The 1,138,657-nt window shown below is 45.0% G+C and overlaps 2 protein-coding genes and 1 pseudogene across 6 annotated transcripts; 2 read left to right on the forward strand and 1 right to left on the reverse strand.

Annotated features, from left to right (window-relative positions):
* Window positions 1–114,383: 114,383 nt before the first annotated feature.
* On the reverse strand, window positions 114,384–671,588 carry KCNIP1 (potassium voltage-gated channel interacting protein 1). Of its 5 annotated transcripts, none has more exons than XM_088458908.1 (9): window positions 671,359–671,588; window positions 482,642–482,686; window positions 188,076–188,200; window positions 185,365–185,434; window positions 145,162–145,232; window positions 134,851–134,958; window positions 132,077–132,181; window positions 126,816–126,878; window positions 114,384–115,074 (listed from the first exon to the last, which is right to left on the reverse strand). In XM_088458908.1, exons 1-9 carry the CDS (start codon window positions 671,417–671,419, stop codon window positions 115,027–115,029), a joined length of 696 nt encoding a protein of 231 aa, XP_088315034.1. In that variant the 5' UTR covers window positions 671,420–671,588; the 3' UTR covers window positions 114,384–115,026. The 5 variants fall into 5 exon arrangements, with proteins under 5 accessions (XP_088315034.1, XP_088315037.1, XP_088315035.1 ...); XM_088458911.1 differs by lacking the exons at window positions 482,642–482,686; window positions 671,359–671,588 and adding exons at window positions 389,139–389,227; window positions 671,244–671,278; XM_088458909.1 differs by lacking the exon at window positions 482,642–482,686.
* A 54,814-nt stretch (window positions 671,589–726,402) lies between these two features.
* Window positions 726,403–827,176, forward strand: LOC148474236 (uncharacterized; annotated as a pseudogene).
* Window positions 827,177–980,165: 152,989 nt separating this feature from the next.
* KCNMB1 (potassium calcium-activated channel subfamily M regulatory beta subunit 1) lies at window positions 980,166–1,066,485 on the forward strand. Its single transcript, XM_088458904.1, has 4 exons — window positions 980,166–980,245; window positions 1,048,892–1,049,107; window positions 1,061,056–1,061,251; window positions 1,064,573–1,066,485. Exons 2-4 carry the CDS (start codon window positions 1,048,974–1,048,976, stop codon window positions 1,064,855–1,064,857), a joined length of 615 nt encoding a protein of 204 aa, XP_088315030.1. The 5' UTR covers window positions 980,166–980,245; window positions 1,048,892–1,048,973; the 3' UTR covers window positions 1,064,858–1,066,485.
* Window positions 1,066,486–1,138,657: the final 72,172 nt, after the last annotated feature.

Raw genomic sequence — 1,138,657 nt, forward strand, 5'->3', positions numbered from 1 at the left:
AGGGTCTGAGGCCCAGCCCCCAGGAGGAGTCTAGTCAGCGCTGCTGCGCCTGTGGAAAAGATGGAATGAGACAGAGACAAGTCTAAAATGAGTCCTGCTGACAGGTCTCTTTATTACAGTAATACTAACTTTACCTACCACATGAGTACCAGACAGCAGTTCAGCAGTCCATAGACTGACATCGCATTGAAGCGGATAGGTGGTACTGTTTGTGGTACTGAGTGCATTAGATTAAGGAGGAATTAGCTATACTAACATTCAGCACCTGCTCAGCATTATAATTCTGGCCTTCAGACACCATAGACTCCTGCCTATTGTATTTATATTCAGGCACAATTGCTAACATAGCACCAAGGATTATAAGGAATAACTCTACAGGCTGGTGCATATCACTACTAGAGCCCATTGGATGAGAAGAGACTAATTTTAGGAATTCCCTATAAACCCGGATTTTACTACTTAAATGCATACTACTCTACTATTATGTGCACCAACAAGCATGGCCATTCACATTGACTATTAAGGGGAATTTAAGAACCACATATGAGAGGGTAATCTCTTTAAAGCTTTAAAGAAAACAGGTTATTGGTTATTTGTATTTAATTTGTATAGAATAATATTGTGACAATTTCATTCATGTGGGAATGTTATTCTGAAAATGTTATGACTGATGCATTGCTCATTAACCAAACTCATCTTCAGCATAACAGAGAGTTGCAGTAAAATAAAATATGTTACCTATTCGTGTGTAATCCTGAGTATGAACATAGGTGTTAAATTGAAGTGAATTATTGCTGCTGCATATTAAGTAAGTGTCACTGGTGGGTTAAATCAATTGATATTATGGTATAACTTGACACACAACCAATACTTACCAGCAAGGAGTGTTCCCAAGTCCACTCCAGGTTTAGCATAATGAGATACAAGACTTGGGTGGAGGCACTAAAGGGAAAGAAAAAATAGAAAGGTTTATAATAGCAAGTAATGGAAAGAGAATACCTGCTACACTAGAGCACAGGTTCTCAAACTCGGTCCTCAGGACCCCAAACAGTACATGTTTTCCAGATCTCCTCACAGAATCGCAAGTGAAATAATTAGCTCCACCTGTGGATCTCTTAAAATGTGTCAGTGAGTAATTAATACACCTGTGGACCTGTCAGGAGACCTAAAAAAAGTGAACTGTGTGGGGTCCTGAGGACCGAGTTTGAGAACCACTGCACTAGAGCCATAAAAGTGACATTCTGGTAAAAGTGGTGATAAGCAATTACACTTTTTGGACCAAACTGCAAATGGTTATAAATAGACCATTTAATACTTAAGGGGAGATGTATCAAGTCTTGGAGAGAGATAAAGTGGAGTAATTGCCCAAAGCTACCATTCAGCATCTGTCATTTCAAAGACTGTGCTAGATAAATTACTTTATCTTACTCCAAGATGTGATACATCTTCCCCTTAGGGTGAGATTTATCAAATATTGGAGAGAGAGATAAAGTGGAGAAGTTGCTCATAGCAACTAATCAGATTTTACCTGTCATTTTTCTAGCACAGCCTGTAAAATTACTGAGACTGATTGGTTGCTATAAGCAATTCTCCACTTTTCTCTCTCCAAGATTTAATAAATCTCCCGCTTATAGATCAGATTATATCCTATAGTTGTGAACCAGTGTAACGTACTGCTGCTATATGTAGATCACATTGCTGTTTTCACAGGAATAAAACTAACCATTTAAAATGTATCTTTTCTGACAATTGAAGTGTTCAGCTATTTATAAAACCACGTTAGGCATGTAGGTCATTTGCATCAAAAGCATCCTTACGGTTTAGATGGTAACCAAATATTGTGTTGTGTTTTCAAGTTGTTCTTCAGATAACTGTTTTTTGTTTGTTTGCTTGTTTGTTTGTTTGGTTGTTTGTTTGATTAATATGCTTTTTCAAAGGTTTAAAGACCATATTCTGCCTTAATATCTAGACCATTTCAAAATGATCTTTTATATTTGTTGAGATCTGCTAATGAATTTGGAAAAACACAGACTTTGTTTTCTGCTGAGAGCTTCACTCTTTTTTTATACAAGTAATAAGTTCCTATAGTTTTAATTTCTATATAGAATTCCTGTACTACTGTAGGTCCCTAGGGTATCCTCTATCGATTTAATTCTTTACCATATCCTGTGCTTGTGACTCAAATGTTGTTTGTAATGTACAATTTCTCTTTCATCTATTTAATTAGACCTTCGGGATGTTTGAGATCCATGGTCTGTGATAACTACTGGATAAATGCAGAAAATGACTGGAGTCAACAATTTACAGTAATTTGAAGATATAGTACTTGAACCCTGCACCAAGAAGGTGATATATAGTTAATCAACATGTGGCTAGAATTTTGGAGGAATTTTAAAATACATGGATTATAATTCAATAAGAAAGAAATTTCTGCACTCACATTAAATTCCCATGCAAAATAATAAATAAGTTATTCATATAAAGGCCATAGGGGTCTATTTACTAACTTGTGTTAAGGGCTCCAAGAGCTTAGAGGCACAGAAAATCCAAATACATAACGCTTCTCGATATGTTCTAATGGATTTTCTGGACTAAGTTGCCTCCAGCGTTAAAGTCTCTGGTGTCCTATTGTGCTGCCACAGACTCCTATGGCAGCGCTAAGTGTTTCAGTAGTTATCAAGCATTTCTAAATGCTTACTGCTTCCTTTCTGCTCCCCTGGCACTATGCGTCCCCAGGCTGCCGGTAACTCGTCCTCTGACTGATCCAGAAACTCTCTGTTTGTGTTGTGTGAATAAAGCTGTTGAAAAAAAATAAAAACCTCGGAGCTGCTGCTGCTGTCTTGAATAGAATATTTCCATGCTGTTACAGTGTTTACCTGCATAGGCAGCATCTGATTGAATGCCATTCATCACACATGCGCAGTAAACGATGTGGGATGCTCTGTGTGCCTGAGGTCTCACCATACCTCGGCAGGAGCTGCAATAGTAATTATCGTGGTAGCCACCTCCTGCATTGCAGCAGTAGCAGGCGAAGCAGGAGGGGCTTTTTCTCAGCGGAAAATTGCATATTAGTAAATAGACCTCTTAGTGTATTCAGTTCTCCCTAAATTGGCCCTCCCACACAAGTGACATTTGCGTATTTCAAATGTGTTTGTCATGTGAACTGGATATTATCCAGAAGATGTTTCAAGAATTTTCTCCAGTTGCAAAGGCTTACTATTATATGGCAACAAGAATGATCAACTGATAGCATGCATTAACAAGAATCAGTATACTGTAGTTAAACCGAACACTGGTTTATTGAACAATATATATCACGAACGGCGGCACTCGGGTAATAACAAGCTAAATAGGTAGGTAAATCACCAACTACATTGTCTTCGATGTGAATAAAGTATTGAAACATTGGTGATTTACCTACCAGCTTGTTATCACTGGAGTGCCACTGTTCGTGATGAATGTTGGACTCTGCTGAGTACCTAAGGAGGGCAGTTGCTGCTATTAACGTGAGTGCCGTCCGACTGACATATATATATATATATATATATATATATATATATTAGAGATGAGCGGTGCCGGATCTCAGAGAACCGGACCCACCCGAACTTCCCGTTACGAGCTGAGATCCAAGCTAAGCTCTTCCCGAGAACCGGCACCGCTCATCTCTAATATTTATATATATATATTTATATAGTCAGTCGGGCAGCATTCATGTTAATAGCAGAAACTGCCCTGGTGCCCTCTTTAGGTACTCAGCAGAGTTCAACATTCATCACGAACAGTGGCACAGTGGCACGCCTTACTTGGTTCCCAAAACAAGGCAAAACATCATCCTCTCGCTGTCAGATTCTTGTGGGTTTTGGATACTATAAAGGTACCCGGTCATCGGCACCATGTCACTCCGGCTGTGGAGAGTGTAGTGAACGGATGTGCTGTGTCCATCCAAGGGCTGCTGTATCTTTCCAGGGCAGTGGCTGCTGTATTCATCCAGGGGTTGCTGTGTCCATCCTGGGGTTCATGTGTCCATCCATGGACAGTGCCTGCTGTGTCCATACAGGGCAGGAACTGCTGTGTCCATCCAGGGGTTGCTGTGTCCATCCAGGGGCAGTGGCTGCTGTGTCCATCCAGGGGCTGCTGTGTTCATCCAAGGCAGGGGCTGCTGTGTCCATCCAGGGGCTGCTGACTGTGTCCATCCAGGGGCTGCTGTGTTCATCCAGGGGCTGCTGTGTGGTAGCACAGTGTGTTATTCTTATTCATAAATAATCTTGTGACACTGTAAGTGGCACCGCAGTGTGTTATTCTTATTCATAAATAATATTGTGACACTGTAAGTGGTAGCATGGTGTGTTATTCTTTTCTTATTAAAAAAAATCTTGTAACACTGTAGTGTCATATTTAAAATTGGTACAAATTGACATGTGTTCTGTACTCCACTTCATTCATGTTTGTTGATATGGAGAATGATCAGTTGAGAGGAGAGCAGGAACCACTTACTAGTGCTGGAGCTGCTGCCAATGCCACCAGTCATGACAATACTAGTCCATCTACATCATCTACTAAATCTGATGCCCAAGGGCATACAGGGCTTAAATCAGGGCATCTAAAATCAAGAATCAATATTTTACAGTGGTAAAGAAAAAAACATCAATGGGAAAGTTAGCTGTAGAAAGTCATAAAACTGGCAATATGCCTTTCACCAGATGAAGTGGCAAGGAAAAAAATAAGGCCTTGGACTTTATTTATGACAGGTGGTTCTGCCTCTTATGATGATGTAAGCACAAGTGAACATGCTGACATAGAAATTGAGGATGCTTCTGTGGAAGTGCTCCAGGATGAGCAGGATAATTGTGTAGCTGATTCTTATAAGGATGTTGTTGATGAGGATGTTGCGTGTGTAAACCAGTGTAAGAAACAGTTATTGCTCATGATAAGGAAAAGCCCATTATCATGCCTGGGCACAAGACAAAAAATCCACTTCTTATGTGTGGAATTATCTCTATCCAATCCGGACAACAATTGTCAAGTCATCTGTACCCTTTTTAAAACCAGAGTAGGTAGAGGTATAAACCTTAACCATCTAGGAATCTCCTCCCTGTTATATCATCTGCAGCTCCTCCATCCAAAAAGTTTTTGTGTTTTGTGTTGACTCATCTACATCACCAGTGGGTCTTTTGGGAAAGTTTAGTGTTTTCTTGGCAAATGCACTTGCTGGAAAAACTGAAGGAGAAGCCATCGCTGCATCACGTGCCACTTGAGGTGACAATTTGCTTACCAACAGCTCTTTGCTTCTCTTTAGATCTGTGTCCACTGGGAAGAAAGACACAATATATGACTAAAACCTTATATCTTAAATCTTGCATTTACTCTTTTCAGCCTGTCCACATATCTGTGGTTAAGTGGACAGTGGGTACAATGCCATTTTGGAGAACACTAATTAAGTATTTTTAATGCCCCTGTACAGGTTGGGAATTGCTTTTCTAGTGAAGTGGATTCTTGATTTGATTTGGTAGTGGGGACACAGGACCTCAATTAACTGTCTAAAACCCACTGCATTATTGGCGGATATTGGATGCATATTTAATACCAGCATAGATGTTATGGCTTCAGTGATCCGCTATGCAACTGGATGACTGCTGTCATACTTGCTCCCCCTTGCAAAGGATTGTTTATCAGTCAATTGTATTTTTAAAGTACTACTAGTAGACTTCCTGTTCTCCTTCTGGGATGAAAATCCACTCTCAACAGCAGCAGCAGGCATAGCACTCAAGGATTCTTCACGGGCAAGGACTGATGTGATTTAAATATTTTTTATAAATGCCATCCCTCCTCGTCTCCCCTCCTCCCTCATAAATTTGCTTTGGAATAAAAAAAATTATTTAAATTTACTACCAATCAACCCTTCCTGTCCCTGCCTTCAACTACATACATATTCCAACTCCCTCAGGTCTCTTGATTAATGAAAACATATGTTTTCTTATGTGCCATGGGATCAGAGCAAATCAAAGTCTGTAAAGTTTCTTCAAACTGACTAGTCCATCTTAAGGACAGCACTTTGCCACATTCTTTCCGGATTTATGTGCAATTCTTAAATTTGGTCCACCTTAAGGTCATTACTTTACAAATTTCTGCTGGATCTTGTGCATTTGATATGTATATGCCCCTGATGAAGTCCTAATGGATGAAATGTGTTGGGTTGTGAACTAAAATCAATTATCAGAAGGAAGACACCTGCCTATTGAAAATCTGGCCCCCAGGGGGGTAACAGCAGGTCTTATATTATCTTCTTCTTTTGTAATCATTGAATAAATTGTGTAAGCATTTTTATATTTAAATGTATATATGTATATATATATATATATATATATATATATATATATATATATATATATTAGGGGTGTGCACCGGCCACTTTTTGTGTTTTGGTTTTGGATCTGGATCTTTCTTCGTGTTTTGGATCTGGATTGGTTTTGCCAAAACCACCCTTCTGTGTTTTGGGTTCTGGGTTTTGTGTTTTGGATCTGGATTTTATCTTAAGAAATAAAAAAAAACGCTAAAATCACATAAAATGGGCCTTTTTTTGTTCCTACGCTATTAATAACCCCAATAACATTAATTTCCACTCATTTCCACTCTATTCTGAACACCTCACACCTCACAATATTGTTTTTAGGCCAAAAGGTTGCACCGAGGTAGCTGGATGACTATGCAAAGCGACACAAGTGGGCGGCACAAACACGTGGCCCATCTAGGAGTGGCACTGGAGTGGCAGACAGGAAGCCAATAAGCGTTATGGTGCCCATTTGCATGTAGCACGAACCCGGGAGATCCGTGCTACATGTATCTGTGTGATTGGCACAGAGCAATGACAGGTTCGTGAGACCCATCTGTGCTGCTGTGGTAAAAAAAAAAAAAAAAACCTGTGTAAAAAAAGAAAAAAATGGCGTGCACCCCCCCAAAAAAGAGCAACCAGCCCCGGGCATTAGTAACCCAGTGCTGGGTGTGCTTAAATACAGGGGACAAATGACATAGGGGTCCCCTGTACTTAAGCACAACCAGCACCGGACTAGTCAGAACCAGCGCTGGTTGCCAAAATACGGGGGACAAACGACATAGGGATCCCCCGTATTCTGCGCAACCAGCTCTGGGCTCTGATCCGGTCCTGGTTCTGGAAATACAGGGGAAAAAAATTTGTAGGGTTCCCCTGTATGTTCCAGAACCAGCACTGGACTTTTTCTAGCGGGGGGCTGATGCCACAGCCAGGGGAGCCCTTTCACCGGGCCCCCCAGCCGCAGCTTCAGCCCTGACCGCTAGTCAGCCCAGGCCGGGGATCCCTGGAGAGCTGGGGACCCCCCCAATAAAGGAGTCACCCTCTCCAGGGCACCCCAGGCCCAGGCTGATAGCCCGGGGCTATCCCCGCCACCCCTGGTGGCGGTGGGTGGCGGGTTGATTGTGTGGTGTGGTGTAAATAAAGAATATCAAACATTGTCTTTACAAGTAGAACTGCAAGTCCCAGCTAGCCTGCCCCGCATGCTGGTACTTGGAGAACCACAAGTACCAGCATGCAGGGCATTAAGTGCCCACTAGTACCTGTAGTTCACCTGTAAAACAAATGTTTAAAAAAACACAGGACACACACACCGTGACAGTATAAGTTTATTAAACATACATACACACACACACACATGTACACATACTCACCTATGTAACCTGTAGCATCTGTCCACTTGTCCGGTAAAGTATCCATAGGGGACCTGTGAAAAAAAACATACTCACCATCTCCTATGCGAGGTTCTATCCTCTTCGTTCCAAAGTAGGCATCCCCGGACTTGGCAAAAAAAAAACAACGAAAACGCGATCCACGAACTTAGTACCGTTCTATAGAACGGTACTTCCCGAATGAGAGCTTAGCGGCGGGGTATCACCAGCGTTCATTGGCTGAGAGAGGTCACAAGGTTATTAAAGTTTACCCTGCGGCTCCCACCATTGACTACAATGGAGGGAGCCGTTCATTGGCTGAGAGACGGGAGATGACCTCTCTCAGCCAATGAACGCTTAGCAGCGGGGTTTCCATGGTGATACCCCGCCGCTAAGTTCTCTTTCGGAAAGTACCGTTCTATAGAACGGTACTAAGTTCGTGGATCACGTTTTCGTTTTTTTTTTGCCAAGTCCGGGGATGCCTACTTTGGAACGAAGAGGACAGAACCTCGCATAGGAGATGGTGAATATGTTTTTTTTCACAGGTCCCCTATGGATACTTTACCGGACAAGTGGACCGATGCTACAGGTTACATAGGTGAGTATGTGTACATGTGTGTGTGTGTATGTATGTTTAATAAACTTATACTGTCACGGTGTGTGTGTGTCCTGTGTTTTTTTTTTTTTTACAGGTGAACTACAGGTACTAGTGGGCCCTTAATGCCCTGCATGCTGGTACTTGTGGTTCTCCATGTACCAGCATGCGGGGCAGGCTTGCTGGGACTTGCAGTTCTACTTGTAACGACAATGTTTGATATTCTTTATTTACACCACACCACACAATCAACCCGCCACCCACCGCCACCAGGGGTGACGGGGATAGCCCCGGGCTATCAGCCTGGGCCTGGGGTGCCCTGGAGAGGGTGACCCCTTTATTGGGGGGGTCCCCAGCTCTCCAGGGATCCCCGGCCTGGGCTGACTAGCGGTCAGGGCTGAAGCTGCGGCTGGGGGGCCCGGTGAAAGGGCTCCCCTGGCTGTGGCATCAGCCCCCGCTAGAAAAAGTCCAGTGCTGGTTCTGGAACATACAGGGGAACCCTACTAATTTTTTTCCCCTGTATTTCCAGAACCAGGACCGGATCAGAGCCCAGAGCTGGTTGCGCAGAATACGGGGGACCCCTATGTCGTTTGTCCCCTGTATTTTGGCAACCAGCGCTGGTTCTGACTAGACCGGTGCTGGTTGTGCTTAAGTACAGGGGACCCCTATATCATTTGTCCCCTGTATTTAAGCACACCCAGCACTGGGTCACTAATGCCCGGGGCTGGTTGCTCTTTTTTTGGGGGGGGGGCACGCCATTTTTTTCTTTTTTTACACAGGTTTTTTTTTTTTTTTTTACCACAGCAGCACAGATGGGTCTCACGGACCCGTCAGTGCTCTGTGTCAATGACACAGATGCAAGTAGCACGGATCTCCTGGTCCGTGCGTGCATCTGTGTCATTGAAATACACAGCAGCACAGACGGGTCTCACTGACCCATCTGTGCTCTGTGTCACTGTCAGTCACACAGATGCATGTAGCACGGATCTCACGAGTCCGTGCTACATGCAAATGAGCACCATAATGCTGATTGGCTGAGAGCTGTGACAGACGGCTCTGTCAGCCAATCAGCACTTTGCCCATTAAAGGCAAAGGCATTTTTTTTTAAATGGCCGCTCGAGGCAAAACCTCGAGATCCGACAGCAGATCTCGAGGTTTTGCCTCAGGAGAGGGATCCGGGGCAGACAGGGAGATCCGAGCTTGGGCTCGGATTGCCCCGGATCCCCGAAGTTCGGGTGGGTTCGGTTCTCAGGGAACCGAACCCGCTCATCCCTAATATATATATATAATATTATGTCAAGTTGACAAAAACTTAATAAATTCATTGTTCAAAAATCTAACAGTGGGCCATTGGGCCATTTCATTATGGGTGTCTTTTTGGTGAGTGGGTCTTTTCTAGAAAAGTTTATTTGGAGCCTATGGAATTTACTAACGTCCACCTTGAAGTTGAAAATGTCTGAAATCTTTCTAATCATTCAATTAATGTTTAAGATAGCTTTGTGATTTGCGCCCTCATATTTTTATTTTTGCTGGTATATATATATATATATTATATATATTCATCAAAGATAGGCAGCACTCCTCGGTATTAATAAACAAACTTTGAAATGCTTAATAGCTGCAATGTTTCAGATGCTTTAATACATCTTTCCTCCAGGCATGATGAAAAATGTATTAAAGCATCTGAAACGTTGCAGCTGTTAAGCGTTTCTAGGTTTGTTTATTAACCCCGAGGAGTGCTGCCTGTGTTTGATGCAAATGTCTATGTGGTCCCTGCGTTTGCTTTGGTTCTTGGGAAAAGTGCACCCCGGCCGTTGGATTACTTACATAGAGTGCCGATCAGCAAAATTTGTGTATATATATATATATATATATATATATTCTACAACATTTACTTACTATTGACTGAACATGACTTTATGGCAAAGTTTTAGCACAAAAGGGCAATACAATAGCATGGTTAAGTTCATTCCAAGCAGGGTCGTAACTTGGGGTGGGCAAGCGTGGCATAACCCAGGGGGGGATGGTCCTATGGGGCTACACTAGCATGATAAAAATGGGGGGGTGGCTCATGGGGATGGCATTTACCATTAGGCTACACTCCTATTATGACGCTGCACCCCTTCTGTTCACGCCAGGTTCCCAATTGCCATTTCCAAGAAAGGTGGTTGCATGTTAACACTGGACACACCCTGACTACAGATCAATAAAACAAAACGAAAAAAGAAAAGCATCTGATGATGTATTATTTTTTTAAATATTGACAATAGGACTGTAACCTACAATTAAACTTAATGTTCTCAAAAAGAATACAAATAAGGCCCAGAAGGAAAATATTCCCTCCCAAGTACATAAATACCAAACAATTTGAATCAGATAGTGGTAGGCTACTAAAAATAAGCCTGGGAGGTTGATTGTACTTGGTAATGAGAGAGCAGACTTATTAGTGTGTTATTGTCTGTATTTACAATGAAAAATAAAATTATGGTTGTACTCTATGCTGGAAAAACAAAGTACATATTGTTTTACAATAATGATTTTAACTAGAGATGTTCATTGTCCGCCGTGTATTGGTTTAGGACCTGAATTCATCATTGTGTTTTGGTTTTGGATATGATTTTTAACAAACAAACAAACAGAAAAATGCATTCATTTTGGACCAGTTTACATGCTATTCAAAACCAAGTTCCAGCTGACCGCTAAACCGAGTCGGTTCAACTCGGAAACCCCAAAGTTATTCCAAACCTGACTCGGTTGTTGGTGGTTCTGTAGGAACCAGACCCGCACATCTCTAATTTTAACGTAATCTGCACTTAAGCAGCACATTATTTTGGGGGAGATATATCAAACCTTTGAGAGATAAAGTGGAGAGGTTACCCATAGCAATAAATCAGCTTCCAGCTATCATTTGTCTAGCACAGTCTATCAACTGACAGAAGCTGATTGGTTGCTTTGGGCAACTTTATCTCTCTCATAGTTTGATACATCTCCTCCTCTGAGAGAAATACATTTATTGCTGTCACAGACATTCACGTGCACGGGAAGTTTTAGTTACTTTGAGAAGCATCACTCTTTACTTGGCACAGTAGCAGAAGAAACATTGGCATTCATTTGGCATTTACAGTAGTTGTTATTAGCATAGTATTGCGCAGCAGGGGTTGGATACTGGTTGGACGCTGGAGTCTGCAACCGATTAATTTGTGGCTGCTGGACTGTGTCTGTAGTCTGAAGATGTGTCTGGGTTCACCACACTGAGTGTGCCCACACACATACCGATGTCCTCACGATACGATTTTATGGCCAATTTCCTCATGAACTTTCACGGGAGCTCCCTTGCCGTCGTGATCACGATTTGCAGTTAAAAATATCCAATCTGACTAAAAATCTATCTTGCAGCCAATGCATTGTATCCCAGATTGGCTAATCTGCCCTACAGCACGGCAGATCAGAAGATGCGATGTACGACGAGCAGGGACGCGCATTGGCATCGTGCTCGTGAGTATAAACTCACGATTTGTACTTTTTTTACCCGATTCGTCATCACGATTCGTCAAAATCGGCCAAATCGTGTAAAATGTCGCTATGTGTGTGGGCACCTTGAGTCTTATTCTATTTGTCCAATTGGATGACAATGCAGTGTATAATGGTGTGTAAGCAGTATTTTAATGCTGGTGGCGGTTAGTCCACACGTGACACACCTTGAACAGGTCTTAGGTTTATATTACCAGGTAGAAACAACATATAACATAGAGATACAGGGATGTAAAGGAATAGTAATTGTATAGATGCAACCTGGAACTAAAGGGTATTGCTGGGCAATGTAGTGCGCAGCCTGGTAAGGTGACATACACAGCTGTGATTAGTGACGCTATACCCGTTTAAGTAAGTGGTATTGGTACAGTTTACCTGTGGTGCTTGTAGGGCACTGGATTGGTTGGGTAAGAAATGTCGACAGTCATAATGTTGACACGAGGATGTCAACATGGTCATAATATCAATGTTGACCATGTCAGAATGTCGACATTTTGTCCTGGTAGCCCAACAGTGACTTATCTGTTGGTTACAGCTGTGGACGACTCCGGTGGCATTTTCCGGGTTCCAGTGGACATGTGATCGTCACTTCCGGGTGAAATCTCCTGAATTCCATTAAGTATTTCTCTGCTATCCCTAACACTAACTCTCCCTTTAGTGCCTAACCCTAATCTACCAAGCAGCCTAACCCTAACCTAACCCCTCAGCCTAATCCTCCTGCCCGCAGACAATCCCTAATGTTGACATTCTGAGAATGTCCACCAGTTTCCTCTGGACATTTTAATAATGGCGACATAATAACTGTCAACATTGTGTTGTCGACATTATGGATGTCAACAATGATATTGTGGACCTTTTGACTACATCCCCTCTGGATGGCTAATTAACTGTGGAAGACTCAGAGGATGCATCCATTAACAGAGAACACCAGGGAGGAAAACAAGCCAATAGAGTGCACATGCGCAGTAGCACATGTCGGAGGTAAGGCCGCATGCTGAGCCCAGGCAGATCCTAGAGACCATTGGCTCAGTTACCTACTTGCAGCGTGGATGGGGGCAGAGCAGGGGTGCTCCTTATCCAGCAGTTGTAACGCTGCTCCTACATCTTGATGCATCTTTTCTACCCATGCTCCAACTGAATATCACAAGTGAGTTCTTAATGAAGGTACAGCTGCCTTACTCACCTTGTATTTTGTGAGTAAAATATAAGTGATTAGAGTTAGACAGAGAGGAAAGACAGGGAGGTGTGAGAGCAGCAGATGCTATAGTATAAAATAAGTCACGAGAATGACAGAATCTGATCTAATTGCAGGTAAGAGTTATTGATTTCTGCCATTCATCTCTAAATGACCTATAGGAATGTTGTAAGAGATGAATTTAGAAAAGAAAAAGTGATAGGTGTGCCCGGTACACAGATTATGCAATACAAGTTACATCATTGTGCAACAGTAGCTACCTCTCACCTCACACTTATAAACACCCTCTTCATATTAATTACATTGTCTTTATCCATTCATACAGTATATTCAAAGAAAATAGTAATTTACAGTCTGAGCGCTTCAAAGAATGAAAAAATGATGCAAAAAGGTTATTAAAGGTGTACACCCACAACACACCATAAAGTGGACAAATATAAACAAACGGGATAAACCTTGCGCATAATCTCAAACCGGGGATGGATCTTTAGTAGTGATCTTAGCTAAACAAGGGTACCCCCCTCAATAGTTCATATATCCGACTTTAGGAAGTTCAATTTATTACTTCAAAATGAATAAGTACATATATAGGTCCTCTTCTTAAAAATACAACGGTCTGCCCATAGACAACAAATGTCACTTTTTCCTCTTCATACACATTGTTCCTCAAATAAAAAGGGAAACAAGGGAGAGTCGCAATAGTGTGATAACGTTTTATTAAAGTGACAATGTAATAGTATAAAAAACAATTGTGAGGCTGCGTACCAGATATATAGGTGTATAACAACACCATCAAGCATAATATGTAACCAGATACATATAGATAATATGTACGGCCAGAGAGGTGATACAGGGGTGGGAAAGCGCTTCCTCACATGGGCAAAGTTAAGTAAGGGCATATTAATGCGAATCTGGCCCATGCTGACCAGCAAGTAAGAGCATATACACCTATTCTGCTTTTGCACATGCGATACACACGTTATTATCGTGAGATAACTAAATAAATAAAAGCAAATAAAACAAAAAGATGCACATAAAGTAATAGTTGCAGTAGGATGTGTATAAAAAATAATGCCACAAGAAGGTGTGAATACCTCTCATTTGAGATACCCTTTAATTTCATCACCTCATTAAGAAAGGTGGCTGAAGTATACTGTACTATATAGTGTGCACAGGGTACATATTTTGTGTGCAATAATACATGCTTTGTTTGGGCGTATGAGCTGTGAGGCTTCATGTAACTTGGGTAGTTCATATGCTGCCAATAAACATACGATGCATATCCTGTTATACTGGTCAGGTGAGATTATTTGTAAAGTGAAAATCATATAATTAAATAAAACATTAATGTGAAAATTAGGGGTGTGCACCGGCCACTTTTCGTGTTTTGTGTTTTGGTTTTGGATCTGGATCTTTCTTCGTGTTTTGGATCTGGATTGGTTTTGCCAAAACCACCCTTCCGTGTTTTGGGTTCTGGGTTTTGTGTTTTGGATCTGTATTTTTTTTTAAAAAAGCATAAAAACAGCTAAAATCACAGAATTTGTAGGTTTTTCTGCTCCTATGCTATTATTAACCTCAATAACCTTAATTTCCACTCATTTCCAGTCTATTCTGAACACCTCACACCTCACAATAGTGTTTTTATGTCCAAAACGTTGCACCGAGGTAGCTGGATGACTATGCTAAGCGACACGAGTGGGCGGCACAAACACGTGACCCATCTAGGCGTGAAACTGCAGTGGCAGACAGGATGGCAGTTTGAAAAACTAGGCCCCAAACTGTACATAATGCAAAGAAAAAAAAGAGGTGCAAGATGGAATTGTCCTTGGGCCCTCCCACCCACCCTTATGTTGTATAAACAGGACATGCACACTTTAACAAACCAATCATTTCAGCGCCAGGGTCTGCCACACAACTGTGGCTGAAATGATTGGTTCGTTTGGGCCCCCACAAAACAAGCTGGCAATTAATGTGTCCCTGCACAAACTGGCTCTATGGAGGCAAGATGTCATCCTCATCCTCCTCATCCACCGATTCCTCACCCTCTTCAGTGTGTACATCCTCATCCTCACAAAGTATTAACTCGTCCCCACTTGAATCCACCACCACAGGTCCCTCTGTACGTTCTGGAGGCTGGTCTCCCTGGAAGAGCTGATAATTCATTTTGATGAACATCATCTTCTCCACATTCTGTGGAAGCAACCTCCTACGCCTTTCGCTGACAAGGTTCCCGGCTGCACTAAACACTCTTTCGGAGTACACACTGGAGGGGGGGCAACTCAGGTAAAATAGAGCCAGTTTGTACAGGGGCCTCCAAATTGCCTCTTTTTCCTGCCAGTACAGGTATGGACTGTCTGCCATGCCTACTTGGATGCTGTCACCGATGTAATCCTCCACCATTCTGTCAATGGTGACAGTATCATATGCAGTGACAGTAGACATGTCAGAAATTGTTGCCAGGTCCTTCAGTCCGGACCAGATGTCCAAACTTGGTCCTGCCTGCCCTGCATCACCGCCAGCGGGTTGCTTAGGATACCTAAGTTTTTTCCTGGCAGCCCCAGTTGCAGGAGAAAATGAAGAAGGAGCCGTTGACGTGTCACGTTCCGCTTCAGCTGACAGTGTGTTCACCAGCAGGTCTTTGCACCTCTGCAGGCTTGTGTCGGCCGGAAAGAGAGACACCACATAGGCTTTAAACCTAGGATCGAGCACGGTGGCCAAAACGTAGTGGTCTGATTTCAACAGATTGACCACCCTGGAATCCTGGCAAAGCGAATGAAGGGCTTCATCCACAAGTCCCACATGCCGAGCGGAATCGCTCCGTCTTAGCTCCTCCTTCACTTTCTCCAGCTGCTTCTGCAAAAGCCTGATGAGGGGAATGACCTGACTCAAGCTGGCAGTGTCTGAACTGACTTCACGTGTGGCAAGTTCGAAGGGCTGGAGAACCTTGCACAACACGGAAATCATTCTCCACTGCGCTTGAGTCAGGTGCATACCCCCTCCTTTGCCTATGTCATAGGTGGATGTATAGGCTTGTATGGCCTTTTGCTGCTCCTCCATCCTCTGAAGCATATAGAGGGTTGAGTTCCACCGCGTCACAACCTCTTGCTTCAGGTGATGGCGGGGCAGGTTCAAGAGTGTTTGCTGGCGCTCCAGTCTTCGGCACGCAGTCGCTGAATGGCGAAAGTGGCCAGAAATTTTTCGGGCCACCCAAAGCGTCTCCTGCACGCCCCTGTCGCTTTTCAGAAAATTCTGCACCACCAAGTTTATTGTGTGAGCAAAACATGGGACGTGCTGGAATTTGCCCAGATGTAATGCCCGCACAATATTGGTGGCGTTGTCAGATATCACAAATCCCCAGGAGAGTCTAAGTGGGGTAAGCCACTGGGCGATGATTTCCCTCAGTTTCTCTAAGAGGTTGTCGGCGGTGTGCCTCTTACTGAAACCGGTGATACACAGCGTAGCCTGCCTTGGAACGAGCTGGCATTTCTGAGATGCTGCTACTGGTGACGCTGCTGCTGTTGCTGCGTAAGGTGATACATCTACCCAGTGGGCTGTCACAGTCATATAGTCCTTAGTCTGCCCTGTTCCACTTGTCCACATGTCCGTGGTTAAGTGGACATTGTGTACAACGGCATTTTTCAGGACACTGAGGACACTTTTTCTGACGTTTCTGTACAGTCTCGGTATCGCCTGCCTAGTGAAGTGGAATCTAGACGGGATTTGGAACCGGGGACACACTACCTCCATCAATTGTCTAAATCCCACTGCACTAATGGCGGATACCGGACGCACGTCTAACACCAACATAGCAGTCAAGGCCTCAGTTATACGTTTTGCTTCAGGATGACTGCTGTCGTACTTCATCCTCCTCGCTAAGGACTGTTGGAGGGTCAATTGTTTAGTAAAAGTAGTGGTGTTCCTACTTCCTCTCTGGGATGATGAACGACTCCCAGCAGCAGCAACAGCAGCAGCGGCAGCAGTAGGCGTAGCAATGCAGGATCCTCCGGAGGAATCCCGGATAGGAGAGTCAGTCATGCCAGTGACATGGCCTGCAGGACTACTTCCGATCCTAACTAAGGAGGAAATTGACGAGGAGGGAGTTGACGGTGTGATTTGCAGGCGCTTGGATACAACAGGACAACGGGATTTAGGTGTCCCTGGACTGCTTACGGTCTTAGCCAAAGTTTCTGAACTTGACAGTAACTTTTTATGAACGCGCTGCAGGTGCCGTATAAGGGAGGATGTTCCTAGGTGGTTGACGTCCCTACCCCTACTTATTTCACCTTTACATATGGTACATATGGCAAGACAGTTGTTGTCCGGATTTGGATAGAAATATTGCCAGACCAAAGAGGTGGAATGTTTGGTCTTCTGCCCAGGCATGACCGTGATGGGCTTTTTCATCCCACGGACAACAACTGTCTCCCCCGGAGCCTGATTTAAACAAACCACATCACCATCAGAATCCTCCTCGCCAACTTCCTCCTCAGCGCCAGCTACACCAGTATCCTCATCCTGTTGTACTTCAACAGTGACATCTTCAATTTGCATATCAGCAAGTGGACTGTGGGTGCTCCTTTCAGCACTTGCAGGGGGCGTGCAAATGGTGGAAAGAGCCACCTCTTCCCGTCCAGTGCTGGGAAGGTCAGGCATCGCAACCACCACCACACTTGGACTCTCCTTGGGGATTTGTGATATCTTCTTAGAAAGCACAGTTCTTCGCTGTGCTTTTGCCAGCTTAACTCTTTTGATTTTTTTAGTGGGAGGAGGGCTTCCATCGTCATGTGAAGCTGAACCACTAGTCATGAACATACTAGGGATCGACCTTAGCCGTTCCTTGCCACTCCGTGTCGTAAATGGCATATTGGCAAGTTTACGTTTCTCTTCAGCTGATTTAAATGTCTTTTTCAAGGTCATTTTCCTGAACTTTGCCATTTGGGATTGTATGTGCCCTCTACTATGACATTGGGCATCGGCCTTGGCAGACGACGTTGATGGCATGTTATCGTCTATGTCATGACTAGTGGCAGCAGCTTCAGCACTAGGAGGAAGTGGTTCTTGATCTTTCTCTATTTTATTTTTATCGGAGAAAGTTTGGTCCTCCATTTATGTTATATCGATTTGATATATACGTGCGGCTAAACACAGAAAATAATTTTTTTTTGGGTTTGGACTGGAGTGTACTTTGTGGGTTACAGCACCCTTTAACGGTCAAGCCAGCCGGCCCTTTACTTATGACACAGGCGCACGCTTGGCACTACTTTGTTGATGCACGTGCGGCTACTGCGCACACAATTCACAAACACAGAAAATAATATTTTTTTTGGTTTGGACTGGAGTGTACTTTGGGGGTTACAGCACCCTTTAACGGTCAAGCCAGCCGGCCCTTTACTTATGACACAGGCGCACGCTTGGCACTACTTTGTTGATGCACGTGCGGCTACTGCGCACACAATTCACAAACACAGAAAATAATTTTTTTTTTGGTTTGGACTGGAGTGTACTTTGGGGGTTACAGCACCCTTTAACGGTCAAGCCAGCCGGCCCTTTACTTATGACACAGGCGCACGCTTGGCACTACTTTGTTGATGCACGTGCGGCTACTGCGCACACAATTCACAAACACAGAAAATAATTTTTTTTTTGGTTTGGACTGGAGTGTACTTTCGGGGGTTACAGCACCCTTAACGGTCAAGCCAGCCGGCCCTTTACTTATGACACAGGTGCACGCTTGGCACTACTTTGTTGATGCACGTGCGGCTACTGCGCACACAATTCACAAACACAGAAAATAATTTTTTTTTTGGTTTGGACTGGAGTGTACTTTCGGGGGTTACAGCACCCTTAACGGTCAAGCCAGCCGGCCCTTTACTTATGACACAGGCGCACGCTTGGCACTACTTTGTTGATGCACGTGCGGCTACTGCGCACACAATTCACAAACACAGAAAATAATTTTTTTTTGGTTTGGACTGGAGTGTACTTTCGGGGGTTACAGCACCCTTAACGGTCAAGCCAGCCGGCCCTTTACTTATGACACAGGCGCACGCTTGGCACTACTTTGTTGATGCACGTGCGGCTACTGCGCACACAATTCACAAACACAGAAAATAATTTTTTTTTTTGGTTTGGACTGGAGTGTACTTTCGGGGGTTACAGCACCCTTAACGGTCAAGCCAGCCGGCCCTTTACTTATGACACAGGTGCACGCTTGGCACTACTTTGTTGATGCACGTGCGGCTACTGCGCACACAATTCACAAACACAGAAAATAATTTTTTTTTTGGTTTGGACTGGAGTGTACTTTCGGGGGTTACAGCACCCTTAACGGTCAAGCCAGCCGGCCCTTTACTTATGACACAGGCGCACGCTTGGCACTACTTTGTTGATGCACGTGCGGCTACTGCGCACACAATTCACAAACACAGAAAATAATTTTTTTTTGGTTTGGACTGGAGTGTACTTTCGGGGGTTACAGCACCCTTTAACGGTCAAGCCAGCCGGCCCTTTACTTATGACACAGGCGCACGCTTGGCACTACTTTGTTGATGCACGTGCGGCTACTGCGCACACAATTCACAAACACAGAAAATATATTATTTTTTTAGCACTTGGGGGGAGCACCCCTGATGGACAGAGCACCCCCTGGACAACACTACAGCACTCCTTTAGGACTGGGACACTGCACAGGACTTTGGAGTGGACACAGCCCCTATGGAGAACTGACTGCACAACACAGTCCAGCCAGCCCCTATGGACTTTGAAGTAGTGGACACAGCCCCTATTAACAACAGCAGCACAGCACAACACAGCCAGCCCCTATGGACTTTGAAGTAGTGGACAACAGCAGCACTACACTACACTACACTACACTACACTACACAGCCCTAACTCCCACCCTCCCTCTTCACTGTCCACAGCCGAGTTTGAAAATGGTGCCGACGCGGGTACCTTATATAGGATCCAAAACCCGCGAGACTCGGAAGGCGGGATGATGACGTTTTGCCTCGATTTCAGATCCGAGTCAGGCGGGAAAAGTCGAGCCTGACTCGGATCGGACTCGGATCGGGGGGGCTCGGGGGGGTTCGGATTTCAGAAATCCGAACCTGCTCACCCCTAGTGAAAATACAAAGAAGTGTTTTACTAATGCTGGGTACACATTGGCAGGTATATTGGCCGATCAATTGCACAGCCAATATATCTTGTGTGCGTCGGCCAATGTGTACCAGCGATATGTCTATGAATGACGTGGTTCACAGACATATTGCTATGGCTGTGCTGCACAGCTAATTCCCAATATAACTGCAGATATATTGGGGCATTGTGCTGTGTGTACGGGCGGTCAGCAGAGGCAAAGGCCATGGGTAGGGGGACTCGACACGCCCCCGGCCAGCGTGACCCGATGCCAGATGGCAGATGATGGTTGTTTAGTGTGTATCATCAACCATCATCTGCATATGAATCTGCAGATCACTCGATCAGCAGACATATCTGTTAGGTGTGTTCTCAGCTTAAGATATGCTGTGTATTCCTTGAATAGGAATAATCAGGATGTAGTCGACTTACCGGCGCACACAATGCCAGTGATCAAAATCCCGGTGGCGGAATCCCGACAGCCGTTAGAATGCCCACTCCAGAATTACAACAGCTGCTATCCCGGTGTTACTGTAAGTATTTTAGATAGGGTTAGGGGTTAGAGTTAGGCACTAGAGGGAAGGTTAGGGTAAGGCTGGGGGAGTGAAGGGTTAGGGTCAGGCTGCGGTGGGGGGATAATAAGGGTTGGGCTTAGGGTTAGGCTACAGGAAAGGTGAGTTAAGGGTAGGGTTAGGACACTTACTTGCATGCGTCGAGATTTACACTGTCGGGATTCTTACCTAGGAGTGGCAGGGCTGCAGCCCCCCAGTAAAAACCTCCTCTCCCAGTGTGCCCCAGCCCATTTACTGGCAGACTTGAGGATTCCCAATGAAAGGCCTAATGGTGCAAGGTAAAGTCCGACAGCGGGGACTTGCGCGCAGGGTCTCAGGGACACCTGCGCGTGGAATCCACGCTAATTGAATCACCACCAGCGCAACAATTAGCCGCGGGGTAATTGGATATGCCCCTAAATTTTAGAAGATTCTAAGACCTTTCCAAGACTCATAAGTCCATAATGAAGACTACAAAACATAATTTTATTATATTAATGTACAAAGCATGGTCTTTTGGAGATAAAAGATAAATTCACAATGGATCTTAGATAACCTGATCCAGTCGGTCTTGACGTACGTCCCCTGCTTGGCCTCTTAGTGACTATAGCCAGCTCCTCTAGATGAGGTGTCTTATTTTACAAGGCGGTGTTCCGCCGGTGAGCTGTGCTGGTACAATGAGTGTATTCCTCAGATGTTACTCTCCAATGGTGTTGTAGGATAGTACTACTTCCTAATTTGGCCGATGGTGAGTTTTTTCGAGTTTGCAAACTCAATTGAGTTTTAACAGTGAAAAAAAGAGTACTCACTTCAAACTCACTCGAGTTTGTCTTTAGTAAATTTGTGAGATTAAAAAAATGCCTAAATTCACTTGAGTTTACAAACTCACACAAACTCGACCCTTAGTAAATTTACCCCTTAGAATTGTATTGCAGTGGCATATTTACACTTTTGTAAATAACATTTACAGTGCATAAAAAAGCACATGGAGGTAGGAAGAAGGGGTGCTCATAGTGCAGTAAGGAGTGTATTCATCATGACTTTCGGTTACACATGCAAAAACACTAGTTTGCACTAGGGGTGAGCGGGTTCGGATTTCTGAAATCCGAACCCCCCCAAGCCCCCCCGATCCGAGGCCGATCCGAGTCAGGCTTGACTTTTCCCGCCTGAATCGGATCTGAAATCGAGGCAAAACGTCATCATCCCGCCTTCCGGGTCTCGCGGGTTTTGGATCCTATATAAGGTACCCGTGTCGGCGCCATTTTCTCACTCGGCTGTGGAAAGTGAAGAGGGAGGGTGGGAGTTAGGGCTGGCTGGGCTGCGTAGTGTAGTGTAGTGTAGTGCAGAGTAGTGTTGTGCTGTGCTGTGCTGCGCTGTGCTGCTGTTGTCCATAGGGGCTGTGTCCACTACTTCAAAGTCCATAGGGGCTGGCTGTGTTGTGCTGTGCTGCTGTTGTCCATAGGGGCTGTGTCCACTACTTCAAAGTCCATAGGGGCTGGCTGGACTGTGTTTTGCAGTCAGTTGTCCATAGGGGCTGTATCCACTCCAAAGTCCTGTGCAGTGTCCCAGTCCTAAAGGGGTGCTGTAGTGTTGTCCAGGGGGTGCTCTGTCCTTCAGGGGTGCTCCCCCCAAGTGCTAAAAAAAATATTTTTTCTGTGTTTGTGAATTGTGTGCGCAGTAGCCGCACGTGCATCAACAAAGTAGTGCCAAGCGTGCGCCTGTGTCCCATAAATAAAGGGCCAGCTGGATTGACCACTAAAGGGTGCTGTAACTCCCAAAGGTCACTCCAAACAAAATAAAAATATATATTTTTTTGTGTTTGTGAATTGTGTGCGCAGTAGCCGCACGTGCATCAACAAAGTAGTGCCAAGCGTGCGCCTGTGTCATAAGTAATGGGCCGGCTGGCTTGTCCGTTAAAGGGTGCTGTAACCCCCAAAGTACACTCCAAACAAAATAAAAAAATATTTTCTGTGTTTGTGAATTGTGTGCGCAGTAGCCGCACATGCATCAACAAAGTAGTGCCAAGCGTGCGCCTGTGTCATAAGTAAAGGGCCGGCTGGCTTGTCCGTTAAAGGGTGCTGTAACCTCCAAAGTACACTCCAAACAAAATAAAAAAATATTTTCTGTGTTTGTGAATTGTGTGCGCAGTAGCCGCACGTGCATCAACATAGTAGTGCCAAGCGTGCGCCTGTGTCATAAGTAAAGGGCCAGCTGGCTTGTCCATTAAAGGGTGCTGTAACCCCCAAAGTACACTCCAAACAAAATAAAAAAATATTTTCTGTGTTTGTGAATTGTGTGCGCAGTAGCCGCACGTGCATCAACAAAGTAGTGCCAAGCGTGCGCCTGTGTCCCATAAATAAAGGGCCGGCTGGATTGACCGCAAAAGGGTGCTGTAACCCCCAAAGGGCACTCTAAACAAAATAAAAAAATATATTTTTCTGTGTTTGTGAATTGTGTGCACTGTGGCTGCACGTGCATCAACGAAGTAGCAGCGCCAAGCGTGCGCCTGTGTCCCATAAGTAAAAGGCCGGCTGGCTTGTCCGTTAAAGGGTGCTGTAACCCCCAAAGGGTACTCCAAACAAAATAAAAAAATATATTTTTCTGTGTTTGTGAATTGTGTGCACTGTGGCTGCACGTGCATCAACGAAGGAGCAGCGCCAAGCGTGCGCCTGTGTCCCATAAGTAAAGGGCCGGCTGGCTCATTTCTTAAAGGGTGGTGTAACCCACAAAGTGCACTAGTCTCCATCAAAAATAAAAAAATATTTTCTGTGTTTGTGTGCGCCTTAGCCGCACGTATATATCAATATAACATAAATGGAGGACCAAACTTTCTCAGATAAAAATAAAATAGGGAAAGAGCAAGAACCACTTCCTCCTAGTGCTGAAGCTGCTGCCACTAGTCATGACATAGACGATAACATGCCATCAACGTCGTCTGCCAAGGCCGATGCCCAATGTCATAGTAGAGGGCACATACAATCCCAAATGACAAAGTTCAGGAAAATGACCTTAAAAAACATTTAAATCATCTGAAGAGAAACGTAAACTTGCCAATATGCCATTTATGACACGGAGTGGCAAGGAACGGCTAAGGTCTTTCCCTATGTTCATGACTAGTGGTTCAGCTTCACATGACGATGGAAGCCCTCCTCCCGCTAAAAAAATCAAACAAGTTAAGCTGGCAAAAGCACAGCGAAGAACTGTGCGTTCTAAGAAGATATCACAAATCCGCAAGGAGAGTCCAAGTGTGATGGCGGTTGCGATGCCTGACCTTCCCAGCACTGGACGGGAAGAGGTGGCTCTTTCCACCATTTGCACGCCCCCTGCAAGTGCTGAAAGGAGCACCCACAGTCCACTTGCTGATATGTAAATTGAAGATGTCACTGTTGAAGTACAACAGGATGAGGATACTGGTGTACCTGGCGCTGAGGAGGAAGTTGGCGAGGTGATGTGGTTTGTTTAAATCAGGCTTCGGGGCAGACAGTTGTTGTCCGTGGGATGAAAAAGCCCATCACGGTCATGCCTGGGCAGAAGACCAAACATTCCACCTCTTTGGTCTGGCAATATTTCTATCCAAATCCGGACAACAACTGTCTTGCCATATGTACCATATGTAAAGGTGAAATAAGTAGGGGTAGGGACGTTAACCACCTAGGAACATCCTCCCTTATACGGCACCTGCAGCGTGTTCATAAAAAGTTACTGTCAAGTTCAGAAACTTTGGCTAAGACCGTAAGCAGTCCAGGGACACCTAAATCCCTTTTTACTGTTTTATCCAAGGAATCGGTGGATGAGGAGGATGAGGACGACATCTTGCCTCCGTAGAGCCAGTTTGTGCAGGGACACATTAATTGCCAGCTTGTTTTGTGGGGGGCCCAAACGAACCAATCATTTCAGCCACAGTCATGTGGCAGACCCTGGCGCTGAAATGATTGGTTTGTTAAAGTGTGCATGTCCTATTTATACAACATAAGGGTGGGTGGGAGGGCCCAAGGACAATTCCATCTTGCACCTCTTTTTTTTCTTTGCAGTATGTACTGTTTGGGGCCTAGTTTTTCAAACTGCCATCCTGTCTGCCACTGCAGTGTCACTCCTAGATGGGCCACGTGTTTGTGCCGCCCACTCGTGTCGCTTAGCGTAGTCATCCAGCTACCTCGGTGCAACCTTTTGGCCATAAAAACAATATTGTGAGGTGTTAGGTGTTCAGAATAGACTGGAAATTTTTTTTTGGGGGGTGCACGCCATTTTTTTCTTTTTTACACAGGTTTTTTTTTTTTTTTACCACAGCAGCACAGATGGGTCTCACGGACCTGTCATTGCTCTGTGCCAATCACACAGATACATGTAGCACGGATCTCCCGGGTTCGTGCTACATGCAAATGGGCACCATAACGCTTATTGGCTTCCTGTCTGCCACTGCAGTGCCACTCCTAGATGGGCCACGTGTTTGTGCCGCCCACTTGTGTCGCTTAGCATAGTCATCCAGCTACCTCGGTGCAACCTTTTGGCCTAAAAACAATATTGTGAGGTGTGAGGTGTTCAGAATAGAGTGGAAATGAGTGGAAATTAATGTTATTGGGGTTATTAATAGCGTAGGAACAAAAAAAGGCCCATTTTATGTGATTTTAGCTTTTTTTTATTTTTTTAAGATAAAATCCAGATCCAAAACACAAAACCCAGAACCCAAAACACGGAAGGGTGGTTTTGGCAAAACCAATCCAGATCCAAAACACGAAGAAAGATCCAGATCCAAAACCAAAACACGAAAAGTGGCCGGTGTTGCACATGTTTTGAAAAAGGGACCTATTTTTTACTAGGGACCCGATGTGGCCGCCACTTACTGTATTCATTAAACTCCAAAAACTGAAGGGTTTTGGAGTTTGGCTGTAGGCACCTACACTGTGTTTAGTGTGGGTCAAACCCAGTAGTGTAAATTTCCTGTGCTAGCAGCAGAATCAGCTGTATTAGTGAACATGGGGACAGCTGATTTTCAGAACAGGTATCCTCGCATGGGAGCAATACAAAAATGCTCTGGTACTACTGTATCTGGTGAGGCAGATACATAATTTCTGGGAGGCTTTAGGAGAATAATGCTGAATGCCCCTCAGGGGCATATCTACCCATTGGCCAGGGAGCATTCGTCAGGGGCGCCGGCCAAAGGGGGGGGCACCGGCCAGCAGTGCCACCAGCAGCCAATGGGTGGAATACCCCAAGGACTTAAACTAGCCCCGCTAGTCCCCCGGATTCCAAGTGCAGGGCAGACCACAGTGAGAGTGGTCTGCTCTACACAGTTACAAACACAGAGCCTGTCTGTTTGTTATAGCAGCCAGCCAATGAGAGTCAGACAGACTCTCATTGGCTGCTGCATCGTCCATGGAGGGAGCCGGCTGGAGCTCACTCATGAGCTTTGTCCTCCAGCTCCCTCCGCAGTGGATGATGGGAGAGATGTCAAAAGGCTGCATCCAGCTAGCTGGCTGACTAAGCTAAGTGACACAGTGGGCAGCACTAACATGTGGCAGTTCAGCTTCTAATTTCCAGCACGGATACAGTGTGTTATACAGTGTGGGTTGGATACACCAATAGTGCACTTACTGTGACAGCAGTGTTGGCAGAGCGGGGTTGCTGGGATGTCCTCAGTACATGGAATGGCAGTGCTGAGGTGCTGGTAGTGTCCTCAGTGAAGGGTACCAGTGATGTCGGCAGTGCAGGGGTGCCAGCGGTGTCTTTAGTGCAGGTTTGCTGGCTGTGTCGGCAGTGCGGGTGTGCCAGCGGTGTCTTTAGTGCTGGTTTGCTGGCTGTGTCGGAAGTGCGGGGGTGCCAGCGGTGTCTTTAGTGCAGGTTTGCTGGCTGTGTTGGCAGTGCGGGGATGGCAGCGGTGTCTTTAGTGCAGGTTTGCTGGCTGTGTCGGTAGTGTGGGGGTGCCAGTGGTGTCTTTAGTTTAGGTTTGCTGGCTGTGTCGGCAGAGCGGGGGTGCCAGTGGTGTTCTCAGTGCATGTGTGCTGACAGTGTCAGCAGTGCAGGGGTGCTGGTGGTGTCATCAGTGTGGGGGTCACTGACAGTGTCCTCAGTACGTGGGGCATCAGTGCAGGAGTGTCGGTAGCTGTGGTGTCGGCAGCTGGATCCCCGAAATTCGGGTGGGTTTGGATCTCTGAGATCCGAACCTGCTCATCTCTACGCTATATCTGCTGAGAAGCTGCAGAAAATGGGGCCTATACGCCTGGATGAAAAGCTGGTGATGGATGGCATTTAAGATACATAAAAAAAATAATGCCCCAATAAAGTACAGTAATGTACACTGCCTGTCAAACACACACAATCTTGGCAAAGTCGATAATGAAAAGTGGTGCACCCAGGGCCAATGCAAGGTTTCCGGGCACCCTATGCAACATGTCACCAACCGCCCCTGCTCCCTCCAATGCATAATATGCCACGCATCAGTCTCCCCAGTTAAATAACATTACACACAGCGGTTTCCCAAATTCATAATATACTATATAGAATATTACACACAGCAGAGTGCCAAAATCATAATGTACCTCATAACACTGTCGCTAGTGGCACCCTTTGGCGGCTGCCTAAGGTTGCCTAATGGTTTTTTGGACCCGGGATGGAATCAGGAGTTGAAGCAGGAACGGTCTTGTTAAACTGAATGGCAGCTGGTTTAATGGGAGTATTTAGATTCATGGAATTAAACAAATATATAAATACTGTAACAAAAGTCCATGGGTGACCTGAGGATAAATGTGTGGCAGAGAATAAAAGTCCAATTGTTGTGGAACTGCAAAACAAGTGTCTAATAATAAAACAAATCCACTAGATGTGAAGCAGAGAAGCAGGTGTCTGGTAATGAATTAATCCAATTGATGTGAGGCAAAAAAACAGGTGCTTGGTAATGAACTGACAGAGAAGAAATTCCAATAGAGGCATGCTGAGGAACAGAGGTCTGTAAACTGCAGTGGGTTCTGAGTGTGCGGCTGGTCAGTAACAAGTGGAGGGAGAGACATGGGTATAGCTGGTGCAGGAATCATGGGAACTCCCTGGAATGCTGACAGGAAGCAAACGAGACACTGCTGAGACTGCAATATACCAAGGCTAGGGAGCACAGAGCACTCTCACACAGCAAGGCTGAGAACATGTTGCACTGGCAACTAGAGGGTGTCCTGAACACACTTAAGTACCATGGGAAGGTGCAAGATAGGCTGCTGAGAGTCAAATGCAGAGCTCAAACCTGATTGGCCCATTCAGGTCACATGCCCAAAACCAAGATGGCGGTGCCCAGCAGTGTGCAGCATGGAGAAGCTGCCAGTCTTACCTGTACCAGCATGGCCTGTTCCCCCGGGACCTCCTTGCGCACCTTGTGCCAACCTCCTGGAACCAGCACCCCCCCGAAAGGACCGCGCCAGAGCGCTCGCACAGGCAGAGACCGCGAGCCAGCACGTAAGGATGCTCTGGTCGTGACAGTTTGTTTAGGCCCCCACAAACCAAGCTACCAATGGGCTTAAGGCAGCTACCAGTGGGCCTGAGTCACTACCATATGCAACTGCGTATGCAATTGTGATTACACACACAGTTCAACTGTGATAGTATGCTAATTCATTGTGATTGCTATCCTGTCGCAGCACTGCATGAGGATGCCCACTTTACTCAGTACACATACATACTGTTTAGCAAGACTGCAAAACCATCAGTACAATCGAGTACCATCGCAACCTCACGCACACTTGGACAAGCTCTTACCTTGCTAACTTCCACGCACGCTATGAGACCTCAGACTGCATAGGCCATCGCAGTGGCTAATATATGCACACCCCTGTGATGGCATGTGAATGCACTGAGATGCCTGTGTTTCACAGACCACACCTGGTTCCTGGCTGTTTGTAACACTCTTTCCGAGTACACACTGGAGGGGGGGCAGATTAGGTAATATAAAGCTAGTTTCTACAAGGAGCTGCAAGTTGCATTGTTTTCTCTCAGTATTCAAAGGGACTCTGTGACATGTTAATTTGTACATTGTCATTAAAATAATTCTCCACCATTCTATTGATGCTTAGTGTATCAGTAAAGGTGCCAATAATTGTGGCCAATTTTTTTAAGCCTGACCATATATTAATGATTTTTCACTCTCGTTTTCTGAGATGACTCATCCTCATCATCAGTGGGTTGCTTGGAAAAAGTCAGTTTTTTTCCTGACAGCAGTATTTGCAGGAGATGTTGTCATGTTATGTGCCACTTGAGCTGACAACTTGCTCACAATGAGCTCTTTGCATTTATCAGATCTGTGTCAGTTGGACAGAAGATATTAGATATGACTTTAACCTAGGATCAAGCATGGTTGCCAAAATGTAGTGATCCAATTTCAACATGTTGCAAACCCTTTGGTCCTGGTGAAGTGAATAAAGAACTTGATCTACAACTCTAACATGCTTAGTGGAACCACTTTATTTCATCTCCTTTAGTTTCTCTAGCTGCTTTTCCAGTAGTTTAGTTAAGTTGACTCAAGTTGGTTGTGTTTGCATTCATATAATTGGTTACTATTTCAAATAGTTTCAATAACTTGCATAAAACAAGATATTCTCCACTTTGCTGGACTAAGGTACATTCCCCCTCCTCTGCCTATGTCATGGCTTGTTGTGTATGTTTGGATGTTTTGTCCAAACATCGCTGAAGCATATTAAGGGTGGAATTCCACATGGTTACTACCTTTTGCTCCAGTTGGTGGCATGGCAAATGCAGCTGTTCCTGCAGCTGCTGCAATCTTCTACATGTGTTTCCTGAGTGCTGAAAATGTACAGAAATGTCCTGCTTGCAACTGTAATTTTAAATATTTTTTTATTTGGATGCAGGAAGACTACCTTGATTATAATAAGGAGGTTGATAATGAAGGTGTTGGCAGTAGAGATTGCATGTGCTGAGATCAACTGATGCTGGACTGCTTGTTATAATTTTACAGAATCTTTGAGATTTTGCTAAATAATTTGCATCAACTTGCTGCAATTGAAGTAACAAGGAGATGGCTAGATGGGTAATGTTGCTACCTCTACTTACAGTGCTTTGTCCTCACAAATGGTACAGATGATGTTACAAATTTGTCAGAATTTCAGGAGCATAAATCTGCACAAAACAGGTGGCTTTTTTGGTCTTATGACCAGGTATGACAATGGCCTTTTTCTTATCACTGGCAAGAACTGCTGCCACTGGTTGCTGACTTACTTTGACACAAACCACATCCTCCTGCTCAATTTGATCAACTTTTTCTTGTCCAACACATTCATCATCAACATTCCTATTAGCATCAGATACACAAATATCCCTCTCATCCTGTTGTACTTCTACAGTTGCTTGCTCAATTTCTATACCATCATCATTACTTTTACTGCTACTCCTCCTCACATTTGCAGATGGTTAAAAAATGGTGGAAGGAGGCTTTTCTACAATTACAGTTTCAGAAATGTCACACTCACACATAGCACTCATGGACACCCGTAGACTCTCTTCAGAAATATGTGAAGTTTGTGAAACCACAGTTTCTTCTTCAGACTTAGTGTTCTTTTTGTGCACTGATTTATCTATTTGAAAGGTGACATCTCTAGACTTAGAGCGCGAATGTGTTTTATGCAAGGTTATTATAGATGACATCTATGCTTGGCCTTGGCTTCTGCAATAGGCCTTTTAGGGCATTAAACAGCAGTAGCAGTACCACTACTTGCAAAGAAAGGCCATGGTCTGAGCCTTTTCTTGAGACAGCATATGGTGTTAGGTGCGTTGGCATTTATTGTTAGAAGTGATCTTTTCTTTAAGATTGTGAAATATTGTTTAGTTTCCATGTGCCCTTTCTTAAACCTTTTTTCTCCATGACCACCGTTAGTAGAGTAACATCGGCCCCTTGCACACAATTACAACAGGCCTGACCTTACTCAGAAATTGCTAACCTCGTTGCATGCAGTGAGTACTTAAGCTGCATATGCCGGCGCAGTGGCTAATTTATTCATGCCCCTGTCATGGTGTTCAGATGTACTGACACACCTGCATTTCACCGGCCACCCCCCCATCAACACCCCCAAAGGCTCACTTCCTGTCAATCACTCTGCGATGGTCTGCGTGGTCTCTGTGATCGTAGTACGAATGCAGGGGAGCCTTTGCGAAAGCGCACTGTAATGCATACGCATGTGCAGTATGCAACAATTGGTCATCTGCATGCGTAATTGCAATAGTGATTTGTGATGAATCATGCCTTATATTCACTTCTCCTATTGACAGACCCTGTTACAATTAGGGATGTGCGCCGGTCCCTGTGTTTTCATTTTGGATCTGTATCTCCTTCAAGGTTTTGGATCTGGATTTGGTGTTACAAAAACACCCTTGCGTGTTTTGGTTTTAGTTTTGGATCTGTATTTTTTCAAAAAAATCATAAAAACAGCTATAATCACATAATTTGGCAGTGTTTTTGTTCCTACATTTTTATTAACCTCAATAACATTTATTTCCAGTCATTTCCAGTTAATTATGACCACCTCACAGCTCACAATATTGATTTCATCCATCGAGCTAGATGGCTAACTAAGCTAAGCGACAACAGTGGGCGGCACTAACATGTGACAGTTCAGCTTCCAACAGGGCACAGAGTGGCACTGGAGTGGTAGACACGATGGCAGTTTAATAAACTATACGACCCCACAGGAAGTTTAAAAAACAATAATATTTTTATTAATTAAGAACTAAGTCAGAGGCCCAAAAGCATTGGAATATGTTTATGGACTGAAGACAGGGTAATAACAGAAGGATTTATTAGTTTTTAATTTATTTATAATTTTATTGTTTTGATTCTTAAGAAAATGTATAAGAAGATCAATGTAGGATCAAGTTCTTCAGTTCCTTAAAGACATGTTTGATCTGGAAGAGGATTTTTAAACATCTAATAGAAATGCGGTGGCCTTGCTTGTGGAGGTGCTACTAAATAGTACACACTCTAAACAGGGAGGTTGTTATGGATAATGGGACCAAGATTTGCTGTTTGCATCAGAGGAAATCAGCCTGTAGCTATCCGGCTGAACTAGAACTCCCAGCATCTGTGATGTTTATCAGGCCAACTGGAAGTTATTTTTCTACAACAGGTGGCATGCTTCAGGTTACCTCAGCCTGCTTTACGCACTGTATGTAACATGTAAATATGTATCTAATGTGAACAATATACACAACTAATTTTTGTATTAAATGTATTGGCACTTTATTGCACACATCCTGCATGAAGATGCTCTGTGCTGCTGCTTATATTTTTGGTCTCTCTTATGACATTCACCATCTACATTGTCCAGTTATTTCACTTAGAGTCACCTACATACAAAGGAGGCATGCATTTATTATGCTAAACCATAACTAATTATAACAGCCTATCAATTCACCAAGGTCCTGGGGCAACCGGTTGGGGTGGGAGCAATGAAAAAAATGGGTACATTTGAAAATCTAACATATTTTGCCCACCCAACATATTTTGCCCACCCAATCAACTTGGTGGTTCAGAATTTTTTTAAAAAATGAAAGGGGCATAAAGGGGATGCTATCTGTGGCAATAAAAATGTCTGGACATTTTCATCATTCAGCAGCAGAATTCAGTGGCTGTGGCAGTTCAATTACCAACATGGTACATCTAGGAAAGAGTATGGCACTGCAGTCGCAATCAGGATGGCAGTTTATTAAACTATAAACAGCAATGCCCCAAACAGCACATAATGCAAAGAAAAGAGGTGCAAGATGGAATTATCCTTGGGCCCTTCCACCCATCCCTATGTTGTATAAGTTAAACTGGACATGCACAATTTAACAAACCTATCACTTCAGCAACAGGGACTGCTAATTGTGGCTGAAGCGATTGGTTTGTTTGGGCCCTTACAAAACAAGCTACCAACAGGCAGCTGACATTGCTGGCAATGATCTCTTCATGCACAAACTGGCTTTACAGAGGAAAGATTTTGTTGCCGGCTCCTCATCAATGTGTACATCAACTTCACACAATATTAATTCGTCCCCGCTGGAATCCACCATTACAGCCTCAGTTGCCTGTGTCATTTTTGGATGTAATTGGTGGTAAAGGTCTTCTTCATTGAATTTGTAGTTAATTTTGATGAACATCATCTTTTCCACATTTAGAGGAAGTAGCCTCCTACGCCGATCGCTGACAAGGTCCTGGATATGCTGAAAACTCTATCTGAGTACACACTGGAGGGTGGGCAGCTCAAGTAAACCAGAGCCAGTTTGTGCAAGGTCCTCCAAATTGCATTTTTTTTCCTGCCAGTAGTGAAACAGACTGTCTGACATGTGTATTTGGATACTATCATTAAAATTGTCCTCAATCATTCTTTGAATGGTGACCATATCAACATACTTAGTGGAATCGCTCTGCTTCAGCTCCTCCACCAGTTTCTCAAGCTGCTTTTCCAACAGTTTAATTAGGGGAATTACCTGACTCAAGCTGGCAGTGTCTGAACTCACTTCATAGGTGACTACTTTGAAGGGTTTCAGCAATTTGCACAATACGGAAAGTATTTTCCACTGAGCTTGAGTAAGGTACATTCCTCCTCCTCTTTCTATGTCATACTTCATTGTGTAGCTTTGAATGGCTTTTTATTGTTTCTCCATTCGCTGAAGCATATACAGGGTAGAGTTCCACCTTGTAACTACCTCTTGCTTCAACTGGTGGCAGGGCAAATTCAACATTTCTTGCAGGTGCTGCAATCTTTGACATGCACCTGCTGAATGGTGAAAATGTCCAGAAATTTTGTGGGCCACAGAGAGCATCTCCTGCATGGCCCTGTCATTTTTTAAAAAATGTTGAACCACAAAGTTTACTGTGTGAGCAAAACATGGGACATATTGGAATTCACCCAGCTGTAATGCTCTCACAGTATTGGTGGCATTGTCAGAAATCACAAATCCCGAGGACAGCACAAGCAGGGTAAGCCATTTTGCAATGACTTCCCTGAGTTTTCCTAAAAGGTTGTCAGCAGTATACCTCTTAGTGAAACTGGTGATACACAGAGTATCCTGCCTCTGAATGAGCTGCTGTTTCTTAGATGCTGCTGCTGCTGTTGGTGGTGCTGAAGGCAATACACCCACCCAGTGGGCTGTTACAGTCATGTAATCTTGTGATTTCCCTGTTCCACTTGTCCACATATCTGTGGTTAAGTGGACAGTGGGTACCATGCCATTTTGGTGGACACTAATTAAGTTGTTTTTAGTGTCCCTATACAGGCTGGAGTTTGCTTTTCTAGTAAAGTGGAATGTAGATGGAATTTGGTAGCGGAGACACAGGACCTCAATTAACTGTCTAAAACCCACTGCACTAATGTTGGATATCGAATGCACATCTAATACCAGCATAGATGTTATGGCATCAGTAATCCACTGTGCAACTGGGTGATTGCTGTCATACTTCCTCCCCCTTATAAAGGATTGATTAACAGTCAATTGCTTTTTTTGAACTGCTACTAGTAGTCTTCCTGGTCCCTTCTGGGATGAAGATCCACTCCCAGCAGCAGCAGCAGGTGTAGCGCTCAATGATTATTCTGAGGAATCCAGGATAGGGGAGGACTGAGTTATCAAATTGGATGCAGGACTAGTTCCGATCATGATTGAGTATATTGTTGATGAAGGTGTTGGTAGTGAAGATGCCAGGTGCCTGGATCTAGCAGAGAGAAGGTAGCTAGCTGATGCTGAACTGCTTGTTGTTACTTTTTTAGCCAAAGTTTCTGAAATTTGCAAGCACTTTTGATGGATGTGCTGTAGATGACATAACATAGGGAGGAGGTTCCTAGGTGGTTAAGGTCCCTACCTCTACTTACTCTGGCATGACAATGGGTACAGATGGCTTGACAATTGTCCAGATTTGGGTAGAAATGATTCCACACATAAAAAGTGGATTTTTTTGTTTTATGCCCAGGCATGACAATGGACTTTTCATTATCATGAGCAACAACTGTTTCCACTGGGGCCTGATTTACACAACAACATCCTCATCATCAACATCCTTATTTGCATCAGCTACACAAATATCCTCCTCATCCTGGTGCACTTCCACTGAAGCATCTTCATTTTCTATATGAGCATGTTGACGCATCCACACATTTGCAGAGGATGCACAAGTGGTGGAAGAAGCCACACACATGGCAACCACCGACACACTTTGACTCTCCTGGCCACTTTGTGTGGTTAAAGGTATATTGTTAATTGTATGTCTTTCTGCAGCTAACTTTCACTTTGAAATTTTTTCTTTACCACTGTAAAAGATTGGTTCTTTGATTTTAGATGCCCTGACTTAAGCCCTGTATGCCCTTGGGCATCGGCTTTAGTAGATAACATAGAAGGACTAGTATCGTCATGACTGGTGGCACTGGCAGCAGCTCCAGCACTAGTATGTGGTTCCTGCTCTCCTCTCAAGTCTCAACTGATCATTCTCCATATCACCAAACACAAATTAAGTGGGGTACAGCACACAGGTTAATTTGTACCAATTTTAAATATTACACTGCGGTATCAATGACCTACAGTGTCACAAGATTTTTTATGATTAAGATAAGAATAACACACTGCGCTGCCACTTACAGTGTCACAAGATTTTTTTATGAATAAGAATAACAGACTACGCTATCACTTACAGTGTCACAAGATTAATTACTATGAATAAGTATAACACACTGCGTTACCACTTAGTGTCACAAGATTATTTATGAATAAGAATAACACACTGCGCTGCCACTTACAGTAATGTCATTATGTTTCATATATAATGCATGTTATTTAGCACTTTGTTGTGGTCTTGTAGTCAGCGTGTGGACTAATAATTTATTCACAATTGAGGAAAGAAGTGAAAAGTTGATTATTAGACTGCGCTACAGTGTCACAAGATTAATTATTTATGAATAAGAATAACACACTGTGCTACCACTTAGTGTCACAAGATTTTTTATGAATAAGAATAACACACTGTGCTATGAATTATAGTGTCACTGCGGTCTAGCCGGCAGTGTCACCAAACAATAATATCGCAGCTAAGTTGCTAATGCACACACACACACAAAAAAAGCACTTTTATTTTTTTGGACACTGGGGACACCCCTGAATGAGGCAGCAGCCCCTGGATGAACAACACAGACAGCACCCCTTTTTTATGGACAACAAAGTACCCCTGCAGAGTGCGGACAGACCACCTGCAGGGTCACAAATACGTGGATGATAAAATGTGGCAGTGTCACCGAACAATAATAGCACAGCTAAGTTGCTAATGCACACACGCAAAAAAAAGTGCTTTTATTGTTTTTACACTGGGGAAGAGCACCCCTAATTGACAGAGCACCCCTCCAGGACATCACAGCCCCCCTTTATGGACTGCAGCCCTAGCCTGATGGACAGGACAACAACACAGCAGCAGCTACAGTTAATTAAGAAGACAACTGACACAGCAGCTGCAGCACCCACTGAAGGAAGCCCCCCTTTATATACTGCAGCCTAAGCCCCTTTATGAACAACACAGCAGCAGCCTTCAGGCCAAGACCCCGACTGGACACACACACTGAGTGATTGACAGTGATCGACTACGTATGCTAGCTTCTCTCTCTACAGCCAGAGTGAAAATGGTTTGGGTGGGTCCGGTTCTCAGAGAACTGGACCTGCTCATCTCTAACATAAACTGAGTGTCAATGAGTCCTGCAGTCACCCTTCCCACACCCACTTCATCTCTCTACTCTGGATTCATTTTTGTGTTTTGGTTTTGCAAAACCACCCTCATGTGTTTTGGTTTTGGTTTTGGTTTTGGATCTGAGGTTTTTTAACAACTTAACTGACCTGGTCGTATGGGATGCAAATGCAGCCAGCTGTGCTTCAACTGACAAGGTATGTCCGCACCACCTTGCTGTGTTTTTGAAGAGGAAATGTTTTCTACACATGTGCAGAACAGATCTACTCTGACTCCCCGGACTCGGCAATTTCTTACTGGTTTTGCTGAAAATATCGTCAGATAAGTGGTTAAAAAAAAAATGCTAAAAAGTTTGCAAAAACAGATAAAATCATGTAGTTTTTGCAATATAAAACCCGAAATTCGGATTTAAAATCCGAATTCCAAACCATGGGAAGATCATAACTGCGACTCAGATCTGTTGAAATTCACGAAGTTAGGGTGGATTCGGATTCCTGGAGAACGGAGCCGCACATCTCTAGTAGAATTTAGTACTCACTACAAAGATAGAGATTGGAGAACTATAAGTACTAGCATGTAGGGCATTAAGCGCCCGCTGGTACCTGTAGTTCACCTGTAAAGAAATGTGTACAAAAAACACAACATACACACAGTGAAAGTACAGTTTTATCACATACATACACACACACACACACACACACACACACACACATACTCACCTACATCACCAGGAGTGGTCCCCTTGTCTAGTAGGCACCCAATGCAATGAGCAGGCATGTAAGGAGAAAGTCAGCACACAGTAAAAATTAACAAAGTTTAAAGGAAATTTGGATAAATTTAGTTTTTTATGTGAAACAGGAAACTTTACCAATGTGTGAAGTTCTGGTGTTATAATTCTGCAGAGGAACATTTTGCCCTGTTCTTGTGACGTTTCATTTGGCAGAATTTATTGTCTATAAATGTGCTCTGTTGTAAGATATTGTTAGGTTAGGAGAAGTGATAGGACTAGCACTTATAGAGGTAATACTCAGAGTTGCTGGTGGATAATGGAGGCAGGAGGCAGAACATCTGTTTTCTGTTGGAAATGGAATTGCTAACAATAACCTTTAAAGGATGAATTCTGAATAAATTCTAAATGAAGGTAACTGTGCTGGAGGCTTAAGGTCCTGTAAGTGTGTGACAAGCTACTGTATCATCACCTAAGGACAGAAGAATTTTTAAACATTGGACATCCCACTACAAGCTCACACAGCTACTATGTACGCATACCTTTCTGAGATCCATACCTGCTTACATTGGGTCATGGAGGAGGTACACATTGTAGTGGGTATTCCTGAAAGGTAACGGGGTTGTGGATCCGACGTGGTCATGTCTGTGTACAAAGGTGCACAGTCGCTTACACAGGAGGCCATACTTGGAAGGATAAACTGCACGAACTATAGGGCTGGTACAAGTTTCGATGATGCGACTGATGGTGCCTCTAAAGATACACTTGGCGGAAATGAACTGTCTTAAGACTCTGCAATCAGGTGTCTCAGTTCTTTACAAATAGGAGGTGGTATCAGCATAGAGATGCAGACCCGAATGTAGTAACAAAACGCTGCCGCCGAGTCTGCATCCACATCAGAATCAGGCTCAGATGGTCTTGTTCCAGATGCAGGCAGACCTCCCCTTGATTTAAAGGCAAATAATGCAGGAAATATCATAAAAAGGAACATATGGAAAGATTATACACTAAAGTATTATACAGCACTGTGAGCTACATTAATCTTCACAGGTACACAAGATGCCAAAAAATAAGTCTGACTCATCTGTCAATATATAGAGAAAGATGTATCCTGTTCTGAATTGCACAGTATGACGGCAGCAAATTGCCAAGTAATGCGGATCACCCCAGAAGTGGTGGGAGTTGAAATTGGAACTGAACCTAGGGTCTGCTCTTTCAATTATTACAGCAAAACAGTATTAAAGTATTACATGTTGTTTTTGGAAAATCCATTTCATAAACCTCTGTGTTTTATTTATATACATAAATTAAAGTTGATGTGAAACACAAAGAGAAAATACAGACATTAAGGGGTCTATTTATCAAGCAGTGAAAAGTATGGTGAAGTGGACCAGTGGAGAAGTTGCCCATAGTAACCAATCAGCTTTCAAATAGCATTGATCAAGCACAGTCTATAAAATAATAGGTAGGAGCCGATTGGTTGCTATGGGCAACTTCTCCACTGGTCCACTTCTCCACACTTTTCACTGCTTGATAAATATACCCCTATATGTGTTACAGAATGGCAGACATGGACGGTAGTGGCTAGAGAAAGTTCAACCATACTGGCAGTCAATTAAACAGTGCAGTCAAGAGCTACATGGCCTGATTCAGAGATACATGCTATTAAGTTGCGGAGACTGCACCTACTCATATTCTCTGTGTGAATATGGCTGCTGGGGTCAGTGCAATTGCCTCTTTAGATGCAGTCACTTACCACAACACGCCAGTGTCTTACTATCCACTCCCCTGTTACCTCCCTGTAATGCCCATGGAAATTGCATGTCTCTGTGTGAAATTTTGGTCTGCATCTTAGAAATGCAGTGGCACCAGAGGTCGCGCTGCAGCAAAGTCCAAAATTTAAATAGGGAAACCACACCAACTGCCAGTGAGTCCTGGCTGGTGATAGTTGGCAGTGTTCGGGGTGGCAGTTGGTGGGGCTCCACTATTTGAATTTTGAACTACGCTGCAGGCCCACATCTGGAGCCACCACTGGCTGTAACTATCAGGAGTATGCAGCGCAGTATGACTCTGACGCATGTGCAGTATGAAAATATCAGCCACTTGCAACCTTTAGCAAATGCTATCACTTTGACATTGATACCGCCATTGATGGCAGCTTCTAAATGACAACAAAACCGCTGCTTAGTAAATTTTGTCCATTGTTACAGCTCCATCAATTTGGCAAAGAGTCCTGGCTAGAGAAATATTTGCTATTCAGTGTTACCTCAGTGATATAATTATTACAGGAAAAGATTATTAAGATCATTTAAACAATGTTAAAATCATATAGACAAGATTATGAGAGTATGAGTGTAAGCCAATGAAAATAAATGTAAGTTCTTTACAGAAGACATTTCTTACTGTGGACATGTATATAAAAGGTCTGCACAGGTTTGAAGGCACAATTGAAGCAGTAGTGAGCACCACAGACACAATCATTGGGCCAGATGAGATTTGATGAACGCCAAGTGAATTAGTATTACAAATTTCTACATCAAATATCAATGGTGTCACATCTATTGATTGGACTCTTACAGAAGGAGCACATTGATAATGGTATGAAAATTGTGAAATTGTCTACCAGGAGACAAAGAAGCTAATCACATTGGAGGTCCTCGAGCACTTAGACCCTTCTCTACATATGAAGTTGGGATGTGACACCTTATGCTTTGGAAAACGGGCAGTCTTATCACATACTCTGGTTGGAGAAACCTTTTACATTTGCAGTGAGATACTTAGCAGCTTCCAATAGCCAAAGCTGCCATCAAGCTAGATCAAGCTAGAAACCAGAAATAATCAGAAGTAGAGATGATCGGTTTGGTTTTTGAGAAAACTGAACACACCCGAACTTTCGTGTTCCAATTCGAATTGAGTCCCAGTTCGGAATCACTTTGGGGTTCCGAGTAGAATCGGGTCTGGACTCAGGTCCTCTCATAATTTGGAACTCAAATTTCAAAACCGGATCTTGCATGTTTTGTATTTCATTTAAGTCCCTCCCTTGCGATTTCTGGTACTGTGAGGTGGTCAAAATTGACAATGTTGTTGATGTTAATAATACTATAGTAACAAAAATAGGTCCAAGTTACTGTTCATGATTTTAGTTGTTTTATACATTTTTAAAGAAATCCAAAACCAAAACTGAAAGGAACCAAAACACTTGAGGGTTTATTTTGCCAAATCTGAAACATTTGAGGGTTGTTTTGGCAAAGCCAGAACCAAAACACAGGGGTCCATGCAATCAGAAGTTCCAATCAGAAGTTATTTAACTGTCTGTATGTCAAGGAACATTAATATGTGGTTCTAGAGTAATAGTGGCTTCCAAGCTTATTGGAAAAATTGCATATAGACCACTTTGGCATGGCCAAAATTAGGCCTTAGACAGAAGTTATACTTGGTAGTCTGGAATTGATGTGCACATTGACTAAATAACTAAACATTATAAAAGATGTGAAAAGATTCAAAATGGCTCACTCCATCTCGATAACATCATTGGAGATGGCCCATATCCCTGTGTAAAGCAGTTCATACTGAAGTGGCAGGTCCATTTATGTTTCTGATTTCAGTGGATGAACATTCCAAGTGGCCTGAAGTCACAGGATAAAGTCCATGTCATCTTAAAATACTCTTGTTGTTTTGAAAACTACTGTATATTCTGAAGAATTTGGCTAACCAAACAAATTTGTAGTGATAGTGAAAATCAGTTTGTTGTAGAAAAATTCCAAAGATTCTTGAAAAGTATTAATGAAAAGCACTTCACATCAGCACTGCACCATCCTAACACCACGGTAATAGCTGAATAAGACTTTCAATGCCATGAGCCTTGCGCATATGACTCTACACCACAAAATTTACAAATGTTTGTTTATCAAAATTTTGAGTATGCAACAGCAGCGCAAACCCCAGCAATGATATTCCACAGTAGTAACGTGAGATCTTGATGGCCTGTAAGTGTCAGCAGAAGATTATTGAGAGGACAAATTGTTGACTGGTTTGGTATGAAATACCAGCAGTCAGGATGCCTACTGTCAAAATGCCTACAGCGCACCCCGATGCTCGTTATCCCGACAGGGGTCAGGTAAGTATAGTAACCTTCCCCCCTTCTCCCTCTAACCCTCCCCACCCTGCACCCTAACCCTAACCCTCCTAACCCCGCACCCTAACCCTCCCCATTAATGCCTAAACCTAACTGCCCCCCTTAGTGCCTAACCCTAACTTCCCCCATTGGTGCTTAACCTAACCCCTCCCCTAGTGGTGCCTAAGCCTAACCTCACCTCCAAAGCCTAACCCTTACCCCACTGTGGTGCCTAAACTTAACCCACCCCCAAGTGGCTAACAGCTAAGACGCCCCGGTGTTCCTTTGATCGGGGTGGCGGCTGTCGAGATTCCGGCCTCAGGATTTAAATAGGCATCAGGATTTTCACGCCTATCTTTAGTCTCGGGTCAGGCTTCTGATGTCAGTATTTCGACGGCCAGCATCCCGTCTGCCAGCATACTAATCACATCCCATTGTTGACATGTAGTTAAATTGTTGAATGCTAAAAGCTGTTTCTTAACTGTGTATGACTCATCTAACTCAACAACATCACATGTCTGTGTTATTTACTATGCATGATTCATCAGCCACAATAACATCAAATGTCTATTGTGCCTGACTGGTCACATGTCTGAGTCACCAGACTCAGGTCAGGCCAATTAAGATTGCAGGTGTAAGACTTGTTTACGTGACTCTATAAAAGGGTCTGCATGTGCCCAAGCCTGTCATTGTGTTATTGGAGCATTACAGTGCTGTATGGTTGTACAGTACTTAGCCCATGAGAGATTACTACCTTATCATATTGACTGCTGTTTATCTTCTATCACCTCTATCCTGTTATCTTCAATAAAACCTACTCTGGTGTGGAATCAACCTGTGGACTATTCTCCTTGTTCACAACTGCTACTCACCTACCAACTTGTAGGCATCTGCACAATGATCCCTTTATTACATTTATGACATTGTTATGTACATCAAATTGATTCTGCACAAAGGAAAGAGGTTGCAAGCTCAACTGTCAAATTAATTCAGTAGAGCTTAAATGTTGAGTCAATTCAAGAGCCACATGTAATGCTTGTTGAACATAACGTAGTTTCTACAGAAATGTCTATTCAACAAGATGTAACTCGAGAGTCTGTAATTGTTGGGCGAACAAGAATGTGAATCTTTAAATGTTCTTGGGAAAGTCCCAGAGTCTAGAAAGGTATCCTTATATTTTAATAACAAATATCCTGTAAATCAATAGAGACCTCCTCAAAAACTCAATTTATAGTCTGAAGTGCAGATTTAATTAAAATTCATTTAGTGAAAATTTTTATGTATGGTAATTTAATTGCATGTACTGTAAGTCACTTTGGGGGAAATTCAATTGTTTTATCACACCCTATCTTCCGTCTAAAGTGATGGAAGATTGGGGTGTGATATTCAATTGTTTTTGGGCGCCCGTGTATATTACCCATGTCGCTCCCAAATAGACAGGGTTTAGCCACGTAATCCTAAACCCAGCTAAAGTCCTGTCTTTACGTAGATTACATACTGTAGATTGGAGTGTATGGTGTGTGAATGAAGAGTGCACCTTTGCACACCAGATATGGTAGTGGAGAAGTGAAGGGTACAGTAGATCAGTGCCTGAGTCTTTCTTCCTTCTTGTGGGGCTGTGGGTTACTTTCACCAGAGCTACTCAGGGAACTCCTCCTTAACACAACCACACTAACACAATAAATTCCTTATATTTACTATAACATATTTATTAAAGGGAAAAGCTTTTGGGATGTTAGTGGTGTAGGACACAAACAGTTTTACCATCTAGGAAAGGTGAAATGGGATGGGACAATATTACCACTGTGCAATGAAATCAATAGCAATCGACTCACTCACTCCCACTCTCAACATTTTAATATGAATCAAGCAGAAGCACTCACAATCATGGAGTGAACAGGATAATGGCCCCACACTCTCATTAGCACCTTACTTATCAGTTATTAGCAAGATCTCACCACACTGTAGAAGAACACAAACACTCCCTCTGCACCCTAAAGCAGAGCAGAGCGGGTGTTTGTAAAATACTGCACATTTTTAAATAAACACAGTGCTTTTATCGATGGGTATTGTAGGTGCATAGATGGTGAACCTTAGTCATTTTAACAGATACATTTGTAACACCATGTAGGGTTCTAAGATTGATGTAGAACAGTGATGATGAACCTTTTAGAAACCGAGTGCCCAAACTCCAACCCAAAACCCACTTATTTATCGTAAAGTGCCAACCCGGCAATTTAACCTGAATACTGAGTTTTTCGTTTAGAAAAAACAACTCATACATTAACATCTTTTGTCATAAAAGAAAAACACAATAACAGAGTTTTCAATGATACAAACAACTTTTGTCCCCAATCATATAATGCCCCATAGTTGTGTCCCCAGTTCATGTTCTGCAATATAGTTATAATTATTATAGTTCATGTTCTGCAATATAGTTCTTAATATATTATGCCCCATAGACATCTATACAGCCCCGTTGCTAGTTAACACACACACACATACACCCCGCTCATCGTGCAACATCCCCCGCACCATCCCCCTGACCTGGGCTCACCAACTTGAATTGAAGAAAAATAAAAAAAATAGCGTGTCCTCAGGCCTCCGGCCCCACAGCACCCGTAACCCAAGACCACCAACCAGATCCAGAGACAGATGTCACCTCCTGTGCTGTATAGAGTGCTGGCTGGATGTCTTTAGGTGTGTGGAGGGGAGCAGCGTGGACCCGTGCTGTGCTGTAGTGATGGCGCATGCCCACAGAAAAGGCTCTGAGTGCTCCCTCTGGCACACGTGCCATAGGTTCGCCACCACTGATACAGCACATTAATGTTGAGGACTTTACGGACACAGGATAGCCCAGACAACTTGTTAAGCAGCATTCACATGTGTCTAGAGTAGCTGTGCAGGCTCAGTACTGACTGTTCAGAGTTCTGTGTGATAGGAGGGGTGGCAGCACAGGTATCTGAGGAGCACACCTTATTCCCTCAATGCTAACAGGACATGCAGTATGTGAGCGAGGAAGCAGAATTAATATTACTACAAATATACAATACACTTCCGCGAAAATTAAAGATAGCTGCTCCCCTCAACAAACCACAGAGCATCACCCAAACACTCTTATATTCAGAAAAACAATCACAAAAAGGCTAGGAAAATAGAGCGCTTATCTGAAATGATAAAGTCCACTATTGAAAAATGAATACCGCTGGGAATGTCTGAATAGATGGAGACAGTCAATCTTCAATAATTCTTCATTATCTTTATATTTTCTCCAGGGTAAAGGACATAAAAAAAGGGAAAAACTAAAAATTCCAATGTGTAAAACTGTGATAAATTCCCACAATGATGGCAGAAGGAGGGGTCCCAACTAAATCCCACTCAGGTGACTTGCTAGAGAAACATGTGTAGGGAATCCAGCTAAAAAGAAAATTCTCCTCTGTGGTTGCTGCACACCTCCAGAAATTCCCACCGCCAAGATGGACAGATCAATGGATGAAATCAAATAGGGGACGTACCCCACTCACACTATAATAATGAAATCAAAACATATCTCGGTATCTTTAAGTACTTGCGTACCGTACTCACATAGGGAAAGAGTGATGTGTTTATATAAAGGTATCTTTCATGAATGTATATATCCAAAATAGATCTCCCACGAAATGAATCATGAAAAAAACACTTTGGTTATAAAAAGACAGGGATCACGTGACTGTGTCCAGCACACCAGGTAACAAATATAAATGCAAATCTTCGCTATCCAGATAAGAGAAAAAATGAGTATCTGTACCTTTAGCTGGGCTTCAGTCTACCTCAATAGAGCACATGTTCTCAAACTCAGTCCTCAGGGCCCCAAACAGTGCATGTTTTCCAGAATTAATATTGTGGTGAGAATTGGACTGTGGGTTTTAACCTCATTCACAGGCTAGTCTAGATTTAAGGATATTGAAATGCAACGATTGGCTGCAAAACAAATGTATAAGGTGATATATGTCTTAAAATACCAAAGCTAGTTAGTGTTCATTTTGTAGAGTAGGTAACCTGTCTTGATACTTATATTTACTTCCAGGTATGATCTGAATATTGTGTCTGTTAGCTCTATCTGTAGCCCAGACTGGGGTCTTCATTTTAGCTGGAGATGCCCAGCACCAATCCATCTGTCCAGCGCCATCAACCACCACAATCATTCTGGAACTTCTGGAACTCTTTACTGCCACAAGGTGAACTCATTACTGCTGATTTGGGCAGCTGCATGCTAATCAAGACCATGGTAGTGGCTTAGCTCCCTTCTGTCTCCCACTGGAACCATTGTGTCTTCCTCTCTTCCCCACTGAATGTCTAAGGACTTTCTTCTATGCAATTACAGAACATTCATTGACTCACCATCTGAGAACTCAACCTGCTCCTGGTCCACCTCGGACTGCTGCCATCTCAGCCACCAGAGCTTCAGTTCAAGGTACAGATCCTTCTACCGCTGGCAGTTCCTGAACCAGTTACTCCCCTCCTGCTCCCTTCATCTGGCCCTCATTTCTTGGGGAAACTGGACCACGTACCTCTATTTATTTAGGCTGCATTTTTGGCCTAGTTGCTACTGCTGATTATCCTGCTGACTTCTCACTTCCCTAAGCCTCATGAATCCCTGTCTACTGATCCTGGTTCACCAAGCCTCAATCCTTGATGACATTTCTACATCTACTGACTTTTTGCTCTGTTCTACTGTCCAACCTAGTTCTGTGCTTCAGTTTATTTTTCTCCATATTCTGCCAACTCCAACCTCTTGATCCCCCTTCTGTACGGTAGTTTTTCTGAGTATGTATTGTGATAGAAGCACTGAAAAAGTTTGGAATGGCTTCTATGTGTGTCCCATATTCCTGTCCTATGTGTTTTGAAACCCCCAGGAGAAGTCTGTTTGACAAAACAGACTAGAAATGTCGGTCTTGGTGAAAAGCCAGAATGGGTCCTGGGGTTGTGGATGTGAGGAGAGGGAGGGCTCCATCCACAGGCCACTCCAGGTGTTGGGCCTTTCTGTCTGGTAGCAGGCTCATTAGGGCTTGCATCTGGAAATGGCTGATATAAGCTGAGTTTAGTTGTGACTGAGTGTTTCACACCTGGGAGAGCAGGCCCACAGGCTAGCTTGCTCTGAGACACTGTTTGATACAAACCTGTAAGTACTGTGGACATGAACTTGTTTAGTGTTCTGATAGTGAGGGAACCTACTTTCTAGTTAGAGCCCAGATGGGCTAGGATTTTGTTTATGTTTTATTTTGTTTATATGTCTGGTACAATAAAGACTGGCTCCATCCAGCTTGCATGAAAACCCCTAAATTGTGTCCTGTTTCTCCGGCTGCTGTGTGTGTAAAGAGGAAGTCCATCTACCCCAGGAGAGGGACCCCTATCCCGACTGTGTCACAGTATCTTAATACTACAGTATCTCTAAATTAAATTTATTCACTGAAACACATAACTCTCTATATCATTGCTATGTTATTATCTATAGTAATTTCTACCAGCACTGCCATTGTATTATACCATTGCTTCTCACTTATGCTATAGTAACATTGTTTATTATCTTAGTATAGTCTTGCTACCATCATATAGTTTAGATTTTTCATTATCATATTATAGTATGCTAGTCCTACTATAATATTTACCTGCACTGTAATTTTTTATCTGAATATTTACCTGCATACTGTCATTTTGCCTGCATGGGTTTACGTCTTAGTGTTACCATTAATATTTATCCTTGTTCCCCTCCTCTATCCCCTTCTCTCCTTGGCACATTCTCCCATCCCCACCAATTGCTTCACTTTCTATCACTTCTCTACCTCTGTATTCATGCTCTTTTGACAATAAGCCTTGCATCCTCCCTTCTCTCCCAGTCTCCTTTTCCCACATCCCCTCATGTCATGCTAAACCCCCTCTTAGCTTACTACTGGCAGTTTCCCCTTTTTGTTTAGGCTTCCACAGCATCCCAATGCTCTCCACAATCTCCCCACTCCAAAATACCATGCTCCAGCAACTTTAACAATCTCATTCACATCCCTCCCTTTCACTCTGTCCTCCTTCCATGCATCCAGTGGTACAACAGGTCTGTCTGTAATACACTGGCCCCCACCCATGACCTTTTTATATTAAACTCCCTAAATCCTGGAGCTCACCACTTTTCCACAAGCCCTCTCCTATGGTCTCATCTATCATGTATACTCCCCTTCCTCTGGCTTGGCAAGGTGGCAGTATATAGGATATTCTCTTCCCCTGGTATTCCTTTCAGTTTGTAACCTCAGAACTCTTCCAATCATTTTCTTTTAGGTTAATGCTATTGCCCTCTTCCAACCCATTCACCTTCTCTTAGCTGTCAGCTATCACCTGCCTCCCCAATTTTCTCTCTTCTGACCTTCCCTCACCCATCATCTGTTCATTACCTTCAACTTCCTCCTCTGCCCCCTCCTCACTCTCTGCCCTTGAAATCAAAACCCACTTCACATCTAAAATTTAATCCATCTGTCAGGACATCACCTCCCACCAGGTCCTCCTCACCCTACCCTATCCCTTCCCATACAGTCTTCTTCTTCCCAGCCTCTCCCCATCTTCCCCCTCTGTCCTGCCAACTCTGACTTCCATCTTCCCAGTTCTTTAGATGGTCATGGCCTTGATCATTTTACCTTCCACCTCCTCCACTTCCTCTCTCCAAATGCCTGTTTCTATCTGTCCATTTGTTAATTATTTCTCTTTTACCAGGCTCCATTCCCTCTACTTTCAAGCATGACCAGAACACTCTCTCTACTTACTGCCCCATCTCTCTACCCTTTTGCCTCCATGCTCCTTGAGTGGATTATCTACCACTGCCTTACCACTTTTCTTTCTCTCACTCATTACTTGACCAAATTAATTTTGACTTTCATCCTCTCTACTTTACATAAACTGCCTTCACCAAAGTCAGTAATGACCTTCTTACTTCCAAATCCAATTGACCTCTCAGCCACCTTTGACACCATGGACTAACCACTCCTCCTGAAAATTTTTCAGTTCTTTGTTCTGCTTGATACTACTATCTCCTCGCTGTCCTCTTACCTCTCTGATCACTCTTTCTTTGCTATTCTCATGACTCCACTTCTACTTCTCTTCTGCTACCAGTTGGTGTTCCTCAAGATTATGTTCTTGCTTCTCTTCTATTTTCCCATTATACCTCATCCCTGCATGTGCTCTTCATCTTTTTTGGCCTCCAATATCTTGCTGATGATACTCAAATCTACCTCTCTTCCCTTGACATCTCTCTCCTCACTCATGTCTCCACCTCTCTCTCTCTCTGCTATTTCCTCTTGGACATCTCCATGCTTTCTTAAAATTAACACATCTAATACATAGCTGATCATCTTCCCAATCACCTGTGTACCCTCACCTCCCTCAATTTCATTATCAACAACCTCACCATCTCTTCTATACTGCAAGTACACTGACTAAAATTTATTTTTGACTCCATCCTGTTCTTTAAACCCTACATTCAGAGCCCTTCACAGTCTTGCCACTTCCACCATCAATATATCTCCAGGATAGACCTTTTCTAACCCTGGAAGCAACAAAGACCTTCATCCACTCACTGGACTGGACTACTGTAAATTCCTCTTATTTTGTCTCCCTAACTCTGCCTCTCCCCACTCCAATCCACCCTTAATGCTGTTATTCAGCTCATTGTCCTCTCTAAATGATTTGCTTCTTCCTCCCCTCTCCACCAGATCCCTTTCCTCTTTAGTACCATATTCCAAGTTCTCACATTCTCCTCTAAAGAACTCACCCAATCCTCTCTCATGCTTCTCTGACCTCATCTCCCTCCACATTCCAGCCTTCCTACTTTATTCTGCCAATGACTGCTGCCTCCCTTCCCAACTGATTACCTCCTCCCACTTCCACCTTCACGATTTCACCAATGCTGCTCCCCACTTATGGAACTCTTTCTGTCCCTCTATCAGACTCTCCACCTCTAACCAAAGCTTCAAATGGGCTCTCAAAACCCATTTCTATATTAAAGCCTTCAAGCTTTCATTCTTTGTAACCCAAAGCTTGTTCCTCGCATACTGACTCTCCCCTCTGTGTCACCAGTGTCTGTCTGTCCCTCTCTTAATAGATTGTAGGATATCACAAGCAGGACCCTATCATGTGCTTTTCCTGCCCTCAAATATATCATCATCTCTACCCTATTCCCTAACTGTTGCACTTTTTTCTTGTTACATTTGCTATTTTTATGTACTTTAAAGTATAATAATAATAATAATAATAATAATAATAATAATAATAAATTGATGTATAATTTTGCTGAATAAATTATATGAACCCATTGTCACTATTCTCATAGTACATTGAGATCTCTACATGTTTAGTAATAGATGCAGTAACTACTCTCCCGATATATCATTCGCTTCAGGACTTGCTTGCAGTCCTTTCTGCTCGCCAAATTTTCACTAAGATCCAGAGTCTCCCTCTCAGGCCAGGGACTTGTTTGAAACTACCAGCTTTTTAGATACGTGCCAGACTCTCTGAGATGGTCATTCATTCTGGGCACAGACAAATCTCAGCCCTGGTAACAGGCAGCTGCTCCCTGCAGTTCTCTTTCACTCACACTCAGACTGTGTCATCTACAATATTTATTTCTAATAATATTTTATTTCTTTCCACACTTTGATCATACTGTATCATTTTTGAAAAATTAAATTTTGTTGTCTTTGTTGTGTTTATCAATATAGTTTTTATACTTAGTTACCAGGTGGCTCAGCCCCTATGTATTATTCTGTCAGATTACATTAGGATGGGTTGATAACCAAGTTTGCTAATTACTAAATACCTACTGCTAATTACTAAATTATACTGTGGGATATTGTACAAATATGTTAAGTGTACTTTGAGGTTGTTTAGATGTGGTTTTACTTTGTAAATTTGTAAAGGTTATGTTTTACGTACTGGTTTGTTTGTTTGTGTTATGATGTTGTAATATTTCATGAGATAATTAAGACATTTGTACATTGGGTGCTAATCATCCGGTGCCTTATATGTTGTTCCACTTGCCCACTAATAGGTTTATAGATTGATTGTGTCATATGTTTGTTTTTTTGCTAGCATGGGTATTATGGGATACTTTGTTAATTAAATGTGTCCAATCTCATTACATATTTAGAAATGAGACAAAGTCATAATATTAACAACTATTAGATCGGCCTGTGGCTGGTGAGATATTGAGACCACAGTGCTACCATTTATCCATGTGAGCCTTATATCATTAACAGAGACACTATATACACTGGGATCTATACAGTTGTTTGGGATCATGTCCTGCTTTATGGATTTTTATGACCTTAAGTACCAAATATTGGTCTTATTTTATAAAAACCAACATTTAATTTTACATTGTTATTGTTGTATTAGGCCTTCTATTGATTATATGTAGTAAATTGGAATTTTATTAGTACTAGTGCATATTGGAACTTCGACTAATATGATCTGTATCCACGTATTGGAACTTCAACTAGTATGATCTGTATCTGATAAGTGATTTAGAAGTGTAGGCGCTGCATTATTCTCTTTGTTGGGTCAGGGCTTTATGCTTTCAGGGTGATTGGAAGACCCCTTGGCTAACAGCCACTCCTACAAACTCATTACCACTGTGTGGACGCTTTTTTAACTCTTTTTTTCCTTCTTCAGTGTCAGAGCTGCAGGTTGTCAAGGACGTCCCCTGCTGGCGCTGTTGTTGTACATATCTGCTGGTGCCTCTGCAGCATGCATTACCTCTTGAGGCACTGGTGGTGATATCATTATGCAGCAGTGCCCAAACACAAATCCCCCCCATTTTCCTTCCTCGCAGGACAAAACCAGTTGGGCTTCACATTTAAACAAGTAGTCTGCAATTTATGCCAGTATTGAGTGGCAGGCTTGGCTTTCTAGTTAAATGTAATTTTCCCATATTCTCAGTGTTTGCATTTTTTTATTACATGTAAGGGCTTTGTGAGGATGCTCATCTGCCGTTTGACACTTGCGCATGTAGTGACTGAGAGTGACAACAGAGAGTGAGAAACAGTTTAAGAAAGAGACAAGGTAAGATTAAACTTGACTTTCCACCCTGCTGAGAAATAATATATATAAATATATATATATATATTGGCCTGATTCAGGGTGGATGCAGTTGCAGCCGCTGGTGCATATGTTTATAGAGTTGCAGCAGCGATAAAATGTAAATGCTAGTTCCACAGGTGTACTGGGCCCAAGATTATAGGGGTCCTTTGAAAGCCCACAGATAAACCTAGCTCAAAGGCATATATCTAGGGAGCCGCTAATGTTCTATTGCATCGGTGGTGGCATTTACAATAACATTTTTATGTTTATTGTGGTGCAGCATGCATCATGCAACACCGCAATGCTGAAAGAAAGAGCAGAGGATCCACAGTAGGCAGCCAGAAGACATAGAAGAAAGTAAGTGTGGAGGATGGTGAAACACTGAGAGCTGGAGAGACAATGTGGGGACTGGAAAAACACTGTGGGAGTTTAAGGGACACTTGTGAGGGCTGGAGAGACATTGTTGGGGTTGGATGGACAGGTTAGGGGCTGCAGGGACACTGTGGGGCTGGAAAGACACTGTGGGTGCTGGAGACACACTGTGGGGGCTGAAGGGACATTGTGGGAGATGGAGAGACACTGTGCAAATGCAGAGACACTTTGTGGACTGGAGGGATTCTGGAAAGACACTGTGGACTAGTGATTGAGAGACAGAAGGAGGCTAGGCCTGGAGAGACAGAAGGGAGCTATAGAGACATGGGGCGTGAGGCTGGATAGACACAGGGGAGCTGGAAAGACACAAGGGGGATGAGGCTGAAGAGAACTGGGGGAAAGTGCCTGAAGATTATTGTCATCTGGCAGGATTAGAAGGAAAATGCTTGGGGACATTAATCTTCATTCTAAGGAAACATTACTGATAAAAATAGTACCAAATTAGCAAATACAGTTTTATAATATAAAATTGCTTAATCAGGGAAGTTTACATTTTGCCCTGCACTAAAACTTATGTTACTGTGGGAGAGATGCATAAAGCCATGGAGAGAGATAAAGTGGAGAGAGATAAAGCATAAGATGACAGGAGCTGATTGATTAGTACTTTATCTTTATCCTCTCTCCAAGGCTTGATACATCTTACCCTATTAGCTGGTTGAACTTCTGCTATATGACAATGAAAATGGTTATATTGCTACGCAAACAGTTGTGTTCTTGATCATGTGATCTCCTACGTGAATACCGACTGAAGTCACCATCTGCCCAGCGAGGAACAATTTCTTCAGAGGTTCATCATTGCAAAGAAAGCACAAATAGGTAAGGCAGACTCTTAACAGACTGAGATTTACTAAAGGCCAAATCGATGGCAATTTGCAGGTGAAACATGTCTTAGCACTCCAATACACCATTGGACAAAACATTGTTGGCCTGATTTAGATTTGGGAATAGAGTAAGAAAGAGAAAGTAACTGTACATATTGGTAAAACCATGATGGACTGCAGGTGGGGCAGATTTGTGCAGAGAGACTTAGATTTGGGAGGGGTGTGTCCAAACTGAAATCTAAATTGACTATAAAAATAAAGCTGTCCAGCATATGTGGGTTACATACAAAAAGCAGCAAGCATTTACTCCATCCTATTTGCCCACACTTGCATTGCACCATGTTTTATCCTTTACATGGACTCAAATACAAATCACAAATTTACTAAGAATTGTGTTTGTCAAATGGATCAAATTCACAACAAAATCAGAGCTCAATGCACAAAATCAATAGTCTACCAAATGAGTTGTGTATTTGAATGTGAAAGGCTTTTCTATTTGCCCAAATTTAATCATGATGCTTATATATGGAACCCAAAGCAGCTGCAGCACTGTGGGTGATTTCAACATGGCTGAGAGTAGCGTTGGATCTATGTTGGACCATAATATTCTCTCATTTTGATTCCACCAGCTGGCTGAAAAGTATAAATCAAAAAATATATTAACAACAATGGCATTCACGCTTGCCGACTGAAAGGACCTAGGAGCAAAAAATAGAACAGAATCAGGGACATGTAGAGGTACTGCATAGGATACGCAGGCCTAAGTTCTTCCATGGGTGTTAAATCTCAATGTAGGCTTTAAAATCATACTGTAACAGCTAAATGAACCTGTATGACTTTGTTCAAACTCAGCTTCGTCCAGGCATGGCACAGTCATGAGCCATATCGGGCCTGCACAAGCTGCTGGCCGTTCTGCATTTTGTTGCTACTTGGTAACTTTCAGTCATTCATGACCTGTGTGGATAGGATATCTCAATCTACATTTTCTAAGTATCTGGCCCAAGACCTTGTAGCACTCAAGATCCTACACCTGTATTTGCTTCCCTAGTCAAGAGTCACAGTGGTATGAAATCAAGATAGCTTTTTATAGCAGTTTAGGCCTGCCTAATGCCCAAGGTGCTATATACTGTACATTGGGCTGAGATGACCTAGGAATAGGGCCCAGATCTATTTGAATAGGCACCATGGCCATTCTACCAATATGCAGGTGGTTAGAGATGCAAAACTAAAAATAAAGCGTGTTGTAATGGACTATCCTGGCTCATGCCACATGCCTTAATTATCAGTCAGTCATCTCTCTATGAGAAGTTTGAGGTGTGACAAATGTCAGGGGCTGGTTGCTGAGTATGTACACATTCCTGTGGTTCTTTGTTTACTATAGACCTTTAAATATTTTTATTAGAACCTTCAACTGCTCTTGTTTTTTGCCCCTACTGGTGATTTGGGCTATGGCTATTTCTCCTGGCTTCTGACTCCAATGTCACTTCTGGATACTCTTGCTGAGTATAAGTATAATGAAGTACATAAGGCCACTGGATCAGTGATGGAACACACTTTTGGGCTATTAAAATCTAGGTTCAGGTGCCATGACACATCTGGCAGGATTTTGCTTTATTCACCATCTAAACTGTCCAACATTATGCTCTACTGCTGTCTATTGCAACAACAACTTCCCCCACCAAATTAAGGTATACAGTAAGCAGGCAGGGGTATTTGGAAGGACATGGAGGCAACTCTGTGAGCACAGAAAGTGTGAGGCAGGTCAGACAACCTGTTATTAACAGATTTTTTTTACACAACATTGGTAATTTAACCTTCTTGAAAAAGCATGTGCTTGCATGTTAGAACTGACTTACCATCTTATAAACAGTGTTCAAAACCATGTACGTAAAAAGCTACCATTGCAAAATGTATAACGTATTTAAAGTGTACCTTCAATATAGGTAAGATGGATGTGCATGTTCAAAATCCCAAGACACATCATAGCATTATGTTTATAAAGCACACATGGTAAACTACTGCACATGACTTTTGTATTGTCCATGTTTTTACTCTATCTAAATGGATGTGTTAATTAAAACATGCCTTTATCCTGTGTGTGCAACTTTAAGCAAAGTATCTGACTATGGGCCTCATTTATTAACGAGTTTTATCACCAAAACGAGGGACACATTTCACTGTGTATGATAAATGGTGCTCTGGGCTGATATCAAAACTGAGCGGGTATATAAATTTGCTCACCCAGTTGAGATGTCAGTGTTGGCGGGTCCCTGCCACCAGTGTACGAGAGCTCAGTGGGTCACCCATCGATAGAATAAACGTTATATCACAAAGTGTATACTCAGCACAACACACATTTAAAAGATTTAAGGATACACATATTATTTTCCTGAATGCGATTACCATTCTCCATATTAGCCGTTAGCTGCATGATGGATGTATTGATGGCAGAGAGTGTGTTGTTCCCCCTACGTAAATTTGTGTTTAATTGGGCAACTTGCCTTATTTGCATGTCCATTAATGCCATGTGTCTGTCTTGAAATGCAGCTATGGATTGGATGAAGGCTTTGGCTTCATCAGCTGCAGAAGTAAAAGGTGGGTTTTGCAAGCTTGGGTTTGATGGCGATGATGTTTGTGACATTGGTGGGGTTGCTGAAAATAAGTTCAAAGTGATGAACTCATCTTCTTTATCCACAGGTCGACCAACTGGTTCAAGTGTTGGATAATATTGAGCGACACTCTGGAGATCTAAAACAGAACATTGGGTAAGTATGTATGAAATGAACAAAGTAAACATTACACACAGCATTAAGCACATTTTATTGCTTGCAAAAAAGAATACACTACTCAATAAAATGTAAACAATTCTCTGCATCTGGCATGTGAGTATGTGTTTTGGGATGCCGGTGCCAGAATCTGATCACCAGTCAGACTCCCAGTGCCAGCATCCCAACCGTTACCATCCCGACGTATTGGGGTTAGGAGAGCGTTAAGATTAGAGGTTAGGTTAGTCAATAGGGGGAAGGTTAGGCTGCAGGGAGGGGCTTTGAGCATGCGTTTTATGTCACTGATGAGCTTTTTGCATGTCTCCAAATTGTGCTTAATATTGCCCACACAGTTCACATTCTCATCACATGTGTAACACACATTACGGCTGGTCTTGGTCTTTGTGCGCACGGTGGACACATCATCATCAGACTCCTCCAATGGCTGCTGCACTACCACATCGTCCTCCAACTCAGACTCTACCTTCTCAGCCCTGCTCCTACTACTCTTTCCCTCCACCATTACAACTAATAACACAAAACACAGAGTAAATAACAAACTAAATAAGTCCTACACTATCCACACACACTTCACACACAGAATCGCACAAATACTGAAAAGATCAAAACTAAAATAACAAGGGACAAAAAGTAGACACACTGGAATAAAACACAAGACAACTCACAAAATCAGGAATAAAATAGAAAAATGAAAAAAGCGGATATACAAATACAAATATATATACTTATAAAATATGAACAGTAATGAACATCCCTTGAGTCAGGAGTACATCTTCATGAGAGTCCTTTTCAGTCTGTTCTGGATGTAATTAAGCGATCTCTTCCCTCAACATGATGTATGTGGTGAAAAAGAGACATAAATGTATCAGTCAATGTGAAGTCAGACTGCTGTGTGTTCCACACTTAAAATGTAGCTCGCACCAATGACAGAGCGTACCCCACTCACAAAAAAAGCACCATATTTGTTCCTATAAAGGTATCTTTAGGAGTGGTCCCTCACCAGGTGTATAAAATGGAAAATGGAAGTAAGTACTGCATACCATGTACTAACTAGATAGTGAATAGTAGAAATCACATAAAGGTATATTTGATATACAGATCTTAAATCAGCGTACCAAACTCATAATTCAGTGATGTAAATAAGGTGCAATGAGGGAGATTGCTAGACTCTTCAGGGAGTCAGGGAGAGTTCCTGGATGCAGCAGCAGATGGAGTATGCCGGCAGATGAACACAGGTACCGGAATCCACAGGAGACACAGGTAACCAAGTGCACTGGAGACACAGGAAACTTCAGTGGCCAGGAGAACTTCATTCCTCCAGGGATCAGTCTAGGCTGCAGGCCTCAGTATCTACTGTCTCTTGTTATTGTGTCTCCAGTGCACTTTCGTTACCTGTGTCTCCTGTGGACTCCAGTACCTGTGTTAATCTGCATACTCCATCTGCTGCTGTATCCAGATGCCGCTGTATTCATTTACCTCCTGCATCCCCAGTTCCTTCTATTACATATGTGGGTTATTATGATATGCCGCTGTGAATAGTCTCCACACCTGTAGAGCCCGCCTCTGTGCCTACGGTTTCCGGCATCTGTATTACATGGACCTTGTGCCCCAGTGCTCTGCAGTATACCAGACAGCTCACCGCAGGTGGCAAATATCCTATCAAATGGCTAAAGATACACTTAGAGACGTTTTGAATAGTAAGCTGGAATATCAGTGTTGGAGTGAATATAGAGCAGAAACAAAGGCTAAAAAAATAGGTGCTTCATTTGAAGTGTAAGACTTTATTTATATGATGCCTGGCATTCTCCTTGATTTATATATGCAACTCACATCAGCGCCACTGTGATACATTTTTTTGCACATGCACTTTTCTGAAGAACGGTGTATCCACGCCTGCTTATTTTGAGGGTGACTGCGCAATTGTAGAGATCTATTGTTTGTTTTATTACAAGGCTGTCATAGTTAATTAGAACCTCTGGCAGGCACGATACAGTTGGACAAAGGGTCTGCTAGGCACAGTGTATCCTTTTTTCCATGCCATATACATTTACAATGTATCTTGTGCCATGCACATGCTGCAAGCTTATCATTTTTCATTATATCCTTTCATTATATAATTATTATATATGTATTTGCTTTATCACACAGTGATAGCACAGCATAGGGGGTTTATTTCTTTTTTTACTTGCATGGTAGAGTAGTGTGAAGAGTATATGATGTGTGTAGTACACATTATATACACATTATTTACTTTTCACTATACTCTACCATGCAAGTAAAAAAAAAATGTGGTTCTCCCTACTAGGGAAGTTGTACAGCACTACAGAAGATGGGCAGCTCTGTTCTATAAGGTAATACATTCGTTATTCACACTTTGGGTGATGAGTAACATCTTGTCTTGTCTGTACTCTGTCACATGCATCACACATGTACAAGTGCCTGAGCACGTGCTTGATTTATAGAATCAGTCATACTATGAAGGCACCAGTGACAGTGTATTTACTAAGAAGTACAAATTCCTGTGGCTGCAACATTTGCATATTTTCATGCATACGGAATCGCAGCTACGATGGGATTTGCGTGCATGTCTGTATCAGGCCTTGTGTGTGTATACATATGCACTATTTGTACACCATGTAATAAGTTAATAAGGTTTATAGACACAACAGTATATACACAACAGAGCAAAGTGTCCGCACAGTTAATAAACAAAAAATATTAATTTAAACATATCTTTTGAATTTCACCTAAAAAGAATCAAATGGGAAACTTCCTTCCTACCATTGTTCAAATAGGAATGATCAATTATTTATTGAAATATATAGAGCCACTTGGAATTTGTGGGTCTCCCGGATGTTCCAGGAGAGAAAGCAAGTATGCGCAATTGCCTCTACTATAATTTGGTTTTACGAAGCCCCTGATATACTGTACTTGCCATGTCTGCTGCTCGGGCTGTGACTCACTTTGTTGCTCAGGCTGATGCTCGTTGGCTCCATGGCCACTGCTGCATCTCCTGTCATGGCTTTCCTCTGGCGGGGAGTCGTGGTCATTGTGCTGACTTGATGTCCAGAACATTAGGGTTTTCCACAACCAGCTGTCCCCACTGACTTGGCTCGTTGACCCACCAGAGCCTGCCAAATTCAAACATGCCTGCTAAGCCTCCAATTCTGTACGTGAATTCAGGATGTACTGTACAGGACCAAATGTAATAGGGTGAGAGTTTAGAAAATGTAAGAGTTTATCAGTAAACTCTCACATTGGTTGAGTTTTATCTTCAAAATGGGAAAACATCTAGATGAGACTTTAAATTGTGAGTGGTCTAGTTCAGTGGTTCTCAACCTCAACCTTTCCTAACAGGTCATGTTTTGTGGATATTTGCCTGTGGAAGCAGGTGGGATAATTAATATTTAAATAAAACTGAAGATGGTTAAACGTCAAAGCTGTAGGTTGGTTATGTGCAGGTCATTTGTTTGCTTTTAGCCTATTGTTGTCGGTTGGGTGTGTCAGTTTATTATGTGTTTAAAGCTTGGACTGGTAGGTCTAAGCCTATTTGTTTGGAGATTTCCCACCTTCCCCGTACCCTTTTTATGATTTTGCCTTATATTGTTGTTCTCGTGTTGGCTTTTTTAGACAGAGAAAGAACGCAGACCAATAGTCATGTGCCATATTATGAAATTGAGGTGCAACCAACTTCGTTGACTGGTAGTTGGCTATGCCACCCTGACGGGTGGTACATGAGAGTTCTCTGAATTTATGGGGCTCCTGGAAGGGGAAAATGGAGGAATAAGTGAAGAGAAGGCTACTGAGAGGGGCCGAGGGAGGGACTGAGGTGGTGGTGTGAGATAAAAAGGAGCTGCTGGCCTTGAGGAAAAGGGAGCTGCTATTCTTCTCAAAGAGGGGAAAGGAAAAAGGGGATGTTGGAACTGTGATGGAGAGGGGCCTGCAATCTTTACTTCCATTATTCAGTGACCACTTTTACTCTCTATAGTCTTATACGAGCTATACCCACTGAGGGACTAAAATTTGGCAAATCAGCAGCTTCTGCAAGATGCACTATGTGGCCAATAAGAAAACCCAGGCAACGCCAGGAATATCTTTTAGTCTATTAATAAAAATATCTATGTACAAATAACTATGTATAAATACACCCCTGGACTCACAAACAATGTGTTTAGTTGCTGTTTTACATATGCACATACTGGTAATAGCGCAACGCTGAGGACTAAAAGCTGGACAGTGTTACTGTGAATTAATGTACTGACTGTTCGTGGTCAGTTTCAGAAAGACCAGTATAATCCATGTTTAGTGTGTATGTTATGTACATACTGTATACAATAAGCAGCATAGGAAACTGGTCATAGATAAAGGATTCACTTTGTCCAGCCCACCGAAGATGACAAGTACTTCAGGACAGATAAATCTTATATTCATTCGATTAGAGAGTGTACTGTATATAATGTAAAATGTACCTACTGTATAGGTTAATGGTTATTTACTGAATAGACCCTTGGGAGTATATTTACTAAAGGTCGGATTTGCTGTTTAATTGAATCCAACGGCATCGAAGGGTGATTGCAGTTTTAAAAAAAAGAGTATTTATTATGCATCAGTTTTGATTGTCACTTGTCAGCTGGAGTCGAAACCTATCGGATTTCAACCCTCTATTCCACTGCAAATCCAACGGCATCTGTGTTTGGTTTAAAGCACTGCAAAGATCAGTATGATATGTGCAAGCGTTGTATAAATATTGTTAAAAAGTTGTTAAATTAAAAAAGCAGCCCCAGGCTCCTGAGCATAGGCTAGTCAGGTTGAGCATTCCTAATCCGAAAATCCCAAATGCTCCAAAATCTGAAACTTTTTGATCACCAACATGATGCCACAAGTGGAAGATTACACACCTCCCATCTTGTGACGGGTCGCAGTCAAAGCGCAGGCACACAGCAAACATTTTATTCAGCATCCCAATCAGCGCATCCTCATTCATTCCAATGGAAACAGTCTGCATGTGACCTCTCATTTGACGTGTCTGCATGAGGAGCAGTAGCTGTGTTTTTTTGTGTTGCCAAAATTTGGGATGCTACATGGAATGACAAGGATGTGACATCTTCATATTGTGAGTTACACATTGCTGAATGAGGGCTGTGTGGAAGTATTTTATTTAATAAAATTATTTAATATTAGGTGGCATATCCTGTCTTTAATCTCGTCATGATGATCTCCCGGATCATGTGCTTCATATGCATCTAAGAGAAGAAACTACATGTAAGCAAATGTGTCATATATATTACTAAAACATTTTAAAATCATTTAATTGTTGTTACCATATAAGTATACATTTATGTAGCACAGCTTAGAAGAATGTTTTCATCTTTAGACATAATAAATTGGTGCTTAACTACTCTCAGCGTCTTTATCTTGCTTTACTTTTGTTAATGAGGTATCAGAGATGCTTTCTACCATTTTGATTGTTCTGAGACAGTAAGGTGCAGATGGTTATAAAAAATGCCACATGCCATGAACCACTTGATTGGTACTGTCGCATGGGATGGGGTGCAAATCTCATTTCCTGCTGCTGGCCCAGTTCCCAGGTATTAAGTGGTTAAGAGATTGACAACATAATTTCTTCCTTTTCTGTGTGTGTCACTTCCTCCCTTTCCATCTCTATCTCTATCAATAAAGATTTAATGTCCACCTGGCATGACGGTGGTGCTCCCGAAGTTGAAAGCTAACATGACCAAGATACAGTATATTAGTGACATCTATTGCTGGAGATAGATAGATAGATAGATAGATACAGGTTGAGTCTCCCATATCCAAAATGTTTGGGACCAAGGGTATTTTGGATATCGGAATATTCCGTATTTAGGTATATTTGTATACCATATTCAGGGGTGTATCTACCCATTGGCCAGGATGGCACTCGCCAGGGGTGCAGGCCAATGGGGGGCGCCATCCGGGGGTGCCACCTGTGGCCAGTGGGTAGAATCAAGACAGGGCCGCCTGTGGCTCGGCAGCTCCTCAGTGCATCAGCAACAGAGAGATGACGCGCGCCTTGTTTAAATAAAAAAGCTTTATTTATTCTATTTACCAGGCAGCCACTGGCAAGCGATGGCGGCTGCCCGGACCTTGACATCTAGGAAGTTCCCAGATGTCAAGGTCCGGGCAGCCACCATCGCTTGCCAGTGGCTGCCTGGTAGGTACATAGAATAAATAAAGCTTTTTTTTTTTTAACTAGGCGCTCGTGATGTCATGACGTCATGTGCACTTCATCTCTGCTGCTGCTGCACTGAGGAGCCACCGAGCCACAGGCTGAACCGCTGAAGTCAGTAAGTATTTGTGGGCATGCGGGGGACCAATGGCTTGATGGTGGGGGCCAGGGACTGGAGCCGGTGGCTGGATGGTGGAGGCCAGGGACTGGAGCCGGGGGCTGGATGCAGGGGGTCAGGGACTGGAGCCTGGGGCTTGGCTCTGTGGAGGGTCAGGGACTGGAGCAGGGGGGTGGATCTGCGGGGCCAGGGACTGGAGCAAATGCCTGGATCCGGGGGGTCCAGGGACTGGAGGCCCTTTATTACAGGCAGGCTAATGGCTGGGGAGATGGGAGGGTGATGGCTCGGAAGACAGAAGAGGGATGGTGGGGCTGGGGAGACAAAAAGGGGGCTGCCTGAAAAAACAGAAGGGGGTGCTGGCTGATAAAACATGGGGATTGACTAGGGATACAGTAGGAGGGCTGGCTGTAGAAACATTATAAGTATAGAGTAATTATTCAGAAAATATGGGGGGGCGCCAGTCCATTACTTTGCCAGGGGCGTTTGGACCCCTAGATACACCCCTGACCATATTGAAATGAAATGAAATCTCTTAGGAATAGGGCCCAAATCTAAACGCAGAATGCATTTATGATTCATTTATACCTTATACACACAGCCTGAAAGTAATTTTATACAATATTTTCAATAAGTTTGTGGTTCAAACAATGTTTGTGCACATACTGTTAGCTGTTAAATCTGGCCGTGAGTACAAGCGGTATCATTCACATCACCAGTGAGGACATGAGGCCACTGCCAGACCACAGTGCCAGTCAGGTACGTGCCCTACACACAGCCGCCACTCTGTCTTGCCATCTAGAGGTGACCATTACCAAACAAGTTGTCACTACGTGGATACCATTTCAGTGATTGTCTATCAAATCGAGTGCTACATATCTACTCATTCAATAGCAGCACTGGCGCACTACAGATCCCAGCCAGACACAGATATACGTGTGTACCAGACATTCCACTGAAGGGAGCTTTAGTATTGTATATTCCATTGTGGGAAGAGTCGTGGATTTTTGGTGACACTATTCAAAAGTTTTTATTCAATATAAAGAGCTTTTTATTATTGCATGTATCAGCCTACATGCTGTTCTTTCAATGAACTCATTGGATACTCAACACAGTTGAAACACTGAGCGATGAGCAATTGAATCAAACTGTATCCTAACATTGATACATACATTCCAGTTATATTAAGCTGTCACAGTATTTGCAACTAATTTGTTGGAATTTATTCTCTATAGAGATATTATATTTGTCAATATGTCTACTTTATTATGTGTAATAAATGTTTGTGATTCAGAGAAGTTTGTCACGTGGATCAACCAAGCAAATTATCTAGCAGCAGCAGCGCAACCTATTCTTCTGTTTTTAGTTGATACTGAAGATATCAAAACTATGAAAGAACACACATGGAATTATGTTGTAAACAAAAAAGTGTTAAACAAATCAAAATATGTTTTATATTTTAGATTCCTCAAAGTAGCCCCGTTTTGCTTGGATGACAGCTTTGCACACTCTTGGCATTCTCTCAATCAGATTCATGAGGTAGTCTCCTGGAATGGGTTACCAACAGTCTTCAAGGAGTTCCCAGAGGTACTGAGCACTTGTTGGCTGCTTTTCCTTCACTCTGCGGTCTAACTCATCCCAAACCAGCTCAATTAGGTTTAGGTCGGGTGATTGTGGAGGTCAGGTCATCTGACGCAGCATTCCATCACTTTCCTTCTTGGTCAAGTAGCCCTTACATAGCCTGGAGGTGTGTTTGGGGTCATTGTCTTGTTGAAAAACAAATGATGGTCCCAGTAAGCGCAAACCAGATGGGATGGCATGGCGCTGCAGACTGCTGTGGTAGCCATGCTGGTTAAGTGTGCCTTGAATTTTGAATAAATCACCAACAGTGTCACCAGCAAAGCACCCCCACACCTTTACACCTTCTCCTCCATGCTTCACAGTGGGAACCACACATGCAGAAACCATCCGCTCATCTTCTCTGCATCTCACAAAGACACGGCGGTTGGAATCAAAAATCTCAAATTTGGACTCATCAGACCAAAGTACAGATTTCCACTGGTCTAATGTCTATTTCTTGTGTTTCTTAGCCCAAACAATTCTCTTCCTCTTGTTGTTCAGCCTCAGCAATGGCTTCTTCGCAGCAATACGACCATGAAGGCCTGATTGACGCAGTCTCCTCTGAACAGTTGATGTTGAGATTTGTCTGCTACTTGAACTCTGTGAAGACTATGGGCAAAATTTACTAAGCGGTGGTTTGACGGCGGTTTCTACTCTATTCTAAACCCCCGGCGGTTTGGTGGTGGGTTCTATTCTGTTCTAAACCCCGGGGGTTTGGTGGCGGTTTTACAGCAGTTTCTAAATGACAGTCCTGTTCTATTCTATTCTAAAATGTGTTTTGACGGCGGTTTTGCAGTGGTTTTGGCCTTAGTAAATCTGCAGAAAGCAAAACTGCAGCCAAACCACAGTTAAAACACATTTTAGAATAGAATAGAACAGGGCTGTCATTTAGAAACCGCTGCAAAACTGCCACCAAACCCCTGGAGTTTAGAATAGAATAGAAACCACCACCAAACCGCCGGGATTTAAAATACAATAGAAACCACAGTCAACCCGCCACTTAGTAAATGTTGCCCTTTATGTGGTCTCTAATCTGAGGTGCTGTTAAGTAGCGGTTTCTGAGGCTGGTAACTCTAATGAACTTGTCCTCTGAGGTAACTCTTGGTCTTCCTTTCCTGGGATGGTCCTCATGAGAGCCAGTTTCATCATAGCGTTTGATGGTTTTTGCAACTGCACTTGAGGATACATTTAAAGTTCTTGAAATTTTCCTTATCGACTGACTTTCATGTTTGAGTGGTTGGTGCCATAATATGGATTACAACAGTAGTCAAATAGTGGTGTCCACTGTGTACTAACCCTATCTCTGCACAACACGGCTGATGGTCTCAAACACATTAAGAAGACAAGTAATTCTACAGATTGACTCTTGACAAGGCACACCTCTTAATGCAAAACCATTCCAGGAGACTACCTAATGAAGCTGATTGAGAGAATGCCAAGAGTGCGCAAAGCTGTCATCCAAGCAAAAGGGCGCTACTTTGAGGAATCTAAAATATAAATTATTTTTTTAACACTTTTTTGTTTACAACATAATTCCATATGTGCTCTTTCATAGATTGATGTCTTCAGTATTAATCTACTATGTTGAAAATAATTTAAACAAACAAAAATCATTGAATGAGAAGGTGTGTCCAAACTTTTGACTGGTATTGTGTATGTATATATATATATATATATATATATATATATGTAAGCTCAAGCAAGGAGCCAGCACATCCACTCGTAAATGCAAAAAAAGTCAGCAGCATCATCATTACATACATGATGTGAGTTAACGAAGAGGATCTGGAGGCATGATGGAATAATAAGGTACTTAGCACAAGCTAGGCTGGTCACTGGAACTGCCAGTCTGTCATTCGCAGTGGAAACACATAGTCTATAGCCCGACAGCTGTTTCGGCGTGACCTACACGTCTCATGGATACAGTGACTGATACACAGAGCACCATTTATATCTAAACCAATCGAACACAACCTCACTTATCTGCATGGAAACGCATCTCCACAACCATCCAGGACCAGAAATAACGTAGCAGGACCTCATGTCAGTGTATACGGCCTCGCGCCATCAGCCGGAACCCGATAACATCGGGACCGGAAGTGACGCTGCGGTCGGCTAAACAACCTAGGCTAAACAGTGAAAGTGGAAACATATGTTGTCAAGCAACCAGTATACCGCGTCACTGCCCCAAGGTAGAGAATAGATACTAGGGATGGGCAGAATGATTCACTGCACTGAGTTGAGCCACATGGCAAACAAACAAAAACTGTGTCTCGAGACACAGTTCATTAGATAGTGCAGCGCTGTAGCCAGCAGGGGAGCCAGTGACTCAGAGTGAGTCGCTGACAGCTCCGCCCCCCGCAGCCCAGCACTACAGCTCAGGCTTCTGCACTGACTCTCCTGAATCAGTGCACTCCCCGTGCCCAGGCAGTAGCTGCGTGACTCAGAGTGAGTCACTGACAGCACCGCCCCCTACACTGCTGATCTGACACAGCGGAGAAGTATAATCAGGTCGGATCAGCAGTGTAGGGGGCGGAGCTGCCAATCACTCTAGCTGCCACTGAGAGAGGCTAGAGAGGTGGATGTCTCAACACACCAAATGCTGAGTGACTCGAATCATTCACTCATCTGAATGATTCGAGTCAGTGTGTTGAGACACTCACTCACTAGCCATCTCTAAAAGATACTGCCTAACCACTGATGCCAGTGTCATCGCGTCACCCAGTGAATCCTGAACAACAGGAGCAAAGGTGGTGCTGTAGACACCATGGCTACATAACGCTAATTTATAAGGGTGACTAAATAGGTAACTAAATTAACCCATCACAAAACCCGAGGTCAAATGGTTAAAGTGCAATATACTAAGGTAAAGTATGTAATCAGCAATGGCGTAACAAGGGGGGTGCGGGGGGTGCGGGCCGCACTGGGTGTCACCCTCCAAGGGGGTGACACCAAATACCGCTGTACCTCAGAGAGGAGGTGGAGCACACCAGTAGCCAGCCACTGCATGGTCCCGGGAAGGGGATCCGTCCACTGCCCACCCATTTCCCACCTTCTTCCACGGCCGCTGCACATTCCGGCCACCGTGAAGGCGTGCGACGCGTGACGTCATGGCATCAACCTGTGCCTCCGCTGCTGGATGAGAAGAGCCTGCCTGCCTGCGCTGCTGGAGAAGAGCCAACCTGCCCGCCTGCCACTGCTAGAGGAGTGGAGCCCGCTGCTTGCCCGCCACCGCTGCTGCTGCAAGAGAGGAGCTGTCAAGGTAAGGGAAGCCAAAGTGCTACTGGGGGCAGAAGTGGGGGTGGCTGGCTGGGGACAGAAGAGGAAGTGGCTGGCTGGGGACAACAGTGGGCAGTGGGGGTGGCTGGCTGGGGACAACAGTGGGCAGTGGGGGTCTCTGACTGGGGACAGAAGTGAAGGTGGCTGGCTGGGGACAACAGTGCGCAGTGGGGGTCTCTGGCTGGGGACAGAAGTGGAGGTGGCTGGCTGGGGACAACAGTGCGTAGTGGGGGTCGCTGGCTGGGGACAGAAGAGGGTGTTGCTGGCTGGGGACAACAGTGGGCAGTGGGGGTCTCTGGCTGGGGACAGAAGAGGGGGTGGCTGGCTGGGGATAACAGTGTGCAGTGGGGGTCGCTGGCTAGGGACAGAAGAGGGGGTGGCTGGTTGGGAACAACAGTGGACAGTGGGGGTCACTGGTTGGGGACAGAAGAGGGGGGTGGCTGGCTGGGGACAGAAGAGGGGGTGGCTGGCTGGGGACAACAGTGGGCAGTGGGGGTCTCTGGCTGGGGACAGAAGTGGGGGTGGCTGGCTGGGGACAGCAGTGCACAATGTGGGTCGCTGGCTGGGGACAGAAGAGGGGGTGGCTGGCTGGGGACAACAGTGGGCAGTGGGGGTCTCTGGCTGGGGACAGAAGAGGGGGTGGCTGGCTGGGGACAGAAGAGGGGGAGGCTGGTTGGGAACAACAGTGGACAGTGGGGGTCGCTGGTTGGGGACAGAAGAGGGGGGTGGCTTGCTGGGGACAGAAGAGGGGGTGGCTGGCTGGGGACAACAGTGGGCAGTGGGGGTCTCTGGCTGGGGACAGAAGTGGGGGTGGCTGGCTGGGGACAGCAGTGCACAATGGGGGTCGCTGGCTGGGGACAGAAGAGGGGGTGGCTGGCTGGGGACAACAGTGGGCAGTGGGGGTCTCTGGCTGGGGACAGAAGAGGGGGTGGCTGGCTGGGGACAACAGTGGGCAGTGGGGGTCTCTGGCTGGGGACAGAAGAGGGGGTGGCTGGCTGGGGACAACAGTGGGCAGTTGGGGTGGCTGGCTGGGGACAACAGTGGGCAGTGGGGGTCTCTGGCTGGGGACAGAAAAGGGGGTGGCTGGCTGGGGACAGAAGAGGGGGTGGCTGGCTGGGGACAACAGTGGGCAGTGGGGGTATCTGGCTGGGGACAGAAGAGGGGGTGGCTGGCTGGGGACAACAGTGGGCAGTGGGGGTCTCTGGCTGGGGTCAGAAGAGGGGGTGGCTGGCTGGGGACAACTGTGGGCAGTTGGGGTGGCTGGCTGGGGACAACAGTGGACAGTGGGAGTCTCTGGCTGGGGACAGAAGAGGGGGTAGCTGGCTGGGGACAAATGTGGGCAGTGGGGGTCACTGGCTGGGGACCGAAGAGGGGGTGGCTGGCTAGGGACAACAGTGGGCAGTGGGGTCTCTGGCTGGGGACAGAAGTGGGGGTGGCTGGCTGGGGACAACAGTGCACAATGGGGGTCACTTGCTGGGGACAGAATAATGGGTTGCTGGCTGGGGACAACAGTGGGCAGTGGGGGTCTCTGGCTGGGGACAGAAGAGGGGGTGGCTGGCTCAGGACAACAGTGGGCAGTGGGGGTCTCTGGCTGGGGACAGAAGAGAGGGTGGCTGGCAGGGGACAACTGTGGGCAGTTGGGGTGGCTGGCTGGGGACAACAGTGGGCAGTGGGGGTCTCTGGCTGAGGACAGAAGAGGGAGTGGTTGGCTGGGGACAACTGTGGGCAGTGGGGGTCTCTGGCTGGGGACAGAAGAGGGGGTGGCTGGCTGGGGACAGAAGAGGGGGTAGTGGCTGGGGACAACAGTGGGCAGTGGGGGTGGCTGGCTGGGGACAGAAGTGGGGGTGGCTGGCTGGAGACAGAAGTGGGGGTGGCTGGCTGGGGACAACAGTGGGCAGTGGGGGTGGCTGGCTGGGGACAGATGTGGGGGTGGCTGGCTAGGGACAACAGTGGGCAGTGGGGGTGGCTGGCTGGGGACAGACGTGGGGCTGACTGGTTGGGGACAGAAGAGGGAGTGGCTGGCTGGGGACAGAAGTGGGGCTGACTGTCTGGGGACAGAAGAGGAAGTGGCTGGCTGGGGACAGAAGTGGGGCTGACTGGCTGGGGACAGAAGAGGGAGTGGCTGGCTGGGGACAACAGTGGGCAGAGGGGGTGGCTGGCTGGGGACAGAAGTGGGGCTGACTGGCTGGGGACAGAAGAGAGAGTGGCTGGCTGGGGACAGAAGTGGGGGTGGCTGGCTGGGGACAGAAGTGGGGCTGACTGTCTGGGGACAGAAGAGGAAGTGGCTGGCTGAGGACAGAAGTGGGGCTGACTGTCTGGGAACAGAAGAGGAAGTGGCTGGCTGGGGACAACAGTGGGCAGAGGGGGTGGCTGGCTGGGGACAGAAGTGGGGCTGACTGGCTGGGGACAGAAGAGGGAGTGGCTGGCTGGGGACAGAAGTGGGGGTGGCTGGCTGGGGACAGAAGTGGGGCTGACTGGCTGGGGACAGAAGAGGGGGTAGCTTGCTGGGGACAGAGATGGAGGGATAGGCTGTCTGGGATCACAAAAGGAGGTAGGCTGTCTGAAAACACGGAAGGGGGGACAGTCTGTCTGGAAACACAAAAGGGGGCAGGCTACCTGAGGTCACAGAAGGGGCTAGCTGGCTGTGGACACAGAATGGGGGACTAGCTATCTGGGTGCACAGAAGGGGGCCTGGCTGTCTGGAGGCACAGAAGGGGGGCTTGCAGTCTGGGGACACAGAAGGAGGGCCGGCTGGGGACAAAGAAAGGGGAGAAGGCTGGCTGGGGACACAGAAGGGGGTAGCAGGCTGGCTGGGGACATAAAAGGGGTGGCTGGTTGGCCAGGACATGTGCTATTTTCTGTGGGGACCAATGTTATTTATCTCTATGGGGAGCATTGTTATTTTTTCTATTGGGGAGCAAAGTGTTTTTTTCCCTGTGGGGGGGAATGACTGATGGTGTACCATGGAAATTTTAACAGGTATTGCTGTCCCTAATCCTATGGTTATGTTAACGTCATTTATTCATAAGGTAATCTTTTAACTTTTAATTTTTCTCTTATTGTGAGACCACTTTTACTATATTAAGCTTTTTTGTGAGGGGGGCATATTTTATAGGTTCGCACTGGGAACTCCAGCCCGTTGAAATGGCGCTGCTCTCCGGGCCAGCCTAATGTTCGGTCTGGACTGGTACTGTTGTGTTATTTGTCTAATATAGTTAGTGCCCACTGTATCTCGCCGATGCAGAGCTACAGGCAGTGGTGGGCTGGGCCGGGGGGCAGGGTGCCATGTGCCCCCCGGGCCACAGCGTCATGCGGGCCACGGGTTGTGGGTAGTCTGTGTCACTGTGAAACAGACTGCACCGCGTGTGTAGTGCTGACCGGATGGAGTTCGGTCAGCGCTCCACAGCACAAACACACAGCCGCCGGAGTCGGCAGCTGTGTGTTTGCTGTAATCAGCAGCCGCTGAGAGTCTGTCAGACTCTCATTGGCTGCTGCTGCTCCCACTTCGGGAGCCATCTTCCGGCTCCAGCAGTGGGTAATGGGAGAGACATCGTCATGACGACGTCTCTCCCATAATGCAAAGCAGCCGGAGGAGCCAGAAGCGTCGGGACCAGGAGCGGGAGTTTCAGGTAAGTATTTTTTTATTTTTCTATTAAATCTCTCTCTACTGGGGGGGGACTACTGGGGGCACTACCGGGGGGGATTACTATGGGGGTACTACCAGGGGGGATTACTACTGGGGGCACTACAAGGGGGGGGACTACTACTACTGGGTGCACTACAAGGGGGGGAGATCTACTACTGGGGGAACTACAAGGGGGGACTACTACTACTGGGGGCACTACAAGGGGGGCTACTACTGGGGGCACTACAAGGGGGGCTACTACTACTGGGGGCACTACAAAGGGGGGGACTACTACTACTACTGGTGGCACTACAAAGGGGGGGACTACTACTACTGGGGGCACTACAAGGGGGGGACTACTACTACTGGGGGCACTACAAGGGGGGGGCTACTACTGGGGGCACTACAAGTGGGTACTACTACTACTGGGGGCACTACAAGGGGGGACTACTACTAGGGGCACTACAAGGGGAGGTGACTACTACTAGGGGCACTGCATAGGGGGAGGGGACTACTACTAGGGGCACTACATAGGGGAGGGGACTACCACGGGGGGCACTGCATCGAGGGACCACTGCTGGGGGCTCTATATAAAGGGCAATACTGCATAGGGGGGAGACTACAACTGGGGCCACTATTTAAGGGGCATTGCATAAGGGTTACCACTATTGGGGGCACTGCATGGGGGGTGGACTGCTACTGGGGGCACTATATAAGGGGCACTGCATAGGGGGTACCACTATTGGGGGCACTATATAAGGGGCTTAATACTGGGGGCACAAGGGGCACTGCATAGGGGGGGATCACTACTGGGGGCACTACTGGAGGCCTGCATAAGGGTGTTCTCTCCTGTGGCACATGGGGGCACTACGACAGGGGTCTGCCCCTAATCTTTATTTTTACCTTACATTAATCCCATATGGACCCACCTCCTCCCTGAAACACTTGAGGGGGGGCAGCGCCGTAGCATGCACATTCTTCGGACACCCTGGCTACACGCTACTCCTCTGCTAGGGCCGCCTGCATGCATTTGCCCCCCAGGATAAAAGTTGCCAGCCAGCCCCTGGCTACAGGTCCCGTGAGATGATGTGTCATCATCTTGTGAGTCCCTTTCTCTCTCTGCTCATGCCCGCCGGCATTCTGGGTGGAGCACTGCAGTGTGAGTGCTGGACTGCGTGACTGGTAAGGGGGTAGAGAGCGTGGAGCTACGCACCTTGGTCCTGATTTTTTTTTTTGGTGGAGAGGGAGGGGGGGTGTCACCATGAGATATAGCACTGGGTGACACCAACCCCAGTGACACCTCTGGTAATCACCATATAGAGGTGTTGATTAGCAAGTATAAATGATGCTCACATGGACACACAATATATGAACATATAGACATCAATAACAATTCAATATGGAATAACAAATACAATACATCAATCAATCTAACAAAAAGACAAAGCACCAAAAAATGAAAGCAAGAAACCAAATGCAAAAAGAACAGAACAGAAAGCACTGGTGTATAATAGTATTCCAAAACAAAAATTATATATATATATATATATATATATATATTATATTGTGTATATATGCACACATATAATATATATGTATGTTTCTTTTTAAATACTGTCATCTGTCATTTATTTAAAGTAAAGGGAATGTATGTTTTTTAAGTGTGAAGAAGATTTTATGGTTGCAAGGACAGTATACATACAGTATCAATGTAATACAATATATAAAAGCAATATCACATACACGCATTAGATGTATTTACCATATTCTTTAAAATTATTACAATTCTGTGCATGTAAATCCCCAGTGTTCATGTAAAAGATTTTATTTTCTGTTTGCTAAGAATGAGTGATGTTTAGTCAGTAATTAGCCTAACTGTTGATATTTTTGCATATAAATTTGGCTGTATTGTAAATATGTCATGTGGATACTGGTGTATATTTAATACACTAATGTACTAATGTCGCTTTCTAGCTGCATGAGCTGCTTTACATATGCACATATTAACACTGTTTTTTGCGCTTGGCATAGCTATGGAGCTTTTGCTGCCTGGGCAGAGCAAACCATATCTAAAAGATATTTTTGCTGTGAATTTGTACAATAAAACACATATTTTGCATGTTTTTTTTCTTAACCAAAAACTGCACTTATTTTACTACCAACTTATCATCAGGTCCATTGTGTGAAGTGTTCAATGGTACCAAAGTCCTAATGTAAAGCTGATTTGCCCATTGGTTATGTGTGCGTTTAGGAATCCTGTGTATACTATTAATATTTATAATTTAACAGTCATAAACTTTTTACATTTTAAAGTGTTACATATTTGTTACTCTTTATCCATTATTCATATAATAAAACAGGCTTCATTACTGTATCACCACTTTATTCTCTATAATAAGGATAAATGCATGTAATAAGTTTGCCGGCTGCAAAAAAAAAAAATATATATATATATATATAGATTAATTAAAGAGATTTGTGAGATTAGTTGTGGTGTTTATTTATATGCGTTCCATTTTAATTAAACACATGTTATATATTATTCATTTTATTCTAAGAAAAAAAATAATAACTATTAATTATACATTTGAAAATGAATTACATTGAAAATACTTGTGATAGAATAAATGCAATGTAAAGCATACAAAAGCATATAAATACTGAGCTGATAAGGAAGTAAACAAAATAAGAAAAACAAGAAATCCTAACAGTGATTTTGTACTAAAAGTTCTCAGACTCAGCCACCTGCATTTCACGGGTGTGGTATATTATGCTGACATTTACAATGTCAACACTGGCATAATGCCGGCATTGTGAATGACAACAGTTAAAATGTCGACAATGGGATTTAAATGTAACCTAACTTTAAGCCTAACCCTAACCCTAAACCTACATCTAACCCTAATGGCAGCCTAACTCTAACATAACCCTAATATTAATTAAAACCTAACTCTAAAATCATGTGTCGATATTCTGGCTGTCGGCATCATTTCAGTGTTGATTGTGAATGTTGACATCCTGAATGTCTATGTTCAGACCATATCAACATTCTGAAGGTCGATATCATGACTACATACTGTATGAATTTCACACGTTTTCTTTGGAGTTGAGCACATACAAATATTATATATGCACAGAGTTCAGACTAATATTTCAGATGAGAATAAAAGGGAAACACTTGGCATAGTAGCATATAAACGGTTGGAATCCTTGTGTAAGGGGTAAGCAAGTGATTAATGTATAACTGAGTGCTATAAAACAAAATACAATAATATGTGTTGGTTTCTATTAGTACAATTGCAATATAGATTTCCAGATCTAGAAAGTTGACTTGTGTTCTACTGGTTGCAGTGGTAAATTCAAAGCTGAGCTGATTATTATAGAAATGGTTTATGAACTCGTTTAGGTCTCTCTTGGGTTCATCCCCTATAAATAAAATGTCTAAGTATCTGACCCAACATTGTCTGTATGGACCTTTCTCTATAATGCAGTCATCCTCCCACTTCACCACAAAATTGTGTGTGTAACTAGGCGTGAAATGTATTTCCATTGCCATTCCTGTTATTTGTTTATAGAATGATCCCTCATGCTAAAAGTAATTTTGTTTAAGGATGTATTTGATAATATTCATAATAATGTTTATCTGAGCATTTGGTAGTTCTGTCTTTGAACATACAATCAGGTGCATAAATATTGGGACATTTACAGAATTTTCATATTTTGGCCTCTATTCACCACCACAATGGCTTTGAAATGAAATAAACAAGATGTGCTTTAACTGCAGACTTTCAGATTTAATTTGAGGGTAATTACATCCAAATCAGGTGAACGGTGTAGGAATTACAACGGTTTCTATATGTGCCTCCCACCTTTTAAGGGTCCAAAAGTAATGGGACAAGCGAAACAATCCTAAATCTATCTTCCACTTTTTAATACTTTGTTGCAAATCCTTTGTAGGCAATTACAGCCTGAAGTCTGGAACGCATAGACATCACCAGACACTGGGTTTTGTCCCTGGTGATGCTCTGCCAGGCCTCTACTGCAAATGTCTTCAGTTCCTGCTTGTTCTTGAGGCATTTTCCCTTCAGTTTTGTCTTCATCAAGTGAAATGCATGCTCAATCGGATTCAGGTCAGGGGATTGACTTGGCCATTGCATAACATTCCACTTTTTAGCCTTAAAAAACTCTTTGGTTGCTTTTGCAGTATGCTTCGGGTCATTGTCCATCTGCACTGTGAAGCACCGTCCAATGAGTTCTGAAACATTTGACTGAATATGAGCATATAATATTGCCCGAAACACTTCAGAATTCATTCTGCTGCTTTTGTCAGCAGTCATATCATCAATAAATACAAGGGAACCAGTTCCATTGGCAGCCATACATGCCCACACCATGACACTACCACCACCATGCTTCACTGATGAGGTGGTATGTTTTGGATCATGAGCAGTTCCTTTCCTTCTCCATACTCTTCTCTTCACATCACTCTGGTATAAGTTGATCTTTGTCTCATCTGTCCATAGGATGTTGTTCCAGAACTGTAATAGCTTTTTTAGATGTTTTTTGGCAAACTAATTTGGTCTTCCTGTTTTTGTGGCTCACCAATGGTTTACATCTTGTGGTGAACCCTCTATATTCACTCTTGTGAAGTCTTCTCTTGATTGTTGACCTTGATACATATACACCTACTTCCTGGAGAGTGTTCTTGATTTGGCCAACTGTTGTGAAGGGGTTTTTCTTCACCTGGGAAATAATTCTTCTGTCATCCACCACAGTTGTTTTCTGTGGTCTTCCAGGTCTTTTGGTGTTGCTGAGCTCTCCGGTGCATTCTTTCTTTTTAAGAATGTTCCAAACAGTTGATTTGGCCACACCTAATGTTTTGCTATCTCTCTGATGGGTTTTGATTTTTCAGCCTAATGATGGCTTGCTTCACTGATAGTGACAGCTCTTTGGATCTCATATTGAGAGTCGACAGCAACTGATTCCAAATGCAAATGTCACACCTAGAATCAACTCCAGACCTTTTACCTGCTTAATTGATAATGAAATAACGAGGGAATAGCCCACACCTGTCCATGAAATAGCTTTTGAGTTGATAGTCCCATTACTTTTGGCCCCTTAAAAAGTGGGAGGCACATATAGAAACCGTTGTAATTCCTACACCATTCACCTGATTTGGATGTAATTACCCTCAAATTAAATCTGAAAGTCTGCAGTTAAAGCACATCTTGTTTGTTTAATTTCAAAGCCATTGTGGTGGTGAATAGAGGTCAAAATCTGAAAATTCTGTCAATGTCCCAATATTTATGCACCTGACTGTAAATAGTGATATATGTGGGAACATCTATGAGTGTGCCTAATACAAGTGTATAGAGACCTAACATCACAGATTTCTAGAATATAGGATTTTTTTTACAAAAATGACTCTTGACAAATGACAAATAAGGAGGCACATGGAGGGAGTATGAGAGCACATAAAGAGCATGTGGAGGAGTCTGATGACATGTGGCATGTTAAGGGGACTAATTGCACATTCCACCTCCACCCTTGACACATCCTCCGCTACCTCTCTCCTTCTGTCTATTCCCATCTTGCCCACCTTCTCAATCCCTCTCATCTGGCAATGTCCCTTCTGCATTCAAACATGCCCTTGTCTCCCTCATTCTTAAAAAATCCTACCATTGATCCTAACAAACTCTCCAACTACCAATCCATATCTCTTCCCTTTTGCTTCCAAACTCCTTGAGCATATTGTTTACAAATGCCTTACCACCTTTCTTTCAGCCCACTCCCTCCATGACTCATTCAATCTGGCTTCCATTCTCTCAACTCCACTGAAACTGCCCTCATGAAAGTTAGTAATAACCTCCTTGCTACCAAATCCAAGGGCCACGACTCTCTGCTCATTCTCCTCGACCTCTCTGTTGCTTTTGACACTGTGGACCACCCTTTCCTCCTGCAAATTCTTCTCTCCCTTGGTCTATGTGACACTGCCCTCTCCTGGCTGTTTTTTTAGCTATCTGACCAGTCTTTCTCTGTCTCCTCTCATGACTCCTCTTCCCCCCACTTCCACTAACAGTAGGTGTTCCCCAAGGTTCAGTTCTTGGGCCTCTCCTATTCTCACTATATACATCCTCTTTAGGTGAAATCATCAACTCTTTTAAGCTCCAATATCATCTCTATGCTGATGATATTCAGATCTACCGTTTCTCCCCTGACTTGTCCCCCTCTCTCCTCACCTGTATTTCCAACTGTCTCTCTGCTATCTCTTTCTGAATGTCCCAGCGCTTTCTTAAACTTAACATGTATAAGACTGAACTGATCATCTTCCCAACCTCCTACATAACCTCACTTCCCACAATTTCATTATCGATTGATGGGACAACAACTCCTCTAGCCCCAAAGTGTGCTGTCTTGTAGTTATCCTGGACTCCTCCTTCAAGCCACACATTCAGCTCCTCTCACAGTCCTACCTTTTCCATCTCAAAAATATTTCCAGGATCAGACCTTTCTCACCCTGTATGCTACTAAAATCTCTCATACACTCACTGGTCATCTCCAGATTGGACTACTGTCACCTTTTACTATCTGGCCTCCCAGACTCCCTCCTCTTTCCACTCCAATCTGTCCTCAAGGCTGCTGCTCATCTCATCTTCCTCTCCAATGTTCTACATCTGCCTCCACTTTCCTATAAGCCCTACACTGGCTCTCCTTCCCCTTCAGAACTCACTTCAAGGTTCTTAAACTCCCTTACAAAACACTTACCCAATACTCTCCCATTTTCATCTCTGACCTCATTTCTCCTCACACTCCTGCCCCTTCCACTTTGCTCAACAAATGCACGCTGTCTCTCCTGCAAACTGATTACTTCCTCCCACTCTCACCTCCAAGATCTTGCCTGTGCTGCTCCCTGCCTCTGGAACTCTCTCTCTTTCCTTATCAGACTCTCCACATCTCTTCAAATCTTCAAACAGGCTCTCTAGACCCACTACTTCATCAAGGCCTTCCTAACCCACTACTACATGCTCTTTCCTCCCTGTCTACCCCATCTGTGTCATGCCTGTTTGGCTGCCACTCCCCTTTAGAATGTATGCTCTCATGAGCAGGGCCCTGAGAAGCAGTGCTTCTCCTCACTTTATTCTACTCCATACTCTCACAAGGGCACCAAACACTTTATTGCTGACTCCCTGCTGCTTATTTTGAGTGTTCTATTCGCTAATGCAGCAAAGTGTATTAACTGGAATCGGTATGTAATGCCGGCTGTCGGGATGCCTCTGTCAAAATACCGACAGTGGCATCCCGATGTTTGGTATCATGGCAGAAGTCGGGTAAGTATACTTACCCTTCTCCCCCTAACCCTCCTTTCTTGTAGCCTAACCCTAACCCTCCCCACCCCGAATCCTAACCATAACCCTCCCCATTAGTGCCTTGCCTAAACCTAAGTCTTCCCCCTTCGTGCCTAAACCTAATGCTCCCCCCTTAGTGCCTAACCCTAACCCCTCCAGTGGTACCTAACTCTCCCCCTAGGGGTGCCTAACCCTAACTTCCCCCAAAATCCTAACCCTAACACCACTATGCTGCCAAAACCTTACACTCCCCTCCGCAGCTAATGCTAAGGGCGTCCCAGAATTACCTAGTTCAGGATGCCAGTCTTCTGGATTCCGGCATTGAGATTAAGTCCCATGTCAGAATTTCAGTGTCGGGATTCAGACCGGCAGTATGCTGTCCGCCGGTCTGATAACTACATCTCATATTAACCATGTTCTTGTCCTGCAGTGTATTGTACAGTAAGTCACTGGTTTCTTGTTCACTTATTTGTTTATGAACTTTGCAAGGCGCTGCGGAATACTTGTGGTGCCATATAAATAAATGATAATAATAATAATAAGGGGCATGTGAAGGGTCTGAATGAACATAAGGGGTATGTGAAGGGGTCTGGTGGCACATAAGGGGCATGTGTATGATGGCACATAAAAGGCATGGGAAGGGGTTTGATGGCACATAAAAGGCATGGGAAGGGGTTTGATGGCACATAAGGGGCATGGGACTGGGACCTCACCCACATCATGAAGTCGGTGTTTTGATGCGATCTGATGCATATTAAAAATATGAGACTACACTCATGTCAGTTGCAATACTCACCCCCAGAATATAGTTCCACCAATCTACACAGTGGCCCTGATTCAGTGCCGGACGCTCTGAAAGAGCGCTCGCTCTGAATCAGGGCGTTTTTTTTTTTTTTTGTGCGGCCTCCTGGCCGCTCACATAGCTCTGGGTGACCACCCACAGCTATAGCGAGCGGCCAGGTTGATGGTCGCGACAAGGCAAGGGTCACTCAATATCGACAGCTCGCCCCCTTTGGTGCGAGACCCAGAGCAACGGATTGCCCGGCGCTAGCCGTGTCTTGCGCATGCGCACGCTGGAGCCGGCTCCATCGTGCATATGCGCTGTGGGCCACCATCGACCCGGCTGCGAGCGCTCAGCGCTCGCAACCGGGTCTGAATCAGGCCCAGTGTTTCTGCAAAGTCCAAACTGCTAGTCACTCTTGATCTGTTCAGCTACATAAGCATGTTTCTCCTAAGCTTTCTATTCTAGATTGCAAGCAAAACAGAGGTGTACAAATAAAATTAAGCAAAAACACTCTGTCCAGTTTCATGAACATTATTTTGGTCAGTATTACAGAACTATTATATAATAATAATGATTTTGCTTTCTCTTTAATTGGACAACAATTTCACTGTAAATATGTGTTTCTAAAAATGAATTAACAATGCATTATCCAGCTTATAAACTGTTCAGATAAACAGAAGAAATCAATGAACTAGAATAATTTAAGTAATGTATAGTGTGAAAGCTAAAATAGTAATAATCATGACAAAAACAACAGAACGATTACAACACACAGCACTATTGCTGAATCCACGTTCTGTAAGTAGATGTCATTAACTGCAAACTTAAGGTGCATACACACACAACGATTTAGTAAATGAACGATTTTAGTAAACAATTTTCGTTAATTTTTTCAAGGGAAAAATGAACGAAAATCATTTACTAAAATCGTTCATTTACTAAATGTAATGAACGATTATTTTGAACTACAAACGATTTTTGCTTATTCCCTTACTGAAAATTGTTGAGCTGGTCAGTCTGACTGAACTACAAACGTGAACGCGCATGAACGATAATCGTTCATCGTTTAAACTCAGACAATTGAACTTCAACGACTTCAATGATTGAACGATAAACGATATTGTTATCGATAATCGTTCAAAAAAATCATTGTGTGTGTATGCACCCTTACCCACTTTACTCAGATGGAAGGGGTGAGGGCACAGCGACACTAATTGCGTCATCAAAGCTCTGCCCTTCACAGTGTAGTGCCGATTTGTGATACGTTGATGGGCATGGCTTAGTTGATGAAGTTCATAGCGTATTGTGTCATCACAGTAGAAGTGGCTGGACTGTGGGTTTGTTGGCCACTATCCAAGGAGCTCTGAAAACTTCCCCAAACTTGTGAGCCAGCTTCTACGAGCAGTTAGCATTTATCAAATGAAAGGTAGAAACTGATTGGTTGCTGTGGGTAAATTCTCCACTTGTCTACTTCTAAACTGTGTAAAAGGTTTGGTACATTTCCCCTTAGTCCTGAGTTTCTTCATAAACAATTGGTATCACTACAGTTCGATAGTAACCAATTTACAGCTAAAGCTTTAAGCATTGCATGTGTACACATTTTTACTACGAGTATCTATGTGAAATAACATATACTAAGACCTATCCTTAAGTATGGGCATGGAAACAATATAACATTTATTTTGCATATACAAACAATAAAGTTGTGCAATATCATCATTTTGTACAATTCAGAGCTCAGCTTTGTCCTGTGATGAACCCTTACACAACCTAACGCTGTCACTAGAGATGAACCAGTTTGGGCAGTATTGAAATTCTATAGCTATATTTTCTTTTCACAGAGTTGGAACAAGCCTTCATTACTCATAGTCAGCCGTCATGTCACTGGCCTTTCTGAGACATGAAGGGGCGGCACTGACTGCTGCAATTATACAGTGATGTTGTACTTGGGATCTTTTACTGCTGGGAACCTGGTCTTACTGTATGGTTCCAAGCAAGGACACTGAGGGCTGTCACTCAGTAGCCATCTCCAATAGGGTTAAGGTCTGATGGGGAGATATGCTGTATTATAGTAAATTTATTTTTACTAGTCGCCATGACAACTTGAATTCTCATGCCCTGTATTAAACAGGTTTTATTACTAAACTATAAGAACTAAACATACTTGGCTGATTGAGAGTTGCATACAGTACACGTCTGTTTTGCTGATGGATCTTGCAAATGTTAGCACTGCACATGCTCCATAGCTGGGTGTAAGTATTGGAGGTGATCTCGAGTCATATGCCTTTCAATCACAACTTCAGATCGGGCGATTGCATATGCTGAGATCGCATTGCGATTACGTACGCACAGAGGAATCCATCGCCAAGTGAGTGACAGACTGCCAGTGTTTGGGGGTGCAATGGGGAGTGGTCACAAAAACGCAGGCGTGCCTATCCATTTAAACGCAGTTACATGGGAGTGCATAACTAAACCACTGCGATTGCATACGCAGCTCTTCATGTCAGAAGGGCTCCCATGGCTGCGGCAGGTCAGACCTGCTGCAAGGGTAAGATGGCCACCGATGTACTTCGATGTTACTGATGTTTACGATAGAGATGTGTGGTTCGGATTTACTCAGATGTGTCCGGATGTCAAAAACGGCATTAAATTGACTATTCGGCTGTCACGTGTTTTAGATAGCCAATAAGAGAAATCAGAACTAATCCGAACTTGCAATAATTTGGCGATATGAAACGAATAAAACCGAACCAGCACATCTCTAGTTTATCTAGTTATGCGTAGTCGCATGCAAGTGAGAGGCAGCAATGGACGTCCTAATTCTCATTGCTGATATTTGCATATTTTCGCAACTCCGTTGCATACAAATATGCAGTTGCGATCGCATTAGCGTCCATCTCTGAATCAGGCCCTATGTGTGGAAGAATAAAAAGATTTAAAGCTTGAGTTAGATGAAAAGTTATATGTTGCACTTTACTTTATGTGAGTATACTGCCATCTTGTGGTTAACGATTATCATGACATATTGCTTAGGTTAAATATCTTATTTGTGATATTTAGTTTCAAATAATGCAAATACATATTTAGTGTAAGGAAAATAAAAATAAAAATCTGTCCCAGAAAAGTAGAAAAATATTAGAGGGCTCATCCTGAGTCGAACAAAAAGTGACTGTACTTGCCAGCAGGCGCAGAAGCCTGTCCTTTTACTTCATGGTTCATGCTAATGCATCCAAACAGAACTTTGTCACCTCTAGCCAGGCATTAAAACCTACTATAAAATGTGATTCCCGGCAGACTACAATTTATTTCAAATCCCGGAACTCGAGGTGCGCGCACCGGGACTTTAGAAACCAAGAAGCTACAGTCTTGCAATTTACTAGCAGAGACTATGGATACAAGTATCGGACTAAGGCCACACATATTTTGAGGAGAGTCAAACATCCAATTGTAAAATATTTTTCACTGTACAATCATTATCTATATTGATTGCTTTTATATTTACTTATACTGTATTTCCTAAAGAATGAGGAGCTGATTCAAACCCGGACGCTAAGAAGCGTTCGCTCGTACCCTGCATTTGCAAATCCAGCACACGCAATATTAGGGGGCTGATCCTGAGTTGAACACAAAGTGGCTGTAGTTGCCGGCAGCTGCAGAAGCCTGTCTTTCTACTTCATGCTAATGCATCCATCCATTCAACTAATACTGGAGTTTGTGCGTGTTGAGGTAGAAGCCAGTGCTAACCATTGACTATAACCATCATCATTAGTACCGGCACTTGCACCAGCCCCATGCTAGATGCAAGAGATCCAACAGTATTTGTCTTCCCATCCCCATATGCAAGACTCAGCATCGCACATAGCTTTGATACACCCATGACATTCCCACAAGTTAGGGGGGTTTTGTGCGATCAATTTGCTACCAATTTGTTAAAGCCCCGAAAGACTCTATGTCATGGAAAGACAGATCTGGCCAAGTTGCTTCCAACTCAGAATAGGACAGGTACAATATGCGGAAAACGCGTCTGCACATGGCTGTATGCCATACTTGCCAACTCTTCCTGATTGTCAGGGAGACTCCCTGAAATAGTAGCAATCTCCCTGATTCCTTGAAGAGTCTAGTAATCTCCCTGATTGCACCTTGTCCCCATTATGTAGCTGTTATATACTGTACTTGGGGAAGAAAATTAATCAGAGATATAATTAAACTCGATTTGACTCGCTGAAACTCGGGTGAGATTAGGCTTCTGAAACACTCAAATTTACCAACAATTGTGTATTACTGAGAGTGTGTTTTCTGATGGTGTATCTGATGGAGTTTTTCTCCCGAGTTGCAAGTTTAGAAAGAGATTACTCATCCGAGTTTGCAGTGTTTTCTCTCTGCCAAACTCTCCCGAACAAGCAGCCTGCACATATCAGTGAACTATATAAATGTGTAAAGGTACAGCGCAGGGATATTGTCATGCTGGGAGGCGGGTTTCTGAAAGCTGAGGCCTGAGGCTGCGGGAGGAAACGGAGGTGAGGGGCCTGAATGTATGACCTGCGCATCCACGGGTCTTGGTCATTGGCGAGACCTAGTCAAAGGTGCGGAATCTAACCCACGAGATGGTGTTTGCCAGTGACCCCACCAATCGGGATATGGGCTTGAGCTGCACCTCGTAAGCAGGTCGCGGTCCTTTGACTAGGTGACCAAAGCCTGCGGGAAAAAAGAGAGATGAACACTCATGGCCCAAAGGGTCGGTGCCAGTAAGAGGCACGTAAGGACAGGGGTGGAACCCCTAGTTCGGCATACTGTACTTGAGGTACAAGGAAGTGTGCACTACGGACACACTCTACTGGGTTGCCGGGCAGAAGGAGTGCACCACGGTGCGATACTGTAGCACGTAGGTAGGGACCACAGAGTCCAGTAACGAGGTGGATAGTGGTGCTGGAGCCAGCCAGAGATGATGACACTGGAGAGGTGGGTACGTATAACTACACTCAGGCTGTGATGGTAAAGCACTGGTGAAATGGATAGTATACTGCACACAGGCGGGGATGGTCACGCACTGGTGGAATGAGGTATACTGCACACAGGCGAGGTGGTAACGCACTGATGAGATGAACGATATAACAGCACACAAGCTGAGGTGGTAAAGCACTGGTGAGATGGACGATATAGCTGCACACAGGCTGAGGTGGTAAAGCACTTTGTGAGATAGATTATATAGCTGCACACAGGCTGAGGTGGTAACGCACTGGTGAGATGGACGATATAGCTGCACACAGGCTGAGGTGATAAAGCACTGAGGAGATAGACGATATAGCTGCACACAGGCTGAGGTGGTAAAGCACTGGTGAAATGGACGATATAGCTGCACACAGGCTGAGGTGGTAAAGCACTGGTGAGATGGACGATATAGCTGCACACAGGCTGAGGTGGTAAAGCACTGGTGAGATGGACGATATAGCTGCACACAGGGATTGATCACTGGAAGCAAGGGAACCTGGAACGAGACACCACTAGTAACACTAGCAGCGACAATGGTTGTTCAGGCAACTACCTGATACACAGGAGCCAGATGTATACCCCTGGAAGCCCACTGATTGGTCCACAGCGTCAGCTGACCGGCCAGACTGTCAGGGAAGGAAGGCTAGTCAGAGAAGGAAGTGTCATGGTGGCGCCCATGACGGAGACTCTGATCCCCGCGCACCAGGCCGCCTGACACACCAGCATCAGGGAGAATGCTCAGCACCTCCCACGTTGCCGCACCAGCCGCCCGACTGCCCGGGAAGTCAGAGGAAGCCAGCGGGACGGTAAGGGACGGCCGATCCCCGGCTGAACTCTGACAGATATTGTGAGTGTATATACTACAGCTCGTAATAGTTCAAATTTATACATTTATTTGAAGAAATATGAACATAGCTTGTTTAAAACATGAGAATAGAAAATTCTATAAATGCACAGTAAATTAGAATACAAAATATATATGTGTATGGGAAGTGTATTAAGGTCACATAAGGTCATGTCTCTGGTGCAAATAATGGACCTGTCCCGCAGGTCAAATTAATTACTCTGTTTAAAAGTAAATATCCATACCATCCAAAGGGAGCAGTCTTGGAAGTGGAATGTATCCCTGCATGTTGTGACAAGGAGATGAAATTCCAACAGCTTCGTGCCATCTCGCTTAAAGTATATGTTATAATCCTTTGTTGAAATATTCGGTCAGGATGCCAGATGGAATGGTCATAGTTGGATGTCAAATGGACCAGAGAGACCAACAATCTCTATTAGGGTGTAGGGGGTTTGCCTAACACACATGCACATATCAGTGAATATGTGAAGGCTGCTTGTGTGTTATATCTTTTAAATTTTTTTTAATGTTTAAATAAAATGACGTAGCCCCCCCGGACCTAAAAGCATAAAAAGGCCCGGGCTGCTCCCCTAGTCCTTGTTCCTAAAAAAACACGGTGGGGAAAAACGTATAGGGTTCCCCCATAGTTTAGGAACCAGCACTGGGCTGCTAAGCCTGTACTGGTTTTAAAGATAGGGGGGGGAAATTGCGTAGGGGTCCCTCTATTTTTAAACAAACACAGGACTGAAATCTAGCTGGGGTGTAATGCCACAGCCAAGGAACCCAATCACCAGGTCACCCAAGCCAAAGCATTATCACCCCAAGCAAGTCAGCCCAAGCCGGGGATCTCAGGGGAGGTGGGGACCTCGCCAATAAAGGGGTCCCTCCTCTCCTGAGCACCCCAGGCTTAGTCTGAAGCCCGGGGCTCTTCCCCACAACCCTGTGCTGTGGTTGTGGGGGTAATTGTTGTGTAAATAGTAAGAAACTATTGTTTTTTACTGTGAAACTACAGGTGCCAGCATGCCTGCCCTTTGGCACTTTTGGAACTACAAGTGCAAGTAGGCGGCCGGCACCTGTACCCCCACTGTAAAAAAAAATAGTTAAAAAACCAAAACACACACACCGTAGAAAGTACAACTTTATCACATACATCTACCTCACTCACACATACTTACTTGCTTCCTGACAATTGGCCCACTTCTCCAAGTAGAAATCCAATGGGAGTACCTGTGAAAATAGATCCTATACTCACCTCCATCCTGGCGCCGGTCTCCATAGCATCCCTGGGTCTTGGCAAAAAAAACAAATCCGGACCATACACTTACATTAGCGATGTATGTGTGTGACCACAAACACTACTAACCAGCTCCTGACTGACTGACCAGCCGACGTGGGAACTGTCAGGAGCCAGAGCCAATCAGCGGGCGTTCTACAGTAAGTGGCCGCTGATTGGGTGCCGGGTCAGCAGCCAGGTGCTGGTTCCTAAAATACGGGGGAACCCTACACGTTTTTTCCCAAGTATTTTTAGGAACCAGGACTGGCTGAGTAGTCCGGGGCTGGTTACGCTTTATAGGAGGGACATTACGTCGCCTTTACATAAGGTTTACATGCAGAAACATACACAAATCACACTGATCTGTGTATGTTTCTGGCAAACTCGCAGCTTAGGAGGTTGTCTATTTGAAACGTCTAATTAGCTGCGAGTTTGCTACAATTACACCGGAAATTGTAATCTTGTTTCTTAGTAAATTCCCGAGTTGTATCTTTTTCATGAAAGTACTTTCGAATTTGGCCGATGTTGAGTTTATTCGAGTTTACATTCTCACCCAAGTTTTACAGTGAAAAGAGAGACATCTCACCCAAGTTTATCTTTAGTAAATTTGCAAGTTGAAAAAAATGCCTACACTCACCTGAGATTGCAATCTCGACCAAACTCGAATCTTAGTAAATTTACCCCATAGACATTCAAATGAGATTATTAGTACAATTTCCCTGCATTGGTTATAAGGCACAATGATCCTATGGCTACATGCATTTTCTGAAAAGTGTCTGTGTGTTTTCATAAACACGTAGATCTTACTTAGTGCTTTGGGGCTCATTTATATGTGGATTTAAGTAAATTTTATGACACGCCTCTCAGATGTACACGCCTACTTTACCGCTGCGCTCATATTCATAGGCATTGCTTTCACAATCTCCATGAAAAGCTTTTTCAAAAGTAGACAAGCATGATGTATGCACATGGCTGTATGCACATGGCTGTATGCACAAGACTGTATGCATAAACTCGCCATTTGTGTCCATCAAGAGTAATCTGTGTGACTGAGAATCAGTTCCTAGGAGTGGCTTGCACACAATGGGCAAATGTAAGGCAGGTTTGTTTTGCCTTCAAACTACTTGCCTCTTTAAGGGTGGAATGAATGCAATACATCCCGCCACTTACCACATTTATGAATGCCGTATGCATGTAGATTTGTGATTAAAACCACAAAGGACTGCTCATCCATTAAGACAAGAAGTATGCAGATGGGCGCTACTAAGGTACTTATTCTACCCCAAGCTGCTGGTCACATTGGGGGTATCCTCACCCCCCAATTACAATTAGCTGAATAAAATATGTGTCCAAGCGCTACGAAGTGTTGAAAATGACAATAGGACTAGGGGCCTGATTCAGACTTGGGAATAGAGTGAGAATTCTCACTTAACTCTGAACCTGAACAAACCATGTTGCAATGGAAGGGATGCAAATACATCAATTTTTTTGCATGTGGGGTAAATACTGGCTGATTTTGCATGTAGCCCACAAATACTGCACGCTTTATTATTACTCTACAATTTACATGTCAGTTTGGACACCTCCCAAATGTAAATCTCTCTGCACATTTTAAATCTGCCACACCTGCAGTGCAGCATGGTTTCACCAAGATAATCAGTTGAAAGCTATATCTCACTCTATTCCCAAGTCTGAATCAGGCCCTAGGTTTCATAACCAATAGCGGGAAGAGAATACATGCAATAACCCTGAACCTGTTTACAAACCCAAATGAAGGTAATAATCGATTTATAAAATGTACACATTATCATTTGAAGGTATAATAACATATCATGCATAAGCTCCAACCATATATTAGAAGGTACTAAGCTGAAGCATATTAAAATATTTATTGAATTTGGGGTTAATTATAGCAAAGGTACAAATGAAACCTATATAAGGGACATTACAATGATCATTACTATGGATGTGCGCCGGACCATTTTTGCTGAAATTGGATTTGGATTTGGCTTTGATTCATCATCCAGCTTTGGATTTGGATTTGGAGTTGCCAAACCTGCCGTGACTGGATTTGGATTTGGATTTTTTCCAAAAATTTGCAAAAAAAACAAAAATCACATAATTTGGGCTTTTTTTATTCCTAGAGTATTATTAACCTCAATAACATCAATTGCCAGTCATTTCCAGTCAATTTAGACCACCTCAAAGCTTATAATATTGTTTTCACCATTATTGGCCAAAGGTTGCAGTGAGCTGACTGGTTACTAAGCGACAAAGCAGTGGCACAGCGGCACAGACACCACTGTTTGAAGCACATCTATGAAACATTGGCACTCAGCAGTGGCAGAAATGAAAGGTAGTGCAAGATGGAATTGTCCTTTGGCCCTCCCACCCACCATTATGTTGGATATTGAAAAGGACATGCACACTTTAACAAACCAAGCACTTCAGCAACAGGGACTGCCACTTTTGTGGCTGAAGTGCTTGGTCTGTGTGGGCCCCCACAAAACAAGCTACCAATCGGCTTAAGGCAACAGCTCTACAGTGGCAAGATGTCATCATCATTACCACCTCATCAGTGTGTACATCATCCTCACACAATATTAATTAATCCCCACTCGAATCCACCATTTCAGAAGACTCTGTACTGTAATGTAATTGCTGGGAAAGGTCTACCTCATGGAATTTCCAGTTTATTTTTATGAACATAATCTTTTTCACATTTTGAGGAAGTAGCCACCTACGCCGTTTGCTCACAAGGTTCCCAGCTGTGGTGAAAACTCTCTCTGAGTATAGACCGGAGGGTGGGCAGCTTAAGTAATACAAAGCCAGTTCATACAAGGGCCTCCAAGTTGCCATTTTTTCCTTCCAGTACTTGAAGGGACTCTGTGACATGTCTTTTTGTATGGTGTCCTGAAAATAATCCTCCACCATTCTTTGGATGGTGATCGTATAAGATGGAGTTATGGTAGAGGTGTCACTAATATTGGTCAATTCTTTTAGACCCGACCAGATGTCAAAATGTTGGGTTGACGTATCTGCATCACCACTGGGTCTTTTGAGAAAGCCGATTTATTTTCTGGCTGCTGATGAAGAAATTAAAGGAGGAGACGTTGTAGTACTTGTGACACTTGCCAACTTGCTCACCAATAGCTCTTTGCATCTTTTAAGATCTGGGTCAGTTGGAAAGAAAGACACAGCATACGACTTAAACCTAAGATCAAGCGGGGTTGCTAAAATGTAGTGATCAGATTTCAAGATCATGGCCACCCATGGATCCTGGCGAGGCAAATAAAGGACTTGATCTACAAGTCCGGCATACTTTGAGGATTCGCTTTGTTTAATCTCCTCCTTCAATTTCTCCAGCTGATTTTCCAAATGCCTAATTAGGGGAATAACCTACTCAAGCTAGCAGTGTCTCACATATGGTTACTTCAAATGGTTGAGCACCTTGCACAAGACAGAAAGTACTCTCTACTGTGGTGGGCTAAGGTACATTCCCCCTCCTTTCCCAATGTCATGGCTTGTTGTATAGCTATGGATTGCATTTTGCTGTTCCTCCATCCACTGTAGCATATAAAGGGTGGAGTTCTACCTTGTTACCACCTCTTGCTTCAGTTGATGGCAGGGCAAATTAAACTGTTCTTGCAGACAGGGGAGCCAAGAGGGGGGGGAGCAGGTACTAATTACCCGAGCTGGGCTTGCGGAGGGGCCCTCTGGGGGCCCTGGTCTGGCACCTCTCCCCCACCCTTTTACATCACAACAGCCCACCGCACGCTGCTGTGTGCTGGGCTGCACTGGGAGACTGCTCGTGGCTGCTAAGTAGCAGCCACAGCATAAATAAATAAATATTGATAAAATGTATTAATATATATATATATAAGCAAATTAGTATATGATTAAAATCACAAAATTATTTTTAGCCCAACATGACCTAGATCAAACATAACTTATTCTATATTTGGAAGCCATACACAGAACATGGCATAAAGGGTTGGCTATACAAAATATTTGTAGATGATATAAGGCAGAGGCATGTTTAAACTAGTTGGTAGGGTATATCAATATGACATATGGATGACATATTAGTGGAACATCAAATATGAACATCAGTATACTAATGGGCTCCCCCAGCTTATAAACATATGCCCATATGTGACATATAAGATAATAGACGTACCATAATAACTATCGATAATATTACCGATCAAAACTAGACAAAGTAACATCTACATGCAACAAATGATACTATACAATAATATACATATAGAAAAATCAGAAAAAGAAAAAGAAAAACAGGGGGGGATAAGAAGGATTATGCTCATTTTAACATAGGAAAAAAATGACTATAATGGGCATACAGGCCCTGGCCTAAAGGAAAATTTAGTAACCCTAACCTACGGCCCAAGTGTTCCAAATAACCATGTTACTAACTAATATTGAGACAACTGAAGATGAGCCTATTCATATATTATTCAACTCCACATCATCGTTAGGACCGCCTGGTACTAAGGTACCTAACCTATAGATCCAATAGGCTTCTCTCTTACAGAGAGTTCTAAATCTGTCCCCTCCACGGCATGTAAATTTTATTTGTTCTATGGATTTTACTCTTAAATCCTTCATATTTAATTGTTGACACTCGGCGACATGTTTATCTAGTGTTCTACCCACATATTGTCTACTACATCCACATGTGATGAGGTAGATAACAAAAGATGAGGAACAATTCATAAATTCTTTTATTTGAAAGCACTCTTTATTAGTGCTCGAAATAAATTCTGTGCTTTTCCTCTCAGTTTGAAGACATGTACCACAATTGGATTTGGCACATCTATGGAAACCTACTGGTATGTTGGGAAGCCATGTATTATCACCTAATTTATGTGTGGGTGCTCTCTAAAAATGACTGGAGACCAATCTAGATTTTAAATTCTCAGATGTCCGGAAAATTACCTGTCCCATTGGATTAAAATCAGGTTTAAGAAAGTCATCCAAGAAAAGAAGTGAGGTGTTTCTCTTAATTATTTACTTAATTCCCAGGCGTGGCTATTATACTGTGTAAGAAGTCCTTTCTTTTCTTCAGTAGCCTCATTAGTCTTTTTGTTACCTTCTAGGAGCAGTGTATTAGTATCCACACTAATTACTTTATCATAAGCTTGTTTTAAGATAATTTCAGGGTAACCCTGTTCCAATAATGATGTCATAAGCAGAGCAGCTTGTATTTTAAAATCCACCATCGATGAACAATTGCGTCTTATACGCAAAAGATGGCTCTTTGGGATATTGTTTTTCCATCCTTTATTATGTGAGCTTTTATAATTCAAATACCTGCTCTGGTCAACCGGTTTAACAAAGGTCTTTGTAGGGAAATAATTAGGTTCTTTTTAACGTCCTGGTATAGCCGAGGAATGGCTTTTCGGGTAAATGAAACTGAGATGGAATTTGGTATAGGGGACACAGAACCTCAATTTACTTTGTAAAACCCACTGCATTAATTGCGGATATTGGACACAGATCTAATACCAGCATAGCTGTCATGGCATCAGTGATCCACTGTGCGACTAGGTGAGAGCTGTCATACTTGCTTCCCCTTGCAAGACAGTCTTTAACAGTCAAATGTGTTTTTAAACTACTACTAGTAGTCTTCTTGGTCCACTTCTGCGATGAAGATCCACCCCCAGCAGCAGCAGCAGGCCTAGCGCTCAAGGATTCTTCTGAGGAGTCCTGGAAAGGGGATAAGTCACCTAGCAAATTGAATGCTGGACTACCTCTGATAATTACTGAGGATATTGAGGATGAGGGTGTTGGTGGTGGAGATTACAGGTGCTTGGATCTAGTAGAGAGAAGGGAGCTAGCTGATGGTGGACCGCTTGTTATTTTTTTAGCACCAGTTTCTAATGTTATAAAATATTTGTCATGAGCTCACTGCAGATGACGTAATAGTGTGGAGGTTCCTAGATGCTTAACGTCCCTACCTCTACTTACTGTGAATCCACAATGGATACAAATGGCTTGACAAATGTTGTCAGGATTTGTTAAAAATAATTTCAGACATACAGTAAGAGGTGGATTTGTTGGTCCTATGCCCAGGCATGACAATGGCCTTCTTCTTATCATGGTCAAGAGCTGCTTCCACCAGTGTCTGACTTACACAAACAACATCCTCATCCTCAATACCCTCATTAGTGCCAGCGTCAGCTACAGAAATATCCCCCTCATCTTCTTACAATTCCACATTGGCATCCTCAATTTCTATGTCAGGAGCAATATTTATGCTGCTCATCCCCACAAATACAGAGGGAGCAGAAATCATGGAAAGCGGCTCCTATGAAAGGTCATGCTCACACATAGTACTCATGGACACACTTAGACTCTCCTCAGGGATTTCTGACATTTGTGTTTCTGAACGCACAGTTTGATCTACTGCCTTAGTGGTTTTCAGTTTTTTTACACTTCTTCTAAAAGGTGTTTCATTGTCATCATGAGAGGCAGAAGATGTCTCACTGACAGGTGCAGAACCACCACTAAGAAATAAAGGCCAAGGCCTGAGCCTTTCCTTGCCACTGTGTGTGGTGAATGGTATATTGCCAATTTTCTGTTTTTCTGCACTAACCTTTAGAGTTTTTTGTGTTTACCTGTGTGAAATCTTGATTTTTTTTTATTTCAGACACCCTAAGTTATTAAAGCCTCTATGCCCTTGAGCATCAGCTTTAGATGATAGAGAATGACTAGTATCATCATCATGACTGGTTCCAGCAGCTGCACTGCTGGCATTTTCTTGCTGCTTCTGCTCTACACTCAGTTGGTTGTCGTGATCCATAGTGATGAAAATTGAAAACACACTGTGGGCTACTGCCCAATTATTCATGGTGCTTACACATACTGAGGGCTACTGCCCAATTATTCATGGTGCTTACACTTTTATACACAGAAGGCTAAGGGCCTGATTCAGACCCACTCGCGAGCGGCTGTCCGCTCACAAGTGGGTCGATGGTGTGCACTGCGCATGCGCACGACGGAGGGAGCTCCGTCGTGCGCATGCGCGAGACACGACGAGCGAAGGACTTTCCTTTGCTCATTGTGTCTGATCAAAGGGGGCGTGCTGTCGATGTTGATTGACAGCACGCCCCCTTTGGTGGGCGTGCCAGGGGCGTGCCTGCCAGACGGAGGCGTTCCCAAGGGAACGCCTACTGTCAGAAGCCGGACCCACTGACATCACTAGTGATGTCAGTGGGAGTGATTTTGGCTCTGATAGAGCCAAAATCACTCCTGGCCTTGCGGTTGAGAAACTGAACCGCAGGCTTCTGCTCGCAGTGGCGATGGTCGCGATGGTCAAGACCATCGTGACCATCATCCTGCACGCTCGTATAGGCTGTGGGTGGTGACCCACAGCTATACGAGCATCCAGGAGGACGCTCCATATTTATGGAGGTGGGCCCTGATTCAGAGCGAGCGCTCTGGTCAGAGCGTCCGGCTCTGAATCAGGGCCTAAGGCCCAAGGAGTCACAGTGCTTGTATATACAGAGGGCTATGGCCCAAGAAGTCACAGTACTTTTATACACAAATGGCTGCTGCCCATGGAGTCATGGTACTTTTATACACAGAGGGCTATGGTCCAAGGAGTAAAGGTGTTTGTATACACAGAGGGCTAAGGCCCAAGAAGTCATGGTGCTTTTATACACAGAGGGCTACTGCCCAATGAGTTACTGTGCTTTTATACACAGAGTGCTAAGGCCCAAGGAGTCATGTTGGTTGTATACACAAAGGGCTACTGCCCAAGGAGTCATGGTGCTTTTATACACAGGGGGCTAAGGCCAAAGAAGTCACTGTGCTTTTATACACAGAGGGCTAAGGCCCAAGGAGTCATGGTGCTTTTATACACAGAGGGCTACTGCCCAAGAAGTCACGGTGCTTGTATACACAGAGGGCTACGGCCCTAGGAGTTACAGTGCTTTTATACAAAGAGGGCTAAGGCCCAAGGAGTCATGGTGCTTTTATACACAGAGGGCTAAGGCCCAAGGAGTCATGGTGCCTGTATACACAGTGGGGTATAGCACCAAAAAATAAGCGTGGGCTTGGTTGGGCTCGAATCCCCATTGATCACAGTAGTTCGGATTCCACAAAATCCGAACCGCTCATCCCTAATCATTACCCATTACAAAGATCCCCCACAAAATGGCTGCCGCCATGATGGAGACATAGTAACAACAATAAACTGACTTATTGGCATAAGCTGGCCATACACGCAATCCGAGATCAGCCACAAGGTAGCAAAATATTTCAGTCTGCACTCATTACATGGAGCATGTGCAGAACTACTCATATGGCCCGGAGCAGATTGGACCTCTAGCGGCGGCCAGAGAGTGCATGCGCGGACCACGGATCCCGGAAATGCCAGGATTGAGAGACACAAAGGGCGCTAACAGAAGGTATTTAAAGCCCTTATATCAACAGATGGAATATACACCCTTCAAAAAGTCTCCAAAAGGGATGAAACGCATTTGGAGACACCCATATACCTAGCCACCTACACTGAGAATTTCAACCTTGACTTTTATTATACTTGTTTATAGATATACTGCCATTTGCTGACTATAGTAAATTAGCATTTTTTAATCCTACATCATACTCAAATGATGTTTGGTATGGGCAGACTGTACAAATCTCCTATTCTGCTTACTAAACAAACTAACCTCACACAGATGCATCCAGTTAAGTGAATGCAACACCGATGGACCAGAAATACAGCAGCAAGATTTGGTGAGTACACAGAACTTACACTGCATATTGCACTACAGTGTCCTAAAAGTTCCCTGATGCTGTGCTATCTGTAATTTTGAGGTGGAGAGGAGGAGCAGATGTACACAGCTCCATCTAATTGTTGAAAACAGGAGACTTTTGCATATACGTTGACATATTATTTCGATACACTATAAAGACAATTCCCATTAGGATGAATATCCAGCCTACAGTTATTGCATCCATGCTCAAGTGGGTCGATGGTCCCCGACTGTGCATGCACAAGACCCGTACTGCGATGGCATCTCTGTCGCAATGGGTCTCGCTACAAGACGGGGCGGCTGTCGATGTTGATTGACAGCTCACCCCATTTTGTAGGCGGGGAGGGGGGGTGGCTGCACAAATGCAGGTATTCCCTTAGGAATGCCTGGCGTTTGTGGGCGGCCCTACTGACATCACAAGTGATGTCAGTAGTGGACTTCCTGCTCTAATAGAGCAGGAAGTCCACTCGGGCTTGCGAGAGCTGAGACCCTATCACAGGGTCTCCTTGCAAGCCCAATGGTCGCGATAATCGCGACCATCGCCAGGCCGTTCACAAAAGCTGTGGGTAGTCACCTACAGCTTAGCGAGCGGTCAGGAGGCTGGAAAAAAAAATCCCCACCCTGATTCAGAGCGAGCGCTCGAAAACAGTTAGTGGCTCTGAATCAGGCCCTATATCCATTGTGTCAGAAATAAATCTTGATGTGTGCATCTTTTTTTCTGTAAAATACGCATTTATGTGCAGCATTTGACTAAAATAAAAACGGAGCCTATGTACATGTGCCAGTCTAGAGGTAATGGTGGGTCTTCTGGTTACTAATGTGTAATCATGTGTAGCTGGATTACAGTGTACTATGATATTCAGTGACGGCTCAGAGGTGGAGATGCAGCGCAGTCCAATATTCAAATATAGGAGCTACACCAACTGCCAGTGAGTCCTGGTCGGCGATGTTTGGAAGCATTTGGAGTGGCAGTTGGTATGATATTACATTTTCACTTTGAGGTCTCCAGCTACAGGAGTAATGAGCATCAGTCCCCAGTGTCCCAATTTTCACATATATATATATATATAAGAGCTTGTGTATTTTGGAACTCAGGACCTGATTCAGACCCGCTCGTAAGGATGCGTTAGCTTGTAGGCGGCCGTTTTTCACATTGTGCGCATGTGTACGCATCGCAGTTGGTGTGCACAAACCAGTGCGAGAGATCGGGAAGTGTTCACTCGCTGCACATAGACAGCCCAGCAGAGTGAGTGACAGGAGAAGCCAATTACGGGTGGTGACAGGGGCTGGCAATTAACAACGGTGGAGTGGAGGTGCGAACGCTGGCGTGCCTGAGCGTCTTAACGCTGTTTCAGAGGCATGCATAATTAAAAGGCAGCGTCATAGTACACGTCACCTGGCTGGTTTTTACACTGAAGTGCTTGCAGTGCTTGCGGTAGGGTATGGTCTTCCACAAGCGCTACAATCGCATCCGATGGTACCCGATCTAGCGATGGTTGCATACACTTCCTGGAGATGACTTGCACAAGTGGGCGTCTTATGACAGGCTAGTGGGCATCTGCATACACAAAGCAATTGCACGCCAAGACATAGTGGCCTTGCCGTGCGATCGCCTGCCTTGCTGTGGGATGACTGGATTTGCATACGCTGGGTGCGAGCATACACATCTAGAGAGCGGGCCTGAATCAGGTCCTAAGTTTGGTTGTGTCACTCTTATATTGTTCTTTTTATTATTTATTTTGTAATGACTGCTTTGTTATTGTGTCCTATTGTAACGTGCAAGATCCACATGCATTCAATGAGGAGTTGTGTTGTTCAGACCCATGTAAAATTGGCACATATACTATTGTGTTCTCCTGGCATAAACTGTATTATTATTATTATTATTATTTTTTCTATTTTTTATTTTTTTATTTCTAGCCTTTATTTATTAGGTGCCGCAAATTTAAGCAGCACCATACAGAGCCAGATACAAAAATGGGTGAAATAGAGTAAACAGAATACCATAAAATACATAATAACACATATATACAAATTTGGGCATATAACTAACATATACCAGTATACTAAGGTAGTGGACAACAGAAGGGAGGGCCCTGCTCATGGGAGCTTAGCTGACATATAGGCTACTGTTGCAGATCTGGACACATCTTAAGATACCGGTATGTCTCAGCATTCTTGCTATTGCTGTGTTTGGCTTTGTTGTGAACAAGTCATACTTTCCCTTCCTCTCTCTGCTATCTACTATTACTTTCTATATTACAGTCCTTCTCCCTAGCTCATGCTCCCTCCCTAGCTCATGCTCCCTCTTCCTCACATGCTTTAGTCTGGCTAAGCTCCTTATCTCTCTCACCTTCTTGTCTCGTCTCTCTCAGTAATGCTCAACTATGCTGTTTTATTTCACCTTATGTTTCTTAGATCCCTATGTCTGAATTCCTTTAGCGTCCTATGCAGGAAGACACGTACGAGGAGAACCCTCCTTATATGATTAGCCAGAGGAGAGGGTGTTGCTAGGGTTCCCTTCTATCACTTGGGTGTTATTCTAGTAGATGCTAGTGTTGGTTCACTATATTGTGGAATTGTACTCTACAGTATATGATGGACAGTTGAGTGTGTCTAACATAAAGAATAACTGAGGGAACTCCATCAGCACAGATCAGAAACCATGTTCTATAATTATGAGATAAAATGATCACCCGATTCACCAAGTACATAATTCCTAGACCAACCGATCCACGTCTGACTTCCCTGTATTAGTGTGCCATTATGACAAGCTTGCTAAAACATACTTTCACATACTTGTCATAGAAGTGCCCACAGGCTGGGAGGGTGGATTATTGCCCCAGCACATATCTCCAGCATTGTGATACCAACAGAATATTATAGCCTCAGATCCTGGCCCCCTAGCATGACAAAGTAGTGGCAAGCCTAGCTGTCAGTGATAGGTGATTACCAGTGTTCAGGAGAGCTTTTTACTGCACAATAAGATACTACTGGCTGACCGCTTCTTTCTTGCAACTTCAATGTTGCTGTTGACCTGTGTGTTCTTCCACTCCTACTGTGACCCTGTGTCCTAAGCTTGCCTTCATTCATGTCCACTATCTTGTTAATATTACTGCTGATTGCTTACCTGTGCATAAGTCCATGGAAACGTTATCTTGTAAAGTGCTTGTCTTCTACTGTGTGTGACTACATGTTTATCTGATCCCTGGAAATAACTTGCCACGCTCCCTGTCTGTGCCCTTGCCTGCTGTTACTTTGCCCCTAGTGTATTATACCTTAAACTGTTCAGCCATGCTAATTTCTGCAGTAAACATTAGCCATCAATAAACCAGTTTTGTTGGACTTTAACATTTAATATACTTAGCCACTTCTCAGTCAAGTATACTAATTGCTCAATTAATGTTGCCATATCCTTATACCCCCTACCACTGGAGTGCTTTTTTATAATTACCCTTTGGGTAAGTGTTATACCCACTTTATGTAAGTGTCATTTAACAAAAATTATCAGAGGCAAAGTGGTGACTATTATGTAATAATGTTTTTCTTTTTTTGCTCAAAAAAATAGGGAAAATGACTTTGGTCATGCAAGTGATACTAGTCATACAGCACTAAAATCGCCACAATGCTCATTTTATTTTACTCACACATACATTGTTTATGTTGTAAATTATATTTGTTCTAATTTTAGGAGACAGTACATACCCTCTATACCTTGGCTTTTCATTACTATATTAAATCCAGCCAGAGAGCAACAAGCAGGGACACCATGAGGGGGGGAGCAGGTACTAATTACCCAGGCCCAGGCTTGCTGGAGGGGCCCAGTGGGGGCCCGGGTCCAGCACTGCTCCCCCCCTCTTACATCACAGCAGCCCAGCACACGCTCCTGTGTGCTGGGCTGCACTGGGAGACTGCAGCCGGAGCAGTCTCCTATGCCTATGGGGGGAGTGGTCACGCTGATCGCGCCCCCCAATTGCTTTGCATCGGGCTGCACACCCCTCCCTAGCACCGCACAAATTATTTTTTTTCCCATTTGTTTTCTAAGGGGGCGTGGCCACGCCTCCCGCGATTAGGTCATGCCCCTCTGTCACCTGAGCCCAGCGCGGCTGTCGGCGGCCCTGGCAACAAGTCATATACAATTCTGTAGAAAAACTTTTGTACTTCTCAAAGCCCATTTTCATTGCCTTGACTAGTCTGGACCAAATATTGTGTGTGACATTAGTGGTCTCTGTGCCATTTTTAGTAACATCACAATTACGTGTAGAATCCCTTTGTAGATAAAGGTACAAGGTACATGGCAACCAGGACCTTGATCTTCACCCCTTATTTTCAAAGACTATGGGGGAGATTTATCAAAGCTCGGAATGAGATAAAGTGAATAGAGATAAAGTACCAATCGATCAGCTCAAAACATGTAATTACTGCTTAGCTAAACCATTATAATTTGAGATGAGACATTTACATAATTATGTTTACATGCTGCATGAAAATATGATGTGGATTTTGCAATGCTATAAAAAAAACAATTTTTTTTGTCCGGGACTATAAACATAAAATAGAACACATAATCTATTTTTACCTGGCAGTACACAAGTTCTGCAGATAGATTATGAAGACCCACTCTGGCCATCATAGGACCTATTTTTTTTTGTGATTGAGACAGGTTAAGAATCTCTGATTTAGAGGATGTGTTTTAATATGAGAATGTTATTGAAACTTTTTTATGTTAGGTCCTGAATCCTTAATTAGGAACCACTATGATATTTTCATGTGAATCTAAATGATTGCAAATCTTAAACTGACCTGGGAAATAAATAGGTTGTCTTTCAAACCGTGGTTCATAAAGGCATGGGAGAGGGATCTCAGACACATTATCCACCCTGTATCACGGGGAAGCTTTACCAAGCCACTTATGCATGATCCTAGAGTGAAAACCAGTAGAAATCTTTTTAACTCAGTGGGTCAGCTGCCAGGAGGTCCTCCACAAGATCTCTCCTTCTGTCACCCATCTGTGTTGGAGATACAGTATACAATCATATTGCAGTGGGTTAAAATATATGGTGGAGTTGCTCTAAAATCAATTCTTTACTTACACAAAATCATTTAATTTGCTCAAAACAATATTGGGAGTGGAGGTACTGGCTGGTTCGGGTTTCTGTCTCAGTATTCAAAAAATTCCACCTTAAACACCTGGGGAACATTGCCTATGCCTTTAGCCTTATACAATGAAAATTGTTTACCACATACCAACTCCAGAATGGTTTCAGTGACTGGATTTTATATGTCCATGGATGATATAACTAGGGGTGAGCGGGTTCGGATTTCTGAAATCCAAACCCACCCGAGCCCCCCCGATCCAAGGCCGATCCGAGTCAGGCTCGACTTTTCCCGCCTGACTCGGATCTGAAATCGAGGCAAAACGTCATCATCCCGCCTTCCGGGTCTCGCAGGTTTTGGATCCTATATAAGGTACCTGCGTCGGCGCCATTTTCTCAATCGGCTGTGGACAGTGAAGAGGGAGGGTGGGAGTTAGGGCTGGCTGGGCTGTGTAGTGTACTGTTGTAGTGTAGTGTAGTGCAGTGTAGTGTTGTGCTGTGCTGTGCTGCGCTGTGCTGCTGTTGTCCATAGGGGCTGTGTCCACTACTTCAAAGTCCATAGGGGCTGGCTGGACTGTGTTGTGCAGTCAGTTGTCCATAGGGGCTGTGTCCAGTCCAAAGTCCTGTGCAGTGTCGCAGTCCTAAAGGTGGTGCTGTTATGTTGTCCAGGGGCTGCTCTGTCCGTCAGGGGTGCTCCCCCCAAGAGCTAAAAAAAAATATTTTTCTGCGTTTGTGAATTGTGTGCACTGTGGCTGCACGTGCATCAACAAAGGAGCAGCGCCAAGCGTGCGCCTGTGTCCCATAAGTAAAAGGCCGGCTAGCTTGTCCGTTAAAGGGTGCTGTAACCCCCAAAGGGCACTCCAAACAAAATAAAAAAATATATTTTTTTGTGTTTGTGAATTGTGTGCACAGTAGCCGCACGTGCATCAACAAAGTAGTGCCAAGCGTGCGCCTGTGTCCCATAAATAAAGGGCAGGCTGGATTGACCGCTAAAGGGTGCTGTAACCCCCAAAGTACACTCCAAACCAAATAAAAAAATATTTTCTGTGTTTGTGAATTGTGTGCGCAGTAGCCGCACGTGCATCAACAAAGTAGTGCCAAGCGTGCGCCTGTGTCATAAGTAAAAGGCCGGCTGGCTTGTCCATTAAAGGGTGCTGTAACCCCCAAAGTACACTCCAAACAAAATAAAAAAATATTTTCTGTGTTTGTGAATTGTGTGCGCAGTAGCCGCACGTGCATCAACAAAGTAGTGCCAAGCATGCGCCTGTGTCCCATAAATAAAGGGCCGGCTGGATTGACCGCTAAAGGGTGCTGTAAACCCCAAAGTACACTCCAAACAAAATAAAAAAATATTTTCTGTGTTTGTGAATTGTGTGCGCAGTAGCCACACGTGCATCAACAAAGTAGTGCCAAGCGTGCACATGTGTCCCATAAATAAAGGGCCGGCTGGATTGACCACTAAAGGGTGCTGTAACCCCCAAAGGGCACTCCAAACAAAATAAAAAAATATATTTTTCTGTGTTTGTGAATTGTGTGCACTGTGGCTGCACGTGAATCAACGAAGGAGCAGCGCCAAGCGTGCGCCTGTGTCAAATAAGTAAAAGGCCAGCTGGCTTGTCCGTTAAAGAGTGCTGTAACCCCCAAAGTACACTCCAAACAAAATAAAAAAATATTTTCTGTGTTTGTGAATTGTGTGCGCAGTAGCCGCACGTGCATCAACAAAGTAGTGCCAAGCGTGCGCCTGTGTCCCATAAATAAAGGGCCAGCTGGATTGACCACTAAAGGGTGCTGTAACCCCCAAAGGGCACTCCAAACAAAATAAAAAAATATATTTTTCTGTGTTTGTGAATTGTGTGCACTGTGGCTGCACGTGCATCAACGAAGGAGCAGCGCCAAGCGTGCGCCTGTGTCCCATAAGTAAAAGGCCGGCTGGCTCATTTCTTAAAGGGTGGTGTAACCCACAAAGTGCACTAGTCTCCAACAAAAATAAAAAATTATTTTCTGTGTTTGTGTGCGCCTTAGCCGCACGTATATATCAATATAACATAAATGGAGGACCAAATTTTCTCCGATAAAAATAAAATAGAGAAAGATCAAGAACCACTTCCTCCTAGTGCTGAAGCTGCTGCCACTAGTCATGACATAGACGATAACATGCCATCAATGTCGTCTGCCAAGGCCGATGCCCAATGTCATAGTAGAGGGCACATACAATCCCAAATGACAAATCATCTGAAGAGAAACGTAAACTTGCCAATATGCCATTTACGACACGGAGTGGCAAGGAATGGCTAAGGTCTTTCCCTATGTTCATGACTAGTGGTTCAGCTTCACATGACGATGGAAGCCCTCCTCCCACTAAAAAAATCAAACAAGTTAAGCTGGCAAAAGCACAGCGAAGAACTGTGCGTTCTAAGAAGATATCACAAATCCCCAAGGAGAGTCCAAGTGTGGTGGTGGTTGTGATGCCTGACCTTCCCAGCACTGGACGGGAAGAGGTGGCTCTTTCCACCATTTGTACGCCCCCTGCAAGTGCTGAAAGGAGCACCCACAGTCCACTTGCTGATATGCAAATTGAAGATGTCACTGTTGAAGTACAACAGGATGAGGATACTGGTGTAGCTGGCGCTGAGGAGGAAGTTGGCGAGGAGGATTCTGATGGTGATGTGGTTTGTTTAAATCAGGCTCCGGGGGAGACAGTTGTTGTCCGTGGGATGAAAAAGCCCATCACGGTCATGCCTGGGCAGAAGACCAAACATTCCACCTCTTTGGTCTGCCAATATTTCTATCCAAATCCGGACAACAACTGTCTTGCCATATGTACCATATGTAAAGGTGGAATAAGTAGGGGTAGGGACGTTAACCACCTAGGAACATCCTCCCTTATACGGCACCTGCAGCGCGTTCATAAAAAGTTACTGTCAAGTTCAGAAACTTTGGCTAAGACCGTAAGCAGTCCAGGAACACATAAATCCCGTTGTCCTGTTGTATCCAAGCGCCTGCAAACCACACCGTCAACTCCCTCCTCGTCAATTTCCTCCTTAGTCAGGATCGGAAGTAGTCCTGCAGGCCATGTCACTGGCATGACTGACTCTCCTATCCGGGATTCCTCCGGAGGATCCTGCATTGCTACGCCTCCTGTTGCTGCTGCTGGGAGTCGTTCATCATCCCAGAGAGGAAGTAGGAACACCACTAGTTTTACTAAACAATTTACCCTTCAACAGTCCTTAGCAAGGAGGATGAAGTACGACAGCAGTCATCCTGAAGCAAAACGTATAACTGAGGCCTTGACTGCTATGTTGGTGTTAGACGTGCATTCGGTATCCGCCATTAGTGCAGTGGGATTTAGACAATTGATGGAGGTAGTGTGTCCCCGGTTCCAAATCCCGTCTAGATTCCACTTCACTAGGCAGGCGATACCGAGACTGTACAGAAACGTCAGAAAAAGTGTCCTCAGTGTCCTGAAAAATGCCGTTGTACCCAATGTCCACTTAACCACGGACATGTGGACAAGTGGAACAGGGCAGACTAAGGATGATATGAGTGTGACAGCCCACTGGGTAGATGTATCACCTTACGCAGCAACAGCAGCAGCGTCACCAGTAGCAGCATCTCAGAAACGCCAGCTCATTCCAAGGCAGGCTGCGCTGTGTATCACCGGTTTCAGTAAGAGGCACACCGCCGACAACCTCTTAGAGAAACTGAGGGAAATCATCGCCCAGTGGCTTACCCCACTTAGACTCTCCAGGGGATTTGTGATATCTGACAATGCCACCAATATTGTGCGGGCATTACATCTGGGCAAATTCCAGCACGTCCCATGTTTTGATCACACAATAAACTTGGTGGTGCAGAATTTTCTGAAAAGCGACAGGGGCGTGCAGGAGACGCTTTGGGTGGCCCGAAAAATTTCTGGCCACTTTCGCCATTCAGCGACTGCGTGCCGAAGATTGGAGCACCAGCAAACACTCTTGAACCTGCCCCGCTATCACCTGAAGCAAGAAGTTGTGACGCGGTGGAACTCAACCCTATATATGCTTCAGAGGATGGAGGAGCAGCAAAACGCCATTCAAGCCTATACATCCACCTATGACATAGGCAAAGGAGGGGTATATACCTGACTCAAGCGCAGTGGAGAATGATTTCCATGTTGTGCATGGTTACCTGACTCAAGCTCAGTGGAGAATGATTTCCGTGTTGTGCAAGGTTCTCCAGCCCTTCGAACTTGCCACACGTGAAGTCAGTTCAGACACTGCCAGCTTGAGTCAGGTCATTCCCCTCATCAGGCTTTTGCAGAAGCAGCTGGAGAAAGTGAAGGAGGGGCTAAGATGGAGCGATTCCGCTCAGCATGTGGGACTTGTGGATGAAGCCCTTCATTCGCTTTGCCAGGATTCCAGGGTGGTCAATCTGTTGAAATCAGACCACTACATTTTGGCCACCGTGCTCGATCCTAGGTTTAAAGCCGACACAAGCCTGCAGAGGTGCAAAGACCTGCTGGTGAACACACTGTCAGCTGAAGCGGAACATGACACGTCAACAGCTTCTTCTTCATTTTCTCCCGCAACTGGGGCTGCCAGGAATAAACTTAGCTATCCTAAGCAACCCGCTGGCGGTGATGCAGGGCAGGCAGGACCAAGTTTGGACATCTGGTCCGGACTGAAGGACCTGGCAACAATTTCTGACATGTCTACTGTCACTACATATGATACTGTCACCATTGACAGAATGGTGGAGGATTACATCGGTGACAGCATCCAAGTAAGCATGTCAGACAGTCCATACCTGTACTGGCAGGAAAAAGAGCCAATTTGGAGGCCCCTGTACAAACTGGCTCTATTTTACCTGAGTTGCCCCCCCCTCCAGTGTGTACTCCGAAAGAGTGTTTAATGCAGCCGGGAACCTTGTCAGCGAAAGGCGTAGGAGGTTGCTTCCACAAAATGTGGAGAAGATGATGTTCATAAAAATGAATTATCAACTCTTCCAGGGAGACCAGCCTCCAGAACGTACAGAGGGACCTGTGGTGGTGGATTCCTTTGGGGACGAGTTAATACTCTGTGAGGATGAGGATGTACACAACACTGAAGAGGGTGAGGAATAAGGGTGGGTGGGAGGGCCCAAGGACAATTCCATCTTGCACCTCTTTTTTTTCTTTGCATTATGTACATTGGGGCCTAGTTTTTCAAACTGCCATCCTGTCTGCCACTGCAGTATCACTCCCAGATGGGTCACATGTTTGTGCCGCCCACTCATGTCGCTTAGCATAGTCACCCAGCTACCTCGTGCAACCTTTTGGACATAAAAACACTATTGTGAGGTGTGAGGTGTTCAGAATAGACTGGAAATTAGTGGAAATTAAGGTTTTTGAGGTTAATAATAGCATAGGAGCAGAAAAACCAACACATTCTGTCATTTTAGCTGTTTTTATGCTTTTTTTCAAAAAAATACAGATCCAAAACACAAAACCCAGAACCCAAAACATGGAAGGGTGGTTTTGACAAAACCAATCCAGATCCAAAACACGAAGAAAGATCCAGATCCAAAACCAAAACACAAAACACGAAAAGTGGCCGGTGCACACCCATAGATATAACACTTTCAGCAGCAGTCCGTATTCAAGAGTTCACCATTTTTGGCCTATACAGCAGCTGGCTTGAATTGAAAGTAACTCTCTTGTATGTCTCATTTATTAGTCTTCCCATTAATATGCTTGTCCCCTACACTCTCTTTGCGACAATACCCCCATCTGTCCCCATTCTCTAGTTCCTGCCCCATGTCTCGCAGAGTCCACTCTCTTTTTCCCTTTGATTCTGTCTCTCCCTCCTAGCTCCTTCGAGTTTATGTGAAAAAAAATATGTCTGTAAACTATTAGCATCAATACCGTGGTTTTGTTTGACACATTCGAGTTGTACTTGTTTATTGACAGGTTTACTATATAAAGGACATAATGATTACAAAAAAAGTCTGTATTATTGTAATTAGCAAATCCACAAAGTAAAGCAAAATCAGTTTATTTAAAAAAAAGACATTTTCAAATTGATTCAACTAAACATAAAAACTTTGCCATTTAGTAAAAGCACTTAATGAATCTCTTTGCTTAACGCTCCAAGAAATGACATTGCAGTTTTCTATATTGATTGGGTTTCCGGTGATGAACGACAAATACATAAACATTTTTTTTCACACTTGTTTGTTCTTCACGTTATTAACATCAAACACAAATTTAAAGTTATAAATATTATCAAGTTTTGAATTGAGATGAGTCTAAATGCACAATTTTACAAATTACCCAAATAATGTTTAACAACTGACATAATTAAAATTAGCTTGACAACAAAACACAAGTGTAAAATGATATACATAGTATGACTGCATAACATTTGGGTCACATGCTATCAATAGAGAGCCAGAATGCTATACACTAGAATGAGCCACAACATTTCATATATTAAGCAAAATTGTAACAAAATGACAAGTCAGGAAACATAAATCAATGCAAATACAATTTAGATATGTTTTTATATTGCCTGTCCACTGCCAATTCTATTAGAGAGCTGAAGGCTCTCCTTTAGCTTTGACACACTGTCTTAATAGAATCTGATGCAGATAAAAAGACTGTTTCTACAGGTCATTTACATTGCTGTGACATCACTGCCCCTGTGTAGTAATCAGCCAATCCAAACAGTGTATTTCTGCAAAACTAGTCTCCTAAGCTGTGGGGGGAATTCAGTTATCCGTGAGGTAAATACGAGGTTAACGAGTGGAAACCCCCTGATTCTGTGTAAACTGCATAATCAAACCCCTGATGGTGTCTATTTCTCGCTGACTATTCCTCGGAGATTCTGGAGCTGTGAGGGAAAGTCCACCGCTGGGAAATAACAGGCAGGCTTATCCGCACTAATTCAATTGCTGGCCACATGTATTTAGCTAATTGAATTCCCCTCTGTGTGTCACTTTATGTCTATCTAGTTAGAGAAGCACCATCCTCTTACACTCCTACAAAGGAGTCATTGAGAACATAAGGGTTGATGTATTAAGCAACGAAAAGAGTAAAGAAGTAGACCAGTGGAGAAGTTGCCCATAGCAACAAATCAACTTCTACCCATTGTTTTATAGAATGTGCTTGATAAATGCTAGCTCAAAGCTGATTGGTTACTATTGGCAACTTCTCCAGTATTGTCTATTGGTGCACTTCCCGCATAATAAATCTTTGGAAGTCTCCAACTGCATGACACAAAAGAAGACAATAAGGGACATTTATCAATCACAAAAGTGGAAACTGCAAATGCCCTTTTGTGATGTCACAGGCCTTTTGATGACTGAGGATCCGGGAGCATTACATTTGGTGTAGGAATTATGCATGACAGTAGTTATGTTGCAAGCACAAGTGACAGAAGCACTAAAGACAGCCCTGACATTACTTTGCTCTCATGAATGATCTAAGACACAAATGACGCTGAACCAAGCTGTATTTTAGGAGAAAAAAAATTTAATACTAAAAACGATGGACCTAAAGTGTTAATAGGTTGTACTTTAGGTTTCAGCCTTAATACTACATGCATTTTGTCCCAAATAAAAGGTTTTTTGTCTCCACTCAGGTGCTTTCAGGGATTACCATGTGGGTGTGGTATAAGAGATAGATAAAAAATAGTTAGACAATGTCTAGATCTACCCCAGTTGTTAGACAGTCAATAGATCGACAGGTACAAAAGGTCGACAGGTACAAAAGGTCGACATGTAAGAAGGTCAACAGGTACAAATGGTCGACAGGGTCAAAAGGTCGACATGGAAAAGGTCAACACAAAAATGTAATTAAAAAAAAATTTGCGTAAATACCATTCGGCCCCTTGCGGGCTCGCTGCGCTCGCCACGCTGCGCTCGCCACGCTGCGGGCATGGTGGCTCGCTTCGCTCGCCACATGTATTTATTCTCCCTCCATGCCCACTTGGATGGTAGGGAATGACGTTGGATGGTAGGGAATGACGTCGGACACTGGCTCATCTTAAGTGCCTAACCCTAAACCTAAAAAAAAATTTAAAAAAATGTGTTGATCATTTTTGTGGCGACCATTTACATGTCGACCTTTTGACCCTGTCGACCATATGTACCTGTCGACCTTCTTACATGTCGACCTTTTGTACCTGTCGATCTATTGACTGTCTAACAACTGGGGTCGATCTAGACATTGTCTAACTAATTACTGTCTATCTACAGTCCGGCACCCTACCATGTAGTCCATAATCATGTGCATGTTCTGATGTCTCTGCTATACTGCAAAGCTGGGTGCAGTTTGTAGTTACAAGGACTGTCAAGCAGACAGACACATTAATATGTGAACAAGTTGGCACGTAAAGACACAGTCTTTGCAATTCATTAATAACCCTGTAATAGGATGTTTATTTTTCTTTTGAGAAATGTCAGCACAGAAAAAGTCCTCTAAGCACAATATACAACATACACAGGCAACAGACATATATTACATTCTATATAGTTTACAAATTTCCAGACAATGCTGAATAATTCAAAGGCTACTTTAAAGCTCCCATCTAAAAGCAAACACTGACGAGTGCCTTGATCCAGGACAGCGCTGTGATGTCCTTGTGCCTGGAAGTCTGACTCCAGCTCCTTTACTTAATTCCTTGCTAATTTTACTTCAGTCACTCACAACTCAGTGCTCTCATTTTCACATAATTAAATACATTTTTAACGTGTTATTTTATATATATATATATATATATATATATATATATAAAATATGGGGGACAAAATCCTAAAGTATCTAAATGGATTCCAGAAAGGTTCCAAAGCATGCGGCAGGTGTATTTTTGAAGAATTTTTAAGAATATGCTTGCACCCATTTTCATACAGCCCAAATTTGATGGCCATAGTTATTTTTCCCCAAAAAAATTGCTAAATGCTCTTCTTCATCACCTTCTTCAAGCCGCATTGATGCACCTGCCGCGGCTATTTAAAAACCCGACTACCCATAGTGAATCCCCATGTCTGGACATTCATTAGGGGGGTACCAAGACAATTTCCCAAATGGTTTTTTCGCCGCTTATACATATATATATATATATATATATATATATATATATATATATTTAGTGTTTTCATATGATCCATTTTTCCAACCACAATATTTAAATGACAAAACTTTTTATAGAATTTACTGATTGGTTCATGTTATCTATTCCACCTTCCACTGTTAGTCCTCATTTCAACAATGCTACCCCACCATTGGCTGCACAGAATTGCCATCCATTCTGCTTTTCAATAGCCACACAGCTACTGTAAAACTGTTTCTTCGCTAATATTTTTAACAAATGTATTAAGCATTTCCCATACCTTAAAGAGTGTAATATCATTTGGGCAGGGTCATCCTTACCTTCGGTTTTATGTGAGTGTACTGTTTATCTTTGTTTTGTGTAATGAACCCCTAAGTGTACAGCATTGTAGTAAAAACTTAAACTCCCAATGTCTCACTTGACAGTAAGTTAGGAAAGTTAGGATATGTTCTTGTACCTGTTTTGCCTTATTTTGGACTTAAATTGACATATAAGGCCTGACGTAGAATTAGACACATTTGACAAAAAATGCATAAAAATAAACAAAAAGCTGTAGCATCTCAAGATGCACTACAACAGTGGCGGATCCAGAGGACAAACAGTATGTGTGTGTGACAGATGTGGCTTAACATTGCCAGAAGTAAATGCTACCCAATTATACACAATATAATAGTGTAATGAAGTGTCATATACATTAGACAGTGTGTAAACACTGTTATTGCTAAATGTTAAACTTGTATTTCAAATGTAGAATAGTTAAATACATATATAAACTATATATATATATATATATATATATATAGTTGAAAATAAATTCAATTAAATACAGACATCAACTGACTTCCTCTTAAATCAAATGGAAATACTCTTAACTACTGTAGTCTAAATGCATATTTCAATAAAGTAATGTGAATAGATGTCAACTTCCTATAATATGGCAAGTTAGCAACTACACTTATGATTAATAGGTCATATATAGTTGGAGGGATCCAGGGCGGGATGTACTAAGCATCGCATCCGCAATGTGGTACATCCCGCTTCTTATCGGGCACATATTGCGGTTGATTACAGTGGTATGTAACTAAAATATTGCAAAGCACCGCTTTCCCGATAATAGCTGTCCTTTGCGATGCCCACGGAGAGATGGACTTCCGGGTTTAAAACCCAGAAGTCCCTCTGGCATCCTTCTGCACTCAAGGGATTAAGCATGTGCAAGCTCCTACCAGGAATATATGCATCTATGTTCAGTTCTACCTTAGTCGTGTCTATTTGACTCTGCCCATATTGTACTAAACTTTCCCCCATTTCCTTGCCTTTCCAAGCTTTGGGCCTGAAATAAGGATCACATGGGCCTGGGGCTGAAAACTATCAAGGGTCCAAGTGGAGGAGCTGTGACCAGTGCTTTGTGGGTGTGGCCAGTGCCATGTGGGCGTATCCATCCTCTACACTAGGGGTGGGCAATAAGTGGCTCCCTAGCTGTTGTAAAACTACGTCCCCCAGCATTCCATGCCAAAGTTTTGCTATTTGGCCATACTAAAACTGTTGCAGGGCATGCTGGGATGTGTAGTTCAACAACAGCTGGAGGGCCGCTTATTGCCCACCCCTGCTCCACACTATCAGCCCCAATGTCTTCCTAAGTACAATATAGTAGAACAATTGCATCATTTTGTGAGAAAAATAGTAATACTGTACAATTTTAATACTTATGACTTATTTTTGCTTACTATGTGGTCAGCTAGGTGGCAGGACATCATCATGCTGTCATGATGGTGGGCCTATTTTTCTGTGGAGGCCTGGAGCTTTAGTCCCAACTGAATCAGATGTTAATCTGGCCCTGCCAAACCTGAAGAGTCGTGCAGTAAGTGTAGCTGGGTACACACATAAAGATTTTCTGTCCAACCATCCAACTAGTTGATTGGTTGGAATGAAAATCTGGTAACATATGGGAGTAAATGATGATCAGCAATTTGCTCCTAAATGCCAGAAAATAGATGAAAATGGCCGTCAGACAAGTTTGTTAAATGTTTGATCTAAACAATTTGTTCAAACAACAGTTTTTGTCCATTTTCCGGCATTTGGGAGCAAATCGCTGATTGTCATTTGCTTTCATACCTTACCAGATTTTCATACTAACCAATCAACTAGTTGGATGGTTGGACAGAAAATCTTTACATGTGTACCCAGCCTAAGACTTAAGGCCCCCATACACTGTGCAATTCAAAGTTGGTAAGATGTGTTGTACGATTGCCCTTGAAATTCTTCCCTTGAAATTTTTCATAAGATTTCCATCAAATGGTGTACGATTGATTGTTACGATCATAGGATAAGATGCATAGAAGTGTATCACATTGTACAAAAAAGATCGTAGATCTCTCTGCAAAACCATCTGAACTGCGATCCAACTAGAGGACGGCGGGGACGCGCATTGGGGTTGCAGAACACACAAAAACCACCTATTTTCATAAGATCAGTCTGTCCAACCTGGTGAAACTGTCCATATCGGGTAAAAAATCTTACCGTGTATGGGCACATTTACGTATATTATGAAAAAAACAGGCATATGGATTTTATGGCCTGAACAAACCGATTTATCAATTGAAAAGTGTGGGAGCCTCTGCTATGGAAACAATTGCCTGCTCTCAACACACTCAACACTCAAAATAAGTGTTATATTTTATTTTAATGTATAAAAATAGTATTATTTTGTTGAAAATGAATTGTCCTTGCTTTCCATCCCTTACCCGACATTTAGATAAGTGAAGCATCATATATTTATTTACAGTGTCAGCCTTTTCTCTAGCGGAACTTTTTGGTGAGATGATTCTTTGGGAGGAGGGCAGTAAGGGCTGTGTAACCAGGAATATATAAATATTTGCTGCCTGACCAGCTATAATCATATAATATGGTGCTTGATACTGTAGCATATTGTAGCGTGTTACCTAAACGAGTTACCTAAACGAGGGTATTTAATTAGCTTTTTTGTCCCCCAAAGAGTACTCAATAAGTACATCTAGGCACCTTTTTAGGGTGGATTGAAACCTAGAAAATTAAATAAAGTCAGCCATAAGAGAGAAATGAATGGGTATGTTATTCTATATTACAGCAGTAATACAGCAGGCTCAGTCAAAGCACGCAATAAAAAATCTGCAGCAGCACACACTGCATACAGTTAGGGCAACTTTATTGATGAAAGCTAGAAACCCGCAGTTCAACAAATGTACAACATGTCATAATACTTTCAGGGGGAATCGGTTCTTGTTAAGTCTTAATTGAATAATATATGTAAGTTATTCCTCATTGCACTATATATAAAGAATATTTATCAAAATAACATTAAAATTCAATTTGTTTACCTTAATACCCTGGTGGCCTATATCACTGTGCTATCACTATGGGCCTGATTCAGAGATGTATGCTATTTCTGCCACTGCTGCATCCTTGTACGCAGCTACTGTGCAGAAATATGCAGATGTTGTAACCGCTGGGAATGTATTGCGACGCCCACCGGCAGCTTTGCAAAAATGGTCACAACATGCCTGCGTTTTCTGCAGCCACTCTACATTACCTCCCCCAAACTCTACCTCACTGTCAATGACACTGCGAGTTTAAAGTTGCTGCGAGTGACTACAGTAATGTACCTTGATGCATACACCGTGCAATTTAGACGTATGAGCAGTTTACTGATAATCGCTCAACTCCATTAACATCGGTACAGTGTACAACTATGATTCAGGCCCTATGGCACATATAAGGGCAGATCCACTTAAGTGTGACCTGCCATCAGCAGCTGTCGCTGCACATATTCTGGCCAGTTACTATAGCTGATTTCTGCTTATGGGGGGCATCCACTAGACGATTTTATCCCTGTCCAACCTCTTAACGATTTTCCCTTGAAGTTTCCCTTGAAATATGATCTTCCACTCTGAACAATTTGCAAAGGATTTGCAAAAGATTTGCAAAGGATTTGCAAAAGATTTGCAAACGATTTGCAAAAGATCTAACAATAAACTATGTTGTTTTAATCTGTGATTGAGAGCTTTCAACTATAGTGGGCAGACAGTGGTTCATCGTTTGATCGTTCAGCATGAACGATGTGTAAACGATGTGTAAACGATTTGTAAGCAATCAAGTGAAATTGACCTGCATGTTCAGTCGATGGAGGAGACGGTCAAACGACCAGCGGGAGCGCGCATCGTACATCGTTAGAAACAATTACTGCACGATTTGCAAACGATGTTCGAACGATGTTCGAACAATGTTTGAACGATTATTGAACGATTTTATCATTATCGTTCAATCGTTCAACTTTATTGTCTAGTGGATACCCCCCTTTACACCTCTATAGGCTAAAATCAGCTACTGTGATTTACCACACAGGTTCTTCCCCATAGGGCCCGATTCAATTAGGTGCGATAAGTGCCATTTTCATGGTAAATTATCACACCCACGATAATATAGATTTTGCACCCACGATTTTTCGGTAAATTATCGCACCTGCGATAATCGAATACTGAGAGCCAGGCAAAAAGTTTTCACCATCTCAAACCAGGTGATAAAAAATGCTAAATCCCTATTTTTGCCTTAAAATGTGGGGTTTTCTTTCAGAACCCTTTGGACACTAATGATAAATTACCCCAAAAGTTTCTCGTAATTTGCCGAAAAATGACTGGTTACATTTTGGGTGAAAAAAAAAAAAAATCTATGAAAATGGGTTTAACATATTGGGTCTGGTATTTCGGGGGTGCTATATGGATGCGTCAAGTGTTTTAAACATTGCACGTGGTTGCAGCAGGCGTGTTTTTAACGTTTTTTAAAAGTGCGTTTTACGACAAGAAAATATACTTGCTCCAATTTTAATGTACCCCCAATTTATGTGTAACAGTAATTTCCAGGAAAAAAAATGCTTTCTATAATTTTTTTAAAAAAATTCAAATATGCAAATTACCGCCAGCTTTTGGAGTACAGATGTAATTTCCTGCATGTCATGACTTTTTCACCTATTTTCGCCCTGTTTTTTTATCGCACCGACCTATTCACCTGTCTTTTGCAAAAATGATAGCGCGCATGCGATAATTTCCCCCGGCAAAATCGGCTGATTTTATCGCCGGCTAAATTATCGCACCTAATTCAATACGGCCCAGTGTCTTAGGACTTTCACTGGTGCCAAGAAAAGTTCAGAGAGTTACTTTACAACAAACTTACTTGGGTGAGGGCTGTGTAATGCATCAAGTGTAGAAGTTGGCCATAGCAACCAATCATAGTCTGCCTATCATTTATCTAGTACATTCAAACAATCATAGGTAGAATCTGGTTGCTATGGATAACTTCTTCACTTGTCCTCTTTGGTTTGATACATCTCCCCCTTGGACTCGTCTCCTACTGCCCTGAAACAATGTATAAAAAAAGCCTATTTTGCACATTTTCATTCCATTGTATCTATTGTTGATACTTCATATTAAAAAAGTATTTCAAGCTGCTTTGTAAACTGTATAACAGCATTAAGCAGTGTACAGTTTATTTATGAAGTTTGTCAATGATGACACACTGACACACATACCTACATAATATCCAGGTATTGAAGTAATGCAAAGGTTAATAAACCTTTACCTCTTTGCAATCAGTGATATAAACCACATTATGCTACGCAACTACTATATTTAAATTAAATGATGACGCACTGTAGAAGAAATAAATGTGAAGTACATAAAAAAAAGAATATTGGATGCAGTTCGGTGACGCCCTACTCAGACTACCATATAGTAATAATAACATCACTCAAACGCTAGCACTTAAAATCACAATATGTCCTATTAATACAGCAAAGTAAATACTGTAATTTATTAAAACCCATATTTTAACATTATTTTAAATTGTACAGTAAAATAAATGCAGATCTTCGCTTACCAAGATGATAAATAAACAAGCTGAAGTAGGTCGTAAGTTCACATTTTATTTGTAATGTTAATAATAATAATGTATTTGGAATTTAGTTTCCTTTTGCGCTGTATTCAAAAATAAAAATATCAATCCATCATACACAAATAATGAAAAAATAAAGCATAATACATTTTTTTTTTTTTTACAATATTCTTAGATGGTACGGAAATATTTTTTTTATGTATGTTAAATTGTTAAACTATAATTTGGTATGATGTGTTCCTAAAACAAATATAAAATTTTATGGTAAGCGTCCAGCTTCCGATCACAGTAAATAGATAAGCAAGCTAACAGTATATAGTCTTATGCTTTGTAATCATACAAACTGTATGAGGTTAAAAAGCAGAAGGATTTATAACAGGCAATAATTTTCTGCGAATGATTCAGATGAAAGTAAAAAAAGGTTTGTTTTTTTTTGTTTTTTTTGTATATTTATTTAAATGCAGCATGCATCCAAAGGGATATTAAATCCAATGAATGTGTGATACCAGGGAAACAAAGTTGTTGGGTTTTTTTTCTTTCATATTCTATTGGCGTTTGTTGCTTGATGTCATAGACTTGTACAAAATTCTTCTCTTAATAGTTGTAAAATTTCTTACATTTCAAAAGAATAAAATCTTTGTGGTTAATTGTATAGTTTTATAAGGTGACCAGTGTTTCACAGCGTCATTCACCATCAACATTATTCTTCTTCTGAGATGTTACATGACATTTTCAAAGAGCTGCAACGACCTCATAATATTGTCATCCTAAAATAAAGGAAATATATAGCATTGTTAGTATGCAGAAAATTGATTGTTTCCTTGGTATAAACATTATCTAATTGTTTAAACTGATTGCTTTACTACTCTGTATTCTATTGCAAAGCGAAGGAGTCTAATTAAAAACATTAAAATCATTATGCCCAGCAATATAACTGCTGGAATTACTGATTATTACTGAAACTGGCTGTTGAATACACAGGCACACACTGCTACAATACTTCATTTCACAGGATGCAAATAATGTATCCACAGACAGAAAACTTCTATACCGCTCACTATCTGTAAAGTAATTGGAATGCACCTAAAGAGAAGTTACCTTAGCGGTTCTCACCATTGAAGTCAATGGTGGGAACCGCTCATTGGCTGAGAGGCGGAAGGCTCGTCTCTCTCAGACAACGAGCACTCAGCAACGGGATTTCTATAGTGAAATCCTGCCGCTGAGCTGTCATTTGGGTAGTATCGTCCTTAGAGGACGGAACTAATGTCCGCAAATTTTAATTTTTTTGTTTTGCCAAGCCCTATGGATGCCTACTTTGGAACGAAGAGGACGTGATTCACGCATAGGAGGATGTGAGTATGGAATTTTTTTACACGTACTTGTGGATTATCTACTTTGAGAAAAGGATGTGAAATGGCTTAAGGGATACATAGGTGAGTATGTGTGATAGTGAGTGTGAGCGTGCATGTGTGTGTACATGTATGTTTTAATAAACTTTTACTTTCATGGTGTGTGAGTTCTGTAATTTTTTTAATATTTCTTTTGCAGTGGAACTTCAGGTACCAGCGGACTCGTAATGCCCCGCCTGCTGGTACTTGTGGTTATCCAAGTACCAGCATGCGGGGAGCCTTGCTGATACTTGCAGTTCCACTGCAAAAGACAATATTTTTAACTCTTTCAATCGCACCACACTTTACATAATCAACACAGCACCCATCGCTCCAGGGGTGCATTGGATAGCCTTAGGCTATAAGCCTAGGCCTGGGGTGCCCTGGAGAGGGGGACCCCTTCAATGGGGGGTCCCCTATTCCCCAGGGATCCCCGACCTGGGCTGACTAGTGGTCATGGGTAATGCTTTGGCCAGTGAAAGGGTTCCCCTGGTTGTGGCATTACCCCTCGCTACCAATAGTTTGGTTCTGGTTATGGAAAATACAGGGGCCCCTGCACTTTTTGTCCCCTGTATTTCCATAACCAGGACTGGATCAGAGCCCAGTGCTGGTTGTGCATCATTTGTCCCCTGTATTTTGAAAACCAGGGCTGGATCTGACTAGCTTGGTGCTGGTTGTGCTTAATACAAGGGAAAAGAAAAGTAAATGTTTGTGCTCCACGCTACAAAAGGCAGCTTAAACCAAATGTGAATATCTTTATTCACGATAAACTTATAAACTGATGAAAATAAAAACAGTTCGAGCGCTCTTTCTAGGTACAGTATAGAGGATGATTAGTCCCAAAATGATGAAAGTCAGTCACTTGGCGATGTGAAAAATAAAGTTTTAAAATATAGTCACTTCTCTGTAGATTTTACTTTCCTTATTTGAAATCCTAGTTCTGTAAGTTTCTATAAAAATGTATGATTCTTTATGTTTAAATGTCCGACAACCTGGTTCCTCCAATAAAACCAGTTATAGTTCAACACGACAGCCCCTCAGTGTCAGCATGATAGCTGAATTGATATATGAAAAACAAGGTATGAGGACACAATATAGTGTAAAAAAATTATTCATTTAATAAAAAGCACAATAAAAATGGCCACATACCATCAAAATCCTTTTATGAAAGGTACAATTTTACACATATAGTGATATTGATACCCCCCCTATTGAGCAGTACCTTCCTAGGAGGAGATTCAGGATAGCAGCACTTCAGGATAGTACACCAACCCTTTAATGGTCATTTTCAAGGTGTGTATGGAGGTAAATCTGACCAGGCATTTATAGCAAGTGTTTCTGTTCCCTCCCCTATGTCCTGTCAATTAATTCTAATAACTCCTTTTTCTAGATATATCGTTAATCTAAATATGTAGGTTTAGGAAATGTAGATAATTCCTTACCCCATCCTGGGTACCGTGTATGTTCCCTTTCATTAGTTCATGTCGCATGGGTCTAATTCACTGCGATGCGTTCCACCTCTTGGAATGCATCACGTGACCCACATTTCATTCCCTTCACTGAATCTCGTGGTGATCACTGTGATGTTGTCATTAGTGATCTTCATGCGTTCCACCCTTTGGAACGCATCATGTCATAGTGCATGTATTCATCCTGGTGATTTTAGGACAATATTTTCTTTGAATATGGTGCGTACCACCTCCTGTGGCACACTGTAACACCACTCATCAAAATACTTCTCGGTTCTATGTGTCTCCCCGTGCCATACCTCCATGCGTTGCACTCTCCGGAGGTGCACGTTGATGCAATACACCACTTGGTTCCGGAGCTCTAGAGCCCTATATTCCTTACTTTGAAGCCACTTCTTTAGTAATATGTGTTTTGTCCTCACACAGCGGGTATATATGAGGGATTTGATCATATTAACATCATGCATCGAAGCAATAATGTAATTGAAAAAACACGTCACAATATCCAGTGGGATCCACAAATACATAAATATAACTCTTCAACTTTCCCTTAAAAAATATGCTGAAAATGTAAAAGTTGCACATGTCCAGGCACATATAAAAACCCAAGAGTAAATGAAGGTAAAATGCATAAAATAAAATTCATATGTAGAAAATAAACCATAAAAAAATATCAGTTTAAAACCACAATAATCATTAAATATACGTGTTATGGTCAGAGATGGTAAAAAATATATGAATATGACCATACTTGTTTTAAGACATTCTTATAAGAACCGCTTAAGTTCAAAGTCTGCATTTAAGCCGTGTGGTTCTAGTGTCTTAGCTTCATAAATTAGCCTAATTTCTGCCTTGGCTAAAAAGGTTTCCACTCCTTTAGTGCGCCAATTACCTTCAACTTTTTTAATGCCCATGATGCATTTAAATTCATTTATAGATCCCTGATGTTTCTCGAAAACATGTTTGGACAATGAGAATGATTTATAACACCTCTCTTAATATTTCTTAGGTGTTCAGCCCACCTTTCTCTTAAGTTTTCTGGACGTCTTCCCAATGTATTGCAATCCACAAACACACACATTCAATTACATATGTACAATTCGTACTATTACATGTAATGAATTCTTGTACCTTAAAAGTCCTTTCATTGGAGCTTGAGTTGAACGTCTCCAATTTTGCTGTCTGTTGTGTATGTGTGGTGCAGACTATGCAAGACCAACAGCGATAAAAACCTTTAGTTTTTATCCTCCCCATTCTTTTCTCTGGTCTAGTGCTTATAACCAGTGTATTGTTTACATTGGGAGTTCCCCTGTATGTGAATGTGGGTCCAGAGGCAATAATGTCCTTCAAAGCAGGATCTTGTTGTAATAGATATTTTTTTCTGAAAATGTGTTCTACTGATTTGTATCAATTATTATACGTGGTGATAAAAGGAACATTGGGTTTCCCAGTTATGTTATTTTTATCTTTATATTCTAATAGATCTTTTTGTGGAAAATTTTGCATTTCTTCAATAGTATTTTCTATCGACACTTTATCATATACTTTTACTATAAATTTATGTTCTAAATTTTTTACCTGATCACTGAAAATCCACTCATTAGCGCAATTTCTGCATACTCTATGAATTCGGGATGTTTTTAAGCCACCTCGGGTGATGATGGCTACTGACATTATTTTATGAGTTACTGTCAGTGGGTTTTTCCTAAAAATTTTGTGGCAAGATGGTCATCCGCCTTATAAATCACCAAGTCTAAAAAATGTACTTTCTTCTGATCCACATTAAAAGTCAAGGATATACTAAAATTATTATGATTAAGATATTCACAGAACAATTTAGGATTCTCCTCTTCCCCACTCCAAATAAATAATGTTGTCTATAAATCTTAGATACAAAAAAGGGGGAATTGCTTTACTGGCGCTAATTAGTAACAAGTAGGAGATAGACACTGGTGTGGAAAATGTGAGGGCATTGGATGAGTAAAGCTATATGCTTGTTTAAAAAGTCTGCACTATCACCTGTGTTTTTTTAATTTATTTTGGGTATTCCAACTTTGGAAGAACACTACATCCATGAAGATTACCACATAGAGGATATGAACAATACTTACTTTCAAAGTAAGAGTATATGTGATTGACAGTTGTTGGAAACTCACATCTTAAATTTTCTACACCGGTGTCTATCTCCTACTTGTATTATTAATAGTTAGTGCCAGTAAGGCAATTCCCCCTTTTTTTGTATCTATCCATGTTCATGAGTGTGGTGAAAACTCATTTGTTTTGCTTTTAGGCTGCAGATTTGGTTGCGCAATTAGTAAGGTCATTTCTGTATTTGTTTTTGTTTCCATGGTCTATAAGTCTTAGCCACATAGGTATGTTTTCTATATAGGGGTTATTGTTCCATACTACCATATCCTCCCACCATCCCATGAAAAGGTTAGCGTATGAAGATGCCATCCTGCTACCCTTTGCCATTCCCTTCTTTTGTATGTAATATTGTTAGTTAAACCAGAAATAATTATTAGTCAAGATAAAATATATAGATTCTTTGATAAAATCTAATTTGTTTTCATCTATTTGGTCTTAGTTTTTCCTTAGGGCATATGCAACTGCATTGATACCTAACTGGTGGTCAAATATGGTATATAGGTATATAGATAGATATGGTATCAAATTAGATTTTATCAAAGCATCTATAGATTTTATCTCGACTAATAATTATTTCTGGTTTAATGGACAATATTACATTCAAAAGTAGGGAACAGCGATGGGTAGCAGGATGGCACCTTCATACGCTAAACTTTTCATGGGATGGTGGGGGGATATGGTAGTATGGTACAATAACCCCTATATAGAAAACATATCTATGTGGCTAAGATTTACAGACAACATATTTTTTATTTGGAGTGGGGAAGAGGAGGATCTTAAATTATTCTGTGAATATCTTAATCATAATAATTTTAGTATATCCTTGACTTTAAAAGTAGATCAGAAGGAAGTAAATTCTTTAGACTTGGTGATTTATAAAGCGGATGACCATCTTGCCACAAAAAATTATGAAAAACTCACTGACAGTAACTCGTACATTAATGTCAGTAGCCATCATCATCCAAAGTGGCTTAAAAACACCCCGAAGAAACAAATTTGTAGAGTATGCAGAAATTGCACTAACGAGGGTACTGTATCTTCAGTGATCAGGTAAAAAATTTAGAACATAAATTTATTGCAAAAGGATATGATAAAGTGTCAATAGAAAATACTATTGAAGAAATGAAAAATATTCCACAAAAAGATCTATTAGAATATAAAGATAAAAATAACATAACTGGGAAACCCAATGTTCCTTTTATCACCACGTATAATAATTGATACAAATCAGTAGAACACATTTTCAGAAAAAATTGGTATCTTTTACAACAAGATCCTGCTTTGAAGGACATTATTCCCACTAGACCTACATTCACATACAGGAGAACTTCCAATGTAAACAATACACTGGTTATAAGCACTAGACCAGAGAAAAAAACGAGGAGGATAAAAACTAAAGGTTTTTATCGCTGTTGGTCTTGCATTGTCTGTACCACACATACACAACAGACAGAAAAATTGGAGACATTCAACTCAAGCTCCAATGAAAGGACTTTTAAGGTACAAGAATTCATAACATGTAATAGTACGAATTGTATATATATATATAATTGAATGTGTGTGTGTGAATTGCAATACATTGGGAAGACATCCAGAAAACTTAGAGAAAGGTGGACTGAACACCTAAGAAATATTAAGAGAGGTGTTATAAATCATTCTTTCTCCAAACATTTTTTAGAGAAACATCAGGGATCTATAAATTAAATTAAATGCATCATGGGCATTACAAAAGCTGAAGGTAATTGGCGCACTAAAGGAGTGGAAACCTTTTTAGCCAAGGCAGAAATTAGACTCATTTATGAAGCTAAGGCACTAGAACCACACGGCTTAAATGCCGACTTTGAACTTAAGAGGTTCTTATAAGAATGTCTTAAAACAAGTATGCTCATATTCATATTTTTTTTACCATCTCTGACCATAACACGTATTTTTAAGGATTATTGTGGTTATGTTTTTTTATGGTTTATTTTCTACATATGAATTTTATTTTATGCATTTTATCTTCATTTACTCTTGGGTTTTTATATGTGCCTGGACATGTGCAACTTTTAAATTTTTAGTACATTTATTGAAGGAAAGTGGAAGGGTTATATTTATGTATTTGTGCTCTTTTGTGAGGATTTAACCGCAATGTAAAGCAGTGGTCCCACTGGATTTTGTGACATGTTTTTTCAATCACATTATTGCTTAGATGCATGATGTTAACATGATCAGATCCCTCATATATGCCCACTGTGTGAGGACAAAACACATATTACTAAAGAAGTGGCTCCAAAGTAAAGAATATAGGGCTCCGGAACCAAAGTGGTGCATTACACCAACATGCACTTCCAGGGAGACACATAGAACCGAGAAGTATTTTGATGAGTGATGTTATGGTGTGCCATATACGCACCATATTCAAAGACAATATTGCCCTGAAATCACCAATATAAATACGCGAACTGTGACGCGATGCGTTCCAAAGGGTGGAATGCATGGCAATCACTAATGACGACATCACAGTGATCACCACAAGATTCAGTGAAGGGAATGAAATGCAGGTCACGTGATGCGTTCCAAGAGGTGGAACGCACCGCAATGAATCAGACCCATGCGACATGAACTAATGAAAGGGAACAGACACGTTATCCAGGATGGGGTAAGGAGTTATCTACATTTCCTAGACCTACATATTTAGATTAACATTATACTGTATCTAGAAGAAGGAGTTATTAGAATTAATTGACAGAACACACCCCCTGATAGGAGATAGGGGAGGGAACAGAAACACTTGCTAGAAATACTGTACCTGGTCAGGTTTCCCTCCATGCACACCTAGAAAATGACCATTAAAGTAGGGATGTGCAGGCTCGGTTGTACTCGGTTCCGTTCGGTTCTTTTTACTGAATCTTATTGGCTATCCAAAACTCGTGACAGCTGAAACCCAATAAGATCCGGTAAAAAGAACCGAACGGAACCGAGTAGAACCGAGCCTGCACATCCCTACATTAAAGGGTTGAAAATCATTGGTGTATTATCCTGAATTGCTGCTATCCTGAATTTGCTCCTAGGAAGGTACTGCTAAATAGGGGGAGCGTCAATACCACTATATGTGTAAAATTGTACTTTCCCAAAAGGAATTTGATGGTACGCTTTTTATTACATGAATAAATGTTCTGTTTTTACACTATATTGTGACCCCATACCTTGTTTTTCATATGTCAATTCGGCTACTACGCTGACACTGAGGGGCTGTCGTGTTGACCAATAACTGGTAATATTGGAGGAACCAGGTTGTTGGACATTTCAACATAAAGAATCAGACATTTCAATAGAAACTTACAGAACTGGGATTTCAAATAAGGAAAGTAAAATCTACAGAGAAGTGACTATATTTTAAAACTTTATTTTTCACATCTCCAAGTGACTGACTTTCATCACTTTGGTACTAAGCATCCTCTATACTGTACCTAGAAAGAGCGCTTGAACTGTTTTTATTTTTTTCAGTTAATTCAGGGGACCCGTACGTAGTTTGTCCCCAGAATTTAACACAACAAATACTGAGTCTCAAAAGCCCAGGGCTGGTTGTGCTTTGGGGGAGTGTGGGGGGGGGGGGGGGGGGAAGGCCACACCGTATTATTTTTATTTTTGCACTGGTTTCCATTTTGTTTAACACAGAAGCACAGATGGATCTCACTTATCCGTCCTTGTATCTGTGTGTTTATTTTTGTACACACAGATGCATGTATCTGTGCATACATCTAAGTTAAGTGTGTCCGGCATACTATCCAGAAAGTATGCTAGTGACAGCCATACAGTACAGACTGCATCCTAATGACAGCCATACAATACATACTGCTTCCTAGACACTGTTGTGCAATACAGACTGCAGTCTAATAACTGCTATAACATACATCTTAATCCTCTGGACCGCAACAGAAAATAAACTGCCTGCTAATGACCATCAATTCAGATTTTTAGTGACCAATATACAATACAGGTTTCAATGTAGACAAAAGTGATTGGACACCCCTGTACAAGCGAAATACATACCATGCATACCATTGCACATACGTTCCAAATGGCCACTAATGTGGCAGTTTTGACAAGAAAACTTTGTAGGGAGGCCCATACACTTGCAGTTCTATGGAAACAATGAATGTTTTTATCAGAATGACAATGCCACCTGTCATGTTTCCAGGGCGAAGCTGGACTGGTATACAGAAAATTCAGTAATCCGGATAGATTGGCCAGCTCTGAATCAGCTCTTAACCCCATTGAGAACCTCTGGGATGAATTGGAGCCACGGGTGCGTTCTAGGCTCAACCTTCTTCAGTGTCACAGTTGGTCACTGTACTTAAGGCAGAAAGGCAAAACTTACCGCCTGCCATTGTCCATAAACTTGTGGACCATTTGCCAAGAAGGGTGTCTACAGTAATCACAGCATGTGGTGGACCAAAAAAGCACTGTAGTCAATAAAATCTCGTGGATCTACTTGCTGTCAGTGTCCAATCACTTTTGTCTACATAGTGTAGATATAGATATACAAGCAAGCTTCCAAGTCACCACCATATAAAACAGAGAGCATCCAAGAACACAGAACATCATAAAGGCCATAGCAGTGCAAAGAACATCCTAGTGATCACAAAACAATACAGTAAGCATTGTAGTAACTGATGTACAATATAGGGAACAATTGCGATGCAGAAGGGATCCTAATGAATACCAAACTATACAGAGAGGAGCCTAGTGACTGCTATACAATGCATAGCATACTACTGACCGCCATGCAATACATACATTCGTTTTAATGACAACATACAATATAGAAATTATCCTAGTGCGTGCCATACAATACAGAGAGCATCCTAGTGACATGTATTTATGACAGCATCCTGAGGTGACCTCTGTTGGCTGTCATCCATCTGTGACTTTATGCAAATGCCGCTACAAAGTCCTTCCCTTGTGTACATCCATGCATCTGAATGTGCAAAGACTGAGCCTCCCACTGTCATTGCCCGTACACGCTATAATACCGATTGGTGCATCCTTAGACGCTACCATCGACTACCATTAGCGTGCGCATCAATTGCAACTTTGCAACTTATATACCCCATGGGATGCATGCACTCTAGGAGTTTTTAAGAATTTTCATGTGTGCGCAGTCGCAATAAAATCGCTCAACTACATGAGCATCAGCATTTCATCCCACGGTTCTAGCTGCATCCAGTCCTATGTGTTGCAACAGATTAACACCAATAATTATCACAGCAGCCAATCAAAAGTAGATAGTGTGGGAAAACACTTGTGACTAATTTTCAGCTTAATGGACTTCAGTGACTCCCTGCTTTAATCATTAAGCAGCAGTCAGTGCTAATTGTAGGCTAATCTTTTTTTTATTAGTAGGTTAAAGGCTCCTCTACATGGACTATTACCTATCTAGAATGAATAAAAAATACATCATTTCAGATTTGCAATGTGATGTATCAAGATTTTATTTGTTTTGGTATACAGTAATAAGCTGGCATTTTAGGGAACTGTGGGCCTGATTCAGAGCCGGACGCTCTTTCAGAACGCTCGCTCTGAATCAGTGCCCTCCTTCCCTTTTTTTAGAGCGGCCTCCTGGCCGCTCGTATAGCTGTAGGTGACCACTCACAGCTATAGCGAGCGGCCAAAAAAGATGGTAGCGATGGTCAAGACCATCGAGACCATCGGGCTTGCGACGAGACCCTTGTGGTAGGGTCTCGTTGCCGCAAGCCCTGGAGTGCTTTCGGCTCTATAAGAGCCGAAGGCACTCCCACTGACATCACTTGTCATTATAGGAACGCCTCCGTCTGGGCAGCCACGCCCCCGCCTCCATCTGGGCAGCCACACTCACCATCACTCACCATCGGCAGCAGGCCCCCTTTGGTACGAGACCCATAGCGACGGCTTGGCCGTCGCTATCCTGGTCTTGCACATGCGCACGACGGAGCAGGGTCCGTCGTGCGCATGCGCACTGGGCCAACATCAACCCGCTTGCGAGCGCTCGCAAGCGGGTCTGAATTAGGCCCTGTGTCCATTGTGCTAGGTCCACTAAGTTTACAGAGTTGCCACTGCAGGTGTCCCACACCCACAGTGAAAATGGGCTGGGAGAATGCCCAAATTGTTCAGCATAGTCTTGTTTGCATCTGTAAGGGGAGGAGTGATGTGTGTTGTGCATTCTCCTTCCACAGAGGTACCAGTGCTGCACTGACCATTCTGTGGCTGCTATTCACTTTGGCAGGGGGATCCCACATTTGTAAGTGGGGCTAAATTAATTAAAAACCAAGGTGTTTGACCCCCCACCTACCCCCACCACTCAGATCCTCAACCTGCCGTAGGAATAGGTAGCTTAGGCCAGTTTTCACTAGATTATTTAATTTTGGGTGAGAGTGCTTTACTTCTGTGCACAGAACCAATGTATTCATAAATGTCACTGACACCTTTCTACCCAATACCCCACCTCACTCTCCCATGCTGCTCCTCTCTTTGACAAACCATTATTGCATGTCTTTTTTAAACTGTAAATAATAAAAAAAGCTATTTATGTTATAAGACCTCTGTATCTTCCAGCAGGCTCCTGCCATAACCTGGCAACATGGTTGTCATACAGTAGTTTTAAGCATTTCCGCCTCAAAGCAGTGAGGCCCATAACTTCAATTACTGATCATGGCCGATCTGTACGGAGTTTGTATGTTCTCCCAGTGTTTTTGTAGGCTAGCTGCAGTTTCCTCCACACTCCAACAATATACTGTTAAGTTAATTGTCTGCTAACACAAAAAATAATATATGTGTCCATGTGATATAGATTGTAAGATCCACTGGGGGAGGGACTGATGTGAATGACTGAAATATTTTCTGTAAAGTGCTGCGGAATATGTGTTCACTATATAAATAACTATTATCAAATAAATAATTCTATTCTCAGTAAGTACCTATAAACAGAGTGGTAATGCAGCAGTAGTAGGGAATTTTGAGATGGGCCTATGAAAAAGATTACATACATAAGATCAGTTAAAAATAATTATTTTGTTTGCATTAAAATAGAGTATAATTAAATGCCCGGCCTTTCTCCTTATGCGTTACCACCTGATTGCCAACCTCCAAATCTCCCAACCTGTCCCATTACAGTACTGTACATTTGTCACTACTGTATATTGACCTTTAAAATATTTTCCTACTACAGTTATTCTGCTTTCTATAGGAGTTCCTCCTTAATTTGCCACAATAAATGGAAAAAGATAATAGGGATTGAACTACTAACTGAAGGGTTTTTAGATGGCAGGTTTGCAGGAAGATATATGTGCCCATGGCACTCTCATCTCAATTTCTAGTGAAAAAGAATTATTATAGCAGAAATATATTGAAGAACACCATAAACTGATACATAAAGTACAATATTACCTTTAAGGCTAAATATTTTGAAGAGAAAAACATCGCTTTCTTAATTTGCAGAATAGATCACAGTCTAGTTTTAAAGTAAACAAAGTAATTTCTTACCTCTTGGCATGATTCAATGAATTCATCTAAAGTTACAACACCATCTTTATTTTTGTCCATTTTCTGTAAGAAAAAATGATGTATGGTTTGGATCAATATGAGCAAAAATATACAGGATTTGCATTACGTAGCAACAAGGGGTGTATAATGGCTTGATCACATGTGTGTTATTTAAATTCTTCTCTCATTCGTTCACATAGAGATCACTGATTTCTAAGGAGAACCATGCTAGTACAGAACACATGGGGCCCCAGGCTAAGCGTGTAAGTCTTCAGTCCCAAGCAATCACTGAAAGAACAAGTAATACCCCTTTTACACCTAAATTCCGGGTCTGATCCGGAGTTGGAACAAAGTTCCTATCCGGATCAGACTCGGAATTTTGCCGGCGCTGACTCGGGATATTCCCGAGTTAGCGCCGCTCACACCGCAGTCGGGTCTGCATAGACCCGGCTTTTGCGGAGTGAAAGTGGACGCTTGGAGATGACGTCATCTCCAAGCGCCACTGAAGCCGGACCAATCGGCCGGCTAGCAGCGCACTCCAGGTCATCGTGACCCGGAGTGCGCTGTTCTCATAGCAGGGTTTCACGGGCTACGCCCGTGTTAAACCCTGCTAGTTACCTGGGTTGGATTGCCGGGTCACTCGACCCGGCGATCCAACCCTCTCCCCTTTTACACCAGGGAGCTGCCCGGGTTAACCCTTCAAAAACCCGGGTTTTAGCTCCGGTGTAAAAGGGGTATAGCTGTGCATCTTGGTCAAAGCCATGCTGCACTGCAGGTGTGGCAGATTTAAAATGTGCAGAGAAATTTAGATTTGGGAGGGGTGTGTCCAAACTGACATCTGAATTGCAGTGTACAAATAAAGCTGTCCAACATTTGTGGGCTACATGCAAAAGCAGCCAGTATTTACCCCACATGCAAAAAAATTTATGTATTTGCACCCCTTGCATTGTAACATGGTTTGTCCAGGTACAGAGTTATACCCCTTTTACACCAAAATTCCGGGTCTGACCCAGAGTTGGAACAAAGTTCCTATCCGGATCAGACCCGGAATTTTGCCGGCGCTGACTCGGGATATTCCCGAGTCAGCGCCGCTCACACCGCAGTCGGGTCTGCATAGACCCGGCTTTTGCGGAGTGAAAGTGGACGCTTGGAGATGACGTCATCTCCAAGTGCCACTGAAGCCAGGCCAATCGGCCGGCTAGCAGCGCACTCCAGGTCTTCGTGACCCGGAGTGCGCTGTTCCATAGCAGGGTTTCACGGGCTACCCCCGTGTTAAACCCTGCTAGTTACCTGGGTTGGATTGCCGGGTCACTCGACCCGGCGATCCAACCCTCTCCCCTTTTACACCAGGGAGCTGCCCGGGTTAACCCTTCAAAAACTCGGGTTTTAGCTCCGGTGTAAAAGGGGTATCACTTGCTCTATCTTACTCTATTTCATACTTACCAAATTTTTGCTGCACCTTTCCAGGAGCAGCCGGAGAGCCTGCTGCTTTCATCTTCGGGGGCAGAGCCTGACTATAGTCGTCATTAGGCCCCACTCCCTTTACAGTAAAACCCCACAATTTGCGGGTCTTTGAGGAGGGGGCGGGTCTAAATGCAGCGATTCGCTTCATTTAGCCCTGTCCTCTCCCGACGGACCTGCATTTGCTTGGAAAATCTCCCCGGCCTGCCCACTTTACTAGGAAGTGGGCGGGATGCGGGAGATTTGCATACTCTATCGGGACTCCCGGGAGAGCAGGTAAGTATGCTCTATTCCCAACTCTGAATCAGGCCCTGAGTCAGAGCAGAAGCTCTATGGTTGATACTGGACTATTCTGTAATTTATCTGGCATCAGAAAAGGAATCCAGAGTGACAGGAATTATAAACAAATCAAGGACAATGCAGGCAGAGATGGAGAGAAGTTAAACAATCCAAAGTTTAAATGATCGAAAGTTTAAACGATCCATAAGTTATGCACAGATAATCAAAGCAGAGACATAATCAGGGACAAGCCAGCCCAATACATATATGTATACGGGAATCACATTGATGCGTGACTTTTGTGGTCAGCCAGGGCAGGTCAACTTCCTTTCAACAGATAATGGAGTAACTAGAAATTATGTTTTTCTTCTGTGATTATGCCCATAATGTATTCTAGGTTACTAATACTGCCATAGAAAGAAAATTACATGGCTAAACTATATCTACCAGTAGTAAGCTGTATTGGCAGACCCTATAGATGGTATACTGTAGGTGGTAGCAGTGTGTGATGGAGGTCAGTCCAACAAATAACTTAACCAGGTATTTGAATTATTTACCAGGTAAAACAGTCTTACAGGATGACACAGAGTTAATGCAGCGGGTATGTATAACAGGTACACAGTGCACATATAATGGTTGTACCAGATCCAGCCAGGAATGTATAGTGGATCACAGATAGTGTGCGGACAAACAAGAGCACACACACCTGTGTTTGTACATATAGTGGTGAGTATGCACGGAGATAAAGTATGACGCACATGCTCAGTAGTGCACAAGGTTGGTAGTTGTGCCTCTCGCTGTACAGGGTCTTAGCGCCAGACAATACAATACAGGGAACCCTCTCCTAACACCCCCCACTTTTTTGCCCTTCTACTCCATGGGAGGTTTCTGTACTCCCTGAGCTCGCCTTAGAACACCTGCGTTACGGTTTGACAGGTGTACCGCCTCAGTCAAACTCCCCACTTGCCACTGTGAGCTCTTTCTTTATGGCTGACTTTCACCCATACCACTCACTGCTTGACTTTGTTTCTTGTATAGTTTGAGGTTCACAGCAAAAACAGTTAGCAAACTCCTCACTATATCGTTTAGGTGACCACCTATGTTGCTCCTCATAAAACTTGTGGTTTGTGGTTGATCATATGCATCTGTAGTCTCGGTTTCTGACACACTTCCAGCTGAAGGATTGTGTAGCATCACAAGTCCTTGTGGTGTTGCAACATTCTGCTTACTTTAGGTTGAAGCTGTCTCGTGAAAGACTATGGGGAGATGTACTAAGGCTTTGGAGAGTGATAAAGTGGATAGAGATTATGAGGGGTATTCAATATGAAATGTTAACTTCCCTGGTGAAGTTAACGTTTCATATCAGAGTTTTTTTCTGCGTAAAGGTACGGTGCGCGCTCCCGCTTATCCCCGTATTCAAAATAAAATTAACAAAAACGGGAAACTCCGAAGTTGGATTTGCATAAAGTTATTTTTCCTTAAAATAATTGTAAGACCCCCCTAAAGTTGTAAAAACATGGGGGAACACTATGGGTACCCCCATTTTAGCCTTTAATTGAAAGTCGGGGATTTAAATAGCCGCAGCAGGTGTTTTTTTTCCGACATTGAAGAAGTGATGCAGAAGAGCACTTAGGTTATTTTTTTAATTTTTTTAAGTGGTCCCATCAAATTTGGGGTATATGAAAATGGGTACTAGCATATTTTGGTGTCCCTAAAGTAATTTTTTTAAAATTCTGCATTTGTGCACCTGCCGCTATAATTCTATTCTAGAAAACATCTGCCGCATACATGCAGAATAGCCCTGAACCTATTTCCCTATTGTCTAACAATTTTTTCCCATTTTTTTTTTTTGCACCCCCATTTTTAAATTAATTTTTTGGGGTGTCCCTATTTTTTTTTTTTACTTTTTTTGACACAGTTCTTTTTTAAATGTCAATCTCAGGGGTGCAGGCTATTTTTTTTAAGCCTGCACACCTAAACCCCAATTCTGCACTTTTTTTCGACACCTATTCAATGGTGAAAAGTTATCACCGTTTTTTATCAGAGACTTTTCAAAACTGCGATAAGTCTTTGAAATTGAATACGGTGTAAAACTAAAACAAGTGATATTAACGCAAAAACGTTAAAAAGTGCGATATTAACGCAAAAAACAATGTTATCGCACCCATATTGAATACCCCTATAAGTATCATCCAATCAGCTCCTACTCTAACTGCCATGTTACAAGCTGTGTTGGAAAAATAAATGACAGTTAGGAACTGATTGGATGGTAGTTCATCTCTCTCCAGTTTATCACTCTCCAAGGCTTAGTACATCTGCCCCTACTTCTCTTGACTTTATGAAATTTTGATTAACAATGTCCCACAATCTGTATCCTTTGTTTTGTTGACAATTTCCAAGCATAACAGATGAGATAGACTTGGGATCTTCCATGTTCTTTCTTTAAGGAAATGGGCATATTCTTCTTATCCAAATACACAAAGATGATTGATACTTGGCTCCTTACTGGAGCATGCCTCCAGTGGTATTTTATTTTTGACTGGCATTGTAGGTGCTCCATGCTTGAGGTATAATGCAGTAAGGACTGTTTCTGCCCAGAACTTTTTATCCAGCCCTACATCAATTAACATAGTCAGTGCTTTCTCAATGATTGTTCTATTTGCCCTCTCTCTCTCATGCCATTTTGCTCAGGTGAGTAGGATATTGTTAATTGGTGTTGGATGCCATTCCACTTTAGTTTCCATGTTCCCCATGGTTATCAGGCTTTATCACTTCTATTCTAAGATTACCACTGTTTGTCCCTACATGACCAGCAAAAGTGACCAGCAGCAGCCATTCCGGCTTTACTGAAGTATTCCAGGCACTGCCGGATCCCCACCGGGTCTCTGTATTGAGAGTAGCTTTCTCATAGCCTGTAACATTCCAGTGACAAATTGCTGCTTAAAGTGAATAAGTAAGGAAGTACCCTTTGTAGCTTATTCTTTGCACTGGTTTTGTCCTTTAAACTAAAGGCTGCTTTAAATCTAATGACTATCTCACCAGACGTGCGCCATCTCCCACAAATCACGAGCTATAACATTTGACCCTACTGTCCTTACACTGCAGGAATGTTATCAACCATTTTTAACAACTCATGTGTACAATAGTCTTTTATACCACACAGCATCTTTATTCTGTTTTATTCCAGTTACACTGTATTGTGTCCTTGCTGTCTTTCTTGACTTTCCACTTAACTCGTCCACGTTGTTCTCACATAAAAGTACTAGTTACATCTTTCTCTCCCATTTCACATTTGTGCTGCTGATCCGTGCCAGACGAGACAGGATGTTCAATTTTAAGACCACTAGACACAACAGAAAATGACAGCTGGAGCTACAGACACTTAGGGAGAAGTACAGAAGATAAAAGCCTCCATGCTGTGGAAAGATATGGACATATGCTGTATTCTACATTTTAAGAACTTTTATTTAGATGAATTTCCAGTTGTAGGTTACAAAAATTTGAATGAAATATTCACTAACCTGAAAAAATAATTCCACATGCTGCTTAGGAGCGTCATCTTTCAGAACTGGATACGTATACTTTCCCATCATGTCATATATGGCTTTAACGATATCCATCATTTCCTGTAAAACAATATTAATTTATTATATATATTATATATATATATATATATATGTGCAGTATAAATCACATAATCTACATTTGTATTTTCTAAACATATCTAGGGGAGATCCCATGTCTCTTTACCCACCCTCCAGTAATTAGTTGTAGTCCACTGTGGTACAGTATTCTATTTCTTTCATGGGGCTATTTTAACACCTATATCTCAAAGGGATATAGGCTACCTGCTATCTCCCAGTGTCAACTAAGAAAAAGATAATACTGGACAACACCACCTTCAATAGATCCAACTTTACTGTCAAATACCGTACAGTATTTTAAACACTCTTAAAAAGGAGGTATATACATGTTTGCCAATTAACACTTTAAGAAGAAATTTATAAAATCTTGGAGAGAGATAAAGTGGAGAGAGATAAGGTACCAACCAATCAGCTCCTGTCATTTTTCTAGTACAGCCTGTAAAATGACAATTAGGAGCTGATTGGTTGGTACTTTATAGTATCTCCCTACACATTATATTTCCCAAAGATTTGATAAATCTCCCCATTTATATTGTAAAAGGTTTATACGCCATCTAACTTTTTGTAAAATATTTCAGCCATTACTTATACATTAAACTGATTTTGAAAAGAATTTAATTTGTTGACGTACAATTTGAATACGTCTGATGTACTCCCTAAGGGAATAGGTACAAACTAATAATGCTTTCTCACTGCTGTACTGTATGTACTTGTTATCTTTTACATACTGCACTCATTGCACATTTACACCAACTTTGATTCTTAACTCTGTTAGAGCAGGAAGCTACCTGGGGCTTGCGGTAGATGAGACCCTACCGCAAGTGTCTTGTCGCAAGCCCCAACCATCGCGACCATCACCTGGTCACCTGGTCACCATCACCATCACCTGGTCACTCGCTAAAGCTGTGGGTGGTAACCCACAGCTTAGCGAGCAGCCAGGAGGCCAGCTTGCAAAACAAAAGCGGCCGCCCTCATTCAGAGTGAGCACTCGCTTTTTGCGAGCGGCTTTGAATGAGGGCCAGAATGAGATATCTCTCTCAATGGTTTAACCTGAACAAACCATATTGCAATGCAAGGTGTGTAAATACATATTGTTTTTTACATGTAGGGTAAATACTGGCTGCTTTTGCATGTAGCCCACAAATACTGCACAGCTTTATTATTACTCTACATTTTAGATGTCAGTTTGAAAACACTCCTCCCAAATCTAAATCTCTCTGCTCATTTTATATTTTCCTTTTCACCAGACAGATTGGACAGATATATCTATTGGTGTGTATGCATCCCTCACTCCATTCTGCCTTTTTCACCTCTGTAAAGAGGGGTACACACTTTTTCGAATGCAGGCTGATTGGGTAAAACTGTCCCAATCAGCCGTGCAGTCTGTCCCAGGTGTGACCCCCTGGCAGCTGCCTGTGAGACGCGTACACACTGTACAGACATAGCACTGTGTGTACGGGCTTCTATGGGATCGGGAGGTCGAACCAATAAATATTAAACAGTACATAACATGCCACCTCCCGATCCTGACCATTGCAGGAGTGTTAAAAGCTGGTTATTGGCTAACGCTCCTGCATCGGGACAGGGTACACAACTATACAATCCAACGGCCGTTCTCTCGATATTGAAAGAACGGCCTGACAATTGTATAGGTGTACCCAGCTTCACAACTCTAAAATTCATCCCTTATCACCTCCTGCCTTGATTACAATAAATTTCTCTTGCTACCTACTACATCTCCTCCCATTGTTCTGTTCTCCATGTCCTCTTGTGTACTCCCATTTATTTAGAATGTATGCTCTTCTGAGCCAATCCTTCTCTCCTAATGTTTTTTTTCACCTAATTATGCATTTTGCAGTTTGTAAATAGTTAATATGTTTCTTATCTGTATGTGTCTATACTGTTCACTGTATACCAATGTAATCCTGTATGCTATTTGGCTATGTATGCTGTATGCTATTTGGCTATGTATGGCACCACAGCATTCTACGGAACATGCTGGTCAACCTGACGATGAGCGTCAGGATCCCCAAGTTCCGAGATAGGAGGTCGGGATCCTGCACTGAGAGACGTTCAGTGAACGCCGTTCTGTCCGGGCACCGCACCTGGCGACCTGAAGGACTGAACGCTAGACATTCAGTTTTTCAGGTTGCCTAATGGATAGGCCCCTTTAGGAGTTAGACATTACTAGTATAAATTGTTATGTGCTTCTGGGCATTGCTTGGTGTAATATACTAATCATTTGGACGACGGTATATAATAGAAATATGGGTGTATCATTAAGATGAACATTCATACAAGAGGAATACAAACACCATTGGGTTGCTTTGCAGAACCATACAGACTGAAAAATGTAGGCTGGCAGATTTTGCAGTCTGACAATTTACATTCAGATAAGTTTGCTTGGGACTGGCTTAATAATTAATTGCCCCATTTTATATTAGTTTGCATAATTATTAGACCATTACTAGAGACCATATATTTATTACATTTCATGAATGACATTACTACATATTTCCAACTTTTAGAAATTGCAATCAAACTGAATACAAGATGTATACAAATTAACACAAATAGATTTAAGTACAATAAATGCAATGTAATGTACAGTAATTATGCTGTAATTTATAATTTTTAATAGTTGCATTTACCTCTTTGTTTATGTATCCATCTTTGTTTATATCATAAAGGTTGAAAGTCCATCTTAGCTTTTCATGAATTGTTCCTCTCAACAAAACTGACAAAGCGGCTACAAAATCCTACAGTATGTGAAGAATAATACAGTAAATTAATGAATATATTAAACATAATCATTCACTACTGTATATAACAAATTTATCACTCTATTAAGTCACATTTCCACAAATGGAAATACTTATATAGCAATGGGCTATATCATTTAGTTACTTTGTAAAATAAGAAGTTCCAAAAAAGCAATGGCCATTCAAAAAAAATTTACTTTAACTTGAATATTTAAAGCATACTTAATCACTTCCTGATCACAGACTGCCTTTTATGTAGTGGTGGCAAATATTGGTCTGGAACAACCTAGCAGGCAGCAATGTTCCAATGCACCACCATTAATGGGCTCATGCTTTCAATTACTCCAGAATAATTACAATTTACTTTCATGTTAAGGATTTCTGTACACAATCATTGACAAAACTAGCTGAAGCGGAAGAAATGCTGAACCACAGACCATTGTCCCTGTACTTTAAAATGGTTTATGTGTACAAAGTTCATATATTTGCTATATATATATTTAAGAAAATTAGCTGATTCAGTCTTGTGATACATATTTGTGGTACCTCTAAATGCATAAAATTTACCATTGAAACAGTTGTGGAAAATTTTACTAATTTTACTGTTTTTATTGCTACAGTGTCCCAAGGAGTATATGAGAATGGCACTCTTATACTTCCATTTATGCTTAGCAGAATCACTGAGATACTACCTTCTGAGGCATTACTTATAATATAGTAAAGGAAAACAAAAGAAAACCCAGGCACTAATAGTAAAAAAAAATACTGGACAAAAAAACATGTTTATTAAAAATGTATAAATAAAAAATGAATAAGTAAATATTTAAAAAATATAAATATTGGGACATTGACAGAATTTTCATATTTTGGCCTCTATTCACCTCCACAATAGCTTTGAAATGAAACAAACAAGATGTGCTTTAACTGCAGACTTTCAGTTTTAATTTGAGGGTAATTACATCCAAATCAGGTGAACGGTGTAGGAATTACAACGGTTTCTATATGTGCCTCCCACATTTTAAGGGGCCAAAAGTAATGGGACTATCAACTCAAAAGCTATTTCATGGACAGGTGTGGGCTATTCCCTCGTTATTTTATTATCAATTAAGCAGGTAAAAGGTCTGGAGTTGATTCTAGGTGTGACATTTGCATTTGGAATCAGTTGCTGTCGACTCTAAATATGAGATCCAAAGAGCTGTCACTATCAGTGAAGCAAGCCATCATTAGGCTGAAAAATCAAAACAAACCCATCACAGAGATAGCAAAAACATTAGGTGTGGCCAAATCAACTGTTTGGAACATTCTTAAAAAGAAAGAACGCACCGGAGAGCTCAGCAACACCAAAAGACCCGGAAGACTACGGAAAACAACTGTGGTGGATGACAGAAGAATTATTTCCCTGGTGAAGAAAAACCCCTTCACAACAGTTGGCCAAATCAAGAACACTCTCCAGGAGGTAGGTGTATATGTATCAAAGTCAACAATAAAGAGAAGACTTCACAAGAGTGAATATAGAGGGTTCACCACAAGATGTAAACCATTAATGAGCCACAAAAACAGGAAGACCAGATTAGAGTTTGCCAAACAACATGTAAAAAAGCCATTACAGTTCTGGAACAACATCCTATGTACAGATGAGACAAAGATCAACTTGTACCAGAGTGATGGGAAGAGAAGAGTATGGAGAAGGATAGGAACTGCTCATGGTCCAAAACATACCACCTCATCAGTGAAGCATGGTGGTGGTAGTGTCATGGCGTGGGCATGTATGGCTGCCAATGGAACTGGTTATCTTGTATTTATTGATGATGTGACTGCTGACAAAAGCAGCAGAATGAATTCTGAAGTGTTTCAGCCAATACTATATGCTCATATTCAGTCAAATGCTTCAGAACTCATTGAGCGGCGCTTCACAGTGCAGATGGACAATGACCCGAAGCATACTGCAAAAGCAACCAAAGAGTTTTTTAAGGCTAAAAAGTGGAATGTTATGCAATGGTCAAGTCAATCCCCTGACCTGAATCTGATTGAGCATGCATTTCACTTGATAAAGAGAAAACTGAAGGGAAAATGCCCCAAGAACAAGCAGGAACTGAAGACATTTGCAGTAGAGGCCTGGCAGAGCATCACCAGGGATGAAACCCAGCATCTGGTGATGTCTATGCGTTCCAGACTTCAGGCTGTAATTGCCTGCAAAGGATTTGCAACAAAGTATTAAAAAGTGAAGGTTAGATTTAGGATTGTTTAGTTTGTCCCATTACTTTTGGCCCCTTAAAAAGTGGGAGGCACATATAGAAACCGTTGTAATTCCTGCACCGTTCACCTGATTTGAATGTAATTACCCTCAAATTAAATCTGAAAGTCTGCAGTTAAAGCACATCTTGTTTGTTTCATCTCAAAGCCATTGTGGTGGTGAACAGAGGCCAAAATATGAAAATTCTGTCAATGTCCCAATATTTATGCACCTGACTGTATATATATATATATGTATAGTATAAACAATATATAAACAAAAAAAAACAGCTGCAATTCCCAAAGTGTGAGCATGTGAAAAGCCCATAAAAAAACCCACTAATGAAACATAGAAAACCAGTGGCACTGTGCTTATATAAATGATAACAAAATTAGGTATAATGATAATGGCAAAAAAACTAATATAATTCAAGACATGACCAAGAAATGGGTGGGTGCAGCGCCACTACCTGTATATCTCAATATAAAATATTAAATAATTTATAGCAATAAGACAATAAAAGTGCTGGTGCAGAGTTAAATATAGTAAAAAGTATAACAATTTATTAATAAAAACATAGAGAATTGAGGTGAATATTTGAACATGTAAAAATAATGACTGGCAGTGAAAATAAAAATCAATAAATAAAAAATGACAAGATGTAAATTGATATTCAAGCAGCTTACCTGGTTAGAAGAGAGAGGTAATTTCTTCACAGTGCATGAGGTAGCCAACATTCCCAACGCGTTTCGTCTTTATGACTTCATCAAGGGGATGATGTACCAGTGTAGTGATCCTGTTTTTATACCACACTATGAGTTCAATAGGGGTCAGGTGTTCACCCTACTTCCTGTCTCTTGGAGAACTCCCATAACATTATGATTCTATAGTCCATCAGTTCATCAGCTAGAATGTTATATAATACGTTGATTCCCATAGAAATACTCTCTTTGTAAGTTATAAAATAACGATCTTTCAAGGTCCACTTCCACCCTTGTCAAACTGGCTTCCGCCCTCACTTAGGTGCGTCATATCCGTTCCTGGTGGCTTTATTGGTCCAGAGCGCGCGCTCTCCTCGATTTCCAGTCACTTCCGCCTTGTTCCATGTGTTCAGAGCTGGCACCGTGACCCGCACCAACCCTTCATTGACGTGTTCAGTGCCCGACTGCGTCGCTTCCGCCAACCCTTAAGTCACTCGTGGTTCACAACGCGGCCATCTCTCAGACTCGTGACACTTCCACCCTCACTTGCTCCAGGCGCGTGATGCTCTTCCGCCCCACTGTTTTCTGAATCACAGTACTTCCGCCCTTCTTCTGTGTATATTTGGAGTAACTTCTGCCCATATATGAAAATGGTTTAATAGGTTCTATTGTCAGTATTTCCTGAAACTATAATAATAGAGGATAAATATTCAGGTTGAGTAAGATCTATCTTTTCAGTGCTAGATATAAAGAGCTACTCATTAAATGCTTTGTCAGGCTATATCGTTCCATCTAGACATATGTGTATTAGAATAGCAAGTACATAGTTGGAATGTTATTCTTAATAAAATCTGTATAATTAATATTGAGTTTATAAAATACATCTACTTGTATACATATTAATATGTGGCATTTTTTTTCAAAAAAGAGAAAAAGCATTTTTTGTATATAGGAAATTGTGAATATAATTTGTTAGTAGGAAAAATTTGCTTCAAAAGTTCTTCAAAGAGGAGCATGACTTCAGGGACATAACTATTGATTTTAAAGTTCTTGGAAAGTTTGTTTAGATGTAAATGTTTCCCTGTACTTGTTTCTTTCTTCAGAGACGTTCCATTAAACTAAAGATTCTTTCCATCTTCATATTGGTCTGGCTCAAAAACAACTTCTCTCCCCATATATGAATGGTTTGGTATGATTGTAAAAAAGTTCATGACATTTTTATTACTATTATCTGCTCCTAAGCAGTTTGATTGTTAGTTGTGAATATGCTATGATTCCCATTTTAGGCATTATCATTTTCTAGCCTGGTTATATTTCAAAAACCGACAGCTAAATTTGCAGCACCAGGTATTCTTAAGAGGTTGCCTTTCTTAGTACTAACCTGGCCAAATCATGTTTTGCTTCCAAGATTGGATGAGATTGGGCTCATACATATGGCAGCAAATAAATATTGTGAATGGTCAAATAATGCCAAATTTTCTACCAAACCTGGACTTCCATCAGGGGACAGGACTCCCAGGGTACAGTTCAGGCCCATCCATAAGATATGGTGGTATATTGGTCGATAGGAATTGAACACATCACAAAAAAGGAGCAATTTCATAGTATTCATTGGAACCTTTAGGTGCCAATGTATCCAGTTCGAACAGCCAAAACATTTCTCTTCTTGATAACAGATTGCCCAAATTTCCACCTCTTTCTCCCAGGGTCACGTGTTCTATTGCCTTGAAGGTGATGTCTTCAGGATCTGAGTTGTACTTTGACGAAAAGTGTTTGGAGACTGCATGTCCTTCAACCTTATTTCTAATGTTCCGAATATTCTCCTGAATTCTGATTTTGAGTGGTCTCTTAGTTTCCCCTATATATTTGAGTCCACATCTACATTCCAACAAGTAGATCACTGATGTAGAATTGCAATTCATAAAGTTCTTTATGGTATATTCCTTTGATCCATCTGAGTTTGTGAATGTTTTTCTCTTAGGGTGAAGAAACATACAAATATTACAATGTCCACACTTATAGCTTCCATTACATTTCAGAGTATTCATAGTTGATTTTTCTTTTTCTTTATACATTAGCATACTTGGTGCCAGTAGATCTTTTAAGTTCTTTGATTTTGTATATATTATCTGTGGTTTTGTCAGTAAAATTTTTTGAAGTAGTGGGTCCATCAGAAGAATATTCCAATTTTTGTTAAGAGATTTCTTGATTTGATTCCCGTGCCCATTATATGTAGTGACAAATGGTATAATTTCTTCCCTCTGTGGTTTCTCTGTCTTATATTGTAGTATGTTCTTCCTTTCTAAATTTTTTCGTTTTCTGCATAGCTGTCATAATGGTCGCTTCAGGATACTCCTTTTCTCTGAACCTATTAGCATAAACTTCTAACTGTTCATTACAGACAGCAGCATTACTGCAATTATGTTTTATTCTGTAAAACTGGGAGTATGGGATGTTATTCTTCCATTTGTCCAAATGACAGCTTTTATAATGCAGGTAACTATTTGCATCCACTGCTTTTTTTAAAAAATTTTGTGCCGATTTGGCCATCTCCTGCTGTTAGAATCAAATCCAAGAACTCGATACTTGAGTCATTAAAATTGAACGTAAATTTAAGATTCATATTGTTATTTGAAATGTGAATAAAAAAATTGTTAAAAGTCTCTTCTGATCCTTCCCAAATGATTAAAATATCATCAATATACCGTTTATAAAAAATTATATTGTCTTTAAAAGGATTCTCGCTATATACATAATTCTTTTCCCAACATCCAATGAACAAATTCGCAAAGCTGGTGCAAAGGTCATACCCATCGCGGTTCCACAAGTTTGACTATGAAATTGATTTAAAATGTAAAATAAATTGTTCATGGGTTGTTGGGAAAGATTAATGTATATAGCGAGAATCCTTTTAAAGACAATATCATTTTTTATAAACGGTATATTGATGATATTTTAATCATTTGGGAAGGATCAGAAGAGACTTTTAACAATTTTTTTATTCACATTTCAAATAACAATATGAATCTTAAATTTACATTGAATTTTAATGACTCAAGTATCGAGTACTTGGATTTGATTCTGACAGCAGGAGATGGCCAAATCTGCACAAAAAAATTTATAAAAGCAGTGGATGCAAATAGTTACCTGCATTATAAAAGCTGTCATTTAGACAAATGGAAGAATAACATCCCATACTCCCAGTTTTACAGAATAAAACATAATTGCAGTAATGCTGCTGTCTGTAATGAACAGTTAGAAGTTTATGCTAACAGGTTCAGAGAAAAGGAGTATACTGAAGCGACCATTATGACAGCTATGTAGAAAATGAAAAATTTAGAAAGGAAGAACATACTACAATATAAGACAGAGAAACCACAGAGGGAAGAAATTATACCATTTGTCACTACATATAATGGGCACGGGAATCAAATCAAGAAATCTCTTAACAAAAATTGGAATATTCTTCTGATGGACCCACTACTTCAAAAAATTTTACTGACAAAACCACAGATAATATATAAAAAATCAAAGAACTTAAAAGATCTACTGGCACCAAGTATGCTAAGGGATAAAGAAAAAGAAATATCAACTATTAATACTCTGAAATGTAATGGAAGCTATAAGTGGACATTGTAATATTTGTAAGTTTCTTCACCCTAAGAGAAAAACATTCACAAACTCAGATGGATCAAAGGAATATACCATAAAGAACTTTATGAATTGCAAATCTACATCAGTGATCTACTTTTTGGAATGTAGATGTGGACTCAAATATATAGGGAAAACTAAGAGACCACTCAAAATAAGAATTCAGGACTATATTCGGAACATTAGCAATAAGGTTGAAGGACATGCAGTCTCCAAACACTTTTCAACAAAGTACAACTCAGATCCTGAAGACATCACCTTCAAGGCAATAGAACACGTGACCCTGGGAGAAAGAGGTGGAGATTTGGGCAATCTGTTATCAAGAAGAGAAATGTTTTGGCTGTTCGAACTGGATACATTGGCACCTAAAGGCTTCAGTGAATACTATGAAATTGCTCCTTTTTTGTGATGTGTTCAATTCCTATCTACCAATATACCACCATAGCTTATGGATGGGCCTGAACTGTAGCCTGGGAGTTCTGTCCCCTGAGGAAAGTCCAGGTTTGGTAGAATATTTGGCATTATTTGACCATTCACAATATTTATTTGCTGCCATATGTATGAGCCCAATCTCGTCCAATCTTGGAAGCAAAACATGATTGGGCCAGGTTAGTACTAAGAAAGGCAACCTCTTAAGAATACCTGGTGCTGCAAATTTAGCTGTCGGTTTTTGAAATATAACCAGGCTAGAAAATGATAATGCCTAAAATGGGAATCATAGCATATTCACAACTAACAATCAAAATGCTTAGGAGCAGATAATAGTATTAAAACGTCATGAACTTTTTTACAATCATACCAAACCATACATATAAGGGGAGAGAAGTTGTTTTTGAGCCTGACCAATATGAAGATGGAAAGAATCTTTAGTTTAATGGAACGTCTCTGAAGAAAGAAACAAGTAGAAGGAAACATTTACATCTAAACAAACTTTCCAAGAACTTTAAAACCAATAGTATGTCCCTGAAGTCATGCTCCTCTTTGAAGAACTTAGAAGCAAATTTTTCCTACTAACAAATTATATTCACAATTTCCTATAAACAAAAAATGCTTTTTCTCTTTTTTGAAAAAAAATGCCACATATTAATATGTATACAAGTAGATGTATTTTATAAACTCAATATTAATTATACAGATTTTATTAAGCATAACATTCCAACTATGTACTTGCTATTCTAATACACATATGTCTAGATGGAACGATATAGCCTGACAAAGCATTTAATGAGTAGCTCTTTATATCTAGCACTGAAAAGATAGATCTTACTCAACTAGAATATTTATCTATTATTATAGTTTCAGGAAATACTGACGATAGAACCTATTAAACCATTTTCATATATGGGCGGAAGTTACTCCAAATATACACAGAAGAAGGGCGGAAGTACTGTGATTCAGAAAACAGTGGGGCGGAAGAGCATCACGCGCCTGGAGCAAGTGAGGGCAGAAGTGTCACGAGTCTGAGAGATGGCCGAGTTGTGAACAATGAGTGACAGAAGGATTGGCGGAAGTGACGCAGTCGGGCACTGAACACGTCAATGAAGGGTTGGCGTGGGTCATGTGGCCAGTGCCTAACACGTGGAACAAGGCGGAAGTGACTGGAAATCGAGGAGAGCGCACGCTCTGGACCAATACAGCCACCAGGAATGGATATGACGCACCTAAGTGAGGGCGGAAGCCAGGTTGACAAGGGTGAAAGTGGACCTTGAAAGATCATTATTTTGTAACTTACAAAGAGAGTATTTCTATGGGAATCAACGTATTATATAACATTCTAGCTGATGAACTGATGGACTATAGAATCATAATGTTATGGGAGTTCTCCAAGAGACAGGAAGTAGGGTGAACACCTGACCCCTATTGAACTCATAGTGTGGTATAAATACAGGATCACTACACTGGTACATCATCCCCTTGATGAAGTCATAAAGACGAAACGCGTTGGGAATGTTGGCTACCTCATGCACTGTGAAGAAATTACCTCTCTCTTCTAACCAGATAAGCGGCTTGAATATCAATTTACCTCTAGTTGTTTTTTATTTATTGATTTTTATTTTCACTGTCAGTCATTATTTTTACATGTTCAAATATTCACCTCAATTCCCTATGTTTTTATTAATAAATTGTTAAAGTTTTTACTATGTTTAACCCTGCACCAGCACTTTTATTGTCTTATTGCTATACATTATTTTATAATTTTATTGGAGTACACTCTCATATATGTTTTGAATTATTAACGTTTCACTTGATATATATATAACTCATATGGGCTATTTTGCATCATTCACAATTTATGTTTAAACATATATAGCAAACTAGTCTCCTCACTGTCAATTCACTTTGTTCACCATAATTCAAGACATGTTTATTTTTGTAAACTTAAATATATTATTTAATAGTAAATTATAAGGATTGTTAATTAATATAGTAAGTATAAGTGTAAGTATATAATCTCATAGTAGAAATATAAATATCATATGCCATAAACTATACACTACATAGAACAACATAAATGTTAAAATGAAATGCAAAATACAACACCCTGACAAATTCTCATGCTAGCGTCTTTACCCAGAAAGGTCGCCACCTGTGAGTACTGGACTTCGGGTCTCTAACAACTATTCAGCTGGAGATATTTCAGGTAAATATTCGATTAGTCTGGAACATACACATTATTTAAATATCGGAAGTATCAGTTACTCATTTAATACTAGACTGCATTTGATTTTAACCATTAATTATCTTTGCCGCTATATTCATTGGATGATACAGTATCTCTCAGCATTATTTACAGCTGACTTTTATCTAGACTTTTATTTTCTGTAGTATTCATTGTTCATGCATATTTGTCAGAGTGGTGTATTGTGTATTTGATATTTGTATTGTCATATAATGTGTATAATTTATGTCATATGATATTCCAATTTCTATTATGCGATATACACTTATACTTACATATATTAATGAACAATCTATAAATTACTATAATAAATAATGTTTACTTTAACAAAAAATGTACATGTCTTGATTTACATGAGATTTTCTGCCATTATCATTATAGCTAATTGTATTATTATTTATAAAGCACAGTTTCACTTGTTTTATTATTTATTATATAATGTGTAACATCTTTTTCCAAAAACTGAAAGCTTGATTTCTTTACCGAAAGTGACCTGCCCCCGGTTTACATTGGATGGCATTTAACATCTGACAAGCCATCAATAAGATCTACTGGTACGGAAAATTGCCTGCTGAGACCTCTTTAAAGAAAAAAGTTAGAATTTTATCTACAGAGCCTCAGAACTACTACTTCAGGTATTACAACTGGTGCATGGTCTGAATATGCAATTTGCTGGGTCACTGCCTGCTTGCCAATAATGGCAGGAAAAATACAAAGATTCAGAACATTATCTATAACCTATGTATCAGCATTATTATAGCAACATTTAAACCAACATTTAGTTACACTAAAACCTGTTTGTTGTTAAACCTAGAGCAATACATATGATACTGCACGCTAGTTGCAAAATTACAAGTGTGTTATAGCACAGACACAATAAATAGTTAACTTCTTTAGTAGAATACTGTATTTTAACAAAGCGAGAGTATCATTACCTCAAATTTAACGGATCCAGATTGTGCAGCGTCAAATGCATTAAATAGATAATGTGCATACATGCTTGCATCTGTTGAATGGAAATATAAGAATAACAGGTTACTACATTATTGTGTAATACTATTACCTACTTACTGGTGCACTTCAGTGTAAAACAAATCATTATTTACAACATCATAATATTGGATCAATTATTAATTAAGCACATACACATTGAGTATACTTTACTGATATAATATAAGAAAATACCTATTTTATAAATGATAAAAAAAAAGATTATTAAGAACATGTAACCAATTGTGTGGGGTATGAACCCACCATGCTGCTAAAGTTTGGTTCTGGCTAGATCTGTTGGAGTTTAAGGAGAGTATGAGTCATGAGCTTCACTGCGGACAATCTGCAGGTCACAGCCCTCCAGAACATAAATCACTAGGTAGCAGTCGTCTATATAGAGTTAATGTTACAGAAATTGTTATCAATGTGCAGGCTGTGGCCAGGGTAGGTAGGAATGATCAGAGCTGTAACTAGACTTTTTGGTGTCCTGTACCAGAGAAAGCATTGGCGCCACCGACCCCACCCCAATTTTTTAAATAGGGACATAAGATAGTGCACCTGAAAAAGGGCCATGGCCTCATTGGGAAGGGCCAGGGAAGAGATACAGGAGGCCAGGAGATGCTGGGGATAAAAGAAGAAGAAGCTACAAGTGAGAATGATAATAAACAGGTAAATTAACAGGCCCAATCAGCGTCCCCTGCCCTGCAGTCCCTGTGCCATGGCGCAGGTCGTATCATCCTAGTTATGACCCTGGAAATGCTAAAACAGGCCAGGCTCATGGTCACAAGTTGACCATCACAGTCTGGAAAAAGCTGGGCCAGTCTTATGGGGCTCATACACAGTGGCGTAACTAGGGCAGGGGCGAGCAGGGTGCCTGCCCTGGGCGCTGTGGGACCGGCGGTGCGGCGGGGGTGCCGCCCGCCATGGTCTGGCGGCGATGCGTGTGTTAAACAGCAGCCAATGAGAGTCAGATAGACTCTCATTGACTGCTGCAGCACCCACTGCAAGAGCCAGACTTCCGTCCGGCTCCTGCAGTGGGTAATGGGACAGACGTCATGTCGTGGGGGGGCTCCCTTTTCAAATTTGCCCTGGGCTCCAAATACCCTAGTTACGCCACTGCTCATACATAAGCAATCAGTTGGGGCAATTCCCTGATTTGCAGATGATTGTGTAAAAAAATATCTGCAATAAATGGGCTTCAGTGAAGGCCAATTTAGACCAAAAATTCGGAATGGGTACATCAGGTTGTCCAACATGTTTGATTTCACCGATCAACCGGGGCTCTAGATTGCTAGTGCATGGTAACAATCAGCAAATTTGCTGACCATTACTAGCAAAATGATGAGAAGTTCATGATTGGCAGATCTATTATTTGCTGAAAATGATCTGCAAATCACTGAAGACTATCTGTAATTTATAGGTGCATATTGGTTGGATTGGAGAATCATGAAATCAGGGGGAACAAACGCAGAATCATTTAATCATTTTCTTCTGATTGCTGATGTATGGGCCTCATTAGATGATCAGTCAACCAATAACTAAACACAAGAAATAATTGTCCAGTGACAACAGATTCAACAGCTTAAAAAGAGAGCATGAAAACCAGGGAATGCGCCTGAATGCTCACTCACTAGTCATGTGAACATATGATGGGAGATGTATCAAATCTTCAAGTGAGATAGAAAATGGAGAAGATGCCCATAGCAACCAATCAGCTTTTAACTGTCAATTATGTAGCACAGTCTATAAAATGACAGTTATAAGCTGATTGCTTGCTATGGGCAACTGCTCTACTTTATATCTCAAGAAGGTTGATACATCTCTCCCCCAGAGTCTGAAGTGGCAAGATTGCAAGGACAAATTTATTACAGCACACTTCTAAAATTACGGGGTGCATGTACTAAGGGCCTGATTCAGACCCGCTCGCTAGATGCGTACGCTCGCACCCAGTTTATGCAAATTCGTAACACACCCAGCAAGTCAGGTGATCGCACGGTAAAGCATAAGCACGCCCACTATGTCTTGGCGTGCGTTCACTTTGTGTATGCAGACGCCCACCAGCCTGTCTTAAGACGCCCACTTGCGCACATCATCTCCAGGAAGTGTATCAACAATCGGAACCATCGAGAGCCATCGGAGCTGCACGCATCGCTTGAGCTAGACCTTACCCCACACCAAGCACTGCAATCACTGCAGGCTGAAAAACAACCAAGTGATGTGTACAATGACGCATCCATGCTAATTATGCACACCCATAAAACTCTGTTTTGACGGCCAGACACGCCTGCGTTCACACCACCACTCCCCCGTTCACAAGCACCTTCCAGTTACCACCCACAAACGGTGCTATCTGTCACTCAAAGTAACGTCCAGTCTGTGTACTACAAGCGTACAATTCCCAGCCGCAGTGACTGGTTCGTGCATGTGTACTTTGAAGCATACACATGCGCAAACATGCGATAATCGCCCGCAGCAAGCGTCCGCAGCTTAGCGAAAGGGTCTGAATCAGGCTCTAAGCCTTGGAGAAAGGTAAAGAGGGTGGATATAAAGTACCAACGAATCAGCTCCTACGGTAACTGTCACTTTACAGGCTGTGTTTGAAATATGACAGTTAGGAGCTGATTAGTTAGTACTTTATCTCCATCAACTTTATCTCTCTCCAAGGCTTAGTACATAGACCCCTTAGGGGAATATACAATTAACTGTGAACTGCAAAATACGGGGATTTTCCTGTGATCATCCCCGGTTTTCGCCTGTGTTTTTTATTCCCTATCTTAAAAGTTCAGGCGAAATAATAGGATATTTCAGCCGAAAACACATAGGATCTGTGATAAGTTCACGGACCTATGAGTTTTCGCCTTTGCGGCGGCAAAAAAAACTGTACTTGTTGTGGATTTTTTTCTGGGGACACATCTGGTCCTATAAAAAACCACGATGTGTCGGCGTAAGGCGGCACTTCGGGACTAATTGGATAGCCCCGGGGAATCCATTAACAATTATCGGGTCTAATTTGTTAACGCCATTAGAGCCTTATTCAGCTTGGATCGCATGGCTGTGTTCGCTTGATGTTTGTGTGAGATACAGCCGCTGCGATCGGCAAGCGATATCAGTGTGCGCGCTGTCCTACAGCATAGTGATTGACATGAAGTGACCATTTAGGGGTGGAGAGGGGGGTGGTCGGCACAATGCAGGCGTGCCTGTGAACGCCATTACAGGGGTGTGCATAATTAAGCCCCTGCGATTGTATAGGCAGGCAGAGGTCTAGATGGCAACAGGAAGTTTAACAGTTTGGGTCAGTTTAACCACAACTGTGCGAATGGTTCTGATGTTACCGATGTTTTTGCTGACTTGCGGATGCATGTCATGGGAAGTGGGTGGCTTTATACAGTGATGGGCGTCTTAGTTTAGTGCTGCGGTTGCCGTGCGATTGCTTTCATTAGCATATTTTTGCAGCGAGCAGGTGCGTGCGAGCGCAGCCGTGCAATCCAAGCTGAATAAGGCCCTTAGTCTTCAAACTGTATGTACAATATGCTGAATGTTGTCTTCTATCATAACTTACTGAATTAATATTACAAGATACATAGGGCAACAGCAGGATTTTTTGGACTTTAAGGCTTCCTTGATTGCACAATGGCAAATGAAATCAATGCATTGGGTGCATCCCAGCCAAAGCAGCGTCTTAAGAAATATGATTCTGTGCTGCCAGTCCAAATATAGTATTTATCCGTTTAATGTATTAACCCTTATGTGTAGATAGAACTCATTCAAATGTATATGTTCTGCTGTGTTTTTGTTATTTGAACTCACTGACATCATGTTAGCCCCAATTACTCTATTGATGTTGTTATCTCCTGGTACTATAGATGCACTGGGCTTTTATCATCACAATGGGAATCCTGACAAGTATGTAACTACTGTAGCTCAATGGTGATTGTTGTTTTGATCCTTCAACAATGTCAATCTGTACTATTTTCATCCCATTAGAGGAGCCTACAGTTTATCTCTATAAAGTACATGCGCCCACCTATTGCTGCCTCATACACATTATTGATTTACAACAAAATAATATTCCCTCTCACTTTCTATTACTGTGGTCACTCCTTATACTGTAACTCAGTGGCGCTGCTTCACCTCCATAGTTCTCTGCTCCCCAAGATTATAACACAGAATATTATTTTGTAGTTAAAAATAAGAAATTACAACAAATTAGTAATACAATAGTGAAATAAATTAAAATCTGCTAGTAATTCTGTGTTTCTTCTGGGTTTTTGAAATTAAAGATTTACGAGATTGAAGGTGTAAGGTCATAATAGATGCCAAATATATATTTGACCCTGGAGTTACTTTATACATAGCTCAGCAAATAAAGAGTCAATGCAATGCCAATATGTTTTTCTACTGCGCATGTATCTAAGTAGCTATGTAGTCGCACAGCGCATGTGTATCAGGGTGTGTGCGCTTAGAGTGACAGTAGTTATTGAGACACATGGTCTCAGATGGGTTGGTTATGGGATGCTGGGGTTCGGGATCCGTTTAACCCAACAGGGTTAAAATATGGACAACATCCGGTAAATACTGTAACCCAACCCCCACCCATAAACCTAACCCTCCCTCCCTGAACCCTAATCCTAATCTCCCCTCTAGTGCTTAACACTAACCCTCCCCCTAGTGCCTAGCCCCTAACCCACCCCCCTCCCGTAACCCCAATATCTACTATCGGGATGCTGGCGTAGAGATTCTGACTAGTGTTGGGATTCCGTCGCCGGCATTCTGTGCACCGGTATCCCGACAGCTGCCATTTGAACTACCTCCCGTATCAGACATGCATTGGAAATTTAATGGTTGGTAACTGGGAGGTGGCAATTAAGATGCAATGTGTTATGGGAGTGTCCCGGGCATGTCACTGACTGGTTTGCAAACTGAGTCACTGGGCGGTATTCAATTGATTTTGCGGTCCGCATCTCCCGTCTAAAGTGACAGGAGATCGCGGGCCGATATGCAATTGTGCCAGCTTTTCACGCAGATCGTGCCCATAGAGGTCAGGTTTAGCCGCGTAAAGCAGCTAAACCCGACCAAAGTGCTGGGCGCGATCGCGAAAAGTGATGTTTTGGCGCCCAAACATGTCACTTTTCGCACATTTCAGCTCTCATCCCCCAGGGGCTGCGAGCTGAAATGTAGCGCTTGGTAGCTGATCGCGCCCGACAGGAGCAAGAATAGAATAGCTCCGTCGGGCGCGATAGGTGATGAAAATAATTGAATTCCGCCCTTAATTGCTTACATTGGTGGCCCTACTCTGACAAAGAATCTACACCTACTGTAGCACGGGACAGGTGCAAGTTTTGATGGTGCTTCCATGGCACTGTAGTGTCTAGAGATGCACCAAGCAGGACTGTTGTCTCTAAAGACTAAACAAAGTGGATGTCCCAGTCCTTGCACATTCAGACGCACACTTGCACACCAGGAAAGGGCTTTTACTAGCTTTAGCGTAAAGTTGCTGATTCAACTACAGCAAAGGACATTAAAGTGGTCGCAGCAACATAGAAACCTCATGTGATGTTGTTAACACAGAAAAAATTACCATGGCCAGTCTATGACAGGTGGGGCCCTTATTGTAATACATAATAAATTCAGGATTAGATATCTTGCAGAAAATATGCAGCAAAAATGACAGTTAAGAGCTGATTTGTTGCTACTTTATCTCCACCCACTTTAACTCTCTCCAAGGCTTAGTATATAGGGGGAGATGTACTAAGCTCTGGAAAGTGATAAACTACCAACCAATCAGCTCCTGTCATGTTACAGTCTGTTTGTGAAAAATTACAGTTAGGAGCTGATTGGTTGGCATTTTATGACTCTCCAATTTATCACTTTTCAGAGCTTAGTACATCTGCCCCATAGACCTCTATGTAATCAAGCAGTCTGTGCATGAAGCACAAGTTGATATAATGTAGTAAATAATTATAGAACAGGGAAGTCCACTAACAATCCAATTTAGGTAATCCAGAACACAAGTGATATCAGTTCACAGTATATTAGATATCTTAATTTCAGAACAAAAGTTGGATCAGTATACAGGTTATCAGAGCTCTCAGAGTCCAAATCACAACCACTTTATCTCTCTCCAATCAGCTCCTAACTGTCGTGTTTCAAACACAGCCTGTAAAGTGACAGTTAGCAGCTGATTGGTTGGTATTTTATCTCCGCCCAATGTATCTCTCTCCAAGGCTTAGTACACAGACTCCGTAGTTAGTAAGAAAATAATTCCTGTCTTATAAATGTTCTGACAATGAAAGTTTTCTTTTTTTTTCTTTTCTTTTCTTTTTTTTACAACAGATAATAACCCTGGATACACATTTATCTTAATTGGCATCATGAGAGTAAGTAGTCTACATGTACAGATGTGTCCTTATACACTATGGCTTCAGTTGTGCTAAATAGCCCCTCTCTGACGTTACCAGCGTCTTTCTCGCTCCAAATGTGCTTCCTATTTGCATTAACAAAACAACTGGGAGCGACAAAACTACTTTGCTAGATAACACCGGCTGCTACATTTGTAATCTGTGTGTGACTGAGTCTGTATAAAACGGGCTATCATGTTAGCAAGGTATGTAGTCAGGAAGCCGACGGTCGAAATGCCGACTGCCGGCTTCCCGACTGTCAAATCCCAGCAGGGGTCTAATTATAGGCATCGAAATCCTGATGCCTATCATTATCCCTATGCCGGGAGCCCGACGCCCAGCATACCAAACAAAGGTAAACAGCTGCGCGGGGGAGGGTTAGGTTAGGGGGGAGTGCCTAACCCTAAGTCCCCCCCGGGAGCCCCTAGGGCTAGGCTAGGGGAAGCGGGGGTTAGGGTTAGACACCCCTGGGGGGAGGTTACGGTTAGGCATCTCCCCGGGAGGGTTAGGATTAGGCTACGGGAGGGGGGGTTGGGTTTTGGCACTTGCAGGGGGGAGGTTAGGGTTAGGCACCCCTAAAGGAGGGTTGGGGGGGGGGAGAGGGTTAGGATTAGTTCATTACTTACCCCGTCAGCATCTTCACTTCCGGTCTTCCTGCGGTGGGATTTGAACCTCCGGACTTAGGTCTGGCGGTAAATCATACTGATTCCAGTAGCAGCTGCTGCTTTTTCTCACGCCAAGTTTCGTTGTTCATCATCTGAAACTTTGTACACTTCTAAAGCCAATCCCTGTGCGGTTAAAGTTGTAGCCTAATGTCTCTAATACACTGTGGATGGTTTTTTGCTGCTTCAGCAATGTGACTAAGGGCCTGATTCATTACCAATCGCAACTGCGATTACGTGCGTAGTCGGCCGATTGTTCCTGCATATGCATCACAGTACGTAAACCGGCCACTGCGATTGGGACTGCAATCACAGTGACAACGCAGACCCATCACAGAGTGATTGACAGGAAGTTCCGTTTGTGGGTGGTGACGGGGGAGTGGTCGGCGAAACACAGGTTTGCCAGTGCGTTTCAACGCTGTTGCAGGGGCGTGCATAAATTAGCCACTGCAATGCCGTACGCAGCCTGAGTAAATCCGGCCAATAAGACCCAAAATGTAAAGAAAAATATGGTATGCCACATCTCTCGGGGCATATCGGTTGCGCAGGGTGTCTTGCGCTAAATCTTTCCCATTAGCATTGTTTTATAAGTGTGTGATCTTGCTGTTTTACAACCATTGCACCCCAACAGTTAAATGTACACAAGATTTGTGACATTGTGCATTTGTGTGTTGTCATTATTTTTCATTATATAAAATAAAAAGATATTGTAGAAATAAGTACAAATGAATTAGCATATAAAGATTACACAAACAAATGATTTTCTCTTAATTCCTCACTTGTTGATGTTATTTCAAAACTCTAAATGTATACTGGTATGTAAGCAATTATATTAACAGAAAAAAGATTTGTGGGAGATATTTATATTTACAGCGCACATACTGTATCTTACAAATGCAGAATATGCTGTATATTCAATATGGCAGCAATCAAATACCAAAGGAATGACTTAAAAACAATATATTTTATTACGCTAAGGAAATGAAAAAAGTATTCTGCCTTGAAAAGAAATTCTATACAAAAGGTCACTGACAGAAATGTAATCTCTATATTACTGTAGGTTCACACATGATCTATAAATGAAGCATGAATGCCATTAAAGAATCACTACAGTAATGCTGAACAAGTGCTTCAAAAAGGTAGAGTAGCCTTTGTACTAAGAGTCCCATAGGAACTGGATAGTATTTACCTTTGCAATGGATGTGGTGATTCTATGAACAGCCCTGAATAATCTCTATCTGGTTTGTGTGTCAATTGTAAATCTGCATTTCCTTAAGCTCTGCTCAGGTACTGTACCTGCTGTATTCATACCTCTGACACAATTCCTCCTATGTAAGACTATAGCAAAGCATGCCTCCTTGTGGTCACTAAATACAAGTATGTTTCAATTGCAATTCAATCAGGAACTGTATTTATCATCATCTCCCTGCTGTGAGAGTTTGTCATCTACAGTATGCACATGACATCTCCCACAGCAGGGAGATTATTGTAGGTACAGTGTATGCGTGGTATAGTGCACTTTGCAACATTGTGATGGCACTTCACTATGGATTAAATGAAATTAAAGAAAAACATTTTGGATACTATTAATACATACAGTACTTTGCAGCCTAAATGCTTTGAAATTTTGAATTGTATTGTTAGAAATATAATTATTTTTATTTATTTGTTTGACCCCCTCATTCTAATCTTAGTATCTTAGTATCTTAGTCTCAGTTTCAGTCAATGCATGATTGTAATTGATGATTTTAGATATAATGTTTTACAGTATCTCACAGTGGTTGCTATAGATGCAATAATGTGCTAATATTATGAATTATCCGGACACCTCAACGTGGAACTTCTCCCTGCTGGAATCAACTTGATGCCTGCACCAAAATAACAATCATCTCTATTACATCAGACAAAGGTGTGATAGAGATCATTGTTATGTTGTTGCAGTTATCCAGTTGGTTCCAGCAGGGAGAAGTTCCACATTGAGGCGTCCGGAAACCTCCTACGTCACTCTCTATATGCCCATTGATTCTGGACTTCTGGTAAACCTCCACCTTGTACTTATCTGAAACTTTGTTTGATGTTTTAAATGTGGATCTACCCAATATATTTGGGGTTTTATTAAGTATATGTGAAAACAATACATTTATTTTTGTTTTACTGCACTATGTTTTCCATATTTCTCTTTCCACATATGTTGTGAATATCTACTGGTGTTCGTTTGCCACTGGGAGAACATCGTGTATCATTGGGGGCTCATATAATAAGGAGAGTATACACCTGAATTGTGTCCTGTATTATTTGATACAACGCATTTGATTGTTTCTATACAAATTTAAGTAGCTGATTGTTTCCCATAAGGTTATAGGGGTGTAACCTATAGAACAATTGTGTGCTGCAGTATTATTGCGCCAAGTTGTCTCCAAATGTATACCCTTTTTCATAAATTAATGTAGAAGATGAGTGACAAGGGTCCTATTAAAACCTTTTATATGTTACATTTGTCTTCAGGGGTTGGGTACAGAATCCTGGCAATCAGAATCCCTACGCCGGTATCCTGACTTGGTTACAATGCCTACTGGTATATAGGCTAACTCTAACCCTCCCTCCCCGCAGAATAACTCTAACCCTCCCTCCCCGCAGAATAACTCTAACCCTCCCCCCCGCATCTTCACCCTAACCCTCCCCTAGTGCCTAACCCTAACCCCTATACCTAACTCCAATACGTCGGGATGTCAGTGGTCGGGATGCTGGCGCCGGGATTCTGACTTGTGTCAGGATTCTGGTACTGGCAAAACGACTGCTTGGATCATAATTACATCCCATCTTCAGACCCTATGGCCTAACTCCTTGATTGCAGGAATGTGAGTATCCAGTTTTGATTGTCGTGCAGGGAGTTTATTTCTTCTTCAGACACTTTTCCCCATATGTTGCCTTGCCTTTCTGAAAGTGTTCCCAGGAATTTAGGTTCACATATACTAATAACATAGCTCTATATGAAAGGCGTACAGTTGGTTTACCCTAGGTTTCCCTTTTGGAATACCCTACCTCATTATCTGTGTGATGTCATCCATGGTGCATGACTGCATCATTTGTTTTTTGGTGGTATGTTTAATGTTGGCTTTTCCTTTGCACGTCATTCTAGCAATGCCACTGCATTATTCCATAGGGCTTCAGCAAAAGCCATGCCAAGTCAGCTTGTATGCGGCGACTGCCCCCCTCCCTCGCTAAACTGAGTCCATTTTATTAGATAATCCAGAGTCAAGATAGCATGCCTCTGATCCTGTAAGACAGGGCTCTGTTCTTCCTTTCAGCTACCCTATTTTGCTCCTATAGAGGGAATTACTGGAACCCATAATAAATTATATCAAAAAAGGGAAATCCGTGGAGCGTTATCAGTCTAACTAATGACTTTATTATTGCATAAACATATAATTATTAATTTTGCAATAAAAAACAATTACAATTAATTCCATATAATGGGTATAACAATACAATATCCACAGTGACATCCCACTTCATGCATTAATAACATTAAACAACTCCTAACTAATTAATCTTGATTTTCTAAGACACAGATTCAATTATAATGGAAAAGGGGAAGGGAACCACTGCACTAACTTTTATTATGGAACCCCAATCGACTAATTCAAGCACATTTTAATAGTCTGGGGGTGCTACCTGGGACACAAACCAATAGAACCAAATCAATATCTCAAAAGAGATGAGAAAGCAGAATGTCCTTTGTAGGCGCACAAATACAAATTAGAAATAATAAAATGTAACCTTTATTGGTATATATTAAAACCTGGTTTTGTGAAATATGATTAAAATAATATAGATAGAAGAGATAGTGAACAAAGATAGAAGGTGAAATTAAAATATCAAGACACTTGACTCGCTGAATGCTGCTTTTATATTATTATTTGGTGTCAGAGAATCTATGTCTCTTTTATTTAGTAGTGAATCACGAACCTTATGAGCCTTCACATAAAACAGTCGTTACTCTGTGTGTCTTATGTTTCTTATGTATTCTGAAACATACCACAGTATGTATATTAGTTGGATATATGTAACTAGGTATAGATTAAGTAATTATACCTGCTCAATTGGCACGACCATATATTAAATTAATATAATACATAAATTCCTTATTCCAATATAAGACACATAATGGTAACCATATTCCTATGTGTTGCGGTTAAGCATCATTAAATACTTATTATTGTCACTGCGTGTAATATTCTACTCCTTCTTAACTATACTAGTACACACTGCCTTAGAATGTAATTGATATATGCACTAATGAGCTGTCGAATCACTTTAGTTCACCCCCATAAATCATGGTAATATCGTGCGCATCATGGTATGCACGTATATTTACATGTGATAAGCTCCTATAATGTAAAAACTTTAATAAGCTGCTTTGAAATCAAGATGGTCGCATCAGGATATTATATAGAATCTCTGAGAGTATAAGATAACCGGTCAGGGTAAGTATTGGTCATACTGTATACTTCATGGTTAACTGGTATTCTCCGTTGAAACCTAAACTCCTCTCTTATAAATATATCATGCTTCTCAACTACTCATTGCAGGTGTTTCTAAGACACACACTTACTAATACAAACACCGCTATTTAGTGCTCATCCTGAAGGCTTTAATGATGGTATCAATATTCATCCAATATGCTGGTTTTGATGTTAATACATGCAATGTGGAGAATGTGTTAATTGTCATGCAAAAGCCAATAGTAAGCACAGTACTTCAGTCTCCAATTACCAGACTTTGCAATTGAAGCTTGTTAGTAATTCATCCATGCACATAATATTGCTTGAAAAGCTGCTTGTTCTTAGGCCAATTAGCCAAAGTATTAACATCAAAACCAGCAAATTGGATGAATATTGATCCCATTTAAAGCCTCCAAGGTGGTTACTATATAGTGGACTCTGTGTATTAGTATATCAAGATTAATTAGTTAGGAGTTGTTTAATGTCATTAATGCATTAAGTGGGTTGTCACTGTGGATATTGCATTGTTATTTCCTACACGGGTAATTATATTAAATTGATTCTGTTTTTTATGGTGAGTTATTAAATAACGACGAATGTTGAGGCACAGTGTGTCCGTCCGTTTGATACCTCTAGATATCTATAAACAAAATATTGTTGAACTCTTGATTGAGTGTGGCATTTATATTTGCCCAATTAACCCTCTCTTCAGGACCTAGGTCTGTTGAACACAGTACTGTACTCCTACCTTATTTTACATAATATATGTTATATATGTTTTTTTTTCGTGTGTATGTAAACCTTATTTTAGTTTTTATAACTATTAAATGTTAAGTTTTAATATTATCAAACACATTCTGAGTGCCCCCAAAAAAGAGTCTTCTTTCTCTATAGCTATATACCATGTTGTTCTGACTCTGGAGAGAACCGCCAACCTTAGAAATTTATTCACCAATTTTGGTGCTGTTAATGTAGTTAGTTGGCTTTTCTATATTATCCTTTTGACCACACCGCTCAAGGCTGGTGTAAAACAAAATTCTCAACCTTTCCCGTATCTGACCTATCCTGTGCAAACTCCAATAAGTAAACTTGTGTAATTACCAGTTACCCTGAGACCATTGAGCTAATAATACTGGTAAATAGCTGGAAGCTGCCAACAACTGTATATGTACCTACCTAAATAAACTCTTAATTACACATAGCCCTAAGCCTTTATAAAATACTGAGATATTCAAATCTCTTATATCACCAGGAGCTGGTTTTTGAAATTTATCACAAGGAGAGCCACTTACACTAAAGCAGACAGTTAAAAAAGATCTACCGGTAAGGGACCTTTTTGCAAAAAACCTTGACTGTAGTATATACAGTATATCAGTGAGGGGACAGTGAAAGTTCCAGGCCTATTTCAACTTTCAACCTTTACGATAGACATTCCTACTACAAAATACGTATGTGCACCAATGTTTAGTAGCCACAATATTGACTGTAGTGTGTTACTATAAGTTTATGAACCATCATAATTTTAAGCTAAGGGTTGCTCATCTAGTAATGTGTGTGAGAAAAAAGTATGATTGTGGGAAAAGTAGTAACTATATTGTAATTAATATTCTAATATTAATAATAAACATATTCATAATATTATTATTCTACTTTGGGGTCAGGGTTAGTATATGGTATAACAAATTCAATCACTATTACAGTATGAAGTACCATTTTCAAAAGTAATTTATTGACTAAGGGCCTGATTCAGAGCCGGACGCAAATCGCCGATCGTACGTTCGGCGTACGTGCCGAAATATGTAAATTTTAGCGCTCGCACGTAATTTCGAACGCACCAAAAAAACCACCCCAAAGACTACTGACCCCTCCTCTACCTAACGAGCGAGCCAAATAGCGAGCGTACATCCCCAATGTGGCCTGCAGGGAACGCACGCACAAGTCCAAACCGGAAGTGGGCCTGTCAGATTCCGATTACCTGCTCGTTTATTCTGCCTACCTCCCTCAATCGTATCATGGCAATCAATATATCAATGAGCTTAATTGCTCTTCACATGTTGTTTTTTTAAAAAAATTTTTGACATGCAATAAACTTTACTCTTGTCCGTGTTTGTGTTTCCCCGCAGAATACGTACGGCTTAAACATTCGCTTTCATTTGTCAAAATACATGTTTGATCCAATTATCCATTTGTTTTCTTTGTTTTTACCCACGCATATTTTACTGGGTTCATTTCTTTATTTAAATTAGCTTACGCATGTCAGTGCATCAAGCCTATCATAACTCTCAATAGATTTTTGGCCCTGTCAAACACATGACTCATACACTAACCAATAGAATGGGTCCTGTTAATTACCCAAATACATTAGCCAATCAAAATTATTTTCTGGTCTTTATTAAAACTGTTTTATTAAAAATACACCATTGCCATCATGAGAGCCTCTGCATTCACCAAGCGCGAGCTCCTGGTATTAACAGAGGTGATGGACAGGCGGATCACCAGCCAGCCTCCCCCCATCACCAATCGAGAAAAGCGTTCCGCATATGCGGAGGTACGTGGACGCCTGCGTTCCTTCGGCTCACGCCGCCAGATCGGCCAGCTGGAGCGCAGGTGGTCCGACCTTCAACGGCGGACGCCCCGCTTGCTGGCATGCTTTCGCATGCAGATAGCGGAAAGTAAGTTTATTTGACTTTGGTTTTCATGTTTATCTTTGTGGCCCTAACTGCATGTGCATGTTTTCATGTCTGGCCTGTTTATTCTTTGTACTCATATCTGCATATGCATGTTTTCATGTCTGGCCTGTTTATTCTTTGTACTCATATCTGCATGTGCATGTTTTCATGTCCGGCCTGTTTATTCTTTGTACTCATATCTGCATGTGCATGTTTTCATTTTTTGGGGTTCAACAATTAGCGTTTAACAAGGTGATGTTCTAAACTAACCTCAATTTGTTTTCCATCATTTAGGGGCAGAGCGAAGACTACGGCGTCATCGCCGTCAAAGAAGGCGCCCTCGTCCCCTCTCCCCAACCCCCAGCCAAACATCCTCTCCCCAAAATACCCAAAATTCCCCCTCCTCCCCAGCCTGCCCAGACCCTGTCGCCGATCCCTCTGTGCTACTTCCCCTCCATCCCAATTCCCCCTCCCCTCAAACCACCCCTCTCTTGACCACCCCATCGCCGGAATCGGTCATCACCCCTCCCACCTCCTTTGGGACTTTGGTCACCTCCGAGGAGGACGAGGGAGTTGTTTCGGGGCCAGCTGTCATTCAGAATGGTATGTTTCCCTTTTATCCTATTTTGTTGTTTAAAATGTGTTGATCTAATCCTGTCTCTGTGCCTTTTAATTTTTTTGGTTTGGCAAAATTTTTGTTATATATCTGTTTGTATTTACATTTTACTGCTGATTTCCCCACACCCATATCCCACATGGCAAAACAGTCAAACTTGTTTGTCTGGTTTTTTTTTTTTGGGGGGGGGGGAGTTTTGTGTGTCCATTTTTTGGGCCTTCTGGGTTTTTAAAAAAATGTGCTTTTGGTCACACTATTGTCATTTTTTGATAACTCTCTTTTGCTTGTGTTTTTTGGGAGATTCTTAAATTATGTAGTAAGCCCCACAATTTTCTAACCCACAGAGGACCAGAGGCGTTTGGCGGACCTAGCCGGGTGCGTACAAGTGATGCGGGGCCACGTGATCGGCCTGCTGCTGGTCCTGGATCGTATGGCAGGGATCCTGCGTCCATAATTTATTTTTTTTCAGGGCAAATTATTTTTCATAAATAAAAAGTTAAATTTTGAGTTCAGTCTCATTCCTTGTCTCCAAATCTTAGATTGTTTACACTTACATAAGTAGACTCTTGCAGCAAGTATTTGCAACTAATGTCACTAAGATTGTGTGTTGTTGATTTTTAGAAAACAGGCACATGAAACAGCTAACACTAACAATCGGTTTGGGGCATTTTTTTGGTTTACATTTTTTCACTTTTTACATTTTATATGTTCCAATTTTGGGGGAAACCTGCTTAGACTGAGATTCCAAAGCATACTGATTCTACATAATACCTTTTGGTGTTGGTTTGGACCCAGAAAGCATATTTAAATATTGTGCAAATTGCGACATTACAGGATTAACCCTTAAGCAAATTTAACGTGGGTGAACCTGGTTACACTTGCTTGTAATGTTCAAGAAAATTTTGGGAATTACAAATTCAAAAAATTTATTCACCACATAAATAAAAAACCAAAGTGTTGGCTCACAAACAATACACACAGTGATATCAAAATGTAAAAACCATAAAACACCATAAGAAAAAAATAAAGATAAATCAAGAACTGGTTGACGAATGAGCATGCCAACATGATTCCACAAATGTGGCGTTGCAATATTGGGTCCAGAATATATATCCAATGTGTCCCCATGAAGGTTTGTTTGGGGTAGCAGGAAGTAGTCATCGTTTCAGTCCAAAAGATTATGAAATCAAACAGAAGATGGGAAATAATAAACAAATTAATTAGATGGTCTCCAAAAATCCTTACCACATTGTGTCAAATAACTTCTTTTGTGCCAATAATTACCTAAAATATCTGGCCACCACATCATCGTGTATGGCCCCCCCACATACTGACCTCTGACCAACCTCAGGGGGGCCATCCTCAGCCAAGGCATCCTCTGGCTGCATTGGGACACCACTCCTTATGGCGATGTTGTGAAATATCCCACATAGGACCACAATTTTCGAAACCATATCCGGCAAATACATGAGCTCGCCACCAGAGCGGTGGAGGCATCTGAATCGGCCTTTTAAAAGGCTGATACAGCACTCCACCACTTGCCTGGTGGCTGTAAGTGCGGAATTAAAATTACTTTGTGGCCCTGGTGTGGGAGCCAAATAAGGAGTGAGCAGCCAGGGCATGCAAGGGTAGCCACTGTCTCCTGTGAAAAAGAAGTGACAACATCAGGATCACTGTGTATCAAGCTTAACATTGTTATGTACTAAAGGTCTCCACTTACCCAGAAGCCACGCATCACCAGCTTGTAGGTTGTCTAATTTTTGCCATATCCCTGATTGCCGGATGAGGAATGAGTCATGTGCACTCCCAGGTAATTTTGCATTCAGGGACAGGATCTGGAGGGAGGCATCACATAACACCATTACATTCAGTGAGTGATAGTGTTTGCGGTTCCTAAAAATAGCCTCCAGCCGTGCTGGAGGCTGAAGTGGTATGTGAGTACCATCCACAACCCCTATGATGTGTGGGAAGCCAGCTATTTGGTAAAAATTGGCCTTGGCCACACTAAGGGCACTCATATCCAAAGGCATTTGAATAAAATGATGGAGGTGCTTGAAAAGGGCCTCCATCACAGCCCTCAGGATCCTGGAAAAGGAGGATTGGGAGATTCCCGCAACTATTCCCACCATGGTTTGAAAGGATCCTGAGGCACAGAAATGTAACACCGCCATAAATTGCGTAAGTGGTGGTATTGCTGTAGGACTGTCAATTTGACGCTCAAGATCACTCTCTATTAATGAGAGAGTGTCTATGAGGATTTGGGGCGGAAGACGGTAGCGTCTTAACACCTCATCATCGGGCATTCCAAAAAGGGTGACACGTGTTCGATATATCTGGGGCCTTGCACACCTACGATGCCTACGCCTGGGACGAGATTGAGGTTGGTCGGCTTCCGGGAGCATGGCCACAACAATCCGACCAAGATCAACCTGAAATGGCAAGAATTGAATGTAAGGTTTGTTTGCCCCCCCCAAAAAAAAATACTTATCTTTACGATACAATCCAATGATGCTTACATGCCGGGGTATTGTCATGATTTATCAAGCCTAAAAAAAAAAAACCGAACAATGGAAACATTTTGGCTGGCCATTTAGGAATCAAAATTTGGTAAAATACAAAACATAAAAGGGGATAAACACACATTTCTCCAAAGAGCAAAATGACAGTGCGCAGACTACCACAATTTGGGACCCAAAAAACAAACAAGATTGCTAACGGTAAATCTCAACCAATTTAACTACAGAAAAGAAGCAGACAAAAATGCGCTAATTAGTTCGCAATTACAATACAGAAAAGAAGCAGACAAAAATGCGCTAATTAGTTCGCAATTACAATACAGAAAAGAAGCAGACAAAAATGCGCTAATTAGTTCGCAATTACAATACAGAAAAGAAGCAGACAAAAATGCACTAATTAGTTCGCAATTACAATACAGAAAAGAAGCAGACAAAAATGCACTAATTAGTTCGCAATTACAATACAGAAAAGAAGCAGACAAAAATGCGCTCATTAGTTCGCAATTACAATACAGAAAAGAAGCAGACAAAAATGCGCTAATTAGTTCGCAATTACAATACAGAAAAGAAGCAGACAAAAATGCGCTAATTAGTTCAGACATTTAGGAAACACAAAACCAAAGGTTAAAACTGTAAGGTGAACAAAAGATGCGAAAAAAATGACATGAACATTTAATAAACAAGTGAAAATCCAAACTTACCAATACAGGATATATAAGTCACCGGAGAAAAAGGTCGTTGGGGCAGAGCCAAAAGAAACCTACCAAAGGATAATTGTAAAAAAATTAGAGAACAAAATTAAAAAAAAAGAAGGATAGCCAAATTGAACAAAAGGAAGACGACCAAAAACTTACCAAAAAAAGACACGACAAATAAAAGAACAACACCAAAAAAAGCGAACGGAAAGATAAACTCCAAAAAAACGCACAGAAAAAAACGCCAAACACAGCCAAATACAATTCCCGCCAACAATCCACTCCGACCAATGTAACCTCCAACAACCAACACCCGCCACCTAGACTCGAGACGGCCAAAGCCATAAATAGTGTTTATTTTCCCGCTCAAATTAAGGAGGGATCATAGGAACGCACAATCAATGATGCGGCCGAAAAATAAGGACTCATGTATAAATACGTCACGACCCAAAAAAAACGGTCTGGTGTATTTCTTGTTTTGCTATAAGAAATGACTACAGACCAGCCAAACAATGGCCAAGAGGCGGCCGGTAAGTTTTTCAGGCATTTCCAAACAAGGATTATTTTGAAACATAATATAGTGAAAGTTTGCATGCTCCAATTTCTCAATTTTTTTAAAAATAGGTGTGGAGGATGACATGGAAGAGGCTGCTGGGCCCAGTATTCCGGGCAAAGCAGGGAAAAAGAAAAGGCAGCCACAATTCACAAGAAAGGAGATGGAGGTTTTGGTTCAGAAGTGTGTGGACATCCTGTCACAGGCAGACAGGAATATGGGTGCAAGCTAGAAGTGGAGAATGTGGGAGGAGATAGCCAGTGCTGTCAATAGGGTGGGTGATTATGTCCGTCTAGCCAGGGATGTCAAACGGCGGTAAGTAAAAACTTGACCCCCCTAAAACCAAAAAAAACAAAAATGCAGGAATAATGGCTACTTTTTAACCCACAGATGGCAAGACTTCAAATATCGCCTGAAACAAAAAATGGCGGACAGGGCTAGGCATGCAAGGGGGACAGGTGGGGGTCCCACCCCTGTGTCATTGGAGTTTAATGATTTGGAAGAGCTGGCACAGGGGTGTGTGCAGGATGTGGAGGTGTTTGGCGTGTCCACATGGATACGGACATGCCAGACTTTGCGGCTCCTCATGTTGTCCCAGGTAAATGTTGTGATGTAACCAACTCTGAAATGTAATTGTGACAATATGTAGATTGTAATGTTCCTCTTTTCTCTTTTTTCTCACAGAGACACAGGCGGATGAGTCTCCTCCAGAGGGGAGACTTGGGTGCTGAATTTCTGCTGGCTCTGCAGGGGAGGAACCAGTACATCCGGCTGAGGACCCTGCAGAAACCAGTCCTGGGCAATCCCCCTCGCAAGCAGTGGCACTCCTCACAGAACTCAATTTTAAATCGGATTCCCATACGGAGATTCTGCAGAGGATGGACGCCAGTCTGCTACGGGTGGCTGAGGCCCTGGAGCAAAATGCGGCGGCCAACGTGACCATTGGTCAGGCCCTGGCTGAAAATACCAGGGCCAACATCCGAATCGCCAATGCCCTGGAGCAGCTCGTTCGTCAGCACATGGTGGAGCCGACCTCCCTTCCTGCCGGAACATCAGGATCCTCCACCTCTGGCACAACAACAGCCATTCCTCCAAATGTGCCTAGTCCTGTGCCTAGTCCAGAGGCCACAACATCTGCCTCTGGACAGGCCAGCCAGAGGACATCCCGGAGCCGGTCTGGCGCCCACCCTACCCCAGCCAAACGGGGCAAGAAACGATGATAGCACTGGCTACTTTGCCCACACTCCTTCTGTGCTTGCCCCATATTCCTTTCTGGCCAAAACTTCCCTCTCCTTTCTTGTGCATTGTTTTTAATTTTTTTTTCGTTTGTGTTCCAAAAATATCATTTAATCCAAAAATATGTGTCCAATATTAGTGGGTAACAAGGACCCCAAAAATGTACATGACAATGCACATGATTTGTTTAAAAATGTGTTTGGCAAATAAAACCTACAAATTGTTCTCAACTGTATTGTGACATTAATTGACAATTATTTTATACTTAATTCTGGCCCACAAGGGAAAAACGAAATCGGAGTTTGGGACTTTCAAAAAATCAAGGGTTAAAACAAAATGTTAGTTTAAAAAAAACTTTGGAATAAATGTTAAAAAAAAAATAAAAAAAATGCAAAAGGTTACAATACACACAAAGATGAATACAATATTGTTACAAAATGCAAAAATAGTAACCAAATTGTAAAATACATTACTACCAAAAAACGCTAATTGATTGTGTAATCCTGAAATTAGCAGCCGAGATTTTCAGCTGCGTACGGTTTTGTGCTATTACAAAGTGAAAATAAATAAATAAATAAACAAGCTGGTTTTCAAGCCAAAGTTGATTGTTTATCTGACAAGCCGTGATAAATTGATGAAACATCGTGGAGGCCCGGGCAAAAGGACAAGGCCATCGCCATGGTGGTCAAGTAATCCAGACCCTCAGCTGTGCGAGCAGTTTGAACGGAAAGAGGATCAGCCAGTGACGTATGAGTTGGTACGAACACATTGGACGTTCGCATGAGCTAATTTATGTACGCCCCAAAAACGCCTCGCCACGCCTGCGTTTCGCCATCTCCACCCCCGTCACCGCCCAAAAACGGCCTGTTCTGTCCATCACATTTGACATGTCACTTCCTGTTCGCAATTTGCCGTACGAGTGAAAAAAAACTCGCAATCTGCCGTACGCACATGCGCAGTGTTACACCGGCGCATGCGCGGTGTCACAACATCGGAACGCAACGAGCGGCTCTGAATGAGGGCCTAAGTCCTTTTGATTTCTATGTGATATACTTAAAGTGTTTCATATCATTTGTATTGCAATGACATCATAACCTTATGCATGAGAGGATCCAGTGTTGTCGAAGAGTTGTATGGAAATAAAGAATGTTTTGCTTTTATACTTTATTGTGATTATTTGTATCATTTTTATTGTTTAAAGTGCTGTGAGTATACAGTATAGCTATGAGTGAATGTATTATATCTATATAATATATAAGTTAGAGAGACATAGTACATTTCCCCTTATATAGCTATATCATATATAAGGTAGAGAAGCTTAGTACATCTCCCCCTATAATGTATATCTATATCATATATGAGGTAGAGAGGCTTAGTACATCTCCCCCTATACTGTATATCTATATCATATATAAGGTAGAGAGGCTTATTACATCTTCCCCTATATATCTATATCACATACAGTATAAGGCAGAGAGGCTTAGTACATCTTCCCCTATATATCTATATCATATTTAAGTTAGCCTTAGTACATCTCCCCCTATATACCTATATTATAAGGTAGAGAGCTTAGTACATCTCCCCCTATATATCTATATCATATATAAGTTAGAGAGGCTTAGAACATCTCCTCCTATATATCTATATCATATATAAGATAGAGAGGCTTAGTACATCTCCCCTATATATCTATATCATATATAAGGTAAAGAGGCTTTGTACATCTCCCCCTATACTGTATATCTATATCATATATAAGGTAGAGAGGCTTAGTACATCTCCCCCTATATATCTATATCACATACAGTATAAGGTAGAGAGGCTTAGTACATCTTCCCCTATATATCTATATCATATTTAAGTTAGAGAGGCTTAGTACATCTCCCCCTATATATCTATATCATATATAAGGTAAAGAGGCTTTGTACATCTCCCCCTATACTGTATATCTATATCATATATAAGGTAGAGAGGCTTATTACATCTTCCCCTATATATCTATTTCACATACAGTATAAGGTAGAGAGGCTTAGCACATCTTCCCCTATATATCTATATCATATTTAAGTTAGCCTTACTACATCTCCCCCTATATATCTATATTATAAGGTAGAGAGGCTTAGTAAATCTCCCCCTATATATCTATATCATATATAAGTTAGAGAGGCTTAGAACATCTCCTCCTATATATCTATATCATATATAAGATAGAGAGGCTTAGTACATCTCCCCCTATATATCTATATCATATATAAGGTAAAGAGGCTTTGTACATCTACCCCTATACTGTATATCTATATCATATTTAAGGTAAAGAGGCTTAGTACATCTCCCCCTATATATCTATTCACATACAGTATAAGGTAGAGAGGCTTAGTACATCTTCCCCTATATATCTATATCATATTTAAGTTAGAGAGCCTTAGTACATCTCCCCCTATATATCTTTATTATAAGGTAGAGAGGCTTAGTACATCTCACCCTATATATCTATATCATATATAAGATAGAGAGGCTTAGTACATCTCCTCCTATATATCTATATCATATATAAGGTAAAGAGGCTTTGTACATCTCCCCTATACTGTATATCTATATCATATATAAGGTAGAGAGGCTTAGTACATCTTCCCCTATATATCTATATCACATACAGTATAAGGTAGAGAGGCTTAGTACATCTTCCCCAATATATCTATATCATATTTAAGTTAGAGAGCATTAGTACATCTCCCCCTATATATCTATATTATAAGGTAGAGAGGCTTAGTACATCTCCCCCTATATATCTATATCATATATAAGTTAGAGAGGCTTAGAACATCTCTTCCTATATATCTATATCATATATAAGATAGAGAGGCTTAGTACATCTCCCCCATATATCTATATCATATATAAGGTAAAGAGGCTTTGTACATCTCCCCCTATACTGTATATCTATATCATATATAAGGTAGAGAGGCTTAGTACATCTCCCCCTATATATTTATATCACATACAGTATAAGGTAGAGAGGCTTAGTACATCTTCCCCTATATATCTATATCATATTTAAGTTAGAGAGCCTTAGTACATCTCCCCCTATATACCTATATTATAAGGTAGAGGCTTAGTACATCTCCCCCTATATATCTATATCATATATAAGTTAGAGAGGCTTAGTACATCTCCCCCAATATATCTACCGTATATACTCGAGTATAAGTCGACCCGAATATAAGCCGAGGTACCTAATTTTACCACGAAAAACTGGGAAAACTTATTGACTCGAGTATAAGCCTAGGGTGGGAAATGCAGCAGCTACTGGTAGTAATCCCCCCCTGGTACTGTCCCCAGTAGTAATCCCCCCCTGGTAGTGCCCCCAGTAGTAATCCCCCCCTGGTAGTGCCCCCAGTAGTAATATCCCCCCTGGTAGTGCCCCCAGTAGTAATACCCCCCTGGTAGTGCCCCAGTAGCAATATCCCCCCCTGGTAGTGCCCCCAGTATTAATCCCCCCCTGGTAGTGCCCCCAGTAGCAATATCCCCCCCTAGTAGTGCCCCCAGTATTAATCCCCCCCTGGTAGTGCCCCCAGTAGCAATATCCCCCCCTGGTAGTGCCCCCAGTATTAACCCCCCCTGGTAGTGCCCCCAGTAGCAATATCCCCCCCTAGTAGTGCTCCCAGTATTAATCCCCCCCCCGGTAGTGCCCCCAGTAGCAATATCCCCCCCTGGTAGTGCCCCCAGTATTAACCCCCCTGGTAGTGCCCCCAGTAGCAACATCCCCCCTGGTAGTGCCCCCAGTATTCCCCCCCTCCCTGGTAGTGCCCCCAGTAGCAACATCCCCCCCTGGTAGTTACCCCATTATTAATCCCCCCCCTCTGGTAGTGCCCCCAGTAGCGATATCCCCCCCCCCTGGTAGTACCCCCCCCAGCAGAAAGAAATTTAAAAAAACCAAACACTTACCTGTAACCCCGCTCCTGGTCCCGACGCTGCTACAGGCTCCTCCGCCTCTTTGCATAATGGGAGAGACATCGTCATGACGACGTCTCTCCCATTACCCACTGCGGGAGCCGGAAGATGGCTCCCGCAGTGGGAGCAGCAGTAGCCGCTGAGAGTCTGACAGACTCTCAGCGGCTGCTGATTATACCAAACACATAGCTGCCGGCTCCGGTGGCTGTGTGTTTGGCAGTGTGTAGTGCTGACTGAACTCCGTCCGGTCAGCGCTACACACGCGGTGCAGGCTGTGTCACAGTGACACAGTCTGCACCGCGGCCCGCATGGTACGCTACTCAGCAGCATACCATGCGGGCATGACTCGAGTATAAGCCGAGGGGGTGCTTTTTCAGCACAAAAAATGTGCTGAAAAACTCGGCTTATACTCGAGTATATACGGTATATCATATATAAGGTAAAGAGGCTTTGTACATCTCCCCCTATACTGTATATCTATATCATATATAAGGTAGAGAGGCTTAGTACATCTCCCCCTATATATCTATATCACATACAGTATAAGGTAGAGAGGCTTAGTACATCTTCCCCTATATATCTATATCATATTTAAGTTGGAGAGCCTTAGTACATCTCCCCCTATATATCTATATTATAAGGTAGAGGCTTAGTACATCTCCCCCTATATATCTATATCATATATAAGGTAAAGACGCTTTGTACATCTCCCCCTATACTGTATATCTATATCATATATAAGGTAGAGAGGCTTAGTACATCTTCCCCTATATATCTATATCACATACAGTATAAGGTAGATAGGCTTAGTACATCTTCCCCTATATATCTATATCATATTTAAGTTAGAGAGGCTTAGAACATCTCCTCCTATATATCTATATCATATATAAGGTAGAGAGGCTTAGTACATCTCCCCCAAACCTCCGGTAGGTGTCTAACCCTAACAAAACAAAAAAATCATGTGTCAACCATTTTTGTGTTGACCTTTTGACCCTGTTGACCATTTGTACATGTCAACATTCTTGCATGTCGACCTTTAGTGTGTCGACCTTTTGTCCCTGTTGACCTTTTGTCCCTGTCGACCTATTGTCTGTCTAACATCTGGTGTCTATCAAGACATTGTCAACCTTTTTACTGTAGATCTATAGACCGGATCCCGACAGATCCTACCTGTTGTAGAAATTTTGGCCACAGAGGAAGCTTCCTGCCAAGTTTATGATTGTGTCCAGGGTGTTTATAGAGAGGAGGGGGCCCATGTGCAGTCTCCGACATAGGCCCCCTCCTCTCCCCCCGGCGGCCGGCAGCGCACTGAGCTGTGCGCGGCCAGTGCCGGAGTTATAGACTCTGGGTACTAGAGTGTGCCCAGAGTCTATAGTGTATGCACAGGTCACCGGGAAAATGGTCACGGCGGCCACTTTCCCTGTACTGCGCATGCGCAAACGATGGGAAAATGCCTGTGCCGACGTGGGACTTCTGAGAGGTAAGTACTGTAATATTATGGGTGCAGGGTGTGCGGTGCAGGGCCCCCCTGGACCCAGGGGCCTGTGTTCCCCGCACACCCTACACCCATTATAGATACGCCCCTGATTGTGTCCTACTGGTAACAGATGATACCACCTTCTATCTCAGCGGCCAAAAGCCATGCTGTATGCATGGAAAAGATTACCTACCACCTATATGACAGTCCTGACCTCTTCACCACAGTATGGGCTAGCTGGCAATTCAGGGGAAACTCCTCTTTGTCTCTTCACACTCTCCTCTTCCGCCATGATGACCCCTATTCCTCCTTCACAAAACTTAACATTCTCTTCCCATGTATTAGCTCTTTGATATACACTTTTCACCTGCTTCATGTTTCATCTACTCCACCCTCTCCACCTCCTCTGCCCTTATCTCTATAACCTGACTTTTTGGACTCCAATCCAATTAGGTGTGAGTTCCCTCTGTATGCTGCACTTATGGTGCGTCTGGACTTGTGGATTTGCCCTTCTGCTCCACGGGAGGTTCCTGTCCTCCCTGATCTCTCCTTAGGGCTGTGTACAAAAATGTGCAAGTGCAGGGTGAGATTGGGCTGTGAGAGGGGCAAATTGTGGTGCCGTTGCCGACATTTCTACACCATTACAACGGCAACTCGCCCCTTTAGTGGCTACTTGGATTGAGCCCATTGTGTTCTGTAATGTTGCCAAGTTTTACATTTGTGCTATCAAAAAAAAAAGTTCTAAAAACAATTATACTCACAAAGAACTTTAAAAATATATATATTTATAACAACAGGAAATACAGTGTATATCAAACAATAATATACAGAAAAAAATTAAAGTATATAAGAGGAATAACAGTAGATTCACAAATTGTCAACACATGCAACCTAAAGAATAACAGGTACATTTGTTACATTGTTAGGTTCTGATGCTGTGTTTTATTCAAATTTTGTAATTGTAAGGAAAAGAGGGGAAGGAAAGGTATGGAGTGGGGCAGGGAAACTCTATGAGATATGAGATCTATCTTATTAATTATATTTTAACTTGAAATCTGTGGCATTTGTATTGCATGTTTAAACATGCTTATTTTTTTTTTAAAGTGTTTACATTGGAATCAATAAAACAATTTAAAACAGTGTTAAGGTGCCCACACATATACCGATGTGCTCACGATACGATTTTATGGCCAATTTCCTCATGAACTTTCACAGGAGCTCCCTTGCCGTCGTGATCACGATTTTGGAAAAAAGACACCCAATCTGTCTTACGATCTCACTATCTATCGGATCGTACGTATCGTGAGATTGGCCATAACAAATCGTGAGTTGAAAAAAAAAAAAACAGGCTCTTGACTATTGGTGGGAAATTTAAATAGCCATAACAATGGGAGGGGCTATCTAGGGAGTATATAAAGCAGGCACTCTGTGTACATTCTGCTCTGCTACTAGATTAGGCTAGGTGTATTCCTGCTGAATCCTGTACATTGCTACTGTGCTCTTTGTATTTGGCTTGCCTTATACAAAGTTTCTTCTACCTGCAAGTGTGTGCTACCTACCTGCATTCTATCCTGTTCCTGAATTCTGTACTGATGTGTCCCTATTAGTATAGAGTGTTGGTCGCTGAAGCTGGGGTCCGGGAGATTAGGAAGAGGGCCCAGCGAAGAAGGGCGAGAGCATGCTGGATCAAGGAGTGGCTGCTGCAAAGTGATACCCGCTCTCACATGTCCCTGCTGATGGAGATCAAGGAGAACAACCCGGACGACTATCGGAACTACCTGCGCATGGATGACGCCAGCTTCCAAAAATTGCTGCATCTGGTGACCCCCCACATCAAGAGACAGGACAGAAGGTGGCGGAGGGCAATCCCTGCTGAAGACAGACTGGTGGCTACCCTAAGGTACCTGGCTACAGGAAGGTCAATGGAAGACCTGAAGTTTGGGACACTCATCTCACCTCAGTCCTTGGGTGTCATCATTCCGGAGACCTGCAAAGCCATCGTAAAAGTGCTACAGTACCATTATTGCAAGGTAAGTTAAAAAAAACACCACACTTTGTTTTCTTGTGTAAAGAAAATTTTTTTTTTTATTTTTTTCTAAAACAAAGAAAAAAATATCCTTAATTTAGTACAATGTGCACTGACCTGCAGGCAACTGAAAGTGTGCACTAAACTGTTTGCAAAATACTTTGTTTATAACAACTTTACAAAAGAACATTATCACCAAATTTTATGAATCCCAATATGTAGCTGGCTGTATGTGATAGGGTGGGTTAGATGCCAGTTTGAACAGGCCTCGGCTTCCAGCAATGTGTACTTGTGCCATGTGCGTAGTGACCTTGTCCAAATGGCGTCATCACCACCCTATCCCATGCAGCAAGCCCCTATTAGAATTCATAAAATGTGGTGACATTAAAAGCAAGACAAAAAAACAACCAAATTAAATATCACCAAATTTTATGAATCCCAATAGGTAGCCGGCTGTATGTGATAGGGTGGGTCAGACGCCAGTTTGAACAGGCCAAAACACATATGGAACAAGTACAAATTGTGGCCCCGGCTTCCAGCAATGTGTACTTGTGCCATGTGCGTAGTGACCTTGTCCAAATGGCGTCATCACCACCCTATCCCATGCAGCAAGCACCTATTAGAATTCATAAAATTTGGTGATATTAAAATCAAGAAAAAATGTACATCTCTGTATATTGGGGCGACTCATCTGCTGCATCCAGCAGAGCATTATACAAGGTGGTGCTGGTGCTTGGGGTGCTTGGTGGGGGAGTAATATCTAACTGGGCAGGGGGGGGCGGACATACCTATTTGGGGCAGTGGAAAATAGCATTGGAACTGCAATGTATGTAGAATTTGAGATATTTTTGCTCATACAGCGACTCAAGAGGTCGTAGTTTAACCTTAAAAAATTTCTTTGGATATCTGCATCCAGATTTCTCAATGTGCTGTTCACATGAGCTGTGAAATCATCTATTGCATCTGGGGGTTTCTGCAGCAGCCGTTCTCCGTTTTGTAAAAAATGGTCCTCACGTTCTGTAAAATTCTCCTTTCTGCCTTGTTTTTTTTTCTTTTTTTGGGGTTGTTGAGAAGATGAGGGTCCAGGTGGAACTTGAGTTTCCACTTGTGTGCTATTCTCCGGATAACTGTCGCCACCGAGCAGACTGAGGTCCGGTGTGGATGTTAAATCAGGGTCTTGGGTGGGAGTCTATATAGGGAAAAAAGATCTAAAAAATATTATAGTCATGTTTTAACATCTTTTTTACAATTTTTACAGTTTTCTAACACCATGGAGGAGTGGACCAGCATCGCAGAAGATTTTGAACAATGTTGGAATTTCCCTAACTGCGGAGGAGCCATCGATGGGAAACACATTCGCATCAACCCACCTGCCAACACCGGATCATATTACTACAACTACAAAGGATTCTTCAGCATCGTTCTCATGGCAGTGGTGAATGCCAACTACGAATTTCTGTTTGTGGATGTCGGCAAGAATGGGCGTGCTTCGGATGGTGGGTCCTTCAAAAAGACGGCTTTCTACCAGAGACTGCCAACAAAACCCTCAACCTGCCCTCACTGGACAAGACAAAGCACGGCCTAAATTACGTTTTCGTTGCAGACGAGGCTTTTGCATTACATGAACATGTGATGAAGCCATTTGCACACAGGGGTCTGACCAGAGAGAAAAGGATATACAACTACCGTCTATCCCGGGCACGGCGCATTGTGGAAAATGCGTTTGGAATAATGAGCAACCGCTTCCGCATTTTCCACACCACCATCAATCTACATGTGGAGAAGATAGACTGGGTCGTGATGGCGTGCTGTGTGCTGCACAACTTTTTGCGAAGAAAATCTACTCAACGAGGACCAGTCCCAGCTAGACCAGAAGATGTAGGACCTCTGGAGGACATTGAACATTTGACATCTGTGTCTGCACCACCAACTACAGCAACATCCACCGCACGTGCCAAAGAAGTGAGGGAGGAGTACATGACCTATTTCAATGGACCAGGTGCTGTACCATGGCAGGAGGACTGTCTGTGAACTACTGACTAAATTGGACATTTGGGATTTAACAACAAAAACATTAAGGATTTTGCTTTAAACTGTGTCACTACTTACCAAGACTTCTGCAACCTCCTCATCTCCCTCACGCTCAGACATCAAGATGATTGATTCCCTTTGAGGCTCTTGTTCACTGATGAATGACATCATTTGGTAGTACCACAGCGCAGGAGTATATATTTCATCTGTAGCCGCTCCTGATTTTTTGGAGTCATCCACCTTCTTTTTTTCTTTGATGTACACTGTCCTGAGATTTTGAATCTTTTGCCGTACAGTTTTCAGGTCTGCATCAGATATGTATTTTTTCGTATACACCAACAGTTCCTCGAGTGCGGCCAACTTGTGCGACTTATTGTGGTACTTCCGAGAACTGATCTTCCACAGACAGTCTTTCGAGTGCAGGATTTCAATGAATCCTGTAACGAATTCACGTTCAGAATCCATGGACATTATCTATGAATAAGAAAAAAAAGGACATTTAAATATTTGTGTATATAGTTTTGTTAAATGTAATGTTGTTATAGTTCACATTTTAATGTTTTAATATTTTCTTTTTTACAGGTTTTTAAAGGTTTGTTATGGTATTCTAATCATGTTTTCTTTTACAGGAATGTTATGTGTTTATTGCTTGGTAATATAATGTTTTTCTTTGTTTGACAGTATGGGTTTTCCACCTTTGGGCCTGTCGTTGTGGTAGAACTACAGATCCCAGGATGCCCTAAAAACAGTTTCAAAGGTGGGTGGCAGGTCATCCTGGGATCTGTAGTTCCACAATAGCTGGAGACTGAAAGGTAGAAGACCCAAAGCTTTAAATAATGTGTGTTTTTAAATGTAATGTATGGTGATTTTTTTGTAAAATACGTGTTTATTTATTTCTTTTTTTGATGTATTACACACATTGGTGGGCAGTGGGAGCTTAATGCTTGACCCAGCCACCGCCCGCCGTATTGAGGCGGGCGGTGGCTGGGTCATGCATTTATTACCTGGGGGCACACATTGGTAGGCAGTGGGAGCTTAAATGCATGACCCAGCCACCGCCCGCCTCAATACGGCGGGCGTTGGCTGGGTCATGCATTTATTACCTGGGGGCACACATTGGTGGGCAGTGGGAGCTTAATGCATGACCCAGCCACCGCCCACCTCAATACGGTGGGCGGTGGCTGGGTCATGCATTTATTACCTGGGGGCACACATTGGTGGGCAGTGGGGAGCACATATTGGTGGTCAGTGTGGTTGTATTAAACTGTACCAATACTCACCAAAACTTGTCCAAAAAAACACTTCAGTGTGCAGGCTTCCAAAGTGCGACTGTCTAGCTCCATACACGATGCTGCACAAGATGGCGATGGGCCGTGTCCAGGCTTCTGTCAGTCAAATTCTGCATTGTGTGATGAATCGTACGATTCATCGTGAGTTAAAAAACCCTCACGATCGGCTTCCATCGTGTTCATGGTTGGCTAATCTGCCCTACAGCACGGCAGATCAGAAGATGCGATATACGACGAGCGGGGACGCGCATCGGCATCGTGCTCGTGAGTATAAACTCACGATTTGTACTTTTTTTACCCGATTCGTCGTCACGATTCGTTGAAATCGGCCAAATCGTGTAAAATGTCGCTATATGTGTGGGCACCTTTAGCCACAAAAATATTGACCTTTTTACAAAAAAAAGTACACTTTATGTTTCCACTTTCTTATAGTTAAAACATCTAAAAGTACATTTGTAATACAATAAACGTTAGATGTCAATAAATAAAATTGATGCTCTAATTCCTCAGATGAGCTCAATTAGTAGTTAGTAGAAATTTGTTTCTGTTATTATCTCTTTGATTTAAGATATCTAAAGATATTCACTCAACTGTACTGCCAAATTTGCTCTATCTTTGCTCAAAATTTGTTTAGGTAGAGTAAAGATATATATATATATATATATATATATATATATATATATATATATATATATATTAATTATTCCCAGGAAAAATCTATGAATTTGGATAGGACTTTTCTAGCTGCAAATTGGGATTATCTTTTGGCAGTTAAAGGTTTAATTCATTGATCATAGCTCTTTAAGATAGCTGGAAATACTTAATTCCAGACATAAAGTATATCATTGTACCTAGAGTTAAGTCTATATGAAGATCCAATTACTTCCTTTGAAATATTCGGTTGAATCTAGATTTTCAAATGACATGATGTATTTTTTATCAACAGTGTTTCATTATCTGCTTCCACAGTTCTGCCGTAAGGTATGGAAAACTAAGTTAAACTTCAACCATTCTGGAGTGCATTAATCTCAGATCATTACCGGGTTTTAAAAATTATCAGTCAATATATCTTTGATGAACGCTTGTCAAACAGGTAATTTTTTTAGTGCAGTTTTTTTATTCCTTAGAGGTCTATATATTAAGATCCCACTAAAAAGAAGATTTTTTTTATTGATGCTCAAAACAGGTCTTCACCAGGAGGGGGCTTTGATAATATGCAAAAGCCTTATATCGACCCCTTTGATAAATTGACTACTGTAGTTCACAAGTAGCATATATTGCTATAGAGGGAGAGGGGGGTTTTTACTTTCTTGCAGCAGCATATTATAAAGAGGAGTAGAAATTAATTCTAAATGATTCTTCCCATTCATAAAAATGAGGAATTCTTAAAATATATTTCTAAATGTAATCTTTGAGTTTTCCCAAATATAACAATACCAAATATTAATATATTATGCAAAGCCTGAAGAACAGAGATGGGCATGTTAGTTTGGAGAGGTTTCGTCCTGATGACATGCTGTCCTTGCACACAAGTTTTGAGGGTTCTTACACATAATAAATACATGCAATTTGCATTGTGATTGGAAACTTGCAAAATCTCACACGCTTAGAACTATTTTGTTGCCATTTTGGGTACTGGATTTGATAAGGTCAACACTGTATAAAAACACACATGTCCTACATTTCTATGCTTGGATAAAATCAGAGTTATGGTATAACATACCTTAGATAACTATTTTTCTTCAAGGTCTATAGGGTCCACAGAATCTACCTTGGGTTATGTAGTTGGAGAGATCCATTGCACAAAACAGCTACAGCTTTGAAGCTGCCAGCATGCACTAGTCCTCCTCCCTATATATCCCGCTTCCAGCCACAGGCATTCAGTTTGTAAACAAGCCTAATGGCAAGAGACAGAAAGTGCTGCAGGAAGTAAAATGTACCCAAGAAACACTCTCAAAATACAAAGAGGGAATCAGTGATACAAAAAGAAAACAACAGATCTGAACTGAGGCGAGGTGCATCAGGTTGGGTGCTTTGTGGACCCTATGGACCTTAAGGAAAAAGAGTTACCTAAGGTATGTTATACCATAACTCTGATCTTCTTCTTCAGGGTCCATAGGGTCCATAGAATCTACCTTGGGGACATCCTAAAGCAGTTCCCTTAAGGATGGGGACACTCCTGAGCAGAGAGGAGAATCCGCTGCCCAAAGGAAGCATCCTGGGAGGCAAAAGTATCAAATGCATATAATTTGATAAAGGTATGGACGGAAGACCAAGTGGCTGCCTTGCACAGCTGTTCAGCCGAGGCGCCATGTCTAACCACCCACGACAGTCCGACAGACTGAGTAGAATGTGCTGTCACCTTGTTAGGAACAGGGAGATCAGCCTGTATATAAATTTGAGCAATAGTCGTATGCAGCCAGCGAGCCAAAGTCTGTTTGTTAGCAGGCCATCCTCGTTTGTGAAACCCATATAACACAAAGACCAAATCTGATTTCCTGATGGAGCTGGTACGATCCGCGTACATACAAAGGGCTCAAACCATATCCAAGGAAGCTTCACCTGTAGACAGGTTTGAAGACTGAAAAGCCGGGACTACAATTTCTTCATTTATGTGGAAACGGGATACTACCTTCAGAAGGTAACCCACCTTAGTACAAAGGATAGCTCTATTTTGATAAAAAAATCAAATAGAGTGACAGTGCTGCCAAGTCAGAAACTCTACGAGCTGAGGAGATAGCGAGGAGAAAAAGTGTCTTCGCTGTAAACCATTTTAAGTCCACCTTTTTAAAGGGTTCAAAGGGGGGAGCTTGCAGTGCCCTGAGAACCAAGGATAAATCCCATGGTGCCGCCGCAGGACAAACGGAGGTTGCAGTCATAGGACCCCCTGCAAAAATGTTCTTACATCTTCCGGGGGCGTAATTCTGCACTGGAACAAAACTGACAAAGCAGACACCTGAACCCTCAAGGTAGCCAGGCGCAGACATAAGTCTAACCCAGCCTTCAGAATAGCAAGTACTCTTGAAACCTTGAAAACCTTAGCGTCATATTTTGTTTGGAAACACCAATGAAAATATGAATGCCAAATCCTGTGATAGATGCGGGCTGAAGCAGGCTTCGTTGCCCTCATCATTGTCTGGATCACAGAAGCAAAGAAACCTTTGGCTTTTAAGACAGAAGCCCTAATAGCCACGCCATCAAAGCCAGCCGAGGTAAATCGGGATATAGGCAGCAAATCTGGTCGTAGAGGTAGTGGAAGTGTCCTGTCTATGGATAGACATGTTAGATCGGTGAACCAATGTCTCCTGGGCCAGGCAGGAGCTATTAATATTAACCTGTCGCCTTCCTGCTTGAACTTTCTGAAGACTCCTGGGAGGAGGGATATCGGAGGAAACAGGTATGCCAACCTGAAGTTCCATCTTACCGCCAGAGTGTCCATGAAGGTGGCTGAGGGTCCCTTTCTGGAGCCGTACCTGGGGACCTTGTGGCTGTGGCATGATACCATGAGGTCTATGTCTGGTAGTCCCCACCTGTCCACCAGGAGTTGAAAGACGTCCGGATGAAGAGCCCATTCTCCAGCATGTATGTCATGACGACATAGGAAGTCCGCTTCCCAGATGAGGACTCCTGGGATGAATATTGCCAAGATTGCTGGAAGATGGCATTCTGCCCACAGCAAAATATTCGCCACTTCCCTCATGGCTGCCAGACTTAGTGTGCCTCCTTGATGGTTGATATAGGCCACTGCAGTTATGTTACTGGACTGAATCCACCATGAAGGAGGTTCTGTTCCAGAATGAGCACTGCACGAAGCTCCAAAACATATCTGTCGGTGACTTTCCAGAGCCGTCCACCTTCCCTGAAAGATGTGATGACCTGTCACCACTCCCCATCCTCGGAGACTTGCATCCATCGTGAAGAGCACCCAATGTGGGACCCATATCAGACGACCCTTGTTAAATGAGTCATCTGCAGCTACTCTCGAAGATGGATAACATGGAGCCCAGCACCTGCATTGCTAAGTGAACTGACACTCTCTGAATTGCAGAGCAGTTGGCACACCCATAATTGTAGGGCAGCAATCTTGTCCACTGGCAGAAGAGTCCCCTGCCCCAACAGCAATGCCCCCAAATGTACCATCGGCTGAGTTGGAGAAAGGAAATACTTTTTCCAATTAATTATATAGCCATACTCTTGTAGACAAGCAATGATCATTTGGAGATGGTTTTGTAACACCTCTGGAGATTGCCAATCTCAGGAGGTCATCCAAGTATGGTAGTATCTTGACTCCTTGTCGTCTGAGATGAGCCACCATGACTGCCATTATCTTGCTTACCGCACCCTTCTGCCCACCCCCGAAGGGCTGTGGACAGAACAAAGGGCAATGGTAATTTTGCTGACAACAGCAAAACTCAGAAACACCTGGTGGAACAGTGCAATAGGTACATGCAGATATGTATCCTGTATGTCCAGGGAACCCTTAAAACCTCAAATTCTATTGCCAGCATGATTGACCACATGGCTTAGAACCTGATGAGGGAGTTGTACCAACCACCTCTGGGGATTGCACCCTTAAAGCACTCTCCCTACGGGAGACAGGGGCAAAAAGACATTAGTCCTTTTTGGAATCTGGAACAGTCTATCTGGAGTGTTCCATACTTCCCCCCATACGCTCAGTGAGCTATCAAATTGAGGTATTCCAGCCTAAATCACTTTAGTGTCTAAACACCAGGTTTACTGGGCGTTAGGAGCCGGTACTTCATCTTCTATATGAGGACTGAATGAACCACCCCTGCTTAGAGAGGAACATTCACTGATGAATTACGTTCCTCCTCTACCCGGTGGGAGAAAACCTGTATATCCTCTGCCCCCTCAGATGAGATATCAGAATCTGAAAGCAGGGTGGACCGAGAAGACATAATTTTCCATCATGGCAGGATGTAATCACTGTGGGCACTACCACCTTGATAGGATAAAAGTGCATACAAATATATTTACAAATTGGCACTAAATCAACTTTACACAACAAAAAAGTTGGAAGGATTCTAGTGCTATATACCTTGATCCTAGGAAAAAAAGGTATACTCAGATAGAGGTTAAATCTCCCCTCAGTAAACATTCCCCTGCAGCTGAGGTTCTCCACCTAATCAGGAGAGACAAGTAAATGTGAAATATAATTTAACCCCCTACACCCTGGTAGTTGAGGGTAAGCAGTGATAGTTATACAGTAGAATGCTCAGGCTGCGCTTGATGGTACAGTATGTCTCATATGCTCTAGTTTTGCCGCAACTGGACTATTCACTTGCTTTACCTGCAGAGGGCTACAGACCGCAGTATACTCTTACTAGAGTGAGCAGAAGAATCAACCAACAGGGATTCATAGGGGACATGTACATAGAAGGATGCAACTGCTGTGGGTATCCCACAGTAGGAGGCAATATCGTGGCAGGAACACGCGATGCTGCGACCTTGTCCACCATATGCGACAAAACCTACGACCAAGACGCCACCCACAATGGCCCTTGTGCAGTGCCGTCACAAGGGGGTGTGGGGGGTGCGGGCCACACACAGGTGTCAGCCTCCGAGGGGTGACACCAAGGTGCAGGCTCCCCCTCAGTGACAGGAGGCGGGTGCTGCACTGTAACATCACGTGCAACACTCGGCTACTGTCACTGAGATTGAGCCTGCACTGCCCGCACCTCCGGCACCCCCCATTGATAACGAAGTAGTAAGAACCGGCGGGTTCGGGACGTGAAGCCACGCCCCCTTTCCCTGAGACCATGCCTCCTCCGACGAGGCCACACCCCTTTTTGGCAGAGCGCGTGGCTCAGCCGGGCTCAAGGAATCCCTCCCCACATCGGGTGTCACCGCAGGGAGGGACGCCACTGCTCTTGTGTAGGTGCAGGTGTACCAGATAAGAATGGTGGCTGTTTACAACAGGCACTACACAATCCCTCTTGCACAAAATCCTGTTCAGACAGGCCTGCAAAACAGGATTTACATGACTTGAGCACCGGTAGCTCACCCTTCTCACCTTTACCCTCAGATATGACCAATGTATGATCGGTATAAGGTGTACAGTATAAATGCAGTGTGACCTTTACATATGAAAAACCCCACACACCTTTTCAGAGGGATAAGGAGACACACAGTGGTAGATATAACTGACAGTTTTGAAAACAAAACACAGTATATATACAGCAGGTAGGATGAAGTAACATACAATGCATAAATACAAACATTGCTATTGCAAATTGACTCTGAATCAACTGACCAGCCCCGCCGGGGTATTGGCAGGATATAGAGCGCTATATACCAGACTCAGAGGAGAGGTATACAGGGAGACAACCAGCCTGCAGCAGTACGCACAACTGTGAATGAACTGCTAGCGTGTCACACACGAGGTGGTCAGAATTAGCAACCCAGAGGCGGGAATCCATAACCGTAAGTTGCGTCTGTGTCAGGGGAGGAGGGGCCGAGGCAGCGCCTATCTGTCCTAAGCTGCATTTTTGACAGCATGGGTACGCTGACAGATGTAGATGCTAACTAATGCGCTCTAGTGCATCTACTACCCATCCCCGGTGACAGACGATATGGCCCCGGCCACCTTAATGAGTACACGTTATATGAGGCCTTCACCAGCAGCTGCCTCTGGTGCATCTCCTACACCGGAGGCCTGGACTGCATTGCGCATGATTCCCCTCACGATGAATCGCTTACCTGGCATCTCCATGAATCTGATCGCAGTCCGGACCCCAGCGACGCCGCTAGCCAAGCCTCGCTGGGACCCGCCAAAATCCCCAGGGCATATAGCGGTACTGGCGTTTTGGCATTGGCGGAGGTAGATGGAGTCGTAGTATCTGCGTCCTATTTGGCGCCTAGTACTGCTTGACTCAGAAGTTCAATAAAAAAACTAAGGTAAATCATAAAAGAAAAAGCCTGGGACTGCCTAGGCAGTCCCACTGTTAAACAGGTGCGTCTGGATACTTGCCGTGCACCAAACAAAAAAACTGAATGCCTGTGGCTGGAGGTGGGGTATATAGGGAGGAGGACCAGTGCATGCTGGGAGCTTCAAAGCTGTAGCTGTTTGGTGCAATGGATCTCTCCAACTACATACCCCAAGGTAGATTCTGTGGACCCTATGGACCCTGAAGAAGAAAAGAGGGGTAGGACCATGGATGGAAAGACAGTTTTGTGTTGCTGGAGACTTCTCAGAGGTTTTGGATAACTGTCAGTTACATTAATTTATTTTCACATAGTCCTTGGGTGCCCTAAAATGCATTTTGAGAGTCAGATGGGGTTAAAAGAAGAATGAGGTGCTTAAATATTTACTTACTGTTGTGTCTGTATTTTTTTTCCATCTATCTCATTTCATTCCCATCTCTTTCCCCCTTTTCCTCCCATTTCTCTTTTTCTCTCCCCCTCCCTTATCATGTCTCTCTCCCTCTTGCTTGTTCCTCACTGTGACAGAGTGGGTCTCTCCCACATTCTGAGGAAATGGGATAAGCTCCCTGTAGCCAGGGAGGAACCCCACCCTTACCTCAATTAAAGCCAGCTAAGGTATAAAAACCTGGTAAGTTTAGTTAGTCAGTGGAAATGTGAGGGAGAGGTTGATACTCTGCTCATTTGAACTGCTGACTCATGTAAGCTGATTTATTGTTCCTGAACTGTGTGTACTTTATGTAAGAAGTCATTACACTGACTCTGCCTTTTAGTGCCTACTTGTTTGCATCATCTCAATCTCTCATTGGTCGTCTGAACTTACCCGCTACACTCACACACTCTCCTTCCTCTTCTCTCAGGGCCTGATTCAGAGCCGAACGCTCTGACAGAGCGCTCGCTCTGAATCAGGGCCGGCCTTCTGTTTTTTTAGAGCGGCCTCCTGGCCGCTCACATAGCTGTGGGTGTCCACCCACAGCTATAGCAAGCGGCCAGGAAGATGGTCGCGATGGTCTTGACCATCACGACCATCGGGCTTGCGACGAGACACTTGTGGTAGAGTCTCATTGCCGCAAGCCCTAGAGTGCTTTCGGCTCAAACAGAGCCGAAATCTCTCCCACTGACATCACTTGTGATGTCAGTGGGGCCGGCCCCAGACGGTAGCCATTCCCATGGGAACGCCTTCGTTTGGGCAGCCACTCCCTGGGCCCACCAACCAAAGGGGGTGTGCTGTCACTCAACATCGACAGCATGCCCCCTTTGGTACGAGACCCGGAGCGACAGTTTGCCCATCGCTATCCGGGTCTCGCTCATGCGCACGACGGAGCCGGCTCTGTCGTGCGCATGCGCACTGGGCCACCATCGACCCGCTTGTGAGCGCTCAGCACTCACGAGTGGGTCTGAATCAGGCCTTCAGTCTCTCCCCCTCTATCCCTGTCTATTTCCCCTGTCTGTCTATCTCTCTTTCTCTCTGACTCTATTACCCCATCTACCTTTTGTTCTCTCCCCTCTTTTGTCTCCACTTTTTTTCCTCCCCTCCCCCCTTCCTTTCCGCTCTCTTTTCCTTTTTATATTTATCTTATTAAATGTTGGAATATTGTATACTTTATTGCTGCTATTTCTGCACTTTCTATATCTAGTTTTCTGTATCTTTCACTCACTCTGCAACTTCATTCTTCATTTTATTATAACAGCATCCTTTTATTTTCACTTTATAATTTGTATATTATCAACTATATAATCAGTGTTACACAAATGAACAGTACATCTTCATTCTCAGTGCTCCCTCCAGGTGTCCTGTCAAGAGGTACAGTATGTCTATCCTATTGTGCTCTTTTATGTAGTAGATATTAATAACACTTTACTTCTAAAAAAATATTTTTTTTATTATTAGGTAGACAGCATGTGGTAGAGCAAGAGCCTTATGTATTTCCCATGCACACTAATATGATTAAATCTGGTTCTAACTGGGCAATTGCAGCTTTCTGTTAGATCAGAGGGACACTGGATCTAATAGCTTATGTGCCAAGGTAGCACAAGGTCCAGTGCCACTTCAACTATTACATAGAAGCTACTGTATATCCAGATGTCACCAGATCTAATCATGTTAGCTTGCAAAGGAAATTTGCCCCAGTGTTAATCGCTGATGATGACATTATTAATTGTTACCAGGCGTTACCCCACCTCTAAATGTGGAAGTGCTTACCAATCCCGCAGTAGCATAAAAAGTGTTTAATATTGAATAGTGAATTCGATTTTTGTGCTTGGTACATTTTAAACAACTTGACATTAAGTAAAGCACATTCAGGGAAATGTACGAAGCCTTGAAAAGTGATAAAGTGGAGAGTGATAAAGTACCAACCAATCAGCTCCTGTCACTTTACAGGCTGTGTTTGAAAATGGCAGTTAGGAGCTGATTGTTTGGTACTTTATCACTCTCTACTTTATCACTTTTCAAAGCTTAGTACATCTTCCCCATTATTATTTTCTGTTTGACAGCTATTTAGTGGTTGGATGGGACTCATGTCAATCTTAAAAGGTGAAAATAATAAATACAGGATTAAATAACAGAAAACACTTACCTCCATGAGGGAAGAATTGTGAATAAATCTGTTTAAATGTATCTTCATTAACTACTCCAGTAGGACATTCCTTGGTACATGTGAAAAAAGAAAAAGTTATTGTTTTGTGAGAAGGCAAAAATGTAACAAAATATAAAATGTAAAAATATAATTAACAATAATTATAATTACAGTATGTGTCTACTTTGTAAGCATTAAGCACAAGCTGGGAGTCACATGTACTGTATACTCATACTCACAATTATGCACTGTTTTAAGTAAAAACCAGACCTCCCATCAATGCAATTTTTAGAACGAGTGCCAAGTCACCTTGTAGCGGAGGTGCCAAAACTACTGTAGGCCTGGTTGTGTCATAATGGGAGTCATAAGCTGCCTCTAACTCCCTTCCTCCCTTTCCTTCTCCAAAAAACCACCTGTATCTTGTATGTACTTATTTTGCTTTTGTGTATGTTTTTAATGAAAATTTTTGTTTTTATGTAAATAGATAATGATGATAAGGATGAGGATTAGTGCTCACATAACCTATTTGTACCCAAAAAATAACACGTTGCCTGTGCAGTGACCGCAAACATAGAATAAAAAGTATCTTTTGTAGACCTGTCCATAACAAGACTTAAGGGGCTTTCAAAATTAGTTTAATCACTTTTTAAATGTACTTAATCAATGTAACCAGTAAAGACATAACTTCCTTTCATAAGTGCTCAGCACTTTTCACTATGTTGCCACCTACTGGCATAAAATGGTAATACACCACAGCATGCTCAACCTGATGTCTTCCTCTTTATTCACAGAGTACCAGGCAACACATTTATCATCAAAGTACATTTAAATAGTTGCTTCTAAAACACACTACTATAAGAGTTTCAAATAGCATATACAGGTTAGTGGCTAAAAATTCTACCATGTTAGTAAAATGTAATTGCAAGGAAACATCATTTGAAAGCTATGGAACATTTGTAGTACACCAAGCCTTTCATTATAGTGGGCTTGAAAAAAAAGGTGTCAGCACCCACCTTGAATCAAGTTGATACAAGATTTATTGTATCCTCTTTAATCTGGATTAGTCTTCAGATGCTTTTTTTGTTAATTTTTTAAATAAATTGCTTGATTCCTTCACGATTCTGAAACTAGTTAAACATCATGGAGAGACTTGTGCAAAGCACAGGACAGGCGCGTTTCTCCGCTTACAGGGATGGTTTCATAACCTCTGATGAAATTGTCCCTATAGCATTTGTGCTTTCTATGAGTAACTCCCTCACTGCCTCATGATTGATGTTATCCAGATCTATTACTCAGCCTTATTTGGACCCTATCTATTGCACACATCATGTTTGTGAGATTGCTGGGTTTGTGTACATACAGTACTTTGAGACCACGCAGCAGATGGTGGTAGACTACATTTATCAAGTGAGTGTTTAATTTTTTGACAATCAAGTCTGAATTAATCCATACTTCATTAACACTCCTGACATTACAAAATGTATATGGGCTAGGTTAAAGAACAAAACATTGTCCAAGCTGCTATACATGAAACTAACATTGATGACCTAGTGGTATATTAAGTAAGCCTTGGAGAGAGATAAAGTGGAGAGAGATAAAGTACCAACCAACCAGCTCCTAACTGTCATTTTTCAAACAAATGGCAGTTAGATGATTGGTTGGTACTTTATTTCTCTTCAAGGCTTAGTACATCTCCCCTTAAAGTTTGCATATGCTTGGCTGTATTGTATGTTGATGTCACTCTCTTCTTTGAGCTCAAAAGTAATTAGAGTATTTATGGTCTCCACTCCAACTGTGCAATATTGATATCTCTGAGCTGCACTTGGACAAACAGCACTTCTGTTGAAGTCATATAAATATTGGAACGTTTGATACATCTAGGCTGTTTTTATTTTAGCGTCTCGGATGAACATACTGTTGTGGTATTTGAATTTCATTCATTTAGATCAAAGCTCTGTGCCTTTGGACTTTATATCTGAGTATTATCAAGTGCTAGATATGAAGAATAGGATTTCATTAGATGTAAGAGTAATAAGGTTATAATTTGTACTATAAGAATAATAAGGCTAGTATTTGTACTATAAGAGTGATATGGCTATAATTTGTACTATAAGAGTAATAAGGCTATCATTTGTACTATAAGAGTAATAAGGCTATTATTTACACTATAAGAATAATAAGGCTATCATTTGTACTATAAGAGTAATAAGGTTATAATTTGTACTATAAGAGTAATATGGCTATAATTTATACTATAAGAGTAATAAGGCTATAATTTGTACTATAACAGTAATGAGGCTATCATTTGTACTACAAGAGTAATAAGGCTATTATTTACACTATAAGAATAATAAGGCTAGTATTTGTACTATAAAAGTAATAAGGCTATAATTTGTACTATAAGAGTAATATGGCTATAATTTATAAGGCTATCATTTGTACTATAAGAGTAATAAGGCTATCATTTGTACTATAAGAGTAATAAGGCTATCATTTACACTATAAGAGTAATAAGGCTATCATTTGTACTATAAGAGTAATAAGGCTATCATTAGTACTATAAGAGTAATAAGGCTATCATTTGTACTCAGGAATATTGTATGCTAGAGAGAATATAGATTGTGTATGTATAAATGAATTATAGTGTAACTTTTAGCCCTTCAGATTCCATACAATGTTCTACAGTTTATATAAATAAAAACATATCTTACATTTTTGAATCCCCTGTAAAGCACTTGGAGCTCTCTTTTAGAAAAGTTTGTTTGTGCCTCTAGTTGCTCCAGTCCCTCTGGTCGGTAACACACTGTCGTCATTTCCAGCTCATCTTCTATTTTATCTATATGGAAAAAAACACATTGCATTTGAGTCAAGAAAGTTACAATTATCATATACAGATTTCAAAATGTCATCAATTTTATTTTAACAACATTTAAGGAAACAGATGGAGCAATGACAGCAGTACATAGAAATCCTTTGTTGTGCTTGAAAATCTGCAAATGGAGACTCAAATGTAGCCAGTTGGCAATACTGAGTAATACACCATAATCGTAGTGATATATGTGGAAAATGAATGACCTAGAGAAATTAAAAGGGCCATTACTTCATTATCAACAACTAGAGTTTCCCAGCTCTCTCTTCAAATACTGTGGCTGTCATAACGAACGGTAATAGACAAGTGCACCACACAAATGAGAAGCCCCGGGGCGCACATCTCCTGTAATGAATATGTCCATAGATGCGTAAATTTATATTGAATAATAAAATTAAAAAGACTCAGAGTTACTTATTTTCTAAGTAACCATTTGTCTGGCACGGTCGCATTGTTTGTAACCTTGACAGGCTTTGCGTTAACTGACAGTCGCAAATGATGCAACCTGTCAGAAACGCACAGTGGACAGCTGCCGAAAGATAGTCTTCCAGCAGCCGCCAACAGCAAAGGGAACTCCCGGCCTTTCTGCATCACTGCACCCTCTCCCAGTGCCTGCTGTGCTGCCGATCAGTGCTGATTGGTCAGCACGGCAGGACGCTCCACCGGGCAGCTGCAGAGAGGAGCAGCCGCAGGGGAAATGTACATTAACATCCCTTAGCCCCCCAGTGTGTATTTGCCAGCTGCTCAGAGGAGCAACTGCAGGGGAAATTAAAGTTGCGATGGTCACAATGTTCCAAACATCGATAGTCCGGTTTAATGATAACTGATATAGTAAAAATTGGTGTTACTGTTAAATGTTACTAAAAACATTTTTATATAAAAACTTTTTTTGGATAAGTATTAAATAAATGTTTTTGACCTAATTCAATTATAAAAAACCCGACAATTTTAGAGCAAGTTTTGGAAGAAAACAGCCAGTTATGTGGTTAAATGGTATATCTGTTCATTTATTGGTTAGAGCTAGTCTCTGATAGAAATTTACTGTAGTCGCACTTTACATTCAGACCCATTGATATTAGGCTGAGGATGCATTAAGGGGGGATAGACTCTGCACCTTCTACCTCGGTGCATGTCCCTGTGAATGAGCAAGAGACATCATTCACACAGGTTAGGCATATTAGATACAGTCTTCTAGTAAGTGTATATAACCAACACATGAACATAGATATATTCATTAATTATTGAAAAGATCTTATGGGTCTTGACATTTAATTATTTCTAATACATTCAACAAAGGTGAACATATCCTTTACTGTCCCCAGTATATACTGAGGACTCTTTACTATTCGCAAAATAAAAATAATCTAGTTAACTGGAACAGAAACACATGTGCTTATATAGGGGTAAATGAGATGAAGATTGCCTAATATTGTGGATTAGATACAGTTGATTCTAAAACAGACATTCATATAGTTTGAATCTGAAAACCTTTTTGAAAAAATGTATTGTGACCAAGTTGTCTCCCATAGTTCGGAGGCTCTCTATTACAATACAGTAATGTCCATCTGCAGGCTTGTGTACGTCTGTGTGGACATTCACTTTATTGCTCACAAGAAGTTTTTCCTATCCAGGAAAAGTATAATTTAGTTCTGGTTATTTAGTTTACATCAATCTAGCAGTTATACAAATTATACATGTGAGTATTTTAATGAAATAATTACAGTAATATTCAGAAAGGAGGAGAAAGGTAAAATCACAAAGAACCGATGGATTATTCTATTAAACAAACAGCCAGTCACATAATATCAATTGTACCATTCTCGCTCTATCCTTTCTAACTATGGGATAGAATGACGTAGACTGTGTACCCAACATAGTGCAAGGGTTTATTGGAAGATGCCACAATCTAAAACTATAACGTTATGTGCCCTTATTATATTCATTCCACTAGGTTCTGCACTGATGCTTTCAAAATGGTGCAAATTGTCTTTAAAAAGTAAGGTTAACTGAGTGTCATGTCACCTTGGTGTGTTTGCGAGTTGGTCCGTGGTGTGTCATTGCCAATGACAGCGGGGTTACTAAAAATAATAGGACAGTGCCAGCAGGACTCCCTTCAGCCAATCAGCAGTAGAAGGGGAGAAGAGTGTGCCTTCTCTCCCCGTGATCCAGGAAGCATTCTGGCCAATCAGTAGAGCAAGTAGAATGAGAGTGTGCCTTCCTTCCCACTAACCCCCTGATCCAGGATGAGTTCTGGCCAATCAACAGAGAAAGCGGAGGAGAGTGTGCTTTCATGCTCTCCCCATGATCCAGGATGAATTCTGGCCAATCAGCAGAGCAATTGGAGGAGAGTGTGCTTTCACGCTTTCCCCTGGTCCAGGATGAATTCTGGCCAATCAGCAAAGCAAGCGGAGGAGAGTGTCCTTTCCCGCTCTCTCCCCTGTTCCACTTGATACTGAGCTGGTTTGTCAAGACAAAGGGTCTCATTCAGACCCGCTCGTGAGTGCAGGACGCTCGCAAGCGGGTCGATGGTACCCAAATGCGCACGACGGAGGCTGCTCCATCGTGCGCATGCGCGAGACCCGGCGAGCGACGGGGAAGCCGTAGCTCGGGGTCTCGCACCAAAGGGGACGTGCTGTCGATGGAGAGTGACAGCACACCCCCTTTGGTGGCCGTGCCGGGGCGTGGCTGCCCAGACGGAGGCATTCCGATGGGAACGCCTACCGTCTGGGTCCGGCCCCACTGACATCACTAGTGATGTCAGTGGGAGTGATTTTGGCTCTGATAGAGCCAAAATCACTCCAGGACTTGCAGCAGCGAGACCCTACTGCAGGGTCTCGTCGCAAGCCCGATGGTCGCGATGGTCTTGACCATCGCGACCATCATCATGGACGCTCGCATAAGCTGTGGGTGGTTACCCACAGCTATGCGAGCGTCCAGGAGGACGCACCAAGAAAAAAAAAAAAAAACGCCCTGATTCAGAGCGGGCGCTCGTTCAGAGCACCGGCTCTGAATCAGGCCCAAAGTCCCATCAGCCTGCTGGCTTGCTGCAGCATCAAAGATGAGCCAGGATCAGGCAAAATGTATTGAATCAACCAGATAGATCAATAATCAATATAATATAATTGCACTTGAAGAAAATAGTGTAAATGTGCAATGCAAACAGACATTTATATCATTGGAGGAATATAAAATTTGCAATATATATAGTTTTGCATTAAAGATCCTAAACATAAACTGAAGATGCAGCAAAACTTGTAATCTGAACAAAGTGCAGCTAAATTTCTATGCAGACAAAAGTTATCTGACTGAGGGTGTGATGCAATATACAGTATGGTATTTGTGTGCAGTATCCCAATCAAACGCAGCTTAATTCACAGATGAATAATCCAAAGTGTTGAAAAGATAGAACTGCATATATTATTATGATAGTAATTATGGACATTATTATTATTATTATTATTATTATTATTATTATTATTATTATTATTATTATTATTATTATTAACAGTTACTTTCATAGGGCCAGCATATTTAATTGCAATTTAAGATTGGGAACAAACAGTAATAAAACAAGACTGGGTGTAAAAGACAGTCATTGAGGTAAGAGGGCCCTGCTCGAAAGCTTACATTCTGTATGGAAATAGGTATTAATGCACAAGGATAGGTGCTACCAATTGTATATTGGTTCAGCCAGATTGCAGAGTTTCTTGGTGGGCTGTAAGGTCCAGTCACACAAGAATGTTGGCTTAGGGTTAGGAGGATGTGAAAGTGAAGAAACAAAATATGTGAGGTTATGTGTGTACTCTATAGAGGGGATGTAATTAGATAAGGAAGTCATGAAGGTTATGTGGGCGGTTCTGGAATCTGATAAGCTTGTCTGAAGAGGTGAGTTTTAAGTGACCACTTGAAAGTTTGGAGACTAGATGAAAGTATTATTGTGCATGAGGGGGCACTTCACAGAGTGAGTACAGCCCAAAAATAGTCCTGTTACCCTGAATGGTAGCAGGTAAAGAGTGTGGATGTAGAGTGGACATTAATATGCACCTGGCAAATATACTTGGCAGGACTGTAGAAATGTGTATATGATCTGTTGGGTAATCAAGTTCCTTGCGAGTGGCCAGCTCTCGTTCAGTTATATCGTGTCCCAAAGGAAAAAGCTCAAGGGGAGATGTAGGAAACAGAGTACAAGCGGAGAAATTGCCCATAGTAAACTATTTTGGAAAGAGCTGATTGAATAGCATAGCTATAGTATGGGTTCTTTAAAAGTGACTGTAAGTCTTAGGGGCCAATTCATCATCACTTATTATTCACAATCAGGTGAAAATTAAAATTTTCACATACTTTTGTAAAAAATAAGTGTCAGGGCTATTCATCAAGTTCCGAAAAAGCATTTTTTTCAGAACTTGATGATGTTACTGAACGCCACTCTAAGATGGTGTTCAGCCCCCGATAATCTTCACAGGCTGCTGTTTACATGGCAGCCTGTAAAGATTTACATGCCAGCCACAGCAGAGGGAACTATTTAGATCCTTCTTGCTGTGTCTGCACTGCAATGCAGACATGTGGCCACACTCACTTGCTGAAGAAGACCCAAGAGATAGGTGAGAGGGAGCTAGAGGGGAAGGTGGGTGACTGACGATTTTGTCAGTCCTGGGCCCTACAATTTCTGATGGCAGCCCTGCCTATGATACACCACCTTCAGTGTTTTGTCTTTGCACATTCATGTACACTTACATTTCTCAAACCATGTATGGTAGGACCAGTTACTTTGGTCTTTATGTTACTGTACATACAGCCATCCTCTACAATCTACAGTATGATAAGAAATAGAACCTTTGTGGGTCATTACTCCACCAAAAACTGACATCCTTGCACATATGTCACAATGACTAATTATGCTCTTTGTTTGAAATTAAACGAGGACTTTCCAATCTGCGGTCTTTATAAATGAAATCTATACTAAAGTACTTTGCATTACAAATTAAGTAACTCACTTTGAATTGAATTTTTCATGTTTTTCAAGGTTGTTAATCATATACTAAGAATGAGAACATGTAGGGCATCGCCAATAGATTAATTTCATGAAGCTTTTCGATAAGGATAATAGCCTTATCTTTTTTACAATTAATCATATTTACTGTTCCTTGATTTATGAAAGCAGCAATCTTATTAATGTCAGCATGCTTTATTACATTAAAGGATTTTTAAAATCGAAAATAGATAAATAATCTATGGCACAAGATGTAATATGCTACTTCTTATTTCACATTATTGACAATTACTTGACATATTGATGAGATTATGAGATTATGGGTCACAGAATTGAATGCATTAGAGGGTTTTTTTTTGTAAAACAAGAATGTCAGTGTAGAATAAGGATTTACACTTGCATTCATATGTAGTTTTGGATACATGTTACTCTTATGACTACCTAGTTAACTGATTTATATAAAGAAAAATATTTATATAAATGTATTTCTTATTTTAAAACTTCCCTTTGTCACAAGTGAAACATGTTGGGTGTTGATTGATCTCTAATTGATTAACTGGACATTTCCCAGCACATACCAGGAAAAGGCACTCAAACTTGAGTGTGGTTCGATGACTGTGGGCCCCAAGGAGAAGGCTCAGTGATAAGCAAATTGACAATTTTTTTTTTATTGTGACGCTTTTTAATCCATTTCTTTTTTATTATAAAACATCAATTTACTATGCTTTTTTGGTGCATGGGTGAAATTTCTGGAGAAATAACATTGGTTCCAAGAGGAGGAAAATATCCCAAGTGGAGACGCCAACATTAAGGATACTTCAGATAAGCAATTATTCAAGTTTTTATTATGTGCATAGAATATATTTTATAATTGATTACGGGAAGTTTCCAGTGCCCTCTTGGTGTGTGTATGATGCCAGGTGCAGATAAGCCGGTTTGAGAGGTGTAGTGTACCATCTTTTTCTTAAAATTTTGCATCTTATTAGCCTTACAGATGCAGCGAAACACCACTGGCAGTGTATAAGAGATGTTGAGCTGTGACCTGTGAATTCCCACATGCAAATTTGTTTTACACACATAGAAAGTCACAGATGAAGCACAACAGTATTTGGTGTGAGGAAAAGCCTCGGCCACTGCTTGGTAGCACTTCGTATACAGATTAAGAGCCGTATTCAATTTGAGCGGACCCGCAATACTTTTCCGCCTCCCGGACTTTTCGCCTACATCGCGTGTTTTGCAGGCGGAAAAGTATCGCACGCGTGTCCGCTTATCCCCGTATTCAATTTGAAAACGGGAACCGGCGAAACTTAAACAAGCGGAAAGTACTGTCAGATTTGGGGAAATCAGCCTGACACCCCCCAAAAGATGCTCTGACATGGGGGTTAGCTATGGTACCCCCCGATTTGGCTTGCTGAAGGTATTTGTTTTTTATAAACAGGCTCAAAAGCTGCTAAATAGCGTTTTTGTATAAGTGGTGCAGAATAGTATTCTGGAGTTTTTATTACAGAAAATAACTTATCCCAGTAAATTTGGGGTACTTGAAAATGTGGGCCAGCATATTTTAAAGTTGTTAAAGCGAAGTTGAAAAAATCATGAAAAATCCACCATCCGCAAGCACCTGCAATGAAAAAAAACACATGGGGTATAATTGGGGACCCCCCCATAGTCTAGTTCGCTAGTTTTTAACTTTGTCCCCCCCAAGTTTTTTTTTTTTTTTTCGCCCCAAATTCAAAGTGATTTTTTTGGGGTCTTCTTAATTATTTTTTTTTACATTTTTGGATGCAGTTTACCTTTGGGGGACTGTCTGAAGGCTGCATGGGGTTACCGCAACATTGCACCCCAAAACCCCAATTCTGCACTTTTTTCCGCCTGCTATTCATAGGCAAAACTTTTCTGACTATTACATTGCATTGACTTTCCACCTAGGCGTAAAGTCTTTCAAATTGAATATGGCAATACTTTTCCGCCTGGCGAAATGATGTAATCGGCGAAACTTTTCCGCGGATTCCAGCTTTTCTCCTCAAATTGAATACGGGCCTAAAACTCATTCGCATACAAATGTACAAATGTTGCATGTCAAACTGATCAGTGCTTAGCAAAGTAGTTTTGTCACTCCCAGAAGATTTATTTATGTGAATAAGATGCACATTTTCAGAGAGAAAGACACTTGGCACAGCCAAGTTGTCCAGTCCCTGGAGCGCTGAGAGGGTCTGTTTGGCATGACTGAAGCCACATTGTATGAGGACATGTGAAATGTTATAAAAGTTAAGAACGGCACTGTGGAAAAAAACAACCAAAATTATTAAAATATCATATGCTGTTTACATGTAAGTCATTTATGCGTATGACTTATAGCACTGTGTATGTAATTATCAGGTGCCAGATAGGATATATATATATATATATATATATATATATATATCATACATAAATAATATACAGGTATAGCATGTAGGATGTTGTATGTGTTTACTAGTTCCTCCTGAGTGCCATTCCTTTGCTATTACATGTTTATATATGCATACTCTGTGTATGTGTGTATATATATATATATACTAGGGGTGAGCGGGTTCGGATTTCTGAAATCCGAACCCCCCCGAGCACCCCCGATCCGAGTCAGGCTCGATTTTTCCCGCCTGACTCGGATCTGAAATCGAGGCAAAACGTCATCATCCCGCCTTCCGGGTCTCGCGGGTTTTGGATCCTATATAAGGTACCCACGTCTGTGCCATTTTCTCACTCGGCTGTGGACAGTGAAGAGGGAGGGTGGGAGTTAGGGCTGTGTAGTGTAGTGTAGTGTTGTAGTGTAGTGTAGTGCAGTGTAGTGTTGTGCTGTGCTGTGCTGTACTGTGCTGCTGTTGTCCATAGGGGCTGTGTCCACTCCTTTAAAGTTCATAGGGGCTGGCTGGACTGTGTTGTGCAGTCAGTTGTCCATAGGGGCTGTGTCCACTCCAAAGTCCTGTGCAGTGTCCCAGTCCTAAAGGGGTGCTGTAGTGTTGTCCAGGGGGTGCTCTGTCCATCAGGGGTTCTCCCCGCAAGTGCAAAAAAAATATATTTTTTTTTCTGTGTTTGTGAATTGTGTACACTGTGGCTGCACGTGCATCAACAAAGGAGCAGCGCCAAGCGTGCGCCTGTGTCCCATAAGTAAAAGGCCGGCTGGCTTGTCTGTTAAAGGGTGCTGTAACCCCCAAAGGGCACTCCAAACAAAATAAAAAAATATATTTTTTTGTGTTGGTGAATTGTGTGCGCAGTAGCCGCACGTGCATCAACAAAGTAGTGCCAAGCGTGCGCCTGTGTCCCATAAATAAAGAGCCGGCTGGATTGACCACTAAAGGGTGCTGTAACCCCCAAAGGGCACTCCAAACAAAATAATTTTTTTTTTTCTGTGTTTGTGAATTGTGTGCACTGTGGCTGCACGTGCATCAACAAAGAAGGAGCGCCAAGCGTGCACCTGTGTCCCATAAGTAAAGGGCCAGCTGGCTTGTCCGTTAAAGGGTGCTGTAACCCCCAAAGGGCACTCCAAACAAAATTTTAAAAAAATTCTGTGTTTTGTGAATTGTGTGCACTGTGGCTGCACGTGCATCAACAAAGGAGCAGCGCCAAGCGTGCGCCTGTGTCCCATAAGTAAAAGGCCGGCTGGCTTGTCCATTAAAGGGTGCTGTAACCCCCAAAGGGCACTCCAAACAAAATAAAAATATATTTTTTTGTGTGTTTGTGAATTGTGTGCGCAGTAGCTGCACGTGCATCAACAAAGTAGTGCCAAGCGTGCACCTGTGTCCCATAAATAAAGTGCCGGCTGTATTCACCGCTAAAGGGTGCTGTAACCCCCAAAGGGCACTCCAAACAAAATTAAAAAAATGTTTCTGTGTTTGTGAATTGTGTGCACTGTGGCTGCACGTGCATCAACAAAGGAGCAGCGCCAAGCGTGCGCCTGTGTCCCATAAGTAAAAGGCCAGCTGGCTTGTCCGTTAAAGGGTGCTGTAACCCCCAAAGGGCACTCCAAACAAAATAAAAATATATATTTTTTTGTGTTTGTGAATTGTGTGCGCAGTAGCCGCACGTGCATCAACAAAGTAGTGCCAAGCCTGCGCCTGTGTCCCATAAATAAAGGGCCGGCTGGATTGACCGCTAAAGGGTGCTGTAACCCCCAAAGGGCACTCCAAACAAAATTTAAAAAAAATTTCTGTGTTTGTGAATTGTGTGCACTGTGGCTGCACGTGCATCAACAAAGGAGCAGCGCCAAGCATGCGCCTGTGTCCCATAAGTAAAGGGCCGGCTGGCTCATTTCTTAAAGGGTGGTGTAACCCACAAAGTGCACTAGTCTCCAATAAAAATAAAAAATTACTTTCTGTGTTTGTGTGCGCCTTAGCCGCACGTATATAATGAATATAACATAAATGGAGGACCAAACTTTCTCCGATAAAAATAAAATAGGGAAATATCAAGAACCACTTCCTCCTAGTGCTGAAGCTGCTGCCACTAGTCATGACATAGACGATAACATGCCATCAATGTCGTCTGCCAAGGCCGATGCCCAATGTCATAGTAGAGGGCACATACAATCCCAAATGACAAAGTTCATGAAAATGACCTTGAAAAAAACATTTAAATCATCTGAAGAGAAACGTAAACTTGCCAATATGCCATTTACGACACGGAGTGGCAAGGAACGGCTAAGGTCTTTCCCTATGTTCATGACTAGTGGTTCAGCTTCACATGACGATAGAAGCCCTCCTCCCGCTAAAAAAATCAAATGAGTTAAGCTGGCAAAAGCACAGCGAAGAACTGTGCGTTCTAAGAAGATACCACAAATCCCCAAGGAGAGTCCAAGTGTGGTGGCGGTTGCGATGCCTGACCTTCCCAGCACTGGACGGGAAGAGGTGGCTCTTTCCACCATTTGCACGTCCCCTGCAAGTGCTGAAAGGAGCACCCACAGTCCACTTGCTGATATGCAAATTGAAGATGTCACTGTTGAAGTACAACAGGATGAGGATACTGGTGTAGCTGGCACTGAGGAGGAAGTTGGCGAGGAGGATTCTGATGGTGATGTGGTTTGTTTAAATCAGGCTCCGGGGGAGACAGTTGTTGTCCGTGGGATGAAAAAGCCCATCACGGTCATGCCTGGGCAGAAGACCAAACATTCCACCTCTTTGGTCTGGCAATATTTCTATCCAAATCCGGACAACAACTGTCTTGCCATATGTACCATATGTAAAGGTGAAATAAGTAGGGGTAGGGACGTTAACCACCTAAGAACATCCTCCCTTATACAGCACCTGCAGCGCGTTCATAAAAAGTTACTGTCAAGTTCAGAAACTTTGGCTAAGACCGTAAGCAGTCCAGGGACACCTAAATCCCTTTTTCCTGTTTTATCCAAGGAATCGGTGGATGAGGAGGATGAGGACGACATCTTGCCTCCGTAGAGCCAGTTTGTGCAGGGACACATTAATTGCCAGCTTGTTTTGTGGGGGCCCAAACGAACCAATCATTTCAGCCACAGTCATGTGGCAGACCCTTGCGCTGAAATGATTGGTTTGTTAAAGTGTGCATGTCCTATTTATATAACATAAGGGTGGGTGGGAGGGCCCAAGGACAATTCCATCTTGCACCTCTTTTTTTTCTTTGCAGTATGTACTGTTTGGGGCCTAGTTTTTCAAACTGCCATCCTGTCTGCCACTGCAGTGTCACTCCTAGTTGGGCCACGTGTTTGTGCCGCCCACTCGTGTCGCTTAGCATAGTCATCCAGCTACCTCGGTGCAATCTTTTGGCCATAAAAACAATATTGTGAGGTGTGAGATGTTCAGAATAGACTGGAAATTAGTGGAAATGAAGGTTATTGAGGTTAATAATTGCATAGGAGCAGAAAAACCCACAAATTCTGTGATTATAGCTGTTTTTATACTTTTTTAAAAAAAAATACAGATCCAAAACACAAAACCCAGAACCCAAAACACGGAAGGGTGGTTTTGGCAAAACCAATCCAGATCCAAAACACAAAGAAAGATCCAGATCCAAAACCAAAACACAAAACACGAAAAGTGGCCGGTGCACACCCCTAATATATACATATATATATACATATATATATATATTCCATAGACAAAAAACCTTACGGTTTCACATGTCCCATTAAAGCTGCTTAGACATGATCTGAAAATTCACAAAACCTACTGAATTTCTGCCACTCAAACTCCGGAAAGCAATGAAATTATGAATATCAAGGCTAATGCCTTAATAGACGTGTTCCTTGTGTAGTACAGATATGGTATGCCATGACACCATGTGGTTAACTGCAGATTCAGAACTCTCACAGAGTGAGATTGCTGTCACTCACAAAATGGTGGAGCTGCTAATTCACAAAATTGTGTGCTCATTGGAATACACACATGGAGTTTATGCAACTGAGGCCTGAGCAGTTATGTGGCACACATATCTCATTAAGTGCTAATAATCTTCCCATTCAGTCACCACAATAATCCCACTGGGTTCCAAAATCCTTCTAACTCAATACATCTATCTCATTTATTATACACATTCAGCTTCCTAATTGCTAAAACTATCATACTCTGTCTATGCATGTACACTAACTTCGCCTCCATGCTACTATAACTTCCCCAATCCCTACAGCTGTGTGTTCTCCCAACTGTGCTAGTCTGCATGCCCTCATCTCCACCAATATGTCTTTACCCATGTGCACCGCCCTGTCTTCCTGCAACCATGCCACTGTATTTCCTTCCATCTGCACCACTGCCTTGCCACCAGCCACGTCACTCTGTCTTCCCCTCATTTCTGCCACTCTTTCTTCCTCCATCTTTACCACTCTGTCCCCCCCAACCGTACCACTCTGTCTTTCCCCTTCCAACCGCACCACTCTGTCTGCCCCTCATCTCTGTCACTCTTTCTTCCTCCATCTGCACCAATCCCTATTGTTGTGTGTTCTCCCATTGTGCTAGTCTGTATTCCTCATCCACACCAATCTGTCTTTTTCTATCTGCGCTGCTCTATCTTCCAGCATCCATGCTACTCTGTATTCCTCATTCATGTGCCTCTGATCCCCCAAACCATGCCACTCTGTTTCTCCCCCCATGTGCGCCACTGTTTTCAACCCATCTGCATTACTTTGGCTTGCCCCATCTGTACTGCTCAATCTTCCCCTCTGCATGCCTTTCTGTCTGCCCCATCCACAATGCCCTGTCTTTTCCCCCCATCCATCATACTCTTATATTATCTATGCAGCTCTATATTCTGCTCAGACCTCAGTTGCATACACACATGCAGTCACAGATGCACGAATGCAGCAGTGAAATCCTTCTATGCATCTATGTTAAAAATTTAATGTGTAAAATAAAAAAGAGCCCCTTCCTGCCCCAAAGCACAACCAGCACCGGGTTTTTAACAGCCAGTTCTGGTTGTGTTTAAATACAGGGGAAAAATGACGTAGGGGTTCCCTGTACTTAAGCACAACCAGCACTGGGCTTTTCAGAACCAGTCCTGGTTGCTAAAATACAGGGGACAAATTATGTAGTGGTCCCCCGTATTCAGTGCAACCAGCACTGGGCTCTGAGCCGGCCCTGGTTCTGGAAATACAGGGGGGAAAAATGCAAAGGACTCTTTCTAGCGGGGGGTGATGCCACAGCCAGGGGAGCCCTTTCACCAGGCCCCCCAGCCGAAGCATCACCCCTGGTCGCTAGTCAGCCCAGGCCGGGGATCCCTGGGGAGCCCCCCCCCAAAAAAGGGGTCCCCCTCTCCAGGGCAGCCCAGGCTGATAGCCTGGGTCTATCCCCGGCACCCCTGGACAGTGGGTGCTGGGTTAACTGTGTAAAGTTTGGTGAAAGTAAAGTTTGAATATTGGCTTTTTGCTGTGGAACTACAGTTCCCAGCAAGCCTCCCCCGCATGCTGATACTTGGAGAACCACAAATATTAGCAAGGGGGCATTACGGACCTTCTGGTACCTGTAGTTCCACAGCAAAAGCAGAATAAAATTACAACAGAACACACACACCATAGAAAAGTAAAATTTTATTAAAACATACATGCACACTCACACATGCACACACTACTGTATCTCACATACTCACTTACGTATCCCTATAGCCAATCTGTCCAATGGAGCACCTGTAAATACCAAAACCAACAACCAGCACCGGGCTTTGAAGACCCAGTACTGGTTGTGCTAAATACAGGAGACAAATAACGTAGGGGTCCCCTGTATTTAGCACAACCAGCACCAGGCTTTTCAGAACCAGTCCTGGTTACCAAAATACGGGGGACAAATGACGTAGGGGTCCCCCGTATTCAGCGCAACCAGCACTGGGCTCTGAGCTAGCCCTAGTTCTGGAAATACAGGGAAAAAATGCGTAGTGTCCTCCTGTATTTACCAGAACCAGCACCTGACTCTTTCTAGGAGGGGGGTGATACCACAGCCAGGGGAGCCCTTTCACCGGGCCCCCCAGCTGCAGCATCACCCCTGACCACTAGTCAGTCCAGGCCGGGTATCCCTGGAGAGCTGGGGACCCCCCCCAATAAAGGGGTCCCCTCTCTAGGGCACCCAAGGCTCAGGCTGATAGCCCAGGGCTATCACCAGCACCCCTGGGCTCCCCCACTCACAGCCCGTCTGCCACGGTGAGCCCACTACACCCAGACATCTGCCCATCCCCTTTACACCCTGGTCGGGAGCCGCTGGAGCAGCGCGACCCAGCCATACACCTTTGCTCCCACCTACTCAGTGGGAGCCCTTGGCAGGGTAAGGATTTGGGGAGTCAGTTTGCATCATTGCCACCACCGGGATAAGGGAGACAAGGGAGCGTGCATTTGATGAGGAGACCCTCCAGTTCCACACACCATGTTATCAGCGGTATCATTAGACACAATACACCTGCTGAGGAATCGTTTCTGGCCCTGAGCTACGTATGCTGACTATATTCAATAGACTGCCTTGTTTGCAATCTTCATATTTATATTGTGACATTGGGACTATCCATATTTGGTTGCAACATTGAGTCCAAGCCAGCAGTTATACATTGTGTCTGAGCTTTAACAACTGCATTTATTCAGCCACAGGTTTGCATATCCCATGTGTGATGATACATTTGTTTTAATATTATTGAAGTGCAGTTCATTCATTTATATGTTTAATAAATGTATATGTTATATCAATATCGTATAGTTATGTGATTTATGTATTGACACCAGCGCAGACACCTTCTTTCTATTTTATACATGTTTTGTGAGGGTATTCTGCAGTGTCTATACTAGACAGTATTTGAACAGGAAGCACACCATTTTTTTTTTACTCTTATAGTGTTGACATACTTCCATGTTTTGGTGTAAACACTGTATATAATCTTATACTGCACACCAAAAAACATTAATATATCATATACATGCAGCTCCTTCAACTGAAGAAGCATAACTGGTACAGGGAGGTGTTATTTAAGTACAATAAGTGCATGTATATGTAACATACCTAATAGAGATGTGACCTAAAGCTTATTGTAAAAATTGTGTGTTTACTTATATATGCTCTTTTTGTATGATGGGTAGTAGGCTTATGACTCTGTGCTCATTATATATGGAACTGCTGAATGGCAAACTTGCCAGTCCAGGTAACTCAATATTATTTATTACCTAGGCGCACACAGCACAGGGTGATTGATAAGAGCTTGGCAGTGGTAGCCTCTGGAAGGGAGGTGCACACTGATTCTCTGCCACCAAGGCAACTTATTAGCCCGTGTCAAGTTTACATTATGGCAGGGGCACTACCATCCACGTGTCAAGCACAAACGAGACACCTGTACACCACTGACCTGGCAGGTGCTCAGTCAGTAGTGGATGAAAACTTGCAAACAGCTCAGAGCCACATAAATAACTGCTTAGGCAGACACAAGCGAGACCACACTTTGTGATATAAAAGCAGGAATTATCCAAAAAACATGGGGGACATGTATCAAACCTTAGAGCGAGAAAAGTTGGAGAGATATAGGACCTCATTCAGAGTTGGTCGTTGCGGCCACACGGTTGTAAGGGAAAAGGGGCCGGATATGTAAATGATGCACTCGCAAGTTGCGTCTTTAAGATCGGATCGTTAGCTGGCCGACCAAGGGGAGGATGCGGTCATAAGACAAAAAATACGCCCCCTTCTCGTACGCATTACACATCATCTCCGGCCATATAAGGATTAATCGAGACCATCAGTAACCATCGGAACTGGTCGTAGAGCTTAAGGTTGACCATACCCTCTCTTAAGCACTACGATCAGATCAGTGTACAAACCACCCATGTCACGTGTGCCATGACACTACTTTGTTAATTATGCACTCCCATAAAACGCAGTTCGTATAATTAGGCACGCCTGCGTTCGGATCTCCACTCCCCCGTTTCAAAGCACCTTCCCCTGTTACCACCCACAAACGCCTCATTCTGTCACTCAAACTACCGACCTGGCTGTGTTCAAGGAGAGAGAAATTTCTGATCATAGCAGCTAGTTTGCGCACGCGCATTGCGAACTTTACGCATCTGCAGTTTAGCGAACATCGGTGGCGTACGACCGTGCGGCCGCAACAACCGACTCTGAATGAGGTCCATAGTACCCACCAATCAGCTTTTAACTGTCATTATACAGGTTGTGTTTGAAAAATGACAAGTAGGAGCATTTTGGTTGTTACTTTATCTCACACCAAGCTCTTTGGGTCTGGGGAAGAGTAAGAACCAAAACAGCACTCTACATTTAGGGCCTGATTCAGACCCGGTCGCAAGCGCTGAGCGCACGCAACCGGGTTGATGGTGGCCCAGAGCGCATGCGCACGACGGAGCCGGCTCCGTCGTGCGCATGCGCGAGACCCGGATAGCGACGGACAAGCCGTCGCTCCAGGTCTCGCACCAAAAAGGGCGTGCTGTCGATGTTGAGTGACAGCACGCCCCCTTTGGTGGGCAGGCCGGGGGGGTGGCTGCCCAGACAGGTGTACCCATGAGAACGCCTACCGTCTGGGGCCTGCCCCACTGACATCACAAGTGATGTCAGTAGGAGAGCTTTCGGCTCTGTTTGAGCCAAAAGCTCTCTGGGGCTTGCGGCCACGAGACCCTACCACAAGGGTCTCGTCGCAAACCAGATCGCGACCATCTTCCTGACCGCTCGCTATAGCTGTGGGTGGTCACAGCTATAAAAAGACCGGCCCAGATTCAGAGCGAGCGCTCTGTCAGAGCGACCGGCTCTGAATCAGGGCCTTAGGGGGTCATTTAGACCCGGTCGTTAGCGCCGATGCGCCCCCAATAGAGCATGCGCACGCCAGCGCTGTCGTGCGCATGCGTGAGACCCGCTATGACCGACAGCGCCGGTCGTAGCGTTGTCTCGACCCAAAGGGGGCGAGCTGTCGATGTTGATTGACAGCTCGCCCCGTTTGGAAGGTGGGCCGGGGGGGTGGCAGCCCAAACGGAGGCGTTCCTATGGGAACGGCTGCCGTTTGGGGGAAGCCCCACTGACGTTACTAGTGATGTCAGTGGAGAGCTTCCGACTCAGACAGAGCCAGAAGCTCTCCGGGGCTTACGACAAGGGAGACCCTACCCTAGGGTCTCGTCGTAAGCCCCGATGGTCGCGATGGTCTCTGACCATCGCGACCATCACCGGAGCGGCCGTTAGAGCTGTGGGTGTTAACCCACAGCCTAACGACCGCAACAGAGCCGGGCGGTCAGGATGCAAGTGGCCGCCCGGTTTCTGAGCGACCGCTTGCATCCTCCGACCGCCTCTGAATGAGGCCCTTAGTCCTTAGTAACATTATAAACATTAGTGGCCTTATTCAGTATAGGACGCTGTGATGTTCATTTGTGCATATTTTGTTGATATTCCTTCTGCGAATTTTACATATACAAATCCTTCACTTGTGTACATTTGTGTACCTGCATGTGCAAGGAATGAGACGGCCACTTTAAGAGTCCATAAACGCTCAAATGCCGTTTAGGATGTCTAAGCCGTAACCTCAACCGTATGGCAGGCACAGATTCTCGCGATGACACCTAGTGCGGGGAGGGATGCCTTGTGCGTGGCGAAGCTCCACATGCACCAAAAAGGGGGCATGCTTTGGGTATGGGGGCTTGGCCTCGCAGCCCGAACCCAGTGCCCGGCCCGTGTAGATTATAGAGAGTGGTGGGGGGTGCCAGGGGGGGCGGGCAGTGCAGGCTCCCTCACTGTGCCCGGCTCCTGTCACTGAGGGGAAGACTGCACCTTGGTGTTAACCATCAGCTGGTGACACCCAGGTGCGACCCGCGCCCCCCTTGTGACGCCACTGCTCCTCTGTACATGTATGCAACCAACCACTAACAGCAACATGCCTAAAACACTCACATAACACGCCCATAAGATGGACTATCCCCATGTGTCCAGTGGCAAAACAAGAGAGTGGTGGGCCCAGGTGCAAGAATATGCTTTGGGCCCCCCCCCATCCATTCCTGGCACCCCAACATTTCTTCACCACCCCTCACTGTCCCCCCCAGTCATTAAATCCTGTCCGTCCAGCCCATGTGTCAGCCTCGATTCTCCCCCCCCCAGCCCCAGCGTGTCAGCCTCAATTCTCCCCCCCCAGCCCCAGCGTGTCAGCCTCATTCTTGCCCCCCCCAGCCCCAGCGTGTCAGCCTCATTCTGCCCCCCCCTGCCCCAGCGTGTCAGCCTCATTCTAACCCCCCAGCCCCAGCGTGTCAGCCTCATTCTCCCCCCACAGCCCCAACGTGTCAGCCTCATTCCACCCCACAGCCCCAACGTGTCAGCCTCATTCTCTCCCCTAGCCCCAGCGTGTCAGCCTCATTCTCTACCCCAGCCCCAGCATGTCAGCCTCATTCTCTCCCCCAGCCCCAGCATGTCAGCCTCATTCTCTCCCCCAGCCCCTGTGTGTCAGCTACTCCCCCCCAGCATGTCATCCTCTACCCCCACAGCCAAAGTGTCTCAGCCTTCCCCCTCCCCCAGCGTGTCTCAGGCTCTCCCCCCCAGTGTCTCAGCCTTCACCCTCCCCCAGCGTCTCAGCCTCTCCCCCCAGCATGTCTCAGCCTTCCCCCTCCCCCAGCTTGTCTCAGCCTCTCCCCCACAGCGTATCTCAGCCTCTCCCCTCCCCCAGCGTGTCTCAGCCTCTCCCCTCCCCCAGCGTGTCTCAGCCTCTCCCCTCCCCCAGTGTGTTTCAGCCTCTCCCCCCAGCATGTCTCCCCCCCAGCGTCTCAGCCTTCCTCTCCCCCAGCGTGTCTCAGCCTCCCCCCCAGCGTGTCTCAGCCTTCCGCCCCCCCAGCGTGTCTCAGCCTTCCTCCCCCCCCAGCGTGTCTCAGCCTTCCTCTCCCCATCATGTCTCAGCCTTCCTCCCCCCCAGCGTGTCTCAGCCTTCCTCCCCCCAGCGTGTCTCAGCCTTCCTCCCTCCCAGCATGTCTCAGCCTTCCTCCCCCCAAGCGTGTCTCAGCCTTCCTCTCCCCCCAGCGTGTCTCAGCCTCTCCCCCAGCGTCTCAGCCTTCCCCCAGCGTGTCTCAGCCTTCCTCCCCCCCAGCGTGTCTCAGCCTTCCTCCCCCCCAGCGTGTCTCAGCCCTCCTCGCCCCCCCAGCGTGTCTCAGCCTTCCTCCCCCACAGCGTGTCTCAGCCTTCCTCCCCCCCAGCGTGTCTCAGCCTTCCTCCCCCCCAGTGTGTCTCAGCCTTCCTCCCCCCCCAGTGTGTCTCAGCCTTCCTCCTCCCCCAGTGTGTCTCAGCCTTGCTCCCCCCCAGCGTGTCTCAGCCTTCCTCCCCCCAGCCCATACCACCGCAGCCGGCTTACTTACCTTGTTTCCTTGGCCGCTTCTCTTCCTCGCTGCTCCTCTCGATACGAGGCTCCGCTTCATCCTCTCCCTCCAGCAGCCCGGCCCCTTGTTATGACAATGCGCACGTGACATCATGACGTCACGTGCACCGCGTCATTACAAGGGGCCGGGCTGTGGTGAGTGTCAGACTGTCATGTTGGAGCCGGAGCGGCTGAAGTGGGCCCGCTCCGGTTCCAACCATTTACTTATTGGGGACCGGGTCGGCGGGCAGCGACGCTGTTGGATGCAGGCGGCCATGGGCCCCTGCACCACAGCGGGCCCCGATGCAAGGCACCGGCTGCACCGCCGCTAGTTCCGCCCCTGCATGTGTCGGTTTAGCCACCTCCCTGTCACTGCTCAGGAACATCCAATACATTTTTAAATATTTCTGAGACCATGTATCTCCTGTCAGCCTCAATTGCAACCGTGTATACAGATCGGCCGATGGTGAGAACTGCGCATGCGTATGCATTACAGTGCAAGTGTGCAGGACAGCATTGCGATAGCACTGCGATCACGCATGCAGATAAAAAGCCATTACAGAGTGAGTGACAGGACATCAGCATTTGGGCGTGGTGACAGGGGGAGTGATCGGAGAAACGCAGACGTGCCTGTCTGTTTATACGCCGGTTCCTGTGTGTGCATAAATTAGCCACTGCAACGGCATAAGCAGCTTCAGTACTCACTGCGATAAGACCTGCAATTTCTGAAACAGGTCAGACCTGCTGTAATTGTGCGTGATAGTCCAATGTTACTCCCATGTTACCGATGGACTGCGAGGTATTACGGATGTGAGAAAGCGGTAGTGGGCACTTCTATGCTGGCAGAGTGGTTGCAAACATTAACATAGTTTTGCAGCAGAACTGCGTGTGTAATCACAGCTGCGATCGCAATAGCTGGAATCACTGTGTAAATGTCACGTTATTGTGAGTGCTATTAAATTTCATGAATAGAAAGTAACTGGTTCCACTGGGAACACTAGGGCTAAATGATAGTGCTACTATAGAAGGCTGGAGGGTATAGCATAAAGACGTGTATTTCTTAATACGATATTTAATTAATTTAATTGTTTAATTAGTTTAATGATATCAAACTAAACAAAGTGCTATCTATGTGGACAGTCTGACTGTGTTCCCAAATTTGGAACAACTTAGCTGTGCAATTCCATTTAGAATAACCCCTTGCAATTAACTTGTGCTCTACATTAGGAACAGCAGGGAAAGTTCACAAATTTTCTTCTTAGCTTGTAACAGTACATAGGGGAAAGTTTGTAATGGGACAATCCAATAACAGGTGAAATAAGTTATCCAATGTTACTTGTTACATTTAAAAATTAAATATCAATACAGTATGTTAATTACATTTTGCCAATATAACTTCACAATAAGCCCTATGCATTACAAATATCCAGAATAATCATTCTCTTCTGTACCCATTAGCAAAGTATTTAATGTATCTTTATGAAGTGTGTATATATATATATATATATATATATATACATATATATAAATATACATATATATACATACAGGTAGAGTCTCCCATATCCAAATCTTCCGAAATACGGAATTATTTTGGCATTACTGAGATAATGAAACCTTTGATTTTTGATGGGTCAATGTACACAGACTTTGTCTAAGGCACAATTGATTAAAAATATTGTATAAACTTACCTTTAGGCTGTGTGTATAAGGTGTATATGAAACATAATTTCATTTCATTTCTGTACACGAACTTTGCTTGAGCCACAAAATTATTGAAAATATATTATAAAAACGACCTGCAGGCTGTGTATAAGGTGTATATAACACATAAATGCATTCTGTGTGCATATTTGGGTCCCATTCCCAAGATATTTCATTATGATATACAAATATTCCAAAATACGGAATATTGCATTATCCAAAATACCCCTGGTCCCAAGCATTTTGGATATGGGTGCTCAACCTGTACATGTATGTATATATATATATATATATATATATATATATATATATATATATATATATATATATATACAGTTACTGCATATACTGCCATCTGTCTTCAGTTTTTTAAATACCTTCTTTAGATTTTCTTTTTAGAATTTCCTTGCCTTTGCTTCATTCTGCAGTGATGTATATATTTTATTACTCTTCCATTATATTTGATTTACAATTCATTGTGTGGTAGCATATTTTAACAACCATTTAGGTGTTCATGAAGAGTTGGACATAGGGTATGTGTCTTTATGCTGTCTGTTCCGCACATACACACATAAAAGATGTATGATTGTGTCCATATGCAGATCCAATCACATCTTAAACTTACGACTCCCTATCCTTTGAGAGGTAGGAGGTGGGGATCTTAAGAAAGGAGTGTGCAAGCATAGCCGAGTACCGGAAGGGCGTGGTCTCGTACATGTGACCAAGGCAGACCTGGACACAGCTATGTACATATGCACCTGTCAGCAGATATACCTGTTTTGGGAGCTAAATCCCTGGGGCAATATACACACTTATGATAATGATGGCCATTGGATTAGCGAGACACTTCTCATTGGCTGCCTTGTGATTGGCTGATTGTGGATTGTTTTGTTTTTTTTCTAGCTGATTGTGCTTTATTACTTTGCTTTATGGCTATATCATATGTGTGTGTTCATATTTGTTACTTTTAAACTTTATAACCATTCTGTTGAAGAAGCAGAACAATCTCTTTGCAAGACAGGGTAAGGTGACAGCTGTGTGGTTCTAATTAATCACTGTTTGATTGTTAATGTCCAATAGTTGTAAATGATTTATAATACTGCAAGCACACAATAAAGAGATGTAATTACTGACCACAGGGGCAACACAAAGGCTTGTTAGGGTAGTGCAATAGCCACAATTCATAGCACACATAGTAACACTGCAAGCACACAATTGTTTCTTGCCCTGGCAGCATACAGTATGTAGCAGCTGTGTTGTGGTGGTGGTGGACACAATTAAATTAAGTATAAGCCTGACATCACCCATCAAAGAAGCACATATGAGACCATTGCAGATCTGGATGCATTGTGAGATACGTCGGATTCATACACATGCAATTGCGTCTCTTTGTTAGATGGATTTTACAATGTTTTTTTAAGTAAATTGTGTCCAACTCTACTTGAGGCTTAAAGCTGAGTACACACCTGAAATGGTGCCACCCAGCAACGCGATGTAATAATATATTGCATCACAGTACACACTATACGATTAGCCGTACGATGATGCAATATAGTGTTACATGCTTAATGTAAGAAGACAGCATCGTCAAGTCATCAAATGATCAATTGGGCGGATTTGCCCATACACATTTTTCCTTAAAGACTTCTTCATTCCATTTGATTTCTCATGAAATATAGACAGGTGGGAAATTAGGGTTCTAAAGAAGTCACTTCATTTAATTTCATCAGCCATTTAATGCTATTTTATATAACTCATGTAGTTTCAGAATTTAGATGTGTCCGTTATACAGTACTGTGAGACAGTACACATGCTGTGAGACAAATCATTTTTACATTTCCTAGGACGCTTATGGACACGTACTGTAATGTTATCTAATCATTTATTTTGAATACATACTTTCTTACTTCCAAAAAGCCCTATACATAAGATCAATATGTTCCATTTTAGTTTACAATCACTTTTATTTAGCTAAACATTAACTGGAAGAGCCAGAAGCACAACATGTCAGGTGTTTTTCTTTTTGTGTTCTGAAAGGCATACAGTACAATACCAGTGGATCAGCTGTTCCATATACCACACTATGGGGCTGATCCCGAGTCGCATGCTATGTGGCTGTAGTTGCGGGCAGCTCCCATCACCTTTACCGGAATGGGTATGAAAATCCAGCGGCTGAAGAGATGCCAGTTCAAATCCCAGCCGTGGAAACCCGACGAGTGAAAATTCCAATGAGGGAAGGTAAGTACACCTCACGGGGGTGGGTGCTTATCCCTAACCTCCCCCTGTGGTGCCTAGCCTTAGCCCCCCTTCCCCGCATCCTAAACCTAAGTCTCCTGGGGGGCGGAGCCTAACCCTAACCACCCCTAGTGATGCCTGCTCCTAACCCCCCTCCCGGCAGCCTAACCCTAACACTCCTGGGGAGGTGCCTAACCTAAGATCCCTCCGGGGATGCCTAAACCTAACCTCTCCTTACTCCGGGGACAAGCACATGCTTACCCGGCCAAGTAGGTTCGGGATTCCGGTGGTTCGGGATGCCGATGCCGGTTTCCCAATGTCATTCAGGATATCGGATATCAGCATTATGCCAGGCGGCAAGATTCCAGCGTCAGTATATCAACGGCTGGCATCCCGTCCGCCGGCAATATCACTGCATCCCCCTTTACCACCACACAGCAGCTGCCATCACCTTCATCCCCGCAATGCAGTTGCCCAGGGCTGGCCCTAGGCATAGGCATTAATTATAGGCAATCCCAAACCCAGGGCCAGATGTAGATTTTTTTCTCTTTGAGCTGGCTTGGTGCGGCCAGTCAGGAGACAGCTGGAAGTGTTTAGACAGGCTGGAAGTGTTTAGTTTTACTTTCGCTGGCTGGCAGCTGCTGCAGAGTGCAGAGGAGGACAGAAGGGGATCTAGCTGTGCAGAGGATAAGCCAAGCAACACCCGCGGAGCTGCTGCTAGACCCTGCCCCACCACACAGCATATAGGTAAGAGCTGGATGAGGGGAGGCAAACACATATGAGCAGTGGGGGCTGATGACACTGCTATGGGAGGGGGAAAAAAACATATGGGGAGTAGGTGGGGTGTGGGGTTATGCCTGTGCTGTGAGTGATGGCTGCTGACTGTGCCATGCTGGGTGTGGAGTGCTGTGCTGGCTGAGGGGTGATGAGGGGTGCAGTTCTGTGATCTGTTCTGTGCTGGGTGACAGGTGCTGGGTGAGGGGTGATGGTTCCTGTACTGTACTGTAATCTCTGCTATGAGGGGTGCCGTGCTGTAATCTGCTGGGTGACAGGTCCTGGGAGAGGGGTACTGTACTGGGTGAGGGATGATGAGTGCTGAGCTATAATTGCTGGGCGAGAGGTGCTGTATTATAATCTGTGCTGTGAGGGGTGCTGTACTGGGAGAGGGGTACTGTACTGTGTGAAGGGCGATGGGTGCTGTGCTGTAATCTGTGCTGGGCGAGAGGTTCTGTACTATAATCTGTGCTGTGGGGGGTGCTGTACTGGGTGAGGGGTGATGGGTGCTGTACTATAATCTGTGCTGTGAGGGGTGCTGTACTGGGATAGGGGTACTGTACTGGGTGAGGGGTGATGGGTGCTGTACTATAATCTGTGCTGTGAGGGGTGCTGTACTGGGAGAGGGGTACTGTACTGGGTGAGGGGTGATGGGTGCTGTACTGTAATCTGTGCTGTGAGGGGTGCTGTAATCTTTGCTGGGTGACGGGTGCTGGGAGAGTGGTATTGTACTGGGTGAGGGGTGATGGGTGCTGTGTGGTAATCTGTGCTGGGTGAGAGGTGCTGTACTATAATCTGTGCTGTACTGGGAGAGGGGTACTGTACTGGGTGAGGGGTGATGGGTGCTGTACTGTAATCTGTGCTGTGAGAGGAGCTGTGCTGGGCGAGGAATGCTGTGCTGTCGGCGGTACAGTGCTGGGTGACAGGTGCTGTTATGGGTGAGAGGTGCTGTGCAGTGAGGGAAGAGGAGTTCTGTAAGGGTAGAATTTGCCCTGTAGAATGCCTTCTGAGGTGGGGGTATAATGAACTTTCACCTCAACCTAAAACCTGCCCCTTTTCTCTTTAGTTACAGCAGTGCTGAGAAGGGTGATGTGAGGGGAGAACCTGGGATTTTCTGCTGGGGAACCAGACAAAATCTTGCCATGGGCACCAAATTGGTTAAGGGCCGGCTCTGCAGTTCACCTAAATGTAGAGGGGTGCTCTGGAGCAGAAGAAGACCCAGGAAAGAGGACTATGCCTAGTGGCGCACATGGATATGTATATGAAAGAGATGTCACCAAAGTCCCATCCTGGAAGAAGCTTTCCCTGTCATCCTCTGGTGAAGGTAAGATGTTGCTTTGCTTTGGCGAGGTTGAATCTGAGAAATTTCAAGCCCAGCCGATAACCGTGGGGCAATTTGAAATTGGTGCCGTCCATGTGCCAAACATGGCTCATGGACCAGTGGCCAATCAGAGCTTGCCACGGCTCTTACTCCATTGGCACCCCCCTCTCTTCCACAGCACCCCCCCTTTTTTCCTCAGTATCCCCTCTCCCTCAGCATCCCCTCTCACTCAGCATCTCCCATACATCAGTGTGCTTCCTCTTCCCCTCAATGTCCCACTCCCTCAGAGTCCCCATCCTCACTCTTCTCTCACTCAGTGACAGAGCGGCGGAGATGAGGGAAGATAGTGCAGTGTGGATGGGGGAAGACAGAGCGGGTCGGATGGTAGGCCTACCTTTTCTGCTAAATAGCTGTACTGACATTCGGTTTCATAGACTTCATGTGTGTATTCCAGTGAGCACACATCTGTGAATTAGCAGCTCCATCATTATGTGAGTGACAGCAATCTCACTCCATGAGAGAGCAGAATCTGCAGTTACCCACAGGGCGTGATGGTATACCATATCTGTATTGCGCAACGGAACTTGTCCTGTAAGGCTTCAGCCATAATGATCAGAATTTCATTGCTTTTTCAAATTTGATTGACAGAATTTTAATAGTTTTCAAAAATTTCAGATCATGTGTAAGAAGCCTTAATTGGACATGTTAAACTGAAAGGTTTTTTGTCTATGAATTATATTGAAAAAATAAAAATACGCATTTTAGTTGCATCACAAATGCGACAAAAGTGTGATGCAAAGGAGGTACACTAGCTACTAACACTGGCATTTTACAAAAAATGAGAACACATCCGTATACTATTTATGAACCTTGTGGAACTGTGGCAGCCAGCTAAGCCAGGCCAGAGCATGTGTTACCCTGCAGGAAGCAGGGCGGAGACTGAAATTGTGAGTGGGCCAGAAGGCCAGTCCAGATCTGCATGTGGCAGAGGAGAGCTACCAGGATTTGGACATTTCATGTGAGAAAGACTTTGCATGTACAGATTAGCTGTGTTCTGCTAGTAAGGGTTCAAGAAGTGAGTTAGCTGCCCTGATTGGGCTATGCATTTGTTATTTTTGTTTCCTGATTATGCTGACATTAAAGTACCATTTTCATTTATTTCACCTGGAAAAGCTGCATGGGCCCTCATTTCAGCACTATACACTGCACCACGGACACCCATCTACTGAGCTAAATACCCCAAGTCATCACAATATCCACAATATATAGCTTTATCCTGTGCTTATAGGTACAAGTCAGCTGCTCCTCTCTGTGAGACCCCTGTTAGTGAGGGTCTACCAAAATAAAATTCACAACCAATGATACACAATCGAAATCCGAACCCTAGTATAAGAGTGGAAATATCTTATACCTTGTGTGGAACATCTACAACTAAACATTGTATTCAATATGGGGCGAAAAGTCAGAGGTCGGACTTTTCGCCCTCATCGCCGTTTTTTGCAGGGATAAAGTATCGGGCGTGTGCCCGCTTATCCCCACATTCAATTAGGAATCAGCGAAAACGGGACCCTGAGGAAAAGTAAGTATCGAAAAGTCCTGGCAATTTTCGGGAAATCATCCTGGCACACCCCTAAAGATGTTCTGACATGGGGGGTCACTATGGGTACCCCAGTTTTGGCCTGCGGAAGGTAAGTTGGGGTTTTAAATAGCCGCGGCAGGTGCATAAATGTGCCTGTGAAGAAGGGGTGAAGAACAGCATTTACTAATTAAAAAAACAAACAAACTATGCCCTTCAAATTTGGGGTTCATGAAAATGGGTGTAAGCATATTTTTAAGTCCCTAAAGCCATTTTTTAAATTCTTCAAAAATGCACTTGCTGCAACCCCCTGCATTCTAGAAAACACCTGCCGCATACATGGGAACTCCCCTTGAATCAATATTGCTACTTTAAAACTTTGTTCCCCAATATATTTTTTTTTGCCCCCAAAATTAAAGTACATTTTTTGGGGTGTTTTTACACAGATTACTTTTAGGGGAACCTCCCAGGGCTGCAGGTAATTTTTTTAACCCTGCACCCCAATTCTGCACTTTTTTTCGCCATGTATTACGTGGAGAAAAGTTATGCCCGTTTTTTTAACAAAGACTTTTCAACACCGGCGAAAAGTCTTTGAAATTGAATATGGGGATAATTGAAATAGGCGAAAATGACGTCAACGGCGATAAATTATCGTCGATAACGGACTTTTCGCCTCTAATTGAATATGGCCCCAACTGTGATATAATTTGTATTGTGAAAAGTGTGTTTTATTCAAATAAATAAAATAAAATATATTTCAAATTGTAGTATTGGGTTTACAGCCCTATGGTATTACCTACTGTATTTTGGGTATAGCACAATTGGTATCTTGTTAGTTTGGGCAGGTTTGTAACTTCTAAAAATCAGATGCCCCCTAGAACAGAATTTAATCTGTTAAGATTTAAGCTGGGCATACACGTCCAGATAAAATGCTTGTCAGACCGACAGACATTTTATCTGGCAGCATGCCAGCTGCAGATGTCCGCGGCATACACTGAGATTTCTCACAGTGTATTAGCCCCGACATCTGCGCTCCGCCCCCGGGGGAGGAGACATTTCCCTGTTCCTTCTATGGGAAGGAACAGGGAAATGTCTGTCTGTCTGCCGTGGCAGGGCATACACTGCCCGATGCAGCCGACAGTTTACCCCATAAATATCGCATCGGACGGGCATGCTGGACAATCCGCCATGCCCTACTAAGCAATATTTAACCATCGGTCGCCCGCACACACGCTACAATTATCGGGGCGATTCGCGGATATCAGGCAGATCGGCCCGATAATTGTAGCGTGTATGGCCAGCTTTATCAGACATTAGAAAATCTTCAGATAATCAGCTAGGAAACCGAGAATACCAGTTCTATTGATATGCTCTCTCTCTCTCTCTCTCTCTCTCTCTCTCTCTCTCTCTCTCTCTCTCTCTATCTATATACATACATTTCTGTGAATTTTATTTTGTTATCAGCCCTTTTATAAGAAACAGGTTGTATTTTAGGTGTAGTAGTCTTTTAATTATCCAGTGCAGGCTAAATGAATTAATTAATTATTTAGACGAGCCCGGCACTTGAACATAATACAGTTCAAAAGCAGTAAAAACTGAGACACAAAAACCTAAAAGTTACAAGACATAGACAAATGTCTGGCAGAAATTTTGTGTCACAATACCAGCCTCTGGGGCTGATTCAGCATTGCACGCAAATTCACGATTAAAGGGAATCTGCGTGTGTGCAGGACCTATTCTGCGAGTGTACAGAATGGGTCCTGCGTAATCTCAAGCAGCCCCTTCAGTATCTCTGCCTGATTGACAGGCAAAGGCATTTAAGGGGTGGTGCAGGGGCAGAGTTGGCCGCCGTTCACGGAAATGGGATGTGTCTGCCCCATTTACTGGGAGTGGTAAGGCCAGGGACTGTGTCGAATGACGTAGTTTCCTGGCCTTGCAAGCCGGCCTGCCTTAGTAAGGCTGGCGCCATACACCATCGCGACCATCGACCACCGATGATCACGATGGTGATTGCAGCCTGCGACTTCGGTCACAGTGCTGGGATTGCAAATGCAGCAGGTGGTGTCGTGCACCTCCTGCTGCATTTGCATATTTACAATGATGGGGTTGCGAAGCTGCCTGCGTGCAGCTTTGTAAATCTGATCCAACCTGAATCAGCCTCTCTGACCTTTATATAAACAGATAGAAATAAACATGCTTTTCCAAGATAGCGTATCTTTAATAATTCAATGTGAATGAGTTGTGGACCGTTTAGTCATAGAAGAAGAAGTTCAGAAAAAAACTATATAAGCATTCACATGCAATTAGCACCTAAAGAACAATAATAATAATTAATAATAAAAACCCAGAAAACATATATGCTACACATATCCACCACATTACAGTGCCTTAAATTATTAGTCCGCTAATTTAACAGGATATTTAATAGGTAATGTAGATGCAAATCCAGTGACTGCAGGATAAAGTTTGAGTACGTTGTTTTATTACTTTCAATAAACGATGGTATTGCCTAACTATGTATAATATGTCATAACCCACATTTATTAAAGCAAGATTACTGTGGTCAAATGAAATAGTTTAAAGCTTTACTTCAGCATAGTGCAATTAAATATATTAATCCTATTTCCCTTCTCCTATTTTACGGTTAAAAACAATAAATTAGTTGTGAGATATATATATATATATATATTATAATATATAATTGTGTGTGTGTTCGCGTGTATGTGTGTGTGAAAGTCATGTATGGTGATCTATGTGAAAAATGTGTCCACAGAACTCTGGCACCATAGACACAGATAGATTAATGGTGAGTAGATTAATGCTTACTGTGTGTACATATGTATTTATATATTTTAGAGATATACAGAGAGAGAGAGAAAAAGAGAAATAAACTATATATATATGCAAATATATATATACACATACATAGCAAACTTACTATTAATCTTACCGTCTGACAAGTCAATTAGCCCCAGGTAGTGCAAAAGTTTGAGAGATGAACACACAACCACCACAATGCCCAACGTGTGCAGTCCCTCTGACTCCCCTTCACTCCACATCCTTTAAGGCACAGGAATATCCTCTGATGTTTTACCCAAACAACTGCCAGTTATCTATAGCTGTGGAACCGTCGGTTTGAAGTCCTCTGCTGCTCTGTAAGTGTTTGGCTCATTTTCTCTCTGATTTTCTGTTGCCTTTCTGTAAACTGCCTTCCTCTATTACTGCCTTCTGTGTCCCTTCCAAATACTCATTCCCGTCCTTCTGCACACAAGCAATTTTTCCTCTTAAAACCCCTTATTTTATTTGCCGTTTGCTCGGGACAATAATCCCAAGCGTATTTTCGATATTCAATTACTGATACCTTAGTGTCGCTTGCATCAGCACTATCTCAAGTGAACTGCTCTGTGTTCCTTGTTGTTACAGTATTAAATTGTTATAGTAGAGTTTCATTTGTGAAAATATCAAGGGCAAACTATATTGTCTTCATACTTTCTTAAACAACACATACTTGGGTCTATGTACTAAGCCATGGAGAGAGATAAAGTGGATGGAGATAAAGTACCAACCAATCAGCTCCTAACTGCCTCGTTACAGGCTGTGTTTGAAAAATGACAGTTAGGAGCTGATTGGTTGGTACTTTTTATCTCTCTCCAAGGCTTAGTAAATAGATCCCACTGTATAGTACCGTATATTAATGTCCTTAATAACTAGATGCAGTTATTTAGTAAACCTGTTTTTTGTAAATGCTGCATTGACCATATTGTATAATACTTTGACATAATCAATACAGCCAGTCAGAGCTTCATTTCATTTAACTGTTCATATATTTCAGCATTTTTCCATTCTTTTCACAAAATAATTTGTGTCTGACACTACAAATCAAAGTGCATGAGTACAGACACTTGTGTGTGTAATATTTACTCTATATTCACTTTTAACAATATCTTTGAAGCATATACAGTTAATCCATAATCACTGGATCCTTTGGTCTGTTTCATTTAACCTAAAAGGTTTGCATTCATTATGACATTTTTTTTTTTTAATTGCAGGTATGGGGTCTTCTATTTGGAAACCTATTGTGCACAAAGTTCTGGAAAGCAGACAGAAAAAAGAGAATGATAGCTGCTGTTCCTGGTCACAGAGCCGGCAGTCACTGCAGGGGTTACTGTTATACAATTCAGTTTGCAGGGCTATGCGAGTAACAATGTGGGGAGAGCAGGTGGGGGAGCAATCTTTAAATGTAATTTATTATAGTTTTGGTATGACACTCCCAATTATAGGAAACCTTTTCATCCTGAAAAGTCTGAAGTATTAGTGTAAGAGATACTAATCCTTGTATTTGGAGTGTAACATTTCACAACTGACTTATTTAGCCAAAAAAATAACTTTTATTTGTGTTATGTGTTTATGGAATAAAATCTTATTCAGGAACCTTGAATTATGGGTGTCTGTGGGGCTAGAGATGTTTGAATTGTATAGCAACCCAGCAGGACATTATTTTTTTTGTCCTTTGTAAATGATGAAGACTAAAATAAAAAAAAAATTCAAAGACAGGAAATACTGTACAGGCAAACAGTGGATTCATTGTTTATTAAGCTTAAAATCTTTGTACATAAACATCTCTGGAATATCACACAGAGCTCATTAGGCAAAACCTAAATACCAGCAATATTTGCATACTGATAGCTGGCCTAATTATCAGCAATATAAAAACATAGTGATATTTATTCATTATGTACAGATTTTGTGGGAATTATTTCTGAATAACTAATAGAGCTTTAGGGGTCTATGTACTCAGCCGTGGATCTAGATAAAGTACCAATCAATCAGCTCCTAACTGTCATTTTTCAAACACAGCCTTTAAAGTGACAGAAGCTGATTGGTTGGTAATTTATCTCTCTCCACGACCTAGTACATAGATCCCTTGGTTGACTAATTAAATACATAAAAGATGAATCTTAATATGTATTAAGTTAGGCTGAATAATTATTAGCATGCAGCTGAACTAATAGTTCTTATTGTAAAGGAAAAATACTTGGGCCCCATTTATCAACGAGTTTTAAAACTTGTTGTGTATGATAAATGGTGCTCAAGCCAATCCGCTTCCAACTGTAATTTTTCAAACAGATGACAGTTGGGAGCTGATTGGCTGGAGCCCTATTATCATACGCAATGAGGTATAACACTGGTTGCATATGATAAAACTCATTGATAAATGAGACCCATAGTCTGTTTCATTGACAGAATCTCATTTCAGCAACAACAATCATGAACAGTGAGAAATATAATCCAATTGCTGATCCCTACTCTTCTCTATACATTGGCCAGCTAGTACGACATCCATCCGACAGCACACTGTAACTCTTCCAACTTCCCTCCTGACAAATGCTTCTTGGATCCAAGCCTTGCTTGGTGATTACAACCCCCACAGTGTCTGTGATCACCTCTCACTGACACACCCTGCTGGAATGTCTGACACCAACCACCAAATAAGGTTCTGACTTTGTTACACTATTTATCAAACTTTCTAAAGAGGAAAAGTGGAGGTGTTGACCATAGCAACCAATCAGATTGTTGCTATCTTTTTTATGGAAGGTACTAGATAAATGATAGCTAGCATTTGATTGGCTACTATGGACAACACCAGCACTTGTCCTCTTTGCAAGGTTTGATAAATCTCTCCCATGTAAAACCTTCTAACTTAGAAAACATTGTTTGATACTTAAAAAAAAACATTGACTGCACATACAGTACATCTGTGTAGTTATACTTGAGGACATTTGTTAGACATATTACCTGTCCCACAGTTTTTGCTAAAAACTCAAGTAAAAAAGCCATGTAAATGGTGCAGATTCTCTATCAGGCATTGGTATGAAACAAGGCAGTAACTACGGGTGTGCAAATGGTGCCACCGCACAGAGCGCATGACTGTGTGGGTGGCACCATAGCCGCTCCTTGGCCCTTGAGACTGACTAGCAGGGTGCCTCAGGAAGGATCACTGCGGTGCCACCACCAAGGTATCCTGTAGATGCTCCTGGCAGGCACCCTGCAGTTTGTGCCACTGATTGTCCTCAGGATGCTCCAAACAGTGTTGCACTTACCAGTGATGCCAGTCCCGCACCCGCCACGTGATTTAATGTCAGGCGCTAAGGGGGTGGGGCAACACAGGGTGCTATTTAGCCGTTATGGCACTGTTATAAAATGTATAGGAAAAGCATGGATGGCGCACTGAAAAGCCTCATAAGATATTAGGTAAAAAAATTATCTGCGTAGACTAATTAATACTCATAGTAGATGTTCCCGTAAAATTAATGCCTGGAAGGCAAAGCAAGGAACAATATATTCTGCTTTGTTATTTGAGACTTTTTTTTTTAGCTATCTAAGCAACTGACCATTGAATGGTTTACCACTGATGATCTCCATCGATGGATCCATCTTTAATTTACAGTACATCAATGTGAGGTAAGCATCGATGGAAAACCATTGATGGTTTGAACAATCGGTGGGAACCACTTGCTAGGGTCACGTGAATGCAGTGGGCAAATCAGAGGAGGGTGGAGCTAAGTGGTGAACAAGGGGGCAGGGCTAAGCTTTGCACAACAGAGAATAGAAAACATTGCTGCATCACCATCGGATCTCTGACATAAATGGCAGAGAAACTTGAGATGGATAAATTAAAAAAGTAAAAACGCACAGAGCAAATGCTGTTTTGTAATTTCACCCAACTATTTTTGCACAAAAGCAACAATTGACAATTGTTTTTGTGGGGAAACACTTGGTTTTATGGGCCAAAATGGCAGCATATATAGGGAAGCAACATTTTGCCTATTCTGATGGGAGAAATTGGGCAAATCTACAATTAATTGCACAGTGTGGACCAGATATATGAATTGTGCCTATGTACTGTATGCACCCATACTAAAAAATAAAAAATTACATTTTGCTTTACAAGATAATAATATTCAAATGACATAAATATTGAAGATAAAATGGCTGATTTTGGGGGTTGAACTTTTCTTTCCAGGAGAGGAAAGAACATTTCTCTCAGTCTTTGATTTTTCTTGATGGTAGAGATCATGTATTGTCCTACACATTCAATGTGATGTATTTTGCATCATCCAGTTGACTTCTATTTACAGTTAAGGTGCCCACACACATACCGATCTGCCCACGATCAGCCGATGTGTACGATTTCCCTTGAAACTCTCCCCGGCAGCTCAGCACACACACACAGATTTAGTATCCAATCTTCAAACGATCTCTCCTGCAATCAGACTTTTTACAGTGCATCGTGTCCTAGATTGTCAGATCTGTCCTACTGCACGGCAGATCTGAAGATGCGATGTGCGACCAGCAGGACGCGCATCGCATCGTGATCGTGAGTGGGGACTCACGATTTCCTCACGATTTGGCCATATTTTACACGATCCGTCATTCCAATGTGTCGGAATCGGCCAGATCGTGTAAAATATCGCTGGGCACCTTAATAATGTATATTATCAGGCACACTCCAAACAATGCAAGAATATCGTATATATAAAATAGGGACATGTAATAACATACTGTAGGTACATTTTCACGAATATAAAGGACGTGGGGACCTGCTTTTTTGTGGTTTGTAAATGAGTCTTACTGACTATAAATTGGGACATGCCGCTTTTTCAAAATGTACTTTTAAATAGAGCTACGCTGTAAATCATGGTAACATTAAAAACAACATTCAAAATCCATATTTCATATACAGGAATGTCAGTTTTATTGCTTAAAAATAAATGCTCAATAAATAGGGCAAAAGTCTAAGCTTTTTATGACAGCTTGGTCACGGCGTGTTGTGTCCTTCTCTGAAGGATTTCTACCATGACAGAACAATCAATAAAGCAGTTCCAGTTTATACTGCAAAATACAAACATGAAACAACCCTATAATTTACTAAACTTACCAATGGGGTATAATATATTTTTAAATATGAAAATTACACAGTGTTTTAATATAAAGATAATTGGTAGAATTAAAACACAAGTAGATAGATACACTACCAGGCCACAGAGAAAGTTGGAATACCTTAGTGCAGAGGTTCCCAAACTCTGCCATTACAGTCCAGGTTTTCAGAATATCCATGCTTGAGCACAAATGACTTAATTTGTACTTCAGTCAATTTGATTTAACCACCTGGACTCAAGAATGGATATCCTTAAAATCTGAACTGTAATGGCAAAGTTTGGGAAAGTCTACTTATTGGATTATAAGACTCTCTGTAAGACTGTGTTGCAGTTTTTGTTTAATGTTTTTGTCATATACAGTACATGCACTATTGTCACAATTAAGTATAATAAAATTAACTAAAAATACTACATTATAGTTGCCCTTGCATCATATAAATACTTTTTGTAATAAATTTTTACAAAAAAATATATACAGTACACTTTTAGATTATAACATTACAATTAGACATGAGTAAAGATCTAATAAGAACACATTACCTTCATGTCAATACAAAAATGTCATAAAAATACACAACTTTACTTGAGTATCATACTGTTAAAGTGGACCCATCCCTGAAGAGGTGTGTGTGTGTGTGTCTGTCTGTCTGTCTGTGGGGGCAGTGCATGTGTGTGATACATCCAAACACCCCAAATGACCTACCCAATTTTATGTAAGCTCCATCCATAACTGTTCCACCTGGACTCAAGAATGGATATCCTTAAAACCTGAACTGTAATGGCAGAGTTTGGGAAAGTCTGACTTAAGGCCCCCATACATCAGAGATGGATTGCAGCAATCGTTCAATTTGCAATCGATTGTGTATAAAAATCTGCACTGTATGGGCTTCACAGATCACAGATTGCAACCAAAAAGTGATTGGAATTGTTTAATCAGATTGTCCAACATGTTGGATTTCACAGATTGATTGGGGCTGTAGATTGCTAGTGTATGGACATGATCAGCAGATTTGCAGACCATTTCTAGCAAAATGATAGGCCTTTCAAGATTGCCAGATCTGTGTTTGCTGCAATCGATCTGCAAATCACTGAAAAAGATCTGTAGTGTATGGGCGCAGATTGCTCGATTGGGAAATCCTAAGATCGGGCAATAAATCTTCAAATTGTTCAATTGTGGTTTTCAGATTGCTGATGTATGGGGGCCTTTATCTGTGTGAGAATCAAAGAAAATACCTGTAAACACATGTTCTGCTGGTACTTGGTACTTTATCATCTTCTTGCAATCTTCTCTCAAAGCACAGATAGCTGCTGTGGGTGTCAGTAATAATGTCCTCTTTATTGGTCAAACCCAGGTGTTGGCGAGACCTAACAAGAGGCGTGGAGTCTAATCCACTTGGTGGTCTTCACCAGTGACCCCTTTAATTGGGATTTGGGTTTTGCTGCACCAAGTGAGCAGGTCGCAGCCCTCTGGTCAGGTACCTGGGAGTGACGAGGAGCATACTGTGGGTACATGCACTGGACTACAATGAAGGGTACTTGAAATGTGAGAACACTGGTGATCCAGACACAGGACTGAAGCAGGAGAATGACACAAGGAGTCAGTACATGGATGCTGGTGATCCAGACACAGAACTGCTGCAGAAGAATGACACTAGCAGTCAGAACACCGATGCTGTACTGGGTACACATGCTGGTGATCCGGACGCAGAACTGGTGCAGAAGTTGCTAAACTTGAGTTTCAGCACATAGACAGGTGCTGACATATACACAGGAGAACTAGACGCTGATTAGTGCTGAAGTAGTTAAACTGGATTTTCAGCACAGAGACTGGTGCTGATATATACACAGGACAACTAGACGTTAATTAGTGCTGGAGTTTCAGCACAGAGACAAGTACTGAAGAAATGTTATGTTGCCCCCCAATATAAAATCGTTCCGATGCCCCTGAACAGTAGGGGCTGTCAGTTTACAGTATTCTGCAGTTATGTGTTCTTTATTAAGGGGAAATACTATTTTATTCATTTTTTAACTGAAAAACATTGTTTTTATTTAATTTGCTGATTAGAGCAGTGTCATGCGTAGCTGCAGTATCATCTATTCTTAATATATCTGTGTGTGTAGTGACATTTGGAGCAACTGATGTGTGCAGTACATGTACTGTATGAGCCAAAGAGACAGTTCAATATTTCATGAAGCAATGAGTTACAGCAATTCTCCATCTGCTCAGTGCTGCAAAATGCTCTGTATATTTTCTGTTTATATAAATAATAATAATAATAATAATACTAATAATAATAATAATAATAATAATAATAATAATAATAATGTACCTTTAATTAAGATTTAATTTCTGTCAAATGCTTAACATTTTTGGCAAGATGTATGAACTATCGTATTTATAATGCAATCATTAACATATGTCATCACCAAGTTACCTGACGTTATGGCAGCCCCTTTGCTGTATCAAACTCTTGTTGGGACTGTCCCATGATAGCCAGCTATCCTGGTCATGTCTTCACTTCCTCATGTATGACCTGGCTGATGTAATGTGCAAATATGACCATCAGGCTGCACTTACACTATTGCCCACCATCAGAGAAGGATCGTTCCAGGCCAATTTGTCTTATTATAGCCAATAAGCTACAATGGTGTTAGCTATTAGGACTAAGGGCCTGATTCAGACCCACTCGCCAAGCTGCGGACACACGCTATGGGCGATTGTCGCCAATCTGCACATGCGTATGCGGCAAAATATGCATGCGCGAACCAGTCACTGTGTCCGGGAATCATGCGCTCGTAGTACACAGACTGGACGCTACTTTGTGTGACAGACAGTGCCATTTGTGGGTGGTAACATGAGAAGGTGATTGTGAACAGGGGAGTGGTGCTGCGGACGCAGACGTGTCTGGGCATCATTACAGAGTTTTACGGGTGTGCATAATTAGCATGGAAGCAGCAGTGTACATGTCACTTGGTTGTATTTAAACCTGCAGTGAGCGCAGTGCTTGCGGCGGGGCAGGGTCTACCTCAAGCGCTGCGTGCTGCTCCAGTGGCTCTGGATGGCTCTGATTAATCATACACTTCCTGGAGATGACGTGTGTTAAGAAAGAAAAGTGGGTGTCTTTAGACCAGCGTGGTTTCGCTCTGCCCTCACTCTCTAAGACATAGAGGGCGTCCTTACACCAGACAGTGTGATCGCGGAATGTGCATACCCGGACCCTTTTGGCTGCGAAAGAGCGCAGCTTAGCGTCCAGGTTGAATCGACCCCTAAGTTCTGTAAAGTTATGATAAACAGAGCTTGGACTAATCAAGCCCCATTGAAGCTTAAGGGGACTGCTGTTCGGAGGGACTTCAGCAGATATCTCTGATACAGCATCTGTTGTGGACCCTGGGACTGATTCAGCAGTGCACACAAGTCCAATGCTGAACACAGATTCCCAATTATTGTGAATCTGTGCATCCGCATGACCCATTCTGCGAGTAATTGCATGCAGCCCCTTCGATGCCTCTGTCTCATTGACAGACAGAAGCATTTAAGGGGCAGTGCCAGGTCGTCCAGCGGAAATGGGGGCGTTTTCCGGGAGTGGCAAGGCCAGGGACTGCATTAATGGATGCAGTTTCCTGTTCTCGCAAGCCGACCAGCTTAAGGCTTACCCAGCTGGCTAGCTTCCCGGCACCATCCACCATCGCGACCATCCTTGCATATTTGCAAGGATGGAATTGCAAAGCTGCCTGCGTCCAGCTTGCAATTCTGTCCCATGCCGAATCACCCCCTGATCATACATTTGGAGAAAATACATTTATGAGTAAAACCTCAGAAAAGAAACATTTTCAGTGGTTTTATCAAAACAATAATTTGATACATCTCACCCAGTCAGGAAGCTGTATCAAGCCTCGGAGAGAGATAAATTGTTGCCCAAAGCAACAAATCAGTCATTTCATAGACTCTGCTAGATAACTAGCAGTTGCTATAGAAGCTGATTGATTGCTATGGGCAACTTCTCTATCTCTCTCCAAGGCTTGGTACATCTCCCCTGTGTGAAATAAAATATAGATAACAAATATATATATATATATATATATATATATATATCAAAGCTCATTATTAGGGCAGGTATACACTCCTATTAAAAAACATTCTTTGGGTCTGTTAATGGAACCTACTGATTCCAGTGACCCCGTACCCACTTGTGCTTGCACTTGCATTCAGTAGGTGGTCAGTAGAGCATCTTTTACACCCCTTCCCAAACACAGATATACAGTAAATGCTAGTTACATGCTGCATGTCAAACACAAACACATTCATACTGTATGACATCAAGTTTATTTGTTTTCCCTCTTTTTGAACCTAAATGTCGCTTATATAGCTTAAGTTAATAATTTATATTAATACTAGCTGAGATACCTGGCATTGCCCGGGTTGAAGAATGGACCTTGAAGTACATCTGTAGCCTTTAGTTTTTACATTGTCCTCACCTATAACCCCATTCTATTTATCCATTGACATTTTCTTGTACTTCCTCTGAGGTTTCCTCACGTCTTGCCTCACATTTGTACTTTAACAGTGAATGGTCTTGAAAAGAATTAAACTTAGTTTGAATATTGTATACTAGTGGAGGAAAGCATTGAAAATTAACACAGAAGTCATTTACACCTGGATAACAATGCAATTTGGGAGTAAAAGACAGTGCCTGCCTGTTTGGAATAGGGTATATCAGGAGCAGAGTTACTTACAGGACAGATATCAGTATAGCTTCCGAAAACACTGCGGTTTCAGAAATCACTGCAGAAGAGAAATCATTGCCAAGCAGAAATCTCTGCAGACCAACATTGGAGACCATGGCATATAAAAATGTGCTTCTACGAAATTAGTAACTGTCAGTGCAGGTCCAGTGTGACAGTTGATCCTCTGACTCACTGCTCTTCCGTTGGAGCTCTGCCTGCCTCCACTGGTACATATAAGCCTGTGCCTTCAGATCATTGCAGCTTTAGGCATTGGGAGACATCCTAAGCAAACTTGCTTAAACAAACATTTCAAATCAGAGACTCCATGGAATACTTGCTGGGCACCATGTAGACCTCCATGGCTCTGATGAACTTCATACCTAGGCAAAAACCAGATGCTGGTCAAACTACACCACCATGCCAAATTTGGTGGAGCTAGGTACAAAATTCTGGTCATGCATAAAGGGCAAACAGACAGACACGCACACTTTCTTGCTTATTATATAGCTATAAAGATATAATATATTTTACTACAATGAGTATTTTACCATCTAATTTTTATATTATTATTATTATTATTATTATTATTATTATTATTATTATTCCATTACTTTTACATTTTGTTATTTACTGTACAAATGTGTAAGAAATTCTAAGTCAATGACATGAGCAAGGTGAATACATTTAGAACTTCAAATCTATAAAAACAATTTCTAAAGAACACTAAAAAATCAACACAGTGGCCACTTGCAGAGAAGCCTTTTATGTCACTTCGCCAAATTACATGTTCTTGAGAAATCTCCAAAACTGCAGGAGGTAAGGTTCAATAACATGGTACATGTTTTCAGGCTCTATGCAGTAAATGTGTTATTGAGTATTCTCCTTCTTGGTGTATTACTAAAATGTCACTATTAATGATCACACATAGGTTACAGGATAGGTTATTAATACAACATAATAATAACATTCTTTAAACTGTACAATTTAATTTTATATTTTACATGAAATTTAAAAACCAGTAAAAAAATAAAAAACAAAAATTATGGCTACTCTCCATATTAAGGGTCTAATATAGAGGTAGAGGAAAATCGAGTTAAGGGCATAGGGCCTGATTCAACCATAAGGTTTGCGTATAACTCAGATGGAGGGAGGACTGCGTATTACCTGTTCTGCGCATGTGCAGTGCTCCCACAGCCTGTTTGATAGGCTGCGACAATTTGGGGCAGGAAGGGGGTGGCGCCTGTAATGTTCCTAAAAACAGGGGTGTTGGCCCCATTTTCTGCTAGTGCCAAGGTCAGCGTCAGCACGTTCCGACACAGATACACTGGCCTTGACTACGAATGTGAAAAGGCAATTCTGAGTAACTTGAGGGAAGGGCCGGTGCTCGGGTGTTTGGCGCTCCCCTGCAAATTATACATTTGTGCCATCCCTCACAGTTTTCTATAAATGAAAAACCCCAAAAAAGGACATCGACTCACAAGAAAGGGACGTGGTCATGCAATAGTACCCCCAATTCAAATTACAGCACACAGTAGCGCAATATTATTCACATTGCACTGAACACAGGGCCTAATTCAGAGCCACTCGTGAGCGCAGGACGCTCACAAGCGGGTCGATGATGCCCTAATGCGCATGCGCATGACAGAGGGAGCTCCGTCGTGCACATGCGCGAGACCCGGTGACGATGGTGACTGACAGCACGCCCCCTTTGGTGGGCGTGCCGGGGGCGTGGCTTCCAGACGGAGGCGTTCCCATGGGAACGCCTACCGTCTGGGTCCGGCCCCACTGACATCAGTAGTGATGTCAGTGGGAGTGATTTTGGCTCTGATACCCTACCACAGGGTCTCGTCGCAAGCCCGATGGTCGCAATGGTCTTGACCATCGCGACCATCATCATGGATGCTCGCATAAGCTGTGGGTGGTAACCCACAGCTATGCGAGCGTCCAAGAGGCCGCTCCAAGTTGAGGTAGGAGGGCCCTGATTCAGAGCGAGCGGTCTGGTCAGAGAGTCCGGCTCAGAATCAGGCCCAAAGTGCCCCAATTCACATTACACCACATAGTAGTGTCCCTTAAATATAATATATATTATTATAATATAAGTATTTGATATTTACACACATATACATATATATAACAAACAAAGATAAAGGACGGCAATCCCGGACTTTTTAAAGGTTTTAAAAAATATTTATATCCAAATGTTATTCATCCATCGTCATCAACGTTTTGGTGTTAGCAAACACCTTTCTCAAGATGCAGAAAAATCAATTCTTCAAAACGACATTAGACCTACAACATGGAGTGGCCGATGGAGGACCTGCTGCGGCTGGGCAGCTCCTCCATCGGCCATATTCTTTTTGCTTCACTGAGCTTCTGCGCTTGCTCTGATCTTGGCAGCCGGCCCGGCAGAGGGTAAGTGAAGACCACTTGGTCCTGTATGCAACGTGCAGCTGCAGCCCCCTAATTTTCAAATTGTAGAAGCCTGGGGAGCAGATGTCACCCTGCTCCAGGCCAAGCCCACCTGTGACAGCAGGTCAGACGCAGCACAGCGTGGAGGAGCGGGAGGAAGGGGGGACCCAGCCGGGAGGGGGAATGGCAAGGGGATGTTACTGTGTAAAGAGCCACTCAGGCTCTTCAGTGCTTCTCAGTAGCAGGCTGTCGCTGCCTGTCATACAGTGTGACAGGCGCAGTGGCAGCCGGCAGCAGCAACATCAGCTCAGCAGAATCTGCAGAGAGAGCGCCTTTCCAGCCTTGTGCCTCACTGCAGTGCAGGAACTGCTGAGCGGGTTGCAGCGGCCTTGCCTGAGGGTTACTCTGATGGCCGATGTTCTCGTAAGTGATCCAATCGCAGCGCTGAATCACACCCAGCATGCAGGAGGCATCTTTTAACACAATACGCCTCATGTAGCATTATTGCCTGCTCTCTCAGATTGTCATGGAGACCTCCAAATTTGAGGGAGCCCTCCTGGATGCCTGAGAGAGTAGACTAGCCTCCCGGATCCACCCACTGCCCCAGTAAAGTGGCTGATTTGAGGGCTTGATAATGCAATTTACGTTGAAACTCCTCAATGTGGTGCCACCCCCTACTGCCCTATGACAACATTGAGAAGTTGGGGATAGGGTCACAATGTCACCATTCAACATCCCCTCCCTCCCATCCACACACACACCTCACACGTGGGCCAGTAAAATATCAAGAATTATAGTTAATGGACATAAATTTGCACTTGGATAAACTGTTTCTCTATGCAAACTGTACAAATACTGTACAATTTTGTATGCTTCTGCTTCTCAACTTTAAATCCGTTCACACATTTTAAATAATAGCCATTGTGGTGCAAGATGGTTTTGGCAAGGTGTAAAATCACCCATAATAGCTGTACAAACTTATAACTCTAAATTAGTCAAACAATTTAAAAAAAAATACAGTAATGAGAATATTGGCATAAGATTTCAGACCAGCATGCAAACTGTACTGCAGTCATTTTACTCATGTTGCTGATCAAATGAAAAGCAGAATTTAGATGACTGTTTACTGTACTTATTCCAAAAGTGAAACAATCAGCGAAAAGAACAATAAAACGGCAATCAGACACTTACAATACGTAGGGTTGTCTATTCAAAGTGAAAAAGTGAGATGCAAATAAGCTAGGATGTGTAAGGGAAACTCTCTAGAATATCAAGCAGAATGTGGTCCACAATGCAAACAATAACAGAAAACTAATATAATATAGGTAGGGTGCAAGTCACGGCATTTCTTAGGGGCCCAAAAGAAATAATCATCCTGACATAAGCCAAGACTAGTGACACCAGCTGTCCCACAACTTACCATAATAATGAATAGCATTTCTACTGGTGTATAAGTATAAGATACCTTTAATTTATCAGCTGTATCACTGACTACAGCCTTCCCTTATAGATAAAGCAAGGCAGAGCTGGCATGTAAACCCAGTTTATAAAGAATAAGAGGCATTTAATATACGCTATGTGTCACATAGAAACAAATTTCTTGGTATCTGAGGGGATGCAGTTAAGATGCCGGCGGTCGAAATCCCTGTGCCGGAATCCCGACCCACGGCCAGAATACCAACACCAGAATGCTGACATCACTTGAGATGCCGACGCCGGAATCCTGACAGCCGGTACACTAAGAATTATGGGCCAAATACTAGTTAGAGCGATTTTATAGGGAGTTTTTCCAATAGCAGAAATAGTAGCTTTGTTAGTAGAATTGTTAGTATATATGAAGGGGTCTTCCCTGTGTTTAATAGGAATACGACTAAGGCAGAGAGTCATGTGATGTGTCTGCGCTTGATTGACCATCGAATCTGAGCATCAAAAGTACTGATTCCCCTCAGATGATTTGCAGATATGAAGAACATATTTAAAGATCTTTACATTTAAAAACTGAGCATTAACTTAGATTTGATTATTGTTCAATTATAATTCTATTCATGCTGGTGTATTTGTTAATATCACTTATATGCACTAATAAGTTGTATTTATATATTTTAATATAATACTGAGGGGTCAATCCAATTAAATGCGAAGGTTGCAAGTTGCCATTGCAAAGGCGTTAAAACACCGGCAACCGACCGGCACCTCGCACCCTTCATGGCCCTATGGGGCTGCGAGCACTTTTAAGCAAATCTGGGCAGCCATAATGTTCGGCCATTGCTGTGATGACTCGCAACTGCAATATCATTGCGGCTATTTGGATTGACCCCTGAGTCTCAGAGTATATTTATTGATTGACATAGAATCATAAAAAGTTATAAAGGGTTACAATCAGGGACACAAGCAAGATCTGCCCTCCATTATAGGAGGGAAAAGCAAGATCTGTATATATAGGAGGGACTTGAATGGAGAGAGAGAGAGATCTGCAGGAGAACTTCACTGAACTGGGCATGCAAGCTATGTATGAATTGCAGATATCTGTATATAGCAGTATGAGGAGCCCAAACTCATCTTGGAGATAAATCTGCCCCAAACTACATACCCATAGCAAGCCAAATATTGTCATTGTTCTGCTTGCTTAACTCGGTGAAGGAACCATCAAATCACAGAGGAAAATTAGGATCAATAGTGGTGGCCCCATAAGGCAGTGTACAAACTTCCACAAAACAAAAAAACTGCTGGAGAAGTGGATCAACCCAAGTATCCATCAACAACACCTGCAAGGAGGTTAGTGGAGACCCCCATCTGCTCAGTAAGGAATCCTGTGAGTCCCTCATACAATACTATTATTGTTCTACATGTAATATTAGAAAAATGTTGGCTGCAGCACATTGGGTGGAATCTGCTAAAGGTTCTCAAACTGGTTTTGATGGCCTTAGATGCTGAGAAGGCCTTTGATGTGGTCTCTTGGGATCATCTGTTCAAATCTCTCTCCCACATTGACTTCTCAGATAATTTCATAGCTATCATAAAAGTGTTATACACCTCTCCTCAATCACAAATACCATGCAATGGGTACCTTTCATCACCAATAGATATTCATATTCTTTTATTTGCTCAAGCTATTGAACCATTAGTGACTGCTCTATGCTCTAACACAGAGTTTAGAGGGATTTGGATCAACATAGAGGTGGTAAATCTAACAATTTTTGCTGAGGACAGCCTTTTTGCCTCCTCCAGGGGCCAACACAGCATTTCTAAAGGAGGGTAGTGTGACCAGTCCATGAAGAGGGCATAATTAGCACTAACCAGCTATAATATACGTCTTACAAAGTAAAGTGTAAGTAATAATTGTGACATATGCAGTCACGGCAATTACAGTAAAGGTGCCTACACACTAGACGATAATTTTACACGATTCGCCCGATTTCGACGAATCAGAATGACAAATCATGCAAAATATTTGCAAATCGTGAGTGTCCACTGACGATAACGATGCCGATGCACATGCACGACGTACAGGAAATTGTTAGTCAGTTTGAACACTTTTTAGCATCATATCCTGGAGTTCAAGGGAAATCGGTAATGACATTACATCATTTGCGAGTCGTCCTGTGTGTGGGAACCTTTAGACAATAAATGTGACAGTAGGGCCATCATGCCTGATTTCAGATTTGGGATCCGGTCCAGATCATTTGAGCGAGTTCGGTAATCTGGGGGAGCAGCAAAAGAACCTTGCACTGCCCTGGACATACAGTATATGTACAGATTGGTCTTATGTACTAGATAGTGTATTATTATACAGTTTTAATATTTGACCCTATAGATGGTCTATATCAGTGCACCCCTAACAGTGCATGTTTTCCAGATCTCCTACTTGGTGCACAAGTGTATTCATTACAGGCTCACATATTTTAAAAGATCAACAGGTGGTGCTAATTATTTAATTTGTGACAGTGAGGAAATCTTAAAAACTGCAACTTTAGTATTATATGCCATTTACATTGTGGTTATCATGGTGTTGGCTGGGGAGGGAGGTTTCCAGGCAACCGGAACACTCCCCTCTGCGTTTGCCTATGTTCTCCATACTACCTCTGTGTTTATGTGTTTAAAGCACTTTCAGGATATAAGATTAATTCAGAGAAATCTTACATTTTACCACTAGGTGGAGTTCCTATCCCACAGTCAAATGTTCAACTGTTTACTCTATCTTCGGCTTTAAAATATTTAGGGCCATTAGGGACAATTTATATAAATCCAACTTATATTTATATAGATCCAACCTTTACCCTTTATTGCATAAGATTACTAAACAATTAGAGGACTGGACTAACCTGCCTTTGTCTCTATTGGGCCGAGCGGCTATACTAAAATCATATTTCCGAAACTGTCCTATATTATACAGATGATGCCACTACGATTATCTAACACAGATATGGCTCACTGCATTAAAAATTTTTCGAATTTTTTATGGTCGGGGAAAAAAGTCAGAATTTCTATGCCAAAGTTATGTCTAAAACAAAGTGAGGGTGGGCTACTGTACAGATGCGCCTACGTTCATTGCGAATCGCTGTGCTATGGACAACAATGTAGCTGGGCAGAACTGTAGCTTTTCCTAATATCAGATTATTCATGCATTCAGTATTTGTACGCTATGTATCTGATTGGATAATGCTACATTCAATATACAGTATACAAATCTTCATTTAGAGGAAGCCTTAGTTTCCCCATTTTCTTTGGGTGCTTTACTACAGTACATATCCCCCCAAAATGTTTACCTGCTAAAGCATCATATTCCCTGCTAAATTTAATTTATCTCTCTTGGGTCAAGATGCATCAGATCCTCTCTAGTAATCACACTTCTAAATACATTCCTCTGTGTGGAAATCCTTGTTTACACCCAGCTCTTGATAATGTTAAGTATACGGAATGGAAGAGGAATGCGATTATAGCGATTAAGGATGTTTTATAATCTCATATAAAACTAAATATCTTTACTGGGACCTCCTTAATGTTGACAAAATTAAATGATGGAACCCATTGCTTGATACTTGGTTCAGATACTTTCCTGAAAACTTCTGCAGAATTGTTAACTAAAATGGAACTCCCTTGAAATATCTCCCTTCTGCCAATCTCCAGGAAGGACATTTTCATACTATACATAAAGCCTATATTGCCCAAGGCCAATGTTTGCATAGGTGGTAGACGAGACAGATCAATGCTCCAAATGCAGAGCACAGACAGCACTTTATTTCTCATAACTTTTGGGGCTGCTCTAAGATTAAAATATTTTGGAATAAAGTCATTAATTTTATAAACCCCACCTTCCACCTCCATTTACTGTACATTTAGATCCATTAGCATTTATTTGCGTAGATTTCAGTAATTGGCACTCCCTACCCTCACTCAAGCATTTAATTCGGATATTAACAATAATAGTACTATTGCTAAAAAAGTGATTTTGTTAAATTGGACCTCCAAAAAAAAGCTCCTCTCTTATAAACAGTCAGGCTTACTACTAGAGACCCTTTATTTTGAAAGGTGATCAACTCTACCTGATGTTGAGAAAGGACTTAAGCTGGGTACACATCAGATGATGTGTACCTAGCCTGACGCAGATGCCAGGTCTGATGTAGGGAGGGCCATGCCATGCTGCGGGAAAGAACATATCATGGGTACACACTAGACGATGCACCCATCACTCTGATCCGCAGAATTGGACGACATATCACCTAGTGTGTACCCAGATTTAGATTTTATAATAAGTGGAGCCAGTATATTGAGTCTTTGGATTCTAAAGCCCAACATCATATACTCAGTCTATTTAAAAATACAGAATAGTATCTCTATTGCAACCTCTCTTGATATGAGTTAATGTAATACACAATGTGTAGCACAGTATATGCAACAATGCAAAGATAATGGAATATGACTAAATATTAACATCATTAAATGCCACAAAACGTTTTCTCAGGTTTTTTTTTCTTTTTCTCCTACCCCTCTTTCCCTATTGTTCTTCCCTTGTCTTGTCTTATCTAGTTACATATTTTCCAGTCCATTAGTGTTTTGTGTATGGGAAATTATATTATTATTCTGCATCTTAAATGTAATAACCATGTGATAGTATTTACCTGTTATCCCAGCTTGATGTACACAAGTCTGGTTTATAGGTTCTATTGCTGGTCTTTATTGAACTTTCACCAATGTTCTTACCGTTCTTCTGTGTAAATGGGTAATTTCTCTATATACACTTTTGCTACGCATTGTATGTATTTTCATTATTTGTTCTAAAAAGCCTATAAAATAAATAAAAAATAAAAAAAAGTTGTAATGGAGTGTAGATTTTGCAAGACATAACAAACGGCTTTAGGGGCCACCGACAGCCCTAATTAATTAAATCAATAAGTCCACTCAAGCATACAGAGGGGATATTGCAGGGTGGGAAGCAGACCATGGAAAGGTGATATATTGGATTTTGTCCAATTAATCAGAAAATACCAAAAACATCAACAACACCAAGGAGACTGTCCACGAAATCATTTGCATGATCCTAGAAATGTAGCAATTTATCAGAAAGAGTTATGTTATCCACAGCATCACCAGCCTGCAAAGAATGCATGTATGTATCAGCTTGGATTAAACATACCAGTATAACCAATTGCAGTATAACCAAGGAAAACAGCTGTAGTCTCACCATTAGTATTCACCAAAGCAGCCACTGCTACCGTGTTTCCCCAATAATAAGACCTACCCCGAATATAAGCCCTAGCCCTGCTTTTGAAACTCGGTCCAAAATAAGCCCTACCCCGAAATGAAGCCCTACCTAAATCCCCATTTTGTCCGGTCCTACACTAAAATGCCCCAGCTCCACCCCACCATGAAATGGATGCCGCCAGGGGGTAAAGGGGGCCTGGCAGCCGCTGCTGCCACCCGCCCACCCAGTCCCTTACTAAATGATAGAGCTGGAGGAGGCCGCCCGGCCCGCTCGGGTCGCTCCTCCACCAGCTTACAGTGAGATACGGTAGTCAGACTCCAAAACAAGCTTTCAATAAAGCTTGTTTTGGAGTCAGCATGCGTGACGTCATGACTCTGAAGGGTGAGGTCGATGTCGGAGGAGCCGCGGATCAAGAGCTGTGGACCATGGAGGAAGGTAAAGGTAAGTGGGGAAATGGTGCGCATTCACACTGCAGTCAACAGGGAGGGGGAGATTAAAAATAAAAGGCAGGAGCCGGGGTCCTGAGGGGGGAGGAGGGGCACAGGCTGCTTTTAAAAATGGGGGGGAAAGGAGGGGCACAGGCTGCATTCAACAATGGGGTGGGGGGAGGGAGAGGCACAGACTGCATTCAACAACATCAATGTTAATTAAAATAAGCCCTACCCCGAAAATAAGCCCTATGGAGTTTTTTTGAGCAAAACAAAAAATAAGACAGTGTCTTATTATCAGGGAAACACGGTAATAGAGATGTGTGCAGACCCCCATGTTTTGGTTTTGGTTCTAAATCATCATTGTGTTGTAGTTTTTGGGTTGGATTTGCCAAAACAACCCTTAAGTGTTTTGGTTTTAGATTTAGTTAAAAATGTATAAAACAAACAAACATTAAAATCATGTAATTTGAGCCTGTTTTTATTCCTACAGTATTATTAACATCAATACCATTTATTTCAAGTAATTTCCCGTCAACTTTGACCAACTTCCAGCTCACAATATTGTTTTCACAAGTATTGGCCAAAGGCCCTGATTCTGGGCCTGATTCAGAGATGAACATATTTGCAGTGCGGCACGCAAGCGACTATGCAAATCCGTCCATCTCAGATGCAAATGCAGAAGGAGGACAAGGAGACATTTGCGATCCCAGTACTGCGACCAACATCGCAGGCTGTGATCACCATCGCGACCAGATGGAAATCTGCACTGGAAGTCTTGTGGACATATATACAGAGTATTCTGCAGGAGTTCAGGAAGCAGGTCGCAACAGGACTGTGAACAACATTGCAGTGGCAAGTGCTAACGCAAAGGGAAGTCCTTTTATACCCCTGGTCCTCCAGGGATTGGCAGCAGGCATCAGGTGGTGGAATGCTGATCTCCCATTGGTGATGAGGAAGTCACCTGACATGGACTGTCATGGTGGTGCCACCAGCAGGTATCACCACATGTGAACACCAGGAGCATGGAGACTGCTGCAGGAAGTATCCACAATGTCCAGAATCATCATACAGGTCTGATCACCTTTAGCAAAATAGAGGCCATACAACTAGCACCTCCATCCAGACTGTGTGCATTATGTCTATTAAAGAGCAGCCTACATTTGGATTTCTCATATACAAGATATTAGTCCCAGATTGTAGTGTTAAAATACCTCCAAAAAAAATCAGTGCCCGTAGAAGATATAGTGTAGGCAAATAAGTGTTTCTAGATGATTCAGGACAGTCTCAAGAAGTATTCAGTGTAAAGGACGATAGCACCAGGATTAATGTATTTTCTTAATTAGAGCACATAAAAAAAACTGGTACAAAAGGCACAGAACCCCAGCAGCACAAAACTCACAAAGTCTGAGGCACTAGTGAAGAATGCCAGAGAACAACCAGACAGACTTTTTGTCTTCCTCTCATGCCAGGCTTAGAGGAAGGAAGAGTATAGACTAGCCATGCGGTTAACCTAGGCAGCACAACTACCGGAGGTCACACAGAGAGGGAGCAGGATGCCTCAGCAAGAGGGTCCACAGTGATGAGGAGGATATGGACAACCATCAAGCCAGTCATGGTGACAGGATGGGACTTCTGGAACAGTGAGTGAGGCACAGAAACAATTCCAACATTGGCCAATACCCACAGTCCAAGTAAGCTGGTGAGGAGAACAGAGGCAGGCAGGTTTTCCAACTAAACTACTTCAGCAGTGCAAATAGAGGGCAGCATCAAGAGGGTACTAGGGCAACCATAGACAAGGTCTGAATGGAGCCTACTCCATGATCAAACAAGCCATGCCCCACCCCACAATTTAAATTAAAAATAGTGATAAAATAATAATTAAAGTCCAAAGGTATAAGTATATTTAATGCACTGGTTTAAGATTGGTTGGGAGTAGAGGAGAAGGCCGGGAAAATATGTTAGTCCAGATCAACTAGGCAATATCCAACTCCATATTGCAGGAATATCTGATGAAGAAATATGAATGAATGAAGAAATATGTGAAATAAAAACAAAAATAAAATCAGATGGGACCCAAACAAACCAACAGACACCTCAGTGAACCCGTAGATGAGCTGATATAATTCTCACATGAATGCTTACATTAATCTGATTTCAATTAGAAGATCTGTGTGGTGTTCCAGGTGTTGCACGACTTGGAATATTTAGCATTTTAGCAGTATCCTAATTACATTGATGTGTTATTGCGGATCATCACAGTATTATTGATATACATTTTTATTTTTGTTTTTATTTCACATTTATCATTGAGGATTTTCCTGCCATATGGAGTTGGATATTGCCTACTTGATCTGGACTTATATATGTGGACTTCATGTACCGAATCAATTTGAATCCCAATATATGTGGATAATTTTTCAGGAACAAGTTTGGCGCAAGGACTTTTACTTATTTTGTATATTGCCGTATATGACTTATTGGTGACTTGTTTGTATTTTTCTGCTACCTTTCTCTGTAGCGCCCAGGTGGAGTTGTGTATCTATATATAAATTTGGGAAAATATGTTGTATGAAAGATAACTAGAGGGCATTTTATAGACCATTTTAGCTACTTCTTTTCAGGTCAGGGCTAACAATGTAAGTCAGTAGAGTTTTGGGTTTTTTTTGTTTGTTTTTGAAAGTCAGTTTGTCAAACTATTATACTCCTAATGAACAGTTACTTAAATGAGTCTACTCTACAGTAAGAAAATAATCCATTGCATACAGTATGGAGAACTTTATAATGAAACATTTGGGTAACTTTGTGATAAAGTAACGTAAGTTAGTAGATTTTTTGTCAGACTGTGATCCTCCAGCTTTGAAGCACCTGCTATTCCACCCTTTGTTCCATTGTTCACTTCATAAAGCACCCACATTATCTCAGGCCTCCCATGAACTGTCTGCTTTCATTTGTTGGTGAGCAAGCAGCAGGTTTTATTTCCCAGCACCAGACACAGGCAGATTTAGTAATCCTGACAAAGTTTGGTCTTAGAGCAGCCAATATATATATTATTGTTTAATTACTGCCAACTTTCAGCAATAACCACCATATAATCTGTACATTACTCCTTGTCCCATTACAAAGAATCCAGCACAAATATTTAATGGATGAAAGGGGATATTTTATTACAAGGTGTATGGGGAAGTTACATACCTGATTGTGAACTTATGATTGAAGAGTTTCCAGTGTAACAGGTTAAATCGGCTATTACTAGTACCTTGTTTTGTCTTGTTTTCTGCCTGTTTGTTTGTATATAACTTCTTAATAAACCAAATAAAACCTCCCAACTGTTCCGATTAAGACAGGACAGTCCATATTAGAGGGCTATGTCACACCTTACCAATCATGATAGCTTTGTCCAGCAGTAGGTCATTTGGGAGGTATCTCCCATTAATCGCTGCTCTGCATACCAGGGCTGCAGTGTACAGGTGCCATGCACACCAGCCAATAGTGTGCACAGCAGTTAATGGGTGTTTGGAGTGGGGTACTGGGCCTCCTAGCATTTTCCACATCACACCCTAATTGTGACGTGAACATGTCCCCTACCCTCATACATGGACATGTTGGGAGGTATGGGCAAAATTTTTATGCGACATCTCTGGTATCTTCAATATTTGCCATATTTGAGATTTTTTTACCCTTGACATACCTAAAGGCGCATATCCATTACACGATATAAATGGACGATTGAGCGATAGACATCGTTATCGTTCAATCAATCATTAATCGGGCAGTAATTATGCCAGCAATGACCAGCGATGCGTGCTCCCACTGGTAGTTGTCGGCATCTGTCATCGCCTGAACATACTGCCCAACCTGCCGATATTGTCAGGCTGTGCATGTTCTGGGATGAGGGAGGGTGCCGGCACCAAATGATATATCATTCAGTGTGGGCACATTACCCACTGCACAGTATAATGAACGATAACAATGTCATTATCATTCAATCGCTCTTTCATCATGTAGTGGATATGCACCAACAATTAATAGATCATTAGGAAGTTTTTTAATGTTATCTATTTATATTGCTGTGCTGAAAAATTGTCCAATTAGCTCATGCATTGATAAAGCCACCAACAGACATATTATGGGCGTTGTGTAAACACGGGACCTACCCAATATGGCTACCTGTCCTTATGTTACATTATCTGTACTTTAATGCAATGCAACTGTGTAGTGATGTGTGAAAGTGCAACACAAAGACACTCAGACCCTCCATCATGACCCATTCCATTAGGTATAAAATGCTCTGCTCCTATACTTCCCTCTTAATTTGTGATTGCAGCCACCTGTGCTGAAACACCGGTCTCATCAATTACATAGTTCAACACAGCAATCATACATTAGGTGGAAAGTCCAGGAGCAGAGTATTTGCTACCTAATGGAACAGGTCATGTCGGAGGGTAGGGACACTTTGAAGGAGAATTTGAATGTTGGTGATGTATGGGTGGCTCATATTTTGCTCCAGTGACTGAAAAACCTCGAGTTGCCCCATTTCCTACTATAATTTTGGGAAACATTTGCTCCATTGTCAGATAGTTGCTTTTCTATAAAGAAGTGATGTAGAGGTGCATGAAGAGCTTTTGGACAACAAGCAGTTGGTTAATAATATTGAAACATAGACAATATAATTTGAGAAGACAAAGAGCATCTGTGCTACACTGAATAAACTAATTATACAAGCAGAAAAAATGTCATTACACAGCTTTCCCAGCGCACACTTGTGAGACAGCCAGCTGGCCAGTGGTCTTACAGAGATGGAAACAATGCAAGAAGATAGAAGCTGTTAAAATCAGCAAGATCTAGAAAACTGTTTCATCGAACTAGCACCAAGTTCACTTATTTGAAATGTCAGCATGTGGCTACATGCATAAGTGATAACACTGGTCAGAGTCATGGGAATGCAGAAAAAATACCCTGAAGCTTTTTTAAAGCTGGTTTACACAAAAGAAAAACTTTAGAGAATTACATCACTGATTTATTTAGGGATTTTTACATATTCATGCAGGATTGTATTCTGATAGGAAAAAGGAATGGAAAATACCGATCTGCTAATTTGCATTGCTAATCAAAAAAATATGTAAAGTCCTGTTAAAAACATAAAACATAACTTAAAATAGGACGTGCCAAAAGTCCAAAGCCACAGGACAGTTTTATCATTTTTGCCAGAGAGAAAATTCAGGGTATGCCATCCATGTTTGTATTTTAGCTGCTGGAGTGTTGGATTCTCTCATATCATATACTAGCTGGCATACCCGGCGTTGCCTGGGTTCATGTTGCACCCTGAAGAACACCTGCAGCCTTTATTTGTTTAAATTATCCTTGCCTATTATCCCATTCCATTGATCCTGAAAAGGACAACACTGTTTGATAACATGCATGCAAACAGTGGTGTAACTACCGTGAGTGCAAGGTTGCAGCTGCTATGGTTCCCCAAGCTGCCTCTGTTGCATCACTGCTCCCCCTGCACCCAAACATGCACACAAGGTGGGCCAGTCCAGTCAGGGCCATCGACGGGGGCCCAGGTGTAAGCGATGTTGATTTGGTGCTGGTCCGCCAGTTGATTACAGCTGGCACACTGGCAGGAAGTTTTGGATAAACAGCGCCGCTGGTCATGAGGCAATCAAAGCTCGCACAATTGTGCCAGATTCACATTGCACCATCCATGTCTGCCGCTGCCTGTTGGTGCTCCAGCTGTAATTAGCTGGTGGCCCAACCCCAAATCCACACCTGCTGGCTGCTGATGGCACACAGGTGGAGGCGAGAGGCTACCGGATGGAGGTGAGTTGCTGGTGGAGACATGTGTAAGGGGCACTACTATTGTGTGGAATAAAGTTTTATATGGGGCACTACTACTATGTGGCATAATCTGTAAAGGGCATTACTGTGTAGTGTAAGGGGCATTACTGTTTTGCATAATGTATAAAAAGCACTACTACTGCATGGCATACTGTGTATAAGGGTTACTACTGTGTGGCATAACCGGAATGGGCTCTGTGTGGCATAACCTGAATGGGCTCTGTGTGGGGGCAAATGTATGTGTTTTTTACCTCTGGGGGGAACCTTTTAAGATGTGGCCCACAAAGTTCTAGTTATGCCCTTGCATGTAAATACAGAGGCTCTGGATTTAATATGAACTTGCATGAGTCATCAAGTTTCCTCAGACTGAAATTAAAATTATATTTTTGTAGCTATCTCACAGGTTTTTGGCACACTGGGCCAGCCACGGAACCTTTGTAATTTTAGAGTGTCCACATTTTTAGGGCTTGTGTGAGAATGTGTGGCCCTGGCGGAGTTCAAACATAGGCAAAAACCTAACCCTGGTCAAAATACACCACCATGCCAAATTTGGTGGAGCTAGGTCCAAAACTCTGGCCGTGCATAATGGACAAACAGATGAACAGACAGACCCACAACAATTTTTACTAAGATTAGACTATTTTTTTAAGCTTTATAGCTTTAGGTTTAACAGTCAAATCTGTTTTACATACATCACTAAAAACTGCTTCTTCTTTTTGTTTATGAGTTTCTTCCCTGTAAATTATATCATTTAAATATCCAGCATCATATTTGAGAAGGGAGCACAAAAGCGTATCCATAAGCCTTTTAAAACTAGACAAAGCACCAGGTAACTCAAACAGCAAATCTGTGTATTAATTATCATGTGTATTAATCATTTTGCAATATCACAAAAGCTATTTTGGGTTTCTTTTTGTTAAGGACATTTACCAGAATTCCTTTGTCAAATTGAAGGCACTAATTGATTTGGCTTTTCCTACTGTAGCTATTGTCAACTGTAACTGGATAAGTGTCAAACTTTAACATTTGGATTACGTTCCAAAAACCATTATACATTCTTGTACTGCCATCTGGTTTAGAGACTAAAACAATGGTACTGGACCATTCACTGTTTGACTCTTCTCCCCAGTTATGTCATTGTTTTTTGCAATAGGTATACTATTCTATAAGATATGTTTTTTGTCCTTACACTTGACTCTGTAACAAGATTATGGTAAACATCTATGGCTGTATGGTAGATATTTTGTGTAACAGATCTTTGTCCCCCCTTGTTTGCTGCAGTGCTTCAGACTCTGAACCAGAGCAAGCATACCGGTGAGCTATTCATCTATATTAATATAGCTCTCTATACTCACTATAGTGTCTGCAATTGGGGATTTAACTCACTGTTTTTCTCTACTATAAGTTTTGAACTGTCACCCTATATGCCCTCACAATAACGCTGAATATTATGATGTTCAATTTTTTTGTTTAATTTCCAATCACTTTTCCAAGATGATTTCACAAATTTCAGATTCAGCTCTGATATATTTACCTTCAACAGGATAGGTTTCTAGACTGAATTATTGTCTAGTCACTGGCCACCAACCTTAACTAATTCTATCAATCTTTGCTTTGAGTATTATTCCAGGTTAGTAGGACATATCATTTCTTAGACATTCATGTGATTATGGACACACACACAGTAGCTTTCAAATGCCGCTACAAACTCCTCCCCTTATTTACATCATTGTGGTCAAAAGTAGAAGGACTGAGATGCCCACTGTCAGCATCAGTAACACAGTAAGATTGATTGGTGCACCTTATTACACCACCATTGGTCACACATCAATACTTACACCAGTCCAATGGCAGGTGCAGTTTGTCCATCTGACAATGCCTGTGGCTATGTATCTGTGTATGCTGCAACTTTCATTGGCATCCCCACAACACTCCCATAACACACCCACAGAATGGCTATTTCAACTCCCAGTCACCGCCCAGGAACACCTATTACTTTTCCACAACATTTCTGATACCATTCTACTCAATCTCAACAGCGCCTTTGTGCGGACACTTTGTGTAGCGCATCCACTGTAGGAGCTTTTAATAGTTTTAGTGCATGCGCAATTGCAAATAAATCTCTCAGCTCTGAGAACATCGGCAATGCATGCAGTTTGCATGCGGCTCTGAATCACTCACATAGTATGGCATGGGCCAATCCTTTTAAGGTCCATTCATTTGATGTAATTTATATTAACTGTGACTTGGCAATCTGGGAAACAAGTCTGAGACACTTTTGTTTCAAGATATTGAGGACCTCATTCAGAGTCGGTCGTTGCGGCCGCACGGTCGTACGCCACCGATGTTCGCTATACTGCGCATGCGTAAAGTTCGCAATGCGCTTGCGCAAACTAGCCGCTATGATCAGAAATTTTTCTCTCCTTGAACACAGCCAGGTCGGTAGTTTGCGTGACAGAATGAGGTGTTTGTGGGTGGTAACAGGGGAAGGTGCTTGAAAACAGGGGGAGTGGAGATCCGAACGCAGGCGTGCCTAATTATGTGAACGGTGTTTTATGGGAGTGCATACGGTTTATGGGAGTGCATAATTAACAAAGTAACGTCATGGCACATGTGACATGGGAGGTTTTTACACTGACATGATCGTAGAGCTTAAGAGAGGGTATGATCAACCTTAAGCTCTACGACCAGTTTCGATGGTTCCCGATGGTCTCGATTAATCCTTATATGCCCGGAGATGACGTGCAATGCGTACGACAAGGGGGCGTATTTTTTTGAATTCCGACCGCTTCCTCCCCTTGGTCGGCCAGCTACCGATCTGAACTTAGGGATGCAACTTGCGTGTGAATCATTTGAATATCCGGCCCCTTTTCCTGAACGACCGTGCGGCCGCTTCGACTGACTCTGAATGAGGTCCTGAGTCTCCAGCTTGTTCACTCATTTGAGGGTTCTCCTACCATCAAACCCATTTCTTGCATATTGTTGTTTTGGAGTAAACCTTACAATTGTATCCTCTTTTCAGATTTCTGGAGTGCAGAATGCAGAGTTGGCAAATATAATAAGTGAAAATCAAACAATCCTACTACAGGTTGAGTCTCCCATATCCAAAATACTTGGGACCCAAAGTATTGTGGATATTAGATTTTTCCATATTTTGGAATATTTGCATACCATATTGAGATATCTTGGGAATGGGATCCAAATCTAAGCACAGAAAGCATTTATGTTTTATATACACCTTATACATATAGCCTGAAGGTAATGTTATACAATATTTTTGATTGTTTTGTGCATCAAACAAAGTTTGTGTACATACACAAACTTCATTTATGTTTCATATACACCTTATACACACAGTCTGAAGATGATGTTATAAAATATTTTTAATAATTTTGTGCATTAAACACAGTTTGTCAACATTGTAACATCTGCAAGCAAAGGTATCTCAGTCACACTCAAAAAATTCCATATTTCAGAAAATTTGGATATGGAAGACTCAACCTGTACCACATTATAGGGTTTATGAATGCCAATAGAATGTCTATGAAAACTTATATATCCTCTGCCTGAGATCCAACAATGATTATTCCTATTTAAAAAAAAGTTATCTTGAAGACTCCTTAACCTTGAGCAGTATGGTGGCAAAAGGCCAGGACACTATGTGTGTGGAGTTTGTATGTTCTAACTGTTCAAAATTATACCCCATAACAGGGGAGTTTAGGCTGGCAGTCTGGGACCTATTGAAACACAGTGGTGCATACAAGTACTATATAAGAAGGGAAATGTGATTTGGGATGAAGAGCTTACTGTTCATTGTTTTTATTGGAAAATAAGAGGTCTTTTTAAAATGAGGTGTTTCTATATATTTAATTTAAAAAGTAAGTTAGACAATAATCCAGACAGCATCAATGTAATAAGCGAGAAAGTGTGTGTGTGTCTGTCTGTTTGTACTTTATGTATGGCCAGATTATTGTACCTAGCTCCACCAAATTTGACATGGTGGTGTTGTTTGACCAGGATTAGGTTTTTGCAGAGGTTTGTGCTTTCTAAGGGCCAGACACTGTCATACAATTCCATAAAACTGTGACACTCTTAAATTACACAGGTTCTGGGGCTGGCTTTATACACACTCTGTCACACTCTCATCTCTTCATCTATTCCTGGCAGGCTCATGAGCAGCTCAGCACTTGGTACATGGTCTTCAATGGTGGTTTGCAGAGTAAAAACAGGGCGTGATTTAGCTGTGGATGCAGTGAAAGGGATCATGCAGATTCCCAAATACTGCACATGTGCAGTATGGGTCTGTGACCCCACACGCAGTCCAGCAGCAGACTATCAGTGATTGCCAGTCTGCTGTCATTTCTGGGTGGGGTGGGGCAGCAACCACCTCTGTTTCTCAAAACATAGGAATCTTGCTGCTGTTGGGAAGGAGTGGAGAGGCCAGGATCTCCATCAATTTACTGAGATTTCCTGGCCTCTTCTACTCATCTGCAGAAATTGGCTTGCATGACCCCATGGTCACTCAACCAGCTGAAGGGATCGCAGATGATCCAATGCTGCATCTTTGGACGCAGCTCCACACAGGAACACACAGGGAAATGCATCAGTAAAAAAGCATCTGTACTAGGACTTTGTTTGCATTGGGACTTCATCTTCATCCTTAAACACCTGAACCAAGCCCTGGATCCTCTGTTACCTACTGGATAATACAGCATTTTTTTTGTCACCTACAACGCACTCAGCAACTCTATCCACAAAAGGTCCATCTTCACTAAGGGACTATCAATGTGCTGGACAATTTCTGCTAAAGACCCCTACATTCCTGGATCATAGTGGTAATCATATAAGACTGTCTGATACCACTGCAACAGTATATCTATGTGACATTAGCCAACCAATTCCAGTACTCTAAGAGGCTATACTAGGAACAGGTGTTTTCTTACAATATATGCTTATTGTCCCACATGCCTATTACAAATTGATACTCTGCTATTCATTTGATTCATATGTATTATGTTATTTATGTCATGATACAAATGGCCATATGATTGTATGACAATCAATTTTATCTATTAATAATAATACAAAAACTTTTTTTATTATCCTATCCATTCTATCTTATATATGCATTCTTTATATGATATATTATAGTGCTGTTTATTACATTTCTGCTCCTGACAAACCCCATTGCAAATGGTATGAGAATACACCTAACTGCACTGTCATTTACTCCTAATTTTCATAGTTATCCAGGTTATAGGCAAAGACAATGTAAAAGAAATGAAGACTGCAGGTGTACTTCAGGGTCCAGTCTTCAATCCGGGCAACACCAAGTATCTTGGCTAGTATTAAATAATTTGTGAGTGTTTTCTAGATAAATGACTTCAGCACACCCCGGTTTTTAATTATTGTGACATGTTCACTTGATGTAAATGTCAGTTTTTGAACCAAATCATTCTTATGACAGCTAAGTACTGCATAAATCCAAACAGAAAATGCTTTGTAATCTAGAATGAATTTAAGGTTACAGTTAGTGATATAGTTATAACAAAGTTAAATAGTTAATATTTGAACTTCCAGTCAAATGGAAGCTGTATATTCCATGCGGTCATTGTTAACCTTTGATTCATATGACTCAGATTCCAATTAGTGGGAGCCATTATGCTATAGTCCTTGCCAAGTGAGAGAACTTGCCCTCAGTGTAGTGCCATCATGTTGTGTATAATACATGTACAGATTGGAAATCTGGCACATATTACTTCATGCCTGTTTTGCTAAATAAATAGAAACAGAAAAAACATTAAAAATGGATGAGTAGCTTTAATGTTGTACTTTACAAAAACCATACAGTATGTATATATAATATATTTGACTTTTAGTCATTAATAGTAGAACTAATGTTGTTACAATCATAATGTAACACCATAAATCATCCAAAACATTTAAGTATAAAAAATGACATTAAAATGCCTAAAAGTAAATAAAAAATAAATAAATTGGACTTCATGAAATGTTTATCTAAATGGATCCGTGTCTCTGCTCACTATCCAAACAATAAATAAATAATGTAAACAACAAAATATACTATGGACTCAAAAATTGAAAGAGCAGTACATGAATTACTATATATTGTAATTAATTTGCATACACATGATGTCAATAACTGCATGACATTCACAAAGCACCACCTGCCATCTTTCTTTGTCAAGTGTGCCACTATTGCTTGACTGACAGAATATCACCTTGATATGAAATGTTTTTGTTTTACTTCATTTCATTCTATCACAGTTATGTTGTGCAAAAAGATTATTGAAAATATGACACATTTGTACATCTATTATATACACAGTAACAGCTGCATATTCTCCATAAGAGCTACATTTGCAGAAGAGAATGTGCATGTCTGCAAGCTCCATTCATATTTCTTTGCTTTAGATTTCCTTTCATTGCTAATTTTCTCCCTTCCTCAATTGATAATACCAATGCTAGTGCAACAAGTCTGCATTTTCAAAACACAACTCATATACTGCAGATTTGGCTTACACACTAAAGTATGACAAAAGTTGTTTAAAAATATAGGAACTGTAATAAAAATAATGTAAGTAGATCCTGCAGTTTACTGTTTAAGAATATTTTTTAATTTGCACTTGTAATAATCATCAGTGCAAAATATTATTGTATACTCTCTTAATAGTGTATGTGTTTACTTGAATTCCTGTGTGTAAGATATGTTAAAGACAATTAGGATACAGGAAAGTAATTATTCGTATTACTGCCCCTCACCACAGAGATCTCTCTATTGCATATATAAATATACTGTATATGTTGCTACTGTATATATGTAGAAGTATAATTAACCACTTGCCTGGCACAGTCATATAAGATATGACCATACCAGACTGGGCTTTACCTGACATGGTCGTATCTGATACGACCAGTCAGAAAAGTTCAGTGGGCAGCTGCTGGAAGATGATCTTCTAGAAGCTGCCTGGCTCAGAGGGACCTTCCAGTCCCTCAACACTCTTCAATTTTCCCTGTGTGCCTGATTGATCAGGCAGCCCAGCAACCACAGCACCCACACCTGGCGACTGCAGAGAGCAAAGAGCAGTCACCGGGAATATAGAAACCAACAGCGCTCTCTCAGCACTGTCATCCTCTCCCTCCCCCATGCCCTGCAAGCGGCACCCACACCTGGTGGCTGCAGAGGTCAGAGCAGCTGCCGGGGAAATATAGAGCAGAACAGCTCTCTCACTGTCATCCTTCCAATTCCCCCTGCAAGCGGCAGCCCAGCAGCACACACACTCAGCGGATGCAAAGGTCAGAGCAGCCGCTATGGAAATATAGAGCAGAACAGCGCTGTCGGTGCTGTCATCCTCCCCCTTCCCCGTGCAAGTGGCAGCCCAGCAGCACCCACACTCGGCGGCTGCAGAGGTCAGAGCAGCTGCCAGGGAAGTATAGAGCAGAACAGTACTCTTGGCACTGTCATTCTCTCCCCCCTGCCCTGCAAGTGGAAGCCCAGCGGCACCCAGCAGAAAATGTACAACAGCACAGCACAGTTATGGCACTGTCATCCACTCCCTGCCCCCGCACTGCAAGGGTCAACCTGGCGATGGCCCACTGGCGGCTGCAAAGTGGATGGAGCAGCCGCTGGGCAATCAAGGAAACACTGCGGTCCTCATCTCCCTCCCCCAGCCCTGCTAGAGCCCAGTGGAACATGAGCAAGCTCTACCCCTCAAGGTTTACCCTGCCTACTATATATATATATATATATATATATATGTATGTGTGTATGTATATATATATATATATATATATATATGTGTGTATGTATATACAGTATACAAGAAATAAGTGGCACTCCCAGTCCAAATAATCAGAGAAAAAACAGTGCTTTACTGTGCAGCATTTTGGGGTCAGCCCCCCATTGTCAGGACGCACGAAACATTGCACAGTAAAGCACTGTTTTTCTCTGATTATTTGGACTGGGAGTGCCATTTATTTCTTTTACATGTATGTGGAGGGGTATCACACCCTAAGGTGAACACCCCAGCAAGCATTTGGAAGGCTCTGCAGCAAAGTGAGTGCCTGTATTTTTATGTTATATATATATATATATGCATATGTATACAGTATATGTTTGTATATACGTCTGTGTGTAATATATATATATATACACACATGTATACACTATAGATGGCAGCCCCCACCTGAGGTTTCTCAATCAATGTTTCTATTGATGGCCATCACTACGGTATACCTTAAAAATTGGCATTTTTATGGTATACAACGTTTTCATTTTTTTTTTTTTTTTACAAAATCATGTTGGATAACTCTTAAAAAGCTGTTCTTGATCTAAATCAATCATAAAGAAACCCAACAATTTTGGAGCAGTTTTTGGAAAAAGAATTCTTCAGTTAAGTGGTTAAGTTATAATGATTCTATAACATCAAAAAATAATAAATTCTATAACATCAAAAAATAATACAAATTGTATTACAGCAAAGAAGTTATTATAAGTGTTTGTATATAGGAATATGAATCATCAGACAAGGAACACCTTTCATTGAGAAGTTATTTGTTAAAATGCGCATGCTCTTAGGATTTCAACAACAGTTACATACACCATATCATCCACATTGCAGTGGGAAAGTGGAGAGATACCATTCTATTAAAAACAAACTTTTCAAAGATCTATACAAGTGTCCAGAAGTTCTAACATTAGTGTTGCACAACCAAAGAACAAAACCCAGAGGACAATTAAATATTTCCACTATAAGACTGTTACTGTTTTTTTATTTTGACCAAACCCCTGGAATTGATTTGACAGTGATCTCTAATCCTTCAGTAATCAACTTAAACAGGTTCAACAAATTGTGACAGGCACACAACCAGCTGCAATCATGGTGGCTTGTCATTTACTCCAACCATAAGTCACGGTGATGCTAAGAAATATTCTGTAATTGGCAGGCTGTTACAAAGTTTATGGAAGGTCCTTAATAAGTGCTCCAACAGCTATGAAAGTGGTGGTTATCAGCTTCTAAACAAGAGTCAGCACAAGATACATTTGAAACCTCAAAATATTTTAACTGAAGAAGCTATTGATCTGAGGCACAATAATCCAATGGATATCTGTTAACTCTTATCATAAGTCAGTTCCTTGAGATGATTATGTGAGTAAAAAAGAAAAAATATGAGAGGATGTTGTTCAATTGGCCCCCCAAACAAATAAATGACTCGGGATGTGCATTGTGTTTTGGACTTTGTTTATAATCTTGATGATTCACTTCTGATTTGCAATTCCTACAGGTACCACAGATATCAAAAGAGACTGAATAAAACAAAAGATTTGTTGAAGATGAAAAAATAATATGGTCAGGATAAGGATAAATTTAAACCCTAATTGGTGTATTTTAAATAATGTTAAGATCTTATTACAATATATTTTTGACTGTTGGTGTCAACATATGGTAGCTCTCCCATTTGTGTGTCCATTTATATGATTGGGAATATGGTAACAGGGCAGCTGTAAGGTGGAAAAAAGTTAAATATAATTTTAAGATAAGTATATTTTTGTTATACAAATTGTTTAAAGGCCCAGGTTGATGTTGAAGTCATGCATACAATAATGATACATTTATGAACTCAAAACAAGCATGTTGTCTATCAAATTACTCTAATTTGAAGCCCGTATATAGTAATGGGTTGTTGTGTTTTTATTTTAACCAACAACACATTTGAGTGTATTTTTAGAAATTGATGCACTGTAAGCTGGATAATTCAAGAAATCAAACTAGACATTTATTTGCATATTTTTCAGTGTACTATTCTAGGTTTGCAGAAATTCACTTCCACTGGGATTTTATTAGGGGTATAATGGCTGGATCAGTAGATCAATGTATTTTGTCAAATGTAGAACCCATAGTTAGAGTTGTTAATGAATATTCATAGTATCCTAGAAATAGAGAACTGTGAAGAAAACAGAAAAGACATTTAAATGTTCAGATGGAGAAAGAGCTCCAGGAACTTTATTTATTTTGTCAATGATATACGGTATGTTGAAGAAACAGTTATCACAAATACAGTATGATTAATTTAATGGGTACCATATTAGAGGAAGTGATTGTGGCTGTAAATCAGACTGTTGAAAAGGTATCAAAAGTGAGGGAGGTGGCACTTCAGAGTAGGATGGCTTTAGATCCATAGCTTGTGCAATTATTGGATAGGAGGGTAGTACTTATTTAGATGACAAAGAGGGTGAGATTTTTGAATGCTTGAAAAAGGTACAAGATTTGCAGAAACATTTGAGGAACTTGAGAAATGATGCATGGCATCAATTTGTATGGTTAGTTAAAGTGTTATCAAAGATGTTTAGTGGCTTTTTGCAGTATGTACAGTATGTAAAGGTGATTTTGACAGTTGAAGAGGTTAAGTGATAAATAAGTGCCTTCTATCATTATGTTCAGGTACAGGAAACTGAATGTCCTCAACTACAAATCAGAAATTATAGATGATAAGTTTTAACTCATACAAAGTACTCTCTAGGTATCACCACATCTGCTTTTTAAGTTTTAGAGACTCATGTTCTGAATGGCAAGTTCTGGCTGTAAGCCTAGTCCCAAGTACATTCCCTTTTCTTTCTGTTTTATGTTACTATGGATTCACCATAGAATATTCTGAAATTGTAGATGGTGATTTGTGCTACAGGAAGATAGATTGATATGAGAGTTACATCTTAATGGAACCTAGAAGCTATGTTGTTCAGGGATAATGTTAAAAGAATGTCTGTATAAGGATTTTCTGTGTGAAAGCAGCATGTTTAAGTCCTTTAAACTCATAACCAAACTGTTTATTATAAGTCAAGCAATTTCCTTCTATACCACAGCACTATATGATGGCTATGGTAATACTAACGACTCAGAGAACTAAAATCTTGAGATCTGAACATAGATATTTTATCTACTAATCTGATTTTTATATCCAATATGCAACAAATCACATTAAATATTATTGGTTTAGATTTAATGAAGTAATTAACATAATGTTTGCTTAATGGTTTGATCTAATGTGATTGGTAGTTATTAACATAATTTGTAGATAATGTTTTAGTATATCAGTCAATGTCTGCACTTCATCCCTTTAGTAGAGTCTCAAAATTGGTTATGATCTGAAGGTGCTACTTTTGTTTGAAGAGTTCATATGCAAATTAAACAAACCTTCTTTATTCAGACTGATGTTTTGCACTATTTCCACAGCAAAAATGTTTGTAATTGGCCCCACATTGCAGGCACAGAAAAAAATGAATATATTCACCCGAATACATGCATATTCTTTTGAGCCAACTACCCTTATCTGTATTTTTTACTTGATACCTGTTATAAACATCAATGAGCGCTTGCACCAGCCCTATCTATGAGAGCCAAAATGCAGCCATGGCCAAAAGTTTTGAGTATTGTTTTACACAGAGTTTGCTGATTCAGTGTTTTTAGACCTTTTTGTCAGATGTTACTATGACATACTGAAGTCAAATTATAAGCATTTCATAAGTGTCAAAGGCTTTTATTGACAATTATATTAAGTTTATGCAAAGAGTCATATTTGCAATGTTGACCCTTCTTTTTCAAGACCTCTGCAGTTTGCCCTGGCATGCTGTCAATCAACTTCTTGGACACATACTGAATGACGGCTGCTCATTCTTGCCTAATCAATGCTTGGAGTTTGTCAGAATTTGTGGGTTTTTGTTTGTCCACACGCCTCTTGAGGATTGACCACAAGTTCTCAATGGGATTAAGGTCTGGGGAGTTTCCTGGCCATGGATGTTTTTTTCCCCGAGCCACTTAGTTACCTCTTTTGCCTTATGGCAAGGTGCCCTGCTAGTAGTTGACCATTAATCTAGTGTGTGATGCTGCATCCAGGGCCACTATCAGGGGAGTACTGTCAGGCCTCGAGTGCCGGGCCCAGAGAGAGCAGAGGCAGAGGGGGGTCCGGCTGGCTGTGGTGCTGCACCAGCAGCCATGGAGTATAGACAGTGTGTGCTGCATTGCAATTACAATTATGGTGCCAGCCACAAGCCAGCTGGAGCTCGTGGACCGGCAGCCAATCAGGAGTGCCCGCAAGCTTTAATTGGCTTGCTCCTGTGCCATTCAATCAAAGCTCCTGGACCTTCAGCCAATCAGGAGTGGACACTTCTGATTGGCTGCCAGTCTGTGAGCTTTGATTGGCTCAGGGATGGCGCCATATGTGAAATGCCGGTGGGTGCAGCAGCACAGTTCTTCCAGTCACAGTGCCACTCTTTACAAATATGGTGCCAGTCGTGAGCCAGCCAGAGGTCACAGACCTGCAGCCAATCAGGGGCGTCTGCTCCTGATTGGCTGCCGGTCCGCGAGCTTTGATTGGCTCACGCCCAGCGCCATCTAATCAAAGCTCCTGGACCCTGAGCCAATCAGGAGTGGAGGCTTCTGATCGGCTACCGGTCCATGAGCTTTGATTGGCTCACACCGGGTGCCATCCAGTCAAAGCTCCTGGACCCTCAGCCAATCAGGAGCAGACACTTCTGATTGGCTGCTGGTCTGCGAGCTTTGATTGGCTTGGGCCCGGCACCATATGTGAAATACCGGTGGGTGCAGCAGCACAGTCACATTTCCACTCTCTAGTCTACATATATGATCCTGATATGCAGTCAGCACTGATTCCGGCTGCCAACTGAAGAAGCACAAACCAGGTACTACATAGTGCCTGACCTTTCCCTGTGCTCCCAGTCCAGCCAGCCCTCCCTACCCTGTCCCCCCTCTCTGCCATGTCCCCCCTAGTCCAGCCAGCCTTTCCGGTCCCCTCCTAATCCAGCCAAACTTCCCTGACCTGTGCATCTCCTCCCTAGTCCTGGCCAGCTGTCACTGTCTTGCCCCCCCTCTCAGCCCTGAGCCTACCCCCCAGTGCAGTCAGCCTTTCCTGGCTTTTTATGTGGGTCTAGCTTTTTCAATGTATTTTATGTGGTTACGGCTTATTTATATATAGAAATCAATCTCCTCCCTCTCCCCGGTAGGGGCCCTGTCTACTTTGTCAGTACTGGGCCCCACAATTTCTGATGGCAGCCCTGGCTGCATCCAAATACCCTTAATGCTGTATTTTCCTGGGTAAGTGGCAGTAATATGTTTGGATGTAATAAAGAAAAATAACTTTATCAGGCATTGAATAACTAAAAGTTATTATTCCAAACTTCTGTTAAATAAATAGCATTTGGTAGCATTTGATTAAATAATACTTTATTATATATGAAGCCATAGTGCAAACTAATAAGATAATAAGCAGCTGTGATTATTGGGAAGGTATTAAAAAACATATGTTTATACTGTATGTATATATATTTATATAGTTTATGCAAAAGTTTGTGCCCTTATGGCCAAATTGTAAACCGTACTGTAGTTATGCTTCAAATTAACACAAATTAATACTGCTGTAGACAAATATGTCATTATTATTAACCTTTACTTATACAGTGTAGCTCCTACACATTATGAAGCATATTCTCTCTGTCGGCAACATCGAGTAACATCTGACCCATACTCACAGTTAAGGAAGGTCAGACCTCAGTTAGGAATTGCTGACTTCTGCATACACTCAGGCCTCAGGCTGCATACGGTATCATAGTGGATAATTTATGCATGCCCATGCAATGCCGTCCCAATGCACTGGCACGCCTGCATTCACCCAACCACTCCCCCATCGCCACCCACAAACGACACTTCCTGTCAATCACTCTGAGATGGGTCTGCATACCCTCTGTGATCGCAGTCCCGATTGCAATAGCTAGCTTGTGCATGTGCACTGTGATGCATATGAATTTGCAGTACGCAACATTCACCAATTGCACGCATTTAAGCAACTGCAATCCCTTGCTGAATCAGGCCCAGTATAACAATTAAGACAACTTGATACATGTTTATTTAGTTTCTGATACATCTAGATTACTGTCGTGACACACTATAACTAAACCTAGATTTAGAGACATAAATACATGGGGGTAAATTTACTAAGAATCGAGATAGGTCGAGATAACAATCTCGGGTGTTTTTAGGCATGTTTTTCATCTCTAAAATTTAATCTCATTTGGATTTAGCCAATGAGAGGCTCCTCCACGTGGGTCCCAGCCAATGAATGGGCGCTAATGGAAGCCACCTCTGATTGGCTGGTGCCCGGGGGACTGAACTCATTAGCAAAACTGTAACAGCATACTGATATATGCTGTTACAGTGTGTCTGCCCACAGAATAGGATATCTGTGGAGAACATCGCGGGACATAATGGTGAGTATTGGCTTTTTCTTTCAGGTTTTTCCCATGGATACTTTACATTGACAAGTGGATGTGAAAATCTGGCAGCAGGTATGTCAGTGTGTGTGTGTATGTATGTGTGTAATAAAACTTTAATTTCATGGTGTGTGTAGTGATTCATTTCTTTACAGGTGAACTACAGGTGCCAGCAGGCCTTTAATGCTCTGTACCAGCATGTGGGGGAGGCTTGCTGGCACCTGTAGTTTGACTGAAAAGACAATGTTGATTTTTCTAATTTTACACAACACCGACACTATCAACCCACCACCCACTGCCCAGGGGTGGCGTGGATAGCCCTGGGCTATCAGCCTAGGACAGGGGTGCCCTGTAGAGGGGTAACCCTTGATTGGAGGGGTACTCAACTCCCCAGGGATCCCTGGCCTGGGCTGGGGGGCCCAGTGAAAGGGCTCCCCTGGCTGTGGCATCAGCCACCTGCTAGTAAGGGTCCAGGGCTGGTTTTAAATATAGGGGTACCCCTACACAATTTTTTTGCCCCTGTATTTATAACCATCCCTGTCCCTGCTGCCTGGTGCTGGTACCTGATTTACGGGATAACCCTATTCATTTTGTTCCCCATAATTTTAGGTACCAGGTCAGGCTGGCAAGTCCGGGGCTGGTTAGTGTTTTGGGAGGGGGACCTCACGTCATTTTTTTTTTAAATAAACAAAAATTATTACAGGTACAACACAAGCAGCCTGCACATATCTCACTGATATGTGCACGCTACTAGCTCGGGAAAAAACACTGCAATCTCGGGTCAGTTATCACATCTTCACTTGTAATGCGGGAGAGAAATCTCGATTTGCTTCACCATCGGAAAACTCACTTTCAGCTAAACTCACTTCTTAGTAAATTTGCAAAACCAAAAAAACTAAACAAGCTCGAGTTTAGGCGATGCAAATCAAGATTAAAATAAAAAAAACTCGACCTATCTCGATTCTTAGTAAATTTATCCCATGGAGTGAGAACTTAGAACTCCTAAAAAAAAAGACTCCATATGGTAAATCCAATAATATAGTTGTGACTTGTTTAAGAATCTGAAATAGTTTTGTATAAGTGTAAAAAGAAATCCACAAAATAAGGAAGATATGTACATGAATTATTCTTACTAGAGGCTACCTACATATTGGTACACAATATTCCTTGAACTGTGAAAGTCAGTCCTCTGTCAATAGGCTGACTAAAATTATTTAATAGGGTTACGATACAACTATAATTATAATTAACACAGGTACAGAGCACAGCCATATTTTAGTTTTCACTTTTTGACTCTTTATTATTTTGCTTCGCTGTTTTATATAATATTATGATATGACTATTAAAATATCCTAATAAAAGTTACATTTTAGATATTTTGTGCTGAATCTATGCATTAATCGTGCGCACTCTGGGCCTGATTCAGAGCCGCTCGTAAGCGGCTGCTTGTTCGCTCCGAGCGATGTTTGCCCAACTGCGCATGCGTACGGATCGTTATACGCATGCGCGAACCAGTCATTTCAGTCGAAATTCATGTGCTCGCAAAATAGCGAATGCCTGATAATTTGAGTGACAGAAAGAGGCCTATGTGGGTGGTAACGGGGGAAGGTGCTAGAAAACGGGGAGTGGAGATCCGAACGCAGGCATGCTTAAAGGTCAAAACGGGCATTTTATGGGTGTGCATAATTAAAACAGCAGCGTCATTGACCATGTCACTGGGTTATTTTATAGTCAGAACTGCTCGCAAAATTGTGGTAGGAAAAACCAACCCCAAGAATAACGAGCATACCCTGGTCGATGTACTCGATTAATCTAATAAATAGTGGACATGACGTAGGATGCGAGCGGCCAGGGGGCGTATTTTTTCAAAAAACGACCGCAAGTTTGGTTCGCTCGTTCAGACCTAGAGGCGTGAACAGACCGCAAAGAGCGAACGGTTGATTTGAATAGCCACCCCTATTTTCTGGATGAGCGAGCGCTAATTGCGTCCAGCTCTGAATCAGGCCCTCTATTAGAAGACTCCTTTTCCTTGTTTGTTATTTAATTTGTCTTGTCTCCTAGAGTAGCACCCCACTTAGAATGTGTGGTTATATATGGATGATTAAAAGAATGGGCGACTCTGCTTAGAATCTGCTTTGGTGTGATCTTTGCTCATTGCATTATTAATTTTGTCAGATGCCAATTAACCTACCAGGAAAAACATACAAACTCCCAGACAGATAGTGCTCTGGTTGCAACTGTACCCATGGCCCCAACTGTGCCATTGTTCTGAATTTTAATTAATAATTACTAGCTCTTATTTGAATATACCAGATTGGATATTGGTTCCAAATGTAGTCATACTTGTATGTGGGGGTGTATTAATATGGTCTGTGGATGGGGATGGTGAATTAAGATTGTGTGTGGTGGGTGGGTGTATTAATATTATCTGTATTATATATGGATCACTGTTGTTCTCTGATGTGGGTCACTGCTGGTCTCTGTATTATATGATAGTCAAACTACTCTCTATTATATAGTGGTCACTGTCATACTTTCTGTATTATTTAACAGTCAGGTTGATGTTCTTTTTATTTTATGGCAGATACTGTGATGCTCTCTGCATTATTTAGCAGTCACTGTGATGCTCTCTATATTATATGACAGAAATTTTTGCTCTCTGTATTATATGGGAATCACTGCTACTCTGCATTATCAGGCAGTCACCCTAATCTTCTCTGCATTATATGGCATGCATTTCAATTTTCTCTGCATTATATGGCTGTCACTGATGCTCTCTACAGTATATGGCAGTCAATTCGATACTATATGTATTGTATGGCGGTCACTGTGATGCTCTGTTGGTGGTGAGGTAGTGTAGTACAGGCAGCAATTCTAAGCCATTGAGTCTTTAGATAGTGGAGACTGCATGCTCCATTCAAAAGTGAAGAACCACAGAAAATTTGCAGCAGGCACTGGCATATTAATGTACTGGGATTAAGAATGGGGATTTCCCTCAGCCTACATATATTTTATTCTTTACAATGTTGACAACTGTATTCAAGCAATCCAAGGTTAACTACTATGTAGAGAGGGGGCGCTGAGCAAAGTTTTTTTCCTGGGTGATTGAAAGCCTAGCTTTATCTGGGTCTTATGAGCTGCAAATGCAAACTTGACCTTGTAGTGTGAGGGATGAGATCACTCCTCACACTACATAATATGTCAAAGAGAAACAATAATAATAATAATAATAATAATAATAATAATAATAATAAAACAAAACAAAACTAAGCAAAATTTTATTCAATAATGCAATTTGTATCAGACTGCGCTAATATAAAGGAATCTACTGCAAGATAGCAGACTTCACATGCATACATAAATCAGTCATGGCTCCAAAATAGGAAATATGTACTAATTTGTTAATATATTAATTTTTAATCCGATATTTGTTCACAATTAAAAATACACAATCTATAGACAAATACAACTCACATTATTCAAAATATACAATACACAAGACAATAAACCTCTATTGAGTATATGTATCTACACTAAAAACCACTTTGCTACTTGTGCATGATATGGCATGAATATTTGAAATCAATACAGAGGGTAAAATGCCCAGAGCAGTCCAATTAGAATATTGATCATGTGTCCACCATACAACAGTTGAATGTCATATACTGACTTGCCAGCTGAATATTGAAAATTCGCTGTGTTGAAGTAATACCTATCCGTTGTACAGGTCAGGTAATATAACGTTGCGGTGAGCCAAAAAAAGATGCCAATTTCTCCAGTGATATAAGGTAATGCTATAGCAAGTATGGCTAGGCACAAACAATCATACCGTCTCCCTTGGCTCCTGCTGCGCAGATATGTAATCCTCAGCTGTCCTTAATACAGATGAAGCGGTGCAGCGCAGCTGTATGTAATGGGAGCTTGTTTGTGGCTACACAAATGGAGGCATTTGTGGGAGGCACCACTGACATCACCAGTGATGTCAGTGGAGAGCTTCCTGCTCTGTTAGAGCAGAAAGCTCTCTGGGGCTTGTGATGGACAAGACCCTACTACAAGGGTCTCGTCGCAAGCCCAGATGGTCTGCGATGGTCCCAACCATCACGACCATCACCTAGCCACTCGCAACAGCTGTGGGTGGTCACCCACAGCTTAGCAAGTGGCCAACAGACTGGTGTAAAAAAAACACCGGCACGCCCTGATTCAGAGCGAGTGCTCGCTTTTTGCGAGCGCCTCTGAATCAGGCCCAGTATGCAAATGGTGAGGTTTTGCTTACAGCACATGCACAGAAGCAAATTTACACAATTTTGTGTATATCCGTCCTATTCTGAGTCAGAACTTGTCAGGATGTGGCCTGGGATTGGCCGATACTCACCTCTGTGCTGGTGTCCTTGGGCTTAGGTGTCCAGACGCTGGGAGTAGAGGTGAGTGGTGACTGAGCATTCTCCCTGGGGTCCGCTAGGGCTTCCATGCGTGCATCCTGGTTTCCGGGGTGCCGGGCATGGGCGCAGCCATGTTGGCTCATATCACCTGACTAGTCTCTCCCAATGATAGTCCTGTGGTCACTCAACTGATCCTCTGATCCAATGATCATCCACCCAGGGGTATTTAAGTCTGACTCCAGGAACAAGTAACTTCTGTTCAACTTCTTTGTTCTAGTGCCTGTGATACCAGTGTTGCTCTGTGCTATTCCTTCAGAGAGTTGCTTCAGCCTGCCCACAGTTCTCCAGTTTCCAGTATTAGCTTTCATACTAATCTCAGTCTGAGAGATTAGTTCTCTCTCAGTATTCTACCTTTCATGTTTTCTATGTCTGTATGAATTGCAGCTTTCTGTGCTACTGAGGTGTCAGATTACCTGCTAGTACTAATTAGCTCCCAACTGCCTCTTTGAGCATTCCCAGCCAGTCTACAGCTCTGTGTTTATCTGTGTATATCTGCACCTGCATATGTAACATTCACAGTATATGCCTGTCTACATCTCTGTGTATTTCTGTGCAAATCTGCACCTGCTTTGTTACAATTCCCAATATATGTGCCTGTGTCCACTTCTCTCTGTGTCTCACTATGCTAATCACTAGTTAGCTCACAGCTGGTCCTCCCAGCACATTCCCAGTATTTGCCTTTGTCCATTCTGCTCTGTATCTTGTCTGTGCAAAGCAGTACTAGCATTTCTAGCACTCCCAATATTTGCCTTTGTCCACTCTGCTCTGTGTCTTGTCTGTGCAAATCAGCACCAACATATTTAACCATTTCCAGTCCATGCCTGTGTTCTAGCATTCAGATCCATCTCCAGAGTTCTAGCATTCTGTTCACCTCCAGTATTATAGCATTCATTATAGTCCCGGTCTTCTGCCATTCCCAGGTACCTGTCCAGAGGGCCATGACCTGCTCACTTGGTGCAGCAAAAACCAAATCCCAATTGGAGGGGTCACTGGAGAAAACCACCAAGTGAGTTAGACTCCGCGCCTCTGGGCAGGTCTAGCCAAACCTGGGTTCGGCCACAACTAGGAGACCTAGTCCAGTCACTCCCATAGTCACCCAAACCCCCTGGTTCACCATCCTCCACAGAGGAACACTTGCACCAGATCATGACAGAACTTGGCCAGATCTGTCTTTCCATGAAATAGGTGGTTTCAAGGCAGGACCTGGGTAACAACAAATGCAATAGCATGCAGCTGCCCTGACTTGTGGGATTGTCATGGGAGTGTCATGGGCTTGTACATAATGTATCTAATTTTAGATGTGTATGGGGGGCTGGTATCATAAGGCTGGTGCAAGTGCCAATAGCAATGATGACAATTGTGGCAATCAGCATAAAGTCAATGGGCGGCACAGCTTTCCACTTGAAAACACATATAAATCCCTGCATTATCAGCAGTCAATTTTATTAAACACATTTATATATAATAATGTTAAATATTGCCTTTACATGTTCTTTAAGTTATTATGATGCACACCACTTCGTGATACATAAATGTAATCCAAGACACTGTACTTTGATCTTACTCTTAATCTTATTTTCATTATAAGTGTAATTTCCTATTTTATATTGAATTGGTATAACTGTATATTGATGTTTAGTCTTATTTAATCAGTATTTGATATGTATTATTTTATAGATAAATACTGCATTTTTGCTGTAAATATAAATGTAATATTATAGATGTAATGTTTCTTGATCCATTTATTAACAAGCTAAGCAGTGTAATGTGCTGCCCCTCATACTCAATATTCCCCTCACCAATGATACTGTAAATAAAGGAAATCCAGCATGGGATACTCATCTGCGGGGCCCTCAGGCTTTGTAAAGATCCGGCCACCCACACAAAGGAGAAGACCCTGACCTATCCAACGTTGGGTATGCACAGATCCCTCCCTGTACCCAATTATTTTATTCCCTAAGGACTATTTGAATGTTAACTTTTAAATTGTACTGCAGTGACCTTTGGAGGGCAGTGCATTCAGAATTGAAACCTTGTGTTGGTGCCAACCACGTATGCGCATTGTAAGGGGCGGTACTCTCTTTCTTTGTGCAAAAAAATCTTTTGGACTTTGGAACTTCAAGTAATCGGACTGCACAACTATTTTACTTTAATACATCACATACTAAATACATACAGTATGAGAGAGACTATTATAGAGGAATAGATCCCCAGATACTAAACAGTACAGTACATCCATCAAATTACTAAGCAGTGACAAGAAGCAAATTAGTGGTTGATTTAGTGCATAGTTAGATATAAATAATGTGGCCATGACATTATATTTTGAAATGTTAAGTAACCCTTCACCATTTGCCCAGCAGAGAGCAGGTATTCAAGCTTCAAAAAGGTGACACTAAATACTACTTTATCCACAATTTATCTTGAATCTCACTATTCATGCCACAGTCAGGGACATAGCGTGGGCAGAATAGGTGGAGTTTGTGCTTTGGATGCGCGTTAGATGTCTTGATAATTTTTCCTCAAAGCTTGAAATAAGCAGCCTGTTCAGACCACCCCACTGCTCCCAATCCACATACTACCCTGACTACACATGCCATTCCAACACTGCTCCCCCAACACATACTGCCCCCAACACCATCTCCCACTCCACATACTACCCTGGCTCCACATGCCACTCAGACACTGCTCACACAACAGATACTGCACCAACACTGCTCCCACAACACATACTGCCCCAACACTGCTCCCACTCCACATACTGCACCAACAGTGCTCCCACAACACATACTTCCCCAACACTGCTCCTACTCCACATACTGCCCCAACACTGCTCCCACTACCCTGACTCCACATGCCACTCCTACACTGCTCCACATTACAAACTGCTCCCACATCACATACTTCTCACACATCACATACTGCCCCAACACTGCTCCTTCTTCACTTACTACCCTGACCCCACATACTGCTCCAACACTGCTCCCACATCACATACTGCTCCAACACTGCTCCCACATCACATACTGCCCCAACACTGCTCCCACAACATATACTGCCCCAACACTGCTCCCACATCACATACTGCCCCAACACTGCTCCCACATTACATACTGCCCCAACACTGTTCCCACTCCACATATTACTTTGACTGCACATATTGCTCCAACACTGCTCCCACATCACATATGCCCCAACACTGCTCCCACAACACATACTGCCCCAACACTGCTCCCACAACACATATTGCCCCAACACTGCTCCCACTCCACATAGTACCCGGACTCCACATGCCACTCCAACACTGCTACCACATCACATACTGCTCAAATATCATATACTGCCCCAACATGCTCACACTTCACTTACTACCCTGACCCCACATACTGCTCCAACACTGCTCCCACATCACATACCGCTCCAACACGTTCCCCCATCACATACTGCCCCAACACTGCTCCCACATCACATACTGCCCCAACACTGCTCCCACAACACATACTGCCCAAACACGGCTCCCACTACCCTGACTCCACATGCCACTCCTACGTTGCTCCATATTACACACTGCTCCCACTTCACATACTGCTCACACATCACATACTGCCCCAACACTGCTCCCACATCACATACTGCCCCAACACTGCTCCCACAACACATACTGCCCCAACACTGCTCCCACAACACATACTGCCCCAACAGTGCTCCCACAACACATACTGCCTCAACACTGCTCCCACAACACATACTGCCCCAACACTGCTCCCACTACCCTGACTCCACATGCCACTCCTACACTGCTCCATATTAGACACTGCTCCAACTTCACACACTGCTCAAACATCACATACTGCCCCAACAATTCTCCAACTTCACTTACTACCCTGACCCCACTTACTGCTCCAACACTGCTCCCACAACACATTCCACTCAAACACTGTTCACACATTACATACTGCTCCAACACTGCTCCCACATCACATACTGCCCCAACAATGTTCCCACATCACATACTGCCCCAACACTGCTCCCACTCCACATACTACTCTGACCGCACATATTGCTCCAACACTGCTCCCACAACACATACTGAGCCAACACTGCTCCCACTACACATACTGCCCCACTTGACTTACTACCCTGACCCCACATACTGCTCCAACACTGCTCCCACATCACATACTGCCCCAACACGTTCCCACATCACATACTGCTCCAACACTGCTCCCACATCACATACTGCCCCAACACTGCTCCCACTCCACATAGTACCTGGACTCCACATGCCACTCCTACACTGCTCCACATTACACACTGCTCCCACATCACATACTTCTCACATATCACATACTTCCACAACAAGCTCTCACTTCACTTACTACCCTATCCCCACATACTGCTCCAACACTGCTCCCACATCACATACCGCTCCAACACGTTCCCACATCACATACTGCTCCAACACTGCTCCCACATCACATACTGCCCTAACACTGCTCCCACATCACATACTGCCCTAACTCTGTTCCCACATCACATACTGCCCCAACACTGCTCCCACATCAAATACTGCTCCAGCACTGCTCCCACAACACATACTGCTCCAACACTGTTAACCACAACACATACTGCCCCAACACTTCTCCCATAACAAATACTGCCCCAACACTGCTCCCACAACACATACTGCCCCAACACTGCTCCCACTTCCCTGACTCCACATGTCACTCCTACACTGCTCCATATTACACACTGCTCCAACTTCACATACTGCTCACACATCACATACTGCCCCAACACTGCTCCCAATTCACTTACTACCCTGACCCCACATACTGCTCCAACACTGCACCCACATCACATACCGCTCCAACACTATTTCCACATCACATACTGCTCCAACACTGCTCCCACATCACATACTGCCCCAACACTGCTCCCACATCACATACTGCCCCAACACTGCTCCCACAACACATACTGAGCCAACACTGCTCCCACAACACATATTGCCCCACTTCACTTTCTACCCTGACCCCACATACTGCTCCAACACTGCTCCCACATCACATACCACTCCAACACTGCTCCCACATCACATACTGCCCCAACACTGCTCCCACATCACATACTGCCCCAACACTGCTCCCACATCACATACTGCCTCAACACTGCTCCCACAACACATACTGCCCCAACACTGCTCCCACTTCCCTGACTCCACATGCCACTCCTACACTGCTCCATATTACACACTGCTCCAACTTCATACACTGCTCACACATCACATACTGCCCCAACAATGCTCCCACTTCACTTACTACCCTGACCCCACATACTGCTCCAACACTGCTCCCACATCACATACTGCTCACATATCACATACTGCCCCATCACTGCTCCCACTTCACTTACTACCCTGACCACACATACTGCTCCAACACTGCTCCCACATCACATACCGCTCCAACACGTTCCCACCTCACATACTGCTCCAACACTGCTCCAACATCACATACTGTCCTAACACTGCTCCCACTCCACATAGTACCTGGACTCTACTTGCCACTAATACACTGCTCCACATGCCACTCCAACACTGCTCCCACATCACACACTGCTCACATATCACATACTGCCCCAACACTGCTCCCACTTCACTTACAACCCTAACCCCACATACTGCTCCAACACTGCTTAAACATCACATATCACTCCAACTTGTTCCCACATCACATACTTCTCCAACACTGCTACCCACAACACATACTGCCCCAACACTGCTCCCACAACACATACTGCCCCAACACTGCTCCCACTACCCTGACTCCACATGCCACTCCTACACTGCTCCATATTACACACTGCTCCAACTTCACATACTGCTCACACATAACATACTGCCCCAACACTGCTCCCACTTAATTTATTACCCTGACCCCACATACTGCTACAACACTGCTCCCACATCACATATGCCCCAACACTGCTCCCACAACACATACTGTGCCAACACTGCTCCAAAAAAACACATACTGCCCCACTTCACTTACTACCCAGACCCCACATACTGCTCCAACACTGCTCCCACATCACATACTGCCCCAACACTGCTCCCACAACACATTCTGCCCAAACACGGCTCCCACTACCCTGACTCCACATGCCACTCCTACGTTGCTCCATATTACACACTGCTCCAACATCACATACTGCTCACACATCACATACTGCCCCAACACTGCTCCCACATCACATACTGCCCCAACACTGCCCCCACAACACATACTGCCCCAACAGTGCTCCCACAACACATACTGCCTCAACACTGCTCCAACAACACATACTGCCCCAACACTGCTCCCACTACCCTGACTCCACATGCCACTCCTACACTGCTCCATATTAGACACTGCTCCAACTTCACACACTGCTCAAACATCACATACTGCCCAAACAATTCTCCAACTTCACTTACTACCCTGACCTCACATACTGCTCCAACACTGCTCCCACAACACATTCCACTCAAACACTGTTCACACATTACATACTGCTCCAACACTGCTCCCACATCACATACTGCCCCAACAATGTTCCCACATCACATACTGCCCCAACACTGCTCCCACTCCACATACTACTCTGACCGCACATATTGCTCCAACACTGCTCCCACAACACATACTGAGCCAACACTGCTCCCACTACACATACTGCCCCACCTGACTTACTACCCTGACCCCACATACTGCTCCAACACTGCTCCCACATCACATAATGCCCCAACACGTTCCCACATCACATACTGCTCCAACACTGCTCCCACATCACATACTGCCCCAACACTGATCCCACTCCACATAGTACCTGGACTCCACATGCCACTCCTACACTGCTCCACATTACACACTGCTCCCACATCACATACTTCTCACATATCACATACTTCCACAACAAGCTCTCACTTCACTTACTACCCTATCCCCACATACTGCTCCAACACTGCTCCCACATCACATACCGCTCCAACACATTCCCACATCACATACTGCTCCAACACTGCTCCCACATCACATACTGCCCCAACACTGCTCCCACATCACATACTGCCCCAACTCTGTTCCCACATCACATACTGCCCCAACACTGCTCCCACATCAAATACTGCTCCAGCACTGCTCCCACAACACATACTGCTCCAACACTGTTACCCACAACTCATACTACCCCAACACTTCTCCCATAACACATACTGCCCCAACACTGCTCCCACAACACATACTGCCCCAACACTGCTCCCACTTCCCTGACTCCACATGTCACTCCTACACTGCTCCATATTACACACTGCTCCAACTTCACATACTGCTCACACATCACATACTGCCCCAACACTGCTGCCAATTCACTTACTACCCGGACCCCACATACTGCTCCAACACTGCACCCACATCACATACCGCTCCAACACTATTTCCACATCACATACAGCTCCAACACTGCTCCCACATCACATACTGCCCCAACACTGCTCCCACATCACATACTGCCCCAACACTGCTCCCACAACACATACTGAGCCAACACTGCTCCCACAACACATATTGCCCCACTTCACTTTCTACCCTGACCCCACATACTGCTCCAACACTGCTCCCACATCACATACCACTCCAACACTGCTCCCACATCACATACTGCCCCAACACTGCTCCCACATCACATACTGCCCCAATACTGCTCCCACATCACATACTGCCTCAACACTGCTCCTACAACACATACTGCCCCAACACTGCTCCCACTTCCCTGACTCCACATGCCACTCCTACACTGCTCCATATTACACACTGCTCCAACTTCACACACTGCTCACACATCACATACTGCCCCAACAATGCTCCCACTTCACTTACTACCCTGACCCCACATACTGCTCCAACACTGCTCCCACATCACATACTGCTCACATATCACATACTGCCCCAACACTGCTCCCACTTCACTTACTACCCTGACCCCACATACTGCTCCAACACTGCTCCCACATCACATACCGCTCCAACACGTTCCCACCTCACATACTGCTCCAACACTGCTCCAACATCACATACTGTCCTAACACTGCTCCCACTCCACATAGTACCTGGACTCCACTTGCCACTCCTACACTGCTCCACATGCCACTCCAACACTGCTCCCACATCACACACTGCTCACATATCACATACTGCCCCAACACAGCTGCCACTTCACTTACAACCCTAACCCCACATACTGCTCCAACACTGCTGAAACATCACATATCACTCCAACTTGTTCCCACATCACATACTTCTCCAACACTGCTCCCACAACACATACTGCCCCAACACTGCTACCCACAACACATACTGCCCCAACACTGCTCCCACAACACATACTGCCCCAACACTGCTCCCACTACCCTGACTCCACATGCCACTCCTACACTGCTCCATATTACACACTGCTCCAACTTCACATACTGCTCACACATAACATACTGCCCCAACACTGCTCCCACTTAACTTATTACCCTGACCCCACATACTGCTCCAACACTGCTCCCACATCACATATGCCCCAACACTGCTCCCACAACACATACTGTGCCAACACTGCTCCCAAAACACATACTGCCCCACTTCACTTACTACCCAGACCCCACATACTGCTCCAACACTGCTCCCACATCACATACTGCTCACATATCAAATACTACCCGAACACTGCTCCCACTTCACTTACTACCCTGACCCCACATACTGCTCCAACACTGCTCCCACATCACATACTGCCCCAACACTGCTCCCACTTCACTTACCCACAAACTACTCCAACATTGCTCCCACATCACATACCGCTCCAACACTGTTCCCACATCACATACTGCCCCAACACTGCTCCCACATCACATACTGCCCCAACTCTGTTCCCACATCACATACTGCCCCAACACTGCTCCCACATCACATACTGCTCCAATACTGCTCCCACAACACCTACTGCCCCAATACTGTTACCCACAACACATACTGCCCCAACACTTCTCCCATAACACATACTGCCCCAACACTGCTCCCACAACACATACTGCCCCAACACTGCTCCCACTTCCCTGTCTTCACATGCCACTCCTACACTGCTCCATATTACACACTGCTCCAACTTCACATACTGCTCACACATCACATACTGCCCCAACACTGCTCCCAATTCACTTACTACCCTGACCCCACATACTGCTACAACACTGCACCCACATCACATACCGCTCCAACACTATTCCCACATCACATACTGCTCCAACACTGCTCCCACATCACATACTGCCCCAACACTGCTCCCACATCACATACTGCCCCAACACTGCTCCCACAACACATACTGAGCCAACACTGCTCCCACAACACAAATTGCCCCACTTCAATTACTACCCAGACCCCACATACTGCTCCAACACTGCTCCCACATCACATACTGCTCACATATCACATACTGCCCCAACAGTGCTCCCACTTCACTTACTACCCTGACCCCACATACTGCTCCAACACTGCTCCCACAACACATACCGCTCCAACACGTTCCCACCTCACATACTGCTCCAACACTGCTCCAACATCACATACTGTCCTAACACTGCTCCCACTCCACATAGTACCTGGACTCCACTTGCCACTCCTACACTGCTCCACATGCCACTCCAACACTGCTCCCACAACACACACTGCTCACATATCACATACTGCCCCAAATCTGCTCCCACTTCACTTACAACCCTAACCCCACATACTGCTCCAACACTGCTGAAACATCACATATCACTCCAACATGTTCCCACATCACATACTGCTCCAACACTGCTCCCACAACACATACTGCCCCAACAGTGCTACCCACAACACTTTCTGCCCCAACACTGCTCCCACAACACATACTGCCCCAACACTGCTCCCACTACCCTGACTCCACATGCCACTCCTACACTGCTCCATATTACACACTGCTCCAACTTCACATACTGCTCACACATCACATACTGCCCCAACACTGCTCCCACTTCACTTATTACCCTGACCTCACATACTGCTCCAACACTGCTCCCACATCATATACCACTCCAACACTCTTCCCACATCACATACTGCTCCAATACTGCTCCCACATGACATACCACCCCAACACTGCTCCCAATCCACATACTACTCTGACCGCACATATTGTTCCAACACTGCTCTCATATCACATATGCCCCAACACTGCTCCCACAACACATACTGTGCCAACACTGCTCCCAAAACACATACTGCCCCACTTCACTTACTACCCAGACCCCACATACTGCTCCAACACTGCTCCCACATCACATACTGCTCACATATCAAATACTGCCCCAGCACTGCTCCCACTTCACTTACTACTCTGACCCCACATACTGCTCCAACACTGCTCCCACATCACATACTGCCCCAACACTGCTCCCATAACACATACTGCCCCAACACTGCTCCCACAACACATACTGCCCCAACACTGCTCCCACTTCCCTGACTCCACATGCCACTCCTACACTGCTCCATATTACACACTGCTCCAACTTCACATACTGCTCACACATCACATACTGCCCCAACACTGCTCCCAATTCACTTACTACCCTGACCCCACATACAGCTACAACACTGCACCCACATCACATACCGCTCCAACACTATTCCCACATCACATACTGCTCCAACACTGCTCCCACATCACATACTGCCCCAACACTGCTCCCACATCACATACTGCCCCAACACTGCTCCCTCACCACATACTGAGCCAACACTGCTTCCACAACACATATTGCCCCACTTCACTTACTACCCTAACCCCACATACTGCTCCAACACTGCTCCCACATCACATACTGCTCACATATCACATACTGCCCCAACACTGCTCCCACTTCACTTACTACCCTGACCCCACATACTGCTCCAACACTGCTCCCACATCACATACCGCTCCAACACGTTCCCACCTCACATACTGCTCCAACACTGCTCCAACATCACATACTGTCCTAACACTGCTCTCACTCCACATAGTACCTGGACTCCACTTGCCACTCCTACACTGCTCCACATGCCACTCCAAAACTGCTCCCACATCACACACTGCTCACATATCACATACTGCCCCAACACTGCTCCCACTTCACTTACAACCCTAACCTCACATACTGCTCCAACACTGCTGAAACATCACATATCACTCCAACATGTTCCCACATCACATACTGCTCCAACACTGCGCCCACAACACATACTGCCCCAACACTGCTACCCACAACACATACTGCCCCAACACTGCTCCCACAACACATACTGCCCCAACAGTGCTCCCACTACCCTGACTCCACATGCCACTCCTACACTGCTCCATATTACACACTGCTCCAACTTCACATACTGCTCACACATCACATTCTGCCCCAACACTGCTCCCACTTCACTTATTACCCTGACCCCACATACTGCTCCAACACTGCTCCCACATCACATACCACTCCAGCACTCTTCCCACATCACATACTGCTCCACCACTGTTCCCACATCACATACCGCCCCAACACTGCTCCCACATCACATACTGCCCCAACACTGCTCCCACTCCACATACTACTCTGACTGCACATATTGCTCCAACACTGCTCCCATATCACATATGCCCCAACACTGCTCCCACAACACATACTGTGCCAACACTGCTCCCAAAACACATACTGCCCCACTTCACTTACTACCCAGACCCCACATACTGCTCCAACACTGCTCCCACATCACATACTGCTCACATATCAAATACTGCCCCAGCACTGCTCCCACTTCACTTACTACCCTGACCCCACATACTGCTCCAACACTGCTCCCACATCACATACTGCCCCAACACTGCTCCCACTTCACTTCCCCACATACTGCTCCAACACTGCTCCCACATCACATACCGCTCCAACACTGTTCCCACATCACATACTGCCCCAACACTGCTCCTACAACACATACTGCCCCAACACTGCTCCCACTCCACATTGTACCCGGACACCACATGCCACTTCATCACTGCTCCCACATCACACACTGCTCCAACACTGCTCCCACATCACATACTGCTCACACACTGTTCCCACATCACATACTGCCCCAACACTGCTCCCACATCACATACTGCCCCAACTCTGTTCCCACATCACATACTGCCCCAACACTGCTCCCACATCACATACTGCTCCAATACTGCTCCCCCAACACCTACTGCCCCAATACTGTTACCCACAACACATACTGCCCCAACACTTCTCCCATAACACATACTGCCCCAACACTGCTCCCACAACACATACTGCCCCAACACTGCTCCCACTTCCCTGTCTCCACATGCCACTCCTACACTGCTCCATATTACACACTGCTCCAACTTCACATACTGCTCACACATCACATACTGCCCCAACACTGCTCCCAATTCACTTACTACCCTGACCCCACATACTGCTACAACACTGCACCCACATCACATACCGCTCCAACACTATTCCCACATCACATACTGCTCCAAAACTGCTCCCACATCACATACTGCCCCAACACTGCTCCCACATCACATACTGCCCCAACACTGCTCCCACAACACATACTGAGCCAACACTGCTCCCACAACACAAATTGCCCCACTTCAATTACTACCCAGACCCCACATACTGCTCCAACACTGCTCCCACATCACATACTGCTCACATATCACATACTGCCCCAACAGTGCTCCCACTTCACTTACTACCCTGACCCCACATACTGCTCCAACACTGCTCCCACAACACATACCGCTCCAACACGTTTCCACCTCACATACTGCTCCAACACTGCTCCAACATCACATACTGTCCTAACACTGCTCCCACTCCACATAGTACCTGGACTCCACTTGCCACTCCTACACTGCTCCACATGCCACTCCAACACTGCTCCCACAACACACACTGCTCACATATCACATACTGCCCCAAATCTGCTCCCACTTCACTTACAACCCTAACCCCACATACTGCTCCAACACTGCTGAAACATCACATATCACTCCAACATGTTCCCACATCACATACTGCTCCAACACTGCTCCCACAACACATACTGCCCCAACACTGCTACCCACAACACTTTCTGCCCCAACACTGCTCCCACAACACATACTGCCCCAACACTGCTCCCACTACCCTGACTCCACATGCCACTCCTACACTGCTCCATATTACACACTGCTCCAACTTCACATACTGCTCACACATCACATACTGCCCCAACACTGCTCCCACTTCACTTATTACCCTGACCCCACATACTGCTCCAACACTGCTCCCACATCATATACCACTCCAACACTCTTCCCACATCACATACTGCTCCAATACTGCTCCCACATGACATACCGCCCCAACACTGCTCCCACATCACATACTGCCCCAACACTGCTCCCAATCCACATACTACTCTGACCGCACATATTGTTCCAACACTGCTCTCATATCACATATGCCCCAACACTGCTCCCACAACACATACTGTGCCAACACTGCTCCCAAAACACATACTGCCCCACTTCACTTACTACCCAGACCCCACATACTGCTCCAACACTGCTCCCACATCACATACTGCTCACATATTAAATACTGCCCCAGCACTGCTCCCACTTCACTTACTACTCTGACCCCACATACTGCTCCAACACTGCTCCCACATCACATACTGCCCCAACACTGCTCCCATAACACATACTGCCCCAACACTGCTCCCACAACACATACTGCCCCAACACTGCTCCCACTTCCCTGACTCCACATGCCACTCCTACACTGCTCCATATTACACACTGCTCCAACTTCACATACTGCTCACACATCACATACTGCCCCAACACTGCTCCCAATTCACTTACTACCCTGACCCCACATACAGCTACAACACTGCACCCACATCACATACCGCTCCAACACTATTCCCACATCACATACTGCTCCAACACTGCTCCCACATCACATACTGCCCCAACACTGCTCCCACATCACATACTGCCCCAACACTGCTCCCTCACCACATACTGAGCCAACACTGCTCCCACAACACATATTGCCCCACTTCACTTACTACCCTAACCCCACATACTGCTCCAACACTGCTCCCACATCACATACTGCTCACATATCACATACTGCCCCAACACTGCTCCCACTTCACTTACTACCCTGACCCCACATACTGCTCCAACACTGCTCCCACATCACATACCGCTCCAACACGTTCCCACCTCACATACTGCTCCAACACTGCTCCAACATCACATACTGTCCTAACACTGCTCTCACTCCACATAGTACCTGGACTCCACTTGCCACTCCTACACTGCTCCACATGCCACTCCAAAACTGCTCCCACATCAAACACTGCTCACATATCACATACTGCCCCAACACTGCTCCCACTTCACTTACAACCCTAACCTCACATACTGCTCCAACACTGCTGAAACATCACATATCACTCCAACATGTTCCCACATCACATACTGCTCCAACACTGCTCCCACAACACATACTGCCCCAACACTGCTACCCACAACACATACTGCCCCAACACTGCTCCCACAACACATACTGCCCCAACAGTGCTCCCACTACCCTGACTCCACATGCCACTCCTACACTGCTCCATATTACACACTGCTCCAACTTCACATACTGCTCACACATCACATTCTGCCCCAACACTGCTCCCACTTCACTTATTACCCTGACCCCACATACTGCTCCAACACTGCTCCCACATCACATACCACTCCAACACTCTTCCCACATCACATACTGCTCCAACACTGTTCCCACATCACATACCGCCCCAACACTGCTCCCACATCACATACTGCCCCAACACTGCTCCCACTCCACATACTACTCTGACTGCACATATTGCTCCAACACTGCTCCCATATCACATATGCCCCAACACTGCTCCCACAACACATACTGTGCCAACACTGCTCCCAAAACACATACTGCCCCACTTCACTTACTACCCAGACCCCACATACTGCTCCAACACTGCTAGCACATCACATACTGCTCACATATCAAATACTGCCCCAGCACTGCTCCCACTTCACTTACTACCCTGACCCCACATACTGCTCCAACACTGCTCCCACATCACATACTGCCCCAACACTGCTCCCACTTCACTTCCCCACATACTGCTCCAACACTGCTCCCACATCACATACCGCTCCAACACTGTTCCCACATCACATACTGCCCCAACACTGCTCCTACAACACATACTGCCCCAACACTGCTCCCACTCCACATAGTACCCGGACACCACATGCCACTTCATCACTGCTCCCAAATCACACACTGCTCCAACACTGCTCCCACATCACATACTGCTCACATATCACATACTGGCCCAACACTGGTCCCACTTCACTTACTACCCTGACCCCACATACTGCTCCAACACTGCTGCCACATCACATACTGCTCCATCACTGTTCCCACATCACATACTGCCCCAACACTGCTCCCACTCCACATACTATTCTGACCACACATATTGCTCCAACACTGCTCCCACAACACATACTACCCCAACACTGCTCCCACAACACATACTGCCCCACTTGACTTACTACCCTGACCCCACATACTGCTCCAACACTGCTCCCACATCACACACTGCCCCAACACTTCTTCCACTTCACTTACTACCCTGACCACACATACTGCTCCAACACTGCTCCCACATCACATACCGCTCCAACACGCACATACTGCTCCAACACTGCTCCCACATCAAATACTGCCCCAACACTGCTCCCACTCCACATAGTACCTGGACTCCACATGCTACTCCTACACTGCTCCACATTACACACTGCTCCCACATCAAATACTTCTCACATATCACATACTGCCCCAACAAGCTCTCACTTCACTTACTACCCTATCCCCACATACTGCTCCAACACTGCTCCCACATCACATACCGCTCCAACACATTCCCACATCACATACTGCACCAACACTGCTCCCACATCACATACTGCCCCAACACTGCTCCCACATCACATACTGCCCCAACACTGTTCCCACATCACATACTGCCCCAACACTGCTCCCACATCACATACTGCTCCAACACTGCTCCCACAACACATACTGCCCCAGCACTGCTACTCACAACACATACTGCCCCAACACTTCTCCCATAACACATACTGCCCCAACACTGCTCCCACAACACATACTGCCCGAACACTGCTCCCACTTCCCTGACTCCACATGCCACTCCTACACTGCTCCATATTACACACTGCTCCAACTTCACATACTGCTCACACATCACATACTGCCCCAACACTGCTCCCAATTCACTTACTACCCTGACCCCACATACTGCTACAACACTGCACCCACATCACATACCGCTCCAACACTATTCCCACATCACATACTGCTCCAACACTGCTCCCACATCACATACTGCCCCAACACTGCTCCCACATCACATACTGCCCCAACACTGCTCCCACAACACATACTGAGCCAACACTGCTCCCACAACACAAATTGCCCCACTTCAATTACTACCCAGACCCCACATACTGCTCCAACACTGCTCCCACATCACATACTGCTCACATATCACATACTGCCCCAACAGTGCTCCCACTTCACTTACTACCCTGACCCCACATACTGCTCCAACACTGCTCCCACAACACATACCGCTCCAACACGTTTCCACCTCACATACTGCTCCAACACTGCTCCAACATCACATACTGTCCTAACACTGCTCTCACTCCACATAGTACCTGGACTCCACTTGCCACTCCTACACTGCTCCACATGCCACTCCAACACTGCTCCCACAACACACACTGCTCACATATCACATACTGCCCCAAATCTGCTCCCACTTCAATTACAACCCTAACCCCACATACTGCTCCAACACTGCTGAAACATCACATATCACTCCAACATGTTCCCACATCACATACTGCTCCAACACTGCTCCCACAACACATACTGCCCCAACACTGCTACCCACAACACTTTCTGCCCCAACACTGCTCCCACAACACATACTGCCCCAACACTGCTCCCACTACCCTGACTCCACATGCCACTCCTACACTGCTCCATATTACACACTGCTCCAACTTCACATACTGCTCACACATCACATACTGCCCCAACACTGCTCCCACTTCACTTATTACCCTGACCCCACATACTGCTCCAACACTGCTCCCACATCATATACCACTCCAACACTCTTCCCACATCACATACTGCTCCAATACTGCTCCCACATGACATACCGCCCCAACACTGCTCCCACATCACATACTGCCCCAACACTGCTCCCAATCCACATACTACTCTAACCGCACATATTGTTCCAACACTGCTCTCATATCACATATGCCCCAACACTGCTCCCACAACACATACTGTGCCAACACTGCTCCCAAAACACATACTGCCCCACTTCACTTACTACCCAGACCCCACATACTGCTCCAACACTGCTCCCACATCACATACTGCTCACATATCAAATACTGCCCCAGCACTGCTCCCACTTCACTTACTACTCTGACCCCACATACTGCTCCAACACTGCTCCCACATCACATACTGCCCCAACACTGCTCCCATAACACATACTGCCCCAACACTGCTCCCACAACACATACTGCCCCAACACTGCTCCCACTTCCCTGACTCCACATGCCACTCCTACACTGCTCCATATTACACACTGCTCCAACTTCACATACTGCTCACACATCACATACTGCCCCAACACTGCTCCCAATTCACTTACTACCCTGACCCCACATACAGCTACAACACTGCACCCACATCACATACCGCTCCAACACTATTCCCACATCACATACTGCTCCAACACTGCTCCCACATCACATACTGCCCCAACACTGCTCCCACATCACATACTGCCCCAACACTGCTCCCTCACCACATACTGAGCCAACACTGCTCCCACAACACATATTGCCCCACTTCACTTACTACCCTAACCCCACATACTGCTCCAACACTGCTCCCACATCACATACTGCTCACATATCACATACTGCCCCAACACTGCTCCCACTTCACTTACTACCCTGACCCCACATACTGCTCCAACACTGCTCCCACATCACATACCGCTCCAACACGTTCCCACCTCACATACTGCTCCAACACTGCTCCAACATCACATACTGTCCTAACACTGCTCTCACTCCACATAGTACCTGGACTCCACTTGCCACTCCTACACTGCTCCACATGCCACTCCAAAACTGCTCCCACATCACACACTGCTCACATATCACATACTGCCCCAACACTGCTCCCACTTCACTTACAACCCTAACCTCACATACTGCTCCAACACTGCTGAAACATCACATATCACTCCAACATGTTCCCACATCACATACTGCTCCAACACTGCTCCCACAACACATACTGCCCCAACACTGCTACCCACAACACATACTGCCCCAACACTGCTCCCACAACACATACTGCCCCAACAGTGCTCCCACTACCCTGACTCCACATGCCACTCCTACACTGCTCCATATTACACACTGCTCCAACTTCACATACTGCTCACACATCACATTCTGCCCCAACACTGCTCCCACTTCACTTATTACCCTGACCCCACATACTGCTCCAACACTGCTCCCACATCACATACCACTCCAACACTCTTCCCACATCACATACTGCTCCAACACTGTTCCCACATCACATACCGCCCCAACACTGCTCCCACATCACATACTGCCCCAACACTGCTCCCACTCCACATACTACTCTGACTGCACATATTGCTCCAACACTGCTCCCATATCACATATGCCCCAACACTGCTCCCACAACACATACTGTGCCAACACTGCTCCCAAAACACATACTGCCCCACTTCACTTACTACCCAGACCCCACATACTGCTCCAACACTGCTCCCACATCACATACTGCTCACATATCAAATACTGCCCCAGCACTGCTCCCACTTCACTTACTACCCTGACCCCACATACTGCTCCAACACTGCTCCCACATCACATACTGCCCCAACACTGCTCCCACTTCACTTCCCCACATACTGCTCCAACACTGCTCCCACATCACATACCGCTCCAACACTGTTCCCACATCACATACTGCCCCAACACTGCTCCTACAACACATACTGCCCCAACACTGCTCCCACTCCACATAGTACCCGGACACCACATGCCACTTCATCACTGCTCCCAAATCACACACTGCTCCAACACTGCTCCCACATCACATACTGCTCACATATCACATACTGGCCCAACACTGGTCCCACTTCACTTACTACCCTGACCCCACATACTGCTCCAACACTGCTGCCACATCACATACTGCTCCATCACTGTTCCCACATCACATACTGCCCCAACACTGCTCCCACTCCACATACTATTCTGACCACACATATTGCTCCAACACTGCTCCCACAACACATACTACCCCAACACTGCTCCCACAACACATACTGCCCCACTTGACTTACTACCCTGACCCCACATACTGCTCCAACACTGCTCCCACATCACATACTGCCCCAACACTTCTTCCACTTCACTTACTACCCTGACCACACATACTGCTCCAACACTGCTCCCACATCACATACCGCTCCAACACGCACATACTGCTCCAACACTGCTCCCACATCAAATACTGCCCCAACACTGCTCCCACTCCACATAGTACCTGGACTCCACATGCTACTCCTACACTGCTCCACATTACACACTGCTCCCACATCAAATACTTCTCACATATCACATACTGCCCCAACAAGCTCTCACTTCACTTACTACCCTATCCCCACATACTGCTCCAACACTGCTCCCACATCACATACCGCTCCAACACATTCCCACATCACATACTGCACCAACACTGCTCCCACATCACATACTGCCCCAACACTGCTCCCACATCACATACTGCCCCAACACTGTTCCCACATCACATACTGCCCCAACACTGCTCCCACATCACATACTGCTCCAACACTGCTCCCACAACACATACTGCCCCAGCACTGCTACTCACAACACATACTGCCCCAACACTTCTCCCATAACACATACTGCCCCAACACTGCTCCCACAACACATACTGCCCGAACACTGCTCCCACTTCCCTGACTCCACATGCCACTCCTACACTGCTCCATATTACACACTGCTCCAACTTCACATACTGCTCACACATCACATACTGCTCCAACACTGCTCAAACATCACATACTGCCCCATCACTGCTCCCACAACACATACTACCCTGACCCCACACACTGATCCAACACTGCTCCCACTTCAATTACCCACATACTGCTCCAACACTGCTCCCACATCACATACCGCTCCAACACTGTTCCCACATCACATACTGCCCCAAGACTGCTCCTACACCACATACTGCCCCAACACTGCTCCCACTCCACATAGTACCCAGACTCCACATCCCACTCCAACACTGCTCCCACATCACACACTGCTCCAACACTGCTCCCACATCACATACTGCTCACATATCACATACTGCCCCAACACTGCTACCCACAACACATACTGCCCCAACACTGCACCCACAACACATACTGCCCCAACACTGCTCACACTACCCTGACTCCACATGCCACTCCTACACTGCTCCATATTACACACTGCTCCAACTTCACATACTGCTCACACATCACATACTGCCCCAACACTGCTCCCACTTCACTTATTACCCTTACCCCACATACTGCTCCAACACTGCTCCCACATCACATGCCACTCCAACACTCTTCCCACATCACATACTGCTCCAATACTGCTCCCACATGACATACCGCCCCAACACTGCTCCCACATCACATACTGCCCCAACACTGCTCCCACTCCACATACTACTCTGACTGCACATATTGTCCCAACACTGCTCTCATATCACATATGCCCCAACACTGCTCCCACAACACATACTGTGCCAAAACTGCTCCCAAAACACATACTGCCCCACTTCCCAGACCCCACATACTGCTCCAACACTGCTCCCACATCACATACTGCTCACATTTCAAATACTGCCCCAGCACTGCTCCCACTTCACTTACTACCATGACCCCACATGCTGCTCCAACACTGCTCCCACATCACAAACTGCCCCAACACTGCTCCCATAACACATACTGCCCCAACACTGCTCCCACAACACATACTGCCCCAACACTGCTCCCACTTCCCTGACTCCACATGCCACTCCTACACTGCTCCATATTACACACTGCTCCAACTTCACATACTGCTCACACATCACATACTGCCCCAACACTGCTCCCAATTCACTTACTACCCTGACCCCACATACTGCTACAACACTGCACCCACATCACATACCGCTCCAACACTATTCCCACATCACATACTGCTCCAACACTGCTCCCACATCACATACTGCCCCAACACTGCTCCCACATCACATACTGTCCCAACACTGCTCCCTCAACACATACTGAGCCAACACTGCTGCCACAACACATATTGCCCCACTTCACTTACTACCCTAACCCCACATACTGCTCCAACACTGCTCCCTCATCACATACTGCTCCAACATCACATACTGTCCTAACACTGCTCTCACTCCACATAGTACCTGGACTCCACTTGCCACTCCTACACTGCTCCACATGCCACTCCAAAACTGCTCCCACATCACACACTGCTCACATATCACATACTGCCCCAACACTGCTCCCACTTCACTTACAACCCTAACCTCACATACTGCTCCAACACTGCTGAAACATCACATATCACTCCAACATGTTCCCACATCACATACTGCTCCAACACTGCGCCCACAACACATACTGCCCCAACACTGCTACCCACAACACATACTGCCCCAACACTGCTCCCACAACAAATACTGCCCCAACAGTGCTCCCACTACCCTGACTCCACATGCCACTCCTACACTGCTCCATATTACACACTGCTCCAACTTCACATACTGCTCACACATCACATTCTGCCCCAACACTGCTCCCACTTCACTTATTACCCTGACCCCACATACTGCTCCAACACTGCTCCCACATCACATACCGCCCCAACACTGCTCCCACATCACATACTGCCCCAACACTGCTCCCACTCCACATACTACTCTGACTGCACATATTGCTCCAACACTGCTCCCATATCACATATGCCCCACACTGCTCCCACAACACATACTGTGCCAACACTGCTCCCAAAACACATACTGCCCCACTTCACTTACTACCCAGACCCCACATACTGCTCCAACACTGCTCCCACATCACATACTGCTCACATATCAAATACTGCCCCAGCACTGCTCCCACTTCACTTACTACCCTGACCCCACATACTGCTCCAACACTGCTCCCACATCACATACTGCCCCAACACTGCTCCCACTTCACTTCCCCACATACTGCTCCAACACTGCTCCCACATCACATACCGCTCCAACACTGTTCCCACATCAAATACTGCCCCAACACTGCTCCTACAACACATACTGCCCCAACACTGCTCCCACTCCACATAGTACCCGGACACCACATGCCACTTCATCACTGCTCCCACATCACACACTGCTCCAACACTGCTCCCACATCACATACTGCTCACATATCACATACTGGCCCAACACTGGTCCCACTTCACTTACTACCCTGACCCCACATACTGCTCCAACACTGCTCCCACATCACATACTGCTCCATCACTGTTCCCACATCACATACTGCCCCAACACTGCTCCCACTCCACATACTATTCTGACCACACATATTGCTCCAACACTGCTCCCACAACACATACTACCCCAACACTGCTCCCACAACACATACTGCCCCACTTGACTTACTACCCTGACCCCACATACTGCTCCAACACTGCTCCCACATCACATACTGCCCCAACACTTCTTCCACTTCACTTACTACCCTGACCACACATACTGCTCCAACACTGCTCCCACATCACATACCGCTCCAACACGTTCCCACATCACATACTGCTCCAACACTGCTCCCACATCAAATACTGCCCCAACACTGCTCCCACTCCACATAGTACCTGGACTCCATATGCCACTCCTACACTGCTCCACATTACACACTGCTCCCACATCAAATACTTCTCACATATCACATACTGCCCCAACAAGCTCTCACTTCACTTACTACCCTATCCCCACATACTGCTCCAACACTGCTCCCACATCACATACCGCTCCAACATGTTCCCACATCACATACTGCTCCAACACTGCTCCCACATCACATACTGCCCCAACACTGCTCCCACATCACATACTGCCCCAACACTGCTCCCACAACACATACTGAGCCAACACTGCTCCCACAACACAAATTGCCCCACTTCAATTACTACCCAGACCCCACATACTGCTCCAACACTGCTCCCACATCACATACTGCTCACATATCACATACTGCCCCAACAGTGCTCCCACTTCACTTACTACCCTGACCCCACATACTGCTCCAACACTGCTCCCACAACACATACCGCTCCAACACGTTCCCACCTCACATACTGCTCCAACACTGCTCCAACATCACATACTGTCCTAACACTGCTCCCACTCCACATAGTACCTGGACTCCACTTGCCACTCCTACACTGCTCCACATGCCACTCCAACACTGCTCCCACAACACACACTGCTCACATATCACATACTGCCCCAAATCTGCTCCCACTTCACTTACAACCCTAACCCCACATACTGCTCCAACACTGCTGAAACATCACATATCACTCCAACATGTTCCCACATCACATACCGCCCCAACACTGCTCCCACATCACATACTGCCCCAACACTGCTCCCACTCCACATACTACTCTGACTGCACATATTGCTCCAACACTGCTCCCATATCACATATGCCCCAACACTGCTCCCACAACACATACTGTGCCAACACTGCTCCCAAAACACATACTGCCCCACTTCACTTACTACCCAGACCCCACATACTGCTCCAACACTGCTCCCACATCACATACTGCTCACATATCAAATACTGCCCCAGCACTGCTCCCACTTCACTTACTACCCTGACCCCACATACTGCTCCAACACTGCTCCCACATCACATACTGCCCCAACACTGCTCCCACTTCACTTCCCCACATACTGCTCCAACACTGCTCCCACATCACATACCGCTCCAACACTGTTCCCACATCACATACTGCCCCAACACTGCTCCTACAACACATACTGCCCCAACACTGCTCCCACTCCACATAGTACCCGGACACCACATGCCACTTCATCACTGCTCCCAAATCACACACTGCTCCAACACTGCTCCCACATCACATACTGCTCACATATCACATACTGGCCCAACACTGGTCCCACTTCACTTACTACCCTGACCCCACATACTGCTCCAACACTGCTGCCACATCACATACTGCTCCATCACTGTTCCCACATCACATACTGCCCCAACACTGCTCCCACTCCACATACTATTCTGACCACACATATTGCTCCAACACTGCTCCCACAACACATACTACCCCAACACTGCTCCCACAACACATACTGCCCCACTTGACTTACTACCCTGACCCCACATACTGCTCCAACACTGCTCCCACATCACATACTGCCCCAACAATTCTTCCACTTCACTTACTACCCTGACCACACATACTGCTCCAACACTGCTCCCACATCACATACCGCTCCAACACGCACATACTGCTCCAACACTGCTCCCACATCAAATACTGCCCCAACACTGCTCCCACTCCACATAGTACCTGGACTCCACATGCTACTCCTACACTGCTCCACATTACACACTGCTCCCACATCAAATACTTCTCACATATCACATACTGCCCCAACAAGCTCTCACTTCACTTACTACCCTATCCCCACATACTGCTCCAACACTGCTCCCACATCACATACCGCTCCAACACATTCCCACATCACATACTGCCCCAACACTGCTCCCACATCACATACTGCCCCAACACTGTTCCCACATCACATACTGCCCCAACACTGCTCCCACATCACATACTGCTCCAACACTGTTCCCACATCACATACTGCCCCAACACTGCTCCCACATCACATACTGCTCCAACACTGCTCCCACAACACATACTGCCCCAGCACTGCTACTCACAACACATACTGCCCCAACACTTCTCCCATAACACATACTGCCCCAACACTGCTCCCACAACACATACTGCCCGAACACTGCTCCCACTTCCCTGACTCCACATGCCACTCCTACACTGCTCCATATTACACACTGCTCCAACTTCACATACTGCTCACACATCACATACTGCTCCAACACTGCTCAAACATCACATACTGCCCCATCACTGCTCCCACAACACATACTACCCTGACCCCACACACTGATCCAACACTGCTCCCACTTCAATTACCCACATACTGCTCCAACACTGCTCCCACATCACATACCGCTCCAACACTGTTCCCACATCACATACTGCCCCAAGACTGCTCCTACACCACATACTGCCCCAACACTGCTCCCACTCCACATAGTACCCAGACTCCACATCCCACTCCAACACTGCTCCCACATCACACACTGCTCCAACACTGCTCCCACATCACATACTGCTCACATATCACATACTGCCCCAACACTGCTACCCACAACACATACTGCCCCAACACTGCACCCACAACACATACTGCCCCAACACTGCTCACACTACCCTGACTCCACATGCCACTCCTACACTGCTCCATATTACACACTGCTCCAACTTCACATACTGCTCACACATCACATACTGCCCCAACACTGCTCCCACTTCACTTATTACCCTTACCCCACATACTGCTCCAACACTGCTCCCACATCACATGCCACTCCAACACTCTTCCCACATCACATACTGCTCCAATACTGCTCCCACATGACATACTGCCCCAACACTGCTCCCACATCACATACTGCCCCAACACTGCTCCCACTCCACATACTACTCTGACTGCACATATTGTCCCAACACTGCTCTCATATCACATATGCCCCAACACTGCTCCCACAACACATACTGTGCCAAAACTGCTCCCAAAACACATACTGCCCCACTTCCCAGACCCCACATACTGCTCCAACACTGCTCCCACATCACATACTGCTCACATTTCAAATACTGCCCCAGCACTGCTCCCACTTCACTTACTACCATGACCCCACATGCTGCTCCAACACTGCTCCCACATCACAAACTGCCCCAACACTGCTCCCATAACACATACTGCCCCAACACTGCTCCCACAACACATACTGCCCCAACACTGCTCCCACTTCCCTGACTCCACATGCCACTCCTACACTGCTCCATATTACACACTGCTCCAACTTCACATACTGCTCACACATCACATACTGCCCCAACACTGCTCCCAATTCACTTACTACCCTGACCCCACATACTGCTACAACACTGCACCCACATCAAATACCGCTCCAACACTATTCCCACATCACATACTGCTCCAACACTGCTCCCACATCACATACTGCCCCAACACTGCTCCCACATCACATACTGTCCCAACACTGCTCCCTCAACACATACTGAGCCAACACTGCTGCCACAACACATATTGCCCCACTTCACTTACTACCCTAACCCCACATACTGCTCCAACACTGCTCCCTCATCACATACTGCTCACATATCACATACTGCCCCAACACTGCTCCCACTTCACTTACTACCCTGACCCCACATACTGCTCCAACACTGCTCCCACATCACATACCGCTCCAACACGTTCCCACCTCACATACTGCTCCAACACTGCTCCAACATCACATACTGTCCTAACACTGCTCTCACTCCACATAGTACCTGGACTCCACTTGCAACTCCTACACTGCTCCACATGCCACTCCAAAACTGCTCCCACATCACACACTGCTCACATATCACATACTGCCCCAACACTGCTCCCACTTCACTTACAACCCTAACCTCACATACTGCTCCAACACTGCTGAAACATCACATATCACTCCAACATGTTCCCACATCACATACTGCTCCAACACTGCGCCCACAACACATACTGCCCCAACACTGCTACCCACAACACATACTGCCCCAACACTGCTCCCACAACAAATACTGCCCCAACAGTGCTCCCACTACCCTGACTCCACATGCCACTCCTACACTGCTCCATATTACACACTGCTCCAACTTCACATACTGCTCACACATCACATTCTGCCCCAACACTGCTCCCACTTCACTTATTACCCTGACCCCACATACTGCTCCAACACTGCTCCCACATCACATACCGCCCCAACACTGCTCCCAAAACACATACTGCCCCACTTCACTTACTACCCAGACCCCACATACTGCTCCAACACTGCTCCCACATCACATACCGCCCCAACACTGCTCCCACATCACATACTGCCCCAACACTGCTCCCACTCCACATACTACTCTGACTGCACATTTTGCTCCAACACTGCTCCCATATCACATATGCCCCACACTGCTCCCACAACACATACTGTGCCAACACTGCTCCCAAAACACATACTGCCCCACTTCACTTACTACCCAGACCCCACATACTGCTCCAACACTGCTCCCACATCACATACTGCTCACATATCAAATACTGCCCCAGCACTGCTCCCACTTCACTTACTACCCTGACCCCACATACTGCTCCAACACTGCTCCCACATCACATACTGCCCCAACACTGCTCCCACTTCACTTCCCCACATACTGCTCCAACACTGCTCCCACATCACATACCGCTCCAACACTGTTCCCACATCAAATACTGCCCCAACACTGCTCCTACAACACATACTGCCCCAACACTGCTCCCACTCCACATAGTACCCGGACACCACATGCCACTTCATCACTGCTCCCACATCACACACTGCTCCAACACTGCTCCCACATCACATACTGCTCACATATCACATACTGGCCCAACACTGGTCCCACTTCACTTACTACCCTGACCCCACATACTGCTCCAACACTGCTCCCACATCACATACTGCTCCATCACTGTTCCCACATCACATACTGCCCCAACACTGCTCCCACTCCACATACTATTCTGACCACACATATTGCTCCAACACTGCTCCCACAACACATACTACCCCAACACTGCTCCCACAACACATACTGCCCCACTTGACTTACTACCCTGACCCCACATACTGCTCCAACACTGCTCCCACATCACATACTGCCCCAACACTTCTTCCACTTCACTTACTACCCTGACCACACATACTGCTCCAACACTGCTCCCACATCACATACCGCTCCAACACGTTCCCACATCACATACTGCTCCAACACTGCTCCCACATCAAATACTGCCCCAACACTGCTCCCACTCCACATAGTACCTGGACTCCATATGCCACTCCTACACTGCTCCACATTACACACTGCTCCCACATCAAATACTTCTCACATATCACATACTGCCCCAACAAGCTCTCACTTCACTTACTACCCTATCCCCACATACTGCTCCAACACTGCTCCCACATCACATACCGCTCCAACATGTTCCCACATCACATACTGCTCCAACACTGCTCCCACATCACATACTGCCCCAACACTGCTCCCACATCACATACTGCCCCAACACTGCTCCCACAACACATACTGAGCCAACACTGCTCCCACAACACAAATTGCCCCACTTCAATTACTACCCAGACCCCACATACTGCTCCAACACTGCTCCCACATCACATACTGCTCACATATCACATACTGCCCCAACAGTGCTCCCACTTCACTTACTACCCTGACCCCACATACTGCTCCAACACTGCTCCCACAACACATACCGCTCCAACACGTTCCCACCTCACATACTGCTCCAACACTGCTCCAACATCACATACTGTCCTAACACTGCTCCCACTCCACATAGTACCTGGACTCCACTTGCCACTCCTACACTGCTCCACATGCCACTCCAACACTGCTCCCACAACACACACTGCTCACATATCACATACTGCCCCAAATCTGCTCCCACTTCACTTACAACCCTAACCCCACATACTGCTCCAACACTGCTGAAACATCACATATCACTCCAACATGTTCCCACATCACATACTGCTCCAACACTGCTCCCACAACACATACTGCCCCAACACTGCTACCCACAACACTTTCTGCCCCAACACTGCTCCCACAACACATACTGCCCCAACACTGCTCCCACTACCCTGACTCCACATGCCACTCCTACACTGCTCCATATTACACACTGCTCCAACTTCACATACTGCTCACACATCACATACTGCCCCAACACTGCTCCCACTTCACTTATTACCCTGACCCCACATACTGCTCCAACACTGCTCCCACATCATATACCACTCCAACACTCTTCCCACATCACATACTGCTCCAATACTGCTCCCACATGACATACCGCCCCAACACTGCTCCCACATCACATACTGCCCCAACACTGCTCCCAATCCACATACTACTCTGACCGCACATATTGTTCCAACACTGCTCTCATATCACATATGCCCCAACACTGCTCCCACAACACATACTGTGCCAACACTGCTCCCAAAACACATACTGCCCCACTTCACTTACTACCCAGACCCCACATACTGCTCCAACACTGCTCCCACATCACATACTGCTCACATATCAAATACTGCCCCAGCACTGCTCCCACTTCACTTACTACTCTGACCCCACATACTGCTCCAACACTGCTCCCACATCACATACTGCCCCAACACTGCTCCCATAACACATACTGCCCCAACACTGCTCCCACAACACATACTGCCCCAACACTGCTCCCACTTCCCTGACTCCACATGCCACTCCTACACTGCTCCATATTACACACTGCTCCAACTTCACATACTGCTCACACATCACATACTGCCCCAACACTGCTCCCAATTCACTTACTACCCTGACCCCACATACAGCTACAACACTGCACCCACATCACATACCGCTCCAACACTATTCCCACATCACATACTGCTCCAACACTGCTCCCACATCACATACTGCCCCAACACTGCTCCCACATCACATACTGCCCCAACACTGCTCCCTCACCACATACTGAGCCAACACTGCTCCCACAACACATATTGCCCCACTTCACTTACTACCCTAACCCCACATACTGCTCCAACACTGCTCCCACATCACATACTGCTCACATATCACATACTGCCCCAACACTGCTCCCACTTCACTTACTACCCTGACCCCACATACTGCTCCAACACTGCTCCCACATCACATACCGCTCCAACACGTTCCCACCTCACATACTGCTCCAACACTGCTCCAACATCACATACTGTCCTAACACTGCTCTCACTCCACATAGTACCTGGACTCCACTTGCCACTCCTACACTGCTCCACATGCCACTCCAAAACTGCTCCCACATCACACACTGCTCACATATCACATACTGCCCCAACACTGCTCCCACTTCACTTACAACCCTAACCTCACATACTGCTCCAACACTGCTGAAACATCACATATCACTCCAACATGTTCCCACATCACATACTGCTCCAACACTGCTCCCAGAACACATACTGCCCCAACACTGCTACCCACAACACATACTGCCCCAACACTGCTCCCACAACACATACTGCCCCAACAGTGCTCACACTACCCTGACTCCACATGCCACTCCTACACTGCTCCATATTACACACTGCTCCAACTTCACATACTGCTCACACATCACATTCTGCCCCAACACTGCTCCCACTTCACTTATTACCCTGACCCCACATACTGCTCCAACACTGCTCCCACATCACATACCACTCCAACACTCTTCCCACATCACATACTGCTCCAATACTGCTCCCACATGACATACCGCCCCAACACTGCTCCCACATCACATACTGCCCCAACACTGCTCCCACTCCACATACTACTCTGACTGCACATATTGTCCCAACACTGCTCTCATATCACATATGCCCCAACACTGCTCCCACAACACATACTGTGCCAAAACTGCTCCCAAAACACATACTGCCCCACTTCCCAGACCCCACATACTGCTCCAACACTGCTCCCACATCACATACTGCTCACATTTCAAATACTGCCCCAGCACTGCTCCCACTTCACTTACTACCATGACCCCACATACTGCCCCAACACTGCTCCCACAACACATACTGCCCCAACACTGCTCCCACTTCCCTGACTCCACATGCCACTCCTACACTGCTCCATATTACACACTGCTCCAACTTCACATACTGCTCACACATCACATACTGCCCCAACACTGCTCCCAATTCACTTACTACCCTGACCCCACATACTGCTACAACACTGCACCCACATCACATACCGCTCCAACACTATTCCCACATCACATACTGCTCCAACACTGCTCCCACATCACATACTGCCCCAACACTGCTCCCACATCACATACTGTCCCAACACTGCTCCCTCAACACATACTGAGCCAACACTGCTGCCACAACACATATTGCCCCACTTCACTTACTACCCTAACCCCACATACTGCTCCAACACTGCTCCCTCATCACATACTGCTCACATATCACATACTGCCCCAACACTGCTCCCACTTCACTTACTACCCTGACCCCACATACTGCTCCAACACTGCTCCCACATCACATACCGCTCCAACACGTTCCCACCTCACATACTGCTCCAACACTGCTCCAACATCACATACTGTCCTAACACTGCTCTCACTCCACATAGTACCTGGACTCCACTTGCAACTCCTACACTGCTCCACATGCCACTCCAAAACTGCTCCCACATCACACACTGCTCACATATCACATACTGCCCCAACACTGCTCCCACTTCACTTACAACCCTAACCTCACATACTGCTCCAACACTGCTGAAACATCACATATCACTCCAACATGTTCCCACATCACATACTGCTCCAACACTGCGCCCACAACACATACTGCCCCAACACTGCTACCCACAACACATACTGCCCCAACACTGCTCCCACAACAAATACTGCCCCAACAGTGCTCCCACTACCCTGACTCCACATGCCACTCCTACACTGCTCCATATTACACACTGCTCCAACTTCACATACTGCTCACACATCACATTCTGCCCCAACACTGCTCCCACTTCACTTATTACCCTGACCCCACATACTGCTCCAACACTGCTCCCACATCACATACCGCCCCAACACTGCTCCCACATCACATACTGCCCCAACACTGCTCCCACTCCACATACTACTCTGACTGCACATATTGCTCCAACACTGCTCCCATATCACATATGCCCCACACTGCTCCCACAACACATACTGTGCCAACACTGCTCCCAAAACACATACTGCCCCACTTCACTTACTACCCAGACCCCACATACTGCTCCAACACTGCTCCCACATCACATACTGCTCACATATCAAATACTGCCCCAGCACTGCTCCCACTTCACTTACTACCCTGACCCCACATACTGCTCCAACACTGCTCCCACATCACATACTGCCCCAACACTGCTCCCACTTCACTTCCCCACATACTGCTCCAACACTGCTCCCACATCACATACCGCTCCAACACTGTTCCCACATCAAATACTGCCCCAACACTGCTCCTACAACACATACTGCCCCAACACTGCTCCCACTCCACATAGTACCCGGACACCACATGCCACTTCATCACTGCTCCCACATCACACACTGCTCCAACACTGCTCCCACATCACATACTGCTCACATATCACATACTGGCCCAACACTGGTCCCACTTCACTTACTACCCTGACCCCACATACTGCTCCAACACTGCTCCCACATCACATACTGCTCCATCACTGTTCCCACATCACATACTGCCCCAACACTGCTCCCACTCCACATACTATTCTGACCACACATATTGCTCCAACACTGCTCCCACAACACATACTACCCCAACACTGCTCCCACAACACATACTGCCCCACTTGACTTACTACCCTGACCCCACATACTGCTCCAACACTGCTCCCACATCACATACTGCCCCAACACTTCTTCCACTTCACTTACTACCCTGACCACACATACTGCTCCAACACTGCTCCCACATCACATACCGCTCCAACACGTTCCCACATCACATACTGCTCCAACACTGCTCCCACATCAAATACTGCCCCAACACTGCTCCCACTCCACATAGTACCTGGACTCCATATGCCACTCCTACACTGCTCCACATTACACACTGCTCCCACATCAAATACTTCTCACATATCACATACTGCCCCAACAAGCTCTCACTTCACTTACTACCCTATCCCCACATACTGCTCCAACACTGCTCCCACATCACATACCGCTCCAACATGTTCCCACATCACATACTGCTCCAACACTGCTCCCACATCACATACTGCCCCAACACTGCTCCCACATCACATACTGCCCCAACACTGCTCCCACAACACATACTGAGCCAACACTGCTCCCACAACACAAATTGCCCCACTTCAATTACTACCCAGACCCCACATACTGCTCCAACACTGCTCCCACATCACATACTGCTCACATATCACATACTGCCCCAACAGTGCTCCCACTTCACTTACTACCCTGACCCCACATACTGCTCCAACACTGCTCCCACAACACATACCGCTCCAACACGTTCCCACCTCACATACTGCTCCAACACTGCTCCAACATCACATACTGTCCTAACACTGCTCCCACTCCACATAGTACCTGGACTCCACTTGCCACTCCTACACTGCTCCACATGCCACTCCAACACTGCTCCCACAACACACTGCTCACATATCACATACTGCCCCAAATCTGCTCCCACTTCACTTACAACCCTAACCCCACATACTGCTCCAACACTGCTGAAACATCACATATCACTCCAACATGTTCCCACATCACATACTGCTCCAACACTGCTCCCACAACACATACTGCCCCAACACTGCTACCCACAACACTTTCTGCCCCAACACTGCTCCCACAACACATACTGCCCCAACACTGCTCCCACTACCCTGACTCCACATGCCACTCCTACACTGCTCCATATTACACACTGCTCCAACTTCACATACTGCTCACACATCACATACTGCCCCAACACTGCTCCCACTTCACTTATTACCCTGACCCCACATACTGCTCCAACACTGCTCCCACATCATATACCACTCCAACACTCTTCCCACATCACATACTGCTCCAATACTGCTCCCACATGACATACCGCCCCAACACTGCTCCCACATCACATACTGCCCCAACACTGCTCCCAATCCACATACTACTCTGACCGCACATATTGTTCCAACACTGCTCTCATATCACATATGCCCCAACACTGCTCCCACAACACATACTGTGCCAACACTGCTCCCAAAACACATACTGCCCCACTTCACTTACTACCCAGACCCCACATACTGCTCCAACACTGCTCCCACATCACATACTGCTCACATATCAAATACTGCCCCAGCACTGCTCCCACTTCACTTACTACTCTGACCCCACATACTGCTCCAACACTGCTCCCACATCACATACTGCCCCAACACTGCTCCCATAACACATACTGCCCCAACACTGCTCCCACAACACATACTGCCCCAACACTGCTCCCACTTCCCTGACTCCACATGCCACTCCTACACTGCTCCATATTACACACTGCTCCAACTTCACATACTGCTCACACATCACATACTGCCCCAACACTGCTCCCAATTCACTTACTACCCAGACCCCACATACAGCTACAACACTGCACCCACATCACATACCGCTCCAACACTATTCCCACATCACATACTGCTCCAACACTGCTCCCACATCACATACTGCCCCAACACTGCTCCCACATCACATACTGCCCCAACACTGCTCCCTCACCACATACTGAGCCAACACTGCTCCCAAAACACATATTGCCCCACTTCAAATACTAGCCTAACCCCACATACTGCTCCAACACTGCTCCCACATCACATACTGCTCACATATCACATACTGCCCCAACACTGCTCCCACTTCACTTACTACCCTGACCCCACATACTGCTCCAACACTGCTCCCACATCACATACCGCTCCAACACGTTCCCACCTCACATACTGCTCCAACACTGCTCCAACATCACATACTGTCCTAACACTGCTCTCACTCCACATAGTACCTGGACTCCACTTGCCACTCCTACACTGCTCCACATGCCACTCCAAAACTGCTCCCACATCACACACTGCTCACATATCACATACTGCCCCAACACTGCTCCCACTTCACTTACAACCCTAACCTCACATACTGCTCCAACACTGCTGAAACATCACATATCACTCCAACATGTTCCCACATCACATACTGCTCCAACACTGCTCCCACAACACATACTGCCCCAACACTGCTACCCACAACACATACTGCCCCAACACTGCTCCCACAACACATACTGCCCCAACAGTGCTCCCACTACCCTGACTCCACATGCCACTCCTACACTGCTCCATATTACACACTGCTCCAACTTCACATACTGCTCAAACATCACATTCTGCCCCAACACTGCTCCCACTTCACTTATTACCCTGACCCCACATACTGCTCCAACACTGCTCCCACATCACATACCACTCCAACACTCTTCCCACATCACATACTGCTCCAACACTGTTCCCACATCACATACCGCCCCAACACTGCTCCCACATCACATACTGCCCCAACACTGCTCCCACTCCACATACTACTCTGACTGCACATATTGCTCCAACACTGCTCCCATATCACATATGCCCCAACACTGCTCCCACAACACATACTGTGCCAACACTGCTCCCAAAACACATACTGCCCCACTTCACTTACTACCCAGACCCCACATACTGCTCCAACACTGCTCCCACATCACATACTGCTCACATATCAAATACTGCCCCAGCACTGCTCCCACTTCACTTACTACCCTGACCCCACATACTGCTCCAACACTGCTCCCACATCACATACTGCCCCAACACTGCTCCCACTTCACTTCCCCACATACTGCTCCAACACTGCTCCCACATCACATACCGCTCCAACACTGTTCCCACATCACATACTGCCCCAACACTGCTCCTACAACACATACTGCCCCAACACTGCTCCCACTCCACATAGTACCCGGACACCACATGCCACTTCATCACTGCTCCCAAATCACACACTGCTCCAACACTGCTCCCACATCACATACTGCTCACATATCACATACTGGCCCAACACTGGTCCCACTTCACTTACTACCCTGACCCCACATACTGCTCCAACACTGCTGCCACATCACATACTGCTCCATCACTGTTCCCACATCACATACTGCCCCAACACTGCTCCCACTCTACATACTATTCTGACCACACATATTGCTCCAACACTGCTCCCACAACACATACTACCCCAACACTGCTCCCACAACACATACTGCCCCACTTGACTTACTACCCTGACCCCACATACTGCTCCAACACTGCTCCCACATCACATACTGCCCCAACACTTCTTCCACTTCACTTACTACCCTGACCACACATACTGCTCCAACACTGCTCCCACATCACATACCGCTCCAACACGTTCCCACATCACATACTGCTCCAACACTGCTCCCACATCACATACTGCCCCAACACTGCTCCCACATCACATACTGTCCCAACACTGCTCCCTCAACACATACTGAGCCAACACTGCTGCCACAACACATATTGCCCCACTTCACTTACTACCCTAACCCCACATACTGCTCCAACACTGCTCCCTCATCACATACTGCTCACATATCACATACTGCCCCAACACTGCTCCCACTTCACTTACTACCCTGACCCCACATACTGCTCCAACACTGCTCCCACATCACATACCGCTCCAACACGTTCCCACCTCACATACTGCTCCAACACTGCTCCAACATCACATACTGTCCTAACACTGCTCTCACTCCACATAGTACCTGGACTCCACTTGCAACTCCTACACTGCTCCACATGCCACTCCAAAACTGCTCCCACATCACACACTGCTCACATATCACATACTGTCCCAACACTGCTCCCACTTCACTTACAACCCTAACCCCACATACTGCTCCAACACTGCTGAAACATCACATATCACTCCAACATGTTCCCACATCACATACTGCTCCAACACTGCTCCCACAACACATACTGCCCCAACACTGCTACCCACAACACTTTCTGCCCCAACACTGCTCCCACAACACATACTGCCCCAACACTGCTCCCACTACCCTGACTCCACATGCCACTCCTACACTGCTCCATATTACACACTGCTCCAACTTCACATACTGCTCACACATCACATACTGCCCCAACACTGCTCCCACTTCACTTATTACCCTGACCCCACATACTGCTCCAACACTGCTCCCACATCATATACCACTCCAACACTCTTCCCACATCACATACTGCTCCAATACTGCTCCCACATGACATACCGCCCCAACACTGCTCCCACATCACATACTGCCCCAACACTGCTCCCAATCCACATACTACTCTGACCGCACATATTGTTCCAACACTGCTCTCATATCACATATGCCCCAACACTGCTCCCACAACACATACTGTGCCAACACTGCTCCCAAAACACATACTGCCCCACTTCACTTACTACCCAGACCCCACATACTGCTCCAACACTGCTCCCACATCACATACTGCTCACATATCAAATACTGCCCCAGCACTGCTCCCACTTCACTTACTACTCTGACCCCACATACTGCTCCAACACTGCTCCCACATCACATACTGCCCCAACACTGCTCCCATAACACATACTGCCCCAACACTGCTCCCACAACACATACTGCCCCAACACTGCTCCCACTTCCCTGACTCCACATGCCACTCCTACACTGCTCCATATTACACACTGCTCCAACTTCACATACTGCTCACACATCACATACTGCCCCAACACTGCTCCCAATTCACTTACTACCGTGACCCCACATACAGCTACAACACTGCACCCACATCACATACCGCTCCAACACTATTCCCACATCACATACTGCTCCAACACTGCTCCCACATCACATACTGCCCCAACACTGCTCCCACATCACATACTGCCCCAACACTGCTCCCTCACCACATACTGAGCCAACACTGCTCCCACAACACATATTGCCCCACTTCACTTACTACCCTAACCCCACATACTGCTCCAACACTGCTCCCACATCACATACTGCTCACATATCACATACTGCCCCAACACTGCTCCCACTTCACTTACTACCCTGACCCCACATACTGCTCCAACACTGCTCCCACATCACATACCGCTCCAACACGTTCCCACCTCACATACTGCTCCAACACTGCTCCAACATCACATACTGTCCTAACACTGCTCTCACTCCACATAGTACCTGGACTCCACTTGCCACTCCTACACTGCTCCACATGCCACTCCAAAACTGCTCCCACATCACACACTGCTCACATATCACATACTGCCCCAACACTGCTCCCACTTCACTTACAACCCTAACCTCACATACTGCTCCAACACTGCTGAAACATCACATATCACTCCAACATGTTCCCACATCACATACTGCTCCAACACTGCTCCCACAACACATACTGCCCCAACACTGCTACCCACAACACATACTGCCCCAACACTGCTCCCACAACACATACTGCCCCAACAGTGCTCCCACTACCCTGACTCCACATGCCACTCCTACACTGCTCCATATTACACACTGCTCCAACTTCACATACTGCTCACACATCACATTCTGCCCCAACACTGCTCCCACTTCACTTATTACCCTGACCCCACATACTGCTCCAACACTGCTCCCACATCACATACCACTCCAACACTCTTCCCACATCACATACTGCTCCAACACTGTTCCCACATCACATACCGCCCCAACACTGCTCCCACATCACATACTGCCCCAACACTGCTCCCACTCCACATACTACTCTGACTGCACATATTGCTCCAACACTGCTCCCATATCACATATGCCCCAACACTGCTCCCACAACACATACTGTGCCAACACTGCTCCCAAAACACATACTGCCCCACTTCACTTACTACCCAGACCCCACATACTGCTCCAACACTGCTCCCACATCACATACTGCTCACATATCAAATACTGCCCCAGCACTGCTCCCACTTCACTTACTACCCTGACCCCACATACTGCTCCAACACTGCTCCCACATCACATACTGCCCCAACACTGCTCCCACTTCACTTCCCCACATACTGCTCCAACACTGCTCCCACATCACATACCGCTCCAACACTGTTCCCACATCACATACTGCCCCAACACTGCTCCTACAACACATACTGCCCCAACACTGCTCCCACTCCACATAGTACCCGGACACCACATGCCACTTCATCACTGCTCCCAAATCACACACTGCTCCAACACTGCTCCCACATCACATACTGCTCACATATCACATACTGGCCCAACACTGGTCCCACTTCACTTACTACCCTGACCCCACATACTGCTCCAACACTGCTGCCACATCACATACTGCTCCATCACTGTTCCCACATCACATACTGCCCCAACACTGCTCCCACTCTACATACTATTCTGACCACACATATTGCTCCAACACTGCTCCCACAACACATACTACCCCAACACTGCTCCCACAACACATACTGCCCCACTTGACTTACTACCCTGACCCCACATACTGCTCCAACACTGCTCCCACATCACATACTGCCCCAACACTTCTTCCACTTCACTTACTACCCTGACCACACATACTGCTCCAACACTGCTCCCACATCACATTCCGCTCCAACACGTTCCCACATCACATACTGCTCCAACACTGCTCCCACATCAAATACTGCCCCAACACTGCTCCCACTCCACATAGTACCTGGACTCCACATGCTACTCCTACACTGCTCCACATTACACACTGCTCCCACATCAAATACTTCTCACATATCACATACTGCCCCAACAAGCTCTCACTTCACTTACTACCCTATCCCCACATACTGCTCCAACACTGCTCCCACATCACATACCGCTCCAACACATTCCCACATCACATACTGCACCAACACTGCTCCCACATCACATACTGCCCCAACACTGCTCCCACATCACATACTGCCCCAACACTGTTCCCACATCACATACTGCCCCAACACTGCTCCCACATCACATACTGCTCCAACACTGCTCCCACAACACATACTGCCCCAGCACTGCTACTCAGAACACATACTGCCCCAACACTTCTCCCATAACACATACTGCCCCAACACTGCTCCCACAACACATACTGCCCGAACACTGCTCCCACTTCCCTGACTCCACATGCCACTCCTACACTGCTCCATATTACACACTGCTCCAACTTCACATACTGCTCACACATCACATACTGCTCCAACACTGCTCAAACATCACATACTGCCCCATCACTGCTCCCACAACACATACTACCCTGACCCCACACACTGATCCAACACTGCTCCCACTTCAATTACCCACATACTGCTCCAACACTGCTCCCACATCACATACCGCTCCAACACTGTTCCCACATCACATACTGCCCCAACACTGCTCCTACACCACATACTGCCCCAACACTGCTCCCACTCCACATAGTACCCAGACTCCACATCCCACTCCAACACTGCTCCCACATCACACACTGCTCCAACACTGCTCCCACATCACATACTGCTCACATATCACATACTGCCCCAACACTGCTACCCACAACACATACTGCCCCAACACTGCACCCACAACACATACTGCCCCAACACTGCTCACACTACCCTGACTCCACATGCCACTCCTACACTGCTCCATATTACACACTGCTCCAACTTCACATACTGCTCACACATCACATACTGCCCCAACACTGCTCCCACTTCACTTACTACCCTGACCCCACTTACTGCTCCAACACTGCTCCCACATCACATGCCACTCCAACACTCTTCCCACATCACATACTGCTCCAATACTGCTCCCACATGACATACCGCCCCAACACTGCTCCCACATCACATACTGCCCCAACACTGCTCCCACTCCACATACTACTCTGACTGCACATATTGTCCCAACACTGCTCTCATATCACATATGCCCCAACACTGCTCCCACAACACATACTGTGCCAAAACTGCTCCCAAAACACATACTGCCCCACTTCCCAGACCCCACATACTGCTCCAACACTGCTCCCACATCACATACTGCTCACATTTCAAATACTGCCCCAGCACTGCTCCCACTTCACTTACTACCATGACCCCACATGCTGCTCCAACACTGCTCCCACATCACAAACTGCCCCAACACTGCTCCCATAACACATACTGCCCCAACACTGCTCCCACAACACATACTGCCCCAACACTGCTCCCACTTCCCTGACTCCACATGCCACTCCTACACTGCTCCATATTACACACTGCTCCAACTTCACATACTGCTCACACATCACATACTGCCCCAACACTGCTCCCAATTCACTTACTACCCTGACCCCACATACTGCTACAACACTGCACCCACATCACATACCGCTCCAACACTATTCCCACATCACATACTGCTCCAACACTGCTCCCACATCACATACTGCCCCAACACTGCTCCCACATCACATACTGTCCCAACACTGCTCCCTCAACACATACTGAGCCAACACTGCTGCCACAACACATATTGCCCCACTTCACTTACTACCCTAACCCCACATACTGCTCCAACACTGCTCCCTCATCACATACTGCTCACATATCACATACTGCCCCAACACTGCTCCCACTTCACTTACTACCCTGACCCCACATACTGCTCCAACACTGCTCCCACATCACATACCGCTCCAACACGTTCCCACCTCACATACTGCTCCAACACTGCTCCAACATCACATACTGTCCTAACACTGCTCTCACTCCACATAGTACCTGGACTCCACTTGCAACTCCTACACTGCTCCACATGCCACTCCAAAACTGCTCCCACATCACACACTGCTCACATATCACATACTGTCCCAACACTGCTCCCACTTCACTTACAACCCTAACCTCACATACTGCTCCAACACTGCTGAAACATCACATATCACTCCAACATGTTCCCACATCACATACTGCTCCAACACTGCGCCCACAACACATACTGCCCCAACACTGCTACCCACAACACATACTGCCCCAACACTGCTCCCACAACAAATACTGCCCCAACAGTGCTCCCACTACCCTGACTCCACATGCCACTCCTACACTGCTCCATATTACACACTGCTCCAACTTCACATACTGCTCACACATCACATTCTGCCCCAACACTGCTCCCACTTCACTTATTACCCTGACCCCACATACTGCTCCAACACTGCTCCCACATCACATACCACTCCAACACTCTTCCCACATCACATACTGCTCCAACACTGTTCCCACATCACATACCGCCCCAACACTGCTCCCACATCACATACTGCCCCAACACTGCTCCCACTCCACATACTACTCTGACTGCACATATTGTTCCAACACTGCTCCCATATCACATATGCCCCAACACTGCTCCCACAACACATACTGTGCCAACACTGCTCCCAAAACACATACTGCCCCACTTCACTTACTACCCAGACCCCACATACTGCTCCAACACTGCTCCCACATCACATACTGCTCACATATCAAATACTGCCCCAGCACTGCTCCCACTTCACTTACTACCCTGACCCCACATACTGCTCCAACACTGCTCCCACATCACATACTGCCCCAACACTGCTCCCACTTCACTTCCCCACATACTGCTCCAACACTGCTCCCACATCACATACCGCTCCAACACTGTTCCCACATCAAATACTGCCCCAACACTGCTCCTACAACACATACTGCCCCAACACTGCTCCCACTCCACATAGTACCCGGACACCACATGCCACTTCATCACTGCTCCCACATCACACACTGCTCCAACACTGCTCCCACATCACATACTGCTCACATATCACATACTGGCCCAACACTGGTCCCACTTCACTTACTACCCTGACCCCACATACTGCTCCAACACTGCTCCCACATCACATACTGCTCCATCACTGTTCCCACATCACATACTGCCCCAACACTGCTCCCACTCCACATACTATTCTGACCACACATATTGCTCCAACACTGCTCCCACAACACATACTAACCCAACACTGCTCCCACAACACATACTGCCCCACTTGACTTACTACCCTGACCCCACATACTGCTCCAACACTGCTCCCACATCACATACTGCCCCAACACTTCTTCCACTTCACTTACTACCCTGACCACACATACTGCTCCAACACTGCTCCCACATCACATACCGCTCCAACACGTTCCCACATCACATACTGCTCCAACACTGCTCCCACATCAAATACTGCCCCAACACTGCTCCCACTCCACATAGTACCTGGACTCCATATGCCACTCCTACACTGCTCCACATTACACACTGCTCCCACATCAAATACTTCTCACATATCACATACTGCCCCAACAAGCTCTCACTTCACTTACTACCCTATCCCCACATACTGCTCCAACACTGCTCCCACATCACATACCGCTCCAACATGTTCCCACATCACATACTGCACCAACACTGCTCCCACATCACATACTGCCCCAACACTGCTCCCACATCACATACTGCCCCAACACTGTTCCCACATCACATACTGCCCCAACACTGCTCCCACATCACATACTGCTCCAACACTGCTCCCACAACACATACTGCCCCAGCACTGCTACTCACAACACATACTGCCCCAACACTTCTCCCATAACACATACTGCCCCAACACTGCTCCCACAACACATACTGCCCCAACACTGCTCCCACTTCCCTGACTCCACATGCCACTCCTACACTGCTCCATATTACACACTGCTCCAACTTCACATACTGCTCACACATCACATACTGCTCCAACACTGCTCAAACATCACATACTGCCCCAACACTGCTCCCACAACACATACTACCCTGACCCCACACACTGATCCAACACTGCTCCCACTTCAATTACCCACATACTGCTCCAACACTGCTCCCACATCACATACCGCTCCAACACTGTTCCCACATCACATACTGCCCCAACACTGCTCCTACACCACATACTGCCCCAACACTGCTCCCACTCCACATAGTACCCGGACTCCACATGCCACTCCAACACTGCTCCCACATCACACACTGCTCCAACACTGCTCCCACATCACATACTGCTCACATATCACATACTGCCCCAACACTGCTACCCACAACACATACTGCCCCAACACTGCACCCACAACACATACTGCCCCAACACTGCTCACACTACCCTGACTCCACATGCCACTCCTACACTGCTCCATATTACACACTGCTCCAACTTCACATACTGCTCACACATCACATACTGCCCCAACACTGCTCCCACTTCACTTATTACCCTTACCCCACATACTGCTCCAACACTGCTCCCACATCACATACCACTCCAACACTCTTCCCACATCACATACTGCTCCAATACTGCTCCCACATGACATACCGCCCCAACACTGCTCCCACATCACATACTGCCCCAACACTGCTCCCACTCCACATACTACTCTGACTGCACATATTGTTCCAACACTGCTCTCATATCACATATGCCCCAACACTGCTCCCACAACACATACTGTGCCAAAACTGCTCACAAAACACATACTGCCCCACTTCACTTACTACGCAGACCCCACATACTGCTCCAACACTGCTCCCACATCACATACTGCTCACATATCAAATACTGCCCCAGCACTGCTCCCATTTCACTTACTACCCTGACCCCACATACTGCTCCAACACTGCTCCCACATCACAAACTGCCCCAACACTGCTCCCATAACACATACTGCCCCAACACTGCTCCCACAACACATACTGCCCCAACACTGCTCCCACTTCCCTGACTCCACATGCCACTCCTACACTGCTCCATATTACACACTGCTCCAACTTCACATACTGCTCACACATCACATACTGCCCCAACACTGCTCCCAATTCACTTACTACCCTGACCCCACATACTGCTACAACAGTGCACCCACATCACATACCGCTCCAACACTATTCCCACATCACATACTGCTCCAACACTGCTCCCACATCACATACTGCCCCAACACTGCTCCCACATCACATACTGTCCCAACACTGCTCCCTCAACACATACTGAGCCAAAACTGCTGCCACAACACATATTGCCCCACTTCACTGACTACCCTAACCCCACATACTGCTCCAACACTGCTCCCACATCACATACTGCTCACATATCACATACTGCCCCAACACTGCTCCCACTTCACTTACTACCCTGACCCCACATACTGCTCCAACACTGCTCCCACATCACATACCGCTCCAACACGTTCCCACCTCACATACTGCTCCAACACTGCTCCAACATCACATACTGTCCTAACACTTCTCCCACTCCACATAGTACCTGGACTCCACTTGCCACTCCTACACTGCTCCACATGCCACTCCAAAACTGCTCCCACATCACACACTGCTCACATATCACATACTGCCCCAACACTGCTCCCACTACACTTACAACCCTAACCTCACATACTGCTCCAACACTGCTGAAACATCACATATCACTCCAACATGTTCCCACATCACATATTGCTCCAACACTGCTCCCACAACACATACTGCCCCAACACTGCTCCCACAACACATACTGCGCCAACACTGCTCCCACTACCCTGACTCCACATGCCACTCCTACACTGCTCCATATTACACACTGCTCCAACTTCACATACTGCTCACACATCACATACTGCCCCAACACTGCTCCCACTTCACTTATTACCCTGACCCCACATACTGCTCCAACACTGCTCCCACATCACATACCACTCCAACACTCTTCCCACATCACATACTGCTCCAACACTGCTCCCACATCACATACCGCCCCAACACTGCTCCCACATCACATACTGCCCCAACACTGCTCCCACTCCACATACTACTCTGACTGCACATATTGCTCCAACACTGCTCCCATATCACATATGCCCCAACACTGCTCCCACAACACATACTGTGCCAACACTGCTCCCAAAACACATACTGCCCCACTTCACTTACTACCCAGACCCCACATACTGCTCCAACACTGCTCCCACATCACATACTGCTCACATATCAAATACTGCCCCAGCACTGCTCCCACTTCACTTACTACCCTGACCCCACGTACTGCTCCAACACTGCTCCCACATCACATACTGCCCCAACACTGCTCCCACTTCACTTCCTCACATACTGCTCCAACACTGCTCCCACATCACATACCGCTCCAACACTGTTCCCACATCACATACTGCCCCAACACTGCTCCTACAATACATACTGCCCCAACACTGCTCCCACTCCACATAGTACCCGGACTCCACATGCCACTTCAACACTGCTCCCACATCACACACTGCTCCAACACTGCTCCCACATCACATACTGCTCAAATATCACATACTGGCCTAACACTGGTCCCACTTCACTTACTACCCTGACCCCACATACTGCTCCAACACTGCTCCCACATCACATACTGCTCCATCACTGTTCCCACATCACATACTGCCCCAACACTGCTCCCACTCCACATACTATTCTGACCACACATATTGCTCCAACACTGCTCCCACAACACATACTGCCCCACTTGACTTACTACCCTGACCCCACATACTGCTCCAACACTGCTCAAACATCACATACTGCCCCAACACTTCTTCCACTTCACTTACTACCCTGACCCCACATACTGCTCCAACACTGCTCCCACATCACATACCGCTCCAACACGTTCCCACATCACATACTGCTCCAACACTGCTCCCACATCAAATACTGCCCCAACACTGCTCCCACTCCACATAGTACCTGGACTCCACATGCCACTCCAACACTGCTCCACATTACACACTGCTCCCACATCAAATACATCTCACATATCACATACTGCCCCAACAAGCTCTCACTTCACTTACTACCCTATCCCCACATACTGCTCCAACACTGCTCCCACATCACATACCGCTCCAACACGTTCCCACATCACATACTGCTCCAACACTGCTCCCACATCACATACTGCTCCAACACTTCTCCCACATCACATACTGCCCCAACACTGTTCCCACATCACATACTGCCCCAACACTGCTCCCACATCACATACTGCTCCAACACTGCTCCCACAACACATACTGCCCCAGCACTGCTACTCACAACACATACTGCCTCAACACTTCTCCCATAACACATACTGCCCCAACACTGCTCCCACAACACATACTGCCCCAACACTGCTCCCACTTCCCTGACTCCACATGCTACTCCTACACTGCTCCATATTACACACTGCTCCAACTTCACATACTGCTCACACATCACATACTGCTCCAACACTGCTCAAACATCACATACTGCCCCAACACTGCTCCCACAACACATACTACCCTGACCCCACACACTGATCCAACACTGCTCCCACTTCAATTACCCACATACTGCTCCAACACTGCTCCCACATCATATACCGCTCCAACACTGTTCCCACATCACATACTGCCCCAACACTGCTCCTACACCACATACTGCCCCAACACTGCTCCCACTCCACATAGTACCCGGACTCCACATGCCACTCCAACACTGCTCCCACATCACATACTGCTCACATATCACATACTGGCCCAACACTGGTCCCACTTCACTTACTACCTAACCCTACATACTGCTCCAACACTACTCCCACATCACATACTGCTTCATCACTGTTCCCACATCACATACTGCCCCAACACTGCTCCCACTCCACATACTACCCTGACTCCACATACCGCTCCAACACTGCTCCTACTCCAATACTGCCCCAACACTGCTCCCACATCACATACTACACTGAGCCCACACACTGATCCAACACTGCTCCCGCTTCACATACTATCTGACCCAATATACTGCCCCAACACTGCTCACACTACCCTGACTCCACATGCCACTCCTACCCTGCTCCATATTACACACTGCTCCAACTTCACATACTGCTCACACATCACATACTGCCCCAACACTGCTCCCACTTCATTTATTACCCTGACCCCACATACTGCTCCAACACTGCTCCCACATCACATACCGCTCAAACACTCTTCCCACATCACATACCGCCCCAACACTGCTCCCACATCACATACTGCCCCAACATTGCTCCCACTCCACATACTACTCTGACTGCAGATATTGCTCCAACACTGCTCCCATATCACATACTGAGCCAACACTGCTCCCACAACACATACTGCCCCACTTCACTTACTACCCAGACCCCACATACTGCACCAACACTGCTCCCACATCACATACTGCTCACATATCAAATACAGCCCCAACACTGCTCCCACTTCACTTACTACCCTGACCCCACATACTGCTCCAACACTGCTCCCACATCACATACTGCCCCAACACTGCTCCCACTTCAATTACCCACATACTGCTCCAACACTGCTCCCACATCACATACCGCTCCAACACTGTTGCCACATCACATACTGCCCCAACACTGCTCCTACACCACATACTGCCCCAACACTGCTCCCACTCCACATAGTACCCGGACTCCACATGCCACTCCAACACTGCTCCCACATAACACACTGCTCCAACACTGCTCCCACATCACATACTGCTCACATATCACATACTGGCCCAACACTTGTCCCACTTCACTTACTACCTGACCGCACATACTGCTCCAACACTGCTCCCACATCACATACTGCTTCATCACTGTTCCCACATCACATACTGCCCCAACACTGCTCCCACTCCACATACTATTCTGACCACACATATTGCTCCAACACTGCTCCCACAACACATACTACCCCAACACTGCACCCACTCCACATACTACCCTGACTCCAAATGCTAGTCCAACATTGCTCCCACAACACATACTGCTTCAACACTGCTCCAACATCAAAAACCGCCGCAATACTCCTCCCACTCCAATACTGCCCAACATTGATCCACAAAACATTCTGCCCCAACACTGCTCCCACTCCACATACTACCCTTATTCCACATACCGCTCCAACACTGCTCCCACTCCAATACTGCCCCAACACTGCTCCCACATCACATACTACCCTGACCCCACACACTGATCCAACACTGCTCCCGCTTCACATACTATCTGACCCAACATACTGCTCCAACACTGCTCCCATATCACATACTACCCCAATACTCCACCCACTCCAATACTGCTCCAACTCCACATACTGCCCCAACATTGCTCCCACTCCACATACTGCCCCAACACAGCTCCCACTCCACATACTGCCCCAACACTGCTCCCACAACACATACTTCCCCAACACTGCTCCCACTTCACATACTGCCCCATCACTACTCCCGAAACACATACATCCCCAACATTGCTCTCACTCCACATACCCCTCCAACAGTGCTCCCACTCCCTATACTACCCCAACACGTACTGCCCCAACATTGCTTCCACTCCACATACTGCCCCAACACAGCTCCCACAGCACATTCTGCCCCAACACTGCTCCCACTCCACACACTACTATGACTCCACATGCCAATCCAAAACTGCTCCACATGCCACTACAACACTGCTCCCACATCACATACTGCTCCAACACTGCTTCCACTTCACATACTGCTCCCACATCACATACTGCCCCCAACACTGCTCCCAATTCACTTCCCAACATACTGCTCCAACACTGCTCCCACATCAGATACTGCCCCAACACTGCTCCCACAACATATACTACCCCAACACTGCTCACACTACCCTGACTCCTCATGCCACTCCTACACTGCTCCATATTACACACTACTCCAACATCACATACTGCTCATACATCACATACTGCCCCAACACTGCTCCCACTTCACTTTCTACCCTGACCCCACATACTGCTCCAACACTGCTCCCACATCACATACCGCTCCAACACTGTTCCCACATCACATACTGCTCCAACACTGCTCCCACATCACATACTGCCCCAAAACTGCTCCCACATCACATACTGCCCCAACACTGCTCCCACAACACATACTGCCCCAACATTGCTCCCACTACCCTGATTCCACATGCCACTCATACACTGCTCCAAATTACACACTGCTCCAACTTCACATACTGCTCACACATCACATACTGCCCCAACAATGCTCCCACTTCACTTACTACCCTGACCCCACATACTGTTCCAACACTGCTCCCACAACACATACCACTCCAACACTGTTCACACATCACATACTGCTCCAACACTGCTCCCACATCACATATTGCCCCAACAATGTTCCCACATCACATACTGCCCCAACACTGCTCCCACTACACATACTGCCCCACTTGACTTACTACCCTCACCCCACATACTGCTCCAACACTGCTCCCATATCACATACTACTCCGACCGCACATATTGCTCCAACACTGCTCCCACATCACATATGCCCCAACACTGCTCCCACAACACATACTGAGCCAACACTGCTCCCACTACACATACTGCCCCACTTCATTTACTACCCTGACCCCACATACTGCTCCAACACTGCTCCCACAACACATACTGCCCCAACACTGCTCCAAATACCCTGACTCCACATGCCACTCCTACACTGCTCCATATTACACACTGCTCCAACTTCACATACTGCTCACACATCACATACTGCCCCAACACTGCTCCCACTTCACATACTACCCTGACCCCAGTTACTGCTCCAACACTGCACCCACATCACATACCGCTCCAACACTATTCCCATATCACATACTGCTCCAACACTGCTCCCACATCACATACTGCCCCAACACTGCTCCCACATCACATACTGCCCCAATACTGCTCCCACAACACATACTGAGCAAACACTGCTCCCACAACACATACTGCCCCACTTCACTTACTACCCTGTCCCCACATACTGCTCCAACACTGCTCCCACATCACATACTGCTCACATATCACATACTGCGCCAACACTGCTCCCACTTCACTTACTACCCACTTCACTTACTGCTCCCACTTCACTTACTACCCAACACTGCTCCCACATCACATACCGCTCCAACACGTTCCCACCTCACATACTGCTCTAACACTGCTCCAACATCACATACTGTCCTAACACTGCTCCCACTCCACATAGTACCTGGACTCCACTTGCCACTCCTACACTGCTCCACATGCCACTCCAACACTGCTCCCACATCACACACTGCTCACATATCACATACTGCCCCAACACTGCTCCCACTTCACATACAACCCTAACCCCACATACTGCTCCAACACTGCTCCCACAACACATACTGCCCCAACACTGCTCCCACTACCCTGACTCCACATTCCACTCCTACACTGCTCCATATTACACACTGCTCCAACTTCACATACTGCTCACACATCACATACTGCCCCAACACTGCTGCCACTTCACTTATTACCCTGACCCCACATACTGCTCCAACACTGCTCCCACATCACATACCGCTCCAACACTCTTCCCACATCACATACTGCTCCAACACTGCTCCCACATCACATACCGCCCCAACACTGCTCCCACATTTCAAACTGCCCCAACACTGCTCCCACTCCACATACTACTCTGACCGCACATTTTGCTCCAACACTGCTCCCACATCACATGTGCCCCAACACTGCTCCCACAACACATACTGAGCCAACTCTGCTCCCGCAACACATACTGCCCCACTTCACTTACTACCCAGGCCCCACATACTGCTCCAACACTGCTCCCACATCACAAACTGCTCACATATCAAATACTGCCCCAACACTGCTCCCACTTCACTTACTACCCTGACCCCACATACTGCTACAACACTGCTCCCACATCACATACTGCCCCAACACTGCTCCCACATCACATAACGCTCAAACTCTGTTCCCACAACACATACTGCCCCTACACTAGTCCTACAACACATACTGCCCCAACACTGCTCCCACTCCACATAGTACCCGGACTCCACATGCCACTCCAACACTACTCCCACATCACACACTGCTCCAACACTGCTCCCACATCACATACTGCTCACATATCACATACTGGCCCAACACTGCTCCCACTTCACTTACTACCCTGACCCCACATACTGCTCCAACACTGCTTCCACATCACATACTGCTACATCACTGTTCCCACATCACATACTGCCCCAACACTGCTCCCACTCCACATACTATTCTGACCACACATATTGCTCCAACACTGCTCCCACAACACATACTGCCCCAACACTGCTCCCACAACACATACTGCCACAGCACTGCTCTTACAACACATACTGCCCCAACACAGTTCCCACTCCACATACTACCCTGACTCCAAATGCTGGTCCAACATTGCTCCCACTTACACATCCTGCTTCAACACTGCTCCAACATCAAAAACCGCCCCAATACTCCTCCCACTCCAATACTGCCCAACATTGATCCCACAAAACATTCTGCCCCAACACTGCTCCCACTCCACATACTACCCTGACTCCACATACCGCTCCAACACTGCTCCCACTCCAATACTACCCCAACACTGCTCCCACATCACATACTACCCTGACCCCACACACTGATCCAACACTGCTCCCGCTTCACATACTATCCTGACCCTACATACTGCTCCAACACAGCTCCCATGTCACATACTTCCCCAATACTCCTCCCACTCCAATACTGCTCCCAAAACACATACTGCCCCAACATTGCTCCCACTCCACATACTGCCCCAACACAGCTCCCACTCCACAAACTGTCCCAACACTGCTCCCACAACACATACTTCCCCAACACTGCTCCCACTCAACATACTGCCCCATCACTACTACCAAAACACATACATGCCCAACATTGCTCTCACTACACATACCCCTCCAACAGTGCTCCCACTCCCTATACTACCCCAACACATACTGCCCCAACATTGCTCCCACTCCACATACTGCCCCAACACAGCTCCCACAGCACATTCTGACCCAACACTGCTCCCACTCCACACACTACTATGACTCCACATGCCAATCCAAAACTGCTCCACATGCCACTACAACACTGCTCCCACATCACATACTGCTCCAACACTGCTTCCACTTCACATACTGCTCCCATATCACATACTGCCCCAACACTGCTCCCACTTCACTTCCCCACATACTGCTCCAACACTGCTCCCACATCACATACTGCCCCAACACTGCTCCCACAACACATACTGCCCCAACACTGCTCACTCTACCCTGACTCCACATGCCACTCCTACACTGCTCCATATTACACACTGCTCCAACATCACATACTGCTCACACATCACATACTGCCCCAACACTGCTCCCACTTCACTTTCTACCCTGACCCCACATACTGCTCCAACACTGCTCCCACATCACATACCGCTCCAACACTGCTCCCACATCACATACTGCCCCAACACTGCTCCCACATCACATACTGCTCCAAAACTGCACCCACAACACATACTGCCCCAACACTGCTCTCACAGCACATACTACCTCAACACAGCTCCCACAACACATACTGCCCCAACACTGCTCCCACTACCCTGACTCCAAATGCCACTCCTACACTGCTCCATATTACACACTGCTCCAACTTCACATACTGCTCACACATCACATACTGCCCCAACAATGCTCCCACTTCACTTACTACCCTGACCCCACATACTGCTCCAACACTGCTCCCACATCACATACTGCCCCAACACTGCTCCCAAAACACCTACTGCCACAACACTGCTCACACTACCCTGACTCCACATGCCACTCCTACACTGCTCCATATTACACACTGCTCCAACTTCACATACTGCTCACACATCACATACTGCCCCAACACTGCTCCCACTTCACTTTCTACCGTGACCCCACATAGTGCTCCAACACTGCTCCCACATCACATACCGCTCCAACACTGCTCCCACATCACATACTGCCCCAATACTGCTCCCACATCACATACTGCCCCAACACTGCTCCCACATCACTTACTGCTCCAACACTGCTCCCACAACACATACTGCCACAACACTGCTCACACTACCCTGACTCCACATGCCACTCCTACACTGTTCCATATTACACACTGCTCCAACATCACATACTGCCCCAACACTGCTCCCACATCACTTTCTACCCTGACCCCACATACTGCTCCAACACTGCTCCCACATCACATACCGCTCCAACACTGCTCCCACATCACATACTGCCCCAATACTGCTCCCACATCACATACTGCCCCAACGTTGCTCCCACATCACATACTGCTCCAACACTGCTCCCACAACACATACTGCCCCAACACTGCTCCCACAACACATACTGCCTCAAAACAGCTCCCACAACACATACTGCCCCAACACTGCTCCCACTACCCTGACTCCACATGCCACTCCTACACTGCTCCATATTACACACTGCTCCAACTTCACATACTGCTCACACATCACTTACTGCTCCAACACTGCTCCCACATCACATACCACTCCAACACTGTTCACACATCACATACTGCTCCAACACTGCTCCCACATCACATACTGCCCCAACAATGTTCCCACATCACATACTGCCCCAACACTGCTCCCACTCCACATACTACTCTGACCGCACATATTGCTCCAACACTGCTCCCACATCACATATGCCCCAACACTGCTCCCACAACACATACTGAGCCAACACTGCTCCCACTACACATACTGCCCCACTTGGCTTACTACCCTGACCCCACATTCTGCTCCAGCACTGCTCCCACATCACATACTGCCCCAACAATGCTCCAGCTTCACTTACTACCCTGACCCCACATACTGCTCCAACACTGCTCCCACATCACATACTGCTCCATCACTGTTCCCACATCACATACTGCCCTAACACTGCTCACACTCCACATACTATTCTGACAACACATATTGCTCCAACACTGCTCCCACATCACATATGCCCCAACACTGCTCCCACAACACATACTGCCCCACTTCACTTACTACCCAGACCCCACACACTGCTCCAACACTGCTCCCACATCACATACTGCTCACATATCAAATACTGCCCCAACACTGCTCCCACTTCACTTACTACCCTGACCCCACATACTGCTCCAACACTGCTCCCACATCACATACTGCCCCAACACTGCTCCCACATCACATACTGCTCCAACACTGCTCCCACATCACATACTGCCCCAACACTGCTCCCACATCACATACTGCCCCAACACTGCTCCCACAACACATACTGAGACAACACTGCTCCCACAACACATACTGCCCCACTTCACTTACTACCCTGACCCCACATACTGCTCCAACACTGCTCCCACATCACATACCGCTCCAACACTGTTCCCACATTACAGACTGCCCCAACACTGCTCCCACTCCACATAGTACCTGGACTCCACATGCCACTCCTACACTGCTCCACATGCCACTCCAACACTGTTCCCACATCACACACTGCTCACATATCACATACTGCCCCAACACTGCTCCCACTTCACTTACAACCCTGACCACACATACTGCTCCAACACTGCTCAAACATCACATACTGCTCACATATCCCATACTGCCCCATCACTGCTCCCACTTCACTTACTACCCTGACCCCACATACTGCTCCAACACTTCTCCCACATCACATACCGCTCCAACACGTTCCCACATCACATACTTCCCCTACAATGCTCCTACTCCTCATACTGAACCAACACTGCTCCCACTTCCGTGACTCCACATGCCTCTCCTACACTGCTCCACATTACACACTGCTCCCACATCACAAACTTCTCACACAGCACATACTGCCCCAACAAGCTCCCACTTCACTTACTACCCTATCCCCACATACTGCTCCAACACTGCTCCCACATCACATACCGCTCCAACACGTTCCCACATCACATACTGCTCCAACACTGCTCCCACATCACATACTGCCTCAACACTGCTCCCACATCACATACTGCCCCAAAACTGTTCCCACATCACATACTGCCCCAACACTGCTCCCACATCACATACTGCTCCAACACTGCTACACACAACACATACTGCCCCAACACTTCTCCCATAACACATACTGCCCCAACACTGCACCCACAACACATACTGCCCCAACACTGCTCCCACTACCCTGACTCCACATGCCACTCCTACACTGCTCCATATTACACACTGCTCCAACTTCACATACTGCTCACACATCACATACTGCCCCAACACTGCTCCCACTTCACTTATTACCCTGACCCCACATACTGCTCCAACACTGTTCCTACATCACATACCGCTCCAACACTCTTCCCACATCACATACTGCTCCAACACTGCTCGCACATCACATACCGCCCCAACACTGCTCCAACTCCACATACTACTCTGACCGCACATATTGCTGCAACACTGCTCCCACATCACATATGCCCCAAAACTGCTCCCACAACACATACTGAGCCAACACTGCTCCCACAACACATACTGCCCCACTTCACTTACTACCCAGACCCCGCATACTGCTCCAACACTGCTCTCACTTCACATACTGATCACATATCAAATACTGCCCCAACACTGCTCCCACTTCACTTACTACCCTGACCCCACATACTGCTCCAACACTGATCCCACATCACATACTGCCCCAACACTGCTCCCACATCACATACAGCCCCTACACTGCTCCTACAACACATACTGCCACAACACTGCTCCCATAACACATACTGAGCCAACACTGCTCCCACTACACATACTGCCCCACTTGACTTACTACCCTGACCCCACATTCTGCTCCAGCACTGCTCCCACATCACATACTGCCGCAACAATGCTCCAGCTTCACTTACTACCCTGACCCCACATACTGCTCCAACACTGCTCCCACATCACATACTGCTCCATCACTGTTCCCACATCACATACTGCCCTAACACTGCTCACACTCCACATACTATTCTGACCACACATATTGCTCCAACACTGCTCCCACATCACATATGCCCCAACACTGCTCCCACAACACATACTGCCCCACTTCACTTACTACCCAGACCCCACACACTGCTCCAACACTGCTCCCACATCACATACTGCTCACATTTCAAATACTGCCCCAACACTGCTCCCACTTCACTTACTACCCTGACCCCACATACTGCTCCAACACTGCTCCCACATCACATACTGCCCCAACACTGCTCCCACATCACATACTGCTCCAACACTGCTCCCACATCACATACTGCCCCAACACTGCTCCCACATCACATACTGCCCCAACACTGCTCCCACAACACATACTGAGACAACACTGCTCCCACAACACATACTGCCCCACTTCACTTACTACCCTGACCCCACATACTGCTCCAACACTGCTCCCACATCACATACCACTCCAACACTGTTCCCACATTACAGACTGCCCCAACACTGCTCCCACTCCACATAGTACCTGGACTCCACATGCCACTCCTACACTGCTCCACATGCCACTCCAACACTGTTCCCACATCACACACTGCTCACATATCACATACTGCCCCAACACTGCTCCCACTTCACTTACAACCCTGACCACACATACTGCTCCAACACTGCTCAAACATCACATACTGCTCACATATCCCATACTGCCCCATCACTGCTCCCACTTCACTTACTACCCTGGCCCCACATACTGCTCCAACACTGCTCCCACATCACATACCGCTCCAACACATTCCCACATCACATACTTCCCCTACAATGCTCCTACTCCTCATACTGAACCAACACTGCTCCCACTTCCCTGACTCCACATGCCTCTCCTACACTGCTCCACATTACACACTGCTCCCACATCACAAACTTCTCACACAGCACATACTGCCCCAACAAGCTCCCACTTCACTTACTACCCTATCACCACATACTGCTCCAACACTGCTCCCACATCACATACCGCTCCAACACGTTCCCACATCACATACTGCTCCAACACTGCTCCCACATCACATACTGCCTCAACACTGCTCCCACATCACATACTGCCTCAAAACTGTTCCCACATCACATACTGCCCCAACACTGCTCCCACATCACATACTGCTCCAACACTGCTCCCACAACACATACTGCCCCAACACTTCTCCCATAACACATACTGCCCCAACACTGCACCCACAACACATACTGCCCCAACACTGCTCCCACTACCCTGACTCCACATGCCACTCCTACACTGCTCCATATTACACACTGCTCCAACTTCACATACTGCTCACACATCACATACTGCCCCAACACTGCTCCCACTTCACTTATTACCCTGACCCCACATACTGCTCCAACACTGTTCCTACATCACATACCGCTCCAACACTCTCCCCACATCACATACTGCTCCAACACTGCTCGCACATCACATACCGCCCCAACACTGCTCCAACTCCACATACTACTCTGACCGCACATATTGCTGCAACACTGCTCCCACATCACATATGCCCCAAAACTGCTCCCACAACACATACTGAGCCAACACTGCTCCCACAACACATACTGCCCCACTTCACTTACTACCCAGACCCCACATACTGCTCCAACACTGCTCTCACTTCACATACTGATCACATATCAAATACTGCCCCAACACTGCTCCCACTTCACTTACTACCCTGACCCCACATACTGCTCCAACACTGATCCCACATCACATACTGCCCCAACACTGCTCCCACATCACATACAGCCCCTACACTGCTCCTACAACACATACTGCCACAACACTGCTCCCACTTCACATAGTATCCGGACTCAACATGCCACTCCAACACTGCTCCCACATCACACACTGCTCCAATACTGCTCCCACATCACATACTGCTCGCATATCACATACTGGCCCAACACTGCTCTCACTTCACTTACTAACCTGACCCCATATACTGCTCCAACACTGCTCCCACATCACATACTGCTCCATCACTGTTCCCACATCACATAATGCCCTAACACTGCTCCCATTCCATATACTATTCTGACCACACATATTGCTCCAACACTGCTCCCACATCACATATGCCCCAACACTGCTCCCACAACACATACTGCCCCACTTCACTTACTTCCCAGACCCACACACTGCTCCAACACTGCTCCCACATCACATACTGCTCACATATCAAATACTGCCCCAACACTGCTCCCACTTCACTTACTACCCTGACCCCACATACTGCTCCAACACTGCTCCCACATCACATACTGCCCCAACACTGCTCCCACATCACATACTGCTCCAACACTGCTCCCACATCACATACTGCCCCAACACTGCTCCCACATCACATACTGCCCCAACACTGCTCCCACAACACATACTGAGACAACACTGCTCCCACAACACATACTGCCCCACTTCACTTACTACCCTGACCCCACATACTGCTCCAACACTGCTCCCACATCACATACTGCTCACATATCACATACTGCCCCAACACTGCTCCCACTTCACTTACTACCCTGACCCCACATACTGCTCCAACTCGGCTCCCACATCACATACCGCTCCAACACATTCCCACCTCACATACTGCTCCAACATCACATACTGTCCTAACACTGCTCCCACTCCACATAGTACCTGGACTCCACTTGCCACTCCTACACTGCTCCACATGCCACTCCAACACTGCTCCCACATCACACACTGCTCACATATCACATACTGCCCCAACACTGCTCCCACTTCACTTACAACCCTAACCCCACATACTGCTCCAACACTGCTCAAACATCACATACTGCTCACATATCCCATACTGCCCCAACACTGCTTCTACTTCACTTGCTACCCTGACCCCACATACTGCTCCAACACTGCTCCCACATCACATATCACTCCAACATGTTCCCACATCACATACTGCTCCAACACTGCTCCCACAACACATACTGCCCCAACACTGCTACCCACAACACATACTGCCCCAACACTGCTCCCACAACACATACTGCCCCAACACTGCTCCCACTACCCTGACTCCACATGCCACTCCTACACTGCTCCATATTACACACTGCTCCAACTTCACATACTGCTCACACATCACATACTGCCCCAACACTGCTCCCACTTCACTTATTACCCTGACCCCACATACTGCTTCAACACTGCTCCCACATCACATACCGCTTCAACACTCTTCCCACATCACATACTGCTCCAACTCTGCTCCCACATCACATACTGCCCCAACACTGCTCCCACATCACATACAGCCCCTACACTGCTCCTACAACACATACGGCCACAACACTGCTCCCACTCCACATAGTACCCGGACTCCACAGGCCACTCCAACACTGCTCCCACATCACACACTGCTCCAACACTGCTCCCACATCACATACTGCTCGCATATCACATACTGGCCCAACACTGCTCCCACTTCACTTACTACCCTGACCCTACATACTGCTCCAACACTGATCCCACATCACATACTGCCCCAACACTGCTCCCACATCACATACAGCCCCTACACTGCTCCTACAACACATACTGCCACAACACTGCTCCCACTTCACATAGTACCCGGACTCAACATGCCACTCCAACACTGCTCCCACATCACACACTGCTCCAATACTGCTCCCACATCACATACTGCTCGCATATCACATACTGGCCCAACACTGCTCTCACTTCACTTACTAACCTGACCCCATATACTGCTACAACACTGCTCCCACATCACATACTGCTCCATCACTGTTCCCACATCACATACTGCCCTAAAACTGCTCCCATTCCATATACTATTCTGACCACACATATTGCTCCAACACTGCTCCCACATCACATATGCCCCAACACTGCTCCCACAACACATACTGCCCCACTTCACTTACTTCCCAGACCCACACACTGCTCCAACACTGCTCCCACATCACATACTGCTCACATATCAAATACTGCCCCAACACTGCTCCCACTTCACTTACTACCCTGACCCCACATACTGCTCCAACACTGCTCCCACATCACATACTGCCCCAACACTGCTCCCACATCACATACTGCTCCAACACTGCTCCCACATCACATACTGCCCCAACACTGCTCCCACATCACATACTGCCCCAACACTGCTCCCACAACACATACTGAGACAACACTGCTCCCACAACACATACTGCCCCACTTCACTTACTACCCTGACCCCACATACTGCTCCAACATTGCTCCCACATCACATACTGCTCACATATCACATACTGCCCCAACACTGCTCCCACTTCACTTACTACCCTGACCCCACATACTGCTCCAACTTGGCTCCCACATCACATACCGCTCCAACACATTCCCACCTCACATACTGCTCCAACATCACATACTGTCCTAACACTGCTCCCACTCCACATAGTACCTGGACTCCACTTGCCACTCCTACACTGCTCCACATGCCACTCCAACACTGCTCCCACATCACACACTGCTCACATATCACATACTGCCCCAACACTGCTCCCACTTCACTTACAACCCTAACCCCACATACTGCTCCAACACTGCTCAAACATCACATACTGCTCACATATCCCATACTGCCCCAACACTGCTTCTACTTCACTTACTACCCTGACCCCACATACTGCTCCAACACTGCTCCCACATCACATATCACTCCAACATGTTCCCACATCACATACTGCTCCAACACTGCTCCCACAACACATACTGCCCCAACACTGCTACCCACAACACATACTGCCCCAACACTGCTCCCACAACACATACTGCCCCAACACTGCTCCCACTACCCTGACTCCACATGCCACTCCTACACTGCTCCATATTACACACTGCTCCAACTTCACATACTGCTCACACATCACATACTGCCCCAACACTGCTCCCACTTCACTTATTACCCTGACCCCACATACTGCTTCAACACTGCTCCCACATCACATACCGCTTCAACACTCTTCCCACATCACATACTGCTCCAACTCTGCTCCCACATCACATACCGCCCCAAAACTGCTCCCACATCACATACTGCCCCAACACTGCTCCCACATCACATACAGCCCCTACACTGCTCCTACAACACATACGGCCACAACACTGCTCCCACTCCACATAGTACCCGGACTCCACAGGCCACTCCAACACTGCTCCCACATCACACACTGCTCCAACACTGCTCCCACATCACATACTGCTCGCATATCACATACTGGCCCAACACTGCTCCCACTTCAATTACTAACCTGACGCCATATACTGCTCCAACACTGCTCCCACATCACATACTGCTCCATCACTGTTCCCACATCACATACTGCCCTAACACTGCTCCCACTCCACATAATATTCTGACCACACATATTGCTCCAACACTGCTCCCACATCACATATGCCCCAACACTGCTCCCACAACACATACTGCCCCACTTCACTTAATACCCAGACCCCACATACTGCTCCAACACTGCTCCAACATCACATACTGCTCACATATCAAATACTGCCCCAACACTGCTCCCACTTCACTTACTACCCTGACCCCACATACTGCTCCAACACAGCTCCCATATCACATACTGCCCCAACACTGCTCACTCATCACATACTGCTCCAACACTGCTCCCACATCACATACTGCCCCAACACTGCTCCCACATCACATACTGCTCACATATCACATACTGCCCCAACACTGATCCCACTTCACTTACAACCCTAAACCCACATACTGCTCCAACACTGCTCAAACATCACATACAGCTCACATATCCCATACTGCCCCAACACTGCTTCTACTTCACTTACTACCCTGACCCCACATACTGCTCCAACACTGCTCCCACATCACATATCACTCCAACATGTTCCCAACATCACATACTGCTCCAACACCGCTCCCACAACACATATTGCCCCAACACTGCTACCCACAACACATACTGCCCCAACACTGCTCCCACAACACATACTGCCCCAACACTGCTCAAACTACCCTGACTCCACATGCCACTCCTACACTGCTCCATATTACACACTGCTCCAACTTCACATACTGCTCACACATCACATACTGCCCCAACACTGCTCCCACTTCACTTATTACCATGACCCCACACACTGCTTCAACACTGCTCCCATATCACATACCGCTTCAACACTCTTCCCACATCACATACTGCTCCAACACTGCTCCCACATCACATACCGCCCCAACACTGCTCCCACTCCACATCCTACTCTGACCGCATATATTGCTCCAACACTGCTCCCAGATCACATATGCCCCAACACTGCTCCCACAACACATACTGAGCCAACACTGCTCCCACAACACATACTGCCCCACTTCACTTACTACCCAGACCCCACATACTGCTCCAACGCTGCTCCCACATCACAAACTGCTCACATATCAAATACTGCCCCAACACTGCTCCCACTTCACTTACTACCCTGACACCACGTACTGCTCCAACACTGCTCCCACATCACATACTGCCCCAACACTGCTCCCACATCACTTCCCCACATACTGCTCCAACACTGCTCCCACATCACATACCGCTCCAACACTGTTCCCACATCACATACTGCCCCTACACTGCTCCTACAACACATACTGCCCCAACACTGCTCCCACTCCACATAGTACCCGAACTCCACATGCCACTCCAACACTGCTCCCACATCACACACTGCTCCCACATCACATACTGCTCAAATATCACATACTGGCCCAACACTGCTCCCACTTCACTTACTACCCTGACCCCACATACTGCACCAACACTGCTCCCACAACGCATACTACCCCAACACTGCTCCAACAACACATACTGCCCCAAAACTGCTCCCACAACACATACTGCCCCAACACTGCTCTCACAACACATACTGGCCCAACACTGCTCCCTCTCCACAAACTACCCTGACTCCAAATGCTGGTCCAACATTGCTCCCACAAAACATATTACTTCAACACTGCTCCAACATCAAAAACCACCCCAATACTCCTCCCACTCCAATACTGCCAAACATTGATCCCACAAAACATTCTGCCCCAACACTGCTCCCACTCCACATACTACCCTGACTCCACATACCGCTCCAACACTGCTCCCACATCACATACTACCCTGACCCCACACACTGATCCAACACTGCTCCCGCTTCACATACTATCCTGACCCAACATACTGCTCCAACACTGCTCCCATATCACATACTACCCCAATACTCCTCCCACTCCAATACTGCTCCCAAAAAACATACTGCCCCAAAATTGCTCCCACTCCACATACTGCCCCAACACAGCTCCCACTCCACATACTGCCCCAACACTGCACCCACAACACAAACTTCCCCAACACTGCTCCCACTCCACATACTGCCCAATCACTACTCCCAAAACACATACATCCCCAACATTGCTATCACTCCACATACCCCTCCAACAGTGCTCCCACTCCCTATACTACCCCAACACATACTGCCCCAACACTGCTCCCACTGCACATACTGCCCCAACACTGCTCCCACTCCACACACTACCATGACTCCACATGCCACTCCAAAACTGCTCCACATGCCACTACAACACTGCTCCCACATCACATACTGATCCAACTCTGCTTCCACTTCACATACTGCTCCCATATCACATACTGCCCCAATACTGCTCCAACTTCACTTCCCCACATACTGCTCCAACACTGCTCCCACATCACATACTGCCCCAACACTGCTCCCACAACACATACTGCCCCAACACTGCTCACACTACCCTGACTCCACATGCCACTCCTACACTGCTCCATATTACACACTGCTCCAACATCACATACTGCTCACACATCACATTCTGCCCCAACACTGCTCCCACTTCACTTTCTACCCTGACCCCACATACTGCTCCAACACTGCTCCCACATCACATACCGCTCCAACACTGCTCCCACATCACATACTGCCCCAACACTGCTCCCACATCACATACTGCCCCAACACTGCTCCCACATCACATACTGCTCCAACACTGCTCCTACAACACATACTGCCCCAACACTGCTCTCACAACACATACTGCCTCAACACAGCTCCCACAGCACATACTGCCCCAACACTGCTCCCACTACCCTGACTCCACATGCCACTCCTACACTGATCCATATTACACACTGCTCCAACTTCACATACTGCTCACACATCACATACTGCCCCAACACTGCTCCCACATCACATACCGCTCCAACACTGCTCTAACATCACATACTGCTCCAACACTGCTCCCACATCACATACTGCTCACATATCAAATACAGCCCCAACACTGCTCCCACTTCACTTACTACCCTGACCCCACATACTGCTCCAACACTGCTCCCACATCACATACTGCCCCAACACTGCTCCGACATCACATACTGCTCCAACACTGCTCCCACATCACACACTGCCCCAACACTGCTCCCACATCACATACCGCTCCAACACTGCTCTAACATCACATACTGCCCCAATACTGCTCCCACATCACATACTGCCCCAACACTGCTCCCACATCACATACTGCTCCAACACTGCTCCCACAACACATACTGCCCCAACACTGCTCCCACAACACATACTGCCTCAAAACAGCACCCCCAAAACACATACTGCCCCAACACTGCTCCCACTACCCTGACTCCACATGCCACTCCTACACTGCTCCATATTACACACTGCTCCAACTTCACATACTGCTCACACATCACTTACTGCTCCAACACTGCTCCCACATCACATACCACTCCAACACTGTTCACACAACACATACTGCTCCAACACTTCTCCCACATCACATACTGCCCCAACAATGTTCCCACATCACATACTGCCCCAACACTGCTCCCACTCCACATACTACTCTGACCGCACATATTGCTCCAACACTGCTCCCACATCACATATGCCCCAACACTGCTCCCACAACACATACTGAGCCAACACTGCTCCCACTACACATACTGCCCCACTTGACTTACTACCCTGACCCCACATTCTGCTCCAGCACTGCTCCCACATCACATACTGCCCCAACACTGCTCCCACTTCACTTACTACCCAGACCCCACATACTGCTCCAACACTGCTCCCACATCACATACTGATCACATATCAAATACTGCCCCAACACTGCTCCCACTTCACTTACTACCCTGACCCCACATACTGCTCCAACACTGATCCCACATCACATACTGCCCCAACACTGCTCCCACATCACATGCAGCCCCTACACTGCTCCTACAACACATACTGCCACAACACTGCTCCCACTTCACATAGTACCCGGACTCAACATGCCACTCCATCACTGCTCCCACATCACACACTGCTCCAATACTGCTCCCACATCACATATTGCTCGCATATCACATACTGGCCCAACACTGCTCTCACTTCACTTACTAACCTGACCCCATATACTGCTCCAACACTGCTCCCACATCACATACTGCTCCATCACTGTTCCCACATCACATACTGCCCTAACACTGCTCCCATTCCACATACTATTCTGACCACACATATTGCTCCAACACTGCTCCCACATCACATATGCCCCAACACTGCTCCCACAACACATACTGCCCCACTTCACTTACTTCCCAGACCCCACACACTGCTCCAACACTGCTCCCACATCACATACTGCTCACATATCAAATACTGCCCCAACACTGCTCCCACTTCACTTACTACCCTGACCCCACATACTGCTCCAACACTGCTCCCACATCACATACTGCCCCAACACTGCTCCCACATCACATACTGCTCCAACACTGCTCCCACATCACATACTGCCGCAACACTGCTCCCACATCACATACTGCCCCAACACTGCTCCCACAACACATACTGAGACAACACTGCTCCCACAACAGATACTGCCCCACTTCACTTACTACCCTGACCCCACATACTGCTCCAACACTGCTCCCACATCACATACTGCTCACATATCACATACTGCCCCAACACTGCTCCCACTTCACTTACTACCCTGACCCCACATACTGCTCCAACTCGGCTCCCACATCACATACCGCTCCAACACATTCCCACCTCACATACTGCTCCAACATCACATACTGTCCTAACACTGCTCCCACTCCACATAGTACCTGGACTCCACTTGCCACTCCTACACTGCTCCACATGCCACTCCAACACTGCTCCCACATCACACACTGCTCACATATCACATACTGCCCCAACACTGCTTCTACTTCACTTACTACCCTGACCCCACATACTGCTCCAACACTGCTCAAACATCACATACTGCTCACATATCCCATACTGCCCCAACACTGCTTCTACTTCACTTACTACCCTGACCCCACATACTGGTCCAACACTGCTCCCACATCACATATCACTCCAACATGTTCCCACATCACATACTGCTCCAACACTGCTCCCACAACACATACTGCCCCAACACTGCTACCCACAACACATACTGCCCCAACACTGCTCCCACAACACATACTGCCCCAACACTGCTCCCACTACCCTGACTCCACATGCCACTCCTACACTGCTCCATATTACACACTGCTCCAACTTCACATACTGCTCACACATCACATACTGCCCCAACACTGCTCCCACTTCACTTATTACCCTGACCCCACATACTGCTTCAACACTGCTCCCACATCACATACCGCTTCAACACTCTTCCCACATCACATACTGCTCCAACTCTGCTCCCACATCACATACCGCCCCAAAACTGCTCCCACATCACATACTGCCCCAACACTGCTCCCACATCACATACAGCCCCTACACTGCTCCTACAACACATACGGCCACAACACTGCTCCCACTCCACATTGTACCCGGACTCCACAGGCCACTCCAACAATACTCCCACATCACACACTGCTCCAACACTGCTCCCACATCACATACTGCTCGCATATCACATACTGGCCCAACACTGCTCCCACTTCACTTACTAACCTGACGCCATATACTGCTCCAACACTGCTCCCACATCACATATTGCTCCATCACTGTTCCCACATCACATACTGCCCTAACACTGCTCCCACATCACATAGTGCCCCAACACTGCTCCCACATCACATAGTGCCCCAACACTGCTCCAACATCACATACTGCTCCAACACTGCTCGCACAACACATACTGCCCCAACACTGCTCTCACAACACATACTGCCTCAACACAGCTCCCACAGCACATACTGCCCCAACACTGCTCCCACTACCCTGACTCCACATGCCACTCCTACACTGCTCCATATTACACACTGCTCCAACATCACATACTGCTCACACATCACATTCTGCCCCAACAATGCTCCCACTTCACTTACTACCCTGACCCCACTTACTGCTCCAACACTGCTCCCACATCACATACTGCCCAACACTGCTCATACAACACATACTGCCCCAACACTGCTCACACTACCCTGACTCCACATGCCACTCCTACACTGCTCCATATTACACACTGCTCCAACATCACATACTGCTCACACATCACATACTGCCCCAACACTGCTCCCACTTCACTTTCTACCCTGACCCCACATACTGCTCCAACACTGCTCCAACATCACATACTGCCCCAACACTGCTCCCACATCACATACTGCTCCAACACTGCTCCCACAACACATACTGCCCCAACACTGCTCCCTCAACACATACTGCCTCAAAACAGCACCCACAACACATACTGCCCCAACACTGCTCCCACAACCCTGACTCCACATGCCACTCCTACACTGCTCCAAATTACACACTGCTCCAACTTCACATACTGCTCACACTTCACATACTGCCCCAACAATGCTCCCACTTCACTTACTACCCTGTACCCACATACTGCTCCAACACTTTTCCCACATCACATACTGCCCCAACACTGCTCCCACAACAAATACTGCCCCAACACTGCTCACACTACCCTGACTCCACATGCCACTCCTACACTGCTCCATATTACACACTGCACCAACATCACATACTGCTCACACATCACATACTGCCCCAACACTGCTCCCACTTCACTTTCTACCCTGACCCCACATACTGCTCCAACACTGCTCCCACATCACATACCGCTCCAACACTGCTCTAACATCACATACTGCCCCAATACTGCTCCCACATCACATACTGCCCCAACACTGCTCCCACATCACATACTGCTCCAACACTGCTCCCACAACACATACTGCCCCAACACTGCTCCCACAACACATACTGTCTCAAAACAGCTCCCACAACACATACTGCCACAACACTGCTCCCACTACCCTGACTCCACATGCCACTCCTAAACTGCTCCATATTACACACTGCTCCAACTTCACATACTGCTCACACATCACTTACTGCTCCAACACTGCTCCCACATCACATACCACTCCAACACTGTTCACACATCACATACTGCTCCAACACTTCTCCCACATCACATACTGCCCCAACAATGTTCCCACATCACATACTGCCCCAACACTGCTCCCACTCCACATACTACTCTGACCGCACATATTGCTCCAACACTGCTCCCACATCACATATGCCCCAACACTGCTCCCACAACACATACTGAGCCAACACTGCTCCCACTACACATACTGCCCCACTTGACTTACTACCCTGACCCCACATTCTGCTCCAGCACTGCTCCCACATCACATACTGCCCCAACACTGCTCCCACTTCACTTACTACCCAGACCCCACATACTGCTACAACACTGCTCCCACATCACATACTGATCACATATCAAACACTGCCCCAACACTGCTCCCACTTCACTTACTACCCTGACCCCACATACTGCTCCAACACTGCTCCCACATCACATACTGCCCCAACACTGCTCCCACATCACATACAGCCCCTACACTGCTCCTACAACACATACTGCCACAACACTGCTCCCACTCCACATAGTACCCGGACTCCACATGCCACTCCAACAATGCTCCCACATCACACACTGCTCCAACACTGCTCCCACATCACATACTGCTCGCATATCACATACTGACCCAACACTGCTCCCACTTCACATACTAACCTGACCCCATATACTGCTCCAACACTGCTCCCACATCACATATTGCTCCATCACTGTTCCACATCACATACTGCCCCAACACTGCTCCCACTCCACATACTATTCTGACCACACATAATGCTCCAACACTGCTCCCACATCACATATGCCCCAACACTGCTCCCACAACACATACTGCCCCACTTCACTTACTACCCAGACCCCACATACTGCTCCAACACTGCTCCCACATCACATACTGCTCACATATCAAATACAGCCCCAACACTGCTCCCACTTCACTTACTACCCTGACCCCACATACTGCTCCAACACTGCTCCCACATCACATACTGCCCCAACACTGCTCCCACATCACATACTGCTCCAACACTGCTCCCACATCACACACTGCCCCAACACTGCTCCCACATCACATACTGCCCCAACACTGCTCCCACAACACATACTGAGACAACACTTCTCCCACAACACATACTGCCCCACTTCACTTACTACCCTGACCCCACATACTGCTCCAACACTGCTCCCACATCACATACTGCTCACATATCACATACTGCCCAAACACTGCTCCCACTTCACTTACTACCCTGACCCCACATACTGCTCCAACACTGCTCCCACATCACATACCACTCCAACACTCTTCCCCATCACATACCGCTCCAACACTGTTCCCACATCACATACTGCACCTACATTGCTCCTACAACACATACTGCCCCAACACTGCTCCCACTCCACATAGTACCCGGACTCCACATGCCACTCCAACACTGCTCCCACATCACACACTGCTCCAACACTGCTCCAACATCACATACTGCTCACATATCACATACTGGCCCAACACTGCTCCCACTTCACTTACTACCATGACCCCACATACTGCTCCAACACTGCTCCCACATCACATACTGCTACTTCACTGTTCCCACATCACATACTGCCCCAACACTGCTCCCACTCCACATACTATTCTGACCACACATATTGCTCCAACACTGCTCCCACAACACATACTACCCCAACACTGCTCCAACAACACATACTGCCCCAACACTGCTCCCACAACACATACTGCCCCAACACTGCTCTCACAACACATACTGCCCCAACACTGCTCCCACTCCACATACTACCCTGACTCCAAATGCTGGTCCTACATTGCTCCCACAACACATATTACTTCAACACTGCTCCAACATCAAAAACCGCCCCAATACTCCTCCCACTCCAATACTGCCCAACATTGATCCCACAAAACATTCTGCCCCAACACTGCTCCCACTCCACATACTACCCTGACTCCACATACCGCTCCAACACTGCTCCCACATCACATACTACCCTGACCCCACACACTGATCCAACACTGCTCCCGCTTCACATACTATCCTGACCCAACATACTGCTCCAACACTGCTCCCATATCACATACTACCCCAATACTCCTCCCACTCCAATACTGCTCCCAAAACACATACTGCCCCAACATTGCTCCCACTCCACATACTGCCCCAACACAGCTCCCACTCCACATACTGCCCCAACACTGCTCCCACAACACATACTTCCCCAACACTGCTCCCACTCCACATACTACCCTGACTCCACATACCGCTCCAACACTGCTCCCACATCACATACTACCCTGACCCCACACACTGATCCAACACTGCTCCCGCTTTACATACTATCCTGACCCAACATACTGCTCCAACACTGCTCCCAAATCACATACTACCCCAATACTCCTCCCACTCCAATACTGCTCCCAAAACACATACTGCCCCAACATTGCTCCCACTCCACATACTGCCCCAACACAGCTCCCACTCCACATACTGCCCCAACACTGCTCCCACAACAAATACTTCCCCAACACTGCTCCCACTCCACATACTGCCCCATCACTACTCCCGAAACACATACATCCCCAACATTGCTATCACTCCACATACCCCTCCAACAGTGCTCCCACTCCCTATACTACCCCAACACATACTGCCCCAACATTTCTCCTACTCCACATACTGCCCCAACACAGCTCCCACAGCACATACTGCCCTACACTGCTCCCACTCCACACACTACCATGACTCCACATGCCACTCCAAGACTGCTTCACATGCCACTACAACACTGCTCCCACATCAGATACTGCTCCAACACTGCTTCCATTTCACATACTGCTCCCATATCACATATTGCCCCAACACTGCTCCCACTTCACTTCCCCACATACTGCTCCAACACTGCTCCCACATCACAAACTGCCCCTACACTGCTCCCACAACACATACTGCCCCAACACTGCTCACACTACCCTGACTCCACATGCCACTCCTACACTGCTCCATATTACACACTGCTCCAACATCACATACTGCTCACACATCACATACTGCCCCAACACTGCTCCCACTTCACTTTCTACCCTGACCCCACATACTGCTCCAACACAGCTCCCACATCACATACCGCTCCAACACTGCTCCCACATCACATACTGCCCCAACACTGCTCCCACAACACATACTGCCCCAACACTGCTCTCACAACACATACTGCCTCAACACAGCTCCCACAGCACATACTGCCCCAACACTGCTCCCACTACCCTGACTCCACATGCCACTCCTACACTGCTCCATATTGCACACTGCTCCAACTTCACATACTGCTCACACATCACATACTGCCCCAACAATGCTCCCACTTCACTTACTACCCTGACCCCACTTACTGCTCCAACACTGCTCCCACATCACATACTGCCCAACACTGCTCCCACAACACATACTGCCCCAACACTGCTCACACTACCCTGACTCCACATGCCACTCCTACACTGCTCCATATTACACACTGCTCCAACATCACATACTGCTCACACATCACATACTGCCCCAACACTTCTCCCACTTCACTTTCTACCCTGACCCCACATACTGCTCCAACACTGCTCCCACATCACATACTGCCCCAACACTGCTCCCACATCACATACTGCTCCAACACTGCTCCCACAACACATACTGCCCCAACACTGCTCACTCAACACATACTGCCTCAAAACAGCACCAACAACACATACTGCCCCAACACTGCTCCCACTACCCTGACACCACATGCCACACCTACACTGCTCCAAATTACACACTGCTCCAACTTCACATACTGCTCACACATCACTTACTGCTCCAACACTGCTCCCACATCACATACCACTCCAACACTGTTCACACATCACATACTGCTCCAACACTGCTCCCACATCACATACTGCCCCAACAATGTTCCCACATCACATACTGCCCCAACACTGCTCCCACTCCACATACTACTCTGACCACACATATTGCTCCAACACTGCTCCCACATCACATACTGCTCCAACACATTACCACATCACATACTGCTCCAACACTGCTCCCACATCACAGACTGCCCCAACACTACTCCCACTCCACATAGTACCTGGACTCCACATGCCACTCCTACACTGCTCCACATGCCACTCCAACACTGCTCCCACATCACACACTGCTCACATATCACATACTGCCCCAACACTGCTCCCACTTCACTTACAACCCTGACCACACATACTGCTCCAACACGGCTCAAACATCACATACTGCTCACATATCCCATACTGCCCCAACACTGCTCCCACTTCACTTACTACCCTGACCCTACATACTGCTCCAACACTGCTCCCACATCACATACTGAGCCAACACTGCTCCCACTACAAACACTGCCCCACTTGACTTACTACCCTGACCCCACATTCTGATCCAGCACTGCTCCCACATCACATACTGCCCCAACACTGCTCCCACTTCACTTACTACCCTGACCCCACATACTGCTCCAACACTGCTCCCACATCACATACTGCTCCAAAACGTTACCACATCACATACTGCTCCAACACTGCTCCCACATCACAGACTGCCCCATCACTGCTCCCACTCCACATAGTACCTGGACTCCACATGCCACTCCTGCACTGCTCCACATGCCACTCCAACACTGCTCCCACATCACACACTGCTCACATATCACATACTGCCCCAACACTGCTCCCACTTCACTTACAACCCTGACCACACATACTGCTCCAACACGGCTCAAACATCACATACTGCTCACATATCCCTTACTGCCCCAACACTGCTCCCACTTCACTTACTACCCTGACCCCACATACTGCTCCTGTAACACTGCTCCCACATCACATACCGCTCCAACACGTTCCCACATCACATACTTCCACTACACTGCTCCTACTCCACATACTGCCCCAACACTGCTCCCACTACCCTGACTCCACATGCCACTCCTACACTGCTCCACATTACACACTGCTCCCACATCACAAACTTCTCACACAGCACATACTGCCCCAACAAGCTCCCACTTCACTTACTACCCTATCCCCACATACTGCTCCAACACTGCTCCCACATCACATACCGCTCCAACACGTTCCCACATGACATACTGCTCCAACACTGCTCGCACATCACATACTGCCCCAACACTGCTCCCACATCACATACTGCCCCAACACTGTTCCCACATCACATACTGCCCCAACACTGCTCCCACGTCACATACTGCTCCAACACTGCTCCCACAACACATACTGCCCCAACACTGCTACACACAACACATACTGCCCCAACACTTCTCCCATAACACATACTGCCCCAACACTGCTCCCACAACACATACTGCCCCAACACTGCTCCCACAACCCTAACTCCACATGCCACTCCTACACTGCTCCATATTACACACTGCTCCAACTTCTCATACTGCACACACATCACATACTGCCCCAACACTGCTCCCACTTCACTTATTACCCTGACCCCACATACTGCTCCAACACTGCTCCCACATCACATACCGCTCCAACACTCTTCCCACATCACATACTGCTCCAACACTGCTCGCACATCACATACCGCCCCAACACTGCTCCCATATCACATACTGCCCCAACACTGCTCCCACTCCACATACTAGTCTGACTGCACATATTGCTCCAACACTGCTCCCACATCACATATGCCCCAACACTGCTCCCACAACACATACTGAGCCAACACTGCTCCCACAGCACATACTGCCCCACTTCACTTACTACCCAGACCCAACATACTGCTCCAACACTGCTCCCACATCACATTCTGATCACATATCAAATACTGCCCCAACACTGCTCCCACTTCACTTAATACCCTGACCCCACATACTGCTCCAACACTGCTCCTACAACACATACTGCCACAACACTGCTCCCACTCCACATAGTACCCGGACTCCACATGCCACTCCAACACTGCTCCCACATCACACACTGCTCCAACACTGCTCCCACATCACATACTGCTCACATATCACATACTGGCCCAACACTGCTCCCACTTCACTTACTAACCTGACCCCATATACTGCTCCAACACTGCTCCCACATCACATACTGCTCACATATCACATACTGCCCTAACACTGCTCCCACTCCACATACCATTCTGACCACACATATTGCTCCAACACTGCTCCCACAACACATACTACCCCAACACTGCTCCCACAACACATGCTGCCCCAACACTGCTCCCACAACACATACTGCTCCAACACTGCTCTCACATCACATACTGCTCCAACACGTTACCACATCACATACTGCTCCAACACTGCTCCCACATCACAGACTGCCCCAACACTGCTCCCACTCCACATAGTACCTGGACTCCACATGCCACTCCTACACTGCTCCACATGCCACTCCAACACTGCTCCCACATCACACACTGCTCACATATCACATACTGCCCCAACACTGCTCCCACTTCACTTACAACCCTGACCACACATACTGCTCCAACACGGCTCAAACATCACATACTGCTCACATATCCCTTACTGCCCCAACACTGCTCCCACTTCACTTACTACCCTGACCCCACATACTGCTCCTGTAACACTGCTCCCACATCACATACCGCTCCAACATGTTCCCACATCACATACTTCCACTACACTGCTCCTACTCCACATACTGCTCCAACACTGCTCCCACTACCCTGACTCCACATGCCACTCCTACACTGCTCCACATTGCACACTGCTCCCACATCACAAACTTCTCACACAGCACATACTGCCCCAACAAGCTCCCTCTTCACTTACTACCCTATCCCCACATACTGCTCCAACACTGCTCCCACATCACATACCGATCCAACACGTTCCCACATGACATACTGCTCCAACACTGCTCGCACATCACATACTGCCCCAACACTGCTCCCACATCACATACTGCCCCAACACTGTTCCCACATCACATACTGCCCCAACACTGCTCCCACATCACATACTGCTCCAACACTGCTCCCACAACACATACTGCCCCAACACTGCTACACACAACACATACTGCCCCAACACTTCTCCCATAACACATACTGCCCCAACACTGCTCCCACAACACATACTGCCCCAACACTGCTCCCACTACCCTAACTCCACATGCCACTCCAACACTGCTCCATATTACACACTGCTCCAACTTCTCATACTGCTCCCACAACACATACTGCCCCAACACTGCTCCCACTACCCTAACTCCACATGCCACTCCTACACTGCTTTATATTACACACTGCTCCAACTTCTCATACTGCTCACACATCACATACTGCCCCAACACTGCTCCCACTTCTCTTAATACCCTGACCCCACATACTGCTCCAACACTGCTCCTACAACACATACTGCCACAACACTGCTCCCACTCCACATAGTACCCGGACTCCACATGCCACTCCAACACTGCTCCCACATCACACACTGCTCCAACACTGCTCCCACATCTCATACTGCTCACATATCACATACTGGCCCAACACTGCTCCCACTTCACTTACTAACCTGACCCCATATACTGCTCCAACACTGCTCCCACATCACATACTGCTCACATATCACATACTGCCCTAACACTGCTCCCACTCCACATACCATTCTGACCACACATATTGCTCCAACACTGCTCCCACAACACATACTACCCCAACACTGCTCCCACAACACATGCTGCCCCAACACTGCTCCCACAACACATACTGCTCCAAAACTGCTCCCACATTACATACTGCTCCAACACGTTACCACATCACATACTGCTCCAACACTGCTCCCACATCACAGACTGCCCCAACACTGCTCCCACTCCACATAGTACCTGGACTCCACATGCCACTCCTACACTGCTCCACATGCCACTCCAACACTGCTCCCACATCACACACTGCTCACATATCACATACTGCCCCAACACTGCTCCCACTTCACTTACAACCCTGACCACACATACTGCTCCAACACGGCTCAAACTTCACATACTGCTCACATATCCCTTACTGCCCCAACACTGCTCCCACTTCACTTACTACCCTGACCCCACATACTGCTCCTGTAACACTGCTCCCACATCACATACCGCTCCAACACGTTCCCACATCACATACTTCCACTACACTATTCCTACTCCACATACTGCCCCAACACTGCTCCCACTACCCTGACTCCACATGCCACTCCTACACTGCTCCACATTACACACTGCTCCCACATCACAAACTTCTCACACAGCACATACTGCCCCAACAAGCTCCCACTTCACTTACTACCCTATCCCCACATACTGCTCCAACACTGCTCCCACATCACATACCGCTCCAACACGTTCCCACATGACATACTGCTCCAACACTGCTCGCACATCACATACTGCCCCAACACTGCTCCCACATCACATACTGCCCCAACACTGTTCCCACATCACATACTGCCCCAACACTGCTCCCACATCACATACTGCTCCAACACTGCTCCCACAACACATACTGCCCCAACACTGCTACACACAACACATACTGCCCCAACACTTCTCCCATAACACATACTGCCCCAACACTGCTCCCAGAACTCATACTGCCCCAACACTGCTCCCACTACCCTAACTCCACATACCACTCCTACTCTGCTCCATATTACACACTGCTCCAACTTCTCATACTGCTCACACATCACATACTGCCCCAACCCTGCTCCCACTTCACTTACCACCCTGACCCCACTTACTGCTCCAACACTGCTCCCACATCACATACTGCCCAACACTGCTCCCACAACACATACTGCCCCAACACTGCTCACACTACCCTGACTCCACATGCCACTCCTACACTGCTCCATATTACACACTGCTCCAACATCACATACTGCTCACACATCACATACTGCCCCAACACTGCTCCCACTTCACTTTCTACCCTGACCCCACATACTGCTCCAACACTGCTCCCACATCACATACCACTCCAACACTGCTCCCACATCACATACTGCCCCAATACTGCTCCCACATCACATACTGCCCCAACACTGCTCCCACATCACATACTGCTCCAACACTGCTCCCACAACACATACTGCCCCAACACTGCTCCCTCAACACATACTGCCTCAAAACAGCTCCCACAACACATACTGCCCCAACACTGCTCCCACTACCCTGACTCCACATGCCACTCCTACACTGCTCCAAATTACACACTGCTCCAACTTCACATACTGCTCACACATCACTTACTGCTCCAACACTGCTCCCACATCACATACCACTCCAACACTGTTCACACATCACATACTGCTCCAACACTGCTCCCACATCACATACTGCCCCAACAATGTTCCCACATCACATACTGCCCCAACACTGCTCCCACTCCACATACTACTCTGACCGCACATATTGCTCCAACACTGCTCCCACATAACATACTGCTCCAACACGTTACCACATCACATACTGCTCCAACACTGCTCCCACATCACAGACTTCCCCAACACTACCCCCACTCCACATAGTACCTGGACTCCACATGCCACTCCAACACTGCTCCCACATCACACACTGCTCACATATCACATACTGCCCCAACACTGCTCCCACTTCACTTACAACCCTGAGCACACATACTGCTCCAACACGGCTCAAACATCACATACTGCTCACATATCCCATACTGCCCCAACACTGCTCCCACTTCACTTACTACCCTGACCCTACATACTGCTCCAACACTGCTCCCACATCACATACTGAGCCAGCATTGCTCCCACTACAAATACTGCCCCACTTGACTTACTACCCTGACCCCACATTCTGCTCCAGCACTGCTCCCACAACACATACTGCCCCAACACTGCTCCCACTTCACTTACTACCCTGACCCCACATACTGCTCCAACACTGCTCCCACATCACATACTGCTCCAACACGTTACCACATCACATACTGCTCCAGCACTGCTCCCACATCACAGACTGCCCCAACACTGCTCCCATTCCACATAGTACCTGGACTCCACATGCCACTCCTACACTGCTCCACATGCCACTCCAACACTGCTCCCACGTCACACACTGCTCACATATCACATACTGTCCCAACACTGCTCCCACTTCACTTACAACCCTGACCACACATACTGCTCCAACACGGCTCAAACATCACATATTGCTCACATATCCCTTACTGTCCCAACACTGCTCCCACTTCACTTACTACCCTGACCCCACATACTGCTCCTGTAACACTGCTCCCACATCACATACCGCTCCAACACGTTCCCACATCACATACTTCCACTACACTGCTCCTACTCCACATACTGCCCCAACACTGCTCCCACTACCCTGACTCCACATGCCATTCCTACACTGCTCCACATTACACACTGCTCCCACATCACAAACTTCTCACACAGCACATACTGCCCCAACAAGCTCCCTCTTCACTTACTACCCTAACCCCACATACTGCTCCAACACTGCTCCCACATCACATACCGCTCCAACACGTTCCCACATGACATACTGCTCCAACACTGCTCGCACATCACATACTGCCCCAACACTGCTCCCACATCACATACTGCCCCAACACTGTTCCCACATCACATACTGCCCCAACACTGCTCCCACATCACATACTGCTCCAACACTGCTCCCACAACACATACTGCCCCAACACTGCTACACACAACACATACTGCCCCAACACTTCTCCCATAACACATACTTCCCCAACACTGCTCCCACAACACATACTGCCCCAACACTGCTCCCACTACCCTAACTCCACATGCCACTCCAACACTGCTCCATATTACACACTGCTCCAACTTCTCATACTGCTCCCACAACACATACTGCCCCAACACTGCTCCCACTACCCTAACTCCACATGCCACTCCTACACTGCTCCATATTACACACTGCTCCAACTTCTCATACTGCTCACACATCACATACTGCCCCAACACTGCTCCCACTTCACTTAATACCCTGACCCCACATACTGCTCCAACACTACTCCTACAACACATACTGCCACAACACTGCTCCCACTCCACATAGTACCCGGACTCCACATGCCACTCCAACACTGCTCCCACATCACACACTGCTCCAACACTGCTCCCACATCTCATACTGCTCACATATCACATACTGGCCCAACACTGCTCCCACTTCACTTACTAACCTGACCCCATATACTGCTCCAACACTGCTCCCACATCACATACTGCTCACATATCACATACTGCCCTAACACTGCTCCCACTCCACATACCATTCTGACCACACATATTGCTCCAACACTGCTCCCACAACACATACTACCCCAACACTGCTCCCACAACACATGCTGCCCCAACACTGCTCCCACAACACATACTGCTCCAACACTGCTCCCACATCACATACTGCTGCAACACGTTACCACATCACATACTGCTCCAACACTGCTCCCACATCACAGACTGCCCCAACACTGCTCCCACTCCACATAGTACCTGGACTCCACATGCCACTCCTACACTGCTCCACATGCCACTCCAACACTGCTCCCACATCACACACTGCTCACATATCACATACTGCCCCAACACTGCTCCCACTTCACTTACAACCCTGACCACACATACTGCTCCAACACGGCTCAAACTTCACATACTGCTCACATATCCCTTACTGCCCCAACACTGCTCCCACTTCACTTACTACCCTGACCCCACATACTGCTCCTGTAACACTGCTCCCACATCACATACCGCTCCAACACATTCCGACATCACATACTTCCACTACACTGCTCCTACTCCACATACTGCCCCAACACTGCTCCCACTACCCTGATTCCACATGCCACTCCTACACTGCTCCACATTACACACTGCTCCCACATCACAAACTTCTCACACAGCACATACTGCCCCAACAAGCTCCCACTTCACTTACTACCCTATCCCCACATACTGCTCCAACACTGCTCCCACATCACATACCGCTCCAATACGTTCCCACATGACATACTGCTCCAACACTGCTCGCACATCACATACTGCCCCAACACTGCTCCCACATCACATACTGCCCCAACACTGTTCCCACATCACATACTGCCCCAACACTGCTCCCACATCACATACTGCTCCAACACTGCTCCCACAACACATACTGCCCCAACACTGCTACACACAACACATACTGCCCCAACACTTCTCCCATAACACATACTGCCCCAACACTGCTCCCAGAACTCATACTGCCCCAACACTGCTCCCACTACCCTAACTCCACATACCACTCCTACTCTGCTCCATATTACACACTGCTCCAACTTCTCATACTGCTCACACATCACATACTGCCCCAACTCTGCTCTCACTTCACTTACCACCCTGACCCCACTTACTGCTCCAACACTGCTCCCACATCACATACCGCTCCAACACGTTCCCACATCACATACTTCCACTACACTGCTCCTACTCCACATACTGCTCCAACACTGCTCCCACAACACATACTGCCCCAACACTGCTACACACAACACATACTGCCCAAACACTTCTCCCATAACACATACTGCCCCAACACTGCTCCCAGAACTCATACTGCCCCAACACTGCTCCCACTACCCTAACTCCACATACCACTCCTACTCTGCTCCATATTACACACTGCTCCAACTTCTCATACTGCTCACACATCACATACTGCCCCAACCCTGCTCTCACTTCTCTTACCACCCTGACCCCACTTACTGCTCCAACACTGCTCCCACATCACATACTGCCCAACACTGCTCCCACAACACATACTGCCCCAACACTGCTCACCATACCCTGACTCCACATGCCACTCCTACACTGCTCCATATTACACACTGCTCCAACATCACATACTGCTCACACATCACATACTGCCCCAACACTGCTCCCACTTCACTTTCTACCCTGACCCCACATACTGCTCCAACACTGCTCCCACATCACATACCACTCCAACACTGCTCCCACATCACATACTGCCCCAATACTGCTCCCATATCACATACTGCCCCAACACTGCTCCCACATCACATACTGCTCCAACACTGCTCCCACAACACATACTGCCCCAACACTGCTCCCTCAACACATACTGCCTCAAAACAGCTCCCAGAACACATACTGCCCCAACACTGCTCCCACTACCCTGACTTCACATGCCACTCCTACACTGCTCCAAATTACACACTGCTCCAACTTCACATACTGCTCACACATCACTTACTGCTCCAACACTGCTCCCACATCACATACCACTCCAACACTGTTCACACATCACATACTGCTCCAACACTGCTCCCACATCACATACTGCCCCAACAATGTTCCCACATCACATACTGCCCCAACACTGCTCCCACTCCACATACTACTCTGACCGCACATATTGCTCCAACACTGCTCCCACATAACATACTGCTCCAACACGATACCACATCACATACTGCTCCAACACTGCTCCCACATCACAGACTTCCCCAACACTACTCCCACTCCACATAGTACCTGGACTCCACATGCCACTCCTACACTGCTCCACATGCCACTCCAACACTGCTCCCACATCACACACTGCTCACATATCACATACTGCCCCAACACTGCTCCCACTTCACTTACAACCCTGAGCACACATACTGCTCCAACACGGCTCAAACATCACATACTGCTCACATATCCCATACTGCCCCAACACTGCTCCCACTTCACTTACTACCCTGACCCTACATACTGCTCCAACACTGCTCCCACATCACATACTGAGCCAACACTGCTCCCACTACAAATACTGCCCCACTTGACTTACTACCCTGACCCCACATTCTGCTCCAGCACTGCTCCCACAACACATACTGCCCCAACACTGCTCCCACTTCACTTACTACCCTGAACCCACATACTGCTCCAACACTGCTCCCACATCACATACTGCTCCAACACGTTACCACATCACATACTGCTCCAACACTGCTCCCACATCACAGACTGCCCCAACACTGCTCCCATTCCACATAGTACCTGGACTCCACATGCCACTCCTACACTGCTCCCACATGCCACTCCAACACTGCTCCCACATCACACACTGCTCACATATCACATACTGCCCCAACACTGCTCCCACTTCACTTTCAACAATGACCACACATACTGCTCCAACACGGCTCAAACATCACATACTGCTCACATATCCCTTACTGCCCCAACACTGCTCCCACTTCACTTACTACCCTGACCCCACATACTGCTCCTGTAACACTGCTCCCACATCACATACCGCTCCAACACGTTCCCACATCACATACTTCCACTACACTGCTCCTACTCCACATACTGCCCCAACACTGCTCCCACTACCCTGACTCCACATGCCACTCCTACACTGCTCCACATTACACACTGCTCCCACATCACAAACTTCTCACACAGCACATACTGCCCCAACAAGCTCCCACTTCACTGACTACCCTATCCCCACATACTGCTCCAACACTGCTCCCACATCACATACCGCTCCAACATGTTCCCACATGACATACTGCTCCAACACTGCTCGCACATCACATACTGCCCCAACACTGCTCCCACATCACATACTACCCCAACACTGTTCCCACATCACATACTGCCCCAACACTGCTCCCACATCACATACTGCTCCAACACTGCTCCCACGACAATTACTGCCCCAACACTGCTACACACAACACATACTGCCCCAACACTTCTCCCATAACACATACTGCCCCAACACTGCTCCCACAACACATACTGCCCCAACACTGCTCCCACTACCCTAACTCCACATGCCACTCCTACACTGCTCCATATTACACACTGCTCCAACTTCTCATACTGCTCACACATCACATACTGCCCCAACACTGCTCCCACTTCACTTATTACCCTGACCCCACATACTGCTCCAACACTGCTCCCACATCACATACCGCTCCAACACTCTTCCCACATCACATACTGCTCCAACACTGCTCGCACATCACATACCGCCCCAACACTGCTCCCATATCACATACTGCCCCAACACTGCTCCCACTCCACATACTAGTCTGACCGCACATATTGCTCCAACACTGCTCCCACATCACATATGCCCCAACACTGCTCCCACAACACATACTGAGCCAACACTGCTCCCACAACACATACTGCCCCACTTCACTTACTACCCAGACCCCACAAACTGCTCCAACACTGCTCCCACATCACATACTGATCACATATCAAATACTGCCCAAACACTGCTCCCACTTCACTTAATACCCTGACCCCACATACTGCTCCAACACTGCTCCCACATCACATACTGCTCACATATCACATACTGCTCTAACACTGCTCCCACTCCACATACCATTCTGACCACACATATTGCTCCAACACTGCTCCTACAACACATACTGCCACAACACTGCTCCCACTCCACATAGTACCCGGACTCCACATCCACTCCAACACTGCTCCCACATCACACACTGCTCCAACACTGCTCCCACATCACATACTGCTCACATATCACATACTGGCCCAACACTGCTCCCACTTCACTTACTAACCTGACCCCATATACTGCTCCAACACTGCTCCCACATCACATACTGCTCACATATCACATACTGCCCTAACACTGCTCCCACTCCACATACCATTCTGACCACATATATTGCTCCAACACTGCTCCCACAACACATACTACCCCAACACTGCTCCCACAACACATGCTGCCCCAACACTGCTCCCACAACACATACTGCCCCAACATTGCTCCCACAACACATACTGCTTCACCACTGCTCCAACATCAAAAACCTCCCCAATACTCCTCCCACTCCAATACTGCCCAACATTGATCCCACAAAACATTCTGCCCCAACAATGCTCCCACTCCACCTACTTCCCTAACTCCACATACCGCTCCAACACTGCTCCCACTCCAATACTGCCCCAACACTGCTCCCACATCACATACTACCCTGACCCACACACTGATCCAACACTGCTCCCGCTTCACATACTATCCTGACCCAACATACTGCTCCAACACTGCTCCCATATCACATACTACCCCAATACATCTCCCACTCCAATACTGCTCCCAAAACACATACTGCCCCAACATTGCTCCCACTCCACATACTGCCCCAACACAGCTCCCACTCCACATACTGCCCCAACACTGCTCCCACAACACATACTTCCCCAACACTGCTCCCACTCCACATACTGCCCCATCACTACTCCCCAAACACATACATCCCCAACATTGTTCTCACTCCACATACCCCTCCAACAGAGCTCCCACTCCCTATACTACCCCAACACATACTGCCCCAACATTGCTCCCACTCCACATACTGCCCCAACACTGCTCCCACTCCACACACTACCATGACTCCACATACCACTCCAAAACTGCTCCACATGCCACGACAACACTGCTCCCACATCACATACTGCTCCAACACTGCTTCCACTTCACATACTGCTCCATCATCACATACTGCCCCAACACTGCTCCTACAACACATACTGACCCAAAAGCTGCTCACACTACCCTGACTCCACATGCCACTTCTACACTGCTCCAAATTACACACTGCTCCAACATCACATACTGCTCACACATCACATACTGCCCCAACACTGCTCCCACTTCACTTACTACCATGACCCCACATACTGCTTCAACACTGCTCCCACATCACATACCGCTCCAACACTGTTCCCACATCACATACTGCTCCAACACTGCTCCCCCATCACATACTGCCCCAACACTGCTCCCACATCACATACTGCCCCAACACTGCTCCCACTCCACATACTACTCTGACCCCACATATTGCTCCAACACTGCTCCCACAACACACACTGCCCCAACAGTGCTCTCACAACACATACTGCCCCAACACTGCTCCCACAACACATACTGCTTCAACACTGCTCACGCATCAAAATCCGCCCCAATACTCCTCCCACTCCAAAACTGCCCCAACACTGCTCCCACTCCACATACTACCCTGACACCACATACCGCTCTAAAAAACTGCTGCCACATCACATACTACCCCAACACTGCTCCCACTCCAATACTGCCCCAACACTGCTCCCAAATCACATACTACCCTCACCCCACACACTGATCCAACACTGCTCCCACTGCACATACTAAACTGACCCAACATACTGCTCCAACACTGTTCCCATATCACATACTGCCCCAATACTCCTCCCACACCAATAATGCTCCCACAACACATACTGCCCCAACATTGCTCCCACTCCGCATACTGCCCCAACACTTCTGCAACTCCACATACTGCCCCAACACTGCTCCCGCAGCACATACTGCCCCAACATTGCTCCCACTCCTCATACTGCCCCAACACTGCTCCCACAGCACATACTGCCCCAACACTGCTCCCAGTCCAAACACTACCGTGACTTCACATGCCACTCCAATACTGCTCCACATTCCACTCTAACACTGCTCCCACATCACATACTGCTCCAACACTGCTTCCACATCACATACTGCTCCCACATCACATACTGCCCCAACACTACTCCCACTTCACTTCCCCACATATTGCTCCAACACTGCTCCCACATCACATACCGCTCCAACACTGTTCCCACATCACATACTGCCCCTACACTGCTCCTACAACACATACTGCCCCAACACTGCTCCCACTCCACATAGTACCAGGACTCCACATGCCACTCCAACACTGCTCCCACATCACACACTGCTCCAACACTGCTCCCACATCACATACTGCTCCAACACTGCACCCACATCACATACTGCTCAAATATCACATACTGCCCCAACACTGCTCCCACTTCACTTACTACCCTGACCCTACATACTGCTCCAACACTGCTCCCACATTACATACAGCTCCAACACTCTTCCCACATCAGATACTGCAGCAACACTGCTCCCACATCACATACTGCCCCAACACTGCTCCCATATCACATACTGCCCCTAAACTGGTCCCACTCCACATACTACTCTGACCGCACATATTGCTCCAACACTGCTCCCACAACAAATACTACCCCAATACTGCTTCCACAACACATACTGAACCAACACTGCTCCCACAACACATACTGCCCCAACACTGCTCTCACAACACATACTGCCCCAACACTGCTCCCACTCCACATACTACCCTGACTCCAAATGCTGGTCCAATACTGTTCCCACTTCACATACTGCCCCAACACTGCTCCCACTCTACATACTACCCTGATTTCACATATCGCTCCACCACTGCTCCCACATCACATACTGCCCCAACACTGCTCCCACTCCAATACTGCCCCAACACTGCTCCCACATTACATACTACCCTGACCCTACACACTGATACAACACTGCTCCCGCTTCACATACTATTCTGACCCAACATACTGCTCCAACACTGCTCCCATATCACATACTACCTCAATACTCCTCCCACTCCAATACTGCTCCCACAACACATACTGCCCCAACATTGCTCACACTCCACATACTGACCCAGCACTGCTCCCACTCCACATATTGCCCCAACACTGTTCCAGCAACACATACTTCCCCAACACTGCTCCCACTCCACATACTGCCCCATCACTACTCCCAAAACACAAACTTCCCCTACATTGCTCTCACTCCACATACCCCTCCAACGGTGCTCGCACTCCTTATACTACCCCAACACATACTGCCCCAACATTGCTCCCACTCCACATACTGCCCCAACACTGCTCCCACAGCACATACTGCCCCAAGACTGTTCCCACTCCACACACTACCATGACTCCACATGCCACTCCAATACTGCTCCACATGCCACTCCAACACTGCTCCCACATCACATATTGCTCCAACACTGCTTCCACATCACATACTGCTCCCACATCACATACTGCCCCACCACTGCTCCCACTTCACTTCCCCACATACTGCTCCAACACTGCTCCCACATCACATACTGCCCCAACACTGCTCCCACAACACATACTGCCCCAACACTGCTCCCACTACCCTGACTCCACATGCCACTCCTACACTGCTCCATATTACACACTGCTCCAACATCACATACTGCTCACACATCACAAACTGCCCCAACACTGCTCCCACTCAACATACTACTCTGACCGCACATATTGCTCCATCACTTCTCCCACATCACATATGCCCCAACACTGCTCCCACAACACATACTGACCCAACACTGCTCCCACAACACACACTGCCCCACATCACTTACTACCCTGACCCCACATACTGCTCCAGCACTCCTCCCACATCACATACTGCTCACATATCACTTACTGCCCCAACACCCACTACCCTGACCCCACCTACTGCTCAAACACTGCTCCCACATCACATACCGCTCCAACATGTTCCCACATCACATACTGCTCCAACACTGCTCCCACATCACATACTGCCCCAATACTGCTCCCACTCCACATAGTACCTGGACTCCACATGCCACTCCTACACTGCTCCACATGCCACTCCAACACTGCTCCCACATCACACACTGCTCACATATCACAAACTTCCCCAACACTGCTCCCACTTCACTTACAACCCTGACCCCACATACTGCTCCAACACTGCTCAAACATATAATTCTCACATATCCCATACTGCCCCAACACTGCTCCCACTTCATTTACTACCCTGACCCCACATACTGCTCCAACACTGCTCCCACATCACATACCGCTCCAACATGTTCCCACATCACATACTGCTCCAACACTGCTCCCACATTACATACTACCCCAACACTGCTCCCACATCACATACTGCCCTAACACTGCTCCCACTCCACATACTTCTCTGTCCGCACATATTGCTCCAGCACTGCACCCACAACACATGCTGCCCCAACAGTGCTCTCACAAAATATACTGCCCCAACACTGCTCCCACAACACACACTGCTTCAACACTGCTCCCACATCAAAAACCGCCCCAATGCTCCTCCCACTCCAAAACTGCCCCTACACTGTTCCCACTCCACTTACTACCCTGACACCACATACCGCTCCAACACTGCTCCCACATCACATACTGCTCCAACACTGTTCCCACATGAGATACTGCTCCAACACTGCTCCCACATCACATACTGCCCCAACACTGCTCCCATATCACATACTGCCCCAACACTGGTCCCACTCCACATACTACTCTGACCGCACACATTGCTCCAACACTGCTCCCACAACACATACTACCCGAACACTGCTCCCTCAACACATACTGCCCCAACACTGTTCCCACAACACAAACTGCCACAACACTGCTCTCACAACACATACTGCCCCAACACTGCTCCCACTCCACATACTACCCTGACTCCAAATTCTGGTCCAACACTGCTCCCACAACACATACTGCTTCAATACTTCTCCCACATAAAAAACCACCCCAATTCTCCTCCCACTCCAATACTACCCCAACATTGATCCCACAAAACATTCTGCCCCAACACTGCTCCCACTACACATACTACCCTGACTCCACATACCGCTCCAACACTGCTCCCACATCACATACTGCCCCAACACTGCTCCCACTCTACATACTACCCTGACATCACATACCGCTCCAACACTGCTCCCACATCACATACTGCCCCAACACTGCTCCCACTCCAATACTGCCCCAACACTGCTCCCACATTACATACTACCCTGATCCCACACACTGATACAACACTGCTCCAATATCACATACTACCCCAATACTCCTCCCACTCCAATACTGCTCCCACAACACATACTGCCCCAACATTGCTCACATTCCACATACTGACCCAACACTGCTCCCGCAACACATACTTCCCCAACACTGCTCCCACTCCACATACTGCCCCATCACTACTCCCGAAACACATGCTTCCCCAACATTGCTCTCACTCCACATACCCCTCCAACAGTGCTCGCACTCCTTATACTACCCCAAAACATACTGCCCCAACTTTGCTCCCACTCCACATACTGCCCCAACACTGCTCCAACAGCACATACTGCCCCAACACTGCTCCCACTCCACACACTACCATGACTCCACATGCCACTCCAATACTGCTCCACATGTAATTCCAAGACTGCTCCCACATCACATACTGCTCAAACACTGCTTCCACATAACATACTGCTCCCACATCGCATACTGCCCCAACACTGCTCCCACTTCACTTCCCCACATACTGCTCCAACACTGCTCCCACATCACATACTGCCCCAACACTGCACCCACAACACATACTGCCCCAACACTGCTCCCACTACCCTGACTCCACATGCCACTCCTACACTGCTCCATATTACACACTGCTCCAACATCACATACTGCTCACACATCACATACTGCCCCAACACTGCTCCCACTTCACTTACTACCCTGACCCCACATACTGCTCCAACACTGCTCCCACAACACACACTGCTTCAACACTGCTCCCACATCAAAAACCGCCCCAATGCTCCTCCCACTCCAAAACTGCCCCTACACTGTTCCCACTCCACTTACTACCCTGACACCACATACCGCTCCAACACTGCTCCCACATCACATACTGCTCCAACACTGTTCCCACATGAGATACTGCTCCAACACTGCTCCCACATCACATACTGCCCCAACACTGCTCCCATATCACATACTGCCCCAACACTGGTCCCACTCCACATACTACTCTGACCGCACACATTGCTCCAACACTGCTCCCACAACACATACTACCCGAACACTGCTCCCTCAACACATACTGCCCCAACACTGTTCCCACAACACAAACTGCCACAACACTGCTCTCACAACACATACTGCCCCAACACTGCTCCCACTCCACATACTACCCTGACTCCAAATTCTGGTCCAACACTGCTCCCACAACACATACTGCTTCAATACTTCTCCCACATAAAAAACCACCCCAATTCTCCTCCCACTCCAATACTACCCCAACATTGATCCCACAAAACATTCTGCCCCAACACTGCTCCCACTACACATACTACCCTGACTCCACATACCGCTCCAACACTGCTCCCACATCACATACTGCCCCAACACTGCTCCCACTCTACATACTACCCTGACATCACATACCGCTCCAACACTGCTCCCACATCACATACTGCCCCAACACTGCTCCCACTCCAATACTGCCCCAACACTGCTCCCACATTACATACTACCCTGATCCCACACACTGATACAACACTGCTCCAATATCACATACTACCCCAATACTCCTCCCACTCCAATACTGCTCCCACAACACATACTGCCCCAACATTGCTCACATTCCACATACTGACCCAACACTGCTCCCGCAACACATACTTCCCCAACACTGCTCCCACTCCACATACTGCCCCATCACTACTCCCGAAACACATGCTTCCCCAACATTGCTCTCACTCCACATACCCCTCCAACAGTGCTCGCACTCCTTATACTACCCCAAAACATACTGCCCCAACTTTGCTCCCACTCCACATACTGCCCCAACACTGCTCCAACAGCACATACTGCCCCAACACTGCTCCCACTCCACACACTACCATGACTCCACATGCCACTCCAATACTGCTCCACATGTAATTCCAAGACTGCTCCCACATCACATACTGCTCAAACACTGCTTCCACATAACATACTGCTCCCACATCGCATACTGCCCCAACACTGCTCCCACTTCACTTCCCCACATACTGCTCCAACACTGCTCCCACATCACATACTGCCCCAACACTGCACCCACAACACATACTGCCCCAACACTGCTCCCACTACCCTGACTCCACATGCCACTCCTACACTGCTCCATATTACACACTGCTCCAACATCACATACTGCTCACACATCACATACTGCCCCAACACTGCTCCCACTTCACTTACTACCCTGACCCCACATACTGCTCCAACACTGCTCCCACATCACATACCACTCTAACACTGCTCCCACATCACATACTGCCCTAACACTGCTCCCACATCACATACTGCCCCAACACTGCTCCCACTACACATACTACTCTGACCGCACATATTGCTCCAACACTTCTCCCACATCACATATGCCCCAACACTGCTCCCACAACACATACTGACCCAACACTGCTCCCACAACACATACCGCCCCACATCACTTACTACCCTGACACCACATACTGCTCCAACACTCCTCCCACATCACATACCACTCCAACACGTTCCCACATCACATACTGCTCCAACACTGCTCCCACATCACATACTGCCCCAACACTGCTCCCACATCACATACTGCCCAACACTGCTCCCACAACACATACTGCTTCAACACTGCTCCCGCATCAAAAACCGCCCCAATACTCCTCCCACTCCAAAACTGCCCCTACACTGCTCCCACTCCACATAATACCCTGACACCACATACCGCTCCAACACTGCTCCCAAATCACATACTGCACCAACATTGCTTCCACTCCAATACTGCCCCAACACTGCTCCCACATCACATACTACCCTGACCTCACACACTGATACAACACTGCTCCCACTCCACATACTGCCCCAATACTTCTCCCACTCCAATACTGCTCCCACAACCCATACTGCCGCAATATTGCTCCCACTCCACATACTGCCTCAACACTTCTCCTACTCCACATACTGCCCCAACACTGCTCCCGCAACACATACTTCCACAATACTGCTCCCACTCCACATACTGCCCCAACACTGCTCCCACTAATAATACTACCCCAACACATACTGCCCCAACATTGCTTCCTCTCCACATTCTGCCCCAACACTTCTCCCACAGCACATACTGCCCCAACACTGCTCCAACTCCACACACTACCATGACTTCACATGCCTCTCCAATACTGCTCCACATTCCACTCCAACACTGCTCCCACATCACATACTGCTCCAACACTGCTTCCACATCAAATACTGCCCCAACACTGCTCCTACTTCACTTCCCCACATACTGCTCCAACACTGCTCCCACATCACATACCGCTCCAACACTGTTCCCACATCACATACTGCCCCTACACTGCTCCTACAACACATACTGCCCAACACTGCTCCCACTCCAGATAGTACCCGGACTCCACATGCACCTCCAACACTGCTCCCACATCACACACTGCTCCAACACTGCTCACACATCACATACTGCCCCAACACTGCTCCCACAACACATACTGCCCCAACACTGCTTCCACTCCACATACTACCCTGACTCAAAATGCCGGTCCAACATTGCTCCCACATCACATACTGCCCATACTGTTCCCACATTACCTACTGCTCCAAAACTGCTCCTACATCACATACTACCCCAACACTGCTCCTACTCCAATACTGCTCCAACACTGCTCCCACATTACATACTACCCTGACCCCAGACACTGATCCAACACTGCTCCCACTCCAAATACTACCCTGACCCAACATACTGCTCCAACACTGCTCCCATATCACATTCCACCCCAAAACTACTCCCACTCCAATACTGCTCCCACAACACATACTGCGCCAACATTGCTCCCACTCCACATACTACCCCAACACCGCTACAACTCAACATACTGCCCCATCACTACTCCAGAAACACATACTTCCCCAACATTGCTCTCACTCCACATACCCCTCCAATAGTGCTCCCACTCCTTATACTACCCCAACACATACTGCCCCAACATTGCTCCCACTCCACATACTGCCCCAACACTGCTCCCACAGCACATACTGCCCCAACACTGCTCCCACTCCACACACTACCATGAATCCACATGCCACTACAATACTGCTCCACATGCCACTCCAACACTGCTCCCACATCACATACTGCTCCAACACTGCTTCCACATCACATACTGCTCCCACATCGCATACTACCCCAACACTGCTCTCACTTCACTTCCCCACATACTGCTCCAACACTGCTCCCACATCACATACCGCTCCAACACTGTTCTCACATCACATACTGCCCCAACACTGCTCCCACATCACATACTGCCCCAACACTGCTCCCACATCACACACTGCCCCAACACTGCTCCCACATTACATACTGCCCCAACACTGCTCCCACTCCACATACTACTCTGACCGCACATATTGCTCCAACACTGCTCCCACATCACATATTGCCCCAACACTGCTCCCACAACACATACTGCCCCAACACTGCTTCCACTCCACATACTACCCTGACTCCAAATGCCGGTCCAACATTGCTCCCACATCACATACTGCCCCTATACTGTTCCCACATTACCTACTGCTTCAAAACTGCTCCCACATCACATACTGCCCCAACACTGCTCCTACTCCAATACTGCCCCAACACTGCTTCCACATTACATACTACCCTGACCCCAGACACTGATCCAACACTGCTCCCACTCCAAATACTACCCTGACCCAACATACTGCTCCAACACTGCTCCCATATCACATTCCACCCCAAAACTCCTCCCACTCCAATACTGCTCCCACAACACATACTGCGCCAACATTGCTCCCACTCCACAAACTACCCCAACACTGCTCCCACTCAACATACTGCCCCATCACTACTCCCGAAACACATACTTCCCCAACATTGCTCTCACTCCACATACCCCTCCAATAGTGCTCCCACTCCTTATACTACCCCAACACATACTGCCCCAACATTGCTCCCACTCCACATACTGCCCCAACACTGCTCCCACAGCACATACTGCCCCAACACTGCTCCCACTCCACACACTACCATGAATCCACATGCCACTCCAAAACTGCTCCACATGCCACTCCAACACTGCTCCCACATCACATACTGCTCCAACACTGCTTCCACATCACATACTGCTCCCACATCGCATACTACCCCAACACTGCTCCCACTTCACTTCCCCACATACTGCTCCAACACTGCTCCCACATCACATACCGCTCCAACACTGTTCTCACATCACATACTGCCCCAACACTGCTCCCACATCACATACTGCCCCAACACTGCTCCCACATCACATACTGCCCCAACACTGCTCCCTCAACACATACTGCCTCAAAACAGCTCCCACAACACATACTGCCCCAACACTGCTCCCACTACCCTGACTCCACATGCCACTCCTACACTGCTCCAAATTACACACTGCTCCAACTTCACATACTGCTCACACATCACTTACTGCTCCAACACTGCTCCCACATCACATACCACTCCAACACTGTTCACACATCACATACTGCTCCAACACTGCTCCCACATCACATACTGCCCCAACAATGTTCCCACATCACATACTGCCCCAACACTGCTCCCACTCCACATACTACTCTGACCGCACATATTGCTCCAACACTGCTCCCACATAACATACTGCTCCAACACGTTACCACATCACATACTGCTCCAACACTGCTCCCACATCACAGACTTCCCCAACACTACTCCCACTCCACATAGTACCTGGACTCCACATGCCACTCCTACACTGCTCCACATGCCACTCCAACACTGCTCCCACATCACACACTGCTCACATATCACATACTGCCCCAACACTGCTCCCACTTCACTTACAACCCTGACCACACATACTGCTCCAACACGGCTCAAACATCACATACTGCTCACATATCCCATACTGCCCCAACACTGCTCCCACTTCACTTACTACCCTGACCCTACATACTGCTCCAACACTGCTCCCACATCACATACTGAGCCAACACTGCTCCCACTACAAATACTGCCCCACTTAACTTACTACCCTGACCCCACATTCTGCTCCAGCACTGCTCCCACAACACATACTGCCCCAACACTGCTCCCACTTCACTTACTACCCTGACCCCACATACTGCTCCAACACTGCTCCCACATCACATACTGCTCCAACACGTTACCACATCACATACTGCTCCAACACTGCTCCCACATCACAGACTGCCCCAACAATGCTCCCATTCCACATAGTACCTGGACTCCACATGCCACTCCTACACTGCTCCACATGCCACTCCAACACTGCTCCCACATCACACACTGCTCACATATCACATACTGCCCCAACACTGCTCCCACTTCACTTACAACCCTGACCACACATACTGCTCCAACACGGCTCAAACATCACATACTGCTCACATATCCCTTACTGCCCCAACACTGCTCCCACTTCACTTACTACCCTGACCCCACATACTGCTCCTGTAACACTGCTCCCACATCACATACCGCTCCAACACGTTCCCACATCACATACTTCCACTACACTGCTCCTACTCCACATACTGCCCCAACACTGCTCCCACTACCCTGACTCCACATGCCACTCCTAAACTGATCCACATTACACACTGCTCCCACATCACAAACTTCTCACACAGCACATACTGCCCCAACAAGCTCCCACTTCACTGACTACCCTATCCCCACATACTGCTACAACACTGCTCCCACATCACATACCGCTCCAACATGTTCCCACATGACATACTGCTCCAACACTGCTCGCACATCACATACTGCCCCAACACTGCTCCCACATCACATACTACCCCAACACTGTTCCCACATCACATACTGCCCCAACACTGCTCCCACATCACATACTGCTCCAACACTGCTCCCACAACAATTACTGCCCCAACACTGCTACACACAACACATACTGCCCCAACACTTCTCCCATAACACATACTGCCCCAACACTGCTCCCACAACACATACTGCCCCAACACTGCTCCCACTACCCTAACTCCACATGCCACTCCTACACTGCTCCATATTACACACTGCTCCAACTTCTCATACTGCTCACACATCACATACTGCCCCAACACTGCTCCCACTTCACTTATTACCCTGACCCCACATACTGCTCCAACACTGCTCCCACATCACATACCGCTCCAACACTCTTCCCACATCACATACTGCACCAACACTGCTCGCACATCACATACCGCCCCAACACTGCTCCCATATCACATACTGCTCCAACACTGCTCCCACATCACATACTAGTCTGACCGCACATATTGCTCCAACACTGCTCCCACATCACATATGCCCCAACACTGCTCCCACAACACATACTGAGCCAACACTGCTCCCACAACACATACTGCCCCACTTCACTTACTACCCAGACCCCACAAACTGCTCCAACACTGCTCCCACATCACATACAGATCACATATCAAATACTGCCCCAACACTGCTCCCACTTCATTTAATACCCTGACCCCACATACTGCTCCAACACTGCTCCCACATCACATACTGCTCACATATCACATACTGCTCTAACACTGCTCCCACTCCACATACCATTCTGACCACACATATTGCTCCAACACTGCTCCTACAACACATACTGCCACAACACTGCTCCCACTCCACATAGTACCCGGACTCCACATCCACTCCAACACTGCTCCCACATCACACACTGCTCCAACACTGCTCACACATCACATACTGCTCACATATCACATACTGGCCCAACACTGCTCCCACTTTACTTACTAACCTGACCCCATATACTGCTCCAACACTGCTCCCACATCACATACTGCTCACATATCACATACTGCCCTAACACTGCTCCCACTCCACATACCATTCTGACCACACATATTGCTCCAACACTGCTCCCACAACACATACTACCCCAACACTGCTCCCACAACACATGCTGCCCCAACACTGCTCCCACAACACATACTGCCCCAACACTGCTCTCACAACACATACTGCCCCAACACTGCTCCCACTCCACATACTACCCTGACTCCAAATGCTGGTCCAACATTGCTCCCACAACACATACTGCTTCACCACTGCTCCAACATCAAAAACCTCCCCAATACTCCTCCCACTCCAATACTGCCCAACATTGATCCCACAAAACATTCTGCCCCAACACTGCTCCCACTCCACCTACTTCCCTGACTCCACATACCGCTCCAACACTGCTCCCACTCCAATACTGCCCCAGCACTGCTCCCACATCACATACTACCCTGACCCCACACACTGATCCAACACTGCTCCCGCTTCACATACTATCCTGACCCAACATACTGCTCCAACACTGCTCCCATATCACATACTACCCCAATACATCTCCCACTCCAATACTGCTCCCAAAACACATACTGCCCCAACATTGCTCCCACTCCACATACTGCCCCAACACAGCTCCCACTCCACATACTGCCCCAACACTGCTCACACAACACATACTTCCCCAACACTGCTCCCACTCCACATACTGCCCCATCACTACTCCCCAAACACATACATCCCCAACATTGCTCTCACTCCACATACCCCTCCAACAGAGCTCCCACTTCCTATACTACCCCAACACATACTGCACCAACATTGCTCCCACTCCACATACTGCCCCAACACTGCTCCCACTCCACACACTACCATGACTCCACATGCCACTCCAAAACTGCTCCACATGCCACGACAACACTGCTCCCACATCACATACTGCTCCAACACTGCTTCCACTTCACATACTGCTCCCTCATCACATACTGCCCCAACACTGCTCCCACAACACATACTGACCCAAAAGCTGCTCACACTACCCTGACTCCACATGCCACTTCTACACTGCTCCAAATTACACACTGCTCCAACATCACATACTGCTCACACATCACATACTGCCCCAACACTGCTCCCACTTCACTTACTACCATGACCCCACATACTGCTTCAACACTGCTCCCACATCACATACCGCTCCAACACTGTTCCCACATAACATACTGCTCCAACACTGCTCCCCCATCACATACTGCCCCAACACTGCTCCCACATCACATACTGCCCCAACACTGCTCCCACTCCACATACTACTCTGACCCCACATATTGCTCCAACACTGCTCCCACAACACACACTGCCCCAACAGTGCTCTCACAACACATACTGCCCCAACACTGCTCCCACAACACATACTGCTTCAACACTGCTCACGCATCAAAATCCGCCCCAATACTCCTCCCACTCCAAAACTGCCCCAACACTGCTCCCACTCCACATACTACCCTGACACCACATACCGCTCTAAAACACTGCTCCCACATCACATACTACCCCAACACTGCTCCCACTCCAATACTGCCCCAACACTGCTCCCAAATCACATACTACCCTGACCCCACACACTGATCCAACACTGCTCCCACTGCACATACTAAACTGACCCAACATACTGCTCCAACACTGTTCCCATATCACATACTGCCCCAATACTCCTCCCACACCAATAATGCTCCCACAACACATACTGCCCCAACATTGCTCCCACTCCGCATACTGCCCCAACACTTCTGCAACTCCACATACTGCCCCAACACTGCTCCCGCAACACATACTGCCCCAACATTGCTCCCACTCCTCATACTGCCCCAACACTGCTCCCACAGCACATACTGCTCCAACACTGCTTCCACATCACAGACTGCTCCCACATCACATACTGCCCCAACACTGCTCCCACTTCACTTCCCCATAATATTGCTCCAACACTGCTCCCACATCACATACCGCTCCAACACTGTTCCCACATCACATACTGCCCCTACACTGCTCCTACAACACATACTGCATCAACACTGCTCCCACTCCACATAGTACCAGGACTCCACATGCCACTCCAACACTGCTCCCACATCACACACTACTCCAACACTGCTCCCACATCACATACTGCTCCAACACTGCACCCACATCACATACTGCTCAAATATCACATACTGCCCCAACACTGCTCCCACTTCACTTACTACCCTGACCCTACATACTGCTCCAACACTGCTCCCACATTACATACAGCTCCAACACTCTTCCCACATCAGATACTGCTGCAACACTGCTCCCACATCACATACTGCCCCAACACTGCTCCCATATCACATACTGCCCCTAAACTGGTCCCACTCCACATACTACTCTGACCGCACATATTGCTCCAACACTGCTCCCACAACACATACTACCCCAACACTGCTTCCACAACACATACTGAACCAACACTGCTCCCACAACACATACTGCCCCAACACTGCTCTCACAACACATACTGCCCCAACACTGCTCCCACTCCACATACTACCCTGACTCCAAATGCTGGTCCAACACTGTTCCCACTTCACATACTGCCCCAACACTGCTCCCACTCTACATACTACCCTGATTTCACATACCGCTCCACCACTGCTCCCACATCACATACTGCCCCAACACTGCTCCCACTCCAATACTGCCCCAACACTGCTCCCACTCCAATACTGCCCCACCACTGCTCCCACATTACATACTACCCTGACCCTACACACTGATACAACACTGCTCCCACTCCACATACTACTCTGACCCCACATATTGCTCCAACACTGCTCCCACAACACACACTGCCCCAACAGTGCTCTCACAACACATACTGCCCCAACACTGCTCCCACAACACATACTGCTTCAACACTGCTCACGCATCAAAATCCGCCCCAATACTCCTCCCACTCCAAAACTGCCCCAACACTGCTCCCACTCCACATACTACCCTGACACCACATACCGCTCTAAAACACTGCTCCCACATCACATACTACCCCAACACTGCTCCCACTCCAATACTGCCCCAACACTGCTCCCAAATCACATACTACCCTGACCCCACACACTGATCCAACACTGCTCCCACTGCACATACTAAACTGACCCAACATACTGCTCCAACACTGTTCCCATATCACATAATGCCCCAATACTCCTCCCACACCAATAATGCTCCCACAACACATACTGCCCCAACATTGCTCCCACTCCGCATACTGCCCCAACACTTCTGCAACTCCACATACTGCCCCAACACTGCTCCCGCAACACATACTGCCCCAACATTGCTTCCCACTCCTCATACTGCCCCAACACTGCTCCCACAGCACATACTGCTCCAACATTGCTTCCACATCACATACTGCTCCCACATCACATACTGCCCCAACACTGCTCCCACTTCACTTCCCCACATATTGCTCCAACACTGCTCCCACATCACATACCACTCCAACACTGTTCCCACATCACATACTGCCCCTACACTGCTCCTACAACACATACTGCATCAACACTGCTCCCACTCCACATAGTACCAGGACTCCACATGCCACTCCAACACTGCTCCCACATCACACACTGCTCCAACACTGCTCCCACATCACACACTGCTCCAACACTGCTCCCACATCACATACTGCTCCAACACTGCACCCACATCACATACTGCTCAAATATCACATACTGCCCCAACACTGCTCCCACTTCACTTACTACCCTGACCCTACATACTGCTCCAACACTGCTCCCACATTACATACAGCTCCAACACTCTTCCCACATCAGATACTGCTGCAACACTGCTCCCACATCACATACTGCCCCAACACTGCTCCCATATCACATACTGCCCCTAAACTGGTCCCACTCCACATACTACTCTGACCGCACATATTGCTCCAACACTGCTCCCACAACACATACTACCCCAACACTGCTTCCACAACACATACTGAACCAACACTGCTCCCACAACACATACTGCCCCAACACTGCTCTCACAACACATACTGCCCCAACACTGCTCCCACTCCACATACTACCCTGACTCCAAATGCTGGTCCAACACTGTTCCCACTTCACATACTGCCCCAACACTGCTCCCACTCTACATACTACCCTGATTTCACATACCGCTCCACCACTGCTCCCACATCACATACTGCCCCAACACTGCTCCCACTCCAATACTGCCCCACCACTGCTCCCACATTACATACTACCCTGACCCTACACACTGATACAACACTGCTCCCGCTTCACATACTATTCTGACCCAACATACTGCTCCAACACTGCTCCCATATCACATACTACCTCAATACTCCTCCCACTCCAATACTGCTCCCACAACACATACTGCCCCAACATTGCTCACACTCCACATACTGACCCAGCACTGCTCCCACTCAACATATTGCCCCAACACTGTTCCAGCAACACATACTTCCCCAACACTGCTCCCACTCCACATACTGCCCCATCACTACTCCCAAAACACAAACTTCCCCTACATTGCTCTCACTCCACATACCCCTCCAACGGTGCTCGCACTCCTTATACTACCCCAACACATACTGCCCCAACATTGCTCCCACTCCACATACTGCCCCAACACTGCTCCCACAGCACATACTGCCCCAACACTGTTCCCACTCCACACACTACCATGACTCCACATGCCACTCCAATACTGCTCCACATGCCACTCCAACACTGCTCCCACATCACATATTGCTCCAACACTGCTTCCACATCAAATACTGCTCCCACATCACATACTGCACCAACACTGCTCCCACTTCACTTCCCCACATACTGCTCCAACACTGCTCCCACATCACATACTGCCCCAACACTGCTCCCACAACACATACTGCCCCAACACTGCTCCCACTACCCTGACTCCACATGCCACTCCTACACTGCTCCATATTACACACTGCTCCAACATCACATACTGCTCACACATCACAAACTGCCCCAACACTGCTCTCACTCCACATACTACTCTGACCGCACATATTGCTCCATCACTTCTCCCACATCACATATGCCCCAACACTGCTCCCACAACACATACTGACCCAACACTGCTCCCACAACACACACTGCCCACACATCACTTACTACCCTGACCCCACATACTGCTCCAGCACTCCTCCCACATCACATACTGCTCACATATCACTTACTGCCCCAACACCCACTACCCTGACCCCACCTACTGCTCAAACACTGCTCCCACATCACATACCGCTCCAACACTGCTCCCACATCACATACTGCCCCAACACTGCTCCCACTCCACATAGTACCTGGACTCCACATGCCACTCCTACACTGCTCCACATGCCACTCCAACACTGCTCCCACATCACACACTGCTCACATATCAGAAACTTCCCCAACACTGCTCCCACTTCACTTACAACCCTGACCCCACATACTGCTCCAACACTGCTCAAACATATAATTCTCACATATCCCATACTGCCCCAACACTGCTCCCACTTCATTTACTACCCTGACCCCACATACTGCTCCAACACTGCTCCCACATCACATACCGCTCCAACATGTTCCCACATCACATACTGCTCCAACACTGCTCCCACATTACATACTACCCCAACACTGCTCCCACATCACATACTGCCCTAACACTGCTCCCACTCCACATACTTCTCTGTCCGCACATATTGCTCCAACACTGCACCCACAACACATGCTGCCCCAACAGTGCTCTCACAAAATATACTGCCCCAACACTGCTCCCACAACACACACTGCTTCAACTCTGCTACCACATCAAAAACCGCCCCAATGCTCCTCCCACTCCAAAACTGCCCCTACACTGTTCCCACTCCACTTACTACCCTGACACCACATACCGCTCCAACACTGCTCCCACATCACATACTGCCCACATATCACATACTGCCCCAACACTGCTCCCACTTCACTTACTACCCTGACCCTACATACTGCTCCAACACTGCTCCCACATCACATACTGCTCCAACACTGCACCCACATCACATACTGCTCACATATCACATACTGCCCCAACACTGCTCCCACTTCACTTACTATCCTGACCCTACATACTGCTCCAACACTGCTCCCACATCACATACTGCACCAACACTGTTCCCACATGAGATACTGCTCCAACACTGCTCCCACATCACATACTGCCCCAACACTGCTCCCATATCACATACTGCCCCAACACTGGTCCCACTCCACATACTACTCTGACCGCACACATTGCTCCAACACTGCTCCCACAACACATACTACCCCAACACTGCTCCCTCAACACATACTGCCCCAACACTGTTCCCACAACACAAACTGCCCCAACACTGCTCTCACAACACATACTGCCCCAACACTGCTCCCACTCCACATACTACCCTGACTCCAAATGCTGGTCCAACACTGCTCCCACAACACATACTGCTTCAATACTTCTCCCACATAAAAAACCACCCCAATTCTCCTCCCACTCCAATACTACCCCAACATTGATCCCACAAAACATTCTGCCCCAACACTGCTCCCACTACACATACTACCCTGACTCCACATACCGCTCCAACACTGCACCCACATCACATACTGCCCCAACACTGCTCCCACTCTACATACTACCCTGACATCACATACCGCTCCAACACTGCTCCCACATCACATACTGCCCCAACACTGCTCCCACTCCAATACTGCCCCAACACTGCTCCCACATTACATACTACCCTGATCCCACACACTGATACAACACTGCTCCAATATCACATACTACCCCAATACTCCTCCCACTCCAATACTGCTCCCACAACACATACTGCCCCAACATTGCTCACATTCCACATACTGACCCAACACTGCTCCCGCAACACATACTTCCCCAACACTGCTCCCACTCCACATACTGCCCCATCACTACTCCCGAAACACATGCTTCCCCAACATTGCTCTCACTCCACATACCCCTCCAACAGTGCTCGCACTCCTTATACTACCCCAAAACAAACTGCCCCAACTTTGCTCCCACTCCACATACTGCCCCAACACTGCTCCAACAGCACATACTGCCCCAACACTGCTCCCACTCCACACACTACCATGACTCCACATGCCACTCCAATACTGCTCCACATGTAATTCCAAGACTGCTCCCACATCACATACTGCTCAAACACTGCTTCCACATAACATACTGCTCCCACATCGCATACTGCCCCAACACTGCTCCCACTTCACTTCCCCACATACTGCTCCAACACTGCTCCCACATCACATACTGCCCCAACACTGCACCCACAACACATACTGCCCCAACACTGCTCCCACTTCACTTACTACCCTGACCCCACATACTGCTCCAACACTGCTCCCACATCACATACCACTCCAACACTGCTCCCACATCACATACTGCCCCAACACTGCTCCCACATCACATACTGCCCCAACACTGCTCCCACTCCACATACTACTCTGACCGCACATATTGCTCCAACACTTCTCCCACATCACATATGCCCCAACACTGCTCCCACAACACATACTGACCCAACACTGCTCCCACAACACATACCGCCCCACATCACTTACTACCCTGACACCACATACTGCTCCAACACTCCTCCCACGTCACATACCACTCCAACACGTTCCCACATCACATACTGCTCCAACACTGCTCCCACATCACATACTGCCCCAACACTGCTCCCACATCACAAACTGCCCAACACTGCTCCCACAACACATACTGCTTCAACACTGCTCCCGCATCAAAAACCGCCCCAACACTGCTCCCACTCCACATAATACCCTGACACCACATACCGCTCCAACACTGCTCCCAAATCACATACTGCACCAACATTGCTTCCACTCCAATACTGCCCCAACACTGCTCCCACATCACATACTACCCTGACCCCACACACTGATCCAACACTGCTCCCACTCCACATACTGCCCCAATACTTCTCCCACTCCAATACTGCTCCCACAACCCATACTGCCGCAATAATGCTCCCACTCCACATACTGCCTCAACACTTCTCCTACTCCACATACTGCCCCAACACTGCTCCCGCAACACATACTTCCACAACACTGCTCCCACTCCACATACTGCCCCAACACTGCTCCCACTAATTATACTACCCCAACACATACTGCCCCAACATTGCTTCCTCTCCACATTCTGCCCCAACACTTCTCCCACAGCACATACTGCCCCAACGCTGCTCCAACTCCACACACTACCATGACTTCACATGCCTCTCCAATACTGCTCCACATTCCACTCCAACACTGCTCCCACATCACATACTGCTCCAACACTGCTTCCACATCAAATACTGCCCCAACACTGCTCCTACTTCACTTCCCCACATACTGCTCCAACACTGCTCCCACATCACATACCGCTCCAACACTGTTCCCACAACACATACTGCCCCAACACTGCTCCCACTACCCTGACTCCACATGCCACTCCTACACTGCTCCATATTACACACTGCTCCAACATCACATACTGCTCACACATCACAAACTGCCCCAACACTGCTCCCACTCCACATACTACTCTGACCGCACATATTGCTCCATCACTTCTCCCACATCACATATGCCCCAACACTGCTCCCACAACACATACTGACCCAACACTGCTCCCACAACACACACTGCCCACACATCACTTACTACCCTGACCCCACATACTGCTCCAGCACTCCTCCCACATCACATACTGCTCACATATCACTTACTGCCCCAACACCCACTACCCTGACCCCACCTACTGCTCAAACACTGCTCCCACATCACATACCGCTCCAACACTGCTCCCACATCACATACTGCCCCAACACTGCTCCCACTCCACATAGTACCTGGACTCCACATGCCACTCCTACACTGCTCCACATGCCACTCCAACACTGCTCCCACATCACACACTGCTCACATATCAGAAACTTCCCCAACACTGCTCCCACTTCACTTACAACCCTGACCCCACATACTGCTCCAACACTGCTCAAACATATAATTCTCACATATCCCATACTGCCCCAACACTGCTCCCACTTCATTTACTACCCTGACCCCACATACTGCTCCAACACTGCTCCCACATCACATACCGCTCCAACATGTTCCCACATCACATACTGCTCCAACACTGCTCCCACATTACATACTACCCCAACACTGCTCCCACATCACATACTGCCCTAACACTGCTCCCACTCCACATACTTCTCTGTCCGCACATATTGCTCCAACACTGCACCCACAACACATGCTGCCCCAACAGTGCTCTCACAAAATATACTGCCCCAACACTGCTCCCACAACACACACTGCTTCAACTCTGCTACCACATCAAAAACCGCCCCAATGCTCCTCCCACTCCAAAACTGCCCCTACACTGTTCCCACTCCACTTACTACCCTGACACCACATACCGCTCCAACACTGCTCCCACATCACATACTGCCCACATATCACATACTGCCCCAACACTGCTCCCACTTCACTTACTACCCTGACCCTACATACTGCTCCAACACTGCTCCCACATCACATACTGCTCCAACACTGCACCCACATCACATACTGCTCACATATCACATACTGCCCCAACACTGCTCCCACTTCACTTACTATCCTGACCCTACATACTGCTCCAACACTGCTCCCACATCACATACTGCACCAACACTGTTCCCACATGAGATACTGCTCCAACACTGCTCCCACATCACATACTGCCCCAACACTGCTCCCATATCACATACTGCCCCAACACTGGTCCCACTCCACATACTACTCTGACCGCACACATTGCTCCAACACTGCTCCCACAACACATACTACCCCAACACTGCTCCCTCAACACATACTGCCCCAACACTGTTCCCACAACACAAACTGCCCCAACACTGCTCTCACAACACATACTGCCCCAACACTGCTCCCACTCCACATACTACCCTGACTCCAAATGCTGGTCCAACACTGCTCCCACAACACATACTGCTTCAATACTTCTCCCACATAAAAAACCACCCCAATTCTCCTCCCACTCCAATACTACCCCAACATTGATCCCACAAAACATTCTGCCCCAACACTGCTCCCACTACACATACTACCCTGACTCCACATACCGCTCCAACACTGCACCCACATCACATACTGCCCCAACACTGCTCCCACTCTACATACTACCCTGACATCACATACCGCTCCAACACTGCTCCCACATCACATACTGCCCCAACACTGCTCCCACTCCAATACTGCCCCAACACTGCTCCCACATTACATACTACCCTGATCCCACACACTGATACAACACTGCTCCAATATCACATACTACCCCAATACTCCTCCCACTCCAATACTGCTCCCACAACACATACTGCCCCAACATTGCTCACATTCCACATACTGACCCAACACTGCTCCCGCAACACATACTTCCCCAACACTGCTCCCACTCCACATACTGCCCCATCACTACTCCCGAAACACATGCTTCCCCAACATTGCTCTCACTCCACATACCCCTCCAACAGTGCTCGCACTCCTTATACTACCCCAAAACAAACTGCCCCAACTTTGCTCCCACTCCACATACTGCCCCAACACTGCTCCAACAGCACATACTGCCCCAACACTGCTCCCACTCCACACACTACCATGACTCCACATGCCACTCCAATACTGCTCCACATGTAATTCCAAGACTGCTCCCACATCACATACTGCTCAAACACTGCTTCCACATAACATACTGCTCCCACATCGCATACTGCCCCAACACTGCTCCCACTTCACTTCCCCACATACTGCTCCAACACTGCTCCCACATCACATACTGCCCCAACACTGCACCCACAACACATACTGCCCCAACACTGCTCCCACTTCACTTACTACCCTGACCCCACATACTGCTCCAACACTGCTCCCACATCACATACCACTCCAACACTGCTCCCACATCACATACTGCCCCAACACTGCTCCCACATCACATACTGCCCCAACACTGCTCCCACTCCACATACTACTCTGACCGCACATATTGCTCCAACACTTCTCCCACATCACATATGCCCCAACACTGCTCCCACAACACATACTGACCCAACACTGCTCCCACAACACATACCGCCCCACATCACTTACTACCCTGACACCACATACTGCTCCAACACTCCTCCCACGTCACATACCACTCCAACACGTTCCCACATCACATACTGCTCCAACACTGCTCCCACATCACATACTGCCCCAACACTGCTCCCACATCACAAACTGCCCAACACTGCTCCCACAACACATACTGCTTCAACACTGCTCCCGCATCAAAAACCGCCCCAACACTGCTCCCACTCCACATAATACCCTGACACCACATACCGCTCCAACACTGCTCCCAAATCACATACTGCACCAACATTGCTTCCACTCCAATACTGCCCCAACACTGCTCCCACATCACATACTACCCTGACCCCACACACTGATCCAACACTGCTCCCACTCCACATACTGCCCCAATACTTCTCCCACTCCAATACTGCTCCCACAACCCATACTGCCGCAATAATGCTCCCACTCCACATACTGCCTCAACACTTCTCCTACTCCACATACTGCCCCAACACTGCTCCCGCAACACATACTTCCACAACACTGCTCCCACTCCACATACTGCCCCAACACTGCTCCCACTAATTATACTACCCCAACACATACTGCCCCAACATTGCTTCCTCTCCACATTCTGCCCCAACACTTCTCCCACAGCACATACTGCCCCAACGCTGCTCCAACTCCACACACTACCATGACTTCACATGCCTCTCCAATACTGCTCCACATTCCACTCCAACACTGCTCCCACATCACATACTGCTCCAACACTGCTTCCACATCAAATACTGCCCCAACACTGCTCCTACTTCACTTCCCCACATACTGCTCCAACACTGCTCCCACATCACATACCGCTCCAACACTGTTCCCACATCACATACTGCCCCTACACTGCTCCTACAACACATACTGCCCCAACACTGCTCCCACTCCAGATAGTACCCAGACTCCACATGCACCTCCAACACTGCTCCCACATCACACACTGCTCCAACACTGCTCACACATCACATACTGCCCCAACACTGCTCCCACAACACATACTGCCCCAACACTGCTTCCACTCCACATACTACCCTGACTCAAAATGCCGGTCCAACATTGCTCCCACATCACATACTGCCCATACTGTTCCCACATTACCTACTGCTCCAAAACTGCTCCTACATCACATACTGCCCCAACACTGCTCCTACTCCAATACTGCTCCAACACTGCTCCCACATTACATACTACCCTGACCCCAGACTCTGATCCAACACTGCTCCCACTCCAAATACTACCCTGACCCAACATACTGCTCCAACACTGCTCCCATATCACATTCCACCCCAAAACTCCTCCCACTCCAATACTGCTCCCACAACACATACTGCGCCAACATTGCTCCCACTCCACATACTACCCCAACACCGCTACCACTCAACATACTGCCCCATCACTACTCCAGAAACACATACTTCCCCAACATTGCTCTCACTCCACATACCCCTCCAATAGTGCTCCCACTCCTTATACTACCCCAACACATACTGCCCCAACATTACTCCCACTCCACATACTGCCCCAACACTGCTCCCACTCCACACACTACCATGAATCCACATGCCACTACAATACTGCTCCACATGCCACTCCAACACTGCTCCCACATCACATACTGCTCCAACACTGCTTCCACATCACATACTGCTCCCACATCGCATACTACCCCAACACTGCTCTCACTTCACTTCCCCACATACTGCTCCAACACTGCTCCCACATCACATACCGCTCCAACACTGTTCTCACATCACATACTGCCCCAACACTGCTCCCACATCACATACTGCCCCAACACTGCTCCCACATCACACACTGCCCCAACACTGCTCCCACATTACATACTGCCCCAACACTGCTCCCACTCCACATACTACTCTGACCGCACATATTGCTCCAACACTGCTCCCACATCCCATATTGCCCCAACACTGCTCCCACAACACATACTGCCCCAACACTGCTCCCACTCCACATACTGCCCCAACACTTCTCCCGCAACACATACTTCCCCAGCTCTGCTCCCACTCCACATACTGCCCCAACACTGCTCCCAGTCCACATACTTCCCCAACATTGCTCTAACTCCACATACTCCTCCAACAGTGCTCCCACTCCTTATACTACCCCAACACATACTGCCCCAACATTGCTCCCACTCCACATACTGCCCCAACACTGCTCCCACAGCACATACTGCCCCAACACTGCTCCCACTCCACACACTACCATGAATCCACATGCCACTACAATACTGCTCCACATGCCACTCCAACACTGCTCCCACATCACATACTGCTCCAACACTGCTTCCACATCACATACTGCTCCCACATCGCATACTACCCCAACACTGCTCTCACTTCACTTCCCCACATACTGCTCCAACACTGCTCCCACATCACATACCGCTCCAACACTGTTCTCACATCACATACTGCCCCAACACTGCTCCCACATCACATACTGCCCCAACACTGCTCCCACATCACACACTGCCCCAACACTGCTCCCACATTACATACTGCCCCAACACTGCTCCCACTCCACATACTACTCTGACCGCACATATTGCTCCAACACTGCTCCCACATCCCATATTGCCCCAACACTGCTCCCACAACACATACTGCCCCAACACTGCTCCCACTCCACATACTGCCCCAACACTTCTCCCGCAACACATACTTCCCCAGCTCTGCTCCCACTCCACATACTGCCCCAACACTGCTCCCAGTCCACATACTTCCCCAACATTGCTCTAACTCCACATACTCCTCCAACAGTGCTCCCACTCCTTATACTGCCCCAACACTGTTTCCACTCCACATACCACCCCAACCCTGTGTCACTCCACATACTGCCCCAACAGTACTCCCACTCCTTATACTGCCCCAACACTGCTTCCACTCCACATACCACCCCAACCCTGTGTCACTCCACATACTGCCCCAACACTGCTCACCCATTTCACAGTTCAGCCCAAACACAGCCCAACTTCCCCCTCCAGCTCAAATACTTCCCAAGTGTTCCCCCCTCAGTATAGACACACAGCACCTCTAGAGTATTATCTTACTTGTTAGTGCTGGACTGGTAGGAATGACTTAGAGTAACCCAGTCATTCCCACCATTGTTGTCTATGGGGGAAGCGCTTATTGGCTGAAAGCCAGGGATTTGGGGCCTGATTCAGAGCCGTACGCTCTGACAAGAGCGTTCGCTTTGAACCAGGGCCCTCCTACCTAATATTGGAGCGGCCTCCTGGCCGCTCGCATAGCTGTGGGTGACACCCACAGCTTATGCGAGCGGTCAAAAAGATGGTCGCGATGGTCAAGACCATCACGACCATCGGGCTTGCGACGAGACCCTGCGGTAGGGTCTTTCTGCCACAAGCCCAGGAGTGCTTTTGGCTCTGACATCACTAGTGATGTCAGTGGGGCCGGCCCCATATGGTAGGCGTTCCCATGGGAACGCCTCCGTCTGGGCAGCAACGCCCTCGCACGCCCACCAAAGGGGGCATGCTGTCAATCAACATTGACAGCATGGCGCCTTTGGTGCGAGACCCATAGCGACGGCTTTGCCATCGCTATTCGGATCTCGCACATGCACACAACGGAGCTCCCTCGGTCGTACGCATGCGCACTAGGGCACCATCGACCAGTTTGCAAGCGCTCAGCACCCGCGAGCGGGTCAGAATCAGGCCCACGGTTCTCTCAACCAACAAGCGGTCCACCCATAGATTTCTATGGGAAATAACGCAACTCCACCTTCATTCAGATAGTGCTGTATTCTAAGTACAGCTCTATTGTTCATGGGCAACTAATTTTTTTATTTGACCAAGTCCCGGGATGCCTACATGAAGAAAAGGACCAACCGGCATCGGCCTACTAGAACAGAGGACTGACCTGCGCAAGGGACAGTGTAAGTATGTAGTGTGAGTGAGTGAATGAGTGAGTGCCTGTGTAATAAAATAGTACAACATTCGGTGTTTTTGTCAATATTTTAATATTTTCTTTTTGAGGGGACTACAGGCACCAGCGGGCCCTTAATGCCTTGCATGCTGGTACTTGTGGTTCTACAAGTATAAGAATGCAGGGTAGGCTTGCTGGGACCTGTAGTCCCCCTGTAAAGACAAGATCAGTTTAAATCTAATCTTCAACCCCATCAACCCAGCATCCAGTGGACAGGTATGCGGGGGATAGCCTCGGGATTCAACCCTGGCCTGGGATGCACTGGAGAGGGGGCCAGCTTTAATAGGGGGGTTGTTACCTCCCCAGGAATCCTTGGCTAGTTGGTGGGAGAATGATTTGGCCGGGGTACCTCGTAAAGCGCGTCCCCTGGCTGTGGCATTACCCCCCTTCCCCCACTAACCAGAGCCCGGTGCTGGTTGATGGAAATACAGGGGAACCCTCCATATATTTTTTCCTGTATTTTCTCAACCAGGACTGTCCAAAAAGCCCAGTGCTGGTTATCAGGGCCGTAGCTAGGGTAGTGCGGCCGATGCCATCGCATAGGGCACCACAGATCAGGGGGCACTGTTTGGGCCTATCAAATTTCTGTTTATTATCATTCTCACTTGTAGCTTCCTCTTATTTCATCCCCAGCATCTCCTGGCCTCTCCTATCTCTTCCCTAGCCCTTCCCCATGACGCCATTCCCCTTTTTTGGGTGCATTATGTCCGTTTGAAAAATGAGGGGGGCGCCAATACTCTTTCTGGCACAGGGCACCAAAAAGTCTGGGTACGGCTCTGCTGGTTATGCTTTGGAGGGGAGACCCCACATCATTTTATTTACATTTTTTACACTATACACACAAGCCTGCACGAATTTCACTGTTCTGAGCAGGCTGCATGTTCAGGTATGTTTTGGCTGCAGTCAGAAACAGGGAACACGGAGAAAACACAGGACCTCATTCAGAGTCGGTTGTTGCGGCCGCTCGGTCGTAAGGGAAAAGGGTCCGGATATGCAAATGAAGCGCTCGCAAGTTGCGTCGTTAAGATGGGATCGTTAGCTGGACGAGCGAGGGGAGGATACAGCCGTAAGACTAAAAACAAGCCTCCTTCTCGTTCGCATTACACGTCATCTCCGGGCATATAAGGATTAATCGAGACCATCGGGAACCATTGGAGCTGGTCGTAGAGCTTAAGGTTGACCATACCCTCTCTTAAGCACTACGATCTAGTCAGTGTAAAAACCTCCCATGTCACATGTGCCATGACACTACTTAGTTAATTATGCACTCCCATAAAACGCAGTTTGCATAGTCAGGCACACCTGTGTTCGGATCTCCACTCCCCCGTTCACAAGCATCTTCCCCTGTTACCACCCACAAATGCCTCATCCTCTCACTCAAACTAACGACCTGGCTGTGTTCAAGGAGAGAGCAATTTCTGATCGTAACAGCTAGTTTGCGCACGCGCATTGCGAATTTTACGCATGCGCAGTTTAGCGAACATCGGTTGCGTACGACCGAGCGGCCGCAACGACCGACTCTGAATGAGGTCCACAATCTCATACACCATCGGAAAACTGGATTCTTGGTAAAATTGGGTGTTTCAGCTTGAAAAAACTCTCCCATGTCCCTGCAATGCTGAGCATGTTTTAACTCGGGCCAGATGTGATTCCATAGTAATTAGAATCTGGAATGAATGTGCAATGATCCAGTGAGCTGAAAGTCTTGTATAGAGTTGAATATAATAAGTGTACCTGTAATATATATTTATTATATCGTGCCTTATATACCAGCTCTGGTGTTCTGTGATGTTTTAGGTAATTTAATTGACTGGTATTTTTATTAAACAATGATTTTAGCTTTGTAATCTCTGCTTATCATAAATCAATATGTCAAAAACCAGAAACCATTATCTTTTTGCTGGCTTGGCTTTCAGAGGGGAGAGTTCTCAGCTGAGCTAGTATTATATAACTGAGTAACATGCTAGAACCTATGTTACCTATTATTAATGATGCTTAGCTTTCTAGTAATAACAGTCTAGGCTTCAGTAATATTTTTAGATGTATTAGAGTAATTTGATTTTACAAACCTCAGTGTTAAGGACCAACAAAGAATCGCTTCAATCCCCTCAAATGGAGAGACCGCCTAATATGCCGGATTATTGATGTGGAATAAAGAGTGTTGTCTATAATGCCGTTGGGAGATTAGTGGTTTATTCCAGTAGCCAGAAAGTTATATCATCTGGGCATTCAAACATGCAGAGTAGCTACAGTGGCAAGTGCTCTGTCCCCATAGGGCATGTTCATATTCCTGTACTGAACTAGAATGTTATCAGAGAATGTACTGTATGCTGGAATTGGGATCAATGATCTCTGAGCCTGATTCACTACCGATCACAACTGCGATTACGCACGCAATCGGGCGATTGTTGCGTCCTGCACATGCGTGTGCATCGCAGTGCGCGTGCGTGAACACTCCACTCCATTGCGATCGCAGTGACTACGCAGACCAATCGCAGAGTGATTGACAGGAAGTATCGTTTGGGGGTGGTGACGGTGGGATCGGTCGGTGAAACGCAGGCGTGTCAGTGCGTTTGAACGTCGTTGCATCGGTGTGCATAAAATAAATCAGCCACTGTGATGCCATACGCAGCTTGGGCTTTCACTGCATGCGATGAAGTTAGCAATTTCTGAGTAAGCTTGTGCAAGTGTGCGTGAGGCTCGGATTGTACTTGTGGTTACCGACAGGGGCGCCGAGAGGGGGGGGAGCGGGTACAGTTTGCCCGGGCCCGGGCTTCCAGAGGGGCCCGGGTCTGGTGCCGCCCACCCCTCACTTCCTCCCTCCCTCCCTCTGTAGCAGCCCAGCACACAGCTTGTGCTGGGCTGCAGCGGGAGATTGCTTGCAGCTGCTAAGTAGTAGCCACAGCAATCTCCTATGCCTGAAGGGGGGAGCGATCACACTGATCGCGCCCCCCACTGGCTTTGCGCTGGGCTGAGGGGCTCACAGCGCCCCCTCCTCGGCGCGCGGCGCCGCTTCGTGGCGCTGCAAAACACTATTTTTTTCAAGGGGGCGTGGCCGCGCCTTCTGAAATTAGGCCACGCCCCCTCTTTTCCGGGGCCCCGCGTGACTCTCTACGCCCCTGGTTACCGATGGTTTTGCAGTCTTGCTAAGTATTAATAATGTGTGTAAGGTAAAGGGGGCGTCCTTATGTTACGCTGCTTATGGCATTGCAATTGCAATCATTAGCATATCTTCACAGTGAGACTGCGTGCGTAATCGCTATTGCGATCCTTACTGGAAGTTATTTCTACTAATAGCCCACTGGACTGTCAGTCCCAAGGGAAGGTTTTTTCTCCTCCTGGGTCTGCCAGCCAGGACTGCCATTATCAGAAAGCCCTTCAAATGACAATCTACTTCTCTTTCCATTACGGCAGCCTTACCTGGCTTCTAGGGTCTAAGGGCCAGATTCAGAGTTGGGAATAGAGAAAGATCTGTCTCAACTAATCATATTGGTGAAATCATGCTGCACTGCAGGTGGGGTAGATTTAAATTGTGCAGAGAGATTTAGATTTGGGAGTGACTTGTCCATACTGACATCTAAAGTGCAGTGTAATAATAAAGCTGTGCAGTATTTGTGAGCTACATGCAAAAGCAGCCAATGACTGGGTTACTCTAGGTCATTCCTACCAGTCCAGCACTAACAAGTAAGATAATACTCTAGAGTTGCTGTGTGTCTATACTGAGGGGGGAACACTCGGGAAGTATTTGAGCTGGAGGGGGAAGTTGGGGGAAGGGGGTGTAAAATGTATGTATTTACACCCCTTGCATTGCAACATTTTTTGCCCAGGTACTAAGTGCTATCTCTCTCTCTATTCCAAACTCTGAATCAGGCCCTAAGTCCCTAAAAGCCATATTTTGGGTGCATATGGTGTCCGAACTGTGACGCTGAATTCAAATACAGCCTGGGCAGCCCCCTCTCCCTTAACAAAATAAAAGCCACCACATTCCATATCACAGCAATATGGAATATTTTATGGAAGTACTTTATCCACTTGATAAATTGAGCAGAAGCTTCTGTCCCCATAGCAAAACACTGTCAATATAGAGGGACTGCAAAACAACCCTGTTGTTTATAATATCAAAAAATTAAAGTGTAATCTGAAGCATTGTTGACAATGGGTTTTACTTATGGGCAAATGACTGTCAGTAAATTTACTCATGGCTGGGAAACATGAATCGGAGAATGAGATTATCTCTGCTTTCTCCTATTTATCAAGTATCACTGTGGTTCTTGTAGAGGTAACAAAAAAATTAAAAGTTTTTGCTATATAGTATAACGGCTTTTAAATATGTTTAAATAACTTGTTTCTATGTTAAAACTAGGGGTGTGCACCGGCCACTTTTCGTGTTTTGTGTTTTGGTTTTGGATCTGGATCTTTCTTCGTGTTTTGGATCTGGATTGGTTTTGCCAAAACCACCCTTCCGTGTTTTGGGTTCTGGGTTTTGTGTTTTGGATCTGTATTTTTTTGAAAAAAAGCATAAAAACAGCTAAAATCACAGAATTTGTAGGTTTTTCTGCTCCTATGCTATTATTAACCTCAATAACCTTAATTTCCACTAATTTCCAGTCTATTCTGAATACCTCACACCTCACAATAGTGTTTTTATGTCCAAAAGGTTGCACCGAGGTAGCTGGATGACTATGCTAAGCGACACGAGTGGGCGGCACAAACACGTGACCCATCTAGGCGTGACACTGCAGTGGCAGACAGGATGGCATTGAAAAACTAGGCCCCAAACTGAACATAATGCAAAGAAAAAAAAGAGGTGCAAGATGGAATTGTCCTTGGGCCCTCCCACCCACCCTTATGTTGTATAAACAGGACATAACTTTAACAAACCAATCATTTCAGCGCCAGGGTCTGCCACACAACTGTGGCTGAAATGATTGGTTCGTTTGGGCCCCCACAAAACAAGCTGGCAATTTATCTGTCCCTGCACAAACTGGCTCTACGGAGGCAAGATGTCATCCTCATCCTCCTCATCCACCGATTCCTCACCCTCTTCAGTGTGTACATCCTCATCCTCACAGAGTATTAATTCGTCCCTGCTGGAACCACAGGTCCCTCTGTACGTTCTGGAGGCTGGTCTCCCTGGAAGAGTTGATAATTCATTTTATGAACATCATCTTCTCCACATTTTGTGGAAGCAACCTCCTACGCCTTTCGCTGACAAGGTTCCCGGCTGCACTAAACACTCTTTCGGAGTACACACTGGAGGGGGGGCAACTCAGGTAAAATAGAGCCAGTTTGTACAGGGACCTCCAAATTGCTTCTTTTTCCTGCCAGTACAGGTACAGACTGTCTGACATGCCTACTTGGATGCTGTCACCGATGTAATCCTTTAACAGACAGACGCACACGCTTGTCGCTGCTGCTTTGAGGATTCAAGTGCGCCTACAGCCCACACAATTCACAAAGACAGAAAAAAAAAAAGAATATTTTTATTGTTTGTGGAGCACACTTTGAGGGTTACACCACCCTTTAACAGAGAGACGCACGCTTGTCGCTGCTGCTTTAAGGATGCAGGTGCGGCTACAGCCCACACAATTCACAAAGACAGAAAAAAGAAGAATATTTTTATTGTTTGTGTAGCACACTTTGAGGGTGTCACCACCCTTTAACAGACAGACGCACGCTTGTCGCTGCTGCTTTGAGGATGCAAGTGCGGCTACATCGCACACAAGTCACAAACACATAAAAAAAATAGTTTTTTATTTTTTGGAGCACTTTGAGAGTTACACCACCCTTTAACAGACAGACGCACGCTTGTCGCTGCTGCTTTAAGGATGCAGGTGCGGCTACAGCCAACACATTTCACAAAGACCGAAAAAAAAGAACAATATTTTAATTGTTTGTGTAGAACACTTTGAGGTGTCACCACCCTTTAACAGACAGACGCACGCTTGTCGCTGCTGCTTTAAGGATGCAGGTGCGGCTACAGCCCACACAATTCACATAGACAGAAAAAAGAAGAAGAATATTTTTATTGTTTGTGTAGCACACTTTGAGGGTGTCACCACCCTTTAACAGACAGACGCACGCTTGTCGCTGCTGCTTTAAGGATGCAGGTGCGGCTACAGCCCACACAATTCACATAGACAGAAAAAAGAAGAAGAATATTTTTATTGTTTGTGTAGCACACTTTGAGGGTGTCACCACCCTTTAACAGACAGACGCACGCTTGTCGCTGCTGCTTTAAGGATGCAGGTGCGGCTACAGCCCACACAATTCACAAAGACAGAAAAAAGAAGAAGAATATTTTTATTGTTTGTGTAGCACACTTTGAGGGTGTCACCACCCTTTAACAGACAGACGCATGCTTGTCGCTGCTGCTTTGAGGATGCAAGTGCGGCTACATCGCACACAAGTCACAAACACATTAAAAAAATAGTTTTTTATTTTTTGGAGCACTTTGAGAGTTACACCACCCTTTAACAGACAGATGCACGCTTGTCGCTGCTGCTTTAAGGATGCAGGTGCGGCTACAGCCCACACAATTTACAAAGACAGAAAAAAAAAGAACAATATTTTAATTGTTTGTGTAGCACACTTTGAGGGTGTCACCACCCTTTAACAGACAGACGCACGCTTGTCGCTGCTGCTTTGAGGATGCAGGTGGAATCTAGACGGGATTTGGAACCGAGGACACACTACCTCCATCAATTGTCTAAATCCCACTGCACTAATGTCGGATACCGGACGCACGTCTAACACCAACATAGCAGTCAAGGCCTCAGTTATACGTTTTGCTTCAGGATGACTGCTGTCGTACTTCATCCTCATCGCTAGGGACTGTTGGAGGGTCAATTGTTTAGTAAAAGTAGTGATGTTCCTACTTCCTCTCTGGGATGATGAACAACTCCCAGCAGCAGCAACAGCACTAGGAGGAAGTGGTTCTTGATCTTTCCCTATTTTATTTTTATCGGAGAAAGTTTGGTCCTCCATTTATGTTATATTGATATAAATACGTGCGGCTAAAGCGCACACAAACACAGAAAATATTTTTTTATTTTTGCTGGAGAGTAGTGCACTTTGTGGGTTACACCACCCTTTAAGAAATGAGCCAGCCGGCTCTTTACTTATGGGACACAGGCGCACGCTTGGCGCTGCTCCTTTGTTGATGCACGTGCAGCCACAGTGCACACAAGTCACAAACACAGAAAATATATATTTTTTTGGGTTTGGAGTGTACTTTGGGGGTTACAGAACCCTTTAACGGTCAAGCCAGCCGGCCCTTTACTTATGACACAGGCGCATGCTTGGCACTACTTTGTTGATGCACGTTCGGCTACTGCGCACACAATTCACAAACACAGAAAATAATTTTTTTTTTGGTTTGGACTGGAGTGTACTTTGGGGGTTACAGCACCCTTTAACGGTCAAGCCAGCCGGCCCTTTACTTATGACACAGGCGCATGCTTGGCACTACTTTGTTGATGCACGTGCGGCTACTGCGCACACAATTCACAAACACAGAAAATAATTTTTTTTTTGGTTTGGACTGGAGTGTACTTTCGGGGGTTACAGCACCCTTAACGGTCAAGCCAGCCGGCCCTTTACTTATGACACAGGCGCACGCTTGGCACTACTTTGTTGATGCACGTGCGGCTACTGCGCACACAATTCACAAACACAGAAAATAATTTTTTTTTTGGTTTGGACTGGAGTGTACTTTCGGGGGTTACAGCACCCTTAACGGTCAAGCCAGCCGGCCCTTTACTTATGACACAGGCGCACGCTTGGCACTACTTTGTTGATGCACGTGCGGCTACTGCGCACACAATTCACAAACACAGAAAATTATTTTTTTTTTGGTTTGGACTGGAGTGTACTTTGGGGGTTACAGCACCCTTTAACGGTCAAGCCAGCCGGCCCTTTACTTATGACACAGGCGCACGCTTGGCACTACTTTGTTGATGCACATGCGGCTACTGCGCACACAATTCACAAACACAGAAAATAATTTTTTTTTAGCACTTGGGGGGGAGCACCCCTGATGGACAGAGCACCCCCTGGACAACACTACAGCACCCCTTTAGGACTGGGACACTGCACAGGACTTTGGAGTGGACACAGCCCCTATGGAGAACTGACTGCACAACACAGTCCAGCCAGCCCCTATGGACTTTGAAGTAGTGGACACAGCCCCTATTAACAACAGCAGCACAGCACAACACAGCCAGCCCCTAAGGACTTTGAAGTAGTGGACAACAGCAGCACTACACTACACTACACTACACAGCCCTAACTCCCACCCTCCCTCTTCACTGTCCACAGCCGAGTGAGAAAATGGCGCCGACGCGGGTACCTTATATAGGATCCAAAACCCGCGAGACTCGGAAGGCGGGATGATGACGTTTTGCCTCGATTTCAGATCCGAGTCAGGCGGGAAAAGTCGAGCCTGATGCGGATCGGACTCGGATCGGGGGGGCTCGGGGGGGTTCGGATTTCAGAAATCCGAACCCGCTCACCCCTAGTTAAAACTTTATTTTATTTTATATTTTAGCAAGTTGAATTGAAAGACCAAATTTGGCTCATTATGTATATAGTATATCTGCAAAGAGTGGCTCGGAAATAAACCCTTATCCAGTGCCGGATTGTGGAGGCCTGTAGGCAGTCGAAATCTCGAGGCCCCCTCGCAAATTATCTCGTAATATGTTTTTCGTTTTACCAACCAACAATTTTAATAAACCATATGTAGGTTGCACCAAAATTTTTACAGTTTACAGAAGATAAGCTTTTAAGCGACAAACTGTAATGTGAATTTGTGAATCTGATGTCTATGGTTTATGTACTTTAAGTTGTTAATGGGTACATTACATTAATACAGTATTTTCTCTATAGAGTCTTTAATGCAAAATTTTCGTTTCTTTGAGTTGATTCATTTTTTCTATCTTTTGGAAACAATTTAAGAAAGCTTGATTGTAATTTTCTTTCAAGATCAAATCAATATTATTTTGATCCGTTGTCACGGGGCACCTAAAAGGAGCGGGGCCCATAGGCCAGTGCCTACTCTGCCTATTTGGTAATCTGGCAATACCTTTATCGCTCCAGGTCAGTTTTACTGTGGCTGCTGAGTATCAACAAGGATCAGGGTTTGATTAGGATTTGATTGGTAAATAGGCTCCATACAGTAGCTCTATTAATTGGCATATCTAGTCCCTAGGACAAATAGCTATGCAATAGAACTTCCCCACTGCTTCCCTGCCTGGCCTACACCAGACCCTCAAACATGACTCCTTCCATTAGGTATAAAGGGGGAGATGTATGAAGCTCTGAAGCGGTATCAGCGCACATTATGTGTGCTGATACCGATTCTCCCCTATATATGATCAGGGGGTTTGGCGGTAAATGACAGGGCGCTATGGCCCCTGTAATTATCGGCACTGCTAGATAGCAACGCCGAATGGCAGGGCATGTATGAATGGTCAGTTCGCTTGACCGTTCCACTCACTGTAGCTGGCGCTATTGAGCTACAACCTGGCGATGCTCTATCCTCACAGCAGGGACATCGCTGTCCCTGCTGCAGTGGCTGCCAGCTCCAGGGCTGCACACGGGATCTCGCGATACTTACGAGATCCCGTGCATGCTCAGTGGAGCCGGTCGGGACTGAGACACAGCGCATCAGCACTAGGCTGATGAGCTGTGGTCTCTAGCGGGGATCACCGGAGGGGGGAGTTAACACTTCGTTAGTGCTTCCTGCTTCACCTTGGTAAAGAGGAGAAGCAGGAAGCGATATTGTGCTTTCCTCTTTATTTATTATTATTATTATTATTATTGTTTATTTATATGGCGCCACAAGTGTTCCGCAGCGCCTTACAAAGTACATAAACAAATAGATTGATTTACAGTGACTTACAGTACAGTACAATACATTACAGTACATGGATAATATACATTGCTACATTCACGACCATAACACCCAGATAAGCAACAATGCAAAGCAATCAAGTGTTAGGTGCCCTGGTAGAGAGTAAGAAGTAGATGAAGGTAAAGTAAGGAGATGCACAAGAGGGTAGAGGGCCCTGCTCATAGGAGCTTACATTCTAAGGGGGAGGGACAGACAGACAGGGGTGAAACAGATGGGGTAGGCAGGGAGAGAGGAGTATGTAGCAGCAAGTTAAGATGAGAGCTGGAAGGCTTTGATGAAGTAGTGGGTCTTGAGAGCACGTTTGAAGGATTGTAGAGAGGTGGAGAGTCTGATGGGAAGCGGGAGAGAGTTCCAAAGGTGGGGAGCAGCGCGGGCAAAATCTTGTAGGCGGGAGTGGGAGGAAGTAATCAATTGGCATGAGAGGCGGCGTGCATTTGTTGAACGAAGAGGGCGGACAGGAGAGTGAAGGGAGATGAGATCAGAGATGTAAATAGGAGAGGAATGGCTGAGGGCTTTGTAAGTGAGTGTGAGAACCTTAAATTGCGTTCTAAAGGGGAAGGGGAGCCAGTGGAGGGCTTGTAGGAGAGGGGAGGCAGATGCAGAGCGTTTTGAGAGAAAGATGAGCCGAGCAGCAGCATTGAGGACAGACTGGAGAGGGGAGAGAAGGGATTTGGGGAGGCCAGATAGGAGAAGGTTACAGTAGTCCAATCTGGAGATGACCAATGAGTTTATGAGGGTTTTAGTGGCATCCCGGGTGAGAAAGGGTCTAATCTTGGAAATATTTTTAAGATGAAAGCGACAGAACTGTGAGAGATTCTGGATATGTGGTTTGAAGGAGAGGGAGGAGTCCAGGATAACTCCAAGACAGCGCACTTTGGGGATAGAGGAGATAGTTGTGCCATCAATTGATAAAGAATGGTGGGAAGTATGGTTATGTAGGGGGGAGGGAAGATGATAAGCTCAGTCTTAGACATATTAAGTTTAAGAAATCGCTGTTACATCCAGGAAGAAATGGCAGAGAGACAGTTGGAGACACGAGTGAGGAGAGAGGGAGAAAGGTCAGGGGAGGAAAGGTAGATCTGAGTATCATCAGCATAGAGATGATATTGGAGGTCAAAAGAGCTGATTAGTTCACCTAGTGAGGATGTATAGAGTGAGAAAAGGAGAGGTCCAAGAACAGAACCTTGGGGAACACCCACTGCAAGAGGCTGTGGGGGAGAAGAGGAGTCATGAGAGGAGACAGAGAAGGATCGGTCAGAGAGGTAGGAGGCTAGCCAGGAGAGGGCAGTGTCACGCAGACCAAGGGATTGAAGGATTTGCAGAAGGAGAGGGTGATCCACAGTGTCAAAAGCAGCTGAAAGGTCAAGGAGAATGAGCAGAGAGTAGTGGCCCTTGGATTTAGTAGCAAGTAGGTCATTGCTGACTTTTGTGAGGGCAGTTTTAGTGGAGTGGAGCGAGCGGAAGCCAGACTGAAAAGGGTCAAGGAGGGAATGAGAGGAAAGAAAGGTGGTAAGGCGCTTGAAAACAACATGCTCAGGGAGCTTGGAAGCAAAAGGGAGGAGAGAGATGGGACGGTAGTTGGAGAGAGTGTTAGAATCAAGGGTTGTGTTTTTTAGTATGGGGGAGACAAGGGCATGTTTGAATGCAGACGGGACAGTGCCTGATGATAGGGAGAGATTAAAGAGGTGGGCAAGATGGGAGCAGGCAGAAGGAGAGAGGTAGCGGAGGAGACGTGAAGGGATAGGGTCAAGGGGGGAGGTGGAAGGGGGGGGAGGACTGGATGAGGGACATGACTTCCTCTCCAGATACAGGGGAGAAGAAAGTTAGAGTCGGTAAAATTGAAGGAGAGGGGTGATCTGGGAAGAGAGGCTGAAGTGGATAGCAGGGGGACTGGTGGGATATGATGTCCTGACGTATGGAGTCAATTTTAGATGTAAAGTAGGTAGCAAAATCAAGGGCAGAGAGCGAGGAGGGGAGGCGAGGAGGGGGTGGGAGGAGGAGGGAGTTGAAGGTGGTGAAGAGACGTTGGGGATTTGAGGACTGAGAGGAGATGAGGTTCTTGAAATATGACTGTTTAGAGAGGGAAAGGGCAGCACTGTATGATGAGAGTATAAATTTGAAATGGAGAAAATCAGCCTTAGAGCGTGATCTTCTCCACTGTCGTTCGGCAGTTCGCGCCACTACAGAATGTTTATGTATGTGTGAAGGGCTCCGCCTAGGTCACCCAAATCACATGCACTGGTAATGTTCTCAAGTAAAGATAAATAACCTTAAAGTTCAGTGTGCCACCATCTTTGCAGGGACAACCAATGATATTACAAATGTGTGTTGTGTATAAAACCTAACATTCTGCATTTTATAACTACTTAAAGCCATTTTGGTTGAAACAGAAATCTATTTAATCATTTAAAGTTGTGTTACAAAGTGGGTGAACATTTTGATAATCACATTGAAAACTGTTATTACCTTATATAAAGTGATTGTTTTGCAGGATAGATAGAAAAGCATAACGCACTTCACTTTATTCATACATCCTAGTCGAGAATCTAAACAGGGTGCGTGGTTACAATGAGGACGTGGCTACGTGCCCAGTGTCATGTCTAGCATTTTTACGCCCTGCTCTCCAGAAACCCATTTACTGCCATGTGCAGCTGGGAACCTACATACTTACACACTGTGTGACCCATGGGACAAAGCTGTACCTATCGGGACAGAGGGACAGGGACCTCTAATTGTTTCTGTCCCATTAGAATGAGGATATTTGGGAGGTATGTTATTGTATTACGGTATGCATACCTTATTTGCACTTCTGTGATTCCTGTCATAGTTGATTAAGGAAAAATGATTTGTGGCATTTCCCATGAGGGGCGGGACCTATTGACGCATAGCAATGGTCCCCGCCCCCAAGTCACACTAGCTTACACTCGCAGAAGTCGCGGGAGGCTCTCGGTTTTTCAGGTAACCGCCCGCACCCCCAGAAGTGTAGGCAGATCTCCCGCATCCTGCCCACTTCCTAGTGAAGCAGGCAGGGTAGGGAGATTTAATTGGGGATGAGGTGGCGGGCTGAATGACACGATTTGCTTCATTTAGCCCTGCCCCTTCCTCACGGACCAGCAAATCGCAGACTTTTCCTGGAAAGGGGCGGGTCTAATTATGGCAACAGTCTGGCCCTGCCCCCCGAATCGGCCTGCACCAGCAGCTCTCCGGGCTGTCTCCAGAAAGCACTTATACAAAGTTGGTAAGTATGCCCCAACTCCAGACAGCTGCACCTCTTCTCTGGGCTTTTCCCGGTATGCGAAAGTATATACATTTAATTAAATGTAGCAGGTAGCAACATTTTTACAAGTCTACCATTAAACATTCAATAAATGTTATTTCAATGATAGAACCAAATTATTATGAATTATTGTAAAACAGCAAGTTATTTGTTTCTTTGTTAGAACAGTGAAAATAGATTACAGTAGGATAGGTAAAAGTGTCTGACCTTGTTACTGGTCTTCTGCAACAGGTAATTATATACTAAATGGTTTTGCATCCAATCAGACATTCCATGAAATTGAAATCTTGACTTACCTGCAAAATAAAGCACAAATAGAAATTAATGCAATGGCAAACGCTGACTCCCATCACCTTATCTCATAATAGAAAACTTCATAAACCTGAACAGCTGGTCACTGTGAATAGTATTATGAATAATTGATGCAAAGGTCTCACTTGGAATGAGAATAATTAAGCAGTATATATATCTTGGTAGTCTAATAACAAAAACATTTATACACAGAGGCGGAGGGGGCCCTTCAAAGAAAGATAATTTGCTACCTCTGTAGTCATTTACTCATTGTACTTAACTCACCCACTGAGACCACTGCAATCTGAATTTTCAGTGATATACAGTTTATAGAATTACCTATATAGATGGATGCTGTTCCCAAATAAAATAAGCATTAAAAAAAAACATATTTGGCCAACATCTTACCAATAGGACAGAGGTTCTCAAGGCACCTCAGCAGTTCAGGTTTTAGAGATATCCATGGTTGAGCACAGGTGGTTATATCAAATTGGCTGAGATACTAATGAAGTAACCTGTGGTCAAGCATGGATATCCTTAAGACCTGGACTGTTATGGTACCTTGAGGGCCGAGTTTGGGAACCTATTTGCATGAATTGAGTTTGAGGCTGAACTGCCCAATTTGCAAAGGACAGTTTCTCTTTTCATTCACTGTTCCACGAAATGCCATTATGCACTGTATTATGAGATTGGCATGCCATGAAATTTATAGTCTATAACTAGAGCAGGGACAGTGAGCGCTCAGTCACTCTGCTGTGTGGTGTGGTTGAGATTTCAGTATGTGATATCTGACAGGGAAAGGTGTCAAATCAGCAGTTTTAAAAATCTTAAGTTGGGTGCAAACTTAGCGATATATTGGAAGATATATCGTCTGACGCGGTTCGGGGCGATATATCGACCACCTAGCTCAGTGTGTATGGGTGATTGCGCGCTCCCGTGAGTCATTTTTTGCATGTTCTGATCTACTGGGCATGCATGCACGGCAGATCAGAAGATCCAGCGGTCGACACCATGCTTCTGGATGCGGTGGGATGCAATGGGGGAACAATAAATCAGGCGATTGCACACCAGGTGCAGTGTGTACGGACTGCTCAATATATAGTGCCGTCACATCTGCCATCGCCGGGTACACACATCGTCTAGCTTTAGGGCCTGATTGAGAGGTGGATGCAAGTGGCACCGTTGCTGCATCTCTGTAAGCAGAGTCTGTGCTAAAATATTCAAAAGCCACAGCAGGCGCCTTGTGTATAAAGACACCCACTGCCAGCTTCTGTGATCCAAAGATGCGGCTTTGTATCCACTGCATGAACATCTGGCGGCCATCGGACATCCTAATAATTCTCAGGTTACCCAGGATGTCCGGCAAAACCGTGCTGTAGGGGCCAGTGACACTGCATCCAAGGACTCAACCACTGGCTTCAGGCATGGCCAGAAAATGGGGTCGGCTTGCCCCCATTTTACTGGAATGCTCACCATAACTAGGTATACTGAGGGTATGCAATCGGGAAGCTGGCTGACATTATACTGGCAACCGGGTTCCCGACTGTCATATCCCGGCGAGGGTGAAATTACTAATTTTACCGATGCCGGGAGACCGGTACCCGGCATCCCGATCGAAGTGATGCCGGGCGCCGCTGCGGACAGCTGCGGGGGGGAGGGTTAGGTTTAGGGCTCCTGGGGGTGGGACTTAGGGTTAGGCACCCACCGGGAGGTTAGAGTTAGGCTAGGGGGAGGGAGGGTTAGGGTTAGGCACCCCCGGGGGGGACTTAGGGTTAGGCACCTCCCCGGGGACTTAGGTTTAGGCGGTGGGGAAGGGGGGGTTAGGTTTAGGCACTTAGAGGGGGGATTAGGGTTAGGCACTGGGGGGAAGGTTAGGGTTAGGCACCCCTAAGGAGGGTTAGGGTTAGGGGGGTTAGGTTAGGTTAGTTCATACTTACCTGGGGACGATCGGTATTTTCAGCCGTGTCGGCCTACCGCTGTCGGGATTTGAACCGCCTGACTTGTGTCCGGCGGTAATTCGTATGTATTCCATACTGAGGAGAGGATCAACAAAAATTCTGTGTATGAGGGGTAGAGTGTCTACCTAGTAGGGCGAGTACAACCTCTTTAATAATGACAAAATGGTGGAAAACCTTGCCTTAAGCTAGGCCACTTCCATGTCACATCTCTTTTCAAATTCTGTTTAATTAAATGTTCATGTTAATGTAAATTGATCAAACACATTCCTAAAGTGATACAGCCAACATAGATTATTATGCAAAAATAATAGCAATACAAATGTACTAATCTCTTTCTATACAGTTTTCATTCAGATGGACTGAGAGACCGCCATAGAACTAAACTAAGATGCTAATGATACAAAATAGGGGAACGGAAACTCTAATCACAACATCAATCACATTTTATATTATTATATTCAAGGGTGGAGCTAGGCTTACTTCCACCTGGGGCAAGGAATCAGCTATTTATTTCACCAACCCACCCTTTGGGTCTAAAAGTGAAAGATTTGGTTAAGCGGAATAAATATTGCATTCTGCACTGAGTATGATACGTTGCAACAAAAACATGATTTGTAGAAACCAGGAAGGCACAAATAAACACTGTACAAAAAAACTGGCACCCAACAATAGTGAATTACACAGATAATGTAAACCAATAAAGACTGCTTCCAAACCAACCATAACATCTGAACTCCTAGCCAGTTCCAAGTCTCTAAACATATGGTTATACATTACAGACAATTATTAATCTGCCATATACCATGTTTATCCAGAAACGGCCATTTCAGCTTACCTGTCTTCCAAATTAAGGAGGTAGCAAAAACCCTTTAGAATGGTTTCCATTAAGGAGCCATATCCTATGCATGCATACATCATTGCCCCTCCTTCCATATATTTTATTGCTCCTTCATAGCTCTCTCATTGCCTTCTCCATAACTCTCTCACAGCCCAATCCATGTATTACCCATTCCATAACTCTCTCATTGATCCTGCCATAATTCTCTCATTAACCCCTCCCTTCATATCCCTCTCACTGCTTCTTCCAATTCTTTATCACTGCCCCTTACATATGTCTCAGTGCACCTCCATAGCTCTTACATTATAACCTCCCTCCATATCTCTCTGCCCCACCATAGCTCTCACTGCCCACTCACAGCTCTTACAGCCTTCTCACAACTCTCACTGCCCCCATATATCTGTCATTGTTCTCTTGCCTTTTTACTGTGGCTTCTGCTGCAGTGCTATTTCCTATTCTGCTCAGACAGGAAGTGAAGTGAACTCACTTCTTCCTAGCGCAGGGTTGTGGGATTGTTTTATCATGCATTCAGCATGCCATTGGGCTGGCTAATGCTTCCCTTTCTCTGAGAATCTACTGATGCCCTCTCCCATCCCATATCTGGTACCCAGGGCACAAGCCCATCCAAACCCCCCTCAGCTGCACCCAACTTTATACACTTTGTTAACATTTCACCATCACAGCTCAAGAACTTTTATTAGTTTAATATCATCTTTTATGTAGACACCAGTCTATGGAGACACCAGTTGTCCATAGTGACATACAGGGGGACAAATCATATTGAAACACAGCCAATTCAATATAAAAAGTACAAACAGAACATACAATGGGATAAATTAAACAGTGATTAGATGATAAAGGTAGTGACATTAAGAACAGCATCACTCAATGACCTAGTGCCATGGGCTGGGTGGACAGAAAGGATCATAGACATTGACTGGGGATAGGTATAGTGTAGGATCAGAACAAGAGAGTGGAGGACCCTGGTACTGAATGTGTAAAGACTGAAGGAGTTGTGGTATAACTGGGACATGAACTGGGAAGAGATGAGGAGGGAGGGCAGAGAGTTGACAGCTAAGAATGTGAGGAGTGCTGATAGGCTTTGATGAACTGGTGCACTTTCAGGGAACTTATGAAACAGTGCAGGCTGATAGACATTCTGATAGGGCATGGGGAGTGAGTTACAGAGGAGGGGAGCAGTGGATAAATATTTTATGTGGGAGTGTAAGGAGGTACTTAGCACAAAAGCAAAGTGAAAATTAGAGAAAGAGGGGAGAGAGTGAGAGGCAGTGTGGCTAAAGAGCAGGTCAGATATGTAGTAAGAACAGGAGTGATGAAGTGCTTTGAATGTTAGGGCGAGGATTCTGTCAGGAAGCAAGTGGAGGAGGTGATGGAGAGATAAAATCAGAGCAATGGGATAGGAAGATAAAAGGAGCTGCAACATTGAGGATATATATTAGAGGTGAGTGTCAGGAGAAAGTAAGACAAGAGAGTAGGAGTATGCAATAGTCCAAGCAGAAGATGACAAGGTCATGGATAAAAGATTTACTGTAGTAGCTAAACATGTTGTATTTTAAAGATGTTGCAGAAGTAGAAATGGCAGGACAGTGAGATAGCATGAATGTTAGGGTGAACTAGATGGTGGAGTCAAGGATAACCCCAAGTCAATGGACTTGATGATAGGAGATATGATAGTGCTTACAAGTAAGAGAGAGATGGAAAGGGAAAGGCTCATTGTGGGGAGGAAGACAATGAGTTCAGTTTTAGACATGTTGGGTTTAACAAAATGCTGGGAAATACAGGAAGAGTTGCAGGGCCAGATTAAGGTCTGTGGGGGCCCCTGGGCAACAAACATGTGGGGGCCCCCTATTAAATGTGACAAACTGGGGGTATGCGCAATGGGGACCTTATGCAGAGCCCCCAGTAGTGTCAGTGCTCACAGTGGTAGTGCTTCGTATGCAGTGCACCCAGTAGTAGTGCCCCTTATGCAGTGCCCCCTATGGAATGCTCCCATTAGTAGTGCCCCCTGTAGTAATGCCCTCTGTATGAATGCCCCCAGTAGTAATATCCCTGTAGTTGTGCCCCAAATAGCAATGCCCCAGTAGTAATGCCCCCTGCATGAGCCCAATAGTAATGCCTCCTGTATAAAACCCCAGTAGTAATACCCCTGTAGTTGTGCCCCCCAATACTAATGCCCCCAGCAGTTATGCCTCCTGTAGTAGAGCCCCCAGTAGCAATGCTCCTCTATTAGTGTCCCCAATACTAATGCTCCCTCTGTAGTAGAGCCCCCAATAGTAATGCCCCCTGATTAATGCCCCCAGTAGTAATCCTCCCCCTCTGAGTAATGCCCCTCCCCAGCAATAATGCCCCCCCAGTAATGCACCCAGTAGTAATGCCTCCCTCCTCAAAGAGTAATGCCCCAGTAGTAATGCCCCCCCCCGAGTAGTGCTCCCTGTAGTAATGCCTCCCCCCCCTTGAATAATGCCCACGTAGTAATGCCTCCCCCCGAGTAATGCCTCCTGTAGTAATGCCCCCCCATGAATAATGCCCCAGTAGTAATGTGCCCCCCCGAGTGATGCCCCCAGTAAGCTGCTTGCACTAAAAAAAATATATATAAAGCTCATACTTACCTTAACCTAAGCCCCGCATCCGCTGCAATCCGCTCAGCTGCTCCTCTGCACTATGGGAGAGACATCATGACATCTCTCCCATAGTGCACTGTGTGAGCCGGAAGTCGGAGCTCAGGAGTGAGCTTCATCCCCCAACTCTGGCTACCGCTGCGGGGAGGGAGCCGGGCGCCCGCTGGTTACAAGTAACCAGCGGGCATCTGGCAAATGAAGCCTCCCTGCGGTGCTGGGGTTAGGTTAGCCGGAGGAGATGGAACTGGTTCCGTCTCCTCCGGTCCACTTTAACCCCAATAGGAGGAGAAGTAGATTTCAGTATCATTAGTATTAAGGTGGTATCATAGAGCGAAGGAGCTGAAGAGTTCTCCAAGGCAGGAGGCATAGAAAGTGAAGAGAAGGGGACCAAAGACAAAGCCATGAAGAATGCCAACAGGAAGATGGATAGAGGGGGGAGTATCTTTGGAAGAAGAGACAAAGAAGGAGCAGTTAGAAAGATAGGAAGACAGCTAAGAGGGGGCAGTGCCTATGAGAGTGGAGGATTTGAAGGGGAGGATAGTTAACTGTGTCAAATTCAGCTCAAAGGTCTAAGAGGATAAGGATGGAAAAACATACCAAGACAGAGGGAACCAGGAGTACTGGAAGTCAGAGTTGGAGATTCAAGTCTCAGTGATGGCGAGTAGGTTAAGAGAGTTGGAAATTAAGAAAAAAATCATGGACATAGACTTGGCATTCCAAAAGCCACAGGAGATTGGAAAAGAGTGAAGATGGTAAATAGTAATGAGTTTGGTCAGATTATTAGTGCAGAGGGGAGAATAAGTGGGGGCAAGCTAAGCGGGAGTGGAAGAGAGTCAGGATAAGATGAGGACTAGAGCAGGTAGAAAAGGGGGTTGGATAAGGATGGCGCAGCAGGAAGGAAGCAGAGAGTGCAAGAGTGTGTCTAGGAGAATCATAGTCGAGGAGGAGCAGGCTGATGCATCATTGTCGAATGGATATGGGTCTACCCCGGAGTGAGAGCAGTCCGGAGAGAGATATGAAGTGACTGGATGGGGGCCCCAAATGTGTCGAAGTGAAGATGAGGCTGGAGGAGGATCCAGAGTGGTGGAGAGGTGAGTGGCAGTAAGAAGAGGTCCTTGGTTACTTCCATCAAATGGGTGCTGCAGCCACATTTAGAGATGTGGGCCAGAGGGAGAACTAGATCTGAGGCAGGTATGTGACCTTGGGAGTGGCGGTCTCGCCAGGCAAGTAAACTTGGTTGAGAGATACAAAGTAAAAGGCATAGTTGTGTAATTAAGAATTTCCATGCAAAACTGCAGTACACATATTCAACTGAACAAAAGATTGATTCTTGTTCTAAAACTATTTCCCTCAGAACAGGCAGTTATGATTTCGAAAGATACGTTAACCTTCCTTATAAAATAGGGAAGCATTTCTGTTGATGTATGGTTTTAAAATAAAAATAGGAAAGTTACAAAAAAAATCAACTATTATTTCTCATTCTTTCCTCCCCTATTGCAATATAATTTGGTTTCAATTTCCCTGTGCCAATATCTTCCAAATATTTAAATGTCTCAAAAACACATTTCCTAATGTACAGGATTAAATATAATACTTCTGCTAATTTTTAACCACAATAGTGGTAAATACAGTCATCTAGATGATTATAGTCACCTAGATGGTGATATAAGCGTATATATTGATTTATCCAATATTACAGTAATATGTATATTCACATAATTTGTTCATTTAAGACTTTATTTCAAAATTTTATTTTAACAATTTTTCAACAATTTTCATATCCTCATTTTAGTAGAGATGTGCGGCTTCGGATTTACTTCTATTCATCAAAATTATTGCAAGTTTGGATTAGTTTACATTTATTTTATTGGCTGTCCAAAACACGTGATAGCCGATAGCCAGTAAAATGCAGTTTTTGAGATCTGAACATATCCAAGTAAATACGAGTAAAACCGAACCCGCACATCTCTACATTTTAGTAACTAAAAGATGCCTATTACTATATAAGAAGCAAAGGACATGTCTTCTCAATGTCACAAAAACAGGACCAAGTAAGATCTAGTTCAGCTATGGTTCAATAACTTTCACAGCAAATCCAATTAACCTCTTCTGTACCCCAGGTCAAAACATTTTTCAAAAATATGATAAAAAGATTTGCTTGCCGCAGGATTTTTAAGAGTAAAATTGGAAAACATGGACTTGTCCCCATTTTACAATGATATGACATTTTAACCACTGATGTTGCACAATACTTTAGAAGCATTTAAAGAAACCTATATTTGTTAGAGGCATGCTACGCACTGCCTCTGCTTATCGGCAATAGATACAGTAGCTAGTAGGACCCGGCTCTACACGCAGGCACGTTCTATGACCTGCGTCTTCTGCACATGTGTGGTTCCCCACTGTGGGGTCTATGTACTAAGCAGTGATAAGTGACAGAGTGAAAAGTGATGTCTGTGATAAGAGCCAGCCAATCAGCTTCCAACTGTCATCTCACAGGCTGTGTTTGAAAAATTACAGTTGGGAGCTGATTGGCTGGCACTTATCCCTGCTTAGTACATAGACCCTTGAGTCTTTCTTCTTTGCCCGTTCTTTATTACGGACATGCTCCTGAGTTACTCTGTACAATTGAGAGTGCCCTGAGACCCCCAAAGTCCACTGTATCACCACCACAGTGTACAATATGTTACATAAACCCCGTTATCACCACCTTTATTCCTGTAGTAAGAAAGTGCACTACAATGCCCAGCATACCTTGTTCACTCCTGGCTGCAACTGGGATTTCTCTGCATCCCTTACCTGCTGCATTATTGTTAACCCTGTGTTAGCCTTCGACCTGTTTCTACCTGGTTAATCAACCAATACCCTAGTTAAGCTGATTTGCCATGTGTACTGACCTCCATTTGCACACAGCTGCCGCCTACCATCATAGTCTCTGCCAATAATATTGACTACAACGGTGGTTCCAAACTTGAGTCCCCCAACACTTCAATTTACAAGGATATCATTGCTTGAACACAGAAGGGTGATTTTCACAGAGATTTAGCAAACCTAAAGAGGACAAGTAGAGGTGTTGCCTTTTGGAACCAGTCAGATTGTAGATATCATTTTATAGAATGTACTAGAAACTGTAAATGATAGCCAGTATCTGATTGGTTGCTATTGGCAATATCTCCACTTACCCTCTTTAGAAGATTTGATAAATCTCCATTAAGCAACAATTATGACATCTACACTGAAGTAGGGATATGCTACAAACTGGAGAAGTTTGAGGAGTGAGGGGGAGCACTGCGCTGGGGGAACTTAAAAGCCAGAGTTAGGGGATACATTTTCTATTTAAACATTTGCAGAATAACAACTTGTCTGGACAAATGCTAGTCACGAAGTGCCTCTGGGACATGGGCTTAGCTATAGTGGGTGTAACAGGTGCCATTGCTATGGGGCCCAGAGGCTTAGGGGGCCCTGGACCCAGTTTATATATTGTAGTTGCATACCAATTTCCCAGATTTGCTTGCTAAACATTTGGGTACAACCTGTCGCCTAGCCTGAAGGGGTGACATTACATTTTAATTGAAAGGTGTGTACTGATGCTATAATCGTAAAGGGGACTGTAATGTGGCATAATCTGATTTGGACACTGTAATGTGGCATAATCTGCTCATTATAATGTGATATAATATGAACTGGAGGGCAGTATGATACATAATATGTACTAGGGAACTGTAATGTGGCACAATAGAAAGTGGAGGTACTATAGCATGGCATAAAATGAATTGGGGGCACTGTAATGAGGCATAATATGAACTGGGGTGCTGTACTGTATGTTATAATGTGAATTGGGAGTACTGAGTGTGGCATAATGTGTACTGGCAGCCCTACAATGTAACATAAGATGAACTAAGGCACTGCTATTGTTCATTAAAAAATTTGAGCACCACTGTGGGGCATACTAATAACTACGGCACTACTATGGTTCAGAAATTGATCTAGAGCACTATTAAGGGGCATAAAATTAACTGCTGCAGAGAGGGCAGTTGAATAGTACAGTTACTGTGGCAGTTCCTTATAATGTCTACAATTTGGGTAAAAATATGCTGTTCGTTGTTAAGAGGAGAGAGACGCTGGCTGGGAGTGGTCGTATGCCAGACAATAGGATAATTAGCAGCTGCACCAGCAAGGACTAAATAAATGCATACCTCCCAACTGTCCTAATTTCAATAGGGCTGTCCATATTTGAGGGCTGTCCTAATTCCTGGAGGTGTGTGCATCCAGATTACAGAATGACTTTGGTCCTTCAACCAATTTTTTTACAGAACTCCTGAAAGTAAACTATTATTGAGGTGGCATTTGTGACTCATGCCTCTTTGGTGTTAACCACCAGGGGAGAGGTTACGGTTAGGCACGGTTAGGCACCCCTAAGGATGGGATGGGGGGGCAGGAAAAGGTTAGGGCACTTACCAGCCCCTACCGGGATGTAGACCATACCGATTCCGTTAGAATATGTGCTTCCAGGTGGCAGAGGCTATGTACACACCAACGGATGCCCTGAGTTAATGAACAGTCCAATTCTTAACCAGTGGGTGTGGTTTATTCAGCAGTAATGTAAAGTGGGAGCGGGGAGGGGGTATAGATTTAGGCACTAACGAGGGGAGGTTAGGGTCTGGCACTGGGAGGGAGGTTGGGGTTAGGCACTCCTAAAGGTGGGTTAGTGTTAGGGGGGGCGGGGAGGGTTAGCTATACTTACCTCCGCTGTCGGGATTTCCTCCCTTCAGCCAGCCGCTGTTGGGATTTGAACTGGGAGCTATACAGCCGCTGGCAATACAATCCCATTCCATACTCACAGCTTTAGAGTATACAGGTCACCAGCCAGTGACTGTATCAGGGTAGCGGTGCAGTGATCAGTGGCAGGCTGGGCTGGGGGGCAGGGTGCCATAAGCCCCCCGATCCGGTAGACTTTTGCCACAGTGAGGGCCGGTATCACTAGTGCACATGTATAACTGACGGCCAGGTGACAGGCAGAAAGTGCTCTCAGTCGCTCCGACTATAGCAGCTTCAGAGCGGCTGGGCAGCATTCTCTGCCTGTTACCGGTCACTCACATCTATGCAGCTTGTGGTTGCACACTGAGCAGGACTCCTTCCGAGGCCGCTCCACTGCTCTGTGTCCTCTGTCCCTTCCACTCCCCGGCTGAGGCCCCGCCCCCTCACCGGGAGGCCCCACCTCCTCTCCTACCCTGTCTGACTATATAAATCTATCTCCTTCTGTCCCTGCTGAAGACCCCGCCCCCTCACCCCGAGTCTCCACCCTTTCTCCACCTGTCTCTGTCATCTCTTCCTGTACCCTGGACCTGGAGCTCCGTAGGGACCAGAGACAGAACAGCCTTCCAGATAGGTAAGTGCCAGTGGAGGTGTACATGTTTAATGATATTTGAGGATGAGGGGGGTGTTGGAATACTTATGCAATGGGGGGGGCTGTAGTTATTTTTATCTTGGGGGAGGGGATGTTTTAATACTGTCGGTGCTGGGGGTGATGTAATAATGTGTGTGATTGTGGGGGGGTATTATTATTGTGTGTGAGGGCTACTGTATATTCATAATACCTGTGTTATATGTGGGTCACTGATGATTTCTGCATAATCTGGTGATTACTGCGTTATCTGGCAGCCATTACAACGCTCCCTGATCAGGTGGTCACTGTGAACCTCTCTGCATTATATGGCAGGCACTGCGACGCTCCTTGATCTGATGGTTACTGCGACCTCTCTGCATTATATGGCACATCACTGCGACTCTCCCTGATCTGACACTCACTGCGACCTCTCTGCATTATAATGTCACTTTGACACTCCCTGATCTGATGGTCCCTGCGAATCTCTCTGCATTATATGCCGGTCACTGCGATGCTCCCTAATCTGGCTGTCACTGCAAACCTCTCTACATTATTTAAAGCACACCCACATTAGGCACACCTTACTTACAGAGGCTATTATCATGTGTCTTTTCTCCAGTGCAATGGGCTGGTGGAGAAATCGGGCCAATTACTTGTGTCTGCCCCCCAGGCCAAAAGTTGCCAGCCAGCCCCTGAGTGAACTACAGTAGCGGCAGTAGCAGCTCTGGCAGGATGGATCAGCTGCAATCTCAGGGTCTACCATTGTGGCGCTCTAACACAGTGACAAGATGCTGCTGCGCAGGCACAGAAGTATGTTTGGTGGTCATCTTGGCTAGGGATATGAAGCCTCTCTACAGGAACCTAAACATGAAGTATGCACAGTAGCACTCTCCAACTTCAACATGCCGCACATCAATCAGTGCTTACATATTGCATAATGAAGATAGTGATTACTATAGCTGTGTAGAAAAGCTGTTTTTATATTTGGAGTGTCAGTAAACCTACAAAAAGTCATAAACTGTGATTCCCTGGTGGAATACAGCTGGCGCACTGGTAGGCACACATGGAGAGACAGCACCCCCAGCCATGTGGAAGCTCCTTGACTGGCAGCCAATCAGCAGTGGTGACTCCTGATGGTTGGTGGGTCACGAGCTCTGATTGGATCACGACCGGAACCAGATTCAAATTGCGCAGGTACTGCATATCCATGTCTGCCGCTGCCTGCCAGTGCATCAGCTGTAATTAGCTGGTGGCCCGACATCAAATCCACGCCTACTGGCACACAGGGGGAGGAGATGGGCTGCCAGAGGGACACAGGAAGGTGAGTTGCTGGGGGGGCATAATGTTATAAGGGACATTACTGTGTGGCATAATGTGTAAGGGGCACTACTATTGTGTGTGTTAATGTGATATATGGGGCACTACTAATCTGTGGTATAATCTGTAAAGGGCATTACTGTGTGGTATAATGTGTAAGTGGCATTACTGTGTAGTGTAAGGAGCATTACTTTGAGGCACAATGTATAAGGTGGACTACTACTGCCAATTCCACTGGAGCCAGCCCCGGAACCTGCGTAATATAAGAGTGTCCCCATTTTTAGGGATTGTGTAACTGTGTGTGGCCCTGGCAAAGTTCAAACCTAGGCAAAAACCCAATCCTGGTCAAACTACACCACCATGCCAAATTTGGTAGAGCTACTTTAGGTCCAAAACTCTGGGTGTGCATAAAGGACAAACAGACGGACAGACAGACAGACAGACAGATACACTTTCTTGCTTATTATATAGATATACTGTAATATAGCAAATTCCATAAACTTAATTTCCATGCATAAACATATGTTAAACATTTAGAGAAATAATAAGATGCTTTGGGTTTCAGTATAATTTCTATGCAGATAACACCCAAATTGACATATCCTTTCCATACATCTCACAGTCTGTACTGGCCTGTGTTACTGAATGTCTTTTTGCCATTTCATCCTGGGTGTCCTCTCGCCACCTGAAAGCTTCAGAAACTGTGCTAATAATACCCCTAACAGCAAAGATAAGTTACCTACTATACCTGATATCTTTCTCTTTGTGGACAAAACAACAATCAGTGCTACCCGTGAAACCCACTACCTAGGTGGCATCCTTGTCTCAGAACTATCCTTTGTTCCCCACAGTCTGTCTCCAAGTCCTATTACACACATCTAAGATATATATTTCCAGGATATTCACACATCACACACAAGACAATGTGCTCATTATTGCCAATATTGAATATTGCAATAGGCGCCTTACTGGTTTTCCAGTATTTGGTATGCAGCAATGTCTTAGCTAACAAGGGTATTAGCAAAGCAGGGTCAGTTAGAAAGCCAAGTTGTTAACATTGAAATCCAATATAAGAGCAAACAAGAAAGTAGACAAGAAGCAAACCAGAGGTCAGAAGCCAATGTTTACTTCAAAGGCTTGCGGGAACCCCTTCTCTGTCTGTGGGCAATATCGACCAACATCTGATGGCCATATACAGTAGCTCAGCCAGCTTGTTGAAGTACTGTAGAGTGGCACAAACCTTAAATGATTGCTGAGACAGGTCAACACATATTGCTAAAGGCAACAACTTGGACCAAAATATCTTCTAACTCAACCCCTCAATCTGTGTCTCCCATCCAAACGTATAATTACTGATTACAGGTATGTTTTCAGGCTGCAACTAATCTGTGGAATGCCCTTCATTGAACAATATGATTCTCCTCTAGGAACCAAACCTTCAAGCTTTCCCTGAAAATTTACCTCTACAGACAAGCTTCAGACAACTTATCAAATTCCAGAACCACTTATTTAAGCCCCCTAAGCTATTCCACCCAATTAATACCTCCACTACACAATTACATATGCTCTCTTAAGATGGGTACACACCTCAGCGATATATCTGCTGTCTGTGCAGAACATATATTCTGCATACAGACTGCCCGATCCGTTGTGACTGACATCACAACTGGGAGGGCATTTACATTCGCCTGCCCAGTTGAGCTGTCAATCACCACCAACCCATGCAGCGAGTGTACGGATGGTCATCTGACTGCCTGTACACACAGCGTGGTGCCCCAATTTATCTGCAGATATATTGGGCATCGGCTGTGCAGATCAGCCGACATGATATGTCTGATGGACGTCATTTACAGACATATATCGCTGTTACACACTGGCCAACACTACTGTATGACTGGACCATACAGCCCACTAAGCACTTATTCAGTACTTAGTATTACATACTGGCTGAACCAGTATGCAATACTGTAAGTACTGTAGCACTTAACCTCATTGTATCAAACTGCTATTACCCGATTGCAAGCTTTTGCGCAGGGATCTCTTATCTCTTTCTCTGTTAATACCCAGTCTCATCTTATCATTGTGCTCCCTATTGTAATGCGCAATGAAATATGCTGGCCCAACATTAATAAATGTGAAGAAATAAATTGTAAATGTGTATAGTTTCTTAAAAGAAAGAATGAAAATAGAAAGTTATTGCTGACATGTTAAAACTGTAAAGTGATCTGGTGCAAACAAGGCATTAAAATGAACACATAGATAACAGTACCCTACAACCAGCAAGTGATTTTTCAATGCAGCCTATTGATCTGTCTACCACTGGCAAACTCAGCAATTAGCCATCACACTAAGACCCAGTAGGACCATTGCACAGACCAATATTTTTACAAATAGAAACTGCACTTTCAAAGACCATAACTGGGGGCCAGTATTGTGGCCATGCCATTTGGTCCTTTGACAAGCTCATGAATTGTTGAAGAAGGTTTGGACGAGGGCAGAGACAACGTTGCTTACCTGTATGCGAGCACTGCCATGCTGGATTCTAATGGATCCGGTTTACACTGGTTGGGTATGAAAAACCGGCAGTCGGGATGCCAGCTGTCAAAATACCGATAGCGGCATCCCAATGCTCAGTATCCCGACAGGGGTATGTAACTATACTAACCCTCCCCCCTTCACCCCCTAACCCTCTTTTCTTGCACCCTAACACTCCCCACCCCACACCCTAACAATGCCTGTTAGTGCCTAAACCTAGCACTCCCCCCTTGGTGTCTGAACCTAACCGTACCCCCTTAGTGTCTAACCCTACCCCCCTCCCAGTGGTGCCTACACCTAACCCCCCCATCTCCCTAACCCTAACCTCCCTCCCCGAGAGCCTAACCCTAAACCGCCCAGTTGCCTAAACATGATCCCCCCTTCCCCCGGCTAACGGCTTGCACCTAACACGGCCCCGCTATACTTACGTTCGGGATGTCGGCTGTCAGGGTTCCGGTGTCGGTATCTGAACTGGAGTTGGGATTTAGGCGCCTATGTTTAGTCCTGGGTCGGGATTCTGACACTGGGATTTCAACAGCCTGCTTCCCGTCTGCCTGCAAGGTAACTACATCCAATGCAGGCAAACAGGGACATCTAATGAAAGTTTGTATGGTGAACCTTTATTAAAGCTAAAGAATTTGTAGAAATGCTAAACATTAAAAAATGGGGTTACCATATGTTCAATATGTACCCTTTTAGTATAAAACAATTATACTATAATTGTGAACAAATTATATAAAAGGTCAATGAAAGGCTTAAGAGGATTTCAGCCAGATAATATGGAATACACTAAAATAAATGTAATGATGGTAATGAATCTTGAATCAGGATAATCATAGAATGTGTTTTCAAAGCTTTGTGTTATTATTAATTTGTTAAGATTGTTTTTCAAGACATACAGCCAGGAAAGGAACAGTAAGCTTTTACACTATTACTGTTAGTATTATACTGTAAATACTATTATAGTGTAAATACTAACATTAATAGTATAAAAGGTTATTGTTCATTTCCTGAATGTCTTGCAAAACAATCATAACAAATTATTATTAATTCATTAATACAACTCAGTTGCTCAAATATTTAATCATGGAATAATTCAGCGAAATGTTGGAACTCAGAATCTCGTACCAGCATAAGGCACAAGACAAACAAGTACACCTTGTCATTGTTTCTAAATTTTAACAAAAAATAAAGATATACTTTGTACAACCCAGATGGCATTAAGACATGAAATAAAGATACAACTGGGAATTGTTATGGTTCAGACTGTGCTCCCAGGTGTCCAGAGCTGACACATTCAGAGCAGATTTTTATCTCTACCAAATTCATTTGCACTTCTATTCTCTGTAATCTCACAAGTCATCTTAACTTCGCACTTTTATAGCTCAGGGGACAAGAAAATTGTGTTGCTGTGGGAGTATCTGAAGGATAAATAAATGTGTTACATCTTGTTTATAGCAGCTCAATTGAACATAAAGGTAGAGAAAAATAGTTTAATAAAGTTTGCAGACCTATTACAAAGAAATTTAGTGAAATGGCTACATTTTCCCCAATATAATTATAAGCGTGTTATATTGCACTATCCCTCAGGCAAGTAGAACATTAAGCCTGTGTGAAAATAGGCAAAAGATCAAAGGAGAGTTGCATAGCTTATTATTGCCATTTTTCCCTTGTTTGTTGCAGAGTTCATAACTGTATGACCAAACATTCATAAAGGCGGTTTATTAACTCCCCTAAGCTTGCAAAAGATTATTTATTTTTGGTTTGTCATACTGACACTGCGTGATTTTTTTCACCAAAAGCAATACAAATAGCAGCTATACCTCGCCTAGAAGTATTCCCAATACTGCTCAGTACCTGAAACTGTAAAAGAGACAAAGAAAGGCAATTTGCTAGGGGTCGTCGCTACGGGTCTTGCACCAAAGGGGGGGAGCTGTCGATGGTGAGTGACAGCTCGCCCCGTTTGGGAGGCGGGCAGGGGGTGTGGCCGGCCAAACGGAGGCATTCCCGACAGAACGTTGCCGTTTGGGGGCGGCCCCACTGACATCAGCAATGATGTCAGTGGGGAGCAAGCTCCCTTGGGTTTGCAGTTGACGAGACCCAACCTTAGGGTCTCGTCGCAAGCCCCGATGGTCTTGACCATCGCGACCATCACCCTGGTCGATCGCAAGAGCTGTGGGTGGTAACCCACAGCCTAGCGATCGACCAGGACGCGGCACTTAAAAAAGTAAGCGGCCGCCCTCATTCATAGCGATCGCTTGCAGCAAGCGATCAACTCTGAATGAGGTCCAGAGAGTCTAACGTGGTGGAGATAGTCAACAGGGACTCCAGCAAGAAAGTATTGGCTATGTTGATGGAAGAGAGGCATGAGCCACCACAGCTGAACTGATGAAAATGAGACATGAGGCACCATGGATACTTATGAGAATGGGCCATAGGTTACTAAAGATACCTCTTACCACTATCACAGATGTACTAATGTGAATGAGGCACAAAGCACCGAGGATACCACCAGCAAAGGAACTAGATACAGGACTGAACACCAGGGAGACAAAAGGTCTGCGTAGCACGGATAACATAGATCTGGCAATCTGAGAGGTACTGATCAGTACTGCTCACTGATTAGGAGCCCGGCTCATGCAAAAAATCTTTTAAAATGCACCTGAAAGTCCGTTGCTTTAAAGTAATCTACAGTAGCTATATCATAGAGGTCTTAGTATTGGCCTTGGAGCTCTGATGATAGTATGCCAAAGTAGATGGCCTCCTCCCTTGTTGTCACATCAACACACACATAGACATGTCGAAGTTATACATATGTATATAAATATATTTATATATATATATATATATATATATATATTGTATATATACCTGTTACTTGCTATATTCTTCAATTATAGATACACGCATTGTTGCAGTCTTTCAGAAGCATGGTTTCAAAAAGCATAATATACTTATTGTACAAACATTAAAACTACTATAGTAAATACAAAAAATCCACATGCCAAAGGGGAACAATTTCAAAGGAAGAATTTCAGTGGGTTTAGGGCCAATAAAAAGAACTACTATGAAGCATGCAACCAAACTTTACAAAGAATTAGAAAGATCTATGGGTATATTTACTAAACAGCGACTTCCCAAGGCTGTTCTGGCTGTGGAATTTAAAAGGTCAATAAAATGAAAAGCAAAACACTCCTGGTTTTGCATTTAATATTATTGCCATTTTAAATCCAACAGTCAGAACCACCAACAGCTGGCAGCTTTGAAAACCCACTGTTTTTATATACTTACACCTAGAGCTCCATTAGGCCCCTGATTAGTTTAGTCCAAGGTAATCTTGGATATCATCACAATAAACTGAAAACGAAATGCAAACTCCCCCCACATAGTATTACATTCTTGACAGAAAATAACTGTTAGGAGACATTGAGAAAAATATTGGTTAATGGATATTAGAAGTAACATACAGATAATATTATCTACAGTCTGTAAAGTGACAGGACCTAATTGGTTGGTACTTTATCTCTCTACAAGCTTTCATAAATCTCTCCCTTTCTCAGAAATATCATCATTTCACATATACCCGATATTGATTAAACACCTGGTGACTGGCCCCTACCCAGGGACAAGCCACATTACTGCTGTGCTACATGGATCAGCCTAGGGTGAATCAAACCCTCCCCTTTTGCTTGTTGCTTGCAGCTGTCAGACACTCCCCCTACCACCAGTTTCCAGACACAGATTGCACCACACCACCATGCAGGGGAGGGGAGTTACCAGCACTGCTCCAGTCTTGTCAATGTACCAGGTGCAGTGTTCAGTTTCCAGTTCAAGGGCCTGGCTTGGTGCAGCGATGCTGAGAGGAGGTAGGGGGGTGGGTACTAATTACATGGGCTTGCTAGAGAGGCCCGGCAGTGGCCCGGGTCCCACGCCGCCCACCCTCTTACGTCACAGCAGCACAGCACATGCTGCTGTGTGCCGGGCAGCTGTTTGCCACAGCAGTCTCCTATGCCTGTGGGGGGAAGCGATCACACTGATCGCATCCACCCCCTGGCTTTGCGCCGACCTGAGGGGCTCATAGTAGAGCCCCCCTCCCCGGCGCGTAGCGCTGCAAAAAATATATTTTTTTAGTCTAAGAGGGCATGGAAATGCCTCCTGCGATTAGGCCATGCCCCCTTATCCCCGGGCCCAGCGCAGCTGTTGACATCCCTGGCTTTGTGGTGCTCCGTCCAGTGCCAATCTCCACATTGTGCTCCTGTTCATGCTGCTGCATTTTAAATACACTGGTAACCATTGGTTATATAGATAATTTACAAGACACTAACTCAGTTTCTAATTTGTCTCCTAAATTCAACACGGCGATCACTGGTATGCTCTCTTCATTTTATTACAGGCACTAAAATTTTCTCTGCTCTGTATGGTGGTCGCTTGGATGCTCTCTGTTCTTTATGGTGGTCACTGGAAACTCTCTGCACTGTCTAGCAGTCACTTTGTTGATGTCTCTACTGTATGTCGGTCTTTGGGATGCTCTCTGTACTGTATATCAGTCACTGTAATGTTGTCTGTAATGTATGGTGGTCATTTGGATGCTGTCTTTGTTGTACAGTAGTCATGGGATGCTGTATTAACTGTATGGCCATCAAGTTGATACTGTGCATGCGCATTGCAGGCACCGGAATAGTGTCTGTACTGTATGGTGGTCACTGGGATCCTGTCAGTATTGTATGGTGGTCATTGGGATGCTGTCTATACTGTATAGGCATCACTGGTATACTGTCGTACTGTATGGTGGTCACTGGCCACTAGAGTTGCAGACTATACTGTATGGCAGGCATATGGATTTTGTCTTTACTTTTTGGTGGTCACATGTGTGTTTGTCTGTACTGTATGACTATCACTTGGGTGCTCTATGTATTTTATAGTGGTCATGTGAATACTCCTGCCTACATTTGTGCTGGTCTCCACCTACATGAGGCCACTTTTAATTTGTTTTATCCTGAGCTATTTTCTTTTCCCCATCCACCCATGGTCTTATACCTTAAACCGCTAAAGCTAATATACTTAATTTCTGCAGTCCAAATGCAAAATCGGTAAGTAATGTGAGTAGTTGCCCAAAACTTGATATAATAGCTGTACTCCTGATGCAATCAGTCACTCAGAAGCAGCTGCCATTTTGCATCATAAATGCATATTTTATACTAATGATCAAACATTAATATACATCTGTGCCAGGTCTATCTCGGCCACATTTGTGTATACACATTTAGGGGTATATTTACTAAAGTGCAGGTTTTTAGAAGTGGAGTTGTTAAGCTTAGCAACCAATCAGATTCTACTTATCATTAATATAGCACATTCTAGAAGATACTGCAATAGCTATAGTCTGATTGGTTGCTATGGGCAACAACTCCACGTCTATAAACCCATACTTTAGTAAATATACTGTACTCGACCTACATCTGCCAGACACTTTCCGCCAGAGCTGGTTTAATAATTTGGGCACCAGAGAACACTTAAAATAGGGAATTTTCCAAATGCTTGATTTTAGAGCAAGTGTGGCCAGCCCATGTAGGGGTCATAATTAGCACTTAACAAGCTATAGTCAGCTTCATAGAAAGTGCAATGCATGTAATACTTCCAACATTTATAGGAACGGCAAGTATGGTAAGTCATTAAATGCGTCAGTTGGGCCAGCCCGCCTAAGAAAAAGGGAAGACAGGGAGCGCTAATATGTAATGCACTGGTGAACCTAATAAATGATAGAGTTGAATGATATCTGAATGAGTTAAAATAATCAAATAATCACATGATTTAATAAAAATTGATCTGAAGGATAATAAACATGGCAATGTACAATGACACTAATAAAAGAACAATTGCATCAACAAAATCAATAATGATACTCATGAATGAATGATGGAACAAAAATGTTGGTAAATAATGTAAGAGTAATGGTTACTGTCCTGGTGTGAGCATCTGCTCTAAAATCACAGTTCGTCCCAGCCGGGAGAAAATGATGGTGGTGAATTTGTAGAAAAAAAGGTATATCTCCTTGGCAGCTTGTATCAATGACAATTCTCTCAAGATGTGTAGGATAATCAGAATAAATGCTGGCAGCTACTGTGAGATTGTCTTTCTCAATCAGAGCTAGTCGTGATGGTGGTGAACAACCAATATCCCACAGGTGTCAGATGTATTGCTGTAAGCCACAAATGAGTGATAACATGGGAGAGGCTGCTCCGGACAATCCAGCAAGCCGCCTGGTGGACCGCGTCTCCCGCAGAGTGTGCACCGTCCATGCAGATGCCTGGCAATGTGGAGCGGTCTCCCGCAGCACGTGCACCGTCCGTGCAGATGCTCGGCAATGTGTAGCGGTCTCCAAGGTGCAAGTCCTGCAGTCGAGCAACTGCTAGTGGTGGCAGGAATGACCATGGTGTAGGGACAGTCCAGCCGTGTCTGGCGGTCTCCCGGCACTCGTCTGAGTTCAGCACTGCCCAGGGTGGCAGGGGAGACTGCGGTGTATGGGATAAGGGTGGAAAAGTATCCGGCAATAAAAATGGTCTGGTAGTGAGAGACCTGTTGTGTTAGTGTTCCATGCCAAACTCTGTTTATATGACGTGGAGCCTAGTTCCACAATGATGAGCTGCTAGGTGCAACAGTCATCTTTACTCAGCATTAGATGCAGTACCGGGCCATAAGATCCCCGCTGTGGCCTGTGGGCACGGATGCACCCAGGGAGCTATTGTGTTTAAAGATATTTGCTCACCTGGTGTGATCCAGCATAGACCCGCGGTCACGGCTATGTCCTGTGAGCCCCTGCAAGGTGGTGTTCTCCCCGTCTGCACGGTAGGTGGAGAAAAATTGAGTCTTAGGGTATCGTCGCCTCTGGACACCGTACGATTGACAGCCCTGCAGTGGCTTGCAGTGTCTCCAGAGTTAATCGTCCTGCACCAAAGGTATATAGCAGGCTAGCATTAGCACTGATATCCACAATATTCCAATGGGCTCCAGTGATAAAGATCAAGGGCCTCATTCAGAGGCGGTCGGAGGATGCAAGCGGTCGCTCAGAAACTGGGTGGCCACTTGCATCCTGACCGCCCGCCTCTGTTGCGGTCGTTAGGCTGTGGGTTAACATCCACAGCTCTAACGACCGCTCGGGTGATGGTCGCGATGGTCAGAGACCATCGCGACCATCGGGGCTTACGACGAGACCCTAGGGTACCGTCTCACTTGTCGTAAGCCCAAGAGAGCTTCTAGTGATGTCAGTGGGGCCTCCCCCAAATGGCAGATGTTCCCATAGGAACGCCTCTGTTTGGGCTGCCACCCCGCCGGCCCGCCTTCCAAATGGGGCGAGCTGTCAATCAACATCGACAGCTCGCCCCCTTTGGAAAGAGATCCGCTACAACCAGCGCTGTCGGTCGTAGCGGGTCTCACGCATGCGCACGAGGGAGACGGCTCCCTCGTGCGCATGCGCACTGGCAAAACATTGAGGCGGCCATGCGGTCGTAGACCGTACGGCCACCTCTGAATAAGGTCCCAAGTGTGCAGCTCTGCCAGCTGATCCGGGCACACCCTTAATGCGTTTCTTTCTCCACGAGAATTTGTTCAGAAATGGCAGCTGACCCACCACCCGACCAGAGGGACCCACGGCTGCTTGGAAGATGATGGTCGTTCAGTGTATATGAACGACCATCATCTACAGATATATCTGCAGATCACTCTGCCTTAGCAATTGCCTGAGGGCTTGATTCAGCACGCAGGCAGCTTTGTAATTGCGATACTTGAAATGATGCAAATGCAGCAGGAGGTGTATGACACCCGCTGCTGCATTTGCGTTCCCAACACAGCGATGGAGGTCACAGGCTGGGATCACCATCGCGAGCATCGGTGGTCAATGGTCGCAATGGTGGATGGCGCCGAGTGGTCAGACAACTGAGTAAGCCTCAGCTTACTCAGGCTGGCCGGCTTGAGAGCTCAGAAGACTGCGAACGTCCACGCAGTCTCTGGGCTGGCCACTCCCAGAAAACAGGTGGACATGCCCCATTTCTGGGAACGCCGGGCCACCCCCTCCTCTGCACCACCCCTTAAATACCTTTGCCTGTCAATCAGGCAGAGGCATCCAAGGACTTGCGTGCGATTGAGCAGGACCCATACTGCACACTCACAGAAAGGGTCCTGCATACGAGCAGATTCACGATTATCACCAGTGCACCGCTGAATCAAGCCCTGAGTCCCTGACTGCTAAACCTCACTCCAGGCTAATTATCTACCTGTGAATTTATCTGTGTTTCCAGCCTGCAGGATCCTGATTTCAGGTTTATTACAATCCTTCTAGCAAATGCTGCTGCAGTGCATTTCCCAAACTGCTACAGAGATCCTGATCCCTGATGTGCTGTTAAACCCTGAATCCCCTGCAAGTTACATATGATTCAATGAATTCTCTACCTCCAGCCATTGTATCTTTGTCCACCAGTACAGATTAGGGATGTGTGCCGACCCCTTCATGTTTTGGATCTGGATTTGGTTTTGCCAAAGCCGCCAATGCATGTTTTGGTTTTGGATCTGTATTTTTTTTTTAAATCATAAAAACAACTAAAATCCCATAATTTGGGCCTTTTTTGTTCCTATGGTATTATTAACCTCAATAGTATTAATTTCCACTTGCTTACAGTCATTTTTGACCACCTCGCAGCTCACAATATTGTTTTCATCCAGTTTAGGCCCATAATTTGCACCAAGCTAGCTGGTTAACTGATACCACTTTCACACAGAATGACTGAAATAACGCGGCTTTTACTCAGCATTTAAATGCCAGGTGGGTTTCCTGATTAATGACTTACCCCCCTTTCACACAGCAAATGAAATTACCGGGTTAAGCACTTTTACCTGGTAATTTGCAGAACAAAACAGTGGGCCTGATTCAGAGCCGGACGCTCTGAATCAGTGCCCTCCTACCTTAAAATGGAGCGGCCTCCTGGCCGCTCGCATAGCTGTGGGTGACCACCCACAGCATATGCGAGCTGCCAAAAAGATGGTCGCGATGGTCAAGACCATCCCGACCATCGGACTTGCGACGAGACCCTTGTAGTAGGGTCTCGTTGCCGCAAGCCCTGGAGTGATTTTGGCTCAATCAGAGCCAAAATCACTCCCACTGACATCACTAGTGATGTCAGTGGGGCCGGATTCAGATGGTAGGCGTTCCCATGAGAATGGCTCCATCTGGCAACCACGCCCCCGGCACGCCCACTAAAGGGGGCGTGCTGTCAGTCACCATCGACAGCACAACCCCTTTAGTGAGAGACCAATAACGACAGCTTGGCCGTCGTTATTCGGGTCTCGCGCATACGCACGACGGAGCTCCGTCGTGCGCATGCGCATTGGGGGAAGATCAACCCGCTTGCGAGCGTCCTGCGCTCGCGAGCGGGTCTGAATGACCCCCAGTGTTTTTTCTGTGCCAATTGGTCAACCCGGGTTCGAATATGGTAAAAAGCAGGGTCAGAGACCCGGCATTTTCAACCCGGATTGACCCTTTCACACAGAAAAAAACCCTGCGTTCTGCAATTTACCAGGTAAAAGTGCTTTACCCAGTAATTACATTTTCTGTGTGAAAGGGGTATGAGCTAAGTGGCAGTTCAACTTCCAACATGGCACATAAGGAAACATATGTTTTCATTAATCAAGAGGCCTGAGGGAGATGGAGTATGTATGTAGTTGAAGGCAGGGAAAGGAAGGATTGAATTGTAGTAAATGTAATTATTTGATTCCAAATCAAATTCATGAGTGAGGAGGCTAGAGCATGGGCGAACAATATGACCCATGTTTTGCCCACAAAATCAACTTGGTGGTTCAGAATATTTTTTAAAAATTAAAAGGAGATGCTGTGTGTGGCCATAAACATTTCTGGGCATTTTTGGTATTGAGCAACTGCACATCAAAGATTGCAGCAGCTGTGCCAGTTCAACTTCCAACATGGCACATCAGGAAACAAATGTTTTTTATTATTATTCAAGAGGCCTGAGGGAGTTGGAGTATGTATGAGTTGAAGGCAGGGAAAGGAAGGGTTGATTTGTAGTATATTAATAAAATTTTTTTAATCCAAAGCAAATTTATGAGGGAAGTGGGGAGGTATTTATAAAAAAATGTAATAATTCACTGAGTCCTTGCCCCGGAAGAGTCTTTGAGTGCTATGCCTGCTGCTGCTGGGAGTGTATCTGGTAGTAGTTTAAAAAACAATTGACTGTTAAACAATCCTTTGCAAGGGGGAACAAGTATGACAACAGTCACCCAGTAGCCACCTGTAAAGGGAATACAGACACTGCCAGCTTGGTAATTCCCCTAATTAGACTATTGGAAAAGCAGTTTGACAAATTGAAGGAGGAGCTGAAGCTAAGCAATTCCACTAGGTATGTGGCACGTGATGCAGCGATGGCTCCTCCTTCAGTTTCTCCAGCAAGTGCATCTGCCGAGAAAAAGCTAAACTTTCCCAAAAGACCCACTGGTGATGCAGATGAGTTAAACAACCAAGTTTTGACATCTGGTTGGGTTAAAATAGAATTGCCTACAATTAATGAGACGTTTACCGTGACTCCATCTGATACGGTCACCATTCAAAGAATGACTGAGGACTATTTAAAAAATTTTAATGATAGTGTCCGAATAGGCATGTCAGACAGTCTATTTGAACACTGGCAGGAAAAAAAGGCAATTTTTTCCTGCCAGTCATTCTGTGTGAAAGTGGTATCAGTTAACCAGCTAGCTTGGTGCAAATTATGGGCCTAAACTGGATGAAAACAATATTGTGAGCTGCGAGGTGGTCAAAAATGACTGTAAGCAAGTGGAAATTAATACTATTAATACTATTGAGCCAATTTAGAGGCACAAACTGGCTTTGGTTTACTTGAGCTGCCCACCTTCCAGTGTGTACTCAGAAAGAGTTTTCAGCACAGCCTGGAAGCTTGTCAGAGATCGGTGTGGAAGGCTACTTCCTCAAAAGATGGAAAAGATGATGTCCATCAAAATGCACTACAAATTCTACGAGGAAAACCTTAACCGCCAATTGCATCCAGAAATTACAGCGGCACCTGTAATGGTGGATTCCAGCGGGGACAAATTAATATTGTGTGAAGATGATGTAGACACTAATGAGGGTGAGGAATTGGATGATGATGGTGACAACATCTTGCCTCCAGTTTGTGCATGTAGAGATCATTTTCAGCAATGTCAGCAGCCCATTGGTAGGTTGTTTTGTGGGGGGCCAAACAAACAAATCGCTTCACGATTGAGGATATTGTTGATGAAGGTATTGGTGGTGACGATGGCATGTGCTTGGATCTAACAGAGAGAAGAAAGCTAGCTGACGCTGGACTGCTTGTTGTTACTTTATTACAGTGTCACAATATATGTATAAATATTACACTGCGGTTCCACTTACAGTGTCACAATACATGTATGAATATAACACTGCGGTTCCACTTACAGTGTAACATTAAGTGTATGAATGTTGCACTGCACTACCACTTACAGTGTCACAATATTTTTTAGGTATATTACACTGCAGTCCCACTTATAGTGTCACAATATTTTTTATCAATAATATACTGAGCTATTACTTACAGTGTCACAATATTTTTTAGGAATAATACACTACGCTATCACTTACAATGTCATAATAGTTTTTATATATAATACACTGCGGTTCCACCTAAAGGCTCACAATATTTTTTATGAATATTACACTGCGGTTCCACTTAATGTCATAATACGTGTATGGATATTACACTGCGTTACCACTTACAGTGTCATACAACACGTGTATGAATATTACACTGCCCTACCACTTACAGTGTCATAATACTTTTATGAATATTACACTGCGTCTGACCTGCTGCTTCTCACTGAAAAAAAAAAATATAGGGCCTGATTCAGGTTGGTTCGCAAGGCTGCATTCACACGCACACAGCAAATATATGCTAATGAATACAATCACACGGCAACTGAAGCACTATACCAAGTTGCCCACCACTGTATAAAGCCACCCACTTCCCATGACAATGCATCCACAAGTCAGCAAAAACATCGGTAACATCGAGTAACATCGAACCCATACGCACAGTTGTGGATGACCATGATCTGCCGCACAAACTGCTAAACTTGCTGTTGCCAACTAGATCTCTGGCTACATATACAATTGACAATTGCAGTGTCTTAATTATGCACACTCTTTTAATGGCGTTCAAACGCAAAGGCACACCTGCGTTCACCCGACCACACCCCCTTCTCCACCCCCAAATGATCACTTCCTGTCAATCACTGTGTAATGGTATTGCGTGCTTACTACAATCATTTCCCGATCACAGCGGTCGGTTCACGCACAGCGATGCATATGTATGCGTAGAATTCAAACATCAGCCGGCTGTGTGCGAACGCAGGATTGCATAACAACTAGCGGTGTGCACCGGCCACTTTTCGTATTTTGTGTTTTGGATCTGGATCTTTCTTCGTGTTTTGGATCTGGATTGGTTTTGCCAAAACCACCCTTCCGTGTTTTGGGTTCTGGGTTTTGTGTTTTGGATCTGTATTTTTTTTTAAAAAGCATAAAAACAGCTAAAATCACAGAATGTGTTGGTTTTTCTGCTCCTATGCTATTATTAACCTCAATAACCTTAATTTCCACAAATTTCCAGTCTATTCTGAACACCTCACAATAGAGTTTTTATGTCCAAAAGGTTGCACCGAGGTAGCTGTATGAATATGCTAAGTGACACGAGTGGGCAGCACAAACACGTGACCCATCTAGGAGTGATACTGCAGTGGCAGACAGGATGGCAGTTTGAAAAACTAGGCCCCAAACTGTACATAATGCAAAGAAAAAAAAGAGGTGCAAGATGGAATTGTCCTTGGGCCCTCCCACCCACCCTTATGTTGTATAAACAGGCCATGCACACTTTAACAAAGCAATCATTTCAGCGCCAGGGTCTGCCACACGACTGTGGCTGAAATGATTGGTTCATTTGGGCCCCCACAAAACAAGTTGGCAATTAATCTGTCCCTGAACAAACTGGGTCTATGGAGGCAAGATGTCGTCCTCATCCTCCTCATCCACCGATTCCTCACCCTCTTCAGTGTTGTGTACATCCTCATCCTCACAGAGTATTAACTCGTCCCCACTGGAATCCACCACCACAGGTCCCTCTGTACGTTCTGGAGGCTGGTCTCCCTGGAAGAGTTGATAATTCATATTTATGAACATCATCTTCTCCACATTTTGTGGAAGCAACCTCCTACGCCTTTCGCTGACAAGGTTCCCGGCTGTACTAAACACTCTTTCGGAGTACACACTGGAGGGGGGGAAACTCAGGTAAAATAGAGCCAGTTTGTACAGGGGCCTCCAAATAGCCTCTTTTTCCTGCCAGTACAGGTATGGACTGTCTGACATGCCTACTTGGATGCTGTCACCGATGTAATCCTCCACCATTCTGTCAATGGTGACAGTATCATATGTAGTGACAGTAGACATGTCAGAAATTGTTGCCAGGTCCTTCAGTCCAGACCAGATGTCCAAACTTGGTCCTGCCTGCCCTGCATCACCGCCAGTGGGTCGCTTAGGATAGCTAAGTTTTTTCCTGGCAGCCCCAGTTGCAGGAGAAAATGAAGAAGGAGCTGTTGACGTGTCACGTTCCACTTCAGCTGACAGTGTGTTCACCAGCGGGTCTTTGCACCTCTGCAGGCTTGTGTCGGCCGGAAAGAGAGACACCACATAGGCTTTAAACCTAGGATCGAGCACGGTGGCCAAAATGTAGTGGTCTGATTTCAACAGATTGACCACCCTGGAATCCTGGCAAAGCGAATGAAGGGCTTCATCCACATGCCGAGCGGAATCGCTCCGTCTTAGCTCCTCCTTCACTTTCTCCAGCTGCTTCTGCAAAAGCCTGATGAGGGGAATGACCTGACTCAAGCTGGCAGTGTCTGAACTGACTTCACGTGTGGCAAGTTCGAAGGGCTGGAGAACCTTGCACAACATGGAAATCATTCTCCACTGCGCTTGAGTCAGGTGCATACCCCCTCCTTTGTCTATGTCATAGGTGGATGTATAGGCTTGAATGGCCTTTTGCTGCTCCTCCATCCTCTGAAGCATATAGAGGTTTGAGTTCCACCGCGTCACAACCTCTTGCTTCAGGTGATGGCGGGGCAGGTTCAAGAGTGTTTGATGGCGCTCCAGTCTTCGGCACGCAGTCGCTGAATGGCGAAAGTGGGCAGAAATTTTTTGGGCCACCCAAAGCGTCTCCTGAACGCCCCTGTCGCTTTTCAGAAAATTCTGCACCACCAAGTTTATTGTGTGAGCAAAACATGGGACGTGCTGGAATTTGCCTAGATGTAATGCCCGCACAATATTGGTGGCATTGTCAGATATCACAAATCCCCAGGAGAGTCTAAGTGGGGTAAGCCACTGGGCGATGATTTCCCTCAGTTTCTCTAAGAGGTTGTCGGCGGTGTGCCTCTTACTGAAACCGGTGATACACAGTGTAGCCTGCCTTGGAGCGAGCTGGCGTTTCTGAGATGCTGCTACTGGTGACGCTGCTGCTGTTGCTGCATAAGGTGATACATCTACCCAGTGGGCTGTCACAGTCATATAGTCCTCAGTCTGCACTGTTCCACTTGTCCACATGTCCGTGGTTAAGTGGACATTGGGTACAACGGCATTTTTCAGGACACTGAGGACACTTTTTCTGACGTTTCTGTACAGTCTCGGTATCGCCTGCCTAGTGAAGTGGAATCTAGACTGGATTTGGAACCGGGGACACACTACCTCCATCAATTGTCTAAATCCCACTGCACTAATGGCGGATACCGGACGCACGTCTAACACCAACATAGCAGTCAAGGCCTCAGTTATACGTTTTGATTCAGGATGACTGCTGTCGTACTTCATCCTCCTCGCTAAGGACTGTTGGAGGGTCAATTGTTTAATAAAAGTAGTGGTGTTCCTACTTCCTCTCTGGGATGATGAACGACTCCCAGCAGCAGCAGCAGCGGCAGCAGGAGGTGTAGCAATGCAGGATCCTCCGGAGGAATCCCGGATAGGAGAGTCAGTCATGCCAGTGACATGGCCTGCAGGACAACTTCCGATCCTGACTAAGGAGGAAATTGACGAGGAGGGAGTTGACGGTGTGGTTTGCAGGCGCTTGGATACAACAGGACAACGGGATTTAGGTGTCCCTGGACTGCTTACGATCTTAGCCAAAGTTTCTGAACTTGACAGTAACTTTTTATGAACGCGCTGCAGGTGCCGTATAAGGGAGAATGTTCCTAGGTGGTTAACATTCCTACCCCTACTTTTTCCACCTTTACATATGGTACATATGGCAAGACAGTTGTTGTCCGGATTTGGATAGAAATATTGCCAGACCAAAGAGGTGGAATGTTTGGTCTTCTGCCCAGGCATGACCGTGATGGGCTTTTTCATCCCACGGGCAACCACTGTCTCCCCCGGAGCCTGATTTAAACAAACCACATCACCATCAGAATCCTCCTCGCCAACTTCCTCCTCAGCGCCAGCTACACCAGTATCCTCATCCTGTTGTACTTCAACAGTGACATCTTCAATTTGCATATCAGCAAGTGGACTGTGGATGCTCCTTTCAGCCCTTGCAGGGGGCGTGCAAATAGTGGAAAGAGCCACCTCTTCCCGTCCAGTGCTGGGAAGGTCAGGCATCGCAACCACCACCACACTTGGACTCTCCTTGGGGATTTGTGATATCTTCTTAGAACGCACAGTTCTTCGCTGTGCTTTTGCCAGCTTAACTCGTTTGATTTCTTTAGTGGGAGGAGGGCTTCCATCGTCATGTGAAGCTGAACCACTAGTCATGAACATACGGAAAGACCTTAGCCATTCCTTGCCACTCCGTGTCGTAAATGGCATATTGGCAAGTTTACATTTCTCTTCAGATGATTTAAATGTTTTTTTCAAGGGCATTTTCCTGAACTTTGTCATTTGGGATTGTATGTGCCCTCTACTATGACATTGGGCATCGGCCTTGGCAGACGACGTTGATGGCATGTTATCGTCTATGTCATGACTAGTGGCAGCAGCTTCAGCACTAGGAGGAAGTGGTTCTTGATCTTTGCCTATTTTTTTTTTATCGGAGAAAGTTTGGTCCTCCATTTATGTTATATTGATATATACGTGCGGCTAAGGCGCACACAAACACAGAAATTTTTTTTTAATTTTTGTTGGAGCCTAGTGCACTTTGTGGGTTACACCACCCTTTAAGAAATGAGCCAGCCAGCCCTTTACTTATGGGACACAGGCGCACGCTTGGCGCTGCTCCTTTGTTGATGCACGTGCAGCCACAGTGCACACAATTCACAAACACAGAAAAAATTTTTTTATTTTGTTTGGACTGTCCTTTGGGGGTTACAGCACCCTTTAGCGGTCAATCCAGCCGGCCTTTTACTTATGGGACACAGGCGCACGCTTGGCACTACTTTGTTGATGCACGTGCGGCTACTGCGCACAAAATTCACAAATACAAAAAAATATATTTTTTTATTTTGTTTGGAGTGCCCTTTGGGGGTTACAGCACCCTTTAACGGACAAGCCAGCCGGCCTTTTACTTATGGGACACAGGCGCACGTTTGGCGCTGCTCCTTCATTGATGCACGTGCAGCCACAGTGCACACAATTCACAAACACAGAAAAATATATTTTTTTATTTTGTTTGGAGTGCCCTTTGGGGGTTACAGCACCCTTTAATGGACAAGCCAGCTGGCCTTTTATTTATGGGACACAGGCGCACGCTTGGCACTACTTTGTTGATGCACGTGCGGCTACTGCGCACACAATTCACAAACACAGAAAATATTTTTTTATTTTGTTTGGAGTGTACTTTGGGGGTTACAGCACCCTTTAGCGGTCAATCCAGCTGGCCCTTTATTTATGGGACACAGGCACACGCTTGGCACTACTTTGTTGATGCACGTGCGGCTACTGCGCACACAATTCACAAACACAGAAAATATTTTTTTATTTTGTTTGGAGTGTACTTTGGGGGTTACAGCACCCTTTAACGGACAAGCCAGCCGGCCCTTTACTTATGACACAGGCGCACGCTTGGCACTACTTTGTTGATGCACGTGCGGCTACTGCGCACACAATTCACAAACACAGAAAATATTTTTTTATTTTGTTTGGAGTGTACTTTGGGGGTTACAGCACCCTTTAGCGGTCAATCCAGCCGGCCCTTTATTTATGGGACACAGGCGCACGCTTGGCACTACTTTGTTGATGCACGTGCGGCTACTGCGCACACAATTCACAAACACAGAAAATATTTTTTTATTTTGTTTGGAGTGTACTTTGGGGGTTACAGCACCCTTTAACGGACAAGAAAGTCGGCCCTTTACTTATGACACAGGCGCACGCTTGGCACTACTTTGTTGATGCACGTGCGGCTACTGCGCACACAGTTCACAAACACAGAAAATATTTTTTTATTTTGTTTAGAGTGTACTTTGGGGGTTACAGCACCCTTTAACGGACAAGCCAGCCGGCCCTTTACTTATGACACAGGCGCACGCTTGGCACTACTTTGTTGATGCACGTGCGGCTACTGCGCACACAATTCACAAACACAAAAAAATATATTTTTTTATTTTGTTTGGAGTGCCCTTTGGGGGTTACAGCACCCTTTAACGGACAAGCCAGCCGGCCTTTTACTTATGGGACACAGGCGCACGTTTGGCGCTGCTCCTTCATTGATGCACGTGCAGCCACAGTGCACACAATTCACAAACACAGAAAAAATATATATTTTTTTAGCACTTGGGAGGAGCCCCCCTGACGGACAGAGCAGCCCCTGGACAACACTACAGCACCCCTTTAGGACTGGGACACTGCACAGGACTTTGGAGTGGACACAGCCCCTATGGACAACTGACTGCACAACACAGTCCAGCCAGCCCCTATGGACTTTGAAGTAGTGGATACAGCCCCTATGGACAACAGCAGCACAGCACAGCACAACACTACACTGCACTACACTACACTACACTACAACACTACACTACACAGCCCAGCCAGCCCTAACTCCCACCCTCCCTCTTCACTGTCCACAGCCAAGTGAGAAAATGGCGCCGACGCAGGTACCTTATATAGGATCCAAAACCCGCGAGACCCGGAAGGCGGGATGATGACGTTTTGCCTCGATTTCAGATCCGAGTCAGGCGGGAAAAGTCGAGCCTGACTCGGTTCGGCCTCGGATCGGGGGGGCTCGGGGAGGTTCGGATTTCAGAAATCCGAACCCGCTCACCCCTAATAACAACCTGAATAAGGCCCATAGTACAATGGAGCACAGCACAAAAAAAATAATTATATTATTAATATTATTATTATAGCTTTTATTTTTTTTTTACACTGGGCACCCTTGGAAGGACAGAGCACCCCTATACTGACAGAGGACCAGTGAAGGACACAACAGCCCCTTTATGGACAGACAGTGCACCCCTAGACTGACAGAGCACCCCTGGAGGACACAGCAGCCCCTTTGATGGATGGACAGAGAACCCCTAGACCGACAGAGCACCCCTGGAGAACACAGCAGCCACTATGATGGATGGACAGAGTACCCCTAGACCAACAGAGCACACCTGAAGGACACAGCAGCCCCTTTAATAGATGGATAGAGCACCCCTAGACTGACAGAGCACCTCTGGAGGACACAACAGCCCCTTTGATGGATGGACAGAACACCCCTGGACTGACAGAGCACCCCTGGAGGACACAGCAACCACTTTGATGGACAGACAGAGCATCCGTGGAGGAAACAGCAGCCCTTGATGGACAAACAGAGCATGGACAGAGCAACCCTGGAGAACACACGACTATTCAGTACACTCTCCACAGCTGGAGTGAAAATGGCGCACATGATCGGGGACCTTTATAGATTCCAAAACCCGCGAGAATCTGACAGCAGGAGAATGACATTTTGCCTCATTTTGGGATCCGAATCAGGCAGGAAAACTAAGCCTGACTCTGATTCCGGCCATAGAACCAGACCCGCTCCTCTCTAGTACAAATACCTTCTACCTGTATCCTGCAATCTCCTCAGTACTTTCCAGACACAGCTATATCCAGTCTGAAAAAAGTCTAACACTTCTTTCTGTGTCCTGTAATACCTAAGCTCCACAGCGCTTCAATCTGTATCTAGCACATAATAGTGCAATTACCACCTTGCTGCACTACTGACTCCAATATTCCGGTCCCATTCCAGTATTCCAGCAATCTGGTCCCATTACAGTTTTCCAAGTAATCTGGCCCCATTCCGGTGTTCCAAGCAAGCTGGTCCCATTCCTGTGTTCCAAGCCATCTGGCCATATTTCAGTATTCCAGCAATCCGGTCGGTCCCATTTTGGTGTTCAAGTAATCCGGTCCCATTCCAGTGTTCAAGCAATCTAGTCCTAATCCGGTGTTCCAAGCAATCCAGTCCCATTCTGGTGTTCGAAGTAATTGACCACATTCTCGTGTTCCAGCAATCTGGTACCATTCTGGTACCATTCTGCTGTTACAGCAATATGGTCTCATTCCGGCTGTCCAGAGCAACTCCAGGTTCCACATGATCCTCCAGCAATCCGGTCTCATTCCGGCTGTCCTGAGCAACTCCGGGTTCTCCATGATCCAGTGTCCTGCTGGTTCAAGCCTGGTTGGTGTGCCTCAAGCATCCATTATTTGGCTCCCATCAAGACTATGGCTTTCCTACCAGTGTCTTCAGTTGCCAGCAGCCACATCTTGCTTACTAGTCAAACACACAAGTGCATCAAAATTGAATCAAAAAAGTTTGGGAACCACTGGTATAGGCTGTAGGGGGCAAATTTTCGATTTGGTCCCGATTTGTCCCGTTTTTCAACTTGGATAGTATCAATCAGAAACGGACGTTTCTTTACTTTAGAAATCGGGAATTTACCAAGCTCCCGGTTTTGACAGGATCGTATTAATTGATGGTGTATTTGGTCGATCCTGTCCGTTTTGAAGTCCCGGCTCAGACCAAGCCTGGGGTTTGGGAGAGGGGGGGGATCCCTTTTTTATGGGGTCCCCACTTCCCCTGAGATCCCAGGCTTGGCCTGAGTGACTTGGGGTGATAATGTTTTGGCCCTGGAGACCTGGTAATAGGGTCTCCAGGCTGTGGCATTACACCCCAGTCGGTTTGGGTCTGGTGCTGGTTTTAAATATAGGAGGACCCCCAATTTATACCCCCTATATTTAAAACCAGGATTGGCCTTGCAGCCTGGTGCTGGTTCTTCAATTATGGTGGAACCCTACTCATTTTGTTCCCCATAATTTTAGGAACCAGGACTGGCTGACAAGTCCGGGGCTGGTTATTGCTTTTGGGGGGAACCTACATAATTTTTTTTCTAAAATTAAACCTTACAACACAATTTGCATTCATAAACATACACAAATCACACTGATTTGTGTATGTTGGATTGCAACTCGCAGCTCTGGAGGTGGTGCATTTAAAACTTCTATTGAGTCCCCGATTTGAGGGTAAATGGACAACATTAGCAAAACGAATAATGGTAAATTCCCGATTAGGCAGAAATTAATGAAAAGTACTTCCGAATTGAGCCGATGGTGATATCATTTCTATTGATCAAAACTGACAAATTTGCAGCATAGAACCACCTGATTTCAACCCAAAAAAAGAACAATTCACCCGACTTTAATGATAGTAAATTCCTGATTTGTAAAAAAGTGATATTATCACCTGAGAATGCAAATCGAGACCAAATCGAATCTTAGTAAATTTACCCCTAGGAGAGAAAAAGGTATCAAAAAGTTTCTGCGCACTGGGCTAGATGGCATTTGTGGTTAGCGAGCTGCTGTATAAGATAGCTGACTCTATCAACATAAATTAGAAAAAGGTATATACTGTGTTCATCTTAAATGATGTGTGACCAGAGTGTGATAATTATATCTTTACTCAAGTATGAAATGGATTCAATTTGGCAGTTAAATAAGTTAAATGAAGTACATAGTATGATTCTACTAATTAAAGTAGATGGCAATATGTGCATGCAACATAATCAAAACAAAATCTAAACAAAAACAACATGTATAGATCTAGGTAATGTAATAAATTGTTGTAGTCAATATAAAGTTAAAATGGCTGTAAATTGGGTGATAGACAGCCAATAGATAGTCACAAGTGGTGGAGATATGGTCCCAGTATTTGTATAGACGATAGGCGAATATCAGTCACCAGGAGGGTGTGGAGGTTAGGACCTGAGGCTTAACCAAGTGGGTGAATAAGTGCCTGGGTTGATTCTTCACATGGCAAATAGTAAGGCACTGCCGTGGACAGGGGGGGGGGTCACTCGACTGGGTGTCCTTGCCCAGACACATGTGTTGGCGATGCATCTCGGTCACCATTAAAGATATTAAAGTCTTCATCTGGGAGTAGAAGGCTTTAATAGCTGAAACGCATTTGTTATTTTGTTGCACATACAGTATTCCCATTCTTTATCTTCCAAATGTAATCCATTTCATACTTGTTTGCATATATGAGTAAAGAGATAATTTTATCATGCTCTGATCACACATCACTTAGCTGAGCGCAGTATATACCTTTTTCGAATTTCTGTATGGGAGAGAGTCTAACATTATTTCTGTATAAATACCATAAGTGGTCAGGAAAAGGTTAAACATCCCATAATAAATATACAACATAATACAGTATATCCAGTATTAGACAGAACTGAGTTTTTTAAGCACACATTCTCCCACATGATAAGACACCTGTTTCCTCTTGCTGGTAGCTGCTCTCTGGTCCACTGTGCTGATTGAGTTCTCAGATCCACCCACACAGCAGACTTGGGGTCAAATTCAATTAGAAGCGAAAAGTCCTTTTCCTTTTTCACCGATGATGTCATTTTCGACGGTTTCAACTTATCCCCGTATTAAATTATTTCGACTTTTCGCCGATGCAAAAAGTCAATGCATCAGACTTGGCAAAAAAGTATCGCCTATGAATAGGTGGCGAGAAATAGTGCAGAATTGGGGTGCGACAAAAACAAAGTTGGGGGACAAACTTAAAAACTAGTGAAATAGACTCCATGGGGTCTCCAAGTGTGCCCCAGGTGTTTTTTTGATTGCAAGTAGTTGCGGTAGGTGGATTTTTCACGATTTTTAAAACTTCATATTAGCAACTTTAAAATATGCTAGAACCCATTTTCATGTACCCCAAATTTGATGGGACTAATTATTTTGCCAAAAAAAACCTCCTAAATGCTATTCTTCACCACCTTCTTAAAACGGTATATAGCTCCGACTGAGACCATTTAAAAACCCCAAATACCTTCAGCAGGGCCAGAGTGATCCCCCATGTCAGAGCATCTTTTGGGGGGTGTTAGGCTGATTTCCCCAAAAATGACAGAACTTTTCGCTGATTTCAGTTTTGCCGGGTCCCGTTTTCGACAATTTGGAATTGAATACGGGGATAAGCGGGGACGTATGATTTTTCGTACTTGAAACCAGCAGTGACGGCAAAAAGTCCGGCAATGGATTTTTCGCTTCCAATTGAATATGGGCATGGTAGGAAGACTTGATGCCACTGGACATGCACAGCAGCTCTGCGCTGGTCCTTATACTGCATGTTGTAACTACAGCTCCAGTAAAGTGGTATTATACACTTCTACTATTGTGGTCATTATTTGAGCCACTGGCCAGGATTAAGGGCCTAGTTATTTGCCCATGCCCCCTCTAGTCTAAAATTAAGAAGATAATGCCTGATTCAGAGTTGCGTGCAATATAGTAACATCTGCGGCCACATTGCATGCTTGGAAATAAATGTGACTATTCTGTGTTTTTACAGAGTAGGGAACATATCTATGGCCATACAGCCATCATCAACTTGCTTGTGAAAGCAGCATCATCACTATCATTGTGGACGTACACCAGCCCTATCCTTGGTGCAACAGATCCATATGGAATCAGACTAGCCTCTGAATAGCCCGCATTTCCATATACTGCATACTAATTCTACATGTGAGCACCCAGTTACACCCACTAAGTCTAAGTGGAGATGTGATTTGAAGTGTGTACAACTCTGAATCTCCTGTAATTGTTTAAAGTTGCACATGCATGCTCATTTGCTAAAATATTGCAAAATCCACCTGCAAAGAGGATTTATGTGGAACTCTGAATCAGGCCCATTGTGTCATTATGCATGAGAGGGAAAGCTTAAAAAATAGTGTTAAATATTAAATACAGAGAGCATCCCAGTGGTGCAATACAGTACATAGAGCATTCTAGTGACCCCCATACAGTACAAAGAGCATCCTAGTGAACCAATTAATTATATTAATATTCATTAACCTGTTTTATTACCTACTTCGTTCTCATTAAATAACTCCTTTCATCATCATTAACCCAAATAAAAGCATTCATCCCTTTAAACTCATAATAAAACCTACTTATCCTAATTAAGCCCTTATTCTTAACATTAAATGTAATCAATCTTTTTATCAATGCTCCAGTCCCACTAGCCTGCTGCTGATCTAGCCTGATCCTGCCTGTGCTGCTCCCAGAGGCAGATTGGCAATTAAAGTCACCAGGAATTTTCCTCTCTATTTCCACTCACTATTTTTATTTCTGTAAGGCACTGCTAGCCCACCGGCTATTGTCACAGGCCTGCGACTTTGAGGAGCTCTGTGCTTCTGAAACCACGAGACAGAGCTCCTCCATTCATCACCAGTTCAGTTCCCGACACCAACCCTGAAAAAACCGACACGCAGCAGCTCTCTTTCCCTTCACAACTCCAAACTCCCTCCCCCCATCCGCGGCACCTCCCCCACACAGATTCCTTGCTCCTGCTCTCTCCCCTCACCGCTCCAAACTCCCTCCCCCACCCATGGCACCCCCCAATCCCCCCTTTTCCTCCCCCACCCAGGTACCCTGCTCTTGTTCTCTCCTCTTATAACTTTAAACTCCCTCCCCCCATCCGTGCCACTCCCCAACACCCCCTCCCTTTCACAGGTTCTCTGCTCCTGCACAATTCCCTCACAGTATCAAACACCCTCCCCCAACCCCACCTTCTCCTTCCCCACATTGGTTCCCTGCTCCTGTTCTCTCCTCTTACAACTTCAAAGTGCTTCCCCCCCATCCACGGCACCCCCTACCCATCCCCTCTCCCCACACAGGTTTCCTGCTCTCTCCCCTCACAGCTCCAAACTCGCTCACCCCAAGCTGGCACCCCCTGCCCCCCCTTGTCTCCACTCCACACAGGTTCCCTGCTCCTGCTCTCTCCCCTCATAGCTCCAACCCCTCCCATCCATGGCACCCTCCCCCACAGATTCCCCTCTTCTGCTCTCTCTTCCCTCACAGCTCCAAACAACCTCCCTCCCCCATCCACAGCATCTCCTTCTCTCCCACACAGGTTCCCCTCTCCTGCTCTTTCTCACCTATCATTGCACCAAACTTCCCCCATCCATGGTACCCTGACCCCCCTCTCCCACACAGGTTCCCCTCTTATGAAATCTTTCCCCTCACAGCTCCAAACCACTCCCCCCCATCTACAGCACCCCTGATCCCCGCTCCCCACTCCAGTTCATCTCCAGCAGTAAATGAACACTGAAAGAGGGATGAGCCAGACATCATCCTTGGTGAGAGCTACAGTACCAGTGAATCCAACTCCTCCACATTGAAAGTAAGCAACTTACTGTACATATTACACTTATGATTTATTAATAACATGCAGTAGCTATATATTAGAAATGAAGAGCACCATAATGTCAACATTCTGGATGTCAATGTGTTCATGACATCGACATTCAACATCCACAATGTCAACAGTGACATGTCGTCATTGTGTAAGTTGACAACCAGAATGTTGATACATAAATTTAGGATTAGGCTGAGGTTAGGGTTAGGCTCCAGTTATGGTAATGTTAGGAATAGTCTGCAGTTAGAGATAGAGAGCAGTTAGGGTAGAGTTAGGATTAGGCTGTGGTTAGGCTGCCATTAGGGTAGAGTTAGGATTAGGCTGTGGTTAGGCTGTAGTTAGGTTAGGGATAGGCTGCAGTTAGGGTGAGATTAAGAGTAGGCTGTGGCTAGATTTAGGCTGTAGTTAGGGTAGGGTTAGGATTAAGCTGTGGTAAGTGTTCACATTTACAAATAATAAAAGTAAGTACTTTTTAATGGATGCACTGGGACGTTGGTAATTTAAAATGTAATATTTTTAATAGGCATGCATTAAAATATCTCACTTTTTTAAATTTGTTAACATGGTGAAATATAAAAAGATAGAATTGTGCAAAAGAGATCAAAATTAACGTGTATAAAGAAATGAATATGCAAAATTAAACCGTTGTCAATTTGTCATTCTTTCAATACAATCAGTGTTTAGTAACACAGTGGTTCATTACTCATAGTTTATTCTGTTATTTATGTTGCAATTAATTAATTTCTGGGGCTAAATCCTTCATCTGCTCCTTAAGAGGAAGTATTATATCAAAGAATTCAGTGACTGATAATGTGTATAGTCAGTGTATTCCAAACTGATACAGTATCTTCTCTTCCTTTGCTTAGATGTCTTATCCTTATGTATTCCTATGCAATGCTTACTGTAAATATTTGTTTAGCTATGCAATATATACAATATATGTTGTAGTTCTGAGTCTCTTAACTATAAGGTTTAATCCCACACAGCAGGTATATTATGTTAGTATATAGTTGGTCAATACACCTACTATTAATGGGTCTCCACTACATATGATATATATTAGTAGTTACCATTATATCATGTGTGTGACAATCGGTTAATGTCAGATTAACTGATTGTTAATGTCTTGTAACTAAACTCAATGTTATATGTTGCTAAATGGACATAAACTCCAGTCATTGATGTCTAAATTAAAATGATATGTGCGCTATACATAGTGCTGAGACTAATTGCTATTACCTACAATTATTGAAAGCCATGCTAAATATATGAGGCCTATGCTCCAGCTACTGATGTATAAAATGATACATGTGCTATACGAAGTGCTGGGAATGATTGCAATTGCCTAAAGGTTTAGCTGCGTTATTGTATACATGAATAACCAGAGCTGTAAAGGTTAACATTTTGACCTATAAAACCTTTTTTATGGTATATGATTCACACACATGATATAATGGGAACTACTAATATATATCATACTGTATGTAGTGGAGACCCATTAATAGTATGTGCATTGACCAACTATATACTAACATAATATACCTGCTGTGTGCGATTAAACCTTATAGTTAAGAGAATCAGAACTACAACATATATTGTATATACTGCATAGCTAAAGAAATATTTACAATAAGCATTGCATGGCAATACATAAAGATAATACATCTAAGCATAGGAAGAGAAGATACTGTATCAGTTTGGAATACTGACTATACACATTATCAGTCACTGAATTGTTTGATACAATTTGCTACTTCCTCTTAAGGAGCAGATGAAGGCATTTGCCTCAGGAATTGCAACATAAATAACAGAATAAACTATGAGTAATGAACTACTGTGTTACTAAACACTGATTGTATTGAAAGAATGACAAATTGACAACGGTTTAATTTTGCATATTAGTTTCTTTATACACGTTAATTTTCAACTCTTTTGCACAATTCTATCTTTTTATATTTCACCATCTTAACAAATTTTATAATGTGAAATATTTTAATGCATACCTATTAAAAATACCTATTAAAAATATGAAATTTTAAATTACCAACATGGGTCACAGTGCACCTGTTAAAAATTACTTACTTTTCTTCTTTGTAAATGTGATTTCTATAATGTTTAATTAGTTGGTAGCACCTCAGCAAGCTTTATATTTAATCTGTAGATACAGATGAACTGAGTAACAGCTAATTGGAGAGATGACAAACTAAATTGTAAACTATAAACTGCATAATTTATGGCTGGTGTAGGATTGGTGCTCTATTTGTAGCAATTGTGGTAAGGGTTCCGTTGCAGTTAGGGTAGAGTTAGGATTAGGCTGTGGTTAGGCTGTAATAAGGTTAAGGACAGGCTGCAGTTAGGGTTAGATTAAAAGTAGGTTACAGTTAGGCTGTAGTTAGGGTAGGGTTAGGGTTAGGCTGTGGTTATGGTTTGGCTACAGTTAGGGTAGAGTTAAAATTAGGATGCAGTTAGGATAAACTACAGTTAGGGTGAGGTAAGGATTAGGCTGTGGTTAGAGTTAGACTACAGTTAGGGTAGGGTTAGGATTAGGCTGCAGTTAATGTTAGGTTGCAGTTACTGTAGGTTAGGCTACAGTCAGGGTGAGGTTAAGATTAGGCTGCTTTTGTGGGTATATGAGGAGCTCGGTGGCGGTTAATTCTCCTCCAATAGGACAGGCCTGAACCTCTGCACTCAATGTCAGCAACCGTTGCCATGGCACCTCCTGCTCCAGACTCCCTTTGAGGCATCAAGTGTCAGACTGGGGAATGAAGGCCCACTGGGGGAATGCAGAGGTAGAGACCTAGGCTAGACGCCAGTCCTTGGTCCTGCTCTGCCAAGCAAATGACCCTCTAATTGATTAGCAATGTATTATTCAAGTGCATGGTCTGGAACCTGTCCCATAAGAGACCAGGTATTTCCCCTGTCCCTGCCCCTCTGGCCGTTTGACTCTAGAGGCAACAGATTGTCTTCTCCTGTCCTGGAACCTGGCAAACGCACTTTGCGTGGACAGGGAGTACTATCTTCCCGCTGCTCTCACTGAATACTTACCTCCGTGAGCCTCCGGAAAATCGGGTTGTGCTCCTCGCCCCCTGGAAAAGCAGGCAAGTCTCCGGGCCACCCGCCGAGCCCCCGGACCTCCCTGCAACTCCCACACAAACCTGCAGCATTGAGGGGTGATGACGCCATTCGCGCTGAATCTCTTCATCAGGACCTCGCCCCCTGCTTCACAATGCTGGTAATCTCGGCATTGTGTAGCGAGGGTGGAACCAAAATGTCATGGTTGTTTGGTCACGCCACTTTCTCCACCCCTAATGCTGGGTAATATCCCCGTCTGCACCGGATATGCCGCCCTATGCTCCTGCTATGCCGGCAATGATGTCTCACTCTAAACCACACCTCGGCTCTGACTGAATGTATGGACCTGCACACAGGGTCCCATCACTAACTAGGTACCTCACCAATTGCAGCATCATAACAGGACAGCAGTGAAATGATGTCTCCAGGTATAGTGATGTAGTAATTCTACCTCCTTTGGTGTTGGCTCCACCTACACTTGATTTGGTACCGCCATGTGAGGCCACTTCCAGAAATTTTTCCCAGGCCACTTTTAGTCCCCAATCGACTCCTGGCTGCTCCCATACCATACAGCAAAAGGGTAGGTATAGTAGTGCCAACAGGTGATGGGGCCATGCACTGTAGCAATAGGCAGCTTGGCCCCTACAAAGGAAGAGATATTATTAAAAAGCATTTTATTTGGGCACCCTTAGTTTGCTCACTTAACCGAACACCTCTTCATCCCCCCACCACGCTTTTCACAGAACATTAAAACTGTTTTCTTATAGAGATAAAAACCAGATGGATGATAAAACTGATGTCATTCCCCCTAACAATCCCGATTTTCATGGTGGCCTACATCACACACCCTGTATCATGAATGGGTGCAGGGTGTGTGATGTAGCCCCCTGGACGTAGGGGGCCATGTGCACCACACACAATGCATCCATTATAGATAAGTGCATGAGCATCAGCAGGGCCGCCAACAGAGGGGGGTCTGCCAGGACTGGAGTCCCAGACACTCGGGGGGGGGGCGCTCCTACCCTCCTGCTACCGCACTGTAAAAGTGTGTGCTGGCCCAAAACCACTACCCCCAGAGTCTGCCTGGCTGAGCCGGAGGACCAGGTGCCACCAGCAGTGTGAAGCCGGATGCTGCACATACGTGCAGGACCTGCCTTGGGCCAGCATTAGCATCTGCTGGGAGTCAGAGAGGAGACTGAGCACTGCGAGCACTGCAACACTGGGGTAGGGGCGGGGCCTGGCTGTCTGTGATGACTCCTTGAATAATTAAGACAATGATCTGAGGAGTCTGAAGTAAGCTGAGCTGTTTGCTTCAGACTGCTTTGATCACTGGCTGAGAGAGCCGATGAGTCATCAGGAAGCTCCGCCCCCACCCCAGTCAGTTCAGCTTCACCAGGGAACCCGACCAGCATCAGGCATGATGACAGCAACACAGCAGAGGGGCCAACTGCCAGGGAGCAGGACTGGCCAGCATTGTTATAGGTAAGTGTTAGAGGTGGGGCACAGTGTGGGTGAGAGGAGGGGGCACAGTGTAGCTGAGATGAGGTAAGGGGGTCACAGTGTGGGTGACATCAGGGGGCACAATGTGGGTGACATGAGGAAAAAGGGAACAGTGTGGGCGAAATGAGGGGGCACAGTGTGGGTGAGATGAGGGAAGGGGGAGCATAGTGTGGGTAGCATGAGGGGGCACAGTGTGGGTGAGATGAGGGAAGGGGGAGCACTGTGTGGGTGGCATGAGGGGGCACAGTGTGGGTGAGATGAGGGAAGGGGGAGCACAGTGTGGGTGACGTGAGGGGGCACAGTGTGGGTGAGATAAGGGAAGAGGGATCACGGTGTGGGTGACATGAGGGGGCACAGTGTGGGTGAGATGAGGTTAGGGGGAGCAGTGTGGGTGGCATGAGGGGGCACAGTGTGGGTGAGATGAGGGAAGGGGGAGCACAGTGTGGGTGACGTGAGGGGGCACAGTGTGGGTGAGACGAGGGAAGAGGGATCACGGTGTGGGTGACATGAGGGGGCACAGTGTGGGTGAGATGAGGGAAGGGGGAGAGCAGTGTGGGTGACATGATGGGGCACAGTGTGGGTGAGATGAGGGAAGGGGGAGCAGTGTGGGTGACATGAGGGGGCACAGTGTGGGTGAGATGAGGTTAGGGGGAGCACTGTGTGGGTGGCATGAGGGGGCACAGTGTGGGTGAGATGAGGGAAGGGGGAGCACAGTGTGGATGGCATGAGGGGGCACAGTGTGGGTGACAAGGGAAGAGGGAGCACTGTGTGGGTGACATGAGGGGGCACAGTGTGGGTGAGATGAGGGAAGGGGGAGAGCAGTGTGGGTGACATGATGGGGCACAGTGTGGGTGAGAGGAGGGGGCACAGTGTAGCTGAGATGAGGTAAGGGGGTCACAGTGTGGGTGACATCAGGGGGCACAATGTGGGTGACATGAGGAAAAAGGGAACAGTGTGGGCGAAATGAGGGGGCACAGTGTGGGTGAGATGAGGGAAGGGGGAGCATAGTGTGGGTAACATGAGGGGGCACAGTGTGGGTGAGATGAGGGAAGGGGGAGCACTGTGTGGGTGGCATGAGGGGGCACAGTGTGGGTGAGATGTGGGAAGGGGGAGCACAGTGTGGGTGACGTGAGGGGGCACAGTGTGGGTGAGATAAGGGAAGAGGGATCACGGTGTGGGTGACATGAGGGGGCACAGTGTGGGTGAGATGAGGTTAGGGGGAGCACTGTGTGGGTGGCATGAGGGGGCACAGTGTGGGTGAGATGAGGGAAGGGGGAGCACAGTGTGGATGGCATGAGGGGGCACAGTGTGGGTGAGATGAGGGAAGGGGGAGAGCAGTGTGGGTGACATGATGGGGCACAGTGTGGGTGAGATGAGGGAAGGGGGAGCAGTGTGGGTGACATGAGGGGGCACAGTGTGGGTGAGATGAGGGAAGGGGGAGCATAGTGTGGGTAGCATGAGGGGGCACAGTGTGTTTGAAATAAGCGATGGGGGAGCACAGTGTGGGTGACATGATGGGGCACAGTGTGGGTGAGATGAGGGAAGGGGGAGCACAGTGTGGGTGACATGAGGGGGCACAGTGTGGGTGAGATAAGGGAAGAGGGATCACGGTGTGGGTGACATGAGGGGGCACAGTGTGGGTGAGATGAGGTTAGGGGGAGCACTGTGTGGGTGGCATGAGGGGGCACAGTGTGGGTGAGATGAGGTTAGGGGGAGCACTGTGTGGGTGGCATGAGGGGGCACAGTGTGGGTGAGATGAGGGAAGGGGGAGCACAGTGTGGATGGCATGAGGGGGCACAGTGTGGGTGACAAGGGAAGAGGGAGCACTGTGTGGGTGACATGAGGGGGCACAGTGTGGGTGAGATGAGGGAAGGGGGAGAGCAGTGTGGGTGACATGATGGGGCACAGTGTGGGTGAGATGAGGGAAGGGGGAGCAGTGTGGGTGACATGAGGGGGCACAGTGTGGGTGAGATGAGGGAAGGGGGAGCATAGTGTGGGTAGCATGAGGGGGCAGTGTGTTTGAAATAAGCGATGGGGGAGCACAGTGTGGGTGACATGATGGGGCACAGTGTGGGTGAGATGAGGGAAGGGGGAGCACGGTGTGGGTGACATGATGGGGCACAGTGTGGGTGAGATGAGGGAAGGGGGAGCACAGTGTGGGTGACATGAGGGGGCACAGTGTGGGTGAGATGAGGGAAGGGGGAGCACAGTGTGGGTGAGATGACGGAAGGGGGAGCACAGTGTGGGTGACATGAGGGGGCACAGTGTGGGTGAAATATGGGACGGGGAGCCAGTGCGGGATAGGGAAAGTGAAGCACAATGCGGGATGTGGAGAACAGTGGGATAGAGAGAGGGGGAGGCAGAAAATATAGGGGGCACATTGCAGAACATATAATAGGGGAAGCACATACATACAGATATAGGAAGGGAGAAGACAATATATTTTATGATGGCTTCTTTGCTGTTCAAGTTAAGTCTGCCAGGAGTCAAGTAGATGGTGAAGTCAAGCTGAGGAGCGGCGCTGACCCTTGCGGGGAAGGGCTGGCACAGAGGGTAAACCGCTGTGCCACCCAAGGTCAGCAGAGTAGGTAAGGTCCCAGTGGGACAACCTTTCCTTATTACCACCCTAGACCACCAGGGTGTCAGGACTTATTCCCTGGGCACACAGGGGCGCATAGCAATGCCAGGACCACTTGTTTGTGTTTGCCTCCCAATCTGAAAGTTACCAGCTAGTCCCTCACAATTCCCCCCATCCTTCTGCAGCACAATAGAGTGAGTCAAGTCACTTCCCAGCCAGCTGCCCAGGGCCGCCCTCCCACTCCACCTCCTACATATACGCCACAATAAAGTTTTTCTTGTGAGCCGGCATAGCATGACGTCAAGGGGGATGGGGGGTTTGAGGCGGGGCTATGGGGGCCCTGCCTATTTTGTCAGTCCCGGGCCCCACAATTTTTGATGGCAGTCCTGAGCATCAGATATTGCTACCGGAGCACAAGCTTTAAAAAAAGCCACAATATACTTTGAATTTAAAGCATTCTTTTGTAATGCCGAATTATTTGCATTTTCTTTATTGATTGAAATAAATGTATATAATATAAACAGGAATATCAATGATTATAATCAGAGGCGTCACTAGGGTTGGTGTCACCCGGTGCAGTAACGTATGGTGACACCCTTCGCAAAAAAAAATAAAAAATTGGTACCAAAGTGCGCATCTCCGCAAACTCTCCGCCCTTAGCAGTCACACTGTGCTCATCCCCATAGGTGAAACTAGACAACTGGTAGGGTGGTCCTAGTACTATGCAGAAATTGTGTTACTGTTTCTTGACAGTTTGTCACTCTGTCTCATGACTAGTGTGGCCAATCCCGGGATTGGCGGGTTCCCAGGATATAAGACCACTCTCACTTGTTCCTTAAGTGATAAACAGACCTCCCACATGCCCCGTCATTGCCATTTAAATCTTCCCATGTCATCAGCAAAACCTTACATGCCCCTTAATTGCCAAACAGACTCCCCCACATGTCCCTCAGGTGCCAATTAGGTTTTAACCATGAAACTCTTTTTTAAGAGATAAAATATCTGAAATCTGTACATTGACTTCAGTAATATGTTTGGCCTTTCAGAAGAAACAAAATAAAAATAGAATACTGTGATCGCGCTAAGTGTAAAAAATTTGTGGGTCCCAGTAACCCCTCACTCTAAAATATTGGGGTCCTGCTCCACTGTTTCTGGGTGCCATCACAATTTATGCTATGAGCTCCCCTTACAGTATGCCTCCCCACTTAGCATCAGAACACCCCTCATGCCCTACACATAGACCATGGGAAGTCACACTCATATTTTCAGTACGGAAAATACTTAAAATACATTGTCTTGATCTCAAATAGTCAACAGGTGCAGCGCTGGAGTCAGAGAGGGGTTTTTTAACAGTGCTAGGAGTGGGGTCAGGTAGCAATTGGGATAGGGGTGGTTAAGGGCATGCAGCAGTTGGGGTAGAACTGAGGGCTAAACAAGGGAGCAGTTGGGGCAAGGAGGGGCTAGATGGGGGTAAGTGTGTGTGGCGGTTGGGGCAGGAAAGGGGAATAAGGGTAGATAGCAATTGGGGGGAGTATTTGAGGCAAGAATGGGGTTAGGATATATAGCAGCTGGGGCAGTGAGGGGGTTATAGAGAGCAGCTGGGACACTACTGGGGCAAGGAGGGGGATTAGGGGCAGGCAGTGTTGTGGGTAGGGAGGGGGTAAGGGTAAATTGCAGCTGGGGCAGTACTTGGAGCAAGGAGGGGGTTAGGAGCAGGCAGTACCTCCTTCCTGCTGGGAGATCCAGGCCATTTCACTAGAGCTATCTCATCCAGCATGAGTTGTAGCCTCCGCTTGTCCCTCAGCACCTGGGTGTACATCTCGGGCTACCTCCTAACCCAGCCAGTGTACACCTCTGTGAGAGCTGGCTGAAAAAGTCGGGATGGAGTACAGGTTGCTGGAGTGGCCAGGCACCACCAACATGATGTGGACAGCAACACTGCTGCTGCAGCCGGGAGACTCACGGGGAGGGCGATGGGGAATGTGTGCAGGAGCCAAGGAGGAGGATACAGAGGGGCTGCTGGAGAGTTGTGTTCAGATAGAGTGACGCGCATGGCAGGCATGGAGGGCGTCTGACCGCCCATACACACAGCATGATGGACAGTTGTGTCTGCAGATATATCTGCTATCGGATGTGCAGCGCAGCCGATGCGATATGTCTGTGAACGACGTCGTTCACAGACTAATTGCTGGTACACACTGGCCGACGGGCACAAGATATATTGGCCGATCAATTGATCAGCCAATATATCTGCCAATGTGTAACCAGCATTAGGCTGCACATGGATGAGTACTGGCCAAAGTGTCTTTTCCCATTTGTAACTATACAAATAGAGGGTCTCATTCAGAGCCGCTCGTAAGCGGCCGTTCGCTCGTTCTGAGCGATGTCCGCACATCTGCACATGCGTACGGTTTGTAATATGCATGCGCGAACCAGTCAGTGCGGCCGAAAATCGTTTGTTCGCTTTATAGCGAATGCCTGCTACTTTGAGTGACAGGAGGAGGCGTATGTGGGTGGTAACAGGGGAAGGTGCTTGAAAACGGGGAGTGGAATTCAGAACGCAGGCGTGCTTAAAGGTCAAAACGGGCGTTTTATGGGTGTGCATATTTAAAACAGAAGCGTCATTGACCACGTCACTTGGATGTTTTATAGCCAGAACTGCTCGCAATATAGTGGTAGGAAAAACCAACCACAAGAATAGCGAGCAGTTCATACGCTGTTCGATGTACTCGATTAATCAAATAAATAGCGGACATGACGTATGGTGCGAGCGGCCAGGGGGCGTCTTTTTCAAAATTACGACCGCAAGTTTTGTTCGCTCGTTTAGACTTGTAGGTGTGAACAGACCGCAATAAGCGAACGGTTCATTTGAATAGCCACCCCCTTTTTTCTGAACGAACAACCGCAAATAGCGTCCAGCTCTGAATCAGGGCCAGAGTTTTAAGCAGCTAAATTACCTAAAAAGCACTAATCAGATAGTCATACTCTCCTAATTCATGTCAATACAAAAGGTTCAACTAAGTCACCACATGATATAAAATGCAGTTAAAGTTTGGGTCTCCCATTAGCACCTCATGGATGCAGGTTTCATTACTGTATTTAACTGTCTGCTTTGGACCCTTGCAGATTAAATGCCATGCAGAGACCCTCCCCCACCCTCTTCTGCAGCTGCAGAAATGAATTACTTACCTTATAGCTTGATCCCCTCTGCTCTCCTCTGCATCAGTGGCAGACAGCTGTCAGTGTCTGTCTATAGAGGAATCCTCCGTTCCCCCTCAGCGTTCTGGCTCTTCACAGGTAGAGTCAGTCACACAGAGACCGCGCATGCCGTGATGTCATCACGTCATGCCGCGCACGTGACCCGTCACCAGCCGCCGAATGCCTGTGCACTGTAAAACAGGCAGGCGGAGCTTGGGAGAGCGTGGGAGCTCCGCCTATTACTCCAAGGTAGTAGGTAAACTTATTCCTCCTGAGTCCCGACCAGCTTTTGGTTTCACCCGGCGGGGTCCACCCTCCCCCTAGCAGCAAGCAGACTGACGGATAATGGCGGTAGTGTGGGGTGGCGGCAGCGCGTGCATGGTGTGCGTGCAGAAGTGTTGCGGCGTGGAGGGTGTGCACGCTGTGGACATGATTGCGTTGCTTTTGGTGTCACCCTCTTGGAGGGTGACACCAGGTGCGGCCCGCACCCCCCACACCCCCCTTGTGACGCCACTGATTATAATGTAAATAAAGAAGGGTACAGTATGTGGGTGCTACTCTTAACTAGAGATGTGCGCCGAACCCTGTATTTTGGCTTTGGATCTGTATCTTCTCTTGTTTTGGATCTGGATTGGTTTTGCCAAAACCGCCCTTGCGTGTTTTGTTTTTTGGTTTTTTTTTAAAAAAAAATAATACAGCTAAAATCACATAATTTGGGCCCATTTTTGTTCCTATAGTATTATTGTCCTCATTAACATTTATTTCTAGTCATTTCCAGTCAATTTTGACCACCTCACAATATTGATATTTTCATCTAGTTTAGGGCCAAAAGGTTGCATCCAGCTAGCTGGCTGACTAAGCTAAGCGACAACAATGGGGAGCAGTAACATGTGGCAGTTCAGCTTCCAACACAGGACCTCATTCAGAGTCTCTCGCAAGATGCGATCGCTCGCATCCAGCGTATGCAAATTTTTCAAAGTGACTCCATGGGAAGCGGTCGCTCGCCAAGGCATAAGCACACCCACCATGTCTTAACGAGTGGCCAGTGTATGCCCAATCGCACAGGCAGAGCTGCCCACCAGCACACTTCATCTCCAGGAAGTGTATTAAAACATTGGTACATCGAGTACAATCGGAAGTGATCGCAGCGCTTGTGGTTGCCTTACCTTACCGCAAGCACTGCGAGGACTTCAGTGTAAAAAATAAGCATGTGACGTGTACTATGACGCTGCCTGTTAATTATGCATGCCTTAAAAACGGCATTGAAACACTCAGGCACGGCTGCGTTCGCACCTCCACTCCCCCGTTATTAGTGTCCTGCCGCTGTTACCACCCACAAACGGCCTCTCTTGTCACTCATTTCACTGGGTTGTCTTTGCTGGGTTAGCGAGCGGGCTGCGATCGCACAGAGTAGTTTGCGCATGCGCAGAATGAAGTGTGCGCATGCGCATCCGCAAACCATTGGGCTGCTTGCGAGCGCACAGAGCTTGTGAGAGACTCTGAATGAGGTCCACAGTGTGTTATACAATGTGGGTTGGATACACCAATAGTGCACTTACTGTGACAGCAGTGTCGGCAGTGTGGGTGCTGGTGGTGTCCTCAATGCGAGAGTGCCAGTGCAGTCCTCAATGTGGAAGTGCCGTCTGTGTTGGCAGTGTGGCGATGTTGGCAGAGAGGAGGTCCTGGCAGTGTACTGAGTGTATAGTGCCAGCAGTATCTGCAGAGCAGGGGTGCCAGTGGTGTCCTCAATGAGGAAGTGCCGTCAGTGTTGGCAGTGTGGCGGTGTTGGCAGAGTGAGGGCCTGGCAGTGTCCTGAGTGCATAGTGCTGACAGTGTCGGCACAGCGGGGGTGCCAGCGGTGTCCTCAGTGCACATGTGCTGACAGTAACAGCAGTGCATGGGGTGCCGGGGGTGTGGGAGTGCCGGCAGTGTGGGGTCGCTGACGGTGTCCTCAGTACGTGGAGCAGCAGTGCAGGGGTGCTGGCAGTGTCCTCAGTGCAGGGTGCCGGCGGTGTCGGCAGATAAGGGTGCTGGCGGTGTCGGCAGAGCGGTGGTGCCAGCTGTGTCCTCAGTGGGGGGGTCTATCGGCAGTGCATGGGTGCCGGTGGTGTCCTCAGTGTGGGAGTGTCGGCAGTGTGGGGGTTGCTGACGGTGTCCTCAGCACGTGGGGCAGCAGTGCAGGGGTGCTGGCAGTGTCCTCAGTGCAAGGTGCCTGGTGGTGTAGGCAGAGCGGGGGTGCCAGTGGTGTCTTCAATGTGTGGGTCCTGATGGTATAGACAGTGCATGGGTGCCGGTGGTGTCCTCAATGAAGGGTGCCAGCGGGGGTGTCGGCAGCGGGGGATTCTGCAAGTGGGGGTCAGCAGCAGGGGGTGCCGGTGATGTCAGGCAAGGGGGATGGGCGGCAGCTTCCTGTGCCCATATTCAATGGGTTTAACGCTGAATGGCTGAGAGCCGTGACAGACGGTTCTCTCAGTCAATAAGTGTTAAGCCAGCTTGATGCAAAACCGCGCAATCCAACAGCGGGATCGTGAGGTTTTGCCTCGAAGAGGGATCCGTCCGGGGCAGGCAGGGAGATCCGAGGTGTGTCTTGGATCGCCCCGGATCCCCAAAATTCGCCTGGATCCGGTTCCCGGAGAACCGGACCCGCTCATCCCTACTCTTAACGGAGCATGTTCACACATATCATTATAGTACAGAAACCCTGTGTCAAGTCCCAAAAATGTTTTCAGGGTACAGGTATGCGAGCATGCAGAAATACTGTATGTTGCACAGCTTTTTATTATTTTTTTAATTATTAGATCTTTCTGTTCCAAATTTGACCACTAGATGGCAGTATTGACTTATATATCCACTGTAAAAGAAAAAAAAATATGTCGTCAGGTTTGCCTTTTCTATATACATGATTATACACTGAATTGAATGTACCAAATAAAGCAGGATGCTCCGATAAAATGTTTTGTCTGCAATAAGAAATATTGAATTAATAAATAACCGTAATAGCACAAATGTGTGCATAGAAACTCACTTCATATTAGCACCAAAGATTAGTTAAGGACAATTATGGTGGTTAAATGGAAGAAAATATAAGCATTGGATACTTGCTATGCTAGTCATGTAGAAATAAAGCTGAATCTTGTCGTTCCCTGGTGGCTAAGGGAGCTATTTATCAAGCCCTTTGGCCCCCCAGCCATCATGTGTAAACCGCAATTTATGCATGGTTACCACTAAATTAAGGGGCTTATTTAGTAAAGAGCTTTTGTGAGAGGTCTTCTTAAAACAGCATATTTCATAGGATTTCAGTATTTATTCTCCCACACATGTATTCAGAGGGTCCTTCTATTTTCGATCAGAAATGCAGTACAAATAGGTTTCTATGGGGGCTGCTAAATTGCACAATTTAAGAAGCCCTGAAAAGCTAAGATGCCGCTACCCGTTGTAGCCCATATGTTACAGTGACACAATGTTTGTTTAGCAAGGCTTAATTTAATTTTTTTTCTCATTTTACATGGAGGGGCGCATATCAGAATCCCTTTCCTTGAATGAAATTATGATACATTGCCCCAATAAATGATTTCTTATTGCCGTGATTTGTTGTAATGATGAACGATGCTTACGCCATGGCACAGGTGAACAAGTACATTGCATACTCCTGCACACTTACTATATAAACATGTACTGCCAAAAGAAAGCTTTCTAAAATGCAGAATACCCTACCTCAGTGGTTCTTAAACCGGATGTCGTGTCACCCTGGGGTGTAGCAGAGCACTTGCAGGGCTGCCATGGGTTGTTTGGTGGTCTAGTACTAAATACATTTTTTCCGCAATGTGATAGGCAAAACCAGAGTAACAATATTGAAATATGTGGACAAAGAGAAGTGCAGCCCTGTTCACCACCACATAACTGAACCCCAGGAGGACAGGTAAGCACAATTTACTTCATTTAATCATTTTCACTGAATTTCTCAATAAGAAACTTTTTGCCTGAGGGTGCCATGGAAACAGTGTCGGACTGAAGCATAAAGGGTCCAATGGGGGAATGAATGATATGGGCCCATGTTAAAAGAGTGTGGTCATCTACCAGTGGGGGTGTGGCCAGCCACCTGTTACTTAGTTAACCATTAGGCAAATCTTGGTGAAGTTTCTATAGAAGCAAACCAAGAAACATTGTTTATCAGTAGTCCTGCTCCACAAGGTAACTAACCCTCTAATAGAGTAACAATGTACAATTCAGTGCATAGCCTGGAACATGACACCTAAAGGAGGGGGTAGGTCCCTCAGGCAATGGGGCCCACTGGGGATTTCCTCTGTACCATGGTGAGCCAGTCTAACCCTGCAAGGAAATACTGCTGATACTCTAGGATGCTGTGATAATAAAAAAGTTTAGGAACCACTGCCCTTACTAATAAGTTGGCCATACATTGCACTGATTGTGAAACTGACAGGGTCAGGGGAGTAGACCGGGCCCGATTTTAGCAGCCCCTCAATACTATACATGATGTCAATGGTGTAACTAGGGTCGGGACAAGTGGGGAACTTGCCCTGGTCGCCAGGGCAGGTCTGGCAAAGGGAGGGGGCAATGTTCTATGGACCTACCGGAGTGTTCATGAAGTCCTCTGTGTGCTCCACTGTCGGGGTTCCAGAACCCAAGACAGTGTTTAAAGCTCCCTATATGGTCCTTGGTAGGCGTGGGTGGGGATCCTTCACCAGAGAATCCCATCCCCAAACTATTTTCAGGGTCCAGACAGACATGTAGCATCATCCCAAGGGTGGGAGGGGAGAGCACCTTGAATGGCTCCCAATGAGTGAGGAACGACTGTCCTGTGGCTGTTTAACAACCCTTAATTGTGCAATGAGGTCATGGTGTATTGACAAATATACTGTATCCTAAGAATCTGCACAGATCCAAAAGAGGCAAATTATATTATAATGAGAGATCTTTACAATGCCAACATTTAATGACATCTCATACAAACTGGCAGGTGTAATGTCCTTCAGTGTTCTTGATGATCAGTCTGGATATCAGCAACTAATGCTGGATGAAAAACATAGGAAATTAACCACTTTCCAAGCACCATTTGGGAGGTACATGATTTTATATGTAACACCCTATAGCCTAAGCCCCATTTAGTGAGCTGTGACCCATAGTCAAGATGATTGATGGTATTGCTCCACGTAGGGGATCAGGAGTAAGTGGCAGGATTGGACAATTTAAACATTACAGGGTTATAGAGGTGTTAGATGCCCATATTCATGTAGTCTGATGTACCTCCAACTCTTAGGAGCCTGTTAGAGTATGACTTGCAACTGAGAGGAGCCTAAATCTAGTCCACCACGACAGTATGGCATTGACTAGCAGTGGACCATATCTATGTTAAACCACGGACTAACTCTAAGGAGTAAATTTACTAAGAATCGTGTCTGGTCCGAGTTGAAACACTTACAGCATCTCTGAAACTCGGGAGACTATTGCCTGCTGAAACTCTCAAATTTACCAAGAATCGTGATTTGCTGAATCGAGTTCTTTGATGGTTTATGTGATCGTGTTTAACCCAGAGTTCCCTGAGTTTGACCGTAGCCAAACTCAGCCGAACATGCAGCCTGCACATATCAGTGAGATATGTGCAGGCTTCTTGTATATGTTCAAGTTATGAAAGTGTTAAATATTTTTTTTTAAATAATGTGAGGTTCCCCTCCCCCCCCCCCCCCCCAAAGCATAACCGGCCCAGGGCTCCTAAGCCAGTCTTTGTTCTGAAAATACGAGGGGAAAAAGGTGTAGCGTTCCCCGTATTTTATGAACCAGCACTGGGCTCTCTGAGCCGGTCCTGGTTTTAAAAATAGGGGAAAAAAATGGCATGGCCTATTTTAAAAAACCAGCATCGGACTCAACCTAGCCGGGATGTAATACCACAGCCAGGGGATCCTTTCACTGGGTCTCCCTGGCCAAAGGATCTCAGGGGAGGTTGGGACCCCCCCAATAAAGGGGTCCCCTCTCTCTCAAGCACCCCAGGCTTAGACTGAAGCACGGGGCTCTTCTCTGCACCCCTGGCCGGTGAGTGCAGAGGTAATAGTGTAAAAAATATATTGATACTATTGTTTTTTTCAGTGAAACTACAGGTCCCAGTGTGCCTGCCCTTTGGCACTTGTGGAACTACAAGTGCCAGCAGACGTCCGGCACCCATACCCGCACTGTAAAAAAAATACAGTACACACCCAATATTGAAAGTAAAATTTTATTACATACAAAACACACACATACATACTTACATTCTGCCAGATGTTCGGTCCCCTTCTCCAGTCGAAATTTCACGGTTTTCCTGGGAAAAAAAAATCCAATACTCACCTACTTCCTGGTGTAGCATCGGTCCTCTTCTCCAGTAGACTCCCCAGGACTTGGCAAAAAACAACAACTTTGCACCGACCCCTCGGACATGTAGCAGTGGTGGATCTAGACTTTACCTTTAGGGGGGGCGGCTTAAGAATTAATAACGACTCCTCCACTCTCTATTCATTACAAAGGCTCCCCCCAGCCCATTATGTGCACCAGACCCTGTCCCCAAACCCCACTGATATACTCCACAAACACAAACTGACAGCACTTTTCTGAAAAAGTGACAGGCAGGACCAGATCCTCCCCAATTATACTTTGTCACACAAAGGCTCCCCCAGCCCCACCCAAACCGCACTGATATGCTCCACAAAGATATACTCACAGCAAGTGAAAACGTGACAGGCAGAAGACTCGACCACATTGTCAGCCCACACAGCCCAGTATCATCAAAATGGTGCCCGCCTCGACAGATTACAAGTGTCCCCACTGCGCATGTCTGAGATCAAATCTCTGACCTTGCACATGGAAGGAGGACAGGGGGAGCCAGCCACGGAAGAGGTTATTATCTCAGCCGGAAACGCCCACCCACCCCTGACACTCTTGGTCCTTCCTGCCAGCCCAGACACAACTTGTGTCAATGACACAGTGTCACATAATAGACCCATGTGCTGGTGCTGCGCCACGGACGGCTGCACTGTTGTCAGGCAGCAACACCAGCAGCTAAGCCCAGCCAGCAGACAGTGACACTAGTCGTGTCATTAAGTGGGCGGGATTTTTAGCTATCGGGGCTATGTTTACGGGGGGCGATCGCCCTGATCGCCCCCCTGGATCCACCGGTGACATGTAGAGATATATGTGATATATCTCTAAACCAGAAAATGACAGACCACAAGGTTTCTGTCATTAGCCGGGCCCACCAGCCAATCAGAGGCCGCTCTACAGTAAGTGGCTGCAGGAATCCCTAAAGAAGTCAGGACCCCCCCAAAAAAAAACTGGGCTCCCCCATCCCCAGGGACAATTAGCCATGGACTGAAAGCTCTTCCTCCCCTGGTGGCGGTGGGCAGGGATGGACTGGGGCTGGGGGAGCAGCCCAGGCAGTCCCCCTAATGCGCGTGCACACCCACAAAAAGGGTGCACCCTTGCTCAAAGGGGCATAGCAATACCTCATGGGGGCATGCAAGTCACGGGGGCATGGCTTCGCCGAGCAGAGCCCCGAGAGGTGGAGTTGTTCGGCAGGGGTTTGCAGCTGGACCGGCCCATTTGGTCATCGGCCCTTCTGGCAGTGGGTGTGGCAGTAATGGTAATTAAAGTGTTAAATAATATTGTTTCTTACAGGTGACTTAGAAGTCCCAAAAAACCAGCCCCGGCATGATGGCACTTGTCAAACAACAAGTGCCAGCATGCCTGATATTAAGGGCACACTGGAACCTGTAGTAGGCCTATAAACAAAATATTAAAACAAAGAGAGAATGACTGTTGTATACATTTATGAAATAACCACTACCCTACATACAACATCCTTTGTTCTGCAATTTAATACTCACAAAATCCTGGGATGAGATCCTATTCGTTCCATGTAGGCATCCGCGATCTTTGTGATCTGTGCAGTGCTACAAATCCGCTGCAGATTGACGGCAGATTCCATTGGAAAGGGGAACATCCAACAGGGTTTTACACAGAAAATATATGATGGACATCGCCGTCAAACTTCTACTGAGACTCAAATCTGGTGGTTAGTAAATGCTGACTTTTACACAGTAACCATATGGCGATGTCCATTGGATTGCAGTAGATGGCAAATCCGATTCTTAGTAAATTTACCCCTAAGAGTTAGATGCAAGTGCTTAAAAGCACCATGATAATACATATCATTCTCTGGTGGAGTACAGGGATGCATGGACATTTTGGTCTCCACATATATTTTAAAGCATTACTTGTGATGCGTAAATTATGAGCCCACATAAGACTTGTGCAAAATACTGTATGCACCTTGGAATAATGCGGGGTGCATAGATTTAGAGATGTATGTATCATATTAGCTCTTTGCGGTGGAGCCAACATCAGGGTTTATTTAAGCATTTATACCAGTGGCCTGTTTCAGTTAGTGATCGAAAACCCAATGGTGGCTGACTCACAGTTGTATGTGTGCTCGTACATAAATGCAGATCTTCGCCTGTGTTGGCTGTATCTATGCACCCACATCGCCCAGCCTATACATCCACTTATGCAAGTAACCATCCTCACTATCAGCGCGCATTTGTACCAGCTCTATCCTTGGTACAATCCGACGGATCTCACCTCTGACTAGCCCGTAATTGCCACTACGCTCCCACAAAATGTCCTCAGAGCATTATTTTATGTATGATTGCCCAGTTACACCCGCTCATCCGCAAGTGGTGGCGGTACCCCTGGAGCTGCACATGATGCATTGCCAACAATTGCAAGTTCCATCCACAAAGTGAACTTTCATGTTACTCAGAATAGGCCACTATGTGTTATACTCACAAGATGTGCAAATGGCAGTGTGTAGGCACACCTTTGTGACGCGCAGATCGGGAACCTTATCACCCAACTTCAAACTGCTCTCACAATTTGCGGTGATGCTGTAGAATTGGATCCAAGTGAGGTAATCATAGTGATGTATACAAACGGAAATGGCCAAAGACTGTGTTAGGCATGTTACCTATTGGCTAAAAGGATTAGCAAAAGCCACTGTCACTTTCAGTAACCTATTGAAAAAGGACTCACAATGAATATGGGATGGGCCTGATTCAGCAGCGTAGGGTTATGGACGCAGATAGCGCGATTGTTTGCCATTGCGTATGCATATAAGCCGCAGTGCATGGGTGCAGCAATTGTATTGCGATTATGGATGCACACAGGAATTCATCGCAAAGTGAGTGACAAGCTTTCAGCGTTTGGGGTGGTGATAGGGTGGTGGTCGGAGGAACGCAGGCGTGTCTGTCCATTTGAACGCAGATTCATGGGCATGCATAAATTAGCCACTGCAATTGCCTACGCAGCGAGAGCACTCTGTGTGCGAGGAGACTTGCAATGTTTGCGGCTGGACAGACTTGTAAATGCTGTGTGACTGACCGATGTACGTCGATAGTACTGATGTTTACGCAGAAGAGCGACATTGAGTGGATATGAGAAATCAGCAGTGGGCGTCTTTATGCTGGCTGAGCTTTCGCAGACATTAGCATAGTTTTGCAGCTGCCTTCCGTACAATATCGCAGCAGCGATTGCATTACCGTCCTTTGCTAAATCAGGTTTACTGTCAATAATCTCATAATCAGGCAAACAGAAAATATATTATGTTTCTTTGATATGACAAAAAAGTTGTGTAAGCCAAGCAGGCTCATTCCAAGTGGCTTTTTCTCTAACCATCACACCAGTGATGCTTTCCCCTCCCAATCACACCAGTGATGCTTTCCCCTCCCAATCACACCAGTGATGCTTTCCCTTCCCAATCACACCAGTGAATCTTTCCCATCCCAATCACACCAGTGACTCTTTCCCCTCCCAATCACACCAGTGACTCTTTCCCATCCCAATCACACCAGTGACTCTTTCCCATCCCAATCACACCAGTGACTCTTTCCCCTCCCAATCACACCAGTGACTCTTTCCCCTCCCAATCACACCAGTGACTCTTTCCCATCCCAATCACACCAGTGACTCTTTCCCCTCCCAATCACACCAGTGACTCTTTCCCCTCCCAATCACACCAGTGAATCTTTCCCATCCCAATCACACCAGTGACTCTTTCCCATCCCAATCACACCAGTGACTCTTTCCCATCCCAATCACACCAGTGACTCTTTCCCCTCCCAATCACACCAGTGACTCTTTCACCTCCAAGTCACAGCAATGACTCTTGTCTCTTCCCATCACATCAGAGACTCTTTCCCCTCTCCATCACTGCAGAGGCTATTTGCCCTCAACTTAGCAGCAGTGACTCTTTCCTCTCACCATCATGTCAGTGACTTTTCCTTCCCCATCACACCAATGACTCTTTCCCATCCCCATCACACCAGTGACTTTCCTCTCCCATCACTTTAATGGCTATTTCCACTCCCCATCCACATGTGGCCATTTCCTCTCCCCATCACACCTGTGGCTCTTCCCTGTCACCATTACAACAGTAAATCTTTCCCCACCCCATCACACCAGTAACTCTTTCCCCTCCCTGTCACACCTATTTCCCCTCCCTGTCACAGCAGTGGCTATTTCAACTCCCCATCACAGCAGTGACTCTTTCCCCTTCTAATCACACCAGTAACTCTTTCCCCTCTCCATCACAGCAGAGGATATTTTCCCTCAACATTACAGCAGTGACTCTTTCCCCTCTCATCACACCAGTGACTCTTTTTCCTCCCTGTCAAACCAAAGGCTATTTTCCCACCACATCACAGCAGTGACTCTGTTCCCTACCCATCACACCTGTGGCTCTTCCCTCTCCCCATTACAACAGTGACTCTTTCCCCTTCTCATCACACCAGTGACTCTTTCCCCTCCCATCACACCAGTGACTCCTTCCCCTCCCCATCACAGCAGTGACTCCTTCCCCTCCCCATCACACCAGTGACTCTTTCCCCTCCCATCACACCAGTGACTCCTTCCCCTCCCCATCACACCAGTGACTCCTTCCCCTCCCCATCACAGCAGTGACTCTTTCCTTTCCCCATCACATCAGTGACTCTTTCCCTCCCCATCACATCAGTGACTCTTTCCTTTCCCCATCACATCAGTGACTCTTTCCTTTCCCCATCACACCAGTAACTCTTTCCCTCCCCATCACATCAGTGACTCTTTCCCTCCCCATCACATCAGTGACTCTTTCCCTCCCCATCACATCAGTGACTCTTTCCCTCCCCATCACATCAGTGACTCTTTCCCTCCCCATCACATCAGTGACTCTTTCCTTTCTCCATCTCAGCAGTGACTCTTTCCCCTCCCCATCAGAGCAGTTACTCTTTCTGCTCCCCACCACAGCAGTGACTCCTTCCCATCACACCAGTGACTATTTTCCCTCACCAGACAGCAGTGGCTATTTCAACTCCCCATCACAGCACTGATTCTTTCCCCTCCCATCACAGCAGGGACTCCTTCCACTCCCCCTCACACCAGTGACTCTTTCCCCTCCCCATCACAACAGTGACTCTTTCCCCTCCCCATCACAGTAGTGACTCTTTCCCCTCCCCCATCACAGCAGTGACTCTTTCCCCTCTCCATCACAGCTATTACTCTTTCCTCTCCCCATCAAAGCACTGACTCTTTCTGCTCCCCATCATATCAGTGTCTATTTCCCCTCCCATCACATCAGTGATTCTTTCCCCTCCAAGTCACAGCAGTGACTCTTTCCCTCCCCATAACATCAGTGACACTTTCCTCTCCCATTCACAGCAGTGACTCTTTCCCCTCCCCATCACAGCAGAGGCTATTTCCCCTCTCAGTTACAGCAGTGACTCCTTCCCATCCTCATCAGAAAATTATACACCCTGAAAGTTTGCTGTGGAAATGCAATTAAAGCATGTAAGGTTGTGAAAGGTCATAGTAGATCTAGGTGCAGATACAAACATAGATGATATAGTGAGAGCTATGGGAACCATAGACTTAAGTATATAACAACATATGTTATGCATGGGAAGACAGAAAATTACATGTGGATAGCACTGCAAAAAGTGGAACAAGAAGGAGGTCTCATGAGAAGAATTAACTTACCACATGTTTTATACAATGCCAAGTTATGTGAATGAATCAGTATCAGTGATTACATTGACAGAATTATGTCTGTATCTCAAGAACTGTTGTCTGTTGGAGTGAAAGTGGATGATGAAGAGATCGCTGCAGCAATGCTACAGAACATAACTCCTGATTTGACTTCCTAGCTGTGGCACTGGAGGCAGACATAGAAAAGTTAACCATATACATAGTCTTAGCAAAATTACTGCAGTTCCAGGAAGGCATATCGGGTTAAATGTAATAGACTGTAAGCCGGCACCGCTGCTGGAACACATGCAAGAATCTCTGTATTTTTAAAGCAGCAAGCATGTTAAAGGCTAAACCAAGGTGGTTTAGCCTTTAACATGCTTGCTACTTTAGAAATACGGGCAGACTCTAATTTATTCCCTCAGTGGCTCCCGGCTCGCAGTCTACTACATTTAGCCCATCATGTGAGTCAAGTGCTGAGACTACTGCATTACATACAAAAAGTGAAAAATTTATAAGAATCAAGTTTAAATACAGTAATTGTCACAAGACAGGTCACAAAGCATCTGAATGCAAGCAAAAAAGTGAATCCTATGCAAAGCAAATATGAGTCACCCTTAATTTTACAGATATATACATAAAAGATTGCTGGTATATTGATTCAGATGCAACAAGGCATTTCAGCTGCAATGAGTAATAGTTCACTAAGTTATCTAAAAGTAATCAAATGGATTGGCAAATATGTGCTTCCAGCTACAAAAGTTGAATCACTTAAAGCCCATCTGAAAGTTGGGACAAGAATTATAGTCACAGAAATCTGAGACGTGCTTTATGTGCAAGCAATGGGAACAAATCTTATATCCATCAGTGTCCTAGAGAGAGGTCACAGATTTCACTTTGCTAAAGGAAAGTGCATTGTGCGAAAAAGAAAAAGGATAGTAATAGCTACAGGCACAAGGTGTCAGCAATTGTATGTCCTGAATACACAGTGCTGTTAAGCAATGATGATGACGGAGTCACAGTCGCTAGAACTCTGGTCCTGAAGATTTGGTTACCTTGGATATGACAGTGTTCAAAAGCTACAGAACTGGATGGTGACAGGAATGTCAGTGACTAATACAGAGAAACCCATATGAGAGGTGCATAGCAGGAAAACAAAGTCACCAACCATTTACAAAGACTACAGTACCACTTGAGATAGTAAATTCAGATGTATGTGATCCAATGGAAGTAAAGACAATAAGTGGATGTAGATACTTTGTGACATTCATAGATGACTTCACAAGAATGACACATGTATACTTCATTAGAAAGAAATCTGAAATAGCAAAGAAAATTGCAGTACAAGAGATTTGTAGAAAATCAAACTGGCCACAGATTGAAGATACTGAAATCTGAGATTGGTGGAGAAGAAATAGCAAAGAAAATTGCAGACTACAAGAGACTTGTAGAAAATCAAACCAGTCACCAACTCAAGGGACTGAGATATGACAATGATGGAGACTACATAAACAAAGAGGTAGAATCTTTCCTAAAAAAACATGCAATAAAAGATCAGTTGAACATTGCCTATACTCCTGAGCAAAATGGTGTGAGTGAACGAGCAAAAAGTATACTAGTGAAGAAAGCAAGGTGTATGTTGAAAGATTCTGGCCTAGACAAACAGTTTTGGGTGGAAACCATGTCTACATCAGTTTATCTCAAAAATAGTTCTCCCCTAGTTGCCCTGAAGTACATATCACCTTTTGAAGCCTGGTCAAAGAGAAAACCAAGTGTAAGACATCTCAGAACCTTTGGAAGTACTGCCTACGTACACATACCAAAAGAGAGAAGACGCAAGCTTGGTGTTACTGCTTTTCTTTCCACAGATGACATTTTTCTGGTCTGTTCTTTATCTTATTCTTGACCTGAATCAAGTGCTGGATATGTGGGGTGCTCTGATGCAAATGACCAGGGCCAGCAACATAAATCAAGGGGCCCGGCACATTCATATTTTTTGGGGCCCCCCATCTCTCCTCAGAGTTAGTGTGCAGATCCTAGGGGAAGCTAAATTTGAAGCCATGCACTGTAGAGGGAATTATATACTGTAACTATATGACGACATGGAGCATTAGGTGTTGTGTCACCAGTTTCTTCTATGTAGCTGAACAAGCCCTGAGAGTGCCACAGCAACTCTGTTGGATATATATAATTTCAAAATACTAAACATCAAGACAGACTAATGTCTCAATCAACTACTAAAGAAGATACCGGGTTGCAACTTCACCAAACCGCACTGGTTATATAGAGGGCAGGACAGCTAATGTGACCTCTGTCACACAACTCACAGCTTGCCACTGACTGTTCTTCATTTTCAGTCACCTTCAGCCACAAGATACTTTGCAGCCTTTCCCACATAGCACTGTGTGGTTGGCCTCAATAATATTCCATGCTAAGGAGAGCTGCTATCACTTTGTCAAATCTACAGAGGTAATGAGCATCAGTCAGTCAGAATGTACTGTAGTAGCAAGTTAAAATGAGAGCTGGAAGGCTTTGATGAAGTAGTGGATCTTGAGAGCCTGTTTGAATGATTCTAGAGAGGTGGAGAGTCTGATGGGAAGAGGGAAAGTTCCAAAGATGGGGAGCAGCATGGGCAAACTCCTAGAGGCAGGAGTGGGAGGAAGTAATCAATTGGCATGAGAGGTGGCATGCATTTGTTGAATGAAGAGGACAGACAGGAGAGTGAATGGAGAAGATGTCAGAGATGTAATGTTATGCCACGTCCGTAACCCTTTAGGGTATAGTCCAACTACAGCATTGGGGGCTGGGATTTCTTGGCTAGATGCGGCCGTGAAGCAGCTTTGAGAGCTGGAATTACTTGGCTGGCTGTGGATCTGGCTGCAGTATCCTTGAGGGCTGAATAAGCTTTGCAAGATGTGGCAGATGAAGATCTGTACAATAATAAAGTCACTGCCGTTGGTATGTCGGATGGCGCACTGAACACGCTAGAGTGTGGCCTGTGCTGCCGGGTTGACACAAGCAGCTGACGCTGTAGTGCGGCCTGTGCCACCGAGTTGACACAAGCAGCTGATGCTGTAATGTGGCCTGTGCCACCAGGTTGACACAAGCAGCGCACACTGGGCTGCATACTCAGGACACAGAGTACTGTCTGTGCCACACAGGTATGCGAACTGTGCCGCCAAGATGACACTAACGGCATGTAGATGATAAGCGAACTGCGCCTCCTAGATGACACAAATGGTAGAATAACACAAGACAATAGACAGGAGAACTGGAGCTCGACTGGGTAACAGGAGACTAAGCCAGAACCGAAAACACAAATACTCTATCACCGACCTGGAGTGAAGGGCTGGCTGTAATTTAACAGATACAGGGTCCAATCAGAGCAAGCCCTGCAAGCCTCCCTATTGACAGACTAGTGTGCACCTGGCCTGTGGACATAGACAGTACAATTAACTAGCGTGCAGCTTAAACTGCACACAGACAGACAGTAATTAATGAATACATGAGATCAGCACACAGACATACAGGAAAAAATGCAGTGTCCCAGTAGCAACTAAGACTAGGCACTGTAATCAAGATTATCTGCTAACCGCAGATCCTAAAATGTAAATGGGAGAGGAATAGGTGAGGGCTTTGTAAGTGAGTGTGAGAACCTTGAATTGGGTTCTGAAAGGGAAGGTGAGCCAGTGGAGGGCTTGTAGGAGAGGGAAGGCAGATGCAGAGCATTTGGAGGGGAATATGAGCCTAGCAGCAGCATTTAGGACAGACTGGAGAGGAGAGAGAAGGAAGTTTGGGAAGCCAGATAGGAGGAGGTTACAGTAGTCCAATCTGCAGATGACCAGTGAGTGTATGAGTGTTTTATTGGCATCCTGGGTGAGAAAGGGTCTAATCTTGGAAATATCTTTAAGATCGAAATGACAGGACTGCGAGAGATTCTGGATATGTGGTTTGAAGGAGAGGGAGGAGTCCAGGATAACTCCAAGATGGTGCACTTTGAAGCTAGAGGAGATAGTTGTGCCATCAATTGATAAAGAAATGGTGGAAAGTGCAGTTATGTTGGAGGGTGGGAAAATGATCAGCTCAATCTTAGACATATTACATTTAAGAAATTGCTGGGACATCCAGGAAGAGATCGCAGAGAGACAGTTGGAGATACGAGTAAGGAGAGAGGGGGAGATGTCAGGTGAGGAAAGGTAGATCGGAGTATCATCAGCATAGAGATAATAATGGAGGTCAAAGAGCTGATGAGTTCACCTAGTGAGGACATATAGAGTGAGAATAGGAGAGGACCAAGAACAGAACCTTGGGGAACACCTATTTCAAGAGGCTGTAGGGGGGAAGAGGAGTCATGAGAGGAGACAGAGAAGGATTGGTCAGAGAGTTAGGAGGATAGCCAGGAGAAGGCAGTGTCATGTAGACCAAGAGAGTAAAGGATTTGCAGCAGGAAGGAGAGGACCACAGTGTCAAAAGCAGCAGAGAGGTCAAGGAGAATGAGCAGAGTAATGGCCCTTGAATTTAGCAGCAAGGAGGTCATTGCTGACTTTAGTTTGGGCAGTTTGGGCAGATTCAGTGGAGTGGAGAGAACAGAAGCCAGACGGAAAAGGGTCAAGGAGGGAGTGGGAGGAAAGAAAGGTGGTAAAGTGGTTGTAAGCAACATGCTCAAGGAGCTTGGAGGAAAAAGGGAGGAGAGTGATGGGATGGTAGTTGGAGAGAGTGTTAGGATCAAGGGTAGCTTTTTTTAAGAATGGGGGAGACAATGGCATGTTTGAATGCAGAAGAGACAGTACCTGATGAGAGGGAGAGATTAAGGAGGTGGGCAAGATTGGAGCAGGCAGAAGGAGAGAGGTGGCAGAGGAGACATGAAGGGATAGGGTCAAGGGAGGAGGTGGAATGGGTGGAGGGCTGGAAGAAGGCCATGACTTCCTCTCCAGATACAGGGGAGAAGAATGTCAGTCAGTAAAATGGATGGGGGTGACCCGGGAAAGGAGGAGGTGGAGAGTTGGGGGACTGGTGGGATATGATTTCCTGACGTATGGAATAAATTATTAGATGTAAAGTAGGTAGCAAAGTCAAGGGCAGAGAGCGAGAAGGGGAGGCGAGGAGGGGGTGGGCAGAGGAGGGAGTTGAAGGTGGTGAAGAGACGCTGGAGATTTGAGGACTGGGTGGAGATGAGGTTCTTGAAATATGACTGTTTAGAGAGGGAAAGGGCAGCACTGTCACTCGGCGGTTAATGAAAACTTTTGAAGGTATCTGGTGCATTTAGAATGCCAGGGTTAAGTTGTGGATCTGCGAGGGTTAGTAGTGATCACTGGAGCAACAGAGTTCAGAGCTGTAAGGGAGGCATTGCTTAGGGAAGTGGCTTGATCAGGGCATGAGAGAGAGAGGTTATGGGAGAGAAGTGAGTCAAGCAGGGAAGAAAAGGATACGGTGTCAATAGCCTCAATGTTTCACTTAGTGATGGTGGCCTTAGGAGGTAGAAGAGGGGTAGGAAAGAAGGACAGGTTAAAAGAGAGAAGGTAATGGTCAGAGAGGGGGAATGGGGAATTGGAGTAATCAGAAATATCACAATGATGAGTGAAGACCAGGTCAAGTAAATGCCCAATCACATGGGAGGGTGAGGAGGTCCATTGGGAGAGACCAAATGAAGATGTGAGAGTAAGGAGTTTGGATGCAGAGGATTTTGTGGTGATATCAATTGGATTATTGAAGTCACTTAGGATAATGGAGGGAAGGTCAGAGCAGAGAAAGTGAGGGAGCCAGGATGCAAAGTTGTCAAGGAATATGGAAGGAGGGCCAGGGGGATGGTAAATGATAGCTACTCTCTGGTGTACTGGTTGAAAGAGGCGTATAGCATGAACCTCAAATGTAGAAAAAGTAAGGGATGGTTCAGAGGGTAGGAGTTGGTAGGAGTAACCTGGGGATAGAAGGACCCTCACACCACCACAATGGCGACCCCCATGCTGAGGGGTGTGAGAGGTAAGGCCCACAGGGGAAAGAGCTGCAGTGGAAGTGGTGTTAGAGGGTGAAATCCAGGTTTCAATAATGGCTAGGAGATGCAAGTTTTTGGAGATGAAAAGGTCATGGGTGGGAACAAGTTAATTACAGGCTGATCTGGCATTCCAAAGGGCACAGGAAAGAGGGACAGTGTTTGTAGGAGAGATGTGAATGAGATTATCAGGGTTGCTGTAACAAGAAGGTGAGATTAATTTGGGTGACCGAGATGAATGTAGTGGAGAGATTGTCTGGGCACCAGTGCTGAGAAGGGAACCTGTAGGTGGTGGGCAGGGAGGGAGTTTAATGAGATGTGGATGGAGGTGGGGTGGCATGGATAGGAGGTGTGGAGGAGTGATTAGCAGTGGGGTTGTAGGACCCAGGAGGGGTAGAAGAAGTAATGGGAAAGGAGAGGGAGGAATTCAGAGAGGAGAGGAGATGAAGGAGGAGGTGGAGGTGACAAGGGGGAAATGATAAAGGTGGTAGTTGGGGGCAGAGCAGGTGATTAGGTAGACACTGAGTGGAGGGGGAAGTGGAAGAACACATGTTAATGGTGTGGATGAGTTGAATAGGAGGAGGAAAACTAGATGTAGGAATAAAGTATGAATATGAGAGAATGTGCAGGCGATTTGCAGAGAAGCAAGTAAAAGTACAGTGGAGGAAAAGGTGTCTGAACAATTAACAAAGTTTATTATTAAACAGAAGAAAAGTGGAGATTTAATGGGGAAGAAATGGAATATTGAAGTAAACTGTATTAGAAGACAGATGACAGGCTAGGCAAAGAACTAAGGTAGGAAGACATTATTTCTAAGAGAGAAACTGAAATTGGCCCAGAATACAGTAAGCTTTGAGGTACTGTATTTGGTAAACCAAAGAGCCAGCACAAATATTAGCAAGTAAAGTGTTATGGTCTTATAATGAGCAAACAGGGTCCAGTGATGAATGTCCAGGTTATGCAGACAGCAGTTGCTTGTAGTGAGAGATTGTGAACTTACATTTCTTGATTATACTTTGTCCAAATGTTCTGGGTTCAGAATGGTTTGAAGTTAGAGTGTTCTCTTTCTTTTTAACTTCGGTTTAATGCCGGTATAACGCCGAATTTGGATAAAAATGTAAAGTGCACTTTTAAAATTATGCACTTATAAATGTTATGCACCAGCAGCCAAAGGCCTGCAGCCTAAAATGCAAAGCCAGGTTTTCTTAGCCTTTTAAACGGTTGCCCCTTTAAAACATTGGGCAGACTTTCTGGCAACTCGCCAATGCCTGCATCTCGCAGGCTATTATAATCACCCCATAGACTTTCTTAAAATTGTACCTATCTTTAGTTATTCTGTATGAATTCTCATTTTTGTACTGATGCACATTTACCTTGGCCTAATAACCACCCGCTGCTCCGGGGTACTGTGTACCTCTCGCTGCAAATGCTGCCATCTTGCTCAAGAAAACATGTGCATTGGCATAAATCTTGTTGTATCTGTTCAAATAGAGGAGTGACAGCACCACTAAGGTGGATTTTGTGACTCATAATTAACCTTCTTGTGCTGCTTGAAGTACCAGGCATTACATGTTGCTGAATCAGGGAGGACACACAGGAAACAGTTAACTTTCTTGCCGGTAAATTATTAACCACATTTTAAAGATAACATGAACAGGTAGGAGGAGCTCCCTTTTACCTACAGAAGCTGAAAAGAAGTGTGTATTGTATTTAATGGGTAATAAGACAAGTACTTATTCCTCAGCAGCACAGGTGGCTCATTCTGACTTCCTTATCTACTCATACAGTTCTGCTAATATTATGGGATTGGGAACAGTAGATCTAATGTAGATGAAATCTCAAACATTGCAAATTGTTAGATAAACTCACCTAAACTAAGACAAGGGTAGCATCACGTCTGATATCTTCATATAGCTAGACTTCCAGTATTCACTCAGCAGAATATTTATATCATAATAACACCTTACATCCTTCACTTTGCAGTTAGGGCCTGATTCAGAGCTGAACGCTCTGACCAGAGCGCTCGCTCTGAATCAGGGCCCTCCTCTCTGAAAATGGAGCGTCCTCTTGGTCGCTCGCATAGCTGTGGGTGACCACCCACAGCATATGCGAGCGTCCATGATGATGGTCGCGATGGTCTTGACCATCGTGACCATCGGGCTTGCGACAGAGACCCTGCGGTAGGGTCTCGCTTCCGCAAGCCCTGGAGTGGTTTTGGCTCTATCAGAGCCAAAATCACTCCCACTGACATCACTAGTGATGTCAGTGGGGCCGGCTCCAGACGGTAGGCGTTCCCATGGGAACACCTCCGTCTGGCAGGCACACCCCCGGCACGCCAACCAAAGGGGGCGTGCTGTCAATCAACATCAACAGCACGCCCCCTTTGGTGCGAGACCCGGAGCGACAGCCTGGCTGTCGCAGTCCGGGTCTCGCGCATGCGCACGACGGAGCTCCCTCCGTCGTGCGCATGCGCAGTGGGGGAACATCGACCCGTTTGCGAGCATCCTTTGCTCGCGAACGGGTCTGAATGACCCCCCTAGTCTGGATGCAACTGTAGTGCTAAACAGCATGGTTTACTCTATTTGTATTCATACTTTGTAAAGGGACTACAAACAATGTTAATCGTCTATTTGCTGTACTATGGTTAAAAGACTGTTCTGCAGTACTCTAAGGGGTAAATTTACTAAGTATCAAGTCTGATCGAGATAACAATCTCGGATGAGTTTAGGCATGTTTTTCATCTCGCAAATTTACTAAAGGCAAACTCTGTTTAGTTTGGGAGAGAGTTCTCTCTTCTCACTCGTAAAACTCAGGTGAGATAGCAAACTCTAATCTTATCACTATCAGGCAAACTCGGAAGTACTTTTCACCTAAAATATACAGCTCGCAAATTTACCAAGAATAAAGATGACAATCTTGGGTGAGATGACAGCAAACTCCCTACCAAATTGAAGTTTTAAACACTCTCTTACGGAGCTGCGAGTTTGCCAGAAACATACACAGTGTGATTTGTCTATGTTTCTGCCTGTAAATACTAAAAATAATAAAAAAAAAAAATATGAAGGATCCCCCCAATAGCCATAACCAGCCCTGGACTTGTCAGCCAGTCCTGGTTTCGAAAATTACGGGGAACAAAACGAGTAGGGTTCCACCATAATTTAGCAACCAGCACCAGGCTGCAGGGCCAGTGCTGGTTTTAAATATAGGGGGGAAAAAATTGCGTAGGGGTCCCCCTATATTTAAAACCAGCACCAGACCCAAACCGACCGGGGTGTAATTCCACAGCCAGGAGTCCCTATTACCAGGTATCCATGGCCAAAGCATTCTCACCCCAAGCTGGTCAGGCCAAGCTGGGGATCTCAGGGGTGGTGGGACCCCCCACAAAAGGGGTCCCCCCTCTCCCGAAACTCCAGGCTTGGACTGAAGCCCGAGGCTCTTCCCAGCACCCCTTGAGCAGTGGGTGCGGGGATAATAAAGTGTTAAATAGTAGTGAACTACTGTATTTTACAGTGGAACTACAGGTGTAGTTCCACAAGTGCCAAAGGGCAGGCATGCTGGCACCTGTAGTTCCACCGTAAAATACAATAGTTTTCTACTATTTTACACTTTATCACCCCCGTACCCACAACCCAGGGGTGCGGGAAGAACCCCGGGCTTCGGACCAAGCCTGGGTTTTTTTGGGGGGTCCCCATCTTCCCTGAGATTCCTGGCTTGGCTTGACCGGCGTGTGGTGAGAATGCTTTGGCCATGGAGACTTGGTAATAGGGTCTCCTGGCTGTGGCAATACACCCCAGTCAGTTTGGGTCAGGTGCTGGTTTTAAATATAGGGTCACCCCTACACAATTTTTTCCCCCTATATTTAAAACCAGCACTGGCCCTGGCCAGGTGCTGGTTCCTAAATTACGGTAGAACTGTACTCGTTTTGTTCCCCATTATTTTAGGAACCAGGACTGGCTGACTAGTCCGGGGCTGGTTATGCTTTTGGTGGGGGACCCTCCGTCATTTTTTTTTAAACATTTAACCCATTTTTTACAGCTACAACACACAAGCAGCCTTCACATTTCTCACTGATATGTGCAGGATGCTAGCTCGGGAGAGATTTGCAGAGAGAAAACACTGCAATCTCGGGTGAGTAATCTCATCTTAACTTGCAACTCGAGGGAGGTATCTCGATCTGCATCACCATCGGAAAACTAACTTTCAGCTAAACTCACATCTTAGTAAATTTGCGAGATGAAAAATGGGAAAATCACCTGAGAGTCGGCGATGCAACTCGAGATGAAAAAAAAAAAAACTCAACCAAACTAGAAACTTAGTAAATTTATCCCTAAGGGTTAACTGCATTACAGAACACTGACATATTTTTGTGATAAAGTAAAAAACTGATAATAGTTGGAGCTGCAGCCGAATTGTCTTGTGTTAAATAAGAAAGGCAGGTGTGTAAAGCTTCAGTTGACACAAGTCATCTGGAACCTCTAATTCACAGGTTCTCAAACTCGGTCCTCAGGACCCCAAACAGTGCATGTTTTGCAGGTCCCCTCACATCATCACAAGTGAGATAATTAGCTCCACTTGTACTGTGAGTAATGAATACACCTGTGCGCAGCTAGGTGACCTGCAAAACGTGAACCGTGTGGGGTCCTGAGGACCGAGTTTGAGAACCACTGCTCTAATTCATGCCTACAAAGGTAACATGAAGCTTTAATATAATTGATTTTTTTTCCATCCTAATGATGGATAAATTAATATCATAATACAGATATCATGTTTTTGGTGGATGCTGAAGATCATAAATATATAAAATGTACATTTTTATGGCATCTCATGACTCCAAATAGTACCTCCCTGTTACCTGAAGTATTCCTCAGTAAAGCTACAGTATATACAGTAGATGGCATTCTGTTATAGCCAGTGACATGCAGGCACAGGCACGTTTTCAGGGAGTTATTCTGTATTTTTAAAGCAGCTGTAGGCAAAACCAACCTGGTTTTGCCTCTTAAATCATTTCTGCTTTAAAAATACAGGCTAAATTGAAATCGCACCTGTGCCTGTATCTCGCAGGCTATTACAAAAGGCCTACACCGTGTTTTCAGAAGATTGGGCACATTTTTCAGTTTTCAGTCTCCTATTTAGCTTTTCTTTAGTGAAATAAGCAGCCTGCAGTGTAATCTGGCTACTGGTTTAAAGTAAAATGAAGGGGATTTGCTATTGGGGCAGGAGTAACATCCTTAATGTAAAGTGGATGCAGTTAACATATCATCTGGGCACATAACGCTACAACATTCGGCAGCACTTCAAAATGTCATCTGGGGATGGGCATCGATCTGTGAACTTTTACAAAGATTGATTTTCAAACCCGACGTATCATGATTTTCGGATCTGTTCTAGAGACACTGGGCCAGATTCTGAGATGCACGCAATGCAGACATTCGCGCAAATGGTCACTGGTTTTTAGCTATGCAGGTGTCTAAGTAGCTAAAAAGATGCACAGCGTATGCTTCCCAAGCACTGAGTTGCAGTGGCGTTTGAGACACCCGAACAAGGGGATCTTGCATCGATCCAGAGGATCAGTATGTGACCATCAATTGGCCATCCCTATTGTCATTCACTTAATAAGATGACATAACTGATGATTGCAAAAGCTTTTTATTATTATTGATTTTTTAAGTCTCCGTTGGCTGAAACAGTCTCTTATTGCTCTGCCTATTTAAAGTGAATTACAGACACTCACATCGCCTAAACCAGAAAAATCTTGTTTATGTTATATCTCCTGCTTGGAAACATTTCTGAAATAACTTCCAACTATATATTCTGGACTTTTGTGAGCCATCTGTTACACTATTGTATTTGCTCAATTGTTTTTTGTTTTGTTTTGTTTTGTTTGTTTTTTCATGAGCTAATTCGTGTTTTAAATAAATTAAGCTTCTATAACTACAGTAGAAAATGTTTATTCCATTAAGTATTCTGGGATACCAGTTTAGAAGCAAATTCTATCTCACCACATCCCCAAATGTTTATCTTATAATTCCAAAATTAACATATAAAGCGTACACTATACTATTATCTTTTCTTGTTCAACATGCGCCAGAGTCTTCTACTGCAGGTACCCCGTCCCGCATGCGCCAGAGTCTTCTACTGTGGGTACCATGTCCCGCATGCACCAGTGTCTTCTACTGCAGGTACCCCGTCCCACATGCGAAAGAGTCTGCTACTGCAGGTAACTCATCTCACATGCACCAGAGTCTTCTAATGCAGGTACACTGTCCAACATGTGCCAGAGTCTTCTACTGCAGTTACCCTCGTCTTCATATCAACTGGCTGCAAACCGGTAACGCAGGTCTCATCCCACTACTTCGATCTGCCAGAGTCTTCTACTGCAGGTACCCCATCCCACATGTGCCAGTCTTTTACTGCAGGTACCATGTCCCACATGCGCCAGTGTCTTCTACTGCAGGTACCATGTCCCACATGCACCAGAGTCTTCTATTGCGGGTACCCCATCCCACATGCACCAGAGTCTTCTACTGCAGGTACCATGTCCCACATGCGCCAGAGTCTTCTACTGCGGGTACCCCATCCCACATGCGCCAGAGTCTTCTACTGCGGGTACTATGTCCCACATGCACCAGAGTCTTCTACTACAGGTACCCTGTTCCACATACGCCAGTCTACTACAGGTACCCTGTCCCACATGCGCCAGAGTCTTCTACTGCAGGTACCCCATCCCACATGTGCCAGTCTACTACAGGTACCCCGTCCCGCATGCGCCAGAGTCTTCTACTGTGGGTACCATGTCCCGCATGCACCAGTGTCTTCTACTGCAGGTACCCCGTCCCACATGCGAAAGAGTCTGCTACTGCAGGTAACTCATCTCACATGCACCAGAGTCTTCTAATGCAGGTACACTGTCCAACATGTGCCAGAGTCTTCTACTGCAGTTACCCTCGTCTTCATATCAACTGGCTGCAAACCGGTAACGCAGGTCTCATCCCACTACTTCGATCTGCCAGAGTCTTCTACTGCAGGTACCCCATCCCACATGTGCCAGTCTTTTACTGCAGGTACCATGTCCCACATGCGCCAGTGTCTTCTACTGCAGGTACCATGTCCCACATGCACCAGAGTCTTCTATTGCGGGTACCCCATCCCACATGCACCAGAGTCTTCTACTGCAGGTACCATGTCCCACATGCGCCAGAGTCTTCTACTGCGGGTACCCCATCCCACATGCGCCAGAGTCTTCTACTGCGGGTACTATGTCCCACATGCACCAGAGTCTTCTACTACAGGTACCCTGTTCCACATACGCCAGTCTACTACAGGTACCCTGTCCCACATGCGCCAGAGTCTTCTACTGCAGGTACCCCATCCCACATGTGCCAGTCTACTACAGGTACCCTGTCCCACATGCACCAGAGTCTTCTACTGCAGGTACCCCGTCCCACATGCGACAGTCTACTACAGGTACCCTGTCCCACATGCACCAGAGTCTTCTACTGCAGGTACCATGTCCCACATGCGCCAGAGTCTTCTACTGCGGGTACCCCATCCCACAAGCACCAGAGTCTTCTACTGCAGGTACCATGTCCCACATGTGCCAGAATCTTCTACTGCGGTTTAACCCTCCCACATGTGCCAGTCTTCTACTGCAGGTACCATGTCCCTCATGCGCCAGTGTCTTCTACTGCAGGTACCATGTCCCACATACACCGGAGTCTTCTACTGCGGGTACCCCATCCCACATGCGCTATAGTCTTCTACTGCAGGTACCACATCCCACATGCACCAGAGTCTTCTACTGCAGGTACCATGTCCCACATGCACCAGAGTCTTCTACTGCGGGTACCCCATCCCACATGTGCCAGAGTCTTCTACTGCGGGTACCCCATCCCACATGCAACAGAGTCTTCTACTGCAGGTACCATGTCCCACATGCGCCAGAGTCTTCTACTGCAGGTACCCCATCCCACATGCGCCAGAGTCTTCTACTGTGGGTACTATGTCCCACATGCACCAGAGTCTTCTACTACAGGTACCCTGTCCCACATACGCCAGTCTACTACAGGTACCCTGTCCCACATGCGCCAGAGTCTTCTACTGCAGGTACCCCGTCCCACATGTGCCAGTCTACTACAGGTACCCTGTCCCACATGCACCAGAGTCTTCTACTGCAGGTACCCCATCCCACATGCGCCAGTCTACTACAGGTACCCTGTCCCACATGCACCAGAGTCTTCTACTGCAGGTACCATGTCCCACATGCGCCAGTGTCTTCTACTGCAGGTACCCCGTCCAGAGTCTTCTAGGTCCCCCATCCCACATGCGCCAGTCTAGTACAGGTACCCTGTCCCACATGCACCAGAGTCTTCTACTGCAGGTACCCCGTCCCACATGCGCCGTTCTTCTACTACAGGTACCCTGTCCCACATGTGCCAGAGTCTTCTACTGCGGGTACCCCATCCCACATGCACCAGAGTCTTCTACTGCAGGTACCATGTCCCACCTGCGCCAGAGTCTTCTACTGCAGGTACCCCATCCCACATGCGCCAGAGTTTTCTACTGCGGGTACTGTGTCCCACATGCACCAGAGTCTTCTACTGCAGGTACCCCATCCCACATGCGCCAGTCTTCTACTACAGGTACCCTGTCCCACATGCGCCAGTCTACTTAAGGTACCCTGTCCCACATGCACCAGAGTCTTCTACTGCAGGTACCCGTCCCACATGCGCCAGTCTACTACAGGTACCGTGTCCCACATGCGCCAGAGTCTTCTACTGCAGGTACCCCATCCCACATGCGCCAGTCTACTACAGGTACCCTTTCCCACATGCACCAGAGTCTTCTACTGCAGGTACCCTGTCCCACATGCGCCAGTCTTCTACTACAGGTGTCTTCTACTACAGGTACCCTGTCCCACATGTGCCAGAGTCTTCCACTGCAGGTACCATGTCCCACATGTGCCAGTGACTTCTACTGCAGTTACCCCCGTCTTCATATCAACTGGCTGCAAACCGGTAACAATTTCTGAAGTGTGAAGTGGCGCAGGTCTCATCCCACTACTTCGATCTGCCTATGTAATGCTAGCTGCTGTGAGCAGTGATGTCCCTTCCCAATGAACTTCCCTTTTAAAAGAATTGTATGAGGGAGAGGTATAGGCACCTTCCTGCAGAGCGTTGAGGAGAAAGAAATGCAGACCTATAGAGCCATTGGGGATCAGTAAACAGCACAATCACAAAGAAGAGCAAGTTTCTTTTTTTAATATTAACTTATTGATTTCCATCCCAAACTATTTGTTATGTTGCTCAGCAGCCAAGAGCAGTCTCCAACTGCAGCTCAGCACATGCTGCGTGCTGGGCTGCTGTAAGGGAGGGGGGGTGGCACCAGACCCCGGCTTCCGCCTGGTCCCTCAGGAAACCTGGGCCCGGGTAAGCTGTACCCGCTCCCCCCCTCTCGGCGCCCTTAGTCCCAGCCCCAGTGTGTCAGCCTCATTCTCTCCCCCAGCCCGTCAGCCTCATTCTCACTCCATCCCCAGCATGTCTCAGCCTCTTTCCCCCCCCAGCATGAGTGTCAGCCTCTTTCACCCCCCAGCGTGTGTCTCAGCCTCTTTACCCCCAGCGTGTGTCAGCCTCTTTCCCCACCTGCCCCAGTGTGTCAGCCTCGTTTCCCCCCCATGCCCAGTGTGTGCCCCAGCGTCTCAGCCTCATTTTCCCTCCATCCCCAGCGTGTCTCTGCCTTGTTCTTCCCCCCAGCGTTCCCAGTCCCAGCGTGTCAGCATCTTTCCCCCCCAGCCCCAGCGTGTGTGTCAGCCTCTTTCCCCCCAGCATGTGAGTCAGCCTCTTTCCGCCGCAGCATGTGAGTCAGCCTCTTTCCGCCCCAGCATGTGTGTCAGACTCTTTCCCCCCAGCATGTGTGAGTCTCTTCCCCCCCAACCCCCAGCATGTGTGTCAGCCTCTTTCCCCCCAGCATGTGTGTCAGCCTCTTCCCCCCCACCCACAGCATGTGTCAGCCTCTTTCCTCCCAGCATGAGTGTTAGCCCTCTTCCCCCCCACCCCAGCATGTGTCAGCCTCTTTCCCCCCAGCGTGTATCAGTCTCATTCCCCTAGCATGTGTGTCAGCCTCCTTTTCTCCCAGCATGTCTCAGCCTCTTTTCCCCCAGAAAGTGTGTCAGCCTTTCCCCCACAGCATGTGTGTCAGCCTCTTTCCCCCCCAGCATGTGTGTCAGCCTCTTTCCCCCCCAGCGTGTGTCTGAGCCTCTTTCCCCACCAGCGTGTGTCAGCCTCTTTCCCCCCCAGCCCCAGTGTGTCATCCTCGTTTCCCCCCCATGCCCAGTGTGTGTCCAAGCTCCAGCGTCTCAGCCTCATTTTTCCTCAATCCCCAGCGTGTCTCTGCCTTGTTCTTCCCCTCAGCGTGTCCCAGTCCCAGCGTGTCAGCCTCTTTCCCCCCCAGCCCCAGCATTTGTGTCAGCCTCATTCCGCCCCAGCGTTTGTGTCAGCCTCTTCCCCCCCAGCATGTTTGTCAGCCTCTTTCCCCCACAGCATGTGTGTCAGCCTCTTTCCCCCCCACCACCAGCGTGTGTGTCAGCCTCTTTCCCCCCCAGCATGTGTGTCAGCCTCTTTCACCTTCAGCGTGTGTGTCAGCCTCTTCCCCCCCAACCCCAGCATGTGGGTCAGCCTCTTTCCCCCGAGCATGTGTCAGCCTCTTCAGCCCCACCCCCAGCGTGTGTCAGCCTCTTTCCGCCCAGCATGTGTGTCAGCCTCTTCCCCCCCACCCCAGCATGTGTGAGCCTCTTTCCCCCAAGGGTGTATCAGCCTCTATCCCCCCAGCGTGTGTGTCAGCCTCTTTTCACCCAGCATGTGTCTCAGCCTCCTTTCCCCCCAGCATGTGTGTCAGCCTCTTTCCCCCCAGAATGTGTGTCAGCCTCTTTCCCCCCAGCGTGTGTCTCAGCCTTTTTCCCCCCACCGTGTGTCAGCCTCTTTTCGCCCCAGCATGTGTGTCAGCCTCGTTTCCCCCCCAATGCCCAGTGTGTATCCCAGCCCCAGCATCTCAGCCTCATTTTCCCTCCACCCCCAGCGTGTCTCTGCCTTGTTCTCCCCCCCAGCGTGTCCCAGTCAAAGCGTGTCAGCCTCTTTCCTCCCCAGCCCTAGCATGTGTCTCAGCCTCTTTCCCCCCAGCGTTTGTGTCACCCTCTTCCCCTTCAGCATGTTTGTCAGCCTCTTTCTCCCCAGCATGTGTGTCAGCCTCTTTCCCCCCACCACCAGCGTGTATCAGCCTCTTTCTCCCCAGCATGTGTGTCAGCCTCGTTTCCCCCAGCATGTCTCAGCCTTTTTACCCCCAGCATGTGTCTCAGCCTCTATCCCCCCCAGCATGTGTCAACCTCTTTTCCCCCCAGCGTGTGTGTGTCAGCATCATCCCCCCCCACCCCCAGTGTGTGTCTCAGCATCTTTCCCCCCAGTGAGTGTGTCAGCATCTTTCCCCCCAGCATGTGTGTCTGCCTCTTTCCCCCCAGCATGTGTGTCACAGCCTCTTTCCCCTCCAGTGTGTGCGTGTCAGCCTCTTTCCCCCAGCGTGTGTCTCAGCCTCTTTCCCCCCCAGCATGTGGGTCTCAGCCTCTTTCCCCCCCAGCGTGTGTCAGCCTCTTTCCCCCCTGCGTGTGTCTCAGCCTCTTTCCACCCAGCATGTTTGTCTCAGCCTCTTTCCCCCACAGCATGTGTCTCAGCCTCTTTCCACCCAGCGTGTGTCAGCCTCATTCCCCCCCAGCATGTGTGTCAGCCTCTTTCCCACCCAGCGTGTGTGTCAGCCTCTTTTCCCCCAATGCCCAGTGTTTGTCCCAGCCCTAGCGTCTCAGCCTCATTTTCCCTCCATCCCCAGCGTGTCTCTGCCTTGTTCTTCCCCCCAGTGTGTCCCAGTCCCAGCATGTCAGCCTCTTTCCCCCCCAGCATGTGTGTCAGCCTCTTTCCCCCCAAGCATGTGTGTCAGCCTCTTTCCCCCCCAGCATGTGTGTCAGCCTCTTTCCCCCCCAGGATTTGTGTCAGCCTCTTTCCCCCCCAGCATGTGTGTCAGCCTCTTCCCCCCCACCTCCAGCATGTGTGGCAGCCTCTTTCCCCCAGCATGTGTGTCAGCCTCTACCCCCCCCCCGCATGTTTGTCAGCCTCTTTCCCCCCAGCATATGTGTCAGCCTCTTTCCCCCCACCACCAGCGTGTGTGTCAGCCTCTTTCCCCCCCAGCATGTGTCAGCCTCTTTCCCCCCCAGCATGTGTGTCAGCCTCTTCCCCCCCCACCCCCAGCATGTGTGTCAGCCTCTTTACCCCCAGCATGTGTGTCAGCCTCTTCCCCCCAACCCCCAGCGTGTGTCAGCCTCTTTCCCCCCAGCATGTTTGTCAGCCTCTTCCCCTCCACCCCAGCTTGTATCAGCCTCTTTCCCCCCAGTGTGTGTGTCAGCCTCTTTTCCCCCAGCATGTGTCTCAGCCTCTTTTCCACCCAGTATGTATCTCAGCCTCTTTCCCTCTCAGCATGTGTCAACCTCTTTCCCCCCCAGCGTGTGTGTATCAGCCTCTTTTTTCCCCCACCCCCAGTGTGTGTCAGCCTCTTTCCCCCAGTGTGTGTGTGTCAGCCTCTTTCCCCCCCAGCATGTGTGTCTCAGCCTCTTTCCCCCCCAGCATGTGTGTCTCAGCCTCTTTCCCCCCCAGCGTGTGTCAGCCTCTTTCCCCCCAGCGTATGTCTCAGCCTCTTTCCCCCCAGCATGTTTGTCTCAGCCTCTTTCCCCCACAGCATGTGTCTCAGCCTCTTTCCCCCCCAGCATGTGTGTCAGACTCTTTCCCCCCCAGCGTGTGTGTCAGCCTCTTTTCCCCCCATGCCCAGTGTTTGTCCCAGCCCCATCGTCTCAGCCTCATTTTCCCTCCATCCCCAGCGTGTCTCTGCCTTGTTCTTCCCCCCAGTGTGTCCCAGTCCCAGCATGTCAGTCTCTTTCCCCCCCCAGCTCCAGCATGTGTGTCAGCCTCTTTCCCCCCCCAGCGTTTTTGTCAGCCTCTTTCCCCCCCAGCATGTGTGTCAGCCTCTTTCCACCCAGCGCGTGTGTCAGCCTCGTCTCTCCCCCATGCCCAGTGTGTGTCCCAGCACCAGCATCTCAGCCTCATTTTCCCTCCATCCCCAGCATGTGTCTGCCTTGTTCTTCACCCCAGCGTGTTCCAGTCCCAGCGTGTCAGCCTCTTTCCCCCCCAGCATGTGTGTCAGCCTCTTTCCCCCCCAGCATGTGTGTCAGCCTCTTTCCCCCCCAGCATGTGTGTCAGCCTCTTTCCCCCCCAGCATGTGTGTCAGCCTCTTTCCCCCCCAGGATATGTGTCAGCCTCTTTCCCCCCCAGCATGTGTGTCAGCCTCTTCCCCCCCACCCCCAGCATGTGTGTCAGCCTCTTTCCCCCAGCATGTGTGTCAGCCTCTAGCCCCCCCACATGTTTGTCAGCCTCTTTCCCCCCCAGCAAATGTGTCAGCCTCTTTACCCCCACCACCAGCTTGTGTGTCAGCCTCTTTCCCCCCCAGCATGTGTGTCAGCCTCTTTCCCCCCCAGCATGTGTGTCAGCCTCTTCCCCCCCAGCGTGTATCAGCCTCTTTCCCCCCAGCATGTCTCAGACTCTTTTCCCCCCAGCATGTGTCTCAACCTCTTTTCCCCCAGTGTGTGTGTCTCAGCCTCTTTCCACCCAGTGTGTGTGTCAGCCTCTTTCCGCCCAGCATGTGTCAGCCTCTTCCCCCCCACCCCAGCATGTGTGAGCCTCTTTCCCCCAGTATGTATCAGCTACTATCACCCCAGCGTGTGTGTCGGCCTCTTTTCACCCAGCAAGTGTCTCAGCCTCCTTTCCCCCCAGCATGTGTGTCAGCCTCTTTCCCCCCAGCATGTGTCAGCCTCTTTCCCCCCAGCGTGTGTCTCAGCCTCTTTCCCCCCACCGTGTGTCAGCCTCTTTTCACCCCAGCATGTTTCAGCCTCTTTCCCCCCAGCATGTGTGTCAGCCTCTTCCCCCCCACCCCCAGCGTGTGTCAGCCTCTTTCCCCCCAGCATGTGTGTCAGCCTCTTTCCCCCCCAGCGTGTGTGTCAGCCTCTTTTCCCCCCATGCCCAGTGTTTGTCCCAGCCCCAGCGTCTCAGCCTCATTTTCCATCCATCCCAAGCGTGTCTCTGCCTTGTTCTTCCCCCCAGTGTGTCCAAGTCCCAGCATGTCAGCCTCTTTCCCCCCCCAGCCCCAGCGTGTGTGTCAGCCTTTTTCCCCCCCCAGCGTTTGTGACAGCCTCTTTCCCCCCCAGCATGTGTGTCAGCCTCTTTCCACCCAGCGCGTGTGTCAGCCTCGTCTCTCCCCCATGGCCAGTGTGTGTCCCAGCCCCAGCATCTCAGCCTCATTTTCCCTCCATCCCCAGCATGTGTCTGCCTTGTTCTTCCCCCAGCGTGTTCCAGTCCGAGCGTGTCAGCCTCTTTCCCCCCCAGCATGTGTGTCAGCCTCTTTCCCCCCCAGGATTTGTGTCAGCCTCTTTCCCCCCCAGCATGTGTGTCAGCCTCTTCCCCCCCACCCCCAGCATGTGTATCAGCCTCTTTCCTCCAGCATGTGTGTCAGCCTCTAGCTCCCCCCGCATGTTTGTCAGCCTCTTTCCCCCCCAGCATATGTGTCAGCCTCTTTCCCCCCACCACCAGCGTGTGTGTCAGCCTCTTTCCCCCCCAGCATGTGTCAGCCTCTTCCCCCCCAGTGTGTCTCAACCTCTTTTCCCCCCAGTGTGTGTGTCTCAGCCTCTTTCCCCCCAGTGTGTGTGTCAGCCTGTTTCCGCCCAGCATGTGTCAGCCTCTTCCCCCCCACCCCAGCATGTGTGAGCCTCTTTCCCCCAGTGTGTATCAGCTACTTTCCCCCCAGCGTGTGTGTCAGCCTCTTTTCACCCAGCAATTGTCTCAGCCTCCTTTCCCCCCAGCATGTGTGTCAGCCTCTTTCCCCCCAGCATGTGTCAGCCTCTTTCCCCCCAGCATGTGTCAGCCTCTTTCCCCCCAGCATGTGTGTCAGCCTCTTTCCCCCCAGCATGTGTGTCAGCCTCTTTCCCCCCAGCATGTGTGTCAGCCTCTTTCCCCCCAGCGTGTCTCAGCCTTTTTCCCCCCACCGTGTGTCAGCCTCTTTTCGCCCCAGCATGTGTCAGCCTCTTTCCACCCAGCATGTGTGTCAGCCTCTTCCCCCCCACCCCCAGCGTGTCAGCCTCTTTCCCCCCAGCATGTGTGTCAGCCTCTTCCCCCCCACCCCCAGCGTGTGTCAGCCTCTTTCCCCCCCTGCATGTGTGTCAGCCTCTTTCCCCCCCAGCGTGTGTGTCAGCCTCTTTTCCCCCCTGGCCCAGTGTTTGTCCCAGCCCCAGCGTCTCAGCCTCATTTTCCCTCCATCCCCAGCATGTGTCTGCCTTGTTCTTCCCCCCAGCATGTTCCAGTCCCAGCATGTCAGCCTCTTTCCCCCCCAGCATGTGTGTCAGCCTCTTTCCCCCCAGCATGTGTGTCAGCCTCTTTCCCCCCCAGGATTTGTGTCAGCCTCTTTCCCCCCCAGCATGTGTGTCAGCCTCTTCCCCCCCACCCCCAGCATGTGTGTCAGCCTCTTTCCCCCAGCATGTGTGTCAGCCTCTACCCCCCCCCGCATGTTTGTCAGCCTCTTTCCCCCCCAGCATAAGTGTCAGCCTCTTTCCCCCGACCACCAGCGTGTGTGTCAGCCTCTTTCCCCCCCAGCATGTGTGTCAGCCTCTTTCCCCCCAGCATGTGTGTCAGCCTCTTTTCCCCCCACCCCCAGCATGTGTGTCAGCCTCTTTCCCCCCAGCATGTGTGTCAGCCTCTTCCCCCCACCCCCAGTGTGTGCCAGCCTCTTTCCCCCCAGCATGTGTGTCAGCCTCTTCCCCCCCACCCCAGTATGTGTCAGCCTCTTTCCCCCCAGCGTGTATCGGCCTCTTTCCCCCCAGCGTGTGTGTCAGCCTCTTTCCCCCCCAGCCCCAGTGTGTCAGCCTCGTTTCCCCCCCATGCCCAGTGTGTGTCCCAGCCCCAGCATCTCAGCCTCATTTTCCCTCCATCCCCAGCGTGTCTCTGTCTTGTTCTTCCCCCCACAGCGTGTCCCAGTCCCAGCGTGTCAGCCTCTTTCACCCCCAGCCCATGCGTGTGTCAGCCTCTTTTCCCCCCAGCATGTGTGTCAGCCTCTTCCCCCCCCCACCCCCAGCATGTGTGTCAGCCTCTTTCCCACCAGCATGTGTGTCAGCCTCTTCCCCCCACCCCCAGCGTGTCAGCCTCTTTCCCCCAGCATGTGTGTCAGCCTCTTCCCCCCCCACCCACAGCATGTGTTTCAGCCTCTTTCCCCCCAACATGTGTCTCAGCCTCTTTTCCCCCCAGCATGTGTCAGCCTCTTTCCACCCAGCATGTGTGTCAGCCTCTTCCCCCCCACCCCCAGCGTGTCAGCCTCTTTCCCCCAGCATGTGTGTCAGCCTCTTCCCCCCCCACCCACAGCATGTGTTTCAGCCTCTTTCCCCCCAACATGTGTCTCAGCCTCTTTTCCCCCCAGCATGTGTCTCAACCTCTTTTCCACCCAGTGTGTGTGTCTCAGCCTCTTTCCCCCCAGTGTGTGTGTCAGCCTCTTTCTGCCTAGCATGTGTCAGCCTCTTCCCCCCCACCCCAGCATGTGTGAGCCTCTTTCCCCCCAGTGTGTATCAGCTACTTTCCCCCCAGCGTGTGTGTCAGCCTCTTTTCACCCAGCAAGTGTCTCAGCCTCCTTTCCCCCCAGCATGTGTGTCAGCCTCTTTCCCCCCAGCAGGTGTCTCAGCCTTTTTCCCCCCACCGTGTGTCAGCCTCTTTTCACCCCAGCATGTGTTAGCCTCTTTCCCCCCAGCATGTGTGTCAGCCTCTTCCCCCCCACCCACAGCGTGTGTCAGCCTCTTTCGACCCAGCATGTGTGTCAGCCTCTTCCCCCCCACCTCAGCATGTGTCAGCCTCTTTTCCCCCAGCGTGTATCAGCCTCTATCCCCCCACCGTGTGTGTTAGCCTCTTTTCCCCCCAGCTTGTGTCTCAGCCTCTTTTCCCCCCAGCATGTGTCAGCCTCTTTCCCCCCCAGAATGTGTGTCAGCCTCTTTCCCCCCCAGCATGTGTCAGCCTCTTTCCCCCCAGCGTGTGTCTCAGCCTCTTTCCCCACCAGCATGTGTCAGCCTCTTTCCCCCCCAGCCCCAGTGTGTCAGCCTCGTTTCCACCCCATGCCCAGTGTGTGTCCCAGCCCCAGCGTCTCAGCCTCATTTTCCCTCAATCCCCAGCGAGCCTCTTTCCCCCATCATGAGTGTCAGCCTCTTCCCCCCCACCCCAGCATGTGTCAGCCTCTTTCCCCCCAGCGTGTATCAGCTTCTTTCTCCCCAGCATGTGTGTCAGCCTCTTTTCCCCCCAGCATGTGTCTCAGCCTCTATTCCCCCCAGCATCGGTCTCAGCCTCTTTCTCCCCTAGCATGTTTCAACCTCTTCCCCCCTCAGCGTGTGTGTGTCAGCCTCTTTCCCCCCAGCGTGTGTCAGCCTCTTTCCACCCAGCATGTGTGTCAGCCTCATTTTCCCTCCATCCCCAGCATGTGTCTGCCTTGTTCTTCCCCCCAGCATTTCAGCCTCTTTCCCCCCCAGCCACAGTGTGTGTGTCAGCTTCTTTCCCCTCAGCATGTGTTTCAGCCTCTTTCCCCCCCCAGCATGTGTGTCAGCCTCTTTCCCCCCCAGCATGTGTGTCAGCCTCTTCCCCCCCCACCCCCAGCATGTGTGTTAGCCTCTTTCCCCCAGCATGTGTGTCAGCCTCTATTCCCCCCCCGCATGTTTGTCAGCATCTTTCCCCCCCAGCATTTGTGTCAGCCTCTTTCCCCCCCACCACCAGCGTGTGTCAGCCTCTTTCCCCCCCAGCATGTCAGCCTCTTTCCCCCCCAGCATGTGTGTCAGCCTCTTTACCCCCCAGCATTTGTGTTAGCCTCTTTCCCCCCCACCACCAGCGTGTGTGTTAGCCTCTTTCCCCCCCATCATGTGTGTCAGCCTCTTTCCCCCCCATCATGTGTGTCAGCCTCTTTCCCCCCCAGCATTTGTGTCAGCCTCTTTCCCCCCAGCATTTGTGTCAGCCTCTTCCCCCCCACCCCCAGCATGTGTCAGCCTCTTTCCCCACAGCATGTGTGTTAGCCTCTTCCCCCCCACCCCCAGCGTGTGTCAGCCTCTTTCCACCCATCATGTGTGTCAGCCTCTTCCCCCCCACCTCAGCATGTGTCAGCCTCTTTTCCCCCAGCGTGTATCAGCCTCTATCCCCCCACCGTGTGTGTTAGCCTCTTTTCCCCCCAGCTTGTGTCTCAGCCTCTTTTCCCCCCAGCATGTGTCAGCCTCTTTCCCCCCCAGAATGTGTGTCAGCCTCTTTCCCCCCCAGCATGTGTCAGCCTCTTTCCCCCCAGCGTGTGTCTCAGCCTCTTTCCCCACCAGCATGTGTCAGCCTCTTTCCCCCCCAGCCCCAGTGTGTCAGCCTCGTTTCCACCCCATGCCCAGTGTGTGTCCCAGCCCCAGCGTCTCAGCCTCATTTTCCCTCAATCCCCAGCGAGCCTCTTTCCCCCATCATGAGTGTCAGCCTCTTCCCCCCCACCCCAGCATGTGTCAGCCTCTTTCCCCCCAGCGTGTATCAGCTTCTTTCTCCCCAGCATGTGTGTCAGCCTCTTTTCCCCCCAGCATGTGTCTCAGCCTCTATTCCCCCCAGCATCGGTCTCAGCCTCTTTCTCCCCTAGCATGTTTCAACCTCTTCCCCCCTCAGCGTGTGTGTGTCAGCCTCTTTCCCCCCAGCATGTGTGTCAGCCTCTTTCCACCCAGCATGTGTGTCAGCCTCATTTTCCCTCCATCCCCAGCATGTGTCTGCCTTGTTCTTCCCCCCAGCGTGTCAGCCTCTTTCCCCCCCAGCCACAGTGTGTGTGTCAGCTTCTTTCCCCTCAGCATGTGTTTCAGCCTCTTTCCCCCCCCAGCATGTGTGTCAGCCTCTTTCCCCCCCAGCATGTGTGTCAGCCTCTTCCCCCCCCACCCCCAGCATGTGTGTTAGCCTCTTTCCCCCAGCATGTGTGTCAGCCTCTATTCCCCCCCCGCATGTTTGTCAGCATCTTTCCCCCCCAGCATTTGTGTCAGCCTCTTTCCCCCCCACCACCAGCGTGTGTCAGCCTCTTTCCCCCCCAGCATGTCAGCCTCTTTCCCCCCCAGCATGTGTGTCAGCCTCTTTACCCCCCAGCATTTGTGTTAGCCTCTTTCCCCCCCACCACCAGCGTGTGTGTTAGCCTCTTTCCCCCCCATCATGTGTGTCAGCCTCTTTCCCCCCCATCATGTGTGTCAGCCTCTTTCCCCCCCAGCATTTGTGTCAGCCTCTTTCCCCCCAGCATTTGTGTCAGCCTCTTCCCCCCCCACCCCCAGCATGTGTCAGCCTCTTTCCCCACAGCATGTGTGTCAGCCTCTTCCCCCCCACCCCCAGCGTGTGTCAGCCTCTTTCCACCCATCATGTGTGTCAGCCTCTTCCCCCCCACCTCAGCATGTGTCAGCCTCTTTTCCACCAGCGTGTATCAGCCTCTTTCCCCCCACCGTGTGTGTCAGCCTCTTTTCCCCCCAGCATGTGTCTCAGCCTCTTTTCCCCCCAGCATGTGTGTCAGCCTCTTTCCCCCCCAGCATCTGTCAGCCTCTTTCCCCCCCAGCATGTGTGTCAGCCTCTTTCCCCCCCAGTGTGTGTCTCAGCCTCTTTCCCCACCAGCGAGTGTCAGCCTCTTTCCCCCCCATCACCAGTGTGTCAGCCTCGTTTCCACCCCATGCCCAGTGTGTGTCCCAGCCCCAGCATCTCAGCCTCATTTTCCCTCCATCCCCAGTGTGTCTCTGCCTTGTTCTTCCCCCCAGCGTGTCCCAGTCCCAGCGTGTCAGCCTCTTTCCCCCCCAGCCCCAGCGTGTGTATCAGCCTCTTTCCACCCAGCATGTGTGTCAGCCTCTTCCCCCCCACCTCAGCATGTCAGCCTCTTTTCCACCAGCGTGTATCAGCCTCTTTCCCCCCACCGTGTGTGTCAGCCTCTTTTCCCCCCAGCATGTGTCTCAGCCTCTTTTCCCCCAGCATGTGTCAGCCTCTTTCCCCCCCAGCATGTGTGTCAGCCTCTTTCCCCCCCAGCGCGTGTCTCAGCCTCTTTCCCCCCCATCACCAGTGTGTCAGCCTCTTTCCCCCCCAGCGTTTGTAAGCCTCTTCCCACCCACCACCAGCGTGTGTCTCAGCCTCTTCCCCCCGACCACCAGCGTGTGTCTCAGCCTCTTTCCCCCCTAGCATGTGTGTCAGCCTCTTCCCCCCCACCCACAGCATGTGTGTCAGCCTCTTTCCCCCCAGCATGTGTGTCAGCCTCTTCCTCCCACACTCCCAGCATGTGTCAGCCTCTTTCCCCCAGCATGTGTGTCAGCCTCTTCCTCCCACCCCACCATGTGTCAGCCTCTTTCCCCCCAGCATGTTTCTCAGCCTCTTTTCCCCTCAGCATGTGTCTCAGCCTCTTTCTCCCGCAGCATGTGTCAACCTGTTTCCCCCCCAGCGTGTGTGTCAGCCTCTTTCCCTCCCCCACCCCCAGTGTTTGTCTCAGCCTCTTTCCCCCCAGTGTGTATGTCAGCCTCTTTCCCCCCAGCATGTGTCAGCCTCTTTCCCCCCCAGCAGGTGTCATCCTCGTTACCCCCCAGCAGGTGTCTCAACCTCTTTACCACCCAGCATGTGTGTCTCAGCCTCTTTCCCCCTCAGCGTGTGTCAGCCTTTTTCCCCCAAGCATGTGTCTCAGCCTCTTTCCCCCCCCAGCGTGTGTCTCATCATCTTTCCCCGCAGCGTGTGTGTCAGCCTCTTTCCCCCCCAGTGTGTGTCAGCCTCTTTCCCCCCAGCATGTGTGTCAGCCTCTTTCCCCCCCAGCGTGTGTGTCAGCCTCATTCCCCCCCAGCGTGTGTGTCAGCCTCGTTTCCCCCCCATGCCCAGTGTGTGTCCCAGCCCCAGCATCTCAGCCTCATTTTCCCTCCATCCCCAGCGTGTTTCTGCCTTGTTCTCCCCCCCAGCATGTCCCAGTCCCAGCGTGTCAGCCTCTTTCCCCCCCAGCATGTGTGTCCGCCTCTTTCCCAACCAGCATGTGTGTCAGCCTCTTTCCACCCTAGCACGTGTGTCAGCCTCTTTTCCCCCCACCCCCAGCATGTGTGTCAGCCTCTTTCCCCCCAGCATGTGTGTCAGCCTCTTCCCCCCACCCCCAGTGTGTGCCAGCCTCTTTCCCCCCAGCATGTGTGTCAGCCTCTTCCCCCCCACCCCAGTATGTGTCAGCCTCTTTCCCCCCAGCGTGTATCAGCCTCTTTCCCCCCAGCGTGTGTGTCAGCCTCTTTCCCCCCCAGCCCCAGTGTGTCAGCCTCGTTTCCCCCCCATGCCCAGTGTGTGTCCCAGCCCCAGCATCTCAGCCTCATTTTCCCTACATCCCCAGCGTGTCTCTGCCTTGTTCTTCCCCCACAGCGTGTCCCAGTCCCAGCGTGCCAGCCTCTTTCCCCCCAGCCCATGCGTGTGTCAGCCTCTTTTCCCCCCAGCATGTGTGTCAGCCTCTTCCCCCCCCACCCCCAGCATGTGTGTCTGCCTATTTCCCACCAGCATGTGTGTCAGCCTCTTCCCCCCACCCCCAGCGTGTCAGCCTCTTTCCCCCAGCATGTGTGTCAGCCTCTTCCCCCCCCACCCACAGCATGTGTTTCAGCCTCTTTCCCCCCAGCATGTGTGTCAACCTCTTCCTCCCACACTCCCAGCATGTGTCAGCCTCTTTCCCACAGCATGTGTAAGCCTCTTCCCCCCACCCCAGCATGTGTCAGCCTCTTTCCCCCCAGTGTGTATCAGCCTCTTTCCCCCCAGCGTCTGTGTCAGCCTCTTTTCACCCCAGCATGTGTCTCAGCCTCTTTTCCCCTCAGCATGTGTCTCAGCCTCTTTCTCCCCCAGCATGTGTCAACCTCTTTCCCCCCACCTCAGCATGTGTCAGCCTCTATTCCCCCAGCGTGTATCAGCCTCTATCCCCCCACCGTGTGTGTTAGCCTCTTTTCCCCCCAGCTTGTGTCTCAGCCTCTTTTCCCCCCAGCATGTGTCAGCCTCTTTCCCCCCCAGCATGTGTGTCAGCCTCTTTCCCCCCCAGCATGTGTCAGCCTCTTTCCCCCCAGCGTGTGTCTCAGCCTCTTTCCCCACCAGCATGTGTCAGCCTCTTTCCCCCCCAGCCCCAGTGTGTCAGCCTCATTTCCACCCCATGCCCAGTGTGTGTCCCAGCCCCAGCGTCTCAGCCTCATTTTCCCTCAATCCCCAGCGAGCCTCTTTCCCCCATCATGAGTCAGCCTCTTCCCCCCCACCCCAGCATGTGTCAGCCTCTTTCCCCCCAGCGTGTATCAGCTTCTTTCTCCCCAGCATGTGTGTCAGCCTCTTTTTCCCCCAGCATGTGTCTCAGCCTCTATTCCCCCCAGCATCGGTCTCAGTCTCTTTCTCCCCTAGCATGTGTCAACCTCTTTCCCCCTCAGCGTGTGTGTGTCAGCCTCTTTCCCCCCAGCATGTGTGTCAGCCTCTTTCCACCCAGCGTGTGTGTCAGCCTCATTTTCCCTCCATCCCCAGCATGTGTCTGCCTTGTTCTTCCCCCCAGCGTGTCAGCCTCTTTCCCCCCAGCCCAGTGTGTGTGTCAGCTTCTTTCCCCCCAGCATGTGTTTCAGCCTCTTTCCCCCCTCCATCCCCAGCCTGTTTCTGCCTTGTTCTTCCCCCCAGAATGTCCCAGTCCCAGCGTGTCAGCCTCTTTCCCCCCCAGCATGTGTGTCAGCCTCTTCCCCCCCCCCAGCATGTCTGTCAGCCTCTTTCCACCCTAGCTGGTGTGTCAGCCTCTTTCCCCCCCACCCCCAGCATGTGTGTCAGCCTCTTTCCCCCCAGCATGTGTGTCAGCCTCTTCCCCCCACCCCCAGCGTGTGCCAGCCTCTTCCCCCCCACCCCAGCATGTGTTAGCCTCTTTCCCCCCTGCGTGTATCAGCCTCTTTCCCCCCAGCGTGTGTGTCAGCCTCTTTTCCCCCCAGCATGTCTCAGTCTCTATTCCACCCAGCATGTGTGTCAGCCTCTTTCCCCCCCAGCATTTGTGTCAGTCTCTTTCCCCCCCAGCATTTGTGTCAGCTTCTTTCCCCCCCAGCGTGTGTCTCAGCCTCTTCCCCCCCAGCATGTCAGCCTCTTTCCCCCCCAGCCCCAGTGTGTCAGCCTCATTTCCCCCCATGCCCAGTGTGTGTCCCAGCCCCAGCATCTCAGCCTCATTTTCCCTCCATCCCCAGCGTGTCTCTGCCTTGCTCTTCCCCCCCAGCGTGTCCCAGTCCCAGCGTGTCAGCCTCTTCCCCCCCCCCCAGCCCATGCGTGGGTCAGCCTCTTTCCCCCCCAGCATGTGTGTCAGGTTCTTCCCTCCCCCACCCCCAGCATGTGTGTCAGCCTCTTTCCCCCCAGCATGTGTCAGCCTCTTCCCCCCACACCCAGCGTGTCAGCCTCTTTCCCCCAGCATGTGTGTCAGCCTCTTCCTCCCCCACCAACAGCATGTGTGTCAGCCTCTTTCCCCCCAGCATGTGTGTCAACCTCTTCCTCCCACACTCCCAGCATGTGTCAGCCTCTTTCCCCCAGCATGTGTGTCAGCCTCTTCCCCCCACCCCAGCATGTGTTAGCCTCTTTCCCCCCCAGTGTGTATCAGCCTCTTTCCCCCCAGCGTGTGTGTCAGCCTCTTTCCCCCCAGCATGTGTCTCAGCCTCTTTTCCCCCCAGCATGTGTCTCAGCCTCTTTCCCCCCATTGTGTGTGTCTCAGCCTCTTTCCTCCCAGTGTGTGTGTCAGCCTCTTTCCCCCCCCAGCATGTGTCAGCCTCTTTCCCCCCCAGCGGGTGTCTCAGCCACTTTCCCCCCCAGCATGTGTGTCTCAGCCTCTTTCCCCCCCAGCATGTTTCAGCCTTTTTCCCCCCCCAGCGGGTGTCTCAGCCTCTTTCCCCCCCAGCATGTGTGTCAGCCTCTTTCCCCCCAGCATGTGTCAGCCTCTTTCCCCCCGAGCGGGTGTCTCAGCCTCTTTCCCCCCAGCGTGTGTCTCAGCCTCTTTCCCCCTCAGCATGTGTCGGCCTCTTTCCTCCCCCAGCGTGTGTGTGTCAGCCACTTTCCCCCCCCCACCCCCAGAGTGTCTCAGCCCCTATCACCCCCAGTATGTGTCTCAGCTTCTCTCCCCCCCCAAACCACCACCTCTTACTTACCTTATTGCTTCTTCCTCTTCGGCTCCTCTCTGTCCCTTCCAGCAGCCTGGCCTCTTGTTATGACAGCGCACGTGACGTCATGATGTCACGCGTGCTGTGTCATAACAAGGGGCCGGACCGTGGCGGGTGTCTGTCTTGTTGGAGCCGGAGCGGCCAAAGCGGCCCTCCCCGGCTCCAACCATTTAATTAATGAGGACCAGGTTGGCACACAGCGACGCTGTCAGATGCAGGCGGCCATGGGCCCCTGCACCACAGCGGGCCCCAGTGCAAGGCACCGGCTGCACCGCCGTTAGTTCCGCTCCTGCTAGAATGTCTTTTTTTGCTGACTGGAGTAAATACTACATTAATACTACTTTCTAGAAATGTAGACTCCTAAATATGTAAAATAAATCGGTTGCAGGCATGCATACAATTCAAGGCACCAAAAAGTAAGGATGTCTTCTCCATTCATTTTGTATGGACTTTCCAGCAGGTGGAATGATTTTATTAGCTGTTTGCTAATAGCTTTTTGGCTCCAGAGAAAAATAAAAACATTTACTGTAGCTGCTAAGTTTAGAAGTTAACACATTTAAAAGTAACAAACAAACTTCCATTTGTCTTTACTCTGGGGAAATAAATGTAATTTCCGCATTTCCGTATAGAGTAAATGTTTTCCCCGCACAAATTATAAAACATCGGATACACTGTTATGTACATTTATACATTATATATACATTTATAGTATTGCGTTGATACGGTTAATTTTTTTATGTCATTTTTATTAGCTTTCCACCTGGTGAAGAAAAGGTTACAGCCAATGCCTAACTCTGTTGATGTAAAATTGTTAATAATAACATACAGAGCCATACAGAATATATACATTCATGCAGTAAAATATGAGTAGAAGCAATGAAAACAAACAGCCGACATCATCTAAATCGAACATTTTAACTTACAGTATATATAGATTTTACTGAAAAAGCCATGATTCCATGCGATTTACAGAACTGAGGCTCCATACATCGAGGCAGAACCTGTCACTAATTAATGATTAAGCCCTATTAGTATATAATGCATTTAAAATGTATTCATTATGAATATATCAAACTACTTTGGTAACTTTGGTACAGTAAATGTATAAAAACCACACAAATAACATATACTTTTCATTAAATTTCTCTCCGACTGTCCTGGAACATGAGGGAACAGTACAGTACGTCATGCACTTAAAACTATTTTTCTCATTGACTAAATAAGTTTAAAAAAATATGACTGACGCGCTTTTAAAAGCCAATGTTACAGAACATGAGACGCTGACATACAGCTATGAATTAATGCAAATGGTATCCATAGAGTATGTGGTGATTCTGATGCCAATGCATAAGCCAGCAAGGCAGAAATACAAAAATCCAATACCTGACTTATTTTGGCGAGGGGCGTAGTCCATAACATACAGTTGACCTGTAAAAGAAATAATGTACAGTAGAAGATTCTCATAGTGGTAAAATACTGTGCGGACCGGTACAACCAAACTACCTTCATGCACATTGCAGAGAAGGGAGGGGGGCTATTTAAAACCATGTGTGCAGTCGCTAGCCTATATAATTACCAGAGATGTCTACAACATTGCATCATTATTTCATTCATTGTTCCTTCATGTATTCCTACCACAGATCCACTACATTTATGAAATGGTTCAGCCTAAACTTGACATACTCTCCAACATATCAGCCAAGGTTCAGTTCTTTGGCAGGATAGGGTGGGGACCATTGTAATGCAGGGCCTGATTCAGAAATGGTTGCTAATGCGATTTTTACGCAGATCGAGCGATTGTTTGCCATTGTGCATGCGTATAAGCTGCACTGCGCATAAGCCGCGATCACATTGCGATAATGGACGCACAGAGGAATCTCCTAACCAGCATGTGAGCCCTCTGCGTGTCAGAAGATTTGCTGGGTCTGGAGCTGGTCAGACCTGCAGCAAGGGCAATATGGCTGCGCGATGTGCACAAATCTTACCGATATTTACGCAGGTAAGCGACATTGTACGCATATGAGAAGGCAGCAGTGGGCGCCTTTATGCCGACTGTGCTTTGGCATGCATTAGCATATATTTCACAGCTGTGCTCTGTGCAAAATTGCAGCTGCGATCGCATCAGCGTCCATCTCTGAATCAGGCCCTTTGTCATGAAGAACAAAAAAGTTGACATAAAACACCAAATTCCCTTTTTCATACCATTGCCCTGAATGTTCAATAACATTTATGCTTATTTATTTATTCTTTTTTTTAATGGTTAGTCTCCAAGTAAACTCTGATGGCAATTTATGAAAGCTTGGGGAGAGATAAAGTGGAGAGCAGCGCCATAAAAAGGTCTCAAATGCCCCCTCAGCACCCGATGCCATGACGTTGCACAAAGGGGGTGCGGCTGGCAGCATCGGTAAGTGTAGCGGTGACCAGAACGTGCTGAGAATGCTCTGATTGGCTATACAGTCTGCAGGGTGTCTGTCTAGAGCATGTACAGGACGCCCTGGCGGTGCCGCAGCAGTGGTCCTGCCTGAATGGCAACCTGCTAGCCAGAGGCAGGGGATGTAGGGTGGCAACAGTGCCGCCCACAGAGCCCTGCACTCTTTCTGGCAGCACCAGTTTCACACCCCTAGTTCTGGTGGAGATAGACAAAGTACCAACCAATCAGTTCCTACTGTAACTGTTATTTTTCAAACATAGACTGTGTAAAGTAAAGTGACAGAAGCTGATTGATTAGTAGTACTTTGTCTCTCTTGAAGGTCTGATACATCTCCTTATAGGAGAGATAAAGTGGAGAAGTTACCCATAGCAACCAGTAATCTTCAACTGTCATTTTGTAGGCTGCGCTAGATAATTGATAGCCAGAAGCTGATTGGTTGCTATGGGAAAAGGCCCCCATACATCAGAGATTGATTGCAGCAATTGTGCAATTTGCAATCGATTGTGTATAAAAACCTTTCCCTTTTTAAATCGATTGTGGCAATTCTGCAGTCTGCAATCGATTGAAAAGGGAAAGATTTTTATACACAATCGATTGCAAATTGCACGATTGCTGCAATCAATCTCTGATGTATGGGGGCCTAAACTTCTCTACTTTCTCTCTCTCAACAATTTCATTCATCTCCCTATATGATATTTTAATGGGTGATCAAAGCAGTCACATATTTCACAAAGTTTTCATGAATAAAACTGTCTATTCATCCTACTATTATTTTTATTAATGTATGTGTTTAGGGGAGGGTGCAAAGAGTACAAAGAGACTGAAAGACTCATGATTGGTGCCAGCAATATTAATGTTTTGTTGAAAGATTTCAGACCATGGAGCATGCTGACTATCTGGTTTATGATAGATCATATATATTCTCAGCACTACTTTTATTTCACATTTAGTATAGGAGAAGCTTGAGCACATTTGCCCATGAGGCTTTTGAGTGACCGTTTCCTTTTCCTCCAAGACGTTTCTATAGTTTATTTTGCTGCAATACTTCAAAGTGGAAACGCAGTAGATTTAGCATGTTCAGTAACGGTCTCTGGTGGTGGCAAGTGCATAAAGCACATAGAAGGTTGGCTTTAGGGAAGAATGTCAACAGCTGTTTATACGGCGTACAGCTTGAACTAGTAACAGAGTGGCTGATGAAAACATGTTGGCCTATAATTCAGAACTGAGATATTTCATTGAAATATGTCCCTTATGATTTTCCAAAAACGAAGACATGATAAAATAAAAGTTAAATTGAACAAAGCCAGTGTCAGGGCTCAGATGCCAGGGCGTCTACTTTATAAAGTTACCGTGAGTATTCATTATGCCTGTTCATCCATTAAGGTCTACTGAATTACAGTATCATTGGTGGCAGTGGGACTAGAATTTCTTATAGCCGCATATTGTGGAAATAAGACATTATTTCTATTGACAACAAATTAAAAAAATCATCTTGACTGGACAGTGTCTCCGATAATTGCCCATCCTGGCGAAGAGTGAAAGTAAGTGATAACTTATGCTAGCACTTTACTACTGACCTCGGGCCCTGCTTACCTGCTGCCAATACTAAACTGTTGTGAAAATGAAATGTAAATAATTTGGCTACAATGGCTAAGAGCAGAGTAAGATGCTGCCATTAACGAAAAGTCTACCAATGAAATCACAAAGTACATAGCACCATCTACTCCAAGCTGTATAGTACTGTACTGTATTTAAGGGGTATATTTACTAAAGTGCAGGTTTTTAGAAGTGGAGTTTTTGCCCATAGCAACTAGGGGTGAGCGGGTTCGGATTTCTGAAATCCGAACCCCCCCGAACCGAGTCCGATCCGAGTCAAGCTCGACTTTTCCCGCCTGACTCGGATCTGAAATCGAGCCAAAACGTCATCATCCCGCCTTCCGAGTCTCGCGGGTTTTGGATCCTATATAAGGTACCCGCGTCGGCGCCATTTTCTCACTCGGCTGTGGACAGTGAAGAGGGAGGGTGGGAGTTAGGGCTGGCTGGGCTGTGTAGTGTAGTGTAGTGCTGCTGTTGTCCACTACTTCAAAGTAGGGGTGTGCACCGGCCACTTTTCGTGTTTTGTGTTTTGGTTTTGGATCTGGATCTTTCTTCGTGTTTTGGATCTGGATTGGTTTTGCCAAAACCACCCTTCCGTGTTTTGGGTTCTGGGTTTTGTGTGTTGGATCTATATTTTTTTGAAAAAAAGCATAAAAACAGCTAAAATCACAGAATTTGTAGGTTTTTCTGCTCCTATGCTATTATTAACCTCAATAACCTTAATTTCCACTCATTTCCAGTCTATTCTGAACACCTCACACCTCACAATAGTGTTTTTATGTCCAAAAGGTTGCACCGAGGTAGCTGGATGACTATGCTAAGCGACACGAGTGGGCGGCACAAACACGTGACCCATCTAGGCGTGATACTGCAGTGGCAGACAGGATGGCAGTTTGAAAAACTAGGCCCCAAACTGTACATAATGCAAAGAAAAAAAAGAGGTGCAAGATGGAATTGTCCTTAGGCCCTCCCACCCACCCTTATGTTGTATAAACAGGACATGCACACTTTAACAAACCAATCATTTCAGCGCCAGGGTCTGCCACACAACTGTGGCTGAAATGATTGGTTCGTTTGGGCCCCCACAAAACAAGCTGGCAATTAATCTGTCCCTGCACAAACTGGCTCTACGGAGGCAAGATGTCATCCTCATCCTCCTCATCCACCGATTCCTCACCCTCTTCAGTGTGTACATCCTCATCCTCACAGAGTATTAATTCGTCCCTGCAGGAACCACAGGTCCCTCTGTACGTTCTGGAGGCTGGTCTCCCTGGAAGAGTTGATAATTCATTTTATGAACATCATCTTCTCCACATTTTGTGGAAGCAACCTCCTACGCCTTTCGCTGATAAGGTTCCCGGCTGCACTAAACACTCTTTCGGAGTACACACTGGAGGGGGGGCAACTCAGGTAAAATAGAGCCAGTTTGTACAGGGACCTCTAAATTGCTTCTTTTTCCTGCCAGTACAGGTACGGACTGTCTGACATGTCTACTTGGATGCTGTCACCGATGTAATCCTTTAACAGACAGACGCACGCTTGTCGCTGCTGCTTTAAGGATGCAGGTGCGGCTACAGCCCACACATTTCACAAAGACCGAAAAATAAAGAACAATATTTTAATTGTTTGTGTAGCACACTTTGAGGGTGTCACCACCCTTTAACAGACAGACGCACGCTTGTCGCTGCTGCTTTGAGGATGCAAGTGCGGCTACATCGCACACAAGTCACAAACACATTAAAAAAATTTTTTTATTTTTTGGAGCACTTTGAGAGTTACAACACCCTTTAACAGACAGACGCACGCTTGTCGCTGCTGCTTTGAGGATGCAAGTGCGGCTACATCGCACACAAGTCACAAAGACAGAAAAAAAATGAACAATATTTTAATTGTTTGTGTAGCACACTTTGAGGGTGTCACCACCCTTTAACAGACAGACGCACGCTTGTCGCTGCTGCTTTGAGGATGCTGGTGGAATCTAGACGGGATTTGGAACCGAGGACACACTACCTCCATCAATTGTCTAAATCCCACTGCACTAATGGCGGATATCGGACGCACGTCTAACACCAACATAGCAGTCAAGGCCTCAGTTATACGTTTTGCTTCAGGATGACTGCTGTCGTACTTCATCCTCATTGCTAGGGACTGTTGGAGGGTCAATTGTTTAGTAAAAGTAGTGATGTTCCTACTTCCTCTCTGGGATGATGAACAACTCCCAGCAGCAGCAACAGCACTAGGAGGAAGTGGTTCTTGATCTTTCCCTATTTTATTTTTATCGGAGAAAGTTTGGTCCTCCATTTATGTTATATTGATATATACGTGCGGCTAAAGCGCACACAAACACAGAAAATATTTTTTTATTTTTGCTGGAGAGTAGTGCACTTTGTGGGTTACACCACCCTTTAAGAAATGAGCCAGCCGGCTCTTTACTTATGGGACACAGGCGCACGCTTGGTGCTGCTCCTTTGTTGATGCACGTGCGGCTACTGCGCACACAATTCACAAACACAGAAAATAATTTTTTTTTTGGTTTGGACTGGAGTGTACTTTCGGGGGTTACAGCACCTTAACGGTCAAGCCAGCCGGCCCTTTACTTATGACACAGGCGCACGCTTGGCACTACTTTGTTGATGCACGTGCGGCTACTGCGCACACAATTCACAAACACAGAAAATAATTTTTTTTTTGGTTTAGACTGGAGTGTACTTTTGGGGGTTACAGCACCCTTTAACGGTCAAGCCAGCCGGCCCTTTACTTATGACTAGGGGTGAGCGGGTTCGGATTTCTGAAATCCGAACCCCCCCGAGCCCCCCCGATCCGAGTCCGATCCGAGTCAGGCTCGACTTTTCCCGCCTGACTCGGATCTGAAATCGAGGCAAAACGTCATCATCCCGCCTTCCGAGTCTCGCGGGTTTTGGATCCTATATAAGGTACCCGCGTCGGCGCCATTTTCTCACTCGGCTGTGGACAGTGAAGAGGGAGGGTGGGAGTTAGGGCTGTGTAGTGTAGTGTAGTGTAGTGCTGCTGTTGTCCACTACTTCAAAGTCCATAGGGGCTGGCTGTGTTGTGCTGTGCTGCTGTTGTTAATAGGGGCTGTGTCCACTACTTCAAAGTCCATAGGGGCTGGCTGGACTGTGTTGTGCAGTCAGTTCTCCATAGGGGCTGTGTCCACTCCAAAGTCCTGTGCAGTGTCCCAGTCCTAAAGGAGAGCTGTAGTGTTGTCCAGGGGGTGCTCTGTCCATCAGGGGTGCTCCCCCCAAGTGCTAAAAAAATAATATATTTTCTGTGTTTGTGAATTGTGTGCGCAGTAGCCGCACGTGCATCAACAAAGTAGTGCCAAGTGTGCGCCTGTGTCATAAGTAAAGGGCCGGCTGGCTTGACCGTTAAGGGTGCTGTAACCCCCGAAAGTACACTCCAGTCCAAACCAAAAAAATATATATTTTCTGTGTTTGTGAATTGTGTGCGCAGTAGCCGCACGTGCATCAACAAAGTAGTGCCAAGCATGCGCCTGTGTCATAAGTAAAGTGTCGGCTGGCTTGACCATTAAAGGGTGCTGTAACCCCCAAAGTACACTCCAAACCAAAAAAATATATATTTTCTGTGTTTGTGACTTGTGTGCACTGTGGCTGCACGTGCATCAACAAAGGAGCAGCGCCAAGCGTGCGCCTGTGTCCCATAAGTAAAGAGCCGGCTGGCTCATTTCTTAAATGGTGGTGTAACCAACAAAGTGCACTACTCTCCAGCAAAAATAAAAAAATATTTTCTGTGTTTGTGTGCGCTTTAGCCGCACGTATATATCAATATAACATAAATGGAGGACCAAACTTTCTCCGATAAAAATAAAATAGCGAAAGATCAAGAACCACTTCCTCCTAGTGCTATTGCTGCTGCTGGGAGTTGTTCATCATCCCAGAGAGGAAGTAGGAACATCGCTACTTTCACTAAACAATTGACCCTCCAACAGTCCCTAGCGATGAGGATGAAGTACGACAGCAGTCATCCTGAAGCAAAACGTATAACTGAGGCCTTGACTGCTATGTTGGTGTTAGACGTGCGTCCGGTATCCGCCATTAGTGCAGTGGGATTTAGACAATTGATGGAGGTAGTGTGTCCCCGGTTCCAAATCCCGTCTAGATTCTACCTGCATCCTCAAAGCAGCAGCGACAAGCGTGCGTCTGTCTGTTAAAGGGTGGTGACACCCTCAAAGTGTGCTACACAAACAATAAAAATATTGTTCTTTTTTTTCTGTCTTTGTGAATTGCGTGGGCTGTAGCCGCACTTGCATCCTCAAAGCAGCAGCGACAAGCGTGCGTCTGTCTGTTAAAGGGTGGTGACACCCTCAAAGTGTGCTACACAAACAATAAAAATATTGTTCTTTTTTTTTCTGTCTTTGTGAAATGTGTGGGCTGTAGCCGCACTTGCATCCTCAAAGCAGCAGCGACAAGCGTGCGTCTGTCTGTTAAAGGATTACATCGGTGACAGCATCCAAGTAGGCATGTCAGACAGTCCGTACCTTTACTGGCAGGAAAAAGAAGCAATTTGGAGGTCCCTGTACAAACTGGCTCTATTTTACCTGAGTTGCCCCCCCTCCAGTGTGTACTCCGAAAGAGTGTTTAGTGCAGCCGGGAACCTTGTCAGCGAAAGGCGTAGGAGGTTGCTTCCACAAAATGTGGAGAAGATGATGTTCATAAAATGAATTATCAACTCTTCCAGGGAGACCAGCCTCCAGAACGTACAGAGGGACCTGTGGTTCCAGCGGGGACGAATTAATACTCTGTGAGGATGAGGATGTACACACTGAAGAGGGTGAGGAATCGGTGGATGAGGAGGATGAGGATGACATCTTGCCTCCGTAGAGCCAGTTTGTGCAGGGACAGATTAATTTCCAGCTTGTTTTGTGGGGGCCCAAACGAACCAATCATTTCAGCCACAGTTGTGTGGCAGACCCTGGCGCTGAAATGATTGGTTTGTTAAAGTGTGCATGTCCTGTTTATACAACATAAGGGTGGGTGGGAGGGCCCAAGGACAATTCCATCTTGCACCTCTTTTTTTTCTTTGCATTATGTACAGTTTGGGGCCTAGTTTTTCAAACTGCCATCCTGTCTGCCACTGCAGTTTCACGCCTAGATGGGTCACGTGTTTGTGCCGCCCACTCGTGTCGCTTAGCATAGTCATCCAGCTACCTCGGTGCAACCTTTTGGATATAAAAACACTATTGTGAGGTGTGAGGTGTTCAGAATAGACTGGAAATGAGTGGAAATTAAGGTTATTGAGGTTAATAATAGCATAGGAGCAGAAAAACCTACAAATTCTGTGATTTTAGCTGTTTTTATGCTTTTTTTCAAAAAAATACAGATCCAAAACACAAAACCCAGAACCCAAAATACGGAAGGGTGGTTTTGGCAAAACCAATCCAGATCCAAAACACGAAGAAAGATCCAGATCCAAAACCAAAACACAAAACACGAAAAGTGGCCGGTGCACACCCCTACTAGCAACTAATCAGATTCTAGCTATTATCTTCTAGCAGGTGCTAGAGAAACGATGAGTAGAATCTGACTGGTTACTGTGGGCAACATCTCCACTTCTAAAAACCTGCACTTTAGTAACTATACCCCGTGAAGGCCTTTGAAAACACATATGCAGTCCAGAAAAAAACAACAACACATTTTATAGTCAACTGTGCTATAATCAAATTTACATGACAGTATAATACGTCCCAATAAGAAAACATGAGGAGAAAACAGAAACAGACTATGTACAGTATACATGCAACTAGTTAAGCAAATTATCCATTCCCAGTGTCGGACAGGACTATTGGGAGACTGGGAAAATCCCCAGAGGGCCCTGCCGTCTGGGTGCTCTGCCCCTTCTAACAGAAAGTGCAGGACTTACCTCAGGGAGCTGTCCAGTGCAGCACACAGTTCCAGGCGCCTCAAAGTAAGCATTGCAGACAGGTGCCACCAATTCATGGTAGGCCACATGCCCACCCTGGCAATGTTGACACAAACCCTCCAGTGGCACACCTCTGCAAAGCCAGGTTTATACAGCTTGCATGATAGGAGAATAGGACATTAGGGTCTAAAAAAGTGGATTGTATTTGACATCTCACCTTAAACTTCTCATGATACCAAACAGTGGAGGCTCCAGAGGTGGCGATGCATCACAGTCCAAAATTCAAATAGGGGAACCACACCAACTGCCATCTCATACACTTCCAAATATCGCCGGCCGGGACTCAATGGCAGTTGGTGTGTCTCCCCATTTTAATTTTGGACTGCGTTGTAGCCCTACCTCTGGAGCTGCCACTGCTATCAACCACCTCATGTGTCATGTATCAGTCACGTTGCTTTTAGCTATTGGTCCACTCAACCCAACAGTAACTCACTATGATCCTGTCTACAGACAGAAACAACAGCAAAACAAGGGACACATCAGGTGTCCTTGTGATTCTTTTCTTTCTTACAATTGTAATAACAGCAGTGAAAAAATATTGTAGATCAGAAGATTGCTGTGTATATGGAATGTGTCAGGTATACTTAAGGAATCCCTATGTTGCTACTTTAGGTACTCTTCTAGTCCCCAGTGACAAGTGACATGAGATGTGCAGCCACCTAAAAAGGTCTGAGTTTCTATAGCAGTGACTGTCTATAGTTAGTGCATATATTTTGTACCATGTAATTACAACAATATGTGTTTGGGTTTTTGCCTCTATATCTCATACTCATATGCAACTTATAGTACTATAATTGTACAATTGTTCAAGCTTCTCATACTGAGTGGAGTATAACTCTTGTCATATTACAAACAGAGGAAATACGAGTACTCAGTACTCAGAGTTCTGAATCTTGTAAACACTTTGCCTTGCTCCCTATAGTACAGACGCCTCAATGTGAAACTGTGGCTCTGATCATGTGATTATGGTGCCCCGTCTGCCATTTTGTCTGGATCCGCTACTAGTCACAGATGTGCACTAACGACATTGCAACTCTGAGGATCCAGTGAAGAAAAGCCAGTATATACATATATATTAATTATTTTTATATATTTATCTGCAGCACAGCACTGATTCTTCTCAGGCCACCTAATGGTTGTCAGCCATGTCAGTATAAATACCCACTCCCCTTCCTTGCTGCCAGACATCCCATCTAAAACACCCACTGTCTGCTACCAGTCACCTCATCTATCACATTCTCCCTCTGTACTGCAAAACACTCCACATGTTACTCTTGCTCACCCTGCTGCTAGAAACCCCATCTGTCACACTCCTCCTCCCTGCTGTCAGATGCCCCCACTACCACACTCACTCTCCCTGCTGCCAGACATTCCATCGGCCATGCTCACCATGCCTGCTGCCAGACATACTGTCTACCATACTCACCCTGCATGCTGCCACACATCCTATCTCTGCTGCCACACTGGTCTCATTGGCAGACACCCCATACCATTCAAGGGGTATTCAATATGGGAGCGAAAAGTCTGTGCTGGACTTTTCGCTCCACATCGGAGATTTTCCTGGGATAAAGTATCGGGTGCGCGCCCGCTTTATCTCCATACTCAATATAAAACCTACAAAAACGGAAACCTGCAAAGAGGGATCTGCCAAAAAAATCGAAATTTATCTGGAATAAATTGAAGGACCCCCAAAAACTGTAAAAACATGGGGGATCACTATGGGTACCCCCGTTTTAGCCAGCAAATGAAAGTCGGGGATTTAAATAGCCGCAGCAGGTATATTTTTCTGACATTGAAGAAGTGTTGCAGAAGAGCACTTAGGTTATTTTTTTTGTTTTTTTAAGTGGTCCCATCAAATCTGGGGTACATGAAAATGGGTATTAGCATATTTTTATGTACCTAAAGTACGTTTTAAAAAATTCTGCAACTATGCACCTGCCGCTAATAATCTATTCTAGAAAACACCTGCCGCATACTTGCAGAATAGCCCTGAACCTATTTCCCTATTGTTAAACACTTTTTTCCATTTTTTTTACCCCAATTTTGAAACTCATTTTTTGGGGTGTCCCTATTTTTTTTTTTTAAACTTTTTTTGACACAGTTATTTTTAAAATGTCATTCCCAGGGGTGCAGGCTATTTTTTTTTTTAAGCCTGCACCCCTAAACCCCAATTCTGCACTTTTTTTCGCCACCTATTCAGTGGTGAAAAGTTATCCCCGTTTTTTTTCAAAGACTTTTCGAACCTGCGAAAAGTCTTTGAAATTGAATACGGTGTAAAACCAAAACCTGCGAAAATGACGTCATCAGTGCGAAAACATCTCAAAAACGGAGTTTTCGCTCCATATTGAATACCCCTAATTCTCTTCACTTTTGCTTCCCATCAACTGCACCTGCCACCATATTTCACTAGGAGACTGAAGTTATCCAGTCTAAATTATCACTAATAAAAATGTTACTGAATTGAGTGACAATTGTCTGCAATAATTAGGAACAAGAAAGCTTACAGTACTAATAACTTGTTTGCATTATTGCTTTATTTGCACTACAAACCTCTTCCTATAGCTTTTATAAAATTTCCCAAAAATCCAAAAGGGTATTCTGTTTATCCAAGGTAGTTGTGTGTTATCTTACTGGGGGGATCTATTCATTATGTAAATTATTGGGGTCCGAGTTACATACTAATTTGCGGCGAGCGAAGCAGCAATTCATCATTGCTCCAGCGCAGAGACAGCTGGTACGAAAATCAGCTGTCTCACCGAAGCTCCTTTTGGAGCAGTGATACTTAGCACTGCTGAGTAGACTCGGCAGTGCTATTGTGCCTGAGTGAACTAGAGTTCACGCAGGCGCACAAAGCCCCTGCGTCTGGCGGAAGGAGTCGGACAGGGGCGGAGTGAACCAAAACACAACCCGGGACTTCTTCTCATAGGGAAGGAGCAGGGTGAGCGCTGAATGCGGGAGCAAACGCCATCTGAAATTAAGTGATAATGAATAGACCCCTGGGTGAGAGAGAGAACAAGGTTCCCATATCTGTACTATACTGTAGGTCAATGTGTTTTACCAAGCTGACCCCCGGTGGTGGTGAACCCCTAGTCCTGGAATAAGAAATAGGTAAAGGCTGGGTAAAGGCTCCGCCAAGATGAGAGTCACCTGGAGACATCCCATAGTTAGTATTATGTGACCCTATCACATTAGAAAAATACAGGTGAGCAGGTGTTACATAAAAGCAGGATAAAGGCTCATATAATAATAATAATAGTTTTTGTTGATATTTTCTCCAACAAATATTACAAAAAAGCCACATTAAAGTCACAGTGTAAGTTGAAACGTACAAGGATGGATTCGTTGTCATAAAATTTAATTGTAAAATAAAATTGTAACTGTGTTAAAAAAAATGAATACATGAATTGTCTATCAGTGCACGACTATTAACATTGACAGACAGCACATACATAATGGAGCGTTGCTGCTGTGTGAGTTATGTTGGCTCTGATCCAGCTGTGTGTCTACTCTGCAATGTATTGTTCACAGAAATACTTTCCTTCTCATAGGAGACAGGTGGAATCAAAGGAATGACACATGCACGGAAGCACCACTCTGTTTTACAAACAAAAGGAGGCATACTGTGAATCAGTGCTGTCCCTATGCAGAGAGAACAGGTGGTGTTATTTTTTAAAATGTTATGCTCTTATTAAACCCACCCACACTTCTCCTATGCTAAAGACTGGGCTGGCAATTGGCCTCACCAAGAGATAAGTGAAGAACATGTTGGTGGATGATGTTGTCTCACTGGAGTAAAAGTATCATACTGGGATAATACTATAAAATATATAGGCCCTGATTCAGACCCACTCGCAATTGGGCGTACGTACGTTCGGCGTACGTAAAAAAATATTTAAATTCAAGCACTCGCTCGTATTTTCGTACGCAGCAAAAAATCCGCCCCAAACTCAGCCGACCCCTCCTCTAACTAACGAGCGTGCCAAATAGCGAGCGTACATCCCCGAAATGGCTTGAAGGGAACGCACGCACAAGTACAAACCGGAAGTGGGCCTGTCAGATTCCGATGACCTGCTCGTTTTTTCTGCCTACCTCCCTCAATCGTATCATGCCAATCAATGTATCAATTAGCTTAATTGTTTTTTTTTTTCAACACAATGCAATAAACTTTAATCTTGTCCGTGTTTGTATTTGCTCGCAGAATACGTACGGCTGAAACCTTCGCTTTTATTGTTCAAAAGACATGTTAGCCCCAATTAAACAATTGTTCTATTTGTTTGTCTCCCCACAAATTTTCTGTGGTTCATTTCTTTATTTAAATTTGCTTACGCATGTCACTGCATCAAGCCTATCATAACTCTCAAGAGATTTGTGGCCCTGTCGAACACATGACTCATACACTAACCAATAGAATTTGTCCTGTTAATTTCCCAAATACATTAGCCAATCAAATTTTTTTGGGGTGCTTTATTAAAAATATTTAGCCAAAAAAACACCATTGCCATCATGAGATCCGCCGCATTCACCAGGCGCGAACTACTGGTGCTGACGGAGGTGATGGACAGGCGGATCACCAGTCAGCCTCCGCCCATCTCAAATAGGTGAAAGCGTTCCGCATATGCGGAGGTACGTCGCCACCTGCGCTCCTTCGGCTCACGCCGACATATTGGCCAGCTGGAGCGCAGGTGGTCGGACCTGCACCGGCGTACGCCCTGCTTGCTGGCATGCTTTCGCATGCAGATTGCGGAAAGTACGTTTTCTGGACTGTGGTTTTCAAGTTTATCTTGTGGGCCCTAACTGTGTGTGCATGTTTTCATGTCTGTCCTATTGAGTCATTGTAGTCATATCTGCATGTGCATGTTTTCATGTCTGTCCTATTGAGTCATTGTAGTCATATCTGCATGTGCATGTTTTCATGTCTGTCCTATTGAGTCATTGTAGTCATATCTGCATGTGCATGTTTTCATGTCTGTCCTATTTTTAGTCATTGTTTTTTATTTTTTTTATTTTTTTTTTATTTTGGATTCCTGTTGAAACTAACCACAATATTTATTTCATTTTTTAGGGGCACAGCAAAGACTACGGCGGCATCGCCAGACAAGACGCCGGTCCCGGCCCCTCTCTCCAACCCCCAATTCCTCAATTACCCCCTCCTCCCCAGACCCTGTGGCCGAGATTTCAGGTCTACTTCCCCTCCAGCCCAATTCCCCCTCTCCTCCATCCGTCCCTCCTCCAAATACCCCCTCCCAGGATTCCTCAAACACCCTGCCCCTAGGTTTGGGGAATGTAGCCACCTCCGAGGTGGTCCAGGGAGTGGCTTCTGGCTCTGGCGTTTTGGAGAACGGTATGTTTTTTAATTTTATTTTGGGCACCACAAACTGTTTGTATGTAATCATGTGTCGTCCCCATTTTTGTTGGCTTTCTGTCGCCTTAGGGTATTTTTTGGGGTTGTCTTTACCTGTTCCTGCTGATGTCACCATACACATATCACACCTGTGTGCATTTTTTTAGGGCCCTTGTATTTTTGGCCTACGACATTTTGGGGTGCTGGGTTTTATCCGTGTAATGTTTTTTTTGGCCACAAGCTTTTAAGTTTTGGTTTGCTTGTTTTGTGTTTTTTTAGAATGTTGCTTCATTATCGATTTATTAATCCCCAAACTTTTGTCACCCACAGAGGAACAGAGGCGTCGGGCACAAATCTTTCATTGTGTGGCCCGTATGCGGGAGCAGGTCACCGGGCTTCTGCAGGGCCTTGACCATCTGTTGGTCCTCCTTAGGAATTAGTTTTTTTTTTTTCTAATTGTTTCCTAATAAATCAGTTTTAATTCAAACTCTGTCTCATGCGTTTTGAGTAAATCCAAGATTCTTTACACTGACATAAGTAGACTCTTCAAGCAAGGATTGCCACAGAATCTCACTACAGATTGTGTGTTGTATTTTGAATGCAAACAGGCACAAGAAACACCTCCCAGTACCAATGTCATTTTCCTTTTTTGTGGTGGTCAACATGATAGTTTACACCATTTTTCAGGTTCCTATTTGGTGGCCAAACTGCTTAGGACAATCTTACGAAGGCAACTGATTGTACAGGATTCCTTGGTGTGTTGGTTAGTACCCCGAAAACATATTACATTTTAGCTCCACTTGCTTCATTACTGGGTTACCCCTTAGGTAAAATTAACGTTTGGGAGTTTGTTTACACTTGCTTCTAACGTGCCCAAAAAGGAAACAAATTACATTCTCCAAATATTTATTCACAACAGAAATCAAAATACAAAGTGGTCAATCACAAACAAAACACACAGTGATAATCAGAAATACACCACATACCAAAAACACGAAACAAACACACAACAAATCAAGAACTGGTTGACGAAGGTCCATGCCCACATGATTTCAAAAATATGGTGTTGCAATATTGGTGTCAGAATATATTCCAGAAGTTTCCACAAAGGTTTTTGAAGGGTAGCAGGAAGTAGTCATCGTGGGAGTGCCAAAGATTATGCAAACAAACAGAAGATGGTGCAAGAATTAATATAAAAAAAGATGAACGCTAAAAAACCGTAACACATTGGGTATACACACTGTTGTTTGGTCAATAATTACCTAAAATATCGGGCCACCACATCATCGCGTATGGCCCCCCCACATACTGACCTCCGACCAACCTCGGGGGGGCCATCCTCAGGTAAGGCATCCTCTGGCTGCATTGGAACACCACTCCTTATGGCGATGTTGTGAAAGATCCCACACAGGACCACAATTTTTGAAACCATATCCGGCAAATACATGAGCTCGCCACCAGAGCGGTGGAGGCATCTGAATCGGCCTTTTAAAAGGCCGATACAGCGCTCCACCACTTGCCTGGTGGCTGTAAGTGCGGTATTAAACTCACTTTGTGGACCTGGTGTGGGAGCCAAATAAGGAGTGAGCAGCCAGGGCATGCAAGGGTATCCACTGTCTCCTGTGAAAAAGAATAGACAACATCAGGATCACTGTGTATCAAGCTTAACATTGTTATGTACTAAAGGTCTACACTTACCCGGAAGCCACGCATCACCAGCTTGGAGGTTGTTTAATTTGTGCCATATCCCTGATTGCCGGATGACGAAGGAGTCATGTGCACTTCCTGGTAATTTTGCATTCAGGGACAGGATCTGGAGGGAGGCATCACATACCACCATTACATTCAGGGAGTGATAGTGTTTACGGTTGCGAAATATTGCCTCCAGCCGTGCTGGAGGCTGAAGTGGTATGTGAGTACCATCCACAACCCCTATGATGTGTGGGAAGCCAGCTATTTGGTAAAAATTGGCCTTGGCCACACTAAGGGCACCCATATCCAAAGGCATTTTAATAAAATGATGGAGGTGCTTGAAAAGTGCCTCCATCACTGCCCTCAGGATCCTGGAAAAGGAGGATTGTGAGATGCCCGCCACTATTCCCACCGTTGTTTGAAACGATCCTGAGGCACAGAAATGTAACACCGCCATAAATTGCGTAAGTGGTGGTATTGCTGTTGGACTGTCAATTTGCCGCTCAAGATCACTCTCTATTAATGAGAGAGTGTCTATGATGATTTTGGGAGGAAGACGGTAGCGTCTTAAAACCTCATCATCGGGCATTCCAAAAAGGGTGACACGTGTTCGAAATATCTGGGGCCTTGCACGCCTACGATGCCTACGCCTGGGACGAGATTGAGGTTGGTCGGCTTCCGGGAGCATGGCCAGAACAATCCGCCCAAGATCAACCTGAAATGGCAAGATTGGAATGTATGGCTTTGGACCCACCCCAAAAGAAAATTAAGAACAACTTAGCTTGATGATACCATCCATTGCTGCTTACATGCCGGGGTATTGTCATGATACGTCCAAACTGAAATTAATCCCAAAAATAATTTGAAAAAGTTTAGTCTGTGCATTTATGTTTCTAAATTTTGTGCTAGACAAAACTTAAAATATGCGAAACACACATTTGGCCAAAGAGCAAAACGACATTGCACACAGTACATCAAAATGGGTTGAAATGTAAGCCAAAAAAGCGTAAGGGCAACCACAAACAATTTTACAGGATTAATAAGCATTTAAAAATGCGCTAATTAGTTCGCAAATACAAGTCACTATACAAACAGAGAAAAATGCGCTAATTAGTTCGCAAATACAAGTTAATAAACAAACAGAGAAAAATGCGCTAATTAGTTCGCAAATACAAGTCACTATACAAACAGAGAAAAATGCGCTAATTAGTTCGCAAATACAAGTCACTATACAAACAGAGAAAAATGCGCTAATTAGTTCGCAAATAGAAGTCACTATACAAACAGAGAAAAATGCGCTAATTAGTTCGCAAATACAAGTCACTATACAAACAGAGAAAAATGCGCTAATTAGTTCGCAAATACAAGTTAATAAACAAACAGAGAAAAATGCGCTAATTAGTTCGCAAATACAAGTCACTATACAAACAGAGAAAAATGCGCTAATTAGTTCGCAAATACAAGATAAAAAATGGACTTACCAAGAGCAAATATATAAGATTCCAAATCAAAAGGTCTTTGGGTCCGAAATTAAAAAAAAGCTAAAAGAGATGAAATTATGGATCCAAAAATTAAAAACAAGAAGAAACACAATGAGACACCAATTGAACCAAAGTTAGACTTCACAAAACTTACCAAATCAAGAAACGAGGCCAAAAAAAAAAAAGCGAACGGAAAATAAAAACGCAAATCTAGCAAACAAAATAAACTCCAAACGCCAACTCCTTTATCCGCAAACAAGAAACTCCAACCAAGGTAACCTCCAACAATCCAAAAACGCCACCTCGACTCGAGACACACCAAGCCATAAATAGTGTTTCGTTTCCCGCACAAATTAAGGATGGATCATAGGAACGCACAATCAATGATGCGGCCGCAAAATAAGGACGCATGTATAAATACGTCACAAAAACACATTTAAATTCTGGTGTATTTCTTGTTTGGACCTCAGACATGGCTACAGACCAGGGAAACAATGGACAAGAGTCAGGCGGTAAGTCTTTCATGCATTTTGTCTCAATGATTAATTTGAAACATAAGATTGGGCAAGTTGTGAATTTGAGAAATCTGAATATTTACACAAATAGGTGAGGAGGATGACATGGAAGAGGCTGCTGGGCCCAGTATTCCGGCCAAAGCTGCAAAAAAAAAAAGGCAGCCACATTTCACAAGAAAGGAGATGGAGGTTTTGATTCAGAAGTGTGTGGACATCCTGCCACAGGCAGACAGGAATATGAGTACAAGCCAGAAGTGGAGAATGTGGGAAGAGGTAGCCGTTGCTGTCAATAGGGTGGGTGATTATGTCCGTCTAGCCCGGGATGTCAAACAGCGGTAAGTAAACACTTGCCCCCCCTAAAACAAACACCATTTTAAACAAAAGGATAATGGCTTCCATTTTATCCCACAGATGGGGCGACTTCAAATATCGCCTAAAGCAAAAACTCGCGGACAGGGCTAGGCATGCAAGGGGGACAGGGTCCCACCCCTGTGTCATTGTAGTTGACGGATTTAGAAGAGCTGGCACAGGGGTGTGTGCAGCCTGTGGAGGTGTTTGGCGTGTCCAACATGGATACGGACATGCCAGACTTTGCGGCTCCTCATGTTGTCCCAGGTAAATCTTGTGATGTCACCAACTCTGAAATGTTAGTGGGCCAATATGTAGATTCTAATGTGAGACTTTTCTCATTTTTCCTAACAGAGACACAAGCGGATGAGTCTGCTCCAGAGGGGAGCCTTGGCCGCCGAATTTCTGCTTGCTCTGCAGGGGAGGAACCAGTACATCCGGCTGAGGACCCTGCAGAAGCCAGTCCAGGGCAATCCCCCTCGCAGGCAGTGGCCCTCCTCACAGAACTCAATTTCAAATCGGATTTCCATACGGAGATTCTGCAGAGGATGGACGCCAGTCTGCTACGGGTGGCTGAGGCCCTGGAGCAAAATGCGGCGGCCAACGTGACCATTGGTCAGGCCTTGGCGGAAAATACCATGGCCAGCATCCGCATCGCCAATGCCCTGGAGCAGCTCGTTCGCCAGCACATGGTGGAGCCGACCTCCCTTCCTGCCGGAACATCAGGATCCTCCACCTCTGGCACAACATCAGCCAATCCTCCAAATGTGCCTAGCCCTGTGCCTAGTCCAGAGGCCACAACATCTGCCTCTGGACAGGCAAGCCCGATGACATCCCGGACCCGGTCTGGCGCCCTCCCTCCCCCAGCCAAACGGGTGAAAAAACGGTGAAAGCAATGGCGACTTTTCCCACACTCCTTCTGTGCTTGGCTCATATTCCTTTCTGGTCAAAACTTCCCTCTCCTTTCTTGTGAATTGTTTTTCATTTTGTGTTCTACATTTCATAAATCTTTTATTTTGGCCCAATTATTGTAACTTTGGAAATGAACCCTGCAAAAAAACTTTGGACAAAAATTTTAGAATTGTGATTTTTTTTTTTGAGCAATAAAAAAAAAATAAAAAACTGACATTGTATTCTCACATTATTGTCACAATGGATTACATTTAATCCTGGGCCAAAAGGCACAAACTGGCAAGAACCACATTTTACATGCCCTCCAAAAAAAGGGCTCTTTAAGGAACGTTTCAAATTTAACATAACGAGGCAAATTCAACAGGCCAAAAGAAAAAGGGAAAAACCAAAAAAACATGATGACATTATTGTTACAATAGGCCCTAACCAACAAATTGAGCCCCAAAGAAACTACCACAAATGTACGTAAATTGATTGTGTAATCATCACATTAGCAGCTATGATTTCCACCTGCGTACGCTTTTGTGCTAACACAAAAAACTACTTTCAAAACACATACCAAGCCGGTTTTCAATCCACCACTAATTGCTGTTCAGACCACCCGCGATTAATCGCAGCAACATCGAGGAGTGCCGGGATGGAGGTGAAGGCCATCACCAATGTGGTCGAGTAATCCAGACCCTAAGCTGTGCAAGCATTTTGAAAGGAAAGAGGATCATCCAGTGACGTATGAGTCGGTCCGTACACATTTTACGCTCGCATCTGCTAATGTATGTACGCCCCAAAAACGCCTCGCCACGCCTGCGTTTTTCCATCTCCACCCCCATCAACACCCAAAAACGCCCTGTTCTGTCAATCACATTTGACAGGTCACTTCCTGTACGCTATTTGACGAACGAGACCAAAAAAGCTCGCAATCTGCCGTACGCACATGCGCAGTGTTACACTGACGCATGCGCGGTTAGTCAACATCGGAACGCAACGAGCGTACTGCTGTTTGCGAGTGGCTCTGAATGAGGGCCATAGTACACTTAGGGGTATATTTTGTGAGAGTTTTTAGAAGTGGAGATGTTGACCATAGCAACCAATCAGATTCTACTTAACATTTATCTAGCACCTTCTAGAAGATAATAGCTAGAATCTGATTGGTTGCTATTGGTAACATGTCCACTTCTAAAAACCCACATTTTAGTAAATATACCCCTTTGGGGCTGATGTTAGTCATAAAATGAACATAAAGTAAATCACTTTTAAAAAATTAATACAAAAATAACGTATTTCTCTGTATATGCAGAGCAACGCAAATCTCAACGTGCGTCTCGCTGTATCCCAATTCATCATCATCAGCATGTACAGAAGTCATTCACCATGTGTTTTTACGCCATATGGCACAAAACGTTTGGTACGACTTAGATGCTCTGCCAGGGTTAGCGATTCTCAAACTTTCATACTTTTTCCTGAATTTTGCATATTATTTGCACCAAAGCAGATTACAAAGTCGCTTACAGCGTACTATAGTAGGCAAACTTGATTAGTACTTTTGTTGTAGAAATTGGCACAAAACTGTCGATTTAGCATAACGATACGTGGCGCGAGGCATGGAGCGGGTCACTCATATCGGACCTCAGTCTTTTGCCTTGTTACCCAGATTCGCACACAGAAGAATGTGTCTCCAGAGTACCCATGATTGGCACATTTGTCACATTAGTGATTCAAGTAAGATGCCTATGTTGTGAAAAAGACTCTGGTGGGATGCATGGTGCAGCTAAGTTGCAAAATCTGTGGCACGCCAAACAGGGCTGTCTGGTGCAATTTGAGGATATGTATATTTGGACATCTGTATTTATGTTTGCCCTGTGGCAGTTACTAAAGACTGTCTCCTAGCAGGCATAAATGTATGTTTGTTTCTCAGGTCTGTATGAGTCACATTTGCGTAAATACGTCCTTACTAGAGTAAACCTGTATATGCATACTCCCAGTGGTGCACATTGGGGGGGTTGCCAAGTGCCTAGAAAGCCACCTGACTGACCTCATTTGGAACCTTGCCCCCTCATGGCATAATGTAGTGATTCATCTGTGTCATTTTGGCTCAGCTCCCTCCCATACAGCCAAGAATTGTGGCATTATGCCGCGAGGGAGCAGTGCCTAATGATGCATTTTGGCTCAGCTCCCTCCCGAACAAGAGCTGCTACATTGGTCCTTCCTCTAGAGGTAAATGTAAGTGTGAGTTATTTATATAGTATGTATGTTTTGATTTTGCACTGGTGTACTGTATCTAGAAGGTCTGCCCAGAGCTCTGCAATGTGCATGTATACTTTCAAGCAGGGGCATCAGAACTTTATATATTGGGAGGCAAGATATAATTTAATTTTGGCGCTTTCCAACTTACCTGTTCCTGAGGAAAGCAGAGGCACCACTGGGGAGGAGGCCGCCATTATGGAAGAAGAGGGGGCGGGACCACCAGGGAGAAGTAGGCAGCACCACAGTGGAGCAGGAGGCAGGGACTGTGCATTATAGCAATAGGCTACACAGCCCCTGCTCAGCATGGAGGAGGAGCCAGGTGTAATGTACAGTCTTTTAACTTAAAAGACCACACTACACCTTCTCCTTCATGCAGTGCACGGCCCCTGACTGTCCGTGGCCGCCGCTCCACTTGTGCCTCTGAAATACCTGGGGGGTGGGGGGGAGCCCCACCAATCTCTCCTCCGTTCCAGTGCCTATGCTTTTAAGGTTACACAACCGAGCCCCTAGGGGAATGTAAAAAAAAATGTGGTAGTCATTAAATGATTAAGTACATTTCCAAACAGTTTAATATGAACAGCTGAATATTATGGTAACTATACCAATGTTGTAACTAAAAATATCTGGGGCCACTAGCATTATTATGAAGTGGCCTTCCATGAACCATCATATAGTTATACGTACCACAATGTCTGCTCAGTCAGTGTCCAATAGTGCAAAGAAATAATATTATAATTACTGGGAAATAATGCTGAATTATACTGTAATATTCTAACATCTTCCGATAAGAGCTGTCCTTTGCGGGGAATGTAGTCACTATCCCGGCGGTCAGGATGCCTGTGCTCAGAATACCGGTGACGGAATATCATCAGTAGTCGGAATCCCGATGATAGAATCATGACCACTGCCATCCCAACAATAAGAATTAAGGTTAGGGGATGGGTTAGGTTTAGGGATAGGCACCGGGGGAGGGTTAGGGTTAGGCTGCGGGGGGGAGGGTTAGGCTTTGGGAAACTTTCCTTCAGGCATTGGGATTCTGACTGTTGAGATGCTGCTGTCTGTATTCTGACCGCCGGGATCCCAACCGCCGGGATCCCGTACCCAACCCCATTGCGGTATGCAGACTTTCGGGTTTATGACTGGGAGTCCTTCTGCGCATACGTGCCCGTTAGCCTGTGCATGCAAAAGCCGTGGAGGGCACTGGGAGGAATCCTATTTGATCCCTCTATGGGAATAATGCAGTGAGAAGTCTATATGCTTCTATTAGGCAATGCCATCTATAGATGGCGTTATCATTGGGGTACAAGCTCCGAAAAGTTTTCCTTTCCTGAGCTTGATACATATGGAAAATGCAGTCAAACCTCCGAAAACTAAATTTTTCAGAGTTTTGACCGCGCTTTGGGCTTGATGCATGCCACCTATAGAAGGACACTAAATGTTATGGTCTTTTTTCAACATGCACTGGGAAAATGGGAATTTTTTAAAACTAATGTGAGCCTAAGACACATTTTGTGCTTCTAACCTATTTTCCATGCTCTTTTAGTGCATTGTGCCTTTTTTCAATACAATCTATTGTACTGGTAGCGCGTTAATGCATAAGAAATAGGCCATGCTACAGTCTTAAATTTTAAACGTAACATTAATATTTCACTATAGAACGGTGGGAGCTGCACCCATGGCTGTTACATGACCTACTTCTAATGCCTTTTTTATGTTTTTATTAGCGTGTGAGAAGCGCAAAACTTATCATATGTGTGTACAAGTCTTTTGACATGGTGTTTGCTAAGGTGCAAGATTTTCCTTTGTCTGCTTTTTTAATTGATTTGCTCCCAACACTGAATCAGGCCCAACAGAGTGTTGCCCACTAGCAGGACTGGTGCGATATGGTAATCCTGCCCTGTGCAGCAAAGAGGCCCCGGGAAGGAGAGGTGCAGCTGCCTTCTCCTTTTGCGGACGGCCTCTGAGATTTTGTTACCACTGGACGCCGGCAGCTCCTTCCCTGCAGCTGGAGCTCATTCCTGAGCTCCGCCTTCCGGCTCCCACAGTGTGTGTAGGGAGAGATGTCATAACTTCATGACGTCTCTCCCATAGTGCTGAGTGTGAGGAGCGGCAGACAGTGCCAGGCACAGGCAAGTACAGTGTTGTACATCTGTGTATCATCATGGGTCAGAGGAACTACTACTGTGGGCATTGTATAAGGGGCACAACTACTGTGAGCATTATGTGTAAGGGGTACTACTACTGTGGACATTGTGTAAGGGACACTATTACTGTGGGCATTGAATAAGGGGCACTATTACTGTGGGCATTGTATAAGGGGCACTACTAGTGTGGGCCGATTCAGAGCTGCTCGCAAGCGGTGGAACCAAATGCAACAGATGCGACACAGTTTTGCCCTTTGTCGGCTCATTTTAACCCCTGCCTAGTGCCTACCACCACATACACACACAGTACACACTACACACATACAGTACATACAGTATAGAGTACACACCACTCATACAATGCAAGTGATTTAAAAAATTTTAGGCAATATCAAGGATCCAAACTACAAAGAAATTGTCAGGAAAATGCTTAATAGTTACAGAAACCTTCCCTGCAATATGAGTGTAAAGGTACATTTTTTGAATTCCCATATTGAGCATTTCCCGAATATCTCGAAGACTGCAGTGATGAATGGTTCCACCAAGACGTTAAAGTTGTAGAAAGAAGATACCAGGGTCATTGGGACGTCAGCATGATGGCTGACTACTGCTGGATGATACACAGAGACAACTCAGAAAAGGCTTATAAGCGAAAAGCGACAAAACAAAGTTTGAAGTAAAAAAAAAAGAAGATATTAACGATTTGTTTTCAATAATTATGGTTTTGTTTCTATTGTTGTTTGATTTTATTGTTATTTTATTATGTAATTAAGACAAAAACACAGTGATAGCATCTACACTTCTTCGTATTTCACAACAAATATGTCAAAAACAATTAAACTTCTTGTTTTTTCTTAAAAATGTATGTAACCCCCTTATAGGTAAATGTGATGTGGTAATTTTTTTTATATACTATTTCTTGATGTACACAGGAGTATAATTAAGAATATAAAAGTGTTATTAAAAAAGCTTTCAATACCTTAAATTTCGCAGACCTGTGCAATCGGCCCCGGGAGCTGTATACACACTATAGAATATTAGAATATTATATACTGGATCTGATGCAGGGGTTAAAGTAGGCCGGAACGGGGCAGAACTGCGTTCCATCACTTCTATTTGGAGATGGAACCAGCTCCTCCGACCCACCTCAGCCCGGTGCCGCAAGGAGGCTCCATTTGCCGGGCGCCTGCTGAGATTTTGTTACAAGCGGGCGCCCGGCTCCCTCCCGCAGCGCCAGCCGGAGGCTGGAGCTCACTCTTGAGCTCTGGCTTCAGGCTCCGCACACGGGCACTATGGGAGAGACGTCATGACGTACCATACTTCAGCGGAGCAGCCAGGTGGACCGGAGGCAGCGGCTTCATATTTATTGGGGGCATAACTTCTGGGGTCACTACTACTGGGGGCACTACTACAGGGGGCACCACTACTGGGGGCACTGCATTTGGGGCATCACTACTGGGGTCACTGAATAAGGGACACTACCACTGTGGGCACTGCATAAGGGGCACTGCCACTACTGGGGGCACTACCAATGTGCGCACTGCATAAGGGGCACTACCACTACTGGGGGAACTGCATAAGGGGCACCACTACTGGGGCACTGCATAAGGGGCACTATCACTACTAGGGGCACTGCATAAGGGGCACTACCACTACTGAAGAAACTGCATAAGGGACACCACTACTGGGGGCACTGCAATAAGGGGCACCACTACTGGGGGCACTGCATAAGGAGCAATAACCACTACTATGGGCACTGAATAAGGGGAACTACCATTACTGTGAGCACCGCATAAGGGGCACCACTACAATAGGCATTGCACAAGGGGCACTACTTTTGGATATCGGATATTTTGGAATATTTGCATCCCATAATGAGACATCTTGGGAATGGGGCCCAAATCTAAACACAGAATGCTTTTTTGTTTCGTACACACCTTATACACACAGCCTGAAGGTAATTTTATATAATATTTTTAATAACTTTGTGCATTAAACAAAGTTTGTTTACACTGAACCATCAAAAAGTAAAGGTGTCACTATCTCAGTCGTGCTCAAAAATTCTGTATTTCGGAATATTCCGTATTTCTGAATATTTGAATATGGGAGACTCAACCTGTATAATAAGTCAATATTCCAATCAATCGCTTGTGGTATTAGACTTAATTTATAGACAATTATATATGCACATAGTCACGTATTTAGGTAGGGGTGTATTAAATTATTGTTAGCAACCATTGATGGTTTGTCACTGATTTTCGATGGTTTTACAATCGATGAATGAGGCCTTTGATGGCAGATGTTTTAAAGTAATAATGTTTTTTTCAGCCCCACTCAAATATGCGGCACTTGCCCCATCCCATTAGCACAGTGCTTAGTCCCCCCCTTTTCTCTGACTGGTCAGACGCATTCGGTGTCCCAGTTAGTGATGCCCATTGATGGCTCAAACCATCAAAGGTTTTCCATTGATGGTTCAAACCATCAATGGTTTCCTGCCATTAATGTAAACTAGACCATCGATGGGATCATTCAATGGCTATCCCTAACTCACACTACAAATGGGGCCTGATTCAGAGGTGTACACAAGCAAAACCAATGTTACTAGAGTGATTGTTTGCTACTGCACATACGCAAAATATTCTGAAAACCACAAGCGTTACCATAAGTGTATGCACAAAGGTGGTTGCATACAGGAACACTGGTATCAGAGATGGTGAGGGAAAACCATGGGTATCATGGGCATGTTATGGGAGTCTCAACCATGTCAGTGAAAGCAGCTGCATTCTTAGATGCAGAGCCACAGCCACTGAGGCTTTGTTCAGACACTGCACCTGCCATATGATGTGCAGAAGGAGTTTCTTAAATCACTGCTACAAGTGGTTGTTTCAGTATGTACACATTCAAATACACCAGTGTGGGCTAACCTTGACACTCCAGCTGTTATGGAACTACATAACCCAGCATGCACTGCTACAGTTTTGCTATTAGGGCATGCTAAAACTGTGGCAGGGCATGCTGGGATATATAGTTCCACAACAGCTGGAGTGTCAAGGTTAGCCAACACTGAAATAAACGTTAGTACCCAAGGGGAAGGCAGAAAGTGGCATTTGCATATAATAACCGCCGCGGCTCCACAGAAAAACGCAGCCGTTGTGGCCACTGGCTATAAGTGTAGTAAGAGTAGGGAAATGTGGAAAAATGGTGGAGGTGATGAGTCTGACCCCTGATAAATGCACAGGGGTACATCTTACTCTTCTTACTGCAGTCTTCACAATTGGACAAATTTACTAATTTTGGCCTTATAGCTAAACGTCGATTCCCCGTTCTGCCAATGCTGATTTAATCGATCTGATCGGCGCTCAACCTCCAGTGGCGTAACTATGGAGGGTGCAGGGGGTACGGTCGCACCTCCTGCACCCTCCATTTGCTGGGCACCCGCTGAGTTCGTTACCAGCAGGCACCGGCTCCTTCTCTCCTCTCTCACCCCCGGCGCCAGCGGCAGCCGGAGGACGGAGCTCACTCCTGAGCTCCGGCTTCCGGGTCCCGCAGTGCACTATGGGAGTGACATCATGACGTCACTCCCATAGTTCTGAGGAGCGGCCGCCGGGGACGGACATCAGCAGACACTGGAGTGGGGTTTAAGGTAAGTATTGGGCTTTTTTTGTATGTGTGTGTGTGTGCACCGGAGGGGGCACTACAGGAGGCTTATTACTGGGGGCTTATTACAGGGGGCACTACAAGGGGCATTACAGGGGGTTTACTACTGGGGGCTTACTACTGGGGGCACTACAGAGGGCTTACTACAGGGGGCTTACTACAGGGGGCTTACTACAGGGGGGCTTACTACAGGGGGCTTACTACTGGGGGCATTACAGGGGGCTTACTACTGGGGGCACTACAGAGGGCTTATTACAGGGGGCTTACTACAGGGGGCTTACTACAAGGGGCACTACAGGGGGCTTACTACTGGGGGCACTACAGAGGGCTTATTACAGGGCAGGTGGCGGGCTGTCACTCAACATCGGGAGCGGGCTGTCACTCAACATCGACAGCACGCCCCCTTTGGTACGAGACACAGAGCGACGGTTTGCCCGTCGCTATCCGGGTCTCGCGCATGCGCACGACGGAGCCGGCTCCGTCATGCACATGCACACTGGGCCACCATCTTAGGTTTGATACATCTCCCCCTATGTCTAAGGGTAAAGCATAAAAATCCCCAACAGATAGCAGGTCAGGTCATGACTCGAATGTAATTACAAAAATCCAAGTTACTAGTGTAAATCCAGCATTTGTAGCTCAAGGTTATAGTGAAACGAGTTAATGTGGTGTTTTTATGCTCACTGGGTGATAAAATGTGAGTATATAACACGCCTGAGCAGGCAATTCAATTATGTATGAAATCAATGTAGGAGCAGAACAAAAATAATATATTTTCTCATGCAGATGAGTTTAATGCAGAGGTGGTCATCATTCTATTGGAAACAACAAACAAAAAAAAAATTCCTGGGTAAGGGTGGATTTATTTAATTTTAAAAAACCAGTCAACTAGTTTTTGGCAAATATCATACAAGTGATGTAAATGTGTCATTTTACAGTAAATTTTTTTATGTGTTGCAGTTTGAGATTTTGGGCCTCGTACTACTGTATGTTGTGCAGGTAACATTATTTTTATTTTATGTAGCACTCATATTATATACCTTACACACTGCACTGCAATTTGTCCAGCATTTACTATGTTTTTGAGGTAGTAACAGGCAGCTTTCCTATGTAATGGTGTCCACCTAGACCAATGGATTTCTTCGTACCTTAATGGCAGTCGGAGCCTAAGGCATTTTTATACCAATGTTATTTTATGGGAAATCCCCCAAAAACAGAAAATTGTAAGCATCCCCATGTAAATGGAGGGAAGGTAGCAGATATCTCCAATATCTGCCGTGGTCCTTCCATTTCCGATAGCAGAAGCAGCCCCCATGGGTTTCTTATAGATTGCCCGGGTTTTGATGACAATCTATAATTTCTTATAGCCGCGATAAACGGTGCCATTGCCTTCACCTACAAGCTTTTCAGCACTTTAGCAAAAATGAATTAGACAGGGGTGCCAATAAATATAGTCTAATGCTGTGCACAATGTCAAAATATTGTTTGTTCAATCAACTCACGATATATCACGAGAGCATCGGCGGCTGGGTACACCAGATATTTCTGTGAACAACGTAGTTCACAGGCATGTCAGGTCGGCCCTGCAGCACAGCCGATGCCGGTGTATATCTTAAAGATATATCAGTACATCTGAATGTGTGTATGGGCAACACGCCGACCACACACACACTGGCTGCAGGGACCGCCAACACTGACATCAAAACTGGGCGGGCAAATTTAAATGTCCGCCCAGTTGTAATGTTAGGTCAGACATATCGAGGGGCGAATGGTAAATGTGTATAGCTTATCAAGTCTGCTGACTGATCCGTCGTGGAAGCGTGTACCCAGCATAAAGCAGAGTTTCCCAAACTCCGCCATTACAGTCCAGGTTTTAAGGATATTCATGCTTAAGTCTAGATAGTTCAATCAAATTGACTGAGGTACTAATTAAGTGACCTGTGCTCAAGCATGGATATCCTTAAAACCTGGACTGTAATGGCAGAGTTTGGGAAACTCTGATCTGACATTACTCCACTTTTTCACTAACACCCCTTTTCCACCAAAATTCCGGGTCTGACCCGGAGTTGGAACAGAGTTCCTATCCGGATCAGACCCGGAATTTAGCCGGCGCTGACTCGGGATATTCCCAAGTCGGCGCCGCTCACACCGGAGTCGGGCCTGCATAGACCCGGCTTTCCCGGCGTGAAAGTGGATGCTTGGAGATGACGTCATCTCCAAGCGCCACTGAAGCCGGACCAATTGGCCGGCTAGCAGCGCACTCCAGGTCATTGTGACCCGGAGTGCGCTGTTCTCACAGCAGGGTTTCACGGGCTACACCCGTGTTAAACCCTGCTATTTACCTGGGTTGGCTTGCCGGGTCGCTCGACTCAGCGATCCAGCCTTCTCCTCTTTTACACCAGGGAGCTGCCCGGGTTAACCCTGCAATAACCCGAGTTTTAGCTCCGGTGTAAAAGGGGTATTAGTCCTCTCTTCCCAGTTTCCAATATTAGGATCCATTAAAAGTAAGAATAGGACAATAGAAAAGATAGATAAAGCAGGTAGCCAAAAATATAGTAAAGTAACAACATGTAGATGTTCTTTAGAGCACTGTTTACCACCTCCAATCCTCTGGAACTCCAAATGATGGGCATACACTATGCAATTATCGGGCGATCCACCGATATCAGGCGAATTGGCCCGATAATTGTACTGTGTGTACGCTGACCAATGCTAAAATATCAATCGGTCTGGCATGCCGGATCATCCAGCATGTTCGTCCAATGCGATATTTTGTAAGTTAAAAGTCGGCCGTATTCGGTAGTGTATGCCCAGCCACAGACAACCAACAGACATTTCCCCTGTCCTTTCGAAGGGAAAGAACATCGAAATGTCTCCTCCAGAGGGGAGGAGCCAATACACTATGAGATATCTCACATTGTATGCCCGCGAGATCTGCTGGGTGTCAACTGCCAAATAAAATGTATGTTGGTTTGAGAGGCATTTCATCTGGCAGTGTATGCACAGCATAAAGGCCCCCATACATCAGAGATTGATTGCAGCAATCGTGCAATTTGCAATCGATTGTGTATAAAAATCTTTCCCTTTTTCAATCGATTGCAGATTGCAGAATTGCTGCAATCAATCTCTGATGTATGGGGGCCTTTACAGTGCATATTTTCCAGATCTCATAGTGGGTGCACAGGTGTATCCATTACCGGCTGACAGGAGATAAAAATTCCACAGGTGGTGCTAATTGTTTTACTTGCGCACTCCTGAGATATGTAAAACATGCACTATTAGGGGTCCCTGAGAAAATAGATCCTAAAGATGCCCTAAAAGAGAGAGAGAGATATAAAGTGTGTGTGTGTGTGTGCGTGTGCGTGTGTTTTAATAGGGGTCAGCTTTGATCCTATAACATAAACAACCATATACAAACTACGCTAAAATAGAGCTTTAAGTGATTATCTGATCTCAAATATTATAAAACCTTTAGTATCTAATATCGATTGTTATACATACACATGGAACTAGTGAAAAAGTAATAGTCTATATACACCTGCTTTATATTATATTCTCTGCTGATTTAACAGTGAACATTAATAATTTATGTGTAATAAGTATATTACTTTTAGCAATGTTTTATTATCATTTGAAATGATTGCTGTTAGTGACAGGTTGTCTAGGACATTTTTGTTTGGTTAGACATACAGTTCTCTTTAACCTTCCTTATGTAATTCTCAAATTATGTCATTACATGTCATTATGTCTTTATTCATTTCTTTGATTTAATGGCTCTCAGAGGCAGAAATATATTCTCTGCTTTAAGCCAACTCTTAAATGTAACATAATTAGCCACTTAGAATGGAATAATGATAGCAATTATATTTGTATAGCCGCGCCTGCTCTGGGAACAACAAGGTGTTAAATGTAAATTTCATAAATACTGTATATATAATATACTGTAGCTAGATTTTTGTTGTTGTTGTTGTTTTTGAATTATGAAAATGCTTTGCATCAGCCACACTAAATTAATGGCACAAGGAAAAAAGGCATAATGTGCATTAGATCTCATTAACAAATTAATTAGAGACATCTGATATTGATTGCAAAATAATTGCATTTAACCTGTGCAACTGCCTACACATCCCTGCTGCATAAACTTTCTGAATATATATGTATTTGATCAATCAGAGGATCTGGTGACAGTGGCAAACGCAGGATTTCTAGAGGGGGAGTTTCCAAATGCTTGATTTTAGAGTGAGTGTGGCGAGTCCATGAAGAGGGCCATAATTAGCACTTATTCAGCTTTAATATGTGTCATACAAAGTGTTTTGTGTGCAATAAATCCAGCATATACAGGATCACAGTAATACCCCTTTTACACCGGAGCTATAACCCGGGTTATTGCAGGGTTAACCTGGGCAGCTCCTTGGTGTAAAAGGGGAGAGGGTTGGATCACTGGGTCGTGTGACCCGGCAATCAAACCCAGGTAAATACAAGGGTTTAACACGTGAGTAACCCGTGAAACCCTGCTGTGTGTACGGCACACTCTGGGTCTTGATGACCTGCAGTGCGCCGCAAGCCGGCCGATTGGCCCGGCTTCAGTGGCGCTTGGAGATGACATCTCCAAGCGTCCACTTTCACGCCGGAAAAGCCGGGTCTATGCAGACCCGACTGCGGTGTGAGCGGCGCCGACTCGGGAATAACCCAAGTCGGCGCCGGGTAAATTCCGGGTCTGATCCGGATAGGAACCCTGTTCCAACTCCGGGTCAGACCCAGAATTTTGGTGGAAAAGTCATTTCACGCGGCAGTAAGCCATCCTGCCTGAGCTGAATGTTTTTATTTTAGATGTGAGCATCATTCCAATGCATGGGAGCAAGTCCGGGAGCCTGGAGGAGCAGCAGAAGAACCTAGCACTTCCCTGGACATATATGTACATATTGGGTTCTATAGCAGTGTATCCCTAACAGTGCATGTTTTCCAAATTTCCTAGTTGGTGCACAGGTTATTTATTACTGGTTGATACAGGTTAAAAGATCCACAGGTGGTGCTAATTATTTCATTTGTGATACTGAGAAGAACATGTAACACTAGTAAAATTATATTATATTACTATTTCTTCTGTGGTCATGGTATGTGCTGGGGAGGGGGGTTTCCAGGCAGACGGAAACCCCCCTGCGTTTGCCTATGGATGAGACTACATTGCAATAAAATTACTTGTTTTGTTTATTTGAATTTGTCTATAATTCATTCATGTGCTCTGCGGCTTATGCTAATGTTTGTCTATATACATTTTTGTGGTTGTGTCACGTGCACTTTTTTCGAAAATAGGCTAAGCCAGAGGTTTCCAAATTCTTTCCTCAAGGCACCCTAACAGTCCAGGTTTTTAAGATTTCCATGCTTGACCACAGGTGACCTAATTATATCCCTTTTACACCAGAGCTAAAACCCGGGTTATTGCAGGGTTAACCCGGGTAGCTCCTTGGTGTAAAAGGGACAGGGGTTGGATTCCCGGGTCGAGTAACTTGCAGGGTTTAACACGATAATGACCCGTGAAACCCTGCAGTGTAAACTGCGTGATCTGGGTCACGATGACCTGGAGCACGCCCCATGGTCGGCTTCAGTGTCGCTTGGAGATTACGTCATCTCCAAGCGTCCACATCTACGCCGGAAGAGCCGGATCACTGCAGACCCGGCTCCGTTGTGAACGGCGCCGACTCGGTAATATCCTGGGTCGGTGCTGGATAAATCCCGTGTCTGATCCGGTTTAGAGCCCTGGGCTCGATTCAGACCCACTCGCTAGATGCGTGAGCTCGCTAGATGCGTATGCAAATTCTGCAAGTCAAGCGATCACACGGCACTATATCTTAGCATGCGATATTGTGTATGCAGATGTCCACCAGCATGTCTTAATACGCCTACTTGCACAAGTCATCTCCAGGAAGTGTATGCAACCATCGGTAACATCGAGTACCATCGGATGTGATCACAGCACTTGTGGTTGACCATACCCTGCCGCAAGCACTGCGAGTGACTACTACCAAGTGACGTGTACAATGATGCTGCCTCTTAATTATGCATGCCTCTGAAACGGTGTTAAGACAGTCAAGCGCGCCTGCGTTCGCACCTCCACTCCCCCGTTTCTAGTGGCCAGCCCCTGTTACCACCCACAATCCACTCATTCAGCTGGGCTGTCTATGCGCAGTGAGCGAATGCTTCCCGATTGCTCGCACTGGTTCGCGCACACTCATTGCGATGCGTACGCATGCACAGAATGCAAACAATCGGCTGGCTGCGTGAGAACGCATCCTAGCGAGCTGGTCTGAATCAGGCCCCCTGTTCCAACCTCCGGGTCAAACCCGGAATTTAGGTATAAAAGCGGTATTAGTAACTCAGTAAATTTGATTTAACCACCTGTGCTCAACCATGGATATCTCTAAAACCTGAACTGTTGGGGAGCCCTGAGGACCGCGTTTGGGAACCTCTGACCTAAGCTGAGCATATGCTATGTTTTTAAACATTCTAAAAATATATTTCTTAAACTGGCTTATTGCTTTATTAGCTGCCATTAGTTATTCCTCTTCCTCTGGTAGAATGGTTCTGGATAAATTCCCACTGAAAAGCTGAGCCAGGACTTTTCACTTAATAAAAGGCCATGATGTCTAGTGTGCTCGACATCTCTAGCGATGGGACCTGGCATCGGCAAGTGCATCTACATTTGCCGATGCTGGCTGCAATGGAGCGAAGACGGGGGCATGCTGCATTCAGCAACATAGTGGATACATACTAGACAATGTGCCCGATATGTCGCTCCGATCCGCCGGATCGGACGACATATCATCTAGTGTGTACCCAGCATAAGACCCCTTTCACTCTGAGGGACCTGTCGATGAGCGTTCATGTGCCCCGGGTCCCGATGTCCGTTTCCACCATGGGGAGATAATGTAATCTCCAAGCGCCGCCTGAAGACTTCCACTGCACACGGGTGCAGTGTGAACGGTGCCGACCTGGGAATAACCCGGGTCGGTGCCACAGTATGAAGGGGACTGTCCCTGGTCTGGGCCCAGTTTGGAACCATGTTTCAAATCTAGGGTCAGACACGAGACTTTAATGTAAAAGGGGTATAAGATTCTCTTGGCACCTGGACTAAACACAAAGGCAGGTAGTTTTATAATTAATTTATTTTTCTAATACTAATCAGTAAAAATAATGCATGTAGGTTATTCTGCACTGAGAACAATATTTCACTGATTATTCATATATAATTGCTAATGTAAGCAGGCAGCCTGCTTGCACTCTAAATGGGTTATTTAGAACCTGCACACAGTTGATTGGTTGTGTCAGCTGCTGGTGCTCAGGGGTCTATCCCAAATCCCCTATTTTGCAATATGGAGTAAATATGATTTACGAGTACCTGCGCTTGACCTGCTTGTGCGTGGTGATAAATAAGTATATATACCCCTAATTCCTTTGAGAATGAAGCTAGTAGCAGAGTAATTGTCAAAAAACCTGTTTATTGTAACAATTGTTATCAGGTTTTGTGTATGCAGCAGAAAGATTAGGTTCTCAGGACAGTCACAATGCTTCCTTATCCCTAGTGCAACTGCAGATAGACAAAAGAAACAAATGTAGGGTGCAGGGGTAGGTTGGGGGGGATGGATGTGGAGATGAAATAGGGGGGTAGTAACAGTTCAGTTTCCTGATTGGAGGTGATGTGGGACAGACCTAGGTGTGGGTACTGTCCCCGTTGTATAAAGAAAAAATTGGTGAAATAATATCCACTTGCTCCTAACCGGAGAAAGAATTAAAAGTCATGCACGATCTGTTGATAGTAAATAAAAAAGTTGCAGGTGTTGCACTCTGGAGGGGTGGCGTCCCGTGCAACTACAGTCCGAGAACTTACCCTGTGGTCCTGATTCTCGTCTTCCCCTCCGCTATGTGTCTCCGATGGATGGACAAGTCACCTTCTCTGGGCTGCCTGGATCACCAACAACGGCGGGACAGCCGAGTCCCACGCTCCCGTGAGGTCACGTGGCCCTCCACCGCCGTTTGGTGGCTCAACTCACAATGGAGGAGACTGGTCCGGATGATGCTGGTCACAGTGCATGCCCTGTTACGCCCTCCGTGCGGATGCTGAGTGACCCTGAGAATGGTGAGTCGCGTGTGTAGAAGCGGAACCGGAAGTCAAGGGTATGCTGGGGAATGTAGTTTTCTATGTCTAACGTGTAGCGGCTCTAAGCCTTCTTCAGGGACGTATGTGGTGGTCTGCTGGTACTGGTTTAAATAGGCTGGACTTAATTGACATATCCACCCATAAACATTCGTGTGCTGAATTATGCAAGTTTTCATTGGGAGAATGCACATTCCATGATACTGGTGGGAGTGGTTGAGATTCCAATCAGTGTTTATAACTAACTCCTTGTGCAAACTCTGATTGCTCTAGCAGTGTTAGGTGTTTTTATATAAAGAAATTGGACTCACCCTGGAGTATATGGTGTGGTCCTTATTGAGCTGGCTATCAAGGGATTAACCCACTGTTGTTGAAACTAATGTCAATGTACTTGATGTACAGAAATAAATATGAAATGATAAATGTTAATAAATAATAAATAATTAGTGTCACACTTGTTGTATGTCTCATAATAGCTATTTGATCTAGAATGCTTTGAAATGATCGAAACTCTTTTTCTAATATGTTTCTCTGTGTTTTTAATTGCATGTATAAAAGGTGAATATTTTTCTGTTACTAGGTTTCAAAAATTATTAGTTTTATGTAAACCCTCTAATTATTGTTGAGTGATGATCGACTTCACTTCATTAACAATGTTGAGGCCCCACGGGTTCTGTGTTTTGAGTGTGAAAAGCCATTTTAACTCTTCCTTGTTTAATCTGGATTCTAAATCACCCCCTCTCCAATTAGGTGTAATTGTTTTGATGCCTGTTATTGTTAAACCTGTAGGATTATTGTTGTGTGTCATTCTAAAATGATTTGACAGACTGTGTGTTGCTAAACCCCTTCGGATGTTTCTAATATGCTCAGCACTCCTAACACTTAATTTCCTGGTGGTCCTCCCTACATATTGGAGGCCACATTTACACTCTGCCAGGTAGATGACCATGTTGCTATCACATGTGATGTGCTCCCTAATCTTGAATGTTTTTTTTGTTGTTGTTGATGTAAAAGACGTTATGCGTTTTGTAGTTATTGGGCAAGTTTTACATGTTTAGCAATGTCCACAATGGAAGAATCCTCCTTGTGGCTGTGAGTTATTTAAGGTCTTCTGTATTTGTGTTTTTAGTGGAATGTGATTTTTATTGAGTGCACGATTGAGAACCTGTGCCTTTCTGAATATGAGATTTGGTTTGTTAGGAAGGAGGTCTATTAATTGTTCGTCCTGTAAGAGTACATGCCAATGTCTTTGCATTATTTTCCTTAGGGAGTTCGCATCCCTACTGTATTGTGTAACCATGCATGTGATGGACCTGCTATCTATTTTCTCTTTTTGTTTGTTTTGTTTTGAGCTCAACAGAGGTTCTCTTTCCAGTGTGAGTACTTTCTTGAAAGCAGTTTTTACCAGTGTGGAATCATAATGTTTAACTATGACTGGTCCTTCATTTTTCTCCCTTGTTCTATGTAATCAGACTCTTGGGTGCAATTGCGTCTAATACGAGTGAATTGACCTAGAGGGATATTGATGATCCAGTTTGGATGATGTCCGCTAGATGATAAAATGTAGCTGTTTACATCAACAGTCTTCTGAAACCTTTTTGTATGTAGTGTATTGTCTTTGATAAAAATGGTGATGTCCAAAAAATTTACTTGAATGTGGTTGTATTCTGTAGTGAAGGCTAGATTGAGGTTATTTGAATTCAAGTATATTAGGAACTTTTATAGAGAGGTTTCGTCCAATAACTACAAAACTCATAATGTCTATTACATCAACAACAACAAAAAAAAATTCAGGATTAGGGAGCACATCACATGTGATAGCAACATGGTCATCTACCTGGCAGAGTATAAATGTGGCCTCCAATATGTAGGGAGGACCACCAGGAAATTAAGTGTTAGGAGTGCTGAGCATATTAGAAACATCCGCAGGGGTTTAGCAACACACAGTCTGTCAAATCATTTTAGAATGACACACAACAATAATCCTACAGGTTTAACAATAACAGGCATCAAAACAATTACACCTAATTGGAGAGGGGGTGACTTAGAATCCAGATTAAACAAGGAAGAGTTAAAATGGATTTTCACACTCAAAACACAGAACCCGTGGGGCCTCAACATTGATAATGAAGTGAAGTCGATCATCACTCAACAATAATTAGAGGGTTTACATAAAACTAATAATTTCTGAAACCTAGTAACAGAAAAATATTCACCTTTTATGCATGCAATTAAAAACACAGAGAAACATATTACAAAAAGTGTTTTGATCATCTCAAAGCATTCTAGATCAAATAGCTATTATGAGACATACAACAAGTGTGACACTAATTATTTATTAACATTTATCATTTCATATTTATTTGTGTACATCAAGTACATTGACATTAGTTTCAACAACAGTGGGTTAATCCCTTGATAGCCAGCTCAATAAGGACCACACCATATACTCCAGGGTGAGTCCAATTTCTTTATATAAAACCACCTAACACTGCTAGAGCAATCAGAGTTTGCACAAGGAGTTAGTTATAAATACTGATTGGAATCTCAAACACTCCCACCAGTATCATGGAATGTGCATTCTCCCAATGAAAACTTGCATAATTTAGCTCACGAATGTTTATGGGTGGATATGTCAATTAAGTCCAGCCTATTTAAATCTGTACCAGCAGACCTCCACATACGTCCCTGAAGAAGGCTTAGAGCCGCTACGCGTTAGACACAGAAACTACATTCCCCAGCATACCCTTGACTTCCGGTTCCGCTTCTACACACGCGACTCACCATTCTCAGGGTCACTCAGCATCTGCACGGAGGGCGTAACAGGGCATGCACTGTGACCAGCATCATCCGGACCAGTCTCCTTCATTGTGAGTTGAGCCACCAAACGGCAGCGGAGGATCACGTGACCTCACGGGAGCGTGGAACTTGGCTGTCCCGCCGTTGTTGATGATCCAGGAAGCCCACAGAGAAGGTGACTTGTCCATCCATCGGAGACACATAGCGGAGAGGAAGACTAGAATCAGGACCACGGGGTAAGTGGTCGGACCGGAGGGCACGGGACGCCACCCCTCCAGAGTGCAACATCTGCAACTTTGTTATTTACTATCAACAGATCGTGCATGACTTTTAATTCTTTCTCCGGTTAGGAGCAAGTGGATATTATTTGACTAATTTTCTCTTTATACAAAGGGGACAGTACCCACACCCAGGTCTGTCCCACATCACCTCCAATCAGGAAACTGAACTGTTACTACCCCCCTATTTCATCTCCACATTCATCCCCCCCAACCTACCCCTGCACCCTACATTTGTTTCTTTTGCCCATCTGTAGTTGCATTGGGGATAAGGAAGCATTGTGACTGTCCTGAGAACCTAATCTTTCTGCTGCAAACACAAAACCTGATAACAATTGTTACAATAAACATAGATTTTTTGACAATTACTCTGCTACTAGCTTCATTCTCATAGGAATTAGGGGTATATATACTTATTTATCACCACGCGCAAGCAGGTCAAGCGCAGGTACTCGTAAATCATATTTACTCTGCTTGCACTATAGGTGCAACACTCTCCTCAAGTATCTTCATCATGTAAGTGTTCTGAAGCTCATGCCCAAGATAAATTATAAGAACCGATTTTGAAAAGGCTTTTAACTATACTAACGGCAACCCCCATTCCCATAAAATGCCAGTACTTGGTTGTCACCAGGGCTTAAAGTTGAAATTATGATAATTTATCGTGTACAGTTTCATGCAGTTTGAGATACTGTACAGACTATATGTCAGGACTGCGACTATTTCAGTACATAAAGATAGACTACTTTTGCCCAAGTTCCATTGTGGTCGTTGGAGGAGCTATCCTGCTTGCTGGCATGCTTCTCATTCAGGGGATAGAGGCCCTGATTCAGAGCCGGATGCTCTGACAGAGCGCTCGCTCTGAATCAGGGCCGTCCTTCCTGATTTTAGAGCGGCCTCCTGGCCAATCGCATAGCTGTGGGTGACCACCCACAGCTATAGCGAGCGGCCAAAAAGATGGTCGCGATGGTCAAGACCATCAGGCTTGCGACGAGACCTTTGTGGTAGGGTCTCGTCTGCCGCAAGCCCTTGTGTGTTTTTGGCTCTATCAGACATCACTCCCACTCAGCACTCCCACTGACATCACTTGTGATATCAGTGGGGCCGGCCCCAGACGGTAGGCGTTCCCATGGGAACGCCTCCATCTGGCCAGGCATGCCCACCAAAGGAGACGTGCTGTCACTCACCATCGACAGCATGCCCCCTTTGTAGCGAGACCCATAGCGACGGCTTGCCCGTCGCTATCTGGGTCTCGCACATGCACACGACGGAGCCGGGTCCTTTGTGCGCATGCGCACTGGCCCAACATCGACCCGCTTTCGAGCGCTCAGCGCTCGCGAGCGGGTCTGAATCAGGCCCAGAGTGTTAAAGTGATCATCTGTTTCCCAGGTGTCGCCAGGTTGTTGGGATTTCTAGATTGCTCATTATTTCAAACCTGATTCCATTTGGGTCACATGTTCTGAAACCTCCTATGGATCACAGACCTCTAGTATAAAGCCTGTTACTAACTGTGTCTCAGTGTCTGTGCAATGTTGCTTTCAGGTCTTTTCTAGGACTCCTGCCAGATCCCCACTGTGCCTATGGATTGCTGTGGACTTTGTTATATTCCAGATGAACTTCTGACGCCAGTTACCCGCTGCACTACAGAGCCCAGCATTCCTATTGCCTAAGTATTGCTTACTGCTCCATAACTGTGGTTTCATCATTTTGCTGCACTACTTACTTTGCCTCTTGTCTTTCCATTCCTGTGGATATTGAACTCATCCTTGATACAGTTGTCAACTGCACCGTTACAGTATCATCTCTGCATCACAGGGCTCAACCCCTGCTCTGAACCCTAGCCACGCCGCAGGGCTCAACCCTGTTCTGGAATTTCATTACATCACAGGGCTCAACCCTGCTACAATCTTCTCCACATCACAGGGCTCAACACCGCTCCGAACTCTAGCCACGCTGCAGGGCTCAACCCTGTTCCAGAATCTCATCACATCACAGGGCTCAACCCTGCTACAACCTTCTCTGCATCACGGAGCTCAACCCTGCTCCGAACCCTAGCCACGTCGCAGGGCTCAACCCTGTTCTGGAATCTCGTCGCATTACAGGGCTCAACCCTGCTTCAATCTTCTCTGCATCACGGGGCTCAACCTCGCTCCGAACTCTAGATTAAATAAAGGTCCCCATAGTCAGTCACTGTCAATCACTCAGTGTGTGTCCAGTCAGGGTCTTGGCCTGAAGGCTGCTGCTGTGTTGTCAATAAAGGGGCTTAGGCTGCAGTTTATAAAGGGCTTCCTTCAGTGGGTGCTGCAGCTGCTGTGTCACTTGTCCTGTCAATTAACTGTGGCTGCTGCTGTGTTGTTGTCCTGTCCATCAGGCTAGTGCTGCAGACCATAAAAGGGTGCTGTGTTGTCCAGGGGGGGTGCTCTGTCAATTAGGGGTGCTATTCCCCAGTGTAAAAAAAAATTAATTAATAGGTTTTTTGTGTGTGTACATTAGCAACTTAGCTGCGCTATTATTGTTCGATGACACTGCCGCAGTTTATTGTCCACGTATTTGTGACTCTGCAGGTGGTCTGTCCGCACTCGGCAGGGGTGCTTTGTTGTCCATAAAGAAGGGGTGCTGTCTGTGTTGTTCATCAAGGGGCTGCTGCCTCATTCAGGGGTGCTCTTCCCCAAATCCAGTAAAAAAACTAAAAGTGAAATTAAATTATATCAATCCGTGTGTTAGCAACTTAGCTGCGCTATTATTGTTTGGTGACACTGCCAGCCAGACCGCAGTTTATTGTCCACGTATTGTGGCACTATATGTTATAGCGCAGTGTGTTATTCTTATTCATAAAAAATATTGTAACACTTTTCACTTCTTTCCCCAATTGTGAATAAATGATTAGTTTACACGCCAACTATAAGACCACAACAAAGTGCTAAATAACATGCATTATATATAAAACATGATGACATCACTGTAAGTGGCAGCGCAGTGTGTTATTCTTTTCTTACTCATAAAAAAATCTTGTGACACTACGTGGTATCGCAGTGTGTTATTCTTATTCATAAATAATCTTGTGGCACTGTAAGTGGTATCACAGTAGTTATTCTTTTCTTATTCATAAAATATCTTGTGACACTGTAAGTGGTAGTGCAGTGTGTTATTGTTATTCACAAATAATCTTTTGACACTAAGTGGCAGCGCAGTGTGGTATTCTTTTCTTATTCATAAAAAATCTGGTGGTAAAGAAAAAACATCAAAGGGAAAATTAGCTGCAGAAAGACATAAAATTGTCAATATGCCTTTCACCACATGAAGTGGCAAGGAAAGGCTAAGGCTAAGGCCTAAGACTGAAGTTTATTGTCCACGTATTGTGGCACTATAAGTCGTAGGGCAGTGTGTTATTCTTATTCATAAAAATTATTGTGACACTGTAAGTGATATCACAGTCTTTTACGGTATTGCAGTGTGCTATTCTTACTCATAAATAGTCTTGTGACACTAAGTGGCAGCGCAGTGTGTTATTCTTTTCTTATTCATAAATAATCTTGTGACACTGTAAGTGGTATCGCAGTGTGTAGTTCTTAGTCATAAGTCATAAATAATCTTGTGACACTAAGTGGTAGCGCAGTGTGTTATTGTTTTATTATTCATAAAAAATCTTGTGACTCTGTAGGTCATTGATACCGCAGTGTAATATTTAAAATTGTTACAAATTGACATGTGTGCTGTACCCCACTTAATTTGTGTTTGTTGATATGGAGAACGATCAGTTGAGAGGAGAGCAGGAACCACATACTAGTGCTGGAGCTGCTACCAGTGTCACCAGGCATGATGATACTAATCCATCTTCATCAAGAGCATTGGCTTTAGTAGATGCATCTAAAATCAAGGACCAATCGTGGTAAAGAAAAAACATAAAAGGGAAAGTTAGCTGCAGAAAGACATAAAATTGTCAATATTCCTTTCACCACATGAAGTGGCAAGGAAAGGCTAAGGCCTTGGCTTTTAATTATGACTGATGGTTCTGTCTCTTATGATGTTGTAAGCACAAGTGAACATGCTGACATAGAAATCGAGGATGCTTCTGTGGAAGTGCACCAGGATGAGCAGGATATTTGTGTAGCTGATGCTAATAAAAATGTTGTTGATGAGGCTGTTGTTTGTGTAAATCAGGCACCAGTGGAAGAAACAGTTATTGCCCATGATAAGGAAAATTCCGTTGTCATGCCTGGGCACAAGACAAAAAAAATACACTTCTTATGTGTGGAATTATTTCTACCCAAATCCGGACAACAGTTGTCAAGTTATCCATACCCTTTGTAAAGCCAGAATAAGTAGAGGTATAAATCTTAACAATCTAGGAATCTCCTCCCTGTTACATTATATGCAGCGCATCCATCCAAAAAGTTTTTGTGTTTTGTGTTGACTCATCTGCATCACCAGTGGGTCTTTTGGGAAAGTTTAGTTTTTTCTCAGCAGATGCACTTGCTGGAGAAACTGAAGAAGAAGCCATTGCTGCATCACGTGCCACTTGAGCTGACAATTTGCTTACCAACAGCTCTTTGCATCTCTTCAGATCTGTCTGTTTGGGAAGTAGAACACAACGTATGACTTAAACCTTATATCTTAAACCTTACATTTGCTCTGTTCAGCTTGTCAACATATCTGTGGTTAAGTGGACAGTGGGTACAATGGCATTTTGGAGGCCAGTAATTAAGTTTTTTTTAATGTCCCTGTACAGGTTGGGAAATGCTTTTCTAGTGAAGTGGTATCTTGATGGGATTTAGTTGCGGGCACACAGGACCTCAATTAACTGTCTAATGGAGCGTACACACGGTCAGATTTGTCAGACTTGTCAGATTTGTCAGATGAACGATTGAACGATTAAACGATCTGAACGATTTGAACGATTTTACCAAAGTTTTGAACGATTTGAACGATTTGAACGATTGAACGATTTTTGACTGCATTAAAATGAATGGAATCGTCCAAGTCTGACTGCAAACCCATCAGATGTCAGATATCGTTATCTGACAAACGGGAACGCGCATCGTTGATCGTCCATCGTTCAGGCATGTCAGATATGAACGATTTTCCTTCAGATATGAACGACTGAACGATTTTTAAATCGTTATCGTTCATATCTGAAGGAAAAATCTGATTGTGTGTATGCACCATTAAACCCACTGAATTATTGGCGAATATTGGATGCACATCTAATACCAGCTGTGATGTTATGGCGTTGGTGATCCACTATGCAACTGGGTGACTGCTGTCATACTTGCTCCCCCTTGCAAAGGGGGATTAATAGTCAATTGTTTTTAAAGTACTACTAGTAGTCTTCCTGGTCCCCTTCTGGGATGAAAAGTCACTCCCAGTAGCAGCAGACATAGTGCTCAAGGATTCTTCTGCGGGCAAGGTCTTGTCGAAGCTGGATAATTGGCTGAGACAAGATCAGTTTAAAATTGAATCGTGGTGATGCCATCTTGCGACTTGCCGCAAGACACCATCTTGGAAATGAGATCGCAAGACGCCATTTTGCGAATGGCCGCCCAAGCGCCATTTTAGATAAACTCACATTTAAGTACATATGGCGATATTACTAATAGCATCATGTGATTGCATCTTTCACCATTTCTCATATACACATTAATACTCAAAATTGTGCTGTTAACTAGTCGCATATTAGCGAATGCATCTGTTTAGTAGCTAAACGCATCTGTCCCCAGTTAACTAGCGTCTTTATATCAATCCCCATATACTCACACATTACATATTCACATACAAGGTTCCATAAGCTTTAAGGTAAAAGATTTAAGTTTGTTCATTAAGTATAAATGCTATGAAATAAAGATTGTTTGGTAACTAAGATTTTATACATGATTAGTAAGCCGTGTTTGGCTTTGTACTAATGCGTACTCTTTCAACAGAATTCCAGTATTATCGGTGTGGAGATCGCATCATGCATTCTCGACTTATGGACTGCAGAGACTTCAAGCAACAAAATGTATATAATATGAACAACTGTTAGGATGTTGCATGTGGCGGGAATCTAGGGACCCTCAGTTGTTGGAGGCTGGGTTGTGTCTATTTGAATCAGCCTGCTAAATGCTCTGTAACAGATGTATCCCCCTTGGGAACTAATGACATCAGCAACAAATGTCTCTATTGTTTTGTCTATTCCTGGGGGGTATAAATATGTGTGCTCAAACGCTGGGTAGCTAGTCTTCATGCTGAATGCTGATAGACGAGGGGTTTCTTGCTGATGCCTAACATCTGGTCCGGAAGTGCTGCGTATGTATACTGTACTTGGGTCTGTATAATTCCTTTGCGCCGAATTGTGTCTGGATCAATAGCGTGTAACTGACTGTACTTTTACCTGAATAATACTTGTGAACCACAGATTCCAGGTCTTAAGTCTTTATTTACTGTATGACTGCGTACACAAATTAACGTCATCCTTAGAGGTTTATAGGTAGGATATTAGAAGGTATAGGCAGGGGTATATAGAGGTTCTGATCCAGTATCGTTAGACTGATGTGAATGAGTGAAATATTTTTGTAAATGCCTCCCCTCCTCCCTCAAAAATTTGCTTCGGAATCAAAAAATTCAGTTACAATTACTACTAATCAAATCTTCCTTTCCCTGCCTTCAACTACATACATACTCCAACTCCTTCAGGCCTCTTGAATAATAAAAACATTTGTTTCCTGATGTGCCATGTTGGAAGATGAACTGCAACAGCTGCTGCAATCTTTGAAGTGCGGTATCTGAATACCAAAAATGTCCAGAAAGGTTTATGGCCACACACAGCATCTTCTTTTAATTTTAAAAAATATTCTGAACCACCAAGTTGACTTTGTTGGCAAAACATCAGTCATATTGTTCACCCATGCTCTCCCCTCCTCCCTCATAAATTTGCTTCAGAATCAATAAATTAAATTAAATTTACTTTCAATTAAATTTACGAATCAATCCTTCCTTTCCCTGCCTTCAACTACATACATAGTCCAAGTCCCTCAGGCCTCTTGATTAATGAAAACATATGTTTCCTTATGTGCCATATTGGAAGTTGAACTGTCACGCATTTCTGCCGCCCACTGCTGCCGCTTAGCTTAGTCAACCAGCTAGCTTGGTGCGAATTTTGGGCCTAAACCAGATGAAAACAATATTGTGAGCTGTGAGGTGGTCAAAATTGACTAGAAATGACTGCAAATTAATATTATTAAGGTTAATAATACTGTAAGAACAAAAAAAATACAAATTATGTGGTTTTAGCTGTTTTTATAAATTAAAAAAAAAAAAATACAGATCCAAAACCAAAACGCGGGGTCGGCGCACATCCCTAGTAACTAGGTATTTGAAAGCCCCATAGCATAAGTTTGTAAGAGCCCATATGTACCCCCCAATGGTGAAAAATGTATATAACACATATAACTTTGACAAGGAAGATGGGTCCCCATCAGCTCTGGGCCACATAGCAGCTGCACCCCTTGCACCTATGATAGTTACGTCCATGATGCAAAATGTAGTATCAAGGGCAACCAGCAGATACCTTTCAGTAGTTGAATGCAGAAATGTGAAGGCCAAAGCAGAGGTGATTCAAACGGAATGAGTTGTGCGCAGAATGTAGTGCCCAAAAGAACCAGCTGTACAGTGCAGCAGAAGAGAGAATAATTACTGAAACCCAGTAATGTAAGAAGATGTAGCTGTCAGCCTGGGGTATCTATAATGGGTGTACACCCTGCACCCATGAATAAATTTACCTTTGACAAATCACTGGAGAATGCCAGATATAGACATGCCAGCTAAGCTGTTCCCCAGTGTCCAGGATATCCCTGACAATTGCACAAGTGTTGCTTGGCCACAGCCCTGCCATTGAAATCCCGAAGGGCAATAGCTGTTTTGTGACATCACTAGCCTTCGTTTGCACCAATGCAAAATTTATGGGGATTTATATGAATTTATGGGCCAAGGTAACAGCACCTGCAATGGGGTACAAATGTCTTCACCGTTAAATGTGTGAATTTATGTATGCAATACGAGATGAGATACAAGGGTAGAGAGGTGTCTTGTTTTGTTACTCCTCAGAGTCCACCTAATGTGCAAAACACACATGGCCGAAAGTATGGACAGAAAATGAAAGTTGCCCAGCATCTGACTTTTATTAGAGGGCCTGATTCAGCAAGAGTCACTATTGTGATTACGCACTAAGACGACTGATTGTTGCGTACTGCCCTGCGTATTTATTTATCACAGTGTGAGTAGGCTCCACTGCGATCACACTGTGATCGCAGTGACCAAGCAGACCCTTCGCAGACCCTTCACAGAGTGATTGACAGGAAATGACCATTTGGGGGTGTTGATGGGGGGTTGGAGAAATGCGTTTGAATGCCGTTACAGGGGCGTGCATAAATTAGCCACTGCGACGGCATATGCAGCTCGATCTCTCACTGTGTGCGATGAGGTTAGCAAATTCTGAGTATGGTCAGTTGTAATTGTGCGTTCTCGATGTTACCAATGGATTTGCAGACTTACAAGGTATTACGGATGTGAGTAAGGGGAAGTTTGCGTCCTTATGTTGGGCTGCGACGGCTTTGCAATTGCAAACACTGGCATATTTTCGCAGTGGGTCTGTGTGCGTAATCGCAGCTGCGATCGCAATAGCGATCCGTATTGAATCAGGCCCAGAGTGCGCAACTTCCTGAGTGTGACTGGAGACTACAGAACAAAACTACAAAACTTGGGAACTACATACATACACGTACACACACACACACACACACACACACCAACACACACACAATGGCAGAACTGCAAACTGCACCTACAGATGTCTACATAAAACAGGGGGCCTGATTCAGACCCGCTCACGAGCGCTGAGCACTCGCAAGCGGGTCGATGGTGCCCTAGTGCGCATGCGCACGACGGAGGCTGCTCTGTCGTGCGCATGCGCGAGACCCGGCTAGAGACGGGGAAGCCGTCGCTCCGGGTCTCGCACCAAAGGGGGCATGCTGTCGATGTTGATTGACAGCACGCCCCCTTTGGTGGGCGTGCCGGGGGCGTGGCTGCCAGACGGAGGCGTTCCCATGGGAACGCCTACCGTCTAGGTCCAGCTCCACTGACATCACTAGTGATGTCAATGGGAGTGATTTTGGCTCTGATAGAGCCAAAATCACTCCAGGGCTTGCGGTCACCGAGACCCTACCGCAGGGTCTCGTCGCAAGCCAGATGGTCGCGATGGTCTTGACCATCGCGACCATCTTTTTGGCCGCTCGCAAATGCTGTGGGTGGTCACCCACAGCTATGCGAGCGGCCACGAGGCCGCTCCAAGTTTAGGTTGGCGGGCCCTGATTCAGAGCGAGCGCTCTGGTCAGAGCGTCCGGCTCTGAATCAGGCCCAGGATCAGCATTTTGCTTTCATATATATTAACGGTTTCATTTGATTAGAGATTCTCTGCTTTTGCTGTGTCTGATGCATTTACCAGCTACAGGATCTCTGAGAGTTTGATGAGGCAGAATCATTAACATGGTAATATGTGATTGGACCAGAGCCACAGAGAGCCAATCATGTGCAGACCTTCACATTGCAATCATGGCATGGACTTTATGCTCTAGGGCCTAAGCATAGTATGAATCGTGTATTAAGATTGTGTCTATAAGCAGAATATTCTACCAAACATAATATAGTTGGGAATAAAAAAGGCTAAATGCGATTTTGTTGTTTTTATATTCAATTTAGAAATGACATACTGTACATAGAATGCTTTCATGTGCCATAGAGAATATGACAATAGAGATGTAACTCCTAATCATCAATAATAAATTAGAAGAAAAATTGAATCACTTCCAAGAAATGAATCTGCTATACGTGGGGAAGGGACTCATAAAACCCGGTTAAAACAAATGAGACTCGTCATCACCAGCACAGAAAAGGTGTCTGTCACTCTGCGTCTATCACCATCCTTTAATCTAACAGTTGTTGCATAAATAAAATATGTTACGTCTAACAAAACAAGTGCTGGGGAAAAAAATTACATTATTAACGGAAAACCCGTATCTTTGTAAGCAAATTAATTAATACTACTTTTAATTTGTTTTTTCCTCATACTATGCTCAGTGCCCACAAGGTATAGCTTTATGTTTTGGCTCCATTAATATCTTTTATAAGTGGTTTGTTTTCAATCCTTTATAGAACATACAAATACAATATGGTATGGTATGTACATACTGTATAATAATATACACTTTCTGCAGTTTTACAAGTGAAAATATAACTGGGGGTTTCCATATGGAGGAGTCTCTTCATAGCACCACATGCAAATACTTATTTTAAGACCTCTCCATGTATATGAAACAACGTACTCTTTGTGGAACGTAAATTAAATAGTCCTTTACAATTACAAGAAAGAGCTCAGCTGAAATATCTAATATTAGTCATTTTTGTTAAGCTATCTGAGAGGGAGGTGGGGAATCTGCACAAGGGGGTTTCTGAACAAAGGGGGGGATCTGCATAGGGGGGGAAATCTGCACACAAGAGGTATTGCACAGGGGGAGGGGGCTATTATGCAAGGAGAGGGGGAGGTGGGGAATCTGCACAAGGGGGTTTCTGAACAAAGGGAGGAGGATCTGCACAGGGGGGAAGTCTTCACACAGGGCGTATTGCATAGGGGGCTGCTCTTCACAGAGGGGGGTATTGCACAGGTACACTACCTACTGCCCTGAGCATTCAAAGCTTGTTGACACCATGCAATGCAAATCATCTCATGCATTAATTTGAAGTTTCAACACATGACTACGCTGGTAGTTTATCGTAAGTAAGTGAATAAAAAGTAGATCCCAGGTCACAAAAGTCTAGCCACCAATGATGTGAAAGCTGAAAATTATACCCACGACTTATTGACTGTAATGACATCCTCTGCAATGATGGCAAACAGGAAAATGAAACTTAATTAAGGATACACACTATGAGGGGTATTCAATATGAAACGTTAACTTCACTGTCGAAGTTAATGTTTCATATCGGAGTTTTGTTCTGCGTTAAGGTATGGTGTGCGCTCCCGCTTATCCCCGTATTCAAAATAAAATTAACGAAAACGGGAAACTCCGAAGTTGGATTTGCATAAAGTTACGAATTTTTCCTTAAAATAATTGTAATAATTGTAAGACCCCCCTAAAGTTGTAAAAACATGGGGGAACACTATGGGTACCCCCATTTTAGCCTTTAATTGAAAGTCGGGGATTTAAATAGCCGCAGCAGGTGTTTTTTTCCCGACATTGAATAAGTGATGCAGAAGAGCACTTAGGTTATTTTTTTCGTTTTTTTAAGTGGTCCCATCAAATTTGGGGTACATGAAAATGGGTACTAGCATATTTTTAAGTCCCTAAAGTAATTTTTTTAAAATTCTGCATTTGTGCACCTGCCGCTATAATTTTATTCTAGAAAACATCTGCCGCATACTTGCAGAATAGCCCTGAACCTATTTCCCTATTGTTAAACAATTTTTTCCTATTTTTTTTTTTTACCCCAATTTTTTAAATAATTTTTTGGGGTGTCCCTATTTTTTTGACACAGTTCTTTTTTAAATGTCATTCCCAGGGGTGCAGGCTATTTTTTTTAAGCCTGTACCCCTAAACCCCAATTCTGCACTTTTTTTCGACACCTATTCAATGGTGAAAACTTATCCCCGTTTTTTATCAAAGACTTTTCAAAACTGCGATAAGTCTTTCAAATTGAATACGGTGTAAAACTAAAACCTGCGATAATGACGTCATACCTCCGATATTAACGCAAAAACGATGTTATCGCACCCATATTGAATACCCCTGATCGAGATAAAGCAAACAATTAAAAATTAGATAAAGTAAAGGTAATAATATGACAGAGGTCCCAAGCCGTCATCTGCTGTTAAGCAGTTTATAACATGGTGATAAGAGCTGTGCTAACATATGCTGTACACGGTAATATTACACAGCACATCATCAATGTATACTGTATATAAAATCAGTGCTGTAGCAGGATGCCTCTGTGCCCTGGCTAGCACCCTCCACCCCTGGTCATGACATTACACAACAAGTGTCGGGAGTCTCACTGGAAGCTGGAAGATGTGTGCTGGGTGTGTCCTATGTAGCAGGGTGCTTGAAGCAAGATGGAAAGGGTAGCGGGCTTCCTCTCCATGGTGCCATCGGGGCAGGAATAGTGCGACCTTCTCTGCCTTGTTTTCTGGACAGCGGCACACCCCTCATTATGGCCCTGTATATAATGCTGATATTAAGATGACATAAACATAATACATTATTTATAAAAATACAAAAATACTATTTAAAATATAAAACACTGTACTAAGAAAGATCCAAAACACAATGCATTCATAGAGAAAATCCCCACTTTAAACCATTATGTGTTTTGGATCTTTATTAGCGCAGTGTTTTATATTTTGTTACAATTTTCAGTTCTTATACTTTATTTACATTGGTTCGTGTTCTACTATTATTATACTTACTCTATAAATTGTACAAAGAGAAAGGCAATCCTGGAGGCATTTGCACCATTTCTGTATTTGCATGTAAAATGTAGGCACACTTTATTGACCATATGCAGTACCCTGAGCCATGCGCATATGACAGCTCTGCCCATCGTACTGTATGTATATATAAATTGACACAGATCTGTCAAAATATCCACCCCAAAAAATAACCGTTTGATGTCACAATAAAGAAACTTTATTTTTTTTTGCACCACACAACTGGAACTCTCTACATCAGAAAATGACATCTGCAGGCAGCGCATGTGTGTAACAGATATTAGTTGGAATTATGATTATGTTGTATAACAGTTGCATAATGAAACCTTCTACTGGATGAAAGAGAATCCTCAGGGTGTTGCTGAGATCTCAGTGTGTGGGAGTTAAGCTGCGAGCACACACACTGTTTGCAGCAGTTATATTAGTGTGGGTCTTTGTACTTTGCCATCCTATGTGATGTGTAACAGAAGAGGATGCCAGCTGTTTTTTTTCTTTTCGACTTTGTGGTGGGATTCCTCCTGATTTCTCTAATACAGATGATCAATTAGTGAAAGACCCAAGTAAGCTACTTGCTTTGACCATAAGAAGATAAAGAATATTTCAGGGCTGTCACTCCTTAATGATTTGCGTACAATGTTTGGGGAATAATAATAGGTTGTGGATCAGTAACTCTCCTGTTTACTAACATTCCCAACTCAATAAAGGGATTTCTGTATGTCCTTATAGTAATGCTGTGTTCTATTACAGGCACTCCGCCATAAAAGACCTGATTAAAAAACTATTGAGGACAGGTGTCACATCATGTCCACTCCCCTTTATGGAAAAGTCATCTCCATCTTAAGGCCCCCCATACATCAGCAATTGATTGCAGAAATCGTGCAATTTGCAATCGATTGTGTATAAAAATCTTTCCCTTTTTCAATCGATTGTGGCATCTCTGCAATCGATTGAAAAAGGGAAAGATTTTTATACACAATCGATTGCAAATTGCACGATTGCTGCAATCAATTGCTAATGTATGGGGGCCTTTACTCTACAGGAAATTATGCTTAGGTTGCTAACTCCATAATGGGAGTCATTTTAAATATTAGAAAATGCAATAACCATTCTCAGCAATTTATACCAGGTGTGGTTGCAGCGGTACAATAGCCAATTACACAATCTGATGAGTTTCCATAGGCTGTATCATTATTTTGCAGCAAATTTGTAGTTTCTTTCCAAATGGATAAATGTAAGGCGCCATCATAAGGAGCTTATACAGGATGATTTAATCCTAGCTATTCTGATTCACTAGGTGGCAACTGGAGTGGTTCCCATCTCATCCTTCCTTACACAAGCCACCATAAACATATGACATCTAGCACCACTGTCTGTATCATTAGGATCTGTCAATAACACAAAAATTACACATTTTTGCTAAATTTATCACTAAAGAAAGTTAACAGTAATATACGTTATATACTTATTTTATAGTCACTGCATTGCGCAGTGATACTTACTTTTATGCCGCTGGCATTTACCATCACTTACCTTTCCGACAAGGTGTCTCACTCTCCCTGGTGTCATCTATAATTTACTGTGAAATGAGCATGTGTGTCACCCGTCCACACATCACGCATATAACGCTTCAACCTGGCGGAGTTTCAGCAAAGGTTTCTCTGGGTCCCCACTACCTACCATAGAGACTACCTACCAGAGAGACTACCTACCATAGAGACTGTACCGCCAGTCATGGTTTTGCACTGATACAGTGGTAAGTTAAGCTCACCTCTATTTGTTAAATATCAGAGACATATATTTGAGCTGAGCTATCTAATATACAGCAGTATTTGTTTGATTGTACTCTCTTTAACTGTTTCAGAATCATAAACAGCCTTCTTGAATATCAGATTGCCATCATAACCCCTTAAGTGTTGGCAACTGGTGCTAAGGGGTTGTAAAATTTAGTCCCTTAGGAGCATATTCAATTGGGGATCTCTCTCCCAAGTTACAATAGTAAATTGTCTTTTGGGAGTATCATCTGACCTGTTGCACCCCCCTTAAAGGATTTTTTGATTGATTCTCGAGTTGGGCCTGCAATCGGAGCCTAACTCCCTCACAGCGTTATGCTGTGAATCACGGGTCTGTGGGGAGATGGCAGAGTTAATATAATGCAATTCTATGAGATGTATCTAACAATCTATCCAGGGCAAGATTAAGGTCTGTGGGAGGCCCCTTGGCAACAAACATGTAGGGGCCCCTATTTTATATATATATATTTATATATACTCACTCAATGTACGAAATTGGGGTATGCGCAGTGGTGCCCCTTTTGCAGTGTCCCCAATAGTGGCAGGGCCCACAGTGGTAGTGTCCTTATGCAGAGCCCCCAGTAGTGGTGCCCCTTATGCAGTGCCCTCAGTAGTGGCAGTGCCCACTGTGGTAGTGTCCCTTATGCAGAGCCCACAGTATTAGTGCCCTTTATGCAGTGCCCCTATGCAATGCCCCCAGTAGTAGTGCCTCCTGTAGTAATGCCCCCTGTAGTAGTGACCCCTGTAGTAATTCCCCCTGTGGTAATGCTCCCTGTAGTAGTGCCCCCTGTAGTAGAGCCCCCTGTAGTAATGCCCCTAGTAGTAGTGCCCCCTGTAGTAATGCCCCCTGTGTAATTCCCCCAGTAGTAGTGCCCCCAGTAATAATGAGCCCTGTAGTAGTGCCCCCTGTAGTGATGCCGCTACACACAGAAAAAAAACAGACTTACCTAGAGCCCCGCTCCCACATCCGCTGCCTCTGGTCCGCCGGCTCCTCGCAACTATGGGAGAGGCGTCATAAACGTCTCTCCCATAGTGCACTGTACACTGGAGCCGGAAGCCGGAGCTCAGGAGTGAGCTCCGGACTCTGGCTGGTGCTTCGGGGAGGGAGCCGGGCGCCCGCTGGTAAGAAAGTCTCAGCGGGCACCTTGCAAATGGAACCTCCCTGCGGCGCCGGGATGAAGTGGGCCGGAGGAGGCAGAACTGGTTCCGTCTCCCGTTCCAGCCAACTTTAACCTTTGGTTGGGACATGTGGGGGCGCTTTCTGTGTGGGAGTCCCGGGACAACTGCCCCTGTCCCCCTCCCCTTAATCTGGCCCTGTATGTATCTATCAATATATACAGTATATACTCTGTATACATGATACATCTGAGGAAAGGTCTGTTTTATATTCTGTGTTAGAGCCTGTAATTTTGAGGAATTATCTGCGCAAAGTAGGAGTGGCTGGTGATTGGGTCAGGAGTAGAGATGAGCAGTTCGGTTTCCCTGGAAACCGAACACATCCCAACATCCCAATTTAGGGGAGACGAGTGGATCCGAATCCCGGCTACGTATCCCAGAACGAAGCAAATTGACATCTTTCCGGCTTCAGTTCTCGCGTGCTTTAGACTGCATATAAAAGTCTCTCCCTCCTGACTGGGCGCCATTTCACACAGGAGAGCATAAGAGGAGGGTGTGGGACTGTGGGCTGGAGCACTATGAGGCATCGTATTACAAAAAAAAAGCTTTAGCAAGCCATCAGGGCACAATTAGGGTGCCATTAGATTAGGAGGAGTTAAGCTTAGGTTTAAGAGTTTAATAGGTAGATCTGGAGACAAGACTAGGTGTCTAGGAAGTGTGACTGAAGCATACTTACCTGCTTTCCCGATTCGGCCGGGAGCCTACCGAAATTCGGGTGGCGCTCCCGGACCCCGAAAGAGCAGGCATCATCATGACCCCATAATGGACATTATGGACTAACTGAGAAGTCTGTTATTATGGTCTATGGACTCCTTTATACACATATATATATAACCTACACTTTAATGTGGATGTTCCCATAAACGTATGAATTGTCTCCGTGTTATATACAAACTGTGGATTTCCATATGGATGATTAAATACTTAACGGTGCTCATTACCGCTGATGTAAATGCAGAAAGATCAGTTTAATTCATGTGCACTTATTGATACAATTCTTACTACTGCATTTTATGAGGAATAGATACATTGTGTATAAAGAGATTGTTTTTATTTTTAATATTGTGTCTTGTGAGAACTTTAATTGATATACTGTGTTCTAATCACTTATTAGTATTAGAGGACTTATATGTGTTTTGTATGAATTTTATTGCTGGATGTCCAGAATAAATGTGAAAATGTTTATATATGCTGCACAATCTTGGCTCATATATTATCTTATATATACAGAATAAGAACAGTGCAAACTTTTTTGCCCTAATTAAATCCATCCATTCCTGAATGTGGGTATCACAGAAACACTTTAAGGTTTGCTGCAGATCTAATTATGTTTTAAATTAATTTAAATTAATTGATTTATTTAGAGGTTTTTTTCAACTATCGGTACTTTTTTAGTTTATTGATATAGCCTCCATTGGCGCTTATTTAGACCATCATTTTTGTTTTATCATCATGACCTCGCACCATGCTACACAATGCCGGTAATATCAGCATGGTGTAGCGGAGGTGGGCCCAAAATAATGAGATTGTGTGGCCATGCCTCTGCTCCGCCCCCAATGCCAGGTAATATCCCTGGCCATGCCCCCTTAGTTAGGCCACGCCCCCAGCTATGCCGACCTGGCTGCTTCTTCCCTGAGGGGGCAGTTACAATGTCGGCAAGCATGGACTGCACCACAGGCATCATTGTCACTAGTCATTCAGTGTATGTGTGTTTGTCACACACACTGCACACTCACAGCCTGCAGTGCAAACAAACAGGCTACTGTCTATGTTGCTGCTGATTGTTTGTTTTTTGTTTCTTAAAGTGAACCTGCACTTTTTTTCTCACTGCAGTATATTATATCACTGATCTGTCCAAAAAATGCCCTTCTGTGTTTAAGGCTGCTGCATCTGAAGAAGACCTCTTTGCTTTGAGTTATATCCCAGTTATTTATATATATAGATATATATATATATATATATATATTTTTTTTTTTTTTTTTTTTCCTGTTTAAAAAAAAAGAAACCTACATTATTTTCTAATTGAATTTAAAAATTTTAAAATTATATTGTGTATTTCAAGAAGTTTGTTCCGACGAGTGACGCATCGAATATTACTGTTCTGTCACTTCTCACATAGACGACACGACAATGTCTCCTACTTCCGTTTCTCTACAAGGACACTAGGGACTCCGCTGCCTTCTTAGCCGCCCGACTTACCACCACGCTTTGTTCAAGTTGCTGGTTGCAGTCAGGATCGGAGATCCAGCTGACGAAGCTGCGCTGTACAGGATTACCAAAGCTAATGAGGTGACGTAATCAACAGACCTCTCTCGATCAGGACGGTCAACGGAGGTCCCGTGTAAGTATGTACTGTGCCCATTTGTGCAGGAAGTATCTCATCTTGTTACTCCGTATTGGCCGCTTGTGTGAATAGGAGTTTCGGCTAACATAACAGTTTTACTAGCCACAGCGGTCAGCTAATTGATTCTTGGGAACATGCACAGAGATTTCTTGAACTAAATACAAGGATATGCTTCACACTAATCCTGTTGAAAATTTATATTTATTGACTATTATACGAGCCTGATCAGCTCTATTTCAACAATATTGCACAGCATAACCTTATTTGAAGATTTAAGGTTATTGCGGGCATATGTATACACCTGGACTTTTATTGAATATATAATTTCCTTAGGTATTATGAGCAAACACAAAATCAATTATTTATGAGCTGAGATACAATTGTTTTTTATCATTGTTGCTTAGCACTTATGTTGTCATATGTATCAGATACTTTTTATGCTTATTAATTTTAATAAAAGTTTTGCATAATATTATTGTTATGATCATTGTCCTAACAAGGGTACACCAGCGCAGTTGAGTTGTTTAATTATTTGTGTGATGTGAGGTTGACAATCACATCTTTTTGTTACTGCTGTGGCAGTGCCTGTTTCTCTTAATCTGTATAACGCTGAGTTTATATCTTTTTTTGCTTTAGATTCTCAGGCAAATGCTGCTGCTAGGAAAAAGCTGACCTTTTCCAAGAGACCAACTGGTGTGGAGGATGAGTCAAGTCAGCACACCAGAGTGTCACACCATTACGACATCTGGTCAGGCTTAAAATAATTGTCACTTCTACCATGACTGAATCTGATACTGTAAGCATCAATAGAATGGTGGAGGATTATTTTAAGTACAGTACAAATTAGCATGTCACACAGTCCCTTTGAATATTGGGAAGAAAAAAAGGCAATTTGGACCCCCTTTTACAAACTACTGTAGCTTTGCTTTCCTTAAGCTTACAACAAAGTACAGAGACTTCTGTAACAGTGGATTTCTGCAGGGATGAGCCAATATTGTGTGATGATGATATTAAATACACTAATGAGGGTGATGAGGAGGATGATAATGACATTTTCCATCTGCAGACATGATTAGTAATACCATTAGCCACCTTAAGACAATTTGTAGCTTTGTAGCTTGTATTGTCGGACCAAAATAAACCGAGCACTTCAGCCACAAAAATGGCAGTCCCTGCCGCAGAAGTGTTTGGTTTGTTAAACTGTGCATGTTCTTTTTAATATACAACATAAGGGTTGGTGGGAGGGCCCAAGGACAATTCACCACTTTTCATTATGGGCTTTGCCAAGATGTGTTTGACAGACAGTGTACTGTATATCACTGTACTTTACTGGGGCACTCATGTTATTTTGTATCTTGCAAAGCCATCCATCACCGATTCTCATAGGCCCCGCTTCCTTCAGCTCCTCAGCAGATACAGACTAGTATCATCAAATCATATAATTATTAATTTATTATTCTGTTTGACTAGGCTGTTACTGTTAAATTCTGAGGAATCAATCTTATTGGGATATCGGATGCTTGGTTTTTGGTAGTGTTTTATTTTCCAATTCTCTGATTTACTTTTCTTATAGTTAAATTATTAACACTAATCAATTAATTATTCAATCAATCTCATTTGGATTCTTATTGTTTAATAGTTTATTTAAATTAGCATTTTTTTATTTATAGATAAATTATGTAATCAATCAATCTTATTTGCATTCGTTTTTAATGATTTATTCCATTTATCAAATAATTTTTAACTTATAGTTATATTCTGTAATCAAACAATTAATGAATCAATTATTCAATCAATTAATCGATCAATCAATCAATCAACCTAATTAGGATTTTGTATGCTTGTTGTTTTGGTAGTGTTTACTTTTCCATTTTTCCTATTTAATTTTTTCATAGTTAAATTATTAACATTAATCAATTAATTAATGAATCAATCTATCATCCAACCAATCTCATTTGGATTCTTATTTTGTAATGATTTGTTCAATTTCATTTAAGTTATAGTTATATTGTGTAATCAATCAATCTCATTTGGATTATTGTGTTTTAATTATTTGTTCCATTTATCAAATTATTTTAAATTTTTTGTTATAGTCTGTAATCAATCAGTCAACTAATTAATCAATCAATCAATCTACCTCATTTGGGATTTTGGATGCTTGTTTTGTAACAGTGCTTTTCATTCCTCTGATTTACTTTTTTATAGTTAAATTATTAACGCTAATCAATTAATTAATAAATTAATCAATTAATTAATGCTTTACCTGGCTTCAATTAAAAAGTACTCCACTTCCATTTGCCTGTGCTGGCCTCTGGCCTCTGATCTAGTTCATGATTAATACCCCTTTTACACCAGAGCTAAAACCCGGGTTATTGCAGGGTTAACCCGGGCAGCTCCTTGGTGTAAAAGGGGAGAGGGTTGGATCGCCGGGTCGAGTGACCAGGCAATCCAACCCAGGTAAATAGCAGGGTTTAACACGGGTGTAGCCCGTGAAACTCTGCTGTGAGAACAGCGCACTCTGGGTCACGATGACCTGGAGTGCGCTGCTAGCCGGCGAATTGGTCCAGCTTCAGTGGCACTTGGAGATGACGTCATCTCCAAGCGTCCACTTTCACACCGGGAAATTCCGGGTCTGATCTGGTTAGGAACTCTGTTCCAACTCCGGGTCAGACCCGGAATTTTGGTGGAAAAGGGGTATCATTCTATAGCATTGTATAGTTTATATTATCCTGTCTGCCACTGCAGTGCTACTATGTTTCCTAGATGTGCTATATTCCTTTTTAAACTGCCATGTGTTTGTGCCGCTGCTCTGTCGCTTAGTTTAGCAATCCAGCTTGATGCACCCGTTGACAAATATGGGTGAAAAACTGAAAACAATATTATGAGATTTGAGGTGGTCAAAATTAACTGGAAATGTCTGGAAATTAATGTTATTGAGGTTAATAATTCCGTATTAACAAATCCAGATTTGCAAAAGCAAAACCTTTGAAGGTGGTTTTGGCACAGCCAAAATCAAAACACAGGTGTCTGTGCACATCTCTAGGCAGACGTAGGATATTTAATAGATACTAATTGTAAGCGATAATAAATATTTACAGTAAGCTAAATATACCCATAATCTTAGAGCCTCATAAAACATATTTAGTAGATACTGCAGAGTATCTCATCCAGTCTTCACAAAGCCAAAACCAAAATATTAATTTCAGAAAGTTAAGTGTGACAAGTCATTAAATCATAAATCCAATGTGGAAATATTAAATAGAAATGTAAGTAGGGATGTACAGTATCTAGACATTTGGGGGGGATACGTTTAGGATGCCGGCAGTTGCAATTCCGACCGCCGGCATCTAGAATCCTTAATCCCGGCTAGGGTTAAATGACAGGCGTCTATAATCCAGACGCCTGTCATTTTCCCGATGCCGGCACACCGGCGCCCGGCATCCCTATGGAAGGGATGCCGGGTGCCGCAAGCAGACAGCCGCGGGGGTGGAGGCTTAGGTTTAGGTCACCCGGGGGGGATTTAGGGTTAGGCACCCCCCCGCGAGGGTTAGGCTAGGGGGAGGGAGGTAGCGTTAGGCACCCCCCCGGGTCTTAGGGTTAGGCACCCCCCCTGGGATTTAGGTTTAGGCAGCAGGGAAGGGGGGGTTAGGGTTAGGCACTTAGAGGGGGGAGGTTAGGGTTAGGCACTTGGGGGGAGGTTAGGGTTAGGCACCCCTAAGGAGGGTTAGGGGATTAGAATAGAATAGTTTATACTTACCTTTAGACGATTGGGATTTCCAGCACTGTCGGTCTTTCGCTGCCGGGCTCTGCTGTTTTGTCGGGCTGCCGCAGCCGGGATTCGATCTGCCGGTCATGCGGCAGCCGGCATTCCATACCGTATGCATTTGGGGGCAACATAGCAAAAGTGTTGTAAGGGCTGACCAATAGTGGAATGTGACAGGGAAGGTTGGCCCCCCTCAAACTTGGAGCCCAAAGCAGCTGCGCCAATGGTGGTTACACCCTTGAATGTAAGATTGTTTATGGCATCCACTGATCAAGTAGCTACAGTATATCATGTACAACTGGATTTAATTTTTCTTTAAAATCTGATTTTTGGTAACCAAGAATTTGAGATGGTCTAATGTAGGTTTAAAATGCTTTGTAATTGTGTTAGAAGTGAAGTACATCTGTATTCATAACAGGTTATTTTTATTCTTTCAATGTAGATGAAGCAGTTTTATAATAGACTGTAAGATACAGCACAGTAATTCTTTATAGAGTTAAAGAGCAGATGTAAAGATGTCTAAGTAAGGTTTTCTCTGTGTGTTCTAATTACAATTGTCCGACAACACAGACATACTGTACAGTATACTCTGTACCTCACAAATTGTTCATGATAATTTAAAATGTGTTCTTCAGTGACAGCAGCTGAATTATAATCCTGTGCGCACAGGTGGGGGGCGTGTTGTCTGTCCTATTTAACTTCAGCAGAAAAATATAATAATACAGTTTCAGATACTTAAACTATGTCCTAAAGCAATATTTTCTTACGCTCCGTTAATCTTTTAGTACACATGGCCACAGTATTTTATTTATTTGTTTTTATTATAGTACGACATAATTTTATTTAGTATTATTTCAAAATTCTGCAATTGGTAAATATGAATAATTTGGACCTCACCAAAATGTGTTTGTAGTAGGGGTGAGCGGGTTCGAATTTCTGAAATCGGAACCCCCCCGATCCGGGGCCGATCCGAGTCAGCCTCGACTTTTCCCGCCTGACTCGGATCTGAAATCGAGGCAAAACGTCATCATCCCGCCTTCCGGGTCTCGCGGGTTTTGGATCCTATATAAGGTACCCGCGTCGGCGCCATTTTCTCACTCGGCTGTGGACAGTGAAGAGGGAGGGTGGGAGTTAGGGCTGGCTGGGTTGTGTAGTGTAGTGTAGTGTTGTAGTGTAGTGTAGTGCAGTGTAGTGTTGTGCTGTGCTGCGCTGTGCTGCTGTTGTCCATAGGGGCTGTATCCACTACTTCAAAGTCCATAGCGGCTGGCTGGACTGTGTTGTGCAGTCAGTTGTCCATAGGGGCTGTGTCCACTACAAAGTCCTGTGCAGTGTCCCAGTCCTAAAAGGGTGCTGTAGTGTTTTCCAGGGGGTACTCTGTCCGCCAGGGGTGCTCCCCCCAAGTGCTAAAAAAAAAATATTTTTTCTGTGTTTGTGAATTGTGTGCACTGTGGCTGCACGTGAATCAACAAAGGAGCAGCTCCAAGCGTGCACCTGTGTCCCATAAGTAAAAGGCCGGCTGGCTTGTCCGTTAAAGGGTGCTGTAACCCCCAAAGGGCACTCCAAACAAAATAAAAAAATATATTTTTTTGTGTTTGTGAATTGTGTGCGCAGTAGCCGCACGTGCATCAACAAAGTAGTGCCAAGCGTGCGCCTGTGTCCCATAAATAAAGAGCCGGCTGGATTGACCGCTAAAGTGTGCTGTAACCCCCAAAGGGCACTCCAAACAAAATAAAAAAATATATTTTTTTGTGTTTGTGAATTGTGTGCGCAGTAGCCGCACGTGCATCAACAAAGTAGTGCCAAGCGTGCGCCTGTGTCATAAGTAAAGGGCCGGCTGGCTTGACCGTTAAAGGGTGCTGTAACCCCCAAACTACACTCCAAACAAAATAAAAAAATATTTTCTGTGTTTGTGAATTGTGTGCGCAGTAGCCGCACGTGCATCAACAAAGTAGTGCCAAGCGTGCGCCTGTGTCATAAGTAAAGGGCCGGCTGGCTTGACCGTTAAAGGGTGCTGTAACCCCCAAAGTACACTCCAAACCAAATAAAAAAATATTTTATGTGTTTGTGAATTGTGTGCGCAGTAGCCGCATGTGCATCAACAAAGTAGTGCCAAGCGTGCGCCTGTGTCATAAGTAAAGGGCCAGCTGGCTTGACCGTTAAAGGGTGCTGTAACCCCCAAAGTACACTTCAAACAAAATAAAAAAATATTTTCCGTGTTTGTGATTTGTGTGCACTGTGGCTGCACGTGCATGAACAAAAGAGCAGTGCCAAGCGTGCGCCTGTGTCCCATAAGTAAAGAGCCGGCTGGCTCATTTCTTAAAGGGTGGTGTAACCCACAAAGTGCACTACTCTCCAGCAAAAATAAAAAAATATTTTCTGTGTTTGTGTGCGCCTTAGCCGCACGTATATATCAATATAACATAAATGGAGGACCAAACATTCTCCGATAAAAATAAAATAGGGAAAGATCAAGAACCACTTCCTCCTACTGCTGAAGCTGCTGCCACTAGTCATGACATAGACGATAACATGCCATCAACGTCGTCTGCCAAGGCCGATGCCCAATGTCATAGTAGAGGGCACATACAATCCCAAATGACAAAGTTCAGGAAAATGACCTTGAAAAAAACATTTAAATCATCTGAAGAGAAATGTAAACTTGCCAATATGCCATTTACGACACGGAGTGGCAAGGAACGGCTAAGGTCTTTCCCTATGTTCATGACTAGTGGTTCAGCTTCACATGACGATGGAAGCCCTCCTCCCGCTAAAAAAATCATAACGAGTTAAGCTGGCAAAAGCACAGCGAAGAACTGTGCGTTCTAAGAAGATATCACAAATCCCCAAGGAGAGTCCAAGTGTGTTAGCGGTTGCGATGCCTGACCTTCCGAGCACTGGTCGGGAAGAGGTGGCTCTTTCCACCATTTGCACGCCCCCTGCAAGTGCTGAAAGGAGCACCCATAGTCCACTTGCTGATATGCAAATTGAAGATGTCACTGTTGAAGTACAACAGGATGAGGATACTGGTGTAGCTGGCACTGAGGAGGAAGTTGGCGAGGAGGATTCTGATGGTGATGTGGTTTGTTTAAATCAGGCTCCGGGGGAGACAGTTGTTGTCCGTGGGATGAAAAAGCCCATCACGGTCATGCCTGGGCAGAAGACCAAACATTCCACCTCTTTGGTCTGGCAATATTGCTATCCAAATCCGGACAACAACTGTCTTGCCATATGTACCTTATGTAAAGGTGGAATAAGTAGGGGTAGGGACGTTAACCACCTAGGAACATCCTCCCTTATACGGCACCTGCAGCGCGCTCATAAAAAGTTACTGTCAAGTTCAGAAACTTTGGCTAAGACCGTAAGCAGTCCAGGGACACCTAAATCCCTTTTTCCTGTTTTATCCAAGGAATCGGTGGATGAGGAGGATGAGGACGACATCTTGCCTCCGTAGAGCCAGTTTGTGCAGGGACACATTAATTGCCAGCTTGTTTTGTGGGGGCCCAAACGAACCAATCATTTCAGCCACAGTCATGTGGCAGACCCTGGCGCTGAAATGATTGGTTTGTTAAAGTGTGCATGTCTTGTTTATACAACATAAGGGTGGGTGGGAGGGCCCAAGGACAATTCCATCTTGCACCTCTTTTTTTGCTTTGCATTATGTACAGTTTGGGGCCTAGTTTTTCAAACTGCCATCCTGTCTGCCACTGCAGTGTCACTCCTAGATGGGTCACGTGTTTGTGCCGCTCACTCGTGTCGCTTAGCATAGTCATCCAGCTACCTCGGTGCAACCTTTTGGACATAAAAACACTATTGTGAGGTGTTCAGAATAGACTGGAAATGAGTGGAAATGAAGGTTATTGAGGTTAATAATTGCATAGGAGCAGAAAAACCCACAAATTCTGTGATTTAAGCTGTTTTTATGCTTTTTAAAAAAAAAAAATACAGATCCAAAACACAAAACCCAGAACCCAAAACACGGAAGGCTGGTTTTGGCAAAACCAATCCAGATCCAAAACACGAAGAAAGATCCAGATCCAAAACCAAAACACGAAAATTTGCCGGTGCACACCCCTAGTTTGTAGTATGACATTAGCCAATCATTTATCTGCAGAAGGGAAATAAGGTGATGAATCCTGCAGATAGTCAGAACAATTCTTCACCTCATTCTTTGGGAGGAATTCAATCAGTTGCGAGTTTAGTCCCACAAGGCGAATTCACGGAAAATTTGCGTTGCGAATCACATTTGCAATTCATTTCCAAACTCACATTTATTTTTCAAAGTAAGTGTGCCTGTCTCCCCACTTTTTTATGTTATTGTCCCTTTTCACTTTTTTGGACAAAATGTGCACATTAGCATTTCTAATTGAATTATGCATATCTCGGGTGTGCGCATGAAGGTGAAGTGTATACATCTAAGGGGAAGTGTGCAAGTTTTACGCCTTTTGCCAACTCGCACTTAATTGAATTCCCCCCTAGAAGTGCTATATTTTATTTTCTACAATTGTGTTAATGAAAACAACATCATGAGAGTGAGGATACTCTCTCCTTCCCTCCATTGTCAGAGGGGAGCCTAGTAAATGAATTTTGGTCCTGTCTGAGGGCCCATAACTGTCACCCCATTGGCAGCAACATGCATCTTCTTCTCTGGGTCCTGGTATTCACAAAGGGGCATGGACATGCTCTCACACTTGGCCGCACCCAATCTAGTACTTTGGCATGGCAGATTTCTTTGTAGACCTGACCATAACTACAGTACACCTCTCACTGCCAGTCACAGAGTGCTGCTACTGTAATGACTGCAGGAGAAGCACAGGTGAATGTTGTCAGACCATGTTCCCTCTGCAATCAATGTTTTGGGGGAAGTAACAACCCTACTTATTTGTGTAGGGATTTCTCTTTAAAAGCTTAGCCTTTTTGAGTTGATTATTATTACAGGTTGAGTCTCCCATATCCGAAATGCTCGGGACCAGGAGCATTTCGGATATTGGGTTTTTTCGGTTTCCAGAATACCTGAGGCCAGGGTGCTGTGTGAGTCTGGGAGTGTCACGGGAGGCCTAGCGGGAGTCGCGGGGGGGTCCGGCGGGTGCCGCAGTGGGTCCAGCCTGTGGTGCAGGTGTAACAGGAGGGTGGACGTATGCTGCAGGGGCTCTGGCGAGTGTCAGAGGGATTTCCGGCGGGTGCCGCTGCTGTGTAACAGGAGGCTGCAGGGGGTCCGGCGCTTGTCACTGGAATTTCCGGCGAGTGCATTGGGTCCGGCGGGCGCTTCGGGTATCACTGGAGGATCCCTGGAGTATCTTCGGGTATCACTGGAGGTGAGTGACGTGCTGTCTGGAGTGTACCGTGGTGGAGATCCGGCATGTGGAGGAGAAGAAGACTCATATTTTCTGGTGAGAAAATGCCTCTGAAGCCACACCCACCTTCTAGTCATTGGCCATTGACACTAGTGACGTCATGACGTCGGGTCACGTCATGACGTCACAGCTGCCCCGAAATATTCCGGTTTTTGGAATATTTCGTTTTTTAGAATATACGGTTATGGGAGACTCAACCTGTATTATTATTATTACTACCAGCTACTTATATAGTGCATTGATCCTCAGTAGCTAGCACCACTGTAGCCAATAGGCGGCTTATTAGCTATTTTATCATCAGAGAGGGATTTTCTTATCCCTCCTTGGCTGAATGATCGCTACGCATGCACAGTAGGTACAGTAACTGAGACTGAACATGGCAGTAAAGTGATATATTTACTTAAGTACTACTTATGTTTATACATGTGGTGCTTTGTTATTAACCCATGGATGTGTATGGTAACAAAAAATAATAATTTTAAGATCATTTTAGTGTGATTGGTTTCTTTGGGGCCTGTCATTATGTTTACTATTGGGGGCTGATAAAAATGAGGATTGTGATAAATAAGCCCCTTTCTTCTCTTCTTTCTATGTCTCTCTCTTCCTCCTACTTCTTCCCAGCTTTTTCTGTCCTTCTTTCCCCCTACCCATGTATCTCTGTATACATTGTGGCCTGGTACTCATGTTTGTAATTGTATGACGTTCTACCATTTTTGCTTGAAAATGTGGATAATTAATTTCAGAAAAAATTGCGGAGAGATAAGATCATGGGACTGTTTTATTTTCAAACTTCAGTAAAAATTAATTGTAAATGAAAGATATTCTGCAGTAGGTAGTGTAGAAACGGGTTGGGTACACGATGCTGGCGCTCGGGATCCTGGCGGTCAGAATCCCGACATCAGCATCCCAACAGGGTTAGGATACTGACACATGTCGGGTAAGTATCCTAACCCTACCCTAACCCTCCCTCCCTGCACCCTAAACCTAAGCTCCTCCCCTAGTGCCTAAACCTAACCCTCCCACTAGTGCCCAACCCTCCCCCTAGTGCCTAACCCTCCCCTAGTCCCTAACCCTTCCCACTAGTGCCCAACCCTCTCACTAGTGCCTAACCCTAACCCTCCCCCTAGTGCCTAACCTTAACCCTCCCACTAGTGCCTAACCCGAACCCTCCCCCTAGTGCCTAACCTTAACCTTCCCCCTAGTGCCTAACCCTAACCCTCCCCCTAGTGCCTAACCTTAACTCTAACCAAAACACTCCCCCTACCCACCCCTACAACACGTTGGGATGCCGGTGCCGGGATTCTGAGCACCGGCATCCCGCACGCCGGTATTTCAACTGCATCCCATGCAGACAGATGGATACTTTTTATTACAGAGCTGGTGTGTTAATAGAGAATAGGCTGAAGGGGAGACTGTATAGTACCGATTATGTTGTATCTTATTCATGGGTCTATTTACTATAGAGCTGCGGACTGCAATACTTAACATTCTGTATCAAAGCCTATTTAAGTGATACAAAATGTTGTCCAGCCATAATTTATCTTTTATCATGCCAAGGTTGCTCTGAAAGCCCTGGCAAACCCTCACTCCACTGCAAACATTTTTCTATTGACTGGCAGAAAGTAAGATGAGTTATGCACATGATTGGTTAACATCCACGCTAGGGCCACACAGGCAGTACCATAGCCCGGTGTGCAGGGCCCTAGAGACAGCACCGTCACTGCCCCTGCATCTGGCTAGTATGGTGCTTGGAATGGCAGCCCTCTGTGCTGCTTGGAAGCTGCCTAATGACGCTCTGGGCATGCAGTGGGAGGAGCTGCCCATGGAGTCTGGGTAGCTCTCTACTTTCTCCTGCTGGAGGCTCCACCATCTCACATGAAGTCACGTGATCGTTGGGTGGGGCTGGCACAGGGCGGCAGTGAGCCCTGCTCCGGTGCTGATCCATGCATGTGCATAAGTGTTTCACATTTGCTTTTTGTAAAGTGGTTAAATGACATACAGTACAGTAAGCCATATCCCTATAGAGATCTATTATGTGGTGTTATGGGGTGAAAACTTAAGTACTGCCGGAGAGATCAGTGATTTATCCGCAATTAACTCCTTGATGAACTGTTTATAGAGCCTTTCTCCTGCACACTGTCTCCCTACGTACAGTACTGTATGTGATTTTCCCCAACGCACTGGCAGCAAAAGTGACTGTCACCGTATAATAATTTTCCCTGGCATTTCAAATTATTATTATTTTTTATTATTAATAATAATCATAATAATAAATAAATAATAATAAATAAATAATAATGCTGTCATTTTTAACAGGTTTTAATTTTTCCATCACCAAGATGGAAAAATTCAATTTTACTGTCACTATGGAGCTCAGCTATTTCCTTAGCTTCCTAGTATAGATTTCCATTAAGCTGAGAATAACAAATAGATGTACCTAGGACTTAAAGAAACTAATTACTGCGCAGACTCGATAATCTGAATCTTGGATCATTATGTGTCAGCAATTCAGCTCAGCTCTCACTCCCTGGAATGGGCATCATCAGTGATCCCTACGTGAACTGTATATTGAGCAGCTTCGGAACTAATGAGAACGCCTGTGTAATAGGTAATATCCATCAAATGGATTCAAAATTTTAAATGCAACCTATTCCCATGTATTCTATATTTAGTTTCCTCTGCAGTCTGCTTTATAATATAACATGTAGCCCCAGTTAAAACTGTCCAGTGATAAAATTAGGACTACTGGATTTTGATAAAATTAGGGAATGTGATAGTAATAATGATTCAAAGAGTAGAGAGCTATTATTATTCACTTGTACATCGTGTCACTCGTGTTTTATTTACATGAAGACTGTATAGCTATACGCAGTTACACATTCTGGGGCTGATTTGACTTGGGAGCAAAGCAAAAACAAAAAGTAACCTTACACCTTGGTAAAACCATGCTGCACTGCAGATGGGGCAGATGGAAAATGTGCAGAGAGATTTTGATTTGGCAGGAGTGTTTCCAAACTGACATCTAAATTGTAGAGTAATATTAAAGTAGTGCATTATTTGTGGGCTACATGCAAAAGCAGCCAGTATTTACCCCACATGCAAAAACAATTATGGATTTACACCCCTTGCATTGCAACATGGTTTGTCCAGGTATACAGTTAAGTGCTTTCTCTCTCTATTCCCACTCTGAATCAGGCCTTTAGATTTGAGAACGGGATATCCTAGCACAAATCTAAATTATAGTGTAAAAATAAAGGTGTCCAGCATTTGAGGGCTACATTCAAAGGCAGCCAGTATTTACCCTGCATGCAAAAACAATAACTGTACAGATGTGTCCTCATACATCTTTGCTGCAGTCGCGCCAAATAGCCCCTCTGGGTGCTGCTGGTCCTGTGCTAGCGCCGGGTGTCTTTTTTGCACACGGGACCTGGGTCTCACTCACGCCAGGCATCTGGTGCCACCTGATGTATTAGGGGGGATGCGGTCAATTTCCCGACCACGGGGATTCCGGCGCTCAAAATGCCGTCCCTGGCATCCCAACTGCTGGAATCCCGAAGTTAAGTAGTGGAGTTGGTGGGAGGGTTAGCATTAGGGCTAGGGGGTAAGGTTAGGCACTAGGGGGAAGTTAGTGTTAGGGGGAGGGAGAGGGGAGGGTTAGAATACTGACCGACATGTGTCAGTATTCTAACACTGTTGGGATGCCGGCATCGGGATTCTGATCGCCGGGTTCCCAAGCGTCGGCATCCCATACACACCCCTTATGAGGACACATATGTATTTGCACACCTTGTATTGCAACATGGTTTGTTTCAGGTGCAAAGTTACTTGTTTTTTTATTGCTTTGCCCCCAACTCTGAATCAGCCAATCTGTCATCTTATCTACTTGTGGGCATTCCTTTCTGATGGCACATATTACAGGCATGTCTCATTTAACCATACTCTGTGATTTTTCACTGCTGCCAATAATGATACAGAACATAATACTTGATTTGTAAATCAAATGATTGTATCCCAAGTTCTTAACACACAAAGGGCTCTATTTACTACAATCCGCATTGGTAATGCAGATTGTAGTGTGATATTACCGAGTGAATTCGCATTGTGATTTCAGGCAATATCACAGGGATTTACTACAAATCCCTTGCAGGGACAGACCTTGCGATAAAGCTCTGTCCCTGCTAATCCCCTTCGGAGCCTTATCACGGTATTTTCACAAAAAATACCGTGATTAAGTGCCCGCGCATGCGCCGACCGGTCGCCGCTGCTACCCCCACGGCGCTAAGCCCCGCCCCCGGCACTAAACCCTGCCCCCCGCGATCGCGGACCCCCCGCGACCCCCCTCTCCCTTACTTACACTTACCTGCATGCTCCGGGCCACCGGTGATGTTCTCCATTCCTCCGGTCAGGTGATCACCTGATGACTGGGCAGCAGTGCACTGTGGGAGACCAGCTGACCGGAGGGGAGACATCACCGGAGGCCCGATCACCGGTCCCTGGAGTCAGGTAAGTACATTTTTTTTTTCTTTTTTTTCTTTTTTTTACAGTAATCAGCGTGCGGTCTGTTTAGACCACACAGCTGATTACAGGTACCGACTCCCGGCTCTGCTCTCCCCGTTAGAGCAGGGCAGGAGTCCGGTAACTGGGGGAGACCCTGGATAACGCCACCTCCAGGTGGCGTTATTATCACAGGGCTTCCCCCGATATTTTTTTCACATTTATTTTTAGTAACTATGGTCAGATCACATTTCCCATTACAATTATGGGAAATGCGATCTGCTTTACTAAAAATAAGTGATACTTAGGGGTTGGAGTAGAATTTTACGAATTCTACTCCAATTGCCCTGTAATAATAACTATAGGTGATACTAAAATAATGTGAAAAGGGTGTGAAAACACTCTTTTTCACATTATTTTACTAAAAATAATGTTGATAAATAGAGCCCAAAATGAGTACGTGGCCAGTATATTAAGAGCACCATTTCTTCTCTTGTAAATGGAGAATGTGCAAGAAAATTATTTTTAGTGAATGTGGTGTGAACCAGATGCATTGGTTTCAGGACGTGGGCTAGGTCTGAGAGGAGCATAGGTACCAACTTTGTGGGACTCTACTAGGAAATCCCAGTTTGGATTGTCACAACGTTAATTGCAGAGGATGTGGCACTGGGAATTGCATTATCACAGCCCTACCCCTGTTGCAAAACAAAAATGTTACACTAACACATTTGACAGCGAATAGCACTATCACGGCCACGCCCACATCACTGCGGAAAGACGAAGGAAGATTATTTCATGATAGGGAGATGGAGAGATAATTAAGTTATGGAAAGAAATTATTTGTTTAATAAATATATACATTTCGGTAACATTGCATCTTCAGGTGTACATACCATAGGGCAATGTAACCTATTATCATAGGTGAATTTCTAATGGGTGTAGCGTGTGCAATGCACATGGGCCCCATGGTCTAGTGGGGCCCTGCACCATAAACCTTGCATTCAGCGCATACCTGATTCCGGCAAGCAGGACCACCCTCCTACGCAGTACCATCTGTCCAGTTAGTTTCAAAAACATGGTGACGTACAGTGAAAGCAAGAACTCCTGCACTGTACTACAGCCTTTGTTATCTTGTGCACATTTACCATCTTCCTGAAAATAACTGGAATGATGGCGCCACATTGGAAGGGGGGGCATGCTTTAAAGGCACCAAGTAAAATGTGCAGGGGATTGGACTGCTGCTGCTCAAAACAGGGACTCCTTTGACATTAATATGCTCCTGCCTATTACCCTATAGAATGAAGACCTGACGGGCCACCTTATGGACAAAACATTGCTTTCCATTATCTGTCCATAAGCTACAGAATAGACTTACTCTTCATTATATTTTTCCAAGAAAAGAACATAATATATTTTATTTTCCCTGGGTGAAAGTTTGGTGGTAGTTTGCTGAATTGAATAATTATGTTCCATGTCACTGCGGTTAGCATGAACAAAATGATGCATTTGCAATGTCCAATCTCCCTTGTAGATGGAGAATAAAATATCCACGTGTTGTGCTTTGACAAAAAATACACCAACTATCTCAATGAAGATCGGTAATGAGGCCAAAGACAATTACACAAAGCAATTTTAAATTTGCGTCAGTCACTGTATTAGATATTTCTCCATTATACCAGGAAGTGTGCAGGATGCGGGAGGATAACCTGCTCTTCTGAGAGTCATTCAGGAGAGTACAGATGTGTCCTCCATCATTGTTGCTGCAGTCACGTTAAACAGCCCTTCTAGTCGTTTACTCATATCTTTTTGTGTGTCTTTTTTGTCGCAAATGCGTCTTATTTGATTAATTTGATATGCGGCATGTGTATGTCCTGTGTGCAAATGCAGCTGTATATGTATACAATTTGCTAAGTTACAGTGTCAGCGCATAGTTGCCTACCTTTAATACTCTCTTCCCGGAAGAAGCCCGGGTAAGAGAAGCAGCAGGGGGCCGACGGGGGCGGGGCTTGACGATTTGCGTCATTAAGCCCCGCCCCCTCGCTGTAAAATTGCCACGATTGGGTACAATTTACATAGGGGGCGGGGCCAAATGCTGTGATTCATGCAGAATCACGGTTTAAGCCCCGCCCCCTTCACGGAGACCGGCGATCGCCGCGGGTATTCTCCTCATTCTGCCCACTTCACTAGGAAGTGGGCAGAATGCGGGAGAAATGCCTACCCTTCCGGGGGTACAGGGGGTTATCCGAAAAATCGGGAGCCTCCCGCGAAAACCGGGAGGGTAGGCATGTATGTGTCAGCGGCTGTTTTCCACACCACCTTCCATTGTAATGACACAGTATTACAGACTCAGGGGTCTATTTACTAAGCAGTGTTAGGAGACAGAGTGAAAAGTGATAAGTCAGTGATAAGGTGCCAGCCAATCAGCTCCCAACTGTCATTTTTCAAACACAGCCTGTGAGATGACAGTTGGGAGCTGATTGGCTGGCACCTTATCACTGACTTATAACTTTTCACTCTGCCTCCTAACACTGCTTAGTAACTAGACCCCTCAGTCCAACACAGAACATACACATGCTGCAGATCATATTAATCAGCAAAGTCTGGCTATGTGTCTTATTTGCATCCAAAAAACACATGGTGCAGCCAAGTTGCTTGGGTCCAGGTGTCTCTCACGTGCCCTGTGGAACGTGATGCATAACGCATGGAGGATAGACACGGAAGGACAGATATTTGGTTTCTGTGTAGATTTACATTTATATATTCTTAAAAAATGCTTTCCTTGAGAGAATAACTAATTGTCTGTATATTTTTATACCTAGTTATTAGTGATGAGCGGTTCGGATTCTGAGGAATCCGAACCGCTCCGAACAGGTGGAATCCGAGTCCACCCGAACGCAAGTTCGGGTGTTCCCGCCTGACTCGGATTCCACCTCGAGGCCGAACGTCGCCCGGCCAGCGTCGGATTCTCGCGAGACCTCGCGAGAGCCGGGTGACGTTCGGCCTCTATAAAAGGCGCGGCGCCCGGCTGCCGGTGCCATTTCGCGTGACTGTATCCAGACGGAACAGTCACGCTTAGTTAGGTAGTGATAGAGAGGGGAAAAGCGAGACTAGAGTTAGATTAGTTAGAGAGAGTAGTTCTACTTCTTGCCACTGTGTGCTCCGTGACTGGGCTTAGCCCACTGTGTGTATATTATACAAGCTCCGTGACTGGACTTAGCCCACTGAGTGTATTATTTATATTATACAAGCTCCGTGACTGGACTTAGCCCACTGTGTGCACTGTGTATTATACAAGCTCCGTGACTGGACTTAGCCCACTGAGTGTATTATTTATATTATACAGGCTCCATGACTGGGCTTAACCCACTGAGTGTATTATACAAACTCCGTGACTGGACTTAGCCCACTGTGTGTATTATACAAGCTCCGTGATTGGGCTTAGCCCACTGTGTGTATATTATACAAGCTCTGTGACTGGGCTTAGCCCACTGTGTGTATAATACAAGCTCCGTGAAAGGGCATAGCCCACTGTGTCTATTATACAAGCTCCATGAAAGGGCATAAGCCCACTGTGTCTATTATACAAGCTCCGTGAAAGGGCATAAGCCCACTGAGTGTATTATACAAGCTCCGTGAAAGGGCATAAGCCCACTGAGTGTATTATACAAGCTCCGTGAAAGGGCATAAGCCCACTGTGTGTATTATACAAGCTCCATGAAAGGGCATAAACCCACTGTGTGTATACATACTCCGTGACTTTACTGGACATAAGCCCACTGTGTGTATACAAGCTCCATGACTTTACTGGACATAAGCCCACTGTGTGTATACAAGCTCCATGACTTTACTGGACATAAGCCCACTGTGTGTATACAAGCTTCGTGACTGCTCGGGCCTTAGCCCACTGTATACAAAGCTCTATGACTCCATGGGCCTTAGCCCTTTGTATACAAGCACTGTGACTTCTTGGGCATAAGCTCTCTGTGTATACAGGCTCTGTGACTGCTTGGGCCTTAGCGCACTGTATACAAGCTCTGTGACTGCTTGGGCCTTAGCCAACTGTATAAAAGCTCTGTGACTCTTTGGGCCTTAGTCCTCTGTGTATACAAGCACCATGAGTCCTTGGGCAGTAGCCCTTTGTGTATAAATCAAAAGCACTGTAACTCCTTTGGGCACTAGCCCTTTATGTATAAAAGCACTGTGACTCTGCATGTCCTTGTTAATATCCAACATAAGGGTGGGTGGGAGGGGTGGGTGGGAGGGCCCAAGGACAATTCCATCTTGAACTACCTTTCATTTCTGCCACTGCTGTGTGGCAATGTTTCATAGATGTGTTTTAAACTGTGGTGTCTGTGCCACTGCGCCGCTGCTCTGACGCTTGGTAACCAATCAGCTCACTGCAACCTTTGGCCAATAATGGTGAAAACTATAATTTAAGCTGTGAGGTGGTCTAAATTGACTGTAAATGACTGGAAATTAATGTTATTGAGGTTAATAATACTCTAGGAAGAAAAAAAAACCCGATTTATGTGATTTTAGCTTTTTTTGCCAATTTTTGTAAAAAATCCAAATCCAAATCCAAAGCCAGTCACCGCAGTTTGGCAAATCCAAATCCAAAGCCGGATGATGAATTAGAACCAAATCCAAATCCGGCAAAAATGGTCCGGCGCACATCCCTACTAGTTATGTACAGTAATGTAGCATCCTTCTCTAGGGTTCCTGGTGTGAGTGGTGTATGTAAAGATGCTAGACAGTGTATTTACTAAAGTGCGGGTTTTTAGAAGTGGAGCTGTTGCCCATAGCAAACCAATCAGATTCTACTTATCATTTATCTAGCACCTTTTAGAAGATAATCGCTAGACTCTGATTGGTTGCTATGGGCAGCAACTCCACTTCTAAAAACCTGCATTTTAGTAAATATACCCCCTAGGTGTGATTCTTCTCACTATCAGTGCCTCTACCCACATCTAGACATCTGAGACACTCTTCAGGGCAATGATCGGGACTATTAGAAACAAAGGAAGATTTGGGGAACCCCCTGCCTACCACATACTTTGAACTCTAACACATATTGGAGACAGGTACTTTTACATAGATTGGCACGTGTTCTGTATTTAGACTAGAGCTGATTTTATAGAAAAATGTATTCTACTTTGGAGTATATCATAATGAACCTAAGTAGCTTAGAATAGCACAGTATATAAACAAGTGTACAGGTATTGCAATGATACAAAAACAGTAATTTATCAAAAATTCCACTGTTCTGTGCACATACCCAATAGTGGTACTTAATTACATAAGCCTTCTGTGATGTACTCTAACAAGCTGGCTAAATCAAACTCAGGAGCAATATAATGTACAGTACTGTCAGTACAGTATGTGCAAAATAATCATTCACACAGCACAGCTCAGACTCAATATTTACATTAACAATAGTGCTTGACTTGGTCTTTGATGGAACTCTCTTTACCTGTAACTCTATATGCTTTTACTTTCCAGAAAGGTCCAAGTAATGTTCCAAGTAAATGCTGGCAACAGTCATAATCTCAGTGTGTATCTTCAGAGGTACTGAATTTCCTAACACTGCAGACGTTTTTCTACATCCATAAACTGTAGGTTCTACATATGTATAAAAATGGTCTGAAGCAGATATCGGAGAGGTCCAGAAAGTGTAAACATCATTAGATGGCCATTAGTCATTGCAGTCTATTGGCTACAATTCCGTAAAAGGGCCCAGAGAGGGATTCAAAGGATCCCACCCCAATGACCATGCAATACATCACCAGGGTCCAGTGGCGGCTCCTACCTTTTTGAGAGAGGAGGGTTACCCGGGCTGCAATTCGGTAGTGTCTGTGCATTGAGAATGTGTGCTAAATGTATAAGGGAAGGAAAACTAATGCTTATGCCCACAATACCCAGCTTCTAGGGACTCCATCGGCTGCAGCTGCTAGTAGCCATGTATTGCTGGCGTAATAGATGCAGAAGTGGATTCCCATTGGAAGCATTTTCTGCTAATGGCAGACCAGCACGCAACTAGAAGAAAGCATTTCCAATGTGAAGCCTACCAGCCGCCAGTGCACAGACCAGGGGCTGGGGGGTGTTGGTAGATTTTACTGGTAGTGCCGCAGCCCTGCAGCCCCTATTGTACTGTATGTAAACTCCACCACTGCTCAGGTTATAAACCTGCATGACATCACCAGGAAATCTGGGTATCTCAAAGCTGTCTCAGCAAGAAAAATAAAGAATACCAACAGACATTCCTGCAGGTAAGTGGGCGAAGATGGACATATTGGCAGAACCTATGGTGTTGATAGGTGTCAGCAGTGTGTGATGGAGGTCAGGATAGAATCAACAAAGGGTGTAGGTCAAAGGTCACGCCCCTCTGTTACTATGGAGACCCTACATTAGCACCAGCAAGACGAGGAGACAGGGCATATGGCTTTCCCCAACAGGACGTTAATGTAATGTGATCATTAATACATCTCACCCTAGATCCCATTCACAGGACAATCAATACTGAGCACTTCTGATGTCCAGTATTCCTGGGACAGTAGCTGTCCCTCCCACATCGCACCCACTTCCTAGTGAAATGGGCAGGATGGGGCATAATGCAGTGAATCACAGGTACAGGCGGAGCAGACGGGGCCAATATGATGCGATTCATAGACCCACAGTTTGCTTCATTATGCCGTGAGGGCAATCTGTATGTTACATGCAATGTGTATTTATGAAGGCTGCACCCCAACACACACACTCTCCTGGCAATAATCAGCATATATACAATTTCAAATTATGTTAATTAATCAGTAAAATATTTAGTTTACCTCATTTAAATGATTAATAAATCTAAATGTCAGTTGCTTTTTAAAACAGCTACTTATCTAATAAATAACTGTTTTAACAATCTATATATTTTTTTTGTATTCACATAAACTGGTCGATCCAGTTGTTTAAATGAATTACGAGATATTTGGTAGAAGTTTTTTGTAGGGAATATTTAATTGCATGGAGACCTAATGTATTGTCAGTTACCCCACTAATATTAAAAGCGATGATCTTGCATCCAAAAAGATTAATAATAGAGGTCAATAGATCACAACGAATGTGATATAGAATATGAAATATTTCTGAAATGTTACAGTACGTGATGCATTTTTATATTGGAGCAACATGTATTTGAAGATTAGTGACACCGTAATATAAGAATCAGTTTACAATTAATATAGTTGGGATCCGGTCACATGATCAACAGACCATGTCGACATTCATAATGTGGACACTATAATGTCGACCAGTGCTATCACTATGGGTGTTGACACCCAGTGCGGCATCTAGGGACTCTTTGCTTCTGTGAAAGGGGGTGTGGCCTTGTGACCACGAGGAACACCCCCCGATGTATGATGTTTTGGAGGTGTGATCACATCACTCCCCCGTTATCGTTAAGCTAGGGGCTTGCCCAGAGCTCCGAGAGCTGCTGGCCAAGTTATCCATCACTGCTGCAGCACTGCTCCGTGACACCAACTGAGGGGGTGACACCAAAATAGCAGAACAGCTCTGCTATTTTGGTGTCAGCCCGTCGGTCGGTATAACCTGGTGCGGTCCCCTGCATCCCTCTAGTGACGCCACTGATGTTGACATAGTTCAACATGTCGACATCTTCAGAATGTCAACATCTTAAATATTAGCATGTGAAATGCCGACATTCTCAGAATGCCGACGGTTAAAGTTAGGCGCCCCGGGAGAGATAAGGTTAGGGCTAGGCTGAGAGAGGGGTTAGAGTTAGGCACTAGGGGAAGGGTTAGGGTAAGGGATTAGGGATAGGGGAATAATACTTACCAGAACCACCACTCGTCAGACATCTACGCCAGAACTGAAAAAAGTGACCACCAGAATCCCGAAAAAGATGCTGGAGCCGCTGCAGCCACTGGGACCAGGTAAGTGACCACTGGGCCACCGGTGACGTTAGGTAGACATTTTATCATGTTAACCTAACATACCACACCCATGTAGTCACCTACATCTTTGTTTTAGGTAAATTAAAAAACTATCATATCTTTCACTGTTTTGTTCCATTTAATATTTGCTTCAGGTATTACAAAGACTCAGAAACCATTTTTCTGACAGCACATGTAATATTTATGTCTCATATCTTGGAATTCATAAATTCAGCAGAAAAAAGCTCTTACTGTAAATGCTGTGTACAGTGCGCTTTTCTCTCATAAAATGGAAGCTGAAAACCTAAGCTGAAAGCACACCTAATAAAGAAAAAACAGGTTTAGCATAAAAATAAATGAATGACTCAGAGGGCTCAATGAAAATGACTTTTCTCAATGCTACTTTTAAAGAAAACAGACAGATCCCCTTAGATCCTTTTAAGTAGGAGTGTGCACCGGCCACTTTTCGTGTTTTATGTTTTGGTTTTGGATCTGGATCTTTCTTCGTGTTTTGGATCTGGATTGGTTTTGCCAAAACCACCCTTCCGTGTTTTGGGGTCTGGGTTTTGTGTTTTGGATCTGTATTTTTTTGAAAAAAAGCATAAAAACAGCTAAAATCACAGAATTTGTAGGTTTTTCTGCTCCTATGCTATTATTAACCTCAATAACCTTAATTTCCACTCATTTCCAGTCTATTCTGAACACCTCACACCTCACAATAGTGTTTTTATGTCCAAAAGGTTGCACCGAGGTAGCTGGATGACTATGCTAAGCGACACGAGTGGGCGGCACAAACACGTGACCCATCTAGGCGTGATACTGCAGTGGCAGAAAGGATGGCAGTTTGAAAAACTAGGCCCCAAACTGTACATAATGCAAAGAAATAAAAGAGGTGCAAGATGGAATTGTCCTTGGGCCCTCCCACCCACCCTTATGTTGTATAAACAGGACATGCACACTTTAACAAACCAATCATTTCAGCGCCAGGGTCTGCCACACGACTGTGGCTCAAATGATTGGTTCGTTTGGGCCCCCACAAAACAAGCTGGCAATTAATCTGTCCCTGCACAAACTGGCACTACGGAGGCAAGATGTCATCCTCATCCTCCTCATCCACCGATTCCTCACCCTCTTCAGTGTGTACATCCTCATCCTCACAAAGTATTAACTCGTCCCCACTTGAATCCACCACCACAGGTCCCTCTGTACGTTCTGGAGGCTGGTCTCCCTGGAAGAGCTGATAATTCATTTTGATGAACATCATCTTCTCCACATTCTGTGGAAGCAACCTCCTACGCCATTCGCTGACAAGGTTCCCGGCTGCACTAAACACTCTTTCGGAGTACACACTGGAGGGGGGGCAACTCAGGTAAAATAGAGCCAGTTTGTACAGGGGCCTCCAAATTGCCTCTTTTTCCTGCCAGTAAAGGTATGGACTGTCTGACATGCCTACTTGGATGCTGTCACCGATGTAATCCTCCACCATTCTGTCAATGGTGACAGTATCATATGCAGTGACAGTAGACATGTCAGAAATTGTTGCCAGGTCCTTCAGTCCGGACCAGATGTCCAAACTTGGTCCTGCCTGCCCTGCATCACTGCCAGCGGGTTGCTTAGGATACCTAAGTTTTTTCCTGGCAGCCCCAGTTGCGGGAGAAAATGAAGAAGGAACTGTTGACGTGTCACGTTCTGCTTCAGCTGACAGTGTGTTCACCAGCAGGTCTTTGCACCTCTGCAGGCTTGTGTCGGCCGGAAAGAGAGACACCACATAGGCTTTAAACCTAGGATCGAGCACGGTGGCCAAAATGTAGTGGTCTGATTTCAACAGATTGACCACCCTGGAATCCTGGCAAAGCGAATGAAGGGCTTCATCCACAAGTCCCACATGCCGAGCGGAATCGCTCCGTCTTAGCTCCTCCTTCACTTTCTCCAGCTGCTTCTGCAAAAGCCTGATGAGGGGAATGACCTGACTCAAGCTGGCAGTGTCTCAACTGACTTCACGTGTGGCAAGTTCGAAGGGCTGGAGAACCTTGCACAACACCGAAATCATTCTCCACTGCGCTTGAGTCAGGTGCATACCCCCTCCTTTGCCTATGTCATAGGTGGATGTATAGGCTTGAATGGCCTTTTGCTGCTCCTCCATCCTCTGAAGCATATAGAGGGTTGAGTTCCACCGCGTCACAACCTCTTGCTTCAGGTGATGGCGGGGCAGGTTCAAGAGTGTTTGCTGGCGCTCCAGACTTCGGCACGCAGTCGCTGAATGGCGAAAGTGGCCAGAAATTTTTCGGGCCACCCAAAGCGTCTCCTGCACGCCCCTGTCGCTTTTCAGAAAATTCTGCACCACCAAGTTTATTGTGTGAGCAAAACATGGGACGTGCTGGAATTTGCCCAGATGTAATGCCCGCACAATATTGGTAGCGTTGTCAGATATCACAAATCTCCAGGAGAGTCTAAGTGGGGTAAGCCACTGGGCGATGATTTCCCTCAGTTTCTCTAAGAGGTTGTCGGCGGTGTGCCTCTTACTGAAACCGGTGATACACAGCGTAGCCTGCCTTGGAACGAGCTGGCGTTTCTGAGATGCTGCGACTGGTGACGCTGCTGCTGTTGCTGCGTAAGGTGATACATCTACCCAGTGGGCTGTCACAGTCATATAGTCCTTAGTCTGCCCTGTTCCACTTGTCCACATGTCCGTGGTTAAGTGGACATTGGGTACAACGGCATTTTTCAGGACACTGAGGACACTTTTTCTGACGTTTCTGTACAGTCTCGGTATCGCCTGCCTAGTGAAGTGGAATCTAGACGGAATTTGGAACCGGGGACACACTACCTCCATCAATTGTCTAAATCCCACTGCACTAATGGCGGATACCGGACGCACGTCTAACACCAACATAGCAGTCAAGGCCTCAGTTATACGTTTTGCTTCAGGATGACTGCTGTCGTACTTCATCCTCCTCGCTAAGGACTGTTGGAGGGTCAATTGTTTAGTAAAAGTAGTGGTGTTCCTACTTCCTCTCTGGGATGATGAACGACTCCCAGCAGCAGCAACAGCAGCAGCGGCAGCAGGAGGCGTAGCAATGCAGGATCCTCCGGAGGAATCCGGGATAGGAGAGTCAGTCATGCCAGTGACATGGCCTGCTGGACTACTTCCGATCCTGACTAAGGAGGAAATTGACGAGGAGGGAGTTGACGGTGTGGTTTGCAGGCGCTTGGATACAACAGGACAACGGGATTTAGGTGTCCCTGGACTGCTTACGGTCTTAGCCAAAGTTTCTGAACTTGACAGTAACTTATTATGAACGCGCTGCAGGTACCTTATAAGGGAGGATGTTCCTAGGTGGTTAACGTCCCTACCCCTACTTATTCCACCTTTACATAAGGTACATATGGCAAGACAGTTGTTGTCCGGATTTGGATAGAAATATTGCCAGACCAAAGAGGTGGAATGTTTGGTCTTCTGCCCAGGCATGACCGTGATGGGCTTTTTCATCCCACGGACAACAACTGTCTCCCCCGGAGCCTGATTTAAACAAACCACATCACCATCAGAATCCTCCTCGCCAACTTCCTCCTCAGCGCCAGCTACACCAGTATCCTCATCCTGTTGTACTTCAACAGTGACATCTTCAATTTGCATATCAGCAAGTGGACTGTGGGTGCTCCTTTCAGCACTTGCAGGGGGCGTGCAAATGGTGGAAAGAGCCACCTCTTCCCGTCCAGTGCTGGGAAGGTCAGGCATCGCAACCACTAACACACTTGGACTCTCCTTGGGGATTTGTGATATCTTCTTAGAAAGCACAGTTCTTCGCTGTGCTTTTGCCAGCTTAACTCTTTTGATTTTTTTAGTGGGAGGAGGGCTTCCATCGTCATGTGAAGCTGAACCACTAGTCATGAACATACTAGGGATCGACCTTAGCCGTTCCTTGCCACTCCGTGTCGTAAATGGCATATTGGCAAGTTTACGTTTCTCTTCAGCTGATTTAAATGTTTTTTTCAAGGTCGTTTTCCTGAACTTTGTCATTTGGGATTGTATGTGCCCTCTATTATGACATTGGGCATCGGCCTTGGCAGACGACGTTGATGGCATGTTATCGTCTATGTCATGACTAGTGGCAGCAGCTTCAGCACTAGGAGGAAGTGGTTCTTGATCTTTCTCTATTTTATTTTTATCGGAGAAAGTTTGGTCCTCCATTTATGTTATATCGATTTGATATATACATGTGGCTAAACACAGAAAATATTTATTTATTTTTGCTGGAGAGTAGTGCACTTTGTGGGTTACACCAGCCTTTAAGAAATTAGCCAGCCGGCTCTTTACTTATGGGACACAGGCACACGCTTGGCGCTGCTCCTTTGTTGAAGCACGTGCGGCTACTGCGCACACAATTCACAAACACAGAAAATATATATTTTTTTGGTTTGGAGTGTACTTTGGGGGTTACAGCACCCTTTAACGGTCAAGCCAGCCGGCCCTTTACTTATGACACAGGCGCACGCTTGGCACTACTTTGTTGATGCACGTGTGGCTACATGCGCACACAATTCACAAACACAGAAAATAATTTTTTTTTTGGTTTGGACTGGAGTGTACTTTGGGGGTTACAGCACCCTTTAACGGTCAAGCCAGCCGGCCCTTTACTTATGACACAGGCGCACGCTTGGCACTACTTTGTTGATGCACGTGCGGCTACTGCGCACACAATTCACAAACACAGAAAATAATTTTTTTTTTGGTTTGGACTGGAGTGTACTTTGGGGGTTACAGCACCCTTTAACGGTCAAGCCAGCCGGCCCTTTACTTATGACACAGGCGCACGCTTGGCACTACTTTGTTGATGCACGTGCGGCTACTGCGCACACAATTCACAAACACACAAAAAATATAATTTTTTTAGCACTTGGGGGGAGCACCCCTGATGGACAGAGCACCCCCTGGACAACACTACAGCACCCCTTTAGGACTGGGACACTGCACAGGACTATGGAGAACTGACTGCACAACACAGTCCAGCAAGCCCCTATGAACTTCGAAGTAGTGGACACAGCCCCTATTAACAACAGCAGCACAGCACAACACAGCCAGCCCCTATGGACTTTGAAGTAGTGGACAACAGCAGCACAGCGCAGCACAGCACAGCACAACACTACTCTGCACTACACTACACTACACTACACAGCCCAGCCAGCCCTAACTCCCACCCTCCCTCTTCACTGTCCACAGCCGAGTGAGAAAATGGCGCCGACGCGGGTACCTTATATAGGTTCCAAAACCCGCAAGACTCGGAAGGCGGGATGATGACGTTTTGCCTCGATTTCAGATCCGAGTCAGGCGGGAAAAGTCGAGCCTGACTCGGATCTGCCTCGGATCGGGGGGGCTCGGGGGGGTTCAGATTTCAGAAATCCGAACCCGCTCACCCCTACTTTTAAGTAAACCTGTACCTCCTTCCCGTAGAAAATAGTGGTGGTTTAGGCACCAGCATCATCTGAAGATAGCGTTGGTTCTCACAGGCAAACTCTGAAAACTGAATATTAGGCATTTTCCGCATGAGTAGCAGGCACATATGGATGAATAGGCCCCTATGTGTGGATGTTTCCATCTTTTATAATTACATCATCTCATTCTCGCCAACTCCCCCAGAACGGCCGTGAGGCTCCAGAAAATTGGGCGGCCACCTGGAAAAGTGGCAAGGCTCCAGACTGCCCGCATACCTCCGGACTCCCCCGCATTCCCCACACACCCCCTGCAGCAGTGGGAGTGGTGACAGGTTTTGCACTAAGTCACGACATCGATCGTGGAGGCTACTGGATAAGAGGACAAAATGGCTACAGAGAGGGAAGGTAAGTATTGTTGTGAGTGTGTGTGAGTGAATGTGTAATAAAATTAAAATTAAATTTTTATAACATTTAATTTTTCTTTTTCAGGGGGACTACAGGCACCAGCGGGCCCTTAATGCCCTGCATGCTGATTCCCTGCATGCTGATTCTCCAAGTACCGGCAAGCGGGTCAGGCTTGTTGGGACCTGTAGTCCCCCTGTAAAAGACAATAGTATTTTTTCTAACATTTATACCATATACTCAGCACCCACCACCACCAGGGGTGCCGAACATAGACCTGGCTATCAGCCTGGGCCTGGGGTATCCCTGGGAGGAGGTCCCCTTTATTGAGGGGGACCCCACTTCCCGAGGAATCCCTGACCTCGGTTGACGAGCAAGGGATGCTGAATGCTTCGGTCTGAGGTACCAATATAGTCGTGTCCCTTGGCTGTGGCATTACATCCCCGCAAAAAAAGAGTCCAGTGCTGGTTGTGTAAAATACGGGGGACCTCTACGTCATTTTTCCCCTGTATTTTACACAACCAGGACCAGCTCTGGAGCCTGGTGCTGGTTGTGTAAAATATGGAAAACCCTTAGTTTTTTCCCCCCTGTATTTTCACAACCAGGACCGACTCAAAAAAGCCCGGTGCACAGGGAGTGAAGGTAAGTATTGTTGTGAGTGTGTGTGAGTGTGAGTGAATGTGTAATAAAATACAATTTTTCTTTTACAGGGGGACTACAGACACCAGTGGGCCCTTAATGCCCCACATGCTGATACTTGTGGTTCTCCAAGTACCTATAAGCAGGGCAGGCTTTTTGGGACCTGTAGTCCCCCTGTAAAAGACAATAGTATTTTTTCTAACATTTATACCATATACTCGGCACCCACCGCCACCAGGGGTGCCGAACATAGCCCCTCCTATCAGCCTGGGCCTGGATATCCCCAGGAGGGGGTCCCCTATATTGAGGGGGATCCCACTTCCCGAGGAATCCCCAGCCTCGGTTGATGAGCGAGGGATGCTGAATGCTTCGGTCTGGGTTACCAATATAGGCGTGTCCCCTGGCTGTGGCATTACATCCCCGCAAAAAAGAGTCCAGTGCTGGTTGTGTAAAATACGGGGGACCCCTACATCATTATTCCCCTGTAATTTACACAGCCTGGACCAGCTCAGGAGCCTGGTGCTGGTTACGGAGAACCCTTAGTTTTTTTCCCCCCTGTATTTTCACAACCAGGACCGACTCAAAAAAGTCCGGTGCTGGTTGAGGTTTGAGGGGGACCCCCCACTAATTTTTTTCACATTTTTTAACCCTTTGTTTACTTTTTCACACACACAGATCTGAGCAGGTTTATGCAAACACAATTGTGAAGTGGTCAAAATTGACTCTAAATGACTGGAACTTGATGGTATTGAGGTTAATAATACTGTAGGAACAAAAACAGGCACAAATTATGCGATTTTAGCAGTTTTTATCATTTTTAAAAAAAAATACAGATCCAAAACCAAAGCCCGTAAGGGTTGTTTCAGCAAAACCAAAACTAAAAGACAAAGTTAATACAAATCCAAAACCAAAACATGGGGGTCGACGCACATCTCTAGGTTCTGGGTAGAACCTGGATTCACTGAAGCTGCTACAAAACTTTTAGGAAATTTGGTATGTGCCTTCCCATTTCACATTTTATTACCCACATTTCTAGATTGCATATTAACAAAAGGTTACGGTGTGAATGGTTATCATGTCATAATGACTGAGGGTATGTTTACAGTACTTTTAGGATTTAGAAAAAGGTCCTAAAGCACCTTAGAAAATAAAATGTGAGATGGAAGGGCAGGTACTGAATAGGTGACCTAACTGACACTGCCCTAAATCTACTGCAGCTTTGATACCATTTATTGTAGTTGCCTTTACAAGACAGGTATCTGTTGGGCTATTCAACAAAAAAGTAATATTATAAGCTAAAACACCACCTCTGTAGGGGTGTCTTAAAATTCTTGCCATACATTAAATTTATTTTTACTTATTCTTGCCATACCTTTCTAAATAGAACTGCTAATGCTGGGCGTACACGGCCAGATAAAATGTCTGTCAGACCGACAGACATTTTATCTGGCAGGCTGCCAGCCGCAGATGTCGCCAGCATACATTGAGATTTCTCTCACAGTGTATAAGCCCGACATCCGCGCTCCGCCCCCGGGGGAGGAGACATTTCCCTGTTCTTTCCGTAGGAAGGAACACTGGAAATGTCTGTCTGTCAGCCACGGCTGGGCATACACTGCCCGATGCGGCCGACAGTTTACCGGTAAATATCGCATCGGACGGGCATGCTGGACAATCCGGCATTCCCGACCGAGCAATATTTAACCCTCGGTCGCCCCCCCACACGCTACAATTATCGGGGCGATCCGCCTGATATCGGCGGATCGCCCCGATAATTGTAGCGTATATGGCCAGCATAAGAAGGGGTGTTTTTAAACATTAGGTAAACAAAGGTTTAAAAAGTAACCTTGGTGTATGGTGAAAAAACAGGAGTGCCATGCCTCGTACAAAATTCCCAAGCCCAGACCTGTCTGGGAGCCTGGGTCGGCCAGGAAGACATAACCTTGTCCCCACACATTTGGTCACGCTCCCTCACTCACACCTAGTACCTTGGCCTGAAATATCTCCCTGCAATCCTGGGGGAACATAGATGGTCTGCAGAGTGTCCCCAGGAGTGCGGTGAGGCAGAATAATCTGAAGATGTACATTGTGCAAATGCATAAATGTCAGATCAGCTACCACTCTACAACCACTACCGTCACTTAATTAGACATTTACATTTTATTAATACGATAGAAATGGTTCATTTATGGCTCAAATTAATAATGACAGTGAGGGTACATTAGTACATATACTGTGGAACTATAGTGTGTTTGAATTAACTGAGAAATGGGCCTCTAGAAATGTGCTGCTACAGACAAGTGCAACTAGAAGACTATTAAATGTATAGGATGAGATTTAATTATGTACCAGATGAGTTTTGGTGCAACATTCTACTAGAGCCGGCAGAATCTGGGTCTGCAGAGGGATAACACAAAGCTTCAATAGTCAACATTTATTAGCGTTTTACTTAAAAAGAAAAAATAGTGACGTACATGCATTTCTCATGTTGTGTACAGTAGTGTGCAGTTTGCAATGCTAAATGATGATAGAATGCTAATAAATCAGTAACATGGCATAACATGCAAGGGTGAAAGTGGCATGGCTGTGTATATCAACTGGAGATGGGATTAAATGACAAAATAAAAATGTAAATGAACTGTAAAACAATGCCAATTATTGTGCTCTTATAAACACCCTGACATTTTTGCATTAAAAATTTCATTATAGCCTTAAAAATTATGTTAAAAAAACAACAAAACTAATGTTGTATAAAAATGTACAATGTAGATGTGTAGCAATCACCAATAATCCTATACAATAGAAGGTCTGATGATCTTATTACATAGTCTGCGGCAAATCTGTGTTATTGACAGTAATTCATTTTATTCCCAAGAGCATATGAGGTTAGTAAATGCACCGAGAACATTCACGTCTCCATGACATTATTGTATATATTCGCTGTCATTTTTATACAGACACATTATGGAATCATCACAGACTCACATTCAGACCACACTCATACCACCAACCTTACCTTGTAATATTGTAATTAAGGGATATAACATTTTTGTTATGGTAAAATATAATTATAAAACATCTACAAATAATAGATTATTATTACAATTGCTGTTAATTTATAAGGCGCCTCCTGGCTCCACTGCATCAGACCGTGGAGAACAGAGACATACAAGGTAGATAAAATAAATTCATACAGACGGCAAAGGGAGAGCCCTGCTCATGAGAGAGCTTACAATTTAATATCTTAAAATACAGTAGATCAATATGGAGCCACTGTTTGTGGTTTGCTGTGCAGAAAATTCAGCTATAAATCTCCTGGTTACTACGGCTCCCTCTTCTGGATGAAATCAGGATACACAATGTGCCCAATTCAAATAATTGCAGAATCAGCAGCAGTTTTGCGTGTTACGTCTCAGAAGGCTGATTCTGCTCACAGCCTATGGAAGTGAAAATAGAATCAGCCTACTGTACCTAGCCAGAAAAATGTGCAACCGAGCTACTGAAGGCAGCTCATATGTAACTGAGCCCAGCCCTATGCAACGAGTAGTGCGTGGGTATGTAGATCAGCACTGTTCAACCAAGGGGACACAATCAATATTTTGCAGGGAAATATGTCTTCTCTGTTTTTTATTTACTCCCATAAAAGCTCCTGAGAGGAGTTATTGGATGCTACTGATTGATGTTTGTAAAATAATTATTGACATAGGTAATCTACGTATTAGTTGTAAATAATATGTATTCACAATGGCGCTTATAGTGTGCCCTTAATAACCAAGAGTAATTCCTATTTTGATCACCCAAAGTGATATAGTAAAGAGTCTTACTATTCAGAGTAATCGTTAAGAGTTCTCTCTTCTTCTTAAAAAACTCTTCTGTCCATAAGGAAGTAGCCTTAAAATTAAACACCAGAAAATCGCAAAAAAATAATGCAATACAGTCTTTTGAATTTAATATTAATAAAATGCACTCACAAAGATAAACAATAGCAGGCATATATCCACCACATTGGAGATCTTTCTTGATATGATATACTGCTAAGGAGATTCAGCTCAGAATTCTCTACTTATTGGATGGAGCTCTTAAACATAAGCACAAACTTATATGTGCAAACTTGTTAGAAACTGACCCAACAGACTTAAAGCTGATAGTGCAGCAAAAGGTGGTTATACCAAGTACTCATTTTTTTATTAATATTATTAAATATGCAGAAAAATAATGAATTATGAGTTTGAAAATGTACTTTAAGATCCTTCTGGTTCACAATAAAAATATTTCCTGGAATATTCTGTGTAAGTGTCATTTGTAATACAGGGGCCTATTCATCAACACTAAAATATCGTTTTTAAGGACATTTTCCTTAATTGACGTTATTTTAGTATTCATGAACACACATAGCACAGGAGATATCACTGATATCTCCTGGTTAAGTACCCCTGCGTTAATTTCCACACTCCCCATACATTAGTATGGGGATATGTAAATTATGGTATTCATCAGGTGTTACCTACTATATGCCAATGAGGTGGCATATAGTAGGTAACACCTGCTTACAGCTGGGCAGGTCCCCCGGCGTCTTCCTCTGGCGCTCTGGTCTCTCCTCTGGCTCCGTTTGCTATGCTGTCATGTGTTCTCCCCAGCAGAACACAATAAAGTTTAGAAAAAAAAAAAAATTTATTTTTTTTTAAACTACTGAGTTCTGTTTGGGAGAACACATGACAGCATAGCAGAGGGAACCTGAGGCTGCTGCGCGAGCAGGTAAGTCGGGGACGGGGGGTAGGTGAGCGGAGGGGGACACACAAAATGACCACAGCTGTAGGTAGTGCTGCGCATTGAACTGGGTTAAAGAATGTAATAGCGCATGCGCAGCACTGATTCCAGCTGCGGTAAATTAGAGTAGAGAGTGATAACTATCTATTTCCTGAAAAGCTGTCATCATAAAAATGACAGCTTTTGGAAATAGATAGTTATGGAGAGGAGGAATGATGGATTCCTCTCGTAATTAGGTAGAACTCCATGCGAGTTCTAAACCTAATTACCTCCAGAGAAAGTTTAGGTATGATGAATAGGCCCCACAGACAGATCTGTTGGCTTGTTAGTCATTTCACTGTATGGGATGTAATAGGAAAACTGGCTGCAAGAAGTAATCAAAAATCGCATACAAAATCACCAGTGACGATGGATCAAATAAAGTCCTTTCATCCAAAATATTAAATTAACTAAAGGATTCATCTGAGTTGTCAATTTATTTGTAGATATAAAATAGACAATCAGGGGCCGGTTCATTGGTTGACACCGGTAAAGCATCGAAAGCAAGTGTCGTGTATATCTCATACACATATTTTACAGAGTATACAAAGTATAAAACACTGGGCCTAATTCAGAGACCGCCAGCTCCATACTTCCCAACTGTCCCGCTATTCAGGGACTGTCTCGCTGTCCCACCCGTGGGCTGCAGTGTCCTGCGGTGGGGGGAAGTTGAGGGAGATCACTCTGACCGCTGCTCTGCATAGCATTACAGAGCAGAGCAGTGGGTGAATTCGTACGGCATCTCTTCACTGTGAGGGGAGAGCCTGGGGGCAGCTCAGCATCTCCAAAAGTGCTGGACTCGCCCCCTGAGTGATGGAAACTGAGGCGTGTCGTGAGGCCAAGCCCCTTTGCCGATAGCACACACCCACTTTTTGGGAGTGCGGTAGGCTAAAATTACAAATGTTGGGAGGCTCCCAATTTTTCGGGTAACCCCCCGCACCCCCGGCAGTGTAGGGACTTCTCCCGCATTCCGTCCACTTCCTAGTGAAGTGGGCAGAATGGGGAGAATAATCAGATGCAGATGTAGTGTAGTATAGGTATATTATTGGACCATCACGATCATGTTGCTGAAAGTGGTTGCTTACAGACACGGTAAATTGCTCACACTAGAGGTCATACTCAGGGCCTCATTTATCAACGCATTTTATCACTCAAAACGAGTGATAAAACTCACTGTGTATGATAAATGGTCCTCAAGCCAATCAGCTCCTAACTCATCTGTTTGAAAAATGATAGTTGGGAGCTGATTGACTGGAGCACAATTTATCATACACAGTGACATTTATCACTTGTTTTGAGTGATAAAACTTGTTCAGAAATATGGCCCTTTGACGGATGATCTGCACCTAGCACAGGGCTGGTGAAAGTTTCAATGGTGCGACCGATGGTGGCGTCTAAAGACGCATAAAGCAAGACTTCGGCGTCTGGAGACACTGAAAGTGGGAGTCTCAGTCCTTGCACATTCAGATGCACGGCTGGTGGCATTGAAACATGGTTTGTTCCAAAGCTTGTTTTACTTTGCTCCCAACTCAGAATCACCCATCCCATTATGCATACCTCCCAACTGTCCCGCATTCAGTGGAACAGTCCCGTTTTTCTGGGACTGTCCAGCTGTCCCACCCACGGGCCGCAGTGTCCCGCGGTGGGGGGGGGGAGTTGGGGGAAGCATACACCGCTGCTCTGCTATGCAGAGCAGTGGGAATGCAGAGCAAGAATAGATGCCATGCGCATGCTCACAGCCTCTATTCACAGTACAAAACGGGGCGAGCTGTCGATCAACATCAACAGCCACCCCGTTTTTCTGCGAGCTCCAGAGCGAGTGAAGGGCGCACTGGGCCACCATCGACTGTGCGCTCGCGAGTGGGTCTGAATCAGGCCCTATGTGTAACTAAAATGAGAACACAGGCAACTAGGAATCTGTTGTGCTTGTTGGAACAGGATGGACACTGATAATGATAATACATACGTTTGTCGTGGATGCGGTCATAACACAGACAATTCCTGTGTGGTAAATGTCATAGCTCAGCGTCTCTAGTACACTATGAGCGGCCTTTCGCTAATATCTGCGATATGTATAAGAAGCTAAATTGAACGAAAAATATGGTGTTTTATCTGAGCTGGTTCATTAGATTCTTTTAAGCCCTGTGGTTAACCTTACTGTATATTAATTGTGTATAAGAACATATAAGCGCTCTACACTTTTTTCCTTTATTATCTAATTTATTTAGGAGCTTTTGCCCTTTGCTACGCTGTAGAGCTGCTACACGGCCTTTTCTACAAAATACACTTGTTGTGGATTTGCACTCAGACACCTTTTATTTCTTTGCACAACATAGGATACAGTAAGCAGGATAAGCAAAATGCAGAGATATGATAAACCTTGGGGACTTACAAGAGAAAAGACAGAGGGCCTGATTCAGAGCCGGTCGCTATTTGCGGTCGTTCGTTCAACAAAAAGGGGTGGCTATTCAAATGAACCGTTCGCTCTTTGCGGTCTGTTGACGCCTCTATGTCTGAACGAGCGAACAAAACTTGCGGTTGTAAATTTGAAAAAGACGCCCCCTGGCCGCTCGCACCATACGTCATTTATTAGATTAATCGAGTACATCGAACAGCGTATGAACTGCTCGCTATTCTTGGGGCTGGTGTTTGCTACCACAAATTTGCGAGCAGTTCTGACTATAAAATAACCCAGTGACGTGGTCAATGACGCTGCTGTATTAATTATGCACACCCTTAAAACGCCCGTTTTGACCTTTAAGCTGCCTGCGTTCTGATTTCCACTCCCCGTTTTCAAGCACCTTCCCCTGTTGCCACCCACATACGCCTACTCTTGTCACTCAAAATAACATGCATTCGCTATTTAGCGAACAAATGATTTTGGCCGCACAGACTGGTTCGCGCATGCGTATTAAAATCTGTACGCATGCGCAGATGTGCGAACATCGGTCAGAACAAACGAGCGGCCGCTTACGAGCGGCTCTGAATCAGGCCCAGAGAGCCTGATTCAGAGACGCACGCAAAAGCATCTGCAGCAGCGTCTATTAGTGGTCGCCCATCTGCGAGTTTATGCAAATGGCGCTACAAACTCCTTCCCCTGTATACATCCATTTGGCCAAATGTTCAAAGACTTCTTTATTCTGCATACCGCTGTTAATGTACACCGGTGATACCCCTGTGTCATATGCTCCTTGCTGTTCTACCTGATTCAATAAATCTAAGAACTGATTAAGCTGTACGACATGTGGACCCCACATGTACATTGGCCAAAGTGGAATATACCCTGGATTAATTTTCTGTCTGGGGGACTACTGCTCCCAGTAAGTCTGCTCGCATTTCATACATACTTGCCTACTTTTGAAAAATACTTTCAGGGAGATTGCTATAAAATGCGCTGCACTGCCGTTGAGTGGGCGTGGCCCGCCTGGCCCAAAAGGGCGTGTCTAGCTCCACCTATGGGCGTATATATTCCTATTAACTGAGACCCTGACTCACCCACTGACATTAATATATATCTGCCCTGCCACATTCACATTACTAGATGCCCGACACACACACACACACACTACTAGATGCCTTACACCTATACACACACACACACACACATTCACATTACTAGATGCCCTACACACACACACACACACACATTACTAGATGCCCTAAATACACACACACATTACTAGATTGCCTTTATATACACACACACACACACACATTACTAGATGCCCTAAATACACACACACACATTACTAGATGCCCCAAACACACACACACACACACACACACACACTACTAGATGCCCTACACAAACACACATAAAGACACACATTCACATTACTAGATGCCCTACACACACACATTACTAAATTCCCCAAACACACACACACTGCTAGATGCCCTACACACACACAAACGTTAGTGCACTCACCTTGGGTCCGGGCACTTCTCCTCCTCCAGCCTCTCCACCGAGCTCCCAGACCCAGCCACCACCAAACAGCGCTCTCTCCGCCAGACCAGAGCTTCTCTCTGCACCGGGTCAGCTCCTCCTCCACCAGGTCTCAGTCCCCGCGGCTCCCATGTGCAGTAAGGAGAGTGGGAGGGATCCGCTGCTACGGCCACTTCTGCTGGAGACAGACACTGTGGTGTGTGGTCTGAGTCTCCATGCAGCTTCTCACAGGTGCCCAACACCTGCGCTGCTGTCCCAATCAATGCAGCGCTGCTACCAGGCTCCATCCGCCCAAGCACACTGTATGCACACATCTGACTAGCGCCGGCCACCGCTACCCACAACCCCGCGGTGGCCGGCCTTTAGGTAAGATGGCATCACGCGTCGTGACTCTATGATGTCCCCTGTAGGCCGCACTCCCTGACATTTCCAGAATCGCGCATGCGCAGTTCAATGGCTCCCAAAAACCGGGAGTTGAGGTAGCGGGAGGCTACATTAGAAACCGGGAGCCTCCCGCTAAAATCGGGAGGGTAGGCAACTCTGATTTCATAGGGATAGCCTCATTAACCCTAGCAGGTTGTGTCACTCAGTATGCTATCACCGCTTACTCTGCTGATAGTAGTACCGATTGGTGCATCCTTATATTCCATCTAATCCTGCCCCATCCCTAAAGCAGGTGCAGTTTCTTTGCCTGACCATGGCCTTGTATGCATGTGGCCAGCGACACTCCCATTATGCCCACTGAACAGACCATATTGCGTGCACTAGCAGCCACCGCCCAGGAATGTCCATCACTTTTCCGCAATATTTCTGATACTGTCTGTCCCGATTGCAACAGCGCCATTGTACATAATGCAAGCGTCATCGTTTTCAAAACATTTTGTACATGCGCAATTGCAAAAAATTGCTCAACTATGTGAACATCGGCATTGTGTGCGGATTGCATGCGACTCTGAATCAGGCCCAGAGAATGGGCAGAAATAAGATATAAGGTAGAGGTGAAGTGTCAGACGCAAAAAACAAATACAGCACACAATGGTAATTCAATGGCAGGACATATTAATATTGTAGTGCCAATTTAAGTTAGAGGTAGTAGCAGGAATATAGCCCAGAGACAAAAGCAAGAGATCCCTAAATGCAGGGAACCAAATAAGAGACAATGGTAAGAGCAAGAAAAAGAACTAAAGTAGGAAAACTGAATGAGAAGGTCAGGAGCAATAGTGAAACATCCTCTTCCAGGTGCTGGGCTGTGTTACAGCAGTTATCAAGGGATGGAGTCGTTTACAGTGAGATGTATCAAGCCTTGGAGAGAGATAAAGTGGAGATTTTGCCAAAAGCAACTATAATCAGCATCTGTTACAGTACCAGTACATTGCTCTATTCTGACTGTACCAGCCCTGCCCATAAACAGTAGGGGTGAGCGGGTTCGGATTTCTGAAATCCGAACCCCCCCGAGCCCCCCCGATCCGAGTCCGATCCGAATCAGGCTCGACTTTTCCCGCCTGACTCGGATCTGAAATCGAGGCAAAACGTCATCATCCCGCCTTCCGAGTCTCGCGGGTTTTGGATCCTATATAAGGTACCCACGTCGGCGCCATTTTCTCACTCGGCTGTGGACAGTGAAGAGGGAGGGTGGGAGTTAGGGCTGTGTAGTGTAGTGTAGTGTAGTGCTGCTGTTGTCCACTACTTCAAAGTCCATAGGGGCTGGCTGTGTTGTGCTGTGCTGCTGTTGTTAATAGGGGCTGTGTCCACTACTTCAAAGTCCATAGGGGCTGGCTGGACTGTGTTGTGCAGTCAGTTCTCCATAGGGGCTGTGTCCACTCCAAAGTCCTGTGCAGTGTCCCAGTCCTAAAGAGGTGCTGTAGTGTTGTCCAGGGGGTGCTCTGTCCATCAGGGGTGCTCCCCCCAAGTGCTAAAAAAATAATATATTTTCTGTGTTTGTGAATTGTGTGCGCAGTAGCCGCACGTGCATCAACAAAGTAGTGCCAAGCGTGCGCCTGTGTCATAAGTAAAGGGCCGGCTGGCTTGACCGTTAAAGGGTGCTGTAACCCCCGAAAGTACACTCCAGTCCAAACCAAAAAAAAAATTATTTTCTGTGTTTGTGAATTGTGTGCGCAGTAGCCGCACGTGCATCAACAAAGTAGTGCCAAGCGTGCGCCTGTGTCATAAGTAAAGGGCCGGCTGGCTTGACCGTTAAGGGTGCTGTAACCCCCGAAAGTACACTCCAGTCCAAACCAAAAAAAAAAATATTTTCTGTGTTTGTGAATTGTGTGCGCAGTAGCCGCACGTGCATCAACAAAGTAGTGCCAAGCGTGCGCCTGTGTCATAAGTAAAGGGCCGGCTGGCTTGACCGTTAAAGGGTGCTGTAACCCCCGAAAGTACACTCCAGTCCAAACCAAAAAAAAAATTATTTTCTGTGTTTGTGAATTGTGTGCGCAGTAGCCGCACGTGCATCAACAAAGTAGTGCCAAGCGTGCGCCTGTGTCATAAGTAAAGGGCCGGCTGGCTTGACCGTTAAAGGGTGCTGTAACCCCCGAAAGTACACTCCAGTCCAAACCAAAAAAAAATTATTTTCTGTGTTTGTGAATTGTGTGCGCAGTAGCCGCACGTGCATCAACAAAGTAGTGCCAAGCGTGCGCCTGTGTCATAAGTAAAGGGCCGGCTGGCTTGACCGTTAAAGGGTGCTGTAACCCCCAAAGTACACTCCAGTCCAAACCAAAAAAAATATTATTTTCTGTGTTTGTGAATTGTGTGCGCAGTAGCCGCACGTGCATCAACAAAGTAGTGCCAAGCGTGCGCCTGTGTCATAAGTAAAGGGCCGGCTGGCTTGACCGTTAAGGGTGCTGTAACCCCCGAAAGTACACTCCAGTCCAAACCAAAAAAAAAATATTTTCTGTGTTTGTGAATTGTGTGCGCAGTAGCCGCACGTGCATCAACAAAGTAGTGCCAAGAGTGCGCCTGTGTCATAAGTAAAGGGCCGGCTGGCTTGACCGTTAAAGGGTGCTGTAACCCCCAAAGTACACTCCAGTCCAAACCAAAAAAAAAATTATTTTCTGTGTTTAGCCGCACGTATATATCAAATCGATATAACATAAATGGAGGACCAAACTTTCTCCGATAAAAATAAAATAGAGAAAGATCAAGAACCACTTCCTCCTAGTGCTGAAGCTGCCGCCACTAGTCATGACATAGACGATAACATGCCATCAACGTCGTCTGCCAAGGCCGATGCCCAATGTCATAGTAGAGGGCACATACAATCCCAAATGGCAAAGTTCAGGAAAATGACCTTGAAAAAGACATTTAAATCAGCTGAAGAGAAACGTAAACTTGCCAATATGCCATTTACGACACGGAGTGGCAAGGAACGGCTAAGGTCGATCCCTAGTATGTTCATGACTAGTGGTTCAGCTTCACATGACGATGGAAGCCCTCCTCCCACTAAAAAAATCAAAAGAGTTAAGCTGGCAAAAGCACAGCGAAGAACTGTGCTTTCTAAGAAGATATCACAAATCCCCAAGGAGAGTCCAAGTGTGGTGGTGGTTGCGATGCCTGACCTTCCCAGCACTGGACGGGAAGAGGTGGCTCTTTCCACCATTTGCACGCCCCCTGCAAGTGCTGAAAGGAGCACCCACAGTCCACTTGCTGATATGCAAATTGAAGATGTCACTGTTGAAGTACAACAGGATGAGGATACTGGTGTAGCTGGCGCTGAGGAGGAAGTTGGCGAGGAGGATTCTGATGGTGATGTGGTTTGTTTAAATCAGGCTCCGGGGGAGACAGTTGTTGTCCGTGGGATGAAAAAGCCCATCACGGTCATGCCTGGGCAGAAGACCAAACATTCCACCTCTTTGGTCTGGCAATATTTCTATCCAAATCCGGACAACAACTGTCTTGCCATATGTACCATATGTAAAGGTGAAATAAGTAGGGGTAGGGACGTCAACCACCTAGGAACATCCTCCCTTATACGGCACCTGCAGCGCGTTCATAATAAGTTACTGTCAAGTTCAGAAACTTTGGCTAAGACCGTAAGCAGTCCAGGGACACCTAAATCCCGTTGTCCTGTTGTATCCAAGCGCCTGCAAACCACACCGTCAACTCCCTCCTCGTCAATTTCCTCCTTAGTCAGGATCGGAAGTAGTCCTGCAGGCCATGTCACTGGCATGACTGACTCTCCTATCCGGGATTCCTCTGGAGGATCCTGCATTGCTACGCCTACTGCTGCCGCTGCTGCTGTTGCTGCTGCTGGGAGTCGTTCATCATCCCAGAGAGGAAGTAGGAACACCACTACTTTTACTAAACAATTGACCCTCCAACAGTCCTTAGCGAGGAGGATGAAGTACGACAGCAGTCATCCTGAAGCAAAACGTATAACTGAGGCCTTGACTGCTATGTTGGTGTTAGACGTGTGTCCGGTATCCGCCATTAGTGCAGTGGGATTTAGACAATTGATGGAGGTAGTGTGTCCCCGGTTCCAAATCCCGTCTAGATTCCACTTCACTAGGCAGGCGATACCGAGACTGTACAGAAACGTCAGAAAAAGTGTCCTCAGGGTCCTGAAAAATGCCGTTGTACACAATGTCCACTTAACCACGGACATGTGGACAAGTGGAACAGGGCAGACTAAGGACTATATGACTGTGACGTCACCAGTAGCAGCATCTCAGAAACGCCAGCTCGTTACAAGGCAGGCTACGCTGTGTATCACCGGTTTCAGTAAGAGGCACACCGCCGACAACCTCTTAGAGAAACTGAGGGAAATCATCGCCCAGTGGCTTACCCCACTTAAACTCTCCTGGGGATTGTGATATCTGACAACGCCACCAATATTGTGCGGGCATTACATCTGGGCAAATTCCAGCACGTCCCATGTTTTGCTCACACAATAAACTTGGTGGTGCAGAATTTTCTGAAAAGCGACAGGGGCGTGCAGGAGACGCTTTGGGTGGCCCGAAAAATTTCTGGCCACTTTCGCCATTCAGCGACTGCGTGCCGAAGACTGGAGCGCCAGCAAACACTCTTGAACCTGCCCCGCCATCACCTGAAGCAAGAGGTTGTGACGCGGTGGAACTCAACCCTCTATATGCTTCAGAGGATGGAGGAGCAGCAAAAGGCCATACAAGCCTATACATCCACCTATGACATAGGCAAAGGAGGGGGTATGCACCTGACTCAAGCGCAGTGGAGAATGATTTCCGTGTTGTGCAAGGTTCTCCAGCCCTTCGAACTTGCCACACGTGAAGTCAGTTCAGACACAGCCAGCTTGAGTCAGGTCATTCCCCTCATCAGGCTTTTGCAGAAGCAGCTGGAGAAAGTGAAGGAGGAGCTAAGACGGAGCGATTCCGCTCGGCATGTGGGACTTGTGGATGAAGCCCTTCATTCGCTTTGCCAGGATTCCAGGGTGGTCAATCTGTTGAAATCAGACCACTACATTTTGGCCACCGTGCTTGATCCTAGGTTTAAAGCCTATGTGGTGTCTCTCTTTCCGGCCGACACAAGCCTGCAGAGGTGCAAAGACCTGCTGGTGAACACACTGTCAGCTGAAGCGGAACGTGACACGTCAACGGCTCCTTCTTCATTTTCTCCCGCAACTGGGGCTGCCAGGAAAAAACTTAGGTATCCTAAGCAACCCGCTGGCGGTGATGCAGGGCAGGCAGGACCAAGTTTGGACATCTGGTCCGGACTGAAGGACCTGGCAACAATTTCTGACATGTCTACTGTCACTGCATATGATACTGTCACCATTGACAGAATGGTGGAGGATTACATCGGTGACAGCATCCAAGTAGGCATGTCAGACAGTCCATACCTGTACTGGCAGGAAAAAGAGGCAATTTGGAGGCCCCTGTACAAGCTGGCTCTATTTTACCTGAGTTGCCCCCCCTCCAGTGTGTACTCCGAAAGAGTGTTTAGTGCAGCCGGGAACCTTGTCAGCGAAAGGCGTAGGAGGTTGCTTCCACAGAATGTGGAGAAGATGATGTTCATCAAAATGAATTATCAGCTCTTCCAGGGAGACCAGCCTCCAGAAGGTACAGAGGGACCTGTGGTGGTGGATTCAAGTGGGGACGAGTTAATACTTTGTGAGGATGAGGATGTACACACTGAAGAGGGTGAGGAATCGGTGGATGAGGAGGATGAGGATGACATCTTGCCTCCGTAGAGCCAGTTTGTGCAGGGACACATTAATTGCCAGCTTGTTTTGTGGGGGCCCAAACGAACCAATCATTTCAGCCACAGTTGTGTGGCAGACCCTGGCGCTGAAATGATTGATTTGTTAAAGTGTGCATGTCCTGTTTATACAACATAAGGGTGGGTGGGAGGGCCCAAGGACAATTCCATCTTGCACTTCTTTTTTTTCTTTGCATTATGTACAGTTTGGGGCCTAGTTTTTCTAACTGCCATCCTGTCTGCCACTGCAGTGTCACTCCTAGATGGGTCACGTGTTTGTGCCGCCCACTCGTGTCGCTTAGCATAGTCATCCAGCTACCTCGGTGCAACCTTTTGGACATGAAAACACTATTGTGAGGTGTGAGGTTTTCAGAATAGACTGGAAATGAGTGGAAATTAAGGTTATTGAGGTTAATAATAGCATAGGAGCAGAGAAACCAACAAATTCTGTGATTTTAGCTGTTTTTATGCTTTTTAAAAAAAAAATACAGATCCAAAACACAAAACCCAGAACCCAAAACACAGAAGGGTGGTTTTGGCAAAACCAATCCAGATCCAAAACACGAAGAAAGATCCAGATCCAAAACCAAAACACAAAACACGAAAAGTGGCCGGTGCACACCCCTAATAAACAGTTAACTCATGATATTATGATCTCATCTAGGGGGCGGGGCCACCAACTCTAGGAAGTAGAGCTTTTCCCCGAATGTACTAAGTATGCGCTTCAGGCTGCAGGGTGTGTGCCAGAGCTACAGTGCTACTGGCTGCAGGATGTCATTCCACGCACGCTGCAAGCAGCATGTAGGTGCCGTGGGGTAGTGACGGTGCCAACTCCAGGGCCCTACACCCTGTGCAGCAGCACCGCTCACACACCCCTAGTTACAGCCAGGGCCGGTGCAAGGTTTCCAGACGCCCTAGGCAACATTTCACCAACCGCCCCTACTCCCTCTAATTCATAATATGCCATGCACTAGTCTACCTAGTTAAATAACATGCCACACAGCAGTGTCCCAATTTCATAATATACTATATAGAATATTACACACAGCAGAGCGCCAAAATCAAATGTACCTCTTAACACTGCCGCAAATTCTTAATATGCCACACAGCGTGTGCCACAAATTCATTATATGCCACTCAGCCATGAATAATGCAATTCATTTTTTTTTTTATGTGGACTCAGCGGCGCCCTCCAGTGGCCGGCGCCCTTAGGCGGCTGCCTAAGGTTGCCTAATGGTAGCTCCGGCCCTGGTTACAGCTGTGAATGGCCATGTCAAAGTGTGCGCTACATAAATGACAGAGACTGATTACTTTGGGCAACTTCTCCAATGTATCTCTTTCCAAGGCTTGATACATCTCCCCCTTAGATCAAACTGGATACTAGGCCAAGAGGAGGAGACAGTCCTTCTAAAGAGTGGAAATTGCTCATAGCAACCAATCAGCTTCTAACTTTCATTTTATAGAATGTACTTGATAAATGCTAGCTAGAAGCTGACTGGTTGTGTGAGCAACTTCACCAGCCGTTTTTTTCTCCACTCTTCAGAAGGCTTGATGCATGTTCCTCTATACCCAGGGCCGCCAAGAGCCAAGGCGGGCCCCGGTAATAGGGGGCGTGGCCTAATCTCGGGTGGCATGGCCACGGCCCCTTGCCGAAAAAAAAAGAAATAAAGAAGATTTGCAGCGCCGCTTCGCCGGGGAGGGGGGCGCTCTGAGCCCCCTCAGCCCGGCGCAATGCCAGGGGGGCGCGATCAGTGTGATCGCTCCCCCGCACAGGCATAGGAGACTGCTGTGGCTGCTGCTCAGCAGCCACGAGCAGTCTCCAACTGCAGCTCAGCACACGCTGTGTGCTGGGCTGCTGTGAGGGAGGGGGGGCGGCGTCGGACCCGGGCCCCCGCCGGGCCCCTCAGGAAGCCCAGGCCTGGCTAATCTGTACCCGCTCCCCCCCCCCTCTCGGCGCCCCTGTCTATACCCCATCTGTAGCCTTTGTGTTGGGATCTCATTATGCCCTAGAGCATGTTAGCAATCTGTCCATCCCCAGAATACTTTCTATGTTCTTCCTTTATATTACAATATTTTTTTTCAAAGTTTTAGCAGCTGCTTAAAAAACATTTTGTTTAAGAAAAAATCAAAGAAAAATTACCATAATCATATTTCTTCCATGAGACATTATATTACAGCAAAATGTAAGGCTTTGAAGTGCCAATATTTGTCTCTAGTACTGTTATTTAAAAGAAATACAGAATTATGACATATTACACATACAAAAAAATTGTTATGCGTCTACTACACTTTCGGATGGAAAAGAAATCATTCATTATGCTACTTTTTTTGAATATGCAAGCACTAATTAATCTCGTCTTTCGGAAGTCTGCAATTAAAAAGAACATTTTTTTTTACATATTTTTAGCATTTAGAATGATAACCTGCTTACAGTCTACTTATTACATCGTAATTGTAGAGCTGGGTAGACACTATACGATGTGTGACCCAGCGACAGTGTGATGCGATGTAACGATATGTCGCACGCGCCGTACACGCACACCATGATCTGGTGTATGACGGCGAGATGTCAGGCTGGCATCTCTATGGTCTTCCCTGCCACCTTCTGAACTGTGCGGGCCAGCCTACTGATCAAGATTGGTACCATTGGAGTGACACTTTATAGGCCCTAGCTTAATGGACACAAGTTCCTAAGACTAATATACCAAAAGTAAACATACAGTACAGTAAATAAAGCCACAAATTGTCACTCCAAAGGTACTAGTCATGTTAATTACCCACAGCTAAGGGCAGCCTGCAAGAGCAATGTTTTTTGCATTAGACCACTAAAGAGGATCCAGCCTAGTTTTTATTACATGAGGGGGAATCCACACCTGTGTCTCCTAGTTAAAGCAGAAACCAAACTCTCTGCTACTGGGCCTGGTTTATGATTCAGGGATTACACTTGCCTACCCTCCCAATTTGGTTGGGAGCCTCCCGAAAATCGGGTACCTCTCCCGGCCTCCCGAGAAGGCAGGCAATCCACTCGTTTTCTGCCCACCCCTCCTATCCACCCCCGCATTTACCTTTGAAACCCCCGCATCGGAGGGGGCGGTGACACGATTCACGCTGGATCGCGTCAATTTGGCCCCGCCTCCTGCTTAACAATGCCTGTATTATCGGCCAAAATGACGCGATCGTGTCCCCTCGCCCCCGCCCACAAATACTCATAGTCTGGCCGGCCCCGCCTTCTTGTGCTGGCCACGCCCCCTGTCATGCCGATCTGGCTGCTCCCTCCCGGAAGGGGCAGCCAGAAAGTCGGCAAGCGTGGATTACACACTGTTGAAAACTGTGATTGCAGTGATTTTTATTTCTTTTTATGCCTAGCTCCCCACTGCCACAGGCAAAGGACACCTGACCTGTATAAGTTTAAGGTGTGAAATAAATAACGCACTCATATTTTGTACAAATTATCTATAAGTACAATGGAGAGTCAGGGAGTAGGACCGAGCAGCGAAGTGAGAATTATCAGCCAGAATCATTTCATTACATTCCCACCCCCCCATGATAAAATGCCACAAATCACTGCGTTATGCCACAGGAGAAATGTACAGGATCCAGGAGGGTTGTGCACTTTCCCTGGAAATCTGGGAGTCTTCCAGGAATTCCGGGAGAGTAGGGAAGTATGATTTACTGACTGTACATTGCACTATGGTACAAAATTAGCACTAAACCACACTGGAAACATGAACTAGACAGCTAATTGTGAAATGATTATGTCAGTTGAGTGCCAGTTTTGAACCTAAGTGTAATAGTAGTACCTGACACCTAAAGAGTGTTGAGAGCTTTGCGCACAATTTAAAATATCACAAATGAGCAATTATTCTGAGCTATTAAGTGTGTGTCTCTTTTAAGTGATATGTGTTGTTTCTGTTCGTTAATAGAACAAAAGCTGTGCTGGAAGGCTAGTTATAATTTGTTGTGTAGACTGATGGAAAATATTGTCCACTCTAAACACAACTGAATCAACAGCAAATAGCAATCAAAGCAGAGACCTGAAGGTCACAGTGTGCAAAATCATTTCTGTGGAGGAATGCTGTTTGTCGCCAACAGAAACCGCATTGCCTATATCAACCACATTCCGCATGAGTCTATTCATCAAGGTTTCTTTTTATTTCTCCTGAGCATTTTACAATTTGTTATATATAAATATTATATATATATATATATTAGGGATGTGCGCCGGACCATTTTTGCCGGATTTGGATTTGGATTTGGTTCTAATTCGTCGTCCGGCTTTGGATTTGGATTTGGATTTGCCAAACTGCGGTGACTGGCTTTGGATTTGGATTTGGATTTGGATTTTTTTACAAAAATTGACAAAAAAAGCTAAAATCACATAAATTGGTCTTTTTTTTCTTCCTAGAGTATTATTAACCTCAATAACATTAATTTCCAGTCAATTTAGACCATATCACAGCTTATAATATTGTTTTCAACATTATTGGCCAAAGGTTGCAGTGAGCTGACTGGTTACTAAGCGACAAAGCAGCGGCACAACGACACAGACACCACAGTATAAAGCACATCTATGACACATTGCCACACAGCAGTGGCAGAAATGAAAAGTAGTGCACCCACCCAGTGGGGTACGGCCAGCAGAGTCACAGTACTTGTTTACAAAGTGGGCTACGGCCCTAGGAGTCACAGTGCACAATCTTATTAGCATTACACCGCACATAGGGCCTGATTCACATTACACCATAAAGTAGTGTCTCTTATTTATGTTACGACACACAGTAGTGCCCCTTTTACACAATGCCCACAGTAGTGACCCTTTTACACAATGCCCACAGTAGCGGTGTCCCTTACACAATGTCCCCCAGCAGTGGTGCCCCCTATGCAGTCCCCTTAGTAGTACGGTCCACTATGCAGTGCCCCCAGTTGAATGCTCCCCAGTAGTATGCCCCCCATTAGCAGGCCCCCCCAGTAGTATGTCCCCCATTAGCAGGCCCCCCCAGTAGTATGCCCCCCATTAGCATGCCACCCAGTAGTATGCCCCCCCAGTAGTATGGCTCCCCCAGTAGTATGGCTCCCCCAGTAGCAGGCCCCCCCAGTAGTAGGCTGCTCCAGTAGTAGCCCCCCCTGTAGTATGGGCCCCCCCTGTAGTATGGCTCCCCCAGTAGTATGGCTCCCCCAGTAGCAGGCCCCCCCAGTAGTAGGCTGCTCCAGTAGTAGCCCCCCCTGTAGTATGGGCCCCCCCTGTAGTATGGCCCCCCCTGTAGTAGGCCCCCCCAGTAGTATGGCCCCCCCCAGTAGCAGGCCCCTCAGTAGTATGGCCCCCCCAGTAGCAGACCCCCCCCAGTAGTATAGCCCCCCCCAGTAGCAGGCCCCTCTGTAGTATGGCCCCCCAGTAGTATAGCCCTGCCCAGTAGCAGACCCCCCCCAGTAGTGCAGACCCCCCCAGTAGTATAGCCCCCCCCAGTAGCAGGCCCCTCTGTAGTATGGCCCCCCAATAGTGCAGATCCCCCCAGTAGTATGGCCCCCCCAGTAGCAGACCCCCCCCCAGTAGTATAGCCCCCCCAGTAGCAGGCCCCTCTGTAGTATGGCCCCCCCAGTAGTATTGCCTCCCCCAGTAGCAGACCCCCCCCAGTAGTGCAGACCCCCCCCCAGTAGTATAGCCCCCCCAGTAGCAGGCCCCTCTGTAGTATGGCCCCCCCAGTAGTATAGCCCCCCCCCAGTAGCAGACCCCCCCAGTAGTGCAGACCCCCCCCCCCAGTAGCGCCCCCGGACCTTTGACAAGTAAAAAAATAAAAAAAATAAAACTTACCTGTATCCCCGCTCCCGCGCCGTCCGCTCTGTCACACGCTGAGGAGGGAGCCGGAAGACGGAGCTCATGTGTGAGCTCCAGCCGGCTCCCTCCGTGCAGCAGCCAATGAGAGTCTGTGTGACTCTCATTGGCTGCTGTAACAAACACACAGCTGCCGCTGGCGGCTGTGTGTCTGTGTCTGTGTAGGGCAGAGCGCTATCACTGCGCTCTGCCCTACACGCGAGGAGACCTGATGTCGGATTCTCTAGTGAGAATCCGACATCAGGCGGCCGCCGTTCGGCCCCGAACGGGGATCCGAGTCAGGCGGTGAACACCCGAACAGGGTTCGGGTGGACTCGGATCCCCAATGTTCGGAGCGGTTCGGATTCCACAGAATCCGAACCGCTCATCTCTAATATATATATATATATAAAATCACTGTAGTCACTGCCCCAGTGTACTATTTTACCTAAATACCCTTCTGCACGTATGCAAATGTATTATATTTATTTTATAATTTTATTTAATGTGTTTTTGGAATGTGGGAAAATTGAGCACGTAGAGAAAATTCAATTACAATCGCCATGCAGTAAGCACCATGGCTGAAATAGTACCCATATTCACAAAAGTCTAACACCTGTATACATTTATGAGATATACAAATTCACACTGTCTACTTTTATTACTATTGGATGTTTATTTAGCGACTACATATCAATGCAGAGACTATTTAATAATTTGCATCAGTCCCTGCCCTTCTAATCTATACTCCTTAGCACATGGGCACAAGAACACTTGGTTAATTTCATCTACATATATCTTTGGTATGTGGCAGAATAATTGCACACATGGGGAACATATAAACTCCACACAGATACAGCTGCCATAACGCCAGCACTGTGATGCCGCAATGCTCTCCAAGGTTATCCATGATGATTTTTTTAGAATTTTTTTTCTACATTTTCTATACCCTCAAAAAACTAGTTGAAATACAGTATGTCCATTACTGAATTTTCCAGGTACTGTCCGCTGACTAAGCATTGAATTGGCCATCTGACAAAGGACTGTAAATGACTTTGTCGAACTTTGTGATAATGCTGTTTGGGCAGTATAGAGTTATGTTGCATAAAATTAAGTTTAGTTTTGTTTACTTTGCAGATTCAATGGAGAAAAAAAATTCAATTTATGCAGCACAAAAGATCTGCTGTGCCAAACAAAACCAGTTTTGGACATGCTGTTCGCAATGATTTAAGCAATTGTGCTTACAGTATATTGCCGCCTTCGCGGTGAAGTCTGCACAGTCTAAGAGAAGAGGATAGGTAAAGTGATTGTGTTCCCATGCCAGGATTATGGGTAAATAATCAAGGGCCTCCTGTGAGAAGCAGAGGAGGTGTGACCAGCGCTGTGCGGGTGTGGTCAGTGCCATGTGGACGTATACACTCCCTGCACTATCAGCCCTAATATGTCCCTAAACACCAAATGTATTAGAAAAAAAAATCAGCATTTTGTTAAGAAAATAGAAATACGGTTTTAATAACTATGGTTTATGGCTGACCATAAACCATGACCGCGTGGCCAGCTGGTCTTCATCATGCCATCATGGTGATGCAGATGAGGGGGTGTGTATTGCGCTCCTTTCCCTGGGTGTATCTGTGTAAGGATCTTGTTGGTGCTCCCTAGGATGATGGTAATCTTTCCTAACTAACCCAAAATGATAGAGTATACAGAGTGTGTATATCCAATTGGCGCAAACAAAATTCCCATTTTTTTTTAATTCTCTACACTGAGATTCCACTTTTCATTAAACTTATATATCATGTGTAAAAACTGTAAGTAATATACAAAATGATTCCACAAATGCCGAATCATTGTGGTGTTGGGCCCATTTTGCTGTGGAGGTCTGAAGCCGTAGTCCCATCTGCCCCAGTGTTAATTTTGCCCAGTGTATTACTAGCAATCCATGGAATATGAGCATCACGGTGCTTAAATTTGGAGAACAATAGAGAAATTAGATGTTCTGTGGGGGAGATTCAAATGTTTCATTGCGCCCTGTCTCCTGTCTAAAGTGAGATAGCAATTGTTTTTAGGCGCCCATGCTTTATCACGTATGTCTCGCCCAAAAAGATAGGGTTTACTGAGTAATATTACTTAACCCATCTAAAGTCCTGGTTAGAGAGCCCAAACTCCCATTAGGGAGCCAAAACCACGGACTTTTCGCACATTTCTGCTCCCCACCTCAGGGTGCGAGCAGAAATGCTGGCCGCTATTTTGCCCAAATGGAGCAACAATTGAATTGTTCCATTGGTCGCCCATTAGGCAGAGCCGCCAGCGAAAACATTTGAATTCCCCTTTGTAGTGTGTAATTATTACAATTAGTGATGAGCGGTTCGGATTCTGAGGAATCCGAATCGCCCCGAACAAGTGGAATCCGAATCCACCCGAACACAAGTTCGGGTTTTCCCGCCTGACTCGGATTCCACCTCGAGGCCGAACATCACCCGGCCGGCGTCGGATTCTCGCGAGAGCCGGGTGATGTTCGGCCTCTACAAAAGGCGCGGCTCCCAGCTGTCGGCCCCATTTCGCGTGACTCTATGAGACGGAACAGTCACGCTTAGTTAGTTAGTGATAGAGAGGGGAGAAGTGAATCTAGAGTTAGATTACAGTTAGAGAGAGTAGTTCTTGCCACTGTGTGCTCCGTGACTGGACTTAGCCCACTGTGTGTGTATTATACAAGCTCCGTGACTGGACTTAGCCAACTGTGTGTATTATACAAGCTCCATGACTGGACTTAGCCCACTGAGTGTATTATACAAGCTCCATGACTGGACTTAGCCCACTGTGTGTTTTTATATTATACAAGCTCCGTGACTGGACTTAGCCCACTGTGTGTATTATACAGGCTCTGTGACTGGGCTTAGCCCACTGTGTGTATTATACAAGCTCCGTGACTGGGCTTAGCCCACTGTGTGTATTATACAAGATCTGTGACTGGACTTAGCCCACTGTGTGTATTATACAAGCTCTGTGATTGGACTTAGCCCACTGTGTGTATTATACAAGCTCTGTGACTGGACTTAGCACACTGTGTGTATTTATAATATTATACAGGCTCCGTGACTGGACTTAGCCCACTGTGTGTATTATACAGGCTCCGTGACTGGACTTAGCCCACTGTGTGTATTACACAAGCTCCGTGACTGGGTTTAGCCCACTGTGTGTATAATACAAGCTCCGTGACTGGGCTTAGCCCACTGTGTGTATTATACAAGCTCCGTGACTGGGCTTAGCCCACTGTGTGTATTATACAAGCTCCGTGACTGGGCTTAGCACACTGTGTGTATAATACAAGCTCCGTGACAGGGCATAAGCCCACTGAGTCTATTATACAAGCTCCGTGAAAGGGCATAATACTGAGTGTATTATTCAAGGTCCATGAAAGGGCATAAGCCCAGTGAGTGTATTATACAAGCTCTGTGAAAGGGCATAAGCCCACTGAGTGCATACAAGCTCCTTGAAAGCGCATAGCCCACTGTGTGTATTAAACAAGCTCCTTGACTGGACTTAGCCCATTGTGTGTATTATACAAGCTCCGTGACTGGACTTAGCCCACTGTGTGTATTTATAATATTATACAAGCTCCGTGACTGGGCTTAGCCCACTGTGTGTATAAAACAAGCTCCGTGAAAGGGCATAAGCCCAGTGAGTGCATACAAGCTCCGTGAAAGGGCATAGCCCACTGAGTGTATAATACAAGCTCCGTGACAGGGCATAAGCCCAGTGAGTGCATACAAGCTCTGTGAAGGGGCATAGCCCACTGAGTGTATTATACAAGCTCCGTGACAGGGCATAAGCCCACTGAGTGCATACAAGGTCCTTGAAAGGGCATAGCCCACTGTGTGTATTATACAAGCTCCGTGACTGGACTTAGCCCACTGTGTGTATTTATGATATTATACAAGCTCCGTGACTGGACTTAGCCCACTGTGTGTATTATACAAGCTCCGTGACTGGGCTTAGCCCACTGTGTGTAAAATACAAGCTCCGTGAAAGGGTATAAGCCCAGTGAGTGCATACTAGCTCCGTGAAAGGGCAAAGCCCACTGTGTCTGTTCTACAAGCTCCGTGACAGGGCATAAGCCCAGTGAGTGCATACAAGCTCCGTGAAGGGGCATAGCCCACTGTGTGTATTATACAAGCTCTGTGACAGGGCATAGGCCCACTGTGTGTATTATACAAGCTCCGTGACTGGGCATAAGCCCACTGTGTGTATACAAGCACTATGTCTCCTTGGGATGTAGCCCACTGTGTATACAAGTACTGTGACTCTGCTGGCCATACCCCACTGACTGGGTGGGTGGGCCCAAGGACAATTTCATCTTCCACTACCTTTAATTTCTGCCACTGCTGTGTGGCATAGTTTCATAGATGTGCTTTAAACTGTGGTGTCTGTGCCACTGCGCCGCTGCTCTGACGCTTGGTAACCAGTCAGCTCACCAATAATGGTGAAAACAATCATTTAAGCTGTGAGGTGGTCTAAATTGACTGTAAATGACTGGAAATTAATGTTATTGAGGTAAATAACACTCTAGGAAGAAAAAAAAAGCCCAATTTATGTCATTTTAGATTTTTTGCAAATTTTGGCAAAAAATGCAAATCCAAATCCAAAGCCAGTCACCGCAGTGTGCAACTCCAAATCCAAAGCCGGACGACGAATTAGAACCAAATCCAAATCCGGCAAAAATGGTTCGGCGCACATCCCTACTTTCAATATCATTTTTAAATGCGTTCCGGACTGTAGATAGACAGTGATTAGATAGACAACACGTTAAAGGTCGACATGTAAGAAGGTCGACAGATACAAATGGTCGACAGGGTCAAAAGGTCAACATGAAAATGGTCGACAAAAAAAGGTTGACACGCAATTTTTTTGTTTTTTTAGGGTTAGGCACTTACTGGAGGGTTAGGGTTAGGCACTTACCCCACGGTTAGGGTTAGGCACTTACCCAGATAGTTAGGCACCATGAGGGAGGGTTAGGGTTAGGCACTAGAAGGGATAGCTAGGGCCAGGCATCTACCCCGATGGTTAGGGTTAGGTACCAGGAGGGAGGGTTAGGGTTAGGCACCAAGGGGAGGGTTATGGTTAGGGTGACGATTAGGGCTAAAAAAAAACCACAAAACATGTCGACCATTTTCATGTCGACCTTTTGACCCTGTCGATCTTCTTACATGTCGACCTTTAGTGTGTTGACCTTTGACCCTGTTGATCTTTTTCCCTGTCGACCTATTGTCTGTCTAACATCTCGTGTCTACCTAGACATTGGGCAAAATTTAATAAGCGGCGGTTTGACGGCGGTTTCTATTCTATTCTAAACCCCGGCGGTTTGGTGGCAGTTTTGGAGCGGTTTCTAAATGACAGCCCTGTTCTATTCTATTCTAAAATGTGTTTTGACTGTGGTTTGGTGGCGGTTTTACTATCTGCAGATTTACTAAGGCCAAAACTGCTCCAAAACTGCCATCAAAACACATTTTAGAATAGAATAGAACAGGGCTGTCATTTAGAAACCGCTGCAAAACCGCCACCAAACCCCCGAGGTTTAGAATAGAATAGAAACTGCCACCAAACCGCCGGGGTTTAGAATAGAATAGAAACTGCCACCAAACCGCCGGGGTTTAGAATAGAATAGAAACTGCCACCAAACCCCCGGGGTTTAGAATAGAATAGAAATCGCCGTCAAACAGCCGCTTAGTAAATTTTGCCCATTGTCTATCTAATTACTGTCTCTCTCTTATACCACACCCTTTTAAATACTATGCTGAATTCTACTTCGTGTTTAGTTATACTGGGCACTTACTCTTTGGGATTTAATTTATATATATATATATATATATATATATATATATAAAATGGCACAAGAAACTAAACAGTTTTCAATGTGATTTTGTATCTGCAAGTCTACCAAGGTGAAAATGCAGCGCTAACAAGCGACAGTATAACACACTCACCATATGTATGTCTACTTCTTTTGCCATGTAAAAAAAAAGGAGAGGTGTGTTCTCGTTAATTATTTTTTTTACATCATTGATGATACAGCTGTTACATATCTTTCAATGGCTGGTATGCAATTAGCCCCAATATATTTTCGGGGGCGGAAAATGGGGATTTTTTGCCGATAATCCCCTTTTTGTCGTCGATAGTTGTTATCACTGTATCCTATTTGTTCGTCTGAACAAACAGGATTATTCATCCGAAAACATGTAGAATAAGTGAAACGATCACGGACCTACTGTATGTGTTTTCGCCATTGTGGTGGAGAAAACTCAGCACTTTTCGGTGATTACTTTTCGGGACACATTAGGTCATAATAAAGTGCTGGTGTAGGGCCGGACTTCGGGGCTAATTGGATAACCCCCCAGGGATCTATTAGCAGCGGTAATTTACTGCTGCCAATTGGTTACTGGCCTAAAGATGGGTACACACCTAAAGATTTTCTGTCCAACCATCCAACTAGTTGATTGGTTGGAATGAAAATCTGGTAAGGTATGAAAGCAAATGACAATCAGCAATTTGCTCCCAAACGCCAGAAAATGGACAAAAACTGTTGTTTGAACAAATTGTTTAGATCAAACATTTAACAAACTTGTTTAACGACCATTTTCATCTGTTTCCTGGCATTTAGGAGCAAATTGCTGATCATCAGTTACTCCCATACGTTACCAGATTTTTATTCCAACCAATCAACTAGTTGGATGGTTGGACAGAAAATCTTTACATGTGTACGGAGCTTAAGGCTTCATTGCACATGTCCACGAAACCTGTGCTCAGGGTGCTAAACATACTGTACCTGATTCAGAGGTGCACGCTATGTTGATGTCACACGCATGTGGCTAATGTTTGTAGTCTGCGCATGCGTCCGAGTCGCACTGCGCATGCGTTCTGATGGTTACCGACGAAAGATGTAAAAAAAATTACAGAGAGATGTAAATTTAGTTGGCATTACTGGGTGGAAACAGGGGGCTGACTAGCCATTCACGTGAGTGTTGCGGACATTCAGTGACTGCGGCTTTTCCCATAGTTGCACTGATTTTGGCCATTCTACACCTCCAAAGGGCTGGTGCTATGACCGATGTGTGGCCGATAATGCATCTTAATATGCGAAGTGTCAGATTAGCACCATATCCGGCTGCGGCATTAGCATAAAGACGCAGTCGCACTGCAGAAAAAGACGTAGTCACGGATGTATTAGAATGCACCTCTGAATTAGGCCCACTGAGTGCGAGATGTATCAAGCCTTGGAGAGAGATAAAGTGAGAAGTTGCGCAAAGCAGCCAATCGGCTTCCGTCATTCATCTAGCACAGTCTTTGACATGACAATGAGAAGCTTTGAGGCAACGTTTCCACTTGATCTGTCTCCAAGGCTTGAAACATCTCCCCCTTATTGGTTGCAAAAAATTACTAACATGCAGGAGTTTAAACAGAATATTTAACAAGGTTAAATAATCACTAAATCTACAATATATTATGCAAGGATTTTTTAATTTTCATAGTTTTTCACATTACACATGCTTTAAAATGTTCACACTGCCTTCAATACAAATTAGCAATATTTGTATGAAATGTTATGTCCATGGCTTTTACTCTTTTTTGTTTAGTCTATACAACATCAGTATTTACTTTGAGGTAATTTATCATCAATTATTTACATTCAGTATAAACCTTAGAATGAACAGACTTTTTTTTCCATCAAGATTTCCTCTCAGTGCAAAAAAAAAGGAGAAATGTTTCAGGATCAGACGTCAAGACGAAGCTGTGAGGAAGCATTTGGTTCTAAATCCCTTATGTCAGGCAAGGCCTAAAATACAGTCATTGTTCATGGTCCACTGGTTTTATGCCCGCTAAGCATTTTCAACAGAGAAATACATCTGCACAACATTGAAGTAGTGTGAGGTAAAATAAACTCAAACTGAAGTATGCTGCATACAAAAATAGAGTATATTAGTATCCTAATACAAGTAAATTATATGTGCTGCAAACACCACACACAATTTTTTAATGTGCTGGCAAATGGCATATTTATCTGTTTGTTCAGAATTTTTAAAAGTGATTTAGTGCAAATGTACACTTAAACACTGAAAGATGTAAACTTGAGGATTGAACATCCCGGAGACTCCTGAATGTTAGGTGACTCTCCTAGATGCCCAAAAAGGAGAAAAGTCTCTTAGACGGCGCCCGAGGTCACCTGGCACCGCCCACTTCCCGAGTGAAGAGAACGCCACGGACGTCTAGATGACGCGATTGGTGTTGAATTGCATCATTCTGGTCCCACCCCTGGCTTTAAAATGCTGGTCATTGTGGCATTGTATAGCCGAGGCCACAATGACAGCATCGCCCATCTGAGTGCCCCAACCCTCCCACACCTCCCACCTGGCTGTCACCATGTCCCCCGCACCTACCAACTGGCTGCCACTCCTGTACTCTTTAGAAGGTTTGAAACATATACTCTTATATGTGGTGTACGTTTTCACAATACCTAATCGCTTGAATCTGTTTCTCTTTCAATTCACACAAATGGACAAAGAATACTACTCACGCACTTTAAGCTATTATATTTTAGTAGTAAAATAGGCTCGCCAAATGCCGGGTCACACCAGCTCGCCCCCATTCCGCCCCCCTGTAATACCTGTGCAACCGCTGCGTCTTTCTCTGCTACGTTGTTCCCCCTCCATTGCCGCAATGATAGCCATTCTGGATTAATATATAGATATTCTCAAATAAAATGATGAATTATCATTAAATTTACAGTATACACAGTAAATGACTTAATGTATCTAGGGAGCCAATCTATATTTAACATGCAAGTGATACATATCACATAGAGCCACAATATAGGTTATCATTTAAACAATATAATAATGAATTATATTATATGTACTTTATTACACTTTAATTCAATATTAATAATATCAGACTATGTGGACTGATAACAAGTCCATATAGTGCATATATAATTACTTTCGCATAAAGAGTTTAACTGTTAAGTAAAAATAATGAATTGTATACATAAGGCTAGATGGACACAAACATTTATAATCACATTTGCACTAATAATATGACTATTCAGGGGTAAACAATTCACTGCATTCTAATCATTTAAAAAGCTAAGAACTAATATGTTAAATGAAGAGAGGTTTAATTATTAATATTATCTATTTATACAGTGTTTCTGTTACTATGTTATGTTTTAATTACCAAAAATGGAATATGCAACTAACTCCACGGGATTAAAATACATTTGGGGAAAATAACTAACCAACATATTAAGATGTATTCATCTCAAACTGAAGTTATATTAATCTCTAGCTCGGGGAAACTAAAGTGAAAGAATAGATGTTTGTTTAAACTCAACATAAACACATTTATTCTCTAATCCTTTTACTATATAAACATACAAATGTAATTGATGAGATACACTGGATGAATCAATCCATCATGTTACTTAAGATAACTTAATGTTACTATGGTAAACTTAGTTCTAAAACTTTTTTCCATAAACATATAAATGAATCGAATCGGCATATAAACAGCAGATTTATTTAAACTATTTCATTTTAGAGCAAAGAAGTATTATAATATATATATATCAATTGAGTTACAATTTTAAGTTCAAAATATACTGCAAACTTCTGCTTTACCCAAACACACGTTGGATTCAAATCATAGGTACAGGTTGAGAATCCCTTGTCCGAAATGCTTGGGACCAGAAGTGTTTTGGTTTTTGGATTTAATTGGATTTTTTTAATATGTGGATATACTGTACATAATGAAATATCTTGAGGATGGGACCCAAGTCTAAACATTTCATATACACCTCATACACATAGCCTGAAGGTAATTTTATACAATATTTTTTAGAATTTTGTGCATTGTGTACATTGAGCCATCAGAAAACAAACCTGTCACTATCTCAGTGTCACTATCTCAGTGTCACTGTCTCAGTCTGTGGTCCAAAAATTTCAGATTTTGGAGCATTTTGGTGTTTCAGATAAAGGATACTTAGCCGTTGGCAGAATTACTGCACTTGTTATTGCCTGTACAGGTTCTAGTATATACTATAATTGAAAGCAGATACTCATATATGTATGGTTACAAATGGTAACTAAGTTAGTATACAGATTATGAATAAATGACCTCCATGTTGTAAATGACATCAGAGATGTAACATGTCTAATAATACATTGTTCATGAATAAAAGATCCCCAGATGAGCAGGTCTAACAACTACTTTGGGAAGACACTGCCCAGACACAGACTCTTGCAAAGTTTGTAATTGATATTAAACATTCATGTGCTGGAAGAATTTCATGGATATAATTATGATAAACAAAAGCTATCATCTGGGTAGATACAATAACCACTGATAGAAGACACTGCCCCAAGGACATTACAAAATACATTAATCTGAGGTCTATCTGAGAAACAGATTATTATTATTATTATTATTATTATTATTATTATTATTATTATTATTATTATTATACACAAGTGGTATCCAATATACCTTGTTTTCAGTACAATATCCTATATGTTCTATCACTCAATTATCACATTTAAATATATCTCGCACATACCATGCACCATTATATATGGGTTTCTCCTTTCTCTCTTTCATTTTGACCGTAAAAAAAAGAGGTTAAATCTCATGGCCTCTGATTCTCTATACCAAATACAATACAAAGAACATACAGTTGACTTATGTACAATATAGAGAGCATCCTAGTGACCAATATACAAAAAAAGAAAACAATCTAGGGACCATTTTACAATACAGAGAGAATCCTAGTGACAGTAATACAACACAGACCTATATACAACACAGAGAGCAATCCTGGGATCGTCATACCATACAGAGAGCATCCTGGTGACCTAAATACGACTTAATGAGCAATTTACAGTAGGTACAACCATGTAATGCATAGAGTATCATAATAATCTATATGCAATCTAGAGAGCGCTATAGAATAAAGAGAGCATCCTAGTGACAAACATGCAATACAACGTTATTACGGCACCAAACAATATACAGCATTTTTGAGACTTCTATACCATACCATCCCCTCATCATTAATTAACCCCTCTTCTAAAATCATTAAGTCCTTCAGCATTATTGTAACAACTTGTTTCAAAATAATTATCCCCTTTACAATGATTAACTCTCTCACCCCCATAAATAATTAACAACCACATCTTTAATAAGTTCTATTAATATTTTTATGCCCATCATTTTCACCCTCAGTCAAATTAAAATAACCCTTCATCTTACTTATCCCAAATAAAAGTGTGAACCCCTTTATCCCAATGAAGTGGACTCAGCGGGAGCTCACACTGGCCAAGATGACACAATTCATGGTGCCATGTACCGCCTCCTGAGACTCCCCCCTCTGACATCTCTCTGGGCGCCCAGGAAAAAAGTTAGCAAATATGTTATAGGCTTACATTATATATACATTATATGTATATATTGTGATATATGAGGTTATATTCCGGCATTATGTACCAATAGAGAAGCAGTGAGTGGGGCTTCTACAAACAGTAGGTGCCATTATCAAGATATATGGAGGCAACTATACCTCCTGAAATGCAAATGCCCCATGACCTTCACCACCGGACAAAAGTGCTCAGCCACATCACCCATGGATGGAAGTATGTCATTAATACACTACATGGCAGCAACATGAGTATATATGTTTGTACAGGCATTATTGTTATTACTAGCATGACCTGTCACACTTTAGAAAATAATGACATTTAATTTATGTTTATAGCACACTGAGAAAATCCTTTTTACTATTTCATACATGCCAACTATTTATTTTTTCACTGTGTCCATTTATATTGTACACGTGCTTAGCACTTATCCAGTTCCTGTGGCAAATTAAAGCTACATTATTACTATGCTGTGGTTACTCATTACTTTTATCTACAGTAGAGATTTGGTGTTGAGGAAACACTGGAAAGATGTCACTTCCAAGCATCTCCCAGGCAGCCATTGCTGGCCACCACCACATACAGTAATTACCGTACTTCCTGTGCAATGCTTCATAACATGAGGGGAAGAAAGAGGAGGGAGAGGGAGAGAGCCATAGTGGGATGGGAGAGGGCCACAGGAGTGTGAGGAAGAGAAATAGAAAGAGAGAGGGACATATGCCACAGGGTCAAAGAGAGACAGATCACCAAACAGGAAAAGTGAGACAAATGAAGACAGACCAACGAACAGAGTGGGCAAACAGCATAGTGTATGCTTGTATCATATATTTACAGTATGCTAATGGGTCTGTATTCTGCTAGTTTATTCTACCTGGAATAATTTATTCTCATTTTATAGGGCAGAGTCAGAGTGATAGGAGGCATTTTATATGCCTGGCAGGAAGTTAAACACTAGCGAAACAGTGGTTGATTATTAGTAGTGAGGTTTACAGGGGTGCTCCCTGAGTTAGAAGATGCTTAAGGGGAAGAAGCTTTATGGGCAGGTTTTTACCTGATAGGGAGTGTCTGGGAAATTCTGGTTCTCTTCTTCGTTTGGCATCACCGCCCTCCCTCTCTTAGGGCTCCATTTACTAACGAGTTTCTGCTGCAGTGTTATTTATAGTTTTCGCTTTCCGCATTGTTTTGTTTTTTTTTTACTTGTACTTAACGTTGAAGTGCTCACCGGCGAGCGCTAGTGTAAATAAACCAGGCAGCTCTGTTTTTTTATGTCAGCAGCGCTGATGAATGAAGTTGTTTTTTTTTTCTCTGAAACCGGTGCATGCGCTGTGTGTCTTTCTGTCCTTGCATATGCGCAGTCTCTCTGCCCGGGCCTGTCTCCACCATTACAGCTAAGGTAAGGTTTTTTCTCTGTTTTATCTGTTTTTTTATGCTTTTTGGAATGTTTTCTGTTTTTTGGGTGGCAGGTGGATTTTGTTTCTCCTCTGGGGATGTGCTTGTGCGCCGGCCACCCTACTGCAGAACGTACTCCAGGGGAGCCTGCAGGGAGGAGGCGGACAGCCATGTACACAAATCTGAGGCGTCCAACAGGTAGGAGTCTGGAGGCAGTCCCTCATACCAGTCGGCAGCAGCAGGCGGGACATGGCAGCACAGACAGGCGATGTAGGGGGCGCAGGGCTCCGTAAACACACACCAGATGTGTGCACAGTATCACACTTCTACTCTGTGGTTGCCTTAGGTGAGGCGCCCCTTTGAAAGCGGCACACTTCCATATGCCCCCCACCTTTCCTCCCACGTTCTGCTTTCCCGCACCTTCTCCACCCCCTAATCGGTCCCAGGCTTTGTGCTTGTCATGTATCACTGTGGCCAATGAGGGTGTCCTGTGCTGGCAGTCAATGAGTACAGTGCCACATCGCTGCTGGCATCAAATTAACAGAGGCAGGACCCTGGCAAGTTCAACTTAAGCCAGCGAGCGGTAAGTAACGAATACCACTCGTTAAATACCAACACCAACACATTTGTTAGGCACATATGCAAATGAAATAGTGCTGCATTCCAGCTGCGCTATCTACAATGATAAATAGCAGCAACTAAAAATAACATTCAAAATGAGTTTAAAACAGCTCAAACTCTTTCGTCAATGGAGCCCATATTTGTGTGTCGGCTTACTGTGGGCAGAAGAATGGTAACAGTGGCTGTCTTGCTATAGCTTTGGAGGTGCTCTCCCTGCCAATGCATGGGTTAGGCTGATTTCTCCCCTACTGGGGTCAGCTGCACTACTGTACCAGGTTGGCTTTCTATTTGTGTCAGTGGGAGGGGAGTTGGATACCTTGAGTGTGGTGTGAGGGCTGGTAGTTGGCCTCCCATCTAGGGCTGATGAATAGACCTGGCATATGGCTATACTGTGAGTAGGGCCACTCTTTCTTCTTCACCATACTTTCTATTTCATTTGCTTTAATTTAGATAAACTAAATGAATAAAACTAAACCCTTTTTTCCCTCAGCATATGTCTCAGTGACGCTATTTTAGTTAAGTAAGGAGTGTTACATACCTCTTTTGCCTAAGTGTGTGATGAATTGGTATCAGCTATTAGGGTAGTTTAAAGAAATTCTCTGCAACATGATCCACTGGTGTCCCCATCATGAAATATTAAGAGTTCTCCCTGTCATATACAAATTATTATTGCCTTCTTATATATCAAACAGCACTGCCTCCGTAATATTGTAATGCATTTATGTTGCGCATTTGTTAATATTGGCTCCATTACATTTTGAAATTTATGTTTATTATTGTTCTTATTATTCTCTGCATGTATTTTTTTAACTAGGTGTAGATCCGGTAATAATCAATATTATCTTCATTTAAAGGACACTTGTAATAAGTGGAAGAATTAGTTATGTAAATGGTTGTGATTGTATTCCTTGTGTGTAAACCTTACATACAGATTATTTTTACCAATTTTTGTCCAAAACAAAGGGGTAAATTTACTAAAGTGAGAATTTTTATAAGTGGATATGTTACCCATAGCAACCAATCAGATTATAACTATTATCTTTTAGAACAGGGGTGGGGAACCTTTTTTCTGCCAAGGGCCATTTTGATATATATAACTTTTTCTGCCAAGGGCCATACCCCCTCCGTGTGATGTCACACGGGGACGGGGCCACAATTGCCAGTGATCACAGCAATGCCTGGAGCATCCTGAGGATGCTCCGGGGAGTTGTAAGGGCAGCAGTGTGACCATCTGAAGTGTCCAAAGAACGCTCCACGAAGCACTGCTACATAGATTCTGGCTGCAGGATGCCATTATAGGCACCTTGCTATCCAGATGAGGCTAGCAGAAAAAACCTCAGAGGGCCAGAAAAGATGATTCCGGAGGCCTTATATGGCCCCCGGGCCTGAGGTTCCCCATCCCTGTTCTAGAAAATGCTAGATAAATGTTAAGTAGAATCTGATTGATTGCTATGGGCAAAATCTACACTTCTAAAAAATTCTCACTTTGGTAAATATACCCCAAGTTGGGAAAAACACTAATAAAATGAAAGAGGGTATAGAATAGGTCAACTCTGTTTTTTGATTGTACTGTCCACCAGTATGGCATTGGACACCACCAGTATGGAATTGGACACCACCAGTATGGCAATGGATACCACCAGTAGGAATGCAAGATACTAATGTTTGTCTTGTCAATTTATAACTGAAATCAATCAAATTTTAGTGCAGGATTTAAAAGACGTTCACTTGAACTATGTTGGTACATAAGAAATTAAATGGATGTTCGTTGTTTAAAGGGTTTTTTCAATTACTTACATTTAATGGGATGTTCCAATTCTACAACTTTTATTAGACACAGATTTTTTCCTGGTATTCTCTATGACATTCAACTATGTATTTACTCTCATTAATTACATTATTTGGCCTACAGGGTTCCCATAATCTACATAAGCTATTTATGTAAGACCAGTATTGTGATAGCAACTCTGGGCTAGGTGCTCAGGACCTGCACAAATGTGTTCTCGCATCTGTGAGAGATTGCAACCAAGGAATGAGATGGAAAGGATATGGGAGGAATGCAGGTGGGAGGAGGGGGGGGGGTTGTTAAGCAGAAAAGATCAGAGGTGGGTAAAACAAAAGAGCAAATGGAAAGGGGAGAATAAATAAAAAATAAAAAATGAGGAGAAAAGGAGAGAGTTTTAGAGATAATAAAACATGGGACATAAAAACACTGATCCAGCCAGCTATGAGCCACTCTTTGCACTGCATGGCTTCTGCATTACTTGAGCCTCAGGATACAATCTGCAAGAAGCTGTAATACTAGGACTCGCTGTCCTTCACTAAACTGATCACATCCTTGCAGACAGGGGGGAAAGTATTTTGATCTTGTTCCAAAAGGTAACTGGAGGATCTTAAATATATTAATTGTGTATTCCATCATCACAACATTATAATTATACAAATTATACTTACAGTAATGCCAATATGCTATGTAAAAGAACAAGTACGGAATTGTTTATGCCCTTTAATCTACCATCATTGAGTTAAATGACACTAAATATGTGACTTGGTTATTACTTTTCACTAGCTTGCTGCTTTATGCTTCAGTTGTCTATTTATCAATACTGGGAGATAAGAAAGGTTTTCTACCGCTGATGGCAGAGACAGAAAATATATTTCTGGCCAAGTTACCAATAAAATATTGTCGGACTAGCTGAGTGATACTCTGGTTCATGATGGTACCAACTAACTTACAAAGCCCTTCATGACCATGGCCCAGGGTACCTGAAACAGCTTCTGATTCCTTACTGTCCCACTCGATTACTGCGATCCATTGACGAAGGACTATTAACAGTACCTAGAATCTCACGGAATTCGTCTGGGGGTCGAGCTTTCAGTTTTGTGGCTCCAACCTTTTGGAACTCACTTCCCCGCACAGTTCGAGAGGCCTCCACTCTAGAATCCTTCAAAAATAGACTCAAGACTCACCTATTCACCCAAGCATTTCACTAATGTCCTATTTTGTACTATAAATGTAAAGCACTTTGAGTCCTTTAGGAGAAAAGCGCTATATAAATAAAATTATTATTATTATTATTATTATTATTATTAACTATCAGCGTTAAGTGCACCCTTACCACTTTGTCAGCCAGTCCTTGTCCCCACAAACATGCACACTGCAGACTAGGGCTTCCAGTTGCAGATTCAATAAATAACTAAAAATGATTAACAAAGAATAATTATTTTAATAGATTCATATATTCTAATAATAACGCATCTATTTCAGTCCTGATACACGACTATTACCATCCTGAGGTGGCAAAACAGCTGTGAGGACTGCCATTAAGCTATCAATGAAGAGTCTTGTTAATGATAACATTTCTCATACTGTAAAATTTTGTGAATGACACCATAACGCATTCTTAAGTGTGGGGCTAAATAAGATTTTCAGAAAAACTTTATGATCAAGTTTTTATTGCATTATAAACATAGTAGTGATTTTAAATAACTTTTTTTTAATTATTTTATATCCTGTTGTTACAATACAGTATTGTTAAGTTTCTTGTTCAGTATAGAAAATTTTTTTGCAAGCAAAATCTGAATGTACTGCATGACATTTATGCTATTGTTTACATTTAAAACTGTAATCTTAAACTGCCCATTGTCTGATAGCAATCTACATTTCTACAACATGTGACTAGAGGAAAAAACATATCTACAATAAAGACACAAAGACATATTGGTAGGGAAAAGGCTTAGCTTTACTTAATTATTATTAAAAGGAGGGAAAAGGTGTGATGGCAAAGAAAGAAAAGCCCTACACACAGTATCTCCATCATGCCCAAATAATCCACTAAAAGTTGTAGATGGGGCTACCTGCCAGCCCATGACCGACATCTCAAGGCCTAGATGGGGTCAACTGCCAACCTGTCACCAACAACGATGGGTGGCCAACTGCCAGCCCATCGCCAACATCTCAAGGCCTAGATGGGGGCCAACTACCAGCCCATCACCAACATTTCAAGGCCTAGATGGGATCAACTACCAACCTATCACCAACATCTCAAGTTATCCAAAATCCCCTGCCAACAACACACAAATACGAATGCCCACAGGGACCGGTGCTGTCGCTGTCCCCAGTAGGGTAGAATCAACCTGTATTAGCGGAGAAAGCACCACAAGACCTACAGCAAGACAGCCACTGTGACCGTGTTTTGTCCCCAAACAGTAAGACCAGCAATCACAATAACTGTTTGGGGCAGTGGGATCTTCCAAAGAGGCAACAGACCAATCAACCAGGAAATTACTATTCTAAACCTTTAACTCAACCACATGTGGTGCATGTGATTGCAGATTTATAGTGGATGTAGTTGTGACTGCAGAGTGGACACACAGGGCCTGATGCAGAGTGGGAAGTAAATCAGCATATATTGCTCAAAAGAAGCACGCACAGAAATAAATGCATATATCCGCCCATATGCCAAGTTGTATGCATGTAGTGATGTGCCCACTTCTGTGTGCACCCAGCTTGCTCCTAGTTATCATTAGCAGCATGCACTTGCAATGGCCCTAAGCCAGGTGCGTTTGTTTGAATGCGCCCTCACTGAAGTTTGCCTGTGAGAGAACGCCTCATCCCTGAAATGTGTACAACTCTGTATTACCTGTACTTACATGTGCTCGTTTTCTGGAGTGTGAATTCTTGCAATAAATGCTCCACAAGTGACTGTACATTCATCTCTGCATCAGCCCTATTGCATTTACTTTTTGTCATGCTGTCAAACTGCATCTTAAATATTCACATGTTCACCATAATGATCACTAGCATTAAAGCACACTAGTATACTTTTTACATCCCAACCTGACAATGTGTACAGTATTTATATATTTATTCTGATACACTACTGTAATGAGATGCAGTGCCGAAACAAGGCTTTTCGGCACCCTGTGCCGGCCATGCCCCCTGTGCACATGACATCATGATGTCATGCCGAGGGGGTGGAGTCGCCAGAGCTGGGAAGAAGAGCACTTCCCAGAGCATTCTCAGGATGCTCCAGAGGGCTGTACAGGCTGCAGTGCGCATGCCTGTAATGTGCAGAGGCACTACAGCAGCGATTCTAGCTGCTAGCAAGATGCAGGGTCCGTGGGGCAGCGATGGTGCAGCCCACAGGGCACTAGCTCACCACCCCTAGTTACAGCCTTGATGAGATGAGAGTTGTAAAAGGAAAAATAATTTTTCAAGTACTGATAAATCCGTGTAATTTACAGAGAATGCACCAGCTGCCCTGAAAGCTTTTTTTTTTTGTAATAAATTGTATACAAGATTAAATGAAATAGTTTTACTATAGATTATCCTTTGTGTCCAAATTTCTATGACAGTAAGTATAGAACAGTAAATTTAATCTTATCTCACTTTTGGATAGTAGGTCAGAGCACACAGTTCTCCAGTTTTCATTTCATTGTCTTTGATAACTTGTTACTAATTGTTTCCATATATTATTTTATCTGCCTATATAAAATGTACAGTAAATTGCAGAAGAAGAGACAAATAAACAGAATAAATTGCAGTAAAGCTCCTAGTATTACAACACTCACAGGGCTTAAACACATATCTTAGTGAGAACAGAAGATGTGTTATACATGGAAAAAGACTGTTTTAGTGTGATCTGCACAAAAATTATTTACTGTAGCCTAAATATCTTGTTTACAGGTATAAGAGGTTTATATTGTGCAGGTGAATCTATGCAGCAGTCTATGCAGACATAAGACATACATCTCCCAGTGTGATATGTCCCCTAGATAGGATTATAATATAGTTAATTAGTATTTTAAACAGGCTGCCTGTTTTTGCAGCATGGTGGCACAGTGGACAGTATTGGGTCTCAACAGCACTGGGGTCATGAGTTAAATTTTCAACCAGGGCTTTATTTGTGTAGAGTTTGTATGTCCCCCATATTTGTGTGGGTTTCCACCGGGTGCTGCAATTTCCACCCACACTCCAAATACATACTGGTATGTTAATTGGATTATGACAAAACATAGTTTGTGTGTTAGGGCATTAGACTATAAGCTTCAGTGGGACATGGACTGGTGTGAATGACAAATATTCTACGTAGAGAGTTAGGTCAAATGGTGGCGGCATATAAATAAACAATATTAATAAAACATCAGTAATTCGGCATTGCCATGTACAACTATTGGCCCCAAAGTTTTCCTTATAACTTTTAAAGTAATTGACGTAATTTAGTGAAATTTTGTGAAATGTGACCCAGACATACCTCGGTCTATGAGAAACATGAGGAAGTTATAGCAAGTGTTGAAAGTGTTCACCATTACCACCCAGCTGTTCTTGCACTTACCTTAATCCTTGCTCCGGCATGCTCCTCCATCCGGAGTCCTCCCGGGCCATCCCGCTCTGCATGATGGGAGAGACGTCATGACGTCTCTCCCATCAGCCACTGCGGGAGCAGGAAGCCTGGCTCCGGCAGTGGGCTCTGTCTGACTCTCACGGCTGCTAAAACAAACACACAGCTACCGGCGGCTGTGTGTTTCTTCCTAGTAGTGTACTGCGGACGGAACTTATGTGCCGTCTACACTACCGCCCTGCAGTGGCCGGCGCTCTTAGGCAAATGCCTAAGTTTGCCTAGTGGTAGCGCTGGCCCTGAGTATGTCTGGACAATAAATACACGTTGTTCAGCTGTGTATCGGTTCATATTGGCACTTATCACACAGACATGAGGTGTGTTCAGTGCCAATAACACAAAAAGTTATAAGAAAAACATTGGGGCCAATAGCGAGTGAAACACCCTGTACAATCAAATACACAGAAGGTTAATGTATATGATATAGATATTGAGAGAATGATTTTCTAAGATAGTGATGTTTTAATAAATTAAGACTTCAGAAGTACCTGCATTAATATATTCAAATGGAATTGGTTCACCAAATGCTTGGAAATATACAAGGAATACTAACATACTGAATCAATTATCAACGATTTTTCTTCATAATAGTTTGAGACCTGAAATCTTGTCTAGACTGCAGAAAAAAATGGAATTTACACAATGCAGCCTAAACAGTGGGCACGGTAATAATCCAATACTCTCCTTTCTTTACCCGACATAAATTAAAGCACAATACAAAAAAACATATAGTCGTCTACAGTACAAGCTCTTTTATTTTATATATATATATATATCATATAAACCTTCCAGGCAGAGGCTAAAAGATGTCTTGCAGCAGTTTCAGGAAGGACTTGGAACAATCTTTTTTTTTGGCTGCCTGCACACATCTTACATTAGCTATTCAGCTTATACACACCTATGTTACCATCTCCCAGCAAAACCACAAAGTGTTCATGTAAATGAAGTAATCTAATAAGAATTAATGTACAAATGATATTAGCTCCTCAGGCAACAGGAAGAATAAACTCTAGTTTTGATTTCTATCTAAAATGCAATAATGAAGAAAATGTTTTTCCTCTGTGAGACAGGAACATTGCATGCTGTCAGCTCTCAGACATTTTTGCCTGTGAAATTATTTGGCTGCCATTTCTATATAATTACATTTCAAATCAGTATGTCAGTGAATGCTGCAGTACATATTCATACAGTGGCAGAATAATTTGATTGCAAAACAATTATATACTTGGGTAAGTACTAAGTAGTGACACTGTGCACTTTTTCTGACCCCTTAAAATGGCTAAAATCTGTCAAACACGCTCCAGCTTTATGTGTGCTGTCACAATCTCCCAATAAAATAATGTTGTCCATGGCAATGCCCATTACAGTCCCTGTTTATTAGTGCTGTTGCCATGGATACATCTGTCTGACAGTGCCTTGGAGAAACATTCCTTGTAAATGTGGCTACCAATATGTAATTCTCTATACTTCAATGTTTTTGTTTAGAATGACATCTGAATGATAGGCAGCAAACTCACCATATAAACTGCTGTCTTGAATCAATTGCAATGCTGTATATATTGTTTTAATGCTCCCAGTTTCCTTGTTTCCATAGTGTTTTGTGTGTAAAATAAACGTCATAATTTGTACTAGGGATGTGCAGGCTCGGATAGGTTCGAGTTTGCACGTGGAGTTCGGATTTTTCCCTCCAAAAAAACGGAACTCAGAACGAGGCAAAACGTCATCTTACATGGACGAACATCATCATTCCTGGTCTTTTGTCCAGGAATGATGATGTTCGTCCATGTAAGATGACGTTTTGCCTCGTTCTGAGTTCCGTTTTTTTGGAGGGAAAAATCCGAACTCCACGTGCAAACTCGAACCTATCCGAGCCTGCACATCCCTAATTTGTACTACAGTACATTCCATGAAAGTAGCAGACATCATTAAGGTGATAGACAGACAGAATGATCTTCAGATTATCAGACATTTTTGTAGATAGATAGATAGATAGATAGATAGATAGATAGATAGATAGATAGATAGATAGATAGATAGATAGATAGATAGACAGACATACAGTGAGTCAGATCAGAACTCTGACCAACACTGTTTTTTATTTTAATTTTGTAATTTTTGAATTCTGTGAGAAAGTGTAAAATAAACAGATTTTTCTATTTTTTTTGCACCAGTCATAAGAGTTTTGTGAATTCATGTGTCCTATAATCACAATTTGCCAGCTCATTTGTAGATAAAATTGCAATTATACAAAGAATAGTGTAATTATAGAATATGTTTGGCAATTGTTGACATACTGTATGTTCTGTTCATTTTGCATTGTTAGAAATTAGGTATGGCAAATATTACTTTTGTCATCAGAACACAGACCTCCTTGTACTTATTTATTAAATGCCTATTTCCCTATAGATTGTAGACTTGCGAGCAGGGACCCCTTACTTTTCTTTCTGTCTGTTATTAACCAGTCCTGTTTTTTCCTCAATTGAAAAGTGCAACAGAATATGCCAGTGGTTCCCAAACTGTGCGCCGTGGGACACTTGCAGGGATGCCTCAGGTCTAGCAGGGGTGCCTCAGGTCTTGCAGGGGTGCCTTGGGACACTTGCAGGGGTGCCTCAGGTCTTGCAGGGGTGCCTTGGGACACTTGCAGGGGTGCCTCAGGTCTTGCAGTGGTGCCTCAGGTCTTGCAGGGGTGCCTTGGGACACTTGCAGGGGTGCCTCAGGTTGGTGGTCCAGCACCAACTCAAATTATTTATGGTCAATGTAATGTAAATATGCGGACAAACAGAACACAATCCTGCCCACCACCACATAACTCACCCTAAGGATGACAGGTAGCACAATTTACTTCACTTTACTACTTTACTACATTTGTTTCTGAATTTCTCAATAACAAACTTTTGGCTTATGGGCGCCCTGAAAACAGTGCTGATACTCTAGGGTGTCGCGATTCAAAAAAGTTTTGGGAACCACTGGAATATGCTATATAAGTAAATGTTAATAAATAAATAAATATATACATTTACTTAAAATTATACAGATCAGTGATAAGTTTCCAACTCAGACATCACCAGTAATATAAAGTACATGACTCCTGTACAGCCACATCCAGACTCCCCATTTGTGAAATGAACACATAGGACTGAGTAGAAACAACAGACTTGCAGGGTCCCTTCCTCATTTATTTTATATTATTCTGTTCTCCTAGTAGAGGTGGGAGAGTAAAATCAGTCCATAGGGCAAAAAGTTCAGGTCTGCTCACATCTCAGATGTGGCTGGGATAAGATAAATTTGTCCAAATTTTCAATGCAATATTTGAATATCGCATGGATGAATCAAATATTACATGCATGGACCGAGCTTGCAAGACAGCTCTAACACTGCGAATCCCCTCCAAGAACTTCTCAGGGTATATTTCACAATACATACCATGAGAATGTTCCTGCACACCGGATACCCCTCCACCCTGCTCTCCCCTCCCGGATCTCCCTCCCTGCTTCAATTAGAAAACAAGTCAAATAAAACTTACCTGTAGCAGGATCGGGGATCAATGTCTTCTTCTGTGTGACCCAGTCAGCTGATCTGTGCAGTACCCAGCTGTGATGCAGTGAAAACTCCAGCTGGCACCTCAGCTGGGATTGCACAGATCAGCTGAACAGGTCACACAGAAGGAGACACTGATCACCAAACAGAACTTGCGCTCATACCTCTTCATACATCTCCCCCAATGTTAGTTTTGATGCAGCCACACTCACTAGTTCCATAAATTCTAAAGCTTTAAAGGCACAATTTCAATTTGTCCACCCAAATTGTATCTGACTAAAGTGGGAGGTGGAGGTTGAACCAATGTGTGATGAATACTGGTCACTGGCCCTTGGTAGCCCAAGAGAATCCACGGCAGCTATTAGATTCCAGCAAATTCAATTATTTATACTACACAGGACTTACCTCACCCCTGTATGTCTCCTTCAATTTGGGGGGCGTGCTGATGCCATTTGTCCTAAATGTGGGTGTTCACAAGGGACTTTTTGGCATCTCTATTGGTCCTGCCCAAAGGTACAGTTTCTGGGGCCAGGTAATTGGAGTGAGTGATTGCATCATCAAATATATCCCAATCTGCTCTGGCTCCAGCAGTTTGTACTCTTAGTACTTTGGCCAAGGATGTTTTTGATAGGTACACCAGACAATACATTCTTAATTTATGTACCTTGGCCAAAGATTGTATAGCGAGAGCCTGGATGGCTACTACAGGTCCAGAGTTTCAAACGTGGGTTGCTCTAGTTAATACCACAATATCTCATGAGTGGTATTTACTGTATATAATACTCGTAAAGCTGAATCTAAGTTTGACCAAATTTGGCAGAGATGGTTACAATATTCTACATATGCTAAGTTGCCGCCGGATCAGCATACTTTACCTAGACTCTTAATTTTATGTTATGTTTATTGATTGGGAGTCAGACTACGGTTGGATGCATTTTGGGAATGGAGGTTTCTACATTATGTGCCCTAACATTTAAGTATTAATAATGCACTAGCATAAAATATATTGTATCAGTGCTCGAAGTGTGCCAGTATGTAACGGTATAACATACCGGCACTTCGTTCAAGAACTACATGTTTTTTATAGCTGCAGCTTCCAGACTGTAGGAGGGCAGAGGTGTGGTTTGAGTGACAAGCGGGGAAAGCTGCTGCACACTCCGGAGTCCTGCTGTTCCACCCGCACGCCTGCCCCAAGTGTTGTTAACATGCAGAGCCCTGCTGTGATGCCGCTTTGGAGCTCTGCTGGCCCATCCCCGGCAATGGTGATGTGCAGAGACCTGCTGTGCTGCCCACCCCATCTATGCCGATGCTCCGGCGCCCCGCTATTCCGCTCGCTTGCCTCGGTAATGCTACCTTGTGAAGCCCTGTTGTGCTGCCTGCCCCAGCACTGCTGTTGCTCCGGAGCCCTGCTGCGCCGCCTGCACATCCTCTGCAATACTGACTTGCGGAGCCATAGGCAGATAACACACTGCTAGTAAATGTGGACGGCGCTACCATATGCAGCCCGCCTTCCTCCTTTCCTCTTGTGCCAGGAACCAGCGCGAACGGATGAGGAGCCATACAAAGCAACCTGACAGCCCCGAAGAGAGAAGGTAAGGAGTGGGGGTGGCGCTGGAGGGAGACAGGACACGAAGGTGGGATGGAGGTTAGAAAGGGCATGAGGGCAGTATGGTGGAACTTGAGGGAGAGAGGGCAGGATATAGGTGCTGGAGGTTAGACAGGGCATGAGGGCTATATGGTGGACATTGAGGGAGATAGGGCAGGATGCAGGTGCTGGAGGAACAGGGCATGAGGGCTGGATGGTGCTGTTGGATGGAGACAGGGCATGAGGGCAGGATGGTGGCTCTTGAAGGAGACAGGGCATGAGAACAGGATGGTGGTGCTGGATGGAAACAGGGCATGAGGGCAGGATGGTGGCACTGGAAAGAGACAGGGCATGAGGGCAGGATGGTGGCGCTGTACGGAAACAGGGCATGAGGGCAGGATGGTGGTGCTGGACGAGAAGGGGCATGAGGGCAGGATGGTGGCACTGGAAGGAAATGGCCTGAGGGCAGGATGGTGGTGCTGGACAGAGACAGGGCATGAGGGCAGGTTGGAGGTGGAGGTTAGACAGGGCATGATGGCAGTATGGTGGCACTTGAGGGAGACAGGGCATGAGGACAGGATGTAGGTGCTGGAGGTAGACAGGGCATGAGAGCAGGATAGTGGCACTGGAGGGAGACAGGGCATGAGGGCAGGATGGTTGTGCTGGACAGAAACAGGGCATGAGGGGAGGATGGTGGTGCTGGATGGAGACAGAGCATGATGGCAGGATGGAGGAATGAGAGGGAGACAGGGCAGGATGGTGGCTCTTGATGGAAATAGGGCATGAGGGCAGGATGGTGGTGCTGGATGGAGACAGGGCATGAGGGCAGGATGGTGGCACTGGAAAGAGACAGGGCATGAGGGCAGGATGGTGGCGCTGTACGGAAACAGGGCATGAGGGCAGGATGGTGGTGCTGGACGAGAAGGGGCATGAGGGCAGGATGGTGGCACTGGAAGGAAATGGCCTGAGGGCAGGATGGTGGTGCTGGACAGAGACAGGGCATGAGGGCAGGTTGGAGGTGGAGGTTAGACAGGGCATGATGGCAGTATGGTGGCACTTGAGGGAGACAGGGCATGAGGACAGGATGTAGGTGCTGGAGGTAGACAGGGCATGAGAGCAGGATAGTGGCACTGGAGGGAGACAGGGCATGAGGGCAGGATGGTTGTGCTGGACAGAAACAGGGCATGAGGGGAGGATGGTGGTGCTGGATGGAGACAGAGCATGATGGCAGGATGGAGGAATGAGAGGGAGACAGGGCAGGATGATGGCACTTGATGGAAATAGGGCATGAGGGCAGGATGGTGGTGCTGGATGGAGACAGGGCATGAGGGCAGGATGGTGGCACTGGAAAGAGACAGGGCATGAGGGCAGGATGGTGGCGCTGTACGGAAACAGGGCATGAGGGCAGGATGGTGGTGCTGGACGAGAAGGGGCATGAGGGCAGGATGGTGGCACTGGAAGGAAATGGCCTGAGGGCAGGATGGTGGTGCTGGACAGAGACAGGGCATGAGGGCAGGTTGGAGGTGGAGGTTAGACAGGGCATGATGGCAGTATGGTGGCACTTGAGGGAGACAGGGCATGAGGACAGGATGTAGGTGCTGGAGGTAGACAGGGCATGAGAGCAGGATAGTGGCACTGGAGGGAGACAGGGCATGAGGGCAGGATGGTTGTGCTGGACAGAAACAGGGCATGAGGGGAGGATGGTGGTGCTGGATGGAGACAGAGCATGATGGCAGGATGGAGGAATGAGAGGGAGACAGGGCAGGATGGTGGCACTTGATGGAAATAGGGCATGAGGGCAGGATGGTGGTGCTGGATGGAGACAGGGCATGAGGGCAGGATGGAGGAGCTATAGGGAGACAGGGCATGAGGGCAGGATGGTGGAACTGGAGGGAGACAGGGCAGGATAGTGGCACTGCAGGAAGATGGGGCAAGAGGATGGCGTTGAGGGAGACAGGACAGGATGGTGGCATTGTAGGGACACAGGGCAGGATGATGGTAATGGAGGCTTGAGAGACCCAGGGGGAAGGAGGTGACATAGGAATCATTAGTCTGGTGCAACTTCTGTTGTACGATGATGACATTGGATATATTTCTACACAAATGTAGGCATCTTCCGGACCATGTGATCACCTACATGAATATTGAATACCGGCTGAAGACACTATCTGCCCAGGGAGGATCAATTTCACCATAGGTTCCCCTTTGCAGAGAAACCACAATATAGGTAAGGTGTATTTGTAATGGAATGGAGAGGAATGCTTCCAGAGTGACAAGAAATGAGCTGTGTGTCATACTGACATGCCCCTTGGGACACATGACCCCCCATTTTTCCCCCATGCCTGCAGCGCGCACTGATATTGCCACTTTCATGTTCTTGCTACTTGCACCACTGCCTCCACTTCAACATTTTCCATACCCCCACTTCAAAATTCCCACTTTGACCACTGTATTGTATATTCTGTACTGGATGATTTTGATACTATTCTGTACTGAGTATATTATTCTCTTTTTTCATATACTTATATAATATGTTTATTTCTGCTTAAAATTAGATTTTCCTTTTTTTTTGCTATGCTCTGCAATTTGCAAATAAGTTATTTACAGTAGGTGTTCTATATTCGCTGGATACATAGGCTCTATGATTTTGATGTGTGATAATTGTTGTTTTTATTTTGTTTGTTTTTTGTTTTATTGTTATATTGTATTGTTCAATTGGAAAATATTTTCAATAAAAAATACTCAATTTAAAAAAAAAATATTGTTTCTGACTAATTAATCAGTCTGGGTTGTTAATTCCCTTAACATGTAGAGGCCTCAATATATATTCATCCTAACTGAGAAGTGTGGACCACAAATGAGATGGATGCAACACTATCTTTCTATAGAACAATAGTGCCGGTAAAAAAAAAGGCACCAGTACACATTGATACAATTGTATGTAGTAAGGAAGCCGGCGTTCGAAAAGCCGACCACCAGCTTCCCGACAGTGAAATCCCAGTATGAGACTAATGATAGGTGTCTAAATACCGACGCCTATCATTAGCCCCACACCGAAATCCCGATGCCCGGCATATCGATCGTAGGTAAGACGGGCGTCAGAAGCAGATAGCTGCGGGGGGGAGGGTTAGGTTGAAGGTCTCCCGGGGGGATTTAGGATTAGACACACCTCCCCCGGGAGGGTTAGGCTAGGGGAAGGGGGGTTAGGTTTAGGCACCCCTGGGGGGAGGTTAGTGTTAGGCACTAAGGGGGAGGTTAGGGTTAGGCACCCCTAAGGGAGGGTTAGGGTAAGGGGGGGGAGAGGGTTAGTGATAGCCTACTTACCTTCCCCATTGGGATCTTCATCTGCTGGCCTTGCGTTGTCGGTATTTCATCCTCCGGCCTAACGTCCGGCGGTATAACATTCCGATACAAGATTTATAGTAGCTCCCACACTCTGGATAACTGCACAGATGTTATTTTTATCTGTAATGATTTCACTAATTTGTTCTTGATTTTGGAATAGTTGAAGAATTAAAATTGACACCAGAAATAAAGATATGGGTACCACTGAGTACCATCAGAAATAATCACTGAATGGATGTACAGTATAGTGAGACCACTACATATGAAGAGGAAAAACAATACTGCCACAATAATTTTACAGAGACTACAAAAAATGTCCTTTACTGTTAATACTAAGACTGTGTCTTTGAAACTGGAACTATTGGAATTAGTGAACATGGGGCCTGATACAGAGATGTGCGCTAATGCATTCGTAGCTGTGTTTCCGCATGCAGCTGCTGGGCGAATATATGCTAATGCTGTAGCTGGCTGAAAATATAATGAGACGCCCACCGGCGTATTCACAGATCCAAGCAAGTGTGTACAAATAGGCAGCCGCCGTCTGAGTAGCCCTAAGGTCGCGCAGAATGGCCACCTGCACTGAGACGTCTGCATACATGATCGCAGACGCAGGCTACAACACGCCTCAAAAATGTCCAGTACACACCTACGATTTTTTGCAGCCACTCCCCGTTACCTCCCTCAAGCGGTCCCTGACTGTCAGTCACTTTGCAAAGAAATCCTGTCTGCAAGCTGCATCGGAAAGGTACCTTGGCGCATGTGCAGTGTGACGGGACCTATGTGCAGGCGAACGATAATCGCTCAACTATGCAAATATCAGAATACCATACATCTCTGAGTCAGACCCTCTATCACAACAAAACTAACACTAAAGAGAGAGTAGAAGATTGGTTACTATAGGCAACATCACTTGTTCACTTCTCCACTGTTTAGAAGGCTTGATACATCTCCCCCATAGTCTGTTATACTGTACTTACTCTGATTACATCTCACAGTGATTATCATGAACATTGTCCATTATACCTACAGTACAATAAAACCAGATGATCATGGAAATGAATAAAAACGTAAATTCTAGTAATAGGGGCCAAAATCATAATCAGCTGGTAATTCAGTTCAATTTTGCATCATTTTTATATGTACTAACCACAAATATTGATACTTTGTTTAAACTGTTTTAAAACACAACAGGTTTTTTTTTTACACTCCTGTTTTTCAACTGTCCCCAACTCCCAAGAGTATCAGAACCTCATATAGCTATGGAGATAGAAAATGATAAATGACACTGATAACCAGAACAGCCGCTCTCAGACTGTACAATATCCTCTAAACTTGTGAAGGATTGGAAAGATGAAAGGCTTTATGCTCTGACGGATAGGCAGCTCCCCTATGGCCAGGTTGTTCTATGAAGCCTAAATGTGTAAAAGCTTTACACTTCAGAATACACCTAAAATAGCTCTGCTGAACAGTATAGGGTCACTGTATAAGCCCCCTCTCTCCTGACAAAGTCCCATCTGTATATCTGTTCTCCACAGTTGAACACATGGGGCCTTGCATTATGTTGCTTATAAATATCTAGTTACTTCACTGCACAAACTGTAACAAAATGTAATAAAACTAGGTGAAATATGAAATATAGTTTATTCTAGAAAATTACATCAGGGTTCTATGGCAACCAAATTTACATTTTTAGGATCCCACCCGGTCATGTCAATTTGGACACAGTCCCCCCCCCCCTCCCTTCTCCCAAGAATGTGCTTATTGCGCAGTTTGCAGAGCAGGATGCACCTCAAGATGGTTCCAGCTCTGCAAGAGTGACATTCTCGTAAATGCTGTTTGACTCCGGGAGATAATAGCTGCATTACTGTCAGATTGACACCAAGAGAAAAATGTTATATATTCGCCTGGCCAGGAAATGTTGCTTGGCAGTGGTAGCAGTAATTGTTACCACACACAATTCATACAAAATATAATACTATGGGGGAATTCAATTAGCCACCGGGTAATTGCCCGTACTGCACAGGGAAATGTTATTCAATGAAATAGCATTTTCCCTGTATGGTAAACCAGGGGTTAACTCCCGATAACACATTGATCTCGCATAAGCCGCAGAGTCAGTAAGTCATCTGTAGTTTAACGCACAGGATAAACCCCGCTGATTGAATCTCTCTGCGCAAATAATTAGCTAGTTGAATTACCCCCTTTGTTTAAAATGTATAATACTGTCTGTGTCTGGACACTTCTGTTAATAAATACTAAGTTGCATTTAAATACAGACGCAAATACAACATTAAAAGTACTAATTAAGTTCAAGTAAATACAAGCACCTGTTGACTTCCTCTTTAAAATATGAAAATGTAAATTTGCTTTCCTGCAGCTAATATAAATTGTGGATAGATCGCAGCAGCCATCGGAGGATTCCAGACATACTCAACCAATCAGAAGCTTTTGCTGATTGTCATCATCATCATCATCATCATCATCACATGTCTAGTCCTATGAGAAAGGCCACTGCTATAGGTGGAGCTCTCAGCCAGACTATTCTAAAGGTGTCCTAACACAAACAGTATGAGATTGAGAAAGAAGAGGCAGAGAGGCAACTGCTGTGACCTGTATTGCTCAGTTGACAGAACTCTATACACTTATATTGTTCACAGTATGGTGCAATATTTCTGCAAATGTCATTCTCATATTGTAAGTCACTAACAACTGGGCAGTGCAAGTGTTGTTTTGTTGAATCATGTGTTATATGTAATGAAAGGCTCCCACTTTTAAGTGCATTTCCATGGCAAGATGGTGGCATCTGCAGGGGTGCAAATGTTTTCAGCAGCTGATGGGGATATATGGGTGGATATGGGGTATTCCTTGTTGAGTGAATTTAAGTGGAATGATCTGGCAGGGGTGGGAACGCTAATTGAGGCAGGTGCTGGCCAGATGTCCCAGCAGAACACAAGCTGATCATACTGTTTATGGGAATCATTTGGTACCTCCAGTTGCATATTTAATAGAGATGTACGTGGACCCTTGTGTTTTGTTTTGGGTTCTAATTAATCATCGTGTTTTGGTTTTGGTGAATCCACCCTCAAGTATTTTGGTTAGAATTCGGATTTGGTTCAGTTTTAGATTACTTAAACATCGATCAAAATCATTAAAATATTTTAAAAATCAAAGAAAACTCAATAAAATAGCTAATATCATGTAATTTGGAAGTGCTTACATGCAATCCAAAGCCAGAGTTTGGTTTTTAAATCCAATTTGCAAACTGACTACAGAACCAAACCGGGACTCGATTTGACTGGGAACCCCTAAGTGATTCCGAACTGGGACTCAATTCGACTCGGAACCCCTAAGTTCGGATGTGTTCGTATTTTAGGAAAACCGAGCTGCCCATCTATATAATATATATTTAAGAAATAATTTGTAAATGAATTATGATAAATGTATTAAAAGAGGGGGGAGAACAGGTACTGTTTACCCGGGCTTACTGGAGGGGCCCGGTTCAGCTGCTGCAGTGGGCGCATAGTATGGTGGGGAAGTTGCTGAGGGGGATATTCATATTGTCTCCCTTTGCAGGGCAGCTTGATTCCACCACCAGGAACCTGATTGTCTGAGCTCTGGGAGCCTGTCATGTCAGGAACCAGGGCTCATGTGACTGAGAGGGTGAGAGCACTGAGGCAGATCTAACGGAGAACCTGGAGACAGAGGGGGCCGTCACTCCCACAGGTACCCAGCTCTGTGACAAATGTCCCACTTTGCAGTGCTGCTGAGGGGTACAAATGCACATAGTATTTATTTATTTTTTCTGGAGAGGGCGTGGCCATACCTCCTGGATTTGTTCACCCCCATCCTAGTACCTGGATCCTGCTCAGAATTCGGTAGCCCTGACCATACTTGGTCTCTATGGAACACTCCCAAATTTTTAGGGAGTTTAATGGACATGAGAGTAGGGCATTCTGCTGTATCCATTCACTTCCTAGTGAAATGGGCGGGATGGTGCCATAATGACGTGATTCTCAGGGATTTACTGTAGTATATTTCCCCCTTCTCATCTCCTAGCATCCTCCATCTCCCCTCTGGAAAGTTACCCAAAGGGAGTATATTAAATGTTGAGAAGTACGATTAAAAAACAAAAAAAACTGACACATATAATAAATAAAGTCCCAATGTTCCCTCACACTCATATTAAACTGAAAACACCAGTAGTGACCTTTTTACTGAATCCATAATTAGAATTTTACAGAGTATCCGCAAACGGGAAGCAGTCGGGAAGCCGATGGACGTAATCCCGACCGCCGGCTTCCCGACTGCTTAATCCCGGCAAGGCACTAATGACAGGGGTCGAAACCCTGACTCCTGTCATTAGATCTACGCCGAGAGCCCGACACCCGGCTTACCAATCGAAGGTAAGCTGGGCGCCGGGCGCGGACAGCCGCTGGGGGGAGGCTTAGGGTAGGGGCTCCCGTGGAGATATTTGGCACCCCCCCGGGAGGTTAGGTTTGGGCTAGGGGAAGGGGGGGTTAGGTTTAGGCACCCCGGGGGGGTGGTTAGGGTTAGGCACCCCCCATGAGGGACTTAGGTTTAGGCTGCGGGGAGGGGGGGTTAGGTTTAGGCACTTTAAGGGGGGTTAGGGTTAGCACTTGAGGGGGATGTTAGGGTTAGGCACCCCTAAGGGAGGGTTAGGGGGTAGAATTAGATTAGTTAGTACTTACCTTAGGACAATCGGGATTTCCTCCTCTGTCAGGCTGCCGCTGTCGGGATTTGAACCGCCGACCGCAAATCATACTGATTCCTCTGCAACATAGGGGAATCCCTCTTTTATGAGTGTAATGCCCCATTTAAAAGTACATCCATTTAAATACCTAGTGCGGTCTAAGATGTATGCCTTCCTATTATCATCTGATTCAGATGTCATTGTCATTTAGTAGACAGAACATTATAGCCGACTGTAACATGCACAATGCAGCTCTCAATCAGTATCAGCTAAGTGATGTATGACTTATTGCTGATCACTAATGAAGACCTAAAGAAATATCTCTAATACAGAGCTTTCATTTTCTTTATTTTATTTTGTTTTTAGTTACACTGAAAGTACAGTATTTTTTTTTTTTTTATAAAGAAGGGTGATGCGATATTTGTTGAATATTGAATTTACTTAACAAAAGCCACAATATAGTATTCAGATTCCAGTGTGAATCCAAGAGTGAATCAAGTAGGTTTTGTCATGCAAATGGCACAAAGCTGCACAAATACATGTATTATTCTGTTACTAAAGCAAGCAATGTTTGGATTATAATATTAGTGACTACAGAATGCTTTAAAAAGTACCACGATACCAATGCAGATATTTTCAGTTTACTGCATGATATATTATAAGTTATAACTAGTCTGTAATTGTTTTCTTCCTGCTTTTGAAATAGTATAAAAAAATTATTTTTATCCAAACCCCTTTTCAGATTATTCATCATAACACAATGGAATTGCAAAGCGCTTTCTCGCCACAATTAGGTGAGAAAAAATATCCCACATCCAATGTTTTTTATATGCTATGGCAAAATCTGGTGTTTGCCGCATCTCTTGCACCAGATATAGCGCTGATGCATTTGCGTGCTGATAATGATGACAGTTATAAAATGAAACGTATAGAAAAGGTGTCGTCACATAGATGCATACACTTCTGCATACAAGTCTATATCCGCATTTGGGGGGTAATTCACAGCTGACAAATACTTTTTGCAGCTGGATCTTGTGATTCTATGCACTGCACATGCATTGGTGCCAAACTCAGGGGTTAAAGTGGGCAGGAACAGGGTGGAACTGAGTTTCGTCACCTCTAATGGTAGACGGAACTAGTTCCGCCTCCACAATGTCCCTGTATAGAAGTCCCACAGACAGAGGGCCACTTTGTCTGGTCCCTCCTCGGTCTCCGGCTCCATGTTTCTCCTTCTCCGCCTGCGGCCCGATTCTCCTGTTACTCACTTTGTGGGCCTGCATCCCGGCGGCTTCCTTTGCAGCATAGCGTATGTGACCTCATGCCGTCATCGCCGCTGCATAGTGCACTGAAGAGCCACGAAGAGGAGCAGGGGCCAGGGCAGGCATGAAGGTGAGCTGCTGCTAGAGGGACATGGGGGGGGGGGTTGTATGAGCTGCTGGTAGGAGAGGAGACACAAGAGCAGGGAGCTGCAGGTGAGGGACACAAAGCGATAGGTTGGAGAGATATAGGGGGATCATATTGGAATGGCACTGGTGAGATGCAGCGGGGGCTGATGCTTGTGAAACACAGGACGATGATGCTGAAGAGATGGTGGGGGATGGTATTGGATAGACGCATAGGGGATGACGCTGGTGAGACACAGGGGAGATGAAGCTGGTTAGGCGCAAGGGAGATGAAACTGGTGAGAAATGGGGGATGGCGCTAATGAGTAACAAGGGGGGTGGCACTGTAGAGATGCAGGGGGATGATGCTGGAGAGACGTAGGAGGATGTTGTCTTTCTAGTGTAAGTGTTACACTGATGATATGGAACTTTTTCTTACATTTTAAGGGGCAGATGTACTAAGCTCTGGAAAGTGATAAACTGGAAAGTGATAAACTGCCAACCAATCAGCTCCTAACTGTCATTTTTCAAACACAGTCTGTAAGATTACATTTAGGAGCTGAGTGGCTGGTAGTTTATCACTCACCAATTTATCACTTCCAGAGCTTGGTACATCTCCCCCTAAGTACCCTAACATTGAAGACTCAATTGATGTCAGGAGTGTTAAAAAAGCATCTAAAATGTATTTCACACTGTCATAGCCCCCAAACCTTCCCAGGCACCCGGTCATTCGCTTTAAAGTTTCCTAAAAACAACAGTTTTCACAGTAGTTCTGGCCTCTAAGAGTAGCTCCACCTAGCGTGGGAAGGGGGGGTGAGTAGGCGGAGGGGGAGATGAGCTCCACCACTTCTCCACCACTTTAAGCCCTGGCCAAACTACACCTCTGTGGGTGATTCAAAGTCAAATGCAACCCAGTGGTATCTCCATTTGAGGCTGATGGGGAGTAACTGGGCAGCAGTTGCCATCTCTATTCCTTTTTGGTGATCCCTGGCCGACAACTGCCCTGGCACTGTGTCCAGCATAATGCATGACGTTATAGAAAATAGCCAATCACACAAGTACTCTGCGCTGGAAGAAACCACGGGAAAGTCCTGTGGCATCCTCTAGAGCCAGTAGTTTAAGCAGATTCACGTAAGAAAAAAGGTGGAAGACAGGCATGGATGCCAAAAGCTGATGTTCTTAAAGATTTCTACAATGACTACTACATCTCCACTTTCTACTGTCTCTCCTCATTCCACCCGTACTACACCACCTGTAGCTGCGCGGAAATACCAGTCACCACTGGCTGCTTTAGTATAGGTGGCAGATAATGCTTTTCCCTTATGGTAGCCATAAACACTTTCCACACTAGCACCACAATTGTTATTCCCATACCTAACATTTTCCACTTCTTTTAGATTGCAAACCCATAGCCATCTTTACATTTGCTTACTGTCATGATATGTAATTTAGTGTATAGTGTGTTTGTATAATGAATCCTTCAGTATGCAGCGCTGTGCAATACAAATAAAAGATAATAGTGCATCTAACCATTAAGCAAATCAGACATTTGTATCTATTATGTAAATATGCCACAAAGGTGAGATTTTTCTTTAAAGCCTTAGATTGTTGCATGATATACTGTACAAGTGCTGATACTACATTGCACTAAGCAATAAGTGTATTATGGGCCTGATTCAGACCCACTCGCGAGCGGCTGTCCGCTCGCAAGTGGGTCGATGTTATGGACTGAGCATGCGCACGACGGAGGGAGCTCCGTCGCGCGCATGCGCCAGACGCGACGAGCGAAGGAAAGTCCTTCGCTCGTTGTGTCCGATCAAAGGGGGCGTGCTGTCAATGTTGATTGACAGCACGCCCCCTTTGGTGGGCGTGCCTCCCTGATGGGGGCGTTCCCACGGGAACGCCTCCCGTCAGAAGCCGGCCCACTGACATCACTAGTGATGTCAGTGGGAGTGATTTTGGCTCTGATAGAGCCAAAATCACTCCGGAGCTTGCGGTTGAAAACCTCAACCGCAGGCTCCGGCTCGCAAATTCGATGGTCGCGATGGTCTCGACCATCGCGACCATCACAATGCACGCTCGTATAGCCTGTGGGTGGTGACCCACAGCTATAGGAGCGTCCAGGAGGACGCTCCATGAAAATGGAGCCCGGCCCTCATTCAGAGCGTGCGCTCTGCTCAGAGCGTACGGCTCTGAATGAGGGCCTATATCTTCTTTGAAACTTTCAGGCGTGTATCACTCACAACCCACATTCGGAGCTCTCCAAGGTCCAAATGGCACTGTATCTTATCTATGTAAAATAAATGGAAATAATTTAGCCTTATTTTGGTCATGTTTATTATTATAATTAATAATAATTATGTCGTTAATGCTGCCCATCCACTAGGCGATTATACCTAGCAATGGAGCGATAACGACGGTCGTTATCGTTCCATCGCTTGGTAATCGCCCGCACATCGGGCAGTAAAAGGTTAAAAATGACCAGCGATGCGTGCGCCCGCTGGTCGTTTTTAACATCAATCATCGCCCGAACATGACGGTCAACCTGACGACCGCCGTCAGGTTGCCATGTTCAGGGATAATTGATCTGCATACACTGAATGTCTGAACGTTCAGTGTATGCAGTTCACCCCGCGGGAGACGATGGTGTCGTAATCGTGCCGTCGTCCCCCGCATCGTTAAATGGATGGGCAGCATCAGAGCTGTAACTAGACTTTTTGGTACCCTGTGCCGGAAAGAGCACTGGTGCCCCCCTCATTTTTGAAAGGGACATAATGCACCCTAAAAAGGACCATGGCTTCGTGGGTAAGGGCCAGGGAAGAGATAGGAGAGGCCAGGAGATGCTGGGGATGAAATAAGAGGACGCTACAAGCAAGAATGATAATAAACAGAAATATGACAGGCCCAAACAGCGCCCCCTGACCTGTGGTGCCCTGTGCGATGGCACTGGCCGCACTACCCTAGCTATGGCCCTGGGCAGCATTAGTGTTAAGAATATATTACTAAGTAAATAATCCAAAGAAAAGAAAAACATAGAGGGAGTGCTGTACCTTTATCTCTGGAGCCCTACACCCAGGCATACTGTATGTTGTCCAGTGTGTCTTTTCACAGACAGGGATACTCAAACTTTCTCATTTGCTTTTGAGCTTTGTAAGTATAGCTATCGTCCAGGGAATTTGGTCTTTGAAGTCATAGGTCTCTGAACTTCCTCCTAAAGACATGGATAAGTTGCCACTATAATACAGGGAATCTGGGATGCAGATCAATTACTTCCCAAACTCACATACAACTGTCCCATTGAGCGGATGCCGGGATCCTCAACAACTTTTGGGCAGATCTGATGTCTTTCTGAACTAGAGTTACCAGTACAATGAGAATGTCTGGATCATAATTTAAAGCAGGGCTTTACTTATCTTTACCCTGCTGGTGCAGCTTTATTCCACTTCAGGGAGTTAAATAACATTACAGTCTAAAAACATTACCCACTACCTTTATTTCCTGAATTGCTTTAGACTAGAGGATACAGATTTATGACCACAGGCTAAGATTTTTTGACACACCTCAACCTAATTGAGGCTTGTTAATATTCCACTTGTTTTTAGGAGATCTATAGTTGCCTGTTTGGATGAAATTCTTTTTTTTCTAAAGAACATTGCAAAACTGCAACCTGCTTAGGAGACTCCAGAAGAACTGACTGTACATTCAGTTAAGGAAACGTGAATTTGAATAGGTCCAAATCCAATTAAGGTATATTATTTCCTCAGATGGTAAGATAATTGTTGCCAGTAAATTTGATGCAGTTGGGAAGTGCCCTGTTCATCTTTATAATTTTATACTGACCAGAATTAGAAATGCTGGTGGCCTCTCTAGAATGCTCTCTAAACTAGAAGGAACATAATACTTTCTCTTAAATGGAGTCAGAGGTTAATTGATTTTGGAGGAGATGTATAAAAACTTGGAGAGAGATAACGTGGAGAGAGCTAAAGTACCAACCAATCAGCTTCTAGCCGCCGCTTTACAGGCTGTGTTTCAAAAATGACAGTTTTAAGCTGATTGGTTGGTATCTCTCTCAAAGGTTTGATACATCTCCCCCAATCTCAAACTAGCCAAATTGTTTTCCACTTTCACTTTACGCTGCTTAAACCATTTCACAAGAACCCCCTTTCCAGGTATGATTTTGTATCTGCCAACCCCAGACACGGTGGAAAGGTAAGAAAGATAAACTGAAGAGCAGATACTGGACTCCACTGAAACAGACTACAATATTTGGTTAAATGGAAAGAATATGGTCCAAAAGAAAATTCTCGGGAGCCGGTAGAAGATGTTCATGCTGTAAATTAATTAGAGAGTGTCACTTTAAATATCCCAGTAAACTATCTCCTGAATTGTCCAGAGCAGAGCAGTACTGTGAGGATTTAAATTTAGGGACTCTGAATCTTGAGGCTGCTGCTTTTGCTGAGATACTTTAGCTATTGGAAAGCCCATGGCATTTGCCTAAGTTGTGACCAGCTCACTTACTGCTACCCTGATTTTCTAGTAGCCTCTAGCTTCTTGTATAAGCCAGTTCCTAGAGAAAAGAAGTTTGTAGTAGTCCTGCACAGAGAGTAATAACCAGTATTTAATGTCTGACTGACATATCCAAATAACACTACCTCTTACCCCAACATGCTATGTCCTTGTATTCAGTGCTCCCAATACTTAAAATCCCAAAAATAATAATTAAAGAAGAAAAAGTGAGTATGGACAGCACACTCACAGTGTGTTTGACAACAAAAAGTACGTTTATATAGATTAGAGTATCCTTTAGTATAAAAATTTACTTTTATTGATACTATTGTTAAAAGAACATTGTCAATCATGATATAATAAGGCAAAATATAGATATAAAATAAAGAGTAGTGTGAAAAAGTTAGAATTAGGATTGGTATTATCAAAATAATGGTAACTGTAAGTTATTTTCTGTATGGTTTTGGCTGTTACTATATAGGACTCCTCAGGTTTCCTAGAAAATCCGTAGAGACTAGAGTACTACCTAACCTCTGGTTTATTTTTTCTTTCAGAATGATGTGCCTATTAGATTAGCAGATGATGCAATGTTGCAACAATGTGATGTAATTGTAGAAAAAGGTTGGGTACGGGATCCCAACGGTCAGGATGCGACAGATTTTGTAAGTATTATAACCCTTACGCTAACTGTCCTCCTCACCCTCTTGTCCCTTAGCATAACCCTCCTGTCCCTTAGCCTAACCCTCCGGTCCCACAGCCTAATGCTTACCGTCTTGTCCCTTAGCCTAAACCTAACCCTCCCATCCCACAGTTTAACCCTAACCCTCTTGTCCCGTAGCCTAACCCCAACCCTCTCGTCCCACAGCCTAACCCTTACCCTCCCATCCCACTTTCTAAACCTAACCCTCTTGTCCTGTAGCCTAACCCTCCTTTCCCGCAGCCTAAATCTAACCCTCTTGACCCGTAGCCTAACTCTCCTGTCCCGCAGTCTATCCCTAACGCTCTCTTGTCCCGTAGCCTAACCCCAACCCTCTCGTCCTGCAGCCTAACTCATACCCTCTTGTCCCGTAGCCTAACCCTTCCATGCCGCAGTCTAACCCTAACCCTCCCCATAGTGCCTAACCCTAACCATCCCCCTAGCCGGAATGCCACTGTCGATATTGTGATCGTTGGCATCTTGACTGTCGGGGTGCTGACTACGTCCCATGGCTACATACTGCCATGTCTCTGACAGCTTTTGCTGGCTAAGGAAAAATATATGTGAGGAAATGGGTTGATGTATATTGTAGTTATATTCGTATTTATTGGTATATATCTATTTTGGTTATGTATTAGGTAACCTTCGTATCCATTAAATTGTGGTGAAATTACACCATACCATATGTCAAAGTATATCCGTAGCTTATTTCATTTCGTGATGTCAGCCTATATAATTCATTACACCAATATATGGGCATTCCTATCTTTTGAGTAATTATAAAGTGACCCCTCTGGTCCTGAATTATGTTTCCTTTATATTTTCATTAAAGCCACATATATTAATCCAGTCCAATTCCGTGTTCTCTACTACAGCATGATTTATATGCTAATTGGTCATCTAGAAAGGAGACGATCACTTCTTAAATGTTCATGTACATTATTTCTCCAATCATTGGCAGTCCTAGCTATTGCTATGTTAGGGGTTCATTTATCATTTAATATTTACAGTGTATTTTCTGAAAACATCATTTTTTGGGAGATACCCACAAATATTAGGTATCCCCAGATGTATTATGGAGCGATCACAGCAGATATCTCCGGTATCTGCTACTGTCCCTCCATTTTCTCCAGCACCGCAACCCCCTTTTCTTGGGGGATGCGATGCTGTCAGATTCACAAAGTCCCTGCAGTTTACGCCATCTGAAGATGACTTAACCCGCTGCAGCCCATGGGCTACACTTTGCAATAACTACAGAGAGAGGGTTCCATAGGAGCCCTTCTCCGGCAATGGCTGCCATGCCTGTGTGGTCTGTAGAACACTCAAGAGCAGGAACGCGGGCCAGGAGTGAAGAGACAGATGATGCTATCACTTCACTCCCAGCACATTGCACGGACGGTGACCTCTGTCCCTGTGGTGCATTTTGTTAACGGGAAAAGTCGGCAAGGCGCTCACTGATTATAATTGGTCATCTGGAAGCAGTTCTAGGGGTGAGAGATGTCTCAGTCTCTAATAAATCAGTATATAGATAGGGTAGAAATGTGCTCTAGGGGATTCCCTTAACTGAAATGATATGTAGTGTGTTGTACAAGTTAGTTATAAACAAGGTTAAAGTTAATGAATTTATTGAGTCACAGTGATCAAATTAAACAAAATAACTATATGTACACTTGATCAATAACAGTAGACATTGGATATAAAATCCAAGGGTAAATGGTAAATATTACGGAAATTAAATATTGTAATTAAATGCAGTCATGAAGTGGATAGTAAATCCACATCGATAAATATGATTTCTGAGATCAAGGACTAAAAGTTATCAGCTGTACATATAGCACAATGGTCAGTATAGAAGTATAGAGGGTGTAGGCAGTTCAGGTGCCACTACAGGCCGGCATCCCATACCTTTCGTGGAGCACCTCTTACCCTGTGGTATCCGTATGGGATGTTGTTTCTTAATGGATCTCAGTATAGCTCCCAGATCCCTGGGGATGGTATGGCTTCTGTTCTTCCTGGTTGGAGGTAGTGGTCTTTTATTTGGAATGGTCCCGATGTTTTGGAGCACTAGGTCCAAATGGAGGTCCCTGCAGTGTCAGTCAGGTGATGGTGGGAGTACCGTGTGTTGTGGTGTCCCACACACCCAGTGTCGTTGCCACACCTGCTGTCCTGCGCACTCTACTCAAGAGAGGAGACTGAAGATCTCTAACTCCGCAGCCATATGTACTAAGCAACAGCAGGGTGAGAGCGAGACTCCCGGGTATTACGGCATTGTGAAATACTGTGTGCCCAGTGTCTCAGCCTACCTTAACTGTGTCGACGTGTCCCACAGATGGCTGCTTCTTCTGTAGCAGTGAAAGTTAGCGGCAGTGCTAGTGCGCCTCTGTGAACTGGACTTCATGCAGGCGGTCAATGCCCCGGTGTCCGGCAGACGGAGCCAGACAGGGGCGGAGGGATCCAAAAGGATCCCTCTCTATAAAAGAGAAGGAGCAGGGGTGCTGGAACAATAAACGCCATATAAAGATGGTGAATGCTGAGGCAGTCAAGCTCCGAAAATATTATAAATGTTGATAATTAGTTACTGGAATTTTTTGCCTTGGAAATATGAGTATTTTTCAACACCACTGGCCAAACTGCAATGAAAAAAATCTCCTTATTTTCCATGCTACATACACAGCTTCCAGACTATTCCTATTTTCTTTAATATATAAGTTAACATTTATTCAAGCTGAATATATAGTCGAAAAAAGCACATTATAATTCAGTAAACATACTGCAATAGGACATGGATTCTAGTGCTCAAAGACCTGCTGAAGAGGGCAATGTAGTGTACTAGGGTCAGCAGCAGAGTCTCCCCGGAAATCAAGTGTTACCAACTGTGAATGTACAATGTAAAATGTTGATGTAATAGTTGTCATACTGATGGAACGTTAAACATGAAGTAAATGAATGCATGACAACTGGTTCTGGAGCTAAACAAATTTATGCATAAACAACACGGTTTAATAAAGGACACATTATTCTTATTCAGCAAATGCAGTTATTTTGACATGATAGGAACTGACAGGATCCAAATAAGAAAGATAATTGCCCCAAATGTTACACTGACCTTCTATGCTATGCTCAGGAGTGATGCTTACAATGTCCGCAATGCACATCACTGCTTATTTATACATATATTTCACTATTATGACTTAATTACTTAAACTCATAAAGACAATTAAAAGGACACCCTATAAAAGATAATCCTAGAATAAACCTCTAGAACCAGTGTAGGAAACACCAAGAAACAATATGCAATAACAAGAAAAATAAGGTACTAAAGTGTGCCAGAAACATTGTAATAGTCCTATGTCCTATGAAGAAAGTTCAGAACCAGGCAGAGCAAACGGCAAGAGCACCACATATAAAGGTTACTGCACCTAATATGGGCAGTGCAGCAAGGAGCTTTATGCACAGGCAACCAATAAGAAGACTCCAGGAGGACTAAGCACCCATGCAGTGTTGCCAACTCTGAAATGGAAAACAAGCAACCTATAACTAAAATCAAGCCCAAAACAAGCCCAAACCAATCCTAAAAAGCCCAATAAAAAAAGCCCAATTTATGAGGTGTCTCTTTGTCCTCACTCTCTACCTGACTAACTTCCCTTATTCCCCCTCTTCTCTAACCTAAATATGTTAGTGTATGCACAGCCTTATCTGCCTATATTGCTTTTCTCCCTCTACACCAGCCTCCATATTTTTACCTCCTCCCTCTTTTCATACCTCATTCCCTTGCCAGTCTTCAGATGGGTACACACTTCCCGATGTGTGTGTCCAGCGATGCGACACCCGACCACGCAATATATATCGGGTGGTCAACACATACTGCATGATGTGATGACCAAACATCTGATATGTCGGGCACCGGCTCCATCCACTATGCCGGTGTCGGCATCTGGGTCGTTCCATCGGCCCTACATGCAGGCCAACTGAATGTCCCCGATGAACGACCCGCGGGAGTGCGCAGGGTCACGCATAGTGGGTACACACTGGCCGATGTGGACGATATGTCGGCCCAATCAGCAGGATAAGGCTGACAAATCATCTAGTGTGTACCCACCTTTACCTGACTCTTCTTCTCTGCATTTCTCTCACCCCTCTTCTTTACCTCCTTCATTCCTGTTACCTGTCTAATTCCATTACCCCCTCTTTTTAACAGCCTCAGTAATTTTAACTTACCCCCATGTACCTGCCTCCTTTCTATAATCTAGTTTACCTCTCCTTCATGCCTGCCCCCTCCAACTTCACCCTGTCCACTGGCTACTGCCCTCTATTCCCCAGACACAACCTTACCACACTTACCTCCTGGGGTGCTTCGGCAATGCACACAACAAAAACAAGCTAAAAAAGTAGCAACCTTAAAAAAACAAGCCCAAAAACAAGCAACAAGCAACTGGCAAAAAAAACAAGTAACTTGCAAAAATAACAAGCCCAGTACCGCTTGTTATAAGCGGACTTGGCAACAATGCACCCATGTGTTAATTAGCTGTAGTGTGAGCACATAATCACTACTCTCCCAACAACTCTGAGGCTTCCTTAGCAACCAATAATAAGCCTGTGCTTTACGGTGGAACGTTTCTGAGGAACCAAATCTCACAGTACCTCCCCTTCCTTGAGAAGGGAACAAAAATAAAAACCCTATAATGGGTTGTCATTGGAAGTAGCTTATGAAAATATATTTTTAATCTCTAAGCATAAACATCTATAGACACAACCCAGGTCCTCTGATCAAGGCCATAGCTCTTCCAATGATCAGGAATTTAGTATCTTTGTGGGTAACAGGTTTCAATAGGGAAATATAACATGTCCGAGGAATTCTTATGGATAAAGGTAAATCTAACTGAAAAGATAATGGATTTATATCCCTAAGAATCTTATAAGACCGTATATGACTGTTCTAATTTGCCAGAGATTTGCAGCAAGTTATTAGGGGCCTCATTTACTAACGAGTTTTATCACCAAAACAAGTGATAAATTTCACTGTATGATAAATGGTGCTCCAGCCAATCAGCTCCCAACTGTCAACTGTTAGAAAAATGACAGTTGGGAGCTGATTGGCTGGAGCACCATTTATCATACAGTGAAATTTATCACTCGTTTTGGTGATAAAACTCGTTAGTAAATGGGGGCCTATATCCCGTAGAAACCCAAACTTTATCTCCAACCTTAAATCATCCATGATGATCAGAAATTCTTATACAGCATAACTGAACATGCAAGTAATAATTTAAAGCAGTGTTTCCCAAACCCATTCTTCAGGGGGTACTAACAGTGCATGGTTTCCATTTTTCCTACAGTAGTTGGTGCACAGGTGTTTTCATTGCTATCTGACATATTTTAAAAGATCCATAGGTGCAACTAATTATGTCATTGTGATTCTGTGAGGAAACATGAAAAACATGCGCTGTTAGTGCTCCCTGAGGAATGTGGGCCTGATTCAGACCCGGTCGCTCTGACAGAGCGCTCACTCTGAATCAGGGACAGGTTATTTTTCTTTTTAGAACGGCCTCCTGGCCGCTCGCATAGCTGTGGGTGACCACCCACAGCTAAGGCGAGCGGCCATGATGATGGTCGCGATGGTCAAGACCATCGCGACCATCGGGCTTGCGACGAGACCCTTGTGGTAGGGTCTCGTGGCCGCAAGCCCCAGAGAGATCTCGGCTCTAACAGAGCCGGAATCTCTCCACTGACATCACTGCGCTGTGGGCCAGCATGCGCTGTGGGCCACCATCGACCTGGTTACGAGTGCTGAGCGCTTGTGACCGGGTCTTAATCAGGCCCTGAGTTTGGGAAACACTGATAAAGTATTGTAGACTAGACAATAGCATAGTGAAATACCAGTAGAAACCTGAGAGCAATCATTACAGATAACTCTGTCCAAAAGTAGAAATTCCATCCAGTCAGTAAACCCGGAAAAACTTCAAATATTGTTCTTAGGTTTTGGTTTATCTGTTTACTCTTCACAATCTGTCTGTGGATGACACGCAGAAGAAAATGATAAATTGATCCTTAAATATGAATAAAAAGCTTTCCAATATCTGGGGTTAAACTGGGAATCTCTATCAGAAATTATATTTACTGAAATACCCAACTGCACCTGAGCAGCGGACACAGGAGGTGGGGTGTGTGGTGGACCGTTGTTTTTCCCACCGATCACGGCATAAATTCGGTTTTGTTGAAAGAAAGCCTAACTAAAAACACAGAGATCAGGAGTTAAGCAGAAATTTAAATGTGAATAATGAAAAACATAACAGAGTAATTGGTAAAGAGAAAAGTATTACTGCAGAGTTCCGTTTTCTTCTGCAAGCATAATACAACACAATAATACAATTGTACTGGCTATACTGTATTTGCACTCAGTAAGTTTTGCTATAGAGTATTGAAATGAACTACACTGTATATGTATTTATATTAATTAGTAATAAGACAGGAAGGTATTTGGTTGCTTATAAATAAGCATTTCAAAAAATCAGATACCATATTCCACACACCATCACCTTAAAGCAACTGCGTGCTAATAGGCTAGCAATCATTATTTTTAATGATAATATACATTAACCACTGGGTGGTGTACCTCTGGAGAGCCAGGTAAATGTGCAGAAAATTAGAGCTCTTCACGCAGTAATATAAATTATACACAGCTGTTTTACTTTGCATAATTTAGTACATTAGGGGATTTTTTTGCATCTGGAACTTTTTACCCTTCTGGAGAATGATTATACTCACATGATTATACATGTGAGCATACCAGCATGGTAACATGATGTCACAGTAATGGAAGAGTAACCTACTCCTGTACTTGTATACATGGTTATCATAGCAATCATTATGGACCCACAGGAACACCTTTACTGGCCAACGTATTTTTACAGAATGAACCTATGCCATCAATGATTTATAAATAACCTGGCTGTTGAGTTGTATCCTGCAACTGTGTAATATTAATCTCACATACTGTAGGGAGTGAGGTACTTATTAACAGCAAGAGGGAAGATGGGCAAAGTAAATGGTATATATTACACATTTTGTCTTCCCAATCCTTATTTCAGTACCCACCATGCCCTAAGCTGACCTTCAACAGGACCCAAATGGCATTGATTCCGGCTCTGGAACTGGTCCAGTACTCAGCAACTGATATAAACTACAAGAGGTGATGATGCTGAAGCTGAACGGCTGCCTGTTTGCAGAGTGTATCTTGAATGTCTTTGCACTGCGTGTAGGCTAGTACGGTGATGCAGAGACATACGCATTCCAGACACATCTCCACTTTGCACTAAGTAGGCGTAATGTGCTGTATTGTGGTGTTCTCAACCAGGCAACATTCAGTGAGGGTGACGCAACATTGGGTTCTACAGAACTGGACAAATGGGTGAATAGACTGGTGCAAGTCCGCACGGATGATGATGATTAAACCAAGCGTAGAGATAGGGGCAGGCGGACCACAAAGATGCTTGTAACTGTGCATATGGGCGAGTATACGCATTTATTTCCATGCATGCAACGGTGTAGCATCCATGGTCAGTTTGCATTCAACCAAGCATCAGGTCCCAGGGGTGCACTTACTGCAAATAAGGGTTTGCACTGTACATGTTCCTCTGGGACTATAATAATTACAATACAGTATATGCAATTACAAACAATAACAATGATAAACAATGACAAATTGTAGTCTTGTAATCTCTCCCTTTTATTGTTGTGATATTGAAGCTGTAACTACACCATTCCTGTAATCAATATAGAACATTCCTATATAGACTTGTCAAAGCTATACATCATTTACTAATCAATTCATAAAAATGAAATCTGAGCTAAATACCGTTAATGGTTTTGATGAAGGGAAGGATTTATCATAATGAAGCAACTGGAGGGGCAAAGGCTCAAAAATAAAATTCACAAGAAATTCCTCTGTAAAATTAGGCTAGAGTGTGGCATCGTGGTACTAGGTGTCACCTCACTAAAAATAGTACAAGATTCGGAGCTCTGGAATATATTTTCAGGCTGTACTGTATGATTGGCAAAGTCAGGACTGAAAATAAATGTACACACATTATTACTAACCCATGGCTTATACTGAGAACAAACTAGTACAACGCATATTTGTCAGACTGGATCGGACACTTGGGGCCAAATGTAATAGGGTGAGAGTTTCCAAAATGTGAGATTTTAGCAGTAATCTCTCACATTGGTGGAGTTTTATCTTCAAAATGGGAAAACATCTGGATGAGAGTTTAAATCGTGAGAGTTTTTTGAGTCTAAAAACATGTGAGTTTGCATATTCTCAGACTCTATTTCATTGGCCGAGTTTAAAAAGTGTGAGAGTTATACTCTCACATGCGAAACTCTCACATTTTCTAAACTCTCACCCTATTACATTTGGCCCTTGATGTTTTAAAAAATGTTTTTTTTTTTACGGAATAAAATATGTCATAATTATGTTTTAGTCTTTCTCCATAGTAATTGTGTATGGTGTAATAGACGTAGGTTACCAATCACATTTTCGCTGCAGGTGTATAGATGTATTAACATTTAAAATCAATGAATCCAGAATTAACTTCATAGGAGTATATTTATTAAAGTGCAGGTTTTTAGAAGTGGAGATGTTGCCCATAGCAACTAATTAGATCCTATCTAATATCTTCTAGAAGGTGCTAGATAAATGATAAAAACAATCTGATTGGTTGCTATGTGCAACATCTACACTTCTAAAAACCTGCACTTTAGTATATTAAATATGCCCCAATATTGTGCAGAACATCTGTATGCTTCTCTTTGTTATTTTTGCATATATTTCTGTATGAAAACCTACCTGTAAACTGTTTTGTTTGATGCAGAACTGATACAAATGATTATTACAGTTTGTCTGCTTTCGCATTATACATTTCATATGAAATAGGGCAGGATGTATATTCCACCACTTATTGGGTGCATACCGGCAATAATATCGCTGGTATGTACCTAGAAGATCGCAAAAGACAGCTCTCCCGATAAGAGCTGTCCTTTACGATAGAGGGACTTCCGTGTTTACAACCTAGAAGTTCCTCTGGGGTGAGGAGCCGCAGGGTGTGCTGGGAGGCATCTCATTGGATCCCCCTCAAGGAGAATTTAGGAAAGAAGCACATAGGCTTCTATTGGGTAACGCCATCTAAAGATAGCGTTACCCACTGGGTCCAAGCTCCAGAATGTATCACATTCTGGGGCTTGGTATATATGGAAATGTGGCCACTTTTCATCCTTGTGTACATACCTCCCATAATCTGATGAGTTTACGGACCATTAGACGCCTTGTGAAATGGCTCACAACAGGCATGCAGTGATAAAGTGCGCTTGTACTTGTATTGGGAGGTTGATGGAGGACAATCAACAATACAATTAGCAGGCAGTGTGCCAATAACATTGCAGCAACACAAATATCCCTTGCAATAAGTGCAAATGCTTATAGACATAGGGTTATCTGAACCAATGGGTACCAGTTTCATACCCTTTTCTATGCATTTACCAGTTTAAAAAAATGCTAGTATAAGTGTACATTTTGAAGTCGGTCAGTAAAGTCTGTTCTCAAAAAAAAAATAATAATAATAACTTCATGATGAAGCTCTTGTTTGTAACTAGGGTGGTGCGACATGTGCTACGGCAGGGCAGGGGGCGCAGTTCGGGCCTGCCAATTTTCGGTTTATAATAATTCTCATTTGTAGCTTCCTCTTCTTTTATCCCCGGCATCTCCTGGCCACCCCTATCTCCTGCCTGGCTGACTCCCTCTCCATTTGGACACCTTCCCAAGCACCTTCACATCCTCTTTTATTTAACAGACACATTTCAAAATACTGTCATACCCAAGACTGAAATCTATCACCTCTCACATGGCATTCAGACACCTTACACATGAGGCTATCTGCCCCACAGTTTCTTATGGCAGCCCTGAACAAATATTAGCGATCCATGTATGTACTCTGTGCCTGCAGCTGAACTCACCGACAAAGGTGCTCGATTCCTGACCCAGGTGTTGCCAGCACACCTCGAGCACCTTTGTCGGTGAGTTCAGCTGCAGGCACAGAGTACATACATGGATCGCTAATATATGCTGCATATTAACTACAAGTAGCACACTTTCTATACCTTCAGTCAGTGATCTACACTGCCAGCTTCAGGCTTGTGCACGGCTGTTCTGATGGACAAATACTGCTGCAGCTTCACCATTGTTCTCCTACATCCAGAGCTGATGAACTTTACTGCATAATTAGGTAGAGATGTGCAGGACCGGTTCCCAGAGGACCGACAACAATCGAATTTAGGGGTTCCGAGTCTAACCAAATCTGAGTTTGGAATCACTTTGGGGTACCGAGTTGAACAGAGTCCAGGTTTAGATCTTCCTGCGGTTCGGAACTAGGATTTAAAAACCGAACTCAGGTTTTGGATTGCATGCTAACAGGTCAAAATTACGTAATTTTAGCTGGTTTTTATTTTTTATATATTTTTAAATACAGATCCAAAACCAAAACACGTGAGGGTGGTTTGGCAAAACCAAAACGAAAACACGAAGATGAATCCGGATCCAGAACCTAAACACGGGGGTCGGCGCACATCTCTATAATTACGGTGAATATTTTTTATAGCTATTATGCATATGCCTTCTTTTGGGGTTTTGTTATGTGCTATAGGCGAGAGGGGCAGATCAGATTGTGAAATGCTACTACAAACTGGGAGCTGCTCTGGACAGACTTTGGGATGTTGAAAGGTTTAACACATCCAGTTGTTTAAGCCATATGTGCAAATCAGTGTATTACTTACTGACTTCTGCTTATCTACCTTTTCAGTCTGGATCAGAGATGGATACCAGTTCTATAATTAACTGGTCTCCGAGCTGCGTCTTTGTGTGCAGTCGTTTGGATTTGCAAAGCTGCTGATAGATGTCTTAATACAAATCCCGGTGGTTTGCGAAATTTGCATATTTTTGCACAGCCACTGTATACATCTGCAGCTGCGATGGCATTAGCGTACATCTCTGAATCGCTCCCAGGGTCTGGCCCGTATGTGATAGGTTGTAATTGGCAGGTCCTGACATTGCCACATATTCCAAAGCGTTTTACAGAGAATATTTGCCCATTAACATTAGTCCCTGCCCCAGTGGAGCTTACAATCTATATTCCTTACAACATGTACACGCACACCAGTGGTGTAACTAGGGGGGGTCGGGCAAGGTGCATGCCCTGGGCGCCGTGGGACCGGCAGCGCGGGGGGGGGCGCCGCCGGCCACGGTCCGGCCCGCCCTAGTTAGTGTAGCGCCGACCGCAGTGATTGCCGTCGGCGCTACACATTTACACAGGACCGGCGCTAGGTTTCCAGCGCCGGTCCTGTGCTGCACACCTGAGCCCGTTCCCTCCCCCTGAGCGCTTGCCCAATAGCGCCAGGAGGCGGGCTCAGGCTGTGCATAACACACGCATCGCTGCCAGCGCGAGTAGGGGGTGGGGCTTAATGATGTGATTCTCCATGAATTGCGTCATTTAGCCCCGCCCCATATTTACATTTAAGCCAATCGTGGCAATTTGCCATGAAGGAGGCGGGGCTTAATGATGTGATTGGTCAGGCCCCGCCCCGTCACAAACCATCTACTTGTCCTCCCCAGGCTTCTCCTGGGGAGGACAATGAAAAGGTAGGCAAGTATGATTTAATGTTTATTTTATTCAATATGTCCAAAAAGTACTTTCTCACAAAATTATCCAAATCAATCAATGTTATTGTGTCCTGTCTTATTATTATTCCTCTAGAATCTTCTAAACACTTATTGGTGTCCTGGCAAGAACATTTTAATACAGTACATACCAGACTGAAATCATTTCTTATTACAACGATAGGAAATTATACTTGTTGGTGAAAAATGGTGAATCAATGATAAATCAGCCCCAAGGGTAGTGTGCAGTCCTTTAAAAGAAAGGAGGGCTGCACATGTTCCCCTTGAAGTATGCCAGGTTGCCATTAACTGTTCTTATAGCTACTTCTAGCTAGCTAAAACACCATGGGGTCCGTGTAAGGTGAGATAAGGGGGCCAAAAAGGCAGAGAAAAGCCCTTTACATATCCCTGTACAAAACTCTTTAGTACATATCACTTTTTGTTATGTTCTAAAGTAGGGGTGTGCACCGGCCACTTTTCGAGTTTTGTGTTTTGGTTTTGGATCTGGATCTTTCTTCGTGTTTTGGATCTGGATTGGTTTTGCCAAAACCACCCTTCCGTGTTTTGGGTTCTGGGTTTTGTGTTTTGGATCTGTATTTTTTTGAAAAAAAGCATAAAAACAGCTAAAATCACAGAATTTGTAGGTTTTTCTGCTCCTATGCTATTATTAACCTCAATAACCTTAATTTCCACTCATTTCCAGTCTATTCTGAATACCTCACACCTCACAATAGTGTTTTTATGTCCAAAAGGTTGCACCGAGGTAGCTGGATGACTATGCTAAGCGACACGAGTGGGCGGCACAAACACGTGACCCATCTAGGCGTGAAACTGCAGTGGCAGACAGGATGGCATTGAAAAACTAGGCCCCAAACTGTACATAATGCAAAGAAAAAAAAGAGGTGCAAGATGGAATTGTCCTTGGGCCCTCCCACCCACCCTTATGTTGTATAAACAGGACATGCACACTTTAACAAACCAATCATTTCAGCGCCAGGGTCTGCCACACAACTGTGGCTGAAATGATTGGTTCGTTTGGGCCCCCACAAAACAAGCTGGCAATTTATCTGTCCCTGCACAAACTGGCTCTTCGGAGGCAAGATGTCATCCTCATCCTCCTCATCCACCGATTCCTCACCCTCTTCGGTGTGTACATCCTCATCCTCACAGAGTATTAATTCGTCCCTGCTGGAACCACAGGTCCCTCTGTACGTTCTGGAGGCTGGTCTCCCTGGAAGAGTTGATAATTCATTTTATGAACATCATCTTCTCCACATTTTGTGGAAGCAACCTCCTACGCCTTTCGCTGACAAGGTTCCCGGCTGCACTAAACACTCTTTCGGAGTACACACTGGAGGGGGGGCAACTCAGGTAAAATAGAGCCAGTTTGTACAGGGACCTCCAAATTGCTTCTTTTTCCTGCCAGTACAGGTACGGACTGTCTGACATGCCTACTTGGATGCTGTCACCGATGTAATCCTTTAACAGACAGACGCACGCTTGTCGCTGCTGCTTTGAGGATTCAAGTGCGGCTACAGCCCACACAATTCACAAAGACAGAAAAAAAAAAAGAATATTTTTATTGTTTGTGGAGCGCACTTTGAGGGTTACACCACACTTTAACAGACAGACGCACGCTTGTCGCTGCTGCTTTGAGGATGCAAGTGCGGCTACAGCCCACACAATTCACAAAGACAGAAAAAAGAAGAAGAATATTTTTATTGTTTGTGTAGCACACTTTGAGGGTGTCACCACCCTTTAACAGACAGACGCACGCTTGTCGCTGCTGCTTTAAGGATGCAGGTGCGGCTACAGCCCACACATTTCACAAAGACCGAAAAAAAAAGAACAATATTTTAATTGTTTGTGTAGCACACTTTGAGGGTGTCACCACCCTTTAACAGACAGACGCACGCTTGTCGCTGCTGCTTTAAGGATGCAGGTGCGGCTACAGCCCACACAATTCACAAAGACAGAAAAAAGAAGAATATTTTTATTGTTTGTGTAGCACACTTTGAGGGTGTCACCACCCTTTAACAGACAGACGCACGCTTGTCGCTGCTGCTTTGAGGATGCAAGTGCGGCTACATCGCACACAAGTCACAAACACATTAAAAAAATAGTTTTTTATTTTTTGGAGCACTTTGAGAGTTACACCACCCTTTAACAGACAGACGCACGCTTGTCGCTGCTGCTTTAAGGATGCAGGTGCGGCTACAGCCCACACATTTCACAAAGACCGAAAAAAAAAGAACAATATTTTAATTGTTTGTGTAGAACACTTTGAGGTGTCACCACCCTTTAACAGACAGACGCACGCTTGTCGCTGCTGCTTTAAGGATGCAGGTGCGGCTACAGCCCACACAATTCACATAGACAGAAAAAAGAAGAATATTTTTATTGTTTGTGTAGCACACTTTGAGGGTGTCACCACCCTTTAACAGACAGACGCACGCTTGTCGCTGCTGCTTTAAGGATGCAGGTGCGGCTACAGCCCACACATTTCACAAAGACCGAAAAAAAAAGAACAATATTTTAATTGTTTGTGTAGAACACTTTGAGGGTGTCACCACCCTTTAACAGACAGACGCACGCTTGTCGCTGCTGCTTTAAGGATGCAGGTGCGGCTACAGCCCACACAATTCACATAGACAGAAAAAAGAAGAATATTTTTATTGTTTGTGTAGCACACTTTTAGGGTGTCACCACCCTTTAACAGACAGACGCACGCTTGTCGCTGCTGCTTTAAGGATGCAGGTGCGGCTACAGCCCACACAATTCACAAAGACAGAAAAAAGAACAATATTTTAATTGTTTGTGTAGCACACTTTGAGGGTGTCACCACCCTTTAACAGACAGACGCACGCTTGTCGCTGCTGCTTTGAGGATGCAGGTGGAATCTAGACGGGATTTGGAACCGAGGACACACTACCTCCATCAATTGTCTAAATCCCACTGCACTAATGTTGGATACCGGACGCACGTCTAACACCAACATAGCAGTCAAGGCCTCAGTTATACGTTTTGCTTCAGGATGACTGCTGTCGTACTTCATCCTCATCGCTAGGGACTGTTGGAGGGTCAATTGTTTAGTAAAAGTAGTGATGTTCCTACTTCCTCTCTGGGATGATGAACAACTCCCAGCAGCAGCAACAGCACTAGGAGGAAGTGGTTCTTGATCTTTCCCTATTTTATTTTTATCGGAGAAAGTTTGGTCCTCCATTTATGTTATATTGATATATATACGTGCGGCTAAAGCGCACACAAACACAGAAAATATTTTTTTATTTTTGCTGGAGAGTAGTGCACTTTGTGGGTTACACCACCCTTTAAGAAATGAGCCAGCCGGCTCTTTACTTATGGGACACAGGCGCACGCTTGGCGCTGCTCCTTTGTTGATGCACGTGCAGCCACAGTGCACACAAGTCACAAACACAGAAAATATATATTTTTTTGGTTTGGAGTGTACTTTGGGGGTTACAGAACCCTTTAACGGTCAAGCCAGCCTGCCCTTTACATATGACACAGGCGCACGCTTGGCACTACTTTGTTGATGCACGTGCGGCTACTGCGCACACAATTCACAAACACAGAAAATAATTTTTTTTTTGGTTTGGACTGGAGTGTACTTTGGGGGTTACAGCACCCTTTAACGGTCAAGCCAGCCGACCCTTTACTTATGACACAGGCGCACACTTGGCACTACTTTGTTGATGCACGTGCGGCTACTGCGCACACAATTCACAAACACAGAAAATAATTTTTTTTTGGTTTGGACTGGAGTGTACTTTGGGGGTTACAGCACCCTTTAACGGTCAAGCCAGCCGGCCCTTTACTTATGACACAGGCGCACGCTTGGCACTACTTTGTTGATGCACGTGCGGCTACTGCGCACACAATTCACAAACACAGAAAATAATTTTTTTTTGGTTTGGACTGGAGTGTACTTTCGGGGGTTACAGCACCCTTTAACGGTCAAGCCAGCCGGCCCATTACTTATGACACAGGCGCACGCTTGGCACTACTTTGTTGATGCACGTGCGGCTACTGCGCACACAATTCACAAACACAGAAAATAAAATTTTTTTTGGTTTGGACTGGAGTGTACTTTGGGGGTTACAGCACCCTTTAACGGTCAAGCCAGCCGGCCCTTTACTTATGACACAGGCGCACGCTTGGCACTACTTTGTTGATGCACGTGCGGCTACTGCGCACACAATTCACAAACACAGAAAAAAAATTTTTTTTTGGTTTGGACTGGAGTGTACTTTCGGGGGTTACAGCACCCTTAACGGTCAAGCCAGCCGGCCCTTTACTTATGACACAGGTGCACGCTTGGCACTACTTTGTTGATGCACGTGCGGCTACTGCGCACACAATTCACAAACACAGAAAATAATTTTTTTTTGGTTTGGACTGGAGTGTACTTTCGGGGGTTACAGCACCCTTTAACGGTCAAGCCAGCCGGCCCTTTACTTATGACACAGGCGCACGCTTGGCACTACTTTGTTGATGCACGTGCGGCTACTGCGCACACAATTCACAAACACAGAAAATAATTTTTTTTTTGGTTTGGACTGGAGTGTACTTTGGGGTTTACAGCACCCTTTAACGGTCAAGCCAGCCGGCCCTTTACTTATGACACAGGCGCACGCTTGGCACTACTTTGTTGATGCACGTGCGGCTACTGCGCACACAATTCACAAACACAGAAAATAATTTTTTTTTTGGTTTGGACTGGAGTGTACTTTCGGGGGTTACAGCACCCTTAACGGTCAAGCCAGCCGGCCCTTTACTTATGACACAGGTGCACGCTTGGCACTACTTTGTTGATGCACGTGCGGCTACTGCGCACACAATTCACAAACACAGAAAATAATTTTTTTTTTGGTTTGGACTGGAGTGTACTTTCGGGGGTTACAGCACCCTTAACGGTCAAGCCAGCCGGCCCTTTACTTATGACACAGGCGCACGCTTGGCACTACTTTGTTGATGCACGTGCGGCTACTGCGCACACAATTCACAAACACAGAAAATAATTTTTTTTTTGGTTTGGACTGGAGTGTACTTTCGGGGGTTACAGCACCCTTAACGGTCAAGCCAGCCGGCCCTTTACTTATGACACAGGCGCACGCTTGGCACTACTTTGTTGATGCACGTGCGGCTACTGCGCACACAATTCACAAACACAGAAAATAATTTTTTTTTGGTTTGGACTGGAGTGTACTTTCGGGGGTTACAGCACCCTTTAACGGTCAAGCCAGCCGGCCCTTTACTTATGACACAGGCGCACGCTTGGCACTACTTTGTTGATGCACGTGCGGCTACTGCGCACACAATTCACAAACACAGAAAATATATTATTTTTTTAGCACTTGGGGGGAGCACCCCTGATGGACAGAGCACCCCCTGGACAACACTACAGCACTCCTTTAGGACTGGGACACTGCACAGGACTTTGGAGTGGACACAGCCCCTATGGAGAACTGACTGCACAACACAGTCCAGCCAGCCCCTATGGACTTTGAAGTAGTGGACACAGCCCCTATTAACAACAGCAGCACAGCACAACACAGCCAGCCCCTATGGACTTTGAAGTAGTGGACAACAGCAGCACTACACTACACTACACTACACTACACAGCCCTAACTCCCACCCTCCCTCTTCACTGTCCACAGCCGAGTGAGAAAATGGCGCCGACGCGGGTACCTTATATAGGATCCAAAACCCGCGAGACTCGGAAGGCGGGATGATGACGTTTTGCCTCGATTTCAGATCCGAGTCAGGCGGGAAAAGTCGAGCCTGACTCGGATCGGACTCGGATCGGGGGGGCTCGGGGGGGTTCGGATTTCAGAAATCCGAACCCGCTCACCCCTATTCTAAAGTGATTTCTCTGCCTTCAGCCTGCTAGCGCTCAGAGTAGGCTAGAATATCAGCTCTGCCTATGGCAGCGTTAAGTCACCCAGTTGTTACTAAGAGGAGAGGTCATTGTTCATCAGCCGTCTTCTCCATGCCGGCTTCATCATCTCTAGCTGCCGTTATCTGCCTCTCCTCACTGTAGAAGCAGGAGCCAGCAGGAATAAAGTTTGATAAAGTTTGTATAAAAAAACAAAAAATCTCACTGCTGAAGTTGCACGGGACTCGAGACTGAAGTCTACTGACATCGCAGGATGTAGTTAGGATACCGGCGGGCGCTATCCTGCCCGATGATATCCCAACACTGACATCCCAACATAGGACTAAAGATAGGTGTCGAAATCCGGACGCCTATCATTAGCCCCACTAAAAAATCCCGACACCCGCCATTTTTTGAATAAAAGTAAGCCGGGTGTCTTAGCGTTTAGACAAGCAGGGGGAGGTTAGGGTTTAGGGACCCGCCTGGGGGACTTAGGGTTGGGCACCCCCCTGGGAGGGTTAAGGTAGGAAAAGGGGCAGTTAGGGTTAGGCACCACTAGGGGGAGTTAGGGTTAGGCACCTCCCCGGGAGGTTTAGGTTTAGGGTGCAGGGAGGGGGGGGGTTAGGTTTAGGCGCAAACGGGGAGAGGTTAGGGTTAGGCACTAGGGGGGAGGTTAGGGTTAGGCACCACTAAGAGAGGGTTAGGGTAGGGAGAGGAGAGGGTACTTACCTGCTGCAGTCGGGATTTCGATCCATCGGGCCGCCGCTGTCGATATTTGATCCGGCGGCTAAACCGCCGGATCAAATACCCGCGGGAGTTACATACCAATTCCGACAACGTCAAGGGGGTAACTTGATGTTCACCCTCTTCGGAAGTTCTATTCTTAAGAACAATAGCGGGATGATTTGCCGTATTGAAACGACAAATCGCCTACATCATCGAGTGTGTATGCACAATTGCAAGCTCCCGCAGCATACATACAAGATAGTTTGATTGATCGTGCTGCGTGGTCAATCAAACGATATCGTGTGTGTGGCAGTGCACTTTAACGAAGGACAGAACGAGGTATTGTCCCGTCGTTCATTAAATCATCTAGTGTGTAACGGCAATCTGTGATGGTCCAGGGTGAAGGGAAATCGCCCCAACTATCTACATGAATGCCAGTCGTCCAAGTGTCTATCCACCTTTAGTAATAATTGCGGTAACCGCCTCCTGCTTCGCAACTGTAACAGGCAAAACAAGAGCAGCTTTTTCTCAACGAGAAGAGAATTATTATTACATAGAACCCCATATAACAAAGCACACATTTTCTCAAGCTGGTTCCAGGAACATGACAATGAGATCAGTGTACTTGAATGGCCTCTACAGTCACCAGCTCTCAGTCCAGTAGAGCACCTTTGGAGTATGGTGGAACGGGAGAATAGAAGCATGAATGTGCAGATGAGAATTATGCTGCAACTGTGTGATACTATCATATCAGCAAGGGCCAGGATATCTAAGGAACATTTCCAGCTCCTTGCTGAGTCCATGTGCCATACTCTCCTGGATCGTCCGGGGAGGATCACGAAAATCAGGTCGCACTCCCGGCCACCCGAAAAAGTAGGCAAGTCTCAGGGAGGCGGCCAGTACCTTCCCGTACGCCCCATAGCTGCCCGTATTACATGATTCGCGGTGAATACAATGTATCAAAATCAATCTTATGTAGATCTGCTGTGAGTTTGGTGCCAAGGTAAGCCATGCTAAAGCTATATGCAAAATAAGATTTCAGACCTGCCTGAAGATTCCAGACATGTAAGAAAAAAAAATGTGGAAAAAATAAATAAGTACAATTAACAGCTAGTATTTTTAAGAAATGTTATCATATAAAGCAATTTTCTGAATAATCAACATTTAATAATGGGTAAAACAGTCAATGTAAATCTAATAGTGTATACTAACACTTTTTGTATGACTGCTGCTGAAATAATAAATGCAAGAATACATTGTCATTACTAGGCGCCTCTTATGCTGTGTTTTTAAGCAGCTCTTAGTACTGATTCCCTTCTGTTCTGCCAGTGCATTCTGTGAGCATAAGCTAAAGCAGCATCTACTTAACTGGAGCTAGCTTTGCCCTTCAATCTTAAGATAGATACTGTATATATGTATAGATGTGTGTATGTATGTGTATACACTACAGCTCATTACAATTACAAATCCCTACAGTCGTCCAAGATAATTACATTTGTGAGCATTGGTAGTTCTTTTATTTATACTGTTGTATTCATGGCCGCCATCAGGACGGGGACTGCCGGGACTAGATTCCTGGGCCTGTGCAGAGAGGGGGCACATCCATGGCTCCTAAGGTAGGGGCTGCACTGAACCCCTGACCAAGGCCGCACTGAGCTCATCTTCCAGCTCAGATGCGACCTGGGCCCACCCTCTCTTCCGCTCCCAGCCCGCCCTGGGGTGACAGAGTGATCATTGCTGGGTGCCTGAGACGTCCCTGGTCCTGCTTTGCAGGAGAGCACCTGTCACTGAAATGGCTCGATTTCTGCACCGCTGCACCCGCTCCTGTGCCCTGCGGCTAGATCATCCTAAGGGGGTGGTTGTGTTGGGTTAAGCCGCGGACACCTCCTCCAACATTGGGCAGGGAAAGGTAGATCCCACTAATAGGACCATTTCTTCACTGGTGAGGACTCCCATTATAATAATGCTACAGCTGAGAGGAGAATGGGGGGGAGAGACAGAGGGAAATGTCCGCATGTGTGTGTGTGGGGGGGTCACTAAGAGATGAAGGGAAATGTGTGTCTGTGTGGGGGGGGTCATTGAGAGACAGAGTGGAATGTGGGGAGTCACTAAGAGAGAGGGAAATGGGGGGGGCACTGAGAGACAGGGAAATGTGTATGTGGGGGTGAGACACTGAGGTGAATATGGGGGGTCACTATGAGATAACGGGGAATGTTGAGGGGACACTGAGAGAGAGGACAATGTGGCTATTGTGGAGGGGGGTGTAGGTTCCTACCTATTTTGTCAGTCCCAGGCCCCACAATCTCTGATGGCAGCCCTGCTTGTACTCAAAAGTGTTCACCGTCTGTAGTGATTGCTCCATCTTTTTTCTATAGTGTTTGTTTTTACTGCCTGTGATTATGGATACATGACTCGTCCTGTTTGTGGCCGTTAACCTTTTATAGCTTTAGTGATCTATCCACATTCTGCCAGCAGCTTATACGTAAAAGGTTTCCTTTACCTATGTCCATTTAGCAAAAAAGACAGCAGCAATACTGTGCAATATATATGCAAATGTACTATTGCTATGTTGTCAGAAAATAGAAAATTAATTGGTTAAAACAAATTGTTACAATCTCAACATAGCATAATTTAGCTGTGGGATTAGGTGTTATTATTAGCAGAGCAAATGGATGAAAGAGGCTATAGAATTCCGATTTCATGAAAATGATCTGATAAAAATCATGGTATGTGTGTGTGGTTTTGTACATGTGGAATGGAAATGAGATTGCAAGCTGCATTGCAGTTTTCTGGTACCATGGTATCCTGCATGTATTACCAGTAGTGCATGTCACTTATTATGGTCCTCCAAGGATATACAGTATGTGCTCAATTTCTCTTTTATGCTCTGCTTGTCATTGGCAGAATGACATTTCGGAGAATTGCCTAATGATGCCGGTCCATGTCAGAGCTGTCATTTATTGGGGTCTATTTACAATTCAGCAGCGATAATTTAGATTTCCTAAGAAAACCTCGGTTTGCCCCAGTTTAACAAGATTTTTGCCAAGGAAGCCAAGTGATACTTGTTGAGAGTGAAGGCTTAATTCCCTGTTCCAAGATGGCCACCAAGGTCTGTACTGCACTTGCGTGGTATCATCTTGTTCACTGTGTTAGAGTGACACAGAGGGAGACGGACATCTCCCACTTACAGTAGCTCCAGTAGAGACTTGTGATAGCCACGGTATTACCACTGCTACAGCATACTGCACCGCTACCTTCTAGAGCTATACACTCATCGGCAGGTGAGCTACATCACACCCGGCTCCACTCAAGCTCTGCTCCATCTAAACCAGTGTATCATAGTGAGTAAGGCTGTACTACACTTCATGCGCGCACGGAGGGGGGTTTCTGAGTACCCATAAACCCCCCTGCCCGCCGATCACTAAGTGTAGTGTGGACCGTAGTGAGTGTGGTCCGCACTACACACTAACAAACACACCGCCGCCGCCACCGGGTAGTACACTCGTACTACCCGGCAGCGGTGTGTTTATTTTAGCAGCCAATGAGAGCCAGACAGACTCTCATTGGCTTCTGCATCCACGGAGGGAGCTGGATGGAGCTCACCCATGAGCTCCGCCTTCTGGCTACCCCCCACAGCGGGAGATAGGAGAGACTTCATGACGTCTCTCCCATAGTGTAGAGCGGGCCGGGAGGAGCGGACAGCGGCAGGAGCGGGGATTCAGGTAAGTTGTGGGTTTTTGTGTGTGTGTGTGTATATGTAAAGGGCACGGGCACTGACAGTGGCACTGCATAGGGGGGCGCTACTGGGGGCACTGTATAAGGAGGTGGTCGCTACTAGGGGCACTGTATAGGGGAGCACTACTGGGGACACTGTATAGATGGGGTGGCTGATACTGAGGGCACTGTATAGGGGGGGCGCTACTAGGGACACTGTATAGATGGGGTGGCCGCTGCTGGGGGCACTGTTTAGGCGGGTGGCCCGTTCTGGGGGCACACCAGAACACACCAGCACTCATTGAGAAAGGCCTGGAAGGCCGATACGCGTCGGAGTCACGAATCTAAGAGACACTCTATCCACCGCAGATCCATCTGATGCCTAATAGGAATCCGGAAGTCTCCTCGCGCTAGAAGCGAGTAGAGCCGCTGGAGAACCTGCTGAGCCCGGGTGCCGCGAGATCGCTACACACGTGACACCCGGAAGTCTCGCGGAACCCAGTGTGGACTGCATCCTCGAGACGCAGGACATCGGAGACCAGGAGGACACAGAGGAAGACTGCGAGTACACCCGGAGGTCTACAGAAAGGACGCGGAGGGTAAGTAAGTGCACCTGGGGGTTACGGGACGCCGCCCCGCCAGACACTGCTTACAATACCTCGCGTATTGACATTTGTTTCTACACCATTTAGTCTGATACCATTCGTCAACATACTAATTAGTATTGGACAATAATACATTTCCTGACTCAATACACTAGTATCCACCTGGAACTTATCCACCCCCACTAAGTGGGACACCTCATTTAAAAACACCTGAAGTTATTATTACCATCATTTTAGAATGAACTAGAACTAGTATCCATTTACGGATACACATAAATTTAACCTTGCAGGAGCAGTGTGACTCCTAATAAACAAAAATTACCACCAATACACACAGTGTGATTGTCATTTATATATGCAGTATTGCAAGTTCATACAAGCGCAGTACCCCTCCCCCCTCTTTCAGTTTACTGAAAAGGGGGACTATTACTTGGTACACTAAATAAGGGGCACTGCAAAGGGAGGACTACTACTGGGGGCACTATATAAGGGGTACTACTGGGGGTACTGCATAGGGGGGACTACTTCTGGGGGCAATATATAAGGAGCACTACTGGGGGCACTGCAAAGGGGGGACTACTACTGGGGGCTCTATATAAGGGGTACTACTGGGGCCACTGCATAAGGTGGACTACTACTGGGGGCACTATATACGGGGCACCACTGAGGGCACTGCAAAGGGGGGACTACTACTGGGGGCATTATATAAGGGGCACTACTGGGGGTACTGCATAGGGGGGACAACTACTGGGGGCACTATATAAGGGGTACTACTGGGGGCACTGCAATGGGGGATTCACTAATGGGGGAGTGGGTCTCTAATAAATCATGCTAGCTGTATTTATTTGCCTGCTACATTCAAGCTTTTTAGTGATAGAGGTGTGTGAGTGTCTGGTGTCAGTCTGTGTGTGTGTACCCCGTCATAGGCTGAGTGGTATATTTTAGTGTAGTGGTCCTAAATCCTGTGCAAGCTGTTTCTATATGTCTGTCTATTTGTGGCTACATGTTTTTTCATTGGTTCGGTAACCAAGGATTTGGAAACCCCCTTTTCAAATCCTGCGTTTGCCACTGAACACCATATAAACCACCCATCTGGTTAAACAACTGGGCTGTCTACTGGTAAGACATTTCACCGGTGTGTATATAGCTCTGCCATACCACCGTATCTGTACACACATATTTCCAATAATATTGAACTTCCTGGCAGTATTAGGTGGCAGCGGAGAGAGTACAGTTAACATCTTAGGGCAGCACAGACGGTGTAATGGATAGCATTACTGCCTCACAGCACTGAGGTCGTGAGTTCGATACCCACTATGGCCCTAACTGTATGAAGTTTGTATATTCTCCCTGTGCTTGCGTGAGTTTCCTCCGGGTGCTCCGGTTTCCTCCCACACTCCAAAAATATACTGGTAGGTTAATTGGTTCCTAACAAAATTATCCCTAATGTGTATGTGTGTGAGCATGTGATAGGGAATATAGATTGTAAGCTCCATTGGGGCAGGGACTGATGTGAATGGCCAAATATTCTCTGTAAAGCGCTGCGGAAAATGTGTGCGCTATATAAATAACTGGTAATAAATAATTAAATACATCTTGCCAGCCAGCCCTAGAAACCTTTACACATGACCATTCTTGGTACATGTAATTAAATGCTAAGAACATAGATTTGCATACTATTTTTAATTACCCTGGCTTCCACAACCCAATGAGTTTTCAGACTGGGGGGCCCATTTATCAACGAGTTTTATCATATGCAACGAGTTTTAAAACTCATTGCCTATGATAATGGTGCTCCAGATAATCAGCTCCTAACCTCATACCCGGGTAATTAGTACTCATAACCGACATACCCGGGTAATTAGTACTCGCCCCCTGTCTCTTGGTGCAACTGCTGACCAGTCTGGAGCTGATTTTCATTATACTCAACATTTGTGGTCACCTTGTTATACTGTTATAGCAGTGTTTCCTAAACTCATTTCTCAGGGAGCACTAGCAGTGCATTGTTTCCATTTTTCCTAGTTAGAGCACAGGTGTATTCATTACTGGCTGACACATTTTAAAAGATCCAGAGGTGGAGCTGATAATTTCAGTTGTGATTCTATGAAGATTATACACAGGGAAAAAGGTAAAAGGGAAGGGTTACCACCATATCAACGAGTTTTATCAAGATTTAACAGTATGATATACAAAATATAAAATACACAGAAATTATAATTTGCTATAACCACCAGTAAACATAATAACCAAAACAAAGGTAACTATTAGTAGGGCGATGGTGGTGCTACTCAGAGTTAACCATTAATGTAGACAAAAAAAAGAATACAAAAAAACTGATTCCCGTAACCAGGAGTGAGAAAGTGTGCAAACGAAAGGATGGGGCCCAGGATTCAAGCTACCTAAGATGGCAAAATATAAAGACAATCACACTTTACATTACAAATACAAATAAGACAAACATAATATACAGGTTGAGTCTCCCATATCCAAAATGCTTGGGACCAAGGGTATTTTGGATATCGGAATATTCCGTATTTTGGAATAATTGCATACCATATTGAAATGTCTTAGGAATAGAGCCCAAATCTAAACACAGAATGCATTTATGATTCATATACACCTTATACACACAGCCTGAAGGTCATTTTATACAATATTTTCAATACTTTTGTGGCTCAAACGAAGTTTGTGTACATACATGAAATTAATTTATGTTTCATATACACCTTATACACAGTCTATAGGTAATTTTATACTTTATTTTTAATAATTGTGTGCCTTAATAAAGTTTGTGTACATTGAACCATCAAAAACCAAAAGTTTCACCATCTCAGTCATGCTAAAAATATTCCGTATTTTGGAATATTTGGATATGGGAGACTCAAACTGTTTAAAAAAATACCAAGGTCAGGTCAATTATGAGATACATTTCTTAATGTAGCATCATCCATATGTGGAACAGTATGATAGTGCAATCAATATACTTTATATAAATGAAAAATATAGAGAAAGTTGGGAAAAACAGATTCTGCGTTAATATAGATTCTGCTGCTCCCCCTCTAACCAGTGGTAGAGGAGAAGGAATGAGAGATCTATTTATGCAGTTACCCCTTGAAACAACAGTGAGCACTAGTTCTCATCTTCAGCTTTCCATTTCTGCTGTTATTTGTCTTACCATAAGGAATAGGGCAACCAATGAGAGAGCTACTACGCTGGTATGGCAGCTGGTGAGGTATTATAGTATAGTAGTAGTACACAGTACCCTCACTGTGTAATTGATCACATAGATATATAGGGGTCTATGTACTAAGCAGTGATAAGAGACAGAGTGAAAAGTAATGTCTGTGATAAGGTGCCAGCCAGTCAGCTCCCAACTGTCATTTTTCAAACACAGCCTGTGAGATGGCAGTTGGGAGCTGATTGGCTGGCACCTTGGGGCCTATTTATCAATGCTAAACTTTCCCTGGAGGTAATTAGGTTTAGAACTCCTTGCAAGTTCTACCTAATTACCAGAGGAATGCATCATTCCTCCTACCTATAACTATTCTCAAAAGCTGTAATTTTTGCGATGACAGCTTTTCAGGAAATAGATAGTTATCCCTCTCTACTCTAGCTTATCGCAGCTGTAATCGGTGCTGCGCTTGCGCTGTTACATCTGTAAAAACCAGCGCATGCGCAGCACTGCCTACAGATGCGGTAAGTTTGTGTCCCCCGCTCCGCTCACCTCCCCCCTCTTCAGCACTTACCTGTCCGCGCAGCAGCCTCCGGCTCCGTCCTGCTGGTCTGTCACATGGTCTCCCAACAGACCACACTACAGATTAGAAAAAAAAAGTTCTTTATTTCTAATCTTTATTGTGTTCTGCTGGGAGAACATAGTGTCCAACCAGCCTCCGGAGCCAGAGGACGCACCAGACCACTGGAGGAAGACGCCGGGGAACCTCACCAGCTGGAAGCAGGTAAGTGTCACCTGCTGTACGTCACCTCACAGTGGCGGATAGTACCTTCATCAAATTCCTAAAATTCATAATTATCGGAATTTGATGAATACCATAATTTCCACATCCCCATACTAATGTATGGGGAGTGTGGAAATTAACGCAGGGGGACTTAGCAAGGAGATATCAGTGATATCTCCTGTGCTAAGTGGCTTCATGAATACTAAAATAACGTTATTTAAGGAAAATGTCCTTAAAAATGTTAATTTAGTATTGATGAATAGGCTCCATAGGATGCAGTTACTATTCGCCACTGTGAGGTGGCGAATAGCAGGTGAAACTTACCTGTATCCGCGTGTGCAGGTCCCCCGATGAGTCCCTCCGGCGTTCTGCTCTGTCCTCAGGCTCCGGAGGCTGGTCGGACATGTGTGCTCCCCAGCAGAGCACAAGAAAGTTTAGACAAAAAAAAAAAAGTTTTTTTTTTTTTCTAATCTGTCATGTGGTCTGCTGGGAAACCACATGACAGACCAGCAGGACGGAGCCGGAGGCTGCTGTGCGGACAGGTAAGTCGGGGGGGGGAAGGTGAGCGGAGGGGGTTGGGGGGGGTCGGGGGGTACACAAACTTAATGCATCTGTAGGCAGTGCTGCGCATGCGCTGGTTTTACAGATGTAACAGCGCATGCGCAGCACTGTTTCCAGATGCGATAAGGTAGTGTAGGCAGGGAAAAGTATCTATTTCCCGAAAAGCTGTCATCGCAAAAATGACAGCTTTTCGGAATAGATACTTATGGAGAGGTGGAATGATGAATTCCACCTATAATTAGCTAGAACTCCATGAGAATTCTAAAGCTAACTATCTCCAGAGAATTTTTAGGTTTAATGAATAGGCCCCATAATCACTTTTCACTCTGTCTCTTATCACTGCTTAGTACATAGGCCCCATAATCACTTACAAGTTTGTAATTAGATGAAAAATATGTTAATAGTATATAAACCACTGAGTCCAAAATTAATATAGTTCAATTAAATACATTGACTGTCACTATCAAAATATATTTGGGCTGTAATCTCACTAGCCACCTGTATCATATAAAAAAAAAAGCTAAAGCTAATTCCTTGTGAACAAGCCAGCGAGGTGAAATGCGCATTGGATCCCAGGGTACCCCGTGACTGCGCAGTACGTGACACCCCAACACTAGGGTCGTATATGAACATATGATCATGTAATTAGTTACACTATCTCTGAATGCTAATGCATTTCTTTCCATCTATCACACCTGTTTCAATGGATGACGAAAGGCAGATACGTAATTATACTGTCCCCACAAGCAGGCATATATTGTGAGGATGAATGGGACACTGATTTCTATATGTTTGCAGGTATCGATTCACTGCTTGTGAAATGATTATAGATAACTATGGCATAACTGCAGCTCGTGTTTGAGAGAGAATTCTCCCTGATATTACCATCTGGAGTTGATGCTTTACCTGGGTAGCTGTTAGGCACTTGCACCTTACTTACCATAAACAGGGGTAAATTCAATAGAGCACTTGCACTTTATCTTTAACCAATGTCATCAAAACTTCTAGAAATATTTATGTTTTAAGGGATGTGATGTATACATATTTGTTTGAATTGATGACAAGTGGAATATTGATTGCAATTATGCCTGAATAATAGTTTACTGAAGAATTTGCACTTTATCATGGAGATCGTGTATTTTTTTATAATATGGTACAGGTGGCTAATGAAATTACAGCCCAAATATATTTTGATAGTGACTGTCAATGTATTTAACTGAACTATATTAATTTTGGACCTACAGTGGTAGGTTACAGTGGCTCTAATTACAATCTTGCAAGTGATTATATATCTATGTGATCAATTACACAGTGAGGGTACTGTGTACTACTACCATACTATAATATCTCACCGGCTCCCATACCAGCGTAGTAGCTCTCTCATTGGTTTCCCTATTCCTTATGGTAAAACAATTAACAGCAGAAATGAAAAGCTGAAGATAAGAACCGGTGGCTCACAAGGGGTTACTGCATAAACAGATCTCTCATTCCTTCTCCTCTACCACTGGTTAGAGGGGGAGCAGCAGGTATCTATTTTAAGGCAGATTCTGTTTTCCCCAACTTTGTCTATATTTTCATTTATATAAAATATATTGATTGCACTATCATACTGTTCCACATATGGATGATACTACAGTACATTAAGAAATATGTCTCATAATTGACCTGACCTTGGTATTTTTTATATATTATGTTTGTCTTATTTGTATTTGTAATGTAAAGTGTGATTGTCTTTATATTTCGCCAACTTAGGGACTTTGAATCCTGGTCCCCATGCTTTCGTTTACAAACTTTCTCACTCCTGGTTACAGCAGAGATACCGACATTCTGTCTGCCCCTTCCGGGAAGGGGCAGCCAGATTGGCAAAATCGGGGGGCATTTCCGGCGAATGTGGGTGGAACTGGGGGCGTGGCCACACTGTTGCGTCATTTTGGCCCTGCCACACAATGCCGATAATCCCGGCATTGTGAAGCAGGGGGCGGGGCCAAAATGACGTGATTCGGCGTGGTTTGGGTATTAGGGTTGGTGTAGCAGTTTGGGTTAGATGTTAGGCTTAAGGTGCCCACACACTCAGATAATTTGCACGATTTGTCAATTTCGACGCATCTGAACAACAAACCGTTCAAAATATGTGCAAATCGTGAGTGTCCACTGACGATAATGATGTGCGTTCCAACGGTACTGGGTATCGTTAAGGACGCACGATAGATCGTTGGTCAGAATGGACACTTTTTAGCACCATATCGTGTCCAGGAGTGCCGGGGAGCTGCCGGGGAGGGTTCAAGGGAAATCGTTAACGACATTGCATTGTTTGCAAGTTGTGCAGAGTGTGGGCACCTTTAGTTTTGGAATTTGGGTTAGTGTATTAGGTATAGGGTATTAGGGTTGGTGTAGTGGTTTGGGTTAGGGTATTAGTGATGGAGTATTAGGGATGGTGTAGTGCACAGGTTTTCAAACTCGGTCCTCAGGGAATGGGTATGAAATATCGCCGGCTGATTCCCGGCAGCGGCAGGCCGACATCAGCAAAGTTCCGAGCAACGGAAGCCCGACAGCGCTGGAAATCCCGTTCGTGGATAGGTGAGTATCTACTAACCTAACCTAACCCTCCTAACCCTAACCCTCCTTATGGGTGCCTAACCCTAACTTCCCCCCCAAATGCCTAACCCTAATCCCCCCTCTAAGTGCCTAACCCTAACCACCCCCTTCCCCGCTGCCTAAACCTAAGTCCTCCGGGGGGTTGCCTAACCCTATATCCCCCCCGGGGGTGCCTAAACCTAACCCTCCCTCTCCCTAGCCTAACCCTAACCCTCCCGGGGGGGTGCCTACCCCTAAGTCCCCCCCGAGAGCCCTAAACCTAACCCTCCCCCCAGCGACTGTCCGCTCGCGGCGCCCGGCATCACTACGATCGGGATACCGGGCGCCGGTCTCCCGGCGTCGGGGAAATGCGGGCGTCTACATCTAGACGCCCGGCATTTCACCGTTGCCGGGATATAACAGTCGGGAAGCCGGCTGCCGGTATTTAGGCAGTCGGCTTCCCCATTGCTTCCCGTCCTCAGAACCCCAAATGCATGTTTTCCAGGTCTCCTCATGGAATCCAGTGAGATAATTAGCTTCACTTGTGGATTTTTTTAAATTTGTCAGTGATTAATGAATACACCTGTGCACCTGCCAGGAGATCGGCAAAATGTGAAGTGAGGACCAGAGTTTGAGACCCACTGGTGTAGCGGTTTAATTAGAATATTAGGGTTAGTTTAGGTGTTTGTGTTACGGTATTATGGATAGGGTATTAGGATCACTTTAGGGGCTAGGGTATTAGGGTTAGTTTAGTTGTTTAGGTTAAGGTACTAGGGAAAACGTAGTTTGAGGGAGGAGGGCACCAAACAGGTATCTTGCCTAGGGCCCCATGAGATCTAAATCCGGCTCTGACCAGGGGCAATAGCAGTGTCCTTGGAAATTGGAGTGAATGTTGCTTTGCAGCTATGTCATGCGAGTGCAGGTTTAGTACAGCATACAGTACTGTGGAGACAGTGTTGTAGCAAAAAAAAAAAAAAAAGAAAGTAAAGAAGTAATTCCACACACAAATACTGCTTTTGGCTACAGTTACTAATATATAGGAAATAGTGAAATATTTATTCAAATAATTGATCCCTTAAATTGACTATGCAATTACATTTTCAAGGACACAACAACTTAATTATTCTCTATTTACATTTAGCAAAATCCAAATTAAACACTTATTTGCAAATATTATATTTAGCACAGTTTTTGAAGGAAAAAAAAAACTCCAGAAATATCGGATTATAATATAATCTCGAATTTTAATCTAGTATCACATTGGTGCTCTATTTCTGCATCTGTTTATGAGATCATTTTGAAAATAAATGACAATTGTGTTTTTGTAGTATATAGAATTTAGTGACACTTGTATGTTGTATCTGAAATTAGCTGAAGTGGAAAATGTTTTCATTTATTGCACCATAGTAGGGGCCTATGGGCTCTATTTACTACAATCCGCATTTGTAATGCAGATTGTAGTGTGATTTTATCGACTGAATTAGCATTTGTAATGCAGATTGTAGTGTGATATTATCGACTGAATTCGCATTGCGAATTCAAGCAATATCACAGGGATTTACTACAAATCCCTTGCAGGGACAGAGCTTGCGATAAAGCTCTATCCATGCATGATAAATTGTGTGTAATATTACAAAGCTTTTAAGTTATACATTTCTGGAAATCACTCTTCCAACTATAATGCCTACATACAGTAATGGCAAAGAACAGTACCGTTGGCAAGTGTGAGCAATATACCATTAATACATTAATGCTATATATCTGGTTAACCAAACTGACTAATATATGCATGTAACAAATACAGCGTGGCAGGTAACTAAATATTTCATTAAGGTGCTAGCAATGAAAAAAAGTATTCAAGTGGAAGTATAAAATGAGATAAAATTATTTAACGTACAGTATACAGAAATAAGATTCACTTATGCTATACTGTACCTTACCTAACATTACATACTGTGCATGTACCTTTAGGACTTACACCAGTCCTATAAAATCAGACCTTGAGAGTATTAAATTAGCTGTGTGATAGATTTCAGAGAAATATGGCAACATACATTGAGCAATGTGTTAATGAATAAGAAAGCTGTGCAGCATTGAAATAACTCTTTGCAAGATATTAATAAATACTGTATATATTTTCAAGCTTTAGCTGCACTTTTCTCCTTTAAAAGATATTGGTTACATTTTTAAAGAGCATGTAAGGCAACTATGAGAGAGAGAGAGAGAGAGAGAGAGAGAGAGAGAGAGAGAGAGAGAGAGACAGAGACAGAGACAGAGACAGAGAGAGAATAGATATTAGATAGATAGAAAGATAGATAGATATTACAGCAATAGATATAGATAGATAGATATTAGGTAGATAGATAGATATTATGTAGATAAATATTAGATAGAGAGAGAAAGAGATAATAGATAGATACTAAATAGATAGATTGATCGATATATATATAGATATTAGGTAGATAGATAGATATTAGATAGATAGATAGATATTAGGTAGATAGATAGGTAGATAGATATTAGGTAGATAGATAGATATTAGATAGATACTGTAGGTAAATAGATATTAGGTAGAAAGATATTAGGTAGATAGATAGATAGATATATATTAGGTAGATAGATATTAGGTAGGTAGATAGATATTAGATAGATATATATTAGATAGATAGATATATATTAGGTACATAGATAGATAGATATTAGAAAGATACTGTAGATATATAAATAGATAGATAGATATTAGGTAGATAGATAGATATTAGATTGATACTGTATATAGATAGATAGATATTAGGTAGATAGATAGATTTTAGATAGATAGATATTAATTAGATAGATAGATATTAGAGCAATAGATATTTGATAGATAGATAGCTATTAGGTAGATAGATAGATATTATGTAGATAGATAGATATTAGATAGAGAGAGAAAGAGATAATAGATAGTTACTAGATAGACTGATCGATAGATATATAGATATTATGTAGATAGATATATATTAGATAGATAGATAGATATTAGGTAGATAGATAGATAGATATTAGGTAGATAGATAGATATTAGATAGATACTGTAGGTAGATAGATATTAGGTAGAAAGATATTAGGTAGATAGATAGATAGATATTAGGTAGATAGATATGAGATAGATATTAGGTAGGTAGATAGATAGATATCAGATAGATAGATATTAATTAGATAGACAGATAGATATATATTAGGTAGATAGATAGATATTAGGTAGATAGATATTAGGTAGATAGATAGATAGATATTAAGTAGATAGCTAGATATTAGAGCAATAGATTTTTGATAGATAGAAAGATAGATTTTAGATAGATAGATATATAAATATTATGTAGATAGATAGATATTAGGTAGATAGATAGAGAGAGAGAGAGAGAGAGAGAGAGAGATAACAGATAGTAGATAGATAGATAGATAGATATTAGGTAGATAGATATTTATATATTAGATAGATAGATATTAGGTAGATAGATATTAGATAGATAGATAGATATTAGGTAAATATATATATATATATATATATATATTAGGTAGATAGATATAGATAGATAGATAGATAGATAGATGGATAGATAGATAGATATTAGATAGAGAGAGATATACTAGATAGATAAATAGATAGATAGAGAGATAGATAGAGAGATATACTACATAGACAGATAGATAGATAGATAGATAGATAGATAGATAGATAGATAGATATTAGAGCAATAGATATTAGATAAATATATAGATAGGTAGATAGATAGATAGATAGATAGATATTAGGTAGATAGATAGATATTAAGTAGATATATATTAGATAGAGAAAGAGATAATAGATTGATCAATAGATATATAGATATTAGGTAGATAGATAGATATTAGGTAAATATATATATATATATATATATATATATATTTATGTATATATATATATATATATATATGTGTATATATATATATATATATATATATATTAGGTATATATATATAGATAGATAGATGGATACATAGATAGATATTAGATAGAGAGAGAGATATATACTAGATAGATAAATAGATATTAAGTAGATAGATAGATAGTTAGATACTAGGTAGATAGATATTAGGTAGATAGATAGATATTAGATACTGTAGGTAGATAGATATTAGGTAGATAGATATTAGATAGATATATATTAGGTAGATAGATATTAGATAGATATTAGGTAGGTAGATAGATATATATTAGATAGATAGATATTAGATAGATAGATAGAGAGATAGATAGATAGATAGATAGATATCAGGTAGATACTGTAGATAGACAGATATTAGGTAGATAGATAGATACTGCAGATAGATAGATATTAGGTAGATAGATAGATATTAGGTAGATAGATAGATATTAGGTAAATAGATAGATATATATTAGGTAGATATATAGATAGATGGATTGATGGATAGATAGATAGATATTAGAGAGAGATATACTAGATAGATAAATAGATAGATAGATAGATAGATAGATATACTAGATAGATAGATAGATAGATATTAGAGCAATAGATGTTAGATAGATAGATAGATATTAGGTAGATAGATAGATATTAAGTAGATATATATTAGATAGAAAGAGATAATAGATTGATCGATAGATATATAGATATTAAGTATATAGATAGATAGATATTAGATAGATAGATAGATATTAGGTAGATAGATAGATACTAGGTAGATAGATATTAGGTAGATAGATAGATATTAGATACTGTAGGTAGATATATATTAGGTAGATAGATAGATAGATAGATAGATAGATAGATATTAGATAGAGAGAGAGAGAGATATACTAGATAGATAAATAGATAGATAGAGAGATATACTAGATAGATAGATAGATAGATAGATAGATAGATATTAGAGCAATAGATATTAGATAGATAGATAGATAGATATTAGGTAGATAGATAGATATTAAGTAGATATATATTAGATAGAGAAAGAGATAATAGATTGATCAATAGATATATAGATATTAGGTAGATAGATAGATAGATAGATATTAGGTAAATATATATATATATATATATATATATATATATATATATTAGGTAGATATAGATAGATAGATAGATAGATATTAGGTAGATAGATAGATAATTAGATACTAGGTAGATAGATATTAGGTAGATAGATAGATATTAGATACTGTAGGCAGATAGATATTAGGTAGATAGATATTAGATAGATATATATTAGGTAGATAGATATATATTAGATAGATAGATATTAGATAGATAGATAGATATCAGGTAGATATTGTAGATAGACAGATATTAGGTAGATAAATAGATATTAGATAGATACTGCAGATAGATAGATATTAGGTAGATAGATAGATAGATAGATATTAGGTAGATAGATAGATATTAGGTAAATAGATAGATATATATTAGGTAGATATATAGATAGATAGATAGATAGATAGATGGATAGAGATAGATATTAGAGAGAGATATACTAGATAGATAAATAGATAGATAGATAGATAGATATACTAGATAGATAGATAGATAGATATTAGAGCAATAGATGTTAGATAGATAGATAGATATTAGGTAGATATATAGATATTAAGTAGATATATATTAGATAGAAAGAGATAATAGATTGATCGATAGATATATAGATATTAAGTATATAGATAGATAGATATTAGATAGATAGATAGATAGATAGATATTAGGTAGATAGATACTAGGTAGATAGATATTAGGTAGATAGATAGATATTAGATACTGTAGGTAGATATATATTAGGTAGATAGATAGATAGATAGATATTAGGTAGATAGATATATATATTAGATAGATAGATAGATATTAGGTAGATACTGTAGATAGATATATAGATAGATAGATATTAGGTAGATAGAAAGATATTAGATAGATACTGTAGATAGATAGATATTAGGTAGATAGATAGATATTAGAGAGATACTGTAGATAGATAGATATTAGGTAGATAGATAGATAGATAAATAGATAGATATGTCAACTTGTAAATTAAATAATTGGAGTGTTTACAATAAACTAAATATGGCCAGAATACTCCCTTTTTTATTTTTATTTTGCAGGAGATAGCCATGCTAGGAGGAATTTGCTTCTTAGACAGAGCAGATACTCACTGACTGATAATTTAGCAGACTTTCCTTGCAGAGCTGCACTGCGTGAATTCATAAAGAGTGGTAGGAGTCAGCACCTGGTAAGTTACAGTAATTCAAACATCTACAGCCTCTCTTTTCTTCTGCACCAGACCCCATCAGGACACACTAATGTGGTAGATGCTTTACTTTACTTTTTAGCTTTACAGATCTGCAGTGTCATGTCAGATTAGCATTGAACAGTCTATTTCACCTTCATGGTTCAGAGTTATCTGTTTCCTTTATATGCTTTATTTATTTTTGAGACAACCCCTTCATAAAGTCAATGCCATTGCATGGTAAGCTTACATATTCAGTAGTTAGGGCGTGATGTACTAAAAACAAAATGCGTCCAAAACTAAGAAAACCGCCGTTATCTGAGTTATGGCCGCATTCTCCATATGTACCAAGTTCCTGATTGCAATACTCTCTGGATCTTGGACCTGTTAGGCAACGCCATCTATAGATAGCACTGCCTAATAGAAGCCTATAGGTTTCTCTTCGCAGTGTTCACTGAGACGGATCTGGTCGGATTCCTCCCAATGTCCCCCGCAGCGCGTACGTCACCCGGCGCATGCACAGAAGAACACCTGAGGGACTTCTGGTTCATAAACCCCGAAGTCCTAGTCTTATCATTACAAAGGACACTCTTTTCGGAAGAGCTGTCCTATGCATTTTTATCACAAGTCTAAGTGCATGCCGGCATAATTAATGCTGCTATTAATCCGATAAGTGGCAGGATGTACCGCATCCAAAGTGAAATGTGTAGTACATACCCCCTTAGTCTTATTATTTAAAAAGAAAAATAGGAAGTCGTGGAGAGAAAACATAGACATGATCATGAACTTAAACTGTTGTAAATGTTGGAGAGAATATGAAACAGAATATTTTCCCAATTGGCCCTTATTACAAAAAATTAAAGCATTCAGATGGTGAATGTTCCGGCTTGTGGACTGCATCCTGCTCCTTCCCTATGGGATGGAGTCCAGAGTCGTGAAGAGGGATCCTTCAGCCAGACGTTTGCGCTCTTGTACGCATGCGTGACCTGTAGTGAAAAGATTCACTGCTCCGAAAAGAAGCAGTGAAGCCACTTGCGGGGACAGCTGATTTTGCATCAACTGTCACTGCGCCGGAGAAATGATGAATTGCTCCGGATTCCACGGCGAGTTAGAATGTATCGGGGATCCTGATAATTGACATCATGAATAGGCCCATGAAGAGAGGTAAAATTGTGAGAATTAAAGCACCAACCATTCAACTCCTAACTGTCATTTTTCAAACAAATCCTGTAAAGTGACAGTTTGGAGCTGATTGGTTAGTGCTTTATCTCTCACAATTTTATCTCCCGACAAACTTTATTAAATTTACCCCATGGGGTTTATTCATCATCACTCTACAAAAGTAGGTGAAAATTAAGATTTTCACCTATTTTTTTAGAAATTAAATGCCAGGGTTATTCTTCATTCTTGTAACGCAGGAGATATCACTGATAGCTCCTGGTTACAATTGTCCCCGATAATTTCCACAGTCCCCATACTGTAGTACTATACAGTCCCCATACTGTAGTACTATACAGTCCCCATACTGTAGTACTATACAGTCCCCATATTGTAGTACTATACAGTTCCCATACTATAGTACTATACAATCCCCATACTATAGTACTATACAGTCCCCATACTGTAGTACTATACAGTCCCCCTACTATAGTTCTATACAGTCCCCATACTGTAGTACTATACAGTCCCCATATTGTAGTACTATACAGTTCCCATACTGTAGTACTATACAGTCCCCATACTGTAGTACTATACAGTCCCCATACTATAGTACTATACAGTCCCCATACTGTAGTACTATACAGTCCCCCTACTGTAGTTCTATACAGTCCCCATACTGTAGTACTATACAGTCCCCATACTGTAGTACTATACTGTCCCCATACTGTAGTACTATACAGTCCCCATACTATAGTACTATACAGTCCCCATACTGTAGTACTATACAGTCCCCATACTGTAGTACTATACAGTCCCCATACTGTAGTATGGGTATATGGAAATTATGAAATTCATCAAATTTGGAAAAAGCATTTATTTTGGAACTTGACAGTGATACCCTGAGATGTTGTACAGCATCCGATATAGCAGAGGGATCTGAAAAGATCACTTCCTGCTGTGTCCTCTTACCTTATTGAAGCTCCCTCCCAGCTCCCCGAGCTCTCCTCCAGTGAGCCGGGGTGGGGGAGGACACAGAAGTGGCGGTGGAGGACTAGTGCTGCGGGGCTGCACTGTCTCAGACTCCAGCGGCAGCAGGGGTGTCAGGCGACACCATCAGCGGGGTGAGCGGGGAGGTGCACCGAAGCAAGCAGGGGAGGGGGCGAGCGGGGGAGGGGTGATAGACCTCCAGCTTCTCCCCTGCTGCTTCACTGTCTCTTCGCAGCCTGTCTCCAGGCTGCGCATGCATAGCTTGCGAAGAGACAGTGAAGCAGGGAAAATGTGCCCCTTTTCTGAAAAGCTGTCTCCGCAAAAGGAACAGCTTTTCGGAAGTGATAATTAAGTATAGGAGGCATGATGAATACGTGCAGTGAGTTCAATCCTTAATTATCACAGGGAATACTTTTCCCTTCATGAATAGACCCCCTAGATGAGTTAAGATGACTTTTCTCCAACATCCTGCCTCCCTTTCACCTCTTCTGTTTTATGATTGGAGACAGACTTATCGCAAAGCATTCCAAAGAAAAAGGATGCTGATGTAAAGAAACTATAGGTATTGAACAATTCCAATTCTGCTCAGAGACAACGACATTGGTTCCAGTCTCTGGGGCCTATTCATCATCGATAAATGGCCCGGTAACCATGCGGAAACACTAGTTTCCACATATTTTACTTACCGGCTCATTCATCATCAGGGGTCCGATAGGACCCCCTGATATTCAGCAAACTTGCTGACGAGAACAAGCGCCATCTTCAGATGGCGCGTGCTCTCGTAGCCCTGCTGCTTCCAATGGGAAGGAGTTCTGGGGATGCGAAGAAGGATCCGAGCGGATCCCTCCGCCACCTTCTCAGGAACTCCCCGATGACTGTGCGCATGCGTGACCTCGGCCGACGGAGAGGAGGTAAGTAACGCAGCTACATCTGTAGCTGCGATACTAACCGAGGGGAAAGCTGCTTTTCGGAGCAGCTGTCCTCGCACCAGAGCAATGCTGAATTGCTCCGGTGTTATCTATTCCCCGCTGCGAGTTGGATACTTCAGTATCCCTCGCAGCGAGATCAATACTAAATCATCGGCGGCCATACGGCCTTCGATGATGAATAGGCCCCTCTGTTAGTTCTCAAGATGTAGTAAAATCCCTCACTCGATATTCATATCATACTGTACATGAGGAATGCAGTCACTGAGGGATCTATTCATCATCACTAAAATTTTCACCTGCTTTTGTAGATATTGAGTTTTGGGACCATTCATCAAATTCTCTCCTGGAATGGCCTGCTGTCCCCATACACTAATATGAGGACAAAAGTCATCAAGCTCCAAAAATACAATATGTTTATCGGACCCCGATAATTAACATAATGAATAGAGCCCTGAGAGAGAGTACAATGTGCTTGGAAAAAACACAAACTTTACTCTTATATTGGGACATACATATAAAAAATATTTTATTAATTTTGTGTGGCCCAACAATAAAGCCTCATCATCACACGTTAGGAAAGGTGTTTGGAAGATGACATATTGGCCTGAGTAAGCAGACATCTTCTGAGCACATTAAATGGCCTTACTGATGCTGAAAGTGATCTGGCTGTCCTATCCGACTGCCAAATTACCAGATCTCATTCAATTTGGCCAAAAGTATGTGCTCTCAGGCCAAGAACCAGGATCACAGTACAGTATGGGTGGCTGCTTTAGACTGCTGGGATTTTTTTTTTACAATTTCCAGAGCATATTTAGATCCTGTTCTTAAACAAATATAGTTGGTAATGTTAACATACACTGACATTTGATTTTTCGCATTATGTGGATTTGAGGAACTAACTTTCACCATAGCATATTTTAAAAGCTTAAGGCCAGGTACCTGCTTGCACTGTGCAGGGGCGGATTGAGAGCCACATGGGCCTGGGACAAAAAATGTTCACAGGCCTACACTGAGAAGGGGAGGAGCTGTGACCAGTGCTGTGTGGGTGTGGCCAGAGCCATGTCGGTGTATACACCCCTACACTATCATCCCCAGTGCCTCACTAAGGGGCCTATTCATCATCACTTATTGTTTACAAAAGCAGGGGAAAATTAACATTTTCACATACGTTTGTACAAATGAAGGGTCAGGGCTATTCATCAAGTTCTGAAAAAGCATTTTTTTTGCTGGAACTTGATGGTGTTACCGAACCCCATCCTGAGATGGCGTTCAGCCCCCGATAATCTTCACAGGCTGCCGTTTACACAGCGGCAGGGGGGCTATCGGACATCCCCGATGCCGTGGTGGGGGGGATCGGACACCCGCTGGGGGAGAGGGGAATCAGATACCCGCAAAGCCACATTGGGGGAATTGGACACTCACCGGGGGAGGGGGGGATCGGACACTCACGAGGGGACCTGGATCAGACACCCGCGGGGGAAGGGCGGATTGGACACATGCAATGGCCGGATCGAACACCGACACAGGAGAACGAGGGGGGGCGGGGGGGCGAAAGACAGTGGGGAATAGAGAGGGGAGAGACATGCAGCATTGAGGAAATCCTTCTGGATGCCTCAGCTGCAGGGGAAAAGTAGCATTTTTCTGAAAGGCTGACTCCGCAAAAAGAGCAGCTTTTCAGATGTGATACTTTTGTTAGGGAGGCAAAACATTTTTTAAACTCGCAGCGAGTTTAAAACATAATTATCACTAGTGATAATTGTGTCATGATGAATTGGCCCCTAAATACATAAAAATAGAAAAATTGCATCATTTTGGGGTCTATTTACTAATCCTTGGATGGTGCTAAAGTGAAAGGAGATAAAGTACCAGCCAATCAGCTCCTAACTGCCATGTCACAGGCTGTGTTTGAAAAATGACAGTTAGGCGCTGGTTGGCTGGTACTTTGACTCCGTTCACTTATCTCCATCCAAGGCTTAGTAAATAGACCCCATAGTGAGAAAACTATAATAGCTATTTTAATACTTATGATGTATGGCCAACTGTGTGGCCTACTAGGTATGCTACCATGATGATTGGCCTATTTCATGTGAAGGCAAGGACCTGGAATTCCATCTGCCCCATTGTTAATCCGGCCCAATCACTGCAGTAGTTTTACCCGTAGTAAGGGCATCTGAAGAGTAAGATGTGTTACAGTGAAATAACGATTCTGTAATATTATATAAGCAAATGCTAGCAACAGTGGTAATGAGTACACTGGTTTCCAACACCAAACAGCTGACATGCATTTTACCAGCATTAAAAACATTAGTAAATCAGTTAATACCAGTTGGCAGGAGAACTAAGATTCTCCAACACATTAGTATTAGATGGCCAAAGTAAACATCACTCAAGATTGAAGATGTAAAGATAAGCAGTAGAATTAGGAGGAATTGCCTTAGTATATTAAGAAATTTGGGGATACTTTGATGAAACATCCAGGGGAAGTAGCAAGGACGCCATTAAAACTGGTAGTACCCATATTTTGAAAGAAAAAATAGATTGGACGGCGCCAATATTACTGTAATGGAGTGAGGTAAAGTGTATAATTTAATAATCGTGAAAAACTAAACAATAAAAAATGCAGCAACAATGCCTGATATTTAAAGGCGTCAGCTCAATGTCAACGATAAAAAATACTGGTTAATACTGGTATTAGTAAACAATTAGATAAAAATGATTGACTGCAGAGTGACTAGTTTGCTAAAGTGCACAAATGATATTAGTGTGACTCAAATGAAATACTGTTTTCAAGTGCATAAACACATTGTGTGAATCAAAGAAAATAAAGTATATATATATATATATATATATATATATATATATATATAATGAAACAATTTATTCAGAGACACATAATAATGAGAAGATAATAAAAAATAAAAAATAAATAAAAACAGTTAATAAAAAATACAATCAGCCTTTCTCAAAAAGGTAAGAACATATGGATAAAATCAAGAGAAGTTTTTACAGCTGTCAATATTTCATTATATTAAAAAGAAAAAATATTTTCTAAAAAATAAATACTACCCATATTTTATTTACAAAGATAAGTTATTGGGAGGATGAAATAGGCATATACAGTATATACTGTTACAGATCTACTTCTCAATCTGTGCTCCATTATATACTTATTACTTGAGGATAGGTTTAAAAGCCATATGCATTATTTCTGTATTTATAAGTGATGTATCACTGCATCTGACCTTGTCACAAAAACATTTTTTTCCCATGTATGGTTGGTGTAGGGATTTGTATTACTGTCCCCCACATAGAGGTCATGAGTTCAATTCCTGGTCATGGCCTATATGTGCATAGTTTGTATGTTCTCTCTATATTTTGTGGGTTTCCTTGGGGTACACCAATTTCCTCTCAAATTCTTAAAATATACTGGTAAGTTGATTGGCTACTGACAAAAATAAATAAAAATGAACCCTTGTGTGTATGTGTGTGTGTATTGTGTACATGTGGTAGGCAATATAGATTGTAAGTTCCTCTGGGGCAGGGACTGGCTAAATAGCTGAATACATTCTCTGTAAAGCACTGCAGAACATGTGTGTGCTATATAATTAACACTGTTAATAAATAAATATTAATTATTATTAACATGCAAAGTGTAAAGCTGGGTACATACTATACAATGTCACACCAGCGATGGCACAACGTGATGGACCACAATATTGCACCGGCTGTACACACTACACAACTGCACAGTATATCTTTTCATGCTACATTTAGCAGCATGGCGTCATTCATTGCATTGTCCCATACAAAGGACCGCCGATGAACAACCACCGTGCACGCAATCGGCGTACACGTTTACGATATGCACAATATATCATTAGTATTAAGATCCATGTCGGAACAATATATTGTAGGACAGATTGCACAGTGTGTACCCATCTTAAGCTGCACTTACCATTTATATTGTTATTCTTATGCCATAGAGAGAATGCTATACTAACCGACACAGCAATGTGGCCAATGTAAAAGAAAAAGTCTAGCGTATTTGCATTGATTTTTAGCAAAGGGTTCATTCGTGTGTTAAAACCTAAGGAGAATTCTCTGCAAATCTATTATCTACCAGTCATTGTTTCACCTGAGAAGACTTCTACAGGTGCTACACACTAAGAGCAACATGTTTTCTATCACAGCAGAAACATAATTAGGTATGTTTGATAAGTAGGTAAACAAAACACATACATAATTAAAGAAACTGCAAGAATCAACTGTTGTTTGAGAAATACAGTAGCTCTGTTCACTATACAAATACTATACATACAAATTAATCTGTGACAGGTGCAGCACGTGTCTGTGTATACAGTATATCCATCATTAGATGGTTCCCTTTCGCCAATGTTTGTCTTCAGTATATATTAAAGCGACAGAAAAACAAATATATTTCCCAGACACAGAAGGATGCAACAGTTTCCAATATGGCAGCCTCCAATTTCAGAGGCATAGTTCCTTTCCATTCTAAATAGATCATTACCTATTTTCCAACTGCCATATAAATTTGCGTCTATCCTATTAGGGTATAACTGCAATAACAAAAATAGATGTAAAATGTTAATGATTTGAGGCTGAAGTGCTTGTTGCATTTGATAGCCTTGGCTTGTTGCTTTCTAAATTCTCGAGTGATGCTCCAATTGTACAGTAAGTACACCATAGGAAAACACACGGTGGGACAGTGCTGTCGAATTTTGACATAATGGATCACACAATGCGGGTGCTCGGTATACAAAGTGCAGAGACGTGGTATAGGTACAGACATCTTATTCTCTTACTCCAGCTGCCCATGAATGAACACCTCATCCACTTTGCCTCCCTGTGACATCCCACTGAAACCCTCAGTCCTGTTTTGCATGCTTACAACAAAGTGGACACATATTAATTTATGTAGGACTTAAATATGACACATCTCATCGCATCTGTTAGATAACTGCTTGGAGCTGTGTCTAGGTTAAATCACCAGCTACATATGGTTGGATGAATTGGGGCTCTGCGGGATGGTACTTTTAGATATAATGCACACATTTCCATAGTCTATCTCATCATAAGGAATGAAACCACAGATATTTGATTGCAGTAATAATGAACCTCTATCTCATCCACAACATCAATACGTTTCTCAGCTACCTGAGCATGCAGCCAGTTCATGTCTTCATTCTTAGGCTACAGACTGCACATGGTTATCCAGTTTAAGTGATCAGTGATTTTAATTGTAAGCATTCAGGCAAGGCAGGAATCTTACCTTTAGATTGTCTTCTTTGTTTGGTCTGGAAGGAGGAGAATGTCCCCATCACTGCACCCATTTTGGAAACGATACTTGTGTGACTTTTTTTTTTATCCCCCTTGAATATAAATCCGCTTAGATTGACTACTCCAGGGGAAAAAATATATAACAGAGAACACTGCAGCTCAGCCGCCAGCCAGCGTTCTGTTCAGAGGCTTGCTCTCTCCCCCTCTCCCCCTCTCCTCTCTCTCTCTCTCCCTCGCTCTCTTTCAATCAACACACACACACTGACTCACACAGTCTTCACAGTTATTATTCAAAACAGCTCCCCATCAAAATTTAAATGTTAGGTAGATTCCCTTAGTCTAGTGCTGGCAGAAGATTGCATTAAAACCTATCTGGAGTCCTGCCACATTAACACACAGTATTTTTTTTTTCCCTGTCTTTTGTTCACTTATGGCTCCCACCGGCAGGCTGACTTATACATACACACATCAATGCATCACTTCCAGAATACTAAACGACAGATATCTGTAGGCATGGCGGGGGTCTCCGGGGATGAAATGGGTCTTGTAAAGGGTACCCATCATGAATAAAGTAGATCCTGCTCGATACAATTGATAGCAAGTAAACAAGCAGGGGCAATGGGAGGTCAGAAGAATGTACAGCCACAATGATTAATGGGGAATATTAAAATTTAAAGGCTGAATTTGGCCATCAATTGTTTTCTGTGTCTGTTTTCAATGTATTATAAAATGGCAGCATAGTTATATATCACTTTTATGACCAAGTGGTGTTGCATGCTATCCTAAAGATAAAATAAAAAAAATAAAAAATGCTTTACACTAGAGTACAACTGTTGCTCTACTTTCAGTTTATTTGTTTGTTTTTTTGTGGATTTATTATTCTACTCTTTTTTTTTCCTGTGTGTTTTGCTATTTTGTTATTTTTTTGTCTTCTTTTAGACTCTTGTGCCAGCACTCTTTCAGGCTGCCTTCAATCCTTAGTTCTAACCGTCTGATTCTTACCTTACAAATTTATTTAGAGAGATTTGGAGATTTAAAGCTCTGGATTATCTCCTGTAAAGAACTGGATGAGTGAAGTGTTCTGTACATCTCTGTGGTCTATTATTTATTTCATTTATCCGCTGTAACACTGTTTTATTTGCTCTGCATGTCCCTGAATTTATGTAAGTGCTTTGGCCATGAAAGAGTTATGTTGCTAAGGCAACATCCTGGCTACTTTTTATTGATTAGTTATTGATAAATTATGTATTATATTGCTACAATTTTATGATGATAAAAAGCCAAAGACATCATAAATTCCACTTTAAACACAAGTGATTAAACCTGTGACATTCCTAGTGGCTGGCTTTTTATTGGTCTGCTGCTGGCTGGCAATTTGCATTACTCCTCCCTAATGTCTGTCAAAAGAAGACAGCACAGGCAGCTTCTGTAAATGTAACTCATGAAGGTCTAATAAAGGGCCGTAGTGGATCAGGACAATGGTACCCCTTCAAAAGCCCTTGTTAAATGATATATGTTTACCAATAATTATTATACAGAGACATTTTGTAATTGGCTATGGAGGCTATTTATCAATGAATATTTGCGGGATATCCCCCGAAAACACCCGTGTTTGGTGCGTATCCACAAACAATAAGGATCCTCCAAATTTAAAAAGGAGGGAGCGCAGCAGATATCGCCGATATCTGCCCAGCTCCTCCATTTCCGACCGCATAGCTTTCTATGGAGGCTGCTGTGCTGTCGGATTCCGGAGCTTGGCCTTGATAACTAACGCCATCTGTAGATGGCATTAGCCACCCAGATCCCTCTCCGTCATGCTCCACTGACACGTTCGCTGACCGACGGCCACACATGCACAGTAAGCACCCAGGATCCCAACCAGGAAGCAGAGTGATAACATAAGCTATCACCCTGCTTTCAGCTCTTCACCACGATGAGCTTTTATCCATGCCCATCTTCCGGCAAGAGATTATTGCTAAATTTGCGTAAAAATTTACATTTTGATGTGGCAAATTTAGACATATTTACCAAACATATGGTCATCATCGCCTTATAGAATACCAATTTCAGCTGGCTTGTTCGGAGACTTTATCACTCACGGACATAGAAAGAATAAAAATTATGTAGCGCGACACTGACAGTATAAAATTAGCAATTTTATTAATACTACAATATTGATATTACGTACAGCGCTGCAGATATTCACCGTTCAGAACCCTTTTCATTCAAAAATGTTCAGTAGATTATGCAAATAGAGAAAAAAATATATAATACATAGTGCAATCTAGAAATCCGGCACTCACTATTATAGATGTATACTTCATCCCATTGCCAGCACTAACGTATCTGTGTGGACACGCTGTAACTAGAAAATATTGCATATGCAGCACTCGGTGGCTTCAATGATACTCAAGATAAATTACTTCCTGTGGTCAATGTTTCAATTACATAGCATTTTCGTAATTTTTTTATTTTTCGTAATACATAGTGCATATACTGTATTACAATAATAAATGAGCCCCCTCTGTGTCTTGAAAATATGTTGAGTTTCAGAATTTCCACCCCAAATAGAGGAGTATATACTGTAGACTTTCCTGATATTAAATCAGGCCAGAAGAAATGCAGCAAGGTGTAGATGTTAGGCTTACTAGAATCCCACCATGCTTACCAGATGGTCTAATAGAGTGGTCGGGGAACAGGGGTAAATTACCCCACTTGGGGTAAAACTGAAATTCCTGGGGGTAATGGATGCAGGGCTGGAGGTGCATGTGAACCGGGTGCGCCGCTGCACCTGGCGCCAGTGAACTCCATACCGGCGCCGCAGGGAGGCTCTAAGCCGGACGCCCACTGAGATGTTATTACTAGCGGGCTCCCAGCTCCTTCTCTGCAGCGCCGCATTAGCCGGAGGCTGGAGTTCTCTTCTGAACTCCAGCTTCCAGCTCTCTCCATGCGCACTATGGGAGAGACATCATGACGTCTCTCCCATAGTTCCGAGGAGCAGCCGAGTGGACAGGACGGCGGCGGATGCAGGAGCGGGGATTAAGGTAAGTGTTTTTTTGGGTTTTTTTTTGGTACAAGCGGCACTACAGGGGCATAACTATGGGGGTACTGCTACAGGGGCATAACTATGGGGGCACTGCTACAGGGGCATAACTATGGCACTGCTACAGGGGCATAACTATGGGGGCACTGCTACAGGGGCATAACTATGGGGGCACTGCTACAGGGGCATAACTATGAGGGCACTACTACAGGGGCATAACTATGGGAGCATTACTACAGGGGCATAACTATGAGGGCACTACTACAGGGGCATAACTATGGGGGCACTGCTACAGGGGCATAACTATGAGGGCACTACTACAGGGGCATAACTATGGGGGCATTATATGGGGGCAATACTACAGGGGCATTATATGGGGGCACTGCTACAGGGGCATAACTATGGGGGCACTACTACAGGGGCATTATATGGAGGCAGTACTAAAGGATTTCCTTCCTTTCAAATCAAGGGGGTAAGGTCGGCGTATCTAAATATATTTTGGGGCAAAAGGTAAAAAAGTTCCCTGACCCCTGGTCTAATAGGTAAGGCGCATCACACAAGGATAAAGTGTCATTTATGTTATGAGCATACAGTACTGTACAACAATTCCCACAATGATACAACATACCTGCTAGACCGTACACTCCACAGTATGTCATTGCAATGCAGTAAGCTTCCCTGTGTGTGTGTGTGTGTGTGTGTGTGTATATATATATATATATATATATATATATATAGCAGAAATATGTCTCTACTTATTTATACACATAAAATAAATATTACATGGATTTCAAATATTAATTGATCGCAAATATCATTAAGATGTCTTTTCCCTAAATATTGATGCAAGCTAATAGAATCTCTTTAGTCCTACTATAAGATTAATTCCTGATGTATTTAATAAGTATTTTTTAAAATATTTATTGTAATACTGTGTTTTAATAGACACCTCCAAACTTCACTGTTGGTATGGTGATTTTGGGGTGATGTGCAGTGCCATTTCTTCTCCAAACATGGTGTGTATTATGGCATCCAAAGAGTTAAATTTTGGTCTCATCTGACCAGACTATGGACCTGATTCAGACCCGTTTGCTAGCTGCTATCGCTCGATCCGAGCGTATGGAAATTCGGGTAAGTGACGTCAAGGCAGCCGCTCGCAGGGCAAGTCATAAGCACTCCCACTTTGTTTTGGCGAGCGATCACTTTTTTTTTGTAGAAGCCCACCAGCCTGTCTAAAGACGCCCACTTGCGTACGTCATTTCCCGGAAGTGCATGAAACCATTGGTACATCGACCACCATCGGATGTGATCGCAGCGCTTGAGGTTGACTATACCCTGCCGGAAGCACTGCAAGCACTTCAGTGTATATTTCTAGCAAGTGACGTGTCCTATGACGCTGGCTGTTAATTATGCACACTTCTGAATCTGCGTTTAAACACTCCCCCGTTACTACTGCCCTAGTCCTGTTACCACCCACAAACGGCCTCTCCTGTCAATCATTCCTCTGGGCTGTCTTTGCAGGACGAGTGAGCGTATCTCGATCACTCGTACTAGTTTGCGCACGCACACTGCGAACTATACGCATGCTTAGATTTGCAAACATCGACAGCAATGAGCGGCCGCTTGCTAGTGAGCGGGTCTGAATCAGGTCCTGTATTCTCCCAGTATTTCACAGGCTTGTCGAAATGTTGTGCAGCAAACTTTAAACAAGCTTCAACATGCTTTTTTTCAGCAATGTAGTCTTGTGTGGTGAGCGTGCATTCAGGTCATGGCAGTTCAGTGCTTTACTTTCTTTGAAACAATTGTACCTGCTAATTCCAAGTCTTTCTGAAGCTCTCCACAAGTGGTCGTTGGCTCTTGGACAACTCTTCTGATAATTCTTTTCACTCCTCTGTCAAAAATCTTGTGAGGAGCACCTGGTCTTGGATGGTTTATGGTGAAATTATGTTCTTTACACTTCCGGATTATGGCCCCAACAGTGCTCACTGGAGCATTCAGAAGTTTAGAAAACCTTCTGTAACCAATGCCATCAGTATGTTTTGCAACAATAAGGTTGCGAAGGTCTTGAGAGAGCTCTTTGCTTTTCCCCATCGGTAGTTTTTTATTAGATATCACTAATTTTTACCCTACCTTGTGTCCTTTTCTGAGCCCCTGTGGCCTTCAATTATCCTAGTGGTCATAATTTTTCAGTCCCTCTGCATTTATATTTATATAAGTTTATAAGTTTAAAATGGCCACCGTCTCCTGGGGTAAAATGGACATAAGCCAAGGGAGGAAAGACACGTGCATAGACCTTCATGTGTTATAACAAGGTTGCTTTCCCATGGATCTACAGAAGAGCCTAGATTACATCATCTGATATATAAGTATAAATATCGGAGCTAAAATGGTCTCAGAGGGAAACTTGGATTGAAGTTCTAGGATGACATGCTACTGAGACACGTAACTACAGTATAAAAAGTTATTTTCTTATTATCTTGTATTTGTACGGTTCATGAATTGTTAAGTATAAGAAAATGTATTATTATTATCTAATTATTGACTGGGCATTGAATAATTTGCACAATATCTTTTTTTATTGTTTATTTCAAAGACTGTTAAAACCTTATTGACCATCGTGTGAATGATTGAGTGTATGTGTTTAGGCCAGCCTTCACGGGGTCTGTTTGTGTGATAAAGTTTTGAATTTAAGTATTACTTTGGTTAACGCTTGAAGGAGGAGGAATATATAGGCAATAGACAGTAGTGTGTGAAACACGTGTGAGAGAATAAGGTGGTTGACATGAGGTACTGAAGGGAAGTTTACTATTTTCACAAAGAAAAAGTTCTTATGAATATATATCAGCATGGGGCTGAAACAAACAAATGTTATTAGAATGGCTGCACTCCGGATTATGGAAAAAAACCTCACAGCAGTGTCCTAGGTATATCAACGTTTCAGCGCTTTATTGCACCTTCATCAGGAACAGCATTCGTGCAATAAAGCTCTGAAACGTTAATATACCACTGACTGCTGCCGTGATTTTTTCTTTCCATAACCCTGAGTGCCGCTATTCTACTTACATTTATATATATATATATATAGTGTCAGGGATCAAGCAATTTGTGGACACTGTACAGGAACTGCTGGGCTGGCTTGTATGAAGTTAGCTGGTCTTAAAATGCTCCTTCTCATTCATTAGTTAATATAGGGAACTCGTCAATAGGGTGCACTGGTGTGCAATAGCAATGCGGTAATGTCTAAATCCCCTTCACGGAGAGGACCCTGACGTCATCAGCCAATGTCCAGCGTCATTCCCTACCATCCAAGTGGGCATAGAGGGGGAATATAACCTTGTGGCAAGCGTAGCGAGCCACCAAGCCCGAATCATGGCGAGCGCAGCAAGTCTGCAAGGGGACAACTTTCTTCTTTAGGTGGGGACAACTTTCTTCTTTAGGTGGCCTTAATGCGCATGGAACTATACATCTGCCCTCACTCACGTCACTTCCAGGTCCCTAGCATGAAGGGTAAATAAGCTCTACCGCTGCAATACACTGTGGGTTGGCAAAGTAACTGATAGGAGTAGCAGACGTACTACACTGCAGAAGAAATCCTGACATCTGCTGGAGCAGGTGAGGAGCATGCACAGTAGGTAAAGCACTTGTATTCACACAGTAGAGATGGTCATATAAATGAGAGTGAACAGCAGCTGGTTTGCTTGTGTTTGCTGTATGCTGCACAGAAGCACTGGTGGTCTTTGGATAGAGCGCACAATTGATGTGATCCTGGCACTTGCTGAGTTGCATGCTGCTGCACAGACACTGAAATCACACAAAGGAGCTGAAACTGGAGTCAGGTGCCCGGTCACAAGTGAAGTTGTGCTGGCCATGTACTGCTGCACCAGAGGAATTTAAGTAGAGTGCCCAGGACCCCTATTGTCTATTCAAATCAGCTGAAGGAAAAGCAGCCTTTAGTTGGAGAATCCGGCATCAGTTAACTGAAACTAAAATGGTTGCTCCCATGCAGCAAATGGACTGGAAATGTTATGGAAAGGCGCTAACCTCACAGATAATTAGTAAACTCAAATGCCATGGAGCACTGCAGAACCACCCACGTGGGCACCCAGGAGGCAAAGAAGCAGCGCCGAGTCAGGTAACATGGTCTCAGGGCCCGATGTGAGACATTTAGAGCATGGCAACCGATAGCTAACTTCATCTTTTTATGACATTAGCTATTGTAGCCTGTAGGTTACATTCCTTGCCTGCTTGCAGATGGACAGATCGACATACACGTATGGGCAGTAGCTCTGCTGGGTCACAACCCAGAAATACAGTGATCGCATTCAAGCAATCACTTTACCTTTTGCACATTGCTTGGATGGGGTCACTGCGCGTTTTATTGATACATTGCCCCGATACATCATTTGTTATTGCCACCATATGTGGATATGAGAAATCATGATATTTGGGACTACAGTGAAATTTAGATTTTCATAAATATGCCCCTATATCTAACATCAGTAGTGAATCGAATTCGAGTTTCAACATGGGTTAGGAAAACAGGAATGTACAAGTAACTTTACAGATTACTGTATTCTTTCATAATTTCCCAGGATATCTGCAGAACTGATCTTGAACTTACCAAGGCAAGGATGGGTGCTACGGGTCAATGGCCCCATGGTTTATGTTAGTCGTGAAGAGGGCAGTTTGTTTATGAAAAAACACGTGTGCCTGTTTTTTATTATTTGTATTTGATTATAGTACTTAATTACTTTTCTAACATTTTAATTATTAACCTTTTGACAGCTAAGATCATTCGGACATTTATATCATCTGCAAAGCATTGAAGTCACAACACTTGATCTTTTAAACCAAGAAAATAATTACTTAGCAAATGGTGACGAGGGTCTGCTAAAATTTCATCAATATAGTGCAAGAATTTGCTTTGAGCCTCTAATTGTTTCATTACAGTTTAATTTGACTGTAATCAGTCGATAGCAGTAGATTATTTGCATCAACCAAAATAGCTGGTGTACAGTATCAAATAAATTATGTTAAATCATTACATTATCTGCTATCTTTACACAATCTCATAATGCTATTTCCATAACTAGACTTTAACTTTGTATATGTTCAGATTTACATTTTTCGTAACAAAACGAGATAATAGAATTCAGAACCGTGACGTGCATGATACTAAAGTTTGATCATCACACACATTTCTGGGATGTGGTCAGCATGTAGATTGTCATAATGTCATCATTCATAATGTTGACAAACAATGTTGACAGTTATGATGTTAACACTGTTGAAATGTTGACAGCTAACATATCCACATCTACAAAATGCTAACATGGTCATAAAGTCGACATTATACATATTGCCAAGGTAATTGCCTACTATAGGTTCACGTTTAGGATTAGGATTAAGGATAGAGACATATTTAAAGCCGCAACCACAGTTTTGTGACATTAACTGCAACCCGCAACATTTGCCGCAACCATGGGAACATTAGCTGCAACCGCCGGGTTAGGCCTAGGGTACTTACTGCCACAACTGCTGGAACAACCTCATCGCCGCACCGTTGATTGGCAACATTGATAACATGCCAACGTTTCATCAGTGTCGACATCCTCATTGTCGACATGATCAACATTGACATGCTAAATGTGTGAACATGTAACCATTGACAAAAGATATCGAAGTCACATTTCTAAACCTTTAAAATATTGAGTAAAAAAAATTATTTGGAAAATGACTGATGTCTGATATGAATCTCTTTATATCTGACGAACACTGCGAGGAATCACCAGGGGCAATGGCAATTGGTTAACAACTGCAATTTAGGCCTCATATTTCTTAATGAAGCAAAAGAGTGTAAATCTAATGGCCTCCCTTGAGATTTATGACAGGTCATTATGCTTTTGAAGATCACATTTAATATTGTCAGGAAACCTATGGATAATCTTAAAAGTTATGGTTGCATATTAAAAGACTGTGTGTATCTCATTACCTGGGCCTCACGATGGAATGGTGGCTCAGGTTAGATGTCCCCCATATTTAAATTTGTATTTTAGAATTTAAGACTTTTTTGCTACAAGTATTTACATTTTTTTTTTAAATTGTACAACACGAAACTAAAATTGTCTGAGTTCAGAGCTTGTTACTAAGACAACCTGAAGCATACATGCAGCTGGACATTTTTGGAGTGTATGTGAAGTGCTCAGACGCTTCAGATATGCTCCTAAGATGCCCCTCCATTCATTTGAATGGGATTCTAAATGAAAGTATGCATAGAAGCGACAGATAGTGGCCTGGGAAATTAGGAAAAAATTTTTTTTAAAACAATTGGATGAAAATCACAGACAGCTGACTAAAAATAAAAAAGACACTCAACTACTTGGGAGAATTGATATACAACATTTTCTGATGATCTTTTACTAGCTCACAGGAAATGCAAAACAATGTAAACTAAAGGGAAAGGAGAGCAATAAATCAGATGAGGCAAAAAATAACTTGATATACTGCACATAATTTGGTTTTCTAGATTTCTGTAAACCTTCTATTGGCTGAGGGCCGTGATATGTGTTTGTCATACCTTAAACCATAACTGAATAATAATATAATAAATAAAGACTCAGAAATTCACAATTTGGCAGGAAAGATTAGCTGTTTATTTGAAACGTTAATAAAAGAAAATCTGTATTGTGGCAATGGAAGGACGTCCAGAACCAGAGCAATCCATCAATGTACCACAACTAACCACCGCATACATTGCAAGCGGATACCACCTACATCTAACAACCACTCAACAACCATTGTTATACAACTTAACCTTCTACCTTGGCTAACCACCCGTGAGAGTGATGACCCGTTACTATGATCCAGCCAAGTACCAGCCAACGAAGGTGAGATCACTCAAAATTTATAGTATTACCCCTAAACTAAGCATCTGCCATTCTTTTTCACTCCCATAACAGTCAACATAAATTATTTAAAAGAAAAAACAACCAGAAAACAAAAAAACTGGGGAGGGTGAGAATTCACCAAACAAAGAGGTTCAGGCATTCAAGCCCCTGCCTCAAATATGCAATCCTAAAGAACACACCCCATCAAACCGTAGGCTAAATGCAATTGATTGACCAAACCTAATCCTGCCACCAGCATTGAGGTTTAGCCCTATTCAGTCTTATTCAATACATCAGTTCATCTTCAAAGCCACAGTGGCTGTTTTGCGATGCTGTTTTGTGATGCTGTAATATTTGTCATGTACTTATTCCCTTCTAGCCTAGAGATAATCATAATTAAACTTAATAGTGTATATTAAAATATATATTAGTAATTACCTAAAAATAACATATAAGACTGTCCAGACAAGATATGCACAAATAGCTTTTTTTTGCAATAAAGGACTTGCAATACTAAGTTATTCAGTTATACCTACCCTTATACCATGAACTTGAGGTTAAGTGATGTATCTAGAAGATTGTAATGTCAGTTTGCTTCTTCTGCTCTGAAGCAGATTCCAAAAGCCAAGAAATAGCTGATGTTCTTGAACCTTCCACTGAGCCCTGCTATACCTTCCACCGGGTTCTGCTACTGTCCAGATCGATTTATATGCTCTATTCTTCAGGATTTCACATAGTTTATTGGGACAGGACTGTAATGGGCTACCCTGTTTACAGGTAAGAGTCAGACAACCATCCAGTTGAGCTGAGAGATGATTCCAGTCACAATAAACCAAACATTGTGCATCCATTCTCAGGAGATACATAGCTGTGCTTTAGTCTTAATGGGGTGGATTTTGTTTCATTATTAGCTTTCTATGGTCTAGAAACACATCTTTAAGTGGCTGCTAAACGTTATCCCCATCGTCAGTTCTCCTGTTGGTTCAGTGGTCAAGCACCCTAGTCATCCATTTTCAAACAGGCCCTTATAAGACTGTCTTGTGATCAGAATTGGACGCATCGTGCATGAAAAAGACTATACTGTGCTTTGGCAGTGTTTACATGCTCCCCCCAACACCCATCTTCATCCCCCTTAGCACTAGTCATTGTAAGCACAAAATGTATCTTTGCAGAGGCGTAGAGAGAAGGGGGTGGCATGGGAACTAATTGCCAAGGCCCAGGAAGGGCCAGGTCAGCGGCTGAGGGAGACATTGACCCCCTTTGCATTGTTGCTGAGGGTGACAAATATCGCACAGCGCATAGTATTTTTTTTCAATTTTATTTGGAGGTTTGAAGGGGACGTGGCCTTGCATCCCTATTTGGCCTCACCCCCAAAGCACCCAGGACCTTATCGGCTCTCGATTGCCTTGCTGGCATGGCTATGAATGCGTAATAATTTTGGGTGAGCAATACACAGTAAAAAAAAAAAAAAGCACAACTTGCATTTGTGTCCAGCTCTACAGTAAACCCACTCTGTCAAAATGTGCAGAATAGCATTAAACCAGCAGCAACTGTGTTGAAATGTATACCTCTTATATTTACATATATGTATTGACTCCTGAGGAAAAATTCAGTTTAATCATTTAATTAATATAAATGTAAATAAAATTTAAAAAAATGCATTGGCTCAAATGGCACATCCATAACAAATGTGTTTGGAGGAATACTTTAGCTGTCTGTACTATCAATTAAATCAATTATTTGGAAAACTTTTTTTTTCTTAGTAGTAAATAGTAGGGGTGTGCACCGGCCACTTTTCGTGTTTTGGTTTTGGATCTGGATCTTTCTTCATGTTTTGGATCTGGATTGGTTTTGCCAAAACCACCCTTCCGTGTTTTGGGTTCTGGGTTTTGTGTTTTGGATCTGTATTTTTTTTAAAAAAAGCATAAAAATAGCTATAATCACAGAATTTGTGAGTTTTTCTGCTCCTATGCTATTATTAACCTCAATAACCTTCATTTCCACTATTTTCCAGTCTATTCTGAACACCTCACACCTCACAATCGTGTTTTTATATCCAAAAGGTTGCACCGAGGTAGCTGGATGACTATGCTAAGAGATACGAGTGGGCGGCACAAACACGTGGTCCATCTAGGAGTGACACTGCAGTGGCAGACAGGATGGCAGATTGAAAAACTAGGCCCCAAACAGTACATAATTCAAAGAAAAAAAAGAGGTGCAAGATGGAATTGTCCTTGGGCCCTCCCACCCACCCTTATGTTGTATAAACAGGACATGCACACTTTAACAAACCAAACATTTCAGCGCCAGGGTCTGCCACACGACTGTGGCTGAAATGATTGGTTCGTTTGGGCCCCCACAAAACAAGCTGGCAATTAATCTGTCCTGCACAAACTGGCTCTACGGAGGCAAGATGTCGTCCTCATCCACCGATTCCTCACCCTCTTCCGTGTTGTGTACATCCTCATCCTCACAGAGTATTAATTCGTCCCCGCTGGAATCCACAACCACAGGTCCCTCTGTACGTTCTGGAGGCTGGTCTCCCTGGAAGAGTTGATAATTCATTTTATGAACATCATCTTCTCCACATTTTGTGGAAGCAACCTCCTACGCCTTTCGCTGACAAGGTTCCCGGCTGCACTAAACACTCTTTCAGAGTACACACTGGAGGGGGGGCAACTCAGGTAAAATAGAGCCAGTTTGTACAGGGACCTCCAAATTGCTTCTTTTTCCTGCCAGTACAGGTACGGACTGTCTGACATGCCTACTTGGATGCTGTCACTGATGTAATCCTTTAACAGACAGACGCACGCTTGTCGCTGCTGCTTTAAGGATGCAGGTGCGGCTACAGCCCACACATTTCACAAAGACAGAAAAAAAAGAAGAATTTTTTTATTGTTTGTGGAGCGCACTTTGAGGGTTACACCACCCTTTAACAGACAGACGCACGCTTGTCGCTGCTGCTTTGGGGATGCAAGTGCGGCTACAGCCCACACAATTCACAAAGACAGAAAAAAAAAGAAGAATATTTTTATTGTTTGTGGAGCACACTTTGAGGGTGTCACCACCCTTTAACAGACAGACGCACGCTTGTCGCTGCTGCTTTAAGGTGCGGCTACAGCCCACACATTTCACAAAGAGAAAAAAAAAGAAGATTATTTTTATTGTTTGTGGAGCGCACTTTGAGGGTTACACCACCCTTTAACAGACAGACGCACGCTTGTCGCTGCTGCTTTGAGAACAGTATCATATGCAGTGACAGTAGACTTGTCAGAAATTGTTGGCACGTCCTTCAGTCCGGACCAGATGTCCAAACCGGCCCTTGACTTATGACACAGGCGCACGCTTGGCGCTGCTACTGTGTTGATGCACGTGCGGCTACATCACACACAAGTCACAAACACATAAAAAAAATAGTTTTTTATTTTTTGGAGCACTTTGAGGGTTACACCACCCTTTAACAGACAGACGCACGCTTGTCGCTGCTGCTTTGAGGATGCAAGTGCGGCTACCACCCACACAATTCACAAAGACAGAAAAAAAAAGAAGAATTTTTTTATTGTTTGTGGAGCGCACTTTGAGGGTTACACCACCCTTTAACAGACAGACGCACGCTTGTCGCTGCTGCTTTAAGGATGCAGGTGTGGTTACAGCTCACACATTTCACAAAGAGAAAAAAAAAGAAGAATTTTTTTATTGTTTGTGGAGCGCACTTTGAGGGTTACACCACCCTTTAACAGACAGACGCACGCTTGTCGCTGCTGCTTTGAGGATGCAGGTGGAATCTAGATGGGATTTGGAACCGAGGACACACTACCTCCATCAATTGTCTAAATCCCACTGCACTAATGGCGGATACCGGATGCACGTCTAACACCAACATAGCAGTCAAGGCCTCAGTTATACGTTTTGCTTCAGGATGACTGCTGTCGTACTTCATCCTCATCGCTAGGGACTGTTGGAGGGTCAATTGTTTAGTAAAAGTAGTGGTGTTCCTACTTCCTCTCTGGGATGATGAACAACTCCCAGCAGCAGCAACAGCACTAGGAGGAAGTGGTTCTTGATCTTTCCCTATTTTATTTTTATCGGAGAAAGTTTGGTCCTCCATTTATGTTATATTGATATATACGTGCGGCTAAGGCGCACACAAGCACAGAAAATATTTTTTTATTTTTGCTGGAGAGTAGTGCACTTTGTGGGTTACACCACCCTTTAAGAAATGAGCCGGCCGGCTCTTTACTTATGACACAGGCGCACGCTTGGCACTACTTTGTTGATGCACGTGCGGCTACTGCGCACGCAATTCACAAACACAGAAAATATTTTTTTATTTGGTTTGGAGTGTACTTTGGGGGTTACAGCACCCTTTAACGGTCAAGCCAGCCGGCCCTTTACTTATGACACAGGCGCACGCTTGGCACTACTTTGTTGATGCACGTGCGGCTACTGCGCACACAATTCACAAACACAGAAAATATTTTTTTATTTGGTTTGGAGTGTACTTTGGGGGTTACAGGACCCTTTAATGGTCAAGCCAGCTGGCCCTTTACTTATGACACAGGCGCACGCTTGGCACTACTTTGTTGATGCACATGCGGCTACTGCGCACACAATTCACAAACACAGAAAATATTTTTTTATTTGGTTTGGAGTGTACTTTGGGGGTTACAGCACCCTTTAACGGTCAAGCCAGCCGGCCCTTTACTTATGACACAGGCGGACGCTTGGCACTAGTTTGTTGATGCACGTGCGTTTACTGCGCACACAATTCACAAACACAGAAAATATTTTTTTATTTGCTTTGGAGTGTACTTTGGGGGTTACAGCACCCTTTAACGGTCAAGCCAGCCGGCCCTTTACTTATGACACAGGCGCACGATTGGCACTACTTTGTTGATGCACATGCGGCTACTGCGCACACAATTCACAAACACAGAAAATATTTTTTTATTTGGTTTGGAGTGTACTTTGGGGGTTACAGCACCCTTTAATGGTCAAGCCAGCCGGCCCTTTACTTATGACACAGGCGCACGCTTGGCACTACTTTGTTGATGCATGTGCGGCTTATGCGCACACAATTCACAAACACAGATATATTTTTTTATTTGGTTTGGAGTGTACTTTGGAGGTTACAGCACCCTTTAACGGTCAAGCCAGCCGGCCCTTTACTTATGACACAGGCGCACGCTTGGCACTACTTTGTTGATGCACGTGCGGCTACTGCGCACACAATTCACAAACACAGAAAATATATATTTTTTTTGGTTTGGACTGGAGTGTACTTTGGGGGTTACAGCACCCTTTAACGGTCAAGCCAGCCGGCCCTTTACTTATGACACAGGCGCACGCTTGGCACTACTTTGTTGATGCACGTGCGGCTACTGCGCACACAATTCACAAACACAGAAAAAATATTATTTTTTTAGCACTTGGGGGGAGCACCCCTGATGGACAGAGCACCCCCTGGACAACACTACAGCACCCCTTTAGGACTGGGACACTGCACAGGACTTTGGAGTGGACACAGCCCCTATGGACAACTGACTGCACAACACAGTCCAGCCAGCCCCTATGGACTTTGAAGTAGTGGACACAGCCCCTATGGACAACAGCAGCACAACACAGCCAGCCCCTATGGACTTTGAAGTAGTGGACACAGCCCCTATGGACAACAGCAGCACAGCGCAGCACAACACTACTCTGCACTACACTACACTACACAGCCCAGCCAGCCCTAACTCCCAACCTCCCTCTTCACTGTCCACAGCCGAGTGAGAAAATGGCGCCGACGCGGGTACCTTATATAGGATCCAAAACCCGCGAGACCCGGAAGGCGGGATGATGACGTTTTGCCTCGATTTCAGATCCGAGTCAGGCGGGAAAAGTCGAGCCTGACTCGGATCTGCCTCGGATCGGGAGGGCTCGGGGGGGTTCGGATTTCAGAAATCCGAACCCACTCACCCCTAGTAAATAGTAATACATTTGTGGGTATAACCTTTTCAACATAAAAGAGTACATTCTGTATGTATTGTTTTCTAGTTTACTGAAAGCATTAATAGCAAGGCATTACAGGTACATAATATCACACAGCACTGTACATAACAAAGATTTATAGCTGTTATATATCTTTTGCAAAAAACACTTATGACACAGAATAATGAAAGCGAGTCAAGCATTTTATTTTTAAAGGGTGAGAAGCAGAGGCTCCAAAACAGAGGAGCGAGTGGGTGGTAGTGAGGAAATTTAAGTGGGAGGATCCACTTGGGGGACTGGAAAGGAACAAATAAAACTACAGATCTAGTATAGAGAAGTGATAAGATAGAGGCAACTGTAAAGAGGTTTTTAGGTTACAGAATGAGCAGAGGCTGATTGGGAAAGGTTATCCAGGGAGCCCATTGTTTATAGCAGGAAACTAAGGAATTCCTCATGTTGGTAGTTTTATGTTCCATTTGGTATGTTTGCCACATCTGTATTTATAATCAGTTATTTATTTAGTGACAGTTATTTATATAGAGCTTTACAGATGACATCCCATTGTTAGAGTGGGGGAGGAGCCTTTTCCCACAAACATACTACTATTATTATTATTATTATTATTATTAACATTTATTTATATGGCACCACAAGTGTTCCGCAGCGCCTTACAAAGTACATAAACAAATTGGTTAACCAGTATTTACAGTACTATACAATACAGGACAAGGAACATGGATAATATACATTGCTACATTAGCGACCATAACACCCAGGTGCCCTAGTAGAGAGTAAGAAGTAGATGAAAGTAATGTAAGGAGAAGCACAAAAGGGTAGAGGGTCCTGCTCGTAAGAGCTTACATTCTAAAGGGGAGGGGCAGACAAACAGGTGTGACACAAATGGGGTAGGCAGGGAGGAAGGAATATGTAGCAGCAAGTTAAGATGAGAGCTGGAAGGCTTTAATGAAGTAGTGGGTCTTGAGAGCCAGTTTGTAGGATAGTAGACATACTTATCTTTTCGCATCTCCGGACAATTCTGAGTCAGTTGTACCTTGGATGCTTTTATCTATCTGTGAAATGGGCATTTCTGGGTGTCAACTGGGCGGCAACTGCACATGCACACAGAAATGTCTTGTGGGACTGTCTTGTGTGTGTGTGTGTGAGTGTGTGTGTGCGTAGCCATAGTTACACCATTTTCTGAGTTACATGTTTGCAGAGGAAATGCCTATTTCAGTCCTATCTCTTGCACCTGGCATAGGGGTAAGTGTAAGTGTCAATGATAATGTAAAAGCGGGGTGGTGTGATGTTGATGCATTAAGACATACTGTACATATAGCATACTCGCCTTAGAATCCATTTGCTATACATCCGCATTCCAAATGCGTCCACATTCGGACTTGTGAGTGACTCTCGTACAGTTATTCCAATGATGATTGATTTCGAATTGAGGGCCCAATTCAGACACACTTGCTAGATGCGTTTCCACGCAGCCAAAGTATGCAAATCCAGCGATCGCACGGCAAGACATTAACACTCCCACTATGTCTTAGCATGCGATCGTGATGTGTATTTAGACGCCTACCAGCCTGTCTTAAGATGCCCACTTTCCCTTAGTGATACACGTTATCTACAGGAAGTGTATGCAACAATCGGTAACATTGAGTACCATCGGAACCGTACTCAGGACTTGTGGCTGACCATACCTACCGCAAGCACTGCGAGTGCTTCAGTGTGTAATTCAGCCAGGTGACGTGTACTATGACGCTGCGTATTAATTATGCATGCCTCTGAAACCACGTTAAGACACTCAGACACGCTCAGACACCCCCATTTCAATCGACTAACCCCTGTCACCACCCACAAATAGCTCGTCCTGTCACTCAATCTAGCGAGGTGTCTATATACAAGGGGCAATCGCTTAGCGATCGAATGGACTGGTCCGTGCACTCGCACTGCGATACATACACATGCGCACATTGCAAACATCGGGCAGGCTACGTGCAAACCCAGCCTAGTGAACAGGTCTGAATCAGGCCCTGAGTTCAGAAAGGCTGAAGTTTGGGACAGCTCTACCAGATATGCAGGAAAGTCTCTGTTTGACCACAGTTCCCCCAGCAAACTCCTAATGCATGCATGCTATGAACCCTGGCTGTGACATAGTACCAATGGTAGAATAGTTTGAAGGCATTGGGGCCTATCCATCAACACCAAACTAGGGTTTTAAGGACATTTTTCCTTAATTACCGTTTTTGGGATTCATTAACACACTTAACGCAGGAGATATAACCAACATTTCCTGGTTAAGTTCGTCTATGTTAATTTCCACACTCCCCATACTTTAGTATGGGCATGTAGAAATTAAGCTATTCATCACATTCTGAAAATGATATATTTTGGGAATTTGGTGATGTTACTAAATGCCACTTTCATATGGCGTATAGCCCCCGATAGTGTACACAAGCTGCTGTCTACATGGCAGCTTGTATAGGAAAGTGACAATAGAGCCAGCCACACAGGAGCACCGCCGGTCCAGGTAGCCGTTAGCACCACCAGCGGGCGGCATCCTATCCTGGACCACGGTACACTCCCAGCACTCTGACCACGGCGATCGGACACCCCGCCCAGCTCATTCTCCACGCAATCACCACATAACACACACACACAATCCAGTTTTCCCACACATCCAGAGAACGCACCTGATTCACCCTTCTTTTCAGTTGCATTCTCAGTAGGGCCAGGTACACCTACTACAGGTGCAGCACTCTCCCCTCTCCCACTCCCAGCACAACCACAGATACCCATACACACCTCAACTATCCCCATACCCCCCCACTCCTACCACCCATACCCCCCCATTCCTACCACCCACCACCCATTCCACTGCACCCACCCACTTCCACTCCTGACCCCACATCCACCCTAAGCACACACCACCCCACCCATTCTGCCACCCACCACCTCTCCCACCACCTTCCCCCCACCAACACCACCCCCACCCACCATCTACACCAACATTGTATGAGCGCGGTTCACAACCATTGCCTGTAATCACTATTTCTAGTACCTAGAACCGCTGCACATCACCCCCGCAAAACAACAGTTATAATGACCCTCACAACAACACACACCTACATGTGCATTTTAAACTTTAGAGAGACTAGACTAGATTGGGCAAATCACCTACTCACAGAGAGTCACCTTACACACTAACAGCTCCTCCTTTTGCCACACTTACTTAAAACTAGAGAAACTCATCACAACAGAATCCAAAGTTTAGTGGGATTCATCCATCTTGCAACGGTATCTCAAATAGGACATCATACCCAAGGGTCTTAACATCCAAAAAATACCCACACACAGTTATGACAATATCGAATTCATGTTAGAATGGAACAACACACTACATGATTGTTCCAAATGCCTAATCCAACTGATCATAGACACTCACCAATAAGAACTGCTCAACCTAGAGAAGGAAGTAGTTGCATTAGACACAATTCTAAAACCCTTCAAATGCGAGGACGAGTTTAGGAATCTGACAAAATCATGAGACAAAACTATATAAGAGTGAAGAACTGATTGTAGAGCGGAAAAAAGCCAAGATCATAAAAGACCAATTCGGCAACCCAAAACAAAGGGACGCACCAATAAGAACAACTCTTACCATACAAAAATATACACAGAAGGAAACCACCACAGAACCCACATGCAAACCCGCTAGGTTCAGCAAGACAAATACCACCAGTATACCCATATATGAAAAACTTAAACTCACATACCAACAATACATGTCCAAAATCCACAAAACACAACAACTAGACACCGGTGCCCCAACAAACACGAATCGCCCACTGTACATCCAGATCTAGACTCTGACACGGAAATCTCCTTCAGCGTTCACAAAATCGAAGACCAATTAGACATAGAACACTACGAAAACCTCGCCAGACAATCATTAGAACAAGGTTGGATGAACACGATCAGAGGGGAAACATTACCACCTCCCCCCCTCATACCCCTGATCCTACAAGAACAACAACACACAAACAGGGCACTGCCATCCACACCAACGCTACTATTCACACAGAGGATCAATGGGCGCTCCATTTTTTAGACTTGGAGGCAGGTGCACCTGCCCAATTTCTACACAAAACACCATCATCAGGACAAAAATAAAAATGGACCAACGAGACGAGGATGCAGAGGAGGACAGACAACCAAACCACCCACCCACTCCATCCCCACTAGTACAAAAACCATCTTTAACTAAAGCAGCCACACACTCACGGATAGTGACATTTCCCTACTTAATAAAGGCCTCAAATTTGCCCCCCACAACAAGCTCAACAAGTTCGAGACATACCTAGACCTCAACAAGTTTGTCCGCAAACTCACATTGAAGAAATTCTTCATGTCCAATCCCCTCACTAAAGAACCCACTAGAGGCCAATACAAACACACCACACCATCCAAATTTTTCCTGAGCCATCTCGAGGGACACCTCATACACACATTCAAACATCTGGTTATGGAAGACATCAACAAAATCACATCCCCCGCTACACACCACAACCTCAGCTCCAAAGAACGAACATCACTAAACAACCTGAAACTCAACCACGAAGTGATCATAAAGCTGGCAGACAAGGGAGGAGGAGTGGTACTCCTAGACAAATAAGACTACATCAAAGAATCACAACGCATTTTGCAAGATACCCTGACATACAAAGTCCTACACACGACCCCACACAGAACTTCAAATGCAAACTCACACACATCCTCAAACTTGGACTCGAAGAGGAGATCCTCACTAAACAAGAACACAACTACATATATAACCCACACCCAGTTATCCCAGTATTCTACTATCTCCCCAAAGTTCACAACAGTACAACCCAACCCTCCCGGTAGGCCCATAATCTCTGACATCAACTCCATTTCCTCCAACCTCTCAGAATACATCGACCACTTCCTCCAACCATATGTCAAACAACAATGCTCACACCTCCCAGACACAACCCACATTCTCAAAATACTGGAAGAAGCCACTTGGTATGATGACCACTGGCTCGTCAACAGTGACAATACGTCCCTCTACACCATCATCAAACATGAACACGGACTTGACAGCATCCAAAACTATCTCAACCGAGACACGACTCTAGACCCCCAACAAACTACCTTCATCCTACAAGGAATAGACTACATCTTCACGCACAACTATTTCTGGTTCAACGGCGACTTCTTCCTGCAGAAGACCGGGACTGCAATGGGGACCAAGTTCGCCCTCATATATGCTAACCTGTTCATGAGCAGGTGGGAGGACTCCCACATCTGGACGGGCCTATTGCATGCTTCACCATGCGGGATGCTGCCACAGCAACCAATAAGGACATATTGACTTCCACTACCCATCCAACTACTCGCAAGACTGTAGACTATAGGTCCAGCAGGGAAGACATGCTGGTAAGGAGCCCCCTAAAAGGATCCACCGACCTTCCCCCCCAAGCCAGTCACACCTTGTGACCACCCCACACTCCCCTTACACCACCTGGGACCATTCTGGAGCAGCACTGTGCCTACTCAATAAACAGTTTTGGCCCTACACCTCCTTGTCCGTCTCTCATTCTCCACGCAATCACCACATAACACACACAATCCAGTTCTCCCACACATCCAGAGAGCGCACCTGACCCACCCTTCTTTCAGTTTGCATTCTCAGTAGGACCAGGTACACTTACTACAGGTACAGCACTCTTTCCTCCCTCACTCCCAGCAACACCACAGATACCCATACACACCTCAACTACCACCATACACCCCCACTCCTACCACTCATCATCCATTCCGCCGCACCCACCCACTTCCACTTCTGACCCCACATCCACACTGAGCACACCACCCCTCTCCCCTCACCCTTTCTGCCACCCGCCACCTCTCCCACCACCTTCCCCCCTCCAACACCACCCCCACCCTCCATCTACACAAACATTGTATGAGCACGGTTCACAACCATTGCCTGTAAAGACAATACTTACCTGCTTTCACCATCCTCCTCAGCTCCCTCTGGCTGCGGCTGGTCTGTGTGTTATCCCTGCCGCTACATGTTGCTGCTGGCAGGAAGCCCCTCCACTCTGTGCACCAATGCACTTGTAAGTGCTTCTTTAATTAACTGTTTATTTACTATAAACATTTGATTGAAGAAGCACTCATAAGTGCCAAAGGGGAACAGAGGAGAGACTCTTCCCGGCAGCAGCAGCGGAGAACATAGAATAGTAATTAAAAAAATATATATATAAGCAGCCCCCTCTGCCCCCACCTCCGCCTGTAGCCTGCAGTCTCTATTCCCCGGTGCCAAGCTCTAAACTGCACTGGGGCCACAGCACAGAGCCTCAGCTGGTGCAGAGAAAGCATCTCCCTATCGATTGCATTGGAGAAAATTCCCTGCATGTCCAGGTAGACCGGGCGGGGGTCGGGGGACCTGTTACCTTCTGGGATGGGGGATGGCGACAACATTGCATGAAGTGGGCAGCATAGGGTAGACCACCAGGGGACAGTTTCCTGCAAGGGGGGAACCTGCTACCTTCCGGCAAGTGGGGGGGGGGCAGAAACATTGCATGGAGCGGGGAGGGGAGCCCATTACACTGCTGGGGGACAGTTCCCTGTGGGGGGTTGGGGGACTTGCTACCTTCCGGAGGACATAAGATCCGAGGGCAGGAGGAGGAGGCCGGCAACAGTGGATGGAGCAGGCAGCGGAGGGGAGCCAGACACGCTGCTGGGGGGCAGTTCCCTGCAGAGCACTGGTTGTACAGTAGGTAGGAAAAAGTATCTATTTTAAAAAATTACAGCTTTCTGGAATAGATGGTTATGGAGAGGAGGAATGATAGATTCCTCTGATAATTAGGTAGAACTCCATGCGAGTTCTACCTAATTACCTCCAGAGAATTTTATGTGTTAATGAATAGGCCCCATTATCTTTCAATTAAATATTTATGGGAAAGTTGGAGAAATATCAGATATAAGACCACTGGTTCTAACACTTCACTAAAATCCTACTTGGATAAAATGTTTCATCTCTCACTATTTGAGGATGGTAAGAATGTGTGTACAGTGGTAAGATAAGACACTTGGAGGAGTGGTTTTGGAGACACAATCTTTCAGCTGGGGAGAGACATTTGCTAGAAAAGTCATTTTTTTCAACCAATAGATAGAAATGTATTATATGCAAGTACTGTACTAATGGAACTGCTACTCTGAAAATCTGTGTGATGTCTGAAGTTCAGAGACCTGTAATATACACTACAACCAATCAGCTCCTAACTGTCACTTTATAGGCTGTGTTTGAAAAATTAAAGTTAGGAGCTGATTGGTTGGCACTTTATCTCTCTCCACTTTATCTCTGTCTAAGGCTTAGTACATCTATCCCTAAGAGAGAAGGGGACAGGACTATCACTGGTCCTGCAGCAACTACCAAACAGTCAAATTAAATGGTGGGAGCATTTTGCAGATTAGGGGTCTGATTCAGAGATGGACGGATTTGCATAGCCGCACACAAGCGGATGTGCAAATACATTCATCCCACCGGCAAATGCAGAAGGAGGTGTCAGGCATCTCCTTGCTGCATTTGCGATCCCAGCTGATCCCAGCCGTCGATCCCAGGTGATCCCAGCCATCGAAGGCTGGGATCACCATTGCAACCGATGGCCACGATGGTTGCTCTTTTGGTCAGGCTGTGGGAGCTGAAGCTTCCCGTAGTCTGGCCAGTGCCTGGTCACACAAGAGGCCAGGAATCTGCGTCCGCAAGGCATGCCCCTGCTCCACCCCCCAATACCGCAACATGTCAATCATGCTGCGGTTTTGGGGGGTCTGCGAGCGAGGTCATAGGACGTTTTCTGCACATGCGCAGAATGGGTCCTGCGCAGGTGCAGTTCCTTCAACATCGGAAATGTGCATTCATCCTCGGATTAATATACAGGACATCTCTGAATCGGCCCTAGATCAGGGGGTATACAATCGAGAAGCCGGCTGCCTTAATACTGACAGCCGGCTTCCCGACTGTCATATCCCGGCGGGGGTGAAATGCCGGGCGTCTAGATGTAGATGCCTGACATTTCCCCGACGCCGGGAGACAGGCGCCCGGCATCCCGATCGAAGGGATGCCAGGCGCCGAGAGCGGACAGCCGGGGGGGGGAGGGTTAGGGTTAGGCACCCCCCCTAGGGACTTAGGTTTAGGCAGCGGGGAAGGGAGGGGTTAGGGTTAGGCCCTTAGAGGGGGGATTAGGGTTAGGCACTTGGAGGGGAAGTTAGGGTTAGGCACCCCTAAGGAGGGTTAGGGGGTTAGGTTAGTTTATACTTACCTTAGCGACGATCGGGATTTCCAGCGCTGTTGGGCTTCCGCTGCCAGTCTCTGCTCATCTGTCGGCCAGGCGCTGCCGGCGGTATTTCATACCGATTCCGATCAGGGATGGTGGGAGCCAACAAAAGACATTAATGGGCTACATATCTAAGGCTGTCGATTCCAGCCTGCCAGATTCTTGTAACTAATGGAAATTGGCACTTTGCACATTTTACCTGTCAATTTGCTAAATAATATCTGCAGACATTAGGGATATTCAAGCCACCAGAAATTAAGACAAGCATGAATGTGAGGTACTGTACAGTATATTCACCTTAGTAGAGGTAACTTGGCCTATTTGGGAAATAATCATATTATTCCATGCATCTGAATACCTCTCATGCAAGACAACAGTGGAAAATCATATGCTTATTTAAGGAATTCAAATCAATCAGTCATGAAAATCCCTGGATGTTTGATCTTCTTGGCTTGCCATTTAAAAATAAAGTTAAGCCCTAACAACATTTCTGTTTGGTGAGGTCTAAAATTTCCATTTTGGCCATGTTCATTTTGAAATAGAATAGAGTAAAAAATCTTTGAACATTGGTGGAGAGTGATCAGAGGGTTAGTTATAGAGAGGAGATCAGCCTGTAGAGATGTTTTATGATCATCATGAACTATTTCAACTCCAGAGATATTCAGATTCTTCTACCTGGTTCTGCTGGCTTGTGTATCCATTGTTAATTCAAAATTGAGTGGTAAAAGCGGAAACCCCTGTCTGATGCCATTTTTGCAGAGGAAAGAAATATAAGCACACAATTCACCTGGATAGAGGCAGACAGATTGTAGAATACAACTGAGATGCCAGTAAGAACTTTTCTTGATATCTACAAGATGTGAGAGCCCTCCACATAAGGGGCACCTAATGTGGTCAAAGGACTTCTATAGAAAGAGAATAAAAATGGCTCCCTGTACTCATTAACATAACGCATGAAGTGTCATTTTTTTTGTACAAGCATTGCTGGCCAACTTGATTGACTTGGTGGCCTCTTTGGATGGGATGCATTCTGTTGACCTTATAAAGTTGGGAGCTTTTAAGACATTTTGGACAAACAGAGCTCTAATGCTGGGAAAGAACAGTTGGCCTTTGACCCTTTAAATTTACAGTAAGTTTCTTATACTCTCGTCTTGTGGTAGCTGAGATACAGTACTGATAAATGTTCATCGAACTGTGCTTCATTTGCTTAACAGACTACCAAAGGAACCACGACAGGGGATTCGTTCATGGAGACGATTAAATAATATTAAATATGTTTTGTTATATAATATTTTCTTGCACTTTTTTTTTTACACAAACAATTGTTCTGTTCTGAAATAGTGGTGCAAAAAATGTGCAACTCCACATACAAGTACTTGGAAATTCATAGAAGCAAACTGTTTTACCTCCTAGAAGGTGCCGCTACAACTTCAGGGCTATTCTGCAAGTATGCGGCATGTGTTTTCTAGAATAGGCTATTAGCGGCGGGTGCATTTTTGCAGAATTTTTTAAAAATTACTTTAGGGACATAAAAATATGCTAGTACCCATTTTCATGTACCCCAAATTTGATGGGACCACTTAAAAAAATTAAAAAAATAACCTAAGTGCTCTTCTGCATCACTTCTTCAATGTCGGAAAAAAAAACCACCTGCCGTGGCTATTTAAAACCCCAACTTTCATTTGCAGGCTAAAACAGGGGTACCCATAGTGATCCCCCATGTTTTGACAGCTTTAGGGGGGGGTCCTACAATTTATTCCAGGTAAATCCCGTTTTTTTTCACCGATCCTATTTCGCCGGCTCCCGTTTTCGTAGCTTTTTAATTGAATACGGGGATAAATCGGGCGCGCGCCCGATGCTTTATCCCAGGAAAATCAGCGATGTGGAGCGAAAAGTCCGTGCTGAATACCCCTGTTAGTGTTCCTAAGCCAATCAATCAGGAAGCTCCTCGGTGAAGGAAAAATTAACAACTTTATGGGAATTCTTACAGGTACCCTGAGTGATTTATGTTAAAAATACCATAAGTTTGTACAATTACAGAATAACACAATACACTAAAAATAATTATTTGGGGTCAGTCCAATTGTTTGTGAAGGGTGCGAGTTGCAGTTGCAACGGCGTTAAAACGCTGGCAACGGCACTACATTTCGCACCCCTAGCGACCTGCTCTGAGCCCAAATTCTCACAATTTTGCTCGGAGCCCTATGGGGCTGTGATCACTTTTGTGCGACTTTGTGCTGCCCTCAGCTGCGGCTGTTTTGTGATGAGCACCTACAAGGTCATCACAGACAATTAGACTGAGCCTTTTGTTTGAAACTACAAACAATTTGTTGCAGATCGTGACAATGAATTTAGAATTAAAATGTACAGTATAATCACTCAACAAACAAAAAAAGATTATTGTATAGATTTTTGCATACTAGTCAAGATAACTGTGAGTGTAGCAATTTCTCTATTGTGTAATTGCCATGTACATTATTGCTAAATGTTTTCAGAGTTATAGCATATCATCCCTATCTCTAATGTTTTCCAGGCCTGTTCAGGTTGTTATCCAGTTAACATCTTTCTCATGGTGCAGTCCATAATCTTATTCACTCAATTAACATTTAAGTTATATGTTTTATTAATGTTAACAATTATAGTTTATTTATTTTGTCCCAAAAAAATATGCTACTATAGCAATAAAACAGAATATATAAAACATAAAGGTCCATCAAGCAAAATATGGAGAAGTAAAGAAACATAATTAATACCAGAAAATTAACTTTGGCATGTACAGTAAAACATAATAAGCAAAATACATAATAATAAAACGTTGAATAAAACATGCAAGGGATTCGAGACTGGCACATTGACAGTTCAGGATACTTGTCTCATTAACTATTGATTTTACCTTGTGTAATGATACCCAAGGAGGAAAAGGACTATCCTGGGATTCTACTAAGTGAATGCCCCCTCAGTTTTTATCCAGTGATGACCCAAGTAAGGTAGATTAAATGACTAGTGAACCGGTACTCTAAGTGGATGTCAAAGTGGATAGTAACACATGCTCAGACACGAAGTCAATGAAAATAAACAAGTGTTTATTCTGACAGCCAGGGCTGCCATCAGAAATTGTGGGGCCCGGAACTGACAAGCCGGAAGAGGGTGTGGTCTGTAGCCAATGGCATGCACGGCTAGTACCACCCCTAGGCGATCTCGCCCTGTGTGGCTGCACACCCCTCCTTATGGCCCTGTATATCGAAATGCAACTGCACATGCAGCATATGTGCCTGGTTTGCTGCTGCTAGATTCCAATGATATGCCTCCAAACAGCTATTTAAAAACACACACACATAGATATACATATATACACACATACATATACACACATACAGTCAAGTTAAAGAGTCAACAGCATGCGTGCGCACAAAAATGGAGAGTGGCATAGCTGTCACAAGGCCACGCCTCATTTTTGTGTGCACAACTTTGGTTTGACATTTGCAGGAGTCACCTTGTGTCATACCCCCTTTTTTAGTCATGCTGGGGGCCAGCCCAGCACATGGAAAATACAAGCCAGATCTACATAAAATACATTGAAACAAGCCAGATCCACATAAAATACACTGAAACAAGCCACTTCAGCATAAAATACACTGCAACAAGCCACTTTCATATCAAATAAATTGAAAAAGCCAGTCACATAAAATATACTTTAAAAACCACATCCACATAAAATACATTTTGAAGTCAAGAACCACATAAAATACATTGAAAAAGCAAGATTCACATAATACATACTTCAGCTCCTCCATATGTCACTTCAGCCCTCTCCCTCAGGCCAGCGTTCACAGTTCTAAGGAGCCGCATGAGTAGGGGTTGGAGGCGGAGCGCCCCGTGACTGTCTGTGTGGTGAGTTGGGGGGCGGGCGTACTGTAGGACAGGAGGCCCCTTTGTCAGTCTTTTTTTAGCCTAACTCCTAACCCTAACCTTAAATCTAAGCCTAAACCTAACCCCTACCCTAAACATAACACAAAAATGTACTGTCAACATTCTGGTATCAACATTCTGACCGGATACCAGGTGTATACATATAATGCATGTATGCGGTACCATTTTGTTTATTAAGATTTATTTATATAGTGCCAGCATATTCTATTATGCTTTACAGTTGGGATATACTGTACATACACCTTCCCACACTGTCAATATAATGAATATTTGTTTGTAAGTGTTACAACTAATAAGTGCTTTCATCTTATGTACTGTATTTGAATATTAATTGAATACAAAGGGGCATACCTTCCATACACATATTTATTTCCTTTACAGATGCTAGTTTTCTGAATAATGATGATGTCAGCACACAGGGACAAGAGCAATCAATTACAGGTATGAATAGTTCTACTGTAGTAATTCTCAGGGCAGATGGATCTACAGATGGGATCATAGTTATTCAATATCCCAGTTAGTTATAGTGAGAATTTATGGGAAATTCTCTTAATAGTCATGAGAAAGAAAACTCCAACAATTAATCATGCTTAAAACCTTTATCACCCATCTTTACAATTGTCTGCGTAAAAGGCAGTTATATAATAGTCTGAAGTTAGCCTGTAACATATCTCAGCTCCCCTTTAATACATTCTGCTTTCCAAAGTGCACTTCTATCTTCATTTTCCCCATGGTAAACCGATGTCAATTTCCTTTATCTACTTCTCATCTTTAATCTTCTCCTTTGACAATAACATCTAGTCCCCACAGAATTATCACTGTTTATTCATTAGTATTCTTCATCCTTCCTGCTTTTTTCTGCACACACCCACATCTCCTTGGCAACGTGGCAGCGCCATCCTATCATTAATATACCACTCTGCATCTCTGATACAAGGCAGCTCAGATATTCCTGCTACGCAGATATGTCCACAGTGGCCAGGAATGCAGCAACCATACGAGCCGACAGACCATAGAAATGAAATAGGACAGGTTGGTAAACACATAAACCACTTCTGTGAATTTGCTGAGGGCAACTGAAAGTTAATGTGAGAAAAGCAAATGATAATGTAAATCACATAACATTAACACTCCATATGATGAGCTACCTAATGCTACTGTATATTTACAAATGTTAGAGTTAAATCTGATGGGGGCTTACGTAATAGGGTGCAAACTGGCGCCGCTGCGAGAATTCATGCGAGCATTCCCATATTTTTAAAGCGGCAATCATTTTAAAGGCAAAACCAGCTTGGTTTTGCCTTTAAAATGATTGTAGCTTTAAATATACGGGAATACTCGCATGAATTCCCACAGCGGCGCCAGCTTGCACCCTATTACATAAACCCTGATGTCTGCATTTTTACTGTAGCGGTCTTAAAGGGATGAGTACTGGATACGGGCGCTCGTGATCCCGGTGGTCAGAATCCCGATGCCGGCATCCCGACAGGGTTAGAATACCGACACTTGTAGGTCAGTACCTACCCTAACCCTGCCTCCCCAGCAGAGCTGTAACTAAACTTTTTGGTGCCCTGTGCCAGAGAGAGCATTGGTGCCCCCCTTCCACCCATTTTTTAAATAGGGACATAAGATAGTGCACCTGAAAAAATGGTCATGGCCTCATGGGGAAGGGTCAGGGAAGAGATAGGGGAGGCCAGGAGATACTGGGGATAAAAGAAGAGGAAGCTATAAGTGAAAATGATAATAAACAGGAAAATTGACAGGTGCAAACAGCATTACCCTATTTACGGCCCTGCTCCCCGGTGCCTGACCTTAACCTCCCCCCAAAGTGGCTAAACCTAACCTCCCCCTCCCAGCACCCTAAACCTAACCCCCCCTAGTGCCTAACCCCTAACCCTCCCCCCAACGGTGCTACTTACCTTCGAGATTCCGGTAGTCGGTATGCCGTCAAGGGTCGGGATTCCAGCTCCGGCATTCTGAGGATATTGACCGCTTCCCATTTTAGACCCACATTTATCAAAAAGCATAACCTCTTTAAATCTTACGCCTTTCTGGATTTAACATCTTTAAGATGGAGAGAGCAATGAGATCCACATTGCCAGCAATAGAGACCCGGCGGTGCTTTTCTGGCTTCAGCGAAGACTACCAAGCACTGTCGGGTCCCCGTGTCATGCATATTTGCAGATGGACCATCGCGCATGTGCATAACACAGGAGCCCCGTTGCTGGAGGAACTCGCAGAGGAGGAGGACTTCGCGGGACCTCGCTGAAGGGGTAAGTATTGGTAAATATAAGTACATTTTTTGTTTGTATCATAGTGATACTAAACGAAAAATTGCGCTAGTGTTTACCATCTTTGATAAATGGGGGCTTTAATGACTTATTATCACTAAAATTGATGCTATTGGGACTTATTCAGAGGTGGATGTAGTGCCGATGTTTGCACTGTTGTCCAATGTCTTTTGTACTGCACATGCATCCGTGTTTCCCTGTGCATGCGTCCCGATGTTTACCTCCGGCGGTTGCAGAATGAATTTGGATGCAGAGAGAAACAATTTTGGTGGCCATTCCTGGGATGTAACATGGGGATGGCTATTCGGAGGAGACGCAGTTACAATGGCATCGGCAGTCATGATCCAACAGACATTCTGAGCAACCATTGGGCTGCTTTACTGTCCAATGGTGGGACCAATGTGCGTTTGAGTGTGCGGCTTTTTATGCACAGTGGCGTATTAGGGACGCAGCCGGTAGGCGCCTTAGTAGGAAGCTGATCGGCTGCGGCATTAGAATCATTTTGCAATCGTGCTGTGCAAAAAGTTGCATTGCGTCTGGATCAGGCTCTAATTCCAACTTTTCTTAGCTCCCCACCTCTCTCCTCTTTGGAAAAAAAAAAGATGTATCCTGAGTCTTTACAGTTTGATCTTTCTATAGTTTTGTACCATTTGTTTATGAGAACTGTGTGTCTGCTGCAACTTTGGTGTAATCTTTTATTTGTTTTGCTCCTGATGCTTTCAATTAAATTGTCATTTTTTTTTAAAATGTGTTATATTATTACTCAGCATGTAGAGTATTACTGCTCACTCTGAGAAGGGTTTGGTCAGATAAGAAACAGGCTCATTTTTACAAGCAATGGTCTAGTGGTAAAATGACATTGAGGGAATTCCTTGAGTCCACACATCAAATGCTGCTGTCAGCTCCGAGTTGTGACCTTGAACAAGAAATGTTGTCTCCCTGTATAAATTGATTGTGCAAGTGTGTAGCTCTCCTTCACTACTGAACGCTGAAAATGAAAATACATTCACTTACTATATAAATGAACAGGCATATTGGGCACTATTTGGACATGTAGGTAACTACTTTTACACCTAGGACATGTATGTAACTACTTTTACACCTAGGCAAAAACATTTTACGCTGCAGTGAGGTAAAAATGTGCGGACAAAGGGCGATTCACTAAGGATCGCAATATTGCTTACGCACGCAATTCAACTGCAATAGCATGCTAATCCAATGCAATCGCAGTGCAAACTTAGCACAACATACCATTTTACCTTACATACATCCGTAATGTTTAGCAGAATAGCAAAACCATCAGTAGAATCGAGTACTATAGCAGCCTCACGCACACTTGCGCAAGCCCTGACCTTACTCAGAAATTGCTAACAAACACCGCATGCATTGCAGTGGATAATTTATGCATACTCCTGCAACGACGTGCGCACTGGCATGCCTGCGTTTCCCCAACCACCCCCCGTCCCCACCCACAAATGGTGCTTCCTGTCAATCACTCTGCGATGGGTCTGGGACGCTTGTTTCTGGAGGATCATTTGCACAAAGCATGGGGTGCATGTTACTCCAAATACTAATGATGATTTATGAGGAAAACTTTCAGTCGTATTTGCTCCTTCTAAATAGACTCCGTTGAGCAATGCACAGATCAGTGGGGTTAAAAATCAGAAAACAAATCGGCATGGGTCCCCCCCCCCAATAAAAAGCATAACCAGACCTTGACCTTTGAGCCTGTTCTGGTACTGGGAATTCCAGGGAAAAACAGCAATGGGTTCCTCCACATTTCAGTCAGCAGTGGGACCCCATTCTGTATGTCTCCTTGTTATAGTGTAAGCCCCCCGGCTGCTTCAGCTCGGTGCTGATCCCCCCTCCTGGAAATCAACCAGCCCTGGGCTGAAGCCTAGGGATCTTCCCTGCACTCCTGGTGGGAGTATTTGTGTTAAAGAAAGTAATAGTATTATTCTCTAGAGTGGGACTTAAAATCCTAGGAAACCTGCCCTGTGGCACTTGTAGAACCATAAGTGCCAGCAGGCTTCTGGCACCTATACCCCCACTGTAAAGAAAGAAGGAGAAATCCACATTTTAGATACCACTCTAGAACCTAACATGGCAGACGGTGAGTACCAGAATTTAGAGAAACTGATTAATCAAAGACTGGACAGAGGAGAGCAGGAGCTAGTAAACACCAAAAAAAAAATCAAAAATACTGAGGGACAAGTTTGGAATCAAGAGATCCAAAAACAAAAAAATTCAGAATAAGAATCCTTGTCAGAGTGGATACAGGCAGACAACGAAGACATACCACTCACCAACTAAAAATAATAGCAACAATCAGGGGCATATCTACCCCTTGGCCAAGATGGCATTCGCCAGGGGCGCCAGCCAAGGAGGGGCGCCACCCAGCGGTGCCACCCGCGGTCAGGGGATAGTATCTGGTGTCGATGTGCTCACCTTATGCTGGCCCGGAGACTTGCACAGAAGGCAAGACTGAAACTTGCGCCGGTGTCCGGCACACATCGCACTAAAGTGAAAAAACTCTAAATAAACTACACCTCCCGGCAGCCCTTGCTGCCGGGAGCTGTAGTTTCTTTTGAGTTTCTTTCATGTAGTGCGATGCAGTGCCAAATACAGGCGCCAGTAACAGTGCATGATTTTGCACTACAGCAGTAGTACCGCCTTGGGATGTACAAGTGCAGCACTGTTCTAAGTATGTTAAATATATTTTTACAAGAATTAAATATAGTCGTTTGCGGGTCCGCGAGTAGGGGGCGGGGCTAAATGACGCCTCCTCCCCGCGGGGGTTTCTTGAAAAGGGGGTGGGGCCTAACGCCGGCTGTTGTCTGGTCCTCCCACCGAAGATGAAGAAGCAGGTCCTTTCCGGCAGCTCCCGGAATGCTGACCTGCAAAGTAGGTAAGGATTTCTAAATGTATTTATTTAAGCAGTGTGTATGTGTATATATATTAGGGGTGAGCGGGTTCGGATTTCTGAAATCCGAACCCCCCCGAGCCCCCCCGATCCGAGTCCGATCCGAGTCAGGCTCGACTTTTCCCGCCTGACTCGGATCTGAAATCGAGGCAAAACGTCATCTTCCCGCCTTCCGAGTCTCGCGGGTTTTGGATCCTATATAAGGTACCCACGTCGGCGCCATTTTCTCACTCGGCTGTGGACAGTGAAGAGGGAGGGTGGGAGTTAGGGCTGTGTAGTGTAGTGTAGTGTAGTGCTGCTGTTGTCCACTACTTCAAAGTCCATAGGGGCTGGCTGTGTTGTGCTGTGCTGCTGTTGTTAATAGGGGCTGTGTCCACTACTTCAAAGTCCATAGGGGCTGGCTGGACTGTGTTGTGCAGTCAGTTCTCCATAGGGGCTGTGTCCACTCCAAAGTCCTGTGCAGTGTCCCAGTCCTAAAGAGGTGCTGTAGTGTTGTCCAGGGGGTGCTCTGTCCATCAGGGGTGCTCCCCCCAAGTGCTAAAAAAATAATATATTTTCTGTGTTTGTGAATTGTGTGCGCAGTAGCCGCACGTGCATCAACAAAGTAGTGCCAAGCGTGCGCCTGTGTCATAAGTAAAGGGCCGGCTGGCTTGACCATTAAAGGGTGCTGTAACCCCCGAAAGTACACTCCAGTCCAAACCAAAAAAAAATTATTTTCTGTGTTTGTGAATTGTGTGCGCAGTAGCCGCACGTGCATCAACAAAGTAGTGCCAAGCGTGCGCCTGTGTCATAAGTAAAGGGCCGGCTGGCTTGACCGTTAAGGGTGCTGTAACCCCCGAAAGTACACTCCAGTCCAAACCAAAAAAAAATTATTTTCTGTGTTTGTGAATTGTGTGCGCAGTAGCCGCACGTGCATCAACAAAGTAGTGCCAAGCGTGCGCCTGTGTCATAAGTAAAGGGCCGGCTGGCTTGACCGTTAAGGGTGCTGTAACCCCCGAAAGTACACTCCAGTCCAAACCAAAAAAAAAATTATTTTCTGTGTTTGTGAATTGTGTGCGCAGTAGCCGCACGTGCATCAACAAAGTAGTGCCAAACGTGCGCCTGTGTCATAAGTAAAGGGCCGGCTGGCTTGACCGTTAAGGGTGCTGTAACCCCCGAAAGTACACTCCAGTCCAAACCAAAAAAAAAATTATTTTCTGTGTTTGTGAATTGTGTGCGCAGTAGCCGCACGTGCATCAACAAAGTAGTGCCAAGCGTGCGCCTGTGTCATAAGTAAAGGGCCGGCTGGCTTGACCGTTAAAGGGTGCTGTAACCCCCAAAGTACACTCCAGTCCAAACCAAAAAAAAAATTATTTTCTGTGTTTGTGAATTGTGTGCGCAGTAGCCGCACGTGCATCAACAAAGTAGTGCCAAGCGTGTGCCTGTGTCATAAGTAAAGGGCCGGCTGGCTTGACCGTTAAAGGGTGCTGTAACCCCCGAAAGTACACTCCAGTCCAAACCAAAAAAAAAAATATTTTCTGTGTTTGTGAATTGTGTGCGCAGTAGCCGCACGTGCATCAACAAAGTAGTGCCAAGCGTGCGCCTGTGTCATAAGTAAAGGGCCGGCTGGCTTGACCGTTAAAGGGTGCTGTAACCCCCAAAGTACACTCCAAACCAAAAAAATATATATTTTCTGTGTTTGTGACTTGTGTGCACTGTGGCTGCACGTGCATCAACAAAGGAGCAGCGCCAAGCGTGCGCCTGTGTCCCATAAGTAAAGAGCCGGCTGGCTCATTTCTTAAAGGGTGGTGTAACCCACAAAGTGCACTACTCTCCAGCAAAAATAAAAAAATATTTTCTGTGTTTGTGTGCGCTTTAGCCGCACGTATATATATCAATATAACATAAATGGAGCACCAAACTTTCTCTGATAAAAATAAAATAGGGAAAGATCAAGAACCACTTCCTACTAGTGCTGTTGCTGCTGCTGGGAGTTGTTCATCATCCCAGAGAGGAAGTAGGAACATCACTACTTTTACTAAACAATTGACCCTCCAACAGTCCCTAGCGATGAGGATGAAGTACGACAGCAGTCATCCTGAAGCAAAACGTATAACTGAGGCCTTGACTGCTATGTTGGTGTTAGACGTGCGTCCGGTATCCGACATTAGTGCAGTGGGATTTAGACAATTGATGGAGGTAGTGTGTCCTCGGTTCCAAATCCCGTCTAGATTCCACCTGCATCCTCAAAGCAGCAGCGACAAGCGTGCGTCTGTCTGTTAAAGGGTGGTGACACCCTCAAAGTGTGCTACACAAACAATTAAAATATTATTCTTTTTTTTTCTGTCTTTGTGAAATGTGTGGGCTGTAGCCGCACCTGCATCCTTAAAGCAGCAGCGACAAGCGTGCGTCTGTCTGTTAAAGGGTGGTGACACCCTCAAAGTGTGCTACACAAACAATTAAAATATTGTTCTTTTTTTTTCTGTCTTTGTGAATTGTGTGGGCTGTAGCCGCACTTGCATCCTCAAAGCAGCAGCGACAAGCGTGCGTCTGTCTGTTAAAGGGTGGTGACACCCTCAAAGTGTGCTACACAAACAATAAAAATATTCTTCTTCTTTTTTCTGTCTTTGTGAATTGTGTGGGCTGTAGCCGCACCTGCATCCTTAAAGCAGCAGCGACAAGCGTGCGTCTGTCTGTTAAAGGGTGGTGTAACTCACGAAGTGCTCCAAAAAATAAAAAACTATTTTTTTAATGTGTTTGTGACTTGTGTGCGATGTAGCCGCACTTGCATCCTCAAAGCAGCAGCGACAAGCGTGCGTCTGTCTGTTAAAGTGTGGTGACACCCTCAAAGTGTGCTACACAAACAATAAAAATATTCTTCTTGTTTCTGTCTTTGTGAATTGTGTGGGCTGTAGCCGCACCTGCATCCTTAAAGCAGCAGCGACAAGCGTGCGTCTGTCTGTTAAAGGGTGGTGACACCCTCAAAGTGTGCTACACAAACAATTAAAATATTGTTCTTTTTTCTGTCTTTGTGAATTGTGTGGGCTGTAGCCGCACCTGCATCCTTAAAGCAGCTGCGACAAGCGTGCGTCTGTCTGTTAAAGGGTGGTGACACCCTCAAAGTGTGCTACACAAACAATTAAAATATTGTTCTTTTTTTTTCGGTCTTTGTGAAATGTGTGGGCTGTAGCCGCACCTGCATCCTTAAAGCAGCAGCGACAAGCGTGCGTCTGTCTGTTAAAGGGTGGTGACACCCTCAAAGTGTGCTACACAAACAATAAAAATATTCTTCTTCTTTTATCTGTCTATGTGAATTGTGTGGGCTGTAGCCGCACCTGCATCCTTAAAGCAGCAGCGACAAGCGTGCGTCTGTCTGTTAAAGGGTGGTGACACCCTCAAAGTGTTCTACACAAACAATTAAAATATTCTTCTTTTTTTTCGGTCTTTGTGAAATGTGTGGGCTGTAGCCGCACCTGCATCCTTAAAGCAGCAGCGACAAGCGTGCGTCTGTCTGTTAAAGGGTGGTGTAACTCTCAAAGTGCTCCAAAAAATAAATAACTATTTTTTTAATGTGTTTGTGACTTGTGTGCGATGTAGCCGCACTTGCATCCTCAAAGCAGCAGCGACAAGCGTGCGTCTGTCTGTTAAAGGGTGGTGACACCCTCAAAGTGTGCTACACAAACAATAAAAATATTCTTCTTTTTTCTGTCTTTGTGAATTGTGTGGGCTGTAGCCGCACCTGCATCCTTAAAGCAGCAGCGACAAGCGTGCGTCTGTCTGTTAAAGGGTGGTGACACCCTCAAAGTGTGCTACACAAACAATTAAAATATTGTTCTTTTTTTTTCGGTCTTTGTGAAATGTGTGGGCTGTAGCCGCACCTGCATCCTTAAAGCAGCAGCGACAAGCGTGCGTCTGTCTGTTAAAGGGTGGTGACACCCTCAAAGTGTGCTACACAAAGAATAAAAATATTCTTCTTCTTTTTTCTGTCTTTGTGAATCGTGTGGGCTGTAGCCGCACTTGCATCCTCAAAGCAGCAGTGACAAGCGTGCGTCTGTCTGTTAGAGGGTGGTGTAACCCTCAAAGTGTGCTCCACAAACAATAAAAATATTCTTTTTTTTTTTCTATCTTTGTGAATTGTGTGGGCTGTAGCCGCACTTGAATCCTCAAAGCAGCAGCGACAAGCGTGCGTCTGTCTGTTAAAGGATTACATCGGTGACAGCATCCAAGTAGGCATGTCAGACAGTCCGTACCTGTACTGGCAGGAAAAAGAAGCAATTTGGAGGTCCCTGTACAAACTGGCTCTATTTTACCTGAGTTGCCCCCCCTCCAGTGTGTACTCCGAAAGAGTGTTTAGTGCAGCCGGGAACCTTGTTAGCGAAAGGCGTAGGAGGTTGCTTCCACAAAATGTGGAGAAGATGATGTTCATAAAATGAATGATCAACTCTTCCAGGGAGACCAGCCTCCAGAACGTACAGAGGGACCTGTGGTTCCAGCAGGGACGAATTAATACTCTGTGAGGATGAGGATGTACATAACACTGAAGAGGGTGAGGAATCTGTGGATGAGGAGGATGAGGACGACTTCTTGCCTCCGTAGAGCCAGTTTGTGCAGGGACAGATTAATTGCCAGCTTGTTTTGTGGGGGCCCAAACGAACCAATCATTTCAGCCACAGTTGTGTGGCAGACCCTGGCGCTGAAATGATTGGTTTGTTAAAGTGTGCATGTCCTGTTTATACAACATAAGGGTGGGTGGGAGGCCCAAGGACAATTCCATCTTGCACCTCTTTTTTTTCTTTGCATTATGTACAGTTTGGGGCCTAGTTTTTCAATGCCATCCTGTCTGCCACTGCAGTTTCACGCCTAGATGGGTCACGTGTTTGTGCCGCCCACTCGTGTCGCTTAGCATAGTCATCCAGCTACCTCGGTGCAACCTTTTGGACATAAAAACACTATTGTGAGGTGTGAGGTATTCAGAATAGACTGGAAATGAGTGGAAATTAAGGTTATTGAGGTTAATAATAGCATAGGAGCAGAAAAACCTACAAATTCTGTGATTTTAGCTGTTTTTATGCTTTTTTTCAAAAAAATACAGATCCAAAACACAAAACCCAGAACCCAAAACACGGAAGGGTGGTTTTGGCAAAACCAATCCAGATCCAAAACACGAAGAAAGATCCAGATCCAAAACCAAAACACAAAACACGAAAAGTGGCCGGTGCACACCCCTAATATATATATATATATATATATATATATATTTATTTTAAAAAAGTATATATATGCATAGCGTTCCCGCTAGGCTGTTTTAGCGGGGCGCGGCGCCCTGCCCTCCTTCTGGAGGGCAAAAAGCACCCTGCCCTCCAGGAGGAGGGCAAAAAGCGCCCTGCCCTCACAGCCTGCAGGAGCCGTTCTCACCCGCGGGACGCAGTGTCCCGCGGGTGGAGAAACATGCGCCCGGCATCTATTCTCCCTGTCTGCAGGGCTTGGGGGCTGCCCGGCGTGTCCGTAAGTGCCAGGCACGCCCCCAAGAGTGTCGAAAAGGGGACGCGTCTTATAGACACGCCCCCTTTTCCGATGACTGCGCCCCCTTCTCGGATGCGCGCTCGGGCATGCCCTCTCTAGCTCCGGCACCCTGCCTCCCTCCGGAGCTAGAAGGAACACTATATGCATACAGTATATATTTAAAAATGTAAACTCAACTACAGAAATATAGGCAGAGGTAATAAACACATAGGTACTGGAACTGTCCAAGTATGGTCAACGTTTCATTTTTATAACAAAACTACATTTATTACAAAAATATGACATTTTTGTAATAAAAATTAAACGGTGACCATACGGGCCTATCTATAATGGGTGCAAGTTCTACGGTACGCACCATGGCACCGCACAAGAGAGGAGGGGGCCCGTATTGAGTAGGCCCCCTCCTCTCTTAAAATACCCCTGCTTCAACAGTTCCAGTAACTAGGTATTTATCACCTGTATCTATATTTTAATGTTAAGTCCTGAGATTTCCACGTATGTATCCCTATTTCTAAATTTTAAATATGGGGGGGTGCCAGTCCCTTCCTTTGCCAGGGGTGCTTGGACCCCTAGATACCCCTGGCAACAATAGATTAAAGATTCCAACATATAAAAAGCTCAATCTAACGTACCAGCTATACTGTATATGATAAAATTACATGCCAAACCTATAGTGGATGACACAATAGCAAACCTGCTCAACTTCACCACATACAGTGGGGAGGAATCAGATAGCTTCTCTATCCGTTCCATTGGAGAATTCAGTGAGGAAACAGACCATTACACGAATATTGCATACCAATCTTTTCAGCAAGGGTGGAGGGAATCTTTACCCATAAACATCACATATTGTGAGCAAACAAAAGAAACAGAGAAAATCATTTCACAAAAGAGAACCACCTCGGACACATTATCAGTGGCCATACAAGGAGACCTGAATTTAGCCAAAAACTGGGAGGACTGTTTTTTCGAACTAGAGACAAATATCACAAACACACACAAAAAACCACAGATGCCACAAAAAAGGAAGTTAGACATTGTAGAAGAGGATTTAGGGGAGGGCAAAAAAAAGCAGAAAGGATCAGGAAACAACTTAGACGTAAATAAACCCACAGGGATATTCAACCTGAGTAGCAAAACACTCACTCAGACACAAACTTCAGTACTAAGTAAGGGTTTAAAATTCACCCCCACAAATAAGTTAGATAAGTTCTCAACATATTTGGACCTTAAGACTTCACCAGGAAATTAAGTCTAAAGAAGTATTTTATGGGCAAACAAACTAGCATAATCAAAGGCCATAACACAGATCAATTCAGACACACATCATTAAGACCACAATCCCATTTCAATCCTAGTCATCTATCTTAAAGGGAACTTTATACAGACATTCGAACAAGCAGTTCTCAATGGCATCCATAAACTGTCAGCAGGTAAAAAATATCAGAAATCAAAAGAGCAAGAAACATTTAATGAATTAAAAAATGCTATCAATTTAGTCATAAAACCAGCAGACCAAGGGGGGGGGGGGAGATTGTGGTTTTGAACAAGGATGAATACATTAAAGAAGCTGGGAGGATTTTAGGAGACAACACCACCTATCTGAAACTTAAAGGGGATCCCACAAAACAATACAAAAACAAACTTCAGGCATTACTTAGGGAAGGACATTAGCAGGAATTTGATCTCCTCAACACACCTCATCCAGTCATCCCAGTATTTTACGACCTACCCAAAATTCATAAGAACAAAACACATCCACCAGGAAGGCCCATAACATCAGGAATCAATTCACTCACATCACTCTTATCTAAGTACATTGACCATTTTCTACAGGTTTATATAAAGAAACAAAAATCACATCTGAGTGACACCACACAAGTACTGAATGTCCTACGAGATTTAGAATGGCTAGACACGTGCGATGTAACATCCTTGTACACCGTGATTAACCACACTCAAGGCTGGAAAGTATTAAGTAGTTTTTGGACCAAGACTTGAACACATGCAGGCAGACTTCATATTGAGGCAGATAGAGTTCATCCGCAGCCACAACTACAAGTGGTTCGATTAGGAATTCTATGTGCAGTGGTGCAGAACTGCAATGTGGACAAAGTTTTCCCCAAGCTACATGAATCTCTTTATGAGTAATTGGGAAGACTATAACATCTGGTCACCCAGCAAGCTTGGGGCAAACTTGGTTCTATGGAGGAGGTACATTAATGATGTACTTTTCATCTGGCAGGGCAGCAAAGCTTCCCTGCAGGCTTTCTTGATACACATCAATAACAACAATCAGAATCTTATTTTCACAATGCAGTACAGCCAAGAGCAAGTACAGTTCCTTGACCTAGACATTTATATACACAACCAGGGAATACACACAAGGACACATTATAAAAAAGTTTATGTAAACAGCTATTTCAGGGCAGAAAGCAACCACCATCCCAATTGGATTAAAAGTGTTCCATTAAGTCAGTTTACACGTATGAGGATAAACTGCTGAAACATGGAGGAATACATGAAGCAGGGTAGCAACCTAAAAGAACAAGAGAAAAAATATGACATGGATATAGTTAAGGAAGTGTACAATAAGACCATGAACAGATTTAGAGAAAGCCTACTCAAGTACAAAGAGAAAGTACCCACAGCGAATGATAAAGTCTATTTTATAACAAACTACACAGGGTCAGCAAATAAAATTAAAAATATATAAAAAAAAACATTGGGCCCCTCTGTTCATGGATAACTAACAAAATACTAATCTACCAAAACAACCTCATATACAGTAGTCTTTCACAAAGCACCAGATCTAGAGAGGAAATTAGTAAAAAATCACATCAAATCTTCATCACATCAAAAATAAAATCAACCCTCCAACCAACAGACCTTAGATGGACAGCCCATAAAGAAAGGTTTCTATTATTGTGGGCATGTCAGAACTGCAGACTTCTCAACTACCGTAGAATAGCACCACACCCACTAATGAAATCATTTCATCCAGAACAAACAAAAATACACCATTAAGAACACCATTACCTGGGACAGCAAAAATGTGATATATGTCCTTGAATGGCCATGCGGGACACAGAACATGGGAAGAATGGTGAGGAGTTTGAGAGTAAGGGTTGATGAGCATGTCAGGAATATCATAAAACAGTGATGATACCGCACTGACAATATTTTCTATATATATTACTCATCAAATTCAGAAAATAATTATAATTTATTATATATTCCTACTTATGATGCTCTGCTTCACTTATATTCCGATAACCACTAAGCAGGTAATTAATAAGTGGAGGTGCTACCAGACCATCTTATGTAAGTACAAATACAATTTCATCTCAAAAAGTAAAAGATAAGATATAAGCTTCAGTGCACATTCATAGATCTAATGTATCCATATTATGTTTTCTGAATAGTTTATAAAATATAACTTTTATTTGCTACTTTTAAAATATGGTGTTCAGGTATATGGCACAATATTAAAAACATTGTATATAGAAAAGAATGTGAAAGAAATGTGGAGCTTATAGGTGAAGCTGCGGCTTACCTTGGGGAGACGTCCGAAGACGTTTGCAATATCGCCTCCAGGACTTCAACCCTGGCGATTTGGCTTAAACAATGGCAGGCGGATGCAGAATCAAAGGAAGCTGTGGAAGCACTTCCATTCACTGGAAGTGTATTATTTGGAGCGGAACTAGATAAATGGGTTTCTCAGGCTACTGGGGGTAAATCCACTTATTTTCCGTCTGCGGCTCCACCGCCTAGAAGATCTTACTCGGGACCCTTGTCTCAGTCCTTTTGTGCTCTGGGACGTTCCCATGGTCGCTTCAGAGGACGACCATCAACTTCCCGTGGTTCCACAGGACGTGGCAGAGCCGCAACAACATCTACTCAACAGGAAGTTAAGTCCACCACCAAGCCTAGAGCATGACAGGATTCCCTCTCACCTGGTGGACCCCAGAGTGGGAGCGCATCTTCGGGACTTCAGAGAAGTATGGATGGACTCTTGTACAGATGCTTGGGTCCGGGATCTCATCACTCTGGGATACAAGCTCGATTTTCAGCTTCAACCTCCACCTCGGTTTTTTACCACACCGGAAAGGGTTTCTACTCCAGTCTCTTCGTGGTTCCAAAGCCAGATGGCTCAGTCAGACCTATTCTGAACTTGAAGGATCTCAATCCCTACCTGAGGATTTTGAAGTTCAAGATGGAGTCCCTCCAGTCGGTAATTGTGGGCCTGGAGGAATGCGAGTTCATGGTATCTCTAGATATCATTGACACCTATCTTCACATCCCTATCTGGCCACCTCACCAGGCATTTTTGAGATTTGCAGTTCAGAAATCACATTTCCAGTTTCAGGCCTTACCCTTCGGCTTATCATCAGCCCTCAGGGTATTCAGGAAGGTCATGGCTGTGTTGATGAGTCTCCTTCAGAACAAGGGACCACAATTATCCCTTACCTGGATTATCTCCTGCTGAAGGCTCACTGCAGAACATCACACTGACTCACAGGCTTCTCATTAATCAAGGGTGGATCATGAACTTTCCCAAGTCTCATCTGCAGCCGATGCAGAGGCTAAAGTTTATGGGATTTATTATGGACACATTATGTCAGCGGGTGTTACTCCCTCAGGAAAAGACAACATCCATTCAGGAGATGGTGAGGACGGTCCTACGACATCATCAGGTATCGGTGCATGTCTGCATTCCACTTCTGGGGAAGATGGTTGCGGCATTCGAGGCCATTCCCTACAGATGTTTTCACTCCAGGACATTTCTGATAGACCTCCTCTCACAATGGACAGGATCCCATCTTTTCCTTCACCAACATGTAAGGTTAAGTCCCAGAACTCAGATATCCCTTCTCTGGTGGTTGAACTCGGCACACCTAATGGAGGGAAAGAGATTCGGAGTGTGGGATTGGACTCTCCTCACCAAAGACGCGAGTCTGAGAGGCTGGGGGGCAGTGATTCGGGGACACCATTTCCAAGGCCACTGGACATTACAGGAAGCGAGTCTGCCGATAAACATATTGGTAATAAGGGCAGTGTTCTACGCTCTTCAGACAGCAAATCACATGTTGCAGGGCTGAGCAGTCAGGGGCTGAGCAGTCAGAGTCCAGTCGGTCAACGCCACAACAGTGGCATACATAAACAGACAAGGCATCACCAGAAGTCCGGCGGCTGTGAAAGAAGTAAGCCGAATTATAATCTGGGTGGAAAAGTTTGTGATGGCAATTTCAGCAATCTTCATTACGGGCGTGAGGCAGACTACCTCAGCCGGCAGGACGTGCATCCAGGGGAATCGGTGCTACATCCTCAGGTTTTACAACAGCTTGTCCAATGGTGGGGTCTTCCGCAGTTCGACTTCATGGCATCCAGACAAAATCATCACTTGCCTCTCTACTGCTCTCGGACGCACTGTCAATGCCATGGCAGTTCCAATCTGTGTCTGTTCTGACTGTTTTCTCTTCTCCCTTGGATTCTACAATGCATCAAAAGGGAGATGTTGTTAGGGCTCTTCGGATCTATGTGGAGAGGACTGCAGCCATACGTAATCAGACGGTCTATTTGTTTTGTATGATGCTGCTCGGACTGGTTGGCCAGCTTCCAAACAGTCGCTGGCCCACTGGATTCGTCTGACCATCAGACAGGCATATTTGGCCTCTGTGAGCCTCCTCCTTCTATTATAGCACATTACACTTGCTCAGTGGGTTCCTCGTGGGCGGCTGCTTGTGGTATTTTCATGCAGTTACACGTTTGAAGCCTGTGCAGCACAGTATGGCCGGTCTGTTTTGCATGGTTCTAAAATAAATAATAATAGTGTCATATTTTTTTCTTGTTTGTGTGGGTGGGTTTTCGCCTTAACCGCAGTAGTGCACAAGATCCAGCCAGTAACACACGGTGCAAACTTGTGCTGCCTGACTCCAGTCGTTCTCAAAAAGAAAAAAAATAATAGTGTCATATTTTTTTCTTGTTTGTGTGGGTGGGTTTTCGCCATAACCGCAGTAGTGCATAAGATCCAGCCAGTAACGCACGTTGCAGTCTTGGGCTGCCTGACTCCAGTCGTTCTCAAAAAAAATAATAATAGTGACATATTTTTTTCTTGTTTGTGTGGGTGGGTTTTCGCCTTAACCGCAGTAGTGCACAAGATCCAGCCAGTAACGTACGTTGCAACCTTGTGCTGCCTGACTCCAGTTCTCAAAAAAAAAAAATAATAAAAGTGTCATATTTTTTTCTTGTTTGTGTGGGTGGGTTTTTGCCTTAAACGCAGTAGCTCACAAGAGCCAGCCAGCAACGAAAGTTGCAATCTTGTGCTGCCCGACTACAGTCGTGATCAATCGTTACTCTGGGGGCAAGTTCTTCTGGAGCTGACAAAAAATATAAATCATGATTTGTCATTTTTCCTAATATTTTTGTGTGTGCGCACGACTGCACGTGTGTGAATTTTGTAACCGCACCTTGGCTACGCTATTGGTGATTGTGACACTGCTTGTAGACTGCAGAAAAAATATGGAGAGCTGTCACATGACAGGAGAGCAAGGCCAAGAACCACATGTTTTAGCTGCCGCCAGCAGTGCAAGGCCGTCAACTTCCTCAACCTCTAGGAAGGCCCATGCCCCAGGGCTTAAGTCACGCCATCGATATGGTCAAGCAGGTTTTACTGAAATTAAGAAAAAAGAATTGAAAGGATATTTGACTTTAGATAAACAAAAAATTGGCAATATGCCATTCACTACACGAAGTGGCAAGTAAAGGATAAGGCCTTGGCCTTCTTACTTTATGAAGAAGACTGCTGATTCTGATAGCCCTTCTGCTTGTAGTAGTAGTGGTGGTGGTCCAATTAAAAATGTGAAAGTTGTTAAGACAGCTGCGGAAAAACTAACTGTGTGCCCTGAGAAATCAAAATCACAAATCCCACGAGGAGAGTACAAGTGTGTCCGCCGTTGCCATGTGTGAGCCCGACCTAAATACTAGCATACTGGAGGATCCTCCAAGTTCCAACATTTGTGTGCCCTCTGTAAATGTGGGGAAGGGCAGTCAACATCTTGCACACGTAGTCATTGAGGATGCTTCTGTGGAATTGCACATGGAGAAGGAGGATATTTTGGTGGATGAAGGCGCTTAGGATGATGAGGATGTTGATGATGAAGATGTTGGTGTTGGTGATGAGGATGTTGATGCCAAGGATGTCCCTTGTGTAAGTAAGGCAACAGCTGTTGCCCATGGTTTGAAAAAGCCAAAGCCCATTGTTGTCATGCCGGGACAAAAGACAAAAAAATCTACTTCTCACATGTGGAATTATTTCCATCCCGATCCGGACAACAGTTGTCAAGCCATATGTGCCCATTGCCATGCAAGAGTGAGTAGAGGGAGGGACCTAAACCACCTAGGAACCTCCTCCTTGTTACATCACTTGGAGCGCATTCATCAAATATCAAAGTGTACGTTGCCAAGTTCCAAAACTCAAAACATAACAAGTCCAGTGTCACCTACCTGCTCCCTCTCTGTGAGATCCAAGCGCCTGTAATCTCCAACACCAACACCATCAACATCCTCATTCATCATCGGGAGTAGTCCTGCTGCATCCAATGTTGGTATTCCAAACATGATTGACTCCTCTCCTATCCGTGATTCCTCAGAAGGATCCTTGATGACTACGCCTATTGCTGCTGCTGTTGCTGTCAGTGGATCTTCATCCCAGAAGGGGACCAGGAGGAAGACTACTTGTAGCGTATCCTCCAAAAAACAATTAACCGTTAAACAATCGTTTGCAAGGGCAAACAAGTATGACAGCAATCACACAGTTGCACAGCGGATTACTGACGCCATAACAGCTATGCTGGTATTAGATGTGCGTCCAGTATCCGCCATTACTGCAGTGGGTTTTCAACAGTTAATTCAGGTCCTGTATCCTCGCTACCAGATCCCTTCTAGATTCCACTTCGCTAGAAGAACAATTCCAAATCTGTGGGACAGGGCAAACTAAGGATTACATGACTCTGACAGCCCACTGGGTAGGTGTATTGCCTACAACAGCAGCAGCAGCAACATCTCCCAAAAGACAACTGATACAGAGGCAGGCTACTCTTTGTATAACTGGTTTCACTAAGAGGCATACCGCTGAGAACCTCGACCAACAATTACATAAAAAAATGACAGAGGCGCCTATGGTGGAATCCAGCGGGGATGAATTAATATTGTGTGAAGAAGAGGATGTACACACTGATGGGGATGACGAGGACGAGGATGATGACAACTTGTAATGTAAAGCCAGTTTGTGTATGGGATTATTTTATTTTCCATGTCCAAAGCACATTGGCAGCTTGTTTTATGGGGGTCCAAACAAACCAATCATTTCAGCCACAATTGGCAGTCCTTGTTGCTGAAATGATTGGTTTGTTAAACTGTCCTATTTCGTATACAACATAAGGGCACCTTTTTCCTTTCCGTTATGTGCTGGTTGGGGCATTGCTGCCTGACATTTTAAATTAATGTTATGGTTGGTTTAGGAACCAATGATTTATTTTTAAATTAATCTATGATCAATTTAACAGCCAAGGGCTGCACCCAATGAATTGTTTTTAAATTAATTTACGATCAATTTTACACCTGGCTGTCACTGTCATCGGCGTAGCTGTGCAGGGGTTCTGTGCTCCTGTCTGTTGAGGGGCTGTTGCCCAAAATAATAAATAAACATTTTTTGTGTGCATGTCAGCCACAACTGTCATCGGCATAGCTGCGCAGGGGTGCTGTGCTGCTGTCTGTCAAGGGGCTGCATGAATATTGCAATGAAAACTTTTTTTTAGGTTACTGGGTTACAAAAAGTTTTTTTTTTAATCTTAAACATAGCAGAAATGTTTTCCTAACAGCTTATAAAGTTATATGCTCTAAAAAACTAAAGCCTATATTTGTAAAAAAAAAACTAAAGCCTAATTCAGCCAAAAGAGAGACTGACACCACGGCTAAACATAAGAGTCACCTTCTGGATATAAATTGTCTCATTTGCATGGGGAAGACACAACCCTCAGATGAGATGGATCTCAGCCAGTGGACAACATTGAAATCGCCATTAAAAAGTCACAATGGAAGATTACAGTGTGGAAAATCTTTCTTCACAGTCAGGAGAGACCTCAGAGAACATGAAAAGAGATGCTCTAGGTGCTGAACTTCAAGGGATTTCTCCATCATGTTCTGCAGTGTGGAAAGGTTTCATTCACATGTTTTCTATAAAGCAGTTCAAAGTTACAGTCTTCAAAGTGTCTGGTAATTCCTGGCAAAGGTGGGTGTTATATATAGCCAAAGATTATTACAAGCAAAGGATTCATCTGTCCAGAATCTGTCTGGGAATTCATGGATCGTATTTGGCCTGAATGCACTAAGACATCCAATGATTCTGTCACTGTGTTCTGTAGCCCACTTTATTCCTACCTGACCGCAAACTGAAATACGGAATAGTAAGCACAGACAACATGGAGGCCTTTGTTATTCCGCTGCCTGCATGCCAACCAATATCTCCCAGACTACACCCACTGGGGGGACCAGGTCTTGATAATGACCATCCCCATTTGTTGCTAGGCCTTCTTCTTCCAAACAATCCATCCTGGACTTCCTGTCCAAAAAGGGTAAGCAGAGTACAAAAAGAGGACTTAGATGTCCCAAATGACATTTTTTCTCTTCTATCATAGATGATGTGGAGAGATAAGAGCTTCAGATGTTGGACTTTGAACAGGGGCTCCCACCTATTTGGCTTCCGTCCAGAGAACAGAGCTCTGTTCCTCAGGAACTGCCTATGCCTGAGCTGATAGGTAGATAGTCTCTGTCTGTTGGTAAACACCCTTCAGGAGATGGCAACCCAGAATAACAACAACTATAATAATGTGTCCACTGATAACCAGCCTGATCCCTTAACAGCAAAATACCCCATATGGCCAACTCATCATAACATGACACCCAATTTGCAGCCTCCTCTTCCTTATGACACTAATCCAGTCGCCATGGTTGACAAATCAGCCATGTGTGGTCCACCCAATTTTTGGCCTTCTACATTCAAAGTTTCTAAAATTCACATATGTAAGAGAAGTGGACAGTGGGAACAATGACAATTTGAAGGCCACTAACTAACTCTGTTTTTTTTAATGTCCCTGTATATGTCGGAAATTCTGTTACAGAAAAGAAGGTTTGCAAAGGATTATTTAAGTAAATTGTCTATTTATTTTTGGAAAGTATGCTTCCTGGTCCCCTTCTGGGATGAAAAAAATCAACTCCCAGCAAGCAGGCATGACGCAGCCGCACAACGTAATATTTAATCCTTAGGTCTGAAATGTTGCATTTGCTGCTCAGTTCCGCTTGTTCACAATATATCTCATATGGTTAAGTGGATAGTGGGTACAACGGCAGTTTGAACTAACTATGTTTTTTTTAATGTCCCTCTACAGGTTCGGAAATGCCAGTTTTTAGAAGATTTGCAAAGCATTATTTAAGTCATTTGTTTATTTATTTTTGGAAAGCACACTTCCTAGACCCCTTGTGAGCTGTGAGGTGGCCAAAATTGACTGGAAACGAGTGGAAATAAATGTTATTGAGGTTATTAATACTGTAGGAACAAAAAAAGGCCAATTTTATGTAATTTAGCTGTTTTTTTTTATTTATAAGAAAAAATCCAGATCCAAAACCAAAACACGAAAACAAAACACGGAGGTGAGGTTTTGGCAAAACCAATCCAGTTCCAATACCAGGGGAGATCCAGATCCGAAACCAAAACCAAAACACAAGGGTCGGCGCACATGACTGAAAATAAGCCAGTAAAAAGCCAGCATTCTATGGGGGAAATGTATAATATTTTATTTACATATAGAATGCTATTTGTTTATTGGCTTATTGCAGTGTGTTAGGGGAATGTGTGCTTTCTTGTCTAGATAAACCCCTCCCTTACAAGCACCTGTGTAAGCTTTCAATTGATTGAGCAAGTTGTATTTTGAATGTTACTGTTTTGAGAGGTATATATGGAATCAGAAACTGTCAGGTAGTGCTGATCCTTGTAGTGCCATATTGCGGAGTTCTGGTAGGTCAGCCCTCAATTTAAATACACATTAATGAATGACCCAATATAAGGACTCTCAATGTTTAGAGTTAGGACTGCTAGAGAAACTCTTCTAAAGCCTGCGGACATAGGACATGTCCCTGAGTGTCCATATTAATGGTGGCCACATAGAGACCCCAAACTTTGTACTTGGTGGGACCAATGGCTATAATGCTCCAGAAATGATAACTTGCCAGCCATACAGTGATGGTGTGGATTGGTTCGACTTTGGTGTTATTTTGTATCTACTCACCCTACGAAAGTACCCTTTTATTGGCAAGCCAGATTCAGTGGTAAACACAATGATCCTTACTCAAGAGCCAACGTATTCAGGGCTTACTGATCCTGTAACAAAGGACATTGTAACAAAGCTCCTGTGTAAGGAACAGTCCCTCCGGCTCGGAGTAAATGGCAATGTACGAGAACACCCCTTTTTCTCTTTAATTAACTGGGCAGTGACAGAGACTGGAAAAACAGCATCTCCAGTTACACTGCACAAGGACTCCATGGATCTAGATGAATAACAGCAAATTCTTTTGTCCCATAGTGAAGTTTTCAAAGAGCCAATTACTACCACGATCCAAAGGCTTTTTGATAACATTCAATTTGTATGCCCTGAGGTGTGAAACTTATCACAATGTGCCAATGGAAGCAGACACTATGCCATCAGATAAAGACCTGGACTAACAAAAGATAGAAAAATCTGCAGTCCTAAAAAAATCTTCATCCTGCTGTGTCTGTTGCCAGCCCAAACCTCGGCTACATCCCTGGAGATGCACTGTCTGCCACCTACCCCAACCTAGTTTACATACCCAGAGACGCAATTTCTGCCGTCTTCCCTGACCTTGGCTATGTCCCAGGAAAAGCACTGTCTCTCACCTGCCCTGACCTCGGCTACATCCCAGAAGATGCACTGTCTGCAGCCTGTCGTGACCTCGGCTACGTCCCTGCAGATGCATTGTCTGCTGCCTGGTCTTATCTTGGCAACATACCAGGAGATGCAATATTTGCTGCCTGCCCTGACCTTGGCTATGTCCCAGGGGATGCACTAGCTTTCACCTGCCCCAACCTCATCTACGTCCCTGGAGATGCAATCTCTGCCTCCTGCACCAATCTCAGCTACATGCCAGGAGATGCACTGCCTGCCACCTGCCCCAACCTCAGCTACATCCCAGGAGAAGCACTGTCTTCCACCTGCCCGGACCTCGGCTACATCCTTGGTGATGCACTGTCTGCTGCCTGCTCTGACCTTGGCTATGTCCCAGGAGAAGCATTGTCTGCTACCTGCCCCGACCTCGGCTATGTCTCAGGAGATGCACTGTCAGCTGCCTGCCCGACTTCGGCTACGTCCCTGGAAATGAACTGTCTGCCACCTGCCCTGACCTTGGCTATTTCCCTGGAGAAGCACTGTCTGCCGTCTGCACTGACCTTGGCTACATCACAGAAGTACTGTGTGCCGCCTGCCCTGACCTCAGCTACATCCCAGGAGATATACTGTCTGCCACCTGCCCTGTCCTCGGCTACATCCCTGGAGATGTACTCTCTGCCGCCTGCTCCAACCTCGGCTACATCCCTGGAGAAGCACTGTCTGCTGTCTGCCCCAACTTTGGCTTCTTCCCTGGAAATGCACTATTGATTCTTTTACTGAAATATATACATTGCTAAATTAATAAAATAAAGTTTAAAAAATAAATAAAGGTGTCATGCTTAAATATATGTAGATTTACTATGCATTAATTCCAAAACAGAAACACTGTGGAAGGAATAAGGGTAAGGCATAGTAGGGCTAAAAGAAGCTTTATCCCTAAAAGGTCAACAGAGATGAGTTTAGAAATGGTGTACATTATATAATCTATTGGAAAACAGAGGGCTTGATTGAGAAGGACACTTAATGTTGATACCGCACACAAGCAGCCAACGTTTTAAGTCTGTGCATATAAATAAATTGGGGTCCCTCTCCTGAGTATTAACACAGCCAGACCTGGTAAGAGGGACTCGGAACCTGATGTGTGACAACATCCTTACATGACTTAAAAAGTTGCTTTCGGTATCATTTACATAATACATAGATGGGCTCAAAGGAGCAGTACATTAACAGAAAAACCTAAGGTTCATAATGGGATGTTCATAATGTAACAGTAACTACATGTACAGGTGCATTTCTCCTTTGACTGGCATGCGTACCCTAACCACAAATCTATTAAATACCATGCAAGGTATCTGGTCAAATAGGCCATGAAAATATGAATGGGTATGTATACATTTGCAGTATATTCACTACGCAGTAAAATCATCAATACATCGTGCACATGTGCAATATCTGGGTCTGGACATCTGAGGCTGAAGAACCTGAACTCACAGCTCAGTGATTCAGAGGCACAGGGGAGACTGGATTGCTGGCTGTGGACAGAGCTCTAGCCTGACCTTCCTGCTCTGCCCTGGTTGAAGCTTACACCATTATGGCTACTTGCTATGCGATATATCGACCATTCATGTGATCTGCAACGGATCGTTCATTGTATAGTGTGTACCCCCAAATCTGCCCGCATCCTCCAGTCTGTTGTGCTGCATATCAGGTGGGATGACGCTATGGATTATGCAGTGTCCAAGAATTCTGGACACCACTGGTATGGGATGACAAGTCCCCCAGGCTCTGGACAGATCTCATCATTCCTATAGTTCAAGAGGCTGGTAACAAACACAGATGCAGCTTAACAGATATAGATTTGTCAAGGCATTAACCCGTTAGTATAATGGTGCCCAGAGGCATCACCGGGTGTGGTGACACCCGGTGCGGCACTCTCTGACCCCTCGAGCATGTCAAAGGTGCATGGCCTCGCGTGTGCAAGGCAACTCTGCCTGCTGTCCCATTTTGGGGACATGACCGCGTGTCACGCCCCCATCCTCATCACTCTGGGGGCTTTCCCAGTGCACCGGGAACTGCTAGGAAACCCTCAACCCCCATCAGCACAGTGTGGATGATGCACACATGAATGCTGCAGCGTCCTGTTTGGTGACACTATCTGAGGGAGTGACACAAAAATAACAGAGCAGCTCTGCTATTTTGGTGTCATCCCTCGGTTGTTGTCACCCGGTGTAGCTCACACCCCCATAGTAATGCAACTGATAATGCTGTCTTTTATCTTATCTGTCCTCTTCTCATGGAGTATTATAATTCCTATGTCAGCATGGAGAATGCTTTCAGTGCTGCCGAAATTACACTGATAGATCTTTCAGAATTCTGTTCTGGCCTGAAAGGGGGAGTGTTTGTTTACTCTGATTTCCCGATTTTAGTTGATCCTATTTAAAAGGTAAATATTGTCCCAGGGCCATAAGTTTCTTCAAAAGTATACTGTCGCACATAGGTGATATAGTATAGGTGAAAAAAATTGTATATTCCCCTTTCTCTGAGGATGCTTCCTATTTGTATTCCTCTTATATTATCTTATTCTCTTTATTTTCATGTATAGGGGTCATCACTTATATTTAATTTTTATGTATGGGGCAGGGCCGGCGCTACCACTAGACAAGCTTAGGCAGCTATCTAGGGGCGCCGGCCACTAGATGGCGCTTCTGAGTCCACCTAACTACCGAGGGTGCACGGGGTGCAGTTACTATGGGGCCCAGCGAATGCACCCCCTGCACCCTCCATTTGCCAGGCGCCCGCTGAGATTGTGTTACCAGCGGGCGCCCGGCTTCCTCCTGGGCGCACTACAACTGGGGGCACTGCAGGGGCCCTTACTACTGGGGGCACTTCAAGGGGCATTACTACTGGGGCACTGCAGAGAGCATTATTATTAAGGGCATTACTACTGCAGGGAGCATAGCTACTGGGGACACTACAAGGGCATTACTACTGGGGCACTGCAGGGAGCATTACTACTGGGGGCACTACAAGGGCATTACTAATGGGGGCACTGCAGGGAGCATTACTACTGAAGGCACTGCAGGGAGCATTACTACTGGGGGCACTGCAGGGAGCATTACTATTGGGGGCACTACAAGGGCATTACTACTGGGGGCACTGCAGGGAGCATTACTACTGGGGGCACTACAAGGGCATTACTACTGGGGGCACTGCAGGGAGCATTACTACTGAAGGCACTGCAGGGAGCATTACTACTGGGGGCACTGCAGGGAGCATTACTATTGGGGGCACTACAAGGGCATTACTACTGGGGGCACTGCAGGGGAAATTATCCCTTTAGTTCGGGTCATGTGAATATTATTAGGGTGCTGTGTATGTGTCTGTGAGCTGGGTGGAGGGTTTGGGGGAAAACAGGGGCTGCATTGTGTACCTTTGCCTAGGGCGCCCTGAAACCTTGCACCAGCCCTGGTATGGGGTCATAACTGTTTACATTACAAAAGTTATTTGTATACTTTCCCTGCTAGTTATTTGTTTTCATTTGTTTTATAATCCTTTCATATCAGGGGCGTCTTAAGAGAGGAGGGAGCCCGTGTGCACTCCATGTGCGGGGCCCCCTCCTCTTTCCTTGGTGGCTGGCAGCTGACTGATGTGACCGGAGTCTACTGCGCATGCGCAGAACGCCGGAAAAATGGCCACGGCGGCCATTTTCCGGCGTTCTGTGCATGCACAGTAAACTCTGGACACTAGAGTGTGCCTGGGGTCTACTGCGCATGCGCAGAACACTGGAAATATGGTCACGGTGGCCATTTTCTGGTGTTCTAAGCAACGTTGACACCTGACACAGGACCACGGACAGGTAAGTTTAAAATAAAATGGGTGCAGGGTGTGCGGAGGGGGCCCCATGGACCAGGGGGCCCAAGTGCCCCGCACACACTGCACTCATTATAGATACGCCACTGTTTCCTATCATGTATTACTACATAAGTATGTGTATAACATGTAATACAAACCAAATTATTATGCAGTAATGCTGGACTGCTCATGAGATATAAGCCACATTGAGCAAATGATTCCTCTTACGACTGGTAGAAAACAGTGGCAGGACTAAGTAACAAGCCTGAGCTGCGAATTTAGATTTTTTCTGTCAACGCTGGCATGGAGGACACACTATCTGTCTCTGTGACAGACTCACTGCAAATATCCTCCATGGCTGGCAGTTATAAGGGGAAAAGAGCACACAAAAGGGCAAGAGCTTCCCCCTCTACTTCGTCCTCTTCAGAGGATATTCATATTAGGAAGAAAAAATGTTCCTATCAGAAGTTTTGACACTTCTGATTCTTCTGACTCTGAAGTAGAAAAATCTCCTTAGCACTGTGACAAGTCACCTCCCTGTTCAGGGAACTCACCAACCCACAAGGAAACTGGTAAAAATAAAAATAAAAGTAAGTTTAGCCCCAGGAAGACCTGTTCAGGTGTCATTCCCTTATTCCCTGGAATTGTCCGTAGCAGACAACAGCATAGTGCTTGGAGCAAGCACATCACCTCTGCCTGTAGCTGGCAAGATACCTCTGCCCATAGCCGGCAGCACAAAGGTACCCGCCCTCAGCATGTGGGGTCACCTGACAGACAGTCGCACACTTCCCGTAGGGATCGTGGCCACTCTTCCTCTGTAGACTGGGAATCAGAGGAAATTACCAGAACCTACGCCTCATCCCAATGTTATGGATAAAGCGAGATTCAGATGGCCAGGGTTGCTTTAGCAGGGAAAATACAGTCCACTAATTTATATTCCGTACACCGGGCCTTAAAAAGCAACTCTGAGGTCAAAAATTTGCCCAGCTGGCATTTAGAGCAGCACTTGTCAAAGAAGATGAGTTGGTGTTATGATCCTACACGGGCCTACCAGATGTACCCGCTCTGTTCGCTCCCAATTTTGACCCTGCTCTAGCCTCCATAGTGGGAGAAAAGAGGCACAACGATTCCACAGACCGTACCATGAGAAAAATTCAATATAAAATAGCCGACGCAGCTGGCCCACTGCTCTTTGTATTAGACAAAGCAGAGAGAGAAGGGGAGTCCAGCGTCTCTCTGGAATCTCTGGTGGCATCCAAGCTTGCCCTCCTTAAGGCCATTAGTAGAGCAACACTCATAATAGGCCAGACGTTCAATTATATCACCAACACCCGCAGGTCAAGATGGCTTACTGGCGCAGGACTCGCAGACCTAGCACCTAAATCATTAGAATTCCCTAACCTTACTGACGCAGACCTCTTCGGCCCTCAGTTTATTGAGGAGGTTAAAATAAGACATAAGGCAAGGAAGTCCTTTTCAGACCTCAAAAAAGTAAATGAGCCCTTCAAGAGGCCCTTTGTTCAAGGGGTTCGGACTTCGCGAGGCACAGGTTTGACCCGAGACTTCCAAGGCACAAGAAGAGCCCAGAAACGAGGCTTCGTGCACCGATCCAATGATGCCCCAAGAGGATCGTATTCTAACACTTGGAACAATGCCAAGAGAGGCAGTAACTATGGTAAGTTCACCCACTTTCCCTTCTCTCCACAAAACTCTCAAACAATCATATTTAGAGTGGCAAAAGATTACCACAGACAAGTGGTTGCTGAAAATGATCCATTCAGGGTTAAACCTCCCTCTAAATTGTTTTCCACACCAAGCGGGTCATATTCCTCATCCAAGGAATTGCAGCTCTCAGTTAGACGAGGTACTGACTACAGCCCTCCAACAGGGAAAGATAGAACTGGGAGACCTGACGGCAAAAGGCTGGATTCGCCACTTATTTCCCATAATAAAGCAAGACGGCTCTATAAGACCGTGATTAAATGTCAAAGCTTTAAATCAATATTTGAAACCAAAACACTTTCGCATGGAAGGTATTCCAGACATTCCTTACCTCCTCACAAAAGACTGCTTCTGCATAAACATAGACCTGAAAGAAGCTTTCCATTCCTTATCAGTTCATCTGAATCACAGGAGTCTCATCAGATTTTTTTGGAGAGACACCTAATTCCAATGGACAGTTATGGTGTTTGGCCTCTCTTCTGCTCCCTACACCTTTACACGGGTCATGAAAGCTGTAGTGTCCCACTTACGTCAGCAAAGCACTCAATGTATCATTTACCTAGACAACATACTACTGGTACACTCAGACCATGACACCCTACTGAGAAACAAAGACTCGACCCTTTCCCTACTAACAGATCTGGGATTCATAATAAACACTCAAAGTCAGTGTTAGCTCCGACCCGGAACATAACATTTCTCGGTTTCGATCTAGATACTGTGGCAGTGTCACCAGAGGTGGCACTGGTGAGCAGCAGATTATGTTTGGGGCAGGGGAGATCCGCCCACACAGACTAGAAAAGCATTGTGGGAAGATGCCTAATTGCTGCCTTGTGGATAGAGCTCAGGTGTGGGCTGATGACAAGGTAGACCAGTCAGGCTGCTGTGGGAAACAATCTATGTGGGATTGTGGCAGCCAGAGAGCCCAGTGAAGCTAAGCGAGCCATTGGGGGCCATTAGGCCTGTGCCTGGACCTTACAAGAGGCAAGGGGGACCACAAACTCTCAGACTGTGTGACAAGAAAGCAGTGAAGCTGCAGGCTGAGGAAGCCAGGGCCTAAATCTGTAGGATACAGGGAAGGTCACCCAGACTGTATTTGTGTAGCTGTGGCAGCCAAGCCAGGCTGGAGCCAGCGATAGACCTGCAAGAAGCAGGCAGAGACTTGGTTGGCAGACTAGCTGCACCCCGATAGAGAGGGCTCAAGAAGTGAGTTAGATGCCCTAAACAGGGGCTAGGTTGTTTATTATTTTCTGTTCCTTTGCGTTGTACCTGTTTTTCCCTGCTGGAAGTAAAGCACCATCTCATTTATTTTACTTGAAAGCTGTGTGTGGACCCTCATTAAGCACCTAAACACTGCACCAATCCACCCTCTGCCAAGCTAATTACCCCCAAGATATCACAATACCCATTCTTTCTCCCTGGCAGTCCCTCTAGAAAAATGGCTAGATACAAAAGAGTACATACAAAGGACTTCCCAGAAGCGCAGATTATCCCTCCGCTCCTTAGCAAGGATTATTGGGAAAATGATTGATATGTACCCTGGTTTCAGACATGTGCCCTTGTCATGCAGAGAGCTACAAACACTTCTAAGATCTCTGCTTCATGCCCACTATTCCTGGACAGACATCAATTTCCTCTTCAGAAGAGTAAAAACAGAACTGTCCAAGTGGAACAGTCTCCCTGTACCTCCTCCTCGCCCACTCTTAGACCCAACACCCCATATGACGATCACTACAGACGCATCACTAAAGGGTTGGGGAGGCTTCTTTCAAGAGAAAGCAGTCAGGGGCACCTGGTCACCCCAAGAATCCAGTCTCTTCATAAACGTACTAGAACTACACGCAGCAAAACTGTCTCTAAAAGCCCTAGTACCAGAACACACGAGAAGGGTCTGTATCCAGCTATGCCTGGACAATACGACCGCGGTATCATACATAAACAGAATCTGGGGTACCAAATCACTGTCCCTATGCAAAGAAGCATTAGAGATCTAGGATTGGGCAGTCCAAGGGGACATAATTTTACTGCCAACCTACATCCCAGGAGGACTCAACGAACTCGCAGGCTCACTATCCCAAGAAAGAATCTCCCTAGGATCCACAGCACTGACAAACCAGGTCTTCCTAAAAATTCTATAAACATTCAGAAACCTAGAAATAGACCTCTTCGCCAGCCCCACGAACGCCCAAGTTCCACGTTTCATATCCAGAATATGGACAAAAGGGGTATGGAGAATGGATGCGATGTCTTTCCCTTGGACAGACCTGTCTCACCCCTATGCCTTCCCACCCCCTGCCCTCCTCTTGAAAGACCTACAGAAAATCAGGGAGGAGTGAGTACCCAGTATTGTGGTAGTATATCCGGTATGGCCATCCAGGGTATGGTTCCCCCTGAACAGCCAATTATGCATAGGACCCAAGATTCCCCTGGGTTGTTTCTAGGGAATGCCAGACTTTCTAGAACCACTTTTCCAGTGCATGTGGATGGCAATATTACTAGGTTGCTAACAGATCCAGCCCTAGCATCCCCCACAAAAGCCCTAATCAATGCATCCTTAAGACCCCGAACTAGAACTAGGTATGCAGCGATAATTAAAGAATTTGACCTCTGGCAGTCCCAAGGGTCTTTTTCAGACCAATCCTCTCTACTACATTTAGCCTTAGACTTCTTAGCCTCTAAATACCAATTAGGCCTAGCATCAGCCACCATAAAGTCATATGGTTCTGCGTTAGCCATCATGATCCCAAGCCTAACAGATAATAAACTTTACCTTTGTCTGTTAAGGGGTATCTGCCTCTCCAGGCCCATACAACCAACAAGTACTCCCATACCTGGGATATCGAACCCTTCCTCTCTGCCCTATCCTCTTGGGAGACAGAGAACAACATTACCCTGTTATCCCACAAGTTGGCATCCTTGCTAGCTTTAGCAATAACAGCCAGAGGGGCTGAATTAACCCTTATACATACCTCAGACCCATGGTTATCACGGACTCCTACAGGGTAACATATCATTCTTAAAGGCCATACAAAGACGTCTTCGTTCAATAGCCCAATAGTAGAATTCGATTTGATACATGACACTTCATAACTAACCTGTGCCTGGCTTCATGCTTATCAACTTACTTGGCCCTCACAGCACCAATAAGGGATAATATCACACAGCTATTCATCACTTGCAGGAACCCATTTCACCCAGCAAGATCCTCTACTATTAGAGGATGGGTTGTGACATCTAGGAGGGCAGCTGGGTTCCATAGAACAAATCCAGTTTGCAGGTCATAGATTCCTGCAAACTAGTGTTTAAACCTATATATAAATTGAGCAACTTGCATTTAGTACTAGATAACACAGGAAGAGACTCTACCTGTATCTGCTGATACTCATGCCTAATTAATCCACTGGTCAAACTGCTCCAGCCATTCTGTCAGATTTGCATGTTACTCTGTGCCAGGCCTTTCCGGATAGTTAAAGTCTGTTTCAGGGAGATTTGACAGCAGTTACAGTATATGCCACTAAAATAAAATATAGGACCTGATTCAGAGCTGAACGCTCTGACCAGAGCGCTCGCTCTGAATCAGGGCCCTCCTACCTATTTTAGGAGCGTCCTCATGAATGACCCCCATAGTCTGTAGTTTGTTAAATTGTAGGTTTTGGTTGAATTTGTCAAACTGTCCACAGGCTTCAAATCTCTATTCTTTCTTTGTGATTCAAATACCTTTCACTCAGCTTTGTTCTGAGAGTAAACGTACCTGAACAGACTTTTAGATGAACACAGAAAGCTGTAGACCTTGTATTCTTATGATGAAAATGGAACCATTGTGCTGGGAATAATGTCCTCAACATTGGCAGTTGGAAAACATAATGGGTGGGATGTAACAAGTATCGCATATACTATGCGATCTATCCCGCCCCTATCACATGCATACCGGCGGTATGCATGAATACTTACCTCTCTGGACAGATGATATTGAGCTATCCCGGTGAACTACTGACTTCTGGGTTTTTGACCCGGGAGTCCTATTGCGCATGCACAGACGGCGGTATGCACATACGCAAACCTCAGGGGCAGGAGAGGGATCTGAAGGATCCCTCTCAGGGGAGGCATCGCTTAAAGAAGTCCGTAGGCTTCTATAGGCAACAACATCTGTAGAAAGCATTGCTTAGTGGGCAGAAGCTCTGGAAAGTTAAGCTTTCCAGAGCTTGCTACATACGGGCAGATTGCAGTGCCTGCGGTTTTACCACATATTTTTTGATTGATACATCCTGTCCAATGTAAGAAATGGGTATGCCATCTGTCCCACACCTATCGCATGCATACCACCATCACCCCCCTTCCCCCACAAAAATCCGATGTCTTCCTATATAGGGATATAAGAATCCACTTTCATGCTCCATATTGATTGCAAACATCAATTAAGTAATGTGAATTGCCTGCCACCTCAATCCTCAGATCTGCCCCTCTAAGAATAAGGAAATGTAAGTACAAAATGTGTCTGAATCTATTGTACATAGACAAAGATGTGTAAAAAATGAAAAGTGTGCATACGCAGTACAAAAAAGCTCAATTTACACCAAATTACTGTTCTTACAACTAACTCTACATGAGCCTTATTTCTCCAATGGTTGTGGAATTCATTGTTAACCCCTTTACGTGTTTCATGTGTCATCTAACACACTTCATCAGAAACCAGTGGCGTAACTAGGGTATTTGGAGCCCAGGGCAAATTTGAAAATGGAGCCCCCCCCCATGTGCGCATGCGCCGCAAAAAAATGGACGTGGACACTAAAAAAATGGGGCATGACAACATGACACACCCCTTTTTGTCACTGGGAACATTTCTTTCCATTTGCACCTTAATGCAGTGCCCCTTATACAGTCCCCCCTATGCAGTGCCCCTAGTAGTGGTCCCCCTTATGCAGGCCCCCAGTAGTACCCCTTATATAGTACCCCCAGTATACAATGCCCCCAGTAGTGATCCCTCTCATGCAGGCCCCAAGTAGTGCCTCTTATGCAGGCCCCCAGAAGTGGTCTCCCTTATGCAGCCCCCGATTAGTTCCCCTTATACAGGCCCCAGTAGTGATCACCTATATGCAGTGCCTCTTACACAGTTCCCCCTGTAGTAGTCCTCCTTATGCAGCCTGCCATTAGTTCACCTTATACAGTGCCCCCAGTAGTGATTCCCCATATGCAGCCCCCCAGTAGTGATCCCTCATATGCAGTGCCCTTTATACAGTGCCCACAGGAGTGATCCCCTCTTATGCAGGCCCCCAGTAGTGCCCCTTATGCAGGCCCCCAGTAGTTATCCCCCTTATGCAGTGCCCCCTGTAGTTGTTCTCCCTTTTCAGTGCCCCCTGTAGTGGTTCCCCTTGTGCAGTGCCCCCAGTAGTAAGCCCCTTATATAGTGCCCCAGTAGGAGTCCTCCTTGATTCAGTGCCCCCAGTAGTAGTCCCCCCTATTCAGTGCCCTTTATATAGTGGCCGGCCCCAGTAGGAGTCCCCCTTGATGCAGTGCCCCCTGTAGTAGTCCCCAGTAGTGGTCCCCCCAATGCAGTGCCGCCAGTAGTATCCCACCCAGTAGTAGTCCCCAGTAGTGGTCCCCCCCAATGCAGTGCCCCCAGTAGTATCCCCCCCAGTAGTAGTCCCCAGTAGTGGTCCCCCCCAATGCAGTGCCCCCAGCAGTATCCCCCCAGTAGTAGTCCCCAGTAGTGGTCCCCCCCAATGCAGTTCCCCCAGTAGTATCCCCCCTAGTAGTAGTCCCCAGTAGTGGTGGTCCCCCCCGAAGCAGTGCCTCCAGTAGTAGTCCCCTCCTTAGTAATAGTCCACACCCCGATAAATATACATGGAAATTAAACAATAAATAAAATAAAATTTCTTACCTGAATCCACACTACCGCCGCCGCCGTCTGTTCGTCAGTCCTCCCGGGCTGGCGCGCTCTGCATTATGGGAGAGACATCATGACGTCACGACGTCTCTCCCATTACCCACTGCAGGAGTCGGAAGGGAGCAGGCTCTTGCAGTGGGCGCTGCGGCTGGAGCAGTCAATGAGAGTCTATCTGACTCTCATTGGCTGCTGTTTAACACACACATCGCCACCAGCGCTGGCGGTGATGTGTGTGCAGCAGCAGCAGCCAATGAGAGTCTGTCTGACTCTCATTGGCTGCTGATTCACACACACACATCGCTGCCGCTCGGGGTGATATGTGTGCAGTAGCAGCAGCAGCCAATGAGATTCGTCTGACCTCATTGGCTGCTGGTTAACACACACATCACCGCCAGCGCTGGCGGTGATGTGTGTGTTAGCACAGCCTGAGCCCGCCCGCCTGCCACCCTCCTCCTGGCGCTATTGGGCAAGCGCTCAGGAGGAGGGAATGGGCTCAGCTGTGCAGAACAGAACCTGCGCTGGGAAGCCTAGCACCGGTCCTGTGTAAATGTGTAGTGCTGACCGCACTCACTGCGGTCAGCACTACACTGGCTAACTAGGGCGGGCCAGTACCGTGGCTGGCGGTGGGGGGGCCCCGCACCGCTGGTCCTTCAGCGCCCAGGGCACATGCCCCGCTTGTCTTGCCCTAGTTACGCCACTGTCAGAAACTGACTTTTTAATGAAGTGTGTTAGATGACACATGAAAAGCTTACAAGTGATTAATGAACATTCCCAGCCTCTGGAGAAAAGGGAAAAAATGAGGAGCTATTTGATATAAGCCCTAGACTAAGGTGTTGTCAATTATATATAATTCAATATCAATTTATTCAGCATTGATTAATTTTATTTTATTTTCTTTGATGCAGGAAAGAAAAGACAACCCTTGAAGCCTAGAGGTCCACATCCCAGGTTTCCAGCATATTGAAGGGGTAGATTTACTAGCACGTTACTAGCACGTTGTCAAAGCCATCAATCATTAAGTTTGTTTAGCATTTATTCCTATTAAAATTTTAAAACTATCAGTCTTTGACAACCTGCTCCTTAGTAAATCTACTCCTGGACTTTTATCTGGTATCAAACAAACTATCACCTTAAACAGAGTACGCCAACTAGAACATGTACTGTGTCTACATTGTGTATGATGTTCAATCACAAATACACTTCTTGGTCTAGGTACTCTAAGTCAAGGCCTGCATGATTTTATTGCCCATAATTGTTTCTGTTTGGATACCTGCTGCTTGGAATACTTAACTTCATTCTAATTGTTTACTTGCCTACTAGTTAGTTACTGACCCTTGCTTGTATATGACATTGCTTTTATATTCTGATTCTGTACTTCATTGTCTATAATCCAACCCTGTCTGAACCTAAACCTCTCCTTTAAATGTGATTTGATGGCTTGCCATTTCCCGTATGCTTTTACCTCCAAAACCGTTGTCTAATTCCCTGACCATCCAATTAGTATCTCTAACTTGTTCACAAAACATGGGGAGAACTGTACTGAATAACAATAAACTGAATTAATACGAGGCACAAGGAGATAAATGCACTATCCTAGCCACTAACGCTTATAAACAGGTTGCTAACCTAGATATCCAATTTCTCTTTGTTACTTGCTAGAATTTGTAACCCTAATATCTACCTTATAAAGATCTAATATTAATATGTTAAGAAAGTTCAAAACTGTTCAGTATAATAAATTTCCAAAATCACAGTGGAAATCGAGTTTCACAGATGAACAGGCCAGTTTGTAAAGGTACGTATTCCTATTGATGCAATCTGAGTTTTGTTTTTACCTTGATATAATGCAGAAATCTGCTGCACATTATAATTGTTCACTTGTACTTATCTGCATGTATTGTCTATGCATTGAGGTGAAATGAGACTGGTTAATAGTATATTCTGCTGTGCCAACTGTGTGGTGCAGTTGGCACAGGACTGGGAACACTTAGATTAAATTGCAACAACTAACATCTCCGTAGCAGGGTGATTCACCACACTGTGTTGGTCCCGCCCCTGAATATGTGATGTCATTATCAGGGCCGTCTCTTCCATTGGGCTTTTAGGGCAGTTGCCCAAGGGCCCGGGAGGATGGACAGAGGAGCAGAGGGCGGGAGCAGGAGCGGGGATTCAGGTAAGTGTTTTTTTTTTATATTATTACGTGTGTGTCTACTGGGGGGGCACTACTGGGCACTACAAGGGGGGGACTACTACTGGGGGAACTACAAGGAGAGGGACTACTACTCGGGGCACTGCAAGGGGGGGACAACTATTAGGGGCACTGCATTGGGGGACCACTACTGGGGGCACTGCATAGGAGAGGACCTCCACTGGGGGCACTAGAAGGGGGGACTACTAATTGGGCACTACAAGGGGGGACTACTACTAGGGGCACTACAAGGGGGGTGCTACTACTAGGGACACTACAAGGGCGGACTACTGCTAGGGTCACTACAAGGGGAGGGGACTGCTACTAGGGGCACTGCATATGGGGGGACTACCACTGGGGGCACTGCATCGGGGAGACCACTATTGGGGACTCTATATGAAGGGTAATACTCGGGGTACTGCATAGGGGGGGAACTACAACTGGGACACTGTTTAAAGGGCACTGCAAAAGGGGTACCACTATTGGGGGCACTGCATGGGGGGACTACTTCTGGGGGCACTATATAAGGGGCACTGCATGGGGGGTACCACTACTGGGGGCACTGCATAGGGGGGACTACTACTGGGGGCACTATATAAGGGGCTTACTACTGGGGGCACAAGGGGCACTGCACAGGGAGCACCACTACTGGGGGCACTGTATAAGGGGCACTGCATTTTTTTTCCCATGAATGGGTGGGTAGGGGCCCCAATGCATTGCTATGCCCAGAGCCCACACTGCTGTTAAGACAGCCCTGGTTATGATGTCATGACAAGGAGCTATGGCCGCCGGGATGACAAAGTAGCTGACTGCCCATAACGTTCACAGGACAAGAGGCTCCACTTTGGATGGTTAGCAAGTTCTTTGGATGCTCTATGTAGCTCTTTGGCAGTTCTCTAGGCTGCAGGGTGCCATTCCAGGTGTCGCTCACCCACCCCTAGTTACAGCCCTGGCAACAAGCTTATGAAATTTTGTAGCTAAATGTGGAATGAGATGGACATTTCACTGCAAAGTTTTGAAAGTTCCTCTTAACGCTATTCAGGGGGTATATTTTCGGAATAAGCTTCAATAACCGTGTCATACTTTCCGGAGTTGTACTATTTCTAATGGAATCGGTATGGATGACTGCTGGACCTCAGCCCGGTGGATGAAATCCTGATGCCCGAAGGCCGGCAGATGAAGATCTCGACTACAGTATGTAACTACCCTAACCCTCCCTTAGGGGTGCCTAACCCTAACCTTCCCCACTAGTGCCTAACCCTAACTTCCCCCCAGGGGTGCCTAAACCTAGCTCCCCCTCCCCGCTCCCTAAACCTAACCCTCCCACGGCTAACAGGTCCCGACACCCAGCTTACCTACGTTCGGTATGCCGGGCATCTGGATTTCGGCATGGGGCTAATGATAGGCATCAGTATTTAGACGCCTATCATTAGACCCATGCCGGGATATCGGTGTCAGGAAGCCGGCAGTCGGCATTTCAACCGTCGGCTTCCCTAACTACATCCCATTTCTAATAACTATATTATGGGATGTCAGGAACGGATACCAGCAGTGACTTTTAAATAAAGATAGAATACAGATGGTTACATCAAAGAAAAAGCACATGAAATGATACAAGTACACCAGTAACTGCATAATATCACAGAGTTTATATCAGAATCGGTATGTCATAAAGCCAGAACTAAGCCCGGAAGATGAAATACCGACGCTGAAAGGCAAGCAGCAGGAGATCCGGACGGAGGTAAGTAAACCACCTAACCCTCCCCTCTCCCCCGCTAACCCTAAGCCTCCATTAGGGGTGCCTAACCCTAACCTACCCCCCTAAATGATAACAAACCCAAGTTATCAGTACTTGAAGAGTTCAATAATGTCTCTCAGAGGGGACTTCTATCTATATAGTGGGTAATAATGTAAATAAAATGTCAACACAGTATTATTGTAACTCGTATTACAACAAACACAATGTAAAATATACAGTATATAATGAATAATAAACTTTACATTAAAAAATGGCGACGCATAACTATAGTGCTAATGTGTACAACTCCAGTATGCTAGCCAGCCAATGCCTTGGAATTCTATAAAGCAGTCTTTCATTTTTTTTAATCTGCAGGTAATTTTCATAATTTTTTTTCTTTTAAATACTTAAGAGAATTAATGGGGAAATGTATTATAGCGACCAATCTGTGTCTAGCTATCATTTATCAAGTACATTCTATAAAATGTTAGGTAGTAGCTAATTGGTTGCTATCGGCAATTTCTCCAATTCACCACTCTTTAAAAGGTTTGATACATCTCTCGCATAATTCTATAGCTGCCTACTACCCAGATTGTCCCTGGGGATCCCACATTATTGGAGAAGCAATTATCCCTGGTGACAGAAATCGTGTCAAGCCCTTCCCACCTCAGTGTGTACTGAGTGAGCAGTGGTGTTATGACACGATTTATAGCATAATACACCTTGCCATGTCATCATGCCCCGCCTATGTCATCTTTTCTCACCTCTATTGCTAATACATGTATGAGCAATGAATATTGACGAGTTGATGTCTTTTGCTGTCCCCATTATCCTGCATTCTTGTATAACTAACAATCAGTTTATCTGAGGATGGCATTAACTGCTCTTTCCTATGGAACGAGCTATCAGAGAGTGTAGAGGAATCTCTTTAGCTCTCTGCCCCTATTCCTAAGCAGTGTGGGTGTATACGCTGACTCATGAGAACACAGCCAGGACAGAACCCAGAAGTGCTGCGATCAGTGGCAAAATAGCACTTTATCCCAGCAGCTGCCACGACATAAGTAAAATGGTAAATTGCCCAAATACTTTGTCTGTTATCACTGGAAATAGCGTCAATAAGAGATTTTAGTTTACAGTATGTGCAAACATTGTAAAGGGTCTTATTTTGACCCCCATATATTACATTATACTTGCCTGCCGCTGACACTGCCAGAGCCATAACTAGGGGTGTGCAGCTGTCAATGCCACTGCCAGAGCCGTAACTAGTGATGTGCAACCAGTGTCACTACACAGAGCGCAGGGCACTGTCACCAGGATCATTGCTGCAGTACCGCCGGAGTGTCCTTTAGATGCTCATGACAGGAACCCTGCAGTCTGTGCCACTGATTGGAGCGTCCTCAGAAGGCGTGTCCACATGAGGTCCTCAGGATTGAGCGTCCTGCCAGCCCAGCCCCCTCTGTGTGACATAATGACGTCACGCACCCGACATCATGACGTTGAGCACTAAGGGGGCAGGCCGGCACAGGGTGCTATTTAGCCCTGTTAGAGCCCTGGCCACTGCCACCCTCTTCCGAGTATAGTGGGCATACCTGGGGAGCTTGATGACGAGATTCGCTCTGAATCGCGTCATCATAGGCCCACCCCCACTTTACAATACCCGGAATCACGGCTTTGCATAGCAGAGAGTGGTTCCACAATGACAGTATTGTGGAGCCACGGCCCCCACACCACCTATCTGCCTGCACCACGTCCCCCCAAGCCTCCCACTTGACTGCCAGAGGGGACAGCCAGGGTATCAGCAACTACATATTACTACATACTAAGCTAAATAATACATGCTACGTTTCTTCACATTTTATAAGCATATAATTGCAGAGTTTCACACTGACATTTATTATTAATTTATTATTTAATGTATTTCTAGGAATTCAGTTCAGGAAAGCAGCATTCTGTATGAATCTTCCTAGCATTTAATAAAGCTCCTATTATGTTACTGTGCCTTTTCTCGCCATGGTCTGTTTCACAACACAGTCTTTTAGCCTCAGTAACCGTTTTGCTTTTTTACACAGTATTCATCTCTTTTTCCTTCGTCTCCTGACAACGATGCAAAGGTTAGTAGCAGGAAACATAAATGAGATTTTGCTAGGCATCCACCTTAGGCCGTAGATTAAAGCTCGGAATTTCTGTTCAGACAACCTTGTGAAAGTAAAGTAAGAAAAAGATTCTTACCATATATGTAGTAAAAATATATGCAATATCAGTTCTAATCTCTATAAAATAATTAAAATAATTGGCAATCCACAACCTTTCAATTGGAATCTGAATCTTTAACCCTTTACTGAACTGAGGTGTAGCGCAGAGATTAGATCAGTTTAGCCATACTTTTGAACTGCTGATCACAAAGAATTACTTTTTTATCTGTAATAAAAAATCATTATGATTATAAGGATGCAGAGCCCTGGGGCCGGCACCGTGGCTGCATGACTGCACATACATTTAACTTGCAGGGTGCCTGAAAAAGCAAACTTATTATACCCATATGCAATGATTAAAAGCCACTACCTGCATCAGAGGTGCATTCGCAATCAGCCAATCACAAATTGTTCGATGGCTGGGGAGGCACAAATAGAGATGGGTCTGTGATGGGAGCCTGTCTCACACCCTACTCACTGTAACTCTCCCCTCACTACACTAAACTTCAGTGTCCATAGATTCTCCTACCTGCATCACTGTGTCTTCTCTTGCTTCTGACTGAGTTCAGATCTCTAAACACTGCTGTGCACTTCCTGGTCACATGACAGATCCTTCAAGGTGTCCATCAGTGCTCAAGCCATGCCCCCCATACTCAGAGGCATGCCTCTATTAGCTCCCTTTCTGTGCAGCTTACTGCCTGTGGTGTGGCTCCGCCCCCAGCTCTGCAAGCAGTGTCTGACTATATAGAAGCGAGGCTGAGCTGTTGCTACCTCATTTCTCATCTCCCTGCAGTCCCAGGGAGCTCGACAAAGCTGGTTAATGTTAACAATAAAAATTATTACAATAAACTAAGAAGAAGTTTATAACTTATATAGTTCTTTGTATTATTCTAATAATTTTTATATCAAATCGCAGGAGTATGCCTACCCTGACTGCACATCCCTGCCCTTCACAGCCCCATCCCTCATCTAAAGACTCGACCAGACTAAAGTATCAGAGTCATACAAATCTGCCTGGGGTGATATGCATGTGTCCTGTTTTCTGCTGTGCAAGGTCTTACTCTACGCCAGCCTCTATGTGTTCAGCACATTGATAAATAATTAGCAAACAATTACGCTATATTACACGGTGTTCAGCAGTAACCTTTTTCAGTTCAATCTGAAATTAAGCAATAGTTTATTTTTTAATGAACAGGGCAAATCTCAGGAAGCAAAGAATACGACTTTACATTTGTGGCCTGTGACTGTGTATAGCAAATATGATTGAACTTACTACAGGTGAAAGTTAATAGATACTATAGGTTTTTTTAATTGTTTTAGAATGTCATGTAACCACATATTTTGTGGATTTCTGAAGACCAATTATTAATTATAAATTAAGAAGAAATTACTGGACCATGAATACTGGTCCTCATGTTTATGTGCAGTACATAGGTGGCAATCAGGGCTGTAGGTGGCAGCCCGGGCCCAGGGGAAAGGGGCATGGCCTAATCACACCCACAAAGCCACGCCCCCTTAGGGAAAACAGTTTTTCCTGAGAAGCGGCGCTGTGCATTGGGAAGGGGGGTGCTGTGAGCCCCTCAGCCTGGCACAAATCCGGGGGGGAGCGTGGTCAGTGTAATCACTTCCCCCTACTGGCAAAGGAGACTTCTGCTGCCCAGCAGCAGCGAGCATCCTCCCACTGCAGCTCAGCACACAGCAGCGTGTGGTGGGCTGCTGACAGGTAGAATGGAGGGGGGTGGCGTCCCTCCCCCAAGCCCGGGCCCTGGTAATTAGTACCCCCCCATGGCAGCAATGCTATATTCTTTCAGCAGAGTGACGTCATATGTAATATTTAGTTGCATACAGCGCAGCTCTTCTCATGGTAATTATATTCATAATTCGGTAAAGTTTTATAAACTGGAGACTGAGCAAATTTTAAGTATCCCCCAAATGTACCGTTTAGGGATATCTGCTGCAGTCCCAGATTTACCTTTCCGGTGCAGTCCCAGGTTTACCTTTCCGGAGCTTGGCCCCAATAGGAGAACACCATCTCCAGATGGCATTACCCTAAGTTAACCTAAAGGCTACTAATTTGCAAATATTTACAGAAAGGGAGCCGTCGTCTTCGTTGCCTCCCCGGTGGGTATGTGCTGGCCGATGGCAGCGCATGCACAGGGTGTGTCAGGAAGCGGTGTGATAGCGTTACGCTATCACGCTGCTTCCAGCTCTTCACCAGTCTTCTGCCAAGAGATTGTTAGTAAATACTAATTTTCACTTTGCGAATGTATGTGAAAAATATTTATCATATCAGCATTAAAAATGTGGACTGTGGTAAATATGTCCCATAGTGATAGTAATTCTTAAATACCAAAATGTATTATAAACTAATCTGTAAATTTGTTATTAATTTTTTTCAAATTTTTTTTTATGTATTTGTGCCTTATTAGCACCATAGAGTAAATGTCCTGTCTTGTCTGCAGGCTGTGCTATAGACAGAGGTGCAATTACTGTACCATCATTTGGATAGCATTGCTTTGCAGTATATTAAAATAGAGTTGTTATAATGGCTATTTCCTGTACACCGGTGAATTGTAGAAATGGACAATATCTACTAAGAGACACCTTTCATGTGCATGTATAGTAATTTTGGCAGTTGCTTCAATGCTTTTTATGACACTGAAAAGAACCATACTGTGGATTCCTCCCAATCCCCCGAGTTGCCTTTTGGCTAAATGCAGTTTAGAAAACCTGTGAAATGTCAAAAGCGATGTTAAACTGAGCAGGAAAAGAATTTACTTTTATCTTGTCATACTTTTATCAAAGTATGACAAGTGTTCTTTCAATACATTAGTTAATATTTCACCAATAATAATGAAGTCCGATTGTGTTAATATAATATAGAATTATTTTCTTGCATGATATACAGTAATTCTATAAGCACTACAATGCAATATTACATTTACAACTTGAGTCATTCATTGCAGTGAGAAGTCAGTTGATTCTTTGTTTGGATGATCAAACTTCACATGTTAAAACAAAAAAACCCTAGTTCTGGATGCTGTTACTCTACGCACCATTGGATAAGGTAGTTATATAAAGGGTGTCTTAGGGTATATCCAAAATTCAAAGAGCAAAGCATCATGAACATATTTGGGGGTCTATGTACTAAGTTTTTCAGTGAGATAAAGTAGACAGAGATAAAGTACCAACCAATCAGCTCCTTTTTTTTTACATGAATCTAGCAGCCCTGTTAAGTAAAATAGACAATTAGAATTTCATTTAATTTAAAAGCGGAAGTAAATAAGAAAAGGAAGATTCAAATTAAATGCTTCATATTATAGTTTAAACACATAGGGCTGGATGTACTAAAGGGGAAAATGTAGTAAAACCCCCGAAAACGCAGTTTTCTGTGTTTTTACCGCATACCCCATATGTACAAAGCACCGGAATGCGATTCATTTCGGTGCTTCGTCCCGGTGGATATTGCCATCTTCAGGTTGTGTTACCCAATAGAAGTCTATGGTGTTCTTTACGGGGCGCTCCCACTGAGAGGGATCCAATCGGATCCCTCCCATCAACCCCTATGACTGGTGGCCAGAGGGACTTCTGGGTGTTAAACCCAGAAGTCCCTCTGTCCGGGGGCATCGCAAAGGACAGCTATTAGGAAAGCTGTTCTTTGCGATGTACACCACATTTCTAGGTACATTCCGTGGTAATCAAACGCGGTATGTACCCGAAGAGAGGTGGGATTTACCACATCGTGGATGCGATGCTTAGTACATCCCGTGCATAAGCAGTTCAGCATTAGATCACATTCGGTGTACCGAAATTCAAAAACATATAGGGCCTGATTCTGAGTCGCACGGCATTCCGACGTTCACAAAGGTGAATGATGTTATGCAATTGCGCATGTGTATAAAGTTCTGGCAGCCCCTACGGTACATGCGTTCCACAGAGTGTACACACAAAGGTGCTACTGTCATCGCTTCAGACGGTATCAAATATATAACTATTAAATAAGGTCCATAAAGTGTAATAAAATTGTTTAAAGCAAAAAAAGAATATATGAGTTTGTCCAACCTCATGAATATCATTTTAATTGTATCAGTAAGTAAAAGTTTTTATATCTGATTAAGGAACACACTGGAATACCAAAAAGTGTTAACACTTATTCGCTAAGTTAATGCATTGTGTGCGCAGTAGCCGCACGTGCATCAACAAAGTAGTGCCAAGCGTGCGCCTGTGTCATAAGTAAAGGGCCGGCTGGCTTGACCGTTAAAGGGTGCTGTAACCCCCAAAGTACACTCCAGTCCAAACCAAAAAAAAAATTATTTTCTGTGTTTGTGAATTGTGTGCGCAGTAGCCGCACGTGCATCAACAAAGTAGTGCCAAGCGTGCGCCTGTGTCATAAGTAAAGGGCCGGCTGGCTTGACCGTTAAAGGGTGCTGTAATCCCCGAAAGTACACTCCAGTCCAAACCAAAAAAAAAATTATTTTCTGTGTTTGTGAATTGTGTGCGCAGTAGCTGCACGTGCATCAACAAAGTAGTGCCAAGCGTGCGCCTGTGTCATAAGTAAAGGGCCAGCTGGCTTGACCGTTAAGGGTGCTGTAACCCCCGAAAGTACACTCCAGTCCAAACCAAAAAAAAAATTATTTTCTGTGTTTGTGAATTGTGTGCGCAGTAGCCGCACGTGCATCAACAAAGTAGTGCCAAGCGTGCGCCTGTGTCATAAGTAAAGGGCCGGCTGGCTTGACCGTTAAAGGGTGCTGTAACCCCCGAAAGTACACTCCAGTCCAAACCAAAAAAAAAATTATTTTCTGTGTTTGTGAATTGTGTGTGCAGTAGCCGCACGTGCATCAACAAAGTAGTGCCAAGCGTGCGCCTGTGTCATAAGTAAAGGGCCGGCTGGCTTGACCGTTAAAGGGTTCTGTAACCCCCAAAGTACACTCCAAAACAAAAAAATATATATTTTCTGTGTTTGTGACTTGTGTGCACTGTGGCTGCACGTGCATCAACAAAGGAGCAGCACCAAGCGTGCGCCTGTGTCCCGTAAGTAAAGAGCCGGCTGGCTCATTTCTTAAAGGGTGGTGTAACCCACAAAGTGCACTACTCTCCAGCAAAAATAAAAAAATATTTTCTGTGTTTGTGTGCGCTTTAGCCGCACGTATATATCAATATAACATAAATGGAGGACCAAACTTTCTCCGATAAAAATAAAATAGGGAAAGATCAAGAACCACTTCCTCCTAGTGCTGTTGCTGCTGCTGGGAGTTGTTCATCATCCCAGAGAGGAAGTAGGAACATCACTACTTTTACTAAACAATTGACCCTCCAACAGTCCCTAGCGATGAGGATGAAGTACGACAGCAGTCATCCTGAAGCAAAACGTATAGCTGAGGCCTTGACTGCTATGTTGGTGTTAGACATGCGTCCGGTATCCGCCATTAGTGCAGTGGGATTTAGACAATTGATGGAGGTAGTGTGTCCTCGGTTCCAAATCCCATCTAGATTCCACCTGCATCCTCAAAGCAGCAGCGACAAGCGTGCGTCTGTCTATTAAAGGGTGGTGACACCCTCAAAGTGTGCTACACAAACAATTAAAATATTGTTCTTTTTTTTCTGTCTTTGTGAAATGTGTGGGCTGTAGCCGCACCTGCATCCTTAAAGCTGCAGCGACAAGCGTGCGTCTGTCTGTTAAAGGGTGGTGTAACCCTCAAAGTGCTCCAAAAAATAAAAAACTATTTTTTTAATGTGTTTGTGACTTGTGTGTGATGTAGCCGCACGTGCATCAACATAGTAGCAGCGCCAAGCGTGTGCCTGTGTCATAAGTCAAGGGCTGGTTTGGACATCAGGTCCGGACTGAAGGATGTGCCAACAATTTCTGACAAGTCTACTGTCACTGCATATGATACTGTCCTCAAAGCAGCAGCGACAAGCGTGCGTCTGTCTGTTAAAGGGTGGTGACACCCTCAAAGTGTGCTACACAAACAATAAAAATATTGTTCTTTTTTTTTCTGTCTTTGTGAATTGTGTGGGCTGTAGCCGCACTTGCATCCTCAAAGCAGCAGCGACAAGTGTGCGTCTGTCTGTTAAAGGGTGGTGTAACTCTCAAAGTGCTCCAAAAAATAAAAAACAATTTTTTTAATGTGTTTGTGACTTGTGTGCGATGTAGCCGCACTTGCATCCTCAAAGCAGCAGCAACAAGCGTGCGTCTGTCTGTTAAAGGGTGGTGACACCCTCAAAGTGTGCTACACAAACAATAAAAATATTCTTCTTCTTTTTTCTGTCTTTGTGAATTGTGTGGGCTGTAGCCGCACCTGCATCCTTAAAGCAGCAGCGACAAGCGTGCGTCTGTCTGTTAAAGGGTGGTGACACCCTCAAAGTATGCTACACAAACAATTAAAATATTGTTCTTTTTTTTTCGGTCTTTGTGAAATGTGTGGGCTGTAGCCGCACCTGCATCCTTATAACAGCAGCGACAAGCGTGCGTCTGTCTGTTAAAGAGTGGTGACACCCTCAAAGTGTGCTACACAAACAATAAAAATATTCTTCTTCTTTTTTCTGTCTTTGTGAATTGTGTGGGCTGTATCCGCACTTGCATCCTCAAAGCAGCAGTGACAAGCGTGCGTCTGTCTGTTAAAGGGTGGTGTAACCCTCAAAGTGCGCTCCACAAACAATAAAAATATTCTTTTTTTTTTTTCTGTCTTTGTGAATTGTGTGCGCTGTGGCTGCACTTGCATCCTCAAAGCAGCAGTGACAAGCGTGCGTCTGTCTGTTAAAAGATTACATCGGTGACAGCATCCAGGTAGGCATGTCAGACAGTCCGTACCTGTACTTGCAGGAAAAAGAAGCAATTTGGAGGTCCCTGTACAAACTGGCTCTATTTTACCTGAGTTTCCCCCCCTCCAGTGTGTACTCCGAAAGAGTGTTTAGTGCAGCCGGGAACCTTGTCAGCGAAAGGCGTAGGGGGTTGCTTCCACAAAATGTGGAGAAGATGATGTTCATAAAATGAATTATCAACTCTTCCAGGGAGACCAGCCTCCAGAACGTACAGAGGGACCTGTGGTTCCAGCGGGGACGAATTAATACTCTGTGAGGATGAGGACGCACACACTGAAGAGGGTGAGGAATCGGTGGATGAGGAGGATGAGGATGACATCTTGCCTCCGTAGAGCCAGTTTGTGCAGGGACAGATTAATTGCCAGCTTGTTTTGTGGGGGCCCAAACGAACCAATCATTTCAGCCACAGTTGTGTGGCAGACCCTGGCGCTGAAATGATTGGTTTGTTAAAGTGTGCATGTCCTGTTTATACAACATAAGGGTGGGTGGGAGGGCCCAAGGACAATTCCATCTTGCACCTCTTTTTTTTCTTTGCATTATGTACAGTTTGGGGCCTAGTTTTTCAAACTGCCATCCTGTCTGCCACTGCAGTGTCACTCCTAGATGGGCCACGTGTTTGTGCCGCCCACTCGTGTCGCTTAGCATAGTCATCCAGCTACCTCGGTGCAACCTTTTGGACATAAAAACACTATTGTGAGGTGTGAGGTGTTCAGAATAGACTGGAAATGAGTGGAAATGAAGGTTATTGAGGTTAATAATAGCATAGGAGCAGAAAAACCTACAAATTCTGTGATTTTAGCTGTTTTTATGCTTTTTTTTCAAAAAAATACAGATCCAAAACACAAAACCCAGAACCCAAAACACGGAAGGGTGGTTTTGGCAAAACCAATCCAGATCCAAAACACGAAGAAAGATCCAGATCCAAAACCAAAACACAAAACACGAAAAGTGGCCGGTGCACACCCCTAGTGGTTTCCCAGCAGACCACATGACAGATTAGAAAAAAAAAAAAAACTTTTTTTTTTTGTCTAAACTTTCTTGTGCTCTGCTGGGGAGCACACATGTCCGACCAGCCTCCGCAGCCTGAGGACGGAGCAGATCGCCGGAGGGACTCGTCGGGGGACATGCACACACGGATACAGGTAAGTTTCACCTGCTATTCGCCACCTCACAGTGGCGAATAGTAACTGCATCAAATTCCGAAAATTGATAATTTTCGTAATTTGATGAATACCACAATTTCCACATCCCCATACTAATGTATGGGGAGTGTGGAAATTAACGCAGGGGAACTTAGCAAGGAGATATCTGTGATATCTCCTGTGCTAAGTGGCTACATGAATACCAAAATAACGTTATTTAAGAAAAATGTCCTTAAAAACGTTATTTTAGTGTTGATGAATAGGCCCCATTGTCTTTTGTGTTATTATTGGCAACCTAGCTTTAAACATACTTGCCTACTTTCCCGGAAGGGCTGACGCCACCCCCCTGCACTCCCCCCCACCGATGTCCACTCACCCCTTATATAAGTGGGCAGTCCGGGGGATAGATGACGCCATCCACGCTGAATAGCATCATCATGCCCCTACCATCTGCTGCACAATGCCTGCAATGACACAATTTCGCAGTCATGTCTCCGCCTCGCCCCCAAACCTGCGTCACGCCCCCCCCTCTGTGCCACACTAGCTGTCTCCTCCCAGAGGAGGCAGTCTGATTGTTGGCAAGTATGGCTTTGAGGAGTACTGTACTCACAGATGAAAATATCAAATGTCTCCTGCTTATCCATATATAGGCTCCCTAGGTTTTCTTACATGCATGTTTCCTTACATTTTTCCTAACCACTTTAAAGTTAACCTACTTCCACAAGCACCTGAAATAAAATAACTTACAACCTTTACAGGAGGCAGAACAACAAAACTGAGATAAACTATACATATGATGCAAAGTTTCTTATCATGTAAGCTTTGCTTTAAATACTGTATGCTTTTCTCTTCCCGTTTGTGTCTGGTAAATGTCATTATTTCAGTACTAATATTTTCTTACTTATAGATTTCAGCATGGCTAGTCAAATCTGTCTTCACGGTTGTTGTTTATCTAAAAGGCCACAGATGAATTTATTAAAGTGAGAATTTCAGACGAGTTTTTATACAGACAATAATTGGCAATTACCTGCAAATGAAAATTGGTGTCTTGTGGATGTCTATCAGACACTTTCAGAGAATTATTTTGTTCTGCCAGATTTGTATTTTTGGTTGTCCTTGGACACCACAGAAACGCTTAAGTCTGTGCATTGTATACAATTGGATATAAAACAGGCACTACAAATAAACCAAACTTTGCAGAAAAATGTCCTTTAAAAAGCAATTCAAAGTCAAACAGATAAAAGTGGACAGAATACAGAAGCCTGGCTTAAAACTAAGGGGTGATTCAATTCATGATGTCACGTCGAGGGAGTTGACCCATACTTGCCTACTCTCCCCGAAGCGCTGCTGGAGGCTCCTGATATTTTAGGTAGCCCCCCCCCCCCCGCAATCTCTGAAAAAGTGGCCGGATCTCCCAAATCCTGCCCACTCCCTGGCAAAGTGGGCAGAATGGGGGAGATAAAAATGGCAATCCCCAGTCAGTAAGGAGAGGGAAGGACTAAAATGTTGCAAAATGCGTTAGCACCTGGCCTTGTCCCCCGAAGTGGCAAGCGGTCTCTCCTCTCTGGGCTTCTCCTGGAGAGGAGATAAAAAAGTATGAATAGACCACCCTGACCGGCAAAAAAGAAGTAGTCCTAAAGACACTCCGCACATCTCTACAAGCTGTAGGAAAGCCAAATACAAGTACCATAGGGCAGCGTCAGTGCCTCCCCCGGGACTCTGCCCCCCGGGCGGCCGCACCACTCACACAGCCCTAGTTATGGCCCTGGCACTATGCAACCGATATCTTTAACAATGATCCTTATTACCAGTTGCATATTTTATTTAGTAACACAGCAATATGAACAAATATGCTGTTGATATTTAACATTACTTACTTCTCTGGCGAGGTCCCGCAACATCCCCCTCCATGGCGGCATCCTCCACGCTGTTGCTGGTAGCCTATCGTTGCCAGCGATGGACTGTTGTGCCATGCTCATGTGCAACGAGCCAGTCTGCACAAAACACTTTCACCAGGCAGGGACTCGGCAATGCCTGGAAGGCTTCACTGAAGTCGGAAATGGGGACTGTATCACTATCGCCATCTATAAATGGCATAAACTGTACAGTGACAAAGCAGTAAGCTAAGCCTGCAGCTATTTCTAAAATACTAAAAGGAAGGAACACATAACCACTTTAACGACAGCTAATGGGGTTATGTCTTATTGTTAAATGGGGCCTTAAATATGAAATACAGCTCAATGTTAATGTCTATGTTAATTTATTCTTATATCCTCCGATCTTAATTGTTCCTCTTTGGATTGCTAAACAAAAGAAATGTTTTTGTACTTTGTGTTTTGAAACTTATTTGTTTATTTATTTTACTTTCTTTTTTTTTTATTTCTGCTTTGCAGAGGATTGCTGTTGGAGGAAGATACCTCTGTATGTCTCCTGTGTGGTCTCTACACACTGGGAAGCCTGCTTCAGCCCCATACTGTATGTGCTTAAAGATGAAGTAGGACTGGGCCCACGAGGTAGAGGAGCAGATGAGAAAGGAAGGAACAGGAGATAAGGCAGTATGACATGGGGGAGGAGAAGCCTCAGCCTGCCCTAGGCTGACAGATAGGGAGCTTAGACTTTCAGAGCATGTGGCTGATCCCTGCTGTCAGGACATTTAAAAGGATGGATGACTATTCAATGGGAAAGGGCCAACACCACCAAAAAGAAACCCAATGCCAGTGCCAAATCCCTATATAGGAAATAAAATGAAGTTTCCTTCGAAATGACAAGCACTTCAATGGGTCCTTTAACCACAGCAGCTGTGTGTATTGGGTATAGTCAAGCCCAAAGAAGATAAACAGTGTAAAAGGAAAGTAACAGTGCTGATATTAAAGAGATAATTGCGTTGAGGATAAATTAAATTAAAACATACCAGATGAAGTGGATTTATAAATATAGTTTAAATAAAATGTAATATTGCTATGATGCAATTATCTATAAAAACAGCCAATATGACACAAAAACAATGATTCAACAAATCCCTATATGCCTGAACCAGCCCAGTAAGCCCTAGACGGTTCCTACTATCATTCCCCCATGTTTGTTAAAAAAGGCAAATCATCAGGCTGTAGGCTGCACAATCCTTCGGTGTGGCAGGGGAGGAGCATTTCCCTTCACGGTCAAGTCACCACACAAGCTACTTTTATGTAGGGCATGGCCATCGGAAGGCACCAATAGCATGCAACCACTGTTTCTAAACCATTTGATTGTTTAACGTTAAAACATCATTGGTGTAGTTATATGCAAAAGGCAGAGCTGGTTTGCCATGCACAAAGGACGATTGCCAGTAGATGCTGATAGATCAGTATTTCTCCTAGTGGTGTACAGTAAGACATCATCACAATTCGGGATGTCTCAGCATTGAATGGCAAAAGCGTCTCCATTGGATCAGAAATATCGATGTTTGTGATACTAATCCCTACTCTTATGGACTCATTTATAACTATTTCACACTGCTGTGGAGGGACTTCACTCATTTTCTTAATTTCTGAAACATTTGCTTGTAGGAGCATCTCAACTATTTCTGTCCACAGTAACGTAAAACAAAATGCAGCACGACTTTGTATTATTTTAAACTAAGGAAGCTTGTTCTGTTAATTGCTTTTAAAGTGCCTTAATGGAACCATGTGATTTCCCAGGCATTTAATCTCTGACACATTTCATCAGACTGACATCCTCATGACCATACTGGGACTTTGGAACATTTGACTACATACCTTTATAGTTACAGTAGTAACAGGGGCATATCTATAACAGGTGCTGGGTGTGCGGTGCACACAGGCCCCTGGTTCCAGGTGGGGGGCCTGCACCTCACACCCATAGTTTTTAATTCTTACCTCTCAAAAGTCACACATCAGCAGCACTCCACAAAACGCCTGGAAAATGGCCGCTGCGCCATTTTCCAAGTGACCTGCACGTTCTGCAGAAGTCCCCCTGGCGTCCTTCTATGTATGCGCAGAAAGACGCGCGCGCTGCGGGGGAGCTGAGATGAATCCGATTGGATCCCTCTCAGAGGGCATCCCAATAAGAGGCCCATGGGCTTCTACTGGACGTTAGCCACCGTGATGTAGCACCGAAATGCATTTTCTGGGGTTTTATCGCATTTTTCAACTTAGTACATCCCACCCTCATTGTTAATTTATTGGCAACTACTGTGCTACACAGCATCAAGCATTGGGAGAAAAAGAACGTACATAAAATATGGACATATCTAGTACAAAAATAAAAGCAATCTTGAAACAAATGTAAGGAAGGACCTGCTTATGCTAAAACTAGTCTAGTACAGGGGTAGGCAATGTATGGCACTTCAACTACTGTGGAACTACACATCCCAGCATGCTCTGCTACAGTTTTACTGTTCAGGCTTACTAAAACTGTGGCAGGTTATGCTGGGATGTGCAGTTCCACATCATCTGGATTGTCTACCAATGGTCTAGTCACGTGTAATGAATGTAAAGGCGATTTTAATATCAGATTCACAATTCCTCAATTTTTGTTAATAATAGTTAAGTTTAAATGAAAACGTCAATTATCAGATGTTCTTGTGAGGAAGACAAATGTTTTGTGTGTTCCAGCAAATATATGACAGTTGGACCCCTCCTCTTACTTGTGCCCCAGGCCCCGCTGTGTATAAAACCAGCACTGCTTCTACTACACTCACAATTATTATGTAGCTGCCCTTAATAATATTATGTTTTCCCTAGAACATTGCTGGCAGAGAACAAAAGCCATCGCTCTCAAACAGAGATGTGAAATAATATGTCTAACAGTAAATTGGACTCGTGCCATCCAGTTTAATGATGTAGCCCAGATCAAGCTTTACTTGCGCACGTAGATTTGTAACTATTATAGGAAGCCAAGGTACAGCAGGTTGACATAATCATTTTATGTTTTGCCAGATGTCTTCTTTGGAATTCACTGCTTCCAAACTCTGTACAAGTCATTTTTGTTTTACTGTTATTTAAATGGTTGACACATGCAGTATATTATATAAGAGAAATTGATTTATTCTTCTAACTATAAGTTATCTGCAGAGCGGCTCTACGATTTAGTAGTTACACTGAAATATGACAAACTTGGATTCATTTGTTTTAGGCCAAAAACAAATTAGGCTGTAATATTGTATACAATGTCAGACCTGCGATTGGGAGATAACAGTTGTCTCTAGTCTAGGGGAACATAAGGGTCCATTTACTAAGCCTTATATGAAGATAAAGTGAACGGAGATAAGGTACCAGCCAATCAGCTCCTAACTCATTTTTCAACCACATCCTGTAAAGTGACAGTTAGGAGTTGATTGGTTGGTACCTTATCTCCAATCACTTTGAGGCCCATTAATCAACACTAAAATAATGTTTTTAAGGACATTTTCCTTAAATAACGTTATTTTAGTATTCATGATGGTTAAGTCCCCCTGCGTTAATATCCACACTCCCCATACATTAGTATGGGGATATGGAAATTATGGTATTCATCAAATTCCGAAAATTATGTATTTTCGGAATTTGATGGTGTTACCATACGCCACTGTGAGGTGGCAAATAGTAGGTAACACTTACCTGCTTTCAGCTGGTGAGGTTCCCCGGCGTCAGGGAAGTTTCTAGGGTCTGAGGCTCCCAGTGCGAGCAGTCAAAATGCAGTAATATTGTGGAGTAGGCGTGGCCTCATTGTGAGGGGGTGTGGTATCACAGTAAGGGAGCGTGGTCTCGAAAGACCGCAGAATGTCAGCCACTGTGACTACTGAGCCCAGGAGTGGCAAACCTGTCAGAGGCAAAGCGCTGAAAAATATATGTAGTTAAATCAAAGACAGACAGCATGCGCGCGCCGGAGGGGCTGTCACAAGCCCACGCCGCATTTATGTGTGCATGCCTTTGGTGTGACATTTGCAGAAGTATGACCTTGTATCACACCCGTTTTTAGTCGCGTTGGGAGCGAGCCCAGCACATTGAAAATACAAGCCAGATCCACATAAAATAAACTGAAATAAGCCAGATCCACATAAAATACACTGAAAAAGCCACTTCAGGAATACACTGCAACAAATCACTTCCACATAAAATATATTGGAAAAGCCAGAGGCACATAAACTATGTTTTGTGAAACCGAAAGATTGCATAAGAAAAGAGGTGTGTTAAACCTCTAGGATGGGGGCCGGCATGTATGCAAATTACTGTTTAGAGTTAGCCTATCGTTAGCAGGGGCGGGTTTTCAATAGAGACATTATATAAGGGGCTAGAAGTGAGGGCCAAAGCCTCTTGGTTCCAGATTGCTCCAGGACAGGGAAGTGCATTTTGTCAGTTGTCATTTTCCTTAATAAAACTCTCTTAGTGCTTCTCCTTCTTCTCTTCTTCTCTCCTCCTTTTCCTTATTGTATTTAGTCTCTTTTCATTTACTTCATATCATTGCTTTTACTTTTCCTTTCTGTCCTCAATCAGTGTCTTTTCTGATTTCTTGTTCTGCTGGGGGTGGGTGTAGCTATGTCCTGCCTAGTAATGAGCCTCCCCAGACCCTGGTCCCTGGCTCCACAGTGTCCCCATGTTATTAGGAGCTGCAGGTGTGGTTCCCCTATTGATAGTTCTATCCTCCCTCAGGCTGCAGCAGCTTTGTGGAAGGTGTGCCAGTGTGGGGGAGGGGTGCTTCCCTTTAGTCCTTAATGCCCCTGGTCAATATTATCTTTGTGGCTGCAGTGGCCAGCACCATAGGCAAATGCAGGAGGGGTTTATGAGTGCCTTACCTGAACCCCCCCTCAGCCCACACCATGATGACTACAATAGAAATAGCATATAATACTAAAGTTGCATGTTTTTTAGGATCCCCTCAGTGTCACAAATGAAATAACTAGCACTACAGTCCCTGTTGATCTTTTAAATGTGTCAGCCAGTAGAAAAAGTTAAAAAGCCAGTAATGAATATTGTTGTGCACCAACTAGATCTGGAAAACATGCACTGTACGGGGTGCACTGATATGGATCACCTATTGGATCAATTATTAATACTGGATAATACACCATCCAGTACATAGGGGGACCAATCTGTGCATCTGTTTCCAGGACGGTGCATGGTTTCTTTTTCTGCCCTCTCCCAGATTCCCCAACTTGCTCATATGATCTGTAAAGGAGCCGGCACATGAAATAAAAAGATTCAGCTCAGACAGGATGGCCCTACTTCTACATATAATTACTTACTGTGTTTGCTGGTCCTGTATATGCCAGAATTATATCATTCAGTACATTCGTATGATGTATTTTATAGATGGTCTAAGTGCTGATTATGCCCTCTTAATGGTAGAAAACAGTTGCAGCAAACAGTGTCAGTATTATGCTGGGCATTGAGGTATCATTGGGGGAATAGAATGCTTTAGTGATGCGTTATATGACAGTAAGGGGTAATGGCTTTGACACTGCTTTATTTATCTATAGCACCTAAGATCTAGCTTTTATCTCCTTTGAATCATTATTATCAGCCAATAGAGGAGATTGTATTATATACTGTATTCTGAGCATTTAACTTACAAAATAGACAGAATACATGTGCTACAGTGAATTTCTACAGGGTGCACAGCTTATTATTGCAATCACTGCCCCAAGCAGCTATCACCGGGAAGCTCCATTCTCAGCTATGCTCCTACTTCGACAAATATACATTGCTGGAGGTCACACAGCCTTCGCGTCCTGCCTATGAGGGGTACAACGCGTGCAAAGCAGCTAGTTCAGTTCGTCAGGGCTAACAGCAGGCGTCTGGGGAAAATGCTTCGCCTTTAATAATTCCACATTAAAATGTCGTTTTCGTCACCTCTGCTTGCGATGTGGTGGCAATCACCCAGTTGCCAAGTGTTTCAAGGGGGGTGCCCAGCAGCAGCCTGCACAGCCAGCAAAAGGCACAAGTGCTAAGTAAAGTTCCATCCCCTGTCCGTGTCACAGCGATAGCAAAATGGTTGAGTTGGTACCCGGTTCTGCAGGACGCAGAATTTTCGTTAAAAGGCTTCAGTTTTGGTTTTCGTTTACCTATTTGCAGGGATGTCGACACATATTCGCCTAGAAATTTGAAGTCTGCCTTTGAATTGCCTCACATTCTTAGGGAAAAAGTGGCTGGCGAGGTTAGCGCAGGCGCATTGCTGGGCCTTTTGCAGAACCCCCATTAGGGATCTTGTGAATTCCCCGGTGGGAGTGGTTCCCAAGAAAATTCCAGGAAAATAAGGGCTCATGCAACATCTGTCTTATCCGCCAGGCTCGTCAGTAAATTATGCCATACCAGTTGAGGTTTCCTCGGTGGTGTACCAGTCTTTTGACGATGCTTTGGACGTCATTAGGTGTTATGGTCCGGGCGCACTGATGGCTAAGATAGATGTTGAGTCAGCTTTTCGTCTACTTCCTTTGCACCCAGAGTCATTCCAGTTTATGGGTTTTTAGCTTGGACAACGGATATTGCATAGACAAATGCTTGCCTATGGGGTGTTCTGTGTCCTGTGCGTTTTTCGAGCATTTTAGCACCTTCCTACACTGGTGCGCGGAATTTATTTATTTAATTTTTGCGGTAGTCATGGAATAGCCCACTATCTCGATGACTTTCTGTGTGTCGGCCCTTCCGGTTCAGGCAGATGCAGTTATCTTTTGTTTTCTTTACGAGCGCTGTTTTTTCATTTGGAGTTCCCGTTGCTGTGGACAAAACGGAGGGCCCTTCCCCTTGTCATTCCTGGGTATCGAGATCTGTACCTCGGTGGGTTCTTGTCGCATTCCTCTCGATAAGCCTGTCAAGTAATGCCATAGCGGAATGCACGGCTTCCAGTAGAATTACCCTGCGGCAGGCGCAATCCCTCCTGGGCCTGTAAAGTAATTCCAATGGGCAGAGCTTTTTCACGTAAATTGGAAAGGGCCACGGCTGGTGTCACTAACCGAGACATTTGCTACGTTTATCCTCAGAGATTAAGCAGGACCTCTCTGTCTGGGTCTCGTTTCTTCGGGATTTTAATGGCGTTCGGTTGTGGATGTCTCCAGCCGCTGACAATTTGCAGCTGCAGCTGTTCACCGACGCAGCAGGCACCACGGGGTTCGGATGTTACCTTGATGGCTCCTGGTGCGTTGGCCGTTGGCTGGAAGAATGGGTGGGAAAGGGTTTGACTAAGGACTTACTCCTTCTCAAACTCTTTCCCATAATGGTTTCCTTGGAAATCTGGGGGGAATGGTTACGCAATCGCAGCATCATTATCAGGTGTGACAACCTGGGCATGGTCCATGCGATACAATCAGCAACATGCGGCTTCCCTGCTGGTTTTGCGCTTGCTAGCGCAGCTGTGCTCACATGTTTGCGCTGTAACATCATGTTTAAGGCAAGACACGTTCCTGGGGTGGAGAATGAGATAGACGATGCGTTATCACGTTTCCAGTGGGCTAGGTCCCGATCTGTGGCCCTGGTGCTGACGTTGTGCTTTGCCCCTCTTATGTTTGGCAGGTGATCGAGCCGGCATGGAGGGCTAAGCAGAACAGTCTTTAGCCCCCTCCACGTTGCGAGCATATCGGCAGGCATGGAATGAATGGGAAGATTATTCCCGTAGCAGCAAACAGGCAGGTAAGAGTCAGCATCGTTCGATGCTTTCTTTTATTTGGAGTCTCCGTTTGGCTGGCAGATCCAGGGCTTCTGTTGCGCGCTCTTTGGGGGGCATTGCATTTTATTGTAAATTGAAGGGCCAACCTGACTTTACTAAAAGTTTTCTGATAGTGAAGGCTTTAAAGGGTTGGGCACGGGTCTCCCGGCCAGTAGCTGACCGTAGGAGACCTGTGGACGCTCATCTGCTTCCGGCAGTATTAGGGGCGGTTCTCGGAGTGGCTCTTACTGCGTATGAGGCGGTCCTGATTCAAGTGGTGTTTTCGGAGGCTTTTCACGGCACCTTGAGGGTATCGGAGCTGGTGGCATCATCCAAATGGGTTGATGCCGCCATGCTCCTCTCGGATATCCTGGTCAGTGAGAGGTCTGTTCTCTGTAGGATTCGGCAGTCGAAGACCGACCAGACTGGTAGGGGTAGGTGGATCTCGTTGGGTCCATCTAGGGACGAACAGATCTGCCCCGTGGCACTAGCTATGCGGTATGAGTTATTGCGGCCGGATGTTCCTGGTTCATGACTCATGCATATGGACAGGACTCCGCTTACCAAATACCAGTTTGGTTGGTTTTTGAAGAGGTGTGTATCAGTTTTAGGCCTCCTGCCTCAAGATTTTGGTACACACTCGTTTCTGATCGGAGCCGCAACTTCGGCGGCAGCTGCGGGTTTCTCGGCATCAGAAATTAAGGCCCTAGGACATTGGAAATCGGATAGTTATAAAGGTTACATTCGACCTAGGCATGAAGGCCCTTTGTTTAAAGTCATTTCACAGTCTGTTCCGGTTACGTTTATATTTTATGCTTGCCTGGTTTTTGTCTTGTCTCATGTACTGTCCTGTCTTGTCTGTTACCCCTGTCCGTCCTACTCGGGATTAGCTACTCGCCATTGCTGGCAATGGGAGTCTTGAGGGATTTTACAATTTTTACCTGAACTGACGGATTCAATTCGGCTATTCTCAATCATTTAATTAGGCCATAGTCCATCCCTCAGCAGGTTTTTATTTTACCTCTTGCCGAGTTCACCTGTTTTTTCCCAATTCCCCCCCACCCATTCTTCCCCTTTGTGTCTTCTGTTTGTCTCAGCCACTTCAAATAGTAAAGTCGGCGACCAATAGAAAATTTTTCTTTTTGGCAGATACTCACTTATGTTCTATCAGATCCCACTAATACACCATAAAATTTTATTGTTTTATGACAATTACTAATTTTTTATTTACTGCTTTCCTCCACCTTTAGGATTGCTCTTTGACACGCAGCACATTTGGGTTATAGGCCACTCATATATTTTCTGGGCTGCTAGGTTTGAGTTCAGATCAAGCTCCAATTTTTGAATATTCAGCTAGGGTCCGTTGGATAGGTTCCAGAGGTATGAGATGGCATTCCTTTTGTCCTAAACTGTTAGAGTATGCAAGGCTTTTTGGTAGGCCACGTATTTTGGTGGCTTATTTAGGAGGCGACGACTTAGGGCAGAGGTCCACGGTAGAATTACGAGTTGATATTGTCAACGATTTGGCGAGGGTGCTATCGGCCTGGCCCTTGTGTAAATTAATTTGGTCTTGCATTGTACCTCGACAGGTCTGGCGTGGGGTTAGGAGTTTTCCTGCTAATGACGAAGCTAGGAAGAAACTTAATTTCGCAGTTGCCAAATTTGTGATGGCCAATTATGGCCGTTTCATTTACCATAATAACATTCAATTTCGATTTAGTTATATGTATAGACCTGATGGAGTTCATTTAACAGAGGAGGGTGTGTCATTGTTTATTGGGGATCTTTTTGAGGAGTTGGCGTTATTGGGGTAGTACTTGGTATGGTGGCGGTGCGGTGGTTCTATAAGCTGAACCTTGCTGTGGCGGGAAAGAACGGCAGTTCACCAGTCCAGGTGCAATTATGAGTTAAGGGCGTTCCCTTCGTTGACTGGTAGTTGGCTGTACCAACCTAACGGGGGGCAGTATCATCACCTAAACGGGTGGGTAGTCAAGTTGGAGGGTGAGCGTTACCTTTTGTGTTTGACATGGTTTACATGGTTATGTGTATGCACTCTGGGCGATCTACGCCTGCTATGTCTTTTGTTGTTTGTGTGTGGGCATAGCAGATCTGGCTGATTTCTGGCCGTCCTTTCTTTGCCACCATACATCCTTAATTAATTTAAGAATTAATAAATAATATTAATTTCTCCAATAAATCGCCATCAAGTTATCTGCCAAATCCACGTCTCAGTGTCTTTATTTTATGTTAGTATGATAAGTGGTTTGCACACATGACAACACCTCATCCGATAGAAGGTTTAGTGAAACCGAAAGATTGCATAAGAAAAGAGGTGTGTTAAACCTCTAGGATGGGGGCCGGCATGTATGCAAATTACTGTTTAGAGTTAGCCTATCGTTAGCAGGGGCGGGTTTTCAATAGAGACATTATATAAGGGGCTAGAAGTGAGGGCCAAAGCCTCTTGGTTCCAGATTGCCCACCCTCCCTTCCCTTTGCAATTATTGGCAGGTTGTTGTAGTTAATTATGTAGTGGCGGGAAAGAACGGCAGTTCACCAGTCCAGGTGCAATTATGAGTTAAGGGCGTTCCCTTCGTTGACTGGTAGTTGGCTGTACCAACCTAACGGGGGGCAGTATCATCACCTAAACGGGTGGGTAGTCAAGTTAGAGGGTGAGCGTTACCTTTTGTGTTTGACATGGTTTACATGGTTATGTGTATGCACTCTGGGCGATCTACGCCTGCTATGTCTTTTGTTGTTTGTGTGTGGGCATAGCAGATCTGGCTGATTTCTGGCCGTCCTTTCTTTGCCACCATACATCCTTAATTAATTTAAGAATTAATAAATAATATTAATTTCTCCAATAAATCGCCATCAAGTTATCTGCCAAATCCACGTCTCAGTGTCTTTATTTTATGTTAGTATGATAAGTGGTTTGCACACATGACAACACCTCATCCGATAGAAGGTTTAAAAACCACATCGACCTCAAATACATTATTAAATCCAGAACCACATAAAACACATTGAAAAAACAAGATTCACATAATACACACTTCATTCCAGCCCCCTCCCTTACCACTCCATCCTGACAGGTCTTAGGCTCCCCCCCCCACTGGCTCTCAGGCAAAAGTGCCCATTATGCAGTGCCCCCCTGTAGTTGTCCCCATATGCAGTGTCCCCTGTATTTGCGCCCCTTATTCAGTGCCCCCTGTATTTATGCCCCTTATGCAGTGCCCACAGTGGTAGTGCAACTTATGCAGAGCCCACAGTAGTGGTGCCCTTTATGCAGTGTACCCAGTAGTAGTGCCCCCTATGCCATGTCCCCATTAGCAGTGCCCCCTGTAGTCATGTTCCCTGTAGTCATGCCCCCAATAGTAATGGTCCCTGTTGTAGTGCCCCAGTAGTAGTGTCCCCAGTTGTATTGCCCCCAATAGTAATGCCCCCTGTAGTAGTATCCCCTATATAAATTCCCCAGTATTAATGCCCCTGTATTAGTGCCCCCAATAGTAATGCTCCCTCTGTGGTAGTGCCCCAAGTAGTAAAGCCCCAAGTAGTAGTGCCCCCAGTAGTAGTGCCCCTGGGCCCTGTGTAATGCCCCCAGTAGTGGTGCCTCCTAAGCAATGCCCCCAGTAGCAGTGTCCCCAGTTGTATTGCCCCCAATAGTAATGCCCCCTGTAGTAGTATCCCCTATATAAATTCCCCAGTATTAATGCCCCTGTATTAGTGCCCCCAATAGTAATGCTCCCTCTGTGGTAGTGCCCCAAGTAGTAAAGCCCCAAGTAGTAGTGCCCCCAGTAGTAGTGCCCCTGGGCCCTGTGTAATGCCCCCAGTAGTGGTGCCTCCTAAGCAATGCCCCCAGTAGCAGTGCCCCCCGAGTAATGTCCCCAGTAGTAGTGCCCGGGTGCCCCCAGTAGTGTTGTCTCCCCCAGTAGAAGTGCCCCCTTGTAATGTCCCTAGAAGTAGTGTCCGGGTGCCCCCAGTAGTAGTGTCACCCCCAGCAGAAGTACCCTCAGAGTAATGTCCCCAGTAGTAGTGCCCGGGTGCCCCCAGTAGTAGTGTCTCCCCCAGCAGAAGTACCCTCAGAGTAATGTCCCCAGTAGTAGTGCCCGGGTGCCCCCAGTGGTAGTGCCTCCCCCAGCAGACGTGCTCCCCCCAAGTATTGTCCCTAGTAAAAGCCGCCTGCACAAAAAAAACCAATAAAACACTAATACTTACCTTAAGCCCCGCTCCAGCGTTCGCTCCGCTTGGCTGCTCCTCTGCACTATGGGAAAGACGTCATGACGTCTCTCCCATAGTGCACACTGGGGGAGCCGGAAGCCAGAGCCTCCGTCTCTGGCTGCTCTGCTCTGCAGGGTGCCCGCTGGTAACTGAATCTCAGTGGGCGCCCGGCAGTTCACAGGGTGTTTCTATAGCATGGGTCGGAAGCGGCACGCCCCGTGCGATTGCACGGGTCGCCCGGCCCTTAGAAACGGCCCTGTCCGGCGTCTTCCTCCGTCGCTCTGTTCCCTCCTCTGGCTCCTGTGGCTGCTCTGACACTGTGTTCTCCCAACAGAACACAATAAAGTTTAGAAACAAAAAATTATTATGATTTTTTTTTCTAAACTTTACTGTGGTCTGCTGGGAGAACACGTGTCAGCATAGCAGACGGAGCCGGAGGCTGCTGCGCGGGCAGGTAAGACAGGGACAGGGGGAGGTGAGCGGAGGGGGGAGAGGGGTTGGGGGGGGGCACACAAAATTACCGCAGGTGTAGGCAGTGCTGCGCATGCGCTGGTTTATGAATGTAACAGCGCATGCACAGCACGGATTCTAGCTGCGGTAAGTTAGTGTAGACAGAGATAACTATCTATTTCCTGAAAAGCTGTCATCGCAAAAATGACAGCTTTTCGGAATAGATAGTTATAGGGAGTAGGAATGATGAATTCCTCTGGTAATTAGGTAGAACTCCATGCAAGTTCTAAACCTAATTACCTCCAGAGAAAGTTTAGGTATGATGAATAGGCCCCATTATCTCTAACTAAGGATTAGTAAATAGACCCCATAGTTACTAAACAGCGGTAGAATAAACATCCAACCTTCTGCTTTTTTCTTTTGGTTTTAACTAGAGATGAGCGGTTCGGATTCTGTGGAATCCGAACCGCTCCGAACATTGGGGATCCGAGTCCACCCGAACCCTGTTCGGGTGTTCACCGCCTGACTCGGATCCCCGTTCGGGGCCGAACGGCGGCCGCCTGATGTCGGATTCTCACTAGAGAATCCGACATCAGGTCTCCTCGAGTGTAGGGCAGAGCGCAGTGACAGCGCTCTGCCCTACACAGACACAGACACACAGCCGCCAGCGGCAGCTGTGTGTTTGTTACAGCAGCCAATGAGAGTCACACAGACTCTCATTGGCTGCTGCACGGAGGGAGCCGGCTGGAGCTCACACATGAGCTCCGTCTTCTGGCTCCCTCCTCAGCGTGTGACAGAGCGGACGGCGCGGGAGCGGGGATACAGGTAAGTTTTTATTTTTTAATTTGTGCAAGGGCCGGGGGCGCTACTGGGGGGGTCTGCACTACTGGGGGGGGTCTGCTATGGGGGGGGCTATACTACTGGGGGGCCATACTACAGAGGGGCCTGCTACTGGGGGGGGCTATACTACTGGGGGGGGTCTGCACTACTGGGGGGGTCTGCTACTGGGGGGGGCTATACTACTGGGGGGGCCATACTACAGAGGTGCCTGCTACTGGGGGGGTCTGCTACTGGGGGGGCCATACTACTGAGGGGCCTGCTACTGGGGGGGGCCATACTACTGGGGTAAACAAGTACTGTGACTCTGCTGGCCGTACCCCACTGGGTGGGTGCACTACTTTTCATTTCTGCCACTGCTGTGTGGCAATGTGTCATAGATGTGCTTTATACTGTGGTGTCTGTGTCGTTGTGCCGCTGCTTTGTCGCTTAGTAACCAGTCAGCTCACTGCAACCTTTGGCCAATAATGTTGAAAACAATATTATAAGCTGTGATATGGTCTAAATTGAATGGAAATTAATGTTATTGAGGTTAATAATACTCTAGGAAGAAAAAAAAGACCAATTTATGTGATTTTAGCTTTTTTTGTCAATTTTTGTAAAAAAATCCAAATCCAAATCCAAAGCCAGTCACCGCAGTTTGGCAAATCCAAATCCAAAGCCGGACGACTAATTAGAACCAAATCCAAATCCGGCAAAAATGGTCCGGCGCACATCCCTAGTTTTAACGCAAGTGTAAAACTAACTATTTTTTAATGGCAATAGAGGCTGTGTATTGCCCTGAAACAAAGTGTTGCTTTAAATTCTGTGGCAATACCCATAGATTTCCAACTGTCATGTAGCTAAAGCCAGGTTGAATATAAGGGGGGGGGGGGGGAATTCAGGAATTCAGAGCCGGCCCTAGGCATAGGCATAATAAGCAAATGCCTAGGGCATCAGAATGCCTAGGGGCATTCCATGGCTCTGCAGTTCTCCCACGCCGCTACCACGAACGGATTTCAGCTCCGATCGGGTAGTGCAGTAGTCAGACAGAATGATCTTCTGAACAGAAGCTCATTCTGACTACAGGAGACAAGGAAAATGGCCGCAGCTGCAGGAGGGCATACTGCGCATGCCCAGCCGCGGCAACTCCTCCCATGGTCCTTTGCGGAGCAGAGCTGTGAGTGACTCACGGCTCTGCCTCCGCATTTGCAACCCGCCGCCAAGTGCTCACCGCCGGACCAAGGCACCTCAGTGCAGCACAGGTCGAGCGGCTCGAGCCCTGAACTCAGCATGGTCCCAGCGACTCCCACTCCAGCCATGCTGACCACCTACAGTAACAAGAGTCAGTCTTCTCAAGGTAAATTAGTTTAGGTTCCACTCACTAAGCAGAGAGTGGTGCAGGCTATGTATGTATATATATATATATATATACACTGTAAATATGTGTATATATATATATATACATATATATATGTGTGTATATCTGTATATGTATGTATATAAATATATATATATATATATATATGTGTGTGTGTATATATGTATATAAATGTATGTATATACATGTGTATATATGTGTGTGTGTGTGTGTGTATGTATATGTATATACAGTATATATATTATTATTATTATTGTCCTTTATTTATATGGCGCCTCTAGTGTTCCGCAGCGCCTTACATAGTACATAAAACTAAAAAGTGAACAAAAAAAACAAAAAACAAACAAGCAACTTACAGTACAGTGAAGGACATTATATACATTGCTGCAATAGTGATTAAAACACTCACAATAAGCAGCAGGGAGTTGGCAGAGACGTGTTAGGTGCCCTTATGAGGAGTAAGGAGTAGAAGAAAGTGTAAGGAGAAGCACATGAGGAAAGAGGTCCCTGCTCGTGAGAGCTTACATTCTAAAGGGGAAGGGCAGACAGACAGACATGCGTGACACAGAAGGGGAAGATAGGGAGGAGAGAGTATTATGTGGGTTAGGATGAGAGCTGGAAGGCCTTGATGAAGTAATGGGTCTTGAGAGCCCGTTTGAAGATATGCAGTGATGCAGAGAGTCAGATAGGGAGAGGGAGAGAGTTTCAAAGGTAGGGAGCAGCACGGGCAAAATCTCGGATGCGGGAGTGGGAGAAAGTAATCAGTTGGCAAGAGAGGCGTGTGTATGTGTATATATACTGTGTGTGTATATATATATATATATTAGGGGTGTGCACCGGCCACTTTTCGTGTTTTGGTTTTGGATCTGGATCTTTCTTCGTGTTTTGGATCTGGATTGGTTTTGCCAAAACCACCCTTCCGTGTTTTGGGTTCTGGGTTTTGTGTTTTGGATCTGTATTTTTTTTAAAAAAAGCATAAAAACAGCTAAAATCACAGAATTTGTAGGTTTTTCTGCTCCTATGCTATTATTAACCTTAATAACCTTAATTTCCACTCATTTCCAGTCTATTCTGAACACCTCACACCTCACAATAGTGTTTTTATGTCCAAAAGGTTGCACCGAGATAGCTGGATGACTATGCTAAGCGACACGAGTGGGCGGCACAAAAACGTGACCCATCTAGGCGTGATACTGCAGTGGCAGACAGGATGGCAGTTTGAAAAACTAGGCCCCAAACTGTACATAATGCAAAGAAAAAAAAGAGGTGCAAGATGGAATTGTCATTGGGAATATGTTGTATAAACAGGACATGCACACTTTAACAAACCAATCATTTCAGCGCCAGGGTCTGCCACACAACTGTGGCTGAAATGATTGGTTCGTTTGGGCCCCCACAAAACAAGCTGGCAATTAATCTGTCCCTGCACAAACTGGCTCTACGGAGGCAAGATGTCATCCTCATCCTCCTCATCCACCGATTCCTCACCCTCTTCAGTGTGTACATCCTCATCCTCACAGAGTATTAACTCGTCCCCACTGGAATCCACCACCACAGGTCCCTCTGTACGTTCTGGAGGCTGGTCTCCCTGGAAGAGCTGATAATTCATTTTGATGAACATCATCTTCTCCACATTCTGTGGAAGCAACCTCCTACGCCTTTCGCTGACAAGGTTCCCGGCTGCACTAAACACTCTTTCGGAGTACACACTGGAGGGGGGCAACTCAGGTAAAATAGAGCCAGTTTGTACAGGGGCCTCCAAATTGCCTCTTTTTCCTGCCAGTACAGGTATGGACTGTCTGATATGCCTACTTGGATGCTGTCACCGATGTAATCCTCCACCATTCTGTCAATGGTGACAGTATCATATGCAGTGACAGTAGACATGTCAGAAATTGTTGCCAGGTCCTTCAGTCCGGACCAGATGTCCAAACTTGGTCCTGCCTGCCCTGCATCACTGCCAGCGGGTTGCTTAGGATAGCTAAGTGTTTTCCTGGCAGCCCCAGATGCGGGAGAAAATGAAGAAGGAGCTGTTGACGTGTCACGTTCCGCTTCAGCTGACAGTGTGTTCACCAGCAGGTCTTTGCACCTCTGCAGGCTTGTGTCGGCCGGAAAGAGAGACACCACATAGGCTTTAAACCTAGGATCGAGCACGGTGGCCAAAATGTAGTGGTCTGATTTCAACAGATTGACCACCCTGGAATCCTGGCAAAGCGAATGAAGGGCTTCATCCACAAGTCCCACATGCCGAGCGGAATCGCTCCATCTTAGCTCCTCCTTCACTTTCTCCAGCTGCTTCTGCAAAAGCCTGATGAGGGGAATGACCTGACTCAAGCTGGCAGTGTCTGAACTGACTTCACGTGTGGCAAGTTCGAAGGGCTGGAGAACCTTGCACAACACGGAAATCATTCTCCACTGCGCTTGAGTCAGGTGCATACCCCCTCCTTTGCCTATGTCATAGGTGGATGTATAGGCTTGTATGGCCTTTTGCTGCTCCTCCATCCTCTGAAGCATATAGAGGTTTGAGTTCCACCGCGTCACAACCTCTTGCTTCAGGTGATGGCGGAGCAGGTTCAAGAGTGTTTGCTGGCGCTCCAGTCTTCGGCATGCAGTCGCTGAATGGCAAAAGTGGCCAGAAATTTATCGGGCCACCCAAAGCGTCTCCTGCACGCCCCTGTCGCTTTTCAGAAAATTCTGCACCACCAAGTTTATTGTGTGAGCAAAACATGGGACGTGCTGGAATTTGCCCAGATGTAATGCCCGCACAATATTGGTGGCGTTGTCAGATATCACAAATCCCCAGGAGAGTCTAAGTGGGGTAAGCCACTGGGCGATGATTTCCCTCAGTTTCTCTAAGAGGTTGTCGGCGGTGTGCCTCTTACTGAAACCGATGATACACAGCGTAGCCTGCCTTGGAACGAGCTGGCGTTTCTGAGATGCTGCTACTGGTGACGCTGCTGCTGTTGCTGCGTAAGGTGATACATCTACCCAGTGGGCTGTCACAGTCATATAGTCCTTAGTCTGCCCTGTTCCACTTGTCCACATGTCCGTGGTTAAGTGGACATTAGGTACAACGGCATTTTTCAGGACACTGAGGACACTTTTTCTGACGTTTCTGTACAGTCTCGGTATCGCCTGCCTAGTGAAGTGGAATCTAGACGGGATTTGGAACCGGGGACACACTACCTCCATCAATTGTCTAAATCCCACTGCACTAATGGCGGATACCGGACGCACGTCTAACACCAACATAGCAGTCAAGGCCTCAGTTATACGTTTTGCTTCAGGATGACTGCTGTCGTACTTCATCCTCCTCGCTAAGGACTGTTGGAGGGTCAATTGTTTAGTAATAGTAGTGGTGTTCCTACTTCCTCTCTGGGATGATGAATGACTCCCAGCAGCAGCAACAGCAGCAGCGGCAGCAGGAGGCGTAGCAATGCAGGATCCTCCGGAGGAATCCCGGATAGGAGAGTCAGTCATGCCAGTGACATGGCCTGCAGGACTATTTCTGATCCTGACTAAGGAGGAAATTGACGAGGAGGGAGTTGACGGTGTGGTTTGCAGGCGCTTGGATACAACAGGACAACGGGATTTAGGTGTCCCTGGACTGCTTACGGTCTTAGCCAAAGTTTCTGAACTTGACAGTAACTTATTATGAACACGCTGCAGGTGCCGTATAAGGGAGGATGTTCCTAGGTGGTTAACGTCCCTACCCCTACTTATTCCACCTTTACATATGGTACATATGGCAAGACAGTTGTTGTCCGGATTTGGATAGAAAAATTGCCAGACCAAAGAGGTGGAATGTTTGGTCTTCTGCCCAGGCATGACCGTGATGGGCTTTTTCATCCTACGGACAACAACTGTCTCCCCCGGAGCCTGATTTAAACAAACCACATCACCATCAGAATCCTCCTCGCCAACTTCCTCAACGCCAGCTACACCAGTATCCTCATCCTGTTGTACTTCAACAGTGACATCTTCAATTTGCATATCAGCAAGTGGACTGTGGGTGTTCCTTTCAGCACTTGCAGGGGGCGTGCAAATGGTGGAAAGAGCCACCTCTTTCCGTCCAGTGCTGGGAAGGTCAGGCATCGCAACCACCACCACACTTGGACTCTCCTTGGGGATTTGTGATATCTTCTTAGAAAGCACAGTTCTTCGCTGTGCTTTTGCCAGTTTAACTCTTTTGCTTTTTTTAGTGGGAGGAGGGCTTCCATCGTCATGTGAAGCTGAACCACTAGTCATGAACATACTAGGGATCGACCTTAGCCATTCCTTGCCACTCCGTGTCGTAAATGGCATATTGGCAAGTTTACGTTTCTCTTCAGATGATTTCAATATTTTTTTCAAGGTCATTTTCCTGAACTTTGTCATTTGGGATTGTATGTGCCCTCTACTATGACATTGGGCATCGGCCTTGGCAGACGACGTTGATGGCATGTTATCGTCTATGTCATGACTAGTGGCAGCAGCTTCAGCACTAGGAGGAAGTGGTTCTTGATCTTTCTCTATTTTATTTTTATCGGAGAAAGTTTGGTCCTCCATTTATGTTATATCGATTTGATATATACGTGCGGCTAAACACAGAAAATATTTTTTTATTTTTGCTGGAGAGTAGTGCACTTTGTGGGTTACACCACCCTTTAAGAAATGAGCCAGCCGGCTCTTTACTTACGGGACACAGGCGCACGCTTGGCGCTGCTCCTTTGTTGATGCACGTGCGGCTACTGCGCACACAATTCACAAACACAGAAAAAATATTTTGTTATTTGGTTTGGAGTGTACTTTGGGGGTTACAGCACCCTTTAACGGTCAAGCCAGCCGGCCCTTTACTTATGACACAGGCGCACGCTTGGCACTACTTTGCTGATGCACGTGCGGCTACTGCGCACACAATTCACAAACACAGAAACATTTTTTTTTTTGGTTTGGACTGGAGTGTACTTTGGGGGTTACAGCACCCTTTAACGGTCAAGCCAGCCGGCCCTTTACTTATGACACAGGCGCATGCTTGGCACTACTTTGTTGATGCACGTGCGGCTACTGCGCACACAATTCACAAACGCAGAAAAAATATTTTGTTATTTGGTTTGGAGTGTACTTAGGGGGTTACAGCACCCTTTAACGGTCAAGCCAGCCGGCCCTTTACTTATGACACAGGCGCACGCTTGGCACTACTTTGTTGATGCACGTGCGGCTACTGCGCACACAATTCACAAACACAGAAAAAATATTTTGTTATTTGGTTTGTAGTGTACTTTGGGGGTTACAGCACCCTTTAACGGTCAAGCCAGCTGGCCCTTTACTTATGACACAGGCGCACGCTTGGCACTACTTTGTTGATGCACGTGCGGCTACTGCACACACAATTCACAAACACAGAAAAAATATTTTTTTATTTGGTTTGGAGTGTACTTTGGGGGTTACAGCACTCTTTAACGGTCAAGCCAGCCGGCCATTTAATTATGACACAGGCGCACGCTTGGCACTACTTTGTTGATGCACGTGCAGCTACTGCGCACACAATTCACAAACACAGAAAATATTTTTTTTTTGGTTTGGACTGGAGTGTACTTTGGGGGTTACAGCACCCTTTAACGGTCAAGCCAGCCGGCCCTTTACTTATGACACAGGCGCACGCTTGGCACTACTTTGTTGATGCACGTGCGGCTACTGCGCACACAATTCACAAACACAGAAAATATTTTTTTTTTTGGTTTGGACTGGAGTGTACTTTGGGGGTTACAGCACCCTTTAACGGTCAAGCCAGCCGGCCCTTTACTTATGACACAGGCGCACGCTTGGCACTACTTTGTTGATGCACGTGCGGCTACTGCGCACACAATTCACAAACACAGAAAATATATATTTTTTTGGTTTGGACTGGAGTGTACTTTGGGGGTTACAGCACCCTTTAACGGTCAAGCCAGCCGGTCCTTTACTTATGACACAGGCGCACGCTTGGCACTACTTTGTTGATGCACGTGCGGCTACTGCGCACACAATTCACAAACACAGAAAATATATATTTTTTTGGTTTGGACTGGAGTGTACTTTGGGGGTTACAGCACCCTTTAACGGTCAAGCCAGCCGGCCCTTTACTTATGACACAGGCGCACGCTTGGCACTACTTTGTTGATGCACGTGCGGCTACTGCGCACACAATTCACAAACACAGAAAAAATATTTTGCTATTTGGTTTGGAGTGTACTTTGGGGGTTACAGCACCCTTTAACGGTCAAGCCAGCCGGCCCTTTACTTATGACACAGGCGCACGCTTGGCACTACTTTGTTGATGCACGTGCGGCTACTGCGCACACAATTCACAAACACAGAAAATATTTTTTTTTTGGTTTGGACTGGAGTGTACTTTGGGGGTTACAGCACCCTTTAACGGTCAAGCCAGCCGGCTCTTTACTTATGACACAGGCGCACGCTTGGCACTACTTTGTTGATGCACGTGCGGCTACTGCGCACACAATTCACAAACACACAAAAAATATTATTTTTTTAGCACTTGGGGGGAGCACCCCTGATGGACAGAGCACCCCCTGGACAACACTACAGCACCCCTTTAGGACTGGGACACTGCACAGGACTTTGGAGTGGACACAGCCACTATGGAGAACTGACTGCACAACACAGTCCAGCCAGCCCCTATGGACTTTGAAGTAGTGGACACAGCCCCTATTAACAACAGCAGTACAGCACAACACAGCCAGCCCCTATGGACTTTGAAGTAGTGGACAACAGCAGCACAGCGCAGCACAGCACAGCACAACACTACTCTGCACTACACTACACTACACAGCACAGCCAGCCCTAACTCCCACCCTCCCTCTTCACTGTCCACAGCCGAGTGAGAAAATGGCGCCGACGCGGGTACCTTATATAGGATCCAAAACCCGCGAGACCCGGAAGGCGGGATGATGACGTTTTGCCTCGATTTCAGATCCGAGTCAGGCGGGAAAAGTCGAGCCTGACTCGGATCTGACTCGGATCGGGGGGGCTCGGGGGGGTTCGGATTTCAGAAATCCGAACCCGCTCACCCCTAATATATATATATATATAATATGTGTGTGTATATATATATATATATATAATGTACTTTATATACATGTGTATATATGTGTATGTGTATGTATATTAGGGGTGAGCGGGTTCGGATTTCTGAAATCCGAACCCCCCCGAGCCCCCCCGATCCGAGTCCGATCCGAATCAGGCTCGACTTTTCCCGCCTGACTCGGATCTGAAATCGAGGCAAAACGTCATCATCCCGCCTTCCGAGTCTCGCGGGTTTTGGATCCTATATAAGGTACCCGCGTCGGCGCCATTTTCTCACTCGGCTGTGGACAGTGAAGAGGGAGGGTGGGAGTTAGGGCTGTGTAGTGTAGTGTAGTGTAGTGCTGCTGTTGTCCACTACTTCAAAGTCCATAGGGGCTGGCTGTGTTGTGCTGTGCTGCTGTTGTTAATAGGGGCTGTGTCCACTACTTCAAAGTCCATAGGGGCTGGCTGGACTGTGTTGTGCAGTCAGTTCTCCATAGGGGCTGTGTCCACTCCAAAGTCCTGTGCAGTGTCCCAGTCCTAAAGGGGTGCTGTAGTGTTGTCCAGGGGGTGCTCTGTCCATCAGGGGTGCTCCCCCCAAGTGCTAAAAAAATAATATATTTTCTGTGTTTGTGAATTGTGTGCGCAGTAGCCGCACGTGCATCAATAAAATATTGCCAAGCGTGCGCCTGTGTCATAAGTAAAGGGCCGGCTGGCTTGACCGTTAAGGGTGCTGTAACCCCCGAAAGTACACTCCAGTCCAAACCAAAAAAAAAATTATTTTCTGTGTTTGTGAATTGTGTGCGCAGTAGCTGCACGTGCATCAACAAAGTAGTGCCAAGCGTGCGCCTGTGTCATAAGTAAAGGGCCGGCTGGCTTGACCGTTAAGGGTGCTGTAACCCCCGAAAGTACACTCCAGTCCAAACCAAAAAAAAAATAATTTTCTGTGTTTGTGAATTGTGTGCGCAGTAGCCGCATGTGCATCAACAAAGTAGTGCCAAGCGTGCGCCTGTGTCATAAGTAAAGGGCCGGCTGGCTTGACCGTTAAGGGTGCTGTAACCCCAGAAAGTACACTCCAGTCCAAACCAAAAAAAAAATTATTTTCTGTGTTTGTGAATTGTGTGCGCAGTAGCCGCACGTGCATCAACAAAGTAGTGCCAAGCGTGCGCCTGTGTCATAAGTAAAGGGCCGGCTGGCTTGACCGTTAAGGGTGCTGTAACCCCCGAAAGTACAATCCAGTCCAAACCAAAAAAAAAATTATTTTCTGTGTTTGTGAATTGTGTGCGCAGTAGCTGCACGTGCATCAACAAAGTAGTGCCAAGTGTGCGCCTGTGTCATAAGTAAAGGGCCGGCTGGCTTGACTGTTAAAGCGTGCTGTAACCCCCAAAGTACACTCCAGTCCAAACCAAAAAAAAATTATTTTCTGTGTTTGTGAATTGTGTGCGCAGTAGCCGCACGTGCATCAACAAAGTAGTGCCAAGCGTGCACCTGTGTCATAAGTAAAGGGCCGGCTGGCTTGACCGTTAAAGGGTGCTGTAACCCCCGAAAGTACACTCCAGTCCAAACCAAAAAAAAAAATATTTTCTGTGTTTGTGAATTGTGTGCGCAGTAGCCGCACGTGCATCAACAAAGTAGTGCCAAGCGTGCGCCTGTGTCATAAGTAAAGGGCCGGCTGGCTTGACCGTTAAGGGTGCTGTAACCCCCGAAAGTACACTCCAGTCCAAACCAAAAAAAAAATTATTTTCTGTGTTTGTGAATTGTGTGCGCAGTAGCCGCACGTGCATCAACAAAGTAGTGCCAAGCGTGCGCCTGTGTCATAAATAAAGGGCCGGCTGGCTTGACCGTTAAAGGGTTCTGTAACCCCCAAAGTACACTCCAAACCAAAAAAATATATATTTTCTGTGTTTGTGACTTGTGTGCACTGTGGCTGCACGTGCATCAACAAAGGAGCAGCGCCAACCGTGCGCCTGTGTCCCATAAGTAAAGAGCCGGCTGGCTCATTTCTTAAAGGGTGGTGTAACCCACAAAGTGCACTACTCTCCAGCAAAAATAAAAAAATATTTTCTGTGTTTGTGTGCGCTTTAGCCGCACGTATATATATCAATATAACATAAATGGAGGACCAAACTTTCTCCGATAAAAATAAAATAGGGAAAGATCAAGAACCACTTCCTCCTAGTGCTGTTGCTGCTGCTGGGAGTTGTTCATCATCCCAGAGAGGAAGTAGGAACATCACTACTTTTACTAAACAATTGACCCTCCAACAGTCCCTAGCGATGAGGATGAAGTACGACAGCAGTCATCCTGAAGCAAAACGTATAACTGAGGCCTTGACTGCTATGTTGGTGTTAGACGTGCGTCCGGTATCCGACATTAGTGCAGTGGGATTTAGACAATTGATGGAGGTAGTGTGTCCTCGGTTCCAAATCCCGTCTAGATTCCACCTGCATCCTCAAAGCAGCAGCGACAAGCGTGCGTCTGTCTGTTAAAGGGTGGTGACACCCTCAAAGTGTGCTACACAAATAATTAAAATATTGTTCTTTTTTTTTCTGTCTTTGTGAATTGTGTGGGCTGTAGCCGCACCTGCATCCTTAAAGCAGCAGCGACAAGCGTGCGTCTGTCTGTTAAAGGGTGGTGACACCCTCACAGTGTGCTACACAAACAATTAAAATATTGTTCTTTTTTTTCCGGTCTTTGTGAAATGTGTGGGCTGTAGCCGCACCTGCATCCTTAAAGCAGCAGCGACAAGCGTGCGTCTGTCTGTTAAAGGGTGGTGACACCCTCAAAGTGTGCTACACAAACAATAAAAATATTCTTCTTTTTTCTGTCTATGTGAATTGTGTGGGCTGTAGCCGCACCTGCATCCTTAAAGCAGCAGCGACAAGCGTGCGTCTATCTGTTAAAGGGTGGTGACACCCTCAAAGTGTTCTACACAAACAATTAAAATATTGTTCTTTTATTTTCGGTCTTTGTGAAATGTGTGGGCTGTAGCCGCACCTGCATCCTTAAAGCAGCAGCGACAAGCGTGCGTCTGTCTGCTAAAGGGTGGTGTAACTCTCAAAGTGCTCCAAAAAATAAAAAACTATTTTTTTAATGTGTTTGTGACTTGTGTGCGATGTAGCCGCACCTGCATCCTCAAAGCAGCAGCGACAAGCGTGCGTCTGTCTGTTAAAGGGTGGTGACACCCTCAAAGTGTGCTACACAAACAATAAAAATATTCTTCTTTTTTCTGTCTGTGAATTGTGTGGGCTGTAGCCGCACCTGCATCCTTAAAGCAGCAGCGACAAGCGTGCGTCTGTCTGTTAAAGGGTGGTGACACCCTCAAAGTGTGCTACACAAACAATTAAAATATTGTTCTTTTTCTGTCTTTGTGAATTGTGTGGGCTGTAGCCGCACCTGCATCCTTAAAGCAGCAGCGACAAGCGTGCGTCTGTCTGTTAAAGGGTGGTGACACCCTCAAAGTGTGCTACACAAACAATTAAAATATTGTTCTTTTTTTTTCGGTCTTTGTGAAATGTGTGGGCTGTAGCCGCACCTGCATCCTTAAAGCAGCAGCGACAAGCGTGCGTCTGTCTGTTAAAGGGTGGTGACACCCTCAAAGTGTGCTACACAAACAATAAAAATATTCTTCTTCTTTTTTCTGTCTATGTGAATTGTGTGGGCTGTAGCCGCACCTGCATCCTTAAAGCAGCAGCGACAAGCGTGCGTCTGTCTGTTAAAGGGTGGTGACACCTCAAAGTGTTCTACACAAACAATTAAAATATTGTTCTTTTTTTTTCGGTCTTTGTGAAATGTGTGGGCTGTAGCCGCACCTGCATCCTTAAAGCAGCAGCGACAAGCGTGCGTCTGTCTGTTAAAGGGTGGTGTAACCCTCAAAGTGTGCTCCACAAACAATAAAAATATTCTTTTTTTTTTTCTGTCTTTGTGAATTGTATGGGCTGTAGCCGCACTTGAATCCTCAAAGCAGCAGCGACAAGCGTGCGTCTGTCTTTTAAAGGATTACATCGGTGACAGCATCCAAGTAGGCATGTCAGACAGTCCGTACCTGTACTGGCAGGAAAAAGAAGCAATTTGGAGGTCCCTGTACAAACTGGCTCTATTTTACCTGTGTTGCCCCCCCTCCAGTGTGTACTCCGAAAGAGTGTTTAGTGCAGCCGGGAACCTTGTCAGCGAAAGGCGTAGGAGGTTGCTTCCACAAAATGTGGAGAAGATGATGTTCATAAAATGAATTATCAACTCTTCTAGGGAGACCAGCCTCCAGAACGTACAGAGGGACCTGTGGTTCCAGCAGGGACGAATTAATACTCTGTGAGGATGAGGATGTACACACTGAAGAGGGTGAGGAATCGGTGGATGAGGAGGATGAGGATGACATCTTGCCTCCGTAGAGCCAGTTTGTGCAGGGACAGATAAATTGCCAGCTTGTTTTGTGGGGGCCCAAACAAACCAATCATTTCAGCCACAGTTGTGTGGCAGACCCTGGCGCTGAAATGATTGGTTTGTTAAAGTGTGCATGTCCTGTTTATACAACATAAGGGTGGGTGGGAGGGCCCAAGGACAATTCCATCTTGCACCTCTTTTTTTTCTTTGCATTATGTACAGTTTGGGGCCTAGTTTTTCAATGCCATCCTGTCTGCCACTGCAGTTTCACGCCTAGATGGGTCACGTGTTTGTGCCGCCCACTCGTGTCGCTTAGCATAGTCATCCAGCTACCTCGGTGCAACCTTTTGGACATAAAAACACTATTGTGAGGTGTGAGGTATTCAGAATAGACTGGAAATGAGTGGAAATTAAGGTTATTGAGGTTAATAATAGCATAGGAGCAGAAAAACCTACAAATTCTGTGATTTTAGCTGTTTTTATGCTTTTTTTCAAAAAAATACAGATCCAAAACACAAAACCCAGAACCCAAGACACGGAAGGGTGGTTTTGGCAAAACCAATCCAGATCCAAAACACGAAGAAAGATCCAGATCCAAAACCAAAACACGAAAAGTGGCCGGTGCACACCCCTAATGTATATATATATATATATATATATATATATGTATATATGTGTGGCTCTGTGTCTCAAATGCTGGGATGCCGAAAATATCCCGTACACACAATATGTCCGTGAAGAAAGTTGTTCACAGACATATCGCGTCAGCTGTGCAGCACAGCCGTTGCTGTGTATAAGGGCGTTCAGCCAATCGCCCTTACACTTGCTGCAGTGGCTGTAAGGGAGGGGGTCGCTATGTGTCGTCCGGCTAGTGGGGCCGCAGATGATGGTTGTTCAGTGTGTATGAACAACCATAATCTGCAGATATATCCGTCAACTGTGTACCCACTTTAAGATTGGTGGTGGATTATCTTCTAGGGGGCACCAGCCAAAATCTTGCCTAGGGCACCAAAGTGGCTAGGGTCGGCCCTGGGGGAATTTAATCACTGCCGATGTGACACCTAGCATCTGCTGCACATGTATCGGCCAGTTACGACATGAGATTTTTCCTTTAGCTGCCTGCGGTTTAGGAGAAACAATCATTATTGCTGTTAGAAAAAAAAACCCCTTCCCCTGTATTGTTTCAAATTAAAATGTGTATTTCCAAACTGTATTTTTAAAAAGTAATAATATGTGCCCCTTTTATTTTTTAAATATTTTAATGGTCTCCTATATATATAAAATATTTATTATGGGCCCATTTATACTCAAATTGTTTATTATGATCCCCTTTACATTTAAATGTTTATAATGTCCCCCAATGTATATTAAATAAGTATCATGGCCTTTATTATATAATGAACAAGTATTATGATCTTCCAAAATAGATTAAACATGTTTTACAGCCCCAAAATGTATATATATATATTTGTTATAGCCCCTATTTAAAGGAAAGATTTTTCAAAGCTTGTAGAGAGAGTAAGTGTAGACAGCGATAGTCCTGCCATCCAACACCTGAAACAAGACCGCCTGCTCATCAGAGCATCTGGATGTGAAAAGACATAGGGGGAGATTTATCAAGCCTTGCAAAGAGTGAAGCAGTTAACAAGTGGAGAATGTCATAGCATCCAATCAGCTTCTATCTATCATTTTATTCACTGTACTTGATAAATGCTAGCTAAAAGTAGGTTGGTCACTATGGGCACCACTCCACTTGTCCACTTCTTAATTCTTTAGAAGGTTAGAGACATCTCCCTTTAATTAATATCAGGGTGCCCACCAGCAGCAGTTCCTGCCCTCTTAGCTGAGGGGGGCAGCCGCTGTTGCTGCTGGCCTGGGTCCCGGCGCCTGCTCAATGAATCTGGCAGACTTTGGGACCTGTGCATGCGCATGAGTAGCAGTGGAGCCACACGTGTGCATGCCTAACACCAGCTTCTCGGGGCTGCATTGTTTGCATTGAAATCTGCAGTCCTTAAAACATCTTGTGTCTGCTGCTTAACCTGAATTGTCCTTAAAACAGCTGTGTCTGCTGCTTACCCTGAATTGGCTACATCCCTGGAGGTGCACAGTGTGCCGCCTGCACCGACCTCAGCTACGTCCCTGGAGATGCACTGTCTGCTGCCTGCCCCGACCTCGGCTATGTCCCTGGAGATGCACTGACTGCCGCCTGCCCCAACCTCAGCTACATCCCTGGAGATGCACTGTTTGCTGCCTGCCCCGACCTCGGCTACGTCCCTGGAGATACACTGTCTGCTGCCTACCCCGACCTCGGCTACGTCCCTGGAGATACACTGTCTGCCGCCTGCCCCAACCTCAGCTACGTCCCTGGAGATGCACTGTCTGCTGCCTGCCCCAACCTCGGCTATGTCCCTGGAGATGCACTGACTGCCGCCTGCCCCAACCTCAGCTACATCCCTGGAGATGCACTGTCTGCTGCCTGCCCCGACCTCGGCTACGTCCCTGGAGATACACTGTCTGCTGCCTACCCCGACCTCGGCTATGTCCCTGGAGATGCACTGTCTGCTGCCTGCCCCGACCTCGGCTATGTCCCTGGAGATGCACCGTCTGCCGCCTGCCCCGACCTCGGCTACGTCCCTGGAAATACACTGTCTGCTGCCTACCCCGACCTCGGCTATGTCCCTGGAGATGCACTGACTGCCACCTGCCTCAACCTCAGCTACATCCCTGGAGATGCACTGTCTGCTGCCTGCCCCGACCTCGGCTATGTCCCTGGAGATGCACTGTCTGCCGCCTGCCCTGACCTTGGCTATGTTTGTAAGGTCTTGAATTGGGGCCTTATCAACTGATTCACTTGAATTTCACTGTATTATGCATTATTATTGCATTTTAATTATATGTTCAATTGTATTTTCAAATTATCTCCCTTACTGAACATTTTTGTATAAATAAAGTCAATATGTTACCACAATACAAATAAATGATAAGTCAATAATGGAGGACATTCTTCTACATTTAAACGTTAAAGACAACTCAATTTTGGACAGAGAACAGAAAAAAAGCCCAATATGCTCCTGTATCTAATGAATAACAAGGTCAGAGCATGAGCCAAAACTCCTGTGATGCTGAGCTTAGAACAATTCTCAGCATGCTGCTCTAGATCAGCCTGGACACCATGACAACTTCTATGTAATATGTATATTGTTCATTTAACCAGCAATAACATATTGCTGTTTATCAGGAACACAAACCCCATAGCCAAAGCAAGCATAGACAAACAAATGAGCCTGGCCATTGTGTGGTTTTCGTACATGCCAGAGATGTCAACCTGACCGATGTTATCTTTAATTTATCACTAACGTTTTTAATAAATGAAGCTGGGATCAGATGGGTAAAATGTTTTATTTTAAGCTTTTTACTAAAGTGAGCCCAAGTTTATTCAGAAAATTTCCAGGGACAGATAAGTATCACTCAGTACAATTGGGTCAGTATGACTTTAAAGAAATTCGTGTTTACTGTATATTATATTTCACAGAACTGGAAAAAAAGACACTTATTATTACAGCGTCATTAAATATCCATTTTATTTATTTATTTTAAATGAAATAATTTTCTAATTGTATAGGAGGAAATCAATGTATTAATTGTCAGAGAGGAACCTCTAGTTTGACAGATACCTCTACTAATTATCACGGGCGGATTTGAGGTCAGTTATGCTGGGTACACACTGGCAGATATATTGGCCGATCAACTGATTGGCCAATCTAGGCCAATCAAGCCCCAATCAAGCCCCAGCTTTAATCAGCTGCAGTGCAGCGTAGGACTGCACTGGCAGCTTTAGAACACAGAGGGAGGTGGAGTCCGATCAGGGGGCGGGGCGACACGGCGCTGTACAATAAGTGGGGCAGATTTAATGTGCCACTATAAAGCTTCCTGCTTTGCCAATTTACCATTAATGTATTAACATCTCATTGGCCGGAGCGGGGGAGTGATAACTCCCCCCTCCGGTGATCCCTGCCTGTGTACACGGCGCATCAGCCTAGTGCTGATGCGCTGTGTTTCACTCCCGGATGGCTCTACTGAGCATGCACGGTATCTCTCAAATATCAAGAGATCCCGCATGCAGCCCTGGAGCTGGCAGCCCCTGCAGCAGGGACAGCGCTGTCCCTGCTGTGGGAATAGGGCATCACCAGGCTGTAGCTGTCGATAGCTGATGCCGCTTCGGCGCTGATGCTGCTTCGGTGCTTCATACATTTCCCCCAGGGTCACCAGTCGCAGAGAGGAGGTGAGGAGACCTAACTACCCAGCACAGCAGTAGGGATGGACATCGGAAGCCCACCATAAAATGATGGCTAGGCTTCCACCATTGAAAATTTCAATTCAATGGTAACTAACCATCGCATCAAAATAATTTGATGATAAAATATATTTATATGATGTGCACATGCGCAAAAAACCCTGCAGCGCGGTTGGAAAGGGGTGGGATCAGGGGAGAAACTAGGGACGGGATTGGGGGCAGGGCCTGGAGCTGTGGCATTGAGAGTGACTGTACTCTCTAGCAGTGCTGCTGTCATGCTGTGCTGCTGCTGTGTCACAGCTAACACTGAGTGCAACACCCAGGACTTACCCAGGACTCAGAGGATGCAGTGAGGACATCAACAACATAGAGCACCGTGTCCCTGCACCTTGCAAAAAAAACATTTGGTTATGCTTTACCATCGATGGAGGGAAACCATCTGGTAAAAGCATTTAACATCGGCCATAGGGCCTGATTCAGACCCACTCGCGAGCGGCTGTCCGCTCGCAAGTGGGTCGATGTTCTGGACTGAGCATGCGCACGACGGAGGGAGCTCCGTCGTGCGCATGCGCCAGACGCGACGAGAGAAGGAAAGTCCTTCGCTCGTTGTGTCTGATCAAAGGGGGCGTGCTGTCGATGTTGATTGACAGCACGCCCCCTTTGGTAGGCGTGCCTCCCTGACGGGGGCGTTCCCACGGGAACGCCTCCCGTCAGAAGCCGGCCCACTGACATCACTAGTGATGTCAGTGGGAGTGATTTTGGCTCTGATAGAGCCAAAATCACTCCGGAGCTTGCGGTTGAAAACCTCAACCGCAGGCTCCGGCTCGCAGTTTCGATGGTCGCGATGGTCAAGACCATCGCGGCCATCAAACTGCACGCTCGTATAGCCTGTGGGTGGTGACCCACAGCTATACGAGCGTCCAGGAGGACGCTCCATTTTCATGGAGGCCGGCCCTCATTCAGAGCGTGCGCTCTGCTCAGAGCGTACGGCTCTGAATGAGGGCCATATACCATTGATGACTATGAATCATTGATGGTCGATGGCCATCCCTAGTTGCCTAGAGCAGCCTAGAGAGGAGAGGGAGGGAGGGACTGAGGGTTACGTCACTGAGGCAGAGAGACAGACTCCAACGAACCCAGCATGAAGATTATCTGATGCAGACACAGCACACAGCAGCCAGGAAGGAGCCAGGGGAGGCATAACGTAGCTATTTGGATTTAAAGAAAACAAGCCACCATTGGAAAACCATCAAATGATTACTCCGGCGATGCTGGGCTGCCCCCGAAGTGACGTCATCGGAATCCCCTCGAGGCCGTGCCCTCTTTACTTTAGGCCATGCCTTTTCAGACACGGGCGCGCCTTTGCCGCGCAGGTACACTGGGGCAGTCAGAGTGCGCACCGGGTGTCACCAGACCCGGTGATGCCTCTGTCCAGCGATGCGACGGATGAATGCACCGCTGACGGGCCGACATATCGGGTGTCCAGTACACATTACACGATTCGGTGCCTAACCGCCCAATACGTCGGCACCAGCCGCATTCCGCTGCATGGGGTCGTCAGTCGCATTGTCAGATTGAGCTGTATGTACGGCCGACCTGATGATGCTACTGACGACGGGAGAGCGCATGGGCCGACATAGAGGGTACACACTAGGTGATTTTGATGATATGTCGTCCCGATTCGTCGGATTTGGTGAAATATCGTCTAATGTGCACCCACTTTTACACTCAACTCAGCATCAGGCCCAAATGCCATCAGATCTCACCGGCGGTAACCTTTACATCATATAAGGCAAAAAAAAAACCCCTGTCATAGACAAAAAACACTATAGGTATTTTTTACTGTTTTATAATTCTGCCCCTTATAGCTCTGCAGCTACAAGTGGAGGAGAAGATGCAAAGGGACGATCAAAATGATATTCAAGTTTTCAAGTGATGTGCGATGTTTTCTTTTGTCTGTAAATGTTGGACAAATCTTTCCATTAATCATCAACATAATTATTAATACATAGCTCCTTACAGCTTTCCATTAGCATAATTCTGTATTTCCTGCATAGCATTACTCTCAGTTCTGTCAAAATATTATCATTTATCCTTAGATCTCCTCTGAGAGCTTATGTGGTGACACTCTGAATGCACAGAACTACACTTCAGAACATTGCTGTAGTTAACTTTGGCACTGGAGCATTTCAATTACATATACTGTATGTGTTCAATCTCATTTTCCTTATCCTTCCATTTATGATACAAATACTTTTATTTCTGTACAATGCAACATTAAAATCAGATAAAAATGCAGTAATATGATGTTTAGGGACTTTTCAATAAAGGAGTATGAATCATTTCCCTGGGCAAACAATGGCCCTCATTCAGACCCGGACGCAAGTGGCCGTTCGTACGTTCGGCGTACATAAAAAAATATTTATATTCAAGCACTCGCTCGTATTTTCGCTCGCAGCCAAACATCCTCCCCAAACTCAAGCGACCCCTCCTCTAACTAACGAGCGTGCCAAATAGCGAGCGTACATCCCCGAAGTGGTTTGAAGGGAACGCACGCACAAGTACTACCCGGAAGTTGGACTGTCAGATTTCGATTATCTGCTCGTTTATTCTGCCTACCTCCCTCAATCGTATCATGCCAATCAATATATCAATTAGCTTAATTGTTTTTTTTTTTGTTTTTTTTAACACAATGCAATAAACTTTATTCATGTCCGTGTTTGTGTTTACCCGCAGAATACGTACGGCTTAAACATTCGCTTTTAATTGTCAAAATACATGTTAGTCCCAATTAAACAATTGTTCTATTTGTTTTTCTACCCGCATATTTCCCGGAGTTCATTTCTTTATTTAAATTTGCTTACGCATGTCACTGCATCAAGCCTATCATAACTCTCAAGAGATTTCTGGCCCTGTCGAACACATGACTCATACACTAACCAATAGAATTGGTCCTGTTAATTACCCAAATACATTAGCCAATCAAAAAATTTTTGGCCACTTTATTAAAAATTATTTATCACAAATACACCATTGCCATCATGAGAGCCTCCGCATTCACCAGGCGCGAGCTGCTGGTGCTAACGGAGGTCATGGATAGGCGGATCACCAGCCAGCCTCCACCCATCACCAACCGCGAAAAGCGTTCCGCATATGCGGAGGTACGGGCCCGCCTGCGCTCCTTCGGCTCACGCCGCCAGATTGGGCAGCTGGAGCGCAGGTGGTCGGACCTGCAACGGCGGACGCCCCGCTTGCTGGCATGCTTTCGCATGCAGATCGCAGAAAGTAAGTTTTAGGGACTGTGGTTTTCATGTTTGTCTTTGTGGCCCTAACTGCATGGCCATGTTTTCCATGTATGTCAGATTTATTCATTGTACTCATATCTGCATGGCCATGTTTTCCATGTAGGTCATATTTATTCATTGTACTCATATCTGCATGGCCATGTTTTCCATGTAGGTCATATTTATTCATTGTACTCATATCTGCATGGCCATGTTTTCCATGTATGTCATATTTATTCATTGTACTCATATCTGCATGGCCATGTTTTCCATGTAGGTCATATTTATTCATTGTACTCATATCTGCATGGCCATGTTTTCCATGTATGTCATATTTATTCATTGTACTCATATCTGCATGGCCATGTTTTCCATGTAGGTCATATTTATTCATTGTACTCATATCTGCATGGCCATGTTTTCCATGTAGGTCATATTTATTCATTGTACTCATATCTGCATGGCCATGTTTTCCATGTATGTCATATTTATTCATTGTACTCATATCTGCATGGCCATGTTTTCCATGTATGTCATATTTATTCATTGTACTCATATCTGCATGGCCATGTTTTTTGGGGGGGGATTAGAAAATGGTGTTTTTCTCGGATTTGTGTTGAAATGAACCACAATTTGTTTCACATCTTTTAGGGGCCCAGCGAAGACTACGCCGTCATCGTCAGCCCAGACGGCGCTCACGGCTACTCTCCCCAACCCCCAGCCAACCCTCCACAACCCCAAATTCCCCTATTCCCCACTCCCCCCAGCCTTCCAAGACCCTCTGTGTGAAATTTCGGGGCTCCTTCCCTGCGTCCCAATTCCCCCTCTCCTCCAACCTCCCCTCTTCGAATTACCCCCTCCCCGGAATCGGTAATTACCCCGCCCAGATCGTTGGGGAATGGAGGCACCTCCGAGGAGGACGAGGGAGGGCCTTCTGGAGCGGCCGTTTTATCTTCCGGTATGTTTGTGTTTGGGTTTCTTTTTCGCCACAAACTGTTTGTATGTAATCATGTGTCGTTCCCTTTTTTGGAGTTTTTTGCTAGAATTTTGGTGATTTTGCAGATTGCCTTTACCTGTTACTGCTGATTTCAACATACACATATCACACCTGTCGGAATTTGTAGATTGGCCTTGTATTTTTGGCCTACACCATTTTGGGTGAATGGGTTTTAATGGTGTAATTATGGTTAGTTTGTAATTTTTGTTTTGTTTTGTTTTTTTGTTTTTGGCTTGTTTTTTAATGTGGTTTCATTATTGTTGTATTAATCCCCACACTTTTCTCACCCACAGAGGAACAGAGGCATCGGACTGAATTAGCCGCCTGTGTGGCCCGTATGTGGCACAATATCATCGGTCTGCTGGTGGTCCTTGACCATATGTCGGTCCTCCTTAGGGACTAGTTTTTTTTGGTTTTTGGCCAAATTTAAATAAATTAATATTTTCTAAGTAACGTTCTGGCTCATTCGTTTTTTCAAAATCAGAGATTGTTTACCCTGACATAAGTAGACTCTTCCTGCAAGGATTAGCAATTTTTGTCACTAAGATTGTGTGTTGTATTTTTATGTAAAACAGGCACAAGAAACACCTAACAGTAACAACTCATTTCCCTTTTTTGGTGTAGTCACAATTAGATATTACTACATTTTACAGGTTCCTAGTTGGGGTGCAAGCTGCTTAGGCCAATATTACGAAGCCAAATGATTGTACAGGATTCCTTTGGGTGTTGGTTTGGACCCTGAAAACATATTACATTTTAGCTCAACTGGCGTCATTACTGGATTACCCCTTAGGCAAATGTAACGTGTGTGAACCTGGTTACACTTGCTTGTAACGTTCAAAAAAAGGTACAAAATTTCACTCTCAAAACATTTATTCACAACATAACTCAAAAATCAAAGTGGTCACTCACAAACAAAACACACAGTGATAATCACAAATACAACACATACCAACAAAACAAAAAAAACCCACAACAAATCAAGAACTGGTTGACGAAGGACCATGCCAACATGATTCCACAAATATGGCGTTGCAATATGGGTTCCATAATATATCCCCAAAATGTCCACATACAGGTTTTTTAAGGGTAGCAGGAAGTAGTCATCGTTGGAGTGCCAAAGATTATGTGAAAAAACAGAAGATCGAGAAAATAAAAAAAATTAATTATATGTTCTCAAACAAACCATACCACATTGGGTATAAACACTGTTGTTTTGACAATAATTACCTAAAAAATCTGGCCACCACATCATCGCGTATAGCACCCCCACATACTGACCTCTGACCAACCTCGGGGGGGCCATCCTCAGGTAAGGCATCCTCTGGCTGCATTGGGACACCACTCCTTATGGCGATGTTGTGAAATATCCCACACAGGACCACAATTTTCGAAACCATATCCGGCAAATACATGAGCTCGCCACCAGAGCGGTGGAGGCATCTGAATCGGCCTTTTAAAAGGCCGATACAGCGCTCCACCACTTGCCTGGTGGCTGTAAGTGCGGAATTATACTCACTTTGTGGCCCTGGTGTGGGAGCCAAATAAGGAGTGAGCAGCCAGGGCGTGCAAGGGTAGCCACTGTCTCCTGTGAAAAAGAATAGACAACATCAGGATCACTCAGTATGAAGCTTAACATTGTTATGTACTAAAGGTCTCCACTTACCCAGAAGTCACGCATCACCAGCTTGTAGGTTGGTTAATTTGTGCCATATCCCTGATTGCCGGATGACGAAGGAGTCATGTGCACTTTCTGGTAATTTTGCATTCAGGGACAGGATCTGGAGGGAGGCATCACATACCACCATTACATTGAGGGAGTGATAGTGTTTCCGGTTTCTAAATATTGCCTCCAGCCGTGCTGGAGGCTGAAGTAGTATGTGAGTACCATCCACAACCCCTATGATGTGTGGGAAGCCAGCTATTTGGTAAAAATTGGCCATGGCCACACTAAGGGCACCCATATCCAAAGGCATTTGAATAAAATGATGGAGGTGCTTGAAAAGTGCCTCCATCACTGCCCTCAGGATCCGGGAAAAGGAGGATTGTGATATGCCCGCCACTATTCCCACCGTTGTTTGGAACGATCCTGAGGCACAGAAATGTAACACCGCCATAAATTGCGTAAGTGGTGGTATTGCTGTAGGACTGTCAATTTGCCGCTCAAGATCACTCTCTATTAATGAGAGAGTGTCTATGATGATTTTGGGAGGAAGACGGTAGCGTCTTAAAACCTCATCATCGGGCATTCCAAAAAGGGTGACACGTGTTCGAAATATCTGGGGCCTTGCACGCCTACGATGCCTACGCCTGGGACGAGATTGAGGTTGGTCGACTTCCGGGAGCATGGCCAGAACAATCCGACCCATATCAACCTGAAATGGCAAGATTTGAATGTCAGGCTTTTTAACCCCCCCAAAAATAAAAATTTTAACTTAGCTTGAAGATACCATCCATTGATGCTTACATGCTGGGGTATTGTAATTATATGTGCAAACTGGAAATAATCACAACATAAATAAACATCATTTTATGCTGGCCATTTCTGTTTCCAAAATTTAAGCAAGACAAAAAATAAAAGGGGAGAAACACACATTTGGGCAAAGAGTAAAACGACATTGCGCACACTACGTCAAATTGAGGCCAAATGTAAGCAACAAATGCTAAAGAGAAATCACAAACAATTTTAAGGGATGAATAAGCATTTCACAAAGCGCTAATTAGTTCGCAAATACAAGTCACAATAGAAAGTATTAAAAATGCGCTAATTAGTTCGCAAATACAAGTCACAATAGAAAGTAATAAAAATGCGCTAATTAGTTCGCAAATACAAGTCACAATAGAAAGTAATAAAAATGCGCTAATTAGTTCGCAAATACAATTTATAAAAACGCAGCTAAAAACATAAAAAAAAATTCGGATTTTGAAAATCAAAGGTTACATGTGTAAGGCCAATCAAAGTTGCGTAAAGACAAACAAGAACATGTACAAAACAATTTAACAAATGAACTTACCAAGAGATAATATATAAGAATCCGGATCAAAAGGTCTTTGGGGCAGAGCCAAAATAAAACCTAAGAGAGATGAAATGACGGCAAAAAAAAGTTAGAAAAATCTTAAACAGAAGGAGACACAAATTGAACCAAAGTTAGACTTCCCAAAACCTACCAAAACTGGAAACGCCCAAAAAAATTACAAACAAAAAAAAGCGAACGGAACTAAAAAAACGAATATATCCAAAAAAACTACTTCCAACAACGCAAACTCCTACACCAGCCAACAATCAACTCCAACCAACGTAACCTCCAACATTAAAAAAACGCCACCTCGACTCGAGACGCCCCAAGCCATAAATAGTGTTTAGTTTCCCGCACAAATTAAGGAGGGATCATAGGAACGCACAATCAATGATGCGGCCGAAAAATAAGGTCGCATGTATAAATACGTCACGAGCCAAAACAAACATTCTGGTGTATTTCTTGTTTGGAGCTCAGACATGGCTACAGACCAGGGAAATAATGGACAACAGTCTGGCGGTAAGTATTTCAGGCATTTTGACTCAATGATTAATTAGAAACATAATATTGTGCAAGTTGTGAAGTTGAGAATTCTCCAAATTTACACAAATAGGTGAGGAGGATGACATGGAAGAGGCTGCTGGGCCCAGTATTCCGGGCAAAGCTGCCAAAAAGAAAAGGCAGCCACAATTCACAAGAAAGGAGATGGAGGTTTTGATTCAGAAGTGTGTGGACATCCTGCCACAGGCAGACAGGAATATGAGTGCAAGCCAGAAGTGGAGAATGTGGGAAGAGGTAGCCGTTGATGTCAATAGGGTGGGTGATTATGTCCGTCTAGCCCGGGATGTCAAACGGCGGTAAGTAAACACTTGCCCCCCCTAAAACCAAAAAAACCCATTTTAAACAAAAGGATAATGGTTCCAATTTCACCCACAGATGGGCCGACTTCAAATATCGCCTGAAGCAAAAATTGGCGGACAGGGCTAGGCATGCAAGGGGGACAGGTGGGGGTCCCACCCCTGTGTCATTGGAGTTGACTGATTTAGAAGAGCTGGCACAGGGGTGTGTGCAGCCTGTGGAGGTGTTTGGCATGTCCAACATGGATACGGACATGCCAGACTTTGCGGCTCCTCATGTTGTCCCAGGTAAATATTGTGATGTCACCAACTCTGAAATGTTATTGTGCCAATATGTAGATTCTAATGTGACTCTTTTCTAATTTTTCCAACAGAGACACAGGCGGATGAGTCTGCTCCAGAGGGGAGCCTTGGCCGCAGAATTTCTGCAGGCTCTGCAGGGGATGAACCAGTACATCCGGCTGAGGACCCGGCAGAAGCCAGTCCTGGGCAATCCCCCTCGCAGGCAGTGTCCCTCCTCACAGAACTCAATTTTAAATCGGATTTCCATACGGAGATTCTGCAGAGGATGGACGCCAGTCTGGTACGGGTGGCTGAGGCCCTGGAGCAAAATGCTGCAGCCAACGGGACCATTGGTCAGGCCCTGGCGGAAAATACCAGGGCCAACATCCGCATCGCCAATGCCCTGGAGCAGCTCGTTCGCCAGCACATGGTGGAGCCGACCTCCCTTCCTGCCGGAACATCAGGATCCTCCACCTCTAGCACAACATCAGCCAATCCTCCAAATGTGCCTAGGCCTAGTCCAGAGGCCACAACATCTGCCTCTGGACAGGCCAGCCCGATGACATCCCGGACCCGGTCTGGCGCCCTCCCTCCCCCAGCCAAACGGCCGAAAAAACGGTGACAGCATTGGCTACTTTTCCCACACTCCTTCTGTGCTTGCCTCATATTCCTTTCTGGCCAAAACTTCCCTCTCCTTTCTTGTGAATTGTTTTTAATTTTTGCATTTAATAAATATTGCGGAATGAACACTGCCAAAAATGTTTGTGTTAAATATGTGCATTAATAGTTTTTGGGATACCAATAAATTTACATCAAATGTACGACTTTGTATTGTGACATTATTGACAAAATGGGTTACATTTAATCAGGGCCCACAAGCCAACAACGTTCAACCAAAAAACGTTAACATTTGAAAAAAAGGGCTCTTTAAGGAACGTTTAAAACATTACCTAAGGATGCAAATTCACCTTGCAAAAACAAAATGAGGCACAAAACCTAAACATGATGACATGATTGTTACAATAGTCCAAAAACAACACATTGCAGCCAAAATAAAACCCCACAAATGTACGCTAATTGATTGTGTAATCCAGACATTAGCAGCTATGATTTGCACCTGCGTTCGGTTTTGTGCTATCCAAAAAAACTGCTTTCCAAACACATACCAAGCCGGTTTTCAATCCAACACTAATTGATTTTCTGACAAGCCGTGATTAATCGATGCAACATCGTGGAGTGCCGGGACGGAAGAGAAGGCCATCGCCAATGTGGTCGAGTTATCCAGACCCTAAGCTGTGCGAGCATTTTGAAGGGAAAGAGGATCATCTAGTGACGTATGAGTTGGTACGAACACATTTGACGTTCGCATTTGTTAATGTATGTACGCCCCAAAAACGCCTCGCCACGCCTGCGTTTTTCCATCTCCTCCCCCGTCAACACCCAAAAACGCCCTGTTCTGTCAATCACATTTGACATGTCACTTCCTGTACGCTATTTGACGAACGAGACAAAAAAAGCTTGCAATCTGCCATACGCACATGCGCAGTGTAACACCGACGCATGCGCGGTTAGTCAACATCGGAACACAACGAGCGTACTGCTGTTAACGAACGGCTCTGAATCAGGGCCAATGAGTGAAGGCCCCCATACATCAGCAATTGATTGTGACAATTCTGCAATTTGCAATCGATTGTGTATAAAAATCAGCAATGTATGGGTTTCACAGATCGCAGATTGCAACCAAAAAGTGATTGGAATTGTTTAATCAGATTGTCCAACATGTTGGATTTCACAGATGGATTGGGGCTGTATATTGCTGGTGTATGGACATGATCAGCAGATTTGCAGTCCGTTACTAGTAAAATGATAGGCCTTTCAAGATTGGCAGATCTGTGTTTGCCGAAAATTATCGGCAAATCACTGAAAAAGATCTGTAATGTATGTGCGCAGATTGCTAAATTTGGGAAATCCTAAATAAGGGCAATAAATCTTCAAATTGTTCAATTGTGGTTTTCAGGTTGCTGATGTATGGGGGTCTTTAGTAATGAGGCTTGGATGTATTAGGCTTTAACTCTGGATACTGCTCACACATGCACAAGGGGTCGGACACACAGGAGCTGATTCACACCCTCTCGCTAGGATGCGATCGCTCGTAGCTGGCCGATATTTGCAATCATGCGTAATTATCAGAATGCGCGTGCGTGAACCACTGCGAAAGATCGGAAAGCGCTTGCTCGCCCGGCATAGACAGCCCAGTTGAATGAGTGACAGGAGAGGCCGTTTGTGGGTGGTGACAGGGACAGGCCACTAGAAATGGGGGAGTGGAGGTACGAATGCAGGCGTGCCAGAGTGTTTCAATGCCGTTTCAGAGGCGTGCATAATTAACAGGCAGCATCATAGTACATGTCACCTGGTTGTATTTCACATTGAAGTGATCGCAGTGCTTGCAGCAAGGTATAGTCAACCTCAAGCGCTGCGAGCACATCCGATGGTGCTCTATGTACCAATGTTTTCATGCACTTCCAGGAGATGACATTCGCAAGTGGGCATCTTATGAATGGCTGGTGGGCGTCTGCATACACAAAGTGATCGCACGCCAAGACACAGTGGGCCTTACCGTACGATCGCCTGCCATGCTGGGCGTGCGTTAGATTTGCATACGCTGGGAGCGAGCAAAAGTATCTAGCGAGCGGGTCTGAATGGGCTCCACAGACCACTGTAGTTAACAGTGAACGTCTATGCAGGGGCGCCGAGAGAGGGGGGGCGGGTACAGATTACCGGGGCCCGGGCTTCCTGAGGGGCCCGGCGGGGGCCCGGGTCCGGCGCCGCTCCCCCCCATCACAGCAGCCCAGCACGCAGCGTGTGCTGAGCTGCAGTTGGAGACTGCTCGTGGCTGCTGGCTGCAGCCACAGCAGTCTCCTATGCCTGTGCGGGGGAGTGATCACACTGATCACGCCCCCCCTGGCTTTGCGCCGGGCTGAGGGGGCTCAGAGTGCCCCTCCCCCCAGCATGCAGCGCCGCGGCTGCAAATCTTTTTTTTTTCTCGGCTAGGAGGCGTGTCCACGCCTTCCCCCTTAGGCCACGCCCCCTATTACCGGGGCCCGCCACGGCTCTTGGCGGGCCTGCGTCTATGCAGTAAGTCAGTCTTAAATGGCTAAAGAGACTGGGGACTGTTCTCACCATGGGCAGGGCTGCCAAGAGCCTACCCGGGCCCGGGTGAAGGGGGCGTGGCCTAATCACGGGAGGCGTGGTCATGTCCCCTTAATTCAAAAAAAAGAAAAAACACAGTTGGAGTACTGCGAAGCGGTGCTGTGCGCTGGGGAGAGGGGTGCTATGAGCTCCTCAGCCCAGCGCATATCCAGGAAGGGGGGCACGATCAGGATGATCGCTCCTCCCACAGGGGAGGAAACTACCACTGGGCTGCTCAGATGACATGGTGGGAGTGGGGGGGGGGGCCGTGTCAGACTCGGGCCCCTCTCCTGGGCCCCTCCAGGAAGCCCGGGTAAATAGTACCCGCCTCCCCCCCTTCTTGGTGCCCCTGACCATGAGGCCTTTTCATCATAACTAAAAACTCGATGGAGGTAATTAGGTTTAGATCTCGCATGGAGTTCTACTTAATTACAGGAAGAATTCATCATTCCTCTTCTCCATAAGTATCTACTCTGCTAAATAAGTAGATTACAGGGGAGAAGGAGTGTTAAAATCCTGAAAATATCTAGCAGCTTAAAAGGCACTGTCTATATGGTTTTTATACTGAAGTAATGAATAAGTTATATCCATTCGAAGGAAAAACTGTCCACAACAAATAGTCACCAGACTAATGGAGAAGTGACTGTGTGGTTCTCTTATATATATTAATTGGCAATTTAAATCTGTATGCTTGTTTTTGCATATGAAGTGTGGAGCTGTTATATAACAATTTTGCAGTTATTATATTTATGGTGTGGTTATAAGAACTAATAGCAGTTCAAATATATTACCAACTAGATTGAGTCATTGCTCTATGTATGTGAGCTGTATTGTAATTTTTAGGGGTATATCCCAATATATTGTCTATTTTCGAGAATCTATGGCCATTTTTATTTTGTAATCTCATTAAACATCTTAGAATTATCCAAACCAAATGTGTGATTCATCTAACCAATTTGCAGCGTTTTCTGTCACATTGTTCCTTTTTATCTTGTATTACTAATGCTGGGCATACACTCTACAATTATCTGTCCAATCTGGCTGGTTGGAATGAAAATTTGGTAATGTATGGGAGTCAATGACAATCGGCCATATGGTCTTAAACACTGGAAAATGGAAAAAAATGATTGTTCAAATTGGTTAAATTAATTTGATTTAACAAATTTTTCTGAATGGCAATTTTTGTTTGTGAGCAAAGGGACGATTGTCATTTGCTCCCATACATTACCAGATTTTCAGTGCAACCAGCCAGATTGGACAGATATCTGACAGATAATTGTATAGTGTATACCCATCATAAGAGGGGTGGCAATTTCCTCCAAACAGTTAGCTGCAGCAATAATTGTATTAATTAAATACAGGTGTTTGTCAGACTAGGCGCCAGGTTGTTTTTCGGTTCTATAATCTATCCCGAAAACCTGTCATTATTGCGATGACAGCTTCTTGGGAATGAAGGGTCCCCCCTCTCTCAAGATCCCCCAGGCTTAGGCTGAAGCCCAGGGTTCTTGCCTGCACCCCTGGCCAGTGGGTGCAGGGGTAATAATCTGAATAAAAGATGGTTACTATCAGTGGTGGCTCCAGAGGTGGGGCTGCAGCGCAGTCCAAAATTCAAATAGGGGAGCCACACCAACTGCCAGTGAGTCCCAGCCGGCAATGTTTGGCAGCAATTGAAAGGACAGTTGGTGAGACTCCCCTATTTTAATTTTGGTTCTGTAGCCGACACTCGTTACTATTGTTTTTTACAGTGGGACTACAGATGCCAGTGTGCCTGCCCAGTTTTGGAACTAAAAGTGCCAGCAGGCAGCCGGCACCCGTACTCCCACTGTAAAAAAAAAAAAAAATAACAGAACTCACACACGGTTGAAAGTACAGTTTTATTACATACAAAATACTCTCACGCATACTTACCTTCTACCAGGTGATTGGTCCACTTCTCCAGTAGAATTCCCACAGTTTTCTTTAAAAAAAAATCCAATACTCACCTATTTCCTTGCGTAGCTCGGTCTACTTGTCCAGTAGACTCCCCGGGACTTGACAAAAAAATAAACCGAATAGCCCGGACCATTTTGGACATGTAGAGATGTATGTGTTAACACATATATCTCTACCCCGGTAAATGACAGAGACTGGATGGTTTCTGTCATTTGTTGGGCCGCCAGCCAATCAGAGGCCGCACATGAGAACCGCACACAGCCAATCAGCAGTCTCTTACTCTAGAGCGGTTTGTTTATTTGCCAAGTCCCGGGTAGTCTACTGCACAAGTGGACCGTGCTACGCAAGGAGGTAGGGGAGTACTGGATTTTTTTTTTTTTAGGAAAAACGTGGAAATTCTACTAGAAAAGTGGACAGATCACCAGATAGAAAGTAAGTGGGGTGTTAATGCTTTGACATAAGCCTGGGATGCTCGGGAGAGGGGGGAACCCTCTATTGGGGGTCCCCACCTCCCCTGACTAAATGGTTTGGCTTAGGTGACCCGGTGAAACAGTCACCTGGCTATGGCATTACACCCCGGCTAGGTTGAGTCCGGTGTTGGTTTTAAAAATAAAGAGAACCCATTGTCATTTTTTTCCCCTATTTTAAAAAACCAGGACTGGCTAAAATACGTGGGAATCCGAGACATTTTCCCCCCTGTATTTTTAGAACCAGGACTGACTCAGGAGCCCGGGGCTGGTTATACTTTGGGGGGGGGACCCCACGTAAATTTTTATTTATGTTTTAACCCTTTAATAACTTTCAAATACACAAGCAGCCTGCACGTATGTCACTGATATGTGCAGGCTGCTTGTTCGGGAGGGAAACACGGGCAGGAAACACTGAGATTAAACACAGGTATGAACGATCACATACACCATCTGGAAACCTGAACCTGACAAACATGGGATCTTGGTAAATTTCTTCTTAAAAATACCTCCTGATTCTGATTGTTCCTACCCATGTTTAAAAACAGACAGACCTGGGCAGGACACGTTTCTTAGTAATTTACCCCTAAGTCTCTTTTGCAGACCTACTGCAGTGTGCTAGGGGAATTTTTTATCTGTCTAGATGAATCCCTCCCTTACATGCACCTGTTATGGGCCAATACTTTGATTGAGTACCCACCATTCTGTGTATAACTTTTCTGAGAGGCATGTATGGGGTCAAATAGCTTGCTGATCCTTGCAACATCATGTTGGAGTATCCTTAGGTGCCCCCAGGTGAGTTGGTTCACACATAAATGTATGATCCAAAATAGTGTATTTATCATGTAGCATAGGACCACCAGTGCAGAGACGCCTTGCTGTGGCTGGTGGCTCACCATATGTTTGCAAATATATGTAAATGAGATCTCTGCATTACTATTATTGTGTAGGATGTAAGACTCTTTTGCTGGCCTATTGGAGTGTACTGGAGGAATATTTTCTGTTTTTTTCTTGTGTAGAATAACCCCTCCCTTACATGCATCTGTGATGAGCTAATAAATTGATTGAGCAACCACCATTCTGTGTATGACTGTTCTAACCACCCCAAACCTGTGGGAAACATGGTATAAAGGTGTCTAGCAGCAGTGGCGGAACTCCCGAAGACAATGGAGTCAGTTGCTGCCGAGCACCAGCCCTGAAGGAGGCACCTCCTCCATTGTCACCCGAGTCCCAGCCTTTCCATGTCCTACCGGCAGCCGCTTCTAAGGAGGTAGTTCCAACTTCCAAAACAGAGGAGCCACGGCTGAGCTGAGCGCCAATCAGCATCAGCGGCGCTCTTCCTCCACGTCTGGACTCTGTAGTCTCAGGTCACGGATGTCACGTAGCATGTGACCTCCCACGACCCTGTGCCTGCCTGCCTGAGGAGCCGAGTGCCGAGACTGTCTCAGTCCTCTCAGATACTGCAAAGCACCGGCGGCTGTCACTGACTGTCACTGCAGGGAGAGTGGCTCGGGACTCGGGAGAGGTAAGCAGTGTGCTCCGTTACATGCCAAGCTCCAGTGCTGGCTCTAGGGGTGTTCGACCTCAGCGGTCACACAGGGGCGCCACCCATAGAGGGTGCACCCCTCCCCAACATTCCGCATTTCTGTCCTGCTGTTCCACCCATGGGCCGAAGTGGCCCGTGGGCTGTTAAATCGGGAGGTTGGGGACCCCCCACTGCCGCAGCTGTGAGGCCGTGCCCGAACACCGGAGACTCAGATTGGATGCTGCGCGCATGCGCGGCCATCCATTCAGTGACGGGAGAGGGCTGGGGGAAGCCCAGCTAGTGAGGCTCCCCCCAGCCTGACATTATTTTGGAGGCGGACACGCCTCCTAATAACGTCATGTAGGGGGCATGGCCTATGGTAATTAGGCCATGCCCCCACTTCACCGCACGCGAAGATAGGACATGCTGGAGGGGGCCGGCACAGGGTGCTCCGACCCCTTGAGCCGGTCCTGCCAGGCTCTGTGGATTCTTCAGCTTTAAAGCGGGGGGCTGCATGCTGCGGGCTCCATTATCACTGATTCCATTTAGCAGAATCAGTGGTGACGTCAGTGGGGGGAGGAGCTTAGCCCAGGCTTATGCAGGAGATGCACCCAGTGACTGAGGGGCCAGGTCAGAGGCTGTCTGTGTACTGTCTGACTGACCTGGTTGCTGGTGGCTACAGGTGTCAGGTGGGCTAATGAGAACCGGGGCAATGCACTATCGGAAACTAAATCCCATGAGACTCTGCAGGTGGGTGAGAGGAGAATGTGCTGAGCTCTGATTGGAGGAGCTTATCACATGCTCCTTTGACCCGTGGTGATCATCAGCAGTGTAGCCTCATGGGAGTTATTCATTCTTTGTGGGGCTGTGTCTGCTGCTCTTCCAGCTGACTGAAACTGTGGTTCTCCTGGCTGACTGAGGCTGTGGTTCTCCTGGCTGACTGAGGTTGTGGTTCTCCTGGCTGACTACAGTGAGTACTGATCCAACTGTAACCCATCATTGGCCCCAGACTCCCCTGTATAAATATAATGCCTTCAATGTCCCCTATACCCCTCAGTGTCTCTTTTATCTCTCTGTGCCCTCTATATCAGTATCACATATACCGCTATTTAACCCATATACCTATCTCAGTGTACCCTATGCCTCTGTATTCTCTATACCTGTATTTCTCCTATACATATTTTAGTGTCCCTATACCTCTCTGTGTCCTCTATATTTGTGTCTCCCATATACCTATCTCAGTGTACCGTATGCCTCTGTATCCTCTATACCTGTGTGTTCCCTATACATATCTGTCCCCTATACATATATCAGTGTCCCCTATACCTCTATGTGTCCTCTATACCTGTGTCCCCTATACATATATCTCTGTCCCCTATACCTATCTCAGTGTTCCCTATGCCTGTGTCCATTATACCTATTTCAGTGTCCCCTATACCTCTGTGTAACCTATATTTTTTCAGTGTCCCCTATACCTCTCTCTGTGTCCTCTATGGGCCTGATTCAGACCCACTCATGAGCGGTTGTCCGCTCGCAAGTGGGTCGATGGTGTGCACTGCGCATGCGCACGACGGAGGGAGCTCCATCGGGCGCATGCGCGAGATGCGACGTGCGAAGGACTTTCCTTCGCTCGTTGTGTCTGATCAAAGGGGGCGTGCTGTCGATGTTGATTGACAGCACGCCCCCTTTGTGGGCGTGCCGGGGGCGTGCCTCCCAGACGAAGGCGTTCCCAAGGGAACGCCTACCGTCAGAAGCCGGCCCCACTGACATCACTAGTGTTGTCAGTGGGAGTGATTTTGGCTCTGATAGAGCCAAAATCACTCCGGGCCTTGCGGTTGAGAAACTCAACTGCAGGCTTCGGCTCGCAGTGGCGATGGTTGCGATGGTCAAGACCATCGCGACCATCAACCTGCACGCTCGTATATGCTGTGGGTGGTGACCCACAGCTATACGAGCGTCCAGGAGGACGCTCCATAATTATGGAGGTGGGCCCTGATTCAGAGCGAGCGCTCTGGTCAGAGCGTCCGGCTCTGAATCAGGGCCTATGGGCCTGATTCAGACCCACTCGCGAGCGGCTGTCCGCTCGCAAGTGGGTCGATGTTATGCACTGAGCATGCGCACGACGGAGGGAGCTCCGTCGTGCGCATGCGCCAGACGCGACGAGCGAAGGAAAGTCCTTCGCTCGTTGTGTCCGATCAAAGGGGGCGTGCTGTCAATGTTGATTGACAGCACGCCCCCTTTGGTGGGCGTGCCGGGGGCGTGCCTCCCTGATGGGGGCGTTCCCACGGGAACGCCTCCCGTCAGAAGCCGGCCCACTGACATCACTAGTGATGTCAGTGGGAGTGATTTTGGCTCTGATAGAGCCAAAATCACTCCGGAGCTTGCGGTTGAAAACCTCAACCGCAGGCTCCGGCTCGCAATTTCGATGGTCGCGATGGTCTCGACCATCGCGGCCATCACAAAGCACGCTCGTATAGCCTGTGGGTGGTGACCCACAGCTATACGAGCGTCCAGGAGGACGCTCCATGAAAATGGAGCCCGGCCCTCATTCAGAGCGTGCGCTCTGCTCAGAGCGTACGGCTCTGAATGAGGGCCTATGTTCCTTATCAATCTTTCAATGTCAAGGGTTTTTTGTCTCTTAAATTATCTATCACCCCCCTCTCTATCTCTTGTGTCCCATATATGTCATTCTGTGCCTTCTGTATCTATCACTGTCCTCTATACCTCTCTCAGTGTCCCTTATATCTGTCACTATCCCCTACACCTCTCTCAGGGGCCTATTCATTATGTTAAATATCGGCGCTAGCGTCAGCAATTCAACATTGCACCATGGCGCAGAGACAGCTGGTCCGAAAATCAGCTGTCCCCTTCAGTAGAGGTTATACTTAGCACTACCGAGTCTAATTTGGCAGTGCTACTGCGCATGTGTGAACTTGGGTTCACGTATGCGCAACTTCCGGTGGTAGGAGCCGAGCATTGGCGGAGGGATGCGAATGGATCCCTCTTCACATCTTGGAATCCTTCCCATAGTGAAGCAGCTGCAGTGTGGGAACAAACACCATCTGAAGACGGTAAATGATCCCGCAGTCAAGCTCTGAAAATTTTGTATTTTCTGAGCTTGATGAATTTAGATCCCCATACTAGTGTATGGGTACAGTGGGACAGATTGGTAGTGAAAGGTAATCAACTCCTGCATTACCTTATAATGAATAGCACTGACAAGTTATACAAAAGTTGGTGAAACTAATAATTTTCATCTGCTATTGTATAAATGAAGTGATGATGAATAGAGCCATCAGTGTCCCCTATAGCATTCTAAATGTAAAGTCCAAACATTTTGAGTTTTAAATGATGAAATTTGTCCAGATTGCAATAGCACCTTTAGGCGTACACTCAGGGTTACGCATGCGCCATGTGGGTTTTCTGAAATTTTCATGTACGCGCAGTATCAAATGATCGCTCAACTATGTCATCTGCATCTTGTGTGACTCAGAATCAGGCCTTTACTGCATATTATTTGTCCACTTTTTGTTTATATAGTATTCTATGACACTACTGGCTGGCCACTCCTCTCTGGTGGTTAGCCACACCCCTTTCATAGAGTGACAAGTTCCTTAGTGGGCCCCTATGACTGCATTCTCCTGGTGGGCCTTTCATGTCCCAGTCCGACACTGCCCCTCACCCACAGCTCTCCATCACACCCCTCCCTGCAGGGGCGCTTCTAGAGAGGAGGGGGCCCATGTGCAGTCTCCGATACTGGCCCCCTCCTCTCCGCCCGGCAGCTGGTAGCGCACTGAGCTGTGCACGGCTAGCGCCGGAGTTTAAGACTCTGGGCACTAGAGTGTACCTACAGTATAAAGTGTATGCACAGATCACCGGACGCCAGCGCTGACGTGGGACTCCGGAGAGGAAAGTAATATTATGGGTGCAGGGTGTGCTAATTACTATTGGTGATAATTTACACTGATGGGCAGCGTAAGTGAGCATGCGTAATTTCAGTTTATGCATGTACACAGAGAGTGCCGCTGTTGAAAGAAGGAATCGGAGGTTGCAGAGGTAGAACCGGAATGGATCCGGAGACTTCAACTAGACTGGAACCGGAAGTAACAACTTCTAAGCCGGCTGGAAGCAGGACACAGTACAATGCTGCAGAGTGAATGGAGCAGCTTGCAGGAATACAGTAGCCAGCAGCACAGGGTCAGGCAGTGGATCTAATGCTAGCCATACACTAGCACGATTTCGGGCCGATTGCCCGATTTTAGACGCGTCGTACGATGAATTGTGTCGAAATCGTGTAGTATTTTTAGGTAGGATATGATCCGATGCGCACTCCCCAGCTGTTAAAACATATCGTATGATCAGATGTGCAGCCCATATTATCTATCGTAATCGTATGCAGATCGTGCCGTGTATTTGTGAATACCATGCATCACGTGTCCGACTGGCGTCATTTCAGTTACATTTTGAAGAATTGTGTGTTCTTTCAATGACTTTTCCTCCTAAACTGCAGATCGATCGTATCATGAGATCGTATGTACATCGTGTGTCAATCATGCGGCCGACTCTGCCAGGGAGCTGCAGAATCGTAAGATGAATCTCATCTTATGCTGGTTGTACTAGTGTATGGCCATCATTAGGCAATGTTCACTCATTAGTGAGAGAGATCACAGGGAGGTAAACTACACACAGAGGAGTATTGAATCATACACATTGTTCAGACAATGTGCTAGTGGCAGGTACAGGCTTAAATAGGGCACTCTTGTCAGGAATAAGAGGAGGCTGTCATGTGAGTGCAGGAGACAGGTAGAGACAGGAAACTAGTGCTCACCTGATTAGAGTCAACATGGCTACACCAATGACCCTCCGGAATGAAGTGACAGTGCTCTGAGACAGTGTGATCCACCTTAATAAAGCACATCTGCTCAGGGTAAGCATGACTAAGTCCTGGTTTTTGTAACAGATAGGATGCCTATGTGATGCTTTATTACAGGCTATCATCTGCGCAGGGAGTCACTGTAAAGTCGGCTGAGTCCTGGTGAGTCCTGGTGAGCCTATTTGACCTCAATCCCTCACTCCTGAAAAATGTGCAAATTAGTCTGAATATGGCATTATCCTATGGGAGCTTGGTAAATACGGAAATGGGTAAATATGGCAGCACAGCAGCCCTCATAGAAAACGAACAGGGGCTGCATTTGCGGATGAAAATGGAGGGACCACGGCAAATATCGGATATATATGCTGCACTCCCTCCATAGTATATCTGGGGGATACTTAGACCTTTTCGGGGGTACCCATAAGTATTGTTTTCGTGGAATATCCTGCAAATATTTAGATAAATAGGCTCCTTTATTTGAGCTGATGCACAGTTACCCATACAATTAATCTGATTATCATATTGCGAATTACATTAGATTTATAACTGCCATATATAAAACTATGGGCCAAATGTAATAGGGTGAGAGTTTATAAAATGTGAGAGTTTAGCAGTAACCTATCACATTGGTGGAGTTTTATCTTCAATATGGGAAAATATCCGAATAAGATTTTAAATCGTAAGAGTTTTTTGAGTCTGAAAAACATGCGAGTTTGCTTTGTTGCTTTGTTCTCAGACTCTATTACATTGGTTGAATTTAAAAAGTGCGCAAAAACACTCACATTTTCTAAACTCTCACCCGATCAAATTGGACCCTATATGTTATTTACATATTAATGCATTAAAAACTAAATTGGAACCTCCTTCATCGATTTATATGTTTACATGCTGCATTCCATACCTTGAGATGACCTTTCTACAAATTTTTAGCCATATAAACATAATAATACCTAGATTCAATACAGTGCCCACTGATTAACTAACCATTGTTACCATCCACTTACTACCAACTTGCCATCAAGTGAATATTTAATTTATTCAGTAGGGACCTCCCCGTTGTGTCCTGATGGAAAAGGGTGAGAGTTTAGAAAATGTGAGAGTTTAGCAGCAAACTCTCACACTTTTAAGACTTGGACAATATGATAGAGTCCGAGAACATGCAAACTCGCATGTTTTTAGACTCACGATTTAAACTCTCATCCAGATGTTTCCCATTTTGAAGATAAAACTCGACCAACCACATTTCCTAAACTCTCACCATATTACATTTGGCCCTAGGCCTAATACAGGAGCAACACGGATTGAGTTTGCCTGCAAGTAGAGTCCTCATAAAACCAGCAAAGCCCTCACCATATTTTTCTGCCAAATGGTCGCACATACTGTAGATCTGAATAGCTCATTAAATGGATTGCACCACTTAGGTCCAAATAGGATATTTAGTACTGGAAAACATTCCTGATCACCCTGCATCTACAGTCAGGTGCATAAATATTGGGACATTGACAGAATTTTCATATTTTTGCCTCTATTCACCACCACAATGGCTTTGAAATGAAACAAACAAGATGTCCTTTAACTGCAGACTTTCAGATTTAATGTGAGGGTAATTACATCCAAAATAGGTGAACGGTGTAGGAATTACAACGGTTTCTATACGTGCCTCCCACTTTTTAAGGGGCCAAAAGTAATGGGACAAACTAAACAATCCTAACTCTAACTTTCACTTTTTAATACTTTGTTGCAAATCCTTTGCAGGCAATTACAGCCTGAAGTCTGGAACGCATAGACATCACCAGACGCTTGATTTCATCCCTGGTGATGCTCTGCCAGGCCTCTACTGCAAATGTCTTCAGTTTCTGCTTGTTCTTGGGGCATTTTCGCTTCAGTTTTGTCTTCATCAAGTGAAATGCATGCTCAATCGGATTCAGGTCAGGGGATTGACTTGGCCATTGCATAACATTCCACTTTTTAGCCTTAAAAAACTTTTTGGATGCTTTTGCAGTATGCTTCGGGTCATTGTCCATCTGCACTGTGAAGCGCCGTCCAATGAGTTCTGAAGCATTTGACTGAATATGAGCATATAATATTGCCTGAAACACTTCAGAATTCATTCTGCTGTTTTTGTCAGCAGTCACATCATCAATAAATACAAGGGAACCAGTTCCATTGGCAGCCATACATGCCCACGCCATGACACTACCACCAACATGCTTCACTGATGAGATGGTATGTTTTGGATCATGAGCAGTTCCTTTCCTTCTCCATACTCTTCTCTTCCCATCACTCGGGTACAAGTTGATCTTTGTCTCATCTGTCCATAGGATGTTGTTCCAGAACTGTAATGGCTTTTGTAGATGTTGTTTGGCAAACTCTAATCTGGTCTTCCTGTTTTTGTGGCTCACCAATGGTTTACACCTTGTGGTGAACCCTCTATATTCACTCTTGTGAAGTCTTCGCTTGATTGTTTAGTGTTCACTCTAGCTCCGGCGCGAGGCAGGGTGCCGGAGCTAGAGAGGGCACGTTCGTGCGCGCGTCCAAGAAGGGGGCGTGGTCATCAAAAAGTGGGCGTGTCTATAAGACACGTCCCTTTTTCGTCACTCTTGGGGGCGTGCCCGGCACTTACGGACACGCCGGGCAGCCCCCAAGCCCTGCAGACAGTGAGAATAGATGCCGGGCGCACGCGCCCGGCATCTATTCTCCGGCGGTAACCAGGTCACCGCACATTTCTTCACCCGCGGGACACTGTGACCCGCAGGTGAAGACAGTTCCCGCAGGCTGGTAGGGCAGGGCGCTTTTTGCCCTCCTTCTGGAGGGCAGGGTGCTTTTTGCCTTCCAGAAAGAGAGCCATGCTAAAACAGCCTAGCGGGAACGCTAATTGTTGACTTTGACACATATACACCTACCTCCTGGAGAGTGTTCTTGATTTGGCCAACTGTTGTGAAGGGGTTTTTCTTCACCAGGTAAATAATTCTTTTGTCATCCACCACAGTTGTTTTCCGTGGCCTTCCGGGTCTTTTGGTGTTGCTGAGCTCTCCGATGCATTCTTTCTTTTTAAGAATGTTCCAAACAGTTGATTTGGCCACACCTAATGTTTTTGCTATCTCTCTGATGGGTTTGTTTTGATTTTTCAGCCTAATGATGGCTTGCTTCACTGATAGTGACAGCTCTTTGGATCTCATATTGAGAGTCGACAGCAACTGATTCCAAATGCAAATGTCACACCTAGAATCAACTCCAGACCTTTTACCTGCTTAATTGATAATGAAATAACGAGGGAATAGCCCACAGCTGTCCATGAAATAGCTTTTGAGTTGATAGTCCCATTACTTTTGGCCCCTTAAAAAGTGGGAGGCCCATATAGAAACCGTTGTAATTCCTACACCATTCACCTGATTTGGATGTAATTACCCTCAAATTAAATCTGAAAGTCTGCAGTTAAAACACATCTTGTTTGTTTTATTTCAAAGCCATTGTGGTGGTGAATAGAGGCCAAAATATGAAAATTCTGTCAATATCCCAATATTTATGCACCTGACTGTAGCTTGTTGGCGTACTACCTTTAGTGCATTGCTCATTGCCTCATTCTTCTCTTCTGTAACTAGACTTTTTGGTGCCCTGGGCCAGAAAGAGCATTAGCGCCTGAAAATTAATAAATAACCAAATAGGGACATAAGACGCAAGCCCCTAAAAATGTGGCCTCATGGGGTAGGGTCATGACAAATCTGAATTGTTCCTTACGATGATGAAGAGAGTCTGGGCCTGATTCAGAGCCGGACGCTCTGAACGAGCGCCCGCTATGAATCAGGGCGTTTTTTTTGGAGCATCCTCCTGGACGCTCGCATAGCTGTGGGTTACCACCCACAGCTTATGCGAGCGTCCATGATGATGGTCGCAATGGTCAAGACCATCGCTACCATCGGGCTTGCGATGAGACTCTGCGGTAGGGTCTCGGTGACCGCAAGCCCTGGAGGGATTTTGGCTCTATCAGAGCCAAAATCACTCCCACTGACATCACTAGTGATGTCAGAGGGGCCGGACCCAGACGGTAGGCGTTCCCATAGGAATGCCTCCATCTGGTAGCCACGCCCACGGCACGCCAACCAAAGGGGGCGTGCTGTCACTCACCATCGACAGCACGTCCCCTTTGGTGCGAGACCCGGAGCGACGGAGAGCCCGTCGCTAGCCGGGTCTCGCGCATGCGCACAACGGAGCTCCCTCCGTCGTGCGCATGTGCACGAGGGCACCATCGACCCACTCAGCGCTCGCGAGCGGGTCTGAATCAGGCCCTCTGTTCCATGTTTAAGTTGTCTGACTGCCATGTGAGAGGTCATAGGCTTGAGTCCCGGGTATGACAGTATTTTGAAATGTGTGTGTTGAAAAAAAAAAGAGGATGTAACTGAAAGAGCTTGGTAAGGTGGCCAGATGTAGAGTTGGCTGGGGAGGAGATAGGGGTGGCCAGGAGATGGCGGGGATAAAAGAAGAGGAAGCTACAAATGAGAATGATTATAAGCAGAAAACTGACATGTCCGAACAGCACCACCTGCCATGCGGTGCCCTGTGCCGTGGCATATGTCGCACCACCCTAGTTACGGTCCGGTCCTGCTGTATTGTGATAAGGCTGTTAGGCAGTTAAGAAAATAAACTCCACCAGCCATAGTTTATTGTTGTGCAGCTGTTAGTGACCAGTTACTGTTACTGGGGTAATTGTGCTTGTAGTTAGCATTGTGGGCGGGCATTGTGTGCTTCTTGTAGGTGTAGTGCAATGCAGCAGTTTTCTCCAATCAAGGGCATACGGTAAGTTACTTGGTCAGGGCACCCTCTCTGCTCTTTGGCCCTTGCACTTAGTAAGATGCCAGTGGGGAACTCTTCCATCCTATGAAGAACTGTAGTCCCCTTCTGCAGGCCAGAATAAAACTGTGGCAAGGCTCCTCTGCCTTCTCACATTTAAGTTCCCTGAACACTTCAACAGGAGGAGTATAGTATGTGCAGGTCCTCACCACTTCTGTTTCTGTTTTACATGTGTACAATTTTGGTTGCGGTGGATGCAATATGCTGGGTTTATTCTTCTTCGCAGGTCGGTTCATCCAGATCTGTTGAGTGACCTCTACACTATCCTGAACTGAAAGTCCTCCACTGATTGTATTCCAGCTTGTTATTAGGCAGTACATGCATCTTACGTATAAGAAATAACTAGAGATGTGCACAGACCCCCGTGTTTTGGTTTTGGTTTTGGATCTGTATCTCCTCTGGTTTTGGATCTGGATCTGGTTTTGGATCTTTTTCCTTTGTGTTTTGTTTTTGGTTTTGGATCTGTATTTTTTCCAGAAAATTATATAATCAGCTAAAACCACATAATGTGTGCCTGTTTTTGTTCCTACAGTATTATTAACCTTAATAACAATCATTTTCAGGCATTTCCATGCATTTTTAACCACCTCACAGCTCACAATATTGATTTCACTATTTTTCACCAATATAGTCCAAAGGCTGCAGCGAGCTGGCTGGCTAAAGTAAGCAACAGAGCAGCTCACAAACGCACGGCAGTTTAAAAAAATATAGGACATCTATGAAACATTGCCACACAGCAGTGGCAAACAGGATGGCAGTTTAATAAACTATAATAATGTCAGTTGGCAATGCCCCAATTTGTGCAAAATGTAAAGAAAAGGAGGTGCAAGATGGAATTGTCCCTCTCACCCACTCTTATGTGGGATATTAAAAAAGACATTCACAGTTCAACAAACCAAGCACTGTAGCGACTAGGACTGACACTTTCGTGGCTGAACGTCTTGGTTTGTATGGGCCCCCACAAAACATTTTTTGGAAGGACTACCTTCAATTATTAAGGAGGAGGTTGATGATGAGGGTGTTGGTGTTGTAGATTGCATGTGCTGTCCAAACTGCTGGTTGCTGATACTGTTATTAATTTACAAATTATTATAATTTTGTTAAAATGCATGAAGTCGCTGCAAATGACGTAACAGGGAGGAGGTTCCTAGATGGTTAACGTCCCTTCCTCTGCTAACTATGGCTTTACAAATGGAACAGATACCTTCACAACTGTTGTAAGAATTTAGATTAAAATAATTCCACACCCAAGATGTGGCTTTTCTGGCTTTCTTTTTATCATGAGCAAGAACTGCTGCCACTGGTGGCGATTTACGCAAACAACATCCTTTTCATCAACAGTCTCATTAGCATCAGATAGGACACAAATTTCCCCCTCATCCTCCCTTTGCACTTCCTTCACACTATCATTCTCATTTTCTATTATTTCACCATCTAAAACTAGCACAGTAATCCGCTGTGAAACTGGGTGACAGCTGTTATACTTACTTCCTCTAACAAAGGACTGTTTAATAGTAAAAAAAAATTTAAATTACTACTAGTAGTAGTCTTTTTGATACACACATGAGAAGTGGATTTTTTGGTCCTTTGCCCAGGCATGGCAACAATGGGATTTTTCCCACCATGGGCAACAACTGTTGCCTGATTGACAGTTTTTACACAAACATCCTTGGCATCAACATCCTCATCATCATCCTCATCATCATTGTTGTTATTGCCAACTACGTAAATATCCTCCTCATCCTCCTGGTGCAATTCTACAGAAGCATCCTCGATTTCTACATCAGCATGTTGCCTTGTGCTGCTCACCCCCACATTTGCAGAGGGCACACAAATGGTGGAAGGATGATCTTCTGCAAGTACAGTATTAGAAAGCTCAGGCTCACACATGGCAAACACGGACACACTTGGACTCTCCTCGGGGATCTGTGACTTTTCTGAGACAATTTTAATTTTTTTTGTACCTCTTCTACAAGCAGAAGGGCTTAAATCATCACAACTAGAACCACCAGTCATAAATAAAGGCAGAGGCTTTATCCTTTCCTTACAACTTCATGTAGTGAATGGCAAACTGACAATTTTTTGTTTCTCTAAAGCTGACTTAGCTTTAGATTTTTTATTCTTTAACAGGGTAAAAGTTGATTTTCTCACATGGCTTGACTTAAGCGCTGGTGCATCGGCCTTCATAGATGACGTTAACGGCCTTGCATCATCAGCATAACTGCCTCCGACAGCTACAAGACTGGTATGTGGATCTTGCTCTCCTGTGATGTGACTGTCCTCCATACTCACTGCGGTCTTACAGCAGTGTCACCAAGCAATTATAGTGCAGCTAAGTTGTGACTAATGCACACAGCCACACACAGAAAAAAAAATTTTTTTCACACTGGGGGGGGGAGGGAGAGCACCCCTGAACAAGGCAGCAGCTCCTTGATAAATGACACAGACAGCACCCCTGCGCATCTATGTTGCTGATAAGTGTGGCTGACGCACGCACACATACAGAAATAAAATACTTTATTTGTTTCACACTGGGGGGAAGCTCCCCTGATCGAGACAGCAGCCCCCTGATAAATGACACAGGCAGCACCCCTGCGCACCTAAGTTGTTGATGAGTGTGGCTAATGCACACACACAGAATAAATAGTTTTTATTTTTTTCACACTGAGGGTGAAGAGTACCCCTGAAAGAGGCAACAGCCCCTTGATAAATGACACAGGCAGCACCCCTGCGCACCTACATTGCTGATAAGTGTGGCTAACGCGCACACACACACAGAAAAAAATAGTTTTTATTTTTTTCACACTGGGGTGAAGCGCACCCCTGAAAGAGGCAGCAGCCCCTTGATAAATGACACAGGCAGCACCCCTGCGCACCTACATTGCTGATAAGTGTGGGTAATGTGCACACACACACACACATAGAAAAATTTTTTTAATATTTTTCACACTGGGCATGAAGAGCACCCCTGAAAGAGGCAGCAGCCCCTTGATAAATGACACAGGCACCTACTGTACATTGCTGATGAGTGTGGCTAACATACACACACACAAAAAAATTTCACACTGGGGGTGAAGAGCTGCCCGATGGACAGAGCACCCCCTGGACAACACAGCAGCACAGCCAGCCAGCCCCTATGGACAACAGCCAGCTAGCTCCTATATGGACAACATCCAGCCAGCCCCTATGGACAACAGTCAACCCCCATGGAGTGGACGGGACAACAGCCAGCCACTATATGGACATTAAGCAGCCAGCCCCTGAGTGACAACAGTAGCCAGCCTCTATGCACAGCGTCAGCAACAGCACAGCACAGCGATCACATTCACAGCCCCCTCCCTCTTCACTCTCCACAGCCAGAATGAAAAATGGCGGCAATCGCAGAACCTTTTACACAATCCAAAACAAGCAAGAATCCGACAGCGGGATGATGAAGTTTTGCCTCGTTTTAAGATCCAAGTCAGGCGGTAAAACCCGAGCAGACTCGGATCTGCCACGTATCTTCTAAGTTCGGGTGGGTTCGGATCTCTGAAATCCGAACCCGCTCATCTCTACAAATAACGCATGTAAAGAAGTGGCGGACACAACTCTATATCAGTAATAGTACATATCTATCCACATGCTTCATTATTTAAATTTATTAGATTTAAGACTCCAAACTTTGTATTGCTCCTCTACTTGCTCAAAGCTATACATTGAATGTTTTGGAAATCTTTCATTCCAATTTATTTGTGGATAAAACTGTTTTCCTGAGTAGACTGAGTCTTTTTAAAAATTCATGACATTTCTGATGATCATAATTACATATACACATTCCTCCCAACAGTTATAATAATACAGAAACGTACATTTACAAAAGTAGTCTTAATAGTGATCTAAAAATATGTATTTAATTATTCATAGAAATGTAGACAGCTTTTTTATGAAAACAAGGTGCCGATCTTCAGAAAAATGTGACAGTGCACTTTGCCTAAGTGTGCAGAAAATTACTTTATTCATTTCTTAAATGATTTAACTGATTTTGTCCTGTTTTCGGAACTAGATATAAATCTAAAAAATTGGACCAATACAAAGGTACCACCACAACAAAAACACTGGCTTTAGATAGATCTCAACAATGTTAAGCAAGCAAAAATGTCAACTGCATTAAAAATACATTGATGAATTTGTCCTTATTTAAAAGTAAAAAAAAACATTTTTTTTATATTATCCGTATTTGTTTCTAAAAACATTACTAAAAACATTCTCATCAGAAATAAGATGAAATGGAATGCTTGGTGTATACTTGCCAAACTTTTACTCGGGTTGCCCGGGAAATGTCAGAAGGGGAGTCCAAGGTGGGTGGTGCTGGGGACGTTATACTGTGAATTACGTTATTGTAGCTCCACCCCTTGCTGCACAATGCTGCAACTAGTGACTATAGTCATTTGTGTGCACAGCTGTATAGTTTCTGCTGTATATATTTTTACCAAAAAAACAATATATATTTATGATTCCACTGGCACCAAGGGACGTATCGTAATCTGCAGTCAAGAAGGTAAAGGGTCTAACAAATATACCCAAATGAGAACAGAATCAAAAAATGTGTTCTCCGATGCTGATTAAGATGCTGTTAGACCATTATTTTATTCCGAGTTCACTCCTTAACTTCCTGAAGAAGCGGATGGCATTTGTGAAATGCATAGCAGTGATATTGAAGTGAGATATTTCCTATATATTTATTTTATGTTTACTCCATTCACTAATTTAAAATATTTTTAATATCATGCTACTGTTTTACTTTGTGATACTGTGAAAATGATTTTATACCAAGGTTATCTGCTATAGTGAATATGTGCGTTCCATGACAACACTCAGGATTATTCATTGTTTGGGGGGTTTGAACCCAAGAAATCTCTCATCTATATTTGGATTCATCAATAAAGATTAATTATTTTCTTCATTACATTGGATGGAAATTCTCATTTTGCAAAGTTCACAATCATTGAGTAAGGAGTTAGGGCGGGATGTACTACATCCCGACACTTATCAGGTACATGTTAATTATGTCGGTATGTCCTTACAAATATGATTAAAATCGCAAAGCACAGCACTCCCGATAAGAGTTCTCCTCTGCGAAAGAGGGACTTCCAGGGTTAATACCCAGAAGTCCCTCTGCGCATGCGCAGAATGGCGAGCGCCGCCGTGGGGGAATTGCAGAAAGAAGCCCATAGGCTTCTATTAGGTAATGCCATCTAAAGATGGTGTTACCCACCAGGTCCAAGCTCCGGAATGTATCGCATTCCAGAGCTTGGTACATAAGAGAGACGCAGTCAACCCCATGAAAATGGCTTTTTCTGGGATTTGACCGCATTTTTGCCCATAGTACATCTCATAATTTCTGTTTGAGACTCAGGGCTCTATTTATTAACATTATTTTTACTAAAATAAAGTAAAAAGGGTGTTTTTACACCCTTTTTACATTATTTTAGTATCACCTAAAGTTACTAAAGGGCAATTGGAGTAGAATTCGTAAAATTCAACTCCAACCCCTAATTATCACTTATTTTTAGTAAGCAGATCGCATTTTCCATCATTGTAATGGGAAATGTGACCTGGCCAAAGTTACTAAAAATAAAATGTGTAAAAATACCGAGGTGGCGTTATCCAGGGTCTACCCCAGTTACCAGACTCCTGCTCCGCTCTAACAGGCAGAGCAGAGCCAGGAGCCGGCCCCAGTGATCAGCTGTGTGGTCTAAACAGACCACACGCTGATACACTGTAAAAAAAAATAAAAAAAAATTAGTTAAAAAAAACCTTACCAGAGTCCAGGGCAAGTGATTGCTGCTCCGGTGATGTCCTCCCTCCGGTCAGCTGGCATCCCATCCTGCACTGGGGCCTGGTCATCACCTGACCGGGTCCCAGTGCAGGATGGGATGTCAGCTGACTGGAGCCACGGAGGATATCACCGGGGCACCGATCACCTGAGGTAAGTGTAATTAAGGGAGTGGGGGTCGCGATCATCAGAGGCGGGGCTTACCGGCAGGGTTTAGTGGCGGCCGGTCGGAGCATGCTCAGGCACTTGTCATGGTATTTTTTGCAAAAATACAGTGATAAGGCTGCGGAGGGGATCCGCAGGGGCAGAGCTTTATCGCAAGCTCTGTCCCTGCAAGGGATTTTTAGTAAATCCCTGTGATATTGCCTGATTTCGCAATGCCAATTCAGTCGGTAATATCACACTACAATCTGCATTCAAAATGCGGATTGTAGTAAATAGAGCCCTCAGTGGTTTTATCACTAAATTTAAAGTCACATCACATGGCACAAAATGTCAAACCTGGATTAAAAAAGGGTTACTACTGTATGTGTTAGCAGCAAGTGCCAAAGAACCATACAACCTATAGTTTTACTCTTTGGGCTGAATTTATATGCATGTTAAAGTGATTCAATGTGATATAGGGGGAGATTTTATAATTACCACTTGACAGCTGGGATAAGACTTTAACAATTGAATTGCGTGTTAGGCGGGAGCGCACACACGCGTGGTAAAGAAAATGACCATGTGGTACATGCATTAAATCAAGCTGTGGTAAACCAATACTTTACCTCGTCTAATTAAATTCTCCCACTTTAAGTTTAGCTTAATGAAATCTTCACGTATAAAATCACATATACATGGCATAGCTGCAGTATTTACTTTTAAGATCGTTTTTCATGACTGAAGTTTGAACACGTCAGTAATATCAGACGTAATATCAGAAGAAGCTGTGTTAAGTCTTTGAGAATAGTTTCTCATGTTTAAGCACAAGCTGCTTTAAGAAGGCTCAGTGTTCAGACTCTGAAAGACTCATTCTTTACATTTCCATGCAAATTATTTTCATTATACATTTTGATTAAATTGTAAATAAAACCTCTGAAAACTGAATCTCTGCTGCTGTATCTTATTAAAAACCAGTGGGGAGTTTTGACGAAAAATAAGTAAATTGCTTCTGAGTTTATGAAATCCTAGTGTGCCTGATAACTGATAAATTTCACATTAAGCGTCATCTGAAGCTTGAAAAAATAATTTAATTGGTGGGAAAAAAACACACACAAATTGCTTTCCCAGCTAATAACACAGTTGTGGAGGAGAAGTACTACTGTACGTAAAAATTGCAAATAAGTCATGTTAAGAGAATTATTTAAAACGACATTACCAATAGGGGGCATATTTATCACAATACGCATTTTTAATGATGATGTAATAAATATTTTTCACCCAAATTTGCAATATGAATTTTTTTTATTTTCACACAAATTTACGAAGTTTCTCTTTCCAGGAGATAAACTCCGAGAAGAGCTTGTCCTGGCGAAGAGCTGGAAGCAGTGTGATAAGCGTAACGCCATCATGGTTCAGGTCACCCGCGGCAGCCGTAAGTCATTCTTTTGGTGCCAAGCATTGCGGAGCTTGGTAAATTCGACAGCGCAGTAGCCCCTACAAACCTATGAAGGCTGCATTTGCAGCTGAAAATGGAGAGACCGTGGCAAATATCGGAGATATCTGCTACAATCCGATCATACAGTAGTACATATGGGGGATACTTAATATTTGAAAGATGTTTCCTAGGTGGCAGTGCGTCTTTAATGTTCCAAAATTCAATGTAGAATAAAACATGTCACAGTTGATACGCATGTTACAACCGTACCTACATAGTAAACAATAAAAACAGAACATGGTCTAATCATACTTATATATTTTGCTGCTAGCAAATGGGACCAACAAAACCTCTATTTATGAAATTAACTAAATACATCCAATGTCCTGCTTCACCAGGTTGGTTCAGCAGTGAGATAAAGGAGTGAGTGATATACAGTCACAATTCACTTTTTTTTTTAGTAATGATTTTTTTTTTCAGTTTGTTAATTACGGTATGTGTAAGTATTACATTTAATCTTAATTTTAAGTATACACCAGGGATGGCATTATTGTCATTTCCAGAGTCCAACATACCTAGAGGAAGGACAAATTAGATGTTGCCCATAGCTACCAATCAAGTTGTAGCTATGATTTATCTTATACATTCTATAAGTTGATTGGTTGTTATGGGCAACACTTCCATTGTCTTCTTTATTAGGTTTGATACATCTCTCCACAAGTATTTCCTAGGTGGCTCTTGATAAACTTAAGAAACTTTCCAGCACAGAGTTGGTTTGTTCTGTAGTATAGCTGGGTACATACCTTATGACCATGCGACCCTGCGATGCAGAGATGACATGTAATGATACACCATGTCACTGCAAACTACAAGATCCGCTGTACGATGGCACAATTTATCATTACATGCTGCACAGCACTGCGTCGGCCATGGAATTGTCCCATCTGATGTGCAGCACAACAGATGGGATGATTCAATGAATGATGGCTGGGAACGGCAGATAGGGCATACACATTATACAATGTGTACAATATATCATTCCGATCCACATATGTCCTGGAACTATATATTGGACAGAAAATTGTATAGTGTGTAGTGTACCCAGATTAAGACTGTTTATATGTTTTTGATCTGATTTCTCAATTAGACTTTTATAGTCCTTTGATAAACACCCAGGGTGCTGGCTACTGCACTTAGGGCAGAACCCATTCTGAGGGTTTCCTCAAAATCACAAAATCAGCCCTTGACAGATGACAGAAGTTGGTTATAAGAAAAGCAAGAAGAGAGGTGGGTGCACTTATGTCATTTCTGCACCTCAAGAAGTGCGGACTTGTAATGCTTCTTTATATGTCATGCACACACACTGTGCAGAGTACATGTTCACTTCTCCACCTTTGGATATATCCCTATTAAATCAATCTGCATCAAGATTTACAGGTTGGCGTTAGTAAATCACATCAGGTTCCAACCTATAAAAAGTATGGTGGATGGCCAGTTATTCAATGATCACTCCATGTATTCAAATTGAGTTTACCACAGCTTGCAAGGGCCTACAGTACTTCCATTTCACAATGGCAAGCAAAATAGGTTTCCGACTCCAATGCCAATGTACTTCCAGGCCTGCCAGAAAGAGAGTGCCGATGACCCCAGTTGAGTAAAATCAGCCTACCCAGTGTATTGAAGGGGAGCACCTAACTCATGCAGCCGGATGACCCCTGGAATGCCATACTTTCCCCGCACATAAAAAGCCAACACAGAAAACGGGGAAAGGGAGGGAGGAAGGGGAACACATAGCAAAAGATGCAGATCCCTGCCTGATCCAATCAGTATAAAGCTTAATTCCACCCCTAGTAACACTAAAAATGTACCCTACTGGCTATCACCTTCACCTAACAACAAAACATTAACTGCCCTGCAGGTAATGCTCCCAAACTGCACTGCCCCGGGGTTTAAATGACCTCTTAAGGATCACCGCCTATATTCATTTTCAATTTTCAGTTCTCCTAAAATGCTGCTCAGTTTAGTTTATTTAAGGTATAAATGAATAATGAGGTTGAGAGGACTAATGTACTGTCATTATATCATGTCATTGTTTGTGTTATTAAAACTTTGTATTACACTGTGACTGCATACCTCCAACATGACCCATTTCAGGAGGGACATAATGCTCTGTTCCTGGACTTCCCTCTTAGTTTATGATTGCCGCCACCTGTGTTTAACTAGTTTCAACACAGGTGATGGCAATCATAAATGAAGAGGTTAATGTATGTACCGGTTAATGTATAAGGACAAGAAGTGACCTCTGAGATCTCATACTGTAAATGGTGGAGCATTCATGTACCGTGTCTCCCCATATAAGGATTTGCGTACTCCCGCCACAGTAAATGTGCTCTCTCAACTCCTTTATCTTATTTAAATATTCCCATTCTCTGGAATGTATACTGTAAACAAACAAGAAAGTACTATAACTTTTCTTTCACATATCAAGAATGACCTGACTCATGGCAGATACAGTAGTGACATGCTATAGTCCATATTCAACCATTCATTGCATTCTACAATATCTAGAGTTAATACAGCACCAATCATTCCCCCAAAGCAAGGCCCACGGGGAGTGATTCTGAATCGTAGGCAGGGAATGTTTCCTCTGAACATGCACCTGTAACGCACTACGCATGCCTCCCAATGGTTACCGCTAAGGGACACACATCAAAATTGCATTAAGATTCATGCAATTTCGATGGGCGTTTCTGGATGGTAACTGGGGGGAAGAAGAGGTGGTTAACAGGCTGCCGTGGGCATGTCGTTGTCAGAGATTGCATCTAAAGATTTTGCTTGCGTCTAATGACGCAGTTCCACTAACACCAGCGGCCATGGTCTATAGGCAGGTGCAATGTCCAATGGTGTGGCCGATGGTCTGCCGATAGTGATTATTTGTAATCAATCGGATGCCCATCAGCTGCGGCATTAACATAAAGAGGCAGGAGCGGATGTGACAAAAGTTGCAGCCAATACTGAAACTGCGGCCACCTGTGAATCACCCCCAGAACCTTCTCACATCTATGTGACAGGCGGACATCTTTCTTTTTATTCTTCAAAAAAAGTTCAACTAAAATGGGAAGCATAACAACTATCACTCTGTAAGGGGGAAGCTTCAATCTTAAAATGGAATAATAAAATGTGTAACTTCTCCATAACTGCTACATATGAATTATAAGGTATAGCACTCTCCAATACAGTGAAATATCAGGCTATAATAATAAGTAGTCACCTTTGTGTTTCCTCACCCCTATTACAGTATTCTGCTTGTAGCCTTATTCTCTTATATGGCATATACTCATTGGTGGTTTATAATACCCTGATATATTACAGCAATAGTAGGTGCATTACCTCATGTATATAATATAGTTGGTCAGTCCTACTAGAAAATCAATCCTAACATATGTGTTCTGTCTGTAAGCTTAAATAAATGGAATGGTTCCACAGAAGACACAAAGCTGTCAATCACATCTTCTTTTCCAGATAACCTTTGGAAAACCTGATGTTACTGGGTTTCCTTTCATAGAGATTAGGAAACAAAAAAATAAAACTCCATAGTGTAACATTGGTAATAGATTTGAAACAAAGAAGAAACATGATATGTCCTAAATTCCATAGGATAGTATAAAGCTTTCCAAGTCCCTTAAGGTTGTACTCTTACTGATTATGTGGAATGATCGCATTCAATATTTACTGGATTTTGTTTTATACAGGAACTTCTTTTAAATCCCAGATGGTCCTCAATTAGTAGAGATCGATACCCAGATTTAGGAAAAAAATTATCTAGCAAAATTCATAAGTTAAATTGGCTGCCTACCAGATTGAACCAATGAACAGCATTGGATAATATAAGAGTTCTTCATCGGGAAAGCTAGACCACAAATGTCCAGAGTTGGACATTCCCTCTTTGAAAACAAGCAACGGTGGGGAAGATATCCAGAATCTGCCCAACATTGTCCAATTCTCTTCATTGCTTCAATCTGGTAGGCCAGTTTCTGATTGAGGTACAGTATTACCAGAGGTTAAGGCCCTACTCACCTCATATCCATATAAAGTTTAATTGTTATAATGAATATTCATGAGTCTAACAATCTTTGACAGAATTTATTAAATTTATTCCAGCGCTACGAGATCAACATCAGCTGGAACCATTCAATATAAGCCCTACTTTGTCCAAAGTGTATAATTTACATGTCTACCTGCTACACACAGCAAATATTGATTACATTGATTACAGTGTCACAGCCCCTGCATTATGCACCCGCAGTCGCACACAGAATATAGGCATGACGTATATCAGTTTAATCAGCAGAAGCTGCATCCTATTTGCATCGCTGTGCAAAAAAGACACATTTGAAGGTAAAAAGTTGCACGAAAAAACGCTCGGCGCTACCAAGTCACACAGCTCCTTCCGCAGGTTCACCTACGGAAACCTTGTTACGACTTTTACTTCCTCTAGATAGCCTTATGTGTGGCGTGACTTGTAGCACATGGAGGATAGATGTATGTGGACACATCTGTATCATACAGCTAAAGATTCTTCGCCTCATCGACTGAAGTTGTATAGTGAGTCGAGTATAGAACTATCATTTCCTGATGAAACCTTTAGGATACAAAATTCCTTGTACTGTTTGATAGAGACTTCACCAACGATATTGAGTAATCCCTCCTAATAACCCCTCACCCCAAGTGCTGTACCAATTCCATGTGACTGGCATCAGTAGCCCTTCAATCCATCACGTGCACCAACCTCAGCTGCAATGTTAATAGTTAAATTCCCAGGCTAGTTTTAAACCACATATATAGATTTATTATCTGAAATATAAAGTATAGGCTTTAATAATTAGCGAGTATAACTGATTAATTATCATTATATCTTAATGTAAATTGTTTTAAATTTTAAAAACCTAGTTATTTGCTTGACTTGCTGGATTGGTTCTAAATAGTAGAGTTGCATGGTAAGAATAGTATAGTTGCAATAAAGTGTACTCTGCGTAAAAACAATACTCTAACTATATCTGTGGTAAACTGGTTAACTGATATTCATGTACACCGATAATGTCACTTGATAATGCAGATGTTAAGTTGCATGTGTCTTATCTTGTTATATGGTAGTATAACTGTGTACCTTGGAAGAGTAAGTTGCTATCTTTGACCTCTTGGTCAAATTTACAAATTTAAGGGTAACATCCCAATTTCATACTAACTGTAATAAAAAAGTTCACCCTTCCTATGTCATTTACTGTGTATGAGGTAGAAACTCCACCTCTCTGCTGTGTGGTGAAATAAATAAAATAACCTTATGAAGAGGCCAACTCGGAAGATCCAGCAGGTGAAGAACAGAGTTCAGTCATACCCTACCACTCCCATCGGGAGAATGTCACAGGGTTATTACATGTGTCCATATACTCTCATAGAAATGTAAGATTGTTTGGTAATACAAAATGAAAAAAACATAAACTGGGAAAACTGGATTAAACAAACAATTAAATTTAATGAAATGGTGGTATGCTCTGTACTCAGTGAGATGTCTCCAGGCTGCTCAGTCACACTGTCTCATTGTTAAAGGCTTTCCTCTGGAGCCATGGAATTACACATATAATTCCAGCCCTCAAGCTCTATAACTAATTTCTGGGCCTCCCATTGACCTCACCTACGTTCACCAGGAAGCATGTGTATGGCTCAACAAACACCGGCAAGCACTACATCCACATAATCAATTATATATACAAATTTATACACAAATAAAACAATATGATTAAAAATTGCTGCAGTATACAGTACAACTCTCTGCACTATTGTTGCTTATGGTTTCAATACATTCATAAAATCCATAGGAGTATTGAGATGAGTTTTAGGAACATCCATCTACCAAAAAGGCTTTCATTTATATCTTCAGGCAAAATAATACAGAGCTGTGGAACAATACTTCTGAGTTACCACAAAGGTCTAAGGGCTCTATTTGCTACAATCCGCATTGGTAATGTAGATTGTAGTGTGATATTACCAAGTGAATTCCCATTGTGAATTCAGGCAATATCACAGGGATTTACTACAAATCCCTTGCAGGGACAGAGCTTTAGAAAAAGCTCTGTCCCTGCGAATCCCCTCCGCACACTAGTCACGGTATTTTTGTGAAAAAATACTGTGACAAGTGCCCCGCGCATGCACCGCCCGGCCAACGCTGCTAACCCCCGGCGCTAAGCCCCGCCCCTGTCGACAAGTCCCACACCCAGCGATCGCGGACCCCCCGTGACCCTCCCTCTCCCTTAATTACACTTACCTGCATGATCCGGGCTCCAGTGATGTCCTCCGTGTCCTCTGGTCAGCTGACATCTCATACTGCACTCAGACGCTGTCACGTGATGACCAGCTGACCGGAGAGAGGACATTACCGGAGCCCCGATCACCGGTCCCTGGACTCAGGTAAGTTTTTTTTTTTTACTTTTTTTTTTACTTTTTCTTGCAGTGATCAGCTTGCGGTCTGTTTAGACCACACAGCTGATCACTGGGCCGGCTCCGGGCTTTGCTCTCCCCGTCAGAGCGGAGCAGGAGTCCGGTAACCACAGGGCTTTCCCCTGTATTTTTTCACAATTTATTTTTAATAACTTTGGTCAGATCACATTTCTCATTACAATTATGGGAAATGCGATCTGCTTACTAAAAATAAGTGATACTTAGGGCTTGGAGTAGAATTTTACGAATTCTACTCCAATTGCCCTTTAGTAACTGTAGGTGATACTAAAATAATGTGAAAAGGGTGTGAAAACACCCTTTTTCACTTTATTTTAGGGATGAGCGGGATGAGCGGGTTCGGATTTCTGAAATCCGAACCCCCCGAGCCCCCCCGATCTGAGTCGTATCCGAGTCAGGCTCGACTTTTCCCGCCTGACTCGGATCTGAAATCGAGGCAAAACGTCATCATCCCGCCTTCTAGATCTCGCGGGTTTTGGATTCTATAAAAGGTCCCCTCGTCGGCGCCATTTCTCAGGGAGGGTGGGAGCTATGGCTGGCTGGGCTGTGTTGTGCTGTTGTGCATAGGGGCTGACTGGGCTGTGTTGTGCTGCTGTTGTCCATAGGGGCTGGCTGGGCTGTGTTGTGCTGCTGTCATAGGGGCTGGCTGGGCTTTGTTGTGCAGTCAGTTGTCCACTCCAAAGTCTATAGGGGCTGGCTGGACTGTGTTGTCCCATAAAGGCTGTAGTCCTAGAGGGGTGCTGCAGTGTTGTCCAGGGGGTGATCTGTGCATCAGGGGTGCTCCCCCAAAGTGCACTCCAAAAAAGAAAAAAAACTTTTTTTGTGTTTGTGAATTGTGTGTGTAGTAGCCGCACATGCATCAACAAAGTAACGCCAAGCGTGCGCCTGTGTCATAAGTAAAGGGCCGGCTGGCTCGTCTGTTAAAGGGTGGTGTAACCCCAAAAGTGCACTCCAAAAAAAATAACAAATAATTTTCTGTGTTTGTGAATTGTGTGCACTGTGGCTGCACGTACATCAACAAAGGAGCAGCGCCAAGCGTGCGCCTGGGTCATAAGTAAAGGGCCGGTTGGCTCGTCCATTAAAGGGTGCTGTAACCCCCAAAGTGCACTATAAAAAATATATTTTTTTTATCTGTGTTTGTGAATTGTGTGCACTGCACGTGCATCCTCAAAGCAGCAGCGCCAAGCATGCGTCTGTCTGTTAAAGGGTGGTGTAACCCCCAAAGTGCACTCCAACAAAAAAAAACATTTTCTTCTGTTTGTGAATTGTCTGCACTGTACGTGCATCCTCAAAGCAGCAGCACCAAGCGTGCGTCTGTCTGTTGAAGGGTGGAGTAACCCCCAAAGTGCACTCCAACAAAAATAAAACATTTTCTTCTGAGTTTGCGAATTGTCTGCACTGTACGTGCATCCTCAAAGCAGCAGTGCCAAGCGTGCGTCTATATGTTAAAGGGTGGTGTAACCCCCAAAGTGCGCTCCACAAAAAATAAAAAATTATTTTTCTTCTGTCTTTGTGAATTGTGTGGACTTTAGCTGCATGTGCATCAACAAAGGAGCAGCGCCAAGCGTGCGCCTGTGTCCCATAACTAAAGAGCCGACTGGCTCATTTCTTAAAGGGTGGTGTAACCCACAAAGTGCGCTAGTCTCCAACAAAAATAAAAAAAAAAATGTCTGTGTTTGCGTGCGCCTTAGCCGCACGTATATATCAATATAACATAAATGGAGGACCAAACATTCTCCGATAAAAATAAAATAGGGAAAGATCAAGAACCACTTCCTCCTAGTGCTGAAGCTGCAGCCACTAGTCATGACATAGACGATAACATGCCATCAACGTCGTCTGCCAAGGCCGATGCCCAATGTCATAGTAGAGGGCATATACAATCCCAAATGACAAAGTTCAGGAAAATGACCTTAAAAAAAACATTTAAATCATCTGAGGAGAAACGTAAACTTGCCAATATGCCATTTACGACACGGAGTGGCAAGGAACGGCTAATTTCTTTCCCTATGTTCATGACTAGTGGTTCAGCTTCACATGACGATGGAAGCCCTCATCCCGCTAAAAAAAAGAACTGTGTGTTCTAAGAAGATATCACAAATCCCCAAGGAGAGTCCAAGTGTTGTGGCGGTTGCAATGTCTGACCGTCCTAACACTGGACGGGAAGAGGTGGATCTTTCCACCATTTGCACGCCCTCTGCAAGTGCTGAGAGGAGCACCCACAGTCCACTTGCTGATATGCAAATTGAAGATGTCACTGTTGAAGTACAACAGGATGAGGATACTGGTGTAGCTGGCGCTGAGGAGGAAGTTGGCGAGGAGGATTCTGATGGTGATGTGGTTTGTTTAAATCAGGCTCCGGGGGAGACAGTTGTTGTCCGTGGGATGAAAAAGCCCATCACGGTCATGCCTGGGCAGAAGACCAAACATTCCACCTCTTTGGTCTGGCAATATTTCTATCCAAATCCGGACAACAACTGTCTTGCCATATGTACCATATGTAAAGGTAAAATAAGTAGGGGTAGGGACGTTAACCACCTAGGAACATCCTCCCTTATACGTCACCTGCAGCGCGTTCATAAAAAGTTACTGTCAAGTTCAGAAAATTTGGCTAAGACCGTAAGCAGTCCAGGGACACCTAAATACCTTTGTCCTGTTGTATCCAAGCGCCAAACCACACCGTCAACTCCCTCCTCGTCAATTTCCTCCTTAGTCAGGATCGGAAGTAGTCCTGCAGGCCATGTCACTGGCATGACTGACTCTCCTATCCGGGATTCCTCCGGAGGATCCTGCATTGCTACGCCTACTGCTGCCGCTGCTGCTGGGAGTTGTTCATCATCCCAGAGAGGAAGTAAGAACACCACTACTTTTACTAAACAATTGACCCTCCAACAGTCGTTAGCGAGGAGGATGAAGTATGACAGCAGTCATCCTGAAGCACAACGTGTAACTGAGGCCTTGACTGCTATGTTGGTGTTAGACGTGCGTCTGGTATACGCCATTAGTGCAGTGGGATTTAGACAATTGATGGAGGTAGTGTGTCCCCGGTTCCAAATCCCATCTAGATTCCACTTCACTAGGCAGGCGATACCGAGACTGTACAGAAACGTCAGAAAAAGTGTCCTCAGTGTCCTGAAAAATGCGGTTGTACCCAATGTCCACTTAACCACGGACATTTGGACAAGTGGAACAGGGCAGACTAAGGACTATATGACTGTGACAGCCCACTGGGTAGATGTATCGCCGTATGCAGCAATAACAGCAGCGTCACCAGTAGCAGCATCTCAGAAACGCCAGCTCATTCCAAGGCAGGCTACGCTGTGTATCAATGGTTTCAGTAAGAGGCACACCGCCGACAACCTCTTAAAGAAACTGAGGGAAATCATCGCCCAGTGGCTTACCCCACTTACACTCTCCTGGGGATTTGTGATATCTGACAATGCCACCAATATTGTGCAGGCATTACATCTGGGCAAATTCCAGCACGTCCCATGTTTTGCTCACACAATAAATTTGGTGGTGCAGAATTTTCGGAAAAGCGACAGGGGCATGCAAGAGACGCTTTGGGTGGCCCGAAAAATTTCTGGCCACTTTCGCCATTCAGCGACTGCGTGCCGAAGACTGGAGCACCAGCAAACACTCTTGAACCTGCCCTGCCATCACCTGAAGCAAGAGGTTGTGATGCGGTGGAACTCAACCCTCTATATGCTTCAGAGGATGGAGGAGCAGCAAAAGGCCATTCAAGCCTATACATCCACCTTTGACATAGGCAAAGGAGGGGTATGCACCTGACTCAAGCACAGTGGAGAATGATTTCTGTGTTGTGCAAGGTTCTCCAGCCCTTCGAACTTGCCACATGTGAAGTCAGTTCAGACACTGCCAGCTTGAGTCAGGTCATTCCCCTCATCGGGCTTTTGCAGAAGCAGCTGGAGAAATTGAAGGAGGAGCTAAGACGGAGCGATTCCACTCAGCATGTGGGACTTGTGGATGAAGCCCTTCATTCGCTTTGCCAGGATTCCAGGGTGGTCAATCTGTGGAAATCAGACCACTACATTTTGGCCACCGTGCTCGATCCTAGGTATAAAGTCTATGTGGTGTCTCTCTTTCCAGCCGACACAAGCCTGCAGAGGTGCAAAGACCTGCTGGTGAAAACACTGTCAGCTGAAGCGGAATGTGACATGTCAACAGCTCCTTCTTCATTTTCTCCCGCAACTGGGGCTGCCAGGAAAAAACTTAGGTATCCTAAGCAACCCGCTGGCAGTGATGCAGGGCAGGCAGGACCAAGTTTGGACATCTGGTCCAGACTGAAGGACCTGGCAACAATTTCTGACATGTCTACTGTCACTGCATATGATACTGTCACCATTGACAGAATGGTGGAGGATTACATCGGTGACAGCATCCAAGTAGGCATGTCACACAGTCCGTACCTGTACTGGCAGGAAAAAGAGGCAATTTGGAGGCCCCTGTACAAACTGGCTCTATTTTACCTGAGTTGCCCCCCCTCCAGTGTATACTCCGAAAGAGTGTTTAGTGCAGCTGGGAACTTTGTCAGCGAAAGGCGTAGGTGGTTGCTTCCACAAAATGTGGAGAAGATAATGTTCATAAAAATTAATTATCAACTCTTCAAGGGAGACCAGCCTCCAGAACGTACAGAGGGACCTGTGGTGGTGGATTCCAGCGGGGACGAATTAATACTCTGGGCCTGATTCAGAGCCGGACGCTCTGACCAGAGCGCTCGCTCTGAATCAGGGCCCTCCTCCCTCAACTTGGAGCGGCCTCATGGATGCTCGCATAGCTGTGAGTTACCACCCACAGCTATAGCGAGAGTCCATGATGATGGTCGCGATGGTCAAGACCATCGCGACCATCGGGCTTGCGACGAGACCCTGCGGTAGTCTCTCAGTGACCGCAAGCCCTGGAGTGATGTTGGCCCCATCAGAGCCAAAATCACTCCCACTGACATCACTACTGATGTCAGTGGAGCCGGACTCAGACGGTAGGCGTTCCCATGGGAACGCCTCCGTCTGGCAGCCACGCCCCGGCACGCCCACCAAAGGGGGCGTGCTGTCACTCACCATCGACAGCACGCCCCCTTTGGTGCGAGACCCATAACGACGGCTTGGCCGTCGTTATTCGGGTCTCGTGCATGCGTATGACGGTGCTCCCTCCGTCGTGCGCATGCGCAATTCGGCACCATCGACCCACTTGCGAGCGTCCTGCGCTCACGAGCGTGTCTGAATGACCCCCTCTGTGAGGATGAGGAAGTACACAACACTGAAGAGGGTGAGGAATCGGTGGATGAGGAGGATGAGGACGACATCTTGCCTCCGTAGAGCCAGTTTGTGCAGGGACACATTAATTGCCAGCTTGTTTTGTGGGGGCCCAAACGAACCAATCATTTCAGGCACAGTCGTGTGGCAGACCCTGGCGCTGAAATGATTGGTTTGTTAAAGTGTGCATGTCCTGTTTATACAACATAAGGGTGGGTGGGAGGTCCCAAGGACAATTCCATCTTGCACCTCTTTTTTTTCTTTGCATTATGTACTGTTTGAGGCCTAGTTTTTCAAACTGCCATCCTGTCTGCCACTGCAGTGTCACTCCTAGATGGGCCACGTGTTTGTGCCGCCCACTCGTGTCGCTTAGCATAGTCATCCAGCTACCTCGGTGCAACCTTTTGGACATAAAAACACTATTCTGAGGTGTGAGGTGTTCAGAATAGCCTGGAAATGAGTGGAAATTAAGGTTATTGAGGTTAATAATAGCATAGGAGCAGAAAAACCCACAAATTCTGTGATTTTAGCTGTTTTTATGATTTTTTTAAAAAAAATACAGATCCAAAACACAAAACCCAGAACCCAAAACATGGAAGGGTGGTTTTGGCAAAACCAATCCAGATACAAACACGAAGAAAGATCCAGATCCAAAACCAAAACACGAAAAGTGGCCAGTGCACACCCCTACTTTATTTTAGTAAAAATTATTTTAATAAATAGAGCCCTTAATCTCTATTATTGGAGGCAATTTAAGGATAAATATTGCGCTCAATTGCTATTGTGTTCCCTTCTATTTTCCAGATAATAAACAAGTTCCTTGTTGCTTTCTGGTTACTAGATACAAGGCTATAATCCTATGCGATATGTGCTGATTGTAGGATTACCTGTTTCTTATTCATAAAGAACTCAATAAGAACTAAAATAAGAAATAAGGTACAATATAATAAGCAAAGAGATTTACCATCATAAGTTTGATGCGGTAAGCTCCATCCTCCATGGATTTTTATGAATTTATTGAAACAATAAATACCAATATTGCTGTTAGTTAAATACTATGACTTTTTTAACCATTAAATTTATTGTATTATTTGTTTATACTATTGTATTGATTATATGAAATATTATGTTTTTATTACATTTAATTGATTGTTTAAACTGGTTTCTCACTCCAGTTTTGTATGTTTTATTTAACAGATCTTAGATTTCCATGAGATTAATAGATACTGACATGTTTACTCTTTCTAGGACTGTTTGTTTTATAATTTATCTGTAAATTTGACATTTGCCCTTTCTTTGAGCAGCTGCAGAAACACAATTGCTGGAGAGTTTCCAAAAATAAGTTTTTAGCTCTTGAATTGTTTTTAGTGAACAAAAGACACTAGCCTACTTCATGCTGCAAGATTACAGATCCTTCTTTAACAGTAGATTAAAAAATTGGTCTTCTAATAGTGTCATAACAGAAGATGAGGTAGGCTTTGCCATCGATGGTCTGCGACTTAACAAGTCACCAGGCCCCAATGGATTTAATGGCAACTATTATAAAATCTTAAAAGCCAATTTCATTCCATCTCTTACCAATGTTTTTCCGCAAATTCAATAAAGGGGCCTACATTATCCTACTTTTAATGATGCTTATACAATTCTTTTATTGAAACCTAATAAAAACCCTGATTCTCTTAATTCCTATAGACCCATCACCCTTTTAAATCAAGACTACAACATTTTGTCTAAAATATTTGCCTCTCGCTATTATTCTATTTATTCCTTCTCTTCTCTCTCCGCATCAACCTGGGTTCACCCATGGGAGACACATAGGACCTCATTCAGACCCGCTCGCAAGCGCCTGAGCGCTCGCAAGCGGATCGATGTTTGGCTGTGCGCACGGGCAGCGGCCGCACTGCGCGTGCATAAGCCTTCAGAGCGAGAGAGAAATTCTCTCACTCTGGGGTTCACTACAAAAGGGGCGGCTGTCGATGTTGATTGACAGCTTGCCCCATTTTGTAGGCATGGCGGGGGGGGTGGTTTCACAAATGGAGGCATTCCCAAGCAAACGCCTGCTGTTTGTGGGCGGCCCCACTGACATCACCAGTGATGTCAGTGGGAGAGCTTCCGGCTCTATTAGAGCCGAAAGCTCTCTGGAGCTTGCGGCAGACGAGACCCTACCTCAAGGGTCTCGTCACAAGCCCCGATGTTCCATCGCGACCATCAACCTGGTCACTCGCTAAGGCTGTGGGTGGTGACCCACAGCCTTGCGAGCAGCCAGGAGGCCGGATAATTTTTTACATGCGGCCGCCCTCATTCAGAGCGAGCGGCTCTGAATGAGGTCCATAGTCCGAATTGCTCGCTTAGCTGTGGCGGCTTTGTATTTATCTTCCTCTCCAGGACATTCTTCCAATATGTTATTAATTTTAGGCACTGAAAAGGCCTTTGATAAAATGTTGTGGCCCCACTTCTATTCAGAATTACAACTGCAAGACTTTGGCTCTTCCTTTATTAATTTAATTAAATATTTGTACGCTTCTCCGTATACGAAACTGTTGATAAATTGTCTTTTGGGTGGTAGAGGAACCAGACAGGGATGCCCCTTATTCCCATACTTTTTAATCTGGCCCACAATCCCTTATTATGAGTTTAACAATCTTCGTTCTTGTTTCAAGGTATTTCCTTTGGGCAAACAGCGGTTAAGGTCTCGGCCTTTGCCGATGACCTTCTTTTTATTTCCAACCTATAAATTTACCTATCTCCCATTCTTTCTAAATTAGATGATTTTTGTAGAATCTTGGGTTTTACAATTAATCAAATTACTTGCAATGGCCCTAAGTACCTCACTCCGTGGAGATAGTCTAAGTTTGGTTAGTGTACAATGGGCGGAGACTGATATATCTTATTTGGGAATTCGCCTTCCCAACAATGTCCATGATTTATACACAATAAATGTTATAAATGTCTTAGATGCAGCCCTTAAGGAATTGGATGACTGGCAACATTTAGCCAATATTCTTTAATAATCACCTTTCCCAAGATACTGTGCCTCTAGTTATTACTAAAACAGATGTTAATAGATTTGATGCAGCCTTTAGGCAAGTTATTTGGAAGAAGAAGAAAACAATTGCTGCAGTGCAATAGATTGGGAAGATAGGGAATTCATTTCCCAAATATGTCATTTTCAGGCACATTAAGGATTGGATTTCACATTCCATCTTATATACTTACTATTTGATAGAGAAATAATTTCTTACCAATATGGACTTAATGTGCTTTTTACATCTAAATAAGTTTGATATACCTATGGACGTGTTAGACAGCAAGTCTACATGGTCAGCCTGGCACACTATTCACCACAAATGGAACCTAAGTGCCTCATATTCCTTATTCCTCCCTCTGTTGGGTAATGTCAGCTTTGAGCACTGTCCAGCCTCCTCTCCTTTTACATTTTTGGCCTCCAATTGTCTTAAAGCAGCTCATCAGCTTACAGATTTGTCATCACAACGCCCATTATCTTTTTCTCAGGGTCTGTTTCCCTTTTTACATTCTTATAATATGTCCTTTTTACAGGTGCAGCATTATACCTCTAAGGTGGTTTCTTTACTTTCCCCTATGGACTGGATGAATCAACTGAACACTCTAATCCTCCATTGGGTCTAGGATGCCATTTCCTTGTTCTACAAAATACTCTGAACACCGTATTACAGTGATCACTATGACACTGGATTAATACTAGGGGTGTGCACCGGCCACTTTTCGTGTTTTGTGTTTTGGTTTTGGATCTGGATCTTTCTTCGTGTTTTGGATCTGGATTGGTTTTGCCAAAACCACCCTTCCGTGTTTTGGGTTCTGGGTTTTGTGTTTTGGATCTGTATTTTTTTTAGAAAAAGCATAAAAACAGCTAAAATCACAGAATTTGTTGGTTTCTCTGCTCCTATGCTATTATTAACCTCAATAACCTTAATTTCCACTCATTTCCAGTCTATTCTGAACACCTCACACCTCACAATAGTGTTTTCATGTCCAAAAGGATGCACCGAGGTAGCTGGATGACTATGCTAAGCGACACGAGTGGGTGGCACAAACACGTGACCCATCTAGGAGTGACACTGCAGTGGCAGACAGGATGGCAGTTAGAAAAACTAGGCCCCAAACTGTACATAATGCAAAGAAAAAAAAGAAGTGCAAGATGGAATTGTCCTTGGGCCCTCCCACCCACCCTTATGTTGTATAAACAGGACATGCACACTTTAACAAATCAATCATTTCAGCGCCAGGGTCTGCCACACAACTGTGGCTGAAATGATTGGTTCGTTTGGGCCCCCACAAAACAAGCTGGCAATTAATGTGTCCCTGCACAAACTGGCTCTACGGAGGCAAGATGTCATCCTCATCCTCCTCATCCACCGATTCCTCACCCTCTTCAGTGTGTACATCCTCATCCTCACAAAGTATTAACTCGTCCCCACTTGAATCCACCACCACAGGTCCCTCTGTACCTTCTGGAGGCTGGTCTCCCTGGAAGAGCTGATAATTCATTTTGATGAACATCATCTTCTCCACATTCTGTGGAAGCAACCTCCTACGCCTTTCGCTGACAAGGTTCCCGGCTGCACTAAACACTCTTTCGGAGTACACACTGGAGGGGGGGCAACTCAGGTAAAATAGAGCCAGCTTGTACAGGGGCCTCCAAATTGCCTCTTTTTCCTGCCAGTACAGGTATGGACTGTCTGACATGCCTACTTGGATGCTGTCACCGATGTAATCCTCCACCATTCTGTCAATGGTGACAGTATCATATGCAGTGACAGTAGACATGTCAGAAATTGTTGCCAGGTCCTTCAGTCCGGACCAGATGTCCAAACTTGGTCCTGCCTGCCCTGCATCACCGCCAGCGGGTTGCTTAGGATACCTAAGTTTTTTCCTGGCAGCCCCAGTTGCGGGAGAAAATGAAGAAGGAGCCGTTGACGTGTCACGTTCCGCTTCAGCTGACAGTGTGTTCACCAGCAGGTCTTTGCACCTCTGCAGGCTTGTGTCGGCCGGAAAGAGAGACACCACATAGGCTTTAAACCTAGGATCAAGCACGGTGGCCAAAATGTAGTGGTCTGATTTCAACAGATTAACCACCCTGGAATCCTGGCAAAGCGAATGAAGGGCTTCATCCACAAGTCCCACATGCCGAGCAGAATCGCTCCGTCTTAGCTCCTCCTTCACTTTCTCCAGCTGCTTCTGCAAAAGCCTGATGAGGGGAATGACCTGACTCAAGCTGGCTGTGTCTGAACTGACTTCACGTGTGGCAAGTTCGAAGGGCTGGAGAACCTTGCACAACACGGAAATCATTCGCCACTGCGCTTGAGTCAGGTGCATACCCCCTCCTTTGCCTATGTCATAGGTGGATGTATAGGCTTGTATGGCCTTTTGCTGCTCCTCCATCCTCTGAAGCATATAGAGGGTTGAGTTCCACTGCGTCACAACCTCTTGCTTCAGGTGATGGCGGGGCAGGTTCAAGAGTGTTTGCTGGCGCTCCAGTCTTCGGCACGCAGTCGCTGAATGGCGAAAGTGGCCAGAAATTTTTCGGGCCACCCAAAGCGTCTCCTGCACGCCCCTGTCGCTTTTCAGAAAATTCTGCACCACCAAGTTTATTGTGTGAGCAAAACATGGGACGTGCTGGAATTTGCCCAGATGTAATGCCCGCACAATATTGGTGGCGTTGTCAGATATCACAAATCCCCAGGAGAGTCTAAGTGGGGTAAGCCACTGGGCGATGATTTCCCTCAGTTTCTCTAAGAGGTTGTCGGCGGTGTGCCTCTTACTGAAACCGGTGATACACAGCGTAGCCTGCCTTGTAACGAGCTGGCGTTTCTGAGATGCTGCTACTGGTGACGCTGCTGCTGTTGCTGCGTAAGGTGATACATCTACCCAGTGGGCTGTCACAGTCATATAGTCCTTAGTCTGCCCTGTTCCACTTGTCCACATGTCCATGGTTAAGTGGACATTGTGTACAACGGCATTTTTCAGGACACTGAGGACACTTTTTCTGACGTTTCTGTACAGTCTCGGTATCGCCTGCCTAGTGAAGTGGAATCTAGACGGGATTTGGAACCGGGGACACACTACCTCCATCAATTGTCTAAATCCCACTGCACTAATGGCGGATACCGGACGCACGTCTAACACCAACATAGCAGTCAAGGCCTCAGTTATACATTTTGCTTCAGGATGACTGCTGTCGTACTTCATCCTCCTCGCTAAGGACTGTTGGAGGGTCAATTGTTTAGTAAAAGTAGTGGTGTTCCTACTTCCTCTCTGGGATGATGAACGACTCCCAGCAGCAGCAACAGCAGCAGCGGCAGCAGTAGGCGTAGCAATGCAGGATCCTCCAGAGGAATCCCGGATAGGAGAGTCAGTCATGCCAGTGACATGGCCTGCAGGACTATTTCCGATCCTGACTAAGGAGGAAATTGACGAAGAGGGAGTTGACGGTGTGGTTTGCAGGCGCTTGGATACAACAGGACAACGGGATTTAGGTGTCCCTGGACTGCTTACGGTCTTAGCCAAAGTTTCTGAACTTGACAGTAACTTTTTATGAACGCGCTGCAGGTGCCGTATAAGGGAGGATGTTCCTAGGTGGTTGACGTCCCTACCCCTACTTATTTCACCTTTACATATGGTACATATGGCAAGACAGTTGTTGTCCGGATTTGGATAGAAATATTGCCAGACCAAAGAGGTGGAATGTTTGGTCTTCTGCCCAGGCATGACCGTGATGGGCTTTTTCATCCCACGGACAACAACTGTCTCCCCCGGAGCCTGATTTAAACAAACCACATCACCATCAGAATCCTCCTCGCCAACTTCCTCCTCAGCGCCAGCTACACCAGTATCCTCATCCTGTTGTACTTCAACAGTGACATCTTCAATTTGCATATCAGCAAGTGGACTGTGGGTGCTCCTTTCAGCACTTGCAGGGGGCGTGCAAATGGTGGAAAGAGCCACCTCTTCCCGTCCAGTGCTGGGAAGGTCAGGCATCGCAACCACCACCACACTTGGACTCTCCTTGGGGATTTGTGATATCTTCTTAGAAAGCACAGTTCTTCGCTGTGCTTTTGCCAGCTTAACTCTTTTGATTTTTTTAGTGGGAGGAGGGCTTCCATCCATGTGAAGCTGAATCACTAGTCATGAACATACTAGGGATCGACCTTAGCCGTTCCTTGCCACTCCGTGTCGTAAATGGCATATTGGCAAGTTTACGTTTCTCTTCAGCTGATTTAAATGTCTTTTTCAAGGTCATTTTCCTGAACTTTGCCATTTGGGATTGTATGTGCCCTCTACTATGACATTGGGCATCGGCCTTGGCAGACGACGTTGATGGCATGTTATCGGCTATGTCATGACTAGTGGCAGCAGCTTCAGCACTAGGAGGAAGTGGTTCTTGATCTTTCTCTATTTTATTTTTATCGGAGAAAGTTTGGTCCTCCATTTATGTTATATCGATTTGATATATACGTGCGGCTAAACACAGAAAATAATTTTTTTTTTGGTTTGGACTGGAGTGTACTTTCGGGGGTTACAGCACCCTTAATGGTCAAGCCAGCCGGCCCTTTACTTATGACACAGGCGCACGCTTGGCACTACTTTGTTGATGCACGTGCGGCTACTGCGCACACAATTCACAAACACAGAAAATATTTTTTTTTTTGGTTTGGACTGGAGTGTACTTTTGGGGGTTACAGCACCCTTAACGGTCAAGCCAGCTGGCCCTTTACTTATGATACAGGCGCACGCTTGGCACTACTTTGTTGATGCACGTGCGGCTACTGCGCACACAATTCACAAACACAGAAAATAATTTTTTTTTTGGTTTGGACTGGAGTGTACTTTCTGGGGTTACAGCACCCTTAACGGTCAAGCCAGCCGGCCCTTTACTTATGACACAGGCGCACGCTTGGCACTACTTTGTTGATGCACGTGCGGCTACTGCGCACACAATTCACAAACACAGAAAATAATTTTTTTTTTGGTTTGGACTGGAGTGTACTTTCGGGGGTTACAGCACCCTTAACGGTCAAGCCAGCCGGCCCTTTACTTATGACACAGGCGCACGCTTGGCACTACTTTGTTGATGCACGTGCGGCTACTGCGCACACAATTCACAAACACAGAAAATAATTTTATTTTTGGTTTGGACTGGAGTGTACTTTCGGGGGTTTCAGCACCCTTAACGGTCAAGCCAGCTGGCCCTTTACTTATGATACAGGCGCACGCTTGGCACTACTTTGTTGATGCACGTGCGGCTACTGCGCACACAATTCACAAACACAGAAAATAATTTTTTTTTTGGTTTGGACTGGAGTGTACTTTCGGGGGTTACAGCACCCTTAACGGTCAAGCCAGCCGGCCCTTTACTTATGACACAGGCGCACGCTTGGTACTACTTTGTTGATGCACGTGCGGCTACTGCGCACACAATTCACAAACACAGAAAATAATTTTTTTTTTGGTTTGGACTGGAGTGTACTTTCGGGGGTTACAGCACCCTTAACGGTCAAGCCAGCCGGCCCTTTACTTATGACACAGGCGCACGCTTGGCACTACTTTGTTGATGCACGTGCGGCTACTGCGCACACAATTCACAAACACAGAAAATAATTTTTTTTTTGGTTTGGACTGGAGTGTACTCTCGGGGGTTACAGCACCCTTAACGGTCAAGCCAGCCGGCCCTTTACTTATGACACAGGCGCACGCTTGGCACTACTTTGTTGATGCACGTGCGGCTACTGCGCACACAATTCACAAACACAGAAAATAATTTTTTTTTTGGTTTGGACTGGAGTGTACTTTCGAGGGTTACAGCACCCTTAACGGTCAAGCCAGCCGGCCCTTTACTTATGACACAGGCGCACGCTTGGCACTACTTTGTTGATGCACGTGCGGCTACTGCGCACACAATTCACAAACACAGAAAATAATTTTTTTTTTGGTTTGGACTGGAGTGTACTTTCGAGGGTTACAGCACCCTTAACGGTCAAGCCAGCCGGCCCTTTACTTATGACACAGGCGCACGCTTGGCACTACTTTGTTGATGCACGTGCTGCTACTGCGCACACAATTCACAAACACAGAAAATAATTTTTTTTTTGGTTTGGACTGGAGTGTACTTTCGGGGGTTACAGCACCCTTAACGGTCAAGCCAGCCGGCCCTTTACTTATGACACAGGCGCACGCTTGGCACTACTTTGTTGATGCACGTGCTGCTACTGCGCACACAATTCACAAACACAGAAAATAATTTTTTTTTGGTTTGGACTGGAGTGTACTTTCGGGGGTTACAGCACCCTTTAACGGTCAAGCCAGCCGGCCCTTTACTTATGACACAGGCGCACGCTTGGCACTACTTTGTTGATGCACGTGCGGCTACTGCGCACACAATTCACAAACACAGAAAATAATTTTTTTTTTGGTTTGGACTGGAGTGTACTTTCGGGGGTTACAGAACCCTTAACGGTCAAGCCAGCCGGCCCTTTACTTATGACACAGGCGCACGCTTGGCACTACTTTGTTGATGCACGTGCGGCTACTGCGCACACAATTCACAAACACAGAAAATAATTTTTTTTTTGGATTGGACTGGAGTGTACTTTCGAGGGTTACAGCACCCTTAACGGTCAAGCCAGCTGGCCCTTTACTTATGATACAGGCGCACGCTTGGCACTACTTTGTTGATGCACGTGCGGCTACTGCGCACACAATTCACAAACACAGAAAATAATTTTTTTTTTGGTTTGGACTGGAGTGTACTTTCGGGGGTTACAGCACCCTTAACGGTCAAGCCAGCTGGCCCTTTACTTATGATACAGGCGCACGCTTGGCACTACTTTGTTGATGCACGTGCGGCTACTGCGCACACAATTCACAAACACAGAAAATAATTTTTTTTTTGGTTTGGACTGGAGTGTACTTTCTGGGGTTACAGCACCCTTAACGGTCAAGCCAGCCGGCCCTTTACTTATGACACAGGCGCACGCTTGGCACTACTTTGTTGATGCACGTGCGGCTACTGCGCACACAATTCACAAACACAGAAAATAATTTTTTTTTGGTTTGGACTGGAGTGTACTTTCGGGGGTTACAGCACCCTTAACGGTCAAGCCAGCCGGCCCTTTACTTATGACACAGGCGCACGCTTGGCACTACTTTGTTGATGCACGTGCGGCTACTGCGCACACAATTCACAAACACAGAAAATATTTTTTTTTTTGGTTTGGACTGGAGTGTACTTTCGGGGGTTACAGCACCCTTAACGGTCAAGCCAGCTGGCCCTTTACTTATGATACAGGTGCACGCTTGGCACTACTTTGTTGATGCACGTGCGGCTACTGCGCACACAATTCACAAACACAGAAAATAATTTTTTTTTTGGTTTGGACTGGAGTGTACTTTCGGGGGTTACAGCACCCTTAACGGTCAAGCCAGCCGGCCCTTTACTTATGACACAGGCGCACGCTTGGCACTACTTTGTTGATGCACGTGCGGCTACTGCGCACAAAATTCACAAACACAGAAAATAATTTTTTTTTTGGTTTGGACTGGAGTGTACTTTCGGGGGATACAGCACCCTTAACGGTCAAGCCAGCCGGCCCTTTACTTATGACACAGGCGCACGCTTGGCACTACTTTGTTGATGCACGTGCGGCTACTGCGCACACAATTCACAAACACAGAAAATAATTTTTTTTTTGGTTTGGACTGGAGTGTACTCTCGGGGGTTACAGCACCCTTAACGGTCAAGCCAGCCGGCCCTTTACTTATGACACAGGCGCACGCTTGGCACTACTTTGTTGATGCACGTGCGGCTACTGCGCACACAATTCACAAACACAGAAAATAATTTTTTTTTTGGTTTGGACTGGAGTGTACTTTCGAGGGTTACAGCACCCTTAACGGTCAAGCCAGCCGGCCCTTTACTTATGACACAGGCGCACGCTTGGCACTACTTTGTTGATGCACGTGCGGCTACTGCGCACACAATTCACAAACACAGAAAATAATTTTTTTTTTGGTTTGGACTGGAGTGTACTTTCGAGGGTTACAGCACCCTTAACGGTCAAGCCAGCCGGCCCTTTACTTATGACACAGGCGCACGCTTGGCACTACTTTGTTGATGCACGTGCTGCTACTGCGCACACAATTCACAAACACAGAAAATAATTTTTTTTTTGGTTTGGACTGGAGTGTACTTTCGGGGGTTACAGCACCCTTAACGGTCAAGCCAGCCGGCCCTTTACTTATGACACAGGCGCACGCTTGGCACTACTTTGTTGATGCACGTGCTGCTACTGCGCACACAATTCACAAACACAGAAAATAATTTTTTTTTGGTTTGGACTGGAGTGTACTTTCGGGGGTTACAGCACCCTTTAACGGTCAAGCCAGCCGGCCCTTTACTTATGACACAGGCGCACGCTTGGCACTACTTTGTTGATGCACGTGCGGCTACTGCGCACACAATTCACAAACACAGAAAATAATTTTTTTTTTGGTTTGGACTGCAGTGTACTTTGGGGGTTACAGCACCCTTTAACGGTCAAGCCAGCCGGCCCTTTACTTATGACACAGGCGCACGCTTGGCACTACTTTGTTGATGCACGTGCGGCTACTGCGCACACAATTCACAAACACAGAAAATAATTTTTTTTTTGGTTTGGACTGGAGTGTACTTTCGGGGGTTACAGCACCCTTAACGGTCAAGCCAGCCGGCCCTTTACTTATGACACAGGCGCACGCTTGGCACTACTTTGTTGATGCACGTGCGGCTACTGCGCACACAATTCACAAACACAGAAAATAATTTTTTTTTTGGATTGGACTGGAGTGTACTTTCGGGGGTTACAGCACCCTTAACGGTCAAGCCAGCTGGCCCTTTACTTATGATACAGGCGCACGCTTGGCACTACTTTGTTGATGCACGTGCGGCTACTGCGCACACAATTCACAAACACAGAAAATAATTTTTTTTTTGGTTTGGACTGGAGTGTACTTTCGGGGGTTACAGCACCCTTAACGGTCAAGCCAGCCGGCCCTTTACTTATGACACAGACGCACGCTTGGCACTACTTTGTTGATGCACGTGCGGCTACTGCGCACACAATTCACAAACACAGAAAATAATTTTTTTTTTGGTTTGGACTGGAGTGTACTCTCGGGGGTTACAGCACCCTTAACGGTCAAGCCAGCCGGCCCTTTACTTATGACACAGGCGCACGCTTGGCACTACTTTGTTGATGCACGTGCGGCTACTGCGCACACAATTCACAAACACAGAAAATAATTTTTTTTTTGGTTTGGACTGGAGTGTACTTTCGAGGGTTACAGCACCCTTAACGGTCAAGCCAGCCGGCCCTTTACTTATGACACAGGCGCACGCTTGGCACTACTTTGTTGATGCACGTGCGGCTACTGCGCACACAATTCACAAACACAGAAAATAATTTTTTTTTTGGTTTGGACTGGAGTGTACTTTCGAGGGTTACAGCACCCTTAACGGTCAAGCCAGCCGGCCCTTTACTTATGACACAGGCGCACGCTTGGCACTACTTTGTTGATGCACGTGCTGCTACTGCGCACACAATTCACAAACACAGAAAATAATTTTTTTTTTGGTTTGGACTGGAGTGTACTTTCGGGGGTTACAGCACCCTTAACGGTCAAGCCAGCCGGCCCTTTACTTATGACACAGGCGCACGCTTGGCACTACTTTGTTGATGCACGTGCTGCTACTGCGCACACAATTCACAAACACAGAAAATAATTTTTTTTTGGTTTGGACTGGAGTGTACTTTCGGGGGTTACAGCACCCTTTAACGGTCAAGCCAGCCGGCCCTTTACTTATGACACAGGCGCACGCTTGGCACTACTTTGTTGATGCACGTGCGGCTACTGCGCACACAATTCACAAACACAGAAAATAATTTTTTTTTTGGTTTGGACTGCAGTGTACTTTGGGGGTTACAGCACCCTTTAACGGTCAAGCCAGCCGGCCCTTTACTTATGACACAGGCGCACGCTTGGCACTACTTTGTTGATGCACGTGCGGCTACTGCGCACACAATTCACAAACACAGAAAATAATTTTTTTTTTGGTTTGGACTGGAGTGTACTTTCGGGGGTTACAGCACCCTTAACGGTCAAGCCAGCCGGCCCTTTACTTATGACACAGGCGCACGCTTGGCACTACTTTGTTGATGCACGTGCGGCTACTGCGCACACAATTCACAAACACAGAAAATAATTTTTTTTTTGGATTGGACTGGAGTGTACTTTCGGGGGTTACAGCACCCTTAACGGTCAAGCCAGCTGGCCCTTTACTTATGATACAGGCGCACGCTTGGCACTACTTTGTTGATGCACGTGCGGCTACTGCGCACACAATTCACAAACACAGAAAATAATTTTTTTTTTGGTTTGGACTGGAGTGTACTTTCGGGGGTTACAGCACCCTTAACGGTCAAGCCAGCCGGCCCTTTACTTATGACACAGACGCACGCTTGGCACTACTTTGTTGATGCACGTGCGGCTACTGCGCACACAATTCACAAACACAGAAAATAATTTTTTTTTTGGTTTGGACTGGAGTGTACTTTCGGGGGTTACAGCACCCTTAACGGTCAAGCCAGCCGGCCCTTTACTTATGACACAGGTGCACGCTTGGCACTACTTTGTTGATGCACGTGCGGCTACTGCGCACACAATTCACAAACACAGAAAATAATTTTTTTTTGGTTTGGACTGGAGTGTACTTTCAGGGGTTACAGCACCCTTTAACGGTCAAGCCAGCCGGCCCTTTACTTATGACACAGGCGCACGCTTGGCACTACTTTGTTGATGCACGTGCGGCTACTGCGCACACAATTCACAAACACAGAAAATAATTTTTTTTTTGTTTGGACTGGAGTGTACTTTGGGGGTTACAGCACCCTTTAACGGTCAAGCCAGCCGGCCCTTTACTTATGACACAGGCGCACGCTTGGCACTATTTTGTTGATGCACGTGCTTCTACTGCGCACACAATTCACAAACACAGAAAATTATTTTTTTTTTGGTTTGGACTGGAGTGTACTTTCGGGGGTTACAGCACCCTTAACGGTCAAGCCAGCCGGCCCTTTACTTATGACACAGGCGCACGCTTGGCACTACTTTGTTGATGCACGTGCGGCTACTGCGCACACAATTCACAAACACAGAAAATAATTTTTTTTTTGGTTTGGACTGGAGTGTACTTTCGGGGGTTACAGCACCCTTAACGGTCAAGCCAGCCGGCCCTTTACTTATGACACAGGCGCACGCTTGGCACTACTTTGTTGATGCACGTGCGGCTACTGCGCACACAATTCACAAACACAGAAAATAATTTTTTTTTTGGTTTGGACTGGAGTGTACTTTCGGGGGTTACAGCACCCTTAACGGTCAAGCCAGCCGGCCCTTTACTTATGACACAGGCGCACGCTTGGCACTACTTTGTTGATGCACGTGCGGCTACTGCGCACACAATTCACAAACACAGAAAATAATTTTTTTTTTGGTTTGGACTGGAGTGTACTTTCGGGGGTTACAGCACCCTTAACGGTCAAGCCAGCCGGTCCTTTACTTATGACACAGGCGCACGCTTGGCACTACTTTGTTGATGCACGTGCGGCTACTGCGCACACAATTCACAAACACAGAAAATAATTTTTTTTTTGGTTTGGACTGGAGTGTACTCTCGGGGGTTACAGCACCCTTAACGGTCAAGCCAGCCGGCCCTTTACTTATGACACAGGCGCACGCTTGGCACTACTTTGTTGATGCACGTGCGGCTACTGCGCACACAATTCACAAACACAGAAAATATTTTTTTTTTTGGTTTGGACTGGAGTGTACTTTCGGGGGTTACAGCACCCTTAACGGTCAAGCCAGCTGGCCCTTTACTTATGATACAGGCGCACGCTTGGCACTACTTTGTTGATGCACGTGCGGCTACTGCGCACACAATTCACAAACACAGAAAATAATTTTTTTTTTGGTTTGGACTGGAGTGTACTTTCGGGGGTTACAGCACCCTTAACGGTCAAGCCAGCCGGCCCTTTACTTATGACACAGGCGCACGCTTGGCACTACTTTGTTGATGCACGTGCGGCTACTGCGCACACAATTCACAAACACAGAAAATCATTTTTTTTTTGGTTTGGACTGGAGTGTACTCTCGGGGGTTACAGCACCCTTAACGGTCAAGCCAGCCGGCCCTTTACTTATGACACAGGCGCACGCTTGGCACTACTTTGTTGATGCACGTGCGGCTACTGCGCACACAATTCACAAACACAGAAAATAATTTTTTTTTGGTTTGGACTGGAGTGTACTTTCAGGGGTTACAGCACCCTTTAACGGTCAAGCCAGCCGGCCCTTTACTTATGACACAGGCGCACGCTTGGCACTACTTTGTTGATGCACGTGCGGCTACTGCGCACACAATTCACAAACACAGAAAATAATTTTTTTTTTGGTTTGGACTGGAGTGTACTTTGGGGGTTACAGCACCCTTTAACGGTCAAGCCAGCCGGCCCTTTACTTATGACACAGGCGCACGCTTGGCACTACTTTGTTGATGCACGTGCTTCTACTGCGCACACAATTCACAAACACAGAAAATTATTTTTTTTTTGGTTTGGACTGGAGTGTACTTTCGGGGGTTACAGCACCCTTAACGGTCAAGCCAGCCGGCCCTTTACTTATGACACAGGCGCACGCTTGGCACTACTTTGTTGATGCACGTGCGGCTACTGCGCACACAATTCACAAACACAGAAAATAATTTTTTTTTTGGTTTGGACTGGAGTGTACTTTCGGGGGTTACAGCACCCTTAACGGTCAAGCCAGCCGGCCCTTTACTTATGACACAGGCGCACGCTTGGCACTACTTTGTTGATGCACGTGCGGCTACTGCGCACACAATTCACAAACACAGAAAATATATTATTTTTTAGCACTTGGGGGGAGCACCCCTGATGGACAGAGCACTCCCTGGACAACACTACAGCACTCCTTTAGGACTGGGACACTGCACAGGACTTTGGAGTGGACACAGCCCCTATGGAGAACTGACTGCACAACACAGTCCAGCCAGCCCCTATGGACTTTGAAGTAGTGGACACAGCCCCTATTAACAACAGCAGCACAGCACAACACAGCCAGCCCCTATGGACTTTGAAGTAGTGGACAACAGCAGCACTACACTACACTACACTACACAGCCCTAACTCCCACCCTCCCTCTTCACTGTCCACAGCCGAGTGAGAAAATGGCGCCGACGCGGGTACCTTATATAGGATCCAAAACCCGCGAGAATCGGAAGGCGGGATGATGACGTTTTGCCTCGATTTCAGATCCGAGTCAGGCAGGAAAAGTCGAGCCTGACTCGGATCAGACTCGGATCGGGGGGGCTCGGGGGGGTTCGGATTTCAGAAATCCGAACCCGCTCACCCCTAATTAATACGTTGGCTGAAGCACTTGCATGCAAATTCTGCTTGCTCTTTTATATACTATTCAAGCTTTATCTGGAAATGTTTTATAATTTTTTTTATAGAGGATATTTTTACCCCTCTCGTAGTTATTTAATTGGACTTTCCTCTTCTTCCACTTGCCCAAAATGTACCAGATGCTTCCCTTCACCATCGTTTTTGGGATTGCACCTCTATTAAAGCATTTTGGCTTCAAGTTAAGCATTTGCTTTTTCAGAACTGGTGAATATTACAGCAATGGACACATTCTTCCTCTCCCTCTATACAAATGTTTAAGGAAAAGCTTTTTCAGGTGTTCAAAATGGACGGCTGGAGAAATTTTTCTCCATATGGGAATCTTTTATTGATACTTTAAACATCTCACTCAGGGCGTGATTCAGCAAGGATCACAGTTGCTAATACGCAAACAGTCGGCCAATAATTTCGCACTGCGCATGCGTATGCATCGCAATGCGCAAGTGCAAACCAGCCGGTGTGATCGAAACTGCGATCGCAGGGGCGATGCAAATCCATCGCAGAATGATTGACAGGAAGTGTTGTTTGTGGGTGGTGATGGTGGTGGTCAGGTGAACACAGGCGTGCCAGTGCGTTTTAATGGCGTTGCAGGGGTGTGCATAAATCAGCCACTGCAATACCATACGCAGCCTGAGGCCTCATAGCGTGTGCTGAAGTCAGCAGGTCCTGACTGAGGTCTGACCTGCCTTAACTGTGCGTATGGGTCTGTTATTACTAGGTGTTACCGATTATTTTGCTATGTTGCCAAAGTATACAGATGTGAGTAAGGGGAAATGGGCATCCTTATGTTAGGCTGAGATCACAATGCTAAAGCAAACATTTACATGTCACCGCTAATATTAGCAACTGCGTTGCGTGCGTATTAGCAGAATAGCGGTCCTTGCTGAATCAGGCCCTCAAAGAACATATTCATAATTGTTTTGCTCCACGTTATGGTATGAAACTGAAGTGTTTCTATCTGATCATCCTATCCAATTTGGCTAAACTAATGACTCAAGTTATAGATGGTATTAGGCTACACACGATTTTTCTTACTCTTCCTTTTTTTCTTCTCTTCTCCCTCTCCCCCTTTATTTTCTTCATTCCCTCCTTCCCATCAATAATTTAGTGCAATAAATATATGTCTTACATGATTTGTATAACTTTGCTTATGTGGGGGATCAATTATTGATTTTTTATATGATGTCTGCAATGTGGCTATTGCTACCCCTCATTTTGTTATCACTATTTTGTATGTTTATATGATTTATTGTATCCATTACGATGAAAATTCAAATAAAAACATTTTGAAAAAAAATAGGTGACTTGAAATCAAGGTCGTAATCAGGTGCGTGCAAGCGGTGCCATCACAAAGGGCGCAGGACCCTGGGGACGGCACTGTCGCTGCCCCACGGCTCTTGTGGCTTGCAGTGTACCTGGAATGGGAGTGGCCACACCGCACACCCTGCACCCATATCTCCGAGGTCCCACGTCGGGTGTCTCAGCGCTGCTCAAAATGCCGGAAAATTGCAGCCGCTGCCATTTTTCAGGCGTTTTGCGCATGTGCAGTGAGGAAATCGCCCCTGCACATGTGCAGTAGACTCTGGGCACGCTCTAGTTCCCAGAGTATACTAATGCTGCGGTGGCCGGCCAGCCGCATCAGTCGGCTGCCAGCCGCCGGGGAGAAAGGAATTCGCCCCGGACGGGGAATTCACACAGGCCCCCTCCTCTCTTAAGACACCCCTGAGAAAATGCCTGTAAGCTACTTTATCGATGATATTATGTTCCATCTAAAATTCACTATTCTTCTTCTCGTTATCAGAATAAACATAAGTGGATCATACAATCTCAGCAGCTACATTTAAGTTGGTTACAGACTGGATACCTCCCTCATCCACATCACATCAGGCAGTTTTAAGACAAATTTAGTATGTCTAGAGCGTGGAATACATGACTGCTTCCGGAAGAGCGTGTTCCTCTCATTTTGCAAAGTCTAGGAACCCTGGGCACTTCATTTTAACACAATGATTCCTTTTCAATAGAAGCGTATTATTAAATGTATGGTCTTTATTATTAGGATTATATCACTGTCACTGGTCTGAAAACTCACCAATCTCTACTCAAACTGGGACAAAATGACATTTCCTCCCCCTACTGCTAAGTTTTCATCCCCAGAAAGTTTGCTACCCTCCCCCTTGTCCATTTTCTTGCCCAAAAATAACTGGAAAAATTATGCAGTGCCATGCTTTGTTCCCATGCCCTTTGTTCTAATCCACCCAGTAACTGCTTTGTCTCTTGAACATTTTCCATTTCTACAAATTAAAATATTTATAAAGAGAAGTAACTGTCCCCACATAGGCCTCACTACTGCCAACATCCTCGTCCCTAACTACAGGGTATATTTACTAAAGTGAGAGTTTTTAGAAGTGGAGATGTTGCCCACAGCAACCAATCAGATTCTACTTAACATTTAACTAGCACCTTCTAGAAGATAATAGCTAGATTCTGATTGGTTGCTATGGGGGAATATCTCGACTTCTAAAAACTCTCACTTTAGTAAATTTACCCTACAAGTCTGAGGATCTGATCATAAGTCACAGAAAATAATTTCACTGTATTTGGTCATTTGACAGTCTGTCTGCTTATGAGTGGACCACGCTGTGTTTTGATTTTGGTTTATACAAAACCACCCTCAAATATTATGGACTCTACGGTTCTACTCGGATCCCCAAAAGTGATCCAAGCCCGGAATCGACTCAACTTGGAACCCGCAAATCTCTACTTATGAGTCATATGACACCTCCATGACCATCATGCCTATGAGGAGTACACTGACTGAGAGGCAAAAGCTTCAGGAATATGGTGCAATTATAATGAATAAATCAAACAAAAAACAAACAAACAAACAGTATAGGGTCTTTTTAGTCCAAATCAAGTATAGTACTGTTTTACCAGGGATTGCCAACTGTGGTAGAGCCAGTGTCATTTATCTACAGGTCAGAGGCAAGATAAAGTTATAGCTCTATCCCCTAGACTCTAATTCAGATCCTCTTGGTGCTAGAGGAAACTTTGTAAGCTTTCCTACCTCCATTATGTAGCAATAATAGTCCATTGCCCTGATGCGTTGTGAACAAGTTGATAAGTACAACGGAATATGCTGGTATAAGTAAATGTTAATAAATAAGCCTAGCCACCTTGTTTGGTATAGCGATGGAGAAACAAGTAATGTGATTGGTGCTTATAGGACCCAGGTAATCGGCCTACGTGCCCTTTTCCCATATTTTGCTGTGTACTAGCTCCCAGCCGGTTGCTGGTGGCTGTAAATTGGGTTCCACTGATTCAGCGGGTAATTAGTTGGTAAACTTGTTTGTATCTACAGTATATCACTCAGCTTAGGTGGTCATATAGATCCACAAGATCTGCAGGGAATGGGGAGGAAGATTGCGTGGTCCTTGCAGTTCTTTGAAGTAACAGTGATATATCTGTCATGGGTGCAGGGTACCCTGCACCCAAGACTTACCTTTATGCCCACCCTTATACTGCGGTGCCATGATTTTAGTGATGTATTTAGAAAGATAGAGTTGTATAGGAGCTAGCAAATAGCTTTACACTCTAATGCACGTGTTATCTTTACAAATTATCACCAGAAAGATGGTGTCATGGAACGAGGATAGCGAGCCGGCCGGTGCACAGCACGGGAGAAGCAGCATGGGAGGTGCATTCAAACAGGCCTGAATGAGCCTCTTCATGATGGCCGGAGCATGCTGACCCCTCAGTTCCTTATATGCCCTTATGCTCAAACCTCCATTCTTGGTCAGTATAGCAGGTGCCATTACCATTGCCAATTCTGACATACAGACTTCATAATCTCATCGTTAAAGCACTGAGGGCCTGATTCAGCAAGCAACGCATGTGAGAGAATGCACGGTGCAAGCCGATGTTTGCAATCTGCGCATCCGTATGCATCGCATTGCGTGTGTGCAAACAGGTTGCTGAGTACGGTAAGGGCTCACTCAGAGTACGCAGGAAGCCCGCAGAGACCTTCGATGTTGATTTACAGGAAGTGTCATTTGAGGGTGGTCACAGGTGGGTGGTCAGCCGAATCCAGGCATGCCTGTGCCTCTCTGCACGCAGGAATCTTTCAAGTCCTGCAGCAGGGTCAGGTCTACCTTTAGCTTACATGCAGCTTCGATGACACTCGATGTTCCCAATGTTTACACTGTCAATCACAGCATAGGTGGGCGGATTTATGTTTTGCTGGGTGTCTGCTTCTTGTGCTGCGGTCTCCGTGCGTATATATTGATTAGCATATTCTCGCAGCGGCTGCTAGTGGGCGTTCCTTGCTGAATCAGGCCCCGAGTTCCCCATTGATCTTTAGGCGGGATGTAGTTAAAATGCCGACCATCGGTATGCCGAATCCCGAACCTGGGACAAGACAACGGCACCAGAATCTCGACAAGAGGAGAGATGTTGACGCCGGGATCCCCACAGCCGGCATGCTGATGATAAGTACAGCGGGAGTCCTTAGGTCTTAGCCTCAGGGGGAAGGTTATATTTAGGCACCCCGGGAGGTTTAGGGTTAGGCTACGGGAGAGGGGAGGTTAGGGTTAGGCTACGGACAGTGGTGGGTAGGGTTAGGCACCATTAGGGAGGGTTAACGTTAGGCACTAAGGGGGAGGCTTAGGTTTAGGCACTAACGGGGAGGGTTAGGGTGCGGGGTAGGGAGGGTTAGGGTGCACAACAAGAGAGTTTGGATTAGGGAGTTAAGGAGAGAAGGTTAGTGTACTTACCTCTCCCCTGCCGGGATTCTCAGCATCGGGATGCCACTATCGGTCTTTTGACAGCAGGCATCCCAGTGCCAGGATTTCATACCCAACCCCTTCAGGCATGGCCTTTTATCCTATTTCTGGCTCCGATGTGGCTGTTGGGTAAAGGGAAGGACCTAATGCTGCTGGCTACTGATTGTCAGCCCATATCTTTTGGGTGCTACCCATCTCACTCCTGAATACCTGCCAGTGCTGGCTCCACAAAGACTGGAGATAACAAGCTTACATAATGCTTGAGAATAAGATATAGGGTCACACAGGTGCACTGATGTCACATATGTATGTTAGGATCATACTATCCTCAATATTACAGTGTGACGGTTATCCTCCAGAGCAGTTATATGTACTCACAAAAGGTAATTTTCCTCACATATGGGGAAATGTACTAAGCCTTTGATAGAGATAAAGCGAAGAGAGATAAAGTACCAACCAGTCAGCGTCAGCTGGGCATCAACTATGTTATGGTTATGGTTAGGGATAGGTTAGATTTAGGGTTTAGGTTAGTCTTAGGTTTAGGGTTAGGCTAAAATAAACAAAAAACCCACACAGTATGGCGACATTCCGTTATGGTTTTGACATTCTGAACATGTCGACATTATAACCATGTCAACATACATATATGTTAACATATTGGTTGTCAACCTAACGTCCATGTCGACATTCTGACTGTTGGCATCCAGAGCCTATTGACATTCTGAATGTCGGCTAGTCATACAGTACAACATCGTTTCAGAGAAATTGACTCTTCTCAAGCTCAGATTCTCTGAAACGTTGTTGCTGAGCCTGCACTATAGGATGAGTTTGAACAAGTCCTACTTGAGTGCCTTCATTTACTGCTTTCTCTGCAATCATTTCCTTTTGGGGTGATACTGCTGTGCACCTAGACAATATATATTTAGTATAAATAAAATAGAGCTTTGTGTGTGCTTTTCTGAATACAGACCATTAAAAGCCCCAAACTAATTTGTGACATTATTGCTTTGGAAACATAAAGTGACTCACCACAATGAACAGGGCAGGTCACCATCTGGCACTCAGGGCTATGTAGTTAAAGAGTTGCAGTTTCTGCATGACAAGCGTATAAAGAAAATCAAGCCATGGAAGGATGCAGCTCTGTGTTAATTATACTAATTAAAATAGCATGATTAGCACTTTTCACACAATTGACATAGATACTGGAAAAAAGCAAGACATTTCAAAGACCAGGCGCCGAATTCATTTGTAAAGGTGACAGAATTTGGTGTCATGTTTTTCAAACATTTTGAAATATGGCATAATATAAAATGTTGGTGCTTTTGCAAAATAAGTTAAGTGAGTCATATTTTTTATTCTTAAAATAAAATTATAATTTAATTACAATGGCTGTTTTAAACATGGAATAATAGTCAATATTATAATAATTGTTAAAGCCAGACAGTTACGGATCAAGAAATTTTATTCAAGGTTCTAAATGAAATAATTGGTTAGGGGGTGCATCTTTAAACCAATGTAAACATTTAAAACTTGAATACATCACTATGTATTTTTTTATCAACATTTCCTCAGCAATGTAAGCATTTTAATAATAATAATAATAATAATAATTTATTATAGAGTATTTATAACATTTAAAGAACCTTCTTCCATTTGAAAAATTTTTTTTATTTTCCTTAACATATTTATTTATTTATTATTTTAACTTATTTTACATGCTGAACTGATACCGGGAATAAAAACATATATCCCTGTAAATTTCTTTAAAATATGCCATCAAAAGTTTGCTCACATCAACTATTTATATATTTCACTACAAAAAACTATGGGTAAGGTGTACCTAAAGCAGAACTCACAGGTCAATGTAGTGTATCTATCTTCTAATCATTAAGATAGTGTGTAATGACTGCAAGTCAAATGTTACTGACCTAGAAATGTCTTGCTGAGTAATCTCTCATCTACATTGATCTACAGCATATATCTTGGATGGTGCAAAAAATACTGCTTCATTTTTAAGCATTTTCCATAAGTTACTAACGTCTGAAAAGATAAGTTACTAACGTCTGAAAAGATAACATCAGTGCAAAATGCCTAATTCTGATATTTTTCCTGTCAGACTGGTCATAACCTAAGGGGAAACAATCCACATGAAGGGAAGCCTGTTATAGCAAATTTAAATAGACTAGTTAGAATAATAATGATGAATATCTGAGCACAAGACTGCGGTTCCAGCATTAATAAATATTTGACTGGAAACCTAAAATGTTAAAAGAAATGTTTTAATGGTCTAATAAAAATAAGGATCCCATGGAATGGGTATGATGTCCCGGAAGCCGACAGTACCCTATCCCCACCCCTCTCCCCCCCTAACCCTTCCTTAGTGGTGCCTAACCCTAACCTCCCCCTGTGGGTGCATAGCCCTAAACCCCTCTTGCCGCACCCTAAAACTAATCCTCCCGGGGGGGATGTCTAACCACAACCTCCTCCCGGGGGTGCCTAACACTCCCCCCCCTAGGGGTGCCTAACCCTAGCCCCCCCAAAACATAACCCTAACCCCGCTACGCTCCCTAAACCTAACCCTCCCCCCTACTAAGGGCTACTATGGGCTAAGGGCGCCCTAGACTTCGGGCTGATTACTTTCTGCGTTCCGGCGTCGGGATTAAGATAGGCGTCAGTATTTTGACGTCTATCTTAAGTCCCTTGTCTCCTAGATTTGACCACCCGCGGGCCACTTCGGCCCACGGGTGGAACAATGGGACAGTACTGTCCCTCTGAAATCGGGATGTTGGGGAGGGGTGCACCTTCTATGGGTGGCGCGCCTGTTCGACCGCACTGGTCGAACACCCCTAGAGCCGGCCCTGCACATAACTACATCCCAGATCCCATATGTTACTGTTTTTCTAAACCGGTCCCTTTTTTCCACTGAATTTGTTTATTTTTTGTTTTTTTATTTTCACTATTAATCCAAGTGAATGGAGGCCACACAAGCTTCAGGCGCTAATGCCCAGGTTTTAACATTAAAAATATTGTAATGTACCAAACACATTTGTTAGGAACGGCTATACCCAACACTATCTGTGTGGCTGAATTGTACGCAAGCTGACTGATAAATAATTGTCCAGATAATTGTTGTTTTAGCACTCGGGATATAAATGCCCTTGAAACTGCTACTAAATGAATGTGCAGATTAAAAATAATGTTAGATTTTTTTTATTTAATAAATAACATTGTATGTTTTTATTTTTGTGGACTGAGCCAATGCCTTATGTGGGGTACACACTAAAACTATGTAACTGCTGGCCGTACGTCCATCCTGGCGATTTACCTAACGATCGAGCACAAATGATATCGACCTACAGTATATGTCTGTTCAAAGGATCCTGACCAATCAATCATTTCTCTGTACACGTTGTTAGCTCGTTGTGTTGAAATGTGCCAAATGAAGATGAAGATGGCTCTTGAAGCATAACCGATCTGGCATTACACTCTAGGGGACTGTGTCAGTGTTGCTATGGCTAGTGACACATGCAATGATTAATTTTCCAGATTCAGACTCCTGATATACACTAATTAATCTGACATTGGGGAATAGGAGGCTCCTATAACTGTTTTACCGCATTTGGGTCTGAGACAAAGTATGGGATCTATTGTACAGCTATAATAATATTTAGGCCTTATATAAAAGTGACCCAGATTTTAAAGCTAAAAATATACAATATTTTTGTACAAATCAGGCGGGTTGGGTATGGGATCCCGATGGTTGCAATACCGACAGTGGCATCTCAACAGTCAGAATGCCGAAAGATTTTTGCAAGTGTTATAACCCTTACCCTAACCCTCCCCCTAACCCACTCCTAACTAGAGATGTGCGCCGACCCCCGTGTTTTGGTTTTGGTTCTGGATCTCCCTGATTTTGGATCTGGATTGGTTTTGCCAAAACCTCTCTTCCATTTTTTGTTGTTTTGGTTTTGGATCTGGATTTATTCTAAAAAAATGATAAAAACAGCCCAAATCACATAATTTGGGCCTGTTTTTGTTCCTACAGTATTATTAACTTCAATAACATTTATTTCCAGTCATTTCCAATCAATTTTGACCACCTCACAATATAAAGTTTTTCATCTAGTTAAGGCCAAAAGATTGCATCCAGCTAGCTGGCTGACTAAGCTAAGTGACACAGTGGGGGGCACTAACATGTGGCAGTTCGGCTTCCAAGTTCCAACACGGATACAGTGTGTTATACAGTGTGGGTTGGATACACCAATAGTGCACTTACTGTGACAGCAGTTTTGGCAGTGCGGGGTGCTGGTGGTGTCCTCAATGCGAGAGTGCTAGTGGTGTCCTCAATGCGGAAGTGCCATCAGTGTAGGCAGTGTGGTGGTATTGGCAGACTAGGGACCCTGGCAGTGTACTGAGTGCATAGTGCCGGCAGTGTCTGCAGAGCGGGGGTGCCAGCGGTGTCCTTGGTGCAGGAGTGCTGACAGTGTCAGCACTCCTCGGTATGCGAGTAGCAGCAGTGCAGGGTCGCTGACGGAGTCCTCAATATGTGGGGCAGTAGTGTGGGGGTGCTGGCAGTGTCCTTAGTTCAGGTTGCCGGTGGTGTTGGCAAAGCGGGGGTGCCAGCAGTGTCCTCAGTGCATGTGTGCTGACAGTGTTGGCAGTGCAGGGGTGCCGTGGTGTCCTCAGTGTAGGAGTGCCGACAGCGTCGGCAGTGAGGAGTCGCTGACGGTGTCCTCAGTACATGGGGCAGCAGTGCAGGGGTGCAGGCAATGTCCTCAGTGCAGAGTGCCGGCGATGTCGGCAGAGCGGTGGTGCCAGCGGTGTCATCAGTGTGGGGGTCCTGATGGTGTCGGCAGTGCATCGGTGCTGGTGGTGTCCTCAATGCAGGGTGCCAACAATGTCAGCAGTGGGGGTGTCGGCAGCGGGGGATGCTGCCAGAGGGGGTCGGCAGCAGGGGGTGCCGGTGGTGACTGGCAGCGGTGGATGGGCGGGCGGCATCTTCTTTTCCTTCCTGTGCCCATATTTAATGGGCTTAACGCTGATTGGCTGAGAGCCGTGAGAGGGATCCGGGGCAGGCAGGGAGATACGAGCTGTGGCTTGGATCGCTCCGGATCCCCAAAATTTGGGTGGGTTTGGTTCTCTGAGAACCGAACCCGCTCATCTCTACTCCTAATAGCCTAACCCTAACCCTCGTGTCCCGCAGCCTAACCCTAACCGTCCCCTCCCACAGCCTAACCCTAACCCTCCCTCTAGGGTAGGGGTGGACAATAAGCAGCCCCCCAGCTGTTGTAGAACTACACATCCCAGCATGCCCTGCCACCATTTTAGTATTTGGCCATGCTAGAACTGTTGCAAGGCATGCTGGGATTTGTAACAACAGCTGGAGGGACGCTTATTGCCCACCCCTTGGCCTAACCCTAACTCCCCCCCTGACCCTTATACTTATCTCCACAATCTGTCAGGATCCTGACAGCCGAGATGCCGCTGTCAGTAGTGTGACGTTGGCAACCTGTCAGGATGCTGACTACATCCCAATTAGATATAAATGCAAAACATCAATAGCCAGAAGGAGCCAGCATTCATAATAAAGTTGACAGACACAAACATTGGGCTGGGCAGGAGTCACTCACTCCGCCATAGCATAGACGCTGTGGGTGGGAGCACGGGGAAGCACGCAGGTGATTGCTGTAGAGGCTGCGGAAATCACTTGATGTGCTTCCCTGTGGCTCCACCCATGGCACTGACCACGGGGGAGCACACGTCAGAGGTCACTTCTTTCTAGATGAGCTACCAAAATGAAGACCACGAGCTACAGGTTGGAGACCACTGTTCTAGAAGGTGCTAAAGAAATGGTAAGTAGAATCTGATTGGTTGCTATGGGCAACAACTCCACTTGTAAAAACCTGCACTTTAGTAAATATACCCTATTTTAGAGAAATCCAAACAGGATGTCTGGCACCTTTGTGGATTTTGCTATGAGAACAGTTGCAATGTACGTATACCAGTTGATTTTAGCCAGCCTTTTAAAAAAATATAATAATGTTGGAGATGTCCTAGCATTTTTAAGCAGAATCCTTGCAAGAATATACACCAGGTAGTATACAGACAGAGGCATCACCAGGCCTGGTGACAGCAAGTGCGCACACTCTGACTAACCTTGCGTGCTGGAGGCGCACCCGAAAAGGGGGCATGGTCTAAAATAAAGGGGAATCCTGGGAATCCCGATGACTATACTTTGGGGACAGACCAGCATCGCCGGAGATGCTGGGCTGCCCCCGGAGACTGGGCTGTCAGCACTGCGGCTCCTCCTCTATGACAGGAGCCGGGTGCTGCAGGAGTATGTCACACTGCACTACCTGGCTCCTGTAACTCTCCAAGAGTGACACCCCCCGCACTCATGATGCCACTGTATAAAGATATAAATGTGTACATCTTTGTGACTACTGCATTACTCTCTACTGCAGGGATGGGGAACCTCAGGCACGGGGGCCGTATAAGGCCCCAGAATAATTTGGTCTGGCCTCATCTGGCTAGCAGGGCCTCATCTGGCTAGCAGGGTGCCTAGAATGACACCCTGCACCCAGAATACATGCAGCAGTGCCGCCGAGAGCACCCTTAGGACGCTTCAGACAGTCACACTGCTGCCCTTACAGCTCCTATTGCTGTAATCACCGACGATTGTGGCCCCACCACACGTGACGTGACACGGAGGGGGCGTGGCCTGCACAGGGCCCGAGAATAAAGTTATATACTGTATATCAATATGGCCCTCAGCAGAAAAAAGTTTCCCCACCCCTGCTCTACTGGGATTTAAAATCCAAAGCGTAAAGTGAGAGATACAGATGAAGCACTGTAATTACTGTAGATGGGGGACACAAGAGAGCACTGTACCCACATTGGGACACAATGGATTGGGTAGGGCTAGCTCTTGTAGTTATGTTACATATACACATAAATAGTATATATTTGTAGTAATAGTTACAAATTGTGGGCCTGAATCAGAGGTGAATGCAATGGTGATGTTAGGCAGTTGAGTTATTATTTCAGAAGGAGACACTGTCCCTGCCATAGGCTGGTGCATGTGTTGATGGTGTTCAGACCCACTGGCGGTGTTGCAGTGTGCACAGGCACTGATAGTGGGTGACTCAGGCTTGCACAGCAGTACAATGCATTGGGGAGGCTAAGAGTAGCATTTGCATATTACCGCCGCTGCCACTCCACACACAGATGCATCCACGGCGGCGACTGCGTCCACCTCTGAATCAGCCAGGGCTGTATACGCAGAAAGGTACAAATAAGATGCACAATCTGTGTCTGTGATTATATAGTACCTATAATTCATGTATTTGTGCACTAGGAAAGCATGGGAATCACACGGTAGGAGGCTGTGACTCCATCATATACCCCGACTGTCATAAATTACAAATATACATTTTACCTATTACAGTGTATTTCTGAATTTACATTCTGCAAGCTGGGTTTAAGGATCCATCTGAACATAACGTAACTGATGTGTTTACATTTACTCTAAACATTGTTTTGATTTTTAAGTCTATTACCTACAGTACATCTCCTGATTGTAGCTGTCATCTTTCCACCCCCTCTATATTTCTAGCACTGACCATTGTGGGCAGTAACAACTGTATCCATGTTTGTATAGTAGCATATGCCTAATCTTTGCTGCCCTCTGCTGCTCACATACAAAACTGGTTTAGTATTAAATATTTGTTTTATTAATGTGCAGCACCAATTCATTATGGTCCTAACTTCAGTAACAGATGTAAGTAAGTAAATGAGATATTTACGCAAAACTCTGATGTTTGTAGATGTGCAGGAGCCGCAATACGCATGCGCTGATCTGTTTCTGCTCTGTCGGTCCCAGTGCTCCAAAAGCCTCAGCGTGATTGACATACTGCTGGCATATGGGGTCGGAGGCAGTGAGCGTTACAGAAAAAGGGGGCGTGTTGGGCACCTTTTCTGGGTATGTTGGAGCCAGTAGCTGCATCCTTAGCTTCACTGGACCTGGCAGCGTGATTTACATGGAAATCCTCAGTAACCAGAGGGTTACACAGATATCCGATGTTCCCGCAGTTGATCCAATGCTGCGTCTTCGGATGCATCAGCAGATCAGAGAGGCCAGCAGAAGGTTTCTTTATACACAAGACACCTCCTGCGTATTTACATATTGTCGCACAACCGCTGTGTACAAAGATGCAGCGACTGTCACAGTAGCATCCATCTCTGATCATCTCCTGTGTTGTTAAAAGAGAAAATAAGTCATTGCTGCCTTGACTCAGCATAGAATTTTTAAAAAAGAAATATGTGCGGGTTCGGTTCCCAGAGAACCAACAACAATCAAATGTAGGGTTCCGAGTGGAACCGAGTCCAAAAGTACTTTGGGGTACAAAGTCGAACCGAGTCCTGGTTCGTATCTTCACGCGGTTCGGAACTCGGATTTTAAAACCAAACTTAGATTTTGTATTTCATGTAAACAGGTCAAAATGACATACTGAATTTTAGTTTTTTTTTGTTATTTTTAATTAAAAAAAAAAAAATACAGATCCAAAACCAAAACCACAAGGTGCTAAAATAGCAAAAATGTATTAAAAATATTTAATAGAATTCAATACATTCAATACAACTCTTTTTATTATAGGCTGCTACCCAGGGGTTAAAGTGGTCTGGAACGGGGCGGAACTGCGTTCAGTCAGTTCTAATTGAAGGGAGAACCAGTTTTGCCTTCGTCCGCCCACCTTCAGTGGCCTCAGAAACTGACAGCTGCGGGCCTGCAACTATCACTCTGAAGAAGATCTGCCCGGCATGCCCGCCCACCTTGTCCGGCTTGTCATCCACCTTGACTGGCCGGACACACAGTGAACCTGCTGAGCTGTTTGCAGTTGAACTGCTGCTGCTGGCACCAGCCGCAGAGAGGGCACAGCAGCATCAGCAGCAGCACTGTCCTGGTCCCTGTGCCTACTATGCGGTGGCACAAAGAGACAGCGTTGCTGTCCCTCAGCTGGGAGCCCGTCATGCTGCTGCATTCTTTCACACCACAGTGACTCAGTGTAGCATGTGGCCGGTCTCCTCCGCGTACCCTCCCTTCCCCCGCAGTGTAGCTGTAGCTTAGCCAGCAACCCCTCCCTGCAGCATCGAGCCAGCCCCTCCCAACCAATCCCCGAGCAGCCTGCGCTGCTGTAGCCAGCCCCCCTGCAGTCACGAACAGTGAGTGCAGCCACCCTCTTCCTCTATGACTGCCCCTCCGCCCACCTTCCCCCAGCAGTGTAGCAAGCAAAAGCAGCCTCCTTGGCTCTGACCACCTCTAACCCCCATCCCACAGTGTAGCAAGAAGCCTCCTCCATCTGGCTCCAACCTCCTCTCTCCCCCTAAGTTTAGTAAGCAGCATCCTTCGGTACTAACCACCTGCCCCCCTTTACAGCGTAGCAAGCAGCCTCCTCCAACTTTAGCTCCCCCTGGTTGTGGGAACTGTGGGAGACTTCCATTCCCCCGACTCATTATTCCACCACCCAAGTGAGCTACATGGGTTTATTACACCTTTGGGTAAGTTGAAATGAAAAAAATTATTCTTATAGCTTTCTCTACCTGTGTTATATATATATATATATATATATATATATATATATATATATATATAGGGCATTGTGTATATATAGGGCACTACTGTGTGTTATAACATGAATAAGGGACACTACTATGTGGTGTAATGTGAATAAGGGGCCCTATGTGTGGTGTAATGTGAATACGATTGCGCAACTGTATGGCATAATTTAAATTGTGGATACTATTGTATTACCATGCTCCTTTCTTTTGAGACCACACCGCTTTTTGCATCATGTGCCTATGCCCCGCGGTGTCCCTTTATTGAAAAAAGTGAGGGAGGGCACAAATTTATACACTTATAGTCTGCAGGGGGGCACCGAGGACGTAAGGGTGGGGGGATGAGTTCCCTCATGTCTCTAGGACCACTTTAAGCACTGCTGCTACCCCAAGTTAAGTCCTTTTCCAGCCCAGAACCAAAAGATTCTATGGATTGATCGTCTGTAGGTGCACCAACACAGTTTATTTACAATAGTTTAATAATGCCTTAGTTGTCCTGTTAAGTCTTTCAGTGTTCTTTTAGTTGTTAAAGTATAAGGGTCTTATTGTTTCTAAAATGAGACCCTCACAACAGAGTTTACACAAAAATTCAATCATCAGTTTCTGTATACTTGATTTATAATTATTTTTTAATATAAAAACTTAAAAAATCTTACATATCGCATGCAGAGTGGCCTATATGAGCTAGATGTTAATACCTTGATGTTCCTCCTTTTCGGGAGTATGAGCTCTTTAGCAGCAAGTTAGCCCACTTTCTGTCACTTTTCTATTACCATCCAACGTGTTTCATCAAATATCGACTTTTTCAGGGGTGTTCAATAACCATATTCTCAATGGATATTTCAATTCTCTATCTGGTCACCACTGGCTTAAATAATTCCTTAAAATGTAACAACAGAGCACTATTTGTCTAGTGATTAATTAGTCAAAATAGAAATAGTAAATGAAAAATAACGAATACATAACGAATGCAATGCCATAAATGTTAAAAACAAATTAGGACTTTTTTCTCCTAAAAGAAAATGTTTATAGCCTTTTGTTGAAGTATGTGCGGTTCCGGCGTGCATGTTTGTAGGATTACAAAAGTAAGCCTGGTAGAGATGGGCATTCGCTGGGCTCTTACTACTAACTGTCCCTAATCCTACCTTAGGATGCTCTGCTTTCTTCTCCTGGCTGGTCTCCTCCGCACTCGGGCATACACTTCCGGTACGGCATTTCCGAACTTCCGGTTCGGCTTGACGCTGACCAACACATTTTGTGCTGTCGCACTATTTCAAGGTAGCTGGTATTGATATGAGGTCACCTCTATATACTTTAAAAACTTTAAAAAACTTTATTGATTTTTGTTTTAAAAATGGAAGTCGTATCCTCGAATAGAAGATGAAACGTTTTGTGGAAAATTTCTGAAATTAGAAAAAAACTACACCCAAGAGATCAAACAATGGTGGGAGGTCACAACTCTTAGTAAATACCTGGAACAAGGTCTGATACCCAGGGGGCTAAGAATCCAATAAAATCCCACCTTTGTGCCAATACAAAGAGACTTCTTTTAAAAATGGAATAATATATTAGGCAAATGTTCTAATGATCTCATGAAGCTAATAATTGAAGACAGACAAACCTCCCTCCAGCAAATAACAAAAAATATTGGAGTAACTGAAAATAAATTTGAACCACTGAAAACTGAATATATAAATTTGATGGAAATGACAAATACAAAAATGGAAAAATTCGAAAAAGAAATTATAAAGCAAAAACAAATATTTTTCAAAGAGATGTAAATGAAAAAAAAATCATCTAAAAAATGGAACGGAGGAAAAAAGACAACTATAGGCAACAGCGAGAACTATGCAACCACCCAGTAACACAGAAAGGAAGAATAATAAATTCACATATACAAATCCCACATGGAAAATACAAACAAGAAGAGAAACAGATTTCAGACCAAAAAAAGGGAGCCCAAAATCAACAAAAAGGAAGAAACTACCAACCATACAACCCAAGACACTTTGAATTTAGAAAAGAAAATTCATACAAGATAGTCAGAGAATCATTTAGAAAAGGTATAGAAGCAGCGGAAAAAGAAGAAAAAAACAGAATATCAGACTTTGATGGATCAAATAGAAATTAATGAACAAAGAAGAATTGAAAGAGGAAAACAACCAAGAAAAAGAATCCTAACACAGGAAGACGAAGAAGAGGATTACGACTTGGATTTTTTAGAGGATCTCTGGGGACCAGAAGGCCCACCAGAAAGGAAAGAAGAACCTTACAAAAAGAAAAGGAACAACGACTCCCCAGAACAAGGTGCATCAGTGGGGGTGGGGGGGATATGGGAAAGAATAAAACATCATTAAAATAACTATTTTAAAAGAACCCCCCAAAAAAGTGGGGATCTTCAAATTTAGTGAAAAAGAACTAACATCTGACCAAATCTACCTATTGGAAAAAGGACTGAAATATATGCCCCATTCAAAAATAAATAAATTTAATTTACACTGTATAAGGATACACATAAATTTATATGAAAATTATGTCTTAAAAAATATTTTCTCAAAGATCCAGAAATAAGAAATGAATTGAACGCGGATAGAACTTATAAACACACTTCTTTTAAACCACAATCAACATTTTGCCCAACACATGTCAAAGGAGCTCACATAGAAACCTTTCACTTATGCCCAGTCAGGCTTATGGAAGAAGAAATCAGAAAAATACCAGAAAAAGGAAGGATGAAACACAATTTAACCAAAGGAGAAAAAGAAGCAATGAAACTAAAAGAAGATAAAACAAGGGTTATAAAACTGTCCGATAAAGGCGGAGGTCTATTAATATTAAACAGAGAAACATATGAAAAAGAAATAGAAAGACTTCTGTCAGATGCTGAGACCTATAAGGAGTTAGAGGGAGATCCCACTACAAAATATCAAAAAGAACTACTACAAATCTTAGAAGAAGGTCACAACTTGGGAATTATGAACAAAAAAGAACTGGATTTTTTACATATTCAACATCCAAAAATATATTTTTATCAACTTCCGAAACTCCACAAAGACCCTATAAACCCACCTGGAAGACCCATCGTCGCGGGGATAGAATCACTAGCATCCAATTTATCTAAATATATTGATTTATTCCTGCAAAATTAAAGCTGGGCATCCACTATACAATTTTCTGTCAGATATCTGTCCAATCTGGCTGGTTGGAATGAAAACCTGGTAATGTATGGGAGCAAATGACAATCGTCTATTTGCACACAAACACTGGAAAATAGCCAAAAATGGTTGTTCAGACAAATTGGTTAAAACACACAAATTTAACCAATTTGGACAATTTTTTTGTCCTTTGTTCAGTGTTTAAAACCATAAGATCGACTGTCATTTGCTCCCAGACATTACCAGGTTTTCATTCCAACCAGCCAGATTGGACAGATATCTGACAGAAAATTGTATAGTGGATGCCCAGCTTTAGTTTCCCAGCAAATGAGTTATATCAAAGACACAATGCATATCCTACAAATAATCAACAAAATTACATGCGAAGAAGGCTTTATCCTCTGTACAAGCAACGTCAAATCATTATACACGTGCATCCAGCACACAATATCTCAACAATAACAGACCTCCCGAATGATCAAATTAATTTTCTAATGGATAGTATTGATTTTATACTACACCATAACTATTTCTGGTATAACGGTAGATTTTTTTTATCAGATAAAGGGAACAACGATGGGAATTTCCTTTTTACCATCATATGCAAATTTGTTTGTCACTAAATGGGAGGAGAACAAATCTGGAACCATAAACCCTAAAAGGAAAACATACAACTATATAGATGACCTGTTCTATATATGGGATGGTCCAGAAGAAACACTGAAAGATTTCATAACACATATGAACAATAACGAATATGGTCTGGAATTCACATCAATAAGCAACAAAGAATTGATAAGTTTCCTGGATCTGGAAATCCTCATACGTAATAAGAAAATAGAAACCAGAACTCACATTAAGGAAGTAAGTTGCAACAACGCATTATCAATGATAAGTAACCACCACAAAAAGTGGCTAGCCAACATTTGAGGAAGACAAATGAGAAGAGTAAGACGCAACTGCTCAAATATAGACAGCTTCGGGTCCCAAAGCCAAGACATGAAAAGGAAGTTTATGGAAAAAGGCTACAAAGAAGAACATTTACAGAAACAAATTGAGGAAATTGCTAGAATGAATAGAAAATGTACAATGTACAATTATAATTTTTAATTTTATTTTTGTTTTTCAATTTTTTTTCTTTTACATCAAGAATGCTATGCAATTATACCATTGGTTGCCCCCCATTTTTTCATCACATCCGGGATAAGATTTCCGTTTTTAAAACACAAATCAATAAAGTTTTTTAAAAGTTTTTAAAGTATATAGAGGGGACCCCCTATCAATACCAGCTACCTTGAAAAAGTGCGACAGCACAAAATGTGTTGGTCAGCATCGAGCTGGAACCGGAAATTCGGAAATGCCGTCCCAGAAGTGTACGCCAGAGTACAAAGAAGAACAGCCGGGAGAAGAAATCAGAGCATCCTAAGGTAGGATTAGGGACAGTTAGTAGTTAGAGCCCAGAGAATGCCCATCTCCACCAGGCTTACTTTTGGAATCCTACAAACAAGCACTTCAGAATCGCACATACTTCAACAAAAGGCTACAAACATTAACCTTTTAGGAGAAAAAAGTCCTAATTTTTTTTTTAACATTTATGGCATTGCATTCGTTATGTATATCATTTTTTATTTCTTTTTCATTTACTATTTATATTTTGACTAAATAATCACTAGACAAATAGCGCTCTGTTTTTACATTTTAAGGAATTATCATATTGTTACGGAGCTGCTCTATCACATAAGCGCAGTGATTAGTTTTATTTTTTACTACTGGCTTAAATAAGTCACTCCTTTTGGATATACTGTACTTTATTTCCATTGAGTGTTTCATTCTTTCCTGAGGCAATAAATGGTTTTAAATTGGTATTTCTCATCTTACTCAATCCAGTGAAGATGACTTTTCTCAGCATGTGTGCTCCGTTCCCCTGTCAGGCAGTGAACCAGGATCACATGTGGCAGCCCAGAGTCCCGGTTGCTTAGCAACTATTGTGACCATCGGGCAGTGTGGCTGGAATGACACGGCGTCCCAGTCATCTGGAAACGGCCGAGACCCGCAATAGAGATGAGCCTCAGCGGCGGCTTATAACAATATGTTTTGCAATCGAGTGTTCAGGGTTGTAGGGGTGTGTTTAAGTTTTAGATCAGCGCTAGGTGACATTACCTTTCTCTTCTGGAGATCACTCCCTCTCACCCATTTGTTTATATGTGTTGTTTGTGTTGTGACGGAAAGAATAGAAGTTTTAGTTTAGATGGGTGCACTCTCCTTGATTTAATCATAGGGCAATCATTCCCTGCCAGGTAATGACCCAGCCTGACTGGGCATATGTCTCAGGAGAGTTGAACACCAACAAATGATTTGCATGCACTTCAATTACATTTATTTAATACTCAGGAAATTGATTGGTTGATGTCAAAATAAATTTGCCTAAATTAATCCCAACAAAGGTAAAAATCAGAGAGAAAGTGTCAACAGAATTGCTGCTGATGACTGCTATGAAACCAAGCATATGGGCCCTATGAAACCAAGCATATGGGCAGGGGTGATGTGGACGTAGGGATGCGTTCAACTCTGAATTTAGGTGAAAATATGCTTCTTTTTTTTTGCATGGACTTAGGCCCTGATTCAGTCTGTGCTGATTTGGTAATGCATCACGCCCCCTGCTGCAGTACGTATCTGAACTGCTTTGTCCAACTCAGCATCGGATGCTCTGCGGACCACCTGCCGGCTAAGGTGACCCATGGGGCCACGCAGCTGGCCATCGCAGCTGCGAGGAAGAGGCCAGGAAATCTCCATCAGCCAATGGAGATCCTGTCCTCTTCCCTCCTCCCCAATAGCGGCGACAAGCCTCCATTTCAGGAAACAGAGGCCATTGATGCCCCCAAACGACAGCAGATTGTCAATAACTAACAGTCTACTGCCAGTTTACGTGCAGACTCGCAGACCTGTTCTGCACATGCACAGAACGGGTCTGGCACCTGCGCAGATTCCCGAACATCGGGAATCTGCGTTCAGCAGTGCACTAACCTGCACTACTGAATTAGGCCCTTAAAACGGTAACCAGGACATCAACTCTGAACCAGCCCCTTTGTGTGATGCACCTACAATTAATTGATGACACACTGCAATCAGCCTATGAATCATGTAGATCTTTCTTATGCACTATAGGATTTTGTAATTGTTGGGTGCAATTACAGTATGTTTAAATAATGATGTGATCTGTGAGGGCTCTGGAAGGTTACAGGAGGAGGACTAGGCAGGAGAGGGACTAGCGCTTTGCCTCCCCAGTGACAGACATATAGGAGTCTAGGTACTAAGCCTTGTGTTACGCACCATACACTTAAAACCAACTTTTTACCTCTTCGGTGCCTGTCCAGGCGAGGGCTGAGGTCCGCTCGCACTGTGCATCACTCCCTAATAGTACAGAGGTCCACTCACGCTGCACATCACTCCCACCTGGTGCTCAGGTCTACTCTTGTCCCGTCTGCTCAGTGTCCTGTCACTGAGCATGGAGATGGCTCTCTCCTCTCTGCACACCAGAGTTCCCTCCAGAACAACAGTATGGGCGCAGCCATGTTGGAATCTGTCACCTGACGCTTTTCCTCCACTCAGAGCGCTGCTCCCAGACCAGCTGATTGCAGCATCCAATCCCTGGGAATCCACCCCTATAAATTCCATTCCCTGACTGGCCCTCATTGCCAGTACAACATCGCTTCTTGTTGAAGTTACAGCTCAGTAATGAGTTCCCATGACAAAGTACATGGGAACTCAGCACTGAGCTGTAACTTCAGCAAGAAGCAAATCTAAATGGTCCCAGTCAATTATATCCAGTTCCTAGATCTGGTAAATAAGTCTCCTATACCATTTTGCAAACCAGTCTGGTTTTACCACTGAGACTTGCTCTTACAGCAACCATCGGTTCCAGTCAATACCTCCAACCATCGGTCTCATCCGATGCTTCCAACATCGGACTCTTAACAATTAATTTCCTCAATTGCATCGACATCGGTCCCAACCGATCAAGTTCATCTATTCAGTAACATCGGACTCATATCAATTGTTTTTTAATTCATCAACATCGGTCCCAACCGATCAAGTTCATCAATTCTTCAACATCGGAATCAGTTCCATCAAGTTCTTCAAATCTTCAACATCAGTCTCAAACCGATCCAGCTCTCAATCCAGAATCATCGGTCCCAATCCGATTCTGCTCATTCATTCAGTATTATTCAGGCCCTGATTCAGAGCAAGCTAGGGTTGATCAGTTTACACTGACAAAAATCCCGGGTGCACGTATGTGGTCACAATGATTCTATACCGGAGATTACCAAACTCTGTCCCTAAGGCACCCTAACGGTCCAGGTTTTCAGGATATCCATGGTTGAGCACATATGGTTAAATGAAATTGACTGAGGTTCCCAAGCATGGTCATCCTTCAGACCTGCACCATTAGGGTGCCTAGATAATAATTTGGAAACCTCTGTACTATACAATACTAAATATATGTATGTTTTATACATAGTGCATAGGTTCCCAAACTCTGGCCCTGATTCAGAGCCGGACGCTCTGACAGAGCGCTCGCTCTGAATCAGGGCCGTCCTTCTTCATTTTTAGAGCGGCCTCCTGGCCGCTTGTATAGCTTTGGGTGACCACCCACAGCTATAGCGAGTGGTCAAAATGATGGTCGCGGTGGTCAAAACCATCGTGACCATCGGGCTTGCGACGAGACCCTTTGCGGTAGGGTCTCGCTGCCGCAAGCCCTGGAGTGCTTTTGGCTCTGTCAGAGCCAAAAGCACTCCCACTGACATCACTAGTGATGTCAGTGGGGCTGGCCCCAGATGGTAGGCATTCCCATGGGAGCGCCTCCGTCTGGGCAGCCACGCACCCGGCACGCCCACCAAAGGGGGCGTGCTATCAATCACCATCGACAGCACGCCCCCTTTGGTGCAAGACCCATAACGACGGCTTGGCCATCGTTATTCGGGTCTCGCGCATGCGCACGACGGAGCCGCCTCCGTCGTGCGCATGCGCGCTTGGGCAACATCGACCCGCTTGCTCAGCGCTCGCGAGGGGGTCTGAATCAGGCCCTCAGCTCCATTTCAACCTGCTGTTCAATAAAGACTTTCTATTCCTCTTCTCATCTTCGGGCCCATCATTGACTACCATATCTCTACCTCCTCACATCTGTACATGAGGAGGTCCTGGCTCTAACCACCTAAGTTCATCCATGCCTCTCAAATCTCGTCTTCAGTCTCCCACGCCATTACAACCCAAAACCAACCCTCAGGCATGACACCTTGGAAAGAGATAAAGTTGACATAAAGTACCAACCAATCAGCTCCTAACTATGATTTTTCAAACACAGCCTGTAAAATGACAGTTAGGAGCTGATTGATTGGTACTTTATCTCTGTCCACTTTATCTCTCTCCAAGGCTTAGTGCATAGACCCTGTAGACCCTTATCCACACCCACTGTCCCAAGATGCTGACCTTTGATGTTGGGACTTATGCTGATGTATTGCATGTTACATTTATGAATATTGCATTCACACTTTTATCCAATATTATAATAACACTAAATAATAGTGTTATATATGTAGAATAATGGCATCTTCTCAAGTAATGTTTCATAATCTAGCTCAAAAACGAATATCTATCTGCATACCCTCACACACACACATAAATATATATAGATCAGTTTTATCTACAAATTTGCGGCATGGCGATGGGAACTATTTTTGCGCCCAGTTACGCCAATCTATTCATGGGCAACTGGGAAGAAGGACACATATACAATAATAACCCATACAAACCAATGATACGCCTATATAAACGATACATCGATGACATCATCATCATTTGGAAGGGTGATGAACGGGATTTTAGTAATTTTATGGATTTTATCAACAATAATGATTTTAATCTTAAATTCACTTCCAACTTACAGAAGACAGAAATCGAGTTCCTAGATGTTATTTTAGAAGGAAAAACAACTAGCATCTCTACAAAAACGTACATTAAACCTGTCGACACTAATAGCTATTTGCACTATAAAAGTGGACACACTACAAGCTGGAAAAATAATATCCCGTATTCACAATTCCACCGTATCAAACGCAATTGTAATGATAAAGAAGTCTGCTCTCAACAAATCGAACTCTATGCAGAAAGGTTTAAAGAACGTGGTTATCCAGAAACATTAATTACAGAGGAAGTATCAAGAGCAGAGAATCTGGATAGAAAAGAACTCCTTAAATACAAAACCAGACCTAAAAAAGAAGACGTAGTACCATTCATCACCCAGTTTAACAGAGAAGAAGGCAGAATTCGACAGATTTTAAATAAACACTGGGGTATTTTGAAAATGGACCCCATTTTATCTGGAATTTTACCTAATAAACCTACTATTGTTTTTAAGAAAGCAAGGAACCTCAAAGACATTTTAGCTCCTAGCATGCTTCAACCAACAAAACCTAATAAACATGATCTAAACAAATGTCTGGGCGCATATAAATGTGGACACTGCAATATGTGTAAGTTTTTACATCCCAATAGAAAACAGTTCTCGAATTTTGACAATTCCAAAACGTATAACATGAAGCATTTTATTAACTGTAACACCTGCTCCGTTATCTATTTGGTTGAGTGCCCTTGTGGACTTAAATATGTGGGCAAAACCAAAAGAAACCTTAAATTCAGAATACAGGAACATGTCAGAAATATAAAAAATAATATTGAGAGCCATTCTGTAGCCAGACATTTTAAGTCACACCATAATGCCAATCCAGAAAATCTACTGTTTAGAGGTATCGAACACGTTAAACTGGGTCCGAGAGGTGGTGACTTAGCCAACAAACTTTCTCAAAGAGAGATGTTCTGGATTTTTGAGCTGAACACACTTATACCCCAGGGCCTCAATGACAGTTACGAGATTGCACCTTTCTTATGACCTTTTTTATGACCTTTTTTATGATTTTTTATCTTCTCGTGACTTTGAACTACTCTGTGATGGTTATGTTTTATATATGTATTTTTTATACCTCTATCGGTTTTAATGCATGCTATGTTTTTAGAAAAAGATTTTAATTTTAATATCTCGTTCAATTCTATATAATTTGGCCATCTTTTTAGTGATGCATTATTCAACTTGTTTTAACATACTGTTCTTATTCTTATTTTAATAGACTGCTCTTATCCTTATGTTCATTATGCTATTGTATTGTATTGTCCTTATCCTTATGTTTATTAAGCTATTGACATGGTGGCACTTTGCAATAATTATTATCGTGTAGTGTTCTCTCAGATAAACTGAGAAACTAACAAAATGGCCACTTCATGTCTCACGACAGGGCCTTCCACCAACAAAATGGCCGCTTAACTTCTAAATGTATCTAATGAGCTCTTCAAAGTGATTGTCACCATGTTTGCTTTATTTATTTGGCGTTAGCTTATTTAATATGGAGCCCCGATATTCTGTAAGTCAGATCGCGACAATATTGCCGCGATCTGCGCATGCGCGAGCCTTAATGCGTGGCATCTTGGGAATTGTGGTCCCCCGTTTAAGATGGCCGCAAGTAGCCGCACGTGCGCAGTACGGCACTTGACGCCGCACTGTCTCCGGGTTGGCAGGGGAGGTCAATTAACAAAGCCCCGCTGTCTCCGGGCTAATGTATTTCACCACTGCACACTTGAATGGTGGTAGACACTTGTTAGTGTCTACTGCGACCAGCGCATGCGCGAGCCTAGCCGCGCGACATCTTGGGAAATGTAGTTTCCTATACAAGATGGCCGCGGGCGGCCGCGCATGCGCAGAACGGCGTTCTATGCCGTTTTGGCGCAAATTAGCACCTTATTCCATTTACTATAAATAGGGCACCCCAAACAGTTGACCTCTACCCCTGAGGAAATCCTTGTGGACGAAACGCGTTGGGACCCCTGTTGCAGCTCCTCTCCACGTTATTGATTACACAGATAAGCATCTTTTTAATCTTATTCCTATGTTTTTTAACCCTGTGTGTACTGTGTATTCCCCATGTATTAAGTGTCATTAAACCACTTGTTGATGTTAAGCCCCCCTGAGTAAGAGTCACTTTCTGTTTGATTCAAGTTGACCTACTCCACCTGCACTTGTTAAAATTGGGGTCATCAGACAAGCCTGAAGAGGTAACTTAGTACTATATGCAGTAATTCAAGTTACATTCCGGTACGCATTTATAATTACTTCACCGTATTATCTGCTTGGGACATAAATTACTACACTATGTATGCGTATTTTGGCTCGATTTGAGCCAATCTTGTTTAAGGTTCCTGGTCACCCTGGAGTTGTGAAACCACTTCACCATATGAGGTTCCAGTAAAACACCTACAGATAAGCCTTAAAGATTTATTTTTTGGTACGCACATCTTTATTCGAGCACGTGCAAAAACTTTCTGAAATACTACACTATTAGGCGCATGTTCTTTCCATACCCTATCTCCAGATATATATATATATATATATATATATCTTCCATAAAAGCCTGGCACTGTGGATGAAATGATCAGTGCAGGGTAGGGGTGAGCGGGTTCGGATTTCTGAAATCCGAACCCCCCCGAGCCCGCCCAGATCTGAGGCCGATCCGAGTCAGGCTCGACTTTTCCCGCCTGACTCGGATCTGAAATCGAGGCAAAACGCCATCATCCCGCCTTCCGGGTCTCGCGGGTTTTGGATCCTATATAAGGTACCCGCGTCTGCGCCATTTTCTCACTCGGCTGTGGACAGTGAAGAGGGAGGGTGGGAGTTCGGGCTGGCTGGGCTGTGTAGTGTAGTGCAGAGTAGTGTTGTGCTGTGCTGTGCTGCGCTGTGCTGCTGTTGTCCATAGGGGCTGTGTCCACTACTTCAAAGTCCATAGGGGCTGGCTATGTTGTGCTGTGCTGCTGTTGTTAATAGGGGCTGTGTCCACTACTTCAAAGTCCATAGGGGCTGGCTGGACTGTGTTGTGCAGTCAGTTGTCCATAGGGGCTGTGTCCACTTCAAAGTCCTGTGCAGTGTCCCAGTCCTAAAGGGGTGCTGTAGTGTTGTCCAGGGGGTGCTCTGTCCATCAGGGGTGCTCCCCCCAAGTGCTAAAAAAAATATTTTTTCTGTGTTTGTGAATTGTGTGCACTGTGGCTGCACATGCATCAACAAAGTAGTGCCAAGCGTGCGCCTGTGTCATAAGTAAAGGACCGGCTGGCTTGACCGTTAAAGGGTGCTGTAACCCCCAAAGTACACTCCAAACCAAATAAAAAAATATTTTCTGTGTTTGTGAATTGTGTGCGCAGTAGCCGCACGTGCATCAACAAAGTAGTGCCAAGCGTGCGCCTGTGTCATAAGTAAAGGGCCGGCTGGCTTGACCGTTAAAGGGTGCTGTAACCCCCAAAGTAAACTCCAAACAAAATAAAAAAATATTTTCTGTGTTTGTGAATTGTGTGCGCAGTAGCCGCACGTGCATCAACAAAGTAGTGCCAAGCGTGCGCCTGTGTCCCATAAATAAAGGGCCGGCTGGATTGATCGCTAAAGGGTGCTGTAACCTCCAAAGGGCACTGCAAACAAAATAAAAAAATATATTTTTTTGTGTTTGTGAATTGTGTGCGCAGTAGCCGCACGTGCATCAACAAAGTAGTGCCAAGCGTGCGCCTGTGTCCCATAAATAAAGGGCCGGCTGGATTGACCGCTAAAGGGTGCTGTAACCCCCAAAGGGCACTCCAAACAAAATAAAAATTTTTTTTCTGTGTTTGTGAATTGTGTGCACTGTGGCTGCACATGCATCAACAAAGGAGCAGCGCCAAGCGTGCGCCTGTATCCCTTAAGTAAAGGGCCGGCTGGCTTATTTCTTAAAGGGTAGTGTAACCCACAAAGTGCACTACTCTCCAGCAAAAATAAAACAATATTTTCTGCGTTTGTGTGCGCCTTAGCCGCACGTATATATCAATATAACATAAATGGAGGACCAAACTTTCTCCGATAAAAATAAAATAGGGAAAGATCAAGAGCCACTTCCTCCTAGTGCTGTTGCTGCTGCTGGGAGTTGTTCATCATCCCAGATAGGAAGTAAGAACACCACTACTTTTACTAAACAATTGACCCTCCAACAGTCCCTAGCGAGGAGGATGAAGTACGATAGCAGTCATCCTGAAGCAAAACGTATAACTGAGGCCTTGACTGCTATGTTGGTGTTAGACGTGCGTCCGGTATCCGACATTAGTGCAGTGGGATTTAGACAATTGATTGAGGTAGTGTGTCCCCGGTTCCAAATCCCCTCTAGGTTCCACCTGCATCCTCAAAGCAGCAGCGACAAGCGTGCGTCTGTCTGTTAAAGGGTGGTGTAACCCTCAAAGTGCGCTCCACAAACAATAAAAAAATTCTTTTTTTTCTGTCTTTGTGAAATGTGTGGGCTGTAGCCGCACCTGCATCCTTAAAGCAGCAGCGACAAGCATGCGTCTGTCTGTTAAAGGGTGGTGTATCTCTCAAAGTGCGCTCCACAAAAAATAAAAAATTCTTCTTTTTTTTCTGTCTTTGTGAATTGTGTGGGCTGTAGCCGCACCAGCATCCTCAAAGCAGCAGCGACAAGCGTGCATCTGTCTGTTAAAGGGTGGTGTTATCCCCAAAGTGCGCTCCAACAAAATAAAATAATCTTCTTTTTTTCTGTGTTTGTGTGTGAAATGTATGCGCAGTAGCCGCACCTGCATCCTCAAAGCAGCAGCGACAAGTGTGCGTCTGTCTGTTAAAGGGTGGTGTAACCCTCAAAGTGCGCTCCACAAAAAATAAAAAATTCTTCTTTTTTTTCTGTCTTTGTGAATTGTGTGGGCTGTAGCCGCACCTGCATCCTCAAAGCAGCAGTGACAAGCATGCATCTGTCTGTTAAAGGATTACATCGGTGACAGCATCCAAGTAGGCATGTCAGACAGTCCGTACCTGTACCGGCAGGAAAAAGAGGCAATTTGGAGGTCCCTGTACAAACTGGCTCTATTTTACCTGAGTTGCCCCCCCTCCAGTGTGTACTCCGAAAGAGTGTTTAGTGCAGCCGGGAACCTTGTCAGCGAAAGCCGTAGGAGGTTGCTTCCACAAAATGTGGAGAAGATGATGTTCATAAAATGAATTATCAACTCTTCCAGGGAGACCAGCCTCCAGAACGTACAGAGGAGCTGTGGTTGTGGATTCCAGCGGGGAAGAATTAATACTCTGTGAGGATGAGGATGTACACAACACTGAAGAGGGTGAGGAATCGGTGGATGAGGAGGATGAGGATGACATCTTGCCTCCGTAGAGCCAGTTTGTGCAGGGACAGATTAATTGCCAGCTTGTTTTGTGGGGGCCCAAACGAACCAATCATTTCAGCCACAGTCGTGTGGCAGACCCTGGCGCTGAAATGTTTGGTTTGTTAAAGTGTGCATGTCCTGTTTATACAACATAAGGGTGGGTGGGAGGGCCCAAGGACAATTCCATCTTGCACCTCTTTTTTCTCTTTGAATTATGTACTGTTTGGGGCCTAGTTTTTCAAACTGCCATCCTGTCTGCCACTGCAGTGTCACTCCTAGATGGACCACGTGTTTGTGCCGCCCACTCGTATCTCTTAGCATAGTCATCCAGCTACCTCGGTGCAACCTTTTGGACATAAAAACACTATTGTGAGGTGTTCAGTGTTCAGAATAGACTGGAAATGAGTGGAAATTAAGGTTATTGAGGTTAATAATTGCATAGGAGCAGAAAAACACACAAATTCTGTGATTTTAGCTGTTTTTATGCTTTTTTAACAAAAAATACAGATCCAACACACAAAACCCAGAACCCAAAACACGGAAGGGTGGTTTTGGCAAAACCAATCCAGATCCAAAACACGAAGAAAGATCCAGATCCAAAACCAAAACACAAAACACGAAAAGTGGCCGGTGCACACCCCTAGTGCAGGGGTGCCTTCCCACCCAAATGCAGTCTCCAAAGATCCCTTTTAAAGAACAAGGTGGCACTCCCAGTAGTGATAATATAAAAAACGTGTATTAAGTCATTACAGTGACATCCATATAACTAGACCTTGTTCTTTAAAAGAGATCTTTGGAGATTATAATATATACACCATTGTTCGCAAATATGCGCTATAGCGCATATTTTACCCGATATTGAGCAATGGGGACTCACTTTTAAAAAATAGCCTGGTCCCGGGGGACGCACTGTGCTGTGGCCAATCCCTGACAGCTGGCTGCAGCACAGCACGTCCCCCTGAGAAAGACACAACGCTGTCTGTTATAGCAGCCAATGAGAGTCAGATAGACTCTCATTGGCTGTTGCTGTGGAAAGCCGTGCTGGGAACAATTGTCTGATCCCAGCATCGGCACAGCATCCATGCCCGGTGCTGGGACAGTGTGTTTGTTCTCAGCGCCGGGTAAGCCACGGCGGCGGGTACCTGGTCAAGGGACCACCTGGTCCCTTCCACCAGTGTTGGCGGTAAAGTGGCAGCGGGAGAAGCTTGGCTCCAGGCGCAAGCTAAGAGGAGCTCGCTGCCCGGAAACCAAGAAGCGGCGGTGGTTGTTTGGCACTGGTCGCGAGCCAAACACGGCTCGTGGTCCAGCAGCCAATAGGAGGCAGACACGACGAGCTAATCGCGGCTCGCGGTGACATAGCCCCGCACACTAGCGGTGTCTTGAATTAGACGGCGCTGAGCGGGAAAGTTCAGTCCGGCAGCGGAGGGGAGGAGTGAAGACCTCCCGAAGACAACAGAAGAGCGGCGCGACATCAGTTCCGGCGGCCACGCAAGAGGCCAGAAGACGGCATGATCAAAGAGGAAGAAAGGAAGAGGCAGCGCAGAAGAATGAAGCTGAGGGCCGAAGAGGACTGCGTGGGTGGAAAGAAAAAGAGCTAATGAAGCTCCCCCCTGCAGCCTCTTCCACCGTACGGGTAGACGGCTTTGGGCCACCGTTATTTAACCCTTCCCTAGACCACCAGGGTTGTCGGGCACTAGGCCCGTGGGATAAATTCAGGCAATAGGCCTGTGGGTATATAGGTGGGCACAAGGTCTGGGCTACATAGGGGGCATTAGGCCCAACTGAAGGTGTGAGTGACCTGGGCATTAGGCCCAGGTCACTAAAGGGCAAATAGGTGAGCCAATACTGGAGGCAATGCATAGGGGGTAAACTAATGGGTGCAATGCATAGGGGGTAAACTACTGGGGGCAATGCATAGAGGGTAAACTACTGGGGGCACTGCATAGGGGGGATTACTACTGGGGGCAATGCATAGGGGGATTACTACTGGGGGCAATGCATAGGGGGACTACTAGGGGTATTGCATAGGGGGATTACTACTAGGGGTAATGCATAGGGGGATTACTACTAGGGGTAATGCATAGGGGGATTACTACTTGGGATAAAGCATAGGGGGATTACTACTGGGGGCAATGCATAGGGGGATTACTATGGGGAAAATGCATAGGGGGACTACTGGGGGCAATGCATAGGGGGTCAACTACTGGGGGCAAGGCATAGGGGGTCAACTACTGGGGGCAATGTATAGGGGGACTACTACTGGGGGCACTGCATAGGGGGACTACTACTGGGGGCAATGCATAGAGGGACTACTGCTGGGGGCAATGCATAGAGGGACTAAAGGGCGTTAATGTGCGGCATAATGTGTAAAGGGCACTAATGTGCGGCATAACGTGTAAAAGCCGGGCATGGCTGTGTATAAAATCATTTGTAAGGGGTATTACTGCATGGCATAATGTGTAAAGACCGGGCATTAATGTGTGTCATTATGTTTAAAAACCGGACATGGCTGTGTGGCAAAATGTTTAAAGACCGGGGAACTGCTGTGTGGCATAATGTGTAAAGGGCATTAATGTGCAGCATAATGTGTTAAGGCCGGGCATGGCTGTGTGGCATAATTTGTAAGGGATTAGGGGAGGTCTGAGAGGCATATGGTGAGCTCTAAAGCATAAATTATGATGGGACCCAGAAATGGTCAGGTAGGACCCCATTATTTTAAAGTGGAGGGTCCCTGGGACCCACATATTTTGTCACTTACCGCGATCACTGCACACAGTATATATATATATATATATATATATATATATATATATATAAAACATAGAGCATCAGAGCCAGATTTAGACCTCATGGGGCCCTAGGCAAGATACCACTTTTGGGGCCTCCTCCCTCAAACATTCCATAGAACTATATTTTAATATATGATTCATGCCCTTGTACAGCACCATGAAGAAAGGTCCGCTGCGGCCTTTTAACATCAGCTATGTATGTATGGGTTGGGTATGGGATGCCGGCACTCAGAATCCCAACGCCGGCATCCCAACAAGGTTAGGATACCGATACCTGTCGGTAAATATCCTAAACCCACCCCTTATCCCTAACCCTCGCTTCCAGCAGCCTAAACCTAACCCTCCCCCCACAGCTTAACCCTAACCTTCCCCCCCAGCAGCCTAACCCTAACCCCTCTCAGCACCGACCCCCCTCCCCTCACAGTAAAGACCCCTTCTTTCCTCACATCACTGACCCCTTCCCTTTCAGCCCAGACCCATCTCCCCTCTCAGCACAACTCCCCCACCCCTCATAGCACAGACCCCCTCTTTCCTCACATCACTGACCCCTTTCAGCACAGACCTCCTCTCCCCTCACAGCAGAGCCCCTCTTTCCTCACATCACTGACCCTTCACATAACTTACCCCTCTCCCCTCTCAGCGAATAACCCCCTCCTCTCACAACACTGACTTCTCTCAGCACAGATCCCCTCTCCCCTCAAAGCAGAGCCCCTCTTTCCTCACATAACTGACCCCTCTCAGCACAGACCCCCCTCCACTTATAGCACAGACACCCTCTTTCCTCACATCACTGACCCCTCTCAGCAGGGCCGTAACTAGGGTAGTGCGACTAGTGCCATGGCACAGGGAACCGCAGGGCAGGGGGCGCTATTTGGGCCTGGCAATTTTCCTGTTTATTATCATTGTCACTTGTGGCTTCCTCTTCCCTGGCCCTTCCCCATGAGGCCATGGCCCTTTTTCAGGTGCCTTATCTTATGTCCATATTTAAAAATATGGAGGGGGGGCGCCAATGCTCTCTCCTGCACAGGGCACCATAAAGTCTAGTTATGGCTCAGCCTCTCAGCACAGACCTCTCTCCTCTCACATCACTGACTCCTCTCAGCACAGACCCCCCTTTCCCCTCACAGCAGAGCCCCTCTTTCCTCACATCACTGACCCTTCACACAACTGACCCCTCTCCCCTCTCAGTACAGACCCCCCTCCCCTTATAGCACAGACACCCTCTTTCCTCAGAACACTGGCCCTTCTCAGCACAGATCCCCCTCCTCTCAGATCACTGATTCCTCTCAGCACAGACCCCCCTCCTTTCACATCACTGACTCCTCTCAGCACAGACCCCCCTCCTTTCACATCACTGACTCCTCTCAGCACAGACCCCCCCTCTCCCCTCACAGCAGAGCCCCCCTTTCCTCACATCACTGACCCCTCTCCCCTCTCAGCACATACCCCCCCTCACAACACTGACTCTCTCCCCTCTCAGCACATCACTGACCCCTCTCCAATCTCAGCACAGCCCCCTCACATCTCAGACCGCTCTCCCCTTCCCTCACCTATCACAGAACAACATAGCACATTTCTCCCCTCCCCACTAGCTCCAGCAAACTTACCTGTCCTGCCGGCATGGATCCTCGAGTCGAGTGGCTCTACCTCCTAGTATTATTGTGACGTGACCTGATGATGTCACGTCGCCCTCACGGAGCAGTGCTCCTGAATGGGGTGTACTCAACCGGTTGCATACCCTGCCTAATGGTAGGGCCGACCCTGGTCTCCAATTACGCCCCCTCTCCCGCCCACCTGGTAGGGACAGGGCACTGGACGACGGGCTGCTGCTGACTGCTGTGTGTATCCTCTCGCTGCTGGCCGGTGCCAGCAGCAGCAGCTCAAAATGCATATACTCTCCAGAGCCGGATTCCGATATGGGGGGGGCATGGGCCCCAGACCCGCCGGGCCCTAGGCATTTGCCTAGGTTGCCTAGCAGTAAATCCGGCCCTGTAAAGCATGAGTCCACACAAAACAATGAAAAAGAAGAAACAAAATACCCCCTGTAGTGTTTGCCAGAAGTGTAAGTAGGAGAATGTACCTGATTGCTTTACCTGAAAGAAACATAATGCTGTTCCCCTTGCAGGAGTATAACTTTAAGATTTTTTTATGTGTACCTTGTCTTGAACCATTAGAGAAAAGAGGTTTAGTTGAGATACCCAAGATGCCAAGACGGGAGGCTGGTACTAATTACCTGGGCCCAGGCTTATTTAAGGGGCCTGGCAGGGGCACAACCAGATGTCCATGAGAAAGACTGTCCCACTCCTTGGCACACATTACCGTGCTGAGTGAGTATGTTGCATACGTTTTATTGGGGGGTTAAGCCCCCAGGATTTGACAACTTCTCCCCCATCACCCAAGCTGGTCATTGCTTCTTACGCCTCTGCAGGTAAATAGTACAAGCCAGCTTTAGTTGCCAAGCAGATTTCTACAGTGACTGGTTCATGATTTTTGTTCCCGATTGTCTCTTATGTCTTATCAGTCCAAACTCACCATACCACTGATAGCTGCACAATGATTCCAATCACTGATTGCTCTGCTATTATTGTCTGCAGTGGGTTATTTTCTATAAAAAAAAGGTACTTGTGCTCAGAAAAAGGTATCAGTAATCGCCTAATGTTATAAGTTGATGCTTTGGAAAAGTCTTCAGATTGTTATTTTATTTCTGAAATGATTTCACCGATTTGTTCATGTTTTTGGAACGGAAGTACAAATAATACAGAAAAAAAAGGTGTCAATACTGTGTACTATTAATTACTGTGTTATATATCAGTGCTTGGTTATAATGCAAGGATAACAAATAATAATGATAATAATAATAATATTTATCCAAAGGAAGATGTTTGAATTGGGGGGAATTTTCTTGCTCTCTTCTCATCGTCATGATGCTCAGTCCCTATGTGATTTAAACAATCTCCCATCTGTAAAATATCTGAGATTCTTCCAGTAGTTAGATGTGTGGTTTGGCAAACTTCTACTTCATAAATTAAATGGTTTGTTTGTTTGCCAGGTCTCACAAACTGAGTTTAGGATTTGGCAGATTTATTCCCTGTGGTTTCCTCTGGGTTTGCCTTTGATAAATTGCTCAGTTACAAGCCTTAGACTCAAAGTGTATGTACTGATGTCACAAGTAAACAGACTTGACAGACATGTAATATGTCTGAGGAAGTGAGGAGTAACTTCTGAAAACGTATTGGGTTAGCCTTGCTGCTGCTCCAGATTACACGCCTGTCAGCTCTATTTACTCGTGTAGTCAGCACATACACTTTGTATCTAAATCTGTGAGATGCTGCTTCATGTAAGGAAAGGAACACAGAGTCACACAGCTCAAGCACTGACACACGGACATACTGTACATTATTACTTACTTACTGAGTCAACGCATACTCACATGGATGGAGACTGCAAGTGCAGATGAATTGATCGGACCACTCTCTCTTTAAAATGGGTGTTTGTGGGGGAATTGTGACCATGCAACCACACGGAACTGTGTCGTCTAGTGGGAGTGTCACGGGAGTGTCATGGGCATGTAAGCCGACGTCTGTTTCATGTGGGCGGATATGGGACACTTGTTTCAGAAGGATCTTTTGCACTCACCATGGAGTGGGTGTCTGCCCTGACACGGATGATGATGGTTGTGACTGCAAGTGGAAAAACGGGGCAGATTGGCCAGGGCCGGCAATAGAAATTTTGGGGTCCAGTACACTGAAGTTTCTGGGGCCCCCCTTTACAGAGAATGAGATTTCCTCCTCATTATCTATTGCCCCGTATAAAGTGTCAGACTCCAACTCGTCCAATTGCTGGCAGCAGTGCCATGGTTGTTTGCAGTGTCAGATGGCGGCGGCACTGTTGCAGCTGTGAAGGATAGGCAAGAAACCTCGATCAGCGCCACAAGTGCTAAAGAATAAAGTATCACAAGGGAAGCACTTCGCCGCATGTGACATCATCACGCCTAGTCACACAGATGCACTGCACACTGTGCACAATGCAGGGCCCTGCTGCGGGGGAGGGTTAAGAAGTCTAACGGATGGACGCACTGCTAGCATGTCACAGTCTCTCCTCATTATATTGTTCCCCCGCCGATGCTGTTGCACTACAGGTTGAGTCTCCCATATCCAAATATTCCGAAATACGGAATTTTTTTGGCATGATTCAGATAATGAAACCTTTCATTTTTGATGGTTCAATGTACACAAACTTTGTCTAAGGCACAAATTATTAAAAATATGCATACAATAACCTTCGGGCTGTGTGTATAAGGTGTATATAAAACATAAATGAATTTAATTTATGTACACAAACTTTGTTTGAGCCACAAAATTATTCAATATATTGTATAAAATGACCTGCAGGCTGTGTGTATAAGGTGTATATAACACACAAATGCATTATGTGTGTATATTTGGGTCCTATTCCCAGGATATTTCTTTATGATATGCAATTATTCCAAAATACGGAATATTCTATTATCCAAAATACTCCTGGTCCCAAGCATTTTGGATATGGGAGACTCAACCTGTAGTAATACTCTACCACTGCCACTGGCTACCACTGGGTGTTTTGGGGTCAATCTTGAGGACTCTCTGAAACTTGGGGCCCAGTACAAGTGTCCCCCTAGTCCTTTCCTGTCGCTGGGCCTGAGAACGGCACTCCACATGCAGATGCATGGATATTCTGCATACATGGACGGACTGTCACATTAGCATGTGCTACTATGTAGTCTGCCGCAGCCATACTGAAAAGCGTCCGCAGATGCATATGACATTAGACCCAGACAGTGTGTTTTTTTTTTATCTGAAATGTATGTTTACTATTAGTCCATTCATTTACCATAGTTATTGAGAGTACAGTTTCTGGGTGGCACACAATGCGAATTGTGTCTATATTTCAGCCCAGTGCTAAACTCTTGCTTGCTCGTCTGACCATCTGCAAGTATCAGCTACAGTATGCAAGTTTTACATGCTAAGTGCACGTGTGGGCACTCCAGTTTAATGGTCCAGCACAAATTTGAATTGCAAAAGCCTATTGTATATGAGTTAGTATTTAAAATTTGCTATACATTTTGTGTACTGTATATGCAGTAATGCAAATTTTGTTAGTATATTTCCCTTTTCCAATAACTTATCTACTAGAGATGTGAGTGGACCCCCATGTTTTGGTTCTAATTCATTGTCATTTTTCCAAAACCACCCTCATGTGTTTTGGTTTTAGATCTGGATTTTAATGTAAAATTGCTAAAAATATCTAAAATTGTATCATTTTGGCCTGTTTTTGTTTATACATTATTATCAACCTCAATAATATTAATTTCCAGTCAATTTTGACCACCTCACAGCTCACAATATTGGCGAAGGGCTGGCTGGCTAAACTAAGCAACAGAGCAGCTTATAGCACATCTATGAAACATTGCAACAGAGCAGCGTATAGCACATCTATGAAACATTGCAACAGAGCAGCGTATAGCACATCTATGAAACATTGCAACAGAGCAGCGTATAGCAATCTATGAAACATTGCAACAGAGCAGCGTATAGCACATCTATGAAACATTGCAACAGAGCAGCGTATAGCACATCTATGAAACATTGCAACAGAGCAGCGTATAGCACATCTATGAAACATTGCAACAGAGCAGCGTATAGCACATCTATGAAACATTGCAACAGAGCAGTGGCGGACCGGATGGCAGTTTAATAAACTACAGATGGGTCTTCACAGTCTCGCAAACAGCCCTTCTTGGCGCATCTTGTCCCGTGAGACTCTGCTAGCGCCGGGCGTCTTTTTTGCATCTTTTTTGACTGTGCTTATTAATTTGATATGTGACACTTGTATATCTGTGTGCATCTAAGGCCCGTATTCAATTTGAAGCGTTAAGTCCGGATCCGCGTTAAGTTACCGCCGATGACGTCATTATCGCCTGTTTTGGTTTTACCCCGTATTCAATTTGAAAGACTTTCCGCCTAGGCGGTAAGTCAATGCAATGTAATAGGCGGTAAAGTTTCGCCTATGAATAGCAGGCAGAAAAAAGTGCAGAATTGGGGTTTTGGTGTGCAAAGTTTCGGGAACCCCCGTGCAGCCTTCAGACAGTCCCCCAAAGGTAGACTGTGTCAAAAAAAAAAAAAAAAACTTAAGGACACCCCAATAATTGACTTTGAAAAAGGGGGCAAAAAAAAATGTTGGGGTACAAATTTAAAAACTAGCGAACTTGACTCTGGGGGGGGTCCCCAAGTATGCCCCATGTGTTTTTTGATTGCAGGTGTTTGCGCCAGGTGGATTTTTCTTCATTTTTCAACTTCACATGAGCACCTTTTAAATATGCTGATCCCCATTTTAAAGTACCCCAAATTTGCTGGGATAAGTTATTTTCTTGAAAAAATACTCCTAAAAACTATTCTGCATCAGGTATAGAAAAACGCTATTTAGCAGCTATTAATCCCATTTAAAAACACCAAATACCTTCAGCAAGCCAAATCAGGGGGTACCATAGTGAACCCCTATGTCAGAGCATCATTTGGGGGGTGACAGACTGATTTCCCCAAAAATGACAGTTCTTTCCGCTTGTTACAGTATCGCCGGGTGCCGTTTATGCGTACTTTCAAATTGAATACGGGGTAAAGCGTGCACGCGCGCGATACTTTAACGCCTACAAAACAGGCGAAGTCGGCGTTAAGTCCAGGCTGTGTTAAGTTAACGCGGCTCGGCTCAAATTGAATACGGGCCTAAGCCTCTCAATAAGCATACAAAGTGCTATGATGCAGGTGCCACAGCTTTATTCCGCACAAAGTTATACAAGTCACATATCAAATTAATCAGCAGAGTCTCCTGGTGCTTTCTAGTTGCATCACATTGCAACTTAGATGCATTTTTGGCATAGAAAGTCACCCAATGTTAGCAGAGTTGCTCAGGACCTGGCGGCTTACTCACACCAGGCATATTGCACTGTATCGCATATTGAAGCTAGATGAGAAAGGATACATATGTATATGTCCCCATAAAAAGAATGTTCTCATTAACCAAGAACTAGATCAGAGGCCCTAGGGCAGTACACAGAAATGGAGGTGGAGTATGTAGTGGAAGGCAGGTAAAAAAATAATGACCGATCGATTGATTAATTAAAAAAAGTTGAGACATGGCCTTGCGAGAGCTGTTTTGCAACAACTGAGAAGAGAGAAGGCTATAAAAAAAATACAATGTTAATAGCCACGGATTGCTGACAAGGGTTGCAAGAGAAGCTGGCCTTATTACCCCCCCCTCTCCTCTCTCCTTCCTAATTGGGTAACACACACCTTTAGTACATTTATGACATGCTTCAGAGAGTCTGAGTATGAGGGAACTAGCACAGAGGCCCGAGGAGGTGTATTATGTATATATGTAGTGGTAAGAGAGGAAAAAGATTGATCAATAAATTGATTATTGATTGATTAATAGAATCAAAATCGCAAAGTTGCCTTGTACCTTCTTGTTGATATTACCAAATAATGCTAAATATGTTCCATAATTCTGTTATTTTTTTTATATTTTGTGAGGCACCACATTATTTCAGACTAAAAATATGTTACAAATTAGTAACGTTTTAAGCAATAACCAATACAAATGTTTTTCTATGCAAAGCAGATCATCACCAATGCTCCTAAACAGCCCATAATGCATAGAAACACACAACAGTTTAGTTTTAATATTTTTTAACATAGTGTCTGAACACTCAACAAAATGCCTCACAGCGCTTCTAGTAATGCCACCCTAATTACGTTGTTTTTTAACACAGCACTTGAACACACAACACAGTGCCACATAGCACTCCTAGTAAAGGCACCTTAATGATGTTGGAACCCTTAACTTTGGGTGTGTTTGTTTTTCAGGAAAACTGAACTGCACACTTCTAAAGTCAATGTGTATCAGGTACCCAATAAAGTGTGTTTGTTTATACTAACTAAGCCCTGATGCGTGTTTGTAATCTTCTTAAAAGTAACCACTGATCTGAGTAAATGTAACCATGCGAATCAATGCGATGCAGAGTTTTAGGAGAAGCCATTCTGATTGAATTTGCAGATGGTTTATTCTATATTAAATAATGTAATGCTATTTTGAGTTATATACAGTATAACAGACTAAAGTACCTCTTGAATCTCTCTGGGCTACCCCTAGTATACAGATTAGACTACCTCTATCATGTACTCAGCAATAGCTATCATACTTCCAGCATGCACATCTTTCTGGCTATATTCTTAGTCTTACATTTGTTTTTAGAGCTATTCTAAAACATGTACAATATGTGTGACTGTTATTTTGTGAAGTCTGGATTCCAGATAGGGATCTGTTAGTTATATGTGAAAATCTGGGTTATTTTATATTCCAGCTGTTATTAAATTTATGTTTTACTCTTTTTTTGAATATTCAAATTATCAGTACTGCATAGAACATTGTATGGCCACATGGTGTCACCATTGAGCTGTACTTTGTAAATATAATGTCAAAAGTCCACAGTTAATGAAAACTACACAGCTAAATTTATGGAGGTATACAAAATCGCCAGAGCTCGCTAACTGACATAGAGAGCATAATTATTATATAATATAATATTACCATATTATTGAGAGTATTTCACAATCACCTACTAGTACAGTGGATGTTTAATGTATTAACAGTCAATACTGCTGCTTATGTTTGGCCCTTGGCCAATGCTGTAGTGTTCCATTTGGGCAGATGATGCTTTTCAATCTCTGATATAACAGCATTATGTATATATAACATGTTAAAACTATTATTTGGAAGACTGCATTAATGTGACTCCATCCTATGGTACTAAATTATATTTACGGTCATTGTGATTTATTAGCTGCTCATACAAGTGCTACATCAGTCCCTATGCCATTTTCTGATTGAGACCAGACACTGATAGTTATTGCTGATAGCCATGGGATTTATGCAATTTTCTTTTTTGTACTGTATATTATAGATTGATAGCTCAGTATTTATTGTATGCATATTCTAAATGTTAATATGTTCCCCAGTGGGCTTTTTAGCTTAATACATTATTAATCAATAAAAGCAATTATTTATTTATAAATTGTATATGCTAATTTGTAGTGTATTTTGTCTTGTATTTATGGATTATCTTTAAGATTTTGTGTTGATTAATACATTAATACATTACTAGTGATGACATGATAAAAAGAGAATCAATCTGACAGGTCAGTATATAAAATATGACTGTCAAGAAAAGTATTGTCCCTGATAAGATTACTACTAAAACTCTGGCTCAGAGGTGCACGCTAACTGCATATATGGACGCAGTTGGCCGATGTTGGAAGTACTGTGCATGCGTTCCGAGATGCAGCATGAATTTGGCCACAAGATTTCTGTGGACGTTCCTGGGAGGTAACAGGGGGATGGTTAGGCAGACGCAGTAGCACTTGCACCTGCCATAGGGCTGGTTCAATCTTCAATGTTGTGGCCGATGGTGCATCTAAAGACACACCAAGATGGATTAGTGCCGGTGCCAGTGGGCGTCTCAGTAGGAAAAGAATCGATTGCAGAACTAGCATAAAATTATAGACGCGGCTGCAGCAAAAGACGCAGCCACATTTGTGTGCACCCGTGAATCATGCATTGTATGTGCAGTAAGTACACGTTTCTGAGTTACACCAAGCTGCCTATGTGGCCACAATCGGAATGCGAATATTTTACTAACGTAATGCTAATGTGACTATACGCAGGGCTTCATGTCTACGCATTGTGCTGCCCCACTATCCCCGTTCGCAGATGCAGTCATCATCACTAATATTGGGACCAGTGGCGCAACTAGGGTATTTGGAGCCCAGGGCAAATTTGAAAAGGGAGCCCCCCCCCCCCATTTGTGCGCACCGAAGGCGCGTGCGGTAAAAAAATGGACGTGGTCACTTAAAAATGGGGCGTGTCAACATGACACACCCCTTTATTTTCACACTGAACATTCCTATCCATATGCACCTTAACCCCAGTAGTACCCCTTATACAGTACCCCCAGTATGCAGTTGTGGTCCCTCTTATGCAGGCCCATAGTAGTGCCCCTTATACAGTATCCCCAGTAGTGGTCCCCCCAAATGCAGTGCCCCATGTAGTGTTCCCCCTTATGCAGTGCCCCCAGTAGCAGTCCCCACAATGCAGTGTGCCCAGTAGCGGTATCCCCTTATGCAGTGCCCTTTATATGGTGCCCCCAGTAGTAGTCCCCCCCCTATGCAGTGCCCTTTATATAGTGCCCCCAGCAGTAGTCCCACCCCATGCAGTTTTCCCAGTAGTGGTCCCCTTATGCAGGCACCCAGTAGTGATCCCCCCTATCCAGTGCCCCCTGTAGTGGCCCTTCCTATTATTGCCCCCAGTAGTGGTCCCCCGAGTGCAGTGCCTCTACTAGTAGGCCCCTTTTATAATGCCCCCAGTGGTAGTTCCCCCCCAAGTAGTAGTCCCCAGTAGAGGTTCCCCCTCCCGATTAAGTGCCCCCAGTAGTAGCCCCCCCCAGTAGAGGTCCTCCCAATAATGGTGCCCCCACCCCCAGTAGAGGTCCTCCCAGTAGTAGCCACCCCCCTCCCCCGTTCTGCAGATAGGTTAAAAAATAAATAAATATGTATATATATATAAAAACATACTTACCTGAATCCACGCTGCTGCTGCTCCGGTCCGCGACGCCGTCTGGGAGCACCACAAGCAAATGGCTCAGATGTAGTAGAGGAATTCTGGGGTGGTGTGGGATCTTTGCCAGTCCTTTGAGTCCTGTGAGCTCGTTATGGAGTGGTGGTCAGGCTGGACCTGATTACCTGCCAGGCCTCATGAGACCCATGGACCGTATTTTGCCTGCCCCATCTCTATAGGATCACTGAAAATAAGCCAAACTTTTTTATAATCCAAACCTTTTAATTCTTCAGATCAATTGAAATATTCTTATAAAAAAATATATCTATGTTTCCTTCTTATATAATCCAGTAAATTCGGAAATCTACTTGCTTTGTGGTATCAGTTCTATTAACTCAAGTGCATTGACTCTCATAGCATTATCATCAAAATATGCAAATATATACCCGCAACTGTATTCATAGAGCGATCTGCATTACTGTAGCCTGTAGCCACACAGCCTTTGGTACTCTCACCACACACACCCACAGCCAATTAACCAGCCCCTAGCACACATAACCTCCATATGCTCTCATCTCTTTCTCTTACCAATTATTCCTGATTAATCCATTGGACCCATTTCCCATAAATGTAATTCTTCCCGTATGGCACTGAATGAATTGAAATATCATCCTTGGGAATGCCGCATATTTAAATCAGCACCAATTTAGCAGACATAGGGTCTCATTCAGACCCGGTCGCAAGCGCTGAGCGCTCGCAACCGGGTCGATGTTGACCCACTGGGCATGCGCACGTCAGAGCCGGCTCCGACGTGCGCATGCGCGAGACTGGCTAGCAATGGGTGCTCCATCGCTACGGGTCCCGCACCAAAGGGGGCGAGCTGTCGATGTTGAATGACAGCTCGCCCCGTTTGGGAGGCGGGCAGGGGGGGTGGCCGGCCAAACGGAGGCATTTCCGACGGAACGCTTGCCATTTGGGGGCAGCCCAACTGACATCATCAATGATGTCAGTGGGGAGCTTCCTGCTCGATCAGAGCAGGAAGCTCCCTGGGGCTTGCGCTTGCTGAGACCCAACCTTAGGGTCTCGTCGCAAGCCCCGATGGTCACCCTGGTCGCTCGCTAGAGCTGTGGGTGGTAACCCACAGCTTAGCTAGCGACCAGGAGGCTGCACTTCAAGATGAAAGTGGCCGCCCTCATTCAGAGCGACCGCTTGCATCTTAAGACCAACTCTGAATGAGGGCCATAGTATCTGTGACAAGACCATTTTGCTTTGTGCTACTTATCATGATCTGAATTAATTGTATATTAGTTTTCCTATACCGATTGAGCTTTAAATTGGTGAAACTTTTAACAAATATTTTAAATAAAGTTACATACTTTCATGATTCTACAGTACGTGCTTTTTACTCTACCCATGATCTTACACACAATGAACAAAGATCAATTTTGTATGCACAGATCAGCTTCACAAAGAAAACAAGAAGAGCCAAAATACCAGACATCATTGAGCCCTGCTCCCTCTCCAGATCTAAGGGAAGTTACCAGCGATGGAAGGGTCTTTTAGGCAAGTACCCTCCCCCCCCCATTCAACTCCCGCAATGTTCAGGATTAGTGGATCATCCTTACCACTTTAATGTACAAGTTTAGGACGAGTCCCACTCATCTTTGGCACAGAAGGAGTTAAATAGGTTATCCGACTGTACTTGGCTTTTTAAGCTGTACGATACAGCCATTGTTGTACTTTCAGTGCTTTGTGGTGTTGCTAGCATTGTTTAGCAAGCTGTGCAGTTAGGTGATCAAACTGTTTTTTTTTCCTGTCCACATATAAAGGGACGTTTGTAATGGTTTATTTATAACTAGTAGTTAGGGTCCAGTCTTAAGCTGCCCACACACTAGGCTATATTTTTACACGATCAGTCCGATTCCGACTCATCGGGATGACAGATCGTATAAAATATGTCCTAATCGTGAGTGTACAATCACGATTACGATGCCGATGCGCGTCCCCGCTGGTCGTACATCGCATCTTCAGATCTTGCCTGCTGCAGGCAAGATTTGCCAATCTCGGACCCGATGTGGTGCGGATCGTAAGTGTGTTTGTACTCATGATCCAATGCACAATCTATCGTCCATTCCGTCACTTGACTGACATACCCCTGTACACGCCAAGTCTCCATTTTGTGGGGCATCGTGACTTCAAGGAGACGGACGCGATTCAGCACACCTGATCGTGGAAGCTGGAATTTGGTGAGTATATTTGTACAGAGCATCAATGTATATGCAGACCCTGTCCACCAATGAATATGTGACCCACTGACCACCAATGTGACCCACCCACTCAGCACCTATATGTGTTTAATGCATCACCCACTCATCCACGGACCACCTACGTGTTTAATGCATCACCCACCCACCCACTCAGCACCTATATGTCTTTAATGCATTGCCAACCCACCCACTGACCACCTATGTGTTTAATGCATCGCCCACCCACCCACTCAGCATCTATATGTGTTTAATGCATCGTCCACCCACCCACTGACCACCTATGTGTTTAATGCATCGTCCACCCACCCACTCAGCACCTATATGTGTTTAATGCATCGCCCACCCACCCACTGACCACCTATGTGTTTAATGCATCGCCCACCCACCCACTCAGCACCTATATTTGTTTAATACATCGCCCACTCACCCACTGACCACCTACATGTTTAATGCATCACCCACCCGCCCACTCAGCACCTATATGTGTTTAATGCATCACCCACCCACTGACCACCTATGTGTTTAATGCATCGCCCACCCACCCACTGACCACCTACGTGTTTAATGCATCACCCACCCACCCACTCAGCACCTATATGTCTTTAATGCATTGCCCACCCACCCACTGACCACCTATTTGTTTAATGCATCACCCACCCACCCACTCAGCACCTATATGTCTTTAATGCATTGCCCACCCACCCACTGACCACCTATGTGTTTAATGCATCACCCACTCAGCATCTATATGTGTTTAATGCATCGCCCACCCACCCACTGACCACCTACATGTTTAATGCATCGCCCACCCACCCACTCAGCACCTATATGTGTTTAATGCATCACCCACCCACTGACCACCTATGTGTTTAATGCATCACCCACCCACTCAGCATCTATATGTGTTTAATGCATCGCCCTCCCACCCACTGACCACCTACATGTTTAATGCATCGCCCACCCACCCACTCAGCACCTATATGTGTTTAATGCATCACCCACCCACTGACCACCTATGTGTTTAATGCATCGCCCACCCACCCACTGACCACCTATTTGTTTAATGCATCACCCACCCATCCACTCAGCACCTATATGTCTTTAATACATTGCCCACCCACCCACTGACCACCTATGTGTTTAATGCATCACCCACTCAGCATCTATATGTGTTTAATGCATCGCCCACCCACCCACTGACCACCTACATGTTTAATGCATCGCCCACCCACCCACTCAGCACCTATATGTGTTTAATGCATCACCCACCCACTGACCACCTATGTGTTTAATGCATCACCCACCCACTCAGCATCTATATGTGTTTAATGCATCGCCCTCCCACCCACTGACCACCTACATGTTTAATGCATCGCCCACCCACCCACTCAGCACCTATATGTGTTTAATGCATCACCCACCCACTGACCACCTATGTGTTTAATGCATCACCAACTCATCACCACTGACTCAAGTAAATTACTGGATTTTTAAAAGAAAAATTATTTTAAAATACAATCAGGATTTCTAAAATTTAAAACACCACAATTAGCTTGGTCGGCTGAGATAACTCTCTAGTGGGAGTGGTCAGTGCACTGACACAGATTGCCAAGGTGAAGTGCGGCTAATAGTCCCCCGCCAGGCTTCACGAGTGGGTAATAAATGTCATAAGTCTCCAATGGTGATAGGGAGATTATTCCCAATGTAAGTAGGTAGCGCGGCCGCGACTTGTAAATACTTTACACTGGAGAATGAACGGCTTGTTCCTGGACAAAATGTAACAGTGTAGCAGTGGGAATGTAGCTTCAGTATATTAGCAGTCTCCAAGCATTAGGCAGCAAAGTGGATTTACAACTTCCCCTATTTAAGAGAGGGGTTTTGCAATATGGGCATTAAGCTTGAAAAAGTCCCAGGACAGGGACGAAACGCATTGCTGTCCAATGCTTGGAGACTGCTAGCATACTGAAGCTACATCCCCACTGTTACATTTTGTCCAGGAACAAGCCGTTCATTCTCCGGTGTAAAGTATTTACAAGTCGCGGCCGCGCTACCTACTTACATTGGAAAGAATCTCCCTATCACCATTGGAGATATCCAAGACTTATGACATTTACTCGTGGAGCCTGGCGGGGGACTATTAGCCGCACTTCACCTTGGCGATATGTGTCAGTGAACTGACCACCCCCACTAGAGAGTTATCTCAACGGACCAAGCTAATTGTGGAGCTGAGCGGGGAGTCACGTAGCCACGGTGTTGCCTAGCAGCCTGCCGGTCTGTACCTCCATGCTGATCATCCCACCGAGATAATCCAGCGGGTCATCCGTAGAGTCCGGCGAGGCTGCACACTGCTGTTACCTCCATTAGCAGTGTGTGTATGTTGAATATTAGATTTCCCCCGCTGTCTACTGTTCCAGACATTAATACAGATACATCTAATTTGTGTAGCAAGTGGTGGACACATTGGCCCTCATTCAGATGCGCTCGCAAGCGGGTCGATGGTGAGGCCCTGTGCATGCACAGCGCTCGCAGTGCGCGTGCACAAGCCCCAGAGCAAGTGACAAATTCACTTGCTCCAGGGTTCGCTACAAACGGGGCGGTTGTCGATGTTGATCCACAGCTCGCCCCATTTTTTTAGGCGGGGTGGGGGGGTGGCCGGACAAACTGAGGCGTTCCTGAAGGAACGCCTGCCGTTTGTAGGCGGCCCTACTGACATCACCAGTGATGTCAGTAGGAAGCTTCCTGCTCTGTTAAAGCAGGAACCTACCTGGGCTTGTGGTAGACGAGACCCTATCGCAAGCCCCGATGGTCGCGATGGTCTCGACCATCGCGACCATCATCTGGTCACTCGCTAAAGCTGTGGGTGGTAACCCACAACTTAGCGAGCGGCCAGGAGGCTGGCTTTCAAAACAAAAGCGGCCGCCGTCATTCAGAGTGAGCGCTCGCTTTTTGCGAGCGGCTCTGAATGAGGGCCATTGTCTCTTGCCTCATAAGTACTATTGACTTATCAAAAGAAACTTGCACTTTACTGCTTTAAGCAACATTATCCTACATGAATTCAAGTATTAGCTTGTTTTCCAACATAATAAGAATATTGGTTGATATATGATATTCAATCTATTAATTGTCTGTGTTTATTATTTATTTATTAGCCACATATTAATAATATTATTTTTATTATTCTTTTTTTTATTTTTTAGTTTTATATCATTGCCTTATTGTACTATTCTCATTGTTTTATAGTCTATTGTTTATTTATATTATTGCTGATTAGAATAAATTGATTATATATATTTTTATATGCGGTATTGCATCTCTATTTTCTTTCTACATGTGTTGTGGGGGTTGCAGTTTTTTCCCCCTTTTATTCTTTACCGCTGCAGGTAAATTGTGAAGTACAAGTGTGATTATTTGAGCGCTGAGGTTTTTTCTATTTTACTTTTTAGTTTAATAAGAATAGTTTATATTCTCATTATAATGTAATTGTACGGTAACACTAAAGGGGCACGTCCACTTAGCAACTGTGAACGAGTGCACGATTACAACATTATAATCGTGCAGTCGTTTCACAGTCTGTTATGTGCCTACACTGAACGTTCAGTGTAGGCACATCGATCATCCCCGAACATGGGCAACCTGGTGAAGTCGTCGGGTTGACCAGCATGTTTGGGCGATGATAGATGTCAAAAACGACCAGCGGACGCGCGCATCGCTAGTCATTTTTTACATTAAAATGCCCGATTTGTGCCCGATTTGCAAGCGACTGATCGATAACGACGCCGTTATCGTTCAATCACCTGGTAAAATCGAGTAGTGGATACGCACCTTAACACAAATCAAGCAATATTTCACATACAGCATAGTTATAGCAAAAGATAAAGATATAAGGGTCCTATTTATTAAGTTCCTCAATTTTACCAGGTTAAATAACCTCCTTTATCAATGCTATTCACAACGGTAACAGTTAATTAATATGGCTGTGTATAATTTAAACTGTGCTGGGAAGAGATAGGTGGCTATCCCGGGAATGACTTCCCCATTAAAAGTTCCCTCACCACTTGCTTATCACAGTTGTGAAGGAGATGTTTTTACAGGTCATGCACCCACCATACTGCTGCTGGAGAAATTGCAGCCTCTAGACTATGGAGGCTCTGAAAAGGCATTAGGTGTCAGGGCTAAGCTCAAAGAAGCTGGATCTTGGTATATTGCCCAAAACAGCACTTCCTATTGAAAAAGATAGGAACTGCGGTATCTTGCTTTATTTAACTAAATGCAGAAGATATCTCTTCTATATCGTATGTTAATCTTTTGGTATACGAGATGTAGAAATCCTTAAATTGTGTGGAAATTACCAAAAAGGCATTATGAATAAGCCCCTAAAAATATAAACTTTCAAGTGTCATTTGAGTAGTTAAGTCTAATGCTTATGTTACTGTCTAGTAAACTGGATTTTGAACTAAACACTGTGATGTTGATTCATTTTGTAACTGATAGAAAATGGCTGAGTAAACTAACACCTTTTACCTTATATTTCACTTATATTTGAAAAGTAAGTGCTGATTTACACATGTTTATGCTACGGCTAGTTAAGTTTAGGGCTCTATCATTCCTGGCTGCCAATATTCTGCTTTCCTAATGCACAAAGGAGCACTTAAGTGTAGTGTGTTGTTGACTCAGCACCTCACAGAACTATAATGTTAAGCAATAAGAAATAAAACAAAGCTTAATAATAATAATAATAATAATAATAATAATTCTCTCAAACTTATCTTATTAGCTGGAAATTACCCAGATACACATTACAATTTACTTTTTACCTCTTAGCCAAACCATGACCATCACATAAATCAATATCAGTAGCAGCTTTAATAGGAACTTTAGAAATCAATATATTTTTATCATAAACTAGCAGAATAGTTGTCGTTCAATAGCCAAACTGCCCACCCTCCACTTTCAGGGAATATTCGCCCACCTCCTACAAGCCCCGGTTACATGTATTTGTGTGCTGTGATCCTGCACCGCAAGCAAATACTGTATGACTCAAACTATTTACATCTTGTGCTATCATAATTGCAATGGTATTACCACAAGGCCACGCCCCTGTCGTTTGATATTTTTTGGGAGTGACCATGTTTCACGCCCCCGTGTGTCACGCTGGGGGCTTGTCCGGCACTCTAGGAGCTGCTGGCCTCTCCCAGCACAGTGGCACCGCTGCTTAGTGACACCACTGGAAACCTCAAATAAAAATCTTTATAGCTGCTTTTTATTTATTATTTTATGACGTTAGCACCATTTATTTAGCCAAAAAATAATAAATATCACCACTGTCATAAAAACATTTTTTTACACCAATTAATCAATTTTGCCCCTTTAATATACTTAATAAATAATATTGCTCTTTTAATAAAATTGAACATTAAATTTGCTCCCCATATAAATAAAATAATATTGCCACTATTAGAGATTTATTATATTATCTGCCTTCTTGTTGAATACTTAATAATTGCCCTCATGATAAGTGTATTGTGATTCCTCCCCTTCAGATTGGCAAGATAGATGCCGTGGTTTTATGATTTATAGACGGCAAGTTAAGAATGACTGTCCAAACTGCTGGGTAGCGGATTGGAAGTCAAAACCACCAGTGATTTCATATGTTTGATACAGTAACATAAGTCCTTTCTAGCATTGTTTTAAAAAATCCTCCATGTGACCAATAGAATTACTCCTTCCCATTAGCATATATCCCTGCAAATAGAAGAATGGTTTCCAACTGCACCAATCCTCTACAAAGTCAAAAACGTCTTCATCACACTCCATTAATATACATTTTAATTCTGTTCTGTCTTCTATGTTAATTAGTGCACTAATTTTACTTAGTAGCACTAATATGGCCAGACAAGATCAGTCGGCTCAGTTTTCTGATAAGACATCACACATTTTTATACCAGCTATATTTAATGCTGTCCAGTCCCTCCCCACTTCCAAATCTAACTTGTGGTCCACTAGGCATACTTGCCTACTCTCCCAGGATGGTCGGGAGCCTCCCGAAAATCGGGTGGTGCTCCTGGCTTCCCGGAAGAGTGGGCATTTCTCCTGGCCGGCGCCAAAAACTCCCAAACCCCTCCGCCATTTTCTGCTTTCCCCCACTTGCCGGCGTCTGCTCCCTCTTGTAAGTGGGCTAACTGGGGGAGCTGATGATGCTATTCTCGCTGAATCGCATCATCGTGGCCCCGCCCCCGGCTGCACAATTCCTGTAAACTCAGCATTGTGTAGGGGGTGCGTGGCCACGATGATGCGATTACAAATTCATGTTGCATGTTGGTTAATTTTCTCCTTTCTGGGAGATATAGGGCCTGATTCAGAGGTGGACGTTAATGCTGCCACTACTGCAACTTTTTACACAGTGAGACTGTATCTTTATGCTAATGCTGCAGTTGATGGAATTTGTACTCTAGACACCCAGTGCCGCTTTGCCTAAAAAGTTGCACCATTGAACATTGCACCTCCCTATGTACGCGGAGAATGTCCATCTGAACATGGCCTCTGGAGTCAGTGCCACTGCAGCAAAAGTCACAATAGCTGACCGTGACACACCTGCGTCTGGCTCGCCAACACAGTTACCATCCAGAAACACCCTATAACATTTTACTTCTCTGCATCCAAATCTGCTCTGCCTCCCCTGGCAGTTACCATCAGGATAATTGTCTTCTTATGACGGATATGGACACTGCCATAGTGGCATTGATGGTGGCAAGATCTGACTGTATTTGTAATACTACAGATTATGCAGCACTTCTCAGAAAATGTTTCAGACATTCACATCAGTCATTAGCCCAATAGAGTTTACAATCTATTTTCCCTATCACATGGACACACACACTAGGGTTAGTTTTGTGTCAGAAGCCAATAAACTGACCAGTATGTTTTTGAAGTGCGGAAAGAAACCCAAGCAAATACAGGGAGATTGTACAAATCCACAGGGCCTTGGTCAGGAATTGAACTTGTGACCTCAGGACTGTGAGTCAGTAATGCTAACCACTATGCCAACAATGCCAGTTGTCACATAAGTATGAATGGTGTATTTATGTGTTGCATCTACAGTACCACAGAACAAAATTGATCCAATAAACTCAAGCCTTGCTTTGGAATGCAGCAGCCAGGCCTAGTTTGTTCAGCGACGTCACATCTCTATACTCATAAATCACAAGCAAGGAACTGTTAGTATAGGACATTTTTTACAACAAGACAAAACACTTCACCTGAAACAAACTGACTTAATCACAGATGGCATAAAATTCATCCTCGAACATAACTACACGTGGTTCAACAACAATTTCTACAGACAACAGACCGGGAAAGCTATGGGGACTAGGTTCACTCCGAGCTATGCAAACCTCTTCAAGAGTAAATGGGAGGAAGACAGGATATGGAGAGGACATAGATTTGGAGAGAACCTAGGCCCTGATTCAGACCCACTCGCAAGCGGCTGTCCGCTCGCAAGTGGGTCGATGTTGTGCACTGCGCATGCGCACGACGGATGGAGGACTTTCCTTCGCTCGTTGTGTCTGATCAAAGGGGGCGTGCTATCGATGTTGATTGACAGCACGCCCCCTTTGATGGGCGTGCCGGGGGCATGTCTCCCTGACGGGGGCGTTCCCAAGGGAACGCCTACCGTCAGAAGCCGGCCCACTGACATCACTAGTGATGTCAGTGGGAGTGATTTTGGCTCTGATAGAGCCAAAATCACTCCGGGCCTTGAGGTTGAAAAACTCAACCGCAGGCTCCGGCTCGCAGTGGCGATGGTCGCGATGGTCAAGACCATCGCGGCCATCAAACTGCACGCTCGTATAGGCTGTGGGTGGTGACCCACATCTATACAAGCGTCCAGGAGGACGCTCCATAATTATGGAGGACGGCCCTCATTCAGAGCGTGCGCTCTGCTCAGAGCGTACGGCTCTGAATGAGGGCCCTAGAAGATATATTGACGACATAATATTCATCTGGAAAGGGCACGAACTATCACTCCTCTCCTTCATTGAGCACCTACAAAACAATGAACATAACCTAAACTTCATTACCATGTACAGTAAAGAAAGGATTGAATTCTTAGACTTAGACATACGCATCAACAAAAGACAAATAGAGACCAAAACATTTCACAAGAGTGTGGATGTCAACAGTTATATACTCTCCAACAGTAGCCATCAAACACAATGATTAAATAGCATTCCGCTGGGACAATTCATCAGACTCAGGAGGAACTGCACAAACATCACCACATACATAGAACAAGGCAGAGAACTCAAACAAAAATTGGAAAAAAATGACAATAAAGAAAAAATAGACACCGCATTCACACAAGCAGAAACTTTGGACAGAAACGACCTCCTAGAATACAAACACAAAACCAATGACAAAGGACATTTTCTTCATCACACAATTCAATTCATCAGCTAATAAAATCAAAACTATAATTAATAAACATTAGGATGTTTTAATGCAAGACGAAACGTTAGCCTCAGTTCTCCCCACACAGCCTAAAGTAGTACACAGAAAAGCACCTAATATCAAAACAGCACTTGTACATAGCCACATACCACCTACCAGTCTCATACAAACAACATCGGTTGACTTAACAAAGAAACACGGAATTCACCACTGCGGTACATGTATCGGCTAAAAAACCACATGGAAAAAGACTCACCACAGAAATAACATCAAACACAAGAGGACAGACACACAATATCAAACAAGAATTAACTTGCCATACGAAAGGAGTAATATATTTAGTCTCATGTCCATGCAAACTACAGTACATAGGCAGGACCATCAGGCCCCTGAAAACAAGAATAGCAAAATACATACAGCACGAAATATAAAAACTGGATATGAAAAACATAGCCTGCCACAACACTACAAAGAAACACACGGACAAGACCCTTCCACCCTCACCTTCACAGCAATTCAACACCTACCGAGAGAATGGAGGTGGGGGTAACTACATTAAAAAGATTAATAAAGCAGAATTAAAGTTGATCTACACACTGAAAACCTTAACACCAAAAGGTCTCAATATCGATTTCAACATTATGTCCATCATATAACACAGCCACCAAATCACTAACAGCCGCCTGAACTTCAGCAACTCATATCCCCCACTTGACCCACCTCCTCCTTTTACTTATTAATATTCCCCCCTTCAAACATCATCCAAACCCCCCCCCCTGGTCACACACCAAACACGCTTTTCTTCCCCTCCAATATTTTTTTTCTCTCTCAGTAATTACCCACACATGATCTCTAACACGGATCACAGGTCCTGATTCAGAGCCGGACGCTCTTTCAGAGCGCTCGCTCTGAATCAGGGCGGCATTATTTTTCATTTGTGTCGGCCTCCTGGCCGCTTGCTAAGCTGTGGGTGACCACCCACAGCTTTTGTGAGCGGCCAGGTGATGGTCGCGATGGTTGCAACCATCGCGACCATCGGGCTTGTGATGAGACCCTTGCGGTAGGGTCTCATGCAATAGAGCTGGAAGCTCACTACTGAGGCCGCCCCCAAACGGCAGGCATTTCTTCAGGAACGCCTCCGTTTGGCCAGCCACCCCCCCTGCCCACCTCCAAAACGGGGCAAGCTGTCAATCACAATCAACAGCCGCCCCGTTTTGGTGCGAGACCCGTAGCGATGGAGCACACGTTGCTGGCCGGGTCTCGCTCATGCTCACGCCAGAGCCGGCACTCAGTGCTGAAACGCGTTGGACCAGACACAAACAGGCATACCACCTGTTTCACATCTACACTCACCCACCACAATACGGAACACTAACTCTGAGCTGGAATAAAGCCTGTCACCATCTGAAGCAAAAGACGCAAGACCCGAGGGCTGAAACTTAAGGCCGTGAGGCACGCAGTGTCATCACGCTCCCTGCCTGTCACCAGCACCCCACAATGTTTTTCTGGGGACTGGAAATACAGGGAAGCTGGATTGCTGCAACAGCAAACCCCTAGGACATCACCAGAACACCCGGAGGTACCCGCAACAGCGAATAACACCCGTGCCAGCACCACCATCAGTGTCACAGTGGGCAGCGCAACAAGAAGTAGCCAGCACCAAACAACATCCCGGCCAGCATCCAGATGGTACACAGCTTCACGTGATCCCGCTACAGGAGCCAGGACCGAGCGAGCACGCATTACAGTGTCCCCGGTCTCACATCAGCGCACCGCAGCGACGAGGACACGAGGCACCAGCAACTAACTCCCTCAACCACCACACTTACCAGTCTAAGCGGGACGCCGCCTCTAGCACTGGACTATACCAAACTGTGTTTGCCGCAAGCCCACCAGCTAATCGCATGTTTGACTATCATCATCGGCATACGCAGGGGCACCAATGCTCTTTCTAGCCCAGGGCACTAAAAAGTCTAGTTACGGCTCTGAGGGAAACAATTATATTTGTATAAGTAGGTTTTGATGTATTTTGAAGAAATCAATAACATAGAAGAGTCCCATTGTTAGCTCACCTCCTGTTAGATCCCCAGGAGAAATCAACCTCAGCTTGATTGAAAAGTGCAATGTTAATTGATGTCTGAATCAATGTTATCCAGGGTTTATTTATTTAGTTAGTTTATGTATATTTGTCTAAGTTTAGTTTTATGGGGTCACACTATGCACACAGGGCCTTACAAAATTATAGAAACAAACAATAAATAATGAGGAACATTTGTGTGCAAGATTAAGGTGACGTCACCTACGGCAACCAATGAGATAATTGCATTCACTTCACCTTGCAGAGTTTTATTTTTTTGTTATGGTTCACAGAACAATTTTCCTTCGACCCAATTCTCATAAATGTTCCAATATCTGAGTTACAAGTTAGGAGAAAATCTTTAGGATTGAGGCCGCTGTCCCAAAGAGCTTACAATTTAAATGTGTGATTTGGGGAGGGGACATGCAATAAAAACAAGTATGGAAATGTAAAACAGGATCGCAGTAACAGTGTTTTCATTTATGCATATGGTAAAGTGACAAAGATTAGAGCAATGTAACAGATTTCAGTGGGAAAATATTGACCTGAATTTAATGTTAGAGATTTATGGATTTAGACAGAGACAGATGTGGGGGAGGAAACACCTAGGAGGAAGCTTTGACTAGTTTGATGACTCAGCGAGTCAGGATTTCGTATTTTTGTTGTATTTTTTTTTCAAAAGTAGATATAGATTGATTAGAGAAAGGGGATTATTATTATTATTATTATTATTATTATTAATAATAATAATAATAATAATAAAAGCATCAATATATCTTGCAACAAGATACAATAAAAGTACTCTACGTTCTACATACAGGAAATTATAACAATTTCCACTCGGAATACTTAGATAAACATGCACAAGTCGCAGTGCTACTAATGGCGGGGACAGCAGCTTTTCAGAGCAGCTCTCCCCGCGGCGAGGTGGATACTTAATCATCAGGGGCCATACGGCCCCCGATTGTGAATAGACCCATATGTTCTCAAAGTTTTTAAAGCAATGTGTTGCACTATAATCACAATGATTTGCACTATAATCATAAACAATGATGTGAGTGTCCCGGGAACTGCAATTCCATAAAGTGTACCTGATTGGTGCTTATCTTATACAATAACATGTTCAATAGGGGGTCTCATTTTATGTATCCTCCCAACTGAGCTGCAGCAGTGTTCTGCGGTGGGAGACTGTCACACAGCGCTGCTGTCAGTCCCTATGAATCGCTCGAGGCTGCCAGTGCAGTTCCTGAGCTGTGTGTGCAGCGTGAACATACCCATCTACTGTCATTTTCTCTCCTAAGTAGAGTCCTGTTCACAGGGACAGATTAACAATGGGGCGGATAGAGCTCCAGCTCCAGATCTACACTTAAAAATAGGCCCATCATAATAAGTATTAGAATTGTAGTTTTCTCACAAAAGTATGCAATATTTCTATGTTTATGCATTTAGGGAACCAGTGGGACTGATAGAGTACGAGGTGTACACACCCACGTGGCTCTGGCCACACCCACAAAGCACTGGTCACAGCTCCTCCCCTTCTCAGTATAGGCCCTTTAACATTTTCAGGCCCAGGCCCATGTGGCCCTTAATCCGGCCCTGCCGGTTCCTGGCTGATTGGAGATGCGCTTTTTTTTGCCGTTGCTCCATTTTAACCAGCAGAACTACATAAAACCTATTTTTTTTCTCATCTGTTTATTTTCACTAGTCTAAAATGTTCAATTTTAACAGAGTGTCAATTGGGGCCTATTCATTGTTAATTAGAATTAAGTATGCAATTCGCTGTGAGTAACAGTGGTGAATACAAAATCCTCGGAGCAATTCAACATTGCTCTGGAGCGGAGATACTGTAGCTGATCCGAAAATCAGCTGTCTCCACGATCCGCTTCCCTGAAATTTAGCACTGCCAAGTCTGACTTTGAAGATGGCGAATGTAATCTCTGAAAATATTGTGTTTTCGGAGCTTAATGAATTTAGGTCCCCATTCTAGTGTATGGGGACAGCAAAACAGATTGGGGCTGAAAGGTAAACAGGAGATAGCAGTGATATCTCCTGCGTTACCTTTTTGATGAATAGCCCAATACTTACTTAAGAGACCCATTTGTCACCTCCCTCCCTAACCTAATCCACAAGAGAAATACACATGTCTCTGTTTCAAAGTCAAATTTGCCTAAACAGTACTTCACTGTAGTCAGCCTACATGTTCCCCGCCCCTTCTCACTCCAAGCATAGGGAGTCATAATCATAAAATGCTTCTGATTCTACATACATGTGCAAGTGTATGCCCTTTTCTGTACATATGATGTACAGAATTATGTCCAATTCTACATGAGACCCACCCATTGTTTTTAGTGATTAGAGGAGATGTATCATAAGGATAGCATTTTTAACTGCTCTGGCGCATGGTAGCTAGACCATCTAGAGCCTGGCAGACCATGTAGAGACTGGCAGACCATGTAGAGCCTGGCAGACCATGTAGAGCGTGGCAGACCATGTAGAGACTGACAGACCATGTAGAGACTGGCAGACCATGTAGAGCCTGGCAGACAATGTATAGACTGGCAGACCATGTAGAGCCTGGCAGACCATGTATAGACTGGCAGACCATGTAGAGCCTGGCAGACCATGTAGAGCATGGCAGACCATGTAGAGCGTGGCAGACCATGTAGAGCCTGGCAGACCATGTAGAGCGTGGCAGACCATGTAGAGCCTGGCAGACCATGCAGAGACAGAAGTGCTGTAGGAAAAGTGTAAATATCAAGATACAGACTTAATAACAGGTTGCAATATTATAGTACAGGTTGAGTCTCCCATATCCAAATATTCCGAAATATGGAATATTTTTAGCATGACTGAGAGTGTAACCTTTGATTTTTGATGGTTCAATGTATACAAACTTTGTTTGAGCCACAAAATTATTGAAAATATTGTATAAAATGACCTTCAGGCTGAGTGTATAGGGTGTATATAAAACATAAATGCATTCTGTGTGTACATTTGGGTCTTATTCCCAATATATTTCATTATTTTATGCAAATATTCCAAAATACGGAATATTCTGATATCCAAAATACCCCTGGTCCCAAGCATTTTGGATATGGGAGACTCAACCTGTATATTAATTGCAACAGTATACTGGAATATGACTGACGCATACCATAAAGTTACAGTTGTATCATGAGTAAGAAAAGGATGGATACAAGGGATGATATTCAGCTGGAGACATCAATTTATTATTAGATTGTGAATATGTGGAAGCAAAGAAAGGACAGGTTCAAAAATAACCCAATGCAGTGGACGTAGGGAACAGGAGAGATTGGAATGGTATCCATGCTATAGTGTTATGTCAGGCATGTACACTGAGTGGGAATGAAGAGGGGAACAATGACAAGTTCAGTTTTATAGCTGTCAATTTTAGGCAGTGAGAGGACATAAGAGAGGAGACATCTGCAAGTCCATCAGTTACAATGGAGATTTAGAGTGACAGATTTCACTGTCATATCATTTGACACTAAAACCCACAGGAAGCTGACAAAGACTATAGTAGAGATAATGAAGAGGAGGGGCTGAAGGACAGAAACTTGCAGCATACTGACAGACAGGGCAAGTACATATGAAATGGGAGACACTAAAGGTTCAGATCTGATATACAACACTGTGTCCCAAAACAAGAGAGAACATGAAGTTACAGGGAGTGATCAACTCAACCACATCAAAGACTACAGGTAAACCAAGCAGAATAAGTAAGCAGTAGTGACCTTGGGTTTAGCAGTGCGACTTTAGTAAGGACCGTGACTGTGTAGTAATGGCAGTGGAAACCAAATTGTACAGGGTTTAGAATTGCTATAATATTGCTTTAATCAGTGACACAAAAGAGTTGCACAGGCTCTGCGGTTGGCTGACTTTAAGTCTGCATTTCACCTGGAGATGGTTAGTTCTGTTATGGTGAAAGATGAGAAGGTGTGAGGGTGTGAGGATGGAGGTACAGTAGATTGGGCAGACAGTGAAGGGTGTATATGAAACCCATATCTAACTTTCTTCATTAATTATATGCCAACGTACTGTGACATGAAGGTGGAGATAAGAGATAAACAAAAGATAAAGTGTTAAAAAGCTGTTTTCAGTAGTGGACCTGTGTAGGTTTGAGAGAGAGGAGCAATAGGATTGTATTGTCGATGTGAGATAATGCCTAAACTCATTTTTATAATGTATACCAACCTCTAATCTAGAATTGCTTTATCTTAAATAATGATCTGCCACCTGGAGTGCATAATCCGTCTTCTGCGTTTAGTGTACCAAGGTATCCAATTAGTGTAAAATGAACAGGCTGGAACTATTGTATAATATTCACAGATTCAGGACTATTGTATCCAGAGCAGAGGTCTCTGTGTAGTATACATCTGCCATATTTGTGAAGAATAACAGCAGAGGTTGAATAGTTCCGCAAATGTGTTGCGGACCTCTATTATGAAAATTCCTATTCAAGTGTGTAGGCTGCTTTGTTGGAGGAGATGCAATGTTCTGGTCATTATACTGGGATTACACAGTAAGGGATATATCTATTAAAGTGCGGGGTTTCAGAAGTGGAGATGTTGCCCATCACAACCAATCAGATTCTAGTTATTATCTTCTAAAAGGTGCTAGATAAATGTTAAGTATAATCTGAGTGGTTGCTATGGGCAACATCTTCACTTCAAAAATCCTGCACTTTAGTAAATATACCCCTAAGAGAGCAGCATTTGAAAATTTGCATACAAAACAGTGGCGACTATAGAGATGTCTTACCATTGTGGTGACTGGGAGGTGTGTGCGGATTGGGTATGATATCCCAGCGGCTGAATAGTCGCTGGGTGAAATACTGAAGCTGGAAGCCAGATGATGAGAGATCCCGACAGGGGCAGGTAAGTATAGTAACCCTACCCCTCTCACCCCTTAACGCTCCCTTGGTGGTGCCTAACCCTAACCTCCCTGGGGAGTACCTAAACCTAACCTCCCCCCAGTGGTGCCTAACTCTATCCCCCTCTCCCCGCAGCCTAACCCTAACCATTCCTGGGGGGTGCCTAACCCTAAGTCCCTCCAGGGGTGCCTAAACCTAACCATTCCCCTACCACGGCTGATACTTACCTTGCGTAGGTGTCATTATGATAGGGAGGCTGGCTGCCGGGATTCCGACATCGGCATCCCTAGTCATGTCAGGATTCTGGCGCTGGTCTTGTCTCAGTGATCGGCATCCCAGAGCCGGGTTTTCCCAGCCAGCATCCCGATTGAAGGGATACTAATCGCATACTGTGTGAGCCAATGTGTAAGTAGGACAAAGGAGGTAGTGATGGAGAAAATGGTTGGTAGCAACAGATTGTGGAATGGAATGGAAGGAGACAAGTCTATTGGGTAAAGGAGAATAAATATGAACAAAGTGAGCTACAAAAGATGGAACAAATAGTATCAGTGAGCTGCAAGTAACTAGAGCTCAGATATTAAAATGCAAACCCCCAACTTATTTATTTCCATGTCTAAATAAGAGATATCACATACTGGGCCTGATTCAGAGAAGCACGTTATTGCAGCCGTGGCTGCTGCTTTTTGCAAGGTCGGGTCACAGTGGCCATAATGTGTACATGGTACATTCAGCCTTCACCTTGTGCTCTAGCGTGAGCTGGACTGTGCAAAGCCTGGGATGTGCACTTCCAATGGCCATGCACAGTGTAACTCTGCCAGTCCCTCATCACGCACAATCTAGCCCACCATCGACACTTGCACCAGCCTATGGCAATGTCTCCATCTGAACATGGCCTCTGTAGAAGCGGCTATGCATCTGAGAATGCAGACGCTCTCAATGACGCACCCACGACATAACATGCCCATGAGATGGCCTTTTTTATGTTCACTTAATGCCATCTCCCAGTCACCACCCGACAATGTAACAATGAATTTGTGTGTACCCATGCATGCGTCGTAGGGGATTTCAGAATAGTTTTCGCATTAGCAGTAGCAAATAATTGCTCAACTGCACAGATATTGGCATTGCGTGCACCTCTGAATCAAACCCATGTTCACTCAATGTATATGTGTAACTTTAACTCTCATACCTATCAAATAATAAATATTATTACAGTGTATATTAAATGTCTATGGGGCCTATTAATCATCGAAGGCCGTATGGCCTCTGATGATTAAGTATTGTTCTCACTGCGAGGGATACTTAAGTATCCAACTCGCAGTGGGGAATAGATTACACCGGAGTAATTCATCATTGTTTCGGTGCGGGGACAGCTGCTCCGAAAAGCAGCTGTCCCCTTGGTTAGTATTCCGGCTACCCGAGGTCACGCATGCGCACAGCCACAGGTGGAGTCTGTGAGAAGGTGGCGGAGGGATCCTCCATAGGAAACAGCGGGGCTACGAGAGCAAGCGGCGTCTGAAGATGATGCTTGTTCTTGGCAGCAAACTCTGAAACTTTCAGTTTTTGGAGTTTGCTGAATATCAGGGGTCTTATTGGACCCCTCCTGATGAATGGCCTGGTAAGTAAAATATGCAGAAACTGATGTTTCCGCACGGTTACCGGGCCATTTATCAATGATGAATAGGTCCCTCTTGCTGTTCAATTGTTGTAGATGCCCTGCTGTGCGTATATATAGACACCCAACGGAGCACAGCGGCTAAATCCATCTAAAAAGTGGTTAGGGTGCCCAAACGGCCATTTGGGCACCCAAACCACCGTTAGGGTGCCCCAAAAAATGGACTTTGCACACATTTCTTCTCACACCTCAGGAGACTGCAAAAAGAAATGTGTTTCCCCCGCAGCTTTAGGTGTCCGAACGGAGCAACAATTGAATTGCTCCATTGGGCGCCTATTAGTATAGACGCCCAGCAAGTGGCATCTAAAACAATTGAATCGCCCCCATAGAACAGATAAATATAAACTTTATTCCATCCACCTTTCCATAGGCTTGTGAATCCACAATTCTGTGTACGACTAACAATATGCTTTTAAAAACATGATTACAGCTTCAATTAGTCATAACGATCTCTAGATACAGTAAGAAAAAAACTTATCTTGCAATATTATTATTCCTGGAACACATGAAATTTGATTACATTAAAGTTTGGTATGTTATAAAATATTTATATATTAGTTTTTCATTTAGTCATGGAATTTGCAGGTGATTAGTTACTGTTTGTACATCATAATGACACTAAATTGCTTTTTAAATGGTATGACATTGTATTTGCATCACTAACCTGTCTACCAAATTGACAGTTCTGCTTGGCAAAGGAAATTAATTTCCCACAACAAAGAAAATAGTTAGCTTAGGGCATTGGACCACAGAATCAATAAGTCTATGGCAGGTACAATGAATTGAGAATTGTTGTTTTTTGCTCTTACACCATGCAGTTTTGTAGCAATTGTGTCTCTAGGGCAGTATGAATTTAATCTACGGAATAACACATAATGTTACGCTGTATTGATCTATAGAAGAGTACTCTTTTATCTTTGTGATATAGTAAGACAGGCTGACAATTTTTTGCCCTGCTTACACCAAGCTTTATTTAACTGTGCAGAAAATATTCAAGCAAGTTTACAAAAAATATAAAAAATAAATTAAGTACATTTTCAAAAAAGGCAATTACATATGATCTTATATCTAGCTGTATAAGGAAAGTGTGATGCTAGATTCAAGAAATTGTGTTACAAAGAAAACACATTGTTAGACTAAATGAATATATTTTTAAGAGATGTAAATTTTTTGTACATGTTAATGTATATCATTACATATACATGTAGTTCGAAGAGTCCCTCCTTAGTGTGTGCTAAATGTGTGACAGAGAAAGGTCTGATTCAGCCCCGCTCGCTAGATGCGGCCGCTCGCTCCAAGCATATGGAAATTCAGCTAAGTGACGTAAAGGCAGCCGCTCGCATGGCAAGGCATAAGCACACCCACTATGTATTGGCGAGCGATCACTTTGTGTTTTCAGATGCCCACTAGCCTGTCTTTAGCCGCCCACTAGCGTACGTCATCTCCTCTAAGTATATACAACCATCGGTACATCAGGTTCCATCGGATCTGACTGCAGCGCTTACGGTTGACTGTACCCTACCGCAAGCACTGCGAGCACTTCAGTGTATAATTCAACCAGGTGATGTGTACTATAACGCTGCCAGTTAATTATGCCCTCCTCAGAAACGGCGTGAAAACACTCTAGCACGCCTGCGTCCGGAACTCCACTCCCCCGTTACTACTGCCCTGCCCCTGTTACCACCCACAAACGGCTTCTCCAGTCACTCATTCCACTGGGCTGTCTTTGCAGGGTGAGCGAGCGCATCCCGATCGCTTGTACTAGTTTGCGTACTGTGAACTAAACGCATGCGCACATATGTAAACATTGCCAGCAACGAGCGATCGCTTGCTAGCGAGCAGGTCTGAATGAGCTCCAATGGCAGCTCCACGGCAGTCCAAAATACAAATAGAGGAGCCACACCAACTGCTACCCCAGACGCTGCCAAACATCACTGCCAGGACTCAATGGCAGTTGGTGTGGCTCCCCTCTTTTTATCCCCTATTTGTATTGTACACTTAGCACACAGTCACAGCAGAGGGACTTTCTGAACTTCCTGTATGACATTTTTTATGTTGTGTGTCAGAGATATTTTATGCTGTAACAAATGCGTTATTGAGGTGTTGTTAGGGTTACTTAACCCTGCGTCAGGCGCAGCTGGCCTGACAGGTGCCACAAAGCTGTTCTCGCTCACCTCTTCACTGCAAGGGGGCACAGGGGCCTGCCCCTCCTAGTACCTTCCTATCTCTAGGTGCTGTTGGAAACCCCCCTACTCAGTTTTCCCGCCGCCTGCATGGAGTGCAGTAGTGACCTTCCTGGCCTCTCAGGCTCATTGCACCCGAACTTGTCCGACTTTTGAAGGTCCGTATTTCTTTTTATTTTCTCACAATTTTGTGTATTTTGCTCATTTTATGAATGAACATTACAAAGGTTGTGGGTATTTTGCGGAAATATGTAGGTTTGTCCAGGGTAGCCTCTTAGGCACACTGCGCCTCTTAAAATTTAGTATTTTTGGTTTTACTTGCTTGAAGGTTAATAAATGTGGTTTTGTGAAACAGATTTCCATATATTCTCTCTTTGTGCATCCTAATGAAGGTCACTGATCACTTTAAGAGCGTTAGAATTGAGTTAATTAGGTCAGGCGCACTGCGCCCCAACCTGGGAGTCCCAGAGGTGCGCCTGCTGCAGGGTTAAAGGGGCTCAAGTAGAGTTGGACACATTTGTTTCCTAAACGTAAGTAAGCAAGTTACACCCACATGAAAATGTGCATTATTGTATTATCCATCACTAGGTAATGTGCGAGGTTTACACCAGGAGTAACAGCAGTGTATACTTACATCCTATGATAGTATAGAAAAAAGCATAAGGATAACATAGAGATAGAGATGTGGCTTAACAGTGTTATTAGTAAATGCAAAAGTCTCATTACCTTATTAGTAAACAATATAATAATACAATGAACTGTCATATACCAAGGAGAGAATAAGGTCTTCATAGCTGCTTCCTGCTGCCAGAACATTGTGTGTCTGGAACAGCAGGAACAGATGAGATGTCCAACAGGTAAGCTACGGTATAGGGGGAGGGGCTATAGTTTATGGAAGGTAATATTACGCATAAGGGGATAAGGGATAATGCTTTAAGCAGGTTAATTAAACAATGTTTTTTTTTAATGAGAGTGAGGTGATTAGAGGGTTAATGTACTAAAATTGAATTATTTGTTGATGTTGAGGCTAATTAATAATTGGAATTATGAAGGTAACTATTGTAAAGGGTTAATTGTAATAATTACATTGAACAGAGGGCCTGATTCACATTTGGGAAGAGAGTAAGAAAGAGCAAGTAACTGTGCATCTTGGTAAAACCATGCTGCACTGCAGGTGGGGCAGATGTAAATGTGTAGACAAATTTAGATTTGTGTAGACAAATTTAGATTTAGATTTAGGAGGGGTGTGTCCAAACTGATATCTAAATTGCAGTGCAAAAATAACGCTGTCCAGCATTTGTGGGCTACATGCAAAAGTAGCCAGTATTTACCCTACATGCAAAAACAATGTATGTATTTGCACCCCTTTCATTGCAAAATGGTTTGTCCAGGTGCACAGTTACTATACTTGCTCTATCTTACTCTATACCCAAATCTGAATCAGGCCCAAAATTGTTATGATGATTCTCAAGTAGTTCATAAGGAAGGGTTAATTGAGAGAACAATATTGTAAAGCAATCAGAATTACTCTCTGTGTTCTACACTGGCCACACTTCTCTGTATTTATATGGCAGTCACAGATGCTCTCTGCATTATATGGCGGTCACTGATGCTCTCTGCTCTATATGGTGGTCACTGATGCTCTCAGCATTATGTTGATAAAAGTTTTAAAAAAAGCTAAAACATCATGTAATTTTTGCAATCCAAAAATCTGAATTCCGGACTGTGGAAAGATCAGAACCGTGACTCGGATCTATCCGATTCTCATGAAATTTGTGTGGATTTGGATTCTTGAAGAACCGAACCGTATAATAATCAAAAAGTTAAAGCTTGAACATTTAGGAGTTTACTCAACGATTTGTGGTGGATAAAACTTATGTCTATACCGATATCTCGGAATCCTTGATGAAACAAACTTTTTGGCTGTTTTACTGTAATTAACTGTCATTTATTTCAAACACAAATTAACTGATGATACTGCAAACACCATATTCCAAAACAGGGGCGTATCTATAATGGGTGCAGGGTGTGTGTGGAACACGGGCCTCTGGGTCCAGGGGGCCCCGCACCGCACACCCTGCACCCATAATCTTACTTACATCTCCGGAGTCCCACATTGGCGCGGGGCTCCGGCGCTGTTAAACGACTGGAAAATGGCCGCAGCGGCCATTTTCCCATCGTTTGCGCATGCGTAGTACAGGGAAAATGGCCGCAGTGGCCATTTTCCCGGTGCCCTGTGCATACACTATAGACTCTGGGCACACTCTAGTGCCCAGAGTCTGTATCTCCGGTGCTGGCCGTGCACATCTCAGTGCGCTGCCGGCAGTTGGGTGGAGAGGAGGACGCCCGTGTCGGAGACTGCACATGGGCCCCCTCGCTCTAGAAACGCCCCTGTTCCAACATATAGCTCACAGAAATCAAAATTAATTATTAGATATTGTTTCAGAAATGTTCATGTCACAAGTACCATGTTTGATTAATCTATAAAAGTAAAGAAAACAGTACTGCAAAAGAAGAAATGCTTTATATCAAAAGTAAGGCATTTTAGTTATTATTGGCAGTAACCCTATTAATACATAGGGTCAAACAAAAACAAAACTTTTTGCTAGCAAAAATACCTTCTCCAGTAAAAAAAAAGTGTTTGCCTTTGAAAAACTAGACTGTGTTCTACACAACTTCTAATTATGGATCGCAGCTCATGTGCCAGTGTTGTGCACTTACCCTTAAGGCTAAAATTTTCCAGCTAGCTCCTGCTGACATCAACTTTGTTTAACAAATGCTCCTTCAAAAATACCATATTCCTGTTTTTTCTTAGAGAAACCTTCTTACTGTTACAATCACTCCACACGGATGAATTGTTCTAATGGCTGTTCCCCACAAGTTAAAAATTGGATTCTAGCATTAAAAAAAAATAATTAAAAAATACAGGTTCGCCCAACAACATCTCCCTGTAGTTTATTAGAGTTCTAGTCGATGATTCTCCTGGGGAACTTCATATTATGATAAGGCAGGTGTCTTCATCTATTTTACAACTCATGGGAATTCCACTACATTATTTTTTGAAAGTTGTTATCCCATCAGTTGGAGTATCAGCTGTGCTGATTCTTTACTAAAGAATAACCTTGGGCAGATTTGCTGCTCTGGGTGGAGTAAAGTTGCACACACACTAGACGATTTTTATGAACGATATGGACGACAACGATATCGTTCAACGATTCATGTCATTCAGTGTATATGCAGTGAACGACCAACGATGCGCTCTCCCGCGGGTCGTTAACGTTGTGTTTTTTTCCCATAATCATTTTTATTAAAGGTATAAACATATTGAATAAGGGGTAAGGAAAAAAAGAGAGATACAGAAATAAAAAGAAGGTGTAAAAGGGAACAGTAAACATAATATACATAATAGGGTACATAACATCATCATACAATCAACGTCAACAATAGATATACAATAAAAAACAACATAAGAATCTATCGCCAAAATATATAGAGATGACAAAAGCACTGACCCACAACTAATCTGGATAAATAAAAGGAGCATATACAAATACAAAATGAGACATGTTAGGCCGATAAGAATATTCAGCTGCTATGATCACTAGACCCAATGGAAAACCGTTTATTAGCCCAGTATGTACTCCACTCAAATCAACAGATCATGGGATTGGATGCTAAGGATGAGTATTGGCAGCCCGCAGTTTCAAATTCACAGTGTGCCTGCACCTTAGCTTCTATTGTATCCAACATCGGGATTACTCCTGTGCGCCAATGGCGGGCAAGTAATAATTTGGTAGTTATAAGAATATGACCTATAACATAACGATTATTATTAGAGAAAGTGTCTAAAGATATATGAAAAATAGCCACATGAGAATTAGGAGGTATCGTGACATTAAAAACCTTAGAAACAAGCCCAAACACCAAGGACCAAAAGACTAGTGATAGTTGGGCATGACCAGAATATATGAATCAGAGATCCTACTTGGCAACAATTACGCTAAAAAAGATCCGACACTGATGGCCAAATTCTTTGCAATTTCACAGGAGTTTGATATAATCTGTGTACAAGCTCATAGTAATGTTCCACATGAGTGATACACTTTGAGAGTTGAAAACACGTACCAAATATCAAGTTCCAGTCCTCCTCTGTAAACTGGCATGCTAGGTCTGAGTTCCATTGAGCTAATGAGGGGAAGTAACAAGGCATACCACCACGATATTCCTCCCTTAAGAGCAGCTCTAACTAGTTTGTCGTGAATATATTTAGGAATAGACAGGGCCAATGCAGCACCCTAGGCAAATCTTCTGCCAAACAATCACCCCCCTCCACTGTCAAATAGTGAAACGCCCTCTCCCAAAACAACTATGTAAAAAAAAAACACTGTGTGCAACACTTACTGACACTTGAGTCTATTCTCGGGCTCTTATCAACCCGGGCGGCATCCCTGCTCCTCGTCTTTGAGAGGAGGAGCAAAGGGAAGTATAGAGGAGGCCAGGGGGCGGGCACCAAGGGATGAATTACAGTTCACTTGTAAACAAGTGAAAGTAAGCAGACAGGCGGTCCGGTCACAGCGGGCAGACACTGCGGCTGCGATGAGTGAGGAGACGGTGACCAGTGTGCAGCACTGCACACTGACAACAACAAAGCAGGCAGCGGCAGCCTGCCCTGAGCCCACGAGATGCAGCGGGGGCCAGGGTGTAAGGAGATAGTGTGCAGTGCAGCACTGACGCCACACAGTCACTCTGTCCCAGTGTCTGACATAGCGGTGGCCGCGGCTGGCTTTACAAGTGCCACTGCCACCGCTCGGACATACATTACACAAGCGCGGCCGGGCCATTACACAGTCTGTCACTTACTGGACATAGCGGTTGCTGCGGTCGCCGCTGTGAATTTACGCGGGCCATTATAGTTAGTACACCACTGTCAATAACACAGCAGGGCGGAGAGTGGCGCCCTCCAGTGGCCGGCACCCCTAGGCAGATGCCTAAATCTGCCTAATGGTGGCGCCGGCCCTGGGAATAGAAAATACTAAGGGCTCTATTTATTAACATTATTTTTACTAAAATAAAGTGAAACAGGGTGTTTTCACAGCCTTTTCACATTATTTTAGTTTCACCTACAGTTACTAAAGGGCAATTAGAGTAGAATTCGTAAAATTCTACTCCAACCCCTAAGTATCACTTATTTTTAGTAAGCAGATCGCATTTCCCATAATTGTAATGGGGAATGTGATCTGGCCAAAGTTACTAAAAATAAATTGTGAAAAAATACCGGGGAAAGCCCTGTGATAATAACGCCATCTGGAGGTGGCGTTATCCAGGGTCTCCCTCGGTTACTGGACTCCCGCTCTGCTATAATGGGCAGAGCAGAGCCCGGAGCTGGCCCCAGTAATCAGCTGTGTGGTCTAAACAGACCACACACTGATTCACTGTAAAACAAAGTAAAAATAAAAACAAACTTAAATGAGTCCAGGGACCGGTGATCGGGGCTTCGGTGATGTACTCTCTCCGGTCAGCTGGTCTTCCATGCTGCACTGGTGCTCAGTCGTCACCTGACAGGGTCCCAGTGCAGTATGGAATGTCAGCTGATTGGAGGACATCACCGGAGCCCGGATCATGCAGGTAAGTGTAATTAAGGGAGAGGGGTTCCGCGATCGCAAGGGGCAGGGCTAGGCGACGGGTGCGGGGCTTAGTGCCGGGGGAAGGTAGCAGCGACAGCCGGTCGGCTCATGTGCGGGGCACTTGTCACGGTATTTTTTTCGAAAATACCGTGATAAGGCTCCGTAGGGGATTAGCAGGGACAGAGCTTTCTCGCAAACTCTGTACCTGCAAGGGATTTGTAGTAAATCCCTGTGATATTGCCTGAATTCGCAATGCGAATTCACTCGGTAATATCACACTACAATCTGCATTACCTGTAGTAAATAGAGCCCTAAATGAGAATCTGGTTTGCAACTGATTAACTAGTGATGAAGTTGAAGGTATTTATAAAAATCCCTAGCTGAGATGGAGAATCTTTCCTGTATTTGAGTAAAAGGGAGCAACACTCCATCTACAGTAACATCATGTAGAGATAATACTCCTTTTTCAATCCATATGTTAAAATGTAAATCATGGATAAGGCAGGTGTGATACCAGCTAAAGAAAGATCAGGCATAGGAAAAGTAAGATTATCCACTTTGGACATTGCCATACACCAAGCTTTACAAGTGTACGCTACTGCTGTCAGGATAGGAATTTTATAGGGTTTACTAGAGTCTGGCACCCATAGGATATCAGTTATGGGAAACAGGGCTAAAATATGTTGTTCTAGGACAACCCATGGCTTCGGATTATCTCTAACAAACCACTCACCAATCTGAGAAAGAAGAACCTTGCAAGTCTGGGAAAGCCAATCATCCCTCTAATTTTGGGAGAAACACGATCTTTCGTGCTACACGTGGTTTCTTATTTGTCCATACATATTTGGTGAAAATTGCATTGAATTTGTTAAGTAGAGGATTAGATAGGAGAATTGGGATAGTCCTAAACAAATATAAGATCTTAGGGAGGAGCACCATTTTAAGTGCTGCGATGCGCCCATCCAAGATACCTCTTGCATCATCCAATCTGTAATTAATAATGTAAAGTTGCTCAATAAAGGGAGATAATTACATGGAATCAGCTCATCTATCTTAGGAGTGATATGTATTCCCAGGTGTTTAAGGCTTCTATCCTCCCAGGAGTATGAGTACAATGATGGTAATGTTAAAAGAAGGTCAGGGGAGGTGTTTATCGGAAGGGCCTCCGTTTTGGGAGTATAATTTGTAATAACATACTTTCGTATACTCCTCTAAAATTATATGTAAATTTTGCAAACTAGATAAGTGATCCGTAAGGATTAAGAGGATATCATCCGCGAAGAGGCAAATATTATAAACCAAGCCATGAAGGACTGGTCCTAGTATATCTTCCTTAGTTCTAATAATTTCAGCTAAGGGTTCTATAGCTAAGGCAAAAATCATTGGGGATAAGGGGCAACTCTAGCTGACGGGCATGGATAGAGGGCCAGTATGGAAGATAGGGCTTGTCCAAAAAACTCAAAACGCTTCAACATTGTTGTTAAATATCCCCAATGAAGCCTACCAAAAGCCTTCTCCGCATCCAGTGATAACTATGGTTCATCGAAGGCGGAGAGAGACTCAATAACATCGATAATACGTCTGGGGTTGTCTGGGGCTTGTCTACCACAGACAAATCCTACCTGGTCCTGATGGATAAGAAAGGGAAGCAATGGACTCAATCTATTAGCAATTAGTTTAGCATAGATTTTAATGTCAGTATTTAAAAGTGCAATTGGTCGGTAGCTAGAAATGTTAACAATGGCCCTGATTCAGAGCCGCTCGTAAGCGGCCGCTCGTTCGTTCTGACCGATGTTCGCACATCTGCGCATGCGTACGGATTTTAATACGCATGCGCGAACCAGTCAGTGCGGCCGAAAATCGTTTGTTCGCTATAGAGCGAATGCCTGCTATTTTGAGTGACAGAAGGAGGCGTATGTGGGTGGTAACAGGGGAAGGTGCTTGAAAACGGGGGTGTGGAATTAGATCGAAGGCGTGCTTAAAGGTAAAAACGGGCGTTTTAAGGGAGTGCATAATTAATACAGCAGCGTCATTGACCACGCCACTTGGTTTTTTTAACTCAGAACTGCTCGCAAAATAGCGGTTGAAAAAACCAGCCACAAGAATAGCGAGCAGTTCATACGCTGTTCGATGTACTCGATTAATCTAATAAATAGCGGACATGACGTATGGTGCAAGCAGCAAGGGGGCGTATTTTTCAAAATTACAACGGCAAGTTTTGCTCGCTCGTTCAGACTTAGAGGCGTGAACAGACCGCAATTAGCGAACGGTTCATTTGAATAGCCACCCCTTGTTTTAGAACGAACGACCGCAAATAGCGAGCGGCTCTGAATGAGGGCCAATGTCTTTTGTCGGCCGTACATGCAGGCCAATCAAATTGCCTGTTCAGAGATGTGGCAGGATGACTTCAATGAAAGATATCTTTAAAGAGATCTATGAGTGTGTACACCCAATATCGTTTGTCCTGCACTACAGAAAGTTCATGGAAAATCTTTCAGGGCCATTGTGCATGCGTATAAGCTGCACACGCTGCGATTGTCTTGCGATTCCGCGAGCACAGAGGATCCATTCGCAAAGTGAGTGACAGGTAGTCAGCGTTTGGGGGAGGTAACGAGGGGTGGTTAATAAAACGCAGGCATATCTGACCTTTTAAATGCCGTTATACGGGCATGCATAAATTAGCCCTTGCAATCTCCTATGCAGCATGAGAGCCCTTCGCGTATCAGGAGAGCTGCCGAGTCTGCAGCTGGTCAGATGTGCCACAAGGGCGAGATGGGCGCTCGATGTGCGTCGATGTTACCAAGGGAAGGTCTTCATCTAGCTCCAAGCACTCTGATGTTGCCATGGCTGCCATAGGTACCACCAACACCACTAGTTGAGCAAGACAAGGTAAACCGTGGCATGATAAAGTTGTTAATGTAACTTGTGGGTTTTTTTATAGCGGTTTTCTTCTTTGGACTTTCTCGACTTAATTAATGGTCTGTGCACAAATTGTTAATGTTTAGAACATCCTGGGAACAGTCCTCAGGGAAAAATCTCTCTCATTCTCTGTGTTTGATCCAAGGAGCTAATAGAGTTTCAAAAGGGAATTACCTTGTTTTATTATTGAGTTGGCATTGGCATAACATCTCATACACTTCAGCACAAAGGGCCTGATTCAGAGCCGGACGCTATTTGCGCTCGCTCGTTCAGAAAAAGGGGCCGGCTATTTAAATTGAGCGCTCGCTCTTTGCGGTCTGTTGACGCCTCTATGTCTGAGCGAGTGAACGAAACATGCGCTCGCTATTTTGTAAAGACGCCCCCTGGCCGCTCGCATCTTACGTCATCTCCGCTATTTATTTGATTAATCGAGTACATTGAAAGGCGTCTGAACTGCTCGCAGTGGCACCATTAGCACCATCTTTAAATACAGTGTCATTTTTGGAATGCACAGCAATTAAATGCCATTCATGGATACAAAACTAACGCATACTGTTATCGCTTATCAACACTATTGTAAATCTATATTAGGGGTGTGCACCGGCCACTTTTCGTGTTTTGTGTTTTGGTTTTGGATCTGGATCTTTCTTCGTGTTTTGGATCTGGATTGGTTTTGCCAAAACCACCCTTCCGTGTTTTGGGTTCTGGGTTTTGTGTTTTGGATCTGTATTTTTTTTTTAAAAAGCATAAAAACAGCTAAAATCACAGAATTTGTTGGTTTCTCTGCTCCTATGCTATTATTAACCTCAATAATCTTAATTTCCACTCATTTCCAGTCTATTCTGAACACCTCACACCTCACAATAGTGTTTTCATGTCCAAAAGGTTGCACCGAGGTAGCTGGATGACTATGCTAAGCGACACGAGTGGGCGGCACAAACACGTGACCCATCTAGGAGTGACACTGCAGTGGCAGACAGGATGGCAGTTAGAAAAACTAGGCCCCAAACTGTACATAATGCAAAGAAAAAAAAGAAGTGCAAGATGGAATTGTCCTTGGGCCCTCCCACCCACCCTTATGTTGTATAAACAGGACATGCACACTTTAACAAATCAATCATTTCAGCGCCAGGGTCTGCCACACAACTGTGGCTGAAATGATTGGTTCGTTTGGGCCCCCACAAAACAAGCTGGCAATTAATGTGTCCCTGCACAAACTGGCTCTACGGAGGCAAGATGTCATCCTCATCCTCCTCATCCACCGATTCCTCACCCTCTTCAGTGTGTACATCCTCATCCTCACAAAGTATTAACTCGTCCCCACTTGAATCCACCACCACAGGTCCCTCTGTACCTTCTGGAGGCTGGTCTCCCTGGAAGAGCTGATAATTCATTTTGATGAACATCATCTTCTCCACATTCTGTGGAAGCAACCTCCTACGCCTTTCGCTGACAAGGTTCCCGGCTGCACTAAACACTCTTTCGGAGTACACACTGGAGGGGGGGCAACTCAGGTAAAATAGAGCCAGCTTGTACAGGGGCCTCCAAATTGCCTCTTTTTCCTGCCAGTACAGGTATGGACTGTCTGACATGCCTACTTGGATGCTGTCACCGATGTAATCCTCCACCATTCTGTCAATGGTGACAGTATCATATGCAGTGACAGTAGACATGTCAGAAATTGTTGCCAGGTCCTTCAGTCCGGACCAGATGTCCAAACTTGGTCCTGCCTGCCCTGCATCACCGCCAGCGGGTTGCTTAGGATACCTAAGTTTTTTCCTGGCAGCCCCAGTTGCGGGAGAAAATGAAGAAGGAGCCGTTGACGTGTCACGTTCCGCTTCAGCTGACAGTGTGTTCACCAGCAGGTCTTTGCACCTCTGCAGGCTTGTGTCGGCCGGAAAGAGAGACACCACATAGGCTTTAAACCTAGGATCAAGCACGGTGGCCAAAATGTAGTGGTCTGATTTCAACAGATTGACCACCCTGGAATCCTGGCAAAGCGAATGAAGGGCTTCATCCACAAGTCCCACATGCCGAGCGGAATCGCTCCGTCTTAGCTCCTCCTTCACTTTCTCCAGCTGCTTCTGCAAAAGCCTGATGAGGGGAATGACCTGACTCAAGCTGGCTGTGTCTGAACTGACTTCACGTGTGGCAAGTTCGAAGGGCTGGAGAACCTTGCACAACACGGAAATCATTCTCCACTGCACTTGAGTCAGGTGCATACCCCCTCCTTTGCCTATGTCATAGGTGGATGTATAGGCTTGTATGGCCTTTTGCTGCTCCTCCATCCTCTGAAGCATATAGAGGGTTGAGTTCCACCGCGTCACAACCTCTTGCTTCAGGTGATGGCGGGGCAGGTTCAAGAGTGTTTGCTGGCGCTCCAGTCTTCGGCACGCAGTCGCTGAATGGCGAAAGTGGCCAGAAATTTTTCGGGCCACCCAAAGCGTCTCCTGCACGCCCCTGTCGCTTTTCAGAAAATTCTGCACCACCAAGTTTATTGTGTGAGCAAAACATGGGACGTGCTGGAATTTGCCCAGATGTAATGCCCGCACAATATTGGTGGCGTTGTCAGATATCACAAATCCCCAGGAGAGTCTAAGTGGGGTAAGCCACTGGGCGATGATTTCCCTCAGTTTCTCTAAGAGGTTGTCGGCGGTGTGCCTCTTACTGAAACCGGTGATACACAGCGTAGCCTGCCTTGTAACGAGCTGGCGTTTCTGAGATGCTGCTACTGGTGACGCTGCTGCTGTTGCTGCGTAAGGTGATACATCTACCCAGTGGGCTGTCACAGTCATATAGTCCTTAGTCTGCCCTGTTCCACTTGTCCACATGTCCGTGGTTAAGTGGACATTGTGTACAACGGCATTTTTCAGGACACTGAGGACACTTTTTCTGACGTTTTCTGTACAGTCTCGGTATCGCCTGCCTAGTGAAGTGGAATCTAGACGGGATTTGGAACCGGGGACACACTACCTCCATCAATTGTCTAAATCCCACTGCACTAATGGCGGATACCGGACGCACGTCTAACACCAACATAGCAGTCAAGGCCTCAGTTATACGTTTTGCTTCAGGATGACTGCTGTCGTACTTCATCCTCCTCGCTAAGGACTGTTGGAGGGTCAATTGTTTAGTAAAAGTAGTGGTGTTCCTACTTCCTCTCTGGGATGATGAACGACTCCCAGCAGCAGCAACAGCAGCAGCGGCAGCAGTAGGCGTAGCAATGCAGGATCCTCCGGAGGAATCCCGGATAGGAGAGTCAGTCATGCCAGTGACATGGCCTGCAGGACTACTTCCGATCCTGACTAAGGAGGAAATTGACACGGTGTGGTTTGCAGGCGCTTGGATACAACAGGACAACGGGATTTAGGTGTCCCTGGACTGCTTACGGTCTTAGCCAAAGTTTCTGAACTTGACAGTAACTTTTTATGAACGCGCTGCAGGTGCCGTATAAGGGAGGATGTTCCTAGGTGGTTGACGTCCCTACCCCTACTTATTTCACCTTTACATATGGTACATATGGCAAGACAGTTGTTGTCCGGATTTGGATAGAAATACTGCCAGACCAAAGAGGTGGAATGTTTGGTCTTCTGCCCAGGCATGACCGTGATGGGCTTTTTCATCCCACGGACAACAACTGTCTCCCCCGGAGCCTGATTTAAACAAACCACATCACCATCAGAATCCTCCTCGCCAACATCCTCCTCAGCGCCAGCTACACCAGTATCCTCATCCTGTTGTACTTCAACAGTGACATCTTCAATTTGCATATCAGCAAGTGGACTGTGGGTGCTCCTTTCAGCACTTGCAGGGGGCGTGCAAATGGTGGAAAGAGCCACCTCTTCCCGTCCAGTGCTGGGAAGGTCAGGCATCGCAACCACCACCACACTTGGACTCTCCTTGGGGATTTGTGATATCTTCTTAGAAAGCACAGTTCTTCGCTGTGCTTTTGCCAGCTTAACTCTTTTGATTTTTTTAGTGGGAGGAGGGCTTCCATCGTCATGTGAAGCTGAACCACTAGTCATGAACATACTAGGGATCGACCTTAGCCGTTCCTTGCCACTCCGTGTCGTAAATGGCATATTGGCAAGTTTACGTTTCTCTTCAGCTGATTTAAATGTCTTTTTCAAGGTCATTTTCCTGAACTTTGCCATTTGGGATTGTATGTGCCCTCTACTATGACATTGGGCATCGGCCTTGGCAGACGACGTTGATGGCATGTTATCGTCTATGTCATGACTAGTGGCAGCAGCTTCAGCACTAGGAGGAAGTGGTTCTTGATCTTTCTCTATTTTATTTTTATCGGAGAAAGTTTGGTCCTCCATTTATGTTATATCGATTTGATATATACGTGCGGCTAAACACAGAAAATATATATTTTTTTGGTTTGGACTGGAGTGTACTTTGGGGGTTACAGCACCCTTTAACGGTCAAGCCAGCCGGCCCTTATGACACAGGCGCACTCTTGGCACTACTTTGTTGATGCACGTGCGGCTACTGCGCACACAATTCACAAACACAGAAAATAATTTTTTTTTTGGTTTGGACTGGAGTGTACTCTCGGGGGTTACAGCACCCTTAACGGTCAAGCCAGCCGGCCCTTTACTTATGACACAGGCGCACGCTTGGCACTACTTTGTTGATGCACGTGCGGCTACTGCGCACACAATTCACAAACACAGAAAATAATTTTTTTTTTGGTTTGGACTGGAGTGTACTCTCGGGGGTTACAGCACCCTTAACGGTCAAGCCAGCCGGCCCTTTACTTATGACACAGGCGCACGCTTGGCACTACTTTGTTGATGCACGTGCGGCTACTGCGCACACAATTCACAAACACAGAAAATAATTTTTTTTTGGTTTGGACTGGAGTGTACTTTGGGGGTTACAGCACCCTTTAACGGTCAAGCCAGCCGGCCCTTTACTTATGACACAGGCGCACTCTTGGCACTACTTTGTTGATGCACGTGCGGCTACTGCGCACACAATTCACAAACACAGAAAATAATTTTTTTTTTGGTTTGGACTGGAGTGTACTTTCGGGGGTTACAGCACCCTTAACGGTCAAGCCAGCCGGCCCTTTACTTATGACACAGGCGCACGCTTGGCACTACTTTGTTGATGCACGTGCGGCTACTGCGCACACAATTCACAAACACAGAAAATAATTTTTTTTTTGGTTTGGACTGGAGTGTACTCTCGGGGGTTACAGCACCCTTAACGGTCAAGCCAGCCGGCCCTTTACTTATGACACAGGCGCACGCTTGGCACTACTTTGTTGATGCACGTGCGGCTACTGCGCACACAATTCACAAACACAGAAAATAAATTTTTTTTTGGTTTGGACTGGAGTGTACTTTCGGGGGTTACAGCACCCTTAACGGTCAAGCCAGCCGGCCCTTTACTTATGACACAGGCGCACGCTTGGCACTACTTTGTTGATGCACGTGCGGCTACTGCGCACACAATTCACAAACACAGAAAATAATTTTTTTTTGGTTTGGACTGGAGTGTACTTTCGGGGGTTACAGCACCCTTTAACGGTCAAGCCAGCCGGCCCTTTACTTATGACACAGGCGCACGCTTGGCACTACTTTGTTGATGCACGTGCGGCTACTGCGCACACAATTCACAAACACAGAAAATAATTTTTTTTTTGGTTGGGACTGGAGTGTACTTTGGGGGTTACAGCACCCTTTAACGGTCAAGCCAGCCGGCCCTTTACTTATGACACAGGCGCACTCTTGGCACTACTTTGTTGATGCACGTGCGGCTACTGCGCACACAATTCACAAACACAGAAAATAATTTTTTTTTTGGTTTGGACTGGAGTGTACTTTCGGGGGTTACAGCACCCTTAACGGTCAAGCCAGCCGGCCCTTTACTTATGACACAGGCGCACGCTTGGCACTACTTTGTTGATGCACGTGCGGCTACTGCGCACACAATTCACAAACACAGAAAATAATTTTTTTTTTGGTTTGGACTGGAGTGTACTCTCGGGGGTTACAGCACCCTTAACGGTCAAGCCAGCCGGCCCTTTACTTATGACACAGGCGCACGCTTGGCACTACTTTGTTGATGCACGTGCGGCTACTGCGCACACAATTCACAAACACAGAAAATAATTTTTTTTTTGGTTTGGACTGGAGTGTACTTTCGGGGGTTACAGCACCCTTAACGGTCAAGCCAGCCGGCCCTTTACTTATGACACAGGCGCACGCTTGGCACTACTTTGTTGATGCACGTGCGGCTACTGCGCACACAATTCACAAACACAGAAAATAATTTTTTTTTTGGTTTGGACTGGAGTGTACTCTCGGGGGTTACAGCACCCTTAACGGTCAAGCCAGCCGGCCCTTTACTTATGACACAGGCGCACGCTTGGCACTACTTTGTTGATGCACGTGCGGCTACTGCGCACACAATTCACAAACACAGAAAATAATTTTTTTTTGGTTTGGACTGGAGTGTACTTTGGGGGTTACAGCACCCTTTAACGGTCAAGCCAGCCGGCCCTTTACTTATGACACAGGCGCAGTCTTGGCACTACTTTGTTGATGCACGTGCGGCTACTGCGCACACAATTCACAAACACAGAAAATAATTTTTTTTTTGGTTTGGACTGGAGTGTACTTTCGGGGGTTACAGCACCCTTAACGGTCAAGCCAGCCGGCCCTTTACTTATGACACAGGCGCACGCTTGGCACTACTTTGTTGATGCACGTGCGGCTACTGCGCACACAATTCACAAACACAGAAAATAATTTTTTTTTTGGTTTGGACTGGAGTGTACTCTCGGGGGTTACAGCACCCTTAACGGTCAAGCCAGCCGGCCCTTTACTTATGACACAGGCGCACGCTTGGCACTACTTTGTTGATGCACGTGCGGCTACTGCGCACACAATTCACAAACACAGAAAATAAATTTTTTTTTGGTTTGGACTGGAGTGTACTTTCGGGGGTTACAGCACCCTTAACGGTCAAGCCAGCCGGCCCTTTACTTATGACACAGGCGCACGCTTGGCACTACTTTGTTGATGCACGTGCGGCTACTGCGCACACAATTCACAAACACAGAAAATAATTTTTTTTTGGTTTGGACTGGAGTGTACTTTCGGGGGTTACAGCACCCTTTAACGGTCAAGCCAGCCGGCCCTTTACTTATGACACAGGCGCACGCTTGGCACTACTTTGTTGATGCACGTGCGGCTACTGCGCACACAATTCACAAACACAGAAAATAATTTTTTTTTTGGTTGGGACTGGAGTGTACTTTGGGGGTTACAGCACCCTTTAACGGTCAAGCCAGCCGGCCCTTTACTTATGACACAGGCGCACTCTTGGCACTACTTTGTTGATGCACGTGCGGCTACTGCGCACACAATTCACAAACACAGAAAATAATTTTTTTTTTGGTTTGGACTGGAGTGTACTTTCGGGGGTTACAGCACCCTTAACGGTCAAGCCAGCCGGCCCTTTACTTATGACACAGGCGCACGCTTGGCACTACTTTGTTGATGCACGTGCGGCTACTGCGCACACAATTCACAAACACAGAAAATAATTTTTTTTTTGGTTTGGACTGGAGTGTACTCTCGGGGGTTACAGCACCCTTAACGGTCAAGCCAGCCGGCCCTTTACTTATGACACAGGCGCACGCTTGGCACTACTTTGTTGATGCACGTGCGGCTACTGCGCACACAATTCACAAACACAGAAAATAATTTTTTTTTTGGTTTGGACTGGAGTGTACTTTCGGGGGTTACAGCACCCTTAACGGTCAAGCCAGCCGGCCCTTTACTTATGACACAGGCGCACGCTTGGCACTACTTTGTTGATGCACGTGCGGCTACTGCGCACACAATTCACAAACACAGAAAATAATTTTTTTTTGGTTTGGACTGGAGTGTACTTTCGGGGGTTACAGCACCCTTTAACGGTCAAGCCAGCCGGCCCTTTACTTATGACACAGGCGCACGCTTGGCACTACTTTGTTGATGCACGTGCGGCTACTGCGCACACAATTCACAAACACAGAAAATAATTTTTTTTTTGGTTTGGACTGGAGTGTACTTTGGGGGTTACAGCACCCTTTAACGGTCAAGCCAGCCGGCCCTTTACTTATGACACAGGCGCACGCTTGGCACTACTTTGTTGATGCACGTGCGGCTACTGCGCACACAATTCACAAACACAGAAAATAATTTTTTTTTTGGTTTGGACTGGAGTGTACTTTCGGGGGTTACAGCACCCTTAACGGTCAAGCCAGCCGGCCCTTTACTTATGACACAGGTGCACGCTTGGCACTACTTTGTTGATGCACGTGCGGCTACTGCGCACACAATTCACAAACACAGAAAATAATTTTTTTTTTGGTTTGGACTGGAGTGTACTTTCGGGGGTTACAGCACCCTTAACGGTCAAGCCAGCCGGCCCTTTACTTATGACACAGGCGCACGCTTGGCACTACTTTGTTGATGCACGTGCGGCTACTGCGCACACAATTCACAAACACAGAAAATAATTTTTTTTTGGTTTGGACTGGAGTGTACTTTCGGGGGTTACAGCACCCTTTAACGGTCAAGCCAGCCGGCCCTTTACTTGTGACACAGGCGCACGCTTGGCACTACTTTGTTGATGCACGTGCGGCTACTGCGCACACAATTCACAAACACAGAAAATATATTATTTTTTTAGCACTTGGGGGGAGCACCCCTGATGGACAGAGCACCCCCTGGACAACACTACAGCACTCCTTTAGGACTGGGACACTGCACAGGACTTTGGAGTGGACACAGCCCCTATGGAGAACTGACTGCACAACACAGTCCAGCCAGCCCCTATGGACTTTGAAGTAGTGGACACAGCCCCTATTAACAACAGCAGCACAGCACAACACAGCCAGCCCCTATGGACATTGAAGTAGTGGACAACAGCAGCACTACACTACACTACACAGCCCTAACTCCCACCCTCCCTCTTCACTGTCCACAGCCGAGTGAGAAAATGGCGCCGACGCGGGTACCTTATATAGGATCCAAAACCCGCGAGACTCGGAAGGCGGGATGATGACGTTTTGCCTCGATTTCAGATCCGAGTCAGGCGGGAAAAGTCGAGCCTGACTCGGATCGGACTCGGATCGGGGGGGCTCGGGGGGGTTCGGATTTCAGAAATCCGAACCCGCTCACCCCTAATCTATATGCATGCATCTAAATAAAAGAATGATGTTTATAGTTCATATTTTCATCACAACATTTTAGATCAACGGTCCTCATCTTTGCAAGTCCGTAAATTTACAACTATACTTCAAACAACACTGAAACACTGGGGGGCCTAAAACACATACAGTAAAGTCACTGATTCTGGGGGAGATCATGTATCAAACATTATAGATACTGTAGATAGAGTAGAGAAGTTGTCTATAGCAACCAAGCCGCTTCGAACTGTCATTTTATAGACTGTGCTAGAGAGATGGTAGCTAGAAGCTGATTGGTTGCTATGAGTAACTTGTCCAAGAGTTTTTGTTGCTGAATATTTGTTGTTAAATAATTAATAATAAGCCAATTCCTACATTCAGTTAAAATTAATCAGTGTCAATAGCTCCACATCTAGCTAGGTATAATAGTACACTTTATAAAGCTCAATTTTTCACCTCTTTCCATTTGTTATGTTTTTATTAGAGATCTGCGCAGACCCTCGTGTTTTGGTTTTTGGATCTGGATCTCCCTTGGTTTTGGATCTGAATCTGGTTTTGTTTTTTTTTCATTGGTGTTTTGTTTTCGTGTTTTGGTTTTGGATCTGGATTTTTTTCTTAAAAAATAAAAAAAACAGCTAAAATTACATAAAATGTGCCTTCTTTTGTTCCTACAGTATTAATAACCTCACTAACATTTTTTTCCACTCGTTTCCAGTCAATTTTGGTTACCTCACAGCTCACAGTATTGATTTTTTTTCATCTAGTTAAAGGGCCAAAAGGTTGCATCCAGCTTGCTGGCTCAAAACTGATTGATATAATTATTAATAGAGTTGAGGACTGTGCAAAGATGATGGTTGGGATACCCTTGAGGATTGAAGGCATGGGCCTTCATAGAGGACAAGGAAGTTTACGGCCTTGCATTATCATGATGACTGCTGGCGGCAGCTACAACATGTGGTTCTTGGCCTTGCTCTCCTGTCATATGACAGCCCTCCATATTTTCTGTGGTCTTGAAGCAGTGTCACAAGCACCAATAGTGTAGCCAAGGTGCGGTTACAAAATTCACACACGTACAGTCGTGCGCACACAGGAAAAAAATATACAAAAGACACTATTTTTTTTCGGGTCCAGAACTTGGGCCCAGAGCACAGATTGGTGATGAGTGGAGTCGGGCAGCACTAGGTTGCGTTGCTGTATCTTGTGTGGATAAGTCTAACACGCACAGAGACACAGAAAATAAATAGACAAAAGACACAATTTTTGGGGGGGGGGGTTTGGGTCCAGAACTTGGGCCCAGAGCACAGATTGATGACGACTGGAGTCAGGCAGCACTAGGTTCCGTTGCCGACTTGCTAGATCTTGTGCGGCTAAGCCTAACACGCACAGACACACAGACAATTATTAGAATAAAAGACAATTGATTTTTATTTTTTTTATATTCCAGAACTTGGGCCCAGAGCACAGATTGATCACGACTGGAGTCGGGCAGCACTAGCTTGCAACTTGCGTTGCTGGCTGGATCTTGTGCGGTACTGCGGTTAAGCTTAACACGCACGCACACACACACAGAAAAATATAAAAGACACTTTGATTTTTTTTTTTTACTATATATTTTTTTAATTATTATTATTTTTTTTTAAGTCCAGAACTTGGGCACAGATGAACACAGCACCAGCCCAGATGGACACAGCAGACATGAAAAACACCAGCCCAGGACACAGCAGACAGCACAGATGGATCAGCAACAGCCCAGATGGACACAGCAGACAGCACAGTGACAGCTGTCACAGGCACCAGCCCAGAATGGATCAGCAGTCACCAGCCCAGGACACAGCAGACAGCACCAGCACCTCTCCCAGCCCTACACTACCCACCCTTCCTGTTCAGTCTCCACACCTGGAGTGAAATGGCGTCCGTCGCATGGTCCCTTATATACTACATTGATCATAGAGACGAAAGCTTGCGAACCACAAGATTTCGTCTCTATGGTTTTGCCTCGATTTGAGAGATCCGAGTAAGGCGGGAACATCCGAGCCTTCTTGGATCCGACTCGTTTCTGATAAATTCGGGTGGGTTCGGATCTCTGGAAACCGAACCCGCTTATCTCTAGTTTTTATATATAAAGTCAGGTTCATAATCATTTAGAAAAAAATATGTCTAATGCATAATACATGTGAGACAAAAAGTACTTTAAATTAGGGGTGAGCGGGTTCGGTTTTACTCGGTTTTACTCGGATCTTTGTATTGACTATCGCCGAACACGTGTTTTGGATAGCGAATAAAATCGAGCCGAATTTGCGGTAAAGTGGCGATAAGAACCGAGTAAAACCGAGTAAAACCGAACCCGCTCACCCCTACTTTAAATTAGGGGTGAGCGGGTTCGGATTTCTGAAATCCGAACCCCCCCGAGCCCCCCCGATCCGAGTCCAATCCGAGTCAGGCTCGACTTTTCCCGCCTGACTCAGATCTGAAATCGAGGCAAAACGTCATCATCCCGCCTTCCGAGTCTCGTGGGTTTTGGATCCTATATAAGGTACCCGGGTCGGCGCCATTTTCTCACTCGGCTGTGGACAGTGAAGAGGGAGGGTGGGAGTTAGGGCTGGCTGGGCTGTGTAGTGTAGTGTAGTGTAGTGCTGCTGTTGTCCACTACTTCAAAGTCCATAGGGGCTGGCTGTGTTGTGCTGTGCTGCTGTTGTTAATAGGGGCTGTGTCCAAAGTCCATAGGGGCTGGCTGGACTGTGTTGTGCAGTCAGTTCTCCATAGGGGCTGTGTCCACTCCAAAGTCCTGTGCAGTGTCCCAGTCCTAAAGGGGTGCTGTAGTGTTGTCCAGGGGGTGCTCTGTCCATCAGGGGTGCTCCCCCCAAGTGCTAAAAAAATAATATATTTTCTGTGTTTGTGATTTGTGTGCGCAGTAGCCGCACGTGCATCAACAAAGCAGTGCCAAGCGTGCGCCTGTGTCATAAGTAAAGGGCCGGCTGGCTTGACCGTTAAAGGGTGCTGTAACCCCCAAAGTACACTCCAGTCAAACCAAAAAAAATAATATTTTCTGTGTTTGTGAATTGTGTGCGCAGTAGCCGCACGTGCATCAACAAAGTAGTGCTAAGCGTGCGCCTGTGTCATAAGTAAAGGGCCGGCTGGCTTGACCGTTAAAGGGTGCTGTAACCCCCAAAGTACACTCCAGTCCAAACCAAAAAAAAAATTATTTTCTGTGTTAGTGAATTGTGTGCGCAGTAGCCGCACGTGCATCAACAAAGTAGTGCCAAGCGTGCGCCTGTGTCATAAGTAAAGGGCCGGCTGGCTTGACCGTTAAAGGGTGCTGTAACCCCCAAAGTACACTCCAGTCCAAACCAAAAAAAAAATATTTTCTGTGTTTGTGAATTGTGTGCGCAGTAGCCGCACGTGCATCAACAAAGTAGTGCCAAGCGTGCGCCTGTGTCATAAGTAAAGGGCCGGCTGGCTTGACCGTTAAAGGGTGCTGTAACCCCCAAAGTACACTCCAGTCCAAACCAAAAAAAAAATTATTTTCTGTGTTTGTGAATTGTGTGCGCAGTAGCCGCACGTGCATCAACAAAGTAGTGCCAAGCGTGCGCCTGTGTCATAAGTAAAGGGCCGGCTGGCTTGACCGTTAAAGGGTGCTGTAACCCCCAAAGTACACTCCAGTCCAAACCAAAAAAAAAATATTTTCTGTGTTTGTGAATTGTGTGCGCAGTAGCCGCACGTGCATCAACAAAGTAGTGCCAAGCGTGCGCCTGTGTCATAAGTAAAGGGCCGGCTGGCTTGACGGTTAAAGGGTGCCGTAACCCCCAAAGTACACTGCAATCCAAACCAAAAAAATATATATTTTCTGTGTTTGTGAATTGTGTGCGCAGTAGCCGCACGTGCATCAACAAAGTAGTTGCAAGCGTGCGCCTGTGTCATAAGTAAAGAGCCGGCTGGCTTGACCGTTAAAGGGTGCTGTAATCCCCAAAGTACACTCCAGTCCAAACCAATAAAATATATATTTTCTGTGTTTGTGAATTGTGTGCGCAGTAGCCGCACATGCATCAAGAAAGTAGTGCCAAGCGTGCGCCTGTGTCATAAGTAAAGGGCCGACTGGCTTGACCGTTAAAGGGTGCTGTAACCCCCAAAGTACACTCCAGTCCAAACCAAAAAAAAAATTATTTTCTGTGTTTGTGAATTGTGTGCGCAGTAGCCGCACGTGCATCAACAAAGTAGTGCCAAGCGTGCGCCTGTGTCATAAGTAAAGGGCCGGCTGGCTTGACCGTTAAAGGGTGCTGTAACCCCCAAAGTACACTGCAATCCAAACCAAAAAAATATATATTTTCTGTGTTTGTGAATTGTGTGCGCAGTAGCCGCACGTCCATCAACAAAGTAGTGCCAAGCGTGCGCCTGTGTCATAAGTAAAGGGCCGGCTGGCTTGACCATTAAAGGGTGCTGTAACCCCCAAAGTACACTCCAGTCCAAACCAAAAAAATATATATTTTCTGTGTTTGTGAATTGTGTGCACTGTGGCTGCACGTGCATCAACAAAGGAGCAGCACCAAGCGTGCGCCTGTGTCCCATAAGTAAAGAGCCGGCTGGCTCATTTCTTAAAGGGTGGTGTAACCCCCTATTTTTGCTGGAGAGCACTACTCTCCAGCAAAAATAAAAAAATATTTTCTGTGTTTGTGTGCGCTTTAGCCGCACGTATATATCAATATAACATAAATGGAGGACCAAACTTTCTCCGATAAAAATAAAATAGGGAAAGATCAAGAACCACTTCCTCCTAGTGCTGTTGCTGCTGCTGGGAGTTGTTCATCATCCCAGAGAGGAAGTAGGAACATCACTACTTTTACTAAACAATTGACCCTCCAACAGTCCCTAGCGATGAGGATGAAGTACGACAGCAGTCATCCTGAAGCAAAACGTATAACTGAGGCCTTGACTGCTATGTTGGTGTTAGACGTGCGTCCGGTATCCGCCATTAGTGCAGTGGGATTTAGACAATTGATGGAGGTAGTGTGTCCCCGGTTCCAAATCCCGTCTAGATTCCACCTGCATCCTCAAAGCAGCAGCGACAAGCGTGTGTCTCTGTTAAAGGGTGGTGACACCCTCAAAGTGTGCTACACAAACAATAAAAAAATTCTTTTTTTTCTGTCTTTGTGAATTGTGTGGGCTGTAGCTGCACTTGCATCCTCAAAGCAGCAGCGACAAGCGTGCGTCTGTCTGTTAAAGGGTGGTGACACCCTCAAAGTGTGCTACACAAACAATAAAAATATTCTTCTTTTTTTTTCTGTCTTTGTGAAATGTGTGGGCTGTAGCCGCTCCTGCATCCTTAAAGCAGCAGCGACAAGCGTGCGTCTGTCTGTTAAAGGGTGGTGACACCCTCAAAGTGTGCTACACAAACAATAAAAATATTGTTCTTTTTTTTCCGTCTTTGTGAAATGTGTGGCCTGTAGCCGCACCTGCATCCTTAAAGCAGCAGCGACAAGCGTGCGTCTGTCTGTTAAAGGGTGGTGACACCCTCAAAGTGTGCTACACAAACAATAAAAATATTGTTCTTTTTTTTTCCGTCTTTGTGAAATGTGTGGGCTGTAGCCGCACCTGCATCCTTAAAGCAGCAGCAACAAGCGTGCGTCTGTCTGTTAAAGTGTGGTGACACCCTCAAAGTGTGCTACACAAAGAATAAAAATATTGTTCTTTTTTTTTCTGTCTTTGTGAAATGTGTGGGCTGTAGCCGCACCTGCATCCTTAAAGCAGCAGCGACAAGCGTGCGTCTGTCTGTTAAAGGGTGGTGACACCCTCAAAGTGTGCTACACAAACAATAAAAATATTCTTCTTCTTTTTTCTGTCTTTGTGAATTGTGTGGGCTGTAGCCGCACTTGCATCCTCAAAGCAGCAGCGACAAGCGTGCGTCTGTCTGTTAAAGGATTACATCGGTGACAGCATCCAAGTAGGCATTTCAGACAGTCCGTACCTGTACTGGCAGGAAAAAGAAGCAATTTGGAGGTCCCTGTACAAACTGGCTCTATTTTACCTGAGTTGCCCCCCCTCCAGTGTGTACTCCGAAAGAGTGTTTAGTGCAACCGGGAACTTTGTCAGCGAAAGGCGTAGGAGGTTGCTTCCACAAAATGTGTAGAAGATGATGTTCATAAAATGAATTATCAACTCTTCCAGGGAGACCAGCCTCCAGAACGTACAGAGGGACCTGTGGTTGTGGATTCCAGCGGGGACGAATTAATACTCTGTGAGGATGAGAATGTACACACTGAAGAGGGTGAGGAATCGGTGGATGAGGAGGATGAGGACAACATCTTGCCTCCGTAGAGCCAGTTTGTGCAGGGACAGATTAATTGCCAGCTTGTTTTGTGGGGGCCCAAACGAACCAATCATTTCAGCCACAGTTGTGTGGCAGACCCTGGCGCTGAAATGATTGGTTTGTTAAAGTGTGCATGTCCTGTTTATACAACATAAGGGTGGGTGGGAGGGCCCAAGGACAATTCCATCTTGCACCTCTTTTTTTTCTTTGCATTATGTACAGTTTGGGGCCAAGTTTTTCAAACTGCCATCCTGTCTGCCACTGCAGTGTCACTCCTAGATGGGCCACGTGTTTGTGCCGCCCACTCGTGTCGCTTAGCATAGTCATCCAGCTACCTCGGTGCAACCTTTTGGACATAAAAACACTATTGTGAGGTGTGAGGTGTTCAGAATAGACTGGAAATGAGTGGAAATTAAGGTTATTGAGGTTAATAATAGCATAGGAGCAGAAAAACCTACAAATTCTGTGATTTTAGCTGTTTTTAAGCTTTTTTAAAAAAAAATACAGATCCAAAACACAAAACCCAGAACCCAAAACACGGAAGGGTGGTTTTGGCAAAACCAATCCAGATCCAAAACACGAAGAAAGATCCAGATCCAAAACCAAAACACAAAACACGAAAAGTGGCCGGTGCACACCCTTACTTTAAATATATATTAGATAAGTAACATTTGAGTAACATGAAAAAAGGACAGGATTAAGAAAACTTTCAAGTAATCAAAACCCATATTTGTATACAACTACAATGTACGAGTATTATTCTCCCTGGCATAGTACAGAGAAATAATTTCAAATTTTTCCAAAATATATCACCTGTGTAAATGTTGATATCTTTCTCTTGCATTGAAATGGCAACTTAATTTTAATGTGTTATCTAGATAATTACGTAATCAGCAGTTTCGCCATCACCTACCCATTAACATGGAACCAGAGCTCTTGGATTGCTACAAACTTCTAAAGAGCACAAAGCTTTCATGATAAAGCAAAAGATTATTTTTTTTGTATAATTCCCTTACTTTTCTTAAACAATTGTTCCATGTACCAGTGAAAAAAATTCTACTGCAATTTTAGACAAAACACTCTGCAGCATATGCAATAGTAGATATCTTAGTGGGCTGTTGTCTTCATTGTCCACCTAGATCCTCTTATTTTTGGGATGATGGAGCAGGAAACTATCAGGTCTTTCAAGGCAACCAAGTTGAGTTACCCGGGCAGCAGCGCAGAACAAAATTGTGGTCAGATTCAGTAAAAATGTGAGGGATGGTAACAGACAATCAATATATTTTGGGTAAAGCTTCAAAAAATGCGAAGAAGCAGGTAACAATGATAGTTAAGTACCAGAAGGGTTTGCAGCTCTCAAGCTTACTAGAGTCAGGTAACTGACAGGCAGAGGCATTTACGGGGCGGTGTGGTAAACGGGGTCGTCACCCCCATTTTCCGGGAGTGGCAAGGCCAAGATCTGTGTCCACAACGCCAATTTCTGGCCTCGCATGCCGGCCAGCCTGCGTAAGCTGAGGCTTATGCAGTTGGCCGGCGCCGTCCAACATCATGACCAATGGTCCAGATGCAGCAGGACGAGGTGTGTCAAACACATGCTGCTGCATTTGCATTTTAGCAAGTACGGAATTGCAAAGCTGTCTGCAATTTGATCCTCTGCTGAATCACCCCCTTGTCCATAACAGGAGTAACTCTGTCATGGTACAGTACCTGACTATTCAAGACTTGCTGATGCAAGTCATCTCATCAATAACATTCTCTCTGGTTAAGTGGTTAATACCAGCAGATGGGGCCATCACATAGTCAATATCGGCCAGTGTGTACGCACTACTGATGACCAAGCGCGCTTCCGTTTGGTCGTCAGTCGCATAGTACATGCAGCTCAATCTGACAATGCAACTGACCCCATGCAGCGGGATGTGGCTGGTGCTGACGTGCCGGGCAGTCTGGCACTGGATCATATAATTTGTCCTGGTCATCCGAAATGTTGGCCCGTCGGCGGTGTGGTCGTCCATTGCATCACATGGTTAAGTGTGTACCCAGCCTTACAATGTTTACATTCTGTGTATGTTGATAGAAAACCTTACTGCACCATGGTAACTGTATTTGCATTTCATCTTCCCTAACAAGATTTGGTAAGCAGGATCTCTGCCTAAATACACTATTGTATTTATACATTGGATAATATTGCCCTATTCAAGTGGTTCTCCTGGTTATATGACGTCAATTTATAATGGATTATAGTAATGAAAAGTTCCTATATAAAGGTGGGGCTCTTTGGTGTGGTGGCAGGGTCTCAGGATCCATGTTTAGAATTAAAATTGATAATACCAGACTATCCTGATTCGGGGCTTTCGGGGCCTATTAATCATACATAATAATCACTAGTGATAATTATGTTTTAAACTTGCTGCAAGTTTCTCCCCCTTCTACCCCTCAGCCAGTGTCTATTGCAGCCCCCTTCCCCCAGTGGCCACTGGGGTCTAATATATATATTGCTACATTAGCGACCATAATACCCAGAAAAGCAAAAGAGCATAAGCAACCAAGTGTTAGGTACCCCAATGATGAATAAGAAGTAGATTAAACTAAAGTAGGGAGAATTACATAATCAAACGGGAAACACGGAAAGACCCGGTGCAATCTAAGGTAATGCACCTAAATCTTAAAGTTGGCCTAAACATGGCAATGCTCAATATTACAGATTTTCGGCCAGGAGAGATCAACTTTCTGTTTATCAAGGAACTCTATTGTGTGGGTCCAGAGCGGTAATACCACCTAAACTGCAAAACAGAGTTTTTGAAAATGTACATGAGGATCACCTGGGCACGGTGAAAATGAAGAGTCTTGCTAGAAGCTACGTGTGGTGGCCAGGAATCGATAGTCAAATCAAAACATTGACAAAAGAATGTGAAGGATGCCATAGAGTTCAAAATTCACCGCCCTTAGCCCAGTTACACCCCTGGGAATGGCCATCATCTCCATGGCAGCGGGTACATATTGACTTTGCTGATCCACTAATGGATTTTATGTTTCTTATTGCAGTGGACGCTCATTCAAAATGGTACAATTGAAATACCAGTAATAGAGTAATCAGGGCGCAGTAATATTTAGAGATAGCAGCTAGAGACCCTATCTACACTTGCCCAATACAAGATACAATTAATATACAAAAATAATAAAGACAGAGGACCTCATTCAGACCTGGTCACAAGCAATGCGCGCTCACAACAGGGTCGATGTTTTGGTCATGAGCAGCGGCCGCACTGCGCGTGCGCAAGCCCCGGAGCGAGAGAGAAACTCTCTCGCTCCTGAGCTCACTACAAAAGGGCCAGCTGTCAATGTTGATCGACAGCTTGGCCCGTTTTGTAGGCGGGGCGTGGGGGTGGTTTCACAAACGGAGGTGTTCCTTAAGGAACGCCTACCGTTTTGTGGGCGGCCACACTGACATCAGCAGTGATGTCAGTGGGGAGCTTCCTGCTCGATCAGAGCAGGAAGCTCCCTGGGGCTTGCGGTTGCCGAGACCCAACCTTAGGGTCTTGTCGCAAGCCCCGATGGTCGAGATGGTCTTGACCATAGTGACCATCAACCTGGTCGATCTTAGCTAGCGACCTGGAGGCCGCAGTTGAAAAAGCAAGCGGCCGCCATCATTCAGAGCGAGCGTTCGCTTCTTGCGACCGCCTCTGAATGAGGGCCAGAGGGCCTGATTCAGATCCGCTCGAGAGCGCTATGCGCTCGCAAGCGGGTTGATGGTGGCCCAGTGCGCATGCGCACAACGAAGCCGGCTCCGTCGTGCGCATGCGCGAGACCTGGATAGCGATGGGCAAACCGTCGCTCCGGGTCTCGTACCAAAGGGGGCGTGCTGTCGATGTTGAGTGACAGCACGCCCCCTTTGGTGGGTGGGTCGGGGGCGTGGCTGCCCAGACGGAGGCGTTCCCATGGGAACGCCTACCATCTGGGGCCGGCCCCACTGACATCACAAGTGATGTCAGTGGGAGTGCTTTTGGCTCTGGTAGAGCCGAAAGCACTCTAGGGCTTGCGGCAACAAGACCCTACCACAATCTCGTCGCATGCCCGATGGTCGCGATGGTCTTGACCATTGCGACCATCTTCCTGGCCGCTCGCTTTAGCTGTGGGTGGTCACCCACAGCTATACGAGCAGCCAAGAGGCCGCTCTGAAAAACAAGAGGGATGGCCTTGATTCAGAGCGAGCGTTCTGTCAGAGCGTCCAGCTCTGAATCAGGCCCAGAGTCCTTTAGTGCTCTCTATATACTTATAGCCATATACAGATGTTTCCATATGGTTATCTTTGCATTTTCTTTGACGTTTCTTCTTCTTCGTCAATAATCATACAAAGAATAAGAAAATATATATATGTATAGAATTGCAACAAACACAATTTTGATTATAAGCTGGTATGTGAATTCCCGTATTTGCCACTATATAGTGGGAAGACGTACCATACTCACTTAAAGTGTTTATGATAACAGGTGTGCAAAGGTTTCTTTAAAAAACTATCTTCTAATCCACACCAAGAGACGTGTCATACACCCAGTGTCGGGAGAAAAAGGAAGAAAACGTACCCACTCACTTTAATGTTAAAGTGAGATAAAGCTCATAAAGATATCTTTCAACATCTAAGTAGAAATTAGCGTACCCAAACTCACATACTGTATATACGTAGTGGATTAATCCTATCAAGGTTTCTTTTTCCAGTTGTCTCGCTATGTTTACAACAAACTTCCAATATTTAGCAGATCATGGAGCTCATTCAGTCCCATACCTCCCAACTGTCCCGCTTCCAGCGGGACAGTCCCATTTTTCTGGGACTGTCCCGCTGTCCGGCCCGCGGGACGCAGTGTCCCGCGGTGGGGGGGAAAGTTGGGGAGAGCACACCCGCTGCTCTGCCTAGCAGAGCAGTGTGTGTGGAGAAGGTGAACAGATGCCGTGCGCATCGCACGGCATCTGTTCACTAACTTATGGAGAGCCTGGGGGGCTGCCCAGCATCTCGGAGAGTGCTGGGCACGCCCCCTATAGTGACGAAAATGGGGGGAAGCCGTGAGGCTTCGCCCCGTTTTCAGTTTGCTCCACCCCTTTTTGAAAGCCACGCCCCTTTTTTGGACGCGCACACCCTGTCCCTCCTTCCCGTTTTGAAAAGTTGGGAGGTATGCAGACCCACTCGCTGATGCATACTCTCGCTGCTGTCGATGGTATGCAGTGTGTATGCATCGCAGTGCACGTGTGCATACCTTAGCGAAAGTTCACAATGCGTTCGCTCGTTGCGCATAGACAGCCCAGCAGAGTGAGTGACAGGGGAAGCCGTTTGTAGGTGGTAACAGGGGCTGGCCATTAAAAACGGGGGAGTGGAGGTGCAAACGCAGGTGTGCCTGAGCATCTCAACGGCGTTTTAGAGGTGTGCATAATTATAAGACAGCATCATAGTACACGTCACCAGGCTTGTTTTTACACTGACGTGCTCGCAGTGCTTGCGACAGGGTATGGTCAACCTCAAGCGCTGCGATAGCATCCGATGTACCGATGGTTGCATACACTACCTGGACATGACGTGCACAAGTGGACGTCTTAAGACAAGCTGGTGGGTGTCTGCATACACTATCTGATTCCGCTATAAGAAATACTGGGCGTGCTAATGCATTGCTGAGTAATTGCACTACCTACACAATTTGCATACACATCGTGCAAGTGATCACATCTAGCGAGCGGCTCTGACTCAGCTCCCATAGTCAATATTTTTATTCTTTGACAATGTAAAATCCAAAATTAAAATAGGTATCATATAACAAAAAACGTCACAATAATGGGATCGGTATTCCCGCCGGACCTATCTCCGGTGGTTCAAATCCCGACGCCGGAAGACCGGCAGCAGTGAAAATCTCGACAGCTAAAAAGGTAAGTATAAACTAACCCAACTCCCCCCCAACCCTCCTTTAGGGGTGCCTAACCCTAACATCGCCCCTAGTGCCTAACCCCCCTCTAAGTGCCTAAACCTAACCCCCCCGGCCCACAGCCTAAAGTCTCCCAGGGGTGCCTAGTCCTAACCTCCTCCCGGGGGTGCCTAACCCCCCTCTTCCCCTAGCCTAATCCTAACCCTCCCAGGGGAGTGCCTAACCCTAAGTCCCCCCTGACAGCTCCTAACCTAACCCTCCCCCCTGCAGCTGTCTGCGCCCCCCGCCCAGCTTACCTTCGTTCGGTATGCCGGGCGTCGTGCTCCCAGCGTAGGTATAATGACAGGCGTCGGTATTTTAACACCTGTCATTAGTACCCTGCCGGGATTTGACAGTCGGGAAGCCGGCGGTCAGCATTTCGACCGTCGGCTTCCTGACTCCATCCCACAAGAATAATCTAAAAAATTCAGGTACAGATCATATGTAAGGTCTTAATCCAAAAAACAGTTCGAAACAGTCTCTATAATTAAGTCCAGTACCTTATTAATGTGGAAAATCCAAAAGTCCAAAGTTTTTTAATAGTGCAAAGTCCTTAAAACCACCAACGTGTTTCGATTACTATCTGCATGAAGGTGTCACAACGCACCAAACAGTTTCAAACTGTTTATCAGAAACCTACACGGACCTTCGACATTGGCCAAGAGGTGCTTGTCCATGATTACAGAGGAGACAAATGGCAACTGGGAATAGTTTCTTCCATATCCGGCCCTCTGATGTACGTGATTGAAGTGGGAGGAGAATTGTGGCGACGCCACATTGATTAAATAATTGAGGCCAGGAGGCAAACGGACTGTACGTCGACATCTGAACATAGCAAAGCTAGTGATTTGGTGTTTATATATACCACTCTGGGTCTGCTATAGAGACTTTTCTCAAGCCTGTTACGGAGTCACCTGAGCAGGAGGTTCCCTTAGTGACAACAACTGATCCTGAACCTTCTAGTGTGATTTCGGTGGAGCAGCCTGTCACTCTGGGATTTAAACATCGTTACCCAGACAGAGTTCATATGGCACCCCAAAGGCTTGATTTGTAGCCTCCTGGGGTAACATATACATTGCATAGTGTTAACCTCTTTCTATGTGTGCATTTATCTAAGTTGGGAGGAGTATTGTGTATACAGTTCCCATTGCTGTATATGTATTCTGGTGGAAGGTTACAACGGATCTTATTAATTGTGTGTATTAGTTGGCGTATGAATCTCTATTCTGTGTCTTTGGTTATCTGCAGCTTTACAGTAAAGAAGCATGCTCACTCACTGTGTCCAAGTTATTAAGAAACCCTTATTGAAGTATAAGTCACAGACTTAACACCCCGCACTCAGGGGCGCCGAGAGGGGGGGGGGAGCGGGTACAGATTACCCGGGCTTCCTGAGGGGCCCGGGTCCAACACCGCCCCCCCCCCCTTCACAGCAGCCCAGCAGGCACAGCAGTCTCCTATGCCTGTGGGGGGGAGCGATCACCCTGATCGCGCCCCCCCTGGCTTTAAGACGGGCTGTTAGGTCTGCCCCCCCTTCCCCCTGCAGCCACTAATTTCCCCTCCCCTGGCCGCCATTGTCCATCCCCCATTCAAGTGGTGCCTCACTCCCCTCCCGCCACACAAGCTTCTCCAGGTGCCCCTGCAGCACAAGATCTCCACTCCTGTGGAGAAGAGCATAGTAGGGAGCTAGTGAAAGCCAGAGACGCTGGAGGTAAGTAAACACAGCTCGGGGGATCTGAAAAAATCCCTCTGCTGCACAGCTTGTGCATGGTATCGAATTCTGTGTACACCATCTCAGAGTGACATACAGTATCACAATTTCCGAAAAAATTGCTTTTTCGGAACATGATGCATTACATAATTTCCATGTCCTCATACTAAAGTATGGGGACTGTGGAAATTATCGTGGGAGAATTGTAACCAGGAGATATCTGTGATATCTCCTGTGTTACATGGTTAATGAATAGCCCTGATCCTTCATTTTTATAAAAGTAGGGGAAAATTTTAATTTTCACCCACTTTTGTAGAAATTACGGGATGATGAATAGACCCCTTAGGCCCAAAATGAGTTAGAATATCAACATACATAAAGTAGATCCTAAGAAGCGGGATGTAATCAAAATACCATAGCCGGGATCCGAACAGCGTCAGGATCCCGGCTCCAGAATCCCTACCACCGGCACCCTGAAGGTAAGTATCAGGGGTTAGGGGGAGGATTAGGTTTAGGGATAGGCACTAGGGGGTGGGTTAGAGTTAGGCACTAAGGGGGGAGGTTTAGGGTGCAGGGAGGGGGAGGTTAGGTTTAGGCACTAGGGTGGGAGGGTTTTAGTGGATTTGAAAAGAAAAATAATACTTTCCAATTACTTTATTTATCAATAAAATGGGCAGCACTTACAGGGATCTTGTGGGGGAAGTGAGTGGCAGGCACAGCAGAAGATGGCGGGGACAGGGCAGCAGCCTGTGACCAGCAGAAGGTGAGTGCAGCGGGCGGTCAGCTTTGAGGAGGAGAAGAGGACAAGGAAGAAGCCAGTGACTGGCAGAAGGTGAATGCAGTGGGCAGGTGGCCAGGAGGAGGAAGAAATAGCAGCACAGTGTGAGGGATCTGAACAGATCCCACTGCTGCACACACTGCTATACAAGATGCACATTCGGGGAACAGAACGCAATCTCAGGATGGCGAACAGTTTCACTATCAAATTCCAAAAATAAAGCATTTTCGGAATTTGATTAATCACACAATTTCTACATCCCCATACTAAAGTATAGGGAGTGTGAAAATTATCGGGCTACTTTTGTAACAAAGAGATTTCAGTGATATTTCCTTCATTACAGCCTTGTTGAATAGCAAGCACGCTACAAATTGAGAAAAATACACGAAAAGATTGTAAAAAGGGCTCATCAACACTAATATAAAGTTTTTAAGGACATTTTCCTTAATTATCGTTATTTTAGTATTCATGAAGAGACTTAACACAGGAGATATCACTGATATCTCCTGGTTAAGTCCCCCTGCGTTAATTTCTACACTCCCCATACATTAGTATGGGGATATGGAAATTAGGCTATTCATCAAATTCCGAAAATTGTGTATTTTCGGAATTTGATGGAGTTACTATCCGCCACTGTGAGGTGGCGAATAGCAGGTGACACCTACCTGCGTCAGCATGTGCAGGGCCCCTGGCGTCTTCCACCGGCGCTCTGGTACCTCCTCTGGCTCCAGGGGCTGCTCTGACACTGTGTTCTCCCAGCAGAACAAAAGTTTAGAAAACTTTTTTCTTTCTAAACTGTACTGTGGTCTGCTGGGAGAACATGGTCAGAGCAGACACAGGAGCCAGAGGCTGCTGCAGCGGCCAGGTAAGTGCGGGACAGGGGGGAGATATTCGGAGGGGGGAGACACACAAAATTACCGCAGCTGTAGGTAGTGCTGCACATGCGCTGGTTTTATGAATGTAATAGCGCATGCGCAGCACAGATTCCAGCTGCGGTAAGTTAGTTTTCCCTATCGACTCTATTTCCTGAAAAGCTGTCATGTAAAAAATGACAGCTTTTCGGAATAGATAGTTATGGAGAGGAGGAATGATGAATTCCTCCGGTAATTAGGCAGAACTCTATGCGAGTTCTAAACCTAATTACCTCCATCCAATTAAAAGTTATGATGAATAGGCCCCTAAATCACAAAAGTCTGGGCACCCCGATACATGGATGGAGTTTTCTGCGTTCTCTGCCCACTGTTTTCATAGGAGTTAACTGCTGAGAAGATTACATACACAGACAAAAGGCAGTGCTATTACTTCTTAAATGAAAAAAAAAAACAATGAGTAGTGAAAGCAAAAACCACAAAGCATCAACAAAACAAACACAAGTACAACACAGAAGCCAAATGTAGCAGTCTTGTAATGAAACCACACATTAGTCCTTCTCCTATAGAATGAACATGTATAAATATTAATAGCTGGTAAGTATTGCAAACCAGTATGCTACAATTCTCATATTCCTGTAATAAATATTAATGACACCATAATGTATCTAGTTGAGCGTGCTATATTCACAATAAACTGTGAATGAAGCAAATCCAGATTCTTCCGTCATATCCAATGCTTCATCATTAATATGGACATTTCAGGACTTTGAAGTCTAAATGGACTTTGAGTATTGTTTTATTTAGTAGTATTTAGCAAAACAGTGGGGGTGTTGCTTGAGAGAATTTACAAAATTGGCCATCTTATTACTACTTATGTTTATATAGCGCCTATGTAATCCACAGCACTATACAGAGAATATTTATTCATTCACATTAATTCCTAACACAATGAAGCATACATTCCCAATTCCCTACCACACAAACATACACATTAGGGGTCATTTTGTCATAAACCCTTTAGCTCAGTGGTTCTCAGTTCCAGTCCTCAAGTACCCCCAACAAGTCATGTTTTCAGGATTTCTGCCTGTGGTCTAGCAATATGTTTTGTGGAGTGTGAGAGCAGACCAGAGTGGTCCGAGGAACCCATGTGAAACAAGTGGAGAACATGCAAACTTCCCATTTTGGAACTGACCCCATGGTCCCAGCACTGCACAGCAGTAATTCTAATCTTTGTTGCATCTTGTGTAATTATTCTGTTGCAACAAAATTGGAGTCATGTGTGTTTGTTGCGCCTCGTGTACCAAGATGAATAAAAATTAAAAATAAAAACAACAAACAGTAGTATATCTACACCAGCCAAATAAATGTGTATACTTTCCTCAACACTCAGGTAAAGGTGCTACTCGACAGTGCATTTATGATTGGGAAAGTTACAGTACGCTATTCGTACACTATATAATTTAAGGAAATGTTATATACACAAGTGAGAATAGTGTGCAGGCAGTTTTATTGATACATGTGAAAGTTTGATTTTCCATATAAAAGTGATGAAATACAAACCATCAATGTCTGCTTTATAAATCCAGTGGGAATCTTCTTTTGTGCAGTAGTACAAATGTAAGTACACCAATAAAAAATGTGCTGCATCGTATCACATCGTATGCAGCATCTGGTCTCAAAAACGTGCAATGAGCATCTTTGTATACAAGACGCCTCCTGTGCCAATTGCATATCTTAGCACAGCCACTATGTACAAAGACACAGTGACTGCCAAAATTGAATCCATCTCTGATTCAGGCACAATGTACAGTATGGCAACATGATTTTCTACTTTTAGCCATGTTGTCAGTCTTCTGTATAGATAGAAATGATGATTAGTCTTCACGCTCTTTGCTACTTTTATGCAAATTTTTGTGCAGATTTTATGCAGTTGACAGTGCAGTGTTTAGTTGTCTTAGCTTGTTTCTACAGGGACTGCAAAAATGCCTGGTTTACTAAACTCTGATAAGCTTAGCTTTTCGGAGCTTGGCCCCAATAGCTATAGAGGGTACATATGCAAATGGAGATAAGAGCCTGTACCACTGAGGAGTAATTAGTAAATATTTAGTCTCACAGTCGCTAGTCTTTCATCCCAGTTCAGGGTTTCACCCACTCCACCTAATCGGGCTCCAAGGATTTTGATGAAGTCAGGACTGATTGGGCAGTGGCATCTGTCATCCCCTGCTAAAATCCCCTTCACCAAGAGCAACGCTTCTAATTTCCTGCAGTTGATCTTTGCCCCTGAAGTTCGGATAAAAATCTCACATGTCTTCTCCACTCCCGTAAGTTATATTCCAATGCACATATTATATAATGTGCTTTTCCATGACACATACCTCATCTGGCGGTCTCTATGTTCTAAATGATCTAAACCATATACAGCCTCACAATATGCCCCTTTTTGTGGCAATCCATCATTCCCACCAGGGCTTGACAATGTTTGGTTTACTCATTGGAGGGAGAAAGCATTTCCAAGATTAAAGGTATCTTTGACCCGGGTGGCATTATTTTGAGTTTTAAGGCTTTGCAAGACAAGGCCCAATTACAGCATAATCAGTTTTGTATTTATCTTAATGTCTCACATTATGCTCGCACCAATATATCCAAGATGACCGGCGTTTGTAATTTAAAGAAACCCTATTCAGAAATTGTTAAAGAAACCCTATTCAGAAATTGTTATCACATCTAATACTATACCCATATAAAACCAGTTATCTATCCTCTGATATTACTGCTTTATCTAGTGACAAGTTATGGGCTCATTCTGTATATCTATGGAATAAGTATATATCCTCTATTACCTAGTTGACACAATTACATAAACATTATGATAGCATATGTGTTGTTCCTGGTTACAGGAAGTACATCTGAATACCATACATCGTACCTCTGTTTCACAGGCCCAGTGCTGGATTAAGGCTTTGGGGGGCCCGGGGTACTTAAGACAGGGGTGCCCTAAGGTCTAGAATTTTATATATATATATATATATACATATATTAAATTTAGACTTTCCTAGTGTCATATAAATATTACTACCAGGACTTCATCAGGAACAGATGGACAAAACGTGTAGTAACAGATGGACGAAACGCGTTGAAGCTGTAAACTACTACGGTTCTGGGACCTGTATGGTTGACTGCTGTTCCCTCTGCTTAAGATAAGCTTATTTTGCACTGATAAAACTCTGTGCACATTCTTTTATGCATGCTCAACTTATATTTTTTAAACCACCTTTTTTAAGCATATTGCACCATATATATATTGTTTTATTTTGTATATCTGCACTTCTTATGAAAGTCCCTGGGAAGACAGGTGGAGCTGGGATTTGATTCCAGGATTAATTACTATTACAAGCGCTTTTAGCCCAAAGGTATTCCCTGGGCTTTATACAGTATACGGTATGTGGGATTCTATAGAATTTATAAGACAATAGGAAAGGCTACATTTAATGCATTAGGAAGTGCCTTTTGCCTTATTTTATCACAGAAACTTCACCTATTGGAATATAGGAAGTTCCAGGGAGTGCAGATAGAGAGAAGACTTCTATAAAGGAAACTTATTTCTTCATTTGGATCACTAAAGTGAAGCGCCTTTGACATTATTTGTTTAATATATTGTGACAGGATCACCAGAGATGGCGCTGATGAGCAGCAGATTCTGTGTGGGGCTGGAGAGATCTGCCCACATACAGTAGAAAGGGGCCCAGATGCTGCCTTTTGCACAGAGCCCAGGTGAGGATGGAGCAGTCAGACAGACCAGGGATACTGCAATCAGAGTGAAACAGACCAGGCGGCTTGGGTCAGACCTGAAGGATGCAGGGAGATCCCTAATCCCTCTAACACAATCCTTGTGAAGCTGTGGCAGTCAGCTAAGTCAGGCCATAACCTGTGTTACCCTGCAGGAAGCAGGGCTGAGACGGAAATTGTGAGTAGGCCGGAAGGCCAGTCCAGACCTGCATACGGCAGAGGGGAGCTACCAGGATTTGGACATTTAGTGTGAGAAAGACTTTGCATGTACAGATTAGCTGTGTTCTATAACTAAGGGCTCAAAAAGTGAGCTAGCTGCCCTGAATGGGAGCTAGGCGTTTGTTATTTTTGTTTCCTGATTATGCTGACATTAAAGTACTTTTTGTTATTTTACATGGAAAAGCTGCATGCCCTTAATTGAGCACTAAACACTACACCACAGGTTCTCAAACTCGGTCCTCAGGACCCCAAACAGTGCATGTTTTCCAGGTCTCCTCACAGAATCACAGGTGAAATAATTAGCTCCATCTGTGGATCTTTTAAAATGTGTCAGTGAGTGATGAATACACCTGTGCACCTGCTCAGTGACCTGCAAAATGTGACCTGGGTGGGGTCCTGAGGACCGAGTTTGAGAACCTCTGCACTACATCACTGACACCCATCTACCGAGTTAACTACCCCACGTCATCACAATATGGCGAAGAATGCGGGCAAAGCTGTATGCAGAAAATGTGGAGTAGTAATGGAAATATGGATGCTTACTGCGCTGCATAACTGGACTTTCCTAGAAAGCCTAAGGAGCTGGTGAGTGTAGAAAATCCAAAAAGCAATTTTGAAGTATTGTCTGCTACATGTATCTGAAAAGTTGCCTGCAAAATATGGTTTAAAGGTGTGCAAATTTATTGAAATGACCAGTTATGCAGTATATACTTTGTCTATGAAGAGAAATGTGGGTAACCGCTAATGTTGAAAACCTGCAAGAAAAAGTGGTTTGTTCTGCTGAATGCTTAGGACTGAGGATCATTAATTTCAAGGTGTACCGTTCTGTGTTCTGGACTTTTTCTTTTCCAATTAAAGGGAAAGAGACATTTAAAAAAGCAGAATAAATTGGACAGTGGGTGTGCTCAGTGTGTGGTGCAAGGTCCGTCAAGAGAGGACTATATCAGCCTGGAAGAATATGACAGTATGCGTAAAGTTTTCAATTAAAGTAATACGTATAATGCTGGGCAGATTGATGACTTAATGGGACAGTTAGCGGATGAGAGAAATTTGCATGAGCAAGCTGAAAAGGAATTACGGAGTGAATTGTCCTTTTTGAAAATGGCGATGGAGCAGGAGGAAATAAAAAAACTTAAAGTTCTTAAGGAGACAGACCTCATATTAGCAGCTATGTGTAAACGCTTTGAGGAGGCTGGAGCATTAGTCTATGATAAAGTGTGAAAATAATGTGCTGCTAGCAAAAAATGACGTCTTAGAGCAAGAGGTTGTCTAATTGCATCAAAAGTGTGTAATCCTTCAGCAAGCAGGGGAGGAATTGAACTATTGTGTCAAGTGACACCAGAGTGATGCAGCTCGCACACAAGGAAATGTTGCGGATCTATCTTTGATATTAGAAGAAAAAGACTTTCTAGTGATCTCCATAAAAGCAAGACTTGCAGAGTGTGAGTTAGAACGCAATTCTCTGTCTAAGAAGCTACTGTATATGAATGTTTGGAAGAAAGGGAGAAATGTCTCCAGATGCTGCAGAAAGAGCATGGTGCAAAGGACATGGAGGTTGCCCATCTTGAGGCAAGCTTTAAAGAACAAATACAGACACTCCAATCCAACTTGGCTGCTGCCAGAGCAGTTTCAGAGTGACAGAAAGGAATTTATTTCTGGATGAAAGTCTGCAGAAAAAAGCAGATCAAAGTGAATCTTTGAAATAAAAATTTAACCATGCATATGGTGTGGCTTGGAAATTGCAAGTACAAAGTGAGAACCTTGAGAAATGTCTGCTAACTACACAGAACCAGTTTAAAAACTTCCAAATGGAGGGGAATACAAAAGAACTGGAGCTACAATGTAAAATAAATGTGACAGAGTCTGAAGTAGCCAGACAAAAGTTGAGACTTGCTGAATTTAAAGTTATGGAGAGCAATATTCTGCAGTCGGAGAGCAAGTTGGAAGGTGCCATGGCAAAAATTGCCCAGCTGGAAGAGCAACTGCCTGCGGCTCAGAAAAAGTTCCACATGGTAGTGGGAAAAGCAGAAAACCAGGAGAAGCTGAATGGCGCTCTAATATTAAAATTTCTGGTCCCAAAATGGCGTCCAATGTCTCCACTGAGCCTAGTGTGACAGAAGTGCATAAACACAGGCAACAATTGCTACAGCTTGATCCTGAAAAGGCTGGCGCACAGAGTGATATGCTACTGGTGTTTTGTGTGATGAGCAGTGGATGAGCAGTGAGATGGATGAAAAAAGTAAGATGTCCCAGAGGAATATTTGTCAGCAGCAATTTGACAATGAAGATGTCTTCATTAAATGTCACAGTGTCCAAGAAGGGACAGAAGTATCAAAGTTGGGAAATTTCTGAAAGACTCTCTTGCAAAAGGGGGTGAACTACCTTGCAGTGTCTTTCAACTTACAGTGATAGCTGAGGGTGTGAATTCCTTCCAAAGGGGCACAGGTCTAGATTGAAGTTGATGATAAATAACTGATGTATTTAGATGGTGATCCCATAACCCGTGAGGCAAAGGTACGGGATGTACTGTACAAAAGTCTACAAAGATGTTGATGGCTTCCAAAGATGAGACTCTGATGTCACTATATGATCAGAGTGATGTGAATGTACCCAAGTCATGCACTTTTGCAGTACAAAGCATAACCTTACAGGCAGCTAATGGTGACAGTCTTGTGAAGAGTAATTCTCATGTATATGAAACAATGCCTTCATGCAACCAGAATTAATTTATCTGTGAGGAAGTGAAGTGGTCTCACAATACAAAGCTTGAAGAAAAAAGTCCAGCTAAACTGAACTGGAAAATAAAGACATCTGTAGAAAGTGAACTCCAACCTGTGCTTTTGGAGCAAGTTGAAATTGTTCATTATTAAGGGAATGCTCAAGAGAATCAGAGAGATATGAGCTTAATGGAAATTGCCTATAGCCATCAAAATGCTGAAGTGAAGTTTAAAGATTAGTGATATAAACATTCAAGCATGTTATATGGGCACAAGAATCCAGAATCTGTGAGTGTTAGTACCAGTGCATCCTCTGACATAAAGCCAAGGTCGGAAAATTATGATGCTGGTGGCACTCAGGATAAATTACTCTTTGAAAGAAGTTGAGTTGCTTGTGAAATATGCAAATAGCCAATATAGTACTTCAGGCTGAAAGTTAAAGATATGAAGTTGGCCAAAAGGTGTGCCTTTCAGAAGTTTCAGCAAGAGAAACCATTATTTGGTTACAAAGAAAAGAAGGAAAAGCCATTCTTTGTCTGAACCAGAAGATTCTGAGGAAAAGAAATTGCTGGATTTTAATGAAGTTGAGGAAGTAGGGCACTCTGGGCAAAAGTACCAGAAATCCTTAAAACCTGACATATTCAAGAATGAATCTCAAGTGCTTCATAGAGAAAGCAAGAAGTACCATTGCTACCATAAAGTGAGGATAAATATAGGAGGAAAATAAACTCCGTAACAGTGAGGATAAGACCCCCAGAGATTAGAAAAGTCTGAATGAATTTGGATGCAGTGGATGGCCCTCATCAGAAGAGAGAAGAGGGACTTCACCATAAGAATGCCTCGTCCCATGTCACTCAACCCAGGGGTTTCAAGCTGGGGAGGGGAATGTGCAAAAGGATCACCAGAGATGGCGTTGATGAGCAGCATATTCTGTGTGGGGCAAGGGAGATCCACCCACATACAGTAGAAAGGGAGTGTGGGAACACGCCTAGATGCTGCCCTTTGCACAGAACCCAGGTGGGGCTGGAGCAGTCGGACAGTCCAGGGGGCCTGCGGTCAGAGTGAAACAGGCCGGGCGGCCAGGGTGAGACCTGAAGGATGCAGGTAGATTCCTAAACCCTGTAACACAATCCTTGTGAAGCTGTGGCAGCCAGCTAAGTCAGTCCAGAGCCTGTGTTATGCTGCAGGAAGCAGGGCTGAGACTGAAATTGTGAGTGGGCCAGATGGCCAGTCCAGATCTGCATGTGGCAGAGGGGAGCTACCAGGATTTGGACATTTTATGTGAGAAAGACTTTGCATTTACAGATTACCGTATATACTTGAGTATAAGCCGAGTTTTTCAGCACATTTTTTGTGCTGAAAAAGCCCCCCCTCGGCTTATACTCGAGTCATGCCCGCATGGTACGCAGCTGCACCGCTTGTGTACCGCTGACCGGACGGAGTTCGGTCAGCACTGCACAGTGCCAAACACACAGCCACCGGAGCCAGCAGCTGTGTGTTTGTTGTAATCAGCAGCCGATGAGAGTCTGTCAGACTTGTGTACCGCTGACCGGACGGAGTTCGGTCAGCACTGCAGAGTGCCAAACACACAGCCGCCGGAGCCGGCAGCTGTGTGTTTGTTGTAATCAGCAGCCGATGAGAGTCTGTCAGAGTCTCATCGGCTGCTGCTGCTCCCACTGCGGGAGCCATCTTCCGGCTCCCGCAGTGGGTAATGGGAGAGACGTCGTCATGACGACGTCTCTCCCATAATGCAAAGCGGCAGGAGGAGCCAGTAGCAGCGTCGGGACCAGGAGCGGGGTTTCAGGTAAGTTTTTTTTATTTTTTTATTACATCTCTCTCTACTGGGGGGGCTACTACTGGGGGCAGTGCCAGGGTGGGTTACTACTGGGGGCACTACCAGGGGGGATTAATACTGGGGGCACTACCGGGGGGGATATTGCTACTGGGGGCACTAGCGGGGGGTATTACTACTGGGGGCACTACCAGGGGGGGTTATATTACTGGTGGCACTACCAGAGGGGGAATAGTACTACTGGGGGCAGTACCAGTGGGGGATTACTACTGGGGCAGTACCAGGGGGGGATTAATACTGGGGGCAGTACCAGGGGGATTACTTCTGGGGGCACTACCAGGGGGTATTACTACTGGGGGCACTACCAGGGGGGGATATTACTACTGGGGGCAGTACCAGTGGGGGGATATTACTATTGGGGGCAGTACCAGGGGGGGATTACTACTGGGGGCAGTACCAGTGGGGGATTACTACCAGTTGCTGCTGCATTTCCCACCCTAGGCTTAAACTCGAGTCAATAAGTTTTCCCAGTTTTTTGTGGTAAAATTAGGTACCTCGGCTTATATTCGGGTCGACTTATACTCGAGTATATACGGTAGTTCTATTACTAAGGGCTCAAGAAGTGAGTTAGCTGCCTTGAATGGGGGCTAGACGTTTGTTATTTTTGTTTCCTGATTATGCTGACAAAGTACTTTTCATTTATTTTACCCTGCACCACTGACACCCATCTACTTCAAGTCATCACAATATAAATGTATGTATTGTATATATATATAAAATATACAGTATACTTATATATATATATATATATTATATATACAATGTGCAAAATCAGACGGCACTCAGGAACTCCTAGCAATAAGAGCGCTGACACAGCTTGTTACAGTAGATCAATATTTCAGAGAGTGGCATCTTTTAACTGGGGGTTCTTGAATGCCGTCCAGGCGAAGTGTGATACGAAATGCATTAGGGCGAAGCTTGACTGACGCTGTTCCTGCTACCAGGTGGTCCATTGGTCTGCGGTGTGGAGTTCCAGTGTCCCAGCGTGCTGTGTCCTGTGAGATCGGTCGGTGGTGCGTGGTGCTGGTCCCGGCTAGTGAACTGCAGTCAGATGGAGTGTGCGGCGGAGGCGCAGTATTCATATCATGTGGTACCCAGTCCACAAAGTTTTAAGATTATTTACAAGCAATACCTGCTAATACCTGGAATATTTGTTGTTCTTTTAAATAAAACAATTTATGTATGATAGAGCGCCCCCTACTTTGTGATTTATTCACAATGCACATATATATATATATATATATATATATATAATGTATATACACTCAGTGCCTCCAAATTGAAATTTAATTAATAACAAAAAGAAGTTATATACTGCCTAACTTACTTTTCCTCTGCAGCTGACTACTACACGTTCCTCTCTCCAAAGAATCTACAGAATTAACCTCCATGCTTAGGGCTTAGGACCAGGGGCTGTGCCCTCCCTTCTTCCAGCCTCCTTCTTCCCTGCAGCCTGCGCGCTAGCCAGTTACTGAGCCGCAGGCTGCAGCTTGATAAGCCATTGGACATCAGAGTCATTGCTCAGCTGCCCAGCACTGCTCTGTGGTGCCGGCGGCTGTGGCGTTGTGTTGTACACGTTCTCAGCGCTGCAGATCGGATTGGTAATAGAGATCCGATCTGTGGCGGGGGGTCCGGGGGTACTTACCCCCAGTGCCTCCCCCTTAATCCGGCCCTACACAGGCCCGTAGGTGGTATATGGGGCCAGATGAGTCAGGCAATTGTCTCAAATGCAAATGCCCCAGTGCGACTTTCAATTTTATGGTCCTGCCCCAAAATACATAAGTTCAAGGAAAAACTATGCGTTTTATTACTAACATGTTTAAACATAATCTTCGGTGTAATCCTCTGGCTATGTTGTGTGCAATTTTTTCTGAATGGGATTTAGGCCCAGAGTCAAAGGCCTCTATAACTTTACTGTCTGTTATTGTTACAGTTGCAAAATAGGTAATATTGTGTAACTGGACATCCTCTGCCCACCATCCCCATTTCTGGAGGCAGTTAAAAATTTACTCCTGAAACTCTTGTATTTTGACAGGCAGGCTGTTGTTCCAGCATTAGATTTAGGAGTTAAACAGTTTTATAGTAAATGGGGCGTTTACATTGAGACTCTTATTTATTTTATTTATTTATTAACAGTTTCTTATATAGTGCAGCATATTCCGTTGCGCTTTACAATTGGAACATTAATAGAACAAAACTGGGTAATAACAAAACAGATATATAAGTAGGAAGGCCCTGCTCGCAAGCTTACAATCTTAAGGGAAATAGGCATTGATACACAAGGATAGGTGCTATATATTGCATTTTGGTCCAGCCAGAATGCACAGTTTCTTAGTTGGCTGCATGATCCAGTCACACAGGAATATCGACCAAATGTCATGACTCTTGACCACAGTCGCGTCACAAGGGGGGTAAGAGGGTGCGGGCTGCACCTGGGTGTCACCCGCTGAGGGGTGACACCAAGGTGCAGACTCCCCCTCAGTGACAGGAGCCAGATGCTGCACTGTATAATTAGGTGCAGCACTCGGCTGTGAGGGACCCAGCCGACACTGCACGCACCTCCGGCAACCCCACCCCCCCTGCCTCCCAGTGATAACGGGTTGGCCACAATGCCATGCCCCTTCCCATGAGGACATGCCCCTTCTGGTGAGGCCACAGCCCCTTTTGGCGCCGCGCAACACAACATCCCTCTCAGCACTGAGTTACGCCGTGGGGAGGGACGCCAATGCTTGACCAACATACACAGGCCAAAATTCTCCAAGTGCTTGAAACAACCTCATGGTATTTGTATCATCAATGTTGATGTTTACAGCAGAATTGTGGTCACAGCATCTCCACGTTTTGTCATCTTAAGATTTGTGTTGACCTAGGATAATACTATTCACATGGGGTGATTATTAGAAATATATACATTGCATATTTTATATGTGCCCTAAGGAGATTTGGAGCCTTCCTCATTATCCCCCCCTTCCCTCCCCTTCCCATTTTTTCCTTCCCCCCTTCTATTTTTCTTTCTATTTTCCTTATTACTTATATGTTTTGATGTTCACCTGACACCTGTCTGTTAAATTCTTTTGAGGCCTTGTTGTATCGCTCTTATGTGCGGTAATTAGGAGTGGTGATTATATTGTATTTTACATTATGGGGTAAATTTACTAAAGTGAGAGTTTTTAGAAGTGAGTTTTAGAAGTGATGTTGCCCATAGCAACCAATCAGATTCTACTTTACATTTAACTAGCACCTTCTAGAAGATAATAGCTAGAATCTGATTGGTTGCTTTGGGCAACATCACTTTTAAAACTCACTTCTCAAAACTCTCACTTTACTAAATTTACCCCTGTATTGTATTTCATTTTCTTGATCAACTATGTTGTAAACCTACATACTGTCGGCTGATGTTTGTGTATTTACTACTTTGTATATTTATTTTATTATGATATATTGTAATTCTTTTGAAATAAATAGATTTGAACACAAAAGCTGCATACACACACAACGATTGAGTTAATGAACGATTTTAGTAAACGATTTTCTACCTTGAAAAAATGAACTAAAATCGTTTACTAAAGTTGTTCATTTACTATGTTCATTTAAATGTAATGAACGATTTTTATGAACTACAAACAATTTTTGCATATTAACTTAATGAAAATCGTTGAGTTGACAAGTCTGACTGAACTACAAACTACAAACTACAAACGTGAACGCGCATGAACAATAATCGTTCATCGTTTGACTCAGAAAGTGAACGATATTTTCAAATGATTATCGTTAAACGATATCGTTAACCGATAATCGTTCAAAAAATCGTTGTGTGCGTATGCACCGAAAGATGTCACAGGTCTGAATTAGTGTTGTCACTGAATCCTAATCTGCGCAAAAAACTGGACATTTTCTATGTAGAGAGAACACTTAACCTCTTGACGGTCTATATCCGGTGCAGTGATTTCTGGATCTATCTGATGCATATAGTATCCCAATTGTCCAAATAATGTTAATATTTGAAATCTAAAATTACTTAGGGCCTTATTTATCAATATTATTTATTTGCGGACATCTCAGTTCGCTGCATAGAGCAGTTGACAGGGGTCACAGTGCAGGAGCTCAGAGACCAGCTGCCCGAAGCCCCAGAGCACCGCAACGGAGCACCAATCACAGGCAGTTAAGTGTAAGCTGAACAGAAAGGGGGGAGGAAATCGCTGGGGGGAAGGGGCACTGGGTGGGGGGAGCGATCGCAGTCACAGGGGGGAGGTTGGTGTGTTGGTGGACACCTTCTCACTGTATTTATTGCAAAAGGTACAGTGAGAAGCAGGGCCTGACTGGCCATCTGGCAAATGCCAGAAGGGTCGATGGCCTGATGGGCCAGTCCGGAAAAAACCCAGGCCGAGCAGCTACGCCTCCAGGCTCACTGCTTGACCGGGATAATTAGAAACTCAGATACTCATGGGGCATGCGACAAGGGTCCGGGCTGCAAGACCACACCCCTGTCCAGTGAGGTCACGCCCCTTTATGCAAATGTGCGGGCCTTTGGGGGGCTTCATGCCAGGGCTGTTGTGCAGCCCCAATCTGTCCCTGGTGAGAAGTGTGTGCGTAGGGGATTCGCAGGGACAGAGCTTTTTGATACATTCTAGTGATATAATCTTACCTTAGTCTAGTGAGACTAGATAAATATAGTACACAGTTATTCATGTGTCAGATAAATTATTGTACTGTGCTAAGAAATTTGTTGGGATATTAGTGGCTAACCCTACTTTGTGTTCTAATTAGGGATGTGCAGGCTCGGATAGGTTCGAGTTTGCACGCCGAGTTTGGATTTTTCCCTCCAAAATAACGGAACTCAGAAAGAGGCAAAACGTCATCTTGCATGGACAAGTAATGATGATGTTTGTCCATTCAAGATGACGTTTTGCTGTTGTCCAAATACATTTTAGGGAATATTACATAAGTACATGGAAGATCTGGATCCTGGATCTGAAACTGATGATATTTGAAAAAGGTGAAGCTTATGAGGACATATTACATAAAGGCATACACTCTGGCTTATGCCAAGGATAGGACTAGTGCAGCTGCACACTGATAATGATGAGGGCTATGTATCCAAGCCTACACATAGGGGCAGTCTCACCACAGAGATGCATTATAGCTCATCATGCCGACATACATAGGCATTTCATTCCATACACACTATGCAAATGCAATTACGGCAACATGCGTTCAACACTGTGTTTAAGTAATAACTCAAGAAAAAATAATATAAGGATACTAGTACCTAAGGGCCTACCTATTTATTATTTATCGGGGCTACTGTGATCACTTTACTTGCTGGTTTGGGGGCCGGTATGTACGAGCAGCCATTTTGAACAAGACCCCAAAGTTTGAGTCCTCACACTTCCCCCATCAGCTTAACTTCTTTCTTTTGTCATTTCCCGCTGTGCTGCGCACCACTCTCTACTTACCGCTCAGAGAAGGGAACATTAGAGTTTGCCTCCAAATTTGTGGATGCCTAGAAAATTAGTTCATGCATATGGCTTCCTGCAGCTTCACATGCCTTGTTGTGGCGCAGTCACACAGCTAGGATCTCATTGTGCCGCATAGCTGTGGGGAATCTATGGCAACTGCTACCCTGGTTACCACATTAATTATACCCTTACAAGGGGTATACTACAAGTACTCGTTAGTCATATCAGTCACTATCCTGGCTGGTCCTGTTGCTGGGCAGAATGTGGTTATACTACTGCACAAATCATCATCACCTCTTCACATAAGTCATGGTCTTCACAGCCACTTCATTAAAAACTTCCCTATCTCAGTTAAACACTCATCAGATGATTTTATCCAATTCTCTTATTTCAATTTAATTCTCAATTAAAAGAAAAAAGGTTTAACAAACTGGCTGTGCAGGAAAATAACCACTTTGCAGCATCTGCAGCTCAAAGACACAGGCCTACTGTGCCCAATATTACATCAGATCCGTGAGTTAGATTTGTCCCATAGTGACTCAGGCCTACAGTGCCCAATGTTAAATCAGATCCGTGAGTTAGATTTGTCCCATAGGGCTCTATTTATTAACATTATTTTTACTAAAATAAAGTGAAAAAGGGTGTTTTCACACCCTTTTCACATTATTTTAGTATCACATATAATTATTACAGGGCAATTGGAGTAGAATTCGTAAAATTCTACTCCAACCCCTAAGTATCACTTATTTTTATTAATCATATCGCATTTCCCATAATTGTAATGGGAAATGTGATCCGTCCAAAGTTACTAAAAATAAATTGTAAAAAAATATCGGGGTATCGGGGAGAGCCCTGTGATAATAACGCCACCTGGAGGTAGCGTTATCCAGGGTCTCCCCCGGTTACCGGACTCCTACTCTGCTCTAAAAGGCAGAGCAGAGCACGTCCCAGTGATCAGCAGTGTGGTCTAAACAGACTGCAAGCTGATCACTGCTAAAAAAAAAAAAAAAAGTAAAAAAAAAGATTTACTTACCTGACTCCAGGGACCGGTGATCGGGGCTCCGGTGATGACTCCCCTCTGGTCAGCTGGTCTCCCATGGTGAACTGGGGCCCAGTCATCAGTTGATCGGGTCCCAGTGCAGTATGGGATATCAGCTGACCGGAGGCATGGAAGACATCACCGGAGCAGCGATGACTGCAGGTAAGTGCTATTAAGGGAGGGTGGGTCGCAGGGGGGTCCAAGATCGCGGGGGTCGGGGCTTAATGATGGGGGCGGGGCTTAGCGCCGAAGGGGGTAGCACCGGCGGCCGGTCGGCGCATGCGCGGGCACTTTGTCACGGTATTTTTTGCGAAAATACCGTGACTAGTGTGCGGAGGGGATTCGCAGGGACAGAGCTTTATCGCAAGCTCTGTCACTGCAAGGTATTTGTAATAAATCCCTGTGATATTGACTGAATTCGCAATGCGAATTCAGTCAATAACATCACACTACAATCTGCATTACAAATGCGGATTGTAGTAAATAGAGCCCTTAGTGACTCAGGCTTACTGTGCCCAATGTTATATCAAATCCGTGAGTTAGATTTGTCCCATAGTGACTCAGGCTTACTGTGCCCAATGTTATATCAAATCCATGAGTTAGATTTGTCCCATGGTGACACACAGGGCTGGCTCTAGGGGTGTTCGAACTGAGTGGTCGAACAGGGGTGCCACCCATAGAAGGCGCACCCTTCCCCAGCATCCCGATTTCAGCAGAACAGTACTGTCCCGCTGTTCAAGTAGTGGGCCAAAGTGGCCCACAAGTGGTCAAATCGGAGGGTTGGGGACCCTCATCACCGTAGCTGCGTGGAGGGGCCAGGACCCTGAAGTCTGAATGGATACTGTGCGCATGCGCCCGGCATCCATTCAGTGCCGTGAGAGGGCTGGGGGAAGCCCAGCTAGTGAGGCTCCCCCCAGCCTGACGTTATTTGGGGGTGTGCTATGCGTGCACGCCCCTCAGACAACGTAACGCAAGGAGGTGTGTCCTATGGTAATTAGGACACGCCGCACATGGTAATGAGTGCAGAGCACTCGGCCGGCACAGGGCGCTATTAGCCCTGGAGCCGGCCCTGGTGACACAGGCCTACTGTGCCCAATGTTAAATCAGATCCGTGAGCTAAATTTGTCCCATTGTGACTCAGGCCTACCGTGCCCAATGTTAAATCAGATCCGTGAGTTAGATTTGTCCCATAGTGACTAGAGATGAGCGGTTCGGATTCTGTGGAATCCGAACCGCTCCGAACATTGGGGATCCGAGTCCACCCGAACCCTGTTCGGGTGTTCACCGCCTGGCTCGGATCCCCGTTCGGGGCCGAACGGCGGCCGCCTGATGTCGGATTCTCACTAGAGAATCCGACATCAGGTCTCCTCGCGTGTAGGGCAGAGCGCAGTGATAGCGCTCTGCCCTACACAGACACAAACACACAGCCGCCAGCGGCAGCTGTGTGTTTGTTACAGCAGCCAATGAGAGTCACACAGACTCTCATTGGCTGCTGCACGGAGGGAGCCGGCTGGAGCTCACACATGAGCTCCGTCTTCCGGCTCCCTCCTCAGCGTGTGACAGAGCGGACGGCGCGGGAGCGGGGATACAGGTAAGTTTTTAATTTTTATTTTTTTATTTGTGCAAGGGCCGGGGGCACTACTGGGGGGGGTCTGCACTACTGGGGGGGTCTGCTACTGGGTGGGGCTATACTACTGGGGAGCCATACTACAGAGGGGCCTGCTACTGGGGGGGCTATACTACTGGGGGGGGTCTGCTACTGGGGGGGGCCATACTACTGGGGGGGTCTGCTACTGGGGGGGCTATACTACTGGGGGGCCATACTACAGAGGGGCCTGCTACTGGGGGGGCTATACTACTGGGGGGGTCTGCACTACTGGGGGGGGTCTGCTACTGGGGGGGCTATACTACTGGGGGGGCCATACTACAGAGGGGCCTGCTACTGGGGGGGGCTATACTACTGAGGGGCCTGCTACTGGGGGGGCTTACTACTACTGGGGGGGGCTGCTACTGGGGCAGCCTACTATAGGGGGGCCATACTACAGGGGGGGCCCATACTACAAGGGGGGCTACTACTGGGGCAGCCTACTACTGGGGGGGGCCTGCTACTGGGGCAGCCTACTACTGGGGGGGCCATACTACTGGGGGGGCCATACTACTGGGGGGCATACTACTGGGTGGCATGCTAATGGGGGGCATACTACTGGGGGGGCCTGCTAATGGGGGGCATACTGCTGGGTGGCATGCTAATGGGGGGCATACTACTGGGGGGGCCTGCTAATGGGGGGCATACTACTGGGGGGCATTCTACTGGGGGCACTGCATAGTGGACCCTACTACTAAGGGGACTGCATAGGGGGCACCACTGCTGGGGGACATTGTGTAAGGGACACCGCTACTGTGGGCATTGTGTAAAAGGGTCACTACTGTGGGCATTGTGTAAAAGGGGCACTACTGTGTGTCGTAACATAAATAAGAGACACTACTTTATGGTGTAATGTGAATCAGGCCCTATGTGCGGTGTAATGCTAATAAGATTGTGCACTGTGACTCCTAGGGCCGTAGCCCACTTTGTAAACAAGTACTGTGACTCTGCTGGCCGTACCCCACTGGGTGGGTGCACTACTTTTCATTTCTGCCACTGCTGTGTGGCAATGTGTCATAGATGTGCTTTATACTGTGGTGTCTGTGTCGTTGTGCCGCTGCTTTGTCGCTTAGTAACCTGTCAGCTCACTGCAACCTTTGGCCAATAATGTTGAAAACAATATTATAAGCTGTGATATGGTCTAAATTGACTGGAAATTAATGTTATTGAGGTTAATAATACTCTAGGAAGAAAAAAAAGACCAATTTATGTGATTTTAACTTTTTTTGTCAATTTTTGTAAAAAAATCCAAATCCAAATCCAAAGCCAGTCACCGCAGTTTGGCAAATCCAAATCCAAATCCAAAGCCGGACGACGAATTAGAACCAAATCCAAATCCGGCAAAAATGGTCCGGCGCACATCCCTAATAGTGACACAGGCCTACTGTGCCCAATGTTAAATCAGATCCGTGAGTTAGATTTGTCCCATTGTGACTTAGGCCTACTGTGCCCAATGTTAAATCAGATCTGTGAGTTAGATTTGTCACATAGTGACTCAGGCCTACTGTGCCTATTGCACATGCAGTGATTGCATTGCAATTATTCTCATACACAGGAACCACTCACAAAGTAAGTGGCAGGTGGCCAGCATTTAGGGGTGGTAACAGGGGGGGGGGTTAGAAAAACACAGACGTGTCTGACCATCTGAGAGCCTTCTCATGGGTGTGTATAAATTACAGTAGCCACTGCAATCTACTTTGGCGTATGAGAGCCCTCTGCGTGTCAGGAGAGCTGCAGTGTTTGCAGCTGGTCAGACTTGATTCACATGCTTCGTGACTGCCCGACGTGCATCGATAGTACCGATGTTTACTCTATTCAGGGCCAAAATTAGAATTTTTGGCTCTGATGTGCAGCCCCGCCCTCTAGTGAGCACATTTTAGGGGTGGGACTGTGCGTTATATCCCTGTTCTCACAGCCCCCAACCTCTGCCGGACAAGATTGCTTAACCAACCTCTAACCAACCTTAAGGACACTTTTGCCTGCAGGTGGTAAAGCGGTACAATGTCCAAACAGTGGGACTGTCCCACTGAAATGGGGACAGTTGGGAGGTATGATATAAATTATATATGTAAATATACACATACATACACGTTTAAATATATATATATATATATACTGTAACAGCAAAGAACGGACGGCACTCGCGGAGACTGTATAAATGATCACACAACTACAGTCATGTAGTCAAAGTTTCGAAGGGGAAACCTTCTCTATCAAGACTGATAAAGAAGGTTTCCCCTTCAAAACATTGACTACATGACTGTAGTTGTATGATCATTTATACAGTCTCCGCGAGTGCCGTCTGTTCTTTGCTGTTATCCTTACATTACTTGAAAAGGCACCGGAGCACACATTGTGAGATTGGAGGATTGAGTGCCGGACTAGTACCTATTATATATACATATATATACTATCAGCAGGAGCAGGCAGTGCTGGGCTGTGATCTGCAGGGCTGGGCTGGTAGGCAGGGACCAGGGAGGACCATCACCTCTGGCTACCATGCTTTTCACACCGGGGACTTCAAATTCCCATTGTCACCATGGCAACAACAGGAAGTGATGTAGGACCAGCTCAGAGAAGAGGTGCGGGGGAGGGGTTAATGAGGGAAGGGAAGGAAAGGGGAGGGACCTAATTCTCCATCCGGACCGCTTCCTATCTTCTCCGTCCGGACCGCTTCCCAATTCTCCGTCCGGACCGCTTCCTATCTTCTCCTATGGCAGCCAATAGCGTACTATATCAGTCTGACTCATAATAGTAAATGACTTGCCTGCTGTTATTGCAGAAGGCTGCCGGACCCTACAATGCGGTGGGCCCCCGTGCATTGCACCGGCTACGCCGCTGCTAATTCTGCACCTGGAGCCGGCCCTGCAGGCACCCCCTCAAATCCTGTGCCTGGGGCATGTGCCCTCCCCCCCAGCCCTCCCCCCTAGTTGCAGCCCTGCTCTATTGTACATCATCGGATGGATATGAGAAGGTAGCAGTGGACCTCCCTATTATTATTATATTATTATCGTTTATTTATATGGTGCCACAAGTTTTCCGAAGCGCCGTACAGAGGGGGTCATTCAGACCCGCTTGCGAGCGCAGGATGCTCACAAGCGGGTCGATGTTGCCCCACTGCGCATGCGCACGACGGAGGGAGCTCCGTCATGTGCATGCGTGAGACCCGGATAGCGACGGGCTCTCCGTCGCTCCGGGTCTCGCACCAAAGGGGGCGTGCTGTCAATCAACATCGACAGCACGCCCCCTTTGGTGGGCGTGCCGGGGGCGTGGCTGCCAGACGGAGGCGTTCCCATGGGAACGCCTACCCTCTGAAGCCGGCCCCACTGACATCACTAGTGATGTCAGTGGGAGTGATTTTGGCTCTGATAGAGCCAAAATCACTCCAGGGCTTGCGGCAGCGAGACCCTACCGCAGGTCTTGACCATCGCGACCATCATCATGGACGCTCGCATAAGCTGTGGGTGGTTACCCACAGCTATGCGAGCGTCCAGGAGGACGGTCCATTTTCAAGGAGGAGGGCCCTGATTCGGAGCGAGCTCTCTGGTCAGAGTGTTCGGCTCTGAATCAGGCCCAGAGTACATAAACAAATAGGTGACCAGTGACTTACAGTACAATACAATGCAGGACAAGAACATGGATAATATACATTGCTACATTAGCGACCATAACAGCCACATAAGCAGCCGAGCAGAAGCAACCAAGTGTTAGGTGCCCTAGTGAGGAGCAAGAACTAGATGAAAGTAAAGTAAGGAGAAGCACAAGAGGGTAGAGGGCCCTGCTCGTAAGAGCTTACAATATAAAGTCCCTATGCTTGGCTATGCTTTGGAAGGCATTAGCATATTTTAGTAATTGTGATCCGGCAGTATGCAGCTGTGATTGCATTATGGAGCGTACACACGGTCAGATTTGTCAGACTTGTCAGATTTGTCAGATGAACGACTGAACGATTGAACGATTTGAACGATTTGACCAAAGTTTTGAACGATTTGACCAAAGTTTTGAACGATTTGAACGATTGAACGATTTTTGACTGCATTAAATGAATGGAATCGTCCAAGTCTGACTGCAAACCCATCAGATGTCAGATATCGTTATCTGACAAACGGGAACGCGCATCGTTGATCGTCCATCGTTCAGGCATGTCAGATATGTCAGATTTTCCTTCAGATATGAACGACTGAACGATTTTTAAATCGTTATCGTTCATATCTGAAGGAAAAATCTGACCGTGTGTATGCACCATTAGTGTAAATCTTTGTGAATCAGGCCCTCAATTCGGTATGTCTTAGTGAGTGTGCAAAATGTGCAAGAAATAAAGGGGTATTGTTTCCACAACTATGTAAGTATTTGTAATGTGTAGTGCACATTGGTCTAGACCACCAATAGCCTATGAAGAATGTGTGTCCAAGGTACTATAAGCTGATCTTACAGGCACTAGGCATGTAACAGTTATTGCTTGGTGCTCGCTGATTGTCTTCTTGTATTTCGCAAATTAATTAGCCGACGGTGAATCTTTGAAATTCATCTAAACTGATTTGCTTTAGGCTAATAGTTATGTTTTGGGAACATACAGTGTAATATAAAAGGCACAAAACAGTTATTTTATTACATCTATATATATATATAATGGTTGTTAGAATTTACCAATTCGTTAATTCTATTTCTGGGATATATTATTATCCCTATAGCTTACATGTGCTGCGATCTGTGGATTTACAGCAGCATGAAGTGTGATTCTCCTGCTTTACAGTGATTAACAATGCAGAACAGATAGCAATCTCTCTTCTTCCTAGTACTCAGGCTCCCTGTTTAATAGATGATTAGGAAAGGAAATGTAAATATATGTACTGTGCCTTTATCTATGTCATTTGTTTCTGTTAAAACACTGCCCATTTAAGCCGTATTTCTGTGTAACGTACCTTGGAGGAGTAAGGCATCATAACTGACGCGAATGAGGCCCGGAGCTAGCTAAAATGATAGCCACGTGCCTTTGCTTGATAGTCATGCCCACCTTGGAGGTGTGACTTGGAAACCCGCCTCAGGAAATGTGGATAAAGGGTCCACATTTCCTAAGGCGGGTTTCATGATGGGGCTACAGCGCAGTCCAAAATTGAAATAGGGGAGCTACACCAACTGCCACCCAAACTGCTGCCAAACATGGCCGGCTGAGACTCACTGGCAGTTGGTGTGGCTCCCCTATTTTAATCTTGGACTGCGCTGCAGCTCCACCTCTGGATCCGCCACTGTACACAAGTATCTGCCATAATGTCCCACTGAGTGGAACCCAGTGTTAAAGTAAAGTGGTGTAACTGTAAGTATACTCATATTAAATTACAAGGAAATAATTACAGTATTGTTCTTATATGATGGATTTTGTATGAGTTATTTTTAGTAAGGTAGTTTAGCATAATGCTATATATTTCCATTACCACGCTATAAGAAGCCAATATAAACTCTTATGCAATTTTAGAAAATACTAATTAACAGCTTCATTTCATATATCCATTTATCTATTCAGTATTTCTGGTCTAGAAAGGAACCCAAGCTCCAGGAAAATCCTCCATATATAAACCCTGCTTGTCGATGTATTAAATTAATTAGACTATCAAATTACTTGTAACTATATTAAATGTAGGATAAGCCACTAATCTATTTGTCACATACGTAGTTAAAAAAATATGTTAAGCTGGCCACACACGGAACGATAATCATTCAGATCCGGCCGATCCTGCACAACAGTTCTGAACAATTACCGTTCAGTAAATATGAATGATAATTGCTCAAATGCATGAAGTTGGCAAGAAAATGGTCGGAATCATTTAATTTATCAAAATCTTTCATCGTCCTGAGTTTCGTTCTGCTGATTGCATGCAGTGAGCTGTGCAGCGGGCCCATACATCATTCAGTGTACGGAGACATGCTCTATCGTTCATATCACTCAGCCCATTTCCTTTATTGTGCAGCAGAGTATGGTCAGGGTATGGTCAGCATTATACTAGCATTTATTATACATGGGGCATGTTGAGGGCTATGAGCAATTAAATAAACATGTGAAAATGTTTGAATACATATGTTCTGTTATTGTTTTATTATATGTAAGGATGATGCAGCGGTACAATAACTAAGGGCATTTACTGGTCTCTGTGGCCCTGGGGTGTTTCAGACTTACAACAAATAACATGTTTTGGCCACGTAAAATAAAAATTTTATTAAAACTGGGGAACTGCATTGTTTTTAAAACAGATCAGGCATATTCTTAATAAAAAAATCTCTTTATTTGCCCCGCAGTTTATGCTGTTATTTTATGTATTTCATTTACTTTGAAATACTATAATAGTGTGCTTCATCTTTACAGCATTAGACTTAGGTAGAAACAAGTATTTTCATTTCACAGCTCACTGCTCGCTTCATACATACTGTACTGGCACTTTTAAAAAGTAAAGTTAATTTCCTTTTAAAGAGCGTGTATCCGCAAAGTATTACCCTGAACTCTAGTTTAAATGCTGAAAATGAACATTGGAAGTAGAGGCGTAAAGATATCTATTTTTTCTTATCAAAAGAGTAACATTAAAATTATACAAGTAAAAGCCTCAAATACAATAAATATAAAACAGTCAGCAGTTGTGACAAAAATGGTCTAGCCCTGGTTTGCTCAGTCCCCGCTGATTATTGTTAGTACTGTAGTTACACAAGACCTTTGCATAATACCAAAGTCAATTCATGGAGGTGGCTAATACTTCCAGGGTTGTGTCTGCTTCAGGGCCGTAACCAGGGGCGTATAGAGCCACGCCGGGCCCGGGTAAAGAGGGGGCGAGGCCTAATTTCAGAAGGCGTGGCCACGCCCCCTTGCAAAAAAAAAGAGTTTTGCAGCGCCGCATGCCGGGGAGGGGGCGCTGTGAGCCCCTCAGCAAGCAAGCAATCTCCCGCTGCAGCCCAGCACACACCGTGTGCTGGGCTGCTGCAGAGGGAAGGGGGGGGTGGCGCCAGACCCGGGCCCCCGCCGGGCCCCTCTGGAAGGGTAGTGCGACCAGTGCCATGGCATATGGCACCGCAGGGCAGGGGGCGCTATTTGGGCATGTCAATTTTCCTGTTTACTATCACTCTCACTTGTAGCTTTCTCTTCTTTTATCCCCAGCATCTCCTGACCTCCCCTATCTCTTCCCCGGCCCTTCCCCATGAGGCAATGGCCCGTTTTCAGGTGCACTATCTTATGTCCCTATTTAAGAAATGGGGGGCGCCAATGCACAGGGCACCAAAAAGTCTAGTTAGGGCTCTGGTCTGCTTAGTGTTCTCAATTAGTACTCAAGTAGTATTTTCATTCAACTGGATGATGCAATTCACTTACTATACAATAACAGTCCTAATATTAAAAGAAGAATGGACATGTCAATATATTGTGACTTGGCGGTGTTAAAACTTGCAATTGAGCTACAGTTCAACTGCATTAATTAGAAGAATAGAATCCACAGATTCATCTTCAGTACAACACGAGAGGGGAGATCTATCTATCTGTTGAGAGAGATAGTGGAGAAGTTGCCCATAGCAACCAATCAGCTAACTGTCATTTATCTAGTACAGTTGTGTCTGGCTATTTACAACTCTAATAATCCGGTAATTTGCTGGCCACTAAATAATCACCTTTTCACTTTTGTTGCCAGGGTCTAGTATAGAAAGACATGGACAATTCCATTGTGATCAGTAGCATAGGATTAACAACTTGCCAATTTAACCCAGGGTATATGATCCACTTCTGGTAGGTGGGTATTCAGGGAAGCAGAGTAGATGCTAATGTCTGATGTAAATATTTCCTAGGTCAGTGGTTCTCAAACTGGGTGCCGTGGCACCCTAGGGTGCTGTGGGGAACTTGCAGGGGTGCCACTGGGTTGGTGATTCAGGACCAAATCAAAACAGTAATGGTCAATGTTAAAGGAAAAACCAGAGCTGGGGGCGACCATGAGATTTGCAACCATGTCCACCACCACATAATTGAACAGACGACATATAGGCACAATTTACTTAATGTTATCATTTTTTTCAGGGTTTCCCAATAAGAAACTCTTGGTATAGGCATATTGCACACAAAAATGCTGATACTGTAGGGTGCCGTGACTCAAAAAAGTTTGGGAACAATTGTCCTAGGGAATAAACAATTATGTTCAAACTTTTTTTATTCTATTTTTAAACTTAATTTCAGAAAATACATGATTACTGTGTGTTCATTACATGGCAGACTGTTATTCTACACACCATTTATGCACTTCTCCATTTTGGAACCTGGTTGGCTAACTAATATTCCTGAAATATGAAGAAAATATTGGTATTAATTAGTGATGAGCGGTTCGGATTCTGAGGAATCCGAACCGCTCCGAACAGGTGGAATCCGAGTCCACCCGAACACAAGTTCGGGTGTTCCCGCCTGACTCGGATTCCACCTCGAGGCCGAACGTCACCCGTCCGGCGTCGGATTCTCACGAGAGCCGAGTGACGTTCGGCCTCAATAAAAAGGCGCGGCGCCCGGCAGTCGGCGCCATTTCTCGCGTGACGCGTAGTTAGGTAGTTAGCTAGTGCGCTGTCTGTTCTAGTGTTAGATAGATTAGAGTAGGCAGTGCTCTGTGACTTTACTGGGCATAAGCCCTTGTGTGTGCTCCGTGACTGGGCATAATAAGCCCACTGTGTGTATGTGTACTCTACTACTCACTGTATTATACAAGCTCCATGACAACTGACAGGGCATAGCCCACTGAGTGTATTATACAAGCTCCGTGACAGGGCATAGCCAACTGAGTATTATACAAGCTCCTTGACAGGGCATAGCCCACTGTGTCTATTATACAAGCTCTGTGACAGGGCATAGCCCACTGTGTCTATTATACAAGCTCCGTGACAGGGCATAAGCCCACTGAGTGTATTATACAAGCTCCGTGACAGGGCATAAGCCCACTGAGTATTATACAAGCTCCGTGACAGGGCATAGCCCACTCAGTGTATTATACAAGCTCCGTGACAGGGCATAGCCCACTGAGTATTATACAAGCTTCTTGACAGGGCATAGCCCACTGTGTCTATTATACAAGCTCTGTGACAGGGCATAGCCCACTGTGTCTATTATACAAGCTCCGTGACAGGGCATAGCCCACTGAGTGTATTATACAAGCTCCGTGACAGGGCATATGCCCACTGAGTATTATACAAGCTCCGTGACAGGGCATAGCCCACTGAGTGTATTATACAAGCTCCGTGACAGGGCATAGCCCACTGTGTCTATTATACAAGCTCCGTGACAGGGCATAGCCCACTGTGTCTATTATACAAGCTCCGTGACAGGGCATAGCCCACTGGGTCTATTATACAAGCTCCGTGACAGGGCATAGCCCACTGAGTGTATTATACAAGCTCCGTGACAGGGCATAGCCCACTGTGTCTATTATACAAGCTCCGTGACAGGGCATAGCCCACTGAGTGTATTATACAAGCTCCGTGACAGGGCATAGCCCACTGTGTCTATTATACAAGCTCCGTGACAGGGCATAAACCCACTGAGTATTATACAAGCTCCGTGACAGGGCATAGCCTACTGTGTCTATTATACAAGCTCCGTGACAGGGCATAGCCCACTGAGTGTATTATACAAGCTCCGTGACAGGGCATAGCCCACTGTGTCTATTATACAAGCTCCGTGACAGGGCATAAGCCCACTGAGTATTATACAAGCTCCGTGACAGGGCATAGCCCACTGTGTCTATTATACAAGCTCCGTGACAGGGCATAGCCCACTGGGTCTATTATACAAGCTCCGTGACAGGGCATAGCCCACTGAGTGTATTATACAAGCTCTGTGACAGGGCATAGCCCACTGGGTCTATTATACAAGCTCTGTGACAGGGCATAGCCCACTGTGTCTATTATACAAGCTCCGTGACAGGGCATAGCCCACTGAGTGTATTATACAAGCTCCGTGACAGGGCATAGCCCACTGTGTCTATTATACAAGCTCCGTGACAGGGCATAAACCCACTGAGTATTATACAAGCTCCGTGACAGGGCATAGCCTACTGTGTCTATTATACAAGCTCCGTGACAGGGCATAGCCCACTGAGTGTATTATACAAGCTCCGTGACAGGGCATAAGCCCACTGAGTATTATACAAGCTCCGTGACAGGGCATAAGCCCACTGAGTATTATACAAGCTCCGTGACAGGGCATAGCCCACTGTGTCTATTATACAAGCTCCGTGACAGGGCATAGCCCACTGAGTGTATTATACAAGCTCCGTGACAGGGCATAAGCCCACTGAGTATTATACAAGCTCCGTGACAGGGCATAAGCCCACTGTGTCTATTATACAAGCTCTGTGACAGGGCATAAGCCCACTGTGTCTATTATACAAGCTCCGTGACAGGGCATAGCCCACTGAGTCTATTATACAAGCTCCGTGACAGGGCATAAGCCCACTGAGTATTATACAAGCTTCGTGACAGGGCATAGCCCACTGAGTGTATTATACAAGCTCCGTGACAGGGCATAGCCCACTGTGTCTATTATACAAGCTCCGTGACAGGTCATAAGCCCACTGAGTATTATACAAGCTCCGTGACAGGGCATAAGCCCACTGTGTCTATTATACAAGCTCTGTGACAGGGCATAAGCCCACTGTGTCTATTATACAAGCTCCGTGACAGGGCATAGCCCACTGAGTCTATTATACAAGCTCCGTGACAGGGCATAAGCCCACTGAGTATTATACAAGCTTCGTGACAGGGCATAGCCCACTGAGTGTATTATACAAGCTCCGTGACAGGGCATAGCCCACTGTGTCTATTATACAAGCTCCGTGACAGGGCATAGCCCACTGTCTCTATTATACAAGCTCCGTGACAGGGCATAGCCCACTGAGTGTATTATACAAGCTCCGTGACAGGGCATAGCCCACTGTGTCTATTATACAAGCTCCGTGACAGGGCATAAACCCACTGAGTATTATACAAGCTCCGTGACAGGGCATAGCCTACTGTGTCTATTATACAAGCTCCGTGACAGGGCATAGCCCACTGAGTGTATTATACAAGCTCCGTGACAGGGCATAAGCCCACTGAGTATTATACAAGCTCCGTGACAGGGCATAAGCCCACTGAGTATTATACAAGCTTCGTGACAGGGCATAGCCCACTGAGTGTATTATACAAGCTCCGTGACAGGGCATAGCCCACTGTGTCTATTATACAAGCTCCGTGACAGGGCATAAGCCCACTGAGTATTATACAAGCTCCGTGACAGGGCATAGCCCACTGAGTGTTATACAAGCTTCGTGACAGGGCATAGCCCACTGAGTGTATTATACAAGCTCCGTGACAGGGCATAGCCCACTGTGTCTATTATACAAGCTCCGTGAAAGGGCATAGCCCACTGTGTGTATACAAGCTCTGTGACTCCAGTTCATAGTGATAAAGTAATATGGATCACGAGAATGAACTGAGAGGAGAGCAGAAACAACATGTAAATGCTAGCATTGCAGCGGCTGGAAGTCCATCACTTTTATCTAAAGCTGATGCTCAAGGGCGTAGAGGCTTTAAAACCTTAGGGAACCTGAAATCAAAAAATTTAGATTTTACAGGGGTAAAGACAAAAAAAAAACCTCTAAAGACTACTAATTTTGCAGAGAAACAGAAAATTGGCAACATACCATTCACCACACGTAGCGGCAAGGAAAGACTCAGGCTTTGCCCTTTATTTCTGAGTGGTGGTTCTGCAGCTGTCAGTGAGGCATCTTGTGCCTCTCGTGATGATAAAAGACCTTTTCAATCAGACTATAGAAGTGTGAAAAAATTTAAAACCAATAAGGCAGTCGAACAAACTGTGTTTTTTGAAACACAAATGTCAGAAATCCCTGAGGAGAGTCTAAGTGGGTCCACAAGTGGCATTTCTATGTGTAAGCCTGACCTTTCAGAGAAGCCGCCCTCCACAGTTTCTTTTCCATCTGTAGTTGTGGGGATGAGCAGTATTGCCGAGGACATAGAAATTGAGGATGCCACCGTGGAATTGCAAGAGGATGAGAGGAATATATGTGCAGCTGATGCTGGCACTAATGAGGATGTTGAGGATGAGGATATTATTTGTATAAGTCAGGCACCAGTGGAAGCAGCTCTTGGCCAAGATAAGAAGGCCATTGCCATGCCTGGGCATAGAACCAAGAAATCCACATCTTTTGTGTGGAATTACTTTTACCCAAACCCTGACAACGTTTGTCAAGCCATTTGTAGCCTCTGTGAGACCACAGTTAGTAGAGGTAGGGACGTTAAACATCTAGGAACCTCTACGCTATTACGTCATCTGCAGCGAGCTCATGACAGGTGTTTGATAACAGAAACTACTGCAAAAAAAATAACAACAAGCAGTCCAGCATTAGCTAGATGCCTTCTCTCTACTAAATCCCAGCACCTGCAATCTCCACCGACAACACCTTCCTCCTCAATATCCTCAGGAATGATCAGTGGTAGTACAACATCCAATTTATTAGTGCTAAGTCACGGTGACTCCTCCAATTTCCAGGACACCTCAGAAGAAACTGAATCTTTGAGCGCTAGGCCTGCTGCTGCTGCTGCTGGTGGATCTTCATCCCAGAAGTGGACAAAGAAGACTACTAGTAGTATACCAAAAAAACAATTGACTGTTAAAGAATCTCTTGCAAGGGGAAGCAAGTATGACAGCTCTCACCCTGTCGCACAGCGGATCACTGACGCCATGACAGCTATGCTAATATTAGATCTGCGTTCAATATCCTCAATTAATGCAGTGGGATTTACACAGCTAGTTGAGGTCATGTGTCCCCGGTACCAAATTCCATCTCGGTTTCATTTTACCCGAAAAGCCATTCCTCGGCTGTACCAGGACGTTAAACAGAACCTAATTATTGGTCTGCAAAATGCTATTGTACCCACTGTCCACTTAACCACAGATATGTGGACAAGCGGTAGTGGACAAACTAAAGATTACATGACTGTGACAGCCCACTGGGTGGGTGAATCGCCTTCAGCAGCAGCAGTATCTAACAAACAACACCAGCTCATTCAGAGGCAGGCAACTCTGTGCATCACCGGATTCAATAAGAGGCATACCGCTGACAACCTCTTAGAAAAACTAAGAGATGTCATAGAAACATGGCTTACCCCACTTGGACTCTCCTCAGGATTTGTACCTTACCCCAGCACAGTGGAGAGTACTTTCTGTCTTATGCAAGGTGCTCAAACCATTTGAAGTTGCCACTTGTGAAGTGAGTGCTGACACTGCTAGCTTGAGTAAGGTGATTCCCCTGATTTCGCTTTTGGAAAAGCAGCTGGAGAAATTGAAGGATGATATTAAACAAAGTGATTCCGCAAAGTATGCTGGACTGATAGATCAAGTCCTTTGTTCGCTTCGCCAGGATCCACGGGTGGCCAAGATCTTGAAATCTGATCATTATATTTTAGCAACCATTCTTGATCCTAGGTTCAAGTCATATGCTGTGTCTTTCTTTACAACTGACCCAGATCTTAAAAGAACCAAAGCGCTCCTGGTGAGCAAGTTGGCAGCTGAAGTGACACATGGCACTACGATGACGTCTCCTCCTTCGGTTTCTGCAGCAGCAGCCAGAAAAAAATGCACCTTTTCCAAAAGACCCAGTGGTGATGCAGATAAGTCAAGTCAACATTTTGACATCTGGTCGGGTCTAAAAGATTTGCCCAACACCAGTGACACCTCTACCGCAACTCCATCTAATACGATTACCATCCAAAGAATGGTGGAGGATTATTTTCAGGACACCATACACGTAGACATGTCACAGAGTCCCTTCGAATATTGGAAGAAAAAAAAGGCAATTTGGAGACCCTTGTATAAACTGGCTTTGCATTATTTAAGCTGCCCACCCTCCAGTGTGTACTCGGAGAGAGTTTTCAGTACAGCCGGGAACCTTGTGAGTGAACGACGAAGGAGGCTACTTCCACAAAATGTAGAAAAAATGATGTTCATTAAAATGAACTGGAAATTTCACGAGGAAAACCTTTCCCACCAATCACGTCACAGTACAGATACTTCTGTAATGGTAGATTCCAGCGGGGATGAACTGATATTGTGTGAGGAATCGGATGATGTACACACTGATGAGGGTGAGGATGGCAATGATGGTGACATCATGCCACTGTAGACCTGTTGCCTTTAGTAGATTGGAAGATTTTTTTGTGGGGGCCCAAACAAACCAAGCACTTCAGCCACAAAGTGGCAGTACCTGTCGCTGAAATGCTTTGTTTGTTAAAGTGTGCATGTCCTTTTTAAGATCCAACATAAAGGGTGGGTGGGAGGGCCCAAGGACAATTCCATCTAGCACTACCTTTCATTTCTGCCACTGCTGTGTGGCATAGTTTCATAGATGTGCTTTAAACTGTGGTGTCTGTGCCACTGCGCCGCTGCTCTGACGCTTGGTCACCAGTCAGCTCACTGCAACCTTTGGCCAATAATGGTGAAACCAATAATTTAAGCTGTGAGGTGGTCTAAATTGACTGTAAATGACTGGAAATTAATGTTATTGAGGTAAATAACACTCTAGGAAGAAAAAAAAGCCCAATTTATGTAATTTTAGCTTTTTTTGCCAATTTTGGCAAAAAATCCAAATCCAAATCCAAATCCAAATCCAAAGCCAGTCACCGCAGTTTGGCAAATCCAAATCCAAATCCAAAGCCGGATGACGAATTAGAACCAAATCCAAATCCAAATCCGGCAAAAATGGTCCGGCGCACATCCCTAGTATTAATTCATAACTGAATAAACACCAGTTTTATTTGTGTGTGCATGTATTCACATTGTTGTCACAGCTACTTGTTCAGTGCCGGAGCAGAGCCATTTTGTGTCCTGAGCCGGCCTCACCCCTGAACACATGACATCATACCACGGAATGTGGCCACCAACACCAGGAAGTATAGCACTGCCCTGGATGATTCGGTGGCTGCACAGGAGGTAGAGTGTGTGTCTTTCCAGGCAGCCTGCAAGCCAAATGCTGACACCACTCGCACATCCCTAGTTACAGCCTTCTACTTGCTAACTTTATCATTACCTTACTAAAGGAAAGAGCTAAAATGCACAGCCCTGAGACTATCTGGTCAACTGAAACATAGCTGCAAAGCAGACCACTTGTTCCCCAGTGGAAATGGCCAGTTATGGACAATAAGCTTTGAGGTCTCTTGTTGATCAGATGTTACTACCTACCACTGTAATGGAGTCTTGGGGATTATTTAGCATTCTATTAACCAAAGTCTGCTGGAAGGAAGCCAAAATAACCTTCTATGCTCTCATGACATAATTATTAACTGGTCATATTGTTAATATTAATTCCCAAATTGGAATTCTATTCCCAACATAGGGGCCCCTTCACCAACGAGTTTTAAAACTTGTTGCACATGATAAATGGTGCTCAAGCCAATTGGCATTGGAGCCCTTTTTACACAGCTTCAGACTCAAGGCCAGATTTATCATTGAGTGATATTCTTGTTATCACTTGTTACAAATCTTAAATGGTGCTTTAACCAATCAGCTCCTAACTGCCATTTTTTTTTAAACTGATGACAGTTAGGAGCTGATTGGTTGGAGCACCATTATCATACAAAACAAGATTTAAAACTCATTGCTTATGATAAAACTCATAGATAAATGGGCCCCATAATATATACCACAGTTGCACACTATGCCGATGTTCACGGAGTTAAGCGATTATTTGCTAAAATCCATAAAAACTCATTAGGCGCATGCATTACACAGAGTGTCTCAGAAATGTACCGGAAATGCACTGGGCATTCCTGAGCAGTGGCTATTCAGATAATTGCACAAATGGCTGCATACTCAGGTTGTAGGCCATACTCTGATGGACAGTCTGCGCCCAGCATGGGGCTGGTGCAAGTCATACTTGCCAACTTTCTAGCAGCCAGGTCAGCACAGCCCAGGGTGTGTAAGGACATGGCTTGGCATAAGTGGGCAGCGCGGGATGTGATGGCACGATGGCATCATCATGGTGCTGCCTCCGCTATACCATCTCAAGATTACAGGCATTGTAAAGTGGGGGCATGGCTACAATAATGCAATTCCACATAAATTGCATCATAGGCCACCCCCTTTATTCGGCAAGTGGGTGGCGCCGACTGGACGTGGTGCAGGACCAGTAGACTTGAATGCATTTCCATATGGTCAGGAGCAGCCCCCGAGATTCAGGAGTCCCCCAGCCATTACAGGAGAGTAGGCAGGTATAATGCAAGGTCCAATGATAGTTCTCACTTGTACACCAGGGGAAGGGCTGATTGTAGCATTAGCATAAAGTCACAGCAGTGTGTGATTCAGAGCCAGGCCCATAGACTGAATCAGATGGACTAAACCATATATTTTGTAAAATTTACATATTTTACATGGTACGTTGCAAACAACCTAAAATTGGCTGATCAACTAATTCATCCCTGTGTAATTTTCTGGGTCTGATTATCTGGACCCATTAATCAGGAACACTTGTAAATTACACAGGTTCAATTACTAATTAAAACCAGGTGAAAAGCAGACTTGATGTCAACCAGCCACAGAACCTGTGTAATTCCTGTGTCCATGATAAGAGGGATAGTACAGCAATATGTAGGTTATATTTGACTATTGGTGGGATGTATCAAGCATCGCATTTTGAATGCAATACATTCCGCCACTTACCGCATGCACAGTGGCGTAACTATAAATTTTGCTTCCCCATGCCAAAAAGTTTCAGACACCCCCCCTCCCCCCCCAAAAAAAATCAAACACACCCAAAGACGACGTTTAATGTGTGTGGTTACATGATACAGTAATGTGCCTTGCACATTATGACACACTAAATAATGCCACTTATAACACAGTATGCCACACTGGAATGCCCCTTTAACACATTATGCCACACCATAATACCCCTTACAACATTATGCCACATAGCAATGCCCCTTACACATGCCACACAATAATGCCATGTATATCACATGACATACAGTAATGTCAGGCCATAATGTCCCTATTTCACATTATGCCACACTGTAATGCCACATACAACACATTATGGCACACAGTAATGCCCCTTACACATTATGCCACACAGTAATGCCCCTAATAGCACATTGTGCACACAGTAATGCCAAATACACATTATGCCAAACAGTAATGCCCATTAAATCCCACCCTGACAGATCTACTTCACCAACCCTCCTCTCTGCTCCTGCCAGTCTGTCACCTCAGCTCAAGACAGGTTGCACAGTTTCTATGTCCGTGTAGATCCAGATTATTGGGAACATAGTTTATAACGTGTAAACTGCGTGCATCAAGTTAGTGCCCCTTATACAGTGCCCAGTGTAGTTGTGCCCCATATGCAATGCCCCTGTACTAGTGCCCCTTATGCAATGCCCCCTGTAATGGTGCCCCATATGCAATGCCCCCTGTAGTAGTGCCCATTAAAGTAGTGCCCCCTGTAGCTGTGCCCATATGCAGTGTGCCTCTGTAGTTGTGCCCCTTCAAGTAGTGCCCCCTGTAGTTGTGCCCCCTCAAGTAGTGCCCCCTGTAGTTGTGCTCCTTCAAGTAGTGCCTCCTGTAGTTGTGCCCCTGCAAGTAGTGCCCCCTGTAGTTGTGCTCCTTCAAGTAGTGCCTCCTGTAGTTGTGCCCCTGCAAGTAGTGCCCCCTGTAGTTGTGCTCCTTCAAGTAGTGCCCCCAGTAGTTGTGCCCCTTCAAGTAGTGCCCCCGGTAGTTGTGGCCTCTACTGTAGTCCTGCCCCCCCAAACCTCTCCTCCCCCCCGTACTTACCTGACTCTGCGCGGCTATCATCCGGGGTGTTTCTCCTGCTGCCATGCTCACTGGATCTAAATTAATCCAGCAGATGCGGCTGCTCAGTTTCCTCAGCGCGCGGGTGATGTCATGACGTCACCCGCACACTAATTACTGTGAACGATGGCCTCTGAAGTGATCGAAGGCCTCAGATCACTTCAGAGGCAGGCGCTCACAGTTGCAGTTGCGAAGCTACTGCCCTCTGTGCCCCCACGCCACCCGGCGCCTCCAAGACACTGCGGGGCTGTGAGGGCAGTAGTTACGCTACTGTGCACGCATTTAGTAATGCCATATGCATGTAGTTGTGCATTTAAAACTGCAAAGGACAGCTATTCCTTTAAGAGCTGTACTTTGCAGTGTAAGGACGTCCAGGTTTATGACCCGTCACCCAGGAGTCCTTCTGCGCATGTGCGGCCGTCGGCCAGCTCATGCGCGAGCCGCAGGGGACTTTTATTAAGCCTATTGGATACAAGCTCCGGAAAACAAGCTTGATACATATGGGAAATGCAGTCAAACTTCCGAAAAATGCCATTGACCGCAGTTTAGCGTTTGTACATCCCGCCCTATATGCTGGTACTTAATAAGGTGATGAATTGACTGGTCTGGCGGTGAATTCAGGCCTGACTAGATGAACAGTAATACGGGAAAGAGGATTTCAAATAACTTTACTAAAGAAAAGAAATGGTATAAAACAATGGTAGCATTTACATAACATAACTTTTCATCGATCACAAAGTTTGGTTTTATTTCCACACATTACATTATCATTCTTAAAGATTAAGGAGTCACGGTCTTGCCACAATCTCTGTTCTGCAATCTTTCATGTAACCAGTCCATGCTGTGTAGTGAAGGCCTCCCTGCGGAGGCAATAATATATGAACGGCAGGAGCTGGAAAGACCTCCTTTCTATTGCATCATTCAGCCTCCCACTATTTCTATGATTCAATGGCCCATTAACAATATAATCCTACTACATACAGGAATACTTCACAATACCTCCCAATAACCAGTTTTGGATTAACAACAGGGTGGACAGGGGTGGCTCCCACACATAGCTACATCACCAGCATGGGGGTCACTGTCGCACATTGTAAACTGTGGGTTCTGCAGTGTGTTCAACACATTTGTGGTGCTGGGAGTATTAACAAATCATGGGGTCTATGGGCCTGATTCAGAGCCGCTTGTAAGCAGCCGCTCGTTTGCTCCGAGCGATGTTCGCACATCTGCGCATGCGTATGGGTCGTAATGCGCATGCGCCAACCAGTCATTGCGGTCGGAAATCGTGCGCTCGCAAAACAGCGAGGGCCTGCTAATTTGAGTGACAGAATGAGGCGTTTGTGGGTGGTGGGGAAGGTGCTTGAAAACGGGGAGTGGAGATCCGAACGCAGGCGTGCCAAACGGTCAAAACGGGCATTTTATGGGTGTGAATAATTAACAAAGCAGCGTCATCGACCACGTCACTTGGTTGTCTTTTAGCCTGAACTGCTCGCAGTGATTGCGGGAAGTAAAACCTACCACAAGCACTGCGAGCAGTTCAGACGCCTTTTTGATGTACTCGATTAATCTAATAAATAGCGGAGATGACGTAGGATGCGAACGGCCAGGGGGCATCTTTACAAAAGAGCGAGCGCATGTTACGTTCGCTCGCTCAGACATAGAGGCGTCAACAGACCGCAAAGAGCGAGCGCTTAATTTAAATATCCGGCCCCATTTTCTGAACGACCGTTCGCAAATAGTGTCCGGCTCTGAATCAGGCCCAGTGTACTAAGCTAGTGGTTTTCAACCTTTTTCAGCTGGTGGAACACCAAATAAGATTTTAAAATTGGTAAGGCACACCATCAGTCCCCCACGTAGAAAAACACGCACATTGGACCCCATCGGAAAAAAAACACATAATTAGCTTTCACAGAAAATAAAAATAAAACACATTGGCCCCCATTTAAAAAAGCTTTAAGTTTAATTCTTTACTAAGTTAAATCATTGGCAAAAAATGTTCACTTGCAAATGTAAAAAATACTAGGAACATTCAGGCCCTGATTCAGAGCCGGACGCTCTGACAGAGCGCTCGCTCTGAATCAGGGCTGTCCTTCTTGATTTTTAGAGCGGCATCCTGGCCGCTCGTATAGCTGTGGGTGACCACCCTCAGCTATAGTGAGCGGCCAGGAAGATGGTCGCGATGGTCAAGACCATCGCGACCATCGGGCTTGCGACAAGACCCTTGTGGTAGGGTCTCGTGGCCGCAAGCCCCAGAGAGATTTTGGCTCTAACAGAGTGATTTCAGTGGGGCCGCCCCCAAACGGAGGCGTTCACATGGAAACGCCTCCGTTTGGGCAGCCACTCCACCAGCCCGCCCACCAAAGGGGGCGAGCTGTCACTCAACATCAACAGCTTGCCCCCTTTGTTGTGAGACCTGGATCGACGGAGTGCCCATCGCTATCCAGGTCTCGCGCATGCGCACGACGGAGCCATCTCCGTCGTGCGCATGCGCACTGGCCCACCATCGACCCAGTTTCGAGCGCACAGAGCTTGCGACCGGGTCTGAATCAGGCCCTCTGTCCCAAGTAGGATATGGTAGGTTTTTATGTATTCACTCTGTTGGTGAGTTCTTTCTCAGATTTCCCATACTTTTGAAAGTCTTTTTTTACTCAAATAAGCTTCCTAATGAATGAGGTTTATATTATCAGAAAATAGCTTATTCTTGCTCTTCCTTAAAATGATCTGTTTAATGAACACCACTTTTTCAGTCACATAAAGCAGGTTTCTCTGCCTTTGAAATAAATTAATAGGGCGTATATTTACTAAAGTGCAGGTTTTTAGAAATGGAGATGTTGCCCATAGCAGCCAATCAGATTCTAGCTATTATCTTCTAGAAAGTGCTGGATAAATGCTCACTAGAATCTGATTGGTTGCTATGGGCAACATCTCCACTACTAAAAACCCACACTTTAGTAAATATACCTTATGTTTGCATTCTTGAAATTCTTATTGTTATAGTAAATAGCCTCATCTGATATAAACACAACACATTAATAGTAGTAATTCTGATTTTGAAGTGATTAAATAGTAAAAGCTGGTGGAAAGTGAAAAACTCCTACCAAGCTCTCCTTCAGATTAGTCACATGATCAGATATATGATATTGTGGTTCAATAGTTGTAATATAGGACCTCATTCAGAGGTGGTCGTTAGTTGCAAGCGGTCGCCGTGAATCATGGAGGCCGCTTGCATCCTCAACAACCGCCTCCTTGTCGATCGCTAAGCTGTGGGTTAACACTCACAGCTTAACGACCGACCAGGTTGATGGTCGCGATGGTGATCACCATCGCGACCATCAGGGCTCACGACCAGACCCTAAGGTTGGGTCTGGGCACTCGTAAGCCCCAGAGAGCTTTCTGGTCTGATGGAGCAGGAAGCTCCCCACTGACATCACTGATGATGTCAGTGCGGCCACCCACAAAACGGTAGGCGTTCGTAAAGGAACACCTCCGTTTTGGAAACCACCCCCCCGGCCCGCCTACCAAACGGGGCAAGCTGTCGATCAACATCAACAGCCGCCCCTTTGGTAGCGAGCTCCGGAGCGATAGAGTTTCTCTGTCGCTCCGGGGCTTGCGCCCACTGCGCGAGCGCAGGACTAACCATCGAGTCGGTTACAAGCGCATCGGCGCTTGCGACCGACTCTGAATAAGGTCCATAGTTCCTGTAGAAAGGACGATTTATGAATTTCTTGTTTGAGTTTAAGAATAGTCACATATTTATATTACAGGTTGAGTCTCCCATATCCAAAATGCTTGGGACCAGGGGTATTTTGGATATCGGAATATTCCGTATTTTGGAATATTTGCATAGTATAATGAAATGTCTTGGGAATGGGACCCAAATATACACACAGAATGCATTTATGTGTTATATACACCTTATACACATAGCCTGCAGGTCATTTTATACAATATTTTTTATAATTTTGTGCATCAAAAAAAGTTTGTGTACAGACATGAAATTCATTTATGTTTCATATACACCTTATACACACAGCCTTAAGGTTATTTTATGCAATATTTTTAATAATTTGTGCCTTAGAAAAGGTTTATGTACATTAAACCATCAAAAATCAAGGTTTCATTATCTCAGTCATGCTGAAAATATTCCGTATTTCGGAATATTCCGTATTTCGGAATATTTGGATATGGGAGACTCAACCTGTATTATTATTATTATTATTATTATTATTATTAATAAATAATAATAATAGTAGTAATAATAATTTTTCATTTATATAGTGATTTTCTCCCAATAGAACTCAAAGCACTTTACATTATGGCAGAGAGTGAGGCAGCCATCTTGGGTGCACTCTGTTGTTATTCTAAGGTATCATGCATATCAGTCCCTGAACCATTGGAGCTTAAATTCAAAAACACACTAGGGTCCTTTTTTATCAGCCAGAATGTTCTTGGACTTTTGAAAGATTTGCTTAAAGCTAGGGATGTGCAGGCTCGGATAGGTTCGAGTTTGCACGCCGAGTTCGGATTTTTCCCTCCAAAAAAACGGAACTCAGAAAGAGGCTAAACGTCATCTTGCATGGACAAACATCATCATTCCTGGACAAGTCCAGGAATGATGATGTTTGTCCATGCAAGCTGACGTTTAGCCTCTTTCTGAGTTCCGTTTTTTTGGAGGGAAAAATCCGAACTCGGCGTGCAAACTCGAACCTATCCGAGTCTGCACATCCCTACTTAAAACTAGCTGTGTAGAATTACCAGATCAACCATTTAAAGTAAGTCACCCTTAAAACATGCATGTTGCCTGGCTGTGGTGCGAGCTACTGAAATGCATACGACATGAGCGCAGTGTGTACTTTGCAACAGGCATTTTAGCTCATTTCAGTGTGACTAGGCAGCCTGTGTATCACTGTTATCTCCAGATAATTAACATGGTAGTTTTAGCAAACAGAGGTATGTGTTCTATTGCGCCTAAGCACACAATGTTGCACAATCCCCTGTAACAAGATGCTCACCAAGGGCCTGATTCAGAGCCGGACGCTATTTGCGCTCGCTCGTTCAGAAAAAGGGGCCGGATATTTAAATTGAGCGCTCGCACTTTGCGGTCTGTTGACGCCTCTATGTCTGAGCGAGCGAACGAAACATGCGCTCGCTATTTTGTAAAGACGCCCCCTGGCCGCTCGCATCCTACGTCATCTCCGCTATTTATTTGATTAATCGAGTACATCGAAAGGCGTCTGAACTGCTCGCAGTGCTTGTAGTAGGATTTTCCTACCGCAATCATGCGAACAGTTCAGGCTAAGAAACAACCAAGTGACGTGGTCGATGACGCTGCTTTGTTAATTATGCACACCCTTAAAACGCCCATTTGACCGTTTGGCACGCCTGCGTTCGGATCTCCACTCCCCGTTTTCAAGCACCTTCCCCTGTTACCACCCATAAACGCCTCATCCTGTCACTCAAATTAGCAGGCACTCGCTATTTTGCGAGCGCTTGATTTCCGACCTCACTGACTGGTTGGCGCACGTGCATTACGACCCATACGCATGCGCAGATGTGCGAACATCGCTCGGAGCAAACGAGCGGCCGCTTACGAGCGGCTCTGAATCAGGCCCCAAGTTAGCAAGACTATCAGATTTTATGATGTGTGTTGTAAGTAACAGATTTGCTTGGCATATGTAATAACATTATTTTAGATTAATATGGATAGAACCATGTAAATCTAGTTATAATGATAGATCATACATTAGGGAGTTAGAAGGGTTTTTTCAACTTGGCCCAAAAAGAAACACTGTCTATCGTTGCTCATCATGATAGTAAAAAATATTTTTGGGACCAATTTATCAGTAGCAGCTCCCCGCAGCGCTGCAACACTGGCCAGCAATGTTAAGAGTAGTCTAAAGGTGCATATCCACTTGCCGATATAAATGGACGATTGAACGATTATGACATCGTTATTGTTCAATCGTTCACTAATCGTGCAGTAATTGTGCGGTTAAATGCCGGCAATGACCATCGATGTCAGGTTAAGTTGTTCGGGGATGACAGAGTGTGCCTGCACTGAACGACATATCATTCAGTGTGGGCACTGCACAGTACAATGAACGACTGAACGATAACAATATCAGAATCGTTCAGTCCTTCATTGTCGGCAAGTGGATACGCACCTTTACTTCTTGCCAGGCCAGTTAGGTGTCATCAAACTCATGCGTGACCCGGGCTTCCAGTTCCAGAGTCTACACAAAATAATAAAAAATAATTTAAAAAGTGTGACAACATTTTATTTTTATTTCAATAATAAAGGTTTTTTCTTTCCTGCCGGTACCCAGGCTAACAGCATCATCAGGGATCGGAGATAAATAGGCTCCTCAATGCTTGGCATCAGAGAAGGCCAGTGATAGGCAAACATTCTGCTTAAGGTTTTTTGGCCATTGCTAGACCCCTTAAATAGAAAATAAGATACACAGTAAAACAATTATATTTTCCTTAGTAATTGGACATACTGTAACTAGTCTAATATAAACAGTATGTAGGCAAATAAATACAATAGAAACAAAATCTCAGTGTATATTTTGCAACAACCAAATAAATCTTGGTAGACGACTGTATGCCAGTGATAAAGCTAGAAAGCTGTTGTGATGCGATCTAAACTGTTCTACTTCTAAGTGCTAACACCGGTAGCATCTCAATTACCAGTGAAATTAACACTACTGGCTAGAGAGTATATCTTGGAGACCTTACAGCTCATGTCAACACCTGTGATGATAACAGCATGCGTTAGTGTCTCCTTCAAGTTTCATTCTTGCTTTTTCTCTCTATACCCGTGGTTTTCTATGCCTCATCTACGCTTCATTTCTTACCTCACATCATAAAAGATACATAAGCAGCAAGATTGACTTTCTTAAGATCAAGAGAAGCAATGACAGATGTTAAGTATCAACTTTTAATATACGATTAATTTTAACACAAACTATACGGGATCGGCATAAAACCCTGATATTATAGCATTTTAATTCTAAAACGGTGTCAAAGTTTAACGGTTTACTGGAGAGAAAGAGATTTAGAGCAGATGTAAAGGATACAAGGATTTGTAGACTTGTATTTAACGTTTTGTTCATTCTAAAATAAGGTAACATGTGATGTACACATGTAATATACTTGCTTTACAAATTGCATTTAAAATGTTTTTGTTATTACCAGATTAACTTTACTTGTCTTCTTGTGCAAAGACTGAACCTGAGACCAGATAGTTTCTATATTTAAATATTTAAATGCTATTTTCTTAGTCTTAGTGGCAGTTTAGCTACTTAACATTAATTTATGAGGCTGTATTGGAGAGGCCACCGTCAGATTCATACCTTACCATTTATGGCCAAATGATGAGTATATTTGTTGTGATTAATGGAAGCACAGTGAAGCCAGCCTAGAATAGCCATCCAAAGTACAGTACTGTGTTCCTGCAAGGGATGGATATTTACTTTTTCTATTGCTGGTATATGAAAAAGTGAGCAGAACTTCAAGGGACATCAGAAAGCGATCACTACTGAACATTGTAAGTATCATTTTATGGAGTAACTTTTGTCTGTGCTGCTAACACACTTTACTGATAAAACGTCAAGTAATTTGATACCTTTTGATTATAGTGTAAAGTATTAATTCACTTGTAGCAATACGTCTGTATATGTGTTTATTATATTAACAAGTTTTTTATTCTAATATAACAATCTTATTATACATTTAAGTTAAATAACACGACTAAAATATCAAGTATGTTACTAAACTATACATAACGACAACTGTAACTGTTTGCTAAAATATTAATCATATAAGTATGTATTTACAGAAAAACTACCATCAAGACATATTTTTAGCTGATGTACTGTACATAAAGAAGTACAACTGGGCTTTGATTTATAAGCTATCAGTGATATAGACCATTAGAATAAAAACATTACATATGTTAGAAACTGTACATCTTTCATGGGAAGAAAAAAGTTTAGCCAAATGCACCTGCATATGTTTTTATGATGATGTGCCTTTTGGTAGTTTTGCTACTGGCGTATAATGACATTCTTAGAAATTATCACCATAATATAACATTTTAATACCAAATGGTGATATTTCTTGTGTCCTTTCATTGGCCAGTCACATGTTCATGGAGCTCTTTTAGGTTAATATGGTCTATAGCACTTTTCGTAGAGTATAAACATCTTCTAAAGCATGGGTGAGCAAATGGGGGAACGAAATAACAAACTGGGTGCTGAGAAGTGATGATAGGAGCATTGTACAGTAGGTTTGCATTTTCTGTATAGTCTAGTGTGATCATTAAATGTTTCTAATACAACCATCTACACGTAAAAACGTTGATGGGCATTCTTAATGGCAGGGCTGGTGCATGAGTTCTGGGTGCCCTAGTCTATTTATTTATTAACAGTTACTTATATAGTGCCAGCATATTTCATTGCACTTTACAATTGAGAACAAACAGTAATAAAATAAGACTGGGTAATAAAAACAAAGAGGTAATATGGCCCTGCTCACAAGCTTACAATCTATTGGGAAATAGGCATTGATACACAAAGATAAGTGCTACATATTGTATATTGGTCAAACCAGATTGCATATGCTCTTGGTGGGCTGTATGATGCAGTTGCACAGGACTCTTGGCCTACGGTTGGCAAGAAGTGAAAGTGAAGGAAGAAAAAATATGTAGTTATGTGGACTGTATAGAGGGGAAGTAATTGGGAAGGCCATCTTATGGAGATTATGTGGGTGGTTTAGGATTGTGATAAGCTTGTCTGAAGAGGTTAGTTTTCAGGGAGCGCTTGAAGGTTCGTAGACTAGAGAAAAGTCTTAGGATGGGATATACTGTACTAATGCAGCCAAAACTCCAGAAAATGCTATTTATGTGATACATTCCGAAGCTTGGATCAGGTGGGTAACACCATCTTTAGATGGAGTTATCCAATAGAAGCCTATGGGCTTCTTTCCGCATTTTCCTCTGAGAGTATTAAAATCAAATCCCTCCCAGAACCTCTAGCGGCACATGCGTCATACTGCGTATGCGCAGAGAGACTTCTGAGTCATAAACCCGGAAGTCCCTCTATCGCAAAGGACAGCTCTTATTGGGATAGCTGTTCTTTGTGATTAGAATCGCAATTCTAGGTACATACCAGTGTAATTAACGCCGGTATTTACCCACAAGTGGCCGAATGCACCGCATCACAGATGCGATGCTTAGTACATCCCATCCTTATTGTGTCTGGAAGGGCATTCCACAGAGTAGGTGCAGCTGAAAAACAGTATTGTAACTGTGAATGGGAGCAGGTGATGCGTGAGGATGAGAGACATAGATCTTGTGCTGATCGGAGAGGTTGAGCTGGGTGAAAGTTTTTTAGATAAGTGACGAGATATACTGTATGTTGGTGTAGTTTACTTAATAGCTCTATATGAAAGTAAAAGTATTTTATATAGAATTTCTGGAATACAGGATAATTAATGGAGAACTGACAGAGCGGAGCAGCAGATGATGAACATTTAGCTAGGAAGATTAGCCTCGCAGCTGCATTCAAAATGAATTATAGTAGTGAGAGTCTGTTTTGGGGAAGACCAGTAAGAAGACTATTACAATTTGCAAAAATCAGTGCTGGAGATAATGAGGCTGATTCAGAGTTGAACGCCATGACGATTTTCAAGCAGTTGAGCGATTATCGGTGGTCCACATTGCGCGTGCTCCGCGATTGAATTGCAATTCAGCTCGCTATGAGGATTCACTCGCAATTGATTGACAGGAAAAGAACATTTCGTGGGTGGTGACGGGGATTTCTGGCCAAAACACTGGCATGTAGGGGCCGTTTCCTGGGTGTGTTCAAGCCAGCGTCTGCTATCCCGTACGCAGAGAACAAAGCTTCAGCAACTAAGTTAACACAACCATTCTTAGTGACCATAGACTTACTTGAGGAGTCAATGTTTTTAGGATCTGCGTACAATGCTGCGGATGTGTACACAGTTGCAAGCAGCTGCGAGGGCTCTGGTGGGCGTCTCAATGCAAATTCCGCCTGCTGATGCATTAGCATATTTTAGCAATTGCTAAGCGGCAAAATGTGCAAATGCATTTGCATTACTATACAACTCTGAATCAGGCCCTATGAGTGCATGAATTAGAGTTTACGCAGTGTCTTGTGTAAGATATGGTTGTATTCTGGATATGTTTTTCAGTTATCATTTCATTTCAGATCTTAGCAATCTTGTCCTTGAAATAGGAAGCAAGATCTTGTGAACTGATAGTAGCAGGTGAGTTGGGTATAGAAGGGTTAAGTGGTGATTTAACTGTAATAAATAGTCGCTTGGGATTAGAAGCTTGAGCAGAGATGAGAGATTGGCAATATGTTTGTTTTGCAGTGTCCAGAACCTTTCGATACAAATGGTATATAGCCTTATATGTGAGGTTCACTTGGAGTACGATATTTTCACCACTGACATTCTACTTTACATGACAGTTTTTGTAGGTGACTTGTTAATCAGGAATGCCATCTAAGTCTAAGTGGAGTTTGATGTGTAGCTAGAGATACTTCATCGGGGGCTATTTCTGGAGTATGGTTAAGGTATGTTACAGCAATCTCAGGAGAAGTGAATTTAGAAATTGGTATCAGTAGTTGTTGCAGATAGGTGGAAAGTTGTTGAAAATTAATAGGTTTAGTGTTTCTGTGGGTGTGAAGAGGCTTGGTAGACTTCAGTGACACTGTGCTAGAAGTAATGGAGGAAAGAATACAGGTAATAAAGCTGTGATCTGAGAAACTGAGAGGAGTGTTAATGAATTCAGAAACTGAGCATAATCTGGTGAATACAATATCATGGCAGTTGCAATCCTGATGAGTAGAGCAGTCAGTCCACTCGGAGAGGCCGAGAGAGGAAGTTAGAGATAGTAGATTGGAGGCACATGAAGTATGTGGACTATTAAGAAGGACATTGAAATAAGTTGGGATGTCAGGGGATTAGAAGTGAGGGAGCCAGGCAGAAAAATGTTTGTTGCTGTGGCCCAGGTGGACAACAGATCACAGCAACAGAAAGTATGGGGTGAAAATCCTGACCCCTCCCCCTTTACTGTTTCTTGGCCCGGATGTGTGTGTAAAAGGGAGACCACCATGTTAAAGTGCTGCAGCGGAGGCAGTGTCTGATTGTTTGAGTCATGTTTCTGTTATTGTCAGGGGTTGAGGTTGTTTGAGATAAAGAGGTCATTGATGGATGTTAATTGTTAGAGACAAAGTGAGCATTCCATAAGGCTTATTCAAGTGACTGATGGGAGACATGTGATGTTTATAAGGTTAGCTGGATTTTTTGTACTGTTGTGAATCAACTGTATGTGAATGGTGCATGTGGACAGGGCCTATATTAGGTGATATCTCACCAGCTAAAAGCAGCAGGAGGAGAGAGAGATAAATATAGTTGTAGGATGTTGTGAAAAAGTTTTTCATGGTGATAGGTTGAGGTTATTACAGTCAATGTATAAAGATAAGAAAAGTGTTAATAAGAGGGGAGTGGATTATTGAGGTGACAATTTACACAGATGGGTGAGATGCAGTGAGAGTGAAGGATATCATTGCCTTACAGATGATACAATGGAGTGATATGAATAAAAGCAATTTGTGATACATGGTGATTGATAAATAAAAGGAAAGATCTTTAGGAAAAGAACATTAGGGAATGTTAAAATTTATAATGAAATTACCTGGTCCAAGATTTTGTTCAATGTTTAGTAATGTAGTTTGTGATTTAAACACTTTGTATATTTAAATGTCCAGCTGTCCTCCTTACTAAATGTTAAGATATAATATGCCGGACTGAGGCACAGTCTACATCTGAGCCAATAGGTCATCTGATCAAAGGAGATACATTGCACTGTGTTAGATTATGTAAAAAAGCCAGGCCAGTATTGTATCATAAACTATGCCTTACTGAACAATATCTCAACACAGGTAATACTAATAATAATTGCAAGGAAGTCATAATATAACACACATTTAAAGGAAAACACGGATTGCATACTGCAGAGGTTCCCAAACTCGGTCCTCAAGGCACCCTAACAGTCCAGGTTTTAAAGATATCCATGCTTGACCACAGGTGACTTAATTAGTACCTCAGTCAACTTGATTTAACCACCTGTGCTCAGCTATGGATATCTCTAAAACTTGAACTGTTGGGGTGCCTTGAGGACCATGTTTGGGAACCTCTGCAATACTATTACACAGGCAGAGTGTAGAGTGCGGTATGGAGGATTATATAATATACTGTACTTGAGGGATGAAAGAAGAAGGAGGATGATTAGCTCCAAATAAATGTTTGTGTAACTGTTCAGTTAGACACTTTGGGTCTCATTCAGACCCGCTCGCAAACGCTGATGCGCTCGCAAGTGGGTCAATGTAGAGGTCCTGCACAAGCGCAGCGGCCGCACTGCGCGTGCGCAAGCCCCGGAGTGAGGGAGAAATTCTCTCGCTCCGGGACTTACTACAAAAGGGGCGGCTGTCGATGGTGACCGACAGCTCGCACTGTTTTGTAGGCAGGTGGGGGGGTGGCTTGCCAAACGGAGGCGTTCCCGATGGAACGCCTGCCATTTGGGGGTGGCCCCACTGATATCACTCGTGATGTCAGTGGTGAGCTTCCGGCTCTAATAGAGCCGAAAGCTCACTGGGGTTTGCGGCAGACGAGACCCTACCACAAGGGTCTCGTCGCAAGCCCCGATGGTCACGATGGTCTTGACCATCGCGACCATCAACCTGGCTACTCGCTAAAGCTGTGGGTGGTCACCCACAGCCTAGCGAGCGGCCAGGAGGCCAGCTCAGAAAATAGATGCGGCCGCCCTCATTCAGAGCCAGCGCTAGCATTTTCCGAGAGCCGCTGAATGAGGTCCTTTGCTGACCTTAATAATGATCTACTCAAAATAAAACTTTTCATTTTTTTTATTTTAATGGGCCTACTGTATTTATTTATCTGCAAGGAGACGGCTGATGTTCTATCGCCTCTTAACACAGTATTAGAAAATGAGTTATTGCTGCTATTTACAGTACTCTGAAAATGTTGCCCAGGTAGATTAGTGAAAAACTTCCAAAGCTTTTGACCTGCAGTATATAATATATAGAAACACATGAGGAAATAAAGTTTCACAATAATGTTCATCCACCAATCAGAATATGTAGATATCCAATGGTTTCTTCCCTCTCTCATGGCAAGCAGTTCATCCAGGGATATAAAACCAGACAAGTGAAGAAAAAGAAACAATATGGTGCTGTGTCTCCATGTAAGGTATACATGTGAATTTTTGTATCCATGCAAAATTATAGACAGGTATAGATTAAGGCTTGTGGGGGCCCCAGGGCAACTACGTTGTGGGGACTCCCTCCAAGCTACAGGAGGTTTTGGTCAGAACGTTCAGAAAGTCGTCTAATGGATAGCCGGCAAGGACCAGCGATGTGTGTGCACGATAGATCCTTCCGACGCCGACTATCTGTGGAACATGCTCGTCAACCTGACGACGATCGTCAGGTTAGACATGTTCGCAGATATGAGGTCGGTCACCTGCACTGAATGACGTTCAGTAAACGCCGTTCAGTGCGGGCACCGCACCTTGGCGACCTGAAGGACTGAGCGCTAGTCGTTCAGTTTTTCGGCCTTTATTCACCACCACAATAGCTTTGAAATGAAACAAACAAGATGTGCTTTAACTGCAGACTTTCAGATTTAATTTGAGGGTAATTACATCCAAATCAGGTGAACGGTGTAGGAATTACAATGGTTTCTATATGTGCCTCCCACTTTTTATGCATTGGTATGCGCACTGCGATGCATATGCATGCGCACATTGCGAAAATCGGCTGGCTATGAGCGAACGTATCCTAGTGAGCATGTCTGAAACAGGTCCTCAGTCTTAGATTTGATAGCTCAGACACTGCCTAGAGCTGGGGGCTGGGCCACGAAGCAGCCAATAAAAGACAGAGAGAAAGAGCTAATGGAGGCATGCCTCACTGTGAGGAGGCATGCCTTTAGCTCTGATGAACACCACTGACATTCAGGTGACCAGTCCAGGAAGTACTCAGGCATCGGAGCTCAGCAGCAGCAGCACTGAGGAGGAAGGAATCTGGAATATGCAGACAGAGGAAATACATATAGAAGAAAAAGGTGAGGAGGGTCTGCTGTGGACAAAAGGACTCTGGGCCTGATTCAGAGCCGCTCATAAGCGGCCGTTCGCTCGTTCCGAGCGATGTTCGCACATCTGCGCATGCGTACGGTTTGTAATATGCATGCGCGAACCAGTCAGTGCGGCCGAAAATCGTTTGTTCGCTAAATAGCAAATGCCTGCTAATTTGAGTGACAGGAGGAGGCGTATGTGGGTGGTAACGGGGGAAGGTGCTTGAAAACGGGTAGTCGAATTCAGAACGCAGGCGTGCTTAAAGGTCAAAACGGGCGTTTTGTGGGTGTGTATAATTAATACAGCAGCGTCATTGCCCACGTCACTTGGTTTTTTTAAGTCAGAACTGCTTGCAGCATTGCGGTAGGAAAAACCAACCACAAGAATAGCGAGCAGTTCATACGCCGTTCGATGTACTCGATTAATCTAATAAATAGCAGACATGACGTATGATGCGAGCGGCCAGGGGGCGTTTATTTCAAAATTACGACCGCAAGTTTTGTTCGCTCGTTCAGACATAGAGGCGTCAACAGACCGCAAAGAGCGAATGGTTCATTTGAATAGCCACCCCTTTTTTCTGAACGAACGACCGCAAATAGCGTCCGGGTCTGAATCAGGCCCTCTGTCTGGGGGCTTTTAAATCACTATGTAACAAAATAGGGGATTTCCCTGCAGACACCAGTAGCTGGCACCTCGTCACTATGCAGGGACTGGCAACTTCTGTGTAAAGCTCGGCACACACTACACGATGTGTACCCAGCACAACATCACTCTGATACTAGCCAGTGCCTCCCCAGCCATTGACCTCACCGCATATATATAGCCACATTGTATCCTTCAGTGCTTGTTAAATTGGGAGCTGTTTTTAAATGCTGAATCCAGCACTGTCACAATTAAACTTTTGGGACGATAGAACTTTTTTGATTAGTTTTATATATAGCTCATTATGGGTCTTATTCTGAGTCCAGCAGCGAGCGATTCTCACGATTATCAGCAGTCTGTGCATGTACTGCAGAAGCAATCACAGACAGCGCATGCGCTGCACCATCACGGATGATACAAGAGCGAACAGTTTGCAAGGCTGGATCACTCTGCCTGTAAACTGTGGCTATTGTGCACAAATCCGTCTCATGGGACTGTCATGTGTGTGTTTGTTTTAGGCGTGTGTATGGAGAAAATGTACATTTTCACCCAGCAAGGGGATGGCATAGTACAGATGTGTCCTTATACAAGAAGGGGTATATTCATACTTGCCGACATTCAGCTTACAGCGGGGTGGCGTGGCCGCACTATAACGCTGTTGTTGGGGCGTGGCCAGTGCGGGCCGGGGGTGTGGCCGCGAGATCGTGTCATCGCGGCTCCCCCCCCTCATCACAATGCCGGAGTAAACGGCATTGTAAAGCGGGGGGCGGGGCCACAATGACGCGATTCAGCGCAAATCGCGTCACCGGGCCTCCCCGCTGCGGGGGTTTCCTTAGTAACTCTGCAGGGGGGTAGGGAGGGATGGCGGCTTGCGGGAGGCTTGCCTGCCTTCCCGGGGGGCCGGGAGCGGCACCCGAAAATCGGGAGGCTCCTGGCCAAATCGGGAGGGTAGGCAAGCCTGGGTATATTTACTGAAGTGAGAGTGTTTAGAAGTGAAGATGTTGCCCATAGCAAATAATCAGATTCTAGAAGGTGCTAGTTAAATGTTAAGTAGAATCTGATTGGTTGCTATGGGCAATATATCCACTTCTAAAAACTCTCACTTTAGTAAATATACCCCCTAGCCTCAATACTCCATGTGGCGTGAGTGAGCTGCACCAAGCGGTGCAGCATAGCGACTTGTTCTTTACAATGTGCATCTTATTCACATTGCAGACACAGCAAAACACCTCTAATCTGTACCAAAGATGCTGGGCTGCGACTTTAACTGCACACGAATACGTTATATAGTAAATAGCTACAAAGTTGCAGATGAAGCACTAAGCACTTGCAGGGGTATTCAATATGGGTGCGATAACATCGTTTTTGCATTAATATCGGAGGTATGACGTAATTATCGCAGGTTTTACTTTCACACCGTATTCAATGTCAAAGACTTATCGCAGTTTTGAAAAGTCTTTGATAAAAAACTGTGATAACTTTTCACCATTGAATAGGTGTCGAAAAAAAGTGCAGAATTGGGATTTAGGGGTGCGGGCTTAAAAAAAATAGCCTGCACCCCTGGGAATGACATTTAAAAAAGAACTGTGTCAAAAAAAGTAAAAAAAAAAAATAGGGACACCCCAAAAAATTATTTTAAAAATTGGGGTAAAAAAAAAAAATGGGGAAAAATTGTTTAACAATAGGGAAATAGGTTCAGGGCTATTCTGCTAGTATGCGGCAGATGTTTTCTAGAATAGAATTATAGCGGCAGGTGCACAAATGCAGAATTTAAAAAAAAATACTTTAGGGACTTAAAAATATGCTAGTACCCATTTTCATGTACCCCAAATTTGATGGGACCACTTAAAAAAACGAAAAAAATAACCTAAGTGCTCTTCTGCATCACTTCTTCAATGTCGGGAAAAAAACACCTGCTGCGGCCATTTAAATCCCCAACTTTCAATTAAAGGCTAAAACGGGGGTACCCATAGTGTTCCCCCATGTTTTTACCACTTTAGGGGGGTCTTACAATTATTGTAAGGAAAAATTCGTAACTTTACGCAAATCCAACTTCGGAGTTTCCCGATTCATTTTATATTGAATATGGGGATAAGTGGGAGCGCGCACCATACCTTAACGCAGAAAAAAACTCCGACAGTGAAGTTAACGTTTCATATTGAATACCCCTGTTGGTGTTAAAAAAAACAGTGTCCACTGCATCTCAGCACTTCACGCACAGATTCAGATTCATTTAGACACAGTTGTAGTGTTGCATATCAAATTCATCAGTTCAGTCTCATTAAGCCATTTTAACGCAACTTATTGTTTAATTTGTATGACTAAGGCGCCAGGGGCAGAACTATGGGAGACAATGGAGGCGCCTACTGCCAGGCTCCAGCACTGAAGGGACACCTCCTCCATTGCCCACAATATATTCACCCCACTTAGGGCTGTAACTATATACTCAGAGTGTACCATCATGGCTGCCCAATACATGGCATCTTTTCCTGGCACCATACACTAGTGGAGAGCTCCGTGTCAGCTGCCGCCTCTGTCTATCTAAAGCCTGTCCCTGCTCATTGGTGTTGCTGATCCTCAGCAGCTTCTATAGTCAGTGTGACACGTCCGGAGCCCCCCCTCACCCACAACTCTCTGTCTCACTCCTCCTTGGCATGCCTATATTCTGTGTGCAACTGAGAGTGTATCTGCTCGCGGAATGCTACATTACAGTGCCAGCGGCTGTGACAGGGGGGGGCAACAAATTATAACTTGCCTCCTGGCGTCTGGGATGAACTTTCGCCACTGTAAGGCGCACACTAAGCAAAAAAAAAGTTTGTCGCAAGCTGAGTGGCACGGAAGCTGGCACGCAGAGAAGGACTATTTGGCAATAGGTTATGATGATCGATCTGTACATCTAGATGCTGCGGACGTCCCCATATGCCGGCACTTTTCTTCCTCATGAGAATCAGTAACTATATAAATAGAAACCACTAGACATTGCAAACATTTTTGTTATTTTGAAAACTATACAATTTGGGCCCCATGAAAGTACTTACACCATATTACAATTATGTAAGTAAAATTACAGGGGATTACCCTATATAGAGGGAATTACCCTATATCAAAAGACAGGCAAAATAACAAAAATGATAATGCGAGTAATGTTCAGACTTCCCAACTCTTTTTTTTTATCTTGTATTTTTAACTATTTTGTAATGACGGTGACATGTACAGTACACATAAGCGCATACCTGCACATAAACTCGCCTTGCTTGAGCAGCTGTGCTCAAGTGGACAAACCGTTTTGGTGGCCAAATGTTTGTATAACAGGGGAAGGCCGGTGTGTGCACTGCCAGAGGTGGCCCAAGGTAGGAACATGTGAAAGATGTACATTTTTTACATTATCCGTTCCAGTGGGGACTCTTATTGGGAGCACACATGCCATCATATAGCTCTCACTGCGCATGTTATGGACACCTAGATTTTTAGTATTATATAGGACATATTCTTTTTGAAATCTGCTTCCGATGTTTAATTAAATTATTTTTATTTATTTACATCTAACTTACTCGACTCTATTATTCTTGTAAATATAAAAAGATTTATCTTGTTATGTTGACAAATGGTCATTAGTACACTGCAACATACGTATCGAACATGTACTATATCTAAGAGAAAGCAATGTATATGCAATGGCATTAATATGCTGTAAGCACTGCTTACATTTTTACATTTCTGATTGTTTTCATGGCTTACAGCTCAGATGATATACAGAATAACCTTCACTATCACTCATTCTTGTTATGTATGTTTTTTCTTATTACTGCTACTGATATTATTGCTTTTGCATAGGAGTATCTGCTGATGATATTATATCTAAACTCAGATCAATTTGATCACAAGACTGTGATCACAAAACTAAGTAGTATGCAATTGTTACATGCACATTATTAATAGTAATTTATATGAGGAAATTGCAATATGCTTATGTAGCCACTATAGTGGATATTATTTCTATGATCTGAGCTTTGATCTATCACGGATGTTACAACATTTGCCTATACAGTAATTGCTACATTTGGAATCTAATGTCAGCTAATTATCATATGAATCTTAATTTTTGCTTACATAGTAATTACTGAGAGCATTATCACTGGACTTTAATCCATCATTATTATATAGTTTATATAGTTGATATAGTTTATATCTGCCTGGGCTTATTAGGGACAATTAGTGCCACATAAAAAATACAAATCATTTAAACACTTTAACATTATTGCTCCAACACCCATCACCCAAAGGTGTTGAAATAAGCCCCAGTGTTATCGTCATGGGGATGACTGTTACTAGGTACCTGCATTTTTTAGGTGGTCGGCTGAGTCCTATGCTGCTGGTTTCCATGTTATAGTGGGTCCAGCCTATCATGGCGCTGGCTTCAGCTTTTGTAGAAAGATCCCTTTCTTTTTGCCCCCCTGCATTAGAGATAACCAGCCCCTGCCATGCTCATGGGTGCTATTGAGAGGGGGTGGCATACTCATATTTTTTTTACATTTTTATTTTATTTTAACACTACAAAGATCTGTGCTCATCTTCATTATCAGAATAGGTTTTTGCAACGGGGGGTCAAACACTGGCAAAAATATATGGCTATATATTTGAACAGATAACAAGTAGCCTTATAATAAGTGCCATGAAAGTGGAGGAAGTAAGCTCACAAGATGACAAAAAATTAGTTTGAAAAATTTCCATTTTCTATGTTTCTATTTGCTATTTATTACCTAAAAAATTCTTCCCCCATACCCTTTCATACTGTACATCATCTTATATCAATCTTCCAATTTGTTCCTGTACACACAAAGTGTATGGTGTAAATCTATTACCAGTAATGCATACTAGTATAATAAAAGTGCATGATACATAAATGATATCAATGATATTAATACTAATTAATGCAGGATTCACAATATAAAAGAATCTCAATAACAACTTTCTGTAAAGCTAATATAAATGGTATGCAATATATTATTCACAACAAAAAGCTTTAATAAAGCAATGTCAATAAAACACATACTGTAGGGACCTATTTATTAAGTCATAAATCTTGCAAAAACGTTGATTATTGAAAACTACGCTTAATTGCTATTTATTATCCTAAAACAGATATCTCTGGTGTTTACTAATGTGCTAAAGTTTTCATTATGGAACCGCAGTCCTCTAGTTCTATATGGGGCCGGTGATATGAAGCTATTTAGCTAACTCCCAAGGTAACATCTCTAATTGCCATGAAGAGTGGCCAAAGGAAATGTTATTTAATAGAGTAATCCAGAAAATTGATAAATATGTCCCCTGATCATAAAACTAAATATAACCTGATTTTCAAATCTGTAGCGCTAATTATTATACTGTCTCGCATACTCAATAACTTTGCAAGTCATTATTGTGGACACTATATTATTTAGCTGTTAGTATAATTTGTCTATCATACACTTATATTACATTTATAAACATTGCTGGTAGTGGATTTACACAGTACCCTTTATCTGCAGGATTCCTGCCAAGGTTATTTCCCTCACATAGATTTTATAGACGTGTAATTGGGAACTTCCATACAGTGTCAGACAGGCCAGCAGTGCTACAGTATACAGCAAGATACACACATCTAAGAGAAAACCCAGTTCTTCATTTCTTTTGAGAGTTACCAAATGTCTGATATCAGAAATAAAAGGATAACTTAGTCAAAGTCTTGCTCATTCACATATATAATAACAGTAACAATAAAATGTAAACATATATATATATATTTTTTTTTAATCCTGTGAACTTTTAGTGATTAAGGTTAGATTGTAGTTTGTACACATCTCTGAGGCCGGGACACCCTTATCCGTTTGCTTGGTTTGTTATACGTCATTACTATCAGTGCGCACTTCAATCAGCTCTACATTCGGAGCAGAGGATCCGACTGAATACAGGCGCATAGCTCGCAGCTCGCAATTCTGTCTACACAACCTCTGTGTACTATGTGAGAACGCCCAGTTACCACCTATTTACAGCTGCATGTGGAGATGCATTTGGTTTACCTACAACTTGTGCATGGTTTGTGTATTTTTTGGGTTACTGGTGTTCAAATGTTTTGAACATAATTAATATGATAGACACCGTGGTGTGGTATAAAATGTCAACGTTGCCAGAATGTTTCAACCATTTAAATCCTAATCCTACGGTAACTGCAGTCTAACCCTAACTGCAGCCTAACCCTAATCCTAACCACAGCCAAACCCTAATCCTAACCACAGCCAAACCCTAATTCTAACCACAGCCAAACCCTAATCCCAACCACAGCCAAACCCTAATCCTAATCACAGCCAAACCCTAATCCTAACCACAGCCACACCCTAACCACAGACTATCGACATGTAGACCATATTGACATCCTGAATGTCGACATTTTAACTAATCCAGGTGATAGCAGATATGAAGTAACCTAATACACATACATGTATCGTGTGCATCTGCCGATGTGTGCGGGCGACCAACCACCCTGTTATACTAGCCACAGGAACCACCGACAATGACATCACAACTGAGTGGGCTAATTTAAATGCCCTCCCAGTTGTGATGTGTGGCCAGACATAACGAGATGCTGATTGGTAAGTGTGTATAGCTAACCATCTCCATCACTCGGTTGGCGTGATGGTTGGCCAGCCGCTGGGTTTGCCACATGTGTACCCCACTTTACTCTGAATACTTTATATTAAATGTGAATAAGCTCCTGAACAAGAGTAGCAGTAGTGTGCTGCTTGTATAGTAATGAGAAATTGTTTTTTTTTTACACAGGATACAAATACTCATATTAATATATCTCATTTTAGCAGCTATGTAGCAATCTGCATCCACAACACATTGTGTGTTTCAGATACACTCTGCACTGCAGTCAGCCCATAGAGACCAACATCTCTATAATAACTGTTCTAGCTGATTTCATCCTCTGGCCAATGCAGCTGACATGACTGCAGGTAAAATTCTATTGTTCTATAGTTACCCTGTGTGTTAAAGACCTTCCAGCACAGGGCCGTAGCTAGGGTAGTGCGGCCGGTGCCATCGCACAGGGCACCACAGGTCAGGGGGCGCTGTTTGGGCCTGTCAAATTTCTGTTTATTATCATTCTTGCTTGTAGCTTCCTCTTATTTCATCCCTCACATCTCCTGGCCTCTCCTATCTCTTCCCTGGCCCTTCCCCATGAAGCCATGGCCCTTTTTTGGGTGCATTATGTCCCTTTGAAAAATGAGGGGGGCGCCAATGCTCTTTCTGGCACAGGGCACCAAAAAGTCTAGTTACGGCTCTGTTCCAGCATATAGTGTAAATTACATACTCCATACAGTAACACCCCATGCAAATCAAAGCACAAATTAAGGTAAATGCATTAAATTAATATAATCTTTTCCCACTCTCAAGGTACAGTGACATGACTTAAAATGAAAGGACTCACAAGCTGTTGCTTAGTGATAGACTGCCATTGTGCACTATAAAAGAACTTTAGCATGTGCAGGGGTTACTGATAAGTCAGAGGGACAATGGGATTATTATTACAGCAGGTAAATCCCTGAAAAGTAACATTCCATATCGATGTACATTATGGAAATTGGGAGTGTTTAGGTTGCTATTAATCTACCCAGCCTGGCAAAGTCCTGCTCCTAAACGGTTATTTTGTCCATCTCGCTGGCACCTATAAGTTCTTACAGTATTGACACGAGCGGTCATCTGGCCACATATCTGCAGGCGTAGGCTATCAGCGAGGATACCTAAGGGTCCTCCGGAAAAAAGCTAAATAGTAGCCCATAGGGTACAATCTCAAGATCAAGCTGTGCTTGATAAATTAGAGACCTTAATGAAATAGGGACTGCAGTATCCAGGGGTACCAAGATGACTGAGCAGTTTACCCGGGCCCAGGCCTGTCTGGGGTGGCCATACAGAGCCAAGATCAGCCAGTGAAGCAGAGCAATGCCCCCATATCAGCGGAATGCATATTCATATTAGGGGTGTGCACCGGCCACTTTTCGTGTTTTGTGTTTTGGTTTTGGATCTGGATCTTTCTTCGTGTTTTGGATCTGGATTGGTTTTGCCAAAACCACCCTTCCGTGTTTTGGGTTCTGGGTTTTGTGTTTTGGATCTGTATTTTTTTTTAAAAAAGCATAAAAACAGCTAAAATCACAGAATTTGTTGGTTTCTCTGCTCCTATGCTATTATTAACCTCAATAACCTTAATTTCCACTCATTTCCAGTCTATTCTGAACACCTCACACCTCACAATAGTGTTTTCATGTCCAAAAGGTTGCACCGAGGTAGCTGGATGACTATGCTAAGCGACACGAGTGGGCGGCACAAACACGTGACCCATCTAGGAGTGACACTGCAGTGGCAGACAGGATGGCAGTTAGAAAAACTAGGCCCCAAACTGTACATAATGCAAAGAAAAAAAAGAAGTGCAAGATGGAATTGTCCTTGGGCCCTCCCACCCACCCTTATGTTGTATAAACAGGACATGCACACTTTAACAAATCAATCATTTCAGCGCCAGGGTCTGCCACACAACTGTGGCTGAAATGATTGGTTCGTTTGGGCCCCCACAAAACAAGCTGGCAATTAATGTGTCCCTGCACAAACTGGCTCTACGGAGGCAAGATGTCATCCTCATCCTCCTCATCCACCGATTCCTCACCCTCTTCAGTGTGTACATCCTCATCCTCACAGAGTATTAATTCGTCCCTGCTGGAACCACAGGTCCCTCTGTACGTTCTGGAGGCTGGTCTCCCTGGAAGAGTTGATAATTCATTTTATGAACATCATCTTCTCCACATTTTGTGGAAGCAACCTCCTACGCCTTTCGCTGACAAGGTTCCCGGCTGCACTAAACACTCTTTCGGAGTACACACTGGAGGGGGGGCAACTCAGGTAAAATAGAGCCAGTTTGTACAGGGACCTCCAAATTGCTTCTTTTTCCTGCCAGTACAGGTACGGACTGTCTGACATGCCTACTTGGATGCTGTCACCGATGTAATCCTTTAACAGACAGACGCACGCTTGTCGCTGCTGCTTTGAGGATTCAAGTGCGGCTACAGCCCACACAATTCACAAAGACAGAAAAAAAAAAGAATATTTTTATTGTTTGTGTAGAACACTTTGAGGTGTCACCACCCTTTAACAGACAGACGCACGCTTGTCGCTGCTGCTTTAAGGATGCAGGTGCGGCTACAGCCCACACATTTCACAAAGACCGAAAAAAAAAGAACAATATTTTAATTGTTTCTGTAGCAAACCTTTGAGGGTGTCACCACCCTTTAACAGACAGACGCACGCTTGTCGCTGCTGCTTTGAGGATGCAAGTGTGGCTACATCGCACACAAGTCACAAACACATTAAAAAAATAGTTTTTTATTTTTTGGAACACTTTGAGAGTTACACCACCCTTTAACAGACAGACGCACGCTTGTCGCTGCTGCTTTAAGGATGCAGGTGCGGCTACAGCCCACACATTTCACAAAGACCGAAAAAAAAAGAACAATATTTTAATTGTTTGTGTAGAACACTTTGAGGGTGTCACCACCCTTTAACAGACAGACGCACGCTTGTCGCTGCTGCTTTAAGGATGCAGGTGCGGCTACAGCCCATACATTTCACAAAGACCAAAAAAAAAAGAACAATATTTTAATTGTTTGTGTAGCACACTTTGAGGGTGTCACCACCCTTTAACAGACAGACGCACGCTTGTCGCTGCTGCTTTGAGGATGCAAGTGTGGCTACATCGCACACAAGTCACAAACACATTAAAAAAATAGTTTTTTATTTTTTGGAACACTGTGAGAGTTACACCACCCTTTAACAGACAGACGCACGCTTGTCGCTGCTGCTTTAAGGATGCAGGTGCGGCTACAGCCCACACATTTCACAAAGACCGAAAAAAAAAGAACAATATTTTAATTGTTTGTGTAGAACACTTTGAGGGTGTCACCACCCTTTAACAGACAGACGCACGCTTGTCGCTGCTGCTTTAAGGATGCAGGTGCGGCTACAGCCCACACAATTCACAAAGACAGAAAAAAGAACAATATTTTAATTGTTTGTGTAGCACACTTTGAGGGTGTCACCACCCTTTAACAGACAGACGCACGCTTGTCGCTGCTGCTTTAAGGATGCAGGTGCGGCTACAGCCCACACAATTCACAAAGAGAAAAAAAAAGAACAATATTTTAATTGTTTGTGTAGCACACTTTGAGGGTGTCACCACCCTTTAACAGACAGACGCACGCTTGTCGCTGCTGCTTTGAGGATGCAGGTGGAATCTAGACGGGATTTGGAACCGAGGACACACTACCTCCATCAATTGTCTAAATCCCACTGCACTAATGTCGGATACCGGACGCACGTCTAACACCAACATAGCAGTCAAGGCCTCAGTTATACGTTTTGCTTCAGGATGACTGCTGTCGTACTTCATCCTCATCGCTAGGGACTGTTGGAGGGTCAATTGTTTAGTAAAAGTAGTGATGTTCCTACTTCCTCTCTGGGATGATGAACAACTCCCAGCAGCAGCAACAGCACTAGGAGGAAGAGGTTCTTGATCTTTCCCTATTTTATTTTTATCGGAGAAAGTTTGGTCCTCCATTTATGTTATATTGATATATATACGTGCGGCTAAAGCGCACACAAACACAGAAAATATTATTTTATTTTTGCTGGAGAGTAGTGCACTTTGTGGGTTACACCACCCTTTAAGAAATGAGCCAGTCGGCTCTTTACTTATGGGACACAGGCGCACGCTTGGCGCTGCTCCTTTGTTGATGCACGTGCAGCCACAGTGCACACAATTCACAAACACAGAAAATAATTTTTTTTTTGGTTTGGACTGGAGTGTACTTTCGGGGGTTACAGCACCCTTAACGGTCAAGCCAGCCGGCCCTTTACTTATGACACAGGCGCACGCTTGGCACTACTTTGTTGATGCACGTGCGGCTACTGCGCACACAATTCACAAACACAGAAAATAATTTTTTTTTAGGTTTGGACTGGAGTGTACTTTTGGGGGTTACAGCACCCTTTAACGGTCAAGCCAGCCGGCCCTTTACTTATGACACAGGCGCACGCTTGGCACTACTTTGTTGATGCACGTGCGGCTACTGCGCACACAATTCACAAACACAGAAAATATATAATTTTTTTAGCACTTGGGGGGAGCACCCCTGATGGACAGAGCACCCCCTGGACAACACTACAGCACTCCTTTAGGACTGGGACACTGCACAGGACTTTGGAGTGGACACAGCCCCTATGGAGAACTGACTGCACAACACAGTCCAGCCAGCCCCTATGGACTTTGAAGTAGTGGACACAGCCCCTATTAACAACAGCAGCACAGCACAACACAGCCAGCCCCTATGGACTTTGAAGTAGTGGACAACAGCAGCACTACACTACACTACACTACACAGCCCTAACTCCCACCCTCCCTCTTCACTGTCCACAGCCGAGTGAGAAAATGGCGCCGACGCGGGTACCTTATATAGGATCCAAAACCCGCGAGACTCGGAAGGCGGGATGATGACGTTTTGCCTCGATTTCAGATCCGAGTCAGGCGGGAAAAGTCGAGCCTGACTCGGATCGGACTCGGATCGGACTCGGATCGGGGGGGCTCGGGGGGTTCGGATTTCAGAAATCCGAACCCGCTCACCCCTAATTCATATCAACACAGAACATACCGTATTGGCTGCGGCAATGCACCCTCAATTGGCCAGGACGCCAATCCAGCATTTGGGCCCATCTGATTCCTCTGTGGCCGCAGTGGCATCCTGTGTTTTGAGAATTGGTTTCCCTTGACGACAGGCGGCAAGCTTAAATGTTTTGATCAAAATATGAACAAAATCCTAGGTGCTAGATACACACATATCTGCAGTATATTATTATTACTAGCATCATTATAAAACATCTTTCTGTTTTACATAGATGTGGATCTGTGATGTCTGTCCTTAGATCTGTCATATCTCCTATGGTCAGCCTTTAGAAACTTGCAGTGATACTGTATATAATTCATGTAAAACTGCTGTTTCCACCTAATTTTCTTCACCTTTAAAAAATAGCTCAGACTCACACACAAGGCTGGGAAACAGACTGACAGGACAGACAGAAACACTGGCAGATATACTGACACTACTCAGCCTTTTCTACTCTCTTCTCAACCTATTTTTTCTGATAATTAACCTCAAATTATTTAAGTTTTTTTTTCCACTTCCCCCCTATCCAGAAATATGTCCTTGTGTTAGGCCAATGTCTTATAAACTAAAAAGTGAGTTTTGTAGCTAAAGAAAAGTGACATACAGTATGTAATAGCAGGATTAGAGGGTCGTTATTTGCATTGCATACAGGAGCATAAACTTTCTGTGCTGAGATGTCCGTGAAAGATTACATTTTCCCTTGTTCTGAGATCCAAATTTGGAGGATAGATCCAAGCCAGATCTGTAACCGCCCATCTCTAGCATATACTATACTTTCCGACATTCTTCACCTCCCCTACAGAATCTTTATTTTTGTGGCATTGTGCAGTGGAGGAGAGATGCATGATCACATGGTTTGCTCCAAATTGCGTCATCAAGCTCCGCCTCTGCCCATTTTCTTAGGGAATTCGATGGGATGTGGGAGAGTTGCCTGCTCTTCTGACTCAAAACCGAATCATAATCCAATCATAATCCATAAAAAGGTGCAATAAGATCAAAACTGTCTTAACATGGGCACACACTAACGATTGGTAAGTGCATACATACTTACCAATCATCTGGCCGATATGTGTGGCCAGCAGAACTATTTGACAGGCACGTGCAGTCAGGGTAGGCAGAGCCTCCCCTGTCATACTCCTGAGATTTGATATAATAAGGATTAGAATGATACAAAGAAGATATTTATAACTTATAAACATCTTCTTTGTTTATTGTAATCATTTTTATAGTTAACACTCACCAGCTTTGTGGACCTCCCTGGGACTACAGAGAGATGAGAGATGAGGCAGTGATAGCTCAGCCTCATTTCTGTACAGTATAGTCAGACACTGCTTGCAGAGCTGGGGGTGGGGCCATACCATGGGCAGTAAGCTGCACAGCAATGATTAACTAGATGCATTATCTCATTTTATGTTGGTTTTGTACCCTTTGATGATTTTACAGACTGCACAATGTGTTTAATAAATATGTTTTTTAGGATACTCACTCAGTCTTTTTTAGTTTAGATTACATTTGGTGTCCCCATTGGGGGTGATAAGTATTATAATACTGTATCACAGTATTTTAATAGAAACTAACCATATACGCCGTTCTGTCTATTTTTATAGTTTTTCTTGATAAAGAGCTAATAGAGGCATGCCTCTGAGTATGGGGGGCATGCTTTGAGCACTGATGGACAAGATGGATGTGTCTTGTAACCAGAAGTGCACTGCTGTGTTTAGAGATCAGAGCTCAGTCAGCAGAAGCAAGAGAAGACATAGTGATGCAGATAGGACTATCAAAGGACACTGAAGCTTAGTGTAGTGAGGGGAGAGTTACAGTGAGTAGGGGGTGAGACAGGCTCCCAGCACTCAAACCCATCTCCATGTGTGTCTTGCCAGCCATTGACCTCACCGCACGTCACAGCTATTTGAATATGCCCGCCCACTTGTGATGTCAAATTCAATGGCTTCTGCAGGCGACATACAGTATTGGGCAGACCTACCGATGCAGTATCGATATATCGTTCATCGCTCGAAAGTAAGATATATAGTTCAGGCGTGTACCCAGTATTAATATACAGGTACAGATTCACAAATCACAATTTCCACACAAGAAAAAAAATTATATAAATAAGATCTTCAGTATGCGTCTCATCATTTCATCACTGCAAAGTTACACTCTAGCGCAGGTAGTTGCTATGGCATCCGGCTAACCCACAAAAACAATGCAACAGTTCAGTTTGAACATTTGATCTGACATTGTTATTGTCTTTCAGGACATGCAACTCTTTGTAGGCAAGATCTCACAGGATTGCATGTTCTGCTTCTCATCAAAGCCTGCACTGCCGCAGGATGGAAATCTACACTCCAGGTCAGGAACTTAAATGGAGCTGAGAAATGAGTATCACACAGCTTCATGCTCCAGAGCTGAGCACTCCTTTCCTTGTTTTAGAAAATCACTGTGGACAGAGAACAGACTCATTTTCTGCTAAACAAACATATCTTTAGTTTCATCTCAGCAACAGGCCTGTGCCTTTATAGCGTTTATATCAGACTCCATACTAAGCACTTACAGTTGCTGGATTAATACTTCTCTGGAAACAGATACAGTATTTTACTGAACAGCACTTTCCAGGTTTAACTGGCAGTAGTTTAGGAAAGTCATTCCAGAAATGTCTCCTTTACAGTCCTCTGTTTTAAATGTGCTTTAAATTATACATTTGTTGGCTTTTTTAGATTGCTCCATTGAGATTATAATGTATGATATACAGTATGTTAAAGTACGTCCTAGACCTAGAGACTCTAGAGAGTGTAGTTTCTGCAGTCATAAAAGGGACTAATAGTGACAGAAAATTAGCTTTGAACTAGGGGTGTGCACCGGCCACTTTTCGTGTTTTGTGTTTTGGTTTTGGATCTGGATCTTTCTTCGTGTTTTGGATCTGGATTGGTTTTGCCAAAACCACCCTTCCGTGTTTTGGGTTCTGGGTTTTGTGTTTTGGATCTGTATTTTTTTTTAAAAAAGCATAAAAACAGCTAAAATCACAGAATTTGTGGGTTTTTCTGCTCCTATGCTATTATTAACCTCAATAACCTTCATTTCCACTCATTTCCAGTCTATTCTGAACACCTCACAATATTGTTTTTATGGCCAAAAGGTTGCACCGAGGTAGCTGGATGACTATGTTAAGCGACACGAGTGGGCGGCACAAACACGTGGCCCATCTAGGAGTGACACTGCAGTGGCAGACAGGATGGCAGTTTGAAAAACTAGGCCCCAAACTGTACATACTGCAAAGAAAAAAAAGAGGTGCAAGATGGAATTGGCCTTGGGCCCTCCCACCCACCCTTATGTTGTATAAATAAGACATGCACACTTAACAAACCAATCATTTCAGCGCCAGGGTCTGCCACATGACTGTGGCTGAAATGATTGGTTCGTTTGGGCCCCCACAAAACAAGCTGGCAATTAATGTGTCCCTGCACAAACTGGTTCTACGGAGGCAAGATGTCGTCCTCATCCTCCTCATCCACCGATTCCTTGGATAAAACAGGAAAAAGGGATTTAGGTGACCCTGGACTGCTTACGGTCTGAGCCAAAGTTTCTGAACTTGACAGTAACTTTTTATGAACGCGCTGCAGGTGCCGTATAAGGGAGGATGTTCCTAGGTGGTTAACGTCCCTACCCCTACTTATTTCACCTTTACATATGGTACATATGGCAAGACAGTTGTTGTCCGGATTTGGATAGAAATATTGCCAGACCAAAGAGGTGGAATGTTTGGTCTTCTGCCCAGGCATGACCGTGATGGGCTTTTTCATCCCACGGACAACAACTGTCTCCCCCGGAGCCTGATTTAAACAAACCACATCACCATCAGAATCCTCCTCGCCAACTTCCTCCTCAGTGCCAGCTACACCAGTATCCTCATCCTGTTGTACTTCAACAGTGACATCTTCAATTTGCATATCAGCAAGTGGACTGTGGGTGCTCCTTTCAGCACTTGCAGGGGGCGTGCAAATGGTGGAAAGAGCCACCTCTTCCCGTCCAGTGCTGGGAAGGTCAGGCATCGCAACCGCCACCACACTTGGACTCTCCTTGGGGATTTGTGATATCTTATTAGAACGCACAGTTCTTCGCTGTGCTTTTGCCAGCTTAACTCGTTTGATTTTTTTAGCGGGAGGAGGGCTTCCATCGTCATGTGAAGCTGAACCACTAGTCATGAACATAGGGAAAGACCTTAGCCGTTCCTTGCCACTCCGTGTCGTAAATGGCTTATTGGCAAGTTTACGTTTCTCTTCAGATGATTTAAATATTTTTTTCAAGGTCATTTTCCTGAACTTTGTCATTTGGGATTGTATGTGCCCTCTACTATGACATTGGGCATCGGCCTTGGCAGACGATGTTGATGGCATGTTATCGTCTATGTCATGACTAGTGGCAGCAGCTTCAGCACTAGGAGGAAGTGGTTCTTGATCTTTCCCTATTTTATTTTTATCGGAGAAAGTTTGGTCCTCCATTTATGTTATATTGATATATACGTGCGGCTAAGGCGCACACAAACACAGAAAATAATTTTTTATTTTTGTTGGAGACTAGTGCACTTTGTGGGTTACACCACCCTTTAAGAAATGAGCCAGCCGGCCCTTTACTTATGGGACACAGGCGCACGCTTGGCACTACTTTGTTGATGCACGTGCGGCTACTGCGCACACAATTCACAAACACAGAAAAAATTTTTTTATTTGGTTTGGAGTGTACTTTGGGGATTACAGCACCCTTTAACGGTCAAGCCAGCCGGCCCTTTACTTATGACACAGGCGCACGCTTGGCACTACTTTGTTGATGCACGTGCGGCTACTGCGCACACAATTCACAAACACAGAAAAAATATTATTTTTTTAGCACTTGGGGGGAGCACCCCTGATGGACAGAGCACCCCCTGGACAACACTACAGCACCCCTTTAGGACTGGGACACTGCACAGGACTTTGGAGTGGACACAGCCCCTATGGACAACTGACTGCACAACACAGTCCAGCCAGCACCTATGGACTTTGAAGTAGTGGACACAGCCCCTATTAACAACAGCAGCACAGCACAACACAGCCAGCCCCTATGGACTTTGAAGTAGTGGACACAGCCCCTATGGACAACAGCAGCACAGCGCAGCACAGCACAGCACAGCACATTACTACTCTGCACTACACTACACTACACTACACAGCCCAGCCAGCCCTAACTCCCACCCTCCCTCTTCACTGTCCACAGCCGAGTGAGAAAATGGCGCCGACGCGGGTACCTTATATAGGATCCAAAACCCGCGAGACTCGGAAGGCGGGATGATGATGTTTTGCCTCGATTTCAGAATCCGAGTCAGGCGGGAAAAGTCGAGCCTGACTCGGATCGGACTCGGATCGGGGGGGTTCGGATTTCAGAAATCCGAACCCGCTCACCCCTACTTTGAACCAGTTATAATTGTTCTAATTAATTCATTTGATATAATAAAATATCTTTCTATGTGGAACATATTCAATTGGCCACAAAATTTAACGCGGCTTTCACGACCATTTTTCGATATGTGCACTCCTGATCCTAGCACTACACAATTGAAAAACATTTTGCACGATTATTTTGTTTCCAAAAATCCACAGCAATTTTTTTTTTAAACAATGGGGAGAAAAACCTGCACCCTTAAAAAACTTTTTTTTTATAAATTGGATAATAATATAGATGTCTATTACTGTCCCACAGAAATATATTTTTAAATGGTTCAAATGGCTGATTTGTGCATTTTTTGATAGCAGTGAAAAAATGATAGAAAACAATATTTTTTTTTTGTTATTATAGAAGCTGTAGTTAAATTTGGGGTGCATAAAATGCCCATTGGTTGATTTTTGAGTCATTTGAACCCACTTTAAAAAAATAACGGGAGGGAACAAAAGCCTATGGGAGCTTGGAAGGGGTCTCAATTCATATAAATATATTGGCTATAATTTGCAATGTAATAATGTTTTTCACGAAACGATAATAATTTTTCTATTGAAAAAATATGAAAACATATAATTACAATATTTTATATATATTGTTCTTTCATAGATACTACCAAGCTGCAGTTAAGGAATGGTTTCTAGCCAATAAAAAAAAATAGAGTAAATATAACCACGCTAAAGGGGTGTGAAGTGCACAAATAAGTCATAGATGTGCCACAAGAAAAAACATTTTTTTTTTTTACAAATAAACACAAAATAAATAGATTTATTCTATTATAATTTTCATAAAACAGGAAATCTTCAACACAGAAGTAACAAACAATTATAGATGAAACAATGTATCAGCTAGTTGCTACTAAAGGTGCATATACACACAACGATTTTTTGAACGATTATCGTTTAACGATATCGTTTAACGATATCGTTTAACGATAATCGTTTGAAAAAAATCGTTCACTTTCTGAGTCAAATGATGAACGATTATTGTTCATGCGCATTCACATTTGTAGTTTGTAGTTCAGTCAGAATTGTCAACTCAACGATTTTCAGTGGCGGGCTGGGCCGGGGGGCAGGGTGCCATGTGCCCCCCGGGCCGCAGCATCATGCGGGCCGTGGTGCAGACTGTGTCTCTGTGACACAGACTGCACTGCGTGTGTAGCGCTGACCGGACGGAGTTCGGTCAGCGCTACACAAGTGACAAACACACAGCCACCGGCAGCTGTGTGTTTGTTGTAAGCAGCAGCCAATGAGAGTCTGTCAGACTCTCATTAGCTGCTGCTGCGCCCACTGCAGGAGCCGCTCCATCTTCCGGCTCCCGCAGTGGGAAATGGGAGAGGCGTCATGACATCGTATGACGTCTCTCCCATAATGCCCGGGAAGGACAGACGGAGGAGCGGATGGCGACGGCGGGAGCGGGGATTCAGGTAAGTGTTTTTTTGGTTTTTTTACTACGCGTGTCTACTGGGGGGGAGGTTGGCACTACAAGGGGGAGACCACTACTGGGGGCACCACAAGGGGGGAACCACTACTGGAGGCACTGCAAGGGGGGGACTACTACTAATGGGGGCAATACAAGGGGGGGACTACTACTACTGGTGGCACTACAAAGGGGGAACCACTACTGGACTGGGGGCACTACAAGAGGGAGACCACTACTGGGGGTACTACAAGGGGGAGATCACTACTGGGGGCACTACAGGGGGGGGGCACTACAAGGGGGGACCACTACTGGGGATTATAACTGGGGGCACTTCAAGGGAGGGACTACTACTGGGGGCACTACTATTACAAGGGGGGACTACTGCTACTAGGGGCACTACAAGGGGAGGGGACAACTACTAGGGGCACTGCATAGGGGGGAGGGGACTACTACTAGGGGCACTACATAGGGGGGAGGAGACTACCACTGGGGGCACTGCGTCGAGGGATCACTGCTGGGGGCTCTATAAAAAGGGGGAAACTACAACTGAGGCCACTATTTAAGGGGCATTGCATAAGGGTTACTACTATTGGGGGCACTGCATGGGGTGTGGTCTGCTACTGGGGGCACTATATAAGGAGCACTGCATAGGGGGTACCACTAATGGGGGCACTATATAAGGGGCTTACTACTGGGGGCACAAGGGACACTGCACAGGGGGGACCACTACTGGGGGCACTGTATAAGTGGCACTGCATAGGGGGATCACTACTGGGGGCATTACTGGAGGCCTGCATAAGGGGATCCTCTCCTGGGGCACAGGGGGGCACCACGACAGGACAGTTCCTAATCTTTATTTTTACTTTACATTAATCCCATATGGACCCGCCTCCTCCCTGGAACACTTGGGGGGGGCGCTGTAGCACGCATGTTTTTCGGGCACCCTGGCTACACGCTACCCCTCTGCCAGGGCCGCCTGCATGCATTTGCCCCCCAGGCTAAAAGTTGCCAGCCAGCCCCTGACGATTTTCATTAAGTTAATATGCAAAAATCGTTTGTAGTTCATAAAAATCGTTCATTACATTTAAATGAACATAGTAAATGAACAACTTTAGTAAATGATTTTAGTTCATTTTTTCAAGGTAGAAAATCATTCATTAACTAAATCGTTGTGTGTGTATGCAGCTTTATCGTTAAAAGAAGAAAAACAATCTGTTACAAAGTGTCTGTTATATTGTTGTTATGGCAGTAGCAGCACAGACGCAATCGGTATGAAATACCGGCTGACGCATGGCCGGCAGTTCGATTCCTGGCAGCGTCAGTCCGACAGATGCAGAGATCCCGGCAGCGGCAGGCCGACAGCGCTGAAAATCCCGATCGTCCCTATGTAAGTACAAACTAACCCCCCTAACCCTAACCCTCCTTAGGGGTGCCTAACCCTAACCTCCCCCCCTGTGCCTAACCCTAATCCCCCCTCTAAGTGCCTAAACCTAACCCCCCCTTCTCCGCTGCCTAAACCTAAGTCTCCTGGGGGGGTGCCTAACCCTAACCTCCCCGGAAGTGCCTAACCCTAACCCTCCCTTCCCCGCTGCCTAAACCTAACCTCCCCCCTGGAGTGCCTAACCCTAACGCCCCCTTCCCCTAGCCTCACCCTAACCCTCCCGGGTGGGTGCCTAACCCTAAGTCCCCCCCGGGTGCCCTAAACCTAACCCCCCCCCCCCGCGGATGTCCGCTCGCGGTGCCCGGCATCCCTTCAATCAGGATGCCGGGTGCCGGTCTCCCGGCGTCGGAAATATGACAGGCGTCTAGATTTAGACGCCTGCCATTTATCCCTCACTGGGATAAAGCAATCAGGAAGCCGGCTTACGTCAGCCAGATTCCCGATTGAATACCGCACAGACAGTATGTTGAGAAGTCCATAGTTGTATAGTTGTATACTATCTTGTAAGAGACAAAAAAAAATCAAATAACCGCGTCCGGCTATTAAAAAATTGTAATCAATCTCTTCTTCATAATAAAATAATATATATGTGTCCGCCAATAATGGGCCTGATTCAGAGCCGTTCGCTATTTGCGCTCGCTCGTTCAAAAACAAGGGGTGGCTATTCAAATGATCAGTTCGCAAATTGCAGTCTGTTCCCACTTCTAAGTTTGAATGAGCGAGCAAAACATACGCTCGTTTATTTGTTAAAAACGCCCCCTGGCCGCTCGCATCCTACGTCATGTCCGCTATTTATTAGATTAATCGAGTACATCGACCAGCGTATGAACTGCTCGCTATTCTTGTGGTTGGTTTTTGCTACCACAATTTTGCGAGCAGTTCTGGCTAGAAAATAACCCAGTGACGTGGTCAATGATGCTGCTGTATTAATTATGCACACCCATAAAACGCCCGTTTTGACCTTTAAGCACGCCTGCGTTCGGATCTCCACTCCCCATTTTCAAGCACCTTCCCCTGTTACCACCCACATACGCCTCATTCTGTCACTCAAAATAGCAGGCATTCGCTATATTGCGAGCACATGAATTTCGGCCGCACTGACTGGTTCGCGCATGCGTATAACGATCCGTACGCATGCGCAGATGTGCGAACATCGCTCGGAACGAGCGTACTGCCGCTAGCGAGTGGCTCTGAATGAGGGCCAATGTCTCTTATGTGCACAATTTTAGAGACCCCTCTAATATTAAACGATGTGTTCTATGTTATGGGGGGACAAATAGAAGAAAAATTATTTCCTCATATGATGCAAGTGCACAAACAAAATGCCCATTACGTTGAAACGCATTGGAAACAGTGACTTGGGGCATCTACTACCTGTCATATGTGGGTCCTCACTTAGGGCCTCATTCAGAGATGGACGCTAATGCAATTTTCATGCAGAGCGATTGTTTGGCATTGCACATGCGTATGTAGTGCTCACTCTAGCTCCGGCGGCAGGCAGGGCGCCGGAGCTAGAGATGGCAACCTTGTGTGCGCGTCCCCTTTACGTCATACTTGGGGGCGTGCCCGGCACTTACGGACATGCCGGGCAGCCCCCAAGCGCTGCCAGAAATGGAGAATAGATGCCGGGCGCATGCGCCCGGCGTCTATTCTCCGGCGGTGACTGGGTCACCGCATGGTTGTCCACCCGCGGGACACTGCGTCCCGCGGGTGAGAACGGCACCCGCAGACTGTGAGGGCAGGGTGCTTTTTGCCCTCCAGAAGGAGGGCAGGGCGCCGCGCCCCGCTAAAACAGCCTAGCGGGAACGCTACGTCTGCACCACACTGTGATCGCATTGCGATTGTGCACGCACAGAGGAATCCATCGCTAAGCGAGTGACAGACTGCCAGTGTTTGGGGTGGTAATGGGGAGTGGTCACAAAAACGCAGATTTGCCTGTCTGTTTAAACGCCGTTACATGGACGTGCATAAATTAGCCACTGCGATTGCATACGCAGCTCTACGTGTCAGAAGAGTATCCAAGGCTGCGACAGGTCAGATCTGCTGCAAGGGTAACATGGCCGCCGATGTGCTTCGATGTTACCGATGTTTATGTAGGTATGCTTCATCGAACACAAGTAAGAAGGCAGCTGGAGGTTCCATCTGTTATATGATGACTATGTGATGATCCAGCTCATATATTGGATAATGTCCCTGTTTTTAAAGTATTTTAATAAATGTGCTGTTGACATGTTGCAAATTTAGGGCCTGATTCAGACCCACTCGCGAGCGGCTGTCCGCTCCGTCGTGCGCATGCGCCAGACGCGACGAGCGAAGGAAAGTCCTTCGCTCGTTGTGTCCGATCAAAGGGGGCGTGTTGTCAATGTTGATTGACAGCACGACCCCTTTGGTGGGCGTGCCGGGGGCGTGCCTCCCGTCAGAAGCCGGCACACTGACATCACTAGTGATGTCAGTGGGAGTGATTTTGGCTCTGATAGAGCCAAAATCACTCCGGAGCTTGCGGTTGAAAACCTCAACCGCAGGCTCCGGCTCGCAATTTCGATGGTCGCGATGGTCACGACCATCGCGGCCATCACAATGCACGCTCGTATAGCCTGTGGGTGGTGACCCACAGCTATACGAGCGTCCAGGAGGACGCTCCATTTTCATGGAGCCCGGCCCTCATTCAGAGCGTGCGCTCTGCTCAGAGCGTACGGCTCTGAATGAGGGCCTTAGTTTTAGTTTATTCTTCATATATGGTCCTGCACATATACTCAGAGAAGGATGGCTGAGACGTGGGTTCTTAAAGAAACCTTTACGTGTATATACTACAATGTTTACATGTAAGCTCTGTGTAAGCATCTACATTTGAAAATCGTGACACGCAGTTGAATTTCTGAGTCTGAAGGGGAGCTCTTCTCATTTGCTGAATTTGGGACTTTGCTAGTAAAGAGCACCACATTCATCTTTTATATGCACAGAGGATTAAGAACCTTTTAGATTAGACTGTATTACACTATTGTGTCTTATTTTGCTTTGTTTCATGTGCACGGGAGATTTGGAAGAACACACCATGCATCCATGGACTGATAAGTATTGGTCACTCCATACCTGTTTGAACATCAGTATAAATCGCATATTGTTGTCATTACCACTTGTAGTAGGTGATGGGAGTATGTATGAGTAGTCTCAATTTACTCAGGGACAGCATGTTTCATACTGGACTGTAGCATCTCTTATGTGGGCCATACATCTACGAGTCCCCGCTCTGCCGATCCATTTTCTGAACTCCTGCACTTCTACAAACACATCTGAAATTATGTGAATGTTAAGTTTCAGAGAATTTTATTATTATCAGTACTAATAACCATGTGTTATCCAATACATACAGTAGTTCTATTAGTTTATTACTCCTTCTACTGCTTTAATTGATTTTATACTGCTGCTATGAATAATATTAAAAACAAAGACAATGGCCCTCATTCAGTGCCGTTCGCTATTTGCGGTCGTTCGTTCAAAAACAAGGGGTGGCTATTCAAATGATCCCTTCGCAAATTGCAGTCTGTTCACACCTCTAAGTCTGAACGAGCGAGCAAAACATACGCTCGTTTATTTGTTAAAAACGCCCCCTGGCCGCTCGCACCATACGTCATGTCCGCTATTTATTAGATTAATCGAGTACATCGACCAGCGTATGAATTGCTCGCTATTCTTGTGGTTGGTGTTTGCTACCACAAATTTGCGAGCAGTTCTGGCTATAAAATAACCCAGTGACGTGGTCAATGACGCTGCTGTATTAATTATGCACACCCATAATACGCCCGTTTTGACCTTTAAGCACGCCTGCGTTCGGATCTCCACTCCCCATTTTCAAGCACCTTCCCCTGTTACCACCCACATACGCCTCATTCTGTCACTCAAAATAGCAGGCACTCGCTATATAGCGTACAAACGATTTTTGGCCGTACTGACTGGTTCGCGCATGCGTACTAAAAACCGTACGCATGCGCAGATGTGCAAACATCGCTCGGAACGAGCGTACTGCCGCTAACGAGCGGCTCTGAATGAGGGCCAATATCAGTAATAAAATTGTACTAAATTCACTACAATTATTATTATTAGTATTATTATTTTGACTACTACATATGGGGCTGCTACAAAAATAATAAAAACATATGTTCCAAACAATCTGTTTTTGCAAAATAAAAACAATTAATAAAAAAAAAACAATACCTAAATAACGTTGCTGCATGCCCAGTTAGACTATATTTTTGTGGGACTTGTTTTTCTCAGAGTAAGAAAACTCTAAGGAACAAACTATGGTTTGTGATGAAAGTATAACTAAATAATATATTTTTACTGGTAATGCAATTATACTGTAAGTATATCACCAATAATCACAAAGTCCCATTATGTCAATTCAAAGTAGATTTATTCTTGTTAGTGTATATTCCAAAATACTCACAATGCAGTGCAGCATTATGTTAAACAGCTCAGGCATTCAAAATAGCAAGCTTCCAACAGGCAAAATCTAGAATTGTTATAAGGCATAATATGTCATGCAATATAGTAGGTATACATGTCAAGAATGTATTAAGTTTTTGCATCATGATTGGTAAGTATGCCCTTAATTTTAAATTAGTGTTTACATTAAATCTTGCTAACCTGACCAAAGTATCTTTCACTGAAACTAATATTGTCCATTTTGATTCTAATGGGGGTATCCAATTAGCAAAAAAAAAGGGATTTTTTCGCAGATTATCCCCGTTTTTCGCCAATGTTTTTTTTTCCCCCTATCCTATTATTTCAAACAAAATAATCGGATATTTCTCCCAAAAACACATAGGATCCATGATAAGCCATTTCAGCTGTGAAAAAACTGCACTTTTCATGGATTATTCAACACAAGTACCGACGTCGGATGGCACTACGGGGATAATTGTATAGCCCTGCAATGATCCATTAGCAGCACTACTTTAACACTGCTAATTGGATACCGCCGTAAATCAGATTTAGCTATTCAAATATTAAACATCTATTCTTAACCTGTTGAACTTGTGGATTTTTGTCTTTTCTTATTTAATCATTTTTGGAATCTTTATAACCAGCTATAAATCAATTTCTATCAAACTGAAAATATATACATAATTGGGTGTTTGCTCTTATCAATTCCAGGATACAAAAAATATTAATAACTGTTTCAGAAAACCTTGAATACTTACACATTCTCATTAAAAGCTTAGTAAAACATGTAACAAGTAAATGCATTTAAAGCAAAAAGAACTCGTTGAACTTGAATGAATATAATGTTCACTTTATTAGTAATATGATAATTATATGGCTCACAATACATGATAACTTGATTCAGGACCATGACTGCCAGTTGCAATTAGTGTGACAGTAAGTCCCAATGATTAGAGTGCCCACATTTTGGTACATACATATTTAGGCAACGTAAGTTATACTTATCCGTTGCCTACAATAAACAGTACTACATACTATGGGAGGCCTAGAGCTAGTCTGCAGCAGCAACTGAGCCTGAAATGTTTACTAAAGCAGTTCTCGAACCCTTTATGGTACAGCCGTAATCATAACACTTCCTGCCTCTTTATATTCCAACGTAATGAATATGGTTAAGACTAACCCTCCCGGGGGGGTGCCTATCCCTAAGTCCCCCCGGGAGCCCCTAACCTAACCGCCCCCCCACCCCTGCGGCTGTCCGCGCCCGGCTTACCTTCGATCCGTATGCCGGGCTCCCAGGGTAGGTGTAATGACAGGCGCTGGGATTTGGACGCCTGTCATTAGTACCTTGCCGGGATTAGACAGTCGGAAAGCCGCCGGTCGGGATATCGTCCGTTGGCTTCCTGACTGCTTCCCATTGGAAATTGCCAGTCCGTCAATCATTGGAGCCAGTGCTATTTAAGGACACTAACACGCCCTGAGCCGGTCCCTCTGCCACCTGCACTAGTAATTTCATGATGATACAGAAAAGGGGGGAAAGACCAGGAAGTTGAGCACTGTGTGCATCATAAGTAGGAGTTGGAGAGCTTTTGAGAGGCCTTCCAGGATGCAGAGTGCCATTTCAGACACCCTGAAAGCCAAATACAGTGGCCAGCAAAGGTTTGTACCCTGAACAAAGGACCCACATGGCATCCTTTGTTACAGCCATAATTCGGGATATATTATCCATGTTTTCCCTCCTGATTATGCCTTGAGGTTCACAACTCTCCCTTCAGTGTGCACATGGGCTGAACTCCTGTCTGCACCCAAAGCCAGGGCCGCAACTAGGGGGGGGGCTGCAGGTGCACGTGAACTGGGTGCCGGATTATTCAGGCACCGATGTCCGGCAGGGGTGGGCGGTATGAGAGGTCACCCATGTGGCCACCAAACCTACTGTACACCGCCCCGCACTTAATCCAGGATAGTCGCACTTACACTGGGATACTCGGCGGTCACCTGCCCCGTGGCCACCAAACCTGCTTTGCACCGCCGCGCACTTAAACTGGATACTCGGCTGCTCAGCTGTTCCTTGTACTATGTAGCAGCCGCCGAGGAACAACTACACAGTCAGAGTCTCGTGAGATGATGATGTCATCATCCCGTGAAACAATGACTGTGAGCAAGGGGGCGGGGCCTTTTCACTGTCTAGCCAAGTGTCAAGTGACAGTGTAATGGTGCGTACACACTGGGCGATTAAAGTGGACGACTGAACGATAACGATATCGTTATCGTTCAGTCGTCCACTTTATCGTCCATTTTTAACACAAAATAGATGAACTATGACAACGACGCGCGTTCCCGCGGGTCGTTCGTCATCATCGTTCATCGCGCTGACATGCAGGCCAACCTGACGACCTCGTCAGGTTGCTGCATGTCAGGGAATGGGTGAGAGAGCCCGGCGCTGAACGATATCGCTAATGATATCGTTCAGCGGCTGTGCTCAATGTCATGAACGACATTGAGCACAGCCTGCCGGGGACACACTAGACGATATCGCTCAGGGAGCATATCGTCTAGTGTGTATGCACCTTAAGTGTGCCTCATATCTGCCCAGCAGCCCACTACATACCCAATTATAAACACCCCACATTAACTTATTAATGTAACTATATATTACCTATATCTATATAAATTATATATATATATGTATACATAGATATATATATATATATATATATATATACAGTATATGAATATATATATATATATATATATATATATGTATATATGGTTTGGACAGGGGACAAACTATTTATATATATATATATATATATATATATATATATATAAATATATATATATCTGTATATATATATATATATATATATATATATATATATAAATATATAGCTCCATATATCTATATATAAAGTCCAGAAGTGCGGAACTCACAGCAATTGTAATAGAATAATTAGCACATACACAGGGTGTATTTCAACATTTCAATCTATTGATTTTCTTTAGGAAATATTTCCTTAAGAAAATCAATAGATTTAAACGTTGAAAAACACCCTGTGTATGTGCTAATTATTCTATTACAATTGCTGTGAGTGCCGCACTTCTGCACTTGTATGTATGCGTGATCGCATTGTGAAGGCACCGGGCCAGTCATTTTGTTTATGAGTGTGCCGGACCCCTCTGACTATATAGAAACAAGAATAATAAACTGAAATTTCAAGTTTATATAGATATATATTTAGAGCCGTATTCAATTTGAGCCGAGCCACGATACTTTTCCGCATCCCGGACTTTTCACCTACTTCGCCTGTTTTGGAGGCAGAAAAGTATCGCTTTACCCCGTATTCAATTTGAAAGTACGCAAAAATGGGACCCGGTGAAACTTAAACAAGCGGAAAGTCATGTCACATTTAGGGAAATCAGCCTGATACCCCCCAAAAGATGCTTTGACATAGGGGTTCACTATGGTACCCCCAATTTAGCTTGTCGAAATTTGTAATTTTAATAAAATAATTTGGACATTTCATGGTTTTATTTAAGAAAACTTAATTAATATTTTTAAGGGATATATATTCAATTTATGTCAGAAAAGGCCATTTTATGATGGGCAGGGGGGGGCGCCATATTACTGTCTTGCCCCTGGTGCCAAAAATCCTAGTTTCGGCCCTGCCAAAGCCCATCTCTTCCTCTGGGCAGCAGGTTTCTAATCGACTGGCTCTTTGCTACTTTTGTGGTTAGAAGCACAGATGGTTACGGCTAGCTGTGATTCCCCATTCCTGTCCAAGATTGTTGCACATTCACAGTTTCTGATCTGCTAATCCATTCTCTTCCATCTTTCTCTGCCATTTGGCGTGAATGCTCTCTGGTATGTTTTTTCTGTCTTTCCTCTGTGTTTGTCTCGCTACGGTAGTAATGGTCTTCCTTATTACCGCTCTTACACTGCTCTATCTCTCAGCTCAACAATTCTGTGTTGGTGCAGTACATTATATATTCCCTGTTCTCCTTGGTGTATGCAGGTTTAATATTTGGGTCCCCTTGTAATGTTATGCTATAGCTTCTGGGGGCGGGGGGGCTAAGAGATCACCCTCTTACTCTAAGCCTCAGATTTGTGAGGTCCACCTTCTGTCCTTCCTTCTCCATTTGCTGAGCAATATATACTTAGGACCAGTTTTATGTATCATTCTTCAATTGTACTGTATACTGCAAATTACTGAGGATGAACTGAAAAAAAGAAAGGTTAATAGAAGCAAATTATATAAACACTTTGATCCAGGGATGGAGTGGAGCAGCCCCAGCGTCCCTCTGAGTTCACACCTCAGGTGCATAGCCATGCCTTATGGGGGTGTTCCGCGAGTTACGGCATGACCTTGCGGAACGCCGCTGTCTCTCTACCTGCTGGCCGAGAAAAGTGCCAGGAGGTGGAGCTGCTTGGCCAGGCTTCGGGTATGTACCAGAAGTGCCAGATGGCCAGTCTGGCCCTGCTTTGATCACATGAACCAAAATAAAAATAAAAAATCATACTTTGTGGTTCTTGCTTTTTTGCTTTAGTATTAATTCACCTTTCCAAAAGTGTAAATAGCAGAATTCTAGGTGTAAGTTTTTTTTATAAAAAATATGCACTTTATTACTAAACTATAATTTTTTTGTGTTAATTTTTGCTGTCTAGATTTAAACACACTGGCTCCAATTTCGAATCGCACACACTGTCTATGTCAGACGCAGCAATTCTTTTCTATATGTCACACTGCGGATGCGTCCAGATACCGTGCGCACAGAGCTGGAGTTGGGATTGAGGTGCATGGGTGACCCACAGTGTCAGAAATGTGTTGAAAATGTAGTGAGTGTTTCAGGGCGATGACAGGGAGGTGGCTTACCATGCGCAAGGAAATGGTCCACCTTATGAACGTGTTATGGGAGTATCATTGGCGTGTTGGTGAAAGTGCTTTGCGTACATAGAAGCTCAACCACTCACATAGAGGGCTGGTGTAAGTTTCAATGGTGTGACCGATGGTGGCATCTAAAGGATCAGTATTTCAGCGCCTACAAACGCTGACAGTGGGCATCTTAGTCCTTGCAACATTTGGGCGCATGGCTGTACACCAGGGGAGAGCTTTGTAGCAGCATTTGTAGAAAGTCACAGATGGGTGACCGCCAATAGACGCATACACAGACGGGGCTGCCTCAGAATCAGACCCATTGTGTAGAAATAATAAGGAAGACCAAGATCTACCATTTTTTAAACTAGAAATGAATGGCCACTTTTACTTGACAGAGAATGGAGGAAAGCTGGGCTTCAGATCCCATCTGTGGAATATTTATTTTTTGTGTAGTTTTTTAGTCATTGTTTGGCAATCACCAGTAAATAACTACTAAGGGGTCACATCATTTGAATGATGGGACTCTATGCTTTAAAATAACAGTGGTCCCACATGGGTTTAGTCCAATATGGGAGTTATAGGGCACAGCTATAGAAAAATGGCAGGAAAGCCAAGGGCCTGATAAGCCCATCTGGTGGCCTGGCAGAACACCACTGCCTCCTGCTTGGCTGGCAGGCTTTGTATAATATGCAGATGCGACGTGACATTGAAACCATCCCCTGTGACATGCCTCAGTGACTCATAGCCATGCCCCCTTTATTCATGCATGTGCACCTACAAAATGTGCAAGAAATGAATGCCTGGGTGATCACCAGACAATAGGCTACTAAGAGGCTGCATCATTTCAAAGAGGAGATTCCTCCCCTGTCTGCACATGCAACTAAATGGGTGATAGCGCCCTTCCGCCTTCACGGCCACTAGTATGACATTGCCAGTCCATGACCAGAAGTACTCTGCGCCACGCTTCCTGTATGTACGCTAGCACAAGAAGTGTCAAAACTGGTTATGTGGGTTCTATGTACCTGCTTCCAATATCGACAGCGCCCCCTATAGCAACTAAATGTCCCAACACAACTCACCCATCAGGTAAGTTGTGTTAGAACGGGTAAGTTGTGTTGGGACAATTAACTGATGATGTCATGCTAGTGGCTGTGATTCACCTACATTTGATGTACTACATGGCGTCGATTATGCTTGACAGCATGCCCATTATTTTAAACTGTGTTTTGGTTTGGTTAGACATAATACATAGATGGATAGGTGAGACCTGGAAGTGATTTCTATTTGTTTGACACAAGGAGTGAGCACAGGTAAGTGGCAGTACTTTTATTTGCTAAGAAAGGTCCCAATGTGTACTGAAACGTTGACTGATTGTTTGACATGCTGTGGTGTTGGAATAAAAGTTCCTTCTAAAAAGAAGCCCTGGTGGGTGCACTCTATAACATCATATTGGATTAAATACATATGAATGTAATCTCTCACGAGCTGGGACCTCTTCCCTCATGTGCTTCTCTTTACATTTTCTTCTACTCCTTACTACCCATAAGGGCACCTAACATGTCTCTGCCAACTCCCTGCTGCTTATTGTGAGTGTTTTAATCGCTATTGCAGCAATGTATATAAACCATGTCCTTGTCCTGCACTGTAATGTACTGAAAATTACATGTTTCTTGTTCACTTATTAGTTTTATGTACTATGTAAGGCGCTGCGGAACACTTGTGGCGCCATATAAATAAAGGATAATAATAATAACAATAATAATATATATAGTCTGGCAATATCAAGCTAGGTGGTGACAGTAAGCCATGGATTCTGTGTGGGGTTTGAGGGATATGCCCACACAGTAAAGATAAAAAGGTGTGACCACACCTAATAGCTGCCCAGTGGATTCAGTCCAAGATAGGACTGAGGCAGACAAGTGTGTATACAGTTCAGTTGTGGTTGTAGAAGCCAGTCAGGCTGCATGTGGAGTCAGTCCAAGGAGGACTGAGGCAGCCACAGAGCACAGTGTGCCAAGCCAGGCCAGTAGAAGGCCAGGGGACCATATCCAGACCTGCGAGACAGGAAAGACCACAAACCTCTGACTGTACTAGTGTGAAATTGTGGCTAGAAAGCCAGGCCAGGAGGCCTAGTCTCAACCTGTGAGACACAGGTCTAAGAGGACTGAGGCTGTTTTATGTTTGCAGACTAGCTGCCCATTATAGAGAAGGGCCAAGGAGTGGGATAGTGCCCTGCATGGGGACTAGGCTTTTGTTATTTTGTTCCTGTATGCTGACAGTAAATCACCATTTATTTTTATTTTAATATATATAATACGTGAGGCTGGCCTTTACTTCCAGCTGTCTTACATTAATGAAGGCTGCATATAATGATATGACAGTGACCGTGACTATGTTAGTCCCTACACTTGAAATTGTACAGATAGACTCCAGGAAAATGTAGAAAAATTATCAGAAACCTTTGTAATGGGATACTTCAGTATCCCGGCACAGGGGATGCCGGCGCTCAGAACACTGGCTCCGGAATCCTGACACCTGTCTGAATCCCGGCGCCAGCATCCCTAAGGTAAGTAGAGGGGTTGGGAGGAGGGTTAGGTGTAAGGCACTAGGGGGAGTGTTAGGGTTGGGCACTAGTGGGGGTATGGTTTGGTTTAGGGTGTGGGGAGGGGGAGGTTAGGTGTAGGCACTGGGGGGAGGTTAGGTTCAGGCACTGAGGACGGAAGGTCAGGGTTAGGGTAGGGAGTGAGGGAGGGTTAGGATACAGATTGACAAGTGTTGGTATCCTAACCCAGTCGGGATGCCGGCGTCAGGATTGTGACCGCTGGGATCCTGAGCGCCAGCATCCTGTACCCATCCGTTTGTAACAGATCCCTGATGCTCCAAAGTTATTCAATGTGTGGCCTTACCTACTTCCATATTTTTTGCACCCTGAAATCACAATTCTAAATCATAAGTTAAACATGTTATTTGTAACTATGACAAAAAAAAGGATAATAAAACTTTTTTCACTGTTGGTATCCAGCATCTTTATATGATTATTATAGTAATTTTAAAAATGTATCAGCTACCTCGTGAATTGCACAGGTTCTGTGACTGGCTGACTTCAAGCCTGCATATAACTTGTTTTAATCAACCACAGAACCTGTGTAATTCAGAAGTGTCCCGGTTTAAAGGAATAATATGGTAAGCCTAATAATCCTAATAATACCCCTTTTACTCTGGCCACATAACCCAGATATTTGCTGTATCAACCCGGGTCGCGGCTCAGTGACCCGGCAATCCAAGCCAGATAGCAAGCAAGGTTTAACATGGGAACGACCCATGTAACCCAGCAGGGTGAACATATGACCCAGGTCCCCTTAACACTCTGTGGAGAGCCGGCACACCAGTGCTTGGAGATGATGTTATCTATAAGTACCGGCAGAGGAGAAACCCTGGCAACAACCCGGGTCCAGCCTGCGGTGTAAATGGGTCTCAACACGGCTTGAAACCCACATCCAGTGACCAGGGCTGGACCCGGGTTTTAGGTGTAAAAGGGCTATTAATAGGAAGTACATAAACTGCTGTAACACTGTAAAATAGTGTTTAGAATGAAGATACACCCACAGTCACACACAGAGAACATAGGCATGCTGCATATAATTTTAATCAGCAGAAGCTGTGCTATCTATTTGCATCGCTGTGCGAATAAGACGCATTTTGAAGGAAAGAATATGCACAACAAGACGCTCGGCGCTACTAAGTCACACTAAGCTCCCGCATTATGTGTGGCGCAACTTGTAGCGCACGAAGGATAGATTGATGTGGGCACATCTTTAGCACAATACATAATATGAAAGCTGAGAGAAAATCCCTAAAATGTGTTAATAAGGAACGATCGTCCACTCACCAGATGATCCCTGTGTGTAAATATCTCATTTAGGAGTCCGGAATAGGAGAGCTGTGTCAATACCCATAGTACTTGTTTTACTGGTCTCCTCAGTATCACAAGTGAAATAATTTGCAACACCTATGGATCTTTTAAAATGTGTCGGCCAATAATGAATACACCTGTGTGCCAACTAGGAGATCTGTAAAACATGCACTGTAAAGCTGGGTACACACTACTATGCGATCCACTGCACGATATATTGATTCGATGCAGATCAGAACGATACCTCGTATGGATCGTATAGTGCTTACGCACAATTGCGTGTGTCCATGGGTCGTTCATCGTCCTTTCTGCTATCCAGCTTTAGATGTCCCTGAGGACTGGAGTTTGAAAACACTACTCTAGCGCACCATTCATTTGTCAATAAAAGTTTTTTGGATAATGTAAAGTGAAAGCTATATCGAAGGACTCAGACGTCAACCTTTGGTTTTCTGAATTTTTTAACCACTTTATTCAGAGATATTGAATAAAGAACCATTTTATATGTTTAGGAATTATGGTAGCTCTAAAGTGGCTTTTGCTTTATCATGAGTGCTTAACAAAATGCTGTCATTTACAATTTCTCCAGCATACTGACACTTTTAGTTGTTGCCATGGCTTTGATTTTCTGCTATTACATATTGTGTCTTTACTTCAAAGTAGTATTAGAATGACAATTAAACAGACAGAGAATAGAGACTCAGTATGGAATGCATGATATCGCTTATACAGCAGCTGGTAACAAGGGGTAAGAAAATGTCTTTTTGTATAAATTTTAGGACATGAATTGGAGGGTTTATGTATGCACTGCTTCACTTGTTACAGTTTCTTAGATACAGTATAACCCAGGATTACACCTACTTCAGTGGCGGAACTTGCGAGTGGTGGGCCCAGGTGCAAAAATATGCTTTAGGCCCCCCTCCTCTGCACCACGAGGAGAGGCAGTAGGTGATGGGGAGAGGCAGTGGGAGGCACAGAGAAGCTGAGGGTGACAGAGAGATAGGCGTGGGTGACAGCAGAAGGCAGAGGGTGGCAGGGAGAGGCAGTGGTGGGTAGAGGCAGAGATGGACATGGAGAGGTCTTGGGTGACAGCAGGAGCAGGCTTACCTACCCTCCCCATTTGGTCGGGAGCCTCCCAAATATCGGGTGCCACTCCCGACCCCCGGAAAGGCAGGCTAGCCTCCTGGCTGCCGCCTGCCCCCAACTACTAATAGAAACCCCCACTGAATCGTGTCATCGTGGCCCCGCCCCGTTTCACAATGCCTTTAATTTTGGGCCATGATGCTGTGATCGTGCGGTCATGCCCTGGCCCCACCCCCAATACAGAGTCATTGTCCGGCCACACCCCCACTTTATGCAGGCATTTAGCTCCCTCCCGGAAGAAGAGAGCTGAATGTCGGCAAGTATCCGCATGAGGCAGTGGGTGACATGGAGAGGCAATTGGTTACAGGAAGAAGCAGAAGGTGGCAGGGGGATGCAAAGTTTGGCAGGGGAGAGGCAGAGTGCAGCACGGAGAGGCAGTGAGTGATAAGGAGAGGCAGACGTGCCAGGGAGAGGCAGTGTGTGCCACGGAGAGGCAGTAGGTGACAGGGGGAGGCAATGCTTGGCAGAGGGTGACAGGGAGAATTACTGAGAGACAGAAGAGGCAGTTAGTGACTGGGGAGGCATAAGGTGGCAAAAGGGCAAAGGGTGGCAAGGTAAGGCAGAGGGTGGCAGGGAGAGGCAGAGAGTGACTGGGGAGGCAGTGTGTGGCAGAGGAAGCAGTGAGTACCAGCTGGAGACAGTGGGTGACAGGGAGAGGCAATGGGTGACAGGGAGAAGTGGTGAATGACAGTGGGAGTGGTTGGCAATTGCAGGGGTGGGAATCAGGCCAGATGTCTAGGTATCTGTAAGCTCCGATCCCTCTCCTCGGCAGGCAGTGGCACCAGCTATAGCAGCCTGAGCCTCGGCCTCATCCTCCTCACTGACCCACCCTCCCCAGCATGTGATGCATGGACCTGCTCTCCCCCTCACACTCACGTTTCTGGAGATTTCCACTCCAACAAGTTGCCAAAACACAGGCAGCCCTATTTGCCTCTGACTAAAACTCCCCCCAACACCGGCGGGGGCATGGCAGCAGGAAAGCTCACTGAGAGCCTAAGGCCTACTAGGGTACTTTACCCTTCCCCTGGTAGGGCCCCTGTAACAGCCCTACATAGTGTCCCTACACCCAGGCCCTCACAGCCCCACATGTGAGGATAGTCACATACACACATTCCACACCCGGGCCTGGCAATTACTGAGAGTGGGAGCTGCCTCTTCCTCAGCACTAGAGTAATGCACAGTAACCCAGTGACAGCTTGCTGCAGTGTGACCTCTTCCTTGCTGCAGCGATGCCCCCCTGATCCAGAGCACAGAGGAGTGGTGTAATGTTGCCGCGGAGCTCCCTCTGCTGCGGAGGAGGAAGCTCAATGCACAGTATATAATATGCCAATGATGGGGGGAGCAAGAGACACGGGGAGTCTCCAGGCCTAGACCAATCACAGTCTGTAACTCCCACACAGGGCTGGGGAATAAATGGTTACTAATTTCTCCAAGTGCCCCTAACACATTAAAAGGCCAACAAGTCAGTCTGTGTGATCCGGGTACTCAGCAGAGACAGACTGCAACACTGCACACAAACTCAGCCCCACCTCCCTAAAGTAAGGGGCAGGTCCCTCAAGGCAGTGGGTTCAACCATACTCCCTGCCCTGGGCCAGTCCTACAGTATGTTCCTCTAATGGTCGGGCGCAGGAGAAAACTCATTGCTGGCCTGGGCAGCCGTGGGCCGCTTAGTCCCTAGGGTCCTGTGCACAAGACTGGATGCACAGCCGGTAGTTCTGCCCCTGACCTACTTAATAGAGAGTGGAGAGAAGTGTTGATCTGTACATTCTACTCATTTAATATGTGTAATATTGGACAAACTATGCAGAACGGCTTAATAAAGTACAGATGTGTCCACATACATCTTACTTCCTTACACATGTTTTAAATACTGTAGTGCAACTTTGGTTCATTTTTGGGGCGTGGGTCCCCCTGGATTGCCTTTGTTGATCTGTTTCAGGGCACCGCATTATAACACATTTTTCTTTTATAACATATTTTAACCCTTCACTGTTTGTTTATTATATATGTACCTCACTTTTTAATTTCATTCTTTATATGCAGCAGTAGCTGCTCCTAACTATCTCTTTCACACTGCACTTTTCTTACTAAGGCGGTGCCCTGGGGCGGCTTAGCTGGGCTAGTTTGGGGGTGTCCTGTGCTCTGGATTTGAATCTTAGTATGTTAGGGACCTACCCTACAGAGGTTACCTGGATATGGTGGGTAGGCCCATAACCTTGGCCAAGATTATGCTAAAAACCTCTATTGATTGCAAAATTTTATTGCATTTATATATTATTAATAATTTGGAGTTGTGCACCTGAGATTTGTCTGTTTTTGTGCCTGCAATTTGTCTCATCAGGTAGCACCTCCCATTATATATATATATATTCAGGGTGTGCAGTCCAGAAATCTTTCCCATATATTCCTTACACATTATACAGCCCTTCTAGTTGCACCATGCCGTGACGTGACTCGGTAAGTGCCAAGCGTCTTTTCATGAGACTTTTTACCTTCAAATGCGTCTTATTTCTGACACTGTAACATAGTATTTCGCATGCAGATACACCCACAGTTGCACACAGAATATAAACATAATTTGTTTCAAAACAATTAATTATAAGCTACAATTAAAAGACACTATGGGGCATATTCAATTTGGAGCGAGAAGTCCGTTGCATGACTTTTCGCCGTCATCGGAGGTTTTGCCAGTGATAAAATATCGCTTTATCCCCGTATTCAATTTAATTTCGGCGAAAATGGGACCCGGCGAAAAGGAAATCGTCGAAATGTCCTGTCATTTTTGGGGAAATCAGACTGACACCCCCCAAAGATGCTCTGACATGGGGGATCACTAAGGGGACCCCCAAATAGCCCTGCTAAAGGTATGTGGGATCTTTAAACGGTCTCAATAGGTGCTATATAGCGTCTTTAGGAAAGTGGTGAAGAATAGCATTTAGCAACTTTTTTCGAATAAAATAAGTAGTCCCATCAAATTTGTGGTACATGAAAATGGGTACTAGCATATTTTAAAGTGGCTAAAGTGAAGCTTTAAAAAATCGTTAAAAATCCACCTGCTGCAACCACCTGCAATAAAAAAAACCACCTTGGGCATACTTGGGGACGCCCCTGAGCCTTTTTCGCTAGTTTAAAAGTTTGTCCCCCAACCTTTTTTGTGGTGTCCTGTGCTCCTTTTTTGCAATTTTTTTGACACAGAATAACTTTGGGGGACTGTCCAAGGGATGCAGGATGGTTTTTGGAAGTCTGCACCCCGAAACCCCAATTCTGCACTTGTTATCGCCACCTATTCATAGGTGATACTTTATCACCGATAACGGCTTTTCGCTCCAAATTGAATACGGCCCAAAATGTTATAAATGAAACAGAGCACAAGTGAAATAATTACCATATACAAAAATTAAATGCCATAATCAATACTACTATAAAGACCATGATTTCGCAAAAAGGTGACTAAAGACTGCAATTTAGCAATGTATCAGGCCAGGGAGAAATATAAAGTGCCCAACGGAACCAATCAGCTTGTAACTGTCATTCCAAAGATTGGCAGGTAGAAGCTATTGGTTGCTTTGGACAATTTCTCCACTTTATCTCTCCTTACAGCTTGATAAATCTCCCCCTAAAGGTTTCTGCACACTAGTCTTTCAATATTTCGTTTTTTATCCATTCCGTTTTTGGCTGCTACAAAATAAAGAGCAGCTCACATAGATGTTAGGAATCTCTATGGAGAGAGGCTGGTGTATTGTCCTGTGGGGTGTAATGACTGGCATATTAGATCTAGCAGGATTAAGATATAATTTACAGTACCAATGATATATTAGATTTTACTTAAAGTGTGACATATAAGGTTATGTTTATGGAATTTTTGTTCTTGCACATGACTAATGGGCTTCAGTACAATTACTAACATGGAAAGGGTAATAAATAGTATAGCCTCGCCTCCCATCAGAAGTGGTAGAGCGTAAGACAGTAGAGCAATTTAAACATGCTTGGAATAGGCACAAGAATATCCTTACAAAGGACTATGGATCAAATAGGTTTGAGGTTACCAAAAGGTTAAAAAAAAAGGGCAGACTAGATGGGTCAAATGCCATCTAATTCTATGTTTCTATTAGGGCCAGATACATTAAGCTCTGAAAAGTGGAGAGTGATAAATGACCCACCAATCAGCTCCTAACTGTCATGTAACAGGCTGTGGGCCCTATTTATCAACGAGTTTTATCAATCACAACAAATGACAAAACTTGTTGCGTATGATAAATGGTGCTCCAGGGAATCAGCTCCCAACTGTCATTTTTCAAACAGATGACAGTTACAGTAGGAGCTGATTGGCTTGACCACCATTATCATACGCAACAAGTTTTATCACTCGTTGTGAATGATAAAACGCATTGATAAATAAGGCTCTGTGTTTGAAAAATGACAGGAGCTGATTGATAGGTCGTTTATCACTCTCCACTTTATCACTTCCCAGAGCTTAATACGGATCGACATGAATGACAGCCGGACCTATGCCCAACGGTTCAAATCCCGACGCCAGAAGACCGGCAGCAATGAAGATCCCGACAGCTAAAAAGGTAAGTATAACTAACCCTCTCCCCCCCCTAACCCTAATCCTCCCTTAGGGGTGCCTAACCCTAACCCTCCCCGTAAGTGCCTAAACCTAACCCCCCCATCCCTGCACCCTAAACCTAAGTCCCCGGGGAAGGGTGTCTAACCCTATCCTCTCCCAGGGTTGCCTAATCCTAACCCTCTCGGGTGTGGGTGAGGGGGGTGCCTAACCCTAAATCCCCCCCGGGAGCCCCTAATATAATGGCTGTCCGCACCCGCCGCCCGGCTTACCTTCGTTCAGTATGCCAGGTGTTGGGCTCCCGGCGTAGGGAAAATGATAGGTGTTGGGATTTCGACGCCTATCATTAATCCCCTGTTGGGATTTCACAGTCGGGAAGCCGGTGATCGGCATTTTGACCATCTGTTTCCTGACTGTATCCCCTTAATACATCTGCCCCTATGGAACTTCAGGCCAGAAGACAATAAATTATCACTAACGCTAATCTAATATCAAGAGCTGTAGGTGTCTGACTCTAATAGATAACACATGTGACTGGTCTGCCAAATATGTATTTATTTAATTCTAGTTTGTTACATTCTGTCCTGTTTATAAGAAGAAAATGATCAACTTACAGTAGCAATAAACACTTCCGCTGTTCTATAAACATAGAAAGGACCTCTCACTCTTTCTGCATACCATTATGACTCTATAGGAAGAATACTCCATGGCTGGGCCTGTGTCTATGCACATTTTGGCTGGAGATAGAATGTATATGAAAATCAGTCCTGGCACTTTTGTTAACAAAATTAATCGGTCAATGTATTGTGCATGTTGAAGTGGCAGTTAACGGGGAGAGATCCTTAGAATCCTTAACCTGAAATGGTTGTGAAGATGAAGCCCATAGAGGAGAGTTAGCCACAAGGTCCATGCTTTTTGGTACATTTCAAAATTTAGCAGCCCCCATAGAAATCTGCTCTGATATCTGCTGAGGTTCAGGGGGTGCCAGGAGGAGCAGGAGGGGTGGGGGTACTACTTAAGGGACAATGGTCAGCTGTTGAGGGGGACTTTGTCCTCCTTTGCAGCGCTGCTGAGGCAGGGACGGATCCAGGGGAGGGGTGTTCAGTGTGATTGCCCCTACTTGTAAAACTTCTTTTGCCCATAACAGCTAGTCTCTGTATAGCAGCGGCACATCGAGAGGAGACTTCCTGGAGAGGTCTTTTAGGTGGGGTCAATTGCACTGATCACACCCTCCTGCAGGATTGCGCCCCTGTGCTGAGCGCATAGTTTTCTTTACGATTATTTTATTCTGAGTGGACATGGCCAGTTTTCTGAAATCTATTTCTCCAAAATTTAACTAGCTAGTTTTTAAGAGTACAGGGGACTACTAGGTATAAGGCCTGAGGGCCTGATTCAGCAAGGAATGCAATATAGCGTATGCCAGTGGCAGATCTACTGTGAAACTAATGAAGCTTAAGCTTCTGGGCCCCTAACCCCGGAGGGGCCCTGAAGTAATTTTCCAACAAGTGAAGTTTCAATGGAGTTATTTAAGTGTGTGTTATTAAAATAAGGTTATTTTAGTGATTGAATCATAAGCCAATGGGTTGAAGTACTTAATATTGACCTTAGACTATGCTCTACAGTAGTGCATGTAGGGGGGTTTCTGAGTACAAAGAATCCTCGCCTGATCAGTACTGGCCGGCAGAAACTCTATCTACAGCTCTGACCAGAAGATGGCTTTTATGAGTTGGCCAGGCACAGATTAGAAAGCTGCTGTCAGTGTCACTACTGAGTGCAGTACTGCCAGGTACAACTAGATGCTACCATCTCCATTTGTGCTGTCCCATCTACTAGAAGTCGGCCCTGCAGCGCTGACCACAAACTGAAAGCTGAGGTGACTGAGGGATGGCATGCAACTCAGAGGCAGGAGCAGGCAGCGTGGGGGAGAGACCTAACTCATGGGGATTCCAGATACCTCACTCAGGAGGATCAATAGCTGGGACCCTACAGAGGAAGTGAGTAAGTTTTTTTTTTGTATGTGATCTACCTACAGTCTCTCTCTCTCTCTGAGGGGTTTCTACATCTATCTATCTACAGTCTCTCTCTCACTCTCTGGGGGGTTTCTACATCTATCCATCTATTTACCTATATATCTACAGTGTCCCACTCTCTAAGGGGTTTCTATGTCTATCTATCTATCTATCTATCTATCTATCTATCTATCTATCTCTCACTCTCTGGATGGGTTATCTATCTATCTATCTATCTATCTACAGTCTCTCACTCTCTGGGGGGTTTCTACATCTATCTATCTACAGTCTCTCACTCTCTGGTGAGTTTCTACATTATCTATCTATCTACAGTCTCTCTCTCTCTGGGGGGTTTCTTCATCTATATATACAGTGTCTCACTCACTGGGTTTATATATCTATCTATCTATCTACCTACCTTCCTATCTACAGTCTCTCTCCCTGGGGGGGTTTCTACATATATCAATCTACAGTCTCTCACTCTCTGGGGGTTCCTACATCTATCTACAGTGTCTCACTCTCTGGGGGTTTTCTACATTTATCTAGCTATCTCTTTCTCTCTGGGGGCTTCTACATCTATCTACAGTGTTTCACTCTCTGGGGGGTTTCTACATTTATCAATCTACAGTATCTCACTCTCTGGGCGGTTTCTACATATATCTAACTATCTACAGTCTCTCACTCTTTGGGGGGTTTCTAGTCATCTATCTACAGCAGGGGTGGCCAACCCGCGGCTGTGGTTATTTTTAGAGTTTCTGATGTGGCTCCCGGCTTGTTCTGAGAATGCTGGTCTCTGATGCGATCACAGACTAAAGAAGCCTCTGATCACTTCAGAGTCCTGCGTTCCCAGTAATGCAGTGCGCGGGTGACATCATGCTGTCACTTGCGATGTGAGGAGCCTGCACACCTGCTGGATCCAGTTAGATCCAGCAGGCAGCGGAAGCGGCAGCAGCAGTGACGGCGGGACTCAGGAGCCCTGATGGCATGGAGTGATGCCAGCATGAAGACAGGAAAGTTTCTTCATAGGGGTGTGGGTGGGGAGGGGGAGCTAGTACTGGGGGCACTACCTTAGGGTGCACGACTACAGGGAGCATTGTAGAAGGGGCACAACTACTGGGGGCATTGTTTAATGGGCACAACTACAGGGGGCATTGCAGAATGGGCACAACTACTGTGGGCATTGCATAATGGGCACTGCTACAGGAGGCATTGCATAAGGGCCACAACTACTGGGGGCATTGCTTAATTGACACATCAAGGGGGCATTGCAGAAAGGGGAAAACTACTGGGGGCATTGCATAATGGACAGCTACAGGGGGCATTGCATAAGGGCCACAACTATTGGGGGCATTGCTTAATGTGCACAACTACAGGGGGTATTGCAAAAGGGGCACAACTACTGAGGACATTGCATAATGGGCACAGCTACAAGGGGCATTGCGTAAGGGCCACCACTACTGGGGGCATTGCATAATGGGCACAGCTACAACGGACATTGCATAAGGGCCACATCTACTGGGGGCATTGCTTAATGGGCACAACTACAGGGGGCATTGAAGAAAGTGCGCAACTGAGGGCATTGCATAATGGGCACAGCTACAGGGGGCATTGCATAAGAGCCACAACTACTGGGGGCATTGCATATGGGGCACAACTACAGGGAGCATTGTAGAAGGGGCACAACCAGTGGCGTAACTAGGGCAGGGCGGGCGGGGTTCGTGCCCTGGGCGCCGTTGGACCGGCGGCACGGGGGGACGCCGCTGGCCACGGTACCGGCCCGCCCGCCCTAGTTAGCCAGTGTAGCGCCGACCGCAATGAGTGCGGTCAGTGCTACACATTTACACAGGACCAGCGCTAGGCTTCCAGCGCCGGTCCTGTGCTGCATGCCTGAGCCCGTTCCCTCCCCCAGTAGGCGGGCTCAGGCTGTGCATAACACACGCATCGCCGCCAGCGTTGGCGGCGATGCATGTGTTAAACGGCAGCCAATGAGAGTCAGATAGACTCTCATTGACTGCTGCAGCACCCACTGCAAGAGCCGGACTTCCGTCCGGCTCCTGCAGTGGGTAATGGGACTGACGTCATGACATCTGTCCCATAATGCTGAGCGCGCGCGCCCGGGCGGGAGCGGCGTCGCGATCAGGACCAGGAGCAGGAGCAGAGATTCAGGTAAGTATATTTTTATAGATATATATATATATTTTTTGTAACCTATCTGCACAACGGGGGAGGGGGGTGGCTACTACCGGGGGGACCTCTACTGGGGGAGGGGTGACTACTACTGGGGGGACCTCTACTGGGGGAGGGGTGGCTACTACTGGGGGGACCTCTACTGGGGGAGTGGTGGCTACTACTGGGGGCACCATTGGGAGCACCTACTCTACTGGGGACAACTACTTGGGGGGGAACTACCACTGGGGGCATTATGAAAGGGGCCTACTGCACTGCACTCAGGGGACCACTACTGGGGGCAATAATAGGAAGGGCCACTACAGGGGACACTGGATAGGGGGGATCACTACAGGGTGCCTGCATAAGGGGACCACTACTGGGAAAACTGCATGGGGGGGGACTACTGCTGGGGGCACTATATAAAGGGCACTGCATGGGGGGGACTACTACTGGGGGCACCATATAAAGGGCACTGAATAAGGGGATACTGCTACTGGGCGCACTGCATTGTGGGGACTGCTACTGGGGGCACTGCATAAGGGGAACACTACGTGGGGCACTGCATTTGGGGGGGCCACTACTGGAGGTACTGTATAAGGGGCACTACTATGGGCCTGCATAAGAGGGACCACAACTGCATACTGGGGGTACTGTATAAGGGGTACTACTGGGGTTAAGGTGCATATGGATAGGAATGTTCAGCGTGAAAATAAAGGGGTGTGTCATGTTGACACGCCCCATTTTTAAGTGACCACGCCCATTTTTTCCCGCGCATATCGGTGTGTTAGGGGGGGGGCTCCGTTTTCAAATTTGCCCTGGGCTCCAAATACCCTAGTTACGCCACTGGGCACAACTACTGAGAGAATTGCATAATAGGCACAGCTACAGGGGGCATTGCATTAAGGCCACAACTACTGGAGGCATTGCATAATGGGCACAGCTACAGGGGGCATTGCATAAGGGCCACAACTACTGAGGGAATTGCTTAATGGGCACAACTATAGGGGGCATTGCAGAAGAAGCACAACTACTGGGGGCATTGCTTAATGAGCACAACTACAGGGGCATTACAGAAGGGGCACAACTACTGAGGGGATTGCATAATGGGCACAGCTACAGAGGGAATTGCATTAAGGCAACAAATACTGGGGGCAGTGCTTAATGGGCACACCTACAGAGGGCATTGCATAAGGGCCACAACTATTGGAGGCATTGCTTAATGGGCACAACTTCAGGGGGGCACTGCATACGGTGCACAACTACAGGGGGCACAGCATAATGGGCACTGGCTTTTTCAATGTATTTTATGTGGTTCTGGATTTCAATATGTATTTTAGTTGGATGTGTATTTTAAATGTATTTTATGTGGATCTGGCTCGTAAATGTGAATCTAACTTGTTTCTGTGTATTTTATGTGAACGTGGCTATTTCAATGTTTTCTATATTGCTCTGGCTTTTTCTTTCACTTCAACAGTGAAAAAATTATATTGGGAACGTTATGTAAATTGTGTATTTTCAATTTGCACAAGAATGTCATACCAAAGGCGTGCGCACAGATATGGGGTGTGGCCTTGTGACAGGTTCGGCATGCGATCAGCAATTCAACTTGACCACAGATATTTTTTGGCTCTTTGACTCTGACTGGTTGGCCACCCCTGATCTACAGTGTCCCACTCTCTGGGGGGGGTCTGCACATCTATCTACTGTACCTACAGTGTCTCACTCTTTGGGGGTTTCTACATCTTTCTACAGTGTCTCACTCTCTGGGGGTTTCTATATCTATCTATCTATCTATCTATCTATCTATCTATCTATCTATCTATCTATCTATCTACAGTCTCTCACTCTTTGGGGAGTTTGTACATCTATCTACCTACAGTGTCTCACTCTCTGGGGGCTTTCTACATCTATCTATCTACAGTGTCTCTGTCTCTGAGGGTTTCTACATCTATCTATCTATCTATCTATCTATCTATCTATTTATCTATCTATCTATCTATCTACAGTCTCTCACTCTTTGGGGAGTTTCTACATCTATCTACCTACAGTGTCTCACTCTCTGGGGGCTTTCTACATCTATCTATCTACAGTGTCTCTGTCTCTGAGGGTTTCTACATCTATCTATCTATCTATCTATCTATCTATCTATCTATCTATCGTCTCTCACTCTCTGGGGGGTTTCTAAATCTCCAGCATTTGGGCCTCAAGGTCCTTGCAAGGGCAGCAAGATCCTTTGGCCCTTTTTTGATGTTGCCCTATTGTTGTTTGTTGCAAAGGGGCCCCCATAACAGTTCAGGCGTCAGGGCCTCAAAAATGTAGATTTGCCACTGGCGTATGCACGCAGTTTAGTGTGATTGCATGCTAGTCCACAGCGATCAAAATGCTGCTGCAGCAATATATAAGGACTCCCACTTTACATGCACATCCGTAATGGTTAGCAAGACTGCGATAACATCGGTTCAATCGACTACTATCAGACCAATACACACAGTTTTGGGCGTCATGCTACATATAGTATCGCAGTGGCTAATTTATGCACGCCCCTGCAACGCTGGTGAAACGCACTAGAATGCCTGCGTTTGCCCGACCACCCCCGTGTCCCATCCACAAACGGCACTTCCTGTCAATCACTCTGCAATGGGTCGATCGCAGTTCCAATCGCAGCTGCTGGTTCGTACACGCGCACTGCAATGCATAGACTTGCGCAGTACGCAACAATCAGCCAATTGCGTGCATATAAGCAACTACGTTCCTTGCTGAAACAGACCCTGAGTCAGTTATAGGGCCCAGAGACAAGTGTATCTGCTGTATTTTAGTTTTAGGAATTCTTTTAAATCAGGAGCAAAACTTCAGTGTAGATAGTGCATTTGCATTGGGTTACAGAGGCAGAATGGGGCCAAGTGGGGTTGTTTTTCTCTATGTTATTTGTTCCACGTCCTGCTGCAAGCTCGAATAAGGGAGTAAATTTACCATAGGATACCTGATGCCATTACTAGGTCACTTATGTAGGATGTAGCAGCAATGGCCAGAGGGTGAGTACTAACTCAGGTAATCTTACTGTCTAACTGTTATCTAACAGGCCAGGAGATAAAGTGGTCCGGAATGAGGCGGAACTGCGTTCCATCAGTTCTATTTGGAGGAGGAACGAGTTCCACCTCCTCCAGCCCACCTTACCCGGCCAGTTGCTCTGGCGCCATGCTGGAGCGGTGCCGCCAGGTGCGCCGAGAGCCGCGCTGGGCCCGAGGGAAGAAGAGGGTGTGGTCTAATCACGGGAGGCATGGCGACACCCCCTTAGAAAAAGAAATAAATACATTTTTGCAGTACCGTGTAGCGGCACTGCGCGCTGGGGAGGGGGCATTGTGAGCCCCTCAGACGCATAGCCAGTGGGGGGTGTGATCAGTGTGATCGCTCCCCCCACAGGCATAGGAGACTGCTGTGGCTGATACTTAGCCGCGAGCAGTCTCTTAGTGCAGCCAAGCACACAGCAGCATGTGCTGGGCTGTTTTGTTGTATGAGGGAGGGGGGGTGGTGCCAGGCCCCTCCAGCAAGCCTGGGTAATTTGTTCCCGCTTCCCCCCTCCAGGCACCCTTGGCCAGCTACCTACTCCATTTGCCGGGCGCTCACTGAGATTTTGTTACCAGTGGGCGCCCGGATCCTTATCTACAGCAGCAGCCGGAGGCTGGAGTTCACTCCAGAGCTACTACTGGGGAAACTACTAATTGGGGCATTGTATAGGGGGCACCACTCCTGAGGGCACTGCATAAGGGGCACCACTACTGTGGGCTCTGCATAAGGGGCACTACCACTGGAGGCACTACATAAGGGGCATTACTAATGGGGGCACTGCATTAGGGGCACCACTACTGAGGGCTCTGCATAAGGGGCACTACCACTGGAGGCACTGCATAAGGGGCACTACTAATGGGGGCACCACTACTGTAGGCACTGCATAAGAGGTACCACTACTTTGGGCACTGCATACAGGGCACCACTACAGTGGGCATTGAATAAGTGGCACTACTGCTGTGGGGCTTATGTGTAAGGGGCACTGCTGCTGTGGGCATTGTACAAGGGATACTACTACTGTGGGCATTGTGTATTAGGGGCACTACTACTGTGGGCATTGTGTATAAGGGACACTACTATTATGTGGTGTAATGTGAATCAGGGCACTGTAATGTTGATTGTGCTACTGTGTGGCTTCATTTGAATTGGGGATACAAATGTGTAACCATGCCACTTTCTTTTGACACCATGTCCCTTTATTGAAAAAGCGCTGAGGACTTTGAGTTCCACCGTATCTCTAGGACCACCTTAAGCACTTTTACAGGCTATTACCATCAGTGGGCACCACCTTATTGGAACCTTTCACTAATGTTCATCGTAGTGGCCACCTTGTTGGACATTATTAATAATGGACATTCTACTGCCCATTGCCATTACTGGGCATCCTACTGAACATTACAATAAACAGACAATTACGCTACTAAGCACCTTTCTATACATTTATATGAATGGGCATCTTAATGGACATTACTGCTCCTTAAGGACATCTTACTGAGCATTAATTAATTACAATATGGGCATTATTACTCGCATGCATGATCTTGCTGGAATAATCAGTAGCTCAGTTGAATAATGGGTATTGAGCCATTCTCATTTACATATTTGGGAATTTAGAACATCTTGCTGGGCCTTATCTTGGGCATATTACATCTACATGGATATTAACATTGTCATACTAAACATTTCTCAGGGGCATTATCAGTAACATATCGCATCTTGAGGTGTATTATACTGTATATTGGGCCTGATTCAGCAGCATACGCAATTGCAACTACGTACGCCGATCGGTATATTATGATCACTAGTATATTATGGGATGTAGTCAGCATCCCTGCAGACGGGATGCCGACAGTCTAAATACTGGCGCCGGAATCCCCACAGCGGTGGGATCCCTGCTCCAGAATCCCGACTGCCGGCATACTGATGGTAAGTATCGGGGGTTAGGTTTAGGGTTAGGCACTAAATGGAGGGTTAGGGTTAAGCAATAAGGGGGGGTTAGGTTTAGGGTGCGGGAGGGGGAGGTTAGGTATAGGCACTAGGGGAGGAGATTAGGTTCAGGCACCAGGAAAAGAGGATTAAGGGTAAGGGTTAGGTGTAGGGAACTTACCTCTCAGTGCTGGGATTTGTGACTTTTGGGATATCGCTGTCAGTATTCTGACAGCCGTTATCCTGAGAGCCGGGACCCCATACCAGCCCACATATTATATCATGCTGGTCATAAGCACAAAGTAGATATAAATACAGTTAAAGCTCAACAATGCTCTGTATCATAGATTTAAGAAGGAACAGGCTTTCCCAACTCAGTAACAACATTTCTGACTTTTCAGTTTCATACTCTTGTTATCACAGATATATTACAGGATCTTTGTTATTAATTGTGGTGGAGCTGAAAGGAAGTGGTTCTGAAATCCACACATAGACTGTACTCTGTGGCGTCACTAGGTGTGTCACTGTCTGAAGGTGTGACACCAAAAGCTGCTCTCACACTGACAGGATGGACCTATATATCCCAGTGACGGCGGGCAGGCCTAACCTACTGCCAGTTACTAGGTCACGCCCACCACAGCTGCACAGATATAAATCCAACCTGAACTTTTCCCTCCTCTGTATGCCAAACACGATGACGTCATGGCACATGACTTTGTCACGCGCGCTGGACGTGGCTTGCAATTGTGGTTGGAGCGCTGTGACTAGAGAGAGGAGCCACATGCCAAGTTAGTTTCCTCTGGAATCCAGCCTGAAACAGCCACTTGCCAGAATGTGTCGTGGATGGACCAGTTATTAAAAAACAAACAAATAAACAAACAATAAGAACACTACTACAGTTGCTTGAAACTAGTATTAACACTACACAATGATTTATGATGTAACCCTTTTGCTTTTGCAAAGTTGCAAAGCAGGATTCATGCAGATAGTGTGATACTGATAGTTACAAATGGTCATTTCAATGCAGATTTTATCTACACTTTTAATTCAGGGGAAAAAAATGAACAAAATGGCAATATGTGGACGCTGTTAAAAATAATATTAATCTGTGTTCAAAAAGAAATTGGGTAGTACGTGGGCACTGTTAAAAAAAAAAGTATTTGTTTGCAAAAAGCAATTGGGTAGTATGTGTGCATTGCTAGAAATATTAATGTGTGTCCAAAAGCAACTGTTTAGTATGTGGGCATGTTTAAAAAAATATTTGTGTCCAAAAAGCAATTGGGTAGTATGTGGGCACTATTAAAAATAAAATTGTGCCTCCAAAAATAAATTGGGTAGTATGTAGGCACTGTTAATAAAAAAATGTGTCACAAAAGCAATTGGGTAGTATGTGGGTGCTATTAAAAAATATTTATGTTCAAAACGAAATTGGGTAGAATGTGGGCACTGTTAAAAAAATGTGTCCAAAAAGCAATTGTAAAGTATGTGGGCACTGTTAAAAAGATTGATGTGTGCCCAGAAAGCAATTGGGTAGTATGTGGACGTGTTTTAAATAACTGTCTTCCAAAAGCAATTGGGTAGTATGTGGGTGCTGTTATATTTGTGTACAAAAAGCAATTGGGAAGTATATGGGCACTGTTAAAAATAAAATGAATATGTCCAAAAAGTATTTGGGTAGTATGTGGGCACAGTTAAAACATATTTGTGTACAAAAAGCATTTGAGTAGTATGTGGGCACTGTTAAAAATATAAATGTATGTCCAAATATCAATTGGGAAGTATGTGGGTGGTACTTAAAAAATATATTTGTATCAAAAAAGCAATTGGGTAGTATGTTGGCACTGTTAAAAACAATTGTGTCCCAAAAGAAATTGGGTAGAATGTGAACACTGTTAAAAATATATTTGTGTCCAAAAGCAATTGTTTAGTATGTGGGTGCTATTAAAAAAATATTTATTTACAAAACACAATTGGGTAAGTATGGGCACTGTTAAAAATATATTTGTGTCCAAAAAGCAAATGGGTAGTATGTTTGCCCTGTTAAAAACAATTGTATCCAGAAAACAATTGGGTAGTATGTGGACAGATTTAAAAAAAAAATTCTCCCAAAAGCAATTGGGTAGTATGTGGGTGCTGTAAAAAAAAATTATTTGTGTACAAAAAGCAATTGGGTAGTACAGTATGTGGGCACTGTTAAAAATAAAATTAATGTGTGTCCAAAAAGCAATTGAGTAGTATGTGGGCACTGTTAAAAAAGTACTTGTGTCCAAACTGCAATTGGGTAGTATGTGGACACTGTTAAAAATATTAATGTGTGTCCAAATATCAATTGGTAGTATGTGGGCGCTATAAAAAAATATTTTTGTGCAAAAAGCAATGTGTCAATATCTGGGTGCTGTTAAAACATTTGTGTCCAAAATGCAACATTAGTACAAAAAACCTTAGTAAGGATTCTGGCCCAGATTCAGAGCCGGACGCTCTAACAGAGCGCTCGCTTTGAATTAGGGCCGTCCCTTCTCCTTTTTGGAGAGGCCTCCTGGCCGCTCACATAGCTGTGGGTGACCACCCACAGATATAGCGAGCGGCCACAATGATGGTCGCGATGGTCAAGACGAGACTCTGCGGTAGGGTCTCACTGCCGCAAGCCCTGGAGTGCTTTTGGCTCTATCAGAGCCAAAAGCACTCCCACTGATATCACTAGTGATGTCAGTGGGGCCGGACCCAGACGGTAGGCGTTCCCATGGGAGCACCTCTGTCTGGCCTGCCACGCCCCCGGCATGCCCACCAAAGGGGGCGTGCTGTCAATCACCATCAACAGCACGCCCCCTTTGGTGCGAGACCCATAACGACGGCTTGGCGTCGTTATTCGGGTCTCGCGCATGCGCACGACGGAACCGGCTCCCTCGTGCGCATGCGCACTTGGGCAACATTGACCCGCTCAGCGCTCGCGAGCGGGTCTGAATCAGGCCCTCTGTACGGTCTGATACAGGAGGAGGTCCAAGCGGGTGACACCATTAGTTACTGAACTGGGTGACACCAACCCTAGTGGATCTGTACTAATTATTTAACTGTGAATAGATCTGGAAAATATGTACTGCCAGTGCTTGCCGAGGACCATATATGAAACAATACTGCTGTAATGTATATATTATTGGCATTTAACCACTTAACTGACGATTTTTCCAGCAAAACCGGTCAGAAATTGCCTAGTCTGCAGGAAAGTCCGGGTAGTCAGAAAAGATCTGTTCTGCACATATATAGAACACATTTTCTCTTCAAAAACACAGCCGGGGGGTGCAGACACACCTTGTCAGCTGAAGTACAGCTGGCTGCGTTCGCATCAAAACCGACAACGTCATTTAAGTGGTTAAAGTACAGTATATTAATGTAATCATTTACTGTTGCCAGCACATTTTTTACTGTGTAACTTAAGGTTTATTTGTATTACTCTTATGTTTGGTGAAATCAGATTTGTGCTGCGGCTCAAGTTGTTTTGCTTAAATTGGCTTATATTTTATTCATCTTGCCTTTTCATAAAGATTAGGAAAAACTTAGGCCCTCATTCAGAGCCGTTCGCTATTTGCGGTCGTTCGTTCAAAAACAAGGGGTGGCTATTCAAATGATCCGTTCGCAAATTGCAGTCTGTTCACACCTCTAAGTCTGAACGAGCGAGCAAAACATACGCTCGTTTATTTGTTAAAAACGCCCCCTGGCCGCTCGCACCATACGTCATGTCCGCTATTTATTAGATTAATCGAGTACATCGACCAGCGTATGAACTGCTCGCTATTCTTGTGGTTGGTGTTTGCTACCACAAATTTGCGAGCAGTTCTGGCTATAAAATAACCCAGTGACGTGTTCAATGACGCTGCTGTATTAATTATGCACACCCATAATACGCCCGTTTTGACCTTTAAGCACGCCTGCGTTCGGATCTCCACTCCCCGTTTTCAAGCACCTTCCCCTGTTACCACCCACATACGCCTCATTCTGTCACTCAAAATAGCAGGCACTCGCTATATAGCGTACACACGATTTTTGGCCGCACTGACTGGTTCGCGCATGCGTACTAAAAACCGTACGCATGCGCAGATGTGCAAACATCGCTCGGAACGAGCGTACTGCCGCTAACGAGCGGCTCTGAATGAGGGCCTTAGTTTCTATTACTTCTCTATCCCTAAAGTATCTTTTTATATCTTAAAACACAATGTTTATGGTATAATTTAAGGGACAGAAATAGCCCCAGGAAACTCCTTGTACTTGTATATATACACAATAAAGTGTTCTGAGCAGTATAAGGTTCATAATTTGCCTAATGTACCAAATACGGGGAAAATCGCAATTTGTCGCTTCTGTGTGGTGTTTTTTTATTATTTAGGATTTAAACCTGTCATTGAACTCACTAAGGGCTCTATTTACTACAATCCGCATTTGTAATGCAGATTGTAGTGCGACATTACTGAATGAATTCGCATTGCGAATTCAGGCAATATCACAGGGATTTACTACAAATCCCTTGCAGGGACAGAGCTTGCGATAAAGCTCTGTCCCTGCGAATCCCCTCCGCTCTCTAGTCAATATATTTTTGCAAAAAAATACTGTGACTAGTGCCCCGCGCATGCGCAGACTGGCCGCCGCTGCTACCCCCCGACACTAAGCCCCGCCCCCCCGCGATTGCGGACCCCGCCCGAGACCCCCCCTCCCTTAATGGCACTTACCTGCAGTCATTGGTGCTCCGGTGATGTCTTCCATGCCTCCAGTCAGCTGATATCTCATACGGCACTTGGACCCGATCACCTGATGACTGGGCCCCAGTGCAGCATGGGAGACCAGCTGACTGGAGGGGAGTCATCACCGGAGCCCCGACCACCGGTCCATGGAGTCAGTGTGTGGTCTGTTTAGACCACACAGCTGATCACTGGAGCCGGCTCCCAGCTCTGCTCTGCCTTTTAGAGCAGAGTAGGAGCCCGGTAACCGGGGAAACCCTCCAGGTGGCGTTATTATCACAGGGCTTTCCCCAGTATTTTTTTACAATTTATTTTTAGTAACTATGGTCGGATCACATTTCCCATTACAATTATGGGAAATGCGATCTGCTTACTAAACATAAGTGATACTTAGGGGTTGGAGTAGAATTTTACAGATTCTACTCCAATTGCCCTGTAATAACTATAGGTGATACTAAAATTAGAGATGAGCGGTTTGGATTCGGGTGTTCACCGCCTGACTCGGATCCCCGTTCGGGGCCGAACGGCGGCCGCCTGATGTCGGATTCTCACTAGAGAATCCGACATCAGGTCTCCTCGCGTGTAGGGCAGAGCGCAGTGATAGCGCTCTGCCCTACACAGACACAGACACACAGCCGCCAGCGGCAGCTGTGTGTTTGTTACAGCAGCCAATGAGAGTCACACAGACTCTCATTGGCTGCTGCACGGAGGGAGCCGGCTGGAGCTCACACATGAGCTCCGTCTTCCGGCTCCCTCCTCAGCGTGTGACAGAGCGGACGGCGTGGGAGCGGGGTTACAGGTAAGTTTTTATTTTCTATTTTTTTATTTGTGCAAGGGCCGGGGGCACTACTGGGGGGGGGTCTGCACTACTGGGAGGGGTCTGCTACTGGGGGGGGGCTATACTACTGGGGGGGCCATACTACAGAGGGGCCTGCTACTGGGGGGGGCTATACTACTGGGGGGGGTCTGCACTACTGGGGGGGTCTGCTACTGGGGGGGCCATACTACTGGGGGGGATCTGCTACTGGGGGGGCTATACTACTGGGGGGCCTGCTACTGGGGGGGCTATACTACTGGGAGGGCCATACTACACTACTTGGGGGGTCTGCTACTGGGGGGGCTATACTACTGGGAGGGCCATACTACAGAGGGGCCTGCTACTGGGGGGGGCTATACTACTGGGGGGGTCTGCTACTGGGGGGGCCATACTACTGAGGGGCCTGCTACTGGGGGGGCCATACTACTGGGGGGGCTTACTACTACTGGGGGGGGGGTGCTGCTACTGGGGCAGCCTACTACAGGGGGGGCCATACTACAGGGGGGGCCCATACTACAGGGGGGCTACTACTGGGGCAGCCTACTACTGGGGGGGCCTGCTACTGGGGCAGCCTACTACTGGGGGGGCCATACTACTGGGGGGGCCATACTACTGGGGGGGCATACTACTGGGTGGCATGCTAATGGGGGGCATACTACTGGGGGGGCCTGCTAATGGGGGGCATACTGCTGGGTGGCATGCTAATGGGGGGCATACTACTGGGGGGGCATACTACTGGGGGGCATTCTACTGGGGGCACTGCATAGTGGACCCTACTACTAAGGGGACTGCATAGGGGGCACCACTGCTGGGGGACATTGTGTAAGGGACACCGCTACTGTGGGCATTGTGTAAAAGGGTCACTACTGTGGGCATTGTGTAAAAGGGGCACTACTGTGTGTCGTAACATAAATAAGAGACACTACTTTATGGTGTAATGTGAATCAGGCCCTATGTGCGGTGTAATGCTAATAAGATTGTGCACTGTGACTCCTAGGGCCGTAGCCCACTTTGTAAACAAGTACTGTGACTCTGCTGGCCGTACCCCACTGGGTGGGTGCACTACTTTTCATTTCTGCCACTGCTGTGTGGCAATGTGTCATAGATGTGCTTTATACTGTGGTGTCTGTGTCGTTGTGCCGCTGCTTTGTCGCTTAGTAACCAGTCAGCTCACTGCAACCTTTGGCCAATAATGTTGAAAACAATATTATAAGCTGTGATATGGTCTAAATTGACTGGAAATTAATGTTATTGAGGTTAATAATACTCTAGGAAGAAAAAAAAGACCAATTTATGTGATTTTATCCTTTTTTGTCAATTTTTGTAAAAAAATCCAAATCCAAATCCAAAGCCAGTCACCGCAGTTTGGCAAATTCAAATCCAAATCCAAAGCCGGACGACGAATTAGAACCAAATCCAAATCCGGCAAAAATGGTCCGACGCACATCCCTAACTAAAATAATGTGAAAAGGGTATTAAAACACCCTTTTTCACTTTATTTTAGTAAAAATAATGTTAATAAATAGAGCCCTAATAGACAAAATATTTTGCTGCAAAAGTTTTCAGATAAAATTGAAAACGATACCACCTGAAACTAAGTAGGAGACGTCCATCTCCCACCATATCATGCTTACAAAATGGGCATGCGCACTAGTTAGGTCGGTGACCATCTTGTTAAGGGAATGAAGCCCGCCTCAGGAACCAACATGGGGACTGCGCAGTAGCGCATTCCATTCTTAACAGATTATACCAGCAGAGAACAGAAGTATTTGTGCAAGGCTTATATCAGGATATAGTAGTATGTGTGTTAGGCTTACACCAGGAGATAACAGTAGTATATCTACCAGGATTATACCAGGAGATAACAGTAGTATATGTATCAGGTTTATACCAGGAGATAACAGTAGTATATGTACCAGGTTTATGCCAGGAGATAACAGTAGTATATGTATCAGGTTTATGCCAGGAGATAACAGTAGTATATGTACCAGGTTTATGCCAGGAGATAACAGTAGTATATGTATCAGGTTTATGCCAGGAGATAACAGTAGTATATGTATCAGGTTTATGCCTGGAGATAACAGTAGTATATGTATCAGGTTTATGCCAGGAGATAACAGTAGTATATGTATCAGGTTTATGCCAGGAGATAACAGTAGTATATGTATCAGGTTTATGCCAGGAGATAACAGTAGTATATGTATCAGGTTTATGCCAGGAGATAACAGTAGTATATGTATCAGGTTTATATCAGGAGATAACAGTAGTATATGTATCAGGTTTATATCAGGAGATAACAGTAGTATATGTATCAGGTTTATGCCAGGAGATAACAGTAGTATATGTATCAGGTTTATATCAGGAGATAACAGTAGTATATGTATCAGGTTTATATCAGGAGATAACAGTAGTATATGTATCAGGTTTATGCCAGGAGATAACAGTGGTATATGTATCAGGTTTATGCCAGGATATAACAGTAGTATATGTATCAGGTTTATATCAGGAGATAACAGTAGTATATGTATCAATTTTATATTAGGAGATAACAGTAGTATATGTATCAGGTTTATACCAGGATATAACAGTAGTATATGTACCAGGTTTACACCAGGTGAGAGAACAGTAGTATATGTATCAGGTTTATACTAGGGATGAGCGGGTTCGGTTCCCTGAGAACCGAACCCACCCGAACTTCGGGGATCCGGGGTGATCCGAGCCCAAGCTCGGATCTCCCTGTCTGCCCCGGATCCCTCTCCCGAGGCAAAACCTCGAGATCTGCTGTCGGATCTCGAGGTTTTGCCTCGAGCGGCCATTTTAAAAAAAATGCCTTTGCCTTTAATGGGCAAAGTGCTGATTGGCTGACAGAGCCGTCTGTCACGGCTCTCAGCCAATCAGCATTATGGTGCTCATTTGCATGTAGCACGGACTCGTGAGATCCGTGCTACATGCATCTGTGTGACTGACAGTGACACAGAGCACAGATGGGTCAGTGAGACCCGTCTGTGCTGCTGTGTATTTCAATGACACAGATGCACGCACGGACCAGGAGATCCGTGCTACTTGCATCTGTGTCATTGACACAGACCACTGATGGGTCCGTGAGACCCGTCTGTGCTGCTGTGGTAAAAAAAAAAAAAAAAAAAACCTGTGTAAAAAAAGAAAAAAATGGCGTGCCCCCCCCCCAAAAAAGAGCAACCAGCCCCGGGCATTAGTGACCCAGTGCTGGGTGTGCTTAAATACAGGGGACAAACGACGTAGGGGTCCCCTGTACTTAAGCACAACCAGCACCGGGCTAGTCAGAACCAGCGCTGGTTGCCAAAATACGGGGGACAAACGACGTTGGGGTCCCCCGTATTATGCGCAACCAGCTCTGGGCTCTGATCCGGTCCTGGTTCTGGAAATACAGGGGAAAAAAATTAGTAGGGTTCCCCTGTATGTTCCAGAACCAGCACTGGACTGTTTCTAGCGGGGGGCTGATGCCACAGCCAGGGGAGCCCTTTCACCGGGCCCCCCAGCCGCAGCATCAGCCCTGACCGCTAGTCAGCCCAGGCCGAGAATCCCTGGAGAGCTGGGGACCCCCCCAATAAAGGGGTCACCCTCTCCAGGGCACCCCAGGCCCAGGCTGATAGCCCGGGGCTATCCCCGCCACCCCTGGTGGCGGTGGGTGGCGGGTTGATTGTGTGGTGTGGTGTAAATAAAGAATATCAAACATTGTCTTTACAAGTAGAACTGCAAGTCCCAGCAAGCCTGCCCCGCATGCTGGTACTTGGAGAACCACAAGTACCAGCATGCAGGGCATTAAGGGCCCACTAGTACCTGTAGTTCACCTGTAAAAAAATGTTTAAAAAAAACACAGGACACACACACCGTGACAGTATAAGTTTATTAAACATACACACACACACACACACATGTACACATACTCACCTATGTAACCTGTAGCATCGGTCCACTTGTCCGGTAAAGTATCCATAGGGGACCTGTGAAAAAAAACATACTCACCATCTCCTATGCGAGGTTCTGTCCTCTTCATTCCAAAGTAGGCATCCCCGGACTTGGCAAAAAAAAAAAACGAAAACGCGATCCACAAACTTAGTACCGTTCTATAGAACGGTACTTCCCGAATGAGAGCTTAGCGGCGGGGTATCACCATGGAAACCCCGCTGCTAAGTGTTCATTGGCTGAGAGAGGTCATCTCCCGTCTCTCAGCCAATGAACGGCTCCCTCCATTGTAGTCAATGGTGGGAGCCGCAAGGTTATTAAAGTTTACCCTGCGGCTCCCACCATTGACTACAATGGAGGGAGCCGTTCATTGGCTGAGAGACGGGAGATGACCTCTCTCAGCCAATGAACGCTTAGCAGCGGGGTTTCCATGGTGATACCCCGCCGCTAAGCTCTCATTCGGGAAGTACCGTTCTATAGAACGGTACTAAGTTCGTGGATCGTGTTTTCGCTTTTTTTTTTTGCCAAGTCCGGGGATGCCTACTTTGGAATGAAGAGGACAGAACCTCGCATAGGAGATGGTGAGTATGTTTTTTTTCACAGGTCACCTATGGATACTTTACCGGACAAGTGGACCGATGCTACAGGTTACATAGGTGAGTATGTGTACATGTGTGTGTGTGGGTGTATGTATGTTTAATAAACTTATACTGTCACGGTGTGTGTCCTGTGTTTTTTTAAACATTTTTTTTACAGGTGAACTACAGGTACTAGCGGGCCCTTAATGCCCTGCATGCTGGTACTTGTGGTTCTCCAAGTACCAGCATGCGGGGCAGGCTTGCTGGGACTTGCAGTTCTACTTGTAAAGACAATGTTTGATATTCTTTATTTACACCACACCACACAATCAACCCGCCACCCACCGCCACCAGGGGTGGCGGGGATAGCCCCGGGCTATCAGCCTGGGCCTGGGATGCCCTGGAGAGGGTGACCCCTTTATTGGGGGGGTCCCCAGCTCTCCAGGGATCCCCAGCCTGGGCTGACTAGCGGTCAGGGCTGATGCTGCGGCTGGGGGGCCCGGTGAAAGGGCTCCCCTGGCTGTGGCATCAGCCCCCCGCTAGAAAAAGTCCAGTGCTGGTTCTGGAACATACAGGGGAACCCTACTAATTTTTTTCCCCTGTATTTCCAGAACCAGGACCAGATCAGAGCCCAGAGCTGGTTGCGCAGAATACGGGGGACCCCTACGTCGTTTGTCCCCCGTATTTTGGCAACCAACGCTGGTTCTGACTAGCCCGGTGCTGGTTGTGCTTAAGTACAGGGGACCCCTACATCGTTTGTCCCCTGTATTTAAGCACACCCAGCACTGGGTTACTAATGCCCGGGGCTGGTTGCTCTTTTTTGGGGGGGTGCACGCCATTTTTTTCTTTTTTTACACAGGTTTTTTTTTTTTTTTTACCACAGCAGCACAGACGGGTCTCACGGACCTGTCATTGCTCTGTGCCAATCACACAGATGCATGTAGCACGGATCTCCCGGGTTCGTGCTACATGCAAATGGGCACCATAACGCTGATTGGCTTCCTGTCTGCCACTGCAGTGCCACTCCTAGATGGGCCACGTGTTTGTGCAGCCCACTTGTGTCGCTTAGCATAGTCATCCAGCTACCTCGGTGCAACCTTTTGGCCTAAAAACAATATTGTGAGGTGTTCAGAATAGAGTGGAAATGAGTGGAAATTAATGTTATTGGGGTTATTAATAGCGTAGGAACAAAAAAAGGCCCATTTTATGTGATTTTAGCGTTTTTTTTTATTTTTTAAGAAAAAATCCAGATCCAAAACACAAAACCCAGAACCCAAAATACGGAAGGGTGGTTTTGGCAAAACCAATCCAGATCCAAAACACGAAGAAAGATCCAGATCCAAAACCAAAACACAAAACACGAAAAGTGGCCGCTGCACACCCCTAGTTTATACCAGGCGATAACAGTTGAATATGTATCAGGTTTATACCAGGAGATAACAGTAGTATATGTATCAGGTTTATACCAGGAGATAACAGTAGTATATGTATAAGGTTTATACCAGGAGATAACAGTAGTATATGTATCAGGTTTATACCAGGAGATATCAGCAGTATATATATATCAGGTTTACACCAGGAGAGAAAACAGTAGAATATGTATAAGGTTTATACCAGGAGATAACAGTAGTGTATGTATCAGGTTTATACCAGGAGATATCAGCAGTATATGTATCAGGTTTACACCAGGAGAGAAAACAGTAGAATATGTATAAGGTTTATACCAGGCGATAACAGTTGAATATGTATCAGGTTTATACCAGGAGATAACAGTAGTATATGTATCAGGTTTACACCAGGAGAGAACAGCAGTATATGTATCAGGTTTACCCCAGGCGATAACAGTAGTATATGTATCAGGTTTATACCAGGAGATATCAGTAGTATATGTATCAGATTTACACCAGGTGAGAGAACAATAGTATACGTATCAGGTTTACACCAGGTGAGAGAACAGTAGTATATGTATCCGGTTTGCACCAGGTGAGAGAACAGTAGTATATGTATCAGGTTTATACCAGGCGATAACAGTTGAATATGTATCAGGTTTATACCAGGAGATAACAGTAGTATATGTATCAGGTTTATACCAGGAGATAACAGTAGTATATGTATCAGGTTTACACCAGGAGAGAACAGTAGTATATGTATCAGGTTTACACCAGGAGAGAACAGTAGTATATGTATAAGGTTTACCCCAGGCGATAACAGTAGTATATGTATCAGGTTTATACCAGGAGAGAGAACAATAGTATATGTATCAGGTTTACACAAGGAGAGAATAATAGTACAGATGTGTCCTCATACATCTAGCCTCAATACGCCACTCAGCGTGACTTGCCTGGTCCAGTGCTACTCTGCTAGCATCGGGCGTCTTTTTTCACCAAAATTGCATCTTAGTTGCAATGCGATGCAGCTAGGAAGCACCGGCAGAGTGTGCTGAATAATTTGATATTTGACACTTGTATATCTGTGTGCAACTGAGTAGGTCTATGAACCATAACGGAACTGTGAATTAAACAAAAGGAATGAAAAATGCTGCGGCCACTACATTGTAGCACTTCGTACACAGATTCAGAGACTCAGTAGCTCACAGATTTATGAGTCTGGCATATCAAATTAGCGCGGTGTGCTGGTGCTTCCTATTCACATCGCATTGCAACTTACATACATTTTAGGCAAAAGAATATGCAAAAAAATCTTTTTATAGAATGTACTAGATGAATGCTAGCCAGAAGCTGGTTGGTTGCTATAAGCAACTTGTCCACTTCTCCACTCTTTAGAAAATTTTATACATTTCCCCCTATGTTACAGTTTGGGACTTTGCTGTCCTTTGTCAGAGTGGGCAGTGGGAACAATACATTCATTTAACTCCAGCAATAGAACCAAAAGCCCCATAGCAACTGAAATGTATTGTTGTATTCTGCTGCGGTTGTGACCTCTATTTCCACTTCTATGAAACCAGCTCTACTTGGATGATATTCAAAATTAGCCCACTGTTATACTGTATGTAAAGAACAGTCCATGATTTCTATCAGATGATTACTATAAGTATTTATGTTCATGTTTTTATTTATAAATGTCACACTTTACACGGAGAGTAACCCATACGTTCTGATTTCCACAGCTACAGAGGAATGGAAAATCTAATTGGCTCCCTAAATCGATGAAACAATTATTGACCAGACTACGACATAAATGTATGCAGGATGGGAAAGAAACTTTTCATGGCCCAAAAGCGTGGGGAGACGCGAGCAGTGTGCCTGGGCATTGGGATGATTATATGTTCTGTAATGATATTTTTTCTACTCGGAGTCACCGTGCTGCCTAAATATCTTAAAAGGTATATTTTACTTATTTACTGTACCTTGTATAGTGAGTCTGATTAAAAATGGATCTCATACTGGAGAACAGCGTAATATACAATAACACATTTCAAAACATTTACGTTTCACCACCCACAGCTGTAGCTGTGCTTAATTATTCACATGGCACAGTTCAAAGGGCCTGCTAACTTGCAGAAACATTTTCACAGTATGATCCATCAAACATAATACATAATACATTGGAAAACAAAACACTTAACATGGCAGGAATAGCGCGGCAGGCAGTTTTGGACGAATTAAACACATAAAGTGGAAAGGGAAAGGTACAGTGTATTTTGCAGCTTTTTAATGAAATTAAGTAATTTTGTTAGTACAATTTGAGCAGCAGTGACATAGGCAAAAGTAAAGCGGTAATGCAAAATCAGCAGGTACATTTAATTGTTTATCTAGTACATTATATAAATGATAGCTAGAAGCTGATTGGATGGTATTGGTAACGCCTCTGCTTGTGCTCTTTAGGAGTTTGATATCCCCCCCCAAGTGTTTTTCATTCTTTCTTCCCAAAGCACCATTTAAGAATAAGATTAGTAATGATGGGATGTAGTCTGGAAGCCGACGGTCTAAATGCCGACCTCCGGCTTCCAGACTCTCTAATCCCAGCGTGGTACTAATGACAGGTATCGAAAACTCAACGCCTGTCATTAACCATACGCCGGAAGACCGACGCTCGGCATACCGAACGAAGGTAAGCCTGGCGCCGAGTGCGGACAGCTGCGGGGGAGGAAGGTTAGGTTTAGGGCTCCCAGGGGGACTTAGGGTTAGGCACCCCACCGGGAGGGATAGGTTTAGGCTAGGGGAAGGGGGGGTTAGGGTTAGGCACACACTCGAGGGCAGGTTATGGTTAGGCACCCCCCCGGAGGACTTAGGTTTAGGCAGCGGGGAATGGGGGGTTAGGTTTAGGCACTTAGAGGGGGGATTAGAGTTAGGCACTTGGGGGGAGGTTAGGGTTAGGCACCCCTAAGGGAGGGTTAGGGTGTAGAATTAGGTTAGCTATACTTACCTTAGGGACGATCGGGATTTTCACCCTTGCCGGGCTGCCACTGTCGGGATTTGAACTGCTGGCTATGCGCCCAGCGGTAATACCTACTACACCCGTAACGATCGAGTGGTAACAAGAATATCACTCGTTGGTAAATATGGGCCTAGATCTGTATGAAGGAATCTCTCTAGAGCCAGGCTTAGCTCACGTTTTCTGCATATTTACCTACATTCCCGGAATTTGTGGGAGACTCCCAACTTAGGAGACGATCCCCCGGGCTTCCCGATAAAGTACAAAAACCTGCAGCATCCCTCCCACTTTGCTGGTGAATTTCCTGTGAATTGTATCACGTCATCATGCTGCCAGGGAAGGGGACACGTTGATGTGATTCATGGTGTCATCACCTGGATCTCGTCAGAGCTTATATGCAAAAAGTAGGTAAGTATGGTTTTACATCATCACAAAGCAGTAAACCATGCAATAAATCAATTTCCAAGGAAAAACTGCAAATGAAAAGGAGAATAACAACAGATCATGAAATAGTACAACCTGAAAATCATTTGGCCAAATTCAATTCAGTGCGATGAGGGAGCTCCCACAGCTATTCAATAAACTGCACTGTTTGCCTTGTCGGGAATAGGTTAAGTCAGAGAATGCCGGTTCTCGCAACTTGTTGTTAAGGCGCGGTATACGGCATTCTCTGACTAAAGTGCCGGGTGCACGGCTATTAGCGCAGCGCTAAGCTGACAAACAGCTGCGCGCCCGGCACTTTTGTCGGATTTTCCTCGCATCCCCTGGGATATGCGAGAAGAAATCCTTTAGCCGCCCAAACAGCGTGGTGTATTGAATAGCTGCAGGAGCTCCCTCCCGCGGCTATTCATCATCACACTGAAGTGAATTCGGCCCATTGTGACACATTTTTGTTTCTACCTGCAAACTACAATTGTCATCTTCACAAAAAGATGGTTGTCCACCCTCAAATTATCTAAAGTTACAGGCTTAAGGTGCATATCCACTACACGATACAAATGGACGATTGAACAATTATGACATCGTTATCATTCAATTGTTCATTAATCGGGTAGTGAATATGCTGGCAATGACAAGCGATGCGCGCTCCCACTGGTCGTTGCCGGCATCTGTCATCGCCTGAACATACTGCTCAACCTGCCGATATCGCCAGACTGTGCATGTTCTGGGATAAGGGAGGGTGCTGTCACTGAATGACATATCATTCAGTGTGGTGGGCACAATATCCACTGCACAGAATAATGAACGATGTCGTAATCGTACAGTCGTTTATTAGTCATGTAGTTATACATGACTTTCAGCAACTATTATGACTGTTCTTTTTTGAGTCAATCCTGCCCTGCCCTATTTACCAAAGTTAAGTAAGATCAAGAAAAAAACAAAAAAACAAGCAAAAAAAAAATATATCTATATCCTTCAGCCTGACTCCTTCACACTGTAATATTAGTGTGGTTCTACTCTCCCCAATTCAATTGACTGGGTGGCAACTGTGGGAAAAGCTTAATTAGACTATTATGAGACTGTGAAAAGGTGAAAGGTGGGGGACAGGTTCCAGCCAAAGTATTAATATAAATCATTTTCTTGTGCAGGGGCCTGCTGGTAAATTTCAGACTAGATGGCGAATGCATAGTACTGTCCCATGAGCAGTGGCTCATCTTTCAGAGGTGGTTGTAGGTACAGATAGTGCCTAAAGTGGTCCTAGAGATGTGGTGGAACTCATAACACCCCCCCCCCCCCATCCTCTGCGCTTTTCCAATAAAGGGACGGGACGTGGCTACACAATTGTTTTCCCAATTCAAATTCCACCACACAGTAGAACAATCGTCAGGGCTACCATCAGAAACTGTGGGGCCCGAGACTGACAAAATAGCCAGGGCTCCCCCCCTCTGTTATTAAATCCAGTTCTCTTCCCAGCTCTTTTATTCCCCACTTCACCCCCACCCCCTGGTTATTAAATCCAGTGCTCTGCAATCTGCCATGCTCTGTTATTCCTCACTTCACTCCCCCCCGGTTATTAAATCCAGTGCTCTGCAATCTGCCATGCTCTGTTATTCCTGACTTCACTTCCCCCCGGTTATTCAATCCAGTGCTCTGCAATCTGCCATGCTCTGTTATTCCTCACTTCACTCCCCCCCGGTTATTAAATCCAGCGTTCTGCCCAGCTCGTTTTCCCCACTTTACTCCCTCTCAACCCCCCTTATTAAATCCAGTGCTCTGCACAGCTCTTTTTCCCCACTTCACTCCCCCTCCGTTATTAAATCCAGTGCTCTGCACAGCTCTTTTTCCCCCACTTCACTCCCCCTCCATTATGAAATCCAGCGCCGATCCCAGAACAAACTTTATTGAACATGGGGACGGCGGGTGTCCTGTAGGCTCGAATGGAGGGGCGGCCCGAGCAGACCATAGCTGTCTCCTACATTTACTTAAAGGGGATTGGGTCGGCGGCGATGGCAGGCGGTAGCAATGGCAGGCCCCCTTTCTACTGGTCAAAGGGGTAGTGCAGGCTGCAAGCTGTACTGTGGCGGACGGTAGGAGCAGGTAGGCCCCAGCGGGCCCCCCTCCGTTCAGCCAGGGTCCGGGCCCAGGACTCCAGTCCCAGCAGTCCCCTCCTGATGGCGGCCCTGACAATCGTATTCACATTACACCACAGATACAGTAGTTCCCCTGATTCACACTACACCACATAGTAGTGTCCCTTATTCATGTCATGACACACAGTCATGACATGCCCACATTAGTGCCCCTTGTACACAAGTGTTATACACAATGCCCACATTAGTGCCCCTTATACACAATGTCCACAGTAGTAGTGCCCCATATACATATAATGCCAATACACATAATGCCTACAGTAGTAGTGCCCCTTATACAATGCCCACAGCAGTAGTACCCCTTACACAATGCCCACAACAGTAGTGCCCCTTACACAATGCCCACTGTAGTAGTGCCCCTTATGCAGTGCCCCCAGTAGTGGTGCCCATTATGCAGTGCCTACGGTAGTGGTGCCTCCAGTAACTGTGCCTTCAGTAGCGGTGCCCTGTGTGCAGTGCCCCCTATGCAATGCCCGCAGTAGTAATGCTCCCAGCAGTAATGACGTCTCTCCCATAGTGCCCACTGTGGGAGCCGGAAGCTGGAGCTCAGTAGTGAACTCCAGCCTCTGGCTGCCACTGTGGGGAATGAGCCAAGCACCCGCTGGTAATGGCAGATGGCCCCTCCCTGCAGTGCAGGGCGATTGGCTGGGAAAGTTGGTACAGTATGTCCTCCAAGTGGAACTGACAGAAAGCAATTCATCCCCATTCCGGACCACTTTAACCCCTGGGTACAGAACACATACTGATTTATCAAGGGTGAAAATAAATTTTGCTGGTGAAATGGGTGTTTTATCTGGTATATTATTATTTTTCTGTTCTGAATCACCCATTATACAAATTGGTTACATAACCCATGTAGGGGAGTTGTGCCTGTTTGTCAAGCATCAATGCAGTACTCCCTGTCCTGGTAATGGCATCCTTAAAAAGCATTAGAAAAAAATATGTTATTTAGCTAAAGCAATTTTTCATACTTAGGGGCATATTTATTAACATTGTTTTTACTAAAGTAATGTGAAAATAGGTGTTTTCACACCCTCTTCACATTATTTTAGTATCACATGAATTTGCTAAAGGGCAATTAGAATAGAATTCGCTAAATTCTACTCCAAACCCTTATTATTAAATATTTTAATAAGCAGATCACATTTCCCATAATTGCAATGGGAAATGTGATCTGCCCAGATGTACTAAAAATATATTGTGAAAAATTACCGGGGAAGCCCTGTGATAAAAAGGCCATGTCAAGGTTTCCCCCGGTTCCCCAACGGGGAGCCGGGCCCCAGTGATCAGTTGTGTGCTCTAAATAGACCACAAGGCAAACAAAAAAATATTTAAAAAAAAAAACACTTACACAGTACCTGTATCCAAGGACCAGTGATCGGTGCTTTGGTGATGTCCTCTGGGGCTCCGGTCAGCTGGTCTCTGGGCTCCTGTACTGTGACCCTGGTCAGTCATGGGGAGGGGGGGGGTCGGTAGCTATGTGGGTTGCGGTATCTAACAGCAGCACATGCGTAGACACATTCTCCCTGTATTTTTTCTGAAAAATACCAGGAGATGTGTGCGGACGGGATTTGCAGGGACAGAGCTTTAACGCAAACTCTGGCCCTGATTCAGAGCCGGACGCTCTGACAGAGTGCTCGCTCTGAATCAGGGCCGTCCCTCTGTTTTTTTTGAGCGGCCTCCAGGCCGCTCGTATAGCTGTGGGTACCCACCCACATCTATAGCGAGCGGCTTGTGACGAGACCCTTGTGGTCTATCAGAGCCGAGAGCACTCCCACTGACAGCACTTACCTGTCCGCGCAGCAGCCTCCGGCTCCGTCCTGCTGGTCTGTCACATGGTCTCTCAGCAGACCACAGTACAGATTAGAAAAAAAAAAAGTTTTGTTTTTTTTCTAATCTTTATTGTGTTCTGCTGGGAGAACACAGTGTCTGACCAGCCTCCGGAGCCAGAGGATGCATCAGACGCGGGAGGGGGAGACGGGGGATCCGTCAAGCTGGAAGCAGGTAAGTTTCACCTGCTATTCGCCGCCTCACAGTGGCAGATAGTACCTCCATCAAATTCATAATTTTCGGAATTTGATGAATACCATAATTTCCACATCCCCATACTAATGTATGGGGAGTGTGGAAATTAACGCAGGGGGACTTAGCAAGGAGATATCAGTGACATCACCTGTGCTAAGTGGCTTCATGAATACTAAAATAACGTTATTTAAGGAAATGGCCTTAAAAACGTTAATTTAGTGTTGATGAATAGGCCCCACAATCATATAAAACCATTTATACGTCACCAGTTATACTTAATGAAGTTCCTCAACCACTGACTCAACAAACTTAAAGCATTTGAATGCTGGATTATGAATGTTAATGGGTTCCCACAAATTCTATACCATCTTGTGGTTCTCACACTCTTCAAAACAGAAAGAAAATGAGAATGTTCTCCCGTAAACGCGGGACATATTGTACTTGGTACAGAAACATTAAAGACTAAAATATGCACAAAGATAGATCAATTGCTGGAAGCATGGAGAGAATTAAAGTGAAATAGTTCAAGAGGCTAATTACTAATATATGTGTGAGAACGTGGCAGCAAACATCTGCCTTAATCCAGAGCTATTAGCCTCTCTTTTATAGTGTCATATTTTGGCCAATGATACATGTGTGAAGTTTATATAATTAGAAATACTGAAATACAAGCACTTGAGTCAGTACTAAGTGGATACCCTCCTATCTCTGACATGTGCAGTAATTAAACAACTAACAGGTCTCGTTAAAGAAGTTGATTGGATGACTAGAGTCAGCACATGGGTTGGGGTTGGGGTAGGGGGATAACTTTTAATAGCCACATTGTGGGGAGAGGGGCCAGACACCAGTAAGCGGATCCAATTGGGGCTTACTCTGACCATTGATGGTGGGCCCCAATCAGACATTTGCCGCAAAATTAAACTGTAAAACAATCTAGCTGCCCCTTTTGCAGTGACCCCAGTAGTGGAGGTTCCCCTTATGCAGTGCCCACAGTGGTGCCCCTTATGCAGTGCTCACAGTGGTAGTGCCCCTTATGCAGAGCCTACCATAGTGGTGCCCCTTATGCAGAGCCCCCCTTATGTAGTGCCCCCAGGAGTGATGCACCTTATGCAGTGCCCCCTATGCAATGCCCCCATTAGTAATCCCCCTGTAATAGTGCCCCCAATAGTAGTGCCCCAAGTAGTAATGCCCCCTGTAGTAGTGCCCCCAGTAGTAGTGCCCCCAATAGTAATGCCCCTCTTTAGTAAAGCCCCCAGTAGTAGTGCCACCTGAGTAATGCTACCAATAGTAATGCCCCCAGTAGTAGTGATTAGTAATGCCCTCTGAGTAATGCCCCCAGTAGTAGTGCCCCCTGAGTAATACCCCCAGTAGTAGTGCCCCCTGAGTAATGTCCCCAGTAGTAGTGCCTCCTGAGTAATGCCCCCAGTAGTAGTGCCCCCTGAGTAATGCCCCCAGTAGTAGTGCCCCCTGAGTAATGCCCCCTGTAGTAATGTCCCCTATTATGAAGCTGCTTACACACACACACACAAAAAAAAATACTTACCTTAAGCCCCGCTCTCGCGTCCGCTGCCGCCTGGTCCCCCTGGTCCGCTTGGTTGCTCCTCACTCTGAACTATGGGGGAGATATCATGACGTCTCTCCCATAGTGCACTGCACACAGCGGGACCCGGAAGCCGGAGCTCATGAGTGAGCTCCAGCCTCCAGCTGCCGCTAGCGATGCGGGGAGGGATCCGGGCGCCCACTGGTAACAAAATCTCAGCAGGCGCCCGGCAAATGGAACCTCCCTGCAGCGCCGGGGTTAGGTGGGACAGAGGAGGCGGAACTGGTTCAGTCTCCAAATAGAAGTGACGGAACACAGTTCCACCCCGTTCTGGCCCACTTTAACCCCTGGTCTCTACTTTTCCACTGAAGGTTGCCTCCTATTGAACAAGAGAGATACCACAAAGTAATCACAGATTTTTTTTGGCGGTCCCTCTATTTTCATTGGTTTGTGTGTTACTGAGATGTGCACTCACTGCCCCACCAATGTTACTGTATACAGGGGTAGATGTATCAAGGCAATTATCATGAACATTTTTCATGCTAATTTATATTTCATGATATGTATTAAACTCTTAATGCATGGGGCATATCTTTTTGACAACAGAATATTGAATAGATTTTCTCTACTTATGAAAACATCTGATACCTACTGTACACATCCATCTACTCTCATTTTAGCTAAACTTAACACTGTCCACACTAGTCACTTCACTACCCACTACAGGGTGAGGCAACCTGTGCCGCTACAGAAGCTGTGGAACTATACATCCCAGCATGCCCTGCCACGGTTTTGCTGTTAGAGAGTGCTAAAACTTTGGCAGGACATGCTGATTTGCCACAGGCTGCCTACCCCCGATCCACTAGTTACTATGAATGAGGTAGCGAGGCTGGCAGATTGGAGTAAGAACAATCTTTCAATTTCAAATGGTGCCAAAACTAAAGAATTGGTGATTGATTTTAGAAGGTGCAATTGCCTGCCTAAGCTACCAGTATGGCTAGATGGTGCTGCCATTGAGGGACTATGATTCTGTCAGTTTGACATGGTCATTGAACACTAAGGCCCTCATTCAGAGCCGTACACTCTGAGCAGAGCGCACGCTCTGAATGAGGGCCGGGCTCCATTTTCATGGAGCGTCCTCCTGGACGCTCGTATAGCTGTGGGTCACCACCCACAGGCTATACGAGCGTGCTTTGTGATGGCCGCGATGGTCGAGACCATCGCGACCATCGAAATTGCGAGCCGGAGCCTGCGGTTGAGGTTTTCAACCGCAAGCTCCGGAGTGATTTTGGCTCTATCAGAGCCAAAATCACTCCCACTGACATCACTAGTGATGTCAGTGGGCCGGCTTCTGACGGGAGGCGTTCCCGTGGGAACGCCCCCGTCAGGGAGGCACGCCCCCGGCACGCCCACCAAAGGGGGCGTGCTGTCAATCAACATTGACAGCACACCCCCTTTGATCGGACACAACGAGCGAAGGACTTTCCTTCGCTCGTCGCATCTGGCGCATGCGCACGACGGAGCTCCCTCCGTCGTGCGCATGCTCAGTGCATAACATCGACCCACTTGCGAGCGGACAGCCGCTCGCGAGTGGGTCTGAATCAGGCCCTAAGTTCTTAACATCTTATTAAAAAAAGGCCCATCAAAGACTCTTTTTTTCTGAGGTGGTTAAGGCTGGTGTGAGTTGAGGTACACTTCACATTTATATTGGAGTACAATATAGAATGTCCTGACCTATGGTATTATTACTTGTTATGGCAACTGTGAGCTATGAAGCTATGAGCAGCATGTGCTAATTAATTGATGTACTTTTTTATATCAATGAAATAATTAAGTACACATTAAATAAAAAAAAGTCACTACTATTGCTAAGGTCAGGTCAGGAGCAGACAAATATCCATGTGGATCAGACCAGGCTGAAATCTCTGCAGCGGATAGGTACAGTCACATCTTGGTGCAAGAAGTGTTACCTAGTGATTTGTATGATGAGCTCTAGCCACCATGGTGGATCACTGCATGTTGTACATTTTGACTATGTGAATTAGCAGGCCTGCCATAGAACCTCACCATTAAACAAAAACAGGGGCGGAACTATTGGTGGTGCACTACACCAGGGCCCACCACAATGAAGGAGCCAACGCTGATGGCATTATTAGAGCAGTACTAAAAAAACTTACTCGTAGTATGCTGTGGCCGGCTGCGTGCCGTAACCATGAAGGAGAAGGCAGTCCGGCCGGACTGCTGAGACCCAGGAGAACCGGAGACCAGCACAATACCTGTTGGCTGCCAATCAATCAACTCCTCCTGTCAGAGGAGTCGCAGAGCGCCCACCGTATGCTACCCAATAGATGATGTGGGTGGCGCCTCCCCTTCCTCCTGTGATGGAACCAAGAAAAGGCTGTCTTTCAATTTCAATCCCGCGATCTTCCCAACGGGACTCTGAAGGAGTGGATGGCCCTCACACAGACCACCACTGTGGTAACTGGAATGGAGGACTGCGGCTGCTGCACTAACAGAAGTCAATTTGTAGTCCTGTGGCCAGTAATATCTAGGTTAGTAAAAAATATAATGGTGGCGTTTGGTGGGTGGTCAGGATAGCAGTGACTGTGGCTGAACAATTCAAGTATATTGTAGCATCTGGGCGTATCACTCACTACACCTTGCACTGTACTAAAATATATATAAAAAATAAACAAATAAGGTTTAATTTAAAAAAAAAAAGCAAAAACTTGTTCACCACTTTATTAAAACTAAAATAAAATCCATTCTTCAACCACTGTAGTGTAGTATAAATGTTGAAAGACAAATGCAGCATGGATGGTGTAATGGTTAGCATTACTGCCACACAGATCTGGGTAATGGGCTTGATTCCCACCATGGCCCTACTTGTGTGGAGTTTGTATATTCTCCCTGTGCTTGAGTGGGTTTCCTCCGGGTGCTGCGGCATCCTGCCACAATCCAAAAATATATTGTAGGTTATTTGGCTCCCTACAATACAATGAACCCTAGTGTGTACGTGTGTGTCCATGTGATAGGGAATATAGGGGGTGATTCAATTTAGCCTGAATTAAATAGCACCGGGAGGGAGCTTCCGGAGCTATTCAATTCACTGCGCTGTTTGCTCCGACGGGAAGTAGTTAAGTCGGGGAATGCCAGTTCTCGCAACTGTTACGATTCCAGGAGGGAATCTACTGTGTTTATGTAGAGCAGTTTGATGACAGCCTTGAGGGCTGGAATGTATTTAAATAGTCATGGCCAATGGCTAATGGTATGATGCAGCCTTTGGGCTGTCGATGCAGCATTGAGGGCTGATTTGCTTTGACTAGTTGTGGCCAAGGGACTAAAGATGTGATGCAGTCTTGGGTTGTTGGAGCAACCTTGAGAGCTGATAGTGGCCTGGGGCCCCAGGATAGATACAGCCTTTAGGCTGATGAGTCTTAGGTGGAGTGTGCACAAAGACGTGGAGCTGCTACCAATGTCACTGGGTTGACACTGGCGACGATGTGCTGAATTGAGCACCTGGAATGCAGAGTTGCAACCAGTGACTCCGGTATGACACTGGCGACGGTGTGCTGGATTGCGCACCTGGAACGCAGAGTTGCAACCAGTGCCGCCAGGATGACACTGGCGACGGTGTGCTGGATTGCGCACCTGGAACGCAGAGTTGCAACCAGTGCCGCCGGGATGACAGATGTTTCTGGGGTAGGAAGCGCACCGTGCTGCCTAGATGGCACAAGCAGCATGAGCAGATGGAATGCAGGTGGAACCGCCTGGATAGAACAAATGGCAATAAACAAACACAGCAGGACTGGCTCAGGAATTTGACTGACAAGCAGGAGACTGGAATAACCGGATGTACGAGAAACTCTATCACAGACTCCAGCACCTGGCCTGTGCACACAGACAAGATAATCAATTAGTGTGCAGCTGATATTATACAGAGACAGAGAGCAATTACTGAACACATGAGATCAGCACACAGACAAACAGGAATGAAATGCAGTGTCTCAGTAGCAACAAAAATTATCTGCTTAACCGCAGATGCTAACAGCAACTTAACCTGGTTGTGTAGTCGCAAGAACCGTCATTCTCAGACTAAAGTGCCTGCCGAGAGGCTGTTAGCGCCACGCTAAGCCGGAAATCAGCCTAGCGGCCAGCACTTTAGTTGGATTTCTCTCCGCACCTTCAGGAGCTTGCAAGGAGAAATCATTATTCGGACTAAACATCACGGTCAATTGAATTGCCCCTGGAGCTCCCCCCGATGCTATTCAGTTCACACTGAAATGAATTCCCCCATAGATTGTAGGCTCCACTGGGGCAGGGACTGATGTGAATGGCCAAATACTCTTTGTAAAGCGCTGCAGTATATGTGTGGGCTATATAAGTACCTGGTAATAATAAATTTCAGTGCTAATGCATTTGGTTAGTCATAGTATTGCTTTTCAATGGTTTGATACTTAACCTTTAAAATGGCATCTGGACAAATAAAACATGAATCACCCAACAGTTATGGATGCAGTAATTTGATGTATACCATGGTCGTAACTAGGGATGTGATAGCGGTGCCATCGCCCAGTGCACAGGACCCTGGGGCGGCACAGTCGCTGTCACGCAGCACCTGCTTTTGGCTTGTATGGTGCCTGGTAACGGTAATTAATTTATTGGATTCCTCTGTTATTTTGCTAAGATTATATTTAACTGTATTCATTGCAAACCTAACTGAATGCTTTGTTTCCATAGTGTGTGGACTGAAGAATCTAAATGCACACTCGTCCAAGCTACTTTCAAAGAAAAAGCCAATTGTATCCATAGCATTAACACAAAAGCTGAAGTCGTATTAAAATACCCCTGTCTGGAGGTACTGGTAAATCTGAATTTCTCAGAAGACATTTTCATGCTGTATCACACAGAGGAGTCTTCAGAATGGAATAACAAGGTAATGAGAACCCTTTTCATGTACCTTTTACTCATTCTTTCCATAAATACACCCCACCCACTGGCAGCGGGACATTAGTCACACTCAAAGTATAATGTGTAAAGCAAACAGGTAAGCAAAAACATTACTGGGATTATTTATCAATATATGAAAACAGAAATGGTTTTCTATGGCTGCTTTTTGAAGCGATACAATGACACCTATTGCTAGATTTTAGCAATAAATTCTCGCAGAGGCAGATGAGTATACTGGTTGGGAGCAGTATGGTTTAATATAATGCCGCTGGTTCAAATCCCAACACTGTGAGCCCGACAGATGGAAATCCCAACAGCGTGAGGCAAGTACCCTGACCCTCACCCCCCCTAACCCTCCTTTAGGGGTGTCTAACCCTAATCTCCCCCCCCTAGTGCCTAACCCTAACCTCCCCCCAGGGGTGCCTAAACCAAACCCTCCTCCCCGCACCCTAAACCTAACTCTCCCAAGGGGGTGCCTAATCCTAACCTCCCCCCGGGGGTGCCTAACCCTAAAGCCCCCTTCCCCTAGCCTAACCCTAACCCCCACGGGGGGTGTGCCTATCCCTAAATCCCCCCGGGGGGGCCTAAACCTAACCTCCGTGCAGCTAACAGGACAGGCGCCCCGTACTCACCTCATTCGGGACCGCGTCGTCCTGAATTCCAGCGTCGGGATTTTGACCGGCGGATGCAACATAATTACATACCGAAAAAAATATAGATTTTCAAAGAATTTGGAATTTTATTATTACCACCCTGATATCCGTATCTAATAGCTTCTCCATGCATTGCATGGCAAAGCTATCACCGATGAAATGCAGCAAATTATATCACCAGCAACACTTACCTCCAGCTATAGCAGAGCTATTTTGGTGGTGTGCTGAACTCATACTTGCCTACTCTCTCAAAAAATGTCTGCGGGGCTCCTAAATTTTAGGGACGTCCCACAGACTCCTGGAATAAATGGTCATCCTCCCATATCCAGTGCACTTCCTAGTGAAATAGGCTAACTGGGGCCGCGAGAACACCATTATCAGACTGTGGCATCATCTGGGCTCTGACCCCTTTTTACAGACCCGCGATTTGCGGCATTATCCCCCCCCCCAGTGATGAGCTGCATCTCCATCACACGACCTCTCCTAGAGGGGAATATTTTAAGGTTGCGAGTATGGTTATGATGATACAATGCTATATTTTATTTTTGCGTGGGTCTTAATTACAGTGCTTGCACTTTCATTTACTAAAACAGAAATATTGTTTTCGCCGATATTGCTGTCAGTCTTTTTAAATGTTGACCTCCACATATATTTTCTCTAACATCCAATTTCCCACAGAATGCATTAGCCTAGATTATGGGATTTGAACAACTGTTTGTAACATAAAATCTAAATATACTGTACATATATATATAAAAACCAGATTCAAAAATTAGTTTTGTAAATTTCCTACTAGTGAGTAAAACAATGATATTTCCATATCTTTAGTCAAAAGTTATTTCTTGGGAAAGCTATATAAACATTTTTCCTATCTATTTCTGCTCTGAAGACAGTATTAATTTTTAAATATTAATTGTATTAAATTCTTTAGAGGGACAGATCCAGGTGTGCACGTAGGGGGGATTCCTATTGCCCTGAAACAACTCCTGCATCACATTTTTCACTCCAGATTAGCCTCATGCATGATGTTGTAGTAATAAGAGCACAAGCTCATATCTCCCAATTTTGGGAAGGAGGGGGATTGGGACATTGTGCATGTCTTCATCCTGTGCACAGAATAGGGTGGAGTGGTCCTGCTGTATAGGGGTGGCTTTTCAGTATGGGGGCATGACTGTACAATATGCCTCAGTTGTTTGTCATGCTTTCCGAGCTGCTGGGCCACCCCTAGTCCCTCTCCCTAGTGTATGGATGCCGTGTGCATGCGCATGGCCTCTATTCACAGCTGCTCTGCTTCCTTATCTTGCCCCCACCCTGCCTGTGGGTGGAATGGCAGAACAGTGCCCAAAAAGCGGGATTGTCCCACCAAACTCGGGACAGTTGGGAAGTCTGCAATCTCCTCCGCGTGATGTCTGAGAGTTACAAGTAGACATTACAAATCACTGACACCAGCATGAAGCAAAGGAGGTTAACTTATTTATTCAGTAAAGAATACACAATGATACATTTAGTTTGGCTTTGCAGCACTGGTAACGCTAATACGTACTTACACACCAGTGCACCTAGTGTCAAAAGAAACTTTCTAATATTGCCCAGAACCTGTTTGTTTGCTCATCCAGTTATTCCTGACTTTCTGAAAGGATAAACTAGCATTCTATAAACTTTTCAAGTTGGGGAATTCGCACAAACTTGTGCACGTCAAGTGCGAGAGGGGAGCATGGTCCAGACTCATGGGCAAAATGCGCTGAGCCACCTCACTATGCCATTTCCATCCTTAAAACTACCTTTTGAATGTCTTATACATCGTGGCCCGTTCACTGCTGAAAATGATATACCTCCTGACCTTACAGCCTATTCGGGGCAAAGCTGTCCAAATTGGGACAGTCCCGTCTACCAGACTATTTGGGAGATTTAAGGCAGGACATTGGCAATAAGAACTAGAGATGAGCGGTTCGGTTCTGCTGAAAACCGAACATGCCTGAACTTTGGGGTTTCGAGTTGAGCAGAGTCCTGGCTTGGGTCACTTTGGAAGTTTCAAGTAGAACCGAGTCTCAGCTCGGGTCTTCCTACAAGTCGGATCTCAAATCTAAAAACCGTATCTTGCCTGTTTCTGATTGCATGTAAGTCCTTCCCTCGTGATTTCAAGTTGCCCGACTGGTAAACATTGACTGGAAATGACTGGAAATAAATGTTTTTGATGTTAGTAATACTATATAGGAGCAAAAACAGGCCCAAATTACATGATTTAAGCTGTTTTTATAAAAAAAACTGCACCAAAACACTTGAGGGCGGTTTTGCCAAAACCAAAACATGAGGGGTCTGCGTACATCTCTAGTAAGAACAGGAGCTGAAAAAATTGTTCCTGGATGTAAAAAAAAAAAAATTCCTTTTGAATAGCATACAGAAGTGAAACAGATAGAAAAATAAAATGATCATAGAGGTGCGACTAGAACTAAGTAATATTTTACTTCCCTGACACCAATCGGACTTTCATGGTGTGAGGATTGTCAATTTTGAATCGGCCTCTTACTTTCCAAACATTCATTCTAACAATTATGCCTTACATTTTGCACCAACCAGGTCATTTTGTTAGTAATAATAATGTAACCATGTTATTTTAGTATTAACAGAGCAGTGTTGTTCTTTTATCTTTGCAGTGCTCATACATACCTGAATGTAAGGAGAACTACACAGAGGTGGCATTGCATGTGCAAGAGATTCAGGGGAAATTCAATCAGTCCTCTTCATTTACTTGTTACTTTGACCCCAAGGGAAGACAGAAGAGTATTATTTTGATAAGAAAATATGGACCACAAAAGATGATTTCATATTTTTTCTGGCCAACATCGATGTTTACAGTTGGACTTTGCGTTGTTATTATTGTAAAAATAAGTCAATATTTTGCCATGATTTCTGTGCAATCGAACAAAGCAAATACTTGATTTTGTCAAAATGTTTTTTTCTTTCTACACCCCATGTAAGTCCAGATGAGTCTGGTGCGGCACACTGATCTATATCTGTTATTAGTTTGCCCTGAACACAGCTTTACAGTTACGTGTCAAAAACCCATGTGGTAAGAAATTGAAGGCGAAGCATTCACAGTATAGGAGATGCATGCATAATACTGGGTGAGACACTATATATAATATACAGTCACTGTTTCATAAATACACATTTCTATATAAGTATAGTGTACATATCTTCTGCAGTGTGATACCATCTGCAATATGTTTCCATAATGGGGTTGTTACTATATGGCACACAGAGCCGTAACTAGACTTTTTGGTACCCTGTGCCAGAAAGAACATTGGTGCCCCCATCATTTTTCAAAGGGACATAATGCACCCAAAAAAGGGCCATGGCTTCATGGGGAAGGGCCAGGGAAGAGATAGGAGAGGCCAGGAGGTGCTGGGAATGAAATAAGAGGAAGCTACAAGCAAGAATGATAATAAACAGAAATTTGACAGGCCCAAACAGCGCCCCCTGACCTGTGGTGCCCTGTGTGATGGCATCGGCTGCACTACCCTAGCTACGGCCCTGATGGCACATATACTGCAGATTTCTATGTGGTTAGTGAACACATCTTCTGCAAAGGAACAAGACATTATGCACAGTATGAGTTTGCAGCATGAATGTACATGAAGTGCCTGTAGTTAGATACAGGTCTGTACATTAAATACAGTCAGGGCTGCCACCAGAAATTGTGGGGCCCAGGGCTAAAAAAAAAGGCAGGGCCCCAAGGCACCCCCCCCCCCACAGATTTTTGCAACTCCAGCCATGCACTGTCTCTCCAGGTCCAACCAGCCCCCTTCTATCTCTCCAGCACTCCTTCCATCTCCCCAGCCAGCACCCCTTCTGTGTCTCATTAGCCCATCCAGTCCCTGTCTCTCCAGCCCTACTTTGTCTTGTCCCCAACCCTAGCCTGTCCCCGCATCTCCATCAGACTTACTTTCTTCTTTGTGGCTGATCCTCACCCGCTCCTACTGCCGGGCTAGCACAGTGCAATAAAGTTTATTCTGTTGAAAGCCAGTACGCGATCTCACACTTACGCCATTGAAAGAGAGGGGATCCGCAGTGCAGCGTGATGTCAGTGCAATAAAAAAATTTATTGCACTGCGCTGGCCCGGTGGTAGGAATGGGTGGGTGGTAGGTGAGGCCCCCTCTCTCTTTATATTGCACAGTTGCTGTTGGAATGGGCAGGTGGTGGGTGGTAAGAGCAGGAGTGTGGTAGCAGCGGCCAGGCCCACCCCACTGTCCAAGTGTGCGGGCCCAGGTATTTAGTACTGGCAGTTTCTCCCTGCATACAGTAGGTAAATACATGAAAGAAGAATAAAATAAACCGATGTATACAGTAAGTAAACAATAAGTATCACTGTTCAGCACTACAGGAACCTTGTGGTGCCCTTAAATAAAAAGTACCTGTAGTATTAATGAGAACCAGTTTACCATTTGTTGTTTTACCACTACAAGACCACAGGCAAAAGAAAACTTTACATTTATTATGTGAATGATAATACATTGATCACGACTACTCCCATTGGGCTCTTAGTCGGCAACTGTTTAGAAAATGAATGGAATAAGAATAAATGAGAGAGAGAGCAGATAATGTACAAATTTTATATCTGGTGTAACTTTATCTAATAAACTGTTGCATACTTTTATTTTTAAGTGAATATGTTATACTCTTATCCTCTTAATCCTTTTAATAGAGGGAGTTTTCTGGTGATAGGTTGGAATGCTTCCGGATTATAACTAGATATTTGGATCATTTTGGATATTATAGGTGGCAATAAGTTACTTGTGCTTGAATATGGAATATGGATATAACCTCTTTGGAGAGCAAGAGCTCTCCAGCTTTTGTGTGAATAGAGGGTTTAGCGCCTCTAAAGAGATTAAAGAGATGGAATGCTAGTCTAGTTCCAATAGTACCAAGGGGAAGGGGACTTTTACTGCACACCCTAATTTTAAACATAAGATGTGCTACCATGCTGAGACTTGTAGTACAATGCAGGGTACAAAGAATACAGGCGCACACTCTGAGTACTAAGAACAATGATAGTCAAAATAATCCTGATAAACTCTACAATTAAAATGGAGTATAAGTGAGGTTCTTAGTAAATTTTTGTCCAAAAAGGTTTGCCCATCCACTGAGTCAAGGTGAAGTGAGCCCCATAAATTGGGTCCCTAGCATCCCTAATACTAACACATTATGTCAATGTATCCAGGACTTACCTATAATAGTGCCCAGTGGCAGATTGTGAACTTAAAGTGGCCCTGGAAAATTTTCGGAAAGTGGCCTCACATAGGTGGAGTCAAATAAACTGTAGACGGGTCCATATAGAAACCAAGGTGGGGTTATCAAATCCCTTTCCCTAACATTACAGAGATTATACATGTGACCACAATACAATAAAGGCAGCATCCATGTGACTCCAGTACAGTACTGATGGCATCCATGTTGCAGAAATGCAGGACAGACAGCATCCCTGTGACTGCCATACAGGACAGATAGCATCTTAGTGACTACCATACAAAATTCACAGCATCACAGTGACTGTCATACAGGACATGAAGTATCTAAGTGACTGCCATACAATAAAAACAACATTTAGTGACAGTAATAAAATGCAGACTGCATACTAATATCCACCATACAGTACAGACACCATACAGTAACTGCCATATAGGACAGACAGCAACCCACAGGGCACCATAAAATATATATAGGAATCATCCAGTTGCTGGGTATCTATATGCCCAGGTATTGTCCAACATGGCCAACATATGCATGAGATTCCCAAGAAGCAGCACCCTATCCATGGTCTGCGTCTGTCAGGCCGTGTGGGGACCTGCAGGGGACAAAGCCGGCTTATCAATTGAGAACAACTAATGGGCCTTCTCCAGGAAGCATAGATCCTTGCCTGGTTTCTGGCTTTGGATGGTGCTCTATACAGCGCTGTACCTCATTCTGGTTTGATACCTTTATGGAAGGAGTGGTTCTCCAAGGAATGTTTGGGTGAGAGGAGGTAGAGTGATGGAGGGATAAGAGTAAGTGAGGGGATTACAGGGGGATGTACAGTGATGGGGAAGCAGAGAGTGAGGGGATTTACAGGGGGACTAGCAGTTATTGTGGGAGTAGAGTTAGAGAGGGGATTACAGGTGGATTTGCAGCGATGGGGGAAGAAAAGTGAGCGAGGGGATCACAGAGGGATTAGCAGTGATGGGGAAGCAGAGAGTGAGGGGATTTACAGGAGGACTAGCAGTTATTGTGGTAGCAGAGTTAGTGAGGGGATTACAAGGGGATTAGCAGTGATTGTTGGAGCAGAGTGAGTGAGGGGGTGGCAGGGGGATTAGCAGTGATGGGTAACAGAGTGAGTAAGGGGATTACAGGGGGATGTGAAGTGGTTTGGGGAGCAGAGAGAATGAGGGGATTTACAGGAGGCCTAGCAGGGATTATGGGAACAGAGTGAGTGAGGGAATAACCAGGGGATGTGCAGTGATGAGGGAGCAGAGTGAGTGAGGGGGTTACAGGTGGATGTGAAGTGATGGGGGAGCAGAGTGAGTGAGGGGGTTAAAAGGGGACTAGCAGTGATGGAGGGAGCAGAGTGAGTGAGGGGATTACAGGTGGATGTGCAGTGATGGGGAAGCAGAGTGAGTGAGGGGATTACAGATGGATGTGCAGTGGTGGGGGGAGCAGAGTGAGTGAAGGGGTTACAGAGGGATTAGCAGTGATGGGGAGCAGAGTAAGGGGGTTACAGGAGGATTAGCAATGATGGGGAGCAGAATGAGTAAGGAGGTTACAGGGGGATTACCAGTTTTGGGGGGAGCAGATTGAGGGGGTTATAGGAGGACTAGCAGTGATGGGAGCAGAGTGAGTGAGGGAGTTACAGGGGGATGTGCAGTGATGGGGGAGCAGAGTGAGTAATGGGGATACAAGGGGGTAGCAGTGATGGGGGAGCAGAGTGAGTGAGGTGGTTACAGGTGGATTAGCAGTGATGGGGATCAGAGGGGGTGAGGGAGTCACAGGGGGATTACCAGTTTTGGGGGGAGCAGAGTGAGGGAGCTACAGGAGGACAAGCAGTGATGGGCGGGGCAGAGTGAGTGAGGGGGTTACAGGAGGCCTAGCAGGGATTATGGGAACAGAGTGAGTGAGGGAATAACCAGGGGATGTGCAGTGATGGGGGAGCAGAGTGAGTGAGGGAGTTACAAGGGGACTAGCAGTGATGGAGGGAGCAGAGTGAGTGAGGGGATTACAGGTGGATGTGCAGTGATGGGGAAGCAGAGTGAGTGAGGGGATTACAGGGGGATGTGCAGTGGTGGGGGGAGCAGAGTGAGTGAAGGTGTTACAGAGGGATTAGCAGTGATGGGGAGCAGAGTGAGTAAGGGGGTTACAGGAGGATTAGCAATGATGGGGAGCAGAATGAGTAAGGGGGTTACAGGGGGATTACCAGTTTTGGGGGGAGCAGATTGAGGGGATTATAGGAGGACTAGCAGTGATGGGAGCAGAGTGAGTGAGGGAGTTACAGGGGGATGTGCAGTGATGGGGAAGCAGAGTGAGTAATGGGGATACAGGGGGGTAGCAGTGATGGGGGAGCAGAGTGAGTGAGGTGTACAGGAGGATTAGCAGTGATGGGGATCAGAGTGAGTGAGGGGGTCACAGGGGGATTACCAGTTTTTGGGGGGAGCAGAGTGAGGGGGCTACAGGAGGAAAAGCAGTGATGGGCAGGGCAGAGTGAGTGAGGGGGTTACAGGAGGATTAGCAGTAATGGGGGAGCAGAGTGAGTGAGGGGGTTACAGGAGGATTACCAGTTTTGGGTGGAGCACAGTGAGTGTGGGGGTTACAGGGGACCAGTAGTGATTGGGGGAACAAAGTGAGGATATTACGGGGGGTGGAGGGGGAGATTGGGTAGGAGTGATGGGGATATTCCCAGGAAGGGAATATTCATCTTCCCACCCCTACTCCATGAGTAAAGTCAAAGCGAGAACCTGTCAGATGCCTGCCAAAATCCTAGCCTGACAAATTAGCAAAAACCCATCAGACGTCTGAGAGATTCCTGCATGCAGACTGAGGAGCCCCTAGTCTGCATGTAGGATTCTCATAGCCCAACAAAAGGGAGGATATTACCTATGATAAGCGATAGATAAAACTGGCAGGCGTGTGACGTTACTTGCCATTGACCAGAGCTCACTTCTGTGTGTTGTGTTCTGTGTTCCCGGCGGCAGCTGTAAATGCCAGGAACGGAGAGCGGGTTGGCAGTGGGTGTGTGCATCACTATGGATTGGTCAATAGCAGGTACATCTCCAGTGATCGATGCGGAGCTCACTTCTGGGTGGTTCTCTCGGTTCTCAGCGGCAGTGGTAAAGGCTGGGAACTGAGAACGGGTTGGCAGTGGGCGTGTGTGTAACTATGAATCGGCCAATAGCAGGTCCGGGAGGCAGAACGGGAAGGGTTGCTTTTGTAGTGAGGTGGCTGGTGCCTGGGGAGGAGCCAGCCACCAGGAAGTGCAGTAGTAAGCCGGAACCGGCCCGATGAGAGGAAAACTTTAATATACTGTATGTATGTAAAAAAACAAAATCTGCAGCCAGCAGCCCCTCGAGCCATCGGCCCACCGGGAAAGCTCCCGCTGAAGTCTATTGCCAATCTGACCCTGATAGTGCCCATTCTAATATGTAGACAGCAATGTAGGAATCTATGCATATGATAAAAAAACACCTAAGAGCAAATGGATGTGGTGAAAATACCAAGCAGAAGGAGTCTCAGCCTTCAAGTGTACAATATATGCACAAATATATTAGAAAGGGGGAGGGGGCTTGGACTGCACACTCTAATTTTAAACATAATAAGAGGTGCTACCATGATGAGACTTGTAGTACAATGCGGTGGACAAAGAATACAGGTGCACACTCTGAGTACTAAGCCCAGGGGCTGGCTGGCAACTTTTAGCCTGGGGGGCAAATGAATGCAGGCGGCCCTGGCAGTGGAGTAGCGTGTAGCCAGGGTGCCCGAAGAATTTGCGTGCTATGGCGCCCCCCCCTCAAGTGTTCCAGGGAGGAGACGGGTCCATATGGGATTAATGTAAGGTGAAAATAAAGATTAGGGGCAGCCCCCTGTCGTAGTGCCCATATGCAGTGCCCCCATGTGCCACAGGAGAGAACACCCTTATGCAGGCCTCCAGTAGTGCCCCCAGTAGTGATCCCCCCTATGCAGTGCCCCTTGTGCCCCCAGTAGTAAGCCCCTTATATAGTGCCCCCAGTAGTGATCCCCCCTATGCAGTGCCCCTTGTGCCCCCAGTAGTAAGCCCCTTATATAGTGCCCCCAGTAGTGGTCCCCCCTGTGCAGTGCCCCTTGTGCCCCCAGTAGTAAGCCCCTTATACAGTGCCCCTAATAGTGGTACCCCCTATGCAGTGCCCCTTTTATAGTGCCCCCAGTAGCAGTCCACCCCCCATGCAGTGCCCCCAATAGTGGTAACCTTTATGCAATACCCCTTAAATGGTGGCCCCAGTTGTAGTCTCCCCCCTATGCAGTACCCCCTGTATTGCCCTTTATATAGAGCCCCCAGCAGTGGTCCCTCGATGCGTTGCCCCCAGTAGTAGTCCCCTCCCCCTATGTAGTGCCCCTAGTAGTAGTCCCCTCCCCCCTATGCAGTGCCCCTAGTAGTAGTCCCCTCCCCCCTATGCAGTGCCCCTAGTAGTAGTCCCCCCCTTGTAGTGCCCCCAGTAGTAGTAGTCCCCCCGCTTTGTAGTGCCCCCAGTAGTAGTAGCCCCCCCCTTTGTAGTGCCCCTAGTAGTAGTAGTCCCCCCCCTTTGTAGTGCCCCCAGTAGTAGTCTCCCCCCTTTGTAGTGCCCCCAGTAGTAGTAGTCCCCCCCTTGTAGTGCCCCCAGTAGTAGTCCCCCCCTTGTAGTGTCCCCAATAGTAGTAGTCCCCAGTAGTAGTCCCCCACCCCCCTTGTAGTGCCCCCAGTAGTAGTAGTCCCCTTGTATTAGTGGTCCCCAGTAGTAGTAGTCCCCTCCCCCTTGTAGTGCCCCCAGTAGTAGTAGTCCCCACTTGTAGTGCCCCCAGTAGTAGTAGTCCCCTATTTGTAGTGCCCCCAGTAGTAGTAGTCCCCAGTAGTAGTAGTCCCCCATCCCCCTTGTAGTGCCCCCAGTAGTAGTAGTCCCCCCCTTTGTAGTGCCCCCAGTAGTGCCAGACCCCTCCCCCCCTCAGTAGACACACGTAATATAAAAAACAAAAGCAAAAAAAAACACTTACCTGAATCGCTATCCGCTCCTCCGTCTGTCCTTCCCGGGCCGGGCTGCTCTGCATTATGGGAGAGACGTCATCTCCCATTGCCCACTGCGGGAGCCGGAAGATGGAGCGGCTCCTGCAGTAGGCGCAGCAGCAGCTAATGAGAGTCTGACAGACTCTCATTGGCTGCTGATCAAACATACAGCTGCCGGAGCAAAAGGCTGTGTGTTTGTCACTTGTGTAGCGCTGACCGAACTCCGTCTGGTCAGCGCTACACACGCGGTGCAGTCTGTGTCACAGTGACACAGACTGTACCGGCCCGCGGCCCGCATGACGCTGCGGCCCGGGGGGCACATGGCACCCTGCCCCCCGGCCCAGCCCGTCACTGACTAAGCCCCTCTTATTAGTCCCGGGCCGACATCTCCTCTCTGCGTCTGATCACATCTCCTCCCTTTCAGTCATATTCACATTTTAAAATACAATCATAGCTGGTATTCAAAACTGTCACTTTACGCTTTGCAGTCAAACAACTTACCAATTGAACCACCTGCTACTACAGTGAAACCCTGTGAATTCTAACTATTATTATTACCAGTTATTTATATAGCGCACACATATTCCGCCATTTACATCAGTCCCTGCCCCAGTGGAGCTTACAATCTATATTCCCTACCACATTCTCACACACATACACACTAGGGTTAATTTTTGGTTGGGAGCCAATTAACCTACCAGTATATGTTTGGAGTATGTGAGGAAACCAGAGCAAACCCACACAAGCACAGGGAGAATATACAAACTCCACTCAGGGTCGTGGTGGGAATCAAACCAATGACCTCAGTGCTGTGAGGCAGTAATGCTAACCATTACACCATCTGTGCTCCCCTATGTCAAGCTACTACACATTCTTATTAATCTAAAATACAGTGATAGTTGGGAATCGAACTAAGCACCTTCATCCATTGCAGTCAGTCACCTTACCAATTGAGCCACCTGCTACTACGGTGATACTGTGTGAAATCTAACTATGTCAAGCCACTACACTTTCTTATTAATCTAAAATATAGTTAGGTAGCAACATCCATTTTTGACGTGCGTGCCAAAAGTGTGCGCACACAGTTGGGGGACAACATTTTTCACGTTACCCTAGGCACCAAATACCCTAGCTAAGCCTCTGCCACCAGATACTGTAAACAGCAGTTAAGAAAATCTAGTTATTAAGCGGCACCTTGTCTGAAAATCAGGGCTTAGATGTAGTATTTTGTGTTGGAAATGTTGTTCACATTGGGCAAAGTGCACCTAGAAATGAGCTTCTGCACCGAAGAGTAACTGAAAGACACAATAATGTTATAAGATGAGACCACTAGCTCAGTGATAATTTGGCAGATAAAATTACCTTGTACCCTCCACACAGCAAGTCACAGCAATATAAATGCCACTTTTCACCCTTTCACGCATTGCAATCATTTCACTTTGCATATTGAAATCTGTTTATTAAAGATATCTGCTTTGCAACCAAGCATACAGTTTAGCCTGCACCGTACAGCATCACTCTTCCCACCTCCTCCCTCAGCTGGGGTAGACTGCTGATCTTTCTCAAACACGTCGTCTTGCGCCATAAGTATTGGTAGAAATCTAGACACAAGGCACCTAAAGAGGTTATTCGTTCTGCACTTCAGCTTGTTTGTGCATTGCAGAGCCCACAATGTCCATGACTGATAAAATCCCATTTTACTGCTTGAATATAAAATGAAGGATAGGCTCTTAGCTATACAGTATTTACTCCGTTCTTTATATTCAGCTACATGTACAAAAGAAAACATGGTTTAATTAACCAAATACTATTAAGTTGCTAATAAAATTGGGCTATTCCAGCTTAGAAAGAGATGACATCAGCAGCATTCATTATTTGATTACTGGGCACTAAAAATGACCTCTTATGTGCTTGTTTAACTATAGCTTTTTATGTTTATTTTCACATTCAGCAGCTACTATTAGATAAACATCAGTGATTTGTCCACCGAAAAACAAATGAAACCTGCAAAGTATAATCCTATTACTTAAAGAAGCAATCCCATAAAAATGTAAATTATTTTTTAACATGTTATCACTGTTAGTACCAGATTAGTACCAGATGCATGATTAAGGCCGAGTATACATCAGAACGAAACACACAGTGGTCTTTCCTACTTCCCTTCATCCCAGAACACACGCTATAGAGTGTACACACTATGTAATCCTCCAAACGACAGCACGATATTGTATCGTTGGATTGCATACAATTAATCGTTTCTTCTGTATACACTATACAACCATCTTTAAAATCACTGGCAAATTTAAATAATGGGCTGTACAGTGGGAAAGGGAAATAGTGAAAACGCCATTTTCTTTCTTTATAGTACTGCTTTGTGTATGCTGAGGCCTTGGTTTACCTGCTGAACGCTCTACATTGCTTTACTGCTTTGTTTTACAAATTGAGTATCTGCTATTGAGGTTCAGTGGCATAAGTTCATCCTAGACGCCCGGAGGTAAGTTAGATAGACGAAGGCAGCAGCTGATGGTCTGACACGGAGCTCTCCACTAGTGTATGATGGCTTCTCAGGTGCCAGGAAGGGGTGCCATGTATTGGGCGGCCGTGACAGTACACTCTGGGCACATATTTACAGTGTGGTGAATATGTTGTGGACAATGGAGGAGCTGTCCCTTCAGAGCTGGAGCCCGGCGGCAGGCGCCTCCATTGTCTCCCATAGTTCTGCCACTGTTGAGGTTATGTATGCTTATCACTATCAAGCTTTGGCTACATACACTGTGAGTATGGGTCGCTCCTTACTAGCCAGAAGTCCCTGAAGAGGAGAACTGGTAGGAGGTCCTACTGGACTAAGGAGTGGCTGCTGCAGAGAGACTTAGAGGTCTATTTACTAAGCAGTGTTAGGAGACAGAGGGAAAAGTGATAAGGTGCCAGCCAATCAGCTCCCAATTGTCATTTTTCAAACACAGCCTGTGAGATGGCAGTTAGGAGCTGATTGGCTGGTACCTTATCACCGTTCACTTTATCTCCAACCACAGCTTAGTAAATAGACCCTTCATTCTCTCACATGCCTTTGCTCCTGGAGATTAGTGAAAGCAGTCCTGATGACTGTAGGAATTTCCTGCGCATGGATGACGCCACCTTCCAGGAGTTGCTTCATCTGGTGACATATAAAAAGGCAAGATACTAAATTCAGGAGAGCTATTCCTGCCGAGGAGAAACTGGTGGCAACTTTGCGCTTCCTGGCTACAGGAAAGTTATTGGGTGATCTTATATTTGGCTCGCTAATCTCTCCGCAAGCTTTGGGACACATCGGGGTAAATTTAGTTAAGTGAGAGTTTTTAGAAGTGGAGATGTTGCCCATAGCAACCAATCAGATTCTAGCTATTATTTTCTAAAAGGTGCTAGTTACATATTTAGTAGAATCTGATTGGTTGCTATGGGCAACATCTCCACTTCTAAAAACTCTCACTTTAGTAAATATACCCCATTATCTCTGAGACCTGCAAAGCCATTGTACATCTGCTTAAACAGTAACACTTAAAAGGTAAGAAAAAAAGGAGTCTTATGTCATTGAAAAAAAAGTTTTGTATTTTAAACACAGAAAAATGAGCACCATATAAAACAGCAATTGTTTTAAATCTACAATCTTCTGTGAAATTTCACATTTTAACAACATACTAAAACACAGGAAAAAAACAACCCTTATAAATAAAACATATAAAGTGCATGTTACTGGAATTGGTGGTATTGGGACTCCCATTAAGTGACAGGGTAGTTGGTGCACAAGATCTAGGGGCTGACAGAGGCAGAGGGCATCTTTATTCCAGCAATAATAACACAGAATCAAGGACCATGTAGGGGCGGAGCTTAAGCAAAAGGGGTGGGGTTTCCGGAGAATCTTTGTGGGGCTGTTAGGCATTCAACAGAACTCCCCAGATGATGAATGTGCAGTGCCTGTATCGTATAGCACAGCCTGACTAGGGCAGCCAAGAAACAAAGGGTAAGAAAATAAAAACACTTATTCCAAAACCCATATTAGAGATGTTTAGTCACAGATGTTAATTGTACAGTGACAGTTCTGACATTTTTGCTTGATACCTCTGAGAGCTGCCTGAGGGGCTGGCAGTGTGTGTGGTGTAATCAGTGGCGGATCCAGGGGGGGGCGATTGTAACGATCGCCCCCCCTAGCACATTTTGCCCGACCTTTATCATCTCTCTCCTCTGCATCATTCAGAGGAGAGAGATGATAATGGCTGTGTTGTGCTGTGATCGGAGCTCCCGTCTCCCAGTTAGGGGGATGTGTCAGTGACAGGCTGTCAGCTGTCAACTGGGAGCCGGGGAGGAAGAGATCACAGCCGGCTCCTCACACCCTGTGATCAGCTGTGTGATCTAAACACCCTAAAAAAAACCCCAAACAACCTCTGTCCAGGGACCGAAGATCGGGGCTCCGGTGATGTCCTCCCTCCAGTCAGCTGGTCTCCTGGCTCCTGCACTGTGACCCTGGCCAGCTGCTGCATTAAACAGCTGACCGGGTCACAGTGCAGGACGGGAGAGCAGCTGACCAAAGCCCGGAGGGAGAACATCACTGGAGCAGCGGAGGTAAGTGAAAATAAAGGGGAGGGGTTGCCACGAGGGGGGGTCACGGGGGCAGAATTAATCATTAACTTGCCCCCCCTAATACAACAGTCTAGATCCACCCCTGGGTCTAATGCTCTCTCTGTGTAACATTGACAGAGGTGGTTCATGTTCCTTTGCCAAGTGCTGGCTCCCATTAATGGAAAAATGTCCCATTTGAAAAAATATGCCCATACACAATATATATATGCTGGTCATAAACATTCCTGTCCCCACCGATTATACAATAAGAAGTACCCCAAATACCCGCAGTTACCTGCTGCTTGCCCGCACCCACGCATACCCTGGCTAGAACCCCAGACACTATGGCCAATCTGCCCCGATTGGGATGACTTCACAACATATGCTATAGCCCATAATGAATTCCCATACCTGCTTACAGGGGTATTCAATATGGGAGCGATAACATCGTTTTTGCGTTAATATCGCACTTTTGACGTCATTATCGCAGGTTTGACTTTTACACCGTATTCAATTTCAAAGACTTATCGAAGTTTTGAAAAGTCTTTGATAAAAAACGGGGATAACTTTTCACCATTGAAAAGGTGTCGAAAAAAAGTGCAGAATTGGGGTTTAGGGGTGCAGGCTTAAAAAAAATAGCCTGCACCCCTGAGAATGACATTTAAAAAAGAACTGTGTCAAAAAAAGTAAAAAAAAAAAAAATAGGGACACCCCAAAAAATTAATTGAAAAATTGGGGTGCAAAAGAAAAAAAAATGGGAAAAAATTGTTAAACAATAGGGAAATAGGTTCAGGGCTATTCTGCAAGTATGCGGCAGATGTTTTCTAGAATAGAATTATAGCGGCAGGTGCACAAATGCTAAATTTTTTAAAAATTACTTTAGGGACACCAAAATATGCTAGTACCCATTTTCATGTACCCCAAATTTGATGGGACCACTTAAAAAAATGAAAAAAAATAACCTAAGTGCTCTTCTGCATCACTTCTTCAATGTCGGGAAAAAAACACCTGCTGCGGCTATTTAAATCCCCGACTTTCAATTAAAGGCTAAAACGGGGGTACCCATAGTGTTCCCCCATGTTTTCACAACTTTAGGGGGGTCTTACAATTATTTTAAGGAAAAATTCGTAACTTAACGCAAATCCAACTTCAGAGTTTCCCGTTTTCGTTAATTTTATATTGAATACGGGGATAAGCGGGAGCGCGCACCAGACTTTAACGCAGGAAAAAACTCCGATATGAAACGTTAACTTCGACAGTGAAGTTAACGTTTCATATTGAATACCCCTATAAGATGCTTAGAGACACACATACGACTTTCGGATTATCCCTGTTTAGAATATGAAGGGGGGGAGCACTAGTCTCTTATTTTGCCAGGGGCGCTCAGACCACTAGATACACCCCTGGTGCATACTGCATCATGCCACTGTAAATGGCACTATGAATGGGTGTTGAGGCCTGATGTATTAATGATGAAGACTGCCCACCATAGCTGTGTTGGGAATACATCATTTGTTGGTGTTGGGCGGAGGCTGTATTGTTTGGGAGGGAGGCTGTATTGTTTGGGAGGGAGGCTGTATAGTTTGGGAGGGAGGTTGTGTTGGCCTAAATGTATCATGTTCAGGCTGATAGGCATTGTTGTCACCTGAGTTGTTATCCGAAGGTGCGCAGCTAGACTTTTTGTTAATGTGTCATACGTAATGCGCTTAGCTTGCACCCTCTGCTCCTCACTCATACGCTGCATCTTAAATGCCATAGTGGATCCAAAGGTTTCCCACTCATCTGAGGGCTTGCACAAAGCATTGTTGTTAAGACTTGGCATGTGAGATGGAAATTATCATCTCAAACCTCACAATGCTTCTTTTTTGGTCTCCTTGATGGCACCGACTCCACAGCTATTGGAGTTTCGCATTCCACCTGCTGGCTAGACACACCACTTTTCGGAGAAATATTGCTTGGTGCCTCTGGTGTTGCAGTAAAAATAGATGGCTGAAAAAAAATTAAATATCACATTAATACAGTTTGTAAAGTAGAATGTTTATATGTTAATGTGATATTAAAAAATAAATGTCATTTATTCCTTGTTTTCTAGTTCCCTAAAATTGTGGAGGAGTGGAAAAGTATTGCCCAGGAATGTGAGGACCACTGGAATTTTGCAATTGTGGAGGAGCCGTTTATGGGAAGCACGTGCCCTTAACACCACCAGCCAACAGCGGATCCTATTTCTACAACTATAAAGGCTTCATTGGCATTGTACAGATAGATGGCTGTGGTCAATGCTAACTATGAATTTATTTTTGTGGACATTGAGAAAAATGGTAGAGCTCAGGGGCGTAACCAGAGGTATGGGGTCCCCATAACAAAATTTCCTCGGGGCCCCCATAGATCTACCTATATAGTGCACCTGTGTGGTGCTCATTATGCAATTCCCCCTGTAGTAGTGCCCTTTATGCAGTTCCCCTTATACAATGCCCCCTGTAGTTGTGCCCATTATGCAATGCCCCCTGTAGGAGTGGCCATTATGCAATGCCTCCTCTATTAAAGCCCCTTATGCAGTGTCCCCAGAAGTGCCCCTTATACAGTGCTCCCAATAGTGCCCCTTTTACAGTGCTCCCAGTAGTGCCCCTTAAACAGTGCCCATTATGTAGTGCCCCTGTAAATTCCCCTATGCTGAGCCCCAGGTAATGACCATTATGCTGTGCAGTACTTACCTGTCTTCACATGTGTCAGCGCTCGCCGCTCCAGCTTCGCCCCAGCATCTGTGCCTGCTGCTGACTGGATCTAACTAGATCCAGCAGTGCGCAGGCTCCTCACATGTCACCCGCGTACTACATCAATGGGAACACTGGCCTCTGAAGCGATCAGAGGTGTCTTTAGTCTCTGATCACTTCAGAGAACAGTGTTCCCAGTTGCACCAGCTACAGAGGGTGTAGGGGGACGCTTTCTGGACTGGAAGGCCCACTAATCAACCGTGCCCCATAGCAAGCGCACCCACTGCCCCCTTTGTGGTTATGCCACTGATAGAGCTTCTAATGGTGGCTCCTTTCAACAGACAGCATTCTACCATAAATTAATGAACAAAACATTAAATATACCATCTGCTAAAGAAACTAACTACAATATGTTTTTGTGGCTGATGTGCTTTGCATGAAAATGTAATGAAGTCATACCCACAAAGGACACTCACCAAAGAAAGTGTTAGGATCTGCACTTTGCAGATCATCTTGGTGGAAGTTCCCAGTCATAGTTACTATTGAGACACTGCATCATGTCTTGTTCTTGTTCCGGCTGTTGCAGGTAGCAGAAAATCCTGTCTTGTCTGTGTACAGCTCATAGCCTGTCATTCCTGCCTGTCTGTGTGCAGAATCAGCTGCACACTAGTTAATTGTCTTGGCTGTGTGCACAGGCCAAGTGCACACTAGTCTGTTATTAGGGAGGCTTTGCTTTGATTAGACCCTGTAACTGTTAAGTTACAGCCAGCCCTTCACTCCATGCTGGTTATACTGTCTGACATGTTTTGTTAGTTGGTCTGTCCTCAGAAGTCTGAGTCCTAGCCGGTCTTCCAAGTTCTACAGTTCCTGTTTATGGAGTTTTTTTCCCAGTGTCCAGTACATGCCTGTTTGTTCTGTAGCACCCGTGCATCAAACCTTGCCGCTGCCTGTGGCAGCTTCATACTTCAGTCCTGTTAAGCTGTGTTGTTCGTGTCCACTGGAGTCAGTCTGCAGTGTTCTCATCCTTGCTGCTTCCAGTCAATATTCCTGCTGTGTCAAGTTCACCTGGTTCCAGTCACGCCACAGGTCTCATCATCCAGCTTCAGCCGTACCTCTGCCCGCAAGGCCGCATCACAGCCTGCACATCCATCGGCTCTCAAGCCGCATCTCGGCGCGCAAGGCTGCATCACAGCCTGCACATCTAATGGCTCTCAAGCCGCATCTCGGGCCTTCATAGCCGCACCTCAGTCCGCAAGGCCGCATCACAGCATGTACATCTATCGGCTCTCAAGCCGCATATTGGCTGTCATAGCCGCACCTCGGCCGCAAGACAGCATCACCTGGTTCCAGTCATGTCACAGGCCTCAAGCCTGCATCATCCAGTTTCAGACGTACCTCGGCCGCAAGGCCGCATCACCTGGTTCCAGTCACACCCGGGCCTCAAGTCCGCATCGTCCTATCCCAAGTCACATCACTGTATTCAAGTCCTGTCTCTAGTTGCACCTCAGCCCTCAAGGCTGCTTTGTCCAGTCTCAAGTCGCACCTCAGTTCCAAGTCCCGTCTCAAGCTGCACCTCAGCTCTGTAGTTCTGCCACACATATTGCGATTTGCCTGTCTTGTCTTGTTAATTTTGTGTGTCTTGTCTTTGCCTGTGTTTGGCCTTGCTAGTCCTTGTCTAGTCCTTGGCTGTCTAGTCTTGTCGTTTAATCCTGCAATATCCTCTGTCCTGGTCATCCCTGCCGTGCAGCTAGTTTAGGTTGTCTAGCCATTCTCTGTCTGACTACCCAATTTGCATCATAGTCCCTTGACTATTTTGAGACCTCATCTGCCACTGCAAGTGTACCCTGTCTATTATTACTGTGCTTGTTCAATTCTTCTGCAGCAACACTGCAGTTTTCAACAGTAGTGGAAGGACTGACACTTCGTATTCCAGTTCTATCCTTGGTCAGCAGTCCTGCGGTCTCTCGTCGGTTGTGTAAGCCTCCACTGCTTGAGGCGCAAGTCCAGGTGGCCACCTAAGTACCGGTGTGTAAGAAATCACTAAGGAAACAGCGGGTGGCTGTTATTGGTGGAAGATCCTCTCCCCGGCTCTAGAGGTCTTACACAACCATTCGAGAACCGTAACAGAAAGGGGGACATTTTTAATTATAGGCTATCAAGAGCAAGGCAGATTGTGGAGAGTGCTTTTGGAATTTTAAGTAATAGATTCCAAATATTTCATACAGCCATCAGTCTGTGTGCTGACAAGATTACCTGGGTTATAATGATGTGCTGTGTATTGCACAGCTTTCTACGCAGCAAAAAAACGAAATCAAAGGCCCACTAGCACAGTTACGCCAGATCAGCTGAAGCATGCAGAGGAAGCGGATAGATGGACATCACTGGCAGCAGGTGGTGTACAAACACCCTCTGCACGTGCAAAGCAGACTCAGGAGATTACCTGACATACGGCAATGGTGTGGGGGCAGTGTTATGGCAAGATGACTATGTAATAATTATATATGTTCATATTTTCTATTCACTGGTTTTTGCATGGTGTGTGTGGTGTTTTTCTCTTACCATGATTAATGCTCTGCTACTTTATCATCCTCATCATCTTCTAGCTGTTCTAGATGCAACAAGTTGAAAGATGTCCTCTGTGCCAAATGATCCAACATGAAGGACAGCAAATTATAGTACACAGAATTGGCACATACAAGTCCTCAGCTCCCGCACGCGATCTCCTGGAAGATGGTCCAAAAATGTTGGATCTTCTTCTTGACCCACTTTGCATCAGTTGCATTGTAGACCGGTGTGCTGATGGATACCAGGGCCTCTATAGCTGCGGTTCTTTCGACTTTAAATGAATAAGCCTTTGATCGTATCCGCCACAAACATTAATTCTGCCTGTATACTTAGAGGAACTTTCACAAACTCACTTATGTAGACAAAAGTGATTGGACACCTCAGCGCAAGCAGGTTTGGCATGGATCCACTAGGTGTACTGCATGATAACATTAATTCTGAAATGTATAGAGATGTTCTCGATAACTCTGTGCTGCCTACATTGTGGCAGTTCTAAGGAAACAACAAATGTTTTTATCAGGACAACAATGACACCTGTTTCCAGGGCGATGCTGGTCTGGTATACAGAACATTCTGTAACCCGGATGGACTGGCCAGCTCAGAGACCAGATCTTAACCCCATTCAGAACGTCTGGGACAAATTGGAGTGACGGGTGCGTTCTAGGCCGAGTCAACCTTCTTCAGTGTGACAGTTGGTCACTGTACTTAAGGAAAGGCAAAACATACCGCCTGCTGTTGTCCAGGAACTTGTGGACAGTTTGCCAAGAAGGGTGTCTGCAGTAATCATTGCACGTGGTGGACCTACAAAGTACTGACGTCAATAAAGTCTTGTTGATCTATTTGCTGTCAGTGTCCAATCACTTTTGTCTACAAAGTGAATATAACATAAATGATGTGCAGTGCCTCCTAAAACGATCACTACGCCCAATGCCATATATATATATTCTCAAGTTTGGTAGCATTGAAGAAGGTTCTCTGAAGGGAGCTGTGGATTTTTGCTTGAATTCAGTTGTAATATTGGATATCCTTGGCTGTGGATTATAATTAAGATCTGAACCATCTCTTGTAATTTATGGTCAGTCTAAGAGATCATCTGTTGGAAATATCCTATTTAGAAACCATAGAGGACCTTTTTAGATTGCCCCTGAAGAAGTCCTAATGGACGAATCGCGTTGGGCGGTATTTTAAAGGCCTCGACCCACCATTGTTTGAACACCAAGAGGTGTTGGCGAGGTCCTATCATGAATCAATCAGTTTGTTACTGTAAGCAATATTTTTAATTGCAAATAATTTTTAAATAAATTTCTGATAAGACAATTGGCCTTTTATTAATGTTTGGCCTATATGGCCGTTTTTTGGGTGTACATCTGGTGAAGGGTTCCATCCAAATTCACTTGGATTATCGCTTGGATTGCCTATGAAGTTATCAAGTCCTTTTGGTTGAAAGAATACATCTCCTAAGAGTTAAAGGCTCCAACCTGTTTATTGGGTCAAGAATCATCTTGACTGCAAGCCCATTAAAGACTTTCTGAATCATTAATTAAAAACTGTCAAAAGGACTCCTAGAGGTTATTTATTGCGCACCCTTGCATTTATATATATATATATATATATGGAGAAAGTGAAACTGATAAAAGAGCGACCAATGTGCTAATCAATATTTTGATAAAGTGCAAAGTGAATCAATAAATAATGTGCAAATATGCAAGATTGAGATATGTGCAAATAAACATAAATAGTATAAAGTGCATGTAGTTTAGTATGAATGACAAATATAGTTATGATTAAAAAAAGGGGGGTAATTTATTACAAATAACAGCTGACCCTAATATATAGGGCAGTATAATAATGATTAAAAAACACAAAAATACATATATAAAATTACAAAGGGTAGGGATAAGGAATAGAGGGCTTATCTGAATCGCAATTAGGTAAGTTCATGTAAGGCTGGAACCAGGAATCTCCAACACGTTTCGTCCGTATAGTGGACTTCTTCAAGGGATGTACCTCTCCTGTTTGGGACCTAATATATATACCTCTTCAATAAGGATGATGGGAGGTGCTTAGAATTATGACCACTTCCGTTTTTTTAGAAAAGTTATTCAAACATCGTGGCTAATATATAGCTAAGGTAAAGTTCATTTATATAGGTAGATCGCTTCCACAGTGTGATTTTAAATAATAAAACTTGTTTGCTTTGGTGTTGTTTTGCGGAGTAAGCCTGGTCGTCACGTGATGTCCGCTGCCTCACTTCCGCCCTGTTTGATGCAGCCTCTTACGTCACTTCCGCCCATTCACTTGCGTTGCACTACTCGTGTGTGCTGGATCATCATCTGCTATCCGCTGTGTTATTTCCGCCCGGCTGTAACGTGGCTTCTCGCGTTACTTCCGCCCATACGTTGTGAATGTTGTTGTATTGTTAGCGGCCATGGTGCTGCACTTTATTTATTTTCAAACGGCGGACATCTTGGTACTCCGTTTTATATCGGTATTTTAACTTTAAAGATGCTATTTCCACAGGAGATATTTCGCATATAACATCTATTGGTACCTAGATGAAATGTGTTTCATGAGACACAGCTGGAAAAGGAACAACTGGAATACACACACTCAGACATTATGTTCATAATATAATAATAATTAATAATAATAATACAACAAGATTCACAACGTATGGGCGGAAGTGACGCGAGAAGCCACGTTACAGACGGGCGGAAATAACACAGCGGATAGCAGATGATGATCCAGCACACACGAGTAGTGCAACGCAAGTGAATGGGCGGAAGTGACGTAAGAGGCTGCATCAAACAGGGCGGAAGTGAGGCAGCGGACATCACGTGACGACCAGGCTTACTCCGCAAAACAACAGCAAAGCAAACAAGTTTTATTATTTAAAATCACACTGTGGAAGCGATCTACCTATATAAATGAACTTTACCTTAGCTATATATTAGCCACGATGTTTGAATAACTTTTCTAAAAAAACGTAAGTGGTCATAATTCTAAGCACCTCCCATCATCCTTATTGAAGAGGTATATATATTAGGTCCCAAACAGGAGAGGTACATCCCTTGAAGAAGTCCACTATACGGACGAAACGTGTTGGAGACTCCTGGTTCCAGCCTTACATGAACTTACCTAATTGCGATTCAGATAAGCCCTCTATTCCTTATCCCTACCCTTTGTAATTTTATATATGTATTTTTGTGTTTTTTAATCATTGTTATACTGCCCTATATATTAGGGTCAGCTGTTATTTGTAATAAATTACCCCCCTTTTTTTAATCATAACTATATTTGTCATTCATACTAAACTACATGCACTTTATACTATTTATGTTTATTTGCACATATCTCAATCTTTCATATTTGCACATTATTTATTGATTCACTTTGCACTTTATCAAAATATTGATTAGCACATTGGTCGCTCTTTTATCAGTTTCACTTTCTCCATTTAAGTATTTTAACAAATCACCATTGTTATCACACTACTGTAGAGCTGACACCTATACCATTAGGGAGTGCTTTTACCTTTTGTTACCCTATATTTATCTCCCTGTGATTTTATATGTACATATATAATTTTTAAGAAAAAGTAAATTGTGCTTTTAGTTCACTTGGCGCTGTAGTCTAATATATTTACTCTATATATATATATATATATATATATATATATAAATATATATATATATATATATATAATCATAAATGATGTGCGGTGCCTCCTAAATATATCACAGCCACTCACTACCCCCAATGCCATAAATATATATAACATAAATGATGTGCGGTGCCTCCTAAATATATCACAGCCACTCACTACCCCCAATACCATAAATATATATAACATAAATGATGTGCGGAGCCTCCTAAAAATATCACAGCCACTCACGACCCCATATAACATAAATGATGTGCGGAGCCTCCTAAAAATATCACAGCCACTCACGACCCCATATAACATAAATGATGTGCGGAGCCTCCTAAAAATATCACAGCCACTCACTACCCCCAATTCCATAAATATATATCACATAAATTAAGTGCGGAGTCTCGTAAAAATATCACAGCCACTCACTACCCCCAATGCCATAAATATATATAACATAAATGATGTGCGGTGCCTCCTAAATATATCACAGCCACTCACTACCCCCAATACCATAAATATATATCACATAAATTAAGTGCGGAGCCTCCTAAAAATATCACAGCCACTCACTACCCCCAATGCCATAAATATATATAACATAAATGATGTGCGGAGCCTCCTAAAAATATCACAGCCACTCACTACCCCCAATGCCTGTACATAAATAAATCATTGAAAACAAAGAAATTATTGGAGATGTTTTGCCGAAATAGTCTGTGCACCTGCGCCCAAAACTGCTCTGCCACAACCTTGCTTACAAACGCCCAAGCTGCAGCATGGAGGAGAGCAACCGAGGACTGTGGGAGGAAGTGAGAGTGGCAATGAGGCGACATCTTCACAGGAAAGACTGAGCCGACATATCGCATGGTCTTCTAGTTGGGCGTACACACTGCACAATGTCACCTAATCGTTCACGACAACTTCCATCTGACATGCAGCACATCAGCTGTAAAGATGCAATGAACAACAATGTGAACGTGCAATTGAGCGTACATGCTATGCGATGTGGATGATATGTCGTTCCAATTTGCCGCACAACTACATATTGTCCAATATATCGCCTAATGTGTACCCGGCCTAAGACATGTAACTTTCTGTTTAAAAACAAAAAACCTTGTATGTGGGATTGCTGCTTTAAAGGTACTCAGGGCCTAATTCAGCAAATGCAATAGCGACTACACGCAGTTCAACTGCGATAGTATACTAATCCATTGCGATCGCTATGTCACCGCTGCACTATATAAGGACGCCCACTTTACCTTACACACAAGTAATGTTTGCAGGACTGCGAAAACATCGGTACAATCGAGTACCATCGCAGCCTCACGCACACTTGCACAAGCCCTGAACTTAATAAGAAATTTCCTGCTTCCACGCACACTATCAGGCCTCAGGCTGCATAGGGCATCACAGTGGATAATTTATGCACGCCCATGCAACGGCGTTCAAACATTCTGGCACACCTGCGTCCGACCGACCACCCCTCCATTACCACCCACAAACGCACTTCCTGTCAATCACTCTGCGATGGGTCTGCGTAGTCACTGTGATCGCAGTCCCAGTCGGAATGGCTAGTTCGCGCACTGCGATGCATACGTATGTGTAGAACGCAACAATCGGCCGATTGCGTGCGTATCAGCAACTGCGTTTCTTGCTGAATCAGACCCTCAGTACACTGGAGCTGACACAAAAGCTCTAAGCTGCTGAAAAATCAATAGTGTTCTAAAGAAAGGTCTACAAATATTTGTTTAATGAGGAGTGTATAGCCATTAAATAACCAAATAAAAGCATTACAATTACTGTTTAATTTAATAATTTTAATAACTTTTTTTAAATTGACTGTCACTTGATTAACGAGTGAACCTAGAAAAACTGATATTTATTAAAAAACTCATTTTGATGGGAACTGGAACACAATACAAACTAGGTCAATCGTACATCATTCTGAGCATTAACCATGAAGTATTTCCGTACGTCGCCCACCTTTTTGGTACATATATGAGTTGTTAATTTTAGTGTTTAATAAATGGACTCTTTGGAATCAGGCTTAGTCTCTTGGGAAACAATAATTTACATATACCTAGTTCTATAAAATATAGCTGCTTAGTTTGTAGACTACAGTACAGGAGGAAGGCTATATACACTGGTTGGTGCTGCATTTTCTATACTATCCCATAGACTGTTATGCTCTGAACTCTGTGGTAAGCTACAGTACTGTATGTCAATCATTGTTGTATAATAAATTTAGATATCCCTGGTGCCAAGACATTTTAACATCAAACAGCAGTAATCCCTGGAGCCAATTTATACTAATGCACTTACCAGATAGTCAATACGCATTTCACATAAAGAGCCAGCCAAACCACTCATTATACCACAGAGAGGTGGTAATGAGAAGTGTTGACGTCACCGGATTTCCAGAACCACTCCAGTGGGGAAGATCCGCTTTTACATTTGGTTACATAGATTTTAATATAACTGCTATGTAATCAGTGATCAGGTGCCAGGGAATCACACAATTCACAAAGGTAGTGCTTGAGAAGCTGATTCCAGTGCAAATATGGAGAAAGACCATGAACAAGCCATGTTCTTATTAAAAAATTTGGTAGGGGTTCTCAATGACAAAGCCAAAAGCTGAAACCTGTGCATTTCTCAGGCATATTGGTGTTTGTTTTGTTGGTTTTAATAAGCATATAAATTTTATTTATTTTTAGGGTCAATAAAAAAGGGGTTTTAAATAAGCTGATCAATGTATACTGTGTATATATTACTGACACCTCTAGCAGCTGAACAACATCATGTTGACAGGGCTGGATTGTGGGCGGGTTGAAAGTGATCCAGGCCCTATTGTGAGAAGCGGACGAGTGGGTGCGGATAGTGCTATGTGGGTGCAGCCAGTGCCATGTGGGAATGTACACCCCCATACTATGTAAAAATAGAAAAATAGCTTAGTCTGTGAAGAAAATAGAAATATTTTTAATACTTATGATTTATGATTAACCAGTTATCATCATTTTATCATGATGGTGAGGCATCGGTGGTGTATCTGGCCACCCCCAGACTCCTGTGTGAACCAGTCAATGGGAATCTGCAGGCAGATACACCACAGAGACCGCTGATTGCCCTGTCTCAGCGAATGCAGCTATCATACACGGCGCTGATCCCCTGTGCGCTTACCGACTCCCAGCAAGAAGGTGTTTGCGGTTACAGGTAATGTTTTTCTGTTATCTGGCACCCGGCCACCCTCTGGTAGAATTGGTAGATGCCGGAGCAACCCCCATTGTTCGTAACTAGGGACTAGCGAGCGGTGCCACCACAGAGGGTGCAAGGCCCTGTGGCCAGCACTCAGTGGCACATCCAGGGGGTGTTGAGCAGGGCACGTTCCCTGGGCACTGTGGGGGGTGCCGCCGTCAAGGGCAGTGCGGTCCGCGGCATTACACACTAAAACAAACACACCACCGCCGTCGGCGGTGTATTTATTTTAGCACTGCAACCAATAAGAGTCAGACAGACTCTTATTGGCTGCTGCACCCAGGACTGGAGCTGGGCTGGAGCTCACTCATGATCTCTGCTTTCCGGCTCCCGCAGTGGGTGAATAGAGAGATGCTGAGTTGGACCAAAGGAGTGGACAGCAGCGGGTGCAGGGGCGGGGATTAGGGTAAGTATAATTATGTCTGTGTGTTTTATGTGTATGGGGCACTACTACTGGGGACACTGTATAAGGGGCACTGCATAAGAGGCACTACTGGGGGCACTGCATAAGGGGCACTACTGGGGGTACTGCATAAGGGGCACTACTGGGGAACTGTATAAGGGGCATGACTGGGTGAACTGTATAAGGGGCACTACTGGTGGCACTGTATAAGGGGCACTGCATAAGGGGTGCTATTGGTGGCACTGTATACAGGACACTACTACTGGGGGCACTGCATAAGGTGCACTACTACAGGGGGAATTGCATAAGGGGCACTGCTACTGGGGGCTTTGCAAAAGGGGCACTACTACAGTGGGCATTGCATGAGGGGCACTAGTACTGGGGGTATTAAGATGCATATGGAATGGAAAGGAATGTTCCCAGAGTGATGAGAAATGGTGGTGTGTCATGTTGACATGCCCACATTTGCAGGGGCCACGCCCACTTTTCTGGCGCTTGCATCTTGGGCAAACAACCATAGTATGGGGGGGGGCTCCCTTTCTCAACTTGCCCTATACTCCAAATACCTTACTTACGCCACTGGCAGCACTGGCACTGCCCAACAACACCTGCATGTGCCTGGAACACTACCCTACAGCCAGCAGCACTACTGTAGAGCTGTGGACAGTCCAGGCAGGAACCCTGCAGCCTGTTGAACTGCTCGGAGCATACTTAGTACGTTTCCGGTAGTGCTCTTCTTACCGCAGCTTCGGCTCCACCCCCTACATGTGATGTAACATCATTACGGCTTTATGGGTGACATAATAGTCCTGTTACAGCATTGTGACAGTCAGGCTCGCCAAGAGCCGCGGCGGGCTAAGGTAACAGGGTACGTGGCCTAATCGCAGGAGGTGTGGCCATGCCCCCTTTGGAAAAAAAATAGTTTCAGCACCGTGCTCTGAGCCCCCTCAGCCCAGCGCTAAGCCAGGGGGGGGGCGCGATCAGTGTGATCGCTCCCCCCCCACAGGCATAGGAGACTTTGTGGCTGTTGCTGCTACACATGCTGTGTGCTGGGCTGCTGTGAGGGAGAGGGGGGCGGCTTTGGACCCGGGCCCCCACGGGGCCCCTCAGGAAGCCTGGGCAATTTGTACCCACCACCTCCCCCTCTCGCCGCCCCTGGTGACAGTTACAGCATGCATCTTTTAAATATGTCCTTTGCAGTTTCCTATTTTAAGAATTGTGGCATGCAGTTCATTAAGTTTTTGGGCTCTGTTTACTACAATCCGCATTGGTAATACAGATTGTAGTGTGACATTACCGACTGAATTCGCATTGCGAATTCAGGCAATATCACAGGGATTTACTACAAATCCCTTGCAGGGACAGAACTTGCAAGAAAGCTCTGTCCCTACGAATCCCCTCCACACACTAGTCACTGTATTTTTGCAAAAAAATACCGTGACAAGTGCCCCGCGCATGCGCCTGGCCGCCGCTGCTACCTACCTCCCGGTGCCAATCCCCGCCCCTGTGATCGCAGACCCCCGCGACCCCTCCTGTCCCTTAATTACACTTACCTGCATGATCCGGGCTCCGGTGATGTTCTTCATGTCCTCCGGTCAGCTAACATCCCATACTGCACTGGGACCCTATCAGGTGACGATCGGGCCGCAGTGCAGCATGGGAGACCAGCTGACCGGAGGGAGGACATTACCAGAGCCCCAATCACCGGTCCCTGGAGTCAGGTAAGTTTGTTTTTTTTTTCCTTTTTTTTTATTTACAGTGAATCAGTTGATCACACAGTTAATCACTGGGGCCGGCTCCAGGCTCTGCTCTGCCCGCTATATCGGAGCAGGAATCCGGTAAGCGGGGGAGCCCCTGGATAACGCCACCTGGCCTTATTATCACAGGGCTTTCCCCATTATTTTTCACAATTTATTTTTAGCAACTTTGGTCAGATCACATTTCCCATTACAATTATGGGAAATGCGATCTGCTTACTAAAAATAAGTGATACTTAGGGGTTGGAGTAGAATTTTACAAATTCTACTCCAATTGCCCTTTAGTAACTGTAGGTGAAACTAAAATAATGTGAAAAGGGTGTGAACACACCCTTTTTCACTTTATTTTAGTAAAAATAATGTTAATAAATAGAGCCCTTTGTGAGGTATTTTTTTTAGTAGAGATTTAGACAAGGACTATCACATACTGTATAAATTCAATAAGGAGATATGACCTTCTCTATTTGTTACTACACTACCCTGTGTCATCTGCTTCACTGACGAACTTCAGGAATGGATTGAAACTAGGGGTGTGCACCGGCCACTTTTCGTGTTTTGTGTTTTGGTTTTGGATCTGGATCTTTCTTCGTGTTTTGGATCTGGATTGGTTTTGCCAAAACCACCCTTCCGTGTTTTGGGTTCTGGGTTTTGTGTTTTGGATCTGTATTTTTTTGAAAAAAAGCATAAAAACAGCTAAAATCACAGAATTTGTGGGTTTTTATGCTCCTATTCAAGTATTAGCCTCAATAACCTTCATTTCCACTCATTTCCAGTCTATTCTGAACACCTCACACCTCACAATATTGTTTTTATGGCCAAAAGGTTGCACCGAGGTAGCTGGATGACTATGCTAAGCGACACGAGTGGGCGGCACAAACACGTGGCCCATCTAGGAGTGACACTGCAGTGGCAGACAGGATGGCAGTTTGAAAAACTAGGCCCCAAACAGTACATACTGCAAACAAAAAAAAGAGGTGCAAGATGGAATTGTCCTTGGGCCCTCCCGCCCACCCTTATGGTTGTATAAATAGGACACACTTTAACAAACCAATCACTTCAGCGCCAGGGTCTGCCACACGACTGTGGCTGAAATGATTGGTTCGTTTGGGCCCCCACAAAACAAGCTGGCAATTAATGTGTCCCTGCACAAACTGGCTCTACGGAGGCAAGATGTCGTCCTCATCCTCCTCATCCACCGATTCCTTGGATAAAACAGGAAAAAGGGATTTAGGTGTCCCTGGACTGCTTACGGTCTTAGCCAAAGTTTCTGAACTTGACAGTAACTTTTTATGAACGCGCTGCAGGTGCCGTATAAGGGAGGATGTTCCTAGGTGGTTAACGTCCCTACCCCTACTTATTTCACCTTTACATATGGTACATATGGCAAGACAGTTGTTGTCCGGATTTGGAATGAAATATTGCCAGACCAAAGAGGTGGAATGTTTGGTCTTCTGCCCAGGCATGAACGTGATGGGCTTTTTCATCCCACGGACAACAACTGTCTCCCCCGGAGCCTGATTTAAACAAACCACATCACCATCAGAATCCTCCTCGCCAACTTCCTCCTCAGTGCCAGCTACACCTGTATCCTCATCCTGTTGTACTTCAACAGTGACATCTTCAATTTGCATATCAGCAAGTGGACTGTGGGTGCTCCTTTCAGCACTTGCAGGGGGCGTGCAAATGGTGGAAAGAGCCACCTCTTCCCGTCCAGTGCTGGGAAGGTCAGGCATCGCAACAGCCACCACACTTGGACTCTCCTTGGGGATTTGTGATATCTTCTTAGAACGCACAGTTCTTCGCTGTGCTTTTGCCAGCTTAACTCGTTTGATTTTTTTAGCGGGAGGAGGGCTTCCATCGTCATGTGAAGCTGAAGCACTAGTCATGAACACAGGGAAAAACCTTAGCCGTTTCTTGCCACTCCGTGTCATAAATGGCATATTGGCAAGTTTACGTTTCTCTTCAGATGATTTAAATGTTTTTTTTAAGGTCATTTTCCTGAACTTTGTCATTTGGGATTGTATGTGCCCTCTACTATGACATTGGGCATCGGCCTTGGCAGACGACGTTGATGGCATGTTATCGTCTATGTCATGACTAGTGGCAGCAGCTTCAGCACTAGGAGGAAGTGGTTCTTGATCTTTCCCTATTTTATTTTTAATTGGAGAAAGTTTGGTCCTCCATTTATGTTATATTGATTTGATATATACGTGCGGCTAAGGCGCACACAAACAGAAAATATTTTTTTATTTTTGCTGGAGAGTAGTGCACTTTGTGGGTTACAACACCCTTTAAGAAATGAGCCAGCCGGCCCTTTACTTATGGGACACAGGCGCACGCTTGGCGCTGCTCCTTTGTTGATGCACGTGCAGCTACAGCCCACACAATTCACAAACACAGAAAATATTTTTTTATTTTGTTTGGAGTGCTCTTTGGGGGTTACAGCACCCTTTAGCGGTCAATCCAGCCGGCCCTTTATTTATGGGACACAGGCGCACGCTTGGCACTACTTTGTTGATGCACGTGCAGCTACTGCGCACACAATTCACAAACACAGAAAATATTTTTTTATTTTGTTTGGAGTGTACTTTGGGGGTTACAGCACCCTTTAACGGTCAAGCCAGCCGGCCCTTTACTTATGACACAGGCGCACGCTTGGCACTACTTTGTTGATGCACGTGCGGCTACTGCGCACACAATTCACAAACACAGAAAAAATATTTATTTTTTTTAGCACTTGGGGGGAGCACCCCTGACGGACAGAGCACCCCCTGGACAACACTACAGCACGCCTTTAGGACTGGGACACTGCACAGGACTTTGGAGTGGACACAGCCCCTATGGACAACTGACTGCACAACACAGTCCAGCCAGCCCCTATGGACTTTGAAGTAGTGGACACAGCCCCTATGGACAACAGCAGCACCGCACAGCACAGCACAACACTACTCTATTTCAGAAATCCGAACCCGCTCACCCCTAATTGAAACACACACACCAGCACTGTCATCATAACTGCTGATGTTGTTAACAGAACTTGTCACTTTGAATAAAAATTAATGTGAGGTAGACAATTTCAGTAGTTTACTGAAGAATACTTAGCAACAGTGTCATGGAGTGCCTTTATGTAACAGAGGAAATCCCTAGCCTTTATACTGGCAATAGCAATTAAAAAAGGGAGTCGGACTTTCTGGTGAAGCGCGTGTCCCCTTATCACTGCCAGCGATACTGCTGAGGTGAGTAGATGAGTATATTCTTATCAACTCTCTCTGAATGTCCTGGAGAGTTCATAATATTGGAGGGCTCTCTCAGGCAGACAACAGAGTTGGCCCATCTTCTGCATGCAGTGAGGTGAGGAACCACGATGATTAAATTGCAGCGCCACCTACCTCGGACATCGATGCTCCCTTCCTGAAACTCTCCCAGAGGAGGCCAGTTAAATATCACTCAGCTGAACTGGCAAACTTTGCTTATTAAATTTCAGTGATAACTGATTTTCTATAGTCAAAGTAGTTGGCAACAGGAAATACTACTTGTTCGTCGGGAGGCTTGCCACCTAGCAACAGCTGGTGGGTTAGGTGCAAGTCTCCCAACTACATTGAGAAGGTAAAGTGAAAGAAACATTCACGAGGCGCCCCCAGAGCACCTAGAAGAGGTTTCTCTTGGACATGAGTGGCAAGAGGCGCAGTGTCCGGCAACTCCAACTCCTCCAGGACAGACAGAGGATAGCTTCTGTACAACCACTTCCCCTTGTCTTTCTCAAGCAATAGTTATCTGGAAGCAGATTACCACAGACATGTGGTTGCTAAAGATCTTCCCCCTTTTTTGATTTCCACATCAGGTATTCCCCTGCACAAAGAATGCCAGTCCTCTGCTAAACAGGGTCCTATCCCTAGCCTTACATCAAGGCAAAATCGAGCTAGCAGACATGTTCAAAAAGGGTTGGGTCAGTCACTTTTTTCCCGTGAAGAAACAAGACAGTTCCCACAGGCCCGTTTTAAACATCAAAACCCTGAACCAGTACATAAAACCTTGTTACTTCCATATTGAAGGCCTAGCAGACGTGCCTTTTCTGCTCATCAGGAATGACTTTTGTATCAAAATAGATCTCAAAGAGGCCTTTCATACTCACCCGAACCACAGGAGACTCCTGAGGTCCCTCTGGAACGATGCCTTCTATCAATGGATGGTGATGGTGTTTGGCTGTCCAATGCCCCATACATGTTCACCCACCTCATGAAGGCTGTTGTGACAAACCTCCATCAGAAGGGAGTCCAATGGGTCATCTACTTGGACGATCTCCTGGTTATCCACCCAGACAGAGAAGTCCTTCTCTCTCACAGGGACATCATTTTGTCTCTCCTTCAGAATTTAGGTTTCACCGTGAACCTAGACAAATAAGTTTTCACGCCTTGTCAATCAATCATTTTTCTGGGGTTTCTCATAGATTCCTCATCTTTCTCGATCTCAGTTCCCTCAGAAAAATGGAGAGACATTCAAGGCTTCGTAACCCAGATTCTTCACAGCCAGCTTTCCCTGAGAGATTTAGCCAAGGTCATAGGGAAGATCAGAGCGCTGGTTTCATCCATGATCCCCTTGTATGTAGACACTCTCAAGGATTTGCTTGGTCAGATGTCATTCCCCTACCTCCCACAGTTTACAGGGAGATTCTCAGTTGGACAACCTTTCCGCTACCTCATCCAGACCCCTTTATCCATTCCACCGGAAATCATCATTACCTCCAACGCCTCTCTCAAAGGCTGTGGAGCATTCACAAAACAAAAAGCGGTAAGGGGGAGATGGTCAGCTCGGGAATCAATAGCCAACATCAACCTTTCGGAGTTAAGGGGTGCCAAACTAGCGCTATCCTCTCTAGTTCCTCCGAATACTCGAGAGATCTCCGTTCAGCTCTGTCTGGACAACAGGACTGCAGTCTCTTACCTCAACAAAATGGGAGGCACAAGATCCAGCACCCTCTGTCAAGAGGCAGTAGACATCTTGAACTGGGTGGTGCATCGATTCATACTCCTCTCTGCCATATACTGTATGTCCCGGGGGAGCTGAACGAGCTGGCCAATTCCCTGTCCAGAAGATGCCTCACATTGGATCACAGAAGAAACCTACCTTTCCATAGTAAAGGCCTTTGGACAAACCGGATGTGGACCTCTTCGCAACCCCATCCAATGCACAGGTCCCAGCCTTTGTGTCCAAAATCTGGACTCAGGGAGCCCTTTACATGGATGCCATGTCCTTTCCATGGACCGATCTCTTACTCCCATATGCTTCTCCCCCTCCTGCCATGCTACTGAAGGTGCTCCACAAAATCAAAGCAGACAGAGTGTCTCACCTCATTCTGGGGTACCCTGTCTGGCCCTCCAGAATCTGGTTTCCCTTGATCACCCAACTTCAGAAAGGACCTAAACTTCCCCTAGGACTGTCAAGGGATTGCTTCCAGGGGACTTCAGATCTACTGTAAGTGCTCTCACAATGCATGTGGATCACGACATTACTCGGGTGCTAGCCCATGCCAATCTCTCAGCCTCTTCCATGGCCTTGATAAATGCTTCCCTCAGGCCAAGAACGAGGACTAGATATCAGTCCATCATAGATGAGTTTGTTTCCTGGCAGAAGTCACACGCTTCAACTTTGGGTTCCCATTCCAAACTCAACTTGGCAATAGATTTTCTTACCATCAAATTTGAAAAAGGCCTAGCCTCTGCCACGATATGCTCATACAGCTCAAGCCAGGTGCTTTTAATCCCTGGATTTACAGAAAATAAGCTATACCTTAGGTTGCTCAAGGGCATTTTCCTTTCCAGGCACACTACTCGCTACTCTGCCACGTGGAACATTAACCCTTTCCTAATCTATTTGGCTACTATCCCTTCCTCAACTGATATTTTTTGCCTTTCACGGAAATTAGCTTCTTTATTGGCTTTGGTCTTTGCAGCCAGAGGCACAGAGCTTTCATTGATCCACACTTCAGAGCCATGGATGACCCCCACCCTAGAGGGTTTTCAAGTGGTTCTTAGCGGACACACAAAGACCAGTTCTATTTGAAATACCCTGGTAGAATTCAACCTTGTCAAGGACCAGTCCGATCCCAACCTCTTCATAGTCTATCAACCTACATCACTTTCATGGCACAGATTAGAGGCGACATTTCCAACTTATTCATCACGTGTCGCAAGCCCTTTCGCCCAGCTAGGCCTTCTACGATCAGTGTCTGGATTGTTTCTGCCATGCAGAGCTCAGGAATAGACACCTCTTTTTCAAAGTTCACTCCCTATGCGGAGCAACTGTTACTTCAGCTGCCGCTAGAGGTCTTCCATTGCAATCCATAATACAAGCTGCACTTTGGTTTTCCACACGTACATTTGTTAAACATTATTGGAGGCCTTCGTATACTCAGAGGATACATTTTCTTAGAGCAACCCCCAGGTGTGTGGTAGTCTGCCCACCAGCTGTTGCTAGGTGGCAAGCCTCCCGATGAACAAACACTAGTTTGCAGGAATCTATGATCTGCAAGCTCTCTTTGTTCTATGGAATAGGATTGTCACTTAGCAATGACTCCCACTCTACCCACCTTGTTACCTTGCTAGGTCTGTTGGTTGTGGTTTCTAAGCAGGGCCGGCGCTACCATTAGGCATCTACCTATGGGCGCCGACCACTAGAGGGTGCCGTATAGTTAATGTCAGTGACAGTGAATGACAGCGTATTAGAGCGGCGCCTGCACTAGTAAAGCCAGTCGTCCAGGCCACCGCACTATGTCCACGAGTCTACACCAGCAGCGGCAGCCAGTAACAGACAGTCTGCCCCTATAGGTCCATAGGAGTCCAACAATCATTCATGTCCACCCGGCAGCCGGCCCGCGACATTTGTGAAATCACTGCCAGCCGCGCCCACTGCACTATAATGGTTTCCTCCCTCCACTTCACTTGGACTGGGCGGCAGCCACAGTCACATGATTGAGACTGTAGATGACCCGGCGAGTCGGCGATCGCAGTCACTGCACTTGTAATGGAGTTGGAACTGAGAGACAGTCTGACAGACAGTGTGTAAGTAACTGTCTGCAGTGTCAGAGTGCTGCACACACACTAGTCTGTCTCTGAGTCCTCACTCCCCGGCCAGCCCCTCCAGGCTCCAGCAGCACTGCAGCATCAGGGACCAGGGTTCAAGTTCAACATGAGCATAACCATGACTAGCTTGCTTGGTGGTCCCTATGTGCCGGTGAGTGCTTCCTGGGACCCCCCCTTCCCTAGCCCTCACTCATTATACCCCCATCTCTCTATCTAAATATATACACTCCAAGCTCCATATACATCTATATATCCACAGCCTGTGTCGCCTCTATATTACAGCATGCTATATATATATACATATATATAATCCATGTCTCCTGCTCAAAGAAGCAAGAATAAGCGGCACTCATCCGGACTTAATAACGTAGTAAAAATATTTTATTCCAGCGTGAACCGACGTTTCAAGGCCTAAACGGCCTTTTTCTCAAGGTGTGCATGAAAAAGAAAAAGGCCGTTTAGGATATTATAGCTGGCACCACGGCACGTTGTTTATATAATGAGTGCCTGTCTACATGCATCTATACATATATATATATATATATGTGTGTGTGTGTGTGTCTGTGTATACTTACATATATATGTGTGTGTGCCTATGTGTGTTTATATATATATATATATATACATATATATTATATATATATCCAGGATTGGCTGGAAACTGGTGGGTCGGGGAGAGTAGGCAGAAGGTATGCCTAGGGTGCCAAGAAACCTAGCCTGTCTCTAAGCTTCAATATTTTATACCTGATCTATCTCTGGTTCTATGCACTCCAAGAGGACAGAAGAAGCAGCAGGCCCAACTGCCTAAAGAACAGAAATAGTCCTTCTCTTTGAAAGTTCTCCCAAGTTCGTTGAGGGCTAAGTTACATTCCTGGTCCAAGAAAACATGATGCTCCCTCCTTCTACCCATTCCCAGTTGGTCTACCAAGCATGTTCGCACTTACAAGGTTTCGAGTGAACTTAGGGTCTCATTCAGAGACTCGCAAGCGGGTCGATGGTACCCAAATGCGCATGCGCACGATGGAGGGAGCTCCGTCGTGCGCATGCACGAGACCCGGATAGCGACAGCCAAGCTGTCACTTCGGGTCTCGCACCAAAGGGGGCGTGCTGTCGATGGTGATTGACAGCACGCCCCCTTTGGTGGGCGTGGCTGCCAGATGGAGGCGTTCCCAGCAGTGAGACCCTACCGCAGGGTCAGCGAGACCCTACCGCAGGGTCTCGTCGCAAGCCCGATGGTCGCGATGGTCTTGACCATCGCGACCATCATCATGGACGCTCGCATAAGCTGTGGGTGGTCCAAATTTAAATAGGATGGCCCTGATTCAGAGCGAGCGCTCTGGTCAGAGCGTCCGGCTCTGAATCAGGGTCTTAGTTTTCTGCATCTACATGGTCTCCTGTCTCCTTTGTTGGTAAGGTTAGGTTGACCTCAGTCTCTTTGTTCTACTCAGGATTGCCATCTGTAAGCTTCTGAAAAATCTGACTCAAGGTGCAGGGTTTAGCGTTACTGTGACCTGAGCATGCGTGCGTGACCTGCCTGAGTTGTGCATGTGGCGCATGCGCGTCCCACGGCTTCAGCGCTGTGCGCTCCCCCGGCCTGTGTGAGAAGATAACTGAAAGTTTCTTTCACTCAGCGTAGTCGGGAGGCTTGCACTTAACCCCCCAGCTGTTGCTAGGTGACAATCCTATTCCCTAGTACAAAGAGAGTTTGCACATCATAGATTCCTGCAAACTAGTGTTGTTCCCGGAAATTGGTAAATAAACTTCTCAATGAGGGAAGGATGAGATTGTGTAAAATGTTCCCGGGGCAGGCTGAGACTGTGCAGAATCCTCACTTCAGCAAGTTCTCAAAGTGAATAAAACACTGTATATAATTAAAAGAAGCTGACACTGCTGTTTTCCATTATATATAGACACTTGTATGTATTATTCATAACAACACTGTTTCCCAGTGTTTTCTTTATATCTTACTCACAGTTTTCAATTCTAGTGTCATGGGATGGCTCATAGCCCTAAGTGTGTGCTTTCTTCTTTGGTACCATCCAGAAGATTGTCAGTTAAATACATATATCACCATTACAGAAATTCATATATGTCCTTGTGGTAGTTCCTTTTTAACGTGATCACACTTACAAATACAATTGTGCCACTAGGGGGACATATACTGCTAAAATAATAAGAACAATTAGTTGCAAATTGGGCACAATTTATGCTAAAAAGCTGCATATTAACATAGTGCATTTACATTCGTATTCACAGGATCCATGCAGGTCGGTACCAGAACCATATGCACCCCTTTAAGCAGGCATATGTCACATACACTTATACTCATGCTTTTAATATTGTTTGCAAAATACACATTCACTTGGCATCAATAAAAATTCCAAAACCTCTCTAATACAGCAGTAACAACTCCCCGTCTTGTGCGTGAAAACAAATATTCACACAAAGTACAATATATATACCCAAGCCACATTACAAAAAATGCCATCAGCGTCAGTGGTGCATTTGCAATCAGCCAATCCCAAGCAGTTCCCTAATGCTGGTGACCATCAGCATCATCACCTGGCATGAATACCTGTGCACTAGCCACCTACAAATAATACAGCTCTTACAGTACGTATCCGTGTCCTGTGGGCCTGATTCAGAGCCAGACGCTCTTTGAGAGCGCTCGCTCTGAATCAGGCGTCCTTTTTTTTTTTTTTTTTTTTTAAAGACGGCCTCCTGGCCGCTCACATAGCTGTGGGTGACCACCCACAGCTTATGCGAGCGGCCAGGTGATGGTCACGATTGTCAAGACCATCGCGACCATCGGGCTTGCGACGAGACCCTTGTGGTAGGGTCTCGTGGCCGCAAGCCCCAGTGGACTTCCTGCTTTAATAGAGCAGTAAGTCCACCTACTACCATCACGAGTGATGTCAGTAGGGCCGCCCACAAACGGCAGGTATTCCTGCAGGAACGCCTCAGTTTGCCCAGCCACCCCCCCTGCCCGCCTCCAAAACGGGGCAAGCTGTCAATCACCATCGACAGCTGCCTCGCTTTGGTGCGTGACCCGTAGCAACTGAGCTGGCCGGGTCTCGCGCATGCGTGCGCCGGCTCCGGCATGCGCAGTAGGGGACCATCGACCGCTTCCGAGCGCTGTGCGCTCGCGAACGGGTCTGAATCAGGCCCTAAGTACATATGCCCATAATTGTGCAAATATGTCTGAACTGTACTCAACCTTCGTTAAAACGCCTCTATCCTTCCTCATCCTACCTCTTCAGATGCAGTCAGAAATAAGTGCTGGAATCACGCATATCTGCACTGGTGCATACATTTGTGTGTATTCACTTTCTGGGATCCGCAAAGTGATTTCAAGCTTAGGGCCTGATTCCACAAGGATCGCTATTTTGCTAATCGGAATGGTGATATGCAATTAATTGCATTCGCATTGCGATCGCAGCCTAACAGAATGACGCCCACTTCCCCTTACACACATCCGTATACTGTCGCAACATAGCGAAATAATCGGTAACATCGGCCCATACGCACAGGTAAGGCAGGTCAGACCTCACTCAGGACCTGCTAACTTCAGTGCAAGCTATGAGGCCTCATGTTGCGTATGGTATCGCAGTGGCTAATTTATGCATGCCCATTCAACGCTGTTGAAATGCACTGGTACACCTGCGTTTGCCCGACCACCCCCACGGCACTACCTGTCAGTCACACTGCGATGGGTCTGCATCGCCACTGCAATTGCAGTTCTGATCGCAGCGGCTGGATCGCTCACTGCGATGCGTACGCATGCGTAGTGCAAAACAATCGTCCGCTTGCATGCTTATTTGCAACTGCGATCCTTGCTGAATCAGGCCCTTAATGCGCTACAGAAATAGTTATAGCTCTCTGTATCAACCACTAAGTACCCATTGTAAAAGGTAACTGAGATTAGTACCACTTGCTGCTATTTCCATTCATCTTAAATTAGATTTGAAAGTATTGAACCTAACGATTTGATAAATGCATATCCATTAAGCCCCTCGTGATAAAGAAGCATTAGCAATAATCATCTAAGATGTGTTATCTCTTTTAGTTTATCTATCAGAGAATACTGTAAGTGGCTATGAAACATATTGCAGAAAAGAACCGTCTGCAGTTCTGTGTCATATGATGCAGTAAAGTAATTTATATACAGGAAGGGGTTTTTATGCATCATTACTGTTTAGTAGGCAAGAGAACCAACACTTTATTTGCATTCTAGTAGTAAAAGAAAAAAAAAAAAGATGAGAAACATTTTTTTCATCATAAATATTTGCCATAGTATTAGCTAAGGGACAGGATACACATTTTTATCTTTTTAAGAATCATAAAATCCATTAGATCAGGATCCCAGCTAGCAAACTGACTGAAATTAGGATAAAGCTACGCAATTGAGATGAAAACTGAATAAAACAGTTTAATATGCATGATTCCATTTGTTCTGTATTTGATGTGTTTACTACGCTACACACGCAGCATGTAATACTCCATATAGAATAAGTAACCTACTAAAATAATAAAAATAGGAATTTTCTATTAGCTTTTGGCTTTATTTGCTGTATAAGTGGATGTTTTATACATTGACAGTACCAATTGCAAAGTTTGTTAAAGCTAGAGGCCCCCATACACGGGGCTATTTGTATCCAATCCGATCTCGCATACGATTCCCTTGAAAATGCTTCCCTTCACATTCTGTACGATTTGTATTTAGAAAAGCTACGATTGTACAAACGACCATACGCTCCGATGTGTTAAGATGTGTCACATCGTACTGTTCGGTCGAAATCCTTCTGCAATACCATCTGATCTACGATGCCGATACACGACGCTGGGGATGCGGATCACATCGTAATCGTGTATGAAAACACTACTTTTCATGTGATTGGTCGTTACGATCAGTTTAAAACGGCCATATCGTTTGAAAAATCGCTCCGTGTATGGGCACCTTAACTGTGGGTAAGTATGCTAACCCTACCCCTAAACCAAACCCTCCCTCACCGCACCCTAAACCTAATCCTCTCCCCTAGTGATTAACTATAACCCTCCCCCCCCAGTGCCTAACCCCTAACCCCACTACTTACCGTCGGGATGCCAGCATTCGGGATGCTGATGCCGGGATTATGACTGGTGTCGGGATGCCAGCAGTCGGGATGCTGGCATCGGGATTAGGACTGGTGCCGGGGTGCCAGCGCTGGCGTTATGAGTGCTAACATCCCAACAGCCGGGATTTCAGCTACATCACCAACACTTTTCCCTGAAAAGATGCACTCACTTATGCGGAGATCTCAGGTATTCATCTTCTTCTGATTTATGCAATAGAATCCAATATATCCTACTACTACATGATGGATATAGGGTATAATGAGCAATATACATACAGTACTCTGCTAATGCACATAGCTTCCAATATCCAATTACCGCAAATCACACTCAACCAATTTAGTAAGCATCAAAAGTGTGATGCTTGAGAAGTGTAATGTCTTTGTTGTGGATCAGTAAGAGGCACTAATGATTACAAAGTTTCCAGCATACATAAATGTGTATGCCTTGCGAGATCAGTCCTATTGTCCACATTTAATTAATGAATAATCAGAAAATTAATAATGAATATTTAGAAAATTGTACAATGATTGCACACAAATCAGTACATTTCAGCTGATACATACAGTGCATGCTCCTCAGCAATACAGTCATTTACGTTTTAGAGGTATATTATAAAATCATATTTATTAGATCTTATTTATCTAGCAGTACCCTGCAATATCTCCCCTAATACCCTGATTTGGTGGATCCATTGATGGCTGATACAGTGTAGGCCAAGACATTCTCTCCCTGACTTGGGCAGCTATTGTCAAACTAACCAAAGTCTGTCAAAGACACTGTCCTATGAGGGAGGGACTTCAACAACAAGGCTGCCTATTTACAGTAAGTCAGGCACACAGCAGCAGGAGAGATGATCAAATGCTCTGCGACAGGCCTTGACAACCAGTGGTTCTCCAGCTGTTGTGATACTACAAGTCCCAGCAGATGTCACCATGAAAACAAAAGTAAGAGCACTCTCAAATATATTTTGCTAGACAATGCTATAATCCACAGCTAGGGCTGTGCTGTATATAAAAACTAGAAGAGATGTGGCGCCGCTGTGAAAACTCCTGCAAGTATTTCCATATTTTTAAAGCGGCAATCATTTTAAAGATAAAGCCAAGCTGGAAAAAAAAAACATTTCCTTTGCTATTCCATTGACTAGGAACAGATAAAGCTCACTGGACAATTTTAAAACTGCCTCTTAAAATCGGGTCTTGAAAGAATAACTGCCTCACTGGTAGACAGGAAAGCTAACAGACCAGTGACACAGATGCCAGAACTGGTGGTCTTATCTAGTAATGGAAATACTCCAGTTACAGTAGTTCATGTATATTATGTAGCTCAGCAATAAACAGACGTTAAGATATATTAATGGGTAACAACAGTTGCTTTACTTGCTCCATAAGTTGTTATCTTTGGTCATAAAGTTTTCTCTTACTTTTATTGCTGTATGATATCTGCTACTAGTACACAAACATTATTTTAATTTTATTTTTCGCCATGAATTGCTGTAAATCCTACACTAATTCTCTCCTGTTGCACTGACAGATATTGTGCATGTACATGGCGTAAAATCAAGATTTAAAGTCAATGCTGCCTATGTGATTATATTTCTGTATACTTTATGAGGCTTCCAGACAATAGATTCATGATTTCATCTCCATTAAACGGATTAACTAACACTCAACTTGTGAAGCTCCCATTTACTCTATAATACATTTCACCAAGCTAAAGACCAGCAGACTGTAATTAGTGCTATTAACAGGGTGCAAAACCATGGAGGGATTTTAATACTACTAAATATAAGAAAATAAACCCTGTGACATGTGACACTTTACAGCAAACAGAGCCAATTAAAGCGAGTGCAAAATCCAACTGCATAACACATTTTGTAACTTTTATTTTATATATTAGCTTATTATTTTAAAGTAATATATAAACAAGGGCACACTTATATGTATGAGTGTGACAATAAAGGAGAACAAAGGTTGTTACTCTTTATAAGATTAATGCATTACTGTCATAAAGATTCATAACATTGGTTCTAAATTTGGCTATAACAGAAAGCAAGCAAGAGAGGAACAAGCATGGGGAATCCTGCCATGGACACAACACCCATTTACTGGGTACAGACATCTTAACACGGCATCCCTGATTCATCGAATTATTGGTGGGTGCCAGTTAGCATCATATTAGAGGTCACCATCTTGTTCATATAACAATAGCTTGTAAGCTTATGAGCAGGGCCTGCCTACCTCTATGTCTGTCTCTTATTATTACCCAGTTTTGTTCTATTACTGTTGTTTCCAATTGAAAAAGCACAACGGAATATGCTGCTCTTTATAAGAAACTATTAATAATAATAGTCACCCTGAAAAAGTTTTGGGCAGAGGATCCCAAATGCGGCCCTCGAGGTTTCCCAACAGATCATGTTTTAGAGATATCCATGATTGACTGAGGTGCTTATTAAGGGCCTCATTCAACAGTGCACGTAAGCGCACCACAGAATGCAGATTCCTGATTATTGGTCCTACATGATCGTGCGCAGAGCTGCAGCAGACTGTCTGTGATTGACAGTCTTCTGCTGTTTGTGGGTGGGGAGGGGGCGGCGATGGCCTCTGTTTTACAAAACTGAGGCGTGTCATCACCGTTGGGGGGGGAGTGAAGATGCCAGGATCGGGTGACTGATATATCCTGGCCTCTTTTCCTCATCTGTGATGGCCGGCTTGCGTGACCCTATGGTTACTCAGACAGCTGAGGATCACGCAGATGATTCGATGCTGCGACCATGGACACAGCTCAGATCATTAATGCATGCAGGAGACATGACACCTCCTGCTGCATTACCATGTTAGCAAGTATGGAATTGCAAAGCTGCTTGTGTGCGAATTTGCAATATCGTCATTTGCTGCATCAGGCCGTAAGTCACCTATGATCAAGCATGGATATCCTTAAAACCATGACTGTTAGGGTGCCTTAAGGACCAAGTTTGGGAGCCTCTGGTTTGGGGGCTACTCTTTATCTTGTTTTCAAATAAAAACTTTTTAAACTTCACAGCATTTCTTGCCAGAACCCCCCAAACCATATGCGCATCTATAGAAGAGTAAGTGTTACCATATAGGCAGGGCAAGATTAAGGTTTGTGGGGGGGCCTCCAATAAAATTGACACTTCACCACCATTATGCCCCTTACCTTGCCCATAGTGCCCCCTATGTCTGAGTACCCCATTCCGTCCCCATTTATACTGATTCCCCATCATTTCTGTCCCCAGTATCATCCCTAGCGCATTAGAGTGTGATGAGATCAGTGCTCTCTATGCTTTTTAAATTTTTTAAGATTAGAGCATTGTAATGAAAAATGCAACATAGATATCACGTAGTGTCCTCTGAAATCCTTCTGAAATGTGAGATGTTCATACATCTTAGAATACATATATGCAGAGGTAATTACCCCGAGTTGTTTAAGTTTTAAAGTTCACAAATGTATATTTCAGAACAATAAACAGGAGAATTGGGAGAAAAACAAAGCTTTATTTTATGCTGGCAGATTGATACTCTATTTACTACAATCCGCATATTGAATGCGGATTGTAGTGTGATATTACCGAGTGAATTCGCATTGCGAATTCAGGCAATATCACAGGGATTTACTATAAATCCCTTGCAGGGACAGAGCTTGCGATAAAGCTCTGTCCCTGCGGATCCCATCCGCACTCTAGTCGCGGTATTTTCGGAAAAAATACCGCGACTAAGAGCCCGTGCATGCGCCGACCGACCACAGCTACTACCCCCCACCGACGCTAAGCCCCGCCCCGGTGCTAAGCCCCGCCCCCACAATCGCGGACCCCCGCGACCCCCCCTCCCTTCATTACACTTACCTGCACCTCCTGGCCTCCGGTGATCTTCTCCGGGCTTCCCGATCAGGTGATCTCCCATATTGCACTGGGGCCCGATCACCTGATGACCGGGCCCCAGTGTACTATGGGAGACCAGCTGACCGGAGAGGAGCCATCACCGGAGGCCCGATCACCGGTCCCTAGATTCAGGTAAGTAAAAAAAAAAATGTTTAACTTTTTTTTTCTTTTTTTTACAGTAATCAGCTTGCGGTCTGCTTAGACCACACAGCTGATTACTGGTACTGGCTCCCGGCTCTGCTCTCCCCGTTAGAGCAGAGTGGGAGCCCGGTAACCGGGGGAGACCCTGGATGACCGGGCCGCAGTGCAGCATGGGAGACCAGCTGACCAGAGGGGAGTCATCACCGGAACCCCGATCACCGGTCCCTGGAGTCAGGTAAGTGAATTTTCTTTTGAATATTTTTTTTTTGCAGTGTATCAGCTTGCGGTCTGTTTAGACTACACAGCTGATCACTAGGACCGGCTTCGGGCTCTGCTCTGCCTTTTAGAGCAGAGTAGGAGTCCGGTAACCGGGGGAGACCCTGGATAATGCCACCTCCAGGTGGCGTTATTATCACAGGGCTTCCCCCGGTATTTTTTTACAATTTATTTTTAGTAACTATGGTCGGATCACATTTCCCATTACAATTATGGGAAATGCGATCTGCTTTACTAAAAATAAGTGATACTGGGGGTTGGAGTAGAATTTTACTAATTCTACTCCAATTGCCCTGTAATAACTACAGGTGAAACTAAAATAATGTGAAAAGGGTGTGAAAACACCTTTTTCACTTTATTTTAGTAAAAATAATGTTAATAAATAGAGCCCATAGTGTGTCTAACATGTGTCAGGTGAGGCAGTAATGAGAATCAGACAGTGAGCACAAACAAATGAGGAGATTGTCCGCACTGCAATATTAATAGCGTCTTTATAGTACTGTATATAAAATATTAAGAAATGCACACAGGAAATTTGTGCAGTGTGCTTCCTACTGTGGAACTGCCCAGTTATTATCTCCCAAATGTCAAAGTAAATGAGGGTATGGGAGGTGCACTCTGTGTACCAAATGATTATACACTAAACAAGAGAGAAAATAGAGAATCAGACAATGACAGCAGGCATCTTGCTGAGCTTGTAATACATTTACTGGAGGTATTAGCCCGATTCTACATAGCTTCTCAATTTTTTTTTTCATTGTCTTTAAACAATATTACATATTACATAAATGCAGGACAAGAAATATAAATGCAGCACAACAGTGTCCCACATCAGCATTGAGAACCTTAGAGAAATCCAAACTCTAAGCTTCTTATCTGTTTATGAGCCTGGAACAGGCGTGAGCTAACCACAATGAGACTGTCCAGCTTACTGCTAATGAATTATGATGCAGCAAACATAGTTGGGGGTAAATGTTTCATTTAAAAGTACTGTGTACTGTATAAAGTTGTGACAGAGAAGGCACTGCTGATAGTCAGTAAACCAACTGGTAATATTAACTAGGGTGACACTGGCCCATGATGTAATCAGTATTGTCAGCTACTCCACCTCTCCCCTTCATGAGCCATACTGTGTGCTAATTAAAAGCCTGCCCATGTCCTATGTCAAGAGTGGGATACTTCTGCCGGCAGGGGGGGTGAGGTGTTCAGCAGTCATCTTAACGTCTACGGCTGCTAAACAGCAATGCTTTACCGCCATTAGCTTTAAGTAGGAGAAAAAGAGCAAAAAACAGCAAACCACGCAGAATGAGCAAAACAAACCAGCAACAACTACAAACTCACAATCAACACACGGAAATGTGCATTCGAATTACTCCATGGACCCGATATACTGTATGATCCTATGGGATTCGCTGATTGGCTGTACCATAGATTCAAGGGGACTGTTCTAGTATACCTCTGATGAAACCGCCTCCCTTAGAGGCAGAGAAATGTGTCAGGTTCAGAGGCCAGCTTTCCACATAACATCTGATTTCTGCATTGAGTCAACCACCAAGAGTTTGTCATCTCCCTGAGTGTTACTTCACAGGTATGGTCCAGCAGCAGGGAGAATTAATTCCTAGCACTAAGCACTAACCCTCCCCCCTAAGGGGGGAGGGTTAGGTTTAGGATGCAGGGAGGGGGAGGTTAGGTTTAGGCACTAGGGAGGGAGGTTTAGGGGGAGAGATAGGATACCGACTGACAGATGTCGGTATCCTAACGCTGTTGGGATGCCGGCATCAGGATTCTGATCATCGGGATCTGGAGCGCCGGTGTCCCATTCCCAACCCTGATAAAGTGGATATTGGATTTGCTCCTATATAATACTAGCACTAGTGAGTCGAATATTAATAATTTGTTTTCACCTACAAACGCGTTACGTGTATGAGTAGCAATGACTAACTAACCAAGTAAGAGCAGAAAGTTTTTGGATTGCAACTGGTTTGTGGCAAATGATAAACTTACGCTCTCTGGATGTGGTGTTGTGTTAGTTATATGAGATGATTTATAAAACTGCTTGTTTGTGTTTTCATTTTGTATAAATTGTATGCTTATAGAGAACTGTAGATTTAATAACATATACATATTTGTGAACGCATCTACTTAAATATTTACATTTGTAAACAAATAACATTAGTGCCTGATGTGTGTATTCACAGAGGAATAACTTCAGCTTGCAAGTAATTGAATCACACCCTCAAAGTATACTTACAGCTGTGTCCACATACGCCTATTCTCACTTCGTATCCGATAGCCCTATCACCATGCCATGGACTTTGCGACTACCAAAGACTTTTTCACAAAATGTGTTTCATTCGCATCACTAATGTGACAACAGTACAATGCACCCTGACCCTGACCACTGACACTGGCATTTCATGTAGCTTCTGTGTGTGATTTGGTCGCTAATATGGGTAAAAAGGCAAAAGTCTGAAGTCCGATGCAGGTGGTCTGTGCCATGCCTAATGGCCATGCATCGTTATATTTAATTTGCAACTTAGGGTCGTATTCAATTAGTCAGTTTTTGTGGAAAAGTATCGCCGGTGATGTCATTTCACCATGCGAAAAGTTTCGTCCGTATTCAATTCCAAAGACTTTTCGCCGGTGCGCAAACTCAATTCAATGGGACCGGCAATAAATGTTTGCCTATGAATAGGTATTGAAAAAAAGTGCAGATTTGGGGTTTTGGGGTGCAAATCTGTGGGAACCCCCCTGCACCCTTGGGACAGTTAAAGGTAAACTACATTGAAAAAAGTTTTAAAAACTCCTTAGATCACCCCAAAAAAGTAATTTAGTTTTGGGGGCGAAAAAGACTCCAGGGGGTCCCCAAGTATGCCCCAGGTGTTTTTAAGTTTGCAGGTGCTTGCGGCCGGTGGATTTTTTATGAGTTTTAAAACTTCACTTTAGCAACTTAAATCTATGCTAGCCCCCATTTTCAGGTACCCCAAATTTGCTGGGACTAGTTATTTTCTTTAAAAAAAACCCTGCAAAATGCTATTCTTCACCACTTCTGCAAAGTTGCTAAATAGCAACTATTGAGACCATTCAAGTACCCCAAATACTTTCAGCACAGCTATTCGGGGGTAACTAGAGTGACCCCCAAAGTCAGTGCATCTTTTGGGGGGTGTCAGGCTGATTTCCCCAAATCCGACAGCACTTTTCACATATTACAGTTTCGCTGGGTCCCGTTTTCGACGATTTCTAATTGAATAGGGGGATAAACGGGTACGCGCGCGATAATTTTTCGCATTGAAAACCAGCGATGTCAGCAAAAAGTACACCATGCGAAAAGTATGGGACTTTTCGCGGCTAATTGAATATGCCCCTTAATATCAATTTATTTGCTACAAAAATACTAATCCTAAGTACCTAGGACATTATCAGCAAATTTATATGCAGCTACAATGCGGATAAGATACAAAATTCAGGAACAAATAGAAGAGACAATTAGTTTAAAGACAAAACCAACTTGGTTTTACCCTTAAACTAATTGCAGCTTTCAAACTAGTAACTATCTCGCAGGAATCACGCTGGCTCCCGCAAATCGCTGGACTATTACATTGGGCCCACTTTTCCTTCTCACAGCTTGTACTTCCACAGATTCACAGCCTGCTCCTCTTCTAGTCTATAGTGCATTGGAGAGGGAGAACATTTGCACTGCAGTAGTCCTATCGTCCTATCGTCCGATCTTGCAGTGAGAAACAGCAGTCAGGTTTTAGTGATACCGTTCCCACAGACGATTAGGTGCAAACTATTAGGTGCAAGTAGTCAGTACTGTCAGTGGCAAGATACTACTGGGACTTCCCAACATAATCTTGAAGCACTTAGGTGCTTTATGAAAAAGCTATGAATGGACCTCTGTACCTGAAGCCAAATGATGTAGGGAGAAAGGGGGTTATGTGCGTAATTGCATGACATTATTATGAAGTTTTTGAACATCAATTTAAAGCTTAGCACCAACAGATATGACATTTAGAAACACCATAATGCAGCAAGGGGTTAAATATCTAACAATCCATATATATATATATATATATATATATATATACACATACTAGGGGTGAGCGGGTTCGGATTTCTGAAATCCGAACCCCCCCGAGCCCCCCCGATCCGAGTCCGATCCGAGTCAGGCTCGACTTTTCCCGCCTGACTCGGATCTGAAATCGAGGCAAAACGTCCCGCCTTCCGAGTCTCGCGGGTTTTGGATCCTATATAAGGTACCCGTTAAAGGGTGCTGTAACCCCCGAAAGTACACTCCAGTCCAAACCAAAAAAAAAATTATTTTCTGTGTTTGTGAATTGTGTGCGCAGTAGCCGCACGTGCATCAACAAAGTAGTGCCAAGCGTGCGCCTGTGTCATAAGTAAAGGGCCGGCTGGCTTGACCGTTAAAGGGTGCTGTAACCCCCAAAGTACACTCCAGTCCAAACCAAAAAAAAAATTATTTTCTGTGTTTGTGAATTGTGTGCGCAGTAGCCGCACGTGCATCAACAAAGTAGTGCCAAGCGTGCGCCTGTGTCATAAGTAAAGGGCCGGCTGGTTTGACCGTTAAAGGGTGCTGTAACCCCCAAAGTACACTCCAGTCCAAACCAAAAAAAAATTATTTTCTGTGTTTGTGAATTGTGTGCGCAGTAGCCGCACGTGCATCAACAAAGTAGTGCCAAGCGTGCGCCTGTGTCATAAGTAAAGGGCTGGCTGGCTTGACCGTTAAAGGGTGCTGTAACCCCCAAAGTACACTCCAGTCCAAACCAAAAAAAAAATTATTTTCTGTGTTTGTGAATTGTGTGCGCAGTAGCCGCACGTGCATCAACAAAGTAGTGCCAAGCGTGCGCCTGTGTCATAAGTAAAGGGCCGGCTGGCTTGACCGTTAAAGGGTGCTGTAACCCCCAAAGTACACTCCAGTCCAAACCAAAAAAAAAATTATTTTCTGTGTTTGTGAATTGTGTGCGCAGTAGCCGCACGTGCATCAGCAAAGTAGTGCCAAGCGTGCGCCTGTGTCATAAGTAAAGGGCCGGCTGGCTTGACCGTTAAAGGGTGCTGTAACCCCCAAAGTACACTCCAGTTCAAACCAAAAAAATAATATTTTTTGTGTGTTTGTGAATTGTGTGCGCAGTAGCCGCACGTGCATCAACAAAGTAGTGCCAAGCGTGCGCCTGTGTCATAAGTAAAGGGCCGGCTGGCTTGACCGTTAAAGGGTGCTGTAACCCCCAAAGTACACTCCAGTTCAAACCAAAAAAATAATATTTTTTGTGTGTTTGTGAATTGTGTGCGCAGTAGCCGCACGTGCATCAACAAAGTAGTGCCAAGCGTGCGCCTGTGTCATAAGTAAAGGGCCGGCTGGCTTGTCCGTTAAAGGGTGCTGTAACCCCCAAAGTACACTCCAGTTCAAACCAAAAAAATAATATTTTTTGTGTGTTTGTGAATTGTGTGCACAGTAGCCGCACGTGCATCAACAAAGGAGCAGCGCCAAGCGTGCGCCTGTGTCCCATAAGTAAAGAGCCGGCTGGCTCATTTCTTAAAGGCTGGTGTAACCCACAAAGTGCACTGCTCTCCAGCAAAAATAAAGAAATATTTTCTGTGTTTAGCCGCACGTATATATCAAATCGATATAACATAAATGGAGGACCAAACTTTCTCCGATAAAAATAAAATAGAGAAAGATCAAGAACCACTTCCTCCTAGTGCTGAAGCTGCTGCCACTAGTCATGACATAGACGATAACATGCCATCAACGTCGTCTGCCAAGGCCGATGCCCAATGTCATAATAGAGGGCACATACAATCCCAAATGACAAAGTTCAGGAAAATGACCTTGAAAAAAACATTTAAATCAGCTGAAGAGAAACGTAAACTTGCCAATATGCCATTTACGACACGGAGTGGCAAGGAACGGCTAAGGTCGATCCCTAGTATGTTCTTGACTAGTGGTTCAGCTTCACATGACGATAGAAGCCCTCCTCCCACTAAAAAAATCAAAAGAGTTAAGCTGGCAAAAGCACAGCGAAGAACTGTGCTTTCTAAGAAGATATCACAAATCCCCAAGGAGAGTCCAAGTGTGGTGGTGGTTGCGATGCCTGACCTTCCCAGCACTGGACGGGAAGAGGTGGCTCTTTCCACCGTTTGCACACCCCCTGCAAGTGCTGAAAGGAGCACCCACAGTCCACTTGCTGATATGCAAATTGAAGATGTCACTGTTGAAGTACAACAGGATGAGGATACTGGTGTAGCTGGCGCTGAGGAGGAAGTTGGCGAGGAGGATTCTGATGGTGATGTGGTTTGTTTAAATCAGGCTCCGGGGGAGACAGTTGTTGTCCGTGGGATGAAAAAGCCCATCACGGTCATGCCTGGGCAGAAGACCAAACATTCCACCTCTTTGGTCTGGCAATATTTCTATCCAAATCCGGACAACAACTGTCTTGCCATATGTACCATATGTAAAGGTGAAATAAGTAGGGGTAGGGACGTCAACCACCTAGGAACATCCTCCCTTATACGGCACCTGCAGCGCGTTCATAAAAAGTTACTGTCAAGTTCAGAAACTTTGGCTAAGACCGTAAGCAGTCCAGGGACACCTAAATCCCGTTGTCCTGTTGTATCCAAGCGCCTTCAAACCACACCGTCAACTCCCTCCTCGTCAATTTCCTCCTTAGTCAGGATCGGAAGTAGTCCTGCAGGCCATGTCACTGGCATGACTGACTCTCCTATCCGGGATTCCTCCGGAGGATCCTGCATTGCTACGCCTACTGCTGCCGCTGCTGCTGTTGCTGCTGCTGGGAGTCGTTCATCATCCCAGAGAGGAAGTAGGAACACCACTACTTTAACTAAACAATTGACCCTCCAACAGTCCTTAGCGAGGAGGATGAAGTACGACAGCAGTCATCCTGAAGCAAAACGTATAACTGAGGCCTTGACTGCTATGTTGGTGTTAGACGTGCGTCCGGTATCCGCCATTAGTGCAGTGGGATTTAGACAATTGATGGAGGTAGGGTGTCCCTGGTTCCAAATCCCGTCTAGATTCCACTTCACTAGGCAGGCGATACCGAGACTGTACAGAAACGTCAGAAAAAGTGTCCTCAGTGTCCTGAAAAATGCCGTTGTACACAATGTCCACTTAACCACGGACATGTGGACAAGTGGAACAGGGCAGACTAAGGACTATATGACTGTGACAGCCCACTGGGTAGATGTATCACCTTACGCAGCAACAGCAGCAGCGTCACCAGTAGCAGCATCTCAGAAACGCCAGCTCGTTCCAAGGCAGGCTACGCTGTGTATCACCGGTTTCAGTAAGAGGCACACCGCCGACAACCTCTTAGAGAAACTGAGGGAAATCATCGCCCAGTGGCTTACCCCACTTAGACTCTCCTGGGGATTTGTGATATCTGACAACGCCACCAATATTGTGCGGGCATTACATCTGGGCAAATTCCAGCACGTCCCATGTTTTGCTCACACAATAAACTTGGTGGTGCAGAATTTTCTGAAAAGCGACAGGGGCGTGCAGGAGACGCTTTGGGTGGCCCGAAAAATTTCTGGCCACTTTCGCCATTCAGCGACTGCGTGCCGAAGACTGGAGCACCAGCAAACACTCTTGAACCTGCCCCGCCATCACCTGAAGCAAGAGGTTGTGACGCGGCGGAACTCAACCCTCTATATGCTTCAGAGGATGGAGGAGCAGCAAAAGGCCATACAAGCCTTGGGGGTATGCACCTGACTCAAGCGCAGTGGAGAATGATTTCCGTGTTGTGCAAGGTTCTCCAGCCCTTCGAACTTGCCACACGTGAAGTCAGTTCAGACACTGCCAGCTTGAGTCAGGTCATTCCCCTCATCAGGCTTTTGCAGAAGCAGCTGGAGAAAGTGAAGGAGGAGCTAAGACGGAGCGATTCCGCTCGGCATGTGGGACTTGTGGATGAAGCCCTTCATTCGCTTTGCCAGGATTCCAGGGTGGTCAATCTGTTGAAATCAGACCACTACATTTTGGCCACCGTGCTCGATCCTAGGTTTAAAGCCTATGTGGTGTCTCTCTTTCCGGCTGACACAAGCCTGCAGAGGTGCAAAGACCTGCTGGTGAACACACTGTCAGCTGAAGCGGAACGTGACACGTCAACGGCTCCTTCTTCATTTTCTCCCGCAACTGGGGCTGCCAGGAAAAAACTTAGATATCCTAAGCAACCCGCTGGCGGTGATGCAGGGCAGGCAGGACCAAGTTTGGACATCTGGTCCGGACTGAAGGACCTGGCAACAATTTCTGACATGTCTACTGTCACTGCATATGATACTGTCACCATTGACAGAATGGTGGAGGATTACATCGGTGACAGCATCCAAGTAGGCATGTCAGACAGTCCATACCTGTACTAGCAGGAAAAAGAGGCAATTTGGAGGCCCCTGTACAAACTGGCTCTATTTTACCTGAGTTGCCCCCCCTCCAGTGTGTACTCCGAAAGAGTGTTTAGTGCAGCCGGGAACCTTGTCAGCGAAAGGCGTAGGAGGTTGCTTCCACAGAATGTGGAGAAGATGATGTTCATCAAAATGAATTATCAGCTCTTCCAGGGAGACCAGCCTCCAGAACGTATAGAGGGACCTGTGGTGGTGGATTCAAGTGGGGACGAGTTAATACTTTGTGAGGATGAGGATGTACACACTGAAGAGGGTGAGGAATCGGTGATTAAGGAGGATGAGGATGACATCTTGCCTTTGTAGGGCCAGTTTGTGCAGGGACACATTAATTGCCAGCTTGTTTTGTGGGGGCCCAAACGAACCAATCATTTCAGCCACAGTTGTGTGGCAGACCCTGGCGCTGAAATGATTGGTTTGTTAAAGTGTGCATGTCCTGTTTATACAACATAAGGGTGGGTGGGAGGGCCCAAGGACAATTACATCTTGCACCTCTTTTTTTTCTTTGCACTATGTACAGTTTGGGGCCTAGTTTTTCAAACTGCCATCCTGTCTGCCACTGCAGTATCACGCCTAGATGGGTCACGTGTTTGTGCCGCCCACTCGTGTCGCTTAGCATAGTCATCCAGCTACCTCGGTGCAACCTTTTGGACATAAAAACACTATTGTGAGGTGTGAGGTGTTCAGAATAGACTGGAAATGAGTGGAAATTAAGGTTATTGAGGTCAATAATAACATAGGAGCAGAAAAACCTACAAATTCTGTGATTTTAGCTGTTTTTATGCTTTTTTTCAAAAAAATACAGATCCAAAACACAAAACCCAGAACCCAAAACACGGAAGGGTGGTTTTGGCAAAACCAATCCAGATCCAAAACACGAAGAAAGATCCAGATCCAAAAGCAAAACACAAAACACGAAAAGTGGCCGGTGCACACCCCTAATATATACACACTTTTTGATATAAATAGCCTTTACCTACTTAATATAATGATGGTAATGCAATCGGTATTACTTACAATTAGGGATGTGTGCTGACCCCCGTATATTGGTTTTGGATCTGTATCTCCTTCAAGGTTTTAGATCTGGATTTAGTTTTACAAAACCACCCTTGCATGTTTTGGTTTTATATCTGTATTTGTTCAAAAAAATCATAAAAACAGATGAAATCACACAATTTGGGCCTGTTTTTGTTCCAACAGTATGATTAACCTCAATAACATTTATTTCCAGTCATTTCCAATCAATTTTGACCACCTCACAGCTCACAATATTGATTTCAGCAAGTTTAGGCCAAAAGGTTGCATTGAGCTAGCTGGCTGAATAAGCTAAGTGACAGCAGTGGGCGGCACTAACATGTGGAAGCTCAGCTTCCAACATGGCACAGAGTGGCACTGCAGTGGCAGACAGGATGGCAGTTTAATAAACTATGAAATTAAAAATGTCAGGCAGCAATGCCCCAAACAGCACATAATGCAAAGAAAACAGGCGCAAGATGGAATTGTCCTTGGGCCCTTCCACCCCCCCCTTATGTTGTATATAGTAAACAGGACATGCACAGTTTAACAAAAAAATCACTTCAGCGACAGGGACTGCCAATTCTGGCTGAAGCGATTGGTTTGTTTGGGCCCCCACAAATCCAGCTAAAAATGGGCAGCTGATATTGCTGGCAATGATCTCTCAGCCACAAACTGGCTTTACAGAGGCAAGATGTTGTCGCCATCATCATCCAATTCCTCGCCCTCATCAGTGTGTACATCATCTTCACACAATATTAATTCATCCCCGCTGGAATCCACCATTACAGCCTTTGGTGTCTCTGTTATTTTTGGATGTAATTAGCGGTAAAGGTCTTCCTTGTGAAATTTGTAGTTCATTTTGATGAACATAATTTTTTCCATATTTTGAGGAAGTAGCCTCCTGCGCCAATCGTTGACAAGTTACCAGGCTGTGATGAAAACTTTCTGAGTACACACTGGAGGGTGGACAGCTCAAGTAAAGCAAAGCCAGTTTGTGCAAGGGCCTCCAAACTGCCTTTTTTTCCTGCCAGTAGTGAAACGGACTTAACATGCCTATTTAGATGCTATCATTAAAATAGTCCTTAACAATTCTTTGAATGGTGACCGTATAAGATGGAGTCACGGTAGAGTTCTCATTAATTGTAGGCAATTCTTTTACACCCGACCAGATGGCAAAACTTGGTTGTGTTGACTCATCTGCATCACCAGTGGGTCTTTTTCTGGGAAAGTTTAGTTTTTTCCTGGCAGTCGCACTTGCTGGAGAAACTAAAGGAGGAGCCATCGCTGCATCATATGCCTCTTGAGCTGAAAATTTTCTTACCAACAGCTCTTTTCATTTCTTCAGATCTTTGGGCCTAATTCAGCAGTGCACGCTAGTTCGGGAATCTGCGCAGGCGCCAGACCTCCAGTTTCTGATTAATTGATCAGTAGCACCTTGAGCTAAATATATTGAGATATATATATATATCTATATCAACCCAATGAGTGGGACAGTATATGATTCATATAGATTTTGTTCTAATTATTGTCATCATTTATTGATGTTGTATGTTCCAATCATCCCCATATATAAAAAAGGGATGAACTTAATGTCTTCAACTGGTATAATGTGAGTTATCATGAATACAATCAACCTGAGACTTTCGTATCAAATTGCTGTACCTAACATATACCCAATCCAATAAAAGAAAACCATCCAATCAGTGGCATATCTATAATGGGTGTAGTGTGTACAGGGCACCACGGGCCCCCGGGTCCAGGGGGGTCCCACACCGCACACACTGCACCCATATTATATTAGACTTACCTGTCTGTGGTCCTACGTCGGGTGTCTGTGCTGTTCAGAACACCGGAAAATGGCCACCGCGGCCATTTTTCCGATGTTCTGCACATGCACAGTAGACTCCGGGCACATTCTAGTGCCCGGAGTCTACTAAGGCTCCGGTGGCTGGCTAGCCACGTCAGTCAGCTGCCGCCCACCAGTGAGAGAGGAGGGGGCCCTGCACGGGGTGTGCACATGGGCCCCCTCCTCTCTTAAGATGCCCCTGCATCAAATATGAACTTTGTGAACTCTATACTCCAATGTAATTATGACATTTCAGACTATCCAGCGGGTATGGCGACAGTAAGGTACATTCCCCCTCCTGTTCCTATGTTATAGTTTGTGTAGCTTTGGATGGCTTACTGCTGTTCCTCCAACCGCTGAAGCATATAAAGGGTGGAGTTCCACCTTGTAACTAACTACCTCTTGCTTCAGCTGATGACAGGGCAAATGCAACATTTATTGCAGGTGCTGCAAGCTTCTACATGCACCTGCTGAATGGCAAAAATATACAGAAATTTAACATGCCACAGATAGCATCTCCTGCACAGCCTTGTCATTTAATAAAAAAAATTGCACCACCAAGTTAACGGACCACCTGCAGAGTCACAAATACGTGGATGATGAACTGCGGTCTGGCCGGCAGTGTCACCGAACAATAATAGCTGGCACACGAAAAAAATAAAAAAAAAAGATCTTTTTTTTTTTTTTATGGAATGATAATTATTAATTTTAACTTTTATTTTTTTTACACTGGGGAAGAGCACCCCTGGATTGATAGAACATCCCCAGAACACAGCACCCCTTTATGTACTGCAGCCCTAGCCCCTTGATGGACAGGACATCACAGCAGCAGCCCTTTATGTACTGCAGCCCCCTTTTATATACTGCAGCCCCAGTCCCTATTTGCAACACAGCAGCTCCCTTTATATACTGCAGCCCCCCTTTATATACTGCAGCCCTAGCTCTTTTATGGACAACACAGCAGCTCCCTTTATGTACTGCAGCCCCCCTTTATATACTGCAGCCCCAGCCCTTTTATGGACAACACAGCAGCTCCCTTTATGTACTGCAGCCCCCCTTTATATACTGCAGCCCCAGCCCTTTTATGGACAACACAGCAGCTCCCTTTATGTACTGCAGCCTCAACCCCTTTATGGACAACACAGCAGCACCCCTTTATGTACTGCAGCCCCAGCCCCTTTATGGACAACAAAGCAGCCCCCTTTATGCACTGCAGCCCTCGCCCCTTTAGGGACAACACAGCAGCATCCTTTTATGTACTGCAGCCACATCCCCTTGATGTTACTGCAGCCCCAGCCCCTTGATGGACAGGACAACACAGCAGCACCCCTTTATGTACTGCAGCCCCTTGATTGACAGGACAACAGTGACAGCAGTCCCAGCCCAACAGCACTGCACCCTTGAGAAGTCAAGAACACATGCACAGACAGAGCAGCACAGAGCACGTCTGTTATACTCTCCACAGCCGGAGTGAAAATGGCGCAGATCATCGGGACCTTTATAGAATTCAAAACCTGCAAGAATCTAACAGCAGGATGATGACATTTTGCCTTGTTTTGGATTCTGAGTTAGGCGGGAAAACCCGAGACGGATCCAGCTATGTTCGGGTGGGTCCGGTTCTCGGAGAACTGGACCAGCTCATCTCTACTTACCATGCTGTAATTGTTCAACAGTTGTATTATCTGTCCCTCACTGTATCTGCCCACTGATCTGTCTTATTAGCTGGGAAAAATTATTATGATTATACTTTATTTATAGGGCTCCACAAGTAGTCTGCAGTGCCGTGAATAATGCATACAATACTGTAAGACAGCTCAAGGTAGAACAGTACAATACAGTAACCAGTACTTTGTGGTAAACAAATATCAACTAGCACCACACTACTCAATACAGCTGTGGAAACAAGTAGAATATTCAGCATAGGTTGAAACCTGTACCCATTAAAGTGGGCACAACTAACAGGTTAAGAGCTGCTGGAAGAGGTGCAAAGCAACAAAGGAATGGAGTACAGGGACCCAAGAAGGAGGTGTAGAGTGTACATGGTGTGCAGGGGCAGACCCAGACAAAAATGACAGGGCTGACACCATGATTGGGTGGAGCATGGTTAGGGGGTGTGGATGTGCAGATGTTGTTAGAAGGAAGATGTAGTCAGCATCCCGGCACAGACAATGCTGGTGGACAGAATCCTGGCGCCGGAATCTTGACAGCAGTCAGAATCCCGGCTCCAAAATCCTGACAGCTGCAATCCCAACGGTATTAGGTTTAGGAGTAGGCACTAGGGTGAGGGTAAGGCTGTGGGAAAGGTGGGTAAGGGGTAGGGTTAGGGGAAGGGTTAGAATACTTACCTGCATGCACCAGGATTTCCACCTTCAGGATTACACTGCCGGGATTCTGACCGCCGGCACTATCAGCACCGGGGCTGCGTGCCCAACCTGATAGAAGTTGTTTGAGGGCAGTTTAAATGTATTTAAAATTGCATCAGACTATATATATATGGTAGATCAAATCTCATGAGGATATTAGAGATATTAATCAATGTCTGAAACCAGAGGCGTGACTAGGGTTGATGGTGCCCAGGGCAAATAAAAAAATGGCACCCCTTAAAAACTGTTCTTTAACTACAGATGTGTCCTGTACTTAAATAAAAACACAAGTTGCACTCTATTTACTGCCTCCTTTAGGGGAAAACACAGGTTATCTAGCAGGGTATTGCTGCAATACTTGTTCTATTTGACATGGAGGGAGTTAGTGTTCATTGGGATCTATTGAATCTGGGGAAGGGGGATGCTATTGCCATCAGTTAAGTGGTAAAAATGCTTTTAATATAAATGTAAACTATTTTGTAGACTTTTTTTCCCACTTTTCCACACACAAACACAATAGGGACAAAGAGAAACACACCATGGTAGCAGATAGGAGGAAAGAGAGATGGAGAGAGAAAGAGAGAGCAGCACTGGAAAAAGTAGGACAAAGGGGAAAGTTGGTACAAGACACACAAACATGGGGGGGTGAGTGTTGGGATAGGGAAAAAGTGTAAGATACAAATGTACACTCACCTATGTGAGTGGGATCCATTCTGTGTGATTTTCAGGTGTGCATGAATCAGGGGTCCCTTTTAGAAGACGAAGTCTCCACTGCAGAGGTAAGGGACAGTGCACAGCAGTGATAAACTGCTTCAGAGCTCCTTCTTCTGGCAGCCTCATCATGACACAATGGGGGCTGCTGCTGTACCAGGAAACCCTCAGAGAGGTCAGTTACTGGCCTCCAGTCTACTCTATACTGCATGAACCGGATGTTCCCCACCAAACCCCGTCAGAGGGCTCCGGATCAGAGATGCTGACCTGTCCGTGCCCAGAGGCGTCACTAGGGTTGGTGTCACCCCGGTGATAAATTGTGCAGCTCCGCGAACTCTTAGCCCTTACCAGTCCAGCATTCCACCCAGAATTCCGGACGCACCCAGCAGGCGTGATGACATCACGGCCGATATTCTGGGTAGCAGTGATTAAAGTGGTCCTAGAGATGTGGTGGAACCCCCCCTTCCTCTGTGATTTTTCAATAAAAGGACAGCGTGCGCCTAAGGTGCGCAGTGCAAAAAAGGGGCATGGCCTCAAAAGAAAGGAGCATGGTCACACAATACTATCCCCAATTCAAATTACACCACACGGTAGCACAATCTTATTCACATTACACCGCACACAGTGCCCCTGATTCACATTACACCATATAGTAGTGTCCCCTATTCATATTATGACACACAGTAGTGCCCCTTTTACACAATGCCCACAGTAGTGCCTGTTTTACACAATGCCTACAGTAGTAGTGCCCCTTATACAATGCCCACAGTAGTAGTGCCCCTTATACAATGCCCACAGCAGTAGTGCCCCTTACACAATGCCCACAGCAGTAGTGCCCCTTACACAATGCCCAAAGTAGTGGTGCCCCCTATGCAGTGCCCCCAGTAGTGGTGCTCCTTATGCAGTGCCCTCTATTCAATGCCTCCATTAGTAATGTACCCTGTAGTAGTGACCCCAATAGTAATGCCCCCTGTAGTAGTGCCCCCCAGTAGTAATACCCCCATTAGTAGTGGCCCCGTAGTAATGCCGCCAGTATTAGTGCCCCAATGGTAATGCCCCCTATAGCAGTGCCCCATTAGTATGTCCCCATTAGTAGTGCTCCCAGTAGTAATGCCCCATTAGTAGTGTCCCTAGTAGTATGCCCCCATTATTAGTGCCCCCAGTGGTGGTGTCCCTTACACAAAAAAATACAATTAAAAATACAAACACAATACTTACCATAAGCCCCGCTCCTACGTCCACTGCCGTCCGGTCCGACCGTTCCTCGTCATGACGTCTCTCCCATAGTGCTCACTGCGGGAGCCAGAGCTCTGGAGTGTGCTCCTGCCTCCGGCTGCCGCTGCGGGGAAGGAGGCGGGCACCCGCTGGTAACAAAATCTCAGTGGGCACCTGGCAAATGGAGCCACCCTGCGGCAGCTGGGTAAGGTGTGCTGGAGGCGAAACTGGTTCTGCCTCCAAATGGAGGGGGTGTGCGGGCAGAAGTGTGGTGGAAGGGGGGTGCAGGCATGAGGGTGTGGATTTTGGCCTACACCCCCCTTGTGATGCTACTGTCTGTGCGCATTATTTAGGCATCCGTCGCCAGCACAGCTCTTGCTGGTTAAGTCATGGTGGGTTTCAGAGTTCCCACTAAGTCCCCACTCTGCTGCTTCTCCTCTTCATAGTGTGCGCGACGTGATGTCATGACATCACATTCACGTATTACAACAATCAAGCACAATTCGCATCTTACAACAAGAAAGCACAGTTTGCAGAGCAGAGCTCAAGGAGGCGGAACTGCAGTGCTTAGCCTCTGAGCATGCTGCTGCAGCTGCTCTGTATCTACCGTATCTGGCTGCCAGTAGTAGCAGCAGAAACAGCCACCGGCAGCAGCATTTGCAAAAATAAAAAAAGATACCCAAAACTACAGGGGGGTTGGTAGTTATGGTGCCCCTCCCCCCTCTGAATCTGCCACTAGTGGTGTGCAAGAGAAATAGGCTGGGAGAACAGGAGGGAGAGGGCCCCTGCTCCTTGGAGTTTACAATCTGAAAGGAGGGTGCAGACAAATGGATAACACAAGCATTAAGCTAGTGTAGGGGGAGTGAGTCGGGAGCAGAAGCAAGAACGGAAGCAGGAGGGTGAAGCTACGTGGTGACCTGGCATGCTTTTATGAACAGGTGGGTTTTAAGTGCCCATTTAAGCTATGCAGGCTGGGGGAAAGTCTGATGAAATAAGGGAGATCGTTCCAGTGGTGCTGGCAGCACGGGAGAAAACTTGGATTATAAACTATAGCAGTATAATTGGATTGGCTACACTTCGGGTGGCCGCAGCTGAAAAAAAAAAAAAAAAAAAAAGTCAGTCATGGGATGGGAATTGGAAAGCAGCATCCCGTGGCTGGCAACCATCGAAGCCCTGAATAAATGGAAAGAGTACATTAGTTAAATCGGGAACATTGATTGATCCAATATAATTCAAAAGAATAATAATGCAGTTGGAGCTTCGCATATGCACACATACACTTTGGGTGTGTGCAGATAAAAAAAAAAAACAGCCAGACATCAGATGGTCACTGGAAAGCAGCATCCAATGGCTGGCAACCAACGAAAGCCCAGACTTTAATAAACAAAGTACTTCCATTAAATCGGGAACTTTGATGGTTTTTAATTACCAGCTGTCACGAACTCTCGGACGGATTGTGGATGCAACCCATATTCAGGGAATTGGCTAGACCTATTTCAGAGGCGCGAAGTCTAATGTGCCAGTGATATTCACCAGGGACCCTCACAAGAAGGTATGGACTTGGCTGCGTCCGACACACAGGTCACGGCCCTCGGGTTAGGTTTCCCTATACAGGCGCTGGGAGACTTGGTAGGAGTGCAGAAAACTTAGCATAGTTGACTAGCCGGGTCAGAACCAAACAGACTAGATGGTTCCAGGGAGCAGACGTAAATGGGTCACAGGGAATAGCCGAGGTCAGAACCAGATATCAAACACGGAACCTGTCACAAACCATGCTAGAGACCTCCGTCAGAGACCCCTGCATCTTCCCATGCGCTGGTGTCATCGCGGCTTGCTGAGTCGCCGCCCGCTGCTTTCAGGGGAATCCAGAGTGTGGCCGATGCCAGAAGGTGGTTCCTTGCATGCCCGCTGTTGCCTAGCTGTTCCTGCTGCCTCTCCATGCACTTCCCTGACTCTGTCTCATTGCCAGTACAAAAGTGCTCTTGCTCTAGCCAGACCTATGCTTCTGAGCCCTGCTGTTTCCAGTTCCAGTTCACCTGTGACTCTGTTCATGTGTACTCCAGCCAGGAGTACTCCTGCCCAAACCAGCACACTCCATCCCGGAGTTCTATTCCAAGTGCTCACCCAATCCAGCACACTCCATCCCGGAGTTCTATTCCAAGTGCTCACCCAATCCAGCACACTCCATCCCGGAGTTCTATTCCAAGTGCTCACCCAATCCAGCACACTCCATCCCGGAGTTCTATTCCAAGTGCTTCCCCAATCCTGCATACTCCATCCAGGAGATATATTCTACTCTGCTACAGTTTTCAACTCAGTATTCAACTCATCTACAAGTTCTACAGTATTTAACCCTACAATTCTCCTCCACAGTACCCCCTGAACCTCAGAGACTTTTGTGTTTGTTTTAAGTGTCTGCAGTTGTGCATCTCTGCACCAAGGACTTTATTTACCATCACTCAGTTAGTCCTCTTTCATCTGTATGTTAAAGAATTACATTAAACCATCTAAATTCAAACTCCCTTCTGGTCCAGGTGTCTCTGTCACTCAACCCAGCTCGGGTCCACCCCTTCCAATTTCACAGCCAGTGACTGCTTGTACTGGGCATATGGATCCGTCTGGTACTCAGAGCCCTGGGCCAGGATCTACTAAATCGCCTGAGTAGACAGGAGTCTGCACAAGTGCAGCTGATGCAATATATTCAAGATATATCTACTCGTCTGGATAATGTTCAAGCTCTCCTTTCAGGAATATCTAGAGCGGATCTCCAGTCTAGTAATTCTACTCTTGCAACCACTCCCACAGTGGTCTCTCCACCAGTGTCTCGTCTTCAGCTACCTCTTCCTAATAAATTCGATTGAAACCCAAAGCTCTGTCAAGGTTTTTTAAATCAATGCGAGATTCATTTCGAGTTACAGGCTTCAAGCTTCCCTACTTCCAGGACTCGAGTAGCATACATCATATCACTCCTGACCGGTCAAGCTCTGGACTGGGGGCCTCATTCAGAGGCGGTCGGAGGATGCAAGCGGTCGCTCAGAAACTGGGCAGCCACTTGCATCCTGACCGCCCGCCTCTGTTGCGGTCGTTAGGCTGTGGGTTAACACCCACAGCTCTAACGACCGCTCCGGTGATGGTCGCGATGGTAAGAGACCATCGCGACCATCGGGGCTTACGACGAGACCCTAGGGTAGGGTCTCCCTTGTCGTAAGCCCCGGAGAGCTTCTGGCTCTGTCTGAGCCGGGAACGCTCTCCACTGACATCACTAGTGATGTCAGTGGGGCCTCCCCCAAATGGCAGGCGTTCCCATGAGAATGCCTCCATTTGGGCTGCCACCCCCCGGCCCGCCTTCCAAACGGGGCGAGCTGTCAATCAACATCGACAGCTCGCCCCCTTTGGATCGAGACCCGCTACGACATGCACTGTCGGTCGTAGCGGGTCTCACGCATATCCACTGAGTGGCTTACTCAACCAGTGTACTTAACTGCTATAGACGGTAGTCGAATCATCGGTGGGAGAATTACACATCGCACCCAAACTTTGAAGCTCAAAGTTGGGGCGCTTCACGTGGAAACCTTATCTTTCCTTGTCATTCCTTAAGCCTCTCATGAAATGATCCTGGGCCTCCCATGGCTTCAAGATATATTCCCCGTATCGATGGACGTCCTTGCAGATTTTCTCCTGGAGCCCATTTTGTTTTCAGAACTGTTTTCCTCAAGTAGTTCCGAAACTCCTGTGTGAAATCTCTAGAAGGCCTTCCTGAGAATTATCAAGACTTCTCTGATGTCTTCAGTAAACAAGGAGCTGACACCCTTCCTCCTCATCATGAATGGGACTGTCCTATAGATTTAATTCCAGGGAAAACTCCACCACGTGGACGAGTTTATCCCCTCTCGTTACCAGAGACCCAGTCTATGTCTGAGTATACAACAGAAAACTTGGAGAAAGGGTTTATTCGCACCTCCAGCTCGCCCGCAGGAACAGGTTTCTTTTTCATGAAGAAAAAGAATGGTGGCCTCCATCCCTGCATCGACTATCGTGGACTTAACGATATTACCATCAAGAACAGTTATCCTCTTCCACTCATTACAGAACTGTTCAACAGAGTGAAAGGTGCTTTTGTTTTCTCCAAGCTTGACCTAAGGGGTGCGTATAATCTGATCCGTATACGTGAAGGAGATGAATGGAAGACTGGTTTTAAACACCAGGGACGGGCACTATGAATATCTAGTGATGCCCTTCAGCCTCAGCAATGCCCCGGCAGTCTTCCAACACTTTTGTAAACAAGATTTTCAGAGATCTTCTATATAAGTCAGTCATAGTATATTTGGATGACATTTTAATCTTCTCTCAAGATCTTCAGTCACATCGCTGCCAAGTCAAAGAAGTTCTGCTTCGTCTAAGAAAAAATCTGCTCTTTTGTAAACTCGAGAAGTGCACATTTGAGACTACAACAATTCCCTTCCTAGGATATATTATCTCAGGAACCGGTCTACAAATGGATCCACAGAAACTGCAAGCCGTTCTTGACTGGTCTCTACCTACTACATTGAAATCCATTTAGCGGTTCCTAGGATTTGCCAATTGTTGCTCCCATTACAGTGCTCACTTGTAAAAGGTGCTAACTGCAGTTTTTGGTTTCCTGAGGCTACTTTGACATTCCACCAGCTGAAACAAGCAGTTTTAAGACAGCCTGACGTAACCCGTCCTTTCGTACTTGAAATAGATTCATTCAATGCCCTTATTGGTGGCCTACCTTGAGAACCGATGTTAAAGACTTTGTTGCTTCCTGCATCAAATGTGCTCAACATAAAATTTCTAGGAAAACATCTCCTGGTCTACTGCATCCGTTGATTGTTCCTCAACAGCCCTGGTCCCATTTATCCATGGACTTTATTACGGACTTGCCTCCATCTCAAGGCCATAACACCATATGGGTAGTTGTCTACAGATTCTCCAAGATGGCTCAATTTGTGCTGTTTACAGGCCTGCCTTCTGCATCCCAGCTTGCACAACTCTTCATTAAGGAGATCTTCCATTTACACGGCCTTCGTCAAGATATCATCTCTGACAGAGGAGTCCAATTTGTGGCCAAGTTTTGGAGATCCTTGTGCTGAGCTCTGCAGGTAAAACTTAAATATTCCACGGCCTATCACCCTCAGACCAACGGGCAAACGGAGAGGGTGAACCAAGACCTAGAACAGTTCCTTCATTAGTTGGTCTCGTCTTATCAAGATGACTGGTTGGAGCTGCTTCCTTGGGCCGAGTTTGCTCACAATGATCGCTATCATACCTCCACAGAGAATACACCCTTTTATACTGTGTATGGCAGTGGCGGAACTCCCGGAGACAATGGAGTCAGTTGCCGCCGGGTGCCCAGCCCTGAAGGGGGCATCTAGCTCCATTGTCTCCAGGGTCCCGGCCGTTCCACTTCCTTCCACCACATCTACCTACCCCTATACCGCTACCGACGGCTTCACTGTAAATAAAAGAAAGCCAGAGAGAGGAGCCGCTGAGCTGAGCGCCAATCAGCATCAGCGGCGCTCCTCCTCCGGCTCCACTACACACTGTGCTCTCAGAGGGCCGCGGACGTCACCACGTATCATGTGACCGCCCGCGACCTACCCTGGCTGTGCCTGCCCCGTGCTCCTCTGAAGAGCCGCCCGACACTGCAGACAGAGTGCAGATGGAGTCAGACCGTGGTGAAGACAAGACACTGTCTGTATAAAGTGCGACTGGGACCCGGGAGACAGGATCTGCGTGGGCAGCGCAGCGGGCTGTGGCACTGTGACTGGGGACTCAGGCAGCAAGAATCAAGTAAGTGAGTCTGTCTGTCTGTCACAGTGTCTGGCAAGCCAAGCAAGTGGGGTCATTGCCTGGCGTTGGACTCGGCGGAGGGGGGGGAGATATATCTACTATGCATATATTTTGTCACTCTGCCATGTTAGGGGGGGAGGGGTGTGCTGAGGGAGCGGGGGATGATATATTTATAAAGCTTATTTTTTATCACTGCCATGTTGGGGGGGAGGGGTGTGCTGAGGGAGCGGGGGATGATATATTTATAAAGCTTATTGACAATGGAGTCATTTGCCACCGGGCGCCAGCCCTGAAGGGGGCACCTGGCTCCATTGTCCCCGGGAGCTGCATGGAGAAGGAGCGCCACTGATCGGCGCTCCACCTCACTGGCGTAACCCTCCATTTGCTGGGTGCCCGCTGAGTGTGTTACCAGCGGGTGCCCGGCTCCTATTCAAACCCCCGACGGCAACCGGAGGACGGAGCTCCCTCCATCTTCCGGGTCCCGCATTGCACTATGGGAGTGACGTCATGACGTCACTCCCATAGTGCCGAGGAGCGGACACCGGGGATGGACGGCAGCAGCACTGGAGTGGGGATAAAGGTAAGTTTGTTGTTTTTTTTTGTGTGTGTGTGTGCGCGTGCGGGGGGGGGAGGCTCACTACTGGGGGCAACTACAGGGGGCTAACTACTGGGGGCTCACTACAGGGGACAACTACAGGGAGCTCACTACTGGGGGCAACTACTGGGGGCAACTACAAGGGGCTAACTACAGGGGGCTCACTACTGGGGGCAACTACAAGTGGCTCACTACTGCGGCTAACTACAGGGGACTCACTTCTGGGGACTCACTTCTGGGGGAACTACAGGGGGCTAACTACAGGGGGCTAACTACAGGGGCAACTACAGGGGGCTCACTACTGGAGGCACTGCATAGGGGGACCACTACTGGAGGCACTGCATAGGGGGACCATTACTGGGGGGCACTACATAGGCAGGCACTGCATAGGTGGACCACTACTGGGGGCATTGTATAAGAGGAACTGCATTGGGGGGAGGAGCGGCAGCTGGGGCTGGCATAGTGCTAGGGGGGTGGTACATTTTAATTTGGGGGGGGGCACCAACATTTATCTTGCCTCCGGGCACCTGGGTTGAAGTTACACCACTGGTGTATGGTCAACATCCTCGCCTACCTGAGTTCCCATTGGTTCCGACTATTGATGTACCAGCTGCTAAAGATACTCTTCAGCATCTGACAGCTATCTGGGTCCATTCCTCATTGTTGAAAGCCTCCATACGCTACTAAAAGTTTGCTAATCATAAGAGAGACGAGCCGCTCCAAACTTCCAACCTGGAGACAATGTATGGTTATCTACCCGAAACCTTAGACTTCGTATTCCATCCATGAAGTTCGCTCCACGATTTATTGATCCATTCTCTGTGGAAAAGGTCATTAACCCAGTGGCTGTTAAGCTAAAATTACCTCCTGTTCTACGAATCCCTAACTCATTCCACGTATCGCTCCTAAAACCTCTGGTCTTGAATCAATTTCAAATAACTCTCCCTAAGACACCTAGTGTCCACACAGCGTGGTCAAGAATTCAAGATCCAGAAGGTCCTGGATTCCCGCTGCCGCTATGGATGACTTCAATACCTTATTGACTGGAAGGGCTATGGTCCAGAAGAGAGAACTTGGATCTTTGCTACTGATGTTCATTCTCCTGCTCTTCTAAAAGCCTTCCATGTTAAGTTTCCTCACAAGCCTAGAAAGTGTCCGGAGTCCACTTCTAAAAGGGGGGTTACTGTCACAAACCGTGCTAGAGACCTCCGTTAGAGACTGATACAAAAGATGGGGGAAGGGATGCGCTAATCTACAATAATCTGATTTGAGTTATTGCAGCTGGGTGTAAATGAGGGCACTACAACTCATTATATTTACTTGGTAGACAAAAAGGAGGGGAACATCCAGCGCATATAACACCTCAATAAATCAGATCATTGATATGTAAATGGTGTCTAATACTTAAGTAAATATTACTTACAACGTACGTAGTTAAGTAGATCCAGATCAACAGTTAATAAACAAGTCAATGATGGATAAATAGATAAATTGGTCACCACAATTTAATTTACAGCTAGTGGTAAATGAAATAAATTTGGTATGCGATATGTATTAACAATAACCATGAATTGGTCACCACAATAAACTTGCAATTAGTCTGCAACTGAAATTAATTAGGTATACGATATGTTTTAATGATAACCATGAATCAATGAATATGGAAATCTATATAAATAAAACGCTGAGATTAGAGTAATCTATTTAAAATAATGTTTTATTGAATAGATACTATAAATCATTAATATTCCATATAAAAGGGTTGGAGAGGTTAAAAGGCACTAATACCGGTATTGGCATATACTGACAAACGAACATCACATCGGGTTAGGTTTCCCTATACAGGTGCTGGGAGACTTGGTAGGAGTGCAGAAAACTTAGCATAGTCGACTAGCCGGGTCAGAACCAAACAGACGAGATGGTTCCAGGGAGCAGACGTAAACGGGTCACAGGGAATAGCCGAGGTCAGATCCAGATATCAAACACGGAACCTATCACAAACCATGCTAGAGACCTCCATCAGAGACCCCTGCATCTTCCCATGCACTGGTGTCATCATGACCATGCTCTCTGAGTCGCCAGCCGCTGCTTTCAGGGGAATCCAGAGTGTGGCCTATGCCAGAAGGTGGTTCCTTGCATGCCCACTGTTGCCTAGCTGTTCCTGCTGCCTCTCCATGCACTTCCTGTGCTTCTGCATGCCAGACCTCCGGATCATGGGCGTGGCCATCTTGGATCAGGTCAGGTGATCCAACCCCATCCAGTCAGCAGCGCTCTCCAGTGACTCCAGCAAAATCACCATCCGGCCAGGGGTATAAAATCCCTTCCCTGACTCTGTCTCATTGTCAGTACAATAGTGCTCTTGCTCTAGCCAGACCTTCTTCTGAGCCCTGCTGTTTCCAGTTCCAGTTCACCTGTGACTCTGTTCCTGTGTACTCCAGCCGGGAGTACTCCTGCCCAATCCAGCACACTCCATCCCGGAGTTCTATTCCAAGTGCTCACCCAATCCAGCACACTCCATTCCGGAGTTCTATTTCAAGTGCTCACCCAATCCAGCACACTCCATCCAGGAGTTCTATTCCAAGTGCTCACCCAATCCAGCACACTCCATCCTGGAGTTCTATTCCAAGTGCTCACCCAATCCTGCACACTCCATCCCGGAGTTCTATTCCAAGTGCTTCCCCAATCCTGCACACTCCATCCCGGAGTTCTATTCCAAGTGCTTCCCCAATCCTGCATACTCCATCCTGGAGATATATTCTACTCTGCTACAGTATGCAACTCAGTATTCAACTCATCTACAAGTTCTACAGTATTTAACCCTACAATTCTCCTCCACAGTACCCCCTGAACCTCAGAGACTTTTGTGTTTGTTTTAGGTGTCTGCAGTTGTGCATCTCTGCACCAAGGACTTTATTTACCATCACTCAGTTAGTCCTCTTTCATCTGTATGTTAAAGAATTACATTAAACCGTCTAAATTCAAACTCTCTTCTGGTCCAGGTGTCTCTGTCACTCAACCCAGCTCGGGTCCACCCCTTACAATTTCCCAGCCCATGACAGAACCAGAGGTCAGGCAGAATCAGAGTCACGAACAAGCGAAGGTCAGAACCAATGGTCAGGATATAGACAGGAACACTGGAGTATGGTAATGGAGCCTATAATCTGGCACTCCCAGGAACATCCTTATATAGGTCAGGGTTCAAGCCAGAATCAATCAGTGACTTTCTAGCCCTACCTGCCTCTTTAATCTACTTGCAGTACGGCACGCTTGCCCCTAGGGGAGCCATGGCCATCTGCACATCTTGACAGGGGAAGCCCGTGGCAGCAAGCGCTGGGATCTCCCTGCTTGCCGCTCGCCGGAGCACGAGACAGGCAGCCCGGGGAGGACGTACTCAGCAGTGGGCGCTGGGATCTACCCGCCTGCTGGCCGACAGGGAGCCAGTGCTGCCAGACCCGGTAAGTGATGACCGGTGTCCGGCACACTGTGACATTACCCCACCCTCTAGGGGTGGGCACCGAACACCTTACAAATGGCTTGTTAGGGAACTTCTGATGGAACTTTCGAAAGAGTTGAGGTGCATGAAGATCTGAAGCCTTAATCCAACAGCGTTCTTCCGGCCCGTATCCCTTTCAATCCACCAGGAATTGAACTGCACCTCGGGACATTCTGGAATCTAAAATTTGTTTGACTTCATACTGTCTCGAATATCGATTAAGCACCAATGATTTCAGAAGAGAGGTATGTAATACGTTGGGAACCCTGAGAGTATCAGGAAGTTTTAAATGAACCGCCACCGGATTGATGACCTGAAGGACCTGGAAAGGACCATTGAACCTGGGAGCAAACTTAATCGTAAGTGCTTAGTGGATAACCAGACTTTATCACCAGGGTTCAGTACAGGACTACCTATTCTCGCCTTGTCTGCCACCCGCTTATACCTAGAAGAGGCTTTACACAAATTCCTTTTCACCTCCCTCCAATTCCCGAAGAACCGACTCGCTGTGCCCCCTACAGCTGGGAGAGATTCTGACTGAAGCGCAGGTACTTCTGGTATCAGGGGATGTAGCCCATACGGAATGAAGAATGGAGAATACCCTGATGACTCATGGTACAAGTTATTGTGAGCAACAAGGAAACCCAATTGTCTTGATTAGCTGAGACATGTATCCAAATGAATTTCTCTAAATCTTGATTTACGCACTCCGTTTGACCATTGCTCTGAGGGTGGTACACAGATGAGAAACTCAAGTTGATATGAAAGCATTTAAATAATGCTCTACAGAACCTAGAAGTAAACTTTACCCCACGGTCTGATACAATGTCTTTGGGAAACCCGTGTAGCTTGAAGATCAACTTAATAAATTGTTCAGCCAACTTTGGAGCCGACGGTAACCCTTTTAATGGAACGAAGTGGGCGACCTTGGAGAACCTGTCAGGACTTTGACTATTTCAGTACATAAAGATAAACTACACTTGCCGAAGTTCCATTGTGGTCATTGGAGGATCTATCCTGGTTGCTGGCGTTCATCACATGCAGTGTGCAGAGTGTTAAAGTGATCATCTGTTTCTTAGGTGTCACCAGGTTGTTGGATTCCTTGATTGCTTATTATTACAAACCCGATTCTATTTGGGTCACATGTTCTGAACTTCCTATGGTTCACAGACCTCTAGTATAAGCCTGTTACTAACTATGCCTCATTGTCTGTGCAACATTATTTTCAGGTCTTCCTTGGACTCCTGCAAGATCCCTGCTGTGCCTGGTGTATGCTGTGGACCTCGTGATCCGGTTCAAGTTCTGATACAGGTTATCAGCTGCACTACAGAGCTCAGCATTGCCATTGTCTTTCTGTTGTTATCCTGCTCTATTACTACTATTCCATTCTACGCTACACTATTTGGTTTACTTGTTATTATTGACTCATACGGACACTGGGGTTACTTCTTCTACAGTTGTCAACTGGACCGTTACAGTCTATCCTTACCAGAACCCCGTTACTCCGCAGGTCTCAACCCTGCTCCAGACCTTCATTACGCCGCAGGGCTCAACCCTGCTCCGGACCTTCCTCACACCGCAGGGCTCAACCCTGCTCTGGACCGTCATCACATCGCAGGGCTCAACCCTGCTCCAGACCTTCATCCTGCCGCAGGGCTCAACCCTGCTCTGGATCTTCTTCCTGCCGCAGGGCTCAACCTTGTTCCGGATCTCCATCACGTCTCAGGGCTCAACCCCATTCCGAACCCTCATCATGTCTCAGGGCTCAACACAGTTCCGGACCCTCATCATGTCTCAGGGCTCAACCTTGTTCCGGACCCTCATCACATCTCAGGGCTCAACCCTGTTCTGGATCTTCATTACGTCTCAGGGCTTAACCTCGTTCCGGATCTTGTTGCATCTCAGGGCTCAACCCTGTTCTGGACCTCCATCATGCTACAGGGCTCAACCCTGTTATTGACCTCCATTCTACCCTGAGGCCCTAGCCTTGTGTCGGACTTGGGGTTTCACCCCACACCAGTTCAGTGTGAACTTTGTTTCTCACAGGGGCATACCCCGGCACCTGTTAGTGCATATCATGAACTTTGTGTTATTGAGATTTAATGTGGAACCTTGCCATACAGTTTTTGTTCTTGAATAAATTCTATTTACTTTTATTTTGTGCTAGTGATATTTCATGAAAAGGTCATTCCTAAAACCACCTCAGTTCATACTACCTAGTAAGCCTGACTCTTCCCAGGAGTCTCAAGTGTCTGTAGCCATGACAGAACCTATCCACCACTACCCGGATAGTATTGAACCCCTGGCAGGAGGGTAGATCTGTTATAAAGTCCATGGATATATGGGACCAAGGATGATCAGGTACTGAAAGTGGACATAAAGACCCTGAAGGGAGTTGAGAGGGCACTTTATGCTGAGCACAGATGGTACAAGCTGCCACAAAGTCTTTGACATCATGACCTACAGTCGGCCACCAATAACTCCTAAGGATCAATTCCAAAGTTTTCCCCACTCCTGCATAACCTGAAAAACTTGAAGAATGAGCCCACTGGAGTAACTTAGATCAGAGTTTGGGTGCTACCAATGTTTTCCCTGGCGGGATCTTGACTTCCTTTACTTCATCTTTCTGGGCAGAATTGAATGCTCGAGACAGGGCATCAGCTTTAACATTCTTGCAACCTGGACGATAGGTGATAACCAATTTAAAATGGTCAAAATACAGCGACCATCTGGACTGGCGATAATTCAGACAATGAGCAGTTTTGAGATAGGTGAGGTTCTTGTGATCTGTGTAAACTGTCACCAGAAATGTTGCCCCCTCCAGCAGATATCTCCACTCTTGCAACGCCAGCTTAATAGCTAACAACTCCTTATCCCCAACTGCATAATTCTTCTCTGGAGCAGAAAACTTATGGGAAAAGAACCCACAAGAGTACAACTTGCCCCACTTGTCCTTCTTTGACAGTACCGCCCCAACTCCAACCTTGGAAGCGTCCACCTCCAAGCAGAAAGGTAGATCGCAGTCAGGTTGTCTTAGAATAGGAGCTGACATAAAGCACTGCTTTAAAAGAACAAAGGCCTCTTCAGCTGCAGAAGACCATCTCCGAGTATCTTTTCCTTTTTTGGTAAGCGCAGTGATTGGAGCTGCTATGGTTGAGTAGTCTTCGATGAACTGGCGATAAAAATAGCAGAATCCCAGGAAATGTTGTATTGCCTTTAACCCGACAGGACGAGGCCAGTTAGTAATGGCAGCTAGTTTTGACAGATCCATCTGAACACAGGAACCGAAATAATGTATCCCAGAATCGTTCGCTCCTTTTGCTCAAAGGAACATTTTTCAAGTTTGCAAAACAACTGGCTGGCCCGGAGTCATGTCAGCACTTCACATACATGCAGGCGACGACTTGTTACATCCTCTGAGAATATCAGGATGTCATCTAGATATACCACAACATATTTGTAGAGCAAATCCCTGAAGATGTGATTCATATATTTTTGGAAGACAGCTGGAGCGTTGCTTAACCCAAAAGGCATGACTAGGTACTCAAAGTGACCATCACGATTATTGAAGGCTGTCTTCCACTCATCTCTGGCTCGAATCCTGATTAAATCATAGGCCCCACGAAGATCCAGTTTGGTAAAAATCTTGGCTCCCTTAATTCGGTCGAAAAGTTCAGATATCAGATGTAATGGAAACCGGTCTTTGATGGTAATAGCATTCAAGCCCCGGTAATCTATGCATGGTCTCAGGAACTACACGTTTTTTTGGTGTGTGTTGAACTGTACCTAATCTGACCACGCCTCGATCAATTAGGCCTTCCCGTTTCCCGGACATTTTGGACAGCTGGAGAGAAGATGACCTGGTTCACCACAGTATAAGCAAAGTCTTTTTTTAAACCTCCTTTCTCTCTCCGTGACCGGAAGACGAGATTTCCCAACCAGCATGGGCTCTTCTGGAGGTTCCACAGGTGCAGTGAAACGAGGAACGAAGTTAAAGGTAAACCAACGAGACTTACTTTTCTTTTGCTCTCTCCCTATGGTGAAGATCCACCCGGATACACAGGGAGTTCAAGTCATCCAGAGAGGTTGGCAATTCCCTGGATGTGAGCACATCTTTGATTTCATCGGACAGACCCTGCATGAAAGCAGCAACTAAGGCTTCGTTGTTCCACCCCAATTCTGAGGCAAGGGTTCGGAACTCCACAGCATACTGTCCTGCGGATGGATTGCCTCGACCAGGCTCGTCGAAGACCCTTCGGAAAACCTTCAGAAACTCTGTGCTGTTGTTAACCGGGGATCATTCCTCTCCCACAATGGAGAAGCCCAAGCCAGACCAGACAGCAGCGAAATCACGTAGGCCACCTTCGTTCTTTTTGACGGAAAATTTGCTGCTTGGACCTCAAATTGAATTGAACACTGGTTCAGGAATCCTCGACAATCCTTTGAGTCCCTGTCATACTTTATAGGATTCATGATGCGTAATGGTGTGGAAGTACTTGCAGCTTGTGCAGCTACTGTAGGAGGTGGAACGGATTGTACCGTGCCGGCTGAACGGTGCTGACTTGTTGCATTAAGGTCTGCAGACACTGCATAATCTGAGCTTGATCCTGTTCTTGTTTCTCAACTCTACCAAGTAGATTCTCGAGCAAGTCTCTGCGTGATTGGTTACCAGCAGCATCCATGTTTTTTGGGCCAGAGTATTCTGTCACGAACTCTCGGACGGAATGTGGATGCAACCTGTAATCAGGGAATTGGCTAGACCTATTCCTGAGGCGCAGAGACTAATGTGCCAGCGGTATTCACCAGGGACCCTCGCAAGAAGGTATGGACTTGGCTGCGTCCGACACACAGGTCGCAGCCCTCAGGTTAGGTTTCCCTATACAGGTGCTGGGGGACTTGGTAGGATGCAGAAGATTTAGCGTAGTCGACTAGCCGGGTCAGAACCAAACAGACAAGATGGTACCAGGGAGCAGACATAAACGGGTCACAGGGAATAGCCGAGGTCAGAACTAGATATCAAACATGGAACCAGGGGTCAGGCAGAATCAGAGTCACGAACAAGCGAAGGTCAGAACCAATAGTCATGATATACACAGGAACGCTGGAGTATAGTAATGGAGCCTATACTCTGGCACTGAGGTACTCCCAGGAACTTCCTTATATAGGTCAGGGTTCAAGCCAGACCCAATCAGTGACTTCCTAACCCTACTGGCTCTTTAATCTACCTGCAGTACGGCACGCTTGCCCCTAGGAGAGCCGTGGCAGTCTGCACATCTTGACAGGGGAAGCCCGTGGCAGCAGGCGCTGGGATCTCCCTGCTAGCCACTCACCGAAGCACGAGACAGGCATCCCAGGGAGGACGTAATTGGCAGCGGGCACCAGGATCTCCCCGCCCACTGGCCGACAGTGAGCCAGTGCTGCTGGACCCAGTAAGTGATGACCGGTGTCCGGCACACTGTGACACCAGCTTTAGATGTCGATTGCTAGTGATGCTTCCTGTCAGTGAGAGGGGAACATCTCGGCGGTGCCACAGGGAGAAGTGGCGGGGGTACCC

This window comes from Taudactylus pleione, unplaced genomic scaffold (genome assembly GCF_031769625.1).
Source record: "Taudactylus pleione unplaced genomic scaffold, aTauple2 ptg000864l, whole genome shotgun sequence".
Classification (NCBI taxonomy): Eukaryota; Metazoa; Chordata; class Amphibia; order Anura; family Myobatrachidae; genus Taudactylus; species Taudactylus pleione.

Coding starts and splice junctions, on each gene's coding strand:
- KCNIP1 (XM_088458907.1), bottom strand. CDS start 162,468: ATGCTCCCGGAAGCCGACCAACCTCAATCTCGTCCCAGGCGTAGGCAT. Junction 134,959..145,161: donor CTGGATCCGTTAAATTTGAG/GTAATGATACTC, acceptor CACATACTGTAG/GATTTTGTAGCCGCTTTGTC. Junction 126,879..132,076: donor ATGTGGAATTATTTTTTCAG/GTTAGTGAATAT, acceptor TTTTTCTTACAG/AAAATGGACAAAAATAAAGA.
- KCNMB1 (XM_088458904.1), top strand. CDS start 1,048,974: ATGGGAAAGAAACTTTTCATGGCCCAAAAGCGTGGGGAGACGCGAGCA. Junction 1,049,108..1,061,055: donor CTGCCTAAATATCTTAAAAG/GTATATTTTACT, acceptor TTGTTTCCATAG/TGTGTGGACTGAAGAATCTA. Junction 1,061,252..1,064,572: donor CTTCAGAATGGAATAACAAG/GTAATGAGAACC, acceptor TTATCTTTGCAG/TGCTCATACATACCTGAATG.